General features: G+C 40.0%; 5 protein-coding genes, 5 long non-coding RNA genes and 8 pseudogenes across 53 annotated transcripts, besides 38 other annotated features; 10 read left to right on the forward strand and 8 right to left on the reverse strand.

Annotated features, from left to right (window-relative positions):
- Nucleotides 15,890-16,391: an enhancer, noted in NCBI's record as "H3K4me1 hESC enhancer chr7:32827661-32828162 (GRCh37/hg19 assembly coordinates)". NCBI's record gives its function as "activates a minimal SCP1, AML or CMV promoter by ChIP-STARR-seq in primed H9 embryonic stem cells {active_cell/tissue: H9 hESC(primed)}" and the evidence as "EXISTENCE:reporter gene assay evidence [ECO:0000049][PMID:30033119]".
- Nucleotides 20,339-20,528: a silencer, noted in NCBI's record as "fragment chr7:32832110-32832299 (GRCh37/hg19 assembly coordinates)". NCBI's record gives its function as "represses an EF-1alpha promoter that drives an FKBP-Casp9 reporter gene in an ReSE screen in K562 erythroleukemia cells {active_cell/tissue: K562}" and the evidence as "EXISTENCE:reporter gene assay evidence [ECO:0000049][PMID:32094911]".
- Nucleotides 54,143-66,585, forward strand: DPY19L1P2 (DPY19L1 pseudogene 2; annotated as a pseudogene). Its single transcript, NR_132360.1, has 6 exons — nt 54,143-54,313; nt 55,235-55,358; nt 60,849-61,005; nt 61,116-61,309; nt 62,572-62,760; nt 66,255-66,585. The product of NR_132360.1 is annotated as a DPY19L1 pseudogene 2 (transcript).
- Nucleotides 60,294-60,834: an enhancer, noted in NCBI's record as "NANOG hESC enhancer chr7:32872065-32872605 (GRCh37/hg19 assembly coordinates)". NCBI's record gives its function as "activates a minimal SCP1, AML or CMV promoter by ChIP-STARR-seq in naive H9 embryonic stem cells {active_cell/tissue: H9 hESC(naive)}" and the evidence as "EXISTENCE:reporter gene assay evidence [ECO:0000049][PMID:30033119]".
- Nucleotides 72,330-72,831: an enhancer, noted in NCBI's record as "H3K4me1 hESC enhancer chr7:32884101-32884602 (GRCh37/hg19 assembly coordinates)". NCBI's record gives its function as "activates a minimal SCP1, AML or CMV promoter by ChIP-STARR-seq in naive H9 embryonic stem cells {active_cell/tissue: H9 hESC(naive)}" and the evidence as "EXISTENCE:reporter gene assay evidence [ECO:0000049][PMID:30033119]".
- Nucleotides 72,832-73,331: an enhancer, noted in NCBI's record as "H3K4me1 hESC enhancer chr7:32884603-32885102 (GRCh37/hg19 assembly coordinates)". NCBI's record gives its function as "activates a minimal SCP1, AML or CMV promoter by ChIP-STARR-seq in naive H9 embryonic stem cells {active_cell/tissue: H9 hESC(naive)}" and the evidence as "EXISTENCE:reporter gene assay evidence [ECO:0000049][PMID:30033119]".
- Nucleotides 96,013-120,007, reverse strand: KBTBD2 (kelch repeat and BTB domain containing 2). Of its 7 annotated transcripts, none has more exons than XM_047420125.1 (5): nt 119,930-120,000; nt 115,818-115,936; nt 107,276-107,783; nt 102,833-102,998; nt 96,013-98,721 (listed from the first exon to the last, which is right to left on the reverse strand). In XM_047420125.1, exons 3-5 carry the CDS (start codon nt 107,443-107,445, stop codon nt 97,186-97,188), a joined length of 1,872 nt encoding a protein of 623 aa, XP_047276081.1. In that variant the 5' UTR covers nt 107,446-107,783; nt 115,818-115,936; nt 119,930-120,000; the 3' UTR covers nt 96,013-97,185. The 7 variants fall into 7 exon arrangements, with proteins under 7 accessions (XP_047276081.1, XP_047276080.1, XP_047276083.1 ...); XM_047420124.1 differs by lacking the exon at nt 119,930-120,000 and adding an exon at nt 119,377-119,601; XM_047420127.1 differs by lacking the exon at nt 119,930-120,000 and adding an exon at nt 118,818-119,008.
- Nucleotides 116,601-117,126: an enhancer, noted in NCBI's record as "H3K4me1 hESC enhancer chr7:32928372-32928897 (GRCh37/hg19 assembly coordinates)". NCBI's record gives its function as "activates a minimal SCP1, AML or CMV promoter by ChIP-STARR-seq in naive H9 embryonic stem cells {active_cell/tissue: H9 hESC(naive)}" and the evidence as "EXISTENCE:reporter gene assay evidence [ECO:0000049][PMID:30033119]".
- Nucleotides 118,961-119,910: a silencer, noted in NCBI's record as "silent region_18081". NCBI's record gives its function as "represses an Ori minimal core promoter by ATAC-STARR-seq in GM12878 lymphoblastoid cells {active_cell/tissue: GM12878}" and the evidence as "EXISTENCE:reporter gene assay evidence [ECO:0000049][PMID:35858748]".
- Nucleotides 118,961-120,385: a biological region, named in NCBI's record as "NANOG-H3K27ac-H3K4me1 hESC enhancer GRCh37_chr7:32931453-32932156".
- Nucleotides 119,682-120,385: an enhancer, noted in NCBI's record as "NANOG-H3K27ac-H3K4me1 hESC enhancer chr7:32931453-32932156 (GRCh37/hg19 assembly coordinates)". NCBI's record gives its function as "activates a minimal SCP1, AML or CMV promoter by ChIP-STARR-seq in naive H9 embryonic stem cells {active_cell/tissue: H9 hESC(naive)}" and the evidence as "EXISTENCE:reporter gene assay evidence [ECO:0000049][PMID:30033119]".
- Nucleotides 120,091-120,150: an enhancer, noted in NCBI's record as "active region_25831". NCBI's record gives its function as "activates an Ori minimal core promoter by ATAC-STARR-seq in GM12878 lymphoblastoid cells {active_cell/tissue: GM12878}" and the evidence as "EXISTENCE:reporter gene assay evidence [ECO:0000049][PMID:35858748]".
- Nucleotides 133,392-133,893: an enhancer, noted in NCBI's record as "H3K4me1 hESC enhancer chr7:32945163-32945664 (GRCh37/hg19 assembly coordinates)". NCBI's record gives its function as "activates a minimal SCP1, AML or CMV promoter by ChIP-STARR-seq in primed H9 embryonic stem cells {active_cell/tissue: H9 hESC(primed)}" and the evidence as "EXISTENCE:reporter gene assay evidence [ECO:0000049][PMID:30033119]".
- Nucleotides 133,894-134,393: an enhancer, noted in NCBI's record as "H3K4me1 hESC enhancer chr7:32945665-32946164 (GRCh37/hg19 assembly coordinates)". NCBI's record gives its function as "activates a minimal SCP1, AML or CMV promoter by ChIP-STARR-seq in primed H9 embryonic stem cells {active_cell/tissue: H9 hESC(primed)}" and the evidence as "EXISTENCE:reporter gene assay evidence [ECO:0000049][PMID:30033119]".
- RP9P (RP9 pseudogene) lies at nt 144,656-171,049 on the reverse strand (annotated as a pseudogene). Its single transcript, NR_003500.2, has 6 exons — nt 170,711-171,049; nt 161,655-161,737; nt 157,919-157,949; nt 149,180-149,271; nt 146,152-146,213; nt 144,656-145,383 (listed from the first exon to the last, which is right to left on the reverse strand). The product of NR_003500.2 is annotated as an RP9 pseudogene (transcript).
- Nucleotides 168,865-169,753: an enhancer, noted in NCBI's record as "OCT4-NANOG-H3K4me1 hESC enhancer chr7:32980636-32981524 (GRCh37/hg19 assembly coordinates)". NCBI's record gives its function as "activates a minimal SCP1, AML or CMV promoter by ChIP-STARR-seq in naive H9 embryonic stem cells {active_cell/tissue: H9 hESC(naive)}" and the evidence as "EXISTENCE:reporter gene assay evidence [ECO:0000049][PMID:30033119]".
- Nucleotides 170,403-170,562: a silencer, noted in NCBI's record as "silent region_18082". NCBI's record gives its function as "represses an Ori minimal core promoter by ATAC-STARR-seq in GM12878 lymphoblastoid cells {active_cell/tissue: GM12878}" and the evidence as "EXISTENCE:reporter gene assay evidence [ECO:0000049][PMID:35858748]".
- Nucleotides 170,753-171,162: a silencer, noted in NCBI's record as "silent region_18083". NCBI's record gives its function as "represses an Ori minimal core promoter by ATAC-STARR-seq in GM12878 lymphoblastoid cells {active_cell/tissue: GM12878}" and the evidence as "EXISTENCE:reporter gene assay evidence [ECO:0000049][PMID:35858748]".
- RPL7AP78 (ribosomal protein L7a pseudogene 78) lies at nt 179,267-179,497 on the forward strand (annotated as a pseudogene).
- Nucleotides 184,128-185,078: an enhancer, noted in NCBI's record as "H3K27ac-H3K4me1 hESC enhancer chr7:32995899-32996849 (GRCh37/hg19 assembly coordinates)". NCBI's record gives its function as "activates a minimal SCP1, AML or CMV promoter by ChIP-STARR-seq in primed H9 embryonic stem cells {active_cell/tissue: H9 hESC(primed)}" and the evidence as "EXISTENCE:reporter gene assay evidence [ECO:0000049][PMID:30033119]".
- Nucleotides 184,928-184,977: an enhancer, noted in NCBI's record as "active region_25832". NCBI's record gives its function as "activates an Ori minimal core promoter by ATAC-STARR-seq in GM12878 lymphoblastoid cells {active_cell/tissue: GM12878}" and the evidence as "EXISTENCE:reporter gene assay evidence [ECO:0000049][PMID:35858748]".
- Nucleotides 185,068-185,537: a silencer, noted in NCBI's record as "silent region_18084". NCBI's record gives its function as "represses an Ori minimal core promoter by ATAC-STARR-seq in GM12878 lymphoblastoid cells {active_cell/tissue: GM12878}" and the evidence as "EXISTENCE:reporter gene assay evidence [ECO:0000049][PMID:35858748]".
- FKBP9 (FKBP prolyl isomerase 9) lies at nt 185,281-234,769 on the forward strand. Of its 5 annotated transcripts, NM_001284341.2 has the most exons (11): nt 185,281-185,635; nt 191,385-191,543; nt 202,458-202,603; nt 203,023-203,212; nt 204,195-204,340; nt 208,205-208,394; nt 216,348-216,493; nt 224,004-224,190; nt 227,956-228,101; nt 230,517-230,680; nt 233,016-234,769. In NM_001284341.2, the coding sequence occupies exons 1-11, from the start codon at nt 185,415-185,417 to the stop codon at nt 233,190-233,192; spliced, it is 1,872 nt and encodes a 623-aa protein (NP_001271270.1). In that variant the 5' UTR covers nt 185,281-185,414; the 3' UTR covers nt 233,193-234,769. The 5 variants fall into 5 exon arrangements, with proteins under 5 accessions (NP_001271270.1, NP_009201.2, XP_011513417.1 ...); NM_007270.5 differs by lacking the exon at nt 191,385-191,543; XM_047419849.1 differs by lacking the exon at nt 185,281-185,635 and having other exon boundaries at nt 190,946-191,543.
- Nucleotides 206,719-207,918: an enhancer, noted in NCBI's record as "P300/CBP strongly-dependent group 1 enhancer chr7:33018490-33019689 (GRCh37/hg19 assembly coordinates)". NCBI's record gives its function as "activates an origin of replication core promoter dependent on BRD2, BRD4, P300/CBP, MED14 and CDK7 cofactors, with strong dependence on P300/CBP, by STARR-seq in HCT116 cells {active_cell/tissue: HCT116}" and the evidence as "EXISTENCE:reporter gene assay evidence [ECO:0000049][PMID:35650434]".
- Nucleotides 226,474-227,059: an enhancer, noted in NCBI's record as "H3K27ac-H3K4me1 hESC enhancer chr7:33038245-33038830 (GRCh37/hg19 assembly coordinates)". NCBI's record gives its function as "activates a minimal SCP1, AML or CMV promoter by ChIP-STARR-seq in primed H9 embryonic stem cells {active_cell/tissue: H9 hESC(primed)}" and the evidence as "EXISTENCE:reporter gene assay evidence [ECO:0000049][PMID:30033119]".
- RNU6-388P (RNA, U6 small nuclear 388, pseudogene) lies at nt 229,791-229,895 on the reverse strand (annotated as a pseudogene).
- Nucleotides 241,954-290,617, reverse strand: NT5C3A (5'-nucleotidase, cytosolic IIIA). 11 transcript variants are annotated; one of them, NM_001374336.1, is made up of 11 exons: nt 290,409-290,617; nt 263,775-263,829; nt 257,470-257,550; nt 254,658-254,756; nt 251,880-251,949; nt 249,894-249,940; nt 249,113-249,198; nt 247,476-247,565; nt 245,280-245,442; nt 243,511-243,711; nt 241,954-242,672 (listed from the first exon to the last, which is right to left on the reverse strand). In NM_001374336.1, exons 4-11 carry the CDS (start codon nt 254,754-254,756, stop codon nt 242,571-242,573), a joined length of 858 nt encoding a protein of 285 aa, NP_001361265.1. In that variant the 5' UTR covers nt 257,470-257,550; nt 263,775-263,829; nt 290,409-290,617; the 3' UTR covers nt 241,954-242,570. The 11 variants fall into 11 exon arrangements, with proteins under 11 accessions (NP_001361265.1, XP_047276395.1, NP_001159590.1 ...); XM_047420439.1 differs by having other exon boundaries at nt 257,470-257,555; NM_001166118.3 differs by lacking the exon at nt 290,409-290,617 and adding an exon at nt 268,713-268,747 and having other exon boundaries at nt 257,470-257,555.
- On the reverse strand, nt 264,053-264,223 carry RPS29P14 (ribosomal protein S29 pseudogene 14; annotated as a pseudogene).
- Nucleotides 268,769-268,868: a silencer, noted in NCBI's record as "silent region_18085". NCBI's record gives its function as "represses an Ori minimal core promoter by ATAC-STARR-seq in GM12878 lymphoblastoid cells {active_cell/tissue: GM12878}" and the evidence as "EXISTENCE:reporter gene assay evidence [ECO:0000049][PMID:35858748]".
- Nucleotides 272,041-272,200: a silencer, noted in NCBI's record as "silent region_18086". NCBI's record gives its function as "represses an Ori minimal core promoter by ATAC-STARR-seq in GM12878 lymphoblastoid cells {active_cell/tissue: GM12878}" and the evidence as "EXISTENCE:reporter gene assay evidence [ECO:0000049][PMID:35858748]".
- Nucleotides 273,639-273,931, reverse strand: RN7SL505P (RNA, 7SL, cytoplasmic 505, pseudogene; annotated as a pseudogene).
- Nucleotides 290,252-290,311: a silencer, noted in NCBI's record as "silent region_18087". NCBI's record gives its function as "represses an Ori minimal core promoter by ATAC-STARR-seq in GM12878 lymphoblastoid cells {active_cell/tissue: GM12878}" and the evidence as "EXISTENCE:reporter gene assay evidence [ECO:0000049][PMID:35858748]".
- Nucleotides 290,612-290,731: a silencer, noted in NCBI's record as "silent region_18088". NCBI's record gives its function as "represses an Ori minimal core promoter by ATAC-STARR-seq in GM12878 lymphoblastoid cells {active_cell/tissue: GM12878}" and the evidence as "EXISTENCE:reporter gene assay evidence [ECO:0000049][PMID:35858748]".
- Nucleotides 290,972-291,131: an enhancer, noted in NCBI's record as "active region_25833". NCBI's record gives its function as "activates an Ori minimal core promoter by ATAC-STARR-seq in GM12878 lymphoblastoid cells {active_cell/tissue: GM12878}" and the evidence as "EXISTENCE:reporter gene assay evidence [ECO:0000049][PMID:35858748]".
- LOC124901610 (uncharacterized) lies at nt 291,026-323,240 on the forward strand. Of its 3 annotated transcripts, none has more exons than XR_007060277.1 (5): nt 291,026-291,489; nt 291,870-291,988; nt 315,411-315,463; nt 319,504-319,632; nt 322,680-323,240. It is a non-coding gene; the product is annotated as an uncharacterized LOC124901610 (long non-coding RNA). The 3 variants fall into 3 exon arrangements; XR_007060278.1 differs by having other exon boundaries at nt 319,518-319,632; XR_007060279.1 differs by lacking the exon at nt 319,504-319,632.
- On the reverse strand, nt 322,638-337,245 carry RP9 (RP9 pre-mRNA splicing factor). Of its 2 annotated transcripts, none has more exons than NM_203288.2 (6): nt 337,062-337,245; nt 328,372-328,402; nt 327,148-327,277; nt 325,112-325,203; nt 324,334-324,395; nt 322,638-323,273 (listed from the first exon to the last, which is right to left on the reverse strand). In NM_203288.2, exons 1-6 carry the CDS (start codon nt 337,211-337,213, stop codon nt 323,075-323,077), a joined length of 666 nt encoding a protein of 221 aa, NP_976033.1. In that variant the 5' UTR covers nt 337,214-337,245; the 3' UTR covers nt 322,638-323,074. The 2 variants fall into 2 exon arrangements, with proteins under 2 accessions (NP_976033.1, XP_011513770.1); XM_011515468.4 differs by lacking the exon at nt 337,062-337,245 and adding an exon at nt 328,548-328,742.
- Nucleotides 336,901-337,130: a silencer, noted in NCBI's record as "silent region_18089". NCBI's record gives its function as "represses an Ori minimal core promoter by ATAC-STARR-seq in GM12878 lymphoblastoid cells {active_cell/tissue: GM12878}" and the evidence as "EXISTENCE:reporter gene assay evidence [ECO:0000049][PMID:35858748]".
- Nucleotides 337,141-337,620: a silencer, noted in NCBI's record as "silent region_18090". NCBI's record gives its function as "represses an Ori minimal core promoter by ATAC-STARR-seq in GM12878 lymphoblastoid cells {active_cell/tissue: GM12878}" and the evidence as "EXISTENCE:reporter gene assay evidence [ECO:0000049][PMID:35858748]".
- Nucleotides 356,818-356,867: an enhancer, noted in NCBI's record as "active region_25834". NCBI's record gives its function as "activates an Ori minimal core promoter by ATAC-STARR-seq in GM12878 lymphoblastoid cells {active_cell/tissue: GM12878}" and the evidence as "EXISTENCE:reporter gene assay evidence [ECO:0000049][PMID:35858748]".
- Nucleotides 357,008-357,307: a silencer, noted in NCBI's record as "silent region_18091". NCBI's record gives its function as "represses an Ori minimal core promoter by ATAC-STARR-seq in GM12878 lymphoblastoid cells {active_cell/tissue: GM12878}" and the evidence as "EXISTENCE:reporter gene assay evidence [ECO:0000049][PMID:35858748]".
- BBS9 (Bardet-Biedl syndrome 9) lies at nt 357,126-863,608 on the forward strand. 19 transcript variants are annotated; one of them, NR_145411.1, is made up of 24 exons: nt 357,126-357,393; nt 374,083-374,205; nt 380,542-380,692; nt 383,479-383,543; nt 405,319-405,432; nt 485,077-485,251; nt 492,131-492,215; nt 500,853-501,036; nt 501,668-501,797; nt 564,282-564,463; nt 568,738-568,814; nt 572,422-572,475; nt 576,909-577,011; nt 579,060-579,164; nt 580,700-580,714; nt 585,696-585,836; nt 595,608-595,703; nt 611,507-611,679; nt 615,833-615,985; nt 733,304-733,486; nt 761,795-762,017; nt 792,621-792,699; nt 832,706-832,816; nt 833,036-833,909. NR_145411.1 is itself a non-coding variant. In NM_001348036.1 (23 exons), the coding sequence occupies exons 2-23, from the start codon at nt 374,094-374,096 to the stop codon at nt 833,065-833,067; spliced, it is 2,664 nt and encodes an 887-aa protein (NP_001334965.1). In that variant the 5' UTR covers nt 357,126-357,393; nt 374,083-374,093; the 3' UTR covers nt 833,068-833,909. The 19 variants fall into 19 exon arrangements, 16 of the variants coding, with proteins under 16 accessions (NP_001334965.1, NP_001349608.1, NP_001334970.1 ...); NR_145413.3 differs by lacking the exons at nt 357,126-357,393; nt 792,621-792,699 and adding exons at nt 357,405-357,882; nt 574,068-574,211 and having other exon boundaries at nt 833,036-833,910; NR_145412.1 differs by lacking the exon at nt 792,621-792,699 and having other exon boundaries at nt 578,868-579,164.
- Nucleotides 357,358-357,467: an enhancer, noted in NCBI's record as "active region_25835". NCBI's record gives its function as "activates an Ori minimal core promoter by ATAC-STARR-seq in GM12878 lymphoblastoid cells {active_cell/tissue: GM12878}" and the evidence as "EXISTENCE:reporter gene assay evidence [ECO:0000049][PMID:35858748]".
- Nucleotides 405,581-405,679, forward strand: RNA5SP229 (RNA, 5S ribosomal pseudogene 229; annotated as a pseudogene).
- Nucleotides 515,344-516,543: an enhancer, noted in NCBI's record as "MED14-independent group 3 enhancer chr7:33327115-33328314 (GRCh37/hg19 assembly coordinates)". NCBI's record gives its function as "activates an origin of replication core promoter dependent on BRD2, BRD4, P300/CBP and CDK7 cofactors, and independent of MED14, by STARR-seq in HCT116 cells {active_cell/tissue: HCT116}" and the evidence as "EXISTENCE:reporter gene assay evidence [ECO:0000049][PMID:35650434]".
- Nucleotides 579,256-579,757: an enhancer, noted in NCBI's record as "NANOG-H3K27ac hESC enhancer chr7:33391027-33391528 (GRCh37/hg19 assembly coordinates)". NCBI's record gives its function as "activates a minimal SCP1, AML or CMV promoter by ChIP-STARR-seq in naive and primed H9 embryonic stem cells {active_cell/tissue: H9 hESC(naive and primed)}" and the evidence as "EXISTENCE:reporter gene assay evidence [ECO:0000049][PMID:30033119]".
- Nucleotides 579,758-580,257: an enhancer, noted in NCBI's record as "NANOG-H3K27ac hESC enhancer chr7:33391529-33392028 (GRCh37/hg19 assembly coordinates)". NCBI's record gives its function as "activates a minimal SCP1, AML or CMV promoter by ChIP-STARR-seq in primed H9 embryonic stem cells {active_cell/tissue: H9 hESC(primed)}" and the evidence as "EXISTENCE:reporter gene assay evidence [ECO:0000049][PMID:30033119]".
- LOC100421336 (RAB3A interacting protein like 1 pseudogene) lies at nt 607,790-608,707 on the forward strand (annotated as a pseudogene).
- Nucleotides 757,395-757,616: a silencer, noted in NCBI's record as "fragment chr7:33569166-33569387 (GRCh37/hg19 assembly coordinates)". NCBI's record gives its function as "represses an EF-1alpha promoter that drives an FKBP-Casp9 reporter gene in an ReSE screen in K562 erythroleukemia cells {active_cell/tissue: K562}" and the evidence as "EXISTENCE:reporter gene assay evidence [ECO:0000049][PMID:32094911]".
- On the forward strand, nt 865,805-880,515 carry LOC124901611 (uncharacterized). Its single transcript, XR_007060280.1, has 2 exons — nt 865,805-868,878; nt 870,111-880,515. It is a non-coding gene; the product is annotated as an uncharacterized LOC124901611 (long non-coding RNA).
- Nucleotides 933,073-933,941: an enhancer, noted in NCBI's record as "OCT4-NANOG hESC enhancer chr7:33744844-33745712 (GRCh37/hg19 assembly coordinates)". NCBI's record gives its function as "activates a minimal SCP1, AML or CMV promoter by ChIP-STARR-seq in naive H9 embryonic stem cells {active_cell/tissue: H9 hESC(naive)}" and the evidence as "EXISTENCE:reporter gene assay evidence [ECO:0000049][PMID:30033119]".
- On the forward strand, nt 953,822-956,445 carry FLJ20712 (uncharacterized). Its single transcript, NR_165282.1, has 2 exons — nt 953,822-953,950; nt 955,369-956,445. It is a non-coding gene; the product is annotated as an uncharacterized FLJ20712 (long non-coding RNA).
- Nucleotides 978,801-980,000: an enhancer, noted in NCBI's record as "CDK7 strongly-dependent group 2 enhancer chr7:33790572-33791771 (GRCh37/hg19 assembly coordinates)". NCBI's record gives its function as "activates an origin of replication core promoter dependent on BRD2, BRD4, P300/CBP, MED14 and CDK7 cofactors, with strong dependence on CDK7, by STARR-seq in HCT116 cells {active_cell/tissue: HCT116}" and the evidence as "EXISTENCE:reporter gene assay evidence [ECO:0000049][PMID:35650434]".
- Nucleotides 1,000,192-1,001,391: an enhancer, noted in NCBI's record as "CDK7 strongly-dependent group 2 enhancer chr7:33811963-33813162 (GRCh37/hg19 assembly coordinates)". NCBI's record gives its function as "activates an origin of replication core promoter dependent on BRD2, BRD4, P300/CBP, MED14 and CDK7 cofactors, with strong dependence on CDK7, by STARR-seq in HCT116 cells {active_cell/tissue: HCT116}" and the evidence as "EXISTENCE:reporter gene assay evidence [ECO:0000049][PMID:35650434]".
- Nucleotides 1,021,008-1,031,012, reverse strand: LOC124901612 (uncharacterized). Its single transcript, XR_007060281.1, has 2 exons — nt 1,030,763-1,031,012; nt 1,021,008-1,022,388 (listed from the first exon to the last, which is right to left on the reverse strand). It is a non-coding gene; the product is annotated as an uncharacterized LOC124901612 (long non-coding RNA).
- A 57,420-nt stretch (nt 1,031,013-1,088,432) lies between these two features.
- On the forward strand, nt 1,088,433-1,105,115 carry LOC124901613 (uncharacterized). Its single transcript, XR_007060282.1, has 2 exons — nt 1,088,433-1,088,546; nt 1,104,893-1,105,115. It is a non-coding gene; the product is annotated as an uncharacterized LOC124901613 (long non-coding RNA).
- Nucleotides 1,123,369-1,123,418: an enhancer, noted in NCBI's record as "active region_25836". NCBI's record gives its function as "activates an Ori minimal core promoter by ATAC-STARR-seq in GM12878 lymphoblastoid cells {active_cell/tissue: GM12878}" and the evidence as "EXISTENCE:reporter gene assay evidence [ECO:0000049][PMID:35858748]".

Raw genomic sequence — 1,124,117 nt, forward strand, 5'->3', positions numbered from 1 at the left:
ATCCAGGCACTGTTTGTCCTGAGTTGCGTGGAGCTCACCCCCAGAGTCCCAGCATCAGCCCTGGGGCCTTCTCTGAACCCTCAGGATAGTTCTACCCTTTACTTTTCGTTCCTCTCGTCTTAGGAATATTAGCAGCTTTCTGCAGTTAGACTTTCTATGTTACTCCTCCTTCCTGCTCTTTCAGTCCTCCAATAGCCATGGGATCAGTTCCTTGCATTGAGTCTCTCTATCTGAAATACCTAGTGTGGTTTCTCTTTCTTTGCCTGGATGGACCCTAACTCATACAGCTTCTCTGTAGATACTTTTCGGAACATCAGTGAACAAATTAAAATTCATCCCCAGGGAGCTCTGATGTGGGTCAGAAAATTTGCTAATTAAATTTCTACAAGACTGCAAATCCATTCCTTATTGCATTTCTCTTCCCGAAGTATGCTCTTCCTCATTGCCCAATATAATTGGGGTGACCATACATACCAATGCACCCAAGACAGTCCAGGTTTTTGCCTGTTATCCCAGCAAAATTATTAATATAGCCTCCTTTCTCTCTCGAAACTATGTAGTTTGAGTGATAAATTATATGGTCACTCTAAATATAGGCCATCATATGTTCTACAGTGAAATTCAATGACAATATTAAGATACTCCAGCAAGGAGGCATCATGCTACCTGACTTCAAGCTATACTACAAGGCTACAGTAACCAAAACAGCATGGTACTGTGTACCAAAACAGATATATAGACCTATGGAACAGAACAGAGCCTTCAGAAATAATGCTACACATCTACAACCACCTGACCTTTGACAAACCTGAGAAAAACAACCAATGGGAAAAGGATTTCCTATTTAATGTATTGTGTTGGGGAAACAGGCTAGCCATATGCAGAAAACTGAAAGTGGACCCATTCCTTACACCTTATACAAAAATTAACTCAAGATGGATTAAAGACTTCAATATAAGACCTAAAACCATAAAAACCCTAGAAGAAAACCTAGGCAATACCATTAGGACATAGGCATGGGCAAAGACTTCATGACTAAAATACCAAAAGCAATTGCAACAGAAGCAAAAATTGACAAATGGGATCTAATTAAACTAAAGAGCTTCTGCACAGCAAAAGAAACTAACATCAGAGTGAGCAGGCAACCTACAGAATGGGAGAAAATTTTTGCAATCTATCCATCTGACAAAGGGCTAATATCAAGAATCTACAAACAAATTTACAAGAATAAAACAAACAAACCCATCAAAAAGTGGGTGAAGGATATGAACAGACACTTCTCAAAAGAAGACATTTATGCAGACAACAAACGTATGAAAAAAGGTCATCATCAATGGTCGTTAGAGAAAGGCAAATCAAAACCACAATGAGGTACCATCTCATGCCAGTTAGAATGGCAATCATTAAAAAGCCAGGAAACAACAGATGCTGGAGAGGATGCAGAGAAATCAGAACGCTTTTACACTTTGGTGGGAGTGTAAATTAGTTCAACCATTGTGGAAGGCAGTGTGGCAATTTCTCAAGGATCTAGAACCAGTAATACCATTTGACCCAGCAATCCCATTACTGGGTATATACCCAAAGGATTATAAATCATTCTACTATAAAGTCACATGCACACATTTGTTTATTGCAGCACTGTTCACAGTAGCAAAGACTTGGAACCAACCCAAATGCCCATCAATGATAGACTGGATAAAGAAAATGTGGCACATATGGAAATGTGCACACCATGGAACACTATGCAACCACAAAAAAAGGATGAGTTCATGTCCTTTGCAGAGACATGCATGAAGTTGGAAAACATCATTCTCAGTAAACTAACACAGGAACAGAAAACCAAACACTGCATGTCCTCACTCATAAGTGTCAGTTGAACAATGAGAACACATGGACACAGGGAAGGGAACATCACACACTGGGGTCTGTCAGTGGGTAGAGGGCTAGGGGAGGGATAGCATTAGGAGAAATACCTAATGTAGATGACGGGTTGATGGGTGCAGCAAACCACCATGGCACGTGTATACCTATATAACAAACCTGCACGTTCTGCACATGTATCCCAGAACTTAAAGTATAATAAGAAAAAAAGAGACAAAAACAGATATTCCAGCAATAAAATACCAATTACAAGATATTCCAAATTTGAATATGAACTCCTTCTCATCATGAATTTTCTGAAATTAAAATTAAAAGATTAAGTTCAATGATTAATGTACAAAGATATTAAACCCCAAAGGAGTTAAAGTCCAAAATCATATTCTCTTCACCTTGTAATTAAAAGTTTAAAGAAAATTAATGCCCAAAATATATCCCAATTTCTTATTCAACCTCTTTGTTATATTTCTCAATGTTCCTAGGCTATGCGCAAAATGTTGGAGTTGAGATGTCCAAATATAACTTCTTTTTTCCTCATGAGCATCTTGAACAAATTATAAAATTAAACAAAGAGAACAGAGAAGAGACTAAAACAACACCCTTATTACTAACAAATGTGGCTTGTGCCTACAGGCAAGAAAGCCTGCTAACAATGAACTCTAGAACTGGTCTTCCCCACTGTGGCATAAACAGCTACTGTTCACCCATGTGTGTGTTTGGCCCCTCTTCCGGGCACAACTACACTATATCTTTCTCAGCCTCCCTTCTGGTTAACTCTGTTCATGTGATTGAATTTTGGCCAATGGAATGTGGAAAAAATTCTGTGCACCCTCCTAACATGGTCAATAAGAATTTCCCAAATGTGTTTCATGCTTTCACACCCTCCCCTCATTTGCAAGCTGAATAAAGAGGACTCTCAGGGCTTAAAAGAGGGCAAAGCCACCAGATGGAAGAACACTAGGTCTCAGCATTTGTGCATGGAATAGAGCCTGTTTCTTTACCATCAATCCTCATTGAACACTGACATAAGTGAGAAACAAACATTTATTTTTGTTACGCTACGGAATGTTTGGAAGTTGTTTGTTTCACTGGCTAGCCTATCCTGCCTGAAACACCCCGAAAATCCCTGGAAGCCCTGATGCAGGACAGGTTTTCCTGTGGCAGGAAGTGAACTGCTCAGGTGATCCAGAGATGCAGAAGAAACTTCTGACCCTATGGACAGCTCCCCCCATGAAAAAGAGAGTAAGGCTGAGCTAAGCATGCTCAGTAGAATCTTTCCACATTCAATCCAAGCAGCTTAAGCCCCTCTTTCTTCCCTGGTAGGAGTGAGGGAGCTTCTTTCCAGAGGCTAAAATAATCACACCGCCACATGGAAGGAAACAGCTCCCCATCGAAATGTGTTTTCTTTTTGTGCAGCTCTTTCTTGATGTCTAGAAATCTTTCCCTTTGTTCCCCATCCAGATTCTATATACTGTTTCTCAAGACACACCCCCTCTTAGCATCCTTAGCAGGTATGAGACAGAGGGGCACTACATTTCTGTCTTCTGACTAGCCCATGAATGCCAGTCATACGGTCCCCTTTGGGCCTTTGGGCAAGCTTCGGTGAGAGTTAAGGAGAAACAGCCCTTCCTGACCTCTCTCCCCACCTGCTCCAGATTCCAGAGTCCATGAAGGGTCATTCTCAGCAGACATAATAAGGATCCTGGATGCATTCTTCTTTTTAACAATGAGGTCATTTCCTCACAAATCACCAGGCTCTTCCTAAGGGAAGTTTGCACCCACAGCAATGCCCAGAGTCCTCCTGCCTTACAGACCCACCTTCCTTCTCTGCCTTTATTTGAAAAGGAGAGAGAAAAGCTCCAATCTTCATCATAACAAAACTAATGCTGGGATGAATCCACTTCAATGTGCTTGCCATGCTCGTAGTCCCTACTGAGGGACAATACCCTGCATAGTCCTGGATACTTGGGCCAACGTTTGGTCCCACATGGCCTCCAGCTCCCAACCAAAACAGATGAGGCAGAGGTGGAAGCCCATGGATTGGTCAGCACACTATGGCTGAGAGATAAGCCAGTTAACGGGAATTGAAACCCAAAGTTCATGATGTAGAATTCAAATGAGATAAGTCACAATGAACCATCTCAAAACCATGAAACAGCAGGACCCGTGAGTAAACAGAGGAAGTCAGCTCATGGAGAAAGGACAAGGGCACAGTTGTAGACAGACATGCAAATGATGAGAGGATAGCGGAGGGACAGAAGGCAGAGCGCACAGCCTGGAGGAAACTATTCACAGAGATATCTCGGAACCTGTCCGTTGTTCAGTGCTTTCTTTCCATGTCTATGTTTATAATAAGCCCCTTTTTCCTTGACCTGACTTGGGTGGTCAAGGTCACTGTGCCTTGCCTGATTGAAACAACTCATTTCCACAATTGCATTAAACTGTGATAAGTGATCCAGAAAACCATGATCATATCGGCTTCTCCTCTTCCTACCTAAAATAGCAGATGCCTTGGGCTACAAACTTTGGGAAAAGGGTATGAATAAGCACTAGATAGTTTTGCAAGATTTGCACTTTAGGGAGAAAGGAGAGTAAGCTAGGTGAATTATTGGGATATTCTTTAGGTTACTATGAGGTTTGGAGGTTACAGTTAGGAAAAAAAAGTTTCCTGCAGCAAAACCCATGCCAAATTGAAAAATTCTTTAGACCACATAGGAGGTCTTCAAGGAAATCATGGTGCTGGTAAAAAAAAAAAAAAAAAAAAAAAAAGGGAGAGAGATTTTGACTTTCTCTTCTTCTGGGGATGGAAAAACTAAAGCCAGGCCTCAGTGTCATCTTTCCACCCAGGAGCAAGACTGAGCCCTTCCACTGTGGGACATTGAGGCCTGAATAAGACCCTTCCAAGCAAAGGTGAAAGAGGCTCTGAGTATAAGTATCCATAAACATGGGCTACTGTAACATAGGAACCCAGAACCCTAATCATCAAAGCCAATGAATGTCTCTAAGAAAGGGAGTGATTGTCCTGACAGAGTTTTGAGAGCCAAAAGGCTTTGTGGACTCAACCTCCAAAACAGAGCAGATGGGAGGAGGGATGGTGAGAAGGCTTATTCCCAAGCCAAGCCCTGGAGAGGATGGCAAAGTGGCAGGTGGAAAGCGTGGTAGATGTGGAGTCCCATGTGAGATAGGATATCCCAGCTGATGCCTCACAAATCCTCGCACTTGCTGCCTCTCATTGTACCTCCTATTTCTATCTTCAGTAAAGGCTTGAGGCTATTTGGAGCCCAGAAGCCAGCAGCTGAAGGGAACAGGCAATTGGCCAGGCCAGCTCCTCAGCCCAAGGAAGGCAGGCCTGGGGCAATGCCCACTGGCCAGTAACATCAGAGGGCCCATTGGAAACACATCTAAGTCCCCGTGACTCACAACTGTCATAGCTGTGAAGTAGTGTCATCTTTCTTCCTGAAGATTTCCTGTATCACCCCAGGAGCAGAAGGGATGATTGATTTTTGCTCTGGAAATAAGTAATGGGTCACTGGGGACATGAATAGAACTATAGCTTCCTTAAGAAGCAATCTCTCTTAAGAAATTACAAAGCAAGCGGCTCCCCTGCTCAGTGGTGTCTGTGGCATTGTACTCCCAGTCTTTCAGGATAAGTCTAAAACAGTTTGGCACTCAATTCCAAGCTCACCTATGGAAAAGGAGGAACTCTGAAATCTGTAGAATAAATAAAGTAATGAGGTATGCCTACTGTAAATGGAGAAAATCCAGCCAGTATTATTGAAAACTTTCAGGCTTTAAAATTTATAACATGGAAAGCTATACTATACTGAAGTATCTGAGTCTCCCCAAAAACAATGACGTTAGGGAGGAAATCAAATGAGAGGAATCTAAGATTGACAGTTCAACTAGCCAAATCGCCAAATAATCTGCAGTCACAGAGGGATAGTGGACTGTTATTAAATAAACCCCTGGTGAATTTTCTTTATTAAAGAGCAAGAAGTCAGCAGGTTTCAAAGCCCCAGGAATGTGGGGATGTAGACCCTTTCAGCGACAGCTAAAAGTGAGAGTTAGGAAGGGTATAAAACCTCTGCTCCCCGTTCACGAGAAAGCCAGCCCTGGAGAGGGAGGCACCAGGCGGCAGCCCCACTCTGCACCACACAACACTCTGTTACTCCCGCCTGGCCTATTAGTCTCTCCCTTAGCCTGACCTAAGTAACTCTAACCCAAGTAAGGAGAAAATCAAAGTTGGGAATTTCAGCATTCCTGAACAAGAAAGTTCGAGGGTCAGTCTGCAAAAAGTAAGCCCCAAGATCAAGGAAAGGGAATGAGATCTGGACACAGAGCTGCACTCAACATCTAGCATGACTCTCAGCAGGATGCACCACTGGGCACAGCAGTGTCTATGCTTGTCCAGCAGACATGTCAGGGTGAGCTTGCTCTCGGCAGAAGAGAGAAACCTCCCACTAAGGGAAGAAGGAGCTGGGTGCATGAGATTGGCCCAGTAAGACAAACCTTCTCATCAAAATAAGAGGGGCAGCTCTCACAGTATTGTGGTCTTGGTCACTTGTGTTTGTCCCCTGAGTCAGTTTCCATGGACTCCCATTTAAACCCTGGAGTCAGGCAGGCAGGGTCACTAGAAGTCTGTGAGGCATTAGGACTACTCTGTCCCCCTCTGACAAAATATAACACAGATGGAGAAAGAGGTGCTGATGACCCTTAAATCTCCAAAGGCCTGAATGGGGGTGGCCCAGAGCAACAAACTGCCTACTTGCAACAAGCCCACTTGCAGAAGACAGGACTTCGGCGGGAGAGGAGACCAACCACTCCTGAGGACCTGCCCCTTGCTGCCTCTCATTGCACCTACTGTTTCTATCATTGATAAAGGAAAGATGTTGCATGCACCACTCTATTTCGCATTTAAGGTCAAGGTTCTGGGGAAATGAGTCCCACAACACTGGCAGGAAGAACGTCTACTCCATGACAGGGCTGCCACAGTATGGTAGCAGACAGGACTTTTCATCAATGACAGCCTCTGGAAACCATGGGGAGAAAGTGTCCTGCATAACCAAGCGGAGGCAAAAACCAGGGAAGCATGGATTAGACAATGAAACAGTTCAAGTGAAACAACAAAACAATTCAAGGTTGGGGGACATAAAGGCCCAGTCATTCATAGTACTGCAAAGTGATTAATCTAAAATGCAAATTTGATGACATCAGATCCTGTTTAAAATCTCTGCCTTTTCTCCATTCCCACAGATCCTCTCCTATCAGACATAATGAACTACTGCTAGGATTATTGCAGTAGTCTTCTGTCAACAGTCTCACCTCACTGCACTCCCCCACTTCCCCACTGCTTTCACAACAATCCGTGTAAATCTCCAAACTCTTCAGGGCCCTCCTTATCTCTAGCAATGTTCCTTGACTTCCTACACCCTTGGGGCAAAAGTCTACACACATTATAGGCCTTATAACAGCCTCCATCCATTCATTCACTCATTTAAAAAATATTTATCAAGTGCCAACTCCATCCCAGACTACTGCTAAGAGTGGTAGGGAACAGTAAACCAAACACCAAAAGTCCCTGACTTTAGGAAGTTACATTCTATGGGCAAAATTTAGCACCCCTCTGTGTTCAGCTCTTCTGCATTCAGTGGTGTAGGCACAGGCTTTTACCAGCTCATGGAGACCAAGGGTGCACATCTCTTCCCAACTCTGCATTCAGTGATATTGCTTTGGTAGCTTGAAATCAACCTGGGTGGAAATATTTACACCATGGAAATCAGCAGTCACTACAAATAAGCAGACACTAGGCTTTTTCTTTTTCAGGAACAGGTTATTGAACATTTACCAGCATACTTTTGTACCTTAGCCCAGGCTGCTCTCTGTGCCTAGAAATCTCTTCTTCTTGTCATCTGCCTGATGAATACCTACCTTCAAGACTTAATTCAAATATCAAAGCAGTTTTGGACCCAAGAGGGAGAGCAGACTCCTCCCTCTGAGCTGCCTCTGTACCATGCGCACACCCAGAACACCTTCAGCAGTTACCTAGTCATGTGACTGTCACCCCACTGTACTGTAAATTTCTTGGAGCCAGGGATGAGTCAGGCATGACTCATCAATATCCCCAGCCCCTGGTACAGTGCCTGGCCCAGTTCCTGGACCACTGTAAAATAAATTCCTGTTGAATACATTTGGAGCCAGGAAAAAATATGTATCTTATTTTAACAGCTGTCATCAGACTTCATTTTAGGAAAGGAATCAAGTATGAGGTTGAATGAGCCCAAATTGTGGAAATGACCATGGGATATTTAGGTATAGTAATATGTAACATTGAGATTTCCTTTTCTGAGCTAAAATTATTCCATACCTACAAGATATTCACAATGTGAATGCCTTATGTAAATGGTTGGACTGGTGAATGTTAAGAAAAATGGCTGAGTTCTGTAACTGAGTTAATGGGGTGCAGAACAGGGAAGACACGAGCAACAAGCACGGTGATCCCTAGACTGAATTTGCTCAGAATAAGGAGGCTGGAGCCAGAAGTGACCACAATTAATAAGCCCCCTGGGAATTTATGAAAATCTTGTGAAGCTCCAGATACTTCAGAATCCTTGGACTAGGGCTTTAAATTCATCTCATCTAGACATGAAAAAACAGGGTGGCCTAATTTGACAGCTTAATCAGGAAGAAGTGGGTAACATGGATGGATGGATGGATGGATGGATGGATGGATGGATGGATGGATGGATAGATGGATGGACGGATAGATGGATGGATGGATGAAAGGAACAGTAGATGAATGGATAGATGCATATCTGAAAGCAGAGGTTGTGAATGGCTTAGTAGTGGAGGTGGCAAGTGAGATTATATTAGGCCATTCTTGCATTGATATAAAGAAGTATCTGGGGCTGGGTAACTTACAGATAAAAGAGATTTAATTGGTTCATGGTTCTGCAGGCTTTACAGGAAGCATGATGCTGTCATCTGCTTCTGCTGAGGGCCTCACTAATCTTACAATAATGGCGGAAGGTGACAGGGAGCCAGCATGTCACATGGCAAGAGAGAGAGGGAGAAGGCACCACACTCTTTTAAACAACCAGATCTCATGTGAACTACCAGAGCAAGAACTCACTCATCATTAGGGGATGGGGCTAAGACAGTCAGGAGGGATCCACCCCAATGACACAAACATCTCCCACTAGGCCCCATCTCCAACATTGGGGATTACATTTCAACATGAGATTTGGAGGGGACAGACACCTAAGCCATATCATTTCATCTCTGGCCCCCAAATATCATGTCCTTCTCACATTACAAAATACAATCATACCTTTCCAGTAGTTCCCCGAAGTCTTAAGTCTTTCCAGCATCAAGTCCAAAGTCTTAAGTCTCATCAGAGACTCATTCTCCTTCCACCATGAGCCTGTAAAATCAAAGACAAGTTATTTCCTTCGAAGATACAATGGTGGTAAAAGCATTGGGTAAACTTTCCCATTCCAAAAGAAAGAAATTCACCAAAAGAAAGGAGTAATAGGCACCACACAAGTCTAAAACCAAGCAGGACAGTCATTGCATTTAAAGCTCCAAAATAATCTCCTTTGACTTCATGTCCCACACCCTGGTATGAGGGGTGGGCTCCCAAGGCCTTGGGCAGATCCACCCCTGTGGCTTTGCAGTGTACAGCACACATGGCTGTTCTCAAGGGTTGGAGTGGAGTGCTTGTGGCTTTTCCAAGCAGAGTTTGCAAGCTGCCAATCTACCATTCTGGGGTCTGGAAGGCAGTGGCCCCCTTCCCATAGATCCACTAGGCAGTGTCCCAGTGGGGACTCTGTGTAGAGGCTCCAATCCCACATTTCCCCCTGCCATTGCCCTAGTAGAGTTTCTCTGTTGGGGCTCCACCCTGCAACAGGCTTCTGCCTGGGCACCCAAACTCTTCCATAATCCTCTGAAATCTAGGTGGAAGCCTCATTCATGCTTACATTCTGAGCATCTGAAGACTTAACATCATGTGACAACTGCCGAGGCATGGCTTGCACCCTCTAGAGCTGCAGCCCAAGCTGAACCTTGGTCCCTTTGAGTCATGGCAGAAGCCAGAGTGGCCAGGATGCAGGGAGCAGTGTGGCAGCACAGGGAAGCAAGGCCCTGGGCCTGGCCCCCTAAGCCACTTTTCTCCTAGGCCTCTGGGCCTATGATGGAAGGGACTGCCCCAAGACTTCTAAAGTGCCTTCAAGGCCTTTTTCCCATTGTCTTAGATATTAACACTTGGCTCCCTTTAGGTCAGGCTAATCTCCCTAGCAAGTGGTTGCTCCACAGCCTGCTCGAATTTCTCTCCTGAAAATGATTTTATTTCCTGCACATGGCCTGTGTATTTGTCCATTTTCATGCTGCTGATAGAGACATACCCGAGACTGCATGGTCTATACAGGAAAAAGGATTTAAGGGACTTACAGTTCCACATGGCTGGGGAGGCCTCACAATCATGATGGAAGGCAAGGAGGAGCAAGTTATGTCTTACATGGATGGTAGCAGGCAAAGAGAGAGAGAACTCCTCTTTATAAAATGATCAGGTCTTGTGAGACTTATTCATTTTCATGAGAACAGCACAGGAAAGACTTCCCCCCATGACTGAATTATCTCACACTTGGTCTGTCTCACAACACATGGGAATTCAAGATGAGATCTGGGTGAGGACACAGCCCACTCATATCAGCCAGCATGAAAATTTTCCAAACTCTTAAGCTCTGCTTCCCTTTTAAATATAAGGTCCAGTTTCAGGTCATTTCTTTGCTCGCACATATAAGCATTGGCTGTTCGAATCAACTAGGCCACTTCTGGAACACTTTGCTGCTTAGAAATTTCTACTGCTAGATACCCTAGGTCATCACTCTTAAGTTGAAACTTCCACAGAGCCTTAGGGCCTGGACAAAATGCAGCCAAGCTCTTTACTAAAGCATAACATGGGTGACTTTACTCCAGTTCCTAATAACTTCATTTCCATCTGAGACCTCATCAGCCTGGACTTCAATATCTCTATCAGCATTTTGGTCACAACCATTTAGCCAGTCTACAAGTTGCAAACTTTTCTTCATCTTCCTGTCTTCTTCTGAAACTTCGAAATTCTTCCAATCTCTGCCCATTACCCAGTTCCAATGCTGGATCCACATTTTTAGGTATCTTTATAGCAATGCCCCTCTCCTCAGTACTTATTTTGTATTATGCCATTCTTGCATTGCTATAAAAAAGTACCTGAGGCTGGCTAATTTATAGAGAAAAAAAGGTTTAATTGGCTCATGATTCTGCAGGCTTTACATGAAGCATGGTGCTGGCACCCGCTTCTGGGGAGCCCTCAGGGAGCTTACACCATGGTGAAAGGTGAAGGGGGAGCCAATGTGTCACATGGTCAGAGCAGGAGCAAGAGAGAGACAGAGGTATCACACTCTTTTAAACAACCAGATCTCACATGAACTACCAGAGCAAGAACTCACTCTTCACCAAGTGGATAGGGCTAAGCCATTCATGAGGGAGCCACCTCCTACCAGGCTGCCCTTCCAACATTGGGGGTTACATTTCAACATGAGATTTGGAGGGGACAAACATCCAAACCATAACAGAGATGAATGCCAAGACAGCTGGACTAGGTGGGGCAAGCCAGGAACAGGCTTCAGAAACAGCCTAGGCAGGAGGCAGGAAGACAAGACGGCAGGAAGCAGTGCAGAACAAAGCAGGCTCCTCATCATTCAACCTCCCCTGAGTGCAGCAAAGGGGCCTTATTGTCAGCCCCTAACTGATCATTGATAACTAAAGTTACAACAACTCATACCTGTAAGGGCCATGGTGAGTTAGAGCTGGCAAGAGCCCTAATGATACACAGTCTTCTCTTGAAAGAGGAGAAGACTGAGGCCCAGAGAAGTGAGTAAATTTCCCAACAAGCAGAGAGTTGAGACTGGAATCTGGCTTCCCACCCCAGCCCAGTGCTCTTGGAACCAGAGGACGGTCCTCACCCAGTCAGCTAAGGGGAGCCTTGGCATGCTGGCCACCACCAGCCCAGTGATGCTAGGAAAGTTGCAGTGCTTATCTATCTGTGTGTGCCTCCCTTTGTTCAAATGTAATGTAGAAACAATAATACTGCCTTTCAGGATCTTCCTGTAAGAATTAAATTACTTAATATTTTAAAACATAGTGGTGTCATATTTGAGCTCACATTACCCTAAGATTCACCCTACCATCAGGCTGCTACAAGGAATTCAAAGATTCCTGGGTAGAGACCTGATGAAAATGGGCACCGGTTAAAATAAAAAAAGGAGGGATAATTTGGGGGTGGGGGTGTCATTTACATTGTCCCCAGGTCCTACCCCTGGAATTGCGCAAGGGCCACAATAGTCAGAAATGGATTATTTCATGGGATGTTCAATGAAACCTCAGTTAAACCGTGAGACCATCTTGTCTTATTGCTTAAAACCACTGAAAGCTGAAAGGGTTAGATTTATGGAGCTTCTGGGTAACATCCTCTGAGGACCCTAGGAATGGTGAATGAGGGAGGAAGGGAGTAGGGAGAGAATAATTTAAACAGAGCAGAGCCAGGCAAACTCTCCCTGCATGAGAAACTAACAGGAAAACCCAGGTCCCATGTGAGTACCAAGTTAAAGGACCCCAGCAGGCCATGTTGGTTCCCTTTCCCCTTTCTGGACTTACTGCTCCATCAAGGCTAAGCAGACCATTGGCTCTCCCTTTTCCTCTGTTCTCCTGGCTCCCACTACCTCTGCTTTTTTCAACAACAGATGTATTTTTCAAGGATCCTGCTCCTGGGAAGTACTTCTAGCACTTCACTTATCTCACCTGATGCACTATACCTAATTATCAGCTTAATTGCCTTCTTCCACCACTGACCAGTTACAATCAGGTATATTCTATCTTCGTCCCTGTGGCATTATCGCTCCAAAACAATAGTAGACACTGCATATTTATTGGATGAATGAGTTAATGAACGAATGCTTGGAACTCTTCCTGACAATCAAATTCAGGCCCTAGTCCCACACATAAGTAATTAAAAGTCGAAGTGACCATACTGAGCAAGTTCCTGAGCTCTTGCTAGTAAAAACAGGGCCCTTGGAGCAACATTGGTTTTTCTCAGAAGCTTATTAAAAATACAGACTCTCAGGCTGAATCTAAACTTGCATTTTAACAAGATCCCCAGATGATTCCCACACATTGAAGGTTAAGAAGCCCTGTTCTAAGGGGTAACGTCTTCCAGAGAGCTTAGCTGCTTCCAGTGCCCTACCTCAAGGGTCTGATTCAAGGAATGAGATGGAAGTCTGCAAATGCAGGCAGATCACTAAGGTTTCTGGCCCTGGGGCTCCATCATCAGTCTACCCTCCACTCCAGATTGGCCTAGAGATCCCCAAGTGTGAGGCAAGGAATCAAGCGCTCCCTGAGAGGGTGTCAAGCCCCAGCGCCTCCTGGAGGCCTCCAGCTGTGCAGAATCATGCTCTTGGCAGCACCTGGCTGCTATTGTTAGGAGAGAATGAGGAGCTGCGAGGACAGTGGCACTGTACATGCTGACTAAAAGGCGGGGCTCCTATCTGCATTTGGAATGACATACCCGATTCTATTTGGGAAGGAAACACAATGGCCCTTTACTACAGGATTTGAATGGCAGGAACCAGCTAAATGGACTAGGAAATGATTAAGAGACAAAAGTCAAGGCATTGTGTGTGCACCATGCTTAGCCCAGTCCTGAAAGCCCTATTATAATGGCCACTGTTCCTGTAGCCCCTCCTGAGCCCCACCACCCTCCTCAGAAACACTGTGGCTCCTTGGACACACTGCAAGGCCTATTTGTCTCTCCTCAAGGAAAAGGGTGGAAAGCTACAGCAAACTTTGCCAGGGACTGGGAGGGATGGTGAGGCAGGGAGAGATGAAGGGGCAAAAGACAGGTGGGACAGGAGGTGACAGCCATAGACCACAAGCGGATCAGGGAAGGATGCAGACGGCAGAATTTGCAAATGTTGTACTGCAGCTTGGAAGAGAGGAGAGAAAGAAGGGGGCAGGGAAATATCCACTGCTGTCCCACATCATGGGGCAGGATGTCAGGAAGCCCAAGTTCAAAACCCTTGCCCCACATACTGGCTATGTGACTAAGGCATTTTGCTTGTGCTTTCTGGATCTCCTTTTCCTGGTCTGCAACATGCAGATGCTGATATTAGCCGTATGTGGTGATATGCCAATGAAATTAACTGAAATGAAGCATAGGAAAGTGCTTAGCACAGTTCTTGACACATAAACTGTCAATTCTAGATCAGAAAGAACAAGAAATTGCTTCCTTTGCCTGTCAACTAGTACATACCGCACCACCCCAGTCCTGCCCATGTCACCCCCTGAGAAAGGCTTAAGGCATGATTCATCTCAACATATTAGAGGTTGGTGCAAAAGCTATTGCACTTTTTGCCATTACTTTTAATACAACCTAATATTTGTATTTAAGTGGGGACTTCAAAAGAGTCAATGGCTTCTGTTTCAAAAGAAACACTCGGCGGGGCGCGGTGGCTCACACCTGTAATCCCAGCACTTTGGGAGGCCGAGGCGGGTGGATCACGAGGTCAGGAGATCGAGACCATGGTGAAACCCCATCTCTACTAAAATACAAAAAAATTAGCTGGGCGCGGTGGCGGGCGCCTATAGTCCCAGCTACTTGGGAGACTGAGGCAGGAGAATGGGGTGAACCCCGGAGGCGGAGCTTGCAGTGAGCCAAGATGGCACCACTGCACTCCAGCCCGGGAGACAGAGCTAGACTCTGTCTCAAAAAAAAAAAAGAAAGAAAAGAAAAGAAAAGAAAAGAAAGAAAGAAAGAAAGAAAGAAAGAAAGAAAGAAAGAAAGAAAGAAAGAAAGAAAGAAAGAAAGAGAAAGAAAGACTCTCTAATCATGGAAATGGTATCAGGAGGTCCGAGAAGGACCTAGGCTGATATCTCTTGAGTCATGACCGCAATGGGACCACTTTCCTACTCAGCCTCTGTCTGAGACCATTGAATATGATCTGAATCCAGCTTTCTTTGAGCAAGGTTAGAGAGAAATGCTCTGACAGCAGAAAAAGACTTGGAATGCCAGGAGCTCTGCAGCATGACTCCAGCAGTGGGGGTCAGTGGGTGGCAGGAGTCACTGGGGAATCAGGCCTGGGAGAGTCAGGGCTGCAGGTCACATGGCAGAGCCTGAGTCCCCCATACAGACATACAACCTGGGCCTGCCCCCCACTCCTGGACAGTAGAGACCCGTAACCACTGCTCCATAGGAGTTGGGAAGTTAGAAGGTCTACATTTGGTTCATGAACCACAAGATGGGGCCACCAAGATGACAATCATTCTGATAGCCAAAAGGATCTGGATCTCAGCATGGAGAGTGTAGCCACTGAGCACTGATGAGCCACAATTCTCATGGGGTGGGGCCAGGAAGGTAATGTTCTGACAGGTGGTGGGACTTGGATGCATGGGGGTGTGGGGGTGGCAAGAGCACAGAGCCAAGCTGAGATCAAAATGGTGGCCCTTAGGGCCCCTTATCCAAAACCTGACACAAAGAGGGTGGCCCACTCCTGCCTCCTTGCAGACAGTCTTGAGGAGAGGGCAGTGGAAGACAAGACAAGGGCTTCTAGAGAGAGTGTGGCAGCCAGGCCGCGGATGTTGGGACAAGTGTCACTGCACTATTTGGGGGTCTGGGAAGGGGATGGAGGTCAGGGTCAGAGGCACAGCCTCAGAAAAGCTGGACGGAGCAATAGTGAGTGCCCAGGTAGCAGACTGCACATGCCTGATGAGGACTGGTCCACCCACTCAAGGAGTCCAGGGAGACCAGAGGCAGAGGGGTCAGTTGGCTGAGAGGCGGCCGTCAGGGTAGAATTGGTGACAGATATGGGAGAACATGTTGGTGCCCATTAGAATCATAAAACTGAAATGGCTGCAGAATCACTAGAGTAATTCTAAAGCCTCCAGGGAGGCTTTGAGTCAGGTGCTCAAAGATCCTGTCCACATTCAGCTGGAGTGGCCACAATGCCAGTCGTCACTTCAAAACAGACACCCAGAAGAGGCAGCAGGGCCCAGCCCTTAGGAAAGAGTTGGAGAAGATGAATGAAGCAGAGCTGTCACCCAAAATAAAAGGCTATTTGTGGTGGTATTAAGTACAAAGTGAAGAACCAAGGTGGGAGGTAGACTATATCTTATGAGAAATGACCACAGTGAGGTCACACATTCCTTCCTTTTATGCAAATAGGAAGACCCAGGTCCCTATACATTTCAATAAGCCTTTCTTCTTTCCCAGGGTCATCCCTCCCTGTAAGCTCCAGGAGGCTGCGCTAATGCTCTGCCCTCAAAGAGAGAACTGGAAGGGTATTTGGCCAGGTGTACCTTCCTGGGCTCTTCCAAGGTGACAGCTCTCACCCTGTGCTGCAGGTGGCCCTGTGCCTGGTGCCACTTCTCACTGCTTACCAGGGCACATGGACACCGGTGGTTCCCAAAATGGGTCACAGCAGGATGGCCTGCATCAGAATCACCAGGGAGGGCTATAAGAAGGCAGACTTCTTCTTTTTCTTTTCTTTTCTTTTTTTTTTTTTTTTTTTGAGACAGAGTTTACTCTTGTTGCCCAGGCTGGAGGGCGATGGTGCGACCTTGGCTCACTGCAGCCTCCACCTCCCAGGTTCAAGCAATTCTTCTGCCTCAGCCTCCCCAGTAGCTGGGATTACAGTTGCCCACCACCATGCCTGGCTAATTTTTTGTATTTTTAGTAGAGACGGGGTTTCACCATGTTGGCCAGGCTGGTCCCAAACTCCTGACCTCAAATGATCCACCTGCCTCAGCCTCCCAAAGTGCTGGGATTTCAAGTGTGAGCCACCGCACCCGGCAAAGAAGGCAGACTTCTAAACCTAGAAATTCTGATGCAATAACATGTAGGAAAGAGCCTAGGAATTTGCAAAAATGTTTCAACCCCCAGACAATTGTGAAGCACGGCCAAATTTGGAAAATATTGATCTACACAAAACAATGCAACTATCCAAATATTAAAAATGACTTCACAAAAGATAGCTAAGAGTTTGTGTCCAATTTTGTAAATATATAAGCAATATACATTGTGGTATATAATAAATGTATAACTCCGATTCTATAAACACACACACACATGCGCATATATCTGAGTTGTAGGATGATAGAGGTTTTTCTTCTTTATTCCTTTCTCAGTTGACTTTCTATAATAAACACTTATTCTGTTCATAAAGAAAATATGATTTTGTGAGTGCTGGGGAGCAGATTATGACATATTTGGACTCCCAGAGAGGCTTAGCTCAGATTCCGTGTGTGGGTTTCCTAAAAACGCAATGCCTCCCAGCGAGGCGTGCTGTCCCCTTCCTTTCTTCTGGAGAGTCTTCGTATGTGTTTGTTTCAATACACTCTTCATTCTGACTAGCAGACTGCACGGCTGGCTTTTGTAAATGAACACTCATTTCGCTCTATTAAATTAATATATTGACTTTTTTTTTCCACAGGAGTTAAGGAGGAGATCGGGGCTGGGGGGCTGGGCATGCATTCAGGATAGGGCTCTAGTCAGCAGGAAATGAAAGAGCTGAGCAAGGAAACTGAGGTTGATATCAACATGGTGGGGAGGAGAGGCTGCTGTGCGGAGGCTCCCCTGTGCTGCAGGTCGCCCTGTGCCTGGTGCCAGGGCTCTCACTGGGGACCCTAGACCCCTCTCAAGCCAGAGCCCCATCATGCCAGGGCTGAGTCTGCTGTTGCTCTCCCTGGGGCAGGAGGGGAGAAGATCTGGTATGAGTCCAGCGTGAGTGCTTCACACTGGTGAAGAACAAGTTTCTGGAGTGAGAAAGAACTGGATTCAAAATCTGAGTCTGGCACTGAACACTCAGGCATGTTACTGTCCTTCACTAAGCCCAGTTTCCTCTCATCTAGTAGGGATGATAACAGTATCTACTCAATGGATTTCTTGATCACGACCATCGTCCAGCTCCCACAGACCCCATCGCCACCCACCCTCCTCAGGATGCAGTGACAATGTGGGCCTGCTCTGAAGACTCAGGGTTGGGGCCAGATGGTTAGAGAAGATGTCTGCTTTTTTCTCCCCTTCAGCCATTGAGACAAATATTTGTTATGAATACTGAGATTCTTCATTCTCTGCTTCACTTCTGACTGGAGGCAGCCTGAGGGGAAGACTTTTTTGAGAGGGAGAAACTGCTGGGAAGGTCCCTGGCTCTTGAGGGAGTGACACTGAATATTAAGGGTCTGGAGTGATGTCTGGAACGGCTGCAGCAAATCACTTCATCCCTCTGAGCATCAATTTCCTTTTATTTATTTATTTTGAGATGGTCGTGCTCTGCCTCCCAGGCTGGAGTGCAATGGCAGAATCTCAGCTCACTGCAACCTCCACCGCCTGGGCTCAAGTGATTCTCATGCCTCAGCCTCCTGAGTAGCTGGAATTACAGGTGTGCACCACCACATCTGGCTAATTTTTTGTATTTTTAGTAGAGATGGGATTTCACCATGTTGGCCAGGCTGGTCTCAAACTCCCGACCTCAAGTGATCCACCAACCTCGGCCTCCCAGCATGCTGGGATTACAGGCATGAGCCACTGCATCCATCCAGTTTCCTTTTCTTTCCAACTAGGGATAATAGTGCCTTCTTCACAAGGCTGTTGTGAGAATTACATAAGATATTATTTGTGAGAGACTGTAGCATCATGATTGGCATATAACAGCACCCAGCAAATGTTAGTTTCTTTCCTCTTTTAATAGCCAACGTGCAGGGAGAGTTTAATTCTGGAAATATTTGTTGACCACTTATTATGACTTCTGTAATATTTGAACGTGAATCATTGACAAGTCAGTCTGAAAACTGGCTGAGAGTCTGCGGGCAGGGGATTTGGAAAGAAAGGCAGTGGGACGACTCACCCTGGGGAAGAGAGGAATGTGTTTGCTCCTGAGGGAATGAGCCCCTAGGTTCTTTCTGGTGGGGGAAGAAGTCTGGAGCTGGAGGAGGCTGTCTGGGAGGTGGTGTGGCCTCTGACTTGCACTCTCAGCCTTAAGCCAATGGCTCACACAATGCTAGTGTGATTGCATTTTCTGTGAAAATCTGGCAGAACTGAGTTCCACAGCTGACATGACTGGAACAAGAGGCTCCATTCATGGACTTAGAATAGAACCAACATTAGGGCAAGGGCTCTAGAAGCTTCCAGGGGTGGGGTGCTGGAGCGTTTGAGTCAAGGGCACTTACGTCTCTGACAAGTGAAGAACCTCAGCAGATCTCTGCTTTACCCATACATTTTACAAGATGCCCTGAGTGCAGCTGTAGAGGGATTTCTCCAGTCAAGGATCCTTGACATGAATGCTCAAAAGATACATTCTTCCTCTACGGTGCAGTCATCAAGGACAGCAGGACAAGCAGATATATCCTCACCTGAAGTCATAACCAGGATCAGTTTTCCCCAATTCCAGCTCTTCAATTCTCCAAAGAGGACTTTCTGTAACTACCTTAGGAGAAACACACTACAGAATAAACATCAGCAACCAGCACAGGTGTGAGTGGAGACATTTGATCCCCAGCCCTGTCATTGTTGAATCTGGTGTGTCTAAAACCTCACGAAGGGGCAGAGGAGAACATGGTGCAGTAAACAACCTGCCCCATGCCCCAACTTACACTGCTGGCAGTAAATGACCCTCACAACTATCTCCTCCACTCATTCCCACAGATAGTGATATGTTGGCATTAACAACACATCTCTTTAAAAATTCAATTATATTTGCGTCTATTTGACAGACTAGAATAATTACTATCTGCTGCTAAGGTTTCCCCTGCAGATGCAAGAAAAAAGTGACCTTACATTTTCTGTCTGTCTGATTGTGGCAGCCAAGATTGAATAGGGAAATACAGAGGGTAGAAATCTAATTATATAACAGTATTGTGGTCATTTTTTTAAAGTTCTTATCTTTTGGAGACACATATTGAAATATTTATGAATACAATGATATGATTGTGGGATTAGCTTCAAATAATACAGGATGAGTATGATTTCATTTACATGAAGTACAAAAGCAAAAAGAAAATCACAAACCCATGCTGTTGAGGTGAGGAGAGTGGGGCGGAGGGTGGAGATAGTGACCAGTAGATAGGACGAGGTGGGTATCTGGGATTTGCATTTACACAAATGGCTTTGGGTTATGAAAATTCACTGTGCTTTAATTTTATAGCATATGCTTTTCTGTGCCTGTGTATATGTATACATGTGTATGAACATCATACTTCAACAAACCTTTTTGAAAAATCATAATGTGGGAGGAGGGGTAACTGACGTGGGGGTGGGAGTGGGGAGTGACCAAAACAGGATTGTCTGGGTGTTCACTGCTGAAGCTGGGTGGTGGGCACGCAGCGGTTTATTTTACTAATCTCCTATTTGTGTCAATGCTTGACATTTTCCACAAGAAAAATTTTATGAAAGTATCCCTGGAGGTGGCCGGGCGCGGTGGCTCACGCCTATAATCCCAGCACTTTGGGAGGCCAAGGTGGGAGGATCACGAGGTCAGGAGATCCAGACCATCCTGGCTAACGTGGTGAAACCCCGCCTCCACTAAAAATACAAAAAATTAGCCGGGCGTGGTAGCGGGTGCCTGTAGTCCCAGCTACTCAGGAGGCTGAGGCAGGAGAATGGCGTGAACCCGGGAGGCGGAGCTTGCAGTGAGCTGAGATCGTGCCACTGCACTCCAGACTGGGAAACAAGAGCAAGACTCCATCTCAAAAAAAAAAAAAACCAAAAAAACAAAAAAAAAGTATCCCTGGAGGTGTTACGTCTCATGTATTCTTAATTTTTTTTTAATTATACTTTAAGTTGTAGGGTACATGCGCACAACGTGCAGGGTAGTTACATATGTATACATGTGCCATGTTGGTGTGCTGCACCCAGTAACTCATCATTTAACATTAGGTATATCTCCCTCCCCCCTCCCCCCACCCCACAACAGTTCCCAGAGTGTGATGTTCCCCTTCCTGTGTCCATGTGTTCTCATTGTTCAATTCCCACCTATGAGTGAGAACATGCGGTGTTTGGTTTTTTGTCCTTGCGATAGTTTGCTGAGAATGATGGTTTCCAGCTTCATCCATGTCCCTACAAAGGACACGAACTCATCCTTTTTTATGGCTGCATAGTATTCCATGGTGTATATGTGCCACATTTTCTTAATCCAGTCTATCATTGTTGGACATTTGGCTTGGTTCCAAGTCTTTGCTATTGTGAATAGTGCCACAATAAACATACGTGTGCATGGGTCTTTAGAGCAGCATGATTTATAGTCCTTTGGGTATATACCCAGTAATGGGATGGCTGGGTCAAATGGTATTTCTAGTTCTAGATCCCTGAGGAATCGCCACACTGACTTCCACAATGGTTGAACTAGTTGACAGTCCCACCAACAGTGTAAAAGTGTTCCTATTTCTCCACATCCTCTCCAGCACCTGTTGTTTCCTGACTTTTTAATGATTGCCATTCTAACTGGTGTGAGATGGTATCTCATTGTGGTTTTGATTTGCATTTGTCTGATGGCCAGTGATGATGAGCATTTTTTCATGTGTCTTTTGGCTGCATAAATGTCTTCTTTTGAGAAGTCTCTATTCATATCCTTCGCCCACTTTTTGATGGGATTGTTTGTTTTTTTCTTGTAAATTTGTTTGAGTTCACTATAGATTCTGAAGTCTCATGTATTCTTAAATATTATTAGTTTTTTGAGCCGAGGTCTCTCTCTATAGCCCACGCTGGAGTGGAAAATGTTAATTTTTTTTTTTTTTTTTTTTTTTGAGACAGAGTCTCGCTCTGTCACCCAAGCTGGAGTGCAGTGGCGCAATCTCGGCTCACTGCAAGTTCCGCCTCCCGGGTTCACACCATTCTCCTGCCTCAGCCTCCCGAGTAGCTGGGGCTACAGGCACCCACCACCATGCCTGGCTAATTTTTTGGGGTTTTTTTGTTTTTTGTTTTTTGTTTTTTTTAGTAGAGACGGGGTTTCACCGTGTTAGCCAGGATGGTCTCCATCTCCTGACCTTGTGATCTGCCCACCTCGGCCTCCCAAAGTGCTGGGATTACAGGCGTGAGCCACCGTGCCCGACCAAAAATGTTAATTTTTTAAAACCAAAGGCTCAGTACGACAGGAGTTGAAGCTCTGATCGGTCAGAGAAGAGGATGGGTCATTTGAATATGAGCCAGAGTGCTGAGTGTTTGTGCAAATGTGATTTTTTTTTGCCTACCCTGGTGAAGCCACCTTAAATTAGTAATTGTCATTTAAAAGGGAAACAGAGAGATATATGTTAGCATTTGCCAATATTTGTATTTATTTACTAATTTTATTGATTACTTATTAATATTTCTAGACTTCATATCTGTACTATGTACAAATATAGTATAAATATAATAATGCACATTTGACAAAAAGCTTTTAAAGGAAGAGATAAAATATGTAAATAGATATTCTAATGTATTATTTCTACATGCCAATGGATCTTTTTTGGGTGCCTCCAGGGTATATGATTTGGAAAACATACTTTTTCTTTTCACAATAAGAACTCGCAACAAAGAAAAAATAGATTTAAACTACACACACACAAAATCTAAATTCTGCTTTGAATATCTTCTATTAGACACCAGCCTTTGCCCTAGGCATATATGAATATCCTGGGCCTTGAGGGGCTAGTAGTCCAATAAGGGAGAAGGCATATAAAAATATAACTTCAATATGATATGGTGGTGCCACCAAGATGGAAATGGGAGCAAGGCATCTTGGAATTCTTCCTGCAGGAAAGAAAACCTGAGAGGAGATTTGAATCTTAACAAAGAACTTGGCATGCAAATAAATGTAAGAAAGATATTCCCAACTGTTACGGGTTGAATTGCGTCTCCAAAAAGATATGCCAAAATCCTAACCCCGGTACCTGAGAATGTGACCTTATTTGGAAATAGGGTCTTTGCAGATGTAATCAAGTTATGATAAAGTCATTAGGGTGCACCTTAATCCAATATGACTGGTGTCCTTATAAGAGGGAAAGAGTCACAGAGACTCACACAGAGAGGAGAATGCCATGTGTAGACACAGACATACAGGGAGTCTCATTCTGTCACCCAGGCTGGAGTGCAGTGGCATGATCTCAGCTCACTGCAGCCTTCACCTCCCTGATCAAGCGATTCTCCTGTTCCAGCCTCCCCATTAGCTGGGGTTACAGGTGCCCGCCACCGTGCCCAGCTAATTTTCCTATTTTTAGTAGAGACAGGTCTCACCATGTTGGCCAGGCTGGTCTCAAACTCCTGACTTCAAGTGATCTGCCTGCCTCAGCCTCCCAAAGTGCTGGGATTACAGGCGTGAGCCTCTGCACCTGGCGCCAAACTTTAACTTTTTTTTTTTTTTTGAGATGGAGTCTCTGTCGCCCAGGCTGGAATGCAGCGGTGTGATCTCGGCTCACTACAACCTCCGCCTCTTGGGTTCAAACAGTTCTCTGCCTCAGCCTCCCCATTAGCTGGGATTACAGGTGCCTGCCACCATGCCCAGCTAATTTTTTGTATTTTTAGTAGAGACAGGGCTTCACTATCTTGGCCAGGCTGGTCTTGAACTCCTGACCTTGTGATCCACCCGCCTCAGCCTCCCAAAGTGCTGGGATTACAGGCATGAGCCACCGTGTCCGGCCTGCCAAACCTTAACTTTTTTTTTTTTTTTTTTGAGACTGAGTTTCACTCTTGTTGCCCAGGCTGGAGTGCAATGGCGCAATCTCGGCTCACTGCAACCTCCGCCTCCCGGGTCCAAGCGATTCTTCTGCCTTAGCCTCTCGAGTCGCTGGGATTACAGGCATGCACCACCATGCCCGGCTAATTTTGTATTTTTAGTAGAGATAAGGTTTCTCCATGTTGGTCAGGCTGGTCTTGAACTCCCAACCTCAGGTGATCCACTCGCCTTGGCCTCCCAAAGTGCTGGGATTACAGGTGTGAGCCACCGCGCCCAGCCACCAAACCTTAACTTTTAAACGATCATTCCTAGCTGATTTTTATGCAGCCTGCTCATTTCTTCAATATCTTTAACCTCTCTAAAGGAAAAACAGCCAAACCATTTTAAAAACAAAGATCTTTCTCGCCTCAACTCTTTCCCTCTTCTCCCCTTCACAAACCTTGTTCCATGCCTTGTCTTCCGATGAACCACAATTCTCCACTGAACCGAGGTGAGAGTGATTTGTGCAACTATCACTCCACTGAAGTTGAAACTTCAATCTTTTTAAAGTTCAGAGGCTACTTGTCTCATTGACACATGATAGTAATCCACACTGAACACTTTGTGTGAAACACTCTGAACTGGACTTCTGATGTTATGCTTCCCTGGTTTTCTTCCTATCTTGGGATTTTCTCAGCCTCTTGCTGATCTCACCTCTAACCATCTCAGATCTTGGCCTTCCTCTATTCATACATGCCGTAGGCAGTCTTGTTCATTACAGTGAATCACCGCCCAGACCATTACCTGAGAGTCTGCCTTGGATATCCACCTTGGATATCTCAAAGGTCTCAAATTTAACATGTCTGAAGAACCTCTGGCTCTTATCTACCCCACACCTGCCTGTGGTTCAGGTTCAGTAAGTGGCACCATCCCCCACTGGCTTTCTAAGGTAGAAACTTGAAAGTCAACTTCGACTCTTCCCTCTTCCTCACCTCCATGAATTCTGTCCGTCACAAGGCCTGGTAGGTTCTCAAATCTCTTGAATTCATCCTCACTTCTAACACATGAATCGAGCCCCTATCATCTGTCACCTGGAGAATTTAATAAATTTCTAAGTGATCCGTTTTTCAAAATTAACTGCATTATCGAGCTATAATTCACATTCCATACATTTCACCCATTTAACATGTACAATCCATTGATCTTTAGAGTATTCACAGAGTTGTGCACCTATCAATCCATTGTGTAACATTTTCATGACCCCCAAAACCCCATACCACTCTCCGTTCCCTCCCCAGATGATCTCTTTGGTGCAGTTCTTTGCTCACATTTTCTCCACACTGCAATCAGATATTTTTCAATACAATTTTAATGTCATGCTTTTGTTTAGAACATTTATTACCCTTGAAATAAAATCCAGGTTATTTTCTGATTTATAAGGCCTTTTGAATCTGGTCTTTGCTTGCTTTTCTGGACTAATTTCCTTCTTCACAATTTACAAACTGACCAAATTGAATGTTTTAGTTACTTTAATGGGCCTTCTTTTCATACAGTTTTTTCTGCCTTAAGCACCATTCCCCATGGACTGGTTAAATCTTAGGTAACCATACATCCTAGTTTATGCTTGTTTTCACTATCACTCTCAAAAGTGTGCCTGTTTGGATGGTAAATGATATGGTAACCCTGGTTAAGTTCAATTTACACCTCATGTAACTTCCTCCAGGAGGCTTTAACAAAAATTCTATCTTGGTTCCTTTTGTTTAAATTTCAAATGCACCTCATATTACTTAACACCCAACTGTATTAGTCATTTTGATTGTCTTCACTGCTGTGAGGGCAAGGGCTTGTGTCTACCCTATTTATCTCTTTATCTTCAACACCTAAAAGTGTGTGGCACATAACAAGCACAGAACTGAACAAAACCTATGTAAAGGAGTGTATAGGTCATGAAGAAAAATTTAATTTCAGTAAAGTCATTCAGGCAACTATTTTGGAATTCTAATTAGTACTGAAATGTCTCTGACACCATGGAGAAAGGATTTGTCAAATAACCATCAAATGAGTTGGAATTAAAAAAAAAAAAAAACTTCCCAACATATAAAAATGATATAAACAAGTAGAGTTTATCTCATAAATAAAAGATTGCTTTAATATCAGAAAATCACATACCATACTAACAGAATAAAGGACAAAAACCATAGGACTGTGCCAATAGATACTGATATGGTTTGGCTCTGTGTCCCCACCAAAATCGCATGTGGAATTTTTTTTTATATATATATACAGAGTCTTGCTCTGTCACCAGGCTGGAGTGCAGTGGGGTGATGTCGGCTCACTGCACCCTCCGCCTCCCGGGTTCAAGCTATTGTCCTGCCTCAGCCTCCCTAGTAGCTGGGACTACAGGCGTGCGCCACCACGCCTGTGCACCTGGATAATTTTTTGTATTTTAGTAGAAACAGGGTTTCACCATGTTGGTCAGGCTGGTCTCCAACTCCCGATCTCAGGTGATTCGCTCGCCTCGGCCTCCCAAAGTGCTGGGATTACCGGCATGAGCCACTGCGCCCGGCCTCATGTGGAATTTTTAGTCCGCACATGTTAGGGTAGGGAACTGGTGGGAGGTGACTGGATCATGGGGGCAGTTCTCCATGCTGTTCTTGTGATAGTGAGTTCTCACTAGATATGATGGTTTAAAAGTGTGGCACATCCCCCTTTGCACTTGCTCTCTCTCTCTCTCCTTCTCTCCTTTGTCTCTCTCCTCTCTCTCTTCTCTCTCTCTCGTCGCCATGTAAGATATGGCTTGTTTCTCCTTTGCCTTCTGCCATAATTGTAAGTTTCCTGAGGCCTCTCCAGCCATGTGGAACTGTGAGTCAATTAAACATCTTTTCTTTATAAACTGCCCACTCTCAGGTAGCTCTTAATAGCAGTGTGAAAATGGACTAATACATAGAAAAATTATTTGACAAATTAGAGGACCCATTTATGATTAAAACTCACCAAATTAGGAAGAGAAAGAAACTTCCTCAACCTGATGAGGAACATCTATGAAAAATCTACAGCTAATATGTATAATAGTGAAAGATGGAAAACTTTCCCCCTACCATCAGGAGCTAAACAAAGATGTCAGCTTTCACCACCTCTATTCACAATTGTACTGGAAGTCCTAACTGAGGCAATAAGACAAGGAAAAGAAAAAATTTAACCCTCAATAGTTTAAGGAAAAATGAAAAGGCATATGGCTTTGAAGGAGTCTCAAAAAACAAAACAAAAACTCTAGAAATAATAACGTAGCCGGATTACAAGATAAAGACCAATATAAGCCAAGCTTGGTGGCTCATGCCTGCAGTCCCAGCTACTGAGGTGGCTGACGTGGGAGGGTCACTTAAGCCCTGTAGTTCAAGGCTAGCCTGGGCAACAGAGCAAGACCTCATCTCTGAAAAAAAAAAAAAAAGTCAATAAACAACTGCATTGTATGTACTATCAACTATTAAAAAACATTTTTTTTTTGAGGTAAGGTCTCACTCTGTCACCCAAGCTGGAGTGCAGTGGTGCCATCATGGTTAACTGCAGCCTCAACCTCCCAGTCTCAATCAGTCCTCCCACTGCAGCCTCCTGAGTACCTGAGACTGCAGGCACAAGCTACCATGCCCGGCTAATTTTCATATTTTTTGTAGAGATGGGGTTTTGTCATGTTGCCCAGGCTGGTCTCAAACTCCTGGGCTCAAGCAATTTGCCCACTTTGATCTCCCAAAGGGCTGGGATTATGTTACTGTGCCCAGCCATAAAAAAATTAACAGTGTCATTAAAGAAAACCATTTAGCAATAAATTCAACAAGAGATGTATAAGAACTGTACACTATATAACATTGCTGAGAGAGATTTAAAAAGATCTGAAGAGAGAAATATACCATGTTCATAGTTTGGAGGAGTTGATATTGGTAAGTTGGTAATTCTCTCCAAATTGGTCTGCAGATTCAATGCAATTGTTATCAAACCACCACTATGTTTTTTTTCCTTTTTTTGCAGAAATGGATGGGCTGATTATAACGTTTATGTGGAAAAGCAAAGGTCCTACAATAGTCAAAACAATTTTTACAAAAAGAACAAAGGAGACTTACTCTAAACTATTTCAAAATTTTATTATAATAAAGATAACATGGTACTGCATAAGGATAGACATAGATCAATGGGATATAATTGAATCCAGAAAGATCCTCACATACACATGTATAGTCCATATATATATATATATATATATATATATATATATATATATATTTTTTTTTTTTTTTTTTTTTTTTTTTTTTTTGAGATGGAGTCTTGCTCTGCTGCACAGGCTGGAGTCCAGTGGTGTGATCTTGGCTCACTGAATCCTCTGCCTCCCAGGTTCAAGTGATTCTCCTGCCTCAGTCCCCCAAGTAGCTGGGATTACAAGTGTGAACACCCAGCTAATTTTTGTATTTTTAGTAGAGACAGGGTTTCACCATGTTGGCTGGGCTGGTCTCAAACTCCTGACCACAAGTGATCCGCCTGCCTCTGCCTCCCAAAGTGCTGGGATTACAGACGTGAACCACAGCGCCTGGCCTGTATAGTTGTGGGTGTCAAGCCACCTAGATGCCAAGGCAAGAGACCGAGGGCACGAGCCGCTCCAATATAATAAAATATATAAAACAACAAGAGTTATACTAGATCTAGATCATAGACATGATTATATATGAATATCATTAATCATTAGTTTGTAGCAATTACTCTTTATTCCAATATTATAATAATCCTCGCTTTATAATCATAACCTAGGAAAAACCAGGCCATACAGAGATAGGAGCTGAGGGGACATAGTGAGAAGTGACCAGAAGACAAGAGTGCGAGCCTCTGTTATGCCCGGACAGGGCCACCAGAGGGCTCCTTGGTCTAGCAGTAACGCCAGCGTCTGGGAAGACACCTGTTGCCAAGCAGACCGTGGTCTAGCAGTAGCGTCAGTGTCAAGTTAAAACACTAGCTACTTAGCAGACCAGGAAAGGGAGTCTCCCTTTCCCCAGGAGAGTTTAGAGAAGGCTCTAATCCTCCACCTCTTGTGGAGGGCCTGACTGATGTCAGGCCCACCAGCAGTTATCTGGAGGCCTAACCATCTCCCTGTGATGCTGTGCTTCAGTGGTCATGCTCCTTAGTCCACTTTCATGTTCCATCCTGTACACCTGGCTCTGCCTTTTAGATAACAGTAGCAAAATTAGTGAAAGTGCTAAAAGTGTCTGATATGCAGAAATAGTGGCATAAGCTGTCTCTCTCTCTCTCTCTCTCTCTCTGCCTCTTCGGCTGCCAGGCAGGGAAGGGTCCCCTGTCCAGTGGACATGTGACCCACATGACCTTCCCTATCATTGGAGATGGCTCACACTCCTTACCCTGCCCCTTTGTCTTGTATCCAATAAATATCAGCGCAGCCTGGCATTTGGGGCCACTACTGGTCTCCGCCTCTTGGTGGTAGTGGTCCCCCGGGCCCAGCTGTCCTTTCTTTTATCTCTTTGTTTTGTGTCTTTATTTCTACAATCTCTCATCTCTGCACACGGGGAGAAAAACCCACAGACCCCGTGGGGCTGGACCCTACATATAGTCAATATTTTTAATAAAAGTATTCAACAGGGAGAGGATAGTCTTTTCAAAAATGGTGCTTGAACAATTGTAGATATATAAGTTCATAGAATAATGTATTAGTCTGTTCTCACACTGCTATAAAGATACTACAAGAGACTAGGTAATTTATAAACAAAAGAAGCTTGATTCACAGTTCTGAATGGCTGGGAGGCCTCAGGAAACTTACAATCATGGCAGAAGATGAAAGAGAAGCAAGGCACATCTTACATGGTGGCAGGAGAAAGGGAGAGAGAGTGAAGTGGAACTGTCATACTTTAAAACCATTAGATCTCAGGCAAACTCCCTCACTATCATGAGGACAACATAGGAGAAACAACCCCCATGATCCAATCATCTCCCAGTTCCCTTCCTTGACACATGGGGATTACAATTTGAGATGAGATTTGGGTGGGGACACAGAGCCAAACCATATCATTCTGCCCTGGCCCCTCCCAAATCTGACAACCTTTTCACATTTCAAAATCAATTATACCTTCTCAACAGTCTCCCAAAGTCTTACTCATTCCACCATTAACTCAAAAGTCCAAGTTCAAAGTCTCATCTTAGACAAGGCAAGTCCCTTCCACCTATGAACCTGTAAAATCAATAAGTTAGTTACTTCCAAGATTCAATGGGGGTAAAGGCATTAGGTAAATGTTCCCATTCCAAATTGGTCAAACTGGCTAAAACAAAGGGGCCACAGGCCCCATGCACATCCGAAACCCAATAGGGCACTCATTAAATCTTCAAGCTCCAAAATATCCTTTGACTTCATGTCTCACATCGAGGGCATGCTGATGCAAGGGGTGGGCTCCCATGGCCTTGGGCAGCCCTGCCCCTGTGGCTCTGCAGAGTACAGCCCTGCAGCTGTTCTCATGGGCTGATGTTGAGTGGCTTTTCCAGGTTCATGGTGCAAACTACCATTCTGGGGTCTGAACGACAGTGGCCCTCTTCTCAGCTCCACTAGACAGTGCCCCAGTGGGGAGTCTGTATGGGGGCTCCAGCCCCACATTTGCCTTCCACACTGCCTTAGGAGAGGTTCTCCATGAGGGCTCTGCCTCTGCAGCAGACTTCTGCCTGGACATCCAGGTATTTCCATACACCCTCTGAAATCTAGGCAGAAGTTCCCAAAGCTCATCTCTTGTCTTCACACCCACAGGCCCAACACCACATAGAAGCTTCCAAATCATGGGGCTTACACCCTCTGAAGCAACAATCTAAGCTTTAGCTTGGCCCCTTTTAGCCACAGCTCAAGCTAGAGCAGGCGGGAAACAAGGCACCAAGTCCTGAAGCTGCACAGAGCAGTGGGGCCCTGGGCCTGGCCCATGAAACCATTTTTCCCTCCTAGGCCTCCAGGCCTGTGATGAAAACGGCTTCCATGAAGGTCTTTGATATGCCCTGGAGACATTTTCCCCATTGTCTTGGCTATTAACAGTTGACTGCTTGTTACTTGTGCAAACTTCAGCAGCTCACTTGAGTTCCTCCCCAGAAAATGGGTTTTTCTTTTCTTCCATATGGTCAGGCTGCAAATTTTCCAAATTTCTGCTTCCTGTGAATTTTCCAAACCTATGCTTTGCTTCCCTTTTAAACTTAAGTTTCAATTTCAAACCATCTATTTGTGAACGTATAGTGGAATGCTTTCAGAATAAGCCAGGACACCTCTTGAATGCTTTGCTACTTAGAAATTTCTTCAGACAGATACACTAAATCATCTCTCTGTACTTCAAAATTCTGCAGATCTCTAGGGCAGGGACAAAATGTCAATGTCTCTTTGCTAAAATATAACAAGAATGACCTTTGCTCCAGTTCCTCTTCTCCATCTGAGACCACCTCATCTTGGACTTCATTGTCCATGTCACTGTCAGCATTTTGGTCAAAAACATTCAACAAATCTCTAGGAAGTTCCAAACTTTCCTATATCTTCCTGTCTTCTTCTAAGCCCTCCAAACTGTTCCAACCTCTGCCCATTGCCCAGTTCCAAAGTCACTTCCACATTTTCAAGTTATCTTTATAGCAGTGCCCCACTACCAATTCTCAGCAGTTCTCACACTGCTATAAAGATACTACCTGAGACTGGATAATTTATAAACAAAAGAGGTTTAATTGACTCAAAGTTCTGCATGGCTGGGAGGCTCTCTCAGGAAACTTACAATCATGGTGGAAGGCAAAGGGGAAGCAAGGCACAACTTATATGGCAGCAGGAGAGAGGGAACATGAGCAATGGGGAAGTCCCATGCTTTAAAACCATCAGACCTCATGAGAACTCTCTCACTATCATGAGAACAGCATGGGGGAAACTGCCCCATGATCCAGTCACCTCCCACCAGATCCCTCCCTTAACACATGGGGATTACAATTTGAGATAAGATTTGGGTGGGGACACAGAGCCAAACCATTTCAAAGAAACATAGGTGATTTCCTCTATAACCAGGGAGTAGGGAAAACTTTCCTAACTGTGGCTCAAATTCCAGAAGTATAATTTTGCTTACCAAAAATTAAGCATTTGCAAGTAACAAGACATCACAGGCAAAGTAAACAGACAAATGACAAAATGGGCAAAGGTACTCCTAGTGTTAGTATCTCTAATATATAAACAACCTTTACAAATAAAAAGCTGGGCATGATGGCTTAAGCCTGTAATCCCAGCTACTCAGGAGACTGAAGTGGGAGGATCACTTGAGGCCAGGAGTTTAAGACCATCCTATGCAACATAGCGAGACCCCCATCTCAAAAATAAATAAGTAAAATAAACAGATAATAATAAAAGAACCCAAACCTTAGGAAAATGAGCTTGTAGGATGAACAATAAACAGGAAAAGAAATTCAAATGATTCTTTATCATATGAAAATATGCTTATCTCATTCATACTAACAGAAATGTAAAAAAATAAAATCACAGATTCTCTTTCTCACATATTAAATTGGCAAAAATTAGAAAGTTTGACATGACTGCTGATGGGTAAACAGGCATGCTCACATTGCTGATGGTCCTGTAAATTACCCTCTTACTATGGTGGTTGTGGAGGATTGGGCAGAATTTGGTAAAATTACTAATGCATACGCCCTTTGACCAGCAATTCTGCTTCTAGGAATCTATCCCCAAAACAAACTGGCAAAAATACAATTTTTTTTTTTGAGACAGAGTCTTGCTCTGCCACTCAGGCTGGAATACAGTGGTGTGATCCCAGCTCACTGCAACCTCTGCCTCTGAGGTTCAAGCAATTTTCCTGCCTCATCCTCCCAAGTTGCTGAGACCACAGACCTGTGCCACCATGCGTGGCTAATTTTTTTTTTTTTTTTTTAGTACAGACGGGGTTTCACTATGTTGGCCAGGCTGGTCTCGAACTCCTGACCTCAAGTGATCCACCCATCTCAGCCTCTCAAAGTGCTGGGATTACAGGCATGAGCAAAACTACTTTTTTTTTTTTTTTTTTTTTTTTGAGACGGAGTCTCACTCTGTCACCAGGCTGGAGTGAAGCGGCGCGATCTCAGCCCACTGCAAGCTCCGCCTCCCAGGTTCATGCTATTCTCCTGCCTCAGCCTCCTGAGTAGCTGGGACTACAGGCACCCGCCACCACGCCCAGCTAACTTTTTGTATTTTTAGTAGAGACAGGGTTTCACCATGTTAGCCAGGATGGTCTCGATCTCCTGACCTCGTGATCTGCTCGCCTCGGCCTCCCAAAGTGCTGGGTGCTGGGATTACAGGTGTGAGCCACCACACCCAGCCACAAAAAATACTTTTTAAATGTACACACAAGGCTGTTAGTCCTTACAACAGATAGATACATACATACATACATACATACATACATACATACATACATACACACACATATATATATGAGACAGTGTTTTACTCTGTCACTCAGGCTGGAGTGCAGTGGCTGAGTCTCCTCTCACTGCAGCCGCAACCTCCCAGGCTCAAGCAATCCTCCCACCTTAACCTCCTGAGTAGCTGGGACTTGGGACTACAGGCACATGCCACCAAGCCTGGCTAATTTTAGAAAATTTTCTATAGAGATGAGGTCTTCTGTTTCCCAGGCTGGTCTCAAATTCCTGGCTCAAGCAATCCTCCCACTACAGCCTCCTACGGTGCTGGGATTACAGGCATGGCCCACCACATACAGCCATCCTTACAACAATATTTGTAGGAGCAAAAAGGACAGAAACAACCCAATTGTCCACCAATAGAGGATTGATTATACAAATAATGTCAGATTGATAGAGTAGATCTTCAAAACATATTATTATTAAGATGCAAAGTGGAGGAAAGTTTGTCTGTGTATAGCAAAATGCATAATATATTATGTATATAAAATACTTGCTCTCTCTATATATATATATATATTTTTTTGGGGACAGAGTCTCGCTCTGTTGCCCAGGCTGGAGTGCAGTGGCACAATCTCAGCTCACTGCAAGCTCCGCTCTCTGGGTTCACACCTTTCTCCTGCCTCAGCTTCCCAAGTAGCTGGGACTACAGTCACCCGCCACCACGTCCGGCTAATTTTTTGTATTTTTAGTAGAGATGGGGTTTCACCATGTTAGCCAGGATGGTCTCGGTCTCCTGACCTCATGATCCGCCCACCTCGGCCTCCCAAAGTGCTGGGATTACAGGCATGAGCCACTGTGCCCGGCCAGTACTTGCTATATTTTTTAAATGGAAGGATAAACTATAAACATTTAAGAATGGTTAATTACAGGAAGAGGGAAGTAACAAAGTGAGGGATAAAAATAAAAGTTATGGGAGGTTAAGGTGGGTGAATTGCTTTAGTTTAGGAGTTGGAGACCAGCCTGAGCAACACGATGAAATCTGATCTCTACCAAAAAATACAAAAAATTAGCAGGGTGTGGTGGTGCACACCTGTCCCTGCTACTTGGGAGGCTGACTTGGGAGAATTGATTGAGCCCAGAAGGTGGAGGCTGCTATGAACCATGATCCCACCACTGCACTCTAGCCTGGGTGACAGAATGAGACCCTGTCTCCGAAAACAACATAATAAAAGTCCCTTTTGGCCAGGTGTGGTGGTTCATGCCTGTAATCCTAACACTTTGGGAGGCCGAGGCAGGCAGATCACTGGAGGTCAGGAGTTTGACACTGGCCTGACCAACATGGTGAAACCCTGTCTCTACTAAAAATACAAAAATTAGCCAGGCATGGTGGCTGATGCCTGTAATCCCAGCTACTTGGGAGGCTGAGGCAGGAGAATCGCTTGAACCTGGGGGGCGGAGGTTGCAGTGAGCCGAGATCATGCCATTGCATTCCAGCGACAAAAGCAAAATTCCGTCTCAAAAAAAAAATGTTTCTTTCAGTATCTCCTGTTTTGTAAACTTGACTTTGGAATGATGTAAATATTTTACATAATTATGAAACCAAAGTAAAAGATTTGAGGATGAAGCTGGTGCATCTAAATGAGTATCCAGGGGGTAGCATAACCATACCAATAATAGCTTTTTATCAAAACAGTAATTTGTGCATCACTAGTGGAATATACCTCAAAGAAAATAAGATAGTAAAAATATGTATTTTCAGTCATATTATTAGTGGTGATGTTGGTATTAGTATTCTGAGACCGTTGCATGTGTACTGTGGGTTAAAGCAAATGAGCAATAATCTAATCTGTCATTAGTAGTGTAGTTCAGAACTGAGATTCTCTGCATAGGAGAAAGGAGATGTAAAATAGAAGAGAAGTAAAACCCTGTGGTCCTGAGTTTGCATTGCAATTATCTGTATGAATGCACTCTGTATTTTACTGTAAAAGAAAACAAAACATATCTCCTTTTTATTTATACTGAAGAGGCCTAAAAATAATCACCAATCCTATGGCAGCGAGCATCCTAGCCCTTGGACAGTAATTTTGAATTGACCTTTCCCACTAAAGGAGCCAAGAATTTTTGGAGAAAAGGCTGATTCCAGATGAGAGTCAGGAAATATAGAAAGGAGCCTAGAACATCTCATTCTACCAGATATCAAGGAAGCTATCAAAGACTACTAGAGTTGGCCAGGCACGGAGGCTCACGCCTGCAATCCCAGCACTTTGGGAGGCCAAGGTGCGTGGATCATCTGAGGTCAGGAGTTCGACACCAGCCTGACCAATATGGTGAAACCCTGTCTCTACTAAAAATACAAAAATTAGCTGAGTGTGGTGGTGTGCGCCTGTAATCCCAGCTACTCAGGAAGCTGAGGCAGGAGAGTCACTTGAACCTGGGAGGCGGAGGTTGCAGTGGGCCAAGATCACGCCATTGAACTCCAGCCTGGGTGACAGAGCGAGACTCTATCTCAAACAAAACAAAACAAAACAAAATAACCGCTAGAGTCCAAAGACTTGTAACCCAACTAGGCAACAAGAGCCATTGGCCAAAGAAAAGACAGTATGAGCAACGGTAAGAATAATAAATCCAATGGTTTGGAATATACCAAATATGTTTGACCCTTGAGTCCATTTTGTTTTTGGCGGGGGGGACAGGGTCTCACTCTGTTGCCCAGGCTGGAGTGCATTGGTGCGATCTTGGCTCACTGCAACCTTCGCCTCCCAGGCTCAAGCCATCCTCCAACCTCAGCCTCCTAAGTAGCGGGGACCACAGGCATGCACCAGCATGTCCGGCTAATTTTTGTATTTTTTATAGAGACAAGGTTTTGCCATGTTGCTCAGGCTGGTCTTGAAATCCTAAGCTCAAGCAATCAGTCTGCCTTGGCTTCCAAAGTGCTGGGATTACAGGCGTGAGCCGCCCAGCCCAGTTTTTTCTTTATACCATATTCCAGCTAGTAAAGAAGGAATGACAGAATTAGACTATCACTATTTCTCATTCCGTAATGGATCTAGGCAATGATCACCAATGGCTATTAATATTTTTTAAAAGAGAGACTGCTAAACATTACGTTGGTAGAATTAACAGACTATCTATAATGTAATCTTGCCTCCAACCTCCCCATCAAGTCTGAATCTAATCAAGCCTCTATACCCAGCTACCAATTTATAAAACTATAGATATTAGAAGAACGTGTTAAATTATACCAAGAGGATGCAATCAGCAAAATCTAGGTTTTGTGCTTCATGGTGGCTCATGCCTGTAATCCTAGCACTTTGGGAGGCTGAGGCAGGAGGATTCACTTGAGTCCAGGAGTTGTGACACCAGTTTGGGCAACATAGTGAGACTGTGTCTCTATGAAAAAGAAACAAAACTAGCCAGTCATGGTGGTGCATGCCTGCAGTCTCAGCCACTTGGGAGACTGAGGTGGGAGAATCATTGAGCCCAGGAGATCAAGGCTGTGGTAAGCTGAGATCAGGCCACTGCACCCCAGCCTGGGTGACAGAGCAAGACTCTGTCTCAAAAAAAAAAAAAAAAAAAGTAAGAAAGAAAAGAAAAAGAAAAAAAAATCTTCATTTTGTAGACTTGTACAGGTTAAATTATTCATTTTCTTCCACAAATTGGAAAAAAATATAAAGGAATGGAGGAGGAACCCACAGGGACGTACAAGATGTATCAACCAATGGCATCATTATGTGTTGACTTTATTTTGGTCCTAATTCAAACAAACAGCTAAAAATAAATATGACTCCAACAAAAACTTGTACACAGGTATCCATAGCAGCATTATTCATAACAGCTGAAAATATATGATGAACTATTATTCAGCCATAGAAAGGAATATAGGACTGATTCATGCTACAACATGGATCAACCTTGAAGACATTACGTGGCCAGGCATGGTGGCTCACACCTGTAATCCCAGCACTTTGGGAGGCCAAGGTGGGTGGATCGCTTGAACTCAGGAGTTTGAGACCAACCTGGGCAACAAAGTGAAACCCTATCTCTACAAAAAATACAAAATTGGCTGGGCATGGTGGTGCGTTCCTGTAGTCCCAGGTACTCGGGAGGCTGAGGTGGGAAGATTGCTTGAGCTTTGGAGGCAGAGGTTGCAGTGAGCCTAGATCGTGCCACTGCACACTAGCCTGAGTGACAGAGTGAGACCCTGTTGTTTTTTTTTTAAAGGTGTTAAAAAAATTTTTTTAAAGAAATAAAAAAAAAAATTATGATAAGTGAAATAAGCCAGACACAGCACCACAAAGTATATGATTCCATTTATATGAAATGTCTAGAATAGTGAAATTTATAGAAATAGAAAGTATATTAGTGGGTTCCAGGGGCTGGATGAGAAAGGGGAAGTGACTGCTAATGGGTACAGGGTTTCTTTGTGGAGTGATGGAATTCAATACTGGTGATGGTTGTATTATTTTGTGAATATACTATAAACTACTGAATTGGGCCAGGTGTGGTGGTTCGTGCCTGTAATCCTAGCACTTTGGGAGGCTGAGGAGCGTGGATTGCTTGAGCCCAGGAGTTAGAGACCAGACTGGGTAACATGGTGAATCCCTGCCTCTACTAAAAATACAAAAATTAGCCAGGTGTGGTGGCATGCACCTGCAGTCCCAGCTACTGGAGGGCTGAGCTGGGAGGATCACATGAGCCTGGGAGGTTGAGGCTGCAGTGAGCTGAGATCGCACCATTGCACTCCAGCCTGGGTGACACAGTGAGACCCTGTCTCAAAAATGAAAACAAAAAACTACTGAATTGTATACAGTCATGTGTCACTTAACAACAGGGATATGTTCTGAGAAATGCATCATTAGACAATTTCATCATTGTGTCCACATCATACAGTGTACTTACACAGACTTAGATGGATGGAAGAACCTAGGCTATATGGTAGAGCCTTTTGCCCCTAGGCCACAAACCTGTACAGTATGTTACTGTACTGAATACTGTAGACTTCTGTAACACAATGGTAAGTATTTTTGTATCTAAATATAGAAAAGATATAGTAAAACTGGTAAAGGTAATATTGACACAGGATTCTTTCTGTGAAGCTTCACCATCTGGAAATCTCCGCAGCCAGCAGCGCCCCTGCCTGGCACTCACTTGGCTCCGGGCTTGCCTCTGGGCTCATTCTGTCCATCTCTACAAAAACTTTTTAAAAAAATCAGCCTGGCATAGCGGTGCGTGCCTGTAGTCCTCGCTACTCGGGAGGCTGTGTTAGGAGGATCTCTGGAGCCTAGGGGTTGGAGGCTGCAGTGAGCTATGATCATGCCACTGCACTCCAGACTGACTGACAGAGACCCTGTCTCATAATAATAATAATACAGAAGCCAGGCATGGTGGCACACACCTGTAGTCATAGCTAGCTACTCAGGAGGTGGAGGCAGGAGAGCCCAGGAGCTTGGGCAACATAACAAGACTCTGTCTCTCTCTTTTTTTTTTTTTTTTTTTTTTTTTTTTTGAGATAGAGTCTTGTTCTGTCACTCAGGCTGGAGGGCAGTGGTGTGATCTCGGCTCACTGCAACCTCTGCCTCCCGGGTTCAAGGGATTCTCCTGCCTCAGCCTCCTGAGTAGCTGGGACTACAGGTGCATGCCACCATGACTGGCTAATTTTTGTATTTTTAGTGGAGGCGGGGTTTCACCATGTTGGTCAGGCTGGTCTGGAACTCCTGACCTCAAGGGATCCACTCGCCTCAGTCTCCCAAAGTGCTGGGATTATAGGTGTGAGTCACCACGCCCAGCCAAGACCCTATCTCTTAAAAAAAAAGAAGTTAGGCTGGGCGCGGTGGCTCATGCCTGTAATCCCAGCACTTTGGGAGGCCGAGGTGGACGGATCACGAGGTCAGGAGATGGAAACCATCCTGGCTAACACAGTGAAACCCCGTCTCTACTAAAAATACAAAAAAATTAGCCGGGCGTGGTGGCAGGTGCCTGTAGTCCCAGCTACTCGGGAGGCTGAGGCAGGAGAATGGCGTGAACCCAGGAGGCGGAGCTTGCAGTGAGCCGAGATAGCACCACTGCACTCCAGCCTGCATTTATAATCAAATATATATATATATATATATATTTGGAATTTATTGTTGCATGGTATGTGAATATTTAAAAATATTTCACTTGTGTTCAAGGATAATGTGTATTCTCTTTGTAAAGTTTATATTCTCTGTGAGCTAATTGATTGTATTCAGCTTTTATGTTAACTTTTGTCAACTTTTTTATTCTAGGAGGCAGTGTTTAACATTTTCAATGAACACTGTCAACTTTTCTATTTCTTCCTTTAGTTTTTGTCAGTTCTTATTCTGTGTACTTTGAATCCATATTTTTAACTGCAGATATGTTGGCAATATGTATAATCTTGCTTCTTTGTTAATTTTACTAGCATATAATATTTATTGTCTCTTTTCATGTATTTTTTGCTTGAATTCAGTTTTGTGAGACATTATAATTGTTAACAGATTTCTTTGTTTTAAACTTACCTGGTATATCTTTTTCCATTCTTCTATTTTCAACCTTTCAGCATACTTTTAAGTATTTCTTTTGGTGACAACATAATATTAGATTTTTTTCCCTTAAGTCCAATTTGAGCGTCTGTCCCTTAATTAGTGAATTTATGCTCTTTACATATATGGTAATTGTCATAATACTAGGACTTATTTCTTTCATTTTGTTTGGGATTTGTTTTCTTATGCTATTTTAGGTGCTGCATATTCTTCCTATTGATTTTTTACGCTTATCAGCATACATTTCTTCCCCCAACAAGACATAGTATTTTGAAATGCTTCATCACATACCTGCCACCATCTAGTTCCTACTCTTACCCTGTTCCTTCTGCTTCATGTAGATATCATACAGAATTTTAGTCATGGTTTGTCCTAGATATAATTTCTCCTCTTTTCTTTGGTTGTTGCTTTTTTTAGACTATAGTGAACTTGAACATTTGGCAAATGTTTTATGTCTTTGTGCCCTAGTTTTCTTATTTATAAAGTGAAAATAATTCCACCTTCCTCACGTGGCTTTTTGTGGGAGGTAAATGTGGCAGTGTGAGTGAGAATGCTTGATAACATGTGAATAATTATGTGAGAGGTGATTATCAGTCAAAAATTACCTTTTATTCCAATGCCCACCCTTTTCTACTTCACTCAAGTACTCTTTTCAATCTCCTTTTCAGAATTCGTATTTCCTTTTCTTTACCCCATAATCCTTTGTGCTTTTATGATTAAAAGAATTCTGTATGTGTTCCCAAGCCCAGAGCTGCTGGTAGGCTCCAGCAAGGGAGATGCTGTGCGGCCTGTTTCACCAGGTTTAGCACAGTAAGCTGGGAAAACCCAAGGGAAAAAGCCTTTGGGATGTCGATGAGTGTGGAAGGTAGGGTGTCATTGGAGCTATCACTATTCAGCAAAAGAAGGGAACTGTGAAGGTGGAGGATATAGCATTTCCTTCTTTAACAAAAGCAGGCTTGGTGTGGGAACAGTGGGCTCTATAATGTAATGAAAACTATTTTCAGATACTATTGAAATTAAAATGTATTATTGCAGTGTATGGCTTAATGTAATGGTAACTTTATTTCTTACCAGGCTCATATTGGCAACTTATTAACATCAAAATTCTTCAGTTATAAGGATTTTGATACTTTATTATATACCTGTGCAGCAGAGTTTGACTTTATGGAAAAAGAGGTAAGATGTGATTTCTAGTTCTGTTTCCTAAGGTTTTGGCCCATACATTTTTCATAAAGGGTGCCCCTCTTATATCAGACTCTTTATGTACTGTTATCTCAGTTTGAAGGAAAAGGAAAATCTGGCAACTTAGAGAAAGATTTTTCTATTTACTTTAGTGCAGCTCCCTGAAATATATGGCCTTTACTCATTTCGATAATTTAGAAATACACATTCAGACTAGCAGTGGTTTTCTAGGTGAGTAAACACAGAGGCATTAAAAGTTGCCATTTTTCAGTGATAGCATTAATTTAGTCAAGCTTTCAAGCTCTTACATTTCCACTCATTTTGTGGTTATTTAAACAGATATTTGCTTTGAAACATCAAGTCCAAGCTTTTCCTTCCAACAGCATTTTTCTTTCTAAAACTGTATTCAGAGATTTAGAAGGAAAGCAGAGAGTAGTTTAGTGGATTGTGAGACAGAAGCCTGCAATTTTGCTTGATGTTCTTGAACAAGCAACTCTCATTCCTTGTGTTACAGTTTACTAGTTTCTAGTAGCATGCCATAAACAGATATTGTGAAGACAAAATGAGATAATACAAAGGAAAGTACTTTGATATTTTAAATAAATAAATATTTAAATAAACAAAATATTAATTTGCAATACTTTATGAGCTGGTTTAGTTCAATAAACATGTATATATGTGCATTTTTAACACCATCCACGTGGTACTGATTAATTATATTATCTGTGTCACTCCTTCAGAGTGGTATGTGTGTGTATATGAAACTGGCCAACAATACTCTATTGACATGTTAGTTTCCCTCATGATCCCACTGTGTTAGCCCAGTGTCCAGAGTTCCAGACCAGTGGATGAGAGGGCACCACACAGGAAACTTTTATCTACCGGCCATTTGGAGTTGAGTGTGTTCTGAAGAGGTACTGTTTACTCCAGTGGCCTGTCAGTCTTCATTTATTGTGTTCCGGCAAATGGTTTTGACACACAGTGGCTGACAAAGGTATATGAGTTTTAGTGTTAAACCTGCTGAAACAAACAAAGGAAGCATATCTTGCAAGACATTGAAATGCATGTTCATAGGGGTTCAAGACTCCTTCACATATTAGAGAATTAGGATGTGGTGAAGTTGTTTAATGTTATTGAGAACATCATACATACTGCTACAATCTGAGAGTATTAAATGTAAGTTATGTAATGAAAGAAATAATTTATTGAGGCATAGCATGACTTCAGCTAATTTGAAGAAAATAGCAAAGCTGTTTCCAGCATACCATTCCTCATCACTGTAAGTATCTGAATTCTTAGGGACTGTGCCATAGAGACAGAGTAGTGTCAATTCAGGGAATATATGTTCCAATTATACACCCATACAATACCTATAACATGGTATTTCCTAACATGATATCATACTGACATGGAAAGATGCTTAAGATATATAAGGGAGTAAACAAAATGATATAGTCTTATTAATGCATAATTAACAAACATAAAAGTAAAAAAAAGTGTAAAAGAGCAAAATTTTAAGAGTGGTTTTTTGGGTGGAGAGATAATCGAGAGGTATAGGGCTTTTTTATTAAACTTATTTCTATTTTTTTTCTGCTACTAAAGAAAATGTAAAAGTCTTTTGTTCCCCTCAAACATCAATCATTATTTTGTTTATGTGTGAGAAACTGTGTGTGTGTGTGTGTGTGTGTTTGTGTGTGTGTATGTTTCAATGATAATATTTTTATCCCCCACAAAATATACAGGAAAAGCTTATTCCATTTAAGGAGCTTTACGTACCTTAGATGAATATTAAGTTGGTCTCTCTAGTTAGATAAGTAGCATGCAAAAAGTGAGCAGTAATCTTTTCAGTGACATTTCACACTTACAGGTGTTTGGGTACTGTATTTTTAGTGTTTCAACTCAGCATTTTGGGGAAGTTCATTTCTATGGAAATGCACTTTCCTTTTTATGATGGCAGTCAGTGAGAAGATTGGTGAATGTTCATATTTCTCTACTTTTAGAAATTTACCTATTTCATTATTTGAAATGAAACTTTATTTGGTTAAAATGTTTCCTTCTAACAAAACATCTCTTTGAATTTCAGACTCCACTGAGATACACAAAGACATTATTGTTTCCAGTTGTTCTTGTAGTGTTTGTTGCTATTGTTAGAAAGGTATGTCTATCACTTAAGAGCTCTTTCTTATAATAGAATATTTTCTTGTTTTTACATAGTAGTTGCATATACTTGGCCACATATTAATCTGATACAATGTTTTGTATGGGCTTACTGTAACATATTATATGTTTTCTTAATGATAGTTTTTGATAGACATTTATATATCTTCAAAATATTCTATCTGCTAGCATAAAATAGACATCGGAAAATGATGGCTCAAGTTTCAATAGTCATGTATTTTGGAAGGCATGATCAGAGACCATATTGACCCAGATACAACTTGCCTGTGTAAATTATTACTGGCTTTTACCTTTAATGTAATATTTCCCTAAAATATTTAATACATACCTTTCTAAGTGATTTGTGCAGTGTGCAGTAACTCCTGGATTGTGTTTATTATTAATCAGAAAGAAAAAACAGTATTTGCAATGTGTTGATGAACTAGATAAAATGTTTAGGATCCCCAACTTGGCTTTGATAATAAAATTCTAAGCCCAGATATAAATAAGGTCAAAGCAAGTGTGATATTCCCTCTCTTTTTTTCTTTCAAGAATTGTGCACTCTGTAACCCAATGTGTCTTAAGAGAATGAATAGAAGTTAATCTGTGATGGAAAAAGAGATGACAGAACTTAAAAGTTTCCTGATTTGTAGCCAGTGATTTCTGTGTTAATACAATTTCATTTATTTGTAGAATATTCTGTATTATAACAATTGTTCATATTATATATTTGTACTCTGCTTTGTATAGAACAATTTCACGTGAGTATTTAAATTGTTTATTCGACAGCCCTATGGGGTAGACAAATGTTATCTCCATTTTAACATACGGAACTGAAAGATCAAAGATGTTAGGAACCTCACATCATGTCCACTTAAAAGCAAGGGAAGAGTATGACTCGGGCTCTGCACCTTCCCCCATCATTGGGCTACGTCTGGTATTCAGCTATGCACTCCAACAGCACTTTTCATCTCTAATCAGTTAATAGTCAGTTCCTGGCCAGGTGCAGTGGCTCATGCCTGTAATCCCAGCACTTTGGGAGGCTGAGGCTGACAGATCACGAGGTCAGGAGATCGAGACCATCCTGGCTAACACATTAAAACCCCATCTCTACTAAAAATACAAAAAATTAGCCAGGCGTGGTGGCAGGCACCTGTAGTCCCAGCTACTTGGGAGGCTGAGGCAGGAGAATGGTGTGAGCCCGGGAGGCGGAGCTTGCAGTGAGCCAAGATCGCACCACTGCACTCCAGCCTGGGCGACAGAGCAAGACTCTGCCTCAAAATAAATAAATAAATAAATAAATAAATAGTTCCTGCTGTGTGCTAGGCTTTGTGTGTGCTTTGCACTTTTATATACTTTATGTGGATTTGAACCTAGTGGGTACTCAAAAACTACTAAGCACTGGCCATCCAGAACATATGCAAAAGACAGCAACGTGAGTGGTGACAGATGATGAAAACTATTAGCTGGGCTGTTTCGTTTAGAGAAGAAAAGATTCAGATGGAAAGTGGATAATTACTTTGAAATATGTTAAAAGCCTGCCCCTTGAAAATAAGGTTACACACAATCTGGCTCCTTAGAATCATGGCCAATTCCAGGCGGTAGGACTTTTGACCAGAACTGATCTCAACTGATAAGGAAAGTGTTATAGATTCAAGCAGCAGCTGGTGGATTCTAAGGGCTGGATTACAGCCTGTCATCAGTGTTGTAGAGAATATTTGTACTGGAGATAGGATTTTAGATTAGATGACCTCCTCGTTATTGCTAAATATGAAAGCACAGTGACTGTGTTTTGAATGCTTCCAGCTGTGATTATCAACCTCTGAGCCAGCTCTCCAGTTTTCTGAGTGCACTGTTAAGAAGAGGTGTTGCCAACAACGTTGGCATGGTGGAAGCAGCGCTGAATGTGAATTTGAAGCCAGAAGATCTGGTTTCAAGACTGCAGTTCTTCTTAGTAGTTGTCTACCTACAGGGCGATCATTTAATCCATATGAGCCTGTTGCTCATTTACAAAATGAGGATGATATAATCTACCCAACAGGGTTGTTGAATATTAGTGTTGATCAAATACTACACAAATATAAGATTATGTTGTTGTGATTATTATTTTCTGAGTTATCTCTTATCTCTATACTTATATTTTTCATTAAAAGTTTTACAATTTAGAAGATACTTTAGTTAAAATATCATTTTTCCCAACACAGCTTTTCTAAAGTGTTTCAAAATCTATTTACAGATTATTAGTGATATGTGGGGTGTCTTAGCTAAACAACAGACACACATAAGGTAAATATGCTATTAAGAATTTTGTTACCTCCTCTGTTCATTTATTAAATAGATATTTACAGTGTATTAATTTTATACTCACATGTTGTGTACCTAATATTTGATAATTGATGTTTTTATTGTGGTCATTTCCCTTCTTGGTGTTTCTTCTTATTTCCTATCTGTGCAGAACACAGCACATCACTTATTCATCCTTCAGATGTTATCCAGTACAATCTGACAGTAGCCCTGCACATAATCTACACTCGAAGGACACAGTTTTATACTTCAGTTCAGCAGGGAAAGTAAATTATTATGTGAGTGGTTTTAGGACCAGTGGACTGCCTTTTGGGAAATGAGCAGGGAAATATAAAACTGGATTCATACCTCACTTTTTGCAGAAAATAAATTTCAGATGAAGCAGAGAATTAGGTATAGAAAAAAAATAAAGCCCCAAAATTAACTAAGAGGGTAGGTTTATAATCTGAGAGTTAGGGAGGCCTACAGTATGCTTGGTATTTTCTGCCATCACACCCTTTCATCTTACTCTCTTACCATTTATCACCCTTTGTACTTAAATGTTGATGTGTGACCTGTATCTCCTGAAGGGAGGGATCATTTTTGTTCAACAGTTTATATACAGTGCCTGCAAGATAGTAAAGGATAGTAGTTGAATGAGTGAGTATTTACATATGACTAATGAACATGAAAAGGTAGTCTTGATCCTATGGTAAAGACATTCAGGTTGAAGTGAAGACCTTTTCACTTCTCATATTTCTAAAAATTAATAGTATACCCAATGCTTGCAAGAGTGGGAGGTAGTAGATGGGAGGGAAATTTGGCAATAAACAGTAAAACATATAGTGGGCCTGTACTTTAGCCCTGCAGGTTCTACCAGCGCAAGTGTACTCTCCAGAGATGCTCACAGAAATACAGAGATGATGGGGAGAAATGTCTTTTGTAGTATTGTGTGTAATGTGAGAAATGGAAACATCCAAAATATCTACTATGATCCAATCATAGAGTGGAATGTTAGGCCATCTTTCTGGAAATAGGTCCAGTATACATTATTGAATTTTAAAAATTGCCTCTGTGTGTGTGTGTGTGTGTGTGTGTGTGTGTGTGTGTGTGTGTGTGTGTGTGTGTATAGGATGATTATACTTCTGTTTAAAATTTGGAGATTTTTATGTGTTTGTGCATAGAAGTGATCTGGAAAGATAAATCCTGTAATTATTAAGAGTGTGGGATTGGAAGATGGAGTGAAGGTAGTTTTAACTTTACTTTTATTCTTTTGTAGGATTTTGGGAGGACAAGGATTGTCTAATGTATGTATCTATATTTTCTGTTCTTTTTTTTTTTTTTTTTTTTTTTGAGACAGAGCCTGGCTCTGTCGCCCAGGCTGGAGGAGTGCAGTGGCACGATCTTGGCTCACTGCAACCTCTGCCTCCCGGGTTCAGGCAATTTCATCTGCCTCAGCCTCCTGAATAGCTAAGACTACAGGCGACCACCACCATGCCTAGCTTATTTTTGTATTTTTAGTAGAGACAGGGTTTCACCATATTGGCCAGGCTGGTCTTGAACTCATGATGTCGTGATCTGCCTGCCTCAGCCTCCCAAAGTGCTGGGATTATAGGCATGAGCCACCTCACCTGGCCCTATATTTTCTTTTATAATTTGAATATACACACCCTTATATTATTCCCTCACCTCCAAGTCTCTGCCAACATAATGATAAATTATTGCACATACTCCTGAGAGAATCCTTGTTCTCACTTAGAAACAATTTACTGTAACATATACAGGTATATGTTTATACCTGTAACATTTGAGTTGAGGGCTAAGGGGGAAAGAAAAACGTTCTGGTTTACAATGCCGAAATTTTTCTTCATTTGAGGTGAAATTACTTTTGAAGAGCTCAGGAAGAAGCTACAAAGTTTCAGCTGTAGTATGCAGCTCTGGAAGAGGAAGGTGGAACTTCTCACAGAAACAAAGCTGTCCCTTCAAGAGTAATAACTCACCTATAGAAATAATTATAGGAAACCATTAAGCTTCATGGGGTTTTCAGTTCAAATAGGATCAGAGCTCTTTTTTGGAAGAGGAGTGGCAATGTTGACATTTTATTTTGCATAGCTACCAAAGCCAGTGTAAAAAGGAGAAGAGTAGGACATAAATTTTAACTATGAAAGACGTGAATGCCAATATTCTCTTTACTCAAAGACCCAGGAAGTAAAGTGGGTTAGAGGCAGCATGATGTAGTAAAAAGTATATTGGCTCTGAAGTCAGGCAGAATATAGTCCTGGCTGCCACTTAGCAGCTCTGTGATTCCCTTTCCTTGGCTGTAAATTGGGGTAATAAATGGTTGTAGGATTAGAGTTAATGGAATGTACTAAGCATATTAACATTGTAAGTACTCAACAAATGGTAACTGATAGTTTTTATGTGGAGTGAAACAAGAATAAAGAAAGAACTGTTTCATCTCCTTCACTAGCCCCCTATGTACTACTGAGTTTGCTAATATATCAGTCTTTTTGAGGCCAAATTCTCAAATTAGATTATATGCTACCTGGATTAACAGTTTTTTGTTTTTTTGTTTGTTTGTTTGAGACGGAGTCTCGCTGTGTTGCCCAGAATGGAGTGCAGCGGCACTATCTCGGCTCGCTGCAAGCTCCGCCTCCCAAGTTCACGCCATTCTCCTGCCTCAGCCTCCTGAGTAGCTGGGACTACAGGCGCCCGCCACCACACCTGGCTAATTTTTTGTATGTTTTTTTGGTAGAGACGGGGTTTCATTGTGTTAGCCAGGATGGTCTCGATCTCCTGACCTTGTGATCCGCCCACCTCAGCCTCCCAAAGTGCTGGGATTACAGGCGTGAGCCACCGCACCTGGCCTGGATTAACAGTTTATTGATACACTTGTTCATTCATTAAAAATGTTGAGCTGTAAGTGCCAGGTATTACTCTAGAACTTGGGAACATATCAGTGCTTAAGAAAGAGAAGGTGTGCGTTGTCAACTCACACATTTCTGTCTCTGACACAGACTTCTCCCTTGAACTCAGATTTACACATATAACCACCTATTTGTCATCTCTACTTGGTTGCCTAGTGAAAATCTCAAAGGTTTTTTTCATTCCATGCTTTGCTGGGTTATCACCAGTGAGGGAGCTGGGACACCACAGTGTGCCTTTGTTGTCCTAATAAATACCCATGTAGTCAAATAGGATATAATACAACATTGTCATTCTTCATAAATTTTCTTAAAATAGTATAGCACCAGTTTTGGCATGTAACTTTTAGTTATTTTGATTTGCCTATATGTGTCCTGAGAGAATGTTATAGAAGTTGTAAAACTCCTATTTGCAAGATGAAAATGCAAATATATGAAATAAGTGCTTCAATAATGAATTGATAGCAATATATTTTTTTCTGTTCCAGAAAACACCAGTTTGATCATGGAGAGGTAAAGACTTAATATCACTATAATTTTACTTATCTTAAAGTTGCATGCATTTGGACTTTCCTTTCTAGTTCCAGTTTCTAACTTTGTTGGAATTATCAGCAATCATCTTGAAAATAGCCTGTTATGTGTTTTTATGAGAATGCTACATGCAGATTCACTGACCATTCATTTGTTAAAATTAACTAGGAAACTTATTTGTTCTGCTCTGATCATCTTTACGCTAACAGCAGTTGATTTCTGGAGCCCATTTAGACATACGTGTGAGGTGTCTATTGCATGATTGGAAATCACTTTCCTCTCTGCTCACCTTGCTTGAGGCCTCAGAGATGTGATTGGTTACTGCTCCCATCTCCTAGTGGTCCAGTCTGGTTTTGAGGGCAGTTCCAAGGTGGAGCCCTCAGATCTTGAGGCAGCAGTCATTTCTTTTACCACTGTCTTTTCTTGGTCTGATGGTAGCATCAAGGTAGATTAAAAAATGTGGGCTTTATTAACCACAGGTTTGACTCTGAGAATCACAGAAACACTTGCCTTAATGACTTTATAATTTCAGCCTTCCACTAAAATAGAACAGTTTGAAAGTGAATTTTAAGAATTGTTTTAGAAATTTCAGAAACCAAAGTAGTAGTATTTTTTGTTACTAAGGAGAACATACCCCTTTCTGCATATTGCCAGCTTAGTATTCTTAAACTTCACAAACAGTAGGAGTAAAAAACATTTTCTTCTTTCTTTCAGCTGGTTTACCATGCATTGCAATTGTTAGCATATACAGCCCTTGGTATTTTAATTATGAGACTAAAACTCTTCTTGACACCACACATGTGTGTTATGGCATCACTGATCTGCTCAAGACAGGTAACATGTTATGTTGGAGTATAGCCACTGTGATAATTTTAGCCTTTATTATTGAGTGGCCCTAAAATAATGAATTACAAAGTCTTTTAAGTGATTATAGTTAAAGCTCTTCATGGTTTTGTACTTATCTTTCTTAAAGGGTAAGGGCCAAAGCTGATCATTTTCTATCTTTCTAAAGATTTAAAATAGTTGTTGGTGTACAACAAATACCGATTTAGTACAGACTGAGTTCATGAGTGATTACTGCAGGTGCTGATAGAAAGCAGAGCTTAATTGTACAAATAATAACTTTTTTTTGTTTTGACATTCACATCACAAAGAATTCTAACAATTTCAAGTTATAAGTGCTTGAAAATTATATGTTCCTTTTTTAGTATCAAACTTACTCTTTTTTTCTCATTTGGTGCACATTTGTGTGCACATTCTTGACTTGTGCTTTTTAAAATTTAGTTTAAACCTTCCTTGGTGGTTTGTTGCTTATTTTTCCTGGATAACTGCCTCCTTGTTCTGTATTTACAGATTTATGCTTCTCCATAGTGTCACCTTTCCATCAGTCAACCAGCCTAGGTACAACAGCAGCACCTCCCTTAAACATAGCAGATAGTCAGTGAGCACCTACACTGTGCACTCTAGGGATGGAGGAGAGAGTAGTAGACAGAAAAGTCAAAAGCCAGTGTTTATAAGCCCTCAAGAAACTTGAAATCTAGCTCTGTAGACTTGTAGAGAAAGATCAAGAGAGCAAAGTGTTGTTATGGTGTGTGGACTATTTGGATGTGGAAAAAATTAGCCAGCCTGGAGGTTCCCAATCAGAATGTTGTATTATGTTAGAAAGGCACTACTTTCCACCTTTCTGACCCCTTCAGGCTGGCACAAGAAAGGAGGCTGGTTGGAAGCCTTTAATCTTGAGTCTTATCCCACAGCATGACTGATGATATAGGTTGATGCAAAAGTAATTGCGGGTTTTGGCATTAAAATAGCAAAACCTGCAATTGCTTTTTCACCAACCTAATAGAAAGTGTCACCCAGGGCAGGTTTTGCAAGTGTGGGGTTCCTGCTGGTCACACAGGACCTCGCATTCAGAAGGACCCTGAACTTGGTTGAATGTTTGCTGCTGCTGTTTTGAACGTCTTAATACTTTTTTAACAAGAGACCCCACATTTTTGTTTTGCATTGGGCCTTGTAAATTGCATAGGTGGTTGTGGCTTTACTTGAATCTGGGAGTAGAGAAAGCAGGTTGAGAAAAGAGCTTCCTACATTGTGTTCCACTTATATGAGGCTGATGGTAGAATTCTTTTGATCTCAAAGATTATTATTTTGGGGCTTTTTCTTTAGGATAATTAATCCTTTATTTGGGACTCTAGCAGAGGCCACATTCTTCTCTGGGAAGAAGTTTTGCATGACAGATGCATACTACTTTATACTAACAATTACCGATGTATTCTTAATTTGGTTTCAGCTATTTGGATGGCTCTTTTGCAAAGTACATCCTGGTGCTGTTGTTTTTGCTATATTAGCAGCAATGTCAATACCAGGTTCAGCAAATCTGCAAACCCAGTGGAATACTGTAGGGGAGTTCAGCAACTTGCCACAAGAATTTATAGAATGGATCAAATATAGTACTAAACCAGGTAAAAAAAAAAAAGTCATATTATTTAACTGTTTTTCCCACAATTTTATATACCACTGCAAACTCCAAACTCTTAAACCCTAGTTACTTCCACTGATCTTACTCTTTCTAAGCAATGTTGCTTTTAGAATATCTAAAACAAAGGAGATATCAATCCTGTTTAAATGGTTTGCATGGGAAATGTTATACATATGTTCTTAGTAATTTATTCTGCCACTTTTTATAGATTTTAATTTTTTCAAAATTTATTCACAGTCATAAATGCCACATTTAAAATAATTTTACTGTGCTTATTTTTTTAATGAATTTTTAATATTAGTCCTTCACATTCCTTCTTGAAATAAACTCATGGAATGTGGTATTTTATTCATGTGTGGAAAGGGAGACTTCGTTGTCATCTGAGTATCAAATGATTGAATACTAAATCATCTTCCAGAACTCTTTGTTACTATAAAGCTTTCCTAGTCCATTTCATACTTCTTTTCTAGATTCAGGAAAGATTTCTAAGATTTTTCTTTAAAGAAAGAAATCTTTAATGATGAGATGATGAAGCTCTATTTTCCAAGGAAAATAGTTTACCCAGGCCTGGCTGCCAACTGCTACTTTATCAGCCATCTGACTTCATTCTTTTATTTTTATTTTTATTTTATTATTATTATACTTTAAGTTTTAGGGTACATGCGCACAATGTGCAGGTTAGTTACATATGTATACATGTGCCATGCTGGTGTGCTGCACCCATTAACTCGTCATTTAGCATTAGGTATATCTCCTAAAGCTATCCCTCCCGCCTCCCTCCACCCCACAACAGTTCCCAGAGTGTGATGTTCCCCTTCCTGTGTCCATGTGTTCTCATTGTTCAATTCCCACCTATGAGTGAGAATATGCGGTGTTTGGTTTTTTGTCCTTGCGATAGTTTGCTGAGAATGATGATTTCCAATTTCATCCATGTCCCTACAAAGGACATGAACTCATCCTTTTTTATGGCTGCATGTATTCCATGGTGTATATGTGCCACATTTTCTTAATCCAGTCTATCATTGTTGGACATTTGGCTTGGTTCCAAGTCTTTGCTATTGTGAATAGTGCCACAATAAACATACGTGTGCATGTGTCTTTATAGCAGCATGATTTATAGTCCTTTGGGTATATACCCAGTAATGGGATGGCTGGGTCAAATGGTATTTCTAGTTCTAGATCCCTGAGGAATCGCCACACTGACCTCCACAATGGTTGAGCTAGTTTACAGTCCCACTAACAGTGTAAAAGTGTTCCTATTTCTCCACATCCTCTCCAGCACCTGTTGTTTCCTGACTTTTTAATGATTGCCATTCTAACTGGTGTGAGATGGTATCTCATTGTGGTTTCGATTTGCATTTCTCTGATGGCCAGTGATGGTGAGCATTTTTTCATGTGTTTTTTGGCTGCATAAATGTCTTCTTTTGAGAAGTATCTGTTCATGTCCTTTGCCCACTTTTTGATGGGGTTGTTTGTTTTTTCTTGAAAATTTGTTTGAGTTCATTGTAGATTCTGGATATCAGCCCTTTGTCAGATGAGTAGGTTGCGAAAATTTTCGCCCATTTTGTAGGTTGCCTGTTCACTCTGATGGTAGTTTCTTTTGCTGTGCAGAAGCTCTTTAGTTTAATTAGATCCCATTTGTCAATTTTGGCTTTTGTTGCCATTGCTTTTGGTGTTTTAGACATGAAGTCCTTGCCCATGCCTATGTCCTGAATAAGAGCTATCTATGACAAACCCACAGCCAATATCATACTGAATGGGCAAAAACTGGAAGCATTCCCTTTGAAAACTGGCACAAGACAGGGATGCCCTCTCTCACCACTCCTGTTCAACATAGTGTTGGAAGTTCTGGCCAGGGCAATTAGGCAGGAGAAGGAAATAAAGGGTATTCAATTAGGAAAAGAGGAAGTCAAATTGTCCCTGTTTGCAGATGACATGATTGTATATCTAGAAAACCCCATTGTCTCAGCCCAAAATCTCCTTAAGCTGATAAGCAACTTCAGCAAAGTCTCAGGATACAAAATCAATGTACAAAAATCACAAGCATTCTTATACACCAATAACAGACAAACAGAGAGCCAAATCATGAGTGAACTCCCATTCACAATTGCTTCAAAGAGAATAAAATACCTAGGAATCCAACTTACAAGGGACGTGAAGGACCTCTTCAAGGAGAACTACAAACCACTGCTCAAGGAAATAAAAGAGGATACAAACAAATGGAAGAACATTCCATGCTCATGGGTAGGAAGAATCAATACCGTGAAAATGGCCATACTGCCCAAGGTAATTTATAGATTCAATGCCATCCCCATCAAGCTACCAATGACTTTCTTCACAGAATTGGAAAAAACTACTTTAAAGTTCATATGGAACCAAAAAAGGGCCCGCATCGCCAAGTCAATCTTAAGCCAAAAGAACAAAGCTGGAGGCATCACACTATCTGACTTCAAACTATACTACAAGGCTACAGTAACCAAAACAGCATGGTACTGCTACCAAAACAGAGATATAGATCAATGGAACAGAACAGAGCCCTCAGAAATAACGCCGCATATCTACAACTATCTGATCTTTGACAAACCTGAGAAAAACAAGCAATGGGGAAAGGATTCCCTATTTAATAAATGGTGCTGGGAAAACTGGCTAGCCATATGTAGAAAGCTGAAACTGGATCCCTTCCTTACACCTTATACAAAAATTAATTCAAGGTGGATTAAAGACTTAAACGTTAGACCTAAAACCATAAAAACCCTAGAAGAAAACCTAGGCATCTGACTTCATTCTAGTTCTGCCATTGAATCTTGAAGTCATGAACCTGCTGGGCCTCCACTCTGCTACCTGTGAAATAATTTACACTTGAAGGAGACCCCTTCTCACCCTCACTGAGTGTCTTCCTGAGACATTCCTCTTGACTTCCAGATGCAATGTTTGCAGGTGCCACGCCCAGGATGGCAAGTGTTAAGCTCTCTGTGCTTCAGCCCATTGTGAATCATCCACATTATGAAGATGCAGGCTTGAGATCAAACCTTCCATGCAAACAGACAGTGAGTGGAGGACACCAGCAAAGTAATGAGGAATGTTCCAAAAGGATATGATGAACTGAGGTTTATCAAGTCGGGGAGCAGAAGGCTGAAATAAGACTGCTAAGCTCTAAACAAATCCTTTAAGTCTTCACAGGGCAGGAAAGCGACAACTTTGGGGGCTATCTTCTCTAGCAGGCAGAAAAAAGAAGTAATACTGTAGCACTTTCCCACAGGTTAACAGGGCTCTAAAATGTCCAAGTCCTTTTCATCCTGTAACTCCCTGAAGAGTTTAGCTTAGAGTGTTTAGTAAGGTTTTCTCATAGGTGATTTTTCTTGAGTTTGGAGAAGTCATTTGAAATATAATCCCATTCAAAGAGGAGTTTATTCTGGTTTTCACCAGTATAGCCTGTTAGAATGATCTTGGGTGTTTTCTTTATTTTTAGATTTTTTTGAGACTTTAAAAAATAATTTAGAGATGTGTTGTCTAAATTATTTTTTAAAAAAGATTAAATTTTTCATGCAGTTTCTAAGGCAGGTGAAGCTATTCATTTTCTAAGTGATTAGATGAATCTTATTAGCATCTTCTTTTGCATATCAATGGCATGTACATTTACAAATAAGATTTTTCATTAAAAAATCAATCTCATCAAGCTAATTTCCAGACCAATTTTGTTAAATAAGTTTAGTATTTCTAAAATCTAGAAAAAAAAATGAAGAACCACTTAATGTGAATTATTGTTGATATCAAAGTTGGGACTGTTGCAGCTTCAGAGTAGTCCTGTAGTTGTATTTCTTGTAGTTCATCCCTGTTCACACACAGGGTACCTTACTCTTATATGTGATAGATTAGTGAAGAATTTAAGACAAATAAATAAGTGAACAAACACAAAGAGACCAAGTTTGGGAATGTAGGGGTGTGTTAAAGGTCACCCTCTTCTCCACAACTTGTCCTCCTCCTGCCTTCTGCTTTTGACCTCACTGATGCCCCTTCGCAGGAACTTCCATGGGGAATTTCCTCCTGACTGGATTCTTCTTCATTGTCTTCTAGTCTAATTCAGTGCTTTCTTCCAAATGTGTTATTGTATCATTTTAATCTTGAAATTTTGTTCCCAATTATTTTTCTTTAAAGTGCCAGAACAAAAATAGTATACTCAATGTATAGTCAGAAAGCAGCTGAAGAAGTGAAGCGAGAACTGATAGTTAAAAGTGAACTATTACATTCTAGAAAAGTCATGGTGTGTAAGAAGATCCAAGTGAGTATCAACACAGTTAACATTTTATAATCATAAGACACGAAGGTTAATTCAAGCACATGGCACATGCTTTGCTGGTGGCGGGGGTGTGTATATAACATAAAGTATACGTGGAAAAAACTTTTTTTTTTTTAAATAGGCTCTCTGTTGCCCAGGCTGGAGTGCAGTGGCATAATCTAAGCTCACTGCAGCCTCCGCCTAATTTTTGTATTTTTAGTGGAGATGGGGTTTTGCCATGTTGTCCCAGGCTGGTCTCAAACTCCTGGCCTCAAGTGCTACTCCTGCCTTGGCCTCCCGAAGTGCTGGGACTACAGGCGTGAGCCACCATGCCTGGCCTGAAAAAACCTTCTTGATAATGATTTGGAGACTTTCTTTTCTAGTCTTTATAAATATCTTTTTTTAAAATAATGGTTTGTATGTGCATACTACCTTAAAGAGATTTTATTGGAACTAGTTGATAATCTCCCAAATTGTTCATATTTGCTTTTGATGTTTTTAAAGAAACTTTTATTTAAAGTTGGATGTATTTTCTTTCAAAAGACTTCCAGGGTCTGAAACCAAGTAATGGGGAGTCTCTTTTGGTGAAGTCAGGCAGCTGAGCACCAGGGGTCACATTATCCTTACTGGGTCTCTGTGCTACACCATGTCCTGTCGATGGATGGGATACCCTGTCAGCAAAAACTCAGAATGAAACTTTTCTTTCCTGGTGTTTCACATCTTACTTGAATGGGAAAATGACTCTACTGTGACCCACATTCTCTTGGGTTTATAGTTTTTAAGTTTCTATTTCCAAAGAGATGTTTACTAAGCTGAGTATAGCTCCAAGTGACAGTAAGATCTTCAAAGCAGATGTGAATCTAAAGCTATCTAGAAATGTGGCACGTAAGTGACTGGACACCAGGTGACAGTAGCCTGCTTTTAAAGTACCAAAACAGTCACTTCATGAAGAGCACAGTACAGGAACAATTTTATCAGAAATAAACACTATTTTATGGAATAATAATATTTTTAAAATTCTTACTACTCTGTAACTAAACAAAAGTGTTCAAGAGATTGCTATATTTGTGGCTTGATCATACTTGCCCACCATATATTTCAATGACACATATGGTATTAAGACAACATTGTTAAATACTGAGTCGTGAGTGAAAAATAGTTCTGTGACATAGTATCTACAGCTTTGCTCATAAGGCAACTAAAATAATTGTCGATTATAAAATGATTTTCCTATGAATGTGTGCTATGTGGTTTGAATTCAGTCAGGATTTATAGAAAATGTTATTTTGTAATAATTTAGAAAATGCTTTAAGCGTTTGTGAATATATATGAAATTCATATACTCACCTTTCACATTGTTATATAAATTTAGGACAGAAAAGTTCTAAGCATCTCATGACGATCAGGAAATTATATGAAATGAATGATAGGCTGACATTTGCAATAGGAAGAACTCTGTTCTTAGCATAGCTTTCCACCAGAATGGGGATCTTCTTTATTTCTTTGGGCTTCACTCTCTTGAAACAACTGTAAGTTACTGGAACATAAAAATAATTTTCGTAACCTTTTTTCTCCAAGCTAACAATGAGCCTTTGAGAGTTCATTTTTTGCCTAGACCCCTGCATAGAGTTTGAATATGTGAAAGTTGCAGAGGCTTTGTGCTGTAGAGTGTTGAGAGAGCTGCCTGGATTTGCATAGCTCTAACAGTCTCATGTTTGGGTAGGCAGAGCACTGTTTTACCCACACAAGAAGGGATATGAAGGCAAATTCAGGATGTATGGCAATAAACTTTGCACACTAAACAAAATCAGCAGACATTGAACTGACTTCAAGTCACTTACGAGCACTCAGACTGAGAGTTGGGGTGCAGAAGAGGGTGTGCTGGATTTCCCCATCTGGGCCTTGACTTGCCATTTATTGTGTCTGTCACAGCAGGAGTTGAGTGGGAGGAAGCTACGAAAGTGACTCTCTCATCTGTTTTCCCCACTCATTAAAACAACACTCTCCATCTAGTACAAGATCTAAGCCAGGCTGATGACACACTGTCAGGAAACCTTGGACAGGTCCACTCTGCTTCAACCTTGACACAAAACAAAAGCTGTGCTTTCTGTCCTGACAGGGAAGCAAATGGGGAGTTCAGATAGGAGAGGAAAGTGAAGAATGACTAATATTTATCTAGTGTTTACATTTACAGTAGGAAGTTTCTTGACAAAGCTTTCTGCCAGGTTTGGGACCTTCCTTATTTCCTTGGCCTTCACTCTCCATTTCAGTTATGATCAGCCTGAAACCCCTGTAGATTGCTGGGACGTGAAAGTATGTCCGAATGGGGGAAGCAGATGGGGAACTCAGTTAGGAGAGGAAGGGGAAGAGGGACCAATATTTATCTAGTGCTTAATCTGTGCCTGGCAATTGGTGAGCACTATGTTTAAATGATCTCATTTACAAGTGGCTTAATTGTATGGCTTGATTATTCCTTAAATATTTGACACTGAGTTTAAATATAAACATTCAAATCTATTTGCATGCAAGTTGTAGATTAGTTTTAAATTAACTACAGTTCTCTGCTTTCTTTTACTCCAATAATAGAGTTGACATAGAATACATGTATTTAGAAGGAAATTATTCAGATTTTCACTAATGCTATTTGCAGATGGCTGGCCTGGGGAAACCTTGGGAAACTCAGATGAGGACTAAATAGTGTTGCACAAGGCAAACAGAGCTCCCCAAGACAGCTGTTTGCCCTCTCTTTTTCCTAAAAGCTGTTGAACTCAGGAAAACTGTGGGTCGTTCTCTACTTTCTGTGCGTCTCACTCTCTGCCACCGTGGGCCCTCAGTGTTGTAACAGTTCAGCCTTGACATGTAGGAGAAAATTCCAAGGTAGAAAACCCATGCCCAGCCATATGATCATAGGTGTTCCATGTCAGTAGAAACCAGTGTCAGCAAGGGTGTGCAAAAAGTGTGTACTTGAGCCCTCTTCATGGGAACACTCGCTGGCAAAACATTTCTAGGGGATAGTTTGATGAAGGGAAGGTAAGAAAAAAATTGTGCAGTCCTTTGGCAGAGTGATAATGTTGCCTCTAGAGCAGGGGTCTCCAAGCCCCCGGCCATGAACCAGTACTGGTCTGTGGCCTGTTAGGAACCCAGTCTCACAGCAGGAGGTGAGCGGAGGGTGAACAAGCATTACAGCCTGAGCTCTGGCTCCTGACAGATGAGTGGCAGCATTAGATTCTCATAGGAGTATGAACCCTATTGTGAACTGCACATGCGGGGGATCTAGGGTACGTGCTCCTTATGAGAATCTAATGCCTGATGATCTGAGGTGAAACACTTTCATCCCAAAACCATTGCCCCCACCCTCCAATCCATGGAAAAATTACCTTGCACAAAACCAGTCCCTGGTGCAAAAAATGTTGGGGACTGCTGCTCTAGAGGTTTAGCTTGCAGAAGGGAGCACCGCACAAGACTGCTTGTAGCTGCATTGCTTTATAATGGCAAAATGGGAAAAAATTAAAGTATCTGTCTGTAAAGAACTCGTTAAATAATACATATGAGAACTAGCAGCTTTTAAAAACAATAGAGTAGGTCTTTATGCACTGAGATGGAAAAATAGTGCCACATTTTATTGTTCAGTATAGAGTCCCAGAATAATTCCATTTTTGTAAAAACAACTCAAGAGCATCTGTCAGGATTTTCCAGAGGGACAGAATTAATAGGATAAACTTATATATATGATGTCTGTGTCTGTATGTGTATCTGACATTGGATAAGAAAAGATCCAGCAGATAGCAAATATTGTATGTTCTCACTTATAAATGGGAACTAAGCTACCAGGATGCAAAGCAAAAGAATGATATGGACTATGGGGACTCCGGGGAAGCAAGGAGTGGGGTGAGGGATAAAAGACTACACACTGAGTATACTTGATACTGCTCTGGTGATGGGTGCACCAAAATCTCAGTAACTGCCATTGAAGAACTTATCCATGTAACCAAAAACCACCTGTTTTGCAAAAGCTATTGAAATAATTTTTTTTTTTAAAAAAGGTCCAGCAGGATATATGCTGGATTGTTTATAGAAGTCACCTCTGAGAAATGCTATTGGAGATGATGGTGACTTTCATTTCTTAAAATGTATGTAGGTCTATATTTGGTACTTTTATAATGACTGATTACTTATAAATTAAATATGTTATTTAAAAAGGGAAAATGATGTACATCCCTGCTACAGTGTTTGCCTCATGGTGGAGAGTGAGGAAGGGACTGCTACTAAACATAAGAGGGACTTGTTGGGAATTTTTTTTCTCTTATTTAGAAATAAAACTAAAAAGGGAAGCAATTATGACAAAACATGAGCAGTTGTCAATTCTCTATAATTTTCCCATATGTTTTTCTGTTTTTTAAAATTCCTCAAAAGGTAGATAGCAGTATCCAACAGTTCTATCTATAAAACTGTTCTTGATTTAAAATAAATGGTACTGTTATTTTGAAGGACTTATTTAGGCAAATGTCATATGATGCCAATTTTACTTATTCTATTCTTTATATATATTGCTTTTGAGATTTAATTATGTATTTAGCTAAGATGTATGTCCAACACTACCAGAATTTCTTTAAATTGATTCATTCTAGAATATCAACTGTCCAGTTTAAGATGTTTTGACCTACTGATTTTTTTACTTTATGACAGTGTTAAAGCCATATGCATTCAGTAGAAAGCATACTTCAAATACCCATACAACCATTCTGTTTTTCAGTGTCAGTACAGCATTCAATAAATTACATGAGATGTTCAACATTTTGTTATAAAACAGCATTTGTATTAGATGATTTTGTCAAACTGTAAGCTAATACAAGTGTTCCTAGCATGTTTAAGGTAGGCTAGGCTAAGCCGTGATGTTGGGTAGATTAGGTGTATTAAATGCATTTTCAACTTATGATGGGTTTATTGGAACATACCCCATTGTAAGTTGAGGAGCATCTATACAATTAATGCAACTTGCCTCTGAATTAAGCATATTTGTTCTTTATAATTTTTTTAAATCAATATTGTCAGGCCTCTGAGCCCAAGCTAAGCCATCACATCCCCTGTGACCTGCACTTATACATCCAGATGGCCTGAAGTAACTGAAGAATCACAAAAGAAGTGATACTTAAATGGCCTGTTCCTGCCTTAACTGATGACATTCCACCACAAAAGAAGTGAAAATGGCCGGTCCTTGCCTTAACTGATGACATTACCTTGTGAAATTCCTTCTCCTGGCTCATCCTGGCTCAAAAAGCTCCCCTACTGAGCACCTTGTGACCCCTCACTCCGGCCTGCCAGAGAACAACCCCCCTTTGACTGTAATTTTCCTTTACCTACCAAAATCTTAGAAAATGGCCCCACCCCATCTCCCTTTGCTGACTCTCTTTTCAGACTCAGCCCACCTGCACCCAGGTGAAATAAACAGCCTTGTTGCTCACACAAAGCCTGTTTGGTGGTCTCTTCACACAGATGCGAGTAAAATTTGGTGCCATGACTCGGACTGGGGGACCTCCCTTAGGAGATCAATCCCTATCCTCCTGCTCTTTGCTCCATGAGAAAGATCGACCTACGACCTCAGGTCCTCAGACTGACCAGCCCAAGGAACATTTCACCAATTTTAAATCGGGTAAGCGGCCTCTCTTTACTCTCTTCTCCAACCTCTCTCACTATCCCTCAACCTCTTTCTCCTTTCAATCTTGGCACCACACTTAAATCTCTCCCTTCTCTTAATTTCAGTTCCTTTCCTTTTCTGGTAGAGACAAAGGTGAAGCGTTTTATCTGTGAACCCAAAACTCCGGCGCCGGTCACAGAATCAGGAAGAGTCTTCCCTTGGTGTTTAACCACATGGGGATGCCTACATGATTATTCACCCATGTTTCAGAGGTGTCTGACCACGGAGGGATGCCTGTCTTGGTCCTTCACCCTTAGCGGCAAGTACCACTTTTTGGGGGGCAAGAACCCCCCGACCCCTTCCCTCCATGTCTCTACCTCTTCTCCACTTTCCTGGGGGCAAGCATCCCCCCACCCCTTCTCTCTGTGTCTCTACCCTCTATTTTCTCTGGACTTGCCTCCTTCACTATAGGTAAACTTCCACCCTCCATTCTCCTTCTCCCTTAGCCTGTGTTCTCAAAGACTTAATACCTCTTCAACTCACATGTGACCTAAAACCTAAATGCCTTATTTTCTTCTGCAATGCCACTTGACCCCAATACAAACTCGACAGTGGTTCCAAATAGCCAGAAAATGGCACTTTCGATTTTTCCATCCTACAAGATCTAAATAATCCTTGTCGTAAAATGGGCAAACAGTCTGAGATGCCTGACGTCCAGGCATTCTTTTACACATCGGTCCCTCCCTAGTCTCTGTTCCCAATGCAACTTGTCCCAAATCTTCCTTCTTTCCCTCCCACCTGTCCCCTCAGTCCCAACCCCAAGCGTCGCTGAGTCTTTCTTCTTTCCAATCTTCCTTTTCTATAGACCCATCTGACCTCTCCCCTCCTCCCCAGGCTGCTCCTCGCCAGGCTGAGCTAGGTCCCAATTCTTCCTCAGCCTCCGCTCCCCTACCCTATAATCCTTTTATCACCTCCCCTCCTCACACCCGGTCGGGCTTACAGTTTCCTTCTGCAACAAGCCCTCCCGCACCTGCCCAGCAATTTCCTCTTAAAAAGGTGGCTGGAGCTAAAGGCATAGTCAAAGTTAATGCTCCTTCTTCTTTATCCCAAATCAGAGAGCGTTAGGCTCTTTTTCACCAAATAAAAAACCCAGCCCAGTTCATGGCTGCTTGGCAGCAACCCTGAGACGCTTTACAGCCCTAGACCCTAAAAGGTCAAAAGGCTGTCTTATTCTCAATATACATTTTATTACCCAATTTGCTCCCGACATTAAATAAAACTCCAAAAATTAAATTCCAGCTCTCAAACCCCATAACAGGACTTAACTAACCTCGCCTTCAAGGTGTACAATAATAAAGTGGAGGCAGCCAAGTAGCAATGTATTTCTGAGTTGCAATTCCTTGCCTCCACTGTGAGACAAATCCCAGCCATATCTCCAGCACACAAGAACTTCCAAATGCCTGGACCACAGCTGCCAGGGGTTCCTCCAGAATCTCCTCCCCAAGCCCTGGAAATCTGGCCACTGGGCCAAGGAATGCCCATGGCCCAGGATTCTTCCTAAGCTGTGTCCCATCTGTTCAGGACCCCACTGAAAATCGGACTGTTCAACTCCCCTGGCAGCCACTTCCAGAGCCCCTGGAACTCTGGCCCAAGGCTCTCTGACACCTTCCCAGACCTTCTTGGCTTAGCAGCTGAAGACTGACACTGCCCGATCGCCTCAGAAGCCTATAGGACCTTCACAGATGCTCTGGGTAACCCTCACAGTGGAGGGTAAGTCTGTCCCCTTCTTAATCAATACAGAGGCTACCCACTGCACATTACCTTTTTTTCAAGGGCCTATTTCCCTTACCTCCATAACTGTTGTGGGTATTGACAGCCAGGCTTCTAAACCTCTTAAAATTCCCCAACTCTGGTGCCAACTTAGACAATATGCTTTTAAGCACTCCTTTTTAGTTATCCCCACCTGCCCAGTTCCCTTGTTAGGCCAAGACACTTTAACTAAATTATCTTCTTCCCTGACTATTCCTGGGCTACAGCCACACCTCATTGCTGCCTTTTCCCCCAGTTCAAAGCCTCCTTCACATCCTCCCCTTATATCTCCCCACCTTAACCCACAAGTATAGGACACCTCTACTCCCTCCTTAGCGACCGATCATGCACCCCTTACCATCCCATTAAAACCTAATCACCCTTACCCCGCTCAATGCCAATATCCCATCCCACAGCATGCTTTAAAAGGATTAAAGTCTGTTATCACTCACCTGCTACAGCATGGCCTTTTAAAGCCTATAAACTCCCCTTACGATTCCCCCATTTTACCTGTCCTAAAACCAGACAAGGCTTACAGGTTAGTTCAGGATCTGCACCTTATCAACCAAATTGTTTTGCCTATCCACACCGTGGTGCCCAACACATATACTCTCTGCCTCAATACCTCCCTCCACAACCCATTATTCTGTTCTGGATCTCAAACATGCTTTCTTTACTATTCGTTTGCACCCTTCATCCCAGCCTCTCTTCGCTTTCACTTGGACTGACCCTGACACCCATCAGGTTCAGCAAATTACCTGGGCTATACTGCCACAAGGCCTCACAGACAGCCCCTATTACTTCAGTCAAGCCCAAATTTCTTCCTCATCAGTTACCTATCTTGGCTTCTCATAAAAACACATGTGCCCTCCCTGCCGATCATGTCCACCTGATCTCTTAAAACCCAGCACTTTCTACAAAACAACAATTCCTTTCCTTCCTAGGCATGGTTGGATACTTTCAACTTTAGATGCCTGGTTTTGCCATTCTAAAACCATTTTATAAACTCACAAAAGGAAACCTAGCTGACCCCATAGATCCTAAATCCTTTCCCCACTCCTTTCCGTTCCTTGAAGACAGCTTTAGAGACTGCCCCCACTCTAGCTCTCCCTGACTCATCCCAACCCTTTTCATTACACACTGCTGAAGTGCAGGGCTGTGCAGTCAGAATTCTTACACAAGGACCAGGATGGCATCCTGTAGCCTTTTTGTCCAAACAACTTGACCTTATTGTTTTAAGCTGGCCATTATGTCTCCATGCAGTGGCTGCTGCCGCTCTAATACTTTTAAAGGCCCTTAAAATCACAAACTATGCTCAACTCACTCTCTACAGCTCTCATAATTTCCAAAATCTATTTTCTTCCTCACACCTGACGCATATACTTTCTGCTCCCTGGCTCCTTCAGCTGTACTCACTCTTTGCTGTGTCTCCCACAATTACCATTGTTCCTGGCCCGGACTTCAATCCAGCCTCCCACATTATTCCTGATACCACACCTGACCCTCATGACTGCATCTCTCTGATCCACCTGACGTTCACCCCATTTCCCCACATTTCCTTCTTCCCTGTTTCTCACCCTGATCACACTTGGTTTATTGATGGCAGTTCCACCAGGCCTAATTGCCACACACCAGCAAAGGCAGGCTATGCTGTAGCACAAGCCACTAGCCCGCCTCTTAAAACCTCTCATTTCCTTTCCATTGTAGAAAACTGTCCTCAAGGAAATAACTTCTCAGTGTTCCATCTGCTATTCTACTACTCCTCAAGGATTATTCAGGCCCCCTCCCTTCCCTACACATCAAGCTTAAGGATTTGCCCCCACCCAGGACTGGCAAATTAGCTTTACTCAACATGCCCTGAGTCACAAAAACTAAAATACCTCTTAGTCTAAGTAGACACTTTCACTAGATAGGTAGAGGCCTTTCCTACAGGGTCTGAGAAGGCCACCACAGACATTTCTTCCCTTCTGTCAGACATAATTCCTCAGTTTAGCCTTCCCACCTCTATACAGTCTGATAACAGACCAGCCTTTATTAGTCAAATCAGCCAAGCAGTTTTTCAGACTCTTAGTATTCAGTGAAACCTTTATATCCCTTACAGTCCTCAGTCTTCAGGAAAAGTAGAACATACTAAAGGTCTTTTAAAAACACACCTTACCAAGCTCAGCCACCAACTTAAAAAGGAATAGACAATACTTTTACCACTTTCCCTTCTCAGAATTCAGGCCTGTCCTCAGAATGCTACAAAGTACAGCCCATTTGAGCTCCCATATAGATGCTCCTTTTTATTAGGCCCCAGTATCATTCCAGACACCAGACCAACTTGGACTGTGCCCCAAAAAACTTGTCATCCCTACTGTCTTCTGTCTAGTCATACTCCTATTCACTGTTCTCAGCTACTCATACGTGCCCTGCTCTTGTTTACACTGCCAGTTTACACTGTTTCTCCAAGCCATCACAGCTGATATCTCCTGGTGCTAGCCCCAAACCGCCACTCTTAACTCTTATAGTAAATAAATAATCTTTGCAGGCAAGGCTATGCTGAACCTCCTTAGGCACTCTCTAATTAGATGTCCTAGGTCCTCCCAATTCTTAGTCCTTTAATACCTGTTTTTCTCCTTGTCTTATTCCATTTAGTTTTTCAATTCATACAAAACTGTATCCAGGTCATCACCAATAATTCTAAATGACAAATGTTTCTTCTAACAACCCCACAATATCACCCCTTACCACAAAATCTTCCTTCAGCTTAATCTCTCCCACTCTAGGTTCCCACGCCACCCCTAATCCCGCTCAAAGAAGCCCTGAGAAACATCGCCCATTATCTCTCCATACCACCCCCAAAAATTTTTGCCGTCCCAACACTTTACCACTATTTCATTTTATTTTTCTTATTAATATAAGAAGACAGGAATGTCAGGTCTCTGAGCCCAAGCTAAGCCATCGTATCCCCTGTGACCTGCATGTACACATCCAGATGGTGGGTTCCTGCCTTAACTGATGACATTCCACCACAAAAGAAGTGAAAATGGCCTGTTCCTGCCTTAACTGATGACATTGTCTTGTGAAATTCCTTCTCCTGGCTCATCCTGGCTCAAAAGCTCCCCAACTGAGTACCTTGTGACCCCCACTCCTGCCCACCGGAGAAAAACCCCCCTTTTTCCTTTACCTACCCCAATCCTACAGAAGGGCCCCACCCCATCTCCCTTCGCTGACTCTCTTTTCGGACTCAGCCCGCCTGCACCCAGGTGATTAAAAGCTTTATTGCTCACACAAAGCCTGTTTGTTGGTCTCTTCACATGGACGCGCATGAAAGCTACATGACAGGATTGTTTAAAAACTAAAGTAATTTAAGGGGAAAAAAGGAAATGAGATCAGGAATGTAAGAAGTGCCCTGCTTTCTCTGCAGTTATATAATGCATACTGATTTTTAACATGTACATTCATTTTTCTAGGCCTGGTTGCAGTATGCCTGAAATTTGGGATGTAGAAGATCCTGCCAATGCTGGGAAAACTCCCTTATGTAACCTCTTGGTGAAGGATTCCAAACCTCACTTCACCACTGTATTCCAGAACAGTGTTTACAAAGTCCTAGAAGTTGTAAAAGAATGACTGCTACATGACCTGCTGCCTACGGAGAACTACATCTCTAATGGTTTTAATGTTTTGCTAAGTCATGTGTTGTTCATATCCCAAAAACTTTTATAGGTAACTGTTTTCAAATAGAAAATGTTTTATTTGGTCAATTTGAATGTCATTCTAATTATAAAAATGACTCATACCTTTCATGCGCGTCCGTGTGAAGAGACCACCAAACAGGCTTTGTGTGAGCAACATGGCTGTTTATTTCACCTGGGTGCAGGTGGGCTGAGTCCAAAAAGAGAGTCAGCATAGGGAGATAAGGGTGGGGCCATTTTATAGGATTTGGGAAGGTAATGGAAAATTACAATCAAAGGGGGTTGTTCTCTGGTGGGCAGGGGTGGATCTCACAAAGTACATTCTCAAGTGTGGGGAGAATTACAAAGAACCTTCTTAAGGGTGGGGGAGATTACAAAGTACATTGATCAGTTAGGGTGGGGCAGGAACAAATCACAATGGTGGAATGTCATCAGTTAAGGCTGTTTTTACTTCTTTTGTGGATCTTCAGTTACTTTAGGCCATCTGAATGTATACGTGCAAGTCACAGGGGATGCGATGGCCTGGCCTGGGCTCAGAGGCCTGACATTCCTGCCTTCTTATATTAATAAGACAAATAAAACAAAATAGTGTTGAAGTGTTGGGGCGGCGAAAATTTTTGGGGGGTGGTATGGAGAGAGAATGGGTGATGTTTCTCAGGGCTGCTTCAAGCGGGATTAGGGGTGGCGTGGGAACCTAGAGTGGGAGAGATTAAGCTGAAGGGAGGTCTTGTGGTAAGGGGTGATATTGTGGGGATGTTAGAAGAAACATTTGTCGTATAGAATGATTGGTGATGGCCTGGATACGGTTTTGGATGAATTGAGCGAGCTTAATGTGTAGGGAAGGGAGGGGGCCTGAATAATCCCTGAGGAGTAGTAGAATAGCAGATGGAACACTGAGAAGTTATTTCCTTGAGGATAGATTTCCACGATGGAAAGGAAATGAGAGGTTCTAAGAGGCGGGATAGTGGCTTGTGCTATAGCATAGCCTGCCTTTGCTGGTGTGTGGCGATTAGGCCTGGTGGAACTGCCATCAATAAATCAAGCGTGATCAGGGTGAGGAACAGGAAAGAAGGAAATATGGGGAAATGGGGTGAATGTCAGGTGGATCAGAGAGATACAGTCATGGGGGTCAGGTGTGGTATCAGGAATAATGTGGGAGGCCAGATTGAAGTCCGGGCCAGGAACAATGGTAATTGTGGGACTTAACAAAGAGTGAGTACAGCTGAAGGAGCTGGGGAGCAGAAAGTATATGCGTCAGGTATAAGGAAGAAAAAGATTTCGGAAGTTATGAGAAATGTAGAGTGAGTTGAGCATAGTTTGTGATTTTTAGGGCCTCTAGAAGTATTAAAGCATCGGCAGCCGCTGCATGCAGACATGAGGGCTAGGCTAAAACAGTAAGGTCAAGTTGTTTGGACAGAAACGCTGCAGGGTGTGGTCCTGGCTCTTGTGTAAGAATTCTGACCATGCTAACCATGCCTAGGAAGGAAAGGAGTTGTTGTTTTGTAAGGGATTGAGGTTTGGGAGATTAATCGGACACGATCAGCAGGGAGAGCATGTGCGTTTTTATGAGAATTATGCTGAGATAGGTAACAGATGAGGATGAAATTTGGGCTTGACTGAAGTAATGGGGGCTGTCTGTGAAGCCTTGCGGCAGTACAGCCCAGGTAATTTGCTGAGCCTAATGGGTGTCAGGGTCAGTCTAAGTGAAGGCAAAGAGAGGCTGGGATGAAGGGTGCAAAGAAATAGTAAAGAAAGCATGTTTGAGATCCAGAACAGAATAATGGGTAATAGAGGGAGGTATTGAGGATAGGAGAATATATGGGTTGGGCACCATGGGGTGGATAGGCAAAACAATTTGGTTGATAAGGCGCAGATCCTGAACTAACTTGTAAGCCTTGTCTGGTTTTAGGACAGGTAAAATGGGGGAATGGTAAGGAGAGTTTATAGGTTTTAGAAGCCCATACTGTAGCAGGCGAGTGATAACAGGCTTTAATCCTTTTAAAGCATGCTGTGGGATGGGATATTGGCGTTGAGCAGGGTAAGGGTGATTCGATTTTAACGGGATGGTAATGGGCATGTGATCGGTTGCCAGGGAAGGAGTAGAGATGTCCCATATTTGTGGGTTAAGGTGGGGGGATATGAGAGGAAGATGCAAAGGAGGCTTTGGGCTGGGGAGAAGGGTGGCAATGAGATGCAGCTGTAGTCCAGGAATAGTCAGGGAAGCAGATAATTTGGTTAAAATATCTCGGCCTAATAAGGGAACTGGGCAGGTGGGGATAACTAAAAAAGAGTGCATAAGAGTGTTGTCCAAGTTGGCACCAGAGTGGGGGAGTTTTCAGGGGTTTTGAAGCTTGGCCGTCAATACCCACAACAGTTATGGAGGCAAGGGAAACAGGCCCTTGAAAAGAAGGTAATGTGGAGTGGGTAGCCTCCGTATTGATTAAGAAGGGGACGGACTTATCTTCCACTGTGAGAGTTACCCAAAGCTCGGCGTCCGTGATGGTCTACAGGGCTTCTGAGGCGATCGGGCAGCATGAGTCTTCAACCGCTAAGCCGAGAAGGAGTCAGTCAGAGAGCCTTGGGCCAGAGTTCCAGGGGCTCCGGGAGTGGCTGCCAGGTGAGTTGAACAGTCCGGTTTCCAGTGGGGTCCCACACAGATGGGACACGGCTTAGGAGGAATCCTGGGCTGCAGGCATTCCTTGGCCTGGTGGTCAGATTTCTGGCACTTGTAGCAAGCTCCTGGGGGAGGAGGTTCTGGAGGAACGCCTGGCCGCTGCGGTTCAGGCGTTTGGAAGTTCTTGTGTGCTGGAGATGTGGCTGGGATTTGTCTCACAGTGGAGGCAAGGAATTGCAACTTTTTTCTATTATTGTACACCTTGAACGCGAGGTTAATTAAATCCTGTTGTGGGGTTTGAGGGCCGGAATTTAATTTTTGGAGTTTTATTTAATGTCGGGAGCAGATTGGGTAATAAAATGTATATTGAGAATAAGATGGCCTTTTGACCTTTTAGTTTCTAGGGCTGTAAAGCATCTCAGGGTTGCTGCTGAACGAGCCATGAACTGGGCTGGGTTTTTATATTTGATGAAAAAGAGCCTAAACGCTTCTGATTTGGGATAAAGAAAAAGGAGCATGAACCTTGACTATGCCTTTGGCTCCAGCCACCTTTTTAAGAGTAAATTGCTGGGCAGGTGGGGGAGGGCTAGTCACAGAACGAAACTGTAAGCCGGACCAGGTGTGAGGAGGGGAGGCGATAAAAAGATTACAGGGTGGAGGAGCGGAGGCTGAGGAAGAATTGGGACCTAGCTTGGACTGGCGAGGAGGGGAGAGGTCAGATGGGTCTGTAGAAAAGGAAGATTAGAAACACTTGGTGATGCTTGGGGTTGGGACTGAGGTGACAGGCGGGAGGGAAAGAAGGAAGATTTGGGACGAGTTGCACTGGGCACAGAGACTAGGAAGGGACTGATGTGTAAAAGAATGCCTGGATGTCAGGCACCTCAGACCATTTGACCCTTTTACGACAAGGATTATTTAGATCTTGTAGGATGGAAAAATTCAAAGTGCCATTTTCCGGCTATTTGGAACTACTGTCGAGTTTGTATTGGGGCCAAGCGGTGTTGCAGAAGAAAATAAGGTGTTTAGGTTTTAGGTGAGGTGTAAGTTGAAGAGGTTTTAAGTTCTTGAGCACACAGGCTAAGGGAGAAGAGGGAGGAATGGAGGGTGGAAGGTTGCCTATATTGAAGGAAGCAAACCCAGAGAAAAGAGAACGTAGAGACATGAAGGGAAGGGGTTTGGGGGTTCTTTCCCCCTAGAAAAGCGGGACTTGCCACTAAGGGTGAAGGAGAAGGGGTTGAGGGGTACTTGCCCCTGCCCCAGGAAAGCAGAGAAGGGGTAGAGACAAGGAGAGAAGGGGTTGGGGTACTTGGCCATTCCCCAGGAAAGCAGAGAAGGGGTAGAGACAAGGAGAGAAGGGGTTGGGGTAATTGCCCTTTCCCCAGAAAAGTGGGACTTGCCGCTAAGGGTGAAGGACCAAGGCAGGCGTCCCTGCGTGGTCTGACACCCTTGAAACGTGGGTGTATAATCAGAGAGGCGTCCCTGCAATGATTAAACACCAAGGGAAGACTTCCTTCCCAGTCCGTGACCGGCGCCGGAGTTTTGGGTCCACGGATAAAACGTGTCTCTTTTGTCTCTACCAGAAAATGAAAGGAATTGAAATTAAGAGAAGGGAGAGATTGAAGTGTAGCACCAAGATTGAAAGGAGAAAGAGGTTGACGGATAGTGAAGGAAGTTGGAGAAGAGAGTAAAGAGAGGCCGCTTACCGGATTTGAAATTGGTGAGATGTTTCTTGGGCTGGTCTGTCTGAGGACCTGAGGTCGTAGGTGGATCTTTCTCATGGAGCAAAGAGCAGAAGGAGGGGGGATTGATCTCCCAAGGGAGGTCCCCCGATCCAAGTCACGGCACCAAATTTCATGCGCGTCCATGTGAAGAGACCACCAAACAGGCTTTGTGTGAGCAACATGGCTGTTTATTTCACCTGGGTGCAGGTGGGCTGAGTCCGAAAAGAGAGTCAGCATAGGGAGATAAGGGTGGGGCCGTTTTATAGGACTTGGGAAGGTAATGGAAAATTACAATCAAAGGGGGTTGTTCTCTGGTGGGCAGGGGTGGATCTCACAAAGTACATTCTCAAGTGTGGGGAGAATTACAAAGAACCTTCTTAAGGGTGGGGGAGATTACAAAGTACATTGATCAGTTAGGGTGGGGCAGGAACAAATCACAATGGTGGAATGTCATCAGTTAAGGCTGTTTTTACTTCTTTTGTGGATCTTCAGTTACTTTAGGCCATATGGATGTATATGTGCAAGTCACAGGGGATGCGATGGCCTGGCCTGGGCTCAGAGGCCTGACAATACCTTTATCAATTGGTTACTATTTCAATGCCCCCTTTAAAATTTGCTATGCAAATGAGTATATGCTTGTACTTGACTTCCATATTTGTGCTAAAGTGAGCAAAGTTATCTATATAAAGAAAACACAATGAGTTGTGACAAGGATGACGTGAAAATACAGGACAATTCTGACAATGTAGGGGCTGATTTTATAGTGTAAGAACTATTAATGCCCCTTGCTTCTTTTTTCTGCCTCTTGCTCTTGTCTTTTGGACATTTCAGTGATTGTAAGTTCTTCGGTCATGTCAGCCCCTGTCATCAACTTGAGTTACAGTAGATGGGGCAGACATGGAGTGTTTGCTTTGCGGAACTATCTGTCTGTTTTGCTTCCTTGTGCTCTTTTTGTTCTCTGTTCTCCTGTTAATGAAGCTTTTCCTGCCCATTATTAATCCAAACTCTTGGGCCTTGTGGTTAGGAAATTCCCTTAACTTCCAGCCATGTGGCATTATCATGTCTCTTTCTCTCTCTCGCTCTCTCTCCTCTCCTCCTCCCCCCAACATTTTCTGTCAAATAAGTACTGTTTACTCATTTAGTTGCTTATCAAATACTTATTCTTGGTTTTAAAAAAATTATTGGTAACTGTACTTTTCTTATTTTTTAGCATTATTCAAATGTTTACATTTTAATACTTTAAACCACTTTAAAATTTTTTCATGTTTAATTGTAGTTTTAAGAAAAACTATTTTGAACAACCCCAAATATAGTGCATCTAGAAACTAATGTATATTTGAGTAGACATCACTTATAGTGGAACAGTAGACTGTAGTACATGGTAATTTTCCTTTTACTCTTAAGATACAATAAAACATGACTAATTTTCCTGTCAAAAATGTAAAGAATAACAATAAATGAAGTTTTTATATTTTACTTTTAAGATTGCCTGTCTTTACTAAGACAAAGCCTTAAGCCTTATGTTATAATTTTGGTTCTAAAAATCATCATTTCAGTATGAGGAATGAGTATATTTCGTCCTCCTCTTTAGTTTTCTTCTTCCTATTTATTTTTATTTTGAGAAATTTCTACACCTTCTTTGAATTCCTTGTATGAATTTTTGTTTCCTAGAAGTTAATTTGTGTGAAATGAGATTCTTCAAAACGATGAAACCTCGTAGCTCTGAGAAAAGGTTTTAGGGTTTTAAATTCTAAGCAAACCATGACTATGGCTGACTGACTACACATTTAATTATACAGCTTCTCTTTCTTAACCACAGGCAGATTAACCTCATTGTGGATTGTCCTTCAGACCTTAGTCCTCAGGCATGGTTTCTGGTGCCCATTCCTGGAAGCCGCTGTTCCCTTTCTACCTTCTTACCAGAGCCCAAGGGCAGGCCTGGTCTCGAGGAAGCAGCAGCTTGCTGACATGAGTCAGCTGCAAAGGCTGAGGAGTGTGCCCTCAGAGAAGCAGCGCCCCCCAGTCCTGCCCCAGTGCCCAGAGCCGCAGCTCCTAGGGATGCTCCTTCCCTGGAGGCGGCCCAGGAGAGGGACTCTGGCAGCGTTCTTCAGATTTGTGACCACTGTTTCTCATTTGCTGGTTGACTATTTTTATTTCTTAGGCTTTTGCTAGTTTTAGAAAATAGGAAAGCAGCCCGTGATTTGTGGATTAAAAGCAACATTTGAGCGATGATGCACAACAGTCCAGGAAAATGGGCAGTGACACTTGAGGCTGAGGATGGGAGTCGACATGAGCAGGGAGAGGGAGGTGCGCGCTGCTTATCTGTGATTGTTGCTCACCTGAGTGTGGCTGATTGTGTACATCCAGCAGCTACAATTTTTAAAAATTATATTTTTACATTTATTTTATATTTTTCTCACCCCCAGTAATTTCCTTCCAAATAAGTTCACATGTAATAAGTAGAAATTCTGTACAGGAAAAAAGCATTAAAAATACTATTATAACTGCTTCATTTGCTGGGAACCATTACAAGTAGTATAAATTAGCTTTTTCCAGAAGGATCCTCTTGTAGCAGGGTTTATGAATGTAACCCCCAGCAAAATGTGACTATATATTAGGAGAGCCAGTTTGGAGCAGAGGCCTGAAGGTCCCTGCTATGCAGCCGTGGCCACAGCTCACAGCACCAGTGCTGTGGAGCATCCACACCTTTGATGGCAATGCAGAGTGATAGCAGGTTCCATAGGTGTGACAAAACAGCATTAAAGCTCAGTATTTTGCATATTTTTAGCATTTAAAAATATTTTTGCTTTAGTGTGAGGAAAGTAAGGATGGGCAAAGAGGCGATCAAAATAGCTATTGCTATGACATTTTAGAAAACAAAGTTGGGGCCGTATTTCTTTAAAAAGATAAGCCTCTAAAAATGCTTGGCAAAAAAACTATAGTGTTAAAATAGGCCAGTGATATTAATGAGAAAATGAAAGTATATATCAGGAATAAAGTGATATTGCATAGGAGTATTGTATTTTTATGAATTTTGTGCCAGTTGTTTACATGTACTATATATGTTAAATAAAAAAATCATGAAAAATGAGGGAAATGTTTTTCTTGATTGTTATTTTCATTTCCACCTTGACTGTGATCAAGTTCGGCCTCGTTTTGTAGTCAGATAGCCATGAACTGGTTTGAGTCAGATGGCAGTCCTGAGAAGAGAGGGAGGGATCATAACAGTGGGGGTAGACTCTGGTCTTGTTGTTGGTAGTGGTAGGCACTGAGATTATCCGAACTTTTCCTGTATTTATGGTAGAGTCACTTACATTCCTTTATCCTTTTCATCAAGGGACACAGTAATTCATTCAAACTATATATTGGGAATAATTAAAGGGTTGCTAAAAGCTGCTTTAATGTATTTAAAAAATACGTTGGTATCAACATTTTCTAAATTGTAGCTCAATGTTTTTACTTGATACAAACATCAACTTCTTGGTTCTTTCTCTATGTAGGAAAGACATTTCAGCTCTCTTCATTCCTGTGTAATTACTTTCTTAACACAATGACACCTTGATTCTGACATCTTTGGGGAATGAGGTGTTCTAATACAGTTTAAAAGTAGCTCCTCTTTTAATTAGCAGGCATCAGCATCACCTGGAAGGCCTGTAGATTGCTGGGCCCCACCACAGAGGTTTCTGTTTCAGTTGGCCTATGGTGGGGCCCCAGAACTTGGATTTCTTAACAGTTCTCAGGTGGTGTTGAGGCTGTTCGTCCAGGGACGATACTTGAGAGCCTCTGCTCTAATCGGTGGGTACAGACTGGCTGGATGACTGGCCTCCAGGGGGCGCTCCATTCCTCACAGCAATCCCACCAGAGCTGGTTGATGGACACTCTACCAGGAGCTGAATTTTACCACGTACCTTCTTTGCCTGTTAGGGGGCACTGCTTCAATGAAACTTGCAAGGAGCAAAGAACAGATTAGGAAATTTTTAATCGGAACACTGATATGAATTATAGATTATTTACATATTTTGAAGCTGCAAACTGCACCTCGTTTCTTTTCAGTTCAGAGATGGAAAAGGAGTGAAAATCCTTGAAATAGAACTTCCTTTTGTAGGATTACTTTGTCTAGAAGACAATACATAAATTCAATGATGTGTGGGGATTGCAAAAATTCATTTTCCACTTTATTACTTTTGTTTTGGCACCACAAATCCGAATCTTCTTCCTTTATTAGAAGTCAGCCAATAATCAGCGCTAGGTCACAGATTGCTTGCTTCTTTCTTCTTCCTCCTTTTTCTCCTGCCCCCAACTAGAAGTTTCTAATTTGAATCAACAAAATTGTTCTCAATGCAGAAAAAGAGGAGCTACTTTTAAACTTCATTACATTCCTGAATTGGTCTTTATTTCACAGCATCGTTATCAGGACGAATACATTTTACATTAGAAATTGAAAAGGATATTAAGGTACAAAAAGGTCTTGAAAACTTTCCTTTTACATTTCCTCCCGTGAGAGAGATTTTAAAATTCTGAATGAATATATAAGAATTGAAGACTCGATTTGATTGTAGTGTAATTAAGAGATAGTTTTCCTTTTTTTCAAAGAGATTAGGATAACATTGATACTGGATCCACTTTCAAAGCAATGTTTTCTATAGTTTTCTATACTCAGTTATCTTTAACCCAAAACTCTAAATAAGTATGCACAGTGTTGTCAAAATGACTTTCAAATAAATGGTAGCACTACATGGTATTCTGCTTCATAGGCATGTTCTTTTAAATGCAGCATAATATCATTTCGTTGATTTTTTTAAGTATCTGGTGGGCCTTTTTCCTGTAGGCAAATTTAATATCTTGGCGGGGGGAGTTGAATTTTGCAGACTTCAGCTCGTTTGGTTGTTATGCTGATTACTCTGATACCCTTAGTCCTTATGCATTTCTGAAAAAATAGAAATGAAAATACGAAATGGCCACTGCTAAGTAGATTTGGCATAATGTCATGAAAACTGGGAAAGAAAGATGCCTGCAGGCCACCTCTGGCTCTGCCCCCTGCTGCTGATATCCTGCTCTTTGGCCAGGCTCCTCAAGTCTTCACTCTGGTATCCGCTTAGTGAACAGACTTCAGATTCGGAGGCCTCGCTCTTGCTCTGGAAAATTCTCTTCCCAGAAGAGTACAATTTGGTAATCCCTTGAGCCCTTTACATAGGTAACAAATTTGACCTTTTTGAACAGACTTATATGGCAGTAATTCTCAAACTTATCTGCACATTAAAATTACTTGGGGAGCTTCAAAAAATCCTGAAGCCTTTTTCCCACCCCTAGAGATGTGTGGCCTGAGATTTAGAATTTTTTTTAATCCCCAGTGATTCTAGTGCCCTAGGGCTAACATTTTAGAACTTGCCCTCCCTACTTCACCTCTGAATAACAAGATTTCCACATCTCCACCCAGTCAAAGTAGGAATGGCAAGCGTCTGTCATGTACACTTTATTAATTGTGATTATTAATTTCTACATTATTTCTAATCATGGCACCTAGTGTTGAGTAGACTCTTCAGGAAAGAATTCTGTCTTCAGTTATGGATGCTGCCAATGGCAGGGAGAAGGGGGAGAGTGGCAGTGCAGGTGCCACATATTTGTAAACCCTGATTAGAGTGTCAAGAAGAAATGGGAATATAGCAGCAAAAAGAAAAAATACAAATCACTTTGAAAATTTATTGTGTGAGGAATCATGTGTCTTCTCTGCAGATGCTTTTTGCCCCTCCTGGAATATGCTTTTCTTAGTATGTATTTCAGATACAACTCAAATGTCACCTCTTCTGTGAGGTCTTTCCTGACTGCCTGCCATTTGGTTGAGTGCATTGCCTCCCACTGCCCACGTGCCCATAACTCCCACGCACACATTTATCAACATGACTTTTCCCCCACTCTATTGTGTTCTTCATAAAAAGAACATGTCTTACTCCATTCTGAATCCACAGTGCCTCTTAGCACAGTTCCTGGAAAGTAGTACTGCTTAATGATGTTTTGAAATAAACCATACTTTATTCAACAATGCAGTAAATTGCAGATGGCAATAAAAGTTGTTTTTAGGACTAAAAGACAGTTTATGTTTTCCAGCCATGGAAAAGAAATAACAAGGAAATGCAGGACATCATCAGATGAGGTAAATATCATAGGGGAAAATATCCGTGTCAAACAGCTAAACAATAATTAACCTCATAGCATATCCTTGGTAGGTACTTTCAGACATGGCTAGTGACCATATGAATTTATTGGAAGGCAATATGATAAAGACACATACATCTGTCCAGGGGCGGGACTCATTGACTGATTTCAGTGTGTGGCTCAGGATACTGTGGTGACCAGCCATAGACACATTTGCTGCTGAACAGGGAGCAAGGAACTCTGGTAATTTGATTAAAAGTCTGGGAAGAGGGATTTTCCAAAGGATGAGAAGGGACTGATGTGTTATTATTGGGTGTAGATATTAGGGAAAACAGATGACAACAGTTGCACAATTAATATTGTCATAATAGAGACAACTACGCTGGAATCCATAATCCATCCTTTACAAACTTAGTGAAATAGGGCATGTTTCTTGAACATCAGTTTCTTTTAAAAGAATATGGCTTTTAGGATAGTAATTAGAAACAAGAAATAGACAAAGGAACAATCACAGCAGGAAATTTTAATATACCTCTCCTTAGAAATTGAGATAATAAGCAAAAAGATCAGTAAGGAAATGCATGATTTGAGTAATAAAAGCAACTTGATTTAACAGTCATATGTAGAACTGCACCCAACAAGTGAAGAGTATACATTCTATTCAGGTATATGGGACATTTCCAAGAATTGACAGTAGAACATGAGCTCCTGACCAGGCACAGTGGCTCATGCCTCTAATCCTAGCACTTTGGGAGGCAGAGGCAGGCAGATCTCTTGAGCCCAGGAGTTTGAGACCAACCAGGGCAACATGACAAAACCCTGTCTCTACAAAAAATTAGCCAGGGTGGTATGTGCCTGTATTGCCAGCTACTTGGGAAGTTGAGGTGAGAGGATCACTTGAGCCCAGGAGGTTGAGGCTGCAATGAGCCATGATTGTACCACTGCACTATGGCCTGGGTGACAGAGTGAGACCCCTGCCTCCAAAAAAAACAAAAAACTTGAACATGAGCTCCAAGAAAGCATGACTTTTTGGCCTATTTTGTTTACAGATGTAACCTAAGCATCTAGAACAGTACCTGACACATGTGGGTGCCCAATATTTGTTAAAGGAAAGAATTGATCATACCTGGAGCCAAATGGCAATTCTTTGGGGGGGAAAAAACAATCTTAAGGATTGAAAATCCTTTAGTTGGAAATCAGCACAAATGAAACAGTTTTAAATATTAATTCATAATTTATGATGAAAATTTGAGAAAAAATAGAACAATTATATGCTACAAATTGTGTGTGGAATATGACTAAAGCAGTTCTAGAGTTTTTTTTTTGGCCTTTAGCCTAAAATGCATTCATTAAGCCAAAAATCAATAAATATCTGTATCAGGAATATAAATAACAGAATAGTTCCCCCACCCCAATTTGAAGGGAATAATGAGCAGAAATTGATGAAACAGAAAACAGATCAACAAAGTCAAAGTTGGTGTATTAGTCCTTTTTCACACTGCTGATAAAGACATACTTGAGACTGCGCAATTTACAAAAGAGGTATAATGGACTTAAGTTCCACATGGCTGGGGAGGCCTCACAATCATGGCCGAAGGCAAGGAGGAGGAAGTCACATCTTACGTGGATGTCAGCAGACAGAGAGCTTGTGCAGGGAAACTCCACCTTATAAAACCATCAGATCTCATGAGACTTATTCACTATCACGAGAACAGCATGGGAAAGACCTGCCTCCATGATTCAATTACTGCCCACCAGGGTCCCTCTCACAACATGTGGGAATTCAAGATGAGATTTGGGTGAGGACACAGCCAAACCATATCAGTTGGTTATTTGAAACCTTAATCAGGAGATAAGAGAGAAGGTGTAAAAGATAAGGAATGGCAAATTACAGAAGCTGCAGAGAGTAAACAGGTAATGGGGATATTATAAACAAACTTTGTCAATAAATTTGGACACTTTGATAAAATGTCTAAATTTCTAGAAAAAACAGAGCTGAACCAAGAAGAAATAGAAATTAGAAATAACAGTCATCCCCCAGAAAGAAGTTGGATTAACAACTTTTTAAAATCTTCCCTTGAAGAAAACAACATATCCAGTGTTATAAGCTATTCCTACCAAACATTCAAGATATGGATTATTCCAGTCTTACACAAACATCCAAAAAATAGCAAATAAACTCAGTTCTTTAGATGACTGCAACATTAATACCAAGAGCACAGTAGGGTCAATGCAATAAAGGAAAATTGCATGTCTATTGCAATCATTAATAAAAATGTAAACAAGAACCTAGCAATAAAGTTAACAAGATATAAAAATATCAGTTCTCAAATTTATCTAAAGTTTTAATCAAAATTTCAGTAAGACTTTTTATGGAGCCCGACAAACAATGTAAAATTTTTATAGGTAAAGAATAATCAAGATAAGTCAGAAGAACATAAGATAAGGGCATTTTTCCTATAAGATGTCAAGGTTTATTACAAGACCTGTAGAAGTATTGGCACAGGAATATTTTAAAAATTGACTAATAGAGCAGAATAGATGGCTTGGGAGCAAGTGTGCATACATTTAATAAATGAGGCTGTGATAATTGATTATCCATATCAAAAACAATGGTATTGAGTCCCTACTTCACATTATACACAAAAATAAAACTCCCCAGATGAATCAAATATCTAAACATGAAAAGCAATATTGTAAAACTTAGAAGACAATATAGGATAATATCTTTACCTTCTCAAGGAGATTTCCTTAAAGAAGGACTTCCTGAGACCCAAAAAACACTACCTGTAAAAGATCAATAAATTCACTGTTATGGTTAATAACTTCTGTTCACTACAAGATATCAAAAAGAGAATGAGGTAAGCCACGATGCATTCAAGATATTTGCAACTTGAGTACCTGACAAAAGATTAGAGAATAGAGAACTGCAAACAGTAAGAAAATGCAAAGAATCCTTTAGAAAAACTCCAAAGACACGGACATTTCACCAAAAAAGAAATACAAACAGCTCATAAACATTAAAAAAAAACCCAACCTATTCATAATTAGGGAAATGCAAAATGAAACAATATTTATAATTTATAACATTGGCAAAATTTTTAAGTATTGAGAAACGTGGAACATCATGAACTCTCCTTTACTCCCAGTGGAGGGTAACTACTTTGGAAATAAATGGCATTACCTAATAAATACAACCCAGCATCTCCACTCCTTAGATACATACCCCAGAAAAATTCCTACGTGTATGCACCAGGAGCATGTTTAACATGCTCACAGCTGCATTGTTCAAAAAAGCAGAAAACCCAGAAATCACTTGAATGTGTGTCTGGAGTAAATAGTAGAGAGGATAAAGACATTGAGTATAATCATCCAGTATGATCCTATCAAATATGTAAAATGGTAAAATAGCAATAGGCAACAGCATGGATGACTCAGGAAGATGTTGAGCAAAAATATGTGTATATAATTTGCAGAAAAATACATGTGATGTGAGTTCGTTTATAGTGTCTTATTTATGAGGCCAGCAGTGGCTATGTAGGATAATAAAACCACAGATTATTAGAAGAAAGTGTTTGCTGACAAAATTGAAGCCAATATCTTCTTTTTTACAAATGAAGAAACTGAGGCTCTGGGAGGGGAAGAGATTTTCCCAAGCTCACACTAATATTTAGTAGTACAGCTGAAATTAAAAAATTGGTCCCTGGGTCCTAACCAAGAAACCGCATTCACCATGGGCTTGGGGATATACTGAATCTGCTCAACACTTAGCTGTGTGAACCAGCACAAGTCAATTACGTTCTTGAAATCACATTGCCTCCTGAGTGAAATGTGTACAAGAAATAATGAGAATCTCATATGGCTGTTAGGACATTTGCATTGAAGTACTGTATGCAAAAGTTTATAGTCCAAATGTAATGAATCCTGGTTCTTTACATCCTACCCATGATAGCAGCAGACGGGGAGGAGGCTGAAATGGTATGGTGTCATCAGCCGAACACACACCCAGGCAGGAAAGCACCATACTCCAATGACAGATAAAGAGCCCAGGACTTCTCTGGGTATGCTTACACACAGGAGGGCATATAGGTGTTTCTAGTTAAGTGTCTTTATGCCCCTTGACTTTTGCTTTTGATACTCATGCTGAATTTATTTCTGGTTCCAGATGACTAGACATTCACTTTGCAAATAATTGTTGTGGCTCTATGTTTGCTCCAGACACAGAGCTTTTATTATCACCCAAAGACCCCTATGGGAACCAAAAGAATCAAGCTGAACCAAGATTTCTGCCAGAATCAGTTTCCTGAAGCCAGGAGGCTTTATCATGTTGTGCAAAGGACTTTTTTTTTTTTTTTTTAAGAAAAACAGACTCCTTTATTGATTTCTCCCTTTACCCCGCCTCTCCTTGCCCCTTATTTTGCCCTGACTTTGGGATCTCACCCTGCGTGGAAAAGGATTGGAGGGCATTCCTACTTTAGGGGGCAATATGTGACTCCATCTCTCAGCTCTGACTCAGGACCTTTGGCTTGGCCCTAAGCAGAGGTGTGGGAGGCTGGGGCTCTCTGATGCCCACACAGGGTCATTGGGAGGTTGGCTGAAGGATACCAAGCAGATTGCTGCCCCAAAATATGACTCCCTTGCCTATCCAGGTGTCTATAAACCCATCATTAGAAAGACAGTCTTTAAGACTCATTTCCAGTACTTCTGAAAAAGAAAGCAAATTCTCCTGAAAGCATAACACACTAAGCCCCTCTCAATCAGCAGTAGAGAGAGGCTGGGCCAACGGAAAGGTCAAAGTCATGAGCCAGGTGCACCCAGCTTCTAATTCTAGCTTGGCCATTTACTATCTGAAATCCTGAACTTCTGCGAGCCTCAGTTTCCTCATCGGAACGTATGGAATCAATACTACTTAGCTTGCAGTGTTGTTGTGAGAGGCAGCGACAAGAAACCCAATGCAATGCTCAACACTCACATCAATGGGATCCTATACATAGACACCATTATTGTCAACACCTTTGTGGAAAGCCTCCCCTTAAGGAGGCTGAATGGAGAAGGCACAGCATTCTTCTTAATAGATGTCCACTTTGATGTGGGTCTAATGTTAGGGGGTGATGTCAGGACTCTGGACACACTGCATTCTGAAGCAGCAAACAGGCAGCAAAAAGATAGTTGAGCCAATGGGACAGGAGCAGCCTCTGTCCTGGCCAAGAACTGTCACTCAGCTCTCCACAAACCAGGAGCACTATCCCACCCAGGATGACTTCTGGGCAAGGCAAGGCCTCCACGGGTCCCCAGAGGAACACGTGGCATATGTGAGACTCGAGTCAGACTGGAGTGCATGTTAAGGCAGGGAAGAGGAGTGATGTGAAAGGAAAGGGTTGACAGGTAGAGCCTTCAATAAGATGTGGCATGCCTTCACTGGAGAAGCCAGGAGGATTTCTGACTACCATCTCACAGGAAGAGAATGTAGACCAAGGACCATGAAGGGAACTTTGTAGGATTATGGAAACTTCATCATGTCCTTCTGATGTATTTCTGTGCTTTGCTGAAGGGTTCAGTGATTTGCCCAAAGTTATTCGAATCACCCCATAAGGGGCAGAAGCATGTCTCAAACCCTCTGGTGGAGCTTTCATCTCTTGGGGAGAGAAAATCTAGGTTTCATTTGAAGAACTGCCATTTAGACTGCTTGGCTGGGGAAGAACAAGACAGTACTCAGCTGAACAGCTTGCTGAGGAATATGGGCTGGGAGAAGAGCTTGGAAAAATGCGTGGCAGCCTGATGTCACCTATGAGGGTCAAGAGGTGAGCAGGGCAGCGGGGCTGAAACACTGAGAAGAGAGCAGCCCAGACTCAGACTCCTCAGACTGGGAACCAGGGGAGACTAAAAATCAGGGAAGAATGGGAAACTGGCCAGAGAGGAAATGCTGTTTACATCCAGGCCGGAGTTCCAGGCCTGGGAAGGCAAAGAAGCCCTAGGGCAGTGGAATCCAATAGACCTTTCTGCAACAATGGCAGCGTTCTACAACTGTGCTGTCAGTAAAGTGGGCACAAGCCACAAGTTCTTATCAAACCCTTGAAATGTGGCTAGTGTGATCGAGAAATACTTTTAATTTTATTTAAATTCAATTAATTTAAATTTAAGTTTAAATAGCCACATGTGGCTAGTGGCTACCACATGGGACAGTACAGCCCTAAAGAGTCAGGCTGTTTAAATTTTGCAACAGCAGAGGACCCTTGAATTGATTATATTTGATAGAGTAAGGGTGGACAGCTCCTGAGACTCAAGTTCAGGCAGGGAGGTCTGGACCAATTGAGATGGACGTCTGTGCTGGAAATTCTAAGAACTGACCCACATTAGCTGGAGAAAGAAGCCATTGTTCCCTCCCATGCCTCCCTGCTTCAGCCTTTGCTTTCACTGAAGACTTGGCACTTGGCATCTCTCACTCATTGGTCAGGTGACAGGTGTTACCTGCCCAGTAACTAGTCCTTACCCCCTCTTCCTTCCACTCAGCTGGGAATCCTCCTCTGTGCTCCCCTAGCACCTGCAATGCCTCACTTCTAGTCCCCTCTTTATTTATCTGCTTGACTAGCTCTACGCTGCACATAGCAGGTCCTCAGTGAGAGTTTACTTAGGGCTGACAGGGGTCACATGATAGAGCATCACATTCTTGCTATATGACCTCAGGCAAATTAACTTTTGAGCTAGCTGGGGAATATTCTTCATGACAGAACTAGTAGGACTTCGTTTCACATCTGTGTTCCAATTTAACATACTCAGATTGAGCACCTGCTGCATGTCAGGCACCAGGCATTATAGAATGAGTAAATCAGACTCCCTACCATCAAGGAGATCCACAGTTAAGTTCAAGGACATACAAGTTTTATCAAAAGCAGACTGGTTAAGAGCACGTGTCTTGGAGTGGGTCCGAGCAGGGTAGGCAGCCTGGCTTTGCCATGCTCTAGAGGCAAAGGCTGAGTGATCTTAGGTGATGAATTCACTTTCTCAAGTTCTGTTTCTGTGTCTGTAAAATAGCATCATGATTCTGTCCGGCCCAGGTGTGAGGTTTAAATGAGATCTTATTTTTCTTACCAAGTTACTGCCAGCTCTCAGTGCTTAATCTTCCATTTAATATAACAATAAAAACAGCTGGGGATCCTGACACAGGTGCACGGCTCACTCTTGCTGGCCTTTGATCACAGCAGCAGCATCTTTCCTATGGCTGTTCTCTCCTCCTCACCCTGCACCGCAGGCAGCCTGTTTTCCTTTAAGCCCTCCAAACACTGCCAACTCAAGACGCAGCATGTCACAGACTTGCACTGAGGTTTGGGACAACTGGAAGCACTGGGTCACAGTTACTGCCATCATGTTGTCATTTCTGCCACAAGGAATTTCTTGCTGACTATGCTTCTTCCCGGGCCCCTGCCCACTGCCCTTCTGTGGGGCACTGTCTCTTGCTCCCCCTCGCTTTCATTCCTCCACTGCTCAAGAGACCCCACCCCCACTTCCAGTCACTGGAAGCCACTTCTGGCCAAATCCTAGATTCCTCTGCATTATGCAGGACAATTTATTTCCTTTTTGTCTTACTTTCTTATCTAGGTTATCTGTTCCTAGGAGGCTTCCTGTTCATAATCAAATGTGTCAATTCAGTTGTTTTTCCCAGTCAGAAAATCAGAACTCTTTTTAAAGATTGATTCACTGACCATCAAGCTTAAGTAGCAGGCAGCTTCAGAAAATAACATTTCCTCACCCCCTTCCCTTTCCTTAATCCCAAAGCCAGGAACAAATGAGCAAATCTGTGGGCTGGGTGGGTCTGATTACTAACCATTTTTAATACTGCAAACCCCTGGGGTTTTCTTTTTGTGCATTTCTTACCAGGTGCCATCCGGAATCATTTCTTACTGTTCCTCTTTGCTTTTCATTGAGAATAGAAATAATTCACCCACACATATGGAGATAAAATAGTCTTTTGGAGGGGAGAGGGGAGAAAGTGAATCTTCTGTCAAAATAGTCTGGGCCCCACATCTGCCCCTTTCACTCAGCCTTTGCTGAAAGTGGGCCTGGCTGGGTGGGGTAGCCGGGGGCTCTGCTCAGCGCAGCGTCTGTCACTCCCAGCAGAGCCAGGGCTGTCTTCAGAGCTGGAGCAGAGAAGTGACTAAGTGATGACAGAGAAATAGCTGCCAATTCCAAGTAGAACTGCCACCTCTGAGGAGGCACAGCATTGTCTTTTCAGATGGCATTTTCACAATGAGCTAGCTGCAGAGCCTGAGGACCCGATTGGATTCTTGTCCAAATGCCCAGGCATCCACTAATTCACAGAGTTGCAGAGTTTTACGCTAGGAAGAAACAATCAAACTTGATAGTGAAGGGCAAAGTTGTAGGCCGTGAGCTTGATTTGGAGAGATAGAAAATTCCTAATGAAAATTTAAAGAATACCAAGATTTCTGGGTGAATGCTGAGGAAAGAAGAGTAGTCTTATTCTAGAGACTTCAGTATTAGCTGCTGCTCTGACACTAACATCCTGTGTGATCTTGGACAAGTTCCTTACTTCTCTGGGCTTAAGTTTTCTCTCTTATAAAGTGAGGACATAGGATGAGATTAATAATTTTCAAATTGTGTTCCAAGGATCTTGTAGATAATATGTTGGGAAAATCCTGGGATCTATAACATAGAATAGTTTGGTAATGACTTTCTCAGAAACTTTAATGTGCTAATATGCACCCTGACTTTCCAGAACAAAGTTAAAGTGCAAGTTTTCATAAGCAACTAAAAAGATTCTAATGGAAAAGGTGGCATCCAAGCCACTGTGTCCTTATTGACACAAATGATGCTTGTTTTGGACATCTGGCTACACAGTTCAGGGAGGTGGGGAGAAGCTAAAGGAGGTGGAAAGAGGAACAGCACAAGTCTTGAAGATGCAGAAAGTGAGTCCCGTGAGAAGAGAAAAATCAATAGTAAAATGATGTTAAATTAAAAGGAAAGATGAGTAAAAGGCATTGGATTGATCTCCATTTATATAAAGGACTTTAATGAAGAATTGGAGACCATGGAGGACCAGGTGAGAAAGAGTGACTTAAAATTTAAATATTTAATAGTAAGAAAAAAATGTCCATATTAGCTCATGTTATTACCATTCCCAGTGCTCTTCATTCCTATGTGTGAATACAGATTTCCATTTGGTATCATTTTCATTCTGCCTGAAGGACTTCCTTGAACATTTCTTAGAGTGAGTGTCTAGCGGTGATGAAGTCTTTCAGCTATCATGACTGAAAATGTCTTTATTTTGCCCTTACTTTGGGATATACTTTTACTGGTCATAAACTCTAGGTTTACAGTTTTTTCTCAGTGCTTTAAAAATGTTTCTCACTGTCCTTCTACTTTCACTGTTTTCAAGGAGAACTCTGCTGTAATTCTCGTCTTTGTTTCTCTGTGTGTAATACATTGTTATTCTCTGGATGCTTTCAGGATTTGCCCCTTTTCACTGGTTTTAAACAATCTGATTGTATGTGTCTTGGTACAGTTTTATGTTTCATTGAGCTTCTTTGATCCATAGATACACAGTTTTCATCAAATTTGGCAAATTTTCAGTTATTCTTTCTTAAAATATGTTTTCTGTCCACACCTCTCTCTCCACTGTCTCTTGGAGGCTCCAACTGCATAGGTATCATGCTCTTATAATTGCCCTGCAGCTCACTGATGCTTCTTTCATTTTGGGGGGAACAAGAGGAGGGATCCTTTTTACTTTCATTGTTTCACTTTGAATAGTTTCCATTGCTATGCCTTTCAGTTTAGTAATCTTTACTTTAGAAATTTCTAATCTGCTGTGGATGCCATCCAGAGTATTTTTTATCTAAGCCATGATCGTTTTCATTTCCTCAAATTTCATTTGGATCTTTTAAAAATGTCTTCTATGTCTCTACTCAACTTTGTGAACATACTGTAGTACAGTTACAACAAACACGTTAATGTCCTTTTCTGCCTGCTCCATCATCAGTGTCAGTTTCTATTGATTGACTATTCTCATTCTGGGTCATATTTTTTAGCTTCTTTGCATTGCACATTTGACAACCTTTGATTAAATGTCAGACATTGTGAATTGTACCCTGCTTGGTGCTGATTATTTTTATATCTCTGTAAATATCTTTGAACTTTATTCTGGGAAGCAGTCAAGTTGCTCTGAAACAGTCTGGTCCTTTTGGGTCTTGAGTTTGTCATTGTTTAGGTGGGTCCAGAGCACTGCTCAGTCTAGGGCTATGTATTCCCTACCACTGAGGCATGACTTTCCTGAGTACTCCACCAGTCTACCACAAATTATGTTTTTTTCCAGTCTGGCTGGTTAGAACAGGCACTATTCACTATCCTGTGTGTGCCCTGGACACTGTTCTCTGATCCTTCCAGGTGGTTTTCCCTCAGCCTCAGGTCATTTCCTTAAAAATATATGCTAATCTGTGCTTTGCTGAATACTTGAAAAGGAACCTCCACAGATCACTCTCTGTGCAGTTCTTGCCTTTTTGGTACTCTGTCTTGCAAACTCTACCTCTCTTCATCTTTCTAGACTCTCAGCTATGTTTCCTGACTTCAAGGAATCTGTCAAGTTCTATCCAGGCTTTTCCTCCTGATGCTATAGGCTGTGAACTCTCTGAAAAAGGTATTAAGGGACAATGACAGGGCTCATCTCATTAGTTTAGTCATCTCAGGAATCACTGTATTTGTTGCCTAATATCTAGTAACTTGAAAACATTTATTTCATATACTTTGTCTGTTTTTCTTGGTTATTTCAGTAAGAACATATATACAACATATATTCAGTTCTTGTTACTCTATATCTGGTGGAAATAGAAGTTCTTAACTTTATATTTTAGCAGAAAGTTTAAGTTAAATGTAATTTTGTTTTTGCTACCACTTATTATAAAAACAAAAATCATTGAATTGAGAGACCCAGGAATAGTGTAGGGTCCTCATGTTTGGAGATCTTAACCAAGGGGACAGATGGCATTAGTTAAGGGGGCTTATTTATTAAAAATTCCTTCTGATGTATGTGACAGAAAATGAATCCAAACCTTCAGCAAACACACACACACACACACACACACACACACAACTTTTTGGCTTAATACTCTTCTGGGAAGTCCAAGGAGCTGAGCTGAGCCAAGCAGATCTATCACTCAAAGTTTGAATGACAGTTCCAAACACACATGTTCTGTTGACTTGTGAGCCAAGATAAAGAGAACAATCCTCTTCTCAACAGAAATAGTCTGATTATCCCTGTTTGAGTCATGTGAACACTTCTGGATTAATTAGTTTCCAGAGAAATAAATATTTCAGTTACTCTGAGAGTTTAGTTTAATTTGGAATTTTTTCTCTAGCCTCTCTGAATTCCCTGACTCCCCACCTATCTCCATGATTGACAGTCTCGTTAGAATCTCATGCAGTCGGGGAGGGACCCTGGCTGGTCAAAAATTTACCTGTGAAACAGCAGGGAGCTATATCAGATGATCTGGCAAAATTTCCACCTACTCTAAAAACTTTAGTTCTAAGGATCAAAATGTTATTAAAAGGATTTGAAAAATATCAACTATAGGGCTTCAAACAATGCATTATAAATTGATTCTCAAGAATCATTTCTTAAGTCTTTATTGTTTTTCTAATTTTTAAAGTAAAACATGCTTACTATTAAAATTTTGGACAATTGAGAAAATCTCACTACTCAGAGAAGACCCCAATAACATTTCAGTGTATGTCTGAATTAATAAATAACTTGATTTATTTGAATTCAAAGAAAGAAGACCTTAATAAAGACTGTAAGCTCTCTTTATCTTACATGCTTATAGGTGGAGTTGAACACCAAATCCTGGCATTTATGCCCCCAGTAAAAATGAGCAGATTTTTCCATTAATTATGGCATATGTGCACTTGTGAAGGTCTTATGCCTCTAATTACTTGCTAATGTCTGCTCTGCCCTGTGCACTACTCAATAAGATGCACATCATTCAGGTCCAGTCATTGCTGCTGTATTCTGTTGCATCCAAGCTTCAATATAATTTGCATTTTATTTTGATGTATTTCAGAAGAATCTTATATACATGCAGGAGTGGTGAGGTATGTGTTGAATGAAACCCATGGTTAATTTTGTGTTGATTCTACTTATCCAATTCCTGCATTCATCCTTCATTTACTCATGTATTCAATTACCTTTTATGGAATTCATACTATGTTTCAGGGACTTACAGGGTAGTTGAGAAGTAAATGTGAACAAAATAGACATAATTTATTTCTGCTCATAGCTTGACATTTAGTGGAAAATATGGAAAAAATAAACAAGTCAATGAAATAATTACAAGTGCTATGAAGGAAGCAGAGTGCTGAGACTTACAGAATTTAGACAAGGCAAGGTTCTTCTCTGCTTTAAACCTTCCAGAGCTCCCCATGGGCTGTGCAATGCAGTTCCAAGTCCTTAGCATGGCATTCAAGGCTCTTTAAAACATCACATCTTGCCTGATGTTCCCGGCCACTGATGCTCTCAATACTCCAGGCACAACTAATTACTGGCCACTCCCTGGACATGTGTGTTGTGCCAAGGAGCTCAGATATTGACCTGTCAGTGATAGGAGTGGTTCTAAGCATGGTGGTGACACATTCTCATCCAATGTACACTGTGGATGGTAATTCTGCAGTCTGTAAGAGGGCCTGGTCAGGGAGAGACACGAGAACCTGTTAGAAAGCATCAATAGGGCTTCAGCAAGAGGATGGCGTGGCCTGACATGTGAGTGGGAAGCACAGATCTATGAGATACTGAAGTGATCCATTCTTTAAGACTTGGTCATGGATTGGCTGTGAGGGCGAGGAAAAGGGGATAGCAAATGACTTCCAGCTCCTAGCCTTGAACAGGTTGGTGAGCTGCAGACTGAGGCAGTAAAAGTCACAGAAAAGTGGTCTTAACGTAGTAACACTCCTTTAATCAACATATACATTCTTCCAGAGAAAAGTAAGAAATAGTTTTTTTCCTCTGGGACTGGTTAGAATCTTACGAGAAAAGTATCCAGACTTCTTGCCAGTGGTGCTTGCACATCAAAGGGCGTGGCGAGAGGATTATGTTACGAGCCTCTCATCTGGGGGTTCACAACTGTGATCTGCAGGCTGCAACTTGCTTCTAAACAGAGCTAATTTTTCTTGCATTTTTCAACTGGGAAGTTCTCCACAGAATTCCTACTTTTCATATTTGAAAAATCAAGATGATTTGCTAATATTCTGACATGACAACAACTGGCTAAAATTGAGGGGTGACCTTCTCCTTCCGAAGGCATCTGCACCTTTGGTTCACCACAAACCTCACCACTCCCTAATGTCTATCTCGACTGCAGACTGAGTCCTCAGTGACTGCCATGTTGCAGGGCCCCTGTGCGATAAGTGCAGGGACATGGAAGTCTGAGACCACAGAGCACATGGGTGATCACGGCTGTAAACACACAATCCATCTTCCCTAATTGCCAAGGAGGCTTGAATTTCCTCCAAGGTGCTCCACCAGCTGCCTTTCCCCTGGTAGTGCTCCCAGGCCATAGCTGCTCTCCCCACCCAGTGTATGCTGGTGTCTTGGTTGGATTGAACTCAACACTGCACCCTGTACCAAGGAGTCCTGCAGGTTAACTGCAGCCTATCAACTATTTAAGCACTATTAACAGTAATATTTTCCATATTAACAGGAACAAGTATCAACCACTCATTATATTCTAGGCACTCTTCCAAGGGCTTTGCATGTATACAGGACTCCTTGAATGAACCTGGGGTAGACACATTATTCCCATCTTATAGATGTGGAAACACACAGAGAAGTACCTTATGCAAGGTTACATGGTGTGTGATTAGCGAGAAAGAGGATGCTAGATTAAACCCTTGGCAGTACTGAAGTATCTCTTGACGTGTACTATTGTTTTTAAATACAATACTGTTATTTTTAAATAAAAATTATTCCTGTTTTACTAATTTTTCAAGTTTAGTGATGCATACTTGAAATCTTCCAATGGTCACATCAATCTGAAATCACTGATTAATTCTAAATGGTGTGCCATATGGAGCTTTCCTGTCCTGTGTCTTTGTGCACGTGTTTCTCTCACAAGAATTGTGGTTCCCTCCTCCTCCTCCTCCCATGCAAGTCCTGAGTCACATGTCCTCTGTTCTGGGCAGCTTCTGGTAGCAATTTGCATATGCCTTTACAGTTGACATGGCCACATTTTCTGAGATGGTCTTGATTTTAAATATTTGGCCCCACTGTTATACTTTCTCATACCTTGGAGCCAGATTGTGGATCCTTGATTCAGAATATGTGACTGACATATTTATAGCCCTTTCCATCTCTATTGAGTTGGAACACTCAGTGGGAGTGGGGGGAAGATGCTGAAGAGTGACTTTCCCATCTCTTGCCTTGGCTCCTCTGCCCACCACATTCATGATGATGTTGCTCACGGTTCTCCCCTTGACACTTGCTTTTTCGTCTTTACCTACTCTCTGTGATCTTAACGGCCTCCATGCTGTTGACTCCCAAACATTTGTGTATTGCATCTCCCTGAGCTTTATAGACTCAACTGTCTGCTGAACACATTTGTATATTCCATAAGCTTCCCCAAATCAGTATGTCAAAAACTGAATTCATAAACTCCCTTTATTCCCCAAACTGGCTTTTATTCCTCATTTTTGCTGCAAAATCACCATCCACCTAAGTTTCTCCCACTGCATTGTCCCCCCAACATCCAACCAATCACCAGATCTTGCCACTTTTGCCTCTTGTGTATTTCTGGCAGCTGTCACCTCTCTCGCACCCTATTTCTGTGGTCCTGGTTAGGCTCAGGATCCATGGCCTCTCACTGGGGCCATGACAGTGGCCTTTCACTTAGGGTCCTGTGTGGCAGGCTCCTGCAGGCTTCTCCAGACTCCAAGTCTACAGTGCAGATCTTGCCTTCTGTGCCCCAGTGGCTTTAAGGGGGCTGTCTTTACTGTGTTCCCACTTAAAAGTGTTCCCACTTTTAAGGCTGGTAATTCCCACCACACACCTTGTTTCAGTGCCTATTCATTTGCTAATTGGTTTCCTTATGTTGATGTATTAGTTTGCTAATGCTGCTCTAACAAAATGCCACAAACTGACTGGCTTAAAACAATAGATGTGTATTCCCAAACAGTTCTGGAGAGTAGGATTCTGAAATCAAGGTGTCAGCAGAGCTGTATGAGTCCATTCTTGCACTGCTATAAAGAAATACCCGAAACTGGGTAATTCATAAAGAAAAGGTTTAATTGGCTCATGGTTCCGTTGGCTGTTCAGGAAGCATAGTGGCTTGGGCTTTTGGGAAGACCTCGGGTAACTTAAAATCACGGAGGAAGGTGAAGGGGAAGCAGGCACGTCTTACATGGCCAGAGCAGGAGCAAGAGAGAGAGGTGGGAGGTACCACACACTTTTAAACAATGAGATCTCATGATAACTCACTCACTATACCATAACAAAGGGGATGGCTCTAAATCATTAATGAGAACTCCACCTCCATGATCCAATCACCTCCCACCAGACCCTACCTCCGAAACTGGGAATTACAATGAGACTTGAGATTTGGACAGGGTCATATCCAGACCATATGATTCTACCCCTGCCCCCTCCCAAATTTTATGTCCTTCTCAAATTTCAAAATACAATCATGCCTTCCCAACAGTCCCCTAAAGTCTTAACTTATTCCAACATTAACTCAAAACTCCAAAGTCCAAAGTGTCATCTGAGACAAGGCTAGTCCTTTCCATCTATGCTCCTGTAAAATAAAAAAACAAATTAGTTACTCCCAAGATACAATGTGGGTACAGGCATTGGGTAAATACTCCCAAAAGGGAGAATGTGGTCAAAATAAAAGGGCTACAGGCCCCATGCAAGTCCAAAACTCAGCAGGGCAGTCATTAAACCTCAAAGCTCCAAAATAATCTCCTTTAACCCCACGTCTCACATCCAGGGCACACTGGTGCAAGGAATGGGCTCCCAAGGCCTTGGGCAGCTCCAACCCCGTGGCGTTGCAGAGTTCAGCCTCTGCTGCTGCTCTCAAGAACTGATGTTGAGTGCCTGCAGCTTTTCCAGGTAGAGGGTGCAACCTGCTGGCGAATCTATCATTCTGGGGTCTGGAGGATGGTGGCCCTCTGTTCACAGCTCCACTAGGTAGTGCCCCACTACCCAACTCCACATTTCTTGTCTGCACTGCCCTAGTAGAGGTTCTCCATGAGGCTCTGCTCCTGGAGCAGGCTTCTGTCTGGACATCCAGGCTTTTCCATACAACCTCTGAAATCCAGGCAGAAGTTCCCACACCTCAATTCTTGCACTGTGTGCACCTGCAGGCTTAACACTATGTGAATGCTTCTAAGGCTTATTGCTTGCACCCTCTAGAGCAGCTACCTGAGTTATAAATGGGTCCCTTTGAGCTACAGCTGGAGCTGGACTGGCTGGGATGCAGGTAGCAGTGTCTGGAGGCTGTGTTGGGCAGTGGGGCCCTGGTCCTGGACCAAAAACTATGCAGTCCTCCCAGGCCTCTGGGCCTGTGATGGGAGGGGCTGCCACAATGCTCTCTGAAGTGCCTTCAAAGCCTTCTCCCCATTGTCCTATCAGCACTTGGCTCATCTTATGCAAATTTCTGCATCTAGCTTAAATTCATTCCCAGGAAAGAGGTTCTTTTTTTGTACCACAAGGCCAGGCTGCAAATTTTCCAGTTTTACACTCTGCTTCCCTTTTAAATGTAAGTTCCAGTTTCAGGTCATTACATTGCTCATGCATGTGAGCACAGGCTGTTTGAAGCAGTTAGGTCACCTTGAATATTTTGTTGGTTAGAAATTTTTTCTGCCAGATACCCTAAATCATCACTCTCAAGTTCAAGGTCCCACAGATCCTTAGCTCTTTGCTAACACATAACAAAAGTGACATTTTCTCCAGTTGCCAATATATTCTTCATCTCTGTCTGAGACCTGGGCCTCATTGTCCATATGAGTATTTTGGTCACAACCATTCAGTAAGTCTCTAGGAAGTTCAAACTTTCCCTCATCTTTGTCCTCTTCTGAGCTCTCTGTACTCCTCCAACCTCTGCTTATTACCCGATTCCAAGGTTGATTCCACATTTTCAGGTATCTTTATAGCAATGCACCACTCCAAGTACCAATTTTCTGTATTAGTCTGTTCTTGCATTGCTATAAAGAAATACCCAAGACTGGGTAATTTATAAGAAGGTTTAACGGCTCATAGTTCTGCAGGCTGTACAAGCAGCATAGTGGCTTCTACTTCTGGGCAGGCCTCAGGAAACTTATAATCATGGCAGAAGGCAAAGGAAAAGCAGGCATGTCTTACATGGCAAGAGCAGGAGGAAGAGAGTCGGGAGGTGCCACACACTTTAAAAAAAAAAAAACAGATCATGACCACTCTCCCACTATAAAACCAGTACTAATGAGGCATGGTGCTAAACCACTCATGAGAACTCTGCCACCATGATCCAATCACCTCCCACCAGGCCCTACCTCCAACACTGGGAATTACAATCCGACATGATTTTGGGTGGGGACACAGAGCCAAACCGTATCAATGGCCATGCTCATGTTCCAGTTTCTGTGGTTGTAGGCAATGCTTGGTGTTCCCTGGTGTGCAGCTACATAACTCTAATTTCTGCCTCCATCATCACACAGCAACTTTTCAAAAAAAAAAAAAGAAAAAAAAAGAAAGAAAAAGAAAAGAAAAAAGTAGTAAGGAAGATAGAGTTGTACTCATGTAAGGCTCAGGTTTTGTCAGTTATAAGTTAATGACAACAGGGCAAAAGGAGTTTAAGATATTGCCATGATAGTGGCAGAAGTATTAAGATGACAGATCTGAGCTGGATGGAGAGGTAAGTGAAAAGGTTACTAATGGAACTACTAATGAGAATTAAAAAACTGGCATATTGGGTTTGACTCTCAAACTTTCCAAAGCTCTTCGTATTTATCTGCTTTAATCCAACAGTTTTATCACCAACTATACAGTGTGCTGTGCTACACTGCAGGGGGATGCAGCCGTAAATAAGACAATCAACACTGATCATTTTGTAGAAAAGCATGAAGACTAATAATATTCATTTATCTTATCTTTTAGAGATGGGGTCTCAGTCTTGTCACCCAGGATGGAGTGCAGTGGCACAGTCAAGGCTCACTCCAGCCTTGACCTTCCAGGGTTAAGTGATTCTCCCACTGCAGCCTCCCTAGTAGCTGGGACTACACACCACCATGACTAGCTAATTTTATTTATTTATTTTTTTGGTAGAGACAGGGTCTCCCTATGTTGCCCAGGCTGGTCTCAAATTCCTGGGCTCAAACATTCCTCCCACTTAGGCCTCCCAAAGTGCTGGGATTACAGGCATAAGCCACCCCACCTGGCCAAAACTAGTAATAGTCAATAGAATGATCAGTACAATTAATAAGATCTAGGTACAAGGTAGTAAAAATGTGAGAAAGGATACTTTTCACCTCATGGTAAGACATGGTTATCAGGAAACATTCTTTAAAAACTGCCTTAAATAGCTCTTGAGACAGCTGCAAGTAAAGTTGGGATGAAGAAACCATTCTGAGTAGCATGAATAGCATAAAAAAGCATAAAGCATAGCGAAAGCCTAATCAGAAGATAAGGCTTATGGAAAAACAATGCAAGGTAGGGCTGTAAAGGTAATTTAAAGCCAAATTAGAGAGAGCCTTAAATGTGGTAAGGAATCTGGACTTCATTCAGTAGGCAGTGGAGGGGCAGTTCAAGTCTATAAACATGATCAATGATGTGCTCTAAAAAGAAACCATTTTGTTTGGGGTGAGGTTCAGGCATCATCTCAAGCTTCTAAAGATGATGATCAGAATCAGATGATTCTAACATGCCAGCAGGGTAGAAAGACACTAGCCTAAGGAAAGCCTATGCATATCTCTCAATCTTCATCAAACAAAATTTGGAAGAAACCACCTATTACTAGCTAAGTTTGACCTAGCAAAATCAAAATTTAAAAAGCAGACCATTCCCATAACAAAAGAAAAATAGATATTGAATATATACAATTTATTTAATAAATTAATGTCATTCAAAATACAGTGCCAGAACATGGTGCAGTTGAACATGCTAGTAATGTTTGTCATGAAGCACCTGTGCTCATGTTAGATTGGCGGCGCCCCACTACTGCTAGTGGTTCCTGGGATTAATGCCAGAGCAGCGCTAGTTATCTGCTCTTCTGCACAGCTAGTGCAGAGAATTCCTGAACAGTTCACCTTACTAATCCTAACCCCCACACGCACACAACAGGTTAAAAAAAACACACCCTGACAGCTAACAGATCTATACACAATCACTCTACAGTAATGCTTGTTATTAAATTAAGATGTAATGACCTGGTTAACCCACTCTAAATCTTGAAGATGGAGAACTACATCAGCAGCAGATAGTTATATGCATGAGCCAATGTTAACATAATACAGAAAGTGGAGGCTTTTTCTGATTAAAGCTCCACGCAGACCCGCACAATGAGTGGCTGGCAATTCTTACTGCAAGCCTAGCAACTTAAGTCCACACCTGGTAAATGACCAGCTGACTGGAAGACCTGTATTCTAGATAGACAAGTATAAGTTAGTGAAAAGAGAATACATGCACCTAATAGTATAGTTAGACTGATCCTGCAGTCATAGCTTTCCCTGTGTAATACCATAAAATTATGGAAGATCTTCCTCAACTAGAGTATAGGATTTAGACATTTCTATACCAACACGGACATTAGTGTTAAGTGCAGTTGAATTAATTACACTGAAAACTGTATTCCAGGACTTCAGAACAGAAGCACGGGAATGAAACACACATACTAAAATAACCTCAGCACAATTTGTGATACATCACACTAGGAACAGGAAACTACTTTTATAAATGAACTTTTTGAACTGTACATACACAGGGCTAACAATGTTAGATAATCCAGATTCTTATACTCTCATGATTACACATAAAGTTTCTCAATTATTGAATAATCTATTTCATATTATGGAAGCATATCTTTCTGTAAGACTCACTGATATATATTATACTGATGCAAATATTAAGTAGGGCATAAAAATAAAATTTATCAAAGATAGAATTTTATGTACTCATATTTAGTTCTTTCATAGCCTCTTTTGTTTAGCAAAGAAAATGACAAAGCACATAACTCAGGCGTGCACTCCCTGAACTTCCCCACTATACAGGTGGTAGTGCAACCATTTCTCCATCCAGTTCAAACTCTTCTGTCCCATCCGTTGAAAAAAGATAAGTTGGTGGTTTCCATGGAGACTCTTCAAGGCAGGATGGATAGAGTTTCCCCACAGTGCATCGAAAATCTCTCCCCAAGTCCCACAGTACACGTTCAGATATATGCTGCCGCAGAGACCACCGGTCAAGTTCCAGGTCATATTGGTAGGTGACGTATTTAGCTCGCTCATTTAAGTGGGTTTCTCGCATAAACACACATAGAGAATTTGAGATCACAACAGCTCTAACACAGGGGTCAGAGTACCTCTTAGCAGGGATGTTGGCTGCCATTTTCCACTCATTTTTATTCACATCATAAATTTCCACAGTTACTGAAGACCCATCTACAGTGCCAGAGGGGAGTCTTATGCCGGAATTGGTAGCAATATGCAACCCTCCAATATAGAAAATTTTATCACCAAAAGCTGCAGCTGAAGCAAAGGACCTACTAGTCTGTCTCATGGCCATTTCTACCCATGAGTCAGACCTTGGAAAATAACAGTACATGAGGTTCAGTGTCATCACATAAATGCAGTCATGAACCACAACTGCTGCACTCCATTGCCAAGCACAAGGTAAAGGGCTTACCATCGTCCACTCATCTTTCTCAGTGTCGTATCTTTCTACGGTCCTCCGATTAAGTTCTCCACCTACGCTATCTCCTCCAATTGCATAGATATAGCCTTCACAGCAAACCAAAGATGGCTTTATGCGGACAAAAAGCATTGGGGTCTTTGGAAACCAGGTATTTTGCTGTGCATCAAACCAATAAAAGCAATTCACAGTTCTGAAGGCAGTCTGAAGTTTGCTTGTTTTACTGTGATTTGTTTTTGTGTTTTTCAGAGGAACTTGACCCCCTGCTATGTAGATATCATTATCAGGAGTTACAACGGTCCCAACCTTATGCAAATCAGCTGGTGGGCTACATAACTTGTAAACTTTTTCTGCTTGGGGGCTGTAACAGACAGAAGAGTAAAGACTACAAGGATTTTCTGAAGATGCTTCAATGAAAATCATCATTTCCTCTTTAGTCATCCCAAGTCTTGGTTTGAAAAACTTGGGCATGGACTTATACAGACCTTGAACCACCACTGACTTATCATTGGGTGGCAGACCTTGAAACCAAGCTCTCTGTGTTACTTCTGAAAGTGCATCAATTCTGATTTGGCTAAGAACAGAAGACAAATACTGGGATCGTGATTCTGTGTTATACTCTAGCCACAGCATAGCAGCTTCTCGAACGGTTTCTTCCTTTTCTACATTTAAATTGTCACTACTGAGAATATCTATCAGTAGGTCATGTGACAGCTGCATGAACGCGTCCTGATGATACACAGCAGTGAACTTGTGCTCCACCATTCTTTTAGCACTCTGTTTTAATTCCTCACAACTGAAGAGATCAGCAAAACTCAACAATCGTACACAATTCTCTGCATTTATTTTTTTAATTAAATATTCTCGACAACGTTGTAACACATCTTCTACCTAGAATGAGAAGGAAAAAAAAAACAGGCTGATAGGGCCAGGACAGACACATTTTACTTTTATGTAAGACGTAAGTATATTAATCAGATGCCCATAGTGTAATTTTTATTTTCAGATACACACATCTGGGCTGAGATAAGGTCTTCTGGTAGTAATAAACTCAGAAGACTATAAAATTTTGCAGTATTTTTTCCTGCTCAGTGGCCTACTTAACTGTTCTATTTAGGAACCAGCAGTACAACAATAAATAGGCTCTTAAAAAACAAAACAGCCTTAAAGAATAGGTAAGGAAATTCACACATAAGTCATACTTTCCTAGACTTTATATATAATTGAGAGAACTATATGAAAAAATGTAAATAAATCATAGTATAGAGAAAATTATTGTTGTTGAATAACTGGATTCTGGTTTCCTCAATTTGAACACAGTCACATAAAACCAGAAAATCATGCACAATGAGTAAGAGTAGTTATTTGCCATTCTTATCGAGAGGTAAGATAACAAAGCAACACGAAATAGACTTACGTGCAGTTATAAATCACCTACATTTAAATGACCCATCTTAGCCACTGTAAGCTTCCTAGATTTGTTTTTTCTTAAGAAGGTAGATCTCAGTTGAATCAGATGTGCTACCCACTATACTTATTCAGCATCACAGTGATTAACTAGAAACTGTTTACACTGACAAGTCAGGTTGCTTGGATTTAAAACTTAATTGGCCAATTAGTACCTGGAAACTACTTATTAGGAAAGAAGCTTCACATCTCTAAACTTCAATTTTCTCTTATATAAAATGGGGAAATAATAGTTATCTCCCTCAAATGAGCCCTGTAAGGATCAGATGAGAATATATATAAAGTATCAGTACACCATCTGGTACTGAAACATATGATCACTTCATGTGGTTGATAGTGAAAGTAATATTGGTAGTCATAGAATGCCCCATCTCAGGCTTCCAGGGCAACACAGTCTAAGAGGCAGAGTCCTGTTTTGCATTTGAGCAAGCAGAAGTAGTATACGGTTTTCGTTAAAATGGCAGAAAAAAAATGTTAAGGAGCAGTGTCAATATTTACAGTAACAAAGTATTCTGGAATCAGATTTTCTTAAAATTCCTTAATGCCTTAGTAATTCTGAGAAATGCCTGCTTTTAAAAGAAGGACCAACAAAAAATTAGCTGGATGTGCTGGTGCATGCCTATAATCCCAGCACTTTGGGATTACAGGGAGGAGGATTACTTGAGCCCAGCAATTTGAGACTGCAGTGAGCTATCACCATGCCACTGCATGGTGGCATGCCACTGCATTCCAGCCTGGGCAACAGAACAAGACATGTCTCTAAAAATAAAAAGTAATGACAACTTGCAAACTATATAAAGACAGTGCTTCCAATAAGCATTTCTCCCGTTCAAGTTTGGAATTACTAGTGCACCAGCAAGCTACCCCAGCCTCAGTTTCCCCAGAGTTGTGGGTAGAGTAGAACACTAACGATAAAGTTAGTGTAATAAGGAGTAAAGGTTGGCCAGGTGTTGTAACTCGCACCTGTAATCCTAGCACTTTGGGAGGCCTAGGTGAGAGGAGTGCCTGAGCTCAAGAGTTTGAGACTAGCCTGGGCAACATAAGATCTTGTCTCTACAAAAAAATCAAATAATTAGCCAAGTGTGGTGATGCATGTCTACAGACCCAGCTACTCAGGAGGCTAAGGCTGGGGGATGACTTGAGCCCAGATCGAGGCTGCAGTGAGCTGTGATCTCACCACTGTGCTGCAGCCTGGACAACAGAGCAAGACCCTGTCACACAAAAAGTTGAGTATCCCTAATTCAAAAATTCAAAATCCAAAATGCTCCAAAAACTGAAATGTTTTGAGTGCTGACATGACACTTGAAATACTCACGGGAGCACTTCAGAGTCTAGATTTTTAGATTAGGGATGATGTAAATCTAACATATAATGCAAATATCCTAAAATCTGAAAAAATCTGAAACTGGCTGAACTGGATTTCTGGTCCCAATCATTTTGGATAAAGGGTACTCAACCTATGGAAGATTAAAAAGGAAGGAGACTACATAAAGCATGAACTGAGTTCTGGTTTCCAGAATTATACCCAGGTGTTGGCATTCAACCAGTGTCATGCATACTCATTCAGTGCATATTTATTAAGTACTTAACAAATATCACGAACAGTGCTCTCCAAATTTAACCTTTGATCTAAAGGTTCTCCCTCTGAAGAAACTTAGTGAAATACAGTGTTATTCCAAAACAGGAGATGAAATGAAGAAAAAAACTCTTATATTCCTCTTAAAATTTAAAAAGGGAACATGATGGGGAAATAAAGAGTAAAACAGTTTGTCATACATAAATATATCAACCATCACTTGTTTTGTTTAAATACTTCTCCTTAATTGCTCAATATGGTCACATAGCCATTATAAATATTTATCATAATTTCCACCAAGTTTTCTGTGAAAAATAGTACCATGAAAAATTAGTATATCTAAGCTCTAAGCAAAAAAAAAAAAAAAAAAAATTGAAACACTTAAATTCAATAAACACTGTTAAAAATTACTTTAATTTGGCTGGGAGTGGTGGCTCATGCCTGTAATCCCAGCACTTTGGGAGGCCAAGGCGGGTGGATCATTTGATGGCAGGAGTTCCAGACCGGCCTGGCCAATGTGGTGAAACCCCACCTCAACTAAAAATACAAAAATTAGCTGGGCATGGTGGTACATGCCTGTAATCCCAGCTATTCAGGAGGCTGAGGCAGGAGAATCACTTGAACCCAGGAGGCAGAGGTTGTTGTGAGCCAAGATTGTGCCAGTGCACTCCAGCCTGGGCAACAAGAGTGAAATTCCGTCTCAAAAAAAAATTACTTTAACTTGAAATCAAAATTCTCAGGTATATTAGGTAGTAAAACACACGAAACCAGTATAAAATTTTCACCTATCTCTTTTATTAACAGATTTACATTCCCATCACAAAACTACTTAGTTTACTGGGTAATCAAATCCTATTGTTTTTCCCTTACACATTTTGTAAAAAGAAAAAAACCTTTTACCTTCTAAAACACGTAATAAGAAAATTACATAGATAAAAGACATTACTGGGCCAGGCATGGTGGTTCATACCTGTAATCCCAGGGCTTTGAGAAGCCAATGCAGGAGGATTGCTTGAGCCTGGGATTTTGAGACCAGCCTGGGCAACACAGTGAGATCGTGTCTCTACAAAAAATAAAAATATTGGCCCAGGGAGTGGTGGCTCATGCCTGTAATCCCAGCACTTTGGGAGGCCAAGGTGGGTGGATCACGAGGTCAGGAGATCGAGACCATTCTGGCTAACAACGGTGAAACCCCATCTCTACTAAAAATACAAAAAATTAGCCGGGGGTGGTGGTAGGCACCTGTAGTCCCAGCTACTCGGGAGGCTGAGGCAGGAGAATGGCATGAACCCAGAGGCGGAGCTTGCATCTGAGCTGAGATCGCGCCACTAGACTCCAGCCTGGGTGACAGAATGATACTCCGTCTCAAAAAAATAAATAAATAAAAATAAATAAATAAATAAATAAATAAAAATAGTAGCTGGGCATGGTGGTGCACACCTTTAGTCATCCCAGCTACTCAGGAGGCTGAAGCAGGAGGATCACCTGAGCCCATGAGTTCAAGGCTTCAGTGAACCATGACTGCACCAATGCACTCCAGCCTGGGTGACCGAACGAGACCCCATCTCAAAAACATAAATAAAAAATGTTTAACAATGTTTCCTCACAAAATAAACCACATAATAAACCAATAAGCTACAACTCATGTATGTAACTGAGTAAAAAAATGCTTACCTGTAGGCTGGACACAGTGGCTCACGCGTGTAATCCCAGCACTTTGGGAGGCCAAGGCAGGTGGATCACGAGGTCAGGAGATCAAGACCAGCCTGACCAACATGGTGAAACCCCGTACTAAAAATACAAAAATTAGCACCTGTAATCCCAGCTACTCAGGAGGCTGAGGCAGGAGAATCACTTGAACCTGGGAGGCGGAGGTTGCAGTGAGCGGAGATCGTGCCACTGCACTCCAGCCTGGGCAACAGAGAGAGACTCCGTCTAAAAAAATATATATATGCTTACCTGTAGGAAGCAAGCTGTTTCATAAAGCTGTTCTACAGTGCTGTCATTCATTGCCAAGTTACCCGTGTATGCATAAGTTATTATTATCTGTAAGGTGGCAGCATCGACATTCCTCAGGTGTACATGGGTTTGTTTGCTTTCACTTAGTCCACTCATAAACATGGCCCTACAGGGGAGATGAAGAAAACAAAGTTGTAAGGGTTTTGTGTAAAACAAATGTAGAGCTGAAAAGAACAATTAGACAATAAGAGGTGTTTATTTAGGGTATTTACTTATAAGAGAAACTTTTTCTTTTTTTGAGACAGGGTCTTGCTCTGTCCCCCAGGCTGGAGTGCAGTGGTACCATCATGGCTCACCACAGCCTTGACCTTCTGTGCTCAAACGATTCTCCTCAGTCTCCCAAGTAGCTGGGACTACAGGCATGCACCACCACACCCAGCTATTTTTTCTTTTATTTTTAGTAGAGACAAGGCCTCCCTATGTTGCCCAGGCTGGTCTCCAACTCCTGAGCTCAAGCAATCTTTCCTGCCTCAGCCTCTGAAAGTGCTCGGATTACAGGCATGAGCCACTGTGCCTAGCCAATGAAATTTTTGAGGGAGACAGATAAGAATAAAATCCAGTCCCAAATATATACCAGACTATTCCACCATGCCATTTTGAGTGAAAATCTCAAAATTCTATTCACTTCTTATATTCATACCATGAAATAATACTCAGCAATAAAAAGGAACTAAGTATTAATATATACTTTAACATAAATGAACCTGAAAACATTATGCTCAGTGAAAGAAGCCACACACAAAAAACCACATAGTATATGAGTCCGTTTATATAAAACGTCTAAAAAAGGAAAATATAGAGACAGAAGGTAGATTAGTAGTTCCTTAGAACTGTAAGAATGGGGTCTGTGACTATAAATAGACACAAAGTGATAAAAGTGCTCTAAATTTAGATTGTGGAAATGGTTGTGTAACTGTAAATATACTAAAATTCATTTAATTATATACTTAAAATGGGTAGATTTTGTGGTATGTAAATTACATCTCAATAAAGCTGTTAAAAATTCATTTACTCAAACAATTCTCTAAAAATATGCAGGACACTTTCCTAAAAATCTATTATATACAGGAAATCATGATGGAAAGGCAACTGGCATCATGGAGAATACTAAGTAGAATGCCCATATATAGGTAAGAGAGGAAAATAGGAGAGAAAAGCTTCTGCATGTAGCGGTCAACAGTGAGTGTCACAACAGTCACTAACTTGGGCACTAACTTGGGCCCCTCAAGGACAGAGATGAAGAAGCCATTCAAAATGGATAAAACAGGGTAGAACATAAGAAGCAATTGTTCAAGGGGCATAGCTTGAACATAAGGGCTCATGCAGGAAACCAGAAAATGAATTGGAAAGATGGAGAGCAGTCAGATCACAGAGGGCCTTTAAATGAGACAAGAGAGTCTGAGCTTTTCCTTGTAGATAGTGGGGAAAACCAAAGGGTTTCAAGTCTGAATTTAGCATGACAAAATGTAAGTGATAAATGTAGGATGAATACTCTAAGCTGACAGACTATAAGAGCTAAAGGCTAGAGACAGGAAAACTGGCTATCAGGCTATGACAATAATATACCTAAGAGGTAAGAAACTAAGTTATATTGGCAGAAATGAATACAAAAACCACTATAGCTGGGCGCTTGGTGGCTCACACTTGTAATCCCAGCATTTTGGGAGGCCGAGGTGGGCAGATCATCTTAGGCCAGGAGCTCGACACTAGCCTGGCCAACATGGTGAAACCCTGTCTCCACTAAAAAATACAAAAATTTGCTGGGCGTGGTGGCAGGTGCCTGTAATCCCAACTACTCAGGAGGCTGAGGCAGGAAAATCACTTGAACCCGGGAGGCAGAGGTTGCAGTGAGCCAAGATCGAGCCACTGCACTCCAACCCGGGCAACAAAAGTGAAACTCCACCTCAAAAAGGAACAAACAAACAGACAAACAAAACCCACTATAAAGAGCCAATAGGATCTGGTGCTTTTCTTTTTCTTTTTTTGAGACAGAGTCTCACCCTGTTGCCCAGGCTGGAGTGCAGTGGTGGTATCTCAGTTCACTGCAACACCCAACTCCCAGGTTCAAGCGATTCTCCTACTTCAGCATCCCGAGTAGCTGGGATTACAGGCGCCCGCCACTACGCCGGCTGATTTTTTGTATTTTTAGTAGAGATGGGGTTTCACCGTGTTAGCCAGGATGGTTTCAATCTCCTGACCTCGTGATCCGCCCGCCTCTGCCTCCCAAAGTGCTGGGATTACAGGCATGTGCCAGCACTCCCGACCAGAAACAGCAAATACTTAATTTCATAATATTGTAACAGGCTGAAGTACCACAACAGAAGTGCTGAGTAATTCTCAAGCAATTCTCTCATTTTGGGTCTAAAATGAACTATAAATGTTACCAAGAAATATTAAAACTATTATTCAGAGGTACCTACTAATTATTGGTGGGATAGACAGAACTGGTAACTCAAACTACAAAGGAAGAATGTATTTAGTTCAGAAGGCAAAATCTCTACAGTAGATGTATAGGAGCATTAGATGTAAAGATCTCGAAATCTACAATTCTGCCAGCAGAATCTAGTTGAAGAACACTTGTGAAAAGCTCAAATTATATCCTGTGGATATGAAACTGTCCCAGGCACAAGATTTTAATGATGGATGGCTTCAACCCCAAACACATATTGAACTATTTTTATTTATTTAATAAATATCTGATTTGTTTTAGGTATAATACACAGTTGTCCCTTGGTATCTGTGGGGGACTGATTGGTTAACAAACTTCCCAGACTTGGCTGGGTACAGTGGCTCACACCTGTAATTCCAGCACTTTGGGAGGCCGAGGCGGGTGGATCACTTGAGATCAGGAGTTTGAGACCAGCGTGGGCAACATGGTGAAACCCCGTCTCTACTAAAAATACAAAAAAAATTAGCCGGGCATGGTGGTGTGTGCCTGTAATCCCAGCTACTTGTGAGGCTGAGGCACAAGAACCACTTGAACCTGGGAGGCAGAGGTTGCAGTGAGTCGAGATAGCACCACTGCACTCCAGCCTGGGTGACAGATTGCGACTGTCTTTAAAAAAAAAAAAAAAAAATTGTAGGCATAGCAAAGGCAACAACTGGTGTTTGAGCCTTAGCTTCTGCAATCATCATGGGATGTGTTAGGGAATGTGAAGTTTCGGTATCTTCATACAAAGTCAGTCAGCCCTGAAAGGTCAAATGAAATCTATCCTGTCTATAGCTGCCATTAAAGAACAGCAGAACAGGCGGTGCGCAGTGGCTCACGCCTGTAATCCCAGCACTTCGGGAGGCCAAGGCAGACGGATCACAAGGTCAAGAGTTTGAGACCAGCCTGACCAACATGGTGAAACCCCATCTCTACTAAAATTACAAAAATTAGCCCAGGCGTGGTGGTGCGTGCCTGTAATCCCAGCTACTTGGGAGGCTGAGGCAGCAGAATCACTTGAACCCAAGAGGCAGAGGTTGCAGTGAGCCGAGATCGCGCCACTGCACTGCACTCCAGCCTGGACAACAGAGTGAGATCGTCTCAAAAAAAAAAAACAAAAACAAAACAAAACAGCAACATCAAACTCACTAATGATTGCTGCTTATGTCTGTTAATATTTGTAGTAGAAATATACAGGTCCACATTTAATTCACCTTTATTCTCCCTGTCCCTTTCAAATATTAAGTCAAAATTACCTAAAAGCAAAGAACAAATAAAGCAATCCATCTATGCCTTGGCTTCTATTCTGCTCAGGAAACGTACAACAAAGACGCAAAAGATCATAAAAATGTAAAGTTAAGCTTTATGTATTTGTTATTAGCAAAGAGTAACTAAATTAACTTCTGCATTCAGAGGCATAGAGAACACCAACGTTACTAGTTATTAAATATTTAAATCTGGCAAAGAGTCTAGTTAGTATAAAGAAATATCACAAATGGTAATAGTAAAGAGTGAGAAAAAATATATTTTGTAAAGAAAAGTCTTAACCTATCTAACAGCACCAATTTTTACCCTCTAAAAATTACTATTTGAGCCTATAACTTGTCAGTTTAAAAACAGAGATCACTGTTTTCTAAAGGCAGCATTTTAAAATCTCAAAGTGTAAATTATCCCATTTTTCTTTCTCTTTTAATGGAAAAAGAATATTCTAAACCTTTCTGCCTTCCCAACATTAAAACTTTACCTTAGTTAATTGCAACACATTTCTTGTATTTCAACCTTTATAAAACTTCTTTCATGTGTCTCTTACACATGCAAGAATGAGATTTGCCAAGTACTACATCATCTGAATAGAAACCTTAAGCAAAACTTAAAAACAAAAATTGAGATGTGGCTTTTTAAAAAATTAAATAACATTTCAAAGAATTTCTATTTAAAACATTAAAAGTACTTACCTGAAATAAGAGCTACATGTTGCAAGAACCATCTTATGACAAGGGAATTCAGTGCCCTCAACAATTAACACTATGTCAGTAAACAACTGCTGTTCATAAAACAGTTTCAACTGTTCCAACAATGACACAGCATATTCAGTATTGATCTGCCTCTCGTCTTGAGTGGACATGACTGTATTCCATTAATATCTCCAGGAACAGATTAGAAAAGTCCGTCTTACTGATGGAAGGTCAAGTGAATACTTCAGAAATAAAGGAGAACCTACTTGCTGTTATCTGCAGCATTCAGTACCAAGACTGACACATTCACTAATGAGTAATATCTTGTTACACAGACTTAGAATCACTCCTAGGTCATCCTGTGTTAATTAGGTTCTTCAGAGTTTTTCAACACAGTCTGCAGACATTGTGCTCAAATCTGCAATTGTGCAGCTCATGAGTGAAAGAGAAAAATACACGAGGTAGATTTTGTGGCAACATCCTATGTTCAGCGGATCCTGTGGAGTAACTAAAAAGAAAAAAAGTTCAGTTGTAGTATCTAGGCCAGTACGGTTTTAGAATATAACGTTTAAAATGGCAGCCTTAAATAGAAATCATATTTATTTCAAGTTCAACTTTAGACATTACCATAAAAGTGAAACATGACAAAAATGAAGATTCTTAGTCTACATTTAAAATTAAAAAACAAGAAAATTACCAGTTGTAATTTCAAGTTAACTTTTGCCTTCTATACAAAATATAACTGTCACAGAAAATAACGAACACATGAATAAGTACACATTTTTAAAGCTCTTTCAAAATAGACAACTTAAATTACCAAAGCCAGATCTCTTAGTTATTTGTCTGGTAGCAACAAATGATCATAATATTTAAGAAAAAATATTTTTTTAAAAAAACAAAAAACCTGCTCTCCTACACAGAGATTTCTCGTTCTCCGAATATATTTTAAACACGTTCACAAAGTCTTCATATTTAATTTAAACTATACGGTAAATAGATTCAAACTGTTAATTTTCAAATTTGCCATTCAATTCACTAGGAGAACTATATGTAATTTGTTTCTTTGTGGAGTGGTTCTTTCCTAGGAATCTTTACAAATAAAAGTATATTTTACTTAAAAAAAAAAAACATAAAATGTAATGGGTATATGTTCCTACCCAGAAAACTCCATATTACACAAATATGAATGTTCTCCGAATTAATATGTAACTTTAATACAAATCCAATCTAAATCCTATTTTCAAGGGATTTATCTGGAAGAATGCACAAAGGTTGCTAAGATATTTGAGGGGAAGAAGGGCAAGTTTTTAATGATTTTTATGAAAATATTAAATGTACTATAAAACTGCCATAAAACCAAGTACACATAAGAAACCAGAGATGACTGGCCGGGCACAGTGGCTCATGCCTGTAATCCCAGCACTTTGGTAGGCCGAGGCAGGCGGATCACAACGTCAGGAGTTCGAGACCATCCTGACCAACATGGTGAAATCCTGTCTCTATTAAAAATACAAAAGTTAGCTGGCCGTGGTAGTGTGTGCCTGTAATCCCAGCTACTCAGGAGGCTGAGGCAGGGGAATTGCTTGAACCCGGGAGGTGGAGATTGCAGTGAGCCAAGATCGCACCACTGCACTCCAGCCTGGGTGACAGAGCAAGACACCGTCTCAAAAAAAAAAAAAAAGAAATTAGATATGATAAAGATAAATATGGTATCTCAAGTTAGGAAGAATGGTTTATTTCAACAAATAATGTTGGAAGTGGCTAACTGCTCAAGGGGGCAAAAAAACCTAGGCTTTAGTCATACTGCATACCATTCATCAAAAAAAAAAACCAAAATTCCAGCTGAATAAAAATTTAATTTGGAACTCAGTATTCACAACACATGGCAAAGGAATTACAAATCAGGAAAAGAGGAAAATCCCAAATAGAATGCTACTAATATGTTAACTATAAAAACTGCCACCTCTTTTTTCACCAACTGTTAAGATGACCATTAGTTACCATAATGAGAAATGACTCCATCATTAGAATCACTGTTATTTTTCCTCACAAAATACCATCCATTATGTCAAAGAGAATGACATACACTTCCTGACAAACTATACTATTACAGTAACTGCTAACTTGATATACAGTCAAGTTTCCAGCCAAGTTAACTTTGAAAGTAACTAAAACAGGTGCAAAGGCAGAGTGAGACTCTGGGTCATTTAAGGTAATAACTTTGCTCTTCCAGAACAGCATGTCACACTATAAATCTGAGTTCTACTACTATAATCTCTAAGGCAAATAATACTTAAAATCACTGGCTATTTCCACACATTAATAATGCAGCAAGGCATAGTGTTGTTGAGGGTGTGGAAAAACAAGCATTCTTACACAGAGGAGTAAGTTGATACATACCCACAATCCCTTATTCAAAACTCTTGACACAAGACACGCTCCAGAATTTACACTTTTCCAGATTTTATAGAGGTATTGTGACACATGTACCCTACATTATGAAATCCTCTCAAGAAGTCTCAGGTAGCAATGGATAATCAAACATATTATCTTTGCTGAGGCAACTATGAATGGTGTCAAAAATAAAGACTATATATAGCCTCACGTTACTTCAGGTCAGGTTTTACTAGCAAAGATTTTTTTTTTTTAACAACTTGATTTTTCAGAGCTTTTTGAATTTCAAAATTGCAAGTATTAATAATACTTGGCACTGGAAATGCTTAATACCAATCTACTAATCCTACTTCTAGAAATATATTTTACAGAAATATATGCATTAATAAAGTAGAAGTCCTAATCCCAGTAGCTGGACTCAAAATTGTCCCCATCCATGTTTAAACAAGGTGACAGCAACTGGTGGCCAGGGCCAAGACAGACTTAAATCATGCCGCTAGACCCCAGAATTTCTTGCAGGCTAGCGGTACAGGCTCACTCTGGTCATTTCATTAACCATATAATAATATGATTTTCTGCAATGATTTTGGGGAGGCCTCATTTACGACTGGGTTTTGCCAGATTTGATTTTTTATCGTATCCATGAAACCGTATTAAAACAATTGAAGTCTGCTTCTAAAAAAGTACAAAGTCATACTCATTAACACAGCTTTATTAGATTCCCCTATTTCCCACTCTTCTTTTGTAATCCAGGATACATTTTCTTCCTGGAGAGGCAGCCTACGTAAAAGTTACCTTAAAATAGGCAGAAAAAGTAAGTCATTCAGATATGACACTAAGTAAATAAACAAGTACAATTAAAAATAAAATTAAAGTCAGGAGTGGTGGCTCATGCCTGGAATCCCAGCACTTTGGGAGGCTGAGGTCGGTGGATCACTTGAGGTCAGGAGTTCAAGACCAGCCTGGCCAACATGGCGAAACCCCATCTCTACTAAAAACACAAAAAAATTAGCTGGACATGGTAGCACGTGCTGTAATCCCAGCTACCCAGGAAGCTGAGGCCAGGGAATCACCTGAACCTGGCAGACGGAGGTTGCAGTGAGCCGAGATCGTGCCACTGCACTCCAGCCCAAGTCACAGAGCAAGACTCCGTCTCAAAAACAAAACAAAACAAAAACAAAAAATAATAAATAAAATTAAGTATCTCACCCCTCTGGGAGCATGGACTTCAAAAGGTATTAACTAAAAATGTGAAAGCTTGGCCAGGTGTGGTAACTCACGCCTGTAATCCCAGCACTTTGGGAGGCCTAGGAGGGCAGATCACTTGAGGCCTGAGGCCTGGAGTTCAAGACCAGCCTGACCAACATGGCAAAACCCTGTCTCTACTAAAAATACAAAAATTAGTCGGGTATGGTGGCTCATGCCTGTAATACTAGCTACTCTGGAGGCTGAGGCTGCTTCAAGCTGAAACTCACTTGAACCCAGGAGGAGGAGGTTGCAGTGAACTGAGATCACACCACTGCATTCCAGCCTGGGCAACACAGCAAGACTCTGTCTCACGAAAATAAAAATAAAAATGTGAAAATTTGCAAAGTTTAGGACGATCAACCAACCATCTTCAAATGCCCACAACACAAACATTTTCTGTAAAAGGCTCCTTCCCTCCTAAAACTTGAAACCAGTACTCTAAATCCTCTGAAGCAATTCAGTATGTACTATATTAATTACCAACTGATGTGACGTATTTTACAAATTTTCCCTTTTCAATAATTACATTTTGTATATCATTCTATATCTAAAATCAGCTTCAAAACGTCACAGACCCTGTTATCTGTAGAAGCCAGCTTCCCCAGATTAATTCTCAGGTATCAAGGAAACTGTTGACTTAATTTTCTTTTCTGAATGAATGGCTAAATTCCACAAATGTTTATTGAATACTAAGTGCCAATCATTGCACTTTACATACTCGGATTCAGAGAAGCCAAACACTAAAGCTCCAAAACACCAAGGGCTTTTACTCTTACTACAGATTACAGCCACAGCTACAGCTGTCATTCAAAAACATGGTGTTTTAAAAACCAGCTATTCTAGACAAACTTAAAAGCCAAGAAGCAAGCAAATGAGTGAAGCAAGCTGGGTATATGAAACATTTTTCTTGAAATGTAGCTATCTTAATCTTTTTCTTTCAAACTTTTAATAGAGACATGAGTTCAAGAAATTTTACTCTTTACCGTAAGAAAAATTGTAGTACAGGTAAAATGAGCAAAGGTATCTGGTGCTCAGCCCTACTACTAACAGTGGATCACACAGGAGGAAGGAAAAACTTATTGAAGACCTATTTAAACCTTCTGGATTTTCTTAATATATGCAATGATTACCTGATTTTTACAAAATAAACTTTTGGCCAGCTGTGCTGGCTCATGCCTGTACTCCCAGCACTTTGGGAGGCCAAGGCGAGAGGGTACCTTGAGGCCAAGAGTTCAAGGCTGCAGTGAGCTATGATCATGCCACTGCACTCCAGCCTGGGCAACAGCAAGATTCTGCCTCTAAAATTTTTAATTTAAAAAAAAAAAAAAAAAGGCTGGGCACAGTGGCTCATACCTGTAATCCCAGCACTTTGGGAGGCTGAGGTGGACAGATCACCTGAGTTCAGGAGATTGAGACCATCCTGGCCAACATGGTGAAACCCCGTCTCTACTAAAAATACAAAAATTAGCCTGGTGTGATGGTGCGTGCCTGTAATCCCTGCTACTCGGGAGGCTGAGGCAGGAGAATGGCTTGAACCCAGGAGGAGGAGGTTGCAGTGAGCCGAGATCGCACCACTGCACTCCAGCCTGGGCAACAAGAGAGAGACTCAGTCTCAAAAAAATAAAAATAAAAATAGTAATAATAATAAAACTTCAAAAGGTACACTATTCTCTCTTCTCATAACAAAGACAAAATATTTTAGGCTTTGGGAGCCATAAGGTCTCTATCCCAAAGATTTAACTCTTGCTGCAGCCTGAAAGCAGCCAAAGACAATATGGAAACAAATGTTATTTCAATAAAACTTTGTTTACAAGAACAGGTTACAGGCCACATTTACCAAACGCTGCTTTATTTTTAAAAATTTATATTTCTTTTATATATATATGTGTGTATGTGTGTGTATATATATATATACACATATATGTGTATATATATATATATACACACACATACACACACACAAATTTTAATTTTTTTTTTTAAGAGACAGGATTGTACTATGTTGCCCAGGCTGGTCTTGAACTCCTACGTTCAAGCGATCCACTTGCCTTGGCCTCCCAGAGTACTGGGATTACAGGTGTGAACCGCCGCACCTGGCCTTACACTGCTTCTTGATGAAATATTTAGTCAGTGACTAAAATACGTACCTCAAGTTGTTTCTGCAAGAATAATGTTTCTCTTCAGATCACAAAACAAGGAAAAGCACAAACTTTAAATTCCTGAACGCGGAATTAAATATAATTCTTAATCTAATTTATATATATTCCACTTTTCTTCTCAACCAAAATATTCTAACATCTTTTACCTAGTCACACAACTGCTTTCCCCAATTCCTGCTAGTTCCGTGGACTTCCGAAACATGTTCTTATCTAGTGTGAGTACCTTTAATTAAGGTTAAAAAAAAAAAAAAAGACATCTCTCCCCAAGATAACCTGCCAAAAAAAAAATCCATACTGAGAAAAAGCTATTCAAAAACACTTAAATTACTTTGGGAAATCCCTGTTATAAGCCACAATTCCTGGTATCAGGTGCTTCCAGATTAGTAAGAAAGTCCTATATTCTAACACTGATCATTAGAATATATTCCATAGTAAAAAATGCTAACCAGCATAAGAATTAAATTGGAGTCATGCAAACACAATATAATGAAATTCACAATCTTAATAAAGTGCAATGTACTTTGACATAAAAAGTGTACATATTCTTACTCCTTCTTTTAAGTCCTGCGCTCAATTCAGTGTTTTTGACTGATTTGCTTGATCGCAGAGAATGGCAAAGATAAGGTTAAAATGTTATACACAGGATGAAATCCTCTCCTCCACTGTCTACACACTTTTTTTTTTTTTTTTAAAGACAGAGTCTCGCTCTGTCGCCCAGGCTGGAGTGCAATGGTGTGATCTAGGCTCACTGCCACCTCCACCACCCGGGTTCAAGCAATTCTCCTGCCTCAGCCTCCTAAATAGCTGGGATTACAGGCACGCACCACCATGTCCGGCTAATTTTTCACATTTTTAGTAGAGATGGGGTTTCACCACGTTGGCCAAGTTGGTCTCAAACTCTTGACCTCAGGTGATCTGCCTGCCTCGGCCTCCCAAAGTGCTAGGATTACAGGCATGAGCCACCACGTCCGGCCTCTACCCACTGACTTTCTACGAATTATTACAGGACAAAGTCCTATTTATTTTTAAATCCGAAGACTACCTACAGAAGTCAAAAATTTATAAACTGATTGAAAACAAATGCTTCTAATACATTTTCTCTAGGATGCCCAAGTCTCCGAGGTTCTGAGTGAATTCCAACACATAAAAGTTTTGAAACATTGTTACTAAATGATTGTCAGGATTAAATCAGTTAGCAATCGACAGTAACATATACAATTCTACTTAAAAATCTGAAACTCTTCCCACAAAATATTATTTCTAGAGATGACTTAAAGTATTGGGAGGATATGCACAGGTTATCGAAAATACTACGGCATTTTATCAGAGACCTGAGTGTCCTTGGATTTTCATATCCCAAGGGGACCTAGGAACTAATCTCCCACTGAAACCAAGAGACAACTGTGTTTCTATGCAACAAATTTAAGTTGGTTGTCTGAATTCCTCACTTAACTTTCCTATAAAATAACAGTATTAAAAAGGTGTTTAACTTCTCACTATAAGCAGCAAAACATGCCTGAAAGTCTATCAGCAAAGAAAATTTACAAAGTAAATACTACTTTAATACTCATAAAGAGATAAGTGACCATGAAATTGTTTTACAGATTCTGATTATTAACATTAAAGGATAAGGAACCAAGATTAAAAGTATGAAATGTTGAAATTTTTAAAAAATCCCAAATACTTTTAAAGATGTCAGAGGTTGATGGCAGTGTTTTGGCTTTTTGGGGGGAGGCAATGAGGGGGGATAGATGTCTAATTTCACTTTGAAATCAAGTTTTCATTCCTAGAGGTGTGTACTTTGTAGCATCCTCCCACTGAGTAGCCTGGAAACACAAATAGAAGCAAAGCAAGCTTTTCCAATGTTAACCAGGCAGAATATAGAGACTGAGGAACGAATAAAGGATTAAAGAACTATTGAATGTGATAAAGAAACCAATCAGCAATTAACTGAGCTGTGGATGAAAAAGGAAGAAAGGATAAAAAGATGGGAAGGAGGCTGCTAGCAAGGCCTGCTACAATAAGCACAGTAGTAGGTACAAAGTTTCCATTGGACAGGAGGAATAAGTGTTACTGATCTGTTACACAGCATGTTGATGATCGCAGTTAACAATAATATACTGTGTATTTCAAAACTGCTAAAGATTCTAAATGTTCTCACCACAAAAAAAATAAGTACATGAGGTGACAGATGTAAATAGCCTGATTTAATCATTCCTCAATGTGTACATAGATTGAAACATCACATTGTAGCCCACAAATACATACAATTATTTGCCAACTAAAAATAAAATAAATTATATAGTAGGAATGAAGGAATGATAGGTCTCCCTCCAGGAGGGGCAGTGCGGCTATAAATCATTCACCTGTAGGAAGCACATTCAAATTGTACATTACTAACTTAGGGAGTGCTGCATCTCCCAATGCTACAAATGTCAATAGAGAAGATTAAAAATTTTTGTTGGAAAAGATCCAAGGCGTTCTCCATGGAGGTCAACCGTTGAAAAATAATTGAGTACAAACCCAAACTACTTGGGTTAAAGCCCCAGTTCTGCAACTTAATAGCTGTGTGGCCCTTTTTAAGTTATTTATTCTCTATGCCTCAGTTTGCTCATCTATAAAATGTAGTTAAAAGTACAACTCTCTTCTCAATGAATTGTTCTAGGATTACATTTCATACTTGGTTCAGTACCTGACACACAGCACTACACAGATATTCGAAATTATTTTTATTAACCCACCCACTGGTGAAGCTTTTGCAGCACTTTCCCAACTCCTGGATTCCACACCTTCACCAGGTCCGAAGATTCCAATTTCAAGGTCTCAGCACTCCAAATACAGTTCTCTTTTTTCATTCTGTCTAAATGGTATTTTACATAAGAGAAATCCAATGTTTTCAGAGAATATTGGGACTTTTTTGCAAACATTTGACACTTGAAATCTGAATTCAGTGTTCTAAAATATTAAGATAATTTTTCCTTTTTTTTTCCTTTTCTCACATATTTTGATGGTACAAATAATGAAACAAACTAGTGCTTAAAAGACGACCAATCTTGAGGAGGCTGATGTCAGTGTAAAAAACTAAATGAGAGTCCAGAAAGGCACCAGTCATAAAACAAGCCTTTCTTTATTTCAATGAGATAGTTTTCTCCTTAGGAAGGACAAGAGATGGGTGCTAGAAACAGTTTGCTTTCAAGTTATCAAAACAACCACGACAGTTGAGAATGTCTGGAAAAGACCATTTGTTTTTTAGATTGTCAACTGCTACACAAACAGAATTTTCTGGAGTTGTGACAGGCATCAATTAAAAAACAAACCAAAAAAAAACAAAAAAACCAAAAAAACAAACACCTGGCCTTTTGAAGAATCTATCAAGTTTTAAAAATTTCAGCATACTTGCAGTGAGCCGAGATCGCATCACTGCACTCCAGCCTGGGCGACACAGCGAGACTCCGTCCCAAAAAAAAAAAAAAAAAAATTTCAGCATAGCTTCCTCTGCTCTAGTCACATTCAGAGCTTAGGTCTGTTCTCTCTTTCCAACCATACTGATAGATGACATGGCTCCATCAGGTTAATTACGCTCAGCACCCTAAGTAAATTCAGGTCACAAGTACAAGCTGTACTATATTATGATTAACAAGTTATCTCAGTTTTAAAAAATTAAACAAGAACATAAAGGCAATGCCACCTGCGATACAATAATCATATGAGTATACTATGTCCTTTTATTTTGGGTATCACTTTTCCTTTTTCCTCTCACCTCTGCGCAGTGACTTAAGAAAGCTGGGGAAAAGTGGCCAGGCGCAATGGCTCACACCAGTAAATCCCAGCACTTTGGGAGGCCGAGGCGGGCAGATCACCAGGTCAGGAGATCGAGACCATCCTGGCTAACACGGTGAAACCCCATCTCTACTAAAAATACAAAAATTAGCCCAGCGTGGGCTACTCAGGAAGCTGAGGCAGGAGAATGGCGTGAACCCGGGAGGCGGAGCTTGCAGTGAGCCAAGATCGCGCCACCGCACTCCAGCCTGGGCGACACAGCGAGACTCCGTCTCTTAAAAAAAAAAAAAAAATTACTTGAGATCGGCCGTCTGCGGTAGCTCACGCCTGTAATCCCAGCACTTTGGAAGGCCGAGGTGAGGGGATCACGAGGTCAGGAGCTCGAGACCAGCCTGACCAACATGGTGAACCCTCATCTCTACTAAAAATACAAAAATTAGCCAGGCCTGGTGGGGCGCGCCTGTAATCCCAGCTACTCAGGAGGCTGAAGCAGGAGAATCACTTGAACCCTGAAGGCGGAGGTTGCAGTGAGCCGAGATCGTGACACTGCACACCAGCCTGAGTGACAAGAGACTCTGTCTCAAAAAAAAATTACTTGAGATCAACCTGTCATTTCTAATACTGAGTTATTTAAGTATCAGTTGGTCTATTCAAACTCTACAAAACTGAAAAGATTAAGCTAACAAAGGACTTTGAAATTTTCACTCATATTTTATGACACCAGGATCAATCCTTTTTCCTGGCCTTACTTGTCTTAGGAATGTGGGCAAAGAGAAGAGGGGAAGGGGGACTCTTTTCTAAATGTGTAACATTTTTGGAAAAACCAATGTTATCATTTGGCTTTTAAGACTGCATTCAAGTTTCTAGGAATTCACCTTGCACATTCAATGTTCAATGTTTAGGAATGAAAAGCTCAACATTTCTACCAACCAGAAGAAAATCTATGGAGGAGCATGGACATATGTACTGATACCTCTATTCCTTCCCATCTCCTTACATGCCCTGTGAATAACATAAGTTAACATTTTATAATGCTTCTTATGAGAGCAAAAAGGGGAGTAGAGTTACAGCACTCATAAAGTCTTCCTACAAAACTGTGCAAAGAAAACACCACTATGTGGAAACGTGTGGACTACAGAGCATGCTCAACAGAAAGGCCACAGCACTCCCGAGTTACTGACAGAAAACAACCTCTTGAGGATTCCAGGCCCCAACCTAAAAGGGCTTCAATAAGCACTAAGCCAACAGAAGATCAAAGTGAAGAAGTAAGCTTAACATTAGTTATCAGCCAGATGGAAAGAATAGCAAAATTCCACATCATCGAGATTAGAAAACAACCGACTGGCTTTTCAATTTACTTTAGATCAGAAAAAAAAGTCGGGGAAAAAAGTCCTTATCAAAGGTTAACCAAACTAAGTCATTCACAATTACAAGAGATCTAAGACCCATACTACTCAAATTCGGCAAAAATGTACAACTCAGAGGGAAGAGGGGGAAGATCCCTGTTAATTAGTTGCCTCGATAAAAGAAAATATCATTTTGGTCAGTGCACAGCGTTGATAGGGTTTCGTTTCTCAATGCCTAAATGCTGTGAGCCCGACGTACAGATTCAAGTATAAACAACACGTGACCAGTCCTGTTGCCTACGTCTTCATAAGGCTAATTGACACAGAAGATAGTTCACACACACACCCTTTTAAAGTTCATTTTGTATTTTGAATTCTTTTCCTATTTTCACTGGAAGGGGTCACCGTGGTAGCCCGTGGGATGGACGCTCCTCTACCTTTTGAGGCAGGTAGAGTTCTTAGATAGCTAAGCCCAAGGGAAAAAAAGATGTTAACTCAAAATAACCGCCCCACACCAAACTAAGCGATTTTTCTATTCCCCGGTTGTTCAATCCGTAGGGAGAAGGAGGTGGTCGAATTCAAGGAAGTTAAAGATTTCACAAAGTAAACACGTACACAATTTTCCGTTTCAAAGGGCAGTTTCTGCTTTCTTTTTTAAGTCGATATAGACCATAACAGGAGCTCTGTTCGTCTAGACCTCTCTTGGTTAGTTCAGATGTACGCGGGGGGAATACAGAAGGAAGGGGGTGTCCTCCTTCGGCCCACCATGTCGCGAACACGTCGCGAGTCTTTAAGGGAAACAGCTTTACTTCGGTAAGGGCGGGCGCGAGCCGAGGCCAAGGCGCCGCCCGGGAGCCCCGCGGGCGCCGAGGCGCCCGGTGCCGGGGCCGGAAACGCCCAGCTAGCGGCGTACCGGGCCGCCCCTTCCCCGCGGACCTGCCCGGAGCTCCGCCGCCCTGGGGCCGCCGCGGGGTGCGGAGGGCGGCGCCGGCCGCCCGCGCCCCTCCCCCGCCCGCGGCGGAAGCGTCTCGGGTTTGAAAGATGCCGCGGCCGCCGCCTCCCACCCGCCGAGCCACAAAGGGCCGAGCCCCCTCCCGCCACAGCCCTCCTCCCCGGCCCCTCCACAGGTCGCCGCGGGCTCCCAGCCTGCCCGGCGCTACTGTCGCCTGCTCACCCGCGTCCCTCGGTCCGGAGGTGTGGGATCCGCTCCAGCCGGTGGCCCCGTCCACACTGGGCCCCTCCGGCGCGGCGGCGGGGGCGTGGCCCTCCCGCCGCGGCCTCGCCTGGGGTCTCGCCTCCGCCTCCGGCCGAGGAAGGCTGGCGCCGCCGCCTCTTCCTTCCGGTTTCCCCTCGCACCCTCCCTCGCTTGGTCCGTCCAGCGCGGAAAGCAGCGTCCTCTGCGGGCGCCGCCGCACGCTCCTCAGGGCCCGACCACCGCCAGACTCCTCCCCCGGGAGCCGCGCCGCCCGCCCGCCCGCGCCGCCTTGTCAGTCCGGGGCCGCGAGACGCCGGGCCCGCCGCCCCCGCCGCCCCCGCCCCCGCCCCCGCCGCGCGCTCTCGCCCCCGCCCGCGGCCCGGGAACGCGCGCGCAATGGACCGCTGGCCAGCCTGCCGCGCCCGCCCTCGCCACGCCGCCCTCCCGCCTCGCGCGCGCGCGCGCCTGTCGGCACCAGCGGCAGTTTTGCAGTTTCCCGGGTCCTCGCGACCGTCCCCCGCCCCTCCCTTACTCTAGCTGCCCCCGCCCTTTTCCTCTGCCGGATGCCACCGGAAAGCCAAAACAATTGGGGCCGCGCAGGCGCGAAAGAGGAAACGGAAAGAGCAGGAAGGGCGGGGGCGGCGCGAGGTGACGGGAAGCGTAATTGAAGGGGGTTCCCGGGAAAGGTCATGGGAGAGCCCTTGAGGGGCGCGTGCGCGGCAGAGGGGCACTCCGAGTAGCCGCGGCGGCCGAGGCCTTGGGCCTAGACGGGCGGATGGAGAGGCCCGACAAGTTCATTGCTAGGAAATCTAGAGAGCAAAACACCAATTGTTATGCTGAAGGAGGTGTTTTATCCCTTGGAATTTCCCCTGAAATACAGATTTTTGCAGGCTGGCTCGGAAAGTGGGAATGAGTAGGACTAAACAATACCAGACCGGGGGCAGGAGAAAGTTGAGGAGGCGTTGGGCGGGTCGCTTTGTTGCCGCAGCACCTCTTCTCCAAACCATGCCCTCCTCTCTCCAGAGCCGCTTCGGCTTTTCCCAAGGCCAAGGAAGAAGTCAGAGCAGCACCCAAAAGGGCCCGCAGTTGGGGGAGGTTAGGGGAAAAGGGAGAGAGAGACATCTGGGTGCGGACGGCAGCTCCAGCGTCTGAAGCCTTCCGTTGTGTGCTGCAATGCGGCGGCTGCACGCCCCCAACCCCCCGAGTTCCAAAAGAGCGCCTTCAGCGTTGCTTCGCAAAGCGAAGCGTTTGTAGCAGCAGCTAATGGCTGTGGCCCGTACTGTTTTAGTTAACTTGGCACAGCTTGCTGGCAGGCAGGCTGTAAATTTGCTAGGAGCTATTCGTGGATCAAAAAATTGTCAGAAATGCCCACACAGACTCCACCTACCTTCCTAACTTACAGTCTTGGCACAAGCCCAATCTAGAGAATATAGATGACTAATTATAATCTGAAAGGCCATACAGTACATTACTGAAGGGAGCCTCTTCCTGTAAACTAGGCTAGATCAACTGAATGCACACCAAGATGCGTGTTATCAGGAACTACTGATAAAGGATTGTTTTACTGTAGAATCTGGAAACTACATTCAACAAATCTTCATTGAGTTTCCAGCATGCTACCACTGTACTTAGTCTAATTAAGTAGTTAAGTGGTATGATATCAAACAAGCTATACAAAAGATTAAAGTCATTTAACACACACTTGAGCACCTACTTTGTGCCAGATTGGGTATGAGAGATGCGGTCTAAACATGCAGACAACAACAACAAATGATACCTGCGGCAAGGAGTTCGTGATTCATCCTGTGGGCAACAAAAAGCCACTTAAGATTTTTAAGCAGGAGAATATCTTGATAAGATTTTAGAGAAAAAATTCTAAAGCATGATAGATAGCAGACTGGAAGCAGGGATACTAGTTAGGACGCTGTTAATGCAGTCCAGACATGAGTTGGAGAGAAAGTCCAAACTAACAGTGTCAGTGAGAATGGAGAAGCAGAGATACATTTGAAAACTAGCCAGCTATGATAAATAAGACTTGATTACCTAGAGGATGAGGGGAAATAAGAAATCAAGGATAACTGAGTTTTTTAGTTAGGGTGATTAGATGGTGTTATCAGTGACTATAAGAGGAGTAATGAATTGTGAGGATGAAAGAGAGGACTAAAGTTGTCCTTTTAATGGCTGTACAGTTAGGAATGCATTTGGGCCCACATTTTTTTCGAAAAGATTCCATTATAATAGCTTAAACAAGACCTCAAATCTACAGGTAGGCAGTTACCTTTGTTGGTTCAATAGCTCAAGAACAGCAGGGCCATCATTTCTGTGATTCTCTCGACATTGACTTCATGGTTGCAATATGGCTGCAGCAGTTTTAGCCTTCGCACCTTTGTTCAAGGCAAGAAGAGGGGAAAGGGGGTGGCTTCCACCATCCATGGTCTTTTTTTTCTTCAGGAAAGTGAAAGCTTTCTCAGGATACTACATCTCCCAAACTCAGCAGACTTCCACAAACATCTCATTGTCTAGAATTGTAATTTGGCCACCTATAAAGATTACAAAAGAGAAAAACACTGGGAATGGATATTGGGTCAGACAAGTCAGACAAATAGCAGTCGGCTAGTTAGTTAATATTTAAAGCATCCTTCTTTAACACTTAAAACCCTGAGAGCTGTTAGGATGGATTGATGTTCCTAGGTTTCAAAAAAGGCCAATCGCTTTGGTGTGTTATCTTAACTGGGAAAAGAACAGGTTGAACATTTATACTCAAATAGTTGTAGTTGTTTGCCATCCCTTATCTCAAGGTTCCCATCCCCTTAAACAAAGTCTCACAGGGGACTGGAACAATGAGGAAGAAGGGACTGGTGCAGTCAGGGGAGGGTGACTCCCGTTCAGCTTTCCTTTTGCAGCTGCCATCTTAGAATAACTGTAGGTTCTTGGCATCGTTAATTTGATGTTCCGCCTAAAACACCATCTTAATTCCCTTAGAGATCTTGTCTCTGAGCTTAGAAGGCTCTGAGTGATCACAGCAAGTTCCAGTGTCCATTTTAGGGAGTCATACATCAGTATCTTCTAGCAGTTACACAAACTCTTTTGGAATGTACAGCATCTCTCTTGTGATCTGTATCCAAAACATTATTTCATGCAACCCTTTTCCATTAACAAGGCATCTTTCCTTTTAATTATTAATAAGTCATCTTTCCTTTCAACTGATGGCCACAAAAAGTATCATCCTAAAACTGTACTTTAAACATTGTTATGATTCTAGAACAGAAAGAAGATAGTAATGATTCCTAGAAAAATAAACATGCAGCCGGGCACAGGTGGTTCACGCCTGTAATCCCAGCACTTTGGGAGGCCGAGGCGGGGGGATCACCTGATGTCAGGAGTTTGAGACCAGCCTGGCCAACATGGTGAAACCCCATCTCTACTAAAAATACAAAAATTAGCTGGCCGTGGTGGTCGGCACTTGTAATCCCAGCTACTCGGGAGGCTGAGGCAGTAGAATGACCACCACGCCTAGCTAATTTTTGTATTTTTTGTGTAGAGGGGTCTCGCCATGTTGCCCAGTCTGCATTTTCTTTTTCTGAGACAGGGTCTCACTCTGTCGCCCAGGCTGGAGTGCAGTGGTGTGATCGCAGCTCACTGCAGCCTCGAACTCCCAGGCTCAAGTGATCCTCCCACCTCCGCCCCCCAATTGGCTGGGACTACAGGCATGTGCCACCACACCCAGGTAATTTTTAAAAATTTTTTGTAGAGATAGGATCTTGCTACATTGCCCATGCTGGTCTCGAACCCCTGGCCTCAAGCAACCCTCTGGCCTCAGCCTCCCATAATGCTGGAATTACAGATGTGAGCCTCTATGCCCCACCCAGAGTCTATGATCTTAACCACTCTGCTTTACTGACTTCTGTCCTCCTACCAAATTGCTTCCCAGCATCACTTCAAATCTTAGGAACTGCCATATTATCTCAGCAATATAGTTTAAGTAGTATGAGCAGAAAGGAAAAGGGGGTGATTTTTCTTCTCCCTTCTCTCTTCTAATCAGGTAGGAAAAATATGTCTCAGAATCCCGAACAGAGTACCCCTGATGTCTTCTTGGCCAGGATAATGAGATTGTTGTTATGGTCTCCAGTCATTAGTTGGGAGAGAGAGAGGAAAGAGTTCCCCTTTCTCTGAGCACATTCCTTTTTTTTTTTCCTTCAATCTGGACAACATCTTCGTTCTCTCAGCAAGGAAGAAGTAGATGAGACCACCAACCATGTTTCCCACAAAGACAATCAAACCATGAGACCCACATAGGAAATGGAAGTGTATAAGCACCAAACTGAGTTTTATCCTCAATCTGCCATTCAGTAGCTGTATGATTCTGGCAAGTTATTTAACCTATCTGAACCTGGTCATATTATGCTGAATGAATGAGGACCGGGTGCAGGTAGCTCATGCCTGTAACCCCAGCACTTTGGGAGGCAGAGGTCAGCAGATCACTTGAGGTCAGGAGTTCGAGACCAGCCTGGCCAACATGGTGAAATGCCATCTCTACTAAAAATACAAAAAAAATTAGGTGGGCGTGGTGGCAGGTGCCTGTAAGCCCACCTACTTGGGAGGCTGAGGCAGGAGAATCACTTGAATCTGGGAGGTGGAGGTTGTAGTGAGCAGAGATCGTGCTACTGCACTCCAGCCTGGGCAACAGAGGGAGACTCCATCTCAAAAAAAAAAAAAAAAAAGAAGGAATGAGGATTCAAGACAGTGTAACAAAGTGCGTAGCACATAGTAAGCATTTATTAAAAACAGTTTTTAATATCATATTCTTTTTCACATGTTAAACATAGAATTACCATATTATCCAATAATTCCATTTCTAGGTATGTTGACCTAAAAAAATAGAGACAAATCTCTAAATTTAAAACATTTTATGTAGGAAGCAAGGATTGCAATTCAGGGCATATGTACAGACCAAGTGGTTTTTGCTACGTCCAAAGAAGAAAGAGAAGGCTGGAGGTTTTATAAAAAGGAGAAATATTACGTATTCTTTTGAAAGAAAGTGCATTGGCACTAGTAAAGTTTTGAGGAGCTGGCAAGTTCTGAGTAGTGAGAGACAGCGGTGGGTAAAATTAGTCGCAGAATTGCAGCAGGCTGTTTTAGTAGCTATTAGATAAAACTGGTTTCAGGCAGTTTCAGCAGCCAGCTTACAGAGAATTACATTCTTAGAGCAATGTTTTGTGCCCTAAGGGCTTTTTTTCCCTGGTCTCTCAACTCTGTTTTAATTGAATATGACAAGAATGACCCAATTCGTATGATCAATTTTCACAGGTAGATACCCAAAAGAATTGAAAGCAGCAATTTGAGTAGACATTTGTACACCAATGTTCATAGAAGCATTATTCACAATAGCCAAAAGGTAGAAGCAAATGTCTGTCAGTGGATGAATGGATAAGCAAAATGTATATAAATTGGAACATTACTCCAATGGAATGGAATATTAGCCTTTTAAAAGGAGAAAATTATGATATGCTATAACCTGAACCGTGAATACATTATTCTGAGTCAAATAAGTGGAACACAAAAAGACAAACATTGTATAAGGTACACATTGTATAAGGCACTTATAAGGTACGCAGAGTAATCAAATTCACAGCCACAAAAAAGTAGAATAGTGCTTGCCAGGGAATGGTGGGAGAGGAGAATGAGGAGATGTTGTTTAACAGATGCAGAAAAATTTTGTGTGTGTGTGTGTGTGTGACACAGTTTCACTCCTGTTGCCCAGGCTGGAGTGCAATGGTGCAATCTTGGCTCACCGCAACCTCTGCCTCTCGGGTTCAAGCGATCCTCCTGCCTCATTCTCCCGAGTAGCTGGGATTACAGGCATGCACCACCACGCCCGGCTAATTTTGTGTTTTTAGTAGAGATGGAGTTTCTCCATGTTGGTCAGGCTGGTCTCAAACTCCTGACCTCAGGTGATCCGCCTGTCTTGGCCTTCCAAAGTGCTGGGATTACAGGCATGAAGCACCGCACCTGGCCTGCAGAAAACATTCTTATCAGCAGAGACGGGGAGTCCAGGCTAAGTATATTCTATAAAAACAGACCTTGTTAAAGTACCTCTTATCTTCCTTCAGTCTCCCTATCTGTTTTAGTTACTTTTCCAAAATTGTCTTTGTTCAGCCTAATATATGACCACTTAGATTTTGCCACTTCTTTGGGTCTTCATTTTCCTGTGGAGGCTCCCATGTGCCTGTAAAAATATATAGGCTTTTCTCCTGTTAAATCTATCTTATGTCAATTTAATTCTCAGTCTCAGCCAGAGACCCTAAGAGAGTAGAGGTAAAGTTTTGCCTCTACTATATATGTGTGTGTGTATATATATCTATATCTATCTATATATATATAGCTTGTTTTTTTAGAGATGGGGTTTTGCTATGCTGCCCAGGCTGGAGTACAGTGGCTATTCGCAGGCACAATGATAACACACCACAGCCTTGAACTCCTAGTCTTAAATGATCCTCCTGCCTCAATCTCCCAAGTAGCTGGGACTACAAGTGCAGGTGCCACTCCACCTGGCTCAAAAACAAACAAACAAAAATTAACAAATGAAATTCTGATACATGTTAAAACACTGATGAACCGTGAAACACTACGCTAAGTGAAATAAGCCAGGCACACAAGGACAAATATTATGATTACATTTATATGTATGTGGTACCTAGAATAGTCAAATTTAGAGAGACAGAAAGTAGAATAGAGGTTACCGGGGGTTTAACAGGTACCGAGTTTCTGTTTGGGATGATGAAAAAGTTCTGGAAAAGGATAGTGGTGATGGCTATACAACATTGTAGTAAACATACCGAATGTCACTGAATTGTACACTTAAAATGATTAAAATGATAAATTTTATGTATATTGAAGGGGTTAAATAGTTGACTAAGTTAAAGACAGTTGAAAAACAGCAGGTGCAAAAGATCACTTTGAACTTTGTGCTGTTTCTTTTATTTGTTTATTTATTTATTTATTTTGAGACGGAGCCTTTCTCTGTCGCCCAAGCTGGAGTGCAATAGCACGATCTCGGCTCACTGCAACCTCCACTTCCCAGGTTCAAGTGCTTCTCCTGCCTCAGCTTCCCAAGTAGCTGGGATGACAAGTGCCCGCCACCATGTCTGGCTAATGTTCGTATTTTTAGTAGAGACAGGGTTTCACCATATTGGCCAGGCTGGTCTCAAACTCCTGACCTTGTGATCTACCTGCCTCAGCCTCCCTATGTGCTGGGATTACAGGAGTGAGCCACCGCGCCCAGCCTGTGCTAGTTCTTAAAAGCAGAAGATGAAATTCCCTTGTGAAAGATACTCTCCGTGTTCTAGAAGGAAAGGCAATAACCTTATCTTCAACAATGAGATGCTGAAACTGAGAGAATACAATGTTGAAACTGAGAGAATACTGTACAGACTTTGCTAGAATAACTCTTACTTTTTTTTTTTGAGGCAGGGTCTCACTCTGTTGCCCAGGCTGGGGTGCAGTGGCATCATCTTGGCTCACTGCCCCCTTGACTTCTCAGGCTCAAGCCATCCTCCTACCTCAGCCTCCCGAGTAGCTGAGACTACAGGCACACCACCACACCTGGCTAATTTTTTGTATTTTTTGTGGAGACGGGGTTTCGCCACATTGCCCAGGCTGATCTCAAACTCCTGAGCTCAAGCAATCCACTGGCCTCAGCCTCCCAAAATGCTGGAATTACAGGCATAAGCTATCATGCCTGACCAAGAATAACTTATCTTTTAGCTCCCCCATGTAATTTCGTCACATTTTCACAGTTTACTATTTACATTCTTTGTCTAATCCAGAATGGAAGTAACGTACTCTAACTGCTTCTTGGGGTCTTCATTTCTTTATAAGGGTTCCTGCGTCATATAAACCTTGTAAAGTCACTTTGAATGCTCTTCTCCTGTTAATCTATCTTATGTCAATTTAATTCTCAGGCCTAGCCAGGACCCTAAGAGGGTGAAGGTGGAGTTTTCCTGCCCCTGTAATATCTTAGCAAAAAAAAAAAAAGTTTAAAACAAAACAAAACAGCACTGGACAGAAGCCTGGCTTTGCCAATTACTAGACCCGTGACCTGAGGCAAGTTACCTGACTTACCCAAACCTCAGTTTTCAGGTCTATAGAATGAAAATAATAATAGTACCTACTTCCTGGGTCTTTTACGAAGTTAAAATGAGGTAACTTGGCAAAGTATTACATTGTTTAAGGCTTAATTCTTCCTAGCTTTAAGGGAAAATACTCATTCTAAAAATCATGAATGTCCTTAGTACGTTATCTAGCAAAATTGTTACTGTGACAATGGCAGAGATCAAATGTACTATTTTTGATACTTGGCCACATATTTTGTCTTTTCAAGGGGAAAACCCTCTATTTCAGGAAAATGTTTTAACAGGCATATTTATTCTTAAGATGAGGGCCTACAGGCTGGATGAGACATGCTCTGCATGAGAAATGAACAGGAATTTCTGAGGTTCTAATAAAAAAAGTTAGCTGAGCAGGTAGAGAAAGGGTAGAGAGCAGTGTGGCTGAATTCTAAGAGAAAATGTCTTTCTGGTGGAGACGATGGAAGCAGTTTTTAGAAGAGGATTTCTAAGATTCATTTTTAAATTGTGTGCTGGCCAGGCGTGGAGGTTCAAGCCTGTAATCCCAGCACTTTGGGAGGCTGAAGTGGGCGGATCACTTGAGGTCAGGAGTTTGAAACTAGCCTAGCCAACATGGGGAAACTCTGTCTCTACTTAAAATACAAAAATTAGCCGGGCGTGGTGGTAGGTGCCCTAAATCTCAGCTACTCAGAGGCTCAGACACGAGAATCGCTTGAACCCGGGAGACAGAGGTTGCGGTGAGTCAGGATCTCGCCACTGCACTCCCGCCTGTGTAACATAGTGAGACTCTGCCTCAAAAAATAAAATAAAATAAATTGTTTGCTGTACTATTCTGTGATATAAATACACTCCAATACTGGCCTTCCTGGCCACGATTCAACTGCTAGGTGCACAACTTTGATTCTGTGTTCAAGAGGGTAAAGAGAAGGGACAAAGTCTATCAGTGCAGAGCATGAGAAGGGAAAACCCTTATTGAAGCATGTAAGGGAGACCTAGGACTCAGCCAGAAACAGGAACTTGAAATCAGGGATCTAAAAGGAAACATGTCCCAGGTATCCAAACAGATATTTACAAGGGATGATGGGCCTCCCAATGTGTATAGAATGGGGGAAAGAGCTAAATTTTATTTAAATCTCAAAGTATAGAATGACCCCAGCTGATACCTGAGTTGGGTTGTGTAAATGTTTTTACATTCCAAGCTAAATGCCATACTTCTCATAAAGCCCATGATCTGACAACCCATGGGTCATTAATCGGTATACAGGAAAGACCTTTGGAACAAGACCTAGGAGAAGTGGATCTTAGTTCAACTCTTAATTAGCTGTGTAATAATGGTGAAATATTGATTGTTTATTCTCTTCTGATCACATGTTCCCAATTTAGAAAGTGGGATGATCACTGAGAAGCCAGCTTTGGGGTCTATGCTGCTTCTAGAACACCTCCTTTCAAATTTCTAAAGCTAGTTGTGGTAGTTAGCTTTAAAAATGGCCCTCGGTAGGCCGGGCATGGTGGCTCATGCCTGTAATCCCAGCACTTTGGGAGGCTGAGGCAGGTGGATCACTTGAGGTCAGGAGTTCAAGACCAGCCTGGCCAACATGGTGAAATCCCGCCTCTACTAAAAATACTAAAAATACAAAAATTAGCTGGGTGTGGTGGTGGGAGCCTGCAATCCCAGCTACTTGGGAGGCTGAGACAGAAGAATCACTTGAACCCGGGAGGTGGGGTTGCAGTGAACTGAGAGTTGCATTGCACTCTAGCCTGGGCGACAGGAGACTCTGTCTCAAAAAAAAAGAATGCCCCCCAGTGTATTTTCAGCCTTGTGTAATCCTCTCCACATTGTCCAGTTTGGTATGTGTGACCAATAGAACAGGGCAGACGTGATGGTGTATCACTTTTGATGTTAGGTTATAAAGACTGTAGCTTCCATCCTGGGAGCATTCTCTCTCTCTCTCTCTCTCTCTCTCCCCCCGCACCTCTCTAGCTCTCGCTCTCATTCTCACTCTGTCTTTCTCTCTGGGGTGTTTTATACCCACCCATCCCCATTCCCTCTCTTTCATCACTTGTACATGGGGAAGCTAGCCCCCATGTCATGAGGACACTCACACAGTCTTTGGAGAGGTGCAAGTGACGAGATCTCTGGTCAACAGCCAAGGGTGAACCGAGGCCAACCAACAACTTGAGCGAGTTTGGAAGCTGATTCTCCGGCTGCAGTCAAGCCTTGGGATGACTACCACCTTGTGACAGACCCTGCACGAGAAGCACCCAGGTGATCCACTCCTCAATTCCTAACCCTTAGACAATGTTAGATAATAAATGTCTGTTTTTGTTTGTTTTGAGATAGGGTCTCACTTTGTCACCCAGGCTGGGGTGCAGTGACATGATCATAGCTCACTGCAGCCTTGAACTCCTGGGCTCAAACAGAGTTGAGCCCACCTCAGCTTCCTGAGTAGCTGGGACTATAGGCTCATGCCGCCTGCTAAATTTTGGGATAATCTGCCACATAATGATAGATAACTGGCTCACATCTGTAATCCCAGCACTTTGGGAGACCGAGGCGGGCAGATCACTTGAGGCCAGGAGTTTGAGACCAGCCTCGCCAACATGGTGAAACCTCATCTCTACTAAAATACAAAAATTAGACCAGCTTGGTAGTGTGCTCCTGTGGTCCCCACTACTTGGGAGGCTGAGGTGGGAGGATGGCTTGAGCCTGGAAGGCAGAGGTTGCAGTGAGCCAAGATCACCCCACTGCACTCCAGCCTGGGCAACAGAGCAAGACTATGTCTCAAAAAAAATTAAAACTTAAAAAATAATAGATAACTAATATATTAATGAAATTCAAAGATACTTCACATTTGTTTGAACTTATTAGTAGTTGGCAGTAATCTGCAAACAATAATCTATAAATCTAACCATTCAGGCAACAACTATTTACTGAGTTCCTATGTCTTCCTAACACAGGCTATTTTAATTACAGCTGTGATGTGATTATTTTTCTGGCCTTGAGCATAGAATTGTAGAGATCTGATTGAAATCCTGGTGTTCATAGTTAGAGAGAATTTGGAAAAGCTCCTTAACATCTATGTGCCTGTTTCCTCAACTATAAAATGGTGATAATACAATATTATGATGAATAATCAAGTTCTGAACCTTAGTCTTACCTTAAAACATAATTTGAAAGTCAAGGCATAAATAGATTTTTAAAACTTAAAGTATCTTGCCCAGACTATAAACAAGGCTATTTGTTATTTTGCTAATTATTTTTCTTTCCTGCAGCCATTGGAAGATCATGGTCCTTAGATGAAATAAATAAATATAGCAATTTAAACAGGGTCAGCTATGTTTTTAATATACTTGCTTCCTCCCCTTGCCATTTATTGCTAATTTTTCAGTCACGTGTGAAATCCCTGATAAGGATCTGCACGTTACAAATATCCACAAATTTCATATTTTCTCTCCTAATTATTAGAAGTTCAGATACAGGCTGGGTGTGGTGGCTCACACCTGTAATCCCAACACTTTGGGAGGCTGAGGCGGGCAGATCACGAGGTCAGGAGATCGAGACCATCCTGGCTAACACGGTGAAACCCCATCTCTACTAAAAATACAAAAAAAAATTAGCCAGGCGTGGTGGCGGGTGCCTGTATTCCCAGCTACTCGGGAGGCTGAGGCAGGAGAATGGTGTGAAACTGGGAGGTGGAGCTTGCAATGAGCCGAGATCCGGCCACTGCACTCCAGCCTGGGCAACAGAGCGAGACTCTGTCTCAAAAAAAAAGTTCAGATACAATTATTATAATAGAAACTTTATTCTAGCAAAATATGAATACACACATTTTTCAGTGACAGAAAAGTAGTCACAATAATATGAAAAAATGATATATAAATTCAGTGAAAACTAGAGAAATAAAAATCTGAAACTGTGAGTTATTTCTCAAGTAAATGAAGAGAATATCAAGAATCTTTCCCAGCACTTTTTTTTTTTTTTGACAGAGTCTCACTCCATCGCCCAGGCTGGAGTGCAGTGCCAGTGATCTCAGCTCACTGCAGCCTATGCCTCCCAAGTTCAAGAGATTTCTCCTGCCTCAGCCTTCCAAGCTGGGACCACAGGCACACGCCACCATGCCCGGCTAATTTTTTGTATTTTTAGTAGAGATGGAGGGGGTTCTTACCATGTTGCCCAGGCTGGTCTCAAACTCCTGAGTAAAGGCAATCCACCCACCTCGGCCTCCCAAAGTGCTAGGATTACAGGTATGAACCACCACATCCGGCCAGCACTTCTGATCTATAAATACAACTGTCCTCAACCAACAGTTTACTTCATTTATTGTAATACATTCATAATTCAAAGATGTGATTGCCACTGAAAAGTATTTTTCAGGGGAGGGGTTGGGAAGGGGAAAAAATTATTTTTCAAAGGAAGTTATTGGCTGGGTGAGGTGGCTGACACCTGTAATCTCAGCACTTTGGGAGGCCAAGGCAGGTGGACTGCCTGAGTTTGAGACCAGCCTGGGCAACATGGTGAAGCACCATCTCTACAAAAGACACAAAAAATTAGCCAGGCATAGTGTTGTGTGCCTGCAGTCCCAGCTACTCGGGAGGCTGGTGTGGGAGGATCATGGAGCCCAGGAGGTCAAGGCTGCAGTGAGTTGTGATTGTGCCACTGCACTCCAGCCTGGGTAACAGAGCGAGACTTAATCTCGAAAAAAAAAAAAAGTTATTTACTGTGAAGAGAGGCAGAATATGCCACACCAAAATATGCCACTTTAGTATAAGGATTATTTTGAGCTACTTGAAAAACAGCAGATGCAAGAAGGGCACCCTGATCTCTTTTCTTCCCGAAAACAGGAAATAAGAACTCCCACATGAAAGATGCCCTCCTTGTACGAGGAGAAAAGAAACATTCTTCAATGGGACATCATAGCTGAGAGAATTCAGTGGAAATGACCTTGTTAAAATAATTATTGTTTTGGCAGGTGCCTGTAACCCCAGCTACTCGAGAAGCTGAGGCAGGAGAATTGCTTCAACCTGGGAGTCGGAGGTTGCAGTGAGCCAAGATCGCGCCACTGCACTCCAGCCTGGGTGACAGAGCAAGACTCCATCTCGGAAAAAAAAAAAAAAAAAAACAAATATATATATATATATATATATATGTGTGTGTGTGTGTGTGTGTGTGTGTGTGTGTGTGTGTATATGTATATATATGTGTGTGTATATATATGTGTATATATGTATGTATATATGTGTATATATGTATGTATATATGTATGTGTATATATGTATGTATATATGTATGTGTATATATGTATGTATATATGTATGTGTATATATATGTATGTGTATATATATGTATGTATATATATATTGTAGCATCCACACATAATTTAGTCACTTTTCTACAACTGCCTCTCGTTATTCAACTTAATATAAAAGCATTTAGATTTCGCCACTTCTCTGGGTGCTCATTTCCTTATGAGGGCTCTAAATGATTCAGGGCAGGTGAGCCCCAAAATTGGGGCTTAACCCAGGAAGTTTCTTGGCTTCACCCAGCAAAGAATTCAAAAGTGAGCTGGCGGTGTTAGACAGCAACATTTATTGAAGCGGCGGTGCACAGCCGCAGAAGCACTGCTCCTTGTGGAGTGGGGCTATCCAGCAGGCTGTGTGCCCAGAGTAGCAGCTCAAAGGCAGGTCTGTAGTCATGTTCACATCTGCTTGTAATTATATGCAAATTAAGGGGTGAATTATGCGCAAGTTTCTAGGAAAAGTAATGCAGACGTTTCTAGGAAAACAACCCCGGTCGTAGGGTCGTTACCAGGAAAGGGGTGGCAACTTCTGGGTGTTGCCATGGCAATGGTAAACTCACATGGCACATTAGTGGGCGTGACTTATGGAAAGTAGTTTCCTCAATCTGGTCCCCTCTTTGAGCCTCGCCTTTGGAATCCCACCTCCTACCTCACCGTGTCATTTAAAACATATAAATTTGTATGCTTTTCTCTTTTTTTATTTATGGCAATTTATCAGGCTCAGCTAAAAACCCTCAGGGTAGAGGTAAACTTTTGCATCCCCTTTTCTGAAATAGAAAAACTGGCATTCGTATCAGATAGGTTCATTCTATCTGCGAGATGGTAATTTTTTTTTTTTTTTTTTTTTTTTTTTTTTTGAGGCGGAGTCTCGCTCTGTCGCCTAGGCTGGAGTGCAGTGGCGCGATCTTGACGCGCTGCAAGCTCCGCCTCCCGGGCTCACGCCATTCTCCTGCCTCAGCCTCCGGAGTAGCTGGTACTACAGGCGCCCGCCACCCCACCCGAAGAATTTTTTGTATTCTTAGCGGAGACGGGGTTTCACCGTGTTAGCCAGGATGGTCTCGATCTCCTGACCTCGTGATCCACCCGCCTCGGCCTCCCAAAGTGCTGGGATATATATTACCCGGGCGTGGTGGCGGGCGCCTGCAGTCCCAGCTACTCCAGAGGCTGAGGCAGGAGAATGGTGTGAACCCGGGAGATGGAGGTTGCAGTGAGCCGAGATCGCGCCACTGCACTCCAGCCTGGGCGACAGAAGGAGACTCCGTCTCAAAAAAAAAAAAAAAAAAAAAAAAGAATCTTGGATCTGATTTTGGGCTGGATGTTGTGCCTCATGCCTGTAATTGGGAGGCTGAGCTGGGCAGATGACTTGAGCCCACGAGTTGAAGACCAGCCTGGGCAACATGGTGAAACCTTATCTCTACAAAAAAACACAAAAGTTAGCTGGGTGTGGTGGTGCATGCCTGTGGTCCCAGCTACTCAGGAGGCTGAGGTGGGAGGATCACTTGAGCCCAGGGAGGTCGGGGCTGCGGTTACACCACTGCACTCCAGCCTGAGTGACACAGCGAGACTCTGTCTCAAAAAAAAAAAAAAAAAGAATCTTGGATCTGATGTTGATACACACGAAAAGGGTGAAAGCAAATGTTCCCCAAGACAGTACAGAGATGTAGAATAATTCTTAGACCTTAGGTTACTGTTAAAAGTTCCACCATGTATGGGTGGATCTTTCATGTGAAACTTTGAAAACTAATATGAAAGCCACTCATATAATGCAGTTCTATTGCTGAACATGAAATTCTATTAAAATTGAGATTTTTATGTCCTGAAGCTCTGGTTCTGATTGCTCACTCCGAACAAGTTTCCTTTAGTACACCTATTGGATATATTGCTTTACCTGGTTGAACATCTACATTAAAAAAATGTTTTACAGGCCAGGAGTGGTGGCTCACGCCTGTAATCCCAGCACTTTGGGAGGCCAAAGCCGGCGGATCACCTCAGGTCGAGAGTTTGAGACCAGCCTGATGAACATGGAGAAACCCTGTTTCTACTAAAATTACAAAAAAATTAGCTGGACTGGTGGCACATGCCTGTAATCCCAGCTACTGGGGAGGCTGAGGCAGGAGAATCACTTGAACCTGTGAGGTGGAGGTTGTGGTGAGCCGAGATCGTGCCATCGCTCTCTAGACTGGGAAACAAGAGCGAAACTCCGTCTCAAAAAAAAAAAAAAAAAACTGGAAGTTTAACAGGCGAAAGAAAAAGCTCTCTGCACAGAGAGGGGTCCCGGAGAAAATGGGTTGCTACTTCTGCAATGAAATGCAGAAGGTGTTTTTGTTTGTTTGTTTTTTGAGATGGAGTCTTGCCCTGTTGCTCAGGCTGGAGTGCAATGGTGCAATCTCAGCTCACTGCAACCTCTGCCTCCCGGATTCAAATGATTCTCCTGCCTCAGCCTCCCCAGTAGCTGGGATTACAGGTGCCTGCCACCACGCCCAGCTATTTTTTGTATTTTCAGTAGAGACGGGGTTTCATCATGTTGACCAGGCCGGTTTCCAACTCCTGACCTCGTGATACACCCGCCTCGGCCTCCCAGAGTGTTGGGATTACAGGTGTGAGCCACCGTGCCCGGCTGAAATGCAGAAGGTTCTATAGATGAGCTTGAGGAGGTGGTGTCTGATTTACATAGGGCATGAAAGATTGATCTGACCAGGTGTGTTATTTGCATAGCACACAAAGAAGCTGGCTGCCCCACCCTAATCTTTTATTATGCAGATGGATTTTCTACCTGGCTGGCACCATGTTGCCTGTTCCTTTACTGCACACATGGTGACAAAGAAAAGGGAAGATGGAGCCTCCATGTTGAACATGCCTGGGCCTCAATTAGCCCTTTTCTATTGGCACACCTGTGCAAGTGTCCAGCTTGCTTATCATGGATTACATGGGATTTTGTAAATTATCCCAGTGACTTCACTATTACAATGTCCCAGTTTAGAGGTGAGTACTGGAAGCTTAGCTCATCCAGTCAGAGAGCAAGTGGCACGAAAGAGTCTTGGTGTTGAGTATCCCTGCCACCCTCCAAGCCCTTGTGCTGGGCTGTTAAACAGCAGTCCCTTGACTCAGAGGCCGTTTCTGCCCTGCAGTGATCATAAAGACTAACTAAATTCAGGCAAAATGTCAAGATAAGGCCTTTAGCTTCATTATAAAATGGAAACTAAAGATACATTGATAGTAATTCTCTGTATAACTTATCTTGCATCTATTACATGAGATATTTCAGAAAATGTTTTGATTTCCGTTATTTCCTAGGAAACAAATTGCTGAGTTCCACCTGAAGGAAGACTTTACTAATGCCAATGTCATGTTAGGAAGATCTTTCTTCATTTCAACTAACAAAGCTCTGGTACACCAGTGAACAAGTTAAATAATGGGATATATAAAACCTTTTCAACTAGAAGTTTGTTTGTTTTTGAGACGAAGTCTCACTCTTTCACCCAAGCTGGAGTGCAGTGGTGTGATCTCAGCTCACTGCAACCTCCACCTCCCGGGTTCAAGCAATTCTCCTGCCTCAGCCTCCTGAGTAGCTGGGACTACAGGGGTGCACCACCACACCCAGCTAATTTTTGTATTTTTAGTAGAGACAGGGTTTTACTATGTTGGCCAGGCTGGTCTCGACCTCCTGACCTCGTGATCTGCCTGCCTTGGCCTCCCAAAGTGCTGGGATTACAGGTGTGAGTCACTGCGCCCGGCCTCAACTAGAAGTTTTAAAATAGTAAATGGAATTGCATGTCTGTGTGATTCTTAAGCCATTTTACCTTCTCGCCCAAAGTGACTCTATCACTGATACCAAATCAATACCCATCACGCATGTTGCCATATGTACTTCTGCCTCACCTCCAGGGAGGCTTAGCTAAGGGGAAATGATGGGGTCAAATCAAGCCGAGGGATGAACTGCAGACAGATGGGAACTGCCCTGGGGATGGGGTCTATGTCCTATTCATTTTTACAAATAAAGACCTGACACGTAACACTGATAATAACACTGACAGATGTGGGCAGCAGTGATTTGGAGTATCATATGTTCTTCCCTTTCAACCACTGTACACTCTAGAAACAAAGAAATGTTTGTTTCGTAAACACAACTTCTTTATACTCAGAACCTAGGACTTAAGTCAATTGACACAATCATCTTCCAATAAATACTAGAGGTTAAGTTGGTGACTAGGTGCCAAAAAGGTGTAGTGTGGTTGAGGGGTATACCAAGGTTATCTGAAAGAACATGCTATTGTTGGATTCATGGCGTTGTATATGTGGGAGAGGACAGAGGTGCCTCCAAGAACTCCCTGGGTGGTAGACTGAAAAGGATGGTGGTGCACATGGATGGGTCCCCTGCATGTCACCTCTAAATTAAGCTGTGATGAAGACGTCCCTGCTACGCTATAACTCACTGTCCTAACCGAGCACCTTAAAATAGGGTTTGAGGAGATGGTGAAAAGTGATAACAGCGTTGCCAGATGACATCCCAAAGGCAGGCAGAAGATAAGAGCTTTTCCAAAGCTGCTCTCCTGAGAAGGCCTCACTTTTTGCCTAAGTAGTACCTACCTCAGTACTTGGTTTAGAGACTCCAGGAAACCCTCTCTAACCCAAGGCTAGATTAGGTGACCCTGCTATGATCCTATAGCACCTGTTATTACACTTTGATAACCTATTTCAGGACATGACTCTGGAGACTCACGGCCTCAATTCTGTCCTCAACCAGACTCCATCTGTTCCTTAGGGCCGTGGTTATTGTAGCCCCTGTGGCATCCCCATGGAATAGTTAGTGTGAAGCCTGGTGCAGAGTATACACCCAGGTACTTGCGGAATGAATCATGTAGTCTTAACCTTAGAGGACTCATCTGGCCTTGTCCCTGTTTCCACCAGCATTCCACACCAAACAGAACACGATGTACAGAGGCTGAGATTAGGAATGAGTTGGCCAGAATCACAGAAGGTTGGAGTAGGAAAACCATAGTGAGGTTCTTGTGAAGGCTTCCTGATTATAGGTGACCCAACATCCTTGCTTCTGTTGTAGGATCTGGAAAGGCATTCCACTTTCTATTAAAACCATCCAATTCCTACTTCCTTAGATTACATGGCAAGATGAAAGGGAGTGGATTTTCCTTAATGTGTTGGTGTGAAGACATTGAATCTGATTGCCTTTTTAACACTTGTACAATAGCAGTACAAGTAGTGTGGAAAAAACTGACTCTGTTAGTAGTACTTAGTAGTTACTTCAATGGACTGGGGCTGTCTTTACAGTAGGAAGACATCAGGACTCTAGAAGGTTGGAAAAAATTGACAGTAGGTGGATAAGAAGCACAAAAATAGAATGGGGCCAATCAGTGGATACTTCTGCTTTGTAGTTCTGCCCATAGTTGGACCTTTGTCCTAGAGGCTAGATGAAAAGTCTGGTTATGTTTGGAAGCTGTTGGACTCCTGTGGCAGGTTGCATGTGTGGGGACAAGACTCTGAGACGGAGATTGTGGGAAAATTCACATTGGTGTTCTTGGGAATAACATCTCAGAGGGCAAAGGGAATGTGATTGGGCAGAGGGAGAAGTTGGGCTCTGAGACAATCACAACAAAGGCCTCAGCCATTCCCACCTAGGGCTTTCTTGCCAGTAACAGGGACTACAGGAATGTGCCAACAGAGCTGGCCAATTTTTTTATTTATTGTAGAGATGGGCTCTTGCTATACTGCCCAGCCTGGTGTCAAAACTTGTGGCCTCAAATAGTTGACTATTTTAGATTCATCTTGTAAGTGGTATCATGGGGTATTTGGCCTTTCGTGTCTGGCTTATCTCACTTTGTATAATGTCCTTTGGGTTCATCCATGTTGTCATAAATGGCTAGATTTGCTTCTATTTTAAGGTAAAGGATATTCCATTATACATGGATAGACCACATTTTCTTTCTCCATTCACTCATCATGGATGTGTAGTTTGCTTGCATGTCAGTGCTACTGTGAATAAAGCTGCACTGAACCTGAGTACAAATCTCTTCAAGATTGATTTCAATTCCTTCTGATATATACCCAGAAGTGGGATTGCTGGATCATATGGTAATTCTAGTTTTAATTTGTTGAGAAACTTCTATACTGTTTTCTACAGTGCTCACACCACTTTACTTTCCCATCAACAGTGTCTAAGGGCTCTTTCCTCACGTCCTAACCAACATTTGTTATCTTTTGGGTTTTCTTCTTTTTTCTTTTTTTTTGAGACCTAGTCTCGCTCTGTCGCCCAGGCTGGAATGCAGTGGTGCCATCTCGGCTCACTGCAAGCTCCGCCTCCTGGGTTCACACCATTCTCCTGCCTCAGCCTCCTGAGTAGCTGGGACTACAGGTGCCCGCCACCACGCCTGGCTAATTTTATGTATTTTTAGTAGAGACAGGGTTTCATGGTGTCAGCCAGGATGGTCTGGATCTTCTGACCTCGTGATCCGCCTGCCTCAGCCTCCCAAAGTGCCAGGATTACAGGCGTGAGCCACCGTGCCCGGCCTGGGTTTTTTTTTTAAACAGTCATTCTAACAGGTATGAGGTGATATTTCCTTATTATTTTGATTTGCATTTGCCTAATGATTACTGCTGTTGAGCACCTCTGCATATACCTGCTGGTCATTCTTCTTTGGAATCAATGTCTATTCAGTTTTTTGCTTTTTTTTTTTTTTTTTGAGACAGAGTCTCACTCTGTCACCCGGGCTGGAGTGCAGTGGCACAATCTCAGCTCACTGCAACCTCTGCCTCCTGGGTTCAAGCAATTCTTCCGCCTCAGCCTCCTAAGCATCTGGGACTACAAGGCGCACACCACCATACCCGGCTAATTTTTGTACTCTTAGTAGAGATAGGGTTTCACTATAATGATCAGGCTGATCTCAAAGTCCTAACCTCAGGTGATCCACCCACCTCGGCCTCCCAAAGTGCTGGGATTACAGGTGTGAGGCACCGCATCCGGCTCTTTGCCTATTTTTTAAATTTTATTTTTTGAGACAGGGTCTTGGTCTGTTGCCTCAGCTGGAGTGCAGTGGTGCAATCATGTCTCTCACTGCAGCCTCTAACTCCTGGCCCTTTGCCTATTGTTATAATAAACAGGTCATCTGGTTGTTTGCTATTGAGTTGTAGGAGTTTATTATATTTTGTAGATATTAACCCATGATTAGATTTATGGTTTGCAAACATTTTCTCCCTTTCCATGTATTGCCTTTTTGTTTTGTTGATGTTTCCTTTGCTGTGCAGAAGCTTTTTAGCTTGATGCAATCCCACTTGTCTATTTGTGCTTTTGTTACCTGTGCCTTCAATGTCATATCCAAGAAGCCACTGCCAAGGCCAATGTAGTCTATTCCCTGTTTTCTCCTACGAGTTTTACAGTTTCAGATTTTAGTTTAAGTCCTTAAACCATTTTGAGCAGATTTTTGTGTATAGTGTAAGATAAGGGACCAATTTTTTTTTGCAGGTGCATATTCAAATACAATTTTAGTTGCTACCACTGGAGGATGTACTAGTAGCATCAAGTGGTTACAAGCCAGGGATGCCACACAATACCCTACAATGCACAGAATCGAACCCTACCACTTAGAATTATTCAGTTCCTAAAATAAATGAGTCCGAGGTTGACAAAACGGCTGTAAAGGAGAGAAAAGTGCTAGATAGAGACATGGGATCAAGGGAGGATTTTATTTTTTTCAGAGACAGGGTCTCACTCTGTTGCCCAGGCTGGAGTGCAGCAGTGCCCTCATAGCCCACTGTAACCTCAAACTTCTGGGCTCAAATGGTCCTCCTGCCTTGGCCTACAAAAGTGCTGGGATTACAGGCATGAGCCACTGTGCGTGGCCTCCGGATTTTTTTTTTTCTTTTAAAGGGAGACTTGAGCTTGTTTAAATGCTGCTGGATAGGGAAATGGGCCACTTTATATACTGTAAGAGAATGGATAAATTGGTAGACTCTTTTGGAGGGTAATTTGGTAGAATCTGTCAAACTTAAAATATGTAATTCCATTATTAGGTAACTATTCTATTGAAATACTTGCATACATACATTAAGATATTTACTCAAGGCAAGGTGCGGTGGCTCACGCCTGTAATCCCAGCACTTTGGGAGGCCAAGGTGGGCGGATCACGAGGTCAGGAGATCGAGACCATCCTGGCTAACAGAGTGAAACTCCGTCTCTACTAGAAATACAAAAAATTAGCCAGGTGTGGTGGCGGGCGCCTATAGTCCCAGCTACTTGGGAGGCTGAGGCAGGAGAATGGCGTGAACCCGGGAGGTGGAGCTTGCAGTGAGCCGAGATCGTGCCACTGCCCTCCAGCCTGAGTGACACAGCGAGACTCTGTCTCAAAAAAAAAAAAAAAAAAAAAAAAACCCCAAAGATATTTACTCAAAAATTTTTATTTTCAGTCTTCTTTGTAGGAATGAGAAATGGGAAAGAATTGCATTCTGATAAATAGATTAATGGTTAAACAAATCATGGCACATTCAAACCAAGGAATTTTGTAGCCATTTGAAGCTTGTAGTGAGCAGTAAAATTGCCAACATACGGTGAGTGAAATGAAGTCACAGAACAGTATTACTAGTGTCTATCAGTTATGTAAAGCTAACCAAAAACCGTGCATTTACATGTGTGTGTTTGCTAATGCATTTTGATCAGGATCTGGAGCACTGTATCAAAGCATCATAAGTAGACTCCCTTTTCACTTTTTGTTCTCCAATGGCTCAGAATTGTGAACTCTTTACGGGCATGTATTTTACAGTTTTAAAACAATTGTTTTTTGTTTTTTTTTTTTGGTGGGGTTTGGGGAGCAGGGTCTCACTCTGTTGCCCAGGCTGGAGTGCAGTGGCATAATTTCTGCTCACTGCAACCTCCGCCTCCCAGGTTCAAGTGATTCTCCTGCCTCAGCCTCCCGAGTAGCTGGGATTACAGGTGTGTATCACCATGCCCAGCTAATTTTTGTATTTTTGATAGACATGGGGTTTCACCATGTTGGCCAGGCTGGTCTCAAACTCTTGACCTCAAGTGATCCACCTACCTCGACCTCCCAGTGTTGAGATTACAGGCATGAGCCAAAACAATTTTTAAATACTGGGGCAAGATCACAATAGAAAGGAAGAGTTTGAAGACGTGAGTGACATGGGATAAAGGAGGAGGAAGTTCCCTGAGGATTAGATGATGGTGACAGCAGTAGCAGCAGGAGCAGGTAACATTCATTTAGAGTTGAGATGTGCCACACCCTGCTCTAAATGCTTTATGGATATCAAGTCCCCTTATTCTCACTAGAAGTCTGGTAGACATGATTAGTCAAGGACACGGAGGCACAGAGAGGTGGAGCAACTCCACAGCTAGCAAAGCTGGGATTCAAAGCCAGGCAGTCTGGATGCAGGGCCAGTGCTCCAGCCACTGCCCCCTACTGCTGGCTGTTGGTGGGATCCAGAGCATAGGTGATGGACTGGCCTGAGAGGAGGAGGGAAAGCTCATTAAACCTCTGGATCAGTTTGTTGCTGCATTAACACTTTCTCACAAATGTAAAAGCTCAAAACCACCACCACTGATTACCTCACAGTGGTGTAGGTCAGAAGCCTGAGCAGGCTCAACTGGGTTCTCGACCTTGCATCTCACAAACCCCAACCGAAGATGTCAGCAGAGGTGGGCTTCCATCTGGAGGCTCTGGGTAAGAATATGCATCCAGAACCATTGAGGGTGGCAGAATGCGGATCTTTTCAGCTGTAGGACTGAGAGCTCCATTTCCTTGCTGGCTGTTAGTCAGGAACCTTTGATGAGAGTTTGCTGCATCCCTCACCATGTGGCCCCTTCAACTCTAAAACCAGTAATGATGCGTGGAATCTTTCACAGGCTTGGACTCTCTGACCTCCTCTTTGGTTAACAGCCAGGGACAAATCGAGTTCCAGAGGGTTCTCATGATTTGGTTAGGAACACCCAGGTGGTCTCCCTTTCCTTGTACTGGTAACACAATCTAGTCACAGGAGTAAAGTGCATCCTATTAACAGTCTGAAGATTAGTGGGAGAAATCATGATGCCATTTTAGCCTGGGTAATTTATAAAGAAAAGACACCTGCCTGGCTCAAGGTTCTGCAGACAGTACGAGAAGTGTGGTGCTGGAATATCTTTCCGGTGAGGCCTCAAGAAGTTTACAGTCACGGTGGAAGGCAATGAGGAGCCAGCATATCACATGGTGACAGCAACAGCCAGAGCAAAAGAGGGAGGGAGAGGTGCCACTCACACTTAAACAACCAGATCTGGTGTGAACTGACTCATCACCAAGGGGATGGCACTAACCCATTCATGAGGGATCTGCCCCCATCATCCAGACACCTCCCACCAGGCCTCATCTCCAACACTGGGGATTACATTTCATCATGAGATTTGGAGCGGACAAACATCCAAACCATATCAGTAGGATGTCTGACATTCATCATACGATGTCTGAGTGAAGGGAGGTTTAAGGGCTTATTTTGTCTCCCTGGATAGTAATGGAAAATGTATATCTGAAAGAGATGTCTGAAAAAGAAAGTTTAAGTGGGTGGCTAGCACACTTCTGGTTTGCTAGTGGGCTTTTTGAGCTCAGTTCTCATTTGAGTTTGGAGATGGATTTGTAGGGGCTCTGGGATTTTTCCCCTGTAGTCTGTCTATAGGAGCAAAGCGGAAGATTTTGATTGATGCTTCTTTGGGGAAAGCTGGACAAAAGGATCACAGATCAGGGGAGATGACAGGCCAAAGTGATGTTCCTTGGAATCTAGGCTAGAAACAGAGGAGAAAAAAACAGAGTGAGGGAAAAGGGACGATTCACTTTGCAAGGGCTACAGGGGTGGACGGCTGGATTCCAGTTAAAGCAGGAAGTGGAAGAAGGCTTCAGTAAGAGGGTAGAGATCTAGAGCCCAGGTTCTCCAAGTGGGGTCCCCAAATCAACAGTGTCAGCATCATTTGTTAGCAAGGCAGATTCCCAGGTTCACCTCAGACCTAGGGAATGGAAAATTCTGGAAGTTGGTGAGTCGAGCACAGGAATCTGCATCTTAAGCATGCTAGTTGATTTGGATGTCTTGGAGGTTTGAGAATCATTGATGCAGCATCTTTTGTGTTGTATAAGAATGCTTTTATCATGAATGGGATTGCAGAGGGACAGTAGCCAATTCCTGGAAGAAGAGGACCGGCTGTACCTGGGTAAGAAATGCTGAGCATATGGCAGAGGACAGATGGCCTGTGTTCTGCATGACAAGGATAAGTGTAAGGCAAGGCTGAATCCACTGGCCTTACAGTTTTCAGAAATAGTTAAGTCCTGGCCATTCCAATCTCAACCGATTGTTTTCCTGAGGTGGTATTCCGAGGCCAAGAACAGGAGCATTGACTGATGAGACTTGAAGAAGGGTCAGTCTGGGCCTGGCTTGGCTGTTCCTTAAAAAGGAGGGAATCCAAACCCCAGGAAAAGTGGCAGAAAATGGGAGTGAGTTTCTGGGACCCTGACTGAGTGCCTAAAGCAGCAAGAGACCAGTGCTAGCCACAGAGGGACACACTTGCCTATGAGCAAGATCCGCTTCACTTTGGCGCAGCAAAGGATAGACTTCCTCTCCTCCAGCTGCAGACACACCCTGGCCTCCTGAGATGCCTCTACTGTGGCCTAGTTTCAGCTACAAGAGCACAGGTGGGCTGTGGTCAGGCAACAGGAAGAGGAAGAAAGGGAGGGATGGATTTTGGGATGTGGATACCTGACCTAGTACACAAATCCCCCTATATTCCTAAACCTTTTCTGAGTCAGTCACTCTGTGAAAATCATGGGACTCTGGCAGTAGAAAGCAAGTGAAGTAGAATGCAGCCACAGAAGATTTTTTATTGTTGTTTTAAGAACTCCCTAGCCCCCAAATCAACAAATCATGTCAGGTAAATATAAATATTTTAGCCAACCAGTGGCTCTCGCCTGTAATCCCAATGCTTTGGGAGGCCAAGGTGGAAGGATCACATGAGGCCAAGTGTTCAAGTCTACACTGTGGAGGGCACAAGCTGTGGGAGGGCCTGGAAGACACGCCTCAGAGATTCTCCCAGTCCTGCCACCCTGTGGGAGACACTTCTAAGGAATCGTAAACTCATGTGACCAGCAGGGAGGACAACGATGAAGAAACTTTCCTGCCTAAAATCAGCTGCTGTCCAGAGCTAGCACCTGGAAGGAGACACTCCCTCTCCTGGGGTCACATCTTCACTGCAAGGCGGGTGGGAGCTCACTGCTGTGACCCACATATACTCCTCTCTCGGCGTCTCTATCCTGCTACTTTCTCTGACTGCATCTTCCTCTGTTCCTTGGTCAGTGTTTGAGAAGAGAATGTTGAACAAGTCACATCCTTGTCACTCTGAGTCAGAACCCTCATTTGACTTGGAAGATTTGTGCTTCCGTTTTTTCTTCTTTTTCTTTTCTTTCTTCCTTTTCTTATGCTTTTCTTTCTTCTTCTTTTTCTTGTGTTTCTCTTTACCTTCAGAGGAACTGGAGCTGCTCCTATCTTCACCTGAGGTAGAATCCTCCAGTAACTGTTTTAACTGCTGTATCCTAAACATTCAAAATTGATCAAAGAACAGTCAGTTTTAGCTTTAACTTACAACAGTTGCTTAGATAAATATGTCATTCAAAAGCAATATGGAAGGATCATGAATAACCACATCACAAAGACAGTACTTATTTTTATTTTTACCTGTTTTCTCCATTCTTCTTCACCTGAATGCCTATGTTTATGTGACTGTAACCAGTGTACAAACCATTTTTGTATTCTTTTCCTTGTCCTAGTCATTTCTGTAGGTTCCCACAGTACTTACAATTATAAATTCTAACAGACGCATACTTTACTAAACCATTCCCCAACTGCTCAATTTCCTAATAGATAATCTACACCCTCAACAATTATAATTTAATGTAACCAGTTTGAAAAAACAAACTCTCCTGATTATTCACTCTCTAATCTTGTCTAGGTATAATCTTTAACAAAAGCTGAGATCCTTAAGACGTTAGAGGAGATAAACTGAATTACCTTGCATGGTACCAATTGTACCATGCAAGTAAATAGCACAACATGGGTGGCTAATATCAACTGCAGTGGTCAGAGAACTGGACCAAGCCTACAGCTTTAAGCTAACCCAAGGAGGAGGAGGCTGGCCTGCTGATTCCCCAACACTGGTCTTGTCAGCCATGACTCCTACCCAATAAATATTTCACAATTGAAGTGCCATGTTTACTATATCACTCTCCTAGTGCTAGAAGGTTTTTTTCCAACTTTATATAAGTTAAAACTTTAAATAGATACTATCACCAGGACAACCTCACCTTACATTCTTTTCATGTTGTTTATTGTCTCGTATGATGTCATACATGAAATCCTCATGTGCCTTAAGGGACAGAGAAGGTTAAGGTTTGGTTAGGCTTCATGGACCGTTAGTTAAATAAAATTAAACCCCTATGTTACAGAAAACAGTTTTTTTTTCTTTTACTGTTTGATGTAGCCACACGCTCAACATGTTTTAATCCTTTTAAGGGTCATATCACTGATAACTCATTAAGGCTATAAAAATAATTTCCCAATGAGAAAATACACGAAATAATATTCTTCATGAGGAAATAACTGCATAAACTGGAAGAGTCGTACTATAAAACAGTACTCAAGTTTAGAAATACCGAGGTAATTCTCTTTGTTCTATTGGGTTAGACCAAAAGATAGTATTAAGCAAAATAAATGAGTTGCAAAATGATACATAGGAATGATCATTTATAAGTACTCAAAAATACGTGTTACATACCCCAAGGAAGTCTGGAAATATACACATCAAGCTATTTGCTGCAAACCCACTCTCAGGAGGGAGGCAAGATTGGACTTGGTGGTAAAAGCCTGACTATGAGGTCTTCATTTTGCTTAATAAGGCAAATAAACTGTATTCTTGTATTCTATAACTGAAAGTGACTTAAAATTCACAATTATGGGCCGGGCACGGTGGCTCACACCTGTAATCCCAGCACTTTGGGAGGCCGAGGCAGGTGGATGACGAGGTCAGCAGTTCGAGACCAGCCTGACCAACATGGTGAAACCCCGTCTCTACTAAAAACACAAAAATTAGCCAGGTGTGGTGGTGGGCACCTATAATCCCTGCTACTTGGGAGGCTGAGGCAGGAGAATTGCTTGAAACCAAAAGGCGGATGCTGCAGTGAGCCGAGAGCACACCACTGCACTCTAGCCTGGGCAACAAGAGAGAAACTCTGTCTCAAAATAAAATAAAATAAAATAAAAAATCATAATTATGAACATTATGCTTATAGAGTTGTATAAATTGATGTTCTGTTATATCCTTAGGGTAAATTTTTAGAAGTTGAATTTCTAAGTCAAAAAGAAGTACATTAAATTTTTGAGATTTATCAACAAGTTTTGTTTTATACTATCTGTAAAAACTGACATTTCACCTAAAAGTGCTTGATCTAGAATAATTATTTTTCAGATTAAGACAAAAACACAAAACTTTAAACGCCTTAAAATGTTAAAAGAATGTCTGTTGACTTCAGTTTCATATATAGCTGGCCCTTGTATCCTGAAGAGTTACATGTCCACAGATTCAACCAAGGATTGAAAATATTTGAAAAAAAAAAAAAAGGATGGTTGTGTCTGTATTACACATGTTCAGACTCTTTTTTCTTATCATTATTCCCTAAACAATACAGTTTAACAACAATTTACTTTTTATTCAGTATTATAGGTAATCTAGAGACGATTAAAATATATAGGAGTATGTCCACAGCTTATATGCTATTCTACTTTCTTTTATTTGACAAAATCTCACTCTGCCACCCAGGCTGGAGTGCAGTGGCATGATCTTGGCTCACTGCAACCTCCACCTCTCAGGTTCAAGCGATTCTCATGCCTCAGCCTCTCAAGTAGCTGGGATTACAGGCATGTGCTACCATGCCTGGCTAATTTTTGTATTTTTATTTTTTTGAGACAGAGTCACACTCTGTTGCCTAGGCTGCAGTGCAGTGGCATGATCTCAGCTCACTGCAACCTCCACCTCCTGGATTCAAGTGATTCTCCTGCCTCAGCCATCCAAGTAGCTGGGATTACAGGTGCCCACCACCACGCCTGGCTAATTTTTGTATTTTTAGTAGAGACGGGGTTTCACCATGTTGGCTAGGCTGGTCTTGAACTCCTGACCTCAGGTGATCTGCCCACCTCAGACTCCCAAAGTGCTGAGATTACAGGCGTGAGCCACCGTGCCCAGCCTAATTTTTGTATATTTAGTAGAGCTGGGGTTTCACCATGTTGGCCAGGCTAGTCTCAAACTCCTGACCTCAGGTGATCCACCTGCCTAGGCCTCCTAAACTGCTGGGATTACAGGCGTTGAGCCACTGCACCCAGCCTATACCATTTTATATGAGGGACTTTGAGCACCTGTGGATTTTGGTATCCCAGGGGATACTGGGATCCAATTCCCCATGGATACCAAGGGACAAGTGTATGCTGATCACTTCAGTAGATCCACAAGGCAGCATATTTCACTTGGCAGTAGTTACTGAACAGTGAATTAACACCTCTGGGAGGTGACTCTATGTTAAAGCGGGGAATGATAGATAGATGATGCTAATGATAGATCTGTCTAACTGTCATTTAAGAGGAAATATACACAATTCTAGCTTATAATAGACAGACATCTACTCTTTAAAGGCTGGAAAACTAGGCCAGGCGCAGTGGCTCACGCCTGTAATCCCAGCACTTTGGGAGGCCGAGGCGGGTGGATCACGAGGTCAGGAGATCGAGACCATGGTGAAATCCCATCTCTACTAAAAATACAAAAAATTAGCTGGGCATGGTGGCGGGTGCCTGTAGTCTCAGCTACTTGGGAGGCTGAGGCAGGAGAATGGCGTGAACCTGGAAGGTGGAGTTTGCAGTGAGCAAAGATGGCACCACTGCACTCCAGCCTGGGTGACAGAGCGAGACTCTGTCTCAAAAAAAAAAAAAAAAAAAAAAAAAAAGACTGGGAAACTAAAACTCTGATTTTAGTTATGAGACATGACTTTTTATATAATAAATTTTAAAAAGGGGAGTTGAATAGGGAACAATGTCTTCTTCAGAAAAAGAATCACTGTCCCAATGTATAAGCAAAGAACACGTTTATAAATGTTAGTTTTTTTCTTAAAGAGCTAAATTTGTCTTACAAATGCAATTTAACAGAGGTATAGTTAACAGCAGACGCTTTGGCCAAAAGGCTTCTGGGAATGTAATTTATGTGAACATTCAGTTCGCTGGTGACTATCGGATTAATTAATATTCACCATCTCTGATTAAGGTAAAATGACATTGTATGGTTTTACTTACTACTCTGAACTGTTGTAACTTTTGGTTGTCTTTGATAAAGAAAGGGCATTCTTTGTAGCCTGTTCGGTGACCATACCATTTGCAATGCCAACCTAAAAGCAAAGAAAAGGGGAAATATTTCTGTAAGATAAGAGTGTTTCACCTTAGTGAGATAAAGAATCAGTAGATTATATTAAAGTTTTTATTCATTAAACTCCAATTCTAAAAGAAAATGCAATCATGGATGAACCGTGTAAGGTCCCAGAAAAGACAGGTAAACTAATTGCTTACCCAAGCATCCTTTAATCTTGTGCTTTAGGAATTAATTTTCCAACACCAAGAAATTATGAAGCAATCCAATGAAAAGTACTGCAAAAGGTCAATTTTTTTAGTGTGTCTCGCTGTATTTTTCAAAGTAAATATCTTCTATTAATCAAGTGGCTCTGAATCTCATTTATAAATTTAGTCACTAGAACAAATACCTTCTTTCTCAGGTTGAGTCGACATCTGTTCACATCCCTCACTTTTAAGTAAACAAAATCACAAGTTCTTTTAAAATATTAATGCCATCAGAACCCTACTGCAACTTTACTTTCAGAAGAGGGAAACTGTGCTATTTAAAGAGGTTAACTATTAGAAGCAACAGAAGGTCCTGATGAGGAACTGGGAGGAGAATAACAAGAGAATGTATATACATGCTCCAAGGCAACAAATTCCAGTCTTTATGGAATTTCAGTGAGTGGACCTGGCATCAGGCATTGACCTCTGAGAAAAAGGAAGTGGTGAGTGAAGCAAGAATGGATGAGATCCTTGTTACTTCTCTCGCCTGTTCATATCCTCTCAGCACCATCTGGATGTGGTGTAAATCAGGAAACTGTATGGGAATGGTGAATGAGACCCTGTGTTTGAGTATTAAGCAATTCTAAGCAACTAGGTCGGGAAGTATGAAGAGGGATTTAGGTAAGTTCAGCCAAGTTTGCTCTATGCTGGCAACTACAGAAAATACGTAGTGACAGGGCAAGAAAGTTTTTCTCTTTTTATTTTTATTTGAGGATTGAATGCAGGAAACCACTGAAAAAAATTAAGTTTGTGGGTTTTTTTTTTTTTTTTGAGACGAGTCTCGCTCTGTTGCCCAGGCTGGAGTGTAGTGGCGCGATCTCGGCTCACTGCAACCTCCGCCTCCTGGGTTCAAGCAATTCTTCTGCCTCAGCCTCCCAAGTGGCTGGGATTACAGATGCATGCCACCAAACCCAGCTAATTTTTTATATTTTTGGTAGAGACGGTTTCGTCATGTTGGCCAGGCTGGTTTTGAACTCCTGACCTCGTGATCAGCCCACCTCAGCCTTCCAAAGTGTTGGGATTACAGGTGTGAGCCACTGTGCCTGGCCTAAGTTTGTGGATTTCTATTGATTGCCTGTGAGCTATCCCTATCCTTATCTCCCTCACCATTTAAAGTTTGGGGGAGAAGGACTACACTCTTTCAAACTAATATGTGCCTTTATGGCAAAGCTGAAGGGATGTGAAATGCCATGGAACAAGCATTGATGTATAGATATCCAGAAGATACCATTTCCGCTCAAAATCCTCTTATTATGGAAAGGTGATCCCAGATATTCAAAGTGTGGTCCATGGACCAGCAAATTCAACAATATGAGCAAGGTTGTTAGAAAAGCAAGGTATAGGACCCAACCCAGAAATATTGAATATCTAGTATTCAGTATTTTGGATATTCAAATACTGGATATTCAGTATTTCTGGGTTGGGCCTGATATGGACATATAACCTGAATTTTAAAAGATTTACTGGTTATTTGTAGAAATATCAAAGTGGGAGAACCACTTTTCTAATTAATACTAAAATTGGTAAAATCAAAACCATGTGCATAGGTTTGTAATTACCTTAACAGTAATTATATTACATGCAAATGGATTAAACACTTCAATCAAAAGGCAGAGATTTATAGAATGGATAAAAATGTTATCCGCCAGGTGCAGTGGCTCATGCCTGTAATCCTAACACTTTGGGAGGCCAAGGCAGGAGGACTGCTTGAGCCCAGGAGTTTGAGAATAGCCTAGGCAACAAGGTGAGATCCCGTCTGTACAAAAAATTTTTAAAAATTAGCCAGGCATGGTGGCAAGCACCTGTGGTTCCAGCTACTCAGAAGGCTGAGGTGGGAGGATTGCTTGAGCCTGGGAGGTCTAGGCTGCAGTGTGCTGTGATTGTGCCACTGCACTCCACCCTGGGCAGCAGAGAGGCCCTGTCTCAAAAAAAAAAAAAAAAAAAAAAAAAGGAAAAATGCTATCCAAGCACTAGATATAAGTGACACACTGTAGATTTAAAGACCCAATTAGGTTGGCAGTAAAAGGATGGAAAGGAATATATGATGCAAACAGTAACCCAAAGGGAACTAAAGCTGCTCCGATAATTTCAGACAAAATACACCCTAAGACAAAAACTGTTACCAGAGACAAAGAAGGATATTTTGTATTGATAAAAAGGTCAATCCATCAAGAAGATACAACATTTATAAATATGTATGTAACCTAGCAAAAGAGTGCCAGATAGTTGAGACACAAACTGATAGAATTGAAGGGGAAAATAGAACGGTGTAACAATAATAGAGATTTCAATACTCCTCATTCAATAATGGATAAAACAACTAGAGAGAAGATCAGCAATGAATTACAAGACTTAAACAACAATATAAATCAATTGAACCTAACAGTTACTTATAAAACACTCTACCACCCAACAATAAACACTTTTTGAAGTCAATATGGAACATTATCCAGAGACCCTATATTAGGCCATAAAACAAGAATTAATATAATTAAAAGGATTTAAACCATACAAAGTATATTCTCTAACTAGGATGGACTCAAATTACAAAGCAACAATATAAGGAAATTTGAAGAATCCAGTATGTAGAAACTGAATAACACATGCGTAACCAATCCATGAGTCAAAGGGGATGTCAGAAAATTAAAACACAGCAGGCCATCGCGGTGGCTTACACCTGTAATCCCAGCACTTTGGGAGGCCGAGGCGGGCGGATCACCTGAGGCTGGAAGTTCGAGACCAGACTGACCAACATGAAGAAACCCCGCCTCTACTAAAAATACAAAATTAGCCAGGCATAGTGGCGCATGCCTGTAATCCCAGCTACTTGGGAAGACTGAGGCAGGAGAATCGCTTGAACCTGGGAGGCGGAGGTCGCGGTGAGCCAAGATCATGCCATTGTACTCCAGCCTGGGCAACAAGAGCGAAACTCCATCTCAAAAAAAAAAAAAAAAGAAAGAAAATTAAAACACAACATATCAAAATTTACACAATGCCGATAAAATAGTGGTTAAAAGAAAATTTATAGCTTCCAATTCTTATAATAGAAGAAAGGTCTTAATCAATAATCTAGGTTTTTATCATAAAAATCAGGAAAAAGAAGAGTAACCCAGACCAAAGATAAGCAGAAGAAGGAAATAATAAATGATGCCATTGCAGGACCTCAAAAACATGCTAAACGAAAAGAGTCAGATCACTTATATATGTCCAGAAAAGCCAAATTCACTAAGAGAGTAGACTAATCGTTGCCTAGGGCATCAATGGGGATGAACTGGAAATGGGTTGAGAGATCTTAAGGAGGGGATGAAAATGTTCTAACACTTATTTATGATGATGGTTGCACACACTTGGTAGTTACTAAAAATCACTGCATTATACATTTATTTGAGGGTGATTTTGAGTGATCCAAAATAAACCACAAAAATCCTTTTTTAAAAAGCCATAAACACAGAAGGACTGGGAAACCATAAAAGAGTCACATATGAAAAAACGTGGGATGTTATAATGCAGATAGATGAATACTAAAAGAATAGCAGATCCTAGAAAACTGAAGTCTAAGGCAGCAGAGGGTAGAATCTGAGAACCGACTCAGTTTCTACTTGCAGAACCTCCAAAGCTCAGCAATTGGCAGCACCAGATACTTCTGGAGGTGAAGGGGCAGTTAAAATCAGGAGGATTGGTTAAATGTCCATAGGCAATTCTCCTTAGTCTGGGCAGAAGTTTGTTTAGCATGTGGAAAAGGTATAACAGAGGTTCTCTGGCCACGGAGACATCAGGTGGGTCTTAAGGAAGTTGCCGCAACAGACATAGAGGATCATACGAATGAATGGAAAACCAATGACAGATTTCCCAGACTCCCTCCACTCAGCTCCCAGAACACTCACAGCATGGCTTTCCCTTCCACGTGGGAGCCTTCTCTGGGAAAATACAAGCCACCCAAAGAAGAAAAATCAATAGATAACTGAACTCAGATGTTCCCCAACCAACTACCTAGAAAATCACCCTGCAGTGGGGGATCAACAAGCCCTACTCAGGCACTCAGGGCTACCAATCAACTTTTCATCTTTCACTAAAAAACAAGAATACTGTGGCAGCCACTCTCTAAAATGACCCTAATTAATAATCGCTGATCCCTAAAAAGAACACTTTTGTGTAGTCCCTGCTACCCTGAATAGGGCTAAACTGGTGTAAGCTAGGATAGTGCCTATCTGAAGAATAGAACTGCAGACACAGAGGTGAGAAAAGAATTTTTAAAATTCTTAAAATTGAGAGACCTGCATTCCAGATTGAAAGGGCTCACCACCGTGAAATTTTAGAACACCAGGAATGAGAAGATGCTATAAACTTCCACAGAAGAAAAATAAAAAACAAAGCAATGATAAAAGGCCTTATGAAAAGATCAAAAATTGGAATTACTTTGGACTTCCCAATAGCTATTCTAGAAAATCAAGAAAATGAAGCAATGCCTTCAAAATCTAAAGGAAACTTTTAACTTAGAATGTGATATCCTAGCAAATTAAAAAACATAAAATGAAAATTCTAGGGGCCGGGCATGGTGACTCATGCCTGTAATCCCAGCACTTTGGGAGGCTGAGGTGGGTGGATTGCTTGAGCCCAGGAGTTTGAGACCAGCCTGGGCAACATGGCAAAACCCTCTTTCTACAAAAAATACAAAAATTAGCTGGGTGCGGTGGTGCACACCGGTAGCCCAGCTACTCAGGAGGCTGAGACAGGAGAATTGCTTGAACCCAGGAGGCAGAGGTTGCAGTGAGCTGAGATCGCGCCATTGCACTCCAGCCTAGGCAACAACACTGAAATTCTGTCTCAAAAAAAGAAAAAAAAATCAGCCAGGCGTGGTGGCGCATGCCTGTAGTCCCAGCTACGTGGGAGGCTGAGAAATGGGATGATCACTTGAGCCTAGGAGGTCGAGGCTGCAGTGAACCAAGATGGTACCACTGCACTCCAGGCTGGGCAACAGAGCAAGACCCTGTCTCAAAAAAAAAAAAAATTCTACCTCCTATAAACCCATTTGGAAGGAAATTGCCCTAGGATTCATTACACCATAAGAACAGAATATAGTAACAAAGAACACTCCAGATATAGGAAAATGGGTGATCCAACACAGGAGAGAGGCTAAAGGAACCTGCAGAATGATGGTGTCTTAGTCAACTTGGGCTAACGTAACAATGCTGTGTGCCAGGTGGCCTAAACAACAGAAATTGATTTTCTCAGCTCTGGAGGGTTGGAATCTGAGCTCAGGGTCCCAGCAAGGTAGGTCTGTGGTGAGAGCTTTCTTCTTAACTTGAGATGGCAGCCCTCTTACTTTGTCTTCACATGGCACAAGGGGGTAGGGATAGGACAGGAGAGAGCAAGAGTGAGAGCGAGAATGTATGTATGAGCCTGGGCCTACACAAGAGAGAGTGATCTCTAGAATTTCTTCTTTGAAAGGGCACCAATCATATCATGAGGGCCCTAACCTCATGATCTCATTTAACCTTAATTAATTCACAAGGCCCCATCTCCAAATGTCATCACATTAGAGATGAGGGCTTCATCATTCGAATTATGGGGAGACCCAAACATTCAGTCCATCATATATTGGTAAAGGGAGATGCCTGGATGATACGCATGGGAGTAGCCACCTTCAGTAAGATGAAATGGACAGAACATCTCAAGTATATACATTGAAGGTCTTAAGTTTGAAGCTTGGAAAAATGTTGAGGTTGAATTACAGATCAGTACATGGAAAGCAAAAACAATAATAATAATAACAAAAACTCAAAAACAATAAAAACAGGACACATTTTGAGCGGACACATTTTGCAAGATACAGCTCACCTCTGGTCATAATCATAGTAAATACCAAAGACTTATTTAACTAAGTTTATGATATAATAATTACTGGGAAAATGAGATATAAAAGGGTACACATGTGTGGTGAGAGCAGGAGAGAGAACTACATACTCATCTTCCACTGTACAGAGGCATCAGAAAATGACCAAACTTGAAAAATCATGGAGCAACAATGCAACTATGGGGTTAAGATGTGGAGATAAACATCAAAACAACCAACTAAAAAAGCTTGACTCTTTGGAAGATTGATTTTTTTTTTTTTTTTTTTTTTTGAGACAGAGTCTTACTCTGTCGCCAGGCTGGAGTGCAGTGGCGTGATCTCAGCTCACTGCAACCTCCGACTCCCTGGTTCAAGCGATTCTCCTGCCTCAGCCTCCCGAGTACCTGGGATTACAGGCATGCGCCACCACACCCAGCTAATTTTTGTATTTTTAGTAGAGACGAGGTTTCACCATGTTGGCCAGGATGGTCTCGATCTCCTCACCTCATGATCCACCGCCTCGGCCTCCCAATGGAAGAGTAATTTCGTACGCTCTCGAATGTGTTAACTGCAACGGAGGGGCAGGGCATGCGCACAGAGAGTTCCACCTGTGTAGACCCATCCTCCCATGGTAGCTTCTCTCCGTTACATGGACAAAGCACCACTGATAGAGAGTGCCCAACAGAGGCAAGACCCAAAAAGACCCGTTCTCTAATGCATCCCTCACTCCCATGGCATTTCCTTTCTATTACTTTCTTTACTTCCTATTACTTTCCAGAAAGTCCTTTCTATTACAGGAGTAACACCGAAGAGTGTACTCCCAAGGCAGTGACAGTCCTGAGCAAAGAATGCTGGACTTGGAATCAGGAACCCTAGAGTCAAAGCTTTGCTCTACGTCTTCCCTGGGACCACTTACTGACATACACACATCTGTTTCCTCATCTAGAAGACAGAGAACATGCCTTGGCTCTAAGAGGGCTGTGGTGAGAACAAGTTAAATAAAAGAAGTAAACGCGCTTTGTAAGTTGCGGCATGTAAGTTGCATGGATTAGGGGAACTCTCCCACATTCACACTGCATAACTCTGACTTCTTTCCCCAGTGGCAACCAAAGTCCTTTAGTTGGTGCATGAGCCAGAAATTCTCTGGCGTATTCATTGCCTGGTATATCTGGTATGCTATCTTCTGGCTTAGCCTCATCTTCCTAAACAAAGGGAACAAGGTGCAAATAGCATGGCAAGATAGCGCTGGGATTCTCTCCTGCTTCCCTAGGAGTCACCCTCACCTGGCTTTTTCCTGGTCTGTGGGTGCCAAGGTCATCTTAATTACCCCTCAAAACTAGAAAGAAAGACAGTTACACTTGATCGAAAAAAAAGGAAACAAATGTACCAGAAGAACTATACCAAAAACAATGTAGCTGTTCTTAGAGAAAAGTTACTGGTGAAGCAGAAAAATCTGTCCTTATATAGCAATGACTGGTGAGCTCCAAATTTTGATGTAAATTAGATTCTAAGGTTTTTTAAAAAAAGGTTTCACTACCTCAAAATGTAGAATGAAGCAAGATGTATGAATTAAAGTAAACCAGGCTTCCTGGAATAATAGAAATGGCATATTATGCTACAATAGCTTATTATACCCTGAAGGCCCCTATCATGTTTTACAGTCGCATGCATGCTGTAATTTTTTCAAGTTTCCATGAATATTAAATTTCAATAGAAAGATGGTTTTTAAGAATCTTTTTTTTTTTTTCTTTGAGACAGTCTTGCTCTGTCATCCAGGCTGGAGTGCAGTGGTGCAATGTCAGCCCATTGCAACCTCCACCTCCCAGGTTCAAGAGATTCTCCTGCCTTGGCTTCCTGAGTAGCTGGGATTACAGATGTGCACCACCACGTCCAGCTAATTTTTTTGTATGTGTGTATTTTTAATAGAGACAGTGTTTTGCCATGTTGCCCAGGCTGATTTCGAACTCCTGACCTCAGGTGGTCCACCTGCCTCAGCCTCCCAAAGTGCTGGGATTTTAGGCATGTGCCACTGCGCTTGGCGAAGAATCTTTCTCCATTGACAGTTACGAAACAGCAAGTTTTCTTGGCCGTGGCCTGCCACTCTAAGTCTCCCTCGTGCGCACACACCCTGGTGCCGTAGCCAGGAGCTGCAGGAAGGATGCCTCCACCGGGGAGCTGGACTGGATGAGCTGTCGGGTCTCCTCGGAGTTGACTGCTCTCTGAGCTGCTGATACTCAAGAAACCAACACAGGATGGACTGAGGGACTGAGCCAAGTAAGGCTGACAAGAAAAGGAGGCAGCTGAGCTTAAAGATGCCGTTCCCCAGTCAGAGAGAAGGGGGCCACGGCCAAGGAACCCATGTGGGCCTGCACTGGTTCCTCAGGGAAGGGAAACATGGCTGATGAAATTTCCACAAAGGCAGAGGCTTGTGACAACACTAAAAATTATGACCCCTCAGTCATCTGCAGGAAAGAAACAGGCTTTTCATAAAAGGGCATTTAAATGTCATGCAACCATTTTTCATAATGCATTACTGAGTCTGTAAGTATGTCTAGTGGGATAACCAAGAGTACAAACTTCACACTAACCTTGATAAGCCCAGGAGGAGGTTTTTCATAACTGGAAAACAAAAAACAAAACCATCAACCATTTTAATGGGAACGTAACATACTTTTATGAACAAAAGACAGCAGCCAGGTCAGAATAAAAAGGAGATTCTTAGAGAAAATTCAAAACTACATTTTAGTATATTATATCTAAAACAGTTAATAAAATATGCTCAGCATTCCAGATCACATATAAACTGATGAGATAACACATCCTGCAGAGATCCAGAAATTATGTTCATTGAAATAACTAATGTCTCTCAGCACAATGATCTTATTTGGAGGAGAAAGGAAAGCAAGAGGTTGCAGGGAGAGCATGAGGTGAGAAGACAGTGGGTCCTCTGGTTCCAAAACATCACTGTGTTTTTCTCAGGTTACTGACCTAGCATAACATCCATGTACTCAACACTGAACAGGCTCCTGGGGGAAAAGAGTGCAATCTGTTCCAACACAGTGTGGGGGCACAGCGGAGGATGCACAGAGCTGCGTGGACAGGCCCGTCCCAGAGGCACCCTCACCCATGGGCCTGCAACGCCAGCTCCAATTCCACCCGCCCGCCCGCCTGCCTGCCAGGTTTACAGATGTTGAGGCCAGGACACAGCACCCCAAAAATGACTGCACAGCACCAGAATATGCCACCCTAAAATATGCTTCATTGGCATATTAATTATTTCAAGCTGATTACTTTGAGAAACTGCAGACAAGGAGTAGCCCTGAAGAGCTGCCATTTTGTAAGAGAAATTTACATCGATTATATAAAGCAAATTTACATTAGTAATAAAGGAGTTTGTATCAGGAAAGGAGCTGCTCCCAGACAAATTTTATTACATGAAAGACTTTTATCTACATAAAAAGGCAAACTTTATTCACCATATGTTTCCTCCCCCATCCTCCCATAATTTATTTCTACCCCTCCCCCAAGAAGCCCCAATCCCCTGTTCCTTTCTGCAGCTGAGGATGCTATATAAGGTTCCTCTGGTGCTTCTTTGAGTCTCATACTTTTGTGGGACTCCCATACATAGAGATATAATTAAGATTTTTTTCCTCCTGTTAATCCATCTTATGTTCATTTAATTCATAGCCTACCCAAAGAATTTAGAAGGGTGTAGGGAAGCCATTTTTCCTTCCCCCGCACAGACAGGTATTACCTGGGAAGAGCAGAACGCTTCTCCTCCCTGTGCTAGGTGGCACCTGCCACCAAAGATGGGCCAGGACTTCCTTATTTCCATCCAGGGACTGAACCCGAGGGAGACCCAGAATGCTGAGCACGCAAAGTCTGTATCTGGGACAGGCGGCGAGATGCGAAGGAAATTCTGCAGGTGAGGTGTTCGTGCACTCAAAGAGCAACTCGGGCTCTTAGAGGGATTCACACCTCCCCCAAAAAAGTAAGACAAATATTTGTAGCTCAGATCTGTGCCTTAACCCTCTAAACCTACAAGGAAGTACTCATTTTAATACTTCAGAATGGCTGCAAAGTATAGGAATGCTTAATGATTTAATGTTCTCTTCATCCTGAACCATTCCTTATGAACTGATTTTAGAGACCCTTTTGGAACACAGTAAATACTGGAGGAGGGAGGGATTAAGGGGAACAGACTAAGGAGAAAGTGAAATGCTTTCCCTTCCATTCGCCTCCAAGGTGTCAGAGAAAAGGACTTTGCCAGAGTACAGATGAGAAATGGCACAGGTCGCTACAGCAAGAAAGATTTCCCTTTGGCTTCATCTGTGGACACTGTCAAAGGACTCCTCTCACCCTCACTATCACTGATCCATGGAATAGGAGAACCTACTCCACAAAGATTACATAGTAAACAACTGGGTAGTAGCGGAGTTAGCTTTTTAGGTATGATACAGTGCTTTTCCAAAGTAAATACTTAAAATATCTTCTAATGGAAAGCTGTGGTGTGTCATAAGCAAGAATAATGGTAAGATGATACAGACCTCCTGCAGCCATCCTTTAGAGGTGTTAATACTATGCCTTGGCCGCTCACGCCTGTCATCCCAACACTTTGAGAAGCTGAGGCAAGAGGATCACTTGAGGCTAGGAGTTTGCCATCAGCCTCGGCAACATAGCAAGACCTCATCTCTACAAAATAAAAAATTAAAAAAGGCTGGGTGCGGTGGTTTATGTCTGTAATCCCAGCACTTTGGGAGGCCGAGACGGGCGGATCACGAGGTCAGGAGATCGAGACCATCCTGGCTAACACGGTGAAAACACGTCTCTACTAAAAATCCAAAAAAATTAGCCGGACACAGTGGCAGACGCCTGTAGTTCCAGCTACTCAGGAGGCTGAAGCAGGAGAATGGTGTGAACCCGGGAGGCAGAGCTTGCAGTGAGCCAAGATTGCACCACTGCACTCCAGCCTGGGCAACAGAGCGAGACTCTGTCTCAAAAAATAACAAATAAACAATTAAATAAAAATTAAAAAATATTATGCCTTATGCACAGAGGCCTAAGAGAGTTTGGAAGGGAGGTGGTAAAGTCTATGAAAATATCCAATAATCCAACAAATAATTATTTTTGCCACAGGAGCTGAACAAACAACATATGGCCAAACTAAGTTCCAAATTCCTGAAAAATATGTAACTATATTGCCTAGATGGAAAAGGAATGTGATAGAACTGCACATTCTGAATTCTATTATTATTTGCAATGGCATTTCCTAAATAGTCCATTTTACAAGAGTTCCCACCAGTTTAAGGGGGGGGGGGCGCTGATGCTTTTTTCCCTGGGGCTAAACAATTCATTAGTTTATGTAGCATGTTAAGATATTTCCAAAGTTTAAAATAATATTCAGCCAGGCATGGTGGCTCACACCTGTAATCCCAGCACTTTGGGAGGCTGAGGTGGGTGGATGACTTGAGGTCAGGAGTTCAAGATCAGCCTGGCCAACATGGGGAAACCCCATCTCTACTAAAAATACAAAAATTAGCTGGGTATGGTGGTGCACACCTGTAGTCCCAGCTACTCGGGAGGCTGAGGCAGGAGAATCGCTTGAAGCCAGGAGATGGAGGTTGCAGTGAGCTGAGGTCACACCACTGCATTCCAGCCTGGGCGACAGAGCGAGACCATCTCAAAAAAAAAAAAAAAAAAAAAAAAAAAAAAGCAAATGAATAAAACTCAGGCTCTTATTAACTACTTTAAAAATACAAAATAAATCATAGGTCACTATTTGATGCAAAAGTGAATGATATTGCAAAGTAATACTTATGTTAATATTAACTACTAATTTAGCAAAAATTATTATAATATGACTACATAGGAAGGAAGGAGACAAGGGTAGTAAAACAACTAAAATCTTACCTACTCTGTCCTCAGTTGAATAGCTGTAGGAGACCAGAATATGCTACCTCAAAGCACACCTTTTTGGCTAAGGATCATTTTGAGAAACAGCAGACACAGGGGAAGCTCTGAAAAGAGAGCCGAAGTCACCCTTTTGTAAGACAAATGTTCATCTATAAAGGGAATCTCCATTTCAGGTGAGACCCTTTTTTTTTTTTTTTTGAGATGCGGTCTTTCTCTGTCACCCAGGCTGGAGTGCAGTGGCTTGATCTCTGCTCACTGCAACCTCTGCCTCCCGGTTCAAGCGATTCTCCTGCCTCAGCCTCTTGAGTAGCTGGGATTACAGGTGCGCACTATCACGCCCGGATAATTTTTTTTGTTTTTAGTAGAGACGGGGTTTCAACATGTTGCTCAGGCTGGTCTCGAACTACTGACCTCGTGATCTGTCCACCGCGGCCTCTCAAAGTGCTGGGATTACAGGCGTGAGCCACCGCTCCTGGCCACAGGTGAGACCCTTTCTATATAAGAAAGAGAAAAATGTCTCTCAATCACAAGAGAATGCTAACAACGGGGAAAGCACAGACACAAACCTGCATAACAAACCTTACCTTTATTTATCATACTTTTCTTGGTCACTATCCCATAGCTCAGTTCCCCCATATCTTTCTTTCTTTGATTTAGCTGAACATGGTATTTAAGCCTGAATCCAAAACCACTTCTTCAAGATTTTTCATTCCACTGGGTATCTCCCATGTATATAGAACATATACATGGTAATAAACTTCTGCTTGTTTTTTTCTGTTTGTTTGTTGGAGAGAGAGTTTCGCCCTCATTTCCAGGCTGGAGTGCAATTCACCGCAACCTCCACCTCCCGGGTTCAAGCGATTCTCCTGCCACAGCCTCCCGAGTAGCTGGAACTACAGGCGCACGCCACCACGCCTGGTTAATTTTTGTATTTTTGGTAGAGACGCGGTTTCACCATGTTGGCCAGGATGGTCTCGATCTCTTGACCTAGTGATCTGCCCACCTCGGCCTCCCAAACTGCTGGGATTACAGGCGTGAGCCACTGCGCTCAGCCTTTTTTTTTTTTTTTAAGATAGAGTTTCACTCTTGTTGTCCAGGCTAGGGTACAACGGCACAATCTTAGCTCAACGCAACCTCCGCCTCCCGAGTTCAAGCGATTCTCCTGCCTCAGCCTCCTGAGTAGCTGGGATTATAGGCATGTGCCACCAGGCCCGGCTAATTTTGTATTTTTAGTAGAGACAGGGTTTCTCCATGTTGGTCAGGCTGGTCTCAAACTTCTGACCTCAGGTGATCCGCCCGCCTCAGCCTCCCAAAGTGCTGGGAGTACAGGCGTGAGCCACTGTGCCTGGCAATGCTTGTTTTTTTTTTATTATTAATCTTCTGTTACAGGGGCCCTGGACCTTAGAAGAGTGGAAGGAAAAAAACTTTCCCCTTAAATAGATAATGTCCATTACGGAATCAAAAAAGGCAATATAAGGCTGGGCATGGGGGCTCATGCCTATAATCCTAGCACTTGGGAGGCCAGGGTGGGAGGAATCCTTAAGTCCAAAACCAGCCTGGGCAACACAGCTAGACCCTCTTTCTAAAAAACGAGGAAGGAAGGGAGGAAGGGAGGGAGGAAGGGAGGGAGGGAGGGAGACAGTGAGGGAAAGAAAGGCAAGAAACATGATTTTAAAATAAACAGTTACAGCCTTGCGCAGTGGCTCACACCTGTAATCCCAGCACTTTGGGAGGCCAAGGCGGGTGGATCACAAGGTCAGGAGATCAAGACCATCCTGGCTAACACGGTGAAACCCCATCTCTACTAAAAATACAAAAAATTAGCTGGGCATGGTGATGGGTGCCTGTAGTCCCAGCTGCTCGGGAGGCTGAGGCAGGAGAATGGCATGAACCTGGGAGGCGGAGATTGCAGTGAGCCGAAATGGCGCCACTGCACTGCAGCCTGGGCGACAGAGCTAGACTCCGTCTCAAAAAAAAAAAAAATAGTAATAATAATAAAATAAAATAAGCAGTTATGTCCCAGATGAAAAAACTAAGTTTCCTCACAGAAGTCTTGATAGGGGAGAGGGGTGCAGAGAATATATAGGGTAACTGGAGTCTCAAACCACTATTTTTTTAAATTAGCCTTTTCTTATGAGTTCACTTGAGTCAAGAAAAAAAAAGCCTTTGGTACTATTTGATTAAACAGTTTAAATTACATGAAGTATTACTCTGGAATGAATAACATTTGATTTAAAAGCAAACAAGTCTCTGAACTAGCCAAAGGAAACATATTGACAGTCCAGTCAGTTGCAAATCTCTGAAACTAGAAAACCCCAGTGCTCTGAGAATCTTAGCCCATATTATGCTGATATAACGGAATACCTGAGACTGGGCAATTTACAAGGAATGGAGATGTATTTCTTATAGTTCTGGAGGCTAGAAAGTCCAAGGTCAAGGGGCTAGCATCTGGCAGGGGATTTCTTTGCTTCATCATCCCATAGCAGAAGGCAGAAGAGCAAGAGAGAGCATGGGTGGTGATGGACAGCAAATTCATGTTTTTATCAGAAACCCACTCCAGCAATAACTAATCCACTCCTAACAGCGCCTATCCACTTATAAGGGCAGAGCCGGCTGGGTGCGGGGGCTCACACCTGTAATCCCACGACTTTGGGAGGCCGAGGCGGGTGGCTCATGAGGTCAAGAGATGGAGACCATCCTGGCCAACATGGTGAAACCCTGTCTCTACTAAAAATACAAAAATTAGCTGGGCGTGGTGGTGTGCGCCTGTAGTCCCAGCCACTTGGGAGGCTGAGGCAGGAGAATTGCTTGAACCTGGGAGGCGGAAGTTGCAGTGAGCCGAGGTCACACCACTGCACTCCAGTCTGGCGACAGAGTGAGACTCCGTCTCAAAAAACAAACAAAAAGGGCAGAGCCCTCCTGACATAATCACATCTTAAAAGTCCTCTCTCTCAACACTGTTACATTGGGTATTAAGTTTCAATAAATGAACTTTTTGAGACAAGAGTTTCACTGTGTTGCCCACTCTGAAGTGCAGGCCTGATCACAGTTCATTGCAGCCTCAACCTCTCAGGCTTAAGTGATCCTTCTACCTCAGCCTACAGAGTAGCTGGGACTACAGGTGCACATTACCATACCCAGCTAATCTTTATTTTTATTGTAGAGATGGGTTCTCAATATGTTGGCCAGGCTGGCTGGTCTCAAACTCCTGGGCTCAAGCAATCCACCCACCCAGTCCTCTCAAAGTGCTGGGATTACAGGCATGAGCCACTATGCCCAGCTCTCCAATACATCAACTTCGAGGACACATTCAAACCATGGCAGAAGTAAACATCTGGTTTTGCTAGTTTATAGGTCTATATTACTTAGCTGGTGAGGTTCCATTTTATCATTTGCAAAAGCAGGTTATAATCTCTCTGCTGTCTAGGAGCTACAAAATAAACACATGGTATTAACCACTGTGTGGCATCCTACAGCTAAATATACTGAGTGTTGGGCAGGGCCAGGCCCTGCCTGCAGTTATGCTAGAGAAAGATCTTTAAACATCTGTCTTCCATGGGAGAACAAGAGCACCACCCGGTTACTTGAAAAGGCCGAAATGCCCAGTAATGTGGATGCCCACAATGCAGGGTCTCCAACCTGCAACCACTGCCCTGTTAAGGTGAAAAGTCATTCAGCTCTTGGGCCACCAAAAAGTAGGCCAGACTCCACCAAAAAACTGCATTTTGTATGCAATCTCCCAGAAGTCTGATTATGAAGGATTTTAACTCCTTGAGGACCTTTCCTTACATGACCCACATAGCATAGGTAACAAAAAGTGCCTGTGACAGAAACAAACTGTTGACTGAGTGAACATCACACTATGTCAACCCCCCAAAAAGAAAAACGAAGGCAAAATTAATGTCAGTAGAGTTCATTTGAGCCAAATTTGAGGACTGCAAGCTGGGAGTATCTATTTAAGTTGCCCGGAATATACACTCCTGGGTTGCAGTCCTCAAACTTGGCCCAAAATAAACTCTATACTTATATTAATTTAGCTTCAGTTTTTTCCTTTGGGTCAACATATCTGGCATAGTTGGCAGAATAGGTCCCTCCCTCCACCACTGCCCAGTGTTTCTCTCTGAAAGCGGCACTTGGTACCAACATGAACTCCTATCTCTGACTTTCCTAAGGTCAGGGGATCAGGATTTTTATCTGCCAACACATGGGTCTTAAGTCGCCAATTTACTTTGGTTTGGGGCCAAGGTCTTGTTGCATTGTGACCTTTCATTATGGAAACTGTGCTTGTTTCACCCTGGACCAACCTCTCTTGGAGTCCCTTTTCCTAATTTATGAGAATGAATACTTCCCTCCGAAGATTAAAGGCACTCACTCCCTCTGGCCCATTAGGGAACTCTAAATAATCAGAGACTTGGCGAGGTGCCAGGACTTTGTCCATAACATTCAGTGGCCTTACAGGGTTTCCTCTGTGAGAACATCTGTACCCTCTCACCCTGCCAGTGAGTGTGCATAAAGGCTGGTCATCTTGCATTTGTGAGTCCTCTGTGACCTTCAGGGGATTCAGCGTTTCTGAGACACATAAGAGAGGAGACCTGACTTACTGGTGACACACCGAAGTGATACACTCACAAGCGGCACATTTAGGCCCAAAACACTGCTCAGAGTCATGAATGATTCAGGTCTCTAAATTATGGGTAACAAATCATCCGGGTCTGAGGACTCCCCAAGGAGGCACCCTCCCTCGGAGACACCAGCTGGTTTTATGTGCAATACCTGCTGAGTTTCATCTTATAAGTATTTGCACACATTGGCCCACATGACTCGAGAGGACCCCAAATTATGATGGCCAATATAGGGGTCCTTTGAAAGGCCTAAAGTAATTCAATTTTCTGCACAATTGGGAAAAGCTGGGTTTAGAACCAGACAAATTAAATGGGAAATCTCCTTTCTGTTTGCCCTGGCTGAAATCTGCTCATGAGAGATATAAAAAAATTTTTTTAAAGAGCTGTGTGGTCGGCCGGGCGCAGTGGCTCACGCCTGTAATCCCAGCACTTTCGGAGGCTGAGTTGGGTGGATCATGAGGTCAGAAGTTCGAGACTAGCCTGACCAACATGGTGAAACCCCATCTCTACCAAAGATACAAAAATTAGTCAGCTGTGGTGGCGCACGCCTGTAATCCCAGCTACTCTGGAGGCTGAGGCAGGAGAATCACTTGAACCTGGGAGGTGGAGGTTGCAGTGAGCCAAAATCATGCCACTGCACTCCAGCCTGGGTGACAGAGTGAGACTCCATCTCAAAAAAAAAAAAAAAAAAAAAAAAAAAGCTCTGTGGTCAGAGTCAGCTGCTTAATTAAAGGCTGACATTCAGGCTATAATTTTTTTTTTTTTTTTTTTTGAGAACTAAAAAAGGCCCTTCTGCTTTTTCTCTTTTCGATCTTATTCCTGATAATATTTTTCAGTCGACTGAAACCCCTTTTAAAAAAATGTTGGAGGCCACTGTTTGCTTCCTACCTTGTTGGCATTATTTTGGTTGAGAAAAATGTAAAACTTCATTGGCCTTTTAGAAAGCTTAAAATCTCCCAAACTGGCCCCTCTAATACTTAACTCTTCCATTTCCTTCCACTTCTGCTCCTTCTCCCTTTTGCCATCTTGAACACATAGGAGACTTCTGGCACTCCTGAGACCCCTTGAGTACACGGAAAAAGGGGCCATGCCCACCCTTTTTTGGGGTCTTCAGTCTTTCTCATGGAATCTAAGAGTCATGAGTAGGCTTCTCTCAGGTCTGTGGCTCTGCTCTATTTTGCACGGAGTTTCTGGATCTCTGGCTTTTGGAGTATGAGGTATTACTTTGTATTGTGGTGGAGAACTTGACATTTTCATGTGTGATGGCTGGCAAGTCACTGGCAAAAGCTGCAGTTTTGGAAGTGGCTGACAGCTGTTGCAGTGAATGGTCACTACTGAAGGAGGCAACTTGTTTCTTTGCCTGTTTAGATTTAAAAGGTGTGCTTTGAACACTTGAAGACTCCTGTGGGAGAGAGGCTGACTGCAGAGTGGACTGATGGAGTCAGGTCGCCCACCAGCCTCTGTGAAATGTCCTTGTATTGAGGAAAACTGTGGAAAGAATTCACACTGGTTCAGTCGTATTTCCCTCTTCTTGGGGACCTGGGATTCAATGTAAAAGTAGAATCCTTAAATTTTAAAGATCTGAATGTTCTGCCTTTCAGCTGTGCCTGCTTTTCACATATTTAAATATTAGGCCCTGAAAACTGCAACTTCTTTCACTGTCCTATTCATTAAGAGGCTCCATCCTGAAGTCAGAAATCTCATTAAGAAACAATCGATCTGGCTCACGCCTGTAATCCCAGCACTTTGGAAGGCCGAGACAGGCAGATCACTTGAGTATGGGAGTTCGAGACCAGCCTGAACAACATGGCGAAACCCTCTCTCTACTAAAAATACAAAAATTAGCTGGGTGTGGTAGCAGGTGCCTGTAATCTCAGCTACTCCAGCTACTCAAGAGGCTGAGGCACGAGAATCTCTTTTTTTTTTTTTTTTTTTTTTTTTTTTTTTTTTTTGAGACGGAGTCTCGCTTTGTCACCCAGGCTGGAGTGCAGTGGCACCATCTCGGCTCACTGCAAGCTCCGCCTCCCGGGTTCATGCCATTCTCCTGCCTCAGCCTCCCGAGCAGCTGGGACTACAGGTGTCCGCCACCACGCCCGGCTAATTTTTTGTATTTTTAGTAGAGACGAGATTTCACCACGTTAGCCAGGATGGTCTCAATCTCCTGACCTCGTGATCCGCCGGCCTCGGCCTCCCAAAGTGCTGGGTTTACAGGCGTGAGCCACCGCGCCCGGCAGAGAACCTCTTGAACCCGGGAAGCAGAAGTTGCAGTGAGCTGAGATAGCGCCACTGCACTCCAGCCTGGGCAAAAGAGGGAGACTCTGCCTCAAAAAAAAAGAAGAACAAGAAGAAGAAGAAGAAACAATCTATCAAACTAAATCAGTTGACAAAATGCAACTTCCTGACATTTAGCTGGCTACTTTGAAACTCTGTTTAAAAAAAAAAAAAATAGTCTTGCTCTGTCGCCCAGGCTGGAGTGCAGTGGCAGGATCTCGACTCAACACAACCTCCGCCTCCAGGTTCAAGCGATTCTCGTGCCTCAGCCTATTCAGTAGCTGGGATTACAGGCGTGCGCCACCAAGCCTGTCTAATTTTTATATTTTTAGTAGAGACAGGGTTTTGTCATGTTGGCCAGGCTGGTCTCCAGCTCCCGATCTCAAGTGATCTGCCCACCTCAGCCTCCCAAAGTGCTGGGATTAAGGGCGTGAGCCAAAGGCGCCCAGCCTGAAACTCTTTATAAAAGAAATCTACCGCCGGGCACTGTGGCTCAAGCCTGTAATCCCAGCACTTTGGGAGGCCAAGGCGGGTGGATCACCTGAGGTCACGAGTTCGAGGTCAGCCTGGCCAACACGGTGAAACCCCATCTCTACTAAAAATACAAAAAAAAAAAAAATTAGCTGGGTGTGGTGGCACACACCTGTAACCCCAGCTACTTGGGAGGCTGAGGCAGGAGAATCATTTGCACCTGGGAGGTGGAGGTTGCAGTGAGTCGAGATCGTGTCAATACACTCCAGCCTGGGTGACCGAGGGAAACTCCGTCTCAGAAAAGAAAAAAATAAAAAAAAGAAAGAAAGAAAAAAAAAAAAAGAAAAAAAACCTCCTTTTGTAAGGGCATCTCCCTCGGTGGACCTAAACCACTAGAAAATTTCAGGATGGGGAAGACATTGGTTTAAAGTTTACATAACAAACGGTACGGTACCTCTGTTTAAAATACTTTTCCTGGTAATTTTAACCAGTTTGTAACCTATGCCTTTCTTTGTCTCAGCAAATAATTCTGTTTAGGTACAAGTTCTGTGTCTTTTAGATGTAAATTTTTTACTTTGTTTCATCTAATAGTCTTTTGAAAGTGCAAGCTTAGGGTTGCCTAGCTACTAATTACTTAGGGTAGTGGAAAAGATAATCAAGAGACTGATCCTCTAAAGTGGACGATCACTAAGTGGAGGATCACTAAGTAGACGATCTAACTGGATGATCACTTCAGACGATCATCTGAAGTGGGCATAGACTATTAGAAAACTGGCTAATGAAGAATCTTATAAAAGATCTGCTTCTGTTTGTCTGTATGCCTATGTTTATATGTGTTACAGGCATGTGACATTTCATTACCAAAATACATGAAAAAGCTCAAATTAATTGGCATCAAAATATGCCACCCTGACATACTGATGACTCTGAGCTAAAAGAAACAGAACCAGCCAACACAGGAAAACTTCACCTCGCCGGCAACTGCTCCCCTTTTGTAAAGAGAAATTTACATCTTTAAAGGAAATTTCCATGAGTAAACGTATCTGTATCAGAAAGAGAGCTGCCTGGAGACAGCTTTTATCACCTGGGAGCCTAACAAAGCAACCTTTATTCATCATACATTTTGACCCTTCCATAATTTGTCTCCACCACGCCCCAAAAGGCCCATGCTCCTATTCCCTGGCCCTTCTTTCAGTCTCCCACTTTTGTGGCCCTCCAGTGCATGGGTATGTAAAAATAGTTTTTCTCTTGTTAATCTGTCTTATGACAATTTAATCTGTGGCCCAGCTAAAGAACCTAGAAGCGTAGGGGGAAGCCATATCTCCCTCCCCCACCTTTGAATCTTCTTTACACCACACTCTCCCGGGTCATCTGGACCCTCCTTGAACTGGAGCCACGGGAGCGCAAGGCCTCCCAAGTCAGGGCCCGAATTCCGCGTGGTGCCAAACGGCAGCTGGCTCCCTGAATGCCCACCCTGAACCCTGGTAAAAAATAAAAAAAACAACAACAAAATTCCCTCCAACCCGGAGAAAACAAGTCCGCCTCTGTTCTACCTAGCAGCGCCGTGGCCAGTCCCCGCCGCCCATTCTCTCTTCTTCCGGGCCTCGCCACACCAACACTGCAGGACCCGTGTCCTCGTCCCTTCTCCGTAGCAGAGGATGAAAAGAACGGGGTTTCTCCATGTCGCAGTGGCCCAGGGAACTCAGAGGTGGAGCGCGGGGGCAGCGTGCTCGGTTGAACTTGCCTGTTCGGTCCACAAATGCCGAGCAAGCGCCAATAACTCTTGGCTTCCCCAAAAGAGGCGACGCCCACACCAAAGCGGGGGCGAGGAGCGCAAGCCGCTGCCGCCTCCCCGGGCCGAGGCCCCCGCCCACCCGCGCCGCGGCCTCCAGGGCCCCTCCGTGGCCGGGCGGGCCTCGCTCCCCACCCAGTGAGGACTAGAAGTCCCGTCGCAGGCACTAGGTTCCTCACAGGCCCGCACCCCTGCCTGGGTCCTGGGGGCTTGGAGGACCCAGCCCAGCGCCCAACACGGCGCCGGGCGCCCCTGTTCCCAGAAAACGGGCGGCGCGCGGACTGCGGCCCAGACGGCTGCTCGAGACTCACAAGGACTCCAGGCGCTTGAGCTGCTGCAGCTGCTGGGCGTCGTGCCGCCGCCGCTTCTGCTCCCGGGCCCGCTGCAGTTCCTGATCCAGCGGCTCCCGCGGCCACCACGCGCCCCCAGCCCTCGCATCCTCGCGCCCCGGCCAGGACGACATCGCGGCACCTGCGGCGCGGCTCTGGCTGCGGCCAAGAGGGCACTTCCTCCGTGCGGCGCCCCTTCCCGCCGCCGCCCCGCGACTCGCCCGGGAGGGGCCCCGAAGTCCCGGCCTCGGCCGCCAGATGCCCGCCTGCCCGCGGCCGGCCCCAAGTCAGTGCGCAGAGCCCCAGAGCCCAGCCGCCGGTGGGCGGGGAGCGCCCGCTGGCGGCGGCTGGAGCCGAGGCGGGGCGGGGCCCTGGTTGGGAGCCTGGGGAAGCTTCCAGGAGCTTCAGGGTTCCCGCCAGGCCACACTCATCTCCCTGCCCCTTTGAGGTTCCCGACCGAGGCAAGGGGTCTTGTGCAAGTCAGGTTTGTAGATCCCTAGTGACCAGACCCACGGGAGCTGCTCATTACATAGCAATAGGATTCAGCCATTTTTGGAAGAAAGCAATACTCTGCATATAAATTCTCCAATTTTCAGATCATATGATCCATGCTTAAAACATAGTCAATGTATATTGTATTTAGCAAGGTATAGGTTCTGGAGATGAAAATAAAAGCTACCATACACAGCACTTGTTATGTACCAATCAGCTAAACCCTTAATAAGAATGTCTTTAATCTTAAACTTGTGTTATTACCACCCTTATAGTGATCTACACATTCAGTGCAATCCCTGGCAAAATCCCACTGACTTTTTTTTTTACAGAAATAGGAAAACCAATCCTAAAATTCATATGGAATCTAAACGGACACCTTACCCTGGGCCTCTTACTTGTTTTGCAGCAAGTAGGTGCAAGTAGGTTAATGTGGCATATTACATTTATTGATTTGTGTGTGTTGAACCATCCTTGTATTCCAGGAATCAATTCCATTTGGTCATAGTGCATTACCCTGTTAATAAGGTATTCAACCTGTTTTCCTACCATTTTGTTGAGAATTTTTGCATTAATGTTGATAAGTGATTTGGGGGTGTAGTTTTCTTATAATGTCTTTGTCTGGCTTTGTATCAGGGTAATGCTAGCCTCAATATGAGATAGGAAGTTTTCCTTTCTCTTTAATTTTTTTGGAAATGATTGAAAAGAATTGGTGTTAGTTCTTTTTTTTTTTTTTTTTTTTAAGACAGAGTCTTGCTCTGTTGCCCAGGCTGGAGTGCAGTGGCGTGATCTCGGCTCACTGCAAGCTCTGCCCCCCGGGGTTCACGCCATTCTCTTGCCTCAGCCTCCCAAGTAGCTGAGACCACAGGCGCCCGCCACTGCACCCAGCCAATTTTTTGTATTTTTAGTAGAGACGGGATTCACCATGGTCTCGATCTCCTGACCTTGTGATCCGCCTGCCTCAGCCTCCCAAAGTGCTGGGATTACAGGCATGAGCCACTGCACTCGGCCAAACTGGTGTTAGTTCTTTAAATGTTTGGTAGAATTCACCAGTGAAGCAATTAGGTCCAGAGCTTTTCTTTGGTGGTAAATTTTATTTTTTATTTATTTTTAGAGACTTGCTAAAGTGGCTCATGCCTGTAATCCCAGCACTTTGGGAGGCTGAGGCGGGCAGATCACCTGAGGTCAGGAGTTCGAGACCAGCCTGACCAACATGGAGAAACCCCATCTCCACTAAAAATGCAAAAAATTAGCCGGGCGTAGTGGCACATGCCTGTAATTCCCAGCCACTCGGGAGGCTGAGGTAGGAGAATCGCTTGAACTCGGGAGGCGGAGGTTGCAGTGAGCCAAGATTGCGTCATTGCACTCCAGCCTGAGCAACAAGAGTGAAACTCCATCTAAAAAACAAAAGAAAGAAAGAAAAAAAAGGCAATAACTACAGTTACAAACCATTGTTACAATACTAGGTTTTATAATTACCCGACTATTTATCTTTATTGAGATCCTTATTTCTTCATATAGCTTCTGCTTACTGTCTAGTGTTCTTTTATTTCTTCTTTTTTTAAATTTATTTTTGTCTCATTTTTCCAAGAAAATCTCACTCTGTCACCCAGGTTGGAATGCAGTGGCTCAATCTTGGCTCACTGCAACCTCCGCCCCCAGGGTTCAAGCGATTCTTGTGCCTCAGCCTCCCAAATAGCTGGAATTACAGGCATATGCCACCACGCCCAGCTAATTTTTGTGTTTTTAGTAGAGACGGGGTTTCACCATGTTGGCCAGGCTGTTCTCAAACTCCTGACCTCAAGTGATCCACCTGCCTCGGCCTTCCAAAGTGCTGGGAATACAAGCATGAGCCACGGTGCCTAGCCTAGTGTTCTTTTATTTCAGCCTGTGGAACTCCCTTGAACATTTCTTTCAGGGCTTGTCTAATGGTAATAAACTTCTTTGGCTTTTGTTTATCTTGAAATGTCTCAATTTGTCCCTAATTTTTGAAGGACAGTCTTGCTCGATATAGGACATATGATTGATGGTTTTTCCTTTTAGCAATTTGAATATATTAGCCATGTGCCTTCTGGCCTCTAAAGTCTCTGATGAGAAATCTGCACATAATCTAATTATGGATCCCTTGTCAGATGAGTTGCTTCTCTTGCTGCTTTAAAGATACTCTCTTTGTCTTTGTCTTTCAAAAGTTTGACTATAATGTGTCTTGTTGTGAATCTCTTTGAGTTCATCTTAATTGGAATTTGTTGAACTTCTTGGATTTTTATATTCACGGATTTCATCAAATTTGAGAAGTTTTGGCCATTATTTATTTAAATAGTCTCTGTGCCCCTTTCTATTTCTTTCCTGTTTCCTGGACTCCCACAATGCATAAATTGGTTCACTTGATAATGTCCCATTGGTCCCTTAAGCTCTGTTCACTTTTCCTTCCCTTTTAACTTAATTTTTGTTGTTGTTGTTGTTGTTAGAAATGAAGTCTCACTATGTTGCCCAGGCCGATCCTCAGCAATCCTCCTGCCTCCTGAGTAACTGGAATTACAGTGTATTACAGGGATAGATCATGGCCAATTGCATGGAGATTGTCCATAAGAGCTGGCCAATTTTATGATTATTGGAAGACTTGCATCAGGATAAATAGCTGCTTTTTTTCCCTTTTAGAACATGATTCTTCTTGGATAATACGTTCACATTAATTTTCTATGAAGTGCCACTCTTTCTGAAATTCTTTTGTGATTCTATATACACCAACAGCATTCTCTGTTTTCGCATCTTCTGTGCCATGTTTCTATGTTGTTTGAGGTATACAGAAATCCGTTCCACATGCACTCATATACAGACCACAAATTTAGTGGAGACAGTATCACTGAACAGCAACACCATTGCATAAGTGTCTTCGTTGTTGTTGTTGTAGACAGGGGATCTCACTATGTTGCCCAGACTGGTCTCAAACTCTTGACCTCAGGTGATCCTCCTACCTTGGTCTCCCAAAGCAATGGAATTACATGAGCCACCATGCCTGGTCACATAAGTGTCTTTTTATCCTTCCATACACATAATTATTTTTGAACCAGTGAGAAACTTATCTGGCTTCTTCAGGCAAATGAAGCTTTAATTAAGAAAAAAAAAAAAAACAACTCCTGGAATGTCATCAGCCAGAAGGAATACCAATGCAGGAAAATGATGTGGTTTTGTTGTTGTTGTTTGGTTTTTTGTTGTTATTGTTTGTTTTTTTCTTGAGATGGAGTCTCACTCTGTTGCCCAGGCTGGAGTGCAGTGACATGATCTTGACTCACTGCAATCTCCGCCTCCCAGTTTCAAGCGATTCTCCTGCCTCAGCTGGGATTATAGACATGTACCACCACAACTGGCTAATTTTTGTGTTTTTAGTAGAGACAGGGTTTCACCATGTTGACCAGGCTGATCTTGAACTCCTGATGTCAGGTTATCTGCCCACCTCGGCCTCCCACAGTGCTGGCATCACAGATGTAAGCCACCATGCCTGGCCTTTTTTTTTTTTTTTTTTTTTGAGACAGAGTCTCACTCTGTTGCCCAGGTTGGAGTGCAGTAGCACAATCTCAGCTCACTGCAACCTCTGCCTCCTGGCTTCAAGTGATTCTCATGCCTCAGCCTCCTGAGTAGCTGGTACTACAGGCACACACCACCACTCCTGGCTAATTTTTGTATTTTTAATAGAGATGAGGTTTTGCCATGTTGGCTAGGCTGGTCTCCAACTCCTGACCTCAATTGATCTGCCTACCTCGGCCTCCCAAAGTGCTGGGATTACAGGTGTGAGCCACAGCACCTGGCCCTCTTTTTATATTTTTATATTTTCTATATTTTTTATATTTTTATATTTCTTAAAAAGGTGTTCAGTTAGACAATAATTTTAGCTATGCCAAGGCTGGAGTGCAGAGGCACGATCACAGCTCGTTCCAGCTTTGAATTCCTGGGCTCAAGCAATCCTCCTGCCTCAGCCACCCCAAGTGCTGGGATTATAAGCATGAACCCTTTTATTTAATTCCTTTAGGGTAAAAGAAAAGAAAGAAATTGTCCAGCCATAATCAGTGACCTTAGAGTCAGCAAGCAAGTAGTCTAAAAATGTTAAGATATAATTTTGTGCTGAAACCAATTGAGTCAGGTTTCTCTCACTTGCAATTGAAAGAGTTTTGACTGATTCAAATATTTGCCTTGTTAGATATACAACAACAGTGATTTATTTTCTCACCAAGAAGACCCAGGGATCAATATTTCCACTTAAGCAACTATGCATCAAGGCTCTTTTGAAAATAGCAATGGACCAAAATCCAAATCACGCTGTTTTAAGGAAAAAAAAAAGGAATTTATTGGCTCACATATGTGAAATGTCCACGGGTGAAGCTTCAGGAATGACTGTATCTAGGTGCTGAAATTATACAGTCAGCACTTTCTCCCTCTCTCAGCCTCACCTTCCTTTGTATTGATTTATTCTCATGTAGGTTCTCTCATTGTGGTGGCAAAGATGGACACTAGAAGGCATAGATGGCCACCAATTTAGCAGCCTCCACTGAAAGAAATCTTATTTCCAAAAAACTTAAACTATGCTCATTGACTCAGCAAACATCACGTAGCTCTGAAGGAAAAAAATCACTGTGGTCAGAGAGATGCGGTGCTCTTCATAGCAGCAGTAGGCAGACAAATGCCTAGGCAGATAGGGGCAGGTCCCTGGAGAAACCCCACCTACAAGCTGAAGACAGTGTAAAACCTGAAAGCCAAGCTATAAGTCAAATCTACGGATGAGATTGAGAATCTGTCTTCCCATTTGACATGCTTTCCTCTGATTGATTCTCCACCCTTCACCTATTTTACATATACCTACCCTTTCCTAATTGGTTTTCTACACTGCCATACCCACCTTTGAGGGGTGCTTTTGCTTTAGCCTTTCTTTGCGTACTCACAAACCAATCAGCATGCACTTCCCTATTCTGAGCTCATAAAAGCCCCAGACTCAGCCACACTGAGAGAGAAACCAACCGACGGGGGAGGGGGGTGAGCAGGAGGCCACCTCTGCATCCCCTCTCCGCTGAGAGCTATTCCATTGCTCAATAAAGTTCTTCTCCACCCTCCTCACCCTTCAATTGTCAGTGTATCCTTATTCTTCTTGGACATGGGACAGGAACTTAGGAACCACTGAATGTGTGTACATGCTGTAACACAGGAGAGCTGAGGCACACCTGGCCCAGCCACGGACTGAGCCAATGCACAAGCCAGACTTGGCTCAGGCAGACTGAGTAGGCAGGGCACCTCCTGCAGCAGGTAGCATGCCTGAGCAAGGCCCAGGTGGCAGTGGTACCAGCTGGAGGTCCCTAGCTGGCAAAATGACTGAGAAAAATCCTGCGTCACTCTGGCCAAGCCTAGGTTACATGCCTGCCATAATTACCAGGGGTGGAATCAGCTTTACCCCTGTCATGTAGACTGACAGTGGGGAAGGGGTAGTTCTGGAAACCAAAATCAATGTGCTATGACTTAAACAGAGAGAGACAGAGACAGAGACAGAGAGATAGAGAGAGAAAGACGGGGGATGCTGGGATGCTGGGTAGGAAATGTGCAGTTCAATAATCTGACAGGATCTGCATTCTAGTCATCTCTTCTTGATAATTATGTTCACCTAAAAGAAAGAAGCTGAGGCAAAATTAATATAAGTTAGAGAGTTTATTTGGGCCAGGCTTGAGGATTGCAACCTGGGGGCATAGATTCAAGTTGTCCTGAATATGCACTCCAATTAGCAGCAGTTAAAAGTGGATTTTTTTTTTTTGAGACAACATCTCGCTCTGTTGTCCAGGCTGGTGTGCAATGGTGTGATCATGGCTCACTTTAGTCTCAAACCTCCTGGGCTCAAGCAATTCTCCTGCCTCAGTCTCCCATGTAGCTGGGACCACAGGTGTGTGCCACCATGCCTGGATAATTTTTTAATATTTTGTAGAAATGGAGTCCCCCTATTTTGCTGGCCTCAAACTCCTGACCTCAAAGAATCCTCCTGCCTTAGCCTCCCAAAGTACTGGGATTACAGGCGGAAGCCCCCAAAACCAGCCAAAAGTGGATTTTTGAAAGTAAAAAGGTGGGGGCAGGTAGTAGGCTGATACAAAGTTGTTTGTCAAGAATTCTCACTGGCTTACAAAATTAACATTGATTAGTGATTAGCTATACATTATTTAACTATAGGGTGTGGGTTATAGTGTCCTGTGTGACATTATTAGGTTAATTTATTGCTACTTGTTGCAAGAGCAAGTAGTTTCTTTTCTTTCTTTTTTTTTTTTTTTGAGATGGCGTCTTGCTCTGTCACCCAGGCTGGAGTGCAGTGGCGCGATCTCGGCTCACTGCAAGCTCCGCCTCCCGGGTTCATGCCATTCTCCTGCCTCGGCCTCCTGAGTAGCTGGGACTACAGGCACCTGCCACCATGCCGGCTAATTTCTTTTTGTATTTTTTAGTAGAGACAGGGTTTCACTGTGTTAGCTGGGATGGTCTCAATCTCCTAACCTCGTGATCTGCCCACCTCGGCCTCCCAAAGTGTTGGGATTACAGGCGTGAGCCACCACCCCCAGCCAATAGCAAGTAGTTTCAAGAGATGAATACATAGTTCAAGGGGAAAGTAGAATGTGATTTGTGTTTTACTTCATGTCTGTCTTAGCCTGATAATTTAAAAGAATTGGCATTCCCGATATAAGAGTTTTTTTCTTTTCCCAATTTGTGTCTTAGAGCTGATAAAGCAGTGAAAATTCTTTTTGCCTTTATTTCCACCTGTTTATGTGAATCTAGGTTCATTACATATTTTGACACCAGACTGAGAAGTTTTTTTGATGGTGGGATGTGATGGCTCATGCCTGTGATCTCAGCAACTTTGGGAGGCTGAGGTGGGAGGACTGCTTGAGCCCATGAGGTCAAGGGTGCAGTTGGCCATGATCACCATCCAGCCTGGTGGCAGAGTGAAACTGTTTGAAAAAACAAAACAAAACAAAAAACAAAAAAAGAAAAAGAAATGTATTACTCACATTTTGAAGCTTTTGGGGAGAGCAGGTCAGGTGCCTCAGCCAGTCCAAAAATGGCTTCGACAAAGCAAAAGCAAGTGGCCCTGGGATTACTGCAGTTAGGGGTGGAACCTGGGTGAGCATTCCTGCACAAGGGCCCAGGTTTTGTGTGGCTTGAACTTCCGCCTACAGTGCCAAGGGAAGGAGTGCATGGGGTTTCTATTGGCTTATTCACATGTGGGGCAGAGGGAACCGTGGAAGTGGAGCTTGAAAGTTTTCAGTGGTAGAACACCAAAAATGCAGTCAGGTTCTTCATTATATGGGGTCACCTCTCAAATCCAGCCCAGTTTTCTGATACCAAGAGATTCGATGCAATAATATCCCGTCCATTAACCAATGGATGGTTATGGAATTCTTTCCCTGGTGATTACAACTTTAAAGCATTTTTTTAACCCATCATCATTTAGTTTATGCCTGTTTCATCTGGAAGGTTGTGCAGGCACAGTCCATTTCCAGAGAGAGAGTAAAGTGATTGTTAGCCAACCATAAACACATATGGAGGCACCCTTCACATTGTACTGTGGCACCTAGCCTACGCAAGTGAGGAACACTTCTGTTTGTACTCTCTCGCTGTCGTATTCTCCTGTCCATGAGCCCCTCGGTTTGTTTTTTAGTTTGTTCTTCTGCCCGTCCTAAGATACCAGATTCATTCTTGAGGCCAGCCAGGCGGCCTTGGTGTTGACCCAATAGTGGTGGGGCAGCTGCACGTGATCCTTAGCCTGTGTTACTGGACAGGTGTCAAACCTTTAAAGTAAAAACAAAATCCTAAACCCTGGCTGGGCCTGGTGCCTCATGCCTATAATGCTAGCAATTTGAGAGGTTGAAGTGGAAGGATCTCTTGAGCCCAGGAGTTGGAGACCAGCCTAGGCAACATAGTGAGATCTTATCTCTACTAAAAATTTTTTTTAAAAAATTAGCTGGGTATTAACTTTGAAATTTACTGCTTTTGGTCAAAATACACTCTTCAGCTAATGCTTTCTTCCAGCTGGTTGTCTTGTTGCCTGCCCTGTGCTGTAAAATGAGGGTCCCTTACTGCATTATCAAGGGGAAGGCAAGACTGGGACATCTAGTCCACCGGAAGACCTGCACCACTGTCGCCTTCACACAGGTGAACTCAGAAGACAAAGGCACTTTGGCTAAGCTGGCGGCAGCTATCAGGACCAATTACAATGACAGACATGATGAGATCCGCTATCACTGGGGCTGCAATGTCCTGCCAGATGTTCAAGTTAAGAGATGTCAAGGGCGTTGTTTTTTGATATGTGGCAGAAGACAATCTGCATCTTAGAACAAAGCCCATATACAAACATGCAGAAACAAGAAATGGAGACAGAGCATGTCAGCAAACAGCCATATTGGTTCTAGTGATTCCTGAACTCCTCCTAGGAGGGGAAACCTGGCCACTTCTTTGAATTGGATACAACCCCTCAATTGAGTGAAAACCTCTGGTATTCCTCAAATGATTTTTTTTAATTCCCTATGTGAAATTTGGAGTTCTGTTACTTGGTATCAAAAAACTTGGCCGGGCGCAGTGGCTCACGCCTGTAATCCCAGCACTTTGGGAGGCCGAGGCGAGTGGATCACGAGGTCAGGAGATCGAGACCATCCTGGCTAACACGGTGAAACCCCGTCTCTACTAAACACACAAAAAAATTAGCCGGGCGTGGTGGCGGGCTCCTGTAGTCCCAGCTACTCGGGAGGCTGTGGCAGGAGAATGGCGTAAACCTGGGAGGTGGAGCTCACAGTGAGCCGAGATCACGCCACTGCACTCCAGCCAGGGTGACAGAGCGAGACTCCGTCTCAAAATAAAAAAACAAACAAAAAACAAACTAAACCAAAACAACAACAAAACAAAACAAAATCATGCATCTCTTTAAATGCTGTAACAATGTACTTCATTGTCTTAATTTTCTTTTCTTTTTTTGAGGAAAATTGAGACCTTTTATTTTCTGAGAAACAATCTATAGATTGGGGAGGTGCAGCCTTTGGTACAAGTGAAAGTACACTCTCTATTTTCTTTTCTTTTTTATTTTTGAGACAGAGTCTTGCTCTGTCACCCAGGCTTGAGTGCAGTGGTGTGATCTGGACTCACTGTCACCTCCACCTCCCAGGTTCAAGTGATTCTCCTGCCTCAGCCTCCCCAGCAGCTGGAAATACAGGCGTGTGCTACCACACCTAGCTAATTTTTGTATTTTTAGTAGAGACAGGGTTTCACCATGTTGGCCAGGCTGGTCTCGAACTACTGACCTCCGGTGATCCACCTGCCTCGGCCTTTCAAAGTTCTGGGATTACAGGTGTGAGCCACCGCACCCAGCATATTTTATTTTCTTGATTACTAGTGAGGGTGAATATATTTATTTGTATTTCCTCTTTTCTGAAGTCTTCACCTGTGTATTCCGACTTCAGTTTTGTTGTACTGCTGCATAATATACCACCCCAGAGTTTAAAAACAACAATCTAATATGCTTACAAATTCTGTGGGTCAGGAATTTTGGCAGGATATAGCAGTCATGGCTTTGTCTGCTACATTATTTTTACTGCTCAAATGGCTGGGCTGACTTGAACATATGGCAGATGGCTAATCCAGGGGCTGCTTTACTCACATTTTTGCTGCCTATGCTGGGATGGCTGAGGTATGGGCTCAGGTGTGAATGTCAATCACAGAGTCTGCCTGTGACCTCCCCAGCATGGAGGACTCTAGGTAGTGGGACTTCTTACAGGGATCAGGACTTAAGGGGCAAGTGTTCCAGTGAACCAGGTGGAAACAACATGGCCTTTTATAATCTAGCCCAGAAGTCACGGCCCACCAGTTAGACTGTATTCTATTGGTCAGCACAGCTGCGGGCCTATCCAGATTCAACAGGATAATCATAAACTCCACTTCTAAATGGGAGGAGCCTCAAAGAATTTCAGGCCAACACAGATGGGGTGTTCACTTATGCTTACACATTTGTTTTGTCATATAGTTGTAAGGGTTTTTTTGTTTGTTTGTTTTGAGACAGAGTCTCACTCTGTTGCCCAGGCTGGAGTGCAGTGGTGTGATCTGGGCTCACTGCAACCTCCGTCCCTGGGGTTCAAGTGATTCTCCTGCCTCAGCCTCCCGAGTAGCTGGGATTACAGATGCCTGCCACCACGCCCAGCTAATTTTTGTATTTTTAGTAGAGACGGGGTTTCACCATCTTGGCCAGGCTGGTCTTGAACTCCTGACCTCATGATCCACCCGCCTCAGCCTCTCAAAGTGCTGGGATTACAGGCGTGAGCCACCATGCCTGGCCGTAAGTTGTTTTTTTTTTTTTTTTTTTTTTTTTTTTGAGATGGAGTCTTGCTCTGTCGCCAGGCTGGAGTGCAGTGGTGCGATCTCAACTCACTGCAAGCTCCCCTTCCCGGGTTCACGCCATTCTCCTGCCTCAGCCTCCTGAGTAGCTGGGACTACAGGCGCCCGCTACCACGCCCGGCTAATTTTTGTATTTTTAGTAGAGATGGGGTTTCACCGTGTTAGCCAGGATGGTCTCGATCTCCTGTCCTCGCGATCCGCCCGCCTCGGCCTCCCAAAGTGTTGGGATTACAGGCGTGAGCCACAGCGCCTGGCCAAGTATTTTTTTAATTTATCATTTGTCTTTAAAAAATTTGTGACATTTTTTAATAGCAAGATTTTTTTTTTCTTTTTTGAGACAGAGTCGTGGTATGTTGCCCAGGCTGGACTTGAACTTCTGGGCTCAAGAGATCCTCCCACCTCAGGCTCTCAAGTAGTTAGGACTACAGGCTCCTAGATCCTGCCACCACGAGCAGACATTCATTTTTATTTTATTTTATATATATTTTTAGACAGGCTCTCACTCTGTCACCTAGGCTGGAGTGCAGTGGTGTGATCACAATTCATTGCAGCCTCCATCTTCTAGGTTGAAGATGATCTTCCACCTCAGCCTCCGAAGTAGCTGAACGGGGACTACAGGTGCAGGCCGCCCTGCTCTACCTTTTTTTTTTTTTTTTTTTTTTTTTTTTGAGACAAAGTCTCTCTCTGTCACCCAGGCCAATTGTGCAGTGGTGAAATCATGGCTCACTGCAGCCTCAACATCCAGGGCTCAAGCGATCCTCCAACATCAGCTTCCCAAATAGCTGGGACTACAGGCACACACCACCACATCTGGCTAATTTTTGTTTGGTTTTTGTTTTTCTTTTTGAGACAGGGTATCACTCAGTTGCCCAGGCTGGAGTTTATTTTTTCTGTAAAGTAGTGATTACACCTATGACCTTATACAGAGTTGTCATGAAGATTGGACTTCTTGGCATCTAGTTCAAAAGATCAAGTTTCAAATCCCAAGTCTTTACCAATTAATATGTATTGTATGTTTAGCGTCTGAGCCTAGAAACTAATTCAGCACCAAGATATTTCCCCAAATTGCCGTAAGAGGTCAGTAGGCAAGATAAGTATCATCTGTTTTACAGTCAAGGGTGGAAGTAAGAAGTTACCTGACTTGCCTGAAGCCACGGAGACATAAGTGAAGCAAAGACTGGACCAAAGTATATGTGTAGTGAATGAACTGAATGTCTGAATTCATGCCAATAAAATGTATAACAATTTTTATTATCAATGATTATATACTTCAAAATCAAGGTATTGTTTGACAACACAAAGATGACATGCAAAAGTACTTTTTGGTGGTCAGTGCCATTAATAGACTTAATAGACTACAATCAGAAAGTTTTTTCTTTTTTTTTTTTTTTTTTTTTTGAGATAGAGTTTTGCTCTGTCACCCAGGCTGGAGTGCAATTGTGCGATCTTGGCTCAGTGCAACCTCTGCCTCTGGGGTTCAAGCGATTCTCCTGCCTCAGCCACCGGAGTAGCTGGGATTATAGGCATGCAACACCACACCTAGCTAATTTTTGTACTTTTAGTAGAGACGGGGTTTCACCAGGTTGCCCAGGCTGGTCTCAAACTCCTGAGATCAAGCAATCTGCCCCCCTTGGCCTCCCAAAGTGCTGGGATTACAGGGGTGAGTAATTTTTGTATTTTTTCGTAGAGGTGGGGTTTTGCCATGTTGCCCAGGCTGGTCTCAAACTCCTGGGCTCAAGTGATACTCCTGCCTCGGCCTTCTAAAGTGCCAGGATTACAGAAGTGAGCCACCAGGCCCTCTGTTTGTTTTCAAAATCAGAGGTAGATGTTGAATTTTATCTCATGCCGTTTTGAGTCTATGGCCACATGATCTTAGAGCTTTTTTTCCCTTCTTCTGTCCTATAATTTTATTAATAGGTGTTCTATTTCTAGAATAAGCTCTAAGATGAACAATGAACATTTTTCTTGTTATTCATGTAGTTTCTCATTCGATCCCTGAAACCTAAGATTATAGTAATCTTATAATGATTGTTTTATCTTCATCTTACAGAGAACACTGACATTTTGTTAATTTACAGAAGCTCACCTAGGTAGCCCATGTAATGGTATATTTTTCCTTTAACATACCGTTTTTTAAATTTTTTATTTATTTTTTTTTTGAGGCAGAGTCTCACTCTGTCGCCTGGGCTGGAGTGCAGTGGTGCAATTTAGTGGCACAATCTCGGCTCATTGCAACCTTCGACTCCCAGGTTCCAGCAATTTTTCTGCCTCAGCCTCCCAAGTAGCTGGGACTACAGGCCGTGCCACCACACCCTGCTAATTTTTGTATTTTTAGTAGAGCCAGGGTTTCACCATGTTGGACAGGCTGGTCTTGAACTCCTGACTTCAGGTGATCCAACCACCTCGGCCTCCCAAAGTGCTAGGGTTACAGGTGTGAGCCACTGCGCCTGGCCTAATATGCGGTTGAATCCGATTTTATTACGTTTTATTCAGTATTTTTGCATTTATATTTATAAATTAGATCGTGCCCTGTTTTTTCAGTTTTATTTTTCTTTTTTGTTGCTCTCTTTGCCAGGTTTTGGTATCAGAATTGTGTTTGCTTCCAAAACGAGTTGAGAAAGAGTTGGTGATTTGCTTTCATTATTCCAAAATTTTAATAAATTATAACACCCAATTCCAATTCCAAGTGCATCTGATTACTCTAATGGATTCCTGTGGCTTCTGGGTCTCTATGATGAAGTCCTCCCTGGCATAGGCTCGTATATGGGAGCTTGTAGGATGTCTGCAAGTATCAGCTCACAGTGCGGCCGCTGATGGCTTGGAGGACCCTCACGGTGCCTTAAAACTTTTGCCTAGACAAGTGTCACGGGAGCCTCTCGCAATACATGCCTCCCTTTTCTTTTTTTGGAGACAGTGTCTCGTACTGTCGCCAGGGCTGGTGTGCAGTGGCGCGATCTCGGCTCGCTGCAACCTCCGCCTCCCGGGTTCCAGCGATTCTCCTACCTCAGCCTCCCGAGTAGCTGGGACTACAGGCACGCGCCACCAAGCCTGGCTAATTTTTTTGTATTTTTAGTAGAGACGGGGTTTCATCATGTTGGCCAGGATGGTCTCCATCTCCTGACCTCGTGATCCGCCTGCCTTGGCCTCCCAAAGCGTTGGGATTACAGGCGTGAGCCACGGCGCCCGGCCTTCCTTTTCCTTTAAGCAGTATTAAAAAAAAAAAAAAAAAGTCCTGAAGGATGGTTTCGGTCTCTTTCAAGGTAGACCATACCCTTGTAACTAAGCTTAAAAAATTAAAATCTAATTTTCCCTCCCTCTCCAAAGCAGCAAGGGAAAATTGGATCCACGGCCACGTAGGAGCCCCTCACGGCACCAAACCCGGTGTCTCCAGGGACGGGCGGAGACCAGCGGGTGGGCTTGGGCAGTACGCGCTTTTCTCTTCCGACTTTGGGCCAAAGCCTTGTCCGGAGATCACAGTGTCTCGCTCGGGGACACGCCCTCTCTAGGCCCAGACTTGGTCCCCACTGGAGTTCCCAGCCCCCCTCCCCGCTGCGGCACGCACATTCCCAATGCCGGGCGGGGCAGGGCGCAGCAGGCCCGCCCTCGGCGCGCGGCCAGGCTGGGCTCCTCCCCTGGAGCTGCGGCCGGGAGGGCGGGCGGCCGGGGAGACGGGGTGGCGGCTGCAGCCCGGGTAGGGCCAGGAGACCCGGTCCACGTTTGCAAACGCAGCCGAACGCCCAGGCCGACCCGTGCCGCCCGAGCGCCGCGCTGCGTCCGCGCCACTCTTCTCGCCGCCCCGATGGCGTTCCGGGGCTGGAGGCCCCCGCCGCCACCGCTGCTCCTGCTGCTGCTCTGGGTGACCGGGCAGGCAGCGCCCGTGGCGGGCCTGGGCTCCGACGCGGAGCTGCAGATCGAGCGGCGCTTCGTGCCCGACGAGTGCCCGCGCACCGTGCGCAGCGGCGACTTCGTGCGCTACCACTACGTGGGGACGTTCCCCGACGGCCAGAAGTTCGACTCCAGGTACCGCGCCCTTGGCGCCCGGCGCGGCCTCAGCGGATGCGCGTCCCTCTCTCCGGACAGGCCTTTCCCTCCTGCCGGACCTCCCCTAGCTCCGCCCCGTGCAGCCGCGCTCCTCCCTTCTTCCGCTGCCCAGATCCTCCCGGACCCCAGACCCTCCGCCGCGGGTGAGCCTCCCGGCCCTCACGTGCCCTAGGCTGCCAGCCGGGGACTGGACCCTTGGAGGACCTTGAGCAGCGGGGTTGGGGCAGACCACGTCCTCCCTTTCCTCCCAGCGCATGGACACACGCAAAATCAGTGTAAAATAATCAGTGTAAGTGGAGGCCACGTTGCACAACTGGACCCCCAAGAGTGGATGTTCGTGCCTGCCTCTCTTCGCCCTTTCCTGTTCCTTCCCTCCGCTCCCTTGGGAATCTAGTCAGATGGTGCTTCTCACACAGAACAATGATGAAGAGGCTAGCAGCCCCAAACATACAATGAGCTGTTAACAATGTGTAGGTGTAGTTCTAAGTACTTTCCATATTGTAGTGAACTCATTTAATTGTACAGCAGTCTTGTGAGGTAGGTACTATCACTACCCTCATTTTATCAGTAAGGTAACAAGCAACTGCGGCTAAGAAACGTGTTTAAACAATGGAGTCAGATTGTTTAATCCAACTCCAGAGTCTGTGTGCGCAACTACCACTGCCCTTCCTTTCCTGCCATACAAAAACCTCTCTTGGGGCTGGGCGTGGTGGCTCACGCCTGTAGTCCCAGCACTTTGAGAGAACGAGGCGGGAGGATCGCTTGAGCCCAGGAGTTTGGGGCTGCTGTGAGCTATGATCGTGCCATTGCACTGCAGCCTGGGAGACAGAGAGAGATCCCATCACAAAACAAAACACAACACGACACCTCTCGTGGGCAGGAGGTAGTCCAGGACCGTCACTCTGCTTTATACCAGGCCCTATATCAAGCCCAGAACTCCTTCTCTCAGCTCTGCCTCAGGATCACAGCACTGCTCTCCCGTTTCCCTCCAGTTTAGGTTCGGGGTTAACAGGCCTCTCTTCGTCCAGCACCAGGCTACTCCTCGCCAAGGCTTTTGTTACAAACCCTGGTCTGTGCCAGCACTTCCCTTCGCGAACACTAGATCAGGCAGAGAGAGCTATTTGTTGAGCCCCTGCTATGTGCCCCAAGGCCTAGGGTCATTACGAATATTTTGTAGACTCTTGACTTTTTTGAAGTTCCAGACAATGAATATACAAAAGCTGTTCAGCATAGTATGTGGCACTAGCAAGCGCTTAGAAATGGTCATTCTTACTACCATTTTAGTTACTTTAAAAAAAAAAAACAACAGGCCGGGCGCGGTGGCTCACGCCTGTAATCCCAGCACTTTGGGAGGCCGAGGCGGGCGGATCACGAGGTCAGGAGATCGAGACCATCCTGGCTAACACGGTGAAACCCGGTCTCTACTAAAAATACAAAAAATTAGCCGGGCGAGGTGGCGGGCGCCTGTAATCCCAACTACGCGGGAGGTTGAGACAGGAGAATGGCGTGAACCTGGGAGGCGGAGCCTGCAGTGAGCCGAGACGTGCCACTGCACTCCAACCTGGGTGACAGGGAGACTCCGTCTCAAAAAACAAAACAAAACAAAAAACAAAAAACGAAACAAAAAAAACAGCTTTATTGAGATATAATGCCATACAATTTGCCCATTTGGTGTGTACAATTCAGTGTTTTTTAGTATATTCACAGAGTAGTGCAAACATCACAACTAGCTATTTCCAGAACATTTTCATCACCCCCAAAAAAGAAACGCTGGACCCATTATCAGTCACTCCCCAACCCCAGTTAGACTGCCCTCCAGTCCCTTTCAGCCACGAATCCACTTTATGTCTCTATGGATTTGCCTCTTCTGGACATTTTGTATAAATGGAATCATATAATTTGAGGTGCTTTGTTATTTATTTATAATTGGCTTCTTTCATGGTTCATTTACGGTGTAAGGTATATCAGTACTTCATTCCTTTTTGTGGCTGTATATGTAATATTCCATTGTGTCCATTCATCAGTTGATGGACATTTGGATTGCTTATACTTTTTGGCTATCATGAATGATGTTATGAACATTCATGTGCAAGGTTTTGTGTGGATGTACCTTTTCCTTTTTTTGGATATATACCTAGGAGTTGGAATTGCTGCGTCCTATGGCACCTATGTTATAAACGTTTTGAAGAATAGCCAACCTGTTTCCCCACAATGGCTGCACCATTTTACATTCCCACCAGCAGTGTATGAAGGTTCATAGTTCTCCACGGTCTCAACAACACTTGTACTTGTCTTTTTTTTTTTTTTTTTTTTTGAGATGGAATTTTGCTCTTGTCACCCAGGCTGGAGTGCAATGGTGCGATCACAGCTCACTGCAACCTCCCTGCCTCCCGGGTTCAAGCAATTCTCTTACCTCAGCCTCCTGAGTAGCTGGGATTACAGGTGCCTGCCACCACGCCTGGCTAATTTTTGTATTTTTAGTAGAGACGAGGTTTCACCATGTTGGCCAGGCTGGTCTTGAACTCCTGACCTCAGGTGATCTGCCCACCTCGGCCTCCCAAAGTGCTGGGATTACAGGCGGGAGCCACCACGCCTGGCCTGTGTCTTTGATTATAACCATTTAGTGGGTGTGAAATGATATCTCATTGTGGTTTCGATCTGCATTTCTCTAATGGCTAACGATGTTGAGCATCATATGCGTATTGACCATTTGTGTATCTTCTTTCATGTGCTTCTTTCATAGGGAAGAATTTCTTGCTTGAGTTGATGGTAATTAATTCCAGTAGAACAAGTTGTCCTACTATCTAGAACATCTCTAGGGCTGGCAGCCACTGTGAGGTAGTGTAGGGCAGTTGAAAGAGCATGGAGGATCTACCATCCATTCATCAAACGTTTTTCAGCGTCTATCCCTCAAGAGAGAGACTAGTCCTAGTCTAGTATGCTTCTTCCCCATCCCTACCACTTACAGCCTAGGCTATTACAACATGGTGTGATAAGTACAGTAAGACAGTAGCACACACTCTGTCTCTCATAGAGTTCACACATAGTTCTTACCATGTGCCTTCACATATGTTAACTCATTTAATCTTAGAATAATTTGTTTAACTTCTCAAGACAGTGAGGTAGGTACCTCATTACAAATGAATAAACTGAGGCTCAGAAAGTTCAAATGATTTGCCCAAGGAACATAAGTACTAAGTGGTTGAGTGGAGATTTGAACCCAGGTAGTTCATGGCCATAATCTATGGTCTGTAGTCCACCCATGTATATGACAGAAGAAAGGTAAGTAGCTATGAAAGCACAGAGAAGGTTTAACTATATATTTTTGTGTCTGTGTGTGGGGGAGGTTAGGATGGAATCCTGGTATGGCAGGGATAAGACCCAAGGATGATGAAAATTCACCTGGGAGGAGCTCAGGGGTGTGTCTGCAGACCCCAAGGTCCAGGCTTGTCTTTTGATAAATATTATTATGTGCCTACCACATACCTTTTTGGGTATACAGAGTTCTAGATGCTCTAGCACAGTAGTGTTTAAACTACATATACTTCTGAATCACGTAGAGAGCTTGTTATACAGTTTCCGATTCAGTAGCTCTGGGATAGGGCCTAGGAATTTGCTTTTCTGACAAGTTCCCAGCTGATGCTACTGGTCTGAGGACCACACTTTGAGAACCACTGCTCTAAAACAGGGGTACTGAAATGGGATATCAATTTACAAAAATAAATAAATAGTAAATAAATAAATAGAACAGGGGTCCCTAACCCCTGAGCCATGGACCTGTTGTGGTCTGTGGCCTGTTAGGAACCGGGCTGCACAGCCGGAGGTGAGCAGCAGGTGAGCAAGCAAAGCTTCATCTGTATTTACAGTGTCTCCGCATTGCTCACATCACTGCTTGAGCTCGGCCTCCTGTCAGATCAGGAGGGGCATTAGATTCTCACAGGCACATGAACCCTATTGTGTACTGCACATGGGAGGGATCTAGGTTATGTGCTCCTTATGAGAATCTAATGCGTGATGATCTGTCACTGTCTCCCATCACCCCTAGATGGGACCATCTAGTTGCAGGAAAACAAGCTCAGGGCTCCCACTGATTCTACATTATGGTGAGTTGTATAATTATTTCATTATATATTACGGTGTAATAATAATGGAAATAAAGTGCACAATAAATTTGATGTATCTGAATAATCCCAAAACCATCCCCCCACCCCGGTCATGGAAAAAGTGAATTCCTTTCATGAAACTGGTCCTTGGGGCCAAAAAGGTTGGGGACCACTGCTCTAAAAGAATCACAGACTCAGCCAGGCACGGTGGCTCATGCCTGTAATCCCAGCACTTTGGGAGGCCAAGGCGGGCAGATCACCTGAGGGAGTTGGAGACCAGCCTGACCAACATGGAGAAACCCCGTCTCTACTAAAAATACAAAAAATTAGCTGGGTGTGGTGGCGCATGCCTGCAATCCCAGCTACTCGGGAGGCTGAGGCAGGAGAATCGCTTGAACCTGGGAGGTGGAGGTTGCGGTGAGTCGAGATTGCACCACTGCACTACAGCCTGGGCAACGAGAGCTAAACTCCTTCTCAAAAACTAACTAACTAAATAAAAGAATCATGAACTCAATAACAGGGGTCAACTTCATTTTGTATATTCATTCATTTATTCATTCTTTTCTTTTTTTTGAGACAGCGTCTCACTTTGTTGCCCAGGCTGGTGTGCAGTGATGCAGTCTCACATCACTGCAGCCTCTGCTTCCTGGGTTCAAGCAATTCTTGTGCCTCAGCCCCCTGAGTAGCTGGGATTACAGGTGTGCAACACCACACCTGGCTAATTTTTGTATGTTTAGTAGAGATGGGGTTTCGCCACCTTGGCCAGGCTGGAATTCATTTATTCATCCAACAGATATTTACTGAGTACCAACTCTTGCAGGTGCCAAGGATGTAACAGTGAATAAAACAGAAATCTCTGCCCTCATGGAGCTTACATACTAGTGAGAGGACAGGCATACTCTTAAGTTATATGGTAAAGTAGAAGTTGGTGAGGACTATGGAGAAAAAGCAGTAGGAGTGAGGGGTGGGAGGGTGGGGCGACAGGCTCAGAAAGGTGAGAGGACAGTGGCCACCCAGCTAATATAACTGACCTTCAGATTCTGGACTGGGGAGCTCTCATGCCTCACACAAAGCAGCCAGCATGCAGTGAGTGCCTTGTGAGTATTATGCATAGATACCTCTACCCGTTCCAGGGAAGGAAGGATTTCTTCTTGCTGAAGCCATATGAAAGGCTTTGAGGAGGAGCTGATGCTTGAGTTGGGCCTTGAGCATGGATGGGATTTCATTCCTTGAAGCGGGGAGTGTGTTTAAGAGAGTGGATGGGGTGGACCAGAGTCTGGGCCTGAGTAGTGCATGCTCAAGGAACAGTGAGAGGCTCCAATATTTGGGTCAGGAGGCAGGGGACCTGGCACTGGAAGGGTGTGGGAGAACCCAGTCCTTGGGAGGCCTGGGTGGCTGAGCTAGGTGTTGTGGACTTTGGTATTTTTTTTTTTCATCCCATGGATTCAAGTTGCCCTGAATATATGCTTCTGTTCAGAATCTTGTGAAGGGAAGGTTTTTGTTCAGAGGAGTAAGGGGATTGAGGTGCTCAGTGGATGGACTGATAGTGTAAGTAGAAATTCTAGAGATCAGCCTCATTGGGGCTTCATTTTACACAGGGATTCATCCAGCTTCTAACATTCCAGGTACTGGGATACAGCGGAGGATAAAGCTGACAAAAGTCCCTGCCCTCAAGTCAGGGTTGGGGTGAACACAAGCCCGTCCTGCAGACTTAAGCAGAAAGGAGTGGGAATTTATTGGAAGGATCTCCAATTCCTTGTGAGGGTCCAGAATCATGGACTGAGGTGACTTTCTGCCTCTCTCCAAGGGGTTGCAAACGGGGCTTCATTCTCTCCCACTAGAAAAAGAGTGCTCCAATAAGCTCCCCATGCTGCACACATGACCTCTGGGATCCAGCACCAGCGCCGACAAACTGGACTTTCTCACTTCTAGGTTTCCAGGAAATAATCTGATGGGTCCTGCTTGGGGCAGGTGTCTACCCTATTGGGTGTTAAGTCACATGGTCCTAAGTGGGGGCCCAGGCTCACCCTTTCAGCAGGACTGGTCCACAGGGAAGAGCCAGTAGGCTGGACAGCAGCCAGGATGCAGTCAGGGGGGCCTGACAGGGTCAGTGGTGTCAGAACAACTGGCCAGGTCAGGACATGCTAACTTAGGAGTTGTTTAGAGTGTGACTGCACATTGCAGCTCTTTTTATGGAGAAGGAGAGTGCTGAAACGGAGGCTGCTACCGTGCATTAGCCCTGTGCGTTTCTGCTAACTAGGGGAAGATCCTAGCTACTTCTCACTGTGGTCTCCTGAGGCCATTGGCAGCTGGCCAAGCACCCCTGGTGAAGACTTATTAGCGTGGCTTTGAATTTTCATTTGTGGGTCATTGCGAGCAATTACACATTTATATTAACAATTTAATTTGGCTGTATGGTATTTTACTGGGCTAAGCCCTGTGAAAAATGGGAATCATCTATAGGGATCTGACATTTTAATTTGTGCAGTTGCTTAAAAACAAAAATCCATAACAGCAATGGATTTTGCTTTGCTTTGCAAAGTTTTTCATTTAATGATGTTTTAATGGGTCAAAGCCCATCCAAGCCAACAGCTCATGTTTCAGGGTCTGATTCTCTGAGGAGCTATGAATGGAGGCGTTCTCTTTCATTTCTTCTCTGTTCCCGCTTGCTCCCTCTCTCCTCCCTCACCTCCTCTAACCTTCCTCCTCTGCAGCGTTCTCACACTTTCCCGTCTGGGTAGTTTGCCAGTTCATTAACTGCTTTTCTTTTCTCCCTGGCATGTCTCATTAGCTACTGGTAGAGATGGCTGTTTGAGGGAAATAGTCTTAGGCAAAGGGTCCAGAAAGCCCAGAGTCCCCTTTGGGAGTGAATGTGTGGAGAGGGAGGTGTTAGGCAGAAAAGCCAAACTCTGCCTCCCTGCTTTCAAGTCTGCAGTAAGATCAGTCTCAGTGGTGAAACTCAGCCAGCAGAGGGGGTGAGTCTCAGCTGGGAGCTAGGCGGCCAGTGGGGAGGTGAGTTTCAGTCCCATTCGTGAAGGGTGGTGGCAGGACCACAGTCCAAACGTCAAGCAGGTCCCCTGTGAGTCAGCCATCTGAGTTGGCCCAAGTGAGACAGGACCAACTTTGAGGCCCCCAAAGGGTAGTTCCCGTGCCCAGTGGACTTGTTCTTCCTTACTTTGCCTCCCTTCTGTTATGGGTTCTCAAAATATGGCAGTCTTTTTTTTAATTTCTTTCTTTTTGAGACAGGGTCTCACTCTGTTTCCCAGGCTGGAGTGCAGTGGTGCTCACAGCAACCTCTGCCTCCTGGGTTCAAGCAATTCTCATGCCTCAGCCACCCGAGTAGCTAGGATCACAGGTGTATGCTACCACACCTGGCTAATTTTTGTATTTTTGGTAGAGACAAGGTTTTGCCATGTTGCCCAGGCTGGTCTCGAACTCCTGAGCTCAAGTGATCCACCCGCCTGGGCCTCCCAACGTGCTGGGATTACCGCTTGAGCCACCATGCCCAGCCTGTCATTTGTCCTTTTAAAAGCTCGTTCTTATTGCAGATTTAAACCTACATTTAGAAGCCCCATTCTGCCTTAAGAATATAGCCGTGGGGGCCAGGCACGGTGGCTCATGCCTGTGATCCTGGCACTTTGGGAGGCCGAGGCAGGTGGATCATGAGGTCAGGAGTTCAAGTCAGCCTGACCAACATGGTGAAACCCCATCTCTACTAAAATTACAAAAATTAGCTGGGCGTGGTGGCGTGCACCTGTAATCCCAGCTACTCAGGAGGCTGAGACAGGAGAATTGCTTGAACCCGGGAGGTGGAGGTTGCAGTGAACCAAGATTGCACCACTGCACTCCAGCCTGGGCAACAGAGCGAGACTCCATGTCAAAAAAAAAAAAAAAATATATATATATATATATATATATATATATATGTGTGTACAGATATATATATATACATACATATATATATATAGAGAGAGAGAGAGAGAGCCATGGGGGGCTGGGCGCGGTGGCTCATGCTTCTAATCCGAGCACTTTGGGAGGCCAAGGCAGGTGGATCACCTGAGGTCAGGAGTTCAAGACCAGCCTGGCCAACATGGTGAAACCAAATCTTTACTAAAAATACAAAAATTAGCTGGGCGTGGTAGCGTGTGCCTGTAATCCCAGCTTCTAGGGAGGCTGAGGCAGGAGAATTGCTTGAACATGAGAAGCAGAGGTTGCAGTGAGCCAAGATCGTGCCACTGCACTCCAGCCTTGGTGACAGTGAGACGCCATCTCAAAAAAAAAAAAAAAGAATATAGCCATGAGGATAGTTATTTATCTCAAGTAATGTGTTGCCAATATAATGTGAGCTTTTGTGTAGGCAGTTTAGTGTGTTGACTATGATGTCTCTTGTCTTAGTGGTCCTTGGGTTAATAATTTTAAAGAGCATCATCAGAGGGTGCTACAGACAACTTTCCCATCACCCCCCTGGGGCAGTGATGGAAGGGGATAAAAACAAGCTGATGGAGAGAAAAGGAGGGTGTTGGATGTGCTAGGTGGTTTCCATTTGCCTTTCTAGGTCCACCCTTCACCTGTTCCATTTGCTTTTTGCTCTGGGAGGCTGACATGTATGGACTACATGTGCATAGTATGGGTTGCATTAATGACTCTTTGTCTTCTGGCTTTGGTTGGGTTCAGCCATTGGGACATTGTGATAAGCCATTCCTGCATCACTGGAAAGAAATACCCAAGGCTGGGTAATTTATAAGAAAAGAGGTTTAATTGGCTCACAGTTCTGCAGGCTGTACAGGAAGCATTGCATGCTGTCGTCAGCTTCTGGTGAGGACCTCAGGAGATTTATAGTCATGGTGGAAGGGAAAAGGGGAGCAGACATCTCACATGGCAAGAGCAGGAGCAAGAGAGAGGGTGGGAGGTGCCACACACTTTTAAACAAGCAGATCTGTGAACTCATTCATCACCGAGGGGATGGCGCTAAGCCCTCCCACCAGGCCCCACCTCCAACACTGGGGATTACATTTCAACATGAGATTTGGCATGGACACAGATCCAAACCCTATCAGGCATCAGATGTTCAAAGCGAGGGAAGAGAGTGAGGTGAAGGTATGTATTCCTCTGGCTTCCTGTCTGTAGGGTCACCATGGATTGTGGCCCTAAACTAAAGGGCCCGGTTCCTGTCAGGTAACCCCTAGCTGCCCTCTCTGTCTCTGTCATTCAAGCTCAGGTGTGATAGCAGCATTCCCCACCCAGCCACAGAGGTACTATCCCTTGTGTTTTGCTGTGTTCTGTACACACCTTTGCACACACCCACTTTGTTATTACTTTAAAAAAACCATCAAATTTACCATTGTAACTGTTTTGAACTGTATAATAGTGTTAGCTATATTCACACTGTTGTGCAATATATCTCTAGAATTTTTCCATCTTGCAAAATTGAAACTTTGTGCCCACTGAACAACTTCTCTGCATTTTTCCTTCTTCCTTGTCCGCTGATAACAACATTCCACTTTCTGTTTCTATGAGTTTAACTACTTTAGATACCTCATATAATTCGTGGAATCATGCAGTATTTGTCTTTCTGTGACTGGCTTATTTCATTTTACGTAATCTCCTCAAGGTTCATCCATATTGTAGCATGTGATAGGATTTCCTTCCTTTTTAAGGCGGAATAATATTTCATTGTGTGTGTATACCACATATTTTTTATCCATTTATTTGTCTATGGACATTTAGATTGCTTCTAGCTTTTGGCTATTGTAAATCGTGCTGAGTTGAACATGTGTGTGCAAATATCTGAGTTGTTGTTTTGTTTTTGTTTTAGTTTAGACAGAGTGGTTTTTTTGTTTTGTTTTGTTTTTTGAGACAGAGTTTCGCTCTTATTGCCTGGGCTGGAGTACAGTAGTGCGATCTCAGCTCATCGCAACCTCCGCCTCCCAGGTTCAAGTGATTCTCCTGCCTCAGCCTCCTGAGTAGCTGGGATTACAGGCACCCAGCACTATGCCCAGCTGATTTTTGTATTTTTAGTAGAGACAGGGTTTCTCCGTGTTGGTCAGGCTGGTTTCTAACTCCCGACCTCAGGTGATCCACCCACCTCAGCCTCCCAAAGTGTTGGGATTACAGGCGTGAGCCACCGCGCCCAGCTTAGACAGAGTCTTTTGTTCTGTTGCCCAGGGTCGAGTGCAGTGGCATGATCACAGCTTACTGCAGCCTTGACCTCCTGAGCTCAAGTGATCCTCTCACTTCAACCTCCCGAGTACCTGGGACTACAGTACCTTTGCACCACCACACATGGCTAATTTTTGTGTTTTTGTAAAGATGGTGTTTCACCAGGTTGCCTAGGCTGGTCTTGAACTCTTGGGCTCAAGCTTCAACCTTGGATTACAGGCATGAGCCACTGCGTCCGGCCTGATTCTGTTTTCAGTTCTTTTGGGTATACACCAAGAGATAGGATTGCTAGATCATACAGTACTTCTATTTTTAATTTTTTGAGGAGCCTACAGACCATTTTCTAGAGCAAGTACATTTTGCATTCCCATCAAAGTGCACAAAGATTCCAATTTCTCCATATCCTCTCCATCACTTTTTATTTTCCAGTTTTTTGATAGTGGCCATTCTAACAAGTGTGTGTGAGGTAATATTGCATTGTGGTTTTCTTTTTCTTTCTTTTTTTTTTTTTTGAGACAGAGTTTCACTTTTGTCGCCCAGGCAGGAGTGCAATGGTGTGATCTTAGCTCACTGCAACCTCTGCCTCCTAGGTTCAAGCAATTCTTCTGCCTCAGTCCCCTGAGTAGCTGGGACTACAGGCATATGCCACCATGCCTGGCTAATTTTTGTATTTTTAGTAGAGACGGGGTTTTGCCTCAGCCCCCCGAGTAGCTGGGATTACAGGCATATGCCACCATGCCTGGCTAATTTTTGTATTTTTAGTAGAGACGGGGTTTTGCCATGTTGGCCAGGCTGGTCTTGAACTCCTGACCTCAGTTGATCCGCCCACCTCAGCCTCCCAAAGTGCTGGGATTACAGGCATGAGCCACCATGCCTGGCCTGCATTGTGGTTTTTGATTTGCATTTCTCTGCTGTTTAGTGATGTGGAGCATCTTTTCATTCGCTTGTTGGCCATTTGTATATCTTTTTTGGAGAAATATTCATTCAATCCCTTTGCTCATTTTAAAATTGGATTATTTTGTGGTCGTTGAGTTTTAGGAGTTCTTTATATATTCTAGATATTAATCCCTTATCATATATGAGGTTTGCAAACATTTTCTCCCATTTTTTAGGTTGCCTTTTTACTCTGTTGATTGTTTTCTTTGCTGTTCAGAGTTTTAAAGTTTGACAAAGTCCTCTTTGTCTGTTTTTGTTTTTGTTACCTGTGCTTTTGGTGTCATATCCAATCCAATGTCATGATGCTTTTCCCTTGTGTTTTTTTCCTAGTTTTATAGTTTTGGATCTTATATTTATGCATTTAATCCATTTTGAATTGATTGTTTCCTATGGTATAAAGTAAGAATCTCCAACTTTATTCTTTTGCATGTGGAGATCCAATTTTCCCAGCACCGTTTATTGAAGAGACCATCCTTACCCACTGTGTAGCCTTAGCCCTTGTCAAAGATCATTTGACCATATAGGCAAAAGTTTATTTCTGGGCTATTTTGATCTATTGGTCTATGTGTCTGTATTTGGGTCAGTACCATGCTGCCTTGATTATGATAGCTTCATAATATGTTTCAAAATCAGGAAGTGTGAAGCCTCCAGTTTTGTTCTTCTTTCTCAGGATTGTTTTGGCTCTTTAGAGTCCTTCAAGATTCCAAGGCCAGGCACCGTGGCTCACACCTGTAATCCCAGCACTTTGGGAGGCCGAGGCAGTCTGATCACCTGAGGTCAGGAGTTCAAGACCAGCCTGGCCAACATGGTGAAGCCCTGTCTCTACTAAAAATACAAAAATTAGCCAGGCATGGTGGCGGGCCCCTGTAATCCCAGCTACTCAGGAGGCCGAGGCAGAATTGCTTGAACCCGGGAGGCAGAAGTTGCAGTGAGCCGAGATTGCACCACTGCACTCTAGCCTGGGCGACAGAGTGAGACTCTATCTCAAAAAAAGAAAAAAATTCCGTATGAATTTTAGTTTAGTTTTTTTTTTTCTATTTCTGCAAAAAATGCCATCAGGATTTTGGTAGGAATTGCATTGAATCAATAGATTGCTTTGGTTAGTGTGGACATCTTAGCCATATTAAGTCTTCCCATCCATGAACGAGAAATGTCTTTCCATTTATTCGTGTCCTCTTTAATTTCTTTCTTTCTTTTTTTAGAGACAGAGTCTCGCTCTGTCGCCCAGACTGGAGTGAAGTGGTGCAATTTCGGCTCACCACAATCTCCACCTCCCAAGTTCAAGCGATTCTCCTGTCTCAGCCTCCCGAGTAGCTGGTATTACAGGCATATGCCACCACGCCTGTCTAATTTTTGTATTTTTAGTAGAGACAGGTTTCACCATGTTGGCCAGGCTGGTCTCAAACTCCTGACTTCAGGTGATCCGCCCGCCTTGGCCTCCCAAAGTGCAGGGATTACATGCATGAGCCACTGCACCTGGCCCTCTTTAATTTCTTTCAGCAATGTTTTTCTAGTTTCCATTGTAGTCTTTTGCCTCCTTGGTTAGGTTTAATCCTAAGTATTTCATTCTTCTTGATGCTATTGTAAATAGAATTATTTTGTTCATTTCCTTTTTTAAGATTGTTCATTATTAGTGTATAGAAATGCATCTGATTTTGGGGTGTTGATTTTGTATCCTGCAACTTTGCCAAATTTGTTTATTAGTTGTTTTTTTTTCCCCCACAGAACCATCAAGTCCAATGTTTATTAGTTTTAACAGCTTTTTTTATGGACTCTTATAGGGTTTTCTATATATAAAGTTATTTTGTCAGTTAAAAGAGATATTTTTACTTCTTCCTTTCCAATTTCTGTGCCATGTATTTCTTTTTCTTGCTTAATTGCTCTAGCTAGGAGTTCCAGGACCATGCTGAATAGAAGTGTTGAAACCAAGCATCTTTTCCTTGTTCCCAATCACAGGGGAACACCTTTCAGTTTTTCACCATTGATTATGATCTCAGCTGTGCACAACCCCATTATTAAACTTTCCTGGAACAGCTTCGTTTGGGTGTGTCATCTGTTTCCTGCAGGCCCCTGAATGAGATGCCTGTAAAAGGTGTAAATAAGCCAGATCCCAGGACAGGTTGTATAAATGCTTACTCCAGAGTGTGCAGAAGTAATTTTCATGACCAGTTCTGGGCTTGATGCTGCCCATGAGTTTGTGCCATTTGTGCTGATCAGAATAAATTTGTTCAGAACAACTTTATTTTTCCAGATGGTCAGAATTTTAAGCAGTAGATAAGACTGGTCTTGCATTGTTAGCCTCTTATATAAATGTATACATTTTCTTTCAGAAAGATTTTTTGGTTTTTAGCACTTTGGTGCTTAATTGTTCACAGTGCTTAGGCGACATCAAATGAAGAAGTTAATACTGTGAGGCAACAACTCTTTCTTTCTTCCTTTCTTCCTTTCTTTCTTCCTTTCTTCCTTTCTTTCTTTCCTTTCTTTCTTTCCAGGATCTCACTCTGTCACCCAGGATGGAGTGCCAGGGTATGATCTTGGCTCACTGCAGCCTCTGCCTCCCAGGTTCAAGCGATTCTCCCACCTCAGTCTCCCAAGTAGCTGGGACCACATGCACATACCGCCATGCTCAGCTAATTTTTTGTATTTTTAGTAGAGATGGGATTTCACAATGTTGCCCAAGCTGGGCAACAACTGTTTCTATACACCTCTAGGGATGCCCTGACCCTGGAGTGTGAGATTGAGATGGTCCTAGATTCTTGCTTTTTTCCCTCCTCATGTTTAATTTCATGAGCTTGGGAAATTTTGTAATCTCCAAAGAGCCTGAGTATCATAGCACCCACCTTGAAGTATTGTATGAGGATTAAATGGTGTAGTATATATTGAAGAGCTTAGTTTGCTACTGTGCCCAATAAATAATAGATACTCTGTAAACAGTAGTTAGTATTAAAAAGTTTTGTTAAATTTAGGAAGTATATTCTGGTTCTGTGAATGAAAAAAATATTTTTAAAGTAGTTTCTTGCCGGTGCATTGTTGCTGCTTGCCTGTGTTCTGTGCTTGGGAGTCTTTGAAGTCTTGCTTTCTGGCCCATTATTATAATAAATCTGCCAGTTTGATGATAGCTTAGTGGCAGGGCGAGTCCCCAGCCAAGTGTAATTCAAGAGCAGGCATTCCAGGGGGTGGGGATTGGGGCCCCGGAGGTAGAGGGTGGAGGTGTAAAGCTGACTTGGGCACACAACTGGCCATGTGCTTTTGTCCTCTGGCTTGTTGGCCTGTACTTGAAATCTTGCTTTCTGTTCACTGACCTTGAAGAAAGGAAACTTATTAAAATAGGCTGTAAAACTAGGAGGAGAGGGAGAAGAGGGCCAGGTCTCAGGAAGCTGCCCTGAGGGGAGTGGTGAGGTGGACTCTGTTGCTCGCCCAAACTGTTCATTAGGGAAAAAGAGGAAAAAGTGAAAATATGTTGCAAAATGAAGGGTGACGCATTCTCATGAAGTAAATCCCAGCAGCTCTTAACATTTTATTACATAATTAATTACATTATCATTTTGAAAAGTAAGATAATTAAAGAGAAAACAAATTCAGTCACCTGAAGTCCTCTACCTGTAGATGATAGATAATATTTCATGTATTGCCTTGTGGATTTTTTCATATGCATCTATATATGTAAGTTGAAAACGGAGTGATTTTATACTGTGTTAACCTGTTCCCCCCCCACCCTTTTTGAGACAAAGTTTCACTCTGTCACCCAGGCTGGATGACAGTGCAGTGGCACCATCTCAGCTCACTGCAACCTTCACCTCCCAGGTTCAAGCAATGCTTGTACCTCAGGCTCCCAAGTAGCTGGGACTACAGGTGCACACCACCACGCCTGGCTAATTTTGTATTTTTAGTAGAGATGGGGTTTCACCATGTTGGCCAGGCTGGTCTCGAACTCCTAATCTCAAGTGATCCACCGTCCTTGGCCTCCCAAAGTGCTGAGATTACAGGCATGAGCCACCACGCCTGGCATTGTAACCTGCCCTTTACTCTTATTGTATATATCCCTCCGCGTCAGTGAGTAAAAATCTGTTATAAAATGCCATAGAGCATTTTATTTTATGTCTTCTGAAACCCTGTGGGTCTCTATCAGTATATAAGGTACTTGTAGGCAAAGTCCATGCCTTGTACTTTATATCCCCCAAAGCACCTGGCACAGTCCCCTAATAGGCAAACCCCTGTTGATTGCTAAATTTGACATTGAAGAAGATAAAGGTGTGAGTCACAGCCATGATTTCCTTATTTATCTTTTGATCTAAGGCTGTTGCCTATCAGCCTTTAAAACACGTATATTAGTGATCCTAAGACTACATCATACTTTCTATTACCTGTGATAATTATAGCAATATTGGCATAACACTTAGGTTTTCAGAGCATTTTTCACGTTGTTACACAGATCCTGGGGAGGCTGTTATTATTTCTTGCATTTTGCAGTGGAGGAAACTGAGGTTAAGAGAGTTTAAGTATGTTTTATGCTGTTATCATGCTGCCTCTGTGTTTAACTTAGCTGGATGACTTTAAAAAAAATCAAGTGTGTGTGTGTGTGTGTGTGTGTGTTAACTTTGGCCATTAGTACCTATGATGTTGCTTTTAGGTACCAATCATATAGAAAATGAAATGAAGTTTTTTGTTGTTTTTTTTTTTTTTTTTTTTTTTTTTGACACAGAGTCTTGCTCTGTCACCTAGGCTGGAGTGCAGTGGCGCTATCTTGGCTCACTGCAACCTCCGCCTCCCGAGTTCAAGTGATTCTCCTGTCTCAGCCTCCCGAGTAGCTGGGATTACAGGCGCCTGCCACCACGCCTGGCTAATTTTTTGTATTTTTAGTAGAGATGGGGTTTCACCGTGTTGGCCAGGCTGGTTTCAAACTGCTGACCTCAGGTGATCCACTCTCCTCGGCCTCCCAAAGTGTTGGGATTACAGGCGTGAGCCACTGCACCTGGCTGTAAAGTCTTTTTTTAAAATTTTATTTTATTTTATTTTTTGAGACTCTGTCGCCCAGGCTGGAGTGCAGTGGTGCAATCATAGCTCACTGCAGCCTCAAACTCTTGGGCTCAAGCGATCCTCCTACCTCAGCTTCCAAAGTAGCTGGGACTATAGGCATGCACCACCACACCTGGCTAATTATATGTATTTATTTATTTAGTAGAGGCGGGGGGGCCTCACTTTGTTGCCCCGGCTGGTCTCGAACTCCTAACTTCAACTTAACTCCTCTTGCCTTGGCCTTCCAAAGCCCTGGCCTGACCACAGCCAACTCTTTCTTTTTTGTGTGTGTGAAAGAATAGGTAACTATTTTGCAAAATCAGTTTAACACATTTTTTTTTTTTTTGGAGAGAGTTATGCTGATTCTTATTGAACTAGATTTGCTGGCAATATTCAAGGTAGTCTAAAATTTCCAACCCTACAAGTACTGTCCAGTGGAGATGTTCCTGTATCAGTAACTCCTAGGCAGGGTTTTTGCTTTGCTATGGCCCCATTACATCTGTGGGCACATTTTTACAGGTTGGTTTTTACTGAGGAAGGGACTATTTATACTTTTCTTTCTCTTTCCCTACCCTTTGGGCCTTCAGCTATGACAGAGACTCCACTTTCAATGTGTTTGTGGGAAAAGGACAGCTGATCACAGGGATGGACCAGGCTCTTGTTGGGATGTGCGTAAACGAGAGACGTTTCGTGAAGATTCCCCCAAAGCTTGCCTACGGAAATGAAGGAGTTTGTAAGCTTTTCTTCCTCGTTTATAAACACGTCAGCAGAAACAATGAGAACACTTTTAGGATGTTAAGTCAAACAGACTGGAGAATCTTGGAAGCTTTAGATTGGGGGAAAATGAAAAGCAGTGAACTCATACACAGCTAAAATTTCCATCTTAGGTTTATTTCTTCTAGATGTGAAAGAAAGTGTCATTAACACAGATGTACTGAATGATACCCTCAATGAGAAGAAGACTGTTTTTTCTCTTTTCTTTCAATTTCATTTGGAGGAAAGAGGGAGGAAGAATGGGTCATTTTGGGATTGTATAGCGGTGACTGCTTGAACCCTTTTGGCCCACATTCACCTTGGGAGCATCCTAGGTGTTTATTTATCTGGCCTGAAAGGCAGCAACTGTGAACTCAGTGTGTAATCTTTAATTTCTAGCTGGTGTGATCCCCCCCAATTCAGTGCTTCATTTTGATGTACTTCTGATGGATATTTGGAATTCTGAAGACCAGGTTCAGATTCACACCTATTTCAAGCCCCCGAGTTGCCCTCGGACCATCCAGGTGTCTGATTTTGTGAGGTACCACTACAACGGGACGTTCCTGGACGGAACTCTGTTTGATTCGAGGTAAGTCCTGTCGTTCATGGCAGTATCAGTGAAATGTCCCATGCATAGTTCTTTCCTTCTGTCTTACTTGCTTTTTATGCTGATGGGGATACCAGAATAAGGACTCTTCTCAACTGTAATCAGTACTGAACTCATCTACTTAAGACTTTTGGTCAGTGTTGCATCTTCTCTGGTGCCAGAGTCAAAATTTTAATACATCTTAGAAACATTGAAGAGCAGTGTTTATCTAACTTAACAGTATTTTGAGATCTCATCATTAAGTGAAAGGTTCTATTTCTTTCTTTTTTTTTTTTGAGATGGATTCTCGCCCTGTCACCCAGGCTGGAGTACAGTGGCACGATCTTGGCTCACTGCAACCTCTGCCTCCTGGGTTCAAGCGGTTCTCCTGTCTCAGCCTCCCAAGTAGCTGGGACTACAGGCGCATGCCACCACACCAAGCTAATTTTTTGTATTTTTAATAGAGACGGGGTTTCAGCATATTAGCCAGGGTGTTCTCGATCTCCTGACCTCATGATCTGCCTGCCTTGGCCTCCCAAAGTGCTGGGATTACAGGCGTGAGCCACTGCACCCGGCCGTGTAAGTCTCTATTTCTAAGGAGGCTTATGCACGTTTTGGTTCCTTTTTATAGTTTTCCCATGGAAGCAAGAGGGAAAAGATGAATGTATGTGAAGCTATGGAGAGGCATGGGGCTACACGGGAGATCAGGGAACCCTTCGCAATTTCTTCTCATTAGAGCGTGTTTGATTAGTGGAATAGCTGGCCTGTTTTTGTCTATCACTAGTATAAATGCATGCTTTTTATTTCTTTCTAAACTTGAGGACATCTGCCCTGTGTTTGGGGGAAAAGATCCATAAATGTCTATCTCTAGGATGGGTATGGGATCATCGTTTAGCTGATATTTGGGTAAGAAAAACCGTACGGAGAGATGAGTTGGAAATATCCTCATGGTGTGGAACTTTTTCCCTTTCTCATTACCTTTCAGTCACAATCGCATGAAAACATATGACACGTATGTGGGAATTGGCTGGCTGATTCCTGGAATGGATAAAGGGCTGCTGGGGATGTGTGTGGGTGAGAAGCGCATCATCACCATTCCTCCTTTTCTGGCCTATGGAGAGGATGGAGATGGTAAGTCCGTCTCCTTCTTGGAGCCACTCTTTCCTACCCTTATTTTTATTGCAGTGGTTAATTCAGTTGTCACCACATGAAACCCACTAGACCTTTCGGTCTAGACCTACACTGGCCAATATGGTAACCACTAGCTACATGTGGCTATTAATTAGCTAAAATTTAAAATTCAGTTCCTTGGTCACACTGCTACATTTTAGGTACCCAATAGCCTCACGTTGCTGAGGACCACCATAGTGGACAGTGCAGATACAGACCCAGATCATTTCCATCACTCAGAAAGTTCTATTTGACAGTGCTAGTCTGGATTGTCTGCTGTCTGATGATTGAGTTGCAGAAATTTCCACTTACTTATAGTCATTGGCATTCATAAGTAACCCCCTCTGCCCCTGTTGTACCTGCCATGGCCTTGGCCACCAACCTCTCTGGCTTTAACATTTGTGAAATGAGACTTGAATTAGACACTATAAAAGTTGCAGATATCCAGGTAGAAATTTAGCCATACAATGTCAGAATTGCCAGATTTCCCCGTTTGCACCTCTATGATGAGTTTTACCTATGGCATTAACTCCATATGGACAAAAGCAAAGTGTAATGTTAGAAAACACATTAATTACAACTAGTGTCCTGTTTGTAGTTTTACTGTGAAGGAAAACACATAATATTGACTGATAAATGGAATGTCTCAGGTACTCATGTTTGAATTTCAGGTGCGTTTAGTCATATTGACATGCTGGCACAACATAGAGACCGGTAGACATTTAAACAGCAGATGGATACAATGATGTGTTGATTCATAATGGGGATATGTTCTGAGAAAGGCATCATTAGGCAATTGCATTGTTGTGCAAATGCCATAGAGTGCACTTACACAATCCTAGGTGCTACATCCTGCTGCACACTTAGGCTGTGTGGTGTAACCTGTTTCCTCTAGGCTGCAAACCTGCACAGCATCTGTACTGAATCCTGTGAGCTACTGTAACACAATGGTAAGAATTTGTGTATCTAAACATAGAAAAGGTACAGTAAAGACATGATATGATAATCTCATGGGACCACTCTCATATATGTGGTCTGTTGTTGACCAAAACTTCATTGTGCAGCACATGATTTTGTAGTTAAGGATATAAATGAGAACATGATGCTTCTTAAGAAGTTTACTGATAGTGATAGCCAGCTTACAATAGCCAATATGTTTTCAACGTTTTTTCCTGGCTCTGTGGAGCGGAGCAGGAGCAGAAGGGAGCCTGAGGTGATGGGGCTCAGCCTTCTCTCCTTTCTATCTCCATATATATATATATACTTATATATATATATGTATATATACACGCCCATATATATATATACACTCATATATATATATACATGCCCATATATATATATGTATATATACACTCATATATATATACTCATATATATATACACTTTTTTTTTTTTTTTGAGACAGAGTCTCACTCTGTTGCCCAGGCTGGAGTGCAGTGGTGCGATCTCGGCTCACTGCAACCTCTATCTCCTGGATTCAAGAGATTCTCCTGCCTCAGCCTCCTGGGTAGCTTGGACTACAGGCGTATGCAACCATGCCTGGCAGATTTTTGTATTTTTAGTAGAGACAGCATTTCGCCATGTTGGCCAGACTTGTCTCAAACTGCTGAGGTCAAGCCATCCATCCACCTCGGCCTCCCAAAGTGCTGGGATTACAGGTGTGAACCACTGTGCCTGGCCCACTTTTATATATTTTACATGCTGGGGATCTGCAGATGGTTTCTTAAACAGAGCATTAGGGGTGGAATTCCCTACTAAAAGAAAAATAAAGTTTAAAGCAGTGCCATAAATATGTCTTAATTCTCCCCCCCACTGAGATATAAGATACTGTTATTATTATTTTTAGAGACAGGGTCTCACTCTGTCACCCAGACTGGAGTGACACCATCATAGCTCACTGTAACCTCAAACTCCTGGGTGATCCTCCTGCCTCAGCCTTCCGAATAGTTAGGAGTACAGACGTGTGCCACCATGCTTGGCTAGTTAAAAAAGTTTTTTTAGAGACAGTGTCTCGCTACGTTACCCAGGCTTACCTGGAAATCCTGGACTCAAGCGATCCTCCCACCTCAGCCTCCCAAAGCGCTGGGATTACGGGTGGGAGCCACTGTGCCTGGCAGTTACTGTTTTCTTATTGATGTTCAAATGGTCTTGTCCTTGGCCCCAAGAAGTTCATTCACGTTGGCTCCCAGATCCTTTTGTCATCAGCCACATAACAAAACCAGATGTGAGCCTAATATGAGAAATATTATTTCTTTACTTTAAATAAATAATAGCTTATTTAGAGTAGTTATTTTTGAATACTTTATACTTGAATACTGTGCTCGGCTATCCAAGTATAACTTTAAATGGGTGAACTGTATGGTATGTGAATTATATCTCTGCAAAGTTGCTATAGAAAACATTATTCATTTAGTACACATTAATGCTAGAAAAATTGAAACCCCAGGCCGGGCGCAGTGGCTGCCGCCTGTAATCCCAGCACTTTGGGAGGCTGATTTGGGTGGATCGCCTGAGGTCGGGAGTTCAAGACCAGCCTGGCCAGCATGGGGAAACCCCGTCTCTACTAAAAATACAAAATTTAGCCAGGCGTGGTGGCAGGTGCCTGTAATCCCAGCTACTCGGGAAGCTGAGGCAGGAGAATCGCTTGAACCCAGGAGGCGAAGGTTGCAGTGAGCCAAGATTGAGCTATTACACTCCAGCCTGGGCAACAGAGCGAGACTCCGTCTCAAGAAAAAAAAAAAGAAAAGAAAAATTTAAACCCCATGGTTACTTTTAAGGCTTTCATTTTTCTCTTAAATGAAAAGATACAGTAAGGCACAAAAGATTAATATTCTATCTCCCACGCATGCGATTTAGGGATTGACCACACCTTGCATTCCAGGGGCTGACTCAGCAGCCGGCTTTCAGCAGATTTCATCATTCCTTGGATGGGAAGGAGATGCAGGGTGGGCTTTGCCAAAGGCCAGTGGAAGGAGCTCAGGCTTGGCGGCATCTGGTTTGCTTGTCTGGGCCTACTCCTTTGCATGATATAACAAATGGCAGGTAAAACTGAGGGATTGGTTTGTTGGTTAACTTTCTACTATCCCAAATTACTGGATTTTGAGTTATTTATTGGTTGATGTTGATCTTTGCAGGAAGAACTAGTGTCCTGTAATCTCTTCATGTGGATTTCATTTTGCAGATATTCAAAATATTCCCACTGGCAGGAACATCCAAGAGAAGCAGTACTACCCAGAAGTGAGATAGAAGTGATTTGAGGACTATTTATTTATATTTTGGATTGTGGGTGCCATTTTTTTCTCTGTTATTCTGCTTTCATCTTATTTATATCTTGCTTTGGATATACTTAAAGCATTGAGTTTTACTTTTTGCCTCTAAAAAATTGGCCGTTCGTTTCAAAGAACAAGTCTGTGTACAGTTCTCCAGAACCAGACCAGAGATTTGGAATTTTCTCCTTTAAATGTCTGTGGTTTGCATTTATTCACAAACAGAAACCCACAGAGGTATGTATTTGGGTTTGCCTGTGGGTGCCTGCCCACCTACATAAAGCCTTGATTTTCCAGCATGAGTCCAGAAAATATGGTCATGGTAGTCTCTTATGTCATTAATACCAATTTTCTCCTTTTGCTGAGTCAGGTTTTAGATTATACCATCAGCCCATGGTTGGACACCATGGGGGCCCATTCAAGACCTGGAAGAACATTTGTTTCCTTGGCTTCAAAACCTCAAGAAATGAATAACACCAACCCCAAGCCTGTTGAGTTGTAAAGTACTTCCTAAATCCTGTGTCCCGTTTAATCATCTTCTCCCATTCCATTCTAGGGAAAGACATTCCCGGTCAGGCATCTCTGGTGTTTGATGTTGCATTATTGGACCTCCATAACCCCAAGGACAGCATTTCCATTGAGAACAAGGTAGTACCTGAAAACTGTGAGCGGATAAGTCAAAGTGGGGACTTTCTCAGGTATCATTACAATGGCACGCTTCTGGATGGCACCCTCTTTGATTCCAGGTAAGGAAATGATTAAAGTCTTCAATTGCCAGAACATTGTATTAAATAAAGTCTGCCATTGGCTGGACCATGATTTAAATACTCTGTCCATGCTGATTTGTAGTTGGCATTTTCATCTCTAATACAAGTTTCTGTTTTCTGATACTTAGTTCTTTCCTCCCTTCCTTCCTTCCTTTCTTTCTTTCTTTTTTTTTGAGACGGGGTCTCGTTCTGTCATCCAGTGTGGAGTGCAGTGCAGCTGCATGATCGTGGCTTTCTGCAGCCTTGAACTCCTGGGCTCAAGCAATTCTCTCATCTCAGCCTCCTTAGTAGCTAGGACGATAGGCGTGTGCCACCATGCTTGGCTAATGTTTTATTTTTTGTAGAGATGGGCTTAAGTTTCTTCATAGGCTCTTGTAACCATTTCTTTCTTGGGGGCTGTTTTAGATGGTTCTGCAGGAAGACAGGAGAGACTCACCCTCGACTCCCACCATCCCCCTATACTGTGCTTAGTTATCCAGTTATAAACCTCATTATGGGGCCCAAGATGAGGAGTGGCCAGAAGTGATGTCAAGGAGGTACAGTGGGCAGAGAATGGGCTTAATGCCAAGAGAGCTGGGCTCTAGCCCCTGTCTGTGGTGCACTAGCTGTATGACTTTGGATAGTGTTTGACTGCCTTGGACTTCATTTTTCCCTATTCCAGCAACTTTGTCAAGTAGGTGGTTAGATTAAAGAGATAAGGTATGTGTCACAGTGCTTTACAAATTTCAGAGGCTGATCAGCTGGACGGCACTGGTTGGATGCATTCAGCTCCCTTCTGGATGCTGGGTGCCATAGAGGCTAATTACTGGCCTCTTTTGTTGTTCAAAGTTTTGTTTTGTTTATCAGCCATGGCCTGCAATTGTAGAGATGGCTTGTGTTTGGCCTGTTTTGCTCATTCTAGTGGCATGTGTTGTTTGAAACTACTCCTTTAGCTTCCAGTAGAGCAAACAAGTAGTGACAGCAACCTCCCTGTCTCTGAGGTGATAGACTTCTAGTTAATGTAGTCATCCAAAACCATTACAGAAGAATTTGTATATGGCATTATTTCATTTGAATAATTCATTCTTGTTCCTAGGATCTCTTTTAAATTTGTCATTTAAATTTTTTGGAAAAGAGTAATAGTTACATAGCTCAAAACCAAAACAAAGTATGCATTAAGATATGTTGTAAATTAGCCAGGCGTGCACTGGCGGGTGCCTGTAATCCCAGCTACTCAGGAGGCTGAGTCAGGAGAATGACTTGAACCCAGGAGGCGGAGGTTGCAGTGAGCTGAGATCACACCACTGCACTCCAGCCTGGGCAACAGAGCGAGACTCTGTCTCAAAAAAAAAAAAAAAAGAAAAGATATGTTGTATACCTGTTCCTGTCTGCCTAACCTCCCTGTCTCCCCTACCCCTTAGAGTTAACCATCTTTATTGGTTTCTATTTTTAATTTTTCCAATGTCTGGATTTTTTTTTTTTTTTGAGGCAGAGTCTCACTCTGTCACCCAGGCTGCAGTGCAGTGGCACAATCTTGGCTCACTGCAACCTCCACCTCCCAGGTTCAAGTGATTCCCCTGCCTCAGCCTCCCAAGTAGCTGGGGTTACAGGCACACACCACCACGCCTGGCTAATTTTTGTATTTTTAGTAGAAACGGGGTTTCACCATATTGGCCAGGCTGGTCTCGAACTCCTGACCTCAGGTGATCCACCCAACGCAGCCTCCCAAAGTGCTGGGATTATAGTCATGAGCCACTGGGCCCAGCCTAATGTGTGGATTTTTTAAAATGCAAGTATAAGCAAACACAAATGTTATTTTCTTCTCCTTAAATTATACGGATTTCAGAATATAGTATTACTAGGGAACAAGGTGGTGTTCTCCTTGATTTTTGTTACTCTGGGATTTTTCCATACTAATACATAGAGAGAAATCCTTTATTTTTTACATCTACATGGCGTCCCATTGGGTGAGTATATTGTATTTAGATAACCATTCCCCTATTGATGAATATTTGAGTTGTTTTTATCTTTTTCTGTTACCAAAAAAAAATCATTTAGTGCATATGTGTATTATTCTTTGTTACATTCCAGTGTGGTTCTGTTCTTTATTCCCTGGAATTATATTTCCAATTGAAAGACCACTTTTCTGTGTACACCAGATTTCTGTTCATATAATGGAACCACAGTTTTCTTAGGTTTCAAGAGCTTTCCATTTTAGTACAGTGGGATCTAGCCCATTCTAACAGCTGCATATATTTCATTGTATAGATTTGCCTATATTTAGGTAATCAATCCTTGTTGTTTGTCCTGTATGTTTCCTGTATTTTGACACTTAAGGCTGCAGTAATTATTTTTGTAGGGAAATCTTAAAATATATGATTAATTGTTTCCCTGGGATACATCGCTAGAAGAATCTCTGGGTCAAAGGTTATGTGTGTGTGTGTGTGTGTGTGTGTGTGTGTGTGTGTGTCTATGTGTGTGTGTTTTGAGACGGAGTTTCGCTCTTCTTGCCCAGGCTGGAGTGCAATGGCGTGATCTCAGCACACTGCAACCTCCGTCTCGTGGGTTCAAGCGATTCTCGTGTCTCAGCCTCCTTAGTAGCTAGGATTACAGGCATGAGCCACCACTCCCAGCTAATTTTGTATTTTTAGTAGAGATAGGGGTTTCATCATATTGGCCAGGCTGGTCTTGAACTCCTGACCTCAGGTGATCTGCCTGCTTCGGCCTCCCAAAGTGTTGAGATTATAGGTGTGAGCCACTGCGCCCTGCCTTTTTTTTTGAGACAGTATCTTGCTTTGTCACCCAGGCTGGAATGCAGTGGTGTGACCTCGGCTCACTGCAACCTCCACCTGCTGGGTTCAAGTGATTCTCCTGCCTCAGCCTCCCGAGTAGCTAGGATTACAGGCGCCTGTCACCACACCAGGCTAATTTTTGTATTTTTGATAGAGACAGGGTTTTGCCATGTTGGCCAGGCTGGTGTCAAACTCCTGACCTCAAGTCATCTGCCCGCCTCGGCCTCCCAAAGTGCTGGGATTACAGGTATGAGCCACTGCGCCCAGTGGTTATGTGTATTTTTATACCTTTTGATACATACTACCAAGTTGCCCTCAAGGAAGGTTTTACTCAGCATCACAGTTTAAGAGTATCCCATTCCCTACAAATTCAGTAACATTGGGTATCATTTAAAAATTATCTTGGCTAATTTATAGGAGAAAACAATGATACCTGTGGTTTTAATCTGAATTTTCTATTGCTATTGGGATTGAAATTCCTTTGGGTGTTTATTTGAGTACTTTCTTTTGTGAACTACCTGTTCAGGTCCTTTGCCTATTTTTCTATTTAGGGCATTGGCATTTGTCTGTTTCTTGTTGATTTGAAGAGCTCTACACATTAAAAATATTAATTATTTTATGGCTGCATATTATTAAAAACATTTTCCTCAATTTATTTGTTTGTTAATTTTGGTTATGTTGATTTTTGGCCCATTTAACTGTAAACCTGTTATGTTGTTAAATACATTAGACTTCCTCATTATGGTTCCTGTCTTTGGTGACTTGTTACAAAGTCTGTCCTCTTCCTAGAGTATATAAATGTTTGCCTGTATTTCCCTCAAGCCTTTTAATGGTTTTTTTTTCTATTCTTTAAGATATTCTTTATTAGAATTTTTATTTTCAAAAGTAATATGTTCTTTTTTTTTTGAGACAGAGTCTCACTCTGCTGCCCAGGCTGGAGTGCAGTGATGTGATTGCAGCCCACTGCAACCTCCACCTCCCAGGTTCAAGCAATTCTTCTGCCTCAGCTTCCAGAGTAGCTGGGACTACAGGTGTGCACCATCACCTGTAGTGATGCAAAAAAATTTGCCCGACTCATTTTTTTGTATTTTTAGTAGAGATGAGGTTTCACCATTTCGGCCTGGTTGGTATCAAACTCCCGGCCTCAAGTTATCCACTCGCCTGGGCCTCTCAAAGTGCTGGGATTACAGGCATGAGCCACCGCACCAGGCCAGAGGTAATATGTCCTAATTGCATAATGGAAACAATGCAAAAATGTATAGCAGAAAATGTAAATTTCCTGTCAGCCCCTTCCATTCTCACTACCATGAGATCGCCAGTGTTAACAACGTTCTGCAGTTTCTCTCTATGCTCATAAATGCTTTCATATTTAAGTCTTTAATCCATCTGGAATTTATTGTGGTATCACTGTGACAGGAAGGATTTAACTTTATTTTTTTCCAGATGGTTAGCTAGTTTTTCCAACATCCGTCATGAATGACTCTGTCATTTCCTCACTGCTCTAAAAGGTGATTTTTGTTATGAACTAAATTCTTATATGTACTTTTGAGTCTTTGTGTAGAATTTTTATCCTTTACCTTCTATCTATTCCTAGGGCAGCATCACAACTTTAACTATGATTAACTAGTGTTAGCTTTTTAATTTGTATAGTAGAGGGCATTCTTTTTCTTTTTTAAAAAATAGCTTTTTTTTCTACTAAGTGATGCATTGACATGATTTAAAACCCTGGAAGTATGAAAAGGTATACAATGACAAATTTCCCTCCTATCCTTGTCCCACCTCCCCTCTTCATAGGGAACCAGTGTTACTAATTTCTTTTTCTTTCTTTCTTTCTTTTTTTTTTTTTTTGAGACGGAGCCTCGCTTCTTTGCCCAGGCTGGAGTGCAATGGTACGATCTCGGCTCACTGCAACCTCTGCCCTCCAGGTTCAAGCGATTCTCCTGCCCTCAGCCTCCCGAGTAGCTGGGATTACAGGCACATGCCACCAGGCCCGGCTAATTTTTTTAGTATTTTTAGTAGAGATGGGGTTTCAACATGTTGGGCCGGGCTGGTCACGAACTCCTGACCTCAAGTGATCACCCACCTCGGCCTCCCAAAGTGCTGGGATTACAGGTGTAACCCACTGCCCCTGGCCCAGTGTTATTAATTTCATAGGTGTTCCATACATATATAATGAAGTACATATATGTATATATTTCCTGCTTAATTTTTTACAAGAATGATAGCTTGCTGTATACTGCACCTTAAAAACAGCATTCTTAATTATTTCTTTTTTCAGGTGAATTTTAGCATTACTTTACTGAGCAATTTTGATTGGAATTGCTTTAAAATTTGTAAGTTAGTTTGGGCCAGCTGTGGTGGCTTAGGCCAGGCACGATGGCTTACACCTGTAATCCCAGCACTTTGGGAGGCCGAGGCAGGTGGATCACTTGAAGACAGGAGTTCAAGACCAGCCTGGCCAACATGGTGAAACCCCGTCTCTACCAAAAATACAAAAATTAGCTGAGTGTGGTGGTGCATGCCTGTAATCCCAACTACTTGGGAGGCTGAGGCAGGAGAATCGCTTGAACCCAGGAGACAGAGGTTGCAGTGAGCCGAGATCTTACCATTGCACTCCAGCCTCAGCAACAGAGTGAGACTGTGTCTCAAAAAAAAGAAAAGATAAAAGAACTTATAAGTTAGTTTAGGGGAGGACTGACGACTTCACTTTTCCATTGGGGAACAGGATGGTTTTGCATTTACTTGTCTTTAACTTTTATTCAGCATTTACTACAATTCAAGCCCACCCCGCCACTCCGTCTCTCCTTCTGAGGCTCTTATATCCTGCCTCTTGGCTTGGCCCTTGCTGCCAGACCATTGCTCTTCCCTTAGGCAGATCCCACAGCCTTCGGTGTCTGCTATCTCCCCTCTGCCATGGAATCTTTGCAACTATTCCAGTGGGCAGCAATCCCCGCTGTGGGTACCTGCCATCTCTCTCACTACTTGGTGTCCCTTTGTCGGGAGCCCACCACATAGGTATCCTTCTCTTCCCTGAATGTCTGGCAGTGGCTGCACATTGCTGGTGATCCCCAGGGTCCTGCAGGTGGGAACCTCGGGAGGGTGAGCCCTGCTCTGGCTGAAGGATGCTGGGAGCCGACACGGTCCTCCTCTTCCCTGCTGTGTTCCCCTCCAGGCCTTCCTGGCCAGTGCACCAGGAGGAGGATTGGAGCTGCTCAGCGTGGGGTGCTGTTCTCAGTGGGTGGGAAGGGGGACTCACAGCCTCGTCTGGGAGTTTATGTGGACAATCTCCTGCTTCCTGGGTGAGGAGAGACATCTGTTGTGATTCTTTCTTCGTGCCCCATGACTTTGTGGTCTTTGAGGGGTATTGAGAAGGGAGAACCCCCACAGCTCTGCCTGTGTATCGGCCTGGCCCTGCTCGGCAGTCCTTCTTCTCCGGGGCATCATGCCCTGGCTTTGAGGTGAGGGAATGGCAGGACCGACTGGCTCTTTCAGGACAGGCTTTCTGCCTCATCGGCACCAGGTGGTGTGGGGAAGGGGTGCAGGTCACGTGGTCCAGTTTGATAGTGGACTTGTGGCATATGAAGTTTTATTATTTTATTCTGGAATCATTATGCTGTGGGGAATTGATTCCTCTTTTTACCAAACTCATGGTAATAGAATCACTCAGTAGTTTACACACAGGCTGGATCTCTCCACTGAGTGGACTTGGGGCTCCTGCCAGGAGCACTTGGAAAACCCAAGTATTCACCAGGGTGGCGGGGTGAGCAGGGGTGATAGTGGGGGCCTTTTGTCGGGCTGTGGTGGAGAGTGCGGAATTCATTACTCTCAGTGTGTATGCTGCTTTCCTGGCGATCGGAATCTTCATGTCAGGCTGGGTGCTGTGGCTCAAGCCTGTAATTCCACACTTTCGGAGGCCAGGGCAGGCAGATCGCTTGAGCCCAGGAGTTCGAGACCAACCTGGGCAACGTGGTGAAACCCCATCTTTACTAAAAATACAAAAATGAGCCAGGCATGGTATTGCATGCTGTAGCCCCAGCCACTTGAGGGGCTGAGGTGGAAGGATCACTTGAGCCCAGGAGGTTGAGGCTGCAGTGAGCTGAGACCAGACCACTTCACTCCAGCCTGGGAGACAGAGCAAGACCCTGTCTCCAAAAAAAAAAAAAATTAAAAAGTAATTAGAAAATAAAAACAGAATATTCATGTCCCACATATGCAGATATTTTCTCTTTAGATATTGGAGACATTATCCTTGTGACACATTCGTAGTTTCTGATAAGGGCTACGTTCGATTCTGTCTTTTGTTTTCAAGACAGGGTCTCATTCTGTCACCCAGGCTGGAGTGCAGTGTTGTGATCTTGGCTCACTGCAACCTCAACCTCTCCGGCACAAGCAGTCCTCTGACTTCAGCCTCCTGAGTAGCTGGGACTATAGGTGTGTGCCACCACATCCAGCTAAGTTTTGTAATTTTGTGGTGACAGAGTTTTGCCATGTTGCCCAGGCTGGTTGAGAGCTTGATTGTTTTCATTAACTTGACATGGTTATAGAGTGTACAGGCTGGGCACGGTGGCTCATACCTGTCAACCCAGCACTTTGGGAGGCCAAGTCAGGAGGATCACTTGATCCAGGAGCTCAAGACCAGGCTGAGCAACATAGTGGGACCCCATCTCTACAAAAAAAAAAAAGTATTAGCTAGGTGTGGTAGCATGTGCTTGTAGTCTCAGCTACTTGGGAGGCTGAGGTGGGAGGATTGCTTGAGCCTGGGAGGTTGAGGCTGCAGTGAGCTGTCTATGATGGTGCCACTGCACACCAGCCTGGGTGACAGAGTGAGACCTTGCCTCAGAAAAAGAAAGTATAGTGTTCAATTTACATTAGCTCCATTTCTGTGTGGTGCTTCTCATAACCCACACTGCATTCATAACCTGATGAAACTGGAGGGCCACATGGCGTGTCCCTACAGGTGGCTGTTCACATGCTGTGTGGGGGTTCTTATTTACCCTTCCAGGGGAGCATGTTTCCTGGCTGTGTCGTCAGATACTGTGGTTTACGCTGTTCCGGAGTCTGGAGGCCTCTGTGTGCCTTTGCATCTCTTTCCCAACTAATTTGCACAGCTGCTGTGGAGGCCCTCATGAATGACCTCTTTCTTTCCTTTCTTCTTTTCTAGCTACTCTCGGAACCGCACGTTTGACACGTACATTGGGCAGGGCTACGTGATTCCTGGGATGGATGAAGGTCTACTTGGTGTTTGCATTGGAGAAAAGCGAAGGATTGTGGTCCCGCCTCACCTGGGGTATGGAGAGGAAGGAAGAGGTGAGCATCAGCATCACCTGCCTTCCTCACTAGCTGTGGCTGCTTCCACATTGCTTGAAACAGGGCTTCTTTTTCTTTTTCTTCTTTCTTTTTGAGATAGGGTCTCCCTCTGTTGAACAGGCTGGAAAGTGTAGTGTGTGATCATCGTGTACTATGGCCTGGAACTCTTGGCCTCAAGTGATCCTCTTGCCTCAGCCTTCAGAGTAGCTGGCACTACAGGCACGCACCACCACACCCTGCACAGAACTTCTTGAGAGCCAAAATATTGAAGCTAAAGTCCAGCTTAAGACTGGAATTCCCAAATAGATTTAGTTTCTAGAGTTGTCCTGTTATTTCTCCTTGTTTCTCTGCCCATTTTCCTTTACCTTTTGAAAATGTTAAATCCTACACCAAAGTCAAAAGCACGTTATGGTGAATTCCACTTTGTTTTGCCAGTTGTTAACATTTTGCTATATTTGATCTCTTTTTATATTTATTTATTTATTTTGGGCTGAACCATTGAAAGTAAGTGCAAAAGCCCCTCTTTGGTTTTTGTTTTATATATTATAAAATTCACCCATTTAAGTATACAATTTAGTGACTTTTAGAACATTTAGTGGGTTATGTCACCATCACTATAATCCTGTTTTAGAACATTTTTGTCACCCTCATACCACACTTCCTTTTAAAAGTTACACAAATCATACATGTTGACTTTAGAAAAAGAAAATACAGTTAAGCAAAGAAATCCTGCCACCCAGAAATAAAGATTTTTTTTCCTTTTTTTCTTTTTTCTTTTTTTGAGATAGAGTCTCATTCTGTCACCCAGGCTGGAGTACAGTGGCACGATCTTGGCTCACTGCAACCTCTGCCTCCTGGGTTCAGGTGAGTCTCGTGCCTTAGCCTCCCAAGTAGCTGGGACTACAGGCATGTGCCACCACGCCTGGCTAATTTTTTTTTTTAATTTTCAGTAGAGATGGAGTTTCACTATGTTGGCCAGGCTAGTCTCAAACTCCTGGCCCAAGTGATCTGCCCACCTTGGCTTCCCAAAGTGCTGGGATTATAGATGTGAGCGCCATGCCATGCCAGAAACAAATATTGTTAATCTTAATCTGGTAGGCAGAATATTCAGCCCCTCCAAGTATCTATGTTCTAATCCCCAGAACCTGTGAGTATGTTACCTTACTTTATTTTGTTTTGAGACAAAGTCTTGTTCTGTTGCCCAGGCTGGAGTGCAGTGGTAAGATAAGCTCCTAACTCACTGCAGCCTCCAGCTTCTGTGTTAAAGTGATCCTCCTGCATCAGCCTCCTGAGTAGCTAGGACTACATGTGTGTGCTACCATGCACGGCTAATTCAAAAGCAATTTTTTTTTTTTTGTAAAGACAGACATGGTCTTGCTATGTTTCCCAGGCTTGTCTGGAACTCCTGAGCTCAAGCAATCCTCCCACCTTGGCCTTCTGAAGTGCTGGGATGACAGGTGTGAGCCACCATGCCTAGCCTCCTGTTACCTTATTAAAAGGGACTTTACAGATTTGATTAAGGATCTTGAGATAGGAATAGTATTCTAGATTATCCAGGTGGCCTCAAAATACTTGCAACAGTCTTTGTAAAAGGGAGGCAGGGGGTCAGACCGGGGAAAAAGTGCTAAACTGCTGACTTAGAAGATACAGAAGGAGGACCCTGTCAGGGAATGAAGGTGGCCCCGAGAGGCTGGAAAAGATGGAAACACATTCTCCCCGGCAGCCTCCAAAAGGAACATATCCCTAACAATACCTTGAATTTATGCTTCTGCCTTCCAGAATTAGGGGAATCCGTTTGCGTTGTTTTAAGCCAACAAGTTTGTGGTATTTTGCTGCAGCAACAGTAGGAAACAAATGCAGCCATGAAGTGAATGTCCTTCTGTACCTTTGAGTTTATGTATAGGTTTAAAAAAAAATGCCCACCTACACTAATCAATACGGACAAACATGGGATTGTCTATGCGTATTACTTTGTGATTTCTCTCTTCACCTAATTTGTGGTGAACAACAGATATGTTGTGAACAACTTTCTATGCTATGTATTTTAATGGCTGCTCCCTCGCTTAGCAATAGTTGATGCAGTATTTATTTTGTTTTTGTATTCTTTTGCTGATGGAGGCTGGCCTTGCTGGCTGTACATTTATTTTGTTAGTTCTGTTCTGTTTTTTTGTTGATACATCATATGTATCTTGAGAGTTTTCCCAGTAGTGTTCATCCCAGAGGATCCAAGAAACGTCAAGTTGGTTGGAAGGTAGGTTGTACAATGGAGAAATATTTTTTTCTCCCTGACTTAAATTTCTGATTGATTAAACCACAACAGATCACAGCTTAAGATCCATTCGACAGGGCTTTCTTCACACATCCTGCTTGTCTAGTGTCTTGATTCTCTATTGCTTTTTATCGTGTGGATTTCTACTTCTAGTCAAATATAAACAGAAACAGATAAATACTTTCTGAATGTTCTTGTTTCTTTATGGCCTGAGGACTAATCTTTCCTTTCTTTGAAAAGAATGCATTGATGGAAAACATTTGCTTAAATTACTTTTTTTCCTCTTGGCTTTCTATCAAGTATGAGACAGAGCTCTGCAAAGAATTATATAAGCCTCTGGGAAGCAGCCGAAGGCTCGTAAATTTTCTGGGCAATGAGACTCCTTCATCCTGAATCACGTTGCTGTGGGAGGAGGGCACCCTGAGTGACCCTGAGGTATAAACCCCAAGTGCTCTTGAGTGGAGTCTGCCTCTGTCCTCTCCTGATCAGCACCCTTGGCCTCTTTGTGGGGGTTACATAGGAGCTCGTGCTGATCCCTGAGGGGCTGACCCGAGAGGGGTCAGGATGCTGAAACTGTCTTCTTAGTGGCTTCTTCACTGCATACCACAGGGCCAGGCACATTGTGAATGTTTGGCAAATATTTGTGGAAGGAATGAATTGTGGGCTGACCGTGTGCTCTCAGCCTCTATCAGCATTTCATTCTGTCACAGCCATTTTCCCCTGCAAGATTGGTGGAGGGGAAAGGGTAGGCCTCCTGGGAGAGGTTCTGGATCTTTCTGCCATCTGCTTTGTTCCATGGGTCAGCCCTGAAATTAGGGCATTTGGATGGGTTTGCAGCCTCAAAGTGGAGAATGGATTCTGCCTGCGAGGATGTGTAAGCATCACTTCATCGATGGTTTGCTGTTACTCAACTTCCAGATTACCTTTTGAGCACCCTTTTAGGAAAGAGAGGAAAGTTAATAAATTACATTTTACCCACTGTGTGTCTGGGACTTCTTGCACATGAACTCATTCAAACCTGGAAACAGTCTTCTGAGGCATCATTACCCTCATTGTTTAGAAATATAATGAGGCCCAGAGAGTTCCACCCATGTGTCCAAGGCCACAATAGCTAATCCATGATGGAGCTGGAATTGGACCCAGGGCTCTCTGACCCATATGTGTCCTAGACAGACAGAAAGAATGAGTCCCCATTAGGTAGTGACTTGTTGATACCCATATGTGGAGAACCGAGACCTCAAACCAGAAGTCCTAGAGCTCTCAGAGGAAACACACCCGCTCAGAGGAAACCCACCTTCCTCAGAGGAAACCCACTCCCCTCAGAAGAAACCCACCCCCGCAGAGGAAACCCACCCCCTCAGAGGAAACCCACCCCCCTCAGAGGAAACTGACTCTCTGCAGAGGAAACCCACCCCCCGCAGAGGAAACCCACCCACCGCAGAGGAAACCCACCACCAGCAGAGGAAATCCACCCCCAGCAGGAGCTGCAGAGTTTCTTGGGTGGGCTATTGGCCGCTTTTAAGTTTTTCTCATCTGTATCTCTTCTGAGGGAGGCATCCTCATGGTGAGAACAGAATGATGACTTCTGCATTGGTTAAGGGTTTATACAGAGAGGAGGTTGGTGTTGGAGCCACGTTGGACTATTTCTGCCCGTTTGCTGGTCAGCACTCATTTCTATACTTAATCTACAAATAGCTTTGTGGAAGTCAGAGCAAGATAGAGGGATAGAGGTTCGAAGCCTTGGTGCTGCCTGGGGTAGGTGGGGTCTATGGTTCAAGGCTCTGATCTTCATTTTTGCAGGCGGAGAAACTCCATCTATCCATCCATCAAAGATTTATTGAGTTTCTTCATGACCAGGCCCTGCTCACGGTGTTAGGGATTCAGCAGAAAGAAACACAAACAAAACTTCCTACGCACACAGAGAGTGTTTCCTTGTTGACGCCCTCAATAATGTGTGTGCCTCAGAGGTTATCAGGCACCTGGGAGACTGACTCACGTTAACTTCCTAGAAGCTGACATACTCACCTGATGCTACATGGTTCCTTGACTGGGTGTGAATCGACCTCTACACTGGTTGGAATTCTTGTGCCTGGAATCCTCGGGGCCTGAGAGGCTGAGTTCATTTGACTGCTGACATCAGATCCCAGGGATGTGGGTGGTTCCAGATGCATTCCCTTTTGCCCTGGAGAAGGCCCTGCACCTGAATGCATCTTGGAGGGGAGATTATATTTGAATTGATAAAATTTGGTGACTGCTTAGCTCAGTGTTAGAAGTTTTTAAAATTTGTGGTAAAATATACTTAACATCTTTACCTTGTTAACCATTTTAAGTGTACAGTTTAGTGGCATCAAATATATTCACAATGTTGTATAACCATTACTATCATCTACACTCAGAACTCTTTCATCATCCCCAACATAAACCCATTACACAATAACTCCCGATTCCTCCCTCCTATCAACCTCTGACAACCACCTTTCTTTCTGTCTCTACCAATTTGCCTATTCTAAGTGCCTCACTTGAGTGGAATCATACAATATTTCTCTTTCTGTGTCTGTCTTATTTTACTTAGCATAATGTTTTCAAGGTCTATTTGTATTTTAGCATTTATCAAAATTTCAAGCTGGGCGCGGTGGCTCACGCCTGTAATCCCAGCACTTTGGGAGGCTGAAGCAGGCGGATAACCTGAGGTCAGGAGTTCAAGATCAGCCTGGCCAACATGGTGAAACCCTGTCTCTACTAAAAACACAAAAATTAGCCAGGTGTGGTGGTACGCGTCTGTAATCTCAGCTGAGGCAGGGAAATCGCTTGAACCCGGGGGACGGAGGTTGCGGTGAGCTGAGAACATGCCAATGCACTCCAGCCTGGATGACAGAGCAAGACTCCATCTCAAAAAAAAAAAATTAATTCCTCATTTCTGGCTAATAAATTTCATTCCTTTTTATTGCTGAATGAATATTCCATTGGATGTATATACTACATTTTGTTGATCAGTTCGTCTGGTGATGAACACTTAGGCTGTTTCTACTTTTTGTCTGTTGTGAATAATGCTTAATGCTTCTGTGAATATGAGTGTACAAATATCTGTTCGCATCTCCAGCTTCAATTCTTTTGTATATATACCCAAGAAAGATATTTTTATTTAATGTTTTCTTGAAATATAATTCACATACTATAAAAATAATCATGTTAAAGTTTACAATTTAGTTGTTTTTAGTATATTAACCAGGTAACATAACCATTACCTCTACCTAATTCCAGCACAGTTTCATCACTCCAAAAAGTAACCCATAACCATTAGCGGTCACTCTCCGTACCCTGTCCTCATCCATCCACTTCCCCCACGCTGGCAACAGGTAGTCTATTTCTTGTCTGTATGGATTTGCTTATGCTGGATGTTTCCATATCCCTGGAATCCTACAGTATGTGGCCTTTTGTGTCTGGCTTCTTTCACTTAGCATAATGTTTTCGGGTTCATTCCCAGGTGATTTTTAACAGGTTACCAAGGTTGAGGAACCATAGATCTGCCTCTGCAGACACCCACCCTGTCCATGTGTGTTAGCTTCCCACACAGAGCCATCCGTGGCCTGGCTTTGAGCAGCCTTCTGGCCAATGGCAGGCTGTACTTCCTGGTTCCTGTGGGAAGGAGCCTGCACCCCACTCCACCCACACCAGCAGCCCCTGTTTTGAGTGAGTAGCAGGCACCTGTGTTCTGCTATTAAAGCACACGCTTCTCAAATTATTACCTTTAACTTTGGCCAGCCCCAAAATTTGTACCTCCATTTTCTCAGGATTTTAATGAGAATTAAACAATACATGTTTAATTTAGAAGAATGCCTGGTACTCAATAAACGCCTATTAAATATGAGCGTGAGTGTGTTTCTATTAGAGATAGGAGAGAGACCAATCAAGAAGCAGACACAGAAAAGTACGTGTTGGGACAGGAGGTAAGGAGGGACTGTTGGAGTTTGTGTATCTCTATCTGAATTTTGTCATTAGCTGTGTTATTCTCTTGAATAAGTAATATCATGTCTGAATTTTTCATTTCTTTCTTTCTTTCTTTTTTGAGGACGGAGTCTCACTCTGTTGCCCAGGCTAGAGTACAGTGGTGCAATCCTAACTCACTGTAGCCTTGACCTCCTGGCCTCAAGCAATCCTCCTGCCTCAACCTCCCGAGTATCTGGGACTACAAGTGCTCACCACCACGCCCAGCTAATTTTTTTGTAGAGACATTTGGCTGTGTTGCCTAGGCTGGTCTCAAACCCCTGGCCTCAAGTGATCCTCCCACCTCAGCCTCCCAGAGTTGAGATTATAGGCATGAGCCACCACCATACCTAACCTGAGTTGGTTTTTTTATATGTAAAATGCTGATGATAATAAAATATGTCCTTGACTCTAGGTAACATGATTTTAAAATATTTTACATTTAAACTTCTCTGAAATGATTTGGGCTGGGGGATGTATTACAACTGATGCATATGTTTAAGTGTCCCCCACGCCCCTGGGAAGCTGTCGTTAAATTCCTGGGGTTATGGCCATGCCTACCCCATAAGGTTGCTGCAGGGATTTAAAGGGAAAATGTAGGTGAAAAATACTTTGGCAAACTGTAAAACATTATTCAGATGTGAGCTACTGTCTTCAAAATTGGAAATTATGGAAAAGTTAATAAATAATTTAGTATAGAACAAATAGGATGTATTCTAAAAGCACCTTGTGACTGTTAGGTGTATGATCATAAGGGGCCAATTTTGGGGGAGAGGTGTTTTTTTCTTTATGAAGTTTATGTTATGTTTTTCTTGAGCAGTGGTAGGACATTGGAGTGATTTCACTCTACGGCTGATTTTCTCACCCCACCTCTTACTTCCAGTGGGCAAGGGGCAAGTATTAATTTGGCTGGGTTTGAGTTTCCTCATCTGTGATCAACTTAGCCACTCATCTTTCAGGCTCAACGATTCCATGGGGCAATAGTCCATAGTCTTGAATTTTAGTCCAAACTGTGCTCATTACAGGCTGTGAGACCCACGGCAAATCTGTGCCTCCGTTTATCCACCTGTAAAATGAGGATGAGGTTACATCTAACAGCCCTTTCAGCGTCAGTCTTGGAGTCCTCCTAGGGTTCTGTATCTGGGTGCCCGTTTTCCTCACTTGGAGGGCCTTGAGGACATACCTGGTGACACTGGGGAGGCCCATGTGCTGCAGCCTGCAGGGGTCATTCATTAATTCCCCGTGTCTGTCCTTTAGGGAATATCCCCGGCTCGGCTGTGCTGGTGTTTGACATCCATGTGATCGACTTCCACAACCCTTCGGACTCCATCAGCATCACCTCCCACTACAAACCCCCTGACTGCTCAGTGCTGAGTAAGAAGGGAGATTACCTCAAATATCACTACAATGCCTCACTTCTGGATGGGACCCTGCTGGACTCCACGTAAGGGCAACCAGAATGGTGTGGGAGTGAGCCTGGAGGGTGACAGTTGCATGCTCCCACCATCCTCCTCTCTTGGGTAGATGCTGGTTGAGAGCTTTTATCTCCATGCTGCCCCACTGCATAGCTCGTGGCTGCATCACTGCTCAGGTGCATTGTGTTAAGAGTTTCCTATTAATGGTCTTGCCCTGCTGCAGGTCATTTTTCACCCCATGAAATTGTCTTTCTGAAAAGCAGATCTCATCGTATAACTGCTATCTTTCCTTCCTTCCTTCCTTCCTTCCTTCCTTCCTTCCTTCCTTCCTTCCTTCCTTGCTCCCTCCCTCCCTCCCTTCCTCTTCTTTCCTTTCTTTCTCTTTCTCTCTTTCTCTCTTTTTTTCCTTCCTTCCTTCCTTTCTTTCTTTTTTTTTTTTTTTTGATAAAGTCTCACTCTTTTTTTTTTTTTTTTTTTTTTTTTTTGAGACGGAGTCTCGCTCTGTCGCCCAGGCCGGACTGCGGACTGCAGTGGCGCAATCTTGGCTCACTGCAAGCTCCGCTTCCCGGGTTCACGCCATTCTCCTGCCTCAGCCTCCCTAGTAGCTGGGACTACAGGCACCCGCCACCGCGCCTGGCTAATTTTTTGTATTTTTAGTAGAGACGGGGTTTCACCTTGTTAGCCAGGATGGTCTCGATCTCCTGACCTCATGATCCACCCGCCTCGGCCTCCCAAAGTGCTGGGATTACAGGCGTGAGCCTCCGCGCCCGGCCAAGTCTCACTCTTTCACCCAGGCTGGAGTGCAGTGGTGCTATCTCGGCTCACTGCAACCTCTGCCTTCCAGGTTCAAGTGATCCTCCCGCCTCAGCCTCCCAAGTAGCTGGGATTGCAGGCACGCACCACTATACTTGGCTAATTTTGTTTACTTTTTAGCAGAGAGAAGGTTTTGCCATGTTGCCCTGGCTGGTCTCAAACTCCTGGGTTCAGGTGATCCTCCTGCCTCAGTTTCCCAAAGTGGTAGGATTACAGGTGTGAGTCACTGCACCTGACCCAGGCTAATTTTTAAAATTTTTTTAGAGATGGGGGGGGTCTCACTATGTTGCCCAGGCTGGTCTCGAACTCCTGACCTCAAATGATCCTCCCCTCTTGGCCTCCCAAAGTGCTGGAGTTACAGATTTGAGCCGTCATGCCCAGCCGAACTGCTTTCTTTAAAAATTGATGCACAGAGGCTGGGTGCGGTGGCTCATGCCTGTAATCCTAGCACTTTGGCAGGCCAAGGTGGGCAGATCACGAGGTCAAGAGATCAAGACCATCCTGGCCAACTTGGTGAAACCCCATCTCTACTAAAAATACAAAAATTAGCCGGGCGTAGTGGCGGGCAAATGTAATCCCAGCTACTCATGAGGCTGAGGCAGGAGAATCTCTTGAATCTGGGAGGTAGAGGTTGTAGTGAGCCGAGATAGCACTGCTGCACTGCAGCCTGAGCAACAGAGTGAGACTCTGTCTCCAAAAAGAAAGAAAAAGAAAAGACCCTATGGATATACTCTTCAGAGCTCTCCCTCTCGGTATGGGATCCTGTATGCTAATGCATTTAATGTATTTCAACAACTCTAAAGAGCGTGATGGAAACATTTCATGTATCTCTGACCAAGTAAAAACGCTAACTGATGACATACTGTCAGTCATAAAATGTATCCTAATTATAGAAAGGTTAAACTGTGAAAAAATATGCATTTTAGAATCAGTGAAATATGTGCTAGGCTTCCAGGGCCCAGATGTACAGGGACCTGGCTTACAACAGACCTTGCAAAGAAATCCCAACCACTGACTATTAGAAGCTAGCGGGAGGCAGGGCAGCAGGGAAGGGGCATGGCTTGTAGTGCTTTTGTGGATCAAGTGAGCTCCTAAGAGTGAAAATGGTCCATGAGGTTAGAAGGGTCTGTAAGGTCCGTGGCTGCTGTCACTGCTCCTGCTGATGTTCATATTCCTGTCCGCTGATCCTGAGGCTGAGGAAAGGGGAAGTGGGTGTGGGGAATGAACAAAGGAATTCCTTCTCGGAGGCTCCAGGATCTGCTTCTCACGTGGGGCGGGGAGAGTCAGTCTCCCTGCCTCCTGCTTGTGTTTGAAGGACTCATAACATCCTGGCAGAGCACTCAGGAGCCACATGAGCCAGAGCTCCTTATCAGGAAGTGCATTTTGTACTCTGAGAGCCTCTGTATTACATGTAAATCTGCAGCAGAAGAGTAGCGGCTGGCGTCCCTGCTGGTGTCTTCCTGGTGTGAGCTTCAGAATACTGGGCTAATGGAAAGCTTGGCCAGCACCTGCCTATCTGGTCCCAGCTAGAGCCCCGTGTGGGCTGGGCCCCATTCATCAGGACTAAGGCAGCAGCTGCTGCCTAGAAGGGAGGAGAGGAGTGGGAGTGAGCCGGGGAGGGTGAAGCAGGCAGGAAGCTGCAGGCCGGCGGTGGATGGGGCCAGGAAGCATGCAGGGGGAGTGAGGACCGTGTTTGAGAGAAACACTGCCCAAGAGAGAAAGAAAGAAAATCACAGGACCCGAGGAAAAAGAATGAGTGGTGTGTTCAGAGATGACACATGACAACAAATTGTTTGCTTGGAGAATTTTCTTACGCTTGCGTGTTTAAACTGGCCTCAAGGAGGAAGAAGAAACATGCGTTCCTGGATGACTGAGTTCTGGAATATTCTGTCATAAGACTTTGCAACTGGAGTAGCCCCAGAGAAAGGCAGGCAGTGAGAGTTGGCTCCCTCCCCAAAGCCATCCCTGAGTTGGCTTTGTTTGGGGTTCCTCCCAGGTGGGAAAACACAAACCCTGTCTTGGTTTGCTGGTAATCAGCTGGAGGAGGGAAAGAAGTGGCTGCCCTGGGTCCAGGGGAGGTCGGGAAGCCTGAGAAGAGGATATGACCCAAAGGGGCACCCGTCCATGTTGTCCCCAGTGCTCATGGGCATCAAGGGGGGTCAGGGGGCTTTTCTCCTTGGAGTAAAGAACATCAACACTGTTTGCCTTTAGGAAGTGATAGGAATGGCATAGATTTTGGCGTAGATTTATTTTTAGTAGTGACCGAAGTGATAGAGCAAACTTTTTTTTAACTGGCTTCCTGAGGCCCATGGCCATCAAGGATAATTAAACTCTTGGTGGTCTTTTTTTTTTTTTTTTAGTCTTAGACTGCTACAGACATAAACACTTTACACCTCAAGGCCAAACATTTATTGAGCCCTTTGTACTTCCCCTCCACTGTGCCAAGCATAACATGTTATTTGCGATTTAAAACGTCCCTGTGAGATAGCTATATTTGTTGTCTCCGTTTCATAGATAAAGTAACAGAGATTACATTTCTCAGGGTTAAATTAAGTGGCAGAACCAGGAATCCATCTCAGGTCTTGCTGAATCCAAAAGCCAGGGTTTTTTGTCTTGTTTTTGTTTTTGAGACAGAGTCTCACTCTGTCTCACAGGCTGGAGTGCAGGGGCACGATCCTGGCTCACTGCAGCCTCCACCTCCTGGGCTCAAGCAAAAAGGACCCCATTCCACTATGCTTCTCCACTCTGGAACTTCCACAGTCTTGCCTGGATTTTCATGGCCTTGACAGTTTTGAAGATGACAGCCAGACATTTTTCAGCATGTGCCCCAATTTGTTTTTGTCTGATGTTTCCTCATGATTAGATAGGGATTTGCATTTCTTTGGTAGAAATATCCTAGAAGTGATGTGTTCTTCTCATGGGAACACTCTCAGTGCCAATGGGTTGGTGACCTAACATGAGGCTCTTCTGTTTCATTTTAGGTGGAATTTAGGCAAAACTTACAATATTGTTCTGGGATCTGGGCAAGTTGTGTTGGGGATGGACATGGGTCTCAGAGAGATGTGCGTTGGCGAGAAACGGACAGTGATCATTCCGCCTCACCTGGGCTATGGGGAAGCTGGCGTGGGTGAGTAAGCAACGCTATTCAAGGGTGTTGGGGGCCCGCTTACTATCTGAATTTTGTGCTTTTTGGGGTGCCATAGTTAGAATCACAGCATGCTTCTTACATGTAATACCCAAAGAGTGTGTGGTTTCTATTTTTAAAAAATTATTTAGTATTTTTGTTTGGAGACCCCTGTGAATTCAGTGAGCCACGTCAATGCTCCATTACCCTCTTGAGAAAGAACCAGTTTGAGTGAAATAAATCTTGGATCTTCAGACCCATGTGTGGGAGGTGTCCCCAGGGGAGCTGTCCGGGAGGTTTCTCTGGGGTCAGACTGAGCACGTCCTTCTGGAACTGTTTCCTGGGACAGGTGGAATGCTGTAGGCCGTTGCTTTTCACTTCTGAGCCTGTAGGCTGTCCAAGACAGTTTCCTTTGGGAGAGATTAGTTGCAAGTTCTTGAAATACTGGCTTTACCTCATCCTCACAGTGGTTATGTTTTACTCCATCATTTCAGCCACAATGTGTCCTCCACGTGGGGATTCAATAACTTTTTTTTTTTCAGCGACAGGGTCTCACTCTGTCACCCAGGCTGGAGTGCAGTGGCACCATCATGGCTAACTGCAGCCTTGAACTCCTGGGCTCAAGCAATCTGCCCACCTCAGTCTCCCGAGTAGCTGGGACTACAGGCATGCACCACCTCGCCTGGCTAATTTTTTATTTTTTAGAGACAGAGTCTCGCTATCTTTCCCATGCTGGTCTTAACTCCTGGGCTCAAGCGATGCTCCTGCTTAGGCCTCCCAAAGCACTGGGATTATCAGTGTGAGCCACTGTGCCTGGCCCCAGGAACCCCTTCTTTTCAGTGTTTTCACACTGCTGATATCTGGACATGGAGGAGATAGGAAGAGCTAACTGGTAACAATGATAGGCACTGTGGATTGATATTTTTTCCCCGTAAAAGAATTGTAAAGTACATTGTTCTTCCTACCAATCCCAGAAGAAACGCTTTAAAAATTGTTGTATATTCTGGCCGGGTGCGGTGGCTCATGCCTGTAATCCCAGCACTTTGGGATGCCGAGGTGGGCAGATCACGAGGTCAGGAGATGGAGACCATCCTGGTTAACAGGGTGAAACCCCGTCTCTACAAAAAATTAGCTGGGCATGGTGGCGGGCACCTATAATCCCAGCTACTTGGGAGGCTGAGGCAGGAGAATCGTGTGAACCCAGGAGGTGGAGCTTGCAGTGAGCCGAGATCGTGCCACTGTACTGCAGCCTGGCGACAGGGCAAGACTCCATCTCAGAAAAAAAAAAATTGTTGTATATTCTTTAAGACTTTTTCTGTGATATATTATTAATAATTATAATACATAGCATATTATATATAACATATAATCTAGATAAAATATAATAATTTGGAATAATACACATTACCTTTATATATTCCATACTTAGATAACTTCTTTGGACCTATACTGTATACACTATTCTTGAATTTGTGCTTACAGTCAAATCTTGGATCATCATCTTCAGGCATATTGTTCAGATTCTAAAAGTTCTGCTGTTAGATTTACTTAAAAGTTTTACCATTGTATTGTAGTCTCTACAAGCAGCTTTCAAACTTTTTTCCACAAGACACACAGTAAGAAATACATTTTATTTCCCAATCTGTATTCCACATAAACATACAAGTTACACATATACACATTTATTTATTTCTTTTTAATCAACACATCACAAATTTGCTTGTCCTGTTTGCACGGAGGTCATGCTATTCTTCTCAGTATGGTTCCAATTTTAGTATGTGTTGCTAAAGTGAGCATTACTTTTAGTTTTATATATAAAATTTAAACTCAAGTTTCATGACACAATACCTATCTTTTCTAGAGGTACAAAGTATTCTGTTCCTTTTTTTTTTTTGAGATGGAGTCTCACTCGGTCACCCAGGCTGAAGTGCAATGGCGCGATCTCGGCTCACTGCAATGTTTGCCTCCCTGGTTCAAGCAATTCTCATGCCTCAGCTTCCCGAGTAGCTGGGACTACAGGTGCCCACCACCACACCAGCTAATTTTTGTATTTTTTGTAGAGATGGAGTTTCACCATGTTGGCCAGGCTGGTCTTGAACTCCTAATCTCAAGTGATCCGCCCGAGTCGGCCTCCCAAAGTGCTGGAATTATAGGCGTGAGCCACCATGCCTGGCCTCTATTCTATTCCTTAATTTAAAAAATAACTAAACGCTGGTCACCACCCTCTAAACTGATTTCGTGAGTCATTAACGGGCCACTGCCTACAGTGAGAAAGTGACTAGCCTCTGCTCCGCTTTCTTGCTTTGGTCAGAAGTCCCACTCTGAGTGAGGCTGCTGGAGGTTGGGGTGGGTGCTGGTTGTTGGGCTTGACTGCTGCCTGCCGGCTGACACCGCCTCCCGCTCCTGTCACCTGGACAGATGGAGAAGTGCCCGGCAGTGCCGTATTAGTGTTTGACATTGAGCTGCTGGAGCTGGTGGCTGGCCTTCCTGAGGGGTACATGTTCATATGGAATGGTGAGGTGTCACCCAACCTCTTTGAAGAAATTGACAAGGATGGCAACGGAGAAGTCCTCCTGGAAGAGGTAACTAACTGGCCTCTGTAGGAAGGTGGGACCGAAGAGCTCAGGGAGCCTGGTAAGGCCGTGGGGCCGGTTCTGAAGGTAAGGACTTCTAAGGGTGAGGCCAGCTGGCTGGAGGGCTTGTGAGATGACCAGCACACTTGTGTGCCAAGCGCTTTTACACACACCCTCTCGATGGAAGCTCACCATTCCTCTCTGAAGAAACCGATTCCCTAAGAGGTGTAGGGCATGATTCCAGGGCATACAGTCTGCATTTAGTTCTCGTTACTGGGTGCTCAATGCCTGCCTGTATGTGCTGAGTGTATTCTCTGATTTGGCCCTCACAGCAGCTGTTTTTTAGAAGAAACTGCACAGAGAAGGTAAATGACTTGTCCAAGGTCACACATCTACTCAGTTGTTTGAGCCAGGACCACACTCCTCTTTGTGAAGCTGGGCAATAGAACCATCTGTTCTGTCCCACCCCTGGGGAATTCCAGCTCCCTGCCTCTTCCACATCTGCTATTGAAGCACATCCTCCAGCCTTTTCCTCTCTCTCTCCACATCATCAGCCCTTCTGGATCTTTCTCATTTGCATACAAATGTGCTATTATTTTCCCTTCCCTGGATGTGTCTGTTTCTTTCATTGCTTTCCTTCCTTTACAGCAAAAACTTCAAAAGAATTGTGTGTCCTTTCTGCCTCCAATTCCTCTCCTCCCATTCTCTCCTAAACCCACTCCTTTCTGGCATTTGTCCCTCTATGCCTCTGAGCCTGACCTTGCCAGGGTGGCCAATGTCTTCCGTATCGCGGAATCCAGTGGTCAGCTCTTACGCTCCTCTTAACTTCAACACAGCTGATTCCCCTACAGGACGCATCTTTCTCTGGCTTCCAGGACACCACACTTCATGGTGTTCCTTCTACCTCCCTGGTACGTCCCTCTCAGGCCTCTTGTCCCTGATCGCTTCATGTTGGAGTACCCCGGGCTAAGTCTTGACCTTTGTTCTTTTCTCTGTCTTTAAGTCACTCGCTCAGTGGTCTTATCGGGTCCATATCCTGATGGCGTCTGGATTTGTAGCTCCAGTCCAGTCTTCTCTCTCCACTTCACACTCATGTGTTCAGCTGCCTGCTTGATGTCCTCATTTATGGAACCCCTGCTATCCACCCGCACACCCCGCTTGGGGCCTGCTTTACCCAAAGCCTTTCCCGTCGCAGTCAGTGGCATCACTGGCCTCCAGTGGCTCAGGCGAGAGCACTCGGTGATCTCTGACTCCTCTCTTTCTCTCGTAGGCCGTAATGGTCCTCAGGAAATCATTCCAGCTCTACCTTGAGAGCACACACAGAACCTGACGCTTCTTACCACCCCCACCCTGTAGCATCTTAGCCCGGGGCCTGTCATCTCTTTCCCGGGTCACACACAGCAGTGGTGTTCATGAAGCTCCTCCTGCCCTCACAGTGGCTGTTCTCACACAGAAGCTGGGTCAGACCCGCAGAGGCCCCTGTCTACAGGGCCTCACAGTGGCCTGTGAAGACCCTGCACTTTCTGCTCGCTGTAACCTCTTTGCCGGCTGTCTCCCTCTGCCCACTTTACCCGGCCACACCTGCCCCCAGTGCTGTCTGTGACCACCCAGGCATGCGTCCACCTTGAGCCCTGGCACCGGCTGCCCTCTCTGCTCAGGAGACATCTACCCCAGATAACTTGTTCGGTCCTTTCCTTCTCATCTTTCAAGACTTTGCACAAATCTTCCCTTCTCCTTAAAGTTTTATCCTGACCACTGAATTCAACACTTCATCCCTTTCTCCCTTCCTTACTGAGCTCCGCTTTTTGATTTTTTTCTGGAGCATTTCACTTTGTAACTTAATGTGTAATTTACCTATTTTTATGTTCATGTCTAATTGTCTGTTTCCACTAGAATGCAAGCATCACAGGGGCAGGGTGTTTGTGTATTGATGTATTTCAAGATCTAGAACAGTGTGCTCAGCACATAGTAGACCATATGTTTTGATCATATGAATGAATGCCTGCATCCAAGAATGTTCTTACAGTCTTGGGTGGTCTTGGGGGTCAGCCTTTGGTGGGGAACCAACTTGGGAGAAGGAATAGCTCTGACGGCTGCTGGGTATTGGCTACCTGAATAATAAGGGCTCTTGGAGTCATTTAGCACAAGGGTTTTTCACCTGCATTTAGAGAAAAAAAACAAAACACAGATCATAGGTCATATAGCTGCCAAAAAGATCTTGTCTGTGTTGGTAGCCCAGACTCAAGTTCCAGCCCTGTCACCCCCAGACTGCTCTGTTTCTGGCCCCAGGCCTGGCGTTCATGGCGGCTGAACTCATGGTCTTTCCTGTCCCCTTCTTTTCCAGTTCTCAGAGTACATTCACGCCCAGGTGGCATCTGGCAAAGGGAAACTCGCTCCTGGCTTTGATGCTGAGCTGATTGTGAAGAATATGTTCACCAACCAGGACCGGAATGGAGATGGGAAGGTCACAGCCGAGGAATTTAAACTCAAAGACCAGGAAGCCAAACACGATGAACTCTAAACCTGGCATGAACCAGATGGTGCCAGGGAGTACGTGACACCAAGCCACCTGTGTGGCAAGACGTGCAGTGAGGGTGCAAGGGTCTCTCAGAAGTTGCATCATTAGCCAGTAGTAGGTGGGTCACATAGTACCTGGTGTACACATCGGGGTGGGTTGATATATGGGGTGAGAAGTTTGGGCTGATCGCCAGTGATAGTAAACAAAATCTGTGCAGAGGGCCTTAGCATGGGATGTGTCCAGTATTGAAAAGGCTGCACTGCCAACCATGATTTGTGAGCCTTCTGGGAAATTTTGTTATTAAAGGAATATATAGTGTCAGACGGAAGTTATAATCATCTTGGAGGAACCATAAGAAAAGGTGTCCAGGGTATCTATATAAAGAGGGTTAAATTTTTTTTTAACTTGCTGGTTAAAACATTTTAGAAATATTCTAGAGATGGGCAGGAGAGTCAAAGGGCTTGCTTGCCCCAGCAGAGTTCCCAGCAGACAGCCATGGCTCTTCCCAGCAGCCTGTGCAAATTCTGATGATGGCCCCACCCCCGCACACGCACACGCACATCATGCTTTTCCAGCTCATCACACCCCGCCCCACTATGGGCCTACCATTAATAGTGTATAACTTGGAGGTTAAAAGAGCCTTTTGGACAGAAAACTGGGCCAGGAAAAGGCATCTCAGACCACAAATAGAGAATTTGATTCCTCATTTGCCACATAAGTCATCTGCTTAGCTTTTCCTTTCCTTTTTTTTTTTTTTTTTTTTTCTGGAGGCAGAGTCTCCCTTTGTCGCCAGGCTGGAGTGCAGTGGTGCCATCTCGGCTCACTGCAGCACTGTCTCGGCTCACTGCAGCCTCCGCCTCCCGTATTCAAGCGATTCTCCTGTCTCAGCCTCCTGAGTAGCTGGGACTACAGGTGTGCACCACCACGCCCGGCTAATTTTTGTATTTTTAGTAGAGACGGGGTTTCACTGTGTTGGCCAGGATGGTCTCAATCTCGACCTCGTGATCCGCCCACCTTGGCCTCCCAAAGTGTTGGGATTACAGGCGTGACTCACCATGCCCAGCCACTTAGTTTTTTCTTATTCCCACCTTTCTATCCCATAGAACACTCTTTTTTATCTTCCCTGAACCATATTGATGAGATAAATAGGGCTGGGGGCTGGGCCCCGCTGGTCACTCAACAGAGTATTTCCCTTGGCCGAGATGGAAGTTTTGTCCCAATAGATGAGCTGCTGAGCATCAACAAGGTGACATTTTTCTGCTGCCCATTTGTGTCCTGGAGACGGTGGTACCCTGAAGGCAGAGGCCAGCTGCCGCAAGACAGCAATGACAGTCCACCTGCCGACCTGATTCCTGCATCATGGAATAACCACATGGCTACCTTCTATCCTCTGTTCCCAAATGGTGGTGGCACTTATCCTGAAGTCGTCAATGATTTCCCTTTGAAACTACTTTATTTTACTAATTTAAACTATTTTGTACTGATGTAGCCCTGAGGTAGTTCATGAAAATGCTGTGCACTCATTCCATGGAATAAATGTTGGAAAGCTGATCTTTTCTGATATAAAATGTTGAATGATATTATCTGGTTTTCTGATATTTTATTGGAAGGCTGAAGACCTATGAGAATGCACCATGCAGTCAGAATCCCCTTGATGAAAACAGCAGGACTTCACTGCATTTACTGAGGGAGCGCACTCTACTTATAGGGAGTGTCAGTCAGGGTCCTGGCCCTCCTCTGGGACTCCTGAAGAGAAGCTAAGGAAAGGACTGTTTAGAGGGGTGTGGGCGAGGCTGGGGGAACTGAGGCTGTTGAGTGCCAGTGACAGCAGTGTTGGCCACCGCAGGAGGCTGCTACCACCAGGGCCTGAGAGCTCAAGAGGAGGCAGTGGGAGCAGCACAGGAAGGGCTACCTGGAGGCGTAACAGAGGGATGCAGCCAGCTGCATCTGACAGTGCGGCTGACACTGCAGCAGAGCGAGGGACAAACGCCCCATCCCCTCTGTGCCCCCATTCTCTGATGCCTGCCACTGGCTCCCATTAGTGGAACCATGTTGGAAGCCAGAGGGTAAGAGGAGCTCAGAGACTGGAGTTCTCAGAAGTCAGCCTCTTGAGTGCAGAGAAAGGTGGAGAATGAATCTGAGGTAGGGATGGGGTGGGTGGGAGCAAATGGAGAATTACTGGCACATGTATAGAGAAACTGTGTGTGTGTGTGGTGCAATTATATATTTAAAAGCAATTATTTTAATATATATTAATAAACATAAAATATATGTATTATATATACATAAAGTTGCTGTTAAAAAGCAAATGTTGGCCATGTGCAGTGGCTCATGTCTGTAATCCCAGCAGTTTGGGAGGCTGAGATGGGTGGATCATTTGAGGTTCAGGAGTTCAAGACCAGCCTGGCCAACATGGTGAAAACTCTTCTATACTAAAAATACAAAAAAAAAATTAGCCGGGCATGGTGATGGGCGCCTGTAATCCCAGCTGCTCAGGAGGCTGAGGCAGGAAAATTGCTTGAACCCAGGAGGCGGAGGCTGCAGTAAGCTGAGATGGCACCACTGCACTCCAGCCTGGGAGACAGAGCAAGACTATGTCTCAAAAAAAAAAATTTTTTTTTTTTTTGCTTCTTGCTAAGTTGAATTGGGCTTTGGAATGCATTTGACTTCATTAGCCTTACCCGCCTTATGAAAAGAAAAACCTTGTGCTTATCCTCTACCGCAGATTTTTATTTGCCTATTTGAATTTCTTCACTGGCTGTTTTCTGTGATGGTGGAGACAGACGGGCTGAATCAGAAATAAGTTTCTTGGCCAGGGGCAGTGGTTCATGCCTGTGATCCCAGCATTCTGGGAGGCCAGGAATTTGAGATCAGCCTGGGTAATATAGCAAGACCCCATCTCTAAAAAAATTTTAAAAATTAGCTGGGCATGGTGGCATGTGCCTGTAGTCGCAGCTACTTGGGAGGCTGAGGAGGCAGGATTGCTTGAGCCCGGGAAATTAAGGCTGCAGTGATTTGTGATTGCACCGCTGCCCTCCAGCCTGCACAACAGAGCGAAACCCTGACTCTAAAGAAAAAAAGGACATGGACCTTAGAACTTCAGGAATGGAGAGAAGCTTTGGCCTGCTGAATTCTGCCTAGGCACTTCCATTCTTCCCGTTGCCGAGGAGGGCATTCAGTGATCAGGCGCGTTTATCTGTCTGCAAGGGGAAGCTGCTTAGCTGGCCCCACTTTATGCTATGGCTGCAACACTTGCTTCTATTTACATTATGGTTATGGGCTATAGTTCTGCCAACAAGGCTGTAAATACTAAATAAGGGGCCAAGTACAGGGTAGAGATGCCACACAGCAATTTTTGTTTTTGTTTTCTAAATCAGTTCTCACCTGAGACAGCACTTTTTTTTTCTTTTTTTGAGACAAGGTTTGTCACCCAGGCCGGAGTACAATTGTGCGATCACAGCTCACTGCAGCCTTGACCTCCTGGGCTTAAGCAATCCTCCCATCTCAGCCTCCTGAGTAGCTGGGACCACAGGCAGGTGCCACCAAGCCCAGATATTTTTAATGTTTTTTGCCGAGATGGGATCTCACTATGTTGCCCAGGGTAGTCTCTTGAACTCTTGGCCTCAAGTGATCCTCCCACCTCTGTCTCCCAAAGTTTTGGGATTACAGGTGAGTCACTGTGCCTGGCCAGCCTCTGGACCTTCTGACAGGAACATTTATTGATAGGTACTATATTGTGACTACCTAACTCAGGATCTATACAGATTTTGACCCTACATATGAACTGGGTCATTGATACCTACTGTGGGATGAGAGTCTAATAGAACATGAACATGACATCTGAGTATGTTTGACACAACTAGGCCGCCTGCACATGTAAGCAGTATGCACCATTTTGTTAAAACCAGTGAGTTTTGATCTCTGATTATTTATGACTTTATAATTTTGTCCAAATACTTAAAAGATAGGAAAAAAATTCATTCTGGCAGGGAAATAGGTTTAACTGCAAGACTATACATAAACAGTGGACCCTGCCCCCATCTGTTACTTTACTATCTCAGGTTTCCAGGGACAAAGTTGCTTTTTTTGAAGACTTTTTCCCTTCACTCTCTCAGGGATCTGGAGTTTTTACTTAATAAGAATGCTGGGCTGGGTGTAGTAGCTCATGCCTGTAATCCCAGCACTTTGGGAGGCCAAGGTGGGAGGATCGCTTGAGCCCAGGAGTTTGAGACAATCCTGGGCAACACAGCTTATCTCTACAAAAAGTTTCAAAAAGTAGCCAGGCGTGGTGGTGCACACCTGTGGTCTGCTCGGGAGGCTGAGGTGGGTCACTTGAGCCTGGGAGGTTGAGGCTGCAGTAAGCCCCAATAGTGCTGCTGCACTCTAGCCTGGGCAGAGGGAGACCCCGCATCTCAAAAACAAAATAATATTCCTGATTATTTGTTGCTAGATGCAAATATAAAATATTTATGCTTATTAATAGTTTGTGTGTGGTTTCCATGCTTAATGTTGGAAATTCTGATTGGTCAGGCAATTTCTTCCAGCTTACACTGGCCATATTTAAATCTCATTTAAATGCAGACAACACCCACATTTATAGTTCCTGCTCAGATTTCTCCTTTGAGCTCTAGTCTGTCTATTTGGTATCTTCTCTTGTACGTCTCACAGGCATGTCAAACTTTGTATGTCCAAAACAGCATGTCTGTTCCCACTCCCTTGCCAACACCACCAAGCCTATTCCTCTCCATCTTCCCTGGCACCCATGTGTCCAAAGCAGACATCAGCGACCCCCTGCTCTCTCATCTCATCTTTACATATTTAAGCCAACAGCAAGTTTTGTCAATTCTGTCTCTAAGCTACTCCTGGAAATGACCCACTTCTCTCCAGTTCCACAGCCCCAGCCCCAAAAACCAACCATTATTTCTAGCTGGAACTGCTGTAATAGCCCCCAAACTGGTGTGCTTGGGTTTATCTGCCCTCGCTAGTCCCTGCCCCACGTGGCAGCAGTGATCCTGCCCCTCCTTTGCAAGGAGAGAAAAACCAAAGTTCTTATGATTTATAAAGCCCTCCATGATCTGGCACCCACCTACTTCCCGTTCAACGCCTGATGCCATTCTTCCCTTTGTTCATAATACTGTTAAACCAGTTCTCAGTTCTTCAAATGGCCTAAAACTTTCTCACTTGGGACCTTCCACACCCTGTTCCCTCTCCTAGGAATGTTTCTACCTCAACTCCTCACATGGCTAGGTCCTTATCCTTCAGACTTTGGCTTAAATATCACCTGAGAAGAGCTTCCTCTGACTACCATATCTAAAATAGATCTCTGTTGGCTGGGTGTGGTGGCTCACGCCTGTAATCCCAGCACTTTGGGAGGCCGAGGTGGGCAGATCACGAGGTCAGAAGATCGAGACCATCCTGGCTAACACCCCGTCTCTACTAAAAATACAAAAAATTAGCCGGGCGTGGTGGCGGGCGCCTGTAGTCCCAGCTACTCGGGAGGCTGAGGCAGGAGAATGGCGTGAACCCAGGAGGCGGAGCTTGCAGTGAGCCAAGATCACGCCATTGCACTCCAGCCTGGGCAACAGAGTGAGACTCCATCTCAAAAAAATAAAAAATAAATAAATAAATAAAGTAGGTCATTTGTGTTTTCTTCAGAGCATTTACCATATTCATAATTGCTACTCTTTCCTCCTGTTTGACCCACTAGGAATGGAAGCTACACGAGGGCAGGAAGCATGACTGATTTTTTTTTTTTTTTTTTTTTTTTTTGGGGCAGAGGGGACAGTTTCACTCTTGTTGCCCAGGCTGGAGTGCAATGGCACAATCTCAGCTCACTGCAACCTCCACCTCCCAGGTGCAAGCGATTCTCCTGCCTCAGTCTCCCAAGTAGCTGGGATTACAGGCGCACACCACCATGCCCAGCTAATTTTTGTATTTTTAGTAGAGATGGGGTTTCTCCATGTTGGTCAGGCTGGTCTCGAACCCCCGACCTCACGTGATCTGCCCGCCTCGGCCTCCCAAAGTGCTGGGATTTTACAGGCATGAGCCACCGCATCCAGCCCTGATTTAACTACTGTTTCCCTAGAACTCAGCACAACATAGAGACTTGTTGAGTAAGTGACTTTTCATTTAATCCTCATCTCTAGTTAATACTCCCCTTTACAGATAAAAAACTAAGGCTTGGAGAAGTTAGAAACTTATTGCAGATGACAGAATCACAGATTCAGATCCAGGTCTGACTATTTCAAAGCTGTGTCCCTTGCACCTTGATCACTTTTTATGTGTTAAACTGGTACTGAAACACCAGACTAAGTACAAAAAGCAGCATGACTGTTGACTCTCTGGGTAACTCTGGAGAAGTTTCAGGATAAGTTATTCAAGATTACATTGATCTTTTCCTTGCTGATTCTCCCTAGGGTATATCAAAGAGAAAACTGAACCTGAAGGCCGGTTAAACAGACCTTCGGTCATCTACCAAAATTTGGGTGACTATTAAATAGACCATGGAAGGTAGACTTCTCGTGAAATCACTCCAGAATGAGCTAGTATTACTGATGGTTGTTTTCATTTTTTTCCAGTTTTGTCAAAATTGTTAGCTCTAGCCCTCAAAATTACTTTATTTCATAAAGTAAAATTTAAAGTTGAATAAAACCACTGGCTAACGCTAGGCTCTTTGGAGAATATGGTAGTTACCATACACTACCAGTATTTGCTGGGGCTGCAAAAGATCATTCCATTTCATTGATTCAACAAAACACTGTACTGGGGGATATAACAGCTTATACATTTGTGGACGGATTCTACCTAACATTGAATACTTGGACTGTTTTAAATGCATACATAAATTTCAAATGCATACATAAAAGATGAGCATATCTACTTATGAATCTAGAAGCTATATCACCATCTTCACTTAATAGATGAGCAAACTGGGACACAGGCTCAATAATTTGTCCTGGTCACACTCTTAATGGCTATACTAAACTGGTCTGAAAACTGAACTCAAATACCAATATTTTAAATTTCAGTAGCATCAGGTGGCAGTGAGATGTGATAGGTTGATAAACATATCATGGAAGAAGCATGAGACTCAATTTATGGAATTGGTTAGAAGAGGCCTTAGAGAGTGCATGTTCTTATGGCATTCATTATATAGGGAGGTGACTGAACCTGTACTCTTAGTAAGGGGCTGAGCCATGACCAGAATGTAGATCATGACTTCAGTGTTCTTTAGATTTACAGCATGCAATATACTTACTCATGGAAGCATATTATAAACACCTTTGGGAAACAGCCAATATAAGCTCTGATTGCAATACAGGGGTAAAGAGCTATCATTGAATCAGATTCCCAACTGTTTTTTCTATGTGCAAAAGTCCTGCAGGTAATTCTGATACTCCCATGCCATGCTATCTGCTTTAATGCAAGAAGTTATTTTCAGTTTGATTTTAGAAACACTTAGGCAGGGTCTAGTCTGCCTTTTGCCATTGCATTTTTGTTTCATTGTTTATTTATTGAGATGAGGTCTTGCTCTGTCACCCAGGCTGGAGTACAGGGGCATGATCTCAGCTCACTGCAAGCATTGGCCCCCCGGGCTCTAGCAATCCTCCTACCTTAGCCTCCTGAGTACCTGGAACCACAGGTGCGCACCATCATGCCTGGCTAATTTTTTGTATTTTTAGTAGAGACTGAGTCCTGCCATGTTGCCCAGGCTGGTCTTGAACTCCGCCTTGGCCTCCCAGAATGCTGGGATTACAGATGTGAGCCACTGCACCTGGCCTCATTATTTTTATGCTTTTTTGAGATAAGTTCTTGCTCTGTTGACCAGCCTGGAGTGCAGTGGTGCAATCACAGCTCACTGCAGCCTCAACCTCCCCAGGCTCAGGTGATTCTCCCACCTCAGCCTCCTGTGTAGCTGGGACTACAGGTGCATCACCATGCCTGGCTAATTTTTTGTAGAGACTGGGGTCTCCCTATGTTGCCCAGGCTGATCTCAAACATCTAGGCTCAAGCGATCCACTCGCCTTGGCCTCCCAAAGTGCTGGGATTACAGGTGTGAGCCTCCGTGCCTGGCCTGCTTCATTGCTTATGATGATGAAAAGGAGTGGTGGGGGAGGATAAGGATGGGCATTCCCAGGACAAAAAGGTTTCCTAACATGTGACCTTGCCTTCCAGCCACATCTGACTGAACTAGAGACTGCTGCTCACACTGGATGGCCAGAATGAATCAGATCATGCTTTGTGTGTATCATAGCTCAGGTGCTTATATAAGCAAACCAATTAGGTGTTCATAGGATCTGGAATTAAGGGTAAGAATCACGGTCAAATTGATCACAATGGCAGGTCTAAATCCTGAAGATGAATGATGAGGCAGAGCCAGAGATGTGGAGTGGGTAGCTGGACTGTACAGAGAGATGCTGGCTCCTAATGTCGCAGTGCTGCTCAGATTCAGTCACCACGAGACCCAGCTCCACTGCTTCCTGTCTCGGCTTCTGAAACTTGCAGACTTGTACCTTTTACTGATGTTTTAAATGGGAGAAAATAATTTTCAGAGGTCTCAGTATTTTCTGAAGGGCAGACAAAATTTTCCCTGAAATATCTTTAGACTTAAATAATTTCTGAAAATATTCAATCTAAATAGCCACTATGACAAGGACTTTAGAATTTATATATCACAAAAGACAGGCAGACGGAGAGAAAGAAACAAGAAGAAAACAAAAAACCATGGTAGGTGCTCAATAAATATTTGTTGACTCAGTAAAGATAGTTTTGACCATAGAATTAAAAAGGTTTTGCATTTCATATTTATTATCAGTGCTTCAATATAGAATGTTTTGTAATGATTAGCAACATTGTAAACACCACCAGGTTTTTCCAACACTAACTGCTAGTCTTTTCCAGTAAATATTTTTTCCCCAGACAAAATAACCAAACCTAACACAATTTCAAGAGATGGTGATACCATCAGCATAATAACCCAAATTACAAAAATGGCAATACTTAAAATCATGCATATTATTTCACCATTTCATAAAACTTATTTTAAAATTTCTACAAACTTTCCCAGTGTAAAAGACTCCTCAAAAGCTGCATGATAACATTAAACTACAAAATTCACTTTGGAAAAGTAGGGAGTTATTTTTCTAATTTTAGCTTTTTTTTTTTTTTAAATGGGTTAAAAGATACGGTGAGGAGTGTGTTGAGAGAGGTGGAGAAAAGGAGCTTCCAGTCAATGCATTCACCATATCTGAAAATACTTCAGTTATACAAAGGGAACACTTCGAGAGTAAGGATATATTATAAATAAGTCTCTCAGCAAGATGAACGGATGAACAGTTCAATTGCACCCACAGGAGAGAGGTCTTCTTGGAGAATGCTTGTTTATAGAATCTTCTGTAAAATAGAGTTGGCTACTTCTAATGATTCATCTTGTACTAAAACAATATCATAAGAGTCCATGTACTTTTCTAAAAGCTCATCCACCTAATCAAGAGATGAACAAAAGAAAATTAACATGCAGGGCAAAGAAACAAATAATTTCAGTATGAATCTCGTTGTTAGATCTCTTGGGCAAAATGCAATAAATTAAATTCACTTTCAAAAAATCTTTGAAATGAAGAAATATTTTCAAATCCTTAAGACCCACTGACAGACATTTTTCCACATGGTAGCTTTTCTCCCCAAAATGCTCTCTCTCCAGTCCAGTGGCTTTCAAATGGGGTGATTTTTGTCCACGGAACATTTAGTAACGTCTAGGGACATTTTTGAGTCTCATGGCAGGAGACTGCTATCCAGCATCTAGTGGGCAGAAGACACAGAGGCCTCCTACAGAATACACATCCTCCCTTTTCCCAGTACCTATAGCATGCATCTCAGCTCCTTTTTAAACATCACCAGTATAAAGAACAATCAAAATGCATGATCACAATATGTTTTGGCTGGGCATAGTGGCTCACGCCTGTTATCCCAAGCACTTTGAGAGGCCTGGAGAATCACTTGAGCCCAGGAGTTTGAGACCAGCTTGGGCAACACAGGGAGAATTCATCTCTAAAAAAAATTTAAAAATCAGCCAGGTGTAGTGGTGTGCGCCTGTAGTTCCAGCTACCTGAGGGGCTGAGGTGGGAGCATTGCTTGAGCCGGGAAGGTCGAGGCTGCAGTGAGATGTGATTGCATCACTACACTCTAGCCTCGGTAACAGAGGCTTGTCTCAAAAAAAAAAGTCTCTAAAATAACTACTTTCTCAGGTGACTATGGCAACAATTGCCTATCAAGTTTCATCCTAATATTTTCTTCGAAAAAAATTACAGATTTGTATACTTACTCTATCATTTAGATATCCAATTTTCAGAATGTGCTCAACATTGGCCACTCCATCTGCCATTCTTAAGTCTCCTTGGGAGTCTCCCAGAAGAATTATGTTACTATTGTCTTTTAGTTGATTGAAATATTCTGTATTCCTCAAGGCACCATCATGTTTGTTAAATACATGAATTAGTTCTCCTTTAAATCCTTTGAGCACCCCCTATGAAAAATATAAATCTTTTGAACAGGCTTTAAAAATTCTATTTGTTGGATTTTCATATTTTGGAGCTCTTAATTGATGTCACTATTATTTCATCATATTTGTAAATACATCTTTGATACTAGAGATCTCAAAGCACTTAAGTCCATCACATTCACCATAGCTAAGAAGGGCTCGGAGAAGTAAATGATTTTTTAGATACTATTTTAAATGGTAAAACAAAGGCCGGGCGCAGGGGCTCACACCTGTAATCCCAGCACTTTGGGAGGCCAAGGAGGACAGATCACTCAAGGTCAGGAGTTCGAGACCAGACTGGCCAATATGGTGCAACCCCGCCTCACTAAAATATAAAAATTAGCCAGGTTTGGTGGCACGCACCTGTAGTCCCAGATACTCGGGAGGCTGAGGAAGGAGAATCGCCTGAACCCAGGAGGTGGAGGTTGCAGTGAGCCAAGATGGCACCACTGCACTCCAGCCTGGGTGACAGAGTGAGACTCTGTCTCAAAAAAAAAAAAAGAAGGCCGGGCACAGTGGTTCACGCCTGTAATTCCAGCACTTTGGGAGGCCAAGATGGGCAGATCATGAGGTCAAGAGATCAGACCATCCTGACCAACATGGTGAAACCCTGTCTCTATTAAGAAAACAAAAATTAGCTGGGCTTGGTGGCACGCACCTGTAATCCCAGCTACTCGGGAGGCTGAGGTAGGGAGAATTGCTTGAACCTGGGAGGTGGAGGTTGCTGTGAGCTAAGATCACCCCACTGAACTCTAGCCTGGGCTACAGAGCAAGACTCCCTCTCAAAAAAAAAAAAAAAAAAGGTAAAACAAAATGAGTTCAAAATTCAATTTTCAGTTTTTATTTTGTTTCTAACCAAAATATCCTATTTTATGTTATTTTATGTATTTCATAATATACTGCCTTGATTAGAAAACGTTATTCAAATAATGTCAGTTCTAACTCACTTCTTTTTCCAACTATGAATGTTAAGGCTTCAAAGTTGCTGCATTAAAATATTTTAAAGTAAGTTTTAGGCTATGTGTGGTGGCTCATGCCTGTAATCCCAGCACTTTGGGAGGCCAAGGTGGGAGGATAACTTGTGGTCAGGAGTTCGAGACCAACCTGGCCAACATGGTGAAACCCTATCTCTACCAAAAATACAAAAATTAGCCGGGTGTGGTGGCAGACGCTTGTAATCCCAGCTACTCGAGAGGCTGAGGCAGAAGAATTGCTTGAACCCAGGAGACAGAGGTTACAATGTGCTGAGATTGTGCTACTGCACTCCAGCCTGGGCAACAGAGTGAGACTCCATCTCAAAAAAAAAAAAAAAAAAGAAGAAGTTTTACTACTTTTATTATTAGTCTATAGCTTGGGGAATGAAAGTTTAAGAAGGGCACATTGTTTTTAAAATATGGATATATTAACACTGAGAAGGATGGAGTCCCACAGTGGGCCTATCGGCTTGGCCTAATTTCTGGATATAGGATATATATTAAGTAACAATAAATAAATTTACATGATTAAAATATTTTCAGATTTTAAAATTATGAAGAACGATTTGATATTCTTACAGTTTCATCAAAATCCATAAAATTGGACACAACTTTGACATTGGGATGATAAACACCAGCTTGACGAATAACTTCCTCTAGTACATCGCCGATTCCAGCCGAAAATATGAACACGGGGATGCTATGTTGTTGGAGCTTATCAAAGAAATTCTCATATCCTTCTCTGTAAGATGGAGATAACAAACTGGTTATTAAAGAGCAAGATATAGTTCCTTTTTACTTAGAAGCTAAAAAAGTGAAATATTCCTAGTAATTCTATGGCTCACTCATATTCTCATTTCAATATACTGCCCAAGAGGGCTGTTATTGATATCTACAATACTACAAGTTTTTCAAACAACAGTTAACTCTTTACTTTCCCTTTAATCAATTCTAATACTACAAACTAGATGTCTTTAAGCTTTCACTGAATATGAATATAAACCTACAGTTCACAATTTATACCATTTAAAAAGAAATAGGCAGGCATAGCAGTGCATGCCTATAGTCCCAGCTATTTGGGAGGCTGAGGCTTGAGGATTGCTTGAGCCCAGGAGTTCTAGTCCACTCTGGGCAACATAGCGAGACCCTGTCTCTAAAATGAAATTTAAAAAGAGAAAACAATAGTTAAGCTACACCTTGAAAACCCCACTTAGGGGTTAAAACATGGATATATTAACACTGAGAAGGATGGAGTCCCATAGTGGGCCTATCAACTTGGCCTAACTTAATGGATATATATTGACCAACAACAAATACATTTACATGATTAAAATATTTTCAGATTTTAAAATTATGAAGAATGACTTGATATTCTTACAGTTTCATCAAAATCCATAAAATTGAAAAGAAAAGCAGAGTGGCAGGAACTTAGATGTATTCTCGACATCTGGCATGTGTCTTTACTAAGATCTTAAGCCCTCTTCCCTTTTTTACCCTTCCTGGGCCATAGGTTAAAGAATGCTAATGTTGCCTACTAAGGAATGAAACACTTACTAGCTGTCCTCACACTTTTTCTGACAATTTATTGCTTTCCTTTTTAGAAGTAATCACCTTAAAATATAACATCATCATAAAAAAGTAACATCATCATATTTGCCTAATGAGTTGAAAATTTTACGAGGTAATAAACAGTATTAAACAGGCTCTTGGGCCGGGCGCAGTGGCTCACGCCTGTAACCCCAGCACTTTGGGAGGCGGAGATGCGCAGATCACAAGGTCAGGAGATCGAGACCATCCTGGCTAACTCGGTGAAACCCCGTCTCTACTAAAAATACAAAAAATTAGCCGGGCGTGGTGGCGGGCGCCTGAAGTCCTGGCTAGTCAGGAGACTGAGGCAGGAGAATGGCGTGAACCTGGGAGGCGGAGCTTACACCACTGCACTCCAGCCTGGGTGACAGAGCGAGACTCCATCTCAAAAAAAAAAGAAAAAAAAAAGCTTCTTGTATCTTATAACTCATGCATACATATATAATTATGTACTAAAACATACTAATCTTTCCTAGGAATAGTTTTCAAAGAAGTTCGAGAATTTAAAAAGTAGGCTTATGTAAATTTAGACATAGTATACTGCCAGGCATGGTGGCTCACACATATAATCCCAGCACTTTGGGATCGCTTGAGCTCAAGAGTTCAAGACCAGTCTGGGCAACATGGTGAAATCCCATCTTTACAAAAATATACAAAAATTAGCCAGGCATGGTGGTGCATGACTGTAGTCCCAGCTACTTGAGAGGCTGAGGCAAGGGGATCGCTTGAGCCCAGGAGGCAGAGGTTGAACTGAGGAAGAGATTATGTCACTACACTCTAACCTGGGCAACAGAGAGAGACCCTGTCTTTAAAAAAAAAAAAAAGTATACTTAAATCCCTTTTAACTTGATTTATACATTCCTTTCATATGTCTTTCCTAAGTATTTTGCTAAAAAATTTTTAAATGGCCTTGGTTCAAAAATTTTAAGTCTTGACATTTTTAATCTGGAGAAACAAAATACAAATTAGAATTTAAATCTCATAAGGCTCTTACTACCTACACCAAGATCTAATACGTCATTCTAAATTCCTTATCTTACCACTATGTATTTTGTGATAGGTGGCATATTTTGGATATGGTTATATAAGGAATATTCAATCTTATTTTTAAAAAGTACAACTGACTACATAAATAGCAATAATTCAAGTCTGTGAACAATAACAGCAAAAAACATCCAAGAAACTTACTTGAGCATAACGTCAGATTCTGCCACAATTTCTTTAAGTTTAGCTTTTGGTAAAGCTTGCTGAACAAGCAAACCATGTGATTTAGTATACCTGGAGTTTATGACCAAAGGAAAAAAGACTATCAATTAAGACAAACTAAAATTATTATCTTTATTACAAAACATTCTTCCATGTGAGAAAATCTGTTCCTCATATTTGGATTTAAATTTTAGAGATTGAAGTTCATCACTAATGAATGTATACCTCATGTCTCAAAATGTGATATGCATGTTCTTACTGAGTTTCCCAGTCCTCCCAAACCCAGACTTAGCTTAAATATGTTAGTAAGGTAATGAAAGGAAACTAGCTATAAACCTTTCCTAATTCTACACATAAAAACTCAACCCAACCTATGGAAGCATAATCCTTTCTCTGATTGCAGTAAAATGAATTAGAGCAACCCCATTTTTAAAATTTGTTTGTAGTTTGAATTTTCTACATACTGAAGATGCTACTTAGTGAACAAGAGAGAAAATCTTTGTTATGGCAAGTGTCATATACAGATTAGCCTGCTTTATGTAGAAAACACCTATAATCATAGCATCTCAGTATAAAGGGCCCTTAGACTCTCTAACCCATTACAATTATGCAAACAGCCACTAAAAACAGAAAGAAAGAAACGAAAAGAAAAAAAAGCCTAACTCTTCATCTGATACCTAAAAATACCCCTATAATATTCCTAAGTCACCTTCTTCCCTGCCTGGGTCAGCTTCTAACATGTCAGTAAGCTCATTCTCCCAGGGAAGCTTATTCCATTGCCAGAAAACTCTTAATTGCTAGACAGGCTTTTCATTTCTCATGCTGAAATCAATCTTCTTATATCTTCCAAGTCTAGTTCCAGTTCTGCTGCTACCAGTTTGTAGAGTTAAGTCTAATATCTTTTCAACATTTAGTACCACAAATACAGATGAAGTATGCAACTGTTACGTAACGGGACAATAAAGACAAATCATTCCTGGTCTCCTAAGATTTTAAAACAAGTTGTTCCTTCTCAAATCAAAGCATTTTCTATTCCTTGAAATGTTCGTCAAGTGGGAAGGCTCAAATTCCTCTGATCATTCTGGTGGACTACTCTGACTCCTTTTAAGTTTGTCATGATCTATTTTTTTTTTTTTTGGTCACTATTGTCATGGTTTCTCTTAACAGCATTCTTCCAGAATCCGACACAGTGCTTTCAGTGTGATCTGCCTGGAACACTGCATTTTGATTAATGCAACCAAAGGTCGATTTTTGGGTAACCATATCACCTGCTGGCTCTGAGTTCAGACTCAGTTTAAATCCTCATACCTTTTCTTTACACATTAAGCCACGTTTTGTTCATATACTTAAAAAAAAATTCTTGTTTTTAATTTGAGACTTAAATGCAGGACTTTTAATTTATTCCTACTGGACTTCACCTTAAATAAACAAAACAAAAGGATTCCTAAACTGTTAGAGAGATTAGATAATTAGAGCTCATTTTGTTATTCAATGCTCTAACTTGCATAATTTATTAATCTGTTTGTTTGCAATACAGGTAAAAAATAAGCCATCAGTTGTAACTGCAGTGTTGTTTTATTATTTTTTTTTAATCCTCCTACTGCCTAATATACACTTACCATTCCACCATATAAGGGTACTTCTCTTCTACAGTAAGAACAGGATCAACTTCAATAGCGTAATATTTTTCCTTTAGTTGCAATAACTAGGAAGATATGAATAACTTAATCATGAAGATTACTTGAAAATAAATCTGCTTGGTTTTATAGAAAGCAAAACAATGTAAACAAGTATTTTCAACAAACTGCTTTAAAAGTTGAGCTAATGCATCAATTGAAAAAATATTTGTTGATCTTAGTTGACATGTAATCAAATATACCTGCAAAAAGCTACCTTTCTTTTGTAAAGTACTTTCAGATGAGTAAAAACCAACAATAAAATTATCAGTACAAAAAACACTTTAGTTTTCATATAAAGGTATTAAATTTGATTCACATTTCAAATTGCATTTTGTTAAGATATACACAGACACATACATACTCAAGCGAAGTACTGAAGCAACTTCCTCATCAACTTAAAGGAGCAAAACCTATAGAAAACTGAAGTACTTTTGTTTTAAATCTCCAGTTAACGTTACAACACCAGAATACTTTGGTAATCATTTAAGAGTTTTAAATATAAGTTTTGTTGTCAAGTTACTGTGAATTTTTATCTTTAAAATATGTTTTGAATGTGTAATTCATACAGCAAACCTACTATTTACTGAGTGCTTACTATGTGCCAGGTATGGCTGTAAGCACTTTACATCCATTCTTACTTCTGTGAATGCACCTGAAGAAATTCTCAGGCAAAAAGGGTAATGAAGTCTTTGAGTGACTATAGATTGTTGTTAGTGTTTACCTTTTTTCTACATTCATCTGTAACCAGCTTACAGTTGTCAATGATATCTAAAGATAGAAAGCAAAATAAGCATTAAAAGAAATACTCTGATTTATGCTACCACTACTATGAATAATTTGCTATAAAGTAATGGCAAAAAACTCAATTACTTTTGCACCAACCCAATACTTTTAAGTAATGCCAAGTCAACTAGCATGGTTATTATAACTTTTGGTGTCAGTGGTATAATTCACATGACATTGTTAAAGAAGCTAATGGCTTAAAATCTGAGATTCAGTGACTGCTCGCTTACATCACTGAGATAGACAATTCAATATCTTCAAATACTATGAACTGTGTATTGATCACTTCCATTTTCTACTTTGTAATTAAATATAAGAAACACATATGGGAAATACATTTTTTTCGTAATAAAAAGATAATAAATGCTTAACGTAAACATCTGGAAAATCCAGACCACTGTAAAGAAGAAAACAAAAATTGAATGGTAAAAGGTTTTAGCATTCAATAATAAGTAATGAACAATATTTTAGTATATTTCCTTTCAGTCTTAAGATTTCATGTATATCAATTAGATAAGAGATCATACCAAATCTGTAATTTTGAATTTTCTTTTTCATTTCACATTGTAGTCTGCATTTTTCCATGTAATTAAAATTTCTGGTATGTGAGCAGAAAATAATTTATATCATTTCTGCAGCATTAAACTTTTTAGGTTGCTTCCAAGCATCTGCTATTAGTAATAATTTTATGTTGAGCTTAGTCACCATTATTTTTGTGAATAAAGTTTTTTAAAAACTGCATTTGAGATTATTAGAAATTCTCCAAAGAGGACTTAATAGGGCAAAGGATATGAAGATTTTTAGTGTTTTTTTTTTTTTTCGAGACAGGGTCTTGTTTTGTCATCCAGGCTGGAGTGCAGTGGTGCGATTATGGCTCACTATAGACTTGCCCTCCCAGGCTCAAGGACCCTCTCAGCCTCCCAAATGAGTAGCTGGGACCACAGGCATGCCACAATGCCCAGCTAATTTTTTATTTTTTGTAAGAAAAGGTCTTATTATGTTGCTCAGGCTGGTCTCAAACTCCTGGGCTCAAGTGATTATTCCACCTCCACCTCCCGAAGTGCTGGGATTACAGGCGTGAGCCACTGTGCCTGGCGATTTTTAGCATTTTTTTAATACAAGTTATCAAAATAATTTTTCTTTTCCTTTTTTACTTTTTTTTGAGATGAAGTTTCACTCTGTTGCCCAGGCTGGAGCGCAGTTGTGCAATCTTGGCTCACTGCAAACTCCACGTCCCGGGTTCAAGTGATTCTCCTGCCTCAGCCTCCTGAGTAGCTGGGATTACAGGTGCCCGCCACCATGCCCAGCTAATTTTTGTATTTTTAGTAGAGACAGGGTTTCATCATTTTGGTCAGGCTGGTCTTGAACTCCTGACTGCAAATGATCTGCCCGCCTCAGCTTCCCAAAATGCCGAGATTACAGGCATGAGTGACCGCACCCAGCCCCAAAATAATTTTTCAATTTACACATGTACTAAAAGCAAATGAGAGAGTTCATTTCACCGTTTCCCTGTCAGGTTGAAGAGTGTTATTTTAAAAACTCACAGCCAAGTTGGAAAACAAAAAAGACATTAAAATTTGGTAAAATTCCTAGAAAACAAAGTATTTGATAAATGGTGTTTCTTCAGGTTAACCCAAAGTTTACAACCTATTTAAATATTTCTTGAATAATGAATAGACCATATTTGGCAAGAAATATTTCAGGAGTCTCTGATTCCCTTTGCTACCAAAACCATACATGAAAATAACCATTTATATAATATGGGAAAAAAAACCTCAAAAATATAATAAGAAAAAGCAGGTCTCCTCACTGTCAATGTCCAAGAAGAATTTTAAAAACCCAGTTATCTCACAGGTAATATAAAGAGGATCTTAAAATAATGATGACATGCTTTTGTGAATTTGTTTACAAATATCACACTTACTATGACATGTTGGGCATCTTTTCCCTTTATATGAAAATCTACTGAGTGTCATATCAAAGTCCGTTATTATCTGTAAGAAAAGAGTGAAATGCATTATTGTAAACATAGCCCACATGGCCAGAATTTCTCTGTGCTACCCAAACACATACTTCATGCTTTCCTAGATGCATAGGACTGTGCTCAAGTCTCTGGTCCACACTGTTAACTTATTCTCTTTACATTGAATTTTCTCATGCGGTTCCTTTATAAAGTCCTGGGAATAATCTTAACTACAAGGTGCTACCTTGAGTGCCCTAGTGTTTTCACCAAATAAATCTGATTCGTAATTCAGCCATAAAAAACAAAGAGATGCTGTCATCTGCAGCAACATGGGCGAGCCTGGAGGTCATTATCTTAAGTGAAATAAGACAGGCACAGAAAGACAAATATTATATGTTCTTACTCATATGTGAAAACTTAAAAAGTTGATCTCATGGAAACAGAGAGTAGAAAGACGGTTACCAGAGGCTGGGAAGGGTGGGAGGGTTGGTGAGATAAAGAACAGCTGGTTAATGGTTATGAAAATACTGTTAGAAGGAATAAGTTCTAGTGTTTACACAGTGGAATGACTATAGTAAACAGTATTTTATTGTATATTTCAAAACAGCTAGAAGAAAAGATTTAGAATGTTCCCAAAACAAAGAATAAATATTAGAAGTGGCAGATATCCTAATTACCCTGATTTGATTATTGCACATTTTATATACATTTGAAAATATCACATGTACCGCATATATATATACAGTTATTATGTATCGACTTTAAAAATTGAAAAAATCCAGCCAGGCACGGTGGCTCATGCCTGGAATCCCAGCACTTTGGGAGGCCGAGGTGGGGAGATCACTCGAGGTCAGGAGTTTGAGATCAGCCTGGCCAAGATGGTAAAACCTTGTCTCTACTAAAAATACAAAAATAGCCAGGTGTGGTGGCATGTGCCTGTAATCCCAGCTACTCAGGAAGCTGAGGCAGGAGAATCACTTGAACCTGGGAGGCGCAGGTTGCAGTGAGCTAAGATCATGCCACTACACTCCAACCTGGGCGACAGAATAAGACTCCATCTCGAAAAAATAAAACAAAATTAAATAAATAAAAATAAATAAAAATTTGAAAAAATCTGATTAATTGGTATGGGAATTTGCAATTGCAGGTGATATGGCTACTCTTCTCACTAGAGATTTTCGACCAACTTGGTCAATGCACAAAAATGCAGTGGAAGCAATTCAACTATATGAAGCTCTTAGTTACTGATACCATTACATGCTGGATTTAACTTGCTTATTTAAACTATACCAATGAATGAATGCACATTGAAATAGCTGGCCAGCTCTTGAAACTTAGGAGACTGGGTTAAATATTATTTTTCAGAAATGTTTTAAAAAAGGAATAATTTTTTTTTTTACAGAATATCCAGATTGTTGATTTAATTTACATGTAACACATTCCTTTAAAACAGAGACAACTTTTTAAAAACTCAATTATCCCCTTAATAAGGCTGTATCTTAATCTGAACTACTATGATTAAAACATGAAAGAGCAGCATAAAACTAAACACTTTTAAATATTATCCTTAAAATGGTTTAATGCTTGTACACAGCATGAGTTAGCTTCTTACTTAAGACTAATAAAAACTTAAGAGTATTTCAGGATTATTAACTTTTGTTTTTCCAATAGGGTATTCTGTCTGTTTTAGAACAACTCAAGATATATATTTTCTGGATTTTATATTCCTAAAGGATAGGCAAAAACTGTCTACCTAAACTTGCTGTACTCAGATTTTATCAAACAGGAGATGAATGAGTCGGCTTTAACATTAAAAATAAAATAAGGCTGGGCCATGATGGCTCACGCCTGTAATCCCAGCACTTTGGGAGGCCGAGGTGGATGGATCACTTGAGGCCAGGAGTTTGAGACCAGCCTGGCCAACATGGCGAAACCCTGTCTCTACTAAAAATATAAAAATTAGCTGGGTGTGGTGGCAGGCACCTGTAATCCCAGCTGCTCTGGAAGCTGAGGAGGGAAAACTGCTTGAACCGGGAAGCAGAGGTTGCAGTGAGCTGAGATCGTGCCACTGCACTCCAGCCTGAGCAACAGAGTAATACTCAGTCTCAAAAAACAAAAAAATTAGCTGGTTGTGGTGGCTGGCACCTGTAATCCCAGCTGCTCGGGGAGGCGGAGGTACGAAAATCGCCTGAACCCAGGAGGAGCAGGTTGCAGTGAGCCAGGATTGCGCCACTGCACTCCAGGCTGGGCAACAGAGCGAGACTCCATCTCAAAAGAAAAAAAAAAAAAAAAAAAAGAAGCCTTTATTATTAAGCTTTTATTTTTGGAGTGCAGTGGCATGATCTCAACTCATTGCAAACTCCGCCTCCCGGGGTTAAGTGATTAGCCTGCCTCAGCCTCCCAAGTAGCTGGGATTACAGGCATGCGCCACCAGGCCCGGCTAATTTTTGTATTTTTTAGTAGAGACAGAGTTTCACCATGTTGGCCAGGCTGGTCTCGAACTCCTGACCTCAGCCTTGTCCACCCGCCTCGGCCTCCCAAAGTGCTAGGATTACAGGTGTGAGCCACTATGCCCGGCCATTTTTTTTTTTTTTTAAATAGAGATGGGGTCTCACTATGTTGCCCAGGCTGGTCTCGAACTCCTGGGCTCAAGTGATCCTCCTGCTTCAGTCTCCCAAAGTGCTGGAATTACAGGCATGAGCCAACACACACAGCCAAGGCTTCTTGATAATTATTCACCTGAAGTTTGGCAGCTCCTCCTTTGATAAGACCACAGATAATTTCTTCTACTCTTGTAGGGTTCTTGATTCGAACTGAACTTTTCTGGAATTCTGGCATCTAAAAGTAAAAGAAAATTAATTAATTAGTTTTCATTCTTCTTTCCCCAGGTTCCTTTGATACCAAGCAGAAACCTGTCTTATTTAAAGACATAAAAATATTAAGGCATTATTTTTAAAAAGCAAGCCACCACATCAAATTACCGTTTATTTATTTTGTTATTACTTTTTTAGAGATGAGGTCTTGTTTTGTCACCCCGGCTGGAGTGCAGTGGCACAATCCTAGCTCACCGTAGCCTCAAACTCCTGGGCTCAAATGATCCTCCCATCTCAGCCTCCTGAGTAGGTAGAAGGCATGCGCCATCATACCCAGCTAATTTTTAAAATTTTCTGTAGAAGTGAGTGAGGTCTTGCTTTGTTGCTCAGGCTGATCTTGAACTCCTGGCCTCAAGCAATCCTCCCATCTTGGCCTTCCAAAGTCCTGGGATTAAAAGTGTGGGACACCAAGCCCAGCTCCCACATTACCATTTATACACACAAAAATACTTAAAACTTATCAGTATTTTCCAGCTACAGAGTAAGATAAAACTACATTTGTGATTCAATTGCTTTATCAGAAAGTATATATCTTTTTCTAAGTATAAAAGCAATGCACGCTTACCACAGAAATAACAGTAAAAATATAAAAAAGACAATAAAAACTGCCTGGAGTTCAACTACGTGAAGATAAACAAGTAACATTTAAATTTATTTTCTATTAGTTTCATTTCTGTGATTTTCTATTAGTTTCATTTCTGGGTTGTGATGCAATCCAGAGAGCCCAGAAATCATATTTTAACCATGAATACCCCAGCAGCTACCCCTCGATTGATTAATTTTTCTAAAAATCTTAAGATGACTCCCGTTAAGCCTCCATTTTATATAATACAGTAACTAAACTTCCACCCTAATACTAATATAATACCTTCAGCATATCCCTCTGAAACATGCATATATACGCATATAGTTTTAGCTCATCCTCATTATATACTTTTGCATCTGGCTTTTATGAATTAATACATACATTTAGCTTGCCTACATATTTATATTTTAAAATGTTCCTGAGCAGAAAGGAAGCAATTATCACAATTATTCCCCCAAAAGTTTGTCTTTGTATAATTAAAATACATTTAAAATATTTTAAATTTGAAAAGCTGCTTCAAGATCTTTGCTCTTTTTATTGTACTATTTTCCAAATAATATACTGTTCTTGGCACACATTTTACAATAGATTTATTTCAAATGGAGATAACTGCCAAAAAGTATTGTGCCAGGCACAGTGGCACATGCCTGTAATCCCAGCTACTTGGAAGCTGACGATCACTGGAGCCCAGGAGTTTGAGACCAGCCTGGGCAACACAGCAAGACCCATCTTAAAAAATGGGTGTAGGCTGCTACTACAGAGTTATGAAGACTTTAGGGTTGCTCAACAATTTAATCTTAAGTATTATTTCTTGTTACTAGCTATTTTATCACAAATAGAATGAAACTGATTAGAGGAAAAATCAGTACAAGCTCTCATAGCACATGTACAATACAACTAGAAGGAGAAAATTATGCCTCATTTTATAGTCAGTTATACAGCATAGGCAATAATAGTACCTCAAATCCAAGTTCTATACTGGTTTGTACTGGATAATCTTTATTTATATGTTTTTATTCTGGGTATGTTATTAGTAATATTAACATAGTTCATGTGTGTCATGGACATGGTTACAAAAATTCCCTGGACCTTCTATCTTTGCTACAAGAGAATCTCACCACGTAAATCTATCAGATGCCGTGTTGTTCCTACATAATGGGCAAGAGTAGAAAAATCAGAAAAAGGATGGACTGTCTTCCAAAGACTGGAAGATGATAACGAAAGTGTAGAGGAAAGAGGCCGGGCACAGTGGCTCACGCCTGTAATCCCAGCACTTCAGGAGGTCGAGGTGGGCAGATCACGAGGTCAGGAGATCGAGACCATCCTGGCTAACATGGTGAAATACTGTCTCTACTGAAAACATAAAAAATTAGCTGGGCGTGGTGGCGGGTGCCTGTAGTCCCAGCTAGTTGGGAGGCTGAGGCAGGAGAATGGCGTAAACCCGGGAGGCAGAGCTTGAAAAAAAAAAGAAAGTGTAGAGAAAAGACAAATGCTAACATTAAAATTTTCTCCATGGATGAAAGATCTACCACCTACAATATATTTAATTTTAAAAAGCCATATTTAAGTAGGATGACCTGCAATGCAACTAACCTTGATGTAGTAATCCTTTTAACTCAACTGGATGAGTTTCAATGGCTTAAAGGTTATCTATGTATTTTATAGTGATTTTTCAATAGATGGAAAGGCAGATAGGCACTGGTTCCTATTTTTTTTTTTCATACATTAACCCATTCACTCGCCTAACCAATATTTACCATGTGTCTACTTTGTGCCACACACTCTTGCTAAATGCTAGGGATATGATGATGAGTAGTATTTACTCTGCTTTTCTGCTGAGTTTTAGGGACCACTGCTGTTTTGGAATATCACTTCTGTAACTCCCTTACAAATACCTCAGCTAGTAAGTTTATCTCTTGACAACTAATTTCTGTTCTTACCTCAGCCTTAACTGGCAGATGCACAGCAATCAGCATATGTTTGATTCAATAACCAATCCATTATGGTGAAAGCAACACAGGATATATATCATAGACTATTTTTTCACCAAAAAAATTAAATATTTGATTTCAGTGTACCCAAGATGTCTTACCTCAGGCAAATCACAGCTTCAAGTTTTTGATAACGGATAGGAGAATCACACCAAGACCACTTCGAAGAAGGCTGGTTTCTGCTACACTAACAAATGTAAGATTGGTTTATTTTATTTTTATAGAGATAAGGTCTTGCTGTGTTTCCCAGGCTGGTCTCAAACTCCTGGGCTCAAGTGATCTCCCCGCTTCAGCCTCCCAAAGTGCTGGGATTACAGGTGTAAGCCACCATGCCCAGCCAATACTGGTTTACTTTAAATCACAATGGATGAAAGAGAACCAGTAGCTAAAGGCATTGGTGGCTCCTGTGCAACATACAACCATTCATTTTCATTGTGTATTCATAAGTAGTGAATACACAAATGGCACGGGAGTAAAATAATGATGAAATAGGTATAAGAAATATAAAAATGACCATTCTATCTGTCTTGGGTTATATAGTATACTATACTCCTCTCCTGCAATACACAATTAATGTCACTGATCTATATGAGAAATACTTCACAAGAACTTGAGATATGGGGTATTTTACTCAAATACTTTACAATATAGCCTAAGAAAGAGAATCAAAGACTCCTGTATGGAATATGTCAAAGAGTATCATAATATAAGCACACTGTAGAAGTATGATGAAATACATCACATACTTTTTGTTGTGGTGGTTGTTGTTGAACATGCCCCAACTGTTGCATGAGATCACATACTTTTGTTACCTCCACAAAGTCCTTCTGTCTATATCCCTCTTATAAAAACACAGACTTGGTTTGGTGGCATATAAATAATGATACTTCAAATTTGAAGGGCAAGGTATTTTGAATTGTCTGAAAAATTTTCAATTTGATTATGATAAAATTTTATGAAAAATAAATAAGAAGCTAAAAATTTCCATCATTTGTGATAAAAAGAGAACAAATTCATTTTATGGTAAAGCCGCAGCGTAAAATGTTGGGGAGGGAGCAATGCCTTCCTGAAAAGAATCAGGGTATGTTGGTTGATTGATGCCAATCTGAATCAACACCAAAAATGATTAAGAAAGACCTAAAATTCACTTATTTTGACCAATACTTAATATATTTATAGAGATGAAATGGATTTCAAAGTTATGCCATTTTATCCACAACTCAATTGTTTAATATTAGATTTGATATGATCTTGTGGATACACTGGGATAAGATAAAAATGTGAAGCTCTGGCCAGGCGTGGTGGCTCAGGCCTGTAATCCCAGCACTTTGGGAGGCTGAGGCGGGCGGATCACGAGGTCAGGAGATCGAGACCATCCTGGCTAACACGGTGAAACCCTGTCTCTACTAAAAATACAAAAAATTAGCCAGGCGAGGTGGCGGGCGCCTGTAGGCCCAGCTACTCTGGAGGCTGAGGCAGGAGAATGGCATGAACCCCGGGGGGCGGAGCCTGCAGTGAGCCGAGATCGCGCCACTGCACTCCAGCCTGGGCGACAGCGAGACTCTGCCTCAAAAAAAAACAAAAAAAAAAAAAAAGAGAGAAGCTCCATAGTACAGTTACCAAATTTCTGGGTGTGGCTTGGTATCATCAATCCAATGATAATATTCCAGACTAGGGATAATCCTAATTTCCAGGATGAGATTATGACAACTTCAAAGTTTAATTCTGTTTGAACTAGATTTCAAATTATATTAAATTTTGATTAAAAAAGAAAACACGGCCGGGCATGGTGGCTCATGCCTGTAATCCCAGCACTTTAGGAGGCCGAGGCAGGAGGATCACTTGGGCTCAGCAGCTCGAGACCAGGCTGGGCAACGTGGCAAAACCCTGTCTCTACAAACAATACAAAAATTAGCCGGGCATGGTGGTGCACATCTGTAGTCCCAGATACTCGGAGGCTAAGGTGGGAGGATTGCCTGAGCCTGGGAGGCAGAGGTTGCAGTGAGCTGACATCATGCCACTGCACTCCAGCCTGGGTGACACAGTGAGACCCTGTCTCAAAAAAAAAATAAATAAATAAAAAGATTTTGTATTAAAAAACACACATAAATACATTATATTTAAAATAATGAATTATTATTCTTAAACTAAAAATAAAAAACAAAATAAACTAAGGGTTATACAATCCACAATGTACAGAGAAAACAATTCATATTTTAACCAAGACTAAAAAAATTACTTGTACTTTTAATTTATAAATATGTATGTTCATCTATATGAGTTTCATTTATTTATTATTTTTAAAATTTATTTTTGGCCGGGCACGGTGGCTGACGCCTGGAATCCCAGCACTTAGGGAGGCCAAGGCCAGTGGATCACCTAAGGTCAGGAGTTCAAGACCAGCCTGGCCAACATAGTGAAACCCTGTCTCTATTAAAAATACAAAAATTAGCTGGGCATGGTAGCACATGCCTGTAATCCCAGCTACTCTGGAGGGTGAGACAGGAGAATCGCTTGAACCCGGGAGGCAGAGGTTGCAGTGAGCCGAGATGGCACCACTACACTCTAGCCCAAGTGACAGAGCGAGACTCTGTCTCAAAAACAAACAAAAAAAGGCCAGGCACAGTGGCTCATGCCTCTAATACCAGCACTTTGGGAGGCCAAGGCAGGCAGATCACCAGAGGTCGGGAGTTCGAGATCAGCCTGGGTAACATGGTGAAACCCCATCTCTACTAAATATACAAAATTAGCTGGGCATGGTGGCATACACCTGTAACCCTGTTACTTGGGAGGCTGAGGCAAGAGAATTGCTTGAACCCAGGAGGCGGAGGTTGCAGTGAGCCAGGATTTCGCCACTGCACTCCAAGCCTGGGTGACAGAGTGAGACTCGGTCTCCAAAAAAAAAAAAAAAAAAATTTACTTTTATGTTTTTTTATTTTTATTTTTTGAGGCAGGGTCTTGCTCTGTCACCCAGGCTGGAGGGCAGTGGCGTGATCTTGGCTCACTGCAACTTTCCCTCCTGGGCTCAGGTGATCCCCCCACCTCAGACTCTCAAGTAACTGGGACTACAGGGGCTCACCACCACCCTCGGCTAATTTTTGCATTTTTTTGTAGAAACAGGGTTTTGTAGTGTTGCCCAGGCTGGTCTTGAACTCCTGGACTCAAGCAATCTGCCTGCCTCAGCATCCCAAAGTGTTGGGATTACAGGCATCAGCCACTGCACCTGACCTATTTTAAAATTTTTGAGACAAGGTCTCACTCTGTCACCCAGGATGGAGTGCAGTAGCGTGATCACAGCTCACTGCAGACTTGACCTCCTGGGCTCAATAGATCCTCCCACCTTAGCCTCCAGAGTAGCTGGGACTACAGCCATCTGCCACTATGCCCAGGTATTTTTTTAATTTTTGTAGAGACGGGTCTCACTATGTTGCCCAGGCTGGTCTCAAACTCCTGAGCTCAAGCGATCCTCTTGCCTTGGCCTCCCAAAATGCTGGGATTACAGGCATGAGCCACAGTGCCCAGCCTCAGTGAATTTTAAATCACCTTAGTATTATCCTACATTTTTCTGGAAATAGCCCACATAAAAATTAGTTTGAATCACTTAAGAAATTCCAGTCAGATGTTCTCAGAGAAATATTCTTTCTTGGTTTTCCATTGTTTATATTTGGTAGCAACAAAAGACTTCATTACTGCAGTGGTACAAAGAAGTAGGCACTAGAGTTTTTATCCAGCTACACAGAAAGTATAGATTTAAAGCCACCTATTCAAACTGGTACATTTACCCCCACACATAGATGATTCTCAGATTTATTTGGAAGATTATGCACTACTAAATTTTAGTAATAGCGATTTCCCTTGCTTATTACATATTTGGTCTGTTTCTACATTAAGATAGTGTAGGCCAAATTCTTTCATTCCTTCACCACATATTAAGTATAAGACAGTGTGTGAAGCCGCTCTGTAAGAGATATATAAAATATAAATCTTACACTCAAGGTGCATATTCTCTAATGTGGATTAAAAAATAGAAACCCAAATAATTAATACATTGCCAAGATGTCCAGATAAAATGTAAAAGGAATAGAAGAAACAAAGATTTCTTCTTCTGGGGTCAAAGGAGGAAGAGCCAACAGAGGTAGGCTCTGGAAGAGAAACAGGATTTAGATATGCTGAGATTAGGGAGGAATCAAAGTGCAGGGTCTAATATGGGAAAAAGAGAAATAGCTCTGTTTGTATAGAACTTGAGTGTACACAGAGAAGTGTGCATGTAAAAAGTCTGGACAGAGAGATCTGAATCCTGTTCATGAGAAGTAAAGAATAACATGCTATAAAGTTGTCAATATAAAAGACATATATATATATATATAATTTTTTTTTTTTTTGAGAGGGAGTCTCGCATTGTCGCCCAGATTGGAGTGCAGTGGCGCCTCTCAGCTCACTGCAAGCTCCGCCTCCTGGGTTCATGCCATTCTCCTGCCTCAGCCTCCCGAGTAGCTGGGACTACAGGTGCCCGCCACCACGCCTGGATAATTTTTTTGTATTTTTAGTAGGGACGGGGTTTCACCATGTTAGCCAGGATGGTCTCGATCTCCTGACCTCATGATCTGCCCACCTCGGCCTCTCAAAGTGCTGGGATTACAGGCGTGAGCCACCGCGCCCGGCCAGACCTATCAATATTTTTAGGAAAGCAAACCCAAGGTAAAAATTGTGTAAATTAATGCAATAATAGTTAAAAAAAATCTTTTGGCTTGTTTTCCTTCAACAGTCTGAATAACTGTGGAGTGAATACACTGCTACTTGCCTCCACAAACACCTTCTAGAGGGCTCTAGGACCCAAGTAACAACATTATACAAAGAGGATTAACATTGTTTATATGTCAGGGAATTCCTATACTGCTTGTGTTCACGTAAGTTAAAAAAAAAGTCAACCCAAACAAGAAAATAAGTTTTAGACTGGTTTAATTCTATGTATCAAAGAGATATGCTCAATTCCAATGAATCAAGTGCCAATCCTTCAATGGATAGAAAGAGCTGTTATTAGGTTGAACCATATAAAACTGGCAATACTGGACTATATTTGACATATAAAAACAATTTCATACGCTTCAACCTAAGAGCAATAACTAAACTGACGATGACTTAATCACCATTTTGAGTCAACTTTCACCTTTGATCCTACACTGGTTGGGGGAAAGATGAACAAGAGATTTATTAAGCGTGACAAAATGCTGTGTCACGCTCTAGTTTATAGGCCAGAAAAAAGCTAGAGAGAAAGAGAAAGCTGAAAAAATAAATGGAACAGAAGAGGAGGCACAACAATAATAAGAACACAAAGAGAAAACAAGAGATCATGAGGCAGTTGTTCTCTTTAAAAGAAAGGATTATTTTTAATTGTTGTTTTTAAGATTTTATCACTGTGAATATGGAGAACAGATGTAATTTCTTTCCACACATGCAAATAAATATGCCAGTTACACAGTTAAAACACTCACTAACGTAATAGAGTAGATCAATATTTAATGAATGCTTAATCTGGGGTTACTAGGAACTTGACGTTTTCACTGAGTATGAATAATAACACATAGTTGGCGGTTTCACACCCATTTCTTAAAGGTAAGATTACTGCTCTCATTCAGGGCTATAGAAGCTAATAAGGAATGAGTTTTTTTTTTTTTTTTTTTTTTGAGACGGAATCTCGCTCTGTCGCCCAGGCTGGAGTGCAGTGGCGCAATCTTGGCTCACTGCAACCTTCGCCTCCTGGGTTCAAGCCATCCTCCTGCCTCAGCCTCCAGAGCAGCTGGGACTACAGGAGCTTGTTACCATGCCCGGCTAATTTTTTGTATTTTTAGTAGAGATGGGGTTTCACTGTATTAGCCAGGATGGTCTCGATCTCCTGACCTGGTGATCCGCCCGCCTCGGCCTCCCAAAGTGCTGGGATTACAGGCACCCGGCCGGAATGAGTTAAGATACGAAGCCAGTTCTGACTCCAAAGCCTGTACATTTCCTATCTCATCCTAGTATATATAATGCAACTCTATTGTCATGCAAGTAAGTATTTTAAAAATTTCTGAATGCTTGTCATTTAAATTTGGAAACCTACAATAATGTATTTCACACTGTACGATTTAAGTGTGTTATTGCTGAGCAAAGAAAATTTAGCGTAAAAAGGAATGGGGAAACATTTTATATTCTGAGAAGCACGACAATGTGCATTAGATTTCAAGCAAAAACATTTTAAAGATAATTTGAAATTCAATTCAATAAGTATTTGAGGTTTATTTTGTGATGCACTGTGAAGAAAGAGTTGTATAAAATTTCAGTCCCATAATTATCTGGTTAGAGACAGAGGTAAAAGTGGTGAAGATTTACCATTAATAAATGGAACTGGAAATAGGCAAATACCCACCATTTTCACATGTACGGCAGACTCTTGATTAGTCATTTCTTGGTTATCCAATCTTCTGGATTTTCCCAGGTGATGTCACAGCAAAAGAGAAAAAAAAAAGTACACGTGACATACATAAATTTCAGGTTCTTCCTGTTATGCCAATAATATATTAAGGTGGAATTTTTGGTATGACTTATTTATTTTGTTTTTTAAAAATGTTTATTTTATGTACAAAGAACTAACATGGTTTCTTTCATTGGGTGGATGCCTTGGATAATCCATTCAAGGAAGATCACTTAGTCCAACTCAATGAAACCTATGTCCTTTGCATACTGATGGAAACACCGGCGGCACATATTGAGGCCGTGTTTCCAGATCAGACTATGCTGGTTTGGGCAGATGTGACAAGAGTGAGAACCCTGGCCCAGCTTCCGTGGGTGGCTCCAGTAGGGCTGCTGGTGACCCATCTTGCTTTCGGGAGTGCAATGAGGCAAAAGGCTTTGCTATGATTTAACATAGCCTATATTTGACACATAAAGCATCTTTTTTTTTTTTCTAAGAAGCTCAGCAAGGGTTTTACTCTATCCAGCATAGTTTTAGATTAACCATTTTGTATGGAGAATCTGAAGCTCTCCTGTAAGAACTTATATGGTATTAAGAAAATTGAATAAACAGTGAAAATGAAGTACATATTTGCAAAGAGCACTTTATTGCAAGAATATTTTATCAACACTTTCTCTACATGTAAGGATGAAGTTTGTGGGAAAATTATGCATTGCTACTACCGAATCAATATAGGAATATACAGACAGAACAAAGTAAGGGAAGACATAACACAAAAGTCCATTTTTTCCTTCAATTTTCTTACATTAAAATTTTATTTTTATTTTTTTATTTTTTATTTTTATTTTTTTTGAGATGCAGTCTTGCTCTGTTGCCAGGCTGGAGTGCAGTGGCATGATCTCAGCTCACTGCAACCTCTGATTCCCGGGTTCAAGTGATTCTCCTGCCTCAGCCTCCCAAGTAGCTGGGATTACAGGCGCATGCCGCCACGCCTGGTTAATTTTTGTATTTTTAGTAGAGATGGGGTTTCACCATGTTGGCCAGGATGGCCTCGATCTCCTGACCTCGTGATCCACCCGCCTCTGCCTCCCAAAGTGCTGGGATTACAGGCATGAGCCACTGCGCCCGGCCTAAAATCTTTAATTTTTTAATATGATATGACTAAGACATGAGCTGTATTTGAATCGAGCATTGTGTCTAGCACAAAATAGGTATGTGAGAGTGTTTATCAACTGAATGAACCTTTTAGGGTCTGGGTGAAGTTTAAATATATCTGTTCATCAAACAAAAGGAACCAGTTTTTAAAACATCTCTCATCATTATTCTAAGATTTTTGGTTGTTGCTGTGTTGGTAGTATAAATCTTAGGGAAAATTACTAAGCTATGTTTGTTCCATAATGACTTTACTTTTACTTTATTTCAGATAAGTAAAATTTTATAATTAAAGCACTATTTAAAAATGGCAACTTAGTTGAAAGCGAGAACATATCTGACTTTTTCTTAAACTCTAGTAATATAAGTTGGACATTAGATCTGTGTTCTTTATAATTAAAAGGTGTTATAGCAGATATATCAAATTTTCTCAAATTCTAAAATTCGGTCCCTACTCCCTTCCATTTTAAGTCCATGAAATTACAAAATGTCTTTTTCTCCCTCTCTCAGAAAGCCTGCTAGTAAGTTGATAGTCTCATAATTGACGGCATCTTAGAATTGAGTAAACACGATTTCCAAACAGTAAGATGATAACTTGCAATTTTTCACATCTGAAAAAGAATGTATCTGCAGTATGAGTGTGTGTATATATATCGATATAAAGATGTGTATGTGTATATATCTTTGTACAGCTATATATATACACACATACACTATATAACTCATAAAACATTTGATCACCACCCTCAAAATATAATGGTAGTTTGGGGATTAGTAGTCTTTAGCTTAGATGATTATAGTCAAGTTTAAGTAGACTTTCCTTGGTCTAACTTTTTTCTGTCACAGTCATCCAGATTTTTAACAAACAAGATATTATAGAAGCTGCATGCAAGTCTATTTCTTCATTCATAGCAATCAAAGCCTAATTATTAAATGCTTACAGCTTTTCTTTGATGTTTAATATGTGAAAAGCAGTCTAGATTTCTCAAAGAGCACTATTTAAATAAAACTATCTCATTAGCTTGAAAAAAAGGAATAGTGTGGAGACTGTGGAAAAGTACTGTAGAGTTTACAAAAATACCGCATAATCTGTGAAACATTTGAAAAGCCCAAGGGCAAACAATTCACACAGTGAAGAATTAAACACATTTTAATATCTAGGAATCTAAGATCTTTTTGTTACACATTCAGGTAGTAGAAATCCTCTTTATTCTCTACCTCTGAAGTATGGCTCTTTTTGGAACATACATTTTGAGTTTAAAGGGGAAAAAAGTCAGTATAAGTTGGTAAAAGAATGATCATCTTTCTCATGGTCTCATCAAATAAAAACAAAGAGTGATAAGAAATTTGATGGCCAACTTTAGGACCTTTTTTTTTTTTTTGGTAAGTATACCAACAATTCATGAATACTATGCAAATTTCAACTAAAGATCTTTCATTCTTGCCAGTCCTCACTAGCAATCTGACCAGAATTTATCTTTGTTCAAAGATAATCTCACATAAAGTGATACTGCAGTCCTTATACAAAAATTACTCTAAGGTCTTATCATTTAAAAAGTGTAAAGACTCAGGTGTAAAATGTCAGCATTCTGGCACTATTCTAAGGAAGACACTGAAAATTAGGGCAGAGTATTTTTAAACCAATAGGCTTGTAAACCTATACCTGGTATATAAAGTTCTGGCTTACTTTGCCAATGGTCATCTGTTGCAGATGCTTCAAGAGAAGAGTTGCTGGAAAAAACACATCAAGTGTAGAAGACGTGTTCAAAAATAGAAAATACTGCCCTTGATCTACGAACTCTCTTCAAAGGAAGTTTTAACATTTTAAGTCTTCAGAGTCTTTAAATGTGAACTGGAAAATGTGGAAACTGGAAAATAATTACTTTGTGTGCTTTTTGTATGAGATTAAGGTCTCTACTATAGCAGAGTTCTTTACAAGGAATATGTAGGACAAGTCTAAAGACTGAAGCAAGAGGTAAGAACTTCACTTAACACAAACTTGATAACTGAAAACTTTAGTTATCACAGTATTTCATTCTGATGATAGTTTACAAGTCAATTAATGAAAATTGATTGGTATGTCTACATGAAAAAAAATTACCTGATTTAAAGCAAGTCTTAAAGTACCTGAATGCAAACTGATTACTTTTAAAGGTCTACTTGACTCTGTCTTACAGGAAAGTGAAAAAGATTAAATTCATGAATATAGCTTTAAAAACTGTGACTGCTTTAATTGTGATACTCGCAGAAACATGTAAACTACATTGATAAGGTAATAAAATTGTGAATGCTAAACTGTGTATTACTCACATAAGAAAAGGCATATATTACCATAATATGGACACAGTATCCGCAACAGTACCAAACATCAATTTTTCCTATACTTTTTCAGTAACCTGTACTATTTGACTTTCTTAAGCTTGGGTTTTTTGTTTTTTTTTTTTTTTAATGTTACTGTCTTCGGGTGATTAGCACATGCAAAATCAAACTGTAACTTCATCTTTTCTGTATGGCTGTAATAATTTGGTGGGGCATTTAAATAATTCTTCCTAATTAGATTTTCAACTCAGCGGTGGGGAAAAAGAAACACACACGCTGCAAAGTGAAACTTTCTCAATACAGGCATAAAACAAAAATGAAACTAAATAGCAAAGAGTGGGAGGGGTAGAAGAGATATAGGAGGAAAGAGGAAAAAACAGATTTCAAAAGCTAGTTATTTAAAAATGGGCAATTTTAACCAATTTTCCCAAATGGTAAAGCAGCTACTGAGTCAGAATTTTGTGGATATTTATGCAAATAAACAATTTCAATGTTTAGAATTTATTCCTCTATCCTTCCCACATTCACTACCTCTAATATCTAATAGCATTTTTTCAAGATAAGTAAACCACATACAGCACATGGAAACTAAGTAATTTATACTGACAACCCTTAAGACACCCTGAGTTCTTCTGTCCTTGAATTTGTCCTAGGACAACAGCATAGGTGACAAGCACTACCCAGAGATGCCGGGCTTGGATGCAGGCTGCCAATAAAAACTAAGCAAACTGCTTTAAGAAATGATCTGCAGCATGATCTAACTTCTCTGATTTAAAGGAAAAAAAAACCTATAAAATATAGATAATTCAATTATTTAAATATAACTTAGCCATAATATTCTAGGCTTTTACTGTAATATAAATTTTTGAATCTTAATTTTCAATATATAATTTGTTATAAATCAGTAATCTAGCTTTTATCAATTCATAAAACATACCAGTGATAATCCCATTCTATAAAATCCTGGGTAAAGCTCACATGCACAAAATAAAAATTGATAATCTTTATTACTACCCATAATAACTGTTCCTAATCCTAGTAACACAAAGCTTGTGGCTGTCAGTAAAACTGAGTCACATAGCCAACTGAATGAACAACCAAATTGAATCTTAGAGTGTTTCCCCTCAACCTGGAAAGAGACTTCTGAAGGTACTTTGCTTTTTCTCAACATCTACAGGTGAAACAAGAAGCTCTTAAAATTAGAACATATAAAATGTAATTTCTGAGACCTAAGACTCTTCAAAGTTTTGCACATTCATTTCTTCACAAATTATAAAGAAGTTTTGCATTATACTGGAACATTATTTTATTTCCTAAGTTTGTATTTCAAAATGCCCAAAATTTCAGTAAGTTATAGAATCAAATAAGAATCACATAAAGTTAGACAAGAGAAACTCATTTACATGAACCGTACACACTTACCCTGAAGGTAACCGGACGAGCTACACCAGCAAAAGAAAATTCTTCCTGTCTGAGAAGTACTAATATAGCACAAGGTGCAACTGAGGGCGGTTCCAAAAGCCTTGACTAAGCCCTATGCAAAAACCTTGTGACGCACTGCTGCACAGTACTTTATATATGCTCTTGGTTACAGCCTCGCTAGCTCTGAGCTAGTCACAAGTCAATCTACATAACATTATCAATTGAAGTTATGTGACGATTAAAGAGAAGGTAAATCTGTACTATTAGAACTGGCAACTGGCTCTGGAAAGAAAAGAGGAACCTCTACACTAACACTTAAAAACATTCCTTTCCACCTGGTTTGTCAGTGGTTTGTCAGTGTACTTCTGATATGTGAACTTTTCTGTATATTCTATTTTAATACAAAGTTAAAAAGATTAGGTTGCTGTTGCCAGGGCTGGAGGAGGAGGATGGGGAATTATTGCTCAATGGATAGAGTTTCAGTTTTAGAAGATGAAAAGAGTTCTGGAGTGGACAGTGGTTATGGTTGCACGGTAGTGTAGATGTACTTAATGCCACCAAATGAAATGCTTAAAAATGGTTTAAATGGTACGATTTATATTATGTATATTTTACCACTATTAAAAAAAAGATTAGCTCACTTAAAGTCCATAAACAAAAAGACATGATATATGCAAATGTGGTCAAAAAACTGTTAATAGTCTTTATCAAAGGGCAGTGGGATTTAAAGTAATTTTTATATTTTCTTATACTTTTAATAAGACCAGCCATAAAATCTGAAAATAAAAATTAATTTCTGTTTTTAAAAATGGGGGGAAAAAGTTCCTGCCTGTTAAAAATAAGAGCAGTCCAACTGTCATGAAGAAAAAAAAATTTTTTTTTTTAAAAGAGAACTAGTCTTGCTTTTAACCTGAGTAGTAGGGTGGCAATATGCTAATACCATGTGTCAGGACCTGATAGATAAGTTATGCCATGGGCTGTGGGAACCTTTATCATTAGGGAACATGGCTACACTACACTTATGTAAATAAATTTTTATTATCGGCTTTCTCTCTACTGTCCTCAGAGAAATCTAGTCTAGTAATATTTCAGTAATCAAATTTTGTGAAGTATCGTTCTCTATTAAAAACAACATGAAAAAAATTTTAAATTGCTGTTAAAAATGGTGTTAAAAAACTATCCAGGCTGGGTGTGGTGGCTCATGCCTGTAATCCCTGCACTTTGGGAAGCCTAGGCGGGTGGATCACCTGAGGTCAGGAGTTCGAGACCAACCTGGCTAACATGATGAAACCCCATCTCTACCAAAAATACAAAAAATTAGCCGGGCCTGGTGGCAGGCACCTGTAATCCCAGCTACTCAGGGTAGGAGAATCACTTGAACCCAGGAGGCGGAGGTTGCAGTGAGCTGAGATTGCGCCACTGCACTCCAGCCCAGGCAACAAGAGCAAAACTGTCTCAAAAAAAACAAAAAACAAAAAAACCCCAAAAAAACAAAAAACAAAACTATCCAAATTTGTATCTACCAAACGTGAAACCTTTGACACTGCTATCTTATTTAAATAAAATAATAAAATTCATAATGAAACACTCCTCTAAGAGGACAGCCTATTATCTCTAATCAGTAATGAAGACTCAAGGGCCACAAAGGGCTCCATTTCTAAAATATTTCTGTATTATGTATGAAAATGATGACTTAAATGTACTTTAATATTATTAGAGTTGACAATGGTAAGAATTTAAAATACATCACTTTGAAAGATGATTCACAGATCACTTTCAACAACCAAGAATATTGAAATGATAGTTCTACAATCTTTTTGGAGTGCAATTTAGAAATACTATTAAAAGCATTAGAAATATACATTCCCTTTGACACATCAATTTTGTGTCTAGAAATTTTTCCTAAAGAAATTAGGCAGTACACAAAACTTTAGCTGCCAGGACGTATACTGCAAATTTGTTTTATAATTCTGGGAAACTTGAAACAACCTAAATGGCCAATATTCAAATGTTCACTAATACAGAAGAGGTGAATAAGCTGTGATACATACAGAAAATATAAAATTATACTGCTCTTAAAAATGATTATTATGAATAGCTAAAATGTATTGTGTTTACTATGTGCCAGATGCCTCTAAGCACTTGACATTCCTTGTCTCATATAATACTTATAAACAACCCTAGAAGGTATGTGCTAGTATTATTTTCAATTTACTGGTGGGCAAATTAAGCCTTATACTTGATAAGCGGCAGAAATGGATTCTAACTCAGTTCTCTCTAACTTCAGAATCCATGTTTCAGATCACTGCACAGTACTGCTCCATGAGCTGAGTATTTACAGACATATGGTCTACTACTGATTGAAAAAAGTTATAATATCTACAGCAAGAGTCCAATTTGAGAAGGAAAAATCTTTATACAAGTATAGGAAAGTTTAAAATAGAATACATAAGACAGTATTTGTAATGACATTAAGGGGCCATTTTTACAACCTGAGTTTTAGAAAATAAATGTGCTCCTTGGGAAATTTAAATAGCGTGTTAAAAACGTCATAGGAGTAGCACCCATCATGTCCATAATCAGAAAATAAAGTTAAAAACCCAGTCAACATCATATAGTTGGATTGTCTGAAACAATGTTTCTAATGGAGACACAGAAGCAAGGAATCCAGCCAGCTTTGTCGGCTCCAAAACAAAACACTTTATGGCATGAAAAGATGGCTGGTATCTTATCAAGAGGAGTGTTGGTCTCTAAGGGTAGGTGGTTTGGGCTCTGCTGGTGTGTGTGCCTGTCCTGCTAGTCTGATTCTAAGGAGAACAGAGAAGAGAGGGAATATGGATGTCGCTTCCTGTCCATAAGGAACTTCATCTTTTTAATTCCACCCAGTGTGTATGTGGTAGGAGTGGGGTGGGAGTGAGATAGTGGGACTGGTGGGGTGTCCCTGGAAGAGGGACTAACATGTATCAAGCACTTTCTTGCTTTTTCAAAGTCCCAGAAGCATGCGATGGCCCTTTACATACATTGTAATTTAATTGGTGTAATTTTAAGAGAAAAATAATACTTCCTCCCTTTTTATAGATAAAGAATCTGAAGTCAGGAGAAGTTAAGTCACTTACTACTTATGTGACTTAATGTACAAGAGTTGGGACACTTTTTTTTTTCTTTTTTTTTTGAGACAGAGGTTCACTCCCGTTGCCCAGTCTGGAGTACAATGGCGCTATCTGGGCTCACCGCAACCTCTGCCTTCCCAGGTTCAAGTGATTCTCCTGCCTCAGCCTTCCTGAGTAGCTGGGATTACAGGCATGCACCACCAAGCCCAGCTAATTTTGTATGGGACACATTTTGAACCAAACTATATCAGGCTGTCTCTGGGCAACACATAACATGAGAGGGCTTGAGAAGTCTATGAATGAGTAAGAATGTTTAAAAAATATGCCACAAGAAAGGAATAAGGACACAAGCAAAGCACTGAATCAAAGACACTGAATGTTGTTTCTAATAGCTCTAGGGCACTTAAAAAAATTTTTTTTGAGAAGGGATAGAAAGGATATGGAAGTACGAAGTTGTAAAGACAGGTTCTTTAACTGCACAATGGACTTTCACCTCTGTACACAATAAATGGGGCCTGTTGCCTTGGAGTTTTATTTACTCATTGACATAGAAACAGAAATCACTCCTATCACTCCTAGCGGCAAACTCTGGATCTGAAATTCATATGTCAAAGAGCACAGCACTTGTACAGAATTCACAAATGGAAGATTTTTTTTCCTCCCCTTTTAACGCTGAAACTGGATGTCTTTATCAATGGAAAAAGGGATATCCATTTTTATTTCTGAGTAACTAGTTAAGAGCTTTTTAGATAGTCAATTATTCAATCAACTTGAAAAACTAAAAATTATCACTTCATATTTTGCCATCAAAAGATTTCTTAGAAATTCCAAATAATGAAAAAACAAAAAGCCCACAGAAAACCAAATATATGAATTTAAGCTTTAATAACTTATTATTTGTCTTTAACATTGAGACAGGGAAGTAAACAAAGGTACTGCATTAATTAAAAGTTGCATGTAAAAGAAATCACATCATAATCCCACATAAAACTTGTAGCAAGTATTTTTACTTCTCAACAATACAATCTACACTTGCCTACTAATTTACAGTTGGGCTACTATAATCCAATTACCTTTCCAACAAGGAATGTATTTTTAAACTTAAATTGGATGACACCCTAGGAAGTTATTCCAAACAAAACAATGAAGCTGCCATATACGGAAGACAATTTAGTAGAAGATGAGATGCAATAGTCTCTATACTGACTCTTGCAAAACTTGTTCTTGCTAATTGCTGCATGATGTAAATAGAAAGATGATTTTTTTAAACATGCAAAACATCAGTCTAGGTATGTGACTTCTCTTCAAACTTCCCTGAAGACAACAGTGAACTGACTTCAATATTATGACTATTCAAAATAGAACTGAAACAAGGTACTATAAATGTTTATATGAATACGGTTTAAAATGTATAAGGAGCAGAAAACAGAGATGAAATAATCATTTATCATATTTTTTGAAAATGAATGGCAAATGAAAAATTTTTTTTTTTTTTTGAGACGGAGTCTCACTCTGTCACCCAGGCTGGAGTGCAGTGGCACGATCTCGGCTCACTGCAATCTCCGCCTCCTGAGTTCAAGCGATTCTTCTGCCTCAGCCTCCCGAGTAGCTGGGACTACAGGCGTGCGCCACCACACCTGGCTAATTTTTGTATTTTTAGTAGAGATGGGGTTTCGCCATGTTGTCAGGCTGGTCTCGATCTCCTGACCTCATGATCCGCCCACCTTGGCCTCCCAAAGTGCTGGGATTACAGGCGTGAGCCACCGCACCCGGCCCTCATTTTTTTTTTTAATTAAAATTTTTTTTAAAAAAACATAGAGACAGGGTCTCATTATGTTGCCCAGGCTGTAGTACGGTGGCTATTCACAGGCATGACCCCACCACTGATCAGCTTAGGAGTATGGACCTGCTCTGTTTTCAACCAGGGCTAGTTCACCCCTCCTCAGGCAACCTGGTGGTCCCCTGCTCCCAGGAGGTTCCTATATTGATGCCGAACTTAGTGCAGACACTTGATTGGCACAGCACACTAAAGCTTGGAACTCCTGGGCTCAAGTGATCCTTTCACCTCAACCTCCCAGGGACCATAGGCGCTAGGCCAGTACGCCCAGCCTCATGTTTTTTATCATTTAAGATCACTGCAAAAACTTATCCTAGTAGATGACTGTGAGTGAGACTGATTGCAGCCTTATGAATTTACAGACATATGTATATGCAAACTGATGAGAACCTATGGTTCCCATCTCAATGTATTTCTTAAACTTTGCAAAAATCTAGGCCTGGGGCTGAGGCTCACATCTGTAATCCCAGCACCTTGGGAAGTCGAGGTAGAAGGATTGCTTGAGCCCAGGAGTTTGAGACCAGCCTGGGCAACATACAGAGGCCCTGTATCCACAAAAAATGTTAAAAAATTAGCCAAGTGTGGTGGCATGTGCCTGTAGCCCCAACTTCTCAGGAGGCTGAGGTGGAAGGATCACTTCAGCCCAGAAGGTAGAGGCTGCAGTACAATCATGCCACTGCACTTCAGCCTGTGTGACAGGGGGAGGTTGTCTCAAAAAAAAAAAAATTGCAAAAATCTAGATCAAGTAATTTAATTTTCAAAAACTCAAGTAAAATTGTTGAACATGAACTATATCTTTTTTACTTTCTTACTTAAAAAGCATTAAATTCTGTTTTAAACTTTTAGCAGAAATGACACTGATGTTACAATAGGTAGGTCAGGTTCAAGAAAATAGGATGTAAGACAATAACATAAATGAAGGGAGTCTTTCCTGGCTCTCCTTTCAAATGCCATATGTTTGAATATTTCAAGATGCTTAGCACTGACTTTTTTTTTTTTTTTGGAGATGGAGTCTCATTCTGTCGCCCAAGCTGGAGTGCAGTGGTGCAATCTTGGCTCACTGCAGCCTCTGCTTCCCGGGTTCAAACAATTCTACTGCCTTAGCCTCTGGAGTAGTGGGGACCACAGGTGCACCCTGCCACACCTGGCTTCTTTTTTTTTTTTTTTTAAGAGTCGGGTCTTGCTATGGGGTGTAGTAGGTTGGTCTTGAACTCCTATGCTCAAGCGATCCTCTCACCTCAGCCTCCCGAATCTTTTTATTTTATTATAGCTGAATCTCTATGATTGAAATGAAACAAGATGAAAAGCTTTCTGTTTTAATTTTGGACTCCTTCTACATCTCACAATTGGTATTCCTGCCCTTAAAAAGAAACAAACAATATTGTTTAAGATCACTATTTTGTTATAAGTTAAATTAAAAATGGCAAAAAGGTAATGCAATTTAAGCTTTTATTATTGGTGCACTATATCGAGTACATCTAAATGAGGAGTAAAAAGTTAAGATTTAACTTACTACCCTTCCTTCTTACTGTGCCACATAAACACATTAAGTAAATACTAAGGCAAGAGAACAATAAACAAAATTATTTTGAGATTTAAATTCATGAATTAATAGTAACTAGTAGCAAAATTATCTGAAATCATATGAAGGACTGGCGGGTGATAACTTGAGTTGAATACTATGCATCAATTAAATACATTTTTAAATAGTTATGATATCCATGTGATATAATAGCATAAATACAATATAGTTATGAAAATATAAGTATAAATTTATAAACAAATTAAGTAAACAATCTTGATTTAAAACATTACAGAATGACTTCATTTGGGTAAAAAAATTATACTTAATTATATACATAGAAAAATAAAGGAAGTACACTTACTAAAACGGGGGTCTTTTAAGGTGGTGAAAATTATAGATTTCTTTTGCTCATCTAGATTCACTTTTATATCAACGTGTATTGTATGATATAAAAAGAATCAATACAAAATAAAATAGATAAATTATTTATTTATTTGAGACAGGGTCTCACTCTATCACCCAGACTGGAGTGCAGTGGTATGATCTTAGCTTACCAGCCTCAACCTTCTGGGGTCAAGTGATCCTCCTGCCTCAGCCTCTCAAGTAGCTGGAACTATAGGCATGTGCCACCACACCTGGCTTTTATATGTGTATGTGTGTGTGTGTGTGTGTGTCTTTTGATTTCTTACTTAAATAGGATTAAATTCTGTATTTAAATAAACTTTTAGAGGAAATGACATTTATGTTGCAATAGGTAGGTCAGGTCCAAGAAAACAGGATGTAAGATAATACCATAAATGGCGTCTTCATTTATAGTATTGATACATTTGATTTGTGTGTGTGTGTGTGTGTGTGGTTTTTTTTTGATGTATTTGATTTTTAGTAGAGATGAGGTCCCCTTATTTTGCCCAGGCTGGTCTCTAACTCTTAGGCTCAGGTGATCCTCCTGCCTCCACCTCCCAACGTGCTGGGATTACAGGTATGAGCCACCTTGCCCGGCCTGGTAAATAGTTTAAAATAAACAAATTCCTTATAAAAAGCTGGATCATAATTCAGGTACTCATGAGTCCAATTATTAAGACTTCTTTAAAGTTAGGTCACATGACTGGAAACCCATGAATGTGGACCTCATAAGTTAGTTTTCTGAAATCTATAGTGAATCACATGATCGATCTATGCTTGCTATAAGTGTACTAGAGGGGATTCAAAAGTGGGTAAAACATATATGAAAGCTTTATTATCTATAGTAACTTATGTTTCTTGCATAGTTTTAGCCAAATTAAATTTCAGTAGCTCAAAATTAAATAATTATATATGCAATGCCTCCAAGACCCCCGGGTCACTTTAATCATCTCCAATGATTATGGCAGGCATTCAGGGGATCAGGCCCTGTTTTCTACAGTGCTAAGTGCTCAGGTTACAAATTGTTGCTCAAAATTTGGCATAATGCTGGATATCTCCCCATATCCCATCTTTTTAAACTTTAAGAAAGATGTATGACATCACCAAACATTCTGCTATCTCCAAATCTGAGGGCTCAAATGGAATATTGTTTAGAGATAATTTTTTAATGCATTACATAATTAAATCTACTTTAAGAGAGTATCATGTCTAAAAGTAAGTTGAACAAAATTAGCTTTATTAACAGAAGGGAGAAGATAGGACAATATGTATTGAATAACTACTACGTGGTAAGCACTGTTTACAACTTTATGTATATCATCTCTTTTTCAATCTTAATCCAGGAAGGCACTTAGAATAGTATACTGTTAGAATTCTCCAAAATATAATTACTTTAAAACATCAAGTGAAATAAAATACAAACACTAAGAACATATTCTTTATTAATTATTATTATTAGGCCTTATAGCAACATTGCCTGACAAAGTCAAAATACATTCTTAATATAATACCCTGAAGTAAACAAGGCATAAGAGTATTTAGGTGAATCATCCCCATTCTAGATAACTGGAAATTGAAGCTTAGAAAAGTTTAGTATCTTGTCCAAGGATAAACCATTAAAATGTGGCAGAGCTGAGATTTGAACCAAGGACTTACCAACTACTAAACTTTCAAAGACCACCCCATTCCCTTACAAGATTGTCTTCTGTTCAAGCCATAGATTCTATAACTTGTTAAAGGAAAAAGATACTGTATATCATTACTAAATAAGCCACACACAAAGAATTACAGAATAAAAATTATGGAACACTAGAGTTTCCTATCTTACCAAAATTAGGAACATGTGACAAAATCTCTTTTATGTACATATTGTACACAAAATAGAATTTTTATTCTATTTATCTAGCTTAGAAAGACATCAAAATTTTAAAAATTGACAACAGGCCGGGCACAGTGGCTCACGGCTGTAATCCCAGCACTTTGGGAGACCGAGACAGGCAGATCACAAGGTCAGGAGATCGAGACCATCCTGGCTAACACGGTGAAACCCCGTCTCTACTAAAAATACAAAAAAATTAGCCAGGCGTGGTGGCAGGTGACTGTAGTCCCAGCTATTTGGGAGGCTGAGGCGAGAGAATGGCGTGAACCCGGGAGATGGAGCTTGCAGTGAGCCAAGATCGCACCACTGCACTCCAGCCTGGGCGACAGAGGGAGACTCCATCTCAAAAAAAAAAAAAAAAAAAAAAATTACATAAAAATTGGCAACAAATGTACACCTGCTTAAATTACCCAAACAGGGAAACTTTATCCAAAAGCTTCAGAGTACAAGAATCAAACGAATGCTGACTGTGCTACTTAACTAGCTATTTCCTAAGTGAGTTAACAGAAAATTAGGAAAGTAACTACAGCTAGACTGTGTTTTAAGGACTAAATAAATGCGTAGAGTATACTTGGTCAACGTAGGCACCTCTAAATTTTAGTTTTTCCCTAGTTACCAAACAATAGCACAGTGCCAAATTAACCCAAATGGGAGTCAGTTTCTAACTGCTTTCTAGTTCTAGTCCCAGTGAAGCCTCCTTTTTTCTTAAGCCGACTATAGTAAGTTTCTATTTTGCAACATTTTGCTATGCTGTATATAATGCTTGGGTTCTCAACTTTTTCCTGTCTCACTGAATTTTATCTAGCAACTTGTTCCCTTAGAACCCTAACCATTTGACAGAGAAATCCAGATAGACTGAAAAACTGATCTTTTTCACTGGGAAAAGTCTGCCTAACTAATGATATCGGAGATAAGGCAAAGGAGAAGGCTATGCCTTCTGACAAGGCAGTAGAGAAGACAGAATGGGGACAGGAAGGATCTTGCAAGCACTGGCTCTCTACTTCCACCTAATTACAAGAAGGAACTTGGCAAACAAATGAAGCAACTCTTTAATGAACTGCTAAACTACTTTGTAATCTATCAGCACCTTGAAAATGAGGAAGATAAACAACATATATGAAAAAAATGACAAAATGGCATTTAAGTCTATAATGGCAGAAAGTTGTCTTACTTGGTTTAAATTGTATAGATTAATGGTTTAAGCAACTCTGAGAGTTAACATAAAAGTGCGTAACACAAGAAAGATAATTTGATATAGAATAGCAGTGTGTCACAATGGCCAGAGAAGTCTGCCACCTGCTGATGGAAAAACTGAATTGTATAGATTTCCCTACTGCTGTTTTTAAGGAGAGAAAAAAAACCTATCAGGTATGGTTTAATGACATTACATGTCAAGTTGTTAGGCTGAAGATATAAACTACAACCTCTAATTTAAAAGAGAATAAAGATTAAAATAGGACTTAAGATTCTTTATATATCTCTCTCTTTAATAACTCTCTCTAAATATGTAATACCTGAACTATTTTTATTTTTATTTTTTATTTATTTATTTTTTTTGAGATGGAGTCTCACTCTGTTGCCCAGGCTGGAGTGCAATGGTGCAATCTTGGCTCACTGCAACCTCTGCTTCTGGGGTTCAAGTGATTCTCCTGCCTCAGCCTCTTGGGTAGCAGGGATTACAGGCATCTGCCACCACTCCCAGATAATTTTTGTATTTTTAGTATAGATGGGGTTTCACCATGTTGGTCAGGGTGGTCTCGAACTCCTGACTTTGTGATCCGCCCGCCTCGGCCTCCCAAAGTGCTGGGATTATAGGCGTTAGCTACCACGCCTGGCCAACTGAACTATTTTTAAAGCAAACAAAAGAGGTAAATATGGAAACTATTTAACATAAAATACACAGGAACATTCAAACTACTATGAACATTAAGGATAATCCAAAACACTGTGCAAAAAATATAAAGTCCTATAGATTTCACCTCTGCAATCCATCTCTTTTCTGTCTTCCTCTTTCTACTGCTCCCATAACAGTTTAATACTTCATTATCTTTAATACAGGCTTATTTTAATTCCTGCTCCCCACCTCCAGATTCTAATAATATTAATTTAGTGCGTGCTCAGTTATCAGTTTAATTGTATCAAAACACATTCCAGATGGTATCACTTATTTTAAAAACCATACCCAAAGCCTCTCTAGCAAATAAATTGCAAATATCTTATACTAATAGAGATGTTCTACAATGTGGTCCCAACACACTTTAAAAAATCTTGTTGCTTTTAAAAAACCGATTTAAAAAATATATAAAAGCAATACATGCTCATGATATGTCAAACAATATAAAAAGTTAAAGGATGAAAAAGTTGAAGTCTCCCTTCCTGGTCTCATCCTCCCAAGTCCACTGTCATTAGTAAAACTAGAAACAGCTTCTAAAGTTTTTGTTTTGTTTTGTTTTGTTTTGTTTTTTAATTTCCAATGACATAAGGATATACATGTGTATTTCTTTTGGGAGCACAACTGTTCTGCAACTTGCCTTTTCCCCTTGTCACCATTTCTTGAGCTTTTTAAAATGTTAACATAGCCCGGTACAGTGGCTCACACCTGTAATCCAAGCACTTTGGGAGGCTGAGGCAGGTGGATCACCTGAGGTCAGGAGTTCGAGACCAGCTTGGCCAACATGGTGAAACCTCGTCTCTACTAAAAATACAAAATTAGCCAGGCGTGGTAGCAGGTGCCTGTAATACCAACTACTCAGGTGGCTGAGGCACCACGAGTATCACTTGAAGCTGGGAGACAGAGGTTGCAGTGAGCCAAGATCGCATCACTACACTCCAGCCTGGGCAACAGAGAGAGACTCGGTCTCAAAAAAAAAAAAAAAAAAAAAAAAAGTTATACAGATTTTTTTTTCACAGCTGCCCAATATTTTATTATACAAATGCACCATCATTCATTTAACCAATGTATACTGCCTTTAATAAAGTAAATGAAAGTACCTATTTTTCTATATCCTCATCACTCTCTCTTTATACAGTAATTGTCTGGCAGCACCGATTCTATTATTTGTGAGCAAGTAACCTGGAAGTTTTGTTACACATAAAATTTGCATTTTGCTGTAGTAAGAATTTTAATTGTTTACTTAAATGATTCTCAAGCTTTAGCACACATCACAATCACCTGCAGGCTTGTTAAAACAGACTGCTGGGTCCAACCTCAAAGTTTCTGATTGTTTGTCTGGAGTAGGACTAGATAACTCGCATATATAACAAGTTCCTGCTCAATGTTGATGCCATGGTCTGGGACCACTCTTTGAGTACCATTGGTGTAAAACACTAGTATATGGGATCCTGTATTTCAAAATAAGGTTTCATCCTTCTCTAGTTGTCATGGTTTATATAACCAGCTCTTAGGAGCCTTAGCCAGGTTGTAAAAAATTGCTGTATTGTAGGAAAAAATGCCCACCTCTTGCCCGCCAATCAATGGCTAGTATTGGTAACCGAGGTGAAGAAAGTAAAAGGATCTAAAGATGTAATGAGCCTGGGCAACATAACAAGACACTGTCTGTTTTTGTTTTTGTTTTTTTTCGAGACAGAGTCTTGCTCTGTTGCCCAGAGCTGGAGTGCAATGGTGTAATTTTGGCTCACGGCAACCTCTGCCTCCCGGGTTCAAGTAATTCTCCTGCCACAGCCTCCTGAGTAGCTGGGATTACAGGTTTGTGCCACCACGCCTGGCTAATTTTTGTATTTTTAGTAGAGACAGGGTTTCACCATGTTGGCCAGGCTGCTCCAGAACTCCTGACCTCAAGATCTGCCCACCTTGGCCTCCCAAAGTGCTGGGATTACAGGCGTGAGCCACCGTGCCCAGCCACAAGACCCTGTCTCTAAAAATAAAATTAGTCAGGCATGGTGGCACATGTCTGTAATCCCAGCTACTTGGGAGGCTGAGGGGGGAAGACGGTTTGAGCCCAGGAGGTCGAGGTTGCAATGAGCTATGATTGTACCACTGCACTCCAGCCTGGCTCACAGACTGTGATCCCATTTCTTAAAATAAATAAATAAATGACTGAAAGAAAGAAAGAAAGAAGTAATGGCTTTTAGTCAGAAAAAAATTTGTGAATAAATTTAAAATTAAGTATCCAGTTCAAAGGGGACTCCATCTGTTAGGTAAATGAATTCACAACAAAAGGAAAGAGAAAAAAAATTGTAAAGCTAAAACTGTTTCAGGAAGGAGCTGTTTCTAGCTAATATACAAGTAGCTCACTAGATAAGAGAACAACTTTGCATTAAAGTTGAAAATGTGGTTAACTTGTGGCATATGGATAATCTACAGGAAACCTGACAAACATGATTTGAAAGGACAAAGTCATACATGCCTGGTACAAACATTTCCACGTTTACAAATTTGGGAATTCAAGATCATCTTGAATATAGCCTTTGATAATGTTGAGTTTAATGGGCTGGGCATGGTGGCACATGTCTGTAATCCCAGCACTTTGGGAGGTAGAGGTAGGAGGATCGCTTAAGCCAGGAGTTTGAGACCAGGTGGGCAACATGGCAAAACCCCATCTCTACAAAAAATACAAAAATAAGCCAGGCATGGTGGCATGCACCTGTAGTCCCAGCTACCTGGGAGGCTGAAGTAGGAGGATCACTTGAGTCAAGCAGGTCAAAGCTGCAGTGAGCCATGATGGTGCCACTGCACTCCAGCCTGGGTGGCAGAGTAAGACCCTGCCTCAAAAAAAAAAAAAAAGAATTTAATGTATTTCTCTGTTTTTCAAACTGGAACAATCATGATTTTTATCCTTCAAACATCACCACAGCCATGAATCATTATGCAATGTCATTTCCTGTTTCTTTATCACATAGCCTTTTGTTGCTATGTCTCACAACCTTACACAGGTTGAGAGTATCCTTTACCCAAACTGCTTGGGACCAGATTTCGGGTATTTTGGGATTTTGGAATATTTGCACATACATTATATCTTGGGGATGGTGCCCAAGTTTAAATATGAAATTCATTTATGTTTCACATCTACCTTATATACATGGCCTAAAAGTAATTTTATAAAATATTTTACACAATTTTGTGGCTAAAACAAATTTGTGTACTCTTAACCATCAGAAAGCAAAGGTGTCAATATCTCAGCCACTTGTGTGGCATCATGTCAGCGTTCAAAAAGCTTCAGATTTTGAAGAGTTTTGGATTTCAGATTTTCAGATTAGGGATGCTCAATCTGCATTCATTTTGGAGTACTGTTAGGTCTATAGTTTTGAAGCTAGTTGTGACACATAATTGGGAGATTAGCTTCCACATCTCACTAGGACATACAAAGGAGGTGGCTATGTGTTGAGAGCTACTTAAAATCTAGATATTTCAAGTGTGAATGAATATATCTTTACTCGGGGTAAACAAAAGATACATGCTATCGGGCATGGTGGCTCACACCTGTAATCCCAGCATTTTGGGAGGCCAAGGCGGGCGGATCACCTGAGGTCAGGAGTTCAAGACCAGCCTGGCAAATATGGAGAAACCTCATCTCTCCTAAAAATACAAAAATTAGCTGGGCGTGGTGGTGCCTGTCTATAGTCCCAGCTACTCGGGAGACTGAGGCATGAGAATTGCTTGAACCTGGGAGGCAGAGGTTGCAGTGAGCTGAGATCATGCTACTGCGCTCCAGCACAAAGCGAGACTTGGTGTCGGAAAAAAAAAAAAAGAAGACAGAAGCTGTTCTGAGTTTGTGTTCTCTACTGCTGTATTATAAGTAACCAATTAATGGACTCTCTCCCTTTCTTTCTTACTAATAATATCTCATTTTTGTTGGAAGGTGGCAAATGTGCTCAATCAGAAAACAATTCTTCAACTTCACTTACATAAGGGTAGCCATATAACCTTGTTCTCTCCAATTATCTGTAAGCAGAAAATTCAGCTTGACTGAAATAGGTATTTTCTTCCCTGATTCCACCTTTCTGCTGCCTGAAACATGGACGCATTGGCCATGACTGGAACGACCATCTCACGACCATGAAGAAAAGACAAGGGAAATGTCAAAGACCTATGCCTTGGTATCCTTATGGCCCTAATTAACACAAGCAACTGCCTGTTTTTTGGAATTGTCATTCCATTAGAAAAATAAAATTTACTGTTTACTGAAGCCACTGTTTTGGGGTCTCTCTTTCTCTTAGTCAAGTGCAACTAATTTTTAAAGAGACCAGCTAGTCAGGTGGCTCATGCCTGCAATCCCAGCACTTTGGAAGGCTGAGGTGGGAAGATTGCTTGAGCCCAGGATTTTGAGACCAGCCTGGGCAACACAGCAAAGTCTTGTCTCTACAGAAAACAAAAAATTAGCCAGGCATAATGGCTCATGCCTATATTCCCAGCTACCTGGGAGGCTGAGGCAGGAGGAATACTTGAGCTCAGGAGTTTGAGGCTACAGTGAGCTATCATCATGTCATTGCATTCCAGCCCAGGCAACAGAATGAGACCTTGTCTCAAAAATAAATAAGACTAAAAGAAAAGCACCCATTCCAACCCTCAAGGAACATAAATAATAATAAACAATATGAGACACTGTATAAATTGCTAAATTATGAGAAATCATCAGGAAATGCCAAAGGAATTCAGAGAAAATGTTTTACAAAACAAATCAAGAATTCAAAACAGGTCCTAAAAAGTCATAAATCTAAGCACTGATATAAATTAGATAAAAATTGAGATATGGAGATATTTTAAAAGTCTGTCCAGGTATGGTGGTTCACACCTATAATCCCAGCACTTTGGGCAGCCAAGGCAGGAAGACTGCTTGAGCCCAGGAATTTAAGACCAGCCTGGGCAAATAGTGAGACCCCGTCTCTACCAAAAAAAAAAAAAAAAAAAAAAAAAAAAAAAAAAAAAAAAAAATTTAACTTAGCCAGGTGTGGCGCCACATGCCTGTAGTCCCAGCTACTTGGGAGGCTGAAGTGGGAGGACTGCTTGAGCCCACGAGTTTGAGGCTGCAGTGAGCCATGATCGCTTCATTGCACTCCAGCCTGGCAGCAGGGTGAGACCTAGTCTCAAAAATAAAATAAAATAAAGTCTATTTGATTCACTAAAGCAGTTGTTTAAAACTTGGGTTGCTTCTCCCTTCTTTTTTAAAACACAGACTCAATAGTGGGCTTTCGATTCACTCAGTATAATACCCAGAAAACATGTGATATTTTCTTTGTTTTTTTTGAGATGGAGTTTTGCTCTTGTTCCCCTGGCTGGCGTGCAATGGTGTGATCTCCGTTCACTGCAACCTCCGCCTCCTGGATTCAAGTGATTCTCCTGCCTCAGCCTCCCGAGTAGCTGGGATTACAGGCATGTGCCACCATGCCCGGCTAATTTTTTGTATTTGTAGTAGAGATGGGGTTTCTCCATGTTGGTCAGGCTGGTCTCGAACTCCCAACCTCAGGTGATCCGCCCGCCTTGGCCTCCCAAAGTGCTGGGATTACAGGTGTGAGCCACCGCACCCGGCCCTTTTTTGTTTTTTTAACTGCTCCTTGAGGAGCAGGGCTAACTCATAGGCAATGCACCCAGAGTTGGCCTATATTGTCTTAAAGTGGAAGAAGGGAAGAAGTTTTTGTTAACAGTTTATTTACTAGGACCAGGCACAGTTGGTACACACCTGTAATCCCAGCATTTTGGGAGGCCAAGATGGGTGGATCTCTTGAGCCCAGCAATCTGAGAACAGCCTGGGCAATGTGGCAAAACCCCCATCTCTACAAAAAAATACAAAAATTAGTTGGGCGTGGTGGTGCGTGCTTTAGTCCTGGCTACTCTGAAGGCGAGATGGGAGGATGGCTTGAGCCCAGGAGGTGGAGGTTGCAGTGAGCTGAGATTCAACCACTGCACTCCAGCCTGGGTGATCGAGTGAGACCCTGCCTCAAAAAGAAAATAAAATAAAAAAAGAAGTTTATGTCCTAGAAAGAAACACAGTATGCTAAAGTTTTAAAAAAACCACATCAGCTACTTAAGTAATAGTTGACATTAACAACAAAGCAATAAATTGTTGAGATATGTTTAAATTGGAAATGACCATTTTTAACTGGTTGTAGAGGTTCTAGTGATCGTTCCATCTCCCCTATCCCCCACATCAGCTACTTAAGTAATAGTTGACGTTAACAACAAAGCAATAAATCGTTGAGAGATATATTTAAATTGGAAATGACCATTTTTAACTGGTTGTGGAGGTTCTAGTGACCATTCCATCTCCCCTATCCTGCTGTCTAAATAATTTCCTCCCTTCCTCGTTGGTTTTTAGGGGCTAAGCTTAAGACTACACATTCATTCTAGTGTTGTGCTTGCATTTTACTTCACTGGATAAATACTCTACTTTAGAGAATTTAATAAAGGATATTAGAATAACTGAATAAGATTAAGCAATCTCATTTTTTTTTCCTTTTGGCTCTTTCTTTGAATTCTAGTCTCATCCTCTTTTTGGTAGCTTTATTAGAGAAAAACTGAAAATTTGCTGATAAAAATAGAATACATTCTGATATTGCAGGAGAAATTAGAAAAGAAGTCGGTATGTAACATTTGAAAGAGGTGTCATTTAGTAGGAAAAATCAGATTAACTGGATAGAAGTAATGAATGAAGTAGGTGGAGGCAATTAATCTAAGGCTGTAAATAATAAGATGTAATATAATGAGAATATGGAGAGTAAGTAACTATAATTCAGTATGAATAGTACACTTTTATTATTTTTTTATTTTATTTTATTTTATTTTGAGATGACATCCTGCTCTGTCACCCAGGCTGGAGTGCAATGGTGCAATCTTGGCTCACTGCAACCTCTGCCTCCTGGTTTCAAGCGATTCTCCTGCCTCAGCCTCCCAAGTAGCTAGGATTACAGGCACCCGCCACGACGCCCAACTACTTTGTTTTTTTATTTTTAGTAGGGACGGGGTTCCACCATGTTGGTCAGGCTGGTCTTGAACTCCTGACCTCAGATGATCCACCCGCCTTGGCCTCCCAAAGTGCTGGGATTACAGGCGGGAGCCGCCGCGCCTGGCCCAGAGTAGTACACTCTTTCAGAAAGACAGAGATGTTCCGTATTCCCCTCAAAAGGCATCTGTCCACATCTCCCCTAGAACTTTGCTAGACTGATTATTTTTTCTCCTCCTCTTATCTTTAACCATTTGCTTTTCACTACTCCTCTGCCCACCAACATACTTCTGTGCCAACCATTCGAAAAACAAAACAAAATACCCATCCTCAGCACAACTACTTCCTCTGCCCAAAAGTCATTTTTTAGTTGTCTTCACATCATTGTTTTACCAACGGCGGCTCAACCCACTGCTACCATAGCCTTTCAGACCAACTTCTGATCTTGTCATCAACTTCTGACCTTAGAGAAGATGGACATAGCTAATTCTGCCCCTTCTTTTGGAAACATTTCCTGTTATTCCACCTCTGACAGCTTTCAGCATCTTTACTGAACTTGGCATTGCCAAGTTTTCTGTTTTCTTCTCGCTGTAAAACTATGGATGAGAAATAATATCCAGCTCCACACTGGCCATTGAGAGGCTAGACATTAGGGAAAATATTATTTCTAGCCTCAATTTATCTTTAGAGCTCCAGCCTTCCATTTTCAGTTGCTATTGCTAATAATAACAATAAGTAATGTATATATTGGTTACTCTGGGCCAGGCACTTTTCTAAGCACTTTAAATATATTAACTATTTCATGAACATTTCTAGTTGGTCATTCCTTGATCATCTCAAATTTCATATGACTTAAAGTGAACTTGTGATTCCACATTTCCCTTACCTCCTGGCTACTTTCCAAACCTGCCATTTTTTCCTTCTCTTCATCTTGGCTAATAATATAACCAGAATCAGCAGTTACCTGATAATCTTAAAGTTATTTCTCCTTACAATTAATCCCTTTATCTAATGATCACAAATAATAAGCTCTGAAAGAAAGCAATTATGTTCTAGGCACTGTGTTATCTCATTTAATCTTCACAACCTATGAAGTAGGTACTATCATTATCTCCCAATTAATAGATGAAAAATGGGAGATTCAGAGAGGTTAAGTAATTTGCCCAAGGTCACATGGCTTGATAAATGAGAAAAACTAGATTCAAAACTAGGTTTGTATGACTCTACAGTCTGTGCACAAAGTCCCGTTGATTTTATCTCGGAAATGTTTGTCTCCTGATCCCTTATTTCCATACCTGTTGCTAGTGCCATAGTTTAAGATCTCTAATCATCTTTCGCAAGCAATACTACCAACCTCCTAAATTTATTTCTTTCCAGGATCTTCCCTTCCAGTCCACCTTATCTCATCTTCATAAAACATACTGTTGGGTTTTTTGTTTCTCTGTTTTGAGACTCTGGGTGACTCTGTCACCCAAGCTTGAGTGCAATGGTGTGATCACGACTCACTGCAGCCTCGACCACCTTGACTGAAGAGATTTCACCTTCGGCCCCTAAGTAGGTGGGACTACACTACAAGTGTGTGCCACTGCACTGGCTAAAATCTTTATTTTCTGTAGAGAAAGGGTCTCCCTATGCCGCCCAGGCTGGTCTCGAACTCCTGGGCTCAAGGGATCCTCCCGCCTCAGCCTCCAAAAGTGCTGGGATTGCAGGCGTGAGCCACTGTACCCTGCCAAAGCAAACCTTTGATGATCCTTTGTTGCAAAATAAAGAGCAAACTCTTTATAATGGCTTTACAAAATTCCTTTACAATTCAGTTTCTTGATCCCATTCCGTATCTTGCTTTCCTTCTTTTTTTTTTTTTTTTTTTTTTTTTTGAGACAGGGTTCTCCCACCTCACCCTCCCAAAGTGCTGGGATTACAGGTGTGAGCCACCATGCCTAGCCATGACTGGCTTCTTCTGTACATTAATCTTGCTGCCCTATGGGATATTTCAGCTGTAGCATACACAACCCACTAGCAACTTCCTCATGTCTCTCAATTAAAAACTCTTGCAAGACAATGCATCATTTTGACCAAGTCCCAGAAGTTATTGGTTTTCTTAGCCAGTTAGATAGGCCCAACTTGGTTAGGTAGTTAACTCCGTTAGCTGTGACCAATATGAGCTATGTCTGTTGGACATCATGGGTTTGCAGAGATTTTTCTGAGGGAGGAGGGCAGAGGATGGGCAGAGCAGACCTACATTATTACAGAAAGATGGAACTAGGATTCCAACCCAGGTCTTCTGACCCCCAGTCAAATACTTCTTCCACTTGAAGAAGCAACCTATTAAAATTAAAAAAGTTAACATGAAGCTCTTTTCACTTTTTCCATTGAAAAGCTACTAGCAGGCTACACATATATTACAATCTGAATTAATATACTATGCATACATGTAAATATTGACTGATTTCTTTAGTACCAATAAGTTGGTATTCTAGATAGGTCTTCATTATTTGTCACAAAGATAGCAAACTGTTCCTATGATGGTATCATTGAAGGATTTTGTGAACACACTGATTTTTAACCTTACTTGGCTTAGATAAGTGGTATACAGACCAATCCATAGTTTAAGCACAGGCAGGGAGATATGGCAACTCGGTTTTTTCCCCTACATAGGCATTATTAACCTTGGGCAAAAGAAAGCCAAGTTTTCTAAGCAGGAAAGCAACAAAAGCAAAATGAAACTTCTGAGTTAAAACCATTTGCTGCTGTGGGCATACAGATGTGGGACAAATGAATTTTAATAAGCCTTTAGAATTATTAAGACCCTTTAAGAATAAATTAATTCAAAATTAGGGAATATTATTGGAATATGAGACAAGTGGGAATTAACTTTTTTTTTTAAGAGACAGGGTCTCGCTATGTTTCCCAGGCTGGAGTGCAGTAGCTATCCACAGGTGTGATTATAACCTTGAACTCCCAGACTCCAGTGATCTTCCTCTCAGCCTCCCAAATAGCTGGGACACTGGCTAATTTTAATTATGCAAATACATCTGTATTCAACCTGGGGTCAGTACAACCAATAGGACAAATCGTGTCTTTCGTCAGTTGGAACATATTGCAGGTGCTCAGAAATTCCAAGTATTACACCCTAAAATGATATTATTTAGTGTAGATTTTAAATTTTTTTCTATCATAAATCATCTGACCCTAGATGTTCACATGTATAGCACACGGTCAGGCGTATACCCAGGATTATGCATTTCAGGAAATACATAAGCGTGCAAGTTTGTGCAAGAATTGTCTTCCTGAGTGGGTTCTAATTAAAATACAAAACGAAACTAAATATCCTCATTTTTGAAACAATTACTTATAATGTATCTCAAAGGGAATTCTTGAGACACCCTCTTCAATAAAAAATTAAATTCGAAAATGTATACAAGAGCTTTGGGAGTTAAGATGAAAACAAAGATATTTCGTGGGAGTTTTGAGACAAGAAGGAATACATTCAAATACAAAATAAACTATCCTGAATTTCTCCTGGATTGCCATTCTTGTAAAATTTTAGATATTGCACATTTTCATAATCTAACTCACGGCAGCCCCAACATAAAACTAGTCCTCTGCGGGAATTGCAACTAGATTAGCGGCAACGGTTTGACGCGGATCCGGGGGGAGGGCGGGAGCAAGGCAGGGAGAGAAGGAGCCACCTGCCCAGGACATGCAGCTTATCTCTAGAGAAACGGGTTTTGCAGCACAAAGTAGCCTGTGTCCGATTCATCTATTTTCTGCCTTGTTCCTTCAAACGGAAACCTAACAAAGACCACGGGCAGCCAAGGGCCGCAGCCGGGGACCCAACCCTGGTCACCAAGCCCGCGGAGTGGCCGCACGCGGGGCGGCCGGGTCCCCCAAGCTGCGCGTCCCGAGCTAGCGAGATCCCAGCCTGACAGGCGACGCCGGCAGCTCCCCGTCGCGACCGAACAGCGGCCCAGCACAGGCTGCCGAGGCCAGCGGACGGCCCAGCCGGCCCCTCGCGTGCTCTGGGCGCGCCGAGCCTCCACACTCACCATCTCGATGATCTTGGTCTTCCGCCCCGTCTTCCTCTTCAAGGTGAATATGTACTGAGCCAGCACCACCCCCGCCACCAGGGCGCACACGCTGGCGCTCGCTACCGCGCCCACCCTCGCCACGGCCGCGCGGTCCATGGACGGGGCCCTCATGCGCGTCCAAGCAGGAAAAAAACAGGCAGCTCGCGTAGACTGCGAGTCTCGGAAGCGCGGGATCCCAGAGCATCACGGACGAGCCCGCGACGCCCCGCCCCGCGCAGCGACGCCCCGCCCCGCGCAGCTCCGCCCCCACGAAGCCCCACCCACACGCCATCGATGGGAGAGGCCAGGACGCGGCGGGAGGGGTGTGGCCTGTGCCCGGAGCCCAGGCTGGAGGCGGCCTTCAGCAGACTCAGGGTCTCACGAGCTGCTGTCAGGGCAGGGCAGAGTATTGCGGTAATTATCCTTCTCTGCTAATGAGGATTAGGCCGTGGTTCGCTCGAGCCCCGCCCCAGTAGAAATCTAATTCCAACTGCGGCCCGCTAAGAAGTCGGTCTCCGCCTTCGCGCCTCAGCCCCTCTGGACTCCGACCCCCAGAAGGCTGCGCGGCACGGTGTGACCTGCGCAGTGGCGTCCGTTCTAAGTGCTATAACAACAGGGGGAAGATGGCTCAGAGTTAGGCTGGAGAGGGGCGGTGTCCCTTCCGCCGCAGCCGCGGGGTTTCTGCTACATCCCATTCGCCACCTCCGCCATCCTTTTTTCTGTGTGAGCAGAAGGGCTTGCAGTTGTTCTCTCCTGCCTAGTGTCTTCCAAGGGATAGATGCCATTTCTTCTGCTGGTCTCTGGGGGTGAGGAGGGGCGCAGGGGAGCTTCTTGGGGGAATCGCTCCAACTCTGTGGAGCTGGTGGTGCTGCCTGGTGGGGCTCTCTCTGCCCAGGACGTGGAACAACTTTCAGCCGGAGGACTAGAGGAAATAGTTGTAGGGGAGGAAAAATTGTTTCCTTCTAGCCTTTTAGGTCATTTGGCTGGTCTACAAATTAAATTGATGTAAGACAGAGGAACATGAGAAAAACGATTTGTCGACCGAAAGGTGAAATAACAGGTACTAAAACTTAAAGAAATCATGGTTAGTTTTATTACTCGGCCAAGTTTGAGGACTTAAGCCTGGGAACACAGACTCAGTATAGACCGAGAACGTGTCCCAAAGTAAGTTAGCTGGGAGTATAACCTGAAGAAGACTGAGTTTTAATACCCAGAATATTTGAGTATCAATATCTAGACTACTGTGTCATTTTGTCGCCAAAGTAATTTTTTATGAATCCAGTTTTGCACCAAATACCAATATGACTTAAATGTTGTCTGATTGTGAGGCCTAAGATGGTCACAGTCTCATTTATCTTTCTTCCTCAACAAAAACATTTTCCATATATTACATATTATTTTGAATGGGTAGAGACTAAAGCCACGTTTCTATAATTTCAGGATTTTAAACATTTTGTAGACGATAACATTCGTCTTGAAGCTGTGGACAATCTAAAACAGAAATGGAGTTCCAAATTTTGTTTTTGTAATATGGCCCGTCAACTGCACATGGGAAGAATGTGGGTACTCTGAAATATGATTTCTATTTTAACTAGTTATACTATATCATAGGTCTGATTATCATCTATATGAGATGTTAAAGCTGTAGGAGTATAGTCAATTAGACTACAAACCCTGGTAGTAAATTTCCAGGAGGAAAGGGGTCCATATGTTTTTTATAAGTGTAAACCTTGTGTTTCTGAATCTAAGAGGGTTGGCCATGTTTGGAGACTATTTCAGCTTCTATGTGAATTAACATATTAATTATTCTTGTTGAAAGACATGGAAGATCTTGATATGGTTTGACCCTGTATCCTCACCCACATCTTATTTTGAATTATACTCCCATAATTCCCATGTGTTGTGGGAGGGACCTGGTGGGAGATAATTGAATCATTGGGGTGTTTTCTTCCATACTGTTTTCGTGGTAGTGACTTAAGTATCAGGAGATCTGATGGTTTTATCAGGGTTTTCGCTTTTGCGTCTTCCTCATTCTCTCTTTGTCTGCTCCCATCCATGTAAGATGGGACTTGCTCCCTGCCTTCCACTATGATTGTGAGGCTTCCCCAGCCACGTGGAACTGGAAGTCCAATTAAACCTCTTTCTTTTGTAAATTGCGCAGTCTGGGGTATGTCTTTATCAGCAGCCTGAAAACAGACTAGTACAGATCTCTACACGGAGAACTACAAAATACTGATGAAAGAAATCAGGCCAGGTGAGGTGGCTGGTGCCTGTAATCTCAGCACTTTGGAAGCCCAAGGTTGGGGGATTGCTTGAGGCCACAAGTTTGAGACCAGTCTCGGCAACATAGCGAGACCCTGTCTCTACAATCCCTGAAAAACCAAAGAAATTAGCTGGGCATGGTGCTGCGTTTCACTCTCGTCCGTGTGAAGAGACCACCAAACAGGCTTTGTGTGAGCAACAAGGCTGTTTATTTCACCTGGGTGCAGGCGGGATGAGTCCAAAAGAGAGTCAGTGAAGGGAGATAGGGGTGGGGCCGTTTTGTAATATTTGGGTAGGTAAAGGAAAATGTGTTAACAGTCAAAGGGGGGTTGTTCTCTGGCAGGCAGGGGTGGGGGTCGCAAGGTGCTCACTGGGGGAGCTTTTGAGCCAGGATGAGCCAGGAGAAGGAATTTCACAAGGTAATGTCATCAGTTAAGGCAGGGACCCACCATTTTTCACTTCTTTTGTGGTGGAATGTCATCAGTTAAGGCAGGAACAGGCCATTTTCACTTCTTTTGTGATTCTTCACTTGTTTCAGGCCATCTGGGCATATAACTTGCAGGTCACAGGGTATATGATGGCTTAGCTTGGGCTCAGAGGCCTGACACTGCATGCCTGTAGTCCCAACTACTCAGGAGGCTGAGGTGGGAGGATTGCTGGAGCCTAGCAGTTGGAGGCTGCAGTGAGCTATGATTATGGACTCCAGCCTTGGTGAAAAGGTCAGGAGATCGAGAACATCCTGGCTAACACGATGAAACCCCGTCACTACTAAAAATACAAAAAATTAGCTGGGCGTGGTGGCGGGCGCCTGTAGTCCCAGTTACTCGGGAGGCTGAGGCAGGAGAATGGCATGAACCCAGGAGGTGGAGCTTTCAGTGAGCCGAGATCATGCCACTGCACTCCAGCCTGGGCAACAGAGCAAGACTGTGTCTCAAAAAAAAAAAAAAAAAAAAAAAAAAAGTGAGACCCTGTCTCAAGAAAAAGGAAAAGAATGGAAGAAAGGGAAGGAAAGAAGGAAAGAAAAAAAGAAAGAAAGAATAGATGACACAAACAAATGGAAAAAACGCCTCATGCTCCAGGATTAGAAGAATTAATGTCATCAAAATGACCATACTGCCCAAAGCAATTCAAATTCAACAATACAGATTCAGCAAATACAGATTCAGGAATACATATTCAGCAAATACAGATTCAACACAATACCTGGCAAACTACCAATGTCATTCTTCATGGAATTAGAAAAAACAATCCTAAAATTCATGTGGAACCATAAAAGGGCCCAAATAGACAAAGCAATCCTAAACAAAAGGAGTAAAGCTGGAGGTATCACATTTTGACTTAAAATTATACTACAAAGCCATAGTAAACAAAACAGCATGGTACTGGTATAAAAATAGACATGACACATAGATCAATGGAACAAAATAGAGAAACTAGAAATAAATGCCCCATATTTGCAGCAAACTGATATTTGACAAAATATACACTGGCAAAAGGACACCCTATTCAATAAATTGTGCCGGGATAATTTTAGAGCCATATGCAGAAGAATGAACCTGGACCCCCGTCTCTCACCGTATACAAAAATTAACCAAGATGGATTTAAGACTTAAATGTAAGACCTGAAACTATAAAAATCCTAGAAGAAACCCTGGGAAAAACTCTTCCGGACATTGGCCTAGGCGAAGAACTTATGACTAAGTCCTCAAAAGGAAACAACAAAAATGAAAAACAAAAGTTGACAAATGGGACTTCATTAAGCTAAAAAGCTTCTGCAATGCAAAACAAATAATCAACAGACTAAACATACAGCCTATAGAATGGGAGAAAATATTTGCAAAGAATGCATGTGACAAAGGGTGACTATTCAAAATCTATAAGAAACTCAAACTACTCAACAAGAAAAACCATTAAAAAGTGACCATACTGCCCTTGACATGAAGGACAACATTTTTCAAAAGAAGACATACAAATGGCCCACAAGCATATGAAAAAATGCTCTACAACACTGGTCATCAGAGAAATGCAAATCAAAACCACAATATGATATCGTTTCACACCAGTCAGAATGGCTTTTAAAGTCAAAACACAACAGATGCTGGTGAGGCCATGGGGAAAGGAGAATGCTTAAACACTATTGGTGGGAATGTAAATTAATTCAGCCACTGTGGAAAGCAGTTTGGACATGTCTCAAATAACATAAAACAGAACTACAAGTCAACCCAGCAATCTAATTACTGGGTATATATTCAAAAGAAAAGAAATTATTCTGCCAAAAAGACACATGCATCACAGCACTATTCACAAGAGCAAAGACATCGAATCAACCTACGTGTCCATCAACAATGGATTGGATAAGGAAAATGTGGTACATGGACATGAGTCAATACTACACAGCCATAAAAAGAACAAAATCATGTCATATGCAGCAACATTAATGCAGCTGGAGGCCATTATCCTAAGCAAATTAATGCAGGAACAGGAAACCAAGTGCTGCATGTTCTCACTTATAAATGGGAGCTAAACATTGAGTACTCATGGACATAAAGATATATATATTATATATATTTTATATAATATAAATTATATAAAATATATAATTTATATATTATATAAGTATATATAAAATATATATTTTATATATAACATTATATTTGTATATATAATATACAATATCTTTTCAGGCAGCTGCCTAGCCTTTATTTTATATATTTTATATGTTATATAGTATATATTATATATAATATATAAATATGTGTTTTATATATTTATAATATGTAATATGTAATATATTTATATATATAATTTATAAGTATATAAAACACTTATATATAAATATATATATTTATATATATAGATGGAACTGCAGACCATTTTCTTTAGTGAAATAACTCAGAAACAAAATTAATTTTTTTTCTCACTGACAAGTGGGAGTCAAACAATGGGTGCACATAAACATACAGAGTGGAATAATAGACATTGGAGACTCCAAGTGGTGCAAGGGTAGGGGGGCAGGATAAAATACCACCTATTAGATACAATGTATATTATTCTGGTGATGGGTGCACTAAATGCCCACATTTTACCACTACTCAATATATCCATGTAACACAACTGCACTTGTACCCCTAAATCCATAAAAAAAAAAAAGAACTAAAAAAGTGAGTTTGGACACATGCTCTTTTTCACTATTGGACCTTAGCATTTTCCCCATAAATTGAGCAGTTTGATTTACCCGCTTTAAAAATAGCATCATTATCTTTTCAGGCAGCTGCCTAGCCTTTATTTTTTTCCTGGAAGAGTACTTCCTTTAGCTTAAATTTAGGTCAGTAAGTATTGATTTTTTTTGAAAATGCCTTTTTTCATTATATGCACTCTTGACTTGCCCTAACACCCCCAATCCTGCACCTGTTGCCCCTAAGGATCTCTACCTTACTTGGCCAGTGTTGCCATATCCACCAAACATGTTGTTGCCACTGGGCATTTATGGCAGAGGTGCAGTTTGAGTATAAGTTATGGACCCAAAAATGTTGAGTGTTCCAAATCAACATGAGGTGAATGGTAGCTACTCCTAAATAGAGCTTAGTCTGAGTGTGTCATAAGACTTCCCATATTTTTTCTGAGTGAGTCCTAAATTACCATCTAGTGGGATCCTAGTCCATTAAGTGATTCCTACTGTGTGATTTTAGGTTACATTATACTGTTTTTTTTCCAACCACAAAAGCAAGGTTTCTGTCCCCTCAGTCAAGAGATACTGTGACAGGGCACACAGGTTGCTGCTGTCTTTTCTTATACCTGGGGACCTTGCACAGTAACTGATACCTATATTTATAGAAACACAATGATCCATTTGTCAAGTATTAAAAATAGACCAACGAGATCTAGAATTGGGAAGGACTTTCTGGATGTTCCTTTCTACATGGGAACCTAGATAGTACATTATACTATTTCAGATAGTATATTATATCTGAAAAGAAAGTACCATAAGCTGTAGGAACATTGGATTGGTTCCAAGCGGTTGACATTAGAATACCAATGTCATTTTGATATGGAAATATTGGAAAATAAGAGTCTGTCCCATATTTATGTTCATCAAATTAGTTATTTTCCAATGTATGGTGAGGGTATTGAATAAAGGAAGGTGTTTTGTGGGGAGCAGATATGTGCAAACCTACCCCAAAGTCCACAGAAGCTGAGAGGCTGAAGACAGAGGCTGACAAATCCAGTTATAAACAGAAGCCACGTCTGTGTCTTCAGTGGCAGTAAGACAAGATGGTGGATGCCCATTACCATGACCCCTCAGACCCAAGGCTTATATACCAGTGGGAAGGGGTGGTTTAGAAGGAATGTGTAGGACAATTGACATATAATAATATCAAGTTTGTTTGACTTTAGGGCAGTATTTATGGTAAGTACTTGCTTTTACACAATGAACGATAGATAAACTGGAAATCTTAGATGCCTTCTCAGAACAAAGAATATCAGAAGCCAACATGGTGTATTAGCTTTTTTTTTTTTGAGACGGAGCCTCGCCCTGTCACCCAGCCTGGAGTGCGATGGCACAATCTTGGCTCACTGTAAACTCTGCCTCCCAAGTTCAAGCAATTCTCCTGCCTCAGCCTCCCAAGTAGCTGGGATTACAGGTGTGCACCACCATGGCCAGCTAATTTTTGTATTTTTTTTAGTACAGACAGGGTTTCACCATGCTGGCCAGGCTGGTCTCGAACTCCTGACCTCAGGTGATCCACCTGCCTCGGCCTCCCAAAGTGTTGGGATTATAGGCGTGAACCACCGTGCCCGGCCAGATTAACTTTTAAGATGGAGTTGCTTTGTCCTCCACAGAGGGGTTGTCATTAAATATTTAGACAGTATAAAAGGAAAGCATGAGAGTAGAAGTCATATACAGAGGAAATTATTGTTTTATTTTGTTTTTTGATGAGGTCTTGCTATGTGGCGTAGACTGGTCTTGAACTCCTAGGTTCAAGCGATCCCCCCAAGTATCTGGGATTACAGGTATGCACCACCATGCCCAGCTATAGAATAAATTTATTGTATGGGACTGGTCTAGTATCTTGAGATACACTGTGTACCCTGTTGTTGTCTTTGTCTTGTCTTTGGAGGAGCCAGGAGTCTTTCAAAATTTTAACTGAAGATCTCCAGAGGGCTTAGAAATCCATTTAGGAGTTGGGGCTTTTTTAAAATGAGAGATGTGAACCCAAGAGTCAAATCCTTCAAGTTTAGCTGCACAATGATTAGTCAACAGTATCTAATAAGGTTCCTTCCAGTGAGGCTTAAGAGAGTCCTTTAGCTGATGTCTTTCCCAATAAATGTAGTCACCCAATTGGAGGTCATGACATTTGATGTCTTCATCTCCCAGTAGTGTGCTGTAAAATAAATAATAAACTGTTCCATGCATCTTGACTGCTCCAGCTCCAGCCATGTCTCAAAGGGGACCAGGTACAGGCTGCTACTTCAGAGGGGACAAGCGTGGCAGCTTGGCAGCTTGCATGTGGTGTTAAGCCTGTCAGTGCACACAGTGCAAGGGTTGAGTCTTGGGAGCCTCTGCCTAGATTTCAGAGGATATATGGAAAAGCCTGGATGTCCAGGCATAAGCCTGCTGCAGGGGCGGAGCCCTCATGGAGAACCTCTACTTAAGGGTAGTATGGAGAGGAAATGTAGGGTTAGAGCCCTCACACAGAGTCCCCACTGGGGCACTGCCTAGTGGAACTGTGAGAATAGGGTCACCATCCTCCAGACCCTGGAATGGTAGGGCTGCCAACAGCTTGCACTATGCACCTGGAAAAGCTGCAGGCACTGAATGCCAGGCCATGAGAGTAGCTATAGGGGCTGAACCCTGCAAAGTCAAAGGGGCGGAGCTGTCCAAGGCTTTGGCAGCCCACCCTTTGCCCCAGCATCCCCTGGATGTGAGCCATCAAGTCAAAGGAGCTTATTTCAGAGCTTTAAGATTTAATGACTGCCCTACTGGGTTTTGGACTTGCATGGGGCCTGTAGCCCCTTTCTTTTGGCCAATTTCCCCCTTTTGGAACGAGAGTATTTACCCAATGCCTGTACCCCATTGTATCTTGGAAGTAACTAACTCGTTTTTGATTTTACAGGCTCATAAATAGAAGGGACTTGCCTTATCTCAGACTAGACTTCGGACTTTCGAGATAATGCTGGAATAAGTTAAAACTTCGGGAGACTCTTGAAAAGGAATTATTTTATTTTGCAACATGAGAAGGACATGAGATTTGGAGGGGCCCGGGGTGCAATAATATGGTTTGGACCTGTGTTCCCACCAAATCTCATGTTGAATTGTAATTCTCAGTGTTGGAGGTGGGGCCTGGTGGAAGATGATTGATCATGGGGTTAGAGTTCTCATGAATAGGCTAGCACCATCCCCTATTCTTGTGACAGTGAGTGAGTTATTGTGAGATCTGGTTGTTTAAAAGTGTGTAGCATGTCCCCTGCCTCCCCCACCCCGACCCCACACCACCCCTGCTCCTTCTCTGGCCATGTGAAGTGCTGCTCCCTCTTTGCCTTCTGCCATGATTGTAAGTTTCCTGAGGCCTCCCCAGAAGCAGAAGCTTCTATGTTTGCTGTACAGCCTGCAGAACCCAAAGCCAATTAAACCTCTTTTCTTTATAAATTACCCAGTCTCAGTATTTCTTTATAACAGTCTGAGAATGGACTATTACAGACATTTTCTTATAATTTGCATTGTGGCTCTTTTGCTTGGGAATGTTTCAACCCAGTGGGAGAACATGCAAATCATAACCCACATGAATTTATATCCCTGAACAGGAGATAATTGAACGAAATGTGTTTGTCAAATATCAAAGGGTCCAGCAGAAAGGGAGAAGTGCCTCTGTGACTCACAGAGGGGCTAGATTATGTTTATTTAGCATAAACCTTATAAGCTATTGTGGGTGAAGGTTTTCAGTAGTATTGTTTTTCTCATGCAATCATTTTTTTTTTTTAGGTCTCCAGTGTATAAGCTCATAGATGTGTTGTAACATAGGAAATTGAAATCCCATAGGCAAATGGGTTTGTCATTGAGTCCATACCATAGGTTACAAGTGGTAGCGGGGAATATTTGCCTTTTGTTAACCATATTTCTTTTCTCTCTCTCTTTTCTTTCATTCTTTTCTTTCTTTTTTTGAGACATGGTATCATTCTGTCTACCAGGTTGGAGTACAGTGCCACAATCATGGCTCACTGCAGCCACAACCTCCTGGGCCCAATCAATCCTCCTGCCTCAGCCTCCTGAGTAACTGGGGACTGCAGGTACCTGCCAACATGCCTGGCTAATTTTTGTATTTTTTTTTTTGTAGAGACAGGGTTTCACCATGTTGCCTAGACTGGTCTCAAATTCCTCGGCTCAGGTGATCCTCCTGCCTCAGCCTCCCAAAGTGTTGGGATTACAGGCATGAGCCACCACACTCAGCCTGCTAATCATATTTCTTTTTCCTTTTCTGAGGCTCTTTCTTGAGCATCCTGACATTCCCTTTTAATTGGGTTCCATTTAAGCATGGCTATTTCTATGATTTCATCTCATACTGGTAATAGGGCAGCTGTCTTTGCTGCTACATCAGTAAAATGGCTTCCCTTACTTTCCAGAGACTCAGTTTTTGAATATCTAGGGATCTTATAGCCAAATTTATTTTTGTAATTGAATGGCTTCTATAAGTTTAGAGACGTGAGAGCCATGTTTTGTAGGGTGTCTAGAGGAAGTCAGATGACCTTGTTATTTCTGTAACATTCCGAAGTCATGAGCTACACCAAAAGCATAGTGACTGTCAGTGTAAATTTTAGCTGTCTGATCTTTGGCCAACTGGCAAGTTCTAGTGAGCTCTATTAATTCAGCCAGCTGAGGTGATATCACCATAAGGAAAGGCTTACTTTTTGTAATGTCCACAAAAGACACAACAGCATAGCCTGCTCAATATTTTCCAATATTTATCCTTTAGATATGATCTATCACCAAATAACATCAGCATTCTCTAGTGTTTTTTTGTTTTGTTTTGTTTTGTTTTGTTTTAACAAATCCTGTCTGGCCATCAAGAGCTATACTGTTAGTGATATATAATCACAGGGCATCTCATCAGTCACTTTAGGCAGCAGGGAAGTGAGCTTAAGAGCATTATAATGAAGATTGTATTATGTGAGGGAGAGAGTAAAAGTATCTCATAAGACACCAGCTGGCCAGGCACGGTTGCTTACTCCTATAATCCCAGCATTTTGGGAGGCTGAGGCGGGAGGATGGCTTGAGCCCAGGAGTTTGAGACCAGCCTGGGCAACATAGCGAGACCTCCAACTCTACAGAAAAATTAAAAAATTAGCTGGTTGTGTGGTGGCATGTCTGTTATCCCAGCTACTCAGGGGTGCTGAGATGGGAGGATTGCTTGAGCCCAGGAGATTGAGGCTGCAGTGAGCTATGATCATGCCACTGCACTCTATCCTGGTGACAGTGTGGGACCCTGTCTCAACAAAACAAAAGAAGCCAACCTGCTAATAGAAAAAGGTTAAGTGCAATGCAAATTTAGAAGAGCTTCAGCAGAAGGAGGTACATACGTAGTGGAACTTTCATTACAATTTCCTGAGTAGCCTTGAGAAGTGCAACTATGGCTGAGATGGCTCTTAAACAAGGGGGTAATCCACATGCTACAGAAGCTAGTTGTTGGCAGTAATAGCTGATACGTCTATGTTGTCCCCGTGTTTTGGGGCCAGAATGCGTAAGGTGATTCCATGACTTCCATGGACAAAGTGGAAAAATGGTTACTAGTAATTTGGATGTCTTCAATCAGGGGCTTTTATAAAACTATCCTTTAACTCCTAGTTAGCTGTTTGTCCTTCTGTGGTTTAATGTATGAGATCTGGATGATCCTCTTTTACTAATGTATATAAACAGGCCAGGCATGGTGGCTCATGCCTGTAATCCTAACACTTTGAGAAACGAAGACGGCAGCATTGATTGAGGCCAGGAGTTTGGGACCAGCTTGGGCAACATAGCAAGACTTCATCTCTACAAAAAATAAAAGAATTAGCTGGGTTGTGGTGGCATGCACCTGTAGTCCTAGTTACTTGGGAGGCTGAGGCAGGAGGATTGCTTGAGCCCAGGAGGTTGAGGCTGCAGTGAGCTATGATTGTGCCACAGTACTCTAATCCGGGTGACAGGGTGAGACTTTGTCTCTAAAAACATAAAAAATAAAAGAGTGTTAAAAATAATAAATATATAGTTTGTGCCATGAGGGAAAAGTTAGGAATCTAGCTGTGACAGTAACCAGCTAATCTCAGTAGGTGCAGTGGCTCACGACTATAATCCTAGCACTTTGGGAGGCTGAGGCTGGCAAATCACCTGAGGTCGGGAGTTTGAGACCAGCCTGACCAACATGGAGAAACCCTGTTTCTACTAAAAATACAAAATTAGCTGGGCATGGTGGTGGGCGCCTGTAATCCCAGCTACTTAGGAGGCTGAGGCAGGAGAATCGCTTGAACCCGGGAGGTGGAGGTTGCAGTGAGCCGAGATCAGGCCATTGCACTGCAGCCTGGGCCACAAGAGCGAAACTCAGTCTCAAAAAAAAAAAAAAAAAAAAAAAAAAAAAAAAAATAGGAACCAGCTAATCTCAAAATCCATTAAGTTATCTTTTAGTTTTTGGAGTATGGAATGTAAGAATTCCAGTTATTCTGTCTGGATTTATGTGTAGCCCTTCCTTAGAAATAAAATGTCTTAAGTATTTCACTCTGTTAGGCAGAATTGAAGTTTTTTCTTAGAGACTTTATGGTGTTTTTTTTTTTTTTGCTAGTTCCAATAAATATAGACAGTCCCTTTTTCATTTTTCTAAGTTGGAAGAGCATAACAAGGGTCATTCACATACTGGAGCAGAGCAGAATTTTCTTCAAAATTTAGTTCAGATAAATCAACTTTTAATATTTGTGAAAAGTAGGTTGGGCTTTCCTTGAAACCCTGGGGCATGACTGTCCAGGTGTATAGGCACTGTCCCAAGTAAAGTCAAACAGGTATTGACTATCAGGATCTACTGGTATACCGAAAAAGGCACTACATAAGTCAAATACAGTAAAACATTTATTATTTATGGGTGTATTAGACAAGAGGTTATGAGGGTTTGGAAATACTGGATGTCAAAGGACAACAATATTGTTAATGGCTCTTAAATTTGGCATAAATTTCCATTTCTTCCCCTTGGGTTTTTGTACTGGGATGATGGGCATATTATAAGGGCAGATGCAAGGAATGATTATCAATGAATTCCTTAATTAACGTCTTTATGCCTATTATGGATTCCTGTTTTAATGGGGATCATTTAATATCAGGAATTGGTTTATTTGGATCTACTTGTATTTTTTACTGGTACAGCCATCGGAATTTTCCCTATGTTCATGGATGCACAGGACCATAGATAATCAGGAATGAAGTCTAACAAATCATGGTGTTCCTCCTTTGGTGCCTAGTAATTGAACCTGAATAATCATTTGACTGAAAATGTTTATAGTATCAATTTCAGCTGATTCTTTCTCATTTTGAAGAATATTCTTCCTGTTTTTGAAAAAGAGATATGGGCATTATAAAGCTCTAAGAAATCTCTCCTTGTAAGATATATTGGTACAGAAGGCACCAGAAGGAAGGAATGATGTCTATCTAAATTCCCTAGCTGCAAAGTTAAAAGTTCTGATCTATGTACAGTCATAGGCTGATTAGATATCCTTACCATCCGAAGTGGTTGGTTACTCCAAGGAAGAGGGCTCTTTAGGAGGGTAGGGTTGAGAATAGAAAGTCTGGCTTCCATATCAACTAAAGCCTTAGTTTGTTTTTTGCTTATAAACGTATTTACGTCCCCTAGAGTGTAACTTAGGAGGAAGGGAAAAGCCCTCTTTATTTTTCCAGAGCCTCCCTGTTCTTCCTTTCCATTTTCTCTTTTTGCTTTTGCACCCATTTCAGCTTTCTACAGTGTTTTAAAAGATGTCTTGTTTTTTTTTTATAATACAGACATTCTTAGATGTTTTTGAAACGCCTTCCAAAAGGGTGGCCTCTGTTTAAACCTAGCAACTTGGCCAGTAAGTCACTGGAGTTGTAAATTTATAATTTTAGTGGCATTGTCATCCTTCCTCTGTTGTATCGCCCTGGTTGGCTTATCAAGAAGGTTTACAAGCTCAGAAATATGTGATGAGTCCCAGTTTATTTAATGTAACTTGACTACCTTGGCCAATTGTTTGTCTAACCCATTAAATAAACTTGAATTTAGTAAGGGATCATTTTGATGATCTTAGACTGGTGATATGGTTTGGCTCTGTGTTCCCACCCAAATATCATCTCTAATTGTAATCCCCACATGTTGAAGGAGGGACCTGGTGGGAGGTGATTGGATCATGGGGGTGAATTACCCCATTCTATTCTTGTGATAATGAGGGAGTTCTCATGAGAGCTGGAGGTTTTTACAGTGTTTGGCAGTTTCCCCTTCACTCTCACTCTCTCCTGCTGCCATTTAAGATGTCCCTTGCGTCCCCTTTGCTTTCCACCATGATTGTAAATTTCCTGAGGCTTCCCCAGCTATGCAGAGCTATAAGTCAATTAAATCTGTTTTATTTATAAATTACCCAGTCTTGGGTATTTATAGCAGTGTGAAAATGGACTAATACAACTGGCCTCATTTATTCCAGAGTATTGTTTAAACATCTTTTAAAATCTTTCAAAGTAGTCTAATACAGTCTCATTTGATCCTTGTCTACATTGTTGCACCTTAAACCAATTAGTGTTCTTTGGGAAATATCTGGGGAATTACCTGTGTTAGACAATTTGTCAGTTCTGAGGCTTCTGCTGGGTCCTCTGCCTTTTGTTAATAGAAATTGCTTACTGGATTCTTCAAATCAACCTTTGATATCCATTCTCTACCTTTCCTTTCAGATAGTAACATATGAACTAGTTGACATAAATATGAATATACTGGCTTATCGGTCTTTTTTTTGAGACACACACACACACACACACACACACACCCCACTCTGTCACTCAGGCTGGAATGCAGTGGTGTGATCATGGCTCGCTGTAGTATTGACCTCCTGGGCTCCAGCAGTCCTCCCACCTCAGTTTCCTGAGTAGCTGTAACCACAAAACCACACCTGGCTAATCATTTTTATTTTTTATAGATATGTGGTCCCACAATGTTGCACAGGCTGATCTCAAACTCCAGGGCTCAAGTGATCCTCCCTCCTCGGTCTCCCAAAGTGCTGAGATTACAGGCTGACCACCACACCCAGCCAGGTTTTACTGCCAAACTAAGTTCCTTAGGAAAGCCTATAGGATCTTGGGTAGTATCAGGAAATTAGTAAAACCCCTGAGTTCTAATTTGGTCCAGGTATAAGTGGTATAAGCCACTGAAGGATCCTCCCTTGGATTCAGCTTTCCTTTGGAAGGTGCTGCTAAAACTTCCATAGATAATGGGAGAGGAAGTCAAGGTAGGTCTGGACAGGGCAATTCTGAGAGCAGAGGATTGGAAAGGCTCTGGGGGACGGAGCAGGAATGGTAGTAGAAGAGGATAAAACAGTAGACAATTCAGACTTTTTTTCAACTGAGAAACAATTTCCAGAATCTTGTGATTTACCTCCCATATGGAAATGATTGTCATTTCCTACCTTAGAGGCTTCTAGATGCCATTGAAAGTAGCTTTCTCACTCTTTCTCTTTCATCTTTGAGCCAGCTCTCTCCCAATATGCATGTTAATCCAGTGATTCAAAAATTCTCAATATGAAGTGCCATAATTTTGTCATAAATCCAGCTGGTGTTTCAAGGGGTGGTAAGCACCCTTCAAAGATTTCAATCTTTGATGTCTAATTTCCCATGTTACTTCCTGTCCCCATCTATCTGCACTAAGCTAAGAATGTACAGGGTCAAAAATATGTTGCTTTAGAGCTTTACTCCTCAGGCTTGCACTCCCAAGTGGATTTAGCTCGCTTACATGTCTCAGGAAAACTCGCTGCTGAAAGAGGGAGCTACTCCTAATGCTAAATGACCCGTCTTCATAAGTGTTTCCTGGAGGAGCTAGACTATTTTGAATGTTCTTCTGTTCATAGTGGAACCCTATGGACTGTTGCACATCACCAGGGATTTCCCTCCAAGGTCCACAAGATTCTTAGTTGCCTAAGAATACCTGAAGTTTGGGGTAGAGGGAGTGTATTTCCCTTATCTTCAGAACAATTTTATCTCAATTGTTTTTATATGAAGGTGAAGGGGTTTGTGCAAGTAGAAGATGGCCTTTGAAAAGAGGGAAACATTGAGCTGAGCCACAAGATCCACCACTCAAACTGTGGCAATATTTGGTCAACCTAACCTTCTGTCCTTCCTTCCTAACAATTTAGAACAAGCAATAACAATTCTATGAAGAATTTGGCAAACCCAGGATATATTACTCTTCCTAAACACAGCTTAGAATAAAAAAGGATCACTTACTTCTTGGTTCGTTACTGTTTATTTCTGTCTTTGGCTATGTCTCCAAATGGAATTTGTGCCTCCAATTCTTCATTCTTTATAATATGTTAGCAGCATTTTATATAGCTGGTCACACTTTCCTTTGAGATATACTTTTTTCACTTCTGCTGTGGTTTGGAAATTTGTGTCCTCCAAACTTTATGATGAAATTTGATCCCCAGTGTTGGAGGTGGGTCCTACTGGGAGGTGTTTGTGTCATGGGGGCAGATCCCTTATGAATAAAATAGTGCCCTCCTTCAAAGGTGAGTGAGTTTTTCATTAGTTCCCATGAGAGCTGATTGTTACAAAGAGCCTGGCACCTCCCCCACTTTCTCTTTCTTTCTCTCTCCATGTGCACTCTGCACACACCAAGTCACTTTCTGTCTTTCACCATGAGTGGAAGCCACCTGAGGCCCTCCCCAGCTACATATGCCTAATCTTGAACTTAACATCCATCAGAATTGTGAGCCAAATAAACTGTTTTTCTTTATAAATTATCCATCAGGTATTTTTTTATAGTAACACAAAATAGACTAAGACAATTTCCTTTCTGATAACTCACTCCTGGTTTTCCCTTGAGTTTGTTGGACGCTTCTGTTCAGTCTTTTTGGCAGACTCCTCCTTCCTTTTACTGGTAGCACCCCAGTGCCCAGTCCAGTTTTATATCTTCATTTCCCTATACCTCTCTCCCTATGAGGTCTCCTTCTATCTTATTATGACTTTGAGCACCATGCGTATGCTGATAAGTCTCTTTTCCGGGGCAGCATCCTGCACTACAGACAGATATGTCCAACTTTTTATTTGGCATCTCCACTTGGATGCCATAGACATCTCATAATTAATGTGTTCAAAGCCAAACTCCTCATTCCATTTTTCTTCTGTAATTGTGCCACTCACCCATTCTCTGTCTCATTAATAACTGTCCATCTGTTAGTTACTGAGGTCAAAATGTTAACAGTATAAAGTATCTGAGTCACATGGCACCAAAATAAGTTACCACCGATGAATCCGTATGAGTCTGCAGCAACCTCAATTCTTGCCTCCTTAGAGGAAAGAATTTGACCTAGGAGGCATAAAGCAGAAGGAGAGACAAGGCAAGTTTTAGAGCAGGAGTGAAAGTTTATTAAAAAGCTTTAGAGCAAGAATGAAAGGAAGGAAAGTACACTTGGAAGAGGGCAACTTGAAAGACAAGTGTGTGGTTTGATCTTTTGGCTTGGCCTTTTATATGTTGGCATACTTCCGGAGTCTTGCATTACTTCTCCCTGGATTCTTCCCTTAGGGTGGGCTGTCACCTGGGAGGGGAGCATGCGTATTGTGTTTACTGGGGTTGTACACATGCTCACTTGAGGCATTCTTCCCTTACCAGTCACATGTCCCTAGGAGGTCATATCCCAGTTAAACTTTGCCATTTTCCCTCATAGTGTGCATGTGTGAGTCCATTCGCCCAGATCTTACTGGGAAGCGGATGCTCACCAGTTTCAGGTGTTTTCTATTTACTGGGAGCCGGCCTTTCCCTGGCGCCAGCTGTGACCAGTTAGTATTTTAGAGAGACAGCTCACAACTGCCTGACCATCACCAGATGGTCACCTGACATTCCTGGTGTGTGTGTGGAGGGGAGCCCTCTCCTGCCCTGCTCTTGTCTACCTACTCTAATGAAAAAACCTCAGAGTCATCTTTGACCTCTCTCTCACACACACCACATCAATTCAAAATATATCAAAAATTTGAGCACTTATTTCTACTGCTGCTATATCAGTCATTTTCACCGTCATACTTGGATTATTGCAATAGCCTTCTAAATGGTCTCTTGGTAATCTATCCATGACCCTTTAATAGTCTGTTCGAAACACAGTAGGCAGGGTGATCATTTGTACAATGAATGAGCTCATGTCATTCCCTTGCTTGAAATCCTCCAATGGCTCTCCAGTACACCCATAATAAAAGCTAAAGTGCTCACAGAGGCCTGTAAGGCTACTCAGTCTACCCCTCCTTAACCTCTCTGACCGTCATCTCCTACTACCCTCCCCTTCATCCCATTTGTTCCAGTCAACATGGGTTCCTTGCTGTTCTAGAAACATAGCAGGCATGTATAGGAAACCAAAATATTTCACTCCAGAATATACTTCTTTAACATATTTCAAGATGGCTATTCAGAAAGGCTGGAAATACAAGAATAGCTGAAAGGCTGTCTTTTGTGGGCGAGATTTGCATCTGTAGAGAAAATCTGCATTGATGCAGTCAGCCTTTCTCCGAGGCCCTCTTTTGTCTGATCTAGGAAAGATTAACTGAAAGTCTGACACCTTTAAAGGTATAAAAGAAACAGTCACCATCTATTTTTCTCTGATAGCTGCTACCTGTGAGGTTTCTTTTCTTTCTTTTTTTTTTTAAGAGATAGGGTCTCACTCCGTCATGTAAGCTGATTGCAATGGCACCATTGCAGCTCACTGAAACCTTGAACCCCTGGCCTCAAGCGCTTTTCCTGCCTCAACCTCCCAAAATGCTCAGATTATAGGCTTGAGCCACCCTGCCCAGCCTACCTGTGAGGTTTCGTCTGCATTATAAGATCACCTTTGCTAGTCAGGCCTCTTCTTCTTCCCCTTTCATAACCTGTTTGTCACAATCCAAGCCCTCATTTTTCTGTAACCTCAGGATAGTATATAAGGTTCTGTGCCTTATATGGGACACATATAAGGCACAGAGGGGTGGGAGGGGTGGGTTAATCACTCTGTATTTCTTCCCATGCACATTAACACATTTGTATTCCATTTCTCCTATTAATCCTCTTTGTGAGTTGATTGTTTTAGTGAAACTTCAGAGGGTGAAGGAGTTTCCTTTCGCCCCTATAGTTTTGGCACTGTGAGCAAGATTACCAAAGCCACTCTGCTCTTCTGGAAACAGCGGTCAAGGGAACCCAGGACCCGATAAGCCAGTAGAATGGGGTATGAGTTTCTTACTAGCCAGGTTCTGGTCTCTCTGGAAAAGCTGGCCAAGCAGATATTAAAAAAACAAAAAAAATCACTGTTTGTCCCTTTTTCCTATGCAAAATCTGGGAGAAAAGGATTTGTGTGACTAGTCTTGGGTATCGCAACTCTGGTGTACTTTTTTTTGGTATAAACTGGGGATCAAATATTGATTTCTTTCCTCCCAGAAATAGTCTTTTCCATCATCTTTGTCTTTCTATGTTGTTCTGGTAGGACGTGGGCTTAAAACCCCTATAAGCCCCCTCTTTGAGCCAACCATGCCAGCCATGCAGACAGGTCGGTTTTGTGGTTCTGACTAGACCATCATCTATGTAGACAAATTTTTCTGTGGGCCCCCAAAATAAAAACCAGATGAAGTTCCTCTCTTGTCTTGTATGTCCTTGGGAGCTTGACTTGTGACTAAGTGGGAGCACCTGCTCTTGGTCTCCACCATCTATGGGTGTGATTTGGCGTCATATTAGGTGGCCAATCTAAAACTGGCTGGGAACCCAAGACGCGACAGTATATATGTTTTTCCGAATACGGCAAACTTTCCAGTGACTTTTGTCTTAATAAGAAGTCCCGGTGAAACCCCATCTCTACTAAAATACAAAAAATTAGCCGGACGTGGCAGCATGCGCCGGTAGTCCCAGCCACTTGGGAGGCTGACGCAGGAGAATTGCTTGAACCCGGGTGGCAGAGGTGGCAGTGAGCCAAGATCACGCCACTACGCTCCAGCCTGGGTGACAGAGCGAGACTCTGTCTCAAAAGAAAAAAATTCCCATCCATAAGGAACTTTTGTCATCACCACTCTTGTTGCCTGGTTAGTCCTGGGAAAGTACTATCCTTAGCCGTCTGTGGCAAAAAGAGACTTGCTGTCTTATCTTATTACTGGGAGTAAATTTTTTGGAAGGGATCTTTGGTATTGCCTCTGCGATGTCCTGTCCAGGAAACATCTCTTGTTAAAAACTTATTCCAATGCTGGAATATTACCTCCTAGACTTTCTATGAAAAGGCTTATTAGATTGAGTTGCTATTGGAATAAGTACACCCTTAGAGCTGGGTGTGGTGGCTCCTGCCTGGAATCTTTCTTAGGAGGTTGAGGTGGGAGGATGCCTTGAGCCCAGGAGTTTGAGACCAGCCTGAGTAGCATAGTGAGACTCCATCTGTGTGTAAATAAATAAATGAATAAATAAAGTTTAAAAAATTTTTAAAAAGGCCTAAGTACACCATTGGAAATTCTAATCTAAAAGATGGATCCTATACATTAGAAAGATCCCTAAATTTTAAAAAAGATTAAATGGGATGAAGGGGTGGTTCTGGATCTTTGTAAACAGTGGCCCTATTTGTATTTATAGGAAGATTAAATTAAAAGAATGACACGTAATAGTATCATGGCTATTCTTAGAAATTCTCTTGACAAAATTAAAGAGCAACAGTCTGATCTAAAACAAATTTAAAATGATTTGTACTCTCAAATTGCCAGTTTTGGATCCTTTGTAGGATTTGCAACAATAACTACTCTATCTTGTCTAGTTAAAATTCTACACTTTCACCACCGTGGCCTGGGTTTGATTCCCAGTCAGGGAACTAGTCCCTTTTGTTTTGATATTTCTGTGACTTTTGACTTTTGGGGGTACCCGTTTGTTATTGATCCTTTTACTTTCCATGGACAACTTCTGATTTCTTGTCTTCTTCTGTCTGTAGGGACACACAGGACTTTTAGGTCTTTGTGTGTAGATGGTCAGCTGAGAATATGGCCAGACAGAAATGTGGGTTGTCAGTTTGCAGCTAGTGAAACTTCCCATTCTTTGAGCTATCTTTGGGGTGGTTCTGGATCTTGTGAGGATGGCTTTGCATCTCTTTGGAGATGTCTTGTGTATCTTTGGTTAAGTCATAACTTTGGTGGTGAGTCACTTAGGGGGGTACCTTTGGTAAAAAAGTTCCAAAGCCAGGATTATCAGCTGTTTGTTCTGGCTAAAATCAGATAATTCTGATCATATGAAATTTGAAAGGAATTTTTTTTTTAAAATAGAGCTCTGTGGTCAGAAGGCTGCATAATTAAAAGCTGATATTCAAGATATTTATTTATTTATTTACTTATTTATTTATTTTAAAGGCCTTTCTACTTTTCCTCTTTGGATCTTGTTTCTGGGAATTTTTTTTTTTTCAGTCAACTGAAACAACTTTTGAAAATATATTTGGTCCTCTGTTCACTTCCTTTCTTGTTGATACGATTTTTACTGAGAAAAATGCAGCATTTTATTGGCCCTTCAGAAAGCTTAAAATTTCCCCAATTGGCTCCTTTAAGAATTGTTCTCCCTGGATGCTACCGGGCAACGAGTAGGAGGGTTGCTGCAGTGAGGCTTGAAGCCCAAGTGGAGCCTTTGCAGGTGCAGATTTTGGTGGTAGTAGCATATATATATATTTAAATTGTTCTCCCATTTACTTCTGCTCCTCTTTCCTCTTTGTCATCTTCAGTACCACATGAAACGATCTAGAAGGGGCTGGACGCAGTGGCTCACACCTGTAATCCCAGCACTTTAGGAGGCCGAGGCGGGCAGATCCCTTGAGCCCAGAAGTTCAAGACCAGCCTGGGTAACATAGTGAAACACTGTCTCTACAAAAAATAAAAGAAAGAAAAAAACGATTAGCCGATCATGGTGGCTAGCTGGGCATGGTGGCACATGCCTGTAGTCCCAGCTATGTGGGAGGACGGATTGAACCTTGGTAGTCTAGGCTACAGGGAGCTGTGATCATGCCACTGCACTCGAGCCTAGGTGACAGAGTGAGACCCTGTCTCAAAAAAAAAAAAAAAAAAAAGGAGTTGGGGTTGGATCCAGAAGGGAACTTCTAATGATGCTGAGACCCAGTGAGGAACACAGAAAAAGGCACCACTCACCCACTTTTTGGGTCTTCTGTCTGCTCTTTACAGTCCAAAGAGTCATCAGGCAGGTTCCTTGCAGGTGTAAAGCTCTGCTCTTTTATGAATTGTGTTACCTGATCTCCTTGTCTTTTGAGTGTACCAGACATTACTTCGTAATGTGAGGGAGAACTTGACCTTTCTGTATGTGATGGCTGGTAAGTCACTGACAAGAGTTCCAGTTTTGTAGGTGGCTGAGAGTTGTCACCATGAATGGTTATTACAGGGGACTACTCATTTCTTTGCTCATCTGGATTAAAAGTCACAATTTGAACATTTGGAGGCCATGGAAACAGTACCAATGGATGACTCTAATGGGGAATGGGCTAATTGTAGATTGGGCTGATTGCCATTGGGTGGCCCTTGCAGCAGGATGCGCTGTGGAAGTACTGTGTAACCTGGTCCCATGGCATTTCCCTGTTTTGGGAAACCTGGTATTCAGTGTAAAAAAATGGGATCCTTGATTTCAAAGAATCTAGATGCTCTACCTTCTGGCTGTGCCTGTTTTTCACGTATTTGTATATTAGTTCCTAAAAACTGCAAGTGCTTTGTTGACCCTATTTGTTAATGGCTTCACCCTGAGCTCAATGGTCTAGTTATAAATTGGAAACTGTTCAGGCATGGTTGGTCACATCTGTAATCCCAGCTCTTTGGGACGCTGAGTTGGGAGGATCACTTGAGGCCAGGAGTTTGAGACCAGCCTAGGCAACATAATGAGACCCCAACTCTACATAAAATGAAAAATCTTAACCAGGTGGGGTGGTACATACCTGTATTCCCAGGTACTTAGGAGGCTGAGGTGGGAGGAGCCTTTGAGCCCAGGAGTTTGAGGTTGCAGTGAGCTATGATCATGTCACCAGGGTGACAGAGTGAGACCCCATCTCTCAAAAAAAAAAAAAAAAAAAAAGAGGTAGAGAGAGAATGAAAATGAAAACTCCACATATCTAAATAGATGGGTCTCCAAATTATGAGTTTCTGGCATTCAGCTGCTTATTTTGAAAAGGTTTCTGACTTTTCTCTAGGCCCATCTGTGTGCTTCTTTGTAAAATCATGTAATGAGTTCCTATTTTTTATTCACTTGGCATCCATTTTTAATCTTCTCGATGAACATACCCAAACTCTGTCTTGACAAACCTTAAATTCTTTCTCTGTAAGTTTGCTACCCTGTTTTTTCTTTTTCTTTCTTTCTTTTTTTTTTAAGTTGAGTTTTACTCTTTTGCCCAGGCTGGAGTGCAGTAGCATAATCTTGGCTCACTGCAACCTCCACCTCCCGGGTTCAAGCAATTCTTCTGCCTCAGCCTCCTGAGTAGCTGGGATTACAGGTGCCCACCACAATGCCTAGCTAATTTTTGTATTTTTAGTAGAGACGAGGTTTCACCATGTTGGCCAGGATGGTCTTGTACTCTTGGACTTGAAGTGATCTGCCTGCCTTGGCCTCTCAGAGTGCTGGGATTACAGGCATGAGCCACTGTTCCTGTCCCCTACCCTGTTTTTTCCAAAACTTGGCAAGGGCTTCAGCCATGTGGGATAGATACACTTTAGCTTGTTCCATTTACAGAGGCACAATTTAATCCAACTCTCCTTTTAAAGTAGTGAGTTTTTCCAGTTTCATGGCTAAAATTTAAAATGAAAGCTGTAAGATTCTTGTGTCTGTTTTTTTTTTGTATACATGTGTATATGTCTCTGAATATTGTCTACATGGTACCAAATTGATTTATAAATACTCATAAATTAAGTTAATAAGCCCAAATGCTTTTCATGTTCATGTGACTTTAGTAACCTTTGATAAGTAACACTAATTTAAAAATTATTGGTAAAATAAAATAGAAATGTCCCAAGAATTCAGACATTTTTGCCTGGGTGTATTGGTCAAGCAGATTTATACTGTCTCTACTACATGTTTTAAGGTACTTAAACTGTTACTTCTGTGATTTTTTTAATATTTACTTGTCTGTGAGCTTATGTTTTGGTTTTGAGCCTTTAGATTCTGGAGTCTAGACAAGTGGCCTTTGTAAGGCCTGGGGTCACGTGTGTGTCCCCAGCACCCAGGCCCCATCCTCTCTGGACCCGCTGTGCCTCTTGGCCACGCAGGGAGGGGTCAGATTCTCTAGGCAGTCTTCAAAGCTCTGTTCATTGTCCTGGGCTCTTCATCTGGTACATAACAATTATAATTGCTAATTGCCTAGGTTTTCACTGAAAATTATGGTTACTAAGAGTTAACATTGTTGGCCGGTCACTGTGGCTCACTCCTGTAATCCCAGCACTTTGCGAGGCCGAGATGGGTGGATCACCTGAGGTCAGGAGTTCAAGACCAGCCTGACCAACATGGTGAAACCCTGTCTCTACTAAAAATACAAAAATTCGCTGGGCATGGTGGTGCCCGCCTATAATCCCAGCTACCCAGGAGGCTGAGGCAGGAGAATTGCTTAAACCTGGGAGGCGGAGGTTGCGGTAAGCCAAGATTGCGCCATTGTACCCCAGCCTGAGCGATAGAGCGAGACTACGTCTCAAAAAAAAAAAAGAGTTAACAATGTAATTAATATATGTAATTAAAACTGTTAGATATAAGAGAAACACATTTGCAAAGTGTACAACAAAAGTAGGATGTGTTTTTGGAAAGTAAGGTTATAAATAAGGCATGAGAATGGCTTTTGGAAAAGAGAAAAGTTTTAGTTTAGAGGTTATTGAAGTATTGTTTCAAATTATTTTAGAATTGTGAAATGTGCTACCCATGGTGGCACCCATTTATAGTCCCAGCTACTAAAGAGAATGAAGCAGGAGGATTGCTTGAGTCCAGGCGTTTGAGGCTGCAGTGAGCTATAATTGTGCCACTGCACTCCAGTCTGGGCAACAGAGCAAGATCCAAGCTCTAAAAAATAATAATAATAAAAATTGTGAAATATGATATACAAAAATGGCACCACTCTGGTTCAGAGCCCTAAAGTGGAGTTGGAAAGCCATACTAAGAAGGACTACCTGCATGACCTGCAACCTTGCAAAAACAAAAACAAAAACCACAACCACTGAGGAATTTGCCTTGCCTCAAACCTTTGAACAGGGCCAAACTGCCACTTTCCAGGACCATAACATCCTTGGAAAACAACTGAATTTGTCCAGCACTGCAACTCCTAAACAGTAACAACCAATGAACTATGGAGTTGTATACTAAGCCAGCCATTTCCATCAATGATAATTCTTTCAAAACAACTTGTATAATCACTTTCAGTGTCCTTTAAAAAATTCCTACTTTACTTCAGTACTTTGGAATACAATTTGACTTCTAACCTAATCTGTTTCTCCCAAGTCTGGAATTCCTAAGATGCCAATAAACGTCTTGTCTTATTGCTTTGCAGTCTGGAATTTTGCCGCTTCTTGGTTGACAGAATCCAAGGGTATATTGTCACAGGTGAGCAATGACTATCTGGGCCAGTGGTGCAGGAATAAAACAATTTACCAAGACATTTGTAGGTAAAGAAGGCAGATTTATTAAAGAAAGTATGAAAATATGTTGCAAGGTTGCAATGGGCAGCCAACAAAAGAGTTGACTGCAAAGAAACAAAGGCTAGCTGGAGACTCTATAGGATAGTTCTTGGGCTGCACAGTGCTACTTTGAGTATTGATAATGCCAAGGTTGCCATGAGCTAACCTGCAGGTGTTTGGAGATAGTAAGGTGCAGGAGTGCTACGTATCCCAGAACATGAAGAAAGGCCCACTTATAGCTTCTCTGCTTTCTCTTTTTGCTTTCCCTCAGTCCTGCCAGCCTGACTCCTTTTCCATAATTAGGACTCCACATTTCACCTCTGACAGAGCAACAATGACAAATTTTTGGCTTGTGGGTGAAGGTCTTATCTTCCAACTGCTTCCTGTTGGCCAGAGATGTAGAGTTGACCCTACGTAGGATTGTTAGTCAGGAGGTTACATGGGCCTAAATCCCTGAATTGGAAGTTAAACTGGGCAGGGTTGCTGTGGGACCATTGGGAAAGTGCATTTACAGCCTCAAATTTTGTCTAGCTGCATCCAAATGAGAGTCATGGAGTTTCTTTCTTTCTTTTTTTTTTAACTTTTAAGTTCAGGGGTACATATGCAGGCTTATTACATAGGTAAACTTGTGTCATGGGAATTTGTTGTACAGATTATTTATTTTATCACCCAGGTACTAAGCCTAGTACCCATTTGTTATTTTTCCTGATCCTCTCCCTCCTCCCACCCTCCTCTCTCCAATAGGCCCCAGTGTGTGTTGTTCCCTTCTGTGTGTCCATGTGTTCTCATCATTTAGCTCCCACTTATAAGTGAGAACATGCAATATTTGGTATTCTGTTCCTGCGTTAGTTTGCTAAGGATAATGGCCTCCAGCTGCATCCATATCCCTGCAAAGGACATGGTCTTACTCTTTTTTATGGATGCATAGTGTTTCATGGTAGATATGTGCCACATTTTCCTTATCCAGTCTACCATTGATGGGCCTTTAGGTTGATTTCATGTCTTTGCTATTGTGAATAGTGCTGCAATGAACATACATGTGCATGTGTCTTTATAATAGAATGATTTCTATTCCTTTGGGTATATACCCAGTAATGGGAATGCTGGGTTGAATCGTTGTTCTGTCTTTAGGTCTTTGAGGAATCACCATGAGGAATGGTGATTTTTTTTTTTTTTGAGATGGAGTCTTGCTCTGTTGCCCAGGCTGGAGTGGAGTGCAGTGGCACCATCTCAGCTCACTGCAACCTCCACCTCCCGGGTTTAAGTGATTCTCCTGCCTTAGCCTCTGGAGTAGCTGGGACTACAGGTGTGCACCACCATGCCCAGCTAATTTTTGTATTTTTAGTAGAGACGGGGTTTCACCATGTTGGCCAGGCTGGTCACTGGTGTGCCACCATGCCTGGCTAATTTTTGTATTTTTAGTAGAGACGGGGTTTCACCATGTTGGCCAGGCTGGTCTCGAACTCCTGACCTCATGATCTGCCCACCTCGGCCTCCCAAAGTGCTGAGATTACAGGCGTGAGCCACCGTGCCCGGCCACAAGCCACATTTTATACCTCTGTGTTGCCTTGTCATTGAGATGTATGATGCCCTTGAAAGGGGAGTGTGACCTTGGTGGGGAGGCATCCCTCTTCCTCTTCAGGCATGGGCGGGTGATATCTAGAAATGGGAAGTGAGTGCAAACTGTTGGCTGTTGGGAGAGTAAGCATTTGCATACTAAAGTGGGAGTGGGGTAGGGTTAGATAAGGGTGGGGCGACATAGCATCTACTACTGCTTCAAAGTTGTGTTCCAACTGGACCATTTCTGTATACATGCAATAACTTTGTATTGAAAACCACTATGTGCTATGCATTGTGTTAGAAGCTTAGCATACAACACAGAATAATCTGTATCCTCAAGAAGCTTCCAGACTTGTGGGCAGTGAGGCAAGGAAATGTTTGCACTAGTGTGCTGGCTATTCTGGATATTGAAGCACAGGCGAGGGGCACCTGACCACCTCTGGGAGCCCAGGGTAGGTTTCTGACTCAGGCACTGAGGTGGCTGTTAGATGAAAAGATGCTGAGGGTAATATGTTTGTGAGGGGGATAGATGGTGTGGTCCCCATGGGACATCTAAGTGGATACACCCAAGGCTCGAGGGAGTTCTGGGATGGTGTCATCAGAATATTGATGATATTTGAAGCCATGAAAATGGATGAGATCACAGAAGAGTGCATAGAAGGCCTAGGCCAGAACTGTGAGAAACATTGATATTTAAAGGATGGAGGCCAAGACTTATAAGGGAGACTACGAAGGAGCAGCCACTGAAGTAGTTAGGTGGAGAACATGGAAGAGAGGAACCATGAAATCCAATGTTGAGGATCTTTCAAGAAAAAGTGTCCCAAAAAGTCAAAGGCCAAACAAGTCAAAGAAAGGACTGGAGAGGATCTGGTAGATTTGATAACAATGAGGTAATGAGCTCACAAGAGCTCTTTTGGTGGTGCTGGGTGTGTTATGGACTGAATTGTATTTCTCCCAAATTCATTTGTTGAAGTCCCAACCCCCAATGTGTATTTGGAGCTAAGGCCTTTAAAGAGGTAATTAAGGTTAAATGAGGTGATGAGAGTGCAGCCCTAATTAATAGAAATGGTGTTCTTTTTTTTTGTTTTTTTTTTTTTGTTGTTGTTGTTTTTAGACAGAGTCTTGCTTTGTCACCCAGGCTGGAGTGCAATGGAACAATCTTGGCTCACTGCAACCTCCAACTCCCAGGTTCAAGCAATTCTCCTGCCTCAGCCTCCCGACTAGCTGAGATTACAGGTGCCCACCACCACACCTGGCTAATTTTTTGTATTTGTAGTAGAGACAGGGTTTCACCACATTGGTCAGGCTGGTCTTGATCTCCCGACCTCAAGTGATCCACCCCCCTTGGCTTCCCAAAGTGCTGGGATTACAGGCGTGAGCCACTGAACCTGGCCAAGACAGGACTGCTTTTAAAGGGAGAGGCCAGGTGCAGTGGCTCACGCCTGTAATCCCAGCACTTTGGGAGGCTGAGGTGGGCGGATCACGAGGTCAGGAGTTCGAGACCAGCCTGACCATGGTGAAACCCTGTCTCTACTACAAATACAAAAATTAGCCAGGCGTGGTGGTGCACGCCTGTAATCCCGGCTACTCAGGGGGCTGAGGCAGGAGAATTGCTTGAACCCGGGAGGTGGAGGTTGCAGTGAGCCGAGATCGCGCCACTGCATTCCAGCCTGGTTGACAGAGGGAGACTCCGTATCAAAAAAAAAAAATAGAGAAAACATGGAATTGTGAGCATGTGGAACACAGGGCCACTTTATAACAAGCCCACTAGAGATAAGTAACCCACTCACGAGATAATAGCACTAAGCCATTTGTTAGGACAGAGCTCTCATGCCATAATCATTTCTTTAAGGCCCCACCTCTTAATATTTTTGCATTGGGAGTTAAGTTTCCAACGCAGGAATTCTGGGAGACATAATCAAACCACAGCATTGACTCATTTAGTAGTATCTGTAACAATTAAAATACGCAGTTGCCTCATTATGAAACTATTCTATTGAAATACTTGCACATGTACACTGAGATATTTACCCAAGATTTTCTTTTCAGTCTTATTTGTAGGAATGAGAAATAGGAGACAAATGAATTGTGATAAGTAGATTAACGGTTAAATGAATCATGGCACATTCAAACTGAGGAATTTTGTAGCCACCTGAAGCTTGTAGTGAGCAGTAAGATTACCAACATAGAGTGAAATGGAGTCACAGAACAGCATTCCTGGTGTTTATCAGTTATGTGAAACTAACAATTCAAAACCTTTCCTGTACGTCTGTTTGCTGATGCATTTTGATCAGGATCTGGAGTGCTGTATCAAAGCATCATAAGTAGACTCCTCTTTCACTTTTTATTCTTGAATGGCTCAGAATTGTGAATTCTTTATGAGCATGTATTTTACAATTTTAAAAGTTTTTAAATACTAGTGGCAAGATCACAACAGAAAGGAAGAGTTTCAAGACGTGAGTGACATGGGATAAAGGAGGAAGCTCCCCAAGGAACAGATGATGGTGACAGCAGTACCAGTAGCAGCAGGAGCAGGTAACATTCAGAGTTGAGATATGCTACACCCTGCTCTAAATGCTTTACGCATATCAAGTACCCTCATTCTCACGAGGAGTCTAGGAGGTGGATATGATCAGTCAAGGACATGGAGGCACAGAGAGATGGAGCAACTCCACAGCTAGCAAAGCTGGGACTCAAAGCCAGGCAGTCTGGATGCAGGGCCAGTGCTCCAGCCACTGCCCCCTACTGCTGGCTGATGGTGGGATCCAGAGCACAGGTGATGGACTGGCCTGAGAGGAGGAGGGAAAGCTCATTAAACCTCTGAATCAGTTTGTTGCTGTATTAACACTTTCCCACAAACGTAAAAGCTCAAAACCACCATCATTGATTACCTCACGGTGGTGTAGGTCAGAAGCCTGAGCAGGCTCAACTGGGCTCTCGACTTTGCATCTCAGAAGCCCCAACCCAAGGTGTCAATAGAGGTGGGCTTCCATCTGGAGGCTCTGGGGAAGAATATGCATCCAGAATCATTGAGGGTGGCAGAATTCATTTACTTTCGGCTGTAGGACTGAGAGCTCCATTTCCTTGCTGGCTGTTAGTCAGGAACCTTTGATGAGAGTCTGCTGCATCCCTCACCATGTGGGCCCATTCAACTTTAAGGCCAGTGATGATGTGTGGAATCTTTCACAGGCTTGGACTCTCTTACTTTCTCTTTGATTATTAGCCATAGACCACTCTGGAGTTCCATACGGCTCTCATGATTTGGTTAGGAACACCCAGATGGTCTCCCTCTCCTTGTGCTTGTAACATAATCCAGTCACAGGAGTAAAATGCATCCTATTAACAGTACTGAAGATTAGGGGGAGAGATCATGGGTCATTTTAGAATTTTGCCTAACTTGCACACCATGATGGTGAGATGGTAGGATGCATTAGTAAGGGGAGGTCTGAGGGCTGATATTGTCTTCCTGGATAGGAGTAGAAAATGCAGAACCTGAAGGAAATGCCTGAGAATGAAGGTTTAAATAGATGACTAACAAGCTTTTGGTTTGCTAGTCAGCATGCTGGGGTCAGTTCTTAAATTTGAGTTTGGAGATAATGAATTTGTGGGGACATCAATCCACATGGGCATGTGTTTTCCCCGTGTAGTCTGTATATACAAGCAGAAGTGAAAGATTTTAATTGAAGTTTCTTTTGGGAAAGCTGGACAAAAGGATGACAGGTCAGAGGAGATGACAGGCTGAAGTGATGTTCCCCAGAATCTAGGCCAGAAACAGACAAGACAGAGAAAACCAGTGAGAGAGAAGGGATAGCAATTTACTTGCAAGGGCTGCAGGGGTGGACGGCTGGATTCCAGTTAAAGCAGGAAGTGGAAGAACGCTTCAGTAAGAGGGTAGAGATCTAGAGCACAGGTTCTCCAAGTGGGGTTCCTGAACCAACAGTGTCCACATCACTTGTTAGCAAGGCAGATTCCCAGGTTCACCCCAGACCTAGGAAATGGAAAATTCTGGTAGTTTTTGAATGGAGCACAGGAATCTGCATCTTTAGTTGATTTGGATGCCTCGAAGGCTTGAGAATTATTGATGCAGCATTTCTCGTGTTGTGTAAGAATGCTTTTTATCATGAATGGGATTGCGGAGGGACAGTAGCCAATTCCTGGAAGAAGAGGACCAGCTCTACCTGGGTGGGAAATGCTGAGCATATGGCAGAGGACAGATGGCCTGTGTTCTGCATGACAAGGGTAAGTGTAAGGCAAGGCTGAATCACTGGACTTACAGTTTTCAGAAATAGTAAGTCCTGGCCATCCCATTCTTGATTGTGTTCGTGAGGTTGTATTCCAAGGCCAAGAATAGTAGCATTGACTGATGAGAGTTGGAGAAGGGTCAGTCTGGGCCTGGCTTGGCTGTTCCTTAAAAAGGAGGGAATCCAAACCCCAGGAAAAGTGGCAGAAAATGGGAGTGAGTTTCTGGGACCCTGACTGAGTGCCTAAAGCAGCAAGAGACCAGTGTTGGCCACAGAGGGACACGCTTGCCTATGAGCAAGATCCAGCTTCACTTTGGCTCAGCAAACGATGGACTTCCTCTCCTCTAGCTGCAGGAACACCTTGGCCTCCTGAGATGCCTCTACTGTGGCCTAGTCTCAGCTACAGGAGCATGTGTGGGCTGTGGTCAGGCAACAGGAAGAGGAAGAAAGGGAGAGAGATTTTGGGATGTGGGTACCTGACCCAGTATGGAAATCCCTGTATATTCTTAAACTTTTTCTGAGTCACTCTGTGAAAATTGTGGGACTTTGGCAGTAGAAAGCAAGAGAATTAGAATGCAGCCATACAAGGTTTTTCATTGTTTTAAGAACTCCCTAGCCCCCAAATCAACAAACCATGTCGGGTAAATATAAATGCACACTGCTGATATGGCAGTAAAGCCAAATGTACTTGATATATAAAAACAGTGGGCCCACCCTATCAGCAGGTTCTACATTCGTGAATTCATCAAACTACAGATAGAAAATATTCAAAAAAATAAATGGATGGTTCTGTCTCTATGGAACATGTGCAGACTCTCTTTCTTGCCCTTATTCCCTAAACAATACATTATAACAACTATTTACATTGTATTAGGTGTTAGAAGTGATCTACAGATGAATTAAAGTATATGGGAAGATGTGTGTAGGGAACAGGCAAATAGCACGCCATTTAATATAAGGGACTTGGGCATCCACGGATTTTGGTATCTGTGAGGGATTGAGGGAGTTGGTCCTGGATCCAACCCCCTCAGATACTGACCACTGTAAGGTTCATACTTCTAAGTTTAAAATGTAACTATGTGTGAGTGAATGTGGATAGCATTTGCTAAGAAAAGCCCTGTACTTACTTGTGATATATAAAATATTCACAAGAAACTAGTACCACTGGTAGACATTGGGGAAGGTAACTGGAGTGGAAAGGAAGAAAGTAGAGTTTTCATGATTAAATATTATGTACCTTTTAAATTTGTATTAGGTATTATTTGTACTTATGTATTATTCATAAATAAATACATTCCATTTAAAAAATAAATAATGAGCTTTTATTATTCTCAACAACAGAGAAGACTCCAGCCTGATGTCTATGGGACCTGAGTCCACACTGTGGAGGGCACAAGCTGTGGGAGGGCCTGGAAGACACGCCTCAGAGATTCTCCCAGTCCTGCCACCCTGTGGGAGACACTTCAAAGGAATCGTAAACTCATGTGACCAGCAGGGAGGACAACGATGAAGAAACTTTCCTGCCTAAAATCAGCTGCTGTCCAGAGCTAGCACCTGGAAGGAGACACTCCCTCTCCTGGGGTCACATCTTCACTGCAAGGCGGGTGGGAGCTCACTGCTGTGACCCACATATACTCCTCTCTCGGCGTCTCTATCCTGCTGCTTTCTCTGACTGCATCTTCCTCTGTTCCTTGGTCAGTGTTTGAGAAGAGAATGTTGAACAAGTCACATCCTTGTCACTCTGAGTCAGAACCCTCATTTGACTTGGAAGATTTGTGCTTCCGTTTTTTCTTCTTTTTCTTTTCTTTCTTCCTTTTCTTATGCTTTTCTTTCTTCTTCTTTTTCTTGTGTTTCTCTTTACCTTCAGAGGAACTGGAGCTGCTCCTATCTTCATCTGAGGTAGAATCCTCCAGTAACTGTTTTAACTGCTGTATCCTAAACATTCAAAATTGATCAAAGAACAGTGAGTTTTAGCTTTAACTTACAACAGTTGCTTAGATAAATATGTCATTCAAAAGCAGTATAGGATGATGAATAACCATGTCACAAAGACAGTATTTTTATTTTTACCTGTTTTCTCATTCTTCTCCACCTGAATGCCTACTTTACGTGACTGAAACCAGTGTACAAGCCACTTTGTATTCTTTTTATTGTCCTAGACATTTCTGCATGTTTCCACAGTCCTTACAATTGTAATTTCTAACAGACGCATACTTTACTAAACCATTCCCCTACTGCTCAATTTCTTAATCTACATCTTTAACAGTTATAATGCCACCAATTTGAAAAAACAAACCCTCCAATTTTTTCCACCTCTCTCTAATCATGTCTAATTTTTTTCTTTTTTTTTTAGAGACAGGGTCTTCCTCTGTCACCTAGGCTGGAGTGCAGTGGTGCAATCATGGCTTACTGCAGCCTCAACCTACTGGGGTCAAGTAGATCCTCCCACCTCATCCTCCCGAGTGGCTGGAACTACAGGTGCGTGCTGCCATACTTGGCTACTTTTTATATTTTTTTGTAAAGATGGGGTTTTGCTGTATGGCCCAGGCTGGTCTCAAACGCCTGGACTTCAGCGATCCGCTGGCCTCGGCCTCCCAAAGTGTTAGGATTACAGGTGTGAGCCACTGAGCCTGGCCTAAGTATAATTTTTAACAAAAGCTCACATCCCTAAAGACTCTGGAGAAGATAAACTGAATCACATGAAAATATCAATTATACTGTACAAGTAGACAGCACAACATGGGTTGCCAACATCAACTGCAGTGGCCAGAGAGCTGGACCAAGCCCATGGCTTTAAGTTAACCCAAGGAGGAGGAGGCTGGCCTGCTCATTCCCCAACACTGGCCTTTTCAGCCATGACTCCTGCACTCCACATATTTTCACAATTGAAGTACCATGTTTACTGCACCATTCCTCTAACACTAGAGTGGTTTTCTCCAACTTTATATAATTTTAAAACTTTAAGGGGATATTGTTATCATCAGGACGACCTCACCTTACGTCCTTTTCATGTCGTTTATTGTCTCGTATGATGTCATACATGGGATCTTCATGTGCCTTAAGGGTCAGAGAAGGTTAAGGTTTGGTTAGGCTTCATGGATCACAAGTTAAATACAATGAAATGCCTATGTTATGAAAACCAGTTTATTTTTTTTTTTACTGTTTGATGTAGCTGCATGTTCAACATGTTCTAGGTCACATCACTGAAAACTCATTAAGGCTAAAAAATGGATTTTCCAATTAGAAAAATACAGGAAATGGCTACTCTCAGCACACTGTCTTTGGGGTAGCCCTGCTCTGCAGGAGCAATCACAGAGCTATAACACTGCCACCTCAAAAACAAAGAAAAATACAGGGAATAACTGTCATCTAAAGAAAAAATATACGGACACTTTAATCTTACAGTTTAAAGACATGTACTCTTTAAAGACCGGGAAATTAAATCCCTGATTTCAGTCATGAAACATGACTTTTTTACACAGTAAATTTTAAAAAGTGCGGTTGAATAGATAACAATGTCTGTTTCAGAAAAAAAATCACTGTTCCAAGTTACAAACAAAGATCACTTTAATAAGAATTCCTTTTTTTTGTAAAAGAGCTAATTTGTCATACAAATGTAATTTAATAAGCATGTAGTTAACAGCACACACTTTGGTCAAAGGGCTTCTGGGAATGTATTTTATGTGACCATTCAAGTTCACTGGTGACTTTCTGCTTCACTGATTTTCACTATCTCTGATAAATGTAAATTGACACTCTTGGACTTTACTTACCACTCTGAACTGCTCTAACTTTTGGTTGCCTTTGATAAAGAAAGGGCATTCTTTGTCACCCGTTCGGTGACCATAGCGTTTGCAACGCCAACCTAAAAACGAAAAGAGAAATATTTCTGTAAGATAACAGTTTCACCTACTCAAGATAAAGAATCAGCAGAATATATTCAAGTTTTTCTTCATTAAACTCTAATTCTAAAACAAAATATAATTATGGACAAGCCATGTAAGATCCCAGAAACAGAGGTAAACTAATTGCTTCCCCAAGCATCCTTTAGTCTTATACCTTTAGGAATAATATTCTATCACCAAGTATTTATGAAGCAATCCAATGGAGAATTACTTCAAAAGGTGAATTTTTTTTTTTGAGATGGAGTCCTGCTCTGTCGCTCAGGCTGGAGTGCAGTGGCGTGATCTCAGCTCACTGCAACCTCTGCCTCCTGGGTTCAAGATATTCTTCTATTTCAGCCTCCTGGGTAGCTGGGATTACAGGTGCGTACCACCACACCCAGCTAATTTTTGTATTTTTAGCAGAGATGGGGTTTTGCCATGTTGCCCAGGCTGGTCTTCAACTCCTGACCTCAGGTGATCCGCCCGCCTCAGCCTCCCAAAGTGCTGGGATTACAGGCGTGAGCCACCACGCCCGGCCCAAAAGGTACATTTTTTTTAAAGTGTGTTTCAGTATATTTTTCAGAGTAAATGTTTTCATAAAGTATCTCTGCTTCTCATTTACTATTTTAGACACTATAAAAGCTTCTTTCTCAGGTTGAGTCTGTTCAAAACTCTCACTTTTAAGTAAATAAAATCACAAGTTCTCTTAGAATATTAATGGTGGCTGGGCACAGTGGCTCCTACCTGTAATCCTAGCACTTTGGGAGGCAGAGGCGGGTAGATCGCTTGAGGCCAGGAGTTCGAGACTAGCTTAGGCAACATGGTGAAACCCTATCTCTACAAAAGTACAAAAAAATTAGCTAAGCCTGGTGGCGCATGCCTGTAGTCCCAGCTATCTCAGAGGCTGATGTGAGATCACCTGATTCTGGGAGGTTGAGGCTGCAGTAAGTTGTGATCACACCACTGCACTCCAGCCCGGGTGACAGAGTGAGACCCTGTTTTCCTGACCCTGGTAGAAGGTTGTTTAATGTGTGGAAAAGGTAAAACAGAGGGTCTCTGGCCAGGGAGACCAGGGAGACATCAGGTAGGTCTGAAGGAAGCTGCTGCAATAGCCACAAAGGGTCACACGAATGAATGAAAAGCAGATGGACACATTTCCAGACTCCCTCCACTCGGCTCCCAGAACACTCATAGTATGGCTTTCCCTCCACGTGGGAGCCTTCTCTGGGAAAATATAACCCACCCAAAGAAGAAAAACCGATAGATACTGAACTCTGAGGCACGTTGTCTTTGCTTTTAACAAATAATCAAGGCAATGAAGCATTCCCATCAAAATTCTCAAGGAAACTGATTTTTAAATTAGAATTCAATATCCTGGTAGTTAAAAATCTGTTAAAGACGATTCCAGAAAAGTAAAGGTCTTAACATTTTTATCTTCTATAAACCCATTTTGAAGGTAACAGCCATAGGATTTGTTACACCATAAGGAGAGAATATGATAATAAAGAAGACTCAAGACACAGGAAAATGGGTGATCCAACACGGGAGAGAGGCTAAGGGGACCTGCAGAAAGATGGTGTCTTAGTCAGCTCGGGCTGACATAACAAAATGCCGTATTCTGGGTGGCCTAAACAACAGAAACTGGTTTTCTCATTCATTCTGTAGGTTGGAAATCTGAGATCAGGGTCCCAGCAAGGTGGGTTTGTGGTGAGAGCTTTCTTCCTGGCTTAAGATGACAGCCCTCTTTCTTCTTCACATGGCACGGTGGTGGGGGGTGGGGTGGATGCTTCCTTATCTAGAAGATGGAGAACGTGCCTTGGCTGTAAGAGGGCTGTGATGAGAACAAGTTAAATAAAAGAAGTAAACACTCTTTGTAAATTGAGGCATGTAAGTTGCATGGATTAGGGAAACTCTCCCACACTCACACTGCATAACTTTGACTTCTTTCCCCAGTGGCATCCAAAGTCCTTTAGTTGGTGCATGAGCCAGAAATTCCCTGGCGTGTTCATTGCCTGGTACATCTGGTATGCAATCTTCTGGCTTAGTCTCATCTTCCTAAAAAAGGGAACAGGTATAAACAGCATGGCAAGAGCGCTGGGATTCTCTCCTGCTCCCCTTGGAGCCACCCTTGCCTGGCTTTTTCCTGGGCTTCCGGTGCCAACATCATCTTAGTTACCCCTCAAAACTAGAAAAAAAGACAAGTTACACCTGATTGAAAAAACAGGAAACAAATGTACCAGAAGAACTATACCAAAAACAATGTAGCTGTTCTTAGAGAAAAGTTACTGGTGAAGCAGAAAAATCTGTCCTTATATAGCAATGACTGGGGAGCTCCAAATAAGATTCTGAGATTAAAAAAAAAAAGTTTCACTACCTCAAAATATAGAATTAAAGTAAACCAGGCTTCCTGGAATAATAGAAATGGCCTGTTATGCTAGAATAGTTTATTATACCCTGAAGGCCCTGTCATGTTTTACAGTCACACACATGCTATATCTCTGATGTACATTTTTACCACTCAATAACTGCATTTACAATTAATGTGTTTTCAAACTTTTGGATTTTTTTCAAGTTTCTATGAATATTAAATTTACAATAGACTCATGTTTTTAAAGAATATTTCTTCGCTGAGAGTTATGAAACAGCAAGTTTTCTTGGCCGTGGCCTGCCACTCTAAGTCTCCCTCGTGCACACACACCCTGGCACCTTGGCCAGGGAGCTGCAGGAGGGATGCCTGTACCAGGGAGCGGGACTGGATAGCTGTCAGATCTCCTCAGAGTTTACTGCTCTCTGAGCTGCTGAGCTCAAGAAACCAGCAGAGGATGGACCGAGGGGCTGAGCCGGGTGAGGCCGACAAGGAAAAGGAGCTTAGAGATGCCATCCCCAGCAAGAGAGAAGAGGGGCATGGCCAAGGAATCCACGTGGGCCTGCACTGGTTCTTCAGGGAAGGGAAACATGGCTGATGAAATTTCTGCAAAGGCAGAGGCTTGTGACAAAACTAAAAATTATGACCCCTCATTCATCTGCAGGAAAAGAAACAGGCTTTTGGTAAAAGGAGATTTAACATCATGCAATTATTTTTCATAACAAGTTACTGAGTCTACAAGTATGTCTTGTGGAATAACCAAGAGTACAAACTTCACACTAACCTTGATAAGCCCAGGAGGAGGTTTTTCGTAACTGGAAAACAAAAAACAAAACCTTATCAACCATGTTAATGTAAACATAACACATCAAGTTACTGCAAAAAAGGGGCTATAGGATTTTTAATCAGAGATTTTAGCAACAATAAGCTTTTATCACTGGTTTGCAGACAAGCAATCACCTGAGAAGAGCAGAATGCTTCTCCTCCCTGTGCTGAGCGGCACCTGCCATCTAAGACTGGCCAGGCCTTCCTTATTTCCATCCAGGGACTGAACCCAGAGGAGACCCAGAATGCTGAGCACGCAAGTCTCCAGATGGGACAGGCAGCAAGATGGGAAGGAAATTCTGAAGGCGAGGTGTTTGTGCACTCAAAGAGCAACTCTCAGGCTCCTAAAGCAATTTGTACCTCCTCCCAAAAGAGTAATATGCAAATATTTTTAGCTCAGGTCTGTCCCTTGACCCTTTAAACCTTTAGGGAAGTATTTTTTTTTTTTTTGAGACAGGGTCTTGTCGTGTTGCCTAGGCTGGTCTCAAACCCCTGGCCTCAAGCAATCCTCCCACCTCAGCCTCCTGAGTAGCTGGGACTACAGTTGTGTACCATGGCACCATGACACCTGGCTCTCTTATTTTAATACTTCAGAATGGCTGCAACATAGAGAAACACTTAATGATTTAATGTTTTCTTCATTCGGACTCTCGTCTTATGCATAGTTTAAGGGACCCTTTAGAAGACAATGAATATTGGAAAAGGGAGTCAAGAATAGACAAAGGGAAAAGTGAAAAAATTTTCATTTGGCCAGGCGTGGTGGCTCGCGCCTGTAATCCCAGCACTTTGGGAGGCTGAGGCGGGCAGATCACTTGAGGTCAGGAATTCGAGACTAGCTTGGCCAACATGGTGAAACCCCGTCTCTACTAAAAATACAAAAATTAGCTGGGCGTGGTGGCGGGTGCCTGTAATCCCAGCTACTCAGGAGGCTGAGGCAGAAGAATTGCTTGAACCTGGGAGGCAGAAGTTGCAGTGAGCTGAGATCGCACCATTGCACTCCAGCCTGGGAGACAGAGTGAGACTCTGTCTTAAAAAAAAAAAAAAAAATTCATTCTCCCCTTCTATAAGATGTGGGAGAAAGCAACTTGATGGACAATGGATGAGAAATACTACTAATCCCAGATCTGTTCCCTCAAGATTAAATAGTAAACAACTGTGTATTAACAGGATTAGCTTTGTAAGTGTGGTACAGTGTTTTCCCAAAGTAGGTGCTTAAAATATTTCTAACAAAAAGCTGTGGCATGACATAGGCCTAATGGAGCAAAAACAATGGAAATCTGCACAACTTGTGAAGATGATAGTTTATCTGTAGCCATTCATTAGAAACATTAATGCTATACCTTATGCATAGAGACTAGAAGGAGCTTGACAGTAAAGTCTATAAATCCAAAAATCCAATAAATGAATCCTTTTGAGCCACAAGCATTATACAAAAAATATATGGCCAATCGAATTGAGATCCAAATTCTCAAAAAAAAGTAACTGTTCTTGCCAAGATGAAAATGAGTGTGATGCAATTGCACATTTGGAAATATAATATTATCAGCAATGGCATTCCCAAAGTCCATTTTACAAGTGGTTTCACAAGTTTAAAGAAGGGTGGTTCATGTTGTTTCCCGGGGCTGAACAATTCATTAATGTAGTATACTCAAAAATATATTTCTGAAAGTAGTATTTAACTACTAAATACAGATTAGAAAACTGAAGTATGTTCACGCACAGTTTAGGTTCTACAGTGTGACAGTTAAGAGGTATGCATTTATCTTTGCAGTCACTGTCACCCAAGCTGGAGTGCAGTGGCGTGATCACAGCTCACTGCAGCCTTGAACTCCTGGGTTCAAGCAATCCTCCTGTCTTGGCCTCCCAAAGTACTGGGATTGTATACATGATCCACCGTGTCCAGCTGCAGTTAATTCTCAAGATAAAAAAAAGTTGATTGAGATGCATTATTTTGTGCCATCTGAAAAGCCTTACTTAGTCATTCAGACTGTACTAACTTTCTCTGAGTAGGAAGAAGACCAGTTATGTCTGAGACACGCTGTCTTCTCAAGTGTGTACAGAGTAAGAAATCTTTTGTTAAGTGTTTCAAATTACTCTTTCTGTTGACTGTTGAGATGGGTTTTCTTTGAGAAGAGTCCCTAATGCAAGTGTACTCCATTCCACACAATTGTTCCTGCAGCTGCATCCAAGGGGCTGCGTGGCAGAGGTGAAACTGCCACATACACCCAGAAGGTCCACTCTGTTATGCCTGGCAGCCCAGGAGCTATTAAGTGACAGAGAGTGTTGGAGCAGGTGGAAGCCTCGGATGCCCTCAGGGGCCTGGCAGGCAGGGTCACCGAGGGAAAACTGTGGTGGAGACTCAGGAGACTCCATCACATCAGGGATGAAAAGATTTGAATTCAATTTATAAAAGAGCACTGTGGGGCTTCCCATTTAACATGGCCAACTGACCAACATGCTTATCTATCTCCTTCCCCAGATGCTTTAAAAATGACAGTGAAAAAATAAAAAGGCCATAAAGATATCCCAAAAGGAGGCAACATCAGAGGAAGTTTTCAACAAATTTGGGAAAGTGGAAATAGCAATGGATTTCCTGGGGTGGAAGAAGTAACACTTTTCAGAAGATGAGGCTTCCTTCCTATAGCCAGGAGGCTGCCTGCCCAACACTTGAAGGAGGCTGCAGGGTTAGCCTCTCCAATTCAGCAACACTGGCAGCCAGGCAGAGATCCCTGGCCCCCAGGCAGAGGACTCAAGACCCTTCTCTAGAGGAACTTAGGAGCCCCAGAAAAAAATCTCCAACTACTGACATTTGGAAGTCTCTTGATAAAAAGGGTACCCTGCAGCATGAGCGCCCTATCATGAAGCTATCTGATCAACAAACAACACCTTCTCTCTTTTTTCTCTCCCACACACAGCTGCCCTTGACAAGAGCTGTATAGCGCCTACTCTTAAATGAGTTGAGGCCAGAGCAGCGGCTCATGCCTGTAATCCCAGCACTTTGGGAGGCTTAAGTGAGAGGATTCCTTGAAGCCAGGAGTTCGCGACCAGCCTGGGCAACATAGTAAGATTCCATCTCTAAAAAAAAAAGTGTAAAAAAACTAGCTAGGTGTCATGGTGTGCACCTGCAGTCCCAGCTACTCTGTAGGCTGATTCAGGGGGGATCACTTGAGCCCAGGAAGTCGAGGCTGTAGTGAGTTATAATCGTGCCACTGTGCTCCAGCCTGGGTGACAGAACGAGAGCTTGTCTCTAAAAAACACAAAACAAAACAAAATATGGTTGAGATTCAAGAATACCCAGATATTAGAGAAAAAAAAATTACTAAATGTAAGACAGCAATCAAAATAAAAAGCAAACAAGAAATAGAGGCAATGTAGGGAACAAAAGACAACAAAAAAGAAAAACGAGTGAGTATCCTCATAGATGAGTGAAGATATTTCACTTATGAAACAAGAACAGGATAATATAAAAAACAACTTGCAGAATGAGAAAAAGCTTTTTGATTTAGAAATATAACAAATATGTTTAGTAGAGAAAAAGATACATCTACAAAGTACAATGAAAATACAAAGACAGAAGAGATAGAGCAACAGAAAATCAACAGAAGGAAAAAACAAAATTGGGGAGAGGAAATAAGACATAAATTTATATATGTAGTTAATGCATTCATGACATGTCAAGAAAAAAAGAGTCAACTGCACAAACTGGGGAACAACACACACTGGGGCCCACTTGAGGGTGGAGGGCAGGCGGAGGGTGAGCATCAGAAAAAATAACTCTTGGGTACTAGGCTTTGTACCTGGGTGATGAAATAATCTGTACAACAAATCCCCATGACATGAGTTTACCTGTATAACAAACCTACACAGGTACCCCTAAACCTAAAATAAAAGTTAAAAAAAAAAAAGTCAATTGGAAAAGACTAACATTATCATGAAACTTCAGGATGGCAGCAATAAAGAATAGTTTCTTAACGTTTAAGGGTGAGGTGAACTTGAACAGGTAACTTATAAAAGAAAGGGACTCAGAATGGCATCAAACTCCTTAGCAGTTTTGGAAGCTAGAAGATAGTGATGTACTATCGCCAAAACTGAGTGAAAATTGTTGTTACTATTTTCCTCCTGCCTCAGCCTCTGGAGTAGCTGGGACTACAGGTCCATATCATTGTGCCTGGCTAATTTTTAAATTTTTTGTAGAGACAGGGTCTCACATTGTTGCCCAGGCTGGTCTTGAACTCTTGGCTTCAAATGATTCTCCTGCCTTGGCCTCCCAAAGTGTTGGGATTACAGGTGTGAGCCAGCATGCCCAGCCCCAAAATGATTTTTGACCTGTAATTTTATACCTAGTCAAATTATGTACCAAGTTTTAGGATAGAATAAAGACATCTTCAGATATGCAAGGTGTCAAAAACTTTACCTCCAATGCACTCTTTCATAGGAAGTTGCAGAATTGGCTTTGGTAAAATGTGAGAGTAAACTTATAAAGAGGAAGACATGGAATCCAGGAATGAGATGCAAGATAGGAGAGTGGGAAAGGATGCCCTAGGACCACTGCTGGACCAGGTCTAAAAAGTAACCAGTGTACTGAAGGACAACAGATTGAAGAGTCTAGGTAAAAAATGAACTGACTACCTGATATGTAGTTATGTGTGGAAAAAGTACTATTGGGGCTCAGAAAATGATACCCCAAAGTATGGTGCTTTGGCATGCTGAGTACTTTGAACTAAATGAGATTAGAGAAGGCCTCAGAAGACAGTTGCTCTCTGACCTTCTCTTGCCCTCCTGTCTCCTGCCCTTCTTTCTTCCCCAAAGCAGTCAGAGAGGCCAGAATTCCTCTTTTCCACAAGTGGGCCATAAAAACTAGAACAAGTCTCCCACAAAGCAAGCCAGAAGCCCTACAAATAACTTTAATTTTTTTTTTAAAGAAGATAAAATCTCAGTGGAACTTTTAAAAAAATATTTAAAATAATAATAATAAACTCCTACAAATATTACCCTAACATTTCCTTGCCTTTCTGTGTCAGAGGTGGCCATAAAAACATGAGCTGACCTACCTTGTTTGATAGATCAGGACCCCTCATTCCAGAAAGGGTCCTGCCCCATATCTGGGAGGAAGTAATCGTACACAGAGAGGCCTGAAAAATCTGAATAGACAGGGCTTGCTGGATTTTCCCTATGACCACTGTATTATACCCTTTTTTGTCTAATCATATTTCTACACTGCTATACATTCTTCATCCAAACTAAGCATAAAAATAGTTTCCTCTGGGTCTCTGGGTCTTCCTTTGTCAACGTTCCCATGTCACATAAAACTTTGATTAAATACATTTGTTATGCTTTTTTCTTGTTGACCTATTTTTTGTTATAGGAGTATCTGCTGTGACTCCTATGATAGGTAAGGAAAGATACCTTTTCACCTTTATGGTACTCAGATTTTGGAGACATTGGGGGAAAAACAGCAGTAGAAAATTAAGTAAGTGAAAAACAAAGGCTCTTATTAACTACTTAAAAGTTAACAATAGTATAGAAAGCAAAATAAATCAGAGTACACTACCTGGCTCAAAGTGAGTAATAATTCATAGTTATATTGCTGTTTTTTTTTTGTTTGTTTGTTTTTGAGACAGGATATCACTCTGTTGCCCAGGCTGGAGTCCTGGAGTGCAGCCATGGCTTACTGCAGCCTCAACCTCCCAGGCTCAAGCAGATCTTCCCACTTCAGCCTCCCAAGTAGCTGGAACCACAGGCATGTACCACCATGCCTGGTTAATTTCTTTTTTCCTTCTTTCTTGCAGAGATAAGGTCTATAAATGCTGCCCAGGCTGGTCTAGAACTTCTGGCCTCAAGCGATCTTCCCACCTCTACCTCCCAAAATGCTGGGATTATAGGCGTGAGCCACAGAGCCCAGCCTAGTTATAATAATGTTAATACTAAGCATTCGTTTAGCAAAAATTGCTATGATGGAACTATACTGGAAGATTGGAAACAAGAAGGGTAGGTAAAGAACTAAATCCTTACTGTGACAAGAAGTTAAGAGGTATGTCTAAGATGTTGAATTGATGTAAACAGTATAAATATACAATTTAGGAATATACAGTTGGTGGGCGCAGCGGCTCACGCCTATAATCCCAGCACTTTGGGAGGCTGAGGTGGGCAGACCACTATGTCAAGAGATCGAGACCATCCTGGCCAACATGGTGAAGCCCCATCTCTACTAAAAATATAAAAATTAGCTGGGCATGGTGATGCACACCTGTAGTCCCAGGTACTTGGGAGGCAGAGACAGGAGAATCGCTTGAACCCAGGAAGTGGAGGCTGCAGTGAGCCAAGATTGCACCACTGCACTCCAGCCTGGGTGACAGAGCGAGACTCCATCTCAAAAAAAAAAAACAAAAACCAAACAGTTAAATCCCAGAAGTAAAACCTAAAAGTTTACACAGAGAAGCCTGGTTTGGGAGGGGGAAGAGGGACACAGGGAATATGAGTGGTTACTGAGGAGTTGGGCAGCCTATTGCTATTTTTTGGTAGCACTTTTAGTACTATTTGAATTTTAAAACTACATATTACTGTGGTATAAATACAATTTAAAGCTCAAACAAGATTCTGAACTGGCCAAAGCAAATGTCTCAACGGCTCATTCAGTTTTAAATCTCAGAAACTGGAAAAATCCCACCAGTCAATCAGACACCTGGGTTCAGCTCTAGATTTGCTGGTTAACTAACTGGTCAATGTATGCTTGATCACATGACTTAACCACTGTTCCTCCATTTTTTCATCTGTAAAAGTAGGTTATAATCTCTCTCATCTGTGAAAAAGCTCTCTGAGCTACAAATAAGTGGAATTAACCATCCTCTAGCATTCTATAGCTAAATATATTGAGGGCTGGGCAGGGCCAGGCATTCTGATGCTTACGCTAGGGGAAGATCTTTGAACACCTGACTTCCCTGGGAGACCAAGAGCGCCACACAGTGACTTGAAAGGGCCAGGACTGCCCTGTAACATGGATGCCCACAATGCAGGGTCTCTATCCTGCATCCCCTGCCCTGCTAAGGGGAAAAGTCGTTCAGAGCGGGCCACACTGGAAAAAGAGCAGGCCAGGTCCCAACATAGGAATTTATCTCACATCAAACCTCCCAGAAGGTTAATTATAAAAAGGATTTTAATTCTTTGAGGAACTTTTCTTATATGAATTATGTTTTTTAAAAGTAGACAAATTAAACTCTACTTGAGCAAAGAACTGTTTTCAAAGAGGGCACCCCCATAACCAGAATAGGTCCAGAGCAATTCTCAGGCTGCCACCTGGTGGGATAACATTTATGGACAGGAAAAGGAAAGTGATGTACAGAAAAGCAAATGAGGTAGAGAAATAGCTGGATTCCATACAGCCTGGCGTTTGCCTTCTTTGAACAGGGTTTCAAAGGCTGACCACCTGTGACGGCCTGAAAATCAGCTGCTGTGATTGTCTGAGACTCAGGTACTTATAACAGTAGGTTACAGTCTGTTTACACATCTACTTAGGTTACAGTTCACTAAGTACAGAGAAACTTTTAGGCTAAACTTAAAATATTCAAGGAGGCAGCGTTAGGCTATACTTAACACCTACTTAGCACAGGTAACTAGAAGTGGCTAAAACAGAAACGAATTCTTGAATAACTGAGTGAATGCCACACTTAGAAAAGGTTGTTTTATGCAGCTAATTATAGAATCACGGACAAGAACTGAAAGAGTTGCTGCCTGAACTTTCCACTCGAGGTCTGTGTTAGAATTTAGGAAACGCCACCCTGATAAATGACTGCAAAAGACAAGAATGCACCATCCCCAAACATGCCACCCTGGCATATTGATGACTTTGAGCTATAAGTAACAGAACCAAACAACACAGGATAACTTATTCAGCTACCCCTCAACTGCCTAAAATAAAGTATGACTGCTTTTTTTCCTTTTGTTCTTATTATTTTTCGACTCGCCTGTTGTAAACAGAAATTTACACCTATAAAGGAAATTTTCTGTAGTAAATGTATCTGTATCAGGAAGACAGCTGCTTGGGGGCAACTTTTATCGCCTGAGCGCCTCATCGGGATAACAAAGCAACCTTTATTCACCATACATTTCCCCCATCACCCTTCCAAAAGGTCTCCACCACGCCCCAAAAGGCCCACGCCCCTATTCCCTGGCCCTTCTTTGTCTCCCACTTTTGTGGCCCTCTAGTGCACGGGTACATAATTAAAAGTTTTTCTCCTGTTAATCTGTCTTATGACAATTTAATTTGTGGCCCAGCTTAAGAACTTAGAAGGGTAGAGGGAAACCATATTTCCTTCCCCTACATTTGAATCTTCTTTACACCACACTCTCCCGGGTCATTTGGACTCTCCTGGAACCCCCTGGAGCTAGGGAAGCGCAGGGCCTCCCAAGTCAGATTCTGCTTGGTGCCGAGCGGCAGTTGGCTCCCTGAACGCCCCGCCAGGAGGATGGACTTCAAGTCCTTGACCGCGGCGCCCGACATCGGTCGCCCGCACCAGGCTCCTGCCGGGCCCAGCCCCCCTGCCTGCTCGCGGGGGCTCGGAGGACCCGGCCTAGCGCCCACCGCGGCGTCCCGCGCCCCGGGCCCCTGGCTTCAGAAGACTGGCCGCGCGCGGACGGCAGCTCGGGACTCACAAGGACTCCAGGTGCTTGAGCTGCTGCAGCTGCTGCGCGTCGTGTCGCCGCCGCTTCTGCTCCCGACGTCGCTGCAGCTCCTGCTCCGGCGGCTCACGCGGCCGCCGCGCGCCCGCAGCCCCCACGTCCTCGCGCCCAGGCCGGGACGACATGTCAGCCCCCGCAGCGCCGCTCGGGCAACCCCCGCGGCGCGGCTCCGGCGGCGGCGGCGGCGGCGGCGGCAGCCAAGAGAGCACTTCCTCCGCGCGGCGGTCGCGGGGCTTCGCAGCGCCCCCTCCCGCCGCCGCCCCGCAACTCACCCCGGCGGCCCCGAAGTCTCAGCCTCGGCCACCCGATCCCCGCCTCCCCGCGTCGGGCCCCAAGTCAGGGGCTCCGGGTCTCGGGCCCAGCCGCCAGGCGGGCTGCTGCGGGTGGGTGGGGAGCGCCGCCTAGCTGGAGCCGAAGCGGGGCGAGGCGCTAGTTGGGAGCCTGGAGGTTCCCGCCCGGCCACACCCACCTCAGGTATACTAGCAACAGTCACATAGGGATGAGCAGATGAAATGTATTCATAAAAAAATGTTCAAATTAGCCAGGCGTGGTGGCGGGCGCCAGTAGTCCCAGCTACTTGGGTGGCTGAGGCAGGAGAATTGCTTGAACCCAGGAGGCAGAGGTTGCAGTGAGCCGAGATGGTGCCCCTGCACTCCAGTCTGGGCGAAAAAGCGAGATTGTCTCTCAGAAAAAAAAAAAAAAAAGTGTTCAAAAAGTGAAATGTATAAACATATAATTATGTTCGGTAATAGTGTGCACCCAGCTTTATAACTGCGGTCATCTGATATACCATGAGAGACAACCTAACTCTTTTGACAGGATGGGTCACCATGACGTCACCACTGTGCCAGTCACCCGAGGAGCCAAGATCCTGAGAAATTTCATCTTTCACAAATGCAGATGTACAGAAAAGACACTTATTTATTTATCGAGGAAATTTCTACATTTTTGCATATATGTAGAATGCTTACACAGTCACCATTGTAATAATGAGCTTTGATTGAGTCATATTTGCAAAAAATGCATAAAACAAATTTGAACTCTCTAAAAGTCTTTATATAGTTGATGCCTCCAGTATTAGAAATGATGTTAAGATGTAATACATAGCATAGTGAATTGTAAAACATAATGCTGACAATTTACAATAATGAAAAAGCTAAAAGAGAAAATAGAAAAACGAAAGCAAACTAAAAAGAAAATTCAACATAGAAAAAGTGTATTGCAGGGATAGATTATGGGCAATTGCATGGCGATTGTCCACATGAACTGCCCAACTTTTATGATGATTAACATATTTTGAAGTCTTGCATCATGATGAATAGCTTTTTTTTTTTTCTTTTAGGACATGGCTCTCCTCGATGATACAGTCTCATTAATTTTCTATGTGATACTGCTCTTTCCAAAATTCTTTTTAACTTTTTAAAGTTTTTTATTTTGTAGAGACGGGGTCTCGCTATGCTGCTTAGGCTGGCCTTGAACTCCTGGCCTCAAGCAATCCTCCTGCCATAGCCTCCCAAAACACTGGGATTACAGGTGGGAATCACTGCACCTGACTATGAAATTATTTTGTGATTTGATATTCTCTGACTTCTCTTTGTGCTTTCTTTCTGTTGTACCCTCCTGTCCATGAACCCCTCTGTTTTTCATTTTATTCTTCTGCCCCCTCCTAAGACACCAGAGATTCATTCTTGAGGCCAGTCAAGCAGCCTTGGTGTTGGCCCACTGGTGGGGCAGCTGCAGTTGGTCCTTAGTCTGTGCTACTGGACAGGTTTTAAACCTTTCAGAATGGAGCAACTAAAAAAAGAATAGATTTTCTCCTGCTTGTATTGATCACCCTTCACAGTGTAATCTTGACACCATTGTTTTGCTGCTAAGGTGTATTTTTACAAGCTCTTATCTTACCAGTGACCTTTCCCCACTGGGGAGATGAGGAGAGGAAAAAAGTAGGAGAAGGGAAAGATCACATGGCTAGATTAGAGAGTACAATGCAAAATCTTTCTTTTTTTCCTACCCAAAATACAAGTCTTCAAGGAACTCTCATGGTGAAGTGGACCCTCAGGCGTGCATGTCTATGGTCTTCTGCAGCGCAGTAGAAACATGAGAATCCCTTTGGTCATGCACTAAAAACAGCTGTTAAAATTACTTCTAGGGCCAGGCATGGTGGCTTGTGCCTGTTGTCCTAGGTATTTGTGGAGCTTAGGTGGGAGGATTGCATGAACCCAGGAGGTGGAGGCTACAGTGAGCCATGATCGTGTCACTGCACTCCAGCCTGAGTGACAGAGTGAGCCCCTGTCTCAAAAAAAGAAAAATTATTTCTATCCATCAATAGTTGCTAACCAGTAGGATCGGAGGGAAAATTGCAACGTGCTTTACTTTAGGCTTGCAGGTACGAAAGACTGAGGGAGGAAGGTCAGACACCAAACTTAATTGGTATTCTGGGGCAAATATTTGGCAACTGAGTTGACATTTCTCCTTCTCTTCCTTGCTACCAGCTTTGATTTTGTTCAGGAATCATACAGGAAGCTGGTTAGAGAGTGGAGGCCTCTTCATGCCTCTCTAGAGGTGAGTCTTGACTTGTCTTAAGCCAGTCATTAGTAATTTTGTTCTCGTTTCCACTGATTGTTTTAGCAATGGACCTGTGGTGCAATTTTAGCCAATGAGGTATGAGGAGAGGTCGGATGGAGGTGGCTTTCAGGGTAAGGTTGTCTTTGCTCTTAATAAATGATGCTTGGGAGTGTCAAAGATCCCCTTTCTGCCTCCAGATGTTGTTGCCTGCAACCCCCAGAGGATGGCAGAGGACAGAAGGAGACCCCTGGGTCCTTGGGGATGTGATAGAGACATTTGATCAACCAGTCCTGGTGTTGCTACCTATCCATACTTCTCATTCTGGGAGATAGTACATTTCTTTATTATTGAAGTGATTTTGAGTTGGGTCTTCTATTACTCACAGATAAATATGATTCTTTACATTTATATAGTGCCATGCAGATCTCCCCCTGCCCCCATATGTTCTCCCAGTTGATTTTACAGAAACCCTATGGGGGCATGCAAGACAATGTAAGATAAGGAAATTGAGGCTCAGAAGGAGAGTGTGGCCCTGCAACCAAAATGGTCTGATTTCTAGTCCAGAGTTTTTCATCAACCCTCATGAATTTAGGTGTGTGGGAATAGTGGGAGTGGGAGAATCTCTTGGAAACCCTTGGAGAATCTCTTGGTAAAGAAGAGGATAGGAAGCTGCTGGAAACAAATTTCCCTGATGTCCCATTGGCCTCAAATCGGCTCAGATGGACTTTTGGGGATGTTTTTTCATTCAATTTATTTATTTAATAATTAAAAACAATACAGATGGGGCCCTGCTATGTTGATGGGGGTGAGGAGGTATTTTTCCTCAGCTGGCCTTTTCCCTCCCCTCCCCTCCCCTTCCCTTCATTTTTTTGAGACAGGGTCTCACTCTATTGGCCAGGCTGGAGTGCAGTGGTACGATCTCTGCTCACTGCAACCTCCGCCTCCCAGGTTCAAGGGACTCTCGTGTCTCAGCCTTTCAGGTAGCTGGGACCACAGGCGTGCGCCACCACGCTGGGCTAATTTTTGTATTTTTAGCAGAGACGGGGTTTCACCATGTTGGCCAGGCTAGTCTCGAACTCCTGACCTCAACTGATCTGACTAAGGCTGGTCATTTCTTTAGCCATCCTGTGTGTGCCAAGCAAAAGTTAACAACTGGCATAGCTTAGCCTCCAGGGTTTACTGTTCTCAAAACCACAGTAGTTTTCTGATTCACAAAACTGCCTTTATTTCAGACTCAATGAAAGGTGGAAACCTTTTTTTTAGGGCCTGGCCTTAGTGGATTACGTTGGATTTTACCATTAACACTTGAGGTTCCTGTACTGTCTGAGGGGCATTTGACAGAACCTGGTTTACTGACTTTGATTCAGACCAGTCCTTTTTTCAGATCCCTTTCTCCCCGCTCTTCCATGCTGCTTCCCATGCCCACCTTGGCCTCAGATTTTGCTGTTCCTCTCATTGTGTCCTTCTGTCTGATTTTACCACATTTTCTGGTCCCTGCCTCTGCATTCTCTCACTGATTGTTATCTTGTTTTTCTCTCCCTGCCATCTTTCTCTCTCATTTCCCCTCTTTTTCTTATTCCGATAACCTTTCATTCCTTCTAGTCCCTGTCTCACGTTTGTGTGAAAGTTAGTTATACAAATTGGGTAATTTTTGTCATACTCAAGTAAAAGAGAATCAAGGGGTCAGGGGGGAAAAGCACTTGTGGTCACAGGACCTGCTCCAAGAATTAAATTTTCCAGAAGCCCAGCCGCTAAAATGGACTGCTGTAACTCTAAGATCAGTTTTACCTGGTAGCTGCTGAAACGGCCTGCCCTGGCTCTGCGACTGGTTTTAACTGCTGCAGTCACTCGTCTATCAGAGCTTGCCGGCTCCCAAAAGCTTGTTTAGTGCCAATGAGCTTCCTTCCTTCCTTCCTTCCTGCCTCCCTCCTTCTCTCCCTCTCTCCCTCCCTTTCTCTCTCCTTTCTTTCCTTCCTTTCCTTTTTTTGACAGAGTCTCACTCTGTCACCAGGCTGGAGTGCAGTGGCGCAATCTTGGCTCACTGCAACCTCTGCCTCTTGGGTTAAAGTGATTCTCTTGCCCCAGCCTCCCGAGTAGCTGGGACTACAGGCGCGTGTCACCATGCCCAGCTAATTTTTGTGTTTTTTGTAGAGATGGGGTTTTACCATGTTGGCCAGGCTGGTCTTGAACTCCTGACCTCGTGATCCGCCTGCCTCAGGCTCCCAAAGTGCTGGGATTACAGATGTGAGCCACCACGCCCGGCCTGAGATTTCTTTCAAAACACTACATAACATTTGTCTTTCTTTCTTATTTATTTATTTTTTAATTATTTATTTATTTTTATTTTTTTGAGATGGAGTCTTGCTCTGTTGCCCAGGCTGGAGTGCAGTGGCGCAATCTCGGCTCACTGCAAGCTCTGCCTCCCAGGTTCACGCCATTCTCCTGCCTCAGCCTCCCGAGTAGCTGGGACTACAGGCGACCCGCTACCAAGCCCGGCTCATTTTCTGTGTTTTTAGTAGGGACGGGGTTTCACCGTATTAGCCAGGGTGGTCTGGATCTCCTGACCTCGTGATCTGCCCGCCTCAGCCTCCCAAAGTTCTGGGATTACATGCATGAGACACCATGCCTGGTCAACATTTCTCTTTCTGATAAAACTTTCAACCTTCTCTTTGTTCATCTCACATACCAAAGACCACCTGGTCTATGTGTATGCCCCGAATTGTGATTATTGCTTCCCTAATAAAACGTTTTAACCTTAGAGATTCATCTGTCTATAATATTTGACTTAAACATACTTGGTGTCAGAAGCATGGATCCAAAGCTGCCTTGCCTTGGGGAAAATCCCAGCCTCTGGACTATGATGAGATGTGCCTACACTCGAACCCCTGGAGCCTCCTGCTTCCCTAAGCTGCCTCTTTTCCCTTTGGTGAGTCTCTCTTTGACCAGACTTCTGACTTTGGTCAAATGGTGTTTTATTTGGAATTTGGTTGAAGAGAGCCTTCCCCGCTTTTTTTCCGAGAGGCATCTTTCCTCCTCTGTTTGGGAGCTCTCCTGCTGGGAGGGGTCATCATCTTCCTGTCAGTCTCAGCTGGGAGGTTTAGGTGTAGGGATTTCCCCTTATTTGGAGAAGGCGGCTTATTGTCCTTCTTGGTAAGTATGTATTTTATTTTCTGTCTGTGTGGCTTTGGTGTATTCAGTCCTTGTGTTTTAATTTGTTTTTGTGCATTTGGCAATAAAATGAATCATCTAGATCAATTTAGTTAGAAATGGGAAGTCAGAGTTTCACAGCATGCCAAAATATTATCTGGGACTCCAGCTGGTAACATGTTGAAACATTATGGGATCATTCAGACAGTCTATTATTCTTCAAACTAAACTAAGACACCAGCAATAAAATCATACACTTCAAATAATACTTATATCTCAATTGATATCTTGAGGCTCAAAAAATTCTCATGACTCAAAGATTGCCTTTTTATAAAACACTGGCACAAAACTGGCAGAGACTTTTTTTTTCAGGATCTTTTTCTACAATTGCTTCTATCCTTCTCTAAACTAAACTGTTTCTTCCAAAACTCCTCAGCTATTGTGACATACTATTTAAGTAACAACACAAGAAAACCAACAGATTCAAAAGAAAATCATTTTGACCCTTGTGCTGTTTCTTAAGAACAAAAGATGGAATTCCCATATAAAGGAAGTCTTCCCTATACTAAAAGGAATGGCAACATTTTTTTTTTTAAAACCTCAGACTGGCAACGGGTGGCACATCTCACACACCTGTGTGAGCACGCAATCATCATGAACTACAAAAAGGTTGAGGAATGGCAGCATTCTCATCTTCAAGGACAAATAATATGCTGTGCAGACCTTGTTAGAATAACTCTTATCTTTTGGGCCTCTGACATAATCCAGTCACAGTTTCACAGCTAATTTTTATTTGTCCAATCTGGTAATTGACTTAAACTGCTCTACGCAAAATTTGGTTCTCCACCTTCATATTATTACCTATTTAAAAAGTCTTAAAGGTTAGCCTTATCTGATTTTTTCAGAAACATGATTTGGATCCAACTGTCTTTTATAAACTTGTGAGTCCATATATATATATATATATATATAATTTTTATTTTTAATTTTTGTGGGCACATAATATGTGTTAATATTTATGGGGTACATGTTTTGATACAGGCATGCAAAACTTAATAATTAAATCATGGAGAATGGGGTATCCATACCCATAAGCATTTATCTTTTGTGTTACAAACTCTTTTAAAGTGCACAAATAAGTTGTTATTGACTATACTCACCATGTTATGGCGTCAAATGGTAGGTCTTATTCATTTTTTCTATTTTTTTTTGTTTTTTATTTTTCTTACCCTTTAACTATCTCCACCACCTCACTGTGCTTCCCAGCCTCTGGTAACCTTCCCTCCTCTCTATATCCATGAGTTCTATTGCTTTGATTTTTAGATCCTACAAATAAGTGAGAACATGCGATGTTTGTCTTTCTGTGCCTGGCTTATTTCACTTAACATAATGGTCCCCAGTTCCATCTATGTTGTTGCAAATGACAGGATCTCATTCTTCCTTTATGGTTGAATAGTACTCCATTGTGTATATGTACCACATTTTCTTTATCCATTCATCTGTTGATGGACACTTAGGTTACTTCCAAATCTTGGCTATTGCAAACCAACATGCAAGTGCAGATATCTCTTCGACATACTGATTTCGTCTCTTTTGGGTATATAGCCAGCAGTGGGATTGCTGGATCATATGGTAACTCTATTTTTAGTTTCTTGAAGAACCTCCAAAGTGTTTTCCATAGTGGCTATATTAATTTACATCCCTTCCAACAGTATATGAGGGTTCCCTTTTTTCCCACATCCTCGCCAACATTTATTATTGCCTGTCTTTTGAGCATAAGCCATTTAACTGGGGTGAGATGATATCTCATTGTAGTTTTGATTTGCATTTCTCTGATGATCATATGCCTGATTGCCATTTGCATGTCTTCTTTTTAGAAATGTCTATTCAAATCTTTTGCCCATTTTTAATTGGATTATTAGATTTTTTCCTATAGAGTTGTTTGAACTCCTTATATATTCTGCTTATTAATCCCTTGTCAAAAGGGTAGTTTGCAAATATTTTCTCCCTTTCTGTGGGTTGTCTCTTCACTTTGTTAATTGTTTCCTTCTCTGTGCAGAAGTTTTTTTTAACTTAATGTGTTCCTGTTTCTCCATTTTGGCTTTGGTTGCCTGTACTTATGGGAGTTAACTCAAGAAATTTTTGCCCAATGTCCTAGGTATGTTCCCCAATGTTCTGTGTAGTAGTTTCATAGTTTGAGGTCTTAGATTTAAGTCTTTAATCTATTTTAATTTGATTTTTGTATATGGCAAGAGACAGGAGTCTAGTTTCATTCTTCTGCATATGGATATTCAGTTTACCAAACACCATTCATTAAAGAGATGGTCTTTTCCCCAGTATATGTTTTTGCCACCTTTGTCGAAAATGAGTTCACTGTGTATGAGTTTATTTCTGGGTTCTCTATTCTGTTCCATTGTCTGTGTGTCTCTGGGCCAGTACCATGATGTTTTGGTTACTATAGCTCTGTAATTTAATTTGAAGTCAGGTAATGTGATTTTTCCAGTTTTGTTCTTCTTGCTCTGGATAGCTTTGGCCATTGTGGTCTTTTGTGGATCCACGTAAATTGTAGGATTGTTTTTCTATCTCTGTAAAGAATTACATTGGTATTTTGATAGGGATTGCATTGATTCTGTAGAATGCTTTGAGTAATATGAACGTTTAAACGATATTGAGTCTTCCAATACATGAATGTGGAATATCTTTCCATTTTTTTTCTGTCCTCTTCAATTTCTTGCCTCAATGTTTTATAGTTTTCTTTTTCTTTTCTTTTTTTCCTTTTTCTTTCTTTCTTTCTTTTTTTTTTTTTTTTTTTTTTTTTTTTGAGACAGTCTTGTTCTGTCGCCCAGGCTGGAGTCCAGTGTCACAATCTCGGCTCACTGCAACCTCCACCTCCTGGATTCAAGTGATTCTCCTGCCTCAGCCTCTTAAGTAGCTGGAACTGTAGGCATACACCACCATGCCTGGTTAATTTTTGTATTTTTAGTAGAGATGGGGTTTCACCATGTTGGCCAGGCTGATCTCAAACTCCTGACCTCAGGTGATCCACTTCCCTTGGCCTCCCAAAGTGATGGGATTACAGGCATAAGCCACCACGCCTGGCCCATAGTTTTCATTGCAGAGATCTTTCACTTTGGGTAAGTTAATTCCTAAGTATTTAATTTTATGTGTGCTATTATAAATGGAATTCCTTTTTGAATTTATTTTTCAGTGTTCACTGTTGGCATATAGAAATCCTACTGATTTTTGTATGTCGATTTTGTATCTTACAACTTTACTGAATATATCAGTTCTAATAGTTTTTGGTGGAGTGTTTAGGTTTTTCCAAATATAAGGTCATATCATTTGCAAACAAGAGTAATTTGACTTCTTTCTTTCTAATTTGGATGCCTTTTATTTCTTTCTCTTGTCTGGTTGCTTTATCTAGGACTTTCAATACTATGTTGAATAATAGTGGGCATCCTTGCTGTTTTCCAGATAATAGAGGAAAGGCTTTCCATTTTTCCCCATTCAGTATGATACTAGCTATGGGTCTGCCGTATACGGCTTTAATTATGTTTAGGTATGTTTCTTCCTTGCCTAGTTTTTTGAGGGTTTTTATCATGAATGGATGTTGAATTTTATCAAATGCTTTTTCAGCATCAATTGAAATGATCATATGGTTCTTGTCCTTCATTCTGTTGATATGATGTATCACATTGTTTTACTTGCATATGTTGAACCATCCTTGCATGCTAGGGATGAATCCCATTTGGTCGTGATGAATATCTTTTAATATATTCTTGAATTTGATTTGCTAGTATTTTGATGAGGATTTTTACATCAATATTCATCAGATATATTGGCCTGTAGTTTTCTTTTTTTGATGTGTTTTTGTCTGGTTATCATATCAGGGTACTGGCCTCATAGAATGAGTTTGGAAGTATTTCCTCCTCCTCTATTTTTCAGAATACCTTGAGTAGGATTGTTATTATTTCTTCCTTAAATGTTTGGTAGAATTCAGCAGTGAAGCCACTGGGTCTTGGGCTTTTCCTTACTGGGAGACTTTTTTATTATGGCTTAAATCTCGTTACTTGTTATTGGTCTGTTTAGGTTTTGGAGTTCTTCATGGTTCAATCTTGATAGATTGTATGTGTCTAGCAATTTGTACATTTCTTCTAGGTTTTCCTACTTATTGGCATATATAGTTGCTCACAGTAGCCACTAATGATCTTTTTTTTTGCTTTTAAGGAGTGGAGAGTTTAATAGGCAAGAAAGAAGGGAGAAGAAAGAAGCCCCACTAATGATCTTTTGAATTTCTGCAGCATCAGTTGTAATGTCTTGTTTATCCTCTCTGATTTTATTTATTTGGGTCTAATCTCTTTTTTCTTTTTCTTTTTCTTTTTTTTTTTTTTTGAGACAGTGTCTCGCTCTGTCTCCCAGGTTGAAGTGCAGTAGTGTTATCTTGGCTCACTGCTACCTCTGCCTCCCAGGTTCACGCCATTCTCCTGCCCCAGCCTCCTGAGTAGCTGGGACTACAGGTGCCTGCCACCATGCCCGGCTAATTTTTTTTTTCGTATTTTTAGTAGAGACGGGGTTTCACCATGTTAGCGAGGATGGCTCTCTTTTTTTCTTAATCTGGCTAAAGGATTTTCAATTTCATTTATCTTTTTGAAAAACCAACTTTTCATTTCATTGATTGCATTGTTTTCTTCATTTCAAAATCATTTATTTCTCCTCTAATCTTTATTATTTCTTTTCTTCTACTAATTTTGGGGGTGGTTTGCTCCTGTTTTTCTAGTTCTTTAAGATGCATCATTAGGTTTTTTATTTGAAGTTTTTCTACTTTTTTGATGTAGGCACTTTTTATTGTAAACTTCCCTCTTAGTACTGCTTTTGCTGTATCCTATAGGTTTTGGTATGCTGTGTTCCCATTTTCATTTGTTTCAAAAAATTTTTCAGTTTCCTTCTTAATTTCTTCATTGACCCACTGGTCATTCAGGAGCATATTGGTTAATTTTCATGTATTCATCTAGTTTCCAAAATTCCTCATTATTATTATTATTATTGTTATTATTATTATTTTTTTGAGATGGAGTCTCGCTCTGTCACCCAGGCTGGATGGAGTGCAGTGGAGTGATCTCTGCTCACTGCAAGCTCCGCCTCCTGGATTCATGCCTTTCTCCTGCCTCAGCCTCCCAAGTAGCTGGGACTACAGGTGCCTGCCACCACACCCGGCTAATTTTTTGTATTTTTAGTAGAGACAGGGTTTCACTGTGTTAACCAGGACGGTCTTGATCTTCTGACTTTGTGATCCGCCCGCCTTGGCCTCCCAAAGTGCTGGGATTACAGGTGTGAGCCACCACACCCAGCCTCCTCATTACTGATTTCTAGTTTTATTCCATTGTGTTGAGAGAAGATATTTGATACATTTTCAATTTTTTGAAATGTTTTAAGACTTGTTTTGTGGTTTAACATGTGGTCTATGCTTGAAAATAATCCTTATGTTGAGGAGGAGAATGTGTATTCTGGAGCTATTGGATGAAATGTTCTGTAGGTATCTGTTAGGTTCATTTGTCTGTAGTGCAGATTAAGTACAATGTTTCTTTGTTGGCTTTCTGTCTGGATGATCTGTCTAATGCTAAAAGTGGGGTGTTGATGTCTCCAGCTGTTATTTTTGGGGAATCTACCTCTCTTTTTAGCTCTAATATTTGCTTTATATATCTGGGTGCTCCAGTGTGGGGCATATATATATTTACAAATTATTATATCCTCTTGTCAAATTTACCCCTGTATCATTATATGATGAACTTCTTTTTCTTTTTTAATAGTTTTTGTTTTGAAATCTATTTTGTCTGATATATAAATCTATTTTGTCTAATGTAATAGACAAAATAGTATAGCTACTCTTGTTTTTTTTTGGTTTCCATTGGCGTGGAATATCTTTTTCCCTATCTTAATTTTCAGTCTTCGTGTGTCTTTACAGGTGAAGACTATTTCCTGTAGGCAACAGATCAATGTATCTTGATTTTTTAATCCATTCAGCCACTCTATATCTTTTGATTGGAGAGTTTAGTACATTTACATTCAATGTTACTTTTTTCTACTTCTTTCCCAATATTTGTACAATGTTATGATTGATAAGTGATAAGTTACTGCTGCCATTTTGTCATTTGTTTTCTGGTTGTTTTATGATCTTTTCTTCCATCTTTCTCTCTTTCTTGTATTACTTTTAGTAGGTATCTTTGATCTTTGGGAGTTCGAATATTAAATGCCTTGAAGTAGTCTTCTTTGGGTTAAATCTACTTGGTGTTCTATAATCTTCTTGTACTTGATATTGTTATCTTTCTCTAGGTTTGGGAAGTTCTTTGTTATTATCCCTTTAATAAGCTCTCTACCCCTGTCCCTCTGTCTACCTCTTCTTTAAGGCCAATAACTCTTAAATTTGCTCTTTTGAGGCCATTTTCTGGATTCTGTAGGCGTCCTTTTTTTTTCTTTTCTCTCACTGACTGTATTTTCAAATAGCCTGTCTTCAAGCTCACTAATTCTTTCTTCTGCTTGATCAATTCTGCTATAAAAAGACATAAATTCTTTTGTATGCCAATTGCATTTTTTCAGCTCCAGAATTTATGCTTAATCTTTTTTAATTATTTCAATCTCTTTGTAACATTTATCTGATAGGATTCTGAATTCCTTCTCTGTTTTCTTGAATTTTTTTGAGTTTCCTCAACACAGCCATTTTGAATTCTCTGTCCAAAAGTTCACATATCCATTTTTCTCCAGGATAGGTCCCTGGTGCCTTATTTAGTTCTTTTGGTGAGTTCATATTTTCCTGGATGGTGTTGATGCTTGTAGATGTTCTTTAGTATCTGGGCATTGAAGAATTAGGTATTTCTTATAGTCTTTATAGTCTGGACTTGTTTGTACCCATCTTTTTTGGGAAGGCTTTCCAGATATTTGAAAGGACTTGGGTGTGTTGTGATCTTAAGCTTTATTTGCTTTAGGCGGCAACTCATGCACAGTAATCCTGTGGTTCTTGAAGACTTGTAGAGGTACTGCCTTGATGGACTTGGGCAAGATCCAGGAGATTTCTCTGGATTACCAGGCAGAGACTCTTATTCTCTTCCCTTACTTTTTCCCAAACAAATGAAGTCTCTCTCTCTGTTAACTGAGCCACCTGAAGCTGGAGGTAGAGTGACACAAACACTCTTGTGGCCACCACCACTGTGACTGCACTGGGTCAGACCTGAAGTCAGGACAGCACTGGGTCTCACCCAAGGCCTGCTATAACCACTGCCTGTCTACTTACCTATGTTCACGCAAGACCCTAGAGCTCTACAGTCAGCATGTAGCAAAGCCAGCCAGGCTTATGTCCTTCCCTTCAGAGCAATGAGTTCTCCCAGATTCTTGTGAGGGTGCTGTCAGGGAGATAGGGACTACAGTCAAAAATCTCAGAGTCTACTTGGTGTTCTATTGTACTGTGGCTGAGCTGCATCAAACCACAAGATGCAGTCCTTCCCACTCTTTCCTCCTCTTTCCAAAGGCAGATGAGCCTCACCCTGTGGCCACCACCACCACAGGCCCGTGGAGAGTATTGCCAGACTACCGCTGATGTTCCCTTAAGGCCCAAGGGCTCTTAAGTCAGCTTGTGGTGAATTTGCCTGGCCTGGGTCTCACCCTTCAGGGCAGTGGGTTCTCCTTTGACCCAGGGCAGGTGCAGAAATACCATCCAAGAGCCAAGTCTTGGAATTGGGGACCCCATGAGCCCGCTTTGGGTTCTACTCACCTCTGGCTGAGCTGGTACCTAAGGTGCAAGACAGAGTCCCTTTACTCTTCCCTCTGCTTTTCTCAAGCATGAAGACTCTTGCTCCATAGTAACCACATCTGCAATGTGCTGAGTCTCACCTCAGCCAATAATGAAGCCATATAAGTCTCAGAGTATCACCGAAGGCCCTCAATGTAGTACATGTGTATTACTGCTGGTTGTTTAGTGCCCAAGGGCTCTTCAGTTAGCAGGTGATGAATCCTGCCAGAACTAGGTCCTTCCCTTCAAGGCAGCAGGTTCCCTACTGGCCCACGTTGTGTGTAGAAACACCATCTGGGAACTAGGGCCTGAAATGGGGGGTGGCCTCATGACTCTGACCAGTGCCTTATCCTGCTGTGACTGAGCTAGTATACAGGGTGCAAGACAAAGTCCTCCCCATCCTTCCCTCTCCTCTCCTAAAGTGGAAGGAAGGAGTCTCTTTTGAAGCCACAAGCTGTGCAGCCTGGACTAGGTGAGAGTTGATGCCAGCACTCCCACAACTGCCCTGGCTGGTGTCTCAGTAGGCCATGTGCCCCCTGAGTCCACTGGCTCTGGGCCCATTTCAGCCCTAGGACTCACCTAGGAGTTGTGGTCCTTGTGGCCTAGACTGCCTTTCAAGTTTACTTACAGCCCCAAAGTACTTTAGATCATTGTCATGATACTTGAGGGAACTCAACTTCTGACTGCTGGGATTGGTGATTTCCTGTTGGCTAGGGCTGCTTTAAGTATTTTCTCCACGGGCAGGTGTCAGCTGAGTTTTGTCCAGTTTTCCTTTCTGCTATAACAGGGCAGCACTGAGTTCAGCGCCTTAAATTTGCTGCATTCCCCCTTCCCCAGTGCACAGAAATGCTCTTTACACCATGCAACCATTGCTGGGGAGTGTGGGAGGAGTGGTGTTGGCAATTCAAGACTTTTTTCTACTTCTTCTGTGCCTCTTTCAGCAATATTAAGTTAAAACCAGGTACTGGCTGGGTGTGGTGCTCACGCCTGTAATCTCAGCACTTTGGGAGGCCAAGGTGGGAGGATCACTTGAGTTCAGGAGTTTGAGACCAGCCTGGCCAACATGGTGAAACCTCGTCTCTACCAAAAATACAAAAAATTAGTGGGGCGTGGTGGCATGTGCCTGTAATTCCAGCTACTCAGGAGACTGAGGCAGGAGAGTCGCTTCAACCTGGGAGATGAATGTAGCAGTGAGCCTAGCTTGTGCCACTGCACTCCAGCCTGGGTGACAGAGTGAGACTCTGTCTCAAAAACAAAACAAAACAAAAACAAAACCAGGTACTGTGACTGTTCACCTGATTTTGCTTCTCGTGAAGGTGCTTTTTTCTGTGTAGGGAGTTTTAAATTGCTGTCCTTGTTGGGGGATGCTTGGTGCAGGCTTCTATTTTGCCATCTTGCTCCACCTCTCATCTGAGTTTATATAATTTACTATGTCATGATTAAAAATCTAAAATAAAAGCTATAAGAACTTTATTTCTACTTATGGAAACATGTTTAAATGTGTTTATGCATGTCTACATGTGTTATGTGGTGTGTTTACATAATAAAGTCTGTCATAGCCAAAAATCCATGAACATTTTATTAAGTGAGAAAAATGAGGGCTCATATAAAATATATAGCAAATAACCCTCCCTTTTTAGTTTATGTGACTTAACTAAATATTTCATTAATTAATTTGTTTTAAAATTGTCAACATACATTTTTGCCTAGGTTTACTGGTCAGATCTTTTTTTTGAGAAGGAGTCTCGCTCTTTCACCCAGGCTGGAGTGCAGTGGCGCAATCTCGGCTGACTGCAGGCTCTGCCCCCCAGGGTTCACGCCATTCTCCTGCCTCAGCCTCCCTTGTAGCTGGGACTACAGGCGCCCGCCACCTAGCCCGGCTAATTTTTTGTGTTTTTAGTAGAGAGGCGGTTTCACCGTGTTAGCCAGGATGGTCTCGATCTCCTGACCTTGTGATCCGCCCGCCTCGGCCTCCCAAAATGCTGGGATTACAGGCGTGAGCCACCGTGCCCGGCCTGGTCAGATCATTTTATATTTGTTTTTGCTAGACGTTTTAAGGTCATGATGCTATAAACCCAGTCTAAAACAGAATGACCTTGTTGTGAAATTCCTTAATATATAAGATTAATTTAATGTTGTTGATATACTTAAAACAGCTATATCTTCTGAGTTATCAACAGGATACCCATGTATTTAACTTTAAAGTTTTTACTTAGATAAATACTTGATATTAACAGATATGAAACTTGTTAATAAACACAACAATGACTAGCTTTGTCTTATATTTCAGTTTTAAGAAGTAATCTAGATGTAATTGATAAAAAATAAATTAGTTAATTGTAAATAGAATAAATATTTATAAATAAAATTTTTATGTAATTTAAAATCCTGAAGTTATATTATGTTAAATAGTAGATACGATGTCTGGATCACATCCAAATAAGATAAAAATGGAAACAAACCACTGAATAAATATAAGTTCATTTTTGGCTTTTTAAAGTTTATAAAATTATAAATATATTTATATCTATTAATCAAAAATGAATTTAGGAAAAAATACTTTTGTATGATAAATAATCTTGAATAGTAAATTTTAGTCCTATAAAATAATTGGCTTTTTTAAAAAATGAAAAATGGTAGGACAAAGACTTGGGGGTTAAAAAAATGAGAAAATGTCTAAGCAAGTCAAAGAGCATTTATGAATAATAGGCCTGTGAGAAAACTTTTATGAATGATCAGGTTGGCCAGAATTAAAAATAAATAGTTTATAAGTGGTTTTCTAAAATTTAAACATTAATGTTGGAGGTGCACTGATACAGGACCAGAGCCTGGTCCTCCATTTTTAAAACAACATTTTCTTGAAGTATTGATCTGCTCCTGATAAAATTGTAAGAAGCTTTCATTTTGAATTCTAAAATCTATTTCTTTAACTGCTATCCCCTAAACTGCAGGCAGTTTCTATTTCTGCCACCTTTTTTCACTGAGATTCATTTAATTTCCCTAGTTTCACATTAAAAATGCTGTCTTCTTCATTTAAAATAATAATTTCTTTGCTTTTTTTTTTGAGATAGGGTTTCACTCTGTCATGCAGGCTGGAGTGTAGTTGCACGATCATGGCTCACTGCAGTCTTGACCTACTGGGCTCAAGCAGTCCTCCAACTTCAGCCCCCTTAGTAGCTGAGATTAAAGGCACACGTAACCACGCCCGGCTAATTTTTGTATTTTTTGTAGAGACAGGATTTTGTCATGTTGCCCAGGCTGGTCTCGAACTCCTGGGCTCAAACGATCTGCCCACCTCGGCCTCCCAAAGTGCTTGGATTATGGACATTGCACCCGTCTGGTAATATCATTTCTTGAGGTAGAGTTTTGCTTTTGAAATTTCTCAGATTTCGTATCTCAGTGGTTCAAATTTGCCATGTCTTGCTATTTGATTTCCAGGTCATATATCATTGCATTCAGGTTTTCTCCTCTTTAGAAAGCCTGGGATGGTAACTCTCTCCTTCAATTTTTTCATCAGTTGCTATACAATTTTTTTTTTTTGGTTCTAATTGCTGGTATGGCCTGACACTAAAGGTTTATCCTGAAGGCCTAGAAATCAATGCTCTTTTTCAATATAACTTGATTCTGTACTCTTGGCTTTTCTTGATACATGTGAATTGTTATAATCATGACCTGGGACACATCTTCCTGTATCTGATTAAATTCAAGTACCCTTTTCATCAGATTCGACCTCCAGGTTATCTAAATGAGCTCCCCAAAAGGAGAAACAATCACATTGCAGAAAGTTTTTCTTTACTTTTTTGGTACCTGGCCTAAGGAAGATTATACATTTTATCAACATAATTTCCTGTGTTGCTTTTATTAGATTTGATTTTTTTTTAACCTGAAGTTTAAAATGGTTAAGATAGTTTTAATGTAATTATTTGTATGGCTTTTTAAGCCTTTTGATTATCACTCTGGTTATATAAATGACTTATTTCACAAGTAACTTGTGATTCTGTATTGATACAGTGTTTTGAGCCCTTTAAAAACTTCCTCAAAATCAAATTCCAATTTAAGTTTTTTAAATGTAGAATTAACTTTGGAATTTTCCAGTTGGACTCCTGGAAAGCATTAAAACATATCTTTCTCATCTTTTAGAGGTATTAAATGATTTGGGTTATTTGGTAAATTTTATAAGAAATATTGTCAAACGATAACTGATACTAGATTTTTCTTTTATTTGCATTTATGGGAATATTGTTTATATGAATGTTTGAAAAATTATATAAGTCCATACAAGTATGCTGGGAATGATGGCTCATGCCTATAATCCCAACACTTTGGGAGGCTGAGGTCAGAGGATTACTTATAGCCAGGAATTTGTGTCCAGCTTGGGCAACAAAACAAGACCCTGTCTCTATTAAAACAAAACAAAACAAAACAAAAACAAAAAAAACCAAAAAAAAACCAAGCATGGTGGTACAAACGTGTAGTCCCAGCTACTTGAGAGGCTGAGGCAGAAGGATTGCTTGAGTCCAGGAGTTTGAGATTGCAGTCAGCTATGAATGTGCCACTGCACTCTAGCCTGGGCAATAGAGCAAGACCCCATCTTTAAAAAAAATTCGTACAAATGTATTATATTACCAGTCATAATTCTGGTTATCTTAAAATACTGTATATAATAGCAATAAATAAATGTTCTTCTCAGTTGTTAACTTCATCAGATTTTTAACCATGGCTATTTTAAGTTTTTGTCATCCATATTATTGTTTTGAATTCTTTTTTAAAAAACAGACTCCTGGAAAATATTCTAACAAGTACTCTTTTATTTTTATTTATTTATTTTTGAGACAATCTTGCTCTGATGCCCAGGCTGGGGTGCAGTGGCACGATCCTGGTTCATTGCAACCTCTGCCTCCCTGGTTCCAGTGATTCTCATGCCTCAGCCTCCTGAGTAGCTGGGATTACAGGCATGCGCTACCACGCTGGGTTAATTTTTTGTATTTTTAGTAGAGATGGGGTTTCACTATATTGGCCAGGCTTTTCTCCAACTCCTGGCCTCAAATGATCCTCCCGCCTTGGCCTCCCAAATTGCTGGGATTACCGGCATGAACCATTGTGCCTGGCCCTAAAATATACTCTTAGATTTGGGTTTCTAACAACTTGAAGATCAATGGACAATATAACAATTTCCAGAACTGTAATAAAAAAGTGGGTTCATGAAACTATTAATCAAGATCAGGCAGAACAAGAATTAATTACGTGAGTTTAACTAATGAAGACAATGTTTTTATGATATTATTTCAAATGTTGTTGGTTCTTTACTCAAATAGTTTTTTCCAGATTTAAGAAAATCTTGTCTTTTAAGCTATTTATAATTTACAGCAATTTGATAGAGTATACTTGTGTAAAAAAAGATAAAAACTTTTTTTCTCTTTACTTGATTCCTCCATAATTAGAAAACCATTTGTGAGTCTTCTTATGGTAATATGGTCATTTCAATAAGTCTAATAAAAATCTGCTCTCTCTGTATAGCAGAATACAATTGGAAACTGGTTATATTACCAAGGCTTTGACTGAAAGGTCATTTTTAAAAATATTGAGGCCGGACGCGGTGGCTCACGCCAGCAATCCCAGCACTTTGGGGGACTGAGGTGGGTGGATCGTTTGAACCCAGGAGTTCGAGAGCAACCTGGACATGGCGAAACTCCATCTCTACAAAAAATACAAAAATTAGCCAGGTGTGGTGGTCTGTGCCTGTAGTCCCAGCTTACTAGGAAGGCTAAGGTGGGAGAATCGTTTGAGCCCGGGAGGCTGAGGCTTCAGTGCTTCAGTGAGCAGTGATCCTGTCACTGCACTCCAGTCTAGGCGACCCTGTCAGGGAGACCCAGTCTCAGTTAAAAAAAAAAAAAAAACCCAAAACCCAAAAAACTAAAACTAGAATGGTATTTTCTACTGGGAATGTGGATTTGTGGATTGATGGTGAAATACTGGAAATTTAAAGCCTACACTAGAATCCATTGAAAAAAGCAAACAAGAAAAACTTCAAGGTTGGCTACATTGAATTTGAATGTAAAGATTAAAAAAAAATAAGTAAAAAACAAAAGAAGACATAGATCCAATCCCATATACCAGGAAATGCACTCTAAGGTATATACGGAAAATATATTTAACACATGTGTATCAGGACGCAGGCACAAGTAACTTCAAAGCAGCGCTGTTTCAAATAGTAAAAAAAGGAAAAACTGGAAACTGTTCAAAAGCTTCATCATCTCGATGATCTTGGTCTTCCGCCTCGCCTTCTTCTCCAAGGTGAATATGTACTGGGCCAGCACCACCCCCGCCACCAGGGCGCACACGCTGGCGCTCGCTACCGCGACCACCCTCGCCACGGTCGCGCGGTGCATGGACGGGGCCCTCATGAGTGTCCCGGCAGGAAAAAAACACCGCGATTGGGACTCTCAGAAGCGCAGGATCCCAGAGCACCATGGACAAGCCAGTGACGCCCCGCCCCCACTAGGCCCCACCCACACGCACCGAGGGGAGAGGGCGGTCACGCGGCCGGGGGGGCGTGGCCTGCCCCCGGAGCCCAGGCAGGAGGAGGGTCTTCCTTAAGGAACTGCTGCCAGGACAGGGCAGAGGATTGCAGTAATTATCACTCTCTGCTAATGAGGACCAGGCCGTGGTTCACTCGAGCCCCGCCCCAGTAGCAATCTAATTCCAACCGCGGCCCTCTCAGAAGTCGGTCCCCGCCTTTGCGCCTCAGCCTCTCTGGACTCCAGCCCCCAGAAGTCGGCGCGGCACGGCGTGACCTGCGCAGTGGCGTCCGTTGTAAGTGCTATGACAACAGGGCGAAGATGGCTCAGAGTTAGGCTGGAGAGGGGAGGTGTCCCTTCCGCTGCGGCCGTCGGGTTTCTGCTACATCCCATTCACCGCCTCCTCCATCCTTTCCTCCTCGGTGTGAGCAGCAGGACTTGCATTTGTTCTCGCCTGCCTAGTGTCTTCCAAGGGATAGATGCCGTTTCCTCTGCTGGTCTCTGGGGGTGACGGGGGGCGCAGGGGAGCTTCTTGGGGGAATCACTCCAACTCTGTGGAGCTGGTGGTGCTGCCTGGTGGGGCTCTCTCTTTGCCCGGGACGTGGAACAACTTTCAGCTGGAGGACGAGAGGGAATAGTGAAGCTAAAGGTTGCTTTTCTCTGCACCGTCCGTTCTTGCTCCCTCTGCTCCATCACTGGGACCTTGTCAGGCGTTCATAAAGCAAAATTTGCCGAACGAGGGTTCGCAGAAAGGTGGGGCAGAGCTCATCTGACGTGGCATCAGGTAAGATGGTATGTCTGTTGTTAAACTTCGGGTACATGAATACCCTTTCCATGTTTTATTTTGTGAACAAGATTCTCTAATGCAGTATAATGGTTTGGAGTCTGTAAGGTGATTGATTTCTTAGATGTTTGCACTGAAATAAACAAACACTAGGAGCACAAAGTGTATGAGATTCTGTGAGTACTTTTGAGAAAAAAGGGATGAGAATTTTTAAGGATTCCATTGAGGAATGTCACTTGGAGCATGAGCATCCTCCTGAGACACTTCAACAGGTCTGTGAGTAAATGGGCAAAGCAGTTCCCAGCCTACGACTGAAGTAGGATGCATGTACTAATACCCCCAATCCTTCTAGTAATAGGATTATTGTTTCTCCTCTTGTTACTTGGAGACCACAACAGTTTAGATGAGCTGCGCTGATTTTATCAGCACCTCCTGCCAGTCAAATCCTGCCTTTGACTTCAATTTCCTGGAGAAATGTATTTTTTTGGGTATCTCACTTTTACTTTAAAAATGAAACCGTATCTTACAGGTATACACATCTTACATGTCCTCATTGATAAACAACTTGAAAGATGCTGCAGGATAAGCTATGGGTCTTAAGTTGGCCAGCATTCAGAGAAAGATTTTCTAACTTATTAGCATTTTATAAAGAAAACAATTACTGAGATTTTTTTCATGAATATACGGAAGAATTAAAAAAAAAACTAGAAAACCCAGAAGTTTTTAAAGAAGAATTTTAAAAAACTTTATTTTGAAAATAAGTTACAAGTTATTTGTCAGAGTTTAAGGGATTTTTCCTTGTGTGTAATTGTCGTGGTTAAATTACAACTATACACTTATATTTATGGTACAACTTCTTGATAGAAATGCTCACTGAAGGGAAAAAATCCAACAGCAATAGTATATATAGTAATTTTAAAACTTTTACACCTTTTGAGGGATGTAGTAAGTCTTACGCTTTAGAATACTTTGAAATATTTTTGAAAATTATTAAAATACATGAAATTATTATAAAACATCCCTGCTGGTTAATAACATTTCCATTAGTGATTACTATCAGTCTTTGTGAGTCCCATTTAAAATTTCGGTCCAGAGGGTGAGTTTGGCATTCGTAATTGTGTCTTGCACAGAACACACTACCACCGTCTCTTTCAACTACCACTACTACCACTGTCTCTCCTACTAGCACTGTTTCTACTGTTGGGTTATTACTGACATCTATTGAGTACTTGCTATGGGTTGAGCCATTTTATCCTCCTCCACCCTAGAACAATTGAGATACTAGAGGATAAGGGACTTGTTTAAGATCATGTAGTGTAACGTGGTCAGAAAGTGCACCCAGAGCTGTCCTACTCCAAATTTTGTGTTATTTTGCCCTTTGAGTCTTTTGTTGAAAATTCCAACAGTGAGCCCTTGTATTATTGCCTTCAAAAGCAGTATACTTCTTTTGAACACTACATGCATTTGTCATCTTTCTTTGACTGGAAGACCTGATTTCTACTTTCTTAAATTTGGTGTGACACTGGCATAACCTGGAGAAAGCAAAGCTCTGAAAATGAACAACAGCTGCAAGGTCTGTTTCCAGAACTGACCTTCAAACCTGTATGTTTTTTCCACAGCATTCTTTGGGGTTATTGTTTTCACAGCTGATCATATTGTAGGACTAGGTCAATGAGGTGTTCAAGACCAGCCTGGGCAACATAGTGAGACCTCGTCTTTGCCGAGCATGGCAGAAAAAATAAAAATTATTAAAACTTTTTAAAATATTAAAAAAAGAACAATAGCAAATTAAATTCAGAAGGTCAGCAAAAAAAGGTCAGCCACCTCTTAAATGAAACCTAAATCTGAGTAAACTTGTTGTAGAAAAAAAAGTATTCAAAACAAAAAAGTGTCAAGTGAAGAGTATAGAAGAGAATTTCTGGAGTTTAGGGGATAAGGAGATTATCTCCCATTTATTATTCTAATAAGGCATTAGAAACTAATCTGTTATGCCTGTTTATAGGACTGCACCTGTTACAACCTTCAAATTATTGTCTTCTAATCATCCTTTAACAATTTAATCAAATTTATGACATACTTGCCTGTAGTTTGAACTTGTAGTGTTTAGAATTAGTGTGAATAGAGCTATTGCTTTTATAGTCTACATGGAGGGGCGTGTGCATAGGCCGTTTGTTTAGGGTTCTGGAGTAGACAGTCTGGGTTTAGGTACCGCACATCACTTAACTAGTGAGACCACTGGCACGGATTTCTTAACTTCTCTGTATTCAAGGATACCTGAATAATAGTATCTACAATTTACTTTGTAGTTTTGTTATGAATATCAAAATAGAATGCTTGCAAAGCATTTAGAATCCTGACTGGCTTTAGTAAATGATTAGTAGATACTTTCCTTTAAGGCGAAGTCATTAAAAACCTGGTTTTTATTTTCCAATTACTTAAAGACAAATCAGTGAGCAACTGGAAATCAACACTGAATGAAAAGGGGATAAAATGCAAACCTCGGTTCCTTATTCAAGACAGTTAACTAAACTGAATTAAAAAAACATTGTATACATATTTTATTTTTTGTTATTTAAAACACTTTTTGTTTATTTTGTAACCCAAAAGCCAGGTTTCATGACCAAAAAATGTTTTATTACTATTGTTCCTTACCATCTTTCCTAACCTGTCAGTACCAGACCTCCCACACCTACCTGCTTATCTTAATATCTCAATGTCAAGGCCTATATCTTTCCTAGATTGGAATACAGATTAGCATTTTATTTGTGTCTCAATTTATGGCTAATTTTTCATTTTCTTGATGACTTGGGATGTCTTCCAGGAGAAAGGGCAGAATTTATTTTGCTGACCTTCTGAATTTAATTTGCTATTGTTCTTTTTTTAATATTTAAAAAAGTTGTAATAATTTTTATTTTTTCTGCCATGCTTGGCAAAGATGAGGTCTCACTATGTTGCGCAGGCTGGTCCTGAACTCCTTAGCTCAAGTGATCAATCCGCCTTGGCCTCCCAAAGTGCTGGGATTACAGGTGTGTGCCACCACACCTGGCCTAATGGTAAATGTGGCCAAAATACAGGAGTGTTCTGCTTTAAAAAAAAATGAAAGTTTATGGGGAATTTGAAGCATAACCAAAAGCATGAAGAATAACAAAATGAACCCCCATGTATCCATCATCATTTGTTATCTTTAAAAAAAAACAGCTTTGTTGAAATACAATTCAAATACCATACAATTCACCCATTTAACACATAAAATTCAGTTCCTTTTTTGTATATTCACAGATACATGTAACCATTACCACAGCCAAGTTTGGAATATTTTTATCAACTCAAAAAGAAACCTCGCATCCCTTAGCTATAACTCTCCTTCTCTCTTCCTTCTCCCCTACCCCCAGACCTAAGCAACTAAGAATCTACTTTCTGTCTTTATGAATTTGCCTATCCTGGATATTTTATATAAACAGAATCATATAATAGGTGGCCTTTTGTTACTGGCTTCTTTAACTTAGCATGTTTTTAAGAGCCAGATATGTCTGATTCTAAAACCTATATGCTTTTATTTATTTATGTTGTAACATATATCAGTATTTTGTTCTTTTCTTTTTTATGGCCAAATAATATTCCACTGTATGGATGCTTCCTTTTGTTTATATATTCATCAGCTGATGGACATTTGGGTTGTTTCCAAATTTTAGATATTATGAATAATGCTACTATAAACATTTATGTGTAAGTTTTTTTGTATGCACATATGTTTTCATTGCCCTTGGATAGATACTTCAGTGTCAGATTGCTGGGTCATATGGTAATTCTGTGTTTAAGTGTTAGAGGAACTTCTAGATTCCTTTCCAAAGTGGTTGCATCGTTTTGCATTCTCACTAGCAGTATATGAGGGCTCTGATTTCTTTACATCCTCACCAATGCTTATTACTATCTGACTTCGATTCTGTCATAGTAGGTGTGAAGTCATATCTCATAGTTTTGATTTGTGTTTCCCTAATGACTAATTATGCTGAGCATTTTTTTTTTGAAACGGAGTTTTGCTCTTGTTCCCTAGGCTGGAGTGCAATGGTGTGGTTTTGGCCCACTGCAACCCCTGCCTCCAGGTTCAAGCAATTCTCCTGCCTCAGCCTCCCAAGTAATTGGGCTTACAGGCACCTGCCATCACGCCTGGCTATTTTTTTTTTTTTTTTTTTTTGTATTTTTAGTGGAGATGGGGTTTCACCATGTTGGCCAGGCTGGTCTCGAACTTCTGGCCTCAGGTGATCCACCCACCTTGGCCTCCCAACGTGCTGGGATTACAGGCGTGAGCCACTGCGCCTGGCCTTGAGCATCTTTTTATGTTCTTATTGGCCATTTGTATATCTTACTTGGAAAAATACCTATTCAGACCCATTGTTCATTTTTAATTGACTTTTTTAAATTACTGAGTTGTATGAGTTCTTGTATATTATCAGATACATGATTTGCAAATATTTTCTCCCATCATTTCATCTTCTTGATGGTGACCTTTGAAACCTAAAAGTTTTTAGTTTTGATAAAGTCTACTTTATTCATTTATTTTGTTTTTTTGAGATAGAGTCTCACTCTGCTGCCCAAGCTGAGAGGTGTGGTGGCATGATTTTAGCTCACAGCAACCTCAAACTCTTGGGCTCAATCCTCAAACTCCTGCCTCAGCCTCTCAAGTAGCTGGGATTATAGGCACACACAACCATGCCCAGCTTATTTTTTCTTTTTTGTATAGATGCGGTCTCGCTTTGTTGCCCAGGCTCTTCTCAATCTCTCAGGCTTAAGCAGTTTCCTTGCCTCAGCCTCCCAAAGTGTTGGGATTACAGGCGTCAGCCACTGCACCTGGCTTTATTTATTTATTTTGAGACAGGGTCTTGCTCTGTCATCCAGGCTGGAGTGCAGTGGTGCAATCATGGCTCTCTGTAGCCTCAGCCTTCCAGTGTCAAGCAATTCTCCCACCTTAGCCTCCCCAGTAGCTGGGACTACAGGCACACACCACTGCACCTGGCTAATTTTTATATTTTTTGTAGTGATGGGGTCTCATCATGTTGCACAGGCTGGGCTCAGACTTCTGGCTCAAGCAGTCCTCCTGCCTTGGCCTCTCAAAGTATTGGAATTACAGGCATTAGCCACCATGCCTTGCCCTTATTTATTTTTTATTGCTCACGTTTCTGGTGTCAAATCTAAGAATCCATTGCCAAATCTGAGGTCATAAAGATTTATTTATATAGTCTTCTAAGAGTTTCAAGAGTTTATAGTTTTAGCTATACATTAGCTTATACTTAGATCTTTGACATATTTTGAGTTAATTTTAAAAATATTATTCGAGGTAAGTGTCCGATTTCATTCTTCTGCATGTCACTATTCGGTCATCTTAGACCCATTTGTTGCAATTACTCTTTGAATGATCGTGGCACCTTTGTTGAAAATCAGTTGATCATAGATGTATGGGTTTATTTCTGGACTCTCAGTATTTTCCATTTATGTTTATGTCTATCCTTATGCTAGTGCCATACTGGCTTAATTATTGTTGCTTTAGTAAGTTTTGATATGGGGAAGTGTGAGTTCTCTACCTTTGTTCTTTTTTAATTTTGAGATTGTTTTTGCTATTCTGGGTCCCTGGAAATTCCATACAAATTTTAGAATAACCTTGTTGATTTCTACAGAGAAGCCATCTGGGAATCTGATAGGGATTGCATTGAATCTGTAGATTGATTTGGGAAGTATTGCCGTCCTAACAATATTGAGTCTTCAGATCCATGAACATGAGATGTTTTCCATTTATTTAGATCTTCTTTAATTTCTATAACAATGTTTTCATAGTTTTCAGAGTATAAGTTTTACACTTCTTTTGTTAAATTTATTCCTAAGTATTCTTTTTTTTTTTGTTTTTTGAGATGGGGTCTTTCTCTGTTGCCCAGGCTGGAGTGTAGTGGTGTGATCACAGCTCACTGTAATCTTGAACTCCTGAGCTGAAGTGATCCTCTTGCCTCAGCCTCCTGTGTAGCTAGTATTACAGGTGCGCACCAGCATACCTGGCTAACTTATGTATTTTACTCTTTTGGGTGCTATTGTAAATGTAATTATTTTTAAAATTTCATTTTGGATTGTTCATTGCAAGAATATAGAAATATCATGGATATTTGTATATTTATTTTATATCCTGCAACCTTGCTTAACTCATTTATTAGTTCTAATAGTTTTTTCCCAAATTCCTTAGGATTTTCTATATACAAGATTATGTCATCTGTGAGTAAAGATAGTTTTACTTCTTTTTTTCCAATTTGGAAGCCTTTTATTTCCTTTTCTTACCTAATTGCTATAGTTGAGAGCATCCAGTATGATTTTGAATAGAAGTGGTGAATGCAGACATCCTTGTCTTGTGCCTGATCTTAGGAGGAAAGTGTTCGGTTTACACTATTAAGTATGATGTAAGCTGTGGATTTTGCATAGATGTCTTTTATCAGTGTGAGGAACCTTCTATTCCTAGTGTTTTGAGTGTTTTTTTATAATGGAAGAGTTGGATTTATGGAGGTGATCAAGTGGCTTTTGATTTAGATTGTATTGATTTTACATTAACTCATTTCTGGATGTTAAGGATGCCTACCTTGCATTCCTCAGGCAACACCATTTAGTCATGTTATATAATACTTTTTATATATTATTGGATTCAATTAGCTAGTAGTATTTTGTTGAGGATTTTTGCATCCATATGCATAAGGGATATTGGTCTATTGTTTTCTTGTGATGTGTTTGGTTTTGGCTCAGGGTAATTAGATTTATAAAATGAGGTGGGAAGTATCCTCTCCTCTTTTATTTTTTGGAGTGGTTTTTGAAGAATTGGGATAATTTTGCTTTAATTGTTTAGTAGAGTCCACCAGTGGATCTGTCTTGGCCTGGCCTTTTCTTTGTGGATAGTTTTTTGATTACTAATTCAATTTCTTTATTTATTATGGATCTATTTAGATTTTTTATTTCTTCTTGAGTCAGCAGAGGGTCTCCTCTGTTCTTGGGTGTATCAGTGGATTATACCCAAGCCCTCAGCTCCTCCTGGGTGTCCTTCCTGTGCTGTCGGTGCCCAGAGTCCGGAGGGGACCGAGGTGTTAGGGGACTGGTGTATCAGCACTGCCCTGAGCGCACACACACCTGGCCGGGTTGCGACAGCACCTGGGCTCGGCTTCAACTTTGGTTCGAAATTGGAGTGGGCACTGGGAGTTGGGAGAGGCCAGGGAGCGGGAGTGGGCACTTCCAAACTGCAGGGGCAGGGGTGCTTCCCGGGCCCCCGACAGTGCAGGGATGCTTGGGTCTGGAGCTGTGATTGGGTAGCTGCAGATGTGCCCAGGAGCGCAGGGCTCCTGGCCCTCCAACCTGGTAGGGGGCGGGGCTCCTGCCTGTTCCCAGCCCCCACTGGCTCCGCAGAGTGGGCAGCCCCTGCCATGCCTCCCCCGCTGCAGCCAGTGTCTTCGCAGTGGCTGCCATCACTGCTGCCTAAGTTGTCTTTTGAAATCCACCCATTTTTTTATCAAAGGAAATTAGTGGTATCCCAACTTTGTACTGATGAGAGTTTGTGGTTTCTTAATTTCTTGGGAGTGGGCAGTGCTCCTTCTCTGCTTCTACCTTTGAAACTGGAGAGACGCACTTGGGAAACAAATGATGACTATTGATTATCAGCCCAAATTGTTGTTTTTTTCTATTGTTCATTAATTCTTTAAAGATGTAAGTCCTTATTGTTCAATAAATTATCGTCTACAATGGTGCATGATAACACTTCGGACATTGGGGGAACAAACATACAAGATGTTTATGTAATGGAATTTATGAAATTCTGCTATGCATGACCTTATGTTTGCCCTGGCATGAAAGTCATTGTTGTTGCTCTGAAATATTGTTGTTCTGAAATAATTAAGGTAGCCATGGTCTTGTGAGGAAGAGCCATTTGTTGGACATAGGTTTAAAAATTAGCCCTTCCTCCACAGTCTTTAAAGATTAAAATAAAGCAAACAAACAACACAAAAATCATTCTATCCACATGCTTTTTCAGTTTTTTGATATTAAATTGCAGATTATTGGCAGCCTAATGAGGCAGGGGACTAGAGACGAGGGAGAGAGTATGCAGAAGCAAGGTCCTGCAATTAGCTGTGTGAGGTATGGGAATCATGTAACTTATCTGGGCCTCTCCTATAAAATGAGAGGACCAGCTGATTGATGGATACTTTCCAGCTGTTTTAGGTCTTTGATTTGAAAAATGATTTTTTTTAAGCCCTCAAAAGGTAACGGACGGCAGAGGTCCTCTGAAAAAGAAGGGGAAAACTGGAGCTCTGCTGTAAGAAAATATCCACTTAGGCAATCAGGTATCAGTTACATCAGTGCCTCTTCAACCTTAAGGTGCATGTGATTCACCTGGAGATACTGTTTGGGGAGGATGAGATTCAACATTTCTCATAAGCTTTTGAGTGATACAGATGCTGCTGATCCAGGGATTACACCTGGAGTAGCAAGGGACCAAACTCTGTGAAAAGGGGGATTTCAGGAGCTAACGAAGTGGTGGGTGAATAAGGAAAAATTGATAGAGCAGGAGAAACAATAATGATATATATATTTTTAAGAGACAGGGTCTGGCTTTGTTGTCCAGGCTGGAGTGCAGGGGTGCAATCATGGCTCACTGTAGCCTCAACTCCTGGGCTCTAGTGGAGACTGGCTAATATTTTTTTTTTGGTGGGGGGGAAAGATGGGGTCTTGCTATGTTGCCCAGGCTCGTCTCAAACTCCTGGCCTGAACTGATTCTCCTGCCTTGGCCTCTCAAAGTGCTGGCATTACAGACATGAACCACTGTGCCTTGCCAAGAAGGATGTAAATGATGCCTTTGTTATTTTGTCAGTACAAGTAGATTTCTAATTTTCGGTTAGAAGTTAATGAGAAATGAGGCCAGGTGTGGTGGCTCATGCCTGTAATCCCAGCACTTTGGGAGGCTGAGGTCGGCGGATCACCTAAGTTCAGGAGTTCAAGACCAGCCTGACCAACATGGAGAAACCCCGTCTCTACTAAAAATACAAAATTAGCTGGGCGTGGTGGCGCATGCCTGTAATACCAGCTATTCAGGAGGCTGAGGCAGGAGAATTGCTTGAACCCAGGAAGTGGAGGTTGCGGTGAGCTGAGATTGTGCCATTGCACTCCAGCCTGGGCAACAAGAGTGAAACTCTGTCTCAAAAACAAAAACAAAAAACAAAACAAAACAAAAAAACAAGTTAATGAGAAATGAATGTCTTCTATAGGCATTCCTATTTGTAGACATTGTTGGAAAGTTCTTTCATATTGGAGGATTCTTTTGATTCTTTTTTTGTCTTTTTTATTTTAACAGCCCACTAGATCATAATATTGGAGGATTTTTTGTATTCATTCTAGCAAGCTGAAAAAATTTATTGACTCACAGGTTTTTAAGGCCATTTTCATAGGATAGCTACTTTGACTTGATGCAGTATTTATATTCAAACTCCAGCTTTGTCTCTTGTGGTCACTTATCTGAGGATTTTGACTTTTTAAAAATGTATCATTCATTATCATTGACAGAAAAATCTCTTCTCTTTCTCCTTTACTTGGTTTAGTATGTTCTCTAGGCAGGCCCCATGAAGTTTTCTTTTCTGTCTGTGTTAGGCAAAGGTAAGACCCCCTTTGAGTGTTGTATAGTTCTTACTTTCTTATTTTCTCTCCTTGAGACTTTTGAACCGGCTGATGCAGGAGTGAGCAGAGGATCACTTACTCTTTGGTTGGTTACTACTAATTTCTGTCCTTAGCTATGTCTCCCAATAGAGCTTATGCCTCCAAGTCTTCATCCTTTATGGTGTATCAGGAGCACTTGATACAGTTGGTCACTCCCTTTTTCTAGATACATTTTTTTTTTCCACTTCCTTCGAGATAACTCACTTCTGGCTTTGTTTTGATCTCAGTGAATGCCCCTGTTAAGCTTCTGGTAGATTCCTCTTCTTTTTCTTTTTTTTGGAGATGGAGTCTCACTCTGTCACCCAGGCTGAAGTGCAGTGGCGTGATCTTGGCTCACTGCAAGCTCCACCTCCTGGTTCATGCCGTTCTCCTGCCTCAGCCTCCCGAGTAGCTGGGACTACAGGCACCCGCCACCACACCCGGCTAATTTTTTGTATTTTTAGTAGAGATGGGGTTTCACCGTGTTAGCCAGGATGGTCTCGATCTCCTGACCTCGTGATCTGCCTGCCTCGGCCTCCCAAAGTGCTGGGATTACAGGCATGAGCCACCGCACCCAGCCGGATTCCTCCTCTTCTTAACCTCTGTACCACTCCTTTGTCTTCTAAGCTTGTGTCTGGTTTTCTTCAGATATCCCATCATGCACCTTTTCCCTTTCCTGATTATGCTTTTCATCCTTTTATCGTAGCCATCCTTCATAGCCATGAAGATGACTATGCTGTGTCCTGTGAGTCCTCCTAGGGAATCATTGGCATTTCAAGTGTGAATTTGGGTAATATTTTGCTCTGAGCTGCAAGTGAATGATGTATCCTCATTCTCATAGTCCAGTAATATGGCATATTACAATTCTCCTAGGTACTTGGCATATATAGTGAGAATATATGGGATTTATTGAATACTGTTACTTTCCTCTCAAAAATCCAATAAAAGTGTAATACAGATATTATTATGTTTTTTGAATGCTTGCTACCAGATTTGAAATTTAGTAATCTGACAATTTGTATGGTTATATAATGTCATTAGTAATAACAAATGGTGCAAATATTTTTCAGAAAGTCTCCCACATATTTTGAAACTCATGATAAATTTGTTTACCTGTTAGATATTTGTTCACTTCCATCAACTCCCAGTGTTTATCTAACTTCTTTCTTAGCATAAGCAGAGTACTATGGATGGAATTTTCTTTCTTTTTTCTCCTGGTATTTGTTTTTTTAAACTAATCATTTTGAAATAATTTTAGACTCACTTAGAAGTTGCAAAAATAATGGTTTCCCAATGAAAACAGTACAGTGATCAAAACCATCAAATTTGTTTTTTTCGTAGAGACTGGGTCTCTGTTACATAGGCTGGAGTGCTGTGTCTTGATCAAAGCTCACTGCAGGCTGGCATGGTGGTTCACGCCTATAATTCCACCACTTTGGGAGGCCGAGATGGGTGGATTGCTTGAGGTCAGGAGTTGGAGACCAGCCTGGTCAACATGGGGAAACTCCATCTCTACTAAAATACAAAAATTAGCTGGGCGTGTTGGCAGGTGTCTGTAATCCCAGCTACTTGAGAGGCTGAGGCAGGAGATCGCCTGAACTTGGGAGGTAGAGGTTGCAGTGAGTTGGGATTGTGCCACTATACTCCAGCCTGGGTGACAGAGCAAGACTCCATTCCTCACTCCCCAAAAAAGCTCACTGCAGCCTCGAACTCCTGGGCTCAATTGATCCTCTCACCTCAGACTCCTGACAGTAGTTGGGACTACAGGCATGGACCACTATGCCCATCTAATTTTTTTATTCCTTGTAGAGATGGGGTCTCCCTATGTTGCCCAGGCTAATTATAGATGTTAGCCACCGTGCCCAGCCCACCATTAAATTGATGTTAGTATAATACTAAAGTTAAACTATAGATTTGATTTGGATTTTACCAGGTTTTATGTTAGATGCACTTTTTTTTTGTAGATAGTTCTAAGAAATTAATCCCAAAGAAATTGCCTTTTATTATTAGCTCCTCATAGTTACACCCTCCTGTAAACCTAGCAACCACCTATCTGTTCTACATTAGTATGATTTTGTCATTTTGAGAGTTAGAAATGTAATTATTTAATATTTTAGCTTTTTGGATTTTTTTTTCATTCAGCATAATGCTCTTGCAGTCTATCCAAGTTGCAAGTGTCAGTTATGTTTTAAATTCTTTTTTTTTTTCTCGAGATGGAGTCTCGCTCTTTTGCCCAGGCCGGACTGCAGTGGTGCTATCTCGGCTCACTGCAAGCTCTGCCTCCCGGGTTCATGCCATTCTCCTGCCTCAGCTTCCCGAGTAACTGGGACTACCCGCCCGGCTAATTTTTTGTATTCTTAGTAGAGACGGGGTTTCACCGTGTTAGCCAAGATGGTTTTGATCTCCTGACCTCGTGATCCGCCCGCCTCGGCCTCCCAAAGTGCTGGGATTACAGGTGTGAGCCACCGCGCCTGGCCTAAATTCTCAAGTTATATTGGTATGGTGTAGATGTACCATAGTGTGTTTAACCAGAACACTGAGTTTTTTTCTTTAATGTAAGTTTAAAACATCATAAAAGGGGATCAAAACCAGAGCAATGGCTAACACTTATTGAGTGCTTATTATGTGCCAGGTATTGTACTAAGTGGTCTACTGTATTCCTTTTTGTAAAAAACTAAAACTGTATATTTTTTATTTTTAATTGTGGTAAAATAATGTGACATAAAATTGAACATCTAACCATTTTTAACTATATAGTTCAGTAATGGTAAGTAAATTGACATTATTGTGCAACCAATCTCCAGAACTTCTCATCTTGCGAAGTCAACACTATATACCTATTAACAGTTCTCCTTTCTCCCTAGCCCCTGACAATCACCATTCTTAATGTTTCTGTGACTATTCTAGGTACCTCACATAAGTGGAATCATATGGTATTTGTCTTTTTGTGACTGGCTTATTTTACTTAACATGATGTCCTCAAGGTTCATCTACATAGCAGATGTCAGTTTCCTTCCTTTTTAAGGCTGCATAATATTCCATTGTATGGGTATACCACATTTTCTTTATCCATTTATCCATTGATGGATGTTTAGGTTGGTTCTGCCTCTTGGTTATTGTGAATTATGATACAGTAAATCCGTGTGTAAAAATATCTCTCTGAGATTGTCTTTAATTCTTTTGGATATCCACCAAGAAGTGGGATGGCTGGATCAAAATTTCTAGGTTTAACTTTTTTTTTTTTGAGATGGAGTCTCGCTCTGTCGCCCAGGCAGGAGTGCAGTGGCGCGATCTCGGCTCACTGCAACCTCTGCCTCCCAGGTTCATGGCATTCTCTTGCCTTAGCCTCCCGAGTAGCTGGGACTACAGGCGCCTGCCACCACACCTGGCTAAGTTTTTATATTTTTAGTAGAGACGGGGTATCACTGTGTTAGCCAGGATGGTCTCGATCTCCTGACCTCATGATCCACCCGCCTTGGCATCCCAAAGTGCTGGGATTACAGGCCTGAGCCACTGTGCCCGGCCCTATGTTTAATTTTTTGTGGGACCTACCCACTGTTTTCCATAGTAGCTACACCATTTTATATTCCCACCAACAGCGTACAGAGATTCCAATTTCTCCATGTCCTTGCCAACACTTGTTATTTTGTGTTTTTTTCTTCTTGCAATCATCATTCTTAGGTCGAATATATTTTTGTTTTTTTTGATAATGGATGTGAGGTGATATTGTTTTGATATGCAAATCAAAAATTTTGAACTGATTTTCAGTTCAAAATTAGTGATTTTGAGCATCTTTTCATATGCTCCTTGGCCATTTGTATATCTTTTTTGTTGTTGTTTGAGACAGAGCCTCACTCCGTAACCCAGGCTGGAGTACAGTGGCATGACCTTGGCTCACTGCAACCTCCGCCTCCTGGGTTCAAGCAGTTCTTTTGCCTTAGCCTCCTGAGTGGCTGGGATTACAGGTGCCCACTACCATGCCTGGCTAATTTTTGTATTTTAGTAGAGATGAGGTTTCACTATGTTGGCCAGGCTGGTCTTGAACTCTTGGCCCCAAGTGATCCTCCTGCCTCTGCCTCCCAAGATGCTGGGATTACAAGTATGAGCCACCGCACCCAGCTCATTTGTGTATCTTCTTTGGAGATGTGTCTGTTCAGGTTCTTTTGCCCATTTTTTAATGGGATGGTTTGTTTTTGTTGTTGTTGTTGAGTTGTAGGAGTTCTTTATGTATCCTGGATATTAATTCCTTATCATATATATGACTTGCACATATTTTTTCCAGTTCTGTAGGAAACTGCATTCTTATTTAATCATCACAACACCACTCTTACCTTTATTTTGTAAATGAGAAAGCGAAAGTACAGAGATGTTCAGTAACTTTTAGTAACCTTCCACTGGTTGCATGGTTAACATGTGGTGGCACAGGAATTCAAACTCACACAGGTTGCCTCTAGAGGCTATACTTTCCCACCACATTATTTACAGCCAATTTCTTGGCCAACTTTGTATAAAAACAAATGACCTTGGTTTCTATGATTAGCTCATGTGGAATGCTTACTTTAAGAGGCAGGTTGGTCTACATTTTAAAAAAGTAGAGCTGATCCTCATTATTGGCAGACTCTGTATCATTTGTGAATTTGCCTACTTGCTAAAATTTATTTGTAACCCCCAAATCAGTGCTTGCGATGCTTTTGTGGTCATTTGTGATCAAGTGCAAAGGAGTAAAAATTGAGTCACCTGATGCACATGTTCCCAGCTGATGTTAAACAATGGCTTTCTTGTTTCAGTTCTCATACCGTAAACAAGTGTCCTTTCATGGTCTACAGTATTTAGTGTCATGTTTTCTCCCACATTTTCGTAGGTTGTTTTTGGAGGGGGATGTGGTGTTTTCACTGTTTAAAATGGTCTGCAAATGTAATACTGAAGTGCTGTCTAATGTTCCTAAAAGCAAGAAGGCTGTGATGTATCTTGTGGAGAACAGACAGATGGTCCCTGACTTACCATGGTTTGACTTATGATTTTTCAACTTTAGGATGTTGTGAGAGTGATACACATTCAATAGAAACCATACTTCAAATTTTGAATTTTGATTTTTTCCCTGGTATATTAAATGTGTTTTTGACTTAAAATATTTTCAATTTATGATGGATCTATTGAGATGTAATCCCATCATAAATTGAAAAGCATCTGTACATGAAATTAGATAAGGTTAGTTCAGCCTGAGTTCTAGTGCTGGTGGGCATGATTCCCATAGTAATGAATCAGCAATACATATTAAATAAGGTATCTTTAAATAGAAACACACAAAAAACTACATTATGTATTGATTGGTTGAAGAAAATGTTGTTACTAGAAGCTTGCAGGAATCTGTCTAACCCTGTGTTTCTCCTAGGAGCAATGGTTCAGTATTTGCTAATTCATTGTTTATGGCGGCCTTATACAGAATAACTTTCGTGAATAAGGAGAATTGACTGCACTTCGTAGCTACCATTTAAATCGGTGTAACATGAAGGAAAACCTCATTTATGTTAAATAAATGAACTGTTGTAGAGTCCCAGGGCATGTGATGCTGTGTTGTAATTCAAAAGGTCCAAGTGCTTTCACATCTGCCATATCAGCAACTCAGTGGTAGGTAGGGCTGGTATATGCTCATTCTAGATAAGAAATCAAAGTAAGGAGAGGTTGTTTGGGTTGCCCAAGGACACACGGATAGTTAGTGGTATAAATGGTCCTGCAGCCCAATTTTCCTGCTTCTTTTTTGGTGTGAATTTCCCTCTTCTATCTTGCCTTTCTATAACTAACATAGCAAGAGGAAGTGAATGCTTTTTGAGTACCTATAGCATACCAGTTCCAGGGCTAGTCACTAATGCATTTGATCTCATTTGTCTCAGCAACTCTTTGTAATAGGAGATGGAGTTGGCCCTCCGTGTCCCCGGGTTTCACATCCATGGATTCAACCAACTGCAGATTGAAACCTGTGGATATGGAAGACTGACTGTACTAGGTATACTAGGTCATTATATATAATAAGGGACTTGAGCATCTGGGGATTTTTCATCTGTGGGGTCTTGGAACCAATCTTCCACAGGTACAAAGGGCCAACTCTAGTGCAGTCTCGCCAATGACTAGACTGAAAGGAAGTTAGGTATTTCACTGAAGACTTACATGTTAAATAGTGCTGATGGAATTTGAATCTTGATCCTCCAAAGAATCTGTTCTTTTGTTATTTTCTGCAGTTCTCTCCTAAATGTTTTAGAAGAGAGAATTAGCACAACATAAATGTATAATTTCTCAGCCCAATTTACTAACGGTGTTGCAAAATATCTGATTAATGCTTCCAGCCATTTGGATTTGTGGTTTCAAATATGTGTACAAAATATTAAAAAGTTAATATAGAAATGTCCTTCTCAGATCTGTCCAAGTTTAATTTGCTATGCCTTAAGACATAATTATTAGTTCATAGTGTGAAGTAGATTATTATAAATGTTTTCTTTTTAGTGTGAAAGAAAATGTCTTTATTTAAAGCCCGTGATTGGTGGTCTACTATTCTGGGAGATAAAGAAGAATTTGATCAAGGCTGTTTGTGTCTGGCTAATGTTGACAATAGTGGAAATGGACAAGGTAAGCAACTTACAACCATACATCTTGGATGAAAGTTTTAAAGAGATCAAATAAGACTGGGCACGGTGGCCGACTGCTGTAATCTCAGTTCTTTTGGGAGGCCGACGTGGGCAGATCACGAGGTCAGGAGTACGAGACCAGCCTGGCCAACATGGTGAAACACTGTCTCTACTAAAAATACAAAATTAGCTGGGCTTGGTGGTGGGCATCTGTAATCCCAGCTACCTGGGAGGCTGAGGCAGGAGAATCGCTTGAACCCAGAAGGCAGAGGTTGCGGTGAGCTGAGATAGTGCCACTACACTCCAACCTGGGCAACAGAGCAAGGCTCCATCTCAAAAAAAAAAAAAAAAAAAAGAGATAAAAATGACTTGCTTTTGAAAATGTGTACTTTTTAGAACTTAATTGAACTATCATAATTGTACCTAATTTTGAAGGTAGTTTTTTTTAATAATATTTAGGTATCAGACTGATAACTATAGTCTTTCTGTTTTGTTTATGTTCTGGTTTGTACTGATTCTGTCATATTGTTTGCTGGAATTTAGTAAAAATTATATGACATCACTTCATTTGTATCAAAATTTGGTCTTGTAGGGGACAGTTAGTAAAATATTTTGTATTTTGAAAAATTTCCTTTTGTAGAAATTCTTTACAAGAAAAATAAATTTATTGGACCTGGAAACCATTCATACCATAATGAAATTACACTAGCTCTATTTGGTGGTAGAAAACAATTGTTAAATCCTTGCTTTCATTATCATATTATAATACTAAAACCTACATTCTAGCTTATTCTTATGCATCTTCATGTTTTTTAAGTGACCTTTCAAACAGTTTAATTCTGTATTATTGTATCATTGCTATTTGAAATTTGTATTTGGTTTATAGTCATGGGCTTTTTTTTTGTGATCTAGTCATTACCCTCTTAAAAAGAAAACTTATTATAACTATTCTTTTGTTTACTGCATATAAATATTATCCCCTTACATTTTTTAAAAATTGTTTTTCTTGCCTATAATTAAAACAGTGGGATCTGCAGGAAAATGTGAAAGGAGAAAATTGTATTGGTAAAGCAGAAGAGTGGGAGTACTAAACTGCACAGAGCACCTACTAAGTTGTTTTGAAGGAAAATTTGGTCCCTGATTTTCCACTGATAGGAGATGGGAAGGCCTTCTATTCAGAGGATATTGGAAGGTTCCTCAACCCTGCCTCTGCCCCCGCTATTTGTTAAAGCATGTGATGCCCCAGTTATTTGGCCATGTAAGAGTCATGCCACAGAAATACCTGCCAGAGAGAACAATTTCAAACCCACTTCTGCCTAAACTATCTAAAGTTCAGCTTGGTTGGAAACTATACTTACTGATTATCTGAATAACATACTGTACACTCATTCATTTCTATTAGAGCTCACTACTGGGGTGCTACCAGTAGGTTACGAATATGCTGAGATACTGCTTCCCTCACAGTTTGTGGTGAGCTGTGAGCAGCTTCCTCTGTTTTCCGAAGCTTGCTATACAAAAATCATTACATATGTGTGTTCCACATAGACAACACTCATCATTGTGTTCCAAAGCCTGTGTCATAATATTGTGGGGTGATTATTATATATGGAGATTTTCTATCCCAGACACATGAGATGCTATAAGATTGTATTCTCCAGGGGTAGGTGGGGTGATGTGACTTAGGTTTCCTAATTTTTGATAAGTTCCAAAATTGAATGCTGGCATTCTCAAGTTTGAGAATTATTTTTGTTGATCTTATAGAATGGAAAGTTAACAAGAGCAGTTTTGGATATGCTCTGTTTAAGATAGGAATGTCTAGTTTACAGAATAGAGGTAGAGATTTGGGGATGAACAATATGGTGTTTATATTTGGAGCTCTGAGAACAGGTGAAAATGCACAGGGAGAGAAGTTGAAATAAGAGGGGAGGAGGTATAGGACTGTAACCTGGAGAATATGAGGATCAACAGGGGAAGTGTGGGAAGAGTAGTAGATTCTGAAAAGAGCAGGCAGAGAGGCAGGAAAACTAATTAGGCTGGTAACTGGGAAGCAGTGCAGTGGTGTGATCTTGGCTCACTGCAACCTCCACCTCCCGGGTTCAAGCAATTCTCCTGCCTTAGCCTCCCAAGTAGCTGGGATTACAGGTGCCTGCCACCACACCCAGCTAATTTTTGTATTTTTAGTAGAGACAGGGTTTTGCCATGTTGGCCAGGCTGGTCGCGAACTCCTGACCTTGGGTGATCCACCTGCCTCGGCCTCACAAAGTGCTGGGATTACAGGCATGAGCCACTGCACCTGGCCTTTTTTTTTTTTTTTTTAATGGAGACAGGTCTTGCTCTGCTGCCCAGGATGGAGTGCAGTGGCATGATCATGGCTCACTGCAGCCTCAACCTCCCAGGTGTGCCCCACCATGCCTGGCTAATTTTTATTTTTATTTTTTTTGTACAGACAGTGTCTCCTTGTGTTGCCCAGGCTGGTCTTGAACTTCCTGGGCTCAAGTGATCCTCCTGCCTTGGCCTCCCAAAGTGCTGGGATTATTGGCGTGAGCCACTGAGCCTGGCCTAAAAGTTTTCATGCTCTTTAGCAGCAAGTGGTTCATTAGTGTCCATGACAAGAGTGGATGTGTGGGCACAATGGTAATGAGATCTAGATTTGCAATGTATGAATGGGGAGTGAGTGGGAGGTGGGGAGACTATTTATGGCTCTTTAAAGAAACTTAGCTGTGAATTGAAGAAGGGAGGATGATGATTTGGAGACCATGGAGGGTCAAGGGAAGTGGGAAAAATTCAATGTGTAGAATAGAGGCTTTCATTGATGGAGCAGGGACCCAGAGAGGACAGTCAGAGATGGGATCAGGTGTGCAGATGGAAGGATTAACCTTGGACAGATGTGGAAGCTTTTTTCCACAGTGCCAGAGGAAAGAAGGTAAGAATGTATACCGATGTAGAGAAATTTGCAGGTCAAGTTGGGAGGTTGAAACAGTAATGTCAGTTGACCTCTACTTTTTTTTAGGTGATCAGACAGTGAGAGAAGAGTTACAGGGATCCTGAAATTCTTTAGAAGAAGCCGAGTAAAACACAGAAGGATTCCTTGTTAATCTTGATAGTACAATTGAAATTGAACACCCCATGCATTTAAATGGCACTTACTTTCCTAATTCTCTCAACTCAAGATTCAGACTCTTGAGAGAGATAGTGAGAATGAGGGAGAGAGAGAGGATCTGAATAATACAATTTAGATTACATGCCAACCTGTGGCCTGGAGGGAAAGTTTATTTCTAGAATTGGAGTAGAGAGCAAATAAGACTGACTAATGGCTTTTCATTTAATGCCTGCATGTTCATTAATTCCTGGGGAATCCCATATTTAATTGTAGCTTGAAATCTGTGAGAGTCAGACTTATCTGAGATCTGGTTACTATACTAGTCCTGCAAAGTATTTTAATAGTCGTACATATACATTTTGTTTCAGTGGGTTAGCTTGTTACCATGTGGACTTGGCCATCCTGACCTCCTCTTATCCCTGAAGATAGGGCTATATTGACCTATCCATGAATCTTGGTTATTTAGTGAGTAAAAGTGGGGATTTAGGGCATGACAGGATACATGGGAAGCTCAGCGGGGAATGTTTTAGGAAGGTTTAAAGGTTTAAGTCTTCTCCAACCCTTCTGGACTCCATTATAACAGTATAATTCCATTCTTCCTGATCAGTGCCTTTACTTTTACTTAAGAAGGCTGGAGAGATTTGTCAGGTCATTTGTTATTGTAATTTAAAACTTAAAGAATCAGTCTCTGAATGAGCTTCTCAGTGATTAAGCCCCACTATCTGAGTAGTAAGTGGTGAGAAATGTTTCTGCAGAGTACCAAAGACCCTGAGTTTTATTCTTTACCCTTAGATGACAATTTTGAGATTTAAACCTATCATTCTTTTATTTTAAATTATCCAATTTAATTTAAATAAAGCTATCTTCGATAAAGCTATCTTACATGTGGTTTGGTGTTCCTCCTTGTTCAGCTGGCTATGGCAGCAGCTGTCCAGTCTACTAGAGTTTCACCTGCAATGGGCACAGGGTCCCAGATGACTAGAGATGATAACTTGATTAATTGTTCTGTTACAATGTAAAGTGATACTTAACCCCACCTAGAACATGAATGGGAGTGTTCTGTGAAAGGGCATATACGCAAAGTGGCCCTCAAATACTGAAGGAGCTGAGAACCAAAGATTGAGGCAGACAAATCCAGTTTGTCAGTATACAGTGATTTATTAGGTGAACTTATGGGCAGAAATGTCCTGGGCAGTTGCAAGACAGGCAGCTCTCCACACCACAACCCCCAGACCCAGGGCTTGTATCTTGGGGAAAAAAAGTATACATGCTCTGAGAAGAATGTGTAGGTGGCTATGAGTGTCACAGCCTATGATGTATGCAGCAACATCAAGTGCTGTTTTGGAGGAAAGGCAAAACTTAAAATGAATAGATGTTTCTGCATAAAGAGTAATACATCAACTAGAGATCTTAGAGGAGTTCTTGGACTTGAGTTTAGTCAGGAGTCACATGGCAGATTAGCATTTAAAATAAAGTTACTCTTGTCCCCACAAGGAATCTTACTGTTTTGTACCGCATTTCAGGTCAAGAACCAATTCCCATACTTTGGAGGCCAAGGCAGGTAGATTGCTTGAGTCCAGAAGTTTGAGACCAGCCCAGACAACATGGCAAAACCACATCCCTACAAAAAATACAAAAATTAGCTGGGCATGAAGGCATATGCCTGTATTCCCAGCCACTCAGGAGGCTGAGGTGGGAGGATCAATTGAGCCTGGGAGGTTGAGGCTGCAACAAGCTGTGATTGCATCACTGTACTCAAGCCTGGGCAACAGAGTGAGACCCTGTCTCAAAGGAAAAAAAAAAAGAAGAACCAATTCCAAATATGCTTGCATGTTTGCATGCCTGCAGTTTATTTTCTAGTGCTCATTTCTATATCAGTTATCTTTTTTTTTGGCCACAAGTGACAGGAAACTGATAGATTTAAGTACAGAAGGTGCTGGAATGAATGTAAGATAGCTTTCCCAATGCAGGCAGAGTTGAACTGAACAAGCCTTTAGTGGGGACAGGAATGGGCATGGCTCCAGAGACCTTGTAAGCCTCCAGTATTGAAGTTCCCAGGATTATACCTCTCTCATAGGGTTATTATGAGGATTTTTTTTTTCTTGAGATGGAGTCTTGCTGTGTCACCCAGGCTGGAGTACAGTGGCACTGTCTCGGCTCAATGCAGCCTCCACTTCCCGGATTCCAGCGATTCTCCTGCCTCAGCCTCCTGGGTAGCTGGGATTACGGGCATGCGCCACCACACCTAGCTAATTTTTTCTATTTTTAGTAGAGATAGGGTTTCAACATGTTGGCCAGGCTGGTCTCGAACTCCTGATCTCAAGTGATCTGCCTGCCTCGGCTTCCCAAGGTGCTAGGATTACAGGCATGAGCCACTGCACCCAGCCTTTTTTTTTTTTTTTTTTTTTTTCAGTGACAAGGTCTTGTTCTTTCGCCCAGGCTAGAGTACAGTGGCACGATTAGAGCTCACTGCAGCCTTGAACTCCTTGGCTCAAGCAGTCCTTCCACCTCAGCCTCCCAAGTAGCTGGGACTACAGGGGCATGCCACTGCACTCAGCTTTGCATGCCATTCCCTCCATGTCTCTGTTCTGTCCTCTTAAAGGACACTAATTGAGTTTGATCACACATCTAATTAACTGGACCTCATTTTAACTTGATTACATGTGCAAAGACTCTGTTTCCAAATCAGGTCACATTCAGAGGTACCTGGGGTTATGACTTTAACGTATCTTTTTTTGGGGGGACACAATTTAACTTACAACACCCATTCTATCATTTCCCCTGCTTGTACTTAAGATGAAACATTGCTTATCAAGGCACTCTATCTAGTGACGACTCAGAATCCTTTTTAATACAGTGTTTTCGACAGCCACAAGCAGTTATAGAGTTGGCCTCTATGATGGAATCAGTTTACAACATTGTACTAGTCCTTTGATAAAGGGGCTTGCTTTGATTGAGTTAAATTATGACTTTGATACCAAATAAAGGTTTAGGAAAAAATGCAATATGTTAGTACATTTGACTATAGGGATGTAAAGCTATTTATGAAAGCTGTGTGTTATTAAAATAAGTACTCTTTAATTACACCTTTTTTGACAGAGTGGCCTTTGTGTATAAAGCAAGACTGAATTCTTTTAATTTTTAGATTTCTCTTTTACACATTAGAAAGCTTATTTCCTAAGAGATTTGCTAATGTTTGTTTCTCCCTCTATCTTTTTTTTTTTAAATTCTCTACAGATAAAATAATTGTGGGTAGCTTTATGGGATACCTAAGGATCTTTAGCCCCCATCCTGCAAAAACAGGAGATGGAGCTCAAGCCGAAGATTTGCTTCTAGAAGTGGATCTACGAGATCCAGTACTTCAAGTGGAAGTAGGAAAGTTTGTTTCGTAAGTAAGCCCACTAATTCTGGTATTTTACTTGGAGTATGTCAATCCTTTACAGTGTCACTTTTGTGTATTCTTCAAAGAAGACTATCCATGAATTAAATATATTTTCTGGATATTGTCACCTAGGGGTTTCTCACGTATGGAATGCTTTTTATGTGGAAACTGTACATTTAAGATATAATAATTTAGGGCCTTTTAATAGTAATAGACTTAAGATGCCTGACATTATCAGAAGCTTAAAAACAAAGAGATAAGCTTTTGAAAATAACCAAATAAAGAAATAAATAAGAAGTATCTACTTATTTAAAGTTATATAAGTGTCCATTTATAATTAGATGAAGTAGCAGATAACCATTACTTTTTGGTTCATAGCTTTGAGGTTTTAAAATGAATAGTTATTTGGGGTAGAGATGCCCTATCGTTTCTTGAAAGAAGTCAGTTCAACCCACAAAGTAAGTCTTCCCCCTACAAGAGCTTTGTTTCAAAGTACTTTATTCTTAAATCTAATTTATTTTAGAAAACTGTTTATTAGTTTGAACTTTGGGTAATATGTCTGCTTTTTATTTACTGATGATATTGCTGATCCTCTTATTTTCATACACAAACTTTCTTAAAATTAAGCTTGTATTTCTTCATCATTTAGAAGTACGATGAACACTTATCAAGTAGCCAGAGTCAGTTTGCCTCCTCTTTTTGAGCTCCCTTTTGCCTTTTTAAATCTGGGCAGTACCCTAAGCTCTGGATTTTGGCATTCTACATTTGTTTATCATAATTTATTGGCCCCAGGGGCCATTTAGTCAGGGCCCTAACTCCTGCTTGAAAACCAAACAACCACTCATGAGCATTCACATTCTTCTAGTGATATGTTTTATTCTGTTGGGAAGCTGTAGCTTAGATGCTTTAGGCTGGGATATGAGATGAGACTTTTATGCTTTGTGACAGGCTGGATTGCGGAGATTTTGTGACCGAAGTGGTTGGTAAATATCTACTCCATCTAAAAGCAGATGGTGATTAGGTTCCCATCATGTGCCTAGGACATATTAGGTGTGATGGATTTACAAAGTAAGGAGACAAAAGCATCCTTCCTGCTAAAAAGTGTTTTTACCTTACCATTAAAAAAGTGAAACACAGCCAATAATCATTCTGTATAGTAGTCCTTAAGTATAGCCCTCATCTATGTGCTCACATTGGAAGGGGAGGAAGTTAACGTTGTTAAGTAGATAGTATACTAGGCCTTTCTATGACATCATGCTCTTTTCCTGAGCATGGTGGAAAACTTGTTTTGAATGTCCAGGGTACATATACAAAATTTCCAAAGGTGATACTGATTATGTGATAGTCATGTATATTTGCATTTTCTACTAGTAGAGCAAATGATGAGTATATATTAATTGTAACAATGTTTTGCAGATGTTATCTAATAAGATTCTTATTTGTAAATAAGATACTAACACTCTGAAAGTTTAAATGATCATACATATAGTAAGGTGCAGAGTCAGAACCCCCACCTAGGTCTGCAGACTTCAATTATAGTCCTTGCAGTTTAGAACAGTCTGTTCTAAACAGGCGTTGTACACTGGAGGCCTGCTTGTACATGTGAGCCTGTTCAGTATTTTATTTTGTTTTATTTTGAGGCGGAGTTTCACTCTCGTCGCCCAGACTGGAGTGCAATGGCGTGATCTCAGCTTGCTGCAACCTCCGCCTCCCAGATTCAAGCAATTCTCCTGCCTCAGCCTCCCAAGTAGCTGGGACTACAGGCACGTGCCACCATGCCTGGCTAATTTTTGTATTTTTAGTAGAGACAGGGTTTCACCATGTTGGCCAGGCTGGTCTCGAACTTCTGATCTCAGGAGATCCACCGCCCCCTCCCACCTCAGCCTCCCAAAATGCTGGATTACAGGTGTGAGCCATTACACCTGGCCGCCTGCTCAGTATTTTAAATTTAAAAGAGCTGTCAACATTTAAGAACCAAGAGATTTCACATAAAACCCAATGCTTTCTGGCTTTTCTTGAAAAATGTGGGGCTCTGGCCCCAAGCCCAGAACCAAGTAATAGCCACCTCCTTTAGTCTGGTTCAGTCTCCAGTTAATCACAGCCATTTACACTCTTTACTCATTAACAACCCCTGGCTTGATCCTTGAAAACTGAATTTAGGATCTCTAGACTGTGCCATGCTAGTTTCTGGAAACCACTTGAGATAGGCTGGGAATTGTTGTGGTGATATTGGTAGTTTATTTCTATTTGAGATTTAGTCCAAACAGAAATATTTTCAATACTTGTAATAAAATTTCAGATATGGAAGTGATATATGCTACTTGTAATAATGATTGGTGTTTTGTGATGTTTTAACCTTTCCAAGATGGTTTCACATTATTTTATTTCATTTCATTGAACCTCTTATTTTTCATGAGAAATAGGCTCAGGGAGATTTTAGTGACTTGCCCAAAGTCACGGATGAATTAGTCAGAAAGCCAGGACTAGAACTTGGATTTCTTTATTGAAAGAAATAGCACTTAGGGAAGGACCTCAGATCTGACTTTTTCTTGGAAGCTCTGTTGGCTTCAATCTGAAGGCAGTGCCTTGAGGCAGAGTACTTGAGCCTCTGGGGTTGTCACATTGGCTGTTTATTGTTATATTTATTTTTCAGTTTAGAATGTTATCTAATGAATTGTTTTGTTTACTCACAGTGGCTGTGGTTATGAGATCTTTTTGAAATTATTTTACAACTTTTTGGTTACGTCTAAAGCTAATATTGGAAAACTTTAAAAACTTTCTCTGTTTTTCAGAGGTACCGAAATGCTACATTTGGCTGTGTTACATTCTAGAAAACTTTGTGTCTACTCTGTCTCAGGTAAGAAATATTTTTACCAATGTAGAATTTATATTACAAATTGGGCTTAATGTTATATGAGAATAGATATTCCCTAGTGCTGACTTGGTAGAGAACACAAAACATTTAGTTGAATGTTTTCTTGTCTTGGTTAACATTTTCCCATTTTTCATTTATTCTTTCAGATACTTAGGCTATTACATTTTCATGGTCTACTATTTCTGTGTATATGTATCTTTCTAGCAGAGGATTCCTCTTAATCACCTGCCTCTCCAGAATTGTTTCCGGGATTGCCTGTGACTAATAGAGGCCAATTCTGGGTACTTAAGACACTTGAGTCTTAAGAAATGTTCTACAATAACAAAATTGATTAGATGCTAAGTCATAGTGGTTTGAAGTACATTTTCTTTGGTGAACCTCAAGTATTTTCTCTTTACCGTTCCAATTTCTTGGTTTTTGGTTGTCTTCACTCAGTCAGGCTTCATCAGGTTTCATTCTCTGACATGGTTCTGTGGGTACAAGTATAGTGTGCGGTTTGGTTTTTATTAAAATTATAGTATGTGGTTTGGTTTTTATTATATTTTATTTTGGCCTTTATTAAATGTAAGATATAACTTAAAAATTTTTATTTCAATTATTAGATAAGTTTAGTTCAAGTTGAGAGTTATTTTAATGGATGTCAGTGTTGGGGGCATTTTTTTTATGGGTATGAGAAAACTAAGTGTCTGTGAGGCTGTTCCTTTTACCAGAGATCCTCTCCTTTGGAGCTTGCTGTAAATGTTACCTTCTAGGATTTGGATTTCTCAGACTTATTCTCTTCATTTGGGCTTTCTTTGTATTTTGCTTTCAATTTGAGTAATGATGCATATTTACTGACTGAGTTGGATATTCTTAGGCAGTCTCTTTTCAGGGTGAAGATCTTTTAGATTTCCAAGGCAGGCTTGGTAACCTGGCGTGGTATATGGTAGACATCCAGTAAATACTTGTTGAATGAATGAATGAACAAATTTCTGGGTAGTGCTGAGGCAATTGACAGTGGCTTTCTTTATTACTCTTCACCATGTTCTGTTTTCGTCCCCTTCTCTGTTACCACTATCATTTTATTTCCCACTCTGTTTATGTCAGAGGCCTGATAAAGTGTGCTCTCATTGATTTTATGGTAAAGGACATGGTTTCATGTTGCTCCTCCTAGTGTCAGGGCATTTATTTAGTATGCCAGAGTAAATGGAGAAGGTATTATCATACGATATAGGCTACTTTATTGCATGGATCTAGTTGTTCTTCTGTTTTTGACCGTAAGCCTGTTATTTTACTAAGTGGGTTACACAAGCCATGGAGGAGAATTTGCCTACAGTTATAGTTACCCAGAATACTTCTTTGGCAATTAGTTCCTTCTGAAGCTCCATGGGGGCTCTAAGCAGGGCAGAGAGGAGGGTATCTTAGAAGCTAGAAATTCGATTAGACACTAGGCCTTCCCTGGTCCTGCTCGAACTATGGGCCAAAAAGACAGATGCCTCTGGAGTTCCACTGGGGCTTAGAGCACAGACAAGGGATAAAAAGTGTACTTATCAGAAAAACGTACTGAAAGAAACTGGCATATTAGGTGACAATTTGTTTATGGCATATTGATATCCTTCAAGTAAGTGTTGAAAATGAAAGTTATTTGCTATGGGAATGGTGATTTTATAGCTCTTTTATTCTTTGTGTTCATTTAAAAGCTTTGTATTCTCTGGGGACTAGGAGTTGTCCAAACTACATTCTCTTAGGCCCCACCTCACTTCCCTTCTGTCTTTCATTTCTTCAGCCTCTTGTGATGTGGGCTGACAATTTGTATATTTTTCCTGGCTTGGGCTTAAATTGAGAAGCATGGGAATGTTTTTGTTCTCTTGAATATGTTTCTTGAAGTTCCAGATTGAACTTTTACCTAGCTTTTACTGTCACAGGGGAAGCACAAACATTTTCTAATTTAAGTGAAACCACTAGTGTCAGCAGACAAACGTGTGAGCTGAACTTGACATCCTTTTCTTCAACTGCTCCCTTCTCAAATATTTTCAAACTAGAGGAGCCTTTCTAAGGTCAGTCTCCTGGACATACCTAACAACCCTTAATAGTCAGAGGCTATTTTGCTAACTTCTTTTTGGTGGGTTATGTGTCATCAAATGTATGCTTAATATAGAGAAAAAAACAGGGTCTTGCTGACCTGAAGTTGGCCTATCTTATCATACTCTGGTAAAGAGAAAGCATCACATGGCATCTCAGATTTCTTTCTGATGGGCTTCAGTTTCTGAATAAATGGTTACAGATGTGTGAGTGTGAGCCGTACTGATTATGTTGTTTTAAATATTATTTTCCAAAAGATGTGTACTTCTCAAGAGGCATTTACTAAACATCTGACATATTTATAGAATTTTAATGGTTTCCATGAGGAGGGCAAAAAAGATGTGGTTCTTTACTTTTGACAGTCTTACGTAATCTGATTTACTTAATATGTAATGGCTTTGAGTTTAACATCCTTAGATTGCTCAGCAGTTACCTAAAATTGCACCGAAAACTGTTGTCAAAGTGACCTCTGATTTTCCAGAGAATTTTTTGGTTTAAATCAGATCTTGTTTAAGTAAGGCCTGTTGCATAAATGTTTGAATATTCATGTATTTTCTAATTGATGAAACTTTATAATGTATGTAGACTATAATCATATATGCTATATTCAGTCCATATATCCCAGGGCAAAACCTATGCAAATAATTTTAATATTATGTCACTGATGCTTTTTTAGGGAGAAAATGGTCAGAAATATTAGATTCCCAAATACTTCTTTTATTCCAAGGTAGTTATCTAAGGAAAATTGTCTTTTTCTCCATAGTTGCATTATTAAATTTTAAAGTGCTATTACCTGACATTTAAGATGTATCAGTGCATTTGGAGTTTTTACACAAAGCCTAGTGTCGTTTCATGCCAAGTTTAAATATTGGCTGCTGACACCTATGTTCATTGACATGAGTTCCTAATGTTCCTGCTTGCATTTTGGCTAGCAGGCATGTATAGGTGCTTTTCTTATTCAGAGGGATTGATCTGGTTGTAGATGTTGTTAAAAGAAAAACCTTAGTCAAATGAAATTTAACAGAGTTTAATTGAGCAAAGAATGATTTGTGAATTGGGCAGTCTCTTGAGCCAGAGTAGGCTGAGAGAGACTCCAGCACAGCCACATGGTAAAAGACGATTTATAGACAGAAAAAGGAAAGTGACAGACAGAAAAAGGAAAGAGATGTACAGAAAATAGAATGAGGTACAGAAACGGTCAGGTTGGTTACAGCTTGAGGTTTACCTTATTTGAACATAGTTTGAACAACTGGCCTCCTTTGATTGGCCAAAACTCAGTGATTGGCACAAGAGTAGGTTACAGTCTATTTCCACCTCCATTTAGGTTATAGTTCACTATGTACAGAGAAACCTTTAGGCTGAGCTTAAAAGATGTAAGGAGGCAGCTTTAGGCTAAACTTGATTTAACAATTTTCCTCTTTTGGTCATCCTCTCAATTTTGAGAGATTGACCACAACTAGTCATTGATGTCACTATCACCATTGTAAATGTGCTTATTTCATCTCAAAACCCACTGAGAAATAGCAGAACAGTGGATTTTGTAAGGTAGGAACAAGGAATTTAGTTTATTTTTTGTAAAGGTTAGAGTAGAGGGTACTTCCTTATGCTGGAATGTCCTGTTTAGAGGAGAAAAACAAAACCTGGTCTGTTCTAGGAGCTTTGTGTTTCCTTAAGATCTTAGTTTGATTATGTCACATTTAACATGAGTGACTTCATTTTGGCTTGGTCTTGTCTGTTGGGACCTAGTGCATGAGTTCAGTCCAAAACAATGGCCTTCCATAATTTTATTTTAAAACTTCCCCCTTTTAGTCAGGTTCTCACATAGGTGAGAGTGTGACCAAAACTTAGGGCCTTAGTTCCACTCTCTTTTAACATCAATTTTGGGTTTCTGGTCTCAGGATGTCATTCATAGGTTACAGTGCCCTCATGGTCACACATCTTTTTAAGCTCTTGTCCTTCTAGTTGAAGAGAGATCATGTGGCACTCTAGAGATGGCTGCATGCAAACATTTAAAACTTTTGAGAGAATATAGCACACTAGGGAGATTACTATTTTGACTATCAGGAGGATAATACCAAGAGTTTGGAGCATGCTTCTTAGCCAGGGTCCCCATGAACCAAACCAACTAAAATTAAATAGATCAAAGAATGAGCTAGATAAAGAGTCTGTTCGTTTTAAATAAGCAGTCTCTTTGTTAGTTCCCTGTAACTGAATCTCTATAATGCTCAATGTGATGCATTTCTCCATGGCCAACAAGAAGTGCCAGCAAGTGCACAGATACTGCTGTTTAGCCAGTAAGTAATCTAGAGCAGTTCTATTATTTAGCATAACTTTCATAAGAGAATACAAAGTCTGTTGTGTGACCATAGCCTTTAGGGTAGAATCTTCTATAAAGCCTATCATGAGGGATACATTTCTAATTATTGCCTCATTTACTTCAAACCATGGAAAAGGAGACCTAACAAATGATGTCTATTTAGAAGAATGAAGACTTCTTGGAAATGTTCTCTTTAACCTGTGACGTAGGTTAAGAGGAGTGGACCAATGTCCTGTTTCTAACTGATTATGAGGCAACAAATGTGTCATTAAAATTTCTCACCTGCATTGGGCCTTCGTCTTTTATCTATTGAGGCATAAGGTATTCCATGTATAAGGCTGGCTGCAAAATCCTTCACAAATTAAAGTATACTCTATGAATACACACAATAGACCCTCTTTTCACTTCTATTGTTCATGGAAGCATAAGCAAGAAAAAATAGGTAAGAGTCTCCTGATAGCAGAGAAGTCTTGATCTGTGATCTTGAGAAAAAGCTGTCTATATCATGGATACCATCTTCTTCTGGGGAGAAACTTTCCTGTTTAGCTTTACTTTAAGGTTGCCAATGGGTGTACAGTTCCAAGAGTGGAGGGGCCCTTTTGAGTTGTGAGATTATTAACTCAAAATTTCAAGGTCCCAAAGTGTTGCTGCAATGTAGATGGCAAGGGCAGTCTTTCTCTGGTATTCTCAGAAGATTCAATCTTTGTGTTCTAGATTTTGAAGGGGTTGATTGTCCTCAGTCAGCAGACTGTGAAAAGCTTTCTTCACCAGGTGGAAATATACTTTGACAAATAGAGCTAATGTTATAACATCAGCCCTCTTGCATGGGAAAGCTTTTATACAACCAGAAGACATGCATTGAAAATGACAATTGAATGAAATCTTTCTATAAATGTTTAAATGGCTCATCAGCTAGCAGAAATGTACCTGAAATTTTGGTTGTCTTTCCAGGAATATGGGTTTGAAAAGCAAACATTGGTTGTAAACTCTTTTAGCAACATGGAACAGTCACTACACTAATTAATACTTTTTTTTTTATTATACTTTAAGTTCTAGGGTACATGTACAACGTGCAGGTTTGTTACATAGGTATACTTGTGCTATGTCGGTTTGCTGCCACCATTAACTCGTCATTTACATTAGGTATTTCTTCTAATGCTATCCCTGCCCCTGCACCCCACCCCACGACAGGCCCTGTTATGTGATGTTCCCCACCCTGTGTCCAAGTGTTCTCATTGTTCAGTTCCCACCTATGAGTGAGAACATGCAGTGTTTGGTTTTCTGTCCTTGTGATCGTTTGCTCAGAATGATGGTTTCCAGCTTCATCCATGTCCCTGCAAAGGACATGAACTCATCCTTTTTTATGGCTGCATAGTATTCCATGGTGTATATGGGCTACATTTTCTTAATCCAGTCTATCATTGATGGACATTTGGGTTGGTTCCAAGTCTTTGCTATTGTGAATAGTGCCATAAAAAACATACGTATACATGTGTCTTTATAGTAGCATGATTTATAATCCTTTGGGTGTATACCCAGTAATGGGATTGCTGGGTTAAATGGTATTTCTGGTTACAGATCCTTGAGGAATTGCCACACTGCCTTCCACGATGGTTGAACTAGTTTACACTCCCACCAACAGTGTGAAAGCATTCCTATTTCTCCTCATCCTCTCCAGCATCTGTTGCTTCCTGACTTTTTAATGATTGCCATTCTAACTGATGTGAGATGGTATCTCATTGTGGTTTTGATTTGCATTTCTCTGATGACCAGTGATGATGAGCATTTTTTCATGTGTCTGTTGGGTGCATAGATGTCTTCTTTTGAGAAGTGTCTGTTCATATCCTTTGCCCACTTGTTGATGGAATTGTTTGTTTTTTTCTTGTAAATTTGTTTAAGTTCTTTGTAGATTCTGGATATTAGCCCTTTGTCAGATGGGTAGATTGCAAAAACTTTCTCCCATTCTGTAGGTTGCCTGTTCACGCTGCTGGTAGTTTTCTTTTTTTGCTCATGAAGTCCTTGCCCATGCCTGTGTCCTGAATGATATTGCCTAGGTTTTCTTCTAGGGTTTTTATGGTTTTAGGTCTAACATTTAAGTCTTTAATCTATCTTGAATTAATTTTGTATAAGGTGTAAGGAAGGGATCCAGTTTCAGCTTTCTACATATGGCTAGCCAGTTTTCCCAGCACCATTTATTAAATAGGGTATCTTTTCCCCATTTCTTGTTTTTGTCAGCTTTGTAAAGATCAGATGGTTGTAGACGTGTGGTGTTATTGGTTATATGCCATTGGTAATGGCATTGAATCTATAAATTACCTTGGGCAGTATGGCCATTTTCACTGTATGGATTCTTCCTATCCATGAGCATGGAATGTTCTTCCATTTGTTTGTGTCCTCTTTTATTTTGTTGAGCAGTGGTTTGTAGTTCTCCTTGAAGAGGTCCTTCACATCCCTTGTAAGTTGGATTCTTAGGTATTTTATTCTCTTTGTAACAGTTGTGAATGGGAGTTCACTCATGATTTGGCTCTGTTTGTCTGTTGTTGATGTATAGGAGTGCTTGTGATTTTTGCACATTGATTTTGTATACTGAGACTTTGCTAAACTTTCTTATCAGCTTAAGGAGATTTTGGGCTGAGACGATGGGGTTTTCTAGATTTACAATCATGTCATTTGCACACAGGGACAATTTGATTTCCCTTTTTCCTAATTGAATACCCTTTATTTCTTTCTCTTGCCTGATTGCCCTGGCCAGAACTTCCAACACTATGTTGAATAGGAGTCGTGAGAGAGGGCATCTCTGTCTTGTGCCTGTTTTCAAAGGGAATGCTTCCAGTTTTTGCCCATTCAGTATGATATTGGCTGTGGGTTTCTCATAAGTAGCTCTTATTATTTTGAGATACGTTCCATCAATACCTAGTTTATTGAGAGTTGTTAGCATGAAGGGTTCTTGAATTTTGTAGAGGCGTTTTCTGCATCTATTGAGATAATCATGTGGTTTTTGTCATTGGTTCTGTTTATATGATGGATTATGTTTATTGATTTGCATATGTTAAACCAGCCTTGCATCCCAGGGATGAAGCTGACTTGATCGTGGTGGATAAACTTTTTGATGTGCTGCTGGATTTGGTATGCCAGTATTCTATTGAGGATTTTCGTGTCAGTGTTCCTCAGGGATATTGGTCTAAAATTCTCTTTTTTTTGCTGTGTCTCTGCCAGCCTTTGGTATCAGGATGATGCTGGCCTCATAAAAACAGTTAGGGAAGATTCCCTCTTTTTCTATTGATTGGAATAGTTTCAGAAGGTATGGTACCACCTCCTCTTTGTACCTCTGGTAGAATTCGGCTGTGAGTCCATCTGGTCTTGGACTTTTTTTGGTTGGTATGCTATTAATTATTGCCTCAATTTCAGAACCTGTTATTTGTCTATTCAGAGATCCAACTTCTTCCTGGTTTAGTCTTGGGCGGGTGTATGTGTCCAGGAATTTATCCATTTCTTCTAGATTTTCTAGTTTTTTTGCATAGAGGTGTTTATAGTATTCTCTGATGGTAGTTTGTATTTCTGTGAGATCAGTGGTGATATCCCCTTTATCATTTTTTGTTGCGTCTATTTGATTCTTCTCTGTTTTCTTCTCTATTAGTCTTGCTAGAGGTCTATCAATTTTGTTGATCTTTTCAAAAAACCAGCTCCTGGATTCACTGATTTTTTGAAGGGTTTTTTGTGTCTCTATTTCCTTCAGTTCTTCTCTGATCTTAGTTATTTCTTGCCTTCTGCTAGCTTTTGAATATGTTTTCTCTTGCTTCTCTAGTTCTTTTAATTGTGATGTTAGGGTGTCTATTTTAGATCTTTCCTGCTTTCTCTTGTGGGCTTTTAGTGCTATAAGTTTCCCTCTACACACTGCTTTAAATGTGTCCCAGAGATTTTGGTACGTTGTGTCTTTGTTCCCATTGGTTTCAAAGAACATCTTTATTTCTGCCTTCATTTCGTTATGTACCCAGTAGTCATTCAGGAGCAGGTTGTTCAGTTTCCATGTAGTTGTGCAGTTTTGAATGAGTTTCTTAATCCTGAGTTCTAATTTGATTGCACTGTGGTCTGAGAGACAGTTTGTTATGATTTCTGTTCTTTTGCATTTGCTGAGGAGTGTTTTACTTCCAATCATGTGGTCAATTTTTGAATAAGTGCGATGTGGTGCTGAGAAGAATGTATACTCTGTTGATTTGGATGGAGAGTTCTGTAGATGTCTATTAGGTACGCTTGGTGCACAGCTGAGTTCAAGTCCTGGATATCCTTGTTAACTTTCTGTCTCGTTGATCTGTCTAATGTTGACAGTGGGGTGTTAAAGTCTCCCATTATTATTGTGTGGGAGTCTAAGTCTCTTTGTAAGTCTCTAAAAACTTGCTTTATGAATCTGGGTGCTCCAGTATTGGGTGCATATATATTTAGGACAGTTAGCTCTTCTTGTTGAATTGATCCCTTTACCATTATGTAATGGCCTTCTTTGTCTCTTTTGATCTTTGTTGGTTTAAAGTCTGTTTTATCAGAGACTAGGATTGCAACCCCTGCTTTTTTTTGTTTTCCATTTGCTTGGTAGATCTTCCTTTATCCTTTTATTTTGAGCCTATGTGTGTCTCTGCATGTGAGATGGGTCTCCTGAATACAGTACACTGATGGGTCTGGACTCTATCCAATTTGCCAGTCTGTGTCTTTTAACTGGGGCATTTAGGCCATTTACATTTAAGGTTAATATTGTTATGTGTGAATTTGATCCTGTCATTATGATGTTAGCTGGTTATTTTGCCCGTTGGTTGATGCAGTTTCTTCCTAGCATCGATGGTCTTTACAATTTGGCGTGTTTTTGCGGTGGCTGATACCGGTCTTTCCTTTCCATGTTTAGTGCTTCCTTGAGGAGCTCTTGTAAGGCAGGTCTGGTGGTGACGAAATCTCTCAGCATTTGCTTGTCTGTAAAGAATTTTATTTCTCCTTCACTTATTAAGCTTAGTTTGGCTGGATATGAGATTCTGGGTTGAAAATTGTTTTCTTTAAGAATGTTGAATATTGTCCCCCACTCTCTTCTGGCTTGTAGAGTTTCTGCCGAGAGATCCGCTGTTAGTCTGATGGGCTTCCCTTTGTGGGTAACCTGACCTTTCTTTCTGGCTGCCCTTAACATTTTTTCCTTCATTTCAACCTTGGTGAATCTGACAATTATGTGTCTTGGGTTTGCTCTTCTTGAGGAGTGTCTTTGTGGCATTATCTGTATTTCCTGAATTTGAATGTTGGCCTGCCTTGCTAGGTTGGGGAAGTTCTCCTGGATAATATCCAGCAGAGTGTTTTCCAACTTGGTTCCATTCTCCCCATCACTTTCAGGTACACCAGTCAAACGTAGATTTGGTCTTTTCACATAGTTCCATATTTCTTGGAGGCTTTGTTCGTTTTTTTTTTTACTCTTTTTTCTCTAAACTTCTCTTCTCGCTTTATGTCATTAATTTGATTTTCAATCAACGATAGCCTTTCTTCCACTTGATTGAATCAGCTATTGAAGCTTGTGCATGTGTCTTGTAGTTCTTGTGCCATGGTTTCAGCTCCATCAGGTCATTTAAGGTCTTCTTCTCTACACTGTTTATTCTAGTTAGCCATTCATCTAATCTTTTTTCAAGGTTTTTAGCTTCGTTGTGATGGGTTCGAACATCCTCCTTTAGCTTGGAGAAGTTTGTTATTACCGACCTTCTGAAGCCTACTTCTGTCAGCTCGTCAAACTCATTCTCCGTCAAGCTTTGTTCCGTTGCTGGCAAGGAGCTGCAATCCTTTGGAGGAGAAGAGGTGCTCTGGTTTTTAGAATTTTCAGCTTTTCTGCTCTGGTTTCTCCCCATCTTTGTGGTTTTATCTGCCTTTGGTCTTTGATGTTGGTGACCTACAGATGGGGTTTGGGTGTGGATGTCCTTTTTGTTGATGTTGATGCTATTCCTTTTTGTTTGTTAGTTTTCCTTCTAACAGTCAGGTCCCTCAGCTGCAGGTCTGTTCGAGTGTGCTGGAGGTCCACTCCAGACACTGTTTGTCTGGGTATCAGCAGCAGAGGCTGCAGAACAGCAAATATCGCAGAAGAGCAAATATTGCTGCCTGATCCTTCCTCTGGAAGCTTCTTCCCAGAAGGGCACCCTCCTGTATGAGGTGTCAGTCAACCCCTACTGGGAGGTATCTCCCAGTTAGGCTACTCAGGGTTCAGGGACCCACTTGAGGAGGCAGTCTGTCTGTTCTCAGAGCTAAAACACCATGCTGGGAGAACCATTGGTCTTTTCAGAGCTGTCAGATAGGGAGGTTTAAGTCTGCAGAAGTTTCTGCTGCCTTTTGTTCAGCTATGCCCTGCCTCCAGAGGTGGAGTCTACAGAGGCAGATGGCCTTGCTAAGCTGCGGTGGGCTCCGCCAAGTTTGAGCTTCCTCCAGCCGCTTTGTTTACCTACTCAAGCCTCAGCAATGGCGGATGCCCCTCCCCCTGCCAGGCTGCTGCCTCACAGGTTGATCTCAGACTGCTGCGCTAGTAGTGAGCAAGGCTCCATGGGCGTGGGACCCACCTAGCCAGGCGTGGGATCCACCTAGCCAGGCGTGGGATATAATCTCCTGGTGTGCCATTTGCTGAGACTGTTGGAAAAGGGCAGTATTTGGGCAGGAGTGTCCCGTTTTTCCACGTACAGTCTGTCACGGCTTCCCTTGGCTAGGAAAGGGATATCCCCCAACCCCTTGCACTTCCTGGGTGAGGTGATGCCCCACCCTGCTTTACCTCACCCTCCGTGGGCTGCACCCACTGTCCAACCAGTCCCAATGAGATGAACCAGGTAGCTCAGTTGGAAATGCAAAAATCACCCGTCTTCTGTGTCAGTCACGCTGGGAGCTGCAGATCAGAGCTGTTCCTATGTGACCACCTTCCAATTAATACATTTTTAATTTGGATAATTTTATCTCTTCCATGATGAGTCATAGAATGCAGAGCTTTTAATAACAAAAGCTTTAAGGACTCAGGAAGCACAAGGTGGCTGTCCAGGTTCTCCATGAGTCCATGCTTAATGTTGGACTTAATGTCCTCTTAAATAACAGTTGTTTCTCCAATTTAGGTTCACAGCACTGATAACTGAAAGTTATAGGTATTTTGACTTGGATCATGGAGTTCGTTCACATTGTATATATAAACAATTTCAGTACTGTCTGGTTTAGCATAAAAATCTGACAAAGTATTTTCTTGGTATTGAATATTTTTGTCCTGCTTGGGTTAGCAGTTTTATAAACTAGTCAGTCTGTTCATTAAAGTTCTGAGAATTCTTTTTTTTTTTTTTTTTGAAATGGAGTCTAGCTCTGTTGCCCAGGCTGGAGTGCAGTGGTACAATCTCAGCTCATTGCAACCTCTGCCTCCCGGGTTCAAGCGACTCTCCTGCCTCAGCCTCCTGGGTGGCTGGGATTGCAGGTGCCCACCACCATGTCCAGCTAATTTTTGTATTTTAGTAGAGATGGGGTTCACTGTGTTGGCCAGGCTGTTCTTGAACTCCTGACCTTGTGATCCACCCTCCTCAGCCTCCCAAAGTGCTGGGAGTACAAGCATGAGCCACCACGATCAGCCTTAAATTCTGGGAATTCTTACCCCATCCAAATTATATGATCCTAAAGTTACCAGAAACCTGTATTCAAGAGTGCTTGTCGGGGTCCTTTCTATCCTTTCATGAACCTCCTTAAAGATACCATACTCTAGGATTTTGGATGCTTGTAAAGTTTTCAGGAACTGCGTTAAAATTAAGCAATTAACTGTGGAAATAACTTTAAATGATTATAAAGACATAATTGACAAGGAAATGTTGTCATTTATATGGCCTATAATAACATAACAACCATAAATATGACTGATAGCATATGCCCAGACATACTAGAATTTTAGAAATCCCATACAATTTTGGTACATATATTAATAACATATTCATTAAAATGTAACTTGAAGATTAAAAATCATTTCATGTTTGACAGTGCTTCCCGTGTAATTTAACCTTTCAGATAATCCTGTTTATCTCCTTTTGGCTGCTTCAGGTGCCCTCTGTAGCATCCCAAAGTTAGAGGCTGAAAGAGACTTAATTTTGACCTGAAATTTGGTTTTGGGAAGCCCATCAAATTGTCAAGGTTTTATAACACTTGACCAAGATAGGATCACAGGTCACCATAAAATAATGGTCATTCGTTTAGCCAAAGTGATAATTACAAGAATTTTTTTTTGAAAAAGAAGAAACCTGTACTCTTTGATAGAGGAGACTCAGTCTTTCAGTTATAAGACCTAAGACAGCATGACAGATCCTATCTCTTTTTCCTCCTCCTTTTTTTCCTTTTTGCAGTTTACTCAACGCATAAATGAAAATATTTTACTGTGTCTTATTAATAAATGCTACACAAATTTTTGTTCAAAAGAGAAATTAAATTTTACTTTTGTATTAGTGTATTATAAATACTAAAGCTAATTTTAATAAAATCTCATAAATAAATTTATCTAATCTGTCTTCTCTTAACCACACAAGATTTCCATAAACCTTTCATTTTGCATTTTCCAGCTTTCTATATTCATCTTGTTTTTTCTATTTTTTTACTCCTTCAATTTGAAACCTATAAGAAACCTCAAACCAGATAATATTTTTAACACATATCTTTGTGCTTTTTTAACTTTCCTCATGAAAAGCATATCTTGCTTTTTTTTATTTATTTTTTATTGTACTTTAAGTTTTAGGGTACATGTGCACATTGTGCAGGTTAGTTACATATGTATACATGTGCCATGCTGGTGTGCTGCACCCACTAACTCATCATCTAGCATTAGGTATATCTCCCAATGCTATCCCTCCCCGCTCCCCCCACCCCACCACAGTCCCCAGAGTGTGATATTCCCCTTCCTGTGTCCATGTGATCTCATTGTTCAATTCCCACCTGTGAGTGAGAATATGCGGTGTTTGGTTTTTTGTCCTTGCGATAGTTTACTGAGAATGATGCTTTCCAATTTCATCCATGTCCCTACAAAGGACATGAACTCATCATTTTTTATGGCTGCATAGTATTCCATGGTGTATATGTGCCACATTTTCTTAATCCAGTCTATCATTGTTGGGCATTTGGGTTGGTTCCAAGTCTTTGCTATTGTGAATAATGCCGCAATAAACATACGTGTGCATGTGTCTTTATAGCAGCATGACTTAGAGTTCTTTGGGTATATACCCAGTAATGGGATGGCTGGGTCAAATGGTATTTCTAGTTCTAGATCCCTGAGGAATCGCCATACTGACTTCCACAATGGTTGAACTAGTTTACAGTCCCACCAACAGTGTAAAAGTGTTCCTATTTCTCCACATCCTCTCCAGCACCTGTCGTTTCCTGACTTTTTAATGATTGCCATTCTAACTGGTGTGAGATGGTATCTCATTGTGGTTTTGATTTGCATTTCTCTGATGGCCAGTGATGGTGAGCATTTTTTCATGTGTTTTTTGGCTGCATAAATGTCTTCTTTTGAGAAGTGTCTGTTCATGTCCTTCGCCCACTTTTTGATGGGGTTGTTTGTTTTTTTCTTGTAAATCTGTTTGAGTTCATTGTAGATTCTGGATATTAGCCCTTTGTCAGATGAGTAGGTTGCGAAAATTGTCTCCCATTTTGTAGGTTGCCTGTTCACTCTGATGGTAGTTTCTTTTGCTGTGCAGAAGCTCTTTAGTTTAATTAGATCCCATTTGTCAATTTTGTCTTTTGTTGCCATTGCTTTTGGTGTTTTAGATATGAAGTCCTTGCCCATGCCTATGTTCTGAATGGTAATGCCTAGGTTTTCTTCTAGGGTTTTTATGGTTTTAGGTCTAACGTTTAAGTCTTTAATCCATCTTGAATTGATTTTTGTATAAGGTGTAATCACAGCCGAATTCTACCAGAGGTACAAGGAGGAACTGGTACCATTCCTTCTGAAACTATTCCAATCAATAGAAAAAGAGGGAATCCTCCCTAACTCATTTTATGAGGCCAGCATCATTCTGATACCAAAGCCTGGAAGAGACACAACCAAAAAAGAGAATTTTAGACCAATATACTTGATGAACATTGATGCAAAAATCCTCAATAAAATACTGGCAAACCGAATCCAGCAGCACATCAAAAAGCTTATCCACCATGATCAAGTGGGCTTCATCCCTGGGATGCAAGGCTGGTTCAATATATGCAAATCAATAAATGTAATCCAGCATATAAACAGAGCCAAAGACAAAAACCACATGATTATCTCAATAGATGCAGAAAAGGCCTTTGACAAAATTCAACAACCCTTCATGCTAAAAACTCTCAATAAATTAGGTATTGATGGGATGTATTTCAAAATAATAAGAGCTATCTATGACAAACCCACAGCCAATATCATACTGAATGGGCAAAAACTGGAAGCATTCCCTTTGAAAACTGGCACAAGACAGGGATGCCCTCTCTCACCACTCCTATTCAGCATAGTGTTGGAAGTTCTGGCCAGGGCAATTAGGCAGGAGAAGGAAATAAAGGGTATTCAATTAGGAAAAAAGGAAGTCAAATTGTCCCTGTTTGCGGATGACATGATTGTATATCTAGAAAACCCCATTGTCTCAGCCCAAAATCTCCTTAAGCTGATAAGCAACTTCAGCAAAGTCTCAGGATACAAAATCAATGTACAAAAATCACAAGCATTCTTATACACCAACAACAGACAAACAGAGAGCCAAATCATGAGTGAACTGCCATTCACAATTGCTTCAAAGAGATTAAAATACCTAGGAATCCAACTTACAAGGGATGTGAAGGACCTCTTCAAGGAGAACTACAAACCACTGCTCAAGGAAATAAAAGAGGATACAAACAAATGGAAGAACATTCCATGCTCATGGGTAGGAAGAATCAATATCATGAAAATGGCCATACTGCCCAAGGTAATTTACAGATTCAATGCCATCCCCATCAAGCTACCAATGCCTTTCTTCACAGAACTGGAAAAAACTACTTTAAAGTTCATATGGAATGAAAAAAGAGCCCGCATCGCCAAGTCAATCCCAAGCCAGAAGAACAAAGCTGGAGGCATCACACTACCTGACTTCAAACTATACTACAAGGCTACAGTAACCAAAACAGCATGGTACTGGTACCAAAACAGAGATATAGATCAATGGAACAGAACAGAGCCCTCAGAAATAACGCCGCATATCTACAACTATCTGATCTTTGACAAACCTGAGAAAAACAAGCAGTGGGGAAAGGATTCCCTATTTAATAAATGGTGCTGGGAAAACTGGCTAGCCATATGTAGAAAGCTGAAACATATCTTGCTTTTGTTTATACACTATGTATACAAAATTGTTTCATCTCTAGTAGCTTTAATTACATATATCAACTAAAATTTTAACTCTTAGTAACCTTAATTTCTGATTAAAACCCTAGAAAATAATTTCGAACTAATTTTATATCAGTATTTGTGATAAAAACTATTTTTTTAAGTTTTTAGAAAGATTTTTCTTCAAATTATTGTTTTTTAACAGACCTAAATATATGTAGCTTTTCTGTATCATATAAAAATAACATCAACGTATACAGACAAACTCATGTTTAATAATTAATGTTTCAATATTTTAACTTATAAATGACTCAGACATTTTATGATTATTATTTAATTTAATATAACATGACCTGAAGATTTTAAATTACTGAAAATAATTTTGAAAATATGACACAGGTACCCTCCTTAATGTCTTCCCTTAGTCATTCTGGGTGCCAAGTAGCCTCATGGTACCCAGGAGGCTTATGAAGGTCAAGGCCTCTCTGAGTCCTGACATACCAGGTGCAATGGTCAGGATAGAAGACAGGGCTGTGAAGACTATATCTGGAGGATTCAACCCCTCCCCAAATAGCCAGTAGGCAAGCAGGAAAGCAGGGGAGAAGGGAGCATATTGGGCTTGGTTCTGGCTTGTAGCTGATGGTCTAGGCACTAAGAACATGCCTCTAGGCCGGGTGTGGTGGCTCACACCTGTAATCCCAGCACTTTGGGAGGCCGAGGTGGGCCGATCATGAAGTCAGGAGATTGAGATCATCCTGGCTAACACCGTGAAACCCCATCTCTACTAAAAAATACAAAAAATTAGCTGGACATGGTGGCGGGCGCCTGTAGTCCCAGCTACTCGGGAGGCTGAGGCAGGAGAATGGCATTAACCCAGGCGGTGGAGCTTGCAGTGAGCCAAGATCGTGCCACTGCACTCCAGCCTGGGTGACAGAGCGAGACTCTGTCTCAAAAAAAAAATAATAAAAAAAAAAAATGAAAAGAACACGACTCTAGACCTCGTCATGTCCACCTATGCAGACCCCCAAATCCAGAGGCTCTAAACCAAAAACAGCTCACAGTCAATCAAGCAAATATCTTGTTATATTTAACTGATAATTTTGAAGCTATTCCTATTTTAGCAACAATTTTAGAATTTGCTTTATTTACCAAATATTATCACAGACACATAACACACATGGACATGAAAGATTTTCATTTGCTAGCTTTTAAATAGTTTTCCTTTTCCCTATTTGGTCTATTAATCTTCCAGTTACTTGTTTCATTGCCCTAAGCAATTGTTAACCAGGCAACAAATTTGCATTTCTAAAATAACTCTTAGGTACAACAACAAAAAATTATATTCCATATGTACATAGCTAAGATTTTAGGCCTAAATATTGTATCATCATTTGTCTCAAACCAAGGAAAAAATGGTGCTCCCATAAAAGTTCAGTTAAGACAACATGGCCAGAAAGGCACCTTAATCAAAGGTGTGACTTATGCCAATTTAAAACAATGGGAAGAGTTTCTAATATACACAGGCAGACATCCTTAAAAATGGTGATTTCCTTAATAGATGTAAATTTCTTTTGCAGAAGGGTTTCAAGATAGCCAATGAAATTCCAGAAAGGCATATTTTAGTTCAATAGGTGTTCTTAATTTAGCTACTGTTTCTTAACTAAAATTACTGAGTTCAGAGTGGAGCCCATTAAGGAATAGGGGGAAGAAAGCATCCTCTATGCCTGGACTCAGCATGGTTGCATCTGAAAAAGAAGCAAGCCTATTTTGCCTGAGGGCCTGCCTTTTATAAACACTTTATCTTTAGTTGCTTAAGCTTTTTATTTGCCTTTTATAAAGAGTCTTTTAATAAAAATATTGAAAAATTTGGCCGAGTGCAGTGGCTCACGTCTGTAATCCCAGTATTTTGGGAGGCTGAGGCGGGTGGATCACGAGGTCAGGAGATCGAGACCATCCTGGCTAACACCGTGAAACCCCATCTCTATTAAAAAATACAAAAAATCAGCTGGGCGTGGTGGCAGGTCCCAGCTACTCGCGAGGATGAGGCAGGAGAATGGTGTGAACCTGGGAGGCGGAGCTTGCAGTGAGCTGAGATTGCGCCACTGCACTCCAGCCTTGGCAACAGAGCGAGACTCCATCCTAAAAAAAAAAAAAAAAAATTGAAAAATTTTAGAAGCTTCCACAGGTCAATAGCCATCCCTAGATGAGACTATTTGGGGAGCCATCATTTTCAAATTTACATCTTTGGTGCAGTGTTGTTCATTTGGAACATTCCACATTTGTAACTTATCTTTAGTAATATTTTGCCATTTCTGTTAGACTTTACTGCTTCTGGGGCCTAATACTTATGCACGTATAAGCTGGAAGTTACTCAGTTCTTCAGAAACTAAGGTTCCCATTTTTACCTCAAATATTGGCTTTGGCTCTCAGACCTCCTTGGTCAACCTAGCCAATGACTTTTCCCTATCTAAGTGTGCAAGAAAAATGAAACAAAGTGGGTAGAACACAGAAATTTCTGCTAATTTCCAAGAGCTAAACTTTATACCGCCTGCAATATTTCCATTTACTACCAGTTTTTTTCTGACCTAGTCAGATATAAGAAGCCCCCTTACTGGATACAAGACAGTTAATTATCAGATCCAGTCTGATCCTAGATCCAGTCTGATCCTAGACCCAGTCCAGTTTCTGTTGTGACTTCCAAACCCAGTTTGGATCAGAAATTTGCTCAAAGAAACTAGGAGAGCTCAAAACACAAATATGTGGAGCTTCTGAATCTGAGAGAGAACTTACCATGATCCCCAGTTGCTGTGAGAGAGCAATGGACACAATAGGCCTAGTGGGTACCTCGCTTGGTCGCTCAGCTCTCCTGGGGGTTGTTAGAACCTCTACTTTGGATCCCACTTCTGACACCATCTGTTAAAAGAAAAACTTTAGCCAAATTAAATTTAACAGCATTTAATTGAACAAAGAACAATTTGTGAGTTGGGCAGCCTCTTGAGCCAGAGTAGGCTCAGAGAGACTCCAGTGCAGCCACATAGTAGAAGATTTATAGACAGAAAAATGAAAGAGGTGTACAGAAAATGGAATGAGGTACAGAAACAGCTGGATTGTTTACAACTCAGCATTCACCCCATTTGAACATGGTTTGATCAGCTGACCGCCTTTGGCCAAAACTCGATGATTGGCACAAGGGAAGGTTACAGTCTGTTTACACTTCCATTTATGTTATAGTTCATTATGTACAGAAAAACCTTTAGGCTGAACTTAAAATATGTAAGGAGGCAGCTTTAGGCTAAACTTGATTTAACAGTTCAGAATGAAATTTGAAATTTCTTTAGGGATAAACCAGGTGACTCTTGGAGCTGCTCTTTCTGGTTTCTTGGAGGCTAGAACTCTCTTCAGGTTAATACCGTATGTGTTTCCCTCACCCATGTGGCTGGTTTGGTTGTGATTCCTCCTCAGCTTCCTGGCACCTCAATGATTTTACTACCATTTAGAATCCAGAAAGCCTTCATCCTCCATCAAGGTCAGCAGGCAAATTTAAGCCTTTATGTTTGTTTCTTATTCTATTGGTATATAAAATCTATTTTTGGCCAGGTGCGGTGACTCATGCCTGTAATCCCAGCACTTTGGGAGGCCGAGGCGAGTGGAACACCTGAGGTCAGGAGTTTGAGACCAGCCTGGCCAACATGGTGAAACCCTGTCTGTACTAAAAATACAAAAATTAGCTGGGTGTGGTGGCAGGTGCCTGTAATCCCAGCTACTCAGGAGGCTGAGGCAAGAGAATTGCTTGAATCCAGGAGTCAGAGCAGTGAGTGGAAATTGTGCCACTGAACTCCATCCTGTGCAACAGAGTGAGACTCTGTCTTTAAAAAATAAAAATAAAAAAAAAAACAACAAAACTAATGTTAATTAACCATTTGTGGGGACCATGGAACTGAGTAGAAATGATTCTCCTTCAAGAAATCCTCCCCTGATAGTTTTTCCTCTTTTAACTATTAAAAGACAAACTTAAGACAATTTAAATTTAATGGCCTTTAACTGAGCAAAGAATACCTCAGGTGTTGGGCAGCCCTCACAACCACCAGAGGAGGTTCAGAGCGCTCTGCTCTTCAACATGAGCAGGAAACATTTATGGACAGACAATGCAAGTGAGGTACAGAAACAGCTTCATTCCTGACAGCTTAGCATTTACCTTACTTGAACATGGTCTGGTCAGTTGGCTGCCTACGATTGGCTGAATGTCAGCTACCATGATTGGCCAGGCTGAGAAAGGCAAAAGGGAGGGAAAAAAAAATCTTTACTTATCTTAGGTTCTCCAGCTGGGGCTCTATAAATTAGACTGGCCAAAGACTAATTAACAATAGGAAAAACAAGCAGAAATTTATTAACATATGCATTGCTCATGTACACATAGGAATATTCCATAAGGAGTGACTCAAAAGGGTAGTTGGACCTTGGGCTAACATAGCATTTTAGGTGAAATAAAAGAAAATGGGTTTTGGGCTTCTGTACACAGAAGGCAAGTTATGGGAAGGTGACCAGAAAAAGTGTGGTAAACAAGGGTTGCTTAGTAAAGTTTGTTATGGTGATTTAAGTTGAGGCCTTCTCCATTGAAAAGAGCTAAGGGTACTCCTCTTCCTGGTACAAGGGAGGGAGACTTTTTTTTATAAATGGAGATTTCTTTTTTTAAATGACGACCTGTTTTTAGAGCTTTTCCGGCTAGTTCCCTGTGTCCTTTTGCTCAAAATAATCCATATGCCAAAGAGTCCTGTTTGAGGTGTCATATTCTGGTACCCTGCAGTGGAAAAGACATATTCTTGAAGCTGTTTTCTTTGGGGAAATTGTCGTTGACAGGATCCATGGACAGTAAAATCTTTACTGGGTGCGAGGACCACATTCCCTGAAAGTTGTTAAATGGTGGACAACTGGGCAGCAGGATACAATACATAGTACCTGGTTCTAAAGATTTGGTTTAGGTTCTAAAAGTCTGGTTTGAATACTCAGTTCTCTACCTTGAATACTGTATGATTTTGGGGAAATTTCTGTAAATTTGTTTTGAACTTAAGGTGCTTCAATTCTAAAACGGAAATAAAAATATATTCTTACAATCTCAGTGTATGTTGGTAAATTCTTCTGGACAAACAAACCCAAAACAAATAAATGCTCCTATATAAATTTATAAATAAATAAGTACACATACATATATTTTTAGATATTTTTAGTGATTGAGTACTACCCAGTTTGAGGACTATTGCATTTGCTTTATGATAATTTAAAATTTTCCTTAACTTTTACATTTTGGATTAATGAGTGATGCTTCTTTATGGAAAAAATTGCTTTCTGAATCCTTTTTCTTTCCAACACACTTTTTAATCATAATGTTCTTGCTCTATATGTATAAAATACAGATAAATACTCTTTTCTCATTTGGAAAGAACTAGAAAGTGAAGCACATGCAGTCTATTAAATGCAGAGTATTTTTCTGTGTTTGGAAGGAGATTCTTCTTGGCAGACTTCAAATAAAAAACATTTTCCTATTTACTTGTTGAGGGAAGCTTAGAAAATTTCTCAATTAAATTAGAATATAATTAGGGGCTTGAATATTTTGAGAGTTGGGGTAGGAACACTAATTGCTTGAAAGTGTTGGGGATTTTTTTTTCTTAGACACTTTGAGTCATTTCTTTGCTCTATTAATGTTTATAAATGCAGAGAACTTATTTATTTCAGATCTGAAATTAGAGGGTTTTGTTGTTATTTAAATAATTACACTTTACTCAGATATAATCTGTCTAATAAAAATAGAATATAAAGTGTCCCCAGGGTAATATTTTGTCTAATGGTGTAATTTAGCTGAGATGTAAATTGTTTTAACTGTACTGGCTTTGTGTGTCATCAGTATGCTAATTTTTCACAATACATAATATTTTAGTGCTTTGCCATTATAATTTCCCTAAAATTACTTAGAATCGGAGTAGTGGATGAGAACAAATTAATGTTTTTTAGTGTACACAAATACAAAGTAATCCTTTTTTTTTTTTCCTTAGGAACCTTGGGTAATGTGGAACATGGGAACCAATGTCAGATGAAATTGATGTATGAACATAATCTTCAGAGAACAGCCTGCAATATGACCTATGGATCATTTGGTGGTGTAAAAGGTAATTTGCTTTTAATCATGAGTATGCTATTTCAAGTGACAGATTTAGAATATTTGGTCATATAAAACAGAGGATTAAGTGGTTTGACTCTCAGAAAGAGTTAAAATAGACATTTTATTGAAACCTTTGTATCCAAATGCCCAAGCAAGTCTATGGCCATACCACCCTGAATGTGCCTGATATCGTCTGATCTTGGAAGCTAATCAGGGTCAGGCCTGGTTAGTACTTGGATAGGAGACCAAATACCCAATCAAAATAATAAAAAAAAACCTTTAAACATTGGAAGTCTTTGATTTTTATATAACCAGCATATTTTTATATGGTCTATAGAAACATTTCTAAAACTGCCTTTTCTACAGATTTTGTCTTTTATATATAAGCTGACTGAAACTGAGCTCTTTTTGTGTGTGATGGAACTGTGGTACCTGACTGTCTCTCTCAGTGGAAAAAATGGTTGACCTTATTGACAGGAAGTCACTGCTCTACCTGCTACAGGCAGGATAAAGCTGCAAACACCTCTCTCCACTCTACCCATATCTGGGGCTGCTGTACAGGGTTGTGTGGGTCGTTTCTGCACAGGGCAGCTGGAAGAGTGGGGGATGTGGGTCTGAAATACAGACTTGATCCTGCTCATCGAGCCATGCTTTCTGGCTTGGAGTAAATCTACCCAGAGGAAGGGGTGCTTTTTCTGTGTTTCACAAAGGCATCACCTTTATCTAGCACTGGCTCAGTGAGACTGGGTTCCTCCCACCTTGGCAGAGGGGTGTCTTTTTCTAATTAGCACAAAGGCCACCTTCATTGTGTCCACTCAGTCCCAGAGCTTCCAGATTCACCAAGGCTTGGTGCTTGCTTGTGTACACTCTTGCTGTTGGCATGGGAGGGCTCTTATTTCCAAACCAACTTCTCTCCCTGCACCGTGACAGGGTAGTAGAGGAGCTGGTGGTGCTGGATTGAGGATAGGAAGCCAGGTGGTGACACTTACCTGTGTGATTGTGTGACTCTGTGTGCATATGTATCTATGTTCCTGTGCCACCTGCAGAGCATGTAACTAGGGATTTTATAATATCTTAGCTCTTCCTGGACTCATGTTTTATGAGTTCATTGTTTAACTGTTGCATTGTATTTTTCCTTAGCAACATGAGAAAATGACTTCATTTTGGAAGTATTATTCATTTGTGTGAACTCAGTTTTTTTTTTTTATTAATACATACAGATAAAGACAAGGAATAATTGAATTTGGGTATACCAAGCAGCATCAGGGATATTTTTGGTGGTGATGTGCAAATAAATATTTTGCATAACTGAAGTGATGTGAAACAAAACACTTGGTTAGGTTGGAGGACTGCTTGAGTAACAGGAATGTTTGGATTACTTGAACGATAAGGAGATATCTAGAGTTAGATGAAGAGAGAAATTTAGATGAGGGGAGAGTCTGTCAGTGAAGTGCTTCCTCAGCTTTTAGAACTGATTTTTACTGTTCTTTGAAAAAATGTCTGACCTGATTAGGGAACCTAGGCCTCCCTTGTTTAATTAGCTATTTTCAATTCACTTTTCCCTACTGAATCTCCAAAAAGCAAATTACTAAATTCCATACATCATAAAAAAATTATAACATGAGAAAAAAGTGCTTTGGCCAAATAAAAGTGTTTTTTGATAGCATAACAGTGGTTCTTTAGGTCACATCAAATGTTATATAGCAGGGATCCCCGATCCCCAAGCTACAGATGTGTAGTGGTCCATGACCTGTTAGGAACCGGGTTTCACAGCAGGAGGTGAGCGGCAGGTGAGTGAGCAAAGCTTCATCTGTATTTACAGCCACTCCCCATCACTTGCATTAGCCTGAGCTGCGCCTTCTGTCAGATCTGGCTGCATGAGATTCTCATAGGAGCACAAACTCTATTGTGAACTGTGCATGCAAGGGATCTAGGTTGTGTGCTCTTATGCAAATCTAATGCCTGATCATCTGTCATTGCCTCCCATCATGCCAAGATGGGACCATCTAGTTGCAGGAAAACAAGCTCAGGGCTTCTACTGATCCTACACTGTGTCGAGTTGTGTAATTATTTCATTATATATTACAATGTAATAATAATAGAAATAAAGTGCACAATAAATGTAATGTGCTGAGTCATCCCGAAATCTTCCCCCTTCCTGGTCTGTGGAAAAATTGTCTTCCACAAAACTGGTCCTTGATGCCAAAAAGGTTGGGGACCACTATTATATAGATTGCAGTGTACTTTTTATTTTATTATCAGATCAAGTTAACCCTGTTGGATACACTGAGTTCTCAATTTCTCTTCAAAGAATCAGTATATCAGTATGTTCAGTTCTTTGTCCTTCATTTTAAAGCTTAACTTCCTTGTAGTTTCAGTAAATAGCCTTTTCCACCAGTTTTAATCAGTAGTTCACATCTGTTCCCCTGGTCACCTGCTCTGTCCTGACTTATCCTGGTTGCCTGCTTTGACCTCAGTCAGCCCTGGTCACCCGCTCTGACCTAAGTCACCTTTAGTTACCTGTTCCATAACCGTCTTTCCTGCCAAACTGCTCACCCCGCCACTCTGGCTCATACCCCTGTTCTCTTTAAAATAGCCAATCAGAATTAGCTTAGACTGTGTGGTCCAACCCTAGCCAATAGGGGAACAACACAGCAGTAGGGGGTACCTGTGTCAGGAATAAGAATCCCTTCCCCTCCCTTGTTCAGGTGTACTCTCACCATTGCTCCATCTGCAAGTTGCACCCTTCTATAGATGTAAAATTGCCTTGCTGAGAATTTTTTTTTTTTTTTTTTGAGATGGAGTCTCGCTCTGTCATCAGGCTGGAGTGCAGCGGTGTGATCTCGGCTCACTGCAACCTCCGACTCCCTGGTTCAACAATTCTACCTCAGCCTCCCGAGTAGCTGGGATTACAGGCACATGCCACCACGCCCAGCTAATTTTTGTATTTTCAGTAGAGATGGGGTTTCACCATGTTGGCCAGGATGGTCTCTATCTCCTGACCTCGTGACCCGCCTGCCTCAGCCTCTCAAAGTGCTAGGATTACAGGCGTGAGCCACTGCACCTGGCCGAGAAAATTCTTTGAGCACTAGTTCTTCTTTTCGGCACCGAGGACAAGCATTTGTTTGTAACAATCTGGTGGCCCGTATGGGAGCCCATTCTCTCCTGGAGAACAGGTCTCCAGTTGCCTCTTGTAGGGAGAAATGTCCCACTGCCTTGTTGCGGTAGCCTCAGGGTGAGAGACTGGGGATCCACCTGGTGTGACAAATAAACCCAGGCTAGCAACCTGGGGAAAAGGATCCTCACATACCGTGGCGACCAGGTAACTCTGTGCACAGAGCGAGGTAAGAAACATCATAAAGGCGACAAAGTATTTCCTTGGCGGTCGGGATATTCAGGGTGCTGAATGTGTATGTGAATGATCACAAGCACTCCTACTTGAGGTGCTGCTTGTGTGAATGGTACAAAGTACTACTGCTGTGCTGAGTGAGTGGGTCCTATCTGCGATTCCGTGGTCACCTCATATGGCTTAGGGAGGATCCTGTCATAGGATTTGTACCAGCATGCCGATGCCAAGAGGGACTTAGATCTCCCCCAGGGGAGCTGCCAGAGTGGACGAAGTGCAAGAAGGGTGCAAGGAGCCTTCTGCAGGTGGAACTAAAGGATAGGTGGGACACTTCTAATATGAGAAATTGAACCTAACAGCCCTAGCATACCTCTAGAGAATAATAGGTGAGACATTTCTATATACTTCTTTGTACCTGGAAATCCCAAAGTGCTGGGATTACAGATGTGAGGCACCATGCCCAGCCAAATCTTTTATTATTTTTAATATAACTTGGAAATGCTGTTCGAGACAGAAAGCCAATTTTCACCTTTGCATTAGTACACTATTGATGTCAACCAATTCTTAATAAAACCTTATAGACAAATCTATCCAATTTTAGTTTGATCATAAGATAAGATTCTTATAAACCTTGCATATAACCCTTTACACCTTTTTTTGTTGTAGTTGTTAAAAAGCAGATCAGTGCTCTAAGAAAAGCCTGTTGTGCTTTTATTCCAATGTTCAATTTATGGAAAAATGGAATAATACACCTTTAACTTTAGCCGATATGTTCACACACAGAATTTCTTTTACAAGATTAATTTTTCACCAACCTTCCACAACTTGTTCAAACCTTTGGCTTTTTCCCATCTAACTTAAAACAATCCTTGGCCGGGCGTGGTGGCTCACGCCTGTAATCCCAGCACTTTGGGAGGCCGAGGCAGGCGGATCACGAGGTCAGGAGATCGAGACCATCCTGGCTAACACGGTGAAACCCCGTCTCTACTAAAAATACAAAAACAAAATTAGCTGGGCATGGTGGTGGGTGCCTGTAATCTCAGCTACCCGGGAGGCTGAGGTGGCAGAATGGCGTGAACCCAGGAGGCGGAGCTTGCAGTGAGCCGAGATCGCACCACTGCACTCCAGCCTGGGTGACAGAGCGAGACTCCGTCTCAAACAAAACAAAACAAAACAAAACAAAAAACTATCCTTTAACCCTCTAAACTAGGCAAAAAGAAAAAAAAATCCACATTTCCATGCCTTCTTATAATCTTTTTTCAAAAGCACATTTCATTTTCCTGACACACCTTGCATATAAAACTCTTTCTCTAGTAGTCTCAATTATATGTTACACTGTTAACTCTTAGAAACTTACTTTTGGTGAAAAATCTGGTAAATACATGATTTTAATTATGTACTAGGTGTGGAGCCTAGGGCACCAGACAGAAGTGCAGATAAGGTGTGACTCTCATGTATAGTTAGGGGATGTGGCTAACTCCACATGTCCCCAGGCCTTACTTAAAATCTAACGGCTCCACAGCAGTTAAGTTGAACAATTTTCAAGAGTCAAAGAAGCAGTTTATGACCTTAAAGCATTTATCAAACCTAATATCTGACCTGCCTAATTTAGACCAAGTGTCTTTATTTTACTAATAATCTTTAAAGCTGTGTTTTTATTTCCCAAAGATTACTTAAGTCACGTGAACTAAAAGGCATTATAGTCTTAATTTTTTTATAATATTTAAGTGCCTATTATTTTTAAACCAATTAATCAGAACTTATATAGATATATATAAACATCACACACACAACACATATAAATACACAGACAAAAGAAGATCCAATAGTTGTAAGATTTTTCATTTGCCAGTTTCTAAGTTTCCCTTTAAAGCATTCAGTTTCTAGCCTTAATAAACAGGTATAGGTGGAAGGCGAAACAGATCCCCCAAAATTAAGGGTTCCATTTTTATACCAGATCCTGGATCCCAAAAAAGGGATGGGTAGCAGCCCATTTCCCATGGGAGTCTTATCTCTCAGTAGGGGATGGGGACATTTCCATACCTTCTAGGTGGCCAAGAGCATGCTTCTCTGATCCAAACATGGAAAGAGCTGAGTGTCCCCCCATAACTTCCATTAGCTGTCCCCAAAAGTGTATTTCCTACCTAGTTATTACGCATGAAATCTCTCGCATAATATGAAGTAATTTCTAATACCCCCAAAAGTAAAAAATGTGAGAGGGATCTATTTTCAATTCTTAGGGTTCCACGAGGGAAACAGATGTCTTTTTTTCCCCCCAAAATGGAGTCTGCAGCACCTCCTCTGTTTTTCCCAAGGTGTCCCAAGCTGTTAAATATTATCTTAGGTCCTCTCGTGTGCATCAAGAATGTCAAGAAGACAAAATGGAGAAAATTCAGTTGACTGAGAAGAAAAAACCCCTTTTCCAGAAAAACACAATCCACGAAGAGGAAAAAAAAACATAAAGGCCTTTAAAATGTACGTATAACTTGGATATCTGCTTTTAAGTAAGCTGACTTTTAACCATAGTGCTCCTTAAAAAAAATTCCTTATAAACCTCTTATTACCCTACTTTAACCAGGCCAAACAGACAATATTTCTGGCTTTTAAATGTTACCAAAAGTAACCTCACAGGTGAAACCAATAAGCCTTAGTTACTAAGCTACAGCACTGGACAGTTTCCATTGCCCTTCCCAGAAAGAGCCTAGAGCAGTCAATTTTGAGCTTGCAAAAGCTTTTAACTGCTTGAGATAATTTTTAGAGCTCTGACATAAACTCCAAAATTCCTGTCCTCCAGATGGCTGAGAACAAGAGAAAGTACTGCCACGTACTTAAAAGGTCAAGCTCCCAAGGACATAAAACAAGACAAGCGGGGAACCTCATTCAGTTTTTTTTTGTTTGTTTGCTTCAGGAACCTGCAGCAAAGTTTGTAGCTGACTAGTTTGCTGGGCTAGCTTGAACAGCAGGCTTGTTCTAAGCCCATGTGTCCTAAGCCCATGTTCAATCTTAAGGTACTCCTCTTTATGACAGAATATAGTAAAAAACATTTATAGCAGAAAGTTCCCCAGAGTTGCTATAGCTTAAGACCAGCCTCACAAATCCTTTTTCTCATTAATTAAAATATTGCAAGAGGTAGTGATTTTTACCACACCTATAAGCAGTTTGCACACAGAGAGAGAGAGAGAGAGAGAGAGTGAGAGAAGAAAGGCAAGGGAAGGGAGAAAAGCATTGCCTGCAGTGGGGTGGGAAGACGAGGAGCTTAGGGGAAGCTAGAGAAAGACCCACCATTGCAGTGACACTAAACAAAGTTCAGGTGGTTGCTTGTAATTTGCTAAGGGATCTTTTCCAGCAGTCCCATCAGCTTTCAAGTTTCCCCTTTTGGGGAGAAAAGAAGCTCCCCATGTCCGGTGATCCTGTACATGCCTAATCCCCCCACAGCCATCAGCAAAGAGCGCAAGGCAGATTAATCCAAAGAAAATAGTGGTTAACATCCCATAATGCCAAATTCATTTTTAACCAAGAGATTTTACTGAGAGGGGCCTCTAACCGCCTAAATCTTAAGAAGAACTCTAACCTTCCTAAGTTGGGTCTCGAACCCAAATTTGTCGAGAATCCTTACTTTTTATTAAGAGGGTCATTTAACCCATTCTGTCTTAGGAGAGACTTTAAATCTTCTAAGTTGGGCCTCTAATCCACCACTTAACCATAGTCGGCCAATGGGTTCTGCATTCTGTTTCCTTTGGGTCAGGAGTCTCCTTCGTATCGTTCTTTCATGGTTCACCAGGAGAATGTTACTGGAAAGGGGTCCTGATCTAGACCCCCAGACAGGGTTCTTGGATCTCAAACAAGAAAGAATTCAGGGCAAGTTCATAGAGTAAAGTGACAGCAAGTTTATTAACAAAGTAAAGGAATAAAAGAATGGCTACTCCATTGGCAGAGCAGCCCTGAGGGCTGCTGATTGGCTATTTTATGATTATTTATTGATTAAATGCTAAACAAGGGATGGATTATTTATGAGTTTTCCAGGAAAAGGGTGGGCAATTTCCCCAGAACTGAGGTTTCCTCCCCTCTTTAGACCATACAATGTAATTCCCTGATGTTGCCATGGCATTTGTAAATTGACATGGCACTAGTGGGAGTGTCTTTTAGCATGCTAATGCATTATAATTAGTGATAATGAGTAGTGAGGACAACCAGAGGTCACTTTGGTCGCCATCTTGGTTTTGGTGGGTTTTGGCTGGCTTCTTTACTACATACTGTTTTATCAGTAAGGTCTTTGTGACTGTACCTTGTGCCAACCTCCTGTCTTATCCTGTGACTTGGAATGTCTAACCTTCTGGGAATGCAGCCCAGTAGGTCTCAGCCTCATTTTACCCAGTCCCTATTCACGGTGGAGTCGCTTTGGTTCCGATGCTTCTGACAAAGCTATGAATGAACATCTTTTTACATAAATCTTTATCTACATTTCTGATTATTTCCTTAGGATAGAGTGGAGAGGTTGAGTTATTAAGTCAGACACTTGTAAAATATTTTTTTCCAATATGAAAGTAGCTTTAGTCCTTAAATACTGTATAAATTGCAAAAAGTTCAGAACTTAGGTAGAAGAAAGTAAGACTCCAAGACTTGTACATTTCATAAGAAAGCCCACTTTCTAAGCCTGATGTCTTTAATGTATATTTAGTGTGCACCTTTCCAGTAGTGAGTGGGTGATTCTTTTAATTGGAAAGCTTCCCTGGAGTTGATGTTATTTAAAAAAGAAACCTAAAAATCCTTGTTTTCTACTTTCCTCTATTTCATATGGCATCTTATGGAATTATTGTTTGGTATTCATGTCATGTCTCAATAAAGGAATTAAACAAAACTAAAGCCCAACACAGTTTTAAGCAAATGTGTTATTTAAATTATGGAAAGGCAGTGGGAGAAGAGGTGTGCAGTATTTTGTGTGTGCGTCAAAATGAACTAACACTAGATGGCAGTCCTCTATAACTTTTGGCCTTAGTTGCTGCTGCTTTAGAATAAGGTATGGCAAGAAATCACTAATGGAGGAATGTTGATCCCATAATAATGCTTTGTCTTTTATTAAAAATAAATGTAACTTCTTTGAGTTGCACAACAGGGTGGGTTTTTAAAAGACAGTTAATTATAACAGATAACAGAATATAATATAAAAGCGCTTTCTAGCTGTGCTTCTCAAACTTTTAACTTTTTTAAAACTTTTAAGTTGCATTTGAATTATAAGGGGATCGTGATTAAAATGCGGATTCTTGTAAGTCTGAAATTGGACCTTAAATGCTGAATTTCTGACAATATTCCAGGTAATGCTAAGCTGCAGTGATCTAGAGGTGTGCTATAGCCCTATGTCTGCAAAATGCTTATTTTGTATCAGGCAGTGTTCTAAGAGCTTTTACAGGTTGAAAAAGTAACTGTGAGTGGTGGAGGGAGGATTTCTACCCAGCCTGTCTGCATCTAGAGGCTTCTGGTATTAGTCACACTAAACTGCCTCCTTGATTGGGCTGTGAGTGAATTTACCTCCTCCCCCATTCAGAAAAAACTTTCCTATCAGAATGGAGTGTAGTTTGGTTTGGCTAAAGTTAAGTGCATATCTTTGATTCTTCATAGATTATGGGAAATATGTTAACTTCTGGGTCGTATGTTTGCTTTTTCAGTTTTATTTTTCTGGTTGGTGCTTTGGTTTGTAAGAAAAGTCCAAAAAAATTTAAAATTCCTCCAAAAATTATAATATTAATTGGTTGTATTGGGCTTTTATTTATTTATTTTTGCAGAGGGGAAGTGTGTTTGAAGTTAAAAATGTTCGTTGTTTTTTAAAATTTAAATCCAAGCTGCTTTTTTGAAGGAATATGTGATTTTGGGTTCTAAAAAAATATTAGTTTATCTTTGTTTTTTATGCTCTTGACAAATTAATGCTTGCAAAATTTAGTGAGTAGCATAAGCATAGACAAACAAGTTACAGTTTGGACATATACTAAATCAATTTTGAAAAGGTAGATTTTAATAGATTTAAGATATGTTAGTAATATTGGTGGAATTTATTTGTTTTGGTAATTTGAACTCTACTTGTTTTTGAAAAAAGAACAAAATGATATTTTTGCCAGATTTTCACTTGCTTTTGTTTCTTTGTGTTACTAAAATTTCCAATGGTTGTTAACATGGTATTTTACCTAGTTAAGACAAACTTGCCATTTCAAAATAATATTTGGAAAAAGACAGCATTAATATTGATTCACAGAAAGCCAGTGGTGAAGAAAATAATATTGTTTTAAGGTCAACAGCTGCATATACTTAACGTAGTAAAATAAGATACTTCTTGTAGTCTATGTAGTATCAAGATATTTGAGCTAGAATTTCTTTCACTGATAGTCTGATTTAGAGTCCCTGTAGTAACTGACCCAAAGTCCTCAGTTACCCGAAATTTACCTTGTTGGCTGTGAAAAGATGATGAACCTTATATAGGAATCTTTCAAGTGTGTAACAGGGACACTGGGAAGGAATTGTTGGTTTGTTGTAGGTGCTTGGGCACTTTCAGGGACTGAAGCAAGTCTGGTGTGTTGTTCCTCCCTTACATCATCTCTCTTTGTCCCTCCGTCTGTCCATCCCCTCATCCATTCGATGCATATTTACTAAGAATTCTGAGTGCCCAGGCACTGTGTTAGTTTTCTTGGAATAGACAGATAAGGAAAAGACAGTTTATGGGCTGGCCATGGTGGCTCATGCCTGTAATCCCAGCACTTTGGGAGGCTGAGGTGGGCGGAGACTTGAGGTCAGGAGTTCGAGACCAGCCTGGCCAACGTGGTAAAACCCCATCTCTACTTAAAATACAAAAAAATTAGCTGGGCACGGTGGTGGGTGCCTGTAATCCCAGCTACTTGGGAGGCTGAGACAGGAGAAATCGCTTGAACCCAGGAGGCGGAGGTTGCAGTGAGCCGAGATTGCATCATTGCACTCCAGCCTGGGCGACAGAGCGAGACTCCGTCTCGAAAAAAGAAAAAAGACAGTTTATGTTCTCAAGTAGCTCACAATCTAGGAGTAATAAAGATGAAGGGTTAACTATAAAATAATGAGGCAAATCATGATAGAGATGAATATGTGCAAAACGATGCCCTAGGATTAGAGCAGCTCCCTGTAGTTGAGTGAATGTGTGTGTGTGTGTGTGTGTGTGTGTGTGTGGCGGGTGGGGGTGGGGTAGGGTGGGGGGAGGGGCGGGGGCGAGGGGAGTAAATGAGAGTGGGGAGTGTGCTGTTACCTTTTTTATTCCAGCCCTTCATTTTTATCCTCTTTAATCCAGAGATTAGTAATTCCCAGTTTCAATTTTATGGTCTTCAGTATGGTCTTTAGCCTTTGTTGCCCAAAGGTTGAACCATTCAAATTCCTTCTGGTATAGTTTGTTCCTCTCAAGAAGATTACTTTTCAGACTTTATAGTGCTTTAAAAACCTTGCCATTTTTAGGCTACTAAATTGACTTTTTAACTTATAGCATAAAGCCCTCAGTAAGGGACAATTATTTTCTTTAGCTACCAGCTGATCTTTAATGGAGAAGGATATAGTGCTCTTCAAGAGTACTATGACTATGTTTGTTGAGAATGACAAATTTAAGGGTAGGGATAAGAAGAGGAACTAGCACAGAGATTAAGGAATATAAATTTAGAGACAGAAGAGCATGGTGTCATGGAAGGAGAGGGAAGGGAGAGATTCCAAGAGGCACTGAAGGACTTGAGAGTTCAGAGGTTAAGCAGCTGGAGTATTGGAAAGAAAATGTTGGATTTGGTCATTTGCAAGTCATTGGTGATTTTAGGGAGAATAATTTTAACAGAAGGGTAGGAACATTGGTCATGTTGCACTGGAATGAGGAATTCATAGAGAAGAAATGGAAATCCCAAAGGAAAGGTGCTTTGTAAAGGGGTTTGGGCATGAAGGTAGGTGCAATTAAAGCCATAGCCAGAGGGGAACATGTTTTATAAGGGGGGGAGAAGTCTTTGAGAACACATCATGAAATCTTAATCTGATAAACCAAATGCCTTTCATAGATAGTATTTTGCTGAAAAAATTTGACCTGAATACATTTTTACTTTTATTTTATTTTATTTTTTTGTTTTAGAGACAGGGTCTAGCATTGTCACCCAGGCTGAGTGCGGTGGTACGATCTCAGCTTACTGCAACCTCTGCCTCCCGAGTTCAAGCAGTCCTCCTGCCTCAGCCTCCTGAGTAGCTGGGACTACAGATGTGCGCTACCATGCCAGGCTATTTGTTTTTTTTTGTAGTGACGGGGTTTTGCCATATTGCCCAGGCTGGTCTCAAATTCCTGGGCTCAAGCGATCTGCCTGCCTCAGCCTCTCAGAGTGCTAGGATTATAGGCATGAGCCATTGTGCCTGGCCCCATTTTTATTTTTAAAATTATGTTGTTTTGATTATGATGTGCCTATAATTTAAAACATTGTTTCTCATCGTGTAATTTGTGCCTTATAGCCCTGTTGAATTATTGCCTTCTTTTCATAATAAATATGTGGTTTATGGGGAAAAAGCCTATTTAATACTTCATGAGATTAAAAGTCAGACCCTTTGGAAAAAAAAGAAAAGGAAAAGAAATACTTTATTAGAAATTATCACTATTACACCACCATCTGGTTCTTTCTTCAATGTTTTTTTAATTAAAAAAAAATAGTTGCTGGGTGTGGTGGCTCACGCCTGTAATCCCAGCACTTTGGGAGGCTGAGGGGGGCGGATCACGAGGTCAGGAGATCAAGACCATCCTGGCCAACATGGTGAAACCCCGCCTCTACTAAAAATACAAAAATTAGCTGGGCGTGGTGGCATGTGCCTGTAGTCCCAGCTACTCAGGAAGCTGAGGCAGGAGAATCGCTTGAACCCAGGAGGCAGAGGCTGCAGTGAGCCGAGATCGAGCCACTGCACTCCACTGCACTCCAGAGTGAGACTCTGTCTTAAAAAAAAAAAAAAAAAAAGTAGATACAAGGTCTGGCTATGTTGCCCAGGCTGGTCTTGAAGTCTTGGGCTCAGCCAGTATGCCTGCCTAGGCCTCCCAAAGTGCTGGGATTACAGGTGTGAGCCACCGTGACTGGCTCTTTCTTCAATTTTTATCTTTATCAACATCTTAAACTTATTTGCTTTCCTTTAAAAAATTTCTTTTCTTGATTATAGAGCTTTGTTTTACATGGGGATTTTTTTTTTTTTTTTTTTGAGACTGAGTCTCGCTCTGTCGCCCAGGCTGGAGTGCAGTGGCGCAATCTCGGCTCACTGCAAGCTCCGCCTCCCGGGTTCACGCCATTCTCCTGCCTCAGCCTCCTGAGCAGCTGGGTCCACAGGCACCCGCCACCACACTCGGCTAACTTTTTGTATTTTTGGTAGAGGATACATGGGGATATTTATATTTTGAGCTTACCTGTTAACACACAACTCAAGAGTTAAATGTTACCGTCAAAAATCCAAACCTCCCATTTCCTGCAGAGGCCATAATTCTGCTTTTTCATGTGGATTTAGATGTACTTTTGTTTTCTTTCCAACCTTGTCTTTGGTAAAACTGAAGACTCCCTTGGTTGCAACTAACAGTTGGCTTAAGCAAGAATAGGAAGTTGACTGGCTAACGTCACTTGAGCCTTCTCTGTGATCAGATCTGGTTTCTCTCTTTTCATCTCTTGCTTCCATTTCCTGGGATAGGCTATTTCCTTCTGGTTACATGATGGCTATAGCAGCTTTAAATCTTTACTTGTCACATTCTAGTCCATGTAAAAGAGGTTCTTCCTTTCTCGTAGAAGGCTCAACAAAAGTCTGTTTCCAACTCACAGGCTCTGGTTGGGCCATCTCTGAACCAATCATTGCCACCAAAGGAATGTGATTAACTTGAGCCTGAGCCACAGGTGTGGGAAGTCCTCTTACCACTAAGGGTAAGAGTGGAGAGGGAAGAGGGGTGGATTTCCAGAGGAATATCAGTGAATAATTAACTGTGGTGAATCTGAGGACTTTGGAGGTGATCAAGAAAAAAGACATGGCTATCAGATGGCAGTAGAACACAATAAGCTTTATTTGCGTGGTGCTTTGGCAGGATTGCATTCAAGAGGAGGTCCCTTACAGCAAGAGACCTTCCAGAGAGAGTGAGGTGGCCTCAACCCAGAAGGGGCAGAGGTCAGGGGAGCTTTCTGGGGAGAGAGGACCTAGAGTGGGGCTTAGGTGTCCAGGTTGCTGAGAAGCAGGACTGGGGAGGGCAGCAGCAACATACAGTCTTTTACATGCTCAGGGTTTGTTTTACCTGTAGCTAGTGGATGTTGGGTGCAGTTTTTCAGGGTATGCAAAACAGGCTGAAAATATCCTTATTTGGGCTATGTTTAAAGCAATTGATATAAAAATTTGAATTTGGTATCCGTGAGCTTTGAGTTAATGGTCAGTCTGAATGAAGAAGTAAACAACATGGGGTCAATATATAAAGGGGTCACCTTTAACCTGGTTCTGTAGCATTAATGAAAGAGAGTGAAATAGGTGCTGGGTGGCCAAAAAACTGTAAATATCCACCTTGCTTTTGGTTTCACTTTCTCTCCTAGGACCTCCCTGTGGTACTACCTTAGAACTGACAGGAGAGGCCAGCAGTGGTGATTTGAGAGTGTGCCCTCAGGTGTGTATATGAATTGGAGAAGGCAGGGCCTAAGCAGTTAAAGGATATGCTCTGTCCTGGGCTGAATGCAGCCTCATTCTGGTACAGTGTGTGGGGATAATTGCTTGAAATGTTTGTGTGTATTTTGAGGATTTGTTGTAATTGAATTTAATTGAGTGCTTTGCAAAATCATTTGTCATGATTTTAGGCTTGGTATGCATAGATATTTAAATTCGGGGGCATGTCTCAAATTATTTACAGAAGAGATTGAAACTTGAAATAATGTAAGTTATGATTTTTACTTTATCTTTTCCTCACTTTCAGTATTCTTCACATGAGGATGTATATACTTTTGTTATAAAAGTAGTCTTGTTCACAGAGGCATATTTAAAACATATGTACCGGTAAAAAAAAAAAAAGTAAATGATTAAGCACCACCTCCCAAACGCAACCACTGAAAACATATATGTGGACAGTAGAATATAATCCAGAATGTTTCAACTTGAGCTAACCCAGAGTAATTTTAGAGTAATTTTACAGTTTCTGGAATTTAGTCATCTTACCACCTAAAGGGCCCAACCAGTGAAAAGCATGTTTATCATGTCAAGTCTGGTGCTGTATAATGGAATGCAAGCAAGTTATGACAATAAATGTTAAATGGAAAAGCCTTTACTTTATATGCATATATCTTGAAGTCAGTTGAGTAATTTATTCAATATTGGTGTTTATTTTGTATTAAAATATATGAATTTACTAGAAGACAGAAAAAAATCTGCGTGATTTGGGTCAAGCTGCAAATAGGAAAAGTGGCATATTATAAGATATTCCTAAATATTTAGTGATGATACATTTCACCTGCAATTCGTGCACTTGAAATCAAAACTTGTCTTTCCTTTAAGATGGCAAAAATATATAGAATAATATAAAAACTGTGCACATTTTATATTTGGGGAAAGACCTCTTGAACTGCACATAAGCTTCTGCTTATTCTTTCTAACTTGCTTTTCAGGTTACTTTTTCAGTCTATATACTTGGAATAATGCTCTTAAATGACTTTCGTTACATTAAACCTGAGATTTCCTGACACGTAGTAGTGTCCTAGTCCATTTGTGTTGCTATACCAAAACACCTGAGACTGGGTAATTTATAAAGAACAGACATTTATTTCTCACAGGTCTGGAGGCTGGGAAGTCCAAAATCAAGGTGCCAGCAGGTTCAGTGTGCAGCTAGGGCCTGTTCCTCATAGATGGCACCACCTTGGTGTCCTCACATGGCAGAAGAACAGAGGAGCAGAAGAGCAAAGGGCCTAAGCTACTTCCCTCCATTCTTTCACAAGGCACTAATCCATTCGTGAGGGTGAAGCTCTCATTACTTAATCACTTCCCAAAAGGCCACACCTCTTAATACCACTACAATGGGAATTAATTTTCAACACAGGAATTTTGGATGACGTTCAGACCATAGCAAGTAGTCTCTTACAGTCATTTTAGATCTATCCCTTTTACATCCTATCCATATTATGTGGATTTGGGCTGCTGTGACCCAGTGGTCACATGACCCACTGGTTGTTGGAGATTTGGTAAATGATACCATAACCATTTTTCACTTGTTAACAAACTGCCCCTCAATTATAATGTGGTATCTCCTATATATATCTATATATCTGTCTGTTAGGGTTTTATTTGGGTTCTTTTTTTTGTTGTTTTAGTTATTTAGCCTCCCATATCACTTTGTCACTGTGTGTTTGTTTTGTTTAATTCATATTCTTATTAAATTGCTCAGTAGTGTGAAATGTTTTTAGAGACCTTTGTTCTGATTCTTGGTTCTGTTTTTCTTCATCTGTCTTTCGCATATTGTCTTCCCCTGTCCCTCTCTCTGCCTTTTTTTTTTTTTTTTTTTGTAGTATGTTTGTGGGTTTGCCAGGCCAGCCTCTTTACCTTGCTTGAGCAATCAAGCTTAGCTTGGCCCACTCTGTTTGGGCCTGTTTGCTTTTTTATGGTGCTGGTGAATTTTTCTTGCCTTCTTTCCTACCCAATCAGAGAGGAGTTTGTTTTCCTTCCTGACGTACTGTTTTGACGGTTGGATATCATGCAGTGTGTCTGCTTATCACCTATCTAGGGGCAGTGGAGAAGACATGGGGAGGAAGAAGGGTTGTCTGTAGCAGCCTTACTGTAGGATTTGGCTTCAACCCTCTCTTTTGTGATTTTGCTAAGCATCTTGAATTACTGTCACACTACCTGGTTGGTCTGTAACCTGTTATCTTGGAAGGCTGAGAGATATTCTTAGATTTTGGATCTTCTCTCTTACTATTCATCAGTTTTCCTTGAGTCAGTGCCATTTGTTGCTTCCCTTGTTTGTATTTCATTAGAAGCTGTTTCCATTCGCCACCCCCTACTTTTCTTCTGGTCCTCTGTGGGTGTGTGTGAGGCTTCACATGGCAATTCCTCCTCTCGCCTGTCTTCCACTTCTTCTACTCATCATAATTGCTGGAGATATTTATTTAGCTTGGCTGCTATTTTTTATGGTCTATGGCCTTTCCTGCTTTTTTCTTTTTGCAGAAAAAATACCAAAATGATAAAACCTGTATTTTTCTTTTCTGACCAGAAGGAATGTGGTAAAGGTAGAACTTATGGTATTATGGGCATTTCCATTTCTCTGGGCTGTCTACATCTCCCCTCCCCTTCCTGGATTTGTCTTCCTATAAGTTTGAGAGTTTTAATGAAATTTTCAGAATTTTGTTTATTCACAGCCTCACCCCTCCTTCTCCTTATGTGGAGTTTGGTCTTAGCAGCTTCACAAAATGCACCAAGTCCAGCCCTGAAGATTCTTGGAAACATCTGCTTTATGGTCACCATATTTTAAAGATTGTGGTATGAAATTGTGTTCTTTCTTTGGTTTCATTGCCATTGGTGTATGTTTGCTATTTTCTATAATTTACTTATTTATTTGTTTAATCCACGAAGTTACATTTTTTAAAGGGTCTTTAAAACTAATCCCAATGCTGGATTTGAAAAACGAATGTTCATCATAAAAATTCCTGTGGATTCAGCAGTTCAGTTGTTTGAATAATTCTGGTAGACTTATTTAGTACAGATTAATTTCATTGTATTTGATGTGAATATCTTTTTTCCAGATTGTTATTGGCTTTTAAACTGTGTAAGTGTTTTAATGTGGTCAGATCATTCTTTTCTTGTACACTTTATTTCTTCTAAGCTTAGAAACTTCTCTTCCATGCAGAATTTTGATGTTTCTGTTTCCTGGAGTTTGATTATCTAGCAGGAATTTTTATATTTATTTATAGAGAAGACTATGTGGAGAGAGAGCTAGTATTTATTCTCTTCTATATGTTGTGGTATTGCATTTAGCCCAGTGAGATAACATAATCACCATTTTTTCATACTGGGAGACTGGAGATCAGAGAGATAGAGGTGTTTCTCCAGACACATCCAGGCATAGCTATCTGATTTGAACCCAGAGCTATCTGATTCCAAAGCTCATGTTCTTCCTAATATAGTAACTGTTATTTAATTGCCTTGCTAGTTAGAGAGAAGGTCTATGTGTTCTGAGAAAGGAATGAGAGGGAGGTTTTTCTATAAGCTTCCTGAGGGCAGGGACTGTGTCTTTTGTTCATCACTGCATATCTAGTGTCTTTCACAGTCTTTGGCACATAGTGGGTGCTTAATTAGTATTTGTTGAATGATTGAACCAAAATAGACATTTGATTGGGCAGGGCTGATGTGTTATATACTTTAGACTTTGGGGTTATTTTTTTAGAACACGTTAGCTCAGTTCCATTATTCTAGCCAACTTCTAAGTTTTATTTTCCTCTTTAACAAACATGTTAAAGTATCTATTACAAGGCATGGGTTATTGTGGTCACTGTCTCCCATAGTGGTAAAGTGAGGGTGAGTAACTTGGGCCTCCTGGGTTCACCCTTAGTCACATTATTTCTCAATATGCTGGTGATGCAGCATATTGTATGTAAGTTATCTAGTAGAAATACACTGTCTTATCTAATTGCAACTGTGTTTCTATAGATTACTCTTCCTACTTTTTAGCTTGGAATGTGGTATTCAGAACTATCGAGTATTTGTGATAATGTCCACAAATCAAAATGTTTTTGTTTTAAAAAATTACTTAAATTCTCTAATATTTAGTGTAAAAGACACATCTTTTCATCTGTAACACTTTTCTCTCTGTGTCCTGTGAAAATTCATTTTCCTTTAATTCTTCCAATTTTTCTACTTTGATTGTTTTTTCAGCCAAATGGAAGTTCAGAAAAGTAGAATTTTTACCAAGGAAAATTTAATGTCAGAGTCTAGATATAATATCGGCATGGTATAGATTATAAGGTCTGACAGCACAGTAGTCTCACGTTTGTGACTGAGGTGGAAAAAAATACTGTATATAAAAGGTTCAGTATGTTTGGACTATAATTGTTAGTAAAGGAAGTGAATGGATTTTTATCAATAATATATATGAGCATAGTGGAATATTTTTTAAATCATAAAATGACTTCTATAAGCTTGTATGGGATTATATTGTCACATAAATAAAAATTCATGAATTCTTTGGAATAAAAGTCCTGCCAAAGAAAATAGTGAACTGAAGGATAAGTCAGTCACCTTTTGCCACATCTTTTTAATTTTTATTTTAAAAAATTAAAAAAAAAGCATCCTTCCCACTCTGAGGTTTTGCTACATCTTGAGACAATCCTAGATAATCAGATCCTCAGCCTTCAAATAACTTCTAATTGTCTGAACTGGAGCCTTTTTCTTATCTGCCAAGAAAATGTATTAGTGGCCACATGTGGTTGCTGAGAGGCTGTGCTTCCCAAAGCTGTCTGGTTTCTTTGATTGCCATCCAGAGAGTGAACTGATATGCTCAGCTGGGGTGAATGAACAGCCAGAACACAGCCTTGCTTTTTTTGTGTGGGGGTGTTAGTGCTAATAAAAGATTAACGCTGTTTTCCTCACAGGGAATCAATGGATAATGTTTTGATAGCCCTTGTCTCACCAGTGAACCATATGGCCCTTATTTTCTCATACATGTGGTTGAAATGTTAGAGCGTAATGTTAGAGAAGAATCTCTGTGGTGTACTGGCTCCCGTTCCTTGCCTAGGCATTAAAGTGTAGGTGTTTTATTATATTGGAGAACTTCCCTCATTTGTTTTTAAGATCCTTTATGGATCCACAGTGAGAAGTCGGAAGATCAAGGGGATAATAGGATTGACTCTCATCCTGTGCTGAGTTTTCTCATATACATGGCATTCATTTATAAAATCTCTGGTCCAAGACCTATAAAATAATGTTACTTTCAAATAGTGATTTCCTGTATGTTATGTTGCATAAAACCCTTAGTTCCTGGGGGAAGGTTATAAAGAGAGTTCCCAGTAGTCTGCAGATTGGTTTTTTACATGATCATTTAAAGTTGTTACTTTTTCTAAAAGGTGAGTTCTGATTCCCGTTATACATACACTATCAAAATTTGGTTAAATACCTCCTTGCCTGCTATTGCTAAGAGAGGGAAAGACTAAAAAAATTTGAGGTTTCTTAGTGTTGTTTGAAAAAAAAAATAATTTCTTTCATGGTAGCTAAATGCCAAGACTGGAAAAGCTTTAAGGTGATGCTTGTGGTCAGCACTGCCTTTGACAAGATGGTTAAATGTGGTGGTCTTGATAGGATTTGACAACCATTTTTGATCCATATATATAGTTCATCGTGGTCTCTTTTTAAACAGTGGAGTAATGAAGCTGTTAAATATCCTACTCAATTGAGAAGGAAAATGGCTACCATGAACTACTTTATTCAAGTGACACTGCAATATAAAGGCTTCCAGCAGTTTCAAAAATGCATCTACACAACACATTGCCATGAGAAATGAACAATCTGCCCTTCCCCCGGGTCTCTCTTAAATTAAGTTGATTCAGCCACCCTTTTCCAGTCTCTACATGGAAACTTGCTTTGAGGTTTAAATTCTGTAGCACAAAATAAAGATACATATTAATGCTTAATATGAAAAGCAACTGCTTGTGTTGACTACTAGCATGTCAAATATATTTTTAAAGTACACTGGTACTCTGATTATAGGATATACTAGATATATAAAATTTAAGGAGGTTTTTTTGATGGACTTTTGAGTAGTTTTCAGTTTTTGGCCAATATGAATAAAGCTATTAAGATCTTTATATAATTATTTATGTGGACAATACAAAAATATAAGTATCATACAAGTGTAAAATGATTTTTAAATTATACTGTTAAAAAATTCCCAATCTTTTTTACTGTTATAAAATTTTATGACACCCAAGAATATTGAGAATAGAGTTCTAATATTGGTAGGCATGCTTTTTGTAGAAGAATCATATTATATGTGTTTACCTCAACCTTCAAAGATACTAAATTTGTATCTTCAGTATTTCATATTGTACATAATTTCAGTCACTTCTGGCTAACTTAGAATATCAGAAATGGTAAAGCTTGGCATCAGAACAAGTTCACCTATATTATATTACTATTTCAATTATGTTTCTACCTAAGTTAAAAGTGAGCTGGATTTTAAAATCAAATTTTCTTTTATTGAAATTTGCGAACATGAACCTTTTAAATCAGCATTTCTAGATCTTTGCTAAAATAAGACAGTACTATTTAATATGGAAACAATAACTGAGATGTAATCCTAAATTTAATTTGGAAAGTTATATCATGATTTTAGGAGACTGTGAACATAAAATGTGTGAGTGGAAAATTAAGATTTCATATGGCTTTTTTCAGCTGGTTGATTAAGTCCTATATAGTTCATTGTCCTAAAGATGAAATTTATATAAGGTTTTGGAAGGCAGGATTTGTATATTAAAAGTGCATGTTTCCAAGGTGGTACAAACTGTTTTTAACAATCTATCATCTTTCATTTACCAAGGGAACTATGTAAAAAGAAAAGGAAAATGTTAAGTAGAAACAAAATGTTGAGATGATGATAAGCTACAAGGAAAGAAAAAAGACTTTAGAAAGAATACTAAAAAGAAACTAGCTTTTTTTCCTCAACAATCTGTCTGAATTCATTTTGCTTTCATTATATATCTAGCCCGGAGGCAAAGTATGTTGAGTATTACAACAAAGAGGGTGTTATAAGGAGGACTTTTTTTCAATAATAAAGTATAACATATGTGTAAACCATGCAACCTTGTAACAGGAAACTTTATAATAAGGGAGGACTGTGCTTAGCTTTTCCACAATTTTGGAAGAATGAATTTTATTAGGTGTTAGACAAAGAAATTATCAACTGACTTTTATGCTGTAAGGTTGAAAGATTTGTTATGACCATTTCTAGACTTCAGCAGTGGTTTTAATGTGGGTCCTGATATATTAGGAACAGTGCCTAGCACTATTAATATGTCTACTGTTGCTAGTTCTCTAAAGGAATATGATGTTTAACTTTTGCCTTTCAATGAAAGATTATTCAAAATTCTGTTATTCTGTGGTTTTCTCAGCAGTATTAGGCTATTCTTGAATTGATCAACACATAATATAATTTGGGAACCCAATCAATGGTTCTTTTCTTTTTGAAAGATGGCGACAAATTCTTTTTAAACTTGGGAAATTGGCTCCATCATTCATCCCTTATTCTTTCTTTGCTTCTCTTGCCCAACTTCCTGAAAACCATATTGTTTTGATGTCAATATTTAGAATAGATTATCTGTTGGGGAATCAGTTTGTATTAATTATACTGGAATAAATGTAAGTTTGACAAATGATGTAGGTTAGTAGGTATTGGGCCTAATGGGTTACTCAGTTAATGAAGACACTAAAATTAGGGACCTCTAATATGCCTGAAACATATTTCCTGTAAATTTCCCCCAGTTTCAAGATTAACTGGCAATAGCTATGTTTTTCTGGCTTTTAAAGGCTAATATATCATGGTAGAGTTTTAGGATTTATATAGGGCTTATTATGGAATAGTTGAGCTCTTTGTATTTATCGCACAGTTATTGAAGCAAGCTAGAAGTGTAGAAGTCAGTCCTCAACTTTTTGGCTTTTCAGCAATCTATTTTTTTTTTAATGTTATACTTACTCAGTCTCCTTTCCTCCTCCTCTCACTTCAAAACTTAAAAATGATTATACACCACACACATTTACTGGCAATTTTAAATGAAGGTGGGATAATTTAAAAAGACTCTTTAAATATGGTTCAATTCGCTGCAGGGCTGCTAGAAAAATAAGGATGAAGTTTTTAGGCAACGAGATCTTAGAAGGAGAGGGATGTTAGAAGTATGTTAGCAAGATACAGTATATTGTTATACATTTAAAAATAAACCATTTATTTTAAGCCTTGCAAGAGCCCAGAAACATTCAAAATAACTTTTAACCATGTGTAGTTAATTTGATAAAAATAAAAAGTCAAATAGTACAAAGCATATGAAGGCCTCACTCTCCCCATTATTCTCCCTACTCTCTAATATGAGTCACTGATGCCTTTATTTTTTCTGATGGTTCACTCCTTATCTCTAGATTGTGTGATCACACCCTATTTTTGGATTTATCCTATTTAGATTTTGATGTACCACAGTGGTAGAAGTTTTGATTATTGACACTTCCTTTTTCTTATCCTCCTTCCAATTATATCACTGTTTTCATTTCTGTTGCTGGTCACCTGTGCACGTTCAAACAGTATACTTAATTTCTATTTCTTGTTCTACCAACTTTCAGCTCCTTGATTCTACATTTTATAAAATGAAGACATTGGCTATCTTTATCATTACTGTTATTTCTCTCTGATTTAAGTCTCTCAACCTCTATCCGCTCTACCTTTATTCTTACATTGTCCAAGTTGATAATGTTTACATGCTGGTCTGTAACTATAACTTAAATCTTCCATGACTTCTCATGATTCTAAAAGTTAAACACATACTTTGTTTGAATTATGTAAATATTACTCATTGTAGAGTACTAAGATCACAGAAGTCCAGTGTCCTTTTATGAATCCAATGTCCTGTGCTACTCAAAGGAAAATGATCTTAGTGGATTTTTAAAACACACATATTTATTTATATTGCCTTACAATTCCTGAAGGTTTTCCTGGCTTTCACTCATATTATTGAATCTGTCAGTTTTTTTCTAGTTCCTGGAGACCTTCCTGTTATCTAGAGACAAGGAATCCCCCCCAACACCCAATTTTCTTCCTTTTAATGATCTCATTTTGTTCTGGAGTAATTTTGTTTTGCTCTTTTGTTTTTCTTGGGCTTTTCTTATAGCAGGTTTTCCTCACATTTCTGGTCATCAGTTTTTATTTGAGGATGAATCAGTAGAAAAATTGAGCACTGTGAAAGTGGGTTGGATTTTTGAACAGCTGGCTTAGCTTTATTGGCTATCAATTTCTATTTGACAGCCATACAATAAAGGCTGACTGTAAGCTGTATGTCCCTGGAGACAGGGGCCTGGGTTTGTCAACTGGTGGGCTTTACTTTTACTTTAGGACAGTTAGGGGATAACTGGCTGTTTTATTGGGGACTCAAATAGCAGTAGTTGTATGTCTTTTCTCCTGAGGTTGTTTTCTTACTCTAGAGGTTTTTTTCACTCCTATTTGGGGACCATGGGCATAATGTATTCTGGACCTGGGTGGGGAAGGAGGTTTTGGGTTGACTATCAGGATGAAGACTTTTTCTTCATGTATTTTCAGGTGTCTGCCCCATTCCCATGCTCTTCTATGCCTGGTGTCCCCCTAATCTGGAGTTCCTTGTTTAGTTCACCCTCTTCAGAATATGTGCTTTCTGTTTCCTATGGAGGAAGGATCCTGGGTATCTGTTTATTTCCATAGACTTTTTATTTTTATTGTTAATTTTTTTTTCTTTCCGTTATTATTCCAATTTTAGTATATGTGCTGCCAAAGCGAGCACAAATTCCATAGACTTTTAAACAGCTCCTCTGTTTTCAGATCCTACGTCATCCCACTTTCTGTGGTACCTAGTGCTTTTACTTCCCGAGACTTTTCAGAATTCTGTGGGGTGAATCAGTATATTTCTCTCTAAGCATTCAAAGTTGACCTCACTCTACTCTTCGGTATCATTTACCTCTTCTTGTTCACTTTCCATTTTCACAGATTGTGGGTAGGCTTACCACAGGTCTGATTTCTTTGAAGAAGCTCATGTTTGTTTCTTTTATCCTTGTTGTTTGGGGGCATTTTTTTTTTATTTGAGAGAAGGGGACATAGAGTCTTTAATTCACCACCTTAAAGCAGGAAGTCGTGTCTGCTCTTTTGATGTAATGTTTCTAGAAAATATTAGAGAAAAACTTGTCCCAGAGTCACTAGTCAGGTAAAAGAATATGTGATTGGCTTTCTCCAAAGGCTCTTATTTTCTGTCCTGTGTGAAAAAGGAAAGGGGGTCAGAATGGTTGCCAGGTCATGATTACAGAAGCTCGGCTGTAAGTGATGGATGAAAAGCTTGGTTGTCTGCCTCCATAGTTGAGTGAGTTATTTCACTTCTGGGACCCAGTGAATGTTCAGACAGTTGAGTAATCCCACATTTGGGTATGTGGTAGGCATCAGGGTGAGTAATATATGAGAACTTGGCATAATAATTGGGAATTATAAGGAGAGTGGCAATGTTCGATAGGGCTCTGTCTCAATTTCCTACAATTTCATTTTCATTGCTGTCAATAGTATTGGTTTTGCTCAGAGAATGGGGGCATTCTTAACTTTGGCAGATGCTAGGATTATTATCATTCTAGTATTATTTTTGGAAGAAGAGGAGATAAAAACTGTGCTTGCCCATGAACTTCTTCTATATGAGCATTTTAACCAGTGTTTGTTAGAGATGTTAATAATCTCAGGCTCCAATTTTCTATCTCCAGTTAGGAAGCCTGGTTTATCTTGTGACAGAATATGAGCCATTTACTATTATACATGTGTGTTAGTCCATTCTCACATTGCTATAAAGAACTACCCAAGATTGGGTAATTTATAAAGAAAAGAGGTTTAATTGGCTCAGGGTTCTGCAGGGTACAGGAAGCATGGCTGGGTAGGCCTCAGGAAACTTACAGTCATAGTTGAGGGTGAAGGGGAAGCAGGCACGTCTTACATGGTTGGATAAGGAGGATGAGAGAGAAGGGAGAGGTGCTGTACACACTTTTAAACAACCAGATCTCATGAGAACTCACTCATTTTCATGAAAGCAGCAAGGGGGAGGTCTGCCCCCATGATCCAGTTACCTCCCACCAGGCACCTCCTCCAACATTGGGGATTACAATTCAACATGAGATTTGTGGTGGGGGGGAACACAAGTCCAAACCATATCAACATGGCTCTCCTGTTATCATCCAAAACTTAACTTACCTGGAGAAAGAATCAGCATCTGAGATAATGTCTATAAAGTACTCAGTCCCATGCTTGGTTTCCCTTACCCATTGTCAACCTCCAGCTTAGTAACTCCAGTGGAAAACAAGGGGCTCCCCCAATAACTCTGACCAACAAGGATTTGCCAAGGGCTCCAAGTGGCCCAGCTTGGGTCATATGCTAATTCTGGAGCCCACCACTAGTGTCAGAGGATGGTATACTCTGTGGGCCCACATCTTGGTTAAGTCCTCAGCTGCTTGGTAGGTGGTAGGGGTTGGTAAGGTAGTTAGTCTTATTTGAATCACACAGAATTTGGGAATACATGCTGGCTGATAAAAACTACACGTTTGCTATAGAGAGAAGAGACAAAACTCTACAATAGTGGTTCTCAAACTTTAGTGTCTACCAGAATCACCTGGGAGGCTTATTGAAACACAGATTGCTGGGCCCCATTCTCAGAGTTTCTGATTCAGTAGGAGTGGCATGAGGCCCCAGAGTTAGCATTTCTAACAGGTTTCCAGGTGATGCCAATACTACTGGCGTGGGGAACCACACTTTGAGAACCCTGCTCTCTAGAACAGTGGTTCTTACATTTTAGTGTACAGAGACTTTTCTGGGCTTACTAAAAGTGTTGTTTCTGAGGCCTCACTTCCAGAAATTCAGATTTGAGAAGTTTGGGGTACAGCTCAGGAATGTGCATTTTTAATGTACCCTAGATAATTCTCATATAGGAGCCACAGGAGTTCAGCAGACTATGGTATGATAAATGCTGCTCTGTAGGTTGCATGTAACAAGTATTAGAAATTAACCATCCTTATTTATTTATTTTTACGATATTGGAACACTACTTTTCTTTTCTTTTTTTTTCTTGAGACAGAGTCTTGCTCTGTCACCCAGGCTGGAGTGCAGTGCCATGATCTTGGCTCACTGCAACCTCCGCCTCCCGGGCTCAAGCAATTCTCCTGCCTCAGCCTCCCGAATAGCTGGGATTACAGGCGTGTGACACCACGCCCGTCTAATTTTTGTATTTTTAGTAGAGACGGGGTTTCACCATATTGGCCAGGCTGGTCTCAAACTCCTGACCTCAGGTAATCCGCCCGCCTCGGCCTCCCAAAGTGCTGGGATTACAGTCGTGAGCCACCACGCCCGGCCAGAACGAACACTACTTTTCTAATTTCCACATGTACGTTTGTGTCAGTCAGCATCCTAGCAGGAAATACAACATATCTTGGATGATTAAAAGATATTTTAGGCCGGGCATGGTGGCTCACGCCTGTAATCCCAGCACTTTGGGAGGCCAAAGGCAGGTGGATCACCTGAGGTCAGGAGTTCGAGACCAGTGTGGCCAACATGTTGAAACCCCGTCTCTACAAAAATACAAAAATTAGCCGGTGGTGGTGGTGGCGAGTACCTGTAATCCCAGCTACTTGGGAGGTTGAGGTAGGAGAATCACTTGAACCTGGGAGGCAGAGGTTGCAGTGAGTCGAGATAACACCACTGCACTCCAGCCTGGGTGACGGAGCCAGACTCCATCTCAAAAAAAAAAAAAAAGTTATTTTAGTGAAGGGATCACTGATAGAAGTGTGGGCAGGGTTAAGGGAACAAATAATGAAGCACACAGATTATCAGCAGTGGAAGCTGTTATCACTTCTAAGGTGAAGGGACAGGAGGAGGAAATGATATTATTTTGAGGGCTTATTAAGAGAGAGGGCCATGGAGAAAGGTCCTTCCTCCTACTCTTCATTCAGATGAAAACCTCTCACCCCCAAACAGATGAGACACGAAGTCCAATCAGTTACCTTATTGTCATGGGGTAATATTTCAGCCATATTCCCATTTGAAACCAAAGTTGCATGTAGCCATCACTACTACCCTCATACAAGATAGCAGGAAAAGAGGTGTATTGGGAGAAATAATTGACTAGTATAAAATATACTTAGCTGTAACAGTCTCCACCATTGTAGCTAGTCAAGAGGCTGACATTGATAATCATAACTTCCTCTCTCCACTACTCATTTCATGTTCCTCTTAGTTTTTCCAGTACTTTGGTTGGTCACAATTCTTTACTTTTATACCCAAAAGGATTTAAGTCTTTAGTGGGCCTGTCTTTACTGGGTTACTGTAGTTTCCCATCGATTTTATCAGATAGGAACATTGTGCTAAGAGGCAGCCCAATGAATCCCTTGGATTTTAGACATAGCCTACCTGTTTTTATTGCAAAGCAGCCATCTAGTTTCCTCTTAGAAATAAGGATCAATCATTCTTTAGTACACTAACCTTCTTCTCTGCTTATCACCCCTATGTGGTGGAGTCTCGACCAGAGAATTCTCTGCTTCAAATTTAGTAGAACCATGGCTGTATTCCTTGGTGGAAGCTTTCTTTTCCTGGGAACCATATTCTCCAGTGTTTTCACAGTGCTTGTTCATTATGAGAAATCCTTCCATATACCTCCCTCTCTAGACCTCCTTTTTAACCAGTATTTCAGTTTTGTTCTTTCTAATTACTTAATCCCAACCCATTAGCTATTGCCCACCTATCAGTATAAATCTAAATCCCAGGTCATCTTCCATTCCCAGTAAACTGACCACCAGATATATTGTTCAAATTTACATCTACTGGAAAATTTCTTTTTGTAACTGTTTTTTAAGGATACCCCTAAGTGGGAAACCGATACTTTAGCTGACTTCAGGTACAAGGATATCATGCAAACCCATCTGTAAACCAGGTCTGTGTATTTTTTTCTTCTGTTCATTGGTTATGGGGAACTCCTCATGAGGCATGAAAGAGGCAGTGAAGCAGCAAGGGTAGATACTATAGGAGTTTGAGCCACTAGTGCTCATTAAATTTATGTCTTATTTTCCTGTTCATATATTTGATTTCTATTTAATCAAATAGATTAAATTGATCTTCACATACCCAATTTCATGACTCAGTAGATCAAGTAGCCCATTTTTTGATGGACATCTCTGGTCATGTAGTCACTGTCTTGATTTGACAGTTGGAAGTCTCAATCTTTTTTATTTTGTAAGTATTTAATTAAAGCAGATAGCCCACTCAGCCATCTTTATAATGATTATTGTTATCAAAAATTAAGTCCAGTAGTCACCTATCTCAAAGCTTTGTCCTTCACTGGCACTCCATCCCACATTGCAGCAGTGATCATTTTAATAATTGTGATTTCATTGCATGTCCTATATTTTGTTGTTTCATTTTTTTCCCCTGGCAGGGAGGTCATCTGCGCATTCATCAAATATGTGTGAGCAAACCAGTCCCCAAATCTCTGCAAATCCCCAAGTACTGTATCAGTTAATGACCCAGCAGGAAATAGATTCATGGCAGATGATTCAAATGAAGGGATTTTAAAGCAAGGGGTTACTTATAGAAGTGTGGGAATGGTTAAGAGAAGAAACTGTCTTTATAGTTAGTAAAGTAAGTATAAACTATCTAATTTAAGCCATTGTATTTTGGGATATCTTTGTTATAGCAGCTTGGCCTTTTCTGTAATAGACATAAAAATTTACATTATTATGACACTAGTTGTTACTGATAGCTAAGACATTATTATATTTCCTTTCTTTTTCTCTGAGGTTAAAAATAAGACGTAACTTTATCCCTTTACCCAGGTTTGCCTATTGTTAATATTTTTACCTTATTTGCTTTATGTTTTTTCCTGTCCCTTGCTCTCACTTGCTCTGTCTCCTTCTCTCCCTCTCTCTCTCATGTGTGTACATTTTTCCCTGAACAGTGTGAAAGAAAGTATGTATTTCTCAAGAATAGAAATATTCTTATATAACCACAGTACAGTTATCAGTTTCCCAAAATTACATTGATATATAACATTTTTATCTACTGTATCATCCAAATTCTAATTTTGTCAATTGGTCTAATAATATAATATAATAATGTGCCCTGTAGCACATTATTTCCCATCTCAATGATTACATTTCCATCCTAACTATTACAGAATCTAGGCTAGGGATAGGCATTGCATTAAATTATCATGTCTTTTAGCCTCTTTTAATTTGGAAAATTTCCTCCAATTTTCTTTGTCTTTTATGACATTGACATTTTTGAAGAATATAGTCTCCCATACCATTAAATTTTTTTTCTCATTTTGTCTCTTACTTCCCTGTGATTAAATCAAGATTATACATTGTTGTCCAAAATCCTGTCAAGAATAGGTGATATTGCATTCTTCCTATATTATCACATAGAAGCATCCTCATTAATGATTAATTTTGATCTTCTGGTTAAGCTTGTTACCTGAATTCTCCACTGTGTAATTACTAATTACTGGTGTTTTATGCCTTGCAACTAATAAGGAAATGTAAATATTTTGCTTTTCATCAACATTCCCCCTTGAATTGATAACCCATTAGCAATTCTTGCCTGCAATAATCTTTACTGTGGTAGTTGCAAAATGATGATTTCCAAATTGGCACTTCCTTCACATTTGTCAGTTGGTTCTCAATCTTCTACTGTAAGCAGTAGATCTTTCTTCTCCCCTATTTATTTGTCTGCTTATTATGTGGATTCATGAATTTCAATTTTTTTCTGTTAGTTTTAATTCAATACTGAACCTAATAATTTTGATGCTTAAATTGTCCCAGATTTGGCCAGTGGGAGCCTCTTTAAGCTGGCTCCTGTGTCCTTGTGACATGTCTTCTTTTTTTTTTTTTTGTTAGCATTTCTTTACTTTCTAGCATAGTAAGATGTTCCAGGCTAATCTGATACCTATCCTGCTGCAGCCATCTATATAGTATTAGAGACCAAGATATAGATGCTAGGTGTGATCCTGTTACTATGGTATCTTTACTTTTAGCCCCTTTCAGGGACAGTGCTAGAAAATATGTGCATGTATATACATATATACATATCTGTACATAAACATATACATATATGCACATGTGCACATAAATGTGTACACTTACATATAGATATAACTTTTTTTTTTTGAGATAGAGTCTTGTGCTGTCACCCAGGCTGGAGTGCAATGGCGTGATCTCTGCTCACTGAAACCTCTACCTCCTGGGTTCAAGCGATTCTCCTGCCTCAGCCTCCTGGGTAGCTGGGATTATAGGTGTGCGCCACCATGCCTGGCTTATTTTTTGTATTTTTAGTAGAGATGGGGTTTCACCATGTTGGCCAGGCTGGTCTTGAACTCCTGACCTCAGGTGATCCACCCGCCTTGGCCTCCCAAAGTGCTGGGATTACAGTTGTGAGCCACCATGCCCAGCCCATAGAAATAACTTAAAAGTCATGCATTCCTACCATTATATCCAACTTCAGTTCATTCCTACATAATTCTTTTTTGCCATCCCCTATTCAGTATTTATATGTTTCTTCTAAGTGAATATCTGGCTCTCAACATCAAGCCACATATTCATTTGCTCATGTCTATAATACATCTAAAGTAGCTGCAGAATTGATTTTGACCATTTCCCTATGATAAACAAACCTCTGTCTCTGTTTTCTTTTTCTAGCAAATTCCTCTAAGTATTCGTGTTCCCAGAGGCTGCTACTTCCAGTGCTGCACCCTTTCAAATTCCTTCTCTGTAGCCAGAGCTTTGAACTTGTAGATCCAACCCATGTTGAGAATTTTTGCATTTATTGTTTCACCTTTTCCTTCTGGGGTGGTTGGGTCTGTGCCTTCCATAAGTCCTTTGCTTTCTTCTGTTCTTTTTCACAGAATCTTATAAGCCTTTCTTTCCTCACTTTCAATACCCTGAAGTTTGTGGTAGTAGCAGTGGGCTGATGGTAGAAGTGCCATGGAATTTGTTTCTTTTTTCTTCTACATATGGTGAAGGCAGCAAATGTTCTTTCTCCTAGTAATGCAGAAAGTATGGATTCAGTGTGGTTTTATGTTTTTTCTAGGAGGGTAGGGGGAAGTGGGTGACCACTATTATTTTCTGAATTCAGGAAAATTCTGTTTTTTTTTTTAATTTTTAATTTTTGTGGGCACATAGTAGGATATATATTTATGGGGTACATGAGATATTTTGATATATGCATACAATGCATAATCACATCAGGGTAAATGGAGTATCCTCACCTCAAGCATTTATCCTTTGTATTACAAACGATCCAATTAGACTCTTTTAGTTATTTAAAAATGTACAATTAAATTATTACTGACTATAGTCATCCTATTATGCTATCAAATATTAGATCTTATTTATTCTTTCTATTTTTTTGTACATTTAGCCATTTCTACCTCCCCATCCCCCAACTACCCTTCTCAGACTTTGGTAATCATCTTTCTTTATCTCCGTGAGTTTAATTGTTTTAATTTTTAGCCTCCACAAATAAGTGAGAACATGTGAAGTTTGTCTTTCTGTGACTGGCTTATTTCACCTAACATAATGACCTTCAGTTACATTCATGTTGTTGCAAATGACAGGATCTCATTCTTTTTATGGCTGAATAGTATTCCATTGTATATATGTAACCACATTTTCTTTATCCATTTGTCTGTTGATGGAAGCTTAGGTTGCTTCTAAATCTTGGCTATTGTGAACAGTGCTGCAAGAAACATAGGAGTGCAGATATCTCTTTGATATACTGATTTTCGTTCTTTTGGGTGTGTAACTGGGAGTGGGATTGCTGGGTCATATGGTAGCTCTATTTTTGATTTTTTGTGGAACTTCCTCACTGTTCTTCACAGTGATTGTACTAATTATTCCCATCAATAGTGTTAGAAGGTTCCCTTTTCTCCACTTTCTCAGCAGCATTTGTCACAGTTCAATGTTGGTAGGTTGTATGTGTCTAGGAATTTATCCATTTCTTCTAGGTTTTCCAATTTATTGGCATATAGTTGCTCATAGTACCTCCTAAGGATCCTTTTAATTTATGCATTGTCTGTTGTAAAGTCTCCTTTTTCCTCTCTGATTTTATTTATTTAGGTCTTTTCTCTTTTTTTATTACTTAGTCTGGCTAAAGGTTTGTCAATTTTATCTTTTTAAAAAACCAACTTTTTGTGTCATTGATCCTTTCTACTGTTTTGTTAATTTCAAATTCATTTATATCTGCTCTAATCTTTATTATTTCTTTTCTTCTACTGATTTTTGGTTTGGTTTGCTCTTGCTTTTCTCGCACTTTAAGATGCATGATTAGGTTGTTTGTTTGCAGTTTTTATTCTTTTTTGATGTAGGCACTTATAGCTATAAAATTTCCTTTTAGTACTGCTTTCACTGTATTTCATAGGTTTCGGTACATTATGTTTCCATTTTCATTTGTTTCAAGAACTTTTTCAATTTCCTTCTTAATTTCTTCAGTGACACACTGATCATTCAGGAGCATATTGTTTAATTTCCATGTATTTGTATAGTTTCCAAAATTCATCTTGTTGTTAATTTGTTATTTTATTCCATTATGGTTAGAGGAGATGCTTGATATTATTTCAAGTTTTTTGAATGTTTAAAGAATCATTTTGTGACCTAACATATGGTCTGTCCTTGAGAATGATCCATATGCTGAGGAGAAGAATGTATATTCTGCAGCCTTTGGATGAGATGTTTTGTAAATGTCTCCATTTGGTCTATAGTGCAGATTAAATCCAATATTTCTTGTTGAGTTCCTGTCTAGGAGATCTGTCCAATGCTGAAAGTGGGGTGTTGACATTTCTAGCTACTATTGTGTTGAGTTCTGTCTTTTTAGCTCTAGTGATATGTATTTTTTTCTTTTTTGAGACAGAGTCTCGCACTGTCACCCAGGCTGGAGTTCAGTGGCACAGTCTTGGCTCACTGCAACCTCGCCTCCCGGGTTCAAGCGAATTCTCCTGCCTCAGCATCCTGAGTGGCTGGGATTACAGGTGTGCGCCACCATGCCTGGCTTATTTTTTGTATTTTTAGTAGAGACGTGGTTTCACCATGTTGATCAGGCTGGTCTTGAACTCCTCTGCCTCGGTCTCCCAAAGTGCTGGGATTACAGGCATGAGCCACCGAGCCCAGCCAGCTCTAGTGATATTTGTTTTATATATCTGGGTGCTCCAGTGTTGAGTGTATAGATCATTATACCCTGTTGCTGGATTGACTCCTGTATCATTGTATGATGACCTTCTTTGTCTCTTATTACAGTTTTTGTCTTGAATTATCTTTTGTTTTATATAAGTGTAGCTACTCTGGCTCTTCTTTTGATTTCCATTTGCATGGAATCTCTTTTTCTATCCCTTTGATTTCATTCTATGTGTATCTTTTTAGGTGAAGTGTGTTTCTTGTAGGCAACAGATCATCGTGTCTTGTTTTTTCATGCATTCAGCCACTCTGTGTTTTAATTGGAGAGTTTAGTCCATTTACATTTAATGTTATTATTGATATGTAAGGACTTACTCCTGCCATTTTGTTATTTTTTTCTGGTTGTTGTGTGGTCTTCTCTTCCTTCCTGTCTTCCTTTTAATGAAGGTGACTTTCTGTGGTGGTATGTTTTAATTTCTTGCTTTTTTGTGTGTGTGTATCTCTTGTATGTTTTTGATTTGAAGTTCCTGTGAGGCTTGCAAAGACTGTCTTATTACCCATTATTTTAAATTGATGACAGTATAACCCTGATTGCATGAACAAAAAACAAACATGCAAAAGAAAACTCTACACTTTAACTTCATTCCCCTGCTTTTTTTTGTTTATTTTTGATTGTTATTATCCCCCTGCTTTTTAACTTTTGTTGTTTCTCTTTATGTCTTATTGTACTATGTCTTGAAAATTTTTTGTAATTATTATTTTTGATTGGTTCATCATTTAGTCTTTCTACTTAATGTAAGAGTAGTTTACCCATCATGACTATGGTTTTGTAATATTTCTGTGTCCTTACTATTGCCAATGTGTTTTGTACCTTCAGGTGATTTATTCTTTCTCATTAACATCCTTTTCTTCCAGATTGAAGAACTTCTTTAGCATTTCTTGTAGGACAGTTCTGGTGTTGAGGAAATCTCTCATCTTTTGTTTCTCCTTCATGCTTAAAGGATATTTTTGCCAGACACACTATTGAAGGGTAAGGGTTTTTCTTTCCTTCAACACTTTAAATATTTTATGCTACTCTCTCCTGGCCTGTAAGTTTCCACTGAAAAGTCTGTTGCCACATGTATTAGAGCTCCACTGTATATTATTTGTTTCTTTTCTTTTGCTGCTTTTACGATTTTTTCTGTATCGTTGACCTTCAGGAGTTTGATTATTAGATGCCTTGAGAAAGTCTTAATTAGGTTAAATCAGCTTAGTGTTCTGTAACCTTCTTGTACTTGAATGTTGATATATTTCTCTAGGTTTGGGAAGTTCTCTGTTATTATCTCTTTGCATAACGTTTCTACCACCCCTCTCTACCTCCTCATCAAGGCAAATACCTCTTAGATTTGCCCCTTTGAGGCTATTTTTTAGATCTTGTAGACATGCTTCATTTTATTATTTTGTTTCCTTTGACCATGTATTTTCAAATAGGCTATCTTCAAGCTCACTAATTCTTTCTTCTGTTTGATCAATTCTACTATTAAGAGACTCTGATGCACTCTTTAGTATTTCAGTTGTATTTTTCAACTCCAGAATTTCTGCTTGATTCTTTTTAATTATGTCAATCTCTTTGTTACATTTATCTGATCGGATTCTGAATTCCTTCTCTGTGTTATGTTGAATTTCTTTGAATTTCCTCAACACATCTGTTTTGAATTCTCTGTCTCTGTTTCTCTGGGATTGGTCCTGGTGCCTTATTTAGTTTGTTTGGTGAGATCTTGTTTTCCTGGATGGTCTTAATGCTTGTAGATGTTTGTCAGTGTCTGGGCATTGAAGAGTTAGGTATTTATTGTAGTCTTTGCAGTCTGGGCTTGTTTGTGCCTGTCCTTGAGAAGGCTTTCAGGTATTCAGAGGGACTTCAGCTCCAAGCACAATATCGCTGTGGTTTCTGCAGGCTGGTAGAGGTACGGCCTTGGTAGCCTTCGATAATATCTGGAGGAATTCTCTGGAATACGAGGCAGAGACTCATATTCTTTTCCCTTACTTTCTCTCAATTGAACGTAGTCTCTCTCTCTCTGTGCTGAGCCACCTGGAACTAGGCATTTGGTGATGCAAGCAGTCTTGTGGCCACCAACACTGGGGACTGTGTTGGGTCAGCCCTGAAGCCAGTGTAGTACTGGGTGTCACCCAAGGCCTGCTGTAACCACTACCTGGCTACCTCCTATGTTCACTCAAGGCCCTAGAGTTCTCCGATCAGCAGGTGCTGATGCCAGCCAGGTTTGTGCCCTTCCCTTCAGGATGGCAAGAGCCCCCAGGTCCCAGGCAGGGACAGAGATTTTAGAAATTTGCCTGATGTTCAATTCTACTGCGGCTAAGCTGGCACTCAAACCACAAGACAAAGTCCTTCCTGCTCTTCCCCCATCTTTCCACAGGTAGAGGAGCCTCTTCCTGTGGGCACCACTACCACTGGCCCACAGAAGTGTTCTGGCAGGCCACTGACCATGTTCACTTAAAGTCCAAGGTCTCTTCAGACAGCTGTGGTAAATGCTGCCAGGCCTGGGACTCACCCTTCAGGGCAGTGGGCTCCCATCTGGCCCAGGGCAGGTCCAGAAATAGTGTCCAAGAGCCTAAGCCTGGACTTGGAGACCCCAGGAGCCTGCTTGTTGCTCTACCTCAGTGTGGCCAAGCTGGTACCTAAGGTGCAAGGCAAAGTCTCTTTTACTTTTCCCTCTGCATTTCTCAAACAGAAAGAGTGTTTCAGCATAGCCACCACAGCTGGGAATGTGCTGGGTCACATGTGTCATTAGCATGTCTCAGAGCCCAGGGCACACTGTGTACTACCTGGGTATTGCTGCCGGTTATTCAGGGCTCAGGGGCTCTTTTATCAGCATGTAATGAATCCTGCTAAGACTGGATCTTTCCTTTCAAGGCAGTAGGTTGCCTTTTGGTCCAGGGTGTGTCTAGAAATGTCATTTGGGAGCTAGGTCCTGGAATGGGGGCCTCATGACACTGCCTGGTGCCCTATCCTGCAGTGGCTAAGGTGGTATCCAGGATGCAAGACAAAGTTCTCTTTACTCCTCGTTCTCTTCTCCTTAAGCAGAGGATGGAGTCACTTTCATTGCTGTAAGCTGCACTGTCTAGGGTTGGGGTAGGGGTGACACAGCCACTCCCCTAGCCACCCCGGATTGTGTCTCCCTAGCTCAAGTGCCACTCTAGTCCTCTGGCTCTGAACCCAGCTTAGCACTAGGAGTTGCCTAGGAATTGCATACCTGTGTCCTAAACTGCTTTTCATGTGTACCTAGGATCCGAGAGCACTTTGGTTCATGATGGCGAGGCCTGTTGAGAAATTCAAGTTCCTACCATTGGGATGGGCGATTCCCCTCTGGCTACGTCTGGTCCAGGTGCTCCCTCCTTGCATGAGTGCTGGCTTAGCCCACCATGGCTTTACTCTCTGTTATATCAGGGCAGCACTGAGTTCAATGTAAAGTCCTCAAGTCACTGTGCTGTCCCTCCATGAAGTGCACAGACTCTACACTGGGGTATGAGGGAGGGGAGGCATCTGTGATTCAAGACTGTGTCTCCGACCCTCTTCAGTGACATGAAGTTACTGTAGTTGGTCATCTGATTTTTGGTTATACTGTGATATGAAGTTAAAACTAGTTAAACTTCAGTGATATGGAGTTAAAACTACTACTTTGCTTGCTCATCTGATTTTGTGTCAGTCCTTTTTCATGGGCAGATAGGTGTTAAAATTTGGTGTTCCTGCCAGGAGGATGAAGCCTGCCTGTAGGCTTCTAATCTGCCATCTTGCTCTGCCCTCCTAAGACTTAATTTAACCAAATAAATGAAAGATCTTTACAATGAAAACTATAAAACACTGATGAGAAAAATTAAAGAGGCCACACACACAAAACAGAAAGATATTCCATGCTTATAGATGGGGATAACATTGCTAAAATATCAATACCACTCAAAGCAGTCTATAAACTTAGTTCAATCCCTGTCAAAATACTGATATTATTCTTCGTGGAGATAGAAAAAACAAAATTTATATGGAACTACAAAAGACTCCAAATAGCCAAAGCATCCCTAATAAAAAGAACACAGCTGGGCCTGGCGCAGTGGCTCACGCCTGTAATCCCAGCACTTTGGGAGGCCAAGGCGGGCGATCACGAGGTCAGGAGATCGAGGCCATCCTGGCTAACATGGTGAAACCCTGTCTCTACTAAAAATACAAAAAATTAGCTGGGCATGGTGGCGGGTACCTGTAGTCCCAGCTACTCGGGAGGCTGAGGCAGGAGAATGGTGTGAACCCGAGAGGCAGAGCTTGCAGTGAGCTGAGTGCAGTGCCACTGCACTCCAGCCTGGGCAACAGAGCGAGACTCCGTCTCAGAAAAGAAAAGAACACAGCTGGAGGCATCGCACTACTTGACTTCAAAATATATGACAAAGCTATAGTATACAAATCAGCATAGTACTGGCATAAAAAACAGACACATAGACCAGTGGAACAGAGTATAGAAACCCAGATATAAATCTGTATGTTTACTGTCAACTCATTTTTGACAAAGATGCCAAGAATATACAATGAGGAAACAGTCTCTTCAATAAATGCTGCTGGGAAAATTGAGTAACAATATGCAGAAGAATGAAACTAGACTCCTGTCTCTTGCAATATATGATATTCAAATCAAAATGGATTAAGAACTTAATTAAGACCTGAAAATAGATTAAGACCTGAAACTATGAAACTACTAAAAGAAAACACTGGAGAAACATTTTGGGAGATTGGTCTGGGCAGAAATGCACACACACACATAGACACACACAGACACACAGAGACACACACACACACAGGAATATTATTCAGCCATAAAAATGAAATCCCGGCATTTGCAGCTATTTGAATGGAACTGGGAGTCCTTGTTTTAAGTGAAATAAGCCAAGCACTGAAGGACAAATATTACATATTCTCCCTTACATGCGGGAGCTAAAAAAGTAGATCTCATGATGACAGAGAAGCTGAAAGAGGAGAAGCTCTAGAATAATTTTATGATTAGATTAAACATGTAAAAATATGTCTAAGATTTTTTGTACTTAGATTTTTACTCTGCCACTTTTCTTGAATTTTCTTTTGTCTTACAAATATCATGTTTAGGAAACTAACCTAAAAGAGAAGTCTGAATGCTGATTCCATTCAGCAGGGGAAGGGTTGTTATTGCCATCTGTAGTTCATTGTTACTAGTTTCCTTATGCTTGGCCATTTGAGGATCAAAGGCTTTGTTTAATGACCTTGAACTCTGATCCCTTACAAGGCAATGCATATTTCTGACACTAGGCCACTGGGCTTTCTGTGTTCTTGTTAAATATACAATGTCATAATGTACATACTATTCTTTTGGCTAGTGTAATGACATTTCTACTTCTGCTTTTAATAAGGCTAACTCCCTTCTAAACACTGTCTTTAAAAATAGAATGGTTCTTCCATTAGTAGCAGAAATTCTTTACTCTTGGTTGACACACAATTTTTTTTGTTCCCAAACCTAGGCCTCAGTCCTATCCTTCAAAAAAACAAGCCGAACTTTGTTTTCTGTTTGCCAAGGAAAGGGATTAGTGTGTCTGCACAAAGAAAAGTAATTCTTTTCCATACAAAAAAGGATAGGTACTATATTCCAATCAAGGTAACAAACCAGTGGGCTAAAAAAGAATTGCCTTTTAATTGTGAAAACATTTCCTGATCTTTTAAAAAAAGAAATCTACGGGAAGTATAAAGGCAATCAGGTAATAAACTCATTGAAAATCAGTTATAGTATTAGCAAAAGTTTACAGTGGTTGGCTTTGTCACATAGTCATAGTTTGTGGGAGAATCTTGACCTTATTTGATGCTGTAAATACTTGTGTTTTCTTAGCCTATTGATATGGTATGAAGGAGTCTCTTGGATGGGCCAAATTGCCTTTCAAAAAATTCATTGTTTTGTAAAATTGGGATTACCTTAAAAGAAAAAGTTAACCAGCCGGGCGTGGTGGCTCATGCTTGTAATCCCAATACTTTGGGAGGCCGAGGCGGGTGGATCACGAGGTCAGGAGTTTGAGACCAGCCTGGCCAACATGGTGAAACCCATCTCTACTAAAAATACAAAAAAAATGAGCCGGGGTGGTGGCGCACACCTGTAATCCCAGCTACTCAGGAGGCTGAGGCAGGAGAATGGTTTGAACCCGGGAGGTGGAGGTTGCAGTGAGCTGAGATTGCACCATTGCACTCCAGCCTGGGTGACAGAGCGAGACTCCGTCTCCAAAAACAAAAAAAATTAACCAACTAAAAATACAACCTATAGAAGAGCAAGGAATATATTTGGTGAAATTTGACACTTTCTTTTTATTGAAATTTATATTTTAAAATATATTTAAATGTATTTAAATAAATATATATATTGAAATTTGATATAAGAAAATTAGATGAAATTTTCTCATATGTTGATGTATTTATGGTATTTTTTGGTTTTGCTAAACAGGTTGTGTATTATTAATCATTTGCTATAGCATAATTTAAGATTATTTGCAGTTTCTAATTTTTATTAACACTAAAGTTTTTTTGACATTCAGCATTTCTGCTCACATGAGCCATAATTATATCTACGAAGTGTTTTGAGCTTAAAGCAACTTTGAAAATGGAAGAAATGACTAACATTAAACATGTTTAGCTCCTCAAACACTACCTGCTGATTACTTAAATTTTATGTGGACTCCATATAATGTTCATAATACAAATACATTTCAATATTTTGATACAGAATAATGTTTATAATTCTCAGCATGCACATATATTCTAACCATGCTGAGATAACACTAGCGTTCAAACAACAGTAGCCAGTCTGATGTTTAAAAGAAACACTTGCTAGCCGAAGGACATTCCTCTTGAGGCATGGACTGGAAACCATGTTGAGTATGCTAAGTAATTCCATCTGACCTGCAGAAAATCACTATGGGTTACATTTTCACTTTGCACATATGTCATCGACCAAGCCAACTGGCTGGAGTAAGCTTTTTGAAATGGACATTTCTGGCTGAGCTTTTGGAAGATTGCATTTTTAAAAATAAAGCATTAAAAAAACCATTATTCATTGGTTGTACATTAAAAGCAAATGGCGAAAGGAAATAAACAGAAGTATAAAAAGGTCATAGGATGAAAACATTAAATTGTGTATACAATTTTAATTCTATTTGTAGTAGGTTTAAAAATAATTGTACTTAATATAGAGCCAACCTCCCTAAAAAAGCAAAATATTTAGAATTAGACATTACAGAGAAGGATATATTGGTACAGATTAATAAAGAAAAGATTTGACATTTTTCCTTTTACAAGTGTTTAATTACAACTGTATATAGATTACATACTTACTGAGTGAATATTTGGAAAATTGATGTAAATCATTGTACTTTTGTCCTTTGAGGAAATACATTCTGGGCTGGAAAAAAATTTCAAATTCAGGGAAAACTTTCTGAGTTTGAGTCCTTGCTTTACCATTTACTGACTTTGTTGGTATAAGGTCCATAGTCTTAGCCTTGGATTTCCCTGAAAATATGGTTGTATATTTGCCTGACCCTGTCATTGTCAGTAATGAACTGTTGTTTAAAAGTGGCTTAAGCTCCTGGTAAGAAAGCCATTTTTGTAAATTTAGGGTATTATTTTTATAGTGTGTGGTAACTGAACTGGCCAAGCCAGAACTTATTAACCACATGTGGCATTGGGAGATAGGCGAGTATTCAGAAGTAGTTACAGAAGCCTTTTAGTTAGTTAGGATTTACCACGGGCTTCTTCTGTGAAACTCTTTGCTAGGTGAGTTACAAGATAATACATGCTAGTGTGCTAGCCCAAAGGAAGGAAAGAAACCAATATAAGAAACCAACATCAGTTAAATGTCAATTTCTGTCACACATTGTGTTGGTGATTGACACATCTTATGTAATCAACTGTTATCAGTTGAAGGTTTTGAGAGGTGACAGCGTGCTGGCAGCCCTTGCAGCCCTCGCTCGCTCTCGGCACCTCCTCTGCCTGGGCTCCCACTTTGGCGGCACTTGAGGAGCCCTTCAGCCCACCACTGCACTGTGGGAGCCCCTTTCTGGGCTGGCCAAGGCCAGAGCTGGCTCCCTCAGCTTGCAGGGAGGTGTGGAGGGAGAGGCGCGAGCGGGAACCCGGGCTGCGGGCGGCGCTTGCGGGCCAGCTGGAGTTCCGGGTGGGTGTGGGCTTGGCGGGCCCCGCACTCGGAGCAGCCGGCCAGCCCTGCTGGCCCTGGGCAATGAGGGGCTTAGCACCCAGGCCAGCAGCTGCGGAGGGTATACTGGGTCCCCCAGCAGTGCCAGACCACTGGCGCTGCGCTCAATTTCTCACCGGGCCTTAGCTGCCTTCCCGTGGGGCAGGGCTCGCGACCTGCAGCCCGCCATGCCTGAGCCTCCCACCCCCTCCGTGGGCTCCTGTGCGGCCGAGCTTCCCCGGTGAGCGCCGCCCCGTGCTCCACCGCGGCCGGTCCCATCGACCACCCAAGGGCTGGGGAGTGCGGGCACAGGGCGCGGGACTGGCAGGCAGCTCCACCTGCAGCCCCAGTGCAGGGTCCACTGGGTGAAGCCAGCTGGGCTCCTAAGTCTGGTGGGGATGTGGAGAACCTTTATGTCTAGCTCGGGGATTGTAAATACACCAATCGGCACTCTGTATCTAGCTCAAGGTTTGTAAGCACACCAGTCAGCACCCTGTGTCTAGCTCAGGGTTTGTGAATGCACCAATTGACACTCTGTGTCTAGCTACTCTGGTGGGGCCTTGGAGAACCTTTGTGTGGACACTCCGTATCTAGCTAATCTGGTGGGGACATGGAGAACCTTTGTGTCTAGCTCAGGGATTATAAACGCACCAATCAGCGCCCTGTCAAAACAGACCACTTGGCTCTACCAATCAATAGGATGTGGGTGGGGCCAGATAAGAGAATAAAAAGCAGGCTGCCTGAGTCAGCAGTGGCAACCCGCTGGGGTCCCCTTCCACACTGTGGAAATTTTGTTCTTTCGCTCTTTGCAATAAATCTTGCTACTGCTCACTCTTTGGGTCCACACTGCCTTTATGAGCTGTAACACTCACCGCGAAGTTCTGCAGCTTCACTCCTGAGCTAGCGAGACCATGAACCCACCAGAAGGAAGAAACTCCGAACACATCTGAACATCAGAAGGAACAAACTCCGGACACGCCGCCTTTAAGAACTGTAACACTCACCGCGAGGGTCCGTGGCTTCATTCTTGAAGTCAGTGAGACCAAGAACCCACCAATTCCGGACACAGTTTCACCCATTTCATGAGTGTTTACCATGTGCCAGGCATTTTTCTTAGAGTCTTATAATTGCAGTTTATTTTGCAGATGAGGAAACTATTCACACTTATATTGCCTCACAGTTGGGAACAACTCTTCAGGGGAAATGATGAGAAGAGTTTGAAGGTTAAATATCATGGCATAGTTAAAAAAAGGGAGGGGCATATTTCCATGTTGAGGGATGGTCAGGGCAGATGCTGCTGATTCTTTTTGACTTTGACCCCTTGTTGCTAAATGTGAGAAGCTCTCTGAGATTGCGATGTTGAGGTTATTTCCAGTCGACCCGCACCTGAGATTTGCTTTGATGTTTGCTGTGTCCTATTGTGGTCAGACTGTCTTCACCATTGTGGTGATTGCTATGTATATAAAACTACTTTGTACCTAATGTGTGCATAAACATAAAGGCTACATTTAAGCAGTTTTGAGCACGCTTATGTTTATGAAATGTGAAGATAATTCATTTTCTGGCATACATGCTGTGATTTTATTAGTAAAGAAATGAGTTCTATGTGATACATTCCTTTATACATATATTATTTGCCTATTGTACATTGTCCAATTCATGTGTTTACTTATTTACGTTTATTCTTATACAGACTAGTACCAAACAAATACTAGTGCCCTTTTTAATTCTCACATTTACATGGAGTAATAATAACAAAAATGAAACACTCTGAGCCCACCTTTTAAATACAAGTTTAAAATTTCACTTGGCTAAGGATAAGGAGAAAGAAATCATGTTATATGGTTTTAATTTATACTAAGAAATTTGTTTTACAACTACAAAATTAAAGCCATGTACCTTCTCTAAAGTGTAAGAGAAAAATCTAAAGCGTTTGTTAGAGGTTTAGCCGTGCTTTTTTGCACATGCAGTTTCTCCTGCCTAGATTGTCTTTACAGACTGATGTCTTATCAACTGCGGCCAAAGCCTATTCTGAGGCCCAGCTCTGCTGGTGTCACTTTCTCTGTGAAGCTCTGCTGTGTTGGTTGTTTCTGCTTGTTTATACCTAGATAATTTGTTCATACCTTACCTTTAATTATTGCATGTGTTATGTAATGCTTTATTTTAGTATTTCTTGACTTCAACATTTCTTTCTTGAGATCAGAGATCATATTTTATTCATGTTTTTAATCTCCAGTACATAGTCCACTCTGTTCCAGTCTGTTCCAGACATAGAGCAAGTAGTCAATATCTGGAATAAATGAACGTGCTAATTATATTTTGATTTAAAAAAATTGCGTATGAGACTGAAATCATCAAGTACTGTGAACTCCATGGAAAAAGTATTTAAAGATATTTCAGTTCAGTATTAAAATATCTATCTTTGGTTATTTTATTCTAACAAGAAAAAAAAATTAGGGAAAACTGCTTTCTACTATGGGAGGTTATGTCCTTGATTAGAACAATTCCCTTGCTTTTAAGTTACTCATTTTGTTGCTAGGCAGAAATGATAAAGTGTTGTAATTCTGGAATAAATCTAGAGTACTTCAGGCAATTCATGTAACTAAAGATAAAGGTTTTATATTGTTCCTATACTAGAGTGAATTTTTAATTGTTTGTAAACTGTTTAAAAAATTTTCACAATCCTACAAGCCCTGCCAGAGTTGCTATTCTTCATTGAGGTATGTGGCAAGTTTGAATTTGGAAGTGTGTTTGTGTTTACATTTTTAAAAAGTATTTCATGTCAAAAATATGATATGAAATACTTAAAAAATCATATATGTGATATGAAATGCTTAAAAATCATATATATATATACACACACACACACATATATGATATGAAATACTTTTGGCTAAAGACCAAATACAGTATAAGAACTTTAATCCTAAAAGGAAAATACTGTTATATATACACACAGTGAAATAAGGGGGTCTTTGTAAATTAAAGGAAGCCAGTGTATAATTAGCAATAGCAGATACAATGATGTGTTTGAATATTTTTTGGCTTCTTGTTTATTAGCATGAACTCTATGAAACTTTTAAATTTCATGTAGTGTGTGTGTGTGTCTGCCTAAGAAGTCAAAGTCTCAAGCATGTGACTGTTGATAGAAATGATAGATGTTATATGCGGTTATACCTTTTTAGATTTTTTCATCTCTTATAACTAAGATATCAAATTGATTTTTTGGTTGGTTTAAGAGAAAAGTTTGAAGAATAGTCCCTAAGCTAGCAGAATGCATGGAATGGGTGACATTTTATTTATCCTGTGAGCAAAAGGGTAAGGATCGTTGGCCCTGATTTCCTGTGGCTTTCAACAGGGAATTCTAATAACATAGGAAATGAAGGAAGAAGATGCTTCATCACCATTCCTACCATTATTGCCTGAATTTGAGCCTTCTCTGTTTCTCATGTGCATTACTGAAAGAGCATTCCTACTGGTCTGTATGCCTCATATCTTGTTCCAGGTCTCCCCCGGTTTCTTCTCCTTCTATTCTCCATTTTTCTGCTTTAGAGTAATATTTTCAAATCACAAATCTGATCTTGTCTTTGTCCTGCTTGAAATTTTTTGTGGCGCCAGGTGCGGTGGCTCTTGCTTGTAACTCCAGCACTTTGGGAGGCTGAGGTGGGTGGATCACTTTAGGCCAGGAGTTTGAGACCAGCCTGCCAAAATTGGTTAAACCCCCGTGTCTACTAAAAATAAAAAAAAATATTAGCAGGGCGTAGTGGTGCATGCCTGTGGTCCCAGCTACTCGGGAGGCTGAGATGAAAGAATCACTTGAGTCTGTGAGGCAGAGGTTGCAGTGAGCTGAGATCACGCCACTGTACTCCAGCCTGGGCAACAGAGCAAGACCCTGTCTCAAAAAAAAAAAAAAGAAATTAAAAATTCCTAGTGGCTCCCATCACTTGTAAGAAGAATAACAGGGTTTATATAAGGTTCTGGCCCTGCTAAGCCCCCTGATCTGATCTTACTTCAGGTCCCAACTTAACACAATACATTAAAAAATTAATTTTTTAATTATATATACATTTATTTTATATTTTTTATGGCAGTCAATATTTCTACCCCAAATTAATTTTTTAATTGACAAATAAAACTTTTATATATTTATTGTGTATAACAGGATGTATTGATATATGTATACATTGTGGTATGATTAATTCAAGCTAATTAACATATCTATCATCTTATATCCTTATCACTCTTTAGTGATGAGTACATTTAAAATAGACTCTGTTTGCAATTTTCAAGTATATGGTACACTACTATTAACTCTTGTCACCATGCTGTACAGTATATCTTCAGAACTTATTCCTTCTAACTGGAACCTGAAAACAGTAGTTGTCTAACAACAACTTTCTCACCCTTCTGCCTATGCACAACACACTTTTCCTCATGTTTTTCATTTAGCCAACTCCTGCTCATTCAGGATTGAATTCATGCTTCACTTTTTGGGGAGAGGGCCTTGAAACCAATTACACCTACCTTCCTCTCACCCCCAAGACTTAGGAATGTCTTTTATGTGAAACTATAATACTCTGTATGTTCTTCTAAGCACTTACTGTGCTCTCTTACACTTTTAAAATTTGTCTTTTTTTTTTTCACTAGATTATGAGTTACTTGAGATCAAAGAAGACTTCCTTTATTTCTTCATCTGTGCCTGATAGAACTTGTGTTTGTTGAATGAATGGAATCCTAAAAGCTCAAGGGGCTATTTAATATTTATTATATTTGGGTCTATTTTACAGATAGCTTCCGCTCCAAGGCTAGTGCCACTTTGTAGTAATAATTGCTAATTTGATTTTCTAATCTCTTACTTTATAGTTGGTAAATGTTTGCTCTTATCAGTTAACATAGATTGAAAGTTGACTGAGTATATTTAAAATTACTTTTTTCCATCTTCTGTGGTATTTCCTTAAATGGGTCTCAGTGTGTTTAAATGTGGTAAATATAATATTTACTTTTTGAGTGGGAATTTTGTGATTAGTCAGATTTGTATTTTTAAAATTCTGATATGAAATATTTATTATTTATAATACTACTAATAACTACATTCATTGGACATATTTGATGAATGACTATGCTAAATTATTTGTGTGTGCTATCTTATTTAATCGCCAAAACAATGTTGTCAGGTCAGTGCAATTAGCCTCATTTTGCAGATAAGGATACTGATGGTTATAGAAGTTAAATTAGTTACTTGGGTTTACACAGCTACTAAGTCAGAGCTGAGATTTGGACCTGGTGGATCTGACCCTGTAGACTGAATTCTTAACTGTTCTATATCTGTCTGTTGTGTTTATATGACAGTAATTGCAAATAATAATTTGAAAGCAGTAACTTCATTTCAGGCTTTTAAAAGCATTCTTACAGCAAACATTTCAGTTAGGCTTAACTTGAGAGTACAGTGGCAAAATAATGTGTTAGTAACACCAAATTTTTCTGGCTTAAAAAATATGTTAATAGATTAACAATAGGTTCTCCCTCTTTTTTCCTTCTGTCTTCTCCCTCACCTCCCCACCGATCTTCTCCCTAACTTACTTGTCGAATAGGTTGGATTGTTTGTCCTGTTAACGTCCCACAGTCTGGATTTTGCTCATTGCATCCCCACAGTGTCTTGTAAATGTGTTCCTCTGTCCACATTTACTGTAAATTTGTAGTTAGATGTAGAGGACTGGTCAGGTTCAGGTTTGATTTTTTTGGCAGTACAACTTTACAGCTAGTGTTTCATTCTTATGTGAGGAGGCACATGCTCCCTGGTTGTCTCTCTTTTTGAGGCAACAGTAGCCATTGATGATCTAGGCAGTGCTAGAGAGCTACTGATTTATTAGGGATTAAAATGGTTATATTATAATTTTTATTATGTAACGGAAATACATTTAAAGGAAGAAATCTCCCTTTATCAGCTAGTAGGTTACCCAGAGATATATTCTTAGGAGAAAGGCAGAATAAATGCTTTGTTGTTTCCCTGTTTTCAAAATTCAGGGTTGGTTCTCTAGCATCCTTTGAAGATGACAAATTAGTAGTTGTTGTTTTCATATTATAATAAACTAATGGATTTAAATATGTGATGCCTTTCAATTTATTGATATTATTGTTATTATTTGTTTATATTTATTTTTTGAGACAAGGTCACACTCTTTTGCGCAGGCTTGAATACCGTGGCATAATCACAGCTCACTGTGGCCTTGACCTCCTGGGCTGAAGTGATCCTCCCGCCTCAGCCTCCCAAGTAGTTGGGACCACTGGTACCTGCTACCATGCCTAACTTTTTGAAATATTTTTTCATAGAGATGGGGTCTTGCTATGTTGCCCAGGCTGGTCTTGAACTCCTGGCCTCAAGCAGTCCTTCTACCTTGGCCTCCCAAAGTGCTGGGATTATGGACATGTGCCACTGCACTCATCTGAAGTTATTATTTTTGTTAATGTCAATATTGTACAATCTTTAGCCAAGGGAGCTTTTCCCAGTTGGTTCATCAACCCTTTTGACATAGCTTCAGTAGTCTTTGTTAGCTTTCTTGCTTCGTATTATGAGATGTTCCTGCCTCATCTTTTATATTTCCTCTCCCAGAACTGGAATCAGCCACTTCTTTAAGGAGCTTGGTTCTTTTTTTTTTTTTTTTTGTGGGAAATGGCATTTGAAGATCACAGTGTGGGTGCTGGTGGTGTTCAGTACTCCTGCTGGTTATTGCTTCTGCACTGTTGTGGTGGATAGAGTTAGGAAATATACATACTTAGTATTTAAAGGTAAACTATATTATGGGTTCATATTGATACTCCCAATTATGATGCAGACCTACAGACATTTTACTTATCCTCATTGATTTTACATACATATATGTACACATGTGTGTGCATATGCACACATTTGTATATATATTTGCTGGAAGATGTTTTTAGATAAGCACCTTCAGTGGTTTTGTCTTCCAACATAGCCAAAGGTACAGCACACTCCCTTTAGTAATAATGCCTTGGTGGCAATGATTCTCATTCTTAAGGGAAAAAAGATATAGAGGGGGAACCTATAGATTCTCACTGGTGAGTGATTGTCAGTGCAGTTTGAAAAGTGATCCTTACTCTTTCCCCTTGATAATTTGTGACCCAGAAGAGGAAAATTTCTCATCTCTATAGTGGAGATTTTTTTTTTCCAGGAGAATTTTGTCTATTAACATTGGAGATGATTTTTAATGGCTTTTTGATCATTAGATGATAATCTGCTTTAGAGTTTAAACAAATACACAGGTCTACTTTTGTTACACATTCTTGTGATTTTATATCTGATAGGTCTTTTATTGATAAGTGTTAGATAAGTGCTGCTGGATTATAGAAAACTCTTCTACTTTCAATGTTATATAGAACAAACAAAAGGATACAAAATATGGCTAGAATGGCTAGAATTAATACTCAAAACAATTAAAAAATTATGATCCAGCAACTCCACTCTGTGTATATGTCCAAAAGAAGTAAAAGCAGGGATTAGGAAAGATATTTATACATCCTTGTTCATTGCAGCATTATTCACAATAGCCAAAAGGTGGAAGCAACTCAAGTGTTCAATGGATAAGTGGATAAACAAAATATGGTGTATATGTACAATGGAATATTATTTGACCACAAAAAGAATGGAGTACTGATATATGCCATAACATGGATGAACCTTGGAGATATTATGTTAAGTGAAATAAGCCAGTCACAAAAAAGACAAATATTGTATGATTCTTTTTACATAAGGTTCTTAGAGTAGAGTAGTCAGATTTGTAGACCCAAAATTGAATGGTGGTTTCCAGGGGCTTGGGAAAGGATAATGGGGAGTAGTATTTGATAGATACAAACTTTTGCTTAGGAAAGATGAAAAAGTTATGGAGATGAATGGTGGTGGATTGCACAATGCACTTATGAATGTACCTAATGCCACAGAACTGTACATTCTAAAATGGTTAAAATGGTATATTTTACCACAATTTTTAAAAACCACATAGCACCAAAAAAGAGTGAATGAGTAAATTTCAAAAAGCTGTGTCAAGAATGATAATATATTATGTAATTTGTTTAGGGACCTTACAGCCATCAATTTTTTTTTTTTTTGAGACACAGTTTCACTCTGTTGCCCAGGCTGGAGTTCTCAGCTCACTGCAACCTCCGCCTTCCAGGTTCAAGTGATTCTCGTGCTTCAGTCTCCTGAGTAGCTGGGATTACAGGCACACGCCACCATGCCTGGCTAATTTTTGTATTTTTAGTAGAGATGGGGTTTCACCATGTTGGCCAGGCTAGTCTCAAACTCTTGACCTCAAGTGATCCCCTGCCTTGATCCTCCAAAGTGCTGAGATTACAGGTGTGAGCCACTGCACCCGGCCTAATCTTTTTTAAAAAATTAAAAAAAAGTTAATAGTTCTTTGGGAATGGGTGGTTTTTGGTTACATAGATAAGTTCTTTAGTGGCAATTTCTGGGATTTTGGTGCACCTGTCAGCTGAGCAGTATACAGTGTACTCAATATGTGGTCTTTCATCCTTCACCCCATTCCCAACCTTCCCCCTACCCCCAAAGTCCTCTATATCATTCCTATGCTTTTGCATCCTCATAACTTAGCTCCCACTTATGAGTGACAACATACGATATTTGGTTTTCTATTTCTGAATTACTTCACTTAGAATAATGGCCTCCAGCTCCATCCAAGTTGCTGCAAAAGACATTATTTTGTTCCTTTTTATGGCTCAGTAGTACTCCATGGTGTATATATACCATATTTTCTTTATCTACTTGTTGGTTAATGGGCACTTAGGCTGATTCTATATCTTTGCAATTGTGAATTGCATTGCTGATATAAACACACATGTTTATGACCATGTGTGCACATGTGTCTTTTTCATATAATGACTTCTTTTCCTTTGGGTAGATATCCAGTAGTGGCATTACTGGATTGAATGGTAGTTCTACTTTTAGTTCTTTAAAGAATTTCCATACTGTTTTCCATAGTGGTTGTACTAATTTACATTCTCACCAGCAGTGTAAAAGTGTTTCTTTTTCACCACATCCATGCCAATATCTATTATTTTTTGGCTTTTTAATTGTGGTCATTCTTGTAGAAATAAGGTGCTATATCTCATTGTGGTTTTAATTTGCATTTCCCTGATAATCAGTGATGTTGAGCATTTTTTCATGTTTGTTGACTGTTTGTATATCCTTTTTTGAGAATTGTCTATTCATGTCGTTTGCCCTTAAATCCTTCAATATTTATTTAGTTGAAGCAATTAAAAATAAAATAAATATTAATTTGAAATAAAAATCCTTAACAGCTAGATTATATTTTCTTTTATTCAAATTCAGAAACCTTTTCATTTTCTTTCTTCCAGAAGATTTAGTCACAAAAGGAAGAGGAATAACTTTCTCTATACAGTTGACCATTGAACAGTGTGGGGGTTAGGGATGCTGACCCCTCCTTTAAGTCAAATATCCACGTATAACTTTTGACTCCCCCGAAAATTAACTATTATTAGCCTACTGTTGCCTTACTGATAACATAAACAGTTGATTAACACATATTTTCTATGTTATTTGTGTTTTATATGGTATTCTTACAGTAAAGTCAGCTATAGTAAAAAAGTTATTAAGAAAATCATAAGGAAGGGAAAATATATTTACAGTTCATTGAGTCTAAGTGGGTTATTATACAGGTCTTCATCTTTGTCATCTTCACGTTGAATAGGCTGGGGAGGAGGAGAAAGAGGAGGTGACCCCTCTTCAGGTAACCCCAATTTTGCTGTCTCAGGGGTGGCAGAGGTGGAAGAAACTCCACGTATAAGGGGACCCACACAGTTCAAACAGTTGTTGTTCAAGGGTCAGCTGTATTTTTATATCTCCTGACATGAAGTTATAATTTGTTTTTGAGATGTACAGAGGGAAATGAAAACAGAGAATTAAAATTGAGGATGAAGACTTAGGCTTTATTTATTTTAACTTTCAAAAGTAAATTTTATTATGTATATTTAAGGTATACAACATGATTTATGAGTTACATATAGGTATTAAAAAGATTACTATAGTGAAACAAATTAACATATCCATCATCTCACTTAGTTACCCATTTTTCTTTCATTTCTGTGGCAAGAGCAGCTAAAATCTACTCATTTAGCATAAATCCCAAATACAATATAATTTTATTATCTATAGTCTTCATGTTTTACATTAGTTCTCTAGACCTGTTTATTGTACATATCTGCTACTTTTTATACTCTGACTTCATATCCTTGTATACTTCTAATTTCTAATTGTGTATTCTGTCTCCCCATTTTCTCCCCCTGCCATCTGCCCCTGGAAACCACTGTTTTGTTCTATGTATTGGAGTTTTGTTTTGTTTTGCTTTTTTTACATTCTGCATATAAGTGAGAACATGCAATGTATTTTTTTCTGTGTCTGGCTTATTTCCTTTTGCATAATATCCTCCATGTTGATCCATGTTGTGGCAAATGGCAAGATCCCATTCTTTCTTAGATAACAAATATTTATAGTAATACAATAATAATATTCCATTATAACTATATACCACAGTTTCTTTATCCATTTGTCCACTGATGCACACTTATGTTGTTTCCATATCATGGCTATTGTGAATAATGCCGCAATAAACATGGAAGTGCAAATGTCTTTGCAAGATGGTGATTTCATTTCATTTGGGTATATGCCCCGAAAAGGGATTTCTGGGTCATGTGATCATTCTATTTTTAATTTTTTTGGAAACCTCCATCCTATTTTCCATAATGGCTATATCAATTTACATTTCCACCAACGGTATACAAGAGTTCCCCTTTCTCTACACCACTGCCAACATTTGTTGTTTTTTGCCTTTTTGATAATAGCCATCTAACGGGTGTGAGGAACTATCTCATAGTGGTTTTGATTTGCAGTTCCCTGATGATTAATGATGTTGAGCACCTTATCATATACGTCTTGGCCATTTGTATGTCTTCTTTGGAGAAATGTCTATTTATGTCTTTTGCCCATTTAAAAATCAGATTGTTTTGATACTATTGAATTGTATAAGTTCTTTATAAATTTTGGATATTCACTCCTTGTGAGATATATGGTTTGTAAATATTTTTCCCAGCCTGTAGGCTACCATTTCGTTGATTGTTTCCTTTGCTGTATAGAAGCTTTTTAGTTTGACTGTAGTCTGATTTATTTATTTTTGCTTTTGTGGCCTTCTCTTTTGGTGTGATTTCCAAGAAATCATTGCCAAGGCCAATGTCCAGGAGCTTTCCCACTGTGTTCTCTTAGAGAAGTTTTATAGTTCCTGGTCTTATATTTAGGTCTTTTATCCATTACATTTTTTAAAAAAAATTTTCAATAACTTTAGAGGTATAAGTGTTTTTGCTTACATGGATGAATTGTATAGCGAGTAGTGAAGTTTAGGATTTTAGTGTACCCTTTACCCAAATAGTGCACATTGCACCCAACAGGTAGTTTTTCATCCTTCACCTCCCTTCCGCCCTGCCTGCTTCTGAGTCTGCAATGTCTAGTGTACCACTCTGTACACCTTTGTGTTCCCGTGGGTTAACTCCCACTTATAAGTGAGAACTTGTGGTATTTGGTTTTCTGTTCCTGAGTTACTTCACTAAGGATAATGGCCTCCATTTCCAATGAAGTTGCTGCAAAAGACATTATTTTGTTCTTTATGACTGAGTAGTATTCTATGATGTATATATAGCACATTTTCTTTATCCACTCATTAATTGATAGGGACTTAGGTTGATTCCATATCTTTACAACTGTGAATTGTGCTGCAATAAACATATGCATGCAGGTGTGTTTTTTATGTAATGACTTATTTTCCTTCGGGTAGATACCCAGGATAGTGGGATTGCTGGGTCTTATGGTATATCTGCTTTTAGTTCTTTGAGAGATCTTCATATTGTTTTCCATAGAAGTCGTACTAATTTATATTCCCACCAGCAGAGTACAAGTGTTCCCTTTTCACCACATCTGTGCCGATATCTATTCTTTTATCCATTTTGGATTGATTTTTGTGTATAGTGTAAGATGAACCCAATTTCCTTCTTTAGCTTGTGGGAATTCTGTTTTTCTGTCACCCTTTTTTTTTGAGATGGGGTCTCACTATGTTGCCCAGGTTGGCCATGAACTCCTGAGGTCATGTGATCCTCCTTCCTCAGCCTCCTGAGTAGCTAGGACTACAGGCATGTGCCACTGTGCCTGGCTCCAGCAACAGTTGTTGAAGAGACTGTTCTTTATTTACTTATTGTATCCTCTTGGTGCTGTTGGTAGACTGTATTAATTTGGGTTTATTTCTTAGCTCTTTATTCTGTTCCTCTGGCCTATGTGTCTTTTTTTTTTTTTTTTTGCCAGGACCATATTGTTTTGATTGCTATGGCTTTGTAATATAATTTTAAGTCAGAGAGTGTGGTGCCTCCAACTTTGTTTTTCATTCTCAGAATTTTTTTTAGCTATTTGGTTCCATATAAACTTTTATGGTTCCATATAAACTTTGGGATTTTTTTCCTATTTCTGTGAAGAGTGTCATTTGGATTTTGGACCCTTTATTTTTAAAACTATTTTAAAGAAGTAGGTAATTTAGATGCTTGGGAAATCCGAATTAGAGTATCCTTCAAAAGAAATAGACAGGAATGACTTTTTGAATTAGAATTCTTTGTTTTCAGGGTTTGATTTATAATTGAAACATAAGAGTTTCTTTCTCTACATCAGGGTTTTACTACCCTTGACGCTGTTGACATTTTGGTCTAGGTAATTCTTTGTTGTGGAGGATGTCCTATATGCCATTATGGGATAAATAGAAGCATCACTGGCCTCTACCCACTAGATGCCAGTAGTACCCCTCTGCTCCCCCATCCAGTGTGACAACCACTGGGGGACAAAATCACCCCTACTGCTCAACATTATAGGATGAATATTAACAAAAATTAAGGACTGCATTGCAAGTATAACTTATACTCCTCTTTTCTTCTCTTGTTACAACTGTTAGATCTGAATTAGAATTTAATATATGTCCCTTTTGAACAAACCATGAGAAGTCATAAATTAATGGATTAGTTCTTTGGTACTATTATACATTTTATTTTGAGGAAGTGACTATTATAGCAATACCAATCTTTCTGATTTAGTTATCATAGTCAGATGTTTTAATTCTTGCTCTAAAGTTATATCATTTTAAAAATTATACAGGTAATCTATTAATAATTTTAAGAAAATTTGGAAAAATGCAGAAACTTATTAAGAAGAAAATTAAAATCACCTTTAATACTAAAGTTTAGATATAAATAGAAATACATGTACTTTTAAGTCAAGTACTGTTGAAAAATGTAGTGTGGTTTTGGTGAACACTTAGAGACTTTGTAGATTGTAATTAAATCCTCCCTTCCTGGGTTAAAATGGTAAACTGTGATTTTAAACAGTTCTTCATTTTTTTTAAGAAAATAAAGATGCTAGAGCTCATCATTATTTTTACTTCCTTAGGTTTGTCTGAATTGTATAAATAATTGTGATAACATGTACAAGGATATCTCTGAGATAAAAAGGGTTGTTTATGAATGAATTATCCATTTGTGAGATTAATACTAACTTCCTCATATGTGTGTAAAGTAACTTCTTACATAACACATTAAACCTTTCAACTGTTCATGTATAATATATGGCCTAGGTGTATGTGCTTGTATATGTGTGTGTATATATCTATATGTATGTGTATCTGTTTCTAATTTTATAAACAATAAAATCTAGGTTTGAACAGAAGCCATAGTCTTTGCTATATAATTGAAACAACATGTGTTTTGGTGTAGGCAAATTTAAGGAAAGTCGTAACTCTCAAACAATTCATCTGTTTAGAAAATGGTTTCAGGACTTTATATGTTAAACCCATAATTCTATTACAATTGTTGAGTTTTGTAACAAGAAGCATTTGTTCTTTGACTTAAGCCTTTAGCAGAGTTTAACAATTAGAAATTTCTCAGAATGATGCATGCTATCTATTGAAGAAATAGGGGGGGTTGAGAAATGAGCCATTCCTGGAAAGCTGAAGTAATCTTCAAGGTTAGATCTGAATCTTGGCACCCATTGTTTGGGTGGCTATTGGTGATGCGAAAGTGTTAATTTATTTTTGTTTTTATTCTCTCTTTTTGTTTTGTTTTTGTTTTTTCTCTTTTTGTTTGGTTTTTATTTTCTCTTAGAATGTACCATTGCAATTTTGAATGATTTCAAGGAGTTAATAAAATGTCACAAGGTCACAAAAAGTTTTTTTATAAACTACAAATAATCTGTCTAGTATCATTTTACCTAGAAGAGGGAAGCTTTTCATTATTAACTTTTTGCTGAGTTTATTTTTGGAATCATTAGAGGTTTATTGACAAATAGCTGATTTTATTTTGTGTGATACTTATTAAAGGATATGAACTTTCTATAAGGAGGAAGGACATTGTATTTCATACACTATGTTTTCTGTCATATCAAGCATTTTTTTTCTTATAAAAGCTACTGGTATCGTATAACTGGCATCCCAAAATAAGAAGACAGTAATCAGCTGTTCAGCTATCATAGATGAAGAGTGTATTTGATTTAAGAAGGAAAAATCAAACAACTGCTGATGCTATATCTTTTTGTTGTGTTAAAGATGTCTTTTGATAAAGGCTTTTAACTTTGAAATTTCTATTTCTTTCCAAAAGCTAAGAAAAACAAACCTTTTTTTGACTATAGGTTATATGACTGGGACTGTGCCAGGTGCCAGCACGTGCTTCTATTTACAGTAGTCCCCTCATATCCACAGTTTCACTTTCCGTGGTTTGAGTTACCTGAGGTCAGCTGTAGCCCAGAAATATTAAATTGAAAAATCCAGAAATAAACAATTCGTAAGTTTTAAATTGCTCTTCATTCTGGCTGATGTCTGTCCCACCCAGGATGCAAACCATCTTTTTGTCCCACATATCCACCCTGTAGACACTAATCTCCTGTTTGTCACTTAGTAGCCTTCTCAATGATCACATCGACTGTGGTGGTGATCACAGTGTTTGTGTTCAATTAACCCTAATTTTACTGAATAATGGCCCCAAAGTGCAAGATTACTATGTCTAATTTATAAATTAATCTTTATCATATGTATGTATGTATAGGAAAAAACAGTGTGTGTATAGGGTTTGGTACTAAGGTTTCAGGCATCCACTGGGGGTCTTGGAATGTATTCTCTGTGGATAGGGGAGACTGCTATAATTTTTTCCCCCAGCTATTGAGGTATAGTTGACAATTAAAAATTGTATATTTTTAAGGTTTACAACTTGATGATTTGATATATGCATGCATTATAAAATATTCACCACAATCAAGCAATTAACGTTCCATTACCTCATATAGTTAGCATTTTTTCCTTCCCTTCCTATTTTTGTGAGAGTATTTAAGATTTACCCTCTTAGCAACTATGTACAATACAATATTTTTAAATATATTCACATTGTTTTACATTAGATCTTCAGAAGCTATTCATCTTGCATAGCTGAAACTTTGTCCCCCTTGAAATCTATTTATCATCTATCATATATAGATATCTATCTATATATCTATATCTTTTTATCTATCTCCATCCCTCCATCTATCCACACACACACACACACATACATTTATATACATGCACATATATGTATATGTGTGTATATATGAATATTTGAATATATACAGACACGGGTAAAAACATCTGAACATTTTAAGGTTTGAATGGCATAATGGCAGTCTCAAGGGAATGGAGAAAAAGTTCTTGGGAAATACTGATTTTTTTCAACATTCATTGTTTCATCATAGAAATTTGTTTGAATGGAAGGTAGTAAAAGTAGTGGTTTTATAATATAATCATTTTTTCTCCTTTAATTTGGCATTGATGATATATTTTGGTTTTGAATTTAATATGTGACAAGTATATTTTAGCATTTTATTGGAGGAAGTGCTTACTGACTTTTAAATGTGAAAATGCCATTAAGTAAGGGATTCTATTGGTTATCTGAGGACATGGACCCAAAGAAAGAATATGTTTAATGATTTTTAGGAGTGAGAATTTTGCATTTGGTAGCATTGAATAGTTTAAGTGGCATCATTTATGTTTACACATGAAAATATATATTCTTCTATTCCCCTTCCTCTTTCTTTTTTTATGACAGGATTCAGATCTGAGGTCTTTTGAAAGTCCACCTGACATAGGTCATGAAGGACTTGCCTTTTTCTTGAGCAGGAGGTGGCAATCTTAGCATATTTACTTCTAATTAAAACCAGAATCCAATGTTTTACTAGGGAATTTATTACTACTTTTAAGCAATGAGAATTTTGAACTTGGGAGTAGAGTTTTCTTTTATAAACCTTATAGTACATTTGGGCCTCAGAATTAAAAAAAGCTGTTGACTGCCCATTGTGCACTAAAAAGGCTAAAAGTCATCATGTTAGTAGTTTTGTGGCATTCTTTTTCATTATAGTGCTTGTTTTATGGGTTTTATAAAGATGCATTAAAATGTAGCAGCTTCTGTTGGAATAACATCAAATTAAGTTTGTGCCTTTACTGGCCACTTTTTTGTCCTTGACAAAATCAACTGGACTTTTAAAGTGATCCACATGACTGAAGATGGAAATATGTATGCACTAAAGATTCAAAGTCACTGAGGTAGTGGATACATATACCAGAAGTGAAGGGGAAAAGTAGAGTTGATTCCAGACTCTTAATCACCTTTACCAGAAATGCTTGTTTATTTTCTCCCAAATTTTATATATTTTTAAAATTATGTAAACAATCTTTTTACTTTTCACTTTGTCTGACAAGAAACTGGCTTAGCATTTATTTATTCTTGACTTTAGATATATAGCTCTTTTTGAGTAACGAAAATGAAAGTAATGAAACTACTTTAAGAAGTATTTTTCCTTATTACACCACTACTGTATTGTTTATAAATTAGAGAATACAAGGTCGGGCATGGTGGTTCATGCCTGTAATCCCAGCACTTTGGGGGGCTGAGGCAGGTGATCACCTGAGGTTGGGAGTTCAAGACCATCCTGACCAACATGGAGAAACCCCATCTCTACTAAAAATACAAAATTAGCTGGGTGTGATGGCACATACCTGCAATCCCAGCTACTCAGGAGGCTGAGGCAGGAGAATTGCTTGAACCCAGGAGGCAGAGGCTGCAGTGAGCCGAGATTGTACCATTTTACTCCAGCCTGGGTGACAGAGTGATACTCCATCTCAAAAAAAAAAAAAAAGAAAAAAAAATTAGAGAATACAGTTAAATGAATACAAAACAATTACGACTGTGGATGTTGTTAAATTTTATGACTAATTGTGATTGCTAATTCAGAATTTTATATATTTATTTATATACACATACATACTTTAAACAAAATGGGTTATACTGTCCATTATAAGCTTTTCCCCTTACAATATACTATGCCTGTCTTTCTATGGCAATATATATAAATCTACCTCATCATTTAAAAAATACATAATTTATAAATATTTATACAACACATTATAATATGTGCTAGTAGGATTGTTATTGTTTTTAATGTATTTTAATTGACAATTTTATATATTAATGGGGTACAATGTAATATTTTGATCTATGTATACATTGTAGAAAGATTAAATGAAGCTAATTAACATATCCTTCACCTTATCAACTTATTTTTTTTGTGTGGTGAGAACATTAAAAATCTGTTCTTTTAGCAATTTTGAAATATACATTACATTATTATTAACTGTGGTCACTGCGCAGTACAATAGATCATTAAAACTTACTCCTCCAGTCTAATTGAAACTTTGTACCCTTTTACCTCATCATTTTTAATGACGTACAATTTGTGTTTTACACATGCATACACATTATAATTAATTTAATCAGTCATCTGTTGATGTATATCTAATGCTTTCAATAGTTTTTATATTTATAAATCATTGAACTTATTTGTAATTCTTTATATATTAAAAATATAAAATGAATACATTTTTATTAAACCAAAACTGAAAAGTTCCTTTTCATTTCCCTTCTGCAGATGAAATCTCACTCTTGTGCCAAGGTAAATAAAATAGTGAGCAACCTTGCAGTTGGATACAATGTTCAATGCGTTTATAAACATATTTGGTTCTGTTTTATGTTGTTTTACATAAATGAGGTCACTCTGTATATTAGCTTGTAACTTCCTCATTTCAGTTACACGGACATCTTTTCATGTCCAAACACACAGACTTTTGTTCTTCTTTGAGCTATGTACAATTCTATATTTGGATATTTCATTATTTAGTCATTGAGATTGCTTCTAAAATTTCAATTATGGACAGTGTGTTTTTGCAGTGGCTCACTCTGCCTTAGTATATGCCTTTACAGTAAAGCCCATGGGTGTGTATCCTCTTGATCTGTCTGTGACATACATTTTAGCATTTACATTTAATTTCACTTAAGAGTAGTGGTATGTGTTGATCTTGTGGTGGAAAATAGAGGCAGTTGGCTAAATATTCTAGAAAGTTTGCAGAGAGCTTGATCAAATAAGCTCAGAGGAAGAGGTTCCTCACTTCAGGATTACCACATTCATCTAGTACCTTCTTCAACAACCATTTAAATTAACCTTCTCACTGAAAGCCCATTTGGCTAATGGAAGATTTTCACTGACTTTTCACTCTATGAAAATAAATTGATAAAGATTCAGGAGTTATCAGCTCTAGGTATGCTTCTCAGTAATGGATGCTTATTCAAACTTTTACTCTTGTGACAATCAAGATCAGTAGAAGTCTGGTTTTTTGATGGTTCAGATGACAAATTTCAGTGGATAGAAATTGTGTCAACTGCTTTCTGATGAGGTGAAAGCCTGCTCTTTCTGTCCTCTCTTCTCTTCCTCTCCTCCCTCATCCTCAAGAATAGAGAGCCATTTCATATACAGTGGACATTGTTTGCTCCATTAAATAACAATAGTCTTTTCAGACTGACTGCTTATTATCTAAGTGCTTTTGGAAAGAGGGATATAAATCCGCCAATATTTAGGTCACCATTTTTGCTAAAAGTCTTCTAACACATTTGCCTTCTTGCCAAGGTTCAATATACATGTTTGAACATGTGATTTTAAAAAATGTGTGCCCAAACTTTGATCATCATGTCCCATGGCAGAGTCAGTCATTGGTGGGGCCTGAACTTCAGGAATAGTGGGGAGTGTGATTCCTCAAAGGTCTTTTTTTTTTTGAGACGGAGTTTCGCTCTTGCTGTCCAGGCTGGAGTGCAATGGCGCGATCTTAGCTCACTGCAACCTCCACCTCCTAGTTTCAAGCAATTCTCCTGCCTCAGCCTCCTGAGTAGCTGGGATTATAGGCATGGGCCACCACGCCTGGCTAATTTTTGTATTTTTTTTAGTAGAGACAGGGTTTCTCCATGTTGGTCAGGCTGGTCTCGAACTCCCAACCTCAGGTTATCTGCCCGCTTCAGCCTCCAAAAGTGCTGAGATTACAGGTGTGAGACAACATGACCGACCCTTGTTTTTATTTTAACTTAAGTAACATGCTCATTGTAGAAAACTTCATATGAAGTTTGCATTAAGAGGGAAAAAGTATTTTCTATTTTTGCCACTGAGAGCTTTAACCAAATGAGTATTTTAGGATTTTTTTTAGCCTTTTTACTGTGAATTTATATGCAGTAAAAGTGGATTCATATTGTATTTATTAATTTAAAGTCCTTTTCTCACTTAAAAATATTGTGAGCATTTCCCCAAGTCAATAATTATTCTATTGCAATATAAATCTAAATGGTCGTAAAGAATTCTGTGGTATACCCCTATTAGTGGAATTGTTTCTAATATTTTGCTTAAAAAATACTGTGGTTATAAATTACCAGTATTTGAATCTCCATGAGTGTTCATTTCTGATATTTCTTTAGAATCAAATCCCAGGACTGGATAATTGGGACAAAAAGCTTTTGACGCATACTTTAAATTGTCTTATGTCACAGAGATGGGCTTAATTTATGTTTTCATTAGCTGTGTGTAATATCTGTGCCAATACCAGGTAGTATCATTTTTTGAAAGTTTTTAAAAGTTCCTAATCTTCATCAGGCAAAAGTGACATCTTCTTATATTTGCATAATTTATAATAATAATAAAAAATATATTGGGGACTTACTTGGTGCTACTACCTACGACTACGCTAAGGATTTAAACTAAACTTTCTCATTTAATCCTTAAAACAACCCTGTAAAATAGGTGATCATTCTCCTTTTAGGCATGAGAAAATTTAAGATTTGCAAGATTAAGCAATCTGCCCATGAACACACAGCCTATGAGTGGTGGGTTATCTTTTTAACTTTTTTTTTTTGAGACAGAGTCTTGCTCTGTCACCAGGCTGGAGTGCAGTGGTGCAATCTCGGCTCACTGCAACCTCTGATTCCCTGGTTCAAGCGATTCTCCTGCCTCAGTCTCCCAAGTAGCTGGGATTACAGGCACGTGCCACCATGCCCCAACTTTGCCTAATCATACAGATGTTTTAATTTTTTATGATATCAAATATTTTAATCTTTTGTTATGGCTTCTGATCTTTGTATTCTCATTAAGACCTTTCCTATACTAACATTCTAAAATATTTAATGTCTTTTCTTAAATTTATTTTTAGATATGGACTAGGCATGGTGGCCCACATCTATAATCCCAGTGCTTTGGTTGTCTGAGGCAGGTGGATTGCTTGAGGCCAGGAATTCAAGACCAGCCTGAGCAATGTAGACCCCATCTCTAAAAAAATATAAAAAATTAGCCAGGCATGGTGGTGCTGCACACCTGTAGTCTCAGCTGCTTCAGAGGCTGAGGTAGGAGGATCCCATGAGTCCAGGAGTTTGAGGCTGCAGTGATTGTGCCACCGTACTCCAGTCTGGGTGACAGAGCAAGACCCTGTCTTAAAAAAGTATTTTTTAAAGATTTGGTTTACAGTAGGGCTCCAGTTTTCCCCCCAAACATTTATCCAGTTGTCCAGGCACCTTTTATGAATATTCTTTTCTCATATGCTAAATTCCCATAGTCATTAATTTGTTTTTAGACTATTTATTTCCTTTGACTTATTTGTCTGTAGTTTATCTATAATGAATGCCATACCATATAAAAATATTAATGTACAGTATGTTTTGCTGTGTAGGAGGGCTAATCATTCTTCATTGTTCTTTTTTTTTTTTTTTGAGACAGGATCTTGCTATGTCACCCATAGTGGAGTGCAGTGCCATGATCATGGCTCACTGTAGTTTTGACGTCCTGGGCTCAACTGATCCTCGCACCTTAGCTTCCTGAGTAGCTGGGACAACAGGCAGGCGCCACCATGCCTGGCTAATTTTTTTATTTTGTAGAGATGAGGTCTTGCTGTGTTTCCCAGGATGGCCTTGAACTTGGCTCAAGCAATTCTCCCACCTTGACCTCCTAAAGTTCTGGGATTACAGGCGTGTGCCACTGGGCCCACCCATTGTTCTTCAAAAAATTTCTATGTTATTTTTGCTCCTTTTCACTTCCCCCTTGAACTTTAAAAGATAGTTTATTGAGTTCCATGAAAAAAATTGTTTTAGAATATTATTTGGCATTGCATTAAATCTATAAATTATTGTAATGCATAACTGGCATGTTTGTGATACAATTTTTCCCATCCAGGAACACAGTATATCTTATTTATTTAGATATTCTTTTATGTCTTTCAGTAAAAAAATTTTACGTTTTACCTGTATTAGTTTTTTGGTTGGTTAGATCTTCTCTGTCTCTTTCCTTCCCACCCCACTTGCTCACTTCCTTCTTTTCTTCCATTTATGTGCCAGCACCCTGGTAGGCACTATGGATACAAAATCGAGGTCTGTGGCTTCTTTAAGTTTGGGGAGGGAGATAAACATTAAGTAGATAATGATTAAGTAGATAGCAATAGGTGTCAAATCACAACCATTACGAGGGAAAAGATACCATGTTAATAAGGGTGTATCTTAGGGGTATATTACTTAATTTGACCTTACTTAATGTAGCCTTCCTGAGCAAGTCAAGATCTCGAAGTTGACCTAGCGTTAGTGTGTTAGGAACCTAATTGCTTGGTGGCTATTGTGAATGAAATCTTTGTTTTATTACTTTAAAACATTTTTTGGAGGGGAGGGCAAGGAGAAGACTAGGTAGGCAAAGCTATGTTGATAGTTATTTTTCCTACACAATATATAACATTCCACTCTACTCTGGCTTCCATTGATAGAAAGAAGTTAGGTTTCAGTCTTTTTCTATTTGCTTTTGAGACATTCTCTGTGCTTCTGCAGTTTCTTATCAGGTATCTAAGGGATGATTTATTTTTATTTATCCCACTTGGGATTTATTGGACTTAAAACTGGATTAGCATTGGTGACTTTCAACAGTTCTGGATAATTCTCAGCCATTATTTCTTTGAATGTTGCTTTTTCCATATTTTCTCTATTATGTACCTGTGAAAATCCAGTTAGATATAAGTTAGACAATCTTATGCTATTCTTTATGTCTCTTAACTTCACATGTATTTTCCATTCATCTCTAGTATTTTGATGCATCTTGGATTTTTTTAGATTTATTTGTTTTGCTTTCTAAATCACTGCTATTTAGTTACAAATTCTTATTAAAACTGCTCTTAGAGTTTTGTTAACTTTGTTCACTCTTAATTATTATATTTTTTATTTCTCAAATTTCTGTTCTTTTAAAAATTTCGCTTGGTCATTGATAAGGTCTCTTAATCATTTTTAATACCTGCTTTTATTTCCTTAAACAGAAAGTGTAATATTTTTATATTTTCTGTCAATTTCAGTACACGAAGTCTTTGCAGTTTTCATCTCATTCTCTATTATTTTTGCTGTTTCTTGGTCATGTTACCTTCAATTTTTTGTGTATTGTAACTTTGACTTTGAGGTCATATTCTTTTGAACATTATCAATGGGAATGATTGGTGTCTTTCTTCAAAGATTTGAGTAATCTTTTGTCAGATGTTTGGTGGTACTTCCAACCCAGTATCACTTTATACTAAAATCACAGACTGAGGTTTCTTGGGTCGTCCAATAGAATGAATTTAGTCTGCAAACCCACATTAAAATCAGTTTGGGGTTTATGAATTCCTAGGATAGATTTTTTTTTCCTTCATCTGGTTCCAGGTTTTGAGATGTGTACTTTATTTTGCTTTCTCCTGGGCTTGAGGGGGAATGCTATTTACAAGTTCTCCTTACAGTAGAGGTAGAGCTCTTTGTGGTCTTTGCTTTGTACTGGGGAGATAAAGTCAATATGAGGATCTACTAGATTCTCCACAAAAGGTGGTCCACAAGTTTTTTCTCCTTTACTGTATCTCATTTGAGAGCAGGAAAACTGAAGCTTATGGTTGTCTGATTTAGGAAAATGCCCAACAGCTCTTTTTACCTTTATGGGGTTCACACTTTTACTTAGTTTTTAGCTTCTAAATTTTATTTACTTTTTTTTTGCAGCATATTGATGTACTTAAAAGTACTGCTTTGAACAAACATTTTATACAGTAATTTTAGTCTGAGAATCAGGGTCTTATATGCTATTCTCCTCCTCTACTTGTCCCCTACTTATTGTTTGATTTTATTTACATTTGCAAGCAATTAACAAAGAATTCAGCATCAAGTTTTGTCTGCTAAAGTGAAATATTTAACATTTTATATTTAAATTAGATGTTACTTATAAGCATATAAAATGCTATGGTAATGATAGACCATGTTAAATTTGGAATCAGAAAGGAATTTAGAAATTATGTCATTAGGTACCTACACTATGCATAACATTCAGTTGGAGAAACAGTAGGAAGGTTAGAAGACGTAGTGTTGAGTTCTGGCCCTGCTACTTACCAGCTGTGTGTCCTTTAATAAATCATTTGAACTTTCTTGAGCCTTAGGTCTCTCCACAGTAAATGAGGACAATAATTCTTGACGTTCCCAAGTTATAGAATAGTTGGATGTGCTAATAATGTATGGACCACGTTGTAAATGGCTATTACTGTTAATTCGGAAGTCTTTCATTTGGTTCTGTTAATTTCATTGGACTTCTGTTAGAAAAGGTCATCAATGTATTCATAGATTGCTACCGTTGTTCCTCAAACCCTCTTAAAACCTGTCTCAATTCTTTAGCCTTCCTTGTTTAATTTCCTCCTTGTATGACATTGGAGCTCAGTTAACTTTTAGAGCATAGAGCAGAAACCAAGAATTTTGAAAGCTGATTTAGAAATATCTATTGGAATACACAAGGAGTGTTACATAGTTACACATGTCCTTCACATTCATATCTGATGCAGCTGAATTCCTGTTTTAAGGCATAAAATAAAGCCAGTCTTTGATAGAGAATAGTAAAAGCCTATGCAGTATCCAATTAATATTGGGAAGATTTTTAATGGGATCGTACTGCCTACTTGTCAGCAGAGGGAGCCTTTGTCTCACTTTTTGATTCCAGAACTCTTAGAGTAGTGAGATTTTAACAAGTCAGAATATTTATGGAAAATGTCTGTTTCCTCACCTAGGCCTGAATAGGAACCAGTTTTTCTTTTGTTCCTGGAAGAGAAAAACTTTTTGTGTTTGTTTTCTGAGTTCTTTATAATAGTTGTTCCCAAGTTCCTTAAAAATGGTTAATGCTGAGTTGTAACAGAGGTTCTCAATTACTATCCTATGTTAAAGTTTTGGATGGTCTTAAGATAATGGACGAAAAAGAGCTAATGTAAGTAAGTTAAAGCTAAAATTTATTCAGTTAGAGGACTACACTTAGTGATGACATTTTTTACTTCCTACTTATTTGTATTAGTATTGTCTTTTAAGAGAATATTGGTGATTATAATCTATTTCTTTAAAAAATTTCCTGACTGGGGCCAGGCGGAGTGGCTCACACCTGTAATCTCAGCACTTTGGGAAGCTGAGGCGGGCAGATCACCTGAGGTCAGGAGGTTCAAGACCAACCTGGCCAACCAACATGATGAAACCCTGTCTCTAATAAAAAATACAAAAATTAGCCAGAAGTGGTGCCACATGGCTGCAGTCCCAGCTACTCAGGAGGCTGAGGCAGGAGAATTGCCTGAACCCGGGAGGTAGAGGTTGCAGTGAGCCGAGATTGTGCCACTGCACTCCAGCCTGGGTGACAGAGTGAGACTCCATCTCAAAAAACAAACAAACAAATAAACAAACAAACATCCTGATGGGCTTTTCACAAGGCTGACAACCCTACGATGTTCTCCAGTAGTTTCTGAAATGTTACAGGTGAATGAAATTCATGAGCCTGGGAATCACTGTTTTACTGAGTACTTTAGCAAATAAAAATTGACATTTCTGAATTGAACCATTTCCAACTTCCTGGCACATTTTTTCCTAACCTTCCTCTGGGATCTTTTCTATCCTTTGGTATGTAAAGAGTGAGACTTAATAACTAAATTATCTGATATCCAAGGTATAAATAAGTATGGGTGCTGGGGGAAGTTGGCTTGATACTTTTTTTAAAGCATGCTAAATTTTGGTTTAAGATTGCCATACATTCCTACCATGTTCTATGTACTGTACCAGGTAGTTAATACAGGTTCCCTCCTCCCCTCCTTTAGTCTTTCTAGCAACCCATTGCGGTATAGAGGTTATAATAAGGCTTATTTTGCATTTGAAGATACCAACTGGATGAAATTAAACAAAGTACCCAAGTCACATATTTAGGATGTGTCTGTGAAAGCCAGAATTCAAAACCTTATCATCTTGTGTTTCTGAATCAAAAATCACTGCCCTTTCCACTACTTATTGGTACTATATCTACATTTGATACTCTTTCCATATTTGTTCAATTTGTTGTTTTATGATATACCATCCTGCTTTGGAAACAGGGAACAGTCAGGGAGTATCCTAATTAGTGCCCCTTTTTGGTACTTTGCCTGCTGATAATAATCTCTTGTTTTGTATTGAAAAGAAAAAGACTTTGTACCCAGGCTCTAATAATTACTAGAGCTTTAAGTTTAATCTGAGTATGCTTTTGAAGTCAGAGTTTTATGAAATACTAAGGGATCTAAGGATCATTCTGCTCCTTTGGTGTCCACTTTGGGCTTCCACAATTTATTCTTTGTGGTTGAATGATTTTTCTCCTAATTTGTATATTTTCCTTGTAGAGTTCTCAGCCATGCTTCCTTTATTTCCTATATTTTTTATATTGTCTTTCCAGTAGGCTTTATCTCTTTATTTTATTTTTTTAAGAGCAGATTTAACCTTAACCTTTCCCCTCTCTTCTTAACAGATCTTAGTGTTTCTAGTGTTAGGCATACAATGAGTACTTAGTCTTTTGACTTAGTTCTAACTCTGTAATACCAAGATGGATACTAAACTCTGTAATAATTTTGAATCACAGTCTCTTAAGTGTCACATACCAAAACTAATTATTTCAGGACTTTCACCTTATATTATTTTTACTTTGATGCTATTCATTCATTCAGTAAATACTTTTGGTTCTAGTGGATGCGAGGGACTATCAGGGATGGAGAGGCATGGTGAATAAAACATAATGGCAGTTCTTATGGAATTGTCATGTGAATATGGTGATACTTTCAAACATTTTGGTCCTCTTGATGGTAATTGACATATTGCTAATCTAGAACTACAGTTTAACATAGTTTCTTGCTTTTATGATGGTTCAGTTTAGTTAAACAGATATTTTTGGAGCACTAACATATAAGAGACTGTGCTCAATGCTATGAGCTAGATAATGAAAAGAAAATAAACATCTTTAAGGACTTAAGATATAAGGACATTTAGGGCAGGGTTATTTTACTTGGAGTATTTGGCTGATGGGGCTGGGTGAGAGGGAGTACTATGTTCATTTAGCAGACATACACTGAGGAGTTCTTTTGGATATCTTGTTTATGAATTTATACTTAATTCTGGAGGTACTGGAGTATCTTGGAAGTTTTTGAGTGGGTTGATAACATGATTGCATTTGTATATTAAGATGAATATTTTGGTATATTTGTATGTATGACTTTTACTAAACGTGGTATTTTAACTACTTCCCTTAGAAGAAACCAAGGACATTTAAGAGATCAAACAATGGCTAAATGGCACATTGAAGTCTGTGATAGGAATGGACAGTTCAGGAAATTTAGTGTTGTAACTATCCCTAATTCATTTTGATTTGCCTTTTAAAACCATGTAAGTTTAAATCATGTTGAAACTCAGCTGATAATTTCCTGGCTTTAGTTGTTTTTTTTTTTTTCCACAACATTAATTAATTGGTCACAGTGAGTTCAGTGTAAACTAAGGTTTTTTTCTTGTTTCTTCTTTTGAGATGCTAATGATTTAAGATTAAGAGAGTTGATAATATGTAAAAAGCAAATATTTAGCTTTTGAAGTTAACGCTTTATGGGACTGATATTATTGCAAGTGAGGAATATTTATACAAAATAAAGTATTTAATTTTTTTTGTTTTTAAATATTTTTGGGAGTATTCTCTGGGGTCTTATCATGATTGGCTATTACCTTGAGTAGTTTACCTTAGTTTGAAACTGGTTATATTTTTAAAATTTATGCCTCAACGTTATACTCATTCTTTAATAATTTTTCTTTTGGATACAGGAGAAGAAAGGAATGCTAAAGTACACGGGTTCTTCTGTATGATGTTGTCTGTCTTGTCTTTCTTAGGGAGTCATCCTGTAAGAAAATATCAATATTGGGGTGGGGGAAGGGAGAGAGAGAATACGAATGTGAATATGTGTGTGTGTTGGGGTGAGGGTGTGCAGACAGAGACAGCTCATTCCCCATTCCCAGATTCTGACACACTCACAATATTCTTCTTTAGAGAGTTCAATAGTTAGCATGTTAAGGAAATTGCTATTTTGAGGAAAGTTAACTTAAAATAGTCAGAAAATCATTTGAACAGCCAACAGTTCCCACAGACCTAAGTTCCGAGAGACTTCTCATATTTTTTAAAGTCTTAAAACCCCCCCATTTTTGGCAAAAAAGATGAATTTCTGAGTGTATATGTATGTGTGTGTGTGTGCATGCAGTCTTTCTCATGTTAAATTTTATCCATTTTTCTCTGAAAGAATTTTTTCCCTTGATTTTTAAGTTTTTCAATTTTAAGTTTGGTCTATAAGGAATAGAATAACCCAGTAATATCAATTACTTAACATTTAGTGAATGCTTGCTAGGTACTAGGCAGTATGTATTTTAATTATATTTAATCCTTATTGCAGTATCATGTAATATTCTCTTCTTACCATTACTTTACAGTTGAGGAAACTGATAGAGCTCCCAGGGGTCTGGGATAAGGATGCAGCAAACTTGTCCTCAAGTTGTGGCTCTGCCATCAGTTCTGATGAACATGTCATCTTCATCACCAGTGTCTCTCTGCACCCAGTCCCTCCCCTCCCAACACCTTCCACCCACCTCTTTTTAAATCCATGTCTCGATGCATGGTGTTCCATCTGCTTTTGCTTCTCTAATTGCTTGGGAAACTCTTTCTCAACCTGCAAGACCCAGTGTTCTGAAGCTTTTAATCATCCTTCCATAGCCTTTTAAATTACTTTAATATATCTCTGTTCTTACATTGTTGTACTATTTAATTAACTCCCATGTTCACCCAACTTTCTGAGAGTAGCGACTGTGTCTCTCCTAGCACATACTAGGTGTACAATGAATGTGCATGGAATTTGTTGAATGAATATGAGTTATGGAAAATGTTATCAAAACTTTCATGATCGTTCCATCTGACAAAATAATTCACCCAATATTTTGTGGATGCAAGCAATAATATAATGTTTAGGGCCTTCTTTTAAACTCTAAAATTGCATTCATATTGAACCTATCACATATAATGCTAATTTAATCAATGGTTGTAATTTTCTTATATTATGTTATTAACCTTGTTCACAGTTTAGGGGAAAAGATTGTGATAAATAGCTTGACAGAACACCTAGTAATGGTCTTTGTGAGGCAATTAAAATTTGCTATTAAAATTAGACACATTAAAATGTCAAAAGACAAGTTCATAGGAGAAGTTAATATGTAGACTTAAATTTTATTTTCTTGTATCTTAAAGCAATTAGTCTCATGAGGCTATTTATTGGAGTAACACTTGAATTATAGTTGAGAATTTGTGTAACTTTCCCTGGTACATCATTTAAAATATTAGCTATTCAGCTCAACATATGCATTCTATTTATTCATTTCTTCTGTTTACTTCAGGTTTTAAAATGTATTTATTTATGCCTAAGGTTTTAAACTTAGAATCTAATTGGATATTGCATTATTATTAGGCACTAATTATCTTTAGAATGTTCAAACAATAACAGAATATGAGGGAGAGAGTAATAAGAAAGAAGCTAGCTATTCTTTCATCTAATTACCAATTATTAGTTACTAAGCATAGCCAAATAGTAGCATGATCTCAAAACTATGATAGTAGTTTTATTTGCATGATGATATGAGTGAAAAGTACAAAAATGATATTTAATGGCAAATTTACAATCCAGCAACCTCTAGATATCCATCTGCTATTTGTTTTTAAGGCAGTATCTGTTGGAATCCTACTCTGAATATTTTTATGTCTTTGTTCATAGCAAACATGTTGTATCATTTTTGAGGTAGGTTTGCAATAAAGATTAATGTGTTAGTGTTTCAGTCTTTCTGTAACAATAACAAATTTTTTTTCCGTGCATGCGTAAAATGAACAAAATGAGCGGAAGTTCCACAGACTTTTGGACTCTTCTGTTCTTATGCATCAGTCTCTTGATGTTTCCTGTCTGCCTTTTTGACTACCTATACAGCTGTTTTTTGTGTGTTTTTCAGACTTGGAGAAAGACCAAATATTTTTGACAGCTGCATGCTGAACTGCATATATGCTTGGCCATAGGTCACGTTTGCATTTCTTCACTTGTATTTTTACTCAATGTGTAAAAGAAATATGAGCATAGAGAGATTCAAAAAACATGTAGCATGCTGAGTAATGGTAGTTTTCTTTCATGTTTGCTACACCACTTACTCTGCTGTATATATTCCACAGGAAGAGAAAGACAGAGAAATGGAGGACATGGCATTCAGGACTGCCCTCCATGAGGCCCTTGTTGCCATAATAATGAAGGATGGAACATGCTCTGGGTCATGCATGGTAGAAAGAACTTCTGGGCATGGGGACACACACACACACACACACACACACGCGTACACTCCTACACTTCATGAATAGATTGTAATTTTCATGAATAGATTATAATTTAATAGAGAAGACTGTTAAATTTAGCAGTATGATTAACATTTAGTTGATTACCAGTTTATGCATCATGTTAAAGCTTTGACTATATGATATTTTAATGCCAGAAAATGAGACATACTATTGAATAAATGTTCATGACATGAAGCTGCCATAATGGAACTTTTCTGCCTCTACCCCCCATCCCCACAGGCATGAATTTTTTTTTTTGCCTTTGAAAATGAAAAATAATTGATTTTTAAAATCCTCTCAAATTGATCTTGGTCAGTTCTTTCTCAATTTGTTTCCAGATCTTACAAGTAATATTTCAAATCACAACAGTTGTTTTTCTCTTATTGTGCTCAAAATGACTAGAATAAAATCCAGATTTTAAATTCTGTTGAAATCTCCTAGTTTTTTTCCGATTTAAAAATTATTTTTTCCTGTATGGTTTAAGCATAATTTTTGAGGAGTCATTGTTAAGATATTGTCATCTTTTCAATTTGTGCTTTTATGTTTCATGCTCTGTTGGTGAAACATGATCCATTGCACTGTGGATCAAGTATAATTGCCTCTGCATCTTTTTCTGTGTTCCTTTTCTGTCCAATAATTTCCCTCTACTTTTACCTTTGACTGCTATTCACTCTGCCAATCTTTTGCAGTCCAGGGTGCATCGTATCTGTCATGAAATCTTTCCTGGAAATTTTATTGTAATGCAGTTCTTTGATTTTCTGCAGTGTTTAGTCTGTTTTACACCACTTAGATTTTGTATGTTAATGCATATTATTTTAATAAATGGATATAAATTTTCCTTCCCAGGGTTTCAGTGTGTTATAATGGAGCCAGATGGATTCCTATTTGAATATTTGTTGTCACTTTCTAATTCTTTGACATTAGACAAATTGTTTAAGTTCTGCAGGTTTCAGTCTTCTCGTGTATAAAATGGGACTATTGTCTCTTTTTTAGAGTTACTAAAAATTATAACTAATAATGCTGTTTAAATGTTTAACAGAAGGCCAGAAATGTAACAGGTGCTCAGTAAATGGCTGTAGTAGTTAATATTGCTGTTGTTCCATATTTCTTACAGCTCCTGATATAATACTGAGCATGTGGTAAAGACTCTTTGAGTATGGTTCATGGCAAGGTCATTTAAATAGCTTCTGAAATCCCATTGCTTTTGTGAAGGCTTCCTGTTGGCTCTGTTCTGTCAGAATGACAAAACTTTCATGGCTTTTTCTGGACTGTTCTTTCTATTCCCATTATCTGTAAGGGGAGCCTTTGGTATGTATTCTGAAGTGGTTTCCAAAACAGTGATTTGAAGGATTTATTTATTTATTTTTGAGTAATGTTTTGGATCAATCTCTACATATTTCTAAACATCAGTAGCCAAGATTGTAATAAATAAAGCATTTTTCACATACTTTGTATGCAGAGTGAAACACATGGAATAAAATCTCAGCCAATCTGAGGTACAGATGAATAAATTATTTTGCCTAGCTTACTTCAGCTCAACAGACATTTATTAATGTATCTCCTATGTGCCAGGCATTTTATAGTTGCTGGATTTACAAAGATGAGTAAGATATGGTTTCTGCCTTTGAGTTAGTCCAGGGCAAATGAGAGACACAAAAACAGATCATTTCAATAGATGACGTGTTCTAAGATGGAGGTGGGACAGGGGCTCTGTGGGATCTCAGATGGTGGGTGATTGAAGCGGAATGAGAAGACTTATGGAAAGATGTGAGTCTTAGCTTGTGATGTCTCTCAGAGGAAAAATGCGCTGATCTACTTGATTCAGGGACAGAGACCTGACTCAAAGTGACTTCAGTATCTACAGGAATGAATTGCCTGCAGAGTTCAGAGGAAGATTTGGCTCCAGGTGAGGCTTGATGCACTGGCTCAAACAGTGTCTACCATGGCTCTCTCTTAACTGCTTTTGGAAAAGCCAAATGGCCTCTGTGATTCCATACCGTATGCTCCTCACGCATTACTCACCAGGGAAGAGTAACTTTTCCTCTAGTTCCAGCTCAAATTAGGGAGTTCATTTTTCTCTCATTGGCTGTAAATTATCCCTGAACCAATCACTGTGACTACTGGGGTACTAATTGGTTTACATAAGTCAGGGCCTTGCCTCAAGCTTAGAGTGAGGTCAGTCTCACCCAAACCTTATGGCTGAGCATGAGGAGAGGGGAATGGATAACTAGGGGGAAGCTAGCAAATGTTTGCTAGATGAGGGGGAGAAAAGTTAAAGGATCTTTGGAGGAAAGAAAATTGTGTAAACAAAAGCAAGGAAGCATGCATCATCATGATGTGTGTGGGAAATAGCAAGCAGTTAAACATTAATACAACATGTAGTATAAGAGTTAGAAAATAATTATAGAAATAATAATGTGTTTGGGTATTTTCCACTGCTAGGTCTAGTTTCCATACATTATTTTATTTAATTCTCACAAGTTACTGAAGTAGTTACTCCATCTTGCAGATAAGGAAACTTGAGTCTAAGCTCACAGCTAATAATTGGTGGAGCTGGACTCAAACCTAGATTATTTGGCTTTAGAGGCAGCCACTTGGACTTGAATATATTAAGTGTTCTCCTCTATGTTGCTAGAGTTTCAGGAAATAGGACCTGTTCTACTATGCTATATTAGGCTGTTCTCGCATTGCTATAAAGAAATACCCATGACTGGTAATTTATAATTGGCTCACAGTTCTGCAGGCTGTACAGGAAGCATGATGCTGGCATCTGCTTGGCTTCTGGGGAGGCCTCAGGAAACTTACAATCACGGTGGAAGGCAAAGGAGGAGCACACATGTCACATAGTGAGAGCAGGAGCAAGAGAGGGAGGGGGGAGGTGCTACACACTTTTAAACAACAAGATGTCGTGATAAATCACTCACTATCATAAGAACAGTACCAAGGGGATGGTGCTAAGCCATTCATGAAGGACCACCCTCGTGATCCAATTACCTCCCTCCCTCCAGGCTCCACCTCCAACATTGGAGATTACAATTTGACATGAGATTTGGACAGGGACACAGATCCAAACCATATCATATGCTAACAGGCCAGGTTTTCTCTGGGGCTCAAGCTTTCTTCAGGCCTTACTTTTTCATCCTATCATGCTAAGGTAGTGGTTCTGAAACTTTAGCATGCACCGTAGTAGTCTCTAGGCTTGTTAAAACCTAGCATTTCTGGGCTCTGTGACCAGAGTTTCTCATATGGTAGGCCTAGATTGGTATCTTAGAATTGGCATTTCTGAGAAGTTCCTAGGTGATGCAAATGGTGCTGGTCTGGGGGCCACATTTTGAAGACCACTTCTTTGAGGTCTTTGGGAGACTGAAGATTTGTGGTTCGATGATACCACATATTGAAATGAACACAAATTTTATTGGTACTTCTGCTTGCAAGTACACATGTTCTGAGCTTACAGTCTTCAATAACACAGATATCAAGAGTATTATTTTGGTTACCATAATATCTTCCACCGCAGGTCAAGGTCATTGCATAAATATTTCATATCTTAATAGAAAATATATCGACATTTGTATTTACATACAAAATGTATATATTTAGACTTAATTTTTTTATATTTTTGTTGTGAAAAAGTATATAGAAAAAGTAAAATGAAAACCCATATTTCTACCACATCAAGTTGTAAATATATATGTATTTATACACTTTTTTTGATGAACCATTTGAAAGTGAGTTACACATCTTGCACCACTTTACCATAAATACGTCAGCACACATCTCCCAATGAGAATATTCTCTTACATTTCACAACGCCATGATCACTTAAGAAAATTAGCAATAATTCCTTAATGTTATCTAACATGCAGTCATATTCAAATTCCCCCAATTGTCCCAATATCTTTCCTATACCTGTTATTTTTGGTACCAGGGTTCAGTTAAGTGAAACTAAATTTTAAGAGACAGCAATGCTGGATGGATCTTTAGGCTCAGATTAGGTTCTGTGTTATTTAAGATCTGGGTTTGGTTGCTTTAACAAAGACTAGACTTAATGATGGCTTAAATAAGAAAGATGTTTGGCCGGGCGCAGTGGCTTAATCCCTGTAATTCCAGGACTTTGGGAGGCTGAGGTGAGCGGATCACCTGAGGTCAGAAGTTCATGACCAGCCTGGCCAACATGGTGAAACCTCATCTTTACTAAAAATACAAAAATCAGCCAGGGGTGGTGGCGAGCTTGTAATCTCAATTACTCGGGAGGCTGAGGCAGGAGAATTGCTTGAACCCGGGAGGAGGAGGTTGCAGTGAGCCAAGATCGTGCCACTGCACTCCAGCCTGGGCGAGGGAGCGAGACTCCATCTCAGAACAAAACAAAAAGATGTTTATTTCTGTCGTGTTTAACCATCTGGAGATAAAGGAGTCTAGGGCTGATAGAGAGGCTCTGCTGTCCACAATACGTGACTTTCATCTCTGAGGCCAAGACAACTGCTCCAGCCTTACCATGATGCTACAAAGAGGGGAGGGAAGTGTATAGTTGGTCCATGTAAGGGCATGTCTGCAAGTTGTATGTATAACCTCTGCTCCTATCTTGTTGAGAAGAACATAATAATATGATGCGTCTGTAAATAGAGGACTGTAAGTGGAAGCTTTATTTTGGATGGCCATGTGTCTAGTGATAATTCATGATTCTACTACTAAAGAAAGAATGGCTGTTGGGGGCAGCAGTTAGCATCTCTGCCAAAAGTTCTTTTTTGCAAAAAAAGAGCTATACCAAACTATATTAAATCCACTTAACAATGATATTTCTCTTTTTGAGATATATAGGGCTCATAATTGCTCCTATGCTAACTGAGCCCAGACAGATGTTCTTTTTTGGATTATTTGATATGTGTTTTATAGATGTTCTCTTTTATTTTTGTTAGGGCATTAGCTGTCATTTCTCACAGCTGACAGTGTCTTCACCCCCTTTCTAATTTACCACTTTCTTTTTTTCTGGGCTAGGGAAGCAGGTAATAATAACCCTCTTAATAATGCTATAATTTATTCTGTGTCTTATGTGTGCTATACCATGTTAGGGACTTTGACATCTTTCCTCTAACTTTGGAACTCTTTTTCAGCATTATTGAGATATGATTGATAAATAAAAATTATATATCTTCAAGGTGTGTACAATGTGATGTTCTGATATACATATACATTGTGTAATGATTACCAGAATCAAGCTAATTAATATTAGTATGGATCACTTCTCATAATTATCTTCTTTTTTGTGATGAGAACAAAGATCTATTCTCTTAGCAAATTTCAAGTGTCCATTATTATTCACTGTAATCACTGTGCTGTGCATTAGGTCTCCAGAACTTACTCATATTATAACTGCAAGTGTATATCATTTGACCAATATTTCCTTGCTTTCCCCATCCCTGACCCCTGGTAAGCACCCTGCTACTCTCTGTTTCTATGAATTTGACTTTTAAAAAATATTACACGTATGAGTGAGATCATGTAGTGTTTGTCTTTTGTTGTCTGGCTTATTTCATTTAGCATGATGTTCTCTAGGTTCATCCATGTTGTTGTAAATGGTAGGATTTCTTTCTTTTTTTCTAACATGTGAGGTGATATCTCATTGTGGTTTTGATTTACATTTCCCTGATAATTAGCAATGTTGAGCACCTTTTCATATACCTGTTGGCGATTTGTATGTCTTATTTGGAAAAATGTCTATTTTAGTCCTTTGCCCATTTTTGAATTGGTTTATTTGTTTTTTGTTATTGAGTTGTGTGAGCTTCTTATATCTTTTAGAGACTAATTGCTTATCAGATATATGATTTGCAAATATTTTCTCCCATTATGTGTTTTTTTGTTGATTGTTTTCTTTGCTGTGCAGAAAATTTTTAGTTTGATGTAGTCCTCCCCTCTATTTTTTGTTTTGTTGCTTGTGCTTTTTGTGTCCTATCCAAAAAATCATTGCCAATACCAATGCCATGAAGCTTTTTACCATATGTTTACCTTCTGGAAGTTTTACAGCTTCAGATCTTTGGTTTAAATCTTTAATCTACTTTGAGTGGATTTTGGTTGTATAGTGTAAGATAAGGATCTTTTTTTTTTTTTTTTGCATGTGGATATCCAGTTTTCCCAGCACCACTTATTGAAGAGACTGTTCTTTCACCATTGTGTATTCTTGGCGCCTTTGCTGAAGATTAGCTGATAACCTTGGAGCTCTTATACAAATATACTCATTTTACAAATGAGAAGGCTGAAGCTACAGGAATATCAGTAACTTGTTTATAAAAACGACAATTCTTAGAACCATAATTAAAATAAGAATTGATGCCCTTAGTGGGACCTGGGAATCCTACCTTTGAAAATTTGCATGATTTTTATTACAAAGACCTTGCAGCATTTATTTTAACTACTTAGAGGCATTTTTATACTTACTCATTTTTGCTGATTGCAGACAGGTAGGTTTGCCAGATAGCTAGATGAGATTCTTTTTGTCTGATTGTGTCTCTGTGAATACATGTGTACAGCATGCATATACATACAACATGCATATAAACTCACATCTTTTTTGGAAACTTTTAATAGCATAGTGGATAAGGATAACATTAAAAAAACAAAGCTTAGGCTGGGCGTGGTGGCTCACGCCTGTAGTCCCAGCACTTTGGAAGGCCAAGGTGGGCGGATCATGAGGTCAAGAGATCGAGACCATCCTGGCCAACATGGTTGAAACCCTGTCTCTACTAAAAGTACAAAAATTAGCTGGGCGTGGTGGTGCCTGTAGTCCCAGCTACTTGGGAGGCTGAGGTGGGAGAATCACTTGAACCCAGGAGGTGGAGGTTGCAGTGAGCTGAGATCGTGCCACTGCACTCCAGCGTGGCAACAGAGTGAGACTCTGTCTCAAATAAAAACAAACAAAAAAAACAAACAAAAAAAACCAAAACAACAAAAACAAAGCTTAAAACAGTAACTGTAAAGCCTACCATACGTTATAAAAGAATCTGAGTATTGAGAGAATACTTTTCAAACAGCATTAATATAAACAATTTTTATCTCTCTAAAAGAGATTCCTGAATGGTTCAGATGTATGTTTAGTGAACATTCATTCACAGACAATACTTATCCTAGAACATCTTTCAGGCTATTTAAGGTTGATAAATCTATTGTATCAGTTGAGGTGGGTTAGAGTATAATGCAGTAATAAGCACTCCAAAACTCAGTTTGTTCTCTCTCTTTTTTTCTTTTTTTTTAGCCTCTTTTGGTGATATGTTTTCTTTTTAAAAGTTGCTTAGCTGTATGATTGTCCTTAGTCAGATACAAGAAGAGTATCATCTATTTCTATGCAATTTGATTTCTTTTTGAGCACTCTTTAAAATCTAAGTATGCTATTTAAGATTGTCACTGATATTCAAGGTAATAAAGAATAGTTACTATAGTACTTACTGTATATGGTGTATGAGCTAGAGATGACAAGGTACAAGATTGGCCTTTTATTTATTCCCTTAATGAGTAGCTTAATTTTCCTCTAACATAATTTTTCCCTATGTAATACATTATAGGATACACTAATCACACTAGCAGGACATGAAAGGTTATAGCCACTAGATCTTTCTCAGATTAGGGATACTAATGTATCTATGTTTTCTATGTATCAGTTTTCTATGATAAACTGTATCAGTTTTCTATGATAAACTGTATCATAGAAATCATCATCATTACCATCATCTCAGTAAATTTTAAGAACTGTGAATATTGTGCTTAATACTGGTAGACTAATAGTAGAAGACACCTCAGAATTAGTTTATAGTTGAGGGCAATTAGGGATTGGTATTTTTCACTATTAGTAATTTTCACACCGAATGCTGCTTAATGCTATGATTTATGTAAAATTGGTGCCTAAGACATACATGTTGTAGATAGTGATTAATAAAAATATTATATTTATAAAAAGAATAGATTATCTAATTTTCTCTAATTCTTCTTTAGGTCGAGATTTAATTTGCATCCAGTCTATGGATGGGATGCTGATGGTATTTGAGCAGGAGAGCTATGCTTTTGGAAGATTTCTCCCTGGCTTTCTTCTGCCTGGTCCTCTTGCCTACAGTTCCCGTACAGATTCCTTCCTTACTGTCTCTTCCTGCCAACAAGTGGAAAGTTATAAGTAAGTTTGGATGTTAAGTCTTCAGAATCATGATTTTTTGGTGCGTTTGTTGCTGACTAATTTTTGTCCACAAAGAGCTTCAATATCACAAATGAAAAAGAGATCGGTTTCTTTGAAAATATGTGATTGTGGTGACTTAGACTATATCATTTACTATTGTAAAATATTTGAAAGGCAATATAGTGCAGTGGTTTGGGAGGCAGACCTGGATTGGAATCCTGATTTTACCACTCCAGATGTTTGATGGTCCTTATCCTGGCTCTAAAGGAGGTAATATAGCTCATTTTGACAAGTTTATTATAAGGATTAAATGTATGTCCAGTTACTACCCTGTAGAAAATGCTCAATAATTATTGTGATTGTTCCTTGATATAATAAATAATTAAATACGATGTTGAGTGAAAAAAGCCAAATTGAAGATTTAGCTGTGGAATTCTTTTATAAGAAAAAAGAATATGTGTGATATAGGAAAAATACTGGCATGAACTGTTAATATGAATGTCAATACTTTTTTAGAAGAACAATTCATAGTATAAGTGAAGTATGAAAATGACCCTAGGCAAATAGTTTATACTTATTCGCTAGAAATTCTTATTGGTCTTGGTAAATTGTGTATGAGAGAGACTGTTTTCTTCTCCACCAGCTAGATTTAAATAAAAGTCAAGGTTTTGAGTTTTTGGAGAGTATGTTTTTTATTGGCAGAGAGAATGGGGAAAAGAGTAGAAATTCATGCTGGGAAAAGAAATAGCCTTGGAGGTTTTCAGTGCCTTTAGTAACTTTATTGTGTTGTCTTACTGGTGGCAACATTTGGAAGTTTAAACATCTAAGCAACACATCATCATGGCTTTTCAACATTATTTTTGGCCACATCATTATTCCCAAGATGGGAAGAAGATATAAATTCATCAGGCAACAGATGTAAATTTTTGTCTTCATGTTTCAATGTTGTGTATATAACAAGTTAATGCAGCTTTCTCATCATAAGTAGCCATTTGCTTTTTGTAAATCATTGTCAAGGCATCTAGGGTTAAAACTCTGAAAATAAGTGAATGTTTGTGAGTAAGCAGAATTTAACCGATTTAGGAAGTGTATCATCATGTAATATTCCTTCTGTAATTCTTATGGCTCTTATCCAAAGGAGATGATTGAATGGTGGCATTGCTATTGGTAATAAATAAAATATTATATTTATTTGGAGAGGTTGGGAAAAATATCTGTATAGTTTACTCAAGCCTGCCAAACTTGAGCAATATTAGGACATCTGCTTTTTAGCTTTCCACCCAGCTCTGTGCCTCACCTCCTGCCAAGTAGTGCTATGCTAGAGCCACAGTACAAATATTTAAACACCCAGTTACTTACTCTTTGAAATATGTGCATAGGAATTAATTTGATAATAACTCTGGGAGTGATTGGATAGAGAAGTAATGTGTAGATTTCCTTAATGTGTGAGTTTAATCTAACAGAAGCTCACATTGTTTTAACTGTGGTAAGTCTCCAACATACCAATCTATTAAATTCATCTTTGTCTTAGACTAAAAAATGTACACGTTATGCATTATGTGGCTCATTTATAATGGTAAAAATGCATGAGATACGAGATTATTGTGAAATGATGACAATCAAGAAGGTTTACAACATTAAGTCGTATGTTGTACTTATATATGCTTTCAACTTTAATAGATTATATTAAATGATAATCACTGCTGCATTTTTGGATTTTGGAGAAAGCATGAAAACTATGTTTGTTCTTTTGAGGCTTTATTAAATCTGTCTATATTCAGTTAATATAATATAATCAATTAATAGAATAGGCTTTTAACACATAACTCATTTTCATTTTTGATATTGATACCTTTAGTTTCTTTAAACCCTGCTTAATTATGTTTAAATAAAAACCAGTGAAGGCTAGGGATCTCAAACTTCAGTGTACGTAGGAGTCACCTGGACAGCCTGTTATAAAATGCACTTTTACAGATGCTAGTCCCCAGTCCCCTAGATTTCTTTTAATAGGTTAGGGGATAAGACCCAGAAATCATCATTGTAAATTTTTACTCCAGATCAATCTAATTCAGGGGCACACTTTGAGCACCATTTTTCTTTTTGAAGTAAGAGAATTGTTTGCCCTGAGACATTTTTTTTTTTTTAATAGAGACGGGGTCTCACTATGTTGCCCAGACTTGTCTTGAGCTCTTGGGCTTAAGTGAACCTTCTGCCTTGGCTTCCCAAAGTGCTGGGATTACTGGCATTAGCCACCACTCCTGGTCTGTTTGCCCTTTACTGAGGGTAAGGGTAAGGGCTTTGGTACCACTGTTCTCTGGGCCATGTATGTCCAAACTTTGATCATCTTTTATTCTCTTTTCTTATCCTTTGCCTTGCAGAATTATTTAGTCAGTAATCCCTGCCCTTAATACTTTCTCTTATTCAGCCTCTCCTTCCCATTCCCATTGGTTCAGGCCTATATTTTTTCACTTGGATTTCCGTTTTTTTTTTTTTCTCTCTAAACTTTGAAGGTTTCTTCTCATATCTTTTCTTTTAAAACACCTCCTTAAGCCAGAATAATTTTTATTTCTGACTAAAAGACCTAGACTTTTTTCTTTTTTTTTTTTTGAGACTGAGTCTTGCTCTGTCGCCCAGGCTGGAGTGCAGTGGCGCGATTTTGGCTCACTGCAACCTCTGCCTCCCGCGTTCAAGCAATTGTCCTGCCTCAGCCTCCCAAGTAGCTGGGACTACAGGCGCATGCTGCCACGCCCAGCTAATTACTTTTGTATTTTAGTAGAGACAGGGTTTCATTGTGTTGCCCGGGCTGGTTGCGAACTCCTGAGCTCAGGCAGTCTGCCCGCCTCAGCCTCCCAAAGTGCTAGGATTACATGCATGAGCCACCACGCCCGGCCTAGATATTTTATTATTGACATTCAGTGCTTTTTATAATCCAGTCCCATTTTACCTCTATGATGTGGACTTTTGGACTTGGAAGTGACTTTTGAAGTTAACTGGTTCAACTGTCTTCCTTTTTTCACCTCCTAGATATATTACTGCCTAAAACACTGATTTTTGGCTAATGTCATGTATTGCCTTCTTGTACTGACATTTTCCAGAGTATCTTGCATTATCAGGTTCTTGAGAGAAGAATCTGTGTTAAACATCTCTTCACTGACTGAATAATTCAGTTTGTTTATTCAGTCATTCATTCAGCAAATATTTTTCAACAGGCTTGTGTGCCATACACTGTGCAAGGTACTGGAAATGTAGTCAAATAGACGTGCCTCTTATCCTCAAATAGTATTCAAGGAGGCAGGAAGTCAGTCAGCTACTTCAGTCCATTTGTCATACAGGCTATAGCAGAGCTTTGCATAGGATGCTGAGGAGGCCTCGAGGTGGGACCTCTAAGAGTTGAATGTAGGGAGGCTCCCTAAAAGAGTATACCTGCCATGGGTGTTATTTCTCTCCTTCTGTCTGCTATACCCCTTCCCCAGCAACCCCTCAATAGCTCCTAATACATCACTAAGTAAATAATCAGCCTTAAATAAATATTTAAAAGTGTTTCTGTTGAATTTAATTGACTGTTTTAAAAAGAAGTATTCTTCTCCAATCTTTGGCTCTGACCAAATGGAAATATTTGTAGTCTCCATATATGTTAAGGGTTTTTCTCTCTCTCCTTTTTTTTTTTTCCCACATACTGTCTATCTCCTATGTCTGAAGTGCTTTTCCTTCTTTCTCTGCACGTGGAAATTATGTCTAGAAGCCTCCCTGCTCCCCTTCAGTTCTTCCCTGACCTAGATGTAACCAACATCTCCTTTTTCTCAATTTACATAGTAGTTTTTCAGTGCTTCCCTTAGGTATTACTTATGCTTTCACTGATAGTAAACATTTGTTTTTCTCCTTGACTAAGCTCAGTGCTCCTCGATGGCAGGAATTCTGTATCCCCTGAAGTGCCCAGCACTGTACCTTGGTGAAAGTGGGTGTTCAATGAGAACTGATAAAAGAGTGAAAAGTGTATAAAGAAAGCTTCTGTTTTGTTACTGGCATCTTTCAATGAAAAGGATTCTCCCCGGCATAGTCAAGAATGTTTTAGCTATAGTTGAAATCAACATAATAATGCTCTGTGTCTCGAGCTTCCATTTCTAGTAAAGTTCTCTGGGTTACATATCAAGGTTCCAAAACTTCCTGCCACTCACTGAGGTGACAGTTCTGTTTATTTTGAAAATAAATGATTTTGGAGGGTTTACTTTTGTGCTCTGTGATGCCTCAATCTATATTTTAGTTACCTGCTACTGTTTTTACAAAGCAATTTGGAAGAGTATTAAATTATGTGGTTGAGTTTGTTATTGGTGCACTACAGGACCTGTGAAGCATTTGTGGTTAGTGAGTCAAAAAGCACCACCGTTTAGCTGCACTTGGTGTAGTTGCGATTAGTGCCTTTCTGTTCTGAGAGACATGTATGGCACTCTTTCATAAGATCTTGTTACATTGGCCCTGATTATTCTTTCAGCAATCTCGACAAGGGAACTTTTTTGTGTAGCTTATGTTACTGAACACTTGAGTGGTAAGAAAAAAGATCCAAATATTTTATTTCAGAATTTCCAAATCTGCTTGGAATTGTTTGGTTTTAGAAATAGATTTTTACATACTTTATTGGTCACAGTTAAGAGGAATTAAGGAAGAACCATAAAATAGATGCTCTTGTAAGTTTGTCATCATCTAATTTTACTGTCAAGTTTAAGTAATAAAATACTCTTCTGAGTTGTCTTTTAGGAAGAGAAATGGTTTGGATTTGGAAATCAGTAGTCAATTTTGGCTGTGCCTCTGCCTGCTGTTTTAATGTTAATAAGGCCGCTTTAGGGGCTCACTTATTTCTTAGATAAAATAATGACCATAGTTATATATATAAGCTTCAAACAGCTCAAAGAGTTTTGGACCTTTGTAACAATCTCATGAATATCTATATTATCCCTTGGCAGGTTGGTTTCTGTAGGAAATGAACCACCTATGTAACTAATTGCCTAGGGTTAGATCCATAGCAGGACAAGCTTTGGGATGATGTTCTAGTCACCAGCGCATACTATTTCTGTTGCTATGAATTGGGAATAGGAAAACAATCCTATTTGGAGTTCAGAATGTGAGGTCTAATTATTTTGCACTTTTAGAGACTTTGGGATTTTGAAGGTCAATCTCAGATGGTATAGAGAGATTGGCTGCAGCTGACCGTGGGATTTTGTAGCATGGTCTTACAAGGCTGAGATCTTCTCCCTCTTACTTCATGCGCCCCATGACTCATTCCTCCCTGTCATGCATCTCTCCTAAACTCCTGTCATGGCCTTTCATGTCTCTTTTACTGCTGCATGCCTTTGCATTTGTTATTTGATTTGCCATAATGCCTTCTCCTTCTTTACCAGCGTGATAGAATTTTCACTCATCCTTTAAAACCTAGCTTTCTCTTCCTGAACCTATACCAAGAGCATATCTTTTCTCCCCCAATTACTTGTTACTATTGGTACTACGTGCATACCTTCTGTTAATTAGCACAGGATACTCTGAGTTATACTTAGCTGTCTGTATATGAGTCTCTACAACTAGTGTGGGAGCACCTTATGAGTATAGATTATGTAGTAGTTTTTCCATTGTTAATGTTTGTATTGGATCCCTACTATATGTTTATAAAATGAATGAAATTTATATATATTACGTTTTCATATTAATAAGATCTATTTTTTATAAGCTATTGTTAAGTTTGTCATCACCTTCTATGTCTTGGAAAATTTAAATCATAGTCATTCTGCATTCAACTGAAGTTACAGGTTTTTTATAAGTGAATTATTCTTGATTGAGATAGGATGTTTTCAGAGTTGGTATATGACATTTGAAGACCATTGTACATTTCAGTGCTTGTTTAGATATGCCACATTGCCTTCATTCAGGTCCCTGATTTTTACACTCTCAGATATCTGTGTCTTAGAAAATGTGAGTTTTGATTCAATAGGAGGGAAAGGCATCTGTGAGTCTGTAGTTGCTTTATGTACAGTAGGATTATTCTTCTAAAAATATGCCATTAATTAATGAGAAATATAGAAATTTCAACTTTATTAGATAAATTAATCATTTCTAGATTGAATAATATTTATAAATTGTTTTTAAGAATAATTTGAGCTAAATGCCACTATTGAAATAGAAGCTGTAAAATACTTATAGATCATAATGTCGATTACTGAGAACTCACTACCTACCAGCTACAAACTACTATGTGATTGATCTCTATCTCTATATAAATCTGTCTCTTTGTCAACCCATCAATCAATAATTGTATACCTACTATATACCAAATAGTAGGCACTTTATAATTTATTGTTTAATCCTTTTAACAATGATTGTGTTAGAGATTATTATCTCTGTTTTATGGATGGGGAAGCCAGACACAGAGTGATTATTCACCAAAAATGTACTTACCTAGTTAAGTGGTTAAACTGGGGTTAAACTGAGTTCTTTTTGGTTCCATAGATTATGTATTGATAATTTCTACTCCATCTGACTGCTTTGCATATTTACATTTTTTTCTGTCTATTTGGTGTTTAGGTGCTAGATCTTTCTTGAGCATTGTTACTTGTCACATAAAATTCTAATGGAAGTGCTTTAATAGTTGGTAGAGCTGTTTTCCCAACACTGAATAATGGACATATGGTTATAATTTCTTTATCATGACATTTTACACAGTTTTATGTCACAATATCACTCAATAAGAATTCAATCTTAAATTTTAGAGTTTTTAAAAACTAGGAAAAAGTGCTTTATAAAGTTTATAGATTATTGTGTACTTTTAAAGTTTAAAATAATTTATAATTTTTAATTATAAACTCATTTATAATTTTTTAAATTTCTTTCATACAGGTACCAGGTACTTGCTTTTGCAACAGATGCAGATAAAAGGCAGGAGACTGAACAGCAAAAACTTGGTTCTGGAAAAAGACTAGTTGTAAGGCCTTTTTTTAATATATAAAAATTTCAATAATGCTATATCTAATCACATATGTTTGTCAATAATAATTCATGGGAAGAAAATGTAAAAAAATATGTCAGCCATTCTCTTTCCTATATTATGGTTATATTAATGACCTAAGAATTGAGTTGGTTGTTGTTGAGCAATGGAAACACATGCCTGGTCATGGTCTTAATATAACAGATTGTAGAGTTGTACCACTAGAACTGTGGATATCCAGATGGAGTCACTTTTAACAAATAAAAATAGAAACATTAAAAAAATCTCTCCTTAATAGGCAAAATTTTGTAGATTATATTCTATTGTTTGAAGTGTCTTTTTTCTCTAGCTGCTTTCCAGATTTTCTCTTATCACTTGTTTGGAGCAATGGGATTATAATGTGTACTTTTCTTTCTCTTTTTTTGAGCTTAAGATTTGTTAAGCTTCTTGCATCTATGAATATTTAGTTTGCATAAAATTTAGAAATGTTTTGGCCATTAATTCTTTAAATATTTTGTAACTAGTAGGCATGCGACCGAATATATAAGTAAAAGATAAAAATTCACAGCTCACAAAGATAGAATTAGCTCAAAGACAAAGGTGAAGTTTGATAATTTGAAAAGTAGTTTGAAGAAAAATTGTAAATGATGAATTCTCCATTTATTGTAAATTGGGGAATAGATGGTGATTATGAACTCTTCCTTATCTTGAGAACTTCCATAGACAGCAAGGCAAAAAATAGAAGGAACTAAAATTATGGTGGAAACAGTGAAATAAATCTGAGGATACACAAGAAGGAAGCTAAATGGAGAAATAATGTAGAATTTAGAATACTAACATAACAGTATTGGAGAAGACTATGCAGAATTTTCTGTATTAGGATACAGAAGTTCAGGAGATGGTAGAACAGAAGGGTAACTTGGAAAGAGTCAAGAATCAGATGAAGATATATTTTTTTTCATTGGTAGTAAAAAGTAAAAGAGCACAATGAATAAAAATATGATATAGTTTTGCACAGAATTTAGAAGCACCATAGTAATAATAGTTAAAGCACAGATTGAAGTCAAACAGGTCTTGAGAGCTTTACTTTTTTTTTGAGCAAGTTACAGCAAGTTTGTTAGCCTTACTAAATCTCAGTTTCCTCATTTGCAAAGTGATAATATCTATTTTAAAATGTTGTTATTAGGCTGGGCGCGGTGGCTCATGCCTGTAATCCCAGCACTTTGGCAGGCTGAGGCAGGTGGATCACCCGAGTTCAGGAGTTCGAGAGCAGCCTGGCCAACATGGAGAAACCCCATCTCCACTAAAATACAAAATTAGCTGGGCATGGTGGCCCATGCCTGTAGTTCTAGCTCCTTGGGAGGCTGAGGCAGGAGAATCGCTTGAACCTGGGGGGCAGAGATTGCAGTAAGCTGAGATCGTGCCACTGTACTCTAGCCTGGGTGACAGAGCAAGACTCCGTCTCAAAATAAAAAAAGTTGTTATAAGATAAATTAGGTATTTATATATAAATATATGTATTGTATATAATAAATATATAAAGCACATAGCAAAATGTCTGGATGAACTTACTGATAATGGTAATTAAATTGTCCTTTGACCTCCTCAATAGTGGTGTTCTTCCATTTGTTTCTTATAGTCTGCACTTCAGCCATATAGGGCCTCTCATTGTTCCAAATATTCCATGGCTCTTCTTCATTCTAGGCATATGGTTTTTCTTCTGTCTGGAATAGCCTTTCCTTATCATTTGCAGTTTTTATTGATTACTCCATGTCTCACACTGAGGATGTATTCTGAAGGCAATTGCAGTTGAGTGGTTTTTCCATTCGATTAGTGAATAGAGTAAGAAATAGCAGTAAAACTTCATTTTGTTACACGATAGTCACTTTGCAGGAATGTGATACCATGGAGCAATATCAAATCTATTGCAGAAGAAACAGAACTTACCCAATGGAGTGATTTTAATAAGATAGTTGTGGGAAGTCATTTAATAGCTTCCTGTGTTACTCACAGCTACCTTTTTATTGATTGATTTCTATTTAAGTCTTTTGTGTTCAGAAAAATAATTTGTATGATTTAAATTCTCTTAGATTCATTGAGATTTGTCTTATGGCCTAGAATATGATCTATCTTGGTAAACGTTCAGTGTGCACCTGAAAAGAATGTGTATTTTTTTTGTTGTTAGAGTGTTTCATACATGTCAATTAGATTATGTTGGATGATAGTGTTGTTCAACTCTTCTATATCCTTATTAGTTTTTTTACTAGTTATTATTAGTTATTGAGAGAGGGGTATTGAAATCTTTGACTGTAATTGTGGATTTTTTTGTATCTCCTTGGAAATATGTCTATCTATATCTATATTTATTTATTTATTTATTTTTGAGACAGAGCCTTGCTGTGTTGCCCAGGCTGGAGTGTAGTGGCACAATCTTGGCTCACTGCAACCTCCGCCTCCCGGGTTCAAGTGATTCTCCTGCCTCAGCCTCCTGAGTAGCTGGGACTATAGGCATGTATCACTATGTCCAGCTAATTTTTTTGTATTTTTAGTACAGATGGGGTTTTGCCGTGTTGACCAGACTGGTCTCGATCTCTTGACCTCGTGATCCGCCTGCCTTGGCCTCCCAAAGTGCTAGGATTACAGGCATGAGCCACCACGCCTGGCATATATCTATATTTATTTATTTATTTTTTGCTTCAGATATTTTGGAATTCTGTTATTAGGTACATAAACATTTAAGACTGTTCTGTCTCATGATGAACCCCTCCCCTTTACATTATGAAATGACCTTTATCCTTTTGTTTGATAATCTTCTTTTTTCTGAGACCTACTTAATCTGTTGGTAAAATACTCAGTTTTCTTTTGATTAGTGTTATTCTGATACCTTTTTCTATCTTTCCACTTTGAATCTGTTTGTCCCTTTATACTTCAAGTGCATAATTTATAAGAAGCATGTAGTTGGTTGGGATTTGCTTTTTAAAATCAGTGTGATATATACTCTGCCATTTAATTTTGTTTTATTTATCTATATGTCTGTCTAGTTTTTTTGGTTTCCTTTTCCTCTTTTTCTGCTTTTCTTTGGATTTATCCAGTTTTTTTTTTAAATTCTATTTTATCTTTGTTGGTTTATTAGCTATAACTCTTTGTTTTGTTATTTTAGTGTTTGCTTTAGGGTTTCCAGTTTTTCTCTTTGACTTAACACAGTCTACCTTCAGGTGATATATTACCTTATATATAATATAAGAAGTATGCTTCTGTTTCCTACCTTCCAGTCTTTGTGCTATTGTCCTGTATTTTATTTTTACATAGGCTGTGAACCCCATATTACATTGTAATTATTTTTGCATAAATAATCAATTATATTTTAATGAGATTTAAATGACAAGAAAAATATGTATTTACCCATGTAGGTATCATTTCTGCTGTTCTTCTTTAATTTGTATAATTCCATCTTTCCATCTGGTTTCATTTTCCTTCAAACTAAAGGAATTCCTTTCACATTTCTTTTAGTGTGGGCCTGCTGGTGACGAATTTTTCATTTTTTATGTATATACTGTTCTTGAGGTTATCCCTGGGACACAGTTAAGTTACTTGGAAACAGTTTGATTTTTGGGGGCCTTGTTCTCAAGACTTGTTAAGTGGGACCAGGGTAGTGCTCATTTTAGGGCTACTTATTCCCTATTCCTCAGGCAAGATCCTTCTTAGTACTGTACCAATTCACTCAGAATTATGAGGTTTTGCAGCCTGGCTGGTGGGCACAGGAAATATCTTATACCCTGTGTGAATGTTGGGCACTGTTATCTCTAATCTTTTTTGGGTGGTTCTTTCCCTGGCCTTGTGTGGTTTCCTTACAATAATTTGCCAGTAAGTACTCAGCTGAATATTTGAGGGCACTCTCTGCAGATCTCCAGAGTTCTGTCTGTATGCAGCATTTATATGTAGCTATTTGGTGTGCTGTCTTGTTAACTCCAACTGCTGTGGTTTCTCCAGACTCTGAGTATCCATCTCCACAATTCACAGAGTCTGCTGGGCTCTGCCTAGGTTCTTCTTCCCTGCACTATGGCCTAGAAACTCTTTCAAGGCTGGAGCAATCATGCCACTCACCTCGTTTGTTTTCTGTCTTTAAGGGATTGCTGTGCTTTGTTGTCTGGTGTCCAGTGCCTTGCAAACTATTGTTTCATTTATTTTGTCCACTTTGTCGTTGTTTTAGGTGGGATGCTAAATCATTTCCTTATTACTCCATCTTGGCTGGAAGTGGAAGAATTTTTTTTTTATTATTGTTCTTAGCAAATTTCTGTGTTTTATGAGACTCATTAATTCAGAATGTAGTGTATTTCCCTAAGTGGAGGTCACAGAGTGGCATTCAGTACCTGGTAAATTGAAAGTATTTAGTGGCTGGATCTCAGACTGTGGCCTCAGAAACATGATTTGCCTGTTCACTTTGGATAAATCACCTCTCAGAGTGAGGCACACATCAGCCCGAGGTACAGACACTGACGTACAAAGCCAAATGCTAGCCTGTTACAATATAATGAGAAATATAACTGTCATGGGACTGATATTCATGTCCTGTCCAGTGGAGTCATTTTATATAGGTAAGCAATACTTGAGCCAAATAGTAATCAAATAATTTCTTAGTGTTGAATTCTAGTTCAGCTTAAGATAGTCTGATGCACCTACCTATGTTCACTAGGCTGTCTCCCTTCTACAGATTGATCTTATACATATACTGGCAATATTTGCCTTTCTGGCCAGCCCCATTTGGATTTTATACCTTCTTCAAATATTTTAATATCTAAAGTAGATGAATACCTAAGATCATGTCTTGATGGCCAAAAATTCATCTTGTCTTTAATGTGACTTTTCATGATCTTTTCTTGGATCCATTGTTTGTTGATCATAGCCTAACTTTCACAGCAGCCCTATTTCCTGTTTATGCAGATTTTTCTCTGTGAAACCATCTCATTATTACTTTCATATACAATATATGCCTGTCAGGGACCCTGGCTTGGGTCCACAGCTCTCCCATTTTGGGCCGATTAATGGATTGATTGCAGCTCTGCATCTCTCTTGGGTGAAGCCCCAGGAGACAAGACCCTTGGCTCCAACCACTGCTAAGGTCCATTCCTCTGCTGCCTCTAAGCTGGGGAGGGAATATAAAGCTTGAGATCTCCCCAGAGAGGCAGAGTGCAGCCTGGGAGTGCCAAGCTGTGATTTACAGCCAGCACAGAAGTGGGAGAAGAGCTGCACTTTCAGAGCATTGATACGGAACATGATGGCAACCATTGCAGTGAGCCAAGATTGCACCACCACATTGCAGCCTGGGCAACAGAGTGAGACTCCAAATGGAAAAAAAAAAAAAAAAGGCCAGGCGCAGTGGCTCATACCTGTAATCCCAGCACTTTGGGAGGCCGAGGCAGGCGGATCACGAGGTCAGGAAATCGAGACCATCCTGGCCAACATGGTGAAACCCTGTCTCTACTAAAAATACAAAAGTTAGCTGGGTGTGGTGGCGTGTGCCTGTAGTCCCAGCTACTCAGGAGTCTGAGGCAGGAGAATCGCTTGAACCTGGGAGGCGGAGGTTGCAGTGAGCTGAGATAGCTTCACTGCACTCCAGCCTGGCGACAGAGCAAGACTCTGTCTCAAAAAAAAAAAAAAAGGAGAGAAAGAGAAAATATAGAGGTGCCACATAAGTGAGAAAGAGCCTACTTACTGACCAATGCACTTGCTAACATACCCCACTTTGAAACCAAAGGCAAGAATTTAGCTATAAATAAAAACCTTGCAGAAAGCTTCAGCCCTCTGAAAACATCCAGAAAAGAAGTCTACTGACTATACTCAATTTACACCTCACGAAAAGGAATACTCATGCACACAGATGAAAAAAAACCAGTGCAAGAACTCTGGCAACTCAAAAGGCCACAGTGTTTCCCTTCCTCTAAATGATCGCACTAATTCTACAGCAAGGATTGTTAACTGGGCTGAGATGGCTAAAATGACAGAAATAGAATTCAGAATATGGACAGGAAATAAAGACCATTGAGATTCAGGAGAATGTCAAAATCCAATCCAAGAAATCTAAGAATCACAATACAATGATACAAGAGCTGACAGACGAAATAGCCAGTATAGAAAGAACTTAACTGGACCTGATAAAGCTGTAAAACACACTACAAGAATTCGTAATGTAATCACAAGTATTAATGGCAGAAGAGACCAAGCTGTGGAAAGAATCTGAGAGCTTGAAGACTGGCTTTCTGAAATAAGACAGTCAGACAAAAATAAAGAAAAAAGATAAGAAATGAACAAAACCTCCAAGACATTTGGCATTATGTAAAGAGACCAACTTTATGACTCATTGGCATCCCTGAAAGAGATGGGGAGAAAGCAAGCAAGTTGGAAAACCTCTCTCAGGATATCATTCATGAAAAATTCCCCAACCTCACTAGAGAGGCTGATATTCAAATTCGGGAAATGCAGAGAACCCCTGCAAGATACTATACAAAAAGATCATCCCCAAGACACATAATCATCAGATTCTATAAGGTCAAAATGAAAGAAAAAATGTTAAAGGCAGCTAGAGAGAAAGGTCAGGTTACCTCCAAAGGGAGCTCCATCAGGCTAATAGCGGACCTTTCGGCAGAAACCCTACAAGCCAGAAGAGATTGGAGGCCTGTATTCAATATTCATAAAGAAAAAATATTCAACCAAGAATGTCATATCCAGCCAAACTAAGCTTCATATGTGAAGGAGAAATAAGGATCTTTTCAGACAAGCAAATGAGAAGGGAAATTGTTACTACCAGACCTGCCTTACTAGAGCTCCTGAAAGAAGCACTAAATATGGAAAAGAAAGACTGTTACTAACCAATACAAAAAACACTTAAATACTTAAATACATGGAGTAATGACACTATAAAGCAGCCATACAAACAAGTCTGCGTAATAACCAGCTAACAACAATGACAGGATCAAATCCACACGTATCAATACTAACCTTGAATGTAAACAGGCTAAATGACCCATTTAAAACACACAGAGTGGCAAACTGGATCAAAAAGCAAGACACAATTGTATGCTGCCTTCAAGAGACCCATCTCACATGCTGTACACCTGTAGGCTCAAAATAAAGAGATGAAGAAAACTCTGTGAAGCAAATGGAAAAAAGCAGGAGCTGCAATCCTAATTTCAGGCAAAACAGACTTTAAACCAACAAAGACTAAAAAAGACAAATAAGGGCATTACATAATAGTAAAGGGTTCAATTCAACATGAAGATCTAACTATCCTAAATATATATGCACCCAACACAAAAGCACCCATATTCATAAAACAATTTCATAGAGACCTACTAAGAGATTTAGACTGCCACACAATAATAGTGGGAGACTTCAACACCCCACTGACCCTATGAGACAGATCACTGAGGCAGAAAATTAACAAAGATATTCAAGGTCTGAACTTAATACTTGACCAAATGGACCTAATAGACATCTACAAAACTCTCCATCCCAAAACAACAGAATATTCATTCTTCTCGTCACCACATAGCACATACTCTAAAATAAACTACACAATCGGATATAAACCAATCCTCAGCAATTCAAAAATGTCAAAATATCCATCAAAGGTAGACTGGATAAAGAAAATGTGGTACATATACACCATGGAATACTATGCAGCCATAAAAAAGAATGAGATTATGTCATTTGCAGAAACATGGATGGAGCTGGAGGCCATTATCTTTAGCAAACTAATGCAGGAACAGAAAACCAAATATCACATGTTCTCACTTAAATATCACATGTTCTTACTTTCACTTGAGGTTGAAAGGTGGGAGGAGGGAGAGGATCAGAAAAAATAACTATCACATACTACGCTTAATACCTGGGTGATAAAATAATCTATACGCCAAACCTCTGTGAAATGAATTTACCTGTATAACAAACCTTCCTATGTATCCCTGAACCTAAAGTAAAAGTTAGAAAAACTGAAAACAGTATATGCCTTTCTGCCAATGTTTTTCAAAATGGTGTGTCTTTGCTCTTTTGCATTTTCCTGACTTAGAAATATTGTATGGAAGATGAATCCTGAAAAGCTCTCATTTTACATTCATTCTTTCATTACTTTAAGAAGCATTTATTGAACATTAACTGTATCCCAGCAATATGGAGATATCCTGGAGTAGCTCTTATGTATAGAATATTCTGCTATACTCTCTAGTGGCTTGGTGACTACTCTGTATATGCATATTGATATATTTTTAGTTGCCCTATAAAAACACATGTACAATCATAATGATAGTTTTTATGGATTATTAAATTTGATTTGCAAATTAAGCACAATATCATTTTCATGGAAGTTTTTTAGGGAAGCAGATAAGTGTTTTAGTGTTCTTGAATTGCAGAATAGTTAATATCATTTGGTAAGACATGGAACAAAACTTTGATTAGAGTCTTGTAAAATACCAGAAAAATGGTCATAGTGATAAAAAAAAGAATAAAGAAATGAAAGAGATTAGCCCATCTTTATATTTCTGCTTTGTTGTAAAGCAATTTCTTAATTTATATTGATATGAAAATAACTGAAATTTTCTGAGGTTAGCAACTAAATTGATATTGAGTTTTGCTTTGTAGGTGGATTGGACTCTAAATATTGGAGAGCAAGCCCTTGACATATGTATTGTCTCTTTCAATCAGTCGGCATCCTCTGTTTTTGTTCTTGGTGAGAGAAACTTTTTTTGCCTTAAGGATAATGGACAAATTCGATTCATGAAGAAGCTTGATTGGAGCCCAAGTTGTTTTCTGCCATATTGCTCAGGTGTGTAGAAAGATTTTCTTTTATCTCTTCCATATGTCAAGGCTATGTGATATACACCAGAAAAAGCCACACTCATACACATATTGTAAACATATATGAAAACAGTTTAATATTGAATATGTAATGGAAATTTTAACTTTCAAAGTTTGAATGGAAGTTTGATATAAAGCACACATTTGGTTTTGTCAGTCATTTTACTTTGTACAAAATGACTTGTAAAATTGGCCTCCGGCATACATTAATACTTTCCATAATGTGGCTATTCAAGATGCTTTCAAGAGAACATCAGACTCTTTTATAAGCACAATAGTAATGTCTAATAGAATGAATTATCTGTAGTGAATGCGTAGTAAATCATTAGCTTAAATGTGTTACATATTAATGAAATTCATGCTTTCTAGATGAAATGCAAAAATGTTGGTGATTATCTAGTTATAGCTTCCAAGACTGTAAAATGATTCCTTTCTTTTTTATACTGGTAAAGTTACAAAATAATGTTTTATTATGTAAAATCTTTATGTATTAAAATCCAGGTGTTAGAATTAGTTTGTGCTATCAATTTCCTAAAAGAGATATACTTTTCCAAATGACTGTTTTCTTAGTGTCTCTTTTCTGTATTTTCAACTTACAGTTTCTGAAGGAACAATAAATACTTTGATTGGAAATCATAATAACATGCTGCATATTTATCAAGATGTGACACTGAAGTGGGCCACCCAACTTCCCCACATTCCTGTAGCAGTAAGAGTGGGCTGTTTGCAGTAAGTGATTTAATTTAACACAGTTTTTAAAGAGGATGTTAGTCAAGAAATTTTCTAGAAGTTCTATGAAATAATGACAAGTGATTTTATTAAAAAATTACAGGTGACATTGTAGTATGAATGTCAATAATAAAAGTAATTTAAAATATAACTTTTATTGGAAAGGAAGGATAATTAGTGCTATTAATCATTTTCATTTAATATTTCTAGCAAGATATCCTTAGTAAATTAAAGGTAAAAACTGGTGAAGACATCAAGAAAATGGTTTACTTGATAGATTATTCTTCAGAATACAAAAATATTTCTTTTAGCATTTGATGAGTCCCTTTTAGAGAACATTTATTGATAGACTGTGACGATATTACACTGTTCATTATAATAAGTTCTCACCTTGTTTCAGACGTTTCATTAAGTCAAGTGATGCAGAATTGTTAATGATCATGTGTTTACACAGTTTAGATTTTAAGTGGGGCTACTTTGTATTTAAATTGAAAAACAGAATTCATACTTTAACATTAAGTTTACAAAATTTATCAAAAATGACAGAAATGAGCCATCTAAGTGAGTAATTTTTCTAGGTCATCAGTATAAAAACTGAGATGCCGATGAACTTTTTAGCATCTTAGATTATGTTTAGGAATTGAAAATATCAGCAAACGTATAGAAATACAACTTTCCATAAAGCTTCATAGATTCTCAGATGTATTCAGTTCTACTTATTTATAATATTTTATTGAGCATTTAAAGGCCATACGGGGCGGGGCACAGTGGCTCACGCCTGTAATCCCAGCTCTTTGGGAGGCCGAGGTGGTTGGATCATCTGAGGTCAGGAGTTCAAGACCAGCCTGGCCAACATGGTGAAACCCTGTCTCTACTAAAATACAAAAAATTAGCCAGGTGTGGCGGCGTGTGCATGTAGTCCCAGCTGCTTGGGAGGCTGAGGCAGGAGAATTGCTTGAACCCAGGAGGTGGAGGTTGCAGTGAGCCGAGATCACACCACTGCACTCCAGCCTGGGTGACAGAGTGAGACTGTGTCTCAAAAAAAAAAAAAAAAAAAAAAGCCATCTGTAGAATTCTTCAGTGACACCTATAGTTTCTCATCAGGATGGAGTTGTTTTCTCCTATTAAGGGCTTGAGTGTAATATTATTGTTGAAGCTCAACGAAGGGTATTCATATTTGCATCAGTGTTTTATCTAAAGCCTGAATTTTAGAAAAATGGAAACGGTGTTTTGAAAACATTGAATATTTTAAAAAGAAGTTGCTTTCTTATGTTTTATGAGAAAAAACATATAATTCTAATTGCTATGCACTTAACACAAGTTATAGTTATTTTGTGTCTGAAAAATAATTTAAAAGTTTTGAGATTGGCTTTTGCAATGTCCATCACATGGTCTTTTTAAATTTAACAGAATATTCATACTCACCAGACATTTTGTATCAGATTTACTTAGAAGGATTTAGAACAGGAAAAACATCTTGCCAGCAGGGCAACATCAAGTATTTCACTTCTGGAAGAGTAATTCTTGCAGGAGTCTATATATCCATCCAAAGCTGTTCTCTTTGGTCTCTTAAGTGACAGTTCATTTGCAAAAAGACAGATCCACACTGGTGAGTATGGGTCTCATTTTGACTTATAATCTTCATGTCCTTCAGGAGCCAATATCTTGAAATACTTAAAAATTATTGGGGTTTTGGTGTGTATTTTGAGCACAGGAGAATGATGGGTAGAAAGACCTTATTGAGAACATTTAGTTGAAATATATATATTTTTACACATACATTATATACAAGGGATGTACCCATTTCAGGAGTCACCATACTGAGAAAAGTGCAAAGGTATGGCTTCTCAGCAGATATTTATTGTTAATTTATAGTTTTTGGTCTAGGTGCAACTTATGAGTTAACAGTCAATAATAACTGAAATATTATGAGTAAAACACCAAATTTTCATATAGTGTGCATCATGATGCTTATGTTCAAAAGTAGCCTGTCATTTTATTTTCGGTACCTGTGAGTGAACCTTCCTATTTCTCATAGCTTTTGCAAGATGACAGTTATAAACAATTAAATCCAAATATTGCCATTAGTATTTTCCACAATTAATATATAAAAATAAATTCTAATTGTTGAACTGAAGATTTTTCTTTTCTTACATATAATTTAACACAAAGTATAGGATTAGACTGTGTTTGAAAGAATTCCATTGTAATTTCTATTAGAGTTTTTTTCTTCTTCAGTAAACTATAATTAATGCATGAAAAAGAAAATAAAGATTGTAAAACACTAGACTCAATTAACATAAAGTTTAGGAAGGTTTTCTGCCCTCACCACAATTGTAAGCTGTATGCTACAGTTATTTAAATACCTTTTATCATAGTCACATCTTAAATCTTATTACTTATCTAAACTGAGGCAGTAAATGGACAATTTCAAAAATGATCATAAGTACAGAACACCACAACTATATTTTAATCACTTGCAAAAAAGGCCGTGGACCATGGGGAGAGCACTCAGCTCTTAGCTCATGCTGCGGTTTAGGTTATTAACCACAAAAGGTAAGGGAGCTTCCAGTTTTGCTCTTTGGCTGTCAGATCATTTACAGGGGGGAAGTTGGAATAGTAGCTGGTGTTACAGATACCCTACACAATGCAAAGCTAGTGAACACCAATATCTAGTCATCCGGCAAAAAAAGAAAAAAGAAAAAAACAGCATAAACTAGCAAGAGCATCTGCAGCCAACTGCAGGCTAATGCCACATCTTTTCTCAAGGCTCTATCCTGGGTATGTGAATGAAAAGCCCTGCTTTTGTCCTGATCAACAACAGCCTTCCTGTGAGGAAGATACTTCCTTGCCACGTGAGCGCTGGTGGGCTTCTCACCTTTGCAAGCAGTCCATAGGTGTGGTGGTTCCCAAAATGTGGCTTTTGCCATTCACCATGCTGCCCTCACTCCCTCACCTCATGGGCCACAAGAGGGTGGAAGAGCCAGGCAGATCTAAGCTGATGTCCCAGAAGGGGTCTGTGGTGGTGGAGACTCCATGGCAGACTTGGCAGGTGATGTCCAACTGCAGCCCACCTGTGAAGATCTGTTCTATGATGTAGTTGTGGTAGTTGGCCTTCTTCCCATTGTCATCACCTGGGGACAGACTGTGGCTCTGGGATTAGTGTCTGTAAACCACAAAGACAGCGAATGTCTAAGGGAAGAGTATGTTTACCCTGCAGAGGCCTGAGGAAGCCAGCGCTGACACTTTACAAGGCCATGTGAGGATGCTCATCATTTCATTAGAGGGTCTTGCTGTTATTTAATGTGACGAGAAATCACAGCACTTGGATTTTCAATGCTCCTGTTTTTGTCATTCCCTAAGAAGAGCCCCATATTTTTTATCTTGCCAACAAAGCACATCTAATGCCCAATAGCTGAGTAGGTAGTTGGTTCCCTTTTTATATGAGGGACAATTGAATAAATATTTTCCTGCAGACAGCTGAAAATATTGTGGGCCAGATACTGTAACCCCAGACAGGTTCTTTCTGCCTGTTGCACAAACAAAATCAATTCACTGTATTTCAGTAGAGAAAGAGTTTAATTGATGCAAGGCCAGCCACACCACACTGAAGAGGGACTTATTACTGAAATCAATCTCATTGAAGGCTCATAGGTTAGGGGTTTTTCAAAAGTTCTTTGGGGGAAGAGTTTGGGGTGGCTAGGCAATGGGTGCTTGCTGCTAATTGTTTGGAAGGTGCAATCATAGGGGTGTGGGAAATGATCCTGTTGCATGCTGAATCACTTCTGGGAGCAGTTGGTGGGTCCAGGTGGAACCATCATGGGTTTCAGAAATGCAAAAAACCTGTAAAGATCTCTTACAAGACCACTGTTAGGTTCTACAATAGTGATGTTATCTGAAGGAGTATTGGGGAAGTTGCATATCTTGTGACCTCTGGAATAATGGCTGGCAATTGTTTTTGTCTACACCTTAGCAAAATTCAGGCTACTCTATCCTCCTAGCCTGGTGTTCTCTCATTAGCTTTACAAAGACAGTTGAGTTTTGGGGAAGGGCTATTTTTACTTAAACTATAGACTAAATGTCTCCCAAAGCTAGCCTAGCCTAAGCCTAGGAATAATTAAGGGAGCTTGAAGGTTAGAGGCTAGAGGGATGTAGGTTAGATCATGTCTCCCCCACTGCCATAATTTTCTCACTGTGACAATTTTTGCAAAGCCTGTTTCACTTTCGCCCTTTGAGTTTCAGCATGCCTCATTCCCGAGGTGTAAGCTATGATATGGGAAAAGGGTGAGGACTGCTCTAACTTCTTCCTACTGACAGGGGGCATAGTTGTGGTATGGGTTGCCCCTAGGGTAAGAGGAGTGGAACTGCTTTGCATGTATTCATAGGTGCCTGATTGGGCTTCCAAGGCTTATATGACAAAGACGTTAATATTCTCACCCACAGTTTTAGCATAGCACTTAAGTGAACCACAGACTATAGGATAATGAGTAGATTGTTAGAAATACAGATTCACTAAATAGGAAATAGCAAATTTAAATATATCATCCCATATTTTTTTAATTTCCTAGTCCTGAGACTAGATGAGTTCAGCTGAACAGCTGTTTCCCATATCAGGAGGTGGCATTGCAGATGGGCTAGGCCTTTGTATTTGATGAAGGCAAACAGATTTTTTAATAAGAGGCATTTCAGACAGGTTCCAGGACTATTTCTTCACTGTAATTAGATCTCTGCCCTATGGGTCGACAGTGCCTCACCAGCAGGTACAGTGCCAAAGATGACCCTCAGTAGAAATAAGCAGTTGTAAGAGCTCACCTCTAGGTCTGTTATACTGGAGGAGGCTGATGAACCATGGGCAGATATTTGCAAGGGTGGATCCTGGATAAGCCCCCAAATTTGTAACTGTCTGACGAGTTCTTCCTGCTCACTGTACAAACAAAATTAATTCATGACATTGCAGTCGAGAGAGCATTTAATTGACGCACATCTAGCCATACCATGTGGGAGAGAGAGTTATTACTCAAATCAATATCATAATCTGTTAGAATTTTAAAGGTAATTATTACTAACTTAGCTATAGCTTATCTGTTTATTTATTTTTAGAGACAGGGTCTTGCTCTATTGCTCAGGCTGGAATGCATTGGCATGATCATAGCTTACTTCAGCCTTGAACTTCTGCCTCCTGTCTCAGGAGCCTCCTGAGTAGCTACAACTATAGGCATATGCCTCCTCCTGTCTCAGCCTCCTGAGTAGCTACAACTATAGGCATATGCCACCATTCCTGGCTAATTTTTTCATATTTTTTAGAGATGAGGACTCACCATGTTGCCCAGGCTGGTCTTGAACTTATGGCCTCAAGTGATCCTCCCACCTTGGCCTCCCCAAGTGCTGGGATTATGGGTATGAGCCACAGTGCTCAGCCCACATATTTATATTAGGAAGTTATTTGAAATTGACAGTACTGAAATAATTTTTCTCTTGCTTTTTATTACCTTTAGGGTTAAAGCTTTTTGATAGAAGCTTCCTTGGCTGAATGTGTTGATTTATGAAGGAAGTTGCTGCTTTTTAAATACGTTTCTTTTCAGTGAATAAGAAATGTTGGATTTAGATCAAGTTGATGCAATTATACTTAATAACAGCATTTTGCTCAGAGTCTAAGATGTTTTTTTTCTTTCCACTCCCACCTACTTGGCAGCTTTAGTCCTCTCTACCTTGTTTATTACATACCAGTTCCAATTCTGTCTGTGTTTTCTTCTTCCTTTTCAGATTAAATCTCATTCTCAATTAAATTGTTTTTTATTTAATTATTTTCAATTTTTGTAGGTCAGACTATGGGAAAATGAAATCAATACACAGGTTACAGAATCAGAAGAGCCCAGCATCTTACTTCTGCTGTGGTCAGTTTCTCAAGTGGCAAATAAAGATCATCATTTATCAGTAATGTTACTTTCTCTGGAGATATCAAATAAATATATCTACAAGTGTGGAAGTCCATTTGAATGAAACTTCACAAAGATGAGAACCATTCTAAACTTTGCTGGCAGCTCACAGCAAGCTTTAAAATCTTATTGCAGTACTTATTGCAGCTCATTTTTTAGTTTGAGCAATTTGGTCTAGTACTTCAATGTTTTTCTTCCTAGGCTAGGTCCACAATAGTCACTTATTTTAAATTTGTTACTTAACAGTTTCTTCTTTTTAAAAAATTTCCTAGCTTATTTAAATTTTTTTAAACATTTATTTTAGATACAGCAGGTACAAGTGCAAGTTTGTTACATGGGTATATTGTGTGATGCTGAGGTTTGGGGTACAGATTCTGTCACCCGGGTAGTCAGCATAGTACCCAATAAGTAGGTGTTCCACCCACAGCCACTCCCTCCCTCCCCACTCTTGTAGTCGACAGTGTCTGTTGTTCCCATGTTTATGTCCATGTGTGCTCAATAATACTTTGTTCTTTAGCTTTCATTGATCTAATATTGTTGACCAGAATGTTTCCCCCATATCTTTTCTGGATTTTCATGTTTCTATTTCGAGACATAGCTCAAGTCACATAAATAAGCCTTTCCTGCTTATCATGGTCTCCCTCTTCTCTGAATTTCTATCACATTCATAATTATGTTGATGAACTACTATTTGACTTTCCTAACTCTCCGACTAGATAATACATTCCATTTTACTTTTGCATATCACACTGAATAATCAGTGAGAAAGATGAACATATGATATATGCTTCCTAAATACTTAAAAGTCATTGTGGTTTTTATGTGTCAGGGGAAGAGCTGTGGCTCTAAAGACCTTATAAGATCTCTTAGTTGAAAAACCTTTTTAAAATATGAAAAAACAGACTCATAGAGGGAAGAAGGATTTTTTCTTGAAACCGAATTTATTAGCAAAATATTTTTAGTTCCAAAGTGACATTTTCTTTTTTGGTTTAAGTTTTGCTGTTAATTTGTCGTTTTTGTTTTTTTTTTTTTTTTTTTGCATTATAGAAAGAGAATGTGAGCCTATATACTTTTTGCTATCCTGTATTTTAAGGATTTTCTTTTTGAATTCTTACATTCCACAGAAAATTCATAAATATTTCTGGAATTTATGTAAGGTATAAATTCTGATATTTAGCACCTCTGCATTTTTATTGATATTTTCTTGTATTTGTTATAATGCAAGAGTAGAATATTAGTTTTTCATTACTATATTTTTCTGTCAGTTTTCTGTTGAATAAGCTTTTTGGTTTAGATATTCTATGTTAGTCAGCTTATATTCCTGATAGCTGTTTTTTTTGGTGAGTTAAAAAAATTTGTCACTATAAAATGACCTCTTTTGGGTTCCATTTAATTTTTTTTGTTTGCTTATTTTTTCATTTGTTTGCTTTGAGTTCACTTAGATATTAGTTATTGGTATGCTGTGGTCTATGCCTTTTTTTTTTTTTTTTTTTTTTTTTGAGGCAGGGTCTCACTCTGTTTCCCAGGCTGGAGTGCAGTGGTGTAATCATAGCTTATTGCAGCCTTGAATGCCTCAGTTCAAGCAATCCTCTCACTTCAGCCCCACAGGTGGCTGGGACTGCAGGCATGTGTCACCACACTCAGTTAATTAAAAATTCTTTTTTTTATAGATAGGATCTTGTTATATTGTCCAGGCTGGTCTTGAACTCCTAGCCTCAAGCCATTCTCCTGCCTCAACCTCTCAAAGTGCTGGGATTACAGGTGTGAGCCATTGTGTCTGGCCAATGCTTCATCTTTCAATAGGTTCATTTAATTTTCCCAGGAATGATATAGGGTGTTATTATATTCCATGGTAAAAATGTATTGTTATATTTCACCTTCAGACTTTATTGATGTTGCTTCCTTATTTTTTTAATTTTAAAATTATTATTATTATTTTTGTGACAGGGTCTTGCTTTGTTGACCAGGCTGGAGGGCAGTGGTGTGAACATGGCTCACTGCTGCCTTGATCTCTTGGGCGCAAGCAATCCTCCCACCTCAGCCTCACAAGTAGCTGGGACTATAGGTACATGCCATCACATCTGGCAGATTAAAAAAAAATTTGTAGAGATAGGATCTCCCTATGTTGCCAGATTGGTCTTGAACTCCTAGCCCCAAGAGATCCTCTTTCCTTGGCCTCCCAAAATGCTGGGATTACAGATGTGAGCTACCATGCCTGGCCCCTTATTTGTTTTTAAAATAGCTTTTAGAGAAAATAATAACCTTTGTGGTTTTTGCAAAAAGTATAGAACTGCATTTTTAAAAACTATTATTTAAAAGTACAAAGAAAAATAAAATACCTTTTTATTAAAGTTACATGAGTCTTATCAAATAGAATGAACATTTGTTGGCACTTTTAAATATCAACCCTGATATTTTTCTCTACACACGTGCAAATTTAGGCATAGAATAAAATTTACAAAACAGGACCACATGAATTTTATTTTTAATTTTTTTTTAAGATGGAGTCTCACTCTGTTGCCCAGACTGGAGTGCAGTGGCGTGATCTCAGCTCACTGCAACCTCTGCCTCCTGGGTTCAAGCAATTCTCTGCCTCAGCCTCCTGAGTATGTGGGATTACAGGTGCCCGCCACCATGACTGGCTAATTTTTTTGTATTTTTAGTAGAGACAGGGTTTCAATATCTTGGCCAGGCTGGTCTTGAACTCCTGACCTCGTGAGTCACCCGCCTCGCCTCCCAAAGTGCTGGGATTATAGGCGTGAGCCACCGTGTGTGGCCATGAATTTAAAATATAAATTTATTTCATTATATCCTAGTGGAAAAAAGAAATAGCTGAAGTGGAAGGAATATATGAATTTTTTATAAATGTTTATTCACAACATTATATTTTAGTTTCTAAAAGACTTCTCTAAACAAGAATAGAAAAAAATGCCTTTTTGGTTGATACCATTAGTCTTTTAAAGCTGCATTTCAAATTTTGGTAGTGTCTATTGACTTCCTATTGTGAAACATAAGGAAAATAGCATACTTATATTTTCTTCCTCTCTTCTTGCCAAATTCTGGTATTATTGGTATATTATTATTTATTTTGTCAAAATTTAAAACACTTCCATACATTTTTTGTAATCACAATTTCTATAGTGCTTTCATCCTGTTGATATATCTAAATGGAGTCAAAGCTTACCACTAGTTCTTTTACTATTCCTGAATTATCTTGATTCATTTCTTGGTGAGTTGAGTTTAATCATCCTGTAGTTTTGTGGAAAGCCGTGTAAGTGTTCTTACCTTAATAATTGTATATTGCTTTTATACCTGAAGATAACATCCGCTTCCCTCTGAAATTTGGACATTCCATTTGGTTTTGAAAGTTGCTGTGGAAAAGCCTGAAGGTAGCTTAATTTTTTTTAAAAAGACATCTTATTGGATGAATTACTTTTTCTGTCTGGATGCTCGTCTGACTTATTTCTCAGTCCTTAAGAATTAAAACATTACTCCTCATCAATTAATTATTTGTATATATTTGTTCTTTCTATTTTGATTTTTGTGATTTTTTTCATGTCGCTTATCCATGTTCTTGAGTTGGTTTTTAGTGTATTTATTCTCATTTAAAAAATTTATTTATTCTAGTTATTGCTTCTAGTGTGGCTTTCAACCCCGTATCTTTTGAGTTCTCCAAACAATGAAAAAAAGGGTTTCTTTTATTTCACTGATACAAGGGGTAACTATTTCTCTGAATTCTTCTTTTGTTTCTTTAGGAAGTTTTTGCTATGGAGATTTTCTGTCTTTTATGTTCTCATCTCCCTCATGTCTACCCCTTTCCTTTTTTTGCAATTTCCACACATACATCTCTTCTTATTTTACAGTTACTCATTTTTTAAATGGTGACAGCAGTTTGCTGAAGGATTGTGTGGGGAGTTTTGAGGGAGAGTGATGATTAGCTCAGATCACCTGAATATTTTCACCTTCTCACTCTGTTTATTTTCTCTTTTGCCCTGGGGGTCCATTTTCCTTGGTTTTCAGGGTTCAAGAGGCTAGTGAGTGTCACAGAAGCCCCTAACGGCCCCTGTCACAGGTCCTTGGTGCTAAGAATCAGTGGCTGCCGCTTGTCTTTCTGTCTTCATTGGTTAGGAAGCTGATAAAAGCACAGGTATAGGGCCATATCTTTTGCTTCCATTCTGGTTCTTCTGATGTCACTCCTTCTGTATCCCATGCATGTCCTTAAATCTCATTCCGTTAGTCTAGGACCTGACTCTCTCTTCCGCTTGAAGTCTGCAGAGTTGGTGCCAGCTCTTGGCATCCTATCATACTGTGGTCCAGAATTTAAGATATTTGGTAGGCTTCAAAGTTTGTTGATTGTGACTGTAGTCATTTCCTCATTCAATTTCCTTTTTTTGGGAGGTGGTAGTTATTGTAGTACTTTCTGCTGTTTTTGGTAAGTTTTGCTGTATTATCTTTGATTAGAATTCAAGTCTTTGTCAGTCTTTATTGTTGCTGAGGAGAAATCCATGGACAACCTGATTTTTGTTTTGTTGTAGGTAATCAGTTCTTTATGTTTGATTGCTTGTAGAATGTTTTTCATTTTTTCTGTAAATGCCACACTTGCCACCATATATCTGTATGATGATATTTTCCTTGATATTATTGGGAATGTAGTGAATTTAATCTGTTTAAACCATTTGTTTTGCTGCTGAAGAAAGGTTTCCTATGTTATATCTTTGATTATTTCTTCAGTTTTGTTTGATTTAATCTGTCCTTCAGGAAAACTAATATCTTTTGGTTGGCTACTTATTTTCTGTTCCCAATATCTGCTCTCTTTTTCCTCATAATTTTCATTTCTTTGTCATTTGTTTTCTCTGTTTTCTGTGGAAGTGTGTAAAATTTGTGTTCCATATCAGTTTTGAGAAACCACGGCACTGGTTTTGGTCTTTTCTATGTCTACAGTGGAAGATTTTTTTAGTCTGCTGAGGTACTGTCTTTCTCCCAGCCACTTCCCTCCTACCTCCTGTATCTTTGCTACTCTTAACCAGTGTAGTATATGCCAAGTTACAATTCCCATGAGGCACTAGTACCAAGTACATCTTACTTTGAAACATGTTTATAGTGTTTATTTTGGGGCTTTATCTCTGAGTATATAATATGCCATTATTAATCTCTGTTCTTTACTTGGACAATTTTATAGAATTTGCTACCTTTGTTTAGAAGTCAATAGATAGTGTAGAGGGGCCACGGGCAGTGGTAGAGGTTGGAAAGATTCAAGAGGGTAGTTATAAAATATGTTGCTTCAATCATAGGTCACTAACAGATGTCTGTACAGTTTTCTGGTTCATATAGAACTTGGAATTCTGAATCAGATGGGGCAGTGAGTTTATAATCAGAAATGTTAGGTAGAGTGACAGAACTCTTGGCTTTCATGGGTTCCTATCAAAAGAGGAGAGCTTTGGTTTAGGGCCTAATGAATCTGCTATTGCATTGTGGTATACTGTAACTTAACATGAGTTATGGGGGATGAAGGAACAGAATTATGTCATAGTTCGTATATTTTTTCTTCCTCTTACTATTGGTACCTCAGTAAACATAATTTGGACAAATTATGTCAATCTCATTGAAGGATTTTGGGGGTAAAATTAGTTGCATGATTTTTGATGGTCATCGTTACATGCATGCATATATTTCCATTGTGTCAGATAAAAGGTCTTTATGAGATGACCCCTAGATATTATATTGATGGGGCTTAAAATGGAGAAGCACAAGAATTGTGCTTATAATGTCCTTATAGCCATGTGGCTAAACCATTATTGAGGTATGGCCTGTCATTTGGTACACTACTTTCATAAACTGTAGTATGGCTATTTTGATAAGTGTTTTATTCACATGGAAAAGACCTTGTAGGAATCATTAAATAAATTAAAAAGCCATATCTTTATTTTTATTTGTCAGTCAAGGTTATAATTCTCAGAAAAATTCTCCTTAGGAAAAGTTAGATATCTTCTGCTTGGCTCATGTTTTCATGATCATTTTATTTTTAATGTAATAATGTAAAACACAGCATCCTCCATTCTTATAAACAATATCATAGTAATTACAGTTCCAGATTGTTTGATTTTGTTACATTCCATAGTAAGTCTATTTAATTTGCCTGGCAGAGATTTTAGAAACACTGTATAGCCAAGGATAAGTAGTTGCAGTTAGAATGCCAGTTGGGTTTATGATTTTCTGTTTTATAAATTAAATGTTTCAATGGTAGAATTCTACTTATTACCACATGTTTCCACTGAAAAACTTCTTTAGAAGTACTGTCATCAAGACTGTGAACATCTCTTAAAAATGAAACTCTCAATCTCCAAGAAAATAATTTATACCGGTAGGAAAAATCCTTTTGTGTTTTGGGTTCCTCATTCTGTATCCCATAATTGATATATGGGGGATTCAGTTGCAGTAGGGTTGTAGCCAAAAGGAAAGTGTTTGCTTTTCACTAGTTATGAAGGGTTTGCCTTTCACTAAGCACATACCTTCTTGGCCCTTTGGTCCCGGAGATCATTTCTATCAGGTTAGTGACTTTGCCGTTCATTTTTCTTAGAAAACACATGTGATTTAACATTTTTTTCTCCTTACTTCAGATAGTGGGTCCTCCTGATAACTGAAATTTGACTCTCTGGTTTCAAAGATAGAATGAGTTTATTTTTATGGGTTCCTGAGAATTCTGGGAAATAGCTCTATTTCCCAGAGGAAAAAGTTTGTGTTTTCTTAGTTACTTACTGTAGAATATAAAAGAGAAAAAGTGATTTATTTGTGTGTGGGGGGCAGTAACATAAAGTTTATATGCGGCTAAGCTCTTTGCAGAAGTACTTTGAACTTTAGAACTTTGGATGGACTTAGTCCTTTATTCTGTTAACTGGTGTATGGCCTGTTTTTTAGAACTAGCTTTGGAGTGCAAAAATCTGAGTTATCACCAGAATAAAAAAAGAGAAATATCTCTGTATCTCTGTTTCCCAGAGGAAAAAGTTTATATTTTCTTAGTTGCTTACTGTAATATAAAAGGGAAATGGGAAAAAGTGATTTTTTTTGATAACATAAGATTTATGTGCTACTAAGCTCTTTGTAGAAGAACTTAGAACTTTGGGCTTCAGAACTTTGGGTGGACTTAGTCCTTTATTCTATTAAGTAGTATATGACCTGTATTTCAGAACTAGCTTTGGAGCACAAATCAGAGTTATCATCAGAATAAAAAAAGAGTGTAAATATATAACTCTTATGGTATAGGATGTTGGGTGACTTAAAATTAGAATCAAAAGGAAATGCAAGAATTAGCAATTTTTATTGCTTGCTATGCACTAGCATCATTTCATCATTAGACTCTTAATTTCTACAAAGAGCTACATTGGTAGCTTATTCAAAACTTTCTAAGTCTTTAACACATCAGGTTTAACATTTTAAAAACCTTAGTAAATCCCCTACATCTTAAGAAAAAAGATTTAGGAGAGTGATGGTGCATGTTTACATTTCAAGATAACGGTATTAATTGAAATTACTAAAAGTTGGGTTGAAAAGTAAAATAGATGAATAGTCATATCATTTAAGTCATTTTTGGAATTCTAACTTGAAACTTGTAAGCAAATTAAGTCTCACCTGATAAAATAGGTCTTTAACTCTAGGTTATCTGATCAACAGAACCTGCCAGTTAACAGATTGTGGGGGTTCCCAGATATTCTAAAATGTGGAACTGTATTCAATGGTTTTCCTGCCTTTAAATAGAGAAAATCCACTGACTTTTGTTCCCTAAAGTGCAGTTTACTATTTAAAATAAGTGTAAAATAAAAGAATTGCTACCTGCTTTATTAATGTGCTAAAAAAAGGATAGATACCCATATAATGTTTTGTGTGTGTAATATTTAAGACTATACAAGAAAACTGAATTAATTTAAGGTTAAAATGTTATTGTTTTGAGAGAGGAGAAAGGAAGAAACCAGTCAGGCAGGCAGTTAGGGTGGGTCCTCACTTAAATTGTTTCATACTAAAGAACAGCCTGAAAAATCAAGCTTTGGGCACAGATGAGGGAACTTGCACAGCGGGGCTTGCCTAAGACATGCCCACAGCTGCACAGGTAAGAAAGGATAAACGGGTGACTTGTCCAGACATGCCTGCAATGGAAAATTCTGTCTCCTGAAACATGTGCAGTAAGGGGAACAAAGCAATATGGATTAACTCAAGCTAAGGACCCACATGCGCACTAGGAGGATGGGGTGGAGCTACCAGAAATTCGTGCCTTATGCCGTTATGCAACCCAGCCCTCCTTTGGTTTCTTATAAAAGGCTTTACATTCAGCTGTAAAAATGGCAACTCTTTTCCAGGCTCCCTGTTCATGGTGGAGAGCTTTCTTCTTTTGCTTATTAAACTTTTGCTCTAACCTCAACCTTTTTGTGTCCACACTACTTAATTCTCTTGGTTGTGAGACAAAAAACTCTGGGTGGTACCTCAAAATGAGAGACTGCTACATTGTGGTGCATTGGCAAGACTGTAACAGTTTCAATCAAGTAGAAGATGACAAAATGTTATTCTGGGAATTCGTTAACGTTGAATAATGTAACATGATGAACTATGTTCTATTAATAATTAGCACGTATGTTCTAGTCTTGAAACAACTTGGCTAGATAAAAGCTTTGCTTAGTGAAGAAAGACTTATTACCCTTTTTCCTCTTGTATTTCATCAAAAAATTACCTTTTATGTTCAAATGTTTTTGAGCAAGAGTATTTTTATATTTGTTGATAGTTAGCATGAAGTATATATTATGAAGATGTTTTATGAGCATACATTTATTGGCTAATGAGTAACATGTTATTTCCCAATAACACTGTTCTAAGAATTTATATGATGATAATAGCAATTTGTATCATTATGTGCCAGGCAATATTCTGAATTCTTTGGACATATTAACATATTTAATTCTAAAACAGTTACTACTATTATTACTATTATTGTTATCCTCATTTTATAGATGATGTAACTGAGGCATAGAGAGATCAAATAACATGCACGAGCTCATAAGAAAACATGTAAACAGCTAATTACAGCCTAAGTGAGTTGGTGTTACAATATAGAAAAGCAGAATACGGTAGGTCCATTCAGAGTATTTATCCACCATATTGCTAGAAGTCCCAACAATTTTTGCTTTTACTGAAAAACTCTGATACATTTCCCTTCTCTAAGATAATTGCTTCCCTTTCAGATTAGTGCGATTCAATATTCTATCTAACAAGACGTATGTTATTTAGAGTTGTTAGGGTAAACACCTGGAAAAACCAGAAAGTGGAAGCCTAAAACAAAAGTTATTACTTTTGGAGTGTGGAACTGAGGGGTGGAAGGGCCTGGATGAGTTCCTTAAATATCTTTTAGAAAGTCTCAGACATTCTGAAAATCAACTTGAGTCTTTGGAAAACTAATGATGCAGCCAAGCCTCTTTCATTTAAATCTAAAATAGTTTAGATGCATTAGATTCAAACATAAATTATTTGGAATGAATAAAAAATGAAAGATAAATTATTAAGTATTTTAAGGACAGTGTTATGTAAAAGTGTTTTTTCTTTTTATTTGAGAGAAAAGTTATGGCTTGTGAATTAGAAATTACTAGTATTTCAGTAGTCAAAATACAATGAAAAAAATGGTAGTGTTTGCATTTCAGATGCAACATTTTGTATACTACTTTTTATCTTTAACTTGTATTTATTTCCATTTCTCTCATCTTCTTATTCCATCTTGTTACCTCCAAATTTTAAATGGGTAGTTACAATTCATATTAATTGAATATTTAAAAATTTTCTTGTAAATGGGTAGTTACAATTCATATTAATTGAATATTTAAAAATTTTCTTGGGGCCAGGTGTGGTGGCTCACGCCTGTAATCCCAGCACTTTGGGAGGCCAAGGTGGGCAGATCACTAGGTCAAGAGATCAGGACCATCCTGGCCAACATGATGAAACCCTGTCTCTACTAAAAATACAAAAATTAGCTAGGCGTAGTGCTACAGGTGTGCCTGTAGTCCCAGCTACTCAGGAGGCTGAGGCAGGAGAATCACTTGAACCTGGGAGGCAGAGGTCGCAGTGAGCCGAGAGTGCACCACTGCACTCCAGCCTGGTGACAGAGAGAGACTCTATCTCAAAAAAAAAAAAAAATTTTTTTAGAAGGAAATTACTTTGAATTGTAATATCTACAGTTCGCATTTAGGATTGAATGTCGCAATAACTTAAAGCATTTAGGAATGTAAAAATTCTGCTTTTTGCCTTTTATAAAACTTTACTAATGATGGAGCAAGCAAATATATCTGTTAAGGTCCTATAGTTAGATAAAGACCTCCACTTTCCAAAACCTTAGCAACGTGCATGCCATGTGAATGCAGCATGGGGCTGGTGTGTGAGTGATCAAGCAGCTGCAACACAGTTTATATGGAGACAATATCCAGAGTACTTAAAATTTAAGTCAAATATATGAAAAATTAAAACACAATCACATGGGGAATAATGGAGGGATGCAGTTAAAAAGTTATCTCACTGCTTTTTCAATATCTGCAGGCTTCCAGATAGTAGGAAATTCTTTGTTCTTCCCTTCAACCCATCTGTTGTTCCTTAGTGTAACGACATCACTGCAACTACTGCAGCCACTAAAGCATCGACATTAAAAAAGGCAAAATTTAGAACTTTTTACAGAGTTTTATTAAACTACAAGTTTGCAGAACGATTTGGTCTTTAAATTTTTAAAAAATTTTTTAGTGTGTGTAGCATAGTGATATGATAGAAGTAATGCCCAGGCAGACATACTCTAAGATTAGAACAGAATTCTCAGTATTTGTGTTGGTATAGAAATTTTTTTATGACTTAGAATTAAACATAGAGATTTCTTTATGTATCATTGAAATGAATTACTTTTTAAGTAAGGAGTATGGTTATAAATAGGTGGTCCATTAAACCTGTGTATTTGCTTTATTCCTTTTTGTCCAGACTGTTACATCTTTGCCAGAAATGGAAATGTGTATTGCTGTTTCCTACTCAAAAATTACTTTAAAGAAAAAAGTATTAGTTATTTATGCTAATTTCAGTTCAGTAAATATACCATTTTTGTAGTTAAAAATTTAAAATAGGGTACAAAGCAAAATAAAGTTCTCCTTAAATAATATGAAATATCATAAAATAATTTTTATTTATTTGTGCCTGCCTCACAGCAGACCTTATAAATACTATTTGTTTCTGTTTTGATATTTTTATCAGATAGAATTTGTGTTTACTAGCATAGAATTTAGATAGTAAATTCTTTACTTTTAATCAATGAAATCACAGTTCTCATAGTAATTTTGGATCAGTTATTTATCTTAACTCTTTTTTATTTCTTTATTCCTTAGTTAGTGTCTAAAATCTGTTCTCTTAAGAAAAGTTAAAGTTTTGTTAAAATCACAATAATTTTTGTCCAGGTTACCTTTGCCTATTTTTAAATGCTAAAATACTTAAGCAATAGTTAGATGTTGCCTTTAGGAAGATTATTGTTACCTTCCTTATGTTATTTCTCCCAAATACATATCTTTCTTTCAGCTTGTATATATTTCATGAAAATTCATGCCTATTTTGAATAATTTTTTCAAGATTATGTCACATTTGAGTTCAGGAAATCCAATTGTGAGTAGAAGTATATGTTACTTTACGTTTAGAATATTAAAATGGATTAATGAACCTTGAGTTTTGGGAAATCTCATTCTTAAACCATTTGAACCTCCAAGTGATGCTCAGATATCACTAGCCCATAGAAGACCACAGAAAATTTCATTAACCCATAGAAACCCAGTGAATTCTACAAAGTTTGGTGTTCTAAAGATAAGCTAACTGAATAGCAGTGTTAAATGGAGTTTATTCAGGAAGCCATGTAGCATGGAAACAAGGCCTTTGTCTTGCAATATGAATTTTAATAGGTCTTAATTCCTTAAGTAGGTTTTTTCTATAGCTGGGACTGGAGTCCTGTGGTGTGTAGTCTTTAGGGCCGCTCCACTTTCAAGTCTTTGGGGAGAACTACCTTCTCCAGCTGAAGTTTTCTCCAGGGAATTGGCTTATAGAAAGATGTTTCCTCTTTCATATAGGGACCACCCTTATTCAGTTTCTTCATGCTTGGCAATGAGTTGATTTTCAGTGAATGTTGGTTGAGTGAATGAATGAATGAATGCATGATGAAGAGATTAATGAAAGAATGATCTGAAAACAAGTGACTCACTTAGAAGAGGGTTCAAAGTCATGTTACTTCACAGCCTGAATACCTTGCCTGTGGAAAATTAAAAGAACATTTAGTTTGGCTACTTAAAAATGTTTTTTTTTTTCCCCCTGAGACAAGGCCTCCCTCTGTTGCTCAGGCTGGAGTGCAGTGGTGTGCCCATAGCTCACTGCAACCTCTGCCTCCCAGGCTCAAGTGATCCTCCCACCTCAGCCCCCCAGGTAGCTGGGACCATAGGTGTGTGCCACCACACCTGGCTACTTTTGAATTTTTGGTGGAGATGGGGTTTCACCATGTTGGCCAGGCTGGTCTTGAACTCCTGAGCTCAAGCAATCTGCCCACCTTGGCCTCCCAAAGTGCTGGGATTACAGGCATGACCCACCGCACACCATCTATTTGTGGAACATTTATTTCTTTGTTTAGGTCAAACTTTTTACTGTTTTTATTATGTCAGGTGAATATCCCATGAAGAGTCTTAGATCCATATATAATTAAGGTGATAATTGCAATTTGAACTTATTGTATGCATAAATAATATTTGCTATGCTGATAAGTATGCCTATACTGTTACTTTAAATTATAGAAAAAAGTTGGCCGGGCACAGGGGCTCATACTTGCTCTCCCAGCACTTTGGGAAGCCAAGGCAGGTGGATCACGAGATCAGGACTTCGAGACCAGCCTGACCAAGATGGTGAAACCCTGTCTCTACTAAAAATACAAAAATTAGCCAGGCGCGGTGGCAGGTGCCTGTAATCCCAGGTGCTCGGGAGTCTGAGGCAGGAGAATCGCTTGAACCTGGGCGGCAGAGGTTGCAGTCAGCTGAGATCATGCCACTGCACTCCAGCCTGGGCAACAGAGTGAGACTCCGTCTCAAAAAAAAAAAAAAAATTGTAGAAAAAGTTTCAAAAGAAATTATTAGCGTTGACCTCATTTTATACCAACAGTCATGAGTTCAAGTGTTTTTATGTACAAAATTTCTCATACCACTTTCAAAAAAGCAGATTTGGTTATCTTCTAATGGACCATGTCAACATTTCATTTATATATTTTACCATGAAAATATTTTATATTTTTATTAAACTTGAATACATGCATATTATCATTTTCCACATAAAATATGTAATTATGTGAAAGTGAAAATAGAAGGGGTTATAGCAAAGAAAAATTGGTATCAGAATTATACAGTATCCTGATGCTCTTTGGGAAGAACTTCAGAATTTTAATGATGATATAGACAAGCAGATGACTCACAGACACGGAAAAAAGGATCTGTAATTGTTATATGAGAGGAGATAAATCAACACAGGTCAAAGTATGTATGGATTTCTACCTAGGAGGCCCTGAACACATTCATACTGTATAATGCAGACTTGTATTGTTTCTATTGAAATATTGTTTCTGGAGGTCCCATGATGTCATCTAGGAAAAAGTATCAGTACAGAAAATTTATAATAAAATGAAGTGTCTTTCGGGAAATATAAGACCAAGTGCAGTATGCTATTATTTCTTTCCATTTTCCCTTTTCTGTATGTCTAAATAGGATTGTGTCTCATTTAGTCAATATATAGAACCTATCTCTATAGACTATTTATTAGACTCAGTACTCTAGTTAAATCATAGAGATTCCTATACTGTTAATTACTACAATTATTAATGAGTAATATGCTGTATTTCTCCCAAATATCTTTTTTTGTTCTTCATTATATACCTCTTTATTTCATCACTTTCTTCTGAGAGACTTAGTTCTTTTTCTTCGTGAAGAGATCTACATAAAGTGTAGGTTTTAGTGTGACTCCTAGAAATATTTTTATGTTACTTCATTTCTCAGTGGAGCACAAGTTATATTGTTCTAATGTGGGGCATCTTAAAGACTTTTTCTCCATTTCTCTCAGAAGAGCCTAGGAAGAACCTCTAAATTGAAGGCACAGAAACACAGCATTGTGAATCTTAGTCTAACATATACTTTGAAGCCAGTACAAATAATTTATTTTACATTATATGATGCTGTTTAACTTTGATCTAGTCAATTAAAACAATAAGACTACTTATAAATATTTTTCCATTTATAAATGTTTACTTCTGTTAGCAGCAGCAACCCTCCCCCCCATATGCCAAACACACACACACTCACGCACACAATACTTCCATCTATCTATCATCTATCTATCTATCTATCTATCTATCTATCTATCTATCTATCTATCTATCTATCTATCTATCTCTTTGTCCATCCATCCATCCATCCATCCATCCATCCATCCATCCATCCACCCATCCATCCGAGTATGTATGTACATATCTTTCTTCCCTGGAGTGTGAGTGGCTTGCCAGAGAGGGCAGGCAGAGGCATCTTGGCTGGAGGCTCCAGTTAATTTAAGACAGTGGGCATTATTAATAGGCAGCATCTGCCCTCTCCCTTTTGGTAATGTAGTGACCCTTTTAGCTGCTGGATACCCAAGCTTTAAGAGGCAATCTTTAATGTGATATCTTAGAGTAATGTTCTTACTAAATAAATCACATTTAGAAGCTTTTATGCAATCATAGTCATGCTTGTATATTAAAAAGTCTAAACATGATACACATTAAAAGTGAATTTATATTCATGAAGCCAAATTTGATTTTCTGGTTAATGATGAATTCATCTAGAAATTCAAATGGTTGCTTTTAGTGTTCATCTATGTAAACTGACACAATAAAAATGTAAGTTATGCTATGATATTCTGTGCTTCATTGCAAGTGGTTTTCTTGATAATAAATTTATTTTGCCAAATGCTTTTTCAAATAGTCTCTTCTTTCCTAAGTAAACTTGCTCTAGTTGGAAGTAACTTAATAGGTTTACTGTTACAATGAGACCAGTACAATCTTTTATTTAGGCATTTTATTTAGGAGCTTTTTCTTCAGTTAGTACCCATTCAGTTAGAATGGGCATATTGAACATTTAAAATATGGTTCTAGACTAAAGGATATACAGAGACATTACATAATTTTACACATTTATACTGCTAAGGCAAGCATACGTATTCTACCTATTCATAATATTAGAGAAAAAGAGATACTAATTGCCATTGATGTTTAAGAGTAAAATTCTTAAACCATAGTGGATAATTTCCTGATATTTTTCTCCTGTGTCATTTTCTTAATGGTATTTATACACAATTTTTGGTACTTAATTTTAAATTTGAAATGAGAAATTACTGAACAGCACTTTAAAAATTAAACTTCAAAGACTACAGATTATGTAAAGTTTCAATTATTTGAAAAACAATAAAGTAAGCAAAATTAAGAAATAATTTTTTAAGAAACCAGATTTTTTTGTGATGCTTAAATTTTGAACTTCTTTTTCACTCCTAATTCATCCCATTTCCCCCCATCTTTTAAAATTTCTGCAGAATTTTTTCTACCTTGCATGTAAGTTAAAAAAAATAGTCTATTATTATTTTAGTTTGTGGAATTCAAAAAAACACAGTTCCAGATAATATTGGAATAAAGCAACTTTCCAATTTAGAAAACACTGACATTGAAGTAAGATATGAGAACTTAAGATACGGTTAAGAGAGAACTTAAGATATGGTTTCTTGATAAATCAAGAAAAATTTATATATTGCAATGTGATTTAATTACTATACTGACATCTGTTTGATCCAGACTGTTAACAAAATAGTCTAGAAAATATTGTAATTGGAATTTTTGGTCAACAGTGAATTTTTTTAAGTTACAAATTGACACCACTCTTTATTTGCAAAGAAAAGATAATAAAATTTTTTATACCAAAAAGAGAAATTTTTCACATAAAAATAAAAGGTGGAATATATAAAATGGGTGAGGATATCCAGAACCTTCCATGTAACATGAGTAAGAAAAATCCCAACAATTAACAAACTCATTTTTCAATGGCCTATTAATCACAGAATTAAACAACCATGTAAAAATTAAACCTACTTATACGTTGAAATACATTTTAATTCATCCATAAATTCAACACACTTTAAAATGGGTAGAAAAAGATTTTAACTAGCTTAAAAAACCCAAAATAGATTACTTAAACTGATGTACTATTGCTTAAGAAGTATCTCTGGAATTCTCCGTTAGAGACTCCTGATAGTTATTTTCTGAACATATCTTGGAATCAGTTAGTACTTTTAAGTTATAAATCTGTGGAAAATATCACATACCGTATGTGTAAAACAATTAGAATTTAATTTATGACATTTGATCGTATTTTGATAAAATTTTATGGACAGTGTAAACAATCTTGATACCCAATTGCTTTAACACCATTATTTTCTATTCACAAGTTGCATTATTTGGCAATGATAACTTCATTTTGAGTTTGTAGTTTGGAAGTTCTTTTAAGTCAAGGAATAATCACCTGCTTTATTGAGATTGTTGTAACCTAAAAGAGCAATATGGAACTCCTAGTTAAATGAGACCTCTGACCCAAACTTGGCAATTCTCTCAGCTAGCCAGGGAAAACACTTGCAGGGTTCATTACTTTCTTCTGTCATCTTGAGAGATTCTACCCCATTTTTCTCTTCTACTGACCAACCTTTGACTTCCCAGACTTGTGTTTCTTTCCAACAGAGGCGAATAAACACTCTTGGTATGTGAAGATTAAAGGCCCATGGCCCCTGTAGGTGCCCTGAAGCAAATTTGTTCAGAATTAATTTGGCACTTCCACTTGTGGTTTGTTTAGGATAGGAAACCAGATAGAATTCAATATTGTATCTTGAATCTTAGGACCCAGTACTTTTGTTACAAACAACAGAAAAAGAAAAGGTTTAGGTGCCAGTAACATTTACTCTTCAAAGGAAAGTTTTTGTCTTTCTGTGCCTGGTTATCTTCAAAAGTTGCAGAGTACAAAAGAAAATTTCAGTGGAAATATATTTCTTTCTGATATAGAAAAGACCTTTAAAAGAGTCATTGTTGACATGAAAGGGAAAACATTCTGATTTTCTGGGATGCAAGCCTTAGAAAACAAGCCGGAGTAAAAGAACATGTAGAAATGAATAACATATGACTCCAGGAGATGACCTGTTGTGAATTATTTCAGAATTTAGTGGATATCTCAGATGGTTGATTTTTCTCTACATGTTTGCTCCTATGAACTTACCTTCCTGAGTGGGCATCAGATTTGTTTTAGAGGTGAAAATCTATTCAATGAATACCACTGTTCTAAATACATAAAACTGTAAACCATTGCTATGGAACATACCATGTGATATGTACTTTAAAGAACAAAATAAGTTTCTGTATGACTAAAGAATATAAGGAAGCATTTCTCTAAGAAATTGTAATCATTGATCAGTCTTTAGCGGTGGGTGACTTGGTTTATAGATTTTAGAATCTAAAACTGGTAGATGTGTTTTGCCTATTATAGTTTGGTAATTCTGGCATCATATACCTTAATCTGGAAACAGTAGAAGAATCAAGAAACAGAGAAGCAAGAAGGAATAAACTCTTTTTTTAGGCACCTACTTGCCACCTTTTTTGTGGAGTGGGCAACAAAAGATGTATCTCACAATATTACCAATGCAGTGGACTCCTGGAAGTTTGTTGATTATATTTTATGTAGGAACAGAAAAAGCCAAAAGCAGGCATTTGATAATACTTCTGAGATAGGTTGGTCAATAATACATTCAGAATCATGAAAGGATGCTTCTCTTTAAAAATTGAGCATAGGACAGATTTAACTTTGTTAAACACAAATACCATCATCTTATTGAAAACTTCTTGGACAATTATAGTACCTTATAAATAGTTATCAAAGACAGTTTTTCAGTCCTCTATGGTTTTACCGTAGTGAACCTTTCAAAATTTCATTGGGTAGAAATTTTATTACAGCCTTTTCTTTTTTTTAGGAGAGATATGCTCAGTTCTCTTATTTGTTGGTAAATCTAGACTTTGAATTGTTAATTTGAGGATAAATAGAAGAGAAAGGAGAGATGGGAGCTATAGAAGCATCTTAATTCAGTAATGTCATGGTTCAGGAATATTTTCATTTTTTTTCATTTTAATTTTTTTTTATTTGCCAGGTTCAACATTGACACATAGGAATATTTTTTAAAGCTGTATTTTTAGTGTTGGGGTATTATAAAGGTTAAAGCAGAAGACTCCGACCATGGCTGATTAACTTACTCATTAGCTCTGAGACCTTGGGCAAGCTATTTAAGTTCTCTGTGCCTCAGTGCCTCCCCGCTTTTCTGTAAAATGGGTTTAATAATAATATCTGCTTTGTGGGGTTATTTTGGGGATTGGATAAGTTAACTTTTTATTAGACTGCCTGGCACATGACATTATGTATGTTGTAGCCAACATTACTGTTAGTTTTGGCACATTTACCAATATGCCCACTTTTAACAATTATTTTACTTAGAGAAGCTATAAATACAGTTATTGAATTAAATCCCTTTAAGAATGATAGTTGTTTCTGAATGATATCTCTCTTGAAAGACTGGGCCCAAGATAGCAAAGCTAGGCAAAGAGTTAGGTATTTCCTGGTGAATGTTATGTAATGGGCCACTTAGAAACATCATTTAGTGCCCATGTGTGCAGAGTTCTGTTTTAGCTTCCTTTGCTTGCTGGATTGCAACAAGTTCAAACAGTTCAAATCAGAGGGAGCTGGGAAATGGTGTTTCTTAGAGGCATTTGATTCAGGAAGGCAGCTAGTTATGGCCTGGAAGATCAAGGACTTGAACTGTAGTCCACATAGAGGCGAGGCTGAACTACTGGTACCTTGATGCAGTATAAAGGAACAAGTCACGCTTTTCTTTTTCCATCTATTGAATCAGTACCATGGCCAACCTGGGAGAAAATATTTTAGTTCATGGTTAAAACAGCAGTCAGAAGTCTTTTATTGTTGTTGATAACTGTTTTTCACTTAGAGAAATTTTGGAAGATGGTTATCTGTTTAGTGCTGCCAAATATATTGTTATTATGCAGACCCTGTGGGCAGCAGCTGCAGTTGTTTTCCAAAGGACATGCAACCAATCTAGCTATCATGCTTCAGCATTGCTGGCTGTATTTGGTCTTTTTATTCACAATTGCATGCATACTAAGACTTTCAGTCATAATATTAAAACCGAAGGATGGGTACTGTATTTTGATGATCTGTCTTCTCTTTCATCTGTTCTTATTTTTAGTCTTCAAATTACCCTTATTTTTGAACATTTCTGATCACAATTATATATTCAATTTCTATGTAATATATTCTTTTTTAGGGAGTTCAGGGAAGTTGTATATGATGTGCTGAAATGATTTGCTTTGACTTGACCCAATTATAATTTTCTTTAGCCCTGAGCCAGCTGAAATAAGATTGAGCTAATTTATGCCACTGTTTTTCCAGTAATGTTGAAGTAGGGCAGAACTACTTATTATGATAATGTTCTCTTCCAAAATAATAGTAATATTATTATAATTTAATAATAATCAATATTATTATAATTTAGTAATATTCACAATTTAGTAATTTAATATTTACTAAATATTAAATTTATAATACTAGTTTAATATTTACTAAATATTAAATTTATAATACTAGTTTAATATTTATTAAGCCTGTGCTTTGCATCAATCAGGCACTGGGCTAAGCCCTTATTAATTCACACCAAACAATAATTTTTGAAGCAGGTACTACTAGTATTTTTTTATTTTACAGATGAGATAAGAGACGCTTAGAAACGTTAGCAAACTCTTACAAAGCCAGTTTTGGAGCAGGGATCCAATTTTAGTTGTTTTTGACTTTAGTGTTGGGGTTCTTATTCCCTATTCTGTTTTTACCACCTTCCATGCTATAAATTGGCAAGCAGTCTTGGCAGCAAATAGATGTTCACTCAAATGGGGTAATTGAGAGAGTAGAAATGAACAAAGAGACACTAGCAAGGAATGGTGAAGCATCTTGGCACTAACAACAATGGGAACTATTACCGTTCCTGTATCTGAAAGGGCCAGAGAAGGGATTTGTTATTGGATCCTGCAGAGAGTAGTGTAGCTATAAGAGAGGGCCATCTGATAGGAGCTGTTGCCTTAGATTGATGGACACAATCAATCCTGGAGACTCAGCAGGGAGGGAGGTGAGGAAGTTAATACTCTGACCCCACCTTCCTCCCTCTCTCCAGTCTCTTGCCAATGATTTTCATTGGCCAAACTCAACTGGAAGCCAGAGGGAAAGGGATCCTTGGATGCAGTGGTCAGCTTCTGGCATGGAGCAGATTGGAAACAGATGGGAAGTTTGCAGGGCAAACAGAAAATATCCAGTTCACAGATGCTGTACTGAGAAAATACTTTCTCAATGTCAAAGCATCGGTGAGCCAGGATTTTCTATTTTTGTCTCTAATTATTTGAACCATTTCTTTTTAATTTTAATTTTAATTTTGTCTTCTTAATTATGGTAGGGGAAATGTAGACCAAGGCTCTTTCCTTGCAGTTGCCAGGGTTATAATTTGGATTTTGGAAAAATTAACTTTGGATATGACTTTCCTTGTTTTTTTTTTTTTTCTTCTGTAAAATGGGAATAGCAATATCAATACTATCCCTGTTCTGTGTGGATATAAGAAGGATTCATGAAATAGTAATGAACTCTGGACACTTAATAACATTTAGATATATTCATATTTTAACCTTCCTCCTTAATGTTCTTCCTTCTAAATCTTCAAGCTGCTATCTGAGATTATTTTTCCTTCTGCCTAAAAAATGCTCTTTACTGTTTCTTTTTGTATGGGTCTACTGTTAAGTAAATCTGTCAGTTTTTCTTTGCCTGAAGGCATTTAAAAAAATCTGTTTATTTTTTGAAGGATATTTTTGCTGGGTATAGAATTTTAGATTAGCAGTTATTTTCTTTCAGCACTTTGAAGATATCAGTCCATTGGTCCATCTGGCTTCTGTAGGTATTATTGAGAAGTTAGCTATATTATTATAATTATTACTTCTTTGAAGGTACCTGTCCCTTTCTGGCTACTATATTTGCTTTTATTTTTGTGGGTTTACAATATATATGTGTGTATATATATACACACACATAAATGGGTTACATGAGATATTTTAATACAGGCATGGAATGCATGTTAAAATCAGGATAAATGGGATATCTACATTAGGGTAAATGGGGTATCCATCACCTCAAGCATTTATCCATTGTGTTACAAATAATATAAGCATATTCTTAATTATTTTTAAATATATAATTAAATTATTTTTGAGTATCATCTTCCTTGTATGCCAGAAAATATAAGTCTTAGTCATTCTTTCTATTTTTTTAAATATGGTTAACCATCCCCATTTCCTCCCAACCTCTGAATAGCATTCCCAGCCTCTGGTAACCATCCTTGTGCTCTCCATGCGTTCAATTATTTTAATTTTTAGCTCCCACAAATAAGTGAGAACATGCAAACTTTGTCTTTCTGTGCCTGGCTTATTTCACTTAACATAATAACCTGAAGTTCCATTCATGTTGTTGCAAATGGCAGGATCTCCATTTCTTTTTTATGGCTGAATAATAATAATATTCTATTGTGTATAGGTACCACATTTTCTTTATCCGTTTTTCTGTTGATGGACACTTAGTTTGCTTCCAAACTTTGGCTATTGTGAATAGTGCTGCAGTAAACATGAGAGTGGAGAGATCTCTTCAATCTACTGATTTGCTTTCTTTTGTGTATATAAGAGGGAGTGGGATTGCTGGATCTTATGGTAGCTCTATTTTTAGTTTTTTGAGGAACCTCCAAACTGCTCTCCATAGTGGTTGTACTAATTTACATTTCCACCAACAATGTATGAGGGTTCCCTTTTCTCCACAGTCTCATCAACATTTGTTAGTTCCTGACTTTTAGATAAAAGTCGTTTTATCTGAGGTCAGATTATATCTTATTGTAGTTTTAATTTGCATTTCTCTGATGATCAGTGATGTTGAGCACCTTCTCATATGCTTGTTTGCCATTTGTATGTCTTCTTTTGAGAAATTCCTATTCAGATCTTTTGCCCGTTTTTAGTTGTATTATTAGATTTTTTTCCTATGGAGTTGTTAGAGCTCCTTATATATTCTGGTTTTAATCCCTTGTCAGAAGGATAGTTTGAACATATTTTCTCCCATTCTGTGGGTTGTCTCTTCACTTGGTTGATTGTTTCCTTCACTGTACAGAAGCTTTTTAACTTGATGTGATCCCATTTGTCTATTTCTGTTTTCGTTGCCTGTGTTTGTGGGGTATTACTCAAGAAATCTTTGAGCAGTCTAATATCCTGGAGAGTTTCCCCAGTGTTTTCTTGTAGTGGTTTCATAGTTTGATATATAAGATTTCAGTCTTTAATCCCTTTTTATTTGATTTTTGTATATGGTGAGAGATAGGGGTCTAGTTTCATTTTTTGCATACGGATATCTAGGTTTCTCAGCATTATTTATTGAAGAAACTGTCCTTTCCTCAATTTATGTTCTTGACACCTTTGTCAAAAATTAGTTCACTGTAGATGTTTTGATTTGTTTCTGGGTTCTCTCTTCTGTTCCATTGGTCTTTGTGTCTGTTTTTATGCCAGTACCATTGCTGTATTAGTTATGGTACCTCTGTAGTATAATTTGAAGTCAGGTAATGTGATTCTTTCAGTTTTGTTCTTCTTGCTTAGGATAGCTTTGGCTATTCTGGGTCTTTCGTGGTTCCATATAAATTGTACGATTATTTTTTTCCATTTCTGTGAAGAATGTCATTGGTATTTTGGTAGTGATATCATTGAATGTCTAGATTGCTTTGGGTAGTATGGACATTTTAACAATATTGATTCTTCCAATCCATGAACATGGAACATTTTTCCATTTTCTCTTAAATTTCTTGCATCAATGTTTTATAGTTTTCATTGTAGAGATCTTTCACTTCTTTGATTATTTCCTAGGTATTTAATTTTCTTCATAGCTATTGTAAATGGGATATCTTTCTTGATTCATTTTTCAGATTGTTCATTGTTGGCATATATAAATGCTACTGATTTTTGTATGTTGATTTTGTATTCTGCACCTTTACTGGATTTGGTAATCAGTTCTAAGTTTTTGCTGGAGTCTTCAGGTTTTTCTGAATATAAGATCTTATTGTCTGCCAATAAGGATAATTTCACTTTGTCCTTTCCAATTTGAATGCCCTTTATTTTTTTCTGTAGTCCAATTGATCTAGATAGGACTTTCAGTACTATTTTGAATAACAGTGGTGAAAGTGGCATCCTTGCCATGTTCCAGATCTTAGAGAAAAGTCAATTTTTCCCTATTCAGTATGAAACTAGCTATGGGTCTGTCATATATGGCTTTTATTGTGTTGAAGTATGTTCTTTCTGTACCCAGTTTTTTGAGGATTTTTGTCATGAGAGGATGTTGAATTTTCTCAAATGCTTTTTTTAGTATCAACTGAAATGATCCCCTCCCCCCGCCCCTTCTTTCTTTGGTCTCCCTCTGTTGCCGAGGCTGGACTGTACTGCCGTGATCTCGGCTCGCTGCAACCTCCCTGCCTCGGGCTCCCATGATTCACCTGCCGAGTGTCTGGGATTGCAGGCATGTGCCGCCACGCCTGACTGGTTTTTGTATTTTTGGTGGAGACGGGGTTTCGCCGTGTTGACCGGGCTGGTCTCCAGCTCCTGACCTCGAGTGATCTGCCTGCCTCGGACTCCCGAGGTGCTGGGATTGCAGATGGAGTCTCGCTCACTCAGTGCTCAATGTGGCCCAGGCTGGAGTGCAGTGGCGTGATCTCGGCTCGCTACAAGGTCCACCTCCCAGCCGCCTGCCTTGGCCTCCCAAAGTGCTAAGATTACAGCCTCTGCCTGGCCGCCACCCTGTCTAGGAAGTGAGGAGTGTCTCTGCCTGGCCGCCCATCCTCTGGGATGTGAGGAGCCCCTCTGCCCGGCCGCCCCGTCTGGGAAGTGAGGAGCGCCTCTGCCCGGCCGCCACCCCATCTAGGAAGTGAGGAGCGTCTCTGCCTGGCTGCCCATCATCTGGGATGTGAGGAGTGCCTCTGCCTGGCCACCCCGTCTGGGAAGTGAGGAGCACCTCTGCCCGGCCGCCACCCCGTCTAGGAAGTGAGGAGCGTTTCTGCCTGGCTGCCCATCATCTGGGATGTGAGGAGCGCCTCTGCCCGGCCACCCCATCTGGGATGTGAGGAGCGCCTATGCCCGGCCGCCCCTTCTGGGAAGTGAGGAGCGCCTCTGCCCGGCCGCCCCGTCTGGGAAGTGAGGAGCACCTCTGCCCGGCCACCCCGTCTGGGAGGTGAGGAGCACCTCTGCCCGGCCGCCACCCCATCTGGGAGGTGAGGAGTGTCTGCCCAGCCGCCACCCCGCCTAGGAATTGAGGAGTGCCTCTGCCCGGCCGCAACCCCATCTGGGAAATGAGGAGCGCCTCTGCCTGGCCACCACCCCGTCTGGGATCTGAGGAGCGTCTCTCCTCGGCTGCCCTGTCTGGGAAGTGAGGAGCGCCTCTGCCTGGCTGCTGTGCAATCTTCCAAGTGTGAAGTGACAGCCTTTCTGCAGGTGTACCCAACAGCTTGGAAGAGACAGCGACCATCGAGAATGGGCCATGATGACGATGGCGGTTTTGTCGAAAAGAAAAGGGGGAAATGTGGGGAAAACAGAGATCAGATTGTTACTGTGTCTGTGTAGAAAGAAGTAGACATAGGAGACTCCATTTTGTTCTATACTAAGGAAAATTCTTCTGCCTTGGGATGCTGTTAATCTATAACCTTACCCCCAACCCCGTGCTCTCTGAAACATGTGCTGTGTCAGCTCAGGGTTAAATGGATTAAGGGCGGTGCAAGATGTGCTTTGTTAAACAGATGCTTGAAGGCAGCATGCTCGTTAAGAGTCATCACCACTCCCTAATCTCAAGTACCCAGGGACACAAACACTGTGGAAGGCCGCAGGGAACTCTGCCTAGGAAAACCAGAGACCTTTGTTCATGTGTTTATCTGCTGACCTTCTTTCCACTATTATCCTATGACCCTGCCACATCCCCCTCTCCGAGAAACACCCAAGAATGATCAATAAATATTAAAAAAAAAAAAAAAAGAAATGATCATATGGGTTTTGTCCTTCATTCTGTTGATTAGATGTATCATATTGATCATTTTGCTTATGTTGAACCATGCTTGCATCCCTAGGATAAATCCCACTTGGTCCTAATGAATCATCTTTTTAATGTGTTTTTGAATTCAGTTTGCTAGTATTTTGTTGAGAATATTTGTGTCAATATTCATCAGGGATACTAGCCTTTAGTTTTATTTATTTATTTTTTTGATGTACCTTTGTTGGTTTGGGTATCAGATTAATACTGGACTTGTAGAAAGAGTTAGGAAGTATTCCTTCCTCCTCTATTTTTCAGAATAGTTTGAGTGGGATTGTTATTACTTCCTTAAATATTTGGTAGAATCAGCAGTAAAGTCATCGTGTCCCAGGCATTTCTTTACTAGAAAACTTTTTATTACAGCTTTCATCTCGTTACTCGATATTGATATGTTTAGGTTTTGGATTTCCTCATGGTTCAATCTTGATAGGTTGTATGCGTCTAGGAATTCATTCATTTCTTCTAGATTTTCTATTTATTGGCATATGTTGCTCATAGTACCTCTAATTATCCTTTTAATTTATGTATCATTGGTTGTAATGTCTCCCTTTTTATATCTTATTTTATTTATTTGGGTCTTCTGTCTTTTTTTCTTACGCTGGCTGAGGGTTTGCCAATTTTGTTTACCTTTTCAAAAAAACCAGCTTTTCATTTGGCTAATCTTTTGTATTGTGTTCTTCATTTTAGTGTTATTTATTTTTGCTGTGATGTTTATTATTTCCTTTCTTGTAATGATTTTGGGTTTGGTTTGCTCTTGCTTTTGTAGTTCTTTAAAATGCGTTGTGAGGTTTGAGGTTTTTCTACTTTTTTGATGTAGGCACTTATATTTTTGTTTTTGCTTTGTATTTGTTTTTGCTATATCTCATAGATTTTGGTATGTTGTGTTTTCATTATCATTTGTTTCAAGAACTTTTCAGTTTCCTTCTTAATTTCTTCATTGACCCACTCTTCATTCAGGAGCATATTGTTTAGTTTCCATGTGTTTGTATACTTTACAAAATTTCTCTTTTTGTTGATTTCTAGTTTTATTCCATGTGGTCAGAGAAGATGCTTGATATTATTTCAATTTTTTGAATGTTTTAAGACTTGTTTTGTGACTTAACATATAGATGTTAAGTCACAAATCTATAATGAAGGCCATCATGCTACTGAAGGTTTTTTCCTTCCATGTGCGAAATTCATTTTATGTGAAGTCTCTCATAGTCAGTCCTGTTACTCAGGACAAGAACATGTAGAAAACGGAAAATATGAAACTTTATGATTTAAAATATGAGTCTTTTACAATCAATAAATTGTTTTGGAATAAAAATGATGAATGGCTTTTCTTTTGATAATAATCTGAAAAAGTGTTTGTATTAAATCCGGTAAGCCAGATATTTGAGTTAGTGAATTGATATTGTATGATGGAAAGTATCTGAAGCATTTTGGTTTCTTGAAAGGTTATGTTGTGAAAAATTTGTTTTGTAAGAGTAGACGTACAAAAAGCATATGCTATTGTTATTACCTAGAATCCAATAAAAGATAGCTTTTTGAAAATTATTACCACATGTGTGTAGGAGTTGCTTTTGCAGTTAGGTTATTTTAGATACCAGAATAATTTGTTTCATATTTTAAGCATAGAAATGCCCCTTCAAATTTAGTATCCCTGTGACTCTAGCATGATATATGTTAGAAATAGCACAGAATAAAATATCTTGGCAAATAATTGAAGTAACACATTCTATAAGCAATCTCTTGAATGAAATAAGGATATTTGCAGGAACATTGTATGTACGCGGTATCTGTGAGGAATCTTCTCAGCTATTAAATGCAAGACTTTTGTCTTAAACCTCAAAATTTTAAAAAGCAAGAACACAAAGCAATTTGAATCACAATTCACTGGTAAATGCAATATAGCATTCTTTTCAATTTTCAATTTGTAACCTATATTTGCCTTTAAAGTATCACTTAGTTGTGTATATACAGTAACAAAAATAAGATTTTCTTTCCTACTTGTGGTCTGAGTTTATTGGATATTAAATGTTGGCAACATTCTGAAGTCATTTGAACCCAAAGGGACTTTTCAGCCTGTTGTAATAGTGGTAGCAGAAGTAATTAGTAATCATAAAGAAGGCCAATTCTTGTTTCTCATTTTGAAGAGCATGTGTTTGTTGTGGTCTGTTATTATTGATGGTTTATCATAAACCATCTAGAATTTCAAAAAAGTTTCTTATTAGCAGTGACATGTGTTTACAAAATTGGCTTGTCCAGTTTAGAAGTATAATCTTTGCCTTAACTATTGCATTTTTTTTTTTTGTAAACACTCATCCCTTAGTATGTGTGGGAGATTGGTTACAGGAATTCCTGCAGATCCAAAACCTATGAATACTAAAGTCTCTTATATAAAGTGGCATAGTGTTTGCTTATAACCTATGTACATCTTCCTGTATTATTTAATGTCATCTCTAGATTATTTATAAAATTGAATACAATGTGAATGCTATGTAAATAGTTGTTATACTGTATTTTTTAGGGCATAATGACAAGAAAAAAGTCTTTGCGTGTTCAGTGCAGATGCAGCCATCTTTTTTTTTTTTTTAGTATTTTTGATCCATGGTTGGTTGAATTCATGGATGCAGAACCTATGAATATAGAGGGCTGATGGTATTTGTTACTAATTAATTCCTCGGCTGTAGGACCTGGTAGTCATTTATTGAAATGTTGTCACTTTATACTCTCCAAAAGTGCAGTTCTAACACAAACCAATTGCTAGGTATTGTTAGCACATCTCCAAAGTGGCCTAAGTCGAAAACCAGGTGGGAGTGAAGTGACACGTGCTCATTGGTGTGTATGTGTATAGTGGGGCTGGGATTGGGATTTCATTGTGCAAATGAATAGATGTCATCTTCTGACTGGTAAAAGGCAGGTAAGCAGCATGTTGTTAGTTTGATATTCTCAGAGGCTCAGGCAGCTAGCTGAATGTATGCCTCATGAAGACATCATTAGTAGGAAGCATAGCAATAAAGGGTCTGCAGCATCTGCTGAGAAATGTGGAATCATGTTAGGAAGGACTGGATTTGGAGGACACAGCTCATTCCAGACCCCGCTTCTCTCTTTAGAGAACAAAATAAGGCCAGAATTAAGGGATAGACTGCCCAAAGGGTGTGAAAGCAAATTTAGAAAAAAGTTGATTTATCAAGATTAGCCTAACTTTTCATGTAGGAGTGAAGTAGATGAGAAATTAGAAATTACAGAGTTTCTGAAATTCATTGCTTTTACTGGAGTGTACTAACATGTTATCATTGCTAAGGTGTCTGTTCAGAAGATCTGGTTATTCACTAACGGTCTGATGTTTGGCAGCTTGTGTTTGTAGAGGTATAGGAGAGCACTATCCATCACAGTTCTGTACCTAGGATTTGTATTTCCCTACTGAACTTTGTACCATAATGATTCTCCATCTCAGTCAGTTGACAGCTTACTTAAATGATTGTGGCAGTTTTCAAGAGATGAATAGATCTCTCCTTGGAATTTTGAAAATGCAAACCCACATCAGTACTTTATGAACAGTGTTTTAAAAATAGACTTTGTACTTATTGTTCCTCAATCCTGACGTAGCTTCTATGGGGCAAATGAGAAGACTCCACCTCTCACTTATGGCCTCTTAGGAGCCACCAACTATACACATATGAAAGAAAATGAAGCATTTTTAAAGCAACGTAAAAACAAATATTATATCAATTGGTATAGATTGTATTTTTAAGTACCAGTTGCTTTTTGGCACAAGGAAAGAATATGGACTTTGGAATCAGAGTGAGCTTGGTTCATTTATTAGTTATGAAATTTTGAGCCAATCTGTCACTTCTCTGAGCCTGAGTTTTCTCATCTGCAAAATGTAGGTGACAGTAATGAGGGCTTAGATCTATGGTTCTCAGTCTTGATGACATTAGAATCACTGGAGTAGGGGGTCTTTAAATAAAACTGATGCCTGGATTGCAGGAGGATTACATAGAAGTAGTTAAAAGAAGATTCTTAGGTGATTCTAATATGCAATAGGATTGAGAATCACTAGCCTAGACTAAGGTAGTGGTGAATGAACCCAAGGTTTCCAACACTTCAAATTATAACACGTTTGAGTGAAGGATGGACCCAAGATTTCCAAGACTTCAAATTATAACACGTTTGACTGGTGAATGAACCCAAGATTTCCAAGACTTTGAATTATAACACATTTGAGCTAGAAGTAGTTTAACTGCTTCATTTTAGAAATGAGGAAACTCAAGAAGCAAGTACATAAATTGATTTGGTGACTTTTTATATAGGGGCATGAAGCAGAAAAAGAATTATTGTTATTCTTTGGAACAGAGGTGATGGGTTAATTATAGTGATATTATAAGAAATAAGAAGGTAGGAAAAGGGACCAGGTTTTTGAGAAAGAAAAGCTTGGTTTCCAGCCTGTTGAATGTATGGTGACCGAGGTACATAGATGGAAATAAATGTATATGAAAGTCCCTTTTAAACTGAAAATACTCATACTCATGTAAGTTAATATAATTCAAGTGGAAATACTTAGAAGGATCCGGCCATGTGGTATTGGAGGTTACAGACTAGGGGTTAGGCTGGCACCTGTCAGTGCAGAATTAGTAGCTAATATAGCATTGAATTCTCAGGGAGTTAGTGGAGCATGGGAAGAAGAAAGGTCTGAGTAGAATATTTAGGGATTCTCATAATTAGGAGGCAGGATGAAGAGATCTTAAAAGAAACTAGAGAAGGTAGAGAAGCAAGAGAGTTAAGTCCAGTGGCATCGGAGCCAAAAAAGGGGCACATATCACAACAAATATCTGTGTGTCTGCAAGACCTGTACTTTCCAGTGTCTGCTGGGTATCACCTTAGTGTTGAGTAGCTGTCTCAAAATCCAAGCTTGCTTGCCTTGCCTCCTCAATCACCCCACAAAATTCAGCCCTCCTCCTACAGTGTGTTTAATCTTGATAGATGGCTTCATACCCAGCTTTCCCAGGCTAACACTTAGGAATCATCTTTGATTTCTTTCTGTCATTGTTTTTCTACATTTAATCGTCATGTAGTATTATTTTTTCTATCTTTGTCTTGTTTTTTCTGTTCATTGTCATTACACTATTTCTACTAATTCCAAAGCCTACTATATAGATTTTTAAAAAAAACACACTTGTTGGAAATGTTATAATTTCTTCTATGTTGGAAGTGAAACCATGGTCATTATGTGTATAACAATTCACTCATTCTGGGCAAGAGCCAAAACACATCCAGATGGGCCATGGATAGGATGACAATATAATATTCATCCAAATTGGGATATTTCTGAGAGTAAAAGGGGATTCTGTTAATAATTTTACCAGGATAACAGGCATTAAAAGGGACTGCCTTGTGCAACCAGGATATATGGCTATACTAGCTCCCTGGTTCCCAACTGGGAGCAGTTCCCTACCCCAGGGGACATTTGGCAATGCCTGGGGACATTTTTGAATGTCATAACCGGAGCAGGAAGTGTTGTTTGTTTTTTGTATTTACTGGTAGAGGCCTGGAATGCTGCTAAACATCCTGTGATACATGAGACAGTCCCCACAAGAAAGACTTATTTGGCTTTTTGCATTTAATTAATTCAGCAAGTGCTTATTTAACCCCCTTCTCTATGCCAGCCACTGTGCTAGATTCTGGGGATATATTCATGAGCAAAGCAGTCATGGTCACTGAATTCATGGAACTTGTAGTGGGAGAGACCAAGATTAAATATATAATTGCTCAAATAAACATATCATTCCAACAGTGAGAAGTACTGTGAAGGAATAGTAGCTGGCACTTTGGGAGCATATAACAGGGGACCTGGCCTAGAATGTGAAGTGAGGGAAAGTTTTTCTGACATATTGAAATCCAATGGCTAAGCAGACCTGAACCAGACAAAGATCCTTTCTAAGAAGAGGTGAGGAAGAGTGTACCAGGTGCCAAAGGGGCATGGAAGATGACCACTTCAGATAAGTGGAAGAGGGCCAGAGTGGTAGAGGGACTTAGGGTAGGGGATGGGAGGTAGGTGATGAGAGGAGGCTGCTGAGGTGATCCAGGGGTCTGTTCAAAGGGTTTTGATTTCTAAACAGGAAACCATTGGAGGTTTCTGATCAAGGGAATGATCAGATTTGCATTTTATAGAAGGCTGCATTTCTGAAATATTATCTAATTGTGTCACTACCTTTTTTACTATCTTGCTTTAAAGAGACTGAGTGCTCACAGCATTTGAGATCTGTCCTAGCTAGACCCATTTGCATTTGTGACTTATCTCTCACTCTGTATATTCTTCTCATATACCCACCTTGCTTACTGTTAGAAAGCTGCCTTGCTTTTTCTCCTCAAAAATGTCTACATATTCCGAGGCAGGCAGATCACTTGAGGTCAGGAGTTCGAGACCAGCCTGGCCAACATGAGAAAACCCCGTCTCTACTGAAAATACAAAGATTAGCCGGGTGTGGTGGCATGTGCCTGTAATCCCAGCTACTTGGGAGGTTGAGACAGGATAATCGCTTGAACCTGAGAGGCGGAGGTTGCAGTGAGCCAAGATCGCACCACTGCACTCCAGCCTGGGCAACAGAGTGAGACTCCATCTCAAAAAAAAAAAAGTGTCTATATATTAACCTTCCAGTGGCATAAAAGCAATGGCTATTTTTTTTCTGACTGACATTCCTCTGTGCAATAGAATGTTAATCTAAATTGTAAGAAACCTGCTTTCCCCCATATGGCATATTAAAAGCAATTTTAATTTTGAAAGAAAAATAGTTCATCCAAGAAACATTTGCATTTTGTAATACAAGGTTTCTTGCCAATGCTTTAGCCACACTGCACTTGCAATGACATACAATTGTGTACCCTTAAACCTCTGTTCCTGCTGCTCCTCCACCAGAAATACCTTTTTTCTGTCCACCATTTTTTTGATTACATTCTACTTGTTTTTCAAATCCTCCATGAAACCTTTCTTGGTTTCACAAGATTAACATTTTATAATGTTCTTTTCTGTGTTATGACTGAATTTTGTGCATCCATGATATTATTTAGCACATAGCGTCTTGTGTTAGCTAGAGCGGGATATAGGCATCTGTCTTCCTTAGTGACTGGAAATGAATATACTTCTGTAACCTTTATGACATGATGACATGTAATAGTGTTGCATTAAAAATATTGTTTTTAACACAGCATCGTGTAGCTGCGCAGTGAATGCTTATTGAATGAGGGAATGGGAGGGGTGTGATTAATATTTTCAAATGCCGCATAGATATTGAGGAGGACTGAGAAAATATATTGATTTCCTCCACTGGAGTCTTTCCATAGCTTCTCATTGGTAGTGGGGTAAGGCCTACAACATCTTGCCAGACATTCAAAGGCCTTATGCACCTTTCATTTTTATCATAATTTTTCCATTTCAAGCCTCTTGGGGAGAAATAGACTTCTCTGGCTGGTAGGAACACATGTATTTTAATATTATGCTTGTGCTGTTCCACTTTTTCAGAATGACCTCCCTAGCCTTAACACCTTTACAAATTATACTTGTTCTTCTGGGTTCAATTTGACTCTTAATTTATCTGCTTAATTTTCCTTCATAGCACCTGTCATCTTTGAATGTACTACATTTATTTCTTTTGTTCATTATTTTTCTCACCCCTCTAAAATTTGAATGAACTTTTTCAGGACAGAGATTTTTGGGTTGTTTCTTCATTTATAGTCTAATTCTGAGAACTATGCTTGAAACATCATTGGTATTCAATATGTATTTTTTAAATGAGTGGTTCTGGCCTTAGTAAAATACTTTTCTATAAATGTGCTGTACTCTGTGGTGTGTGTGTGTGTGTGTGTGTGTGTGTGCGCGCACAGGCACGTATTTGTATTTGTGTGCTTTGTGGATAACACTTTGTTGAAATGCCCTACTTCTTCCCTTATTGAATTCTTGCTTAGGTCATTTCTTCTAGGAAGCATTCTTTTCCCTCACTGTCTGATTTTTTTGGTCTTCTCCTTTGTTTATTTATCTTATATATCTCTATATTACTCTCTTTACTTTTAAGTTCCTTGAGGGGAATGACCAGTGTAACTTGCCCATCTTTAGCCTCTAGCGTGGTGCCTGAACATTGTAGGTGCTAAATAAATATTTTTTCATTAATGAAAGAAGTTGCGTCAAATATTTATAAACATATTTTGCTTCTGGAGTACGAAATAGGCACGTCTGAAAGTTACATCATTTTCTTTTTTTCTGGTTAGCAATTGTTTAGTCTGTGAACATAATTAGATTTAACAGTCTTGTGTTGACTTTCTAGTAAGTCTAATAAGAGTTAGTTTCAAAAGAACAGGGTAACCTCTGAGTTCTTGATACACAAACATTTCTTTACTACAAAAGGTATTTTGTTCAGTCTCCCTTCTATAACCTCTGTAATTTTTGCAGTTTTCGGTGACAACTTCTTTTTGTGCAGAATTCTTGCTGCTTTGATATCTTTGAAGGCTGGCCTTGGCTCCTCCATTTTACTTGTCCTTTTCTTGGGCATTTTAATTACCATGTCCCTCTCATTAAGTAATCCAGCTCTTGATTATTGAGGCTAATGGTGAATAGCAATAACAACTGAAAGCCATTTACATAAACCTCAAATTGCACCTTAAAAATTATTTAAAAATGTCTACTCTTGAGAAGTCAGCATGGCATAGAGAGCAAAACATACCTCAGTATAAATCAGGAAACTGAGGTTCTAGGTTTGATTCTTCCTGGCTCCTGGGTTTTTGTGTTCAGAATGAGCTGTGTATGTGGAAATGTATTATTACGAAGCTTTTCCTGAAAGATGGTTATGTAAGAAAGGACCAACAAGACATGATTATTTTTAAAAATAGCAAAAGTAGCTCCCCAGCACATATTTGCTAAACATATGCAGGTAATTTGCTAAATGCTTGACTTATTTCCAGGAAGGGGTTAATACAGTGGAAAATTCTGGCCTAGAATCATGTCTTCTTTTATGTGTTAGGTAAGGACTTCAATATCTAATTTTAATTTCCTTTCTTTTTTTTTTTTTCTTACAGATTTTCTTTATGGAAGCATTTGTTGCCTCGATCTTCCACTTTAGAAAAATGAAGTTTCTCCTTTTCTTTGGGAGAGGATATATCTGAATACTTGCCTTCTTGGCATTTATACATTCAAAGCTCAGTGCTAGATTAGAGCTATTATTTGCATAGTCTTTTGGTATTGCCCACTTTTGGCATTACCATATTATTTGACAATTAGAAGGAATAGGGAAGGAATATTACATGACTGTAAAAGAGTTGGTTATATTTTATGTTGACTTCAAGGGTTCCATTTGAACTATTATGGGCAATTAAAGAGTTTTACATTTCTTTGTTAGTTGATTGGTATCTGGAGTGTTGTAGTGTGTTTGTATTTGCTTATAAATAAGTATTATAGATAAAGATAAACTTCATAAAGAGTGGATATTTTGGGGAAAATTTCATGTGGATAATGTCATCCTGTCTGGCATTGACATACACAAATTCAATCTCACATAGTCTTTGCCTTGAGAGAGCGTACAGTCTATTCAAAGTTGACACACATGCACAAAAATGCAATAACATTTTATAGATGCTATTATAGAAAAACTATTTTGTGGGGATAGTGAGGTTATAAAGGTAGGAGTGATGTATTTTATCTGAAGATAGTAAGACTGGCTTTGGGAGAGAGAATTTTTAAAAGAGGAGTGGGTATTTGCTAGGTTGATTGTGCCAATTAGCTTTGCTGTGTAACAAACCATCACAAATGTAGTAGCTTACAACAATGATTTATTTAGGTCATGATTCTATGGGTTAATTTTGGGCTGGACTTAGTTGGATGATTTTTCTGCTCTTGGCTGGTGTATTGGTTTCCTAGGGCTGCTGTAACAAATTACAACGAAGTTGGTGACTTAAAACAACAGAAATTTATTCTCTCACGGTTCTGGAGGACAGACTCCAAAATCAAGGTGTCAACAGGGCTGGTTTCCTCTGAAGGCTGTCAGGGAGAATCTGTTCCATGCCTCTCTCTTAGTCTTTGCTAGCTGCTGGCAACCCTTGGTGTTCCTTGGCTAGTAGACTCATCATTGCAGTCTCTTCCTCTGTCTTCACAAGGCTCTCTCCCCTGTGTTTCTCTGTCTTTTCCTTTTCTGTCTCTTACAAGGATACACATCATTGGATTTACAGCTTGTCTTAATTCGGAATGATCTCATCATTCTCTTACCCAAAGCAAGCCACAAAGTCAGTCCAGATTCAAGGAGCGGAGGAATAAAATGATTCCTCCGTAATTTCCCTTGATGAAACGAGCTGTAAAGTCTCATTACAAGGACAGCGAATACCTAGAGGAGACCATTTTGGTCATATTTGCAGTCTACCACACTGATAAAGAGAAATGGGGAGGATGAAGGGGAGGGTTAAATAGGGGTGGAAGAGAACATTTGTAGCATAATATAGAGTTAAAATGTTAGGCAGTCCTAGGTCATGTCAGGGTAGATTTTATGTATCATCTTTCTAGGTGTGTTGGTGGTGTCATTTTATGTGGATATATATGTGTATACATGTATTAATTTTATTTGTGATTTTTTTAAACCATCAGTTTTTTTATTATGGAAAAGTTCAAATGCATACAAAGTAAATAGTATAATAAACTCCTGTGCACACAGCACTAAGCTTAAACAATTATCAACCTTCTGGTGTGCTTGCTTTTTCTATACTTCCATCTACTCTTATTTTTTATGGCTTTTTGTAAGGTAAAATTTACATACATTGAAAGATACAAACCTTAACTATGCACTTTTGACAAATGGTTGTATCTGTCTCATCCACACGTCTCTCAAGTTATAGAACATTTCCATCACCTAGAAAGTTTCCTTGTGTGCTTTCTCTGTTAATAATCCCCTCTTGCCTGCACCCAGGTAACTGCTGTTCATATTCTCTTTTTCACAATAGGTTTAAGTTGCCTATTCTAAAACTTTATGTAAGTGGGATCATACAGTAGGTATGTTTTAATATTTGTCTTATTTTGTTCAACGTACTATTTTTTAACATTCATCTGTGTTGTTGCATGTAACAGTGGCAATTTATTTTTCTATTGCTGAGTAGTGTTCCATTCAATGAATATACCATAATTAAAAAATCTCTTCTGTGTAAATCTTTTTGTGGATTTATGTTTTCATTTATCTTGGCTAAATGATGAGGAGAAGATTTGCTGAGTTAAAGGGTTGTTATATATTTATTCTTTAAGAAACTGCCAAAACTTTTTGCAAAGTAGTTAGACTATTTTACATTCCTACTAGTGATATGACAGTTCTGGTTGCTCAACATCCTCTCCAACATTTAGTACTATCAGTCTTTTTAATTTAGATATTCTAATGTGTGTATGGTGCTAGCTACTTGTGATTTTAATTAGCATTTCCCTGATAACTAATGATGAGCATTTTTTTCGTGGCTTATTGGCCATTTTTATACTTCGCTCTGTGAAATGTATATTCATGTCTTTTGCCCAGTTAAATTTTTTTTTGGTTGTTATAGTAGTTCTTTATATAGAAGGACGCAAGTCCTTTGATGAAAATTTGTTTAGTGAATATTTTCTCCCAGTCCTTGGCATGGCTATTCATTTTTTCACAGTGACTTTTGATGAGCAGAAGTTTTGAAACTTGAAGAGGTCTAGTTTATCATTTTTCCTTTAAGGTTTTTGCTTTCTGCATCCTAAGAAATCTTTATCTATTACAGGTCATCAGGATATTGTCTTATATTTTCTTTAGAGAGCTTTATAAGTTTAGCTCTTTTTTAGGTCTGTGATCCATCTCAAATTAATTTTTGTGTATAATGTGAGGCTTATTTTTTTCCAAATGGATATCCAATTGCTCCAACACTATTTATTGAAAAGACTTTCCTTTCCTCTTTGAATTACTTTGGCATCTTTGTTGAAAACCAATTGAGCATATGAGCATGGGTTTGTTTCTGGAGTCTTTATTCTGTTCCATTGATCTGTTTAGTCTCATGCCAATACCACATTGTCTTGATTACTGTATGTAGATTTATAGTGTATCTTGAGTTCACTCGTGAAACCCCTCCATATCTATTCCTCTTTTTTCAAGGTTGTTTTGCTATTTTGGGTTTTTTTGCATTTTTGTAGAAAGTGTAGAAATCAACTTGTTACTTAAAAAAAAAAGCTGGCTGGGATTTTCATCTGGATTATGTTGCATCTGTAGATCACTGGTGAGAATCAACATCTTTTTTTTTAACAATATTAAGTCTTTAAGGGTGTATCTTTTTAAAGCATATTTCTGTTCAAATAAAGTAGAGGCAACACCTTTTCGTCCATAAGGCTATTGGGGGATTAAATGAGATAATGTGGTTTCACCCCCTAAAGATGTTTGAGTTTGTCTCCTCTCTCTTCCCATCCATCTTGCCTGGGCTACCATCTTTTCTTTCCTGGATTTACTGTGTTAACTCTATCCAAAGTGGTCTCTTCACATTGAAATCAGAAGAGATCTTTGTCAAAGATGAATCTGATCATGTCACTCCTGTACTTAAAACCCTTGCATGGGCCAGGCGCAGTGGCTCACGCCTGTAAGCTCAGCACTTTGGGAGGACAAAGAGGGCATATCACATGAAGCTAGGAACTTAAGACCAGTTTGGCCAACCTGGCGAAACCCCGTCTAATAAAAACACAAAAATTAGCTGGGGATGGTGGTGTGTCCATCTGTAATTCCAGCTACTTGCGAGGCTTAGGCATGAGAATTGCTTGAACCCAGGAGGCAGAAGTTGCAGTGAGTCGAGATCACACCACTGCACTCCAGCCTGGGCAACAGAGCAAGACTGTCTCAAACAAAACAATACAAAACAGAACAAAACAAAACTCTGTCTCAAACAAAACAAAACAAGATAACAAAAGCAAAACCCCCTTGCATAACTTCCCATTGCTTGAAGATAAAATTCACCACCTTTAATGGAGTCTAAAGAGCCTGAATAATTTAACCTTTTGTGATTCCTTGGCCCAATCTTGACTTAATTGCCCTCTGAATTTTCTTTGCTCTTGCCACTCTTGGCTTCTTTATTTCACTGGATGTTTCATGTATTTGCTTCTTTTGGAGTCTTTACATATATTGGTCCTTCTTGAAAGAAGCTTTTACAACATTTGTCCTCTTATAGCTCTGCTCCTCCTTTCCCAAGTCTCTCTTCTTTGTATTTTGGCTTAAATGTCACTTTTTCAGACAGTGAGGTCTCTTGTAACCATTGTCCCTACCCTTCAATCCCATATTCTCACTGCCTGGTTCAAGTTCCTTTGAGATCTCTATTTATGTATCTATATCTAGTCTGGCTACTTTACTTTTTAAATAAAAATTATTATTTTTTAAAAAATATTTTAATTTCCATAGGTTTTTGGGGAACGGCGGTATTTGGTTACATGAGTAAGTTCTTTAGTGGTGATTTGTGAGATTTTGGAGCACCTATAATCTGAGCAGTATACACTGAACCCAATTTGTAGTCTTTTATCCCTCACCCCCCTTCCTCTCCTTCCCTTCCCCAGTCCCCAAAGTCCATTGTATCATTCTTATGCCTTTGCATCCTCATAGCTTAGCTCCCACTTAAGAGTGACAACATATGATGTTTGGTTTTCCATTCCTGAGTTACTTCACTTAGAATAATAGTCTCGAGAGCTGGGCACAGTGGCTCACTCCTGTAATCTCAGCACTTTGGGAGGCCAGTGTGGGCGGATCACGAGGTCAGGAGTTTGAGACCAGCCTGGCCAACATGATGAAACCCCGTCTCTACTAAAAATACAAAAGTTAGCTGGGTATGGTGGTGGGCACCTGTAATCCCAGCTACTTGGGAGGCTGAGGCAGGAGAATCGCTTGAACCTGAGAGGCAGAGGTTGCAGTGAGCCAAGATCGCGCCACTGCCCTCCAGCCTGGGTGACAGAGCAAGACTCTATGTCAAAAAAAAAAAAAAAGAATAATAGTCTCTAGTTCCATCCAGGTTGCTGCAAATGCCATTAATTCATTCCTTTTTATGGCTGAGTAGTATTCCATTGTATATATGTACCACAGTTTCTTTATCCACTCATTGATTGATGGGCATTTGGGCTGGTTCCATATTTTTGTAATTGCAAATTGTGCTGCTATAAACATGCATGTGTAAGCATCTTTTTCATAAACTGACTTCTTTTCCTCTGGGTAGATACCTAGTAGTGGGATTGCTGGATCAAATGGTAGTTCTACTTTAAGTTCTTTAAGGAATCTCTGCACTGGTTTCCACAGTGGTTGTACTAGTTTACATTCCCACCAGCAGTATAGAAGTGTTCCCTTTTCACCCCGTATATGCCAACATCTATTTTTTTTTATTATGACCATTTTTTTGCAGGAGTAAGGTGGTATTACATTGTGGTTTTGATTTGCATTTCCTTGATCATTAGTGATGTTGAATATTTTTTCATGACCAAGAACCCAAAAGCAAATGCAACAAAAACAAAGATAGATTGGTGAGACTTAATTAAACTAAAGAGCTTCTGCACCGCAAAAGGAACAGTCAGCAGAGTAAACAGACAACCCACAGAGTGGGAGAAAATCTTCACAATCCATGTATCTGACAAAGGACTAATATCCAGAATTTACAAGGAACTCAAACAAATTAGCAAGAAAAAAACCAAACTATCCTATCAAAAAGTGGGCCAAGGGCACGAATAGACAGTTCTCAAAAGAAGATATACAAATGGCCACAAACATATAAAAAAGTATTTTTAATTTTTGTGGGCACACTGTAGCATTATATTTTTATGGGGTACAGGAGATGTTTTGATACAGGCATACAATGCTTAATAATCACATCAAGGCAATGGGGGTTTCTTCACTTCAAGTACTTATCCCTTCTTTGTATTACAAACAGTTCAGTTATACTCTTTAGCTAAATATACAAAAAATTATTGTTGACTTTAGTCACCCTGTTGTGCTAGCAAATACTAGATCTTATTCATTCTTCCTATCTATATTTTTGTACCCATTATCCATCCTTCTCCCACTACCCTTCCCAGCCTCTGGTAATCATTGTTCTACTCTTTATCTTCATGAATTCAATCGTTTTAATTTTTAGCACCCACAAATAAGCAAGAACATGCAAACTTTGTCTTTCTGTGCCTGGCTTATTTCACTTAATATAATGACCTGCAGTTCCATCCTTGTTGTTGCAAATGACAGGATCTCATTCTTTTTATGGCTGAATAGTATTCCATTGTGTATGTATAACAACATTTGCTTTATCCATTCGTCTGTTGATGGACACTTAGGTTGCTTCCAAATCTTGGCTATTGTGAATAGTGCTGCAATAAACATGAGACTGGATATCTCTCCAATCTACTGATTTCCTTTCTTTTGAGTATATAACAGGGAGTGGGATTGCTAGATCATATGGTAGCTCTATTTTTAGTTTTTTGAGGAACTTTGAAACTGCTCTTCATAGTGGTTGTACTAATTTTCATTTCTAACAACAATGTATGAGTGTTCCCTTTTCTCCATATTTTCCTCAGCATTTGTTATTGCGTGACTTTTAGATAAAAGCCATTTTAACTGAGGTGGGATTATATCTCGTTGTAGTCCTGAAGAGTTTCCTCAATGTTTTTTTTTGTAGTAGTTTCATAGTTTGAGATAAAAGATTTCAGTCTTTAATCCATTTTGATTTGATTTTTGTACATGGGGAGAGGGGTCTAGTTTCATTCTTGTACATATAGATATCCAGTATTCCCAGACCCACTTATTGAAGAGACTGTCCTTTCCCCAATATATGTTCTTGACAGCCTTATCAAAAATTATTTCACTGTAAATACATTCATCTACAGTGATGTTTCTGGGTTCTCTCTTCTGTTCCATTGGTCTTTGTGTCTGTTTTTATGCCAGTACCATGCTGTTTTGGTCACCATAGCTCTGTAGTTTAATTTGAAGTCGGGTAATGTGATCCTTCCAGTTTTGTTTTTCTTGCTCAGGATAGCTTTGGCTATACTGGGTCTTTTGTGCTTCCATATAAATCACTGGATTTTTTTTTGTATTTATCTGAAGAATGTCAGTAGTATTTTGATAGGGATTGAGTGTATAGATTGCTTTGGGTAGTATGGACATTTTAACAATATTGATTCTTCTAATTCATGAACATGGAATATCTTTCCGTTTTTTTCTGTCCTCTTCAATTTGTTTCAAAAGTGTTTTATAGTTTTCATTGTAGAGACCTTTTATTTCCTTGGTTAATTCCTAGGTATTTAATTTTCTTTGTAGCTTTTGTAAATGGGATTACTTTCTTGGTGTCTTTTTCAGATTGTTCACTATTGGTATATAGAAATGCTACTGATTTTTGTATGTTGATTTTGTATCTTGCAAATTTACGGAATTTGTTTTTTAGTTTTTTTGGTGGAGTCTTTAGTTCTTTCCAAATGTAGTATCATATTGTCTGCAAACAAGGGCAATTTACCTTCTTCTCTTCCAATTTTGGATGAACTTTATTTCTTTGTCTTGTTGAATTGGTAGGTAGGACTTTTAGTACTATGGTGAATAACAGTGGTGAAAGTGGGCATCCTTGTCATGTTCCAGATCTTAGAGGAAAGGCTTTCGGTTTTTCCCATTCAGTATGATATTAGCTATGGGTCTGTCTTACATGGCTTTTGTTGTGTTGAGGTATATTCCTTCTATACCCAGTTTTTTGAGGGTTTTTTTTTATCATGAAAGGATGTTGAATTTTATCAAATACTTTTTTCAGCATCAATCGAAATGATCATATGGTTTTTGTCCTTCATTGTGTTGATTTGATGTATCACAATGATTGATTTGCATATGTTGAACTATACCAGCATCCTAGGGATATATCCCACTTGGTCCTAATGAATGATCTTTTTAATGTGTTTTGAAGTTGCTTTACTAGTATTTTGTTGAGGGTCTTTGCATCAATGTTCATCAGTTTTATTGGCCTGTAATTTTCTGTTTTTGATGTGTTTTTGCTTTATTTTGGTGTCAGGATAATACTGGTTTTGTAGAATGAGTTGGAAAGTATTCCCTCCCTCTCTGTTTTTTTGTAATAATTTAAGTAGAATTGGTGTTAGTTTTTAAAAAAATATTTGGTATAATTCAGCAGTGAAATCACTGGGTCTCAGGCTTTTTTTTTTTTTTTTTTTTTTTGACTGGGAAACTTTTTATTATGGCATCAATCTCATTACTTGTTTTTGGTCTGTTTAGGTTTTGGATTTCCTCATGGTTCAATCTTGGTATATTTGTATGTGTCTAGGAATTTATCCATTTCTTCTAGGTTTACCAATTTATTGGCATATAGTTGCTCATAGTAGCCACTAATGATCCTTTGAATTTTTGCAATATCAGTTGTACTGTCTCCCTTTTAATCTCTGATTTTACTTATTTGGGCCTTCTGTCTTTTTTTCTTAGTCTGGCGAAAGGTTTGTTCATTTTGTTTATCATCTCAAAAAATAACCTTTTCTTTCATTGATTTTTGTATTGTTTTCTTTATTTCAATGTCATTTATTTCTTCTGTGATGTTTATTATTTTTCTCTTTTAGTAATCTTGGGTTTGATTTGCTTTTGCTTTTCAGATTCTTTAAGATGCATCATTAGGTTGTTTATTTGAAGTTTTTCTACTTTTTAACTGTAGATGCTTATAGCAGTAAAGTTCCCTTCTAGTACTGCTTTTGCTGTATCCCATAGGTTTTGGAATATTACATTTCCATTATCGTTTATTTCAAGAAAATTTTCAATTTCCTTTTAACTTCTTCATTGATCCACTGTTCATTAAGGAGCATATTGTTTAATTTCCATGTGTTTACATAGTTTCCAAAATTCCTCTTGTTATTGATTTCTAGTTTTATTCCATTTTGGTCAGAGAATATTCTTGATGTTGTTTCAGTTTTTTTTGAATGTTTTAGGACTTGTTTTGTGGCCTAACATTTTGTCTGTTTTTGAGAATGATCCATGTGCTGAAGAAAATGTGTATTCTGCAGCCGTTAGATGAAATATTCCACAAATATCTGTTACTTCTATTTGGTTTGTAATGCTGGTTAATCCGATGTTTCTTTGTTTATTTTGTGTCTGAAAGATCTGTTCAATATTGAAAGTGATGTGCTGAAGTCTATAGCTATTATTTTACAGGGTTCTACCTTTGTCTTTTGCTCTAGTAATAATTTGCTTCATTTATTTGGATGCTACAGTATTGGGTGCATATATATTTACAATTTTTATATCTTCTGGTTGAATTGAGTTTTTTTTAAATCATTATATAATGACTTCCTTCGTCTCTTTTTATAGTTTTTGTCATGAAATCTATTTTGTCTGATATAAGTATAGCTACTCTTTGTCTTCTTTAGTTTCCACTGGCATGGAATATATTTTATCATTCTTTTATTGTTAGTCTATTTGTGTCTTTATATGTGAAGTGTGTTTCTTGTAGGCAGCTGATCATTGGGTCTTTTTTTAAAAAAATTCATTAAGCCACTGTATGTCTTTTGATTGTACAGTTTAGTACTTTTATGTTCAGTTTTCATTATTAATAATTAAGGACTTACTCCTGCCATTTTGTTCTGTGGTTTCTGGTCTTCTCTTCCTTCTTTTCTTCATTCCTGTCTTCCTTTTTTTTTTTTTTTTTTTTTTGAGACAGGGTCTTGCTCTGTCACCCAGGCTGGAGTGCAGTGGCATGATCTCAGCTCACTGCAACCTCTGCCTCACGGGTTCAAGCAATTCTCCTGCGTCAGCCTCTCGAGCAGCTGAGATTACAGGCAGGTGCCACCACACCTGGCTAATTTTTGTATTTTTAGTAGAGACGGAGTTTCACCATGTTGGCCAGGCTAATCTTGAACTCTTGACCTCAAGTAATCCACCTGCCTTGGGATCCCAAAGTGTTGGGATTACAGGCATGAGCCACCACGCTTGGACCCCTGTCTTCCTTTTAGTGAAAGTTATCTTTCTCTGGTGGTACATTTTAATTTCTTACTCTTTATTTTTTGTGTCCCTGTTGTATGTGTTTTGATTTGAGTTTACCATGAGGCTTGCAAATATGATCTTACAACCCATTATTTTAAACTGATGAACACTTAACACTGATTTCATAAACAAGCAAACAAATCAAAGAAACAAAGAGAAGACTAATAAAAACTCTACAGTTAACTTTGTCCCTCTGCTTTTTAACTTTTATTGTTTCTCTTTATATCTTATTGTACTATGTATTAAAAAGTTGTTGTAGCTCTTATTTTTGATTCAGTTCATCTTTTAGTCTTCTTACTCAAGATAGTTTACACACCACAGTTACAGTGTTGTACTATTCTATGTTTTTCTGTGTCCTTGCTATTACAGTAAGTTTTGTACCTTCAGATGATTTCTTATTGCTAGTTAACATCCATTTTTTTTTTTTTTTTCCAGATTGAAGAACTCCCTTTAGCATTTCTTGTAGGGCAGGTCTAGTGTTGATGAAATCTATCAGCTTTTGTTTGTCTGGGATAATCTTTATTTCTCCTTCACGTTTGATGGATACTTTTGCTGGATATACTATTCTAGGAAAAAGTCTTTTTTTTCTTTCAGTGCTTTAAATATATCATGCTACTCTCTCCTGGCTTGTAAAGTTCCCATTGAGAAGTTTTCTGCCAGACATACTGGAGCTCCATTGTAGGGCATTTGTTTCTTTTCTCTTCCTGCTTTTAGGATCCTTTCTTTATCCTTGCCTTTTGGAGTTTGATTATTAATGATCTTGCAGTAGTCTTATTTGTGTCAAATTGGCTTGCTGTTCTGTAACCTCCTTGTACTTGAATATTGATATCTTTCTCTAGGTTTGTGAAGTTCTGTTATTATCTCTTTGAATAAACTTTCTACCTCTATCTTTGTCTCTACCTGCTCTTTAAGGCTAATGCCTTTTAGATTTACCTTTTTGAGGCTATTTTCTAGATCTTGTAGGTATGCTTTATTGTTTTTAAATTATTTTTTCTTTTGTCTCCTCTGACTGTATATTTTCAAATAGCCTGTCTTCAAGCTTACTAATTCTTCTACTTGATTAGTTCTGTTGGTGAGGCACTCTGATGCATTCTTCATTATGTCAGTTGCATTTTTCAATTCCAGAATTTCTGCTTGATTCTTTTAAATTATTTCAATGTCTTTGTTAAATTTATCTGATAGGATTCTCAATGTCTTCTCTGTGTTATCTTGAATTTCTTTGTGTTTCCTCAAAACAGCTATTTTGATTTCTCTGAAAGGTCACATATCTCTGTCTCTCTGGGATTAGATCCTTGTGCCTTATTTAGTTTGTTTGGTAAGGTCATGTTTTCCTGGATAGCCTGGGTGCTTGTGGATATTCATCAGTGTCTGGGCATTGAAGGGTTAGGTATTTATTGTAGCCTTTGCAATCTGGGTTTGTTTGTACCTGTCCTTTTTTCTGAAGGCTTTCCAGGTATTCAGGGGGACTTGGGTGTTACAATCTAGATTTTGGGTCACTGCAGCCATATCTGCATTAGGGGGCACCTGAAGCCCAGTAACACTGTGGCTCTTACAGTGGTATCACCTTGGTGGACTTGGTTGAGATCCAGAATAATTCTCTGGATTACTAGGGAGAGACTCTTGCTTTCTTCCCTTACCTTTTCCCCAACAAAAAGAGTCTCTCTCTCTCTCTGCTGTGTTTCCTGGAGCTGGGGGAGTAGTGACACAAGGACTCCCATGGCCACCACCAATGGGAGTATGCTGGGTAAGAGCTGAATCCAGAATGTACTGGGTCTCATCCAAGGCCTCTCATAACCACTGCCTGGCTACCACTTACGTGTGGTCAAGTCCCTAGGGCTCTACAATCATCAAGTGGTAAAGCTAGCCAGGCTTGTGTCCTTCCCTTTTGGGCCATGAATTTCCTGTGGCCCCAGGCGGGTCCAGAGATGCTCTCTGGGAGCCAGGGTCTGGAATCAGAAACTTAGGAATCTACCTGGTGCTCTGTTTTAGTACAGTGAGCTGGTACTCAAGCCACAAGACAATGTCCTTCCTACTCTTTTCCCTCCCCTCCCCTCCCCCTCCCCTCTTCTCCCTTGAATCTCTCCCTATTACTACCACCTCTAGGCTTGCAGTGAGTACTATCTGGCTACCGCTGATGTTCACTCAAGCCCCAGGCTCTTCAGTCAGCTTGTGATGAATGCTGCCAGGCTTGAGCAGTGGGTTCCCCTCTCAGGGCAGGTCCTAAAATGCTTGCTGTCCGAGAGCCAAGGATTAGAATTGGGGACCTGAAGAGCTTGCTTGGTGCTCTACTCCACTGCAGCCCAGCTGGTACCTAAGCTGTAAGACAAAGTCCCCTTTACTCTTCTCTCTCCTTTTCTGAAGCAAAATGAGTCTCCCCCATGGCCTTTGCAGTTGGGAATGTGCTGACCGGAAGCCAGCACTTCTCTGAATTCCACTCAAGGCCAATGACGAGTACTGCCTGGCTACCACTGTTGACTATTCAGGGCCCAAGGGCTCTTTAATCAGTAGGTAATGAAACTTGCCTTGAGTGGATCTTTCACTTAAAGGCAGTGGGTTCCCTTCTGGCCCAGGGTATGTTTAGAAATGTCATCTAGGAGCTAGGGCTTGGAATGGGTACCCGAGGTCTCTGCTCAGTGCCTTATTCTACTGTGGATGAGCTGGCATCCAAGTTACAAGACAAAGTACTCTTTACTCTCCTCTCTCCTCTCTTCAAGCAGAAGGAAGGGGTCTTTTCCAGAGCTGTGCACTACTTTGCTGGGCGTTCGGGGAAAGGTGGTGCAAGCACTCCCTTGGCTGCCCAATCTGGTGTCTTATTAAGTCTTTTGCCCTCCATGTCCACTGGCACTGAGCCCAGTGAAGCACTAGGACTTGCCCAGGAATTGTGGTTCTTGTGGCCTAGACTTTCAAATTTATTTGGGACCACAGAACACTTTACCTGCAGTGGCAAGGTTTCCTGGAACTCAGTTTCCTACCACTTGGATGGACAATTTCATTTTTTATTCTGGCAGAATAGAAAATGAAAATGAGGTGGAGGAACATATTATGTAGGGCCTTGAAGACTCTTGTAAGGATTTGAGCTTTTGTTATGAGTGCCAGAGGAGCCACCGGAGGATTATAAGGTAACATGAATATTTTTACTGCTTTGTTGGAAAGTTACTATAGAGGCACATGTATAGAAGTGGAGAGGCTGGTTAATAGCAGTTATCAAGGGCAGATTAAAGGGTGTTTGTTAGGCTTGGTGTGGTGGTTCACACCTATATTCCCAGTGCTTTGGGAGGTTGAAGCAGGAGGATCACCTGAGGCCAGGAATTCATGACCAGACCTGCAACATAGCAAGACCCTATATCTAACAACAACAAAAAAATTAGCTTGGTATGTTGGCATGCATCTATAGTCCCAGCTACTTCGGAAGCTGAGGCAGGTCACTTGAGCCCTGGAGTTTGAGTTACAGTGAGCCATTATCATACCACTGCACTCCAGCCTGAGTGACAGAGTGAGAGTCTGTCTCTAAAGAAGAAACACTAAAAAACAAATATTTGTTTCATGCATGCAGTAGTGTACTTGGTGAGAAGTGGTTGGATTCTGGACATATTTAAAAAGTAAGGCTGGCAATATTTGCTGATGGAATTTATGTGGTTGCAAGAAAAAGAAAAGGGAGGGGGAGTCAAGGATGGCTCTAAGGTTCTTTCTGGATGAGCAGCTTAAAGAATGGAGTTACCAATAGCAGAAATATGAAAGATGCAGGAGGGTAGCTTTGAGTTGGAGAGGTGGGGCCAAAATCAGGAACTCATGGGTAGCCATGTTGAGCTTTAGATGTCTATTGGCCTTCTAAGTGTAGCTGTCAAGTAGGGGGCTGGATGTACATGTCTGGCTGGAGATATAGAGGTGGGAGCTGGCGTGAAGAAAGTATTTAAAGTCATTAAGACTGAATGAGGTCACCAAGGCTGGAATCCTTTGCCTTTATTTTGTCCATTGTTTTTCATCTGTGGGGATCTACTTGTAGGTCAAGATCCACCTTCTGCATCCTCTGCCCTGTGAAGCCTTGCTCTGCTCTCTCATGCAGGCCCATTGCACTCTCTTCTTACTGTGCTCTATCTACTACATTGGATTGCAATTGCTTTTATTTAAAGTAAGTTTGAAGTCCTCCCAATTAGACCAAAGATTTTTATACAGCAAGCCTCATGTCTTCTTTGCCTTTATAGCTTCTGTTGTATAGCAGATGCTCAATAAAAATGTCTGAAATGATTAATGGTGGATTGATTAAAATATGTTCAAGTGCCCACGTCCAGTACTTTTGGACTGAGGAAGAGCTGTGTGAACTGAGTGTGGCTGACTGCACTTGAAGGGAAATGCCTTTCAATCATATGCTCCTTACTGAGGTAGAATAAAATTTGGGGTGCAATAAATACTATTTAGGGTTTTAAGATTTCCTTGGTATCTATATATAGTAGTAAAAACCAGACTTTGACAATGTGATAACCTACAATGTTCCTATTTTGCATAAAATGAAGCCAAACAAGAGAACATTAGGTCCAATGCATGTTCTTTTTATTTGTTTTTAAAACTAGTATTCTTTTGTTTTAGTGTATTAGGAAATGAAAGAAACCATTTATTTTCTATCTATTGAGCTATATTTCAAATAATTTCATGTTACACATTTTATAGATTGGCTTTGTTGGAAAAATAAAACTAGTTAAATGTTTTTAATCCCACAAATATTTAATTTTTAAGTCACTGATTGAAATTTGGTCACTGGGAATGGAAAATAGAACTTTTTTTTTCTTAAAAAAGGATAAGGTTTTCCTTCTTTTATTTATTTATTTATTTATTTATTTATTTATTTGTTTATTTAGAAACGGAGTTTCGCTCTTGTGTCCCAGGCTGGAGTGCAGTGGCGCGATCTCAGCTCACTGCAACCTCCGCCTCCCGGATTCAAGTGATTGTCCTGCCTCAGCCTCCTGCCTATCTGGGATTACAGGTGCACATCACCACTCCCAGCAAATTTTTGTATTTTTAGTAGAGATGGGGTTTCACCATGTTGGGCAGACTGGTCTCGAACTCCTGGCCTCAGGTGATCCACCCACCTTGGCCTCCCAAAGTGCTGGGATTACAGGTGTGAGCCACCGTGCCTGGCCCTAATCTTATTTTGTAACTATAAGACAAAATGAAAATAATTCATCATTTCACTAGTTAGGGATAGTCACATCCTATTAACATTTAGGTATTTTTCCTAATTCATGTTTTATACATATATATTTATAAACAGAATAAAATGTACATGCAGTATTATGTTTTACTTTTACATTTATTATTTTTTCTGATAACAGATATTTGATAAGATATGATTTTTAATGGTTTCTAGACATTCTATTATAGATACACCACAATTAAAAAATATTCCCCCCCTATCATTTGGGTTGTTTCTAAATTTTTAAAATAACCATGAAAGTAGATTACTGCATAAAAGACAATAGTATTTTTATGGTTTTTGATATATTTTTCTAAAATGTTCTCTAAAAGGATTATAACAAATTTACATTGGTATCAAAAGTATATGAGAGTATGTCTCCGTGTACCTTCTCTAACAGCTGGACACATTATTAAATACAATCTTTTTGCTAGTTTGAGGTGTTAATCAAATATACCTTTTTAAAAAGTTTTAAAATGTACATTTTTTGATTTTGAAAATTTTTCCATTTATTTATTGACTGTATTATTTTTATGTGTGAATTGTCTGTAGATGGCCTTTATTTAACCTTTTTCTGTTGGGTATAGTATCATTTTCATTGATTTATAAGAGTTCTTTACATATTAGATTTAACATATAAAATTGTGTTTTTTTTTTGGAGACAGAGTCTCGCTCTGTCGCCTGGGCTGGAGTGCAGTGGCATGATCTCGGCTCACTGCAACCTCCGCCTCTCCAGTTCAAGTAATTCTCCTGCCTCAGCCTCCCAAGTAGCTGGGACTACAGATGCATGCCACCACACCCGGCTAAATTTTTTGTATTTTAGTAGAGATGGGGTTTTACCGTGTTGCCCAGGCTGACCTCAAACTCCTGAGCTCAGGCAATCTGCCCACCTCAGCCTCCCAAAATGCTAGGATTACAGGCATAAGCCACCGCGCCTGGTCTATAAAATTGTTTTTATAGGTCAAAACCAGTTGAATATCAGGAACTTCACATGGTTTAACTTAAAATGTTGTATTTTATATTGGTTGCCAATGTTTTCTGAGTTTGTCCTTTGTTCTTATTATGTCATATTCTTAAGCCTATAACAAGTTTAAAATTTTAATGTAGTTTAATTTAGAGATCCCTTCCTTTGTAGCTTCCTCTGTTGCGTTCTTATAGCAAAAGTTTTCTTACCATCTCAAAGGGAGATAAATATTTTTGTAGTTTCATATTTTTAAATTGAACTTTAAAAATCCATCTGGAATTTTGTTTTAATGTGTTGTTAAGGCAGGAATCTGTTTACTGAGTGATAGAATCATTATTTACAGATTCCTGAGCAAAATTCTGTTGTTTAATTTCATGCCCCATTGCTGAAATTACAAAATTACCAAACGTCCTAGGAATGTAATATCTTTGACCCTGATTCTTCATAAAGTACATTATTCTAGTGACTTAGCTCAGTCGATGCACTTCACAGACCGATAATAATTCAGAGACCTTGATTTTGTCAATGTTAATGATGCTTTTAAGACAGAAGCAATAGGGTACACGGTATTGGATTTAATTGATGGTTCTGTTCAGCATAACATTCTGTCATTCATAGAACCTTACTTATTAACCCACATGAACAATATTGTTAAAATTTTCATTAGATGCAAAAATCCTCAACAAAATACTAGCTAACCGAATCTAACAGCACATCAAAAAGACAGTACATTATGATCAAGTGGGTTTCATTCCAGGGATGCAGGGATGATTTAACATATATAAGTCAACAAATGTGATATATCACATAAACAGAATTAAAAACGAAAATCATATGATTATTTCAATAGACACAGAAAAAGCATTTTATAAAATCCAGCATGGCTTTATGATAAAAACTCTCAATAAAATAGGCATAGAAGGGGCTTACCTCAAAGTAATAAAAGCCGTATATGACAAACCCACAGCCAGCATCATGCTGAATGGGGAAAAGTTGAAATCATTTCCCTTGAGAATTGGGATAAGACAAGGATGTCCACTTCCACCACTTTTATTCAACATAGTACTGGAAGTCCTAGCCAGAGCAATCAGACAAAAGAAAGAAATAATCCAAATTAGAAAAGAGGAAGTCAAATTGTCACTATTTGCTGATAGTATGATTGTATGCCTAGAAAACCCTAAAGACTCATCCAAAAAGCTCTTAGATCAAATTCAGTAAAGTCTCAGGATACAAAATCAATGTACGTAGATCAGTAGCACTGCTATACACTAACAACAACAAAACTGACAATCAAATGAAGAACTCAGTCCCTTTTACAACTGCCAAAAAAAAAAAAAAACCACACACACACACAACTCCCCCCAAAAAACCACCACCAACAAAAAATCTTAGGAATATACTTAACCAATGAGGTGAAAGAGCTCTATAAGGAAAACTGCAAAACACTGCTGGAAGAAACCATAGATGACACAAACAAATGGAAACAAATCCCAAGCTCAAGGATGGGAAGAATCAATATTGTGAAAATGACCATAATGCCCAAAGCAATCTATAGATTCAATGCAATTCCCATCAAAATACCGTCATCATTCTTCGCAGAACTAGAAAAAACAATCCTGAAATTCTTATGGAACCAAAAAAGAGCTCGCATAGCCAAAGCAATACTAAGCAAAAAGAACAAATCTAGAGGCATCACATTACCCAACTTCAAATTATACTACAAGGCTGTAGTTACCCAAACAGCATGGTAGTGGTATAAAAACGGGCACATAGACCAATGGAACAGGATAGAGAACCCAGAAATAAAGCCAGACTTCGAGCGAACTGATCTTTGACAAAGCATACAAAAACATAAATTCAGTAAAAGACACCCTATTCAATAAATGGAGCTGGGAAAACTGGCAAGCCACATGTAGAAGAATAAAACTAGATTCTTATCTCCCACCTTATACAAAAATCAACTCAAGATGAATCAAAGACTTAAATCTAAAACCTGAAGTCATAACCAAAAGCCACCTGTACCCCAAAAACTATTGAATTAAAAACAATTAAAAACAAGAGGCCAGGTGTGGGGCTCACGCCTGTAATCCCAGCACTTTGGGAGGCTGAGGCAGGTGGATCACGAGGTCAGGAGTTCGAGACCAGCCTGGCCAAAATGGCAAAACCCCGTCTGTACTAAAAATATAAAAATTAGCTGGGTGTGGTGGCAGGCGCCTGTAATCCCAGCTACTCAGGAGGCTGAGGCAGGAGAATCGCTTGAACCCGGGAGGCAGAGGTTGCAGTGAGCTGAGATCACGCCACTGCATTCCAGCCTGGGCAACAGAGCAAGGCTCCATGTCAAAACAACAACAACAACAACAACAACAACAACAAAAACAAAAAAGAAAAACAAGATTGAAGGCTTTAATGTCCCTAAACAAATTACATACTATATTATCATTCTTGATACAGCTTTTTGAAATTTATTCATTCACCCTTGTTTTGGTGCTATGTGTTTTTTTAAATTGTGGTAAAATACACATAACATAAAATTTACCATTTTAAGCATTTTAAAATGTACAGTTCTGTGGCATTAGGTACATTCATACTGCTGTGCAATCATCACCACTATCCATCTCCAGAACTTTTTCATCTTTACAAGACTGTATCTCTCAACCCCCTCCCCCAGCCCCTGGAAACCACCATTCAACTTTGGGTCTCTACAAATCTGACTACTCTAGGAATCTCATCTAAAAAGAATAGTTTTTAGAGTACACGTGGTTTTTGCTTACATGGATAAGTTCTTTAGTGGTGATTTCTGTGATTTTGGTGCACCTGTCATCGAGAAGTATATACTGTACCCAATATATAGCCTTTTGTCCCTCACCCCTCTCCCAACCATCCCCTCCTGCCAGTCCCCAAAGTCCATGTCATCATTCTTATGCTTTTGCATCTTCATAGCTTAGCTCTCACTTATAAGTGAGAACATACCATATTTGGTTGTCTAAGTTACTTCACTTAGAATAATGGCCTCCTGCTCTATCCAAGTTGCTGCAAAATACATTGTTTCATTCCTTTTTATGGCTGAGTTGTGTTCCATGGTGTGTATACACATTTTCTTTATCCACTCATTGGTTGATGGGCACTTAGGTTGGTTTCATATCTTTGCAAATGACATGAATAGACAATTCTCAAAAGAAGATTTTTTTTTCTTCAGCCAACAAACATATAAAAAAGTGCTCGACATCACTAATCATCAGGGAATGCTACTCAGCCATAAAAATAAACAAACTAAGCTATAATGTCTTTTTTTTTTTGAGACCGAGTCTTGCTGTGTTGCCCAGGCTGGAGTGCAGTGGTCTCGGCTCACTGCAACCTCTGTCTCCTGGGTTTAAGTTATTCTCCTGCCTCAGTCTCCTGAGTAGCTGGGATTGTAGGTGCCTGCCACCCACACCTGGCTAATTTTTGTATTTTTAGTGGAGATGGGATTTCACCACATTGGCCAGGCTGGTTTTGAACTTCTGACCTCAAGCGATCCACCTGCCTCGGCTTTCCAAAATGCTGAGATTACAGGCGTGAGCCACCATCCCCAGCCTATAATGTCTTTTGCAATTGATTTTTTAAAAAGTAAATTGCTTAAGTTCTATAATTACCTTAGCTGTCAAGACATTCTGGTGAAATTTGTTCTTTTGGTGAGGGAAGACCCTGGCTACTCTCTTTACCACTTGAACACGTGAAATACCAGTAAAAAGTGTTTTTAGAGAGTCTGAAGAAATATATGTATTCTCTATTATCCAAACTCTTCCTATTTGAACTCAGAAACTTAATAGGTTCAGATAATTTTTTAGATAAATGGCTTGTATCTAAATTGTTGCCATTTGCTATCTAAATTGATGGAATAAAACTGATTTAGTAATAAACCTTTCAACTCAAAGACCAACTCAATTTAGATAAGGAGGAATACTTGTATTGGGTAATGCTAGCTTTTCTGTATGATGGACTGTTCAAAGGATGAAGATGAAATGGAAATGCCTGTTTGAATTCAAAGAACTGATGAATCTCACATTCTCTGAGAAGCCCCCCCCAGAGGTCTGCGCTTTAGCACCCTAGAGTTGCCTGAGGACTCATTGGGTTCGTAGGGCTTAGTGGGGCTAGCTAGAATGCGGAACAGACTACAGTCACAACTCAGAGGGAAGGGAAGATTTGCTCTCTTGAAATGGGCTTGTCAGAGCTGAAAGTTGGGATTTCCATGGCCACTAGATGGCTTCAGTTACCTGCAAAGAAAGGTTCAAACCCAAAGGTACTCTGGGGTTGCTTTTCATACTTTAAGAAGATCATTCCATTTTTGGACTATTTGTTTTCTGAGGGGTAGATGGCAGAAGCAATTGATAAAACTTAAAGTTTTTGAGGATTATCTAGTCTTACCTTCTCATTTTACATATAAAGAATATTTAGGAAAGCTTTCCCAAGTTGACTGAGCTCTACAGGAGCAGCATCAGAGCCAGACTCAAGTCTCCTGCGTCCTAGTCTAGTTCTTTAGCTGTTGAACCAGTGACAACAATCTATTTTTTATTCCTCTCAAGTAATATGACAGGGTTGCATGTCACTGACTATGCCTGAGTCCTGGAGATGATGTGTATTGGAATGTTGTGTTTAAGGCAGGTGGTGAAGTGGATGCTGGTGACCATCTTATGGGCAGAACTGAGCAATGGTAGTATCTACTCCCAACCCAGTTGAGCTTTTAGATTAATGAAATGACTACCTGCCATGATCCACTGTTGGGGAGTTTTAAACATTTTTGTTCATTCTAAATAATCCTAGACTCTTACATGCCTTATCTGTTATATACTTTATGTCCTTTTCTCTTCTTCAGATGAATAGCAACATTTAAACATCTTCTTTTCTCTCACAATTTTTCTATTTTTGTTTACTTTTAGAGACAAGGTCTTGCTATGTTGCCCAAGCTGGATTCAAACTCCTGGGCTTAAGTGATTCTTTGCCTCTTCAAGTAGCTGGGAGTACAGGCTTGTGCTACTGTGCCCAATTTATTATTTTTGATTAATATCTAACCTTTAGAACCAAGTAGAAAATACTTTAAAAAAAAATCAAAAGTTTCTGTAGAAAACCTAACAAACAAAAGTGAGTCAAACAAATCCATTATGTATCAACTCAAAATGGCTTATCACGATGTTGAATTTTTTTGTTTTTATGGCAAACTTAGGGAGGAAGCAAATACAGTATTCATCTCAGCTACTTTTTATGACATGTTCACAAAAACAACTTTAAAAAAATTGTGTGCTAAAATTATCCTTAATTTATATATTATGGCTAGTTTCTAGAGTAAAACAGACCTCAGGGAGCCTAAGAGAGAAGGAAGAGTGAAAGAATGGGGAATAAAAAAGATAATGAGGATGAGAAGAGTGATAGAGAAAGAGCTAGTAAATGGGACAATTGGCTGCTTCTAGCTAAAAGTGAAGAGAAAGAGAGAACAAACCAGAGGGCCACTTGAATAGGAGAGCGTGTGAAGGAAGCTGTGATGGGAGGACCTGGGAAAGAGGGCAAACATGAATCCTAAGGGTAGAGAGGGAAAAGGATGAGGAAAGACCGGGGGCACTTTTTTTTTCGCAAGACCTCCGATGGCTTCCCACATCAACTTCGTTGGTTTTCTGTCCCCTGGGTTGTCCTGTCTTCACTCCTGTGCCTCCTTCCTGGTCTTCAGCCAGCCAGCAGCCCCGCTCCATCTCTTGGTCCATTGTACCTCCAAAGTGTTGTTCACATGCTTATTACGGAAATGCCAAGTAGTAGCTGGAAGGAGGATTAAAAACAGTACTTAAAATGCTCTTAGAGCAGGATTTGCTTTGTAGTTAGGTCCCCAAAAGTGGTAGCTATTATAATAATTAAGCTTTTTTCCCGGCCTTAGTGGACCTTAACATTGGGAATACTTCTGTAAATACAAATCGTGTTTGAAACATTTGAATTGAGTCTTTGAAGTAAAACTTTAGAAATAGATATATAGTTATTTTCTTAATGGTGTGTTGATGCTGAATTGAGTAAAAATGTAGTTGGTCAAGACTAACTCTACTGAAATTTAAAATTATGTCTCATTTTCTCTTCCTTATTGTAGTGATTTAAAGGGAGTGATAGTCACTCTGAGTGATGATGGTCACTTGCAGTGTTCATACCTGGGGACAGATCCTTCTCTGTTCCAAGCTCCAAACGTTCAATCTCGAGAACTAAACTATGATGAACTTGATGTAGAAATGAAAGAACTTCAGAAAATCATCAAAGATGTTAACAAATCACAAGGTATCTCATTTGCAGCTTTTTATTATTTTAGTATTCATTATGAAATTCATATTATCTTGTAGATAGATATTATTTTGTGTATTTGTTAATTTTCTCCTCTAGGCTTAATTAAAATCATATTTGTAAAAACAGTATTGCTCTTTAGCACACAAGGTCTTTATGTCTACTTTGTATGTTATGGCTTCTGAAAACGTATTTTATTTAAGAAAGTGCTTTTGTTGTTAATGTTTCATGGACAGCACTATCTAGTTTTTTTCTTTACATGCTAAGAAAGGAAGAAGTACTTCTTTGGGTGGTGGTTTTAGGCCTTGAGAAGAGCATTAAAATTTAGAGTGGTCATTTATTAACTTCTTATACTCCTGAAACAACTTTAGTTCTTCTTTTAAAAGAAACCAAAGCACATGAGCTACCATTTTGCTACTAAAAATGTAGTCATTTGCAGCTTAGTGACATAATTTATGTTTGTAGTTAATTAACCATCCAAATGGTGTGTAGCTTGCGGTATGCTGATTTCTAATGACTCAGAGGCTGATGATATTTTCAGTTCCCGAGTTTTGAATAACTCAATATTATCTTACTTTGGGACTCAAAAGGGTATAATTTTTTTTTGTAAATTAAAAGGAGAAACAAAACACCAATCCTGCAGTTTGAGTTGGACATGTGAAAAGCATTACTTCAAGTTCCCTTTTCAGGGTCAGGTAAAAGTATTTTTTTAATGTGAAAAAATATGGACTATTTTCACATAAAAGAAATGTTAAAACAAGTAGGAATAATAAAAGAAGCAGAGCATCAAAAGCCAACCAAAACAACAGAGCCAATCTTAATCCTGATCCAATCATTTTACTAGATTTATGTACTTTTGAGTCTATGTTACCAACATTGTATTCCTCTGGTCCTGAGGAATTGAGATAATATATTTTTAAAATACAAATATTAAAATAAAGTTATTATGCTTTGGTTTCACACATTCTTTTAGAAAGTTTTGAAAGTAAACCAGTGAAGTTCAGGTCTTTCAAGTACCTCCAATTACTTAAAAATCTATTTGTTGTCAGCGCTGCCATGTCAAATAGAGAGTGGTTAAAATGGGATGTGTCATATCGCAGTATATAATTTTTTGTTTCAATTTTTGTTACTAGCATTTTTGGGAATAATAGAATTATAAGTCTTGTTTTGTCATTTAAAAATATAATTGGGGAAGGGTGGCATAGGCATGAAACATGAAATTTCCAGAGTTCATTAAATAATATGGCTTTCATTTCAAATTTTGTCCTGAGATTTTGCCCTTTCCATAGTAATGTTCCAATAATATTTTGATTAACATTAATTGAATATGAAATTTCTCAGAAAATCCCTTACAGCTAAAAGTTATTTCTTGGTGGTTATAGTGATGACCTTGGGTGAGAAAGTTTAGGCTGTTTTACTTGTCATTACCTTGATCCTTCAGTATGTCTTAAAATAACCGCTAATTAAGATAGGGATACACCCACAGACTTAGGTGTAAAGTGCATGATTTACATAACCTCAATTTTTAATTAATGTTTGAAGTTCCTTGCCCCTTCTATGCCACCATCATTTAGTTTTATTTCTGGGAAAGAAACAAAGGGAAACTTTTTAAACTGAGAGGTATTTAAAACATTTTATTTCTAGATATGGAAAAAAATTTAGTAACTTGTACCCTTATAAAACCATGGTATGTTTGTTTATTAAAATACCTGTAATTAATAAAAGCACAAAATTGTTTTATTACAGTTTTAGCTTCTCTTTATTATGAGAAGTTAAAATGCTGAACTTTTTGATGACCCCATTATTCATTTTAATGTCACTTATTTTAGTTTGGGGGCTTTAACTTACAAAAAATGTTCATAGCCTTGTGGGTTATGTTCAGTACTTAAAGCTTTTAAAAGTGTTTTCAAAGGAAGAGTTGCAGCAAAATTTAAAGCCAGTTTAAAGAGTACATTTTGTTGTACACATGGTGTATATTATCTACCGTAATAAAAGTGTTTTTGAAGCTGATTTTATGTGTGTAAGTTATAAGAGGAATGTATGTTGTAAGCATGAAATCATAGTAATAATTTCTGTATGGCTCATGGATTCTGAAGCTTTTCATACTCAACTCATTAATGTGAATCCTGCCTAGTATTTTTGTTACCAGTAGTCAACAACATCTACTCGTAGGAACTTTCGAAGACAGAATTTTATTTATGATTTAGATAGTTGATCATGTTGTCTACCTGGCATGAGTATGAAGGACTGGGTGCAACATTGAGATAGGTGCCCATACAGCTGTGTCTTCAGAAAGGGACAGAGAGCAGTAAGACGTGGGGATATAAATGAAAGTCTGCACTCCATTTGAAATGTCCAGGATAACTAAGCTGATGATAACACTGAGTAGTAGAATCATTTGTATTTTGTGACATTGTTCATTTAGGATTCTGTCTGGCTACATGTCACAAGATACCCAAATAAGATAGAGGTTTCTTTCTTTCTCTTGCAAAAGAAACCTAGTGATGGGCAGTCCAGGGTTGGCTTGGCAGTTCCACAGTCATCAGAGACTCTTGATTCCTTCTATCTCGGAGTCATATATTGGTCCTGCATGGCTTTTGGAACTCCTGCCCTCGCATCTGCTGCTGAGTCAGCCCCCTTAAGGAGCTTTCTTGGAAGCCACACCCTGAATGGCTCCTACTTAAATCTCACCAGCCACTCCAAGCTGCAAAACTGGCTGGGGAATTACATGACTTAGCTGAGTATTTTGTTGCTTAGAATAAAGTTGGGCTTTAAGTAAAGAAGAATTGAAGAATGGTTATTGGGATGGGCAATGAACAGCCATTTGTACTCTCATTAAGTTATGGAAATTCCCATTCCAAATCGTGCAGTTTGGTGGGAATGCCTGATAGCAGTTGTAGGCAGTTCCTTTTTTTGTGAGATAGCTGATTCATATTTTCAGTCAGCCATCCTCAGAGTGTGGGGAATGTTTCCTCTCAGGGTCACAGGGTGATCTCAGCAATTCTAGGTGTTATGTGCAGATATGATTTCCAGGGAAGAATCATCAGGCTATTTCTCCTGAGTCTCTCCTCTTATTAGGGAGGAATAGCTTTCCCAGAAACATGTGCCAGCTCTCTCCACTCCCAACTTCCCTTACCTTCCATCTGCCAGGATTAAGTCCCATGTTCATGGCTAAAACAACAAATGGTCAGTGGAAGGAAATCATGATGATTGGATTTGACCGTGGAGCCTGGAAGGGGTGACTTTCTCTGAGATGAAGGTGAATAGCTCCACAAAATTAGGGTTCCAATACACAGAGGGAGGAGGGAAGAATGGATGTTAAGTAGGTAGCCAATAGTTTGATATGTATATATATTATATATATGAATATATATAATTTAAAAATGTTTTTTGTTTAAGATCTTTGTTGATACTATGAATAAATATCTCATTATGCAACATAAACATGTTTAAAATTATGAAAATAACATGTGTATGGTAAAAATAATTCAGTACTAAAAGGATAAATAATGAAAGGTGAATCTTTGTTCAACCCAAGATCCTAGTTTCACTCCTTAAAGGCAATCCTTATCAAGAGCTTTTGTGTATTTGTCTAGAAAATATTCATGTTTATGTAATTGTTTTGACACAAATATGTGCATATTAGACACATTGTACTACATCTTGCTTTTTAAAAGTTAATAGATATATTTTGGAGTTTTTAAAATATCAGTATGTAAAGATGGACAGCACCCTTATTTATGACTTTGGGACATTGCATAGTACAGATATACCATGATTTATTTAATAATTAGCCTATTAATAGATATATAGATATTTAGGTTGTTTTCATTTCTGAAAAAATAACTACTAACATTAGAGACCTCCTTGGGCATGGTTATGGGTATTGGATACATTCTTGGGAGTAGAATTAAGTCACAGGATATGTACATTTTACATTTTGCTAGTTCTAGCCAACTTACCTTCACAAGGGCTGTACTAATTTGGGCTTCCACTAGTAGTTACAGAGAGGGCATTGAGATTCCTAATGCTGGTCAGTCAATGGCTCACATCTTAGCAAATATCTGCAGAAAAAGACAATATTTTTTACCATATTATAGAGGGAAAGAATTAGCATCAAGCTTCTAATACTGTAATGCATTAGTTTTTTCAACTTGTGAGTATGTTTATGGGGTTTTTTTTATATGTGGTATAGACAAACCTTTAAAGAAAAACTATATATAGAAAGTTTTACTTTATGATTAAATAATTTTTCTTTTTTTAAATCACAGGTGTTTGGCCCATGACTGAGAGAGAAGATGACTTGAACGTTTCTGTCGTGGTTTCTCCTAACTTTGATTCAGTTTCTGTAGGTGTACTTGCAGATTTTAAAGGGGTTTATAAGAGTGGTAAACTCTGATGAATTAGGACCAAAATGCATTGGTTTAAAGTTTGGTCCTCCAAGTAGACACTTCAGGGAGGATAACAAATTGTAGGCCTTGTTATTTTCTAGATAAAAACATTAGTAGCCCCTTAGTGCCAGTAAGGAGCTCCTTGGGCAGGATTTCTGTTTTAAAAAGAAGTGGGGTTGTAGGGGAAGAGAGAGCAGTAGGAGGGCTTCTTGCCCTAGTTCTAATCCTACTTAAAAAAATTTTTTTTCAAACTTTCTTAGTACCATAGCATTGACGTAATACTAATGTAGCTGAATAATACTGACCCTACCAGATTTTTGTTGGAGATTCAGTTAGATAAGGTTTGTGAGTGGCCTAGCTCAAAGTTTGATGATTTCTAGTCTTTAATACATTATGGTGGTGGTGGTGGTAGGGTAGCTTAAGAGTATATAGTTGGTCCAATACTTAATTTTTCCCCTGTTTCTATCTGTGTGACACAAGGCAAGGTACTTAATTTTCTTAGTCTCAATTTTCTCATCCACAAAATGGGAATAATAATAGAATCTACTTTGTTGAATGTTATGATAATTGTTATGATTGTCATTATCATCAAATTACATTTTACTTCTTTCTACATTATAATAATCAACATCATCATAATCATTATGATTATCACAACCATCTATGTCCATGAGTTGTCTTGTTCACTGCTGTATCCTTAGTGCTTGCCAAATAATGGGTGCTCAATATATATTTGCTCTATGAATAAGTGAATTAATACAACTGAGAAATAGAAAGGATGAAAGGAGGACTATTCTTGATTATATTACTTCATCTCCTCACTTAAGTTTTCTATAAGCACTTGTTAGGATGTGATTGATTATATCTCACTGACTGCAGTTTATCTGTGTAGAAACAGATGATCACCAACAGAAATTGGTGTAGAAATTGATCTGTGTAGAAATCTGTGTAGAAATTGATCACCAACAGATGATCAATTTAGGGAAGTGGTTGAATTCACTCATTTTACAATATTTGGAGTTCATATCATATAATTCTGCTTGGGAAGTGTCTTCATTATTTAGGTATCAGAACATACTTTAAAACGTATATCATGAGTGTCAAAAGATTAATTTTAGTATAAACAGCCAATCCAATTTGTGATAAAAATCACATTAACATTACTATATTATAGTAAATTGGGTACACAAAAAAGTAGGACTATATATGAAAGAAACATTCACCCAGCTGAGTCACATAGTAGAGGCACTGTTTTAAATATTGGCCATTCAGCACACACCATTTTTCATTCTACCTGAAGGGTGTAGTCTAAGTGGAACATTTCTGCTTAGTTAGCTGACAAATGTACACATATTTTCTTGCTGTGGAAATGACTTTTTTTTCCTTTGGGCAACTTATATAAGTTTTTCTAGGTTCTCTTCAACATAGGCTATTTGGAATGAGGAATTCCCTTTCTGTTTTTTAGGAACTTTTAGTCTTTGTAGGAAAATTCCTTATGTAGTAGCACTGTGTTATAATGTATATTTCCCTATTGGTAACCCTGAATGCTATTTCCTCTTAAGTAGGTGTCTCTTTCCAGCTTCATTTTCCCTGTGTTACTATTTTTTCTTTCTTAAGAGATTTCTTGAGAGTATCATATTCATCTCATTGGAAAACATTAGCCCTACAATTTATGTGGCTTTGGTGCCATGACGTCTTCTTATAGCCATTTCTTTCTTGCTATAGTTTTATGTTCCCAAAGGACTGCTGTCCTTGAAGTATCTAGGTGTTTAGTCATGGATTGATATGAGCAGGAAACAGGAGATGTTGGTTTCTCTTCTAGATCTGTGGATAGCTAAATGTAAAATATTTCCTGGATTTTAGGTATTAGAGCACAAAGCCTGGATTAATATTTTACTTTGAATCATTATTATGAAAGCACACATCTCAAAAAAGTAATATAATTTATATTAGAATGGAGTCTTTCTTAGAGGAGATAAGCATTGCTATCCCATCTTCCTTACTGAGAAGCAAGATCATAGTTTAAATATGGTTTCCTGTGGAGCCATAAGTAGAATATGAATCTCTTAACTTTGAATTCTGCTGATGCTCATTACATCATAGAATCCCCATTGCTTAGAAGTGGCTTAGTTTTTCTTAGTTAAAAATACTTCAAGTAAAAAAACGCAATGGATCATATTCATTGGTTGGATAGAGACATAATTTTAATTGGTCCCCAGAATTCATAACGGTATTATTAGAAAATATGTCACCCCTTAGTCTTATTCTATCATAGAGCATTTTCCCCTACCAATGTATCACTCTAAAAAATAAGTTATAAGTGATAAGGGAAGTGTTTTATGTATTATATTATACTATGTATTCTTTAAGAGGAAGGAGCAGGTAACACGAGGTGACGCTCAAAGAATGCCTATTGAATTAGTTTATGATATGCACTGGTTAAAAAAAAGTTTCCCTTCCCTTCCTTCCATTCCCCTCCCCTCCCCGCCCCTTTATTTTTGAGACAGAGTCTCGCTCTTTCACCCAGGCTGGAGTGAAGTGGCGTGATCTGGGCTCACTGCAACCTCCGCCTCCCGGGTTCAAGCAATTCTCCTGTCTCAGCCTCCGGAGTAGCTGGGATTACAGGTGCCTGCCACCATGCCCAGCTAATTTTTGTATTTTTAGTAGAGACGGGGTTTCATCATGTTGGCCAGGCTGGTCTCGAACTCCTGACCTCAGGTGATCCACCTGCTTCGGCCTCCCAAAGTGCTAGGATTACAGGCATGAGCCACCGCACATGGCCTACTTTTATTTTATGGGTGTAAGGCCACTCAATCTTTATATCATTAGCTGCATGTCTTAGATACATGTTGTTAATCAGAATAACACATACCTTACACAGGGTGAAAATACAGGGACCTGAAAGAATGGCATAATATTTTTCTGGGACATACAGGGAGGTCTTCTTCTATGCAATATAAATAACAAGTTAATAGAATTAATACTTTCAATATTTAAGTAAATCTGGGAATGGAGTGGTTTGATAAAATATGTGACCTTTTCTTTCCTTTTTAGGGGATGAGTTTTTTTTTTTTTTTTTTTTTTTTTGAGGCAGAGTCTCTGTCGCCCAGGCTGGAGTGCAGTGGCGTGATCTCGGCTCACTGCAAGCTCCGCCTCCCGGGTTCATGCCATTCTCCTGCCTCAGCCTCCCGAGTAGCTGGGACTACAGGCGCCCGCCACCGGGCCCGGCTAATTTTTTGTATTTTTAGTAGAGACGGGGTTTCACGGTGGTCTCGATCTCCTGACCTCATAATCCACCCACCTCGGCCTCCCAAAGTGCTGGGATTACAGGCGTGAGCCACCGTGCCCGGCCCAGGGGATGAGTTTTTAAATATTAGCTTATGACTTTCTGGACGAAGGCATCAAAAAAGCCAGATTGTCTCTTTTAGTCTGTCATTAGAGTAATAAATCTTTTATAGTTTCCTATTTTGATAGTAGGAAATATACATTGCACTCATTGTGTTCACTCACTGCTGTGTAATATTGACATCATTCTTTCTTGCCTTCTCAATTCTGTGTTTACAGCAAGCGACCGATGTTGAGGTGGGAACTGACCTTGTCCCTTCTGTCACGGTGAAGGTATTGTACCAGATTTTAGACTGTAATGTGCAAACAATATGATTTATTTCATTACATCTGTCACTGTTGAGAACTTGTAAGTAGCTTACAGAAATGTAAAATAAACACTTGGCATTTGTAGATTTTTCCCCAGCCTTGAGTAGTGAATAGAAAACCTTTACTGTTACTTGCAAATATAAAACTGGTAATTGCATTTATAGCAATATGTATATAATATAAATAACTATTATGAAGTACTGTTACCATTATTTAAATGTGTAGCATGATCCAGGCTTTTTTCTTTGGAAATAAAGTTAACATTTTAAATCTGCTAAAGGAATTGTGTCATCACCATTCATAATAGAACAATCAAGTAGCATCATACATAGTATACTGTGAATTGATATTGGAGAAGCACGGGGATGGTAATATCTTTCTTCTACCTATGATTATGTGGTGTTTGAAAAGAATTTCCAGCCATCTCTCTGCCTTAACTTTAAGTGGATGTATTTACAGCAAGAAAATATTGAATGAAGATGCCACAAAGTTAGAATGGTAACAAATTGATAGTCTGGAAAATAGAATATTAAGGATGTGGTTTTGGTTAAGATTTTTAGTCCTGTCATTGTAGAATTTTAGAACTAGAACTTAAATGTAGAACCTTCTTAAAGCATTTAGATTAAAATATGGTAATCAGTCAGCACATTATTAAGCTGAAAATATTTATCATGCCCAGACCTTGGAAGCAAGGGAAGGTTGTGGATTTTGGCAATTCACTTAGTCAAAACTTGGATGGGGCTTTATATTTTCTTAGATTATGGGTTGCTCTCCTTGGAGGAGCTTGACAGGGCACCAAGCTTTACCAATTGTGTTCGCTTACACTGGAACCAGCGGGTGGCCCAAATGTGGAGATCTTTGGTCGAACTTGAAGGGAGCTGAATCTTACAACAGTTTCCTAAGCTAAGTTTTTTGGATTCTTGCCACTGGAAACAAGGGTGGTCTTTCCCCAACCTCCTTTCCCCCAGTCCAATCAAAGGCTCTATCTCATTAATACTTCCGAATCTGGAAAGGCATTAGTGGCAAGAAATCAAACACTTAAGAAAAAGAAATAACTGTCGAGTTCCAGGAATGATTTGTACTTTTGTATAGGGACACCTCTTTTAAATCTATCTACTGATAACGTTCAGACACATACATGTAATAATTTAGGAGTGCACTGTTAATTGCAATAAGAGATCTTGTGCCTTAACTAGATAACATTGCTCATGCTAATTGTACCCCCAGCCAACCAGGAATTAGCACCGTAAGTAAACATACCTTTCCCTCCCATGCAGTTCTTAAGCTTTCATGTGTAGTAGCCACCTTAAAATGATGGCATGACACTACTGGAAAATTCTCCTTCTGTTCGTGGAACTTACTATATTTGAGAATACCTAAGTCACAACTGTCTTTCTCATTGCCATTATAAAAGCATGAGAAAGAATGCAACAGGCAAGGGGTGCAGAAAATTGGTGGGACTCACACAGCAGACACAATGTCTTCCTGATCCTGTCTGACAGTTTCTATACAAATTTCTACTATAAATCTCTCCTTATGACCTTTTATAACAACAGCAGCCAAGATATACAACCATGCAAGTTTCCATCATAATAAATCCTGTTAATTGAGAAAATTTTTCCATCCGTTCCAAGTGAATGAAGATGTGGCTACCTTGAGTATGTGTGCATGATGCGTGACCATCTATTCCAGGCAACTAGGCGAGTGGTTGTTCATACCTGGCCTCTGGTGTTGTATTTATATATCTAGGATAAAAATTTGGTATTATATTTCCTAAGGGTTATATTTCATAAGAGGCAGAAAATAGCATGGAAAATTCTTGTATCAATGTTTTATATTTTCTCCTTAATATTCTATAATTATTTTCCTGTTAAAATATAAGACTTGTGATCTAGCCAAGTCTTTAACTCTTTTTTGGCTCAAACACAACTATTCTTTGTTACTGTTGTTATTTTCATTACCTATCTCCTTGATTTGTATTTTGAAAGGGCCTAGCCCATTGTTGGGGTTCAATAAATATGTGCATGAGAGCTATCATGATTGTGCAACTAAACCAAATGCAAACCCTTCTTGTTACAATGTAAAATTCTGTGATTATTGTCTAAGTAGACATCGTTGTGCCAGGAAAAGCCAGACTGCTCTTTTTCAAATGGCTTATTACTACTTAAAGGAATTTTCATTTTTACTTAAAACTGAGTTCTCATAAGACTTTCCTGGTCACTATTTTCAACTCTCTACTTGGATTGATGGCTTTGCACAGGTTATTTACCTTCTCTGAACCTCTATTTTTTAAACTGTAAAATAGGGATACTTTTTCATCTGCAAAGTTATTTTGAGTCTTAACCACAGTTGGTTAAAGGCATGGGCTCAGGATTCTGGCAGATAGCAGTTAAATTGTGGTTCTGCCACTTGCAATCAAAGTGGCCTTGGGCAAATTACTTAGCATCTCTGAGCCACAGTCTTTTGTAAAATGGTTTATGATGGTACCTGTCAAACATTTTTGTAAAGAGTAAATTAAATAATGGCACGTAAATAATTTGTTAGCATGGTTCCATGAATATAGAAAATTGCTAATATTTTTTATCATTAATATTATTCATTTTATTTAAAAATATATGTACAGACTAGTATTATATTATTATAATAGTAGAATATTTAAATTGTGTCTTGTTTGTTTAATGGACTAGCTAGTTGAAAGAAAGTTGTTTGTAGCACTTGCATGGTGTCTTCCTGCCATAATAACCATCAGGGTTTTACTAAAAAGGTATTATGTTTACAATGGCCAGACATCATTGAGGAAGTTTAGTTTGTGGCATGATGATTCCCTGTGTATTCCCAGGATTTACAAAGTAAAAATTGAGGATTCATTGTTCATGGTGTTTATCATATTTAATTGCATCGATAGTTGTCTTAAAAATTTTCCTTTGCAAGTCAAAATTTTTATGTTTTTAACTTATTTTTAAGTTGTGCAGAATACTCACATCACTTAAAATTAATACATTTACTGAATCTAATTATGTGTTCATAATGTTTGTGGGCCACTTGTATATTCTTGTATATATAAAAATATTATATATATTTAATCAAGAAAGAGGTAATACATGCTTTTTATTGAAAAGAAACTTCAAAACTACTTTTCTTAACAATAAGAATGGTCCTTGAATTATGTTAATGTATGTATCTGTCTCATATAACAAAGTCTAATAACTAGACTGAACTGCCGTATAGAAAAGGTACCATATAGAATGGTGGTTTATTTTATTTAATTTTTTTTCTCATGACATACGAGTCACCATGATAGAACATTTTAAAATAGCTTTACTTAGATATAATTTAGATACTATATTATTCACTTAGTTAAAGTTACAATCCGATGACTTTTAGTATAGTGTATTTACAGAATTTTGCAACTATCACCACAATTTAATTTTAGAACATTTTATCCCACCTAAAAGAAATGCCATACCCATTAGCTGCCATTCCCCATCTCTCTCATCCCTAAGCAACTCCTAATCTACTTTATTTCTCTATAGATTGCCTATTCTATACATTTCATATAAATGGATCATACAATATGTGGTTCTTTGTGGCTAGATTTTTTCACTTAGCATCATGTTTTCAAGGTTCACCCATGTTGTGGCATGTAAATGAAATAATGCACATAAATTTGTTAGCATGGTTCCATGGATATAGAAAATTGCTAATGGTTTTTATCATTAATGTTATTCATAATGTATTTCATTTCTTTTATTGCTGAACAATATTTCATTGTATGAATATGTCACATTTTGTTTATTCATTCATCATGATGGGAATTTGGATTATTTCTGCTTTTTGGCTATTAGCATATTGTTGCTGTGAACATTTGTGTATAAGATTTTGGGTGGACCTATGTTTTCGTTTCTCTTGGTATAGAATTGTGAAGTTATATGTTAAATTTATGTTTAACCTTTGAAGAAACTGCCAAACTTTTCTTAGAGTAGCTGTACCAATTTACATTTTCACTGGCAATATATGAGGGTTCTAGTTTCTCCACATCATTGCTAACACATGTTATTGTCTGTCCTTTCGATTATAGCCATTTTATTGGGTACGTAGTAGTATCTCATTGTGGTTTTTAGTTTGTATCTCCTTCATAACTAAGGATATTGAGCATCTTTGCATGTACATATTGCCAATCTTTATTCTTTTGAGTAAAGTCTGTTTAGCTTTTGTGCACAGTTTCTACTTGATAGAATATTTTAATCTATTACTTACTGTATTATGTTTTGTGACTACTCATTTTTTCCTCAGGTAATATTTTCTAATTATTTGCTAGTTATGTTTAAGTAGTTACGATAGTCTATCAGTTTGAATAAAATGTAATTTTCTATTGATAACAATTTCTGTTTCCTTAGGTCACACTGCAGAACAGAGTGATATTGCAAAAAGCCAAATTATCAGTCTACGTGCAACCACCATTAGAATTGACTTGTGATCAGTTCACCTTTGAATTTATGAGTAAGTTTTTTGTTTTGGCTGAAAGTCTACCATGGTGTGAATTTTTTAAAAATACTAGTTTGTTCATTTAATGGCTATTATTTCATGTCTGAATGGTGAGATTGGGATCGTCCCAAAATCAATGATTGTGTTGTTTTGCTTATATTTTCCCTCTTAGCATCAGCATGAACGTTCAATCAATGATTGTTGGGTCAAATTAATCTTTTACGATTACAGATTTCTAGGTGCTTTTCTGAACTTGTTGGACCTATAATTGTTTTTGATTTATTTATTTATTTTTGAGACAGGGTCTCATTCTCATTGGCCCAGACTGGAGTGCAGTGGCACCATCATGGCTCACTGCAGCTTCGACTTCCTGGGCTCAAGTGATCCTCCCACCTCAGCCTCCTGAGTAGCTGGGACTACAGGAAAACACCACCTGACTAATTTTTTGTATTTTTAGTAGAGACGGGGTTTCGCCATGTTATCCAGGCTGGTCTTGAACTCCTGGGCTCAAGCAATTTGCCTATCTCGGCCTCCCAGAGTACTAAGATTACAAGCGTGAGCCACCACTCCTGGCCTGTTTTTAGATACTAAAATTTAGAAGGCTTTCTTTATTGGTGTTTCTTTAGTGATCTATTTATTGAATCGGTAATGTTTGAAGAATTAATATGGACTTTGGAGTTTGGCCTGAGTTTGAATCCAGCTCTAACACTCACTTGATGTGTAACCTTAGGCAAAAACTACATTAGTAATCACTTGGAGCCTCATTTATTTTAATCTGCAAAAAGGGGGTAATGATATTTGTTTTACAAGGTTGTTTTGAGGATTTGATTAAAAAGTAAATCTATAAAAGATATCCATAATAATGCTTAAAATAGTAGACATGTCATTAATGGCAACTCTTAGTAAGGTTTCTTTGTATAGAATCTCTTACTCCCAACCATTTATATCCAAATTGTCATTAGTCCTGTTAAGATAATCTGAACTACCTTTCAAGTCTTTTTTCTTTTTTTAGTTTACTATAGCTTTTCTGCTAAGGCTTCTATCTCTTATTCACGAAGTCAAGAACATATCTTTCTTTTTTTGCCTCCACATAACCAACCCATAGCTGAGTGCCTGCCGTTAGTAGGAATTCAACAAATCTTTGCAGAATGAATGAATAAACGATTGAGTGAAGTAACCTCATAGGTGATACCCAGCCATTGAACTTTTGCTTGCATTTCTGATTTTGTATAACACTTCCAATTTGTCTTTCTAAAATACATTCTAAATAATTTATTTTTTCCATTTATTATGGCTCTCTAATACAGGTTGGGGGCCAGATATGTTAACATAGATGAGCACGCACAATCTGTTAAGTGGCTACTGTGTAACACTCCTCATCCATTTTCTCCTTCAGTCTATGTTCTACCCATGATAAATTGCTATTTTCCTCCCAAATTCTCTTGCCCTTTTGTGTACCGTTTTCTCTGTTCATGCTGTCTGTTCCTCGAAGTAAAGAACAGCAGTGGTGTAGAATGCCAGTTTCTTTGTACCTTGTTCTGGAGTTAATTCCTAGTAGCTGTGTTACCTTAGGCAAGCTTCTTTTTTTGTTTTTGTTTCTGTTTTTGAGACAGAGTCTCACTCTGTTGCCTGGACTGGAGTGCAGTGGAGCAATCTCGGTTCACTGCAAACTCCACCTTCCAGGTGTCACCACGCCCAGCTAATTTTTTTGTATTTTTAGTAAAGATGTGGTTTTCTCATGTTGGCTAGGCTGGTCTTGAACTTCTGGCCTCACGTGATCCGCCCACCTAGGCCTCCCAAAGTGTTGGGATTACAGGCGTGAGCCACTGTGCCCGGTCTTAGGCAAGCTTCTTAATCTCTCTGTATTTCAGTTTTCTCATCATAATAAATGAGGACAATAATAGTATCAACCTCACAGGTTTGTTGTGAAGATTTAAAGAGTTACTTCATGTAAGTGCTTATGACAGTACCTGGCATGTGGTGAGTGCTTATTAAATTTTAACTGTTGTTAATAACAGTTGCCCCAAATTATGTAATTTATATTATTTTTACATTGCTTATAGCACCAGATTTGACTAGAACAGTAAGCTTTTCTGTTTATCTGAAAAGAAGTTATACACCATCAGAATTGGAAGGAAATGCTGTTGTTTCTTATTCCAGACCAACAGGTAAACATACAGGCTTAATCATTACTTTAAGTTGTTGGAGTTATGAGTAAAATGCTTATGCATTTAAGATGAGAAAACATACTGTGAAATATCATTAAATGAGAAAATGTTATTTTCTACTGTTAAGTAAAATCATGTTTTCATTACTTTTATGTGTTATGAGTAGTTCGTGATAAGGCTATTTAGCTGATTTCCATATGTAATGTTTGGTTCCCTCTTTTCAGTTAATAGCAAATCTGATACATTTTTATTCCTAATAGAAGAATGTTATCTAGTCAGACTTCATTTATTTGAACCAAAGGCTAGTATTGATGCAGGATTTTTGCTCCTTAGTTCAGCCATATCTGCGTTCTTATTTCATGACCAGGAAGAATTAGGCATGCGGACACAGTGAGTGAGGAGGGTGGAATTTTTAAAGCGGGTTTCCACCTCACAAATTGAATACCAGGGCTCCCACACCTGAGCTGATGAGGCCAGGCTCCTCCCCTGCGTAAGGCACTTATTCCTTGTGGCCCCACCCCATTTCCCCAGTGCGCTCGCGGGCATGTCCAGGCAAGCCATAGGTAGTATTTGAAAAGGCAGCATTCGATTGGCTAAAAGACATTATTCAGAAAGAATCAATTGGGAAAGGGCAGGCACACAGGGACAGAAGTTCTTCTGGGTTCTGGGTTTCATCCAGGACCAGCAGTACGGTCTTTCAGCCCTCAGGCTGTTTTAAGCCTGAAGGTAAGATTTCACCTGGGACCTTTCCGTATTTGCTTAGGCGTTTGTCTGCCTCCTACCTCTATCAGTATGAATTAGTAGAAAATAATATTATGGATTACTCCAACATTAGGGCAGTAATCAGAGTTTTAGACACTGTTTTAGTGACTAAATAAAACTCTTTAGCATCTTATGTGTTAAAATACTTAAGAACAGATCTTTTAAAACTTAGTCTGCATTTTTCAACCATTTTTGGCCATTATGCTTTTCTGCAATTTGAAAGACAGAATTTAGAAGATTACTAATCATTGGTATTGGTTGAAAGTGAATTAGAAATTAACATTGAGAGAGTCTGCAGAATGCCAAGAGAAGCAAAAAGAGACGTTATCAATAGTATTATTTACTTAAATTATTATAAAAAAGAGGAACTGGATTGACTTTAAAGGGGAAAGTTAAAAGAAAATAAATTCAAAAAGTAACTGGAAATATTAATATTATGTATTTTCCCCTTTATTGAGTCTTTTTTGCTGTTTGGCTAGATCATATATCTTTACTTGTTTTTTTCCCACATTTACAGTGGAATAACACATTCTCATAGACTTCTGAGAATGGAAATATAAATAAATGTATTGTTGGGTTTCATTTATTTGTGTTATACTCTCAATTGTGGATTGACTTGTGTTTGGAGAGTCATTTAAGTCATCTGTGAGAATCTTGAAATTTTAATTTGTATTTTAAGCAGATATGTGTCAAATTTGTGTTGTAACTTTACCACAGATAATTTGTTGCCTTCTTTTCCCCCTACCCATTTTTGCATTGCCTGTGATGGACAGATCGAAATCCTGATGGTAAGTGTAAAGATAATTTAGAAAAAAATGAATTTCAGAACTGAAATTTGATGAATTGAATTGGTATTATACCATGAATGAACTCTTTTTATGGACTGCTCTTTTAACTAGAAGAAGTTCTTTAGGATGATACAGTGCCTTGATTCTGCTATGGAGAGCATAGTAGATGTTTCCACAGAGACTTGTCATTATTAGTTGTTTCGGAGTCATGAGAAAGAATGAAATTAGGAGTAAAAATAGAATGTCTTTTTTGAAAAATATTAAAGGTGTTATTGACAACTTATTACTGCAAGTCATTGGTTATTTAGCTGCATGCTCTGTTATTTTACCTAAAAGAAAGAAAGAGTTTAAAAAAAGTGTTTGTCACTGAATTCTAAGTTGTGTTTTTCTACATCCTCCAAGAGATTCACCTCTCTGTGATAAGAATGGTGTGTGTGTTCGCTCTGTGGGCATATTCCTTGTCTTGTTTAGAATTTGTAGGGGAATGTTATCAAACATCTGACTCCCTCTAACTTGCTTGGGTCAGTGTTGTTACTCACTTTGTTTTCCCCAAATCTTTTGTTTGACTCTGCTATGATTCTGATCACAATATGAACTTAATTAAGTTTGTTCCTTAGGTTCTCCTTTTAGGTTTTGAGCTTTTTGAGGGCAGGGGTCAAGCACTCATCTTTGAATTGCATACTAACAGAGTACATAGCAGGCACTACAAGTATCTCTGATTATTTTTCCCTCTTAGATATAGACTTAATGTGGTAGTTTATCTTTATAAGTTATTTTAAGATACATTTTAGATAGCAATATTAATTAGTAATAATTAAATAAATATAATGAAATGACTTAAAGATTGTGGCAATATTTACTAATGCCGTTTGGGTGATGCCAACAATCTGAGTTGCATAGCACATGTCATCTTGATATCTGGAAGTTATATATATATTTATATGAGAAGTGTTTTAATAGAAGTAAACGATTAGCTTAATAACACAAAGTATACTTGTCAAATTAGAATTTGGGTCATTAAAAAATAACCTGATATTAATAATGAATATTTACATTTTAATTAGCTAGATTGCCTGTAATTTTTAAGATTTTGGACCAAATTTTGTAAAATATCATGTTATTATTTAAATGATTAGTTTTAAGTTTAAAAAAATCAGTTAAGGTTATTGTTCAAAGAAATTTATTCCTTCTTACTGTAAATTCAGCCCAAACTATGAGGAAAAAACCCACAATTTATAGAAATGGTAGTGTTTCAATACAAAGTGAAAGCTGGTTTTAATAATCTCTTTGATATATTTTAAAATTATAATTAAGCTTTAGGGAGTGGAGTTGAAATATTCAGCGGCACCTAGTAGGCAAGAAAATAATATGTTGCCACTTAGATCTTACTTACACACAAGGCTTCATATTTCAAAGACTGATCCATTTTATTGTCTTGATCTGTTCGGGCTGCAATGCAGATAAGCAGTTCTGCTTTTATATGTGGAAAAAGAGAGGCAAACGAGGTTTTATGTTGTCCCATAAGGGTTAGTCTCCATTATTTCTGCATTAAAGTTACATGGCGTGAGCAGTGTAAAACATGAATGCAGATGAAGCACAGTACGTAGCCAGACATAACAGGAAGGAATCAAGGAAGTTCTGGCTACCAGACATTGCTACTGCTTTGGGGTTCCTTGTTTTCAATATGAAATTACTCTAGCAGGCCCCTGGAAAGAGTTCTAAAGGCATTATATAGATGTATAATATATAGGTATGGTTATTTTATTCATATATACTTATTTTTTTTCTATGTTCTTTTTTCCTTTATTTCTTTAAAGCACATTTTGGCTTCCAATTTGACAGTGATACTGGGCTTTTGGGGTGTGCCAGATGTAATTAGAAGTCTCTTCCTGGAAGTAAAATGTTCTGTTAGAGGTAGTTTTGATGAGAATATTCTCTCTGAGTGTTAAATAATTTTGTGATTAATTGCACCATAGTAGTTACGACTATCCATTTCCTCTAGTAGGTTAGGAAGGGAAATGTTTGAAGGAGAGGTGATTATATCTGGTAAAAAGAACTACAGAACAGTCAGTGTGATAAATGACTAGGCCAATATTGGAGTAAAATAAATGACAAAAGTTTCTTTTCTCTCAGCGTAACACTTAGAGAATTCAGTAAGCCAGATATGGAGACTACTTTGCCAACTATAGAGAGAAAATACTGCTGATGGTAGGCAAAGTTAGGACCAATTAGTCTCTTTCAACTAAGTTGAAAGCTGTTCTGCTAGCAACTGTGAAAAGTCTTTAAATACATGTAATTCTTTTCCTTCTCTATTACAAACACATACACCCACACATGCCTCTATGAGTCTTTGGCTTCAGGTTCTTAGACATAATTACAGCCTGAAGAGTAATTGGTAGCCAAATTTACACTTCAGGTTTCCTAAGAAGGTGTAAATCCCAGTAGAAATGTGCCTCTGATGAACCTCATGTCTAAAAACTAGAGATTGTATTGTAAAATCCTTGGATTTTAATTTGATAGTGTTATAAAATAGTGACATTCTAATTTTTCTTTTAAGGGATGGTTTCTGTAGACTGGTTTTTTTAAAGGATTTCATAACTTTTTCTCCCTAATGGTAAAACTTTTCAAGCTGCCATCATTTAAAAAATAGCCATAATCATTTTATTAAGTATGAGTGTCATCATTTTTCAAAGTAATGTTTTCCAAATGTCCTATGAAACAGGCTTATAATTCCTGCAGAGAAAAGATATTCTGGAGGGGCTCTACAAATCTTAGCAACTGCAAACCATTGCCCTAGTGTGTGATATTGTCATTAACTGACCTAACTGAACTGTAAATTGAGTTACAATGTATTTTCCTTCTTGGGTTTATTAGTGCTTGCAATCCATTTGTTTCGATTTCTGAAAACATATACACTACCAGTTTCTTTAGCTCTGGGTTCGTGGAGATGTAGGGTAATAATCTTCAAATATATAGGCTCAGTCACTTATAGGCAGTGTTGTTGATTATATTTAATTTTTTTTAACTGTGAATTCAGTCAGTACCTGGTCCAAGTAAAGTAGTGGCTACAGTTTTAGCAGTATAGTTTTGGAGGAACATTCACAGCCAAATTCTGGTTTGAGTAATTAGCTCAGAATTTGGTTGAAAGTGTATAGAAGATAGTTTCTTTTTGTGCCTGTACAGAATTGTCAGAAAAGGAAGCATTTGTTTTTGTTGTACTAGTCATTAAAAATGAAGAAGATGGAAACAAGTTTAAGTTTCCTTGTTCTTTCCAGACTGTATCTATTAATTGATACAATCTGAAATTTTCTCTACAGTTTACTTATTGTAGAGGAAACATACTCAGTGGGTGTATTTCCATAATTTGAGGATATATAGAGTATATGGAAATTTCCTTGAAGTTGGAGAAAGTAGTGCTTTGTAATTGTTTTGTGGTGATATTGACAGTCGTGCTTTGTGCAGTATCTTAGATCATGTTACCATAATATTTTGAGTCAAAACATCTCATCATTGTAAAGTACAAATACACATGCCTCTAAAAACCTCACAGAATGTCATGAAATAATACCCTGGGACTTTTCTTAAGAGACACCAGTTGTAATTCGCATCTAGGATTCCAGGAGAAGTGAATTTAACATCTGTTGGTTATGAGCAAAAAATGAGCTACGTAAAACTTGATGGATAATAGATTATATTGAAGAGAATGACAAATATGCTCCACATGCTCTGAAAAAGTATTTAATTGACCTCATATATCAATATGCTTGCCATTGTTGATGATTTCTCACTATCCTAGTGAATAAGTAGTACTGGAAAGTGTACTCCCAGCTTGGATGTGGAGTAAGACATACAATTCCAATTGACTTTAGCAAAATATATTGCTAATTCCAGGGATCCTGCTTTGGGATCATGTCTCCAAACTAACTGCTTCTGCTTTTGCTATTTTTAAGCAGCTCCCTGACTCCTCTATAAAGAAATAAAGGAATTAATGTGTGGATTCATCAAGTAGAGTTAGAACATTTTGAGTGTTCAGTTTTTCTACAGCACTATGGCACGGCATAGGCTTCTATATATTATCTTTCATCTTAACCAGTCAAAAACAGAGTTCTAGAAAAAAGGAGAGAAAACTAGGATTTTAGTATTGCTTTTCTAGATTTATAAGTAGAGAGCCTAATTTGCTTTGGTTTCAATTTCATTTTCTGTAAAAATATTGAAAATGATTTTGAAAAGCTTTATACAAATTCTAATATGAAACTCTTCATTGTCGTATATTCAGCTACCTATTTCAGTATGCATGTATGAGTATTAAAATCATTTAACAATTGAATGACTGTCTAAATGTCTAAAATGTCACTTAAAGTGATATGTAAAGTTAAATGGCTTGAGAAAAGTATAATTCATATAAAGGTAATATTCTACATATTAATGTGTAAAATGAACATGGACTTCAATAGAACTTCAGAAGAGCAAATCTTGCTTTCATGTTCATAATCTGAATCTTCATCAAGTAAAAAAAGCTAAAGATTTAAAATGTTTTTGAGTAGAGAAATTTTTAGATATGGTAATATACAGTCTTAAAGATATGATAGAAACTTCATATTCTTTGCTCATGTTTGCTGATAGTCTTGGATTAGGGCTAGAGCTCTGAAGGTCTTAAAGACTTAGTTCAGTAATTGAATGTAAGTGACTATAATGTTTTATATAGTATCCAAATGTGATGATTTTAAAAATATGATACTATTAAAGACAGATCTCATGTCTATGCTTCTTTTAAAATTTTATTTTTGCCTTGTACCTTTTGAAAATAGTAATGAAATATGAATCATGATAATAATTTACAGTTATTTCAGCTTTGTTAAGCAAAATAGGCAGGCAACAAGCAAACCAAGATATATTGCTGCTCAAACTATTAGTAGTACAATTTTTTTTTGCCAAATTATTTGTCAAGTCTATGAATCTACATATCTCTCTTTTATTTTAGGCATTCCGCGAGTTATCCAATGTAAATTTAGACTTCCCCTAAAGTTAATTTGCCTACCAGGTCAGCCTTCAAAAACTGCAAGCCACAAAATTACTATTGATACCAACAAATCTCCAGTCAGTCTTCTTAGTCTCTTCCCAGGTAAGACTGTTGAAATAACATGCCTGCAGCATCAAAAATGCTAAGAATTTAGAATGGAATCCTTCATCAGCAGATAATGATGGGGTAATTATCAGATAATTGTTAAGTAAGAGTATAAAAATGCCTCAAGGATTTTTCCCTCCTTTGCCTGTTCAAAGGTGAATAGCTTATATCAACAAGGTAATAAGGTATTCCTTTTAAGTTTGATTAAAATTATCATAATAATTATTTTGCTATGGTATTCAGAAATAAAAATCAAGTGTTTCTCTTTAGACTGAATTTTTTTGGCTTGGAATGTAAATATTTATTATTCATCTTTATGGTAGGTTTTTGGATATATCTGTCTTCTAAGTGTATAAATATTTATTATTTTCATTGTAGGCTTTTGTATGTGTACCTTTTAAAGTATATTCTTATGTCTCTGAAAAGTAATCTTATAAGTAGATGCTCTTTGTACTGTTTTATTCTGCTGTCTACAGCAGCTAGAGGGTGTGCATCCTGTGCTTCTGGTTGTTTAGAAGGGTTTCATATTTAATGCTTCAATATCACAGTGAACATTTGGGGTAATTTGTGATGGTATGACTTGGAGAGAAGTGTCAGTTTTTCTTTCTGAGTGGCTTAGAAACTAAAGAAGCTTTTTTGGATCAAACATCCTTAGTAACCAAGGTTTTTAGTGTGTCATGTCATTAATTTTCTTGATGGTGGGGTAGAATTGAAGAATAAAATCTTGGAATTAAATCAACCCTTTTAAATCCTTCATTAAAAATCAGCACTGTTGGCTAGGAGATGCATCTTCACCTTTGCATTAGTGGATAAGATTTAGGATACAAACAATACTTCTCACAAGGTTTAGAAATTTATGGTAAGTCAACTTTTGTGTTATTAACTACTTAAAGTGCTTAAAATTTATTTTTTATTAATTTGCAGTATTTCAAAAATTTTATTTATATATAACTCTGAAAAATCTCCAAGATTAAATATTTTACTACAATTATTCTATTCTTAAGTGTGAATTGAGTTTGGAGATATATATGTATATATTGTTAGCAAAATATTTTTTACCTTTTGGGTTCTTTCTCCCATCTCTTCTTTTACCTCCTTATTTTTTAGTCAGTTTTCTTGTAACAAACTTGGATTATGAAAAAAACAGACTCACTACCTTTTGTAACATCTTGTATAAACTTATTAGTTTCTTGGGTCTCCTATACTACCTTAGGAACATAGTTGGAAATTATATGTTGAACACCAAATTTATTGGTGGCTTTGAAAAACGTTTAAACACCTGACTTCTGAGGAAGGGTTGATCTTTACTGTAGATAAATGCAACCCAATTAGAATTGAATAAAAACACATGCCTTTGAGCAGAAAGGTAAAGTCCATAAGATACGAATTGTATAGTGTGTACTAAAGAAAGCTTAGATGACTTATCCATTTTCCTCCTGATTTTGGGCTCAATTGTTTTGATGTCATTATGCTCATCAGCATATATTTGCTTCTTACTCACTTTAGGAATGGGACACAATGACAAATTTTTAAAAATTTCTTCTGGGATCCAATATATATGATATAGAGTGGTTTTTAAAAAATTCCTGGATTTGTATTAATGTTAAACATGCTGGATGGAATCATGTGCTTGTTTAAAATAAGTATCACTTCACTCTGATAAAAGTAAGACTTAGATAAAGTTGCCATTGCAAATCTTCTGTGTCTGTTTTTTTTAACTGAAAGAAGCAAAATTAATGAGCTTTATAGAGAAGAAATAAAACAACTTTTACTCTACATGTCTTCCCATTTGTTTATTCCAGTTCTCTTTCTGTGAACAAATATAGGTATATTTAAAATAGCTTTAATTTTTCTTATTACAAAAGAAATGTGAAATTTAGAAAATGTGGATAACCAAAAGGAAAAAAGTGAATGTTACTAGTAATTCTACTATCCAGCAATACCTTTTTCTGTTTCATTACATTTTTCTAATCTTTAAATAAATATTTTTTCTAAGCATTTATCCCCAAAAAGAATTTCACTTGTCATTCTGTTTTGAGACATCTTTTTACACCATTAGATATTTTTGATATATGATTTTAATGATTACATAGTATTCTCTCATAAATCCATACTATAAAATCATTTGACCAGCATTATACTTTTAGATATTTACGTTGTTTTTAGTTTATTAATATTGTAAATATACCTGTGATGAACACTGTTGTAACAATACTTCTTCAAATTTATTATAGTTTATTTGATGAATATTTAAAAGTGGAATTGCTGGGTGAGACAGAGAATCAGAATGTTTTTAAAACTTCTGAAATATAGTGTGAAATTGACTTCCTTAAGGAATACCAGTTAACCCTAACAACAATGTTTGAATAAAGGCGTCCAGTACCCCAAACCTTGCCAATAGAGAATCTTATAAGAAAAACCTTTTAATATGCTTAATAATTATATAGAAAACATTTATTTACATATATAAATAGCTATCTGGGGTGCTTCTGGCACCCCAGAAAAGTGAATTAAGCAATAAATACCTTTTTTTTTTTTTTGAGACAGGGTCTCATTCTGTCACTGAGGTTGGAGTGCGGTGGCACAATCATGGCTTACTGCAGCCTCTACTTCCTGGGCTCAAGCAATCCTCCCACCTTAGCCTCTAGAGTAGCTGAGACTACAGGCATATACCACCATGCCTAGCTAATTAAAAAAAAATTATTTTGTAGAGATAGGGTCCCACTGTGTTGCCCAGGCTGGTTTTGAACTCCTAGGCTCAAGTGGTCTTCCCATCTTGGGCTCCTAAAATGTTGGAATTACAGGTGTGAGCTACTGTGCCTGGCCAAGACATTTCTTTATCTCATATAAAGAGGAATCCAGAAGTGGGCAGTGGAAGCTGTGGCAGTAGTTTATGACTGTTATGAAATACCTAGCATTTTTTCTTTTTTTGTAATCTACCATCTTTAGTGTGTTGACTTGTTCCACGACAATAAGATATTTGCTTCAGCTTCAGGCATCATATCTTACTACAAGGTAGGAGGTAGGGGGAAGAAATAGCTATATAGTAATGATGATAACTTTTATCAGAAAAGGATTTTTTCACAAGATTCCCTAGGAAATTTCTGCTTAGGTTTCAATAGCCATAATTTTTGTCACATGGCTTCCTTTAGCAGTACAAGAGGCTGAAAACTAAATGGGCTAGAGAAAAGGGGGTTGGGAACATGTGTTAAATTACCTGACCATCAATGTATGTCACAATACCAGTAGTTTTATACAAAAATTTTACTTAAATGTAATAACAGATAAAATGTCATTTGATAATAGTCTTTTATGTTGCTCAAGTATGTTTCTACATTTGCTTGTCAATACATTTATATTTTAATAGTTACATAATATTCCATTGTTTGGAGGTGTCATGTACATACAGATTTTTTGTACTTCTCTATTTCTCTTAGGAGAAATTCTTTGGAGACAAATGCTTGAGTTAATGGGTATGCATATTTGAAAACTTTATTCAAATACCAGCTGCCTTTTTGAAAAATTGTATCACGTTATACTCCCAGCATCAAGGTTCATGCGCATGATAGCAGCTGGATTCATTAAATCTTTTAAAATTTTTGATATTATTAGGTAAAAAATGACATTTCATTTTTAACTTGAATTTCCAATATGTTTAATTTTTCTTAACTACTTGCATTTCTTCTTTTAATTCCTTCTTTTAAGGTTTATATTTTTAGGTAGTAAAATTTCTTAATTACTTTCTTCGTAGTTTCAGGTTTTCATGTTATGCCTGCAATGATCTCTATTCTAAGATTATAAAATACTTACTTATTTTTTCTGGTACATTTTTATACACTTTTGTTCTCAAACACAGCTTCAGTGCATATTTTTGTGCTTTTAAAAAAGCTTAAATTGAAGTATGACTTTTGTACCATAAATCACACATTTGAAGCGTATAATTTTGAAAAGTTTGATTTCTGTATTTATCTGTGCAACCATCTCAACGGTTAAGTTGCTGAACATATCCATCACTGCCAAAAGTTTCCTTTTGTCTATTAGTAATTCCTTATCCTGCATCCCAAGCAACCACTGATCTGCTTTCTGTTACTAGAGATTAATTTGCATTTTCTAGAATTTTATAAAATGGAACTATATAGTATATGTTCTTTTTCATTTGTCTTCTTTTGCTCCTTTATTTGATATGTGATTTGCAAATAATTTCTCCCAGCCTGTGATATGTATTTTGATTGTCTTAACAGAATCTTTGGAAAAGCAGAAGTTCTTAATCTTCATAAACCCCCCCGTTTATCAATTTCTTAATGGTTCATAAATTTACTGTTACATCTAAGAGATATTTCCTAATCCAAGGTTGCAAAGTTTCTCTCTCTTTTTTTTTGATAGAAGTTTTCTAGTTTTAAACTTTACATTTAAGTCTCTTCCCCATTTTGTGCTGATATTTATGTGTGATGTGAGGGATGGATGAAATTCATGTTTTTGCATCTGGGTGTCTAATTGTTACAGCACTATTTTTCAGACTATCCTTTTCCACTGAATTGCCTTTTCAACTTTGTTGAAAATCATCTGACCACATTTATGTGGGTGTATTTCTGCTTTCTTAATTTTGTTCCATTGATATTTTTGTCTATTGCTATATACCAATAACATTGTGTTTTGATGACTGTATATTTATAATAAGTCTTGAAGTCAGGTAGTATAATTTCTCCAACTTTATTCTTCTCAATTTTGTTTTGGATATTTTAGGTCCTTTGCATTTTCATATGAATCTTAGAATCATCTTGTAAATTAAATAAAACTGGCTGTTGGGATTTTGATTGGGATTGTGATTGTATTGATTCCATATATCAATTTGGAGAGAACCAATATCTTAACAATATTGAACATGGTATAATTTTCTCTCTGTATTCTAGTTTTTTTAAGATGAAAATGCAGACCATCGTTCATTTATTTAGGGTCTATTTTGTTTCTCTCTGTGAGGGTTGGTAGTTTTTCATGTACAGGTTTTACAGATCTTTTGTCAGATATATCCCTATTTCATATATTTTTATGCTATTGTGTTTTATTTCAATTTCAGATTGTTCTTTGCTAATACATAGAAATACAATTTATTTTATTTTCTTTTGATATGGAGTCTCACTCTGTTGTCTAGGCTGGAGTGCAGTGGTACAATCTCGTCTCACTGCACCCTTCGCCTCCCAGGTTCAAGCAATTCTCCTGTCTCAGCCTCCCAAGTAGTTGGGACTACAGGCACACGCCACCATGCCTGGCTAATTTTTGTATTTTTAGTAGAGATGGAGTTTCACCATATTGGTCAGGGTGGTCTCGAACTCCTGACCTCAGGTGATCCACCTGTCTTGGCCTCCCCGAGTGCTGGGATTACAGGCGTGAGCCACCCCACTTGGCTTACAATTGATTTTCTTATATCAATCTTGTATCATGCAACATTGTTAAACCACTTGTGGGCTCTATTAGCATTTTTGTAGATTTAATCAGTCAGATTTTCTACATAGATGATCATGTTACATGCAAATCAAAACAGTTTTACTTCTTCCATTCCAACTGGATTGTTTGTTTTTGCTTGCTTTTTGCCTTGGCTAGAACCTCTGGGATAATGTTGAATAGAAATGGTGAGAACAGACATTGTCTTTCACCATTAAGTATGTTTTAGCTATAAGTATTTTTTAGATTTTTTTTTTTTTTTTAACCAGGTTGAGGAAGTTCCCTTCTATTCCTAGGTCGCTGAGACTGTAATCAGGAATGGATATTGGATTTTTTCAAGACTACTTCTACATCAGCTGAGACATTCTTATCGTTTTCTTCTTTATTTGATTAAATATGGTGGATTACATTGATTAATTTTTAATGTTAGCCCAACCGTGCATTCTTGAGATAAATTATAGATGGTCATGATATATTATCTTTTCACTATATTTTTATTTTTTTTTTTATTTTTTATTTTTTTTTTTTTGAGACGGAGTCTCGCTCTGTCGCCCAGGCTGGAGTGCAGTGGCGCGATCTCGGCTCACTGCAAGCTCCGCCTCCCGGGTTCACGCCATTCTCCTGCCTCAGCCTCCCGAGTAGCTGGGACTACAGGCGCCCGCTACCACGCCCGGCTAATTTTTTGTATTTTTAGTAGAGACGGGGTTTCACCGTGTTAGCCAGGATGGTCTCGATCTCCTGACCTCGTGATCCGCCCGCCTCGGCCTCCCAAAGTGCTGGGATTACAGGCGTGAGCCACCGCGCCCGGCCTTCACTATATTTTTAGATTTAATTTGCCAAACTGTATTTTAGAATTTTTGTATCTATGTTCATGAGAGAAATTGATTTGTAATTTAGTTTTTTTCTACAGTTATGTGAATAATTTTTACTCCATCCCCCCACATTTTATGTTTTGATGTCATGAGTTTCTTATATCTGGATATTTATACTTCTCTCCAGATTTGGAAGGTTTTCTCTTATTGTTTTGCTTGATTCTGTTCCCTAAATCTTGCAGCCTTTCTTCTTTCCTTTCATTTTTTTCCTCCTCTCACTGTATTTTCTAATAATCTGACTTTGAGTTCACAGATTCTTTCTTCTGCTTAATCAGTTCTATTTTTGATGTTCTTCCTTATATTTTCCCCCTTCCCCCTCCTCTCCCCTCCCCTTCCCCCTCCTCTCCACTCCCCTTCCCCCTCCCATCCTTTCCCCCCTCCCCCTCCGCCCTTTTCTCCCATCCTGTCCTCCTCCCCCTCCTCTCACCTCCCCTCCTCTCTCAGGGTCTTGCTCTGTCATCCAGGCTGGAGTGCAGTGGCATGATCATGGCCCACTGCAGCCTTGACATCCTGGGCTCAAGCAATCCTCCGACCTCAGCCTCCCAAGTAGCTGGGACTACAGGTGCATGCCATCACACCTGGCTAATTTTCTTATTTTTTGTAGAGACAAGGTTTCACTTTGTTACCCAGGCTGATCTCGAACTGCTGAGCTCAAATGATGTGCCTGCCTCGGCCTCCCAGAGTGCTAGACTTACTGCGCCCAGCTGTTTTCATTTCATTCATTGTATTTTTTCAGCTCCAAAACTTGTTATTCTTCTGGGTTTTGTTTCTCTTTTTTTTTCTTTTTTCTTTTTTTTCCTGGTTTGTTGAGCTTCCTGAAAACAATTATTTTGAATTCTTTGTTAACCTGTAGATGTCCATTTCTTTGGGGTCAGCTACTGGGAAATCATTGTGTTCTTTTGGTAGGGATATGTCTTCTTTGTTTTTCGTGTTTCTTGTTGCCATACTTTGATGCCGGCACATTTGGTGGATCAGTCTCCTTTTTCCAACTTCGTGTGCTGATTTTGGTACGAAAGACCTTCTTCTATGGGAAGGTCAAGGGTGCTGGCAGTATGAGATGTAGAGGTTCTGGCCCTGGCAAGGGCATAGCAATGTAAACTGTTTGCAGCTCTCTTAGCTGTGGTTGGTGTTGGTTAAGATTGCTGGTATCCTCAGTTGCCAACTCTGTGAGTGTTCTCAGCAATAGTGAGGGCTATTGGGATCTTTAATGGCAGTGGATGCTAGGGTACTCCCAATCTCTTTTTCTCCCACCAGGGAAATCATGGCCAAGGGGATCCCTCTTGGCACTCTATCTGGCTTGTGGGCCAGTTTCCAGTGCCTGATGAGTGGTACCTATGGAGATGCCATGGAGCCAAGTCCTGAAGCATGGGTATGTGTAAAGGGACTTTGGTTCTGGGCTTTGGGTGGTAATGGCACCAGTGCCTGGGGCACAGGAACCCCCACTGCTGTGTTGGTGATGGTATGTGAGGCATTAGTGTTTATGAAACAGCCGGGGAGCCCGAGATGGGAGCATGGATGTGTGCAGTTACTCTGGCTCTGGGTTACAGGATGGGACCTTGTCCTCTATGGCAGGTGATGTAATGACTGAACCATAGGAATACGCAGAGAGACCTTAGCTGTAGGACCTCGGGTGTGAGCTGGCTCACTCTGGTGGTAGCTCTGGTATCTGAGACATGGATGGGCATAGTGCAGCCACAGAGCCAGTGTCTGAAGTATGCACATTCATGAAGTGACTGTGACCTGGGGGTTAGGGGAATGTGCAAGGTTTGGAGAGGTGGTGGTTTTGGTTCTGGGGTGGTACAACAGCAGCTACTTCTTGAGCAAGGGAATATGGAGCCATGCCTTCCTCTCTGGGGTTCCCTGGTGGAAATGGCTATTGGTTACCTCAGTGGCAAAAGATGCTGGTGTCTTCTGTGAAGCAGGCTGCTGGGAACCATGGAAGTTCCCACTCCACGGCTGTCACCAATAGGCTGTTGCCTTTATTCTTTGTCACTAGCCATCTGTAGGCATCTTAGGTATGCCGATATAACCAGCCATTTGTTCCGTTTTGCTGCAGCTTCTTACATGGGCCCTTGAGCTCCCACAGGGCTATTATGGTGTTTGAATAGCTGTCTTTCTCTCTCTCTAATTTTTTTGCTGGGGATGAAGACTAGTGTCCCCTACTTTACCATCTTGGTGACATCCTTTACCCCCGTGATGATGTTTAATGTTTCTTTTTTTTTTTCTTTTCTTTCTTTTTTTTTTTTTTTTTTTGAGATGGAGTCTCACTCTGTTGCCCAGGCTGGAGTGCAGTGGCACGATCTCGGCTCCCTGCAGCCTCCACCTCCTGGGTTCAAGCGATTCTCCTGCCTCAGCCTCCTGGGTAGCTGGGACTACAGGCGCATGCCACCACACCCGGCTAATATTTTGTATTTTTAGTAGAGATGGGGTTTCACTGTGTTAGCCAGGATGGTCTCGATCTCCTTACCTCATGATCTGCCCACCTCGGCCTCCCAAAGTGCTGGGATTACAGTCATGAGCCACCACGCCTGGCCTAATATTTCTTTTCTCTGTCACTTTGTCTGTAAATTGGTAAGTTGGATCTACAGCTAGCAGAGTCAAGATTGACTATTCTGGCCGGAGTTCTTCATGGATGGTAGTATAGACTTTCAGCAAACAGAGGGCACATAATATTTGTTTGTCTTTTTTTGTGTGTGATGGTAACAGCCATTGATATCCAATGCTGAGATCCATTAGTTCACTACAGGCTGAAAAATAGATATTTTGTTTCTTTCACACTTTCTTCATTTTTTAGCTGGATTATTTCTACAGAGAGAACCTTTCCTTTAGTAGTTGTTATATGGTGCAGTTTGAGTAGGGTTTTCAGGATAAATGCTTGGTTCTTTCCCTTTATTACTAATTTTTAAAATATTTTAAATAAATAGAGCTTAAAATAAATAGTATTGATTCTCTAGGATCATCCAATAGTGACCATTTGTTTTTATTTTGTTTTTAAGTCTCTGTATGAACTCATGCCTTTAAACATATTTGATGTGTTTTACTCCATTGCAATTATTATTTTCTTTGATACTCTAATATTTTTATCTCTGGCCAGTAGTAGTCTCTTTAAGCTGGCTTTCAAGTTGTTTTCATAAAACCCTACTGGCTCGGTAATAGCTTCCTTGCTATCTGGCATGAAAAGATATTCTAAGTTCATCTTGCACGTGTTCTGTCTCATATGTGGAATCAACCATTAGAATAAATGAAATTAAATGACTCCAGAGTTTTAGTGTAAGGCAGAAATTTCATTAATTGGAAGCTACTATGGAAATCAAGGTGAATATATTATAGCTCACACATGGAGTTTATACATGACTAGTGACATAAAAAACACGCATCATTCAACTAAGGTTCCTATTTCAAATGTGTTCATTTTGCCTTCTGGTTACATAAGGTGATTTCTCTCTTTTCTTTGTAGGTTTTGCCAGTCAGTCAGATGATGATCAGGTGAATGTAATGGGTTTTCACTTCTTAGGAGGTGCTCGAATTACTGTTCTTGCTTCCAAAACTTCTCGTAAGTAAAACCATGTTATCATTGCTTTTTAAATTTTTTTCTAAGGATACCACATCACAGAGGATACTCACATCAATAATTCCTGCAAAGGGTGATGTTCATTTAGATTTCAGTAACTAAAAGCCATGATATTAAGTAGATAGGATGTGAAAGTTATGAAGTGAGGATTGTGTTTTATTAGAGAACACTGATGTTGCCCAAGATTACCTTACCATGATCTAAATTTCACCAAAAATCAGATATGTAACTGATATATTCACTTTATCAGAGTGTATGTAATTTTTGTCTTGGAGCTAAGAAGAGTCTAAGAGAGGAATTTAAAGAAATGAAAAATATTTTTGAGGTAGGTATATGGTGAACTAGATTTGGGAACTCCTAGAACTTGGAATTTTTTTGTTTGCATATATTCTTGTTTATTCATTTTGGACATTGGCAAAGATGACAGTGAAAGTGGATAGCTTTTGCTGAGTGTAATTTCAGTAGGCAGAAAGGTGTAGTAACTATATAGTCAAGTTTGAATTTAAATATGCTTTATTGATTTGGTTGCTTTATGTATGCGAGAATAATAGTCGAAACTAGTCAATGTAAAACTAGCTCTTGACATATGTAGTATACTGAAGCTACTGAGCTTACTGAGTTATACACACCTTCATGGGAATAAAGTAAGATATTAAGAAAGGAAGTATTTAACGAATCTGTATTGAGAGAAAAAAGTACACACACACACACACACACACACACACACACACACACACCCATACCCCCTTGAAATAGTCTGGCTCAGGACATTCCAATTAAAAAAAAAACTCTAGTTTTTCTGGTGAGCTTTCACTTTCTACCCATGCATTTGCAGTTGTAGTTGGTTATTGCTTTTCTAATAATAAGAGTACAATAAGGCCATCTGTTTTTGAAAAAGAAAAGTATTAGCAGGAGGAACAGACATCCCATTTAGAAACTGTAACAATGTTTTTATGGCTAAAATCATAATAGTTTCTGGAATATGTCAATTGGTGACTGGTAAAATAGACTCAGATACTATTGAAGACTCAATAATAGGTCACAGAAATAACAACTCTGAGAAGAAAGAGGAGATTCTTTATTTTCATGATTTTTCTGATTGGTCATGATTGCAGTATTCTTTACATTGGCATCATTTTTTAAAAAACAAATCATTTTATTTTGATAAGAAGACTTAACATGAGATCTATCCACTTAAAATTTCAAATGTATAGTTCAATATTGCTAACTGTAAGTACATAGCACCATTTTGCTTTGATTAGCTTTAATCTCCAGTTGGATGGTAGAACCATTTTGGTGCATTTCTCTTAGTTTAACAGTTATCCTTGGTTAAACTAAAAAAGTTATGCCAACATTTCTTTGGGAAATTGTACACATTTGTTTGACTGCAGTTGATGGTGCCATATAATGAATCTGCAAATGAGACCATTAAAAAAGGCAAAAATTTTTGCAAATGAATATATTTATATCCTAATGTATTTTATTTATAACTTTTAATATAAAGTAACAAGTAGAACCCTGATGTTGCCCACGATTACCTTACTGCTATCTAAATTTTACCAAAAATCAATTATATATCTGATTTATTCTCTTTGTCTGAATGTATGGCAATTCCCTGACTTAGCATAGTGTAGGTACACAAAATCAAATAATGGAATAGGACAGGACCTTTTAAACAAGGAGCCAAATAAACTGTGTAAATTGAAACCTGAATAATAGTCATTACAATTCTATGATGGTTTTTGGCTACAGTGACACACAGAATCCTACCTAGGAGATGCCTATGGTGATGGAGAGAGATAGGTATAAGGAGAGTGTACTTTTCTGAGATTGAGGCAGATGTTGGTGCTCCTACTGCTTTATCAGAGTATTCATTCCTAAGAAAGGAATGAAGTAATTTGTACCCAATCTGTGTTTGACATTTTTCATTTTTTGAAAGGTACCTAGTATTAATTGTAGTCCAGCAATCTGCTTTACAGAAAAATCCTACAAATGAAAGAACCTAGTATTTCTTCCATAGTAAACAGTCAAATGATTCATAAGTCACATAGAATTGTCCTTGACTCTTGGATAGTATTTTCTGTGGGTTCCGTGTATTCATCTCTTTTTAAAACCTGCTTGGTAATCAACCAAGCCTTCATGTATGCTGTATGGCGATTTTAGTTCCTTTTTCTGATTCAGTATAGACCAGTCAAAGCAAACAAGAGAAAAGTAAGGTGTAGCTCATTGTCTCAGACACCAAACCAAATTCCCTGGGGAACTGAGTAGGATTATATTTTTAGAAAGCAGAATAGTAGCTGGGTGTAGCAGCTTACCCCTTTAATCCCAACACTTTGGGAGGCCAAGGTGGGAGGATCGCTTAAGCCTAGCAGTTCAAGACCAGCCTGGGCAACATAGTGAGACCTAGTCCCTATTTAAAAAAAAAAAAAGAAAAGAAAAATTAGCCAGTTGTGGTGGCACATGAATGTAGTCCCAGCTATTCTGGAAGCTGAGGTGGGAGGATCACTTAAGCCCAGGAGGTTGAGGCTGCAGTGAGCTGAGATTGCACTACTGCACTCCAACCTGCGCAACAGAGTGAGACCCTGTCTCAAAAAAAAAAGTAGTGCTTAAATTTGGGAAAAATATGCTAGCAACATTTCTGAAAACTGTTATCACAGTCCTAAATTAAAAATAACGGGAAAGTTCTACTTTTGTGAGATCAAATGTTTTTATAATTAATATTGCAAAATATTTCTGCGTGGATGTCTATAATTTCGAGTGATTCAGTATAATGGGATTTCAGAAAAATATGCTATTATGTAAATACGTGTATATTCTTACGCTGCTTTCCTAAGGTCCAGATCCACATAGTGACTTATTACCATATACAACAAACACTGCTAGCTCTCTCTCCCCAGTCTCTCCTGCCCCTTTCTGTTTCTGTACTTTTCTTGGTCTTGCCTCTCTCTGGTTCTGTTTTTATCTTTTGTCTCTATTTGTACATTGCCTTGTTCTACTTGCTTCTTAAAGAATTTAGAAGAGTTTAAAAGTATCCAAAATATGAAAAGAGAAAATAAGTATTTCAAGAAATCAGAAAGAGAAAATCAGAGCAGGAAACTAATAAAGGTAGAAATAAGATTAATACTCAGAAATACATACTGTATGATCAAAAAGGTGCTAGTCACCTAAAATAATAAGAAATCATTTTGTTTCCATTTTCAGAGTGTTCAAAATATTAAACCTTTTGTTGAGGAGATGCACACCCTTTACTGATGCTGAGTCAAAGATGAAATTTCGCTTATGAATATTCAAAAAGACAGTTCCTTTAATAATATCTCTATAGTTTATATAATTATAAAGATTATGCTTAAGTAATTATGAGAAACAAATTTCACAGAACTTTAGAAAATAATGATAAAACTCCATTTATTAAATATAATTCTCCCTGAGCCCAAATCAGTGTGGTCTAAGCTGCAGCCTGATCCAAGGATAAATTTTGAGTATCTAGTTTTGCAAGTTTTCAGTATCTAGTGTTTTCAATAAGGATTGAGCAACCAATTTCAGTAACTCAGAATTGAGATGTAGGATGAAGGAGGTGTGTATTTTGTTTTTAAATGAGCAATATTAGAACATGTTTGAACATTAATTTAAATGATTGAGTTCAGTGGGAGAGGTTGATGATCAGGAAAGAGAAGTGGATCATAAGTCCGTGAAGAAGAGAGAGGGGATGGGATGCAGAAGCTTGCGGGAGGGTTTGAGGAATAGGCCTTTGTAACTTCTCTGTAACAGGAGGGATCGTATGTACACCTAGGGAGACTTTGTAGATTTGTTAGTGGAGAGATAAAGGAGCTTTGATAATGTATAAATCTGAAAAAAAATAGTGAGAAAATAAGAAAGCAAACTCATGAGGGAAATAGGCATTGTGGAATTTCCATCTAGAGTTTGAGATCCTACATTTTGAATTGAAACCAGCCATCCTTTTTAGGTGATTTTCCCTGGAAGTGATTTGTTTATCAGCATCTAAGCAACTAAAAACAGGGCTCAGATTTTAAAACAGAATTACAGATAAAATGTTTTTAATGAGACTGATTATCATAATGGACTACCAAATCTGAGATGGTAAGGAAATCGGTGACGATTAGAGAAAACTGATACATGGTGAAAAATTAATGGGTTCACCTGATCAAAATTCTTGAAAGTTTGAGGAAGTAAAGTAGTAGGAGTTATAGAGCAAGTGAACTAGGTTAAAAAATAAAAGGGAAAAAAAAGGTAGTGGTCAGAGAATGGATCAGATATTGAGAACAAGAGTTCAGAGAGATTGCAGATTCTGATAATGGCAAGCTCATCACTGGGGGACTGGATTGCTAAAGTGGAGAGAAGACCAATGGGGACAAAGATTTCAAGAAAATGAGGTATCACAGTTGTGGATATTGAAAAGGCCTGTTTGTATTGAGGTACATTCCTTGTGTACCTAATTTATTGAGTTTTTTTAAAATCATGAAAGGATGTTGAATTTGTCAAATGCTTTTTCTGCATCTATTGAAATGATCATATGGTTTTTGCCCTTCATTCTGTTAATATGATGTATCATGCTTATTGATTTGCTTATGTTAAACCATCCTTGCATCCCTGGAATCAATCCCACTTGATCATGGTGAATGATCTTTTTAATGTGCTGTGTTGAATTTGGTTTGCTAGTATTTTGTTGAGGATTTTTGCATCTTTGTTCATCAGGGATACTGGCCTGTAGTTTTCTTCTTTTGTTATGTCCTTATCTGATTTTGTTATCAGGATAATGTTGGCCTCATAGATTGAAATTTGAAAGTATTCCATTCTCTTTGATATTTTGGAATAGTTTGAGTAGAATTGTTATTAGTTCTTCTTTAAATGTTTGATGGAATTCAGCAGTGAAGCCCTCAAGTCCTGGGCTTTTCTTTGGTAGGAGACTTTGTATAACTGATTCAATCTTCTTACTCGTTATTGCTCTGTTCAGATTTTCTATTTCTTCCTAGTTCAATCTTGGTAGGTTTATGTATCCAGGAATTTATCATTTCTTGTAAGTTATCCAGTTTGTTGGCATATAGTTGTTCATAACAGTTTAATGATTCCTTGTATTTCTGTAGTATCAGATGTAATTTCTACTTTTTCTTTTATTTGAGTCTTCCTTCTTTTTTTTTAGTCCAAAGGTTTGTTCAATTTTCTTTATCTTTTCAAAAAACCAGCTCTTTGTTTTGTTGATCTTTTGTATTGTTTTGATGCTTAGCACAATGAATGAGAAAGTACACGCACACTCTCTCTTTCTCTCTCCCTCTCAGACAAAGCATTGTGGAATTTTAGAGCACTGAGGAGCGTATTCTTAAAGATTAGAAAGAAAAAAAACAAGTTACTCAAGATATGAATCAAGATGGCATTTAGCTTTTCATCAAAATAATTCGATGATAGAAGACAACGCAGAAGTTTTCTCCAAGATTGGAGGGAGTTTTCAACTTAGAATGCTGTGTCTTGCTAAGTTGATAATCTGCAAAGAATGCTGAATAGACACATACTCTCAGTGTCACAAAGTGACACTGACAAATTGCAAATACAGGTCAAGCATCCCAAATCTGATAATTCAAAATCCAAAGTGCTCAAAAAGTTTGGAAGTTTGGAGCATTTTGGATTTTGGATTTTTGGATTTGGAATGCCAAACTGCTTAAGTATATAATACAAATATCCCCAAATCTGAAAAAATCTGAAATCCAGAACACTTCCGGTCCTGAGCATTTTGGATAAAGTATACCTAATGTGTAGCAAATTGGTATAGCCTTAGGTAGGTGTTTGAAAAATGGAAAAGGTAACTAATACATCGGATGTTTCAATATCCTGAAAGATTTTTAACATGCTAGGAAGAGTGATTGAATTGAATAAGGTCAAGTTTAAAAATCCTTTTTTTGGTCCATTTTGATTATTTTGCTTTCAGGTATAATAGAAGGATTGTAGTCACATATGTGAAAAATGGTTGGGCCTTGAAATAGGATTTCTTTTGCATCTTCCAAAAGAAATCATATGTCATCTTGAACTGTGTTATACAAAGTACCTGGAGAAAAAGGAAGTGGGAGTATTATTTTACTTCATCTTGGTAGACAATACATTTATTCCCTTTTCATTCAGCAGACATGTTAGGTATAAACACTGTTGTGGCTCTTGTGGAGCTCCTACACTAATGGGAGAGACAAACAGGTAAAGAGAACCAATAATAGAATGCTTGATGTGCTTATAGAAGCATGTTTTTTAGTGCTGTTATATCCCAAAGGATTGAAACTCGATAGAAATTTTGTTTGTAGAGGGTCTTGAGGAAGGAGTAGGAGACTATCAAGTGGAGGTCATTCTAGGAAGAGGGGAAAGTATATCCTGATGCTTGATAAAGCATGAGGTTTCAAAGGATTAGTGAATTTTCTTGTGTGCTGAAAGTTCATGTGGTAAGGGCTCTGTGACAGTCCTTTAATGAGGTCAGGAAACTTAGGGACAAGTATAATAACCAAATCTAAGGTCAACTGATGCCCACCTCATGCCCCGAGAATAGTTTAACTTATACAGTGATTCAGCAATATATTACTGTTAATATTTATTTTAAAATTTCTTAGCAATATTATCAAGTGACAATGAGAATATTATATAAATCTAGCTTGGAAAAAGCCTGTTGAAAAGTAAGCGTTGAGAAACAATCCTTAGTTGCTAATATTGAAGAGGTTGTATATTTAAAATGTTAAACCTACCAAAAGGCCGGGCGTGGTGGCTCACGCCTGTAATCCCAGGACTTTGGGAGGTCGAGGTGGGTGGATCACCTAAGGTCGGGAGTTAGAGACCAGCCTGACCAACATGGAGAAACCTCATCTCTACTAAAAATACAAAATTAGCTGGGCATGGTGATACCTGCCTATAATCCCACCTACTTGGGAGGTTGAAGCAGGAGAATCGCTTGAACCTGCCAGACGGAGGTTGCAGTGAGCCGAGGTCATGCCATTGCACTCCAGCCTGGGCGACAAGAGTGAAACTCCGTCTCAAAAAAAAAAAAAAAAAAAAAACCTATTGAAATAGTTTATGTTATTTCCTCAACATTTTGGTTTAAAAAGCATTCATCTGCTTTTCTGTCTCTCATTTCAAAATTTCCAAATAGCATGAATTGTATAGTTCACTGTTTATGATACGAATACAAGCATTATACTGATGAACTTGAGAAGATGTTCTGACACACATAAAGACTGATGTGATGCATTTTTTTACCTTCCTTAATTAAATATATTCTTTTCTCCATTTGTAATAGAGTGTTATGGAAATTGTCTAGGCTTTGATCATCTAAATTTATTTTATCTGGAAACTGAAGTGGTTATTTCCACTGAGCTACTATTGCAAGATACAAAAGAAAAGAGATAAACAAATTGAGTGTTCATTTTGACAGCTATTTTGATTACTAATATTTCAAGGGCACGTTTTAAAATACAGGTTCTTTTATGTTATATTATAAATAGAAAAATTCATTTCTCCCTCCATGAAATATAAACTCTGGAAAGTCTCCAGGGATAGTATTAACCATCTTGGAGTACTAACACTGAGAAAATGTTTAGTAATCAAAATAATACTTTATAAATCTTGGACTCATTGATTCTTTGGATTTTTGGTAATCTAAAAAAAGCAAAAAATGTTGTTGTGTTTATAAATTCCAAGACTAATTGCAAATTTCTTTCTTTCTTTCTTTCTTTTTTTTTTTTTTTTGAGACAGAGTCTTACTCTGTCACCCAGGCTGGAGTGCAGTCACAATCTTGGCTTAGTGCACCCTCTGCCTCCCAGTTCAACTGATTCTCTTGCCTCAGCCTCCTGAGTAGCTGGGACTTACAGGTGTGCACCACCACACCCAGCTAATTATTTTGTATATTAGTAAAGATGGGATTTCACGCCCAGGCTGGTCTTGAACTCCTGAGCTCAGGCAATCTGCCTTCCTTAGCTTCCCAAAGTGCTGGGATTACAGGTGTGAGCCACTGTGCCCATCCTAATGGTAAATTTTTTATTCCAGAAAAATTGTTTTTTATTTTTCTTCTGTATATGTTGATGAAAAATTAAGAAAGAAACAGAAACTAAAAATTTAAAGTTACTGAAAATATCACACCTTTTTAAATGTTTATTATGAGTTTTACATTAAAAAAACTTTTAGGTTCAGGGGTACATGTGCAGGTTTGTTATATAAGTAAACTTGTGTAATGAGGGTTTGCTGTACAGATTACTTTTCTCACCCAGGTACTAAGTGTAGTACCTGAAAATTATTTTTTCCTGATTTTCTCCTTCCTCCCACCCTCCACTCTGAGGTAGGCCCCAGTGTCTCTTGTTTCTCTGCTTGTATCCATGTGTTCTCATTATTTAGCTCCTACTTATAAGTGAGAATATGCAGTATTTTTTTTTGTTGTTGTTATTGTTCCTGCATTAGTTTGCTAGGAATATTGGCCACCAGCTTCATCCATGTTTCTGCAAAGGACATGATCGTGTTCTTTATTATTGCTGCACAGTATTCTATGATGTATCCCTACCACATTTCCATTATCTAGTCTATTGTCAATGGACATTTAGGTTGATTCTTTGTCTTTGCTATTGTGAATAGTGCTACAATGAGCATATGAGTGCATGTATCTTTATGGTAGAACGATTTATATTCCTTTTGGTATATACCCAGTAATGGGACTGCTGGCTTGAATGGCAGTTATGTTTTAGTTTTTTGAGGAATTGCCACACTGCTTTCCACAAGGGTTGAACTTAATTTACACCCCCACCAGCAGTGTATAAGCATTCTTTCTTCTCTGCAATCTTGCTAGCCTCTGTTATTTTTTGACTTATTTTTAATATTAACATTTCTGACTGGTGTGACATGGTATCTCATTTTGGCTTTGACTTGAATTTCTCTAATGATCAGTGATATTGAGTATTATTTCATGTGCTTGTTGGCCATATGTATGTCTTCTTTTGAAAAGTGTCTGTTCGTATCCTTTGCTCACTTTTTAATGGGGTTGCTTTTTTTTTCTGGTAAATTTGTGTAAGTTCCTTATAGATTCTGGATATTAGACCTTTTTCCAGTGCATAGTTTACAAATATTTTCTCTTATTTTGTAGGTCATCTGTATACTCTGTTGATAGTTTCTTTTGCTGTGCAGACGCTCTTTAGTTTAATTAGATCCCATTTGTCATACTTGCTTTTGTTGCAATTGCTTTTGGTGTCTTTGTCATGAAATCTTTACCAATTCCTATGCCCAGAATGATATTTTCTAGGTTGTCTTCCAGGGTTTTTATAGATCTGGGTTTTACATTTAAGTCTTTAACCCATCTTGAGTTGATTTTTGTATGTGGTGTAAGGAAGAGGTCCAGTTTCAATCTTTTGCATATTGCTAGCCAGTTATTCCAGCACCATTTGCGTGTTTTTGTCAGCTTTGTTGAAGATTAGATGGTTGAAGGTGTTCAGCATTATTTCTGGGCTCTCTCTTCTGTTCTGTTGGTCGATTTGTCTGGTTTTGTACCAGTATCATGCTGTTTTGTTTACTGTAGCCCTGTAGTATAGTCTGAAGTAGGGCAATGTGATGCTTCCAATTTTGTTCATTTTGCCTAGGCTTACCTTGGCTATTTGTTATATTTTTTTTGTTTCATGTGGATTTTAAAATAATTTTTTCTAGCTCTTGAAGACTGTCATTGGTAGTTTAATTGGAATAGTATAGAATCTGTAAACTGCTTTGGGTAGTATGGCCATTTCGATGATATTGATTCTTCCTGTTCATGAGCACAGAATGTTTTTTCCATTTGTTTGTGTCATCTCTGATTTATCTGAGTAGTGTTTTTGTAGATTCTTATTGTAGAGATCTTTCACCTCCCTTGTTAATTATATTTCTAGATATTTTATTCTTTTTGTGGTAATTATGAATGGGATTGTGTTCCTGATTCGGCTCTTGGCTTTATGTACAAAATCATTAGGAATGTGAGGTGTAGACTCAAATTGATAGTTTAGATCCCAGCTCTAGCTTAAAATTCTTCTGAATGACTTTGGAAAAATTAAATAACCATTAAAAAATTTATTAAATGGCCCTAAAATAGTACTGTAGTATTATATATGAATCAAATGAAATAACCCCTAAAAAGCACATAATAATTTCCTGATGCATTGTAAGTGCTAGGTAAATTTTGGCTGCTTGTATTATTTTCATCCTTATTACCATTAGTACTATCCACTGACGTCACCTTCTCAATGTGGCCTTTCCCGACCATAGCATCTCAAGAAAGGCCACCCATTTGTCTTTATCACAGCACCTTTGTTTCTGCATCACAGTATTTTCATAGGTCTGTTTCATATGTTATTCACTTGTTTATTTTCTGCCCTTCTCACTAGAATGAGGACTAGGATCATGTATGTGTTGTTCACTATTATCTCCCTAGCACTTATCACTCAGCAATATTTTTTGAATAAATGAATAGATGCAGTGTTACCTTGAGTCTTATTTAAACTATAAACAAGAATTATCTTCTATTACCTCTCTTTTATAAAGAGAATTTCGTCCCTTTGATTTGTCTCTTTCCTTTGAACCTACTGCATGTGATGTTTCTCTGTTACTTTATCTTTAGAGAGGGAAGTCTTTGCCCAATATGGGGGGATTGAGATGGGCCTTTCGGAGAGCTCATAGGCCCCTGTTGAGGTAATCCAAATTTTTATAAAAGGAGAAGAGAAAAGCTTAGACTTATTCACATTTCATTTTGTCAGAGATTTTTTTGTTTGTCAGGACAGTAAAAGGAAGGAGCTCCATAGGCAGCTGAGGCAGACACTTGACTTCGCTGGAGGAAGAGTTTGGGGCACTGCTGCCTTTCTTGGTTAGCCCACAGCATCCCCCATTTTCTTTCATACAACACACATGCCCAGTGTAAGCTATGAGTGAAGACTCAGCCTAGCAGTTTCACTGAGGTATTGGAGTAGGTCCTAATTGGGTTTGTCTTTCCTCATCAAGAACTCAGCTCTGGCCAGCTGAGCTTGGGCATGCTATTGGTGTTCTGCTGAGAATCATGTCCATGTTTTTTCCCCAGTGATAAATTCTGATCAATTTTCACAGTAACTTATGGCGGATAGGCTTGCCTGGACGTACCTGAACATGCTTTGTTTCCAGATGTTTTTGCAATACCTACATGGGTGATTTAACAGAAGCTGGTATAATGTCTTGTTATAGTGCAACATAAAAACTGCTTACTGCACTTCAGACGTACTACGTTCCTCGTCTGTGTTTTATAAACACATTTCTGCCTCAGTGCCTTTGTCCCTACAGTTCTTTTGGCTTGCAATGCTCTTTCCATAGATTTCCCCATGGCTTGCTCCTTTACTTCATTCAGGTACCTTGAATTATATATGTGTCTTTTTACTTCTGGGGCCAGATGATACAGTTCTTTAAACGTGTGATAATAATCCTAGTTGTTTATGTTTATCTTTTTTAAGATTGTAATACATTTTCACTGAAAATTTATAGTTGAATGGAATAAATTCCTCTCTACAGCTCTATTTTATTTCATATATAAAGAATTTTATTCTTTGTATATATTTAGGCTAACCCCAAGTTTTTTCTATCTGCATGTGGAAGCTTATTCAGAATCCTTCTAGAAACTGAATGAATTGAATTTTCTTTGAAAAATTAGCACTGTGAAATTTCTGTAAAAATTTACAGCTATATTTGAAATGACAGTAAATCGTATGCTAAAGAAAACATATTTTATTAAAGATAGTTGTTTTGTATCTGCTATGTGAAAGTTACTTGATTAGCTGGGTGCTGTGTAGGTCCAAAGAAATTTATGATATCTCTGCCCTTTATTTTATAATAAATTGGGGAAAGTAATGAAAACAATAATGACAATAAGTAACATTTATTGAGTGCTTAATATGTCAAGCATTGTTTTAAGTGTTTTATTTAAAGGTACATATACGTGAAAGGAAATGAGCATATTAAAGCAGAAATTTCAGAATCTGGGAGTTGTAAAGGATCGTGTTCAACCTTACGAACCTGGTGGAAGCTCTCTAATGCTTTTGGCAGGTATTCCTGCAGGATCTCCATAGGAATTCACAAGAAGGGCTCTGAGCTCCTGAAGGAGAAGCTGCACAAAGCTCACAAGGAGCTGCAGCTGAAGGGCGAAGACTGTGAGCAGCTGTTCCTAGTGCAGGAGCAGCTGCACGGGAGCTGGAGGAGCTGATGACTAGCCTGTTTGAGGAAGCCCACAAGATGGTGTGGGAAGCCAGCATACAGCAGGCAGTGTCAGAAAAGCAGCTGAATGCGGAGGCATGGGGAAAGATAGACATGCTGCAGGCAGAGGTGACAGCTTGAAGACACTGGTCATCATGTCCACACCAGCCTCTCCCAACTACAAGCTCCACCTGCACCTGCTGAGCCCCACTAAGGGTGGGCCCTGCAAGGCCCACTGCCAACCTAAGAGCACCAGCAGTGCCCTCTCCTTGGCCTTGTGCCCCACTGTGAGACATGCCCTCACCTTGGACAAGGAGGTGGATGTGACACTATTGGCAGAGTTCCAAGCCTGGAAGGAATTACCTACCTTGGACAAGACCTGTTCCTTGCTGCAAAGGGTGTAGTGGGAGGATATGGACCCCTGCCTGGACTTCACAGTGCAGAATCTCTTGCCACAGGTGTAGGCCTCTATGGGGGACACCACACTCACTATCAAGCCTGTGGCTCTGCAGAAGCTGCCTATAGTGAGGGTAACTGTGGTCAATTGTGGCAGTGCCAATATATGTGTCTTGAGCAATTTGGCCCATACCTGCCACCACCACCACATCTGGCTTTGTGACTTTGCGAGCCACTACCACATCTCACTGTCTTCTCAGGCCAGGATCACTGCAGTGTGCAACTTTTTCATCTATATCTGCTACATCCACAAGGCCTGGTGCGACAGGATTTGAAGCCAGTGTTCTGGGAGATCACAAAGCTGTGAAAAGAGATACAGCTGGCCAAACTCAGCTCCCCCTAGAAGCCTAGGGTGTTACCTGGGCCTAGATGTGGGCTGCCTAGGATGGACAGACACACATAAAAATAAGGATCCTGGTACAAGATCTGAGACAGGTCTGTACCTCATGAAATGATCTTTCTTTCACACCGAGTTCTGCAACTCACAGGTGGACTTTCAAGAAAATACCAAAGACCAGGGGGTTCAGAGCCTGAAAAACACTTTTAATGGCAGTTTTTCCTGAGGCAGCCATGAGCATCTATCATTGTTAATATAGTTCTTATCATGTATTGTGCCCTTTGCATCTCTCTAGCTGTTGTCTAATTCTTCTGTTATGTGATAGGCCTTCCTATACTTGAAAATGGTAGTGTATCTTCTTGCGGGGAGGTCCTGGCACCCCTGTGGCAAGGTCAGCCCTAATGATTGGTCCTGAATCAGTGATGGCAGAAGAGTGATGGCAGAAGCAGTATTCAGTCTTCTGCTATCAGGCTCTCTTTCCAAGTCTCCTGGGAGCTCCTTGAGGGCAGAAGCTCTTCTTCCCTTATTCCTGATTTTATCCCCAGTGTCTTGCACTGAGTTACGTAAATGAATGAAAGTAAATAAATACAATCTAGAGTTAATATGTTGGATCTCAAGCTTAGTGTGGATAAGACTAGATTTAAAAGGTTCTTATACGGTACTTTATCATCATTATTCTCCCATCTACCTCTCTACCCCTGCCCCGCCACAACTGTACTATCTCTAAAACATTAAAACTTCAGTGTCATTTATTTACAAAAGTAAATATTTGGTGGCATTTATTTTAAAAAGTATTATCTTTGATTAAGGAAAACACCTAATCAGCATTATGGGCAGAACTCAGCATCCAGAATAAGACTGGGGTGAAGGGAGGGGTGGTGAAGCTTCAAGGAGAATGGGGTATGACTTCAGCAGCAAAGACCAGTGTGTTTGCATGGATTGTGACAGGCATACCCAGTATATTTTATTCTTTATCATTGTGAAAGGGAATGACTAGGGATGAGAGGAGATATACTATTGAATTCTGGATGGAGATGACAAATTGAAGTCCTAATAACCAATCCGAAGAAGTAATTGCATTTATAAAATTTACCACAGTTACCATGGGGAACATAAAGAAATATTTTATATGTCCATGTATCATGCTACTCTAGCTAGATCTTAGATTCCCTAAGCAAGAAGACTGAGTTCATCTTTGTACTCCCAGTGTGTCTCTTTATGACATCTGCATAATAGATGGTCAATAAGTGTTGAATTAAATGGAATAGAGGACTTAGTCCTAGATCTCAAAAAAGTGTATAATTCCTGACCCAGTGTGGCAGCTCATGTCTGTAGTCCCAGCACTTTGGGAGGCCGAGGTGGGTGGATCACGAGGTCAGGAGTTTGAGACCAGCCTGACCAACATGGTGAAACCCCATCTCTACTAAAAATACAAAAATTGGCTGTGTGTCATTGCAGGTACCTATAATCCCAGTTGTTTGGGAGGCTGAGGCATGAGAATCACTTGGACCAGGGAGGCTGAGGTTACAGTGAACTGAGATCATGCCACTGCACTCCAGCCTGGGTGACAGAGTGAGACCCTGTCTCAAAAAAAAAAAAAAAAAAGTGTATAAATTCCTTTAAAGGGAGCAAATGTAATAATCTTGGAAGTTATATAAGAATGCATGGTTTTACGTAGTTAAGTGCCTAGTGAACTGTAGACATAGTAAGTCTCTATATAAATTCAGGAAGACACAATGTTATGAGGCAGTTAAGATTAATATCTAGTGTTCCAGTGCCTGCTCTCTTACTAACTGGCTAGTAACACTATTTCTCTCATAGGGCTGTTAGGGTTTAAATGAGAAAGTGAATGTAAAGTGCTTAAAATGTGGCTGGTGCAGATTGAGCTCCCATGGATATCAGAGAAATCAAGATTTGAGTAGATGAGATTAAAGCCAGGTCCTGATGAAGAAGTACGATTTAGGCAGAAGGATATGAACTATTAATTCTAGCACTGGCATTTAATTGCTTTTGATCTTTGGCAAGTCTGTGAAACTCTCTGTGCTTTATTTTCCTTTGTATAAAAAAGGGGCTATTGTAATCACAGTTCTTGGTACACAGTTTATGCCCAACAAATAATAGCTGTTCTTATCATAGGTGTTATTACCACCTCTCTTACCATCATTGTCACCATTGTTGTCATCATTTTCAGGGTAGAGAATAGCTAGAAATTGGTCATCTTGGAGTAGTGGAGCTGAGGTCTCAGGGAATAAAGGGAAACAAGATTTATATTTAGAAAAGGGTCTGACTGCAAAATCTCTCTTCAAATTAAATAACTATTAGAAAAATAGAAAGCTTTGATCATGATTACAGTGAATTATGCTGATTGCAGTATCCAGGGTATTGAATTTTATATAGAATCAATTTTACTTCAGTATTTTGAAATGATACTAATGATAACAAATTGTATTCTTGCAATGGCTCTTTTCTTTTTAAGTACAGGCCTTTTTAAAGGACCCAAATTTGGGTGTTTTTATTGTACTGAAGCCTATTATAAGATATATAACAAAAAGGACCATGCTTTACACTTTGCCACTGTGACCACCTACCTTTGGAATTAGATTTGAAAGTGTTAAGTGGTTGATGCAGGGAGCAATGAAACAGTGAAAGTATTTTTATAAAGCCAGTGTAATCATATCTTTGTTACAAAAATGAAATCTTTGAACTTTTAAAGTCAGGATTAGTGATAGTTCATGTAGCTTTATCTAGTAATTCTGTGTTACTAAGCATTTTTCCTTAATTTTTTTCTCTCAGAACGATATCGCATTCAGAGTGAACAATTTGAAGATCTTTGGCTCATAACCAATGAGCTTATTCTTCGCCTTCAAGAATATTTTGAAAAACAGGGAGTCAAAGATTTTGCATGTTCTTTTTCGGGATCTATACCCCTTCAAGAATATTTTGAGTTGATTGATCATCATTTTGAGGTATGTATGATCATAACCCACATCATCTATAATCCTTAAATATATGAAAGAGAAATAGATGCTATAGAAGGATTCTGTATGCATGCCATTAGGCTATGTGCTTCTAGTTGTTTTTCTTATGTGGATGGTGGATTTCGTGAATCCATTCCTGCCCACTTGCCCAGTTTGTGATCAATTACAGACATTTACAGAATGGCTGCCTGGAGCTAACCATGTCGTCTGGCCCTGGAACAGAGCTGATTTAATTCTCCCACATGGAGACTTAGCCCTTGACCCCAATAACCCAGTGTTAAAACTATTTGAGCTTATCGGAGGCCATTTGGCTAACTAATTCTAGCAGGCCATAAATGAGGTGTGATTATAAAGTAAAGTGATTTTTCTTTTTCTTTTTTAACAAGCATACCAGAACTTCTGCATCTGAATGAGGGTTAACACTTAAAATATTCCCCAGTATCTGGCACAGTGGGTGCTTACTAAATGCTGAATGATTACATATATGAATAAATGTGTTCTAACAGTAACTTTGTTGCTCTGAATATTTTGCATTTCTTCTTTGGAAGTGCCTTCAGAGCCTATGTTAGATTCTCTTGAGTATTTCAATGGTGACATGTCTTCATCTTTTGAAGATTGATTTGATGATTGGGACTAGCCAAATATTTGTTTTGTGAGTGGATTTGACAGTGACAGTCATAGTTTTTTTAAAAGTCCCATGTATTCCAGTCATCAGGCTCCACTTACATAGTCTATAAACACTCTACAGACAATACAAGAGGGGAATTTTGAGAGAATTTTGAACATTATCCAAGTAAGCATTGGTTCTTGGGACTACATTTCAGTTTAGGAGTGTGTGTGCATGTGTCTGTGTGTGTGTGTGTGTGAGAGAGAGAGAGAGAGAGAGAGAGAATTACCAGTCATATAATTTTTCAGCCAACCATTGAACATTCTAAGAGCATTGACTTTCAGCTATGAAGACTTCTTTAATGTAGTGTGAACATAAAAAGAAAATTTCAGGTGTATACAATCGAATTATGAATAATTATGTCATAATTCCTCATCTATGATGAGGATCTGTGATGACAATATTTTCTAGGAACGCATGCCTTTGGTCAAATTGTAGCACCAAAATTGACACAGTCTGTAAGAGTATGTTTAGGTATCGTATGGAATGAGAATCTTTGCAATTCCTTGGGATATATTTTAAGAAATTCTTGCTTCGCTGTTGGAAACTTAAGTGTAGTGATTTGTGAAAGGGTCCATGGAAAGACTATACCAATTATATATTTGTAATATTTGAAATAGAGAATACTAGATACTATTGACTAATAAGTTTGACATATAATTTTCCCTTTATACTTTCTGGCTAGTAAGTAACTCCTTGGAGCTTCTACATCAGGGGAGTGTCTTTTCTGAGGAGGGACTTAGAGAATATGGTGAATGACAGGCACTTTCATTTGTTACACACATAAATTAAGGGGGGCGTTGTTATGCTTCCTTTGTTCTCTATCTCCTTTCTCTGCTTTCAGCCATTAGTAAGATTTTAAACTTTGAATACAGTTGGGTTTTGGAATCCAAGTGTGCCTTGGAGTGTAAATTTCATGAAGGCAGAAATTTTTGTCTGTATTATTCATTGCTTTAATTTCTAGTGCCTGGACCAGGGTTTGGCTCTGAGATCAACAGATATTTGTTAAGCATTGAAATTCTGACATGTGAAAACATTTCAATCACTGCTGCTTTGTTACACATTCAAAGGAATGATAACCTGGTTGATAGTCTGAGTATTGAGAACATCTTTTTAATTTTTTAGTGTATCAAGAATTTAGGAAATAAATTATTACAGCAGTAAATTATACAATTAAAAGAATGAATTATTGATAATTAGGTTAATGTCCTTTTAAAAACTTTATTTTAAAATATTTTTATTACAGGAAATAAATTATAGCAGTAAATTATACAATTAGAAGAATGAATTATTGATAATTAGGTTAATGTTCTTTTAAAAACTTTATTTAAAAATATTTTTATTACTTAATTTTTGGTATTTTTTTGCTCAAGGGAATATTCTTTGATTTAATTAGCTACTGAGTGCTTCTAAAGAGAACACTTGGACACAGGAAGGGGAACATCACACACCGGGGCCTGTTGTGGGGTGGGGGGAGCGGAGAGGGATAGCATTAGGAGATATACCTAACGTAAATGACAAGTTAATGGGTGCAGCGCACCGACATGGCACATGTATACATATGTAACAAACCTGCACGTTGTGCACATGTACCCTAGAAATTAAAGTATAATAAAAAAATAAAAAAATAAAAAGAAGAAAATGTCTCTCAAAACTGAAGGGTAAATAAAGACAAAATACATGAATACACTTTAAAAAAGTTAAAATTTCAAGTTACTTTTATTTCATATGTAATTGTAGAATGCATGCACTGAAAGGGTAAGGAATTTGGTTTGTTACTAGAAATGTAGACTACGATATGTTTGACTTCTGAGCATTTTGAATATGATGTTTATTTCAGCTAGTTTATTACTGTTTTGTAAAGTTGAGTTAGTGATTCACATGACCTAATCTTATGAAGTGTCCCTTTTACCCTGTGACTTTGACTAGCTTGCTTTCATTTATTTATTTATTTATTTATTTATTTATTTATTTATTTATTTATTTATTTTGAGACGGGGTCTCGCTCTGTCGCCCAGGCTGGGGTGCAGTGGCACGATCTCGGCTCACTGCAAGCTTGGCCTCCTGGGTTCACGCCATTCTCCTGCCTCAGCCTCCTGAGTAGCTGGGACTACAGGTGCCCACCACCACGCCCAGCTAATTTTTTGTATTTTTTTTTAGTAGAGACGGGGTTTCACTGTGTTAGCCAGGATGGTCTCGATCTCCTGACCTCGTGATCCGCCCGCCTCGGCCTCCCAAAGTTCTGGGATTACAGGCGTGAGCCACCGTGCCCGGCCGCTTTCTTTTAACAATATTAATTTAAATGAGATGGGTTACAGTGAAGAGAGTCATTTAGGATTCTAATTCCCCAGCCACTCAATCTCTTCTTTGGAGGCAGTGTTTGGTGTCCAGTTTCTTGTATATCTTTCTAGAAATATCCTATGCAGTCACAACTATGTTAATATATAGGTTTCTTTTTTTTAAATAAAAAATAATGGTAGCACATTATACATACTATTTTGTATTGTTTTGCTTTGTTTCATTTATCATATTTGCACAGCATTGCATATCAGCACATAGTAGTCTTGCAGAATAGTCTTCCTTATTTAACCAGTTCCCCTATTGATGGGAATTTTGATTATTAATAATGTCTTACTATGATAACAATAGATCAAACAATTTTGTAATGGGTATCCTGATATATACATTACTTTTGGCAAGCATATCTCTAGGATACATTTCTAGAAGTGGGATTGTTAGGTCAAAGGCGTATGTTTAAGAGGTATTTGTATTAACTTTTATGTAAAACTTTGCCCATTTTTCTATTGGATTGTTGCTGATTTCCTACTGATTTCTGTTAGGTTGTGGTCTTTTTCTCATTGATTTGTAGATGCTTTCTAGATATGGGCATGACTTTGTCTCTGTAGTTATTGCTGTTATTTTTTGCAGTTTGCTATTTGTCCTATTTTCTTTATAATTTTTTAAAATCATGTGGAATTAAATGTTTTTGTTTTTTTTAGTTAGTAATTTATCAGGGGTGTGTTTGTGTGTTTGTTTGTGGGTGTGGCTTTTAGCTTTTGACTTACACTAATAAAGGCCTTTCCTATACCAAGATCATTTTAAAAATTCTGATTTTTCTGGTGCTTTTATTGTGTCTAAACTTTTAATCTCTGCATTGATTTTGCTGTAAAGAATGAGAAAAGATTTCTATTTTTTCCCATGTAACCAATTATTGAAAAACACTTATTAAATGATCTGTTTTTCCTCCAGTGATACTGGTTAACTTTTACAATTTTCCATTTGATCTGTTCCACTGTATTATCTGTGAATTAGTGATTCATGTACCAAATACCACATTGTTTTAATTCCCTTAACTCTATAATGCATTTAAATTTCTTCATTACTCTTTTACTTTTATTATCATTGTGTGTATTTTTTCTTTAAAGATGTTTTTTGTGTCCATTTAATCTCAATTTAAGAAATTATTCATTGCAGCTACGGATAAATGGTGAAAAATTAGAAGAACTCTTATCTGAGAGAGCTGTACAATTTCGGGCCATTCAACGCCGGCTACTAGCAAGATTCAAAGATAAAACTCCTGCCCCTCTTCAACACCTGGACACCTTGTTAGATGGAACCTACAAGCAGGTCAGTATAATATCAGTAACAGTTTTCTATTACTGGCTATACTTTTTTTTGTCACCCTAGAGTCATGTACCAGAATATCCAAGATAAGGTACTCATTTCCAGTGCTTTAAGGAACAGTGAACAGTGCACAAGCTTTAGAGTCAGAAAAACCTAGGTTCAAAGTCAAACTCTGCTGCTTTCTAATTGTGTGACCTTGGGTAAATTACATGAGCGCCCTCAGTTTCCACATATTACCTCCCGGAGTTGTTGTGAGGATTTTTAATCTTTTATGTAAAGCAACAAGAACAATGCCAGGCACGTAATATGTGCTTGATAAATAGTAGCTATTATGATTAGTATTATGAGACAATTCTTGGTGCATTCCATAATTATTACCATAATTCTCCAATTGTCTTACCAAGCAACTGGCTCATACTTCTAGTATTATGTCAGTTGATATTTTGAGATGGAATTCTTAAGCATCATAGTTCAAAAAGTTCTAGTTCAAAATATATTTTTTCTTCTTGATCACCTTCCATCCATAGTTTATCATTTGCATGGCTAGGTGATCTGGCTGTCACTCTTAAGGCACTGTCTCTCCAAAAACTATTCAAAACATCTCTCACTTAAAAATTATTTTTTAAATTTTAAAATAATTTTAAAAAATCATGAGAAGGCTTCTACCAGTTCTGTTATAATGTCTTTGAATGGTTATAATGAAGACTTTGAATGACTATATTGTGTATTCCTATATTTCTTCACAATGTTACTCTCCTGTTTCAAAGTCAGTGTTGCTGGTATGAATAGTCTGTTGATTTTTTGAATTGAGTTTTTTAATTGAGATAATTCTATATTTCTGTGCAGTTGTAACAAATAATGCAGAGAGATCTCATGTCTCCTTTAACTGCTTTCTTCCAATGGTAACATTTTGCAAAACTATGGTATAATATCATAAGCAGTATATTGATATTAATAAAATCCACAGGTCTTATTCTGACTTACTTGTACTCATTTATGTGGGTGCGTGTATTAAGTTGTATACAATTTTATCACCTGTGTAGATTCAGCATCCGCCACCACATTCTAGACGCTTCACCACAGGACTCCTTCATGTGGTCCTTTATCACAACATTTCTGCCCTTCTCCCCTGCCCCACTCCATTCTGTTGATTTTGAAAGGACAAATCAGATTTTTGTTTTCAGAATTAATTTTCCTAGGGGACAGAAAAATAGCTTACTATGTTTTTGCTCATAATACATTTGTTTCTTAAAATTTTCTTGGTTAGGCTGGGCATGGTGGCTCACGCCTGTAATCCCAGCACTTTGGGAGGCCTAGGCGGGCGGATCACGAGGTCAGGAGATCAAGACCATCCTGGTTAATACAGTGAAACCCTGTCTCTACTAAAAATTCAAACAATTAGCCGGGCATGGTGGCAGGCACCCATAATCCCAGCTACTCGGGAGGCTGAGGCAGGGGAATCGGTTGAACCCGGGAGGTGGAGGTTGCAGTGAGCCGAGATCGCGCCATTGCACTCCAGCCTGGGTGACAGAGCAAGACTCCATCTAAAAAAAAAAAAAAAAAAAAAAAAAAAATTCATGGTTATTTGAAAATTAGCAGCAATTTAAAGGACAGTCTATAGTAGCAGTGGAATATTGGAAAGAACACTGGGCTTGGAATTCAAACACCGCAGTGTTGTTGCTTATTAGATGTATGGTTTTTGGCAATTCCCTTACCCTCCCAGAACTTCTGTTTTGTTCCATAAAATGAGATGACTACTCTTTTGTTACAAAGATTATATTCCATAATGTATGGAATTTACAAAATTTGTTCCACAAATATAGACTGCCAATTTCGTGTGTGTGTGCTGGGGTAATTATATGATTCTTCAGTCAGTAGGCACCAATGCCCTGTCTGTTCCACACCTCTTTTCCTCTTTAGTACTCTTTTTGTTTTGTTTTGTTTTCTATTTCCTTCCTTCTTTTCCTTTTCCTTTTTCCCATTTCTTTGTTCACTTTTCTTTCTCATTCTGGGGTCTACCGTCATCCCTGCCTGCCATACTTGAGGCTGAAGGTATGGTCAACCTTGTATTTAATGATGCTGTATCTTTTTGTAGACACAATGGTGGAAGGGCATTTAAAGGAACTTGAAGAGGATGCTTGATTTAATGCTTTCCAGATTTTCTATATAGTAAGACTTCGTCTTTTATACATTTAAAGTGCAGAGGTTTTTATTTTTTTCTGCTTAGCCTCAAGGTTGAGGTTTTCCATGATTTGTAATATTACAGACAAGACGATCAAAACCATGGCTTTTCACTTGAATGTATATTGTTAAGTCCCATTCCTTTTAGATTAATGAAAAGAATGAATAAACATTTGAAGGAAAAATATGAGTACTATAAGGATTTTGACTTAATTTTTATGTACCTTGCCATTCAATTTTATTATATGTATATATTTGTAATAAATGAGGGTGAGGTGTTGATTGTTCAATAAGTTTCATGAGCATAATAAAGTCTATTTTAATTCCGTTTAGTCAGTTTTTTAATGACATACTTAACACATGAATATAATTTCCCAAAGAAAATTATAACATTATACGTAATGCTAAATTTCCCATCTTGGTTCCTTATCATCTGCTCAGAAATGTAATCATTCTTACTGTTTTTGTTTCTTTCCACACCTCTTTTTTTGGCACATAGAAATGAAATATTGTTTCACCAGGCTAAAGAAAAACTCCATAAAGAGTATCATATGATATGTATTAATCTAGCTCTCTTTTTTCTTTTTCTTCTAAAGTATGTACTGGAACTCTTTGCATATTAGTGCATAGATGTACTTCTCTATTTGTAATGGTTACATAATAGTTTATGATATGGACAGTCTGTAGTATGGACAATCACAGTTTATTAAAGGACAAATCTTAATAATAGTTTTAATGTTGAGTCTAACATTGAGAAATCCTTTTTCGACAACTCTCCTGGGATCGAACAAGCATACCACCTACCTTATTATCACATACCTTCTGTTCAGTGTTTTTCTTATCTTTATGCTTTGCCTAGGTAGGGAGCATGATTTACTTGATGGATTAGTCAAGCTCATGAAATAACAAGCCATGCTAGAGTCCATTCCTGTCCCTGTGGCATAACTCCACTGCATGACTTTACTAGATTTTTAAAGTCTTTTCCCAACGTACCGCTTTAAAATTAGATCTGCTACCTGTTTAGCGTTTTTTTTCCTCCTGTGATGGGATCTTTTAATTTTTCAGCAAAATGTTCTCTATGAGACACACATACACACATGCACACATACACCAGCATACCCATACATACACACTACCTTACAGGTATGTTGTACCAGATTGTAGCTCAACCAATAGTGTATGAAAATGCCTGCTTTCCTAGGTATTATTACTTATTTTCATCTTTACAATTTTTAACTGAAACAGTAATTTGATTGTTGTTTTACTTCTTACCTCTTTTGTTGCTTACCAGAGATGCTGCATATTTTTCACATGTTAATTGGCCATTTGTATTTCTTTTTTATGACTTGCGTATGTACACATTTTGTTTAATATTCTATCATGTTCATCTTTGTCTTACCATTTTGTGTATATTGAGGGATAATCTTTGGTCATACTTTCATCATGCATGAAAATACTTGGTACCTATTTATGTATGTAATCTCTCATACATAAAAAAGTTTTACCAATTTATCATTTGCCTGTTATTTTTTATTTGTAATGTATTTTTGACACATGAGGTTTAAAAAAACGTTTGTGTAGTAAAATCTGTCCATCTTTTTCGTTTAGGTTTCTCTGCCTAGGAAATCCTTCCTTATGTATGCCAAGAGTATATGAATATCAATTTATAAATTATTCTAACACTTCTATGCTATGATTCTTTAAATGTACTTTTTTCACTCCATCTGGAATTTATTGTGCAATTTAGTGAGAATCTAATCTCCCTGCTCCCTGGTGAGCTTAGTGTCTCAGCCCCTGCTTATCGCATATTCCATTCTTCTACTGAGCTAAAATATTACCTGAATCATTTAACAATTTTACTGTATAGTAAACCATCCCAAACCTTAGTGGCTTAAAACAACAATAATTCATTATTTATTGTTCATGAGTCTCTGGATTAGCTTGGTAGTTCTGTTGATCTGGGTCATGCTTGGCTGATCTTGATTGGGCTCACTCATGTGTCTCTGGTCAGCTGGTGGCTCAGCTCGGGACTGGATAGCTAGGATGTATTTACTCATGTATTTGGCAGATGGCTTGCAGTTAGCTGAAATAATTGGGCCACTTGTCTCTCATGGCCCAGCAGGCTAGGCTGGGCTTGTTCACATGGTGACTATATGTCCCAATGCACAAGCACTTTTCAAGCATCTGTTTGTGTCATGTTTCTAGTGTTCCATTGGCTTTGGTCAATTCAGATCAAAGAGGTGGGGATATAGACTTTGCCTCTTTGTTGAAGGAGTGGAGAATTGTGTACTTTTTTATAATCTATCCTCCTTCTTTCAACATATATTAAATTAGCAAACTATTTTAAACGAACAGTTCTTTTTGAAACTTTTCTAACCCTTCAATTTAGTTTTTCTATACTTAGAGATGTCTTTTCTTCTATACTTTTGACATTTAAACTTAAATTTTTGTTGTCATTAAAATCTTATTCACTCATAAGCAGTTGTAGTCTATGGACTCTGAAGATAATTTATCTGAAAATTAATTAGGTTTGTCAAGAGTTGTTTAAAGCAAACAGAGCAGGCTGGGTATGGTGACTCACGCCTGTAATCCTGGCACTTTGGGAGGCTAAGGCAGAAAGATCCCTTGAGCCCAGGAGTTTGAGATCCCTATGAGCAACATAAAGAGACCCTGTCTCTACATAAAATTTGAAAATTAGCTGATAGAGGTGGTGCTCACCTGTGGCCTCAGCTACTCAGGAGGCTGAGGTGGGAGGATTGCTTTAGCCCGGGAGGTTGAGGCTGCAATGAGCCATGATTGTGCCTTTGTATTCTAGCCTGGGCAACAGTGTGAGACCCTGTCTCAAAACAAACAAACAAACAAACAAACAAAAAATAAATAAATAAAAAATAATGCAAACAGAGCATCAGTGTTGTTTTTAGGCGAATAAAACTGTCTGAATATTTGCCCATGTTCTTAGTTATGGTCAGTTCTTTGAAGGATGGAATCTATTATCCAGTTTTTTAAATAGGTCTTCACCTTAGCTTTGTCCAGTACTGGCTTCATGGGCATGTCACCTGCACAGTCACACAGAGCCCTGTTTTTGGTTTAATGCTCTATAGTAGCCATACTGGATTTCTTAATACTTTTAGAACAAAGGGTCCTGTATTTTTATTTTGCTCTGGGCACCTCAAATAACGTAGCTGGTCCTGGCCCTGTTAGGATAATAACAACTTTCTGATGAGTAGAACAAGACACCTGGGAGTTCAGATGCAGAGCAAAGTTCAAATAGAGAACAGCCTTATTACCCCTACCCCCAAATCACATGTAGGCCTTTCCAAAGATGAAGAAAACAGGATGCAATGGACATCAGTGGTAGCTCTTCTGGATAGCTCAAGTGCATCTTTTTGGGACAAACATATTGGTTAATCGGCAATGAGGCAACCATCCACGAAGGGTTATCTCATTTAGGACCATCATCCTGCAGTTAGCCCTCTCTTGGCCTATTGTGGGTGGCAGCCTCTTATTATATTTCTAACAGGTGGGTCACTGGCTTCAAGGTGCATCATTAATAGTTTTGAGTTTTGGTGCAAAAGCCAACCACTTCCCTCCCTATTTTCAAATGCAGGTTATTTCCTGTATCCTGTATAGGAACCCTCAAAGCCACATCCCCATCTTATTTTTGCTAGCATGCCTTGCCTACATAGTGTCTACTACTGCATCATACTCCACTAGGAACATACAACAAGCACCCTTATGGAGGCCAACCTAAGGTTGAAGCAAGGAGAGGGGACCTGGGATTATCAATCTGGGAAAAGCAGAGCATGATTCTTACAGGGGAAGGATTTGGCCTCTAGTGAATAAATATTTTTCAGTTGTCCACCACAGTTTCAGTAATTATGTTGTATTTATGCAGCCATAAAAAAGAACAAGATTATGTCCTTTCCAGGGACATGGATGGAGCTGGAGGCCATTATCCCTAGCAAACTAACACAGGAACAGAAAACCAAATACTAGATATTCTCACTTAAAAGTGGGAGCTAACTGGTGGGAACACATGAAGACATAGAGGGGAACAACACACACTGGGGCCTACTGGAGGGTGGAGGGTAGGAGGAGGGGAGGATCAGGAAAAGTAACTACTGGGTACTAGGCCCAGTATGTGGGTGGTGAAATAATCTGTACAATAAACCCCCATGACACAAGTTTACCTATGTAACAAACCTGCACATGTACCCCTGAACTTAAAATACAAGTTAAAACTAATAAAATTTTGGGAAAAATATCATTCTTTTTGAAAGAATTTTCATCTTTACTTCTAGCTTTGGAGGTATAATGTTGAAAGAATGTAACCATGTTGAGAATGTCTTCTTTTCAGTAGTTAGAAACCTAAATTTCCTCATTTGTAAAATTGGAATACTGCCTTCTCAATCAACTGAATGTATTTTTGGAGGACCTAAGAAATAAAGTAGGAGAAAAGAAAGGAAATTCTTATTTGTTGGGTGTCTGCTGAGTTTGAAGTAAATTTTATTTATTACTTCATTTAATACTTAGAATCATCATGTGAGGGTGGCATTATTGTTTATAGAGGAAGAACCTGAGACTCTGAGTAGAGTTAAGAAACTTGCTCAGTGTTACACAGATATTAAGCATTGTATTCCAAAGTCCAGGCTTTAGAATATCAAGTGGCAATTTTACTTTAATCATTGTCAGGTGGGACATAGACAGCCTAGATTTTCTTTAGCAAAATTATGGTCAGGGTAAAGAAAAAGGAAATGTGTGCGAACTGTTTGTACATGTTCATGCTACGTATATGTATATTCATGATCATCTAATAGTCATTGTATACACACCTATTAGACAGGTAACAAAATCTTTTGGAGAGTTCCCTCAATTCTGAAATTATATCTGAAACAAGTATCAGAGGACTTTTTTTGGGTGTGTGACTTTGTTGATTTCACTTATACCTAAGTTTAGCTTCTTTGCCTTCAAATGCTAATGCTGATTGGCAGAAAAGCTTTGCCAAATAAATTCTCTATTTTATTATAACATTTTCACATAAATTTGTTAGTCAAAGCAAGACTGATTGGTTGAGTAAATTGAAATGGAAGAAATTAGACTTACCCTATGACTTGGCTTATGTTTTGATGCTATTACATGTGCTGAGGTTTTTCTCCTCACTTCAACACTAACCCTCTGTTGTAGCAGAGGGAAAATGTTTACTGATCTAAAAGTTGGTGTCAGATGACATATGTGTGATGTAATGACTAGTAGTCATTAATGTTCTAGAGAGGCAGATGGCTGACTTTTCTCTTCTACAAAAGAGGCTGTATTAGGCATAATTTTAAATAGAGATCCTGTGGTTTGGAGTTTGCTATTTGTTACTTTTTCTGTACTTTAAACTTCCTTCCACTCTGTTTATTTGTATGGTATTGATATATAAAAATCATTTTAAGTCACGCAGAAGCCTAAGAGCTTTTTGGTCCATGGGTTTTTAAATGAGCATGATTTTGGCTGATAACACAGAGGAATATATAATGAAACCATTCAGAGGCCCACTTTCCTCATTGTCATGGACAAGTAAAAATAACATGCTGAGAGACTAAGAAGGAGCTTTCATGGATGTGGTGATGTTGCTGGGCTTGTTTTTCATATAACCACTTAAGAGCTAAAAGGAAATTCTTTCTCAGAAGGTGATAGAGTAAATAGGTGAGAAAGGAGGAGGAAGCAGAAATTTGCAATCGTATGTTTGTGGATGAACAGGGGTGGTAAGTAAAAACAAAACAAAACAAAACAAAAAAACTGAGATGTCAGTAAAAAAAATGGAATTTGTACATTTTTACCCTATAATTTTACTCTTGAATATTTAGGCAAGGAAATAGTTCACAAAGAAAAAAATACATTCATCAAGGTATTCATTTATATTATTAATTATCTTTGCAGGAAATTGTAACCAGCTTTCTAGTTGGAAAGTGATTAGGTTTATCATAGTACTACTATTTGAAGTGATATTTCATATCATTATTGTGTTTCATTATTTTCAAAACCGGAATGATATAAAACATTTTATATAACTGAAAAAAGCAGATTATGAAATAGTATATAATAAGTTACAAATAATGAAATAGATGTGTCTATAATAGATACATTTGCAAAAAATTGAAAATGGTGTATGTTTATTTTAGATGACTTTACATTTTTATGCAATTTTTAAAAATATTATAATTTGTTGAATGCATGGATAGGAAGAATCAGTATTGTGCACATGGCCATATTGCCCAAGGTAATTTATAGATTAACGCTATTCCCATTAAACTACCATTGACATTCTTCACAGAATTAGAAAAACTATTTTAAAATTCGTATGGAACCAAAAAAGAGCCTGAATAGCCAAGACAATTGTAAGCAAAGAGAACAAAGCTGGAGGCATCACCCCACCTGACTTCAAACTATCCTGCAAGACTACAGTAACCAAAACAGCATGGTACTGGTACAAGAACACACACAAAGACCAATGTAACAGAATAGAGAACTCAGAAATAAGACCGCACACCTACAACCATCTGATCTTTGACAAACCTGACAAAAACAATCAGTGGGAAAGAATTCCCTATTTAATAAATGGTGCTGGGAGAGCTAGCTAGCCATATGCAAAAATTGAAACTGGACCTCTTCCTTACACCAAATACCAAAACTAACTCAAGATAGATCAAGACTATCATCAGAGTGAACAGACAACCTACAGAATGGGAGAAAATATTTGCAGTCTCTCCATCTGACAAAGGTCTAATATCTAGAGTCTACAAGGAACTTAAACAAATTTACAAGAAAAAAAATCCCATTAAAAAGTGGGCAAAGGACATGAACAGACACTTTTCAAAAGAAGACATACACGTGGCCAGAAAATATTTGAAAAAGCTCGGCATCACTGATCATTAGAGAAATGTAAATCAAAACTACAATGAGATACCATCTCACACACCAGTCAGAATGGGTATAATTAAAGCATCAAAAAACAACAGATACTGATGAGGTTGAAGAGAAAAAGGAACACTTTTATACGTTGGTGGGAGTGTAATTTAGTTCAGCCTTGTGGAAGACAGTGTGGTGATTTCTCAAAGACCTAGAGGCAGAAATACCATTTGACCGAGCAATCCCATTACTGAGTATATACCCAAAAGAATATAAATCTTCAATTATAAAAATACATGTATGCATATGTTCATTGCAGCACAGTTCACAATAGCAAAAACATGGAATCAACCCAAATGCCCATCAATGATAGAGTAGATAAAGAAAATGTGGTACATATGCACCATGGAATACTATGCAGCTGTAAAAAGGAACGAGATCATGCCCTTTGCAGGATCATGGGTGGAGCTGGAAGCCATTATTCTCAGCAAACTAATGCAGAAACAGAAAACCAAACACTGCATGTTCTCACTTATAAGTGGGAGCTGAATGATGAGAACACATGGACACATTGTGAGGGGAAACTACACACACTGGGGCCTGTGGGAGTGGGGTCAGGGGAGGGAGAGCATCAGGAGGAATAGCTAATGGGTGCTGGGATTAATATCTAGGTGATGGATTGATCTGTGCAACAAACCACTGTGGCACATGTTTACCTGTGTAACAAACCTGCACATCCTGCACATGTACCCTTGAACTTAAAATAATAGTTGAAGAAAAAAAAATAAAAATTAAAAAAATTGATGAGCACAAAAATAGCTTTTTCAAAGCAATGTGAATGCATTAATATACTGAATCGTACACTTGAAAATGAGGAGCTGACAATTCTCTATGCCTGGTACGGCACTATCTAATAGATAGCCACATATAGCTAATTCACACTTGAAATGTGAATTTTATGTTATGTGTGTTTTACCAGATATATTACCACAGATAACAACTTTTTGAAAACTGGGTTGTAGTCATGGAACTCCTGTTCTTCATTGGTATTTCTGAGGGAGCCGTTTTCTCTTTCCTGTCTATACCCTATGAACTTGTTTCTCTGGTCTCAGAATGTTTAGAGTTTTGAATTATTCCATATATGAGTTAGTTTATTCCTGTTCACTGAAAAGAGAGCAGTTAGATAACTGAATGGTATGCTTGAGTGAATGTAAAGGTGGATGTTCTCTTACTCTGTCTGACCCTTGCTAGTTTCTCAGCCAAACAAGAGCAATATACAAAGCTCTTTCAAAATTTTGTAAATTTTTCTTTATTCGGGTCAGAGTAATCTCCAAAGAGTGTTTGTTATAAGTATGTCCCTGATGTATTCACTATCTGTGTGTGGGTATAGAGTCTAGCCAAACTGTCTGACAGAAATTTGTTCAAGTCACAAATGTGAGCCACATGTATTATTTTTAATTTCCTAGAAGATTAAAAGAGTAAAGTGAAACAAGTTAAAGTAATTTTAACCATGTATTTTATTTAATTAATTAATTTATTTTTTGAGACAGAGTCTCGCCCCATCACCCAGGCTAGAGTACGGTGGCATTATCTTGGTTCACTGCTGGGACTACAGGCACGCGCCACCAAACCTGGCTAATCTTTGTATCTTTAGTAGAGACAGGCTTTCACCATGTTGGCCAGGCAGGTCACAAACTCATGTGACCCATCCGCCTTGGCCTCCCAAAATGCTGAGATTACAGGCGTGAGCCACTGTGCTCAGCCCAACAATGTGTTTTATTTAACTCTATATATTCAATATATCATTTCAACATGTAGTAAAATTAAAATTATTAATGAGGTATTTTATATTTCATAGTATGTCTTCAAAAATCTGGTTTATTTTATATGTGCAGCACATTTCAAGTGTGAATTAGCTATATGTGGCTATCTATTAGATAGTGCCGTACCAGGCATAGAGAATTGTCAGTTCCTCATTTTATATTGTTTCTTGTGATGTCTTTTTTCTTTATTTTTTTTTCTTTCCATTAGTCTTTTTAAATTCTTATTCATGAATAGACTATCACTGAGCCAATGATTTTCACTCACTGGATGTGAATAGCAGGCAGTTGTGAAGCACTCTTAGGTGGTTAGAGAATCACCAGAAACATTAGCTCGTAAAAACTATACATTCAAATATTGTTTAAAACAATGTCATCAAATTTTATGTCAACAGACTTGAGTCCTAGTCCCAGTTCTTTCTGGTGCTTTGACTTTGGGCATATCACGTCATCTCTCTGAGCTTCACCTTCTTCACTTTAATCTGTGGACCCTGTAGATAGAACTTGTCTGTGTAGCATCTTGCATGGTGCTTATTTTCCAGTAAAATTCTCAATAAATGTTTATTGTACCTGCATAATTGTTATGAAAAGGGACTTAGAATCTTAAATTTTCATCAATTCGGAATTTCAGAAATCAATGGGGACTTAGGGATCATCTAGTGCCAGCTCCTAAACTGGGGTGAGGTTGTTGCCCAGTCAGCATTTGTTAGGTATACTGTAATGACAATGATGTAAGTTATAGGGCTTTGTGCAACTGAATTAGTTTCAGAAAAGATATGTAAGTGCAAAGTATTATAACATTGGAGTTATGGTTCCCTGGATTTAGGTATGTAATGCTAATTGACATTAATGGGGGTTGTACATACTTCAAGGGGAGAACAGACCTATTATCGTATGAAAACATTCTCCTTTTAATAACCATCTGGTATGCTTTACTTCCCTGGGGCGTGTTCACTTTTTATAAATTGAATGCATGCTTCTTTATCTTCATGTTCTTCAATCAGCATTTGAGTTTTCTGCTTGCTAGTGTTAGCTTGAACAACTGGCTGTATTGTAAATTTAATATTAGGATTTTATCTTGGTAAGTTTATCAGATTCAGAAATTTGATCACTTTTCTGAAATAAACTATTCTGAGTCAGAAGTAATCAGTGTGTCCCCTCTTCTGCTAAAATTTTGTTCTGTTTGTTGTTTGATCTTTAAAAAAAAAATAGTCCTTTGAGATATACTCAGAAACAAGATGTTTCTAATATTACAATAAAACTATTAATGGGCTCATTATGTGGAAATGAAAATCTTATCTTTTTGTGTCAGTGATGACAGAAAAATACATAAGTGGCCTCCAATTATCTGTAATTGTATGAGGATTTCTTTCATTTCTGTTATCTATCTTCCTGTTTAATCCCATCTGGCACAATTATTCTTTTTGTATTAGTTTTTTGTAAAGGAGTTCTGAACAGTTTGAATTGTGAATTAGCGATTATTACAACCCTTATAACCCTCACAATCCTCCCGTCCACCTTCCTTCCCTTACCGTCATTTTCTCTCTCTCTTTAAGTAGAGGAAAACAAAGCCAGTTTCCTTGAGAGATTATTTTGTGATCTTTCTCAGCAAAAGAAAAAGATGTACTGTTTTTATAAGCATATCTATGAACAGCTGAGCAGTTATATCAACCCCGATATGTTTCTCTGTATATTAATACACAGAGAGCTAATAGTGCTCAGAGTGTTGCTTGAAAGTACCAAATATAACTAAGGATAAATTAAGGTGCTGTACTTCCTAAAAAGTTACTTTTATGAGGCCCAGCTGTATAGCCTGGAACAATCTAGCAGTAGGAAAAGTGATTTAATGTAATTAAAATAAATGTACTTTGAACATTTGACCTTAAGTGGATTTAAATATATTTGTCACACTACCTGAGAATCATTGATAGAATGTCATGCAGTAAGATCAATACCTATCCAACTTTACCATGCTCCCAGATGGGCCACCTGTATTTTTGTTTTTAACTTCCTTTTTATATGATTTCCATATCTCTTATAGCAGGATATTAAATTTCAGAGAATTAGGCCCTCAGCCAAATATTGATTTCCCCACTTTACTCCACCCCATCTCATCTAGGACTGGCTTCTAGCCCATCACTTAATATTCTTTTTCAGTTGATTCCCAGTTAGAATGATAAGCCAGAAGCCATATTCTTGGAGATGTTTTTCCTGTGGAAGTGATAGATTTTCATGGGACCATTTCCCTCCATCTTTTTTCCCACTTTTGTGATTCAAGGTAAAAGTATTTGAGAGGATCTGCCTGTTGACAAAAAGAATCAAACTGTAGAATATTTGAAGAGATTTATTCTGAGCCAAGTGTGAGCGACCAGTGGCCTGGGGCACAGTCTCAGGAGGTCCTAAGAACATGTGCCTAAGGTGGTTGGGCTACAGCTTGGAATTATACAATTTAAGGAGACATAGACATCAACCAATACATGTAAGATGTTGGTTTGGTCTGGAAAGGTGGGACAACTTGAAGGGGTGGGGGGCAGGGCTTCCAGGTCATAGGTGAATTCAAGGATTTTCTAATTGGCAATTGGTTGAAAGAGTTAAATTGCTGTCTAAAGACCTAGAATCAATAGAAGGAATATCTGGGTTAAGACAAGAGATCCTGGAGACCAAGGTTCCCTTGATGCAGATTAAACCTTCAGGCAGCAGGCTTCAGAGAACAGACTGCAAATGTTTATCAGATTCCCAGTTGATTCTGTCTAGAAAAAAGGCCTGGAAAGGGAAGGGGATTCTACAGAATGTAGATTTTTTTCCCCCACAAGAGACAGCTTTGCAGGGCTATTTCAAGATTTGACAAAGAAACATATTTGGGGTAAAATATTTTGATTTCCTTCCTTATATAATATCATGTGATGTTATGCCAGAGTCAGGTTGGAAAGTAAGTCATGTTATATAGAGTTAAATAAAACCTCTCTGATGATACTTTATGGTTTGTAGAGTGTGTCTCCTCACGCCCTTGCTAAATCCAGGCCATGGTCCCAAGGAAGCCCACAGGTCCTGGTCCTTATGGTCAAATGTGTCAACAAATTGCCTCATTAGATGAGGTTAATTTTATGAATGTAATTATCTGTGGTTTTTATTTGTTTGTATTTGTCTTATTCCAAGACCTTCAAGGGGATCCCTGTTGCCTATTAGATTACATTGAAATTTCTCACTCTGACATTCAAAAATTCTGAAGAGTTGCACCCAATTTCTTCTAATCTCATCTCCTATTTCTGCAGAAACTACATGCTGGTCAAGCTACCCTATCCTCTGAAAAAGAACGCAGCTTTATTGATATATAATTTGCATACCAAAATTCATGCGTTGTAGTGTACCATTTAAGGATTTTTAGTAAATTTGTAGAGTTGTGCACCACTACCACAATCCAATTTTAAACATCACCATTCCCCCAAAAGCCCCCTTGTGTCCAGTTACACCTAATCCTCACTCCCACTCCAACTACAAGAAACTACTAATCTACTTTCTGTCTTCATAGGTTGGTCTTTTCTGGATATTTCATATAAATGGAATCATACAATATGTAGTCTTTAGCATCTTTTACCTAATATCATGTTTTTGAGGTTCATCTATCAGTTTTCCTCAGTGGTTGCTCCTTTTTATTTTATTTCCTCAACTTTTATCTTAGAATCAGGCAGTACCTGTGCAGGCTTGTTACAAAGGTATATTGCATGATGCTGAGGTTTGGAGTATGAATGAACCTGTCACCCAGGTAGTGAGCATAGTACCCGAGAGGTAGTTTTTCAACTCTTACCTCTCTTCCTTCCTCCCCACTCTTATATCGCTCCAGTGTCTGTTGTTCCTAACTTTATGTCCATATGTACCCAATGTTTAGTTCCTACTTATAAGTGAGAACATGCAATATTTGGTTTTCTGTTTGTGTGAGTTAAGTATAATGGCTTCCAGCTACATCCATGTTGCTGCAAAGATATGATTTCATTCTTTGTTTATGACTGCATAGTATTCCATGGTGTTTATATACCATAATTCCTTTAAAATTTTTTAAAAAAATAATTTCAACTTTTATTTTAGATTCAGGGAGTAGATGTGCAGATTTGTTACATGGGTATATTGAGTGATGCTGAGGTTTGGGGTATGGATCCTGTCACCCAGGTAGTGAACATGGTACCCAGTAGGTAGTTTTTCAACTCACACCTCCCTCTCTCCCCACTCTAATACTCCCAGTACCACATTTTCTTTTTTTTTTTTTGAGTTTTACTTTATTTTTTTTTATTTTATTATTATTATACTTTAAGTTTTAGGGTACATGTGCACAATGTGCAGGTTAGTTACATATGTATACATGTGCCATGCTGGTGTGCTGCACCCATTAACTCGTCATTTAGCATTAGTTATGTCTCCTAATGCTATCCCTCCCCCCTCCCCCCACCCCACAACAGTCGCCAGAGTGTGATATTCCCCTTCCTGTGTCCATGTGTTCTCATTGTTCAATTCCCATCTATGAGTGAGAACATGTGGTGTTTGGTTTTTTGTCCTTGCGATAGTTTACTGAGAATGATGATTTCCAATTTCATCCATGTCCCTACAAAGGACATGAACTCATCATTTTTTATGGCTGCGTAGTATTCCATGGTGTATATGTGCCACATTTTCTTAATCCAGTCTATCATTGTTGGACATTTGGGTTAGTTCCAAGTCTTTGCTATTGTGACTAGTGCCGCAATAGACATACGTGTGCATGTGTCTTTATAGCAGCATGATTTATAGTCCTTTGGGTATATACCCAGTAATGGGATGGCTGGGTCAAATGGTATTTCTAGTTCTAGATCCCTGAGGAATCGCCACACCGACTTCCACAGTGGTTGAACTAGTTTACAGTCCCACCAACAGTGTAAAAGTGTTCCTATTTCTCCACATCCTCTCCAGCACCTGTTGTTTCCTGACTTTTTAATGATTGCCATTCTAACTGGTGTGAGATGGTATCTCATTGTGGTTTTGTTTGAGCTTTCTACATATGGCTAGCCAGTTTTCCCAGCACCATTTATTAAATAGGGAATCCTTTCCCCATTGCTTGTTTTTCTCAGGTTTGTCAAAGATCAGATGGTTGTAGATATGCGGCGTTATTTCTGAGGGCTCTGTTCTGTTCCATTGATCTATATCTCTGTTTTGGTACCAGTACCATGCTGTTTTGGTTACTGTAGCCTTGTAGTATAGTTTGAAGTCAGGTAGCATGATGCCTCCAGCTTTGTTCTTTTGGCTTAGGATTGACTTGGCGATGTGGGCTCCTTTTTGGTTCCATATGAACTTTGAAGTAGTTTTTTCCAATTCTGTGAAGAAAGTCATTGGTAGCTTGATGGGGATGGCATTGAATCTATAAATTACCTTGGGCAGTATGGCCATTTTCACGGTATTGATTCTTCCTACCCATGAGCATGGAATGTTCTTCCATTTGTTTGTATCCTCTTTTATTTCATTGAGCAGTGGTTTGTAGTCCTCCTTGAAGAGGTCCTTCACATCCCTTGTAAGTTGGATTCCTAAGTATTTTATTCTCTTTGAAGCAATTGTGAATGTGAGTTCACTCATGATTTGGCTCTCTGTTTGTCTGTTGTTGGTGTATAAGAATGCTTGTGATTTTTGTACATTGATTTTGTATCCTGAGACTTTGCTGAAGTTGCTTATCAGCTTAAGGAGATTTTGGGCTGAGACAATGGGGTTTTCTAGATATACAGTCATGTCGTCTGCAAACAGGGACAATTTGACTTCCTCTTTTCCTAATTGAATACCCTTTATTTCATTCTCCTGCCTAATTGCCCTGGCCAGAACTTCCAACACTATGTTGAATAGGAGTAGTGAGAGAGGGCATCCCTGTCTTGTGCCAGTTTTCAAAGGGAATGCTTCCAGTTTTTGCCCATTCAGTATGATATTGGCTGTGGGTTTGTCATAGATAGCTCTTATTATTTTGAGATATGTCCCATCAATACCGAACTTATTGAGAGTTTTTAGCATGAAGTGTTGTTGAATTTTGTCAAAGGCCTTTTCTGCATCTATTGAGATAATCATGTGTTTTTTGTCTTTGGTTCTGTTTGTATGCTGGACTACATTTATTGATTTGCGTATATTGAACCAGCCTTGCATCCCAGGGATGAAGCCCACTTGATCATGGTGGATAAGCTTTTTGATGTGCTGCTGTATTCGGTTTGCCAGTATTTTATTGAGGTTTTTGCATCAATGTTCATCAAGGATATTGGTCTAAAATTCTCTTTTTTGGTTGTGTCTCTGCCCGGCTTTGGTATCAGGATGATGCTGGCCTCATAAAATGAGTTAGGGAGGATTCCCTCTTTTTCTATTGATTGGAATAGTTTCAGAAGGAATGGTACCAGTTCCTCCTTGTACCTCTGGTAGAATTCGGCTGTGAATCCATCTGGTCGTGGACTCTTTTTGGTTGGTAAGCTATTGATTATTGCCACAATTTCAGAGCCTGTTATTGGTCTATTCAGAGATTCAACTTCTTCCTCGTTTAGTGTTGGGAGGATGTGTGTGTCAAGGAATTTATCCATTTCTTCTAGATTTTCTAGTTTATTTGCGTAGAGGTGTTTGTAGTATTCTCTGATGGTAGTTTGTATTTCTGTGGGATCGGTGGTGGTATCCCTTTTATCATTTTTTATTGCATCTATTTGATTCTTCTCTCTTTTCTTCTTTATTAGTCTTGCTAGCGGTCTATCAATTTTGTTGATCTTTTCAAAAAACCAGCTCCTGGATTCATTAATTTTTTGAAGGGTTTTTTGTGTCTCTATTTCCTTCAGTTCTGCTCTGATTTTAGTTATTTCTTGCCTTCTGCTAGCTTTTGAATGTGTTTGCTATTGCTTTTCTAGTTCTTTTAATTGTGATATTAGGGTGTCAATTTTGGATCTTTCCTGCTTTCTCTTGTGGGCATTTAGTGCTATAAATTTCCCTCTACACACTGCTTTGAATGCGTCCCAGAGATTCTGGTATGTTGTGTCTTTGTTCTCGTTGGTTTCAAAGAACTTTATTTCTGCCTTCATTTCGTTATGTACCCAGTAGTCATTCAGGAGCAGGTTGTTCAGTTTCCATGTAGTTGAGTGGTTTTGAGTGAGTTTCTTAATCCTGAGTTCTAGTTTGATTGCACTGTGGTCTGAGAGACAGTTTGTTATAATTTCTGTTCTTTTACATTTGCTGGGGAGAGCTTTACTTCCAAGTATGTGGTCAATTTTGGAACAGGTGTGGTGTGGTGCTGAAGAAAATATATATTCTGTTGATTTGGGGTGGAGAGTTCTGTAGATGTCTATTAGGTCTGCTTGGTGCAGAGCTGAGGTCTTTATCCAATTTGCTAGTCTGTGTCTTTTAATTGGAGCATTTAGTCCATTTACATTTAAAGTTAATAGTGTTATGTGTGAATTTGATCCTGTCATTATGATGTTAGCTGGTTATTTTGCTCGTTAGTTGATGCAGTTTCTTCCTAGTCTCGATGGTCTTTACATTTTGGCATGATTTTGCAGCGGCTAGTACCGGTTGTGCCTTTCCATGTTTAGTGCTTCCTTCAGGAGCTCTTTTAGGGCAGGCCTGGTGGTGACAAAATCTCTCAGCATTTGTTTGTCTGTAAAGTATTTTATTTCTCCTTCACTTATGAAGCTTAGTTTGGCTGGATATGAAATTCTGGGTTGACAGTTCTTTTCTTTAAGAATGTTGAATATTGGCCCCCACTCTCTTCTGGCTTGTAGAGTTTCCGCCAAGAGATCCGCTGTTAGTCTGATGGGCTTCCCTTTGTGGGTAACCCGACCTTTCTCTCTGACTGCCCTTAACATTTTTTCCTTCGTTTCAACTTTGGTGAATCTGACAATTATGTGTCTTGGAGTTGCTCTTCTCGAGGAGTGTCTTTGTGGAATTCTCTGTATTTCCTGAATCTGAATGTTGGCCTGCCTTGCTAGATTGGGGAAGTTCTCCTGGATAATATCCTGCAGATGTTTTCCAAGTTGGTTCCATTCTCCCCATCACTTTCAGATACACCAATCAGACGTAGATTTGGTCTTTTCACATAGTCCCATATTTCTTGGAGGCTTTGCTCATTTCTTTTTATTCTTTTTTCTCTAAACTTCCCTTCTCGCTTCATTTCGTTCATTTCATCTTCCATCACTGATACCCTTTCTTCCTGTTGATTGCATTGGCTCCTGAGGCTTCTGCATTCTTCACTTAGTTCTCAAGCCTTGGCTTTCAGCTCCATCAGCTCCTTTAAGCACTTCTCTGTATTGGTTATTCTAGTTATACATTCGTCTAAATTTTTTTCAAAGTTTTCAACTTCTTTGCCTTTGGTTTGAATTTCCTCCTGTAGCTCGGAGTAGTTTGATCGTCTGAAGCCTTCTTCTCTCAACTCGTCAAAGTCATTCTCCATCCAGCTTTGTTCCGTTGCTGGTGAGGAACTGCATTCCTTTGGAGGAGGAGAGGCGCTCTGCTTTTTAGAGTTTCCAGTTTTTCTGCTCTGTTTTTTCCCCATCTTTGTGGTTTTATCTACTTTTGGTCTTTGATGATGGTGATGTACAGATGGGTTTTTCGTGTGGATGTCCTTTCTGTTTGTTTGTTTTCCTTCTAACAGACAGGACCCTCAGCTGCAGGTCTGTTGGAGTTTGCTAGAGGTCCACTCCAGACCCTGTTTGCCTGGGTATCAGCAGCGGTGTCTGCAGAACCACGGATTTTTGTGATCCGCCAATGCTGCTGTCTGACTGTTCCTCTGGAAGTTTTGTCTCAGAGGAGTACCCGGCCATGTGAGGTGTCAGTCTGCCCCTACTGGGCTGTGCCTCCCAGTTAGGCTGCTCGTGGGTCAGGGGTCAGGGACCCACTAGAGGAGGCAGTCTGCCCTTTCTCAGATCTCCAGCTGCATGCTGGGAGAACCACTGCTCTCCTCAAAGCTGTCAGACAGGGACATTTAAGTCTGCAGAGGTTACTGCTGTCTTTTTGTTTGTCTGTGCCCTGCCCCCAGAGGTGGAGCCTACAGAGGCAGGCAGGCCTCCTGGAGCTGTGGTGGGCTCCACCCAGTTCGAGCTTCCTGGCTGCTTTGTTTACCTAAGGGAGCCTGGGCAATGGCGGGCGCCCCTCCCCCAGCCTCGCTGCCACCTTGCAGTTTGATCTCAGACTGCTGTGCTAGCAATCAGCGAGACTCCATGGGTGTAGGACCCTCTGAGCCAGGTGCGGGATATAATCTCCTGGTGCGCCGTTTCCTAAGCCCGTCGGAAAAGTGCAGTATTAGGGTGGGAGTGGCCTGATTTTCCAGGTGCCGTCTGTCACCCCTTTCCTTGACCAGGAAAGGGAACTCCCTGACCCCTTGCACTTCCCGAGTGAGGCAATGCCTCACCCTGCTTTCGCTGGTGCACGGTGTGCTGCACCCACTCTCCTGCGCCCACTATCTGGCACTCCCTAGTGAGATGAACCCAGTACCTCAGATGGAAATGCAGAAATCACCTGTCTTCTGCGTCGCTCACGCTGGGAGCTGTAGACTGGAGCTGTTCCTATTCGGCCATCTTGGCTCCTCCCACATTTTCTTTATGTAGTTCACTGTTGATGGGTACCTGAGTTGATTCCATGTCTTTCCTATTGTGAATAATGTGGTGATGAACATATGGGTGCATGTCTTTTTGGTAGAACAATTTATTTTCCTTTGGGTCTGTACTCTGTAATGGGATTGTTGGGTTGAATGATAGTTCAACTCTCAGTTCTCTGAGAAATCTCCATACTGCTCCCCACAGTGGATGAACTAATTTACATTTCCCCAGTAGTGGAAGTGTTCCCTTTTCTCTGCAGTCTCACAAGTATCTGTTATTTTTTGACTTTTTAACAAAAGCCATTCTGACCAGTGTGAGATGGTATCTCATTGTGGTTTTCATTTGCATTTATCTGATGATTAGTGATGATGAACATTTATTCATATGTTTGTTGGCTAATTATATGTCTTCTTTTGAGAACTGTCTGTTCATGTCCATTGCCCATTTTTTAATGAGGTTGTTTTTTGCTTGTTGATTCGTTTACATTCCTTTATCTCATTCTTTAGGTTGTATGTTTCTTCTGTTGATAATTTCTATTGCCGTGCAGATGGTCTTTAGTTTAATTGGGTCCCACTTGCCCATTTTTGTTTTTGTTGCAATTGTGTTTGAGGACTTAGGCATAAATTCGTTGCCACAGCTGATATTGAGAAGTGTATTTCCTATCTTTTCTTCTAGGATTTTTATAGTTTGAGATCTTACATTTTAAGTCTTTGATCCATCTTGAGTTAATTTTATTACATGATGATAGGTAGGGATCCAGTTTCATTCTTCTCCATATGGATAGCCAGCTATCCCAGCACCATTCATTGAATAGGGAGTCTCTTCCCCATGCTTATTTTTGTTAATGTGTTAAAGATTGATGGTTATAGGTGTGCAGCTCTATTTCTGGGTTCTGTATTATCTTCTATTGGTCTATGTGTCTGTTTTTGTACCAGTACCCTGCTGTTTTGGTTACTGTAGCCTTGTAGTATAGTTTGAACTTGGGTAATGTGTTGCCTCCAGGTTGCCCTATTTTATTTTTCCTACCAGCAGTGTATGAGGATTCTGTTTCTTTACATCCTTACATCACTTATTGTTGTCTGTTTATTTTTTAAAAATTATAGTCATTCTAGTAGGTGTGTAGTGGTAGCTCATTGTGGTTTTATTTTGCATTTTCCTAACGATGTTGAACTTTTAAAAATATGTTTATTAGACTATTATTTTTTGATCAAATTTACCATATACATTTCTGCCACCGTGCATTTGCTGATGTTATTTTTGCTACATGTATTTCCCTTTTTTTCCCTCATCTTCCTTTATGGAAGCTTCCTATAGATACCCTCTTGTCTTTCAAGCTTTTCCTATTTCACCATGCCTTTTCCAGTTATCTGTGATCTCTTCTGCCTTTAAACCTTAGGAGTGCTATGATTAAACCTCTGTTGTGAAATTTACTTATATTATTCTGTCTTATGTTATGGTTTCTTGGGTACTTCCATCTTTTCTCCTGGTGAGCCTGGACAACTGGGGCCATTTCTTTGCTTGCCCACCAGTGCACAGAACAGTAACATAATTGAAATAATTCATGACTGTTTGACAAAGACCTCAGAGAAAAATGTGTGTTAAAGAAGAGATGGCTTATTCTTCAATTTATTTTCATGTTCCCTGTTCTCTTTAGGGCGTGGAATCCAGTACTGATCATCTCAAATGTTTTCTTCTCTGCACCCATGAGTCCCTTGCTTTATATCTTACTTTTCTTTAGGAAGCTTAGCCTCATCAGAACACTGTCTCTTTTCCTGTTGTTGCTTGAAATTCATACCTCCCTACTCATTTGCCTAAAATCTTAGTTTCATCTTGGTCAGTCACCTCTCCCATTTCTCCCAGGTAGTCAGCAGGCTAAGTAGTGACTCAGCCCCCTCTCTGTCACTCTCCCAGGAGACAACCTTATATTCTGTCTTGTCAGAAAGATTGAGACTCTCAGCTATGTCTCCCTCATTGTCTCACCAACCCTTCTAGAAACTTGTCTACATCTATTCCCAACTTTCCTGCTGTCCTTCTTGTCTCAAAGGATCAGGTACGTTATTTCTCTTTAAGATCAACCCTTCCCTTGATCCCTTTGACCTTCTGCTAGCTTCTGGAATACTGATTTATATAAAAGCCAGTTTGTCTGGCTGTTATATTTTTGATCTGTCCCTTGCTCTTTTGCTTTCTTATAGCCTAAAAACATGTTGAGGTTTATCCCAACATAGACCTGCCTCCTACAACTTTTCTTTGTGTTTCTCTTCTAGATGCAACCTTTTTCTCCTTTTCACACACGTCTCGTAAGATCCATAGTACTTTTATTTTTTTGCTTTCTCACCTCTTATTTCATGTATCCGTCTAATATATATATATATATAATCTTGGCCACAGACCACAGAAGAACTTAAAATGTTGGTGTTTTTTTTTTTTTTTTTTTTGCTTTATATATCTCCAATATAGTGCAGACCCTGTATATGCATACGGGAATAATTATATGCAGAAATGCAGCCTTCTTTTAGCCGGAAAGGATGCCTGGAACATGTGGATAAGCTTGGATATTTGTCTAATGTTAATTGGAATGTTGGTTTTCAGTTGCAGATGCCAAATCTTCATAAAAGTAATTGGATTTAGCTTCCTATTTAGCAAACTACTTCAAATCCCTGAAGTATCCCACATCCGAAACTAATTTTTCTTGATTGTATCAAGTTCAGTCATGAGTAGAACAAGGGTTGACATAGTTTTTTAATATTAAAATATTTCTTGACAAGGTTTCAACACTCTTGCTTGTCCACAAACCTATTGTTAAACACACTCAATACAGATGCAATCTTTGTGTTTTGTGGAGCTATTTTAAAAACTTTGCAAGACTGTCTTCTTGAAGTAAACCACATTTATTCCTTTTTCCTATACATGTAAATTTAAACTTAGATTTTGATCAGATTTCAAGAAACAACGCAAAAATTGTGTATTTTTATTGCTTTTTATATAAACTTATATATGTACTTAATTAAACTTCTATTGATTCATCCTAGGAAATACATTTTATGGTAGTTTTGAGTCTTAAAAGTGTTATTCAGTCTACAAATGTTCAATGTAATATGTAAGAATATTTGGGGATACTAGGGAAAAAACCTCTTAGAATGAATATTATTTGATCATTAAAATTTAGGGATTAAGAGATTCAATTTAAAGGATTGTGCTATCAAATATTTATCAAGCAGCTACTCTGTGTAGGGGTCTTTATGATTAGAGGAGGTATATAAAGATGTTTATAATATGGTGTATAGCCTCAAGGAGCACGATGTTTTATACAGATAATAATTATAAGCATGGACAAATGTTACTCCTTATGGTAGTCATTTACCATTGAGGATGATTATTTAAATATCTGAAAAAATAAAATGGTGCTTAAGTGAAATATGAGCAGATGCATCATACTTTTTTTTTAAACTAAAATGTATTATGTGAAAATCATTTTGGTTGAAATCACTAGTGACTAATAGGAACTGTATAGCTCAACAATAGATTATTCTAATGTATTTTTGTAATAGAACCCATTTTGTTAGAAAAAAATTCATAGCCATGCTTCTATGTCATTTTTTCTTCCAAGACGTCAAACTATTTAGCAGGTAAATACTGCACAATTTAGTTGAATTGGATTTTCAGTCTGTTTTTAGTTCATCTCCAGAGTAGGACTAACTGCCAGACCTAACGTTCACTCCTGTGCCACAGTGCTTAACATAGAGCCTGGTGTGATGCATTCTAGGTGCTCAGTACACATTTGTTGAGCTCTCTGGTCCTGTCCCAAGGGCAACTGGCATTTCTTCAGTGAGTTTCTGAAGGTATGCCTTCTGTTTCTGCCAGTAATTTCCCTGGGACCAGGAAATTATTTTGCTAATGAGATATGCACTTTACAACTTGCATGCCTATGCTTATCATTCCTATTCCTGGAGTTCAGCAGTCATTGCAGCTGCTGTGGAAAGTACTCCTTTGCTTTGACTGTGTTTTAACTATCAAGTTGTTTTGGGACTCCCAGTTTTGTCACTATGGAATTTTTAAGATCCTTTTTTGCTTAAAAAGCAATTGTCATCTTGGAAGAAGAATAGGTCTCATCATCTTTCTGGTGTTAAGTTGCAAACCTTTGAAAGTTTACGCTTATATCATTTGAGGTAAATTACTTGCTATATCCCAATTAGGTATACAGTTCTTTTTAAAGCATGTTTTTCATGAGCCTGAATCATAGGACTAGAAGTGACATTATAAAGTACTTCATCTTTTCAAATTTTGCTTTCTAGCTTGATACCATTCTTCCTTGAGTTAGCCTTTTATTCTTAAAATAAAAAATGATTTTATGTAAAATTTTGAAAGCTGTTGACTACAATGTTTGATATAGTTTAGTAGGGAATGTTATGGAACAATTGGATACTCACGACCTAGAAAAAGAGTCATTTTTTACTATGAGTTAATTTTTCTGGACTCCTCTTAGTTAACACTGGGTAATGAGTTAGATGGTAGTTCTGATAGCCTTCAATCAAGAACTGACTCAGAGAAAATACAGTTTCAATAGTAAAGGTGGAGAAGCAGGCATTCCTACAACTCTCAGTATCTAAAAATCCTTGCAGTCTCACTCCTACTGTCAGCTGTTTTAACTATCAGTTTTATTTAGGTGGAGAAACCACTGGGACCATGAATGATAATTTAATTAACATTCCTTTATTAAGACAGGCTGAGTTTAATTTTTTCTTTTGACTATTCTTTTTAAATAAAGATTATTTTCTTAAGATAGGTTTCTACAATGGTAATTACAAAGTCAAAGAATAGGAGTATTTTAAGGCCTTAATATAAATTAGCTGATTATTACTAATTTTATGAGTTGATGCGGCATAGAAAATGTGCAGGCGATTCTTTAAGTATTCCCTCACACTGTCTTCATTAGTAAGTACATCAATATCACTGTTTTCAGAGCATCTTATGGGGTTTGCCAACAGAATGTGCCTTCCTTCATGGTCTTGTCTTACAAGACCACCTAGCACAGCTGGAGAGAGCCAACAGTTGCGTGTAAAAAAAAAACAGAATGTGGATATGAGGAGCTAAAGACAGGGACTGGCTATTGGCCCCTTGTTTATAGTGAATTAAAGCCAGACCAGGCCGGGCGCAGTGGCTCACGCCTGTAATCCCAGCATTTTGGGAGGCCGAGGCAGGCAGATCACCTGAGGTCAGGAGTTTGAGACCAGCCTGACCAACATGGAAAAACCCCATTTCTACTAAAAATACAAAAAAATTAGCCGGGCATGGTGGTGCATGCCTGTAATCCCAGCTACTCAGGAGGCTGAGGCAGGAGAATCTCTTGAACCTGGGAGTCAGAGGTTGCGGTGAGCTGATAATGCGCCATTGCACTCCAGCCTGGACAATAAAAGCAAAACTCCCTCTCAAAACAAAACAAAACAAAACAAAAAACGAAAACAAACAAAAAACCAAAAACCAAACTGAAGAAGAACCCAGCTTCCCAGAGGAGACTGAGAAGGAGGCAGCCAGCACATGAGTGCTCCTGTAGTGTTATCTTGTTTTGGGATTTAGATCAGTTAGTAGTAATTTCCCTTCAGGCCTACACATATCTTCATTTTTCTAAAAGAAAAAAGAGAGAAAAGGGGAAATGATCAAAAGGGGGCTAAACAATGATTGACTTTTGATTAGATTAAATGAGTTTAAATTCTACTTTACAAAGAAAATTTTTACAAAGGCCCCTTTCAGAATAATCAGAAATACTTTCACATTATGTACTTTTAAACAAAGCTTTTTAAAATAATTACATTAAATATTATCATTGTAGAAAATTTATAAAATTCAGATAAAAATAAACACAAAAATGAAAATGGAAAAGCACCCATAGTTCCCTGTGAACATTCTCCTGTCTCTTTGTGTGTATACATGCATGCATTATTTTAAAAATTGGGATCATCATATAAAAATCTGTTGGAATCCTATTTATTCCTCTTAATTTCATCTCAAGATGAGTTTTCATGTCATTATAAATATTATAATACCAATGCTATATAGTGTAGCCATGTAAAAATCAATTTAATCAGTTTCCTAGTATTGAATAATTTGATTGTTTTGACCACTTTATTACTATGAACAATGCTGCAGTGAACACTTCTGGAGGTAAAGCTTGAAACATTCATGACTATTTTCTTAGAATAAATTTTTAGATGTGGAGATGTTGGGCCAGGTTCTGTGTATATTTGTAAGTGTTCCTAATACAAATGTTCACTTCAGAGAGATGATATCAGTTTACCGTCGACTATTTGGAAAAATTATAATAACTAGGGTAGTGGTTTTCACATTTTTTTAAAAATTGAAATCACAACTTCAAATTGAAGCCTAATACCTAAAACAACAACAATAAAAACCTGAGTTATTTGGATCGAAATACCTTCCTACCCTTTATCTTGATGGTTGTAGAGGCTCTACTGAATTCCTGGGGTTCCTTAAGTCCCATTTTGGAAAAACCAATGACCTTCATGGTGGGCTTCTTGGGGTAGGAGGAAAGGATGCAAAGTCTATGGCAAATTAAAGAAGGGAGATGGACTTAGAGTCACAATCTGAAGTAAAAGTATGTCAGTGTGTCTTGTAAAATGTTCCAGTATAAAGTACTGTGGGTAAGACCCCAAGTTAGGGAGAAAGCTAATAGAAATACAAACTGAGAACTATAGTTTTCCCCATATTCCTTGAGTTTGGAAAGCATGTATAAGAGAAGATGCCTCTAAGAGACCTGGAGACAAACTAGATGAAAATACTTAAAAACTTGGTCTTGGATTGAGAGCTCTGCACTTCAGTCTCCATAACCAACATTAGGGCCTGAAAGAAGAAGTAGCTCATCCCAGATATCAACAAAGATAGGGACCAAAGCCTAACCACACTATAAATTCACAGTAAAACAGTAAGACACCATTTCATCTATAAAACTGGCAAATATGTTTTTTAATAATTCCCAGTGTTGACAGAGATATCAAGAAGTGGACTTTCCAGTTTAGAAGGGGCTTTGAGGCTGCTAAGTTCAACCTCCTGCTTGTTGTATCCTTGATCTGTAGTCTTCTTAGCTTTACTTAAACACTCCCAAGAAAGCGTAGTGCTCTCTCCCTCTTTTGCCTTTAGGAACAGCATAGGAATAAGCCAGCTTCATCTTCTTGATCAGACATTATAATTGGCTCACCTAGTGGTTTTTAAAACATTTTTTTAATTAAGAAAAAAAATTTTTTGAGATAGGGTCTCATTCTGCCACCCAGGCTGGAGTATAGTGATGCAATCTTGGCTCGCTGCAGCCTCGACCTCCCTGGGCTTAGGATCCTGCCACCTCAGCCTCCTGAGTTGCTGGAACAACAGGTGCATCCCACCACATCTGGTTAACTTTTGTAGTTTTTGTAGAGTTGGGGTTTTGCCGTGTTGCCCAGGCTGGTCTCAAATTCCTGGGCTCAAGCAATCTGCCTACCTCAGCCTATCAAAGTTCTGGGATTATAGGTGTGAGCCACCATGGCTGGCTTCACATAGTGTTTCTATCAAAACATTTATTATTTGCCAAAATTAAAATCTAGAAGACTTTTAAAAATTTCTCTTGAAAAATCAGTAGCCCTGGCCATACGGGACCTGCATTTCCTCATGGTGAGAACAGGCTGCCCCCTTCACATGGGTCCTGCCTTCTTCTGCTTGACAGCCTTCACCACTGGTATTGTCTCCTGACACAGCCTGAGGTTCTGCTATCTTGTATCATCAAGTTGGTGTTGCTTTTTGTAGTTTTTGTAAAACTATAAAAAGAAAGAGAAATTGTTCTTTTACCCACATTTGTAAAAATTAGAAAAATGAACGGCAGGCTGAGAGGTTTTGTATATTTTAGGGTTCAGGACACTATAATGACCAGTACAGATCCCAAGGGGGCTCTATTGCATGGAGACGATAGTTACTAATTTATTCATTCATTTATGCAACAAATGTTATGTGAGTGCCTGTTGTGTGCCAGACCACTAAGCTGTGATGCACAGTGATGGCCACCATGCCTGGCCATTGAAGCCTCAACAGTGCATGTGACAGCCGTGGTCCCCAATATTAAGGAGTCTATAATCTATGGGGTTTTCCACGTTATTCCAAATCCATAGCTTATGAGCATCTCACAGGTGTAAGTGGCCATTCGAAGTCACATGGAGGCAGTGGAGGAGGCAGCCAGTTGTCTCCTTTTAGTGAGCAAAAAATGACTCTGAAGCTCCATTGTTCCCTTTTCTTTTATGTGGATAGAAAAGCACAGGGACATTTGCTCCTTGATGCTCCTAGGTTTCTTTCTATGAAAATCTTTCATTTATCTACACTTGCTCAATAGATATTTATTAGGGACCATAGGTGAGACAGTCAGAAAAGTATACAAAATGTAATTGAAATGGTTTCTCTCCTCAAGTAGTTTCCAGTCTAGTTAGGAAGATGAGATATGCACCCCAATAGCTACAATAGACACTACGTTTTAACAATAGTTGTTAGATTTTGGGTCTGGTCTACAAAGTTGTTTTAAACTTTTATTGTGAATATTATCTTAGGCCCTTATCAATCTATTTTTCTAGTTTTTTATTTGAAATGTGTTCTGATTCAGTTCTATTTTAGTACATCATGGGCTAAGGGTCTTTGTGGATGGGTTTGTGAAATAAACACAGTTTATAGCATTGTCTCACTGGGGAAATTCCTTCTGTGGGCTTGAATACTCTACTAATAGACATACTTTTGGAATGTTATAATTCATTTAAGTTGGATACTTCCTCTTTTTAGAATTTCATATTCCTAGATTTGGGGCATTGCAACTGACCTTAGTCATATAGCCCAACCTTCTACTGGGTATAAAAACTCTGTCATTCAATGCAATCTAAGATTACATTGGCAAATAATTTTCATCTCCTATGATGATTTTGAACAATTTGTAGTGACTACCGAAAATGCTGAGTTAAGAAGGATTCTTAGGTTTATCCAGGCTCTAAGACAAAGGTTGCCATAACTGTTTAGTGGAGTCTGTTAAGATCATGGGAATTAAGAATGTTTTAGTATATGCCTAACTATAAGAAAGGAGATTTTCTAGCTAATCAGAGTGAGTTTTCATGTCAGCTTTTGGTTAACAGAAGTCTTAGTACCATTTTCTCTATCAAATGGCCAGTCTTCCATTCAGCCAAGTTCATTGGGAACCTCACCAAAAGATTAAAGAACAGAAAATAAATCAGGTAATGAGGAGAGATAGAAACAACAAAGGTTTCTACTGACTTGCTACGTTCACTTTTTGAGTTTGGGCACTCTTCTTTTTTACCAAGGGTTAAGCCTGGTGATTGAGACTATATTCTGGTGCAGTGTGCAGCCACTAGGTCCTAGGTTCTTTGAGGACAGGGACCATATCCATCTTGTTCACTCTACCAAGCACAGTGCCTTGCGTACAGCATGCCTAGTATAGGGTAGGTGTCTCTAAGTTTATAGAATGAATTACTACAGCCCTTGGCATCTTGGGAGGAAATTTAAAATGAGCTCTCAGTGCTCTCAAGCAGCATTGTATTGGTTTCTCTGGTTGTGTAATTAGGTTTTTGATTACAAATGTGTGTTAATGGACAGATCCATGTGTTCATTTGTTGCTGGTTGTGGTTGTGATACTTCCGTTGAGATTTGCAGTGTGTTCCGGACATACAGTGTGACATTTCTGTGGTAAGGCTTCTGGTCAGCGGAAGATTGATGATGTATTTTAACCCCTGATGACTAGGAAACCTCTCTCCCTTGGGAGACTGAGTGTGTGGCCAGTGTTTGGCAGGGTGACTTCTTGCAGTGGAATTCTGAAGCTCAGACTCGTGTTCTATTTCTTTTTTGCCAACCTTTGGGGCTAGGTCATGAAGGGTCTTTTCACAGTGGAAACCATTTTCGCTCAATTAGTTGGATGAAAACAAAGGCTGCCCCATGCCCTGTGGTTATTGCTTTACAAGCTAGAGGCTCAGATTGAATTGCAGGCTCCCTAGGTCGCTGGAGACAGGAATGCTGTGGTGGCTTCACCCCCATGGAGAGGGCTGGGTTTGAAAGCATCTTGTAGCCACCTTGCTGGTTGACTTAATAGGGAAGAAGGTAACCCTGCAGGAGAAGCCTTTCCCAGTCTAGCGTAGTGTTGAGAAGACATTCTGGGAATATGCTAACAAAACTCCTTAAAAGTTTTTTGATCCATTTCCTTTTTTAAAAAAGAAACAACACACAAAACATGCCAATCAGATGGCAGAACCCAGAGTCTTTCATGTCACAATGTGTCCATTTACTACAGCATTTAGTAGATCAATAATACCTTTAGCTTGAAGTAGTTAACAAGCATACCTTTCAGTGTTACTTTTATTTTCTGCTCCCTGTAGCACTTAGCAAAATCCCATTATGCAATTGGGTAGTATTAAATGTTAAAAAGTTAATTTGTTCTGCATTCCATTAAAATTGCTTTTTTTTTTCATGTGAATTGGTCCTTACATCTTGTTTAAAACCTATAATTTAAGCTCAAACTGTAGTAAGGTCTTGAGTAACCTTTTGCCCTTGCTACCTTAATTATTCTTCATCACACACATTATTTCAGGATTGTGACAATGGGTTAACTATTTGCTAGTTAATGAAAATATCTGTCACTTAAGAAATATATGGACTTGAAGTTTTAATTAAAATTGTATATCAATAATGAAATAAAATGTACCTTTTTTGATGAAAATATATTTTAAAATATTGCTTTCTTTCTTTTTGAAATAACCATTCCTTGGTTAAGGCCAAATGATTGATTAAGCTGTTGATGGAAATGGGGAGCTTGTTTCCATTTTAAAGTATTAAAACATTTGCTTTTTAAATGTAATGGTTTTCTAATTACATTCATTGTCACCTTATATAAATATGCTTAGAGATTGTCTTATAATAATAAAATGTCGTGGAACCAGATCCTAATGGTGGTGTGGCAAAAATGCCTCATATTTCTTGATTCCAAATATATTAGATAACTTTTTTTGTATTTTTCAAACTTATAGTGAATAAATAATAAGTAGGAAATGAAATTTCCTGAAACTAAGCTAAATATCTTAAGAGCATTTGGTGCTTTGTTTGGCCTGTTTTTATTTGATAATCTGTATACTTCATTAAAAATCATCAGGTTCAGAGAGATTACTGATAATTGCAAACTTAATTCTTAGCAGTAGAGACTGTCTGGCATACAAAGCCCTTAAAATTACCTTGAATTTTTTTTAGCCTAGAGAGTTTACATCTTTATGTCACATCAAAGAGAAAAAAGAAAACAAAAAATTGGTGGTGGTGGGGGCAGATGGTGGAAGAAAGATATGAACAGATCCTGAGAATAATGGAGTTTTTAATTTGAAGAAGTTTTGGAAATTAGGTTCAGTTACCTCATTTCACAGGAGAATAAAAAGAAGCCTCAAATATTCAATGACCTGCCCAAAGTTCTGCGTTATTAATAACTGAGATGGGACAAGAACCAGGGTTTCTGAGACAATTTGTTGGTTTTGAAAGAGATTTTGGGGTCAGACAAATCTGGTTTTCAACCCTGACTACCTTTGTAAGCTCTGGCAGATTATTGAAGTGCTCTGAACCTCATTTTTATCTTCTGTAAAATGGGGATGATATTCCATTGTGTGATTTCATGAGATAATGGATTTGAAGACTGAGCTTCGGTTCTGACCCTTCCAAATGGCTTATCAGTGCTGGCTCCCTTCCCTTTGCTAGGTCAGTGTCTTCTCTACAACACAGTGTTGTGTATTGTAGCAAGTCACTTATGCCAAACAAGACCCTGACTATTTTGGCAATGAGGTCTGGGTTTGCTGCCTGACCAGCACCAGACACGGGGACACTAGTATGCACCTGGCTTATGATGATACTGTTACGAGGTTTGGGCAGGAATCCATGCTGAAGCCATGCAGCAGGTGCTTTGGTTCTGTGGCCTCGGGACTCCTGCATTTCCCTACTCTTGTTTGATAGCATAGCCGAGAAATCCACAGAGACAGAGATGATGCTGAGGAGCCCACTGCTTTTTTTTCTTGGAAAAGAAATGTTCCATGGAAACTTTTCCTGTGAACCCTCTTTGAGAGATTTATGCAGATTATAAAGTCAAAAGAAGCGGTCATTCCAGACTTTTCTTTCCAGGCAGACAGGCCAAAACATAATTTTAGCAGGTATTAGTAAAAATTGAGAAGTATTTTGTGTATGCTGGGATTCTTGCCAGGCTCTGTGTTTGCAACTCCCAAGACATTGCTAAGGTGAAAGTTTTTCTTCACTACCCTTGGAAGATTGTTGAAACAAGCCGGCCACTATTCTTTTCCATTGCATCCGTATCATCGAGGCCTCTCTAGACACTGTTTTGTGGCATCTTGGGCCAACACAAATTGATTTGCTTTTCAGCGAAAGAACTTCATGCAGAATGTTGACTGCAGGTGTGTTTTGGAGGAGGCAGTAAAGGAGTAGAAATGGAAGGATTGATCATTAGATAAAGCAGGTTTAAGTCATTTGGCTATTTAAACTGTAGAACTGCCTGCTTTAATTTGGTGAGGATTTTTAATTTTTTTTTTTTTTACTGTAAACAAATGATTCTACAAACTGTGAGTCCAAGTAGGTACGTCCAAGGAATTTACAGCGACTTTTACATGATTGAAGATAGAACTTTGAATTTGTTTAGAAGAAAAAAGATCTAGTCGTGAGGGAGTGCAAAACATACACCATTTAAAAATACTCCCTGTCATACATCATAATCAACTATTGCATGTGTAGCCATTTATTAATATGTGAGCATGATGATACTTGGTGTGTATGTTTGTAAACTATATCCATTTTGTTAGTTGAAAATATTCTTAATTATTCATAGAAATGTATAAACCTCCATGAGAACGTTTTAACCAGATGTAGCAAAGACCTAGGCATACTTTATTGATCATTTTGTACAGAACATTAGGGAATGTTCCAGCAGAGTGCAGCAAAAGCTAGTTATTGCAAAACATACTCTTGTCTTTTCTTAGTCAGTCTGGAATGTTGAGATATAGAGGGATTTAAGATTTTAAAAATGATGGAAACAAACAGTAGAGATCTTGGAACAATGTTCTATGTGCACTCCTGCTCCCCATCCTCTGAGAAGGCCTCAAACAAGAAAAGCATTCTCTAATTTACTAAGTAACACTGATCTTTCTTAAAGAAAGGACATGGTTGGTACCTCCAGATAACACTTGAAAATTAGCATGGTGTATTTTACTTGCTTTTCTTTTCAATATAACTTTTTAAAAAAGTACACAAGTACTAAATATCAGAATTCTTTGTCAGAAAATACAGAAAAGGGAAGGGAATAAAAATAAACAATACCCTAATTGCACCACCCAGAAAATCATAGTTTAAATTTAGTATATAGCCTTCCAGATTTATGAATGTGTTGGATTATGTATAAATATAAATAAGAAATAGAAATATTTTTAAATTGGGTCATAAGGTACATACTGTTTGGAAAGTGCTTTTTCTTGTAAATATAAATTGTATGTACGGTTATAGCTGCTATAGCTTTTCGTAAATATAGTTAACTCTGGTTGCTAGTTTCAGTTATGTTTGTATGGTATGCTCCTGTCTTTTAAAAAATGTGTGACATATTACTTCACAGTAACATGTAAGTAATTCATTTTACTTTGTGAATAAATATTATTCTGATGCAGACCACTGTATATTTGATGTGTACCACAAAGAATAAATATTTACCATAGCAGAATTAGCTGATTTTTCTTACTGTTGGTGATTTACTTTAAGAAGCTTCTCTTTCTAACTTCTAGCCCATTTTTAGAGAGAAAGTGATATTTTTTAGTGGTTTGTGATTACATAGTGATGATACTTTAATTGTGTTGGTGTTTTTAAGAATATTGGCTAAGTAGTAAAATAGTTGCCCAACTTTTCCTGCTTTCTAGCTACCACAATTCAATTACTTTTGATTGTCCTGCTTTAAATTCCTACTTTATAATAATTATGTCTTCTGTTTATAATGTGATAATTTAAGAATAGAAGCACAAAAGATTATATTTGGCTCTCAACAATGAGAAGACAGCTAATTACCAGAGAAACAGAGCTATCAGATTTTTAAAGAAAAGTATAATTAATAAATGCGAATGTTCAGTTTATTTTTTATTTTTATTTTTTAAAAATAAAGACAGGGTCTTGCTGTGTTTCCCAGGCTGGTCTCAAACTCTTGGCCTCAAGCAATCCTCTCGCCTTTTCCTCCTAAAGTGCTGGGATTACAGGCATGAGCCATCCGTGCCTGGCCTTAGTTTATATATGAGCACATCTGTTTGAATTATGTCTGGCACATGAATGTCCCTGAAGGAATACTGGCTGGAAGAGAACTTGGGGTGACTAGGTCAATGACCCTTCTATCAGAACTGAATGCCGCTTTCCAAACAGGCCAGGACAGTGATCATGAGTGCCAGGGATCGGAACACTTTGCTGATTTAGGAGGTAGAAAGTCAGCCAAATTGGAAGCTGTAGCCATGTTAAAGATACTACAGAAGCTACCTGCTGAGGGGCTGAGACATTAACAGGCCTGGCTACGTGATAAGATTGACCACAAAAGCACAAGTGCGGACCCGATTCCATAGCAGAGAACATCTGCCTCTGCTGCTGGGGTCAGGAGCAGCCTGGAGCCTGTGGGAATACAGCAGGGGAGGCATGTATCACCTTGCTGTAACCACTGGTTCTTCAAGCACAAAATCAAAAAGATAGAATTTTAAAATGAAAATGTATACCTTGGGGGTGTGTGTGTGTGTGTGTGTTTCTAGCTATAAGGGGATGAGAAAAACAAAGGTTTTTGAGTCAGGGCCCACGGGTGTGCACACTGTGCTTCTGGTAGCAGGGTCTAGGATTAAGAGGGCCTTTCATATGATGTGTGAAGAATATATAAATGTAGAAAGCAAAAAAAAAAAAGTATTTAAAAATCTTGCATTGTTTCAGCAACACAATTCAGAGTCAGTAAACTTCAGAAATTATAGGTGCCCCAGGAAATAAATTAAAGGCCTGGGATCATTACTTTACAAGAATGAGCATACCAGGACATTTCGAGACCAAATTTAGTTTCTGTTCCTTCTTCAAAGACAAAACTTGAAGTCTTCTTTCAGTATGTTAATTTAAACCTCTCTAAAAACCTTGTAATTGGGGTAAGCAGCCACCAGGGGGTAGCCATGATTTGGTTAAAATTACAAGTCTGACTAGTAAAGCTTTTTCCCAGGTGGGAAAGTGAAAGGACCACTTTGATTCCTTTTTGAAGTGAAGCAAATAAAATGAAAAGAAAGTTCAGTAAATTTTACTAAACTTTCAATTAATTTCTTGATTGGTTTAAAGGACACTTTTTGAGTTTTCAGCTACTCAGTGGCATTTTTTTGCTCCGGCCACCAGCAATACAGTCTGTCTCAAACTTGACATTAACTAATGATGAACTTTGCTTTTCTCATCACCTTGTAGCTGGAAAAACACACACATACACTATGTGTATTGTATATTTAAAAAAATTCTATCTTTTTGATTTCATGCTTGAAGAACAAGTGGTTCCAGCAAGGTGATTATGGAAGAATATAGGAAAACTTGGCTTATCATTTCCAGAGAATAGAGAGAAGATTACTTTCTATTCTTATAAAAGGAGAGAACTCTTCCTTTTCCAAAGAACAGTTTTCTGCTGCCAGCTAGATGCTGCTTGAAATGTATACATTTGACACTTTAGTAGTTCTGAAATTTGCTTTGGGTTCAGTCTGGAGGGGAACATTAAAAAATACAGATTCCTGAGCTCCACCCTTAGACTCACCAAATTTCAAACGAGAAGAGATGTTTTTTTTAAAAGGTTCCCTGGTGATTCTGAGGCAGGGTCCAGGAAAATGCCTGGCAGCCTTCTCTCTTGTAATGTGTGAGAACTACACTAGTAAGAGAATATCTCAAAATGAACTTTTAAAAAAGTTCCTGTTACCAGAAACAGGTATTTAAAAATATCTAAAAAAAGCACATGTAATAAGACTTTAAGCAGAGGGTTTAACAGAATTTTGTAGGAAATTTTAATATGCAGACCATAGTGTAATGAAATTTCTTATTTGGGGGTTTCTTCTTTTATACTGATGGCCGTATAATTATAAGATTTTTTTTAATGGAAATGGAAATGTACTTCCTTGTTTAGCTGCTATTTAAGAAGGATCTAGAATATGGAGTAACTGAAGTTCCTGTTATAACTTAAGAGATTTGATCACTCAGAGTAACAGATGTGCAAGTAGATACTCACCATCATGTTATGGTAAAAAAATTTAAAAAGTTTATGATTTTTTGGATATAAATTAATATTTTAAAAATGTTTATTGACCTCTTCTTCCCCTAAAGTATGAAATAAAGGGGAAGTGATCACATTCTATTTTACAGACAAGAAACTGAGCAGTGAGGAGGAAAACCACTTATCTAAGGACATTCTAATCTACAGTAAACACATAGAAGAGTATTGGGTTATTTTGATTCCTGTGCCATTTTGTTATCTACCATTCTACATAAATGGAGAAGTTCTCCTCCCTTCCCAACCCTATGTCTAAACTTACAGTCTAGTTATAGATCCCATTGTTAGTCTTTCTACTTAGACCCCACTTTATCCAGTGGAGCTCAATTATTATTATTAATTTTTATCATTACTTATTTTAAAGTATGATGATAATACAAACAGGCACACTTTAAAAAAATTTTTTATTTTAATTTTAAGTTCCAGGGTACATATGCAGGATGTGCACGTTTGTTACATAGGTAAACGTGTGCCACGGTGGTTTGCTGCACTTATCAGCCCATCACCTAGGTATTAAGCCCAGCATGCATTAGCTGTATTTCCTAATGCTCTCCCTCCCCCACAGCCCCCTCCAGAGGCCCCAGTGTGTGTTGTTCCCCTCCCTGTGTCCATGTGTTCTCATAAACAGGCACATTTTTGAGAGACAGTCTAGTCAGGTGATGGATGCTGTGTCGAAATGGACAGCAGCTTGCGTGTCTGGTCTTTCCTCCTTAAAAGGCTCAGAAACTAAAGGCGCTGTTATGAGAGGAGTTGGAAGAAGTGGGGAATTAAGAGACTTCTTTTGGGACCTAGTTAAGCAGAGATGCTATTGTCTTACTTTTGAAATACCAAGTGGGCCTTGCTGTATTTTATTTTAGTGTTGAGCTTCAGATACCTAAGCCAGTGTCTTTTGCTGCTCACTTATGAGATCCAGCTTGACCTTACAGTGGCAATCATGTTAAAAGAGAACAAACTAAAGTAAGCACAAACAGAAACTTAGAATTAGTTCTAAACAAATGTGGATCTAATTTTTTACATTAAAATAAAACCAAAAGGAAGGCTGACTTTAGGTAACATTTATCAAATTTAGACTAAAATAAACCAAGAAGTTTATAAGGTCCAGTTTGTGGAGTAAAATATTGGCATGAAGAGAACGGAAACATTGCATGTAGGAAAATGTACGGGAGTAGAATTAGAGAAGGAAAAATCACTAGTCATGACCCGATGTTACTACAGCCACACCAGCTTACTTATAATAGGAATTCAGTGTGTTACAACAAAGAGGGTTCTGTAAATGCACCATGATAAAAATGGCAAATACTTATAATAGCTGCTATTTTTTGAGCACTTACTGAGTGCCAGCTATTGCTAAGCACTTTACCTACATTATCTCAATTATTTTAAAGGGTTCTGTTGTACAGAGGGACTCTGTAATGTTTTGCCTTCAATAACTTAATGCTTTTAAAGAGCATTTCTTTATGTAAACACTTCCCCGTGGATTTGGGATTCTAGGAAATAAATGGGAAAATATTAGCTAACCTTGTACAAGAGAGAATGATGGTGTTGGGCATATGCTATAAACTCTCCCCAGATTTCCCAAACTGTGATCCAAGGAATATTCTTCTGGGAGATATTAATAGATGTTCTGTAAAAAATGGGTTTTGAAGCACTGCATTCTGTGTCCTTCTGCTGGGGATTCACTAAGCCACATTCGGTTGTTAAAGGATCTGAGAAGTTCTGCTTTAAAAAAAAAAACGGAGTTTTTTAAAAAACTATGTTTACTATTTCCTTAATTTAACTACAGAACACCTTGAGAGGAGCGGTCAGGGAGAGAGGATTGGAGAACATTCCATGAGTGCCTAGTTGGTATTGGGAGACAATTCTGCTGGGTGTCTTTTGTTTCTGTGCATCTTGTGAGCGGAGGGACTAGTCAGTGCCTTTGTTCTGTACTATATTCTGTACTATATTTTCAAAAAGGATATTTTATAGAGAATACCCTTAGACAACAGAGGTAGTATCTCCCTGCAGAGCAGAGGGTAGGTTGTTTACTATCTAGTACAACAAACACAATTAATCCTTCCAGAACAAGGTTTAAGCATGATTACTGACCATTATAAAAGATTTGGGTTCCCTAAGCTCAGGGTTCTTCTCCTGTAACACAACCCCTCCGCATGTGCAGATGTCACCTTCTTGGCCCTTTTCACATTACCTGTGGGAATCTGGGCTCAGGGAACTGGCACAAATGCTGATGTTCTGGGTACTCTTGTTGCTTTAAGTAGTAAAATCTTTTGCTTCTGACCTAGCAGTCTTGAATCTTTTGCAAGCATCCGTGAAACCATGGCAGATAAACTTGTTAATTTGCAATTACAGTAAAATCTTAGACCTTTCACAATTCCTGAAGGGTTGGGTGGAGTAGGGTGAGAGATAAGAATAGAGTGGCTGGGGCAAAACTGTGAAGAATGGAGAAAACACAGGACTGCAAAGTTAAGCATCTTCCAAACAGTCTGGACTATTGACTTTCCTGGCAATGTTGCTCCTTTGAGCCAATTAATCTCAGTTCCTATAGATTTCCTTTTAGGTTTTATTGACTAGATATCAATTATGTTTTGCTACTGTTCTTTTCTGTGCTTGATTTTTCCAGGTGTAGAATTTGTTTATATAATGAAATACCAAATGGTGCTGGATTATTAGTTTTACAGTTCTTGTACATTTAGGGAAAGAAAGACTAGGCAATTTACTCTGCTTGGCAGTTTACACGGGTTTTCTGATGTAATCATTCATATTATTCAGGATTTTGGTATTTTATTCTGAAATTTACATGTGAAGAAATTTGATGCTCTTCGAGGTGGTTCTTATAATATTCATTGCTATCATTTATGGAGTGCTTACTAAACACCAGCTACTGTGTAGCTAAGCGTAGGATATTTTCTTATTTAATCCTCATAATGACCCTAACTAGTTACTATTATTATCCTTATTTTATGCATGAGGAAACTGATAACCAGAGAGGAAGTGATCACCCCCAGGCCAGGTAATTAGAGCTGTGATTTAAATACACGTATGTATGTATGACTTCAATATCCAGTTTTCTCTGTTCCCCTCCACCGTCTGCCAAATTAAAGTTTTATGGCATTATTTGGCTTGAGCTGAGGGTGACCATGTAGTTATAATCCAAACTAGACATTTTGGAGAGGAAAGGGGAACAATATTAATAATTGCACCAGAACAACAGGTATAGTCCAGACTGTCATAGAAAAACAGGGTGTGTGTTCATTCTACTGTGCAAATGAAATACCCAAGTAAATAGTAGGATAGATTTTAGTCACATTTGTGCAATTGATTTTTGACAGGTGTGGTTCTAGGATATTATCTCCCATTGAGTCAATATGCCGAATTCAAATAGTTTTAAATATTTTATTGTGCTTTTAAAAGTATTTTATTGCCAAGGTAGACCCACCCTTATTGACAGTTCCAATATAGATAAAATGGATTACTGCACATCCTTTTCTCACACCTCAGTGTTTTATGGGTTTCCAGAACTTAGTGCAGTCCAAAGTAAAGGGAGTATTTATGACATTTTAAAAAGCAAAACAGGAGATAATTATTCTTTTCTCTCTTCCTCCACCCCCTCAAACTGAAGAACATGATTGACTTGGCTTTATAGGGTACACATTCCTCATCTAAATGAAACCCAGCTGAGGATGGAAAATTGCAACACTATCTTGTCCTCCTGATGTCAACTGACAAAGGATAAGATACTTAAACTTTGCTTTCCTTGACATCCTTTTCAGTGAGAGTTCTAACAAAGAGAGAATAATAATTAATATACAGATCTATAATAACTATGATAGTTTTCTTGTGGTTTATACATAATTGTTTAATTAGCCTCTACAGGCTACTATGGTAGTTTTGCATTGATTTTTTGTTGTTGTGCTACTTGTTAGAAATTTTTTGACATTGGTGTTAGGCTAGCTTTGTAAATACATTTTGTGCATTTTTCCATATTGAAATATTTTTGAAGAGTATATTCTATGAAATGATTCTGTGGTCAAATGATATATCTTTTGGAGATTAACAATACACTTATAAGCATGTTAAAGACTAGGTAAAGTCCTAGAGTGCTAGAAATAGCTTGCTCACTTTGTTTAGTCCAGCATTTCCCAAACTTAGACACTGAGTGCTTTTTTTAGTGGAGCATGTATTAACTTTCTGTGGAAGCACACTTTGGAACACATTGGCATATGTGTAGCAGTTTTCTTTTTCAAAAAAGGCCACCTCTATTTGTTGCTATATCTCCTTTTATTTTATAATTTTGTGTTGCCACTCTCTCCCCTTTTTTGCGTAGCTTTTGCCTTGAAATAAAAAAAAAAAAAATTCAGCCAGAAGTGTTAGTTATCAGTTACTCTAATTCATTGTACTCTGAATCTCCTTTTGCCTGCCTACCATGATTTGCTTTGCTCCTTTTTCAAACTTTTTACTTTAATGTTTACATCATTTATTTTTATTCTTTAAGAACACTGAAAGCATTTAAGGCTATGAATTTGTGTTTGAGTATGGCTTTGCCAACATACCACATTTAAGTGTGGTGATGTTGCAGTATGGCTTGGTGAAAATAGCATTGGTTTAGGAAACAGCTAGATCTTTACTAGGATCCTGCCATGGATTCCATAATCTTGAGCCTCAGTTTCTGCATTATAAAATGGGGTTAATAATACTTACTTTTCAGAATTGAAAAAAATAAATTTATTTATTTATTTTTTTCTGTAGAGTTCATAGCACAGTACCTAAAAGGTAGATGGTTGACTAATGAATGCCTTTATTAATTTTATGTTTTTATAGATACTCTGTAATTTCAATATTGATTTAGTTTTGTCGCAGTGGTTTCATAGTAGCTGTTTAGGAGAATAACTTTACTTGCCAAATAGCAAAATTAAAAAACCTATAGTTTTGTTAACTGTTTGAATTTCATTTTTTTCTGAGACCAGCTTCTCTATGGGAAGGGAGAGTTGCCTTTAGGAAGTTCTAAGCCTGCATTAGCTTGTGGCCCATGAGGAAAGGGTCTTTTCCCCATGAAGTCAGGTCGATTTAAAAAAATTGGTCTATGGGTCTTACTGGTACCAGGGAGAGTGCTACTAGGATGGGTCCAACCTGGACTACATGCTCAGGCTGGTGGCCATATAAGGTTAGTTCTGTTACCAATAAGCAGACTAACACAGATGTGTAGCAATTAAAAAGCAGCAGTGAAAAAAGCTAGATATGGTCTCCCTACAACCAATTAACTGAAATTCGTGTATTCACTCACTTACTCAAAAGATGTTGAGAGTCTGCTCTGTCAAGTAGTATTTAGGCACTTTGGATTTTTCAGTCAACAAAAAGAAGATCCCAGACTTCATAGGACTTAGGTTCTACTAAACATTTTTCTTATTTATTTGTTAATAATTATGTTTGTTCTCACTAGATATAAATTCCATGGACTCAGCAGCTTTTTTCTTGTTCTCTACTGTATCCCTAGCATCTAGAAAATAGTTGGTATGTTATAGTATCTCAGTAAGTGTTTGTTGTATAGAGGAAACTTGGGTACTCTTCTGGGAGAATACAAAGTCTTGTTTTACTTTGTGGCCTAGTCACTTATGTGGAGGGAACTCTAGTTCCTTGTTTATCGAAAGCAGTGGATAAAAGTCCAAATTCTAGAATTTATCCTTCATGTTTTTCCTTATCTCTGCTTCTTTCCTCTATCAATCTCATGTGGATTTAAAATATGATAAAATCTGGGACAATGTTTTTCTTACCCACCAGTGGCCAATGGACAGTGGAAATTGAATAAACATTTAATAAATGAGTGTTTCGATCATAAGAAATAGGGCATGTCTGCCTCTCCCTTGTTGGCTGTTTGCACACTTGGGATTTGCAGTCTTCAATGAATATGAAAAGAGTTGGCCGTAGGTGTTTGTGAGGGAGAAGAGAAAGATTTGACAATGGTACTGGCCTGGCATGGTGGCTCACGCCTATAATCTCAGCATTTTGGGAGGCTGAGGCGGGTGGATCGCTTGAACTCAGGAGTTTCAGACTAACCTGGGCAGCATGGTGAAACCCTGTCTCTGTGAGAAAAAAAAAAAAAAAACTTAGACAGGCATGGTGCTGTGTGCCTGTAATACCAGCTACTTGGGAGGCTGAGGTGGTAGGATAACTTGAGCCTGGGAGGCAGAGGTTGCGTTGAGCCAAGATCATGCCACTGCACATTCCAACCAGCCTGGGAGTGTGGAATAAGAGTAAGACCCTGTCTCAAAAAAAAAAAAAAAATGGTACTGGTTACCTAAGAAAGCTGTTCTTGTCCAATAAAGAAGTGACTAATAGCATTCTGGGTTTGGGTTGATGTAGATTTTTGACTAGGGGAAGGCAGTGGATTTTGGTGGAACTCTTTTTTGAACTTCCAGCCTTCTCTGCTAAATGTGGCTATCCTAGTCAGAGTCCGCTGTGATCTGAATGTTTGTGCCCTTCCCACCAACCCCAAATTCATATATTGAAACTTAATGACCGATGTAATGGTATTAGAAGGTGGAGCCTTAGGGAGGTGATTAGATCATGAGGGTGGTGCTATCACAAATAGGATCAGTGCCTCCATAAGGAGGCCCCAGAGGTTGCCTTGCCCCTTTTACCATGTGGGAACACAGCTAGAAGGTGCCATCTATGGACTAGAAATAGGGCTGTCATCAGACATTGAATTGTTAGCACTTTGATCTTGGAATTTCCAGCCACCCGTACTGTGAGAAATAGATTTCTGTTGTTTATAAGTCACAGATTTATGTGATATTTTGTTTTTGATGTTTTGCTATAGCAGCCCAAATGGACTAAGACAGAAAGAGAGCCATATGTTTAATGGAAATTACTCCTGATGTGTGGTCGACATAATACACCATGAATGTTCATACTTTGCACTGCTTTGTAACTGGGCATCTTTTTATAATATATGCTTTTGAGGGAATGAACATTGAAATAGGAGAAAAGAGCAAATCAAGCACCACTTGATAGTTACCATGTCAATTGAAAAGTCCCTTATATTTGTCCTTTTAATGAGCAGCAATGAAAGAGTATTTTATAATATCCCTAAGAAACTCATTCTAGTTTGTTAAACATTTTTGCCAGGATTTTTTTTCTTTCTTTCTTTCTTTTTTTTTTTTTGAGACAGAGTCTCACTCTGTCGCACAGGCTGGAGTGCAGTGGTGCGATCTCGTCTCACTGCAATGGTGCGATCTCGTCTCACTGCAAGCTTCGCCTCCCAGGTTCACGCCGTTCTCTTGCCTCAGCCTCCCGAGTAGCTGGGACTACAGGTGCCCGCCACCATGCCCGGCTAATTTTTTTTTTTTTTTAGTAGAGACGGGGTTTCACCGTGTTAGCCAGGATAGTCTCGATCTCCTGACCTCGTGATCCGCCCACCTCGGCCTCCCAAAGTGCTGGGATTACAGGCATGAGCCACCGCGCCCAGCTGATTTTTTTTCTTAAATTACTCTCAAAACTCTTTATTTTGCAGTGTAATTACATTATAATGTGATTATATACATCTTCTGTTTCTTTTATGACAAACCTAAAGGGTTCCATAGAAAACTAGCTAATATCATCCAATTTAAGGTGTTCTTTTTGGCCATTAGGTTAAAGTATTAAATCATTAAGACAACTTTATCTCTTTGTTGTTTTAGAAGAAATAATTTAGCAGATAAAAAATGCACCTAGAAAAGAAAAGTTGTCTATGTTGTTATTCGAAATGGAAGATAATTTGAAATCCAAACTATATCGCTTTTATTAGGCCTATAGAAGAGTTATTTACAAATATTTCTAGGCAAGTTTTTATGATAAGCATGCTTTTCCTTTTTTTTTTCAAGGTATTTTCCCTCATTTGTATCATATTTGGAACGTTATGCCCTAAAAGGTTCCCCTACATGATTTTAGAGTTAAGAATCCTTTTACCTGCTAGTTTCTTCTCTCCCTCATTCTCTCCTGGGGCACTGATCTAGTCTATAATTCAGACCCTCAGTTGAAAAGGAACTGACATATATGTGACTAAGAGAGGGTTTATGTATTCCTTGAGGCATGGTCCATCAATCACCTAGCCACTTTACCTAAAGGCTGAAAACTGTGAATCATTTCCTCCAGTACCACATGCTAGGAGGCACTTGATTTAGGAATATGGGTAATGTGGGCTATAATTAACTCTTTTATATATTTTATTTCTGTTCTTTAACATATGGCATATAATTTTATACTAATTGCAGAGATAGGCAATTAAAATTTTGCATTTGCTGGTATCACAAGTCTTTCGTTAATGGGTATACATAGTTACATGAAAACACATGTATATTAATCAATAATTTACCTTCAATCACAGTCATCTGTATAATGCCTTTCCTCCAATACATCATTGGTAGAGGACAATTTGGCAATGAGAAAGCAACAATTGTTACTGATTTTGCATTGTTTTGGCAGAGTTGCAATAATTTTCCCATACCGTGATCCAGCAGAGATATCAGATAGATTTCTAGACTGTACTTGCATTTGAAAGTTCTTCCTCTGTTTTTATTCTGAGTATTTTTTTCCATCAGCTTATAACATCATAATATTGATTAGTGCAAGTAATGTATTATTCATGCCATTCTGGTTTCATTCCATTAGTGCCATCGGCATTAGTATTCAGTCTGAGAGACACAATTATGTCAAGAACCCTCTGGATCAGCTAGTCTTGTTTTGCATTTGTTTCACATTCATAGAAGAGACTTCTTTGTAGAGTAGATCTTTTTTATTTTGTTGGTGCCAACTGGAATGAAATAAGAGATTAATATGAGGCTGATGTAAATATAACCTTATATATTTTTATTTTACAGATAATCATTATGTAAAATTTGAAAAATTTGGAATGTGTAAAACTTAGAACTGTATAAGTAGGGAAATAAATTCATCTGTATTTTCATCATCCTATTGACAAGTTGATTTTACTTTCTAGTCTTATTTCTTAAATAATAAAGTTCATGTTGTATATGCAGTTTTGAATACTGATTTTTAGCATTATATGATGCATATTTTGCCGTATAACATTTTTAAAAGTTGATTTTTGGTGAACATATAATTGTTTATATTATTGTATCATTTTCAACCATTCTTAATTTTCAAATATTTTTTCATAGTTTTTTTATCAATAATGATGGATATCTTCATTTATAAATCTTTGACCATATCTCTGGTTATTTCCATAGGATAGATTTCTGGAAGTGAAATTATGGGCCAAGAATATTAGCCTTTAAAAAACTCTTGATACATATTGCCAAACAACTTTCTAAAAACACTGAATTCTAATTTCCTGTTTGCTAAAAAAAAAAAAAAACTCCGTTTTAGCTTATGTTGCTGTAAAGTCATTTTTTTTATTTAATGTGTATCTGTCTTTTTAGTAATATATTCATTAAAATAGACAAGTTAGGACATCATTAGATTGCTAAACAACCAAAGCAACTCAATAGATAGCCTTCTAGTGCTAAAAGCCACCTGACATTTTGGTGGGCTATCTTTTCTTAGTGTGTAATTTTTGATGATTTATATTGCTAGATCCTGTAGCTAAATATTTGAACGGAAATATGGTGTAGGGGTCTGAGCATTCAGACAGATAACAACAGTTCTGTAAGTCTGCTGTGGAAAAATGAGAGCTGCTATCTGCTACTTCATCAGTAATAACTGAGATCTCATTGTGTTTCACCTGTGTTTTTAGCCATTCATAGAACCATTTAGTGACTTAATTTTGTATTTACAATTATTTCAAAATTAGTACAAAGTCTAGGTAATCTAATCAAAACAAGTTATGTTTGAAATAACATACTGCTGCTCATATGCTTATTTGCATCTTGAAGAATGGAGTCTAAAATGTACAATGATGGTCATGACATGATATTATATGAATTTAATGTAATATTGCGGCTTTGACCTCATGAAATATGCAGAAAGTGCTAAGTTCAAAGAAAATGTTTAAATTAAAGTATTGTGACTCCATTACTTCATTTTAGCCTTCTATCATAAGGCATTTTATGCAATACTAGGAAATCTCATCTCCTTTATAAAGACTACATAAAATGAATAATGATTTCTGTTCCTCTGCCCAATTTGCCTGAAATACAATTGTATTGAATTATAAACTAACCCTAAAATTTAGGTATAATAAATACCGCATGTTGAGAAGGTCAGTTGATTGGTGGTCTTTTTAGTTGAACACTTCTCTGTAGGTTCTGCATTGGTCGATGTCTTACTGATGGTAAAAGGGAGGAAAAAGGAAGCATAGGGATTATCAGAATACTTGGAGTCATCAAAAATTCTATGTATAAAATTTACTGGCTATATGACCTTTTAAAATGTTTACTGGCTATATGAACTTTGTTAATATCAAGGATTTGTTAAATCTTTGATACTTTGTGAGTACAATTTCTTGTCTGTTAATGAGGAATGACATTACCTCAAAGATTGAATTGAATAATGAGTAAAATATCCCTTTTGTAGATGTTCCTTAATAAAAGTGTGTTAATTTCTTATCCTTGTATGTAAAATATGTGGAAGGTTAAGGCTAGACCAAGGACTCTATTAAGTATGCAGCACTCAGAAAAGTAATGCCTTCAAAAATGTTTTTGTCTTCTCCTTGCAATATAGATGCATCAATAGATACTGAATTAAATACCAAGCATAGTATGTGGGTTGGCAATATCCTGTGTTTGCAACTGTTGGAACCAGTTTGCCCCATTTGCAGGAATCACAATAATGAAGATAATATTCACAAAATAGCAGTGCATATTTTATGGAGATATATTTTCCGTAAAGGCCATTCAGTTGGTTCCAGGAGGGTTTGTTGTGTTCTCTTGTGACACTGAGTTTTTGGTCCCTTGTGCTTCAGATATGTGAAAACTTTTGTGTTCATTATTATCAGTGCTGAATATTAGCCACTCCTCACAGTGAAGCAAGAGTACTCTGAAGAATTACCAGTGGATTCCTTGGGCTAGAGGTATCACCAAGTGTTTACTTGGGGGAGGTGGCTTTGGTCTTCCCATGACCTTTAGCAGCCTTCCCCAATTCTTTGAGATAGAGAATTAACGTATTTGTAGTCTTTTTTGTAAAGTGCCGTGCAAGTGCAACTTTAAGACAGGTCAGCTCGCTAACTTCCAAGTAGGTTGCTGTACTAAAGCTGGAGCCAACACAGTTTGGGCTGCCCTACTTAAGCAGGAGTTGTTGGTTTGCCATTACCTACTGTGTTTCTGCTACTTAAGGACTCCCTGAATCCTAGAGATGTGGGAGCCCTGTAGCAAAACATACACCATTGCTATTGCTGGTGATGTGAACTTAGATCATGTTTTTGCATTGTGAAATAAGTGTGTTGTAGTGTACTTGATGAAAGATGCTCATCGGTTAAAATCTTTACTTTGTTATTATTAATGATTAATGTAATAGCCCCTTGATCACTGCCCCAACTTTGAATCATCTGTCTTCTAACTTCAGGTGATCATTCCTCAGAAAGTTAGTTTCCTAAGGATTATATAATTGATACTTGTAATTACATTATTTATAATCTCAAACTCATATTAGAAATAATGAATAAAAACATTTTGTTTTTCAAGTTCAAACCAAAGGTTCTGAATTTGTTGAAATTATTTAAAATGAATTTATTTGTTAAGACTCACCTCCATTGGTAACTCCCTTTGAAGTCAAGCTGTTCTCTCTGCCATCAACTTTTTAGATCCACCTTGACCATGGCATTGATAACGCTGTGTTGCAATTACTTGACTACACATCTGTTTTGTTAACAAAGCTGTGAGCTGATTAACGGAAGGGGACGTGTCTTCTTCACTGATATCCCTAAATGTTAGTAAGTGTTCTCATTGTTAATAGATGCCAGATAAATGTTTTCCAGATTATCTTGAATTTACTTAAGCATGGAATACTGTATAAAACACATAAGTTATAAAGCATTAGCCATCTGAGATAATTTCTGTGTAACTTGACTTGTAACTGTGACATAGTTTATTTAACATGAACTTTGGTGGTGAGATTTGTACATGAGTGAGGAAATTTAATATATGATTTAAAATATCAGGGATTGAATAAAGGAAAAAGAAACCATCTACAGCTTTTAAGTGTCAATTGGACCAGTCTTTTGGAATCTATCTGTCCATCACAAGCTTGTCTCTGCTTTAGCCCCATCTCAGACATTTAATCCTTGTCTAGAAGGGTAATTAGAAACCATCTAATTTAGGTTATTTCTATTGAGGTAAATTGAGTTAAGATAACTGAAACTTGCCTTGGCATTTAACCTCTTTGGAGTCAGAGCATGGCTCACCCTTTGTGAAAGGCCACGCAGCTGACCTCTCTGCTCCCACACCAGTCTTCTTTCCAAACAGCGACCTGAGAGTGATCATCAAATAGAGCCAAGTGCTATATCAGGTTAACTCCAGGGTATTTTTAATGGATATATAGAGAAGCATCAGAGTGTTATCTGTCAGACACATTTCCAATTCTGAGGGGAAAATTCTTTTGAATTTCACATAAATTCTTTACCTGGAAATACAGATTGATTTATATTGAAGATTACTACTACACAAGAAGTCATAGCTTCTTAGATAACTGTGTATATGTCCAGCATATCTTTAAGAACAGTTTTTGGGCAGTGCCTCATGCCTGTAATCCCAGCACTTTGGGATGCCGAGGTGGGCGGATCACCTGAGGTCAGGAGTTTGAGACCAGCCTGGCCAACATGGTGAAACTCCGTCTCTACTAAAAATAAAAAAAAATTAGCCGGACACTGTGTTGCATACCTGTAATCCCAGCTACTCAAGAGGCCGAGGCAGGAGAATTGCTTGAACCCGGGAGGCAGAGGTTGCACTGAGCCAAGATCCTGCCACTGCACTCCAGCCTGGGCAACAGAGTGAGACTCCGTTGCAAAAACAAAACAAATAAAAACCCCACAGCTTTTGTACAGCTGTTTTGAACAGCTTTTGCAACTTTTTCAACATTTTTGCTGGACATGGTGTTAAGTTTTGAAATATAGAAATGAAAAACACATAGGCTCTCTTTCGTAATTCTAACTCACTGTCAACAAAATGCAGAAAAGCATATTGTAACACCTGGTGATAAGGGCCATAATGAACATATTGTGGTGTTTTTATTTAAAATACCACAGAACTAAACCAATTGGCTATCTATATATAAAAAATGCAATTGGATCCTTACCTCATACCATAAACAAAAATAAATCTCAAGTAAATTAAATGCCTAAATGGGAAACATATACCTTTTAAAAGAAAAGGGAGAAGCTTATATTTTTAACCTCAGGGTAGGGAAGGACTTCCTAAGCAAGTTATAAAAAGCACAGCCAACCTTTAAAATCAAAGATTGATAAATTTGACTAAATTGAAATATAACTTTTGTATAACAAAGGAAACCAGGTACAAAATTAAGATAAGATATTTTTAATTCATTCTACCAGGAAAGGAGTATGTAAAGAATCCGACATAATTAAGAATAACGGGTCCAGTAGAAAAATTAGGCAATGGATATGTGTAGAAAATTCTGAAGGAGAAAATGTAAGCTGCCAAAAGACATTGAAAGATGCTTAACCTTGGTAGTAATCAGAGAAGTAGAAATTAAAACCCATAGGGAAAATCCATTTCATACATATCAAACTGAAGAAAAAGGGAAATTTCTGATAGGATGAAGTGTTGGCAAATACATGGAGCAATGACAAATTCCCATACACTACTTGTAGGAGCACAATTAGATACAGTATTTGGAGAGCAGTTAAATGAAAGAACTTGGGCTATATACATGCTAATATTTAACGCAGTCTCAAAAACACAATGCTGAGAAAGAAAGAACACAGGATATTCATTTCACAAAGCTGGCGAATGTTCTCATATGCTGCTATTCTCTTCTTCCATTGGAACAGTTAGTTCAGCAAGTTATCATGACTAAAGCTGATGAAGGAGTCTCTTACAACCTTAGTTTATCATAATTGGTAGGTACCCACAGGATTTTTATCACTTTACCAGTGCTTTGGTAGGTAAGTCACCAAGAGTGAACACAGAGTGTTCAAGCTTTGGGCTGATTTACAAACAGCCAAAAATGCCTGTATTCTTGGTCAAGCTTTATGGACCCTTCAGCCCTAAAGCCTGGGGCCAGCTCAGGTCTGAGTGACATGCTAGGCCGGGCCCTAGTTTTTTTCCCTGGGCCAGCTGGGAAGGACTATCTCACCTTTTCTTACTGCTGCTCACATGGCCCTGCTATTCCTATATTTGCTCTCTCCTTTTGGAATCAGTTTATTTCTTGCAAGAATTATCTCATGGGGTATTGTGATTTTTTAGTGATTATGTGAGCTCTTACTACTTTTTGCATGTATCAAATGGATTTCTCTGAGTTTTAAAGAATTCCATTTTACTATATTAATTTGGGAGAAATGCTATTGTCTTTCTGATGTGACCCATGATTTCATAGATTTCTACATTTCTCTTCTCAGCTTTCATTATTTCAGACTGAAGCATTCCTGTCTCCATAAGCCTGCGCCCACATCCACTTTTTCCACTTTTTCTCTTTTTTATCACCTTTTTTTTTTTTTTGGGATGGAGCCTTGCTTTGTTGCCAGGCTGGAGTGCAGTGGCGCAGTCTTGGCTAACTGCAACCTCCGTCTCCCAGGTTCAAGCGATTCTCCTGCCTCAGCTTCCCAAGTAGCTGGGATTACAGGTGTGTGCCACCACGCCCAGCTAATTTTTGTATTTTTAGTAGAGACAGGGTTTCACCATGTTGACCAGGATGGTCTCGATCTCCTGACCTCGTGGTCCACCTGCTTCGGCCTCCCAAAGTGTTGGGATTACAGGCGTGAGCCACTGCGCCCGGCCTTTTATCAATTGTTAAAGGAAAACCTTTCTCTCTAGAGGAAGAAAAGATAAATCTGTCTTTTCTGATACCTAGGGTAGGGCACAAGGACTTGACTGTGAGGTAGGCAAGGCAAGTGAGTCAACCTTAGTGTTTGGGTTTTGCGTGAGATGCTTGTCTAGAGCAGTACACTGTATACCAGGAGAAATTTGATATGAAATAAGGTAATGTTTCCTTGCAGTGTGATGCAAAAAGGCTTAGACGTTAGGGCTGGCGGTTTTCCAGCTTTGTGATCATGGAAAAGACACTTATGAAAACTCTTGATCTTGGAAAAGACTCATAAAAATTCTAAGCCATAGTTCCATCCATTGAAGGTTGGAAATAATAAAGCTTATCTCATAGAGTTGTGTAATTTAACTTATTTGAAGGTGCATTGTAAGTTATAACGTACCATACAAATTTGAGATATTAGTGTTATCAATATTTTTCTAAATGATGCCTAACATTCTTTTGGTCTCTTTTGCCCTCATCAGTACATGGTATATGTTCTTAGTTCAGCACAGAGTAACAGTCATCCCTATTTTCTTACTGGCTTTTGTTTTCTAAAGAAAGGGTAGTTTTAAATATTCATAAATGCATGACAGCTGGGGGCATTCCTTTTAACAGATAAAATTTATTAAATATGCAATGGTGCTTGGTGGGGATGCTACTGTGTAGCACATGGAAGGTCATGGGCCACAGCTTACAATTTTGAGGGGCTGCACTCAGGTTTATTGAGGCAGTGCTTAAAGGTTTGAGGTCAAGAAAGGGAAGCTGCCAGAATTTTGAATTTCATTCCTAAACAAGTCATTTATTAAGAACCTAAAAACGTACTGAATCACAGCACATTAAGTTAGTTGATGTTGGACATAGGGAATTTTTGAATATGGAAAAATTTCAGAGTCCATCAGTATACCATTGCACGAGGTAGCCCAAGCTCATATGAAGCATAAGATCTAGTGCATGGTGTATGCCATTTAGCAGTGATATAATTTATAATTTAATAAATGGGCATGATCAACAGCAATAGAAGTTAGAAGAATGGTTGCTTTTGGGGAGGGAGAGGCATTAACTAGAAAAAGAAATGTGAGAACTTTGAAGGGTGATAGAAATATTCCATATTTTTAGTGGGGTATTGGTTATACAGGTAGATATATTTGTCAGAATTCATTGAACTGAGAACTTAAAATCTGTGCATTTTCCGAACACTTCAACAGAAATAATAAAATAAGAAAAATGTTTAAATGGAAAAAATTACTAAGCATGAAAGCAATAATCGAGTGGATATAGATTGTTATATAACAAGTAGAATATCTAATTGTGAGAGAAAGCAGAGTAAAAGAATCATCAACATAGGCTGGAGTGGAGTCAATCCAGGAATGCTCCCTATTTGTGTGTATGAGCTGGGTTTTGGGGAAAGGATGAGCTGTAGATGGCCAAAAAAAAAAAATAAAATAAAAGGGTGGGGAGAAAGGTCTTTCAATCTTTCAAATCTTGGAAACCATATCCCCAAGGGCTCAGACAGAGCAGGATGCAAACTGAGGCGAGACGCTAGATTGATTTGCAAAAAATATTTAATATTCATTTTTTATGTTCATTGTTTTAATTCATCTATTCATAAAATGAAAATCACAATAATACCTTGTGGAAACTTAATTCATCATTTAATGATATTTTGGATTATTACTACATAAATTATGTCTATTTCTTTAGAATGTTCTTTCTGAGATCTTGAGCATTCTGGTTAATAACACATGAAGCTTGAAAACCCACATTTGCACTTATATTTATAATATCTCTATTAAATCAGGAAGTTAATGTTTGCATGGTTGTTAACCCATTTAATTGCAACTAATGTATGCTTTCATGACTTTTGTTTTATCTCATTACCTTTTTGATTTGATTTCTTTCCTAAGAATCCATTATGAGGACTTGGACTCTTGTGGAGCTCAGAAAGTTTAGGATGTGTTAAAGGAATTCCTTTTATAGGTTATCTCAAAGATTGCCCATCAATTACAGCAATGTTTTCAACCATCCCTGGCATATACTTTTTTTTTTTTTTTTCCCGAGACAGAGTCTTACTTTGTCACCCAGGCCAGAGTGCAATGGCATGATCCTGGCTCACTGCAGCCTCCACCTCCTGGGTTCAAGCCGTTCTTTTGCCTCAGCCTCCCCAGTAGCTGGGACTACAGGCACCCGCCACCATGCCTGGCTAATTTTTGTATTTTTAGTAGAGACAGGGTTTCACCATGTTGGGCAGGCTGGTCTCAAACTCCTGACCTTAGGTGATCCGCTCACGTTGGCCTCCCAAAGTGCTGGGATTATAGGTGTGAGCCACCGTGCCTGACTGCTGGCGTATGCTTCTAAGAAATTTCCACTTTCAGTCAGTTTGACAGTTGAATCCATGAACACTTGGTCTAAACGCCCTTGATACTAATTATCATATTATGTTTGCCAAAGACCAGGAAAGAGATTTAGATAACAATATTTTGCATAATTCAGGCTGTAAAATAAATCATAGAGAATGAGCAGTGTGGTTTGTGGTGTGTAAGTTGTTTGTAGAATACAGATATGAACTTTTAAAAATAAATGTTCTCAAGAAAGTATCAGTGGCATGTATTTGAAGTACTTTGGAAACATTTCATCAAATTATTACGTTTGTAGTGGAATTGAGGGGTGAACATTAATAATGTTAGAAAGTGTTTTTTAAAATAGTAAGCTAAAGTTTTACAATTGATTAAAATGGAAGCAAGTGCATTCTGATCTGACAAATTATTACTTTCTTCTGATTGAGAAAGAAAAGCTAATTAGCACCTCACAAATCAACAGTGATGATGGGAAGCTCCACTATAAATGTGCCAAGTATAAGGATTATTGTTCCTCAAAGAAGGTGTATGCATTAAGCATAATGTGATCACCTTTTTTTTGGTCTCATTAGCTTGGTGTTTATCAGATTTCTTTAGTTAACCCAGGTCTGCTTATAGTTATAAGCAGCCATTACCTGCATTGGTCCTTGTCCAATTTTCACACTGTGTAAATATAGACAGAAAGAAAAAAACACTCCTTAGAAATAGCTTTGAAAACTGAGGAAGTCTATTGGAAACATAAAGCATATTTGGCATCTTATATGTCATGTATGAAAAGTTAATGGACTTGGTTTTTATGACTGGCTTATGGAATCGGTCTCATTATTGTACTGTCACACCTTGTATATGGCTAAATGGGTAGATCATGTACTCATTTCTGTGAAAAATTATGACTACTTTGTAGTAGAACTGGCACCATTACCAAGAATTTATGAATTGGAGATTGATTTTGGTAAAAATGGAACTTGTTTTAAGCCAAATATCTTAAAACCCAAACCCTTCAATCCTAACTGTTCATGAGAATGACTTGATTTTTGTTTGATAGAAAGATGGAAATGGAAAAGGAGACTTGCTTGTCATTATGTCTGCTTGTTCATAAAGAGAAATCTGGAAAAGTTAATTCCTTCATATTCTGAGACGTAGCTAGTGGAGGACTAATTTTGTCACTGGGATTCTCTTAAATCCAGATATGCTGTCTTTCATGCCCTTCACTCCCACCGGGAAACCCCTATATTTTTCTTCCCTATGGACTCCATGCTTTAAAAATTGTCTCTCAAGGACAATATATCAATTGTACATGCTTTTATTAATACTGCATAGAACTGCATGTAAAATTGTTTGATCAGTGTGAAATAATTGCTACAAAGAGACTTGACATTTTGCTTTACTTTGGAATCCCTATTACACATAAGCGTGCAGTTTTTGTAATAAAAAAGATGAAAATAACTTGTTGATCTTCTATTGTACCTGTAAGAAGTTCATCTTGGCATTCTCTTGTAGTCTTAGCAAGCATGGATTTGTAATCACGCCAAAATGGGTTACATATGACACCAGACCCCTTCTGTGTGACCATGAATTATAACTTTTAAAAAATTACTTTACTTGAGACAAGTTTAAGGCAATAAAGTGAATGCCTGAGAAAAGAAGTCATCAGTGGGAGTTTATGAGTTACCGAAACAGGGAGCTCAAACTGTGCTCACCACAGTAGAATAGTTTTAAAAATCAGTGAAGGTGTTTGAATTGATGAGCTGTTTGAATTGGTCCTCTGACCTCTGAAATGACCTTTCCCATTACCTCCTCAGGTTTGAAGGATAATTGCTCTCCTCTTCTTTCCCCCTGAGGCAACCCTAGCCAGAATTTCAACTTTGCCTTTTGAAGGGTGATACCTGTGGTGCAGCATATTGGGTCAGGATATGACCTTGCACATCTGTATTTCACTAGACCCTCAGAATAGAGATGCCCACCACTGTTGCTGTCTTAGATGGGGGCTTAGAGAAGTGCTTCCCCAAATCCAAATCATTCTGCATCTTGATACCTCAAGGATCATTCTCTATTCTTAAACTGTTTCTTTATTGTCAGTTTTGAAGAACGGTAACTCTATTAGGGAGATAAAAATGAAAAAAGTTATTTGGAAGTAGTCACTAAATATGATTAGTTATTTTACATGATATAGATTATTTTAAATTTTTCTGTTTTCCAATGTGGTTAACTACTGTATTAAGCACTTCTGGAGCTGCCATAATGAACAGCTTAATCAGTTCATATAAATTTGTTGTGTACTGCTAAGGACTTTAATTGGAAATATAATAAATCTTTTAAGTAAGGACTAGTCATTATAGAAAGCTGATTTGCAATAGTTAAATGTTCACATTATACTAAAATGAGATATAAACACTCTTTTGTAGCATGTTATTACAACACACAGATGTCTTGGCTCCAAAGAACGTGTACTAAATGAGTGCTGCTTGGATTTATGCCAGGGTCAAGGCTTAGTGATCTTAAGTAAGAGCCCAGAACATCGCATGATGGGAGGTCAACTAACTGCTTTTTATTCTAGGAGCTCTAGCTCATGCTTTGGAGTCTGTCGCTGGTGGAGAGGACATGCCCAGTATAATCTATTCTCCCTGCTCACAACTGAAGACAAAGCCTTATCAATATATGCAGACCTTAAAATACAGTTGAAAATTTTGCGAAAGCTCTTATTTTAGGGCAAGTAGTGGCTGGTTTAGTTGCTTCCAAAATGGCTGGATTGTCCATAATTTTCAGCTGTCTAGGGAAGTTGGGAGGGCAGAGTGCATCTTTCCCCGCATTTAGAAAAATAGTACATGTATGTTGAGGGGAAGTGAGTGGAGAAAGGAGAGGAAGAAGAAGAGGAACAAGGCTGTACAATAAGTTACATCCCTAGGTCACATTTTAAATTTTGATGGAACCGGTCTCTCTTGGAGAATCTGTGTAAGGACCTACATCCTGTAGGAGGAAGCAGAGCCTGGGTTTTCAGGCCTTTAAGCATTGACTAACTGCTGAATGCAAATGCTAGCGGAGATTGAACTGTGCTAATATTCCTATTAGAACTGTTATTATTTTAGCTAATGCTCTGATTACAGAATTGCATAAGTTTTGAGTGCTCTGCTCATAATCCCTTTTCCCTCATAAGCCCTGTTATTTTCATAGCAATTTTGCAAAACATGAAGTTTTGCAGGAACACATGTATTGCATTTATGTCAGAAATGCCAGTACATCATGGTAAATATCTACTTAGTAAACTACTTGTATGTTGATGCATAAAGTTAAATTTTATAATAAGACCTCAGTGACCAGATTGAGAAATTGAGGTATAAAAAGTTTGTGTTGTCCTCCATTAGTTGGAATGTTCTCTGTTTATTAAACTGCTTATCACATTGTTGAAACTATTTTAATCCATCTAAATGATATTGATATGGTTTGGCTGTGTCTCCGCCCAAATCTCATCTTGAATTGTAATCCCCATAATCCCCATGTGTTGAGGGAGGGACCTGGTGGGAGGTGATTGGATCATGGGGGCAGTTCCCCCATGCTGTTCTCGTGATAGTAAGTTCTCATGAAATCTGGTGGTTTTATAAGCATCTGGCATTTCTCCTACTTGCACTTCTTTTTTTCCTGCCACCATGTGAAGAAGGTTTTGCTTCCCTTTCACCTTCCACCATGATTTTAAGTTTCCTAGGGCTTCCCCAGCCATGTGGAACTGTAAGTCAGTTATACCTTTCTTTATAAATTACCCTGTCTCAAGTAGTATCATTAGAGCAGTGTGAAAACGGACTAATACAGATATTAATAGATTTTTGAAGCAGAAAATGTATAATTGTATTATCATTCTTTCAAGTAATATATTAAGAACAAAAACTCCAAGCTTAAATTTATTTGATTTGAGAGTGAGAGATCTAAAATATGGTTCCTTAAGATTAAAATAGCAACAGCAACAACAAAACTCTTTCATCATGGAATCATAGTCACAACACTTTACAGGTGAGTAAAGGAGGCCTTAAAAATTCAGTCTTTGAGAGCAAAGAGAATAATTTACTAGAGCCAAAAGTTCCTGTGCTTCTATGTCTAATATTAAGGTACAATTCTTAGTCCATAGTATTGCCATTTGGTTAATATCTTGATAGTAAATATTAAGTTAACATTTAATTATTAAGCAATATTATTAATTAAACCAAATGTTAAATCTGTTTTTTTTGAAAAAGCTTGAAATTCCCTTACAATGTAAGATGTCATAACTTCATTATATCAAGTCTAAAAGCAGGCAAACATGAGGTATCAATTTCACACCTGCCTATTGCCATGATCAAACAACCTATCTAAAAGAGAATGAGGCCTTCATTTAAGGTTTATTTAAAGTTGGAAGCTTGGTATTTGCCCCAGAAAAGGTAGAAAGTGATTAAATGAGAAAGCAGCTTAATTCTTGCCATTTTCATTGTCTTATCTGCAGTTCTTTCATTCATCAAAGATGAGACAACATTTTTCATGGTCAGCCTATTCACTAACATGCTATGGAGTGAGTAGTGAGCAATATTAGCGAAAGAAATTGGGTTGTTTGCTTTTCCATTTCCTTTGTCTGAAGCACACCAATCCCCAATTCGATTCTGATGTTGAGCACTTCAGAGGGCTTCCGGCTGGCATCTGGACAAAGCCTGAATATGTGGAGAACAGATTCAGTCTGAGTTGACTGCTAGGCTCATTTCACCCTAGATTGGCTAAAGGTGGCAAGTTCTGCCACCAAGAGAAGGTTTAATAGTTTAGATAGGTGGGAAAGAAACTAATGAATTTATATGATAATCAAAGAAGTATGTTACATTATTGAAGGATCAGGCCTTAGAAGCATCCATCCAAAGGCCATGCAAGTATTTTTAGGATTGTGTTTCTTACACATTATCATGGAGGAAGAAATAGGAAAACAAAGTTTGTTAAAGATGTGCAAGAAGAAACAAACCAGAATATACCACTTTTTCCTGATTGGTAGTGTTCTCCCTTCACTTCTAGGCCAGATGGCCCCAGATTGATATCACAACAAGAGGCTTGAGATCCACAATTAATTACGGAAGCTGCGGGGAAGCAATCATAGTGGGCACCTCTCAAAGAAATAGATGTCAGAGGAAGACAGTTTGGTTAGACCTAGGATTTCAGAGGACAAACTCATTACACTGAGCATTTGCAGTACTTAATACATTAAGTAATAACAAATAATCAGCCTTTTTAGGAGTCATGGCTTCAGTGGACTTTGAATAGGCTTTGAATATTGTCCTGACATTAAAAAATTTGCATATAGAAGTTTTAGATCTGATTTAATGCTTGTTAGGTTAGTCATCCAACTGTTTCCAAAAAGACTTTTTAAAATACGTATCTGCTACTAGAAATATTTAGTGTTGATTTAGAGAAGTTTACTATCAGGGTGTTAAATATTTATTTGATGCCTGCGGAATGATTAGGTTAATGATCTGAGAAGGCTGCTATGGGTCGTGTATCTGTTACAGAATTCCTGTGATTTTAAAATCACACAAATGCTGACTTTTGATGGCTTTTGCCCTTGGTATATAGCAGGTTATTTTTGGAAAGTTCCAAACAATTAAAGAATTAGAGCTGATTTCAATGAATAAGGAAAGATGGATATATGTTGTTCAGGTTCTGTGGGTTGCCTACATGTTATCTAATTTCATTACTAGCAGGACTCCACTTTTGTTTGAGAAGTAGGGAGGCTAGTGGAGAGGGGATTGGGTGAGCAAAAGTTTTACTGATACCTAGTTTGTAAAAAAACAAAACAAAAACACCCAATCTATTTTCTAGGCTCTTTTTCAGCTTAGAGTGGATGTGTTCCGCAGTTCTGGCCAGTAAGTTGGAAGTTGAAGGCTTCCTGCCTTCTTTGATGTTCTGCCACTCTGATTCTTGGCCGCTAGTTTTCCGGACTCTGCTTGTCCTGATAGCTGCAGCGTTGCCTTGGTTTCCTGTGTGGGAAACCAAGGACTTTTTCTGATTTCAGCTCTGTTCAGACCTCTAGAAATTGCCCCAGTTCAGGCCTCTCTCCCTCCCTTGTTTCCTAGCCTTTCTGATGTATATTCTATTGGGCTTGGGTTGGTTTTCCAGATCGTGTCTTTTCCTGTCTGTGATGTAGTCTGAGTGCATTCCCTTTGCCTTGGCAGTTTTCCACTTCAAGGGCTCTCATTTACTATTCTGAAGGCGGCATGGGGTAGGACTCCAGAACAAAGTCAGACAGACCTGGATTTGAATCTTATTATACTTAATCTCCCTGTTCCTCAGTTTCTTGAACTGTAAAAGAGGATGATAGTATAGCTCAGGACTTTGATGTGAGAATTAAATGAGGTAAAGCTTGTGAAGCAATTGGCCCAATACCTGTAATGTAAGCATTCAGTACCATTGAAATGATATGTTAATGATGATTATGCTAAACCAACAACAAGCATTGAATAGGATTGTTTTTTCCTTTCTAAAGAATAGGAATCTGAGACAGTTTATTCATAAAGTATCAGAACTGGTGCCAAATCTGCAAATCTAAATGTTCCCTGAGCAGTAACCATGTTGGTCTCATTCACTGCTGTCTCCCTAGTATTTGACATAGGCCCTGGCATGAAGGCCCTGGCACATAATAAGAAAAATAGTTAACATTTAGTGAGCACTTAATTTGTATCAATTTTTTCTAAGTGCTTTACATATATTGACTCATTTCCTCCCAGAGGACAAGAGTAGGTATTATTACCTGCATTTTGCAGTTAAACTCAAACTCAGAGAATTTATGTAACTTGCACAAGGTCACACAGCTCTTAGCTGGCTGAGAAGAATGCCAGTAGTCTGGTTCCAGAGTTTCACTGCCTGTCAATAAATATTGAGATGAACAAGGGAAGAAAGGGAGAGAAAAGGAAGAAACCCAGGTCCTGAGTCCTTGTGCTGGGCATCAATCGTGGTAGTTGTGCTGTGGAATTCGTTTTTTTGCTGCTACTTTAGCTGGGGTGTCAGCCCTGAATGGATGACTTTGGGGAGAACTGCAATGCCCTGTTTATTCCCTGGGGCTTCTGTAAGGGCAGTAGTAAAGGAGGGGGTACGTGAATTACCAGCCATAGACAATACATCACTAACAGAATGGTACTGGCTACAGGCAATTCCCAATTTATGGACAGATTTGTTTCCCAAATTTGTAATTTCACTGTTTGGAACTCAGCATGCTTCACCAATAAATAGCTAAGTTAACCCCTAGAGTAACTGGAATAGTTCTTACGGCCCGGAGCCCTGGAGAGGCTTGGGGGCTGGGTGGACAGATGACTTCCTGTGTGGACAGGAAGCCAGCCGTGAGGGCTTGGGATGGCCTGAAGGTTTACTATTTTTGAGAGATTCATATAAGCCAAGTTTAATGAGTAAGTTTTCACATTATTGGAATGGTCAGCATGTATCTGTGTTAGAGTACAAAGACATTTTCAGGACATATCTTTCTGTATGTAACCTGGAAACAAAACATTTAAATGAAATAAACGAACTCAACCAACTGTATTTCTTATGCTTGTGATTTTACCATAGGAATTAAGGAAACAAATTGTATCATTCTTGGCCAATAACAGAGATACTCTTCCATCCCGCCCTCCCTTTTTATTGTGGCAAACAAACGCATAAAGATATTAAAAAAGACACACACGACATAAAATTCACCTTCCTGTTTCCAAGTGTATAGTACAATATTGTCCACCACATATACATTGTTGTGCAACAGATCTCAGACCCACCCATTCCCCACATGACTGAAACCCTACATACATTAAACAACAACTCTCTACCTCCCACTCCCTGTCAGGTCGGCCCCTGACAACCACCATTCTACTTTCTATTTCTTTCATTTTGACCACTTTAGATACCTCATAAGTAGAATCGTGCAGTGGAATCATGTCTTTTTGTGACTGGTTTATTTCTCTTAGCATAAGGTCCTCAGTATTCGTCTATGCTGTATAACACATGACAGGATTTCTTTCTTTTTAAAGGCTGAATGATATTCATATATATGCCATACCCTAGTTTCTTTATTCATCTTTGGATGGACATTTATGTTGCTTCTTCCCCTTGGCAATTGCGAATAATGCCGCAATGAACATGAATGTGCCAATATCTCTTTGAGATCTTGTTTTTGATTCTTTTGGATATATACCCAGAGGTGGGATTGCTAGATCATGTTGTAGTTCTATTGTTAGTTTTCTGAGGAAACTCCATACTGTTTTTCATAGCAGTTGCACTCTTTTACATTCTTACCAACAGTGCACAAGGATTCCAGTTTCTCCACATCTTCACTAACACTGATGTGTGTGTGTGTTTAATAGTGGCTGTCCTAATGGGGGTGAGGTGATAGCTCTTTGTGGTTTTGATTTGCATTTTCTGGATGATTACTGATGTTGAGCATCTTTTCCTATGCGTCTTGGCCATTTGCATGTTTTCTTTGGAGAAATCTCTATTCAAATTCTTTGCTCATTTTAAAATCAGATTAGTTTTTTTGTTGTTATTGGGTTGTAGGAATTCTTTATATATTCTGGATATTAATTCTTTGTCACATACATGGTTTGAAAATATTTTCTCCCATTTTATAGGTTGCCATTTCATTTTGTTAATTGTTTCCTTTGCTGTTCAGAAGTTTTTTTTTTTTGTTTTTTTGTTTTTTTGTTTTTTTGTTTGTGAGATGGAGTCTTGCTCTGTTGCCCAGGCTGGAGTGCAGTGGCGCGATCTCGGCTCACTGCAAGCTCCGCCTCCTGGGTTCATGCCATTCTCCTGCCTCAGCCTCCCGAGTAGCTGGGACTACAGGCGCCCGCCACCATGCCCGGCTAATTTTTTGTATTTTTAGTAGAGACGGGGTTTCATCATGTTAGCCAGGATGGTCTCGATCTCCTGACCTCGTGATCTGCCTGCCTCGGCCTCCCAAAGTGCTGGGATTACAGGTGTGAGCCACCGTGCCCAGCCCAGAAGTTTTAATAAAGTTTTATATAGTTCTACTTTTGCTTTTGTTGCCTGTGCTTTTGGTGTCATAGCCAATAAGTCCTTGCCAAATGCAGTGTTATAAAGCTTTTCCCCTATGTTTTCTTCTAAAAATTATAGTTTCAGGTCTTATGTTTCAGCCTTTAATCCATTTTAAGTAAATTTTTAATATAGTGTTAAATACAGGCCCTATTTCCCTCTTTTATGTGTGGTTATCTAGTTTTCTCAATATTATTTGTAGAAGAGACTATATTTTCACCCACTATGTAGTCTTGGCACCCTTGTTGAAGATAATTTGACCATATATTTGAGGTTTATTTCTGGGCTCTCTGTTCTGTCCCATTGGTCTACATATCTGTCTTTATGCCAGTACCATACTGTTTTAATTACTGCAGCTTTGTGATGGGTTTTGAAATCAGTAAGTGTGAAGTCTCCAGCTTTGTTCTGTCTCACTGTTTTTGTTCTTCTGGATTCTCTGAGGTTACATATGAAATTTAGAATTTTCTTCCTGTTTTTGCATAACATGCCATTGGGATTTTGATAGGGATTTTAGTAACTCTGAGATTGCTTTTGGTACTGTGGACATTTTAACAATTTTTGTTTTCTGTTTTTGCAGAATATGCCATTGGGAACATTTTTTTTTTCTTTTGAAACAGAGTCTTGCTCTGTCACCCAGGCTGGAGTGCAGTTGTGTGGTCTCAGCTCACTGCAATCTTTACCTCTTGGGTTCAAGCAATTCTTGTGCTTCAGGCTCCCAAGAAACTGGGATTACAGGTGTGCAGCACCATGCCCAGCTAATTTTTGTATTTTTAGTAGAGAGGGGGTTTTGCCATGCTGGCCAGGCTGGTCTTGAACTCCTAACCTCAAGCAATTCACCTGCCTCAGCCTCCCCAAGTGCTGGAATTACAGGCGTGAGCCACTGCACCTGGCCACCAGTGGAATTTTGATATAGGGATCTTACCAACACAGGATATCTTCTCATTTATTTTTATCTTTTTTTTTTTTAGCAATGTTTTATAGTTTTTAGTGTACAAGTCTTCTACTACCTTGGTTAAGTTTATTACTAAGTGTTTGATTCTGAGAACTACCTCTTTAACATTAGCTTATAGAATTGAGTTCATTTCCAAGTTTGTCCTTCCACAATGACACTCTCTTTTTCTGAAATTCAGCCCTTCTTTTCCCTCACCAAGAACTACAGCTTTTTGAATAGTCAAAACAATGTTCACAAAGCCTCTTGCACTTTACTTGTAGGAAAGTGCTGTATATCCTCACTTGGAACTTTGCCTTTAATGTCTTTCTAGCCTCAGCGTTCTTATTTTCTCTAGTGGAGAAGATCATATGTCCCTTATGGGGTTGTTTGAATATTAAATAAGGTAATGGACACAAAGCTCTGAGCATAATTCGGGAAACATACTAAGTGTTCACTAAATATCTATTATTAAATATTTGTTAAAATACCTACTTATATGTTTAGTGGATTTCCAAAATTACAGTAGAGTAGATGTCATAAATTTTGAGGGTAAAAAGGTTATTATGGGAACACACTGTAGCAACAGTGGGAAGTAACCACTGATAGTGTAATCAGAAGAAAGAGAACAAAAACTATAAATATAAAAGTGATAATAACGCAAAAGTTATAGCCATGTAGTATGGGATCAAAAGAGCTTTCTGCCTGTCTGTAATTTCTTCTGGCTGAATAAATTTATAATCAAATATAGCAATTGATGTTCATAATGGTGACTTCTGAGTCATCAAGAAAAGATTAAGTTACATGACTGTGCACTTTATTTAAGAAGGCAGTGGAGTTGGCAGTACAATTTAGAAAGGTTTTCCTTCAAAATAATATGTTTTACTGCTAGCTATACAAACATTCATCTCTTCCAAAATCTTCCATATGACTGAAATTTTGAAGTACTGGAAATCATGCTAGGTCTTAACTATGGTTATGGGTTAAGAGTGGTGATATCATTAAGACACATTCTTTTTGCTCTTTGCATGGTCTTATGTTGTGGAGGATTCAGATTTTTTTAACCCCACTCAGCAAAGCAGCTGAGTTAAAGGGAAGAAGGTACTAAATGGCCTTTGCTCTGCTGATAGTGTCAGGCTGGATGTAAATACAGTTGACCCTTGAACCACATGGGCTTGAACTACACAGATCCACTTATATGTTCATTTTCTTGTGCCTCTGCCACCTCAGAGACAGTAAAACCAGCTCCTCTTCCTCCTCCTCAGCCTGCTCAACATGAAGACCATGAGGATAAAGACCTTTATGATGATCTACTTCCACTAAATGAACAGTATTTTCTCTTCCTTGTGACTTTTTTTTTTTTTTTTCTGAGATGGAGTTTTGCTCTTGTTGCCCAGGCTGCAATTCAATGGCACGATCTTGGCTCATTGCAACCTCTGCCTCCCAGGTTCAAGCAATTCTGCTACCTCAGCCTCCCGAGTAGCTAGGATTACAGGCATGCACCACCATGCCCGGCTAATTTTGTATGTTAGTAGAGACAGGGTTTCACCATGTTGGCCAGGCTGATCTCCAACTCCCGACCTCAGGTGATCTGCCTGCCTCGGCCTCCCAAAGTGCTGGGATTACAGGCATGAGCCACCTTATGTCTTTCTTAACATTTTCTTTTCTTTAGCTTTATTGTAAGAATACAGTATATAATACATATATTAAATATGTGTTAATTGACTGTTTATGTTATTGGGAAGTCTTCAGGTCAAGAGTAAGCAATTAGTAGTTAAATTTGGGGGAGTCAAAAGTTGTATATGGATTTCTGACTGCATGGCGGGGTGTGGGGGTCACACCTTTAATCCCCTCATTGTTCAAGTGTCAACTATACATGTTACTCTGGATGGAACATGGCTTAGTAGCCTTTGGGGTCTCTTCCCTGGGGGTGAGTGCTGCCTCTGGTCCTCCCCCATCTCCTGCCCTGCATGGGAGGCAATATCATACATGGGCTTTGAGAATCTACTAATTTGGGATGCTTTGGGCTTTAAATAACTGAAACCCAACTTAGATTGGCTTAAACAATAAAGAAATGTATGAGTTCATATAACTGCAAGTCCAGAGGATTCAGAGTTGTTTTTAATCCAGTAGTTTCTATTCTGTTGCCCTATCACTCACTTGGCTTTGACTTCCTCTGTGTTTTGGTTTCTCCCTCAGGCTGGTAGTAGTGAGATGTCTATGGCAGTGCTGGACCTCACAGCTGCACACACTATCCAAAGGCTTACTCTTAGAGGAAATAAACTCCAAGAAGCTCCCAGCAGACATTTCCTTATTTCTCTCTGGCCTGTATTTTATCACTTGTCCATTTTGGAAATAATCTTTGATACTGGAGAAGGATTAAGTGGCTTAGGCCAAGTTCCTTAACAGGTCACTGCCAAGAGGATGGGATTATCATGATTGGCTCAGACAAATCATGATTCATTTCGAGACCTGGGGTCAAGACACCTCAATCATAATGGCTACTGCACTGTTAGGTAGATGGATGTAGGCTTGTGCACACCTGCTATATAGTGAGTCCTGGGGAAGGATTTCAGGAGTGGCCCTGGAAGGTAGACTTGGGGCAGTTTGGGCAGGGAATTCTGTGCTAAAAAGAACATATTTAGAAGGGAAGGTGCAGTCTCTTTGTACATCCCCTTGGTTTTATAGACAACTTTCCCTGTGGGGAGGAGTTTGGCCAGGAGTGGACCCCATTCTGGCCTCTCAAAAGTCAGAGCCCAAGGCAAACGTTTATCTTTCTGGTGTAAGAGCAGTTCCAATGAGCTGTAAGACCACTGGCAAGTGACAATTCCCCTACAATTCATTTTTCTTTTGTAAAGGAGGAGCAATCCCAGTTATATCCAGTTTATCATGTTGTGAGGTTGAGGTGATATATGCAGAGTATTCAATAAATGCTAGCTGCTTTTATTGTTCTTGAGTACTTGGTACACAGTTGTTCCCTGGCTCTGTCACTCCCTGATGAGAAAACCTTGGCAAATCACTTGACCTCCTCAGACTTCAGTTCCTCATCTGTAAAATATGGACGTGATGGTGGTACCTCAGAGCTGTTGGTACTGTAGTGGGAGGGAACACGTAAGACACAAAGTCCACCCTCTGTAGTTGTCTTTGCTGTCAGGAAACCTCAGTTTCTGAGATGAGATAGCGATTCTGGGCTACTGCTGTCCTTCATAATTTTTTAGGGAAAATTTTCCAGGTAAAATCTTCCTCTGACTAGAAAATTTGTTCATATTTTATAGAAAGTCAGCTTACTAACCCAGAAAGAAATTCTTGACAAGTTATCCCTTCTTCTTTTTTGTTTTTCGTTTTTCCTATTTCAAAATATTGCCTTCATGTCCCACTACTCAAGGCAATCTGACAAAGTTGGTCTGGCTTTTCCTAGGCTTTACTTCACCAAAACTATCCCCGCACCAATGATTAACAGGTGACTATGGCATTAGAGGCTGGAAAACCATCAATGGTGAAAACACCCCCATGTGGTGTGGTAATTAGGGTACTGATTTTCTTTAAAAAGGCCGTGTCTGAATTGGGTCCCCAGCTAACCAAAGATCAGAACTACAGAGGATTGTATTAATAAGAAAAATCTGGGTTGGCCTTTCTTGTGTTTCTTTTTAACAGAGCTGTTAATGATAAGTGGTTGCTTATTTGGCCCAACATATTGTTACGATATTAAAAAAGAAGAAATTGTTTATTAGTGCCATTGAGTAAGTCACTATGCCTGCCTTTTATATTTGATAACAAGCAATTTCAGAAATATCTGGAATATGTGGAGATAATGAAATTATTGTGCTGGGGAAAAATTAGCTCTCAAAGCAGAGGCATGGGGTCCTACACGCATGTGCACACACATAAAGCCCATCAGCCAAGATGTGAGTGTTATGTAATATTTGTGTCCTTTGGTGAACAATTTTTGTTTAATCATAGAAATAACAGATATTTTTATAGTACACAGAGGGATGGGGACTGAGTGTCTTGGAACTGATTTGGGAATAATGTACATTTAAACAAATTTGAGCTGTAATTTGAAATCCTTTAAACTGCTAGGTAATGTTGAATTTCCCATAGGCTTTGAATTTGAATGTAAATTCTAGAATTTGTTCCATAATGAAGGAAAAAATGTGCATTTAATTAAGAAAACATCATTTACAATGTGGCGGCTGTGTTGCTGTAATACTTGTAATGAATGCAAGGAAAGGTAGATAATAAAAGAAATAAGATGCTGTCTTCACTTCAGTCTTTCCTCTTAAACCTGTGCCTGTACTAATTTATATTAGTCTAATACAAAGTTATTTTTAAGTGGTAATTAGAAAACTCTCTTTTGCTTTGTTCTAGGTGGGTTTTATGGTTGTTTTTGAGTTAAAAAAACAAAACCTGAATTTAAACGAGGACTTTCTTCATTTTTTCCCCTCTCCCCTAAGTATTTTTTTTTCTATATCCTAGATATGGGTAAATAAGTGTCTCTTTCAGATAGAATGGAAAGTTCAGGCTTGCTGTCATGGATAACAAAGCCATGAATGTTGTAGGATGCTACTAAATAATATCCCTACATCTCTTACAGAGTGTCAGATGGAACTTTGATTAAAAAGTGACAAGATGTAACATCTCCAAACAGTTCAAGTTTTAAAATAGAACAAATCAGTCATAAATAGAAGGATTATTGATTAACTTCTTATAACTGATTCTGATCATTAGTTGGTTTTCCTAAATAGAAAACATCTGTAGAACAAATGAGTAGCACTGTTAATTAAGTGGGATGAGGATTAATTAAGTGGGACAAGGAGTAAGTGGGGGTGAGATTTGGTCACCATGGTGCAAGGTGGAAAATGTCTACTTGGCCCCTAAGAGGGGGCCATACGTGTACGTCAGACTATTTTAAAGCTAGTCCTTTGGGAGAGAGATTAGGGTTTACCCTTTTGCCCTCTTCTCTGGCTTCTGTGGGTCTCTTTAGACATTGTTTACACCGAGGGTCATCTTTCTGGAAGATGCATGGGACATGCTGATTAATGAGTCACGGAAGCAATCAGCCTTATAATACTGTGTGTTATTGGCAAGAGACCACATATTTTCCTGAGGTACAAGAACAACGTCAAGAATGAAATAAATTAGCTTATGCTTATGTAGAGGAGTTTCCGCTTCTACAAAACTAGTCTCTTAATATTGAGAAATAGGATAGGAAGATTTCAGGACCTTTATTCCACCTGTCCTGAGGGTAAGATTTTAAGACTTTCTCTGTACCAAAGAAAAAGGACTCTTGGGTCTTGGTCATGTTATTGTTTTAATAAGCACTGTCACTATAGTCACTCAATGAGAAATGTCACCGTATTCATTTCTGTATGTTGAGAGATCAGATACCTTCTGAAACTTACTTGTTGATGGAATAAGATATAATTTACACTAAAATACTTCACAGAATATATGGAAAACATGTATGGTATCTTAGGATGAAAAGTCTTTTGAATTTTCCTTAGCTAGCTGATGATTTTGAACTCAAGGTTAGTTTGTCTGGAAGCATGATATATTTATCTGTAAAAAAGAAACTTTCAGGAAATTGTGTCTGAAAAGAGTGTTAAAGACCTCAATATCTCTATTTAGAGTTTAAAAATACAACTTAACTTTTAATTTAACCACTTTTAGTCAATGCTCTTAAAGTGCCCATTCCATAAATCACCCTATCGTTTGCCAAATAGTTGCCATTTATAGATCAATAAAAGTCCGAAGAGGTTAAGTGACGTTCAAGTAACACAGCAAGTGGCAGGATCAGGAAAAGGTTTGAGGCTTTTAATTTCTAGTCTTTTAGCTCTGAGACAATTAGCTGGTTCTGCTCTGAGATCAGCACTATCCAATTTAAATGGAGTCCTCAGGTGTGCTTTTAAAAGAGACAAAAAGAGACAGTTGTCTGGCCTGGATGACTCTGTGCACTTTTTTGTTTTTTGAATAATGCTTATTATAGAAAATGTCTGATTTAGCAAAACTGTTTATATCACTCTTTAAGAAGAAATGTGAAAGTCATCCGAGGAAAGGCTGAATGGAACACATCTGAAAAATGTAAAAAGTTGATTTTTTGAATGAGAGAAAAAATGTAAAAGATAAAAACAGGCTTCTTTTAGTATTTTTGAGAATAAAGTTTTCAGAACAGCATCCCAATGTACCTGTTTGTTCATTTGTTCCATAGATTTCTTCTTTGAGAGTATATGGTATCAGTATATATAATTAGACTTTCATTTAAATTTCTAGTCCATTTGTGGATTACCTTACCACTTTGGGGAGTGTTTATATTAACTATTCTGTGCCAGTTTTTCTTTGCGGAAAATCTTTCTCTGCTTTTTGCTAAAATAAGTAACAAACAAGAAGCTAAAGATTATAGCTAATGGTCTAGAACAAAGGATTAGAATCCAATTCTGGCAGAAGCCAAATGAGTTACAGTGAATTTGGCACAGGGTGTAAAAGGAACTAGTCTCTGTTAATTGTATGTTCCTGTTTGTAAACAGGTGTTTGCCCAAGGGGAGTACACTGCACTTCTTTTCAAATGTTATGGAAGAGTGATTCACTGGAATAGGTGAACATTTCTCAGTTTCACACCCCGAATACATTATGACAATTCTTTTAGTACTCTGGGCTCAGTGAGTTTTATTAGTAGCAGAAAAGATGGGATTCCAGAAACTGTAGCACCCTCCTTATTTGGTGTTTCTGAGTTTAACTGGCAGGCTGTTGTCCTTGTCTTTAATTAAATTACTTCTCAACCAAGTGTCTTTGAAGGACAGCTTTTGTGAAATGTGTCAAACACTAGGGCTTTTTTCTTTTCTGCCATGAGGCTTGTTGGCAGCAGTGGGAATGAAGTTAGGGGATCAGGAGTACAGTGTTAAACCAGTTATTAAAAGGGCCTTATTGCCAATTACTGAAGAGGAAAGAAGAAAATAAACACTCAAGAAGACAAAACGAACTCCTTTCCATTGAGATCCCTCTTCCCTTTGCTTGTTCTTTAACGCCAGCCAGAATCTTGCGGTATTGTTCTGCTTGTTTTAACTATCATGTTTTATTTTGCTCAGCATTTTGGAAATTTCTCTAGAGCTGTGGTTCTCAATTGGGAGTGGGATGATCGAGACTCCGGGACATTTGGCAAAGTCTGGGGGCATTTTTGATTGTAACAGCTGGGGAGAAGGGAGAGGATACCATTGGCATCTAGTAAGTAGAGGCCAGTGATGTTGCTAAACTTCCTACAGAGGGCAGAGCAGCCCTCACAGCAAACAAGTATCCAGCCCAAAATGTCCACAGGGCTGAGGTTGAGAAGCTCTGCTCTATAGGAAGAAATTAAAAGGCATTTAAAAGAAGTGGCCCGTCTCTACAAATTCATAGCCAGTTTGTGCAAGCAGATATTCAAAATATCTCATTTCAGTGCCTTTGCACTGAAAATGAGTTTTTGTTTTGAGCACTTCCTTACTCTCTGGCACTACATGCTGCTCCAGGTTTGTCTTATATATCTCTTGCCCCCTGCTGGAATCAGCCATTTCTCCAAGGAGCCCTGGTCTTTTTATTGAAGAAACCAAGATCTGGGCATTAGGTGTGCTTATTGGCACTTAGTTTTTTAAACTCCAAAATCTAAGCTTAATTTGTTAATGAGACCAGTTTTTAAAACTTGGTCTTTACCATATATTATATAAGTGTACTTTAAAAATTCTTTTCTTATGTTTGAGCTTACATGGAACATTCTAATTACCCAAGTAATATTGAAATTCAAAATGAATCTTTATAAGTTAAATGAAACCTGCAATAACATGGATTGTAAAATGTATTGCTTTTATAATATACTGATGGTGTTTGAGACTACTGTTACTTTAAAGCGACTTTGTTATTGTACACTTTTTACCATATGTAGTTTTATTTAGTTTTATTTCATAGCCTCCTACAGCTGAAAGGCACTTAATCCTGCCTTGTCTACAAATCGATAATTTGTTCTGAAGTGTGTGAAAATCTGCATAATGATGAACCTGGCTAAAAGAGTTCTATTGTGATTTACGTTAAACTGATAGTCCTTCATTTGGGTAATGTTCATATCTCTGTAGAAATTTAAGGTTTAAATTCTCCTAAGATAGTTTCTGGAATTTCTTGGCTTTATCTTTAACTGCTTTGTTTATTTCAAAAACTGTCTTCTATGCCCATAATTGATTGACGTAACCTGTCAGGGTTTTCTCTTTAAGTAGCATTGTTGATTTTTAAACCATTTTAGGTACAAGGGAAAATAATTTTGATTTTAAAATGAATATTTTCTCTTATTAAATATTTTTTATGTACTGAAAAACTCTTAAGATTTAGACAAAATTTTATGTTTTATCACACTTAAATAGACATATAAAGAAAAATACAAGCAAAATAATTTGTTCAAGGTATTCTTAATTTTTTTTTCACATTCAGAGTCTATTTGGGATCACTTTTAAACATAGAATTGTCAATGTCTGTATTTTTCCAAACATTACTGTCCTCTATATCATCAGAAGTTTTGGTGATGTAGCATTTAAAAAAATAATTTGAGATGAAATTCACATGACATAAAATTGATCATTTTAAAGCGAAGAATTCATTGACATTTAATGCATTCACAATGTTGTATGATCTCTACACCTATCTAGTTCTAAACCATTTCCATCACTCCAAAGTAAAACGCCTTACCCAATAAGCAGTTTCTTTCATTAACCCATTTCCCTAGACCCTGGCAACTACCAGTCTGAGTTCTCTCTCTATGGATTTATCTTTTCTGGATATTTCATATAATTGGAATTATACAATATGTGATCTTTGCATCTGACTTCTTTTACTTAGCATAATGTGCTGAAGGTTTATCCACTTTGTAGCATGTAGCAGTACTTTATTCCTTTTTATGGCTGTATAATAGTCCATTATGTGGCTGTACCATGCTTTGTTTTTCCACTCATTTATTGATGGATATTTGGGCTATTTCCACCTTTTGGTTATTGTGAATAGAGCTGCTATGAACATGTGTGTATGTGTTTGAGTACCTGTATTCAGTTCTTTTGGGTATATACCTAGAAGTAGGGTTGTGGGATCATATGGTAATTCTATGTTTAACTTTTTGAGGAACAGCCAAGTGGTCTTCCACAGCAGTGGAATGATTTTTAAAAGCTATTCCTAACTTTATGTTCATTATCAAAATCAAAATGCTCAATTTGGAAACATACTTTCCTCAATGCTTTGATTTTTGTTATTAAAAATAGATTATTCTTTAACATATCCACCACTTTTTCCAAAGTTACTTAAAAAAAAAAAACTTTGGATAATTTCCATATTCATCTCAGGAGAGTTTGTAAGACTCTCAGAAAAAGATTCCAGGCTTTTAATTTCTAGTCTTCCGCTCTAAGACAACTAGCTCTTCCCTAAGATAGCAGAAGTCAATTTAAATGTTCGGGCACAGTATCTATTTTCCATATGACTTCATGAAAATGAAACAAAAATTAAAAAATTAGGCTGAGTGTTCAATAACACTTTATTTATGGAGTTAATAAATATTTACTCTGAATGGGAAGAAAAGAGATCTGCATTTGACAGTTACCTATGAAATAGAATTAATTTTTTTCTTCTTTGTCATGTTGCTGGGGTTTTTGAAGATTTGCCTAAAAAGATAGTCTTTTAGTTTGGACCCTTTTAACTTCACATGACATATCTCATTACCAAGTACATTCAGAAATAGTGTTTGAATTCTGCAGTTTTTAATTTTAGCAACCAGCAGTCAGTTTGTATTGCTTTCTAAGTGCTGGTGAAGCTAATTCTTCCCATATCTAAGGTCGTTTTAATTTCATTTCTTTATTTGACATCTTTATGATATTCAAACATGAAGATGTATAGTTTTTTTGTAGGGTAGGAACACTAGGTTAATTATTAAATAATAAACTAAATCAAAATCTAAAACCTTGACTCTAGTTTGATTACACAAGAATGTTTTATTGGGATAATACTTGTTCCTTGTTAGCTTCTCCTATTATGAAATGTTCTCCTTGTGTTAAACATATAAAATATTCCAAATTTGGATCATTAGCCATGACTGTCTTTTGTATCCCAGATATATTTACATTTGAAGTTGGTCAGGCTTTCCTTGTAATCATTTCATTGATTGAGGAAATATGTAAAGTTTTTTTGACAAGAAATATAATGTCAGTTTGTAAATGCAGTAATATAGTTGAGACGTGGCATTGGAAGATGGCACAGAGTAAATTTAACTCTTAAGTTGCCACAATTATTAGATATCAGAAATGTTCCCCCATGAATGGCTGCATATTTCTGAAAACACTCTAGGGTGACTGTAAAAAATATTACAGTAGATTGACTTGGAAAATCACAGTAGCTGAATTTGAAACTGTAAACGTTCCTAATGTATGTAGTTCACATTATTTCTGGCAGTGACAGAAAAAGTGGTGGTAAGTTCTACTTGCGGTTAAATGAAGTTTAAAAAAATGAACTTAGGCACATGCTTATGGAAAATATTTAAATATTCTGAGTGGGTTCTTCCAAACCTACTCCATACAAATGAGGGATATTACTCAGAATAAGTCAAATTCAGGTTACCCAGGAAGGGCAAAAGGACACATGTTGGATGGGCAGCTCTTTTTGCAAAATGAGAGTGGTCTTCTCAAGAAGCAGTCATGAAGCCATACTCTGTCCACTTTTTAAAAAATGGATATTTAAAGTTAGGAAATATTTAAAGGAAACCTGAGTGAGTAGATTAACTACAATCACTTTGCACGTTAAACATTTTAGGACTTAGGACAGTAGGGACAAGCTAGGAGAAAATGGGTGAATGGGTGAAATAAGGGTGTGTGCTCAGCTAAATAGATCTGGGGAGGCCTGGAGGGTCTGCCTAAAAAGTAATAGACCTGTAGTTTGATGAGATTTGCCAAGACTTTTTAAAGGGAGTGGTATTCCCAGGCTCTCTTTGTATTTAGTTATCACTGCCAGAGGATTGAGGCTATTGTGCAGCTGAACAGACAGACAATTGACAAAACCAAACCAAAATCCTTGCTTAGCGTCACGTAGACCAAAACACAGACAGGCAACAGCTTAGATTTTCCTTTTGTAACCAATTGTGCTGGCATTGTGTATGCAGAAGTGAAATAGCAAAGGGAGTTTCTACATTAACTTTTTGATAGGGGGAATGCCTGCATCTTGCTCTGTAGATCCAGTTTCAGTTAGGAAACTTGTGAAAGAAAAAAAAAATAGTTGTCTTGTTTAGATTAGTGGGAGAAATGGGTCCCAAAATATTTCCTTGTTACAATGATCCCTTCCAGTCTTAAAAATTCTGTGATTCTGGACTGTGAGTTTATACAGTATCTCTGTGAGCCAGGATGTGCTTTTACACTTCTCTTAGTCTCTTATTTTTGTCTGAAATAAAGCTAATCAGATTCCTCTACACTGGAACAAGTTTCAGCTAGTACAATCGGGTTTATAGCAACCAGATTGTAAACAAAATTTTAAAATCATGTTTTTTAAGTATTTTAGACAGTTAAGCTATTCTGTTTTCCAAAGCAGAAGAGAATGAGACCCACCAAATATTAAACAAATGTAAAGTTCCTACATTCACTTATGGAAATATTAAACTTAAAATTTAAATTTGATCTCCTATCAACCCACCCCTTTCTGAAATTCTGAGTTGACATTTATGTTTTATGTGGGTATATGAAAACTTTAAAATAATGTAATATTTTTCTGGATGTATCCATTGCCTGTTGTTCAGTGAGGTAGACAAATCTTACAGTATAATGTCCTTAAGTATTTTTAGATGTGCTAATTTTAAAATACAGTGTATTTTGTGCTTTTAAATGGCAATTCTAAATTTTTTGTTAAGTTAAAATCATACATCATTTATAATATATCCAAATTTGTGTAATGCTTACTGAAATTCATTTTATAAATTTGACTGTCTGGTTTGGTTAATAGGATTGCTTAAAATGCTAATATACTTGAAAAACATTAGCTTTATTTAACTAAAGACAGACATTATCAGAAAAGCTAGGTCAAGATAAAACAAACATGAGCCTTACGAAAATGAGGGAACTATTTTTTGGTAACCTGGGGTAATTTTAAAAACTAAGGGTTGTAGATCAGAAGATTTGGGATTTCCTGGTTTTCTACTTACTCCCTGGCTTTATTTTCTCTTCTGTAAAATAGGAGTAATATCTCTTTTCTTCACAGTAGACAGAATGAGAATAATAAATATGTAATGGATATGAAACTGGAAAACTTCTTTACAATTATGTAAAGACTTTTGGGGAGGGAGTGAGGACTAGTTTGCTTTAAACTTCAGTTTTTCACCAGAATTTTTAAAGGTCTCCATTTAGATGATCCAAATGAAAATGTAATAACATCTGTTCAATAATTTTTTTCCTACTGGAGTATAGGAAGATACACTGATTTTTTCAGATTGTTCTGTTAGGTTGTAAATAAAAAGTGCTAGTGATTTCATTCTCAGTTTTTATATTATATATTTAATTAATATTTGATATTATAAAGCACATTTATCAGTTAATTTTATTATATTCTCATGAGTCTATTACATAACTATTATTATAATGAACATTTTACAGATGAGGAAATCGAGACTTAGAAACACTTCCTTTTAAATTTAATTTAATTTTGAGATAAGGTCTTCCACTGTCACCCAGGCTGGAGTACAGTGGTGTCATCATGGCTCACTGCAGCCTTGATATCCTGGGCTCAATCGATTCTCTCATCTCAGCTTCCCGAGTAGCTGGGACTACAGACGCGTGCCACCATCATTCTTTTTAACTATTTACTGTTTTTTCTGCCAACCCCAGGTGCTACTGATGGTACGTCAGTTAATCAGATATTATAATTTAATTGCTGATTATGTTGTTCTTTAATAATTTTGTTGGTTCTTCCATAAAAGCCAGAGTTCCTGTACGTGTCTCAGTTGTTTTGCAGCATGTAGAGATGGGATCTGTGGTAATTCCTGTTAATTTTGCTTTGGAGGTAATACTTTTTTGGTGCTAGAAAGCTAGTGTCTGTAAGGAAAAAAAAAAACATGATTTATTCTTTTTTTTTTTCAGCTTCCTCTCATTAATGCTTTCATGAGGCATATTTATTTTATGATCGTGTAAAATTTCCCAATGCAGATCTCTTCTTGGGGTGGAGTTGTGGTGGGTGGGGCACTGTGAACTGCACACCTGCAGAGGAATGCCAGCAGGGGAAACATGAATGTTATTTTGCCCAAAGTACTTTAGTTAATACAGTGAAGGATTGTTCCTTCTTTGGCAGTTTCTTATATTAAAAAGATAAAATGAACACTCTATAAATATTAACGGATTTCAGTGCACTCTTATTCTCTCAAAAGTGTCTGGTTTTGAATTATAAATCCCTTTCTGTGACCTATCTGGGTTTGAATCCTGTCTCTCACCTATTAGTTGTATGTCCTTGGACATGTTACTGCCTATATCTCAGTTTTCTCATCTGTAAAGTGTGGTGACAATAGCCTCATTTTGTAAGGTTATTGTATGGATTGAGTTAATACATATGGATACATGTTTACTTAGAACAGTGCATGGCACATACTAAATGCTCAATAAATGTCAGCTGCTATCACTATATATTATTATTTTCTTGCTTTGTTGCTGACAGTTAACTGGACTATTAACTTGAAAAAATACCCTTTCTAGCAATAAAAAGGATTTCATTTCTTACTATATTTGATGAACTATAAAAATGAATCAAGTTGATATAAATCAAGGAAGATCATTTAACTAGCAGTAGTGGTAGTCTTTGTCCCCCAGCTTTATTGAAGTGTACCTGACAAATAAAAGTTGTATATATTTAAAGTATATAACATTTTTTGAGAGAGAGATATATATATATATACACACATTGTGAAATGGTTACCACCATCAAACTAGTTAACATATGCATCAACTCACAGTTAGATTTTTTTGTGTGTAGTGGAAAACTTAAGATCAACTCTCTTAGCAAATTTCAAGCGTACAATACAGTATTATTAACTATAGTCACCATGCTGTACATTAGATGTTCAGAACTTATTCATCCTCCATGAATAAGTGCTAAACTTTTGTACTCTTTGACCAACATTCTCTCACTTCCCCCACCTTCCAGCCCTTGACAACCACCATTCTACTTTGGCTTCTTTAGATTCTGCATATATGTGAGGTCATGCAGTATTTGTCTTTCTGGGCCCGCCCGGTTTATTTCACTTAACATAAGATCCTCTGAGTTTATCCACGTTCTTGCAAATGGCAGGGCTAACTTCTTTAAAGCTGAATAATAATCTTTTGTGTATGTGTGTGTATATATATGTGTGTGTGTTTACATACCATTTATTCTTTATTCATTCATCTGTCTGCAGACACTTCGGTTGTTTCCATATCTTGGCTGGAGTAATGATAGTCTTGAAAAACACCAATTAATTACTGAGTGGAAGAGTAAGAATCATGACATCACATTTCAGATCCTTAAAAGTCAGAAAAACACTGGAAAAAAAGAAGGATAAATGGCAGTTGAAGAGTCATTTTGTAACCAGTAAAGAATAGGACAATGCCAAGTGTTGATAAGTCAGAGGCGGATACAGAGGGAAGTCCAGTGGCATGTATTTGACCAAGGGACTTTGTCACAAGCATGGGTTTATTAGAGGCTCTGCCTCAGTGTGGAAATCTTGGAGGGAGAGAGTGGTATACACAGAGGTCAAGGGTGAGCCGGTTTCTGATGTAGCTTCCCAAGTATCAGGACCCCTTCCTCCCACAATACACATTCATTCATATTCATTCATTCATTCATTCATTCTCTCTCTCTCTCTCTCTCTTATGACAACCAAACTCCTTACTATGACAACTGAATAACAAACATTCAAGGACTGTTGATCTTTAAAGAGAATATGGGTTACCTTTTCAGTGGGGGCGGAGGCTGTGATTAAAGATGGTCTGAAGACATTTATTGCACCCATCCTTAGAGATGGGGACTTGATTCTGGGGGGAAACATTGCATGTAGTATCTCTAGGTTGTCTGCTTGCTCAGTTACTGATATTACCAAAACATCTCTTTTAGTTCTAGTTTGTTTACTAGACCCAGAATGACATGCTATATCCTTGTTTGTTTATATCACCTTCCAGCTCTATTTAAAACCATTAGAGATCCCAGACCCTGTGTTATCTCCATCGATTTTCTATGAGGCTAGACAAGATTTAACTTTAATTCATTTGTGATTTCCTATTCCTAGTTTACACAAATAAGTCTGTTAGTTCATTTGTATATTTTTTGCACTTTGACCTAATTGGCCTGTTTTTCGCTAATGCCCTCTCCTTTTTCACTAATTCACCAGTGCTGTGGGAACCCCCCAACTCCGCCACCTCCACTATTGTAGTTGTTTTATAACTACTCTTTATATAATGTGTTAATCTTCTGTCCTTACCTAAGGACACAAATTGCACATAACATTAGATCATCCTTAGGTGGTAGAAATTAAATTGAGAATCAGAATTAGCAGTGAAAAAAATAGATATTTCTTGTACTGAAAGATAATAAATGATATGGATCTTTTAGTGTGTAGAAATTCTAACAGATTCTGAGTAGTTGGGGTGCCTAGGTGAAACACTGGTGAGGAGAAAATGTGACACTTTTTGTTCATGTGGGGGAGGAAGCAAGTGATAAGAGAAATCAACACAGTGCTGAAGCTGAAATCTAAATATGGAGTTAATTCACTGAGTTGGCCTGGACCCTGGCAGAAGATCACATGGTCACCTTTAAGATAATTTTGTTCATCACTTTGCTGATAATTGATCCAGCCTGCCATGTGCTCTGTGATCTAAAAGTTGAAGTGATTATTTATTTTTTAGGGAAAAATTTAGCTACTGGAAGATATATATGTTCTTTTACTCTAGTGTTCTAGAAAATAGTAGGAGGAAGAAGATGAAAAGAGAGAGATCGGGGGTAGATAAAATAGCTAGGTAAAGTAGTGAGGAAGAAGACTCTCCTAGAATTAATGAAGGCCGTGTGGACACAGTGAGTCAAATCAAGTTGTCTCAAGCCCAAATATTTTTCAATACTTATTAGAAAACTGTTCTAATGGCTTCATTTTATATTCTGCAATGAAGGCTGACCCTATTACACAGTGATAAGTGCTTGAGTCCTTCATTTCTGATCTGCATTCAGAGACCACTCTGTTTTTATTAATATAGAATAATTGTACATATTTATGGGATACATGTGATATTTTGATACATGTATACAATGTATTAATGATCAAACCAGGGTAATTGGGGTATCCATCATCTCAAATATTTATCATTTCTTTGTGTTGAAAACATTTGAAATCTTCTAGCTATCTTGAAATATATAACAAACTATAATCATCCTACTGTGCTATCAAGCACTAGAATGTATTCCTTCTAACTTATTTTTGTTCCCGTTAACCAACCTCTCTGCCTGCCCTGCTCCCCACTATGCTTTCCAGCCTCTGATAACCATCATTCTACTCTCTACCTCCATCAGATCAACTTTTTTAGTTCCCACATATGAATGAGAACATGCAATGTTTGTCTTTCTGTGCCTGGCTTATTTCAATTTAATGTCCCCCCAGCCTCAGCTATGCTGCTGCAAATGACAGAATTTCATTCTTTTTTGTGACTGAATAGTATTTCATTGTGTATATATATCATATTTTCTTTATCCATTCATCCATTGGTGGACACTTAGGTTGGTTCCATATTTTGGCTCTTGTGAATAGTGCTGCTTTAAACAGGCATACAGATTTCTCTTCAATCTACTGATTCCTTTTTTTTTTTTTTGTGAGAGACTACTTTTTTGAGAAGTCATCTGCTCTTTTGGAGGTTTTATTAATAACCACTTTTACAGTAGAGTAGATTGACTGTGCATTGGTAAGTAGTGTCAGACTGGTCATCACCCCATTCAGTATATTGGTCGAATCTGAGGGAGAATAAAGAGACTGAGGAATGCATTGTTTGCCAAACCACTTTAGCCCAGAATGGATGAGTAGTATATCTGTACCAAGTGCAATGAGATAAAAGATTGTCCATGTCTGGGATGCCATAAATTGTAGCCCATGATGTCTTTTCCCCCTATCTAGGAAGAAAAGACCCATGAAGTAGTCAGTAAAATCAGTGTGCACAGATATCTCTATATTTGGACAATGAGTTCATGGACTTTATAGCCATTTTCTTCATCCACATCAATTTTATTTGGCTAAATATCTGTGGAATATACTGTAATATTACAAAGTCCTATCTTTCTGTAGACAGGAGGGATATCATTACTAAATAAGATGGAAAATGGTATAGAAATTGATAAGGAGTAGGGGAAGATATTTTTTAACTAAGATGCAGAATGAAATGGTTGACGAAGTGGGAAAATATCTGGAGGGTTAAATGAACTGCAACAATGCAATATCTATTTGAAATGCTTTTTAGTTTTGCAAAACTAAGCAAAGCCAAAAAAGTAACTTTTTTGCATCAAGCACCTCACCCCACAACTTTCCCAGCTGTTAAAAAAAGAGGAGAACAAAGAAAAGAAAGAAAAAGAAAGCTGCCTGGCCCTTTTTGGTTCCAGAAAGCATGTAAACCTGGTTTGTAACTCAAAGCGCCCTAGGGTGTTTTCTTTGCTTCCACTTTACCTCATGATATGACCTTGAACAAACCAGCTGGCTCTGTTGTCTTGATTTTCTTAAAATAATATCTTCTTTTTCTCTAGAGTATATACTTATGAGCACATTTAAGTTTTCTTTATTTTAATTACTATAACTATTAATAGCAGATGTTGCTGTGTTAAATTGAATTTGTTCTGAGAAAGCCTTTGTTGGGCTTGGAACTAGAATGTAAGCTCTTCGAGGGTAGAGGCCATGTCTTGCTCATCTTTGGAATTGAGGACTTACTACAATGCCTGGGGTCATGGCAGGTCCTCAAGAAGTGCTTATTGTACTAAATCCAACTGTGGTACTACTTTGCCTTTTCATAACAATATAGAATTACAAGAATATTTTTTCCAGATTTTTACATTTATTTTCATATTAGTTTCCTAGATTTTTGTAAACATTGAACACCAGCATTCTTTTTTTTTCTCAGATAAAATGATTTGATACAGGTCACTCAATTATAGGGGAAGCTAGAATCTAGGTTTTTTATTTTTTAAAAAAATCACTTCTGGACCTTCTAAAATATATATTTTTTTCTATTGCTATTCAGCTTCTCTCCCTAATCTTCTAACGTAGATTCCATTTCTACCCCTTCACTTTTTTACCACCCCTATTTATTGTTCTCTTGTAGATTATCCTCCAATTTTCCGTGAAAATAGCAAGCTTTGTTCCTCTATTGATATGTACGATGCCAACGATCAGTGATGAATTCTCTATTTTCAAAGCTGTACTGGATTTATATCTTAGCATAATAGACTTTAGAAGATGCAAAGCCAGGGAGGCAGAAAATACTTAGTGCCTGCTCACCGTGGGTTATAATATACTACCTCTGGAGGATTTAAAGTCCACTGTAGAAGAACAATCACACACAAGTTCACAAAGCAACACATGAATAATGTAAGAGAATCCTTGGGCCAGCTGTGTTCTGTGGAGACCTGGGCAGCTAAATGGACATCCTGAAGGACACTCATTCAGGGGGGTGTCCTGGGGTTAGAGGATAGATGATGAGTTTTGAGTAGGCTTTTCAAAAGATGGGAGGGATAGAAAACGGCTGAGAAATAGATACTGCTGATACATAGTAGATTCTATAATGCCATCGTGCCACATACTGATACAGGTTCATTTTCCTGCGGATTATTCATTAACCAGTCTTCAATGTGACATCTTCACATGTGGAATAATCTGACACTTTTAGCTGGTATCACTAAAAAGTATGTTTTCCTTCAGCATCAACTTGGGTAACTCTTGGTTGTTCCAGTGGCTAGTTATCTAATTGCTGACTTATCCAAGCTGTTTCTCCTGTTTCATCCTCCTTTTACTTGATTTTTAAATGTACAGTCATAGTGGGATGGGGGAAGAAATGCTGCAAGTGATGGTCTTTCATTTATTCTAAAATTGTTACCTATTTGTTTGTAAAGAAGTTGGTGAAGTTTAAAAAGAGTTGGCCAAAATGAGATGTTGGAATTGATTTTGGCTTTATCATTCATTAGTATTTCTTGTCTTAGCATAAAAAATGGCAAGTTGGCTGTTCATAGAGTCAGAGTATCATTAGAACTCCCTGAGGCTGGGGTTTGTGACTTGTATCCCTTGCTACACGTATAGTCCATAGTAGGTGCTCATAACTGCAGGTGGAACAACAGTATGACTAGACCTAGAAGGGAGCTTAGAAATGCAGAAACTAAGATCTAGAAGGGCATTCTCATTAGTGACAGAAGCAGGACTGATCCCAGGTCTCCTTAGCTGTCCACTGTGCTTTCCACCACACCACATTGCCAGAGGCAATGGCAGTGTTAGCTGTATAGAGCCCAACAGCCACGCTGGAGACTGTGCCCAGGGACAGTAAATCAGAGGCAGCTGGGCAACAGAGGGTTCTTGCCAAATTTGTAAAGGTTGGTTGTCAGCAAACCAGAGCAACAGAACCATTTTTGAAAATTTCCATTTAAAGTGGAATTTTCAAAACCATGAACTGCCACCAGGTCACTGAAGTTGATTTTATGGGAAGCCAGGGTTCCGCACAGCTGGTAGAGCAGACTGGTAATGGTGGCTCAGGCTGAGGATTTCTTCAGGCCAGATTGCCTCTGACCACAAGTGCCTAAAATTACTCACTAGGGATTGTTCTCCTAGTCATTTCTTAGGGCAAAAAAAACCCCACTTTCCTCTTAGGACCTTTTGACTGACAGAGAAACTTCTAGAGGAACATTTATTCATCTAATCTTTCTGTAGGCTCTGACTGAGAACTAGCGAAGTAAGCCAGAGGGTGTAGGAGTGATTGCTCAAGGATAAATAGTGACTCTTGCAGAGAAATGATATTTTTATTTCTTCAGAGGCAATAGGCATATCTAAAGCACTGTGAAGATGTCCAGGTAAGTTTATTAAGTTCTGAGGGAAAAGAAGTAGATGAGGAGCAAATGAGAATCTTGGATAAAGGCCTAGACCTTGATCATGGAGGATTTTATTTGTTTTTTGATATTATAGTGGATAATAGCAAAGCAAAATTCATAAGGAGGATCATTTTCCAGAAAAATATGTAGCACTGATTTCTTATGCAATACTTGAGAAAATATCTCTCAGAGAAGATTCTGTATCTAATTCTAGTAAATGGGCCAAATGTAATAAGTAAGCTTGAAGCCGGGTGACTGCTCAGATCTAATTAGATGAGGGCATGATGGTAGATAACATGGAGGTTAGGTAGTGTTTATAGACAGGCTGTCCCTAGCAGGCCTGGCATTAGTTAACTGCTTGAGAGATTCTTTAGCAAAGAGGTAATTGTAGAATACATCGACAAGCAGAGTTTATAGTTGAAATTAATGGCATATTTAATTGTGTAAGCTATTTGGGCCAAATGGCTTCTTTTTATCTTGTAGTTCTTGGATCCTAACATACGGTAGCATTACCCCCACTCTCTCAACCACCCTTACTTTTTTCCTGTAGTGAACACGTATACTTTATTGTTTGTGGAACTTGCCACATGATAAACATTGTCAACAGTGTCAGTGACCATAATCACAGAACAAATTGCTTTTCCACTTGGTCAAATATGTAATAAAATGATTCATCCCAAGAACTCTTCTTCATGGTGACTTGGCTGGGTATTGATCTAGTTCCTGGATCCAACCTCTACCTTACCTCAGGCCCTAAGTTGACCAGGTGGGCCCTGGATGGCCCTGCCGAGCTCCAGCTCTGGGATGGATTCTTCTTTGAACTTGGGAAGATTTTGTCATTCATGAAATTGGAACCATCCTTGGAATGTTAGTTTTGAAAGATTATGTCTTCCCCTACCAGTTAGAAATTAATGAAGATAAATCTCCAAGTGCGATGAACTTTTAGGAAGAATAGTATTTTGAAAAACAAAAATGTTGCCTACAGACTAAAGTATTTTAAATAATATCATTCAAATTAATTGGCTGTACAAGTATCTGCATGCAACAATTCCCCCTCCCTCACCCCACCCCCTCACCCCCCCGCCCCGAGGCAGAGTCTTGCTCTGTCACCCGGGCTGGAGTGTAGTGGCACAATCTTGGCTCACTGCAACTTCCGCCTCCTGGGTTCAAGCAGTTCTCCTGCCTCAGCCTCCCAACTAGCTGGGATTACAGGGACCCGACACCACACCCAGCTAATTTTTGTATTTTTAGTAGAGACGGAGTTTCACCATGTTGGCCAGGCTGGTCTCGAATTCCTGACCTCATGGTCCGCCTTCCTTGGCCTCCCAAAGTGCTGCTGGGATTACAGGCTTGAGCTACCACGCTCAGCCAACATTTTAATAAATACTAGTTTTTCACACAGCAGCTTATAAAATCATTGTATTTGCATGGTAAATTACAGTTTCCATAATATTTTCATACTCTTGACTTTGATTCTAACTAGATTATCTGTCTCTCCTCTGCATTTCCATAAAACTCTACAAACTTCTATGCTATGTTTCCTTGTCTTACAATTCTCTGTGTATATTTATCACTTTCCCCACCAGACATAAGCTGCTCAAAGGCAGGGAATCATATCTTATTTATTTTTTTGTCTCTAGAACCTAGTCCAATGCCAGGTTCATTTTATATTATGATGTTGCATTGTATACTACGTAAATATATGCTGGGCTGTATTCTGTGGAAAATGAGGTTGTTTACACTTTGAAGATTTTAAATATCTATTTGGATTTGTTATATCACAAATTCAAATGATTAAAATCCAAATTGTGGTCTCTTTAGTTGCTGTTGATTTCTTGGAGAAAATGATTTCAAGTATACTGAGCTTGTGCTGTGTGTTCCCTGTGGTGAACCTTTGATTATATTTCTGCCATGTGGCCTGTTAGTTTAAATTGCTCTGGTTACAATGCAAGAAGAAGTAGTTACTCTTCACTGTTGTTGGGGGGAAATTTAATTTGCTTCAAACCAGAATTGTTTTACTTTAACATTTGTATGGATTATGGATCCAAACATACATACACTAAAACAGACTTAAGGCAATTAAAAACTTCTGTGGTTATTTGGATTCAGCTTCCCCGACTTGTCTTCTTATCCAGTCTTTTTGCCCCTTAACTTTAATTTTTTTCTTATTACTCAAGTAATACAGCTTCACTATGGGAAAAATTTTTAACATATAAATATCAGGTTCTTTCCATGTCTCACTTTTCTTATCTTTGGAATATTGTTTTTGCTTTAACCTGGCTTTCCTTGTAATTGCGAGATGGCTGCTGCAGTTCTAGTATCACATCCAGATGATGTAATATCCAGAGGAAAAAGGAGTACATCTCTTTCTGTCTATGCTCCTTAGAAATACCTTAGAAATAAGGAATGCTGGCTGGGCGTGATGGCTCACTCCTGTAATCGCAGCACTTTGGGAGGCTGAGGCAGGTGGTTCACGAGGTCAGAAGTTGAAGACCAGCCTGGTCAAGATGGTGAAATCCCATTTCTACTAAAAATACAAAAATTAGCTGGGTGTGGTGGCAGGCATCTATAATCCCAGTTACTTGGGAGGCTGAGGCAGAGAATTGCTTGAACCTGGGAGGTGGAGGTTGCAGTGAGCTGAGATTGCGCCATTGCACTCCAGCCTGGTGACAGTGAGACTCCGTCTCAAACAAACAAACAAAAAGGAATGCTTTCCCTAATGTCCCATCTTCATGTCCAGCAACATTTGTCTTCCATCCTATTGATCCTAATAGTCTTTGCCTTCCTAAGCAATCCATTCCTAAACCAATAACTGGCAAGAAAAATAAGATTACCATGATTGGCTCTAGGGGTTGGCAAACTTTTTCTTAAAGGGCAAGACAGTAAATATTTTATGCTTTGCAGTCTATCTGGTCTCTGTTGCAACTATTCAACTCTGCTGTAATAGCAACAATAGACAATAAATAAATAAATAAATAAATGGATGTGGCTGTATTTTTGTAAAACTTAATTTACAGAAGCAGGTGGTAAGCCCATGGGCCATAGTTTGCTAACCCCTGGAACCTTAGACCAGTAACTCTGAAACATTAGCATTTGTTAGAATCAACTGGGGACTTGTTAAAATACAAGATCCCATCCTGGTTGCTGGTTCAGCATATTTGGGATAGAGCCAGTGAATTTGCATTTCTAATAATTTCCCAGGTAATGCTGAGGCTGTGAATTCAAGAACCTCACTTAAATATATTTCTCTATTGTGGGGCTATCCTGTGCATTGTAGGATGTTTCACAGCATCCCTGGCCTCTACCCACTAGATGCCAGTAGCCACCCTGCCTCTCCTCTAGTATGACGAGAAAAAAAAAAAAGTTTGAAATATTGCCAGATGTTCCCAAATGTTCCCTAGGGGACAAACTCTCTGATTTCTCCCTCTCCCTTAGACATAGACTTTTCAGATATATTCCCTGGGTCTGGGAAGAGGTTCACTTTTCCTTGTAGCATTTGGGGAAGGAGTGTATACAAAATCACTATGATGTAAAGAAAGAGCGAGAGGAATGATTGTTGGACAGGCAACCAGCAGTGTCTACTGACAATCACATCATAATTCCTGAGAACAAAAGACTTCACTGCCAAAATGTTCCAGAAAATGGAACAAGAATACCCACCTGCTAACATTTTCTGAGACTAGAATCTAATCGCAAAATTGAAGAAAGTTTAGAGTCTGGTGCAATAAATACAGAGAGGCGGTCAATTGATAAGTAAAATATCCTATCAGGTAAAGCTTCAGTTAAAGGTGACATCTGTATTTGGGTCTTTTAGAATGTTTTTCATGCAAAGGTAGTAAAATAATTTTTTTACAAAATTTATAACATTTTGTAAAATTCTGTTAGTCTTTCAAAAAGAACATTAATAGAATACAATTGGTTTTCTATTTTACATAAGTGAAATATGACAAATCTGGTGAATTTATGGACTTTTTTTTTGGCTTAGGGAGGTTTTAAATCTTGGATAGTGTTGGATTCCACTTGGACTATTTATATGGGTAATAAAGCCATGGTGGAAACCTGTGCAGTTACTCTGAGCCATTCCTCACCCTTCTTTGGCTCTGCTCTATATCTTAGAGGGATGCAGGCATTTCTCAGGATCCACGTCAGCTGGGAGGCACTGGGAGGAGACTCCAGGGCAGTAGGAATTTTGAAGTCGGTGTTGCTCCATTGCCCTGTCTGCCTTGGGCAGCATCTTGGCCATGGCTGCATTTCCTCCTTGGCTCCAACCACCTTTAAACAAACCTGGACCCCTGGGCTGTGATAGCTTTGTCTCCTCCCAGTATCCCTCCAGCCTGAGGGGGTGGTATTGGCTTCCTGCTGTTGCTAATCTCTAAATTAGCCCATCATCCATCCCGTCTTACTTCTCAGCTCCCTCATTACCTACTAAACTCCACATCAAAGTCCCTCAATTGTACATACTCAAAATGGTTTGTTTTCTTGATTAAACTCATGCTGATGTGAAACTGTCAACCCCAACTGTCTTGTCATATAAACCTAAAAGATTTCTATCTTGTTAAGAGATGTTGTTTTTAAAATAAAGTGTAAATTAAGTATGTATATAGATTGTCAGTAGTAATTTATATTGTAATATATATCTTGATGGCTTGATATCAGATATCTTGTTAGTGTCTGATTCCTATAAACATAAAAAGAAGTTTAAAAGTTGGTAAATTATTTCACCTGGGGACCTATTATAGCCTAGTGACAAAGAACACTAGTTCTGAAGCTGAACTGCCCAGGTTCAAGTGGGCCCTTCCACTTACTAGCCTTGTGGCCTTGAGCAAAAGATCTAACTTCTTTGTACCTCAGATTTCTCATCCATAAGATGGTGATAATAAAGGTAACTATTAGGTCTCAAAGTGATTGTTGGGAAGATTAAGGGAATAATACACTAAATGCACTTTGAGAAGTAATTGGCATATCATAAGTACCCAATAAATATTAGCCATCATCGTCATCATTGTTGTTACCCTTATATTCTAGCCATAACTGATTGAGCCAGGCAGTCACTTTGAAGAACTATAGCCCCTAAAAATGAGTTTTCTATAGGAAATAAGGGTGAAAATGTACGTCAAAGAGAAAAGTCCATTTGAATGTATCCTCCCCCAAACACTTCTTTTTTCCTTCTAGTTTGTTTACTGTGCATCTGGCTACTTCAAAGCATACATAAATTAACACAGAGATGCATACCTTAATATCTCATAATAGAGGTTATTATTTTTTTTAAAGCTTGTGTGAATGTAAGGACTTCAATTTTAAGAGAATAAGGAAGGCTCTCCCAATCACATGGATTTGATTAGCCAGTGGCAAGTACTGGCTCAGCTAGAACTTTTAGAAGTTCAGAATTAGAAGTTCAGTTCTGACTTAACTTTCCTACTAGTTGTTCTTCAGTGTCCTGAAGCACCACGATTAAGTAAGTATAGCATTAGGTTGTTCACCATAGATATATTATTGACCATAGGCATTTAATCATGGAATAGACGCAGTGAGCTTCTAGAAGGGGTTAACTAATTCATTAAAATATGTGTGCTGACCACTAGTTGTGTGGTGCCATTAGGTGGAATAGCCATCAGAAATGGGGAAGAAGTATCATTTGAAACTTTTGGGTTGTGTCATCTTTTGTTTGGTATTGTTTGTTGGGTTTTTTGGAAGAAGTGAAAGGTTTTCAGAGAGAAATGAAAAGCCAGAAAGTGTTAAATATGACTTACTGAGAGGGTTAGGACATATAAAGGGAAGGAAATTGTATGTCTCTTGCTACAAGGAAGTAGGTAGTTTTTCTTGACTCTGCTAGAAATTCCAGATCTGTGAAATAATAATGGTTGTGGGCCATTAAATATGAAAGAGGTGATGAAAGGGGAATATTAAAATTATAGTTGTGAACCTTTTTTTGAGGTCAAAGACTCCAGTGGGATTCTGAAAATGTTGGGCTCTTTCCTCTAGAAAAATGCATAAAAACATGCAAAATGTTAGTTTCAGTTTCAAGGGGTTTACCAACACCTGGGGCCCATTCTTGGGCCCAGGTTATAAACCTCTAAGCTAAAGGAAAAGCTAGGGGTTTTAGGAACATGCCAATATATGTAATTTTATTATTCATTTGGGAAGCAATTGGGAGCCACTCTAGTTTTCTGATTGTGGAATTGGCATGGCCATGGTAATTCTTACATTTCTTATAGAATACTTCTGTTAGTGGCTGATGTAAGGTGCAGTAGAGTTAAAACTAACTGAAAAAAGTAGGCATTTCAAATATTCATCTAGATAAATACAAAAAAGCACATTAAGTGTAATTTTATTTCAGAATGAAAGGTGTTCTTATCAAGAGCTTTGCTCTAGTCAAAACAATCAGGAATATTTGTTAGCAATTTGTTTGTAATTTTTTTTTTTACTTGAGAGGTGGTGCCAGGTTTTTTGTTTGTTTTTCTTTTTATTTCACATAAATCAGAACATAACTCATTAGAGCCAGATATTTTATTTTCTAACTGTTTGTGAACCTTCATTTAGATACTCTTGACATGTCTGCAAAACAGTCAATATAGTTTGTTCTCCCAAATAGGCAGGAGAAGTAAATATGATGTTAGTGGGTTTTTTTTTTTTTTTTTTTAGCAATTTAAATATGGTGCTTTTGTTTTCCTTGAACACAATTTATATTTGATTGATAATGTTACTTTACTGTTCATTTACTGATAGCTGTCATTCCTGAAATAAAAATTAGCAAGCAAGCTAGGCTTAATTCAAGGTATGGCTATAGAAAGTAGCAAGCAGTTCTGTCTTTTCAAGGCTGAATATTTCTTTTTTTCTTTTTCTTCCAACTTTAATTTTAGGTTCAGGGTGTACATGTGCAGATTTTCTACGTGGGTAAATTGTGTGTCCCTGAGGTTTGGGGTATGAATGATCCCATCACCCAGGTAGTGAGCATAGTACCCGCTAGGTAGTTTTTCAACCCATGCCTCCTTCCCTCCCACCTTTAGTAGTCCACAGTATCTATTTTTCCCATCTTTGTGTCCATGTGTCAGTGTTTAGCTCCTGTTGATAAATAAGAACATATGGTATTTAGTTTTCTGTTCTAATTTCTAATTTCTGTTCTGTTTCTAATTCACTTAGGATAATGGTCTCTAGCTACATCCATGTTGCTGCCAAGGACATTATTTTATTGTTTTTTTATGGCTGCATAGTATTCCATGGTGTATATGTGCAACATTTTCTTTGTACAATCCATTGTTCAGGGGCACCTGCATTGATTCCATGTCTTTGCTATTGTGAATAGCATTGCAGTGAATATATGGGTAAATGTGTTGTAGAATGATATATTTTCCTTTGGGTATATACCCAGTAATGGAATAGCTGGGTTGAATGGTAGTTCAACTCTCAGTTCTTTGAGAAATCTCCAAACTGCTCTCCACAGTGGCTGAACTAATTTACATTTTCACCACCAGTATATAAGCGTTCCTTTTCTCCACACTTTTAAATACTAGCCATTCTGACTGGTGTGACATGGTATCTTCATTTTGGTTTTGATTTGTGTATCAGTGATGTTGAGTGTTTTTTTATATATTTGTTGGCTGCAGGTATTTCTGCTTCTGAGAAGTGTCTGTTCATGTTCTTTGCCCATTTTTTAATGAGGTTGTTTGTTTTTTGCTTGTTGATTAAGTTCCTTATAGATTCTGGATATTAGACCTTTGTTGGATGCATAGTTTGCAAATATTTTCTGTCTTTTTCAAAGGATTTCAGAACATTGGGTATCAAGCTTGTTGACTTTTTGCCTAATACTGCTAAACTGATCAGGAGGAATCACAGCATTGTTTTCATATAGCAATGCTCAGTAAGGAGGAAAGTCTCAATAAAGGTTTTAGGTAAGTGGAAACAACTTAGAGATATGAGGAACAGTTGTAATGATTAAAACATTCTTCTACATTCTTATCAGAAGCTTGAAATTACTAGTGATAGTCAAATTCTTATTTCCCAGTGTTAACAACAGCAGCAGCAGTAACAATAAATTATTTATTTTGTGCAAGGCTCTATACTAGTTTCTAGCAATACAGAAGAAGGATAAAGAGGGTTTTTATTTGTAAGGAACATAACCATTAAATGGGGGAGAAAGACGTGTCCCCTAGAGTTAATTACAGTGCAAGAAAGCATAGAGTAAGTTTTGAAATGAATAGCGTAGGTAATAAATAAATGGCAGAGGAATTCTGATCTGGGAGTAGACATTATGGGCAAGAATGTCTTGTCAAAGCTTCACAAAGGAAGTTCTCATGATGGGTGCCCCATAGGTTTCTGTCATGTATCTTGACCTAATGTTAATCTTATTTTTGTGTTATCACTTGCTTAGGTGTCATTCTTGGCAATTAGTTGGTAAGTTGCTTAGGGGCAGGGCTGGTGTGTATATTGTTCAACTCTAAATCTTTAGCATTGATTCATAGATGTATAGCAATATATGTTGAATGAATGTCATATGGTTAGGCTTTGTGTCCCCACCCAAATCTCATCTTGAATTGTATTTACCCACATGTTGAGGGAGGGACCTGGTGGGAAGTGATTGGATCATGGAGGCAGTTTCTCATGATGTTCTCATGATAGTGAGTTCTCAGGAGAGCTGATGGTTTAAAAGTGTTTGGCAGTTCCCCACCCCCAGCCCCCCACAGCCATGTAAGAAATGCCTTGCTTCCCCTTCACCTTCTGCCGTGATTGTAAGTTTCCTGAGGCCTCCCCAGCCATGTGGAACTGTGAGTCAATTAAGCCTCTTTTGTTTATAAATTATCCAGTCTCAGGGAGTTTTCTATAGTAGTGTGAAAATGGACTAAGACAGAATGAATAAGGGATACATGAATGAAGAGGTGGAACTTGTATTTAACCTTGAAGGAAGGGCACACAAGGAGATAGGAAGGACTTATTGGCAGAAGGAAAAATACAAGTTAATGTATGGTAGTGGGAATACTCAGAGTATGGATAGGTGATGAGTGATCCAAGTTTGTTTTGATGAAGAGGCTAATATAGGAGAGTAGTATAGGTTGACATTGGACAAGATAAACACTTGCAAGATTGGGAAGACATTGAATATTGTTATTAAATTACTCCATAGCATAGGTAAGACCTATAACTTTGACATGTATTTCTCTATAAAATAAGGGTAGGAAAAGGTCAGTGAAGAAATACAACTAAAGAAAATGATATTTCAGAATTAAATTATGTAATATGATATTATATAATGTTGCATGAACAAAGCAGTGTACAAATTTACATAAATATGCTTATGTGATACAATGTGATGAATATGAAATACAATGTAAATTTGTATACATGTCCATATATGTGTAGGTAGTTTTAGAGAGAATTGTCTGAAAAGGTGTTTCCCAAAATATTAATACTGTAAAGGCTCTCTCTAAGTAGTAAATAATTTTAAGTAATCTTTTATGCCCTTTTTAAATTTAGCTGAAGTCTGTTTCTGTAACCTAGGGGTGATTTGTAGAGGATGCTCTTGTTTGGAGTGGAGAGGAAGAAATAAATATAGGGAGATATTTTAAGGGCAGAATTGAAAGGACATGGGGTCTTAATAAAGGGGATAAAAGTAGAATTTTTAGGTCTGATTTTAAGGTTTCAAGCCAATTGGCATAATTAATAGCAAATTGGGAGGGATGTCGTCCTGTAGTTTGGGACGTTTTTCATGGGAAAATTGGCTTATTAATGTCCACATCTTGAACTATTATGTAAACACATATAGCAGCAACTGGACTAGTAGTTAACGGTGTCTCTGATCGGGTAAAGATTGGAGTAATCAGAGGGTGGTACTAAAGTGTGATTTTTTTTTTCTACCACAGAACTCAACATTCATGAAAAGTCAGACAGTTACTCAACTCTCACATATTCTTTAGGAGAATGGGAACATACTGTTTGTTCTCATTTTAGAGACTGATAAAGCAAGAATTAGGAAAATGGAGAAAAGGACAGTTATGTTCAGGTGCTCACTGAGTGGCAGAGGGAGGGCCTTCCTGCTGGTTGACTACCATGTTGCCTTGGATGGGGGAACACATCCATCACTGCTGCTCCTGTATCCCACTGTGATTGGTTCTCTGGTTGCAACTCTTCTCTTATTTTTTAATCTGAATTTAAAAAAGGCTTTGTTTCCAAAGTCTGTCATGGCCTGTTTTTTAGGTTTAACTGGTAACATAGGGGAGATGCCATGAAGGATGGCTCAAAATAGGAAATACAGTTGTATAATTGAGACAAAAAAGGATATCCTGGAAATAATATTATGTTAGGTTAGTAAGTTGTAGAGCTTCTAATTATGCGGGTATTTTCTCTCCCCTAATTACTAATTTTAGAAAGCATTTCTTTCAATTTAAGAGTTAGCCTTAAATTTGTCTCCTGAAACTATGTTAGAAACCACATATTTCCAGTTCAGTTGAAATTATATGGTATTAAATCTGTAACTTTCCAGGTTCTATAGACTGGCAGAAATGGGTTTAAAGGATTGGTGCTTCAGTGATTTTCAGAGGAAAGGTCCTCCTGTTGTTCTGGCCATTCATACCTTACTATTTCTGTTTCTGGGCTATTCTGGGATAGAAATGGGATTGAGTCCTGTGAATGGGAATCATTTTCCATTTACTATGAATGGGAATCATTTTCCATTTACTATGAATGGGAAATGGGAACTGTCCTATGAATATAAGTATGTTAGTTATGTCTATTTTAAGAGTGGATTAGTAAACTAGATTCTGGATAGAAATTTTTAAAAGGGGCAATTTTACATTTTAATCTCATAGCTTGAATAACTCATGAATTCTAAATGAAGAATAAACACCTTTTCTTTGGGGGGCGGGGGGAATAGCTTTAAAACAGACTGAAATGTTTCATAAGTGTATCCTGTCTTGCTATAATTTGGTCCTAGACCTTGAGCAGAAAATCCTTGTACTCTGTAAAGAAAATAGTGACCCTGTATATTGACCTGGCCCAAGATGGAAAAACAAGGAACCCTTCTTGGACTTTGTACTCATTACACTCAAATCTTTGTTCTAGTCACTAAGTCCTTTCATAAGTAAATTTTCCGGAACTTTCTATGCTGTAACTTTTGCTTTTTTCACGTGGCTCTGTTCAATGATAATGGTGTCTATTTTACCTTAGTGCCTTCACTGGCATATATACCTTGCCTAGAATCACCTTTTTCCTTCAACAGATCTAATTTAGGTTCTTCAACCTCCAATTAGTCTTTTCTAACAACTTCAGCCTTCATTTTTTAATCCCATCAAGGTCATATCTAGGAAACATTTTGATGTTTACCACTGAATTCAGTATCACGTGATATTTTATATTTGCTTTGGTTTAATAGATTCGAGTTTGATCTCAACAGATTTTTTTTTTTTGAGCCAGAATCTCACTCTATTGCCTGCTTCAGTGCAGTGGCGTGATCATGCCTCACTGCAGCTTTGAATTCCTGGACTCAAGCAATCCTCCCACCTCAGCCTCCTGAGTAGTTGAGACTACATCTACACGCCATGCCCAGCTAATTTTTATTTATTTATTTATTTTCTGTAGAGATAGGGTCTTGCTTTGTTACCCAGGCTGGTCTCAAACTCCTTGCCTCAAGTGATTCTCCTACCTTTGACTCCCAAAATGTTGGGATTTACAGATGTGAGCCACTGCGCTGACCTCAACAGACCTTTACTGAGTTTTATCTTCAAGCTTTCAAAGAATTTTCTTTTTGAGACACAGTATTGGGAATATAGTAAATGCTAAATAATTCTTTGGTATTAGTATTAAGGCAATGTGGAGAAAAAGTTCTGAAATGTGACTTATTGAGCTGAGACCTAAATACTTGTTAATATTGATTGATCTGAATTGAGATCATTTTTATTCTTCTCTTCCTGGCATAAGCCACTTAAATCAAATTCAGCAGAAGTTATACATGTTAATCAATAGAGTCAGCTCATGAGTAATCAGGAAAATCTACAAAAAAGGTTACATCAAAGTAGATTTCTCAAAAGCCTCAAGCAGTCTGGATGAAAAAATATATATTTTATATTATGTATACAGCATATGTATATATTTCTGTGTTGCCAGATGTAGAATATGACCTCTCTAATCAATACAAAGTTGGAATCATAGCCATTTAAAATATTCTTAATGTTTTAAAGAAACAGAACACATACTTATTTTTCTTGTTGTTGTGGTTTGTTTTTGTGTTTGCTTTTTTGTTTTTTGTTGGTTGGTTTTTCAACAGCATTTTGACTGCAGCCAACAAACAGGAAAAAAGCTCAACATCACTGGTCATTAGAGAAATGCAAGTCAAAACCACAATGAGATACCATCTCATGCCAGTCAGAGTGGTGATTATTAAAAAGTCAATAAACAACAGATGCTGGCGAGGTTGTGGAGAAGGAAAAAGGAATGCTTTTACACTGATGGTAGGAGTGTAAATTAGTTCAACCATTGTGGAAGACAGTGTGGCAATTCCTCAAAGATCTAGAGGCAGAAATACCATTTGACTGAGCAATCCCATTACTGGGTATATACCCAAAGGAATATAACTCCTTCTGTTATAAAGATACAAGCATACATATATTCATTGCAGCACTATTCACAACAGCAAAGACATGGAATCAGCGCAAATGCCTGTCAATGATAGCATGGATAAATAAAATGTTGTATATATACACCATAGAATACTATGCAGCCATAAAAAGGAATGAGATCATTTCCTTTGCAGGGACATGGATGGGGCTAGAAGCCGTTATCCTCAGCAAACTAATGCAAGAACAGAAAACCAAACACCTCATGTTCTCACTTATAAGTGGGAGCTGAACGATGAGAACACATGGACACATTGTTGGGGGGCAACACACACTGGGACCTGTCGTGGGGATAGCGGAGGGAGAGAATCAGGAAGAACAGCTAATGGGTGCTGGGCTTAATACCTTGGTGATGGGTTTATCTGTGCAACAAACCACCATGGCACACATTTATTTACCTATGTAACAAATCTGCACATCCCATGCATGTACCCTGGAACTTAACATAAAAGTTTTTTTTTTTTTTTTTTTGAGATGGAGTCTCGCTCTGTTGCCCAGGCTGGAGTGCAGTGGCGCGATCTCGGCTCATTGCAAGCTCCGCCTCCCGGGTTCATGCCATTCTCCTGCCTCAGCCTCCCGAGTAGCTGGGACTACAGGCGCCCGCCACCACGCCTGGCTAATTTTTTGTATTTTTAGTAGAGATGGGGTTTCACCGTGTTAGCCAGGATGGTCTCGATCTCCTGACCTCGTGATCCACCTGCCTCGGCTTCCCAAAGTGCTGGGATTACAGGCCTGAGCCACTGCGCTTGGCCAAAAGTTGTTTTAAAAAAAGGCATTTTCCTAATAATGAGGTTTGAGAGAAATTTTTCTTCTGAGTCTTTATAAGGTAGACATTGGGTGATATAATGAATAACAGCCTTGACAATAGTAGGCCAAATTATGACAAGATATGGTCAAATTAGTTGACACTCAAATCCAAAATTAAATAATTGATTAGGTGTGAACCTTAAGAAGGCTATTGGATCACTTTAACCAAATTGTTCATTTTTGCCAGTTCTTTGCTGGAATGGAGATAGCTGGTCACCTCAATTAAAGAGGAAAAAAGATGAATTCATTCACTGATTGAATCCAGTGCCTGATGACTCATGAGTAGTTAGGTGTAATTCTTATGACTACACAATGGTGGGTTGAAGCCTGATTTCCTAACTTTGGAAATTAATCTTTCGTGTGTTCTTGTTGGCGGTGTGGGAGTAGGGGGAAAGTAGAAAAACCGAAGCAGCCTCCATCTTCCCCAAAATTCAGGGGCACAATTTAGCCTTATTGTTCAAGACCCTCTGCCAGAGTTGAGTCTAAGGCACAGTTTTTTTTTCCCTCAGTCTAAACAATCCAGGCTAAATTCATTTTTCAGCTTACAATACTGAACCCTCTTGGAATAAATAGGTGCTGTGACAGCTTCTCAAATTCATAACATTCAAGTGGGCTGTCAATGGCCTCCTGATGGATGTGTGGGTCAGGAACAGCCCCAGGGAAATCTCCTCGGAGAGGAAGTACTGGAAGTGAGAAGCCAGCAGTCAGACAATCTCCTGTTCAGTTGTATCACAGTTGTGCTTCTGAGAAAAAGCTGTAAAGAAATTAAATTTGTTTAAATCAAATTGTATTTTCAGTGCACTTAAGTAGTTGCTAAACCTAAATGGATCCTGTTAAGAATTACTCTTTAAAGTGAATAAATCCCTTCAAAATTGTATCATTTCATATTTTTACATATTCAGAGATCCTTGCTAACTTTTGGGTATGTAGATTTTAAGGTATAGGTTTATTTCAGCAATGAGAGATTTGGGGGACAAAGTCAAACTCCTATTCTTTCCTGACCCAAACTGGAAGTCAGCTTCTTCTTCTTGTTAGTGTTGTTGTTTGGATAGATGCTAAAAAATCCCAGGATTCTTTCCAGTAACTTCTCTCTGTAGGCAGCAAGCCAGTTGCTGTTTAGAGGTGACCCTGGTAGCCATTCAGGTGAAAAGGGGAATTCTCAGGGGAAGTCTTTTTTTCTAATTCTCTACAGCTGCTTCAGACCAGTGCTGATACACAGCAAATGAAACATAATTCATTGTCCTAGCCAATAATGTCTTTCATAAGCACAAGTTGAATTTGTGATTTGTTGGGTAGTGTCTTACCCCACTGGGGTATCTTCGTAATTTGTATGTGCTGAACTAATGATGTTTTATTTTATAAATTGGAATTCAATGCCAGTATGAAGGAAAGCAAAAATTCTTTCTATAAAGTTTTGTGATATTGGAAGTCCTTTGATCCTCACCTTGTGACTACTAAATGTCCCCTCTACCCTGTATAATCTGGCCAATCTTTACTCTTAAATAGCATTCTTTGTTTAAAGACGTAAGCTTAGGATTCATTGTAATTCGTTGGTTTCTCCATTTTTTAAACTGTAATTTGTTCCAAATGCTATGGGGTTTTTCCAGATAAGCTACTGGTTTTTATACTCTTTCCATGTAAATTAGCTGAACAGTAGGCCTCAGTTTGGAGAATATTAATTAAGATTATTTAGAGATGTTAAATTCCTTATGCTTCTAGTGTAATGATAGCTAACTTTATATAGTATCTAACAGTTTACTAAAATTCATCACATAGATCACTTAAATTGGCCCCTAAAAAACTAAATCTGTGAGGCAAGTTAATATTACTTTGCTACTTTTTACATTAGAGAAACAGGAGGATTGTCTAGAAAAGTAAAATGATTTGCCTGAGGTAAACAGCACAATTCAAACTATTGAGTCAAAGGCCTGTGTTCTTTGCATGATATCAAGCAAGCTTTAGGCAGGCTTTGCTGCTGGAGGAAGAGATCTGGGCCATTTCTTTCTCCCTTGTACCCTATGCTCACATTTTGGGGCCTCTCATCCCAGTAATTCTGATGAGAATGGTCAGGGGATGTGTCTGGGTGACTGCCCTTTCTGAACTGTGTTGTTCTCAGCCATCAGGGAACACCTTATGCCCAAACTGAGAAATGTAAGGTTGAGGCTCATAGCTCTCTTTCCACATGCCCTTCTTGTCTCTTTTAACATAAAAAGACTGTCTCAACTTGATAGCCCACTATCATAGCCTCTTAATCACAGGGAAAATAATTATCAATATCCGAGGTGTGATAGGCTATAAATTGTACATGAAATCAGCTTTGTAAATTATAAAACTGTGACAGTGAAGGAAATTACTAAGTTTCTGAAAAAATAGAAAATCAAGACAAAGCCAAACTCTGATCCCATTTTATGGAGAGGGCTGTCACTCCAGCTTCAAGCTCTCCTCTTCTCTCCAGCCAACTGTATTCATGCTTCCTCATATTAATTTTTTTATGCTACATCTGTGTTTCCATTTTCTTCTGTGCTGTCCATCTACTTGCACACTTGGACTAGATTCACTTCCCCTTTGCAAGCTCATGCCTTGTAGGTAATAAGTGGCATGTTTCAAATCCTCTGTGCTATAGGAACAAAATCTCAGACCAGAAGTTCTGAGTTTGATACCCTTATTAGCCTTCCCTGTAACTTGACATTTTGCATTTTTTCCTCATAAAAGGGGGACTTAGGTGCTCTGCCTGTTTAATTTGTAAAGTTGTTGTGAATACTTAATGAGATAGTGTAGGTAATATCCTTAAAGGAGGATGTTGATGTGAGGGGTTAGCCCTGGTTCCAGTACTAACCTCCTGTGTGATTTAAGGCAAGTCACCACATCTCTCTGGGCCTTAGAACTTTTCTGTTTCCTTAACATTAAAATATGGGGTTAGGATTAGATGATTTTGAAGGTCTTTTCAGATTCAATCAGTTGAATTCAGATGAGTATATTGAATATTTACAGTGTCATGAACTATAAATAAGAACATTGTCCTTGTTCTCAAAAAACATGTAATCTAAGGAAAAGAGATGTAAATAAATGACCATAGTGTGATATAGTAAATTTCTTCTGTTCTAGCCCTGAAATTCTGATTCTGTGATTGCAAAACTTATCTCCTCTCAGTCTCTTCCATTTTAGAGCTTATTTCTGTCCAGAGGAAAGAAATTCACCAAGAAAAGTAGTTTTCATATGAGGGAATAGAGTTTACTTGGTTTTTAGCAGAGCATTACTGGTGATTGATAATAGCTGTAAGTGGCGTGTTTGTCTGAGACACCAGATAACATTCAGGACAGACTTCTTTTTTTTTTTTTTTTTTTTTTGAGATGAAGTCTCACTCTGTCACCCAGGCTGGAGTGCAATGGCATGATCTTGGCTCACTGCAACCTCCGCCTCCTGGATTCAAGCAATTCTCCTGCCTCAGCCTCCCGAGTAGCTGGGATTATAGGCGTGCACCACCACGCCTGGCTAACTTTTTGTATTTTTAGTAGAGATGGGGTTTCGCCATGTTGGCCAGGCTGGTCTGGAACTCCTGACTTCAAGTGATCCACTCTCCTTGGCCTCCTAAAGTGCTGGAATTACAGGTGTGAGCCACTGCACCCGGCCAGGACAGACTTCTTTAAACAAAAATAACCACTTATGGCTTTTTTTTTTTTTTTTTTTTTTGCTGAAATTGAGTTTTCTCCAGTAGGTAGAAGGAAAACTTGGATATTTAATAACTTATCAAAGTAGTGTTGATGACCAAGACCTTCCTTGTGTACTCATCTCTGTTCAGGCAATAGCTGGTATAAAACTAGAGATATAATCTAAATATTCTGCATATCGGTAAACTAAGAGGAGACTGCTCAACTTACCATTCTCAGATTCTGCCAGAATCAACTTCTGATATACCAGAAGTTTTATGGTGGCCAGTTCCCCAATAATCTGTGTAATCTTTCTTAATATTATTTTTGATCATCAAATCATAACTTTTCTGAAGATTGCTAAACACTATTTTCTAAGGTGTTTTTAGGGGAATTAAAATGATGGCCACAGGATAAAACCCTAGAGAACTGAAACAAAGAACTCTTTCCTGAAGCTTCACGTGCTATTGTGTGATATTTCCTATCACTCATGAACGCTTCCACTATGAAGATGGTATTCTATCCCCAGAATTAAAATTTCTTCTCCGGATGGTTTGTGTGATACTTGTTATTTTATCCAAATTCAGCTCTTTATCACAGTGTTGGATATTGATACCAAGAATTTAAACAAAAAGTGGCTGTGTGAATCAGTTATTTGTAAGATAATAATCTTGTTCTTATTCTCTGAAAATGGATTCAGATTTCTAGTAAATGGATTCTATTAGAGGATTCCAATTTGAACTGTGACACCTGTTTAATTTGTTAAGTGAACTAGAAAGTGAGTTATTTTTAAAACTAGTTGTAATCCATACCTCTCTTAACAGATGCTCTCATCCTCATATAGTCTATTTTAGCTACTTCGAAGGAAGAAATACATGGGTTTAGAGGGGCCCCTTATCCATTCAAATCCAAATTTGGACATTTCAAGAAAAGATCTGTTTTATACATAACACATTTACTTAGGTTTGTAGATTTTTCTTTATTTGCTGAGTTTTAAAAAGATCAATCTTTTTTCTTTTTCTTTTTTGTTTTTTTCTGCCTGGTTTGATTTTCTTTTTATTTGTGTGTTTTAACAGAGAAGCTTTACATGAGAATATCAATGCCAGGACCAAAGCTGTCATGTCCCTTTTTGTTTAATTCTCATCTGTATTAGAATTATACATGGATATCAACTATCTTTTGGCTAGTTTTATAGTTGAAAATCACTTCAAAGATAGTCATTAAGAATTATCTCATAACTGTGAAAAATGTCACTATCTCACAAATGTTTATTAACCCCAGTTTCAGTTGCTCATTGAGCCAAATTTCTTCCTCCATTAAGGTTCATGCAGCACCTAACACTCCAGTGGGTGCTCAATTTGTACTCTTTGAAGAGATTGAATAAACATATATTTTATTTTTTCTCAGGGTAAATTGATCTTAGCTTCTATTCTATTAATAAGAAATAAACTTTATTACTTTCCCAGAATGCATAGTTTCTTTCATTGAAGTCATAAGCATAATTAATCTGAAAATAAGTAACAACTTTGTGGAAGTTAATTTTCTAGCTCCGTGGAGTTCTTTCAAAGCGGTGTGGACAGTGACAGAACATGGGCTTTGTTGGGTAGCCAGTCCTGGGTTTGAATCTTGCTGCATGACTGTGGACAGTCAGCATCTTAAACCACCAGTTTCGTCACAGCCAAAGTAGATCTAATAGCCCCACTGCACAGTTTCATTATAGAGACCATATGAAGGAACTCATGCTTGGCCTATAGTAGGTCCTACCTAGGAAGTATGGGGAGAGGGATCATTGTGTATATTGGAGAGAATGCCCCACAAGGGGTAGCCAGGGAGTATTCTTAGAATAGTTATTTCCTGGAAACTGGATGAAGACACTGGGAGGTATAACTCCAAACAAAATACCACACAAAAATACATTTAATGAATTCTAAGACATTAATTTTAGAGCACACTATTGATTAGATAACTTTTGAGGATAAAAAGCAAAGCTACCACATTAAATGTGGCGTATCCTGATTTGAAAACCATTAAAGTGTTTATCAAAAATGGGTGTATGGGTGGGAGAGGTGCCTAACAAGCAAAGGGCATTATGGAATTAAGGAAATCTATTATTGGCTCTGCCTCACAACTGGTATTCTAGGTACTAGCTCTACTTCTAAGAGAATGTTCTGCTAGTAATATTAAGCTAATATGCTACCCTTCTAGGATGTACCAAATGGGATTTAATTCAGTTCAATTGAACAAATATTTGTTGAGCCCTACTGTGTGTTAGGCCCTATGCTCTATGCTGGGGACACAGTAGTAAATAAGACAAGACACAGTCCCTGTCTTCACAGAGCTTACATGTATTAAGCAAGTCATTCCAAATGTGATGGATATAATAGAAGGGGACACACAGGGTGCTTTGAGAGAGAAGATGTGGAGATTATGACACATACTTTGGTAAATAATGTAAGTATTTTATATACAAAATCAATCCCATGAAGAGGTACTGAAATTATTGGGATTGTATAAACTAGAGATGAAGAGGCCAAAGGGAGTGTTATTATTGTCTTCAGGTATATGACATTTTTTGAATTTTATTTTGCTTTATTAAAGGATATGTTGGGCTGGGTGTGGTGGCTCATGCCTGTTATCTCAGCACTTTGGGAGGCTAAGGTGGGTGGATCACTTGAAGCCAGGGGTTTGAGACCAGCCTGGCCAACATGTTGAAACTCTGTCTCTACTAAAAATACAAAAAAAATTAGCTGGGCGTGGTGGCGAATGCCTATAATCCCAGCTACTCAGGAGACTGAGGCATGAGAATTGCTTGAACCTGGGAGGTGGAGGCTACAGTGAGCCAAGATCGCACCACTGCACTCCAGCCTGGGTGACAAAGCAAGATTCCACCTCGAAAAAAAAAACAAAAAAAAAACAAAAAAAAAACTTGGTTGAGTGTTTAGCCAGGGAATAATAAATAATAATAATAATGTTAACCTTTATTGCATGCTTCCTATGTGCTAGCCACCGTGACAAATACATTTTAAGTTGTATCTCATTTAATCTTCAAGCCACGTAATTACTTGTCTCTTACAAAGGAGAAAACTGAAGCTTAAAGACGTCGAGGACCTCCTGGGATTAAATTACCAGAGCCCAGATTCAGTTTAATCACTTATGATGAGGACGATCTCTGTTTTTCCATACCTGTCACAGATTTTTTAATGTTTAGAGTTCATGATTACTGAAGTGGTTACAAACTCAAATGACTAGAGGGCCAGGCAGGTAACACAGATGTAGATGGGAAACAATAAGGAGTAATGTGCAGGACTTGAATGTTGTTCTGAACCAAAGGCATTCAAACATTCAAATGCAGGTTTACTTAAAAGAGGGACAAACAAAGGAATCTGTGGGCCCTTCACCCCAGGAGATCAGTTGTTGGGGAGGAGTCATTTATAGGTATTTCTCATACTCACTTAACCTGATAGCCGTTTGTATAGCACTTATCATCTAGTATAGGAGTGAGTGTGTGTGTGTGTGTGTGTGTGTGTGTGTGTGTGTGTGTGTGTATGTGTTGAAGGGTACAGTATGGCACAGTGGAAAATGCTTGGGCTTTGTAGGTTTTAAAGATACCTGGTTTGAATCTTGGCATTGCTGTGTGATTTTCACCAAGTTGCTTAACCCCTCTGCTCTTAGTCTTCTTCTTCTTTCTTCTTTCTTCTTTTTCAGATGAAGTCTCACTCTGTTGCCTAGGCTGGAGTGCAGTGGTGCATTCTTGGCTCACTGCAGCCTCCACCTCCCAGGTTCAAGTGATTCTTGTCCCTTAGCCTCCTGAGTAGCTGAGATTACAGGCATGAGCCACTATGCCCGGCTAATTTTTGTATTTTTAGTAGAGACAGGGTTTTGCCATGTTGGCCAGGCTGGTCTCAAACTCCTGACCTCAAGTGATCGCCTGCCTTGGCCTCCCAAAGTGCTGGGATTCCAGCTGTGAACCACCGCGCCTGGCCTATTTTTGTTGTGAGACTGTTGGTTCCTTGCAGGTAGCTCTTAAACACATGTATCCCCGTCACTCAGCACACACTTGATGTGGCACACTACTTTTGCCAATTTAGTCACACACAAATCTGAAATTCTTTTCAGTAAGTAATGATAGCCATCAAAAAGCTTGAGGTAAATGAGAATGAGTGACTTGCCCCAAACCTCTCTCCCTGATTCTAATGAAAGTACGTCTCATACCTAATTTTGTCACATATGAAGACATTTATTAAATAAACATTTATAAGCATGGGACAATTCATATGGCTTATTCTGCAGGCTGGGTGAAGGCCCAGCTGTCCTTTAGGTAGTAGACTACCACCTTTCTGGAAAGGTTCCACTGGGGCGGATTGGACAATAATCCAAGGCAGTGTCTTTTTCCCCTCGTAATGGACGTCAAGTAGCTAGAAATCTGCTTCCCAAAGTCAAGACACAGGAACATTTAGGTTTACACCTTGGACCCCATCCCATGAGTGTCTTGCTGGAATTCGTGTACCCTGTTCATGCAGAGGAGGGTCTGAGTATAAAAATATTCAGTCAATCCACATGTCTTTAATACCATTAATTTTTGCCAGTGAACCAATTCTAATATCTATAATGCTGACTATCAAACTTCTGATCATCAAACTTCATTAATCAAAATCCATTTCTGACATTTATTATGGAATGAAAAAGTCTCCAGTGTTGCTGGAGATACTAGTAGCCTAAGTCCTTGTGGTAGCCCCTCTGGCTTGTGGGTTTTGCTGCTGATGAGAAGGATAACTGTTTTGAGCACAATCTCACTGACTCTAGACCGATGGATCTCAACCCAGGGTGATTTTGCCCCCAGGGAGACATTTGACAATGTCCGGAGACATTTTTTGGTTGTCACAACTGGTAATGAGAGATGCTATTGGCATCTAGTGTGTAGAGTACAGGGGTGCAGATAAACTTCATATAGTACCTGGGGCAGCCCCAACAACAACAAATTATCTGGCCCCAAATGTCATTAACGAGGAGGATGAGAAACCCTGCTCTAGAGTGCACTTAAAACTGACGCACATGCTTGCATGATATGACTCTGTGATGATGTATTTTAAAGTTAAATTACAGACTTCATAACACTTGCAGTAAACTCAGCAGTAAAGACTTGAATGAATTTAGGAATTCATTGTAATATAATACATGTGGAAGGTATGGATTTAGAGCCCAGTTATTTACAACCTGTGGTAAACCCAATGAATAACATAGCCTGCAAAAACTTTTCAAAAATGGGAGGCTTTGGTCTTGTTTACCTGGAGTATAGGGAGGGACTTCCCTTACCCAAGTAGTGGTCCTATAAATTACCATCTTAATGGATACTCTTGGCTACTGAGTCATCAGAATTTTAAATTTACTTTAGTATTACAAACATTCATTGAATGCCTGCTGTGAGCCAGAGGCTGTAGGAGGGTACAACAAACAATAAAATAGTCTCTGACCTGGGGGAGTTTATAGCACAGTAGAAATCATGCATAACATATCTTCACCAAGGCAACTTCCAATTACAATGTTCCAATAGCCTGTGATTGTAAAAATAACCTACAGTTTACCCTAGTTTCACTCCATGTGAAACCAGGCAGCTCTCCTCATTGCCTTTTGTATTATTTCCATGTGGTCTGAGCCATATAGACATTTACATATTTTGCCAAAGAACTACCAGATAGTAGTGGTGTAACTATTTTATCTAAAAAAGCAAAAATACATAAAAACTACAAATACTGAAGAGAAGTAGGCCCTCTGAAAAAACTAGATGTTTTAAAAGAGGATTCATAGAAAAGCCTCAACAATTTCACTCTATTGTGAAAATGTCACTTTCACCTCTTAAACTCTGGAACCAAGGAAATGATTGGCAGTGTCACCAGCATTGTTGGGGTCTCCAGCCTCCCTTTTTGCCTTTTTGGGAGCATGCCCTACCTGATCACGTGTAATAATGTGTCTTAGCACTTGCTACCTTAGCTAAAGGAATGCTCTTAGGACACCGCCAACTGCCCATCTATCCATCATTTCCCTTCACTGGAGATGGCACTCGAGGCAGTGTGGGTGGTTGCATAATTACTGACATGTCTGCATGTAGGAATGTGGCCTGAAACATTCTAAACTTAGAAACTATTCAGATCAGACCTTGTAGATGTTGTTTTTGGAGAGTGATAACTGTGGCATTCTCCAGGGCTTGTAAAATGAGCTCTGACATTGCCAACCATAGATTCCAGCTTTAATAGCGATCTGTTCAATGAGTAACCATAGTCCGGAGAACATTCATTCTTCTTTTTACAACCTGATTCCATCAATTATTATTTTTTAAATTGGGGTTTCACTTGGCTATAGGAAGATAATTTTATGGAAAGGGGTAAAAATTTGGTCAGCCAGGGGGAAAAAAAGGTAAAAATAGTAAGCAGGCTTGAGATCAGTTGTATTTTTAACTTTATATTAGCCAAGCATTGGAGTTCGTTTCCTTTCAACTGATTAAGTTACATGTCTATATGGTGAATAAACTTTGCAGAAATAGCAAAATTTGTCTCTATGTCACTAATAAATGATTTATTGTCTCTCTCAGAGTCATACTTATATATATTATAAAGAAATGTCTCAGAAATAATTTGTTTTTCTAAAACCGGTTTTATGTGAATTCTCAAGGCATTTTGCAAGTGTGGATTGGTGTCCGGGATAATTGTAATCATAGACCAGAAAAACCATTGTGACTTCCAAGAGTCACATGATCATACCTTAGTGTTTCGAAGGATCAGGTGGTTTAGCTCATTAGGAGGTCTCTTTTTATGAAGACAAATCATTTTTACAACTGAAGTTTTTTACTGACTGGGTACACTTTTGCAGTTGCCTTAATGGCTACCCAAAATGATACTATGATTAAAAATGTATTCTGGGCCAGGCGTGGTGGCTCTCGCCTGTAATCCCAGCACTTTGAGAGGCCGAGGTGGGCAGATCATGAGGTCAGGAGTTCGAAACCAGCCTGATCAACATGGTGAAACTCTGTCTCTATTAAAACTACAAAAAATTAGCTAGGCGTGGTGGTGGGCACCTGTAATCCCAGCTCCTCAGGAGGCTGAGGCAGGAGAATCACTTGAACCTGGAAGGCGGGGGTTGCAGTGAGCTGAAATTGTGACATTGCATTCCAGCCTGGGTGACAGAGCAAGACTCCATCTCAAAAAAAAAAAAAAGTATTCTGATCCTGGTTTTGGTTTACAAATTTAAGCTAAATGCATGTTAAAGGGGAGTCTCAGGTTTTCTTTACAATATGAAGTGCAATAGAATGAAATCCAGTTCACTGTCCTATTAATACAAAATAATATAATAGCAAAAACAGCTAAGAATTAGATTCTTGCTATGCCTTCAAAGTAAAAGCCTCAGATTTCTCTTTTATCTAGTCATAAGTTCAGCACAGAGGTAATGAATGCATGTAGGTAATGAATGAATTAGTTATAAGCTTGCTACCCAAATGCTTCTTACATGCCTGTCTGGCATTTAAACCATCTCCATGCCGTTTCTTTTTCATTTGAGCCCTATTTCATTGTTTTTGGTAAAAGAACAATTCTTTTGGATACAAATTGGATCATTTCATCCAAAGTAAAAGCTTAGCCCTGGTAAAATCTTTTCTTTTTTCCTTATTGCAAAGCCTTTGCCATGTTGGAATTGCAGCAAATGCCATCACAAACAACATTGTTGGGAGGGAAGTATGCCCTATTTCTTGTCTGCTTCCAGTTCTCTCCTAGACTGAGAGTGCGCCTTTCCAACCAAAGGGCTGCCATCTGAAGAATAAATTCATTTCAACAGTCATTAGAGCTGTCTGTTTGGTGTTTAGGAAGCTCTGGCTAAAGGTGAACTGGAGCAATTTTTTAAAAAGTAGATGACAGATATATTGAAGTAGGTCTGTTGTTTCCATGTGACATCACTTGGGTTCCATTCAAATTGGGAGCCTGACAGTGCCTGATTCAGTGTGTCCAGGATTTAAGAAGCAGAAAAAATATAGTTGCACTATATCTTTAGGTGGACTGACTTTGAAGCTCATCAATTCACCCAGCATTTATGGGACACCCAATGTGTACCTCGTACTGGAAAATTGTGGGCATGTTGGGGTCTTATCAGCTGATATTTTTACACTGGAATTTTCTGGGCTTTTTGAGCTTGAGTTTTGATTTTCTATGGCTTTTTGTGGTGAACTTCAGAAACATTTTATTCAAATCACCAAATTTTCTAACATTTTCAGTAAGGTATAAAAGAAGAACAAGCAATGTCTGGCTCCCCAAGTAACAAGCCTCAGAGGATTTCTAGAGAACAAGTCATACCAGGCAAAGTTGTATGTCTGTGTGCTTGTTTTAATAGTATTGCTAAAGGAGTGGATAAAGGGAAATCCAACGTTGAGTAACTTACAAGCTTTTCATCAAGCTTTGAAACTTGATTAAACTTAGCTGCAAAATGAACACTGTTTTCACTGAGTGACCACAGAGTGAGGGTCAGGGTACGGTGCAGGGTGATCAGCTATCCTGCCTAACTTTGGGAGGTAGTAGTTGGTAGACTGCCTCAAACAGAAGAGTCTTCCTTTTTCAATGTCATTATTAATCTAATAGAAAAAGCAGAATTTTCCTGGTGTTACTAAATTGAAATGAGCCCTAAACTATAGAAAATTTTAAGAAATAGTAACCAGGAGCCCAACCAATTAGAAATGAACAGCAGGGATGTTCACTAGCTTTTACCGAGTATTGTTTTATAGGTGAGAAAACTAAGTTTGAGGGAGGTAAGGTAACTAGCCAAAAGTTCTACAACTAATAAGTAGCATCACCAGTAGTCATAGTTAGATGTGGTTGACTCCAGTCACATGGTTATTCCATCATCCTTAAGGTAATTAAGCCCTAGTTTCAATATGATATGGCCATTAATATATCAAAATTGTTGCCTAAGTAAAGATGCCTTTGTGTTTATGTATTTACCTTACAGGAATTATACTTGCAAAGTATCTTTTATTCGCTTACTATTTTCACAGCTTTATTGAGATATCATTTACATATATTACAATTCAGTCATTTAAAGAGTATAATTCAATGATTTTTAGTTATTCACAGGATTGTGCCACAATTACCATAGTCTAATTTTAGAACATTTTAACCCCTCCTAAAAGAAACCAAACCCCCATTAGCTGTCACTTCCCATTCCTCCTATTTACCACCCACCCCCAGCCCTAAGCAACTATTAATCTACTTTCTGTGTTTATAGATTTACCTATTCTGGGTATTTTATATAAATGGAATCATACAATATGTTTTCCTTTGTCATAGGCTTCTTTTGTTTAGCATAACATCTTCAAGATTCACCCATTTTGTAGCGTGTATAAGTACTTGGTTTCTTTTTATGGCTGAATAATATTCCATTATATGAATATGCCACAATTTGTTTATCCATGTGTCTGTTGATGGACATTTGAGTTGTTTCTACTTTTTGGCTATTATAAGTAATGCTGCTATAACTATTCGTGAGCAGGTTTTTAAATGGACATATATTTTCATTTCTCTTGGGTGTATACCTAGAAGTGGAATTTCTAGGTCATATGGTAACTCTATGTTTAACTTTTTGAGGAGCTGCCAGCCTATTTAACACAGCAGCTGTACTGTATTACATTTCCATCAGCAATGTACGTGGGTTCCAATTTCTCCACATCCTTGCCAGCACTTGTTATTGTCCATCTTTTTACTCCTCTCATTTAATTTTCATAATCCTATGAATTAGCCAAAGAAAAATATTCATAATGCTATTTTATAGATAAAACCCCCATGTCAACAAGAATCCTATTATGTGTGCAAATAGAGGGGAAGAAGTGGCATGGATAATTCAAAACAACACATCATCCAAAAGTAGTTTAAAACTTTTTGAATCAGACACTTACAGCTATGTTGGATGTTAGAGATCATGTTTCCTACATTTTAAAGGTGATGAAACTAGAGCCCAGAAAAGGGAAGTAAATTGATGAACACTGACATAAAGCTGCTTGGTAGCAAAGTCAGGACTAGAAGCTCTGTCTCCTTGGTTCCCAGGACATTGCCTGTTCCAGCACAGCCTATTGCATTCTTCCCTAGGGGATGTATAAATTCATCCATATCATAGGAATGTCGTTTTCTTAACTCATTCATCTATGCTGACCTTTTATTACAACAAATCTATCTGGTTTATTGTAATAAATTTCAGGTATTGGGAGATTAGCGAAGCTGAAACCTGCAATTGGGGAGCTCCTGATAGAATTAGTTTCACATATTGCACATGATGAGACTGATATGCAGGCAGAAGGTTAATGCAGGCAGTGCTTCATAGTGACGTTTCTTGGGTCAGATTGCTTGTATATGAATTCTGGCTCTACTGCTTACTGTTTGACACTTTCTGTACTCTGGTCTTATTTTTAAAATGGGAGCAATAATAGTATATACCTCACAGTATTGTTTTTATAATTAAGTGAGATTATTTCTGTAAAGAGGTTAGCACAGCCCCTGGCTCCTAGATACCCTTCAATAAATGTTGACAATTATTATCACAAAACATTAACCTGCTCAGACCACTGAAAATGTTGTAATGTGAGATTTTATAGAAAATAAATGAATCATCCCCTTGAAAAAAGTAGCTTCACTAAAGGAGCAGGCCTAGAAAATGTCTGTTTTCTAAAATCTTCATATTTTTGAGCTATATGGAAAATAATAAAATTCTCTTTGTTAAGAAAAAAACCTTAGTATGTTAACTTCCCATTCTTACAAGTTATGAACTAATTTCCTTTATAATGTAACTTTGGGCAGTACCACACAACTTTGTGCAGAAACCAGCCAATTTGAATTGACCTCATGTTTAAAGCTGCGACAGTAGGAAAGCATAACTAAAGCACATATGCCTATCGTGGATGTAATGTATTAGTAGTGTTCTTCCTTAGTGTCTTTGCTTAAATATCAAGATGAAAATTCACTGGATTATTTTATGGGGCTGAATGTATAATTTGTATATTGGTTTATATTATGGGGCTGAATATATAATTTGTATATTGGTGTAGAAGAAAGGGCACCCAGTAGGAAATCAGAAGACAGGATTAGAATCCTAGCCCTTATCTTCCCTTATTCATGACCACAGGCAGTGTGTTCAGATGCCTGTAAGCTTCTGTTTCCTCATCGGGAAGTGGGGGGACAGGGGGTCAGCAGTTCCTATCTCAGAGGGTTGTCATGAGGACCACATGATAATCTGGGTATGACAGCCTTGCACACAGTGCCTGGCCCACAGTCAGTCCTCAGGAAATGACAGCTAAACAGCAATGTAGTGTTTAGGCAGTGGTAGTGCCACACATGAAATATGGAGGCAGATTCAATGGTAAGTTTAGGTGAAGAAATTGGACATGTCCGTGTTCACATAGTATGATGATTCATGTCTACTCTGCTGTTGCTGCTGCTGCTTTCCTGTAACCAATTTTAGAGCCTATCTTGGCAGCTGGAAGTATTTGGGATTAATTTCACACTCACTTTATGAGTTGAGCGTTTTCCTGCAAGCAGCTCCCTGGGCCTCTGCCTCATTACTTTGGCATCAACTGATATGTCAGTTGGACAGAGATGTCCTTTGGGGTCTCCATTTTATTTGGAAACCTTCAATTTGAAAAAACAAAACAAAGGCCATCAACACATTGTGCTTGAAATCGTTAGCATTTATTGTTTCCTAAACCCCTCCCTTTCTGTAGTTCTGTTGAACACTAGGGAACACACATCTTGCTCAGCCAGTGATGCACCCTTAAAAATCGCTCTCCCTCAAATTTAAGTCCTAGCAGCTGGTTGGCCTCATTTCTCAGTTCCAGGTGAGCAGCGAGATCTTCTAGGCCTTGGTCTCAGAGATCTGAATCTTGATGGGTGTAGTTTTTCCAGTCTTTTTACTATGTTAATTCTGTTAAATTCATTTGGCTCTTGTGGGGAACACAGTAAACTTGGCTGTTACGTGTAAAACTAAATTGAGAACATGGAGAGCTGTTTAGTATTTCATGCTGGCCAGTAGGTCAGGAAGATTTTCCTTGGGGGTAATTTACATAAGGAATTGTTTATCCCATTTCTTTCCAGTTTCTGTGACCATTTGGGGATAGCAGACTCCTTCCACAATGGCACAGGAATATATCCAATGAGACTGAGACTTAGACGATGCTTCTGTCCGATTGATATATTTTGGGCCTTGCTCAGGAAAGATCCTGTGGCTTGGACTGCTGTCTCACTGAGAAGTCATTCTTCCATAACAGCTGTGTTTAGCAAGTTGGGTGGGTCCATGAACTGACATGTTGTTGCACTTAGTGAGGATTTTTCCCTTGATAGTGAGGAACGTGTGTAAAAGCATCCTTTAAGTCCAGAAAATGCCCCAAATATTTGTTATGATCTGATAGCTGCTTAGAGTGCAGCCTCCATTAAGTAACACCCACACTCAGAATACTCTGTGGCTCCCCAGTGCCTACAGAGTTAAGTGAATGCTTTCACTGTGACATTTTGGTTCCTCTACAACAGTGCCCAGCCTACCTTTTTAATGTCATCAAACACTGTCCCTAAACTGGACTTATTCAATATCTATTCTTTTTTTTTTTGAGATGGAGTCTCACTCTGTCACCAGGCTGGAGTGCAGTGGCACAATCTCGGCTCACTGCAACCTCCGACTCCCTGGTTCAAGTGATTCTCCTGCCTCAGCCTCCCGAGTACTGGGATTACAGGCACGTGCCACCATGCCCAGCTACTTTTTGTATTTTTAGTAAAGATGGGTTTTCAACATGTTGGCCAGGCTGCTCTCGAATGCCTGACCTTGTGATCTGCCCGCCTCGGCCTCCCAAAGTGCTGGGATTACAGGTGTGAGTCACACGCCCAGCCTTCAATATCTATTCTTTAGGACACATTTCAGATACCTCTTCTCATTGGTGTGCTAGTAAATAGCTCTCTGGGGAAGAAGGGGAAGGGTAGGAAGCCTGATTTTGTAACATTTGTGGATTTTCATGTAGTAAATACTTCCACCATGGCTGATTTCAGGCTACCAATGTGAGGTCCCTGAATGCAAAGTTGGGAAGAAATGTAAACCGTAGCCCATTGCAAAGTGTTTCCAACATATGGATACAATAGGCATAAATAACCTCAAGAAACTAGATAATAGTAGGAAGTAATGAATGTTGAGTATTTATTACCTTTGTTTTAAATGTAATTTATTTAGTTTTAAGTTTATGTGATTTAATTGTTAGTAATGGCCATGTGTGACAGCTGGCTTGCAAAATTTCTGAAAACTGAACAATAGGTTCTTTCTCCTGATGTGGGAGGAGCTGACTGAGCTAGTTCTGGCATACCACTGCTTCTTTCTCTACCTCTTCCTTCCTAAGGCCCCCTACACTCAGCTAGTAGTAGTATGCCCATCTCTGAACCTACAACATGCTTAAGGTCTCAAACAAAATTTAGAGTGAGACACACTCCAGAGTTTGAATCCTGTTCTTTCATCTACTAGGTGATGGTCAGGCTGACTACTTATTTTGTGGATCCCAGTGCAAAATGAAAATGAGGGGCCCTTGTTCAAAATGCAGGAAGAAAGCGCTGTTAAAACCACTAAAATAAAAAGCTTTTTCTTTTCTTCAGTACTCTCTCTTTCACAGCTTCTGATGGTATTTTCTTATTTTCTTTTTAGTAGCTTTCTAAGTAAGAAAAAAACTAAAATTTCAAATAAGTAGCATGAATTTTACCATTAATCGTTACATTAATTCAGTTTTAAATGCAAGTATGAGCATTTAACTCATGAGTGCACATGACTCCTCTGCGCATGTGCATGCTCCATTGCCCTATCAATTTTACTTACAAAACGCAAGCTCAAAAATAAAATTACTAAGAATTTCAAGGCAGAGACAGCAGAGCGTTAAACAAGTTCAGGCCCGTCAAAGCTCGAGCACAGTTTGCACACCCTGCGTACAGTCCTGGGCAAATACCTTATATTTGCTGAGCCGCAGAGTTCTCATCTGTGAAAGAAAATATCAACTAAGTCGCAGGGGAGATGTGAGGATTGAAGGCACTGATACCTGTATGGCACAGGGCAGAATGCTTGGCATGCGGCCTATGTTCAATTAATTGGAGGGATAGTTATTCACATAATAATCGCAATGTTAGTGGAATTCTCCTTTATAGCCTATAGAGTCTTCCTTATGTGGTCAATATTTGCCTCCTTGACTGATTTTCCTATTACAAACTCTTTGAAGGTGGAGATTAGATCTGTCACCATTGAATTCCCTACAATACTTCCCGCAAATTCTTGCACATATCTGGCATTCAGTGGGTGTTTATGACCTTGATCCTTGTATGATTTGGACTTTTTGACAATAAGCATCTGTGTCATAATGTGATGGCCCCACAATGAGGCTTAATTGGTAACATTCACAGGAAGAAAAAGAGTATAAACTCAGACTTTAACAGGAGTCCGTTGTAATCATGGTGGGGGTGGGGGAGGAACACGATTCCAGGTGTTTTGGTTTAAGGAAAGTGGGCTCTTTCCATCTTTTCGAGGGGACTTCTTGAAGTAATGGGGAAGGGATGAGTTCCAAGCTCCGTTTGAGTAAAAGAGGCCCCAGGGATGTTAACTCTGGCCCACAGTAATCCGTCCCTTTGCTAACTTCTTTCACACTTACTTTCTGTTCTGCACAATTAGGACATTATTATAGTAATGTTTCTTCCCACTAATTGGCTGTGTATGTATGTTTTCTTTCCAACAAATTATAAGATCCTGTGGACTGTAAGATATTGTGTAGTTCTTTTGAATGTAATTGGGGAGTAGCACAGTACTAGGCACATAGCAAGCAATGCACTTTACATTATGCTACTCTTCGTTTAAACTTCCATGCCTCCCTGTAGAGCTAAATGTGAATTGTCATTGCCTTTTATAACTCCTGCAAGCCCTCAGCGAAGTGGCAAAGAATCTTGGTCGCCCCAGCAATTTCAGGCAAGGACCTTCAGTTGCTCTGCCTACATCTCTTTTCCAGTATCTCCGAGACACTCTGAGGGCTGTTTCTGTACAGCCCCTCTCCCAACATGGAATTTGGGAGACCACACAGCTGTACATTGTACTTGTTTGAATGATGATTTTTTAAAAAGCCCTTTGGGCCCGTGTCAATAAACCGTGAAATATCACCAAATGGATCATCTGCACCAGACTTCTGAAACTCATCTGAACTCCAGTCCCCCAGCTGGTGGGGGCTTGTAGAAAGGAGCTCATATGGCCCTGGCTTTTGCTAATGCTGTTCTGGGGACTGTCAGACGCCTTGAGCCTCTGCGGCAGTCAGTTCATTACTTTTAATGAGCACAAAATTCACCAAGACATTAAACTAAAATAAAACACCAATGGGAAGTTTTGGATGTTTCATCCAATTGTTGCTTTAGTTCTTTTTTCCACAGAATTATTCAAAAAGATGAAAAAAAGTCAATTCTACTCACTCCTGCCAATTTTATCCTAAGTAGATTTGGCATTGTAAAGTTAACACACCCTGAACTTTTTTTTTTTTTTTCTTTCAGGTCCCTGTGGGCTGGTGCCTGATATTTGTGTTAAAAATGACATTACTCAACTGGTCAAATGTTTGAACATTATCTACCTTTTAGATATAATAAAGAAATATTAGATATCTCAATACCATGTAGCATCTAAAGACTAATATTAGAGGAAAGCGATGTTCTGAAAAAAGTGTAATGAAGTTATTTTGAACTACAAGGCAAATGCAATTATTCTTCTGAGAATGTTTTAATTGATTAATTTATGTGGCTGGTAATAAAGACTGTGATAACTTTATTAGAGGTTACTTATATTACCATATATTGAAGAAAGTCAATAGATGGCAAAGCAGACACTGAACACTGTCCCTGCTAAGCTTATTTTGTGGATATTTTCCACTTCTGGCCATATGGATTTGGAATTACTGTGGGCATTTTTTTTTAAAGAAGGAAGTGAGCAGATGAATGATAACTCTTTTATTACTTAACATAGCTTGTGTTTGTGGAAGACAAAGTTCATCAAGTTGTCTTGAAGAAAAACAAAAGTGTGCCAGACATAATTTGTTGAGGGCTCAATAATTGTGAAATTATCCCTAACCGAAGTTTGTAATATCTGCAGGTAATTGCTCTAGCAGATGCAGTGGAGGAAAACCAAGGCAATCTGTTCCAGTCATTCACCAGGCTGAAGAGTGCCACCCATTTGGTGATTCTGCTGATCGCGCTGTGGCAGAAGCTTAGTGCTGACCAGGTTGCTATTCTGGAAGCGGCATTTCTGCCGCTACAAGAAGACACTCAAGAATTGGTAAGGACCTGAAAGCCTGTGGTGGGAACAGCCAGCATTATTGAAGTTTCGGCTTTAGGAAGATATCACATGGCTATCAGGTTTTCTAAGGTATCAAATAAGGGTTTGATTTTTTACAAAAATGCTGCTTTCCTTGTCTTTAAACCATAATAAAAATGTCAAACAAAGGCCTTTTTCTGTAGAGCTATTTTAAGAATAGGTATATAGTCAATTTTTATGTGGTCCAGTCTACTTTTTATGTGTTCTTCAATCACTTAGAAGCCAGGGAAACAGTCATTTGACAGTCTAGATGACAGCAGTAACCTTCAGATTAGCTAATCCTTTCCTTTTCCGCCAGAGAAAACACTTCGGCCATTTTAATTTGCTCAACCTTCTTAAATTTAAGTGTCACTTCAAAGGTTAGAGAGAATGGAGATAGCCTTGCTATAACTGATGTGAATAGTTCCTTACATTTATAGAGTTCTTTATGTGTAGTTTATAAACTCTTTTACCCTCAGTCCTAGCATAGGCAGTTTAGAATGAAAAGAGAAAAAATGAGGGTAGTATTTGGCATTTTCAGGAAAGGATTATTTAACTTAAAACCTCTGAGATCCTTTGAATTGTAGAGATATATATGACCACCACGGGCCGTTCTGGGGGACTTTTTGTGTGCTTTTATTTACAAAAGAAAATACAAATCTCGGAAATTAGAGACCGTTGAACTTAGTTCTTCGTATTGGATGAAAACATTTCAAGGGGAAATCATTTCAAATCCATTTTAAAACCTAGATTTGAGAACTAAAAATAGTAATATTAAAATGAACAATTTTTTTGAGTGGTTATTAGGTACCAGGTGTTAAGTGTTTTGTAAGAATTATTTACTCTTAAACATGGGCCAGTGAGGTAGTTAAAGTACTGTTTCCATCCCTGTTTTACCTATGGGAAAATTTAGGCTTTAAGAGTTAAGTACTTTTCTTAACTCTTTCTGTCTGCCTATATTTTAGTGAACAGGATCATGAATGTAATTTTGAAAACCACAGTTTTATCAGCTGAATTGAATATTCTACAGTTAGGTCAGAGGATTGCCAGATTTTTTTTTAAAAAAGAAGCTATATTTTATGTGCTAACCAAACTATTAATAAGTAAATTGGAAAAAGTTAGAATACACATTTTTGTTTAGTGGTGAATGATATATTATAAGGTGATTGACAAAATTGCGACTAAAATTGACCTTTGAGAAACTAGAAATGGAGACACAACTGTAATACTAGAAAATAAATAATGGTTAGGATTATATTAATAAGAATGATAGCTGTCACTTATGAACTCAGATTTAGTAGTCAAACAGGTTTGGGTGACTTCAGTTATTGGTTCCACCACTTGGTGACAAAATCACTGTGGTTCAGTTTCTTAACTGTTCTAAATCTCTCTTCTGTAGCTGTAAGATGGAAACAATAGTAGGACCTACCCAGTAAGTTGTAATAGGGATTAAATGAGATAATTACATAGAGTGCTAAAGATTAGCAATCATTACTGGAAGTGATTTGTACATTTTATGTATATTATTTATTGTCCTCACTAAAGTTATGCAAGATCAGTTTTTTTGTTTGTTTGTTTGTTTGTTTTTTCGTTTTGAGATGGAGTCTTGCTCTGTTGCCCAGACTGGAGTGCAATGGTGTGATCTCAGCTCACTGCAACCTCTGCCTCCTGGGTTCAAGCGAATCTCCTGCCTCAGCCTCCAGAGTAGCTGGGATTACAGGTGCGTGCCACCATGCCTAACTAATTTTTTTTGTATTTTTCATAGAGACAGAGTTTCACTGTGTTGGCCAGGCTGGTCTTGAACTCTTGACCTCAAGTGATCCTTCTGCCTCGGCCTCCCAAAGTGCTGGGATTACAAGGCGTGAACTATCACATCTGGCCCAGTCTTAGTAACTTTCATGGTTATTTGTCCATCTTCACAACTACACTTAAGAATGATAATATCTTATTCCTTTTTATATCCTCAGTACCTGGCACAGTGCCTGAGCACAGAGCAGTCAGTATTTGTCGGGTAGATGAATGAAGGAAAGGGTGAAAACTAACAAATGGTGACCTCAAAGAATAGATGCAGTGGATGTAATCTGGAGCATGAGGAAGCGGGTCAGGGCCAGCTACATAATTTGCAAGGCCTAGTGCATAATGAATACTTGAACTTCCTTGTTCAAAAAGTAGGGGAAGAGGTGATAAAGTGCTGTTAAAACACGTACTAAAAGCAAAGCTTTTTTCCTTCTGCAGCATCTCTCCTGACTTGTCATGGCGTTTTTTATTTGCTATTTTATGTTCTAAGTAAGAAAAATAAAAAATTTAAATTGTTAGTGTGAATTTTACCATTGGTCTTTGTAATGTGCAGTGCCTCTTTGAAATACAAATATGACTGCATTAGACTCATATGCAGAATCAACAAAATTACACAATTTATATTTTGTAGCTTGTACTTACACATATATTTTGTTCTTATAGAACTGTGGAATCACCAGACTTAACTTTTTATTTCATTTCTTGATATGTGCCTATCTTCCAGTGCTCTCTACCTTCAGCTTACTGATGAGAAAGGAAGGACTGAAAGGAAAAGGAACTATGTATCACTCTTTTTCTTTCCTTCTATGTTATCATTTTCACTGTAAGTGATTAGGTAATACAGGGGAAGTAACAGGAGTAAGAAAAGATACAATGGGCTTCTTCGGTCATTCCTGTTGCTTTGAACTCTGTTGCCTTCCTTCTTTATTCAAAATATGTCTGGTTCTCATGGAAAGCCTCTCAGGGCTACCAGTGTCCCCACTTAATCAGTCTAGACATAACATGCCTTCCTTGTAGTTGCTTTGAGTCTCCCTGAACCCCTACTCATCATGGGGCCACAGGAATTCAGAGCTCATGGGGCTACATGTGAATGAGACAGAAAGGAGAAAGGGGGCATGCATACTGCATATATCTTCCCTTTTTATACACGTGCTTCATTGCTCCATCAGAGTTCACTTAGGAAACACAAATTCAGAGGTAAAATTATTAAAAATTTCAAGATGGTGACAACAAAACATTAAGCCAGGCAGGGCTGGCAGGTTGTCCTTCTGAGCATGAGCCCCTTTGTGACTGCAGAGCTTGAATGCTCATGAAGCTGGCCCTGAAGCATGGTTAGACTCAAAGGAAGACTTTCCTAGAAATAAATGTTCTAAATGTAGGAATTGGTACCCAGAAGAGATTGTGGTATTTCTTACTTGAGAGATCTTTAAAAAGTCTTATTTATCTGGGAATATGTAAGCATGCTTATCCCTGTAGGCAGGTGAATGGACTTAGTCTCTCCTGAAAGCCCCTTTCTACCCTGCCTGTACATTCTCTGCTGTCATAGCCCCCAAAACATGTAGAAGAAAATTCTTTCAACTCTCTTCTGAATTCGGTGAGATTAGAAGGTATGTATACTCATTATGTCTTTGGAGTCATTAATGAGACAAAACATTTGATAAAAACATAACTTGGAGAAGAATGAATCAAAAAAGACATTTTAATACTGCTTGTTATGCTCTTCATCTTTAATTAGGTTGTGGTATTCACTTCGGACTTATACTGTTGAGACAGCTTATACATCTTGAGAAAAAAGGAAACCTTTTTCATTCTTTAAGACATACGCATGCAGTATGTGGTTTTGACATGCTAGTTCACAATCCCCCACATTATGCCTTTAGACCTCACAAATAAATGTTATGTGATGGGTATCCCACTGAGTTGTGAAAATGAAATATGCAAACCTGAAATAACTTGGAAGAAGGGTGAGGCAGGGAAGAAAGGACTCTCTTACCAGAATGTTGAAAATATATCCCATATTGAAGTTATTATGATACCACAAAAATCTGAATGTAATTTAGATGGTTTGGTTGAGGGTGGATGGCAGAGTACATGTGTGAGAGGGAAAACTTTAGACATGTGGACGACATTTTCAGAAGAGCCTCTCAGCTCAAGGTCACATGTCCCCACAAGTATTGAGAGGTAAAAGAAAGTGCTCAGAAGATGTTTTGTTTATGTTTCAGACAGCACTGTGTAATGATTTGTTGTTATTTTGATGGTATGTGTTAAAAGGCAGCCTAAATGCAATAGCCAACCGTGGAGTGTTTTCTCCCTAATGACATCAGGTTCACAATGCAAAAATATTTAGAATGTGCTATTGCTGATGAAAAGTAATGTTCTCCACACTATATTGTCAGTATTTTGTTTAAAATGCCATTTCATTTGGAGCAGAATTAATCGTTGTCTGTGATCTGTCTCTTTAATGATGCCTTTCCATTTTTGTCACTCCTCAATACTATTTTGGGGCAAATAAATGCTGGTATATGTAAATTTTTAAAAGTGCTCAAAGTTATATGGGCCAGATGTGTTTTTGTGGGGATACCCCTTTTCATGACAGAAGAACATTAAGTATTCTATTTGGTGTCTCCTAAAAAAGCTCTTACACTTGGTTCCGTTTGATAACCTAGTATTGTCTCTACCATCTTCCTGTGATGATAAAGAAGTGTCACCCAAAATAATGTTCTAGCAGAGTATCAGATTGGGCAATTTTAAAATAAATTGTTTTCATATCTTTCAGGTTAGGGGCTGGAGATATTTCAGGGTATTTGAATTCTCAATGCAGAATTTAAACATGTCTCGATTGACCCTCTGTCTGCTTGAAGTTCTATGGAAAATACTTTATCTGCTAAGCTCAGTGAGGGCTGTGTTACTGGTTTGAGTCTGAGAGAGTGTTGAATTGTGGTATTATACACATCTCCCTCTAATCATGCTGCACAGAAGCCAAAAGATGCAAAACCATCCATACTTCAGGATGGCCTGATAGGACAAATCTCTTTACTCATTTATTCATTCAATGAAGATCTTAGCACATACTATGTCTTAGGCAGTGTTCTAGGCACATAGCATACCTCACTAAGCAAAACAGACTTAGAGCCAATCCTTTGTGGATTTACTTTAACATTGCAAGCAAACATTCTAGTCCTGTGCTGCCTAATATGGTAGCCCCTTGTCATGTGAATTTAAATAAAAAGAAATAAGAACACACTGGCTGTATTTCAGCTACCCAATAGCCACATGTGAATGAGTGGCTACCACATTGGATAGCCCAGATATAGGACATTTCCGTTATTGCAGAAAGTTCTGTTGCATAGCACTATCAGTCGTCAAGAGAAAAAACATCTTATCAGTTGAGTTGACCACCTCAGCACATTTTAACACACTAATGAAATTAGGGTAGGATACTGACATTAAGTTATACCATGGTGTTTGCATTTGCAGTACCTATTTGTGATATCCTAGGTTCAGCCTGTTCAGATGTGCAATAACCAGACACTTTTAGGAACAAGAAACTTCTCTGGGGAGATGTATGCATATAAGAGAGGCAAGAAGCTGGCACAAGTGATGCTGTTCCTATTCCCCCATGTGGCCTTGGTAAACATTGTAACCATGATTAATTTTTTTCTGTTGAGCCTGCACGTGGTCTCAGAATCCTTTTGAATACAGCATTCTAGGTGGTCACTGTCACTTAGAGTTGGTATGTAGATGAATCCTCTTTGCCCTTCCTGATCTCTGTACAAATCTCCTTCTCATTATCTTAGTAAACAGCTTAAATGACTAAGATTCTTCATCCAGCTTATGGCAAGAGAACAAGAAGGAGCAGTTTTGATATTTCCAAAACTGCCTGTATCAGATGTCTGTTCTAATATTCATTTATGCTCACCTGACTCCAGAGGAATCTCTAATGAAAAGAGCAATAGTGCACTGGTTTGGGGACCTGATTGCATAGAATCCCAGAGTTGGAAGGAATATTAGCACATTGTATAGCATTATGCCTGTTTCTTTTCTTTTAAAGTACGTTCAATGTCTTTACTAGATATTATCTATAATTTGAAGAAGGAAAGCTTTACTGTGTTCTTAAGGGTTTAATAGTTACCTTCCCTAGTACTGAACTTAAAAATCCCCTGGGAAAGTTAGGATGGAAATTTACATCAGTGGGGGAAGGAGACTTGGGCCTTCAGCCTTATTTTTTGATTGATTATCCCTTTTACAAACTGATATGGAAAGAGAAACTTATTTATAACATGTTCAGCATGGTTCATGTGAGAAAACAGATGTTTATAATAGGAAATGCTATTGTGTGGAGGGAATTATCAAAGCTCACTTACAAGGTTTAAAGACTTCTACGTCATAGGTCAGGTTTAATGTAAGGGCCATTGTGCTTGCTGTCTGGGTTGAGTGATGACTGCGATGGCTAATCATTGCCGTTATTAATGACCTCTTCTTAAAAGGCAAACAAAAAGAGGAAGTCTGGTGTCAGTATTAAGTCTGCCTTTGTGACTGTTAAAGTATCATCCCAATTATAACTGTCTATGGGAACACAGTGCAGAAAGTAAATATTTTGGTAATTCCCATGATCTTAGCCAGCAAGATAAACATGAAAGAACTAGTTTCATGTTATAATGACCACATACCCTGTGTTGCTGCTAGTGAGATGCAACTGATATTACTTAATTGTATAATATTCTGCCTCACTACAGTTGAATATGGTATATCTTAGAGGCTTTCTGATGGTTTTCTTGCTGTTTTGAAAAATTGAAATAGTTGAAATACTGTAGAATATAGTATAGGATAGAAGTCAAGTAGAATACAATGCACAAGTTGTGATGTGTACTTTAAAAAACTTTCTTTACATCAAATATTGAATGGTGCTTTAATGGACACATTTGGTATTTATGCATTTTAAAATAAGGAGACTAAAAAAACAAATAAAGAATTAATTGAAGCATCACTTTCTCTGTATGCCTTTTCAAATCCTCTGTGAAATAAAGTAGGATTTAAATGTGAATAAGGTAATAATTAAATTCAAACAATCACAGTGAGGAAAATAGTGATCATCATCAACTTCATAATGCTTACCAATTTTATTCCTGGCTAGAGGTGTGTTTATATTAGTTTAGTTTTCTTAAAATACTTTTCCCTGACCTAGTTTGAGTCTGCTAATTACAAAGAGATGATTTTGACCTTTCTGTGACAGTACATTGTTTTAGAAACATATACATGGAAATTGCTGGCCTTCGTTCCTTTAAAAGCAGCACGCCCGCTGTGCTGTGGACCACAACATGTGGCTCTGTGTCTCCCTGAATCTCCGTGTTCAGTTCATCTCCCTGGCCCGCTGTTGTTCATTTGGAAATCTTTCTGGAAACGCCCCTTGGCTCAGGCCCTGTTTTTCCACCTGACTTTCTGTGTTGGCATCCGAAGTAGCCTTTTTGCCCATGTCTCTGCATTGGTGTGCCCCTCACACCTTTGCTGGACTCACAGCCCAGTGCTCTCCCATCACACACCTGTGTACATACTTTACATGGCTCTTTTGGCCCCTGTTCAGATTGAACTCCAGTGCCAGGCATTGAGTACCTTCAGTCACTTGGCTCTACCATATCTCATTTCTAAAGCTCATTTTATGTGACTCCCCGGCTACCCCCTTCATTCTGGGAAATGTGAACCATGGGTACACAGCTTCTTCCATCAAGCCAGAGCGAAGAAGGATTTTTTCTTCACTTAAAATTGTGTCTCCTGTCTACCCTTCCATCTATTCTCTATTCTCTTTAAGAAGTAAATCAATGTTCATTTCCTCCCTCTTTATTCTGGCTTCCCATTCTCTTGTGAATTTCACTTGGATGGTGTGATGCAATTTATTTCTCATTAAGTACTCTAAAATTATTATATGTACTTGTCCTATATTCTAATAAATATAAGGAAATATTCTACATTCCCACAGAATTAAAGCAATTAAACATATAGTTGTATACAAGTATTGCTTGATACTCCATGTATTTTCATAATGTCTCACATAATTACAGATGCTTGTCCAATAACTGTGTAGTTTTTAATCATTTTTTGAAAAGGAAGTATACTACCTCTGTTTCCACACCCCTCCCCTTTTTCTAAGATACCTCAAATATTTTTGGGTTTTATAAGAACAAAACCTGGTCTCTCCTGTACAGATGCTAAAAGATATAGATAGATTATAGTCAAACCACCATAAATAAATATTCACATACATGTTCATTCACATATCCTCATAATTCAAGTCAATATACACAAAAATTTCCAATCTTACCAGTGATGAATATATACAAGTGAAAGCAACTGTTAGGTACACTTCACCTATATTGATTTAGCCAAATTTGTTAATATATAGTGCTGACAGACATATGGTGAAATCGACATACCCACTTATTTGTGATATGGTCTTTCCTGAGAGTCCTCTAGGAAAATGTCAATCATAAAACTAATCTTGTACTTGGCATCAGTCATCTAACTTAATGCACTAAAAGCAGTAACCTAAAATCCATTTGGTACCATAATGTTTACATTTAGAATTTGAATTATGAAGCACTGAAAGCAACCTAAAAGCTAATAGTTGCAAAATATAAACTGTGGCATATCAGTTGAACAGAATTAGGTCAGACTGGGGTTCAAATCCCTTTTGGAACAAATACTTAACTAGCTCTGTGTCCTTAGCAAGTGGTGGAACTCACGGAGTATTGGTTTCCTTATCTGTACGGTGGTGAACTAGACTATTCCCCAAGGACTGGTTCTGCTTTGGAGAGGTGAGAGTGGCCATTCGGATTTGATTTCAGGTTGCTTTCTTTTTATATTCTTACTGAACCAGCAAACAAACAGTACAGAAGGGGAACATGATATTAAGAAAGTTAATGAATATGGTTCTTTAGTGCCTTTCTCATCAAGGGGTGACTGGAGTTTGATGGAAAACATAGTCTGTACAGAGTGAGGAAATGGCCATTTCTGAGGTGCTCAGAACCACAGGCTCACCCCTTTCACAGGGTTAGGATGGGAGCTGTTACAGGGAGTTTCCTGTACTTTAAAAAAGTTAAACAACAGAATCCAGCCTTTGCTAGCTTTGGGTACTGTAAATGATTTACTGTAACATAAAACACATCGAGTGAGAAAAATATAGAATAAGTTTTTTCTTCTTCAATAAGATATGCAAATATATATCCAAATTATGTTGCTTACACAAAGTAACTAAAAATGGCGTTGCTTGTTTGGTCTCAATGAATTAAACCACACATTGAGTTTCCCTGGGTTATCTTCACTATCATTTCAGATTCAGGGTTTTGGTTCTTAATTACTGATATCCTTTGGAAGACAATAATAATAACAACAATAATAATACAGTGGTGCTAAATGCTGTAAAAACTGCATTAGATGCATGACCCCATTTGGCATCTACTTTTCAAAGGTGTGCATGTTTCACGAGGACACTCTATATATACATCTTAAGGCTTTGTAAGGACTAATTGAGATAAAGTACATGAAGTTCCAAGTAATGGTGCCTGGCATGTGACAGGCATCCAAGAATTGGTAGTTACTATTGCCACTGTATGACAACAATGCCATCTACTCTAAGTTATGGCATTGCTTTGTGGACGAATCAGGAAAAAAAAACCAGACACTGCCAATTAAACTATGATGTAATAGTTTTATCCCTTACTTTTATTTTTGTTTTTGAAAGAGCTCTCTTAGACTTATTTAGACATACATTTTATCATACATTACTCTTGTGCCTGAATAAGAAGAAAGATACAAGCAACATAAACTGAGTAAGGTATCCCTGAAACTTCTTCACATTCAAAGTTTGATTCCCCTAAATCATGGCAAGTCATTAAACTACAGCTCATCGCTGTGTTTTTCCATGTAGCATTGTCCCTCCCGTGTACTATAACGAGCATTGTTGATGCGGCATTTCTTGGGTGTGCCACTGTTGCCTTCATGATTTCTTTTTTCTGAGCCTCTTATATCCTTTCAAAAACTTTCCTTTTCGACTAAACTCAAAACTTCATTTTTCCTCCTCAGTTGAACTGTACGTTGCCTGAAGTTAAGAAGCCTCTGTTCAAAGTCAGCAAGAAATTTTAGGCAAATTGATGTTTAATGCTCTCACAATAGTCCTACATGATACATTAATTAATTAAACCACATCTATTTCAGGGATTTGCCAGTTTTTCCTGAGCTTAGTTGTATTGCTTGACCTTGACATAGGTTAGTGATCTCTGTGCGTGTCTTTCAGTAACAAAGCATAACACAGTTTATTCTATCTGGATGTATTTTCTTGTCTCACATCCTGGAAAGCTTTCAGCTTAGCTTTTGCTTTGTGAGAAAATATGAAATTGCTGTCATTCTTCAGTCATGAATGTTTGCCTCACTCAGTTCAACTTTATACTTCTAACTACACTATTTCCATACCTTTCTGTGCACACAGTAACTTTTTTGCTCAATGATAAGTCATGGTGTGGTTTTAAAAGATAATTTAAATGGTAATTAATTCATTGAGGAGTATTAACATTGCACACAAGTCAGTGGACGTGACATAATATGAACTGCTAAGATAAAGGCTGTACATGCTCAGGCAATGAAAACTATAGCATGACCGGAACCTGAAAGCCAGAAGTTATTATATGCCACTGAGTATAAGACACAACCCTACTTCTGAGATGTGGGGGAGAAATGTCCTATAATTGATGGAACATAGGCCGGGCGCGGTGGCTCACACCTGTAATCCCAGCACTTTGGGAGGCTGTGGCGGGTAGATCATGAGGTCAGGAGTTCAAGACCAGCCTGGCCAAGATGGTGAAACCCCATCTTTACTAAAAATACAAAAATTGGCCTGGTGCGGTGGCAGGCACCTGTAATCCCAGCTACTTGGGAGGCTGAGGCAGGAGAATCACTGGAACCCGGGAGGCAGAGGTTGCAGTGAGCTAAAATTGCACCACTGCACTCCAGCCTGGGCAGCAGAGCAATTTCATCTCCAAAAAAAAAAAAAAAAAAAAAAAAGAGTTGATGGAACACATTTGTAAGCACAGAGTAAAGAAATTATCACTGTAGTCTTGTTTTAATCAAGAGGGAATTTATGAGTGGTTTGAATTGGGGACAGGAAGTTATAGAAAAAGGCAAGTCCATGACTTCCTATCTTGGAGTAGGTGTTTTTGACTAGAAGCACATTTCATATACAATAAATAGGAAAAATCTTACCAGTTGTTGCTTTTTGAAGAGAAAGCCATGTATAAACAGTGAGAAGTAGTCAAGACTGAGTCTCTATTGGTATCATTTTAAATTTGGTCTATTGCCTAACATAGGAAATTTAGGTTTAGATCTCACTGATAAGTAGTTTGTGAGAACCGAATGAACACAGATCTTCTCACCCACAACAATGAATAAGAATTTGTGGATGAAATCACTAACAGTGTTAACAGGAATATGTTTCATTTTTTGCATTTGGAGTGGTGAAACTCCCCAGCTGCCTGAGAAATAAAAATCTAGCTTGTATTGTTTAACGGCAGTTGTTAGTTCCTTTCTAACCTATTGGGTCTGAAGTCAAGGTCATAAACATTGGTTAGCAGTCTTAGAACTAAGTCCAGTGAACTTCACTAACTAGATTTCTCTATTTTGTAAAGAAAATGGGAGAAGAGTTAAACACACACCCAAATAAGATATGCCAAAGGAATATAAGAAAATTAACTTTTATTGAGCATTATTATGTGCTAGGCATTGATCAAGGACTTTTCATATGTTATTTCATTTAATCCTCACCATGTCCCTTTGAAGTAGGCAGTGGTAGCACATGCTGTGCATGTCCCATTCCTATCTCTTAACCTCTCACCATTCCTGAATGCTTCCACCTGCTCAACACCTGCAGTTTTTTGCCTGAGGGCTATCCCTGTTTGGCAGAGGCTACATAGCCACCATGCTCAGCCAATGACTGATAGACTTAGTAGATTAATGCCCAGGTTCCCTCATCCTTTATGCAGGGTAAGTGTGAGAGTTATGTTATACACCATCCTCCAGAGTTCTCTGGCAGGAGTGAGCACCCGTTGCCGCTCAACAGCATACACCCTTTATTGCTTTTTCTCCACTTTTCATCACGTTTTGCCACTCCCCATTGGCACTTCTTGGCTCTGCTCTCAAGTCAACTACTCGGGCTTTTATCTTTGTCTCAGGACTATTAGTTCCAATTTATAGATGAGGAAATGAGTCCAAGGCCACATATCTAGAAAATAACAGAGGCAAGATTTGAACCCACACTAAGGGGCCTAACAAAAATGAACAGTCTGACTCAATGGAGTAACTTTGGATAATAGGAGTGACTGCTCCAAGTATTCTCAATGATGAGTGCCTGATCATACTGAATTTTTACTCTTCTCCAATCTATTTAACAAGGATAAATGTAGATTTATATTTTGTAGTTATATGTGCATGTGCTTAAGCGTATACCAGAAAAATGCTGGCACATTTAATCAACTCATGGCTTGCTTCATATAACACTAAAACAAACTCAAGCTATATAATTAATTTTTGTACAAAACTGTTGGGGAAGTTTTATATTATTTGTATTTACAGTATTGTATAGATCTTTCTGTCATGAATAACTTTTATTTGACAAATAATTCTTCATATTATTCTAGGATGAGGCTAGGGCATGAGAGCTAAAACAAATAATTACTAAAGCACTTTACTGTACTTCTCTAAGTACATTCCATTTTCTACATCATTATATTTTTGTATATATTCTTTTTTTTTTTTTTTTTTTTTTTTGAGATGGAGTCCCACCCTGTCGCCAGGCTGGAGTGCACTGGCACAATCCCGGCTCACTGCAACCTCTGCCTCCCGGGTTCAAACGATTCTCCTGCCTCAGCCTCCCGAGTAGCTGGGATTACAGGCGTGCGCCACTACGCCCAGCTAATTTTTGTACTTTTAATAGAGACGGGGTTTCATCATGTTGGCCAGAATGGTCTTGATCTCTTGACCTTGTGATCCGCCCGCCTCGGCCTCCCAAAGTGCTGGGATTACAGGCGTGAGCCACCGCGCCCGGCCTATATTCTTATATTATCACTTGAGTGTCAGCTACTTCAAGGTAGGATCCATATCTGATTCACCTTTTTGGAAGAAAAAAACCCCCCATAGTATTTAGTGTGTCTTGTGCTAGTTGGCTCTAAATAAATATTTTTAAAATAAATGACTGTATAGACTCAAATTTAAACTTTATTTGATAGACAATGATATTTAAAATTAGGATGAATGTGTGGGTAAACATACTACTTCATCACTATTACTCTACAGTTTTGAGATTTGTGCTGCTCCCCTACTGTTATCTTAGCTTGATAGCTGTGAAAATTGACACTAACATTGAATGATGTGCAGCTCTGTCATTCCAGATGCAATTCTAAATATTTTTTTTCTCCAGACTTGATTTCTATTTGAAGAAAATAGAAATAGAAATCTAGCATATGGACCTTCTGGAACTGTTTCATATCCATTGGCGGTCTTGATCAAGAGAGAAATAAATAGCCATGTCTTAAAATAGTGAAGTTTCTGGGTGGTCCTGAAAAATCCAAAGTAATTAAAGAGAGGAGAGAAAAAAAGAAAGAAAAGAAACCTGTACTGCTTTTCACTTAAATCAGTGGTTTCATGTATTTTTAGACACGTTTTTCCCTGAGTTCAGTCATTCCTTGTTCTTTGAGATTATTAAGGACACATCATTGTCAGGAGAGGAGTTGGTACCTTTAGCTTACTCACATGGTTCTTCTCTTGTCCTAGGTGGCAATAAAGTTTTCCCCAGACTCTGTCAAATATATGGGCACCTGAGGAGTCTTATGTGACCCCTTGTGTTGTATGTCTTGATAATAGGAGTAGCTGCTCCAAGTATTCTCAATGATGAGTGCCTGCAATGAGTGTTTGTACTTCAGATTCATTAGAATCATGTCTGACCATTGTTATGTTTTCGAGAGCCATGGTGTCCAAAGGCTATAACCATAATGTCAGTTACAGTAGTCTATGAAGGTGCTAAAAGCTTTGGTGGACTCTTGTAAAAGTTTCGCCCAACCAAACTGGCACAGAGCATTGTGCTTTTTTTTTATTATGCAGTAAAATCTCATTTAATTATATGCAAGTTATTCATTTGGATAAAGAAGCTGATTTAAATTTTGGTTCTGCGAATATGTTAATTATGACCATGAATCTTCTAGGGGAAGAAGTCATTTCTGAAGCCCAGTAAAGTAAAAGGAGCCTAAGCAGATCTAATGATAACAGATTGAAAGACAAACATAACGAAATGGGAAAGACGGGCTCTGGGCCACAGTGGTCAAGTGTGGTATTTACAGCTATATAGTCCTGGATTATATTACAGCTCCCACTTTTAATAATTATGACATTTTCAGTGAAGTACCTTACATCTAAATCCTCAGTTGGAAGTTATAATACCCACTCATAGGGTAGTCGAGAGAATTAATTGAAATAATATTTGTAAGATTCTCAGCACATAAGAGGTCTGAAATAGGTTTTTTTTTTTTTTTTGGATGGAGTCTTGCTCTGTTGCCCAGGCTAGAGTGCAGTGATGCGATCTCAGCTCACCGCAACCTCCGCTTCTGGGGTTTAAGCGATTCTCCTGCCTCAGCCTCTTGAGTAGCTGGGATTACAGGCACCTGACACTGCACCCAACTAATTTTTGTAGTTTTACAAAATACAAAACGAGGGTTCACCGTCTTGGCCAGGCTGGTCTCGAACTCCTGACCTTGTGATCTACCTGCCTCGGCCTCCCAAAGTGCTGGGATTACATGCGTGAGCCACTGTGCCCGGCCCCAAAATAGTTTTTACTTCTGTTGCTGTTGCTGCTATTTCTGCTGCTGTTATTCAAGTGAACCCGCACAGAAAAGATAAACTTTAGAGAGAACTCTCACAAGTAAGAATAATGGTATGGGAATAACTACCTACATTTGCTAAATATGTCTCATTAAATCTTAGTAAGCATCTGGCAAGGAAAATATTGTCCTGGTTTTTTACTGATGAGGGAACTGAGATACAGAGAACTAAAATAATTTTCCCAGAGACATTAAGCTTATGTTTAAAGCTTAAATTTTCTCAGAGACATAAAGCCACAGTCTAGGTCTTCTGACTTGTAATCCAATGTACTTTCATGGCCCATACTTCCCCTTATGTGGAAATATATAAATAAGTGCAAGTCATAGTGTGAGATGGTGAATAAGTGAAGGCTCAGTGTTGCAGGCCACATAGCTAATGACCACAGAGGAAAAGGCAGCCTTAAACTCAGGGTTCGTCTTTCTTGGGCCTCCATTGTCCCCTGGCTCTTGACCTGGTAATTTATCACTATCTTGTTAGCTTTCCTGTGCCTTCAAAGGAATGATTTTTATATGTTCTTTTCCAGTTGTTCTCACTGGGAAATCTGGTCCAAGTGATGTAATTTACCACCACCAGAAACAGCTTTCCCCTGGATTTGCATTATCAATTTGATTTACCAGTCTTTATTTTTTTTTGTAAGTTGCTTCTGAGTAGTGCAGGTAACTGGAAGCTTTTGCCTGAACTAAACTTTAATGCTTAGTCAAGGTGACTGGCTCCATCAGACATCATTAGTATTTTGCTTTGTTTTAAAACTCATTATCTCCATCCAGGATCACGTTTTATAATAATTCAGGTAATCTACTTTGTGTTCCTCCATCTAAAGAATTTGGGGTTGGAATGGGAGTACAGGTCAAATAGAAATGTTCCTGGCAAAATATAAACTTACAAAAGGGATCAGAGTGGGTTGGTTTGCAGCAGCTTTCTGCTTGCACTGCAGCCGAACCTTCTGAAGGTCTCTTAGCTTGTATTTGTTAAGGAGGTTTTAGATTTTCATCCAATAGGAGGCAGTGTGCTTGATTTTCCACAAAATGGTGTGGATAAACTTGCACACTGCTCTACCGTTGGTTGAAACCTCAATTAAGTTTTTTCAGCTTGTGAGTTGTGACAAAGATACGGAGAACTCCAAAAGTCCAATAGATTGTTTCCATTTAAAATAAAAAGGAATGGTACTGGGGAATGAGAGTTAGTAGATTACATGTGGAATTTTCTTCATTTTATGATGAGTTGAAAAAATTAAAGCTGATTTTTTTCAGTGCTTTATTTTATAAAAACATGAATATGATTTTAAACTTAAGATGGCATATAGACCATATAACTTGCTTTCATTTTTATGTTATTTTATTTTCTATTTTACATTCAAAGGGCTGTTTTCTTTTTCTTTTTTTTTTTATTATACTTTAAGTTTTAGGGTACATGTGCACCTTGTGCAGGTTAGTTACATATGTATACATGTGCCATGCTGGTGCGCTGCACACACTAACTCATCATCTAGCATTAGGTATATCTCCCAATGCTATCCCTCCCCCCTCCCCCCACCCCACCACAGTCCCCAGAGTGTGATATTCCCCTTCCTGTGTCCATGTGATCTCATTGTTCAGTTCCCACCTATGAGTGAGAATATGCGGTGTTTGGTTTTTTGTTCTCGCGATAGTTTACTGAGAATGATGATTTCCAATTTCATCCATGTCCCTACAAAGGACATGAATTCATCATTTTTTATGGCTGCATAGTATTCCATGGTGTATATGTGCCACATTTTCTTAATCCAGTCTATCATTGTTGGACATTTGGGTTGGTTCCAATTCTTTGCTATTGTGAATAATGCTGCAGTAAACATACCTGTGCATGTGTCTTTATAGCAGCAAGATTTATAGTCCTTTGGGTATATACCCAGTAATCGGATTGTTGGGTCAAATGGTATTTCTAGTTCTAGATCCCTGAGGAATCGCCACACTGACTTCCACAATGGTTGAACTAGTTTACAGTCCCACCAACAGTGTAAAAGTGTTCCTATTTCTCCACATCCTCTCCAGCACCTGTTGTTTCCTGACTTTTTAATGATTGCCATTCTAACTGGTGTGAGATGGTATCTCATTGTGGTTTTGATTTGCATTTCTCTGATGGCCAGTGATGATGAGCATTTTTTCATGTGTTTTTTGGCTGCATAAACGTCTTCTTTTGAGAAGTGTCTGTTCATGTCCTTTGCCCACTTTTTGATGGGGTTGTTTGTTTTTTTCTTGTAAACTTGTTTGAGTTCATTGTAGATTCTGGATATTAGCCCTTTGTCAGATGAGTAGCTTGCGAAAATTTTCTCCCATTTTGTAGGTTGCCTGTTCACTCTGATGGTAGTTTCTTTTGCTGTGCAGAAGCTCTTTAGTTTAATTAGATCCCATTTGTCAATTGTGTCTTTTGTTGCCATTGCTTTTGGTGTTTTGGACATGAAGTCCTTGCCCATGCCTATGTCCTGAATGGTGATGCCTAGGTTTTCTTCTAGGGTTTTTATGGTTTTAGGTCTAACGTTTAAGTCTTTAATCCATCTTGAATTGATTTTTGTATAAGGTGTAAGGAAGGGATCCAGTTTCAGCTTTCTACATATGGCTAGCCAGTTTTCCCAGCACCATTTATTAAATAGGGAATCCTTTCCCCATTGCTTGTTTTTCTCAGGTTTGTCAAAGATCAGATAGCTGTAGATATGCGGCATTATTTCTGAGGGCTCTGTTCTGTTCCATTGATCTATATCTCTGTTTTGGTACCAGTACCATGCTGTTTTGGTTACTGTAGCCTTGTAGTATAGTTTGAAGTCAGGTAGTGTGATGCCTCCAGCTTTGTTCTTTTGGCTTAGGATTGCCTTGGTGATGCGGGCTCTTTTTTGGTTGCATATGAACTTTAAAGTAGTTTTTTCCAATTCTGTGAAGAAAGTCATTGGTAGCTTGATGGGGATGGCATTGAATCTGTAAATTACCTTGGGCAGTATGGCCATTTTCACGATATTGATTCTTCCTACCCATGAGCATGGAATGTTCTTCCATTTGTTTGTATCCTCTTTTATTTCCTTGAGCAGTGGTTTGTAGTTCTCCTTGAAGAGGTCCTTCACATCCCTTGTAAGTTGGATTCCTAGGTATTTTATTCTCTTTGAAGCAATTGTGAATGGGAGTTCACTCATGATTTGGCTCTCTGTTTGTCTGTTATTGGTGTATAAGAATGCTTGTGATTTTTGTACATTGATTTTGTATCCTGAGACTTTGCTGAAGTTGCTTATCAGCTTAAGGAGATTTTGGGCTGAGACAGTGGGGTTTTCTAGATATACAATCATGTCATCTGCAAACAGGGACAATTTGACTTCCTCTTTTCCTAATTGAATACCCTTTATTTCCTTCTCCTGCCTAATTGCCCTGGCCAGAACTTCCAACACTATGTTGAATAGGAGTGGTGAGAGAGGGCATCCCTGTCTTGTGCCAGTTTTCAAAGGGAATGCTTCCAGTTTTTGCCCATTCAGTATGATATTGGCTGTGGGTTTGTCATAGATAGCTCTTATTATTTTGAAATACGTCCCATCAATACCTAATTTATTGAGAGTTTTTAGCATGAAGGGTTGTTGAATTTTGTCAAAGGCTTTTTCTGCATCTGTTGAGATAATCATGTGGTTTTTGTCTTTGGCTCTGTTTATATGCTGGATTACATTTATTGATTTGCGTATATTGAACCAGCCTTGCATCCCAGGGATGAAGCCCACTTGATCATGGTGGATAAGCTTTTTGATGTGCTGCTGGATTCGTTTTGCCAGTATTTTATTGAGGATTTTTGCATCAATGTTCATCAAGGATATTGGTCTAAAATTCTCTTTTTTGGTTGTGTCTCTGCCCAGCTTTGGTATCAGAATGATGCTGGCCTCATAAAATGAGTTAGGGAGGATTCCCTCTTTTTCTGTTGATTGGAATAGTTTCAGAAGGAATGGTACCAGTTCCTCCTTGTACCTCTGATAGTATTCGGCTGTGAATCCATCTGGTCCTGGACTCTTTTTGGTTGGTAAACTATTGATTATTGCCACAATTTCAGCTCCTGTTATTGGTTTATTCAGAGATTCAACTTCTTCCTGGTTTAGTCTTGGGAGGGTGTATGTGTCGAGGAATTTATCCATTTCTTCTAGATTTTCTAGTTTATTTGCGTAGAGGTGTTTGCAGTATTCTCTGATGGTAGTTTGCATTTCTGTGGGATCGGTGGTGATATCCCCTTTATCATTTTTTATTGCGTCTATTTGATTCTTCTCTCTTTTTTTCTTTATTAGTCTTGCTAGCGGTCTATCAATTTTGTTGATCCTTTCAAAAAACCAGCTCCTGGATTCATTGATTTTTTGAAGGGTTTTTGTGTCTCTATTTCCTTCAGTTCTGCTCTGATTTTAGTTATTTCTTGCCTTCTTCTAGCTTTTGAATGTGTTTGCTCTTGCTTTTCTAGTTCTTTTAATTGTGATGTTAGGGTGTCAATTTTGGATCTTTCCTGCTTTCTCTTGTGGGCATTTAGTGCTATAAATTTCCCTGTACGCACTGCTTTGAATGCATCCCAGAGATTCTGGTATGTTGTGTCTTTGTTCTCATTGGTTTCAAAGAACATCTTTATTTCTGCCTTCATTTTGTTATGTATCCAGTAGTCATTCAGGAGCAGGTTGTTCAGTTTCCATGTAGTTGAGCGGTTTTGAGTGAGATTCTTAATCCTGAGTTCTAGTTTGATTGCACTGTGGTCTGAGAGATAGTTTGTTATAAATTCTGTTCTTTTACATTTGCTGAGGAGAGCTTAGTTCCAAGTATGTGGTCAATTTTGGAATAGGTGTGGTGTGGTGCTGAAAAAAATGTATATTCTGTTGATTTGGGGTGGAGAGTTCTGTAGATGTCTATTAGGTCCGCTTGGTGCAGAGCTGAGTTCAATTCCTGGGTATCCTTGTTGACTTTCTGTCTCGTTGATCTGTCTAATGTTGACAGTGGGGTGTTAAAGTCTCCCATTATTAATGTGTGGGAGTCTAAGTCTCTTTGTAGGTCACTCAGGACTTGCTTTATGAATCTTGGTGCTCCTGTATTGGGTGCATATATATTTAGGATAGTTAGCTCTTCTTGTTGAATTGATCCCTTTACCATTATGTAATGGCCTTCTTTGTCTCTTTTGATCTTTGTTGGTTTAAAGTCTGTTTTATCAGAGACTAGGATTGCAACCCCTGCCTTTTTTTGTTTTCCATTTGCTTAGTAGATCTTCCTCCATCCTTTTATTTTGAGCCTATGTGTGTCTCTGCACGTGAGATGGGTTTCCTGAATACAGCACACTGATGGGTCTTGACTCTTTATCCAATTTGCCAGTCTGTGTCTTTTAATTGGAGCATTTAGTCCATTTACATTTAAAGTTAATATTGTTATGTGTGAATTTGATCCTGTCATTATGATGTTAGCTGGTGATTTTGCTCGTTAGTTGATGCAGTTTCTTCCTAGTCTCGATGGTCTTTACATTTTGGCATGATTTTGCAGCGGCTGGTACAGGTTGTTCCTTTCCATGTTTAGCGCTTCCTTCCGGAGCTCTTTTAGGGCAGGCCTGGTGGTGACAAAATCTCTCAGCATTTGCTTGTCTGTAAAGTATTTTATTTCTCCTTCACTTATGAAGCTTAGTGTGGCTGGATATGAAATTCTGGGTTGAAAATTCTTTTCTTTAAGAATGTTGAATATTGGCCTCCACTCTCTTCTGGCTTGTAGGGTTTCTGCTGAGAGATCCGCTGTTAGTCTGATGGGCTTCCCTTTGAGGGTAACCCGACCTTTCTCTCTGGCTGCCCTTAACATTTTTTCCTACATTTCAACTTTGGTGAATCTGACAATTATGTGTCTTGGAGTTGCTCTTCTGGAGGAGTATCTTTGTGGCGTTCTCTGTATTTCCTGAATCTGAACATTGGCCTGCCTTGCTAGATTGGGGAAATTCTCCTGGATAATATCCTGTAGAGTGTTTTCCAACTCGGTTCCATTCTCCCCATCACTTTCAGATACACCAATCAGACGTAGATTTGGTCTTTTCACATAGTCCCATATTTCTTGGAGGCTTTGCTCATTTCTTTTTATTCTTTTTTCTCTAAACTTCCTTCTCGCTTCATTTCATTCATTTCATCTTCCATTGCTGATACCCTTTCTTCCAGTTGATCACATCAGCTCCTGAGGCTTCTGCATTCTTCACGTAGTTCTCGAGCCTTGGTTTTCAGCTCCATCAGCTCCTTTAAGCACTTCTCTGTATTGGTTATTCTAGTTATACATTCTTCTTAATTTTTTTCAAAGTTTTCAACCTCTTTGCCTTTGGTTTGAATGTCCTCCCGTAGCTCAGAGTAATTTGATCGTCTGAAGCCTTCTTCTCTCAGCTCGTCAAAGTCATTCTCCATCCAGCTTTGTTCCGTTGCTGGTGAGGAGCTGCGTTCCTTTGGAGGAGGAGAGGCCCTCTGCTTTTTAGAGTTTCCAGTTTTTCTGTTCTGTTTTTTCCCCATCTTTGTGGTTTTATCTACTTTTGGTCTTTGATGATGGTGATGTACAGATGGGTTTTTGGTGTGGATGTCCTTTCTGTTTGTTAGTTTTCCTTCTAACAGACAGGACCCTCAGCTGCAGGTCTGTTGCAATACCCTGCCGTGTGAGGTGTCAGTGTGCCCCTGTTGGGGGGTGCCTCCCAGTTAGGCTGCTCGGGGGTCAGGGGTCAGGCACCCACTTGAGGAGGCAGTCTGCCTCTTCTCAGATCTCCAGCTGCGTACTGGGAGAACCGCTGCTCTCTTCAAAGCTGTCAGACAGGGACATTTAAGTCTGCAGAGGTTACTGCTGTCTTTTTGTTTGTCTGTGCCCTGCCCCCAGAGGTGGAGCCTACAGAAGCAGGCAGGCCTCCTTGAGTTGTGTTGGGCTCCCCCCAGTTCGAGCTTCCTGGCTGCTTTGTTTACCTAAGCAAGCCTGGGCAATGGTGGGCGCCCCTCCCCCAGCCTCGCTGCCGCCTTGCAGTGTGATCTCAGACTGCTGTGCTAGCAATCAGCGAGACTCCGTGGGCGTAGGACCCTCCGAGCCAGGTGTGGGATATAGTCTCGTGGTGCGCCGTTTTTTAAGCGGGTCTGAAAAGCGCAATATTCGGGTGGGAGTGACCCGATTTTCCAGGTGCGTCCGTCACCCCTTTCTTTGACTCGGAAAGGGAACTCCCTGACCCCTTGCGCTTCCCAAGTGAGGCAATGCCTCGCCCTGCTTCGGCTCGCGCACGGTGCGCACACCCACTGACCTGCGCCCACTGTCTGGCACTCCCTAGTGAGATGAACCAGGTACCTCAGATGGAAATGCAGAAATCACCCGTCTTCTGCGTCGCTCACGCTGGGAGCTGTAGACCGGAGCTGTTTCTATTTGGCCATCTTGGCTCCTCCTCTCGGGCTGTTTTATTTTTCAAAGGTGAATTGCTCAACATTTTGAGCCCTCTTTGCATGACAAGGGGATTTCACTGATTACAGTCAAGCAAATAATATTTGGAAATAATCTGAACCTAGATGTTTCCTGAAAAGGCCCTGTACTTTCCAAGATATTTAATTTAGAACTAAAGTACCAAGTTTTATTTGTTCTGGGGTTTACAATAACCCATTATACGATTAGCTTTAGATATAATATTTAGATATAATCTAATAAGTATTTAGATATAATGTAATACAATTCCATACAATATGATACAAAGTAATAACCATAATCTTCTGTGGATCAATTATAAATACCAAACACTTTTCATTTTGCATCCTTTACATCTATTGAAGAGGAAATTTTTTTCCCTTTAATACAGTTTGTTATTAAGATAAATGAATATGATATGAAGGTTGTTTCGCCTTCATATATGCAATGCAACATGGGCCATTTCTGAGAGTCTTCTCTTTTCACTTGAAATCTGGACTCCTGCCACAAAATCTCCATTTGTTCTTTTAACAGGTCTCGTGGTTTTTTGTTTGTTTGTTTTTGTTTTTTAACCTTTTCTCTCTCTCTTAGGTTTAACTGTGTACACATTTGGTAATAAATGTTACTGTGGCATTTTGTGGTTTTTCCCTATACCACTGTAGTTAAGGATGTGGTAGTGTTTCTATTATAAACATAGGTTTGTAGGAGTTTATAATTTGTTTGAAAAAAAGTTTAAGGATATTACTTGGAAATTTAGATTTCAATTACATACTTCTATTTTCTGATTTTAAAAAAAAGTAGGATTGAATATATTTTCTCATTTCATAGTCTCTTCCACTTAAGATTTCAGAGTGCCGTACCACTTATATAAGTTTGGCATAATGAATAGTGTTATTGCTGTTTTGTGGAGACCTCACGTGTACCCTAGAGAGATTAAATGAGTTATCTAAGCTCACACAGTGAAGGGGCAGATGAGGTGAGTGAGGTTAAGTCAGAACTCAGGAGCCTCGGGACAGCTATCATCAACTCAACTGTTTTGATTCACAGGTGGCATGGGAATACTTTCTTAGTTTATTTTGTGCTTTGGTTACTTTGGTCGATACCCTAGGAAATTAACTTTACAAGTGTGGTCAAACTTTCTGCTTCTTACTGTTTCTAATAAGCCACTTGCTTGATCTGGTATTTAGGCCTATTGACCAGTGGAGACTAGCAGGGTAGTAAAGCAAAGCAGTCAGAAATTCAGCTGTGGCTCTCTGGTCTCTGGATAGCAAGAAGCATAGCTCAGCTGAATTCAGTCAGGAGGAGCAGACTAGGCAAGGCCAGGTCCTTGAATTTAAAGAGCTGGCTCACAGAAAAAGGGCACACCAGCAATCACACTGGTACACAAAGGCATCTGGGACCAGCATGGACTGTAGGAGCCTCTGCACAGGCTGGTAAGATGTGGAAACAGGGGACTGGGCAGCCATGTTGGGGGATGCATACAGCAGGCAACTTGGCATTGGAGAAGTCAGGTAGCAGGCAGGGCCTCGGCCCCTGAGTCCGGTTCCTTGGAGGGATCTTGCAGAAGCTAGGCAGCTATCTATCAAGGAGTGACACTTTCAGCAGGCTCCTAAGGCAGGGGCTCTGGTAGAGGACTTGGGTAAAGCCAAGGTCTGGAAACAAAGGAAAACCCAGTTATCAATGCTAGACTAGACAAAGTAAACCAAAAAATCCCCACAAAACCCAATGGATAAGTTAATTTCCAATAACGACAAGGGCTGTGGAAAAGATAAAGTAGTGTAACATGCACATTTAACTAACACCTTCTCCCTTCCCTTCCCTCCCCTCCTCTCCCATCCCCTTCCCTTCCCCAGTTGCCTCCCACTCCCCCACCGCTGTTGTTTTCTAAAAGCCATACACAGGTCAACCTGGAATTTACAGCAAATTGTGGATTTGAGGACTATAACAAAAATCATTTCTCACTGAAGAGCACATGCCCAATTCCCTTCCAGAAATTTTTAGTGCTATATTTCCCAAATTAAGATTTTCTTTTACTCTCACAATATAAGACAAAAATACTAGTATGATTGATATTTATCTTTAAAAGATAAAGGTTAGGTATGTGCATGTAGTATGTGTATGTATTTAGACATTAAAACTGAACATTAGCCTTACCAATTTAAGGGCTATGAATAAAGGTAATGAGCTCAAATACCAAAAAGGTGTTTAAAATAGCTTACCTTTAAGGTACTTCTCACACCTGAGATTCTAGATTCCACAGTTTTATTTCATATTTCCATAGGTAAGTATGCTACATGTTTGATCAGTGAATTATCACATTGTATTTTTATTTAACAAAACTCTCAAAGGCTCTTTTTTTGTCTCAGAGATATTCCTTTTAGTTTTATATTTGAATTTATGTAGCAATTCAGTCCCTCCAAGTAATAACTCTGTATTTTAGTGGCAATCTTTCTAAAGTACTGGCATCATGCCTCATCTATATTAAAGAAATATACCATGCCAAATACCTAAACATGACATGGTTTTTGACTTGATCTGCAAGTTGGCATCAGGAAAATAAATTCTGTAGTACTCTGTATTAACTAAATGTCATATCTACTTAAATTATCTAATATGTTACTGTAATCTATTTATGATACAGTAGTTTGCTTAAATGAATGACAGTATGAACTATTTTAATGCTGAAATGACTGCAGAGCATACAAATGCCAAATTATATTCAAAGGATTTTTTTCTTCTTTACTCCAGAGGTCTTTGTCAATGGCTCCAATTGAAAACATGCCCTCTCCAGTGATGTCTGGGTTACTATTTTGTCTTCATTTATCTCTTCCCATTATTACTGAAATTCAAACTCAATTCTAGATATTAGTCTAGTTTAGATTTTGGTAGTAGTAAAGAGATGTCTTTGTAACAACCAGTGTTTATTATTCTTTAGTGATTTGGGGTAGGAAGCTGTTTTTATGGTCTTTTAGGTCTCTTGAATCTGTTGAAAGGATTTTCAAGATGACTTTAAAATCATTTACTTGTTTCCTAACTTGCCTAGTGACACCTACAGGTGGGTCAATAGAAATGGGCCAATAGAGTGAAAAGTCCCGATTAACCCATTATGGCAATCAGTGGGAAGTTCTCTAGTGGAAATATGTAGAGTCTGCACTTTGATCTGAAGAACCAACTGCAGGGCCAGACATGGTGGCTCATGCCTGCAATCCTAGCACTTTTGGAGGCCAAAGCAAGCAGATCATCTGAGGTCAGGAGTTCAAGACCAGCCTGGCCAACACAGTGAAACCCCATCTCTACTAAAAATACAAAAATTAGCCAGATGTGGTGACACCCGCCTGTAATCCCAGCTACTCAGGAGGCTGAGACAGGAGAATCACTTGAACCTGGGAGGAGGAAGTTGCAGTGAGCTGAGATCACGCCATTGCACTCTAGCCTGGGCAACAAGAGCTAAACTCTGTCTCAATAGAGAGAGGGAGACAGAGAGAGCGAGCCTCATAAACCTAGAAGAAGAGATGTGGCAAGTGTGGCAAAGACCTGGGGCTTAGGTGTCAGTGCACTCAATGTGAATCAAGAATGTAATCCAACTGCCAAGAGAGCAGAGGCAACTGGAGGCCAGGCTGGCAGGAGAATTCCTAGAAAAAAGGAGGGAGGGCTGTGGGATACCTACACTCCAAGCCGCAGCCCAGTGTTTTGGGGTCAGTCTGGGGTTCTCTATTTAGCTGTATAAATTTTTAAGTGTTTCAAATTGGAGCTCATTCAAAGAAGAGTGGTCAGGATGGAGAAAAAACTTGAAACTCAGTTTATATAAGGAAGAACTAGAGGAACTAGGATGTTTATTCTGGAGGAGAGGGTACAGAATTGCTGTCTCCACAGATAAAATGGGCTGTCATGTAGAAGAGAGGTTAGATTTATTCTGCATGCCTCTGGAGGGTAGAAGAAGGGCCAATGGGGTAGACTTTGGCTCAGTGCGGGAATAGTTTTCTGTTGGTTACACATGTCCCTGAAAGGAGTGAACTGCCTCAAAAAGTAGTGATTTTGGATCTTGAAGACAGCTATGCCTAGGCAGATGGTTGCCGTTGTATAAATGATCCTGGGAAAACCCCCACGAGACTAGACATAAAGATCTCCAAAGCTCTCCCAACTTTAAGGCCCTGGTTTTATATCTCACCATCTCTGTGCAGCAAACATATTTCTTGACCATCCTCTGTATACCAAGAACAGTGTGGGGATGTGGAGAACTCCAGTCACTCTCAGGGAATACCAGACATGCAAACAGCACCCACGTCACAGGGTGACAAGAGCTATGATGCATCTGGGTGTGTGAAGTCTCAGAGCCCCAAAGAGGGCCCACCCATCAACCCTTGGATGGCAATGCCTGAGCAAGTCATTAAATGGGAGTTGGCCAGCTAAAGAATAGAGGTTAGGGCATTGTAGCATGAGCGACGGCCATGTGCAGAGGCCTAAGGGAGAGACAGTGTGGGTGCAGGTGGATGGGAACAGAATACAGTGGAGCAAGAGCTGGAGCAGAAAGTTCCTTAAATGCCAGTCTGACCATTTGAATTTAGGAGTTTGTATTAGTCTGTTCTCATGCAGCTATAAGGAAATACCTGAAACTGGGTAATTTATAAAGAAAAGAGGTTTAATTGACTCACAGTTCTGCATGGCTGGGGAGATGTCGGGAAACTTACAGTCATTGCAGAAGGAACCTCTTCACAGGGCAGCAGGAGAGAGAATGAGTGCCAGCAGGGGAGATGCCAGATGCTTATTAAACCATCAGATCTCATGAAAACTCACTATCACGAGAACAGCATGAGGGTAGCCACCTCCATGATTCAGTTACCTCCCACTGGGTCCCTCCCATGACACGTGGGGTTATGGGAACTACAAAATGAGATGTCGGTGGGGACACAGCCAAACCATATCATAGTTGAAGCTTGGGAGTAACCTTATCTGATTTGCATATTTGAATGGTGGCTCAAATGATAAGTTTGAGGATGGAATGATGGGTTCCAGATGAACCTTCTCTCTGAGTCTCAGGGCTCTTACTTCTAATATAAGGGACTTGCACTGTTCCGCAGTATTCTATGATCATAAATTCATTTCTTGTCGTTCTTTATAATTGTATTGGATGGTCAGGCCCATGGTGCTCTAGGCCTTACCAGCCTTTGTGTACAGATGGAGTCACATTCACAGCAACACCCAGATTTCACTCATGCTTTGCTTCCTTGTTCTGCTTCTTAGGACCTCCAGATCCCCACAAAGATCTTACCCAGTTATTCCTGGGAGCCTCTGGGGATGCCTAAAGGGAGCTCCTAAACTGACCCCTCCTGCTCTTTACCTCATACTCCTTGTTGCCAGTGTTAGCTGAACCCACCTGAGGGTGGTGCCTCCCCATGCCAGTCCTGCTGGTGCCAGTGCTCTCCATGACAATGCTGAGGTCCCTGCCTTGTGCTGACGTTCCTGAATTGCAGCTGTCACTGCACTTTTCTAGGTTTTTCACTGCAGCGCAGCCACACTGTTCCCAACAAAAGTGGGGGCAATGGCCTACTTCCTGTGGGTCATTTACCGTCACCTGGACAGTGAGCAGTACTAGGCAGGCCCTGTGTCTCACACGATCCTTCTTGCAATAGCTCCTTTGTTTCTGCCTATAACCCCAAGGCTGTGGAACCAGTACCTGAGGGAGACACCAGGGTTTTCCCTCCATTCCAGTTTCCCCCAGGGTATCCAAAGGTCCTCCTTCTCCTGGCCCGCTTTCCTTTAGCCGAAGATAAGAAAGATAAGGCAAAACAAACTATAATCCTAGCAGCTTTACCCACCAGATCATTAAACAGACGTGTGCCTGATACTCTTTTTGTTGTTACTCATTACTCTATGCCTGGCTCAGAGCTAAACCCTTCTCATAGATCTCCAACCCTTGGAGGGACAGACTGTTAACATCCTCATTTGTAGATGAGGATGAGGCTAAGAGGAATTAAGTAACTTGCTCAAGGTCAAACAGGTGACAGAGCCAGAATTCCAAACCAGCCTAGTCTGGAATATTCCAGATACCACACTCTTCACAGGTTCCCAACACTTGAACATAAACACTCAATAATCTGTATAATACATCAAGTGCCCACTTTTCTTATTGTCATCTTTGTATTAATTCAAAATTGGCTTTTGTATCCAGGGCTGGGAAGAAACGGTGGATGCCGCCATTTCCCACCTGTTGAAGACTTGCCTGTCGAAGAGTTCTAAGGAGCAGGCTTTGAACCTCAACAGCCAGCTGAACATACCCAAAGACACAAGCCAACTGAAGAAACATATCACCTTGCTCTGCGATAGATTATCCAAAGGTGGCCGTCTCTGCCTAAGTACCGATGCAGCAGCCCCACAGACCATGGTCATGCCAGGTAAGAGCTCTGTCCATGCTCCCTAATCACAATTGTACTTCTCCTAAATTAGAGGAATGTGCCTGTGGTTGTATTTGGGGTTTAAATTTCATATTAAAGTGATGATAGCCAAGAAAATTGATTTCACGTTTCCCCTCTGACATCCCAGGGTAACCCCTTGAATAAATATCCCTGAGATATTTGCTTGCTAGACATTTCCAGAATGGTATGTCTTTTTTCTTCTCTCTGCTTTTAAATATATGATCCATTTTGTTTTGCTTCTAACTAATAAAAAGTGGATTAGAAGATAAACTATTTTTAAGAAAAAGTTTTACTAAATGTGATCTCGCGATACAATATTTCGTAAATGTAAATAGCATGATACAAGCAACTAATGTAATCCAGATGAGTCCAGTCTCTTCTGCTGTTTGCTTGGATTGTGGTCATCAGAATAAGGGGGAAGAGACAAAGTGAAAGATGAGGATCAAGAGATGTGAGCAGGCTTCAGAGCCCAGGCACCCATGGGCCAGCAAGGAGAGAGATTCCACTTGCCCCTCCATGGGCAGTCAGTGATGGTCGTGGGCACCCAGGGCTGTCCTTCCCATGGTCATAGGGGCTGAGCAGTCAGTCGTGCAGCCCTCAGGTCTCTTAGGCGCAGCAGTTCCCAACTCCTGTTTCCCTCTTCCTAGCCTCTCTGTGGCAGCAGCAAGGAGCATTACATCAATGAATTAATTGATGCAGCAGCTATAGCATCTCTTTCCTCCTACAGCAAGAACCACAGTGTGGGAAGTGGTGTGGTTTTCTCTTCTTCCTTCTTACATGCCTTTTCTTTACTTCCCCGCCCCCATTCCCTCTCTGGTAGTCTTGCTGTTGCTTCCTTTTCCCCCTCACTCAGCATTCCTAGAAGTGAAAAGGAATGCAAGTGAAATTGTAAAAGATAAACATGGAGACAGCATAGCATGATCTAATAGGCACAGACTGTGGAGACAGACAGAACAATGCTTGGATCCTGCCTCTTTTTATCCATTACTACTTATATGACCCTGAGTATGTTACTTTCTTTTCTAGAGTCTTCATGTCTTCCTAAAAAAATGAATGTAATAACGCTTGCCCTGCCGCTGGGGCCCTATGAGTTTATCAAGCACCTAGCACAATGCTTGGAACAGAGACACTCAAAAAATTTAAGCTGTAATTATTATCGTTGTTATGGATATATGCATGATTCAGCCTTTAAATTTAGAGGTGGAAAAATAGCTGGTTTGGGGTTATGGATTCTATATTCTATGATTTGAATATCTTTACCTCAACTATACATAGGTAGAAGCCAACTTTATTCCAAATAATATTTTTTATTTGGCCTTTTATAATAGAAATGCTTTTCTATAGAGAAATAGTTCTGACATTGTTTGCCTTCATTTAGAACCTCTTTATCTTGCCCTGTAACACCCTCTTAACTGTTCCACTTGTTCATCTTCTGTCCACTGTTACAGGATTGTTTTCCTAAGAGATATTTAGGCTTAATGAGATAGTAAATGAAAACTATTCATTATAATCAGTATCAGTTTATGACTCTCCCTCCCTGCTTGCCCACAGGAAAAACAAAGGAGACTTGAGGGAAAAGGGCAGATACATTAATTTTACAAAAAAGAGAGAGAGAGAAAAAAAATTTGAAGAGGGATGGGATGGCCCATCTGATTGGCTGATTACCTGTGAGTTCAGGCTGCAGCAGCCCCAAATTCTCTTCTCAGGTCCCTGTCTGAGCTTTCCTGTTCAGGGATCCTCAAATCCCTGTCTTAGTCGTTTTTGTTTAAATAACTAGATTTGTAAGTAACCTAAGGGCTGTGTCCGTATCTAGGATGTGGAACATTTTAAAACCTCTGTGCAAAGTTTTTAAATGTATGGAAGTAAAGGACAGAGAAAGAAGGAAAAGAAGGAAGGGAGAAAGAAATGAAAAGAAGAAAGATGGACAGTGTGTTTGTTCACAGTCCAGGGCGGGCCATCAGTCAGATTTATGCCTGGCCTGGCTGAGTTCGTTCTGTTGGAGAGATTCAGGCTGTGTGCATGGGCAATCAGGGTCACAGTCGCAATGCCTTGCCTTTACTTGCCGACGACCCGCTTGCCACTCTGTGGTTGAGTGGCTCTCCCTCCCACTTGTCTTGATCTAATCAGAATAGTGAGGTTTTAAAAAATTGTTAAATCAGCACTTGTTGTCATTAACATGCTTAATTATTGCCTATACTACTTTTCTTCCCTATAACTCAGATTTTTCCCATGCTTTATCTCTGTATTGGCATACTTTTGAGGTAGAAGAGACATGTAGAATTATTGCTGTCTTACAAATAGAAAATGGAGGCAGGAAAATTGAAATCTCTTGCCTTGGGGTTTCATGGTTACTGGAAGGGTTAGATCTAGAATCCAAATCTCCCAGCCCACTGTGCTTCCCTCTAGACCACACAGACCACAGTGGTACAGATTTGTTTTTAACCAGAGCCTCCTCCTGTGTAAGCTGTTCTGTGATTCGGCCTTCCCCCCGCCCCCCGCCTCCCCCCACCCCACTTAAATTGGTCTAGCAGTGTGAAAGGAAAAGGGCAGAAATAGTTTCACACAGTCTCTTTTCTTTTCTTTGCTATGAGAAATATATTAAAGATTTATCTTATATTTGTTTTGTGCTTAATTTTTATTATGTCCAAAGGTGACATGATAACATTATCATGAGTATTTCTTATTAAGAAATACTGTGAGGAGTTATTTCTGCTTCAAGCCTGTAATTGTGCAGTTTACAATGTTGGTTTAGCTCCAGTAGTTGTATCAGAATATACAAAGTGGCATATTAGAAAGGACTGGATTACTGAATAAGCATAAAAGTTTTTTTTGCAGAGATGATCTTTTTTTAAGATTTAGTTGGGACCTTCAAAATCGTCTGGTTCACCTCCCTCACTTAACAGCTGAGGTAACGAAGGTCTAAGAAGGTGAAGTGAATAAGTGTTCAGTATTAAAAGGCAGGAGTGTGTGTAATTTTGCCATGTTCCCTATTAAATTGCAGATGGATAAACATCTCAGAATAAAAAACCTTTGGTCTTTTCTAGCCTCATGACTTTATGAGCCCAGCACCTTGGCTGTGCCCTTTTTTTGCTCTAGCGAAGGCCATGGTGACAACATCCTCCCTGGCGTCCAGAGTTTGAAAATCTTTCCCAGTGGGAATTACCTTATGAACTTCTTTGCCTTACATTTCTCTTGCTTGACTTTTACCAATTCTCTATCAGTTTTTCCCTTAACCTTTTCTGGTGAACTTTTTGTTGTTGTTGCAGAGCTATCAAATTTATTTCTCTCATCTGTAGCTCTGGTGTTCACATCTTTCTGCTGGTGAATATAGCTTGTAAGGAATCTACTTTCGTTAAATATCTATTTTCCAGTCTCAGCTGTATGCATTCTACTCTTAGAGCAGAAGTCACAAAGGGCCACCTGATTAGTGTTTTTTAAAAATCTGAGTGTAAGTGATTTAGTGGTCTATCTGGCCTTTTCATGCATATATGTTCCCAACCTTCTCCCTGCAGCTGCCTAGGACTAAAAGACTTGCTGTATTTTGCAGGAGGCTTCCTTTTATAACCTCAGTATCTAGGGCAATATTTCAATAGCCCTAATTATAGCAAAGATTTGAACCTCTCAAGCATATATGCAAAACTTAATGTATACATGAGTGGGCCTAACTCATGATATTTGAAGACTTATCATTTTAACCTCATGAACACTGGAGCTTTTGTCACCTCTATGCTTTTCTTAAACTTAATTTCAACTAGGTGATGCTTTGCCTAAGAAATAATATAGATAAGTGACGGCCCATCAGATAGAAGCTTGGAGAGCAAATGCTGTAGGCACCACAGCAGGGCAGGCATAGAAAGCTGGGCAAGGAAAAGGGGTGTAAAGACAATCCAGGCTGATCAGGTGCCTCAAGTGAACATTCTCTTAATGTGATCAAATGACTTCACATGTCATAATGGGCCGTAGCTTCAGCTGTATTTTCTTTCACACTGCCAGATTCCTGGGCTAAAAGGAAGCCAAGAGGAGGGAGTAAAAGGAAGCAAAGAAGATTTGATAAATAAGATTAGGTATCTTATATAATCCATATATTTTCATAGATATGGATTGAAAAAGTTATCATTTTGAGATGTGGTAGGGACCACCCAGGAATTAGCATTTTGTGCATCTTTATTGTATTAAGTGGATGGGAGAAAAGACAGTATGAATCTGAATACAGAGTATAAATGTGAATAAGATGTCTATTCTAGCCTTTTGAGAGAGGGATTTTAAATTCTTTTTAGTATTTAAAACTTGAGTCAATGACCTTTTGCCTTAAGGATTTGATATTATTTTGAAGCTACTTCCAATTGGCCCATTTCAACTGAATTTAAATTTAATTCTTCCAGGTCTCACTTAGATGCTCAATAAGACATTTGGTGTTTACTTTCATATTGTCAGTATGATTTAACTGTTGGTTTTACATTTTGAATTTTTATAAGTTTGAAGTCATTCTTTAAGGAGATTTAGATGACTTAAATATACAAAAATGGCTTCTGAGCCTGTTTTTCCTACAGAGAATACAATACTTTATCTTGACATTAAAAAAAAAAAAGGGAGTGAGTTCCAAAATGGGAAAATGCTATTGTGAAGTGGACTTCTCATCAGAAGTATATGGGTTCCATAGCTAGGTTGGCCAGTTATATGATATGGAACAAGTTACTTAGTCTGTCTACTTCTTTGTTTTCTCAACTATAAGTAGGAAAAATAATGATACTTCACTATAGATTTGTTGGCCAAATTAAATATAGTAGTACATGGAAAATGCTTAGCAAGTACCTGACATATAGCAAATTCTCACTAAGTGTGAGCTTCTGTTACTAATAATAATGAATACTATTGTAAAATCCCAAAGGAACTTGGGAGAACTTGACAAAAGGATTCTAGAGTTCAATTAGAAGAATAAAATTATAAGATTATACAGGTGTGAGTTTCCAGCCCAAGCTGAGGTCTGAGGGGAATTGATGGGGTAGTGGGTAGCTGAAAGAACACTTGAGAGACCACAGGTAGGTGGGACATGGCTTTATTCAGCAACTCACTCACACTGTTGGTGCTGCATTTATGCACCTCCCAGACAATAGTGGCTCAGAGCCAGGTGATGAGCCCTCCCATGTTATGGCTACGTAGATATGATTATATAATGCACAGGATTGTGCACCTGCACTCCAATCCTGCTGTGTCATGCTGTGCCGGGTGTGTACCTTGGGCTGTACTTGACTGCAGTGCAGCCATTGTCCTTATAACAGGAAATTTTTAAAAAGAAAGAGTGTGTAACATTTGCCTTTTCAGATTATTCATTATTAAGCAAAAGTGAATGACAATAGTGCATACTCAACTTTGGCCTTACAGGCACCTTTACAGAAAGGGTCCTTTTAAGAAAAAATATTCCGAGGCATGATCTGTTTTCCTAGCAGTCTCTCTTAGTCCTTTGATATGCAAGTTATTTTCATCAGAAACATCTATCATGTCATCATTGTTGTCAGTTTTCTTTTCTTTATTGTCAACTGAACTGACTGCCAGATTTTCACTGCTCACTGGCCTTGCGTGTGACAGGCACAGTTCTCCAGTAACACTTTAACTGCATTAAACTTGGCATAATTTGCAGGATTTATAGTTTTCCTCTGCAGCCAATTCGTGTTGTATTTGCAGTAATTTCCTACAGTCAGTGAGGGATTAACCAATAAAATGTTGGTAGCAGGCAGAGATTCTTCTAGTGTTAAATGCAGGAGGATATTTGAGTACAGACTAATTTTAGAAGTGGTCAGTTTTTGAGTGTGTATCTTTGTGTTATGCTTCTGCTTTTCTATGATTATAGCAACTGGGATAATTAAAACTTCCTTAAGCAGGAGGATCCACCCTCTTCCCCTCAATTATATATGTAAAAACTTAGAATGTGTTAACCTTAACTCTAACCACATGTGCTAATGTGACGTTTCAAAGCAATGAGGAGAGGACAAGAATTAGTTTAAAAATAGTGTTGGAAACTGGCCAACCATTTGGAGAGAAGAAATAGATTCCCTACCTCATCCCATATCACACAATACATTTCAGACAAATAAGGTATTTAAATTCAAAAAAAGAAATTTCATAAATCACAGAAGGACATAAAGGTGGATACATTGATATGGAAGCAGGATAGGCCTTTCTATGTAAGTTAGCAGAGGCAATAAACAGAAGACTGAGCTTTTGTTATAGACTTCTCAAAATTGGGTCCAGAAGAATATAAACCAAGGTGTGTATTAATGATAACTATCCCTGCGTGTTAGAATTACAGGTGGTGTCTGAGTCTCCTCTTGCTCTTTCTCTTCCATATATTTTGTACATTTTCTGAAAATGACATATATAACTTTTGTAAAAAGGCCCCGTGATAGAAAGAACCAACAGGAAAACAACTATATAATTGTATCAGAAATGGTGGTAAGGAAACAACAAGGGCTAATTCATAAGTCAGGAAAATTAATTTTTTTCAAAAGGAAGTTATTAAAAGGGCAATGACCATGTGTTTATGGAGCGTGTTTGTATTTCAGTTCTCATGAACTAACCCAAGTCCTTTGCAGGACTGCAGAAATGTGCGCAGCTGTTTTTTGGATTCTCTCCCCTCCCATCTCTGTATCTCCTCTTGAGCATAGGCCAAGTCATTCAAGTTATTGATCTCTGACTAATGTTTCACCTTGTCAAAGTGACTCCATAATTTCGCACTTTGCTTATAATCCATTTTACTACTTTGCAGCATTTTACAATGAGACAGGTTTCCTCATAGAACATTCTCATTCTTTGGCTTCTCATTCTCTCATTCTCTGTGGCTTCTTTTTCCCTTTTCTGTCTCCTGACTATTGGTTTTCCATCTTCGTGCTCCCCTGGACAGTCTCATCAAGCTACCACTGTAATTCGTATGCCTTCTGGTTGGCCTCTCTTCCAAGCTCCACATGTCTCCACCAATACTCCTTCAGGCAATTCCACATGCCTGAAGGAAACTCACCTCCTTCTGTATGTCTGATCTCAGTGTATGATGTTACTCAATGCCCAGGCCAGAGGCCTCAAGAAACAACCTTGACTCTCTGTTTCTCTTACTCTCCATATTCAGCCAGTCACCAAGACCTGATGATGCTACCTCCCAAATATATCTCTTTTCATGGCCCACACTGCTATTTCCAACCCAAATGCCCATCAATCAATGATAACACTCTTATCGCTTATTTAGACAGTTAAAATGACCTATCATTCATCTCTGTGTTAATATTCTGTCTTCATTTTCAGTGCTACCATAAAAAATATGACTATTTGTAGCAGTATTATAGCCAAAAAGTGGAAATAATCCAAATATCCATCAACTGATAAATGGATAACAAATGTGGTATATCCATACAATGGAATATTCTTTAATAATAAAAATAACTGAAGTTCTAGTACATACTACAACATGGGTAAACATTAAAAACATTACGGTAAGCGAAAGAAGCCAGTCAGAAAGACCTCATATTATTATAAAGCCATTCGTATAAAATGTCCAGAATAGGCAAATTCAAGGCGACAGAAAGTATGTTAGTGGTTGCCTAGGACTAGGAGTAGGGGAATGAGAAGTGATAGCTAATGAGTACAGAGTTTCCTTTTGGGTAAGAAAAATGTTCTGAAATTAGATTGTGGTGATATGACTATACTAAAAACCATTGTGTATTTTAAAAGGGTAAGTTATATATGAATTATATCTCAATAAACTTGTTTAAAAACATTTTTTAGTGTAAAGATAAAACATGTTCTTTGTATATATTTAGAAAATTCAGGTGAACTAAAAGAAGAAAATTTATTTATATTTCTGTAAGTTATTGGGGTACAGGTGGTATTTGGTAACATGAGTAAGTTCTTTTTTTTTTTAAGACAGAGTCTCACTCTGTCACCCAGGCTGGAGTGCCGTGGTGCAGTCTCAGCTCACTGCAACCTCTGCCTCCTGGATTCAAGCAGTTCTCCTGCCTCAGCCTCCTGAGTAGCTGGGATTACAGGCGTGTGCCACCATGCCCGGCTAATTTTTGTATTTTTAGTAGAGACGGGGTTTCACCATATTGGTCAGGCTGGTCTCGAACTCCTGACCTCGTGATCCACCCACCTCGGCCTCCCAAAGTGCTGGGATTACAGGCGTGAGCCACCGCACCCAGCCCATGAGTAAGTTATTTAGTGGTGATTTGTGAGATTTTGGTGCACCCATCACCCATGTATACACTGCACCATATTCGTAGTCTTTTATCCCTTGCCCTCCTCCCACTCTTTCCCTCAAGTCCCCAGAGTCCATTGTATCATTCTTATGCATTTGTGTCCTCATAGCTTAGCTCCCACATATCAGTGAAAACATATGATGTTTGGTTTTCCATTCCTGAGTTACATCACTTAGAATAATAGTCTCTAATCTCATCCAGGTCACTGCAAATGCTGTTAATTCACTCCTTTTTATGCCTGCGTAGTATTCCATTATATATATGTGTGTGTGTGTGTGTGTGTGTGTGTGTGTGTATATGTGTGTGTATATATATATACACGTATGTATATGTGAGTATATATATATATATGTACACACACACACACACACACACACACACACACACACACACACACACACAGTTTCTTTATCCAGTTGTTGATTCATGGGCATTTGGGTTGGTTCCATGGTTTTGCAATTGTAAATTGTGCTGCTATAAACATGCATGTGCAAGTATCTTTTTCAAATAATGACTTCTTTTCCTCTGGGTAGATCCCCAGTAGTGGGATTGCTGGATCAAATGGTAGTTCTACTTTTAGTTTTTTAAGGAATCTCCACACTGTTTCCATAGTGGTTGTACTAGTTTACATTCCCACCAGCAGTGTAGAAGTGTTCCCTGTTTACTGCATCCACGCCAACATCTACTGTTTTTTGATTTTTTGATTATGGCCATTCTTGCAGGAGTAAGGTGGTATCCCATTGTGGTTTTGATTTGCATTTCCCTGATCATTAGTGATGTTGACCATTTTTTCATAGGTTTGTTGGCCATTTGTATATCTTTTTTTTGAGAATTGTCTATTCATGTCCTTAGCCCACTTTTTGATGGGATTGTTTTTTTTTTCTTAATGATTTGAGTTTGTCGTAGATTCTGGATATTACTCCCTTGTCAGATGTATAGATTGTGAAGATTTTCTCCCACTCTGTGGGTTGTCTGTTTACTCTACTGACTGTTCCTTTTGCCATGCAAAAGCTCTTCAGTTTAATTAGATCCCAGCTAATTTATATTTGTTTTTATTGCATTTGCTTTTGGGTTTTTCGTCATGAAATCCTTGCCTAAGCCAATGTCTAGATGTTTCTGCTGAGAAATCTGCTATTAATTTGATAGGTTTTCCTTTATAGGTTACCTGGTGTTTCTGTCTCATGGCTCTTAAGATTCTTTCCTTTGTCTTAACTTTGTATAACCTGATGACAATGTGCCTAGGTGAAGATCTTTTTGCGATGAATTTCCCAGGTGTTCTTTGAACTTCTTGTATTTGGTCTAGGTCTCTTGCAAGGACAGGGAAGTTTTCCTTGATTATTCCCCCAAATATGTTTTCCAGGCTTTTAGAATTCTCTTCTTCCTCGGGTATACCGATTATTCTTAGGTTTGTTCATTTTACATAATCCCAGACTTCTTGGAGGCTTTGTTCATATTTTCTTATTCTTTTTGCTTTGTCTTTGTTGGATTGGGTTAATTCAAAGACCTTGTCTTCGAGCTCTGATTTTTTTTCTTCTATTTATTCAGTTCTGTTTCTGAGACTTTCCAGAGCATTTTGCATTTCTGAAAGTGTGTCCAAAGATTCTTGAATTTTTGATTGTTTTTTCTTTAAGCTATCTATTTCCATGAATATTTCTCCTTTCACTTCTGGTATCATTTTTTGGATTTCCTTGCCTTGGGCTTTGTCTTTCTCTGGTCCCTCCCTGATTAGCTTAATAACTAACCTCCTGAATTCTTTTTCAGGTAAATCAGGGATTTCTTCTTGGTTTGCTGGTGAGCTAGCGTGATTTTTTTGGTGGTGTTGAAGAGCCTTGTTTCATCATATTACCAGTGTTGGTTTTCTGGTTCCTTCTCATTTGGGTAGTCTCTGTCAGAGGGAAGGTCTATGGCTGAAAGCTGTTGTTCAGATTCTTTTGTCCCATGGGGTGTTCCCTTGATGTAGTACTCTCTCCCTTTTCCTATGGATGTGGCTTTCTGTGTGCCGAACTATAGTGATTGTTGTTTCTCTTCTGGGTCTTAGCCACCCAGCTAGTCTACCTGGCTCCGGGCTGGTACTGCGGGTTGTCTGCACAAAGTCCTGTAATGTGAACCGTCTGTGGGTCTCTCAGCAGTGGATACCAGTGCATGTTCTGGTGGAGGTGGTGGAGAGTTCAATGGACTCCATAAAGGTCCTTAGCTTTGGTGGTTTAATGCTCTATTTTTGTGCTGGTTGGCCTCCTGCCAGGAGGTGGTACTTTCCAGAAAGCATCAGCTGTAGTAGTGTGGAGAGGGACCGGCAGTGGGTGGGGCCCTAGAACTCCCAAGATTATATGCCCTTTGTTTTCCACTACCAGGGTGGATAGGGAGAGACCACACAGGTCGGGGTGGGACTAGGTGTGTATGAGTTCAGGCTGTCCTTGAGGGGGTCTTGTTGCAGCTGCTGTCTGGGATGGGGGCAAGATTCCCAGGTCACTAGAGTTGTGTACCTAGGAGGTTTATGGCTGCCCCTGCTGAGTCATGCAGGTTGTCAGGGAAGTGGGGGAAAGCCAGGAGTCACAGGCCTTACCCAGCTCCCATGCAAACTGAAGGGCTGGTCTCACACCCACCATGCCCCTGCCAACAGCCCCGACTCTGTTTCTAGGCAGAGGGCGAGATGAGCTTGAAAATTTGCCTGAGACTATCCACTTCCCAGCTGTGAGAGAAAAGGGCTTTAGTTCTTCCTCTGCCTGTAGAGTCTGCATGCCCGATTTGTGCCCTCGCCCAAGTTCTGACCAGGAGGCTTCTTGTCCCTAGCCTTTCTTGTTCAAATTGTTACAAAGTTCAGCTAGAGAATTCCTTCTCCCTGTGGAGTTTTACCCCCTGTTCCTCTGGCCACCCTCGCAATGGATCCCTGTGGTGCCAGGCAGAAATGGGCTACTTGGGGACCCAGTGAGCTCCTAGGGCCTTTCTGCTGCTTCCTCTATCCCTGTATTTTGCTTGGCTCTCTAACTTGACTCAGCTTTAAGTAAAGTCGGAAACTTCTCCCACAAACCTTCAGTTTCTGCAGTGGGGGTGTGTGTTCGGGACAGGAGGGTCTCCCTTTCCCACTTCTGCAGTTGGGGCACTCACAGTATTTGAGGGGGTCTCCCAAGTCTTGCTTCCTTGAGGGAGTCTGTGGGTCCTCGGGATTGCTGGTTTGTTCTTGCAGGCGATCTGCAGCTAAAATTCACAATGCAAGCCTCCCCGTACTGCTCTGTCCGGAGCTGCAATCTAGTCCTGCCTCCCGTCTGTCATGATCCCCTGAATCGAAAATTTAAAATCATTAATAATCTAACCATTCTGAAATAGATATAAATCCAACTATTATTCAATATATGTAAATGTTTGTATATGTGTATACACTCACTACGTATGTGTTTGTATGCATATCCTTCTAGACTTTTTTCTTTGCATATGTGTACATTCTGTTTTATAAAAATTGGATCATACTATACCTACTGCTTTATAATCCTTTTTTTTTTTTTTTTTTTTTTTTTTTGAGATGGAGTCTTGCTCTGTCGCCCAGGCTGGAGTGCAGTAGCGTGATTTTGGCTCACTGCAAGCTCCGCCTCCCAGGTTCATGCCATTCTCCTGCCTCAGCCTCCCGAGGAGCTGGGACTACAGGCGCCTGCCACCGCGCCTGGCTAATTTTTTGTATTTTTAGTAGAGACAGGGTTTCACTATGTTAGCCAGGATGGTCTTGATCTTCTGACCTCGTGATCCGCCCACCTCGGCCTCCCAAAGTGCTGGGATTACAGGGGTGAGCCACTGCGCCCGGCCTATAATCCATTTTTTAAACTTTCATTAGGTTATTTCATTATTAAATAGCATACATTTTTTAAAAAGCTACATACTTAACCAGTTCCCTTTTGTCAAACATATAAACTGCTTCTGATATTGGTATGTACACAATTACTTAATGAATATTCTTGTAGCTAAATCTGTGTACATCCTGATGAATTTATACTTTTCCATGAATATGAATTGGAGCTGGTTATATTACTTCTCTGCTTTAGAAGATTTTATAGTTGCCTCCTATCTACCATATTAAATTGAAATTTCTAAGCCTGAAATACTATGTTCTTTACATAGAAATACTATGTTATTTTACTAGAACATTATTTTTCTAGCCATATCTTCTACATTTTCTTCCTTAGGACCTTTTACTGATACTGAAATACTCATTATTCTCCACACACAACATGCATTTCAAGTTTCTATGCTTTTAAAGAGTTCCCTTGGCCTGGAGAGGCAGTCTTGACCTGATGGTAAAATTACCACTAATTTCTGAAGACCCAGCTGAAATGATGTTCCACAACGCATTCCCTGGTCCTCCTCCTGGAACTGCTAGTAAATTTTCCATCTGTGCTCCCTGGTCCCCTGAGCATATGGCTGTTATAGTACTTGTGTTATAGAGTACAATCATTTAATACATTGATTCCATGCCTCACCCTCAGGTAGAAGATGTTGGATTGTATTCTATTCTTCTTTATGACCTCAATACCCAATTTGTGCCGCACATGCAGACACACACACACACATATAGTTCATGCCCACCATGTATTTTTTTAAAGTTTTTTATTTTGAAATAATTATAGACTCGTGGGAAGATGCAAAAATAATACATACAATCTCATATACTCTTCACTCAGCTTCCCCTGATGGTGACAGCTACAGAGCTATAGTTGGGGGCAAGAAGAGGACTCTGTAGGGAGCAGTGAATTTTAAGAAATTCACATAAGAGATGGTATCACTACTATCAAAGATAGCAGAAGGTCAGGAAGGATCTGTCTATAACTAGAAGAAAAAATATAGGAAAGCAAATAAATGGAAGAAAAAGTAGGCTATTGTCAGGGTTTTAATTTCTTCTCCTTTTGTTTTTCCCTTAAAAGACATTTAAAGACGTTTGAAGTTCAGGTGGTATAGCAAGATGAGAGTGCCAAAATCCAATGTTTGTATTAAATGGAAAACTTTTGGGAGGCAGAAAGAATAATCTAGAATATACATAGACTGAATAAAGTTAGCATTTGAGAAGAGAAAAAGTGAGCACCCAGATATATGCTGGGTATACATGAAAAATTTTTTTTAAAAAGGAAAGCTTAGTGAAGTCTAGCCACATAGGCTTTAGAGAGAAGTAAAGTCTTATAATGGTTTTTGACAGAGCGAGAGGGGTAAATGGTCAGGTTATAATTAAATCACATTAAAGTTGATTTGCAATAGCCATTGTGGAAAGGACAAGGCCAGCCATTTAGCAATCGTGCAGCTGTTTATTTTTCTGGAGCCATAGCTTTTCACTTTCATAGTTCTTTTACCTCCTTGTTTTGAAACATTATTGTTTCAAAATCGTTTTGAAAGTCAAGCTATAGTTTATAAATAAAGAGGTGTTCAGTTATTGATAGTATGCTCATTCTTATCCAGTGTAACAGGGAGTCCATAATGAGATGAATGGAAGATTAGTGGAAAAATATTTGAATCTAGGATTAGAGTTGGATTTGACAGAAGAAGCAATTAGGAGCAACTGTAGGGAAAGGTCTACCATCAAAGACCTCATAGAATAACATTCTCCCTGTGTGTACTTAGCAAATACTTGTTGATAGACATGCTGGCTGGTAACTAATTACAATGTGATGACCAAAGACCAGCTTCTTGGAAGTAGGGTTGTTAATACAGGAATAGAATACCAGGGGAGTTTGAGTAATTTCCTTCTTAGCAGATGTTTATACTAATGTGGATACTCAACAGTCTAAAGATAATTTGGGGAAAAAATCTGTCTAAAAGTAGGGGGATAAATTAAATAGCTTTTGAAAGACATCACTATTCTTATTTCTTTAATTGTCATGTAGATAACTCTGTAAAATGCCCATTTTTATCTTCACCCATCTATAAATGTGAACTGCCTTTTTTTTTATTATACTTTAAGTTTTAGGGTACATGTGCACATTGTGCAGGTTAGTTACATATGTATACATGTGCCATGCTGGTGCGCTGCACCCACTAACTCGTCATCTAGCATTATGTATATCTCCCAATGCTATCCCTCCCCCCTCCCCCCACCCCACCACAGTCCCCAGAGTGTGATATTCCCCTTCCTGTGTCCATGTGATCTCATTGTTCAATTCCCACCTATGAGTGAGAATATGCGGTGTTTGGTTTTTTGTTCTTGCGATAGTTTACCAACAACAGACAAACAGAGAGCCAAATCATGAGTGAACTCCCATTCACAATTGCTTCAAAGAGAATAAAATACCTAGGAATCCAACTTACAAGGGATGTGAAGGACCTCTTCAAGGAGAACTACAAACCACTGCTCAAGGGAATAAAAGAGGATACAAACAAATGGAAGAACATTCCATGCTCATGGGTAGGAAGAATCAATATCGTGAAAATGGCCATACTGCCCAAGGTAATTTACAGATTCAATGCCATCCCCATCAAGCTACCAATGACTTTCTTCACAGAATTGGAAAAAACTACTTTAAAGTTCATATGCAACCAAAAAAGAGCCTGCATCACCAAGGCAATCCTAAGCCAAAAGAACAAAGCTGGAGGCATCACACTACCTGACTTCAAACTATACTACAAGGCTACAGTAACCAAAACAGCATGGTACTGGTACCAAAACAGAGTTATAGATCAATGGAACAGAACAGAGCCCTCAGAAATAACGCCGCATATCTACAGCTATCTGATCTTTGACAAACCTGAGAAAAACAAGCAATGGGGAAAGGATTCCCTATTTAATAAATGGTGCTGGGAAAACTGGCTAGCCGTATGTAGAAAGCTGAAACTGGATCCCTTCCTTACACCTTATACAAAAATCAATTCAAGATGGATTAAAGACTTAAACGTTAGACCTAAAACCATAAAAACCCTAGAAGAAAACCTAGGCATCACCATTCAGGACATAGGCATGGGCAAGGACTTCATGTCCAAAACACCAAAAGCAATGGCAACAAAAGACACAATTGACAAATGGGATCTAATTAAACTAAAGAGCTTCTGCACAGCAAAAGAAACTACCATCAGAGTGAACAGGCAACCTACAAAATGGGAGAAAATTTTCGCAAGCTACTCATCTGACAAAGGGCTAATATCCAGAATCTATAATGAACTCAAACAAATTTACAAGAAAAAAACAAACAACCACATCAAAAAGTGGGCAAAGGACATGAACAGACACTTCTCAAAAGAAGACGTTTATGCAGCCAAAAAACACATGAAAAAATGCTCATCATCACTGGCCATCAGAGAAATGCAAATCAAAACCACAATGAGATACCATCTCACACCAGTGAACTGCCTTTTCTACTGTCCTATGAAATAGCACAATGGAAATCTGAACTCTGTATAATTTTCAGTATTCTTAAAAATTGCATCGATTTGCCAAAAGATAGAGTATCTCAAGAACACTGGAGTATCCCTCAGGAAGATATTTAGCTCTGAGGTTTTGTATCACATCAAAAATAACTTTTCTCACATATTCTACTGGCATTTGGTACTGTTTTGTCTTCAAATATGAGGATGAAAAAGTTGATATTTATTCCAGCAGATTCTGGCTCTAAAAATAAAATCATGAAGGGATTTCTACTGATTCATATAACAATTTTTTTTTCAACTGTTACTCCCAACTTCTGCTACCTCAGTGTATCTATCTTTTATAGTACGGTTTTCTGAGTCACCTAAAACTTACAATAAACATACTTCCTGTTTCTTTTCCTTCAAGTTCTACTCCCAGTATCTGCTCGCTCTCTGAGAAATTCAGTTTCCAACAATAAGATGAATGTTTCTGTTTTCAGTGTAAATTTGTGAATATTATTAAAGTTTTATTTTTTTTGTATTTTCCTTTAGATTTTAGGGTGCCTAGATAAAGTATTTTAATTACTTACAAGCAACTCATCCAATCAATTACTCATGTGAGACAGTCATTAAGACTTATTTTATATTGCATTATTTTTATTTAAATTTTTCAAATATATGCATAATGTGAGTATCCACAAGTAAATGGGGCAGACACAACAATTTGGCCTATTCCTCTGGCTTAGGCCTTTTAATTCTGGCCAATATAACTGGCCTAAAATAGGAGCAACACTCTGCTTCTGACACTACTCAGCCACAACACGCAAAGATGACGTTCTTTAGAACTGTCATGCTGAATGAAGCCAGATCTATGCTGCCAACCTTTAAAAAAAAAAATCTTTTCATACTGAACTTTTTCTAAAAACAATTTTAGTGTGTTTATTCCAATAAATTGTTGGAATAGTCAAGTCCTGATTTATGTGTCATGTGGATATTTTTAAACAATTAAAAATTAAAATGAAAAACAATTATCTTGTTCCTGGTGGTTCTCAGAACATATGAATATCCAATTCTAAAAAGTAAACACCTTTAGTTGTATTTCTGTGTACAGGATGTCTCAACTCTGTATATTATTTAAAATTTAGCCTTTTCTTTTAGAAATGCTTAATTTTTTATTTAAAAATAATTATTTTAGTTAGCTAGGGTTTTTGTATTCCTTTCAAGTCTGCTTTCTGAGCCATACTCCAGTGTCATGTGGAAAATGTTACCAAAAAAATAAAATGATGTCACTTTAACTTTCAGAAGTTATGATTTATGCTAATACCAATAGGATGGTTTTTATTTAGTACAGGTGTTTGCTTGTTGGTTGCTCTAAGATATTTTTAGCATTTGTTAAAAATAGGCTTGGGAGTGACTGCAGTTGTAAAATAAGAAGCAAATACATTGTCCTCGTAAGGATCATAGCAAGGGGGTGCCAGGCCCCAGTTGACTGCCGCTATAGTTATGAGCAAATGTGGTGATAGATATTAAGGGCTGAGGTGTAGGAGTCTGGCTGGGTTTCAAAGAAAAATAAAATTAGTTGCAGCAGTAAACGGAGCACCTAATCAGTATATGTGACTATGTACTGTGTAAATAAATTACCTGATATTTTTACCTGCTTTTGAAAGAGATGAATCTTCCCTTTCAAAATAAGATAAGACACCAGATTGTGATCTTTTTTAAAACTTAACCTATTAACTCATGGAAAATCACTTAGCTGTGGAAATTGTACACTTTGTACATTATTTCCATTGAAAAACACAACATATACCAGCCAAGACTGAGACCCCAAGGTGAAATTTTTTGAGTGCTTACTATGTTTCAGGCATGGTTCCAGGTACTGGGGGCACAGTGGTAAATCAGACTAATCCAAGCCCTGCCCTCAGGGAATTTATTATGTTCTGGCAGGGGACAGTCAATATACAGGGAAACAAATTTCAGACAGCGAAAAGTGCAGTGCAGAAAAGTACATCAAGACAAGGAGAAAGAATGCCAGCTGTTGACCATTTGTGCCACATCTTTCTTATGACTTTTTTTCAGTCATTTGGTGAAATGAGAGGATGGCATATTGTATTATTTGAGACAGATTCCTTTTGTGATGGTTAAAATAATTATGTTTGGCTATATAATATAATATTATAGTTTAGTTTATTACTGTTAATAGTAATATTATTGGAGTACCACAGTTTTTGAAGTTTTCTGATCAAAGAATATGTTTCAATTTTAGAAAAGAAGCCAAAGCAATTCTTGAGAAGTGTTCCTAAAAAATAAATTAGATAACATATCTGTAGTGATCATTGAAATGTTTTGTGACATAAAAGAATTTTCATATTATTGTTTTATCTTTATTTTGAGTTTTTTATTTTTATATTATATCATGAGCCACTGTTAGATGTCCACTGTCTGTTGACATCAGCTTACTACACTATAATATCTGATAGCAGAGACTTTATCATTCATTTCCACATCTCTAGAATCTAATACAATTGGAACACAGAAGATGCTCAACAGATCTTCGAGTAGATTTGAATTGAATCACTTACGTGAACATTATTCCTTCCCTTTCTCAGTTTCTTATCAGTCAGCTCTCTACTCCTCCCCACCTCACCTTCCAACACATCCACTCCACTTCCATTGGCCCCTCCACCAGCCCTTGGTGCTCTTCCCTTGAAACCCCATGGGTTTCTCTCTTGGATTCCTTGTCAGTTTTCAGCCCTGAGTCAATCTTTGGCTTTTCTTAGATCAACTCTGCAACTGGAAATTGTTACTAAAATTAATTATAAAACTACCTCCTTTCTGGCTGTGTAACTTCACCTGGGCCCTTCTGTGCTAATCTGTTTCATTTACTTGTTTCTAATTGATTTCGTATCTCATTCCCAACAGAAGTTAATGCCTGTCATTTTGCTTAAGCTCCAATCTCATCTCAAACTGTGCAGAAGACCTTACTTCTACTGCACTATGAAAATCAAAGCAAACTGCCCTTCCCATCCATTTATTTCAAAATTTATGTGTAATTTTATTAATCTTTTGTCTTTCTGTTCTTTCTCAGAAGATGACTTGGTTTTAGGATTAAACTTAGACTTGTTACCGTGGCCTGCAGAACTCTGCTTCTGTCTCTCCATCCACTTCTCCACCAGCAATTTCTTCACAATTCTCCTTGCCCATTCTGCTTTACCCACACAAATCTTCCTTCACTTCTACTCACCAAGCGTTTTCCTGCCTCTGGTTTTGCATATGCTGTTCACTTTGCCTTGAATACTGTCCTCTATCCATTCCCAAACATTCCCTCTCCTGTACCCGCCCCACACTGTCTCACTGGCTGACTTATAGCCATTCTCAGATCTCAACTTAAAGATGGCTTTTCTGTAAGATGTCTTCTGTGACCCCTATTATTCTCACTCATGGTCTCTTGGACTTTTTCTTTATAGCTGAAGCATAGTTCATAATTGCATCTTCATTGTGGGCTATTTAATATTTCCCCACTGTATTCTAAGTTTCATGAAGAGCTGGACAATGTCTGCGTTAGCTACTATGGTATAGCTTAGTGTCTGCCATGTAATGGGTGTCCCAAGGAAAGCTGATGAATGAACTGCATCCTCTTCTATTTCCTGTTTTCCTCAGGGACCTTGTGGCCTCATATTTGTCTCACTTGACCTGTCTACTATATATTTTCTGCTGTCTCCCTCCCATTTCTAATCTTTGTTCACTTTTCCTCTGTTCCAGTAATGCCCTCTGACTCTTCATGTTATTATATTAACTATTTTATTTTCATTCCCTTCCAGACCTACAAATTGTACCAATTGTACTGTGGCCTCTTAAAGATAAATTTGGAATTAAGCTAAATAGCAGCATCTGTAAATAATTCCTCTTTTGGTCAAGAGAACAGTATTAGGAGCATCAATATTAACAAATGTAGAGTTCTTAAAATGGGGAAAGAATATTTACTCATGAATAGGACAATTTTTAAAAGTTTAACAGATTTTTTTAAATGCTACTGTGTGCTGGGCTCTATGCTAGGCATTGGGGTATGATGACTAACAAGAGAGACAGGATTCGTACCCACAGGAGCTTACATTCTGGGGGATGAGCCGGATAATAAACAGCTATACAACTAAACATGAGAATTGCAGGTTATATTAAGTACAGTGAAACAATGAGTTGAGAGAGTTTGTGGTGGAGGCTACTTTCGATAGGGTGATTGGGGAAGGCTTCTGTGAGGAGAAGGATGAAGAAATGAGGAAGCAGGGGAATAGCATTCCAAGCTGAAGGAATAGAAGTTAAAGGCCGGGAGGGGAGAAAGGGCTTGGCACATTCAAAAGACACATGGTCTATCTGGCTTGATCTTGATGAGGACAAATGGCAGGGAGAGTTAGATTGTGTAATGTTCCTTACCTCTCATGGTAAGGAATTTAGATGATAGTGATCCTATGAGTAGTAGGAAGCCATCAAATAGTCTTAAGTATTACAGACATTACATAATTTGATTTATGCCTTTAAAAATTACTGTGGCTGCTATGTGGGGAATGTTTTGGAAAACAGCTGGAATGGAAACCAGGAGCAGCTGAAGAGACTATTGTAGAAATGTAGGCAAGAGATGAGGTTGACTGGGGTTATGGCAATGGAGATAGAAGTACAAATATCTACAGTGTGTTTTAAAGGCTAGAATACACAGAGCTTGGTGCTGGATTGTGTGTAAGGGGTGAGATAAAGGGAGGAAGCAAAGATGACTCCTGGAATGTTGCCTTTAGTACCAAGGTGGACAGTAGTGCTATTGGTAAAATGGGGAAGTCTGAGGGAAGAACAGTGTGTGTGTATGTGAGTTGGGGAGGGCAGAATCGAAGACTCAGTTTTGGCTATATTCCATTTGAGAGGCCTAGTTGGCACCCAGTTGTAGATGCCAAGTGCTCCGGAGCTCAGGGGAAAAGCCTGGGCTGCAGATGGACTGTCAGGAGACAGCAGTCTATATATGGTATTTGAAACTGAATGGGCTTTCACTTATATGGAGAGAGAAAAGAGAGGAGGAGCTTGATCTAAATCTGGAGGCCTTCCAACATCTAGAGGTCAGGTGGAAGGGCAAGAGCCAACATCGGAAATTGAAGAGAAGCAGCCAAGGAATGAGAAAGAGGAAAACTCTGAGAAAGCAGCCACACAGAAGCCAAGCGAAGGGAGGATTTCCAAGGTCAGCAGATGGAGCAAGGTGAGGGCAGGGGTGGGAGCTTACATACTTCTACCTGAGATTCGTATAAATTTGTAACATTTCTCCTTTTATATATTCACTCCTTCTCTTTCCTATAAAGTTTTAAACCTGTGTTGCTAACTTTTTTAAGTATACAGAATATAGCCAATATAAACACTGTCTCAAATGAAAGAGCACTGCCCCATCTTGTTATTTCATCAGAGGGACACATATCCAGACCCATTCCTAATTAGAATGAATAAACAAGCTTCTTGTTTTAGGTCCAGGCTTTTCAGAATCTGGCTTAATTGTGTTGTCTTCTCCCACTCTTCTTTATCTTGAACACTTAACTACATTTAGGTCAATTTCTTTACTTATTCCTTCCTTACATTCAGGTGCTGTCACAGGCAATGGAAAAATAATGGTGAGCAAAGCAGGCTTGGTCTCTGCCATCATGGAGCCTGTTTTTTCAGATAATGAAGTAATTAAGCAGATACTCAATTACAAAATGAGAGAAATAGTATGAAGGCAAGAGATGATGGAGGCTCAGACTTTGGAAGCAGCAAGCGTGATGAAGAGGAGCAAATGGGTATGAGAACTTTTTCAGGAGATAAAATTGAGAGGATTTGGTAGTTAAAATTGAGAGGATTTGGTAGTTGATTGGAGATAAGGATTGAGGGGAAAGGAGAGGTATCAGAAGGAACCCCCAGATTGCTGGTTCTAGTTGGCCAATGTGTCATTCATCAAGAAGACATCTTTGGAAAAGCATACAGTTTGAGGGAGACAGATCATCAGTTTAGTTTTGTACATGTTGAATTTGAGAGCTTTCTCATGTTTGCTTTTCTTACAGGAAGCCTTCCCTGAATATTCTACCCTTTGATAATTATTCTAATGCTTATCGATTAATTATTAGCTGTTTCATATGCTTCAACTTAATAATTACTGCCAGTATATCTCATTGTCATTTCATGTCACACTGTGTTTCTCTAATTGCTATGTACGTGTGTTTTAAGTGAGAGTAGAAAATCCATGTGGGTACAAAATACATGATTACTATTTTTGTTTATCTAACTGATCACACTTGGTAGTGCACAATGTTATGAAGTAGTACGTATTTGGATTACCAGTGTCACTAAGTGATTTCCTTGAGACACAGCCTCATTTCTTATGGTTAATTCATCATCTACAAAAATTTATTAGACAGCAAGTCTCTCTCACGGCAATAGGAGTGAGTTTATTAACAGGAAGTGAATTATATCCTCCGATGTACTAGAGGAATTTGTTCTCTATCTGGAACTACTTTCTAATTAAAGTCATGACATCCCTACCCCGACTTACTGTGTTGAATATTATTTAACCACGCCTCAAGTCAAACACAAGGGTGATGAGCCCTTGAGAGTTTTCCCAGTCTTATGTTTTCCTTTCTGTGAGTTTTCCTTTAGTACATTACAAAACATCATCTAAATTTGTGTCTTTAATAGAATTTGATAGCCTTCTTTATACTGTTTCTCAAATTAGCCTCAGAAATTTCAGCATTGGAAAATTAGTATTTTATTTTCCCAGCTGTTTAAATGTAATATATTTGAAGACAGAGGCACTGTCCTGTAAGTTTATAGCCTAAATAAATCTATTTTAAAGGTGTACTGGTCAGAGGCCAGGTGGCATAATGGGATGACATATGAGCTATTCACATTTGAAGACCTGGCACTAAATTCAACTCAAGATGCCAGGAAAATGACTTTAGAGGTGTCAATTTGCTGGAGTCCTTGGTGGGCATCTGAGAACATCACAGAACTGCTCTAAGGTCTAACATAATGTATCCTCTGTAAATTATATTGCCACATTAGCCACCTAAGGTACAAAAGGGCAGTTTGAATGACTTCAGTAGACATTCCAAAATCTAGTTTTAATGAGTAATAAGAAGTACAAGCCTGTCTACAAGAAGACTAACCTAATCTAAAGGGTTCTACGTGGGACTGGGAGTTGAAATGTAAGCTTTTCTATGTCTCTGATCTTTATCTGGCTCATCAGTTATTCAGCAAGTATTTACTTAAGCCCCCTTTTCTGAGCCTTTGTCATTTTAGGCATGAATTTTATAACAAGACCAGTTGCCTTTCCTCTCCCTGGCTTCAGGTCTCCTACAAATGCCAATAATAATATTTCAAAGAAATGCTTTGAAGAATTTATTAGTTCTCCAAAAAAATACCATGATAACCCTGTCTAGAATACTTGTAAAATCATCTCTTCAATTATCCCAAGGTGCTTAATTGGACCGCTTATCTGAAGATCTTTTACTTTTTTTCATTTGCCAAGAATGTCTAGTAATTATGCACTCAGTTTCCATTTGAGTAGCTTTTCGAATTAGCTAGAAGGTCATCATCATTACTTTATATTTAATATCTGAATCTAAGGTTTCTGGTTTCTTTATTGTAGTAATACATTGTGTGCTATCCAGAAACATCACTTAATTTGAGAAAGCATAAAATGCTCAAAGGTACCATACTTTGATTTTTATTGTGAAAATATATTTCAATAACTGACAGACTTATTCTCTACAAACTTGACCCATTTAGTTTCATTCCTTTGCAATTAATGTCAGTCCTTTGGATACAATGGACTGGTGGACCATGCCAGCTGATGAGGGGTAATCCTGGGCATAGTGGGTTCTCTTTCTCTACTCAACAGGCAGGTTTAGCATGAAACTAATCTGCACATGAATTTGTGGCATTTCTAAGGAGCGCATCTAAGTTGATAATGCTGCAGTCTGCTTCCAGACTCTTTTCCAACGATCCTGCAGTTGGCTTGGGACATCCTCCGTGGATTGCAAGATGCTGGAAGATAAGCAGATGGTTTTTCACTTGACCTCTCTGAACCACAGTTTCTTTTTCTTTACCTCCAACTATTAGGATCCCAGGATCCTTATCTTAGTGAGAGTCTATGTTGTAATCCTTACCACCACCATCCCAAGTTCAAGGTTATGGCCTGTGGCCTTGCTAGTAGCTTACGTAGAGCCCTTTGATGGCTCATGAAGTCAGTTCATAGAAAGAAGTGAGGTAAACTGGGAACAAATTGAACATATTTAACTGAAGAGGTGATTTTGCATTAAAATATACCTTTATTATCTCTTGGAATCAAAAATTATTTTATAAATCCTTATTGAATACGTACTCTGTGCCCATTCTGATACTATATAGCCTGCATATATTATGGGGAACAAAATAGACAAAGTCTCGTAAAGTATCCATCCTAGTGGGAAGGGAAAACAGTACACAAACAACAAAAAAGATCATTACTAACTGTTGTAATTAGATGAAGGCAGTAAGCAGGGTAGTGTGATAAGAGTAAATGGCAGGGGAGAAGATACTTGAGGAAGCCTTACTGAGGTGGGGGCACGTGAGGTGAGGATGGATGGGAAGGAGCCAGCAGTGTGAAGATGCACTTGATGGGCTTGGGCATGGCAGGGAAGGCTAGACATTCCAGAGAGAGGGAACAGGGCAGGCAAAGGATTCAAAGGAGGTACGAAAGGAGGCCAGGGTGACTGGGGAGAATGATGTGAGATGGCGTTTGTAAGGTGGACTGGGGCCAGATTATAGAGGAGGCCTTGTTTCAAAATTTAGGTTTTATTAGAAATGAAAATTCTTGAAACAGGCCTTTTTTTTTATGAACCTATTATCTCTTAGACCAAATGAAAGGTGACAGTTTTAACCTTGAATGGCCAACCTGCATTCATAATCTGGAATAATTGTGAGCAGAAGCCCGCAGCATGTTGAAATAGCATTATATTATATTCAAAGGCTAAAGACTGCTCAGTTCTCAGGCATTTATCACTTGAAAGTGGAGAGAGTAGAAAAGTTTAAAAGGCTACAGCAATAACATTTGAGAAAATGAATAATTTAGAGAATGAAATCATGACTAATGAATTTTTTAAAAAGACTCCTCACTTGTGATTAGAGATTCATAATTTTCATTTTATAGCAAAATATAGTTGGCTGTCATGCATTCCTGACCTTCTTCCCCTAAGTACAATTGGGCCCAACACATTAATGCCTTGATGTGCAGACTTACGACTAGCTTCTTGTGTTGAAACCATTAAATTTTAATGTATTCAGCTTAAGCGTAAGTGGTCATAGATGATTCATAATGGTGCTCCCTGCTTTTGGTGAAAATGATCATCAGCAAGAGAATTGTCCCCAGTGGCCACACTTATCTTCGTAGATGATTTCCTAAACATTTTTTGTGCCCGTAGAAGACTAGGAATAAACACTGCACAGCTGTTGGGTAAAGCACTATGATAATTGCTCAGAAACCGCAGGGTATTTGATGAAGATAAAGTGGAACTCTGTAACTCTTGACATTTTATTTTTTAATTCCTGGTGTCTTGGGGGTACAAGTGATACAAGCTGCTCTTTAAGAATGGAGTTAGCCAACGATGATTTTTTTTCTTTAAGAAATATAACCCAAGAGTAGCCCCCAGGATTATGACTTCATCATTTAGCTGTTGGGCATAGAAGCAGGATGAGCCAGGAGGCTTGACTGGCCGAAGCTTCAGATAGCAGCCTTACCCGATAAAAACAGGATTGTGTCTTGGGAATATGAGACTTAACAGCCTGGTAATTACTCGCATGTTCACCTGACCTAACCACTATCCGTGTACTGAAAAATCGCAGCCAAATATGCTGCCAGCTGAGTTTACTTATATTATGCAACCCCTATAGACACATGTGATCTGATCATATCCCTCTAGAGCTTGAAGTCCTTCATTGCCTTCACAATAAACTCCTAATTATCTGCCACGACTCGTGAGTCCCTTCATAATCTAGTTCCTGTGTCTCCAGCCCCTTCATTCTTACTTGCCACCAGCAATTATGCTGCCATCATTCTCACCTATCTGCAGCTTCCAGAAGGATGCATATTCTCCTTTGTTCCCAGATCTCCCTGATCCTGGGCATATTATTCCTCTGCCCAGGATTCCCATCTTTCCTACTGCAGCTGGCTGACTCCTGTAGTCCTTCATAATTCCAATATTGCCTAACGCCATTCATGACTCTTCCCCTGACCCACAACACCCCTCTCTATCAGTTTACCCAGATACCGTATCTGGGATTGCATTGTATTATAGAGCTCTGTTTCCCTTAACCCAACCCTGCAGTGGGATCCTTGAGGATAGTGCATGTGTTTTGTGGCTTTGGTACCCCTAGCGCTTAACATAGAGCCAGCACATGGTAGATGCTTGCTGCAGGACGGATGGGTATATGTAGTATATCTCTTTCCTGGCCCTGAAATTGTGTAGAACAACTGGATTTTCTCCAAACCAGCCTAGGGATCATAGTGGATTATTCTGGGTAGGAACAAGATAACCAAACTTACTTTAGTCTTCCCATCACATTACAAACAATTCAACTGCTTCCCTTTCTAAATGAAGACATTTTTTCCAATCCCTTTGTTTAATGAAGGAACACAGTCCAAACTTGCCGTTAACTTTGTGAAATCACCACGAGATGCATTCATTAACTATTATAAGATTAGCCACACCTGGGTATAAGCTTTGGTTCAGGTGCTTTGAGAATTGCTTTTATCCAAGCAAGGTCAAAATAAAACAGTGCTGCTGCTTACTTCCCCCTCCCCCGTTCACTGTTGCTTCAGTGGATGTACCAAGGAGATGGTCTGTCTCATTAAATAAAGCAATAGTATTTTAGGACTGGAAGATAAATCTAAAAGTCTCCATTCAAATACTCCAGGCCCTTCTGCATGTAAAACCACCCCAGAAAGATAGATGTTTATTCTTAAGCATCTCTAGGGATAGGCTTCCACAGCCCTCTCAATTATGTGTTCCATTATCTCACCAGCCTTCTCATCAGGAAGGTTTTTTCCCTTAATGTTTAACTTTAATCCCTCCTGTTGCAATTTAAGCTCATTTCCTTTTGTCTTGGCTTCAGTGGAAATAAACAATACTCACTAGCACCTACCCATCCCTATTTTTAATTGAACATGTCTGACTTCCCCAGGCAGCTTTTTCTTTCTAGTGCTAAATGGACCCCATTTTGCCTTTTTCTCCTTATGCTACTTCTTGGAGACCCTTCCTTTTAAAACTTGCTTTGCTCTTACTGCAACAACTATTAGGGACTATACATTTCAAGTCTGTCGTTTAATCCTGCAGTTCATTTTTCTAATCTACCAATCTGTGTGATCTTAGTAAGCCACCTAATACACTGAAGAAGAATTGATGGACACCATTTTAAAGTGCTTTAGAGTTGTGGAGTTCTTTTCTAAGTGAACTGCTACCATTGTCCAATATTCTTCTCTCTCCGCCCAACTCCACCCTGGTTTTCCTACTTAAGGGTAAATGTTTGTCCTGTCTTATTTCCTACTTCTTCATGCATAAGTTTAATGCAGGCCATGATGACAGTATTTCTGAGTCCTGCTCTGCCAAGATAGCTCAAAGGATGGAGGAAGAAGAAAAGGGAACAGTTTTCTCTTTTCCTCTAGCCTTTCCCAAATCGTAGAGGTAGTAGCCACCTGAGTTGACAGAAACGATAAATTCCCAGCTCTTGGAACACTGATCTTTTTGGGACTCTGAGATGAGAATTTGGGAATGATATGAGGAGGAAGATGAGTCAGAAAATAAAAATATGCCGTGCATCCACCACCTAAAAATAGAGACTTCTCTCTAAAAACTAGAGAGGAGATCATTAAAAGTGTGAATGAGAATTAAACGGAGTCAAAAACTAGAACAAGAGAAAAGAAGAACAGGAAGAAACAGATCTGATCAAGTATGAAGAAGGAAAAATGCTTTAATTTGTGATCTTCCAACAGGACAATGTCATGGTAAGATTTCTTATTAAAATTAAACCAGCTGAAAATTCCAGAATAAGAACAGTGATTTGAATTTGTAATACAAGTACAGCAGTATTTTCCACTGATGGCTATGTACTTTATGTTATTGATTCAAAGATATTACATAGACATGTTACCAACAATAGTCTTTTCTTTCTTGAAAAATAGTCGTTATTAATTTTACCCCTTAACAATTCTATGTAGTCTGACCTTTTAGGAATAATCCTGGGCTGAAAATAGAGTTGCCATTGAAATTTCAAAGTAACTTCAATTTCAAAGTAGGAATATAAGTAGTAGTATGTTTTATTCTATTAATTGAAGATTGTATTAATGATACTCTGCCTTTCCTATAACTGTGCCATATAGGGCATTTCAAAGAAAGACTAGTTGACCCTTAGATTTACCATTGAAAATCAAAGGATGAAATTGAAATGTATGGCTGGTGGACTGTGAAGTCTCTGTGGTATATACAACAAAGTGATAAAAAACATATATGGTAATAATCACTTTTGGGGGATTCCTTAAGGAGATATTTCTTTTTAAATGTGCATGTCTGTAACCTAGGACTATTCAAAATTAACAACAGCTACTCAAAAGGAAATGAAATATTCTTTTCTCCTGCTTCTCTGAAAAGGCACCATTTGACTAAAGTTTCAATCTGCAGACAAAATAGAATTCCTTCTTCCCCCAAATTTAATTAATTGGCTTCCGCTAGGTCAAGGAGGTGCCTTATTATATGGTACAGCCCCAAATCCTAAACTGAACTTGAAACAGCTAACCTGTGAAAGCTGAAAAAGCCAAATCGCTTGGAAATGTAGTGACAGAAGCCATAGAAAAGGGAAAGGAGGCTGGGCGCGGTGGCTCATGCCTATAATCCCAGCACTTTGAGAGGCCGAGGTGGGTGGACCACGAGGTCAGGAGATCGAGACCATCCTGGCCAACATGGTGAAACCCCGTCTCTACTAAAAATACAAAAATTAGCCGGGCATGGTGGCACGCGCCTGTAGTCCCAGCTACTCGGGAAGCTGAGGCAGAAGAATCACTTGAACCCAGGAGGTGGAAGTCGTAGTGAGCCGGGATTGTGCCACTGCACTCCAGGCTGGTGACAAAGCAAGACTCCATCTCAAAAGAAAAAAAAAGAAAAAGAGAAAGGAGACCATTCTTAACATATTTTTACAAAACCAAGAAATGCTCATTTTGATGACATATTGATGTCATGTTGATGCAATGGAGAGTATAGGTATAATTATTATTATAGAGTGTATTTTTAAAATTTATATTGCTAAAGCCTACAGATTGCAATGGGTCTAGGAGTGTAAATCAGAAGTACTGTCAAAACAGTACTCCAGATGTGTTGAGTCATCTCTGGTGTCAAAAGGATAAGTTCAGATAATAATCAAATAAAGGATTTGCTAGAATATGTGTAGGCACTCAGTCTGATTTATGTTCCCAGTTTTAAGACATCTATGCATTTCACTTCAACTTTAAACCAAGGTCAAGACCACTGGAACCTGGGATCTGGAAATGGGTTTATTGTTAGGATTAGTAACAGTTGTTTTGTTTCACAAACAACTATGGCCATCATTCTAAGAGATTGCTTTTAAAAGAATTTACGATCTCCACTGACACAGGAGGTAAAGTCTATACTGAAAAAGCAGTTCTATTTGAGCTATTTCTGATGTCATTCTGATCCGAAATAAGGACATTTGATTAGAAAATTGAATTTTGATAACTTTGTTATGGCCTATTGTACAACTACTCTCTATCTTAGCATGAAGATAGTGTGGTGCTTTTGCTGCCAAAGAAATAGTGTGTATTTTTGGCCTCTTTTACGCATTTCAAAAGCAACTTTTTATTCTAGTCTGGTGTAAAATTGATTCTCAGGTGAATAACTCAATCCTCTATTCCTGTTGAGTTGCACGTATGGGGTCACTGTAGCTGCAATGTGTATTGTAAGTGATGGTCGAGGGAAGGAATGTCTGAGTATGACTGCAATATAGTATCTGTGCCAATCTGCATTCGGCGCTAAAACAAAGTCATGAGATGCGAAGTGCGAGCTTCTTTGAACAGTGTTTACAGCAGGCCTTATTGCATGATCAGAGTTTCTGAGAAAGCAGCTAACTTAAGACTGCAGATCTCTGTATATTGCTGCCGATAAGACCACATACTTACTGGAACTTATGCTTTATTCATTTTAGCTTTGAAAGATTTTCTAAAAATCTTGCCTGGAATTCATCAATTCTTTAAAAAAAATTTCATTATGTTACTGAATCTTGCTTTAAAGATGAAGATTGTCTTCTTTTGAGCTATCACCTCCCCTTCTTTGTTTTATTGGCAAATTGGAGAGAGAGGAGAGATATCTTATTTATTTTATCTTAGTTACATTATAGTGTAATTTATCTGCTATAGACCTATTCTTACACTATCCACCCATGGCACCCTCATCACCATAGTTGTAACTCACCTGTAATTCGTCTTGCATGTTTGACATTGGAAGGGATTTTAATACAACACAAACAACAAATAATTAGTTGGAAATGATGTGTTATATTTCAGGGGCATTATATATGGAGACAGGCTGACCTGGATTTGTATTCTAGCCTATCACTTACGTTGCCATGTGATTTTGAGTAAGTAACTTAACCTTTCTGGGCCTTAGTCTCCTTATCTGAGACCATAGTAGTGTTGTAAGGACTGATCAAGATAATGCATGGAAGACACTTAGCATAGGACCTAGCCCATGGGAAATGTTCAATTCACGATGACTTTTCGTTTTATTCTGATTATTATAATGGAAAGGTGATTTATTCTTTTTTTTGCGTCAGATGTTCTGAAACTGCGATAGAAGATTACATAAATTCTTGGCTGTCACTTTAAAGCCCTGATCCATTTCTTCTGGAAAAGAGGTGAAAATGTAATGTGTGCTCATTCTGTGATGAGAATAACAACAATCTCACAAATATTTCTATGTTGCCTTACCAGGCATTTGAGATTGAAAGCAGATCCAGCCTGTTTCTCCAAAAACTGAATTCATTGCTGGGAGATAATCTCTCTTTTTGAGGTAAAGAATGATTTGTACTAATTTTTTGGAACTAACACTTAAGAATCCCTGGCTGTAGAACTGCAGTGTAGATATAACATCAAAAGGAAATATTTATATAATGTAGTGCATGAGGCTACACAGGGAAGTGAAAATAGCTTGATGGTTGGTATTAGGTGAACCTATTTAAAATCTAGATTCTACTTACTAATCATTTGCTTTGGTGTCATTTCTAAAATGGTGGTTATAATGCCTACTTCATAAGGATATTGAAATATCAAAAAAGATAACATATATGAAGTGCCTTGAGCTAGTCTTTGGTACATAGTCGATGCTCAGTAAATCTTCATTGTCTTCTGTCCTTCCTACAGTGTTTCACATATTTCCATGTACTACTATCTCTTTTTTACTGACTTGTCTTACTTTTAGACTTTCTGACCTTGAGCCTTCACTTCTGAGCCATTCCTATGTTTGCTTACTTGGTATGAGGAAGCCTGATTCTGTCACATAAGTTGCCTATTAGAGTTTCAGGAAAATGCAACTTAAAGGGAAATTAGGTGGTAACTGTGTACTGGCTGAAACATTTGTGAGCTCCCAAAAAATGCATCACTGCCAGGTAATGACTTCTGTTCAATAAGTCTATGTAGTCAACAGAATGATGTTATTCAGTAGTTTATTTTCTTTTGTTGTTTATCTTGGTTCCCTGTCTTTTTGTTTTCCAGGGTGCATGATGATAGCAGAGATTGTTTTAAATTCTATATTCAGTTCAGAGCTTCTGGGTTGTGGGTATTGTCTTGCCAGTGAATGTGAAAGACAGGCATGTCATCACTTAAGTTTTAACAGTCTATCTTCAGGTCTGACTTGGAAACTTGCATAATAGCCAGCATCCAAATAGGGTTGAAGGCAGAGCCCAGATCAATACAAAACATTAAGGCTATCAGTAGTATATATATATATATATATATATATATATATATATATATATATATACCGCTATATATACTGCTTATATATATATATATATATATATATAGCTATAAATAAATTAGGATACCTCTTAGACTGCAGTTGTAGAGTATTTATACAGGTACAAGGTGAGAAGTGGAAGAGATGGTGTCCCAGTATCTTATTTGAATCACTTATTTACTATTGGGGAAAAAAAATGTAAGGAGTGTGGTCTGCGGATAACATCTGGACCAGTTTTATCTACAAATGTCTATTTAAGTTTCCTTCCATTAGACAGATTCTGTTGACTTCTGCCTTATGGGTAACAGACTCCATTCTATACTCACACCTTCACATATTTATAGACACAATATTGATATACTGATGGAAAAGATTGGTTCTCATTATTGTTAAGATATTGGCATAATGTTAGGTCAGTGATCAAGAAATGCTGCAGACAAGAATTAATGCTTTTTTAAAAAAAGATGTCTGTACTTTTGCCAAGTTTGAAAGATATGCATGTAATATATATATATATATTCACAATACATAATACATGATGCATAACATAATTACTAATATTATACATCTATGATGTATATGTATACATTATGTATATATATTTTGAAATTCTGATGGTAGGTTATTTCCTGAAAGACAGAGAATTTTGGGAGTAACATCACCCTTAAAGTTCCCACTTAATGAAGAAAATCAAACACTTATAAGGACCTTATAACTTAAAATTTAAAGAGGAGTTGCTCTGTTGTTTGTTTTGAAGAAGTATCTATGATTTGAAAGGTAGAGATAAAAGATTTAGTGCTTTTCAAATTTAAATGCCTGTTTTCTATTTTTATAGCTCTGGTTATTATCAGAATGCTACCTTTTTATTTTTTTAACAAGGTGAATTAGTTAGTCATTACTGTATGTATACAGTGCATTTTTGCCAAAAGTTATAAAACACATATGTTATTAATATAAAGACAAAACTTTCAAATCACAGATGCTAAATTGGCTTAAATTTCATTGAAGAAGAATGTACATTTGACAAATTAGAGACACATTTTTCCAAAGAAAATTATAAGAACAAATATTAGATCCTTTATGTTAAAAGTGTAAACAGCTAGAATTTAAGAACGTAAGAAGAATAACTGTATATGAGGAACTAAGTTTCCCCAGGTTGTAAGTTTCTTTCCAGTGGTAGTTCAGTGGGGTAATGAGACCAATAAAAGGAAAGGGAGATAGGAATGATGATGGGGTTCTGTTCGCCTTCAGAATGGAAGCCTGATGTCATGTGGAAGTAGATTTAATTAGATGTGCATTTCTTAAGGAATCCGTAAATCAAGTCCAGACTGTTCTCTATTAAATTTTTAGGGTGAGCCTACCTGAAGTTCTATCTTTGTGCGTTTTCATTCTATCTGATGATACAGTGCTCTTTATGTGACCTGAAAAATATATAAACTCATTTCTTCTCCCAGCAGCATTCAAACTCAGCAGTCTCTCTCTTCTTTAAATGTGCATATTCCATATATCTCCCTGGATACCAGGACTCTCAGTAGCTGTTGCTATTTTGTTCTCCTACTTTGAAACATACTTTTCTGAAATCACCTACCTTGTTATTTCTCTTAACTTTTGAGCAGTATTTGGTGCTGCTGACGATTTTCTCCTTGAGCACTCTTCCCCAGGCTCCAGGGCATCACTTTCCACTGATTGTCTCATCTCCTTGGCTGCTCCTTCTCAGCCTCTTTCATGGGCCTCTCTTCTCTGCTTAGCCTGAGAAGTTGGTATTCCTTCAGATTCTGTCCTTGGCTCTTCTCATTTACTGGGTGGTTTTAATTTCTGTTATTAGTTACTTTCTGCATGCTGATGACTTCTCAATTTGAATTCTCACCAGGTCTTCTCTCCCAAGCTCTAGATCCATACATCCAGTTGTTTATTGACCTTTTCCACTTAAATGTGACAGAAGTACCTTAATCTCAATATTTTCAGAAACTGAAGTCATTATCTTCCATACCCCGTCTTACCCCAAAACCTACTTCTCTTTGTATTTAATATCTCAGGATTAGTACTGGCACCTATAGGTGCTCAAGCTAGATTTAAATAGATGCATAAAATCTCTTGCCCTGAACCATATCTCTCTGTCCCCACCCATTAGCCTAGCTTAGGCCACCACTATTGCTACATTTGCTTTGTTGCAGCAGCCTGTTCTCCCTTCCTGTAGTCTTTCTTCTTCAATACATTTTTTATACTTCAGAACACATAGAAAGAACTTCCTTGGCTTACAGTCTTACTTCTTTGCCTCCTATTATCTCTAGGCTTAAGTACCAATTCCTTAATATGGTTATCAGGCCCTTCGTGACCTCATGATTTCATCATTGCTTTCTTTTCTAGCCTTGTCTCTCAGCACTCCCCATACCAGTGCATGACATGGATTTTTCTCTTTAAAAATGTGTACGTGGCTTCCTCTCTGGAGCTCCTGCCTCTTCCTCCCTTACCACTTTTGCTTGGTGAGTTTCTAATTGACTTAATTTCTCAGCATGCATGATATCTCCTCCAGAAGCTCTTGCTGACATCCCCACTTCCTTCCTCCCACTTAACCAGAGTTTTGTGTTTTCTCCTAGGTAACCCTATCGCTTACCCCTATCATGGATTTATCCTAATGTATTAGAACTGTCTTTTTACTCTCACATTTCCCTTCTAGACTGTAAGTTCCTTAAGGTTAGCAATGGGCTTATCTGTGTTGTAACTTGTTAGTAGTTCCTGGAACATAGTGGATACTACAAAGCTATTTCTTGAGTTGAGTGTATGCATGAATTACTGTGACAATTCCTTACTGTTTCCATAGTGGTTTTGCCAATGTCATCATGTATCATATCTTCTCTTATTTTCAGAATTTCTCTTCTAACTTCTATAAGAGCTTAACTTCAAAACATGTTGAACAGTATATACTGCTAAATGAAAAAGGGAAATACAGAATGGTGTTATGGTATGCTTCCCTTCGGGTAAGAAGGAAGGAATATAAGAAAATATATGTGTATGTATTTATTTGTGTAAAAGAAATTAAAGCAGGATAAATCAGAAACTAAAGAGATTGGTTACCTATAGGAAGTGAATGGCAAAGGGGTAGAAAGAAGGGGAGAGAGATGGAAACAAGATAAAAAGGATAAGGAGGGTGCAATTCTTTTCTGAGAAGCTCTTTGTGTTTTGCTTGATTCCTAGAAACATAGTAGTGTTTTGCATACTCCCTCTCTATAAATAAATAGATCAATAAAACCAGGATGTAGGGGAACCTAAAATTGGATACAAAAATATAACAGATGAGCCTGACTTTATTGTGAATTGATATTGATAACATATTTACACTGAAGGGGGTGGGAAAGAAAAGCACTAATCTGGGTATTTTGACTGGTATTGTGAGGCTAAGGGTAAAAAGTATTATACACAAACGCTTCGCTCAAGTTAGTGAATTTGTGTATCCTAGCAGTGTGGATTATCAATTCTGAAACTGCTTTATGTGTATGCTAGGATTAAACAAAGAAGTTAGAAGTACAGAAGTGGGAACCCTGTAGTATCAAACTCAATCAGAGGTTGTAGTATGAACTCATGGTTTTTAGTATATACAGATGTGTATATATATATAGTAGCATACAGACATATATATATATGCAGATATATAAATGCAAAAATAAAAATAGGCCGGGCGCAGTGGCCCACGCCTGTAATCCCAGCACTTTGGGAGGCCGAGGCGGGCAGATCACGAGGTCAGGAGATCGAGACCATCCTGGCTATGGTGAAATCCCATCTCTACTTAAAAAAAAAAAAAATACAAAAAATTAGCTGGGAAGGGTGGCTGGCGCCTATAGTCCTAGCTACTCAGGAGGCTGAGGCAGGAGAATGGCGTGAACCCGGGAGGAGGAAATTGCAATGAGCCGAGATCGCGCCACTGCACTCCAGCCTGGGTGACAGAGCGAAACTCCGTTTCAAAAAAATAAAATAAAATAAAATAAATGCAAAAATAAAATAGACGAATGTGTGCATGCACATGCATACATAATACATGATATTCCCTAGCTCTGTCTGAAGAGGACCTGGGAACAAAGAGGGCCTGGGAGCAAAGACATACTAGTAGTAGTGAACATACCTGGTGCCCAGATTTTGGTTTCTAATTACCATCTCTAATAAAAATAACCAGGCTGATTATGTAGGTAATACATGCTTATCTTAAAAAGTGGTTTTATTCTGCTTTTCTTACTTTCTGTATTGTAAGCACTGTCCCATATGAGAAAAAGCATTTTTCAAGATTCAAAGCATATCCAAAAGCAAGGAAGTTTTGCATTAAATATAAATAGTAATAGCACCTTCTTCTACGTGACAGAAGATATAAAAATTAAATACTTTAAAAAAGGAACCAGAGCTCCTTGGAGAAGTGGTTGATTCCAGGGCAGACTCAAGAAAACACAAGATGAGCCAGAAGCATCTTCTAGTGCCAGAAGGCTGAAAGTGCGCTCAAAAGACATAGAAGCCAGCCTCAAAGAGCTTCCAACAGCCAAAGCTGGAACAATTTGAGCAACAAAACAAATAATGGTGATATTAGATTATAGCCTGTAGAATAAAAGAAATATGAACCCATACTGATATAAATAAATAAATAAAAATAGGGGGGAAAGGACAGCTATTCCTTACAGTAAAATTCCATTTGATAAATGAAGAAGAAATGAGAGAATGTAAAATCACCATTAGACAAACATCACAATAGCCATTACTGCAAGCAAGATCCAGCAGTGGATGCTAACATCAGTGAGAGAAAGTTTGAAGAGAAACAAAATATTTGCATAGTCTCAAATATATTTATTAATTTTAAGGGAAAACTGTTACTTTACAGGAGAGAGACCTAGTAGACATCACCTTAACCAAATGATCACAGTGTAATGAGACATATCAACATCATGTATCACACATGTGATGCACTGAGAAGTGTACAACATCATTTCTGTGGTATTAGTGACAAAGGCACACAACCTCAATCTAATTATGATGAAGCACCAGACAACCCCAAGTTGACAAACATTTCAGAAAATAATTCGTCAGTATGCTTCAGGAGTGCCAGTGTCATGAAGACTAAGGAATTATCACAGACTGGAGGAAACTAAGGAGATATAACAACAGATGTGATGTGGAATTTCATAATGGATGCTGAAACAGAAAAGGGACATTAGTGGAAAAACTGGTGAAATTTGAATAAAGTCTGTCAGCTAACTAGCTAACGATATAATACCAATGTTAATTTCCTGGTTTTGGTAATTTTACTGTGGTTATATAAGATGTTATATAGGTGAGGGGTATATGGAAACTCATTGTACTATTTTGTTTTCAATCTTGCTCTAAAATTATTTAAAACAAAAAAGTTTATAAAGAGGAACTACAAATATGCTCTATGGTCTCTTCCTAAAAACAAATACATACAGATATTTAGGATAAAGCTATTGGGTTATCGATTGACTTTTGACTTTTATAATTTAGGTATGTGTTTTACCATTTTGAGGGAAACTACTGAAAGAACAGAATAGAATAGAGAAAAAACAGAAAATATTAAAGGAGACAAGAAAAAAGAAGAAAATGGGAGGACAACTGGAAAACATAAAATGCTCTTTCTGCCAGATTAAGGAAAGTCTCTTTTATTCTGAGTTTGCTGAAAGTTCTTACCATGAGTGGATGTTTTAAGCTCATTAAATGTATCTTCTGCATCTTTGAAATGATCATTTAATTTTTCTTATTTTTTTGCCATATTTCTTTTAATTTTTATCTATAATTAGGAAATTTTTCTCAATCCCAGGCTACAGAGGAAGTTTATATTTTTTTATAGTTACATGGTTTCATTAGTATAGAACTCTTATCATTTTGGAATTTGAGATGCCACAGTAAGGTACACTCAACTTCCATGTGCAATTAAATTTTACATTCATCAGGCAGCATTCTGCTAAAAGAACCCTCTCTTTTTCAATATAAATGTTTAATTTTTACATATAGATAATATTTGTACATACCATAAATATGTAGTACATGTGATATTTTGATACAAGGATACCATTGGCAATGATCAAATTAGGGTAATTGGAACATCAGTCACTTCAAATATTTTATCATTTCTTTGTGTTAGGAACATATCAATTCCACTCCTCTCGTTATTTTTAAATATATAATAAATTATTGTTAGCTATAGTCTTTTTATTGTGCTTCTGAACATTAGACCTTATTCCCTGTATCTAGTTGTATTTTTGTATTTACTATCCAAACCTTTTTATCCCCTGCTCCTCACTACCCTCCCAGCCTCTAGTAACTGTCATTCTACTCTCTTATTTCCATGAGGTCAATATTTTAGCTTCCACATATGAGTTAAGGCAGGATAAGAACATGCAATATTTGTCTTTCTGTGTCTAGCTTATTTCACTTAACGTAATGTCCTGTAGTTCCATCCATGTTATTACAAAGGAAAGGATTTCATTCTTTTATGTCTGAATAATATTCCATTGTTTATATGTATCACATTTTCTTCATTCATTCGTTGATGGACACTTAAGTTGATTACATATCTTGCCTAGTGTGAATAGTGCTGCAATAAACATGGGAATGCAGATCTCTCTTCAATATACCAATTTCCTTTCTTTTGGATATATATACAGCAGTGGGATTGCCAGATCATATAATAGTTCTATTTTTAGTTTTTTGAGGAACCTCCATACCGTTTTCCATAGTGGTTGTATTAATTTACATTCCCACCAACAGTGTACAAACATTCCCCTTTCCCCACATCCTCACCAACATCTGTTACTTTTTCTCATTTTGATAAAAGCCATTTTAACTGGAGTGAGATGATGTCTCATTGTGGTTTTGATTTGCATTTCTCTGATGATTAGCGATGTTGAGCATATTTTTCATGTATGTGTTGCCCATTTGTATACCTTCTTTGGAGAAATGTCTGTTCAATCTTTTACCCATTTTTAATTGGATTTTCTTTCTTTTTTTTGCTATTGAGCTGTTTGAGAACTTTCTCTTGTCTATCAATCAACTATTTACCTATCCATTTTTAAAATTAATATAGGATTGATGGATTCATTTTATTCAGTGGTTATACTTCACTACTGCCTTTGCTTATTTTGATACTGAAAATTTCCCAGATTTGAGCAGAGGAAAATAATTCAGGCTCCTGTGTCCTCCTTCCCTCTCACCCCTCCCTGGCTCCTCTTTCTGTTCTTCCCTTTCCCTCTTTCTTTCTTGTAATTTTATTGAGATATAATTCACATGCCACAAAATTCACCCTCCTATGTCCTTTTAATATGCCCCCATCATTTTTTTCCCTAATTTTCTAATTTTCTGGTACAATAAGACATTTTTGGCCTATTTTGTACCTTCCCAAGCTTGAAATAAGCAATTTCTCCTGGTTCTTTTTAGTATAGGATATTATTAAGAAACCAGTATCTGAGTAGTAGTTGTGCTTATTGCTATTGGTGTGTTATTGCTTCTTGATTCTTCAGTGGACAGGAAAAACGTACGAAGAAGTAAATGTTTATGATTTGTTTGCTCTTCTATTCCCTAGACTGCTTTTTTAACATCTAAAAATGGTAGCTCATGAAATATACTCTTTTGCACTTTGATTTTGCAGGGTAACAGTGTACCCTAGATATCAGGTTCTACCAGTTCATAGAGCTCTTTCTTATTCTTGTCTAAGCTTTATAGTTCTCCAATTTATGGATATACCATAGTTTATTCAACCACTCTCATTTAAGTAGTTTCAACTGTTTTGCTACTGCAAAAAAATGCTGTAATTTATTACTTTGTGCAGATATATTTTCATTTTATTAAAGGTATTGATAATTAATTTTAAGACTTCATCTTAGCTATTTCTTAAAACTTTATCAAAGGCGCTCACTAGGGGTGTTACTGACTGATTTGTTCCACCTTATTTTTTATTTCTCATTTACTCTCTGGTAGATATAGTAATGTACAGTGAAATAGTGAAGATGCAGATAGCCAAGGAGTAGAAGAGAGTAGGGTATGAGAACATTAACTCCTAAATAATAAAGGTTGGCTACTTAGTTGTTCCCATTTCACATGTACAAGGCTATTTGCACCTAGCTTGGGGTTTTTAGTTGCTGGCATTAGTGGTGGCGCTGCTATCTTTGTCTTCAGGTGGTTCACTGGTAGAATATTTAAAAAGGAAGGTCCTCAAAGACTGTCCACTTCAACTTCTCCATTGTGCATGTGGGGTCCCAGTGCCCACAGGCTTACCTGATATCACATAGCATTTTAATGGTGAGCTGTGACTGGAACCAGATCTCCAAACACATGCTTGTTCCACCTACACCACATCATCTTTCCTTTTACAAACATCAGACTTTGGCATGGAGTGGGAAAAACTTTTTTTGCAAATAGTGAATATAAGAAGCTAAATAACTTATTTTGATTTTAACTTTTAAGGTCCTTTATTTTTTTGCTCCAATTTTTGCTGCAACTCTTTGCCCTTTCTTCTCACCAACTGTGGGTCAGTGGTAAGCAGCAGATACACAGTGCTTACTATGTGCTGGCCACTTTTTAAGCACATTACACATATTAAAGCATTTATCCCTTCCAGTCATCCAACAAGGTAGAGATGATTTCAGATGAAGAAGATGAGGCCCAGAGAAGCTAAGTAACTCATTCAAGGTCACATGCATGTTCAAGGTCTGGGCTGCTGATTGATAAAGTCCTGGCAGCACAGACAAGAATATGTCTCCCTGATGTCTTTTATTTTTTTCCCCTGCCATATTTGGTACCAGAGCCAGAGATCCCCTGGGACCACACAGATTATCCTAGAAATTTCTGATACAGGGAAGAATAAGTACTTCAATTGTACTGGAAGTCATAGAAAACACACACACACACACACACACACACACACACACACACACACGCGCACACACACACACTTTCACTATTTATTTATTTTATATAGGTTATGTGTAAACTATATAGAGAGAGTTTGACAGGTTATTTCAGAGTGAGTGGAAAGACTTTCAAAAGAAAATTTGAAGACATTTTAAAACTTTTTCCTTTCAGCAGTTAATTGATTGCTATTTTTAAATTTAAAATATGCATACTTTAAATACCTCAAGATTTCTTGAAGTTATAACTTGGGCTTCTTGCTTACGATTAATTAAAAAGAAGTGATCTTTTTATTCACAAGTGGGGCTTTTATCTGGCTTCTACTATTATGTAACCTTATCTGACTTGAACAGGTCTGGTGATAGGATGATTTACCACTCTAAACTTCAGGACTTGAGGCTGGTAAGTATTTGTCTTTTAAAAGTATGAAATGATTTAAAAAAAGATATTCCAACCTCTCCCAAGTAGAGGAGGACAGAGAAGAATTGATGCTGCATGCTCTTGGCTGGCCCAGTATTCCTTTCAACTTTTTAGTTGAATTAGAGTGGTGTTCTCATGGGTTCAATCATGCTGTCATGAAACAGTTCATCAGTATGTCTCTTAAAAGCCTTAAATAAATGTCCTCTTGGTACACATACACCCTCCCAAGACTAAACCAGGAAGAAGTTGAATCTCTGAGTAGACCAATAACAAGCTCTGAAATGGAGGCAATAATTAACAGCCTACCAACCAAAAGAAGTCCAGGACCAGATGGATTCACGGCCAATTTCTACCAGAGGTACAGAAAGGAGCTGTTACCATTCCTTCTGAAACTATTCCAATCAATAGAAAAAGAGGGAATCCTCCCTAACTCATTTTATGAGGCCAGTATCATCCTGATACCAAAGCCTGGCAGAGACACAACAAAAAAAGAATTTTAGACCAATATCCCTGATGAACATCGATGTGAAAATCCTCAATAAAATACTGGCAAACGAAATCCAGCAGCACATCAAAAAGCTTATCCACCACAATTAAGTCAGCTTCATCCCTGGGTTGCAAGGCTGGTTCAACATACACAAATCAATAAACATAATCCATCACCTAAACAGAACCAACAACAAAACCACATGATTATCTCAATAGATGTAGAAAAGGCCTTAGACAAAATTCAACAGCCCTTCATGCTAAAAACTCTCAATAAACTAGGTATTGATGGAACATATCTCAAAATAATAAGAGCTATTTATGACAATCCCACAGCCAGTATCATACTGAATGGGCAAAAACTGGAAGCATACCCTTTGAAAACACGCACAAGACAAGGATATCCTCTCTCACCTCTCCTATTCAATGTAGTGTTGGAAGTTCTGGCCAGGGCAACCAGACAAGAGAAAGAAATAAAGGGTATTCAATTAGGAAAAAAGGAAGTCAAATTGTCCCTGTTTGCAGGTGACATGATTGTATATTTAGGAAACCCTGTCATCTCAGCCCAAAATCTCCTTAAGCTGATAAGCAGCTTCAGCAAAGTCTCAGAATACAAAATCAATGTGCAGAAATCACAAGCATTCCTATACACCAATAACAGACAAACAGAGAGCCAAATCATGAGTGGACTCCCATTCACAATTGCTATAAAGAGAATAAAATACCTAGGAATCCAACTTACAAGAGATGTGAAGGACCTCTTCAGGGAGAACTACAAACCACTGCTCAACAAAATAAAAGAGGACATAAAGAAATGGAAGAACATTTCATGCTCATGGATAGGAAGAATCAATATCGTGAAAATGGCCATGCTGACCAAGGTAATTTATAGATTCAATGTCGTCCCCATCAAGCTACCAATGACTTTCTTCACAGAATTGGAAAAAAACACTTTAAAGTTCATATGGAACCAAAAAAGAGCCCGCTTTGCCAAGACAATCCTAAGCAAAAAGAACAAAGCTGGAGGCATCACGCTACCTGACTTCAAACTATACTACAAGGCTACAGTAACCAAAACAGCATGATACTGGTACCAAAACAGAGATATAGACCAATGGAACAGAACAGAGGCCTCAGAAATAACACCAGACATCTACAATCATCTGATCTTTGACAAACCTGACAAAAACAAGAAATGGAGAAAGAATTCCCTATTTAAATGGTGCTGGGAAAACTGGCTAGCCATATGTAGAAAGCTGAAACTGGATCCCTTCCTTACACCTTATACAAAAATTAATTCAAGAGGGATTAAAGACTTACATGTTAGACCTAAAACCATAAAAACCCTAGAAGAAAACCAAGGCAATACCATTCAGGACATAGGTATGGGCAAGGACTTCATGACTAAAACACCAAAGCAATGGCAACAAAAGCCAAAATAGACAAATGGGATCTAATTAAACTGAAGAGCTTCTGCACAGCAAAAGAAGTTACCATCAGAGTGAACAGGCAACCTACAGAATGGGAGAAAATTTTTGCAATTTACCCATCTGACAAAGGGCTAACATCCAGAATCTACAAAGAACTTAAACAAATTTGCAAGGAAAAAAAACAACCCCATCCAAAAGTGGGCAAAGGATATGAACAGACACTTCTCAAAAGAAGACGTTTATGCAGGCAACAGACACATGAAAAAATGCTCATCATCACTGGTCATCAGAGAAATGCAAATCAAAACCACAATGATATACCATCTCACGCCAGTTAGAATGGCGATCGTTAAAAAGTCAGGAAACAACAGATGCTGGAGAGGATGTAGAGAAATAGGAACACTTTTACACTGTTGGTGGGAGTGTAAATTAGTTCCACTATTGTGGAAGACAGTGTGGAGGTTCCTCAAGTATCTAGAACTAGAAATACCATTTGACCCAGCGATCCCATTACTGGGTATATACCCAAAGAATTATAAATCATGCTACTATAAAGACACACGCACACGTATGTTTATTGTGGCACTATTCACAATAGCAAAGACTTGGAACCAACCCAAATATCCATCAGTGATAGACTGGATTAAGAAAATGTGGCACATATACACCATGGAATACTATACAGCCATAAAAAAGGATAAGATCATGTCCTTTGCAGGGACATGGATGAAGCTGGAAACCATCATTCTCAGCCAACTGTCACAAGGACAGAAAACCAAACACCGCATGTTCTCACTCACAGGTGAGAATTGAACAATGAGAACACTTGCACACAGGGCGGGGAACATCACACACTGGGGCCTGATGGGGGATTGAGGAGTAGAGGAGGAATAGCATTAGGAGAAATACCTAATGTAAATGACGAGTTGATGGGTGCAGCAAACCAACATGGCACATGTATACCTATGTAACAAATCTGCACATTGTGCACATGTACCCTAGAACTTAAAGTATAATTTTAAAAAATGTCCTCTTGCTAAGAAGTCTGAAAATTGGATTCAGACATATCTTTGCCCTATCACTTTATTTTTTTATTTGTAATAATTTTATACTATTATCATGCCTTCACACAAGTTATCACATTTAATTTCTACATAGATCTTGAAATAAGGAGGGAAGCTATTACCACCAGTGTGTAGAGAAAACTGAGTCTTAGAGATTTTAAGCAATTTGCCCCAGGTTGCAGTACAGTGGTGAGGTAGAGCTGGTAGGAAATGAGTAAGCTGGACTCCTGACTCCAATGCTTGTTCTTCCCTACAAGGCAGGACACTCCCAAGTGGGATGACTTGCGATCCCAGAAATCACAATAGTTGTTCAGCTGTGGTCTGGAATGGAGCAAGACAATGCCAGAGACTGCTTCTTCTTTTTTCACAGGAAGTCACCTGCTTGTGCAGGCCCTTTAAGACTACTTTTGCACTGCTCTACATATTTCTCTTGTTTTGGTGGAGAACTCTGCTAAATATTTGAAGCCTAGTTTTGGCAAGTTCTGAAAGATAAACCAGAAGTTACATAGGAAGTTGAGTGTGTTACCACTCACCTAGCATAATCTCCCTGCCACACACAGCCTGAAAACAAAAACAAAAACCAAGGTTTCAGGTAGGAATTTATGCTTTTACGTTGCATTGCCTTTTGGGAAGGACTCATCGTCACAGCTGTGTTCTGAGATGCCTGAGCTGTTAAAATCTATCCCATATCAGTATATAAGCTTTCATATTTCCTGTATCTCTAGGACAAAGGACAATGGTGTAGTTTTCCAACTGGATTCAGAATATACTTAGCAAAGCATATGCAAAAACATATGCAAGAACTAGTATGAAACATTGGAGTAAAGCCCAAAGGAAATATGCATTAAAAGTACCAGAACATGAAAATCCTGTGTTCAAAGAAGCGCATTCAGCGGCTTTAGGCTGCTGCCTTTTGCAGGCTCTGCTCTCCCACCAGGCTTCAGGGCTGTCTGTTTCTCCACAGTCAGAAAGCTAAAGCTTGCTCTTTGGCCCTAAGTCCTGACAACTTGAAAATCTTAGTATTGGGCATTCCTATTTGAAATCCCTAATAAAAGTGGGAAATTTTTGAAGGGCCATCCTTTTCAGTGTTTAGCTTGGAATTCATCCTGCCCTTCAGGGGCCTCCAAAAAAGACAAACCACTTCATCCTCTGAAACACTTCATTATGAGCTGAAAGGGAGCCAGTACAGAAGACCCTATTCTATCTGAGATGGAACAGGACAGTATGTTTGTCTTGTTTCCTAGTATTGCCAGGTCTTAGGGTCACCAAGCCATCCACTGTCTCAAGTTGGTCTTATTTATTTGTGTCATGCAAAGGGGAATTCATTTTCTAAATTGTTAAGAGTTAAAATATGTTTATTACACTCTTTGGAAGGTTTGGCCCGGCGTGTATCACAGCCCTGTCTTGAAGCACTGAGGTTTGTTTTCCATCAATTTTCGCCTCAAACATGAAAGAAGTTTCAACAGTGGCTAGGATATTACCTGTCATTTTAATGATCAGATGAAGAGAAGTTAAATTATAAGATGACCTGGACAACAACCAGACTTCAGAATCCATTTCAATAAAGTGTTAGTGAGCTTCCCAGTACCCCTGATGATGGTGAAAAAAATAAAATGTCAGCCAAGCATTTCAAGACAGATTAGAGAATTACCCAATTCCCTCCACCTCCTCACTCTAAGTCTAAGGCAAATGTTTGTTTAAAAATTTAAAACTAAGCAGTTTATGTTCAACTGGATGAATTCATTCATTTGGGACAGAACACCAACCAAAAAATGTAATCTATAATGTTTGCTTCATACCTAGTATATTCTTCATGAAGAACTCTCTTTTCTGTGTCATTACTCAATTGGAACACCATAAATGCAGCAAAAAGTTTTATTTAATTATTAGCTGTTTTAAAACCAATTTATTTATGATAACAATAACATTTGTCGACCACTTTTGTATGCCTGGCATATCCTTATGGGAACTTTTATTTAATCTTTTAAAAAATCCTACAAGATAGGTACTTATTACCCCCCTACTTTATAGATGACTGAATAGAGGCCTCTGCTGGTTAGGTGACTTGCCAAAGGCCATCCAGCTGTGGAGCAGGAACTGAAGCCCAGGAGTCTCACTCCAGCACGGTACCCTCTTCACTAGATGATTTTCTGTCATGTAGCTCAATTAGCCCGGGTAACATGGTTGGTTGATGACACGTCTACTAGATGATCACTCGAGAAAAGAAAGTTAATCACGAGGCATTGTTTTTCAGGGACAATGGGAGAAATTGACTTTTTAACATGCTTATTTAGCATCTGTATAATTGTAGTGGGCCCTGTAGAAGTAATTTTATAGAAGTAGACTTAGGTAGAAATGAAGTAGGTAACAGTCAAGAAATAAGATTGCTTATTTGTATGCAAAACAATAGCCTATGGCTTATGTTGCCAAGAAAAGACTTTGTTTTTCCTTTTTAAGTGATGACTACCCATATGCTGCTCAAAAGAGACCAGAGAAAACATCAAAGAACCCTACAAGAGGCTGAACCAGAGAATATTCTGGAAGGTTGTTAAAGAATAATTTCACTGAGGAGAAATTTTTTACAGATGAAACTGGCAGATGGGAGTTATTCATTCATCTCTTCCAGAAATAGCTGAAAGGAATACAATAGAAATCATTCTATTTTGAACATATATAGGGTGATGGATTCAGCCAGGATGCTAAGACAGTTTTGGATTTTTTCAGTTTTATATGCTTAGGGTTTCCATGAATATCACTGAAACCCGTGATTCAGTAACTTGGAGTGCTAGAGGTTTAATGCTCTCTCTGCATTGTGAACCACATCATTTAGAACAGAACCTTTGGAAAAAGTAAAGGTTGTTTTGAACATTGGTAAGTATCCATACCAAGCTGTGTTATACAGCCAGTCATTGGCCATGGCCGTCAGAGAAAGCCTTTGTCTACCACTTACCGAAAGGTGTGTATTTTGTGTGTATTTTTGTGTGTGTGTGTGTGTGTGAGAGAGAGAGAGAGAGAGAGGAAGAGAGTGAGAAGAATCTTTTTTATTTGTTTTTTTTTGTTCTAAAATGTCCATCTTGGGCCAAGACACTGTGTACTTGCTTCGGGGAAAAAGACTATAAAATAGGACACTTGTTTCAAAAATAAGTAGTTTTTCTAGTAGAATTAAATGATAGCAGAGTAAGTTCTTCTCACTGGCGAAATGGAAGGTCACTGTATGTCCAGAGACTTTATTTACACCTATAAACGTTATGACTGTGGCACATTAAGCCCATATTCTTGTACATAAAAAGCCACTTTACCTCAGCCTTAACTTGTTCCTGTAAAAACAGAGCTTTGTTTTATAGCCTGTCTAGCTGTATCTCTGCTTGACAAATAGACATCAAATAAAGAAGCAATTGTGCAAGAAGGCTCATGTAACTTACTCAGAGACTTTGGCTAGATCTACTTACCTGAACAGCCTTCAGTAGTAACAAACGGAGCCCAGCTGATAAATAGCTGGTTTTAATTTTCATGAAAGTTAGAAGTATCACCTGCCAAGAGGGTTGGTTATTCTTGTAGTTTGGGTTCAAAAGCCTTGCTGGTTCCAGAATGATGATAGCCACTAACATTTATATGATATTCTGACCTTTTCAAAATCATTTATATGATCTCATTTTATCCTTACAAGGTTTTTAGAAAGTAAAAGCCATAATATATATAGCATATACTGTTTCAGTTTGTTTTTCACGCACATGAATTTAAACACACACGATTTCCAGAATAATTTACTATCAATTCCTTAATAGACTAATGTACTCTTTTTTTTTCTTTTCTTATTTTCCTTTTCTTATTTTCCTTCTTTTGTGTTGTCTAGACAGTTTTACTTCCAATTATTTTACACCATGGTTAGTCATCGGTGAGCTTCCAGGCCTTTGCAGAACATTGTGATTTTTTCTTTTCTTTTCTTTTTCTTAAGACTTGATGTAAAATCATGACTTGTCTTTTTTCTGCTTGGTTTTCTCACCTACCCCTAGCCCCTCTTTGCTGTAATAGATATTGACCCTAAGTCCTTGAGTTATCTCAGTCAGGGCACTGGGTGAGGGAAGGCCTATCAGACATCTGAGTGGTTGTTGGAAAATATGGAGGAGTTAGGCCAACTAGGAGGCAGAGGTGTTCCAGGCTGAGTAAACTGTATGCATGCAAAAAGGCACAGAGGTGGGGCACAGTGTGAGGAGGCTCGGAAATGTAATGTGAGCAGACCCATGGGGCTGCTTGGAAGGGGTGGTGTCCATCAGAGGAGGCTGGGAAGGGGCTAAGTGAAGGCCAGGACAGGTTGGGAGAACTGCAGTCTACTCCAAAAAGCTAAACAGAACCACTTAAGGCTTTTAAGTACAAGGATGATATGATCACTGTTCCCTTTTCATAGTTATACCTTGTTTCTACAATACACACACACACACACACACACACATACACACACTGCATCTGATGCTCACAAGGTCAAAGTTACATAGTTAACATTTCTGGACACTTTTGCCCTTCAGGTTCTATTTCTACTCACTTGACCTCCTGCCCATTCATTTTATTCAATTCAGTAAACATTTAGTTAGGAACATCTTAAAGCCCTCCAGGAGCAGATCTGCCACATTGTATGTTTACATGGACTTAAAGAGAATATGAGGATTTGGGTGATGAAAGACTTTTCTTAATTTAAACTTGGCAACATCCTTTCCCATCCTCATACTTTCTTGTTAAATGTGTCCCCTTATGACTGCCATGGTGTTGCACGTCTGCTCAGTTTGTGGGAGCTCCATACCACATCTATTCCTGCCTGCTACCAGAGGACCAGCCTTTGGAACAAGACTGCTGGTCCAGAACTAAGTAATGTGGGAGCCTGTACTTTCTCCTGTATTTTGCATTATCTTGAATATACCCTCTTGTTTCATTTTGCTGGTATCTACAATTTGACCCGCATATGTCTGAAAACAGAATTCTATTTTTTCTAAGACTAACCTTACCAAGCTCAGACATAGTAGTAAAGAAATCTCCTTTTTGACTACTTCAGTGACATATCTTAATATGAAAGCATTTAGCACCATGCCTGACAAGTGGGGGATGCTCAGTACTTTCGTTTCCTCTCCCCTCTACCCTTTCTCCCTATTTTTATTTATTTGTGTTGCTTTTTGGTGTTTTGGTTGATATTGTTGCATCAGCTTACATGCATTTGATAGATCCATGATAGATAGATAAATAGACTTCTTTATCTATAGACAGACTATCTATAGACTAGATCTTCCTTTCCTTTCCTGTCCTGTCCTGTCCTTTCCCCCTTGATTCTCTTTATATATATATTTCTCACATTGGATTCTTGATATTTGGTTTCTTTAATTTTCACATATAGTTTTTGTTTGTTTATTTATTTATTGAAAGCCATTTTATCCAAGTGATTGTACTTAATTATGGGAGATACAAGCCAGGATAAGATAAAATCCTCAGCATAGGAGAGTCTGGTACAGGAGATACACAAATAAAGACGCCAAAACATGTGATGTGCCCTTTGGGAACATCTAGGGTATTTGAGAGCTAGGGCTTGACTCTGGATTTGGGGCTGGAAAAAATTTTACAGAGGAAGTGACCTGGAGAGGCCAAATGCTACGAACATGGTTTTAGAGCCACGTTTTTGGTTGAGTTTGTATCATAGCTTCGCACTAACTAGCTGTGTGACCTTGGGTAAGTTATTTAACCCCTCTGTGCCTCAGTTTTCTCATCTGTAAAGGGGAGATTATAATAGCATTACCTTGTAGATGTTGTTACCAGTGTTGAATGTTATTATATATATCTCATTTAGAATAGCACTTGCCTTTTAGAAGCACTTGATAGATATTAGCCATTGTCATTATTATTATTATTTCTATAATTATTATCATAGTTATTCTTTAAGCTGATTCATGAAGAATGTTATTTAAAGGAACATTCCTGGCAGAGGATATAATTTAATTGGTGTTACTTTGAATATAATAACCCCTCCACTATATTTTCTAAGTGGATATTGTTAATGCAGAGAGAAATGATCAATATTTTTATACTTATATTTTACATGTATTTTGTAATCTTCTACCTAGTCTATGTGATAGGTGGAAAATAAGACTTTTTATTTTATATTTTTGGAATTTTTTAGGTCTACAATTATATCATCTGGAAATTATGATTATTCTTTTTTCTAATGCATACATTTCTTCCTTTCTAAAATATCTTATTATACTGCTTTGAATTTCTGGAACAATGTCAAGTAGTAGTTGTGATAGCTAAGATCCTCATTTTTAACCTAATGCTAACGTGAATATTTTGTCTGCTTTACTTATAAATTTTATGTTGCCTATTAGTTTTAGATCCTTATTCCTAGTTCACTGGCATTTTTAAAAAAATTAGAGTCCAGAGTGCTCATCATTACACTATGGAATCTCTATTTTTTTTTGAAAATTAGAAGTGGATGTTAAATATTATCCTCTATTGAGATTCCGTTTTGATATATTTATTTGAGGACTTAATTGAATCATTTTGCATTTCTGGATCAAGTTATCTTTAATTATACTTTTAAAAATATGATTCTGAGTTTGAATTACTAATACCTTAATGGATTTTGCATACATATACATGCATGAGATTGCTCTCAAATTTTTTCCTGAATGAGTTTGTACTCAGGGATTTGGGTGGTTTTATAGCATGGTGATGCTAACTTTGGAAAATAGATCTTCCTAGAAATGTTAAATGTTCTACCACTGTCCAGCATCTTTAGAAAATGCCAAGTTCCCTTCCCTAAGATCATTCTTTTAATTATTTTTCCTTTATATTTGTTGTAATTAAATTTTATCCTCTATGAGCTCCTTTGAATTTTCCCAACTTTCAGAAGATTGATTTTGTCTTTTTCCTCAACAGAATTGGTAAAGGCTTTATTTTCCACTTTATTATTTTACTTCTTTTTAGTTGTAAATCCTATCTACTCTAATGAGCCACTTTCTCTCCTTTGTAATTATATGCTGGATTCCTATAGAAGTATCCACCAATGCTGAATTCTTTTAAAACAGTGCAAGATGTTTTTAGACAGTCTCAGGGTCTATCTTCATTGGTGTCTCTTTAAGTTACTTCTGTGCTAATTCCTTTTTTACTAAGAGGAAACTTCAGTGATTTTCCCAAACCCTTTCACTTTTCTTTTGAGCAAGGGGTGTAGTAGGTGTTGAGGATATGGAGTATATACCATGATCTTCTTTTTGCCAGTCTAGAACTCAGATTGTTTGGACAGTAATTCACAACTGCATTTCTATGTGTCTTTCCTTTCTGACAAGGAGAAGCGAGAGAATGGGATAGTTTAGACTTGAATTTTGGAATCAGCATATAACAGATTTGAATTCAAGTTCTCCCAATCACTATGTATGTGACTTTGAGCAAGTCACTTAAGCTTTTTACAGCTTAGTTTCATCATTAGTGAAATGAGACACTAATCACTACCATTCTAGATCACTATTAAATGAGCAAACACAAAATAAGTAACACTATGGCTAGCACATAAGTGCTAAAAAAAAGGTACTAATGTAATTATTATTCAATTATGATTAACATATTCTTATATAAAAATTGCATCCGGTTCATCACCCCTCAAAACCCATAGTCTGGATCTAGTTGTCTGGATTATCTAAAGTGTAGATAATCTGTACATTCCTGCCTTGTACATTCGTACCTTTTTTTGAGTTTCTTCAATTTCTGCCTTCTGTGTTTCTCTCACTACTGCAGTGTGCTTTGGTAGAAAATACTCATGACACAGCAGACCTGGGCTCTACTCCTAACAGGGTCATTGGCTCACTGTCTGACCTTGGGTCAGTAAATCTTTTTATCATTTATTATAATAACTGCCAATTACTGAGCATCACTTTACCTCTGATGCCTTATATAAGGTTTTATTTACTCCCCACAATCAGTTTTAGGAAGATACTTTCATTTCTCAAATGAAGAAATAGAAACTCAAAGGTATTGGGTAATTTGCCCGGGAGCTAACTTGATGTGTGGTTTTTCTGGGACATAAAGGTGCAGATTTTCTATAAGGAACTTAAACAAATAAACAAGTAAAAACCAAATAACCTCATTAAAAATGGGCAAAAGACATGAACAGATACTTCTAAAAAGAAGACATACAAGCAGCCAACAAACCTGAAAAAATGCTCATAATCACTAATCACCAGAGAAATGCCACCCAAAACCACAATGGGATACCAACTCACACCAGTCAGAATGGCTACTGTTAAGAAGTAAAAAAAAATAAATAACAGATCTGGGTGAGGCCACAGAGAAAAGGGAATGCTTATATACTGTAGGTAGGAATGTGAATTAGTTCAGCCACTATAAAGAGCAGTTTGGAGATTTCTCAGAGAACTGAGAGTTGAACTACCATGCAACCCAGCAATTCCATTACTGGGTATATATCCAAAGAAAAATAAATCATTTTCCCAAAGACACATGTACTTGTATGTTCATCGCAGTGCTATTCACGGTAGCAAAGACGTGGAATCAACCCAGGTGACCATCAGCAGTGGATTGGATAAAGAAAATGTGGTACATATGCACCATGGAGTACTATGTAGCCATAAAAAACAAAACAATGAAAGCATGTCCTTTGAAGCAACATGGATACAGCTGGAAACCATTATCCTAAGTGAACTATGCAGAAACAGAAAACCAGATACCACATGTTCTCACTTATGAGTGGAAGCTGAACATTGGGTACAATGGTCATAAACATAGAATCAATAGACACTGCAGAATGTAAGATCAGGGAGGGCAGGAGTGAAGGTTAATAAAAGCTACCTGTTGGGTACTATGCTCACTCCCTGAGTGATGGATCCATTCATACGCCAAGCTTCAGGATCACACAATATACCCCTTCCAAACCTGAACATGTACCCCCGATTCTAAAATAAAAATTGGGAACAAAAAAGGTGCAGATTTTTACCTACTCTACTGCTCAAAGTTGTGAGACCCAGGGTCAGGTGAAGTTCTTTCATAAACTGTGGACTATGATGTCAATGGAACAGCTCTCTCAGCTCAGTATTTTCTCTCCTGGCCACCACCCTGTCATCCCTATACCTTCTGACTTGTGGATTGTACAGTGAGCCACTTACCCTCATTCCCTCTGGGTTTTCACATCCTTTGTTTCCCTCCATTCTCTCCCTTCCTTTTCTTTGTTCTGTAGTGTTTCCACAGAGCTGCTTCTTGGAGCTCCTATTCTACATCCCCTTTCCTTAACCAGAGAGAGCTCTCTCTTCTGCCTGATGTTTTCTGTTTCAGTTGATCTTTTTGGTGTTTGATACCATTTTAAAAATTGTTTTCATAGCTTAATTGAAGGCAGACAGTTCTACATTTCCTCTTTGTGTTTATAAAAGCTTGGTTTGAAAAAGGGCAGTGCAGGATGTATAGGAGGTAAGAAAGAAAAGAACAGAAACCATTGGGAAGGGCTGCTATGTTCCATCTTCAAAGAAAGTAGAGCTGGGGTTAGTCCAATTGTTTGACAATTGCAAGGGAGTCTTAGTACCATAGTTTGGACAAAACCTGACTTTTTATTGCCAAAAAAATATAAGATAGAGATGGAGGTAAATGTGAATAATTCAAAGTAATGTTTAAACTTTCAGGATATTTCACCTTCTCTGGAATTAGAGATTTATGCTAGTAAAGAGTTAGGGAGGAATTTGAAATGTTTATGTTACCAGAGTGTAAAAAACATTGTCCAGTTGTTTATCTAATCTTTCATTGGGCTTGCTTTTAAAAACACGTTTAGATTTGAAGTAGCCTGGGAAAAATAAACTGTTCCAGGCCATAACTTGATGCCCCAGTGGATATAACATGGATCCTTCTTCATTCGTTTTGAGAAATTTCCCAAGCAGACAGATGTCTTTATACCTTCTTTTGCAGTTTCTTCATCCATAAATAACTATTATCAAGAACTGGAATTACAAATGCTCTGTTATTTCTTTTTAACTTTGATTCCTACAGAAATTACTACTGGGATCTTATTTCTTCTCTGGGGTGGACATTTTGTTGTTGTACCTATTCAGTCTCACAAATTCTCCATGTGTTTTTATCCAGTGAAATTCATTTCCTAAAGATTTGTATCAGCTAAAGCAAAGAACTTTTTGAGAACCTTTTTTGGTTCACAGAGCAGCCAGGTCTACTGGGGGAGTAGAAAGAAGAGATTCTATACTGTGTTCTGTTGTAACTGCTTTCCAACCTCCCAGCGGAAAAGGCAGATAATACTATGTAAAAATTAGAATTGATTTTGGTTTCCGTTGCTTCCTCCTAATCTCTCAGCCTAAATTCATTCATTTAAGTTGACAACTAAATATCGTGTGCCTGTTGTGTGCCAAGCGCTGTTCCAAGACTTAGGATACTGTAGCCACCAAATTAGATAGAGATCCCTGCCATTTTGGAACTCTTATTCTCACAAGTGAAGACAATAAGCAATAAGCATGATAAATAAGTGAACTATGTATGTGAGAAAGTAGTAAGTGCTAATGTTAAGTGTTACAGAAAAAGAAAATGTGTGTCAGAAAAGGGGTGGGGGCCACATGGTCATAATTTCAAATTGGGTGGTCAGGATAGGCTTTGTTCACAAGACAATTTTTGAAGAAAGACTTGAAGAAGGTGAGGGAATTATTCATGCAGAAATCAGAGGGACAAGTGTTTCAGGTAAAGGGAATGGTCAGCACCATCCCTAAAGTGGGAATGGGCCTGGTGTGTTCCAGGGACAGCAAAGAGGACAGTGAGGTGGTGTGGTAGGAGAGGAGGCTGGAGGGACCAGATCATGTGCAGCCTTTGTGCAGACATTTGCTCATTTGCTTTTCCTCTGGGTGAAATGGGGAAAGCCATTTTGAATGAAGGAATGACATGACTTTACCTTTTAAAACGATCACGGGTTACTCTTTTGAGAATAGACTATAGTGGGGGTCAGAGGTAAAAATGGGCAGTCCAGTTTAAGGGTTACTCAGAGAAGCAATTTAGCAATACAGTAATTCCCTCCTTATCCATGGAGGATGTGTTCTGAGACTCCCAGTGGTTGCCTGAAACTGCAGATAGTACTGAACCCTGTACTATGAAAAAATGTTGTGTTTTCCTATACAATAACAGGCAGGCAGCATATGCAGCATGGATGTGCTGAACAAAGGGATGAGTTACGTCCCATGCAGGATGGAGAAGGATGACCCAGGATTTCATCACACTACCCAAAACAGAGTGCAATTTAAAACTTGTGAATTATTTCTGGAATTTTTTATTTAATATTTCAGACTGTGGTTGATTGCAGGTAACTTAAACTGCAGACAGCAAAACTGCAGATTACTGTAATTCAGGTAAGAGATGATGATAGATTGTACCAAAGTGGTAGTAGTGGTGAGAAATGGTCTTATTCTGGATATATTTCAAATGTTGAAACAATAGAATTTCCTAACAAAATGGACATGATATGTGAGAGGAAGAAGGGAATTTAGAATGACTCTAGTAGTTTTGGCTCGAGACACTGAAAGGGTGGAGTTGAGATGGGGAAGGCTGTGGGGTGAGATGGGAAAGGTTTGTGAAGGATAAGAGTAAAGTTTGGGACATGTTGAGTTTGAGATGCTGTTAGAGATCTAAGTGGAGATATTAAGTAAGAAGTTGGGTATGAATCTGGGGTTCAGGAGAGAAATCTGGGCTGAAGTTACAAAATTAGGAGTTGTCAGCATGAAAATGTTACTTTAAAGCCAGAAGACTGGATAAAGTCACCAAGGGAGTAAGTTTAGAAAAGAGATGAGGACCAAAAACTGAGTGCTGGATATTGTAACTTTTAGGAAGTTTGGGAGAAGAGAAGGAACCAGCAAAGAATACTGAAAAAGAGCCTGCAGTGAGGTAACAGGAAAAGCAGTAGAATGTGGTATCCTAGAAGTCAAGCAAAAAAAGTTTCAAGGAAGACTGAATGATCAGCTGTGTCAAATGCTGCTCACAGATCAAGTCAGCTGAGAGCTGAAAATTAGCCCATTGATGGAACCATGTGAAGATCATTGTGATCTTGGGCAGCTTCTGTAGAGTGGCAGAGGCAAAAGCTAGACTGGGATGGATGTGTGAGAGAAAGGAAAAAAGAAGAGTTGTAAAGAGCATATATAGAGAACTCTTCGGAGAAGCTTTGCTGCTAAGAGGAGCAAAGAAACGGAAGAAAATGCTGGCATGAAAGTGGGGTCAAGAGATAGTTAATTTTTCTTGATTTGATGTATATTGTTGTCCTCTATTATTGATCTGGACCCTAATCTTTGTTCTTTCTTTACAAAGCTGTTATTTCTTACTGGCCACTGTTTGTTTTTTTGTTTTTTTGTTTTTTTTTTTTTTTTTTACCAGATCAGACAACCAATTAAGGTTTTATTTGAATATTTAACCCAACTATTGGTGTTCCTAGATAGCTATAGTTGCTGCTCTGTCTTCCTAAAATTTACTACCCTTTGTACCTTCAGTTCCCCACTCATCTTACATGAGAATCTCAGGCTTAGACTGGAATAATTTGGCAGTATAGGGCAAAAATGATGCTGATGCTGTAAATGCTTATTATTATAACACTTGTGTATCATTTACTATGAGTCAGGCACCATTTGAAGCGCTTTACATCCATTTACTCACTTAATCTTTACAATACCCTATGAACTAGGTATAATTATTATCTGCATTTTACAAATAAGGAAATTGAAGCAGAGAAAGATCAAGTAAATAGTTTTTCTTTTTTAAAAAAAAAACTAATAATCATGGAGCTGGGATTAAAATTCTGACGGTTTAGCTCCAGAGGCCATGCTTTTGAAGCAACTGGAGAATTTTAAGAGCAGGCAGTTAGCTAGAGAGATTTCATTTTACATAATATAGGAATTTGCTTGAGTGAATGGGTTATGTTTTTGGAGAAACAGGATAGAATACAGGAGCTGATTGGTCATTTCCTTAGATTTACTAGCCTATACATTAGTGGGCTGTGCTCAGCCCACAATCCTGGAAGGATGTGGTGGAACATTCTTAAATGATGACTTTTTTTTTAAAGGCTGTATTTCCTCAAGTTTCATGAATTCCTTTTTAAGTCAACAAGTAAATATTAAGCACCTACTCTTTGCATAAGAGGAAAAAAATTTAACTCCTTCCCTCTATATGTTTATTTTCCTGTGGGAAGCTGATTTGTTTATCACACAGGCTATAGAATCATTTGGAAACTAAAATAGAAAGGGCTTTGCATGTGAATGTAATATTTTACTATTTTTTAAAAGGATCCTTAAAATTTCTATGTCTTTAGAGATGAGGTGTGAACTAAATGATTCTTTGTTAAGTGTTATTTCTTAGAGCACTGGTGAGCAGTTGCCACTGAATCCTTCATTAATAATCCCTTCCTTTTCCAGAAGGACTTGCCAACACCCGTAAAGTATTCACTGGGAGAATTAAAGTCATATAAAAATAATTGGTGTTTGCTTCCTTCAAGGCATACATTTAAATACATTGCTCTATTTCTCTGTTCCTTGGCTGCCTCCTATGTTTAGTAACACTAGATCAGCAGACTTCCTCTTTCAAGGTTCAGCTGCTGGCCATTACGATTTCCCATGAGAAAGCAAACCTACCACTGTTTTACCCTTTTATCTTAATGTTTCATCCATTTGTGTCATATTATCTTGTGGGTTTGCATTTCTCAGTAGTAATAGCACTGCTGGTAAATAGAAAACAATGAATGTGATTATGTACCCCTGGCCGTCGTCGCCATCATCATCATCATCATCATCATCATCATTTGAGCCCTTTAAAAATTCCTATTGTAATCTCAGAGGAGTGGTTATCTATGATAGTAGACTATCCGTGGTTTCATTTTAAAAGGGATGTGTACAGTATTTTCATGTGAATTACTTTTAATGCCTTGGTGACAATTTTGCCATTCACCACTGAGTTCAGCTATGAACATTCCACCACTGGTCTACTTACTCCATCCTCAACTTTTTTACCTGAGCGTTTTTTAGAAAGTCATATATAAATTTATGCTGTATTCATGGCCTGCAGTTTCATGTGTATTTGGCTGTAACTTGTAATGACTAATATATATTGGGAGTTAGAACTGAAAATAATAGCTAACATTTACTGGGAGTCTTTCTCTGTGCCGGGCATTGTGATGAGCCCCATTACAAGCATCTAATTTAATCCTAATCTCTCAGAAAGCACATGCTATATTTTCTGCATTGAAAGGAAAGGGAATGAAGGCCCAGACTTTGACTTTGCTCAAGATACATGATACTTGCCATGTCATGTCCCCTTTCAGAGTGTCCCTTTCTATGATCAATGGTTTAGTTTGCCACTCTGTGTGTATTTCTCTTTTCTTTAAAATACGACATTGTTTAATGGGCTGTTAAACAAATATATCGCTAGATAGTAGAGTTGCCTGGGAATGAGTCCTGAGTGTTTCTTCAGTTTCCTTGTCCTATGTGGAAGGATATGATAAAACAGGCACACTCCAGAGCTGTTGTGTTCTTTTCTGTCTTCTCTCAACCTGTTTCCAAGCCAGTGACCCAGCTGGACTCTCAGTTTCCTAATCACCACCTAGACTCTGTCATTATTAAAAACAACACAATTTGGTCAAGATTATGGCTTTTAATTGGGATGTGGAAAGAAACTCAAGTTGAAGAAATGTTGCCAGGATCATTGGGGAATGAATAGCCACTTGATGCAAGAGGGAAAGCTGTGAAGAACACTAGCTCTCTTATTATGTGGTGTCCAGGCAAAGGGGAGTTATGCTCTTACTATTTCATTTCATTTCATTTTTTTGAGAAATTATTATTGCAGAACCATTGGCTTCCTTTCTTTCTCAACTGTAGCTGTAATGTTTTATTTGTGCATGTGTACTTTTGAGAGAGTATTGGTCTCTGAAGAGGGAGTTAGAAAAGGAAAGTATTTGAAATGGAAATATCTTAAAATTATGTGTCTTTCCAATTGTACATTGGACTTCTTTAGGATTTAGAAACAAAATGGAAAATAAAAAATCACAAATACCTTCTTTTCAAACTAGAAAACATTGTACTGTATAGTGAAGAATTAGTTGAAAGACAGTAGATCTTACATTTCATTGCAGAGTGTTCCAGACATTGATCAAATGGCAAGGAAAAGCAAATATTAACTTTCTTTTCCTCCCCACCTTCTCACAATGGCTGGGCAATACTTTTGTATTCCTGTTTGGAGGATTTAATGGCCTTGTTAACATGTGTAAAAACCCTGTGATTGAAGACTTTAACAAAATAGTGAGTAGAGGTTTTTTTTGTTTTGTTTTGTTTTGGTTTTTTAGGTTCCATGTTTATGTTCTTACTGGGTGTGTGTCTTTCCTAGTGCTCTAGGTTAAGAACTAAATGTGTTAGAAAAAACAGATGTAATGCAAATAAATAGAAGAGTTCTCATTTCCTTCAGTGAACAGAGCTCTGAGTTCCTGAGCAGTAATTTTACAGTACCTTCTCACCATATCAGAAGAATTTGTGCTGAACCCAGCTGCTTTTCTCTGAGTTTTGTTGTATCATAACTGATTAACAATTGATAGGGCCAGACAGCAATTCACCTACATATGGTAGGGGGTCGCAATGCACCAACATAGTGTAGAGACCGCTCTTGCCAACAATTAATTGGGGAATTCACTTTATGAAGCCCTGTTTACAGACTGACATCTGGAGAAATTCTTAACCTGGATCCATTCCAATCTGTAGGATTTATGGACTGTGCTTGCTTTTTTGTAAATAGAACTCTTTTTCTGCTTAGTACATTGTGTTTACATAATTATCAATGGATGAAAATGGCTATGTTTCTGTAATTTCTTAATTCTCGCCACCAAGTGAGTCTAAATTCTAACCAGCAATCCAGCTAAAAGAATACTTGGACACCTATCATTATTCAAGTTGTGGAAACATCTTAATACTAGGAGCACCCTGCTCTCTTAAATCCCGACTCTCTGACTGGAGCCCTTATACCCTAAGGGACTTAGTGTTCAGCCTTTACGGGGGTTTTAAAACTTGTTGAGACACATGCTGGACCTCTTAAAATGTATTAGACTCTCTTTTATTCACACGCTTTATCTCTGCTCTGAGGTGTGAAATGGAAATATTTTCATACATGGGTACATGCATAGTCTTAAACACGCTTTCAGTTCCCACCATGTTGTGGGGATCAAAGTTGGTTATCAGGCAGCGGAACTGAGCTCCATACATTTCGCGGGGCATCCTATTGGACACACACTACAGTGACCTTCACCTGCCCCTCTGCAGCTGAACACTGTTGTCTCTGTCAATGTGGTCAGCATTGTTTTGCAAAAACAGGGAGAAAGAAAAGTCATGGGATGGATTTACAAGGAACGTAGAAAACTGAATATCATATGTTGGCACTGGAAACCTAAGACTATATAGAAAGGCATTTTTTTCTGCTGCTTTGCTGAGTTTGCAACTGTAAAATTATACCTGGTTAAGGGGGTTTTGCCTCTATATGACAACACAGTGAAGAGTAGAGTAGAAATGGAAATGAGAGAGAAATGGACATAAGTCTTCCAGTCTTACCTAGAGAGCAACAGCAGCATTGAATGGTGTCAACCTGATTCACCATGCTGTATTAAGAGCACAGTAAGCAAAATGTTCCATTCCCAAGGGCTTTATTTCCAAGATGTGCTTTGATGAGGTCTGTGCCTGTTGTATTTATTAAGAATCTCCTATATATATGTTATTCTGGAAAATGTCTGCTCAGTGAGTGCCTTTGAAAACCCAATTTCATAAGACCACACATCTACAACCATTTCATCTTGGACAAACCTGAAAAAAACAAGCAATGGGGAAAGGATTTAATGGTGCTGGGAAAACTGGCTAGCCATACGCAGAAAACTGAAACTGGACCCCTTCCTTAGACCTTACATAAAAATTAACTCAAGATAGATTAAAGACTTAAATGTAAAAACCAAAACCATAAAAATCCTAGAAGAAAGCCTAGGCAATAGCATTCAAGACATAGGCATGGGCAAAGACTTCATGACAAAACCGCCAAAAGCAATTGCAACAAAAGCCAAAATTGACAAATGGGATTTAATTAAACTAAAGAGCTTCTGTGCAGCAAAAGAAGCTATATCATCGGAGTAACAGGCAATGTACAGAATAGGAGAAAATTTTTGCAATCTACCCATCTGACAATGGTCTAATATCCAGAATCTACAAGGAACTTAAATTTATAAGAAAGAAACAACCCCATCAAAAAGTGGGCAAAGGATACAGACAGACACTTCTCAAAAGAAGACATTTATGCAGCCAACAAACATGAAAAAAAGCTCAACATCACTGATCATTAGAGGAATGCAAATCAAAACTACAATGAGATACCATCTTACACCAGTCAGAATGGCAATTATTAAAAAGTCAGGAGACAATAGATGCTGGTGAGGCTGTGGAGAAATAGGAACACTTTTACACTGTCGGTGGGAATGTAAATGAGTTCAACCATTGTGGAAGACAGTGTGGCGATTCCTTAAGGATCTAGAACCACAAATACCATTTGACCCAGAAATCTCATTACTGGGTATATACCCAAAGGAATATAAATCATTCCACTGTAAAGACATATGCATGTGTAATTATTTACAATAGCAAAGACATGAAACCAACCCAAAACCCATCAGTGATAGCCTGGATAAAGAAAATGTGGTATGTATACACCATGGAATACTATGCAGCTATAAAAATGAATGAGATCATGTCCTTTACAGGAACATAGATGAAGCTGGAAGCCGTCATCCTCAGGAAACTAACACAGGAACAGAAAACCAAACACCACATGTTCTCACTTATAAGTGGGAGTGGAACAGTGAGAACACATGGACACAAGGAGGGGAACAACACACACTGGGGCCAGTCATGGGGTTGGAGGCAAGGGGAGGGAGAGCATTAGGACAAATAGCTAATGCAAGTGGAGCTTAAAACCTAGATGGCAGGTTGATAGGTGCAGCAAACCACTATGGCACACATATACCTTTGTAACAAACCTGCATATTCTGCACTTGTATCCTGGAACTTAAAGTAAAATAAAAAAAAAAACCCAACAATTTCACAGAAATGTTGGCTTTCCAAGATGGCCCCTGAGCACAGAACAGAAACACACACACACACACACACACACACACACACACACACACACTTATATATGTGTGTGTGACTATTGATACATATAATTGTAGATATATAATTGATATATAATTATCTATCTATCTATCTATCTATCTATCTATCTATATATAATTAGTCAAAAAAATTCCCACCATCATACCTTTACCAATTGGGTGCTCTTGAGGAAAAGTTAAGTCCAAGTGAGGGCAGACTAAGCCCTTTGGTCTGAAGTCCAGTGTGGAAGAAGAGAGGTCATGGAGGATGGATCAGAGGAAGTGCAGTCCCACTTTTTCTCCATAACTTTTTGCATTTTGTCTCCATTGTACCCCTTGTGTAAGTCCTTGTCTGTGTTTATCCATGATTCTTCCTCGCTATACCTCCTATTCTGGTTTACGTTCTTCTTACTGCTAATATATTTTGTATGATTTACTATTTTGTCATTTACACCTTTTGTAAATCACCTCTAATGTCTTGTGTAGAAGTGCATACACAGAAAGATAAAATATGTTATGATCCATTCTCTCTCCTCCCCTTTGCTTTTAATCCTGTCTCCCTCTCTCCTGCCCATCCCCCTTCCTTCTATTCTTCCATTTTGCCAAAAACTTTCTAAATACTCAGCCAGTATTGCTACACAAGCATACAGCAGATGCCTGGCTTTTTATAGCTTACATTCTCCTTGGGCTAGAAAAAAATATTTGAAACAACTGGAAAACTAACAGAGTAGAGAATTATCAGAAAATTTATACATGTCTATGTACCTATGTGCATATATATGAATCATCTCTCTCTCTCTCTCTCTGTCACACACACACACACACACACACACACACACACACACACACACAGTAAAATTTCTCCAAATGAATATATTTATAGAGTCTCTGAGTCTGAGGGAAGCTTCATATTTAAGATAGTGCGATATTCTTTTCAAAGGACCCATTCCTCACACTGCACATGAATTATAAACCATTGAAATGAAATCTCAAAAAAACACTTTATTCATCAAGTAAATCTTGATCAAAAGAAAAATGTCACTGGTGTATATTTTTGAGGTTTCTGCTGTTTTTAATTCTTAGTGGCAATTCAGGTCATGCAAACAGAAGATTCTTTGGCAAGTCAGAACAAGGTCTGTGGTCATTTGTGATTCTCTTAATGTGTCTCCTTGCCTGATTCCTCTTAAATATATGAAGAAAAAAAGAAGAAAAGATTTTCTCCTCTGTGAAGGAGTGGGACACTCTCATCCAATACCCAGTTTATTACAAAGGTCACTATTGCAAGAAAATAAACCAGCAAAGTCTTCAAATATACCCACAGAACAGCTTGCCAGCCCTCTGGATTTTCTGTATCACTGAAAGGAAGGACTAGTTAGGACGGCCAACTCACAAGCAAATCCATTAAGATCTTCCTGCAAAAAAAAAATGTGTTATTGAGAAAGCCCTGGTGCGATAGGAAGGAGGGGAACCTGCACTAGCTCTGGGACATTTGTGGCATCAGTTCCCCTCTCTGAGCCTCTGTCTTGATATCTACTACATGAAAGTGATTAAACCTAAAGCTACAGTTCTTTGATTCCACCAAAAAAATGGTGCAGAAAGTGCATGTATACCAAAAAAAAAAAAAAACAAAACAAAAACAAATAGAAGGCAGGAGGTGATAAAATGCACGGTGTGCTGAGCGTGATGCTAGGTTTACATGATCTCATGGCATGCTCACAGTCGGCCTCAGCATCACCCCCTCTTTAAAGATGGGGCAACTGATGATCTGCCTCGGGTCCTACAGCTAGGTGCAGCTTGGTCCACTACTGTGATAACTTGAACTCCACTGTTCAAGACTTAAGCCTTGTTCTTTGCCTTCTCTCCTTCAGGGGCCTCTCTGTTCACTCCCCACTTGGCTTCACTTTTGATAGAGGAGAAGAGAAACTCCTGGAAACAATTGTAAAATATTGGAAAATCTAAGAGTTTATGGGAAAAAAAAAAAAACCTTCTTTAAAAAAATTTCCCCAGTGTAATCATAAGAAGGACATCAGACAAATTCCAATAGAAAAGTATCATGCAATATACCTGACCAGTACTCCTCAAAACTGTCAAGGCTATCGAAAACAAAGTGTGAGAAATTATCATGACCAAGAAGAGCCAAAGGAGACGTGACAATGAATGTTATGAAGTATTCTGGATAGCATCCTGAAAAAGACAAAGGACATTAAGTAAAAATGAAAAAACCTGAATAAACTGTGGACTTTAGTTAATAATAATGTATCAATATTGGTTCATTAGTTGTAACACATGTACCACACTAATGAAAGATATTAATAGGGGAAGCTATGCAGAGGATATATAGGAATTCTCTGTACTAGCTGATAAATTTTTCTGCACATCTGAAACTATTCTAAAAAATAAAATCTATTAGAGAAAAATTTTTTTACCGTTACCCAACAAGAAAGAACATTTGTCACAGTTGGGCAAAAACTATGCTTTCAAACTTATGATAATAACACCATAGGATATTCTGGTAGTAGTATTGTAAGATAAGACATCTGGCAGTGTTAAATGCCTCTAGGAAGTTTGAAAATTACAATACTGTATGCAGAGAAGCTTTCCGTGAGCCTTAGATTAGGCCAGGGTTGCCAAACTACTTATGGCCCACAGGCCAAACCTGGCCCAACACCTGTTTTAGTAAATAAAGTTTTATTGGAACACAGCCAGTGCTCATTCACATTTATGTATTGACTATGGCTGCTTTTGCACTATGACAGCAAAATGGAATAGTGGTACCAGAGACCAGATGGCCCACAGAGTCTAAAAAATATTTACTATCTGGCCAACCCCCTGGTTTAGGCTATTTGAATTACAAAGTAGGTTTTGAGGCAAGCTAGCTAAGAGGCCCAATTCACCTGGGGTAGAATCAAATATTGGAACCCAGCAGATCAAGTAGCAGGAGAGATATTAGGCAGGGCTTGAGTAAAATAGATTAGCCAACTCCCTAGGTGGCCATCTGGTTAAGGTTTTCAGGCACTTTTCTCTTTGCTGGAGAGCTGTCTTTGGCCCCAGGGATATATCAGTTTGTTTGAAACCTACCCTGCCTATCCCCCACCTTAGGGACTTTATCTTGACCTGTTTATCCTACTCTTCTTTTGGTGTTCCTGACTTTGGCCTGAAAATAGTCAGTGAAATTTTCTACTTAAATAAATTTTTGGCTGGCTAATGATTGCTATATGTATGAATATGTTATCAATGTGGAAAAGTCAAATTTTTACAGTGAGGTTTAGTTAACACAAAGGGCCATATACATAATTTGATTGTCAGCAATTCAGTCATAGGCCCCATAATAAAGTGCCTCAAAGACATTCTTTTTAACATCCATTGATGTAGTCTCCAATTTATAAATGGTTGGTTCTATGCTGATTGTTCAAAATTCATTATATATGCTTCATATTTTATAATTTCACGAGTTAGTTTTCCAGATTAGTCCAGAAAAGTTTTTAAAGTAATAACTTAATTGTAATAGGGCTCAATAATAAAACTATCACATATAACAGCAATATTCCATTGTAGAAATGCATCTAGAGTTCTGACTCAAGATGCCAGATTCCCTTAATTATATTCCACCTAGCAGTGGTGAGGGGAACCTAGACATCCTGCGCTGGTGGGAGAGAGAGATTGTTCTGAACACCATGACCACTAGAGAGAGAGCTGCCACATTTAGTCACTAGATGTATGACTAGAAAGAATGAACATAAGTTGGGAAAGCCCATTTTGTTGCCACAAGGAGTTTGCTGGTATTTGAACCTTAGATAAATAGGAATTTGCTGTATTATTATTTTTAACCCTAATTCTACATATCACATTAATTAAGTTAGATCATATCTAACTTAATTATTAGTTAAGTAGTTAGTGCTACTCAAAGTATCGCCGGAAGACTGGCATCTGTCTGCAAACTTTTTGTTACCTGACATTCACAAAGTGTTGAGAAACTTTTGTAGCAATTGAAAGGGCTTTTTTACGACTGTTGAACCTAATTCTAAAAGGTGAAAGCTGATGTCTTATTCATTTAATTTTTCTACTAGTTCTTTTTATTCATTTCTGTTGCCTTTTACAAAAGTATTGGTTTAGATAGATTGGAAATTTGAAAAGCAAGTTTTTTTTTTTTGAGAAGCATTGCTGTAAACTATAGAGAGCCGGGTTACAGTGGTATAGAAACTTGTGTAAGCCTTAGCAAATACCATATCTCTTGGTTTTATTTAATAAATTGAAACTTTCTAGCAGGCCCGACTCTGCATAGCTAAGTCAGAGATGCAAGAAATGTAAAATTTATATTTTCTTTAATAGCGAGAGGGTAAGGAATTCAGTCTCAGTTATTATTGCCCACCCTTGCCACACCCCACTGCATCCAGGGAGGCTTATACATGGGGCTCAGAAAATGAGGACACAGTAGCTACCCACAGCCTCAATGCCTGAGCCATCAGTGGAGTCAACTCCAGGGCTCACTATGGCTAAGGCTGGGGCTTCTGGTGCCCAGTCCTTCTGTGTCCCATGCCTCCATCTCTGGATGATGTCTTGTTACCTTGGGCTGTGGGCTGCTGCCTCTGAGCCAACTCAGGTACCGGCTGCCTCTTACTCTCTCAGTTCCGTCTCTTCAGGGAGCCCTGGCTATGGAAAACCAAAGCTGGAAAGAAAAGTATTTCCAGGCTACTTTTATTCATGGGGGCCCCATTACAAACTTCCTTGGAGGTGAGGAGGCACAAAATGATCTGGGGTAACATTGTAGGAAAAGGGGCAGGGGGAGGGCCAGTAGAAGAAAAGCACACATTACTATCAATACATTTACCCTTGCGAAGTGAGGGCACTGAGCCCTTTGTGACAGCGTTATTTGAGGATGGAGTGAGTTACTGTACTGAAAATGCAAGGTAGAGTGCTCAGCACACAGTAGGTCCATGGGATTTTAAGTCTCCTGCCCTCCTCGAGGCGAGACGCTTGCCTGATTTCCAGGCCAGAAGCCTGCAGTTCTGCTTGTCCTTGCCTGAGGGCTCATTTGTGTCACACTTGCCATTGTGTTTGGATGACTTCCTCCAGCTGCAGCTTTTCTTCCCCTTCTCCTTTTATGGGATGGACTCTAAGCCAAGGGTACTTCATCTGGAGTCCATAGAACCCAGGCTTCATTTCCATGGATGACCTCAGAGAGTTTCAGTTTGTTTGGAAGTTTTATATTTTATCTATATTCTTTTGTTTGCTTAACCTTAAATTTTTAACAAATACATATTTTTTTCCTAGCAAAAGTATCAGATATACTCATCTGTTGTTTCTTAGCAGATGTCAATTTAGTAGATGTGGGATGGGGCCTGAGATTCTGCATTTCTGACAGGCTCCCAGGTGATTCCTGTTCGGCTGGTGTGATCTCATTACATGAGCAAGGCCAAAGAGGCCTTCCGAATTTGTGGACTTACCTCCCATTGCCCATTAGCCCATGAGCTGCCATTTTCTTTTTGCAAGATACGCAGTCATCAGAAGCAGCATCTGAAATCCTTATAATTACATGCCACAGCCCCTTGATCTCCCAGTGTCTTGACTTCTGCCTGCACATCATCCTAGTTAAGCATGGGTAAAAGCATAAGTAATTGCACACCAGGGGCTATTACCATCCCGTTCACCTCCAGCTATGGAGCCCCTAGTGCTTTCAGATGGATGGCCAGTCTAACTTCAAAATTCCATTGTGAAGACCTACTTCTTGTTATACAACTACTCCCAGTATCAGTGATTTTCTCAAGAGGACAGAGCCTGGGGCAAGGATTAAAGTGATGGCTGTTTGAGAACACAAACTCAGGGAAGGGAGGGTGAGGACAAAGGGCAGCAACCAAGGGAATATGTGAGGCCATGCAGAGTGGTGCTGCCTGCACCTGGGAGTGCCTCTTTCCAAGAGCCATGAAGAGGCTGAGCAGGTGCAGCTACACAGCCCTTTTTTTCGAGGCCTACAGAAGAGAACTAATCATCTGGCATATTCCTAGTTGGTGGGAGCAGAGGGGGAATTCTCTGCTCAGCTTCGGCTTCTTTTCTTTTCCTATGATGCACCCGCTGGGCAGGATGCCAGAGCCCACCAACATTGTTCTTCCCAAACTGGAAGTGGCAGACACTCTGGGTGTGCTGTTGGGCAGTCTGGCTACAGGAGGCATCCAAAGAAAGGGGGGTGGTACCAGGCAGGGTGGCTCACGCCTGTAATCCCAGCACTTTGGGAGGCTGAGGCAAGCGGATCATCTGAGGTTGGAAGTTCGAGACCAGCCTGACCAAGATGGAGAAACCCCATCTCTACTAAAAATACAAAATTAGCTGGGCATGGTGGCGCATGCCTGTAATCACAGCTACTCATGAAGGCTGAGGCAGGAGAATCGCTTGAACCTGGGAGACGGAGGTTGCGGTGAGCCGAGTTCACGCCATTGCACTCCAGCCTAGGCAACAAGAGCGAAACTCTGTCTCAAAAAAAAAGAAGGAATGAAAGAAAGGTGGGTGGCATTCCCAGGGCAAGTGGCTGGTCAGCCCTTGCTGTGGGTGTGGAGTCTGAGGAGGTGCATGCAATCTGTGTCCACTACAGCACCTGAAGGTTAGAGCACCAGGGCAGGGCACCTTGCCGTCTCTGTATGTGGGATAGGGCAAAGAGAAGAGAGGAAATTACGTTCATTGTTGATAATCTATAGCAACTGGCTTTTCCTTTTGAGCCCACGTGATAGAGAACTAGGAAGTCTTCTATTTCTGTTTTGTCAAAATACTGAGTCAGCTGGAATGAAAAGGACACTAATTTATCAGTGGAGACCTGCCTGTCCCCAAGCACATGGCAGCTGTCTTAACTGCTCATCAAACTCGCTCTCATCTGTTGGCTGGGGGACGTCTCTTCCTTGCTCCTGAAGTTGTCTTGTGTGTGAAGGCCGCTGCCTGAGTACAGCATTCCTGGCCTCCCCCACCTCCCTCTGTCTCAGGGATGGAGAAGTGACTTTTCTGCCTTTTTTTTTCAGGGTTCTGTTCAGCAGGGTGCACATCCCTTCTTTCTGCTCTTCCCTGTCATTAGTCTTCCAGGTCTCCCCTCAGCCCCTGCCACCACCGCATATACCCTTTGCCTTTTTACTCAGTTGGATGAGTGTAAAGAAGAAGAAAAGAACTGGCTTTTTGGGCCTCTCCAAAGGTCTCAGCCCCACCGTGTGACAAGACTGGAGTTCTGTGACATTGGCAAGTTACTGAATCTCATGAGACCTCAGTTTTCTTATAAAATGAGAATAATAATAATACCTATTTCATGGTGTAGTGTGTAGGAATTAAGTGAGATAATATGGGCAAGATTTCTAACCCTTAGAAAGTACTCAATAATGATAGTTCTTGTTACTGTGATCTACAGGCTTTGGAGAGATTAAAAATAAGCCTGGTTCTCCTTCTGGGTAAGGCCCTTGTCATTTTCGGGTATGGCTGGGCAAGTTCCATTGCATTGATGGATAATTCTAATGTTTTCTATTCAGGGAATCTCTGAGGATAGCTCTAATTCTTATTTTATGAGTGTGGAAATGTGTTTCTCTCATTTCCCTCAGCATCGATTTCTGTTTCAGAGTTGATGCAGAGGCGTGGATAGTAAGGTGTGTTTTCCTTCAAACCTGGGATCTTGCCACTTCCCTCTCATTTGAATGATGTGGTTTTGAAATCAGTGCTGCTGATACCCTCTCTTTCCTCAGAATGATGTGAGCTTCATAAACCCCTTTATGCATAAAACCAAACTTGAGAGCTGAGGCTTTGGACTCTGTGTGTGAGAAGCCTCAGAAAAAGAAATCACACTTCATTAACAAGAAGAATGGCTTCGGAAAAAAGCATGTACAGTATACAACATGTTAGTACATTTCCAGGAAATGATGGCAAATCAGTCAAATCAAGTTGCAGATGTAGTCAGGAAATTCTCTCATGATTGTGAGTTTCCCATACAAGATTTTGGTGGATAAAGTCAAATGAGTTATACCCAGTACTTCAAAAGCACAGCAGTGCCAGCTCATCCTCAAGTCACCTTTGGATTGAAATCTTCCACAATGCAGTTCATGACTTTGCTGTTGAATTATGAAGTGTTTGTGTCTGTGCTGTAAGGTGTTGGGATTCAGGAATAGAATCAAATTCCAGAGAAATACCACCACAACCACCGTCCCAGAACACCAGCAACCTTTCTCTTTCCTCAAGGAAGGCTTCTTTCCCTCATGGTTCATGTGCTTTGCTTCTTTTATAGTTTCTGATGCTCTGGTATTAAAGGGAATTCCTGCCGAGGGGCCTTTATATTCTGGATATCACATATGCTATAGGATAGGTTTTGTCCTTTCTGACTTTAAAAAGGATAAATTTAAAGACAATACTGTTGCTGCTGTTGCCAAGTCATAATCAGTATAATATGTCTTTAGGGGCAGTAATTCATTCCCAGTATTCTCACCAAAAAGAAACATTTAAGGTTATTCTTTTCAGGCCACTCCTGAAGATTGTTGTCACGTCATTTATTATCTTTATGATCAGTGTGTTCCTAAGCTATGATTGCTGTGTAGAGAGGCAGATTTTCTTACACATTGCTTAAAATATTGTTTGTATTTTTCAACTAGGTGGTTGTACTACAATCCCAGAGTCAGACCTAGAAGAAAGATCAGTAGAACAAGACTCTACAGAACTGTTTACCAACCACAGACATCTCACTGCAGAGACACCCAGGCCTGGTAAGAGACTGGATGGCCTTCACAAGCGTTAGTTAAGTCAGAAGCAGTGACAATCTGGTCAGTTTTTGTCATACCAGAGAGCATTCCGCAAAGCTGCTTGTTTTCCAATTTCTTCATTCTTCCCCTTAGCACTGGTGCAGCTGAATTTGATCCTTTGTGTATTCCTGTCACTATTCAGATCTTTTCTCTCTCTTTCTCTCTTACTCTCTTTTTTTCCAGAAGTTTCACCCCTCCAAGGAGTCTCGGAATAATTCAAGTAGAGTTGTTTGGTTGAGAGGAACATCCCCATCTCAAGGCCGAACCTGTGTGAACCTCATGCCAAGCACAGATATAGGGCTGGCGCAGGTGCTTCCTAAAGCTCACCTTCCTGGAGATGACATGCATAGAAAGAGGGGTTGGGACTTTTTACTTCACTAGGAGAACTTGTAACACCATGGGGAAGTCAGCTGAAACTTGTCTTGTTTTGCCAGGAAAGGAAGTAGTTGCCTTTGGTCATCCATCTGCTAATAGTCACAGAATACAGTGAAATGACATAGTTTTGGGTTAGATTTTATAATGCAAAGATTCAGATCCAAAATAATTTCATACCCCATTTTTTCACAGAATTCTTATATAGTAAATGTATCAAGTTTAATAAAGCATCTCATTGTCAAATAATATCTTGGATTTTATTTATAATTAGAGGGATTTATGAGTGATTGCTCTACATTATTTCTTCAAAGGAAAGGAAAGGAATTGAAGACTTTGCTACTCTCTGGTAAGACTTGAATGTGATTATTTTATAAATAAAAGAACCACTATGAAACTTTCATGTGATTTGTTCTATTAAGCTAAACGTGGAAGAAGGGAAGTTTTCTAGTATTGTATGAAAATGTTTAAATATTTTCAAGGAAGCTAGTACATTAACATCCCCTTTTCATTACCCCATTGGGTGGCACCTTTTAAAAATCCAGGTTATTAAAGGATTCACACTTTATTACAGTTAAAATTTAAGGTTTTTATGTGTAAGAAGTGAAAGAAACTTTGCTAATTTCAAGTTCGAATTACAGTTGTGAGATTGATTTATTTAAATAAAAATATGCCTTTGCCAGTTTTGGAATGCCTCTCAGTACAAAGGGGAAAGTTGTTCATGGTTTTTCTATATGTGAAATGTCAAAAAAAAACTGCAGAGGATGTATTACTTATTATTTGTAGCATCCTCTTTTAGGAGATGCAGATATATTATCAAAATAACATCATTATGATCATTTATAGCCATGATATGAGCATAAAATTTTACTGAAATTATCATTTTCTCTTTAAGTCCTTTATGTCAAAAAGTAAACCTATCAGTGAAATACAAAAACAATTATAGAGATGGTTCTGAAAGAGCAACAGAAGGCTGTGTGGATTCTATTGGATGCTGTCTTCTCAACGGCCTTGTGATTTATGCAGTGTTGAATTAGCTGGCATTATTTTTATGTTTTAGCAGGTGAACTATGGAAGCTATGTGGACATTACATGCATTAAGGGTTTTGTTGCTTTGGACTGGAAAATATATAACTTATGGTACGGCACAACTGCCAAGGCCTAATCAGAGTAAGATGCCTCTTGGAATAACCACTTTCCCCAGTGCTTAATGTCTGGAGCAGAGAGGGTCTCTATTCTGGCTAATGTGGGGAAAACGTTACCAACACCCTACTTCCCAGATTTTTTTGCCATCATTTCATTTTAATTGTAAACTCAGACCCCAACCCTTCACTTCAAGGCTCATTTTGAATCAATTATCTCCTTATCCCTACACCAAGAGCCACATTCGAGGTCCTCTTGGAATAAGTGGACAAGGCATCATGGACTGTACTTTTAGCCCTATTTTCTGGCCCTTTATTATATTCTCCTCGTTTTTGTCTTTTTATTTTGCTTCAACATTTAGTGTATTCTCTCTTGTTGTGTCTCTCTTATATGCCCCTTAAATCATTTCTATAATGGAATGGGGAAATGAATATAGTCCCACTGTCTCCTCTTAAGGTTCTCCTAATCACCTTTCTTGGCATTCATCTTCCGCTCTTTAGAATCCCTGGAGAACTCTATGCCTCTCTACATACCTCTCTCTTACTTATTGTATTTCAGAAGTCATGTTTTCCTTTCCTGGTAGGATAGATTTGCAAGCTCCTTGGACATAACTGTTCTTGGATTCTTTTCGCTGCTTGGTAAATATTTGTTGTATCAAAAGGTCAACTAATCTCCTAAAAGAAGTCAACAAGTCATAGAGAAATGGAGAAGCCGGTGATTTAGAACATTGTGGTCTAACCTTCCTAATTTAGTATTTCAGTTTATGCTGAGAGGAAGCTGATGTGACTGTCCTACTATTTTTTCTTAAATTTGGCTTTGAAGAGAGATTTGAATCTTGAAAATTCAATACTTAATGATTTTGTTCATGAGTACTTGGGTAACATTGATTTAAACACAGGATTCAGGTTTTAAATAAGATGAATAAAAATTCTAATACAACATTAGTTACAAAAATGAACATTTATTTAGAATAAGAAAAGAATAACAAGTCACATTTGTAAAAAGCTGATAATCACCATATATATCACAAAATCTATACAAATATTTATATTAACTACTTGATATACCTTTTTAACAATTCTGCATTTTCTTGCACACATTTCTTATTCACTTCTTTAATTATAGACAATTTGTAATTTCATTTTGTATACAGTGAATTAAAAGATAATTTTTTCTCTGAAATTGTTGATCAGACTTTTTTAAAAAAAATTACTGATAGTTTGCAAAAGCTTCTTTCAGCTTTACAACTCATCATTTGTAATGTCAGCCAGGTTTTTAGGATTATATTATCAGGGCATTTTAATTTTTCTTATGCAGTGATACATTTTAAATAGCCATGCAATTGATAGCTCTCTTTTTTTTTTTTTAGATAATTTCAACTTTTATTTTAAATTCAGGAGGTACACATGCAAGTTTCTTACCTGGGTATACTGGGTGATGCTGAGGTTTGGGGTACAATTGATTCCATTACCCAGGTACTAAGCATAGTACCCAATAGCTATTTTTTAACCTTTGGCCCCTCTCCCTACCTCTAGTAATCCCCAGTGTCTATTGTTGTTATCTTCAAGTCCATGAGTACCCATTGTTTAGTTCCCACTTATAAGTGAGAACATGTGGTATTTGGTTTTCTGTTCTGGCATTAATTTGCTTAGGATAATGGCCTCTAGCTACATTCATATTGCTGAAAAAGACATGATCTTTTTTATAACTGCATAGTATTCTGTGGTATACGTGTACCACATTTTCTTTATCCAGTCCACCATTGATGGGCACCTAGGTTGATTCCATGTCTTTACTATTGTGAATAGTGCTGCAATGAACGTATAAGTACCTATGCCTTTTGGTAGAATTATTTATTTTCTTTTGGATATATACTCAGTAGTGGGATGACTAGGTGGAATGGTAGTTCTAAGTTCTTTGAGAAATCTCCAAACTGCTGTCTACAGTGGCTGAACTAATTTACATTTCCAGCAAAAGTGTACAAGCATTTCCTTTTCCCCACAGCCTTGCCAGCTATTGTTTTTTGACTTGTTAATAATAGCCATTCTGACTGGTGTGAGAGGGTGTCTCATTGTGGCTTCAATTTGCATTTCTCTGGTGATTATTGATGTTGAACATCTTTTCATGTTTGTTGAATGCTTGCCTGTTCATGTCTTTTGCACATTTTTAAATGGGATTATTTGTTTTTTGCTTGTTTATTTGTTTAGGTTCCTTATAGATTGTGGATATTAGACCTTTGTTGGGTGCATAGTTTGCACATATTTTCTCCTATTCAATGGGTTGTCTTTTTACTCTGTTGATAGTGTCTTTTATGATGCAGAAGCTCTTTAGTTAATTAGGTCCTACTTATCAATTTTTGTTTTTGTTGCATTTGCTTTTGAGGACTTACTCATAAGTTGTTTCCTAAGACCAATGTCCAGAATGATGTTTCCTAGGTTTTCTTCCAGTATTCTTATAGCTTGAGGTCTTACATTTAAATCTTTTATCCATTTTGAGTTAATTTTTGTATATAATGACAGATAGGGGTCCAGTTTTATTTTTCTTTCTATGACTAGTTACATATTCTAGCACCATTTATTGAACAGGGATCCCTTTCCCCATTGCTTATTTTTGTTGACTTTGTTGAGGATCAAATGGCTGTAGGCGTGTGACTTTATTGCTGGGTTCACTATTTTGTTCCATTGGTCTTTGTGGAAATTGACAACTCATTAGCCAGTTTATCATCAAAATCCTCATTGAAATGATCTTCATTACCACTAGTATTTTATTTCAAATCAGCAAGAAGATATTTAAATATTTTTCGAATATGTTCATGCGATTTACTCTTCTTCATTAGCTAGATTATTAGACAATCCAAAGTCTGCTTATTCTCTTTCAAATGTATCATCTCATCTTAATGAGTTAATTTTGGTATGATTTGAAAATGTTTTTGTTATAATTTGCTTATTGACAGAATAACTTTTATCCATTTTATATAGGAGTTAATTGGGAAAGTTATTTTATGATGAGTTTGTAATTGTATACTCTGAATTATTAAATATATTCTTAACAGGCAAGAAATTCTCCTTTGACTTGGGGTCCATGAAACTGGAATCTTACTGCTTCTGCTTTTACATGTCTGATGGTCAGGACGTCAGATTTCATATGTTTCAAATCATATTTTATCTCCAACACATTTATGCTTCTGGTGCCAGGCTGCATAGAACATGCTTATTTAGTGATACAGCGTTTTGCTCCACACCTTCCTCTTATGACACTGGCTTAAGTGAGAGCAGTGGGTGGTAATGATATTCCTGGAATCCATTCTTCCAGCAGAATAGCTATCAGTAATTTAACCATATACAGAGTTGTCTGTAATCCACATAAATATATCCAGTTAGCCCAAGTTGAATGTCTCCCCAACTCAACTTCCCTTTAGCCAGATTGTCAAGGCCACCACCCTTCCAATGCCTGCTACAAGGGGAAGACAGGCAGAAGAGACAGTAGTTTTCACCAATCATGATTAAAATGTCTTTTTTCAAATTGTGCAAAAGCATATGACCATACACCTGGGCAAGGAACTGCCCTGAAGTTTAAGCCTGATTAGCATCACAGTAAATCTGTTTATAACAGGAGAGAGTGAGCGAGCGAGATAGAGAGAGAGAATAGAAACTACACTTTAAATTATTGGTTTGTTAATTTCCTCCATGGTTGAAATAACTCCAAAATATGTATGGGATAGCACTATGAGTGTGGCGGGTGGAAAGGGCAGATTTTGTAAGTGTCTTATTTCTGTACTGCTATAACAGAATACCACAGACTGGGTAATTTATAAAGAATAGAAATTAATTTCTTAGCATTCTGGAAGCTGGGAAGTCCAAGATCAAGGCACCAGAAGGTTTGGTATCTGGTAAGGGTCCAACTCCCACTTCCAAGACGGCGCCTTGCATTCTCCAGAGGCAGGAAGCAATGCTGTTCTTTGCGTGGCAGAAGAGCCAAGAGAGGGCAAGAGAGAAAGAGGGAGTAGGGGGCAAAATTCAACTTTTGATAATGAACCCACTTTCAAGATAATGACATTAATCTCTTCATGAGGGCAGAGCCCCCATGGCCTAATCACCTCTTAACAGTCTCGCCTCTAAATACTGTTTCGACACGACTTTTGGAGGGAACAAACATTCAAACCATAACAGTAAGGAGGTATTCAAAATTCCCTTAAATATACTATAGGTCTTCTTAAGTTTGCCAGTGTGAGCCTCGACCTAGCTTTGGGCTCAAATGTAAGTACACTTTTACTTTTCATTTTTAGTAATTAATTGTTCCCTGAGAAATATCAGCAAACCTTTATGGACTAGCAAAACAGCAATTCTCTGTTCGCTGTCTTGGTTTTGTGGAGAGATGTTTCACCTTATACATTCAGGGACAGTTCTACTAATGCTTATTTCTTAGCAGCCACTCCATGAATTGTCCCAAAAGGGACTGAGTCAGTCTTGTATCTCAGTTGGCTGAAGGGTCGGTTTTAGATAAAAAGTTCACAGCAAGCTGTCAGATTGAAGAGGGCCCAGCCGCTTCATTGGCTCCAGGATCATCAGATTGGAGAAAGTGAAGAGGTTTAAAATGCTATTAAATTGATGAAATTCTGTTTAACAGGCTACAGTAATCATGTTTATTCCGTCTGGTACCAGTTCCAGAAAGAGAAGTTCATGATGTCACCTGTGAACTCTCATTTCTATGTGCCAGGCCTCCCAAAAGAACATTAAGATCATCTGAATATGAAGAACAGTTGGAACTAAATTCTTTTATGTAAACAAAAAAATCTAGAAACTTTATCTTCTCAGTTAGAACAGAGTACTGATTAAGCCCAGACACAAGTCACTTACCACTTTGTGAAATTTAGGTCTGTAATATTCATTGAATCCTTTAATATTATCTTCTTTAATATTATAATATTTAATATAATAATAATATAATATATTATAATAATGTAATATTATATATAAGGTATATTATATATAATATTAAAGTATTATATTTATTCCTTTATATAATATTATATATTATATGTAATATATAAGGTATATATTATATAATAATATTATTTAATTAATTAATATTAATTATTTAATAATATTATTATATAAGGTATATTATATATTAAATGATTGATATTTAATCCTTAATTAATAATTAATATTAATATATATAAGGTGTATTATATATAATATTAAAGGATTATATTTATTCCTTTATATAATATTATATAATATTATTATATAATAATATTATATATGGTATATATTATACCTTAAACCTTATATATAATATTATTATATAATATTATTATATAATAATATATAAAGGAATAAATATAATCCTTTAATATTAAAGGATAAAATATATCCTTTAATATTAAGAAGTTAACATTTCTTAACATCACCTCCTCTGATGCCTGGTTGTCTTTGTCCTTCATTTGAGTCCCTCCCATCAGTTGCATGTATATCATTGGTCCCTACAGTGGCACTGGCTCATGTCATCTCTCCCTTATCTTCTATTGTGTAGAAATAGTTAACAGATAACATTTAAGTGAACTGTTATTTATTTAAGGATGAAAATTAGGAAATTACTTTAGATCTCTAGTCGTTAAGTGAGGAAACTGAAGCTTTTATTTTACTAAGTCTTTTGGGATAAAAATTAAGTTACTCATTCCTTGGGGGAAAGTATGGTGTGTAATACTCATCTTTTGCACTCAGCAGCTCACAAAAATGAAAAAAGCAATCAACAAGTATTTCTGAAAGAAAACATTAAACATTCTCCAGACTTTAATCACATGAGGATGGATAGAGGATGAGAGTTGGGATTTATTTTCAACTTTTCCCCCAAAATGTCAATAACAAATCATAAAACACATACACACATACACATACACATACACTTCACATTCCCTACTTCTAAAACCAGTGCCATCTGGATCTGGTCCTCCCTTTCCATTTCAGTAACAGTGATGTACTTTTCCCCAGGCTGCCCTCCAATGTCATCACCTCCTCTGATGCCTGGTTGTCTTTGTCCTTCATTTGAGTCCCTCCCATCATTTGCATGTATATCATTGGTCCCTACAGTGGCACTGGCTCATGTCATCTCTCCCTTATCTTCTATTGTGTAGTCTATTCCTTCATCCCATCAAAGCTCATCTGCTAGGAGTCTTGTTTGCCTGATTATCCCAGTACCTCTTCCGGATGTTTTTCCAAGCTTTACTCATCTCTGTCTGGTCAGGGTTCATTCTATTTTTAGACAGCCACTCAAAGTCCACTTCTTTAAGGAGACAATATGATATAGAGAAAAGACCTTATGACTAGGAATCAGATGGCCTCAATTTTAGGCCTGGTCCTCTTGAAAAGGTGCTTTCTGATCTGTGTCAGTCACTTAGCCTCTCTTCACCTCATTTTTATATGCACTAAATAGAGATCTATTCATTCAACAGCAAAATTAAGTTGTTTTCAGACATTGTCCTGGGCACCAGGGCTCCAAAGAACAATAAAACATGGATCTTGTCCTTAAAGAACTTTCAGTTCAGTGGGGGAACAGAGAAGAAAATGGACAGTTGCAATACAAGATGACAAAAACTCAACTTTAGAAGAAAGTAATTAGGAAAGGGAGCTAGAAGATGTAGTTTAGCATCTCCAAGCTCTTATTATTTCATCTGCAAAGTGGGGGGCCTGTCCCACCTGTGTCACCATCCTCAAAGTATTGTTCTGGAAATCAAAGAAAAGGGCTTCAAATGCTTGAAAGAACCCTAAAATGTAAGACTGTTGTTCCCTATTGGTTGGAAGAGCAATTGTGAATTCTCCTTGATTAACGTCTTTTATAACCGTGAAATTCCTGTAGTGCTCTTTTACTTGTCACTTCAAAGTTTGTATATTTTCACTTCTCCATAATGTTATGGAGAATGTATACTGTGGTACAGGGGTTTTTCAGACTGGCTGTACATCAGGATTGCTTGGATAAGAGTTGGAAGGCTGTGAGGGGAGGGTTGGAATTGGAAATATGACTTGTATGCATCCCATTTAGTGTAGTGCCACACAGAAAAATAATACCTTCTATAAAGTGACAAAAACCTCATTCGCTTAAGTGGATATTTTTTGATCCTCGCAACAACCTCACTATGTTTGCAACATACACGAAAAAAAATTAACATCCCAAGTCACAGATGGAAAAGTGTAGGATCAGAGTATATAGTATTCCCTTAAAGTGACCCAGCAATGACAAAAATAGGTGACCTGGGCAAGAAGCCAAGGCTTCTTGTCCCCAGTCCGGGGTTCATTATATTACAGAGAAAGACATATCATGAATAACACCAAGGCTTGGACTTCTACCATTAGTCTAGAGTAAAGTGTTTCTCAGGCTTTGAAGACTTATGTCCTAATTTAAGAAAGAACAACCATACACTCTGTTTCTGCATGGCAGGCTATATGCCATGACTAACTCTACCAGTTGACACAACTAAATGCTGGGAAAATACAATAAATATGCCTTTTTATGATATGCTGAGCTGTCATGAAAAGCATGAAAACAGAAATCCTGAGAGGTCAGCCTGTGCCAAACCAGCTTTCACATTGATAGTTTCTGCTAAATTCTGTGTTGAACAACTTCATGCCAGTAAATACAAAAACTTCAGTGAAATGGTTATTCTTTTTAAAATACAGTTTTAAATTGACTAAACAAGAAAGTGAAAACTTGAATAATCCTATAACAATTAAAAATATCAGAAGTTAACCTTGCCACAAAAAATACAATAACGTGACACATGACTTTACAGGTGAATCCTACTGACATTTGCCTTATGGTTCCCATTACCCACCCTCTTTATATTGTAGTTTCTTTTATATTATGTATACATACATTTTTAAAATTCCGTCTGTACTTATTTGGTCCCAGATATAAGGAGCTTGGAAAACGTCACTCTGTCCTAACAAGGGAAAACCTGAAAAAAATCAGTAACTCTTCTTATCTGTCAGAGAAGTGAGGTCAGAGGGCAAACCACTGCCCTGTGGTTTGGAGAAAAATACAGGTGCATACAGAGAATCACAAGTTTTTGCAGCAGAAACCCATGAGCAGAAACCTCTATGGGAGCTAGTATCAGCGCAAGAAAACCTGAAGTGTAATTAACTAATTGCTGGAGGCCCAGAGTGGACAGGTCTGAGAGTTAAAAACTCCAGAAGACCCAGTCATAAGGGAGCCTCCACACTTTCATGAGTTTTCCTTTCAGGAGCTTGACCATGTTCTGAAGTGAATATTTAAGGAAAATCCTTTCATGTTTCCAACAGTGTGAGAGGAAATCAAACGATTTTGAAATATGCCAGAGCATCCTATCCTTCTTAACAAGGCCTTCCTTCAAGTGAAACTATTTTCCAGAGCATAAACTACTGGAGTTTTAACAGAGCCTAACCAACGTGAAAGACGGGAAATACCTGATGTCAGTCCACAGTCAATCCTGTTTCACTGAAGGAGTGGAGGTGGGGAGCTAAGAAGGACTTGTGAAGTTTGCAGTTCAGATGCCAGCTGACTGCAACACTGAGACCTAATCATAGGACTATAGAATGCCTTCTGTGCCCTCCCCTGCCCCACAACCTTACCACCACATTACTAAAGGCTTGTTTACCACAGTTCTTTTTACCCAGTACATCATATCCAGCTGCCAAGAAAAACTTACAAGGCATACTAAATGGCCAAAAATACAGTTTGAAAAGACATTTCAAGCATCAGAACCAGAGTCAGATATGGCATGATTGTTAGAATTGTCAGAATGGGAATTTAAAACAACTCTAGTATACTAAGGGTTCTGCACTGGATCAAATAAACAGCATGCTAGAACAAATGGGCAATGTAAACAGAGTGATGAAAATTCTAAGAATTAAGAAGTGCTAGAGATCACTGTAAAAGAAATGAAGATGCTTTTGATGGGCTCATTGGTAGACTGGACATGGCTGAGGAAAGAATTTCTGAGTTTGAGGATATGTCAATAGAAACTTCCCAAACAGAAAAGCAAAGAAAAAAAAATACTGGAACAAATATCCAAGAAATGTTAGACATCTACAGAGATGTAACTTACACATAATGGGAATACCAGAAAGAGAAAAAAGAAACAAATATTTGAAGCAATAATGACTGAGAATGTTTTCAAATTAATGTCAGGCACCAAATCACAGAGCCAGGAAGATCGGAGAACATCAAAGTGGGTAAATACTAAAAATCCACACATAGGTATATGAGTTTCAAACTGCAGAAAATCAAAGATAAAGGAAATTCTTGAAAGAAGCTAGAGGGGAAAAACCCTGCCTATTAAGGAGAAAATAATCCTATCCACTTCTCAGAAACTAAGCAAGAAGGGTGGAGTAAAGTATTTAGTGCTGAAAGAAAAATTCACTAGCCTAGAACTCTGTACCCTGCAAAATGATCCTTCAAAAATGAAAGGGAAATAAAGACTTTCTCAAACAAACAAAACTGAGGGAATTTGTTGTCAGCAGACCAGCCTTGCAAGAAATGTGTTAAAAGAAGTGATTCAGAGAAAAGGAAAATAATATAGGTTAGAAATTTGGATCTACATAAAGAAGAGCATCAGAGAAAGAGTAAGTGAAAGTAAAATAAAAATTTTTATCTTTATTAGTTTTGATTGATCTAACAGATAATGTTTATTCAAAATAATAAACAATGTATTAAAATATATATATAATGTATAAGTGAAATGAAATATATATTGAATACATATATACATACACGTAGTGAAATGAATGACAACAATGATACAAGAGATGGGATGGAAGAATTAGGATTATTTTGTTGTTATAAGGTATTCGCACTACTTATGAAAAAGTATAGTGTTATTTGAAAGTGGACTTGGATTAGTTGTAAATATGTATTGTAGATATACTAGGGCAACCTCTAAAAAGTTACATATATGTTATATAACTTTATATAATATATGTGTGTGTGTGTGTATATATATATATATATATATATAGAAAGGATAGAGAATGGAATCATATAAAATACTCAATGAAACCACAAAAGGAAGAAAAAGAGTGAAAGAGAAAAATAGGAAAAAAAATGGGGGGTGGGCAAGAAATAGAAAACAGTAACAAATATGATAGATCTTAATCCAGTTATGTTAATAGTCACTTTGGGTTTTTTTTCATTTTAATTTTTGCTTTTTGTCTTTTCTTTTTATAGATTTAGGGAGTAAAGTGCAGTTTTGTTACATGGATATATTGCATAGTGAATGAAGTCTGGACTTTTACTGTAACCATCACCCAAATAGTATACATTATATCCCATGTATAATTTCTCATCCCTCACCCCTCTCCCAACCTTCCACCTTTTGGAGTCTCCAATGTCGATTATTCCACTTGCTATGTCCATGTGTACACATATTTGGCTTTTGTTTATAAGTGAGAGCATGTGGTATTTGACTTTCTGTTTCTGGGTTATATCACTTGAGATAATGGCCTCCAGCTCATTCAGTGTTGCAAAAAAGACATGACTTCATTCTTTTTTTTTAAATAAACGGGTAGTATTCCATAGTGTATATATAAATATACTATATTTTCTTTATCCCATCATCCATTGATGGACAACTGTGATCAATAATCACTTTCAATGCTAATGATCTAAATACACCAATTAAAAGATACATTGTCTTAATGAATCAAAAAACAAGACCCAACTATATCTTGTCAACGAGAAATTCATTTTAAATATAAAGACACATATAGATTAAAAGAAGGGAATGGAGAAGTATATACCATAACACTAATCAAAAGAAAGCAGAAGTCAATGTATTAATTTCAGACAGGGACTTCAGAGAAAGTAAGTTATCAGGGATAAAGAGGGGCCAAACATAATGATAAAGAGGTCAGTTCTCTGTAATGATAAAGAGGTCAGTGCCTCCTTCTTCAAATGTGCAAACATCAGTGCATGGCCACAAGGATCACAGATAATCAGGGAAACTTGACACTGTCATGGGAGTAAAATAAAGCACCAGTAACCAGCTCTAAAGAAATGGAGCTTTATTGAGTGCCTGAGAAATAATTCAAATTAATCATCTTAAAGAAGCTCAGTGAACTGCAAGAAAACACAGTAGACAACTAAACAAAATTGGGAAAACAATGCATGAAGAAAATAAAGTGTTCAACAAAGGAATAAAAACCATGAAAAAGAACCAAACAAATTCTAGTGCTAAAGAACACAGTGAATGAACTGAAAACTTCAAGAGTGCTCCAATTGGAGACTCAATTGAGCAGAGGAAAGAATCAGAGAGCCCAAAGACAAGTCATTTGAGATTACGCAGTTTGAGGAACAAAAAGATAAAATAATGTAGACAGCCTATAAGAATTGTGGGACATAATCAAGCCAACTAACATATGCATTATGGAAGTTCTTCAAAAATGAAGGGGAGATAAGGATGTTCCCAGGCAAACAAAGGCTGTGGGAGTTCATCACTACTAGATCTACCTTACAAGAAATGTTAAAGAGAGTTCTTCAGGTTTAAATGAAAGGACACATGCTGGGCATGGTGTCTCATGCCTGTAATCCCAACACTTTAGGAGGCCAAGGCAGGATGATTGCCTTAGGCCAGGAATTAGAGACCAACCTGGGCAACATAGTGAGACTCTGTCTCTACAAATTTTTTTGTTTCAGAATTAGCTGGGCATAATGTCACATGCCTGTGTTCATAGCTACTCTGGAGGCTGAGATGGGAGGATCACTTGAGCCTAGGAAGTTGAGGCAGCAGTGAGCTGTGATCGCATCACTGCACTCCAGCCTGGGTGAAAGAGCAGAACCTTGTCTCAAAAAAAAAAAAAGTAAGACATTAACTGACAATATGAAAACCTATGAAAGTATAAAACTCACTATATAGATGAGAATGTAGTTAAATTGAGACTACATTAATACCATCATGGTGGTGCATAAATCACTTTGACCTCTAGTATTAAAATTAAAAGACAAAAGTAATAAAAATAACTATACTTATGATAATTTGGTAACAGATACACATTATCTACAAAATGTAAATTATGGCTGGGTACAGTGGCTCACACCTGTAATCCCAACACTTTGGAAGCCTGAGGTTGGAGGATCACTTAAGCCCAGGAGTTCCAGACCAGGCCGGGCAATATATCAAGACCCCCATCTATTTTTTTAAAATGTAAATTATGACATTAATAACATAATGTGAGTGAGAAGTTTAAGATTTATCATATGCAAGTGAAGTTCTTTTCAGCTTAAAATAGACTTATAACTATGAGATGTTTTACATAAGCCTCATGGTAACCACATACACACATACACACACACATGAATAGACCTGTAGTGGGTACACAAAAGAGAAAGAGAAAGAAAGCTTACCACTATGAAAAAAATTATCAAATTACAAAGAAGACAGCGAGAGAGGAAGAATAGAACAAAAGTACTACAAAACAATTAGAAACAACAAAATGGCAATAGAAGTCCTTCTCATTAATTACATTAAATATAAATAGATTCTTCAATCAAAAGACAGAGTGGCTGAATGGATTAGAAAACAAGACACAACTACATGCAGCATAGAAGAGATTCACTTTACCTTTAAAAATACACATAGCCTGAAAATGAAGGAATGAAAAAAGATATTTCATGAAAACTGTAGACAAAAGAGAGCAGGGGTGTCTATACTTACGTCAGGCAAAATAGACTTTAGTCAAAAAATGTCACAAGAAACAAAGATATATATAATTATATATTGATAAAGTGGTCAATTCATCAAGAAGGTATAACGATTGTAAATATGTATTTGCCCAATGTTGGAACACCTAAATACATAAAGAAAATATTAATAGAACTGAAGGATGAAACAAATAGTAACACAGTAGTAGTAAGGGACTTCAGACCCCACTCTCCACAATGGATAAATCATCCAGGCAGAAAATCAATAAGAAAAACAGCTGACCTGAACAAAACTAGTGACCAAGTAGACCTAACAGACATATGTATAACATTCCATTCAACAGCAGCAGAACGCATGATATTTTTGAATGCACATGGAACATTACCCAGGATAGATCATATGTTAGGTCACAAAACAAGTCCTAACAAATCCAAGAAGATTGACATAATATTAAGTATCTTCTTTTACCTCAATGCTATGAAACTATAATAACAGGAAAATTGGAAAATTCACAAATATGTTGAAATTAAACAAAATACTCCTGAATAACCAATGGGTCAAAGAAGAAATCAAAAAGGAAATCCAAAAGTATCTTGAGACAAAAGAAAACAGAAGCACAACACAGACAAAACTTATGGGATATAGCAAAAGCAGTTCTAAGAGGAAAGTTTATAGCAATAAATGCCTACATCAAAAAATATGAAAGATTTTAAATAAATAACCTAGTGTTACACCTCAAAGAACTAGAAAAGGAAGAACAAACTAAGACCAAAGTCAGCATAGGAATGAAATAATAAAGATCCGAGCAGAAATACATAGAGACTAGAAAAATAATAGAAAAGATCAATGAAGAGTTGCACTTTTGAAAAACAAACAAAATAATGCAAACCTTTAGCTAGAGTAAGAAAAAAAGAAGATGCAAATAAAATTATAAATGGAGGAAGAGACATTACAACCTCTACCACAGAAATCAAAAAGATCTTAAGAGACTAATATAAAAACTATAGGCCAGCAAATTGGATTACCCAGAGGAAATGTACAAAGTCCTAGAAACATACAACTTACCAAGACTGAATTATGAAGAAATATAAAATCTGAATAGATTAATAATCTTGTGTATAGTAAATCCTTAGGACTCCTTAAAAAAACTGTTAAATAAACCCTTAAGACTCCTTTTAAAAACTATTAAAAGCAATAAATTGAGTAAAGTTGCGGGACGAAAATCAACATATAAAAATCTGTAGCATTTCTATACACTAACAAGAAACTACCTGAAAAAGAAATCAAGAAAAATCCCATTTGCAATAATAAAAAATATCAGGAATAAATTTAGCCAAGGAGGTGAAAGATCTATACACTGAAAACTATAAAGCATTGATGAAAAAAAAGGAAAAAAACACAAATGAAAAAATATCCTGTCTTTTTGAATCAGGAGAATTAATATTGTTAAAATGTCCATACTCTGCAAAGTGGTCTATAGATTCAATACAAACCCATCAAAATTCCAGTGACGTTTTTCACAGAAATAGAAAAATCAATTCTCAAATTTGTATGCAACCACAAAAGACTCTAAATAGCCAAAGCAGTCCTGAGCAAAAAGATCAAAGCTGGAGGCATCACACTACCTGATTTTAAAATATACTACAAAGCTATAGTAATCAAAACAGCATTGTACTGCAATAAATACAGAAACACTGACCAATGGAACATAACAGAGTCCAGAAATAATTCCATGTGTTTACAGTCAACTGATCTTTAACAAAGGTATTAAGAATACACAATGGAGAAAATAAATGGTGCTGAGAAACCTGGGCATCCATATGCAGAAGAATGAAAAATTGCCCCTTATCTCACATCATATACAAAAATGAATGAAAAAAGACTTAAAAGTAAGATGTGAAACTGCAGACTACTAATGGAAAACATAAGGAAAAGCTTCTTAACATTGATCTGGGCAGTGATTATTTGGACATGACCACAACAGCAAAAATAGACAAAGGGGATTTCATTAAACTTAAAAGCTCTGCACAGCAAAGGAGACAATCAAAAGAGTAAACAGACAACCTATGGAATGGGGAAAATATTTGTGAACCGTGTATCTAATGAATATCCAAAATACATAAGGGACACAAAAAACTCAATAGCAAGGAAACAAAGAATCTGATTGAAAAATGGGCAAAGGACCTGAATAGACATTTCTCAAAAGAAGACATACAGATGGCCAACAGGTATATGAATAAATGCTCAACATCATTCATCATCAGGAAAATAAATTAAACCACAATGAGATATCACCTCACACCTTTTAGAATGACTATGATCAAAAAGACAAAAGTGCTGGCGAGAAAGTGGAGTAAAAGGAACCCTTGCACATTGTTGGAAATGTAAATTAGTGCAGCCATTAGTGTAAAGAAAGCAGTATGGAGATTCTTAAAAAAATTAAAAATAGAACTACTATATCATCCAGCAATCCCACCATATCCAAAGGAAATAAAATAAGTATGTCAAAGAGATACCTGTATTCCCATGTTTATTGCACCATTATTCACCATAGCCAAGGTATGGAATTAACCTAACCTGGATAAAGAAAATGTGGTAGTACATACAGTGGAATACTATTTAGCCTTTAAAAAGAAGGAAATCCTGTCATTTGTGAAAATGTGGATAAACCTAGAGGACATTATGCTTTGTGAACTTAGCCAGGCATGGAAAGACAAATACTACAATGGGCTGGGCGCAGTGGTTCATGCCTGTAATTCCAGCTCTTTGAGGGGCCAAGGCAGAGGGATCACATGAGGTTAGGAGTTTGAGACCAGCCTGGCCAACATAGTGAAACACCATCTCTACTAAAAATACAAAATTTAGCTGAGTGTGGTGGCACGCACCTGTAATTGCAGCTACTCCAGAGGCTGAGGTAGGAGAATCGCTTGAGCCCAGGAGGCAGAGGTTGCAGTGAGCTGAGATAGCGCCATTGCACTCCAGCCTCGGTGCTGGAGACTCAATCTCAAAAAATAAAAACAAAAAAAATAAATAAAAAAGAAAAATACTGCATGACCTCACTTATTTGTGGAATGTAAGAAAGTCAGACTCATAGAAGCAGAAAGTAGAATGGTGGCTCTCAGGTTCTAGTTTGTGGGGTTCAGATGAAGAAGGGGAGGTGTTGGTTGAAGCATACCAAGTTTCAGTTAAACATTGTGACTATAGTTAGTAATAATGTATACTTGAAAATTGTTAAGTGAGTAGATCCTAAATACTCTCACCACACAAAAAATGAAAAGTATGTGAAATACTAGATATGTTAATTAGCATTTCACAGCGTATACACATTCAATATCAAAGCATCACTTTGTATACCGTAAATATATACAATTTTTATTTGTCATTTATACTTTAATAAAGCTTGAGAAAATACATACATAAAATACAATTTACATGGAAGAGCAAAGGCCTCAAAACAGCCATTCTTGAAAAATTTGCTCCACCAGATATCAAGTCTAATTGTAAAGCTAAAACATAGTATGGAATTAATGTAGGGATATACTAATAGACCAATGCATCATAATAATGTCTCCAGAAACAGAATGTCCAAATATGACAGAGATAATATTGCAGATCAGTGGGTAAAAATAGTTTTCAATAAGTGTTGCTGAAGCAATTGGATAACCATATTGAGAAAAATGAAATTAGACTCATACTTCAACCATACAGAAAAGTCAATTTTGGTTGGATTAAATACTTAAATGTGAAAGACAAAACAACAAATATTTTAGGAACACATGTAGGAGAATGTCTTTATGACCTCAGTGCAGTGAAGGATTCCTTAATTTCATCATAGCCTAAAAGAAAAATACTGATTGCCTTAAAATTAAGAATTTATAGTCATCAAAAGACACTATAAGAAAAGATAAAAATCATGTCATAAAGTGGAAGAAAATATTTCCAGTGCATATAACTGGCAAAGAATTAGTATTTAGAGTGTCTAAGGAACCTCCAGCAGTTTGATAAGAAAGCAACATCTTAATATGAGCAAAAACATACATGGATGGCTTGCAGAAGATAAACAATTAATATGCTAAAATTGGAAAAAAAAAACCTAATCTCATTAGTAATTGAGGAAATGCAAATTAAAACACAATATTTTGTTGCATCTACCAGATAGGAGAAAAAGGAGAAGTCTACAAATACCAGTTGGAAAGGACATAGAACAGAAAATACCCACATCTGTTGAATCTGTTGGCTCAGCTCAACTGTTTTGGCCAAGAGTTTGGCATTTGTTAGTAAAGTTGCACGTGCACATAACCTATCACCAGGAATTACATTCCTAGATGTATAACTTAGAGAAAATCTTGCCCAATAGGAATTTTGAGAATGCTCATAAAAGCATGATTAAAAAAAAGAAAAACCAAACCCCCAAACCATCTAAAAAGGCATCAACTGTAGATTTGACCAATTTCAATATATTCTTACTGTGGGGTACTACACAGCAACAAAAGTTAATTAAAGCTACAAGGATTAACATGGATGAATCTCAGAGACAGAAGCAAATTATAGAATGTATATATTACGATTCTGTTTATGAAAGTCTGAAATCAGGCAAACATAACAACATATTGTTTTAGGGTATATACCTAGATGGCAAACTGTAAGGCAAAGATTAACAAAATTTTTAAATTGAGGTTACTTCTTGGAAGTTGAGGAGAGAGAAAATACCACTGGGGAGGGGCCAGAAGGCCTGTTTTATTTCCTAAGCTGGTTGGTGAGCAAATCTTTCATTCATTCTATTATTAAAAAAAAAAAAATCATATAAGTCTTACTCTTTTGACTGTTTAATTTATTTTACCATAAAAAATTTAAAAACAGAAAACGACATGCCTCTAATTTCCCTCATGATTCTGATAAATTTCAGCCCTTGAGAGAGATGTGCCCAATTTGCAAATCTCTGTGTATCTTGGCCAAAAGAGCTTTTTGTCAGACTTTATTTCCCTTGGTTTAAGAAAACAATGGCTATTTTAGTTTTCTAAATGTAAAATTATATATAATACTATACTGAATATGACTTTTATAACTATAAATACCTATCCTTGTCTGTTTAGATGTCTATTTCTTTTCCACCCACCACCTACCACCCACCTCCACCCTCAACCCTTGAATATTACCACACAGTGGCCACATTAGAAGCCAAGGATTGCTAGTGGGCAGAAAATTTTGCAGCTGTTAACTTCTGAGCTAACAATCCCATCTGTATCTCCTCATCCTGTAAACATTCTGTTTGGCAGTACTGTTGAGATCTATTTCTCCTCTTTTACTTTCTAATTAACTTTCCATGTGTTTTCTTTAAATTCACCACCAGCTTGGCATAAAGTAATTTGCTTCACCAGGTGGTGTTTCACACATTCCAGATGTTAATATAGGTCTTAACCCTGTATCAGCTTCATGAGTAACAACAGCGCAATAGTACTTTATGACAGCCACCAAATGAGTTGCAGAATATAGTTGATAAAAGATAATTGTAAATAGAGAAACCATGTAATTGATTATCCAAACTGTAACATTTTGGGGGAGTTAAAGGGGGCACTATTAATAATTATGCTGAAATAACAGGTGTAAAATAGAATAGTCCTGGGTGTAGGTCATCCTGATTATAGAGGAAGCTAGCTCAGTGAGTACCCAGCTGAAGGCACATCTGGTCTGGTACAGGTTATCCTTTCAACGATTGAAACATCATAAACAGTAATCACCCTGGGTTAAGAAATGTGTACGGCCATAATTGTAGTCCTGAACCAGTACTCTCAGTAGATGTGTCTGCTAGGCTTCATTGACACCAACCAATGATGTACCTGTTTATTGATAAGGAGTTTTATTGGAAATTCATGTGAAGCAACAAGTGCCCAACTATTCTATGAGGGAAAGGTCATTTTGTATGTTTTGTCATTTTTTTGTTTGATTACCACCTGACGAAGCACAAAATTATAGTACCTTGGGTCCTATTCTATATGGGCTCAAAATCTAGAAATATGACAGGAAGAATGAAAATTTTATCTGGAGATGAAATAGAAATGAGTTGTACAGGTTTATAAATAATAATAAAATTATGAAAATGAGCCTTTATTGTGTTCCTACTATGTTCCAGGCCCTGAATTCTACTCATATTATAGCACCTACTCATCTTAACAGCCATATGAAGAAGGTATTATTTCTGTTGTCCACATGAGGAAACTGCCAAGAAATTTGCCCAGGGTTACATAGGTGGAAGACTTAAGGAAATAAATTTAAGTCTGTTTGATTTAAAAACCTGTCTTCTATCTACTATGACTACTGATCCTCTGGATTTTTTCTTTTATTATGTAGATTACCAACTGTATCACTGCTGGTGCAAGGGTCAGGCTCCCTTTGCACATTCCTAAAGTGACTCTTAAGTTTCATGTAAACAACTGCTATTGTAATTAATACATTAATTTCAGGAAGCACCTTACCATGATTTTTATGTCTGTTAGTGATGGAGCCTAACAGATCCAATTCTCCTACTTAGGTGGGTAATGCTGATATTTTTCCTCATAAAGATACGGTCATAAGATATGCTTAACTGTTTACTTAGCCACAGTTAAGGATTAGCAGTTGTTTATAACTTATCTTAGCAATTAGAATAAATATATAATCATCTTAGTTAAGCTCTCATAACATTTCTAAGTTGTCACACTAAATTATATGTCTGAAAATTAAAAAGAGAAATTACTAGGATGGTGGGTAGTCTAGTTTAACTAGACTAGCTATGAATATGTATCCATTTTGGAAGTGATATGGTTTGGATTTGTGTCCCCACCTAAATTCACATTGAATTGTAATTCTCAGTGTTGGAGGAGAGGGGCCTGGTGGGAGGTGATTGGAACATGGGGGTGGACTTCCCCCTTGCTGTGCTCATGATAGTGAGTAAGTTCTCACAAGATCTGGTTGTTTAAAAATGTGTAGCACTTCTCCCTTCTCTCTCTTCCTCCTGCTCTGGCCATGTAAGACATGCTTGGTTCCCCTTCACCTTCCGCTGTGATTCTAAGTTTTCTGAGGCCTCCCCAGCCCTGCTTCCTGTACTGCCTGCAGAACTGTGAAGTCAATTAAACCTCTTTTCTTTATAAATTATCCAGTCTCATGTGGTTCCTTATAGCAATGCAAGAACAGATTAATGCAGAAGATTGGTACCAGGAATGGGGCATTGCCATAAAGGTACCTGAAAATGTGGAAGCAACTTTGTAACTGGGTAACAGGCAGAGGTTGGAACAGTTTGGAGGGCTCAGAAGAAGATAAAAAGGTAACAGAAAGTTTGGAACTTCCTAGAGACTTGTTAAAGTTGTGACCAAAATGCTGATAGTGACATGAACAATAAAGTCCAGGCTGAGGTGGTCTCAGATAGAGGTGAGGAACTTATTGGGAACTGGACCAAAGGTCACTTTTGTTATGCATTAGCAAAGAGGTTGGAGGCATTGTGGAGGTTGTTAGGCATTAGCAAAGAGGTTGGAGGCCCTAGAAATCTGTGGAACTTTGAACTTGAGGGTGATGACTTAGGGTATCTAGCAGAAGAAATTTCTAAGCAGCAAAGCATTAAATATGTTGCCTGGCTGCTTCTAACAGTATATGGTCATGTGCATGAGCAAAGAGATGTCCTGAAACTAGAACTTATATTTAAAAGGGAAGCAGAGTGTGAAAGTTTGGAAAATTTGCAGCCTGACCATGTGGTAGAAAGAAGAACCCATTTTCTGGGAAGGAATTCAGGCTGGCTGCAGAAATGTGCATAAGTAAAGAGGAGCCAAATATTACTAGCCAAGACAATGGGGAAGATGCCTGGAAGGCATTTCAGAGAACTTTGTGGTAGCCCTTCCCATCATAGGCCCGGAGGGTTAGGAGGGAAGAATGGTATTGTGGGCTGGGGCCAGTTTTCCACTGCCCTGCACAACCTCAGGACACTGCTCCCAGCATCCCAGCCATTCCAGCCCCAGCTGTGGCTAAAAGGGTCCCAGATACATCTAGGCTGCTGCTCCTGAGGGTGCAAGCTGTAAGCTTTGGTTTCCACACGATGTTAGGCCTGCAGGTGCATAAAGGGCAAGAGTTGAGGCTTGGGAGCCTCTGCCTAGATTTTACAGGATGTATGGGAACATTTGGATGTTCAGGCAGAAGTCTGCTGCAGGGGCAGAGCCCTTATGGAGAACCTCTACTAGGGCAGTGTGGAGGGAAAATGTGGGCTTGGAGCCCCCACAAAAAGTCCCCAGTGGGGCACTGCCTAGTAGAGCTGTGAGAAGAGGTCCACCATCCTCCAGACCCCAGAATGGTAGATCCACTGACAGCTTGTACCATGTACCTGGAAAAGCCACAGACACTCAATTCCAGCCCGTGAAAGCAGCCAAGGGGGCTGTACCCTGAAGAGCCACATAGGCAGAGATGGCCAAAGTCTTAGGAGCCCACCCCTTGCATCAGTGTGGCCTGGATATGAGACACTTGATATTATACCACAAAGCCGATAGTGATCAAGTAAGTTGCTGTTGTTTGTTTTAGGCTTTCTCTAAATAAATATTTATACCACACAGGCTGGGCATGGGGGCTCATGCCCAGCACTTTGGGAGGCCGAGGCAGGTGGATCACTTGAGCCCAGGAGTTTGAGACCAGCCTGAGCAACATGGTGAAACCCCATCTGTACAAAAAAATAAAAGAATTAGCTGGATGTGGTGGTGCATGCCTATGATCCCAGCTACTTGGCAAACTGAAGAGGTCAAGGCTGCAGTGAGCTGTGATTGTGCCACTACATTCCAGCCTGGGAAACTGAATGAGACTCTGTCTCAAAAAAAAATTAAACTTGTAATTTAAAAACGTCTCAGATGGCAAATTCACTGGAGAATTTTGTCAAAGATTTAATGAAGACATATCAATCCTACACAAACTTTTTCAGAAAACACGTCAGAGGAAACATTTCCACCTTTTTTTAAAAGCCAGCATCATCCTGATACCCAACCAGACAAAAACAGTATTTAGGAAACAAGGACAATAGCAAAAGACACAAACAGAAGAATAAAAAAACTAGAGACCAATGTCCCTCATGAATACAGATGCAAAATATTGACTAACACATTTCCAAGTAGGAGCCAGCAATATATGAAAAGGATAACACATCATAACCAGGTGGGGTTTACCTCCAAATTGCAATGTTGGTTTAACATTCTGAAATCAATCAAGATAATTCACTGTATTAACAGAATATGAGAGAAAAACACTAAGATTATCTCAGTAGATGCAGCAGGAGCATTTGATGAAATTCAGTACCTATTATTGCTTAAGTAGAAATAGAAGAGAACTCCCTCAAGGTGATAAAGGGCATTTATGAAAACCTAGAGTCAACATCATACTTACTGGTAAAAGACTGAGCTCTTTACTTTCAAGAGTGGGAATCAGGAAAGAATGTATCTGCTCTGCCTTCTATTCAGCCAGGTACTAGAGATGCTATCCAGTGCAATGAGGCCAGCAGGTAGTGCACAGAAATTGGAAAGGAATAAATAAAACTGTCTTTATTCCCAGATAATGTCATTCTCAGAAACTAGAATTTAGAATTTCAAATTCTTATAGAATAACTGAATTTAACAAAGTTGCAGAATACAAGCTTAATGTAAACACTTGATAATATCCATATATTACCCACAAACAATTGGAAAGTAAAATTGCAATACTCTTGCCTGCTTTCAGAACAGGAAAGACACAAACAACACAGTAAATGCAATGTAACAAGCACTTCACAGTAGTGCACCCAGAGAACCATGAGCATGAGGGGCTCCCTAGTTAACCTGGGACAGGTATTGGAATGGGAATTCAAGGAAGGAAAGGGGATGAACTCTGATGCAACTGAGTCATTGTCCTTATCCAAGTCCTTATTGAGTGCTCATTTGTGCAACCTGTTGAATAGAGCCTGTACACAAGGAGCAAAGTAAACGCTGACCTCTAGGACTTAGCACATTAAAGTCCCCATACAGGGGCAAAAACACGAATGAGGAGAATGTACATTTTGTGTGAATTAGGGAGTTAGTTTCCAGAGCCAAAGAATGTCATTTACATAATTGCTCTTAAATCCTGCATGGGGGGGTTCTTGCTAAAATACTCTTGTGTGAGCTCATTTAAAAAATGATTTAACAATTTTTGTTTCCTTTGTTTTTTGTTTGTTTGTTTTTTTAATTCTAAGTGACAGTGGAAAGGGCAAAGGGACTCAGGGATAGACTTGGGTGGCAAACTTGGCTCTGCTGTTCGATCGCTATGTGACGTCAGCCAGTGAGGGACTCTTCCTGAACCTCTGTTCTTAGCATATGTGAAATGAGTACAAAAATGCCTCCCTCAGCCCTTTGTGTGCTGACTAAACTGTGCTGAAATGTATAACTCGTTTGGTATGATGCTTGACACATAGTAGGAGCTCAAGTGATACTATTTTGCTTCTTTCCCTTTTAGGTATTTTAAAACGTTAGTCACTGAACTTTGTCAGAAATAAGGTACTTAAACTTCACAGGTCAAGTATTCACTGTGACATATCCTGATTCAACGTTAAAATTGCATTTCTGTGAAACCATGTATTCAGCTCAATGCTCTTAAATCAATACAATCTTTCTTAAATGTATCAGCAAATTAAACTTCAATAATTACACTTGCTACTGTGGTTACCTCTGAGTTCCTCTAAAACTCCTCTGTATTTTATTGCTGTGTAAATATTTAAAAGACTTTAAAAGGCTAATTTCAGATTTGGGCCTTCTCTTGTCAACAGTTTATATTTCGAGACCTTTTATAAGGTTTGGATTCTTATTTGTGAAACCTAGCACAGCTCCCACATTGCTACTATTTACATTTTTTTTTGTAATGTGCCACAGGTTTATAAAACTTTCCATTTGAATTTTTGATATGATTAGCTGCTTTTAATTACGTCTAAAAATCCCTTGTCAAATAATGATTAAAACACACAGAAACGAGACATAAGCAAAGCAAAACAGATCCACATGAAAACCACTTCAAGCCATGTAACAAAAGCAAATCCATTTAATTTACACATATATGGAGGATTTATTTCAAATTGAAACAGAACAAAAAATAAATGAGGTGCGAAAAGCATGTAAGAGAAATTTAAAGTGTACAAGTTCAAATTTTTTTTTTCAAATCACAGCATAATTGATTCTTCTGGGGAGTTTTTTTGGAGTAAAAAATTAAACTCCTATAATTATGGTTCACAGTAAATTGCACTTACTGCCTGTTGAGCCAACTCAATTGGATTACTAAACCACAATGCCCCTACCCCTGCGTCCGTTAAGGATCAAACTCTCTCCTCGTGAGTTCAGTAAGGCCCTAAATACTTAAGCACACTGCATGTTTTCTATGAGTTAGATTTGTCAGGCAGCCAGTCCCCTGCTGAAGAGTCTTCAGCAGATCCTCACAGCTTTCAGTATCAAGTTCAAATTCACACCCTCAGTGGAGCCAAGTTCCTTCATCACCCCTCTTCCTCTGACTTCCTCGCTGGGCATCCCTACCTGCCATGCATACCTTTCCCTCTGGTGACATTGCACTCCTCTGGATGCAGAGGCATGGTTTCCTGCCTTCTGCACTCACTCATTTATGCATTCTTTCAGCCATTCAGACATTCATCTCATAAATATTTATTGTCTACTATGTGCCAGGCACTGTGCTTAGTGTTGGGGATACAATAGCCCAAAATAAGCCCTCTCCCTGCCCTCATGGGATTACAGCCAAGTGGGGGGAAATAGACTTTACTCAATGAATTCCATAGATAACTACAAAATGACCATTCTGAGGAGTGCTACCGAGGCAAAGCACAGGGGGTGATACAGGCCCCTGCAAAGTGCAGAGACTTGTTTTTTGTTGGAAAGTGGGGAAAGCTTTTCTGAGGAAGTGACTGAGGCCCTGAGACCAGGAGGCTCATCAGAGTGTGCAGAGTGGTAAGTTGGAGGAAAGGCGAAAAGGCCGTGTGTCTGGTCCACAGAGAGGAGAGAAGCATGGCGAACTGCACCGTTCCAGGGAGACCCTCAGCCCATGCCGGCCCTGCAGGCGACTTAAGGATGGTGATATTTATCCCAGCAGCGTTCCATGCCAGCGGGCTCTTCCTTCTCTCTGGACCCTCCTCTCCCATCATCTTCATCCCTCAAGGCTCAGCTCTAGTGTCCCCTTCTCTGGAAAGGCTTTAATGACCTTGTCCTCTCCAAAGGATGAAATGTCCCCACTCTGGCCTCATGGCCTGTTGATCTTTGCATCCTTAGCTCCTTTCACAGGCTCCCACAGGCAGCAGGCATCATGAAGTGGAGGAACATGTGTGTAGAAAGCAGGGCCAAGCATGATTTCGAGGCTTGGTTTGCTGAGCATGCATGGACGCAACTTGGCCATCTGAATCCAATTTTCAGAGGCCCTCCCAGTGGTGGCCCAGACTCATCCAGTAGCAGTGCAGGGGCCCCTTGCCTCAAAAAACCCCTCCCTTTAAATGCAAACCAAATTCCAGCTCGATGCAATTTCAGATGGTAAGGAAACACTGGATGTGTGGTGGAAGTGTGTGGTTTCTACAGAGGAACTCAACCTTGACGTGCTCCACACTGTCGGGGCCAGGCCTGTTCCCATCCTTGTTCCCTGCTTGGTGTTCCCATGATGGGGATTATGAAGAGAGCCTGGAGAGGGAGGCTGTGCTTTTTGGGATGTTCCAGTGAGCAACAGGGGACCAAAAATGGGGAATCACAGAGCTAATTAGTGCGTAGAATGGAATAAATTCCCTCTCATCACAGAAAGGTATTGTATTTCGTGTTGAGGGAAAGGAGAGATTTGCCTACAAATTAGGCTGGAAACCGTAGGGAAGAAATTGTTTGCGGGCCAGACTGGTGTGCCAGGAATGTAATGGAATATGGCATAAGGAGAACGGGGTAGGTGCTCTCATAAGTGGGTTTTCTTTAGTGTTTCCCTTCTGTCCTTCCAAAGGGCTTACTTCCTCCTGTCCTCGGTGTTACTTGGCGCTCGCCCTGCCTGGACAATCATAAACCCTTTTGCTCAGCGATTGCTTCCCAGCAGCAGCAGCAGCGCCCCCTGAGAAATGTTCACTCTTCAATGTTCCACCGACCCTATGGTGGGGGGATCGCTGCTTTCCACTTATTTCAAAATCATGGTGTGAATGGAAAGGCTTTGTTTGCCATTATCTTCTGTTTGTACAATGAGCCACAAGTGAGCACCGCCTTGGCGCGCACCCACCTTGCCCGGGCCTCTGTCCCCTCCAGCCGCGCTCCACCGGCGCCCTCGCCCCGCTCGCGGCTGCTGGGTGGCTTGCTGCTTCGTTCTGGTAGACTTGCGATTTTGCCTTGTCCTCCCTCTGGGTTCGCCGGATCCTGTGTTTTCCCTGTCCCAGAATGACCCATTCGGGCTTCGGTGTTTGGCTTCAGAACGACCACTGCCCAGCCCCGGGGACTCCAGGTCCCAGCACCTCCCGTCCCACCCCTCCCGCCAGTCTCCGCAGTAAAGGAAGACAATGACTAGGGGCCTCCGTGTGTTGGCTTTAATGTACATAGCTTATAACAAGGCCACACTACTCAAACATTCTTAGTTTTTTTTAAAAAAAAGGAAATACAGAGATAGATGTAAATGAAGCATTGGACTGAGTTGTGGTTGCTTTTGGGGTGAGTTTGAATGAGGGGATGGCTGGAGGCTGTTGAGGCCACGTCTTCATTTTAGCCTTAAGGAAGAATTTCTTTGGTTTGTGACAAAGGATCAAGGAAACCTTTCAGCTGGGTGAGTGGTCGGCACTCTAACCCTTTCTAAAGCTTGGTGTGACCCAATCAGGCGGCCCAAACTAGGATTAACCAAACCAAACAAGGCCTGTGAATTAAGACAATCTGCTTTGGGGAAGCCACTTGCCCCAAATACTTAATCCCTGAAAGAGCCGCTTGTGTGCCCGAAGCATTGTCCTCACACAACATTCCTTTCTTTACACTTCTTACTTCTGATTTGATTGAATTGTTTGTTCCTATAAGGCAAAGTGGAAATGTAGTCACCGGTTTTACTAGAAAATAGTTCTATATAGTTTGCTTTTGTTTTGGAAAATATTCTAAGAAAAGACTTAAAAAAAAAAAACTTTAAAAAGCACTTGATTGTATTTTCTTCTGAGAAAACTGCCAGATATGTTTGGAAAGCAGGGCTACATATTGGAACTATTTCTTGGGGAAAATCATATTACTCAGCTGACAGGTTTTGAAGATTGGGAATGCATGAACACCATGAACAATTGCTTTGTATGGTGAAGTTGGTAAAGTTAACTTTTTTCTTTTTTTTTTTTTTTTTTTTGAGATTTGAAAATCCTTGGGTTAGTGATAGGAGAGGAGCTCTTTACCAGGTAAATGCTAAAATACAGTTCTCCTGTGATCTTTACGGGTTTTACTGCAGGTAGTGGCTTCCCACGATCTCTGGAATAGCTTCCTTATAAACTATTAAAGGCATACTTGCAGTATTCCTTTCTGTAGACTTTACAGATTCAGAGGAAAAATTATTTTCCTCTTGTAAAAACTGTGTTCCTGTAATTATCTTGGGTTATGTGGTTTTGAGGTCAATAAAAGGGAGACTTTTTGCCTACAGCCTACCTTTCCTCTGTGTGAGTTGGAGTTTGTCACTTGGACATCAGAACTGTTTCCCTATCCAGCCCTCTTTGCTCTCTGCCAACCCTGCCTGCAGAGTCTTCCCCTACTCATGAAAACAGTGCTGCACCTAATGCCATGGCCCTTCTCTTCACAATTCAGATCTGAGACCTAAGGACTGTTTTGGGAATCCGTAGCTGACTCAAGCCCTGCACAGCCTCCCGCTGGTCCCCAGCAATCTGGCCACCCCGCCTCAGGAAGCTGCACAGAACATCTTCCTCACGCAGGCCCGTCTCCCATGGAGATCCATGAGTGGAAACCTGCAGACTCCCTGCTCTCCCAAGTCCCTGCCTCCCCCAGGAGTGCCTGAGCCTTGGTAGGGAGGTGGATGGATACAAGGCTCAATTTTGGCTAAAGCACTCTGCCAAAAGGGAGGAGGACAAGACCCAACAGAGCCTAAAGGCTCCTGTCCTTGCAGTGTGTGAGTCGTGAGAGGTGGTGCATGGAGCTTGTTTGGACTCTGCAGTGGGCAGCCTGAGGTCAGAATTGCAGCTCAGTGGTCACACTATTAAGCCCTCTGAGCCTCATTTTCCTGTCTGTGAAGCAGAGATAATAATGCCTATTCACGTGGTTGTTGTTAGGTTTAAATTGAATGATAAGTGTAAAATACTTTGCATCCTTCCCGGCACATAGTAGGAATCACATAAGAGCATTTCTAGACCTTTCCACAGGCACCCTGTCAGATGCCCCTACCCTCAGTGCTATCTTACCTTGGTCCTATTACCCCAGGTGTGAGTTTCTGTCCAGGCCCAGGCTGTGTCACGTAAAACAGATTCAGTGCACATTTGTAGGAAACGGCTAAAGAAACAACCACAAAGCCCTGCTGGGGAGCCCCTGAGCTGAGGATGTGTAAGCATGCAGTGTGTATGTGGACAGGGCAGGGCATGAATAAAAGCTGGAATAAGACTTGGTAAGAACTTGAAAGCCATCAGGCTGAAGGAGGATGAGTAGGCCCCACAGTGGGCTAAATGACGACATCAAGAAGAGATTTTCCAGCCACAGGCTTAGTCCGGAGTGTGGGGTTAGAGATGGGCAGTGGACTCCTCACACATCCCTGCTCAGAGGTGCGGGTGCCTGTCACGGGCAGTTGAAATTCTCTTTTGGTGTCCTTGGCCTCCCACACTCGCAGTGGCTCTCTTCGAAACCATCGGTACCCAGTGTCCTTCCTTTTCCCCCGGTTCAATCCTGTGCTCAGAATTAGATGCTGCGATCTGTGTGAGGGACATGGCATGGATGTGGTAGCTGTGGGTGTTGGATGCCTCCTCTGCCATTACTCCCTCCATCTCTCTCTGTTCACAGACCCCAGGACTGGACAGAGGATCGAGGCCTGGACCCTAAGAATACCCCACTCCCTGAGCCAGCATCTCCAGCTGATGGAGGGACCCAAAAGCTAAGCGGGGTCAATCAGACACCTTCCCTGGGATGGTTAAAACTGGGACAGGCCAATGGAGAAGGTCCTTCTGTCTTTGGTCTGTGATGCGAGGAACACAGGGATCTTTCCTGTTGTGTGGAGAAAGAGGAGCCCAGAGCCGTACTGAGCCAAGGGGGTGCCAGGGAGAGGCTGCCAGGCCTGGGCCCTGGAACCAGCCCCCCAAGGCCCTGGAACCAGCCTGCTCCATGCAGCTGCGGCTCTTCCAGTCTGTGAGCTACTCAGTGCCCTTTCAACAAACCCCGCCTTGTTTTGCTTTAATCAGTTTGCATTTTCTGTTGCTTCTTTCTGGAAAAATCCTCTGTGCTTTGACTGACTCCAGGGTCTTCCTCCTTGAGGTGGATTTCTTAGTCACTGTTAGGTATCCAAATATAGGCGAGTGTAAGGCATTTTTCTTTCAACTGTTCATTTTAATGAATTACATTCAGGAAATAAGTAGGAAATTAAATTCATTGAAAGACTATTGGTCTGTATGTACTTTTTCAGCCTAACATGCTCAAAGCGTAGGTAGCAGGCAGCTATAATACAGACATTTTATTTTTTAAAGGGCAAAGACAATGGTAATTTAATTTTAGATCATTCCAGATGGAGTTCAAGTCAACGTGCTGATGACTGGAGACCTGACAGAAATTAAATGTTGGTTATTGCGTCCCAATTTCAGATTATGACCCAATCAAGGGTCACTTGAGGATATCCAAAAGGTTGGGAAGATTACAATAATTTTAAAAACACAAGAAAGTGGTTTCTACCTCTGAGCTATACATATTTATTGGGTTGGAGGAAAGGGATAATTTTCTAAAGGGAAGGGGCACTGTGGAAGAAGAGGCAGCTCTGGAAGCCAGCCAAGGGCAACAGCAAGGAGGCAGCCCCAGCCGAGGGCGGGTTTCTGAGCAGAGTGGACACCAGACAGGAGTTTGCAGATGGTCCATTGGGTAGAGCGTAGGGTAGAAAAGTAGGTTTCATCTTATATGACAATTTTTGACAGATAATGAAGACTATGGGGAGAATTGTGTCCAGAAATAGTCTGAGGCTGAATGTGGGCTTAATGGGGCAGCCATGATTATTTATCAGTGGCAGGTAGTCTGAGCAGAGCTGATTCTGGTGCTCCCACGTGGATCAAGTATATCCCATCTCCAATTCAGTCTCCACAGCAGAGGGAGTAAATAATTCCACCTCACCACAACGGAGCCATATGTGATGAGTGCCCACTAGTTACATGAAATTGGGCAGGGAGGAATTTATGTTAGCCTACATACAAGTCTGAACATAACTCACGTCAGCATTGCCATGGGAAGTCAATATATTGCTGGGTGTTGGCAAATATTGAGTTTAGATGACTCTTCCTGTAAAGGATAGAAACATTGTTTTTAAAACTTCAATTTAGGCTGATGAGAAAATACTATAGAAGGAAGGAGAACATCTTGAAGATTTAAAAAATGATCTATAAGCTCTGGAAGGAAATTTTTAGAAAAATGATTGAGGCACCAGCAATTAGCCTAAGCAAAAAACAAAACAAAACAAAAACACAGTCTCTGAAAAAAAACACACTCAAAGGAGAGTTCAAACTGACATAAAGAGACAATGGAATAAGATGACATTTACTTATTTTATTTTCCTTTAGGTTTATTTGGTCTTTTTCTATCTTCTTTTAGCTGAATTAGTTCTTTTGTATTCAATTTTTTTAATTTTCTAATACATATAGTTAAGATGATAAAATTTTCTCTGAGTACCAATTTGACTGCATTCCATAATGGTTTTCAAATAATTTTTTATTTTGAATTTTTGTGGGTACATAGTAGGTGTATGTATTTATGGTATACATGAGATGTTTTGACACAAGCTTGCAAACCTTCCATAACTTTTGCTATGCTGCATTGAAAGTATTGTGATATTTCAGGTTTGATTTCCTCCTGTGTGCAAGTTATTTAAAAAGAAGTATTAAATACATTCTAAATGAAGGGGATTTTTTCCCCTATGTTTTGAATATTACTTTCTAGTTCTATTACATTATGATCAGGAAATGAGCCCTCTGTGATTTTTACTTTCATAATTTATGGAGGTTTTTTCCTTGAGGACCATTACATCACCATTTTTTGGTAAATATTCTGAAATCTTACATTTGCCCAACCTGATCTGTTGATTTGTGAGAGATTAGGTCAAAGTTTTCCACAATGACATTGGATTTGTTAATATCTCCTTATCCTTCCAAAATTTTTACTTTATATGCTACTATTTAGGTGAATAAAGATTCACAAAAATGTTTCCACCTTCTATCAATGTAATCTCCCTTTGTCATGTTTAATATTTTCATTTTGAGTTATATTTTGGTGATACTAATATATTAAATCTAGTTCTTTTTTTTGAAAACATTCATCTGGTATATTATTCCTCATCTCTTCATTTTTAATCATTCTTAATAATTTTGTCGTAACGATATTTTTTTCTTTTTTAAGACAGGGTCTCCCTCTGTTGCCCGGGCTGGAGTGCAGTGGTGTGATATTGACTCACTGCAATCTCGACCTCCTGGGTTCAAGTGATCCTCCTGCTTCAGCCCCCCAAGTAGCTGAGACTACAGGTGTGTGCCACCATGCCGAGCTAATTTTTATATATTTAGTTAATGGGTTTGTATTTTTAGTTCATGCATTTCGTCATGTTACCCAGGCTGGTCTTGAACTCCTGTGCTCAAGCGATCCGCCCGCCTCAGGCTCCCAAAGTGCTAAGATTACAGACCTGAACCACCGCGCTCAGCTTAAATGTATCTCTTTGAAATATCAACATAGATTCTCTTCCGTTCCCTCAGTCTGTATCTCTTTCAACAGGAGAAAATTTGTAATTTTTTTTACTGTGGAAAATTTCAAACATACACTAAAGAAGAGAACTGTGAATGTGTCACTCTGCTTCAAAAACAATCAATTCTCACCAATTTGGATTATTTTGCAGCAAGATTTTTAAAAAAGTTTAGGAAAATTAACGGCAGAGCTTTTCGTTTATTTGGCAGATGGGAATGATTTAGCTGAAAGAAAAACTGATGATAATACTAAAAGTATTTTTTATATTATGCTTCTACTTAGGCATAATTTCGTGACAAATGTTTGAAGTGCTGGTCATGTTACCAATACATTTTTAGGTTTACATTTGAATTTTTCTAATTTCTTTATTTATTCCTTTTTCTTGGATCCCATGCATTCCTCTTTTGGATCTCTGTTTTGGATTTTTTTTCCTAGAAGATATCTTCTAATAATTCTTAGAAGCAAGAACAGAAAAGTTCTTGTTTGATAAACTTTCAGTGAATAATATTTTCCCTATTAGTAGAATTTTAGTTTAAAATAATTGTTTTTTCCTGGTAAAAATGCTAATTAGAACAACATCATTTTCTCTCTTAACTTCGAAGTCATTACTTTTTGTCTTCTTGCATCTGGGGTTACTTCTTCCATTGTAGGTAAACTGTTTTTCTTATTAGTTTTGGGGTGCCCAGTAATTAATTTATAAGCAAAGTTGTTTGTAATGTATTAAACCAACAGAGAGAAATTCATAGTGCTGATGTGCCTGATTTTAAATATTTACTTGAAGACATGCAAGCATGAATTAAGCAATAATTCAGAACTAAGGGATTCATGATCTACAGATTTCTCCCCTCACTCAGTTCTGAGCCCCCTAAATGAGGCCTCCACATGGGTTATTTGTTGTCTGAGGGATTCTACTCCTGTGGGAAGAGCTTTGGTCCCATGGGGTCTCAAGCGAACATTTTTCTTCTATCTTTATTCCTTTTCCACTTGTGAGGAATGTATGTTTCAAGCTCTGTCCTTCGCTCCCAAAATTCAGAAGTGTCTTTTCTTGTTTAATAATTGCTTAAAGCAATAATTGTGCCATTCTGTTCTAATGCTTCTAACATTGGCTAAATATTTTGCAAAGGGAGCAAGGGGGTATGGCTGGGGAGAGGGAGGAGGGGGAAAGAGAGAGAGAGAGAAAATCCCATGCCATTAGCTCCTTCCACTAGGGTTTCCCTCTTTCCATTTATTGCTTCAGAAGCGCTTCATTATTTTCCTTCTGTTCCCTTCTGTTTTGAAATAATGCCCCTTCTGTGTCACTTTTCTTGAAGAATTTGTCCTCTTTCCAATTGGCTGAAGCTAAAAACTGAAAATAATGGAAGGGCTAAAGTTATATTTTCAGTTTCTGGTATTAAGGGTGTGAATAAGTAAGAAAGAAAATACAATCTAGATTTGTTTTTAATGAGATGGGTGCAGTTTTTACTTCTTCCCTAGTAGAATATCAGAGGGAGACAGAACTGAGAGCCACGAAATGAGGCCTCAAGCCCGGAATAACAATAATTGTGTTATGTTGTCTACTCCGGACTCACTGCCTCCCATTCCAGGATCCATACTGCTATTTTCATAACACTCTAAATGATTTCACATCTGTAAGTAATTAGTTGCAAAATAATCTGTCTTGGGACTGTGGGTGAGAGAAGGGTTGGGCAATAGAAGTTCCAACTGTGGTCTAACAATGTGTAAATCATGTATTCCTTCATTCTGCTTTGTCTGCTTATCAACTGTAAATACATTACACTGGTAAAGGCTAGTCCTGCAAAACATAGCCCTTTGAGAAGCTCAGTATTGATGTGATCCGCCATAATGGCACCACCAGCTTCACAGTTTACAAAGCCCCGCCCCTGATATTATCAGAATTCTTTTTCACAGCAACCCTGAGAGATAGGCGAGGGTAAGGTTTCCATCTAATGTGTGAGGAACCTGTGGCGAAGTCAGTAGATGACATGATATGTTTTGTTGTTTTCTTGCAAACATTTTAACAGTTCATTAACTATAGTAATGCGCATACGGAGGAGTGCAGGAAATTATAACGACAGAGATTGATGAATTGTCACAAAGAGAACACTCTCATGGAATCAGTACCCAGGTCAAGAAACAGAACAATGTAACACTTTCGTGCCCCCTTCCAGTCACCACCCCCAGGGGTGACCACCATGCTGACTTCTAAATAGGTGACAGGATTATTCAAGTTAATTTTGTATGGCATGTGGACCAGGACCTTGCAACACATGGATGTGTTATAGAGGGTCTGCTTGATGCATTTAGGAATACATCTTTACATGAAAAGCAAGGCACATGAGGAATCAATAAGGGATGAAAATTGCCCAACGTGAAGAAAGCTCATCTGAGGAGACTAAATAACAGGCTCCAGTGGATGAAGGCTGAATGTGTGTGTGGAATATTATAGGAAATGTTATCTATTGCTATCAAGAACTGATGAAAAGTTTACATAGAAAAAGGAAAATATGTTTCTTTCATGTTTAGAAATTTGTGGACGAGGAGAAATCCATTTCTTTCTGTGGACATTTTAAAATTTAGGCTGTAAGTGCTCATTGAAAGATAACTTTGGTTTAATCTTAACCAGAGGCAAGGATTTGTGATTTTTCAAGAGTGTTTCCTTTCCCACCCTGTGCCTGGCTGAGCATTTCTGTCCATTTCCATGGGAAGACTGCATTGTGTTCCTTTAAGGGAAATGATGTTTCGCTGGAAAAGGGAGGCTGTGTCTATTTTACTTCTTTCCCTAGGACATGAGTGAGTCGCCAGACATGAAGGCTTTGCCTGTGAATGTGCTGCCTCTCTCTGGGATGGGCAGAGCTGAAGACCAACAGTAATTGCTCCAGCTGGTATCTGCATCTGGTGGATTTTGGAAGCTTACTCTCCCATGTCCTCAGCACTATTCTGCTGTAAGTTTTCTCCACTGTCTGGAGAATTAGAAATCTACAGGCAACCAGCGACTTGTTTGAAATGGCTGGGGCTCCAGCACATGGAGGAGTAGACTAAGACTCTGCGACAGTCAGTGCTGCCTTTGAATGGAACCCTTCTAGACTTTGGTGAACAAGGTCTGTGTGGATGTGGCCTCCAGTAGAAAACACTTTCTTGGCCGGGTGCAGTTAATCCCAGCACTTTGGGAGGCTGAGCCGGGTGGATCACCTGAGGTCAGGAGTTTGAGACCAGCCTGGCTTACATGGTGAAACCCTGTATCTACTGAAAAATACAAAACATTAGCCGGGCGTGGTGGTGGGCACCTATAATCCCAGCTACTTGGGAGGCTGAGGCAGGAGAATCGCTTGAACCCAGGAGGTGGAGGTTATAGTAAGCCAAGATTGCACCATTGCACTCCAGCCTGGGTGACAAGACCAAAACTCTATCTGAAAAAAAAAAAGAAAAAGAAAAGGCTTTCTTTCTCTTTGGAGTCAGTGTTGTCCCTCTGCTCCACCTCAGACCCACTGAGCTCTGAACAGTGGTATGTTGACATGAAAAGAGACTGCCAAGGTTTTAAATTACATCCATTAAGAGATGAATTATTCTCTTAATCATTTTTTGTTTCATTCCTCAAATAATTACAAAGCTTTTAATTCAGTGAAGCTTTGAAAAATAGGTAAGCTTATAATTTTACAAAACATGTGGTCAGAGAAGTAAGAAGAACACCCAGGAAACTTTCTAGAGGATATTGAGAATGACCTAGTGAAGCCTCATTCATCTCTCATTTCTGCACTACAAGGACGCTGCCCAGCTTTTGCTCTTTAATCTGTTTTAGAAGTGCTTGGACTATCTTTTTTTCTCTTATCAAAAAGTTTAAGTTAGAGTGTGGGTTAGAATCTTTTTTAAAAAGCTGACATTTCTTCCCTTAGAAAACTGCCATTCTTCTTTACACAGATGTACCTGCTTACAGAGATATACTATTTTTATTCACTTTTTCATCTTTACCCTGCAGATACATAAAATGTAGATAACCAATAAAATCTGCAGGGTAATGTTATGAAGTCAGTTCTAAAATGAGTGAACAGAAGGAGAAGGACATGTTTATTACTCGGATTTTATTATACTATGTATTGCAAATAGCTTTGCCCAAGTTGGGAAGGGAACACGGCAGGTCTTGATGCTGCTGCTAACCTAGTTGTTACTTTGTCTCTAGATTCCTGGGTATGGCATCTCCATACCAATCTGAAAACATAAGAGAGCTCGAAGAAAAGCATAGACTCAGATGCAATAATCACTTGGGGTAAATATTCTAAACATTTTTTTTGAACCAGCCATTGTTTAATCACCATGAAATATGGTCACTTATCTCCAAAGGGAAATATTTAGAATACAAACCTCTCTTGCTGTCACCTGGCATACAAGGAAATGCAGTGATGTTTCCATTCAAGAAGTGCCTAGATCAAGCCTTTCCTGAACAACAGGAAATGGAATCTTGACACCCTGTTACACCTTAGACCATCACACTCTCTTGCAACTCTGAAGAGGAAAAGGAAGATTTAAACTTTAAGACATTTATTTATAGCATTTGAATTATAAATGTGAGTTATTTAAAAAGACATTTTTAAAAATGTACAGAAAAGAAAAGTAACTAAGTAAAATAACAAAATCTCCTTAACCTCATGACTCTTGCCTTAAACAAACAATAAATACAGTTTTAATGGAAGCCTGGCTCAATTGAATTGTATGTTTACAGTTCTCTGAGTGAACAGCCTTGGGTAGCCACCATCCAGAGCAGTGGAGACATCACCAGTCCCAGAAGTCCCTGATGTCCCTTCCAGTCACGACTCTGTCCCCTCGCCTAGGTAATCAATCACTAGCCTGCCTCCTCTTCTAACATCTTTAAATACTTTTGACTTTTTTTTTCAATTTTTTTTTAATTTTGAAAATTTCAAATTAGGTTAACTGAAATAACAGTACAATGAACACTCATATTTTCCTTACCCAGATTCACTGATTGCTAACATTTTGCCGTATTTTCTTATTTCTCTGAACCATTCTAAAGTTGTAAACATCATGTTTTCCCCCAAATGCTTTATCAGTTATCACCTTAAAACAAAGACGTTCTCCTGTATAACCCCAATACCATTATCACCCTCATAAAATTAATCATTGATGAAGCAATGCAGTTATAATGGTCAGATTTCCCCAATCATTTCAAAAATTGTATAGTTTTTTAAAAACTACATATGATATAATGAGTCATCTCCTATAATTTAATTGCTTGACTTCATTTAGTCTCCTTTAATCTGGAATAGTCTTTCTGCTCTCTCTTTGTTTTTTAATAATGGCATTTTTCATGTCCAGGCTGTTTGTGTAAAATAGCCTTCAATTTGAATTTGTCTGGCTGTTTCTGAATGACTCAATTCAGATTAAATATTTTGGCCAAAATACCCCTAGTGATGCCATGGGTTACATTTCCTGAGGCAGGGTGTTTTTTTTCTCCCATACCTCCAAGTTTACTTGTTATTTAATTAAGACTGGGGTGTTCACATTTTCTCATGCTTCATTATTGTTTGGGGAGGAAGAATATTCATCAGCTAAAAGGTTTTTTATGATCTGCTTTCATCTTCTAGTCACTTTGTATGGATATGTTGCTATTTACCCTTCATTTTGAGATGTTTTCTTTCCTGGAGCGGCCAGCAATGACTGTCACATGTAGACAGAGGTGAGGAGGTGAGGACCGGGTGATACATGAGGTTTCTGAATTCAAGAGATTCTTCTGTTTGTTTGTGAAGTGCAATTTCCTTAAAAATTGCCCTCCTTTTGGGGAGTGGCAGTTTGCCTTCTGGTTTTGTAATTCTCTTGTTTTTCCAGTACTTTAATTTCCAGTTCTTTCTTGTTTTTCTTCAACATCAAATCTCTGAAGGCCGCCCTTTCCAGTTAATCCTTTTCCTACGGAACCCCTGGCTTCCCAAGATACCTACCTCTGTTCCTGCAGACTTTCAATCTCCTTCCTTGTGATTCTCAGTAGCCAGTGCCCTAATCCGCCACGTCTCACAACTGTGTTCAATGTTTTCCCATTTGGGATGAGACATTGTTTCCCTGGGGGGTGTTTTCCATACCTACTCCTCTGCTTTCCTTTCTTCTTTTCTGCACTTTTTCTTCTGAATTTGGTCATTTATTTACCTGTTTGGGCATAATTTGAAGTTTGGAGTATTCTCTGTTCCGTAGTTATGCTACAGGCATGGGTTCTTGGTGGTTTTACTTGTTCATTTTGTTGATCTATGTGGTTTTCGGGAATATTTATGAAGAGATTCAGAATATAGACTATTTGTTTCCTTTTGAGTTTTATTTCCTTTCCACCTTTTTTTCTGTTATAATTTTACATAATTGTCATCATGTGTCTATTCAATTTCTTTCTTTTTAACTTAATATCATTTTAATTTTCCCAATTTCCTGTAGATGCTATCATTATTTGTCAATGGGCCCATAATCTTTTTCCAAGTGGAGATACCATGCTATATTTTATTACTTTTCTATTGTTGGATATTTACATTGGAAAAGGATGATTACAAGTGTGTTTGGCATGAAGAGATTTAGCTCAGGCCATTTTGAGGGATGAGCACTTGGCCCAGGATAAGCATATAATAAATCTTTGTGGAATCAATGATTCAAAAGAAAAATAAAACTGAATAACATTGCCCAAATGTGAAGAAAACTGAAGCATCTTTTAAAATGTCCAGTTAAAACATATAAATCCCATATCCTAAAGGAATTTCATTAACTGTTTAGGACTTCACTTGGGGCCCACCAGAAATAAATGCTCTGGGATTGTCAGATTGAATAAAGTTGATAACTAAGGTGTTTGCTGGAGTCAGAATGCAACAACTGTGTCTTAGAGTGAAGGTCATGAAAAAGAACTTCAATCTGAGGGTAACTTTTATTCAGGGTGACTCTTGGGGATAAGTAACCGCGTGACCTTGTCAGTTTGTTCTCCGTCCATCGCATGGGTGGTGATGATTGAACCAGAGAAATGAATGGGGCTTGTAGCGCTGGATGTATATGGTCAGTCTCCATAAATCATTTCTTCCATTGTCTGAATACATTTGGGCATCCACAGTAGTTTATTTCCAAAGTATATAAAGAAGCAGAGGCCAAGGGTGTAATCTTGGAGCTATTTAAATAGAGTGGTTCCAGTCAAGACATGCAGCTGTTCCCAATTATTAGTCCATATATTCTAGGTGCCAGGGAAAACCCACAAGTGTGTCACTCAATTGAATTTTAAAGTGACCTCCTGTTCAGATGAAAATCTCCTAGCTGTGTTTTTTTCCCTAAAGACTGGTCTCCTATTGAACGAGTTAGCAACACTCTTGTTGTGAATGAATCATTGCTACTGCCTATAGAGGAAATCTGGATTGTTCCATAGGGTTTTCAAGGAATGTGAACTTACCTTCCAGGGAACCCTTTGTAAATGCTGCTAGCCAAAATCCTGAACACAAGGACAAGTTGGAAATCTTCAAAAGGGCAAACTCTGATGAGGGGGCGTGGTTTTAATATTTTAAAGGCATGTGAGTTGTGTCAAAACATGATTCCAAGGAGTGCCCTGATTCCTGGCACACTGTTTGAGAGTCCCTGTAGGCACACAGGACTTGTGGCTCATTCTACTTAGGGAAGCAGATATTTCTCTCTCTGAAGCTTATCACAGATGACAAGAGTAGCGTGCTGCCAGAGCAGTCCCTGAAAAGTAAGATCCCTTGGAGACGCAAAGGCCGTCTTCTAACACAAAACCTTACCATGGGACGCCCAAGTGTCCCTTCCACCTGATTTCATCAACTGCCCAGCCAAAGAGCAAAAGCTCTGCAGTCACATTGTCTGGGATTACACCTTGGCTTTATCACTTATGTAGTGTGACCCTCAGGCAAGCTAGTTAGACTTTTTTTTTTTTAAATCCCCATTGTTCTATCTGTAAAATGGAGATAATAAACTACTAACTTAATAGGGTTGTTGTGAAAATTTAATGAGGTTATCCATTTAAAGGGCTTATCAAATGTTCACGGCCAGTTTCCTCCTCCTTCTCCTTTCCATCATCACTGACCATTGTCATCCCTCACAAGGGAAATATGCATGAAATTAAAACCCTGCTTTTCTTTATCTGATTCCCTTTATTGAAGTTAATCCATTTGCTGAACAGGGACTATTTAAATTATTCAAGGCAAACTGTTTTCCTTTTTCTCCTTCCACATGTGTAGAGATTACAGGGAGATGCCTGGGCCACTGTTTCACAATCCACAAAGCTAAGGGTATCGTTTTTTAGGCCAATGGAAACATCTCCTGGGGTCACTGGCCAAGCCAGAATGTCACCCGCACAGTTTTCGAAACTGACTTTAGGTCAGTGAAAAATTCCTCATTGTATGTACTTTCCTTAGGCAATTTCAAGAATTAAAGCTTGAGAAAAACACATTTGGTGAATATCAATGTAAAACATGAAAGTGATGTATATAATTCTACATGCCTCAGAGAGATATAGCAATAGAATATTTATTTCACAAATATGAACAAGGCCCATTTAATTAGTTGTCAGAGCTAGTGAGTTTATGTCTTAAAGCACATACGAAAGCTCTTTGAACAGCAGCACAGAGAGTTTATTTAGTTGTTCTGTTTTACTGCGGTGAGGTGCCAAGCTGACTCCAGAGAAATCTTGCCATGTGGTGCCTAGGAGTCTAAGTCCTAAATTGAATGCCTCGGCTGCTCTCCGTCCTTCCCCTGTCAAGAGTAAGAAAGCAACCTCAAGAGAAGTGAGCCTTTTATTTCACACAAGTGAATTTCTGATAGTTGATGTTTATGATTGTTTTTACATTACAGTTTTTATGACTTATTTTACTTATTTTCTGTAAGTTTCCTCGATTATATGTCCCTGAGTTCAGTTTTCCCCCTTTATTCCCTCAGAGCTAACTGCATTTGATATGCTATCTTTTATTATGCAGAAGCCCTTTGATCTCTACAGAGGAAAGGCGCCATATAAATGCAGAAATCCATTATAATCATACAGAAGAGTGGCTTTATGGGTGAAGTCCAGCTTAGCAAAGCTGTTGGATGGAAGAGTGTACTAGACTGTGGAATGCTAATGCCAAAGTGTCTACTCAGATGGTGGCTGGTTTCAGGAGTTTATTTTTCAAGTATGCTTTCTTATTGAAGTAAACATACATACAAAAAAGTGCACACATCGTAAGTATTCAGCCTGATGAATTTCAGCATACTGAATACACCCGTGTAACCAGCACCCACAGCCAGAAAAAGAACATTGCAGTATCCCTCATGCCCCTTCTCATTCCCTACACCCCCTAAGGTCACCACTGTTCTGACTTCTATCACCATAGATTATTTTCACTTGATTTTGAACTTCATAAAGCTCAAATCACACAGAATATACTCTTTAGGACCTGGCTTTTTGTTCTCAGCACAGTGTGAGTGATGTTCATCTGTGCCGCAATTCTTCAGGTCTTTTTGTTATGTGAGATTTTATTGTACAAGTATACTATTTAACCATTCTCCTACTGAAAGATATTTTAGTTGTTTCCAATTTTTGGCTTACATATAGTGCCACTATTAATGACATTTTTGTATATGTCTTTTGATGAACATATGTATGTATTTATTTTGGATAGGTACATACGAGTGGAATTCCTGGGCCACCAAGTGCATATGCACATGCTTGACGTTGGGAGATATTGCCAAACACTTTTCAGAAATTGTTGTACCAATTTTTGCTCCCATCAGTGGTGTGTGAGTGCTCTGATTGCTCCATAACCTTACTGAGGGGCACCGGATTATCCGCCTGCCCCCATTTGCCTCTTTGGCATAGAGATTATTTTGAGCTAAAGGCCATTAAGAACCAGCAGATGCCGGAAAAGCTCTTAAAACAGGGCACGAGTTTTTCTGTTGTAAAGCAAATTTACATTTATAAAGAAAATTCCATTTGTAGAATGTCTTCCTCTCCCATACCGGGAAGAGGAGGATTCTTAACAACTCTTATCAATGGAGAAGGAGCCAACTTAAATCCACTTAACATACTTTATTGAACAACCCTTGTTTACCATACTTTTCCCAGTCATCTTCCTGTAACTTGTCTCCCCTACCAAGAAGCCCCAAGCCTCTTTTCCTTTGTTTTGGCCTAAGATGGTGTGTAAACCCAAGTTCTAACCACCCTTGGGACTCATCACTGGGTACTCCCATGTGTAAACCCCATGCACATGCGAATAAACCTCTGTTTTTCTGTTGTTCATCTGACTTTAGCCAGTCTAATTTACAGTACCCCACTGGAGAACCTGAGATGGTTAGAGGAAGAGATTTTGTTTTGTTTTGTTTTCTACACTACTCACATTGGCATTGCCAGTCTTCTAAGTTTTAGCCATTCTGTTGGATGTGTAGGGGAGAAGCAGTAATATCTTTTCCTCACCTATTGCAAGGTTCATGGCTGAGACCTCTGTAATAGAAACAGATTAACATGAGAAAAGCATAACAAGTTTATTTAAGTTTTACATAACACTGAAGCATCCAGAAATGAAGCCCTGAAGAAGTAAAGAAAGCTGTGTATTTTTATGGACAGTCATGCAGAAGTATGATTGGAGAAAAAAGGGTATGATCTACTGGCAACAAACGGGGGAACATAGGCCTGTTTGTTCAGATTCTTCTCTGTGTCTTCATTTCTTATAAGGAGGACTGATGGAATGAGGCTCTTGTAACTTACTTTAGAGGAAGGTTGAATGATTCTTTTATGGCCTCCTTTAGGGGAGAATGGCTGGAGAAGGTCAGAGAGAACTTCCCGCTTCTGCTGATTTCTCAAATGCCAACATGCCATAATTTGGGGATAGCATGACCTGATCCATCTCATTGTGGTTTTAATTTTCACTTTTTTGATAACTAATGATGCTGGTCACCTTTACCTATGTTTATTGGCGATTCGTATATTTCCTTTTGTGAAGTGCCCATTCACGTCTGTTATCTATTTTACTGTAAAGTTGCCTTTTCCTTATTGGTTTATGAGAGTTTTTAAATTTATTCTTGTGGGAAGTCCTTTGTCGGGTTTGCTATCTGTATCATAGATAACTCTTATCCTTCCTGTGGCTTGGATTTTACTTTCTTAATAGTGTCTTTTGATAACAAAATTCTTAATTTTAATATATTCCAATTTATATATATTTTTCCTGAAGGAAAAATTATTTAATGCTTTTGTGATCTATTAAGAAATTTTATCCTCCTCCAAGTTGTGGAGCTATTCTTCTGTGTTTTCTTCCATAAGAGCTATTGTTTTGTGTCTTATATTTAGATCTACAAACCCTTTGGAAATGAATTTATGTACATGGTTTGGGATGGGGGTCAATATTCGCCTTTATTTCTACATAGATTTGCAATTGCTCCAGCATCTTTTATTGAAATTACCGCACTTTCTCCATTGAAATTTACTTTTGAAGCAAGTTCAAGGTCAAAATCTTTAGTAGGGAGATGACTCTCTTATGCATAGGTTTTCAGATTGTTATGCATAGGCATCACCATGGAATGTGTTTAAAATATAGATACCTAGGCCACCCCCAGGGATGCTGATTCACTGCTGATGATTCTCATGCCTTGAGGCCTGGCCCGTACTCCGAGGATTGGTGCTTCACTCAGGACCACCCTCAGTCAAGCAGACTCTGCATCTCTCTGCCTCATTCATCTATGTACAGACACTGTGTCTCCTGTAGATTATTGTGGCAGCTACAATCAGTTAACAAGTTAATTTTGGGGAACTCTATTTATCCTACCAACTCAAATATTTTGCTCAATTAATATTCTCTCATTCCATTAGTCATTCATCAGTACCTATCAGTTAGTCATTGACTTGAATTTCATGTGGGCATTCCACCACTTCACTTGCCACCCCATTCTGTTACTTAACAAAGTCTACTGCAAAGCACATCCATTGAGACAGCTTGATTGTCTCCTTGTATAGCTTGCCCCATTGTCATTTTGTCCTTCTCTTAGTATCTGCGACATTCAATTAGCCTTTATTGAACACCTACTCTTTGCCAAGCATATAATCAACTTTTTATCCTCAAGGCTATTAGAGTCCCTTGTAGAAGTGTGGGCACTGACCAACTTCCTGACACATGAGTACAGTGAACCGTGATGTATGCCATAAATGGGAGGGGTGTGTGCTTGCTCAGAGGAGGAAGCAATTACCCCTCCTTGTAGAAGGTCAGAGAAGCCTAAGCAGTGGCGGTTGAGCTGGGTCTTAAAGAGTGTATAGGAGTTCAGTGAAGGATAAGTGGATGAGGATGAGGGTATTTCAGGTAGAGGAAAAAGACATAAAACAGCTCAGCATGGTCGAGGAACTGCAGGTGATTCTGCATGTGTGCATCCCCTCAGTAACTCAACAGCCCATGTAAATTGGGAGGCAGGAGCACTGTCCCACTGAGTTTCAAACAAAAGCCATTCCAAACTGCCAGATAAAATTCCAGTTTAAATTAGTGAAATTTGTTGTGAGACAGCCTGTGCACTGCAGATGCCTGTGGTCCTAGAAGATAAAGTCTATTTCCTTTTGAAGGACATACATGTAGATCAACATGGAAGGAGTAGCCCTTGACCATCAGTGTATGACTCCATTGCATAGTGCTTGCTGCAGAATTGCCTTGCCTGTCAGATGACACAGCCAGTGCTGAGGTGAGCTGGTATCTACCCCGACCCTCCTTTGCCAGAAGTAAAGATGATGAGGGGGAGCCCCCTTACTGACCCTTGCTGGGGATGGATGGATGGGTGAAGGCTTCTGACAACAGCCACCTTTCCCAATGAGGTCATGAGGACCTCAGTGCTGTATGATGGGGAAGGATATGGCTATTTTTGTACCATGGATAATAAAAGGGGAAAACCCTGCTAATTTGACGTAAAAAAGATTCAAAGTCATAAATATCCCAAACTGAAAGCAAACCCCAGAAAGGCTAGTTTTGAAATTGGAGGTAATTAATTCCTCATGCGATGTGCTGAAATTCAACCCAGACATCCCTTTTTTTTTTTAATTTCTTTCAGACAGTTTACAGTCCAGTGGAAAGTAAAACCATGCAATCCCTTGGTGTGGTACAGTTTTACTATGTGTCTCTTTTTATTATTTTGCTCATTTTGATCACTTTTTACGTGAACATGCATATAATGAATTCAGCTCCTCTTGTACATGAGATTTATTTTACCCCAAGGATCTCTCCTCTCTCCATCGGTAGTCAAATTGTTAGTGCATTTCTCCATAAAAGAAAAGATCTGCAGACTAGAGCATCGAAGGTGAATGATGACATTAATTTGAAATTTGGATTTATTTTTAACTCAGAAAAAATGCTGCTGTTTTGCAAATGAAACTGGAGTTTAAAGTCAAATAATAAGGTTTAAACTCCATATTGAGGGAATCATAAACCTCCATATTGCCCTGACCTTTGAGGGTCTTGTTCTTAAACTCTCTTCTATAGTGAAGTCGAAAATCTTATTAATTCCCAAATGTGGTGCTCATATTCTCAACTCCATACCTTTGCTTTATTCATCCTCCAAGGCTGGCATATCCTTACAGCCATTCTTTTTTTTTTTTTTTTTTTTTTTTTGGTCAGTTGGATTGTCCACTGCAATTAAGCTGTGCAAGAGCAAAATAAAATTTGTTTGTTTGTTTGTTTGTTTCTCTATAACTATCTCATGCTCTGCAGGAACCTCTACCCTTCTAGGTAATAGGAAAGAAAAAGATAACTAAGTACATAATCCACCTTCAATCTTAGCCCCAGTAGTAATTTTTCTAGAGTCTCTGTAGGTAAACCTGTCTTTAATGGTGATTGTTGAGCCTCTCTAATTTCCATTTCCTGTCCCCTGCTTGTCTTTAGATAGTGGCTGGCTGTGTGGAGTGGGCACAGCGCTTGCTCTCATGAGCCGGTCCCTGGATCTACATCAAGATGGTGCCTGGATCTGTGGATGGACTCTGGTCCTACCTTGGCCCCTGCTGCACTGAAGCTCCTGGCATTTCCAGGGAGCCTTGCCCCTGTGTGTTATTGGCCTGTTTTTCTGATGTCTGCAGCCTGACAAACATGTCACCTGGTCTTTCTCAGCTGGGTGGCTCCTCTTTGTTGATTCAATGCCTCCTGGTCTTGCACCCACTCCCCGACTCAGATACTCTGCTTGGGCTCTTCCAGGAGATCAGTGTGCTCTGCCAGGTCCCAGGGCAGACCTGCTGGCTCTCAGCTTGGCACTGAGGAATGCTCTGGAGTAAACACTAGCCCTCCCCACCTGCTACATGCTCAGCCCTCTCCCCTCTGCCGTGTTGCCTCATGTCTCAGTCATTTCTGATTCCTCGTTACCTAGCAGAATGTCTGGCACTTTTGCTCAGTAAGATGCTTTTGAAATTGAACTGGATTGTGAATTCCTTTCAGTGAGTGGTCCATGCTTTATTTGGCAAATAGATGCCAATGACTACTATTTTCTCGAAATTTTATAAAGTTAATTATTGATACACCCAAAGCAGAGGGATCTTCTGATCCCCAAAGCCTGGCTTTCAGTGTTGTTTTAACCCTTCTAAAATCTCAAGTTTCTCTAATAAAAACCACGATAGTCTGAAATGCTGGAATTTGGAATTTATGCCTTCCTAGAGTGCTGATACCGAAATTTTAAGGAATGTAGGGAAAAAAAGGAAATAAAAAGTCCCCCAGAGGTTGCTGGAATTTTTAGTTTTATTTGAACATATTTGGTGGGAGAAAGAAATGAGAGTTTGTGATTTACTTTCTTTCTGATTTCTTCTTTGCTGTTTTTTTTTTTATTTCATCTGAGCACCTGTAGAAAAGTTTCCTTAGAGCACTCCTGTGTGGGGAAGTATCCAGTTTGAAAGCCAGGCCAAGGAGGTATCTTGACCATTTGAGCAGAAAGACCTCTGAGGAAATGAACTTTCTCCTGTTGAGTTGTGTCAGGATGGAAAGGTGTGATTACTTTCCCCACCTATCATAAGGGTCATGGCTGACACTATTATAACAAAAGACAGATTAACAAGAGAAAAGCATAACAAATTTATTGAATCAAAGTTTTAGGTGATGTGAGAGCCTTTAGAAATGAAGACCCAAAACCCCAGGGAAAATTGTTTTTTATGCTTAGGTTCCATGAAGAATGGATAGCCATGTAGAACTGTGATGGGACAAAAGGTGTGACCTCATGGCAATAGACCAAGGGGGGAACCCCAGCAAGGCCTGTCAGTTCAGATTCTTCCTGGCCTTTCTGTGTAGCATTCCTTCCCCCTGGGGATGGGGCAGGACCGAAGGGAGAAGGAAGAGAGTGACCTTGGTAGGTTTTCTGGCTTACTTTTGGGGAGAGGGGTTCTAGTTTTTATGACTCCACCTTGGGGAGGAGGAATTCTGGTTTCTGTGATTCACTTCAGAGGAGGAAGAGGGATGGGAGACAGGAGGATGGAGAAGGTCAGAGGGACCTTGCTTGTGAGACTTTTCTGATATCCTTCAGTTTGAAGTACTTAGCACACCAAAGAGCTGTCTTTGGAGTATCGTGCTCTGAGTCCCAGCATTTGTAAGGCCAGGTGGAAGAGAAGTGCTGGCTCATTAACTCACACAACTGTTTCTTGAGAGTCCTGTGTGTGTCTGGTGCTGTTTGATGCTCTGAGCAAAGGTTATCTTCAGAGAGAATGACTGTCCAAGATGCTGATGCCACTCGGGATGATGAAGAGAGGTTGCAATGGGAGAAGGATGCAAACAGCCACCAGATGTTTGCTCAGAGGCCCACACTTAGACCTCAGAAGATTGTCAAGGGGTAATCTCGTGGCACAGAAGGCAAGAGACAAGTGTGTTGGTAACACTGTGCATGTCTTAGCTAAGTGTCTATGTTTACAGAGGTTTCCCTTAAAAGTTTCCTCTTCTGGCATTCTTTGTCAAGAGAATGTACTCTTTTCCTTCACTGCTGTCTTTGTGACTTAAAGCTGTGGATGGTTTAACATTTTGAAGTTCAATTATAGATAGGAAACCAATGTTGAAATTGGAAACTGATCTAGAGGAATCCTTTTGATTCAGATGTGCTATGTCCCTTTTAAATTTGTGTAAGTTTCTAGTAAGGGAGGTAAAGCATGATTTATTGTCATCACTGGGATTTCAGGACAGGTTTGGACATTCAAAATAATGTTCAAAAGTAATGAAGTCCCCTCATAACAATAATGTCTTCCTGACTGTTTATTTTAGGAGTATTTAATTTTTAATAATGATATTCTTTTTTGATTTTATGGCAGGTTAAGTGGCTTTAAATATGAACACATTTATTCCTTTTCAGCATAGCATTTCAAAGTTTAAAGTGAGCTGAGTTGTTAAAACTTCCAGTTTTTGTATGCTTAAATTTTTAAAACTATAGCGAAGCAGGAAAATATAAAAATTTGGGTTCAATTTTCTTCCTGTGTATTATTATTTTCTCATATTATTTCCATTCAAAATGGTAAATTTGATTGGAAGTTCACATATGTGTGTGTGTGTTAGGACCTTTTGAGGAAGAAAATGAAAATTGGTAGGATGGTGGAAAGATGGGGGCAAGAGGATAGGAACTTTCTTACAGAGCAAGGAAGTAGGTGATTTAATTTGCTTCACAGTTGGTGTGCTGATAAAAAGGGGTTACTATTCATGAAATAGTAGATCTTTTGTATACGTTTCATCTTTATTATTTCAATTATCTAAATGCACATGGTAAATGACACTGATTCATGTGCTTTGTGTGGGCAGGAGTTCAAAGGCCTCATCAGCAAAAGATCCGGGAACTGAGAGGGAACAGCCCCCACACTCACCCCGCTACATGTTGACTCTGTAATAAATTCGCTTCATCAAGCAACTCCATAACTTTTATGGGGAGAAATTAGGAGACTCAATTAACATCATTATCTTCCTCCTTTGGGGCCCACTTTAAAGCTTGGCAAGCCTAAAAATGGCCTAGAAGGAATAGAATTTGGTGCTAACAGAGCGCTGCTGTTGAAGGGGCACAGAGTTTCAGTGAAAGCTCAGACCCAAAGCATAAATTATGATCACTTTAAGGGTAAGGGAGTAGAATTGGTTTGTTTCAAGGTGGAAGGATATGGCAAAGCTGTGTGGAAGGCTTGAATTGCACATGGAGAGCCCTGAATCCCCATTCCTGCTCTGCCCCAGACTGTGTGGCCGGCTGTTCCCCTTTCCGGACCTCAGGAGATAGGGCTTGGTAGAGCTTCTAAACTCTATCTACTTCCAGCCCAGAAAGGCCGTTTGTACAGGTAGGTGCATTCTGTAATGCTGTAGTGCAACCAACTCAGCCTCAGATTTTATTTTCTTTGCGGTTTTGCTTAACCTGAGGGAACTTCATGGGGCTCCTACTGTGAAGTGTTAGTTCCATCAACACTGAGGGCCAACATCACATGCTGATAGCTAGTGGGCTGGTCAGTGCTGGTGGGGACCAGCCCTTCTCCTCACTCAGATTTACTGTTCTTCAGGCTTTATTATAATGCCATTATTGGCATCTCCAGTGGGCTCTGGGATACAGAACCCATGGGTCAGAGTTCAGTCCTATCTCCTCACTCTGAGCAACATGAAGCAATTTAATTCCCAGCAGGCATCATGTCTGCTCATGACGAACAGCATGGCAGATGACTGATGTGGAACTGGTACCTACATCATTCAATTATCTATCTTCAAACAGATTTTAAACCCTGTTAGAATAATGTAAATTTGAATTTTAGCAGTTTCATTCCAGACTATTTTATTTTTTTGAAATTTTTTTCCCTATTATTTTAAATCGCAAAGCAAATAAACCGTCAGTCTGAGATTTTGCTAAAAATGTTTTGGCATTTTGAGCTTGTTTTTTTCAATAAAGTTAGGAGACATTCTTTGCCAAAACAGACACTGAAGTTTGTTGTGAAAGTCATTAAAATATAATTTAAGCCTAGTGCTGTTTTGAGTCATTTGGAATTGTTTGCACTTTTTCTCCAATGGTCCAGTTTCAAATTTAATAAACTTGGAAAACTAGGTTGCCATCACCTATATGATCCTGAAAAATACTTTTGAAAGAAGTAATATCTCGCATATCCTATACAAATAGACCACAAATTTGGGCTCGTAATTTGATGATTTAATAGAAAAATCATTGTATTTTAAGTAACAGTTAATTAATCTAAGTAAATACTCTGATTGCCCATTGCTAAGTAGGCAGCAAGGAATATAAAATGCTAAGAGGTGAAACATACCATGAGCCTCAGTATTGCCAAGGACAGAAATCAAACATAGCAAACTCTTGATTCTGCAAATGATCATCTCATACTGTCTCCTTTAAAACTTTTCTTTGCACTTGATTCTTCAAAGAGTGGGAGAAAGTATATATTTATAGATGAGAATAAACATCTAAATAAAATCTAAAAAGTGCAAAAGCAAGAGAATACAGGAATGTTGTATATTGATTCAGGTCTAACAAATACAAAACCAGTCATTGGTGAGGAAAGGATTTTGGCATGGTCTTTAGAATTCTTTTAAATATATGTTTCTATAAAGTTGGCTGTAGAAAACGTTTTCCTGTGGAACATAGTGTTAGAGGTGTACATTTTCAAAAGAGAAGGAAGGAAATAGTCCCACTATGCAATAAAAATCAGTGTTGAGATTGAAGCGACTTTTATAAATCACACGTTTTAGGATATACATTATACTTTCCCGCCTAATCGTTCTAACAGTCAAATATGTAGCAATGCAGGCACTGCATGGAAAATGAAAATAATTTACAATCAATTACATCCTCCCAAAGCTAAATCTTCGGATTGCCTCGAGTTTGACATGAGAGAGAATTTTGCTAAATTTAGCCTTTAAGATAAATAAATGACCCTTGTGGGGATTTCTAGCTTTTAGTTGCCTTTTGGTTCTAGTAGGAGCCATCTTGCGCTCCCTTGGTGCTGCTGAATTGTGTCTTCATCGGTCAGTGGGATCTGTTGTGACTTCCTTTTTAAGAGTCTACTTGTTACTGTAATCTCAGGTTTCTGAACAGTGGGTTTCCCTTGTTAAGCAGGGGTCGTTGCATGAAGAAAGTGGCTACTCATATTTTCTTATTCTCTCCTTCACTCCCAGGAAACAGGAAAGAGTGGTAGAGTCTCATCCATTCAACAAATATTTGTTGAGCATCTGTAGGTTCCAGGTATGGTGCTAGATGCTAGGCATAGTCCTGGCACTCACAGAGCTTTCTGGAAAATATGACAGGCTAATAGTCTCTCCCAGGCTAAAAATCTTTCTTTTCAGAACACTGAAAAATACATATTCTCAATGTAAGTGGCCTAATAGCATAAGTAATGCTGTATTACTGATTGACCTTTAGCTATTTGTGCGGTGGATTGATACTAAACTAAGTGTATTTATTTTGGCCTATTCACTATATAATCTAACTAAGACATCTTTTACCTTTACATTTGGAGACAATTTAATGGAACTGACTAGTCTACAGCTGATTGGATATGTGCTCTGTCACGTTAGCTGCTGTCTTGAGAGTTTCAGTACCCACTGTAGGTCACAGTGAGAGGGTATCGTCTCTGTCCTCTGATATGAGAGTCACTGACACGCGTGGACTCTATAATGTGGTAATAAAGGGTAATGGGGATTTCTTCTGTGATGTAGACTTTTGGGCACTTCCAAATTAAGTGTCAGAATCCTTAACATGTTTTGGAGAAAGGAATATGAGCCAATAAATTAGATTAACTGTAAAAGGGATAATAACAGACCCACTTTATTCGGTGGATGTGAGTGTGACTGAGAGGACATATACCCAGGGCCTGGCTGGGGTGAGAGCTCAGGGGAAGGCCCAGGGTGGTGAGGCCTGGAGCTTTTGAAATTTGGGGGGGATCCCATAAGAAAAAGAAAAAATGCAAAAATCTGAATTAAAAATATAATAGATCTCCACAAATTCAAAAATGTTAAAAGCCAACCATTGTCACAAACATCATAACATCCAGAATGATATAATATTTGTATTAATTAACTGCTGGATATCCAACCTCATTAATACATTTTCCCTATATTTTTGAGCTACGCACTCTTTGACTACCTCTTCACATGACAATTTGTGTTCGATTTTCTGTGGAGTGAGTAAGAAGATAATTTTGTTTTTCCTCTGGTGTGGTTGATCAGATTAACCTTTCTTGCTATTGATAATTTTCAAAAGTTTCTTTCTGCTTCACAAATTGCTATTAGTAATGTCTTGTTAAATTTTAGAATTATTGTCAAATTTAGGAAAGCCTCTATCAAATCTGTTTTAAGGATCTCGAAGTGTTCTTGCATAGTAATGAAACCTAAGTATTTGAATTGACAGTGCTCCTTAAACAGTTTGTCATTCACATCCTTGTTTCAGTGGAGCATTATAAGGTTTTGTTGTTGTTGTTGTTGTTGTTGTTGTTTTCTTTTTTTTGAGATGGAGTCTTGTTCTGTCACCCAGGCTGGAGTGCAGTGGCAAGATCTCAGCTCACTGCAACCTCCGGCTTTCGGGTTCAAGCAATCCTCCCACCTCAGCCTCCCAAGTAGCTGGGATTACAGGCACACGCCAACATGCCCAGCTAATTTTTGTATTTTTAGTAGAGACGAAGTTTCCCCATGTTGGCCAGGCTGGTCTTGGACTCATGACCTCAAGTGATCTGCCTCCTTCAGCCTCCCAAAGTGCTGGGATTACAGGTGTGAGCCACGATGCCTAGCCTAAGAATTATAAGTTTTATGTGATCTTCATCCATAGCAGTAATTTCATGTCAAACAGCAAAAATTTACAAAAAAGTGCCGGGCGCGGTGGCTCACGCCTGTAATACTAGCACTTTGGGAGGCCACGGTGGGTGGATTGCCTGAGCTGCAGAGTTCGAGACCAGCCTGGGCAACACGGTGAAACCCCTTCTCTACTAAAATACAAAAAATTAGCTGGGCGTGGCAGTGTGTGCCTGTAATCCCAGCTACTTGGGAGGCTGAGGCTGGAGAATCACTAGAACCCAGGAAGCAGAGGTTGCAGTGAGCCGAAATCGTACTACTGCACTCCAGCCTGGGCGATAGAGTGAGACTCCAGCCTGGGTGACAGAGCGAGACTCTGTCTCAAAAAAAAAAAAAAGGAAAACTCTTTCTGTATTTATATGAATCCATTCTTCTTGTTAGATGGAATATCAAATCTACGAACTTCTTCATGACTTCTATGCAATATACATCTCTCCTTCTTAAGGAATTACTGATTTTTGCGTGCTTTGAAAATGTTTTGGTTACAGTTTGCTTTTTTACTTCTTAAAGACAGGGTCTTGCTCTGTCACCCAGGCTGGAGTGCAATGGCGCTATCTTGGCTCACTGCATCCTTGACCTCCTGGGCTCAAGCAATCGTCCTGCCTTAGCCTCCTGAGTAGCTGGGACCCCAGGAACATGTCACCATGCCTGGGTAATTTTTTAAATTTTTTTATTGAGACAGGGTCTCGCTATGTTACCCAAGCAGCTGGTCTTGAACTCCTGGACTCAAGCGATCCCCTGGCCTCGGCCTCCCAAAGTGTTGGGATTACAGACGTGAGCCACCGTGCCTGGACCAATTTGTTTCTTTATGTCAAAACTGTTTCTATTGATTCCATCCAAAAATAAATGAGATGTCCTTACCTGGTGCATTTATAATTTATGTGGTGCATATTAAAACTTTCACTTTGATCAGCATTGGTGAGAAATGAAATTCTCTTACACATCTGATTGGAAGAACTTTCTGCTGAGTAGTTTCTGGCTCCGTATATTTTAAACCTTGTTTCTCCTCCACTACCCACATAGTTTATGTGCCAAGTGCCATGGTCTCGTTCCCATCACACATGACCCCTCTGGCCTTGCACCTTCATCTTATACAGGTGAATCAATAGAGAGCTGTGGAAGTTTTCCTGGAAAAACTTCCTACCAGGATATCTGGGAACTTAATTGCGCAGGGAAGTAACCATGAACCACATAACTATATTCCACTATAAACCCCAAACCAAATGTATTCAATGTCCCCCTAGGCCAGTGGTTCTCAACGACTGGGAATTTTGCCCCACCACTGCCTCAGATATTTTTGGAAATGTCTAGAGACATTTTTGGTTGTCATGACCATTTTGGATGGTGTTGGTACTGCTGAAATCGAGCAGGTGGAGGCCAGGGTGCCTGGAAACATCCTGTAGTGCACAGGGTAGCTCCAATAGAAAGGAGAATCCAGCCCCAAATGCCAAGAGTGCCAAGGCTGAGGAACCCTGACTGGAGGGGTACCCCAAAGGCCACAGCCACTCCAGTGTCCCCCGATGTGAGCAGAGCTGTGATGGAGGTAAAAGTGGAAGTGACTGCAGTTATCATTGATTACAGTTAAAATAGTTTGCTTTTGCAAATATTGGGAAACATCAACCACACGGACATGAACACCTTGCTAGGGGGTTAGGGGCTTTGAAGAGGCCAGTGGAAGTGAGGTGTCCTGAAGCTTTGGCTTCATTCATTTTATAGTAATAACGTTTTAAGCCTCTTTGGTGCTTTACGTTGGATTCTTTCTCCCTTCCCTACGTCCTCCAAAGATACAATGTGAGTTGTGCAGATAAGATGGTAAAAGCCCACTAAGCACTGAGCTGGGAGACTTTGCCATTTTTCCAACTGCATAACGACCTGCTGCAGGTGGGAGAGGCCGCAGCTGGTCTTCCCTTTTCACCTGAAGTCCTGACCTCTCCCAGTTTTCACACAGGCCCTGCTTCTGGGGGATGGTGCTGGTTTCTTTGCTGAGATGTTGGCCTGTTATGTTTTCCTTCACCATATGTTTCCGCAAATGTATTGTCTTTATTATGTCTGAATCCACAGTAGCTCTTTAAAATAATGCTTTTCCCCTTCTGTTGATAAAAGCAGTTGTGCATATGGAAGAAAATTTAGAAAGTGCAGAAAATATAAAGAAAATAAAAGCATCCTATAAATCATTAAAATTAGTATCACTGATTAACAATTTGATCTATGTATTTCCTTCTAATCATTTTCTGGGATGTGTGTGTGTGTGTTTGTGTGTGTGTGTGTGTGTGTGTGTGTGTGTTGTATCAAGTTTTCTGTCCTTTATCTCTTGTTTTATTTAACATATATCATACTTTCTCTGTCATTAAATATTTTTTGATACAGGTATTTTTTCATGACTATATAATATTCTACCCTATGACTGTATCATAATTTATAGAAACATTTCTCTTGTTAGATGTTATATTTACTCCCTGCCCCCCACATTTATAAATAATGCTGTAATGAACATCCTTGTACCTAATGCTTTGACCACATCTTGATTATTTTCTTAAAATGAATTCCAAGAATTGGACTTCTGGGCCAAATATTGAACATTTAAGGTACTTGATCCCAATAACAAAATTAGCTTCCAGGCTACAACGTAATTTAAATTTGATTCCTGAAGTCATCTTGGTGTTAAGAGGAGGAATGTAAACCCATGATGTTTAATGAGAAAATCAGATCTCAACTGAAATAGCCATGATTAACGTACAACATATTAAACTTTCCCGCCAGGAACGTGTAATGTTTGTTCTGAAGGTGGCTTTAGACACTTCCTCATTTTATGTGAGTCTAAACTGAAGCCTCTAGAGGCAAAATACTCACCTGAGGTTGCACAGTGGATTGGTGCAGGGATGAGATGAGAACCACTGATGCTAATGTCAGCAGAATATTGCTTGATTTTAAAATTGATCACACTCTATATTTTGTGTGGTTTTCAGCTTTATCTGTTTGAACGTAGCAATCCCATAAAATAGGAAAGGCAAGAGTTATGATGGCCATTTTACAAATGGGAAAACTGAGGCCCCAAGACCCTGAGAGCTTTTTGTGTAGCCCTACAGGTAGTGTGTTTGAGCCTGCAGGCAGGCTGGAATCCTCTGTTCCATGATGCCAGCATCTGTGGTTTTCTGACTTTTTCATAATCGCCATTCTGATTGGCATGAGATGATATCTCATTGTGGTTTTGATTTGCATGTCTCTAACGATCAGTGATGTTGAGCTTTTTTTCATATGTATGTTGGCTGCATGAATGTCTTCTTTTGAGAAATGTCTATCCACATCCTTTTCCTATTTTGTAATGGGGTTTTTTTTTTTTTTTTGTAAATTGGTTTAAGTTCCTTGTAGATTCTGGATATTAGACCTTTGTCAGATGGATAGATTGCAAGAATTTCCTCCCATTCTGTTCACTCTGATGATAGTTTATTTTGCTGTGCAGAAGCTTTTAATTAGATCCCATTTGTCAATTTTTGCTTTTCCATGGTATTTTAAAAAAAATCCTCAAATGATTCCAGTGTGCGGCCAGCGTACAGAACATGGCACTGCACCTAAGATAGCTTAAGAATTCACCTCTCCTGCCACCTCTGATCATTTTGTAGTCTTGCCTGGAGCCTAGTGTTAAGAAGGATGCTGATGCCTTCTTGTCTTAGTGAGAAAGTGAGCTGGGACTCATTTTCTATAATGTCTGCCATGAACTAGACTGGGGAGGGACATCAAAACTGTCCTTGCTATCTTGGCATTACATCATATTGCCATTCTGTTTAGTTTCTAGAAAGTATATTCTCACTAAAAACACATAAAGACAAGGGCACAAACAGGGTTAGTGTGAGGGTATGACTGACAACCAGTCATGAAAGTCCTAAAGCAACTTGCTATGGCCTGCTAAGAATTTCAGGAATATTTTCCTAGCAGTGGTTATCTTCAAGACAAATATGGATCAGGCACAGTATTGCCAGGTTATATTTTGGGATATGTCTCCACAGAACTCATGAACTGACCTTTTCTTTTGCTAGGCTTGGAATTGGTTCGGAAACCTTCCAAGATATATTCTAAACAAAATGGAAAAGTAAAGACAGAAAGCTGAGTGTGGCTTTCGGGGACTTGTATTAGTTTGCTAGGGTGATCATAATAAAATATCACAGACTTGTGGCTTCAACGACAGGACTTTTCTCACAGTTCTGCAAGCTGGAAGCCCAATGTCAAGGTGTCAGCAGAGCTGGTTTCTTCTGAGGCCTCTTTCCTCAGCTTGCAGCTGTCTGTCTTCTCGCTGTGTCCTCACGTAGGCTTTCCTCTGTGTGTATGCAACCCTGGTATCTCTTTGTGTGTCTGAATTTCCTCTTCTTATAGGGACACCAGTCAGGTTGGAATACAGCTCACCCTAATGAACTAATTTTAACTCACCTCTTTAAAGAGTCTATCTCTGTATACATTCCCATTCTGAGCCACTGAGGGTTAGGGCTTCAATATGTGAATTTTAGGGAGACATAGTTCAGCCTACATAAAGATCCTACCTCTATAAACATTCCCATTCTGAGCCACTGAGGTTTAGGGCTTCAATATGCGAATTTTAGAGAGACATAGTTCAGCCTACAATAGGCCCTTGTGAAGTGTTGAAAACTAATGCCTGTCCTTGTTTATTAGGGGCTCAGGCTTTGGGTTGGGATGGTCTCAACCAGGGGCAGTTTATCCCCCCAGGGCATATTTGGCAATGTCTGGAGACATATTTGTTTGTCATAATTAGGATTAGGGGTTGCTAATAACATCTGGTGAATAGAGACCAGGGGTGCTGCTAAATGTCCCACAATGCACAGCACAGCCCCTCTGCCCCCAGTAACAGAGAATTATCAGGGCCACAATGTCCCTTGACATTTTGCTGAGGTGGAGAAATCCTGGGCTAAATAGACTGCAGTTTGAATCCCTGTGATGATACCTAATACAGGTGTGACTTTATAATATACTCCATCTTTATAAACACCCTCATCTGTAGAGTCCTCACAGTGGGTTAAATGAGATAATCTATTACAGCTTTTAGGACATAGCCTGACTCCTGGGAAGCTCTCAACAACCTTTAAGTGCATTATAGATTTCTCACCCGCAGATGCCTCACTTGAGAGCTCAGGTTGGAATGAGCATTAGGAAGTATCCAGCACGAGGAAAGAGGGACGACCCATCTGGGCACAGGGAAGTAATTGGGGCCACAAGAAGGCAAAGGCCACGACCTACTGAAATATATTGAATTTCATATCTTCTTTGGATGTTTTCCAGTTTTAAATAAGTCTACTTCATTGGGTGAAATATGGCTTGAATTAGGGACAGCCCTTTCTCTGAATGTAAAAGGTTACATCACGCATTTCCAGTATCTGTGCAGCTTGCTGCCTCTTCCTTGAAATCATTTAGAGAGAGGGTTGTTGGGCACATCAGATTTCTTGCTCACTGTGTCAGGTCCAGAAGGTCCTGGAGGAAAAGGGAGAGACAGAGGAGTAGAAAACATTTGTTCAAGCAGGGAGGACTGTTTGACACACACCAACATCCCCGGAGTTTTCTGTTAATTAAAAAAGTCATCAGAATGCATTTGCATATGAGATTCTATGTTGCATTTGTTCAGAAAGATTGACTTGAACTATAAAGTAGCTTTGTCCTCTTTCATTAACTTCCTTCACCCTACAAAGTGTGAACCAGCAGCATTTGCTTCCTGGGGGTGGGGTTGGGGGGAGCTGGTGAGAAAGGCAGAATCTCGGGCTCCACTCGGGGACCTGGGGAGGCAGGACCTGCATTCCAATAAGTTGGCAAGTGATGCTTCTGCAGGGAGAGAAGAGCTGCTCTAGGCTGTGCACCATTTCTCTCTCTCCCCTTTACTGGAATCTTTTCTATCATCACTCTCGTTTAATGGCTTCATGAATTTCGTACATTGTGTTTCTTATTGTGGGCCACCTCAAATCCTTTTTGGTCCTTGATGTTGTATAATATTTAGTCAACGTTAAGAACAAACTGTCCTCCAAACCAGGGTTTGATAGTCCGGGCATTTTCATATGTATTAGAGAAAACATTTTAATAACAGCTTCATGAAGGAGAAAGAGGAGCCATAAGTAGTTTTAACTCAATTTAGGGTTAATAAGTAACCACTATTAATTGAGCATCTACTGTGTATTAGCCCTGGATATGCAGACTCACTCAGTCCTCACAAAATTCTATGAAGTGGGTGTTTTTATCTCCATTTTATAGGTTAGGAATGGAGGCTCAGGAAGGTCATATGCCTTGAATGAGGGGGGGCATTGCTAAGCGGTGGCTTCAAGGGCTTCCCTAGCTCCTATCACCAGCACCAAAACACCCACTAAAATTAATCTAATAAGTAATTATACAATTGAGATAGTTTTGCATACAGTTGTGCATAATAAATGAAATTGTGCTTGCTCTACAAATGTGCTTCAAGACACCCCCTCTCTTTCAACTTGCTCATTCTCCCACTGCCCTTCCAAAGCGAACCCTTTGAGTGACGCTCCACCCAGGGCCACTTAGCTCCACCACAGTGACGCCAAAGTTTCGGCTGGAAACTAAGGAAGTGAAAGTTCTAAGTTGCTTGCCAAGTGCTTTATATTTTTTTAATTTTTAAAATTTTTGTACTTAGTAAATTCGAACCAGTGTCAGTAGCCAAATGCCTTAAAATCAGGAAGGGCTTGGGAAGTTTTCTACAGCATATGACACACCTTCCAAGGATCCCCCTCAACTTGCTAGTCTGTAGTCATCTCCCGTCTGGTTTCTTTAAACAGGAATGTGATTGTCTATCCTGGAGCATGTTGCTCCCCTTTGATTCTAATTTTAAAAGCCCATATGGCGCTGGTGTGTGGGTCTGTCATCTTTCCATCATGCTCTGGGCAGGGTGGAGGGTCCAGTATGAGTTTCTGTGACTAAAGGAGGACTTACAAGACCTAGAGTAGAAGTCAAGATCTCTAACTGTGGAGCTGTGGCAAGGAATTACAAGAAAAGCCTGGGCTATAGGGTCAACCAAGTTAGAATCTTGGTTTTGTCACCTGCTGGAAACCAGGGCTTGGGCAAGTGAGCTCATCTCATTGAACGTTTCGTTTCTAGATAATGAACATCTCAGACTTTTTAAAATTTTGAAATATTTAATTGATGAATAAGAACTGAATATATTCAAGGTATACAATGCAATGATTTTATTTAAGTATATAATGTATAATGATTATCACTATCAGAATAATTAAAACATTCTTCACCACCCATGATGTACATTAGATCCCAGAACTTATTCATCTTATAACTGAAGGTTTGTACAGTTTGATCAGCGTCTCCCCATTTCCCTCATCCCCAGCCTTTAGTAACCACCATTTTACCCTCCTTCTATGAGTTTGAGTTTTTTAGATTCCACATGTGAGATAATGCAGTATTTGTCTTTCTGTGTCTGGCTTATTTCACTTAGCATAATGTCCTCTAGGTTCACCCATGTTGTAACAAATGGCGGGATTTCCTTCATTTTTATGGCTGAATAATATTCCATTGTGTATATGTACCACAATTTCCTTATCTGTCATCCACTGATCGACACTTAGGTTGTTTCCATATCTTGGTTATTGTGAATAATGCTTCTATGAACATGGGAGTGCAGATATCTCTTTGAAGTACTGATTTCATTTTCTTTGGATACATACCCAGTAGTGGGGTTTCTGGATCATATGATGGTAGTTCTATTTTTAACTTTTTGAGAATCTCCATACTGTTTTGCATAAGTGGTTGTACTAATTTAGGACCCACCAGCAGTGTACAGGGCTCCCTTTTTCTGCATCCTTGCCAGCCCTTGTTATTTCTTGTCTTTTTTGACAGTAGATTCCTAACAGGAGTGAGGTGATGTCTCATTATGGTTTTGATTCTCATTTCCCTGATGATTAGTGATTTGAGCATTTTTTTCATGCACTTATTGACCACTTATATGTCTTCTTTGGAAAAATGTCTATTCAGGTCCTTTGCCTATGTTTTAATTGAGTTGTTTCTCAAGCTTACTGTGTAGAATTATAATAAAGGATCTGGCACATAGTACAGGCTTAGTAAATGGTAGTTCTGATGACACTGATGATCATGACAAGGAGAAATGAAATATCATCTGAATAAGGAAATATTAAAGGACTAAGGTTGTTCATCTCTAGGGAGAGAGGGTCCTTAGAAACAGTCATGAAACAAACAGAGGTTTTCATGCAGAGCTGGTGCCTGCTTTTTCTGTATTCTGATACACTGAGTGTGGAGACCATGGATTCTGTCCAAATGTAGCGAATAAGAAAATGTGCCTAGATGTTAGACAGGCTCGGTTCAATCTGGATCAACTCCATCCTAGCTCTATGACTGGTCAAATTGGCCAGTCTCTTTGATTCTCAGTTTATTCATTGTAAAATGGGGATAATAGTCCTATAAGACTCAAGTTTTTGTAAGGACTGTGCTTGACACAGTGCCAGGCATGTACTTTAAGTGCTGTTATTTGAATTGCATTTCAATACATGGCCAGCACTCCCAGATTGGATTAGTTGCTGTGGAATGGCCTACAGAAAGATCTTACAGAGTCTGTCTTGAAGACAGCATTTCATGAGCAGTACAGGTTGTCAGTGTGGAATGATTCAGAGGGATTCCTGTTACATCAGAGTTCCTACAGACTCAGACACAGAGAAGGAACACCCATGGACAGCCTAGTGTCCTATGGAGACACAGTGCCTTTTGCATGAGCCTCAACTGCAGAGCTTCTCAGCAGGACAGTTGCTAAGAAAATTGGTCATCTACTTTCTAATTTTGCCTGCTGCCATATTGCCAGTCCAGGTAATTTCCATGTTCAGTGTTAAAAGGTGGATACTTCCAAATTGGTCTTCACTTTGAAAGCATGTTGTTTCTTCATGTTTTACCAACCTGTGTGATCAGAGTTTTTTATGCAGGAAGATTTAGGGTGGGCTATTTCAAAACAACCCCTATGAATACCCATGTATCATGTAACAGTGTGATTCTGTGCTTTCTGCCTTCCCATTTGTGTCTGATACAGGAATAGAAATAAGACCTTCATGATGATAGCTTAATATTTTCCCTCTTTGCACCTTGGCTTATTATCCATCTGAAATTTTATATATATATAATTTGTGTGTGTGTGTGTGTGTGTGTGGAGCAGGGGGTGTGGGTACTGTGATTTTCTCTAGTGCTGACCAGTTAAGGACCAAGCTTTCTGTTGGGGAGGTGAGTGAGCAGAAAAAAAATGAACTTGGAATCACGTAACATCCTATTTTTCTGAAAATAGCTTTGGAATAAGAAACAAGAAAATGAGAATGCAGAAAATATGATCTGTTACCTCAGATTGTTTCTAAAACAAATGCTTTCACAAAGTAGAGGTAAATCTTTTTTCTACTCTGTAACTGCTCTGACCTGTGTAAACCCAGTGGGCACTTTCAGCTGGGCTGGAATGTCAGAGAATTCCCGGTTTGTCTAGGTTACAAGATATTGTCTTCATTTCTGTTGTTTTTCTGCATAAAGACCATTCATTCATTATTCACGAACTGGTTCAGTCATTCATTCAACAATACTATTCAGCATCTAATATGCAGAGATGAAGGAATTGTTAACCCTGTTTGAAGAAATTCACGCTTACTGGGACAACAGACATGTATGTCCATGATTTACAGTGAGGGGTCATTACAGTGAGCACAGCTTTAGGAACACTGAGCAGGGATCTCCCACTGGTTTGGGACTCTCATGGAAACCTACCAAGAGAGGAGAGTTGAGCTGACCCTTGAGGAATGATAAAGAATTTTCCATTAGGCCGGGTGCGGTGGCTTATGCCTGTAATCCTAGCACTTTGGGAGGCCAAGGCGAGCGGATCACCTGAGGTCAAGAGTTTAAGACCAGCCCAGCTAACATGGCGAAACCCCATCACTACTAAAAATACAAAAATTAACTGGTGTGGTGGCATACGCCTGTAATCCCAGCTACTTGGGAGGCTGAGGCAGGAGAATCACTTGAACCCAGGAGGCAGAGATTGCAGCGAGCTAAGATTACACCACTGCACTCCAGCCTGGGCGACAGAGCAAGACTCTGTCAAAAAGAAAAAAGAAAAAAAAAGGAATTATCTGCTAGATCTTGGTGTAGTAAATGAGAAAAGAAAAGGATTTGAGGGAGAGGAAAGAGCATGGGCAAAGAGACAGGTAAGAAAATGTGGTGGGTTAGTGGAACAGGAAAAGGAAGGCAAAGTATTTTCAGAAGGCAGTGGGGTGCCATTGAATATCATTAATTAAATGCTGTTTAGTGCTACAAAAGAAAGGAATGAAAGAAATACTGTCTTATAACTCCTTGGTAGATCCATGTTTCCACCAATTTCAAGACATGTTTTCTTATGTGTTTAATCCCGTCTTGAGACGGGTCTATTGTTCTCCGTTCTCCAGGAAATGCTCCATAGTCAAAACATCACTTGACATTCCATCCTCTGGCAACAAGCAGGAGGGCTGAAGCTATACTTTGTCTTGTAGTTATGATCCATGACAATTACATTACCAAGAATAACAGCCTTTAGAGCAAGATCAACAAATTTATCACTAGCGTTTAAATCAACACCCAGTCACTTAAGTAAATATCCGCTTTGCTAAATTACTTTCTCTGTCAGTGTCAGGGAGGAAAGGAGTGCCTGAGAGCTTTTGTTTGAGGTTAGAAGTGAAGACCCGAGGGATGGGCAAAATGAAAGATAAATTTCTCAAATAGTTAAAATAGCAATGCCGTGAAGTAAGTGGAGTATTTCTGAGCATCTATGTGAAAGTGTTTGGCTCCAAGCTGTGAATGAGTGTCCCAGTCACCTGGAGGCAGAAATCAGGAGAGTAAGTTAAAAAGCACAACGAAACCTATTCTGGTACACATCTGTTTGGAGCAGTTGGGTGTATTGTAAATGTCTCGCATGTGGCTTTTTAAGCTCCCCATAATCTCTAATGTGTCTGCTTTATTTTCTTACCATGTGGGTAGGTAATGCTTCTCTCAGGCTTGGCAGAGGGTATTGTTGAAAAGGTATAACCAATGAGGCTGAAAGGTCTTGTATGTGGCAGTTTTCTCTCTGTCTGCTGAAATGGTCTGCCCTTTAATAAAAGTAATAGCCAACATTATGTGATGGGGTACCAGGCATCAACCCTATGAGACAGGCATTGTCATCCCCATTTTGGGATGAAAAAATGTAGTTCAAATGAGTTTAACTTGCCAAGCTCACGTAGCTCCTGAGTGGTAGGGCTGGGTTTGAACCCAGGCAGTCCGACATGCAAACCATGTTTCTACCCCAAGCACTGTCTCCCTGTGGTATCTGGACTTGTAGCATAGGATTTCTGTCCCAACCTCTTAAATTCCTAGATTAGGTTTCTTAGAGCACACTCTCAGAGCACATTGAAACAAGGGTTACCCAATGAGAAAGAGAGAGGCAGAGAGAAAAATAGAAAACCTGTAAGACGTTTGCCTAAAATATTGTGGCTGTAATAGAAAGCTTCTGGAATTTTCCACTGTAAACAAGCTGGTTTTGAGCAAGTCACTTAACCTCTCTGGTTCTGCATCTATAAGTGGAATGTGATCAGATGTTCCCTATGGTTTTCTCCAGTCTTCTCATCTATAAATCTGATTTATTCAACAAACAGAGAAAGAGAGGTGGTGGTGGTAAGGAACATAGGGCTAGACATCACAAATACTACCTAATTTAGTTTTAGGGTTTATATTACAGAACTATGTTAGTTGGGGCTCTTCAGGCTGCAATTATGAAAATCTAACCTGACCTAAGCAAGCTTATATTCAAGTTAGGGGCTTTTATTGATTTCATGTTGGCAGCACATCATGAGTTCTAAGAACCTGGGAGGCAGCTGAGCTTCAGAAAAGGATCCTACAACTGGGACACTGAGAGCCTCCAAATCTCTGTCCTCTTGGTGTCTTTTCTCTACCTCTCCTGGGCAATTGTAGTCAAATGGTCTGTTCTTTCCTGAGGAACAGTCTTGCCCGTTTACCTATCCAGGTGGCAGAAAATGACTCTCGTAGATCTGATAGAAAATGTGTAGAAACTGATTTCCCTAGCTTGGGTCTCATTGGACCAGAGTGTGGGGGCATATAGTAGGGACAAGATGGCTCTCATGCACCTTTGAGGGTAGAGAGGAGCCATCACCTGGTATTAAGCCAGGTTGACTCATTCCAGAGGCTGAGAACCATGGCTCCCACTTATCCGAGGTGGTGGCTGAGATGAAGAGATGTTGAAGGACTTAGACATACTCAGACAGCAGTAACTGAAAGGATTAAGAATGAAACACAGATCTTGGCTTTTCATTCTGTCTACTTGAATATATATTGAATTAGATCTCATTAGGGGATCTAACGACTCATTTGAATAGATTCTGTAACAACTTTGAGAGGTAATTCTGTGTACAAGGAGAAGGAATCTAAGTGAATGACTCCCCCTACCCTCCCAAAGAGACATATCTTTTCCTATGAACATTTAATTGGTCAAAAACAAATTAAATTGAAATTGTTTCCCTACACAGTAAGCTTCCATTCAAACTCTAACATTATAAAACTGTCAGTAAAGCTTTTTATCAGTTTTGTAAGTAAGCAATCCATAGATCCCACGTTTCTTATAAATCTTAAATCTCACACCTCAGTCCTCAGGCTGGGGCTACAAGGTATCATTGCAGCTTCCTTGAAGCACCTTATGTCTCTACCAGTAGGATGTGATCTTGCTTGAGGGTCCCAGGCACTTGGAACTGTGGAATAATTTTCTTTGTGTGAAGCTGAGCTCAAACATGCTCTGTCACGCTTGATGGAGTTGTTTATGGGCTACTTCCTTTCAACCCCAACCAGCAGGCCCATGGCTGCATTTCACAAGCTATTAAAAACACGAGCACTCTCCTTTTTTGTGTGTGGTGTGTGTGGCATCTGACCATTTATTTTGAATACTACATATTTGGAAAAGCATTCAACAGAGAAAATGATGGCTTTTGGGGGATTCTGACTGTGCCCTGAGTAAACTAGACCTATAATCTGAAACATATTCACATTATGCAGGAACGAGGACCATGGTCTCTTGCCATGGTTTTTTTTTTTTTTCAATACTTGAAAGCTTCATTTCTCTGTTTTTGGGGAATTATGTTTTGATTTCTGTTTTCCATAGACAGTAACAGACAATCACCTCCCTTAATCATTCATGACCTTCCCTCACTGTTTTTATTTTGGCTCCAAAGACTTTCACTTCCTCCAAAAATACCCTCCAGACCATACAGCATTTTTCTCAGTAGCACTTAAACCAATACAGTCTTTTGTTAAACTACATTCTTACATTTTATGAAACACTTTCAGGAGCAGTTTATCATTTGATCCTCTCCTAAACCCTGTGAAATAGTTATTGTTCTCCTCTCCATCTTACAGATGAGGAAACTGAACTTCAGAGAGTTCCTGAAGGTCACACAAGGTGGGATTAGTGCCCAGGGCTTCTGTCTGCAGAGCCTGTTGTCTTTAATTTTTCTTTTCTTCCCTCCCTCCCTCCCTCCCTCCTTCCTTCCTTCCTTCCTTCCTTCCTTCCTTCCTTCCTTTCTTTCCTTCCTTCCTTCCTTCCTTCTTCCCTTCCTCCCTTCTTCCCTTCCTCTCTTTCTTTCATAATAATTTAGTACCAATAATATGGCAAATATGTCCCTGCCTCTAGAGGCTTAGTGGTTCATGGAAATCCAGTGGGATGTGTGAGGCCTTCTGGGAGGGTTAGTGCATTGGGCTTGGTTGAGGAGGCCATAGCTAACTGTGATTGTGCCTGAGAGTATCACACTTGATGTGCTGCAGAATATTCATGCTACCTTGATTACTCGCTCATGCATTCCACTAGGCCTGTTTTTTTCCCAGGTGAAAACCAAGCCGATGGCTACAGAACCTAGTGGGAGAGACTCTTTTGCCCTTCTATTTGACTCAACTGGCAATGTCTTAACCACAATATCGTGCTGATGTTAAAAGACATACTATGCTTCCATTTTTCTTTGCCTTTCCTTTGAGCTTAGTTTCAGTGACTACTGATTTTATTTCTCACTAGAAGGACAACTCGGTTGGCCTCCTTTATGTTCTAGCCAGGGGTCAACAAACATTCTTTAAAGGGAGGGCTTCAGGTGCAGGGCGAAGTGAGTGAGGCACTTGCTTTGGGTGCAACCTACAAGGAGGGGGTCAAAAACTCAGTAAACAAGATAAAGAATATCTTACTGCAATATTTTAAATAATCAAAATTAACACAAAATTCCAAGATGAAGAAAATGTCAAGATTTTAAATATGGACCAGACACTTGCAGTGCCCTGCAGAGCTATGCAGGAATGTGAGGCAAAAGGAGCAACCAGGGATACTGCCCCCTAGCTAGAGTGTTGGAATCCTACTTAGGATTTTGTCTTTATTTGGCTTCATCATTCTCCAAAGACCTCAAAACTGTCCTCACGCTCTTCCCCAGCAGATCTCCCTGGGAAATCTCTTTTCTTATGCAGAAGCTTGCCTTGCTGCTTCTGGCTACTTCCAAATTTGGAAAACCAAACTTTTGATTTCCAAGGAGACTTCAGAGTCTAGAAAATGTCTCTGAGGATTTCCTACAGCAAGTGGCCGTTTCGAAGAGCTGGGCAGACAGGAATATCTGTGGCTTCCTGGGCCTTACACGCCTGCTTGCTATCTCATTATACCCCTGGCTGTGGCAAAAGGGAGCAGGTGTTTGGGGATCTCTTTCTCTATGAATTATTGTTTGATCCCAGAGCCAGAATTAAAAAATATGCTTCATTCTCAGTACTATGCTTGATCTATTTTGGATTAATGATAAATATGTTTGGTTTATTGATAACATCTTTTTTATAGATTTTGAAATGCATTGTAGATATTAACTGGCAAAATAAGGTGAGGAAGGAGATGAGGCTTCCTGTTTGATGTCACGTGACGGATTCATATGTTGGCTTGGGTCCCCTTTCTATTAGTTGTTAATTAGATAAAAGGAGAGAGAGAGTTGTTGGGCACCGGATGCCATGGAACAGTTGTCCAGGGTGTCCATAATGTCGTTTTCACAAAACTGTAGTAAGCTGGGGGTTCCAGGCCAGGTGAACCAAGGGCTACGTGATATACAAAAGTGAGGAGAAGGCTGTTTTCCTGTAGATTCACTTTATATGAATCAATAGCTTTCTGGGAATAGCTCTTTCCAGCCGTGCCCTCTGTGTGCCCTGGCACTGGGTCCCTGTGAACCCACTATGAAAGGTTAACAGAGCCAAGAACATGGTCTCTTTCATGTATCTGTTGCCCCTGAACTAACCTGGATGCCTCACTTTCAAGATGGAAATCCATTCCAGACAGGGCGAACTCAAGGGGCAAGGACAGACCCTGCAGTCCTTTCTGTCTTTGGTCTCTGGGGCTGGCCTTCTCCAGCACCTCTTGGCAGATAAAGAGTGACCACTTTGTTCATACCGTGATAATCTTAACATTTTGCCTACTTGGGCAACCTATGGTCTTATAGCTGCTTAGAGAGCTTCAGCTGGCATTCCATATAGAGTGACCACATTTTCTGAATCCAATTGTGTTTGAACCATAGTTGATGAGCTATAATCGTACATTGGAAGAGAGTACATTAAATCAGGAGTCTCTAGGAAATTTAGTATTAATCTATGTATCTTTGATAAATGTATGGAATTGAAAATTATTAATTTTTATTACTATATTAGTACTATGTCAGTTTTATAAATAACAGTGATATATGGTTTTCTGGAAGACCAAGAATGGTAAGGAAAAATAGGTGCTGTATACACACGTATGCATAATCATGTTATTACAGAATTTATGTTGGGGGGGAAAATGAGAGTTGTTCTGTAGGGGGAAAAATGAGACTTATTATTTGGTCCTGGAATATTATATTCAGTAACTTCTTGTTACTGAAGTTAACTGTTTTTGAGTTATGTTTTCAGAGCTAAATCTGATTGAGTTTACAGAGGGGACCAGCACATAAATGTGCACTTTTAATACTTCCAGGGGACTCTTTATTCTCTAAAATGTAACAGTGCAGACTGAGCTGAGTGAATAAGATACTCCCTAAGGTCAAGAGGGCTTGAAAGACCAATCCAGGGAATGCCCTTGAGTTTTAGATGAGAGTCCCCCAAAGACTAACACACCTGTGAGAGAAACAGCGTCACCAGCAGAGGGAAGGGCTCCCTTGCAGGCCCTGGCCAGCTAAAAACAACAGCACAATAGCTGCTCTCACAAATTGAAAAAAAGAACAAGAAGACAAAAGGTATCTATTCCCTCAAGCTCACAGTAGCAGTTTCGGCCATTCTTTGTCATACTCTGTGATTTGAAAAATAAAACCAGTGCTATCTTGTGAGAAGCCACGCCATTCCTGTCCCCTGGTTTTTCTGTCTGCCCTTTTTTCTTTCTCTATTTGTTAGAATAAAAGTCCCTTTCAAGTTTTTCTCTGTATGTGTGTGCGACCTTCTTAAGGATGACTCCCACAAACTGCCCACAGATTAAACAAAAGATGACTTTTTCTTTGAGCCTATTTTTGGGCACAGATATGTAAGCTGATTTGTATCCCATGCCTGCCTGATTCGAAATGCACAGCAGTCAAGGAAAGAGAAGCCAAACGGCAGATCCTAAACTCGAGCCAGCAGCCCCTCAGCCCCAGTGCACTAACTTCTTACGACTGAGAGTTAGGACTGGTGAGGTGAGCTGCCAGAATTGGGCAAATCAAAGCTACGAGCAAATCTACACACAAGGCATCGTCTTCTGTGCACTAGACAGGAGAGGTGATTTGTTGGAGGTGACCATGTTTGTTTAACGTTTTGAAAGCTCATGGGAGGGTGATGCAGGAACCAGTCAATATCCTTGAGATGGATTTCAAGTTGGGGGAAGCAGCGCTGGTTCCTACGTTTCCTCCCGCTTAGTGGGGTCAGCTCAGAAAAAGACATGCATTTGGAGAGATCGCAGCCTTTACAGAGAAATAAGTGACCTTTAGTCTTCATTCACTGCTTTTAACACGAGCTTCCCTTCCAGTTAATAGTTTTTCAGAAACCTTAATAATGTGTTTGAGAGTCTTTTCCTCCTTTGGGAGGCAGTGCTTCATGCTGGATAGAAGCTTTTAACAGACAGAATAAATATCAAAATTTATTCGGACATTTACTATCTATGTGACCTTGAGTGAACCACTTAGTTTCTCTGAGCCTACATTTTCCCACTCCATCTATAAAATGGGCAGGGTAATGTCCTTTTCACAGGATTGTGGTAAGGATTAAAGGAGATAATATATATAATATGAATGACATTGTTTCATTCTCTCATACTTCTCCCTTACCTGTCCCCAGTTTAAATGTTTCTAAGTGATGATGTTTAAAAAAGATAATCTGATTAATCAAATAATAATGAATTTCCAACTGAGGTTTGCTTACTAGCATTATAAACAAACTTACATACTTAATTTTTTAAGAGAGGGGAAAAAAGAAAGAATGAAAGAAACTAAGCCACAAATCCAACTTACTTTGTTTTAAAATATTCCTGTTTTAATTTAAGTATTTATATCTGGCTTTGTCTGTTTTAGTTAAGAGCTTCATCTCTCTGGCAAGCACATGCTGTCATACTGACTATATACTGTGTTTTGTATTCACATCCTTTAGATAGCTAAAACGTTAGAGAAATGAACTGCTGTGGATTAAAATACCTTGCCTGTTTTAAAAATCTTCTTTCTGATTTGATAAGTCAAGAAGGGGGGCCGAAAAACACAGCAACAGCCTGGAAATTTTTGGCAGAGAAACCCCTATTCCAGTTTGAAACCACATACAAAGAAGACACATGTCCGAGATACTCCCTGTTTATGCCTGGTCTTTGCTGCAAAGAAAGGTGTTGTTCGGAATCCAGTGTACTTTTTGGGGGTCATATTTGCCAGAAGAGTCAACTCTTGATGGTTCAGGATCAGGAATATGTGAAATATTTGTGAAATTCATCTAGAATCTCAGTCTTATTTTAACTACTGATTTTGATTTCCCCTAATATCAATTTTTAAAACTGCTAAGGGAAAATGAAATACTAGACATGAGATTTTTTTTCTCTTTATTTTCACCCAACAAACCATTTGGAATCAGGTATAAAGGGTATCAATCAGGAAAAAACAGAAGGCCAGGAGACAGAGCCCAATAAGGGAGACCCATCCCAGGGAGCCTGGGAGTCAGCGGGCCTGGATGCACCTCCCAGTTCTGCCTCTTATTAGCCAGCTGTGTGTTAACCCCTCATCTGGTTTGCTCAAGGTAACATGACCATCACAAAAGCAACAGAAACAGATTATTTACTTTCAGATTAACTTGTGAAAATGACAAGTTGAATATTGTCATTTCAGTATTCAAGTTGAATATTGTCACAAGTTGAAAGATTAACTTGTGAAAATGACAGTTGGTTGAATATTGGTATTTTCTGCCTCCAATTGTTGCATTTGTTATTTGCAACTTTTAATGCACCATAAAAGCATTTTTGTTTTGTTTTAAAAGCATTTGTTTTAACGCACCTTACAAGCATTTTTGTTTTGTTTTAAAAGCGTTTGTTTACAAATTTGTGTTTTGTGACTTCTGGGATGATTTAACAACTTTTAATGTACCTTAATACTTTCTCTGTTAGCTTTTGAGATTTAAAAACTATTTCTAATGCAATTTTAGCCATTTATGAAAATTGATGATATTAGTAAAAGGTAAAAGATAATAGAAATAGAAGATAAAATAAAGCCAAAAGAACTATAAAGAGAAATCAATAGTGGTAAAGCTGTGAGTAATGCCTATTTTTGCCTCGTTAGTCATTATTTCCACAAAATTTATTGCACAATGTCTTATTTCATGTTTACTTTTTGCGTGCAATTTTTGTTGGCTATTCCTTAGTTGGTCACTAAAATGTTATTTTTTTAAATTGAATGTAGAATAAAAAGTTGATAAATATTTGCCTAGACGGTTTATCATTATTTGCTCATCCCAGTAGACATTGTTGTACCTTTTACTCACATTCACTAATATGCATTTACGTAGTGCAGGTCCTTTGTTTCACAGTTACTAATAAGGCAGAAGTGGTGTGACTGTTGCAAAATATGTTTACACTTTTTAAAAAGCAAGGTACTTAGAAAGGGATAAACTATCTAAACAAAAATTAATTAAAATTAAAAATTATAATTAAAAATCAGAAAAGTCATACCAGGATACACAGACATCATCAATATGTGAATTACTGATCAGAAACAAGAAATTCTGGACCATTTTACTTTCAGTTAGTTCATGTAGAGCTGGAGATAAAAATGTAAAGCAAAAATTATTGCCAGACAGAGTGGACAGAACTGGCTAAAGGTAAATCAAATATGTAAAAAAAAAAAATCAAAGATCTGAAAAGTGAACCAAAATCCAGAAATATCCATAATATTTTGGGTTGCTCTCCAAATTAAAAAACCTGCAAAAATGCATAAAAATTTATAAAGAGTACCAAAACAGCTTAATATGCACCAAGATGACTAATACAAACAAAAATTCTATGTATCTGGAAATATTCATTTTTACCTAATTAATCATTTGACTAATTTTTTATTTCAACCGATTTATTTTAAATTAATGTATGTATAGTCATAATTTTCTACTTTGTAAGATGGTGAATAAGGATAAAAATAGATATTTGTAAAGTGGCTCAAAATACACCCTTAATAAAGCATAGCTCTCCCTATTTTTTTAGAAGCTAAAGAAACTGGATGGCATGCCAAAAAAGTATAACAAAAAAGTGTAACAACTGAAATAAACTTCAGGATGTTGAGAGTTTCTACAAATCATCTTTCATTCTGCATGTCTGATGTTTGCATACTTAATGAAACTGTGTCTTTGGCAGAAAGGGAAATGCACATATAGTTGATTCAATTCTAAGACTCATTGATTTACTTGTCAATGTATGCAAAGAATATTTAGTAAGCCTTGTTAAAGGAAGTGTAACCAAAGGCTCAAGAGCTTCAAGGCTGTCTCCATATTCTCTCCCTAGTCATCCTGTTGTTGGCTTGTGGTGACCAGCACTACTACTGTGTCCTACAGAACCTGGCATTATGGACAACAGTATCAGAATTTGGGATTAAATTTATATTTAGTGATATACACATCAGCTATGCCAAGTAATATATCATGACTCTTTTTCCTGTTATTTAAGAAGTTTTTTTCTTTCTACAGTTAATAATTATTTCATTTCCCACTCCAAAAACAACTGTCACTCTCTGGGCCTGTTGCCCAGGTGTTACCTGTTGCATCATTTGTTTTCCCGATCCCATTTCTCCTCTCTTGGCTTTACTCCCTCATTTTGGTGAATTGTATCCTCTGGTAACATTTGGGGAAAAAAAGTCTATGGGTAAGACACTTTGTTGAGACTTGTATATCTTAAATTATCTGTGTTTCTTTCTTGCACTTGATTTATGGTTTGCCGAGATATAGGATTCTTAAAATTTTTTTTCACCCAGCATTTTCAGGCCTAAAATTGCTTCTAATACTGGTATTAAAAAGCCTGATGTCATTCTGTTTCCTAGTCCTTTGTTTGTGTCTGTTTTCCTTTCTGGAAGCTTTTAAGATCTCTTTATTGCTAGTATCCTGGCGAATTCATGAAAATATGCCTTGATGGGTATTTTTTTGTTTATTGCACTGGGCACTCAGTAAGCCCTTCCAATCTGGAGTCTGGGAAATTTTTCTCATATTATTTCTTTGTAATTTTCTTTCTGTCATCTTCTCTATTCTCTCTTTCTGGGATTTCCCTTTCTGGAAATTGGACTTCCTGAATAAAGTCTCTATCTCATCTTTTCTATTATGTATCTTTTTTTTTTTATTCTACTCTTGGGGAGACTTTTTTACCTGACATTTTAATTTTTTGCTGACTAAAAATATTTAGCTATTTTTAATATTCAAGAAGTCTTTATTCCCTGTTTATTCCCCTTACGTAGCAACCTGTTCTTGTTTCAATATTTCTTTGAAATTTCCTTCCTAGAGAATCTCTGAATTCCCTTATATTTATTTGTTTTGTGTCTCTCTTGTTCCTCTTGGAAGCTTTTCTCAAGTGTTTAGTGATTCTTGGCTGCCTTTTAATATGTAAAAAGTAGCCTACCAAAAAGTTGATTGTAATTGTGTATAGGTGCTGCTTCCCTGTAATAGCATCTAGTTGCTAACTGATCTTTCATATGTGACTCAAATGTATCTATAGATCTTCTCAATGGTATGGTACCTCTGAAGAGAATCTTCCAATTTCCTGCCTAAGGCTTTTAAGCTTGGCAGCTGGTGTTGAGAGGTGGGTGGGAAAGGGAGCTCGGAGTAAACACTGTTCAATATTTAGTCTGATGTCCATCTCAGTGTCTGTGTCTTTGTTTCAGGAGTCTCTTGAGTTCCATTTCTCCAGAGACCATACCACCTACCTCCGGTGGGGGAAGGGTTGTCAGCAGGTAAAGACGGAACGTCGAGTTATAACTGACTCTAACACAGACTTCAAATAATCCCTGTTTTCAGCCTCTCTCCTTACCTGTGCCATCTTGGTGTTTCCAGTGTCTGAATATTTCCAGAGTTTAACATGGTGACTTAGCTTGCTTCTCATTGATAGTGCCATTGAGGCATTATTTTGACCCTCCTGCACCCTGTTGGTCCGTCTTGTTTCTGCATTTGTGTATTACAGCATAAGGTTATAGGCGTTTCCTAATGCTATTGAATTTAGCTTCAATAGCAAGTTTGTGTTTCTGTTTCTCATCCTGCTTACAGTTTGGGGTAATTTTGGAGAAAATAAGGAGACAGAAATGTCTTTACTGTCTTGAAACATGAATATGTTGGTATTAACTTTTACATCAGAATACCTTAGGAATGGGACGTTGTACTCTGTGGCTAAATAAAATAACACCTGGATATTAAAGAAACCCAGAAAGCCTTCTTTTTCTTTTTACAATAATTGGGTTTGGTTTTCTTGGAAGTCTGAACTCCTGCTTACTATTGACTGTATGTTCAGTTGCCTCAGACTGTCAACATCAAACGTTAGCTAAAGGTGCCAAGCATTTCTGGGAGGAGAATTGATAAGGGAAATAGAGCCTCCTCTTTGAAGAGGCTTTGACTGTGTGGGTCTCTCTCTTTGAGATCAGTGCCTCATGCTACTTGTGATAATTTATAAGAGTTAACTCTCTTCATCTTTCCTTCCAATCTCTTAATCTGGTGCAAAAGAAAAATGATTGCCTGTATAATTATTTCAGAATGTGAATTCTGACTCTGCCTTATGAACTATGTGAACTTGGGCAAGTTAAACAATTCTGGAACCTCAGTTTCCTCTCCCTTCAGTCAGGAAAAATAATACCAGAGATACTGATGATATTAAATGAATCAATAAATTAATCCATTTATTTATTATACAAATGTATTAGTCCATTCTCACACTGCTAATAAAGACATCCTTGAGACTGGGCAATTTATAAACAAAAGAGGTTTAATTGACTCACAATTCAGCATGGCTGGGGAGGCCTCAGGAAACTTACATTCATGGAAGAAAGGAAAGCAAACACATCCCTCTTCACATGGCAGAAGGAAGAAGTGCTGAGCAAAGGGGGAAGCCCCTTAGAAAACCATCACTCAGTATCACAAGAACAGCATGGATGAGGTGAACCATCCCCATGGTTCAATTATCTCCACTTAGTCCTGCCCTTGACATGTGGGGATTATTACAATTCAAGGTGAGATTTGGGTGGAGACACAGAGACAAACCGTATCAACAAACATTTCTTGAACTCCCTTCAAGTGCCAGGCATAATACTTGATGCAAAGATGAATAGGCCAAAAATTCCTGATGACAGTTCAACAGAGGAGGAAGGCCCAGGAGCAGATCATTAGGGTCTAGAGTGGTGAGTGCTGGGATAGAGAGACGCATTATGGGAGTACAGGTGATGAGTACCTAACCCCACCCTGGAGGGTGGTGGCATGTCAGGGAATGCTCTCTAGAGGGTGATGCTTGGGATTTGAATGCCAGATCTTAAAAGAAGGTCAGGCATTACCTCAGTGAAGAGGAAGGAAAAGAATATTCCACATTATGGGGACAGTATAAGCAAAGATTACAGAGGCCAGATTCAACATTTTTTAATATTGTAAGGTAAACATGATTTTGTGTTAATGACTTGCCTAACAAGGTCTCTGACACTGCAGAAATATTAGTCACATCCTCCCTTCAGCCTCTAAATGTGGTCTTAAAAATTCAAGGGGGCCGGGTGCAGTGGCTCACGCCTGTAATCCCAGCACTTTTGGAGACCGAGGTGGGCAGATCACTTGAGGTCAGGAGTTTGAGACTAGCCTGGCCAACATGGTGAAATCCCATCTCTACTAAAAATATAAAAACTAGCTGGGCGCCTGTAATCCCAGTTACTCAGAAGGCTGAGACAGGAGAATTGCCTGAACCCGGGAGGCAGAATTTACAGTGAGCTGAGATCATGACATTGCACTCCAGCTTGGGCAACAGAGCGAGACTCCATCTCAAAAAAAAAAAAAAAAATTCAAGGAGTCAAGATGTAGAGATATCCATCATATGAGTCAGGTATAGCCCCTGTGGGATTGTGTGTGTGTGTGTCTGTGTGTGTCTATGTGTGTGTACAGAGATATGTGTACATGTGTGTAGATGGGCTTGTGTTCTGTCATCTTTGGTTGATTTTATATTGGGTTTCATTAGAAAGCCAGTTTTTTTCCTCTTAGCAGTTTCAGTTTGACCTCTGTCATTAATATATTAGATTAGGGTATAATCTAATATGCAGGTGTATATTATACACACAAAATATATGCTAATGTGGTCTATTAGGTTACACTCTGCTCTACTTCTCTATGAACTCTCTGTATAATTCTCTATAAACCGCTGTCATGTTCTATGAAAATCCTTGGGCTCAGACTGGTACCACATAGGGGACTTTTTCTTAGCAGTGAGCTGGGTTTGCCTATTCCTGAATTCCCTGAAAAGGTATTCCTGCCAAGGGCTGCGATGGAATTGAGACATAACCCCCTTATTTGAGACACACAGGGAATTCTAGCTCAATATGAAAACTCTGCTGCTGAGGTTAACGTGGATTTTTAAAATTGTATTGTTCATGAATGGGGATGGATTAATCACCTATAAGTTCTCAGTACTTTCTCTTAGAGTCAGAGGTGAGCTGACATGAACACACACATATTGCTCCATTAGTGTTTTTGGCTGTGCTTGTATTTTCCATGAACAACATAGTGTGGCTTGGTCACTGCTGAGTTCAGCTAATTTCAGAATAATGGTAAGCATTTTTTCCTATTAGGTGTAGAGATAAAATGATGATGAAAATCATAAAGATTAGTAGGGCCTACATCATGGTTGTCCCTTGGGAAGGTGGATTCTGGTGCCAAGGCTGCCTTTAGATCCTGAAGCATGGTTTATTGAATATTCTCAATTACTTTCATCCTTTTATGTGTAAAGGTAAATTCCACTGTGGAAACCTCCCAATCATGTCTCTTGAATGAAGCATGAAATATAATTTTAATTTACCCATGAGGTGCCACTAAGAAGTCATGAGAAGCGTTTTCTTGGATGCCTTGCAAAAATGGTTCTGGAAGGTAGTTTAGAAAGAAGTTTCAGAAAATATCTTTTTAGCATTAATTGAATCACTCTAGTTTATTCACTTGCTTGTTTAGTCATCAGATATTTATTGAGGGCCTATTATTATTACTCTAATGCAATATTAGGTGCTTGGAATAAAGAAGGTGAGTAAGACACAGTTAGCTCTGCTTTTTTTTTTTTTTTTTTTTTTGAGTTGGAGTCTCGCTCTGTCACCCAGGCTGGAGTGCAGTGGCATGATCTCAGCTCACTGCAACCTCCGCCTCCCAGGTTCTAGCAATTCTCCTGCCTCAGCCTCCCAAATAACTGGGACTACAGGCGTACGCCACCACACCCGGCTACTTTTTTTGTATTTTAGTAGAGACGGGGTTTCACCATGTTGCCCAGGCTGGTCTCGAATTCCTGAGCTTAGACAATCCACTCACCTCGGCCTCCCAAAGTGCTAGGATTACAGGCGTGAGCCACCGCGCCCGGCCACTATTTCACTCTGTTCTTTGATGAGTGCTCAATCCACTTTGGGTGGGGGAAATGGAGGAGACAGAAGAAATACATGAAATACATCACATAAGATATGATAAGTGCTATGGGTTAGATATATTATTATATCACATATATTACATACTATTCAATAGTGACCAGTTCCTGGGTTGTTAGGGTAGAATGAACAAAAAAATTAAGGATTTCCTTCCAAGCTGACTGCCCTAAAGAATTAGATCTGTTAGGAATATCTAAGTTCTGTTGTTTTTTTTTTTAAATACAGCATCATGACTTTATAGATGTATTTACAGTGACATAATCTGTACTGGATATTACATTTTAAGTGGTATACTGATGGAAAGAAAGATTTCTGGATGAATTAGAAAAGAAAGTCATTTGTTCCATTTCTTTTAGAAAGAGTAAACTCTATGGTTATTTTCCTAGGACAAAAATGAACATAAAAATTATTTTCAGATTGTTCAAATAAGAGTTGCAACTGCTATTATGATATTTACCTGTACCCATAAATACTTTAAATCCACTGTCAAACGCAGGTTATCAAAAGACTAATAGTTATGGTCCTTGAAGCCTTTTTTTCTTGTAGCAAAGAATTCACCAGTTGAGACTAACAGGAAAAAAGAGCAATAGAAATGACTGAAAAGTACATTTTATTGCATATTTTTAAGGGAAATTCTATTTTATTACTTTGGGGTAAAATAGAGAAGCAACCCATTTGCCAAGTATAAATTTGTTAAAAACAAATTTAAACAAGTTAAAAACAAGTATCAATTATTTACTTTGGTTGTTCTTGTTTTCATTAATTTCTTTCTATACAACTTTCTTGCATGGAGATAAAGGTTATCCCAACCTAAAATAAATGTGACTGAATTCATAATTTATTCATCATTCATAACATTTTGGAGGTGAAATATTGCCTCCTAGCCAACACCAGAATTGGTTGCAGCTAGTGTTAGGCTCTGAGGGGTTTAAAAAAAGACACACGAAGCCTAGATCCTTCTGTGAAGAGTGGGAATTCTAGCTGGAGAGTCAAGAATTCATGGGAGTCCCAGCAATTTAGTGATACTGCCAGATGCGTGTTAAAAGCTTGCAGTAGTCCTGCGGCTCTCTCATGAATAAACTCTTGGAATGTTGAAACCGTGAGACATATTTCAAGGTTGACTTAAGTTAGTATGATGTATGCATTTATTAACTAAAAAGTACAGCCCTAACCTTTGCCAGGCACTGAGTTAAGTTCTTGCCCTCATGGAGCTCATGTGCTAGGAGATGGAAGAAATGATTGTGTAAGGTGTGGTTTATGCTCCTTGTTGATGAGGCAACATGCATTAAAATTCAGTTTCGGGAGCCGGGCGCTGTGGCTCATGCCTGGAATCTTAGACCTTTTGGAGGCCGAGGTGGGCGGATCGCTTGAGCCCAGGAGTTGGAGACCAAGCCTGGGGAACGTAGAGAAATCTTGTCTCTACAAAAATCTATCTATCTATCTATCTATCTATCTATCTATCTGTCTGTCTGTCTGTCTGTCTGTCTGTCTGTCTATCTATCTTCAGTTTTAGAAAAGCATGAATTTTAGAGCAGAGGCTGCAGGAGAGGTAAGCATAATAACACTGAAGCTCTAAAACTAGACCCAATTTTTCGTGATGATTGGTTTCAATCTGGAAATCTCCCAGGATGACAGGACAGCTAAATTTCCATGTCACAAAAGCGTGTGACCGCTGCTCTGAAGCGCTCCAGACAGGTTATCAAGTTTCAGGGCTACGCTCCGGCCTGAAGAGTGTTTCTAATGACATGTTTTCACATATGTTTTCCTGACAGCTGTATATTTTGCTCATTGTTTATACACATGCTGTATAGGAAAAAAAATACGCTTGACAGGAAAATTAACTGACAGACTCGGAGCCTGAAATCTAGTGAGAGATGTGGGTCAGAGGGGTTAAGCAAGTTCGTCTTCAACATTAAGGAAAAAGTTTCCTCAGATGTGTTCTTCAGCGCATAGGCTTAGTCTGTGCACAAGCCCACTACAGGCGCAAGCCTCTCATTCTTTGCAAGCCCTGAAGGATAGCTGCTCTAAGAAGATGACATCACATTGCATGTTTTTGCTCAGGAGAAGACATATTTGTGAATGGGTTGGCCTGCAGCAGTTTTCTGCCAGTTTAGTCCAATGATTGACAAGTACAAACAGCTCCTCTAGTGGCAGCGCAATTGGGCATCCTGGCTGCTGTGTGTGGCGCACGCGGCCCAGGCCTGAGCGAGGTGTTCAGGAGGCGGGAGATCACTCAGGCTGATTCTGCAGGGTGTTCTCCTTTTGTTCCTGTTAGAACTCTCTCTTACCGTCTGTCAGAAAGACAAGCTTTCTATTGAGAAAGATTACGCCAGGTCCCACTCGGTAAGCACTGAGGCGGTAACCTAACACTCTTGCGAGGTGCTTTGGGCTTAGCTGGCCGATTCCTCATTGAATGATGTTTGGTAAATCTCAAGAGGCGGAAAGAAGTGCAGAATACTCTCAGAGTCAGCCTGTAACTGAGCTCTGCTCGGAGCAAATCTAGACGAAAATCCCGAGTTGTGAAACTGTCTTTCTCTTGCCAAACACTCCTCAGACGTCAAAGGTAGCAAAGTAGAAACAGGAGAATGGGCCTGGAAGCCCAGGGCATCTGGAAGGCTTGCTAGCAGGTACTGAGGCAATGCCAGGCCATGCTTAAAAGGATTTTGTTGCAATCCCCCCTGTAGTTTTATTTTTTGTTTGAAAGGCAAATCCAACATTTTGATCCCTTCTTAGTCACATAAGTCACCAGCTCTGCCTTGTGTGGGATCTTCTCTCATGGTCACAGATTAATGCATAGGAAAAAGAAGTGATCATGAGGTGGCTTTCTATTGGAGTTTGTCTGTTTAGTGCATGTTTGGCTTCTGACATAATTACCTTTCCTAATGTAATAAACATATGGAATTACTTTTTCTAAGCATGACTGAGGGGTCAGAGTTTATGTTTCCTTTAATAAGATTATGAAACTTCTTAAAGTTGAGAGAGAATCTCCCTCATGTGATAAAAAGTTTTGTAGGCGTCTTTTTTTTTTTTTAATGCAAAGTCTTGAACACAATGTTTTGATTCTCATTACAATACCTGTATATAATTTTAACTTTTCTTCATTTGACAGTTTGCATCCATAGGAGACATTACAGCATGTGCTAGTCCCAGCTCCCCATTTTAAAGATGGGGAACTTTGGCCGGGCACAGTGGCTCACGCCTGTAATCCCAGCACTTTGGGAGGCCGAGGCAGGCCGATCACAAGGTCAGGAGATGGAGACCATCCTATCTAACACGGTGAAACCCCATCTCTACTAAAAATACAAAAAATTAGCTGGGCCTGGCGGCATGCACCTGTAGTCCCAGCTACGCGGGAGGCTGAGGCAGGAGGATGGCGTGAACCTGGGAGGCGGAGCTTGCAGTGAGCCGAGATCACGCCACTGCCCTCCAACCTGGGTGACAGAGCGAGACTCCGTCTAAAAAAAAAAAAAAAAAAAAAAAAAAGATGGGGGACTTTATTTGCAAATATTCTGGCTGTTGTTTTCAGATTTTTCTTTTACCCCAAACATCTAGATATAATTATATATTTAAAATTTTATGTAAACATACAAGATAAAAGCAACCTTTCAAATTAATTTTAGTAGAATGGCATATAAATTCCAAATATGTGCATAGAAATTACAGCTTGTAATAACAGCTGATTTGAAGGTGGATTTTTTTGGTGGTATAATAGAATTCTTTGCCTTATAAAATAACTCTCCATAGAGTTAAGTAGCATTCCCACCCAGTATGTTTAACAGAGGATTATGAATATAAAAAATTCCTAAGCACTTTGACGTACACTTAACTTCTTAAGAACATGCCTACTGGGTGAAGTAAGGCATCTCTATATTTGTCTTTCATTAAGTGGATATTTTTAAATGTATTTTCTACGTGCAGAATCCTGGACTAAGTGCTAAGCATGCTATCACGACATACCCTTGTCTTCAAGTCTTGTGGGGGAGACTGACATGTAAGCTGGATGACATGTTCAGCAGGATAAGGGCTATGGTAAATTATGCCCAGGGTTGTGGAAGCACTGTGTTCTCTAACTTTCTCCTGAAGTACAAGAAGAGAGTTGGAAAAGTCTTCAGCAGAGGTGTGACAGAACAAACTTCTGTTTTACATGGAGTGTTGTAGACTACATCACGTCCCCCCTCAAAAATATGGTCATATCCTAATCCCCAGAACCCATGAATATGTGACTTAACATGGTAAAAGGGGTTTTGTGGATGTGATTAAGCCAAGGATCCTGAGATAAGGCGATGTTGTGGAAGCACAAAGATGGGGGCATTCTAAATCAGGATAGAGGGGAAAGGTGGGCTTCTTGCGAGTGGTGATACTTGAAGGATGAGAAGGAGTTAACCAGCTGAGAAAGGAGAAAGCACATTCTAGTGAGAGAAAACAGCATACAGGAAGCCTCCTTACGATACGACACACCATGGCACTGTCTGGGACCTTCATATATGATCAAGAAGGTGAGCTTGGGAGAGTGATAGAAGACAATAATAATCTTTCTTGGCTGTATTCCTGTTCACTGGATACCCTTTCTCAATCTCCTTGGCTGGTTCCTATTTTTCTTCGTAAGTTCTTAACTTCAGAGTTTACAAGAGTACAATCCTTGGTCCTCTCCTCTTTCTGCAGTCATGCCTTAGTGATTTCATTCAGTCTCGAGACCTTCTACCATGTCAGGACACAGGGATCCTCCCTTCTGGAGGACACAGCAACAAGGTGCCATCTTGGAAGCAGAGAGCAGCCTGCACCAGACAACCAGACCTCCTGGCACTGTGATCTTAAACTTCCCAGCCAACAGACTGTGAGGAAATAAATTTCTGTTCTTTATAAATTACCCAGTCTCAAGGGTTTTGTTATAGCAGCATAAAACATACTAAGACAAATTTGACTAAGACAGAGCCATGCCAACAGCTCTCAAATCTAGATATTCTAGCCTAAATACCCTTCCAAACTCAAAACATGCATTCCAAACTATCTTTTCAACATTTCTATTTGTGTACCTAATAGACTCTTCAAATTCAAAAAGTCCAAGGGACATGGATGGAGCTGGAAGCCATTATCCTCAGCAAACTAACACAGAAACAGAAAAAAAACAAACACTGCATATTCTCAATTATAAGTGGGAGCTGAACAATGAGAACACATGGACACAGGGAGGGGAACAACACACACTGGGGCCTGTTGGGGGTTGGAACGGGAGAAAGAGAGCATTAGACAAAATAGCTAATGCATACTGGGCTTAATACCTAGGTGATGGGTTGATAGGTGCAGGAAACCACCATGGCACACATTTATCTATGTAAGAAACCTGCACATCCTGCACATGTACCTCAGAACTTAAAATAAAAATTCAAATTAAAATAATTCATACTGTTCAAAGCTAAACTGTTAGCTTACCCCTGTATGGTCTGCTCTCCCAACAGCCTTTCCGCCCCAGTCGATGGCCACTCCATTCTGCCAGTTGCTCAAATCAGAATATGATGAGTTACTTTTTTTTATTGAGGTGAAATTCACAGAACATTAAATTCACCATTTTAATTAAAGTGTACAACCCAGTGGCTTTTAGTACATTCATAATGTCGTGCAAGCATCACCACTATCTAACTCCAGAACTTTTTCATCACTCCAAAAACTAATCCCTTTACCCATTAGCAATCATTTTGTGTTCTGTTCATCCCCCTGGCCATGGCAAGCACTAATCTATTTTCCATAGCCATAGATTTGCCTATTTTGAACATTTCATATAAATGGAATTATATAATGTGTGGCCTTTTGTGTCTGGCTTCTTTCACTTAGTATCATATTTTCAGTGTTCATCTATATTGTAGAGCAAGAGTATTTTTCACTTCTCTCTCTTAACATCTCACATCCAATCCAACAAGAAATTCTATTAGATTTACCTTCAAAATGTATCTGGAATCTGAGCCCTTCTCAGTTCCTCTGCTGTGACCACCCTGGTGTGAGGTATTACCATCTCTTTTTAAAATTTTTAACTTTTTTTTAGAATCAGGGGGTACATATGCAAGTTTGTCACATGGTGTATTGGTTTGTTTTCATGCTGCTGATAGAGACATACCTGAGACTCGGTAATTTATGAAGAAAAAAGAGATTTGACTCACAGTTTCACATGGTTGGGGGGCCTCACAATCATGGCGGAAGGTAAAAGGCACGTTTTACATGGCAGCAGACAACAGAGAATGAGAACCAAGCAAAAGGGAAAACCCCTTATAAAATCATGGGATCTCGTGAGACTTATTCACTACCACGAGAACAGTATGGGGGAAACCACCCCCATGATTCAATTATCTCCCACTGGGTCCCTCCCACAACATGTGGGAATTATGGGAGCTACAATTCAAGATGAGATTTGGGTGGGGACACAACCAAATCATATCACATCGGTACATTACCTGATGCTGAGGTTTGGAGTATGATTGATCTTTCTGCATTGTAACCACAGCTTCCTACCTGTCTCCCTGACTTCAGCCTCACCTCCCTGCAGTGGATTCCCAACACAGCAGTCAATCCAAGTCAGCTCATGCTGCTCATCTGCTCCAAACCCCACCGGGGCTCCCCATTTCATTCAGAGTAAAAGCCAGAGTCTCTACTGTGTCCTAAAAAGCCCTGGGAACCCTCATCACTTTCCAAAAAGTTGATTTAAGTAGCATCTTCTGCTCAGACTGACCTCTTCTTGTCCTTGCTCACTGAACCACACAGGTTTTCCTGCTGCTCCTGCAATGCACCATCGTCCTCTCCTAAGGATTTTGCTTTTCCTTCTGCCCAGAATGCTACCCATTCACCCACTTCAGTCTCTGGCTCGTGGGTCACCTACTCAGTGGGATACACTGACCTCCTTCTTCCACATTTGAAATTGCACCAATATCCTCCTCCCACTCCAGCATCCCAGTCTTCCTTACCTTGCTCCTGTAAACTTTTCTAAAATGTGTACCACTCTCTAACTTGGAGTATTATTTATTTCTTTGTTTCTTCAGTGTATATCTCCCATCAGCATGTGAACTCTATAAGAGTGGAAACCTTTGTCTCTTTTTTATTGATGTATCCCAAGTGGATAGAACAATGCTTGGCACATAGTAGCTGCCCAACAATAGATGATGACTTGACTAAATCAATAATGGTAATATGATATAGTATTTGTATAACTAACTACCATTTATTACCTTTTTTATGTACCAGGGACTGAGTTTATGTCTATACTTACATGATTTATCTCATTTAATCCTCACCAATAACTCTGTGGGACAGATGGTCACTTCTCTCACTTCTAGATGAGAAAACAAAAGTTAGGTCAAGTAACTTGTCCAAGATTTCATTGCTCATAAAAACTCAGAGCTGCTGGACTTTGAATCTGTGGTCTTAACAGCAACTTTGAACTACTAGAGAAGTAGGAAGAGTGGGTTATTGAAGGGCACTGTGTTATCTAACTTTCTTCTGAAGTACAGTAAGAAGAGAGTTGGAAAAATCTTCAGCAGAGGTGTGACAGAAAATACTTATGTTTTACATAGAGTGTGGTAGACTACATCATGTCCCCCCTCAAAAATGATCACACTGTCATCCCCAGAACCCTTGAATATGTGACTTAATGTGGTGAGAGAGGTTTTGCAGATGTGATTAAGCCAAGGATCCTGAGATACGGCGATTACCCTGGTTTATCCAAGTGGCCCAGTATAATCCTAAGAGGGAGGCAGGAGGGTCTGAGTGGGAAAGAGAAGACTTAAGAACAAAAGCAGAGGTTGCAGTAGCATGCTTTGGGTGAAGGAGCCATGAGCCCAGGAATGTGAGTAGCCTCTAGAAGCTGAAAAAGGTCAAGAAACTTGCTTTCCCTTAGAACCTCCAGAAAAAGTGCAGCCCTGCTAACACCTTGATTTTTGCCCCTGAAGCTGATTTTGGGTTTCTGACTTCCAGAACTGGAAGATAATAAATTAAGTTGTTTTAAGCCACTACATTTGTGGTAATTTGTTATAGCAGCCATAGGAAACTAATACATGGACCACTCCCATTTATTAATTGAGAATTAATTGAGAATTGATAAAGATGAGGTTTATCCCCAAACCAAGGATTAGATGACTTATGATGTGCAACTGCAGTTATTTATCTTCATTTAGTCACTCTTTGTGCGTCTATATCAAGTCTCTCCTACGTGCTAAGGATACAAAGATGAATTAGACATGTTCCCTGTGCTGTCAAGGGGCCGGAATAGTTTCAGATGTTTGTGCCCCGATCAGTACCCATTAATGAATTAGCTGTAGGAACTGGGTTATTTTAAAATGTGTTGAACTAGAAGACGCTAAGTTTGCACCGGCCCATTTTTTGAAGGCAGTTTTACCCCCCATGTGATTCCTAACTCCCCTTCCCTGATGGGCCCGGGTTCACAGCGGAATGTGCAGAGCCTGGTTCTTCAAACCGCCTCTCACCTCTAGATTTTCTGACTGCCTCTCTGATCACCACTCAGATCACCACTTGGCCACTTTAGGCCAAGAAGAGCTGATAACACCACTTTTAACAAAACTGAACTATACCCATTGCATCTGCAGCTGCTCATACAAGCTTTGAAAAGTTAGGCCAGATAGAAAAGCCCTCCAGGAAAGAACTTATTTGGAAGAAATTTCAGGCTGGTGTTACTTTATAGGAAGGGAAAAATGTCAGAGGAGGAAACCTGTGAACCCATTTAACACAACTGGCTTCAGGTGTAATGTTTCAAGTGAACTGAGAGCGATTGTGGCAAGGTCTTTGGGTCCAACATCTAATGTTAAAAAAGAAAAGAGAAGGAATGAAAGTCTGTCTTTCAGCATGAGCAAGGCTCTTTTAAAAATAATAAAACAGTTTGAGGAGGTGGCTATGACAAGACTGTGACACATAATTTAGCAGGTCTTCAAAGCAATAACAGAGAGGGCAAGCTATGGTGATTAACAGCAGAAGCAGGGAAAGCAGGAATGGTGTGAGGAGGAAGGAAGCTTGACAGCACAAAGCTTAGGGGAATGGGGTGGTGTAGGAGTGAAGGATGAGGTTGTGATGGATAGGACTCTAGAATGCTGAAAGATAGGATGAGGTTTAGATAGCCTACAAGGCATGGAATGCCACTGAAAGATTTTACAATTTTTATCCATTACGTTGCATTTGGCTTAATGCATCCACAACTTGATTCCATGTGCCAGCTATTCAGAGTCAGAAGAGAAATTCTTTTCATCCGTCTCCGGATTTAAATGGTAAGGGAACATGAGTCATCTTCCTCATGGCCCATGGAAGAAGCACGTTTCATACTGCATTCTCACCACTGTATAGATCCCCCTCCAACAAAAACTGTTTTCTTCAGAAAGAGAAACAAAACAAGAGTTCATCTCCTCCCTGGACAGACAGAGTCTGGCTCAGTAAGAGTGGCTTGTAGAGCTCAGGACAGTGGTACTAAAGGTTAGGAGGGGCCACCAGAGTTTGATGGGAGAGTAGGGGGGTGATGGTGCCAAGGGGCTTCGCTCTCCATCTTTTGGTTGTACATCTACCCTTGACATCATCCCCCATGGAGCAGGAGGGGGGTTCATCTGCACTGCAATGGGCTAGTGCATTCAATAATAATAGCTGTCTTTTCTTCTCCCAAGGTGATCTGGGGCTGGATCATATAGCCCCAGAATTATGTACATATAGAACCAAACAGATGAGAGGTGATGGGAATTTTTTTTTCTTAAGTACTTGGAGTTTTTCTGATAAAAATCCCATCAAATAAGAAAGTAATTCTTCTTTCTTTTGCATTCTGAAGACTGTCACCAAATTAGGACTAAGTTGGACTCACATTGTCCTGGGATCCTGGGACACCTCCCTGAACTTCTTCCCATTGAGGTCTTGAATTTGAATGCAAGGTGGCTCAAGAGGACACGTGAAGACAGTACTTTGGAAGGCAGTTAATTCAGGGCTGCCAGAAGTCTCGCCATGTGCTAAGCCACTCAGAGATAGGAACCCAATAAAGGCAACTTTTCCCCTCTTGGCAGCATTTATAGTTGATAAGGAGTTAACCTAAGTTTGTTTGTTGCCTCCCGACCCAGTCCCAACTCGTGAAAGAATTTAGTTTCACAAAAGCAAATTTAGAGAAAACAGAGTTGTGTTAATAAAATAACAGTCCCTTTAGACTTGGGTCATCTTGAGGATTCAATTTCAAGAGTGCTTTGTTGTAAACACATTTCTAAGATTTCCTAATGCCAGCTGATAGAGTCCTTGTGGGAGAAACCAAATGTGCCCAAATGAAATAGCAGTAAATGCCATAGAGAAACTCTCATAGGAGAGAAACTACTGCAAAAAGATACACACTTTTTTTTTTCCAGCAGCTTTGTCCAGAGATTCAGCAAAGCTAGTTTGAAATAAAGGAAGACAAAATTTAAACAGTCATACTTTTGGCTTAAAAAGGCTCAAAGTATCTAATCTTTTCATCTTCACAAGGGAGTCACCTGTGGTCTGTGCGTTTTGATATGTCACTTGTGAGTGCCCAGCAAAGGACTCACATAAACAGGTGGAACCTGTCTGCATGGTGGGTAGCAGTCTCAGTGCAACTCAAGACCCTTCTTGCTTCTTCCCTCTATGGTCTCCTCAGAAAAAATGGAGGATGGCTGTGCCTCTTTATTCAGAAGGGACAATTAGGTGGTCACAGACTCTTTTGTATTTTATTTTTTGTAGAGACAGGATCTTACCATATTGCCCAAGCTGGTCTTGAACTCTTGGGCTCAAGTGATCCTCCAGGCTTAGCCTCCCAAAGTGTTGGGATTACAGGCGTGAGCCACTGCACCTGGCCAGCTGACTCTCGAGTTAAGATGGTCCATTTTTATCCAATTTTAATTCTGCAAATACTTACTGAACTCCTTTCCTTTAACACATGTTTACTGTACTATTCTTTGTACTGTGGCTGTAGTGATTAAGCATGGCCTCTTTTGTCAAGGATTTCAGTCTGTTGAATGAGCCATGTCAGGAACACAAAATGTTGGGGAGTTCAGGTAAAGGCAGACAATTCATTCTGGTAGTGGGGAGCAGAGGAAGGGTTCCCAGAAAAGGATCCAGAGAAGACCACACCAGGGCTAACTCAAATACTCTGAATGGTACATAAATCAGATAAAATAAGCCCTAAACCTTAGTACCCAGTGGGAAACATTTGTCTGTCTTACTAAGCAAGATATTGTAACTCAAACAGAAATGTGTTTGAATGTTATTTCATTGGTTCCCCAACCCCAATCCTGTGTCTTCCTCCTTTTAGTTCAGAGAGTTAGATACCCACTAATAACAGGTTAGGCATCTCAAGAGTCAGGGTGCCATCTTGTAATTCATGACTACAGTGGTTTGAGAGTTTATTTGCTTAGGGGAAAAAATTTGCAAGGTGATTATAGACACAATACTACCTATTTGTGTAAGAATCTTAGAAAGTGTGTTAATGGGCATGACAGTATTTGGCTAATACTCAACTCATCCTTTCAGTGGCTAGAGCCAACTTTTCTAGGCAACATTGCAGAGCCATACCCACCATTATGGGTTGAAGTGTGTCTCCCTCAACTTTGTATGTTAGAGTCCTTATCCCAAAACATGACTTTATTTGGGTCATTGCAGATGTAATCAGTTGAGGTCTTACTGGAGTAGGGTGGGCTCCTGATCCAATATGACCTCTATCCTTATAGCAAGGTGAAATTTTAGCTGAGTGCAGTGGTGTGCACCTGTAGTCCCAGCAACTTGGGAGACTGAGGTGGGAGGATCACTTGAACCAGAGTCCAAGACCAGCCTGGGCAACAGAGTGAGACCTGTCTCAAGATTATATATATATATATATATATATATATATATGATCATATATATGATAGATATCTATATCTCTATATATCTATATCTGTCATATATATCATATATCTATCACATCTATCATATATGTCATATATCTATCATATACATATATATCATATATATGATATATATGTATGATATGATGTGATTTCATATCATATGAAATCTGGACAAAGACGCTCATAGAGGGAAGGCAATGTGAAGAGACACAGGAAGAAAAGGCCACCTACAAGCCAAGGAGAAAGGCCTGGGACAGATCCTTCCCTGAGGACCCTTAGGGTCCTTAGAAGGAATCAACCCTGAGGACACACTAAGTTCAGACTTCTAGTCTCCAGAACTGCAAGGCAGCACATTTCTCTTGTTTAAGCCACCAATTTGTGGTACTTTGTTACAGCAGCCCTAGAAAACTAATATACTGACATCGTGGCTTCAGTAGAGGGAATGGGTCTATGGAAGCGTCGCTTCATTCTATGAGAGCTGCTCACTTTCCACCATGCTGCCGGGAGGGGCCTCGAGACTTTTCCCCAGAGATGCCTAACATGGGCTGTGAATGCATATGGCCCAACATGGGGACCTTTTATTTTTTAAAAATTGTATTGGAAGAGAGTAAGAACTTGCAGATTAGCTTTCTTTTATTTTGTGGAATGTTGGACAGGGAAGAAAAAGAGAAAGAAACAGCCCCAGGGCACTTTAATAATACTTACTTTTAACCAGCAGTTAAAATAATTCACAGGTTATTGGTGGGTTATTTTTAAGGAGAGAAGGTATTTTTGAGAATTTCCTTTTCAAATCACCAAAAAACCCAAATAACCCCCCAAATCTTGACTTTATTTTCTCGAAGATTTAGTACCACTCTCTGATGTTTATCTCAACTCCCTCACTTATTTTTTTAGTTTCTCTGAATTTTGCCTTTAATGATCAGTATTCTTTAATTTCATTCTTGTTTCTGGATACCCAAGAGGCACAGAATTTACTTTCCCTTATTGGCAAAGTCATGCATATTTTTCTAAGGGACAGATTATAATAGGATTCTGCTTTTTATTTTATGATGTGATAAGCTATTGTTAGTAAAGACTATGCATCCTATAATCTGAATTTTGAATATGACCTATTAGGAACTAAAAAGGAAAAGAAATATGGTGTCTAGATTGAGTATTGGACTTGGAATAGGAAACTCTGAGTTCAAGTGCAAGCCCTGATACTTCCTACCTTTGAAACTGTAAACTAATCACATAATATCACTGAACGCTGTTCAAAGCTACAACATGGTAGTCTCCTCCATGTATTGATTCTGAGAATTAAAATTAAATGATGGGCTGAGTGCGGTGGCTCATGCCTGTAATCCCAGCACTTTAGGAGACTGAGGCAGGCAGATCATGAGGTCTGGAGTTCAAGACCATGCTGGCCAACACGGTGAAACCCCGTCTCTACTAAAAATACAAAAATTAGCAAGGCATGGTGGCATGTGCCTGTAATCCCAGCTACTCAGGAGGCTGAGGCAGGAGAATTTCTTGAACCTGGGAGATGGAGGATGCAGTGAGCTGAGATCGTGCCACTGCACTCCAGCCTGGCGACAGAGTGAGATTCAGTCTCAAAAAAAAAAAAAAAAATTAAATGATGTACATTAAAATAGCTGGCATGCTCACACCTAGGTACACGCTAAATATATTAATAGCTACTGGGAATTTGTTCAACTGAGAGCTTCGTTGGAGCAATAAACGGATGTTATTTGCATTCTCGTTGTTCTGTTTTTAAACAGCATGTTCCTCCTTAAACTTGAAAACTGCTTAAAATTAAGTTAAAAAGACCTAACCCATATATATTTTCTAAAGCGTCTTGTTTCAGGAAGTCATTTAATATTTACTGAAGGTTTACTATGTACCAGAAAGAGTTTATTATCTATTATCTCATTTGGTCCTTATCACAACTTAAAGAGAGAGACAGCATCATTATTCTCATGATGAAACTGAAACGTAGAGAATAAAGCTAAGTGCAAAGTTCCCAGCCGGAAAAGGGAGAACTTGCTAGGAAAATTCAAACCAGGGTGGTATGATGCTGAGACCAAGCTTTAAACCTCTGCACCAGGTTGCCTCCCTATAGTAGAAAAATTATCCAAACCAACACTCCCTTCTCACTGTGTAGAGGATGGCCTATGGGTAGAATTTTTTCTTTTTATTGAAAGCGATAACCAGTGGAAAGGTTTAGATTTATTATTACTGCAGCATAAAGAATGAAGGAATCTCAGAGATCACTGCTGTCTTTAATCTCCTCTTGGAAGAAAAACCTTGGAAAAGGATAAATGAAAGTGAACTATGCCCAGCCTTGGGCGAGAAATGGTTTCCCACATCTGAGATGACTCACATCTTAACCCTTTTACTCCAGTTTCTCTCTTCGTATGTATCCTGTGATACGCTCTCTGGAAGATGGCTCTGTAGTAAATACCGGACCAACGCACGCAGGCATTATCCATTTTAGAAGAGACATGCACTCTGCTTTTAAGTGGTCACTTTCCCCAAGCTTCCCATATTTCTTTTCCCCTGAGAATACATCGTCTACCATGAAGTTGTTCAGGAAGCAGACCCATTTCACACAATAAAAACGGCAGGTTGATTTTGTGGATTTTTGCTACACCGGCTACAATCATTGATCCTAGGTATTCGGGACTCCTATGAAATCCTTTTGGTACTATGGCAGTGTTTAAGTGACACCAGTTTTGTAAAGTGGCATATGCAGGGTTGATCCCTGCCTGATAATTAGGAGCTTGCTCTCTTGATTTTGTCCCATCAATATTGTTCATTTTGCCTCAGATACGTTTTTCTCCCTAAGATCATCTCCACAAACCCCAGTGCTGAGAAGAATGAATCCCAGTAAGACCTAATAAATCTGACAGAAAAATGTGGGGTTAGAGATCCACACAGACCATGAGGACTGTCGCATTAAAGGCTCCTGGGGATTTTTTTTACGACCTTTTTTTTCGTCCTTCTAATGCTTGGTCTCTTGCTTCCATAAATTGTGCAGCCTGGCTTTTCATTAACTCAGAGAGCTGAAATAATTCTTTGTAAAGAATTCTTTAGTCACACATGATTCAAAAGTTCACCAAGATCAAAGCCAGCCTGTTTTGTGGCGGGCCCAGCACCGTATATTTCATGTAAATGGTGTGGCTTGGTGCATTCTCAGCTGGAGTTCTTCCAATTTCACATCCTTTCTGCAGATAATGGGACCCTCTGATACTGTCCCCGGCACAAGGGGCTGCTCTGTGCCTGATCCCATCTCCCTTAGAAGCCTGTACAGATGCTGTCTGTATGGGCCAGTGAAGTCATTCTGACATCCCCCTCAATATTATCTGAAATTTTATGAAGCATGGGAGTCATTCTTGGCCCTAGGGGGTCTGGGATGGTGGGACGGGGGAACTGGTGAGTGGAGCACAGAAATGCTTCATTGTTCAATTTTTCTCTGTCTCTCTTATTTTTCCTTCAGGAGAGTGGGATGTATTAAAGAGGCCCAAAGGTGAGATTAAAGTAAACCAAGAACAACAAGAACAGACAGTCTTCCTTCTTGTGGCTATTGCTTTCTTGTTCTTTGTCTTATGTCCTTACATTTTTCATTTAAGATATACGGGCCCAAGAGGAAATGATGTGTGAGAGACGTGGGAGAAAGAGCTTGACAGTCAAGCTGTAACAATAACAGCTCTGGAATAATAGAGGGCCTTTCAAGGGGCTGGCTACTTCCATCACCCACCCACCCCCTCCCCAAGCATGGGCAGGAGCACAGAGCCATTAAGAGACGTGCCACACACACAGGCGGAAGCAGAATAGAAAGGCATGAAGGAAAGTAAATTCTTCATGATGCAGAGAGGGAGAAGGCTGTCTGGCAGGTGTGCCCCAGAGGCTCTTGGTGACTGTTTTCTGTGTGCCTGTTGGTCACTGTATTGATTGACTGATGGCCTTCTAAGTCAGTTTCAAGATGAGGCCATGGGATGCATGAGTACCTTGTCCCATGGGTGGTTGGCCATGGCTATGATGTCTGGGCTTGGAGAAGGCCCAGAGGTGGAGGACAAAGATGAGAAATGACTGAGAGGCAAGGGATGTACCTGAGACAAGGAGAGAGAGCACTCAAGGAGGAGAGGTGGGAAGTCTCCAGTTTTCTGCAAGTAACATGGGCATCGCCACTTAGCACATCTCAGGGTGTTGAGTGCAATTGGCAGTTCTGGTTCCATTTGGTAATCTGGGTAATTTCCCAAAGACTTCATCAGTCCAGGTAACACGACCTTTCCATTCTACCACAAAATTCAAACCCTAACAAAAAAGTCAGATTCTGGTTTAGCCCTTCCTCCATCTTTCCTGACCTGGGGCTGATTGTGTAACACCTTCCTGCCTTAGCTTTCCTATCTCCATTGTGCAGATATAGTAGTTGCCTTAGCTTATTTCATCAAGATGTTAATGAATGCAATAATATAGGAAGTTATTCAAACTTGTAGAAAAACGCTGTGTTTGCCAACATGGTGGAAATACTGACAATGAAATTTGATGAACAAAGACTGGTTTTCTGTTACTCTCAACGTTAGCTCATACGTCACGGAAGTTGCAAGTCAGCCACCGCTCCCTCTTCTGTAAGGAGCAAAGTATATTTTCAAACATGGAAGCATCTGGTTAAATATTAAATAGAAGAGTCATTCTTCTGAGGTCTCGCATTGACAGCATTTAGGTGGCAGTTAAGTCAGATGGCCGTTGACTTTGACGGCCATGCATTTATGGTGATGTATAAATAATAACTGACAGCAACCCTGTGGCAATCTTTCCACCAGTCTTGCCCCTCTTTGCACTTTCTTCAGAGGTTTATGCACACACACACTTTGCCTGACCATCATAATAGCTATTGTCTTCTCCCCGCCCCATTTCTTTCAACAGATGTGTCCATTTTTAGTTAATGCAAAGGAAATGACAGCTTTTAAAGGTAGTCTTTCACAGTGGGAAAGAGCTGCATTAACTGTAAAAACCTTTTAGTTGCACAATTTTTATATTCAGACTCTCCTCCCTAGACATTGCTTCTCCATGTCTGCATTTCCCTTTAAGCTTACTGGTTATTAGAAGGGATTGCTTTGGGGCTGCAAAGGAGGAGTTCACAGCAGCAGCAGCAACAGCTGAGAAACTTTAGCTCTAGGTTCCTTGGCCAGGGAATAGCAGCATTGAAAGCCTTTGACAAAGTAATATTTGTGTGTTCAAAAAACGTTTTATGGAAACGTTTGTTGTGCCAACCTGTGCTTAAAATGCTAATGGTATTTGCCTAGGCCATCAGCCAAATAAAAACGGATTCATACATGTAAAGTAGAAGGACACTTGAAATAATAACTTACGCTTTCAGATTGTCTCAAAGTGTGATCAGTATGTGAGTTAACGAGACTGGGAGATCCACAGGGCCACTGTGGGGAAAAGCTTCAGCCATGAACTGACCCCAGATGAATCCATCCAGGAGCGAAACCTTGCATGTTTGCAGTGTGGGAAAATCTCCTGTGACAGTTTTCAACTGGTGTCGCTGTGGGAGAGTCCACACAGGGGCAATGATTCTCAGGTGTTTGGAATGTGGAAAAAGCTTTCCAGGCAATGGAGAATGTCAGCTCAATGTACCAACTCATGAGTAAGTGAGAAGACCCAAGGATGCAGTTCATGTGGGAAAGATTCTGGAAGGCGGTTGGTCACCCTGAACCCACCTGGCATGGAAGGCTTCACATATTAGCCAGAGGATGCATCCCACAGGACATATTCAACGGAAAACATTACCATAAAGACAAGCCTGCTTCCCTGCCCCCTGCCTTGATGCCTAAGTACTGAGAATGCACAGAGTAACTTGAGAATTCTAAAGCACACTGTAGAAATTTACGAATGTGGGAAAACCAGCCATTGGCCCAAGTTGTTCAACTGTCAGTTCCATCATGGCAGAAGCCTTGTCACCCATTGGAAAGAAACCCTCTACAAGGGTTACACCCCTGTTGGTATCCATACTTAGGACTAAGAAAGAGCCTTGTGGTAGACAGCTTTCTACTCTACCCTCTTCCCCATTTCTGACCAAAATCTTCCATGTCTTCCTAAAATGCTCCCTGCAAAGTTGAGCAGAGGGCCTTTCCACATTGCAAACACACACCCTGTTTTATATTAGGAAACTCTGCAATGTCTCCATACTCCTCTGAGTGGAACTGAGAATTACTGAAAAGACAAGATAGTTAGTGAAAAATTTTGAGCATCAACTATGTGCCAGGCATTCTGCCAGTTCTGGGGAATATGACAGTTTTCAAGACAGACAATGTCTGCATTTTTCTCTGTTGAGCAATACATGTCAACGATGAAGATAAACTCCATCAGAGCAACCTGCCAGCACCTGAATGGGAGATTTTGTTCTTGAGTATTTCCCACAAGTTCTACCAGCAGATGAAATCGTCCCCCACCTAATCAAATTTTCCTCTTCCCTCATGCCTAGACCAGTGATTCTCAGTGTTCACTTTCATTGGAATCACCTGTGGAGGTTTAAAATGCATTGATGCTCATCTTCCTGAAGTTTTGATGTAATTGGTCTGAGGTATGAGCTGGAATGGGGATTTTTAAAAACTCCCCAAGTGAATCCAATGAGCAGTCAGTGTTAAGCACCAAGACTAGACTCACATCATTTCATTTTCCCCCTGGCTGTTTCCAAATATCAGGCTGTAGCCCATCTAGCCCCTGGCAATGTCTTCTCTATTATGACCTGTGATGTGTCCTCTCGCCTGGCTTCTGCCCAGCGTGTGGGTGCCCCATATGTTTGCCAAATGAACTGGACTGAAACAATATCTTCTAATACTAAGAGTGATCTAGTTTCTCTAGAAGACTGCAGATGTCAGGAAAACATTGTGGGTAGCTGTATTAGGTTTCCATTGCTGCCACAGTGAGTTACTACCAATTTAGCAGCTGAAAATAATACCCATTTATTATCTTGCAGTTGTGTGGGTTAGAAGTGTGAATTGGTCTCACAAGCTAAAATCAAGGTGTGGGCAGGGCTGCACAAGGAGGCAGGGGCCCTTGTGGAAAATGTGCTTCCAGTTTCATTCAAGTGGTTGTAGGACTGAGGTCCCCACTTCATTCCCGGCTGTTGATCAGGGTCATTGTCAGCTTCCAGAGGCTGCCTGCATTATTTGAGTCATTGCCCTTTTCCTCTTTCTTCAAAGCCAACAGTATGGGTTGAGTCTTTCTCATGTTTCACATCTCTCTGACCTCCCGTTAGCTCATCTGTCCCCTGCCTCCCTCTTCCACCACCTTCTTCTGGTTCCCTCTTTTGCCTTCCTCTTCTGCTTCTCAGGACCCAAGTGATTGCGTAGGGTCCAACTGGATGATTCAGGATAATCTCCCTATTTTAAAGTCAGCTGACCAGTAACCTTAATTCATCTGCAAAGTCCCTTCATAGCATCACCTAGATTTGTGTTGAATTGAATGACTGGTGGGTAAAAATCTTGGGGACATCTTTAGAATTCTGCCTACTACAGTAGTGATTTTTAGAGAGATCACGGAACCCCTTTGCGGACAGTAAGTTGCTAGAGGTCAGGGCTAGGGTCAACCGCAGTAGATGAATGTTTTGAAATCATTATTTTAGTCGTGGCCATAGATGTCTACAGATGACAGACCCTGTGGCTAATAGAGCAGATCTGGGGAGAATAGACTCATGTTTATCCTGGGCTTTACAGTTTACAAACAGCTTTTTTAGAATTGGCTTAGATGTTTGAATACCGGGCTGTATGCAGAGGGCAGGCAGGGGATCTCAGAGGTGCCTCAGGAATTGCTGAAAGGTGGGGAGTGTTTAAATACCGGAGGGGTTAAACTGGCAGGCACACTCTTCCTCAGCCCTAAATCTGCTTTGATGTGTTTTGGATAATGGACTCCAGTACAAAAGACTTCTGAGGATACATCAGAAAATCTTTTTTTTGCTCTAGTGCAATCTCATTTTGACCCTCAAATACTATGCTTCAGCTTGATTATTTTTTAAAGACAGCAGACATGGCACTGAACATCTTGGGTTTTTCCTAAAAATCATAGTATGGTACCATGAAGTGTATTCAAAATGATGTGCCTATGCTGAATGCAACTGCAAAAGAATTTCCCACACACATAGATAACTCTGTGTGTGTGTGTGTGTGTGTGTGTGTGTGTGTGTGTGTGTGTGTGTGGAGACCTCCTTAACATAAGCCTAAGTCCCATATAGGAGTCCACTTTGAAGAGGATGAGACTCATTTGGATGGATATACTTTTCTACCATATTTGTTAGGAAAAAAGTCACCTAATTTTTACCATCACGACTCATATTTAGGTTTTGATAGATTTAATAAAGGCCTTAAGATCACTGGAAAAAGGACAAAGAGGAAATGGAAAATACTCTGGGTCCATGGCATGTTATCAACCAAAATATTAAAGTTGTACATTGCTAAGCTTTCAGACTTTTCTCTTGCATTTGGAAAAGGATGGGTTTTCCTTCTGGCTGCAGAATTTACAGTATTATTGAAGCTAGCTGTTATTTCAGTGAGAACTCTGCTCTCTATAAGAAAAGCATTAGCAGTGAGAAGTTAGTGAAGTAGTTGATTTGGGGGTATTTCCTAGAGAGAAAATAACACTTTTTTTCCCCTTGAAGTGTCTTTTCTTCCCTTGAAGTGTTCCTGGTGCGGTCTTGCTTTATCTGGGGGGTGGGGTGCTGGAGAAGGAGGGGTAACTTGATTGTAGGGGGATGTCAGGCCAGGGAAATGGATGGGAGAAGAGCCGGCTTAGGATGCTGCTTCTAGTCCCCCTCCCCTCGCTGTGCACACACAGACACATGCACATCAGTGGTCAGTTTAGCTGCAATATTCACAGCACATTTGCTGGGGTTCAATTGATCACTGCACACAAGAGATAGAGTCAGCAAGGATGTGGTGCGGAGAGGCCAGGGGCTTGGGGGCTTCCGCTCTCACACATCTTCAAGCCCCATTTTGAAATGGTTTGAATTAATGACACTTATTCAGACAGACAAAGGAGGTAAATGGAAATATTAGACAAGGCTTTGCACCTACTTTGCTCAACATTTCCCGTCACCTTGAGTGCTGGAAACACTCCACAGTCTTGCTCAGCCTGACCCAGGAGCCGCATGAGCTCACATGCTGCTCGCAGACTAAAGCCAAGGACCCTATTAGCGGAGGTTCACTAGACCAGTCTCAGGGACCTGAGCCCCTGTCCTCCAGCATCAGGGCTGCCCTCTTTGGGGGTGCCAATCCTCTCACCGATTTTATCATTTTTGTGCTATTTTGCTGGCAGTGCATGGAGTAAGGGCACCATTGAAAAACTCATACCAAGTCGCATTTGAGTTTGCTGGCTGGGCTGCCAAGCATCACCAAGCCAACAAAGTGAGGGCTAGGAGTCAGAGCTCGGCTTGAATCCTCACTTTGCCATTCACTATGCGTGTGACTTTCATCAAGCCACTTACACACTCTGAATTCATCAGCCACACAGGATCCTGTGAGGCTTCACCGAGACAAGCTGCGTCAAATGCGTGTAGGAGCATGTGCTCCCGAGTCCTTCTGCCTTTGTCTTCCTGGTCCACCTCTGCTTCCTTACCAGATAAGCTGGAGCACAGGTCGTGGGACCCTACAGGGAAGCAGAATCTCTAGAGCTACTTGATCTGGCAGGATATGCTCATTTGCAGAGTTTGAACTTGACATTGATGGCCTGCAAAGCCATTCTTTAGCCAAGCCTAGGAATTTGTTCCCAGGGAAGCAGCTGGCTTTGTTTTTTTGTTTGTTTGTTTGTTTTTCCCTGCTGGGCTGTGAAAAGCTATCCCATTTCACCCTCCTTCCACAGGTAAGGGGCAAGAGTCCCCAGGGTAGGCAGGTGGGGAACAAAGGATTGCAGTACAGATTGAGTGGATGCAGGGCCCCTTTGTTTCATGGCCTACTGTGTGAAGGGAGTGAATGGGAGGCAAAGGCCTGCCAATGAGTAGATTAATTTCACCCTGTCTGCTCCTAGGACTTGCTGTGGGAAACTGCTCTGGCTTCCTGTGTGACACCTCTCTTGCCTATTTTGTGTACACTGGGGAGTAGAATAGAGCATGATCCGGAGTTGGATGGCCCAGGTTCCAATCCAGGCCTCTTGTAGTTCCTGGCTGTATGATCTTGGGCAAGTTACTCAACCACTCTGTGCTTAAGTTTTCACATCTGCTAAATCGAGATAGTAATACAATGCCTGCCTCAGTGTGGTTACAGAGATTACATGAGCAGTATTTAACTTAGTAAGTATTCAATATGTGTTGACATTTTTATTTGTTATTTATCTGTGGCATCATGTCTCCTTAGATTCTAATTTATGCAATTAAAAAATGCATATAGTAGACTTTCTATGCAAACTGATAGTTTTGCAATATCGACAGGTTATTGATTTGGTTCCAGCACCCATTGTCAGGACTGTGAATGAACAAATCTGCTAAGCCTTGATTCCCCAAGACCTGCTCTGTTCACATGTCAGGTGAACCTTTGGCTGACTTTCCCAAGACTGAGCTATAAAACTCCTTTTACAGACTGAAAGATTTTTATTCTGAAAATATTATTTTCACTTTCCTTTCCACAGGGGGTTTACTCTTCTCTAGTGGGCCAATCTGAGTTTTCTTTCAGATTCCATGTTTTTAGTGTAAATGTTCTGAGGGGAAAAGTATACGGTCAGATGAAAGAGCACAGGCTGAGTTCTGGGTGTGTGTATGTTAGTGGAGGTTTTCAAATGCAAATATTTGATAAAAGTATGTGGTTTTGTTTATTTTATGTATATCTATATATTAGAAATGTTAACTTGAACTGAACCGTTTAACACGCTTAATCCGAGGCAGATGGAATGGTCAGTGAATTATTTTTGTAAACCACTTCTGTTGGCATTCAGAGCTTCCTTTCGTATTGATTCCATTCTGGCCGACCACTCGAGGTTTCACCAAAATAAGCTGGTGCCAGACTCCACTTCAATGACATATGTGTTTGTTCCCCTGAAACACAACACAATTGCACATTTCTCCAGCCCATAGAACTGCTTTTGTAACTAATTAGACCAGACAGGGTGCTGCGGAGAAACCACGGACACAGCACTGCATCCTGATGGATATTCATACGGGCTGGTCCTTTAACAAAGTGAACAATTGCCCAAATAATTATTTCCTGCTGTGGACTCCCTCTTTTTTTAATGCTTGGTTTGTTAGATCCTATTTTTCTTCCTACTTTCCTGTTGACTGCAGCTAAATTGAATTTGGTCCAACCCATCTCACACTGGGTCAGCAAAAATGCTTCACTCTGTTGGGGGAAAGGAGTTAACCCTTTGAATGCTGCCTTGGTAAAGGTAAATGAGGAATGAGATAGAAATGGAATATGTTATATTAGGATCATGATCATTTTTGGTGAGGAATGTTTGTCACGTTTCATGTTGCTACTCAGAATACAGAGTTAGGGAAAGGTGAGCAAAGTATCACAAAGAAGGAGGGTATCTTTAACCAAAGGGCTTCTCTAGAAATGCAGTATATATTTCATGGGAAGGGCGGGTTGTCAGCAAAGTTTAGGACAACTAGAGTAATCACCCTTGGGTAGCAAAATTAATAGAGTGGCCTGAATTAAAAAGGGGAGGGAAGGCAGCTTTAATTCATATCACATCTTAAAGCAATTAGTGGTGGGAGTACACTTCTCATTTGTGGTTTTTCAGTGCTTGAAGGCTGAGAGGTGTTGTGTTGCTGAGATCATATGGCTGGGTCTGTTCAGTGCACAAGATCCCTCGTTGTCAAACCCAGGAAAGAGAAACAGCTGTGAGAAATGTTCTGGCCAACATCAGCAAGTGTGATTTTGTTGGGTGTGTTGTGGCTTCTGTCTTCTATTGTGTGAAAACTGTCCCCATCCGGTAAGAGTTTATGGGACTTGCTGTAAGCAGAGATGGTGTCAGAGGCTGTACTTGGCTGTCAGTCCCAGCTGGCCCAGAAATGTAGCTGATGTTTCTGCAGGTGGAATGTCTTGGTCAAAGCATTTTCCTTTTTGATGGAGAGTCTCAAATTTCCCTCCTTGGGTATTGCATGAAGTTTTACTTCCACTTGCAATATATGAGGCTACCTGTTTCCCCTAGCCACTCCACAGAAGCACGTAATCACACTTTAACATTTTTACCAATATGTATTTTAAAAATGGTCTCTCAGTTTTGTTTTAATATGAATTTCTCTTATAAGTGAGATAAACATCTGTTCATATGTTCCTGAGCCATATGTAATTTATTTCTGAACCATATCATCATATCTTTTGCTAACTTTTCCACTGGATTTTTTTTCTCTGTATTTACAAAAGCTCTTTTAATATATCTTATACATATGTAAGGATATTAGCCCTTGATTTATTGTGTAAATTTCACATTTTTCCCAATTTGTTGTCAAACTTTAGACATTTCTTATAGTGTTTTTTTTTTTGCTGTGCAAAGTTTTTTTAATATATAAAGTTTATGTGGTAGAATTCATCTGTACTTTTTTATGGCTTTTGGCTGTTAAGTCATAGTTACAAAAGCTTTCATTTTCTACTCTGAAGGTAAAGAAAAGAATTTTCCTATATTTTCTACAAAAATGGCAAATGATAAAGGAAAATAAATAGAGGAAAAATTTTAAATCATAAAATCTGTTTGGTACAACTGTATACAAATAAATTTGACATTTAGATGAAATGGTCAACTTTCCAGAAAAATGTAACTTTCCAAAACTGAACCCAGAAGAGAAAGAAAATCCAAACCAATATATTACCACAGAAGAAATAGGGGAAGTTTTCAGAGTAATCTGCTACATAAGCATGAGGCCCGGATGATTTCATAGGGGAATTATATCACATATATAAAGAAAAAAACCCCATAACATAGAAAAAGCATAGCACATAGAAGAATAAGGAAAACTTCCAATTTTTACAAAGAAAATGCATTACATTGATATCAAAACCAAGAAAGATTGCAAAATGGAGTTATCTTTCTTTCTTTCTTTTTTTGATATGGAGTCTCACTCTGTCACCCAGGCAGGAGTGCAGTGGCATGATCTCGGCTCACTGCAACCTCCGCCTCCCGGGTTCAAGCGATTCTTCTGCCTCAGCCTCCCAAGTAGCTGGGATTACAGGTGCCCACCACCGCGCCTGGCTAATTTTTGTATTTTTAGTAGAGACGGGGTTTCACCATGTTGGCCAGGATGGTCTCGATCTCCTGACCTCATGATCCGCCCGCATTGGCCTCCCAAAGTGCTGGGATTACAGGAGTGAGCCACCGCACCTGGCCAGAGTTATCTTTCTTATAAATATTTATTTTAAAATCCTAAATTAAATATTAGAAAATATGATTCAACAACACGTTGAAACAATAATATATCATATCTAAGTAGGTATTCTAGGAATGTGAGATTGTTTCAATATTAAGAAATATATAAATAAATTTATTATGTTAATCTAAGAAAAACTGTTTATTTTCATAGATGCTGAAAGATCATTTGACATAATCTCATATCCATTCTTGATAAAACATTCAATACATTAATAACAGATACTTCATTGACATCTATTAATATTTCAGGTCCAAATCCAGTATAAACCATGCTTAATGTTAATAGCATTCCCAGTAAATTCAGGAATATTATATAGATATCACTATTCTTTTTATCATTTTACTAGAAACACAAACTGATAGAATCAGAAAAGGGAAAATGTGATAGCTACAAAAATTGGAAAGAAGGAAATGTAACTATTGTTATTTGTAAAAGATAATTTATCTGTAAAACCCAAAAGTGGCACCTGAAAAAGTTAAAAATGAGAAAATTCAGCAGTATGAGTGCAAATTAATAAAGATAAAAATCGATTATATATATAAAATAACAATCAGAAAGTATAATGAAAAATTCCCATGTTTAATAGTAACAAAAGGGATAAACTTCTTACGAATAAGCTTCATAAAGATAACAAAAAATAAAGATATGAAGGAAACTTCAAAATCACTTCTGAAGAGAGCATGAGTATGTTCACACACACACACACACACACACACACGAACACAGAAGATACCTACCCATTCTTGCTTAGGGAGACAACACCATAAAGTTATCAATTTTCACTAATTACAAATTTAACATGATTATAACAAAAAAGAGCCCACTGGTTTTATTGAAAAAAATACTGAGATAACTATAAAGCAAGAAAAGCAGGAAAAATTCAGAAAAAATAGGCCAATGGAGTGAGGTATCCTATCATATATTAAATTATATTATAACTGCTCAGCATTGATGCATGCATGAATAAGCAGACAGAAGAATGGGACAAAATGAGAAGTCCAAAAATAAAGGAATTTATGGGAATTTAATATATGCAAAATTTAATACATGCAATATATGGGAATTTAATATATGGGAGGAAGCATGTACTCCTCAATAAATGGTGTTGGGACAAATTATAAAATGGGTAGCCAAGTGGGAAGAGATATATTTATATCTACACCGCATGTCATATAGAAGAATAACTTTCAAACAGGTCAAAATTTAAATGTAAAAAAGTATTATATAACTGGTATTTATTGTTTTTTGCTCAATGGTAAGTATATTATGAACACAGGGCCATGTCAAGAAATAAGTTCTATACTTCTGCCATTTCATTTTTAATATTTGCATAGTACTTCACTTAACAAATTATCATAATTTGTTTAACTGCTGTTGATAGACATTCTAGGATGTTTACAATTTTTTACTTTTATACACAAAGCTTAAATGACTGCTTATGACTATTTGGGGATTAGTTAACAGAGCAACACAACAAATTTCTCAAAACTGAATTTTGGTTCTATTAGTGTTCTACAGCTGCTGTAAGAAATTACCACAAATGTGGTTGCTTAAAACAACAGGAATGTATTCTCTCACAGCTCTGGAGGCCAGAAGTCCAACATCACTACCACTGTACCAGAATCAAGGTGGAGGTGGGGCCACACTCACTCTGGAGGATCTAGCCTCTTCCTCTCCTCTGCCAGCTTCTGGTGGCTTCTGGCATTCCTTGGAGGTGACCACAGCTCTCTGATCTCTACCTCTGTGATCACATTGCTTTCTCTTCTGTGATCAAATAATCCAGGATAATCTCTCCATCTCAAGATCCTTAACCTAATCACATCTGCATGGTCCTTTTTTTTTTAAAAAAAGAATTAATATAAGGTAACATTCACAGGTTCCAGAAATTACAACTTGGAACTCTTAAATTTTTTTTTTAATTCTTAAGGAGGGGCCATTCTTTAGCCTATGACAGTTACCTATGTTCTTGGACATTTGAAGATTGTTCCAACCATGGAGAAATTATCAGCAGTGTTAATTTCTTTGCAGATTCTAAACTCTGCTAAATTACTGGGTTCCTTCTTACTTCTTCCCTCTCCTCCCCTTTGCCTCAAGCTTCCCTAATTCCTGCTTATCCAGGATACACGTTAGGTATTCCCTGGTCTTGCTGTAGGTCATATGCTCATGCCCCCAGGGCTCTTTTTCCAAGGGCACATCATAATGTTCTGTTTCTGTCTTTCCTGAGAGGGTTTCTCTTTGGTGTTAAACAGACACATGTTCCTCTCAGCCTCAGCTGGTGTGGCTATGGAGTTGATCTTCGCCACCACACTACATGCCACACTCTAGTACTTCTTCAGTTGTTTCTCTTGCAGTTTCTAAACAATTGTATTATTTACAATAACAATAGCACTGTCTCCCCCTTTCTCCAACCCGTATACTTCAGGTCTTGGAAACTTTAACAGAAAGGAAAAATAAAAACTGCTTACAGATCGCGTGTCCCCTGCAAAGTCCCAAATCCTGGGCTTTGTTTTTCATGCTAGGCAGTCCTTATCTACTTATCATTCACACTCTTGTTTGGCTTCTGCAAAGCTAGGAACCAGGGAGCCCTGTGACCCTGGGGGACTGAGAGCTTTGCTGGAAATCCTGCTGATTAGACCATGGGTGCTGGGATCTACTGTCAGCTTCCTACTTACTCTGCATCCCATCTTGGCAGCCTCCACATTTGTCAGCAGGGATGTTTGTTTAATAGGTCAACGACACAGTCCCCAGCCCTGGGACAGCTTCTGAGAATACATTAGCAGGAAATACAATGGCAAATCCAGTCCAAGATATGGTGAGGTGCAGGCCCATGTCACCCTGACTTTCTTTGTAAACCCTTCCAGCATCTGTGTAGAAACTTCCTTTATTTCTTTACTTCTCAACTCACTGTGATCCAATGTAAAGAACCTAAGGTTTGGCGTCAAACAAGCTCGTATTTACATCCCTGATCTTCCACTGATAGAGCTATAATTTTGTCCAAATTACATAATCTAGTAATTGAGCCTCAGTTTCCCAGTGAGGGAAATGGGCCCAATAAAATTGTGACATAGGTTGCTGTGAGGACTCGAGGAGACAATGGATGGCACACATCTAGCACAATTCCTTCCTGTTGAAGGAAGCACCTCAACACATATTTCCCCTTTTTTCATGCTCAACCTTAAGCATTACTTTTCATTCTGTATTCTTCCCCGTAAAGTTCAAAGCCTCCCTCTTAGACTATACTCATAACCTGCCAGTCAGACCGTAAGTGAAGGGGGTAGAGATGGACTAAAATTTGAAAGTAAATAAATTTTTTAAAATGTGCCTAAGAATTCATCACTTATGGATTTGTCTTAAAAAATAATAATTGGGGAACAAGGAGACATACACAAGAATAGTAAGTTATAAGTACATACGTATAAATATATACTTAGGTAGCAACATTATGTTAATAGTTGATATTTCTATTTATTTAGTCAGATACTACACCAAAGGCCATACATGCATTTTCTCATTTAATTCAACCATTTTTTTTAAAGGCACCAAAACATCATACAAACAATATTCTCATCCTTCTCCTTCAAACACAATTTTGAAGTTGATGAGTATCTTTTACAGCCATTTTATAACTTTGCTGCATATCCATGAACCATATGTAGTGGACAAAATAATAATGTTTTCTGTGTTTTTAAGATTTATACAGATGCTATTATACTATATATTTTCTTCTCCAACCTGATCTTTGGCATCAACAGTGTATTTTAGAGATTTATCCATGTAGTTCTAGTTTATTCATTAAAACTATGATATAATATTCCACTAGATAAAAAACACTCCTATTTATCAATTCATTCTTCTGTTAATGAAAAATTAGCTTATTTCCAAATTTATACTCTTCCAGGCAGTTATTCAATTACTATTCTTCTGTATGTTTGTTCCCGGATTATTATTTTTAAGATAAATCCCTAAGTCATGAACTACTGGGCACATTTTAAAGACTTTTGTTATCTACCAACAAATTTTACTCCAAGCCCACCACCTTCATTTATGGTCCTATTAGCAGTTAATGAGAATGTCTATTTCTCCACATCCTTGCTAATGTTATATATTGTAATTCATTTTAATTTTTGCTGATCTAATAGATAAAAACAAATTAAAAACAAAAAGCTAGCATCTCATTGTTTTTTTTTTTGTTGTTGTTGTTTTTGAGACAGAGTCTTGCTCTGTCGCCCAGGCTGGAGTGCAGTGGCATGATCTCAGCTCATTGCTAGCTCCACCTCCCGGGTTCACGCCATTCTCCTGCCTCAGCCTCCTGAGTAGCTGGGACTACAGGCGCCCACCACAGTGCCTGGCTTATTTTTTGTATTTTTAATAGAGACGGGGTTTCACCGTGTTAGCCAGGATGGTCTTGATCTCCTGACTTCGTGATCCACCCACCTCGGCCTCCCAAAGTGCTGGGATTACAGGCGTGAGCCACTGCGCCCGGCCACATCTCATTGTTTTAATGTTAATGTCTTTGATAAGGATGGGACTGAATGTCTATCGATGTACTTATTGGCCATTTGTCGTTTTTGTTTTGTGCATTGCTTATTCACATCTGTCCTGTTATCTTTACAAATATGTTGTCCAATTTGCCATTAATTTTTTGGCTTGGTGGTGATTTTTATCCTACAAAACTTTTAACTTTAAAAAAATGGTCAAATATATCAATATTTTCAACTGGAACTTTTAATTTTTTTAGTCACTGAGCTCTGTTCAATTATTATAAACTCTGCAGTTAGACCTGCTATGTGAAAGACACCAAGGGTCACAAATAATAGGCAGTTATGGCCTCAAAAGGAATTTATAATTTAGTTGTGGGACAAGATATTCAAATAAAACTATAGTCAATAACACAAGCTGTCTATGATGAGTGTCAACACTTGGCACAAAAAATAGGTGATTTCACTTTGGCTATCAGGAAACAGAGCAAGCAGCACAAGTGAATGCTGAATCACGGTGACCAGATTCGCTTAGGCGACTCCTGGAAATGCGGAATATTAGGCATGGAATAGTCCTGAGACCCACCTAATCCAATCCCTCCATTTAATATAAAAACACGCATTTTCAGAGGTGACTGCCCCCACACCCAGCAGCGGCACCAGCCCCCGCCAGGTGCTCTCCTAAGTGCCCTCAAGGTGGGTGCCTGAGTCCATCTCCTCCCCAGGCTCTTTCTGCTGCAGCCCTAGCACTGGGAGAGGCTGCCATGTGAGCTGCCATGGAGATCCCAGCGACACCTGTACTAGAGCTCTGGCTGCTGGGTCTAGGGGCCCTGGCTGTCTGGCCCTGCTCCTGCTGTTCCTTTTCCTCCTGCTCCTCCTCCTCCTGCTCCTTCTCCTCCTGCTCCTTCTCCTCCTGCTACTCCTCCTTCTCTTTCTCCTCCTCCTGCTCCTCATCCTCCTGCTCCTCATCCTCCTGCTCCTCTTCCTTCTGCTCCTTGTCCTCTTCTTGCTCCTCTTCCTCCTCCTGCTCCTCCTCCTCCTGCTCCTCCTCCTTCTGCTCCTCTTCCTCCTCCTGCTCCTCCTCCTCTTTCTCCTCCTCCTCCTGCTCCTTCTCCTTCTCTTTCTCCTCCTCCTGCTCCTCGTCCTCCTGCTCCTCTTCCTTCTGCTCCTCCTCCTCCAACTCTTCTTCCTCCTCCTGACCCTTGTTCTCCTGCTTCTCCTCCTTCTGCTCCTCTTCCTCCTCCTGCTCCTCCTCCTTCTCTTTCTCTTCCTCCTCCTGCTCCTCCTCCTCTTTCTCCTCCTCCTTTTGCTCCTGCTTATCCTCCTCCTCCTGCTACTCCTCCTGCCCCTCCTGTTCTTCCTCCTCCTCCTCCTTTTGCTCCTCCTGTTCATCCTCCTGCTTCTCCTGCTCCTGCTCCTCCTGCTTCTCCTCCAGCAGCTCCTCCTCCTCCTGTCCTCGCTTTTTCTTCATCTTTGTCTTCTTTTCGTCTTCCCTCTCTTTTTCTTTTGAAATCACTATGGACCACAATAAGTTGTCACAGTAGTGCAGAGGTCCCGAGTACCTATCATCCAGTTTCCCCCAATGATGACTTCTTACATCATGAAGCAAGGACATTGATTGGCTCCAGATCATCAACTGGATTACAGCTCTTACTCTTATTTCACCAGTGTTCACATCCGCTCATTTTTGTATATTTTTGTATCTAATTCCATGATGTTTTATCACATATATAGATTCGTATAATTACCACCACATCAAGTTCCAGAGCTATGCTGTCACTATGGGGGAAAGCACCTTGTATTCCTCCTTGTAGTCACATGCTCCTCCTCTTTTCTATGCACTAGCAACCACTCCCCTGCACTCCATCTCTACAGCAATGCCATTTTGAAAATGCTATATCAGTGGAATCATGCAGTGTGTAATCTTTTGAGATGGGCTTTTCTTCACTTAGCATAATTCCCTTGAGCTCCATCCAAGTTGTTGCATGTATCAACAGTTCGTTCCTTTTTTGTTGCTGGGTAGTATTCCATGGTATGGATGCACCACACTTTGTGTTACCATTCACCAGTTGAAATTTGGGTTGTTTTCAGGTTTTAGATATTTATGTATATAAAGCTGCATGAGTCATATAACTGGCTGAATACATTTAAATGAATATCAGTCATGCAGATCTTTTAGAAATGAGCTCTCTGAATCTTAGTTAATAGAACAATATACATATTTCAAGGAGAGGTCTTTCCTACCTACCTACTTCAGAGGTTTCTTAAAGGGGTGTCTGCAAAACTGACCATCTCCAGTTCACCCCTCTGATATCTTCCTATGATTTCCAGACTTATATTTAGGAAGACCAAGGCTGGTCCTTTTCTGTTAGAAGTCACCTGTCTGAAAAAATTCTAGCTACCAAAATTGGTCATCGGCTAAGTTCATTTTCACCTTGGAGCCATTGTAAATCTTCACCTTGTCCTATTGCCTTCGAACCACTCTCTGACATTATGATCCTCATTGATTTGTTCCCTTGTTTGTTGACTGCCCCATGAGAGCTTCATAAGAGGTAGACTTTGCCTTGTTCTCTGCTATTCCCTAGTTTACAATTGAAGGGCCAGACACGGGACAGGTGTATAATAATGTTTGTGAATAAATGTGTTAGTGAATTCTATCTTCAATACAGAAAAGAGATTTGTAAAAGCTCTCCCCAAAAGACTGGATTTAAGTAAATATAAATAGAGCTTGCCAAATAAATAGAGTGAAGGGAAACCATTCCAGGGCTTGGACTTAGAAAGCCTGAGTCAGAACTTCAGCTCTGCCTCTTACTGTCTTGGTATCTGTAGGAACTGATCTAATTTCTTTGCCAAAGTCATCTCATTTGCAACATCACCTTCTTCACAAGATAACTGTGATGCTCAAGTAAGTCAGTTTGTGTGAATGTACTTTGTAAGACACTAAAGTGCTGTATAAATCTAAGGGATTCTTATTGCCATGGTTATCACCTCCTCCTTCTCTCTCCTGCTTCCCTCCTTCTCCTTCATCATCATTTTCACCATCATCATGACCATCTGCACCCTTGGAAGGATAAAAAGCATCCAGGCAACTGCAAATATGAAATCTTGGCATTCTTATGACATTCCAGCCAGTAGAGGGCAACAGTTCCTACCTGCTAAGTACAATGTCTTTAAACATCAAGTTGAAATATGCATGGCAACTTATGATCATTTATATGTCTTTATTTTTAAAGGAAACACGCTCATCCACCCTAATCATTCTTCCATTCAGCAATTCCTTCCCAGTATTTTTGTTCAGTACATTGCCTTAGCACAAACCTCTTAGAAATGTCTGGCTGCTGTGAAAGAAAGTGATTTTATTTACTTATTATTTCAATGGGATTTGCATTCTTGTCCTCCCTTCCTGGTTGCCTGGGTGAGATGCAGTGCAAAATTTGGCTCAGGAGTGATGATACAAGCATGCTTCTCTTTTCTTGACACTGGCATTAGAAGATAGTGTAATTGCTTGTGTTTGATTAGGTTCTCTGAGAATTCTGTCACTCTTTGAGGTGATTCCTATATTCCCTCCTTGCTAGACTGTCGCTGTGTGTATTTCACCCTAGGACTGGTGGAGAGAGTTGTTAAGCTGACCTCTGGAGTCTATCTGGTACAGTCTGACTTCCCCACAGTGTGTATCAGCAGGCAGGTCATTGGTGTAGGGACAGACAGACTGGGAAGTTGCTGAGGCACTTTACTCCAGAAAGTAAGGGCAGCTGGGTTTTTTTCTTTTCTGTCTCTGGTTCTTGAATCAGGATGGATTTTTGATATACTGCTTAACCCTGCTGCCAGGGGACCCACCAGGGTAAAGCAGCACCCACACCTCAGGATAAGCAGAAAGAAAGAGATACACAAGGTAGCCCAGTTTTTTCCATTTAACAAAAGCCAGCTGGGGAATAATCAAATATTAACATTTGCTTACTCACTTTAAAGAGGATGGTGTTTGTTTCATCACAGGGTAGAGAGGGGTGGCTGTGCCGTCCTGGAATGCTTTTTTTTTTTGAGATGGAGACTCACTCTGTTGCCAGGCTGGAGTGCAGTGGCGTGATCTCGGCTCACTGCAACCTCCATCTCCTGGGTTCAATCAATTCTCCTGCCTCAGCCTCCCGAGTAGCTGGGATTACAGGCATGTGCCGCCACACCTGGCTAATTTTTTTGTCTTTTTAGTAGAGATGAGGTTTCACCATATTGGTCAGGCTGGTCTCGAACTCCTGACCTTGTGATCCGCCCACCTTGGCCTCCCAAAGTGCTGGGATTACAGGCATGAGCCACCGCACTCGGCCAATACTTCTTTTTTTGATGGAACTCTATTAACCTTAGCTTCACACCAGCCCCTTTTATTAAGGAGAACACCATGATATTTAAACAAGAATGTTTACACATTTGAGTATCAGTCATTCACTCACTTATCCCATGTCTATAGAAAGCCTACTATACCCTGGAGTTAGAGATTCAAAATGAGAAAAAACCAGGACCCTTCCTTGGAATAACTCCCAGTCTCTGGGGGATACCAATGTAGGTCATTAATGTTTACAGAGGAGTAGGTGGTGTAACCCAGCCAAGAGCACAGGGCCATGGCAGCTCAGTGGAAACGGTGGTTTGCTCTACCAGCCAGAGGCTTCTAAGGAAACACCATTGGAGCTGTGTCTATGCAGTATGAGGCATGTTTTGGGGTGAATTTTTATCTTGTTTTACTCCCTAAACAATCTTGGATCATATCTATAGGAATGCTGACTGGGAAGGATACAGTAAATTCTGATTATCATTCCCCATCCAAGTCTCACCCAGTTTCACCTGGTGTACGTTGTGATTAGGTTTGGCAGTAGCGAGTTCGTGACCACGTTGTGACGTGCTGGCATATACTTCCTGAGAGTTAAGGATGGGAAGCCAGATCTTTACTTTAGGGCACCTTTGGGAAAATGCCAGCTTGGCCAAGCCGAGAAATAACAAACTTTTTTTTTTTTTTTAAGTAGAGACCATACTCACTTCTCCCCAGGACAGGGCATGCCTCTTAATATTTTGCCATGATGGCTTTGGGGCCACTAAGAAAAAGTGCTGATGTAGGGAGAGGACACTGCAAGCTTCAGATCGAAGGGGCCCTGCCCCAGGGAAAAAACCTCAACTTTTCCACTGAAGCTCTATGTGACTGTAGGTCATTTATCTTGACTTCTCTGGAGCCATAATGTCCTGTATACTGATTTGGTCCTTTTGCAAAGCATCGCCTTCTCAGTGATGATTCCCAGGATATCTCTAAGAAAGTTTTAAAGGCAAAGGCCTTCTTGCACCTTGCATCCTCTGTAACTCTGAGCCTGCTCTGCGGAGTAGTGGGTATTGGGCTGCTACTCCTTGGTGGGGAAAGCAAACAGGCTGACACATCAGCAGAGTGACCAAAGCTGCATACCCTCCAAGATGTGATCCAGCCTGGAGCAGAGCCTGGCCCCAGGGACTGCACAGCCCACACTCCTAGGCTTGGAACATTTCAGACTCATGCTGACTTGGCTCTGGAGCTGGCTGTAGCCAGCTGGGACACTGAACCATTTGCTTGTTCTGTTGACAGCCCAGAAGAACTGGAGCCCTTTGCCTGTGGGTGAAGTCTAAATTTAGCCCCAAAGAAGTTGCCTTCCCATTTTGCTGGAGAAAAGCTCTTTTCACGGGAATGGGCCTCTGCTTTGATTAAGTGGGAGGACCCACATCTGGGAATACATAAACTTTATTGTCCTTGGATGACAAAACGGTTTCCTTGCCTACTGGTTTTCCGCCTTTTTAGCCTGGGGTGTGATCATCTGTGCTTATGACTGTGTTGGCCGGGGCAAGTCATTTGGCTGTGGCCAGGGCTCCCGATCCTGAGCCTAAGCTGGAGTCAACACCTGGGGATGTTGTCTTGTCCCCACTTCACCTCCTGAGGCCCAGCTCTGTAAGTGCAGATGTGACAGAGAGCAGGAGTCTGGGTCTCTGTGAATGATCCTGGGAGAACATGAGGCCCAGGTTTGTACCCCTTTGGACCAGATCCTGGTATGGCAGGAGGCCTGAAACATCCCAGGGCTTTTCTGTAAGGCTTCAGGGTCCAAGGTCCCAGTGCACACCCTGAGCCCATGCTAGAGTGAACACAAGAGTTCCATCTTGAAAAGACACCAGCCCTAAGGGGTTCATTGGGAAAGGCTTCTAGAACCCCTCCTGGCCCAGAATAGGCCCCTTCAGTGATTCCTCGCCCTAGAACCCCCCTGCCATTTTCATCTTGTTTGAATACTTTGGGGAGTTGTTGAGTGAATATTCTCTTAAAAGTCAGTTCTCCTAGGGCACGTTCAGATCCCTTTGGATCAATGTTTCCTTTGTTGTTCAATGATGCAGGATCTGGTTACCTTGTCCATGTAAGAACTTCTGAAATGTAAGGCAAAGAGCACTGGACCTGGATTCAGAACAACTGGGTTGCTGGGTGGTCTGGCTTTATTGCTTATTAGTGGTATGACATTGGGCAAGGTACCTTCTCCAAGCATCTGTTTCCTTGTCTGGAAAATGGCAGTAATAAGACCATATTCACAGCTTTGCTGTCAGCAACAAGTGAGAAGATGTTACACATTTTCAAATGCTCTTTGTAAAAGTAGATTGCATTCTCTACTAAGTAATCTTGGCTGGTAGCAAATGTTTGCTTGGATTTAACTAGTTCCTTCCACCGCATGGAAATCTCTTTTCTCTCAAAGAGTACCCTAAAGGACACTGGGCGCTTATTAGATCAAGGGAACTCCTGCTTTGTTTGGACCTTCTGTTTCCACTTTTGTTTTCTCTCTTGAATCTCACTTTGTTTTCCGAAGAATGATGGTGAGGCGGATCAAGATGTCATAACCTTTTGGATTGGTTCAGCAGATGTTTTGCTCAATATCCATAAGCAGATTCTATCTGGCCTATCTTTATAGTTCAGTTTCTTGATCTGTAGAATGGATACCACACCCATAAGCAGGTCTTGAGAAATGATGTAGTGGGAACTCAGAAAGGCAAACTGTAATCATTTCAATGCTGTGGTCATTATACAAGTCTAGCATATTTTCTGATCAGAACCTAGCATTTGGCCATGTTTCCATGCTCTTCTGCACAACACTCAACAGTAAATATGCAGTATCAAGTTTTCCCATTTAATAAGAATTCATGGGATAGAAAGCAATTAGGCTAGGTCTAAAAGAAATTAGGCTCTGGCCAAGGAAGAATTGGAGGGATACCCTCTTGCTGTAATTTTCCAGGATGCCCTGGACATCCCCAGAAGTCATTAGTATGGAAAGATCTCAGGAACATTTTATAAGCTAGTAAAACATGCTTGAGGGGTGATAGATTCTTTAGAATTTATCTGCATGGCTGACGTCACCCTCTCAGCACAGGGAGCCAAACTGTCTCGATGTCTGTGGCCCGTTTCTGAAATTATTTCCCAGTAGTTAATCCCAAGTGACCCTTAAGCCCACTTCCCTGTCAGAAAGTGTTGGTTTGCAATGAGAAGTGGCCCTTTCTGGGCCAATGAGGCTCCTCCTTCCAGCTGAAATAGAAGGGAAATTGATGGCTTCTCTGGCTGAGGACTTCTCCCCTGCAGACCCATGTCTGGACTGCCCAAGCTTCCTAGTTTAAGTCTCTTTGTCTCAGCTAGTTGTAGTGACTGCCACCCTCACTAGCTGTACCCCTGCACAGGGGGCTGGCATGATTTTTGGCTCCCTGCTTACAGGACTGGAATGTGGTTTCCTTCAGCAGTAGACAGGGAAGCAGCTTGATGTCTCTAGAAGCTTGTTTAGTCTCCAGCTTTGTGGTAGTTGACGATGTCACATCATCTTTTCTAAGTTTTAGTTACTGCAAAATGGTGTTTATTTTTATTTGGGGATTTGGAGGGAAAAGAGAGGGCAAGGAAGAGGGAAACCAATGAATATTTACTGAGCACTTACTATACACCAGGCACTGTGCTTAAACATTTTAATGTACATGATCACTTAGTTCTTAAAACAACTCTCTAAGCTAGGACATTACAAATCTCATGTTATGGATCTGGAAACTAAGGTTTGGAGAGAGAAAAATAAAATGAAGAGTTATGCCATGCAATAGACTGAATGTGTATGTCCCTACAAAATGCATATGTTGAAACCCTAACCCCAAAACTGATAGTATTAGGAGGTGCAGTCTTTGGGAGGTGATTAGGTCATGAGGAAGAAGCCTTCATGATTGGGCTTTATAAAGGGAACGATCTTACCCCTTCTACGGTGGGAGGACAAAGCAGACAGGTGCCTTCTATGAATCAGAAAAGAGGCCCTTATCAGACATGGAACTGGCCAGTGCTTTGGCCTTGAACTTCCCAGCTTCCAGAACTATGAGAAATAAGTTTCTGTTGTTTATAAGCCACCCAGCTTATGGTATGTTGTTACAGCAGCCTGAATGAGCTAAGGCATATGGCTTTGCTTGGATAGGGGGTTGGCTTCTCAATAGAGGTGGTGTCATGTTGTGCTGGGAAGATCGGGACAATGATTCCAATGGCACAGTACCAGGGACCCACTGAGATCCTACTTGACAGGTCCAGTCCTATCAAGAGGCCAACGTGAGGCAACCTAAAAGCATGATGGGGTTTTCTAGGCAAACCACTCTCCCACTTAACCCCGTTGCCCCAAACATTGCCATTCCTCGCCTCTGTGACAGGGTGACTCTTCAGAGACCAGCGGCTGTCAGAAGCCGCTATAGATCCCCGGTGCTGGGAGCCAGCAGTGTTCCCAGATCTTTATGTTGTCCAGACCAGCCTCAGCAACCAGGCCCCGCTCTCCAGCTGCCCAAGCCCTGGGGGTGACTCATCTGGCTCCTGACACTGTGCATCAGCATGCCCTTCTGCCTGCTGCTGCCCCAGTGTGACCACAGCTGCCTCAGGGGATGGCGGAGGCTGGCTCCTGACCCAGGCTGCTGGCAGGGAGTGTCCTGGAGGCTGCGCGCTCAGCCGGCACGTCCCCCTCATTCCGCCAGCCCTGCCCACCTTCCTCGCCTGCAGCTCAATCCCCATGACTAAGGGTGTGGAAGAGGATTCCTTTTTCCACAAGCCCATGACTGAGCTGGGACAGGAGGGATCTGCAGTCCCCCTTCACTCAGAGACAGCAAAGATTTTTATCCCCCAGAGACAAGAATCCCCTGGCTGTGAAGTGGTAAGCCTGGGGAGCGGCTGCCGCCACCTGTCCTCAGGGAAGGTCTGCCACTCTCCGACCTGCTGTTGACCTGAACTCCAGGGACAGCCACTCCCCTGCCATTTGCTCCTGCAGAGAGTGGGACGGATGACGTCATGGCATTTTTGGAGTGCTGAAGTGAAGTTTTGACAAATTCCAAGGGACATCAAAGTGCTGAACAACAGCCAATACATCATAGCCTGTCACCAGGGCCCCCACCCCTGATTATCACATTAAATCAGCCGGTGGGCACATTTCAGCTGAAACTCAACAGACGCCTACTGGAACTCACAGTTTCTCCTTCCAGAGTTCAACAAATATGGCAATGGTTACATTTTAAAATCTGTGTTTTCTATTCTACATTCAGTCTCTCTCACACACACACACACACACACACACACACACACACACACACACACCATGTTACTAACTAAAAAACAGAAGCATGCTGCTAGAGAATACCTGATAACTGGGATTATGACATGCAGTAGAATAGAATGCTGATTTGGATTCTAATCCTAGCTCTGCCACTTAATAGCTCGATATCTTTAGCAAGTTAGTTAACACCTCTGAGCCTCAATTTTCTGAGGGTAAAATAAGCATAATAACGTTTCTATTTCCAAAATTGTGAGCATTGGTTGGGAGAGCAGTTCAACCTTAGTTCTTGCCTGGTAACTGTGGACAATGTTTTCTAGTCATAAAGTTTTGTATTTATTTCTTGATGTGTTTATTGTATGTTCCTTTTTGAACATAAGAAAGATAAGACATTATTTTCTCCTCCAGGTTTGCCGAGAAGTGCTTGTGGGTGAGCTGAGGGTAGGGCATCTGTGGCTCAGTTTTCAGGCTATGGAGGAAATATCTGCTGGGCTGCTATTTCCCTGCATAAGTTCTCATTGCGGGAGGGAGCAGAAGGTAATTTCAGAAAGAGCTTGTGCTGATCTTTCGAACTGTTTCTCCCAAATTCTGGAGTATCCAAAGAAAGCAGGGTTATCTGCCAGAATGTATCAGAAAGATAGCAGGCATGTGAATTCTACATTAACTATAGGGCATAAGAAATTTCATGTTTCTTTTATTACTTTAAGCTAAATTTGATATGCCACTGTAGCCATCCTGCCAGGATGGTAGGAAATTCAGTTGCAGACTTTCCTGAAATGCCCCTTCCTCTCAGTTCCTGTGGCCACTCGCCCAGATCGTTTGGATAGAGTCCTCTGGTCTTCGGTCCACAGGGGTGACTACTGATGTGCTCATCTGCTAAGTCCTCATGCTCCTGGGAGGCTGGTGGCTCCACCATTCCTTGGCAGAGCTTTGCCATTGCTACGATTTCTCCCTGAGGCCCTGTCACCTCCCGAGGGTTGCCAGAGAAGGAGAGCCTCCACACCTGGGATCACAGCTCCCTTCCCTTCCAGTCCCGGGGAGACACTAGAATCCTTTGAAGGTTCCCTTTTCTATCAGGACTGTCTCCTTCTCCACCTTTTGGAGAAGATGAAGGGTAATCTCCCTTGAGAGAGCCTGTGGAGACACAATGATGGCCTCTGTTCTTTAGGAATGGGGAAAAGATAAGTTATCTAGGTTAACTGGGATTAACTAATTCTGTTACTGAGCTGGGTGACAAGATGGGATTGGGGAATTTGTTTGGGGACTCAGTGAGGACATGCAGGAGACAGATTCAAAGAATCACATGTGAAATGGACAGGGCTCTGATCCCTCTAAAATATCTGTTGCTTTCCTTCTTCCACTTCGACCCCTATCCCCCATAATTCTTCTGTCTTTTTTTGGAGACAGAATCTTGTTCTGTCACCAGCCTGGAGTGCAGTGGAGCGATCTTGGCTCACTGCAACCTCTGTCTCCTGGGTTCAAGAGATTCTCCTGCCTCAGCCTCCCGAATAGCTGGGACTACAGGTGTGTGCCACCACGCCCAGCTAATTTTTGTATTTTTAGTAGAGACGGGGTTTCACCAGGTTGGCCAGGATGGTCTCGATCTGTGGACCTCGTGATCTGCCTGCCTCAGCCTCCCAAAGTGCTGGGATTACAGGCGTGAGCCACTGCTCCCAGCCAATTCTTCTATCTTTAAAAGGTAACCCAGGTTGGGAGGGAAGGCTGGGAGCACAGCAGAAGACAGAACTGCTTTGTTGAGCCCCAGAACCGGCAGCGGATACTCCCTGCCAATCACATGGCACTCACCTCTTTGTGTAAATTTAGAAGGTGCTTGCCCAGGAACAATCTGGCTTGACTGTCACAGCCATCCTGCAAGGTAAGTGGGGCAGTCGTTAACCCCATTTTCCAGATAAGGAAGCTGAGGCTCACATTGATTAAAAGACTTGCCCAAAGTAACCAAGCTGTTGAGGGGCAAAGCAGCAGGACATAGCATCCAGGTCTCTTGACTTTTGCTTCAAGAGCCCACAGCCACACTCGGTGCTTAGATGAGGCTTTGGCTTATCAGTGATTTGTGATGTTTGCCTTTTGCCAAAGAGGGGGATGGCTGAAGAGCTAGTGCCCTGACATTCTGGACTCTTGCCAGTAGATTTTGTCTGACTCTTGCTCTGATGCTATTCTTTGTTATTTTCAGGAAGGGGAGCTAGATGTAGAATACATTTCTTTTTCTTGGTAACGTGAACAGCAAGAAGCAAGTAGAGTACATTTCTTATGAGAGAATATGCTCGGGACTTTGATTCATATCTGGTGGGTCCCAAAAGACCAGGGTACTGCAGATTTAAGACCATGTTGCAAATTCGGCATGCATTCAATAGGACTACCTTAGTGAGGGGAGTAATTTTATAAAATTATCAATTCAGTCTCAAAGAATAATAGCAGGAAATGTATTTCTGACTATTTAGAAGTGACTCATTGTGGGACTGTTTGAAAACTATATTATTTTTATCAGTAAATAGAATTGCCTATAGTCAATGTTATCTCTTCACATCCAGGGATTCTAAGATCCGGTTACCCATTTCCCTCAAAACAGCAGATAGCAAAGCCAGGGAAATGAAAACCCACCAAACCTTCTGCAAGGCTGACACCACCCCTAAACCCCACTGCAAACTGATAACACCACACCCTCCTCTGCAAAATAACAGAGGGGCAGATAAGATGAAAATTTTCATTCCAATTAGCAATCATTTCCAGTCAGTGAAACGGCAGAATCAGAAGAGGTTCCACAACCAGAAAATCTTGGCTGGAATTTCACCATCAGGAATAAAACAGAAAAACTAAAAGAGTGCCCCAGATAGCCTTTCTTAGGGGCCTGTGTCAGGTAAGTGCTTTTGAATATTTAAAACAAAGGATGGCTAAGAGTTCTGCAGTCATTTTCCAGTTAAATATCAGATGGTATAAAATATTTTTATAGAAAGTACAGGCCAGGTGCGATGGCTCACACCTGTAATCCCCACACTTTGGGAGACCGAGGTGGGCAGATCACTTGAGGCCAGGTGTTCAAGACCAGTCTGGCTAACATGGCGAAACCCCGTCTCTACTGAAAATACAAAAATTAGCCTGGCGTGGTGATGCACACCAATAATCCCAGCTAGGTCAGGAGGCTGAGGCATGAGAATCGCTTGAACCCGGGAGGTGGAGGTTGCAGTGAGATGAGATCGAACCACTGCACCTCCAGCCTGGGCGACATAGTGACACTGTATCTCAAAAAGAAAAAGAATTCATAATCCACTTTTCATTAGCTGGTATTTGGCCTTACCAAGGTGAAGCATGAAAATGAAATTCTATCTGTATCAGCCAGATTTTCTCAGACACATGTATTCACTGCATGACGGACCCTGGTTTCCAAATTGTTAAGCATACCAGACTCTAGTGAATGCCCTTCCGAAAGGGCCATCATGCAGCAGGCCTTCCCATCGGAGAGCCATGGTCCCAGCCAAGGCAGCTTTCAGGGGTTGCTCCACCACTCTAGGGAGGCGGCCCAGATCTGTCTCTCCCAAACAGTGTCTGGGTTTGACACTTCCTGAGAAAGCAGAGATTGTTCCCTTTGTATGCCATGGCTCTGGAATGCAGCTCTTCCTGTAAGGAAGACAATGGTCTTTATGGGAAGGCTAGGACTTGAAGGAGGTAAGATTTGAACGGCAGAGCTGGGTGCTAGCTTTCCTGCTGAGGGAAATGGTGGGCACAGAACCCCCGCGGTGGGCAAGCTGGGGTGTGGGTGTGCCTGTGGGCTGGCAGGTGACTCTGCCCGGAGCATCGCAGGGGTGGGGAAGAGATCAAGGAGGTAAGAAAGGTAGTCTAGGGGGAGGGGCCCAGAGTTTTGAACACCAGACTTAGGAATCTGGGACATACGTACTGGCCTTTGCCATTCAAAGTGTGGTCCTGGGACCAACAGCATCCTTGGACTTGAAAGCTTGTTAGACACGCAGAAGCCCGGGCTCACCCCAGGCCTGCTGAATCACAACCTGCATTTTAACAAGACCCCCAGGAAATTTCTATCCTCCTTCAAGCACTGCTCTAGGCTAAGAGGAAGCAAGAACAATTTTTAGAGCTGGGGATAAAGTGATGGGAGGAGTGTTTGGGAATGAGGCCACTAGAGTGCTTAGAGAACACTCACTTGGGAGCCCCACAACAATGCAGGCGTGAGTGAAGGAGGGGGGTGGGGGGCTGCGAGGGAGACAGGTTTTCCCCACAAGCCACAAGGCCCGAGGCACGCCTCCTGCCCTGCCTCCACCTCAGGTCGCAGGAATCTTGTTGGTGATCCATCCAGATGTTGTGTGTTCTGGAAGTGGACATCGCGGCTCTGTGTTTTTGAAGTCAGATCTCATTGCTGTGGTTTCTATGCCTGACCCCCCGAAGTTCTTGCTCCTGTTGCCACAGGGAGCCGGGAGAGCACAGAGCGCTGCTCCCGGTGCCCTGCAGCCACACAAACATGCTCCTGCTCCTGGCGGAGGCAGAGCTGCTGGGAAAGACATTTCGGAAGTTTCCTGTGGCTGCAACAAATTGTTCAAATCTGCACTGGAGCACCGCTGTGACCTGTCTTTCTCCATCTTAGGGCAAACAGCTCCTGAAACTGGAAACTCCCCAGCACCTCCTCACCCTACCCCTCAGGCTCTCCTTGTGGGGGTGGGGCAGGGGGAGTTGTCTGGAATGCCTGGCCTCTCTGTCCAAGCATGGCAGCCTTGCCCCATGGGTGGTGCAGACTCAGTTTCCCATGCACCTTGCCCCAGGGAGGAGGTAGGGGTTCCTTCCATAGAGATGGTGAAGAATAAGGGAGGTAGTGATCGTCTCTGGGATCCAGTTAGATCTGCGTTTGCAGGCAGAAAGAGGCTGGGGCACATGGAGAGAGTGATCAACTGGAAGATTCTAGGGTCCTCAATTTTGAAAGGTGACATGATACCCTGGAAAGGGCATGAACTTAGTTGTCAGTTCGTCCTTGCCTTTTCCAATCAATGCTGTGTGGCCACGGCAAATTAATGAACATCTCTGAGTTTCGGTCTCCTGTCTAAAATGAGGTGATAATAGCTTCTTGAAGGTTGTAAGGCCCCAAACATGCTGCCTGGCACATAGATGGCTAATCAATATTTTCCTACCCTTCCCTTCCTTCCCTTCTCTGGAGTTGCTACCTGTCTTCTCCTGGGGCCTTGCAAATAAACTTCTGAATTAAATAGTTCCTGCCTGGTAATTTGTATCAACTGAGGGAAGACAAGTCTGGAATATTACTTTTTTTTTTTTTTTTCAGACGGAGTCTCGCTGTCGCCCATTTTGAGATTGAGGGCTACACTTAAAAATAAATGTAACCATTGGCTGAAACCAGACCGCTTTCTGGAAGGGAGTCTTTTGGGGCTTCCTTCAATGAACAGACAGGAGTGTAATTAGTTATTTGATAGCAAATGGGTTCTCTCAGGACATAAATACAATTTAAAGCAGTTTGTTCTAGTGTCTACAGTTTCAACATTGCCCGTTGCATTCATGTTTCTACTCTTAACTTGCCAAGTAAACCCATAGTTTGTTAGTTCCAACACTAATCTCTGATCAGTCCCATTTATTCTAAATTTGTTTTCACATAATGGCTTCCACAACTCAAGGTATTTTCTATTCTTTGCTCTCTGGAGACTGAGAGGTTATCAGTTGTGGAAAGCCTTCCAGGAAGTTTTCCTCTAATGTAGTCCTGGGGAATACAGAAGCCGCCTCGAATGAATGGTCGGACTCACCTTTTCCCAGGACCATAAAAATATATATTTTTGTTTCCTACCCTAAACACAGTGTAACTCACTCCTTGTTTTTCCTGGGAGATTGTGGTAACACGGAGAGGCCTGGGGGGTCTCTGGGATAAAGCAGCTTGTAAAACGACTATGGGGGGATTCCAGATCTGACTTAATCAACATTTCTCAAGATCCGTAGACCAATAAAACTGTTTGCTTTCTTACCACAGTTCCACCGGCTGATTTATTTCTCTTACTTGGCTGAAGCTGTCACTGCTCAAAGCAGTTCATTTGTCAGGTCGAGAGAATTACAATTCACAGGACCTCTTGCTAGTGCTATCTCAGTTTATAAATTTCACGAATCACAATTTATTGCGGTGCACCCCACAGAGTCTCCTATTAATAAATTGTGGCTCATCAGCAAAAGCACGTGTCTATGGCTCCCTTGGATATAGGCTTAGGGTCCTGGAGCGGCCGCACAAGCTGCATGTGGCCAACACACAAACGTAGCTGGGCCGGCTCCCGCAGCCTCTGTCTGAGTCTCCCTCTACTTGCAATGACTCTCTGCGTGGCCTGGTTTCTTGTTTTCACCTCTGCAGGGATGCCATGTAAAGGAGGCCAGACACCACCTGTGTATGTTTGTGTTGTGGTGGGGAGGGCCGGGCCATAGGAAGAACTTAATTCCTTCCAAAATCTACAGATTTTCCTCTAATAGATTTCATCAACCTGTGGGCACAAACAGAATTGCATTAATAATGCAAACCTTTTGTTCACTGACTCTTTTCCTTCCCAGCCACCAGCACTTCAGCTAGAGCTTTCTGGAAGTCCTTGGGGTTTTTCACATGCTCTCGGAAGTGAGGCCAGTAGTGTCTTGCCCAAGTAGTCAGGTCGGCTCCTCCAAGGCATTTTCCATTTCCTTCCTTCCCCCTGTGCTGGCCTCTTCTGCTGGGTGTGTGCAGTTCCCATGGGGCTTGCTATGTCTTCCACTCTCTCTGTCTGCTACTGACACCTAAGTCCCGACTAGGGGCTGCACTTTGTTCCCCCAAATCCATAAGTGAAATCCTAGCCCTCAGTACCTCAGAGTGTGACTGTATTTGCAGAGATGGCCTTTAACATGTAATTAAGTTAAAAGGAGGTTGTTAGGCTGGGCCTTAATCCCATATAACTGATGTTCTTATAAGGAGAGGAAATTTGGGCCCAGACACACACAAAGGGAAAGATCATATGAAGACACAGGGAGAAGACGCTCACCTGCTAGCCAGGGACAGGGGCCTCAGAAGGAACCAACCCTACCTTGGAAGAAGTTGACACCCTGATCTCAGACGTCCAGCCTTCAGAATGGTGAGAAAATATATTTCTGTTGTGGAAGTCACACAGTCTGGTACTTTGTCATGGTCATCCCAGGAAATGATTACAATCCACTACCAAGAAATGTCTGGCACCTTCATGACGACCAAGCTGGATGTCAAGTCAGGGATGACAGCTTGCAGCTTCTGCTGATGTTTGCCCTCGGAGAGGAGCCCCCAAACCCTGCTGTTTGTGCCGATGTCATTCAGTGTTTGTGGAGTAGCCCAGGGGTCTCCAACCCCGGGACCATGTATCGGTACCAGTCTGTGGTCTGTGGCCTGTTAGGAACAGCAGGAAGTGAGTGGCGGGTGAGCGAGCCTTACTGCCTGAGCTCCGTCTCCTCCAGATCAGCTCACCTGCCCCATTAGATTCTCATAGGAGTGCGAATCCTACTGTGAACTGTGCATGTGAGGGATCTAGGGTGCATGCTCCTTATGAGAGTCTAATGTCTAATGATCTGAGGTGGAACAGTTTCATCCAGAAACCATTGCCCCCTTCCCCCCTAGTCTGGAAAAATTGTTGCCTTCCCTCCCTGCATGTGCCCTGTGCCCTAGTATCTCTGGAGTCATTTTCCCAGAAGCTATCATGACTTTTAGTTAGAGTGAGAGGCTGGGGTCACTCAGGGCACCCGGGAATCACAGTGATCCTATGTAGTGGGAGCTGGATCCGTGGAGGAGATGGACACTGACTGAAGATTCCACTCCAGGCTGAGAGAGGAGAGAGGAAGTTCCCTGGCTGCTCTCTTCCTCCCACCCTCAGACTCTTGTCAGTGTCTCCTTGGCTGAGCCCTGCTGGGATCTGGGGCAGCTGGGGAAACACAGCCTTCAGGGGTCAGCCCCTGCCATAGACAGCAGAGCAGGAAATGGTTGAGGAGTGGCTCTCGGGGCAAACAGGCCCAGGACTAGGGTTCCTTTCGTAGCTGTCTGTTAGTTTCTTGTGGCTGCTACAGCAAATGACTAGACCCTTGGATGGCTGAAACAGCAGACATTTACTCCCACAGTTCTGGAGGCCAGACTTGCAAAATCAAGACATTAGCAGGGCTGTGCTTCCTTTAGAGGCTTCAGGGAAGGTCCTTCTAATACCTCCTTCAGGCTCTGCTGACTCCAGGTGCGCCTTGGCTGGGGCTGCATCACTCCAATCCCTGCCGCCTCCTGCACATGGCCTTCTCCTTTCCTCTGTGTGTCTCTCCTCTGTGTGGCATCTTTCTCTATGTGTCATTGGACTTAGGGCCCACCCAGATTGCAAAGATCCCTTATCCAAACAGGCCACATTCACAGCTTTTAGGGCTTAGGATGTGGGCATATCTTTTGGGGGCCACCATTTCACCCACTGCAACCTCCTTAATTTTGTTCAAGCTGTTCCTTCAACCTAGTGTCCCCTACCCTCCTCCTTCTAGAAAAATCCTGCAAGTCTCCTCTCAAGTGTCACCTTCAGCATGAAACCTTGCCTGGACTACATGATCAGACCCACTTACCATCTCTCCTGGGCCCCCATAGTTCCTTGTTCTTGTGCATGGCACTTATCGCCTTGACAGTCCACTGGCAGCTCCTCAAGGGCAGAGCAGGGCCTGTGGCCTCTGCTCCAAGGGCCAATGTCACATCTCAGTTCCTTTCTCCCATGAGGACCAAGGCCCTTTTGTCTGGGTTCCAGTCTTCTCTTCTTGTTTTGGGTCAAAACAGCTTCCTTACACCCTCCTGAGCCTCACGTGGCTCTGCCCTGCATCTGCTGGACACTCACCAGGCACCTCATAAGTCTGGGATTTGTCTCCAGTTTGCCTGAAACCGCCTCCTTCCTGGACCTACATCACACATGGCTGCCCAGAGCAGTCCTCATTAAGAAGTACTGCTGTTGATGAAGTCTTGTCAGAAACAAGCCTGGTCAGGACCAGAAGTGGGGAAAGAAACAGTCGATTTAGATTGTCACAGTACTTCGGGTAGAGGACTTTGATCTGGAATCGGGATAAAGAATGGGGCTATACCCTAAAAATTCATTTAAAGCTGGTAGGTGTTTTTCTTTAGCAAGCAATTATTGTATTTTGTTCTACTAAGTATTTTAAAAGCCTCCTAAATTCCTGTAGAGATAAGCTTTGTTTACCTGGAACACTTGGGAAATGAGGAGCACTATTCTTTTAATTTTATGGTAACCAAAACCCCCTTTTGGGTTTTAATTCTTGTTGCAATGTTGCCTTAACTGCATATATCTTTTCTGTTTTAGAAAGCAGAGCAAATGGGATGCACGCTTTTTGCTCACGCAAAGAGGACTAGGGGTGTAGCTTTGGAAATTGAGCTGAGTAATCTTGGGTCATGACCTTAACAAAATATTAACCAGGTGCAGTTGCTCTTGCCTGTAATCCCAGCTCTTTGGGAGGCTGAGGCAGGATGATTGCTTGAGTCCAGGAGTTCAAGACCAGCCTGGGCAACATATATACATATACATCATATACATATACATATACATATAAGTTAGCAAGGCATGGTGGCTGTAGTCCCAGCTACTTGGGAAGTTGAGGCAGGAGGTTTGCTTCTGCCTGGAAGGTTGAGAATACAGTGAGCCATAATTGTGTCACTGCATTTCAGCATGGGCAGCAGAGAGAGACACTGTCAAAAAAAAAAATCCTTTTTTTTTTTTTTTTGAGATGGAGTCTCATTCTCGTTGCCCAGGCTGGAGTGCAATGGTGCGATCTCGGCTCACTGCAACCTCTGCCTCCTGGGTTCAAGAAATTCTCCTGCCTGGGCCTCCTGAGTAGCTGGGATTACAGGCATGCACCACCTTGCCTGGCTAATTTTTTATTTTTAGTAGAGATGGGGTTTCTCCATGTTGGTGAGGCTGGTCTTGAACTCCAAACCTCAGGTGACCTGCCCACCTTGGCCTCTCAGAGTACTGGGATTACAGGCGTAAGCCACCGTGCTGGGCCAAAAAAATCCTTTTCATCAACTTGTTTTTTGGAGCATTTATTTTTTTCTCCAAAAGTGGAGGACAGAAAACAGCCAATTAAGCGAAGGTTTCTTTTGCTGATGTCTAATTTTGGCTTTTCTTCTGAAGTGCTAAGAATAATTTCTGAGCAGTAATCAATTGCATCTCTATAGAGGACAGACAGTATTATAAATATTGCCATAAGAAGAAAGTTTTGGCCACTTCTCTATGTTTCCTTCTATTTCGCTACTGGTAGTGTTAGGGGTGTGTGTGTGTGTGTGTGTGTGTGTGTGTGTGACTATGTGCAGGTGCAACTGAGTTAGCCTAAGGTGAATAAACCCTACAATGGACTGAATGGGAAAAGCAGTGGATTAAATGTCAGAAAGCCAGGACTTTTTATCCTTCTCTTTATTACTTACCAGTGCTATGACCTTTGGCAAGCACATTTAGCATGTCTATTTTCTCATCTAAAAATGGGAGTAGTTCTTATCTCAACCTGCCTTATAGGATTACCGTGGGAATGCAATCATAAGGTGTGAAAATGCTTCATAAAGAAAGCACCGTACAGACTTCCTATGACATTACTACGACACCAAGTTCTGGGAAGAAAAGGGGAGAGTTTTCTAGAGGACCACTCTTGGTCATTCGTCTTGTTGCCATTTTCCTTCCCAACACCAATCCTGCTTTTGTCTCACTCGGTTTGTGTGTTGGGCTAATCACCTACAGGCTACGTCATGGCCTCATCTCCAGCCTTGCTCCTCCCCCTCCCTTACCTGTTCTTTCTACAGCCAGTCCTGCGCTGCCAGCCGGCTCCACCCTGGTACACAGCCATTTGTTATGTTCCAGGAAGAAGCTAAACTCTGCTCCCTTTCACCCAACATAAACCTTGATGTCTCCCTTCTGTCAAAAAAAAAAGAGGATTAGACGCCAGAGAGACACTATATATAGTTTTTCTTTGACTGCTGGAAAAGATAAGTGTCTGACAAGAGACAGGAATTGTTTGCCTATAAATTGAGTGCCAGCAGGTTTATCGCTGACCGCTGTAGATTATGTTGAGTGGAGTAATCAGAAGGAAGAATGGGAGGCTACAATAACACTGTGATAGCGGCGATTTGGACTCCACAATCAAACTCTCCTTGACTTATGCACCCTGGGTGGAAAGTACTTATGTTACAAAACAACAGGAGGTCCTGGCCCTGAGTTACTTATGTGTCTCACAGGCAGTGAGGCGATCCCTCGCCTGTTAGATTGGTAAGCTCCTTGGCTGGGTCCGATGTCACCGGAGAGGGCTGGACGGGATGGTGGGGATGGAAAGGGCTTCCTCCCACAGGGCATGGCACTGGCCCAGAGCCGGAATCCAGAGAGCTGCTGAGAAGGGCAGTAAATGCCTGGTGCAGAATAATATTTGGGCAGGGTGTTTCTTGAACCATGGGTGGCTGGTCGTTTTCTATGCTTCCCTCCTCCTGCAATCCTGGATGCTGCAGGTGATAAATAAATTCTTCAGTCCTAGTGGCGCCCAGTGTCTTCTTGGAGGACCCGGGCTGGCCCCCAGATGAGGTCACCATGAGGTTTACAAATCACATTAGTGGAGCCCAAAGGGCTCATGACAACTTCCGTGGATTCTAAGTCCTTTCTGCTTGGTTGGTGCACTCATATGGTGCTGTGGTCTAAGAGGTGAGGTCCCCTCCCAAACAGTCCTGTGAATGGCGGGGAGGCACTGGCGTGGCCAGGGAGCTGCGATGACTCTCTGAGTGTGGAGCTCAGTGATGTTAATGCTCTGCCAGCAAGCGTGCATCAGCTCCAGGAGACTCCTGCTCCCCCAACTTGGCAGTGGGTTTGCTTTCTTGATAAATCACCCTCATAAACAATTGGATTTGGCCCAGATAAGTGTCTTTTGATCATGTATGCTACTCCCATTATGCCTCATTTGTGACTCCAGCGGGCTCACAAAAGGGACAGACTCAGTCCCTAGTAAAATGGACGGTCTGCATTCGCCGTGGGATTCTGTGGGGTGAACAGCCTCGGTACTGTTAAGACAAGACATGGTGTCAGAAGGAGGAGCCCATGATAGGTGCCTCTTCCAAAAGCCAAAGAGTTGAATTCAGTGCTCACAAACCTCCCAGGTGCTCCTCACTGTCTTTGAAATGAAGCCTCACCTCTCTCTCTGAAGAGGCATCAAGGCCTCAGCCTGTCTTTCCAGCCTCATCTCTTGCCACTCCCTGCCTGCAGTGCTGCGCGCACCCCTCCAGCACTGCCCACATTCTTTCAGTTCCTCAGCAGTTCGGTGTCTGTGCTCATGGACATCACTCATGCTACTCCCCTTTGGCTCAAACACCTTTCTTTCTGGTGAGCTTCTACTCATCCTTCAAAACCTAACTCTAGGGCACCCTTATTCTAACTTCGGGGTCCATCCATCCTCCTCACTGACACTCAGAACTACAATGAAATATTTCCTTGTCTGTGCTCTTCAGGGCAGGCTGCTTATCTCTCTAGGGTATGGTCTATCATCTGGCACACTAGGTGTTCGCTCAAGGCCTGTTTTCCCCACTGAATACTGGACTCCTCCAGGGCTGAGATCTTGCTTGTTTAACTTTACATACTCAATAACCAACCATGTTAGAATCTCAATTTCCTCTGAACTAAAATAATGCACCTGTAACAAATGTGACAAAGCCAAGTGGCAATTGCCGCTTACTCACTGAACACCTATGAGGGTAAAGTGAGATAATTCACAGAAAAGCATGATCCTCTTCCACAGCACCTTATGGTACATTGCCAATAAGAGTAAGATGGAGTGGCAGTAAGATGGGTGGAGATATGGTTTGGCTGTGTCCCCACCAAAATCTCATCTTGAATTGTTCCCATAAGCCCCACGTGTTGTGGGAGGTACCAGTGGGAGGTAATTGAATCATGGGGTCAGTTACCCTCATGCTGTTTTTGTGATAGTGAGTGAGTTCTCACGAGATCTGATGGTTTTATAAGGGGCTTTCCCCCCTTTTGCTCGGCACTTCTCTCTTGCCTAATGCGGTGTAAAACATGCCTTTCGCCTTCTGCCATGAATATGAGGCCTCCCCAGCCAGGTGGAACTGTGAGTCTGTTAAACCTCTTTTTCTTTATAAATTACCCCCTCTTGGGTAAGTCTTTATCAGCAGTGTGAAAATGGACTAAACAGTTGGAGACGTGGATTGAGAGCAGGGGAGAGAAGGCTGAAGATGCATCTTCTGGGAATAATCCTGTGCCTTTATTTTGATTGTTTATTTTATCTTTCATCAGAATTTCTTAACTTTTATTGTCACTACCAATAGTGTAATTGCTTGGCTGCATGTCATTGCTGAGGGGAGCAACATTGAATTGACAATCAAGACACCCAGATTCAAATCTAGCTCTGCCATAAATCATAAATCATCTTTGTTAGGGTTTCCTTACTTGTGAAGCGGGTGACTCGGCCCGGTACCATCTTGCTGACTAAACGGTTTTACAGATAATGAGACAATCAACTGAAGAGTACTAGATAGATCCCACCACTTGCCAAGCATTTTGCTGGGATCTTTACATAGTTTATTTCTGTAGCTCACTCTTGGCTATGAGATAGACTCCATCATTATCCTCATTTTACTGGAGAGGGCTCCAAGGTACAGAGGGTCTCCAAAGGTGAGGCGTTGCCTAAGTAGCAGAAACTGTGAAACTGTCTTCCAAAGTGGTGGTATCAGTTTGCATTCCCACCAGCAGTGAAGCAGCATTCCTGTTGGCCCACATCTTTGCCAGCATGGGTGTCAGTGTTTTGGATTTCAGCCATTCTGATAAGTGTGAAGTGGCATCTCGTTTTGCATCAGGGTGTGTAGCAGGGTGTGATTTAGGCTGAACTCTAAGTCCAGAGTCAGGCAGCTATTCTCTGCCTATTGTACATTACTTGTATTTTGGATATAAGGATGCACAATTTTCTGCTACTTTTAGGCATCATGAAAGGGCCCATGATCTCTGCAAAAACTTGAAATACCTAAATGTCATGTGGTTGCCAAGTTTTGTTCATCTAATTTCATCAATAGAACTTTCCTTTAAATGGTCTAGGAAGTCTGTGTCTAGTTTATGCTCCCCACTACTGCCAATGTGATCTTTTTCAAATAGAATCTGATCATGAGTATCCCCTCTTCAGAGCCTTCAGGCCCTCCATCAAAACTCCAATCAAAACTAAGATTTTAAATGAGAATTTCAAGGCCCCTTATGATTCAGCTCTCACATACATCTACTGTTTCTTTCACTTTTCTCTCCCCAACACCACCTCAACCCCCACCCTGCTGGTGCCACCAATCCAATGGACAAGCTGGAAGTAGCAGTGCTTCCTCTAAACCCAATATCCATACAGTGTGTGGGCTCAGTTAACTAGGCATGGATTCTCCTTATCTAAAGGATTTCCCCACGGACTTTCCTTCTCAGCCTGGCAAGCTGTTTTATTATTGTACACCTTGTTAAGATATTATTTCTTCTTCAAAGATTTATCCAACCCTGAAAGAAATTTCTAACCATTCTCTTTGTGGTAGGCATGGCTAATTGCCCAATCCACATTTCCCCCATCTCTTCTTTCTCATTTTCTGCATTAGTCATGAGTTAATCCATTGCTACTTAACAAATTAGCCCCAAACTTCATTAAAACAGCAGCAATCACTTATGATCTCATGCCATTTCTGAGAGTTATGAATTGCTATGGTGTGAACGTTTGTGTCTCCCCAAAATTCATATGTTGAAATTCTATCCCCCAGTGTGATGGTATTAGGAGGTGGGGCCTTTTGGAGTTGATTAGGTCATGAGGGTGGAGCCATCATGAATGGGATTAGTGCCCTTATGAAAGAGACCCTCTTGCCCCTTGTGTCATGTGAAAATGCAGCAAAAAAGATGGCTGTCTATGAACCAGGAAGAAAGCCCTTACCAGACACTGAATCTGCTGGCACTTTGATCTTGGACTTCCCAGCTTCTAGAACCATGATAAATAAATTTCTGTTGTTTATAAACTACCTGGTCTATGGCATTTTTGTAATAGCAGCCCAAACACACTAACACAGAAATCCATGAGGGGGTTAGTTGGGTGATTGTGGCTGAGGGGCTCATGACATTGCACTGGGTTACAACTGGGGCTGCAGTTATCTGAAGGCTTGATGGGGCTGGAGGAACTGCTTCTAAAGTGGCTTGAGCACACAGCTGATGTGTTAGTGCTGGTGGCTGACAGGAAGCCTCAGTTCCTCACCACATGGACCTCTCCATATAGCTGATGGAGTGTCTTCACCACATGATGGCTGGCTTGTCCCAGATCTTCCTTTCTCACTGATCTCCAATTTTGTTCAGTGCAGCAATGTGCCCACTTTATAAAATTGAATTCCCAGCTCACTTGTGCCTGGTGGCCCCATGACATCATTCTAGCCGATGAGGTGTATGTGGATGTCTATTGGGTGGAGCTTCCTGAACAGCTCTTAATTTCCTGGTTAAAAGAGACAGTCTCACTTGGTACATGCCTTTTGACCTTCACTGTTAGCTGTTTTTCATGCCCACAACCCACATTCGATGTCTGGATGTGCAAGCAGTCATCTTATAGGCATAAAGATGAAAGTCACAAATGACGGATGGTGGGGGGGAATGATAAAGGGAGTTTGAGACCTGATGGCTTAATGGAGCTTCTGGTGCTACCTCCCTGGACTGACTACATAGCTCTGCACTTTCTGTTATTTGGGAAAAATGACTCCTATTTGGTTATGTCACTGTTTCTTGCTACGTGCACCTGGACACAATCCTAGTCCCAATACATTCCTTTGTCATCTTCTGACTTCTATAATTACACAGTACATCACACTGAATTTTCATTCCTTATTTACGTAGGTTTCTCCTCAACTCTTCAGTGAATTACTTGAGGGCAAACATTGGGTCAGACTTAGCCTTGTACAGTACATTTTTATTAAATTGATGAGTTTATATTTAAAATAAACCTTTAATAAATTCTTCGAACGTTTCCCTCAGAGAATAAGCTCAATCATTCTATTGGTGTTCAGCAAATCTTGTCTCATCCTGAGCTTCTTTCCCACCAGTGCCAAGACCTGGGTCAGAGAAGAGAGACATCAAAGGCAGCCGAGGGGGTGGGGAGGGAAAGACCTGTTTGATGTGAAAATAGAGGGAGGGGTCTTTCGTGGGTTGACTACAAAGAAGCACTTCTTCTGTGAAAGTGGCTGCTGGCTCACCAGGTCATTGTTTTTGCCATTCACCTTGCATGGGTCAGAGGACTTGAAGATAGATTCCCGCAGCCAGAGAGTCTACAATCATCGCAAACATGACTCTAACCTGTCACTGCCCCCTGCCCCCTTTTAAGGCCTCTCCCTCAAAGGATAAGAAGGGAAGAGTCAAAGTTGATTCCAGGGTGATGAGGTGACTAGGAGGATGGCTTGTCATTAAGAGAAATAGGTGGTCAGGGGTGGGGGGCAGAGACACACAATACAGTGGGGTTTCTTCCACATCCCAGTGGTGCTGGGCAGCAGGCCAGCAGGGAGGTGGCTCGGAGAGTTGTCAAGATGGAAGTGATCCCTGGAAATGTGGGGAGGAAGGGATCCCCCAAGGGCATTTTCTGCCCAAGTAAAGCAAGGAGAGAAAGAGGAGAGGGCCAGAACTCTGGGAAATCTCTAAACTTGGGCGAATCAAGAGAAACAAATGGGATTTTTAGGGCAGTGGAACGATGCGATTCTGTAGTGGTGGATGCCTGTCATTATACATTTGTCAAAACCAAAAGAATGGACAAGACAAAGAGTGCACCGTAATGTAAACTGTGGGCTTTAATAATATTGTATCAGTATTAGCTCATCTATTATAACAAACGTACCATGCTAACGCAAGATATTAATAATGGGGAAGTTGGCAGGGGTAAGGGGGAGTTATGTGGAAACTCTCTGTGCTTTCTGCTCAATTTTTCTGTAAACCTAAAACTGCTCTAAAAAATGAGGTCTATTAATTTAAGAAAACCCACAAAAAATAGAGAAAGAAAAACGGGAAGGAGAAAAACAAAACGAGTTCAGTCTTGGATGCCAAAAGAGAAGAAGAGGAGGAAGGCGAAGGAACACTCTGGATTAATGGAACTGACATCAAGTCAGGAATCAGAATAGCCTCTACCGAGCCATTTACTATGTGTGACCTTGGGGAATCCACTTACTACATCTGTTATGTCTGGGATTCATTATTACTGTTCTTACCTGTGTAATAACTGTGTAAGACATTAGAGTGTTTCCCCAAACTTGGTAAACATACCAAAATCAGTTGGTGGTTTTGAAGATACTGGAATGTGACCTTCAAAATAATATTGAATCACACAGTAAGAAAGTAATCTGCTTTTCAGTTCAAATTTGGTGAAATACAAAGTTTCAATTTGATGTTAGTATGACTGTAATGGCTTTGCAATAATTAACTGCTGAGCTCAATTTTTATTGTGATAAATAAAATATATATAATATAAAATACATATAATATAAAAATCACCACTTTAACCATTTTTAGGTGTACAGTTCAGTAGCATGAAGTACATTCACATTGTTGTACAATTATTATCATTATCTCCAGAACTTTTTTTTATTTTTTGAGACAGGGTCTCGCTCTCCTACCCAGGCTGGAGTGCAGTAGTGTGATCATAGCTCACTGCAACTTTGAACTCCTGGCAATCCTTCCATCTCAGCCTCTCAAAGTGCTGGGATTACAGGCATAAGCCACTGCGCCTGGCCTATCTCCAGAACTTTTTAATGAACCCAAACTGAAACTCTATATCCATTAAATAATCATTCTCCATCCCCCCTTCCCCAGCCCCAGACAACCACCATTAATACTTTCTGTCTCCATTACTTTGACTACTCTAGGTATCACATATAAGTAGAATTGTATAATACTTGCCCTTTTATATCTGGCTTCTTTCACTTCACGTAATATCTTCAAGTTAATCTATGTTGCAGCATGTGTCAGAATTTCCTATCATTTTAAGGTTGAATAATATTCCATTGTACAGATTGACCACATTTTGCTTATTCATTCAACTATCCAGGACACGGGTTATTTCCGCCTTTGGATTTTGTGAATAATGCTGCTATGAACATGGGCATACAAATACCTCTTCAAGGCCCTGCTTTTGATTTCTTTGTGTACACGTCCAGAAGTGAAATTGGTGGATCAAATGGTAGTTCTACGCTTAATTTTTTGAGGACCCTCCGTACTGTTTTTCACAATGCCTGCAGCATCCTTATTTTAAGACAAAATGTGAATGGACTGTGGGCTCTAAGCCTTGTCAGGAAATCGTTTCTGGCTAGACTTACAAAGGAAATGCGGGAAACGTGGTCACTCAAGCGTGGCCCCCACTATGTCCTCCCAATGCCCCATTCCTTGCCTCTCCTATGGGCCATCAAAGAAATCTGTGGGCACCTGGGCGTGAGGCTCCGCTGAGATCCTTATGGGTGGGACTGGGGTGGAGCCTCCTCCTCGTGGGTTGGACAGTGGTTAGAAAGCAGTGTCTGGGACTAGGTCCTGGGAAAAGTCTGGCATCTGGGGACAGGGGAAGGGTTGATGTTGACCCTTGTGAGTGAGACAGGCCTCTATGGACCTGGAAGGGCCAGGAGGAAGCTCAGTAGGTGGAGTGAGCCTTCCTCCTCTGGGTGGGAGCAGTGGGGGAAACCAGAGAGCTGACTTTCTCCAGGGGCTCAGGAGTTCACCTTCAGCCACAGGCCACAGTCTCTGACTTTAAAATTGAACAACAATGTTTTGTTTTCACTGAATTTCTTTATACTAGTGCCTCTTATTTAAGACCAATGATACTGATTATTAATAAGAACAATATACATTTTTCTTTCAAAATAAATTTGTTAAAATAGGTGAGTCTATTTAAGAAAAATGCTTAGTAAGTAACTGAGGGACAAAAGGATATGGCAAACATGGGGAAGGTGGTACGATCATCTAGCCTGAAGTTTGGGACTGAGATATTGCATGCTTTTTTCAGAGTCATGAGGTTCAAATGACAAAACATATGTGAAAGTGTTTCATGAGCTATAAAGCACCCTTTGGGTGTAACACAGCATCATTTTCATGACAGATGCTGCAGGTGGTCCAGTAGAGTGGTGCAGGAAGGCAGGCAGGACTGGAGAGTAAGGGGGAGGTGGGGAATAAGGAGGACCAGGGTAGGCAGGAGGTTAATGGGTTTGGTGGTGAAGGGAAGACAGACCTGAATTTTTTTTTTTTTTTTTTTAAGAATGGGGACATTGAGTGTGATCTCTCACATGGAGGGGAAGCAGCAGAATCTCATCTGACAGCACACGTGGGCAGCAGCGATGGCCTGGTGGGGCAGTAGAGGTGGGATTATGGGCAAGACTGGGAAGGGTGTGCTCCTTTCTCAGAGACCAGAGCTCTCTGGTTTGGCAGTGGTAGAGAGGAGAGAGGCTAGCCTGCGAATGGGCGTCCTCAGGGAAGCAGGAAGTGAGTGGGTGTGGGCAGGTCTGCAGTTCACTCCGGATGGAAGGAAGGCTGCCGGGAGTAGGAACCTAGGGCAGCATTCTTCACACTCTATGTGCAGAGTGTCTCCTGGGCAGAGGCTTCAGAATACAGATTCCTGGGCTCTCCCCTCTGCCTCTACTTCTGAATGTCTAATGGCAGGCCTGGGAACTGTGTCTGTAACATATACTCAGAGAGGATGATGCTGGAGAACAATTAGGAGATCCAATGAAGACACCAAGGGGAGCAAAAGAGACTGTCAGCACTTTGGTTGGAGCTAGAGTTGGTCAAGGCATTATTCCATGTATTTCACCTGGTTTTCACTCATTTGACAGGGATCTATTGTGCTTTGGTGTGTCCAGTACTGTGGGAAACACAAATAAAGGAGGTAGAGCGGTGGGGAGAGTGAGACTGGTGAAGGCCCAGCAGCTGTTCCAGGCACTGTTTCTCCCTGGCAGAGGCTGGATTCATGGATGATGCTGGTACTGAGGCGTGGTTTGACTTTGAGGAGCATGAATGCCTGGCCTTTGGTATCTAGAGAGATGAAAGGTACAGTTTCAGCCTGGACATTCAGTTTTCCCTGCCAAATCTAGGTAGACGATGACTTGAGTTCTTAAGTACACAAGGAGCAGTCCAGGGTCCTGGGTGTTGGATGATTTCTATAATGCCAGCTGGCATTTTTGCTCCGTTAGTGTGCCACAGATGGGGGAGTCACTGGTGAGTGCCACTGAGGGCAGGCCTTATTCTGCTTCCTTTCTTGGGACAACATTGACTCCTCTGGTTTAAGCTGACAGAGATTTCTCCTGGTGTTGGTGCTAGCCATCTTCCAGATGAGATTAAAACCTAAAATGCTCATTTAGTTTGTCTTAAAAGTGTCTTACAAGCAACTTGTCTGCTGAGCTCTGTGTGCTGCAATCATGGCAGGAAATGGAATCTCGGGTTTCAGGCAGGGGCAAGTGATACAGTTTAGAGTTAGTGTTGAGGCTTGAAGACTGTAGGGTTACAACATTCAGTTGGATGTGATTCAGAGCAAGTTCGGACAGTCTTTCTCTCAGAAATTGACGCAAGGCTGCACTCTATTTACTGGAAGGCTTGCAGGCGGTTGACTGCTAATGTGCTCATATGGAATTTGGGCAACAACACCTCTTGCCCTCTCTAGACTGTCACTAAGTACACAATCCGATGCTTGTCATGCTGACTTGGTTTCCTCTGTTCTACTGAGGACTTGGTTGTCCTTCCTCAATCTTTCCCTTCATATCACACATGGTATGACTCTTACCAACCTTCCCTTTAGCTATACCACATCAACTATTCAACTGCAGTAGCTGTTGGGCAATTGGAGACTGTCTTTTCTTTGCCTTCCTGGGAAGAGGCCATGATGGTTCCACGCCAGCAGCCCTGAGGTGGGAGGGGCTTGTTGCTTTCACCAGGGACCGTGGTACCACCATCACCTTGGTGGGTTTGATGCAACATGAGGAGGTGGATGATGGAACAGGCGCCCCTAGATTGGGTCCTCTGCTATGGGGGAGGGGTCATTAAAAGATCTGCTTTAGGTGAATCACTCTAGGCTGGGGCAGGGTCCCAGCAGAATGTGATTTCTACTTCTAAAGGTACCCAGAGGTACCAATTTCACTCTGAAAGGAGCCAGTTCTTGCTCTGCTCCAATTTGCTCTTTAGTCTTCTGGGTTGAGACAAATATGTTCAACAGAGCCCCCTTGTGGAGAGAGACAATGTACAACTGTCTATCAAAGGCCCTGAGAAGGCCTGTAGCAAAGAAGCCCACTGCCTTTAATTCGGCATTTCCCAATATTATTAAGCCATAGAACCTCCTTTTCTAAATTTTGCTATGTACTCCTGGGGGAACTAGTGTTCCACAAAGTGCCCTCTGCGAAACACTGTTCTAAGAATTTAATAATTCCAAAACCTCCCTTGCCCTTTAAAAAAAAAAACACCAAAAAAACAAAAACCTGTATCTGGGGTATATACCCTGGTGACTGGTAATCATAATCTTAAAATGAAAAAGTTAGAAGGGCCTGCTTTTCCTTTCTTTAGAAACAGAAGAAAAAATGAGTACATAATTAGCATATGCTAACTGCTATAACAGGCAACTCCCTGAATTTTGATTATCTTAAACTACATACATTTATCTCTCTACCATGTCACAGCTCAGTGCAGTTAGTGGGGAGCCCTACCCTGTGCAGTCATTCAGGGTTTCATTCTTCTCCCACTGTGTGGCTTTGCCATGTCCAGAATGGGACTTCAATGTCACCTTGCTGTGGTCCAGCTGGCAGATGGGGGAAGAGAGAGAGTAAAGAAGACACACGTGCTGAACTCCTTGGGCCCAGCAGTGACATAGCCAGCCCTACATACATGCTATGGTGAGACCCTCTGTGGTGCCCCACCTAGATACAGGCATGCCAGGAAAGGCAGCTTAGCCTTGTGTCCAGAAAACTGAAACACGCACGGCGAACATCTGAGTCCTCTCTGCCACTGTGAGATAAGACATTGAGATGAGGTGTCTGAATCCTAGTCTGGGCGGAGGCAGAAGGAAGGGACCCAAGAGATGGTGAAGACAGAGAGAAAGGCAGGACCGGGAGCCTGGAGCAGAAGGAAAAGGACACCCGGGAGCCAGCCTAGGAGAGGCAGAGCCAAAGATTCCAGGGTCTCCATGAATAGAAGGTGCCATCTTGAGGCTCTGAGAAGGGATTGGATGCTTTTAAAGAAGCATGGGAGTCGGGCGTGGTGGCTCACACCTATAATCCCAGCACTTTGGGAGGCTGAAGCAGGCAGATCATGAGGTCAGGAGTTTGAGACCAGCTGACCAACACAGTGAAACCCCGTCTCTACTAAAAATAGAAAAAAAAAATTAGCTGGGTGTGGTGGCAGGCTCCTGTAATCCCAGCTACTCAGGAGGCTGAGGCAGGAGAATTGTTTGAACCTGGGAGGTGGAGGTTGCAGTGAGCCGAGATCGTGCCACTGTGCTCCAACCCAGGTGACAGAGTGAGACACTGTCTCAAAAAAAAAAAAAAAAAAAAAAAAAAGCATGGAAGAAAAGAAGGAAAAGGACATGGGTGAACAGAAATTCTAGAAGCACGTAAGGGTAGCAGCGGTCTGTAGGTAACTTCCATACTAGGGAATCATTCTCGTTTTCTTTATAGTATATTGAAATAATATACATTTACCTGAGGGGAAAAAAAGCATTTCTTTTGAAGTAGGAACAAGTCGGGAAAGAATTTACTTTTATTAGCTTTACTTTAGTAAAGTATCTTTGTTCCACTGGTCCAGGGCTTCTCAACTTGTATGCCACCAATGGTCTTCCCACGCCTTAGGGAATGGGATGGGGTGGGAATAGAATCCCTCAACAATCTCCTCTGGCTCTGGAATCTCCTCCTTTTTCCTGAATGAGTCATACCAACATCATCATTTTCTGTGTGTACCATAATGCACAAAACTCTGGGAAGCTCCACATTAGCTCAGTATCAGTGTCTGCCAAGGTATGGGGTTGGTACCCATCGTAAAACTCCATAATCAACCCATCAATTACCATATTTTATCTCTTTACACCCTGTGTTGCATAAATGCCCAAGAAGCAAGAAGCAATCAAATTAGAAATAGTTGCAGAAAATATGACAAAGGAAAAATAAAGATTGGAAAGACAACAAGGAGACAAGAGAGAGGTCGGCTTGGTACCCAGGAAGGCATGTGGAATAGACTTGAGTGAACTACACATTCCACAGCATCAATGAGATGAAAATAAAATGGATATTCAGAAGCAGCCTATTCCTCTCAGTAAAAAAGGTCCTAGAAAAAGACATCTTTCCTGATGATCCCAACCCTCCATAACATTTTTATAGTGAATACAAGCACACACTTTGTGGGACTCTTCTTCAGAGTGTTCTTCAGTGTACGTTCAGGGCAAAATTCCAAAGTTCAGGCTGGGAAAAGTAGTTTGGGAAGGGGTGAAGGTGGGGCCAGGAATGCATCTGTGTGAGATGATGTTCAACATCCCAGGGAATCCATAAAATGTAAATAAAAATGCAATGCTACTTTCCAGCTATCAGATTGGCAAAGATTACAGAGACTAATTCCAAAGAGGAATAATGCCTCATACCTGTGAGGGTGTGTAGAAACTGGCACTTCTGATATTTCTAAATTGATACAACCTTCTTGCATAGCAGTTTGGCTGTGTAAAAACACATCAAGACAAGTATGGCCTTGAGGAAGACTCTTTCTAGAAAATTCACTGAAGGAAATAATCATGGGTGTGTCCAAAGATGTACTTACAAAGATGTTCATCATTGCATTTTTTCTAATGTCTAAAAATGAGAAAATAGGGGATTGAAGAAATTGTAGTTTACCTATGAAGTAGGATAGACACTAAAAATCATGTTGAAGAAAACAATGTAAAAATAAACCATGTTGGATGATTTTTTACTGACATGGGAATCCATTTATAACTAAACAGATGAGACAAGCATATTACTATGCAATATAATTTTATTTTTTTAAAAAAATGCACACAAGTGTACACACACACATCCTAGAATTATATACATTAAAATGTACATAGTGGTTTTCTTCATAAGGTGATATTTTGAGTAATATACGATACACAGTTTTTCATTTTCTCTGTTTCTTTTTCCTTGCGTTTATCTTCTAAATTTTTGACACTAAGAAATAAAAATCCATTTTTATTTTTTCTTTATGATTATTTATTTTTAACCAACAAAAATTGTACACAGACAGTCCTCAATTTACGATGGTTCAACTTACGATTTTTGACTTTATGATGGTGGGAACATAAGGTGAAGTCGGTAAAAACAGTGTTTTGGGTACCATTCTGTTTTTCACCTTCAGTACAGTATTTAATAAATTACTTGAGATATTCAACACTTTCTTATAAAAAGGTCTTTGTGTGAGATGATTTTGCCAAACTCTAGGCTAATGTAAGTGCTCCGAGCACGTTTAAGGCAGGCTAGGCTAAGCTATGGTAAAATTCCATTTTTAAAGTGAGGGATAGGGGCTAATCATTTTTATACCATTCAGAGTCCTTCAAAATGACGATAGAGAACAGAGGAGCAAATTCTCTATACTATGCCATCCTCCCTGGGCAAGGGACATGAACCACGCTCTCCCCAGAAGCATGTCTCACATTGATGCAATGCCATCGCCTCTGTAATAGTTTGGGGTGGAATTATCCATTTCGGTTATTATACCTAATAGAAATCACAATGGTAAGAAAGTGGTTCGCTTACCATAGAAATCACTTTCAAGCAACTAACCCATCCACCATCCTCTCTGTTCTGGGACTATGTCATCTTTTCCTCTTCTATCCAACTTCAGCAGCTTCCTCCCATGGTCACATCCTGATCCTTGTCAGTTCCGGGAACTTCTCCATAGAAAACAAACATCCCACTCTTGAACTTAGCCTCTTCTCCTCTCCAGCCGTCTATTCAACACCCCTTCCATCTTCAATTGCTCTTAGAATTAATTGGGACCTTTGACCAGCTCCCCATATATACATTTTCTCATTATCCATCACCTGCCTCCTGTCTTTATTGTTCAGTTCAGATTTCATAAAACTAATCTTTTACATATTAAATTCCTATGCATCTCTGTCCTTCCAAAATGGAATTAGCAAGACTCCAACCCTGGATCAATCCATCCTCTACCTTCTCCTGGCGTCTGAAAATCGCCGGAGGAAATCTGCACAACTGTGTCAATTTTTAACATCATAAATTCTGAAATAACAATGCTAACTGGGATCCCGATGGAGTACAGCAAACTTACTTCATTTTTCCAGAGAGCTCACTCTTCCCTCCTTCACCAAGATGCCTCCATTCCCTGTACTCTCTCTAAAAGTTGGTTCCACTGGAACCCTCCCTCAGTTTCAGCCTCATAGTGGAGCTGCCAGATGGAGCCTGTTGCTGAGCCCAGGCTCTCACTTGCCCCTACGCTCATCCGCCACTTCTTGCTCCTAACCACACTGGAGGAACTGTGCTCAGATCCCTCTCTGCTGCCTTCTTGGGGCCTCCTTCAGGTAGGAAGGCCCTCTCCTCCTTCATCTTAGCTTCTCCCCTTTATTACGTCCCTTTCAGGATTCAAACACACCCTCAAGTCTTAAAAATAAACAAGAACAACAGATCAGCAAACAAACCCAGCATCAAAATCTATTCGAGAGCCCAGTGTCCCAGGCCCTTATCCTGGAACTGGCTGAGCTCCAGGACAGGAATCCAACTGATGAAAGCCTCACTCTAGGGGATCCAGAGCAGCTGGAGGAATGCGTCCCATGGCCTCGCTGCACCGGGCAGCCACTGCGGCCGTGTTGCCTGGTGGCCATCTTTGGGAAGGGGACACCCCCTCAGCAGGATGCTGCAAAGGGAGAGTTCTGAAGGCAGAATCTATAAAAAGATTCTGTCCATATAAGCTTAGTGAGTGCTTCTCAAAGTGTAGCCCATGGGCCACCTACATCAGAGTCTCCTGGGGACATCTGGCAAAAACTTTTTTGGATTCCTGGACCCCATTCTATTGAGTCACAATCTCTGGGGAGTGTCTGTAAAACCTGCATTAAAAATTTCAACTTTTGGCCGAGCGTGGTGGCTCACGCCTGTAATCCCAGCACTTTGGGAGGTCGAGGCAGGTGGATCACGAGGTCAGGAGATTGAGACCATCCTGGCCAACATGGTGAAACCCCGTCTCTACTAAAAATACAAAAAATTAGCTGGGCATGGTGGCGGGTGCCTGTAGTCACAGCTACTCGGGAGGCTGAGGCAGGAGAATGGCGTGAACCCAGGAGGCGGAGCTTGCAGTGAGCCGAGATTGAGCCTCTGCACTCTAGCCTGGGCAACAAAGCAAGACTCTGTCTCAAAAAAAAAAAAAAGCAAATAAATAAATAAATAAAAATGTTTTTTTCAACTTTTATTTTTGACTCAGGGGGTACATGTGCAGGCTTGTTACACGGGTATATTGCATGATGCTGAGGTTTGGGGTATGAATGATTCCATCACTCAAGTAGTGAGCATTGTACCTAATAGGAAGTTTTCCAGCCCACATTCCCCTTCCTCCCTCCCGCTTCTAGTAGTCTCGACTTTCTATTGTTCCCATCTTTATGTTCATGTGTCCTCAATGCTTAGTTCCCACTTATAAGTGAAAACATGTGGTATTTGGTTTTCTGTTCCTGTATTCATTTGCTTAGGATCATAATCTCCAGCTGCATTCATGTTGCTGCAAAGGACCTGATTTCATTCTTGTTTATGGTTGTGTAGTATTCCATGGTGTATATGTACTATATTTCCTTTATCTAATCCATCTTTGATGGGCACCTAGATGGATTCCATGACTTCACTATTGTGAATAGTGCTGTGATGAACATATGAGTGTGTGTGTCCTTTTGGTAGAAAAGTTTATTTTCTTTTGGGTTTATACCCAGTAATGGGATTGATGGGTCAAATGGTAGTTCTGTTTTAAGCTCTTTGAGAAAACTACAAACTACCTTCCACAGTAGCTGGCCTAACTTACATTCCCACCAGCAGTGTTTAAGTGTTCCCTTTTCTTTGCAACCTCCCCAGCCTCTGCTATTTTTTGACTTTTTAATAATAGCCATGCTGACTGGGGTGAGATAGAATCTCATTGTGGTTTTGATTTGCATTTCTGTTATGACTAGTGACAATGAGCATTTTTAAAAATATGTTTCTTGGCCACTTGTATATCTTCTTTTGAGAAGCAGCTGTTCATGTCCTTTGCCCATCTTTTTTTTTTTTTTTTTTTTTTTTTTCTGAGACGGAGTCTTGCTCTGTAGCTCAGGCTGGAGTGCAGAGGTGTGATCTCAGCTAACTGCAACCTCTGCCTCCCAGGTTCAAGCGATTCTATTGCTCCGCCTCCCATGTAGCTGGGATTACAGGTGTGCACAACCATGCCTGGCTACTTTTTGTATTTTTAGTAGAGATGGAGTTTCACTGGATGTTGACCAGGCTGGTCTCGAACTCCTGACCTCAAGTGATCTGCCCACCTTGGCCTCCCAAAATGTTGGGATTACAGGTGTGAGCTACCGCTCCCAGCCTTGCCTGTCTTTTAATGAGGTCATTTGTTTTTTGCTTGCTGATTGAAGTTCCTTACACATTCTGGATAGTAGTCCTTTATTGGATGCATAGTCTGCAAATATTTTCTCTCATTGTGCAGGTTGTCTGTTTACTTTGTTGCTATTTTCTTTTGTTGTGCAGAGCCCTTTAGTATAATTAGGTCCCACTGTTGTTTTTTTGTTTTTCTTACAATTGCTTTTGGGGACTTAGCCATAAGTTCTTTGCCAAGGCTGATGTTGAGTAGGTGAAATCTGCATTATTAACAGTTCCCTAAATTACTCTTATGTGTACAAAGCAGCCTAGACCCTGAGAGATGATTAAATGATCTTCAGAAATTCCATTCTCCTCAGAATAACATTCTGTTCTTTTCTGGAAGACAATAAAAAAGTGGAGAAGCTCAGCCTTACCTACTTCTCTCCCTGAGAACTACTAGGGGAGACCTGGGCACGTATCTTCGAAATGCACGGGCCCCCCTTGCTCTTTGATATCTGATGTTCTGGGAGAACACGTATAGGTTCTGACAATGTTTAAAACCTCCTAGTAGGGGCACAACAGTCTCTGATAACACACACATGCACACACACACACACACACACACACACATGGATTCTAAACATGCAAAAAATTCCTGTAAGGCCTGGTAGATATGATGTCAGAAAGAAAAACAATTGCAATATCTTTTGTGTACTATGTCACAGAACTGCAGCCAGGGAAGGGGTTAACATGTTATTCTCTGCAGGTAAGTTTCCTCTCTCTCTCTCTCTTTCTCAATCCATTCTTTAAAGGGCTGGGTAAATCATTGGTGGAGCTGGGCGGGATAGCAGGCAGAGGGAGGGTGTTCAGGCTGCATTTTAGGGGAAGCTGCAAGGACAATTGGGGCAGGAGGGTCCACAGAGTTACCCAAGGGGAAGAAGGACATTGATCCAGCTGCCTCTGTCTGTGGGGTAGCTTCTCACCATGTTCCCTTCTCTATCAGCTTTTGTCTTCTCTGGACACTAAAAAAACAAACCCAAATATGGTCAAATAGAAGAAAAGGAAGGCAAAGAAAAGGAGGAGGAGGAAAAGGAAAATGAAAGAGAAAAGAAAGAAGAAATTCTTTTAAAAGAAAAAGAAGCTAGAAAGTTACAAGGTGAATAAAATTAAAACACTGCCAGAAAAAAAATGTAAGAAAAACAAAGTATTAGTTGAAAATAAAATTTAAAATGTTTGTAAGATAAGGTACATGTGATAAAATGAATGATATTTAAAATAAAAGATAAGAGGCTTGAAGTTAATAAGATAAAAGTTTAAAAGCATAAGCATAGAGGAGGTAAAATATTAAGATAAAATGCTCATAGATGAAAAGCTGAAAATGTAAATCTACAGTTACACGCCATATTACGATGTTTTATTAAACCACAGGACCACATAGATGATGGTGGGCCCATAAGATTATAATACAGTATTTTTACTCTATCTTTTCTGTGTTTAGATATCTTATACACAAATACTGCTGTGTTACAGTTGCCTACGGTATTCAGTACAGGACCATGCTGTACAGGTCTGTAGTCTAGGAGCACTAGGCCATACCACATAGCCTCGGTGTGTAGGAGGCCCTACCATCTAGGTTGTGTAATGCACTCTGTGATGGTCACAACAACGAAATCACCTAAGGACACATATCTCCAAATATATCCCCATCATTAAGCAATGCGTGACTGTAGATGGGATTAGCAATTAAGTTCAGGAATTCAGGACTAAAAATACTAGGATAAAGATATTAAAACTCTAAGATTTCAAGTGTCATTTAGAGTTGGGTGCTTCAGGAAAATAACAGGTTTCCTGCTGACTCCTGTAGATTTTCTGGTGGCTTCTGTGAAGGCTGAATCCTGGAACCACCCCACTGCCCTACAGCCATGGTGGCAATAGACGCTTTCCTGCTTGCAAGTCTTCCTTCCTTCCTTCCTTCCCTCCCTCCCTTCCTCCTTCCCTCTTTCTTTCTTTTCTTTCTTTCTTTTCTTTTCCTTCCTTCCTTCCTTCCTTCCTTCCTTCCTTCCTTCCTTCCTTCCTTTCTTTCTTTCTCTTTCTTTCTTTCTTTCTTTCTTTCTTTCTTTCTTTCTTTCTTTCTTTCTTTCTTTCTTTCTTTTCTTCTTTCTTCTTTCTTTTTTTTTTTTTCTAGTTAAAGTCTTGCTCTGTTGCCCAGGCTAGAGTCCAGTGGCTCAATCTCGGCTAACTGCAACCTCCACCTGCCGGGTTCAAGCAATGCTCCTGCCTCAGCCTCCCTAGTAGCTGGGATTACAGGCATGTGCCACCACGCCCAGCTAATTTTTGTTTTTTTTTTTTTTTTTTAGTAGAGATGGGGTTTCACCGTGTTGGCCAGGCTGGTCTCGAACTCCTAATCTCCAGTGATCTACCTGCCTTGGCCTCCCAAAGTGCTGGGATTCCAGGTGTAAGCCACTGTGCCTGACCAAGTTTCTTTCTTACCCGTGCCTCCATCACTGGTGTTTGGTTTGGATTAAGAATGTAAGGTTGAGACCCAGAAAAATGACTGAATAAAGCCTATCTCTTTAGCCTATTATCTGCCCCCGTGTGCCTGGGAGTTGAGCCACATCAAGCCACCTGTCAGGACACAGACCTCCCTCCTGCCTCTTTGCCCACTGGGTTCCAATCCGTTTGCTTGGAATGCCATTCCTCCCTTCTTTTGCCTGGCTGGGTTTTACCTACCTGATAAACCTTAGCTCGAGAATCATTTCCCTGGGAAGCCTTTTCTGAGTCTCACCACTGTGCTTTCCCACCCCTAGTTTAGTTTATTTTTCAGCCACATTGCAGAATAATTGTTGATTTGCTTGTCTGCCTTCTCCACAGTACCAAAGATCGGGGACCACTGTATACTAATGGAAAAACAGCAACAGCAATAAAGCACGATCTATCCATTTTCTCATCACATCTTCAATAACCCCACAAAGCAGGCTCTGATAGCCACATTTTATAGATGAAGAAACAAAAACTTATTTATTTATTTCCTTGACAAATCTCCACTGACTTTCCACTATGTGCCTGGCATACAGGGGTTAACTAATCTGCCCAAGGCTGCCCATTTAGAAAACTGCAAAGCCAATCATTGAGCCCAGGCCTATCAGATTCTAAGCCTGTGCTCTCGCCAGGATGCCTTTTCTCCTCAGCACATAGTAGGCACTCAGTAAATATTTGTCAAAGAAGTAAATGGCTACATATGAGAGTAAAGGCCCTGGAAACCCAGCCCTCTTTCTCTGAGATCCTCCTCTAGCAATGGGCTGACAGTGCTACTTGGAGGCACTGCAGTTGCGTCTTTTGATCTTCCATGCATCCTTCTAAAGGAGGTACTGTGTTTTAGGAAGATCCCAAAGGTAAACATACAGGTTGCAATAAAGCTTTCCTGAGAATCTTCTTTTGAAAAAGCAAACAGGACACAGACTCCAGAGTTTTCAAATTATTGTGATTTCTAGGATTCGTTTTTATGGTTTGGGAGTGGAATGTATGGCTTAAGCAAACACAATTAAATCCAAATTACCCGTGGCCACGCAGCCACTGGCTGTCTTTCCGTGTGGGAAAAGGCAGGGCTTTGTAGGGCTAGAAAATATCTGAAAAAAATATGAAGTGACTCTGTCTTTTTTTCTTTCCCTTTTTGTAAATGTTCTTTTAAAACACACCAAATTCCTGAGGAATTTGCTGTTTTATCTGTTTATTTTTTTGATTTGTTAGTGTCCTAGAGCATGAAATCTTATTTAAAAGGCACTGTTCTTTCTTGATATGGATGCCCATGATTTTCATTCTTACTTTCTAAGTCCAAAAATGAAATGCAGTTCTGCCTCATTGGGAGCATTTCTGTATTCTTAAAATGTGCTGGTGTTTTTCCGGCTAAAGATGTTTCAGAAGCAGTGGGTAGGCAATTTGTTGTGATTCATAGTGAATTTATTTATATGGAGAATTTTCTCCAAATTTTAAACACAGTGTACCCTTTGGTACTTCGCGTATGTGCCAAAGTGTCATCTCCATATGACTGGTGCAGGCCATTTGAATAAAGTTCCAGATGGGAATCATTGTTCAAATTATTCCTTTCCCATCATCTAAATACAAATAGCAAAATGGAAAGCCGTTTTCCATTGCTTCCCAAACAATAATAATAATAATAATAGTATGAAAAAATCCTGACAGATACCTTCAGATAGTATGATATTATAATGACCGTAACTGCTATAATGGGACTCTTTTACAGATGGCAGCCGAGCCTGATCAAACCATTCATTAGTCCTTCTAAAAACTGTCATATACATTCTCTTCTTTATGGTTCAAAACACAAAAGCCCCTTTGTGCCTTTAGAGACGTAGCTGCAATTTCAAATAAAAAGAGCAGCACATTAGCTGCCATTATGCCTGAGCCATATCATCAGCATAAAAATGAATTTGTAATATTTTGCCACATGTGATGTATTATTGCCGGGCTATGTAAACAATACTGGGTCTGAAATTGAGCCTTGGGGACTCCCTTTACAACTGACAAATTGAGAAACAAGGCCATCAACTCTCACACATTGCATCCGGTGAGTTAAATAACTCAGCCAAGATCCATTTCCAGCCCAGTCTGAGATAATCTCTGTCCTGTAATAATAAATCATAGTCAAGGGCGTCGGATGCCCCAGGCAGATCTATAAACCCGTAAACAAGGCTATGCTCCACAATTTTGATCACTCTTAAAAGCTCAAGCCAAATCATTCATGGGTTTAATCTCAGCATTGGTCACAATTACATTCACAGCTCCCGTCTGCCCATGAAAAACAGCAGAGTTGCTGTTTAGAAATAGATCAAGGTAGTAGCTTTCTCTCTTTGTTGATTTTTTGGCTTTCCCTTCTGTACTCATGAAATCAGTGAAAGCTGGCGTCTGCACTGGGGATCAGCCACAGAGAGCATGGGACAAGTTCTATTTATTCCAAAGGAAGGAAGCAGAGGAAGATTGCATGGTAAAGCCGGGTTGCTGGGCAAATGATTCCATTGTCGTAGAACGTGGAACCAGAGTTTTGGGCAGAAATGGCCTGGGGAATGGTGAATTTGCTCAGTTGTGCCTCCTAACTGAGTTTTTTCACTTTGCGTTGGTGGCTTATGTTCATGGTTTCATAGGTTTAACTGTCTGATTGGTGGCCACTTTGAGCACAATGGGATTGTTAACACTTGTTGGTTGTATAGGGTCAAAGCTTATACACGGATGAGAATTGACTGCTCAGACCAAGTGTTTGGCAATTCTCAGTCTGTATTTTGTTCTTTAACTTGCTCTAAAATTCACAATAGAGTTAATCTATTCCTCTTCTCGAGCTTTACTTATTTTCGGAATTAATTATAGTTGGCCCTCATTATCCACAGTTTAGCTTTCCCAAGTTTCTGTTACCTCAACTGTGGTCCAAAAATAGGTTAAGTACAGTACATTAAGATATTTTGAGAAACAGAGAGAGACAGAGACCATATTAATATAAATTTTATTACAGTATTTATTATAGTGTCTAATTTCACTATGGTTAATTTTTTCCTGTGCCTAATTTATAAATTTATCATAGGCATATATGTATAGGCAAAAACAGTGTCTATAGGGTTCAGTACTATCCAAGGTTTCAGGCATCCGCTGGGGGTCTTGGAATGTACTCTCCACGAATAAAGGGAGACTGCTGTTCACACAAGAGCTGAACAGCCAAAACTGGGGAGATTGATAGGGGGTACCAAAGAGAGAATTTGGAGTTCAAAGTAAGATGCGTAACTCCTTTTATGATTAATATTGGCAGGAGAGGGAATTAGCATTTGCTAAACACATACTCAGTTCAAGGCACTATGCTGCCTGACTTGGAAATGTTATCTCACTTAATCCTGACAGTAATCCTGTTGGGTGATATAATCATTATTTAAGAAAGAGGAGGCTGGGCGTGGTGGCTCAAGCCTGTAATTTGTTTTACACTTTGGGAGGCCGAGGTGGGCGGATCACAAGGTCAGGAGTTTGAGAAGAGCCTGGCCAATATGGTGAAACCCTGTCTCTATTAAAAATACAAAAATTAGCCGGGCGTGGTGGCGCACACCTGTAGTCCCAGTTACTTGGGAGGCTGAGGCAGAAGAATCGCTTGAACCCGGGAGGTGGAGGTTGCAGTGAGCTGAGATCGTGCCACTGTACTCCAGCCTGGGCGACAGAGAGAGACTCTATCTCAAAAAAAATAAAGAAAAAAAGAAAGAGGAAAATCAAGACTCAGAGGGGCGAGGTCACTTGCTCAAGCACACATAGCTATGTGACTGACAGAGCTGAGAGATGAAACTAGGTTAGGGTGACTGTCAACACACAGTGTTTCTCCTGTGCCTCACTGCCTCCCAAGAGTGAGATCTCAAATTTATGTGACATCTCTGACTTAAGGCTGGGTAGGCAAATAGGATTTTATGTCAAAGTTGCTGTATTAGTAGTAGTGCCTGGAATGCCGTGTGGAGAAAGATTGTCGTTGGGTGAAATTCTCCAGTTGATGAATGGTGTTGGCCACGTGTTTGGCTGGGGAGGCCAGCAGGCAGCAGGCCGGCTGAGCGTATGCTGGGTTCGCCTCAGGTTACTAGGAGGCATAGTCTATTGTCAAGCAGAATTGTGCCTGTGTGTTGGGTAACAATGTATACCCACAATGGTTATACGTTGGTGCAATGTATTATTCATAACCTGTTAGGAAGAAAATTCTGTTGAAAAAAGCCTCCTAATTGCCACTCTGGAAAGTATCAAGTTGTGGTCCATCAGCATTTCAGGGGCTTATATTTTTGTAAGTAAAACACACTTGAAGGCACCCTGGCAATACCTAGGGTATCCTGCCCTTAAAGCATCCTATTTAGAGAGTAATTATTTTCTATCTTTGTTGCAGTAACAATAGGGGAATGAAACCTAAATGAATGATCAAAACAAAAACTCCTCCAACCACGAGGTGGCGCTATAATCTATTACTCAATTTATAAATGCTTCGTGGATTGCTTGCTGACTATTCTCTTTTTGTTCCTGTTTTACTTGCTTACTTTTTAAAAATTTATTTTTTTAATTGAAAAATAAAAATTGCATCTATTTATTGCATACAACATGTTACTTTGAAATATGCATACTCTGTGGAATGCCTAAATTGAGCTAATTAACGTATGCATTACCTCACACACTTTTTATCTTTTGTGTGGTGAGAACATTTAAAATCTACTCTCTAGGCAAATTTGCAAAAATACAATACAATACAATACATTGTTATTAACTGTAGTCATAATATTGTGCAATGGATCTGTAGAACTAATTCCTGCCATCTAACTGAAATTTTGTACTCTATTTTTCTTTTCACACTCATTTTAGTTCTTTCCTTCATTTCTCCAACCCTTCTCAAAACAAACTAACGAGCCAATGGTCCAACAAGCAAATATCTCCTCCAAGTACCTTTTTTATTATTATTCTTTCCTCATAGTCCCCGTATTTTAAATGACTTAATGTAGCAAACAAACCTTAATTAGTAATAAAAATTCATTTGGGGGTTTTCATTAATCAAAGACTATCAGAGCTTCTGCTCAGAATATGTGTTATCAAGTAAGTTATGTTTCTCCAGCTAAAAATTAAAGACATTTAGTATTTTAGATAGCATGCCTATGTAATGTTATCAAGGTTTTTTTTTTCAAGTAATGGAAATTGTTCACCAATACTCATTACTGCCTTTAAAGACTTCTGGGAGGGGTGTCTTTAAACTCTTTTTGAGAATCAAATTCATTCCTGGGTCCCTGGGTAGAAATTTTGTAAATATCAGGATGCTGAGGCTGCCTCTCCAAAAGCAATACCTACTGGTTCTCTTTCTTGGTCGTTTGCTCACAAATTCAAGCTCCTTGCCCAGGATTTAATTCTCCATTTCGGAGAATTTAATCCTGAATAACACTTACACCTGAATAACGTCTTTAATTCTAGGTTCTTATCATTCACCAAGAAAACTAGGCCATTTTGGTTTAAATTAAATCACCGAAGTTCTTGTATGATTTGTTGGTAATAGTAAAAGAGACTAGACTCATGAAATTAGGGATCGCTCACAGTTGTAACAATTAGACCACACTTCCTCCCAGACACAAGTTTTAAGACTATCAATTAAATATAAACAGGTTTTCTGGCTGTAAGATTTTAGCTTTTGTTTCCTTTCCAGTTAGCCTAGAACCCAGCAGTCCACATGTGCCTGAGAGAGGAAGAGATGGTAAGACCAAATGTTGCTCAAAACCTTGGAGACAAGTTTGGTTCTAGCATGAGCTGAAGTTTTACTAGATTAGGAATTTATATAGGCTATGTCCTTCAATTCGTCTACATAATTTCCCATTGTCTAGTGAGCACTATAGCTCAAGGACCAATGGCACCCAACACCTTAGAAATAAAATTCGTGAGTCCAAAGACAAAGCATGCTATTGTTTGGCTCCTTCCACTGCCACAGGAAGACTTTTGTTATTGGACTAAACTTAGAAGAAGTGAAAGTTTTATGATAAAAGCAATTCTAAGCCAGTCTTTGCATAATGAGCCAATCCCAACAGTCACCTAATAATATTTTCCTCCCTGAACTCTACCTTTGAATAAACATCTTCCTAATCATGTGCCCCAAACTGTTTCTAGCGAATTCAGGAAGAGAGCAAAGTCCAACTATATCTGATGTATCACCCAAGTGGTCCAGAGGTAGATGGCTCGATTGATACAAACCCAACGTAAATTCACAGATTTCAGACGTGTTATATTTATGATCAACTGTGACCCACAAAGTGAAAAGTGTGTGGATCAGTGAAGTTTGGTGGTCTTTAAAAAGGAAGGGAGGCCCTCATCTCCCCCAGAATGGTGCTGAATGTGGCTGGAATGTAGCTAGGTGTCTGCCAGCTGCCATCCAGGCATAATCCAGGTGGGAGCCCCATCTTGGTACAGAACGTAGGAACCCATCTACAGTTCTGTGGCTTTCCTTCCCCAGAGCTGTGTCTGGCCTGAATGTAAAGATGTTTGGAGAAGATGACAAATCCAGTCCATGACCCTGGCTTTAGTCCAGTTCCTCTGACCCCCCTAAATCAGGTCTCAGAGCAACTTGGAGCTTAATGCAGAGGAAGATAATTCTTCTGACTGTGGAAAATATTAGCTAAATAGATGACAAAGATCGGTTGTAAAATCTCTCTAAGAAATGAATTAGATCAGTCTGTCTGCCTAAGGTGGTATGGATGTAATTACCCCTAAAAGCGTGTTTCTTTACATGTAAAACGGGGATTATAGTGGTACCTATATAATGTTCACAATGGTGGTTGTGCAGATGAAGTGAGTAGTGCAGGTAGTGCACTGTGCTACGTTGTTGTAAGTGGTCAGTAACTGATAATATAAAGGGGGACTCCCTTTCTATCCTAGAGGTGACACATTCTCGCCAACTGTTACTGAGTTCAAGAAGAGTCTCTTTCTCTTGTTCTCTCTCTCTCTGTACACACACACACACACACACACCCTGGGGGGTATTAAACAAAGTGTTCCTTTAAAGCTGTATTGTGGTTAATCTCTTATGGCTTGATGAAAGAGCCTCTCTGTATGGACAACCCCTAAGTTCATAATGGCCGTAAAGGACTGAAGGATGGAGAGTGAAATGTGGAACCAGTTTCTCATTGTACTGAAATGTATCATTTTTGGGATTCTTGTTAAGAGACAGTGTCTTCAGTTTCATCATGCACAATTTGTTGTGAGCCCAGCCAAATATGGCCACGTAGTACATCAAGGTGATAATTTTCTAGCACTATGCTAAGTGTTACACACACGTGATATCATGTAACTTTTCACTGAGACCCTAAGAAGTAGCTACTATTTGTCTACCCATTTTACCAATAGGAAAATTGAGACTCAGAAAGCTTAAATTATTTGGCCAAGCTCACAAAAGCAACATGTACAGAGCTAGGATTTGAATTCAGATCTGTGAGAACCCCAAGCTCTTACCACTCCCTTTTCTTCCCTGCCTCCCATCTGCCTCACTCATGTGAATGGCATAAAGATACTCCAATATTGACTTGGCTTGGAGCTTCAGAATGGGGGCCTGCGGAAATGTCTGGAGACATTTTCAGTTGCCACAGGTTGAGAACCCCGCCCTGATAGTATACAGGGGAAGCTCTGTGGTGTAGTGTAGTAAACAACAGGCTTATAAATGTTAGATCATCGAAAGAGTGTGTATCTCATCCCCCAACTCTGCAGGGGAGGTCTGATTACCACCTTTAACACATAGGAAACTGAAGCTCAGAAAAGATAAGTCACTTCCTCAAGATCACATGGTTAGCAATCATTGGAGCTGGAAATGATACTAAGGACTCCTGATCCCAAAGTAGAGATTTTCTCCTTTATCACAATGATCCCTGGGCCATTGTTTTTCTCATCAAATTTAGACTTTTAGTTTACCTAAACATTATTTAGCTTGCTTGGTGGTTCTCAAGTGATAACATGCATCGGATTTGCAGGAGGGCTTGTGGAAGCAGATTGCTAGGCTTCACCATAGAATATCTGATGGGGCCCTGGTGGGGCCTGTGAATTTGCTTTTCTATCAAGCTCCTGGGGGATGCTGATGCTGCTGGACCAGGGCCACACTGAGAACCACTGAATTAGGTCTCAAATGTGTTTTCTTTCTTCTTCTCTTCTGAGTCTTCTTCTGCCTCCTTTTTGCCTCTCCTCCCCCAACTGTCTGGGGACACGAAGAGTGCTGAATTTGCAGCCTGGCTTCTATGGACAGGCTAAGGCTGACAGGCTGGTGAAATATTAGTGCAACATGTGAAACTTACAGCCTTCCGAAGGCTCACTGCAGAGCGCAACCGATTACATGCGTCACTGGTCCAAGTGTTCCTTACAGTCTCCTGGGAGTGAATTAAAATCCTTTGCTGGTGACATAGAGGGGTGGACTGGTTCTGGGTCTGGTCTAATCTGGGTCAGAGAGCATGGGCTGATCTGTCATCTGAAACACTGAAACTTCTCCCAGGCGTCTCCTGGGGGATGATGGCTGCCCGCTGTGCTGGAGGCAAATGGGAGGAGGTACAGATGGAGGCCTGTCCCTTGTCCCTTTGTCTGGCAGCTGCTCTCCTCACAGGGTGGTTGCTGCAGGCAGCAGTAGGTGGTCTGCATAAGGGGCTGGGAAACCAGGCTTCCCACAGCCTTGGGGGTTCCCTCCAATTTGTTACCTCTGAATGCTTGGAACATCTGATGTGCCAGAGGTCCAGGAATTTGTGATGAATGTACAATGAAGACATATGCTGTACTCAAACTAGCAAAAGAGGCCAAGGAGGGGAATCTGGAAACTAGTATTTATTGAGACTGATCATGTGCCAGGCATTGTGTTCGATACTTTACATTCATCTCATTTAATCCTCATAACAGTCTTGCAAGTTAGATGTTCTTACTCATGTGAAGAAAATGGGGTTTCAAGAAGCTAAATAACTTGCCTAAGCCCATCAACCTTGAAAATGGAGAAGCCAGGATTTCAGCCCAAGGTAATCTGACCCTAGCAGCTGTTATCTTTCCATTTAATGAGAGAGAGAGAGAGAGAGAGAGAACTTGAAGGCTTGAGGTTCAGAGGAGGTGAGGATGCCTTATGACTTGTGATTTACTGGGCAATTACTAGGCCAGTTTTCACTTTAGCCAACCTTCGTCAAGTAATTTTGAAAGAGCATGTCTTCCTTCTTTTGCTTGGTTCAGAGAAATTTAATAGGCCAGTTTTGACTTTAGCCAACCTTCGTCCAGTAATTTTGAAAGAGCATGTCTTCCTTCTTTTGCTTGGTGCAGAGAAATTTAGAACAAGGGGAAATAATGCATTAATACATGCTGTAAGAAGTTTGCTTCCATCGTTAGGCAAGTGACTTGTGGAGTGAATATTCCCCTTAGAGCTGTAGGGGGCACAGTAAATCCCAAAACAATTGAAGGAATTATAGAAGCAGGATAGTACAGGACATTAGGACGTTGTGCCTGATCAGGGGAACGAAGCAATTTGTTCTCCTCTCAACCAAAGTTTATCATTTCTTCTTAGTAGATGAAAATGGAATGTCACTGCTTTTTTTCTTTTTATAAGTAAGAAAAACAAATCAACATGCTCCCTATTGTTTCCCTGACTTGTGAAAATAAAATCCAAACATATATTTGTGATTTCATACAGCCCGGAAGACCATGAAAGAAACATGAGCCCGAGGAATTTGTCAACCCACTCTCTCTCTGTGGTCTGCAATGCCTGGGTTTTAATTACTAGTAGGAAGGGCGCTTGAATTGGCAAGACTCTTTTAGTATTCATTCATCTTGAGCAAATTGTGACATCCATGGGGTGGGGAGAACCAAGCATTTAAACTACTTTTTGGCATAATTGGCCTTGACCTTCATAATTTCATAATATGCTTAGTGGTATATGCAACAGGCCTGACTTCCAGAGCTTGTCATTTGAAATCAGATGCAATCCACAACATCAGTAATGATACCTTTCTTTATTCAATGCCTGTAAGGCATTTTCAGTGGCATTGTCTCATAGAATCCTTAGAACAACTCTATTAAGGAGATATTTTCATCTTCAGTTTATAGACTAAGGACACCAAACCTTGAAAAGATCACACAGTTTGTCAGGAGCAAAGTCTCAACTCAGACCCAAGCTGCTAAGTCCTATTTGAGTGCTTGTTTACTACATTCTTATTTACCTCTTTGTTCTGTAAATTTGACGTTGGTCTTTCAACTTAGTGATTAGATTTTTTTTTAAAATAGCTTTTCTCTGATATAAAATGAACATGTATTCTTAATAAAAATACAGAAAAATCAGTAAGCGAAATAGAAAGAACTCTGTCCCTTTAAGACAATCACTATCAACATTGTGCTGCGCTTTTCCCCAAGCGTGTTGAATCAGCAACTTTTCATTTTGATCAAGTATAAGTTGTGTGTGTATCTTTCAGTTTTGTTTCCCCAGGAGCATGCAGCACAGTATCTGGAGTCTTAAAGTTGCTCCGAGGAGGTCTGCGGAATGGATGGAGGGAGAGAAGGATGAACACATGCGTCCATAGGCTTGTATGGGGGCACCAAAGAGTTAGAAGAAATTGTCCCTGTCCCTGAAATGCTTGCCATCTAAACATGGGAAGACCAGGCACTTATTTCTGTGGCAAGTTTTTGGAACAACTAACAAAAATATAAGGGAATACTTACACTCGAAGTTAATAATGTGGTGTGTGTCATATGCCAGTGCTGGGATTGAACAGCATAAATCAAGACTAGTCAGGCGAGAGCTCCTGGAAGACACAGTATTTAGTTAAATGTTGAGAGAAACGATGTATGTGGTTGACAGAGAAGTGTATGGCTGTCTCTGGTCTTTTCCAAAATGATAGACTACAGAAAAGTATCTGTGTCATTATTACTTGAAAACTGGAAATTACTTATATTCCAGCAATTTTCCTTTGGTGTTTGCATTTCTGGAGTGAGAGCACAGTTCACCTAGTAGGCCAAGGAAATCTATTCTTTTAGTCTATTTATCGAAAATATAAAAGTGGGGCCAGGCACAGTGGCTCAAGTCTGTAATCTCAGCAGTTTTGGAGGCTGAGGCAGGTGGATCACCTGAGGTCAGGAGTTCGAGACCAGCCTGGCCAACATGGTGAAACCCCATCTCTACTAAAAATACAAAAATTAGCTTGGCGTGGTGGCAGGGGCCTGTAATTCCAACTACTCAGGAGGCTGAGGCAGGAGAATCACTTGAACCTGGGAGGCGGAGGATGCAGTGAGCCAAGATCATGCCATTGCACTCCAGCCTCGGTGACGAGTGAGACTCCATCTCAAAAAAAAAAGAAAACATAAAAGTGGCTTATGTTTCTGAAGAGTGCTACTTTCTAATCACTTGGAGAAATATAAAAGGAAATGAAAGTGGCTGCTTTACTATTGGCTTTGGGAAAAAGAAATACTGCAAGCTAAATAATTTACAGATTAAATATCTGAGTGTTAAGGAAGAGGTCAGCTTTGTTGCTTTTAGAAGAATGATTTACGGTTCTACTTAGCTTTTAAAGTCCTGCTGTGACATTTGGGAACATGCTTTTCCATTGATAAGTAATACCGTAGTGTGATAGATGAGGGAACAATAGCATGAGTTTGGCCAAATCGCTATTCGTAATGTTTGTTTAACAGATGAAGAAGTCAGGTGACATTTTCCATTGGTGTGTTGTGCAATGCTGCAAAACTAACAGCTCCAAGATTTAGCATAGAAAATGAGAAATTCCCAGGGAAACTCTGGGTTGGCAGTTTGGAAAGACCGTCCACCATCAGTTGGATTCCTTCAATTCCTCTTCCTCTGGTTTTCATGATTCAGAGGAAAGAGCATGGACTTTGAAGTCAGATCTGTGTTTAAATCTTAGCTCTATCATTTTCTAGAGGTGGGGCTTTGGAGATGTTACTTAACCTCCACAAGCCTGTTTTCTTATCTTCTAAGTGAAGTTACTAATAGCCATGTCAGAGGATTGTTGAGAGAATGAAAACAGTTACTTGTGTAGAGTGACTAACACAAAACTCGTTGCCTAGTAGTCACTAATATACCCATTCATTCAACAACCATTTGGCATTGTGCTAGAGGCTGGGGAATATGAGAACGATTAAAGCAGTCTGTGTCCTTGTAGATTTAACAGTTTAGTAAGAAAGGGAGATGAAAAATAAAATATATAAAAATATATTTAAAAATATATATTAAAAAATATATAAAAAACAAATATATATAATCATGATAAATGTAGCCAAATGTCATAAAGGGAGTAAAGGCTGAGGTGAAGAATATTTGGGGTAAATGTGAAATGACTTCACATAGGGTAAGACAGGGAATGCCTTTCTGGGCAGATGACTTTAAGCAGAGACCTAAAGCATGAGAAAGAGCCAGCTGTGAAAAAATTTGGGGGTAAAGCATTCTAAGCAAAAGGGATTCATGTGCAGCAGCCTTGAGGCAGGAAATGGCTTGGAATGTTCCAGGAATTGAGCAGATGAATGGTTGCAAAAGGTGAACCACTAGGGATGAACCTGGAGAGCAAAGAAGCGAAGATCTAGAGATGAGGTGGGAGAAATCAGCAGGATGGATCTCGCGTGACCTTGGTAGAGAGTTTGAATTTTATTCTAAGTACCATTTCATCATTGGTTTTCTTCCCTCTCCATCATAATTTCAACAAGTATCTAGCATCAAGAACCTGCTGGCTGTCATCCAGTTTTGCAGAAATTCTAAGGAATACACTCCAAGGATTAGGGAATAAATACCAAGGTGGCAGAAAAGCACATCCTGCTCTGAGGGTAAGGCCCTGGAGCCTGCAGTGAGGGTCTACTTCTTAAGCATTTGTGGCACTAACTCACAACGGGTCCGAGCTGCAGGGGCCTGGAACTCCCCTAGTCTTACCCCCCTGATTTGATAGACAGGGCAAGGGATCTGTATAAAGCATGGTGTTAAGGGAACTAGGAGAAAGATTTAAGTGCTTACTTATTGATAATCTTCTGTTTTCTAGAAAGGTTTCTGGATACTTTCCTGTTAAACTTCTTTAATCTTCATAACTGTCTGTAAGTTAGTCATTGTAGCCAGGCTTTGTGTGTGAGAAAACTGAATAAACTGGCAAAGAAAGTGACCTATTCATGCAAGTGCTTTGAAAAATTATGGTTTTATTCTGTTACATTGAATTTTCGCATGCCCTTACAACCCCAAATTTCCAATTCTTGGTATATTTCCAAAGGAAATTTTTATAAAGGAGTACTAGGAAATACACATATAAGGATGTTCAAGATAGTATTGTTCTTAATAAAGAACTGGAAATAATCCAAATAGCTATCCTCAGGAAAATGGGTGGAGAGCTTATGGTAAAATCACATGACAGAATATTACACAACTGTGAAGTGGAGTGACCTACAGCTACCCACAACAATATGAGTGTCATTCAATAAGATATTAAATGAAAACAAGTCCCACAAGACTTAGAACATTTCACTCTTGTGGGGTTCACAAAAACCCCACAAAACTATAATTTAGGCATACATATACATGTAATCCAACTGTTTAAAGCAAAGGAGTGATAATCATAAACTTCTGGATACTGATTGCTGCTGTGTGGGGAGGTAGGAGGTAGGATAATAGAGGAACATATAGGTAAATAGCAGTTCAAGTTCTTGAGTAGAGCGGTGGGTGTATGGACATTGATGGCACTGTAACTGAATGAATAAATGAATGAGTAATGAATGAATGAAATAAGAATTCAACCTATCTGGACCAATGATGACAATGTATTATGAACTGAAAATAATGAATGATTCAACTCTGCAATTGAAGCCCGTTAAAAGAAAAAAAGAAAAAAATGACTTTTATAGTCTTTGCATTATGCTCTGATGCTTAAGCAGTAAAAATAACTATCTGATAATGTATTAACACAGCTCTGAGCTATTCACTTGGTAGCTTCATTATGTGACAATGGCCACTACTACTCATATACCCATAACCCTACCACAATATTTTGGATTTATATTGTCTATTGTATAAATTTGTGCTCTTCAAATTTTTCTAATCATGCACCCAATCAGAGAAAAAATTTAGGGCATCCACTCCTAATATCTGTGAATTTGTGTACATCTACCCTTATCAATATATCTATATATTTTTCTTTGTTTTAAGGTAAAATGAAATATAAATAGAAGTTTGAATAATTTCTTCTTATACTTCAGTGGATTATCTTATGCATTCCCCTTTGGGGATATCTATAGATAACTAAATCATATTATGCAAATAATTTACTTTTCTATTTCAAAGTCTCTCCCCAACCCCTGGCATTTATTTTCTGGAGTGAAGTGGTGTGATCTTGGCTCACTGCAACCTCCGCCCCCACGGGGTTCAAGCAATTCTCCTGCCTCAGCCTCCCAATAGCTGGGATTACAGGCATCTGCCACCATGCCCAGCTAATGTTTGTATTTTTAGTAGAGACAGGGATTTCACCTGTTGGTCAGGCTGGTCTCGAACTCCTGACCTCAGGTGATCTGCCCACCTCGGCCTCCCAAAGTGCTAAGATTACAGGCATGAGCCACCACGTCTGACCTCTTTTCTTATTTGACGTTCATGATATTCCTGAGAGGCAAGAAGGCAGGCAGTGTTATTCTCATTGCACCAATGGGAAAAGAGAAGCCCAGATAATTCTTGGCTCTTCCACAACATTAGCAAGAGAGTGGCAAAGCTTGTAATAGGAACAGAACTCTCTGCCCCTCCCTAGGGCTCTTCCCACTGTATCTGGCAGCTTCTAGTCTAACATCTTAACAGAGTTATATGATTCTTAAGGTCAGACCAACCTGGCTTCAAATTCCAGCTCTGTTATGTGCCTTCAGATGAGTTATTAAATCTCTCTGAATCTTCATTTTCCCACCTGTAAAATGGATATAATAATATTGGCCTCACATGGTGGTTGTAAGAACTTAAAATAGGATCAAATATATTACAATCTAATAGAGAGGACAAGATCGTCAATAAGTGTGTTTTCCTTTCCTTCTTATTTTTGCTTCCCTCTTCCATTATATTGGCATTACTGACTTAGCAACATTTGAAAGGTAGAGAGAGGAAGTGGTCATTGTAAACAACCATGAAATATATTTTTGTGCATTTAATTTTCAATGCAGAAAGTCCTAGTAACAGTATTAATCTTGTCTCTAAATCTCTCTCATATTTAGATACTAAATTGGCTCTACATGGGCTGCTTTGCAAAGCAAAAGAGGTCAAGGATGCTTTAAAGCAGTGTGGTCCACACAGACCTTGTGTCTCTTTGGCTTTTTGGTATTAAATATGATGCCACATGTCATGAGTGCATCCATTCTTCAACTAAGCTCTAACTCTTTACATCATAATATGATGTTTTTCCTCCTTATCTCTATCTGAAGGAGTTGAAAATAATTTTTGCATCTGAGCAACTGTATGGACCAGGATCTGGGGGACCAGCTAACCTGTGCACCAGAGAATCATGAAATTCATATGTTGGCCTTGTCTGTGAATACAGTTCCTATACACAAAATATAATAACACATCTTTACTGAGCTGACCTACTGAATGCCTGCACGTGTTTCTAATTTGTGTGGGATTGTTCTCTCAGTAGATTCCATTCTCCCTTAAAAAACACACATGTACAAACACAAAACTTGGTTTAAATGAAACAGACACCTTAAGAATCTTAACAAGTAGAGTTGACCTTTGAACATAATTCTACAAAACTGCAATGTGCTACCCAAGTGTTGCCAGGAGGCCTCGGACAGATCGATGGATGACAACCTCCTTTCCTGCACTTCTGTAGGCACAGATATTAGATCCAGAGGGGAACAAATTCCATGAGACCCAGGGCAAGGGTGACGTGGCCAAAATCAAGTGGCGCTGCCTTTCCCACTGTGCCAAGCTGTCATCAAGAGCCCTTCTTTCTCCCTGGAAACTTGCACCATGCACTTCCTCTCATTTGACAGTAGCAAGGCCTTTCAGGGCAGAGACCATGGAGTGTGGCCCTTCTGTGAAAACAGAACATCTATGTACAGTAACATATGCATTCGTACACAGGTGCATACTTAGCCACATGTAGCCATCCATGCATGCATGTTCTCATTGATTAAGAATCCAGGTTTATTGCAATGCCACAGATAGATTTTAGGGAATAAGATAATAGAACAAAACAAAACATACTAACTCTACCATGAGGGCAATTTAACATTTTGCTGAAGAGACATTGGTATCTTAAAATAGCTTGGGTCATCTTTTGGCCATCCTTTCTCATGGTATTGTCCAAGGGCAAAAGTACTCCTTAAGGGAATCCACTTGTCCAGGATTGGCAGATCCGTAGACAGAGGTGGAGTAGTGGCTTCCGGGGGCTGGGGGCAGCAGAGAATGTGGAGGGACTACTTAATGGGTATAGGATTGCTTTTTAGGGTGATGAAAATGTTCTGCAATTAGATTGTGGTGATGGTTGCAAAACATTGTGAATGTACTAAAAGCCCCTGAATGGTACGCTTCAAAATGGTTAAAATGGCAAGTTTCATGTTTTGTAACTTTTACCTCAATCCAAGAAAAAAGAGGTAAGGTGAACTAAGAGCACTGAACCATGGACAAACGTCAGCTCTCCCAAGTGCTAGGGAATGGCTAGGGATGGGGTTGGGGGGATGCTGCCTGCATCCTGGAGATTGCTAAGAGGAGCTCCTGAGGCCTGGGGCAGGGGTAGGGCCAGAGAGGAGTGTGGTTTGATTCCAGTGTTGGAGAGAGGGAGGTGAATAATGTCAGGGTCAGGTCTGGTGGGAATGCGCTCATGCAGTGTACACACAGGTGTGTTCTGGAAAGCACCCACTTACCTTTCCTTGACCACTGCCTCCTGCTCACCTGCCCCAGTTTGGCTGGCTTTTCTGACTCTGAGTTAGGTTCTGGAGACTAATAGCAGTGACTGCTCTCTCAAATGCTTAGGTCAGATGTCTCAAAGCACATCCTCTGTTTCTCTTTGCCTGGTAGAGAATACAGGCTAGAGGGGTCCTAGCTGTGACCCAAGTGGTGTTGCTCGTGTGTCTATGAAAAAGCCATGGGATCAACCTGATAGCCTGTGCCTTGTGAAGCTTGAGGGGACAACCTTCCCAATTTCTTGTGCCCAGAGCCTTACACCACACAAGCTGATTCAGTATGCACTTCGCCTTGACAAATGAGCTCAATGTGACTTCTGAGTTCAGTTCAAGAGGAAACTGGTTTATTCTTAAAGTTAATCAAGTTGCTTTTTTTACTTGGGGAACTTGAAAGTTGGGGATGAGTAACTCACGTAGATTTTTAAAAATCAAGCTCTCTTACAAAACGTTAATGTTAGACCTGAATTCGGAAGTGCCATGTAAAAGGTTTTTTAGTTTGCTCATATAACAGGACTGAAATGGTCTCCTGTGGCATAAACTCTTTTGTCTTAGAAAACACTCAGTCATGAATGCTATGAATTTCTGTATCGGAAAATCTGAATCATCCTGAGACCCACATGAGTTCCTTGATGAAAATGTGAAATTAATTTTGTACTAAATAAAACTTGAAAATGGTTTCAATTACAAGAAGAAAAAAAATGTGAAACAAAGTAATTCCACTGTATCAGATTCTTGTTTCATTAATTCTGAATTTTGAAAAAAATCACCATTTTCTAGATATTGCTTTAAAGATGTTGAGACTGTGAACATCAGGGGTCACGGTGATACTTAATACAAGCCTCCTGCCACCTTGTAAAGAGTCTGTGAATGCTTTGGACTTTGGGGAAAGCGGAGGAAGAAACAAACATTTATGGTGCATTTGTCGCATGTCATGATGTGGGCTAGGAAGTTTCACATCTGTTGTTCTCTCATTTAATTCTCATGACTGTCTGAGATAGGTATTGTTATCTCCTTTTGTTTTAAGTGCAAAATGGAGGCTCAAAGAGACCACAGAAGATGTCAAAAGTGACACAATTTGTAAGTGGCTGAGTGGGGATCCAAGCCCAGGTCTTCAATGCTCTAAAGCCCATTTTTCTTTGAAACCACGCAACCAATCATTGAGGAAACCCAGGAGATGCACTTCCCACCCCACAATGAAGGCCTTTCTCTGGAACCCCTCTGTCTTCTGCCTGGGACCACTCACCTTAAATTTGGCCTGAGTTTCTAATCTTATGTATCATAGTTGTGTCTACACTTAGCTGGACCTTCTGGAAAGAATCACCATGATGCATGAGGAAGTGTGACCTGGGTACAAAAGTAAGCAAAACACAGTTCCACTTGCCAAGAGTTAAGCAAGAACTTTGCAATACTTGGCCTCATTGTCTTCACCTTAAAATGGCAATAATGATACTTGAGCTTAAGGGCTATTGCATAGGTTCAAGTCGGGTTAAGTGTCTAGCGCTGAGCCCAGCTTAAAGGAGAAAATAAAAATATACTCATTCTCTCCCCACTGCTACCTCCAGTTTTTGGCAGGAGGCAGACGGCAAACCTTCCTAGAGTCTTTGAAAGGTGAGATGGAATTAGAGGGCAGACAGCAATTGGAGTTTTCTTCTACCAGATGCTACCAAAATCTTCGTGTACTCACATAAGTGTGTGTATGTGCATACATGCATATATTTGAATTTTAAAATCAAAAACAGAATGCATTATAGCTTCTAACTATTGGATTAATTTGAAAACAGCTTTGTGGTGGAATTTTACAGTGGGCAGCATGAGGCCTGAGTGGAAATGGCTTCTTTTGTCCCACGTTAAATGTGATGCCACTTGAGGTCCTGGTCACAAATGGATCCAAATCGGAGGAGGAAATGGGAAACATTTTCCTTGCTCTAACATTCAACTCCACTGTTGGTCAAAGGAAACCCTTTCTGAGGAGCCAACTTTTCCAGAATAAAATGGAAGTCTGTATTGTTAGAGTGAGAACAAAGACACATCATTGCAGGTGTGGAAGGTCCGTCACTCAGGACTGACAATTGAGAAAGAGCTAGTGAATGCTGGTGTGTCTGCAGACGAGGAGACACAAATAGGCTGAGCTCAGAGGGCTCCAGTGTAGAGCTTTACCCATGGTCTTGAACCTGAGAGTTCTAAGCACTTGCTTGCTTTTAGTTTTCTAAATCATTCAGAGCATTTTTACCCATGGCCTCTAATATGGTGTGGATCTGTGTCCTCACCCAAATCTCGTGTCAAATTGTAATCCCCAATGTTGGAGGTGGAGGCTGGTGGGAGGTGATTGGATCATGGGGGCAGTTTCTCATGAATGATTTAGCACCATCTCCCTTGGTCAAGACAGTGAGTGAGTGAGTTATCATGAAATCTGTCTGTTTAAAAGTATGTAGTGCCTCCCTCCACCCTTCCTCCTCCTCTGGCCATGTAAGATGTGCTGGCTTCCCCTTCGTTTTCCACCATGACTGTAAGTTTCTTGAAGCCTCCCCAGAAGCTGAGCATGTGCCAGTATCATGCTTCCTGTACAGCCTGAAGAACTGTGTGCCAATTAAACCTCTTTCCTTTATAAATTATCTCGTCTCAGGTATTTCTTTATAGCAGTGCAAGAATGGACTCACACAGCCTCTCATGTTTCCCTGGAAGGCATGTGGAAGGACAGAGGAGAAAATAAAATCTTAAATTGAATTTTCAGGATGTACTGGACACTATGCTTTCACTTGACCTTATTTCACTTGGTTCCCAGGACTACTCCAGAAAATACAGTGTGTTATTCTTCCCATTTTGCTGGTAAGGAAACTGAGTTTCTGTTGGCTCTGTGCTTTTTCTCTTGTTAGGTGTGTCTGTTTCTGAATGACTATAGTATGTTGAGGAGAGTTAGAATAAAAGAGATCTGAGAAAATGATTCATTTGGAGCCATACATAGATACAGGAGAAAAGCAAAACAAAACATTAAACACATAAAGGAAACATAATTTGTCATTGGGAGTGAGGGAGTATCTATTGTTTATGACTAAGCATGACACCACAGAGGTTGTGTCCCCTAATCCAGTCCCTAATTCTGAATCACTGTGTGATTTGGTCATTTGCCTATATAGCAAGCTCATTATTTTTCAACTTAGAAAATGTTAGGGAGCCATGGTAATGATCCAAATCCATTTAGGTTTGGCAAGCCTGTAAACTTTCAAGCTCATTGAAAACAAACCCAAACAACAAAAGATAACAAGGGTTGACAAGGATATGGAGAAAAGGGAACCTTGTACACGGTTGGTAGGAATGTAAATTGATACAGCCATTATGGAATACAGTAGGTTCCTCAAAAAATTAAAACTAGAACTACCATATGATCTGGAAATTCCTCTGCTGGGTATATATTCAAAGAAAATGAAATCAGTTTCTCAAAAATACATCTGCATTCCTATGTTGATAGCAGCACTATTCACAGTAGCCAAGATATGGAATCAACCTAAGTGTCCATCAACAGATGATTGGATAAAGAAAATGTGGTGTGTATACACAATGGAGTAATGGAGTACTATTCAGCTTTTAAAAAGAAGGAAAAAAGAAGGAAATCCTGTCAAGTGCAACAACACACATGAATCTGGAGGACATTATGCTAAGTGAAATAAACCACACATGGTAAGACAAATATTATATGATTTCACTTATCGGTGGCATCTAAAACAGTCAAACTCATAGAAGCAGACAGTAGAATAGTAGTTTCTGGGAGATGCTGATCAAAGAGCAGAAAGTTTCTGTGAAGTTCTGGAGAACTAATGTACAGTATGGTGGCTATAGTAAATGGTACTGTATTATATACTTGAAATTTGCTAAGAGAGGAGATGTTCTCACTATACACATGCACACAAAGCTAACTCCATGAGGTGGTAGATATACCAATTAGCTTGATTGTGATCCTAATTTCACAACATCTACATATATCAAAGCATCATGTTGAACACTGTAAGTACAGAATATTTTTTGTATATCTCAATACAGCTGAGGGAATAAAGACAGAAAACAAAATGCAAGAGGCTTGAAAATGGTCAGTGTAATTTGGAAATGAAGGGAAGGTTTTGAAACAGACTCTTTTCATCAAGAGTCCCCAGTGTCCTAGTGATATGGTTTGGCTGTGTGACCATCTTGAACTGTAGTTCCCATAATCCCCACATGTCATGAGAGGGACCTAATGGGAAGTAATTGAATCATGGGGGTGGTTACCTCCATGCTGTTCTTGTCACAGTGGATGAGTTCTCACAAGATCAGATGGTTTTATAAGGGATTTTTCCGCTTTTGCTCAGCACTTCTTGTTCTTCTCTTTCTTGCCTCCATGTGAAGAAGGATGTGTTTCTTCCCCTTCCGCCATGATTGTAAGTTTCCGGAGGCCTACCCAGCCATGCAGAACTTTGAGTCAATTAACCCTCTTTCCTTTATAAATTACTCAGTCTTGGGTATTTCTTCATAGCAGCATGAGAATGGACTAATACACCTAGATTCAATGTGGTTTTAGCTTGCTTATCTTGAAGATGATGATGAAACATCTTCTTGCCACTCTAGGCCTATGGCAAAGTGGTTTTCAGGCTGTATTCCCGGGAATCCTATGGTTCCTTGGAGGATTCCCCATGGAGATCCTTTTGGAGGAAGGGTATGGTTAACCTGGAGAGGCTCTCAACAGTCTTTCCCTCATACTCTTCACCCTTGCAGGCCTCCACTTTAATCAGAACACCTCCACTTTTATTGCTTTTATGTATTGACTTTCTCTATTTGCTTTAGCTTGAAGCAGTTACATTGCAACTAACACCAATTTTTAAATCTAGGCTATGGGAATGGTAGCTCTTGGAATCCAATACAAAAAGCCCTCCCACAACGAGAATGGCCTTAAGGTTAATGACTTGGAGAGTTTCACCTGAGGGGGTATGAGCAAAGATTTAGGGAAGCATGTTTCACTTTCCAAAATCATGTCAGCTTTCATGACTAAAAAAGAACAAAACCATTGTGAACACAGAGCACATTAGAAAAAGAACAAAGTGTGGCAACACCACCAGTGAGATCAGACTGCGTTTAGCCACAGACTCACTGATTGGAGTTTTCTGATGAGGCAGACAGAGTTGTGGAAGGCTGCCAGGAAATTCTGGACATCAAATTGCTTTTGCTAAGCCAGCCCAGCGGTGTAGTAAAGAGCTGAGGAGTCCCAGGAGAGGGTTGGGAAAGGATCAGTCTCTGTTTCTTTACCCCTGATGTGGGCCTTTTTCGATTAGGAAGTTGAGTGTAAAGGAAGTTATCGGGGGTGAAATCAACTCAGCAAGAAACCTTTTTAGACCAAAGCCCAAGGAAAACTAATAAAACCAGTTGGGCTGCTTCATGCTTATCATACGTTGTGCATGTATGTAGATCAACTGGCTTTACGGCAAGCACAAACACCCCAAAACAAAATCTCAGTTGTGCAAAAGGATTTCTAAGTCCCCAAAGAATGATGGCTGGGTTCTTTCAAGGAACAATGGCTACATGAAACTCTAGTACATCAAATATCTGACACACTATTTCTAAATTAATGATTGAAATGAAAAGTTGCTTAAGGTATGAATTGGGGATTATATTCGGCTGGGAGAAACCGAGGCCCCCAAGGCAGAGCCCTACACAGATGACTGGTTCAATTTTTCTTAGGTAAGAAGCAGTCTGTAGCATGCAGCTGTGATCATGGAGTTGTCCTCAGGGACATTGAGATCCAGGTTCTTGGAGTTCTCTTGGCTTTGTTTACCACTGACCAAGATTATTCCCACTTCTCCTCTGGCATCTTCCCCATGTTCTAGGCAAGCAAAGGGGGCAGATGAAGCATGAAACAGCTGGAGACAGCTGAGTCTGTGCTCCGTCTTCTTCCTCTGCTCCTGTCCCCACATTTTAAGGAGATTTTCTGAAAACTTCATCCAATGACTTCAGCTTATATAACTTCGCTAGAACTATATCACATGCTATTCCATCTGCACAGGAGGAATGTACGTATTGCCTTCTAGCTGGGTATGGTGTTGTCCGCAACAAAGGTGGGACCCATTTCTAAGGAAGAAGGGGAGACAGCATAACAGTTTGACAACCAGCAGTGCCTGCCAGACCTATCAGAAGATTCTCTCCTTCTGGCTCCTGGGGATACATCCATACTACCTCCTGGCCTGCTCTATTCCACTCTTTAAATTACTGTACTCAGCTCTTGCTGTGGTTTTCTTTTGCTTTTTTTTTGTAACAGATTCTGCTTTCTATCTATCTTTTTTTTTTTTTTTTAAATTGAGATGGAGTCTCGCTCTGTCACCTAGGCTGGAGTGCAGTGGTGCAATCTCAGCTCACTGCAACCTCCACCTCCTGGGTTCAAGCAATTCTCCTGCCTCGGCCTCCTGAGTAGCTGGGATTACAGGCACATGCCACCACGCTTGGCTCATTTTTTTGTAGTTTTAGTAGAGACGGGGTTTCACCATGTTGGTCAGGCTGGTCTCGAGCTCCTGACCTCATGATCTGCCCTCCTCAGCCTCCCAAAGTGCTGGGATTACAGGTGTGAGCTACTGTGCCCAGCCAACAGGTTCTGCTTTCTTTCATGACCTCAGGTTCCTCATTGGAATACCACCCCATGCAAATTTAGGTAACAGGCACATCTCTTCTCTGGCTAACAGTGCTTACAAGTGCAGCTCAGGCTGAGTCACATTGTTGAATTCAGGCCTTTGCAGATGAAGCAGATGGTGCCAGGCTTGGGAGAACTGATTGGTGACTACTGGGCTTCCTTGAAGGTTTTGCTGTCATAAGGTCAAAGGTGCACCAGTGCTGAGGTCACAGTTTGTTCACGTGTAGCCATTGTTCTACTGACACAGCTAAGAAGTGACGCACTTCTCACCTCGGTTGTGCTAGAAACTGCTCTTATTAATTTCTTATGAGTTCTCTGGCTAAATCCCTACAGCAGATGTTTAAAACTTACTCTACCTTCCAGAACTCTGACTGTATTCTTGCCCCCTTCTCAGTCATAGGTGACCTCAAATCTTACTTTACAAAAAAATTTAAAAAGATGAGGTCATTTGACTTGAGCTATGTCCTTTGCACCCCAGAAATCACTGTATTTTCACCCTTTCTCTTGTTTCATTTTGATTTTGAGAAATCTAGTCCCTTCTTTGTTCCATTGCTGGGCTCTTCCCATAGCTCTTGACACCATCCCTGATGCCATCCCTCTTACTTCCTTAGTGCCTTGTGTCACCATCTAGCCCTTTCTTTCTTGCATGTTCAGTCCCTTCATTTCAACGGGTGCCTTCTTATTTGCTTACAGACCATGGCTACTGTGGTCTAGAGGAAGCTTCTCTCTGTCCTGCTGTCCCGTAAGTTCCTGCTTATTCTCTCCCTCACTCTTTTTTCCAGCAGGTGGCTGCATCCCGGCACCCAAGGGCCATCTCCTGATCTCCTGTGGGATGGCCCTCTCCACACAGCATACACGAGCACTCTCTCTCTCTCCCTCTCTCTCTCCCTCTTTAGGTTCTAGTACCCACTCCCTCCCTTTCACACTTAGGAGTGGTAAGTGCCTAGGAAACAAACACACACACACAAACACACACGAAGGAAATCTAAAAGTTAGCAGCTGCTTGCTCTGACTTTAGAGATTATGAATGATTTTAAAAAGTATGTTTCTTTATCTTGTATATACTTTTTGATTTTTTTACGCCAACCATGGGTTGTTTCATAATCAGAAAAAGAACATAAACTTGGATAAATGTCCATCTACTTGGAAAAGCCAAAGAGAGAGAACAGAAGCCAGGAGAAGAGGGCTCAGACTTTGTTCTTTTATAACTCACTAAATAACATTAGACTGGGCTACTTCATTCATAAAAATCTATAAAATGGGAAACAGACCACTTACTTTCCATACATCCCAGGGCTTTTATGAAGATTTAATAAATTAATCTATGTTAGAGCAATTCTTAAATTATCTGTGGGAAGGACTAGTTTGTTTCTTTCCTTTTTTAAAAAATAAATTAAAGTCTGTAGTTATTTCTGTTTCCTTAGGTTTTTACCAAATGTCCTTTGTCTGTTCCAGGATTCCCTCCAGGACACCACATTGCATTTTCTCATCATGTATCTGTAGCTCCTCTTGGCTGTGACTGTTTCTCAGACTTGCCTCTTTTTTGATGACCTTGACGGTTTTGAAGAGTACTGGTCAAGTATTTTGTAGAATGCTCCATTGTTGGAGTTTGTGTGATTTTTTTTTTTTTTTTTTTTTGGTCATACGAATGGAATTGGCTGGGTGCAGGCATAATGGCTCACACCTGTAAATCCAGTGCTCTGGGAGGCTGAGGCAGGAGGGATGCTTGAGGCCAAGAGTTCAAGAAAAGCCTGGGCAACATAGCAAGGGCCTGTCTCAACAAAAATAAATTTTAAAAATTAGCCAGGCTTGCTGGTGTGCACCTGTATTCCCAGTTACTTAGGAGACTGAGGATGGAGGATTGCTTGAGCCCAGGAGCTTGAGGTTGCAGTGAGCTATGATTGTGCCACTGTACTCCAGCCTGGGCAACAGAGCAAGACCCTGTCTCTAACATTAAAAAAACTGGAATTAAGGGTTATTAGCAGGAACACTACAGAGGTAAAGTGACATTTTTATTACATCATATTTAACGGCACAAACTATCAGCATGACTGTTGATGTTGACCTTGATCACCTAGCTGCAGTATTTGTTTCTTTTTTATTTCCATTTTACATAAGGTCCAATTGTGTACAACATAGTTGATGCGACAAACAACTCACCATGCAAGCTCAAACAAACGAGGTCCCTAGTCACTTGCTTGGAGGTTTTGGCCATGTCAAATTGCCATAGAGTTTCTAAATGCTTACTTTCAACTTTCCTAGTTACCTTAACACAGACCGGGAACAATGCACAGACAGGCCTGGGGCTGTGGCCACACTCTGAGTGGCATTGCACTAATGCACACATCACAGAAGGTTTCCATAAATAATTTTAAATCAAACGAGATGATTCAGAAACAAAAGGTAAATTTGGTTGGAATCTTGAAATTATAGCAGTCAGGGTGCGAAGAGGTATTGGTGAGAATCCTTGGAATCCCTTGTCCTGCAGATGCGGAAGCTGAGTCTTGGGACATGTGAGACTTGGGTGCCACATGGGAACTCAGCAGCAAGCTGACACTAAGCCCAGGTCTCCTGTCCCCACCAGGGGTCTTCCCACCATCTGCTGCTAATCAGAATCATTTCAGGTCCCCCACGAGGAAGAGCAGGGAAGAGCTCAGTGTAGGGGGAAGGGGGAGGGGGCTTAAATCTACAGCAAAGCTCAATTTCTCCCCGACTTTCTAACCTCTCACTACCCCATTAAAACTTAAATGAACAGCTGAGAAATCCAAAATGTTTGAGGAGAGGCAGAGGGGCTTACTTGGATGTAACTGGGATTCTGATAATTGGGGGTAATTTACGCTTTCGGGATAAATAAGTTAGTCTCCCTTTGGCACAATTCCATCTGTTCTGTCCCACTCAGAGAGAATGAAATCCAGGGCTGAGGATGGAAAACGAATTAGTAAGTGACAGGATCCTCCTTCTCTCCTCCCCATCCACTTCTACTTCCCCAGGAGAAAAAAAAGAGAGAGAGAGAGAGAGACAGAATGGAGATATGGGTGAAGGCCTAGAGAAACAAGAAATCAGGAAACATAGAAGAGGTTTACTCATTTGACTCCTTTTTGTATGGAAATGTATTTAGGATTAAATTAGACATGACATTTAGTAGACTCCCAGTGGAAAAATATTTTCTTATGATAGCTGAAGGGGCTCTGGGAAAATGGATGGTGAGAGTCCTTGATGGAACAGCCTGGCAACCGGGCATGGCCTGGCCAGGCTACGGTGGGAAGATCACGTCACACAAAGCAGTGGCCAAGGGAATTCTGGGCCACCTGCTTCTTGGTCACCCTGTGCTTACTTTTCTGTAATTGTGAAGGTTTCAGGTTGAGAAGGGAAAGGTGGCATAAGAAGGTGATGTTATCTGACTGAGGATCACCCCTAGTTCACAACCCTCTCTGGTTGCTCACTGATCCTCCCTGTGGCACACAGGGTGCCCCCAACCTGGACCCAGCTGCCCTGGTGCCTCACTGCTCTCCCCTCACCTCCCTTCACACCTCTTTCAACCTCCTCTCTTTTGCACATGCTCTTTCTCTATCCTGGAGAGCCTCCCTCATCATTAGCTGCTGAAATCCTTTTTTTTTTTTTTTTTTTTTTTTTTTAAGGCAGGGTCTTGCTCTGTTACCCAGGCTGGAGTGCAGTGGTGCAATCACAGCTCATTGCAGCCTCAATGCCCTGGGCTCAAGTGATCCTCCTGCCTTGGACCCCCAAAGTGCTGGGACTATAGGCATGAGCCACTGTGCCCAGCCCCCATTCATTGTTGAAGTTCCAGCTGAAACATTACTTACTGTGAGAAGCCTAAGCCAAAACAGGCTAAATTAATAGCCCCATCCCACCCCTGGTGCCTACTGAACTGAATGTGTCTTTAGTCCAGCACTTCTAATACTGCTTTTAACATTCATTACATACATACAAGTATCTGTGGAGCACTACTGTGTGTGCCAGGCACAGTGGTAAGGGCTTTACATAACTTTTTAGGATAATTCTCACCAGGATCTGTCAACAGCCACCATCACCCCCCTTCTACAGGCAGGAAGTAGGGTCCCTGAGAGACCCAGCAGTTTGCTTAGAGTGATAGGATCTGTAGAGGAGGGATTTCAACCCAGGGTGCTTTACTGTTGAGCCTTCTCCCTTCTCCCAGCTAAACTGCCTTAACCACCTCCAGCTCTGTGGATTATCCGCCTATCTAACTCCATCTGCAGCCCCCACCCTCAGCTGCAGCCTCTTGGGAGTAGAATACCCCCAAGGTTGACCTCTGGGTCCCCCTTGGCCTCACCCCATAGAGGGAGCTGGGGATGATCTGTTAACTAATGTCAAATCGATGCTTGAGCTTTCTTATGAAATTGCATGGCAGTAAAACCTTTGGCTCCAAAGACTGTAGCCAATACTACATGCATAAAAATAGTCTAGCCGTCAGGAAAATCCACAGTTGAGTGTTAGTGGCTAGCACATGATTTCCTTGACACTCAGGGCTTTTGTGGTTGAAAACAGGGGCTTTTGAGTGCCAGCGGAGCCTTTTTCTTAAAGACTAAACCTAAATAACATCAGTGCTATTCAACACAAGGCTTGAAACTTCTGACATCACTTGTTCACCCCTGGTCTGGGCAGCTCTGTGTTAGGTCAAAATCACAACCAAGCAGCTGACACAGCTTCTGCATATCCAGGGGTGCATTTGGGAGCCACTGGTTGCCTCTTTCTGTTCCCTCTTGCCCAGGGACAAGCCACAGCTCCCAGACTTTTGAAGTAACTTAAAGAATGGAAATGTGTGCCTAAAAAAAGAAATTCAAACAAATGTTTTTTAAAAAAGATTTTTATTTGTGTATGTGTGTGTGTGTGTGTGTGACTATGTGTTTATCTCATCAGCTTTTATTGAGTCTCTTTATGCAGGCTTCCTTGGCAAAGAAGTGAAGGTCTTTGAGGCAAGGATTCATGGGGTCCTGGGGCCAGAAGGACCCTCGCCATCAGAAGCAGATTCAAAGATTCAAAGACCTTACCTCTGAAAGGTATTTCTTGACTATTCTCACACATTTCACTTTCCTCATGATGTTACCGAGCTTTCTCCACCCCAAAATCCCACTGGGATTTTAAGTGGAGTTATGTTACATTCATAATTTAATTTGGAGAACTGGCCTCTTGTCAACACTGTGTCTTCCCACTTAAGAACATTGCGTGCCTTTCCATTTATTCATGTTCCTAAGTCAGATTTTATGTTTGTCTTCATGCAGGACTTTATTTCTTTAACTATTTTTCTCAAGGTTTTGTATTATTGTGGCTGTAGTTGGGATTAATGTTGAATTTATACATGTACACCCCAACTGCTTTTAAAAAGGGGATTCCCGAAATTAGGAGGATAGACTAAATTCTTGCTTCAGGGTTTCAGTCTTCATGGCTGTGTGCTTATGGGCAATAGGGGCCTGGTACCTTGCAGGAATTGGGGATCATGAGAGGGATCAGTAATTAGAGGGTCCTTAATCATCAAAGTCAAGGTAAGTCTGTATCAGGTACTTCCCAAAACTCAGTGCCTTCAACAGTCATTTATTGTTGAGCATACATCTGCAGCTTGGCCTCAGTTCAGCTCATCTAGTCTGGGCTTGGCTGGCGTCTTCTGCTTTAGGCTGTGGCCGCTGGGGTTGCAATGGGCTTGCTGTGCTTCTCACTTCAGTTCTATGCAAGATGGTACAAGTGGTCAGGTGGCACTTAGAGTCTCTTAAGTTCTGAACATAGATTTGGTACACGATCACCTCTGCAAGTCACATGGCTGAACTCAAAGCCATGGGGAAGTGTGGTGGCTTTAGCTAAGCTGAAACTGTGTTTCCAAGAATGTCCCTCTCTTTATGGGTGTGAAGTAGGGTTGGCTGAAAGAGAAATTTGCAAAAGATCTGGAAAGCAGAAGTCAAGCTATGGTCATATCTATGCAGTTGCGATCACCGGCGAGGACCTGCTGGCTCGCCTTGTTGGCACAGGGGCAGCAGTCAGCTCACAACCTCCTTTAGCTCCCACCTGGTCTCCTTCAGCTTCCTCAAATTGTGGGTGGTGTTCAAGGGCCACTCCATGGAGAAATGAACGAGCTTTTCTGTCATTCTGTGTGAATGTTGGAGGCTTGGAGGCAGTGAGACAACCATGTGGCATCTAGCTCATCCTGTGGCCTCTGGTTTACCACTGCTCTTCCTCGCTTCACATCCAGCTTTCCTTCCTGTCTGCCAGTGCTCGGGTCTAGCACCAGACGCAAGGACAACATCCTGAAATGGGCTGCTTACCCCACTCCCAAGATTACATAAGGTCTGATCTCTGTAAGAAATCCAGTATGCCCCTCACCATGATTCTGCTTCTTTGATTGAACCCTACCAATGCAGGCAGGGAGGTGCACCCAGCCACAGTGAGGCTAGAGCAAGGGAGCAGTGAATGATGGGAACCAGTACTTCTCTCTACTGTGATTATGACATTGTCCTTACAATGACAGGCATGCATATACAAACCCTTGCTGAATATTTTTTGTAAGGTTTAAGGCAAATGGGTTTCCAATTCACTTTCAGAACACAGCAGGTCTAATAATCAATAACTCCCACATTGGTTAACTACAGATTTACCTCTGCTGCACTGCCCTTTTTTTTTTTTTTTTTTTTTTTTGAGATGGAGTCTTGCTCTATCACCCAGGCTGGAGTGCAGTGGCGCAATCTTGGCTCACTGAAAACTCTGTCTCCGGGTTCATGCCATTCTCCTGTCTCAGCCCCCTGAGTAGCTGGGACTATAGGCGCCCGCCACCGTGCCTGGCTAATTTTTTGTGTTTTTAGTAGAGATGGGGTTTCACTGTGTTAATCAGGATGGTCTCGATCTCCTGACCTGGTGATCCGCCTGCCTCGGCCTCCCAGAGTGCTGGGATTACAGGCGTGAGCCACCGTGCCTGGCCTGCACTACCCATTTTAAGTGATCTGAGTGACCCCTCAAGAGAAGTTGCCAATACTGTATTTCATTATAAAGGGATTTTTAAAAAGTAGGCTGTCTTTTCCATCAAAGCATTCTAACAAATGCTCTTCCAACAAAATTATGTATAGTAATTAAATTTCTAAGGTCTAAATCCTGACCCAGTTACTTCAAGGAATATTTGATAGAGTAATAGGGTAGAATAATTAAACAACTCTGGTCTCTTTAGAGTTCTTTTTAACAGGATTTGAGCTTTAGTATAAATAATTTCTTCTTTCATTTGCCTACCACCATCCTGGATTTCCCATTTCTGACAGGTCCAAGCTGTGAGCTTAAGTAACACTTTAAATTTGAATTTCCTAAGAAGTCTTTTGTGCCTTTATTTTTTCTTAAAACAATTTTGGCTTGCTTGGCCTGGGACACTGGCTTTGGGGCTTTGGGAGAGATAAGACACTTCAGTGTTTTCCTGACAGCTGAACTAAAGAAAACCTCTTACACACACGTCATCTGATTTGTTTCATGTCATTTTGATCACTCCTTCTGACAGTTCCGATCTAATTTTTCTTTCAAAAAAGGGTATCAATTTCAAGGTTTAGAGTTCTTAGGATTTAGAATCCGTGATTGAAAGAGTGAAATTTAATCTTGAATCAAGGTTAGGGAATATGAGCAAGGTTCGCAGGTTTCTTCTCGATAGAAGACTCTTGTGACCACTATTTATTATGGTAATGCTTTGTTATTATAAACCTCCCATGAATAATATTTTGGGGAACTACCACACAACAAGGCACACATTATAACCCCTGGTTTGGGGGTTGGGTGATATCAACGAACTGAGAAGCACAATTATCTCATGGTTATGCATGTCTATGAAGTGTGTTAATACTTTTGTTTTTTACAACTTGTAGAATATTTTCATTGTAGGTGAAGCATCAGACACATTTTTATTCAAAGGAAGAGAAATAAAATGAAAGTTGTGTCTGCTGTGTGTTCTGAATGATACCCTGGTGGCCCCAATCCTCTAAGCTGGGGGCTAATTCCCCACTGCGCGTCTCATGGGCGCCAGGACAGGATACTTTCATGTTTGTGTCGTGGTACATGACATCCATGATATCCATGGCACAAAAGGAGTCCTTATTTGGAAATAGTGATCAGCCAGTTTGAAAAGGAGGGTTTGATGGTGTGCCTGTAGTAGATATTGTTTCAGGTCAATTTAGTCAAACATTTCAGTAAAGTGTAATGTTTGTTTGGTGCCCTAGAAAGTGAGTTGTCGTGCCGCTGGCATTTGCTTCTTTGCCAGAGGTGTTAAGGCCATGTAGACATGGCTCTAGCGTAGACATCTAGGATGACACTGGGGAAAGCAAGCAAAACTAGCAATGATTAAGTACTTAATAAGTGCCAGGTGGTTTACTTAAGGTATCTCTTTTAATTTTCACGACAGCCTATCAGGCTGATATTACTGTCCGTGTTTTGCAGAGGTGAGGGAACTTCAGTTCAGATAATTTAAATGAATTGCCTTCATTGTTAGAGATGGCGAAGCAGATATTGAAAGCAGGGTCTGCTTGATTCTGTGGCTTACACACATTTCCATTAAGCCAGCATTTACCCACGTGTGCTTAGAATGAAGTCCTCTGGATGATGTGTAGAAAAGGGAAGGGGAAGGAGGGACTGTGATCAAATGCATGCCAAAAATGTTAGATTAAAGACCTACTCAGGAGGCTGAGGTGGAAGGATCACTTGAAGACAGGAGTTCGAGACCAGCCTGGTGTTATAACAAGACCCTATCTGTAAAATATATCCATATATACTTTTAACTTACTGCAGGACCTCTCAGAGCTTTCAATATAACACTATGCAGTATTTCCTAAATCTGTTTGACCTGCAAATCCCTTTATTCCCAAAAGGAGATAATAATAGTAGGCTCCTCACAAAGCTATTTGCCCCTCAAATGCCAGCCTGATGTTCTTCCACATCTGCCTGAAACATCCTCAGTAGATGTGTCTGAATTGAACCCGGAAGGAAGCTTTCTTCTTTTTCTTTCTGCCACTTCGGTATGGTTGTGTGGCCATTTTGCTGTGGAAAGAGAGAGAGTAAGCAAACCTGAATTTGTATCCAAAGCGGGTGGGCATGCAAATCCACTATTTTGCTTGTGTTTTCATTGTGAGTGTGAGTACTCGTCTGGCCATTTGTGCATGGACAGCATGCCTACTCTCAGTCTTCTGTCCCAAGTTGGTGTGGAAGGTAGGTGCCCACATGGATAATGATGCTACAATATGATGTCAGTGGTGGCAGAGAGATGCATGCCAGGATGCAGTGGCACCACAGAGGAATGAGGGACTGTATTGGAGAGGGGAAGGAGGAGCAGGAGAAGAGAGGAGGAGGGAGTGTCTGGGCCTTAGAAATGGGGTAGGATTAAGTCACATGTAGGAGAAAAAGCAGGCACTTTTTGTGAAGGGGACGGCATGAGACAAGGTCTGGAAAGTGAGGCAGCATGATCTATCTAAGGAAGCAGAAGCAGTTCCAGCAGTGGCTGGAACATGAAGTAAGGGGCAGAGAGTGGTGAGAGCTCAGGCTGCTGAGATGGATGGAGGTCAGGCCAGCCTTGTAAAACCTTGTATGCTATTGAAGAAATGAGATTTATCCTGTAGTATAATGGATGACTTGGTGGGGTTTGAAAGAAACACATGTTGGGGCCAGATCTGGGTTTTGACAAGTTCACTCTGAAAAAGACACAGCCCATCTCTAGGCACAACCCCAGATACAAGGACGCCAGTTCTGAAGCAGGCAAGGTAAGAGAAGCTGTCACCCGCACTAAGGTGGTGCCAGTGGTGATGGAGGGAAGAAACAAATTTGTTTCATATCTCTAAGAACAAATCATGATGGGGGATTGAGTGGATTTGAGGAATGGAGAAGAGAGAGAACAATTACTTCAGCTAGAGCTAGACTGGAAATGAGGGGCACGCCTGTCCATGTTGATCTTTTGTATTAAAAGGTCTGAGATGATTCCAAATATGAAGTGCCTTTGCTCATATTCTTAGAGTCTTGATCATTTGCTTCCTGCTGAGGCCTGGAGAAAGTTGCCTGGGCAGCCTGGGACGAGGTCTGAAGTTGGACCTGCATGCTAAATAGTCAACAACTCAACTTGGGATGCAGAAAAGCCACTGAGTATGATGTAAGACCTGGTCCCAATTTCCACTTGAACCATGTCCTGGCATTGCTACCTTAAACTAGCTTTGCAAGTTTTAATGTCCTCATCTGCCGAACTGGAGCTAGCCTCTGCTCTGAAGCACACGTGTGAGGGTCATCTGCATTCAGAATTTCTCTCTCCGTGTTGACCAGGATTGATGCAGCTGATCTGTTTACCGCCACGTGACTCTCCTCTGTGGACCAGAGCTCCCAGTTCCTGCTTGTCTGAGAGGGAGATGGGATAGGAGCCAAACTCAGGGCAGCACCCAGAAGAGTCACATTTGGGTTTCCTAAGCTTGGCAGACTATTGGTTCACAATCAATCCAGACTTTCTTGAAAACAAAGGCCCCTTTGCCCCCAACCAGAAGTAAATAACAGGTTGTGGCAGAAATTCTCTCTCCTTGGCTGATGGTTCTATCATCTCAAATTTGTATCCATTATCTCCTAGGAGAGCTTGCTAAAGGCTGAGCCATATGGGGCCTACGATGTCCTCGGTAAGATTTCTAAATGAATCTTTAATGCCAGGAGAACCTGGAGTGACCTGTTGTTTCTACAACATGTAAGCACTCCTCTCTAATGAAGTTGAACATTTCCCTTTCGGGCTTGCTAAATTGTGGAAAATAAATATGAAAGAGCTTTTAAGATGCCTCCTAATCCTAGGGTGCACAACCGCCCTTTTGTTTACCTTAATGTAATAGGATCATTATCTAGGTGCCCCATTTGGATGAAGCCTTGAAAAACATACTAACCTGTTGACTTTGTTAATAGTAATTTAGGAAAACCTCTTGGGCTCCAAACCCAGCTTTTTACAGCCAAGTGTACCCTTGTTTTCTATGTTGACTGTCATTGCAGATTTGTGTAAACATAGCTGAATGGTGACTATGCTGCTTTTTGGGGCCAGCAGTGTTTGTTGGTGGAGATTGTTTTTTATCTGCAGGGTCTGTAAAAGGTGGAGTTTTGGGTGTCTGTTGACCTTGATTTGCAAAAGGGAAGGACTTACCTCTATATTTTATGGTCCAATAACAGACTGCAGTGCTCAATTACATGGGGGGATTAATAGCGGGTTAATTGATATCCCTTTCCAAGTGTGTGTTGCTGGTGAAACAGAATAATCAGTGGCTCTCCACCCCAACTCTGACAGTCTCACTCCCCAGAGCCCCCACAACCGCCAAAAGGGAGTTCTGTGCCTCTTTTCTCACTGACCTGCGGCCTGCCTACATCTGCCCAATTAGAGCCATGAAGGCTGTGACCCACCCACCACTTTCCTGGTTCCATTCAGCAGACCCACCCTCTTTGCCTTCGGAAGGCATGATGGATTGGTTTGAAACAAAACCATCTCGTTCCCAAACTGAAAGGTTCCTTTTTACGTTTGGGAACAACTCGAAACCGCTGGAGAAAATCATGTGCCAATTATGTCTAAACTCCTTTACCACAAGGTATAAAGGAAGCCATAATTCGGGGGCTTATGTTTGATTGAATTCATCTGTTTCCATTTTGTAACTGGAGAGGAGGGAGAATCCACAGCGGTGGACAGTTGATAGAAGGCAGCTTCTATTCCCGGCAAAAGAAGGGGTGGCCCTGTCGCTTCACTCCCTCAGAGCAGGCTTTGTGGGTGCAAAGAATCCCAAGAAACTCCTGGACTGGGAGGGAGGTCAGCCTTGTGCACGGCAGTGCCAGACTCTTCCAGAACCATAGACGTAAAAGAGGAGGAACCATGTCAATGTTTTGTCAATTATTCAGCCAAGAACAACACCCTTCAACTGGGAAATACCCCACTCCCCCACCCAGGAGGGGATTTACACTGATGGGTCTGTGTTCGCCAGCAGCTGACAGGTCAGACTTCACCCTTCACATCCCTAAGCGTGTTGGTGCTCATTAGGTGAAAAATGAGATGCATTGTTAACACTGGCTTTCCTTTCCTGCTTGGCAGTGTGACATTAGGGGACACTGAAACCTCAAATTGCCTCCAAGAAATGTGCTCGAGGATAACCGTGCATTATTGTGGAGAGGGAAGATTCAGTCAGGGAAAGAATAAAGGTCCCTTCACTGTCACTCCCATCTGTCATTAATGAAAGACGGGCTTGTTGAGGAGCATAGTAGATTAACTGATATTCCCCACCAAATGTGTGCTGCTAGTGGCCACAGATGCTTGGATGCTTTGGTTGGAAGTGAGACAAGCTTGGGTTGCAATCTCAGCTTTTCCACTCAGCTGGTAGCATGACTTTTGGCTCCTCTTGGAGACTCACTCTCCTCATCCGTAAAATGGTGAAACCTATGTTATTGGGCTGCTATAATATGAACAATATTTGAGAATCTCGCAGCATAGTAACATAATAAACGGGAATCATGGGCCATCCCTTTCTCTTCTGGGACTCTTGTTTCCTGAGAACATCTCCATGGTCCCCGTATCCTCAATTTTAAACTCTCTGTAATGGACCAGGAGGATTCCTTGGCATATAGTAGGGAACAGCCACACTCAGAGGCTGCCATCAAGCCTTTTCTAGATATTTTTGTATTCTCCTGAGACCCACTTGGGTCATGCGCTTCTATTTTGGCAACTGTGATAACTGGCTCTCTTCATCCCTCCCTCATTCACTATTTTCTTTTAATTTTTAAAATATGAAAATATGTTTCCCCAGCTGAAAATGCATTGCTTAGGTCCTCTCTCGATTACCCATGGACTAGGACTGAAGGCTTATGTTTTATGTGTGACACAGACCCTTGTGCCTTCCTTGCCTTCTACTCATCTCTAGTCTGTTATTAATCCAATTCTGCAAATATTTAATGATAGCTAAGCAGTTTATATGGATGAGCTAATTTAATTTTCTTGACTACTTTATTGTTATTCCTTTGTTACTGAGAAGGACAGAGGACACAGAGTTATTAAGTAACTTTTCTGAGCTAATCCAGTTCATAAGTGGTGGAGGTAGGATTTGAACCCAGGCAGTTGGATTCCAGAGCATTAAGAACTGAGCCTTTATGTACCAGGTGTTCCTTTACCCCATTAGGAGAGATTGCACAAATAAGGGCCAAAATCGTGAGGCTCACATCAGACAAACCAAATGACTTAGTCATAAATGGTGAGAGCGGAACAGGAAATGCAACGTGCTGTTCAGACGCAACTGGGGGACTTCCTGCTGCAATTAATCCAGGCCTGTTCCCTGCTTCGTTCTCATGGTCATTGAGACTGGAGTGCACTCTACTCTCAGAAGGAATCGACTCCCAGTTTCTCCTGTGTAAATTTTACTTTGTTTCAAATAAACAACAACAAAAAATTTAAAACCACCATAGCTCCTCAGGACAAGTCACTCCTGACATTCTAAAATAAACTCGGTTACAAACTGCCTGCCTCTCCATGGTGAAAATTGTATTCAATAGTTATCAAGATTTGTGCTCGAGCAATCGCTCCTCCTGCTTCTGTGGAGTCTTATAATTGTGTTTTTGTTCATGATTTATGCCATGACCACACATCTGACATAGTTTTCCTGTTATTTGTTTCAGGCACCAGAATCTCTCAAGCTTTCCCTCGGCTTGAGACATAATGGCTCTATTTTGCTTTTAGGATTTTCACCTCTTGGGGCATTCAGACTTTCCTGGGCTTGCTTGATGATTTCAATGCCATTTTTCTCTTGAGGCGAACTCTTGGACTTTCTGCATAGCCCTTCACCTCCACCTGTGTTGTGAGCAGAAGTAGCCCTTTCTCCATGGAGCAGATGGAGCCTTTTTAGAGGCTCACTCCTTTCAGCATTTCCAGGGTAATTTGTCTTTGCGGGATGGGTAATGAAGGGGTCTTAGAGACTGAACAGCACGGTAATTTGGTCCTTTCCAGACAAGGATGATCTTATCAGGGGTTGACTATCCATGCTGCTGAGACTGAGACGGTGGGGCTCTGACAATATTTGGTTTTGAAATGCTTGGAAGTCAGCAAACCCCAGCACTCTGGCTCCCTTCAATGCAGCTGACCTAATCTTACCCTGATGTGAGCCATTTTAATTCATCGAGGTTCCGCTAATGATCCTGGCGATTTACATTGTTGTCATTCTTGAGCATTATTATGCTTTCAGAGAAAGGGATCAGGCTTGTGGAGACATTTTCCTCTAAATGCTTCCTTTAAGGACACTGCTCACCCTAGAAGGGAGAGAGATGAAACAAAAGAGGGTCTTCTGTAAGACAGCCAAGGTATCTCCTAGGAACTCCGGGAAGAATGGTGTCTATTGTACTCACGTGGCATTTTGATATCTGTCTTTCCATATCTCTGGTACTGAACCGTAAGAGCAATGACTGGGTCTGTGGGAATTTTTAGGGTACCCTCATGATCGAACCTGGCTTGAACTGGTATGATTCTCCAAAGCAGGATCCCCTTAATTGATTTCCAACCACCCCAGAGATGGGGCAGACACTCTGCAAAGCGCTTAGATCCAGAGAGGGTACTATGAAGGGAAACTCGACAGGCCTGGTGGTTATTTGAAGACTTAGAGGAAAATGAGCACAATAAATGGGAAGATAGAGACTCTGACAGCTGCCGAAGAAGGGAGAAGGTTTGCTCTGGCCAGGTGGTTAAAAAATATCACGAATGGCTGGTATAATTTAACACTGATTGTACATCTACTATATAGCAGGCTCTGCTAAAATAAAGGCAGTGACAATTTTTTTTAGGGGCTTGAGTCAATAAGCCCCCATCAACTTTCACTTGAATTTTGCAATAATCCCCTAACTGGTCTCCTTGCTTCCATTCTCCCCCTCCCAATCCCAATCTGTTATCAACAGAACAGCTAGAGTGATCCCATGAAAATGCACATTCGGATCATATCACACCTCTGCCCCACACCCTCCAAGGGCTCTCCACGTCTCTCGGAGTAAAAGTCTCTACAGTGGTCTATAAGGCTGCACAAGATTGCTCCCCTGATACCCCCCACCCCCCAGCCCAACACAAATTCTCATTTGCCTACTGAGACCCAGATCCCATACATCTCCTCCTGGAAGAGGACCCTGGATCTCTGTGCACCCCTTAACTCTTTGTGTCTCAGTTTTAGCACTTAACATACTATAATTTGATTTTTGTCCTTCTGTGTTCCCCACTGGTTATTGAATTTCTTGCTAAAGGAACCATGTTTTACTTAGCGCAAAATCATCCCTGAGACCAAGTGCTCAGTAAGTCATTGTTGAATGAATGAACAAATAAATAAGCATGTGAGTGACTGAGTGCCTCCTCTACATTGGCATGCCTGTGGCCTTGGTTGTGTTATGTGGAAACCAGCAGATAGAAGCCACTGTTAATGGTTCACGCTGCATCTTGCATTCCATGGATGCCCAATAGCTGCATCCAGTAGCTATTCATTTTCCTGCATTAAGAGTGACCTAGGTTCTGATGGTAGTTCCATTCCTGGCCCCTGGAGAAGTGACATGGGGCCAGATGATCCTTCCTGGCTTCCTCAGTCCCCAGGGCAGGCCCCTGAGAGGATAGGAGGGCAGAGGAAAACACCTCTGGAGTCGGTGCTGGGCCCAGACCCTCCCTCCTGCTCTGGTGGAGCCCAGTTTCCGCTTTGTAGCCTGGCCCCCACTCCTGCTGCAACATCAGTGTAAATATTGTTCTTTCAAACAGTACACTGTGGTGGGACAGGGAAGGAAAAACCATCACCAGGGGATATGTGTGTCTGCTTTGCCTTTTGCAGAAGATAAAATTTAGTCTGGGCAGAGCCAGCTTTGCAGTCTGTTGTACCCTGCTCCAGGGCAGAGTGCTGTGCTGGAGGCTCTTGGGGTGGCCCCTACACCTCCTCACCCCTCTTGCCATATGCACTGGTGGCACCTACTGTGGGTCAGGTCTTCCTTGGGGGCAGGTATATGGTGGGTTCCTGCCACTGAAGAGTTTCAAAAAATTATAGGGGGAAAAGCCATTTGCTCATGGCACACTGCCCAGGTGGGTTAATCCGATCCCTCAGAAAGCGCTCTTCCTGTACAACTTGTAATTAATACAGAGTGCTCACAGCCCCAGGAGGCTATGAGGCCAAACTACTCAGTAGGTTTCAAAAAGCAAGCTGTTGTCCATGCCTAAGAGTAGCAACTTTCTTTAGACAAGTTGGGAGTAAGGCTGCAGGGGCCATCGGTCTATTTGGGGCAGTGAGGACGTGCAAGGGCCTGGAGTAAAATGAAGGCAGTGGCGATGCTAAGTGAGCCATTGTTAGGTGCCTGACCTCCCATGCAAAGCATTTTATTTGCATCTACTTGTGCAGTTCTCATAAGCAGTGGATCCTGTGGTCATTCCCATTTAACAGAGGACTAGAAAGGAGCCCAGAGATATTAAATAACTTGCCCATGGTCACACAGCTAGGATGTGCTGAGCTAAGGTCTACACCAAGGCACAGGGTCTCCAGATCAGCCCTTAATCCCTGGATCTCAGTTCTGGTGCTACCATGGGTTGAATAGTTTTGGCCAGGGGGCACATGTCTTCTCGTCATGACTTTGTACCATGTGTTAGAGAGTCCTGGGCTTGGAAACTACATTTAGTCATTAGTGGTATGACCCTATAGCAAGTAATTTACTCTTTGAGTTAGTGTCCTCATCTGATAAGGCAGATATTAGAATATCTCTCTTGCCTATTTTGGGTAGTTAAATGTAAGCGTGTATTAAAATGCACCATACACGTGAAAGTGGTCTTCAACTGGCAGGTTTTGTTATGAAACCATGATCATCAATAAAATGAGAGCAGGAGAACTACACTGTTCAACCTGGCAGCCACTGGCCACACATGGCTATTAAAGCCCTTGACATATGATTAGTGAGATTGAGGAACTACATTCTGACTTTTATTTCATTAATTTAGATTTAATCAGCCATGTGTGGTTATTTGCTATAATAGTGGACAGTACAGGAGATGGTTTCAGCTGGAGGGGATCTCGGAGACCACTTAGTCCAGTCCCTTGATTTCACAGATAAGACTGAAGTTCTTAGTGGGGCAGCAACTTGCCTAAAGTCGTATGGTAAGTTAGCAGAGAGCAGGTTCAGAACTAGGTCTTCTAACACCCTGATAGTCTCCACTTCAAAAAAATCTGAATATCCCTAATTTCAACCAGGAGATTAGGAAAGAAGATTGATCATCATCAACCTGCAGTTCATTGAAATAAACAGCGAGGGTGGGTGAGGTGGCACAGGCCTGTAGTCCCAGCTACTTGGGAGCCCTGGGGCAGGATAATGGCTTGAGCCCAGGAATACAAGTCCAACCTGGGCAACATAGCAAGTCCCTGTCTCTTAAAATATCAAAAAAAGAAAGAAGCAGCTAGTGAAATACCAAGATGGCCCTGATTTTGAGAGCTTCTTGAAGGCTAGAGAAGGTGCTAAGATGATCAGGCCCACACCTATTCATGGGAAGCTGTGTGTGACTGTCTCTACTGCAAGCCATGCTCAGTTCTTCCTTGATCAAGTCGAGGTCTTCTTAGGGTCAACACGAAGGAAACCCTTTGTCCACTTGCAGCGCATCCTGACAGTGACAGAGACATCTCTGGATAGGTCCCTGTCTCCGAGGAAGGCCTTGCGGGTGGCGGAGGGCTCAGGACTTCAGTGTGCTGTAACAGTAAATCTGTGGAAAGAAAGTAAAGGCCTGTGGTGAGGCTGCAACCTCGGTGCCAAATCACAATGTATAATTGGCCCTGATTTTTTCCATATGTATCAACAAAAACAGCCTTGCTTTCATGGGAGATGAAAGCAACCTCTTTCTTTGGTCCTGTTTCCTTTTTGGGTATAGTTCCCAGGTCTCCACTGGGTTCATCATACTCTCTTTAAAACAAACCGAAAAACAAAAAAATCATAAATTAGGGATACAAAAGGACTTATGGAGAAAATCTCTTTATGTTTTCTATGGCAAACAGATATACTGTTTTGATGTTTTCTTCCTTTTCTTAACAAACATTAAATTAAACTAATTTGTCAGAGTTTTCATAAAATCATACTCTTGGGATAGTGAGAAATAAGTGCTTAATAGCAGCAGATTAATGTATACACGTGAACTCTCTTTCTTAAAGGACTTTCATTCATTCAGCACTCTTGTTGGATTAGTCTGCCTGGATTGCCATAAGAAAATACCACAGGCTGGGTGGCTTAAACAACAGGAATTTATTTTCTCACAGTTCTGGAGGCCGAAAGTTCAAGATCAAGGTGCCAGCAAGTTGGGTTTCTTCTGAGGCCTCTCTCTGGCTCGAGGACAGCCACCTTCTTGCCCCGTCCTCCCATGGACTCCCCTCTGTGTGTGCACATCCCTGGTGTCTCTCCTCTTCCTATAAGGACATCGGTCATATGATACTAGGCCCCACTATTTTGACTTCATTTAACTTAATTACCTCTTTAAAGGCCCTATCTATCTCCAAATATGGTCACATCGAGGGTGAGGGCTTCAACACATGAATTTTGGGGTTGGGGACACAATTCCATCCTTAACACCTTTATGGAGTACTTTTCATGTGATGGTCACTGTAGATACAGAAGAAAATGACAGTAACCTCGCCTTTGGGAAATTGGGAGTCTTACAGACATGAAAAAAATGCCATATGATATGCAATTTATACACATGAGGGCACTGAGGGAGAGAATTGACTTGGTTTTGGGGAATGTGGGAGAAGAATTAAAAGAAGGCTTCAAAGACAAGGAGCTGGGTGAGTTAAGTTTTGAAAGAAAGCCTGGCATAAGTGTGATAGCAGGAAAAAGAATAAAGGAGACATCCTCATCATACACATGAAATAAGCTGAGTCTCTCTCCTGAGTTTTGAAAGATTCTATCTAAAAATACTGACCGACCCTAACTTCAAAAGCCTACAATTAGAGATAATTTTTTTTTACAATTAGAGATGAGTTTTTACCCTTAAGCTATTGTTTCCTTAAAAAATAATAAAGATTTAAAATATTGTATTGTTTGAATTGGTCTTAGTTATAAACATCAGAAACCATGACACAAGCTGGTTTGAACAATGGGAGCTTCAGTTATTTTTGTCCGAGCAGGCGATCGGGGTGGGGTGGGTTCCAGGCAGTTTGATCGCAACTGAGTGATGGCTCAAAGATTCAGGCTCTTTGTGTCTCTCCATTTGCCTTCCTTTCCGCTGGCCTTAGCCAAAGGCAGGATCCTCTCCTGGTTATAATAGCTGCCAGTGGAAATCGGGCTTTATTTGCACCCTGCAGGAGAGAAAGAGAAAACTCTCTGTCTTAATCACTGGTGTACTAGAATTGGCTTGTATGGACTGATGAGATCTGACTGTTAAATTTTCAGGAATTTTGCAAGCTGATTGTTAAACACAGCTGTTATTAAACATTAAATTATATAACTTAACAATGAAATGAGTTACATTAAAATAAAGATAATACTTAATATGTATCATTTGTTAATTATTTTCCTATTATTATGCCTTTGACATGACATGAATATAAAGTCTATCATATTTTTAGGATGGTGACAGTATACAATGGTATGCTGCTGTACGTCTCCCCCAGCTCCACACTCAGTGATATCACATTAGTGGCTTGAAATCAGCCATGATAGTAGTAGTGTTTCTAGCATAGAAATAGGCAACTGCTATAAATCAGATTTTGATTTTATTTTATCATCTGAACTTAAGAAAATGATGGAGAAATGTAAATAATGCAGGTTAAACTTTCAAAGGTTTGGCTCTAAACTGTTACATTGTGAATGGCCCAAAAATTAGAGGAAATAGTCTCCTAGTATTATTTGATTCAGCAAAGTCACTCACATCATTGACAGATGAGTGGAGTTCTGACATATGTCTTCACACACAAACAAAAACAGCCCACATTTGTGTCAGTATTATACTCATTTGTCAGTTGCAGCAATAGGTTGGCTGTAGATACATGAATGCAAAAGTCAATGAAAGTATTCTGTGAAAAATTGATTGGCAGTGTGGTACGATAAAGAGCATTGTATGTTTTATTTTATTTGTATATTGGGTTCTACACATCCACTATGTCAGTAAAAATTTATAATAAATGTATGTATGTATGTATGTAAATATATGGATATAATTTTTTCCTGGACAACCTTTTGTTAAACATTTATTAGCACCACTCCTTCAATCTTTTTGTTTCACTGGGCCAACCTAGTTTATATGTCTATTCCTGTGTCTGGAATTTATTCCTTCCGGTGGGTTCTTGGTCTCGCTGACTTCAAGAATGAAGCAGCAGACCCTTGCGGTGAGTGTTACAGCTCTTAAAGGTGGTGTGTCCAGAGTTTGTTCCTTCAGATGTTCAGATGTGTCTGGAGTTTATTCCTTCTGGTGTGTTCGTGGTGGTGCTGACTTCAGGAGTGAAGCCTCAGACCTTTGCAGTGAGTGTTACAGCTCTTAAAGGTGGCACTTCTGGAGTTGTTTGTTCTTCCTGGTGGGTTCGTGGTCTTGCTGACTGCAGGACTGAAGCCGCAGACTCTCGTGGTGAGTGTTACAGCTCTTAAAGGTGGTGTGGACCCAAAGACTGAGCAGCAGCAAGATTTATTGTGAAGAGCAAAAAAACAAAGCTTCCGCAGTGTGGAAGCAGACCTCAGCGGGTTGCTGCTGCTGGCTCAGGTGGCTAGCTTTTATTCCCTTATTTGTCCCCGCCCACATCCTGCTGATTGGTCCATTTTACAGAGCGCTGAATGGTCCATTTTACAGAGTGCTGATTGGTGCATTTACAATCCTTTAGCTAGACACAGAGTGCTGATTGTTGCATTTTTACAGAGTGCTGATTGGTGCATTTACAATCCTTTAGCTAGACACAGAGTGCTGATTGTTGCGTTTTTACAGAGTGCTGATTGGTGTGTTTACAATCCTTTAGCTAGACACAGAGCACTGATTGTTGCATTTTTACAGAGTGCTGACTGGTGCGTTTACAATCCTTTAGCTAGACAGAGAATGCTGATTGGCGCGTTTATAATCCTCTAGCTAGACAGAAAAGTTCTCCAAGTCCCCACCTGACCCAGAAGCCCAGCTGGCTTCACCTCTCACCCCTAAGCCCGCAGTGCTGTGCACTAGTTATCCTTTGTGGCTGTCAATGGGTGATTTCCTTAACTATAAAGAGGGTTTGTTAGGAAAGAGGAAATAGGAAATTCATTTGAGGTAGGAGACCAAAAGTGTCTGCAACTGCAAAGATTACCCCCGACCCCGCAGCCCAAAAAACACATTAATACAATATCAATCTTTAATATTTTAGTGGAAATTAATGTATGACACCTTTTCCAATAGGATAGGTGGCTCAGAGCAGATTGGATGGAGCTACTGACATTTTAGGCTGAATAATTCTTTGTTGTGGAATTGTTGTCCTGTGTATTGTAGGATGTTTTGCTGTACCTCTACACACATTTGTTGACAACCAAAAATGTCTCCAGACAGTGCCAAATGTCCCCTGGGATGTAAACCACTGGTTTACATCTAGGACTTGGCTCCAAACCTGGAAGTTTTAAATTTCTGTTCCTCTGCCTCTAAAGTAACGCCATCTGCAATTGAATGTTAAATTGGGAAGTCAAAGGCAGCACGGAGGAAGAGGCACATTCTTGAGGGCTGGAACCCTAAGCACCAAAAAGTTGAGTCTGGACAGAAACCTCCTGGGCTTAGGAGGAGGGGATTTGCTGCTTGGGGAGGCCACAGACTCCAGATACTAACCTCTCCTCCAACGTTCAGATTTTATCAGCACGTTTTCCGCCTTTGGAACTCAAAGGATATGAAGCTCTTTTATAAACTTTTATCTTAAGAAGGAATTGGTCCCTTTTAGAAAACTTAAGAAGTTTTTTACACGGAGTTAGAAGGAGCATATCAGTTGGTTTGTCCCTGGGCTCTGGAAGCATCAACCTTTCAGATGATCACGCTGATATATGCGTTAAAAGAGCAAACAAAGGCATCTGAGCAATTTGTAAACCAGGCAGAGTCTGGGAAACGTCCTCATGTCAGAGTCTACTGACAGTTGTGTGAAATCAGCTTTGGCAAAGCTCCCTTCTCTTCAAGAAAGCCCCCTTAGACCTGCTTCCCCTTCTAGCTCCCTGCTGGCCTTATCTTTCTTCAATAGCAAAAGACCTCAAAGGATTCATCTTTATTTGCTGTTATGACTTGCTCTCCTTCTGTTCATTCCTTGGATTCTGTCCCTACATGCCTGCAGTGATGCTCTAATGTGTTGAGTCAACTCATCTCAGTCTTCCTCATTCTTAGGACAGCTTTCCATGCTGGTGGCCATCCTCTTTCTCTTATGTTTGCTGCTTCCTGTTACTTCCATGATGCCGTAGTCTTGTTCCTGCCTGTCTGTTGAGTTCTTCACTGGTTCCCTTTTCTCTGTCAGCTGCTTATGGAGATGTTTCCTCCAGGTTTCTGGCCTGTTCCTGTTTCTCCTCTCCTCTCTCATCATCTCTCAACTCTGGGCATACAGCCCCAAGCCTGCATCTTCGGTTGGGCCCTCTCTTGTTTGCTGTAGTGTTGGACACATTTATCTTCATGTTGGTGTACCACAGGGGCCTAACACAACACTTCTAACATGTAACCTTTTACCTGTTTTCCTAGCCTGTCTTCTCCTTGTTCCCATTTCAGTTAACAGAATTGTTTTCCAGGCTAGAGACCCTAGAGATATCTTGATGTCAACCTTCCTTATAAACCAATCCTATGATGTCATCTGCCTCTGAATCATGTGGGTTTCACTGCCACTGTTTCCCTGATATGTATTCCACCCTTTCTACTCCCATTGCTCCAGTTGAGACTAGAGGTCAGCAAACATTCCTTTTCTTTTTAAAAATTTTTACTTAAAAAAATTTCTTTTTAGAGACAGGGTCTTGCTGTGTTGCCCAGTCTGATCTCAAACTCCTAGCCTCAAGCAATCCTCCTGCCTTGGGCTTCCAAAGAGCTGGGATTACTGATGTGAGCCCACTCTACCCAGCCAACAAACTTTTTCTTGAAAGGGCCAGGGCCAGATAGTAAATATTTTAGGCTTTGTGAGTCACACTCCCTTTGTTGCATCTATTCAACTCCGTCCATAAAGCATGAAAGAAGCCATAGGCAATAGGTAAGTGCATAGGCATGTCTGTGTTCCAATAAACCTTTATTTATAAAAACACTCTTCCAGTCTGATTCAGGGCCATAGTTTGCCACCTCCTCTTTTAGATCATTGTTATCTCTCACCTGGATTTTATCAATCCGGAAGCTGATCTCCCTGCTCTAAACTGTTTTGTTGATCTTACCATCCAAAGTAAATATTTGTTGAGGAATATATCTTCCTAAAATCCAGGCCCAATTAGACACAAGGGACATTGAGACCCTAGAAACTTAGCCTTATTTGAATATGCCACACATTCATGTGCTATAAATCTCCCTTAACTATAGTTTCCAGCCTGTAATGCTCTTCCTAGCCCTTAAATATTTATACATGCTAATCTATAAGACCTAGCCTCTTCTACGAAGCCCTCTATACTCACATTCACAACTCAGAGCTCTTCTTCTCTGAAACTGTCTTGAATAAGAGTATACCTCTCTGACAGTTTTATCTCATAGCAAGTCTGCCTCACAGTGAAGTTACTTCTACCTGTATTTGTCTACCTCTGTCAATCCAAAGCTCTCTAGAGGGTGAAGGTATCTTTCTTAACAATTTTTCTTCTTCTTCAACTATTAATTCCTCAGCTTATTAGTCTGTTCAAGTAGAGAAGCTCCTCTATTAGGTATTCTCTAATTTCAGATATAAAATATACACATTTCCAGCATATAAGATGCAAACAAGCTACAGTCCAGAGCTAAAGTTTTAATAAGTCCTCTTCATTCACCACTGACAAATGGCGTTTGGGATTGATTACTTCAGTCTCAACCATCTCTTGTTTACAAGTAGTCTATAGCATGCTTATTGAGTCTGTAATTCACTTTTAGCCTTTTTTTTTAAATTAAGAAAAAAGCATCAAATCGTCAAAAAAAAAGTAGAAATTGAGAGGATATTGAAAGGCCTGGGAAGATGAAGTCATGATGAAAATAAAACAAAGAAAAACTCATTTAAAAAATGAAAAGAGCAGGAAAATGGAGAGTGTTGTAGATTGAATCTTTGCTGCTAGACATGATTTTAAAGGATGAACTACATCAAGTGTGCCATGTCAATGTGATGCCAGTATAATTAATCACAAGTAATAAAAGGGAGGTATATACTGAGGAAATGAGAAAATATTTTAAGGATTTGTTTAGAAGCAGCACTGTTCAATATAAGAACTACTAACAACATGTAGTTATTTAAATTTAAGTAATGGAAATTAAATAAAATTTAAATTCAATTCCTCAGTCCCACTAGTCACATTTCAAGTGCTCATTAGCTACTTGTAGCTAGTGGCCACCATATTGGATAGTGCAGATATCAAACATTTCCATCATCATGAAAAATTATATTTATTGCAGCACTATTCATAATAGCAAAGAGATGGAATCAACTTAAATGCTCTTCAAAGGTAGACCGGATAAAGAAAATGTGGTACATATACACCATGGAATACTATGTAGCCATAAAGAAGAATGAGAGCATATCCTTTGCAGCAAAATGAATGGAGCTGGAGGCCATTATCCTAAGTAAGCTAACATAGGAACAGAAAATCAAATATGACATGCTCTCATGTAAAAGCGAGAGCTAAACATTTAGTACATACAGACACAAAGAAGGGAACAACAGATGTAAGGGCCTACTTGAGGTCGGAGGGAGGGAGAAGGGTGAGGATCGAAAAAGTATCAGGTATTATGCTTATTAAGAGTTCTATTATTGGCTGGGCCTGGTGGCTCACGCCTGTAATCCCAGCACTTTGGGAGGCAGAGGCGGGCGGATCATGAGGTCAGGATATTGAAACCATCCTGGCTAACACAGTGAAACCCCATCTCTACTAAAAATACAAAAAATTAGCCCAGTGTGGTGGCACGTGCCTGTAATCCCAGCTACTGGGGAGGCTGAAGCAAGAGAATTGCTTGAACCCGGGAGGCGGAGGTTTTGGTGACCCAAGATCGCACCATTGCACTCCAGCTTGGGCAACAGAACGAGACTGTGTCTCAAAAAAAAAAAAAGTTCTATTAAGAGTTCTATTGGATAGAGTGCTGGTCTAGAATTAGCAAAGCCAAGTGCCTTGTAGCCTCAAGTCACCAGAGGCGGTTTGTTAGAGAATGTAGAGGCCAAATATGGCAAATAAGCTGGTGATAAAATTTTGGTCAAAAGCAACAGAGGGCTCCACGGAGTTGAGGCACATCAGAATCTACTCAACATCAGTGGGAGGGAGGAAAAAGTCAGTTCTGAATTGATGACCCAGAGTCAATAGTATGGAGCACATCAAGAGCATCAAGCATTACCACTGTTATTTGCTTTTTTCAATCTAGGTTTTTTTTGAGACGGAGTCTCGCTCTGTTGCCCAGACTGGACTGCAGTGGTACGATCTTGGTTCACTGCAATCTCCGCCTCCCAGGTTCAAGTGATCCTTCTGCCTCAGCCCCACTAGTAGCTGGGATTATAGGCATGAGCCACCATGCCCGACTGATTTTTGTATTTTTAGTAGAGACGGGGTTTGGCCATGTTGGGCAGGCTGGTCTTGAACTCCCGACCTGAGGTGATCCACCCACCTTGGCATCCTAAAGTGCTGGGATTACAGGCATGAGCCACCGTGCCCAGCCCAATGTAGGTTTAAATGTATGTTTTGGGAAGAGATACTAGATCACAGTATTTATCAAACTGTGGGGCAAAATCAATTAGGGGGTCATGAATCATTTAGGACCCAGCAGACATTTTAAAATGAAATAGAACAGACTAGAACATATCAGGCCACGTTTCATGCTGCAAAATCAAATATTGTTGCAGAAACTTCTGCGTCAATGAAATATGTATGTATTTCTTAATGTGGGTCAGTTGCCAAAAGTTTGAAAGCCACTGCTTTTCAGAACATAGATTAGCGAAGAAGAGAAAAGTATGTCTAGTTTTTAAAATGCAAAAAGACAGACTCACCTTGCATCTGGAGAATACAAGCTTGAACCCTTCTCAGTGCCTCAGGCTTAGGAAAAAAAAAACCATCAAACTTAGAAACAGCTTCTCAGAATCTAACCTGTTTGTTCTTTGCTCTTACTTCCTAGAAAGGTCAGTGGATTATCACTGATTCCTGGATTGTCTGCATCCCAGAAGAAACTTTTTTTTTTCTCTGCCATGGGGGATATCTTGCAACTAGAAACTGTCTGTGTTTGCCTGGCAGAAGTGGACTGACCCGGGGAGTCAGGGTTAGCAACTTATAAAGTGGGTGCATGTGAGAGGCAAGACCAGAAAGCCTGTGACGTATTCCCCAGCTGCACAGCCCAAGAGTCACCTTCCTACTTGGCAGAAACAAAAGCTCTATTAAATTTTGAGAGAGAATAATGCTTGTCTTATTCACATATTAATATGATTTATTTAAAAAACCCTGATCCCGTTGCCTCAGAACGACTTATAATGCTCTGTTTATCTCTTGGATCGCTGACAATGAGAGTTCAGATTTCTCCCTCCAGCCTTCTGAATGATCTTTTTTGGAGCTGGTGGGAGCCTCTTGTACTTGCTACCCTATACATTACATAGTAACATGGAAACGTTGATTGCTGACTTAGGCCAACTTAATTAAAAATTAAAAGAACAAACTCTAGCTTAATGAAAATTCCTATGGATGGCCACCCAAATTTGCTGAAACCCTGAAAACTTGATTAGTCCCTTAAAAATAGCATTGATTACTTATAATTGTCATTAGAAGTTCAGTTTCAAAATTCTTTCCTCAGGTTAAAGAAGAAATCAGTTCTGACTGAAATTTATACATCTACTTCTAATTATCAACGTTTCCACAACGTTGCCTGTGGAAATGTTGATAATTTAGAAGAAGCAGATGTATAAATTTTTGCTCTGATGGGGGTAGATGTTAATGGAAATTTTAGAAGTAATTTTCTCAGGGCATTTGAACGGATGAGATATTCCCAAATTATTTGGCCTGAACTTCTTATACTTAGTTTTACAAAGGTAGTGACTAACCAAGTTACACTTCAGAATGTTTCCATGTGTTTTCTCCAAGAGGTACTGTCATTATGACTAGGGCTCAACTGCCAACTACATGCATTAATCCCAAATTACATCAATCTCCAAATTATATTGCCTTAGGAACTTAGACTCCTGGGTCCTGCATTCCCAGGGACAGCTCCACCTGAATCTCCAGGGGCACCTCAAATTCAACCTGTACAAACCTAAGTTCATCATCTTCCTGCCTCAAACCTCTGCATTCTCTAGCGGAATCCCTGCCTGGGGGATGGTGTTCAGCATTTACCTCATTTCTTAAGCTAGCAGCCTTGCGGTGGTCTTGAAGGTTTCCCTTGTCACCAGCTTCCACATTAGAGTTTTATCAGTTCTTCCTCAGATATGCCGCTTACATCTCAGACCCCCTGGCAGTGTCTGGCTCCGGCTTCACTATCTTTACCTCCATGACAGCCGTGGCTTCTTAATGGCCTTTCTCTCTCTTCTAGTTCCTCATCCATGTGTCTTCTGTGTTATCTTCCTGAAAAACAAATAAACATATTCCTGGTGCACCTCTGTGTGACTGTCCCTTGTAGGATAATTTCTGTTATCTCTCTGTTGTCTGTAGGATGAACTGGAACTCCTTGAGAAGACAAATGCCTTTCACAACGGGCCCCTCTTTTCTCTGCTTCTCTCACCTTCGTTGCTTTGGCCACCCTGGGTTTCCTTCCACTGCCTTCAGATAAAAGGTGTTTTTTTCATGTTCCCTGTCTTTGCAGCACTCTTTCTCTTAGAATGCCCATATGCATTTTCAGAAAAACACCTTTTTATCATCTAAGAGTAAACTCAATGCCACTGCCTCTGGGTACCTTTTGTAATGACTCCGTGAAGTTTGTTAGTTTATTGCTCCCTCTTTTTTCCATGTTTCTATTAGAGCACTTTTCACATGGTATCATGATTACCAACTAATGTGTGTGTGGTACTCATTAGGGCTGCTCTTCAAATGTTGATGCATCTTCCCATCTAATTGTAAGGTAGAATTGCTCTTTCTGGGCTTCTTGTGGTTGGATGGGGGCCAATAACCAGTACTGGGCAACAAATTGAGAGCAGAAGAGATGAGTCTCATTTCTAGGATGGCACATTTAATTGCCCGTACAAGAGCCTTGAGAGATCTTTTTTCTTCTAGCATGGTGACTAGCAATGTTAAAGATGGCCCCTGCTCCATCAGCCTAGGCACCTCCCAATCCACAGTGCGTGCATAACATGAGCAAGAACCTTTGCTAATTTAGGCCGAGGAGAAGTTGGTATTGTTTGTTACTGTAGCACACTCTAGCCAGTCTTTCCTGATATATTGTGTGTCACTCCCATGGGATGGGACAGTGGACTCCTCAATGGGCTCAGTGTATTATCTTAGTGTCTGTATTGTCTTGCAAGTGCATGGTAAGGGTTCAGTGACATACTTGTTGAATGAATGCATACAGAAATACGGTATTTATTATTAGAGAGATAAGGAGAAAGCCATTAATGAAATTATTGTGTTTCTATGTCTGTTAAAAATAATGGTCACTTGAGAAACATACTTAAAGAATTCAAAACTGCTGTCTTCGATAACAGTTTTCATTCAGTTTTATGTGCAGTTTTGTATTCTGGTTCTGGACCTTGCATTGCAAGGTGTGGAATATTTGCTAAAGAAATGGCACAAGATTAACATGTTTCATTTGCAAATCTTGGTACGGTTGGCCGACTTTTCCTAATGGACCCTCAGTTCTTTTTAGGTAACAGCTGCGTGCATTGCCTTGATGGGGCAAGCCCCTGGACGAGCCAGAGGTCTGCGGAGACCCAGTACACTGGCTTCAGATGTCTGCCCAGTTATCCCCACAGAAGTTAAGGAACTAGCTGTTTTGAAGCAACTTTAACACAGACTTTTTTTTTCCATCGTGATGGAAAATGACATGGAGCTGTCCTTGGGCCAATTGTGTGTAGCCTTTGTAAGTGACCAACACTTTGCCAAAGTCCCACACACAAACTAGTTATTTGCGTTTGGAGCTGCCTCCTCTGTCTTCCTGGCAGAAGCTCAACATTAGGAAATTGTGACTAATAGCAAGGAGAGAGAACCCTTGAGGCTTATCTAGCCAGGGAGAGTTTCAAGGAGCCAGGAAAAAGTAAAATCTGGCTCAATTAACCAAGATAAGATAGGAACAAGCAAACTGGACAATCCTTTCAAAAGGGACAAACACAGACACAGGGATTTCTGAAAGGAATCATGGGAATTATTAGTGTCTGGTTATTATTTTATTGCATGGAAGCACATGCAACTTGTGCTTCTCCAAACCTGTGATGCAGGCAAGAGATTCTAAAGCCTTTGCAAGCTGTAAACACAACATTTTTTTTTTTTTTGTAAGAAAAGGCAAGAGAAGGAGTGCACTTAACAGAAGAGGACCAGCCTGGTAGCACTTCCCAGAGCTACCACCTGTCTGCTGTGCTTAGGCAAGGCACCTCACCACACTGCATCTTGGTTTCCTCATCTGCAAAATGCTGTGTTATTACAGCAGTGTGTTGTAAAGATTCAATGAGGGAATGCATGTGAAGCTCTTACTGTTCTTATTAAGCACACACTGAACTCTCCAGTAAGTGTTAGCAGTTACACAGTTCTGAGATATGCATTAGGAAGTCCATTATGTAAAAACCCTGCTCTGCTCTTTAAAATGAACAAGAGTGGAGGGGTTTATGGTTTAGGGGTGAGGGGCAGAGACGTGAGGCATAGGAGATGACTGAGCATTTCTTGTGGCAACTTGTGCTTCTGGTTCCTTACAAGTAAACTGTCTTATAAGAGATACTTTTTGGTCCTGTTGTCTCTGCAGAAGGCAGCAGCAGCTCAGAATGGCAAGCTTTCTGCTGATGGTAACAACCTGGTAATCGAACAAAGCCCACAGTCTTTGCTTTGAAAAACCAGAGGCCCAGGAGTAGCTGTTTTCTTTCAGACTGCATTTGAGCTTTGTCAGCTGGCTGGGCTGAAGTTTATCCTGTGTCCACTTCCCTTATCAGCCGCCCATGGCAGGCACACGCTTCTTTGCTCAGTGAATGGCAGGACTTCAGGACTCCCCGTTGACAGAGCTAATCCATCTTTCTGCTGCTTCCATCTTGAAATAACTTTTGGAGCAGCTTGTCAGGAACATGGAAGCAGCCATGACAGCTGGGAAATTTTCTCAGGCAGGGAGTAGCCATTTTCTGTATGGAAACTCCAACGAAGCTATGTCAAGGAGATGGCCCGAAACATCTGGGCTCATTTATGGGGGGAATGGGAGGCATTCTCACAGGACAGCCCGATGTACCCCACTGATAAACCCTCTAACACATTTTCGGGAAAGGAGGCTTCATGGATAGGAGAGCCCCTGACAAAGTCAAGATATCCCTCATCCCTCCCAGCCTACTGGAGCCAGCTATTGTCCACATCACCCACTGTCACCAGAGCAGGGATGCAACTAATTCCTGTTCCTGGAATGGGCTTCTGGCACTGCCCCCACTTCAGGGTCCCCATGGCTCCAACATCTGCAGATGCACTGGCATAGGGTCATTTCCATGTGATCGGTCTTAGGTTTTGGGGACCTGTTGTTTGACAATAGAAAGCAAGAGGGTGGAGACCTGCTTCTCACCATTCGTTCTTCTCCCTCTAGAGCTGGATTTTCCTCCATATTAAAGATCCCAGGTTCATGAGAAACCAAGTCATCTTAAAAGCTGGTTAGAGTGAAATCAACCTTCCTGCTTTTCTCTTCTTCCCTACAAAGTCAGAAGTCAGGTTAGAAACTCCCTTGCAGAAAAGAGTCCATGTAGTTTGGCCAGATGGAATGTTGCGATATGGAAGCTTAGCCTGCTCAAAGTGGGTGTTTAGGAGGTTTTCAAGCTGGGCCCAAAGTCCAACTTGGGTAAGACCACCTGATTACACAACTCCAGTGGGGCGGGGGGTGGGGTTCCTTCCCCATCGTAGACTGTGCGAGTGGCGCCCTCTGGAGTCATGCGGTGCACAACCTGCCCGGCAGGAGGCAGCAGCCTGAACTTGAGGCTCAGTTCCCACAAGACCAGTGATTTTCAGCCTCCTGTGATGCTCCACACACTGGCATGTCAAGACAATAGGAGGTGGTTGCAGGTCACTGGTTACTAGTAATAAATAAAGTACAAACATGTTCAAACACATTCCTTCTTTATTACAAGTTAAGGGAAGCTAAGATCATTGCTAGATCACTCTCACTGTGAGGGAGATATGCTGGCTTTGTTTTTCATATTTAAACATTAGATAACTGAGAAAGAGAGCAAGAGAACAAAGACAAGAGAGAGAGCTAGAGCGAGCGAGAGAGAAGGTGGTGGAGATACAGCTCCAGAATGCGAATTAGGTGTAACTGAGCACTTTATCCTACTGTGCCAGGGATATGAAAGTCATTAGTCAAGTGTGTTGCCATGGAAACAGAGTCAAAGATCACCAGACAAAACTATGAGCTCTTAGGGCAAGAATTATATCTTAGTCATCTTCCTAAAGTTTTTCATGCTGCCTGGCACAGATAAAATGGTCAATCTACATTGAATTTCAATTGTCACTATCAATACTCCTGGCACCACTCTGCCTATGGGGATCTAGTGAGACTTTAGCTTCCATACTTCAAAGGTGGGAAGTCACAGCTTGTGAGGCTGTGAGACATGGGGCTACCCTTGAGCTGACTGTGTGTTGCCTTTGTGAGAACCCATTTCTCACCCCTTGACTCAGATGACATTTCTCTGCTTAGTACATAGTGACCAGCCTTTTAAAAATAATCCTTTAAAAGAAACGTGAAACCCCAGCTGGGCACGGTGGCTCATGCCTGTAATCCCAGCACTTTGGGAGGCCAAAGTGGGTGGATCACCTGAGGTCAGGAGTTCGAGACCAGCTTAGCCAACATGGTGAAACCCTGTCTCTATTAAAGAGACAAAAATTTGCTGGGTGTGGTGGTGCATACCTGTAATCTCAGCTACTCAGGAGGCTGAGGCAGGAGGATTGCTTGAACCCGGGAGGCAGAGGTTGCAGTGAGCCAAGATTGCACCATTGCACTCCAGCCTGGGAGACAAGAGTGAAACTCCATCTCAAAAAAAAAAAAAAAAAAAAAAGAGTGAAACCCTTATTAAATTTGGCAACATTGTTTACCCCCTGCTTTTTCTCATGGCATTATTATTTATCTTTATTTTAAAATGTATTATAAATGTATTTGTCAGCAACATGGTATGTATTTTAAGAGAAGTAAGTGGTATGCTTGGTACAGATCCATTTTTTGAAATGAGAAAATCAAGGCAGTAAATTCATAGTTACATGGAAGGAGGATCTATAAAGGCAGGTTTCTCCTCCTATGCTGTGTTGTGAAACACATCTTGGCTTAAAAATCACAATAAGCTTTGGCAGTTCTAGAGTTCACGAGGTCCTCAGAGATCACCTAAAGCGGCCTTCTCTTCACAGAGGAGGTCATTGGAGGGCAAGTGAACTTGATCCTTGAGGAAAAACATGATCTGCCTTCTGCAGTGTGGGGCATTAGAAACGTGTCTGGATGTGGGGGTTGAGCAGCTTGGCACTCATGCTCACATCTTGGCTCTTCTACTTGCTGTAAGATCCCTGGCAAGTTCCTTAACCCAGTCTCTTCATATCTAAAGTAAGGGTACAGTCTTACTCTGCCTGTGGGGTTGTAATGTGAATTAGCAGAGAGAGCATCTTTTGCTGCACTGGCCATGTAGTAGAGTCACAATTGTCATCATTAAAAAGTGCTTTCTGCTAACTGTCTTCAAGGCTATTCCCTGTCCCTGATTAAATAAATAATCAAATTCTCTGTAAAGACCATCTTTTCTTTTCTTTTCTTTTCTTTTTTTTTTTTTTTTTTTTGAGATGGAGTTTCGCTCTTGTTGCCCAGGCTGGATTGCAGTGGCACAATCTCAGCTCATCACAATCTCCTCCTCCCGGGTTCAAGCGATTCTACTGCCTCAGCCTCCCGAGTAGCTGGGATTACAGGCAGGCGCCACCACACCCAGCTAATTTTGTATTTTTAGTAGAGACAGGGTTTCTCCATGTTGGTCAGGCTGGTCTCGAACTCCCGACCTCAGGTGATCCACCTTCCTCGGCCTCCCAAAGTGCTGGGAGTGCAGAAGTGAGCCACTGCGCCTGGCCAAGACCATCTTTTCTATACAGGCAGCCAATAATTGGCAAAAACTCTTTCCCTACCACTGCTACCTCTGTACTTGGAGACAAGATTTCTGGGCTTAAGGACTGGGTGCATGGCCTTTGTCTCAGTGTTTCTTCAGAACATATCTTGGGGAGTTTTCAGGTCATTTGTAAATGAGGGCAAGGCTCTCTCTCAAATGGGACTTCAGCGTCTGCATAACTCTCTACAGTGCTGTTTGAAGTTGTTGATATTTTGCAAAATGGTGCAGTATATTCTTATTCTTTTTAATACACCTGAACCAAGGCAGATAACTGTAGATTCACATTCTAGTGACGCTCCGCATCTTACCCGAGATCACTCATTGAGTTTGCTGCAAAGCCAGAAACCTATGATGCAAAACACAAGACCACATTCCCTCCCTTCCTACCACATAAACTAAGAAAAGCTCATGAAGCAGATGGCTAAAGACAAATAAATGATTCTCATGCAATTTGAGGCTATGCCACGCAAACAACATGCTCAAGTATGGAAGGCTGTCCTCTTTGGGGCTCTCACTGTATTCTCTTCTCTACAATATCTTAGGCCTAGACTTGAAGTTAGGATTTCAATTTTAAGGTTTATAGTGAAGCATTGATTTGTGTGGTTGCTTAATTGGCCAATGAGTATATAGAAAACTAAGGGATTTAGAACAGCCTTCAAGTTCTTCTCTCTAGCCACCTCTCTTGTTCTGCCTTGTATTACGGCTTATTAGGGGCATGACTGCTGCATTAAAGCTGACCAGGAATAATGCCTTATTCTTCTTTGCAAACTTTTCTCTCTGACTTAGTGCTGAAATCTGAGCATAAACAGTACTCTACTGTTAACTAACGGCATAGCTTTGGAACTCTGATTTTATCCCTGAAAACACATCTCCTGCAGTCTTTCTTGTCTCAAGAAATGGCATCACTATCTACCCAGTTGCCAAAGCCAATGCCTATGTTATACATTAGTCCTCTCTTTTTTGCCCACCACCTCGCCACATCTAATCCATCAGCAAATTGTGTTAGGTCCCCTCAGAGCTGGCATTGGCTGATGTGGTCACACAGATTGTCAACATGGGAAAATTCTCCCAGACAATTTTGTAAGTCATCTCTTCCATGGACCTCCTGAGGGTCTTCATCCTCTCATCTCAGCACCCCAGTCCCTTCCACCAAGCCCCCATCTTCTATCCTCCCTCATGGTCTAACAACCAAATGGTCAATTCCTAGCCCAGGAAGAATCTAACCTTTCTGAGCTCCATTGTTCTCATTCATTGTAGATGGGGACAATAATATCACAGTTAGCTTTACTATGAGGATTAAATAAGAGAATGTATTCAAGGTTGTAAACTCATAAGGCCTGGCCTGCCCAACGTGGACACTCATAAGTAAGCTTACTTCCCTTCTGCTTTGATTAATATGGTGGGAGAAGCATGGCTTTTGGGGAAAGATAGACATGAGTACAAATCCGGGCCTCACCTCCTGACCTGTGTGACCGGGGAAATGAACCAACATATTTGAATCTCTGTTTTCTTGTCTGTAAAATAGGAATAAGGAATATCTAGTGCTGTTCCTGGGCTTAGAGGGTATCTATCTTCATTAAATATTAACTTCCTTTGGCTAACTGAGTTTGCATTAGTGGATGGCTTTGTAATTAAGAAATGTAATGAATGCTTAAAAAGTCTCCAGACTCTCTACTAAAAATACAAAAAAAATTAGCTGGGCGTGGTGACGGGTGCCTGTAGTCCCAGCTACTCGGGAGGCTGAGGCAGGAGAATGGCATGAACCCAGGAGGCGGAGCTTGCAGTGAGCCGAGATCGTGCCACTGCACTCCAGCCTGGGTGACAGAGCAAGACTGCATCTCAAAAAAAAAAAAAAAAAAAAAAAAAAAGTCTCCAGACAACAATGAGATACTACTGTGCACTTTTAAGGATGGCAAAAATACCAAATGCTTGAAACACCAAATGCTGGCAAGGATGTGGAGCAACAGGAAGTCTCATTCACTGCTGGTGGGAATGCAAAATGGTACAGCCACTATGTTAAAAATTTGGCAGTTTCTTGCAAAACTGAACATACTCTTACCATATGATCCTTGGTGTTAACCCAAATGAATTAAAAACTTATGTTGACACAAAAACTTGCACATGGTTTTCTATAGCAGCTTTATTCGTAATTGCTAAAACTTGGAAACAACAAAGATATCCTTTACTAGGTGATATGGTTAGGCTTTGTGTTCCCACCCAAATCTCATCCTGAATTGTAGTCCCCATAATCCCTACATGTCTAGGGGGATACCTGGTGGCAGGTGATTGGATCATGGGGGTGGTTTCCCCCATGATGTTCTCATGAGAGTGAGTTCTCACTAGATATGATGGTTTTATAAGGGGCTTTTCCCCCTTTGCTACTCACTTGTCTCTCTCCTGCTGCCTTGTGAAGAAGGATATGTGTGCTTCCCCTTCCATCATGATTTTAATTTCCTGAGGCCTCCCTAGCCATGTGGAACTGTGAGTCAGTTAAACCTCTTTCCATTATAAATTACCCAGTCTTGGGTATTTCTTTATAGTAGTGGGAAGACAGACTAATACAGTAGATGAATGGATAACTAAACTGTGATACATCTAGACAATGGAATATTATTCAGCTCTAAAATGAACTATCAAGCCAGGAAAACATATGGGGAAACTTAAATGCATATTATTAAGTGAGAGAAGCTATTCTAAAAAGGCCGTATGGTTCCAACTATATGATATTTTGAAAAAGGCAAAACTGTAGAGATAATGAAAAGATCAGTAGTTGCCAGGGGTCAGGGGGAGAAAGGAATGAATAGTCAGAGCACAGAAGATTTTTAGAACAGTGAAACTTTCGGTATGATACTACAATGATAGATATATGTCATTACACATTTGTCAAAACCCATAACACATACAGCACTAAGAGTGAACCATAATGTAAACTATGGACTTTCAGTGATGGTGTGTCAATGTAGGTTCATCATTTTTAACAGATGTACCATTTTGGGGGGGCTGTGCATCTGTGGGGGAAAGGGGTATATAGAAACTTTCTGTAAATTCTGATCAATTTTGCTATAAATCTAAAACTGCTCTAAAAATAGCCTATTTTTAAAGAGTCTAAAATTCAGACTTTTTCTAAGAATTGCCCTCTATCCTAAGAATTATTTTAGACACTTGTAGCTTTTTGGTAGGAAATTGGTAGACATCGTATGTCCCTTGATAGTAATTCTCTCCTCCCATGCCCAGTGTACCATAGGTCATTTTCCTTTGGTAAAACTTGAATGTACTTGGCCTTGCAGATATTTTGCTGCCTGTGGTTAAGTCAGACATCACAGTGAATGAAAAGGAGCACTGGTCTGTGGTAGATACAGTTTGTTCTAGGATAGGAATGCCAAAACAGAATACTTTTAACCACCGGAGCATTTTCCACCCTGGGACGTGTAGCTAGTGGAGCTTGTTGGCATACTGGCGGTGATTGCTTTCCTGATTTTGTCCTTTGTTTTTGGCAACCTCTAGTTTGAGTCAAGATAATAACCCTCTGGAAGAGTTTCATTGAGCCTTTGAGAATGAACAGTTGTTCCACCTCAAATCCTTTGTAGAATGAGGTGGACTATAAATGTATCCTATGTGAACAAGTAGGTAAACAACACACATTTCTGTTGATTATCTTGTATCACTCATTTGATTAGAAGAATCTCATCACTAGATAGAAGAGTTGAGGTGCCATGAGTTTACTAAAGGCTGGGGCACCAGGAATTTGCATGTGACCCTATAAGACTAACTCCTCTGTTACTCACACCTGCCTCTTTCCTGAGCACCAGGATGGTTGAGGAAAGGGAGGGTTAGTTAGGAGAGGGTGTGCCTCTGTCCCCTCCCACCGTGTATGTCCAGGCCACTCAGTTCCTGGGGTGTTCCTTATCAAGGGATGAAACCATGAGCAATCAGGAAGGAAAGACAGTGCCGATACCACCATGGGTTCCGCTTAGTTCTTATGCGTGTTCCCAGTGTTCTCATGGAGAGCAGTTCATGGGCTCATTGAGTAAATCCAGGAAGAACATTCTTACATCTATGTGATTAATCAGTCGGCATTCTTATGTTCTCAGGGCCTACCTGCCAGGATTTGGGTTCTCAGTCGGAGAAGTATCAGCGAGTAAAGTGTAAGAATCCCTTTTTCTACTTTCCTTGCATTCCCTGAGTACCCCAATAAATGTGGGAACATCAATCAGGCCCAATGCTTCCCTACACGGAGTTTTAGAAGGGTATCATACATATCCTGTACCCCAAATACCCAATGCCCAGTTCTCTCTGTGTCACTGGACTCTAAGGGAATGAGGTTTTCCAGAGAGATTTATTCAGGCTTCATTTTGAATGCACTAAGAAAATGAGACCTGTATGAAAGTGAAACTAGCCTCGTTTTCCACAGGAAATCAGATCTAAAATGTGAGCGTTTTCGTTTGTGTTGGCTTTGAGTTTGGGGTGAAGGTTCGTTTAGGTTCTTGTTTTCCTTAAAATGTTCCTATCCATAGATATCCTGGCTAATGAGGCCGAGTCATGTGATCTAAATTGGCAGATGTTTCACTGAAGTCACTAAGAGTTTGGCGTAAATAAGGATTGAACAAGAATTTAGGATTAATTTCCTTGGTCCCAAAAGGTGGACTAAGTTTTTGGGACCCTTGTTTAAAGGACTTGCATCCAGATTGCCATCCACCATCTGGGTACTTGACAAAAAGAATTTGGGTTTTTAAAAAAAGTCTCCCCTTAGTCCACTTCTAAACCCACGTAAAAGCAGTTTGGAACTGGTCAGAGCCCCACAGAAAGAAATAGGAGACTGAGATTTTTGGATAAAAGTTTTTCTTTTTTATGGAGATAATTGGCAATAATACTGACTTTCAGCCTAGACTCCATATCCTTTATCTCGATCAGAAAACATTTTGGATAGAAAGGTGGGGTGGGAGTGAGCTCATTGCCTGCAGTGACTCCCGCACAGGGACCCTGAATAAGACATTCATTGGCAGAAAAGCAGTGGTTACTGAAAATGGCTGGGGGAAGCGTGGAGAGGAGGGGGAGTGGAGCGGGGCTTGGGTTCCTTCCTCCTCAGGGGAGCTATTTTTTGCTTTACATGCAAAGAATTGCTTTGTACAGCCAAGTTGGTCTTGATCTTGTTTACATAAAAAAATCGAACATTTATTTTGCGCTGGGTTATTTTTTTTCTTCCTTGGCCAGTCAGAGGGTCCTAGGCAAATCAATAAACAAAGACCCTGCTCTGTTTTCACTTTGTGGTGGGGGATTGGACTGGGTAACCCTTCAGTGACTGGATTAGCTTTTCCTATGGGGACTGACATTTGCTGCTTTGGTCAGATGAGTTGTCAGTGACATGCTGGTTGTGCTGGAGACCTAGAGCCTCACGGGACAGTGGAAGGACATGCAGGATCTCTGTCCAGAAGGTTACGTGGCAGATGGTGAAAGCAGGAGAGAACGAAAACTCTCCTCTCTGGCCTCTGTGGAAGTCAGCTGAAGCCCTGAGGCATGGGATTTGGTTACTCTAATCTTAGCCCAGTCAACAGCTAGCATTATTGTTGATCATTAAATTAACCAAAATGCCTTTAAAAACTGCAGCCCTGATATTTGATCTGCAGTGTTTCGTGATATGAAATTCTATAGTGGGGCTCCATGCTGGGGGCAAAACAATTTTCTTTTTCTAAATTTACCTGCCGTGAACTTGGACTGACCCTTTGTTCTTTTGTTTTGGAACAACATGAAAAATAAGGGGAAAACATAATCATTGTAAAAGCCTTCTCTTAACCAATGTTGAGCTAGTGACTCTCCAGCTGTTAAAGTTCACAACAGTGGCTTTCATAGTGTTTCATCATGTATACATCCGACCATTTTAATTATTCTTTAATTCCCATTAACTTTGATTGGAGCCGCATGGTTGAGGTGGGGGAGAACAAGGGTTTTGGTGTTAGGCAGACCTGGGTTTGGGTACTTATTCCATTCCTTAGACAAGTTATGTAACCTCTCTAAGCCCTGTTTTCTCATCTATATAATGGAAATACTGAGACTTATTTTAGAGATAATATCTGCAAAGAGTTTATCATAGTATAGCATACCACCCACAGGCTCCCAATACATGGTCCTCATTACTGGTTTCAGTTTTCAAACTCAGAAGTGTGTGGTGACAGGGTTTCTCAAAGCAAGAGGGCCTGTGTCACCACTGGTCTGGTTTCAGTGACTTTTCACTCTTCCAAAGGGTTCTAGAACAATTGTTAGTGGTATGATCAATGGCATGTGTCATACATAATATATTTATTTGTGTGCATGTAAATACATCAAACATGCCCTACCAAACACCCCCCAAAATTGAAAGTAAATTAATTTGGATTAAGCACATTTTTTTGGTCAAACTATATTGTTGCCCAAATTGGACATAGCTCATTACTTTGAGTATACACACGATTGAACAAGTATAAAGTAGTAGAAAAAATATTGAACTCATCAAGATATTTATGAGTCTAGGTTCACCCACTTACCAGCTGTATATATTTGGATAAATTATTTAACTACTTTGTTAGCTGGAATAGTATATGGATACTAATTAATGTAGGTTGATACAAAAGTAATTGCAGTTTTTTGCTATTACTTTAAATGGCCAAACCTGCAACTATTTTTGCACGAACCTAATAGCTAATATTTAATGAGCATTTACAAGTGGCCAGGCACAGTTCTAAACTCTTCACATATATCAAACTCATTTAACAATTACTTAAGTACAATCCCATGGGATAGGAACTATGCTTAGCCCCATTTTGCAGATGGGACTGCTGAAGTTCATGGGATTAAGTGTCTTGCCCAAGTCACACAGATGGAAGGTGGTAGAGATAAAATCTGAACACAGAGAGTTTGACTGGAGTCCATTCTTTTAGCCACTTTACTAGTCTCCCTTTAGTAGCGTTACAAAGGACTGGGGGCCACAGGTCTGAGTGTGAGCCCAGTAGCATCCTTTGTAGCTATGCCATCCATATGAGATTTCTACCTAGACATTTTCACCTAGATTTCTACCTAGAGAATTTATTGGCTTTGGCTCAGATAAGGGGCTTGCAGCAACTTGAGTGTAATAACATGACATGATAAAAACCATGTGAAAAGACCAAGTTAGCATGAAGTCATACCTCATGAAAGGATTACAGTCTAGAAGTCACTGCGGGAGGGGGGTGGTGGTGAAAATGATGTAGAACCAAAATTACCTTTGAAAATCCCTTAAATTGCTCATCACATTCTGCATATCTAATTCCGTGCACACAGCCTGTTACAACATTGATAAACCACAAGGCCATGGGCTCGCTACAAACTCGGGTGGGCACTCCACATGTTCCAGTGACCAGCCTTTCCCTCCCTGTGACAACACTATTTAAATTCATGTTCTTTCTTGCTGACTGTATAAAAATTCAAGTCATACCTTCATTTTTTATTTGTTTCTTTCTCTGACTCTAGTTTTCTTTCTGTCCTGTAAATGTAGTATTCAACAAGGTTTAAAGCATACTTCTTGAATCTTTGTTCTTCCACAACACGGTTTTCAGCTCTGACACCCATTGAACCTACCACTTAGTCCAACGCCACAAACAGTTAATTGAGGGTCCCCTGTGTACCAAATTCTGTGTTTGCTGTACTCCTACCTCTCAGAAAGCTCCAAACCTACAACCTCCTGAACATTTCCACTTAGAAGTCATGCCATGTCTTCATCTTAGCCTGTTTAAACCTGAGCCGGTTGTCTCTCTTGACTTTTGGGAGTTACTTCCTGACTTCCTTCTCTCTGTTGCTGGCAGCAGCTTCTGCCTGTCTGTTGATCCTGACACCACAGCAACATCATAAGAACCTCCTCTGTCTTGTCCCCCATGCCTGAAAAGGCACCAGGTCCTGACTTCTGTAATCTTTTATTTCTTTTGCCTCCAAACTATTCCAGGAGCCCCCATCAGTATCTGGCCTCCTGTACCTCTCCAGTTTCATTAGGACATGCATGTTTGTGAGACTAATTTTCCTTAAAAATTCTTTGTACTGCTTCCAAGATAATCTAAATGCAGTTTGGCTACAACCTAGTGATCCAGGGTTATCTGTGTCTCTGCTTCTACAGAATTCTACAGGAATACTTTTCTTTAGTCACACAGTTGTGTTTCTTACTGTTTCTCCATTTCTCTGCCTGAATACCCTATACTTACTGTAAAGATGGCAATTCTCGAAATTAATCTACACATTTAATGGATTTGCAAATTGAGGTGCAAATGGTTTTATTTTTGTAACTTCTAAAATTTATCTTTAGGAATAGATGCACATGAATAGCAAAAAATATTTAAAAAGAAGGAATTGAAGGGAAATGTACACTAACTAAATATTAAATTGTGAAGTTACATTCAAATAAATATGCAGAAATTTTATCAGAATAGATAGAACAATGAAATAAGACAACCCTAAATGCAAGGATATATCTCTTTTTAGTAGTGAAAAAGTATTTTTTAATGTGAAATGATGGTTTATCCACTAAATGAAGCTAATGTAATTTTGATTTAAAAAATCAAGAATCTTTTACCTCTTACCAATAAAACAAATCCTGGGAAGATAAAAAATTGAAAAGATAAAATACGCCACAAAAGCTCTGGAAGAAATAAATCTTAGTTAACTATTTATAAAATCTGGGAATGTGGGAGGTCTTTTTAGCCATAAACTGAAGGCAAAAACCATGAAAAACACATTTGGATATGTAACTACATAAATATGAAATTATGCATCAAAGGTATCATAAACAGAATTGAAAAGCAAATGGCAGAACTGAGAAAAGTATTTGTAACATATGAAACAAACAAGAGATTAATATATTCAATATGTAAAGAATCACTATGCGCCTATACGAAAAAAATAAATGCTACAATTGAAACAAAGGGGCAAAGGCTAAAAATAGGCAATTCATAGAGAAGAAATATAAATGGTCAGTAAAATATAAAAACATGTTTTTATGTTTTTAACCTTGCTTCTAATCAAATAAATGCAAATTTAAACAAATTACTGCTGATAAGTAAGACTTTTTATTTATTAACTTCTGTACTTCTTGACAACTTTAAAAAGGAACATGCAAATAAAATAAAAAGAATAAAATGTGCTACTGTGAAACTTGTGTAAACCTGTAAAGCACTTACTGTTTTCTAGATCTTAAGAATACTCTTATAGGAGCATACTTATTAGAAAGCTATCTGTTAACAAATACATTGTTAAGAGAAAAAAGTAGCCTATAAATCAGAATGCATAATAAGATCCCATTTTGGTGAAAATACCTGTAGAAATATTAAAAGATGGAAGAAAATCTAGATGCATATATAATAAAATTTTAACAGGGGTTGTTTCTGAATATTGCAAATATGGATAATTTTTTTATTTTCTTGTTCTTGCATATATATTTTCTAGTTTTTCAACCATGAGCTTTATTGCTTGAAAAAAACTTTTATGTATAACATACATATAGAAAATTATGTAACTTGTAAGTGCCAGCTTGATGTATAACCACAAAGTGAGCAAAACCACTGTATTAGTTTCCTAATTTTAGCATCTTTTGCAATCTGGATAGGCCAAGAATCTCTAAAATTATCAAGTGCTAGTTATTTGTTGATTAGCAGTTCTTTCCTCAGTTTATCTCTTTCCTCTAGTGTTTTACTACAAGCAGCAGCAAGCAAAAGCCAGGCTGCACCTTCCACACTTTGCTTGGAAATCTCCTCAGCTAAATATTTAAGTTCATGGCTTAGACATTCTTCCTTACACTCAATGTTAGAACTAAATTTAGCCAGGGTTTTCCCACTTTATAACAGGCAGAGCTTTTCCACCAGTTTTCAAAAACATATTCCACATTTCCTTCTGAGACCTCACCAGAAGTGCCCTTACCATTTGTATTTCTTTTAAGATTCTATTTTTGATGAAATATGTATTCTCTAAGATGATAGAACCATTCTCTTTCCTGCCCTTCTCTTCTTTCTAACTCCTCACCAGAATGCCCTTTAAAGTCTATATCTCTGTCAACCATCTCTGCAGGTTAAACTACGTCTTTCCTATCAGGTGCCTCAAAATTCTTCTAGCTTCTGCCATTTAGCCAATTCCAAGGCCACTTCCACATTTTTTTAGGTTTTTGTTACATCAATACCCCACTTTCTGGGACCAAAACCCATATTGGTTTCCTAGAGCTGCTGTAACAAATTACCTCAAACAGGGAGTGGCTTAAAACAACAGAAATTTATTATCTCACATTCTGGAAACCAGAAGTCCAAAATCTCTAGATCTTGGCTGGGCTAGCCTACGTCTGAAGGCCTAAGAGAAAAACCCTTTCTTGCCACTTCCAGCTTCTCTGGTGGCTTCTGGTGTTCCTTGGCTTGTGGAAACATAACTTTAGTCTCTCTGCTTCAGTTTTCACTTGAGTTTTCACATGAACTTCTCCTTTCTATATATCCCTGTACCTTTTTCTTTTCTGTCTCTTATTAAGACATTCATCATTGGATTTAGGGCTTGTCCTAATCCAGGATGACCTCATCTTGATTACATTTGCAAAGACTTTTCTTCCAAATAAGCCCACATTCCAAGATTCTGGGTAGACACTATTCAGTGCACTATAATTACACAGCTACCATCTAGGTCATGAAATAGAATGTCCTTATGCCCTTCTAACAATCCTTATCCATCTCTCATCTCCGTAAGTTACTACTATCCCTCCTAACACAAGAAATTGTCTTACCTGTTTTTAAGCTTTATATAAATAGAATAATATACAATGCAGCCTTTTACATCTAATTCATTTGGCTCAATATTGTATTTTTGAAATGTCCGTATGTTTTTGCATATAGTAGTGGTTTCTTAATGTTATTTATACATAGCATAATACATGGTATATCACATACTTTATTCATCTATTCTACCTTTTTTTTCAAACTTTTACTTTAGATTCAGAGGGTACATGTGCAGGTTTGTTACCTGGGTATATTGTATGATACTGAGGTTGGGGTACGAATGATTCCCATCACCAGGTACTGAGCATAGTATCCAATACCACTCTACTTTGATAGGTATTTAGGCTTTTCCTAAATGGGAAAAACCTAAGTTTGGGGTTATTATGAGTAATGCTCTTTTGAAAATTCTTGCACATGTTATTTGGTACACACATGTAAGTGTTTTAGTGAGATGTATACTTAAAAGTAGAATTGCTAAATTATAGGGTATTTGTATGTTTGGATTTAAGAGTTACTTCAAACAGTTGTCTAAAGTGGCTGTGTAAATTTGCACCCCCACAGCGATCTGTTTGAAAATTCCAGTTGCTTCACATCCTCGTCTTCATTTGGTATTGTCAACCTTTTCCTATTTTGTCCAGTCTGGTGGGTGTGTAGCAGTATCTCATTGGGGTCTTAATTTACATTTTCTTGATGACTAATGACAGAGCGTACTTTTTCATATGTTTATGCATTGCTTTTTGTATATAAATACAAGAGTGTAAGGTTTTGTTGAAAAGGTGCTCTCCTGTCACAAACATTTCTATGGAGCCATCCAGGAGAGCTTACATTCAGAGAATCCCTCAAAAATAAGCTGGTGAGAGAAAGCTCACTTTAGTCTAGAGATAAATCCCCTTTTCTTCCCTGCTTGTTTTCCAGTCTTCTCCTTTGTTCCAGTCAGAAAAAGATTATCTAGGTGATGTTTGGCAAGCTTTTTTAAAAAAAATCTATTAATGGCAAAATTCTCTTGAATTACTCTTAAACTTTCAAAAGTTCACTCCTTTCCCTATACACACATCCCACTCCTATAAGAAATGGTCTCCAATACCATGGAAGCCTAAGTGGGGCATAGTTACCTAATTTAGGCTTTGCCTATTTGGGGTTACGTAGTTGTTTTTCATCACTCATCACTCCCAGCAGAATTAGAGATCTAACCCTTTTTCTGCATTAGGCTGTGATGAATCATGTCAATTGCAAAGAATTTGTCTTGTTAAAGAGGACAGATGTGGCTATGAATGACTCAAATATGTGAGAGATCATTAGTGTGTTGGATGACAGGTTTGGGACTAACAGTGGCAACTGCTGACATTTGCTGCATGGTTGCTTTGAGCCAGGCCCTGTGCTAAGCCCTTCATTGACATGACTGAAGTATTCTTCACAATAGCCCCATTAAAGGCAGTGAAGGGAAATTAGAAAGCAATGGACTGTCAGCCGACTTTGCAGGAGCAGCTTATGTGAGTTCTGGGCATTTGACCTGGCTTCTTTCACTACCATGATCTCTATAAGAAGAGCAAGCCCCAGGTAGTTGTAGCCTTTTACCCTTGGTATCAGCATGGATCTTCAGGTAGAGCAGACCTGAATGCACCTGGAAGCCTGAGTTCAGCCTAGAACACCAGAATCCCATCCCAATCTGCAGACCTATGAGTGTAAAATAAATATGTGCTGCTTAAACCTTAAAGCTTTATGCAACAATCCCTTGTGTTAGCTTTAAGCTGTTGAAATTTTGAGAGAACGTTTGTTATTATTCGACAGAAACCGAATAATAGAGCAGTACTCTTTTTACATCAATTTCCTCAATGAGTAAATTTAGGCTTGGAGAAATTAAACAATATCCACAGATCACAACCTAATAAGAGAGGGAGCCAGGCTTCAAGCCAGGACTGCCTTATTTCTGAGGAGTCCATGCTCTTAACCACTACACTGTATCTCCTTCCAAATTTGCAACAGGCTAGGGCGATGGGTCAAAAACAATAAGATGGAGTTTCACTGGAAGGAACGCATGGCTCAATGTGTCAGTTAAAACAACAGCAACAAACATAATAGTAACTAGGATACAAGCAGAGCATGAGCAAGGTGCTCCCTGACCACAGGCCTAGTGGTGAGAATCGAAGACTCAAAGCTCAGCTGTTATGGAAAAGTGGCTCGGTACCAGGCCATGTTAGTGGAAGTGTGCTGTCTGGAAAAAAGAAAATGGCAATTGTTTCTTTTCTAGCTGATCAAAGGACACCTGGAATATTACATTTAGTTCCAGGCAACAGATTTCAAGAGGAATATTGACAAGCTAAACTACGTCCAGATGAGAGCAAACAAGATGCTGAGAAAACTCATAGCAGTTGTAAAGTGAAGGAGCATAAGTATTTAACCCAAAGAAGAGAAGCCTCTAGAAGGAGTGATGGCTGTCTTAGGACACCTAAAGTGCTAAAAGGGGCAACAGGGAGGCCAAGTTGTAATCCCCTCTCTCCTGGATGACCACGACTGCCCACAGCAGCCATTGCATTCACCATGTGCATGGTGACCTTTACCAAACACAAATGTGACTTTATTATTGTGGTTCCCCATGCTTCTTCCCTTAGCAAACACTCTCAGTGCAAACACATCCACATACACAGCCACAGATACACATACACACACACACACACACACACACACACCCCTACATATATGGTCTTCTACGTACAGTTACACTTACATACACACCCACTACATATATGGTCTTCTACATACAGTTTCTTCAGAACATAAGGGCAAAGCTCAAAAGATAATGCTTTGTTAGAGGTCTGGGGACAAAGAGCCAGGTAGAAGAGAATTAAGTTATGGGACAAAGGGAAAAAATATGAAGTGATGGTGTGATTATGATGCCAGATACAGCTCCACAAAGAGACACACATGGTTGGTGGCTTGGTCAATAGGATATTACCAGACAGGCCGTAAGGAACCACTAAGCCTCTCCTATTCCACTAAAGGGAGGAAGAACCGGATGGAAGAACCTATTTGTTGAGTCTTTCCCATTTCCTATGGATGCATTCCTATGGAAGTCAGATCCCAACCCCTCTGACAGCTGATAGGACGAAACTCCAGTGGCAGGAAGAGGCACAGCCTCCATGGGATGGCAAGGTTGGGTCTGGGCACCCAGGGCCGTGCTGGAGCCCACATTGGTGGCCCGTGTGCATGCAGGTGGGACTAGGGTGAGGCGGCAGCTCCTGAGGCTGCATCATCCAGGGCGCTCCAGGAGTAGGCAGCCAAGGGTTTGGGAGAGGGTTGAGGAGCATAGAATCTGAAGGTACATATATAGGGTCCAACACACACACACACATATACACTTCTTTAGTTGTTCCCACTACTTTTAGAATAAGGAAAAAATCCTTTGCATGGCTCTTGCCCACTCACTTTAGGTTGGAGTCACTCTGGGTTTCTTTCGGGTCCTCGCATCCATCGGGATCCCTCTTGCCTTGAGCTTGTTCTCTCTGGAACATCATTGGCCCCTAACGCCATCCAAGAGTTAATTCCTATTCATCCTTCAGCTCTCAGCTTGTTATGACTTCTTCAGAGGAGCATTTCCAACAAACCACTTCCCTGCCACCTACCCTGCAGCCTAGGTGGAGCTATGTCATCCAACTATCTTTTCTCTTTCCTTCACAGTACTTAGCCCATACCCATCAGTCATGTTTGATTAATGTCTGTCTCCCAAACTACACAATAAGCTCCATGAGTGCAAGAAATGTGTCTCTTGTTCCCCAGTTTTCCAATGCACCCCCAGTTTCTGCCCAGTGCCTGACACCAGAGCAAGTGCTCATTAAACACATAAAGAGCTTCAAAATAAGAGAGGAATTATATAGACGTTGCATGACAAATGAAGACCAGTTTATACATTATAGTTATCCCCGAAAGAGTATGGGCTGCCTCGGGTGGATTTCATTTCTCTGTTAGTGAATTCTAAATTGATTCATACATCAGATAAGGGTTGGCTGAGATAACTTCTAAAAGTTAGTTCTGAGAATCTGTGCTCTGAATACTCCATGCATTCAAATAATGCCCTGGCATTAAATTATTGTGAGACTCTCTTCCATTCTTTCTACTGGCACTATCCCTTTCCTTTTTGATTTCCCAACCCATGGAGCATTTCGGAAGCATTTGACACTCCCAGCTTGAGACTCAGGAGTCTTGACCCTGCGGGTCATTCTTGTTGTCCTTTCTGCTTCTTGTGGTTTGAGTCTGTGATCCAAAGAATGGGGCTAAATTTGTAATCAGCTCTGTTTATTCTGCCCATTCCAACACCCGAATTTGGAGAGGATGTGTTGGTGGGGAAGCTCACAGAGTGTCAGATTCAGTCGGGGTAGGATGCTGAGTAGAGATTGGGAGGAGGTGAGCAGGAGCAGAGAGAGACAGCACAAGGCAGCCTGTCACTAGCTAACATGATCTGAGCAGGTCTCTGCAACTTCTCAAAGGTTGGATCTTAGGGCATCCCAAGGATGAACACATAGTGTTGCTTAGCATGCTTCTACTATAACATGTTGTTGGCTCTGGCCAGCTTAGCATGTGCAAAAAGCAAGGATCCCTGAAGGAGGGCCTGTGTAGCAGTTTATCTCTTTAAGAGTTTGTTATTTTTTGCAACGTTCTAATGTTCATGGCCTATAGTTTGCCCTGGTGAATGCTTGTTAATGCAGTTTCATTGTTGCCTAGGGAAAAAGAACCCCAGTGACCCACTACAATAACCACTTTAATGTGGGGCCTTTGCTTTGGGCCTGTGTAGGATCCTTTAACAAATGAGCAAAAGTGGCCAAAGTTATATGAGGCAGCATTGCCAGAGGTTTGTGATAAAATCTCTAGTCACTGCCAGGTACAGTGTGAACGCTGTCAGTCTGAGGATTAACTTTTCTGTAGTAACAGCTAAGACTTTTTCTTTTTAAGGTTTCACTGCATGCCAGGCACTGTGCTGGGTGGTAGGGATGAGGATAGGGAAATGCTTTCATTTGCATGATTTCAATTAGTCATCATCATAACTCTCTAAGGTGGATATTATTATTCCTGCTTTACCAGTGAGAAAATGAAGACTTAAATGGTTCAGGTGACACATCCAGGGCCACAAGGTCACAGAGGTAGCAAATATTGGGACTGAGATTCTGCTCCAGACCCATTGCCTGTCCCACACCAGGCTGCCTCAAAAATAACCTGAGCCATTTGGCCTAAGGCTGGGTATTTGGCCCCCATTAGTAACAGGAGTGAGGCTGTTTCTCCACCTCACCTGAGACCTTTCAAAGAGTGAATTGGGGATTGCATCTATGAGCCTTTCAGCTGGGCATTCTCCATCTTCCCTAGGAAACATATAGAAGGTGTTGACAAATGTCAGAATAAATCAGAAAACTTTTGACCAATCATTGCTGTTTGTTCAGCTACTCGTCTTAAATTTCCATTCCGATGATGAACTAAACATTTTCCTTTGTCTCTCAGCAACAGGTACTTTAAATTCTCAAAATAACACCCACTTCACTGGGTTGTTGTAAGGAGAAATGGAAACTTATAATGAAATGCACATATGATCATATTCTCACTATCACCTCATTACATTACATAAAAATTAAGATCTGTAACATGCAGAAAGTTGAAATATACATATACAGACAAAAGAGTCTGACACAATTTTTGTTGTTGTTGTTAATTTCTTTTTTTATTATTATTATACTTTAAGTTTTAGGGTACATGTGCACAATGTGCAGATTTGTTGCATATGTATACATGTGACATGTTGGTGTGCTGCACCCATTAACTCGTCATTTAGCATTAGGTATATATCTCCTAATGCTATCCCTCCCCCCTCCCCCCACTCCACAACAGTCCCCAGTGTGTGATGTTCCCCTTCCTGTGTCCATGTGTTCTCAGTGTTCAATTCCCACCTATGAGTGAGAACATGCGGTGTTTGGTTTCTTGTCCTTGCGATAGTTTGCTGAGAATGATAGTTTCCAGCTTCATCCATGTCCCTACAAAGGACATGAACGCATCATTTTTTATGGCTGCATAGTATTCCATGGTGTATATGTGCCACATTTTCTTAATCCAGTCTATCACTGTTGGACATTTGGGTTGGTTCCAAGTCTTTGCTATTGTGAATAGTGCTGCAATAAACATATGTCTGCATGTGTCTTTATAGCAGCATGATTTATAATCCTTTGGGTATATACCCAGTAATGGGATGGCTGGGTCAAATGGTATTTCTAGTTCTAGATCCCTGAGGAATCGCCACACTGACTTCCACAATGGTTGAACTAGTTTACAGTCCCACCAACAGTGTAAGAGTATTCCTATTTCTCCACATCCTCTCTAGCACCTGTTGTTTCCTGACTTTTTAATGATCGCCATTCTAACTGGTGTGAGATGGTATCTCATTGTGGTTTTGATTTGCATTTCTCTGATGGCCAGCGATTATGAGCATTTTTTCATGTGTTTTTTGGCTGCATAAATGTCTTCTTTTGAGAAGTGTCTGTTCATATCCTTCACCCACTTTTTGATGGGGTTGTTTTTTTCTTGTAAATTTGTTTGAGTTCATTGTAGATTCTGGATATTAGCCCTTTGTCAGATGAGTAAGTTGCAAAAATTTTCTCCCATTCTGTAGGTTGCCTGTTCACTCTGATGGTGGTTTCTTTTGCTGTGCAGAAGCTCTTTAGTTTAATTAGATCCCATTTGTCAATTTTGGCTTTTGTTGCCATTGCTTTTGGTGTTTTAGACATGAAGTCCTTGCCCATGCCTATGTCCTGAATGGTATTGCCTAGGTTTTTTTCTAGGGTTTTTATGGTTTTAGGTCTAACATGTAAGTCTTTAATCCATCTTGAATTAATTTTTGTATAAGGTGTAAGGAAGGGATCCAGTTTCAGCTTTCTACATATGGCTAGCCAGTTTTCCCAGCACCATTTATTAAATAGGGAATCCTTTCCCCATTGCTTGTTTTTCTCAGGTTTGTCAAAGATCAGATAGTTGTAGATATGTGGCATCATTTCTGAGGGCTCTGTTCTGTTCCATTGGTCTAAGTCTGACACAATTTTTAATGTTGAGCAAGAAATTTGGCTCTGAGCTTCCATCTGGTTTAAGTAAAAATGGAAACAAGCTCAGGTATACAGAACCAATTTTCGTACAGAAAAAAGCTATAGAAAATGTCGTTTCTCAAGGGACATGGAAATATTCCTGTCACTTAGATCTGAAATAAATTTCTTTAGAAGATTGAAAAGGACAATAAATTATGTAGTGACTATTGTCCTCATCATCCCTCCTCCCCCATTTAATTCAATAGTACTCTTATGGTGTCTTCATATTATATAAAGGCAAAATACCAAAGTGCAGTCGTTTTAAAGGAATTCTGAAAAAGGACTACAAGATTATGGTTCATTGGTACATATTTCTAGAGCTTCAGTGAATCCAGGATTAAAATCTAAAATAAAAAATAGATGAGATGCATATATTTTTATCTTCTATAAATGACATTTTAATCAATAGAACTTGAAACGAAAGTTGAACAAAAGTGAGTTTGAGGCTGTATAAGGACAAATGTGGCCTTCATGACAGTAGGCTTAAGAGAGGAAGCTTTGTGGCAAGTATGGGTGCTGTGTGGGTGACCAGTGTTTTCCAGTTTGCCCAGAACTTTCCCAGTTTTGAGGCTAAAAATTCTGCATCCTCACAGCTTGTTACCCTGCCCATCTTAGTCCCAGGGAAACTGGGACAGTGGGTGATATGGTTTGTATTTCTGTTCCCACCCAAATCTCATGTCAAATTGTAATCCCCAGTGTTGGAAGAGGGGCTTGGTGGGAGGTGATTGGATCATAGGGGGAAGACTTCCCCCTTGCTGTTCTTGTGATAGTGAGTGAGTTCTCATGAGATCTGGTTGTTTAAAAGTGTGTAGCACTTCTCCCTTCACTCTCTTCCCCTTCTCCAGCTATGTAAGACGTGCCTGCTTCCTCTTCACCTTCTGCCATGATTGTAAGTTTCATGAGGCCTCCCCAGCCCTGCTTCCTGTACAGCCTGCAGAACCATCAGCCAATTAAGCCTCTTTTCTTTATAAATTACCCAGTCTCAGGTAATTCTTTATAGCAGTGCAAGAAAGGACTAACACAGTTGGTCACCCTAGTGCTAGGATAGGTGTTTCAAAGCCACATTTGCATAGCAAGCACACTGTTTTCACTTGGATTGCATGTTTATATAGGGGTGGCTTTGGGGGAAACTGATGGCTTTCCCCGTCAGAGCCAATGCAGGCGCTCTGTTGTCAAATCTGAATGCTTTATCAGTGTGATGATTGGTGGAGTCCTATCTTTATGTAAACCTGAGGAACCTAAACAAGACACGTTGCTGACTATACATCCATCCCCCTTCGCCCTTCAGTGGGTAGAAAAATCCTAGGTCAAAACAAGCATGGGGGAGTTTTCTTCACTGAATTTCTTTTGAAAATTAAAGAGAACAGCCTAATGTAGTGGAAAATACCCAAGCTTTGGAGTTGGCTTACCAAAGTGAGCCTTCTGGCTTTGCCACTGATTAGCTGTGGGATTTGGAGCCTTTCACTTAACCCCATTGAGACTTAGTTTTCTCATCTGTAAAGTGGCCACAGGGATGTCATGAAAATTAACTGAGATACTTGAAAGCCCTTGGCATAGTGCCTAGTTCAACAAATACCTGTTTCCTTCTCCTTTTTCCTTCTCCATCTAGGATGAATGAAGTTTGCCTGCAGGTGGGAGATTTGAACCAAAACAATAATTGCTCTTTAGATAAACCTCAGCAGCTGGAATATTCCCACTGCACCACAATGATGAATGGAGAACTGAACGTCTCGGGCCCGTTCCTAAGTTTGTTTTGTCTGCTTGCAAAAGATGCGATTTTGCAAAGTACTTTATAGATACTAAATATTAGTTTGGCTGTATCTAAAACATGTTTGGACTATAGAATCTCTTCTTTAGCCAGTAAAAGTGTGTGTACTCTCTTTCTCTTTCCTTTTTTGGCTAGAATCATTTTTTCTCCACTTTTGCCTTCTATGTTGTTAGACTTACTAGTTGTGGGCTCTTGGGCAAGTTATTTCCCTTTAGTAGACTTAAACTCCTTAAAACAAAAGGGTGAAACTAGATAGTTTATAAGGGCCCTTAAGCTCCAGCATAATGTTATGTGGGGAATAATGTTCTTTTATTAATTTAGCAGATATTTATTGAACACTACTTAGTCTTGATAGTACTTGGTACTACTTAGTCTTAATAGTACTTGATACTACTAAGTACCAAGCACATATGCACTAACTAAGGATATAGCAGAAACTAAACAAGCAATATTTCTGCTCTCATGGAACTTACATACCAGTGAGGGAGGCAGAAAACAAAGTATAAATGAGTATATACATTTAAGGGGTGGCAAGTGTTGCAAAGGAGAGCGAAGCAGGGAGAAGGGAGAATGAGTGACAGTAATGGTGAGGTAGGGAGGCTGAATCTGATGGTGCTTTTGAGATGTGGTGGGTAGGAAAGTTCTCTCCAGTAGCTGCACAAATGTGCAGAGACCTGAATGAAGTATAGAACAAGCCATGCAGACACAAGGGAAGGGGTGTTCTGAGCAGAGGATACAGTACGTGCAAAGGCCCTGAGGTCGGAGCATGCGTGCAGTTACAGGGGATATCAGGGAGGCCAGTATGACTCTGAGTTCTGTGAGCCTGGGGACAGTAGTTAGGGATGAAGCCAGGGAGGGGGTTCGGTGTCTGATGACATAGGGTGATAAGAATAGGTCACCATCGGCTCAGAATCTGTACCCAGCACACGTTCTCCTGCTGATCCTAGCATAGGATCAAAGCCCATCTTCTTCTCCTCTCTAATTTCTAGGTGCTGGCTTCCCACAATCACTCTTTCCATGACACTGTGTTTTTCAACCTCATCGGATGCATGAGGAGGTGTCTTTAAAGATCATCAGTCCCACTAGGGCACGAGAGGGCTCAGAAGTTCGACTATCTGGCCTGCTATTCCCCATTTTTATAGGGATGAGGGCTGACCCTAGGTGCCTTCTTTCCTCATCTCCCCACCTGGACTGGCCCTCGGAGGTGTGGAACACATGTAGTGTGTTTAGTAAGAAAATTAACACGTACTATTTCCTATCACATTAAATATGAAACTGTGGTGGAAAGCAAACTTTGGGGAAAGGTAAACTCCTGTTTTGTTAATGCTTTGGCAAGATTTCCCCCAATGGCTCTGTGCTTGCTCTAAGCTGGATTTACACCAAGCTCACCCTTCTCAGCACCTGTTTTTCTCTTATGTAAGGGAAAAAAATGTCTTGAAAATCTGCACTGGGCATTTGCCATGCTAGACTGAGAAACACCAAAGTTTAACCTTTGTTTTTTCAATTTTCTGGCTAGTCACTAAGGACTGGCCTCCTACGTCCAGCTGAAGCTACGCTATATCTTTAAGGGGGATGTGGAAAATCCTCCTCTTTATCAGAGTACTCAGTGAAGATATTGATAGAATATTTCTTTCCATGGGATTGACTGCCTCTTTCTTATACTCCAAGGAACTGGCAGAGTCCAGGACAAGCCACTCAAGCCTTAATGCATTTGAAACCATCCCTAACCATTTCATGTTCTGGGAATTCTCTGTGTTCAATAAAGGGATGTTAATAACATATTTTTGAGTGGCTGCAAAGTTCTAGGGACAATGCCAGATACTTTTTACATAAATCATCTCCTTTAGTCTTGGCACAAGACTAGGATGGTGGATTTGATGATCCCCACTTTTCAAGTGAGGCTCAGGTGAAGCACCTAAAGTCTCATCGCTGGTGGGTAGGAGAGCCAGGATTTTTTTTCTTTCTCTGCCTCCCTTTGAAGGGTCACTCTCCTGTTATTCTTTCTAGACATTATTAGCCTTCACACTAATGAAGACTGGCTACTTGACCCAATCCATTCTCTCTTCGAATGCCAGCTGGATTGGAATTGAGGTTTTCGGGAAGACGTGGCACAGCAGAACTTGTGTTTCAGACAATGGTCTTTAAATAAAGATGAGCTGGGCTTGGCGCCACACCTACGCCCGGCCTTCCCCAGCCAAAGCAGAAAGAGGGTTGCGCAACTCTTCAAGCAGTGCAGGGCTTCAGAACAGCTGGTTCTGCTTCCTCACCTTGCAAACAATCACCAAGAGTTACAGGAATCTCACCAGGGGCGTTCGCTTCTCTTGCCTCTTCAGCCTCACTATATCCCTGAGCAGTTGGTTGTGCTTCCAATTGCCCTTCTTCATGCAGAGCTGCGGGAAGCCTGGACAAGTGACGTGACTGTCCGGGCTCCAACAGTCTTGGAAATGGTCTTTGAGTTTTGGTTTCCAAGCACCCAGGTGTTTTAACATCTAACGCTTTCTCCTGTGGGATTTCAGCCGGGATGGAACTTCTCTGGCTAAGTATGAGTTAAGTGAACCCAGCTGTTTTGGAGATTGGGTCACTGAATTGTTCTTTCTGGCCCCTTCTGCCTATTACTTTGCTTTGGAACAGAAATTCCACTGCATCTGCCTGTGGAGAACTCAGCTGGTGTCAGCAGCATCTTCTTGGATCCATCAGCACTCGCTGACAAACAAGGAAACTGGATCCATGTTGGACACACACTCTTCTCAGTTATGTACTTTGTCTCTCTGTAATCCCTCTGGTATTGACAAATAGAGCTCCAGGACGCGGTGGCTGTGACAGCACCCGCAGACAGCATGTATTAGCATCCGCATTATCGTCTTGGCCCTGACAGCCTGGGCACTGGAGAGAGGATTAAGTGATTAGTAGTGTGTATGTTACAACCATCTTTTTATTCCTTGGGACTTTTCAGTTTTGCTCACTTCATAAAGACGTAAAAGAGGGCTCTGAGTAAAAACAGATGCACTTATACATTTCTTTGGGTCTGATGGGCAGCATATGTCGCAGACATTTGGGTGATGTTGAGACATTATCAAATTTCTTCATGAACACAGCAAATCATCTTGCCTTTGTGAAAACTATTGTTTTAAGGGCTGGCTTCAAGGTATATTAATTAAAAAAAAAAAGATCTGTTTTCATCTCCAGTGTATTATATTTGATGAACTGGCCTATGAAGGTGTGTAGGTTAGATAATCATCTAGTAAACTTTGTTCCCTAGAAATTTACTAAAGGGGAGATTGATGTCAGGGCGCTTTGACCCTGAGATGGGTTTAACGTGATTGTTAAATATTATCATTTTAAATGGAATTTCTTTTTCCTGATTTGATCAAATTCTCTAAAATATTCATCCACAAGAAGTGGTCCAAAAAATGTCAGTCATCTCTCACACTGTCATTTTTATGAGTCATATTATCTTACACATTTTTAGAGTGGAAAAGCCTATCACAGTCATTATAAATTAGAACCTTTAGTCTTTATCATAGAGTTTGATTTTTATATTGTAAAATGTTGACCTCATATTTTACGTTTTAATTCTTCTTACTTCACCCATTCAACAAGCTTTTTTTTGTTTTGTTTTGTTTTGTTTTGTTTTTTAGATGGAGTCTTGCTCTGTTGCCCAGGCTGGAGTGCAGTGGCACAATCTCAGCTCACTGCAAGCTCCGCCTCCTGGGTTCACGCCATTCTCCTGCCTCAGCCTCCCGAGTAGCTGGGACTACAGGCACCCACCACCACACCCGGCTAATTTTTTTGTATTTTTAGTAGAGACGAGGTTTCGCCATGATAGCCAGGATGGTCTTGATCTCCTGACCTCGTGATCCACCCACCTCAGCCTCCCAAAGTGCTGGGATTACAGGCGTAAGCCACTGCGCCCGGCCTCAACAAGCTTTTTATTGAGCATCTACTATGTGGAAGTGGCAGAAATCCAGAAAAATTTTAAAAGTATTCTTTGCTCCCCAAAAGTCCACATTCTAGTTGGGAGAAAATACTATTATATTGGTTGTAGAGATGTTATAAGCGAGTTCGTAACTGAGTGCCAAGTGGGATACAGCAACAGTCTGTTGAGTGGATTCAGTGCAGGGATGAATCTGTCATGGTGGAGAAGGTAGACAGGGCTCTATAGAAGAGGGGAGATTAAGATGGCCCTTGAAGGAGAGTCATGCCGGAGGGGTAGGGGAAGCAATTAGTAGTTCACATATGGGGTTCAAAGTTACATTGGAAAGTGAGATCAGAGCAGGCCGACCTTGAATCATCCCATTTGGGGAGTTTTTGCTCAGAGCCCTCTTTTACACCTTTATGAAGTGAGCAAAACTGAAAAGTTTCAAGGAATAAAAAGATAGTTGTAACATACACACTACTAATAACTTAATTTTTTCCTGTAGGAATAGGGAGCCTCTAAAACTTCTGGAGAAGAGATGTGAATGAGAATACAGTTTAGAAAGAGAATGCTAGTTTGATCAGAGTTCACAGGATACACCAGCAGGTAGGATGAGGCAGGTGGCATGGAGAGCAGGCAGGCGACCCCTGCAGTGATCCAGGGGTGAGGTTAGGAGGGCCTGAACTCTAGTTAACATGGGAGAGGAGGGTGAGGTTTTACAGAGGAGGAAGTTAACTAAGCTGAGTCGTTAAGAGTAGGAGTAACTGACATTTTTGGTCCCCTTCCTCTCTGCCTGAAAAACTGTTAAGCACTTTACATGTTTTTAACCTTTATAGAAACTCTGTGAAGTGAGAACTCTCATTAGTCCCACTTTCAGATGAGGAAACTGAGGCTTGCAGGAGTCAAGTAACTTGACCAGTGTCACATTGTGGAAGTGGGAGAGCTGGGATTTGAACTTACACTTCAAACTCTTAACCCCCAAGTGTGCCTTGCTATCTGATTATTGAGGGGATGGGGTGGTGGGGAGTGGGGAGGAGAAGTAACTTTTTAAAAAATACTGGAAATGTAACCTTTCAAAATAAATTTTTTATTATTATTTTCTTGGCCTGAGTTAAATAACTAGTTTGAAATAGAGATGAATAAATTATATTTTCAAAAAGAAAAAAGAATAACTCTATGGGTTAAAAGTGAAGTTCATTCAAAATGTCCTATCTTAAAATAGATGCGAATTTCAGAAATGCAACATGATGTTGATCTTAATCCTCTTATTTACATGTTCTCATACACAGAGTACTGTATAACGTGAGTCTGCCTGTGTGTACATGCATGTAACTGTCACCCAGGGACTCAAACAAATGTAACCTTGATTCAAGCTTGAGGGAAAGAATGGCTGTCATTTCGACTTTTTAAAAATTATCTGTTTATTTCCCTTTCTCTGTCGATAACTCCTAGTTGTAATGCTGAAATCTTATAAATACGGCACAGTTAACTTGCAAAAGGAGCTTAGTGTTCTCGGGGCAGTCCAAGTTGAACAACACATAATTTGGCACAATTTGGCGGGCCTGAGTTGAAGACCAATACAAGACTGAGAAAGCATAGAGGCTTTATTATTTCTAAGTGAGTTCACGTAGTGTACACGGGTTGAGCTGATCAGAACTCCCACCCAACCCTCCCTCTGCCCCATCCAAGGCGTTTATTCCTTATGCTTTCATAAGTGTCGCATTCACAGCACAACGTTTCTCTTTCCCAAATAGGCATGTTGTTGTTTCAAATTAACATCTGTGCTTACTGCAGAATAGTGAATGCCATCTTCTTTTGCCCCGCTGACCCTGATGGTGTCACTGAGGCTTTCAAAGCAGAGTGACCAGGCACAGCTATAGTTTTCTGCAGTATCAGGAAAGGGGTGGAGGAGGGGAGGGCTTCACTATCTAGTCCTAGTGCTCAAGATGACACTGACACACAGAAGAAAAGGATATATATGTAGAATTGCTTGAATTCTGGAGAAAAAGACAAAAGAAAACTGAGATGTGTCAAGTATCTATGTACCAGTCACTATATTGTATAACTTGGTGGCCATATACTCAGTTCCAGATTTTGCCTAGCATAATTATAATATAATTCCCTTTCATTTTCAGAAATATCCTGGTTTGGATAATAAATTATATTGTCACCCTATGTACACTCTGAACAAGGACTCTTTAGGCAAAATCTTATTATTTCCATTATTTCTGGAAGCTGGGTCTCTGAGAGGTTAACTACCTCAAAGCCACACAACAAGAATCTGGCAACAAAGATTTTTCTTTTGCTTCATCATGGTACTTCCCAAAGAGTGTTTAATCTATACCAAAAGAATAGTACTCATCTAATAATAGGACAAAGTAATTTATTTTCAAAGCTATTTGCAAGGAAAGCATGTTCCTTCAGTGTTTCCCAACAGGGGGGAGCTGGATTTGTCCTGCGTTTCCAGACACTGTCTCTCACTTTGTCCCCTTGTGAGACTAGGGGTGAAATACGGAGAAACAGATGAAGAACTGGTGGTCACAATGGAGGCTGTGATATGAGCTCATGGATTTCAAGAAAAGTAACAGAGCTATAATAGAATCAGACACAGAACTCCTCCTGGATATTATAATTATAAAGTTGGTGACTGAGCCAACCTACATGCCAGAGCCAAGGATGCTAGTAGCATTTATAGTGTCATGCTTTTGCACTACGTTCTGTCAGAAAGTAATAAAGTGCTTTATCCAGTGCGTGTTTGATATTAGCCAATCACAGATGACTAAGATTCTTTCAGGCATTTTGAGTAAACTTACACTACGGGAAATACGATGGATAATAAATAGCCTGATACAGTGGGTCTGAAAACCTTGATTCCACCTCTGCATTTCACATTTACTAGACATGTAACGTTGCTCAAAGAATAGACCTTTCTCGGATTCTGTTTCCTCATCTTAAAAAAAGAAAAAAATCTGACATTAGATTATAAGGGGTCCCTACTAGTTTTTGTGAATAAAGGTTTACTAGAACACAGCCATCCCATTTGTTTACATATTGTCTGTGCCAGTTTTTGAGCTACAATATGAGCTGAGTAGTTGCAACAGAGACTTCATAACCCACCAAGCATGAAACATTTACATAAGGCCTTTTACAGAACAATTCAGCTGACCACTGGATTAAGTGATCACTGAGGACACCGTCACACTTTGTATGTGTCTAACTCCAGGAAAGGAGAGTGAGAAAGGGAAGAAGGTGTGGTCAGAGTTATAAATCTGAATAAAATACCCAGAGCCCACCTTGCAAGCAATCCGCAAGTCGATCGTCCTAACAGTGAAAGATGCAGCACCCTCTACTGGCCAGGAGGACTTTTTGCATGTAATATGGGCTGCAGGATACAGAGAAAGGTAAAAGCTTTGTGCAGGTGTGTCAGATCGTTAAGACTCGTGTTCAATATGATGGCCACTGCAAAGCAGCAGGGAAGTTTCTGTTTGCCCCTGATGACTTTGAATTCATAAAGCACATGCTTTAAGTAGAGAAACGTGGGGAACTTGGGTCCTCCAGCTAGAGTGTAAAGCTTCTTGGGAGAGAAGTAAGACTGAGAGGACAGGGAAAGCATGCTGAAAAGGACTTAATCATGGCGAGTGAAGCCAAAGCTAATAAACAGTGCTGGATGGGTTCTCATGGCCTCAGACAGTGGGTGAGGATGGTTATTGTTGCAATTGCAGTAAATCATACTAATCCCAATGCCAAAAGCCACTTTGAATGATGAAGTGAAGCAGCCTGCGATGGCGACCAGGAGGCTCTGTGTTGCTGCCCCAGCCGGGTGGGGCTGCTGTCAGCCCTCGCAGGCGAGCTCTGGATCCTGTCTTAGGGGCCCAACTCTGCCTTCAGAGGAGACTTGCAGAACTGGCAGATTTCAGTTTGGTTTGGAGTTTTGTTGTGTGTGTCTTGGCAGGAGGCGACCCTCCTCCATCCACAGAGCGCCCCGGATTAATGGCTAAAGTAACACCTACTGGCGGGACCAACCCAGGCTCAGAGCAGGCTTTCCGCTGTTGATTCACGACTCCTCTTGACTCACAGCCTCATTCCGTTTTGTTGGCTGTTTGAGGCTCCTGCCCTAACGTCCAAACTTCGTGATATGAAAAACACCCTGAAGAGTAGGTGTGCTTTCCTTCCCAGCATGGAGCACGTGCTCTGTGGTGGGGAAACCTTGTGGGGAAACAAGAGGACAAGTTGTTTTGCACAGTAGTGAATCTCAGGGCAAAAAATAAAATTAGCTTTAACTCACGAAGTTTTGACCTGGGTGCTTTCTTTCTTAAGTTGCCTTGAACATCTGCTCACAATATTGGGGAATGGTTGAAATGAGGTCCTAGGCACCCAAATCCAAATGAAGACTTGGGTTTGTTCCTTTCAGCGCCAATGAATTGAAGTGAGAGTTGCCACAACCTCGATGTGTTTGCTTCTCCTCCATGATAAATCTTTTTGGGAATAAAGTTGGATATGGAAACCTATGACTATATGTTTGTTTACTTATATATATTTTGCCCTTTCTCTGAACCCAAATTGTGCCAAAATATTCTATTTTCTTCTACTTGGTAGAAGGGTGGAGATATTTATTTCATCCCAATCTCCCTTGGGAATCTAAAGAAAATAAAAATGTTTCCTGAACATTTTTAAAATGGGTTAATTTACCTTGGAATGTGGCAATTACACTCTGCTACATATAAAGCATTTATTTATACCATTGGCGGACATTGAATAATGTGAATTTTCTTCATTTTTGAAAGCTATAATCCCCAAACCAAAGGAATGGTGTGCAGCATCTGTTGAATTTTCTTAGTCCTTCCATTACAATGACGCTAAAAAACAGAAGAAATAGGAATGAAAAATGAACTGAATTTCAGGTAAAGTAAACAATAAGTTCCCACTATGCAAAAGGCATGCAAAATGGAACTGCCAGGCACATGACTCTGCCTGTGTGTGTGTGTGTGTGTGTGTGTGTGTGTGTGTGTGTGAGAAGTATGGGGAACCTGAGTAAGGAACCAGGCCTGGAGTGCAGATGCAGGAGAGAGGGTTCTGGAGTTCACGACTTTTGGAATGGGAATGATTCTATGTCTGCTAGAGCTCTTTTGTGGCTTGTGCTTGCTTGCCTATGTAAGGGCAATAGCCATCACCTATGAGTTTTTAGGCAGAAAATCTGACCTGGTCCTCCTTTGTCCGTGTTAGAGCTGTAGGAAAAACTGAATGTTGGCACATATGAATGGGGAAAAAATGGACTTGCATGCTGGGTCCCTGAGAAGACAAAGGCAATGAGATCCACTTAGGCCAACCCTTCCCCACCACCTCTTACCTGTCTTGGCCAAGGGCACTAGGCACTGAAAGGTACTCCATGTTCCCAAATGAATAGTTGCCTGATAAGTTGCTTGATTATCCTGTAGTCTGGGCAACATTTTTTATTCCTGCAGTAACTTAATTCAACTGATATTTCCCCTTCGTGGGTCACCTTAAAGCAAAGATCTCAAAGACGTTAAAATCACCAACTAAAGTTCATTATTTTCCAAGTGACCAGACCTCAAAGAAAGAGACTTGTTTTCATCTCGCCTTCTCACCCTCCATGAGTAGTAGCTGTATATGGATTATGGGAATTCCCATGGAATCACCGTTCTGAAAGGAGAATCTAGCTGGAGCTGTGACCTTGGCATTGGAATTCATTTCAAAATTGACACTCCAGGGAAACTTTCCATATGCCGCACCTCCAAGGCACAGTGCACACTTCTAAAAGTCTCAAAGACATTATTTATAACAGTGTCTGACAAATGGTGGCACTGCACCAAAACGTGTAGTGTGGATTTTCCTCTTGTTGGCTATATTTGCAATTTTGAGCCTCCCAGGCACATGGCAAAGTCTTACTTTCTATGTGAGCCAAGAAATTTCATCAAGCTGATACTGCCTGAAGGGATGGAGAATTGAGGACCTTGTTTGCACTAGTAGGTGGTCGATACATAGTTATTCAATAAAATATTTTTGCTTTTAAATAGAAGTTGAGTTTATAGTGAGGTGTTGTTTTAAGAGAAGCAAAGTGACTTGCAGAGAGATCCACTGTCTTTAGTTAGCTCTTTAAAATTAAGCAGTACTTTATCAAGTTGACATTAAAAAAAATAGTATCTGATATTGGCGAGGGGTTGGGAATGGACATACTGCTTCTACATTGCCAGTATGAGTGCAAATTGTTAAGGGCTTTTGAGTAAAAGTATTTGTGTACTGTAATAAAGTAATACCTCTTTTAATAATTTATCCTAAGGATGTAATCAGTGATACAAATATAATTACATATATAAGGATTTTCATAACATCATTCTAAAAATGAAAAAAATGGAAATAATAAAATGTCCAATAGAAGGGGTAGTTAAGTAAATTATCACATAGATATTCTGCAAACATAAAAACAATTTTTGAAGACTACTGAGTGTCAAAAAGGATTGTTACCCCAATATAATGTTAAGTGAAATAAAAAGCAGGGAATGAAACTAGAATTAATGAAATAATTTTAGTAAATAATATCTGTAGGAAAAGGATTAAAAGGACATAATTACCAATATATGTTGGTTTATATCTGGCTGGTAAGATCACAGAAATTTTTCTTTACTCATCGTGTTTTCAACAACAAACATAGCATTTTAAATTAACACTTATAATTAACTCATAATTCAAAAATTCCTAAATGTACTTTTTGTTTGAAGAACTAAGAAATTTATTAAAGGATATAAACAAAAGTAACTTTATTTATTTGACCAGGCCCTGTTTTATCCATGAAAGCTGAGGCCTCTTATAAGAAATACATATGGTAAAATGATGAAACATAATTTAAAAAATCAGGATTGAAGAAAACATAAATTTGAATGCAATACCAAGACTAAAAGGTAAAAATAGAACCCAGACCTATAGTCCATAAAGGCATACCTAATTGCATTAATTGGTCCATAAATTGGATGATGGTTCCTAGTGGCTGAAGCAAAGAGGGAAAGCCACTGAGCAGTGGGTATGATTTTTGCTGTGCCTGAGTAGTAAAAATTTCCTTAGAGGAAGCAAAGTTTTTCAGCCCCCAGCTTGAGAGGCATTAATGTGGGACTTTATCTGTGAAATGAGGTGAACAGATTCCTTGGCAATTTCCCTATTGCAGAAGTTTTGATAAGACTGTTTTTGTAGCACCCATCAATGAAAGTCAATGGTGGGTCTTAAAACATGATTTAGTGAGTAATTGTATGGGGCCTGTCCTACTTTGGGTTCTTCCTAAAACAGAGCCCAAGACGAGGACTTATGTAATCACTTCCCCTTGAGAGTAGGGTGGCTTAGTGACTTGCTTTTTAAGAAACAGAATATGGCACAGATGATGGGATAGCAATTCCATGACTATAGTCCAAGAAATTGCTGACTTTTGTCTTGTTGGCAAACTCTGTCCCTTGCTGGTTTTGATGAAATAAGTTGCCATGTTAGGAATGCCCACATGGCAAGGAACTGAGGGCAGACTCCAATCCAAAACCAGCTAGAAACTGAGGCCCTCAGTCCAGCAGCTCAAAGGAACTGAATCTTGCTAACAACTGTGTAAGTAAGCTTGGAAGCAGATCCTTCTCCAGATGAGCATTCAGATAAGACCCAGCCCTACGTGATAAGTTGAGTGTACCTGATAAGTTGATTGTAGCTTCATGAGAAACCATAAACCAGAGGACCTGGCTAAGCCAGGACTGAAATTCTGATCCACAGAAGCTATGAGATAATAAACATGTGTTGTTTTAAATCACCAATGTTGTGGTAATTTGTTATGCAGAAATAGATAATTAAATACAGTCATATTCCTAAGATCCTGGGACTTGCTGACTAAATCCACAACCCACACTATCAGTTACTTCCCTGCTAGCTCTGAATTTACCTCCTTTAGGAAGTTTTTCTTAACTACCCTAGATATAATGAACTCGGTTTGTGACCTTTATCACTGTTAATGTCTTATTTAAGCACTTTCCATATTGAATCGTAATTTTCTGCTTACTTATCTATCTCCTATTAGACAGTGAACACTTCAGGGACAGGGACTGATTCATCTCTGTAATGCTGGCACCTAGCCCAGACCTGACACTCGGGTTCTTTGGAAATATTTATTGAGTAATGAATAATTAATTGTTTTGTGAGACAATGTAAACATACCAACAACTCAATTCTAAAGATGTTTATTGATGTATGCAATGTGGCAGCTGTTGGGCCAGGTGCCAGGGACTCAAACTTAAGCAAATCACTATTTCCTACCTTAAAGTTGCCAGAGCCTAGAAGAGGAGTCAGGCACGCAAAAAACTGACAACACAGAACAGTAAGCAATATCAGAGAGGTGTGGAGTTGAACCATATAAATTGGCTATTAGTGTAGGTCAGAAACCATTGAATAAGGGCAATGTCCTATGATTCAGCCTATTAAAGATTCTGCTGCCAGGACACAAGGTAGAATGATTAGTGAATCTGATACGGTCTTGATCTGTAAGGGTTTTAATTCTAAGGCTTGGAAAAATGACAAAGACATTGAAATCCTTAGCAGACGGTAGAGGATACCTTGGACAGATAAGCCAGAGCAGATAATCCAGGCACAGCTTGGCTGGGTCATTTCCCACAGGCTGCAAGCACAGTGCCAGCTGGGGCTGCAGTCCTCCTGAGGTAAGACTGGGGCAGGATGCACTTCCAAGCTCACACACATGGCTGTTGGCAGGATTCATTTTCTCACAGACTGTTGGACTTAGGGCCTTGGTTCCTTGATGGCTTTTGGATGAAGACCACCCCCATCTTTGCCATGTGGGTCTCTCCATTGGGCGGCCTGCTTCATGGCAGCTGAATTCCATCAGAGCAACAAGTGAGAAAGCAGGAGGGAAGTCACAGCCCTTTATGACCTAATTTTGGCAATAACATCTTGTCACCTTTGCAATGTTCTATTTGGTAAGTTTTGAAGCAAGTCAAGTCACATTGAATGTAGGTCCAGCCACAATCAAGGGTGGGGGGCATTATTGGAAGCCATCTCAGAAGTTCCCTGCCACAGCAAGCAATTTCCAGACTCTACCAGGGACTTCTATCTTTGTGGTGAGAATCTCCTGTTCCCTGAGTTTTGCTAATCTTCTGCTAGACCATAACGAAATGTTCTGGTAAGCAGGGAAGGGGACAAAAGGATTACAGTCAGAAGAATAATCACTGATTAATACCCAGTCGTGTGCTCAGAGTTATATCATGACAGAAGGGAAAGAAACTCCAAAGAGCATGAAGTCAGTACCCCTTCTACCTTCCCAGCCCATTTACAGATGAGGGAAGGAAAAGCCCTGGCTGTTCCAATGAAGTCAGCACTTTCATAATCATAAGACAGCAGTGAATTAGGATGCAGTTCACGTTGTGTGAACTGAGTCGTGGTGCCCACCATTGAGTTATGCTACTCAAGGGGCTCAGGAGTAGCTTATGCTACTCCTGGGAGCACATGCTCAGCTCTGGGCCACCAGTTTTAAAAGACACTCGGGATTACCTGAAGAGGACCAGCCAGGATTTAGAGAAGCCTGGACTCCACATGAGAAGAGAAGCAGTAGGAAGGATTGGGGTCTCTTGCATGTGGAAGAGGAGACTAGAAGAGAACATGAAAACCATTTTAATCAGTCTAGGAACAAGTGGACTTCCTCTGTCTAGCTTTGGGAGACAAGAACTAGGGAGAGAGAAGAAGCTGTCAGGGCAGTGGTGGCTGATTTCAAGGCCCCTCTCTCACTAGAGGTGTGTGAGCTGAGTGAGGCTGGGTTATGTGGAATGATGTTCGTGCTTTCTTGGTTAAGTAAGAGCACCCTAACTCTAGCAAGCTTGAGCCCAAGTGGCTCCCACAACTGAGCACGGGGAGAACAGAGACACTGGGAATGGCCTCAGTGTTCTCCACTCACCTGTCTTCTCTGACCCTGTATGCAAACAAACTTTTCCATGAGGTGGGATTCAGGAATGTCGACAGATATGGGCTCACATCTTAACAGCCTTATAGTCAGGTAGGAAGGCTGTTTCTAAGTTCCTGTCCAAAAATCCAAAAATTAACTAAATGTCTGCCATACACTGGACACAGGCCAAGACACAGGATGCATCAGTGAGCAAAACAAACATCCATGTCCACGTGGAAGTGACATTCTCGAGGAACTGGCCTAGGGAGATTTAGATACCCATCCCACCTTCAAGTACCTCTCTGGTCCATCCTTTGCACCCTGGGAACCTCTGACCATGTGCCTGCCTGTCCTTGCTCAAAAGCTTGCTTGGTTGTACTTTCTTAGAGTATCTCATTCAAAATCCCCAATATGGTAGTCAGGGCCCTCTACAATTGGGCTCCAATTTCTCTACTTTCTCCATCATGCACTCAGCTAAAAATAGAAAGGAAAAGAGGCCTTTGTGGTTCCCCAGGCATGTTCTTCACTTTTGTACCTCTATCCTTTATCAGATTCTTCTTTTAGCTTGGACTCTCCCACTACCATCTCTCCTGGAAAGTTTAACTTTCTCTTAAGCTCTATCTCAAATACTTATCTCTTCTACGAAGCCTTTCCCAATTTCTCTGCATCTTCTGTCATCCTTTTCCTCCCCTTCCCTGTCTGTACATAGTTTATTTCCCCTGCCAAGGTCTAACTCATTTTGTGTGCTCTGTAATACATAGTAGGGCTAGGCTCATCGTGTCCCTACCATTGCTCATGCTGTTCCCTTAGAAGCATCAACCCTTCCCTTCCATTCCTACTTGCAGAAAGACAATTCCTTCTTCACCTTCCATTTACTCCCTGCTCCTCCTCACCATGCAGCATTCAATCCCCTACAGATGGAATTATATATCTTAGTACATCTCCCTTTGTCATTGAATGTTCTGAGTACGACTAATCTTCCTGTTTGATTATAAGCTATTTGAGGGCAGGAGCCTCCTCTTTTCAGTAAAAAAAAAAAAAAAAAAAAAAAAAAAAAGTCTCCAAAGTGTGAAGCCCAGTCCTTTGCACATGGCGCTCAGTTAACAAAATGTGTATTGGCTTGATTGCAATTAGGTTGAATGTAAAACCCTTAAGACCTGTGCTTTCTGTGGGTCATGGGTCCAATGTGAATACTTAGAGAATGTTGAATCACACTAACATAATACAGATAATTTTGTTTGTTATAAAAATATATATTCTTTCTTTTTTTTTTTTTTTGAGATGGAGTCTCACTCTGTTGCCCAGGCTGGAGTGCACTGGCACAATCTCAGCTCACTGCAACCTCCACCTCCCGGGTTCAAGTGATTCTCATGCCTCAGCCTCCCAAGTAGCTGGGACTACAGGTGTGTGTCATCAGGCTTGGATAATTTTTGTATTTTTAGTAGAGACAAGGTTTTACCATGTTGGCCAGGCTGGTCTCAAACTCCTGGTGTCAAGTGATCTGCCTGCCTCAGCCTCCCAAAGTGTTGGAATTACAGGTGTGAGCCACTGTGCCCGGCCTGGAAATGTATTTTCATGTGTAAAGAGTTCATATGCATCAAGGATCGTTTGTCTTGTGCTGTTGTTGCTGGAAGTCTAGCTTGCTCATGCAACAGGAAGGTGAGGGCATAGCACCGGTGTTGGCTTTTTGAGAGATAACTGAGGGGCTGAGGAAAGAATGAAACTGAGGCTATGCCGAGATGTCCTTGATCCTGTGACAGAGTTCTGTCCCTTTTCTGCAACTCTTTCGGCCAAGCAATATGGTCTATAAAAGGCTTTTAGATTGGCCAAGCTTTTTGGGTGGCCCTGAGCTAAAGCAATGAGTGAGCCTCTCATTCATTCACCCCACAAATAGTTATTGAACCCTTACTCAGCATCAACCACTGTGCGAGATCCTGGGGGTGCAGTGGTGTTATGGGTTGAATTGTGTCTCCCTTAAAAATATATGTTGGAGTTTTAGGCCCCAGTACCTCAGAATGTGACTGTATTTGGAGATGGGCTTCCCTACAGAGGTAATTTAAACAACCAAAAAAGTCTATTCCAGGCAGTCTTACACTGGCAGACAAATGTGTAGTAGGTTTAATCTGGGTCTTTTTTATTTGTTTCTCTTGCAATTCCCTACCTAGTTCTTAAGTAATTACCTGACAGGCAAAGGGGCTGTAATGCCTCCTTTATGTAGGCCTGAACTTTCTTTAAAAAACTGATTATGGAAGGCTAATAAATTAAGATCTTTAACATAAAGTGAGGTGACATTTAAAGCAAAATAAAAGTTATTTAGGATTTTCACATTTGGAAGGAGGAATAACTGCGTTAAGAAGATGAACCTGGAGGTGAATTCAGCAACTGGCAACATGAGAGACTATTCTCTTCCCCCATGACAGTACTTGGCAGCCCAATCGTTGCAGAGCAGAAGCCGTTCTTTTAGAAGGTTTCAGAAGCCATCTTGGTTATCTAGTTGAAAAATCACAGTGTTGATAGTTGATTCAGTTGGCATATGAGTCCTCTTATATTAGGCCTTTTAAAACTCAACACCCAAAATCTTGGATGCTCAAATTTCAGCTGGATTGACCTTCAAAATCTGGGAAATGTGTCAAATGGTGTTAGCAAGCCAAAAGTCTCACTTTTGTTTTGGTTTCCTACGTGCTCCTCTGAATGGACACAGCTTAGAGGCACGGAGGGCCTTTGCCGTGTGGGCCTGGGTCATTGAGATCTGATCTGTCCGTTACACTGGGTTGTCTAGACGTAGGTGTCGTTCTGGATTGCCTCCAAGGTCATGCAGAGCAAGGGCGGCCAAGTAGGAACAAACCGAACACGCCCTCATTCTGAAGCTGGGAGAGCTCAGCCTGACCTGTGAAGCAGGCAAGGAAGCCCCAACTCCAAGTCTTTTGCTTTTCTACACCTAGCACCTTCTGCTCTGCCAAATTTGTCTGAGTTTGGTGCCTTATTTCTGTCCACTGCAGTGGTAGCCATACTTTCCTCTCATAACCTTCTGTTTGTGGGCTCTCTTCAACCTTGAAGGCCTGGAACCTTATTTATATTTGAACTCATTTTTACGCACTCTCGTTCAGATTATCTGGGTGATTCCCTGATGCCTGCTGCTGTAAAACTTATATCTCATGCCCAGAATAAAAGCATATCACATTGGGAAACATTTCTATTTTGAGGGGGCCAAATGAGGTACCTAGTCATTGATTCTCGCCAACCCTGTCCTGTATCCCCAGTGTCTGTGTGACCTCTGATGATTAAGGGTTGTAAAAGAGTCTCCAGTCTGGGAAGGGAAGCTCAGGTCCTTCCCGGGATCCAGGCAGCACAGGTTTGAGAATAGCTTGGTGGGTGGGTGAAGGAAGGCCATGGAGTCTTGTACATTGTTGGTGTGCTTAAATATGAAGGTGTCAGACTTCTGGTGTTTAAAATAAGGTCTTGAGCCTTATAGATGCATCTTGAACAGCAACAAAGGACAGCATGAAACCTGAAGTTAAAAGTGTTGGCCCGGCCAAGTGGGGTGTCTCACGCCTATAATCCTAGCGCTTTGGGAGGCCGAGGTGGGTGGATCATCTGAGGTCAGGAGTTCGAGACCAGCCTGGACAACATGGTGAAACCCCGTCTCTACTAAAAATACAAAACTTAGCTGGGCGTGGTGGCACACACCTGTAATCCCAGCTACTCGGGAGGCTGAGGAAGGAGAATTGCTTGAACCCGGGAGGTGGAGATTGAAGTGAGCAGAGATCGCACCACTGCACTCCAGCCTGCGCGAAGGGAGTGAGACTTCATCTTAAAAAAAAAAAAAAAAAAAAGTGTTGGCCGGGCATGGTGGCTCACACCTGTAATCCCAGCACTTTGGGAGGCCGAGGTAGATGGCTCACCTGAGGTCAGCCTGGTCAACATGGTGAAACCCTGTCTCTACTAAAAATACAAAAAATTAGCTGGGCATGGTGGCGGGAACGTGTGATCCCAGCTCCTTGGGAGGCTGAGGCAGGAGAATAGCTTGAACCTGGGAGGCAGAGGTTGCAGTGAGCTAAGATCATGCCATTGTACTCCAGCCTGGGCAAGAAGAGTGAAACTCCATCTCAAAAGAAAAAATAAGTATTGCTTGGCAAGGAATGACGTTACATGCTGAGGGGTCTGTTTTGTAGTCTCTTTACTGTAAAGCTCTACTTGAATTGATGTGCTTGTTCTCATTCTTTCTGTCTTCCTGTCTTCAGTCTTACACACACTCACACTTACACACACACACACGGCCAGGATTAAGGTAAGTTGAGTAAAACACTTGCCCTGGGCACAAAACTTAAGGAGATGCCAAAAAAAAAACCCCACAGTAATCAAGATAAATAATATTTTAATGCAATCTTTTTTAAAAATCAGAATTAATGTTAAAAACCCACGATGCACAGAATATCAAAACTTTAAACAGAGGCAGGATCAGTATTATTGATTTTTCCTTTGCCTCAGGCTCCAATACAGTTTGTCATGGCATGGTACTGTAACTGATCCTGCGTTTATTTAAAGTGTTGATGTTTTGTTTATTATGGATTTTCATGTTAATTATGATTTTGAAGATATCACATTAAAATGATGAAGACAAAAATGATTTATCTTGATTACTGTGGTTTCTGGAGCCCCGTTCAATTCTGAGTGCCTCACTGGCCACCCCCAGTCCTGGCCCTGAAGACACAGGAGTCAGACAGACACATACAGACAGACAAGCACAGGTAGACACACACAAATGCCCTCTCTACAGTTCACAGGAATGTCGTTTTCTTAATGTAAACCATTATGCTGGCCATTATTTTATCTTTTTATCATGCTTTGATGAGTGCAGCTTTATATAGTAGTTCTCTCATGAGAGTCACCTTGACAGGGAATATACATTCTATTATTTTCTTTATCTTGATAGCATCTTATCAGCTTATATATAAATTGTGCTTTGGCCCTCAGGAAGGGATCTCTGTTAATGCAAACATTTTTCAAGCCCTTCAATCCCAAACTCACCTTGTAGATGTTTCCACAGTAGAGGTCCCCTGGGGCCTCAGACCTAACAGGCCCCCAAACAAATTCAACATCCCCGCTGTCCCAAGCCTCCAGCATATTTACATCTTTCACCATTCACACAGTTAACCAAATCAGAAACTTGGGACCCTGATCAGCCCTTCCTGCTCCCCTTCCTTCATTAAGCCCTTTCCAATCTGCTTTTGCAGGAGCTTTTGATTTCCCCATCCACCGTCACTGCTGGTTCAGGCATTTTCTCTCTGCTCTCCTCCAAATGGACTAGAGCCTCTTTACCCCACCCCTCTAGACCTCCCATTGCATTGCAGCTGAGGGACAACTTGAAAAGCCAGGCTGGAAGTGCCTGCTGGGTGAGTTGACTCCCTTTGCATGGTTGTTGAAGGGGTGCTGGGGTTTGTGCTTGGATTGAATGTCTTCATGTATCTGGCACTGGTTTAGAGTGGGGGAACACACAGATGGCTCAGCTGACCTCGTCCCTCACCGCCCTCCTCTATGCCACCTGCTGCAGCTGCATGACACTCACCAGATGCAGCATTATCCTTTCTAGTCAGTGTGGAGATGACACATCACTCTGTGATTCTCTTGGCTTTAGTTAGCCACTCTCCATGTGGTACTTCATGGTTGGAAGTGTGTTTAGCTTCACTGTTGCTGAAGCTGGTCCATTTCCACCTGAACCTGTTTTGTTTGGTGCAATTACAGGTTAGCTTAGATTTGGGGGACTAGGAAGAAGACCTAGTAGGAAGAGAGGAGAAATGGAGGGTATTAGAAACGTTCCATCCAGAGGAATTTGTCAAGGCTAGGAGTAGATCTGGAGTTTTCTCAGAGGCCACAGGAGACACCCATTCCAGAAGTCCCTAGAACTGAGAACACAGTTGGCATGGGTGGAAGTTGAAGTCTAAATCTGCACATCAGGAAGCTGGAGAGTTGCTAACCAAAAGGTGTCACATGTAGGGATAAAAGCCAGAGTATAGGATCAGAAATCCCGAAACTAAGGGATAAAAGCAACTGGTAGGAGACCAAGAGTGGCCTGAAAAGGGCATTGTGTGATTGCCCAGGTGGGATATGGGGAGGTGGTGTCAGCCACTGGCTTGTGCCTGTCTGGGAGAGGGTGCAGGTCAGCTATGATCAAGGTCTGGGGATAGGATATCTCAGACACGTTAGGTCTGACCCCAAGGTCCTAAGGGTCCACTGGGTGAGGGCTGGAAGAGGGGATATTCAGTTGGGTCAGACTGCTAATCTACTACCTGTATCCTTAGAAAATAAGTTTTCTGAGAATCTTCCCTGAACCCTTCTTAAATCCACTGTTAATAAAATATGATTGCCTGCTACAAGGGCTCAGTAGCTTCTCTTGGGAAAAAAGAGAGAATCTGAATGACTATGGTATTTAGCTCGTGCGAATTCCCTAGAGTTGAATGAAAGAGAAACCTGGAACTGCAGTAATGCTGCTTTTCAGCACATTTTGTTATTCTGTAGACCAAGAACTAGATCTTATCTCCCCAACCATAACCATCTATCATATGCATTTCTACATTTTGGATTAGCCATGATAGATGGAGAAGGAGGTAGTGTTGATTCTAAGCACCACATTTAAACACCAGAGTTGTTTCCTTTCCTTCTATCATTTTCACAACTCTGCTAATTGCATGGTAAATGACTCACTGACATCAGAATGAGCAAGGGTTTCATAGCTGGACAAGATAGACTGGGCACAGTGTGGGTGTGGACCTGAACTTCACCCTCCTTGGAGGTAGGGGAAGGAGCCTGGGGAGCCCTCATCCCACTGCACTGAGAAGCCTTAACCATTCAAATGGACATGTCCAGCCATTTTGCCCCGGAGGAAATTGGGCCTCCATTTTTCTTGCATGGTTGGGAAGCTTCCTCAGGGGCTTTCAGGGACTTATTTGGCAGGGGGTGGGGCCCTAGCGAGGGATAAGGGAAATGGCATGACCTGCAGCCATACACTTATGCTCTGGGAGAGGAGAGACTGTCCGTCTAGCTCAAAGTTGCATCCTAGGGCCTAGCACAGCACTTGGCACATAGTAGGTGCTCAGCTAATACTTGTTGAATAAATGAGTGGGAACCCTGTATCAGTTTTGTGAACCCAGGCATGTTTAATTATGTAAGACTCAGTCTAATCACAAACAAAGTAGGGACATTAACACCTGCCCTAACTTTATTACAGATTGTTGTCAGAAATTGCTTTTTAACCATGTACAAATGTAAGTCATTATAATTAGACTTCCTCTGTAAAAGAAGCACACTGCTTTATGAATACCATAAAAATGCAGCAGATGTCAGAAGAGAAAAATTATCCAATACGGGATGATAAATCCTTGATGAGCCAGAGTGCTCAGAGAACAAGGTGTTCTAGCTAACTGAATTTCTGTTTAAGTAGGAAGTAAACAGAAAGTCATTTGTTTCAATCCACAGTGATATTCCAATTCCTTGTGCTAGGAAGAACAAACTGATCATAGTACCCCATGAACAATGAAGGCTACTGCTGCATCTTTTGGCCATTGTTCTTAACATCATTTCTTCTATGCTATAAAAATCGCTGAATGAGGACAAAGTGGAGACATGTTTCTGCCATCCTGTGGACAGGCTTAGGTATAATGTTTTTGAGTATTAAAAACACAAAGTGTTGAGGAGGGTGGGACTAGGCAGGGCAGAATCATCTGATTGTAAGGTGGCTCTTATATGATATTAGGACAGTCCAATACTCAAACTCCAAAGAGCATCATTGCTGTTCTGTTTTGTTTTTCAGTCAGCAAACATTTATTATGTACCCACTATATGTGAGGCAATGGGCTAGGTTCTGGGTTTACAACTATGAAATTGGCCCGGGCGCAGTGGCTCACACCTGTCATCCCAGCACTCTGGGAGGCCGAGGCAGGTGGATTCCCTGAGGTCAGGAGTTAGAGACCAGCCTGGCCAACATGATAAAACCCCATCTCTACTAAAAATACAAAAATTAGCTGGGGGTGGTGGCACGTGCCTGTAATCCCAGCTACTCAAGAGGCTGAGGCAGGAGAATTGCTTGAACCCAGGAGGCAGATGTTGCAGTGAGCTGAGTTCATGCCACTCACTCCAGTCTGGGTGACAGAGCAAGACTCTGTCTCAAAACGACAACAACAACAAAACAAAAAACAAAATAAAACTATGAAAATGACATGGTCCCTACACTCTACAAATCAACACAATGCCAAGGGAAATTTTTGTTGTCTTATTGCTCTAAGATCTAAGAGAGGTTTTTTCGTCATCTTATTGTGCTGTGGTTAGTGAGATGGTAGGGCTGATCACAGGATGCCAGATAAGCATGGAAATATGTTCAGCTGGCCTCCTGGCAGGGAAGAGGGGACACACCTGTCAGGTGTGGCCCACCTCTCAGGAGATGATGATACTCAGGTGGGCCAGGGTGTGGTGCTGGGTGACTGGCTGGGTTTAGAGCCAGTTGCTCTGGGTTTTGGAGGACTCTAAGCCCAAGAGGTAGTAGAGTCACGGGCAGGGAAGCCAAGGCGCACACAGCAATCTCTAGATTAGGCTGGGGGCATGGAGATCAGATCTGGCCAGACACATGATGCCTGGGCCATCAGATACCAGGACCCCTCAACTCCACTTAACATCATGTTTATTCATTCAAGCATTCCTTCAGCAACTTAAAGCTTTGAATGTCTGTTCCCTCATCTGCGATTTGGGGAAAATAATGTAATAAACATACACTGTGCCTGGCACATAGTTGGTACCCAATGAGTGGTAGCTGGATACCTAACCTCTTTTAATTTTAAACTATTTTCCTTTTTCTCTTCTTGCAGCTGTCATTCTTCACCTTCTCATGCTCCAAGGGGGATGTTTTGTTGTCTTATAGCCAGAATCTTTTTCCTTTTGCAGCATCACTGTATGGTACATTTTCTCTTTCTCATGTGTAAGAAACCAGAGGGGAAGGAAGAGGCTGTGAGAGAACAATTGTGAGATTCGCCTGGTGACATGCTTTTGATAAGAATATGGAAGATGAACTTAATTTCCATCTTAGAAAGGATGTAAATGCCTGAATCTAATATGTTCTTAATGAATTTCCTTCATTAGGAAAAGTATTTCGAAAGGGATTCCCCAAACTGAAAAGAAGAAAAGTTTAAAAATATATTTTTAAAAATTATATTGATACCATGCCAGCTTCTGAGTGAAGAGGGACACTTCCATTCTCATGGAAGAGTCTAGTGGACATTTTTTGTTTCTTGGCTTTAATATCGAAACCCCCAAACTTCCTGCTGACACTTCAATCTTCCTTTGTGGAAATGCCCTTTTGTGTGTGAGTTGACATGAGAGCAATTCCCAGAATATGCCTCACATTGTGGGACCTGGGTGTCCAGATTCTTCCTCCCTACTGCTCGTTGTCATGTTCAATGGCCAAGCGTGTGACCTAAAGGCCAAGAGTGTGATCTTAGAGCCAGGCTCATGACTAAGCCCCACCAATCAAAAACCATTTCTGGGACTTTGACTCTTCAACAAGTAAGACAATGGAGAGGAAGCATTTCAGAGCCAGGTTCATTGCTGGTTGCCTGGAGTGCCAGGTCCATGGGGGTCCCAGCCACAGGACTCTCACTTCTGGCCCTCAGTGCTCCTTTGGTTCCTGCCATTGCCCAAACCTAGTCCTTCAGCATCCCTTTGATCCTGTGAGTTGTGCTGATTTCTTTCTAATTTTTTTTCTTTTCTGCTCAAGTTAGTAAGAATTAAACTACTATAGGATCGTGTTTAAGTGCTACATTGGTGATAAGGAAAAATCAAGTGGAGAGGTTAATCCTTTATTTTTTTTTTCAAATATCTCTTAAAACAACTGTTCTTAAGACCTCCTGGATTGCATCAATTCAGTGATTTGGCTGGAGAAGGTGAAGAGTTTGATCCTGTTTTAGGGTGTTAGTCAGTGAAATGTTGGTTAGGGAGATCCCAGAGCCTTCTGTATCTTATCTCTTTCCTGAAATTCTCCACCTCTAAAAAGATAAAGGTTTCAAGCCATTAGTGTGGATCTTTGCATTAACTTATTGACCTTTTAATTATTTCTTTATCTTTGGCTGAATAAGCTCTAAATGGAGCTTATTTAAGTAAATACTTTAAAATAAGTGTAAAGTGCCAAGACACTGAGGTTTACAAAATGACCACCGCTCATGTGATCCAAGCTGGTCTACAGATGGAGGTTATTATGAACATGCATATGTGTTGAATGAATCAGCCCACTGCAGAAGAGAGAGTAGGAGGAGGTCTCGGCAGAGGCGGAAATATTGGTCAGCGTTTGCTCTTTTAATGGTACTTGGCTGCCTCCTACTCCAGACCCTGTCACCCTTGGATGATGTTTCTGAGAATAAAATATAGCAAGGTGTAAGTAAGATGGTGATGGGTTGGGTCTCAAATACAATTTTTCTGAGGTCTCTTTAGGTGAACTAAAGTTCAAGAATCAGAAGGAAAAATTAATAATCAAGGTAAAGACTTCAATATAAATAAATTCAACAGAAAATTATTGATGCCCTATTCTGGGCCAGACACTTTGCCAAGCCCAGAGGGTATGGAGATGAAGAATGACCAGTTCGTGTCCTCAAGGAGCTTAGAATCTGCTGTAACTTGCAAGTGTGGGTGAAGTTGATTTGTGCTACATAATCACTTCAGACCAGAGGAGATGCAGGGCTGGAGGTGACTCACATAGAAGTACTAATAGTTATGCCACCCCAGACCTGGCATGCCTTCAGTTCTGACCACAATTGATTGTCCACCAACCATGGATCCTGTAGGGTCAGTCAACAGATTTGTGAGTAAAAGAGACAAGAAGACAGGAGGAAGACAAAGTGAGAAAATAACTGCAGAGCAGTAAAAGCCAGCTCTGAAATGGGGAAGAATGAAAAGCAGAATCAAATGTCAAAGATTCCAAAATGTCTAATCTCTGGACTGGTGCCATCTTGATTTTTTTTTATCATCTATCACAAAATGAGAAGAATAAAGACAATGTAGTATTTTACATCATAAAACACCTTTGGTGACCTTAGACCCGTGTATCAGTCTAAGGTCACCAAAGGTCTCATGTGGGAAAGACTGTCAATTTAGTTTAGGAATATCTTCTTCCTAATTTGAAACACCAGCTATTTCAAGATAGCAAGCCATGCAACTGGTGAAATTACAAAGTTGACAGCTCCATGAGAATCCCCACAATGCATTATCCAAGTCTGCCAAATCTACAAGTCGGGAACCATTGATTGAATGAGAAGTTAGGGCACAGTTCCTACTACCTGAGGTACTTCTGCTCTTCTGAAGACGGAGGCATTTCTCAGGGTGGAAGAAACAGCCCTGGATTCTTCAAGTAGAAAATAAAGAGGAACTGGCAGATGAGATTCTGAAACCAACTTCCTTCACAGCCTGCAAGTGTGATATGTTCAACCCATTAGAGATTCTAATTTCAGGGGAAGCCAGCCTGTGGGCAAAGGGTCAGACCACTGTTTATGCCCCAGAGTGGAAGAGCGGAGGAAAGGAATGGGTGAGTCAAGATACCTCATTCCCTCCCACAGGAGTTAGAAGGAATTCCTATCTTCCTCAGCAACCTCACCCACCAACCAGCTACAGGAAAGACTAGAAAACCACTCCAATAACTGGTGGGGAAAGTTGCCTTAACTTTCTAAGATAGAGTTAATATTAATTCTTCGTCTCAAGTAAGGAACTCTAAATCAGTGAGCTTTCACCTCAAGACTTCTTCCTGGAGGCTGCAGAAGTGAACAGCGCTTTCCTTGGGTCACTGACAGGGGCCCTGAAGAAATGCTGTTGGTCTGAGGGAGCAGATCCATGAGGCTTCTCACATTGCACTGGAGAAGACTCATGCTGCCCTCTTCTTTTTCCATGATACGTCCAACTTAACCGTAGGTTAAAAGCATCATACTGCCTTTTTCTGCAGGAGAAGACTATTGTATTAGTGTTGCCTTATTAATATTAATCAGTGCTGTGGACTGAATCATGTCTCTCTGCCCTCCCTTCCAATTCATACACTGAGGTCCTTACCTCTGGTGTGACTTAATTTGGAGATAGGGCCTTTAAGGAGGTAAGTAAATGAAGTCAAAAGGGTAGAGCCATAGATGGCCCTACTAATCCTATGGAAATCTCTGCTTCCCTGTCTCTACCATGTGAGGATACAGTGAGAAGGCTGCCATCTACAAGCCAGGGAGAGAGCCCTACCCAGAAATGGTATCAGCTGGCACCTTGATCCTGGTCTTCCCAGCTTCCAGATATGTGAGAAACCGATTTCTGTTGTTTCAGCCACCCAGGCTGTGGTATTTTGTGATAGCAGCCCAAGCAGACCAATACAATCGATAATTATCACACAAATTGACATTTATTCTTTAGGAATAAAAATTTACCCCGAGGAAGTGGTTGAAGTCTCTGTGGCTACCACATTGCTATTCAGAAGGAGAAGGGTACTAATACCATTCATATTTTTACCTACTTGCTAAGTATGATGCTAATAATTTTATATGCACTAGAGATAGGAAGCAGTGGGTCAGAGGGATTATGGAACTTGCCCAAGGTCACAGAGCCAATAAGTAGAAGGTTCTGACCTGCTAGGTTTGCTGGGCTCAGAAGCCAGGCTGTCCCTGTTTGCCTTGCCTCTTGTACCATCTGAGCCTGCATCCGACTGAGCTCTTTTCACCTTCCTCATCTAAGCTCCTGCTTTTACTGTAGCAATTAATATCACCTAATAAACTTGTGAAGGTTCTTTTGAAGATTCACTAAGATCCATTGTTTATGTGATCCCAATTTTGCAAGAGCAAAGAAAAACCAAATGAAAATATGTATTAAATAAAGCTTATGTTGCATTAAAAAATATCATCATCAAATGGTAATTGTGGTTATTTCTGAATAGTAGGATAATAACTGATTTTATTTTATTTTTTACCTTTTTTGACACTTTTATTTTACACTCTTTTGTAATTATAAAAAAATTTTGTAATTATAAAAAAAATCTTCATAATGAAAAGCAAGATGCACTGTCCCCATCCCATGGCATTTGTGTGCCATGCCACAGCACAGGAGGATTGGATGGCTCCTCATCTGAAAGCCTGAGCAGCAAGGTCAGGGTGCCAGAGACCCACAGAAGAAAATGGCAGGAGCTGGCCCCAGAAAGTCCCATGATAGAGGGGTTGGGGCGGGGAGGAGACGATGACACTGATTCAGTTCCAAACCTGACTGGGAAAACATGAAAATTATGACCATCTGGAGCCTCAGTGACTGGAGGTCAGGTGCGAGGTGATCTTTGGCCAGGGCTTCCATGGCTGTGACTCCAGCTCAGACACCACCTCCTTGGGTGCCCCCATCTTTTCTCTGTGCTGAGACATGGGAGAAAGAACCACACCTTCTCGTGACCTTTAGATGACCCAGTGACTTAAGTGGGATGGCCACTGTCAAAGTGACAATGCCAAATAACAGAGAGTTCCACAGAAGCCAGCCCATATCTGTGCAGATCTGACTTTATTAAAGAGTAAAGGCGTGAAAGGCAAATTCCCTGTTTGTGCTCCAGAGAGTGTGTGGCCAAGAAGGGTGAAATTCTCCATGATTTTCTTGGCAACAATCAGCTGTTTTTCCCCTCTTAGATCTTCTGAAGTGCCATTTTTGGCAAAGGTGCATGAGAGAAATATTATATGTTGAGGAAAAGGAAACAGGAGGGTTCCTACTGCCCCCAGTTTCATAATGAAAAGCTGTGAACAGTCGGGGGCTACGGTTTCTTTAGAGAAAACTTGGTGAATGAAAGCTTCTTTGAAGTGCTAGAATATTCTGGACAGGATCTTGCTAATTAGGAAGTAAAAGCCCTATTGTGTTTTTTCCAGGGAAATTTTGGAGGCAGGCTGTGACCTGAAAAGAGTAGTGCTTCTAGAAGCAGTCACAGCTTTTACCAAGTCCAGGCACTCTCCTGAGCTATTTGTTGATGTTGGAGGAATGTTGTGAGGGAATTACATATTTTGTGAATAGTAGGATAGTCTCCATAAATTTGTCTACTTTTTTTTTTTTTTTTAACATGGAGTCTCACTCCGTCACCCAGGCTAAAGTGCAGTGGCACAATCTCAGCTCACTGTAACCTCCACCTCCCGGGTTCAAGCAATTCTCCTACCTCAGCCTCCTGAGTAGCTGGGACTACAAGTGTGTGCCACCACGCCCGGCTAATTTTGTATTTTTAGTAGAGACAGGGTTTCACCATGTTGGCCAGGCTGGTCTTGAACTCCTGGTCTTGTGATGCACCCACCTCAGGCCTCCCAAAGTGCTGGGAATACTGGCGTGAGCCACTGTGCTCAACTAAAATTTGTCCACTTTTGACATTAGTTTTTTTCTGATTCTTAGAAGGCAGGGACCCTGTTCTGTTTGTCTATTTGCTCCTTCAACAACAATTATTACACATTCATGATGTGAACCACTCTGTGCTACACACTGAGAATACACACACACATGCACGCACACACACACACACATACATACTGCCTCATATATATGTATGGCTATATTAAACATATTTTCTGTATGTATGCTATAGATATGTATATAGTAGTGGGCTGAGTGGTGGCCTCCCAAAAGATATATCCATGTCCTAATCCCGAGAACCTCTGAATGTGACCTTAATTGGAAAAAGATTCTTGGCTTATGTAATTAAGTTAGGGATATTGAGGTGAAATCATCCTTGATTAAATTCAGTGCAATTGTCCTTATAGGAGGCATGCAGAGAAGACAGACACAGAAAAGAAGACAGTGTGACCACAGAGGCAGAGATTGGGGTGATGCAGCCACAAGGCAAGGGATGCTTGACTTGTGAGCTACCAGAAGCTGGAAGGGGCAAGGAATGGGTTCCCCCCTAGAGCCTCCGGAGGGGATGTGGCCCTGCAAACACTGATTTTAGACTTCTAGTCTCCAGAAGAGTGAGGAAATAATTTTTTGTTGTTTTAAACCAGCCAGTTTGCAGTACACTAATTGGTTGCAGCAGCCACAGGAGATGAATGCACACAAATACACACACACACACACACACACACACACACACACACACACATGCATACATATGTTATATATATGAGAGCACAAGGCAGACAAAAAGGTTCCTGCTCTCATTGGACAATGAAACATCGTAGTTCACAGGCATCAAACACGTAATTGAAATAAAGAGCAGTGAGGGTTATGACAGAGGAAGAATAGGGATCTTGTGGGAACATATGAGAAAACCTTACTCTTAGGTCAGGCAAGGCTTCCGCAAAGAGAGGGCATTTAAATTGAAACTAGAAGGTCAATAAGAGAATCTGCCACTTATTGAGCATGTGCTGTGCACCACATGATGTGTTCAGTGCTTTGCATAAGTGATCTCATTTAAATCTCTTACGGTAGACACAACTATTTTATCCATGTTACAGACAGAGAAATGAAGACTTGGAGACATGGAGAATGAATTATTCAAAATTGCACACCTAGGAAGGGTTAGGGCTGGGATCCAATCCCAGGTGCTCTGACTCTGGAGCCTTGACTTTTCATCATTATTCCCCACTTCTCTTTAGTCTATGGGAAGATGAAGAATAGGATTGAGCCTGGCTTTCTTTTTTTTTTTTTTTTTTTTTTTTTTTTTTTTTTTGAGACGGAGTCTCGCTCTGTCGCCCAGGCTGGAGTGCAGTGGCGGGATCTCGGCTCACTGCAAGCTCCGCCTCCCGGGTTCACGCCATTCTCCTGCCTCAGCCTCCCAAGTAGCTGGGACTACAGGCGCCCGCCACTACGCCCGGCTAATTTTTTTGTATTTTTAGTAGAGACGGGGTTTCACCGTTTTAGCCGGGATGGTCTCGATCTCTTGACCTCGTGATCCGCCCGCCTCGGCCTCCCAAAGTGCTGGGATTACAGGCGTGAGCCACCGCGCCCGGCCTGAGCCTGGCTTTCTAAGCAAAAGCAGTGAGCAGGGGCCTTGGCACATGTGATATGTATAGTAACTACTTTTCACATGAGTGACTCCATCGAAGTTCACCTCTTATTTTGGAAAAGGAGAGCTTGTAGCAAAAGGACTGATCTCTTTCACAAATGATGTCTTGGTCTGTGTCCCACCAGAAGCAGATACTAAGATAAGGACATTAATGGAGGTGATCCCAGGAAACACTGGTAGGAGAGTGGGAAAGTGAGGCAGGGAGGAAGGGCAGCGAAGATAAGGGTTCATCATCAAGCAAGTTACTACTGGGAATCTAAAGCTTAGTCCTGCTGTGGATCTTTGGGAGCCAGCATAGAGCACACCCTGGGGTAGAAAGTACCAATATCCATTCATTTTTTTTGTTGAGGGCTATTCATGGGGAGCATAATTCCCTTGTACTTTTGGCCTACAAAGTAGCAGCAAAGGCCTTCTGTCAGAGAAACACAGGTGCATTTCTCTGGGAGCTTGTAATTTGGGCTAGGGACCCTGAGATAAGGAGGAAATGGGGCCATGGGAGAGTACTAAGAACATCAACTAAGGTGGTTGGAAGGATTCACTTTCTACCTTCCTGGTTCTAAGGTTGCACATGGAGAAAGAGGTTGGGAATTCTTTCCCAGATATGCCAAGCATCTAAACTAGGCATTTTGTCTCTGGGGAGCCTGAGTCTCCCAGCTCACACCCAAATTCAGTCAAAAGCCCTGCAACAACGAGCAGCTAGATCAATTCTATGTTTTCTTCTTTCTTCTCTCCTATATTATTGAGTTATGTTTATTGTGGCTTGAACATTGCCTCCATTTCAGGTGAAATATTACAGAGAAATAGGCAACTGTGTTAGGGGTTTATATGGTTTGGGTGTGTCCCCACCCAAATTTCATCTTGAATTCCCACATAGTGTGGGAGGGACCCAGTGGGAGGTAATTGAATCATGGGGGCAGGTCTTTCCTGTGTTGTTCTAGTGATAGTGAATAAGTCTCACAAGATCTTATGGTTATTATCAGGTGGAGTTTTCCTGCACAAGCTCTCTTTGCTTGCTGCCATCCATGTAAGATGTGACTTGCTCCTCCTTGCCTTCCACCATGATTGTGAGGCTACCCCAGCCACATGGAACTGTAAGTCCAATTAAACCTCTTTCTTTTCTAAATTGCCCAGTCTTGAGTATGTCTTTATCAGCAGCACGAAAACAGGGGTGGGAGTGGATGGGCCGTAAGCTAGGGAAACATAGATTAGCGGAGGAACCCTACACATGGAAGTCACCTTAGACTCCCAAATCCTGTGATACAAGTTTAGCATTGGAAAAAAAAAGTCTTTCCTTGTTTCTTTTCTTTGGAGGATAGGGGCTGAAGGGGAGCTGAAGCCAAGCATCTCCTTGCATATCTCAGGTTCAGTGACAGAAGAGCTTTTGGACCCTGCATACCTTTTAAAAGCAGTTACCTTGGCTTTCATAAAATTGAATGTGAACGTAGGTCCTCTTTGTGTAGAGAATTGTTACCAAATCCTCCCAGAGGAGAATAAGCACATGATGAGAGCTTAAATAGAGGGAAATGGATCTCTCCGCTCTCTCACACTGGTGGCAGAGGTCTCTTTCTCAAAGGAAATAAGGCCCCAGAGAAATTAACTGTTTGGGGAAGGAAGGAGAGAAATATTTTCTTTACCAATCCAAGAACCCTCAATATCCATAGAAAGGGGATCATTTTCAGAGGCTTCCAAGGAATTTCCGGATGGGGAGGTGTAACAACATCTCTGTAATCCCCCCTAAGGATAAAATGAAATAAACCCAAATCTTTGGCAGAAGTAATTGCAGTGAGCAGCTTCAGGGTTGTTTCTCAAATTGGGGGCCAGGGATACCTGGGAGGTGTTGAGGTTGAAGCTGTCAGAATGTCAATGTATTGCCTAATGGCAGTAGCAAGTCTGACACAAACCATCCTGGTCAGGAGTAGGGGCATAGGGAAAAAAGCTTATGGGGAAACAGGATGACAGGTGCTCACTGGAAGAACTGGGGAATAAAAGAACTAGAGATGTGCTGCTCTCACCTGGTGAGCAAATGAGGTGTCCAGCACTATAAAGTCTATGCTTTATAACTATGTTTTAAAATAGTTATAAATTTCTATAAAGTTAATAGAAAATTTGAGGTATGGTAACACCAGCACAGCAGGAGGTGACTACTATTGAAAAGAAAGTGTGTTACTCACAGATCCCAAGAGAAGGGGTATGCCATGTCATGGGGGGTGCACAGGTCAGTTAAGGGGTCAGTCAGGAGGCAGAGGTGGGACAGCACTGGGGGCAGAGGCCTTCACTGTGTTTTTGTGAAAAGGAACAGGCAAGGCAGGGTAAGCAGGCTGAGGATTGGCTGATTGGAACAATTTCAGCAGGATCTGGGGCACAGGGACTGTCCCTAGTTGTCTGGTACCTGGCCCTGGGGTGATTAGGGCAGGTGGATGGTAGCCTGGAGTGTGAGAGGCCTATAAAGGAGATGGCTGGCCCTCTGGAGTGGTTGGTTTGTGTTTAAAAGTGCTCTGTGCTGAGTCATTTACTATCTCTAGGAATTGGCTAACCCTGAGAGGGGTCATCTCTTTAGGGTGAGCAAAGCCCCAGAGGTCAAAGCATCAGAATACAGAAAACAAAAGACATTGTTAATACAGCAAAACAGCTGGAAGGTGGTCAGCACTATTTCTTTTTTCTTTTTCTTTTTGATCCTTTGGTAAAAGGTTAAAATACTTTGTATTTTCAGTCATGGCTTCTGTTGGCCACACAGACCAGCCCTAGTGTATCTACTCATGATGGGAAGTGGTGATGTTTGCCCTGAGCCTCACTGGGAACAGAATTTGAAATCTTTTTCAGGAGAAGGCCTCATATGCATACGTACAAAATCTTATTCATTAATAATAAGCTCCAATGGAGACTTTTAATCATGTTTGTAAGGGCTGCCATTTCAAAGCAACCCATTAGAACCAAAGCCTTCATTATTTGAGAGATGTTTTTATGGGAAGTCTGTTGATATCACACTTTGAAAGTGAATTAATGATGAGCTTGGGTAAATTGAATATTCAAAAAGAAGTCAAGGAAGGCCCCCATGGGAAATATGGCATATAGTGTGGTAGTAAATGGGGTTCCTGTCTCATCCTCGTAGGTTGCAGCTCTGAACTCTGGTTCCCCTCTCTCTCTTGGGTTGCTCTGCCAAGAAGAGACCAGTTGAAGAATAACACTGTATTTCACTATATGGCATTGTTATTACTTCTATTTGCATATTAATGTTCTAGAATCAGATGGCAGTGCAACTACATACATGACACCAGGGAGTATAGGAAGAAGGAGCGGGTGGTTTACTACAGGACACAGATTCCTGTGTTTGATCTAAAAAATAAAAAGGCAGTAAATACAAAATGTTTTTAAACAAGAGAAGCTTTAAACCTCAATGGGCTTTGGTTCTTGGGCTTGTTAGAACAGTTTGGTCTTTGAAACACTGAGTGAGCTCTCAGGGAGAGCTGAGCACTTGGAAGCAGAAGCACATGCATTGCAAAGCCAGTGCTGGCTCTGAGCGCTGAGGGTATCCTGGTGCAGTGCAGCCTCCAGAAAATGGAGCCAGCAGTTCACTTGTGTCCAAAAGTCTGATGCTCACATTGCAAAAGTTCTCTCGGGTCGTCTCATGCAAAGCAACCCTCTTCAACTCTGGGTCCTTGGACTGGGCTAATCCTACCCGTTTTAGCCTCTGAGGGCTGCTGATAGGGAGACTCTACCTTCTCCCTCTTAAATACCGCTGCCTGGGCAGACTTCATGAGGATAGCTGGAGCTGAATCCTTCATGATGGCTTTTTGCCACCACTGCCGGTCTTGTCACAGGCTCCCACTCCTTCTTGTCAGCACTACTCCTCTAAGTGCAGAGTGAATGCTGATGTGATATGGTAAGAGGGAGAACTTTCATAATTTGCAAGAGAAAACATTCTCACTCTTACTTGTTCAAAAGCAGACATTGTGGGGTGAGGAGAGGGAGAACAGTAAGAAGGGCTGGTCCACTCTGCTCGGAGTTTTCAGCAGCACAAAGCCACCCAACTACCCACGGCCCATCTACATAAACCCTCATCACCTGCGGGTGTTCACAGTGTCATTCTTTAACAACGCAGAAAATGGGCAGAAGAGAACATGGAACTGCTAAAGTTTTCATTTTGTCATATGAAAATTAAAAAAAAATTTTTCTACTCTTCCCATCATTTCACATAAAAATGGGCATTGTAATACCAAAAACGTTAATTCATTGTCTTACATTTTCTCATTTACTCACTGTCTGGTGAAAATGTTGGCACAACAAATGTTGACAGTGTTGCTAGGCTAGACAGAAATAATGATGACGTCTCTTTATTGAGCGCTTACTGGATACTAGGTGCTGTCTAAGCACTTACACATGCTATCTCATTTTTCCCTTTTAAAGTTATTTAGTGGCTCCCTTTGGTCTCTTGCAGTGATGGCAAATTCTCATTTCTGTCAACTTGGATCCACTGATAGTGCCCTGTCTGTGGCACTGTGTTAGTAAGGATCATGAGGATGAACAGAGGCTCAGCTGGAAAGAGCCTGGATTGATGAACAGTACCTGACAGGAGGTTGGGGAGAGAGGGGACAAGATGCAGGGAGGGAAGGGGACGCAGGGGAGGGTAGGAAGTGTGGATATTTGCCACCCCATAGCCCTCTAAAAAAAGTTTAAGATCAGCGGGCTTGGTGGCTCACACCTGTAATCCCAGCACTTGGGAAGCTGAGGCGGTCTGATCATGAGGTCAGGAGATTGAGACCATCCTGACCAACATGGTGAAACTCCGTCTCTACTAAAAATACAAAAAATTAGCCTGGCGTGGTGGCACGTGCCTGTAGTCCCAGTTACTTGGGAGGCTGAGGCAGGAGAATTGCTTGAACTCGGGAGGTGGAGGTTGTGGTGAGCAGAGATTGCGCCACTGCTCTGCAGCCTGGGCGACAGAGCGAGACTCCGTCTCAAATAAAAAAAAAAAAAGTTCAAGATCCTTAGTAGGTAAGTCAGGCCCTTTACTATCTGACTTTTCTTGCCCTTCCAGACTTGCTTCCATCCCCCTGTCTTTAAATATGGTGCCAGCACTTCTCCAACTGTAAGGTGCCCAGAAATATCCAGGGGATCTCTTAACATGCACATTCTTATTCATAGGTCTGAGGTGGGGTCTGAGAATCTGCATTTCTATCAAGCCTCCGGATGCTGCTGGTCCATTTTCAGTAGCCAGGCTCTATGCCACCTCAAACCCCTTACCATTCATTCCCTGAACCTGCTGTGTGCTTTCACCCATCAGTTAACAAGGGTTAATTACCATTCATAATTTACTAGGTGCCAGGTCCTGTGCTAAACATTTTACATAACTCATCTTATTTGCTCCTGACAACACATCTCTTAGATAGATAATATTATTACCATTTCATTTTACAAATGAAAAAAACCAGATTCAGAGGTTAAGTAACTTTTTCAAGATTAGACAGCCAGCAAGGGGCTAGAACCCAGGCCTGCTGAACCACAAAGCAACACACTCTAGCTTCTTGCTATTCAGCCTGTGGATTGGTAGTATCGATATCACCTGGTGAGTTGTTGGAAATGCCGAGTCTCAGGCCCTACCCAGACTCACTGAATCGGGATTTGCATTTTATCAAGAGCCCACATTATTCATGTGCACATTAAAATCTAAGAAGTGCCACTGTAAACATCCATGACTCTTCATGTTTTCTCATTCCATTCTTTCAAAATAAGAAGTCTAGAATCACAATTCACAAAATCAGACTATTTTGATAAGGATTTAAAAATATATATACTCTGAAGTTTTGACACTGCAAATTTAACCCAAAGGGCTTTTTTACTGAGTAGCTTGAGAAAATTTTGGCTTTTCAGAAATTATCAACACAAAATAAAATTGACAATGGCTACAATCTGCATATAAATGAATATAATCTGTTATACATACATACAATCTGTTATAAATTATACATACATACAATGCAACATGCATACATACAATGTATGCATACATTGTATGCAGCATACAATGTATGCATACATTGTATGCAGCATACAATGTATGTTATACATACATACAATCGGTTATAAATGAATACAATCTGTTATAAATGAAAATCATCTAAAAGATCATATCATGTTGGTCATATTGGATACAGCAAAAATTGGCTCAGGAAAAAAATAGACTTGTTAGAAATAATCAACATGAAAAAAAACTGTCCACAACTAAGATACAGACGAATAAACAAAAAAACTGATAGAAGAATCAAGTCTTCTTAACCAAAACTAAATCAGTAAAATTGGAGCAAAAACATTGAACTTGTTAGAAATAGTGGCCTCAAGAGGAAAATCCACATAGGAAGAGATTATTATGCTAAAATTATTTCTAGACAACAACAAAGCCCTGATTCATGATTCAATATTAAATTGCATGAGTGCAGGAATCTGTATCTGTCTTACTTATTCCTATATCCCAGTATCTAGAACACTGCCCAGCATAAAAAAGTAGCTCAATTAAAAATGTATGGTTTGGCTCTGTGTCCCCACCCAAATCTCACCTTGAATTATAATCTCCATAATCCTTAAGTGTCCAAGGGTGGGACTAGGCGGTGGTAATTGAGTCATGGGGGCTGTTTCCCTCATGCTATTCTCTTGATAATGAGTGAGTCTCACGAGACCTGACGGTTTTATAAGCATCTGGCATTTCCTCTGCTGGCTCTCATTCTCTCTCCTGATGCCCTGTGAAGAGGTGCCTTCCACCATGATTGTAAGTTTCTTGAGGCCTCCCCAATCATGCGGAACTGTGAGTCAATTAAACCTTTTTTCTTTATGAATAATAAAAAAGTGTTGCATAACATCTTAAAATTTACAAGGAAAATAATCTGATAAAACTTCAGAACAAAAATGAAAATGGAAAAACTATTTTAAAAAGTTTAAATGTGTGGTATATAATTTAAAAGAAGTAAAATGATTTAATAGCATTTGATTCAGAAAATACATTTCATCCAAGAAAGATTTTAGGAGAAGATGATTTGTCAGTGTTGGCAAAATTTGGATGAAAAATATATAAACATGAGTCAAAATGGGCTAGAAGGGTGGGATCCGACTACCACCTGGTCAAATGGTGGAGTCAAAGTTATGGAGAAAAGTAGCTGCATGAAAACCATCTGTACGCCTTTCTTCTGGCAGCAAATCTTAATTATTCTTCCATGCCTAACTGAAATTTAACATCTTGCATTGAGCCTTTTCTAATCCAAAGCAGAACATTTTGACCCCAATGTTTGCACTCGTACCATTTTTACCCAAGGATGTGTTGACTTTACCATAGCACCTTTCAGAATTCATAAAAGTTGAAAGAAGATTTTGAGAGTGATAGGATACTTTCATAAAAGAACAACCTTCCAGTATCTGAGAGGAATCACAATTTTGTGACAGTTTAATAAAATAAAAACTGTTATTCAATTCATACTATATATTACTAAAGATTCAGTGTTATATGATTAACTGCCTAAAAAGTCACTTCTTGTTTGTAAGATTAAAAATGACAAAAATTCACCAAAATTGAATAACTTAGGTAAGAAATACTCAAAATAAAATAAAATTGCTCATAGTTAAACTACACATGGTAACATTCGTTTTGACTAAAATCGATGGAAGAATAAAAACAAACATCTTTTAAAAGGTAAATCTGAATAATTGATCTCAGGAAATTGAACTTGATGGAAATAAATAATCACAGAATAAAATCTGTAGTAGACAATGGCTTTAATTTGCAATGCTTAATACAGAGAAAAAATCTTTAATGATTAATCAAAAATTGGTCATGCAATTTAAGGTCAAAGAATTGACTTTGATGAAGACAATATTGGTAAAAATAAAAATAATAAGAAAAAGTTTGGAATTTAAAAAATTGCCTTGTATAGAAATTGATCAAAAAACTCAATAAAAATTCATCGGTGTTGTTTCATTTATTCAACAAATAGTTATTGAGCATCAGTTATGCACGAGGCTGTAGCGATTAAAAAGTGAATAAGATAAGGGCTTCACATTCTCAAAGGAGAATGTAAATTCCTGCCTAAAACGTTGGTATTCTTCTACATGAAGTTAAAATATCCATTGCATGAAAATGATGTGTTCTCCTTCACTGTTAATTCTTTTAGGAAGAAATTTAGAACTATGTATTAAAAGACTTAAAAGGGTCCATAAATTTTGATTCAGCACTTATGTTTTTAAATATGTTCCACAAATACATTAACTAAATATAAAAGAGTTATATCCTAAAATGTTGATTGGGCATTGTGGCAGGTGCCTGTAATCCCAGCCACTTGGGAGGCTGAGGCAGGAGAATCGCTTGAACCCGGGAGGCGGGGGTTGCAGTGAGTCGAGATCACGCCACTGCACTCGCCTGGGCCGTGAGCCTCCGTCCAAAAAAAAAAGAGTTACTTATAAGAGAGAGAAATTAGCACATACCCTAAATATGGAGTATTTGGAGGAATATTAAGGAAACTATGCCACATTCCCTTGATGGTTGATGGTTATTTTCCAGAGCAGCAGCTCCACGCTTATATCTGATCATTTATGTTTGTGTGGAAATGAAAATAATATCCTCAGGCTCCTTAACAATTTCGCAAGCTGGCCTGTTGTGGGTGGCTGTGTGATGTCGCTGAGTGACACAGCCTTGGAAACGCAAAGGCTGCTGCTGTTTCACCTCCAGGATACCAAACACCCAGGGCTTCAGAGGGCTGGAGTTGGGGCAGTGTCACAAGATCAGAATGTGATCTCCGTGACTGCTTAGCCTGCTGAGACCCAGAGGCTCAGAGGCTGGAGGATGGAGGGATGCGACAAAGAAATGTAAAACATGCTCCATAACCTCAACTAAAAACCCAGCATTCCTTCTTTCTCGTACTCATTTATTCATTCACTCAACAAAGATTTACGGAGTGGCTGATATTCCCCAGACATTGCTTCAGATGCTGGAGTTTCGGTTGTAAGCAAGAGAGATGAAAATTCCTGCCCTTTTGGAGACTGCATTCTGGTAGAAGCAGACAGTAATGAAACAAAATAAATAACTAAATTAAATAGTATGTTAGATGTTGAGAAGGAGGATAGAAAAAAATGCAGCAGAAAGAAGGAGCACAGGGGAATGGGTCTGTAATTCTAGACTGGGCAATCAGAGAAGGACCCGATGAAGAGATGATGTTTGAGGAGATTTGAGGGAGGAAAGAGAGTCGGCCATGCAGGCACCTGGGAGAGGGCGCACCTGACATGGGGAAGAACTCCCTCTGATATTTTCTAGCCTTGGACTTCATCTCTGCCTTGGTCTGTCTATGGTGGTAATAACCTAACCTGAAAAACTGACTCTAGGTTAATGGATTATTGGAAATTTGCAGAAGGGACCCCAAGGGAACAGAAATATCTTAACACTTGTTAGAAATTATTTTTAAGTCTGTGGCTTTCCAACCTGTCCAGGAGCTTCTGAGGCCTCACAGACCCTCTCTCTGCCATTAGAGTTTATACTAATGTTTCCAAACTGTGGTCTTCAGGGGCTTATCCTGAGAGATATTGGCTCAGCAAAAAAAGGCCTTGTTTGTAAATAAACTGGGGAGATACAGTGTGCTGTCTTCCCAAAGTGAAGATTACCTTTAAGAATCCCTACAATAAAGAAGCCTGTTGAATTTTCTTTAACCCTGAGTGTCCCTAACTTATTCTCATGCCATGACTATTACGATGCCATGGAACAGATGTTCATCAGAAGACATTGACTCACACAATAGTGTTCCATGCTGGTTATAGACTGTCTGGTTCATTGTTTCTTCACTCGTCCTTGATGTCAGTTTCGTTGTATTGTCAGGCAGGGCTTAGGGATAAAATTCTCCAGTACAACCACTGGGTCCTGGACACAGAGGACAAATACACGAAATCATTATGGACCGAATGTAGATGGTTGTAAATGTGGTCCTACAGAAAAGGTCGCTCAGGGCTTCTTCAAAGTGAGTAGAAAAATATCTGGATAAGAGAAGGCCTTCTTTCCAGTGTAGACAAATGCAGAGACACAATTTCATTGCACAAATAAACATTAATTTGGGGCCAGGAGGTGGGGTGGGACTGTGAGGAATTTAGCGGGTAGACAAATTCTACATGGAAAATATCTCAAAGTATTCTCTTTGCCGTCCATCTGCTGTGCTCACATCCACCTCTCCTTACTGTCTCTGCCCCTTTCTTATTCTGTCTGTGGCTGCTGAGCGAGGGCTGGGCTCTGGTTATTCTTTTCTTCCTCAACTTTTCTGCCATCCTTTAGTCTTGTTGCCTCCTATTTTCTTCTTTTCTTCTGGCTGGACTTGTGCTTCCCATTCCTTATTTTCTGTTTCCTTTCAAACCTCCTTCTATTCCCTTCCCCCACAAATGGTTCCACACCCCGTGTATGACCCACCCACTCTGCTGCCCACTTCACAGGGTCTGTCTTTTGTCCCTGCTTCCATTTGGCCTTTTTATTCTGGGCCCTTGCCCCAGAGGAAGACAGACCTTTATTTCTTTGGTGTGTGTTTTTGCATCACCCGTGTGACATCTATGTTTGTAAGGCAACTTCAGCTCGGCTTACATTTTCAGTCATGCATAGGATTTACATGATAACAAAATCTCCTGTCTGGGAATGTGAGACAGATTCCTGTAGTCAGTGCATTCATCACTCCCAGGGATTTATTCAATCATTCCCTCACTGAGTAATGTTTATGTGTGAGGTACTAAGGACAAGGAGATAGAAGACATAATTCTGCTTGGAAGGAGCTCATGGTCTAGTGAGAGACACAGTGACCAAAGCAGATAATCTCAATAGAATGTGGCAAGTGTTGCGCCAGAGGCCAGGAAGGGATACTGTTCCAGGAGGGTCCCTGACCCAGCCTGGGAGGGCCAGGGATGGCTTCTCAGTCTCAACGGTAATTAGAACAGTGCAAATCTGAGCTTTCAACTGAAAATTGAATTTGGAAAACTTTTATCTTTTACTCTGAGCCTGAAAGTTTCTCAATATTTAAAGAGTTTTCTGATAGGATCAGTGGCATTATTTATAAATGGTATTTTAAAATACTGTAAATGAAACGTGTCAACATTGGGAAGATTTGCATAATTCAGTGTAATATTTTCCAATATATTAGGTTATAAATCATGTGTGGATAAAATAATACACTCAACATGAAAGATAGGCAATGGATTTAATGTAATTGAGTATAAAATGTTCAATTACCTGGTTTCAAATTCTATTCTGCAACTCACCTTTATTAAAACTAACATGTGTAGAGTTTTGGAGTATAGTGAAAGAAAAATACCTAAAATTATTTGAGAAAATTGGAACATATTCCTGCTTTTCCAACTATATAACTATGTGAAGCTGGATTTTCTTTCTATACTTCAACCAAAACAACATATTGCAAAGTAAGCAACACAGAAGCAGAGAGGAGAATCCTGCTATCTTTACGGAACCAGATATTAAAGAAATTTGAAAACATGTAAAACAATGCCACTATTCTCTCATTTTTTTCTGTTTTGGAAAATATAGCTATTTTTCATAAAATGTGTAATTTACTTTAACATGTAATTATTACTTTACAGTTAAGTAATTAATATTTAAAATTTTTCTCAGTTTCAGTTTCTAATATGGAAAATATTGATAGCTATACCCCACATAAACTAAGCTCTTTGGAGTCCTTAGCAATTTTTTTTTTTTTTTTTTGAGACGGAGTCTCACTCTGTCACCCAGGCTGGAGTGCAGTGGCATGATCTCGGCTCACTGCAACCTCTGCCTCCCGGGTTCAAGCGATTCTCCCGCCTCAGCCTCCTGAGTAGCTGGGACTACAGGGGCGTGCCACCACATGTGGCTAATTTTTGTATTTTTAGTAGAGACGGGGTTTCACTGTGATGGCCAGGCTGGTCTCGAACTCCTGACCTGAGGTGATCCACCCGCCTCAGCCTCCCAAAGTGCTGGGATTACAGACATGGCCACCATGCCCGACCCTGTCCCCATTTTCTATAGAAGGAAACTTAGACCCAGAGAAATTAGGAAGTGTGTCCATACTCACTACAGTGAACACCCTTGGCACCCCTGTCAAGTGCCCATGTGGTCATGATCACCAGTGCTCTGCACCCATTCCCCAGTTCCGTGTGCCTTGCTGCCAAGGGCTTATGGCTGGAAAATTCTTCAAAGGCTTGCCTGTGGGCTGCCATAGCCGCCTCACCTGTAGCCAAGCATCCAGGAGTTGATTACTGAACCTCCACCTACTAGCTGATGACCAATTGGTGAACCAAAGATCAGCTTCTTTGCCTCTGGATGAATTCTGGGGTGCAATTTACACTCCTGAGCTCCCTGAGAATCAGGTTGTGACTGGCCTTCAACCAAAATCACACCTCTTTACTTCTCCTTCTGTAGTGGGCTTCTCATTTACCACTTTCCCTGGGGAGTTCTTTGTTGATGGATCACTTGAATCTTTGCCTTGGGGTCTGCTTCTTAGAGACTCTGAAGACTGTCACTCACCTAAGTGGCAGAAGTCAGGATTTGAACCCAAGGCAGCCTGACTTCAGCACAGGTGCTTTTAGCTAGCACACTGGACTGTGTGCTCTCAGATTACTGGTGTAGGCCTGTTAACAGGTTAGTCCATCCAGTTGCAGGGTCTACAAAACTATGCTTCTTATTTTACCACACATTAAAGTGTCCCTTTCTACCGTGTGTATGGCAGATGCACCTGACAGCAATAACTTAAGCAAACCCAGAGAATGGCCGTATGATCTAGGAAGAATTTTGTTTCAGTTTCAAGCTAAGGAATACGGGAGTGGCCAACCTGGAGATTCACTCCTTCTTTACGAAGAATATCTGAACTCCTGGCCCGTTCCTTGAAATACAGGCCATCCGGGGAGGGGAAGGCCCTTCGTTTTGGGTTAAATGGAGGTTGCTAGGTGGAGGTTGCTAAGCCAAAATGCTATATACACTGCATACTTTTTACAAACGATAGTGGGTCTTCCTGCCTAATCCGCTGTCCCTGGACCACCCGATAGGTAAGTCTTCAATAAAGCCTGTATTTCGTTCGCTGGCTGTAGGTCTTTTCTTTGGCCTCTCAGACACAGTGCCATCCCTACAGAAGTCAATAGGGGTCCAGCAGATACCTTGAGAATGTATGTTCTTCACCCCTTTGGAAAAAATCCTTTGCATAAGGGAAAGTAACACTCCGCTAGGTCTTCACGCTTATTTAAATCCTGTCAATCTAATATAACTGTGTATTATAGGCACATGCCAGCTTCCCTCCACCTCTCACACCAAGTAAAAACAAATGCAATATTGATAAACTTTTCTTTCCCATGACCCATGGTGGGTATAGATAAGTTAATGGAGAAATAGTGGTTGGCAATAACATTCCATGGACTCCTTCCGCTGAATCAGCAGTAGCAGCTAGAATTTCATAAGCTGTCACCACTTCAAGAGAGGAGAAGCGGTAGCCTGGTGTGCATGTGTTGGTCACACCCACACTGTGCTGAGCTCTGACTTCTGGGCAGTGTTGAATGCATAGGCTGTTATTCCCCAAACCCCTCACCATTCCTGGATTTAACCTGAGTCAGGGTAAGTGTAACCACCCGTCAATCGCCTTTATAGAAAACACTTTGGGTCCTGACTATTGGTTGCCCCTTTGTTTTTTGAGGTCCTTGAGTTTGTCTTGTGCTATACTTCATGGAAGGCACAGGAAATGTATCCCTAAAGCAGCCTTAGCATCAAAGACATTTCTGTGAAAACACCCCTCTCCACTACCACAGAACTGTTTATTTTTTCAATTAACAAAGGATAAGGTGGTCCACTGGGGAATTTTGGCTTAGAGCCCCAGAATTTAAATATGTATGCAAAGTAGGGGGTTAAAAAGACCTTAGATTAATCCAGTTTTTACAACACCTGGGGCTGTGGTGGAGATGGGGGCAGTTAATTTAAGCACTAACTTTTGAAGGAGCAATTTTCTCCCACTTTGGCTGCCTGGGCTCAGGCCACAGAGGCAGGCTTTAAGTATTTCACCTAACTACACTCAGGCAACAAGCATGGGAAACTCTTTGGCATGCCTTGGTATCTACTCACATTCTTCTGTTTTGCTTTGTCTTTCTCCCTGGACAAATGGCACCTTATTATCTAACTTGAGCCTTCGCATTCAGACTTCAAGACACAGCCCATGTTTTGAATTAAGGAAGAATGAGCCTCAGCATGAGCCCTGGGGAATCTGGGTTAGGTGATCCAAGTCCCCCTTGGGTTAGACTGAATGCAATACTTTTCTTCTTTACCCTGCTAGCAGGTCTATTGAGTTTCAAAAGAGATCAAGCATATATGTAGAAATTCTCCAAATTCTATAGCTCTGCTATGCTAAATTTTCTATCGAAGAAATTCTCGAAAAGAAAGGGAAGGGGCGTCTCACCAGGATCTACTGAGATTGTTCAAGAGGGTAGAGTAAGAGGCCACACATTGAAAACATTCCTTTTTGTTTCCTTCCTTACCTTATTTCCTCCAGTCTGAAAGTACAGATGTTTGAAACTCTTCTAGGAGTGGAGATGACCAATGACCAGTCTGACTCTGGGAGAGGCTGGACTTCTACTATCTTTAGCAGAGAGCCCCAATATGATTTTTAAAATTTACTCTCAAACCCATGGAACTGGGAAATATTTACAACACTTAGCCATTTGTTGACTTGAATATGTGAAGTCTTGCAGAGGAGCTATTTCTTTTCATTGTGACATCAATATAATTTATAGTGGATGGCATTCTGTCCCTGATTTTGTCTCCCTCTCTCCCTTCCTCCACCCCATTTACATTCACTTGAAAGAAAAGTCTCTTAAAAAGCATGTGAGTCATGACCTGAGCATCTATGAACAAACAGTGACTCTTCTTAGGACACAGAACACCTCTTTCCTGGGCATTGTGCATTCATATTTATGTAATAAAACTTAAAAATATGCAGGATGCAAAAGTCTTCTGGAGTAAAGTTGTTTAGAGTTTGCACAACCCATATAATAGCAACCGCCTCCAGAAGGTGGATTTCTATCTCAGCTCAGAGAATCCACTAACATGTGGGCCAGCCTTGGGCAAAATTGAGAAATGGGAGAAGACTTGGTTTGCTTCCTTCAGCCCCTCCACTTCTCAGCGAGTGTCTTGCTCTCTTCTATTCTCCCTGCATCTCTTGCTGTGCACTCAAACCCACCCATCCTGGTGTTAGGTAAGGCTGGGTTTAGTTTAACATGTTAACGGCCCTCTACATTTAAATCTTATATTTAATTATAAAAGGAAAGGGTCTGTCCTTTTAAAGACATTGTGGGGGACCTAAGCGGGGACGGAGGACACAGAAAAGAAACTTCTCGAGGAACTTTGACCAAGAGAAACACCATCTGAAAATGCCTAAGCTAACAAAACTGAGTTTAGGACATCTGCCTTTGGCCCATTCACGTTAACCACCACGTCCCTGGAGACTGGTTTTCCTCCTAATATGGTGAAATATGCCAAAAGCAAGTAAATTCTCCTGTGGGATTTAAAGGATTTAACTGAATCACATGGAAAGTTACCAGATTTTCTGAGTGATTTATGTGGTAGAAGCATGGTTCTATTTGGATGAACTTTTTGCTGTCTCACAGAAAAAAGAAAGTAAAATATTCGATATAGACTCACCAAGTGGTTCCAAGAACCTTGCCTTGAAAAAAAGAAAAAAGACACAGCCTTTTTCAAAGGTTAGTTTAGAAGTATTAAAAAATCATATTTTTATAGTAATAGTTATCACATTGCCAATATTTTTCCATCAACACTGTAAATAAAGTAACTTTCTTCTTGTTAGTACACCATTTAATTGCTCTTAAGTAAGAAAAGGGTGTGTAAGTGTGGTCTTAATCTAAGTGTTAACACACTGGTTAGAAATGTGAAGTCCCTTAAATTTATACAAAAAACCTTAAACACATGAGATAAATTTTAGAAGCTGTTAACCACATGGAGATGCTGGGTTCCAGACACAAGCTCTTGCTCCCTCAGAAATCTATAGCATCCCTTCAAAGTTGAAGTTCAGTTCCACTTAGAAAGGCATTATTTCCATTCTCAACCCTATTTTAAAATGAAACAGCAGAAGTGAATTCTACTGGGTTCTGTTCACATCGCAGTGACCCTAAAAAAGTCCACAGAAAGTACACTTCTCAATCAAATGTTTAGTTACCATTGACTGCGAAGACCCCAGAGAGAGCATGACATTTTTCAATGATTGCATCAAAATATATTGCTAGGGAATCCAGAAAAAATATACAACTAAAGTCTTGCTTTTCAAAAGCATCTTCAACCAGAGAGGCAAGAAATATTAAAGAATGCTTCATTATAATAAAGAAAAGGATGACCCGTTTTTAAAAAGAATGGAATTATGGGGATCCAAATGGAATTCAAATAATCCTGGTTGCGTCCTGCACTCCAGTATTTTGGATGCATTTGGGAATGCTGTTGGATCACTCTGGATTTGCCTTTTCTCTATATTCTACCCGACAAGTTTATATTCAGCAGTATCCCTCACACTGTGTGAAAATTAGCAGTGGTTCAAGGAGGAAATTTGGGGGTTTATATAAAGTAAGTGATGAATCTTCTTGGCTTAGAAATGTGGTTCTTAAAATATAAGGCTTATAGATCATTTTGAGAAACTTATTAAAGTCAAGTAAAAGAAAACATGCATACCACATACACATTGCATTTTGCATTCAGTTCCAGGTCTAGAAAAATAAGAAGCTTCAGGTCTAGAATGTCATTATGGGAAGATTTCCATTTAGGTCTGTTTTAAAAATATCCATAATAGGTGAGAGGAAAGAAATAGGATTCTCACCTTGGGCAGCGATATAATTCCTTTTACTAGTGACCAATTAATCCAACCCATCAGAGTAACATTTAATCTTTCTTTTAAGTGGTTTCTAAAAAGGAACAACAGAAATGGCACTGCTAAGAACTTTACAGAACTGGAAGTAGTATCAAAGTGGCTCAAAACCAAATAAATATAATGTAATATACACCAAATTCAAGTTTTAAAGCTACTCAAGCCAGGGAAGCAAAGGAGGAAATGCTGATTATTTGGGGGAGAAATGGTAGAAGCGGGGGTAGAAAGGGAAGACCAGATGTTCGGTTTTCAACATCAATGTTTCTGAAGCCAAGAATATATTGCTGACTGAGGCATGATAAAATGTGCAGGGATTTCCAGCAATCCACAGTCAGCTGATCTGCTAAGGAGAAAAACAACAATTTTAAAATAATAAAGTTAGGCTGTAAATATAATTTTCTTATCTGGGGTTCTGGTTATTTATACCTCAAAGTGAATAGCTGCATAAAGATCTTATTGTTTCTCACTGGAACAAGCTTGAAGCCCAGGGAATGCCTTGACTTCATGAGATTATGAAAAAAAAATGTTGTATTTTTATGTGACAGGTTGACATGGATTTTATTCAACAGACAAGCTGACATTTATCAAGATGCTTTCAATTACACCAAAAGAAATAGAAGTCTTCGTCTTATTGCTGTTTATGTGGCAGTATTGTTCTCCTACAATAAGTTGATGGAAATGAGTTGTTTTGTTTTTCATTTTAGCCATTTTACAAGTAAGTTTGCTATTGTTGTTGCTGTTTTTAGAATAAAATGATTTTACCAATAACATTGAGTGGCTATACCTTTCCTTAATAATGGGAAATTTTATAAATTTGGCTGCTTAATGACATGATTTAGAAGTTTGCACTCTGCTCACTTTTGATTTGACCTTGCAATTACCAAGTTAAATAAAAATGACTTTTATAAGGACATGAATCCAATTGAAACTTCGCAAGATTGGAATCTTTTAATTTTTGAAAGTTGTGTTCCATCAAAAAGCCTTCTGTGGTTTGTGTACCCAAAGAATAATTTTCTATCCAAGTCATACGTCCTGTGTTTCCAAGAAACCCAATCTTGTGCAGGGGTGAGAGTCCATTATCTTCTTCTCTGCCACCCTTTACAATGCAGGCTCATAGGAGATTTGTTTGAGAGCTCATGTACACAAAGATGATTTTATTGCATTACCCAGGTCACACGGCAGAAATTGTCAATTTTATGTCAGGTTTTAAAGATTACATCCTGAATAAGTATATTTTATTTCTTGTCAAAATATACTGTTTATGGTTTCCAATACCAAAGAGGGAGTAGATTATTTTCAGTATAAGTAATCCTGTTGTTCTTTTTTTCCTCCTCTACTCAAGATAGACAAAAATTTGAGAGCTATTTTCTTAGAAAAAATGACCTCAATGTCAACTGTCTTCTCCAGCTACAATTTTGGCAATCTCACTAACTACCTGGTGACTTTGTATTGTCTCTTATTGTGGATTTAAACATTCTGTAATCAGAAAAAACTCAACTTTTCAAGTCTTGGGCCTATTTATTTATTTTTTTTAGCTTAACCTGTTCTGCCTCTCTATAAGCCATACATGGAAATAAGGCCTGTAAAACTGGCAAGATAAATGTAAAGATCAGGGATCAAAGGAAACTCTACTGAGAAATAAAATTATTTTTAATAGAAATTTTTAAAAATATAGTTTGGTGTCTTGGGCAAATAGAGTAGCAGTACTATTATTCTGTCTGTAATTGACTTTAAAATATTTCAACATAGACTTCAAGGTGATAAATACTTGTATTAATTTGTTTCTGTACCTAAAGTAGAGGGTTGTTGGTTAACATTTGAAAGACTCTAATCAAGAGTCCACGGGAAATTATTATAAGGTATGGTAGGCAGTCTCCCAGCGTTTCCACCCTTGTGCAGTAATCCTCTCCACTTGAGTATAGGCTGGACCAAGCAATTTGATTGAACAAATAGAATATAGCAAAAGTGTTGAGATGTTCTGAAAGATCAGGTTATAAAAGATTGTGACTTCCATCTTGCTAGCACTCTCTCTCTCTCTTGCCTTCCTTGGAAGCTGATCCTTTTGCGTCGAGCCGTGAGATGACAGTGAACCCAGCTGACACCTTGATTGCACCTTGTGAGATACCCCAAAGCAGAGGACCCTGATAAATTGTATTTGGATTTCTGACCCACAGAAACTGAGATAACAAATGTTGTTTTAAGCCATTAGATTTAGAGGTAATTTTTTATGTGACAACAATAGATAACTAATACACAAGAGCTACAGGGATCACGTTTTGATCTGTACTAGTTGATCTAACAGTAAGTGAATTATATGGCATGTGAATTATACCTCAATAAAGCTGTTTAAAGATTTATATCAGGGCATTTGTTAAATAGCATAAATAATATTAGAAATGCATACATCTGTGAAAGGAGTGGTGTATAAAATATGTGAGTTGACTAGAAATAATGGACAGCAGAGTACCTCTGTTTTTGCACGAGAGGCATAAGAATGTGGAAAGCCCAGAGCCTTGTACTCTCCCAAGTGGTACCCTAGGCCCAGGACTCTCATTCAGTCTTAGATTTGGCCATAACATGGAGGGATCATGTGGCTTGAATGGACTCAGGTTAGCTAAGATCTACTGTTAGAGCACAGTGGCCTTTGCCCCAAGTAAAACCCTCAAGCAAGCTACTTTTCAGGGAGTCTGAAGAATGCAGTGATGCCTCCCTGAACTTACATGAGCAGACTCTGTGATATTTTTGTGCCTATATGTTAATAATTGCTTGTTCATGAGGCAGAATTTGGTCAGAGATTTGATTTCACTGTAACATATGATCTGCTGTTGAGGGTATGAGAGACTTGCAGCTCTCAATAGAGGCTAAAGAAATCAACCAAAAAGAAGTGGACAATTGTGAATGACCAAGTTGACTCAGGCCATTCTGCAACAGAACTGATGAGACAAGAAGTCGATGCATAAGACAACTGACTGCATCCCTTGCAAGGTAAAGTAGCCCCTGTGTGTCCCCTAGTGTTTGTCTTTGTTGTGGCAAAATGATTAAACTGGCCCCTCATCCCAGCCACCAGTTAATTTAAGCAATGTTAGAGGCACAACAGTACCAGTCATTCTCTCACTCAAAGACCTTTCGTGGTATCCTATTTCCCAAGAACTAAGTCCAAGTCCTTTGTCTTGAATACAAGGCTCTTACAACTTTTGTTTTCTACTATCCATCATACACTAAATTGAACAGCTTCGGGAAATTGAACAGTTCTTGTATTTTCTTGCTTCCTTATCTTTGCTCATTTAATTCCATCCAGCTGAATGATCTTTCCATCCATTAGCTTTGGACAAATAGTGTTTAATGTATTTCAGGCCCTTGAGTACAAAGATAAATAAGGCACAGTCTCGTCCCATAAGAATCTTATTTAGTGTGTGAGTGTGTGAGTTGGCCATATCAACAAGCAATTCCAGTAAAATTTGGTGAGTGATTTGATAAGTTTCTATGGGTAGATTAACTATGGTCACCAATTCTTTGTGGCTCCTCTTATGAAAAAGAGGATTCTCTCTCACCTCCCTGGGCCTGGGCTGTCCCTGTGTCTTGCTTTGACCTATAGAATTCAGTGGAAGTGACACTGTTGTCATTTCTGAGCCTTGGCCTCTAGAGGTCTTGCCAGCTTCTGCCCTCCCTCTTGGATCTCAGCTGCCATAACAGGACACCCAGTGAAGTGGACTGGATAATGAGAGGCCACTCAGAAGAGAATGGAGGTGGCTCAGCTGATGGCAGCACTGTGTTAATCATGTTTTGTATTTTCTGTATTGTTAAGATGTTTGGACATCTTGCAGGTCTTTCAGACCTGGGGAGACACTGACCCTTGCAGAGCTAGCTTACTCCTGGGGGTGTTGGCCTTTCATGTATAGACTGTTCAGCCCAGTGCTGTCCCCCAACCCCCTTCAGCTAACTCCCACACACCAAGCCAATATCTCCCCTGTCCTAAATCAATCCAGGGCCAGGTATCAGACAACCAGGGACAGTCTTTATGTCTCCGAGCCCCCCAGAGTTATTCAAATGAGATGATTCTAAACTTTGACTCTGTCTTGCCTTTCCTTTTTGCAAAAATCTCAATAAAGTCTCAGGTCTAGGCTTCCCCCTTACTCTTGTTTCTGCCTCTAAATCAAAACCTAGTTCTTTGCCATGTGGTCCTGAGTGATTTGGAATGCCCCCTTCTCTGGGGAAATGTAAGTAACAAAAATCTTCTCTCAAGGTCATTAACCTCTCCATGTTGTCACTCAGTCTCTTCTATCAATTAAAACCCTGTGGGTACAAATTTTAGAACCAGCACTAATTAGTAGGGAGGGCTATCCAGCCTTAGTCAAACCTTCAGATGATCAAAGCCATGGGAATGATCTCAGGTGAAACTAGCAGAGCTTCCCAGCTGAATCCAGCCCAAATTGTAAAGTCATGAGAAAGTGAATGTTTGTGGTATAGGGAAGAAATTCAATGGAAAACTATGCATTGTCTACAGCACACCCTTCTGGGTTATCAGATTCTAATTCTATGGGAGCTATTTCACAGCTCTGTGATATTATAAACAACTGATCTCAACCACAAATAATTCTTTTCTATACACATTTAAATGAATTCTGTCCAGTGGAGGAACAGCACTCTCTTTTCCTGCAAAAGTCAGGTTTATCCCATTTTTGCTTGCATTTCAATTTCCCTTTGCTCCGTATAAATTTATGCTTCTTTGACTTCTTTGAATTACTTGTAACATCTATCTGTTTCCTTCATTTTATTTAACATGTGCTCATCCTATACCTACATGAGATTATGGTTTTACCTTATTTTGAAAATTATCCTTTAACATAGCTATCTTAAACCATTAAGTTTTGTAGTGTAGCAGCAGATGCAGGAAGGCAATAACGGAGAGCAGAATCAATTGCTTACATCCCATTGGCTCATACTTCTTTGCTATTTATATTACTAACAGAAAAACGTCACTTCTTTGTGGCATAGACAATAAACATGTATAAAGAAAAATATTGGAAGCACAGCCTGGAACGCTGACTAAAAGGAAGCGGCAGAATGATGAGGTTAAAGGTATGAGCTTTCCTCATTCAATATGCCTGGGTTCAAGCCCAGACTCCACCATATACCAGCTATGTAAACTTGGGCACATTTGTTGATATCTGTAAGTTTCAATTTCTTCATGAACCAAAATCATACACACTGCATAGTAAGCACTAAATAAGACCATGTGGCAGACACCTTTGATTGCCCACCGGACGTTCACTTCCTGATTTCTGAACAGAGCCCCAGGTTCATCCAGGTGTCCACATTGTCTCCAGCTCCAAAGAGGTGTTCTGAGCAATGTAAACCAAGAAGCCTATGGTCCTTCCCTAACATCTGCAGTTATTTAGGAGAGGGCACATGATTGAACTGACTCAACTATGCAAGCAGGAATTGTTTGCATCCCATGTTGGGAGAAAAGTGTTCTTTTCTTGTTTTTGTCCTGTTGGGTGGAATCAGTACACAAATGAATGCTGATTGCTGCAGGCAGCCATCTTATAACCAAGAGGCAAAACAGCCTTGGGACAGAGGCTCTGTTGAGAGTCAGAAGAGAAGGACCAAAGCTGTGAGCCCAGAGCTTGGCCTATAGTCAGCGTTCAGTCCACGTAATCTAAGCAGCAGCCTGGGTTCTGTTGATTTGGAGAGGAACCTTCCTTTGGATTTGTACCAAAAGGATTCTGGCATGTTGGCCAGTGAGAATTGGAAGGGCTACTCTATTTCCCGTAGATTGTGTAAGAAAAGAGGATTTTTATCACGTGACCAGCCCTAAATGATTGTTCCCCTTAAAACCAAAACTCAAATACAATCGAGACATTGGCCTTTGTATTCAATGCCTGTAGCCATAATTCATTTTCTGTCAAAATACAGGGTTTTTTTCCTGCCAAACCGTTGAAATCACAATTTTCAAAAGTTTGGCAAGGACCATTTTCCCATCAGAGATAGCATATTTTTATGGTGATTTTTGCCCATTACATTGTAAAACAATAATAGCCAAAGTCTTGCTTCTGGTCATTGCGTACTCTGAGTATTTGCTAGCACCACCACAAAGTGACACTTCTATTTCAAGCCCTGTTTTGAGGATGTGATAACAAAGTGGAAAAATGTTGCTACTGGCTATAATTTGGCAGATTAGACTTAAGCTTCCAAGGATTCTTCTCAATACAGTTTTGCCAAAATTCAGACACACACACATGCACACACACATACACACACACACACACACAGAGCTTGTTTTTTTTTTTAAGAAAATAAAACAAACAAAAAACTGCATGAAGAAGAAAGAAGAAAACCCTTCTACAAAGTGCTGAAGTCTTGCTTTCTTCTAGTCTCTCATAAGCAATAACCTGGCTTTAAGATATGAGACAAGACAGGGAGTTCATCCAAAGTGATGCCCTCCCCCTGCCTTTTTTGATGGAGTTTTGAAATAAGGAGACTAATTGGCAAATATTTAAAGTTGAGGAAAATGGCAAAATTTGTATGCTTTTGAAATAGAGTCATAGGATTCATCATTGTGTGATCTTTATGGTGATTTGTTTTATCTCCCAATGAGAAGAGAACCCATGCTTATTCAGGCTTGCCCATTTGGGCAGGTCTTTGCATGTCCTGGTAGTATCCAGGTGAATCTCCATGGTCCAATGTCAGCTTGGTTTCTGCACTAGCATCTAGTCCCTCTATGATCATCAGTGTCTGAGAAGTCTGAGTCCCAGTTAAGGTTAACTGTAAAATCCTGTCTGTTGGTACAATTCATTAAAAGACAATTTACCTATAATAGCTACTTAATGTGTCTGCAGTATATTTTCACCATAGACAGAATCAATAGAGATGATCAATAAAAAGAATTATCACAAATTTCCTGACAACTCCATGGTGGCAGCAGCTGGGAAGCCACAGCAAAGGGGTGGGCCTGTTGGTCGGGCTGCACGGGGTGAGAGTTTGTCTCTCAGCCCTTGGAAGACAGTCTAGACTGGTTATCTTGTAGTGCCAGCCTTGTGGCTCTCTAAGAGAGCTGCCCACAGTTCCTTTTCTGGTTTATCCACAAGACCCATTACCTTGATCTCCTCCTACTTCCTCCCCTGGCTCTCAGCCCTTCCCTGAGTAGAGACGGGATGGGGTGAGGCTTTGAGCCTGGTCTGTTTTGATTTTCATTCTTGTTAACCCCAACCAGGAAACTCTTCACAACAAGGGCAGCCAGCTGCCCATTCACACACAGTGAGGTTGCCCTGTGGAGTTATAGCAGAACAAACATATGCTTTCATTCCTGAGTTCCTCATATTGTTTATTTACTTGTGTTTACCTACGTTATCCATGCACAAAAGATTTGAGCCATCTTACTATCATGACAACACATCCTACACTGTACAAATGGAATCAGAATTCAAGGTCCTGGACCAGAACACATGGGACTGTTTAGTGGCTACAACAGAGTTGCACAAAAGGAGATAATGATTGCAGACAGACTCCCGAAGCCTTTGAATGCTGAGTCTACCTACCATGAGACTACTTTCTTGGGACTTATGGTTATGTGAGTGAATGAATGCTTATATTATTTTTAAATATTGGAAATTATGTTTATTGCAGCCAACCATGTTCTACTGGTACAGATAGTCCCACTGGCACAGATTATCTCTATTGTATGGGTGAAGGCAATTGAGGTTTGACAAGTTGACTCAGCAAATGAGTGGCAGTATCTGGGCTTTTTCCTCCTGTCTGACCCAGAGTAATTTTTTAACTTTCCCTGGAGTCCTGATAAAAAACGCAGATTCCTCTACTTCACTCCCAAAGATTCCATTTAGGAACTGAGGTGGAGTCCCAGGAATCTCCATTCTAAGCAAGCAACACAGATCGTTCTGATGTGAGGGCTTCTTGAACCCCATTTGAAGACTCATGGTCCCATGTCATCCAACCCCTCAATCAAGCTCATTTCTTTCCAAAGCCTATTCTTTCTCCCACCATTTTGGGCTGACATCACCATAGCATCCACACATCCACTCCTATCCCTCATCCCAGACACAGGTGTGCCTCAATATAAAAGCAGAAGGTCCTGGTTCTCTGGGATCTGCGGTTCAAAAGTACGATCACTCAGGAAGGTCGGAGGGTGGGGGCACTGTCTCCTCTTCCCTCCTCTTGGGAAGTATTTGTCAAAATGGTCATCCTGGGTGGTCACAGATTGACACAATCAGCTTTACTTATTCAACCAACCAGCCCACTCATTACTTGGGTGTCAACTCCCTGGAAAACAGTGAAGTGAAATGTTCATGAGTCTTTGTTTGTGGGAAAGGGGAGGGGAGGAATGGGGGAAAATTGTGCACACGTTCATTTTTATTTCAAAAGAAACCCACATGGTTTGTTGTCATTCAGCTCTTTGGCTTTGCCTGAGAGACACAGAATCCAAATGTAATATTGTAGAAAGCTGTGAAACCAAAGTTTTGAATTTTTCTCAAGAATTTCATTTTTAATAATAAAAAATCACCAAGCCCATGTGTCCCATAAAAATAAATGAACGTTTTCACTCATGAACCAATAAAGCAGATGAAAGTTGGAAGCCACATAATACTTTCTGTGTAGCTCATCCAGGCCATGCAAGGCCTTGGAGAAGAATTATTTTATGTTTTGCAGATGGGGGAAACTGAGGAAGCACCAGGTCCATGTGCCTGGGAAAGTAACCTGCCAGCTGCTCTAATTTGGAAGAGCAGCTCTTTGGAGGGTTGGAGAAAAGCCCGGACCCTGTAGCATGGCATGTTCCAGCCAAGCCAGGATGTCCAGCTGCATTTCTGGAGGGGACCTTCTTGCCCCTGAGGACCTGTGGTTCTTCAGAGGGTCATGTTGCTTCATGCCTTGTCCCTGCTGCCCTTTCTTATGGAAATATTCTCCTGCTGTTTTCCAGATAGCACATACCCACTTGTCCCTCACTCATCACCAGAAGCTGTGGGTCCTCCCACGTGGCTGCATTCTCTGGCCCTGCCACAGCACTTTAACACCCACTGACATTTACGGCCACCCCACCATCCCCCCACCAAACACACACAGAGTCTGTTGAAGGATCCTGCTTAATTTATCTTTAGGTTCCCAGGACCGGTCACATGGTCAGGCACATAATACATGCTCATTAAGTGCTTGTTGAAAGGATAGGTGAATAAACCCATGCAGGCATGGGGTAATGTAAGAAAAAAGATGACACCTTCAACCTCTTGTTGTTCTCTAAAAGAAGCTGGAGGAAGAAATAGGAGGGAGGAAGCCCATTCAAGTTTCTGGCCAGCCTTTTCCCAGGGGCTGTGTCTCCTCACTTGGTTTCAGGAATGTAAACACTGAAAGTATAGTTCAGATTCCTTTCACTGGTAAATAACTTCTTCCACTCAAAAAAAAAAAAAAAAAAAAAAAGAAGATGGAAAACTGACAGTCATTGGAGGGGAGTGATTTTTGCTGGGCTGCCAGGGAACATGTTTGTGGCTGTGATGAGTATTTGGGCAAAGACCCTACACAGAGGGCTGGGATCACTTAAGGCCTACCCTATTTAGGGGGAGAATTTTTGAAAGCTTTTTTTTTTCCTTGCAAGAAAGACTTACACCCCAGCAGCTGCTGTCATGCTACCGCCAGTTTAGTCCTGAGTAAGAAACCCCCAGGCTTTGACACAATTACCTCTCTTGCTCCTTCTCCACAAAGGCTGGAAATTGAGTCCCAGTCCCACAGTAAGGGGGATGTTCCTTCTAGCACGCAAGTGTCAGCTTCCCCACCAGGGGGCTGGAGCCAGCCTGGGGCTGACATATTTACCCAGGCCTCCAGGCAAGGCAGCCGAATGTGACGCGGAGCTGCCCCCTGCCTAACCTAAGCTGTCCTGCTGGCTTTCTTCTCAAGGATCAGGTAGGCCACGCTATCTCCAAGCAACCTCCCCTCACAAAAGACTGAGATAGTTGAATTTTCATGGTGGGAGACTGGGAAATTGGGAATGGTTATTGATGGGAGAGGTGTATGAGATGGAGCTGGGGAGAAAGTTCTGAATCTTTAGTAGAATGAACTTTGCTCATTTCAGGGAAGCCCATGATGTATGAAGGGGAATTAGGGGGTGGAACAGGACAAGGAAGGGAATTAGCCTTCACAAGAACCTGGTGTGGTAGTGCTGCTTTATATGTATAATCTCACTTAATCTACCCCAGTTCCCAAAAGACTTGCATTACTATCTGCGGTACACATATGACAAAACTGAGGCTAAGAGGGGCCAAGAAACAGCCTCAGGCGCCACAGTTATTAGGTTGGTGCAAAAGTAATTGCTGTTTTTGCCCTTAAAAGTGATGACACAATCCCAATTACTTTTGCATCAACCTAGTAGGCGTGGGGGCCAGGGTGTGAATGTGATCTGTTTGCACCAAGACTATGAACAAAGTATAAGGAGTAGGAAGATAGTTTAAAAATGAAATAAAATAGAATGGTGCTGGAACAGTTGCAAATCAGGTCAGCTTACGTTTCCTAAGTGGCTTTTCTCTGCCGGGCATCATCCCATTTAATCCCAATAAAACTATCATAGGAAATTTCAATGGAGAACCGAGATTCAAAGAGATCACTCTACTTGTCCACAGTCAGAGGGCTCAGCATTCGCGGAGTCAAGACTTAAACTTGGCGGCAGAAATTCTAACCACTGTGGTCAGGCAGGGAGGAACGCATGTCTGCTGTGACATACAGGAACAAGAGAAAAGGAGAATGGGACTGCAGACTCTGATGAACCATTAGGAAAATAATGCCCTCTCAAAGGCGTCAAGTTAGGTGGGGCAGAATCCACAGGGTTTCAGAAAATAAATGAGGGGAAGAGAGGAGGAGAGGAAAAGGAGCCTGGATGCCTGCTACAGTTCCTAGCACCTTCCCACTCTCCTCCCAGATCCCAGGGTAAGTGCAAGCTTCCCAAATGCCAGGATATTTTAAGCTCTGCTGTGGCGGTTTTAAACATGAACACACATTATTTGACACTTGTCTCAGTGAGAGGGGGTTTTATGTCCCTGCCCATTGAGTCGAAGTGAGCTTGCAACTTGCTTATTTATAACCAAGAAAATGCAGCAGAAGTGACAGCAAGATTTCTCAGGCTCGGTCAGAAGAGTCAATGCAGCTTCCACCTTCAGAGGCCTAAGCTTCTGTGTGAGAAATCTGACTACCACAGGGCTGCCATGCCTTGAGGAAGCCCAAGTCACATGGAGAGGACATGCATTGGCTAACAGCCCCAAGTGAGGTCCCAACCAACAGCAACCATAAACCACCAGACATAAGTGAAGGATTTTCCAGATGATTCCAGTCCACAGCTGTCAGGCCACATCACCACCCTCTCAGCACTGTCTTTGTATCTTCTCAGTTCAGGCCCCAGACATCTTGGAGCAGAGACAAGCTATACTACTGTGCCCTATCAGGATTCCCAGCACACAGAACCCACGAACATAACAGATTGGTAGTTCGATGCCACTAAGTTTTGGGGTGGCAGCAATCGTCACCAGAACATCACCTCACTTCATTTATTTTTTGGGAGGAGCTATATTCCCTCCCTTGTCCCCCAAGGTGGGAAAGACAAGCTTTTACTTTTCAATAAACTGTGGAGGATACACATGGTGACAGTCCTCCACAGTCTATGTGGGCTGATTGCAGTGGCATTCTTTCATGAGGATGCTTTCAGCCTGGCTAAAATGCTTTACAGCTGCTTTACAACTGTCTCTCCTATCTGGGTTACCAGGTCCTACTCCCAGCCTCTTGCCCATCCTTCACTTCCAGCTGACGGCTCCTCACCCCTCCCCTGCCTTTCCCATTGGGATGGCAGATGCCTTTCTTAAGTATTCAGCCCCCAGGGCAAAAGCTTCCAGTCAACTCTAGAGCCATTTACGTAGTTCATGGTAGTTCACGCCTCCATTCACCACAACCCCTGAAGCAGCTACTGGCTCCTGGAGTCTGGCCTTTTGTGAAAGTGGCTGAGCATGAAACCACTGCAGTGAGTATCTATCTGGCTCAGGTTCTATCCTACTGGCGCAATTCCATGGTTGTTAAAATTCTTCAAAGAGCTAGGTGAGCTCATTTCTCCTAAATTAGTGCCTGGTAGGAAATCTTTCATTTTCCCAGCACAAAGTTCATTATGGTGCCCCAGCGCTCACTCATTATTAGCATCCCTTTTAGCTACTAAACAGAGAAGAAAGTTTGGAGTCCAAATCAGGCTTTTCTTACTCTCTTTTATCTTCTTTTTTCTGAGTTGACGCTGAAAACTAGCATCTTCCCTGCATGATGTGCCAGTAAGATTTTGGATCTACATAGATGAACATCTTTCTACTAATAGTTAGTGCCCTCACCACGTTACATTAACTGCCTGAGCCCCACTTTCCTTATCTGAAATATGCAGATGATAATTCTTACGCAGGGTTACTGTGAAGATGGACTGAGATAACACTGATAGCCAAGCCTGCCAGAGGTTACGCTAGTTGAAGGACATGGTCAAAGATCTTATTATTTTTCTTGTGGTTGCTATTGTTTGTGGTTATCTTTCAGCAAATTCGATTGGCTCTACCTTCCAAATAAACCCCAAATCTAGCCATTTCTTACCACCTCCCCTGCCAATCACCTGGTACTCTCCTGTCTGGTCCCCTGATTTCATCCTAGCTGTCTTGTACCTCTGCACACAGGAGCCAGAATAATCTTGTTAAATCTTGCCATGTCATCAATCCCAGACTCCAAACCCTTCAATCACTTCCCTTCTAACAGTTTTTATAAACTCTCGTTACAAAACTTGGCCTACAAGTTTTTAACTGTGGCCTACGAGTCTGTGCAAGATGGGACTCTTAGTACATGCATACCTTCATCTTTTTTTCCTCTTTCTTCTTCTCTTTCCCTTTTTGCTATTCCTCAAATAGCACACACCTGCCTTAGAACCTTTACACTTTCTGTTTCTCAGCCAGAGAATGTACAGCTTGTGCCTTTACTTCCCTCCAGGCTTGCCTCAAATGCCATCCCCTCAATGAGTTCTTCCCTGACCACCCTATTTAAAATAGTTTCCACTGCCTCTTTTCTGCTTTAATTTTCGGCAGTTGGTCACTTTTTTTTAATTTATAAGGCTTAATTTATCGTGTATTTCTCCCAACTAGAATATAAGCCCCATTAGAGCAAGGATTGTTATCTCTTTTGCTCATTGTTGTGTTTCCAGTACCTAAAACAGTACCTAGCATATAATAGAGCCGCAAGTTTAAGGTGGAATTGACCACAGAACATAGAAATAACTCACTTAGCTGTTTGCTAATATTTTATCTTTTTTTATCTTTTTTTTGGTGGGGGGAGACAGTGTCTCACTTCCATTGCCCAGGCTGGAGTGCAGTGGCACGATCACAGCTCATTGCAACCTTGACTTCCCGGGCTCAGGTGATTCTCCTGCCTCAGCCTCCTGAGTAGCTGGGACTACAGGCATGTACAACCACACCTGGCTATTTTTTTGTATTTTTAATAGAGACAGGTTTTAGCCATGTAGCCCAGGCTGATCTCAAACTCCTAACCTCAAGCAGTCTGCCCGCCTTGGCCTCTTGAAGTGCTGGGATTACAGGCATGAGCCAGGGCACCTGGCCCTGCTAATATTTTATCTTAATGCAAATAACTCCTGTACAATCACTGCATCATCAACGGTTTTGTTTGACAACATTGCCACTGTGCTGCCCTTTTCTAGCTTGAGAACATGCTAGTAATAAATGCCGTGAGTAAAAATCCAGCTGAAGTCAAAGGATGCAGGAATAATAAGGCCTGGGTCTTCTACTTGTTGGTTTAGAAGGCCCCCAAGAACCAAGGGGAGACTCTCATTTTCAGGACTGGCTATATAATTTGCAGGACCTGGTGCAAAAAGAAAATGTGGGGATGGCCTCTTGTTCAAAGTTATCAAGAATATCAACACAGCAGCGGTAAAGCAGTAAACCAAGATGAGGGCCCTGTGACTGCACAGATCACAACACCAAAACGCTGGTCCTGCTCATTTTCTACAACTGTGTACACACACACACTCACTTGCATCCAATAAAAACAATCGTAGCAGATTTGCTTATTTAATGAACTTTATCCACATTATCTCTTCAAATTGCCAGGAGGCTGGAAAAATTAAGGGTATTCACCATGCCCAAAGTCCACCGGTATTCAGGCTTCAAAATTTTTTTTCTTTTTTTTTTTTTCATTTTTGTTTTCAATGGGATTGTGAGACAACTGCAGTTTTAGTGCAGGAAGATTAAAAGTTATCTGAATTATTGTCCCTACCCCTTGGGACAATACATCACAATCTTACTGTGCAGACAGTGCTAAGTGCTGAGGCCAGAAGTGTTCAAGGAGAGGAGCAGAGGGAAGCAGGAGTTCCTGCTTCATTTCTGGTCCACTGACTATTACCCGTGGTCTCACCATCAGCAGCATCAGCAGCAATCTTTGGCTTACTGGTTTGCAAATATAGACGAGCCTAAGAGAGTGAGGAGGAGGCTGAGGCATGGCCCAGGGTGGAGGCAGAGCCTGGGGACCAGAAGCCATCAGGTAATTTAGTTAATGATGGTGATACCTGCTAGACTATGCTAAGGAATTACTGGGGAAGTCAGCTCCCTTCCTTGGAATTCATTTTCTTCATCTTTCAGAGAAAGACCATACTGTTCAGAGTTTATTTTTGAATATTAACCAGACTTCAAACATTCTCTTGCATTTTGATTTTTTTGGAGTTAAGGATTATAAAAAACATAAGCCACTGGGCCCCTTTATTTACATTTTCCTGAAAAACAATGAGAACCCTTTTGCGTATTTTCATAACAGGTCTGTCTCAACATCTTAAATTAAAAAATAACCTGTTCTTTGGCTCTGAATATGGTTGGGTGATTAAGTCTGCTTCTAGGCTCTCCCACGAATATTTTTAAAAATGTAATTGCAAAAATCACAGTTGAGTGTAAGAAATATGTAACAGAAACACATTATTTAAACCCTAAGGTTTCTAGATTTTTAGAAAATTCCGAAGATGAGATGATTTGGCTACTAAGGTTTTAAAAGTATTAAACAAAAATATTGAAACATTAGTTCAACATTTCAATGCCAATTTATCACAAAGCAAACGGATTTGAGCCTATGGAGATCTTTCTTGCAAGACTTCAATGTCTTTCTGTAAAGATAACTAAAATAAATCCATACACTATTTAAAAAATTCTACCTACACTTAAATCTTAAGGTGAGTTGCTTTTTGTAGGTCAGAAGTAACCCATTTGTATGAGAAGATATATGACCATGTATATTTACAAGAGTAAACTTTTCTTCGCTTTCATTTTTGTCTTTGATATGGGCTGTTAACAACATTTCAAGGTAGCTTGGCTTGTAGTGATGCTTAAATGTGTTCATTAAACTGCGGGCATCAGTTTAATATGAAGAAAAATGTCACAGGGTACTAGATCCTGGTATTGACATAAGAATTCTGTACTCAACTAAACATGTTTGGTTTCTCTGGCTCTACACCGGGTTCTCACAAAAGTAGAACCAACTTTCATTTTGACCTTTCTGATTGTACCATTGTCGGAGGAGGAAGAAAACTTGCTCCAGGAGTGGGAAACTGGGGCAGGAATTGCCTTGTTCTGTACAACCTTAACAAAATTGCTGCACTTTTTAGGGAAGGCTAGCCGAGCACAGGAATTCCTTCCCCTGAAGAAAAATCTGTAAGAGAAGCTGAGTTATCTGTGATTAAGGAATCAGGCTGAGTTGGGTTACCTGAATGGCCCCCTAGCCTGGTTCATCTATCTCTGCCAGGCGAGCTCTCCCTGCATCCCAGAGCACAAGACCAGCTTCTGTCCTGGCTCAGGCTGTGATTCTCCTTTTTCAAGATTCTAGGATCTACCAAGACCCTCCTCTTCTTCTGATCTTCATATTCTTTCTTTAAATGTGTTAATGTTCTCTCCTCAGGTCTCCACCTCTCAGTCTCCTTGAGGGGATTTAGATCTCTGCTTAGATTATGTATGGCTCCTATAGAGTTTTGAAGGCTCAGAGGGTCACCTGGTCACCCTGCTTCCAAGTTCAGATGAGGGTTCCAGGCAGAAGGTCCCACTTCTGTACCTGAGACATACCTGACAGGGGTTTTAAAGACTTCATTCTTGGATTGTGTTAAATTCGGGTCTAGATCCCAAAATAATCATTGTTTTCATAATAAAACCTATTGGGTTGAATCATTGGATATTGCCAATATTCTACTTTCTTTCTTTCTTTTTTTTACAAATATGGTCGATTCATATGGCTCTGCCTAATATACCTAATACTGCAAAATGTTTTGAGACATCAATGTAGAAATATTGAAGACTTTTGTTTAATCTTTTTATTGTATGTTTCATGTCCCCTAATGCTTTTCCCTGTACCCTGCATACCTGTACTAAGACTACACGTCCTCACACATAAACAAGCACACACATGACTTATTCTTCTGAGACCTTATAGAGTTAAGAAGTCGGATGACAATGAGGTAACACATTTGCATGAATGAAAGGCTCAGGAAGTTCTACTCACAACGCTCTTGTCCTTTGTTCAGGATATCCACCCCTCCTCAGCTCCACACCCCCACTTCCAAGCTCTGCCAGAAATCATGTTATTAGCTTCAAAGTGATGAAGACAACGTCATCCAACAGGCTTGGTGGCAGGCTGCCTGTGTATGGAACAAGCCCCAACTTTGAGTCACAGAGATCTGGCTTCTGCATTTGATTTGATTATTTCTTGGTGGGTGATCTTGGGCAAGTTACTTCGCCACAGTGTGTTTCAGTTTTCTTATATGTAAGATAGGGATAATAATATCTACTTTATAGAGTTGAGGGGGCCAAATGAGATAATGTATGTAAAGTGCCTGAAATGGTGCCTAAGACATACATAATAGGTGTTCCAAACTAATGTGAGAGCAAAGCAAGAAAATGGAATTTCCTACTTCCTGGACCTTCTAGCCTCCATACCTACCCATATCGCACGTGGCTCAGAAATCAAAGAGGTGCTTAACTTGGAGAGACACGTGGCCTGGGACAGCAGGTGCCTTAGTGGTAGGCAGTTAGCTGAGTGAGTCATGACTGGCAGCTGCTTTGGGAACGGAAACTTGTAGCTCAAGAGGCACAGAAGTAGTGTTGTTGCATTAGTGACATTTGGACTGTTCCCTCAGGGTAGTTAGGATTTAGACATCCCCCAGAGGCCAGTACAGTCTCACTAAATTTTCTGCCATGATGGAAATGTGCAAAAATCTGCACTATCCAAAATGTGGCCACTGAGCACTTAAAGTGTGGCTAGTGTGGTGGAGGAGAGAAGTTAAAATTTAATTTTAATGCATAAAGTCACGTGTGGCTGTTTGTTACAGTATTGGCCATCTCAAAACTAGGCAGAGGAAACCGCAAAAGTGAATCCTAAGAGCAGAAAGTCCTGGAGCAGACATGGGGCAGCCGCAGGTGATATAGCTTGGCTGAAGCATAGGCTGTGGGAAGGCAATGGGAGACAGATGTGAGGCCAATTCTGCCAGCTTAAAGGGTTTAAATGTTCTTTTCTAGGCAGTAGGAGCTACAGAGGGTTTGTGAGCAAGGGAGTTACACCATGTGGCTCTACTTCAGCGTGGTTAGTCTAACAGGAGGTAGGGGAGTGGAGTCTCTCTGATGAGACCAGATAGAGGCTGGAAAGGGAAACACTTAGAAGTCTTACTACAAAAACCCCGGTGGAGCTCTCACAGCGTGCTGGGCATCGTGCAAACAGCTCTAGCTTGTTTATTGCTGGTTAAGTTGCATGCCTTCAAGTAAGCACAAAAATAAAAATCGGAATCAAGGTGTTTGTTTTTTAATGGGCAAAGCCCATTAAAAATGTATTTGCCTTCACTATACCACTGTTTTAAGTCTCCTGGAGGGAAGAAAGGAAAGCCAGCTTCCTTTGGCAGCGTAATGAGATAGATGACAGAACTGACACCTAGATTAGGCCTTGATGTTAATCTGGCTGGATGTGGCTTTTCTCATGACTTGATAGGACTCTTTTTTCTTTCCACATGCATTTCTGCATGAGACCCCCCCTACTTTGTTTCCAGACCCAAAGCCTTCTACCGTCTTACTGCCTTGATGAAAGCCCAAATGATGCCATTGCAGAGCCCAGTAGTTTGATTATTTGTGGACCAGTAGAGTTACTGTCTGCATTTAAGGAACTCTCCAGAAAGGTAGAGATATATTTTCTCCTTGAGATCTCTTCAATTTGCAGGCAATTACATGATGGCTTCCTCTCCCCGACCCCTTTGATAACCTTCCCTTGAGGGGCACTTCAGGAATCAGGCTGCCTGGTTTGGAACCCTGGCTTACTGTTTGAGTTTGTGCAAGTTACTGACATACCACCTGCCTCACGGTCTGGTTTTAAAGACTTAGTGAGCTAAGGTACCCAAAGTGCTTAGAACTGTGCAAGACACTTACTGCATATAGGTTTATAATTATTATTACTAACCAACAATTATTTGTACACCTGCCTTGACCTACCAGTTTACAGTGGGGTACGGGCAGGAGTACTCTAAGGTGGGAAGAAGCAGCAACTATCAAAAGACCATTTACAATATTTGGGAGTGAATCTAAAGGAATTGATAGCCCAGTACTGCGGCTCAAGCCTGTAATCCCAGTGCTTTGGGAGGTCGAGGTGGGAGGATTACTGGAGCCCAGGAGTTCCAGGCTGCAGTGAGCTATGATTGCAGCACTGCACTCCAGTTTGGGTGACAGCTGGGAAAGAAGCCATAGAAATGCTAAAAAATGCAGAGGAGTTAAGCTGGAAGGGAAGGGGAGAGGATAGCTTTCCAGGAACTGGAAAGCACAGTTTTTATATGCGTGGGAGCAAAATTTGCACTTTCAGGCAGATGACCCCGGCTTAACCACTGTCAGGGGCACAGCAGGCTCTTCTTGAGTTGCTGCAACCGGGGCTGTGCTTCTCTGGCGGTCCCAGTGCTGCCACCTACAGGGTCTGCGAGGCAGAGCGCGCCGCCCTCGTGTCTCTCGGGAGTCTGGGTGCTGGGCAGGAAGAGCAGGACCAATACGTTCCTCACCAGCCATGCCATTAGCTCCTTTCTCTCACAGGCTTTGAATGCACCTGCCCCTAGACACAACAGTTCTGGGACACATTTCTAAACATTATTTCTAAAAGAGGGGGATAAAGAAAGAAAATAAGACCAAGTTCCACACCCAGAAGAGAAAGTGCACATCGACATGTCACCACGTGCTGGGTGATGAGTTAGTGGTTTGGCATACGTTATTGCATTTAGTCCACAAAATAGATATCATCAATATTGTCATCCACGCTACAAGGGAGGTTAAAGAATCCAATACACAATTGTTTAGAGCCTGGGCCACTCCAATTCTGAGGTCTGTATATGTCAGAACACACTACCTGACTTAAATTATTTTTCTATCTTTCCTAAGTATAAAAGCACACATAATTAAGTTGACCAAACACGATCTTTGCACATGGTAAATGCCTCTTACCTTGACCTCTTGCTTTAAAAGCTGAGACATTTCTAATGAAGATGTTTTAGCAGATATAGTCACTTACATAAGTGAGTCAGCTTCTTCTATGCCAGGGCCTAAATCTTTGTCAATTAGTACATTACTTTTTATTTATTCAAGCCAACTTGAATGGATTGGTGTTGGAGATAAAAATACCAAACAAGGTGCCCTTTCTGGCTCTTACTAACTCAAACTCTCTATTAATTAATTGACATCTGGGCACACTTGTACTACAAATTGACCA

This window comes from Homo sapiens, chromosome 7, assembly GCF_000001405.40.
Source record: "Homo sapiens chromosome 7, GRCh38.p14 Primary Assembly".
NCBI lineage: Eukaryota > Metazoa > Chordata > Mammalia > Primates > Hominidae > Homo > Homo sapiens.

Bases quoted from the DNA above. Each gene is read 5' to 3' on its own strand.
- KBTBD2 (XM_011515256.3), bottom strand. From the start codon at position 107,445: ATGTCCACTCAAGACGAGAGGCAGATCAATACTGAATATGCTGTGTCA. The intron at 102,999-107,275 runs GTAAGTACTTTT...TCTCCCCTGTAG, and splicing joins ACATGTAGCTCTTATTTCAG to GGCCATGTTTATGAGTGGAC. The intron at 98,722-102,832 runs GTAAGCATATAT...TTCTCATTCTAG, and splicing joins AAACAGCTTGCTTCCTACAG to GTAGAAGATGTGTTACAACG.
- FKBP9 (NM_001284341.2), top strand. From the start codon at position 185,415: ATGGCGTTCCGGGGCTGGAGGCCCCCGCCGCCACCGCTGCTCCTGCTG. The intron at 191,544-202,457 runs GTGACTTTCTGC...TTGGGCCTTCAG, and splicing joins GTCCAGAATCATGGACTGAG to CTATGACAGAGACTCCACTT. The intron at 208,395-216,347 runs GTAAGGAAATGA...CTTCTTTTCTAG, and splicing joins GGCACCCTCTTTGATTCCAG to CTACTCTCGGAACCGCACGT.
- NT5C3A (NM_001002010.5), bottom strand. From the start codon at position 290,546: ATGGACCGCGCGGCCGTGGCGAGGGTGGGCGCGGTAGCGAGCGCCAGC. The intron at 251,950-254,657 runs GTGAATAATTAT...CTTTTCTTACAG, and splicing joins GAGGAGCTGCCAAACTTCAG to ATAATAACGGACTTTGATAT. The intron at 247,566-249,112 runs GTAAGTGTATAT...CATAAACTCCAG, and splicing joins TACCCTTATATGGTGGAATG to GTATACTAAATCACATGGTT.
- RP9 (NM_203288.2), bottom strand. From the start codon at position 337,213: ATGTCGTCCCGGCCTGGGCGCGAGGACGTGGGGGCTGCGGGCGCGCGG. The intron at 328,403-337,061 runs GTGAGTCCCGAG...TTTGTTTTCCAG, and splicing joins CTCAAGCACCTGGAGTCCTT to TTACGAAAAACCTCCTCCTG. The intron at 323,274-324,333 runs GTGAGGTCGTCC...TTGAATGTTTAG, and splicing joins CGACATGAAAAGGACGTAAG to GATACAGCAGTTAAAACAGT.
- BBS9 (NM_001348041.4), top strand. From the start codon at position 374,094: ATGTCTTTATTTAAAGCCCGTGATTGGTGGTCTACTATTCTGGGAGAT. The intron at 577,012-579,059 runs GTAAGTTTTTTG...CATTGCTTATAG, and splicing joins GTTCACCTTTGAATTTATGA to CACCAGATTTGACTAGAACA. The intron at 585,837-595,607 runs GTAAGACTGTTG...TTTTCTTTGTAG, and splicing joins TCTTCTTAGTCTCTTCCCAG to GTTTTGCCAGTCAGTCAGAT.